General features: G+C 32.7%; 23 protein-coding genes and 6 long non-coding RNA genes across 42 annotated transcripts; 16 read left to right on the top strand and 13 right to left on the bottom strand.

Annotated features, from left to right (window-relative positions):
- Positions 1 to 3,104: 3,104 nt before the first annotated feature.
- Positions 3,105 to 10,742, bottom strand: LOC127701857 (DNA replication complex GINS protein PSF3-like). The gene is made up of 3 exons (XM_052205836.1): positions 10,596 to 10,742; positions 6,301 to 6,575; positions 3,105 to 4,231 (listed from the first exon to the last, which is right to left on the bottom strand). Exons 1-3 carry the CDS (start codon positions 10,693 to 10,695, stop codon positions 3,998 to 4,000), a joined length of 609 nt encoding a protein of 202 aa, XP_052061796.1. The 5' UTR covers positions 10,696 to 10,742; the 3' UTR covers positions 3,105 to 3,997.
- An 11,852-nt stretch (positions 10,743 to 22,594) lies between these two features.
- LOC127701859 (uncharacterized) lies at positions 22,595 to 65,619 on the top strand. Of its 2 annotated transcripts, none has more exons than XR_007982230.1 (5): positions 22,595 to 22,642; positions 40,424 to 40,513; positions 61,395 to 61,505; positions 62,389 to 62,502; positions 64,157 to 65,619. It is a non-coding gene; the product is annotated as an uncharacterized LOC127701859 (long non-coding RNA). The 2 variants fall into 2 exon arrangements; XR_007982231.1 differs by having other exon boundaries at positions 64,160 to 65,619.
- Positions 42,465 to 55,069, bottom strand: LOC127701831 (uncharacterized). Its single transcript, XM_052205799.1, has 2 exons — positions 54,841 to 55,069; positions 42,465 to 44,869 (listed from the first exon to the last, which is right to left on the bottom strand). Exons 1-2 carry the CDS (start codon positions 54,878 to 54,880, stop codon positions 42,891 to 42,893), a joined length of 2,019 nt encoding a protein of 672 aa, XP_052061759.1. The 5' UTR covers positions 54,881 to 55,069; the 3' UTR covers positions 42,465 to 42,890.
- An 11,179-nt stretch (positions 65,620 to 76,798) lies between the features above and the next one.
- Positions 76,799 to 79,845, top strand: LOC127701856 (uncharacterized). The gene is made up of 5 exons (XM_052205835.1): positions 76,799 to 76,925; positions 77,259 to 77,396; positions 77,723 to 77,839; positions 78,636 to 78,753; positions 79,532 to 79,845. Exons 1-5 carry the CDS (start codon positions 76,877 to 76,879, stop codon positions 79,752 to 79,754), a joined length of 645 nt encoding a protein of 214 aa, XP_052061795.1. The 5' UTR covers positions 76,799 to 76,876; the 3' UTR covers positions 79,755 to 79,845.
- Positions 79,846 to 88,344: 8,499 nt separating this feature from the next.
- LOC127701839 (uncharacterized) lies at positions 88,345 to 94,959 on the top strand. The gene is made up of 3 exons (XM_052205811.1): positions 88,345 to 88,418; positions 89,262 to 89,371; positions 93,381 to 94,959. Exons 2-3 carry the CDS (start codon positions 89,279 to 89,281, stop codon positions 94,599 to 94,601), a joined length of 1,314 nt encoding a protein of 437 aa, XP_052061771.1. The 5' UTR covers positions 88,345 to 88,418; positions 89,262 to 89,278; the 3' UTR covers positions 94,602 to 94,959.
- A 326-nt stretch (positions 94,960 to 95,285) lies between these two features.
- LOC127701863 (uncharacterized) lies at positions 95,286 to 96,791 on the bottom strand. 2 transcript variants are annotated; one of them, XR_007982235.1, is made up of 2 exons: positions 96,718 to 96,791; positions 95,286 to 95,356 (listed from the first exon to the last, which is right to left on the bottom strand). It is a non-coding gene; the product is annotated as an uncharacterized LOC127701863 (long non-coding RNA). The 2 variants fall into 2 exon arrangements; XR_007982236.1 differs by lacking the exon at positions 96,718 to 96,791 and adding an exon at positions 95,649 to 95,715.
- A 2,176-nt stretch (positions 96,792 to 98,967) lies between these two features.
- Positions 98,968 to 109,308, bottom strand: LOC127701846 (galactoside 2-alpha-L-fucosyltransferase SEC1-like). Of its 2 annotated transcripts, none has more exons than XM_052205821.1 (2): positions 109,099 to 109,308; positions 98,968 to 100,041 (listed from the first exon to the last, which is right to left on the bottom strand). In XM_052205821.1, exons 1-2 carry the CDS (start codon positions 109,127 to 109,129, stop codon positions 99,011 to 99,013), a joined length of 1,062 nt encoding a protein of 353 aa, XP_052061781.1. In that variant the 5' UTR covers positions 109,130 to 109,308; the 3' UTR covers positions 98,968 to 99,010. The 2 variants fall into 2 exon arrangements, with proteins under 2 accessions (XP_052061781.1, XP_052061783.1); XM_052205823.1 differs by lacking the exon at positions 109,099 to 109,308 and adding an exon at positions 108,773 to 108,839.
- A 6,844-nt stretch (positions 109,309 to 116,152) lies between these two features.
- LOC127701850 (galactoside 2-alpha-L-fucosyltransferase Sec1-like) lies at positions 116,153 to 120,953 on the bottom strand. Its single transcript, XM_052205828.1, has 2 exons — positions 120,611 to 120,953; positions 116,153 to 118,337 (listed from the first exon to the last, which is right to left on the bottom strand). Exons 1-2 carry the CDS (start codon positions 120,621 to 120,623, stop codon positions 117,352 to 117,354), a joined length of 999 nt encoding a protein of 332 aa, XP_052061788.1. The 5' UTR covers positions 120,624 to 120,953; the 3' UTR covers positions 116,153 to 117,351.
- Positions 120,954 to 132,867: 11,914 nt separating this feature from the next.
- Positions 132,868 to 148,678, bottom strand: LOC127701849 (galactoside 2-alpha-L-fucosyltransferase SEC1-like). 3 transcript variants are annotated; one of them, XM_052205825.1, is made up of 4 exons: positions 148,504 to 148,678; positions 146,478 to 146,672; positions 141,148 to 141,177; positions 132,868 to 133,966 (listed from the first exon to the last, which is right to left on the bottom strand). In XM_052205825.1, exons 2-4 carry the CDS (start codon positions 146,482 to 146,484, stop codon positions 132,981 to 132,983), a joined length of 1,023 nt encoding a protein of 340 aa, XP_052061785.1. In that variant the 5' UTR covers positions 146,485 to 146,672; positions 148,504 to 148,678; the 3' UTR covers positions 132,868 to 132,980. The 3 variants fall into 3 exon arrangements, with proteins under 3 accessions (XP_052061785.1, XP_052061787.1, XP_052061786.1); XM_052205827.1 differs by having other exon boundaries at positions 146,474 to 146,672; XM_052205826.1 differs by lacking the exon at positions 148,504 to 148,678 and adding an exon at positions 147,238 to 147,385.
- LOC127701851 (uncharacterized) lies at positions 147,360 to 148,491 on the top strand. Its single transcript, XM_052205829.1, has 2 exons — positions 147,360 to 147,974; positions 148,011 to 148,491. The coding sequence occupies exons 1-2, from the start codon at positions 147,360 to 147,362 to the stop codon at positions 148,329 to 148,331; spliced, it is 936 nt and encodes a 311-aa protein (XP_052061789.1). The 3' UTR covers positions 148,332 to 148,491.
- Positions 148,679 to 172,573: 23,895 nt separating the features above from the next.
- Positions 172,574 to 187,896, top strand: LOC127701843 (galactoside alpha-(1,2)-fucosyltransferase 2-like). The gene is made up of 2 exons (XM_052205816.1): positions 172,574 to 172,651; positions 184,803 to 187,896. The coding sequence occupies exon 2, from the start codon at positions 184,814 to 184,816 to the stop codon at positions 185,948 to 185,950; it is 1,137 nt and encodes a 378-aa protein (XP_052061776.1). The 5' UTR covers positions 172,574 to 172,651; positions 184,803 to 184,813; the 3' UTR covers positions 185,951 to 187,896.
- Positions 187,897 to 188,504: 608 nt separating this feature from the next.
- On the top strand, positions 188,505 to 191,654 carry LOC127701840 (uncharacterized). Its single transcript, XM_052205812.1, has 2 exons — positions 188,505 to 188,549; positions 190,206 to 191,654. The coding sequence occupies exon 2, from the start codon at positions 190,239 to 190,241 to the stop codon at positions 191,511 to 191,513; it is 1,275 nt and encodes a 424-aa protein (XP_052061772.1). The 5' UTR covers positions 188,505 to 188,549; positions 190,206 to 190,238; the 3' UTR covers positions 191,514 to 191,654.
- A 45,861-nt stretch (positions 191,655 to 237,515) lies between these two features.
- LOC127701834 (glucose-6-phosphate isomerase-like) lies at positions 237,516 to 393,789 on the bottom strand. Of its 3 annotated transcripts, none has more exons than XM_052205806.1 (18): positions 393,695 to 393,780; positions 292,029 to 292,166; positions 288,731 to 288,821; positions 285,260 to 285,397; positions 284,717 to 284,851; positions 283,846 to 283,989; positions 276,612 to 276,683; positions 273,069 to 273,113; positions 271,932 to 271,985; positions 254,797 to 254,857; positions 251,744 to 251,823; positions 249,207 to 249,290; positions 248,712 to 248,874; positions 247,008 to 247,084; positions 246,082 to 246,210; positions 241,200 to 241,275; positions 238,281 to 238,347; positions 237,516 to 237,664 (listed from the first exon to the last, which is right to left on the bottom strand). In XM_052205806.1, exons 1-18 carry the CDS (start codon positions 393,763 to 393,765, stop codon positions 237,541 to 237,543), a joined length of 1,749 nt encoding a protein of 582 aa, XP_052061766.1. In that variant the 5' UTR covers positions 393,766 to 393,780; the 3' UTR covers positions 237,516 to 237,540. The 3 variants fall into 3 exon arrangements, with proteins under 3 accessions (XP_052061766.1, XP_052061765.1, XP_052061767.1); XM_052205805.1 differs by having other exon boundaries at positions 246,049 to 246,210; XM_052205807.1 differs by lacking the exons at positions 237,516 to 237,664; positions 238,281 to 238,347; positions 241,200 to 241,275; ... (12 more) ...; positions 288,731 to 288,821; positions 292,029 to 292,166 and adding exons at positions 333,943 to 334,310; positions 335,256 to 335,322; positions 335,713 to 335,788; ... (12 more) ...; positions 367,849 to 367,939; positions 372,899 to 373,036 and having other exon boundaries at positions 393,695 to 393,789.
- Positions 264,544 to 266,006, top strand: LOC127701862 (uncharacterized). The gene is made up of 2 exons (XR_007982234.1): positions 264,544 to 264,573; positions 265,867 to 266,006. It is a non-coding gene; the product is annotated as an uncharacterized LOC127701862 (long non-coding RNA).
- Positions 360,443 to 362,238, top strand: LOC127701864 (uncharacterized). Its single transcript, XR_007982237.1, has 2 exons — positions 360,443 to 360,510; positions 361,911 to 362,238. It is a non-coding gene; the product is annotated as an uncharacterized LOC127701864 (long non-coding RNA).
- Positions 373,264 to 531,512, top strand: LOC127701833 (uncharacterized). 3 transcript variants are annotated; one of them, XM_052205803.1, is made up of 8 exons: positions 373,264 to 373,305; positions 507,707 to 508,201; positions 508,672 to 509,206; positions 513,105 to 513,609; positions 516,945 to 517,076; positions 519,858 to 519,918; positions 520,271 to 520,439; positions 528,684 to 531,512. In XM_052205803.1, the coding sequence occupies exons 2-8, from the start codon at positions 507,812 to 507,814 to the stop codon at positions 528,728 to 528,730; spliced, it is 1,839 nt and encodes a 612-aa protein (XP_052061763.1). In that variant the 5' UTR covers positions 373,264 to 373,305; positions 507,707 to 507,811; the 3' UTR covers positions 528,731 to 531,512. The 3 variants fall into 3 exon arrangements, with proteins under 3 accessions (XP_052061763.1, XP_052061761.1, XP_052061764.1); XM_052205801.1 differs by lacking the exon at positions 373,264 to 373,305 and adding an exon at positions 500,685 to 500,726; XM_052205804.1 differs by lacking the exon at positions 373,264 to 373,305 and adding an exon at positions 500,696 to 500,733.
- On the bottom strand, positions 493,790 to 840,849 carry LOC127701844 (uncharacterized). Of its 4 annotated transcripts, none has more exons than XR_007982229.1 (2): positions 809,112 to 809,253; positions 493,790 to 493,869 (listed from the first exon to the last, which is right to left on the bottom strand). XR_007982229.1 is itself a non-coding variant. In XM_052205819.1 (2 exons), the coding sequence occupies exon 2, from the start codon at positions 794,492 to 794,494 to the stop codon at positions 793,376 to 793,378; it is 1,119 nt and encodes a 372-aa protein (XP_052061779.1). In that variant the 5' UTR covers positions 794,495 to 794,500; positions 840,758 to 840,849; the 3' UTR covers positions 793,226 to 793,375. The 4 variants fall into 4 exon arrangements, 3 of the variants coding, with proteins under 3 accessions (XP_052061779.1, XP_052061777.1, XP_052061778.1); XM_052205819.1 differs by lacking the exons at positions 493,790 to 493,869; positions 809,112 to 809,253 and adding exons at positions 793,226 to 794,500; positions 840,758 to 840,849; XM_052205817.1 differs by lacking the exon at positions 493,790 to 493,869 and adding an exon at positions 793,226 to 794,500 and having other exon boundaries at positions 809,112 to 809,248.
- Positions 559,454 to 575,119, bottom strand: LOC127701852 (twisted gastrulation protein homolog 1-B-like). The gene is made up of 4 exons (XM_052205830.1): positions 575,036 to 575,119; positions 572,428 to 572,653; positions 571,212 to 571,412; positions 559,454 to 560,276 (listed from the first exon to the last, which is right to left on the bottom strand). The coding sequence occupies exons 2-4, from the start codon at positions 572,636 to 572,638 to the stop codon at positions 559,858 to 559,860; spliced, it is 831 nt and encodes a 276-aa protein (XP_052061790.1). The 5' UTR covers positions 572,639 to 572,653; positions 575,036 to 575,119; the 3' UTR covers positions 559,454 to 559,857.
- On the top strand, positions 579,810 to 582,021 carry LOC127701845 (uncharacterized). Its single transcript, XM_052205820.1, has 2 exons — positions 579,810 to 580,522; positions 581,417 to 582,021. The coding sequence occupies exons 1-2, from the start codon at positions 579,814 to 579,816 to the stop codon at positions 581,821 to 581,823; spliced, it is 1,116 nt and encodes a 371-aa protein (XP_052061780.1). The 5' UTR covers positions 579,810 to 579,813; the 3' UTR covers positions 581,824 to 582,021.
- LOC127701837 (kelch-like protein 17) lies at positions 591,618 to 604,482 on the top strand. Its single transcript, XM_052205810.1, has 2 exons — positions 591,618 to 591,686; positions 602,539 to 604,482. Exon 2 carries the CDS (start codon positions 602,554 to 602,556, stop codon positions 603,958 to 603,960), a length of 1,407 nt encoding a protein of 468 aa, XP_052061770.1. The 5' UTR covers positions 591,618 to 591,686; positions 602,539 to 602,553; the 3' UTR covers positions 603,961 to 604,482.
- LOC127701855 (thymidine kinase 2, mitochondrial-like) lies at positions 665,471 to 675,036 on the bottom strand. Of its 2 annotated transcripts, none has more exons than XM_052205832.1 (9): positions 674,911 to 675,036; positions 673,770 to 673,819; positions 671,418 to 671,492; positions 670,900 to 670,953; positions 670,359 to 670,448; positions 669,931 to 670,004; positions 668,940 to 669,108; positions 668,253 to 668,333; positions 665,471 to 665,858 (listed from the first exon to the last, which is right to left on the bottom strand). In XM_052205832.1, the coding sequence occupies exons 1-9, from the start codon at positions 675,032 to 675,034 to the stop codon at positions 665,775 to 665,777; spliced, it is 801 nt and encodes a 266-aa protein (XP_052061792.1). In that variant the 5' UTR covers positions 675,035 to 675,036; the 3' UTR covers positions 665,471 to 665,774. The 2 variants fall into 2 exon arrangements, with proteins under 2 accessions (XP_052061792.1, XP_052061793.1); XM_052205833.1 differs by lacking the exon at positions 674,911 to 675,036 and adding an exon at positions 674,563 to 674,719.
- Positions 675,181 to 702,571, top strand: LOC127701854 (dehydrogenase/reductase SDR family member 4-like). The gene is made up of 9 exons (XM_052205831.1): positions 675,181 to 675,384; positions 684,432 to 684,609; positions 687,574 to 687,651; positions 688,316 to 688,339; positions 689,701 to 689,771; positions 690,530 to 690,581; positions 698,902 to 699,036; positions 700,970 to 701,025; positions 702,302 to 702,571. Exons 1-9 carry the CDS (start codon positions 675,278 to 675,280, stop codon positions 702,414 to 702,416), a joined length of 816 nt encoding a protein of 271 aa, XP_052061791.1. The 5' UTR covers positions 675,181 to 675,277; the 3' UTR covers positions 702,417 to 702,571.
- On the bottom strand, positions 717,086 to 724,170 carry LOC127701835 (zinc finger protein 184-like). The gene is made up of 2 exons (XM_052205808.1): positions 723,995 to 724,170; positions 717,086 to 719,903 (listed from the first exon to the last, which is right to left on the bottom strand). Exon 2 carries the CDS (start codon positions 719,861 to 719,863, stop codon positions 718,106 to 718,108), a length of 1,758 nt encoding a protein of 585 aa, XP_052061768.1. The 5' UTR covers positions 719,864 to 719,903; positions 723,995 to 724,170; the 3' UTR covers positions 717,086 to 718,105.
- Positions 754,211 to 777,599, top strand: LOC127701841 (uncharacterized). Its single transcript, XM_052205813.1, has 2 exons — positions 754,211 to 754,619; positions 773,334 to 777,599. Exons 1-2 carry the CDS (start codon positions 754,610 to 754,612, stop codon positions 774,587 to 774,589), a joined length of 1,266 nt encoding a protein of 421 aa, XP_052061773.1. The 5' UTR covers positions 754,211 to 754,609; the 3' UTR covers positions 774,590 to 777,599.
- Positions 840,850 to 868,037: 27,188 nt separating the features above from the next.
- LOC127702020 (uncharacterized) lies at positions 868,038 to 871,704 on the top strand. Its single transcript, XR_007982267.1, has 3 exons — positions 868,038 to 868,349; positions 868,818 to 869,709; positions 871,056 to 871,704. It is a non-coding gene; the product is annotated as an uncharacterized LOC127702020 (long non-coding RNA).
- A 48,122-nt stretch (positions 871,705 to 919,826) lies between these two features.
- Positions 919,827 to 922,932, bottom strand: LOC127701909 (uncharacterized). Its single transcript, XR_007982245.1, has 2 exons — positions 922,506 to 922,932; positions 919,827 to 922,339 (listed from the first exon to the last, which is right to left on the bottom strand). It is a non-coding gene; the product is annotated as an uncharacterized LOC127701909 (long non-coding RNA).
- Positions 922,933 to 925,792: 2,860 nt separating this feature from the next.
- LOC127701892 (malonate--CoA ligase ACSF3, mitochondrial-like) lies at positions 925,793 to 948,109 on the bottom strand. The gene is made up of 8 exons (XM_052205867.1): positions 947,992 to 948,109; positions 943,903 to 944,605; positions 940,953 to 941,144; positions 937,981 to 938,141; positions 933,677 to 933,822; positions 931,239 to 931,358; positions 929,226 to 929,342; positions 925,793 to 926,465 (listed from the first exon to the last, which is right to left on the bottom strand). The coding sequence occupies exons 2-8, from the start codon at positions 944,602 to 944,604 to the stop codon at positions 926,092 to 926,094; spliced, it is 1,812 nt and encodes a 603-aa protein (XP_052061827.1). The 5' UTR covers position 944,605; positions 947,992 to 948,109; the 3' UTR covers positions 925,793 to 926,091.
- Positions 948,110 to 948,220: 111 nt separating this feature from the next.
- Positions 948,221 to 969,045, top strand: LOC127701906 (triple QxxK/R motif-containing protein-like). The gene is made up of 4 exons (XM_052205886.1): positions 948,221 to 948,327; positions 952,091 to 952,183; positions 955,069 to 955,154; positions 968,904 to 969,045. The coding sequence occupies exons 2-4, from the start codon at positions 952,120 to 952,122 to the stop codon at positions 968,994 to 968,996; spliced, it is 243 nt and encodes an 80-aa protein (XP_052061846.1). The 5' UTR covers positions 948,221 to 948,327; positions 952,091 to 952,119; the 3' UTR covers positions 968,997 to 969,045.
- A 59-nt stretch (positions 969,046 to 969,104) lies between these two features.
- Positions 969,105 to 971,165, top strand: LOC127701891 (bifunctional polynucleotide phosphatase/kinase-like). The gene has a single exon (XM_052205866.1). It carries the CDS (start codon positions 969,105 to 969,107, stop codon positions 970,965 to 970,967), a length of 1,863 nt encoding a protein of 620 aa, XP_052061826.1. The 3' UTR covers positions 970,968 to 971,165.
- Positions 971,166 to 1,013,700: the final 42,535 nt, after the last annotated feature.

Raw genomic sequence — 1,013,700 nt, forward strand, 5'->3', positions numbered from 1 at the left:
ATTGTTTCACATTTTTTTATGTGGGGGGGGGGGGGGGGGGGGGGGGGTTGCCTTTCATACAGTGTTGGTTTTTCTCATTGTTGATGGTTGTATGGTGGCCTATTATTGCTTACTACAACTTCTGGTGGATAGTTATCTATTGGCAATCGTACCACATCTCCTCATTTTTTTATTTGCAATAAGATCATTTTCCTTTTTTGTCATAATTCCTTAAAAAAAATTTTGAACAAATTTGGGATAAGCTGTTTTATCCTCATATATGAAATGAACCCATCGAAACAGGAAAGTCAGTAAGTTATAATTAACAGAAGATGACCACAAACATGACAAACAATTTGAAATTTTCTGGTTTCTTGGGTTGTATGTAATTTTTTCCTCCATTTGGATATCAATAGCAAGGTAACATGTACCTGGCAAAAAGGACAAAACCAATATCCATGTCAGGTCTTCTTCACTGGTGGTAATCTGTTATTTCCTGCAGCGTATTTGCAATTTTTTTTCATATACTTTTCTATATGTTTTGTGAAAATTGATTGAAAGCAATGTATAATTATTTTTAAAATTTTTTGTTTATGGTGAAATGACTTTTTATGTCCCGTGTGTAAATGCACATAACCCACCTATTTACAAACTTATATGACAATGACATGTATTTTCTGTTAAAAACAGGGGAAATTTTTTTTAACTAATATCTAAGGAAGGATGACAAAAAGGAGAACAGAAATATTGTAATAATGCTGAAGTACACAGTAATTCTATACAGATATTTTATTTTTTTTTCCCTGACTGACCTGTCTGAATCTTTCACATAAAAAATCTGTAAAACAACAAATTAAAAACCTCTGGCCTTGAAGTTAACTGTAAAAAAATACTGAAAAATGAAAATAAATATTTTCAAAATTTAACTCTTAATACTGTCTTTTTTTATTATTAGGTCTTTCCACTTTTCTGTGGAAAGACCTATTGTATTTGTTCTGATTATTATTATTATTATTATTATTATTTTTTTCTTCCGCCTAATTTTGTTCTCGCGTAAAATTTTTGTTTCGCAAGATGTCGCTTAGATATTTCTTATATAGTATCATACAGTTTATGCGCTTTTTATTTCCACCCATTCTAAGTCGAACAATTTTCTTTGTAGGAGTTATCTCCCTGAACACTGTTTTCCTTGTGACTGCATCTCCTCCGTAACCGTAAAAGAAAGCGACAAATTTATTTTACCAAATGGCTCGCTATATCCTCAGGATTTTTTGTCCAATTTTGACGGAAGCGATACGAAGACTCCATATGAGAGTTATTTCCCCTAATGCATTTGAAATAAGTGATATGCATTTGTAACTGGTAAACCATAAGTGATAGAGACCTAGGGTCTGTTGATTTGAGGTCCTTGGTCCTAAAGAATAGAAAACTAAGTCAAGGTCAAAGGTCAAGGTCATGTTGAGATTTTTTACATTAGGTTCATATCGCTTCTTCCTAGAAAGAGTTATAGATATCGACAAAACAATTTAACCAAAAAGTTTGTCGCGACAAGTGTTTACTAGAAATTTTTTGTCGAAATGGTACGCGTCATTTTATTGCAGGGTCAATGTCCCTGTTATGGTCGAATCAACAAATTACTTATCAAAACTTCAAACTTTGCAGCTATCATGTTGTAAATGTTTCTTATCTCAATAATGAACCACAGTCTACCACTACACTCCCCCCCCCTTTTTTTTCAACTGATTTTTTTTTTAAGTTATCCCATTTCAAAGAAAAGAAGATCGCTTTTAGTCCCGTACATTATACTGTAAAATGCTAATCCTTCTTATGTACAAATTTCTTTCTGAAATAGAAATCCATCCCTGCAAAAATCTGCTCCAATTCATGTATTTTCTGAAATTAATTGATGAGGCACGTGCGGTCCTCTTGATTGCGAAATTAAAATCAATGTATTACTGAAATCCTACACTCAAATTTCTAAACATGCATTAAAATACAAATCTGTGCTCCCGTAAACATGTGTACATAATAGTATGCATGATCCGACATCAATGACCTGTACAAAATAAAAACAATAGTTATCGTGTTTCTTTGATCAATACACATGTGCTCTGTTCAACGGTCTCCCCTGAAAAGAAATTAATATTCTAACTCCAGACATATATATTCGAGGGTCACGTGACTTCACAACACCATCTCGCGCGTGGACCTAAATTTAGAATAAAACATTGCATATCCAAATAAGGAAAATAAAACTTTCAAGATAAAATTTACTCTGTTTTCCTACAAATTCAATCCAAATGCATACACAACAAATAGATGACAAATGGAAGTCCGAGGTAACATAGAAACTAGAGAAAATTTATAAACGAATGATGCTAGGATCAATTTTTATGAGGACATCTCAGGCGTCCGTTTGGCTGTGCAGGATGTCTAAGTATGCAGTCACGTTCGGTCAGAATATAGGCGTTATTTAAGTTAGCTGCGTCGCACAGAGAAAGTGCCATGCAATCAATCAATCAAATAATCAATCAATCAATCAATCAATCAATCAATCGACCGACCGACCGACCAACCAACCAACCAACCAACCAAGCAAAAAACCAATTAATCATGTTTCGGAGGGGAAAGACCGTTTAACAATAGTTTTTAAAACAATTGATTTATATTTATTATAAATTTACTTCTGTCAAAGTTTCATGAAGGTTTGACAAAAGATATTGATGTCTCAAAAATCTTTAACTACAGACTGAACCTAAATGTTGACGATGCAGAAGAAGGAATACAGGATCGCTATGTTTCACTTCCCTGTCAAAACGTTGCAGGCTGTTAGTATCTTATGATTTAACATATCTAATAAATAACACAGATTATAACTCATTGCTTTTGGTTATTACTTTAAAATTTCAAATTAAAAAAATTTCTAAATTTGATTGAAGAGAACTGTAATTATATGTTACCTCCAAAAAAAGAGAAAATGCATGAATTTTTGTTTTTTTTATCTCAAAACTCTTTGAAAAATTATTCTGATAAAAATAAATACAGAATCATCAATAAAACATATGCACCAATTAGAAAACTAAGAGAATCAAGTACAAAGTGTATGCATCAAATAAAACAATGGGTTGTGAATAAATGCATTTTTATTGTATTTCCACTACATGTTTATTAAATAAAATTATTAAATTTTCTACAGTATAACTTAATTATTCAGCATCTTTAATTAAGTCTTATATCTTTCCAGTGAAGGCAATCATTGTATATGATTAAAAAGATATATTAATTGCTTTATGAAACACACATCAAAGAATTTGTTTTTCATGGATGAGGTGTTGGGAGTGGAAAACTTAAAACTATCAACTTATAGCTCTCCTTCCATTCAATATTCATCAGGTATTAATACAGTTATGTAAAGGTAATTTTAAGGTGTAAACTCGGCCATCCACATACAATCATACCTTAATGTTAAGTGAAAGGCTTGGATTAAATATCAATAGAATCCGTAAAAATAACCTCAATTACTTGTAATTCCCATAAATGCACTAAAAATTAAGTCCAAATATTTTTTTTTTCAACACTTTAAGACCATTTTGCATGTGTAGGAATTTATACCCATAACATCATAAACAACTTTATACATTATCAACTATTTTGTTGCCATGCATTTAAAGCTCACAAATGATTGATTGTTGGTGTTTAAAGCCACTTGCAGCACTGTTGGCCATAACTTGGCAGCCAGTTTTTATTAGTTATGGAAGCCAGACAGGTCACAAATGAAATAAGACTTAACAGACTACAATGAAGCTATCAAGCAATACTATTGCACATGCTTAAAAGAAACTTGATTGGAGACCAATGTCATACTGACAATTTTTTTTAATTTTCACCACGGATGCATATTTCAATAATCATGATAATGTCAGTAAGATTCTTTAACTGTCAGACAGAAAAGATTGAATATGTACATCTGATTTAAAATCATTATAAAACAAATTAAACAAAAAAATAAAAATTTTGGTCATGAATCATCCATTAGAGCTCTTTTACGTTTTCTATGACTTCTAACCATTTCTGATGTTGTTAATTTTTCTGTTTGTCGGGTTTCCCATCGTTGAAAATCATTGAGTCCAATTTGTCCTGCTTTAAACAAACATTTCTCCGTCTCGTCTAATTTCTCTGTTAACTTTGTAGTGTCTTCATTATAAGCATTTTGAGATGAGTCCATGATTTTCCTTATCCTTGTCTGAAAACACTGGAAAAAAAAGAATTATTCCAATTAGTTATTACATGTAACTTGGGTGATTTTTTTTATTTGATTTTGTTATTGAGTTGCTTTCTATTTAAATGTTTTCAAACATTTCCCTTTTGTTTACATGTACATCTGAAACATAATTCATATAAATTTTAAAACTTCTTAGAATAACATAAATACATAGGCAAACATGTATATGCCAACAAAGAAAATTGCTGTATATTCTTTTTTTCTTTCTTGCATACAGTAAATCCAATGACTACAAAGAAAGAATACTTTTTTATATATATGAAATAGTCTTAGGCCAGGTTTTTTAAATTTGTTGATTTATGGATCTCCAACTGGGTCACCCTATTTTTCCGATTTCAGAACTACAAAAAAACAATTGACATTTCAATGATTTCATGATTAGTAAAGACATCTGCAAAGGACAGACAATTAAAAATTCTATTAGAGCAAAGGATTCTTGAGAAATTCAAGAAAAGAAGATAGTATGACTTTTTTACTAGTATAAGTTAAAAAATCTGAATGTCTAAGGGACATAACTAAGCCATTAAAATAATTTAACTATACATTTAAATAAAATAAACTTGTATAAGTATCTTACAATTTTACTTAAATATAACATGTATAAGTATACATGCATTTATATTTACTTCTTTAAGTAAATAAAAATAACTAGGAAAGTAGTACCCCTGACTGATTTTTGTGTTTCTAAACTAGAAACTTGAAATTTTGTTTGCGCAAATAATTTTGCGGAACTAAACCAATGTTAATAAAAGCTCATTACAATTAGTTTGTTCTCCTTTTTATTCATAATTACGTACGATTTTTCATCTCATAGATGAAAAGGACCCGTCCAAATGTGAAAGACGTCAAATTAAACCTACCCGGTAACGGGTATCCACAAACAATTCGAAATGTTCTTGTTTCATAGATTAAAAAACTGCTAGAGGTATAGGGGGAGGGTTGAGATCTCACAAAACATGTTTAACCCCGTCGCATTTTTGCGCCTGTCCCAAGTCAGGAGCCTCTGGCCTTTGTTAGTCTTGTATGTTTTTTTAATTTTAGTTCATTTATATGTTTTGGAGTTTAGTGTGATGTCCATTTTCACTGAACTAGTACACAATTTTATTAAGGGGCCAGCTGAGGACCACCTCCAGGTGCGTGATTTTCTCCCTGCGTTGAAGACCCATTGGTGGCCTTCGGCTGTTGTCTGCTCTTTGGTCAGGTTGTTGTCTCTTTGACATATTCCCCATTTCCATTCTCAATTTTATATTGTACATTTGGATATCAAAAGCGTTTTTTTCTGCGAAAGGATGAAACGGATACCCTTGTCTTTCCTTTGGAAGGGTTTACTTTATTTATGAAACAATGGTAGTGTTATTTTCAAGCCACATGTTTGCAAATTTTAATTCATGTGTTTTCATGCATGAAGCTCATGATCATTATTCACCATGTTTCCTTAAAGTTGATAAAAAGCAATGTATAGCTTTTTTTTATGTTTGACCCCTTTTTACAAACCTATATGACGATGGCAAGCCGCATGCATTGTATGTTTACAACAGCTGAGCAGTAATGTTTGGAACTAAAATTTAAGAAATAATGACAAAAAAGCATACCAAAAATATTATTAGTAAGCTGAAATATATATTTATTCTATACATGTACATATTTATGTCTGGATATTTAAAAAAAAAAATTTTTGACTGACCGACCGGACTTTTTCACATAAAAAATCTATAAACCAACAAACTAAAAAATACCTAGCCCTAAATTCAACTACTTCAAACTCTAAATAGACAGTGATATACATGTATATACATGTATTTTAATATAGATTTCCCTTTCTGCAGGTTAACTGTATCTAAAAAACTCCTTATGTTCATGAGGTGTAGTGTCTGTGGACTTTTACAGAGAAAATTATATTTCTATTTTGCATCCTCTTTAAATACAATTACTACAATGTATATATCTTGGAATATCAGCAAAACCAGTTAACTTTGAAAATTGGAAATATGTTTTTATGCATTAGTGCATATGTTCCCTGTCTTCTATGTACAGTATACCTTTATTAAACTTTTAGCTACATCTGCAGTTTCTGGCATTTCAAACTTCAGTAACTGTGACCCATAGCTATAATAATAGGGTCCTAATTTATGGAGATCAACAACATTTGCATCTGCTGTTAATATTTCCCGATAACCTTCTCTATATGGTCGTGGCATTTCTACACTGACAATATGACGTTTCCTGCTACACAAAGCTCTAGCCATCCAGAACGACAAATCCAGTTTGGTTCCTGGCTGTAAATCATCACTAGTGGAACTGCTATCAAGGTAACCTAAAATAGATTTGTACATTTCATTATTGATGGAGTAAATATGGCCTGAAATTGTTGTCAATCTGTGCATGTACAATGTATACATTGAATATTTGAAAACATTACCAATCAATTATTTATTTTATCATCTTCTGAGTGGACGAAAAAAAGTGCACAGCAAAATCCAGTTAAGTTTTTAATTTTCTGAACGATAAAAAGCATTTGAAAGTTATACATCTAGGTCATGCATGCCATGCCTTAAAAAATGTCTCCTGCTACACAGGTTTGTCTGCACTCAGAGTAAATTTTGTGTCATTTAGTCTAAATATAATAAAGGTCCAGATAAACCTTAATCACCTATGGAGTGACCCTTTGAATTAAAATTTAGAGTAACAGGGTCCAGTTAAATAATAATATCAGTGTTCTCCCCAGGCTGATATGACGCTGCGGTGCCGCAGCGCCTTCATAATATTTTTGTAGATCCCGCAGCGTCTTAATTGGCCGCTGTCCCTTAATACTTGATCCCGCAGCGTGTTAATTTTCACATTTTTTATAAATGTTGGTTAAAATTGTCAAGTTACCGATCACCGCTGATGAGTCGGTCAGTGTTACGCAATAACTGATAATTAGTTTTACCTGAGCCAGAGACATATATACACATATATGTGTATATATGTCTCTGCCTGAGCCACGCTTATCTCAGCCTTATCGGACTATGTTATCAGGTAATAGCGTAAATGATCATCAAGAAGATAGATATTTTTTGAAGAAAATTAAAAATTTTAAAAACTTCAGTGCAGAAATTGAAGAAATAGATCGCAAATACATTGTATTTACGCATCGTGTGTGTGATCACTTGACCATTTATATAATGAATTTTTTCATTGGTCGAGAAGAAGAACCTATTTAAACAGACCAATGAACGTCTTGAATACACATAATAAATTTGAATACACATTGCTAAAGATATTTACGATGAAAACTATGAATGAAAGTATTAGTAGTTGAAAAAATTAAAATAAAGTTTGATTAAAGATAACGAGGAGTGATTTACTGTAATAGAAAGTGAAAAAATGTTGCTTGCAAGGTAAATTCGTCTGAAACTGTCATATTTTTAGAAATAAAATGATCATTGAACATCGATCGTGAATCCGTGCGTCAGGAAATATGTGACAATCAACACAGGTACAGAATCGCCGCAGCTTCTGTACAATGTCACTGGTAAATAATTTCAATGGTTTTAACTTTAACGAATTTGTAAAGTTTCGTTTATATCTATCTGCCAAAGATAGGATTAAACAATAATACGCACGGAAGTGTAATGTGAAACTTCGGAAACTGGTCAGCTGTTCATTTATAAAAATAAATTGTTTTAAAAAGTTCTATACCAAATATCTTAACCATATTCGTCTTTATTAATTCTGAATGAACATGTTCTCTGCAAATAACAAAAGGGTGAATTATAAGCAAAAGGTAGATGATGGAAGTAGAAGTTATTTTCAGACCAATGACTTCTAATGAAAAGGGGAATACACCTCCGTCTACACTGTCAGTATAAGCAGATTTCATTGCTTCTCCTAATCCCAACCAAGCTCAAGTTTTAGCAATTGATAAAAGCAAGCACACTGTTTCTGGTTTCAATGACAAGTGGCTGACTGAGTTTTCATGGCTTAGAAATGTTAAAGGGGGTATAAGCAAAAGTTATTGTGAGTGGGGTTTAATTTTTAACCCTGAAGGGGATAAAGACAAAGTTGAGGAACAGACTGTCTAACAAAATAACACTATCTTGAAACAATATCCCTAGAAGGAGCAGAGAGTAGAGATGAATATTTATATTTTGACTTCTTTGACTGAATATAAATAACTTTTGTGTTTAAAATCAATTTATTTCATATACGGTATATTCTTGTAATTCAGTTATACTCTGCATTATTAAACACATAACACAAAGCATTATAATTCATACTGCATGTCATGATTTATGACTTATTGCTTCAGATCACAAACGTTCACTCTAAAAAAAGAGTTATGTGCCCTTGAATTTTGCGCCTTAAAAAAATCCTGGGGAGAACACTGTCAGTTTCTTGTAACAAATTACAAATGTAGCAATGAATTTAGCTGATGTTTGTGCACAATACTGACTGTTACAAACTAGATTTAATACTGTTACATGTAACCACAGGAATCAGATATTCTATCAATTATCAGGTATAGGGGCATCTCATAGATGATCAGGTATTTATAAAAAAAACTTTCACTCATGGTGTTTTTTGTAGTTACCCGACAATATAATTGGAGATGCCCCTATACCTTATTACTGATAAAATTTCCAATTCCTGAATTCTTGTGATGTAACTAAGTGTATGCATAAATTAAGCAAGGCTGTGACGTATCTATATACGTAGAGGAGACTGGCAATACTCTATATGAAAGATATTTTGTTGCATTTATGGCTAATTCATAGACAGAAAAAATTGTCTGAAACGCTGCTGGAAAACTCGGACTAAAACAAAATCGGACTATAACAAACTCGGCCTACCACTATTTATATGCATATCGAAGAAACTCAGACTACGATTAGTATACTGAATTGTTAACATTTTTTTTTCTGACTTTTAAAAAAAAACTTTATATATAAAAAATTATATACGAATTCATGAGAAAATGATAAATATTTTTGAAAAAACAATATAAAGAAATGTATTATTTAAAATAAATTTAGATCCATCATTGAAATATGTGTTATATGAGTTGAATTTGATATTTTTGAATGAGGATAATTAACTTCTATTTGAAATATTATTGTGATGTTCTCGTTTGTTATGTTTATTGACAAAAGATGTTTTAATGATTGGCGTGTGTCCATGTTTGTATTGTGTTTAATCCTTGGTGTTCATTATAATTAGTATACAAACAAAGAGAAATTTGATTGACAGTGAATAGCTTCTTTACAATTTCACTTATCTGTAATTCTTTATTAATGGAAAAGTAACTATATTTATACATATTTCATTTATTATACATATTTCTCAAAATAGATGTGGAGTAAAATTGAAAAAACAACAGATATTTCCTTTTCTCACAAACCACTGGGATTCAACCAATAAAAGTATGATCAGAAACATATAGTTCACTACACTGTCTTATAATTACATAAGAATTGTAATCAAACTAAAAAAAAAAAGAACATGAAAATGTCAGTCATACCATAGATATCTATATATGGTTATACACAAGCTGCTAATTCGAAGAAATTGTAATATTTAGTTAATTACAATTTCATGTAATTACAGGTAGTTTGTTCTCACTTTGGATGATTAAATAGGTGTCAACAGTACATGTGCCAGTTGTTCGTTTAAATTCAGGTGATTAAAAAGTTGTCAACGATACACGTACACTCGGCATGATGTCATATTCCCAGTTCAATCATATAAGATATGCATATGATAAATTATTTTGAGAGGGACATACAAATAATAATACAGAAAAGACAGATAAGTGGTAGATTTTCATTATTAAAAGAATTTATTCTTTTCTTTTTATACATATCTTGTTAACGTAATTTATATGACTCGCTTCTAAAATGTTCAAATGATTATTTAATTAATTGTAAAGCATAATTAATTAATTGCAAATTAAGTATTGATAATTAATTTTCAATAAAGAAAACAACATCCAACATCATACTTATATATTCTTCTAGTAGTCCAAGTTTGTTAAAGTCCGATTTTGTGAGGCCTATTATGTTATAGGCCGAGTTTGTTATAGTCTGATTTAGTTATAGGCCGAGATATCAGGGATTCGTCCTAAATACATTTTTAATTTCATGGATCACTCGGGGTTTCAAAAAGATAAAACCTTTTTGGGGGATTAAGGCCATCTATATCAGAATAACTCAAAGCCTGTGATCCTGGCATAATCTCCTATTTGCGTCTACTGTAGAACAGTGAGCCAGGATCACAGGCTAGGTAATATCCCCCCCCCCTCTTTTTTCATAACACCAAAAGGTTTGATGTGAAGGAATATTTGCGGTGTTCTTGCCTAATCTGTAAATAGGTAGTTCAACTTTGCATGGCAATCTTTCTTGTGTTGTAAGAATGTCACTAATACTGAAATAATCATCGACATTTTCACTTGTCATTTCTTCGTGTTTCTCTGTTTTAAAATTCCGCGCTTCCGTCTTTTGACATTTCCGGTATGTTTAAATTATCTGAAAACCTGTATAACAGATCCGAACTCGGTGCCTTCTGCCGACGAGGTTTTTTTTCTCAATTAAAGATTTCCCATTTACAATATTTATACGCGCAGAACTTATCTATACCAAGCATTTGTAATACGAGGAAGGCGCTACCTTAAATGAGAGCTAACCAAGCCAATAATTCATTATGTCCCTACATATATAGTTTTTGTGTAAAATTAAAAAAAAGTCTTGTTGAGTGATATTTTCAAGTTTAGACTATCACTATTATATCTTAAACTTTCCAATGCCCCAAAACAGAACTGTCAACAAATGAATTTTCCTCTTCTTTCTTCCTGATATCAATATGTGGGGTCAGGCAAAATTACACTTGCATGTGTATTACCTTCTATTTCGCAAGGGTCTGTTTGATCAGGGGGCAGGGCCATTGTCAGAAATATGAACAGTATTGGCTTGGTATTCAACTGTTTGTATATCTGACAGTTCACCATCAATAGACAATGCAGTTAACCTTTTTTTAATCATAATACTGTCAAAATAAGCTGGATTGTACTGTTTAAAAAAACAAATTGCAATTTGTATTTTTAACCTTCTTACTACAAAATCTTTAGATGTTCCATTTTTTGCCCTGCTTCAGAACACGAATAATATTAATTTCCTAAGGAAGTCAAGGAAATAGTTTGGCTGGTTCATTTACTTCTTGTGGGAAAGTAACACAGTGCCGACCAGAAGCAATACCCCCACGATCTAACATGTGAACATTTATATAATGTGAGATTCTACATAATTTTATAAGTTGTTCAACAACAGACTCCAGTTAAATCGGCAAGTTCAGATGGAATATGTTAAGGGTCCATATTGTTTTCTGCTGAAAATCATTTTAGTGGTGATTTATCTAAATGACAATGCTTACATTCATTATCTTAATTGTGCCATTTTCATATCCGTTTTTCTTTCTTTGCAAATATAACAAAATTTAAAACAATATAAGATATTTGTTTAATTTCAAAACTACGAATACAATCCATAACTTTATTAAATTGTTGATTTTCACGAAGAGGTGGAGGTTTTGGAATATATTTTTCATTAATATTTAAAAGTTGTAGCTGTTTTTTTAATTTTGTATTGCAAACGACGCTTTCTGTTTGTTAAATTATTTTCATTTTCGAAATTAGCTGGGTGTTCATATTGTATTCCCAGTTTCCTGCATGGTCAACCAGAGCGCCGGATTTTACTACATGATACCTCTGCATATGACTTACGTTTCTCCCGAAAATTATTGCTTGCAGAGGGTTTTTCTATGTTCCCATAGCTGGACGGAACTTTTATACTATAAATGTGATCATTCATTACGATATTATGACTTTTAAATGAAGTACCTGTAATTATTTTTAAAATTTATTAAGCAGACGATAAACATCAAGTAAGATAGGTTTAAGGTTACTTGTTCGTCAAAACTTCGGTTATTTCCGTGGTACAATTAAATCTACACAAGTTACCAAAATTTGCTCATTCTTGTTTTTGTATACAAATAAAAATTCATGTCGTATCTAACATCGAATTTGTTCTGTTATGTCCCGTCAGAGACATATAATACATTATATGTCTCTGGTCCCGTGTTTTCAAGTGCGCGATTAAAACGAGAATTTGGCAGCCATTAAAATAAAATAATCGTACGAGATTTAACGAGAGTGACGAAACTTTTCGGATGGGTCATGTAGAGAGAGTTATCGTTCTTTGTTCCAATTCGATGCTTCTGGCACCAACGCAGGAATATAACAGTAAGAAAATACAAATCCTTGTCTATACCTTTGGTCAGTTATAACCGATATGACGTCATCGATAAAAAAAAATAACCCTGCTTAAAAAAGACAAAAAAGAATGCGTACCAAATTTATCACATCGATTACACAATGAGAGCAAATCTTTCCACCTAGCTGGGACTAAAAGATACATAAATTCAATGTATTAATCCCAAAACCTAGATATATAAATTATGCACAGAGAAATGTTTTATATATCTTCATGTTAATATATATTTCTGCAAAACGTAGAAAAAAATTAACGAAGTGCATATTTTTCTTATATATTGTAGGTGGTCAATATTGGGTGTTGTAAACATTCAATAACGCGGTTTTACCTTTGTGTTAACGTAACGTCGTTCCCGGCAAAATTGGCAGTTGCCGATTTAGCGTTACGAAATTCCGCCAACATGTGGCATTCGAATAACATCTTTGTTTTCTAACTTGTTATTAATCCTACATTTTTTTAGTTACTTGTATTTATATGCTTTATATTGATAAATCGGTGTCGAGACGTATGAAATCGTGATTGCTTTCTTTATAATCCAATATTTACGTATGTATTGACAGTGATTTATATGATTAACCTTGACCAGTAGCGACCTATTTTCTTACGCGCAAGGATAAGGCGTGATAAGTATTATAAAAAGGGGATTTTCCGAATAGCAAAACGAATTTGAACTCATCTTTACAGAAACTTAATAGGTAAATACTTCACGCACGAAAATCACAGAAAACCGTTAAACATATTGTACTTTCATTCTTTGTAGTAATTTATAGTAATAATAATAATTTCTATTTCTTAAAATAGTAGTTTAGTTGTTATTTTATTTAGAAAACCTGGCTAATGTATTTCGAAAAGCTATTGAATAGAATAAATATCTACAGACTAAAGGTATTGTAAGAAAGATTGAGAACAATCTTTACACTGGTGGCAGCGAATTTAGTTTTCTTTTTAAAGAAAATTTTAAGAATCTACGTGAATATTTTATTAGGCACGCAATTGATAAGTAAAAATATTTTACATTGTTACTGTCCATATTTGTTTACACTTAAAAAAAAACTGAACATAATAAAAAAGGACACTTCAACAAAAGATGAAAGAAAAGAAAAGTACAGTTGGTGAGATTAATTAAGCTTATAGTATATCTTTCAGTAGTTTTAAATTCAACAAGGATAAATATAAATCAAAGTTGAAAAGAAATAATATAGTTAATCAAAATCTATGTCAACAAGGATAAATTCTAATCCAAGTTGAAAAGGTTATAATTATTAAATTTGAGTATATATCAACAAGGATAAATATGAATCTATAAGTTGAAATAAAATAGTTAAGGGGTATACATCAACAAAGATAAATTCTAATCTAAGTTGAATGTTAAAAGATAAAAAATTTTAAGTCAAATTTCAACAAGGATAAAATAAAATCCAAGTTGAGCTAGATTAATATTGAATACCATATTCAATAAGGATAAACTTTAATCCAAGTTGAGTTTTAAAGTTAGGAGTCTATTTTTAACAGGAATAAATCTGAATCCAAGTTGAATAATAATATTAAAACCATAATTTTTTCAATAGGGTCCAGTTGTAAAATTTATAGTCTATTTCAAAGTTGTAAATTAAATAGTCCATTTCATAAGCTTATTTTTTACAACAAGGATAAATATAAATCCAAGTTGTAGTTATAATAATTTTTCGATAGAGTCGAAGTTTAAAAAAAAAAAATTATAGTCTATTTCGAAGTTGTAAATTAAATAGTACATTTCACAAAATAAGTTTTACAACAAGGATAAATATAAATCTAAGTTGTAGTTATATTTCATTAAGGTCAAAGTTGAACGTCTATAGTCTATTTCAAGTTTGTAATGTATATAGTCTATTTCACAATGTAAGGATAGATTCATAATCCAAATTGTGTTTTAAAAGTAAGGCATAGGAAATTCTTTATCAATTTCAACAAGGATAAAATTTAATCCAAGTTGATTAGTAAATTGAAACTCTTGATTCCATTTAGCAGTCAAAATTAGGATGTATAATTTGAGAAATAGACAACCTAGTATGTCTACGGGATCAATGTCTTTAGGAAGGGAAAGAGGAAGGGGATCTGGAATAAACCCACCAAGTAGTTTAGCCATTCCCAACCATGCCATATCATCTGGGAATATGGAGGCCCATTTTTCAGGGGAATCTAGAAACTCTTATGATTATTTTAATGCAAGGTTTAATATCCCTGAATTCAGTAATGAGGAGACAATAAATAAGTATCCAAATATATTGCCTACTTCAATTAATGAAGGAGAAAGGGAGATAACTCATTTGACTGATGAAAATCCTTGTACCATGGATCATACTATCAACTTACCTGCTATAAGTAAAGAAATTGAGAATAACACTAATCCGTTCCTTGTTCCAACTCAAAGTCGAAGTGATAGCGCTTTAATTTCAAGATCAACCAATTCTGATAGTGATGAGCTCATACAATTAAGAAGACAATTAGATGCCTTAAAGAATGAAAATTTTGAATTAAAGAGAACAGCCAAACAAAACAGCTTTCAGATACCAAGTTCAAGTCAAACAAACCCTAATCAAAATCTGGTCAACACAATTACCCAGTCAACAGAGTATATAGAGCCGAATGTATATGCTGGTACCCATAGCCATGTAAACCAGGATATTGTTAGCAGCAGCATTTCACAGAATCCAGTTCTTAACAAGAACTTTTATACTCAGAGTCAATTTGTGAGCAACACCTATCCTCATAATACAATGCAAAGAAGTAACTATTCGCAAAATACAGTACAGAATAGCCGATGTATACAAAATCAAGCCCCGAACAGTAATTTTTCACAATATCCAGTTCAAAATAGAAATTTCCAACAGTATCAACCAATCACAGAGCCAAACTTGTTACCAATGCAGCATCCCAGTAGACCACAGTATATCAATACATCAGAAGTTCCAAGACTTAATGATAATGGACGCAGAACAAGAGTGCCATTCTATAACGGAAAGGATCCATGGAACGCATATGTGATGCAATTTGAACTGATTGCGGAAATGAACAATTGGACTCCATCAACCAAAGCCATAGAACTGGTTACAGCCCTCAAAGATGAAGCAATGGTATATGCCTCATTTCTTACACCAGAGACAAAAAGATCATTTTCAGCACTTTGTGCAGCCATGTCAAATAGATTTGGAGATCATGGGTACCCGGAAACATACAGACAAGAGCTTCATACTCTGAGAAAGTATGATAGAGAAACAATTCAGGAGTATGCTTCAAGGGTCGAGATGTTGGTCAGGAAGTCTTTCCCCACAATTGACACAGCAACACACAGTACACTCAGTGTGGAGTATATGCTTAGAGGATTGCCGGACCAGAGTATTGCTATTGAGCTACTGACAAAAAGGATAACCAGCATAACAGAGGCAATACACCAAGTTACCCTGTATGAAACATATAAGAGAGGTACAAGAGATAGAAACATCCGTCAGCTTGGTACAACAGAGGACATTTATAGAAATGATTGCGGGTCCGAAGATATAGAGGTCAGAAAAGTAGGAGGGAAAAGATTTGTTACAGAAGAAAGAATGACTCAGTTTGAAAGAGGAATTTCGGAGTCACTAGAGACAACCATTAAAAGGGAACTGGCAAAGTACTATACACAACAGGAGTATGACAGTAGTCCAGGGCAAAATAAGCAAGTGTATAGAGACCATACGACCAAGATGAAGAATTCCAGATGCTTTAACTGTAATGAGGAAGGCCATTACATAAGAGATTGTCCAAAAGAAAAGAGAAGCCCCTATCATAATCATAAAGAAAATAGAGGTGGTTTTATAAGGAATAATGAAAGGAGTCAAAACCAAAATGAAGAGTCTTTAAACTGCTAAGGGTTGAGACTATCGACCAAGTGTCAGCCCCTAAACATGGTAAAGAAAAAGTTAAAGAGAATAATTTGAAATATGAAGAGAAACATTGCCAAATGAAAGAGCATTTGGTTGAACCGAAAAAATCAGTGAATACAGCTTATATAAAGAGATCATTTGAAGAAGATAGCCTAGATATACGGGACCTAGATTTAAGCCTAGAGATGTTGTTTGAGGAGTCTAAGGAGATACAACAGAACACACCAGAGAACACACCAAAGGAGGTAATGGGTAGTGCAGAACCGATCAACGGGATAGAAGGACATATTATCATTGCTCGGGTGACAGCAGCTAGCATTACAGTTCCAGTGGTCATTAACAAGATTGTGACGAATGCAGTTATTGACACTGGAGCAGAGGTGACGGTTCTAAGTGAGAAGTTGTATAATCAGATTCCTGGGAGTAAACGGCCAAAACTAAGGAGAGCAGCAAGAAATTTGGTAGTTGCTGAGGCCGGTAAGAACTTGACAACAAGTGGGATTACAGAGGTGGAAGTTAATCTGGGAAGTGAAACCTTCAAATGGCCAGTTTATGTAGCACCCATTGGAGATAACATGTTATTAGGTTGTGACCTAATTGATGAAATGAATATCACAATCAATCCTATGCAAGGCTTACAGTTTAATGGTCAGCGGATTGAATGTGAGACTAAGAGACAAACTGATAGAGAAGCCAGAGTCGGAGTAAAGGACACCAATTCTGGGCTTATCGTTGACAAAGAAGCGGAAAGAAGTGAGTTCCTGTCAATCAGAGATTCAATGGTAGAGCCGGTAATGGCCGATGACAGAAAACCCATGGTAGCAAGTACGCAGGACATGCATGTACATGTACATATAGGAAATATTACCAGTACAAGTTATAAGGGTACACAGACGGACAAGGTCGATGTCCAGATGTTGCCTGAGCTCTTGCAAGAAGAAAATGTAAATGTTACAGAAGAAAATGTAAATATGAAAGGAGACAATGTAAATGTTACAGAAGAAAACGTTAATGTTACAGAAGAAAATGTTAATATTACAGAAGAAAATGTAAATGTTAAAGGAGAAAATGTAAATGTTACAGAAGAAAACGTTAATGATACAGAAGAAAATGTTAATGTTACAGAAGAAAATGTAAATGTTACAGAAGAAAACGTTAATATTACAAAAGAAAATGTAAATGTTAAAGAAGAAAATGTAAATGTTAAAGGAGAAAATGTTAATGTTACAGAAGAAATTGTTAATGTTACAGAAGAAAACGTTAATGTTACAGAAGAAAATGAAAATGTTACAGAGGAAAATATAAATTTTACAGAAGAAACTGTAAATGTTACAGAAGAAAATGTAAATGTTACAGAAGAAATTGTGAATGTTCCAGTAACAGAAGAAAATCAAAATATTCCAGTTACGGAAGAAATTGTAAATGTTTCAGTTAAAAAAGAGGATGGAAACTTTTTCTGTCAGGTGGAAAAAATAAGTCAACTGAAAGAAAGTTTCCGTGAAACAGATTTAGACCAAACTAAGAAAGAACATGAGAATGAAAAACAGGTAACGCAAGACACACAAAAAGATTGGAGAAAAAGGAAGAAAAGAGCAGAAGAGGACACAGAAAGAGAAAAGAACAGAAGAGGACACATAAAGAAAAAAAAAAAAGAACAGAAGAGGATACAGAAAGAAAGACAAAAAGAGACGAACCAATAATACAGTGAAGTTGTTGGACAAAGAAAACATTGAAAATTTTATAAACAGTTTATTTATTATATTGAAAGACACAAAACTACAAAATTGTTGACATTATTTATATGTATATTGTTTTATATATCATTGGTACACTTTTATTATTATACGTGTCAAGAATTGTGATATATTCGTGATCTCATTAGTCAACATTGACAAAAACAAATTTTCTTAATTTTAATATTCTATTGAGATAGCAGGTGCTTGATTAGATTTTGTTTAATTGTATCTAATGATTTAATATTTCGCAATTATTTAAATTTCGAGACGAAATTCTATTTTGACGGAGGGCAGTGTTGTAAACATTCAATAACGCGGTTTTACCTTTGTGTTAACGTAACGTCGTTCCCGGCAAAATTGGCAGTTGCCGATTTAGCGTTACGAAATTCCGCCAACATGTGGCATTCGAATAACATCTTTGTTTTCTAACTTGTTATTAATCCTACATTTCTTTAGTTACTTGTATTTATATGCTTTATATTGATAAATCGGTGTCGAGACGTATGAAATCGTGATTGCTTTCTTTATAATCCAATATTTACGTATGTATTGACAGTGATTTATATGATTAACCTTGACCAGTAGCGACCTATTTTCTTACGCGCAAGGATAAGGCGTGATAAGTATTATAAAAAGGGGATTTTCCGAATAGCAAAACGAATTTGAACTCATCTTTACAGAAACTTAATAGGTAAATACTTCACGCACGAAAATCACAGAAAACCGTTAAACATATTGTACTTTCATTCTTTGTAGTAATTTATAGTAATAATAATAATTTCTATTTCTTAAAATAGTAGTTTAGTTGTTATTTTATTTAGAAAACCTGGCTAATGTATTTCGAAAAGCTATTGAATAGAATAAATATCTACAGACTAAAGGTATTGTAAGAAAGATTGAGAACAATCTTTACATTGGGCATTCTTGGCAGAGGAAAATAGCAAATGAGAAAATACAAACTGTGGTAATCGCTGAATGCATCAATGGAACTTGGATCATTGTGGAAGGACGGCCGTCTGAATGAGGGTCTGGAGGGGGTCTTCATTTCTGTATTTGTAAAGCAAAATACTGTCCTATGAAATTTTGTCCCCCAAGACAATATTTCATGACTTTGTAGCATGAAATATTGTCCCATCTATGAAATATTGTCCAGAAAAGGACAAAATGTTGTCTAGTTAAAGGAAGGTTGTCCAAGGTTATATGTTGTTATATTGTTATACCAAAGAAGAAATCCTGGATAATCATAGGTCTGTTCTATGTTTCTTTGGAATTTCAACCAAAGAAGAAGAGCTGGATCTTCCATCACTGTATTGGATACATAAACTACATAAGTGTCCTTACAAACAACGGTATATTGCTGGGTCTTCCAAGTGCTCCATGAAACCTCTTTCTAAATTATTAACATCTATTTTATCAGCAATCAAAGCCGGGCTTAAAAGTTATTGTGAAACTGCCTATTCGAGAGGTGGCGTGAATCTGATGTGGATAATAAAAATTCCAAAGATCTTTTAGAGTACATACAATCTAAGAATCTCTCATCTTGCAATAGTATTAAAACATTTGACTTTTCTACACTTTACACAAGTATTCCCCATTCCAAATTAAAAGACAAATTGAAAGAGTTGGCATTGCTTTCTTTCATAAAAAAGAATGGCGAATGTAGATACAAGTATCTTGTCTTGGGGAGGGATAAATCCTACTTTGTAAAGAATCGCTCTGATTCAAACAAGAAAATCTCTGAAACTGACATTATCAAGATGCTTGATTTCTTGATTGACAACATATTTGTTACGTTTGGAGGACGCGTTTTTCAACAGACTGTCGGCATTCCAATGGGAACCAATTGTGCCCCTCTTCTTGCCGACTTGTTTCTTTATTATTATGAGGCTGACTTCATACAGGAACTTCTCAGGAGGAAAGATAAGAAGTTAGCAATATCCTTTAACTTTACTTTCCGCTATATAGACGATGTCCTTTCACTAAATAATTCAAAATTTGGTGAATATGTTGAACGCATCTATCCCATCGAACTAGAGATAAAGGATACAACAGATACAGTTAAGTCTGCCTCATATCTTGACTTACATCTAGAAATTGACAATGAGGGTCGGTTGAAAACATAACTTTACGACAAAAGAGATGATTTCAGCTTCCCAATTGTGAACTTTCCATTTCTATGTAGCAACATCCCAGCAGCGCCTGCATACGGAGTATATATCTCCCAATTGATACGATATTCCCAGGCTTGTATTTCCTATCACGATTTCCTTGATAGAGGGTTGCTGCTCACAAGGAAGCTATTAAACCAAGAGTTCCAAATGGTGAAGTTGAAATCATCCCTTCGTAAATTTTACGGACGCCATCACGAGTTGGTTGACCGTTATGAAATAACCGTTTCACAGATGATATCGGATATGTTCCTTATGTCGTAATTACAATCCACTTCCTTTTTCATCACGAATGTGATGTACCGAATTAGACTATTTACCGGATTTGTAATAACATGAGCAACACGACGGGTGCCACATGTGGAGCAGGATCTGCTTACCATTCCGGAGCACCTGAGATCACCCCCAGTTTTTGGTGGGGTTCGTGTTGCTTAGTCTTTAGTTTTCTATGTTGTGTCTTGTGTACTATTATTTGTCTGTTTGTCTTTTTATTTTTTAGCCATGGCGTTGTCAGTTTATTTTCGATCTATGAGTTTGACTGTTCCTCTGGTATCTTTCGCCCCTCTTTTTTGAGACAATATTCCATAAATGGATTGTCAAGAAATTTTGTCCCATGGAAGGGAGGTTATAAACATTTAATATTTTGGATAATGATATCATTAAGTTGTTTTATTTGATTGATAATAACAAACAAACCTGCATAATTAATTCATGTATCAATTTATGGTTATTCACATACTTTTCATGAAAAATATTCAAAAATTTCCAGAAACGCTCACAACTTTATGGCAGAGGACTTCTCAGGGAAGATATAAGTAGATTAGGAATTATTTTTATGGACAGTATTTCACAGTGAAATATTGTCAAGGATAGAATTTCACAGTGAAATATTGCCATGTACAGAATTTCATAGCGATATATTGTCCAGAAGGAGGTGACAAAATCTCATGGACAAGGACACTATTTCATGATGAAATATTGTCCTGGACAGTATAACATGATGAAATAGTGTCCGCTGACAATATTGGATATGAAAGTTTGTTTATTTTATGTCACATATTTTTTAGTTTTTTATGCCATTACCGTTTTTTTCTTTGTATCCAGTATTCTTTTATCTTCATTTTTTTATCAGTTATTCTCTATATATGCTTTATTTTTGCACCCAATTTATCTATTCGTTATTTTCTCCTTATTATCTATTCTGTAAACCTTATCCGGATCCACTATATGACCAAACTATTGCAGAATACAAACAATGGCTTTATTCATAACAAAAAAAGCACATTTTTGTTCAGGAGCCAGCTGAAGCCCGCCTCTGGGTGCGGGATTTTCTCGCTGTGTTGAAGACCCATTGATGGCCTTCGGCTGTTTTCTGCTCTTTGGTTGGGTTGGGTTGTCTCTTTGACACATTTCCCATTTCCATTCTCAATTTTATGAATTAAGATTGAACGCTTATCCACTCAAATACAGGCATTTGGCGCTCTGGATGTGTTAGACATGCTATTCTTTTATAATCATAATACATAGAAGTTTCTTGTGTTCTAAGTCAGACAGACAACACGCATAACTTGATGAAATCATGAATTTTCCTGTTTCAAACATTCATGACAATTTTGACATTTTTACAGTTTGTACTTATCATGCTTATGTTGTGTTGTTACACCGCTGTCTCAGGTTAGAGTGTCGAGTGTTCATGATACAAACATATTAAACCCCACAACATTCTTTATGAGTCTGTCCCAAGTCAGGAACTTGTAATTCAGTGGTTATAGTTGGTTGCTGTCTGTCAAGGGTATATTTGTTATCGTTAATTCGTAAAATTTAAATCATATGTAATCTCGTTTTGACAAGTTTTCTTAATACTTGAAATATTCAATGAATAATTAAACGTGATGATTGAATAGAAATATCATTTTATTTGCAGTTATTAGAAATAATTATTAATTGTTTTCTCTATAACAACGAGGTTTCAAAGTCCGTATCATTCACGAATTGGCCCGACATGGAAAGTAACCGAGCCGCAGTGCAGGCTTTACGGCGGTTGACAATTGCAGCTGGGTAGCAATCTTTCGCTGCAATGCCAAAAGTATGTATTGTGCGTCCTTCTAAGTTACTTGAATTTTCAAATGAAATTCAACAGATTTAATATCCAGAAAATGAAGGTTTCCGAACAAATAAAAAAGATCAACGTTATAACTTGAACGGGTAATAATTCGGGACCGAAACACTTAAATTAAACTTTTCGTAAGTTCCTGTTTACGTCCAACACGTGGTAAGTTTGTTTACATTTTTACTATTTCGCTATTATAATTATTAATTCATAATGAATTTAGAAGGATATTTGATCTTAAACAGTTATTATTTTTAGAACTGATGTAGAGAAATGAACGAGGGATAACTCAAAGGAACCAGACGTTTACTTGCATATCACCAGAGACATATTTACGTATGTCTCAGCTGATATCACGTACTTCTTCTTCTTCTTCCGAATACGGGAGTAGACTCCTAGGTAGGAGTGTAAAACTTCCCGGAACTTGTGTGCTATGTACATATGGACTTAATTTAAAAATAATATGACAAAGAAAAATCATTAACAATAACATATATACATTATGTACAGTGGCTTTGTAGTTTAATAAGTTGTTGTGGCTCCTTCAAATGTTAGAGTGGATATGCCAGACATACGTATTGCTTCAGGTAGTGAGTTCCAGTCCGAAATAGTGCGAGGATAAAAAGAAAATTTATAGAAATCTTTATTTGTTGATATTTGCCTAAATTTATGTTTCCCCCTAGTACGTCTATCAGATATTGTTAAATTGTCCTTAGGAACTTCCACTAACACCCAATTTATTTTATATAGCATAGTTAATCTAGCTTTTTTCCTTCTTATTTCTAAATTTTCCCATTCCAATGATTTAATTAAATTTGAAACTGCTCCAGGTGATCTGTCTTTATAATCATTGAAGACAAACCTGGCTGCCTTACGCTGTACCTGCTCAACCTGAGTGATGTGTTGCTTTTTGTACGGATCCCATACAGGGGAAGAGTATTCGACGACTGGACGGACAAGTGATGTGTACGTAAGGTTTTTAACCTTACGTGTGCAGTTTTTTAAGTTCCTACGAAGAAAACCTAAGGTTTTATTTGCCTTACAGGTAATATTGTTTATATGTGTTCCCCAATCAAGATCATGGCTTATAGTTACGCCTAAATATTTACTATCTTTTACTGCTTCTTAAACATGATTGTGCAATATATAATCAAAAGTGGAAGGTTTACTTTTTTTAGAAATATGAATAACATAACACTTCTCAGGATTAAAATTCATTTGCCAGTCCTCTTCCCATTGTACTAAACTAGATAAATCTTTTTGAAGTAATTTGGCATCAGAACTATTATTAACTTTCTATACAATAAACAGTCATCTGCAAAAAGTCTTGCATTGCAAGTTACATGTTCGGGTAGGTCATTAATAAAGAGTAAAAATAATGTTGGGCCTAAAACTGTTCCCTGAGGGACACCAGAATCAACAGCTAATTTTGAAGATTTAACACCATTTAATAGTACCTGCTATTGCCTGTCAGCTAAAAAGTCATTTATCCAATTTAAATTTTGATTCCTAATACCATAAAAGTTTAATTTCTGGGCTAATCTTTGATGGGGGACTTTATCGAAAGCTTTGGAAAAATCTAAAAGTATAACATCTATTTGGTTACCATATCCCAATGATTTTGCAAGATCTTGTAAACTGATGATAAGTTGGGTCTCACAAGACCTTTTACTTCTAAACCCATGTTGACTATCATTTAATATGTTATTAATTGTAAGATGTTTCCTTATGTTGCTTGTTATAATGTGTTCTAGAATTTTGCAACATATTGCAGTTAGTGAAACTGGTCTATAATTAATAGCGTTATGCTTGTCACCTTTTTTAAATATTGGTACAACATTATCCTGCTTCCAATCAGTTGGGATTTTACCAGTATCAATAGATTTTTGGAAAAAGAATGTAAAAAATGGAGACAATTCTTCTGCAAAATTATGTAAAAAATATGCTGGCAGACTATCAGGGCCAGTGGCTTTGTGTGGATTTAAGTTTTTAAGTAACTTTAATAAGCCATTATTACTAATAAATATGTCTGGCATAGTGGGGTGGGGACTTGTACCTTTATTTGGCATAGAGGATGTATCTTCGGTAGTAAAAGCCTTTTTAAATTGTTCATTTAGGATGTTAGCTTGTGTATTCGGCTCACTATATAATAAGCCATCCTTTCCTCTTAATGGTGAAACACCAGATGTTTCTGTTTTTTTACTTTTTATAAATTGCCAGAAAGATTTAGGTTTTTCTTCTAACTGGGGGCTAATTATTTCTTGCATGTACGTGCTCTGGGCTCTTCTTATTTCTCTTTGAGCAGTAGCTTTTAACTTTTTATATTTATCTTTATGTTCTTGTTTACCAGTTTTTTTAGCTTTGTTGTAAGCTTTACGTTGTTTTTTACATAAATGGTCTATATCCCTATTTGCCCAAGGGTTGGTGTACTTAGATTTAGTTATTTTGCTTGGTACATTATCATCTATTATTTTATTACTACCTTCTTTGAATTTATTCCATAATTGGTCAATATTTAAATTTTCATTAGCCTGAGATATAAGTTCAGATATAAAATGAGATGTTATGTCTTTTATCTTTTTAATATCAACCTTTTTCCATAAATAAATTTTATGTTGTGATTGTTTAGATCTTTGGGGCTTGCAGATTGCATCCACTAATACAATATCATGGTCAGATATACCTGGTATGGATTTTATTTTTGTTATCAATGCAGGTTGGTTTGTGCAGAAAAGGTCAAGGATATTATCTTTCCTAGTTGGAAAATCAACCATTTGTTCAATGCCTAAGTTGTTCAGCATATCTATAAATGCTTCATTCAGCTCCTTAGTATACAATGAGCCAGATATATTTTGCTCCGGCCATTTTATGTCTGGAAGGTTAAAGTCACCACCAAGCCAGAAGGTGGAATTTTTAAATTTTAATTTAAGTTCATTAATTTCAATGATCAAATATTTGTTTGAGATAGTCTATATCATTTTTATTTGGTGGTCTATATGCAGAAATAATAACTAAGGATTTAATTAGTATCAGTTATATTAATTTGGGCAGCAATAAGTTCTACATTTTTGCTTTTATATACTTCTTGGCAAATAATACCTTTTTTAATGGCGATTAATACACCTCCACCTTCTTTTCCGACCCGGTCGTTTCGGAATACATCTTCAAATAGTGTGTTTGGAAAAATTTCAGAAAAGATAATACATCTTTGTTTAGCCAAGTTTCATTACCAATAATAATATCTGGTTTAGATGATGTTAATAAATTTTCAATTTGAGGAACTTTATTTTTACAACTTCTAAAATTGATCTGAAGAACTCTTAATGAGTTTTGTCTATTAATATTCTTATTTTTTAATTGCTTCGTTACTGGTAGTTTTGGTGATGATGTAGCAACTGGGTCTCCAAAATTTTCATGATTATCATTTATATTGAAGCTTAAGGAAAAAGCTGAACTATCAGAAAGTACTGAATATGAGTTAGGGTTCAAAATAGAATTACCTGATGAGAGGTATGATTGAAAAATGGTTCTAGAGTGATTAGGAGTATCACATATCGGGCATATCCAAAGTGCTGATGAATTTCCAAACTTTTCATACATAGATGGACTTATATTTACACATCCAATATGACACCATTTATCGCAGTTATCACAAACAATAGCATCACTGTCCCAGGTACACTCATGCGAGCAAATAGAGCATGGATAACTGGAGTCGTTCAAGTTTGATGGGCCAGGGTTGGTTTCAACTTACGGTACTACGGTACTAGTCCAAATAATTATGACGTCTTGAAAGGCTATTATATTTTTTTCTTTGACGCCTTACATCGATGTAAGGCGTCAAAGAAAAAAATAGAATAGCCTTTCAAGACGTCATAATTATTATATTTTTTTCTTTGACGCCTTACATCGATGTAAGGCGTCAAAGAAAAAAATAGAATAGCCTTTCAAGACGTCATAATTATTTGGACTACTACGGTACATGATCATTTTTACATACAGGGTTTGGGTTTTGAAAGTTTAAACTGCGAAATTATTTCATTTGGTTTTAATGGTCACAAGTTATGATTTCAAAAAAAGGTTTCATTTTGTTAGATTTGTAATATTAAGTCTTTTCAAAACAAGCAAATTACAAATGTACTCAATAAATAATTACATTTCAAGGCCTATCTTCAATTTGATTGCAGTCGTAGTTCCACTTAAACATGCCGGAGTTCAAATGAACAACTATCAGAAAATTTCAAGAAATATTAAACAATTGACTTGATCCTTTGAATTTCCTAAAATACCGAAGGGTGGTGATTTTGGGGCTCGAGCCTATCTTGATCTATCTTGTACCCGGCCATTCCTTTTCTCCCGAACAAAACGGAAGGTCGAGAATTCTTTTTTCCAGATTATTTTCAGTAAAATCAAAGTGATAAAGTCACATTTGTATATTCTTGAATTACATCTTTAAATATTGAATGTATGAGATTACTATTTTTAATTTGGATGTTTTCTCTATACCAGAAGAAAATATATGTTTTGCTACCAAAATTGCTGCTACAGACTAACTATACACGTCCTCCTAGTCGGCTGTACATGCTAAAGAGCTCGGCAGAGGTCATGTTTCATTGTTATAGTGTACATCTGATGCCGACTTTAGATAAAACTTACTTACTTATATTATTTACATTACCTGATTACCCTATACTTACAAGTTTTCATCCTAAGGCTTCCTTCCTTCCTGCAACAGCCCAACAGTACTGACCCTTCTGTTGGGTGGAAAATGAAAATAGAGGGCAGCATATTTAAACTACTGTTATAGAAACGTCGTATGGATAAGAGCAAGAACACACTATATTAGGTAACAGTGGAGAATATTGAAAAAAAGGGGTCCATGTCCCAAGCGCATGTGCACATCAGTGCATGTATTATGGGATTGTTATCTGGCCAGCTATTTCAATTAATTAGTTATATTAGTAAAGCACTGCTGTCATTCTGAGTGGTAGATTAACAGTTTTATAAATAAATGAAATAGGCATTCCAATAGAAATCGTATCCAACTTTTTTACCGATGTACATGTGCGTGTGTTTAATTTAAATTTCGAATTTTTCTATGCAACTCGAAAAAAGGAGCACCGTTCATGATAAATGTTGATATATTGAGGCGACTAAATTTTAAAAGTTGTGTGATTTTTCATTTTTCATCAGTTTTGGTCGTTTTGATACATGTATTTGTTGGACAATGCGATATGCTAATGATAACTCGGATCTATATTGGTAACAACTGTACTATGGCAGTTGTTTTCTTTGTTACATATTGATTGAATGATTGTTGTTTAACGTCACTGTCAGCAATATTGTGCTACCGGTATTTCGTGGCGATCAGGTTATATTGGTACAGGAAGCCAGAGTACCCGTAGACGGTAGAGAACTACCGAGCTTCGTTAGGAATACTGACATCCTAGTCAATTAAGATTGGAGTCGACCGCACCTACCATGTGCGGGATTCGAACTCACAACCTCAGTGCTCTTTGTTACAGGTACTCAATACAACAAAAACTAAACAAATAGATTGATACATTTTTAAATGTATTTTTAGTGAAGAATGCTATTTGCTAACACTATTTTACTATTCCTTTTTTAACTTTTTTTAATATTAAGTGAAAATGCATCAAATTTCAACCATTCGTGTCATATCAAATTATACTTACGGATTATTTCCCTTTGATCAAATAACTTGCTCATTTTGTCCAGATTCGCCAGATATTCAGTTTTATTGACAACTTAGTGGTTGATGAGAAACTTTTGGTAAATAATAGTGTTGCTGTTCTTTCGATGCGTTTGGAGTTTGGGGGGATCGGCACAAATAAGGTAATCGATACGTTGAAACATGACTAAACGTATCTGTTGTTTTTTTTCTGAATTGAGATTCTGTACGAATTTACCCTCGCACAAGCACGCATCGCCCTGTACTTTTTTGTCGAGCCTGCGACTTTTGTCGCAGAAAGCTCGACATAGGGATAGTGATCCGGCGGCGGCGGCGGCGGCGGCGGCGGCGTTAGCTAACTTCTTAAAAGCTTTATATTTTAGAAGGTGGAAGACCTGGATGCTTCATACTTTGTATATGGATGCCTCATGTTACGAAGTTTCCGTCAGTCACATGTCCAATGTCCTTGACCTCATTTTCATGGTTCAGTGACTACTTGAAAAAAAAGTTAAGATTTTTTGTAATGTTAAATTCTCTCTTATTATAAGTAATAGGATAACTATATTTGGTATGTGCGTACCTTGCAAGGTCCTCATGCCTGTCAGACAGTTTTCACTAGACCTCGACCTCATTTCATGGATCAGTGAACAAGGTTAAGTTTTGGTGGTCAAGTCCATATCTCAGATACTTTAAGCAATAGGTCTAGTATATTCGGTGTATGGAAGGACTGTAAGGTGTACATGTCCAACTGGCAGGTGTCATCTGACCTAGACCTCATTTTCATGGTTCAGTGGTTATAGTTAAGTTTTTGTGTTTTGGTCTGTTTTTCTTATACTGTATGCAATAGGTCTACTATATTTGGTGTATGGAATAATTGTAAGGTGTTCATGTCTAGCTGGCAGGTGTCATATGACCTTGACCTCATTTTCATGGTTCAGTGGTTATAGTTAAGTTTTTTGTGTTTTGGTCCGTTTTTCTTATACTTTATGCAATAGGTCTGCTATATTTGGTGTATGGAATGATTGTATGGTGTACATGTCCAACTGGCAGGTGTCATCTGACTTTGACCTCATTTTCATGGGTCAGTGGTCAAAGTTAAGTTTTTGAGTTTTGGTCTTTTTTCTTATACTATATGCAATAAGTCAACTATATTTGGTGTATGGAAATATTCTATGATGTACATGTCAGTCTCACAGGTTTTATTTGACCTTGACCTCATTTTCACGGTTCATTGCTCAGTGTTAAGTTTATGTGTTTCAGTCTGTTTTTCTTAAACTATAAGCAATAGGTCAGCTATATTTGTTGTATGGAAGGATTGTAAGCTGTTCATGTCTGCCTGGCATGGTTCATCTGACCTTGACCTCATTTTCACGATTCATTGGTCAATGTTTAGTTTTCTTGGTTAAGTCTGTTTCTTAGAAACTATAAGCAATAGGTCAACTATATTTAGTGTATTGAATGATTGTAAGGTGTACATGTATTTCTCGTTTGGTTAATATGACCTTGACTTCATTTTTTTGGATCATGTTAAGTTTATGTAATAGTTGTAGTAAAGCTTTCATTTAGGACTATCAACATAATATCAATGGTTAGTAAAGAAGGCGAGACATTTCAGCGTGTGCACTCTTGTATGACGATGCTGAGTGAAATTTAATTCACTGTAGATAATGCAGTGTCATGAAGGACGAGACATGGTTTTATATCAGCAGTTTGGGTACTTTTTGATTGACATCAATAATTGCGAGTATTCTTTGATACTTTGAATTTAATTATAGATTTCCTTGTTCGGTTTCGATTTGATATGAGTTTTTGATGATACATAATGTTATATAGCTGATTGCGTCGACAAAAATTCTCAAACATCTGATTAAAATTCAGATCTATCACAACTCGCGTACTTGTGTTATAAGGATACGAAATCAGAGATCTATATTTAATTAAATTGTTTCATTAGAAGGATTGCATAAACTATATATCAAAGATTTGCCGTCAGTGCCAAGTTGAAAAAATATTATTTAATGTAACTTAAAATATTGTGGACTTCAGTTCGGTAGTATAATCTGTATTGAGGTCTTACTAATATTGATCATAAACCCCTTTCCCTTAAAAGTTTGTGAATTAAAGAAAGAAAACAGAAAAGAAAAACACGAGTGTTTTGTTGCAGGAATACGTATATGATATGATATGATAGTACAACAAATCCAATAGAAATTGTAGTTAATGATACTTTGTCTTTATACACTGACCTTAGGATTATTATATATTTAAAGTAACATTGCAGCTTTTGTTTAACTTAATCGTGTATAATTTTTGTTTCACTTAGATTTTTATGGAATTTTATGATGTTATGCAGTAATCGGATCTAAAAATATGATTTCGACAGGACCCTCTGTCTGTCCATCCACTCATCAGCCCTTCCATGTTGTAGGATAAGTCAAGATTACCTAAATTGTTTTTCACCATATTTATGCACAGTATTAGTACAAGTACCCTTTGACTCCTTTCGTTTTTTCGTGAAATTTTAAAAAGAAGTGTGGTAAAATCCGCTATTGTTTGATACGAAATCAAGTGGTATGACCAATCATCAGCGTTGGGGTTCCCCTGGTTTTGTTTGGTTTCGTGTTGCGCGGTTCTTTTTTTCTGTGAAGAGTTTTTTTTTATTCTTTTGGTAATTTTTCTTTTAGCAATAGTTGGGTGTCTGTTTCTCTTCTATTTCTATTTTTTTGTTGCATGTCCCTTGATATCCTCTTCCTATTTTGCAGTATTGAAAAACATGGTAAACGTTTGAAAGGAGTTTTGTTGCTCCCACAGTATACGGTTTAAGGGAGTTTGGTACACCCACGGTATACTATTGAGGGGAGTTTTTTTGAACCAATGGTATACGATTGAAGTGAGGTTTTTTGCACCCACGGTATACGATTGAAGGCAGTTTTGTTGAACCCATGGTAAACGATTGAAAATAGTTTTGTTGCACCCACGGTAAACTATTCAAGGTAGTTTTGTTGAACCAACGATATACGATTGAAGGTAGTTTTGTTGCACCCACGGTATACTATTGAAATGAGTTTTGTTGCATCCACGGTATACGATTGAAGGGAGTTTTGTTGCACCCACGTTATACGATTGAAGGTAGTTTTGTTGAACCAATGGTATACGATTGAAGGTAATTTTGTTGAACCCATGGTATACGATTGAAGGTAGTTTTGTTGCACACACGGTATACTATTGAAGGGAGTTTTGTTGCACCCACGTTATACGATTGAAGGTAGTTTTGTTGAACCAATGGTATACGATTGAAGGTAATTTTGTTGAACCCACGGTATACGATTGAAAGTAGTTTTATTGCACCCACGGTATACTAATGAAGGGAGTTTTGTTTGTTGTATCCACGGTATACGATTGAAGGGAGTTTTGTTGATCCAATGGTATACGATTGAAGGTAGTTTTGTGGAACTCACGATATACGATTGAAGGGAGTTTTGTTGAACCAATGGTATACGATTGAAGATAATTTTGTTGCACCCACGGTATACGATTGAAGGTAGTTTTGGTTCATCCACGGTATACGATTGAAGGTAGTTTTGTTGAACCCACGGTATACGGTTGAAGGTAGTTTTGTTGAACCCACGGTATACTATTGAAGGTAGTTTTGTTGAACCCACGGTATACGATTGAAGGTAGTTTTGTTGAGCCAATGGTATACGATTGAAGTTAGTTTTTGTTGAACCAATGATATACTATTGAAGGGAGTTTTTTGCACATCTGTATACGATTGAAGGGAGTTTTGTTGCACCCATGGTATACTATTGAAGGGAGTTTTGCTTCACCAACGATAGACTATTGAAGGGAGTTTTGGTGCAACTACTGTATACCATTGAAGGGAATGTTGTTGCACCAACGATATACGATTGAAGGTAGTTTTGTTGCACCCACGGTATACAATTGAAGGATGTTTTGTTTGTTGTATCCACGGTATACGATTGAAGGGAGTTTTGTTGATCCAATGGTATACGATTAAAGGTAGTTTTGTGGAACCCACGATATACGATTGAAGGGAGTTTTGTTGAACCATTGGTATACGATTGAAGGGAATTTTGTTGAACCAATGGAATACGATTGAAGGTAGTTTTGTTGAACCCACGGTATACGATTGACGGTAGTTTTGTTGCACCTAAGGTATACATGGTATACGATTGAAAGGAGTTTTGTTGAACCAATGGTATACAATTGAAGGTAAATTTGGGTTCACCCAAAGTATCCGGTTGAAGGTAGTTTTGTTGAACCAATGGTATACTATTGAAGGTAGTTTTGTTAAACCAATGGTATACGGTTGAAGGTAGTTTTGTTGAACCAATGGTATACTATTGAAGGTAGTTTTTTTGAACCAATGGTATACGATTGAAGGTAGGTTTGTTGAACCCACGGTATACGATTGAAGGGAGTTTTGCTTCACCAACGATAGACTATTGAAGGGTGATTTGGTGCAGCTACTGTATACCATTGAAAAGAACTTTGTTGCACCAACGATATACGATTGAAGGTAGTTTTGTTGCACCCACGGTATACTATTGAAGGGAGTTATGTTTGTTGTATCCACGGTATACGATTGAAGGGAGTTTTGTTGCACCCACGGTATACAATTGAAGTTAGTTTTGTTGATCCAATGGTATACGATTGAAGGTAGTTTTGTGGAACCCACGATACACGATTGAAGGTAGTTTTGTTGAACCATTGGTATACGATTGAAAATAGTTTTGTTGCACCCACGGTATACTATTCAAGGTAGATTTGTTGAACCAACGATATACGATTGAAGGTAGTTTTGTTGCACCCACGGTATACTATTGAAATGAGTTTTGTTGCATCCTCGGTGTACGCTTGAAGGTAGTTTTGTTGCACCCACGGTATACTATTGAAATGAGTTTTGTTGCATCCTCGGTGTACGCTTGAAGGGAGTTTTGTTGCACCCACGTTATACGATTGAAGGTAGTTTTGTTGAACCAATGGTATACGATTGAAGGGAGTTTTGTTGATCCAATGGTATACGATTGAAGGTAATTTTGTCGAACCCACAGTATACGATTGAAGGTAGTTTAGTTGCACCCACGGTATACGATTGAAGGGAGTTTTGGTTCATCCACGGTATACGATTGAAGGTAGTTTTGTTGAACCCACGGTATACGGTTGAAGGTAGGTTTGTTGAACCCACGGTATACTTTTGAAGGTAGTTTTGTTGAACCAATGGTATACAATTGAAGGTAGTTTTGTTGAGCCAATGGTATACGATTGAAGTAAGTTTTGTTGAACCAATGATATACTATTGAAGGGAGTTTTGTTGCACTTCTGTATACGATTGAAGGGAGTTTTGTTGCACCCATGGTATACTATTGAAGGGAGTTTTGCTTCACCAACGATAGACTATTGAAGGGAGTTTTGGTGCACCTACTGTATACCATTGAAGGGAATGTTATTGCACCAACGATATTCGATTGAAGGTAGTTTTGTTGCACCCACGGTATACTATTGAAGGGAGTTTTGTTTGTTGTACCCACGGTATACGATTGAAATGAGTTTTGTTGATCCAATGGTATCGTACGATTGAAGTAGTTTTGTGGAACCCACGATATACGATTGAAGGGAGTTTTGTTGAACAATTGGTATACGATTGAAGAGAATTTTGTTGAACCAATGGAATACGATTGAATGTAGTTTTGTTGAACCCACGGTATACGATTGAAGGTAGTTTTGTTGCACCCACGGTATATATGGTATACTATTGAAAGGAGTTTTGTTGAACCAATGGTATACAATTGAAGGCAAATTTGGGTTCACCCACAGTATACGGTTGAAGGTAGTTTTGTTGAACCAACGATATACGATTGAAGGTAGTTTTGTTGCACCCACGGTATGCCATTGAAATGAGTTTTGTTGCATCCTCGGTGTACGCTTGAAGGGAGTTTTGGTTTCACCCACGTAATACGATTGAAGGGAGTTTTGTCGAACCAATGGTATACGATTGAAGATAATTTTGTTGAACCCACGGTATACGATTGAAGGTAGTTTTGTTGCACCCACGGTATACGATTGAAGGGAGTTTTGGTTCATCCACGGTATACGATTGAAGGTAGTTTTGTTGAACCCACGGTATACGGTTGAAGGTAGGTTTGTTGAACCCACGGTATACTATTGAAGGTAGTTTTGTTGAACCAATGGTATAAAATTGAAGGTAGTTTTGTTGAGCCAATGGTATACGATTGAAGTTAGTTTTGTTGAACCAATGATATACTATTGAAGGGAGATTTGTTGCACTTCTGTGTACGATTGAAGGGAGTTTTGTTGCACCCATGGTATACTATTAAAGGGAGTTTTGCTTCACCAACGATAGACTACTGAAGGGAGTTTTGGTGCACCTACTGTATACCATTGAAGGGAATGTTGTTGCACCAACGATATACGATTGAAGGTAGTTTTGTTGCACCCACGGTATACTATTGAAGGGAGTTTTGTTTGGTGTATCCACGGTATACGATTGAAGGGAGTTTTGTTGATCCAATGGTATCGTACGATTGAAGTAGTTTTGTGGAACCCACGATATACGATTGAAGGGACTTTTGTAGAACCATTGGTATACGATTGAAGGGAATTTTGTTGAACCAATGGAATACGATTGAAGGTAGTTTTGTTGAACCCACGGTATACGATTGAAGGTAGTTTTGTTGCACCCACGGTATATGTGGTATACGATTGAAAGGAGTTTTGTTGAACCAATGGTATACAATTGAAGGTAAATTTGGGTTCACCCACAGTATACGTTGAAGGTAGTTTTGTTAAACCAATGGTATACTATTGAAGGTTGTTTTGTTAAACCAATCTTATACGAATGAAGGTAGTTTTGTTAAACTAATGGTATACTATTGAAGGTAGGTTTGTTGAACCCACAGTATACGATTGAAATTGGTTTTGTTGCACCCAAGGTATACGATTGAAAGGAGTTTTGTTGAACCAATGGTATATAATTGAAGGTAAATTTTGGTTCACCCACAGTATACGGTTGAAGGTAGTTTTCTTGAACCAATGGTATACTATTGAAGGTTGTTTTGTTAAACCAATGGTATACGATTGAAGGTAGTTTTGTTGAACTAATGGTATACAATTAAAGGTAGTTTTGTTGAACCCACGGTATACGATTGAAGGTAGTTTTGTTGCACCCACGGTATACGATTGAAGGGAGTTTTGGTTCATCCACGGTATACGATTGGAGGTAGTTTTGTTGAACCCATGGTATACTATTGAAGGTAGTTTTGTTGAACCAATGGTATACTATTGAAGGTAGTTTTGTTAAAGCAATGGTATACGGTTGAAGTTAGTTTTGTTGAACCAATGGTATACTATTGAAGGTAGTTTTGTGGAACCCACGATACACGATTGAAGGTAGTTTTGTTGAACCATTGGTATACGATTGAAAATAGTTTTGTTGCACCCACGGTATACTATTCAAGGTAGATTTGATGAACCAACGATATACGATTGAAGGTAGTTTTGTTGCACCCACGGTATACTATTGAAATGAGTTTTGTTGCATCCTCGGTATACGATTGAAGGGAGTTTTGTTGCACCCACGTTATACGATTGAAGGTAGTTTTGTTGAACCAATGGTATACGATTGAAGGGAGTTTTGTTGAACCAATGGTATACGATTGAAGGTAGTTTTGCTGAAACAATGGTATACGATTGAAGGTTGTTTTGTTGCACCCACGGTATACCCTTGAATGTAGTTTTGTTGAACCAATGGTATAGGATTGAAGGTAGTTTTGTTGCACACACGGTATACGATTGAATGTAGTTTTGTTTAACCAATGGTATACATTTGAAGGTAGTTTTGTTGAACCAATGGTATACAATTGGAGGTAGTTTTGTTGATCCAATGGTATACGATTGAAGGTAGTTTTGTTGCACCCACGGTATACGATTTAAGGGAGTTTTGGTTCATCCACGGTATACGATTGAAGGTAGTTTTGTTGAACCCACGGTATACGGTTGAAGGTAGGTTTGTTGAACCCACGGTATACTATTAAAGGTAGTTTTGGTGAACCAATGGTATACAATTGAAGGTAGTTTTGTTGAACCCACGGTATACACTTGAAGGTAGTTTGTTGAGCCAATGGTATACGATTGAAGGTAGTTTTGTTGAACCAATGATATACTATTGAAGGGAGTTTTGTTGCACTTCTGTATACGATTGAAGGGAGTTTTGTTGCACCCATGGTATACGATTGAAGGGAGTTTTGCGTCACCAACGATAGACTATTGAAGGGAGTTTTGGTGCACCTACTGTAAACCATTGAAGGGAATGTTGTTGCACCAACGATATACGATTGAAGGTAGTTTTGTTGCATCCACGGTATACTATTGAAGGGAGTTTTGTTTGTTGTATCCACGGTATACGATTGCAGGGTGTTTTGTTGATCCAATGGTATCGTAAGATTGAAGGTAGTTTTGTGGAACCCACGATATACGATTGAAGGGACTTTTGTTGAACAATTGATATACGATTGAAGGGAATTTTGTTGAACCAATGGAATACGATTGAAGGTAGTTTTTTTGAACCCACGGTATACGATTGAAGGTAGTTTTGTTGCACCCACGGTATACATGGTATACGATTGAAAGGAGTTTTGTTGAACGAATGGTATACAATTGAAGGTAAATTTGGGTTAACCCACATTATACGGTTGAAGGTAGTTTTGTTGAACCAATGGTATACTATTGAAGGTTGTTTTGTTTAACCATTCGTATACGAATGAAGGTAGTTTTGTTGAACTAATGGTATACTATTGAAGGTATGTTTGTTGAACCCACAGTATACGATTGAAGGTAGTTTTGTTGCACCCACGGTATACGATTGAAAGGAGTTTTGTTGAACCAATGGTATACGATTGAATGTAGTTTTGTTAAACCAATGGTATACGTTTGAAGGTAGTTTTGTTGAACCAATGGTATACAATTGGAGGTAGTTTTGTTGAGACAATGGTATACGATTGAAGGGCATTTTGTTAATCCAATGGTATACGATTGAAGGTAGTTTTGTTGAACCAATGGTATACGATTGAAGGTAGTTTTGTTGAACCCACGGTATACGATTGAAGGGAGTTTTGTTGAACCAATGGTATACGATTGAAAGTAATTTTGTTGACCCAATGGTAAACGATTGAAAGGAGTTTTGTTGCACCAACGATATACCATTGAAAGGAATGTTGTTACACCAACGATATACGATTGAAGGCAGTTTTGTTGCACCCACGGTATACTATTGAAGGGAGTTTTGTTGAACCAATGGTAAACGATTGAAAGTAATTTTGTTGACCCAATGGTAAACGATTGAAAGGAGTTTTGTTGCACCAACGATATACCATTGAAAGGAATGTTGTTACACCAACGATATACGATTGAAGGCAGTTTTGTTGCACCCACGGTATACTATTGAAGGGAGTTTTGCTTCACCAACGATAGACTATTGAAGGTAGATTTGGTGCACCTTCTGTTTACCATTGAAAGGAATGTTGTTGCACCAACGATATACGATTGAAGGTAGTTTTGTTGCACCCACATTACACTATTGAAAGGAGTTTTGTTTGTTGTATCCACTGTATACGATTGAAGGGAGTTTTGTTGCACCCACGATATACGATTGAAGGGAGTTTTGTTGAACCATTGGTATACGATTGAAGGGAGTTTTGTTGAACCAATGGTATACTATTGAAGGTAGTTTTGTTGAACCCACAGTATACGATTGAAGGTAGTTTTGTTGCACCCACGGTATACGATTGAAATGAGTTTTGTTGAACCAATGGTATACAATGGAAGGTAAATTTTGGTTCACCCACAGTATACGGTTGAAGGTAGTTTTGTTGAACCAATGGTATACTATTGAAGGTTGTTTTGTTAAACCAATGGTATACGATTGAAGGTAGTTTTTTTGAACTAATGGTATACAATTGAAGGTAGTTTTGGTTGACCAACGGTATACGGTTGAAGGTAGTTTTGTTAAACCAATGGTATACGATCGAAGGTAGGTTTGTTGAACCCACGGTATACGATTGAAGGTAGTTTTGTTGAACCAATGGTATACGATTGAAGGTAGTTTTGCTGAAACAATGGTATACGATTGAAGGTTGTTTTGTTGCACCCACGGTATACCCTTGAATGTAGTTTTGTTGAACCAATGGTATAGGATTGAAGGTAGTTTTGTTGCACACACGGTATACGATTGAATGTAGTTTTGTTTAACCAATGGTATACGTTTGAAGGTAGTTTTGTTGAACCAATGGTATACAATTGGAGGTAGTTTTGTTGATCCAATGGTATACGATTGGAGGGAGTTTTGTTGCACCCACGGTATACGATTGAAAGGAGTTTTGTTGCACCCACGGTATACGATTGAAAGTAGTTTTGTTGAACCAATGGTATACGATTGAACGTTGTTTTGTTGCACCCACGGTATACCTCGAATGTAGTTTTGTTGAACCAATGGTATAGGATTGAAGGTAGTTTTGTTGCACCCACGGTATACGATTGAATGTAGTTTTGTTAAACCAATGGTATACGTTTGAAGGTAGTTTTGTTGAACCAATGGTATACAATTGGAGGTAGTTTTGTTGAGCCAATGGTATACGATTGAAGGGCATTTTGTTGATCCAATGGTATACGATTGAAGGTAGTTTTGTTGAACCAATGGTATACGATTGAAGGTAGTTTTGTTGAACCCACGGTATACGATTGAAGAGAGTTTTGTTGAACCAATGGTATACGATTGAAAGTAATTTTGTTGACCCAATGGTAAACGATTGAAGGGAGTTTTGTTGCATCAACTATATACCATTGAAAGGAATGTTCTTGCACCAACGATATACGATTGAAGGTAGTTTTGTTGCACCCACGGTATACTATTGAAGGGAGTTTTGTTTGTTGTATCCGCTGTTTACGATTGAAGGGAGTTTTGTTGCACCCACGGTATACGATTGAAGTGAGTTTTGTTGGTCTAATGGTAAACGATTGAAGGTAGTTTTGTGGAACCCACAATAGATATACGATTGAAGGTAGTTTTGTTGAACCGTTGGTTTACGATTGAAGGGAGTTTTGTTGATCCAATGGTATACGATTGAAGGGAGTTTTGTTGCACCCACGATATACGATTGAAGGGAGTTTTGTTGAACCAATGGTATACTATTGAAGGTAGTTTTGTTGAACCCACAGTATACGATTGAAGGTAGTTTTGTTGCACCCACGGTATACGATTGAAAGGAGTTTTGTTGAACCAATGGTATACAATTGAAGATAAATTTTTGTTCACCCGCAGTATACGGTTGAAGGTAGTTTTGTTGAAACAATGGTATACTATTGAAGGTTGTTTTGTTAAACCAACGGTATACGATTGAAGGTAGTTTTGTTGAACTTATGGTATACAGTTGAAGGTAGTTTTGGTTCACCAACGGTATACGGTTGAAGGTAGTTTTGTTGGACCAATGGTATACGATTGAAGGTAGGTTTGTTGAACCCACGGTATACCATTGAAGGTAGTTTTGTTGAACCAATGGTATACGATTGAAGGTAGTTTTGTTGAACCAATGGTATACGATTGAAGGTTGTTTTTGTTGTATCCACGGTATACGATTGAATGTAGTTTTGTTGAACCAATGATATAGGATTGAAGGTAGTTTTGTTGCACACACGGTATACGATTGAATGTAGTTTTGTTAAACCAATGGTATACGTTTGAAGGTAGTTTTGTTGAACCAATGGTATACAATTGGAGGTAGTTTTGTTGAACCAATGGTATACGATTGGAGGGAGTTTTGTTGCACCCACGGTATACGATTGAAGGGAGTTTTGTTGCACCCACGGTATACGATTGAAAGTAGTTTTGTTGAGCCAATGGTATACGATTGAATGGAATTTTGTAGATCCAATGGTATACGATTGAAGGTAGTTTTGTTGAACCAATGGTATACGATTGAAGGTACTTTTGTTGAACCCACGGTATACGATTGAAGGGAGTTTTGTTGAACCAATGGTATACGATTGAAAGTAATTTTGTTGACCCAATGGTATACGATTGAAGGGAGTTTTGTTGCACCAATTTTATAATATTGAAGGTAGTTTTGTTGCACCAACGATATACGATTGAATATTTACAATTTAATCAGTCAAATAAATAAGTATCATATTAATAATATTAATTTATTGACTTCTAGGTACTACTTAACTTAGTAATTGAGGAGAACTTATAAGCAAGACATACTTATCCAATCCAGATCGCAGTCGCCGAATATTTCCTCTATCAGGTAATGAACATTTTATAAGCACGTTTGTTAATTTTTGTACTCAGTATATTTTTTTCTTTTAATGTTGATTTATGTCTGTAACAAGAGATGTGTACGTCGTCCTTGCGATGTTGATACTACTTTGTGTCCGCCATTCGATGTTTGGGCGCATGCTTAAGAAGTCTACAGAAATAAGCCAATGTATTGTTTTCTTATTATATATTTGTTCGTGGGTCTTTCGGAGCAAACAACTTGACACGTTTTACAATAAATAATACAGCTTATACAGTTATAGGAACCCACGTAGTTAAATGGTCTCATAAGGAAATTTTAATTTCACACATGCACTATCACAGTTCATTACCAACTTATTTCACCACGTTTCAACCGGTGAATGTCCATTGTAAGAGATTGTCTAAATTTAAGAAAGGTGAAGTACATTGTACTTAAAGTTGCGTTTATCATCGTTCAATTTTGGCGCTATAAATACATATATTTTTTTTAATTCATTAGCTTTCGATATAATTAAAAAAAAACTGTAATTGTCGACTTTCATCTCTCACATTATGATGACGCTGATCATTTCTGCTCTAGCGTCACAAAGCAGTGATACGAGAATTAGTAAATTACTAAGCGATTAGACATGGTGATATAGGTACACAGAAGAATTCTTATCATATTTATCATTTCCCGATTTCAAAGTTTGTCTGCTTCATCAATAGGATATCAACTATAAACTTTGTAATTTTTGTCAAGTTTGATCAATCAAAATGGCCACCGTGTCTAAAATAGAACATAGGGGTCATATTGCAGTTTTTCTAATATCTTTAAAACTGCAATTATACCAATTAAGAGAAAACCTGAAATGTTGATTATTATTTTTTTGTGCATTCCCTTGCCATTGTTTCAAAATCTATAGGAGCTAGGTTAAAGTGTAAATTGTAAAAATTATCAGCATGGTAAGATGTATCCACCCTTCAAATTGGAGAAAAATCAAGCTTCAGTAGTTTTGGAGTTATTGCCGCTGAAATATCGATTTTTTTTATCCAATATTTGGCTGTTATCATGAAAAATAAAGAAACTAACTAGGTTAAACGTGTAAATTGCAAAAATGTTCAGTTCAACAAGATGTATCTACCCTGAAAAGTGTAGCAAAATCTGTCAACCTGTTCTTGGCGTTATTGCCCTAGACATTATCAGTTTTGTAGTTTTTGGCTGTTACCTTGAAACATATAGGAGCTAGGTTAAAAGTGTAATTGTAAACTTGATAAGAACGACCAGATCTATTGACCCTGATTCCAGCACAATTTGTCAACCTGTTTTTGAGTTATTGCCTCTGAAATTTACATTTTTTCCATTTTTTACGTGTTATTTTGAAAATTATAGAAGCTAGTATAGATTAAAAGTGTAAACTGCAAAAAAGATCAGCATGACAAGATCTACCTACTCTGATGTGTTTGATAACCCGTTTTGGAATTATTGCCCCTGAAATGTTGATTAATCATGTTAATAGGTGTGCTTCTTGTTGAGGGAGGTTTTGTTTTATTTTCGATTATGTTGTATTAATCGATCATTTGTGGATTCCAGCAATTCAATATTGCGACTCCTGACATGTCAGTTGTGGACTCCTGACATGTCAGTTGTGGAGTTGTTTGTAAACTTTAGACCATGAATTTTTTTATATAAACAATGCATTAGAATTTCAGGGATTGTACATTTTTATCGACATACTCTGAATACTGACAGACGTTTTATCTACCATCGCATTCTCTTTGTTTTTAATATTGTTTTTCACATATTGCATACGACGCTGTATGTTTGTCTCTTTTTATCACAGTATTCCTTTGATGTAATAGATAGTCTAGAGCATACACGAAAGACATATTTTTCCATTTGATATGTTATAAAGTAGACATTGTACAATGTCATATCAATCTTACATTTAATGGTCCGATATAATTAAACAGGTATATTTATTATAGCGATTTATTCTGAAAGTAAGATTCAACAAAACTTAAAAAAAAACGATTTACTTTGTCTGATGAATGTGCATCTTCAAAAGCAATGAAGCATAATAGATGAAAAATTAAATGTACAAATTGATAACACAAAAATGTAAGAAATAATTCTCATCATTCTTTAAAAGCTTATAAACAGCTTACAGCCCAGCTGATTTTCGTTATTCTTCCATAACAAGCATATATTATATCCCTTTCTGTCATAATATATTTAATAGGCGGAGAAAACAATTGTTAACCGTTCACCTTTCTCCAACTCCAGCATTCCGATCAACTATTTACAGTCGCCATAACAGAACCGACAATTCACGAATAATACAAATGTGCATATTATAGCGCTTGAAATGCAATTTTTATGATCACTTGTGTTTAAAACATTATTACTTTGGGGGTTCTAAATATGTAGCATATTTGAGATCGCCGTATTTGTCTGTATAACCAACAATTATTGAGGGCAGAAGTCCGTTTCTTTGCTGCTCGGTCAACAGTGTCATCAGCTCGGCTTCGTTAATGTTACTGTTGAACATAATTTTGTTCATTTTTTCTTTAACAAAAATGGCAGAAAACACTGGTTTTCCGAAGTAGTCTGATGAATCGAGATATTTCAAACGTCGTCCATGGCGAAAACTTGACATGACGAGGTTGTTCAGTCGATGGTGACCGATTTCGCAATACGATTTAAAGCTCTTCGTTTCTTTCGATGTGGGGTCTTCTTCAAGTATGAACGACACGAGACCATCATAGCCACTATGGACAATAGATTGAGACGTGGGATAAAACCCCCTTTCCTCGTAAAGATGGAGAAGTTTCCGGTACGGTTGTGTATAATGTTCTTCTCCGTATCGGATGATAGTCGTGTTTGCATACGCATGCTTTCGGTAAATGGCTAAGAAAACTGCTCTTTTATCATGTGTGTAACTCCTGTATGTATGCAGAAAAGTCAAATTATAATTAGATTTTTCAAGGTGGAGTTTTTGTGTCTGCAGTCTTTTTTCACTTAGTCCACTTTCGACGATCACTTTATCATAGATGGGTATATTAGTCTTTTCGGCAATCACAGTAAATATGGAAGACCCGGAAAACAAATGACCATGGATCCATTTGATGTCATATCTCAATTGTCCAATTGCATGCGTGTACGGTTTAATGTGATGTTCATTAATCTCATATTTAATAATTCTGTCAGTGTTTCCCACTTTTAAAGTGACGTCGGCTACATCATCAAGGAGAAGGTTTTCTAATGGCCAGTTGGTTTCATCATTCACCATTTCGCGTACAAGATATTTAATTGGTGCATAATTTTGACCTTCAAGCAAAACAATCAAGGCTGTTGGTTTATGTTTTTCCAGAATTGATTTTAACTTTCCATGAAAAGGCCCAGTATGATAGAAGAGCAGATCGTTCGTGTAACGCTCACTCTCTATCCAAATCGCTCCTTTGTTGTTTACATGAAATCCAGGACCTATCCACGTGTCACTGTGTTGGACCGGAACTGCTTTGGGTTTATGTAATAACAATTTTGCCATTTTATCACTGATGATAGAAAAGTCAGCTGATCCGTCCATACATTGTGACAACCGCGCCAAATCATACACATTAGATTCCCATCCCAGTGCAGCATCGACGAGGCGCGAGGTGACTTCACATTTGAATGCAGGGTCGTTGTCATGTTTGATGCAACGATGAATCTTTCCAATGCGTGTATGCATCATTCCACATGGAAATAATATGATCGTTTTTACATAATCCTCATATGGAAAATCCGAAACTTCTTCAATAATTCTACCAAGAATCACATACCCTAAGTTAGAAATAACGGATTTTGTTCCAGGCGTGTAATCCAATCTTTCAGATAACATGTACCGTATGATGTCACGTGATGTTTCCTCTGTTACCAGTTTCATTTCCTTGCTGATATTTTTTGTTGTTTCACCTCTTTTCAGCAATGCTGAATTAAGCATTGGATCTGCCATACTTGAATGGACATAATCCCACCCAGCTGTATGGTACAGTAAATTTTCAACAGTGATGTCGTAAATTCTTTTGTCTATGTTTTCTTCTTTCCATGGTTTGACTTCCGGTAGAATGCCGTCTGTGCCAAACACTTTGGAATCTAAAGTTAGTTTGCCTTCATCGTGAAGTTTAAGAATTGCAATAGATGTGAAAGCTTTAGATATGGCTGAGATTTGATGTTTAGCTAATAGTTCTAAGTTTGTATCATCATGGCCTTTTCCATAAGTTTTTGCATAGGCAAGCCTGTTGGCTACTATCACGCCAACCTGTGCACCATTATACTTATTTGTGTTCAGAAATTCTTGAAAGCCTTCCTTAAATTTTAAGCCAGGTTGTTGTGCAGTAGCTGAAAGAAGATAATTAAATAAATTAAAGATTATTTTTACAAAGATCATTTACTGCTTAATTTTATAGTGATGAAGAAAAAAATATTTGGTATTAAAAAGAAACTTTTAGTCAAGATTCAAGTGCAGACAATAGGATTACTCAGTTTTCAATGTCAGTTTCATAATCATAGAAATAAGAAGATGTGGTATGAGTGCCAATGAGACAACTCTCCATCCAAGTCACAATGTGTAAAAAGTAAACAATTATAGGTCAAAGTACGGCCTTCAACACGGAGCATTGGCTTACAACGAACAGCAAGCTATAATGGGCCCCAAAATGACTAGTGTAAAATAATTCAAACAGGAAAACCAACATAGCATATTTGCTGATAGATGCGTCATTGAATAACTAATGCAACATTATTTTAGTATTTAAGATTTCCAAACAAAATTCATCATATCAATAGATATAAGAAGATGTGGTATGAGTGCCAATGAGACAACTCTCCATCCAAGTCAAAATTTATAAAAGTAAACCATTATAGGTCACAGTACGGTCTTCAACACGGAGCCTTGGCTCACACCAAACAGTAAGCTATAAAGGGCCCCAAAAATTACTAGTGTAAAACCATTCAAACGGGAAAACCAACGGTCTAATCTATATAAAAAACGAGAAACGAGAAACACTTATGAACCACATCAACAAACGACAACTACTGAACATTGGCTGAAAACTGCATTATACTGTTTCCATGCGCACAACAATAATGGTTTTAAGACAGGAGAGGGTTTGTTTTTAGTCTGGAATTTTACAAAATTTGTGTTTACTTGCAAATATGATGGCAAAATAATTACTTTATACAGGAAGGAAACTGTGCAATCCCACTGAAAAAATGTTTCTTGTTTTTTCAAGTCAGCTGAGTAAATTATTACTATTTTGATTTTAACAAAACGATTGCAGAAGAAAATCTTACTAATTATGTATCATTGTAGCAAATTGTTTAGTAAGATAGTGAGTGTAAATGTATGAGGATATAACTAAAATTTGTTATGCCCCCGCCGTAGCGGAGGGGGCATTAAATTTTACCCTTGTCCGTCTGTACGTCAGTCCGTCCGTCTGTACGTCAGTCCGTCCGTCTGTACGTCAGTCCGTCCGTCCGTACGACGTACGTCCCAAAGTTGGTTTCCGTTCTCTAACTTTAGTTTGCTTCAGCCAAATGTTATGAAACTTACACAAAATGCTTATTACCACAAAACACAGATCAAGTTTGAATTTTGGTGGCGTCACTTTAACCGTTCTAGAGTTATGCTCTTTTACAAATGGGAAAATTGCTGAATTTTTCGTTTCCGTTCTCTAACTTTAGTTTGCTTCAACCAAATGTTATGAAACTTATACAATATGCTTATTACCACAAAACACAGATCAACTTTCAATTTCAGTGGCGTCACTTTAACCTTTCAAGAGTAATGCCCCTTTACAAAGGGAAAAATTGCTGAATTTTTCGTTTCTCTTCTCTAACTTAAGTTTGCCTCAACCAAATGTTATGAAACTTATACACAATACCTATTACCACAAAACTCAAATCAAGTACAAATTTGGGTAGCGTCACTTTTACCGTTCTTCAGTCATGTCCCTTTATAACTTTATATGATATGCAAGCGGGGGCATCATCGGTGTCCCATGGACACATTCCCCATTTATTCTAAATGCATTCCGGGCTATTTCACCAAAAATGCAACTTAACATCTTTTGAAGGAATAGATCGAGGGCCTTTATGTAATAGTGTCTTTCCATTGTCAGATTGTCTTACAAAGCGTTTCGAGGTTTTGTTTTGGAGATTGTCTTTCTAGACGTCATATTTAGAAATGGGCCGATGATCATTGAGGAGATTTTCCGACGTCAGACAAAGTATCGTATAAATAACTCGTTACAACAGAGAGTTAGCTGATAAGAGAAATTTAAACACTTTCAAACATTTCTGCAGGAGGTAACAAAAAAAATTCTTGTCATATTTCATTCAAAATTTATTTCATAGATAAAATTAATACTCCAAAAGTCTTTTTTTTTATTCTTTGAAGGAATGGTCGACAAAAAGATAAACAATTTGATAAAAAGATATTAAAATACCTTTGATACTTAAATAAAAGGAACTTAAACATGTCAGTTTTAATACCCATGATATTTTCTTTGTTTAGTTACTCTAGATTAGTAAGAAACTTTGAAAAATCTATTCGTTTATCAGTTTTGCTATATGTTATATAATGTAGTTATTATGTAACAACATTTGGCTACTAAATAAATAAACGTTTCGGAGCATCAAAAACCGAAAAAGGATTTAAAACGAATAACCAACTACATGTATGTCTTGATAAAGTTCCAATAAAAATGGCAATTTATAGTCAAATCAAGTGCTGAGGAATAGTTCAATACATTTGTTGTTTTTGTTTACCACGAGTCGACCACACATACGCACACGATACGTAAAACGTCACACAGCACCAAGAACTTAACTTGTCCTACGAAGAAAGAAAAAGATAACCTTTTTGTTTAAACTTAAATAAATCTTTTTCATCTAGGAAACCTAAGAATAAGAGATAGATTGGATCTGATTGAAAAAAACTCAGGCAAGGAATTTCATAATATTAGGAACAAAATTATTAAATTTGATTTAAATAACATTCAAAAATGTTGGTCCATTTGAGTCCATCTTTTCTTTAAAGCTGTAAAAGGTGTCCAGATAGCTGATGAAGTACATGAAAGTAGACGGATACAAAGAATGAGTGGGGATTCAAATCGGTCATGAGGTAGATTTTCCATACAATAGGTGAAATGCCTTTGTACATATATTTGAAATGAGTTTGTGGACAATGTTTACTTGCGATCTTAACTTTACAATGCTTTTGGGTTGATGTTATGCTGTTCTCGGGATGTTATTTGGTTTCTTTTGTCATTTAGTAGCTGTCTCATTTACTTAAATCCCAAATCTCCTATGAGGTCTGGATATGGATCCTTCATTTCTATATTCTTTAATTTTTTATGCCATTTTTCTCTATTCTTTATACGTTTTGCCCATTGTTCTCTATTCTTTATATTTTAGCACCTCATTTTTCTCTATTCTTTATATTTTAGCTCCTCATTAGTCTCTATTCTTTATTTTTTTGTCTATTTTTGTCTATTCTTTATATTGTTTGCCCATTATTCTCTATTCTGTAAACCTCCATCCACACCCTCTTTTATTAATATTGTATAGCCCTGGTGCATTCAAAATGACAATCTTTAGCGATGGGATTGGTTTTAATGGCAATACACACAAACACTTTATGCGTAAACCGCAATTTGAAATGCAAATTAATACACACATTATATGCGTTGACAAAAAAATTGGTTTTTGATGCAATAGATAAAAAGTCGTACAGAAATTTTAAATGTAAATTTCTTAACCAAATATGGCATGTGAATTAAAGTAACATTTGTTCTCAACTTGAGTTATGTACACACCAGTTTTTTTTTATTTTGAATAGAGATAAGTATTCCATTCATATGTTATATATCTTCCCTGTGATTTTGTGAATGAGTTTACGGTTTATGCACTCTTTGTGATATTTTGCGTGTAGACGCACAGAGATTTTAATAATAACCTAAAATGTTTATTCCCATAAATTATATGTAATAGGTGCAAGTCAAATTTTATACTTCAAAGGGTTCAGTCAACAAGAATTATCCTTGTATTACTTACAAGGTTGTATATACATAAAATATAATGAACGGTTGGAGCTTTTCATGTTGTTCAGAAAGTGTAAAGAATCGCCGCCTTTGTAAATATGCATTACTAAGTAGGTCAAAGTGAACTATCAAAAATGAATGTTATTAAGGGCTACGGCTGTAGAAGTCATTTACTGGCGATTATCATAAGTCCTCTTTAAGCAAAAAATAGAATTTGACCAATTAATTTGCTTTAATCAAGAGTTCATTACTCCCAAAAAGAAGACACGTTCGTTTTTGTTCAGTTTTTGGATAGTTATAAGGGAGCTACCATTTGATTTTCATGGGGGGGGGGGGGCTAGGATGAAAAATTTTGTCTTGCCTTTTTATTTTTCCCTCTATTCGGTCCTGCCTTTTTATTTTTCACTCTATTCGGTCCTGCCTTTTTTTTTTTTAGTTTATCCTGACTTTTTTTTTTACATAAATTGTCATCCTGCCTTTTTTTTTTGCAAATAATCTCATCCTGCCTTTTTTTTACTCAAAACTCCTGTCCTGCCTATTTTTTTCAAATTTCATCCTAGCCCCCCCCCCCCCCCCCCCCCATAAAAATCAAATGGTAGCTCCCTAACAAAACTATAACGGACAGATAAATCATACAAATACTGTTATAAGTGGTCCTGTACATTCCGGCTATTCGTATTTTTTTACTGAGCAACACAAAAAATTTGCATGATGTGAGTTTTCAATGTTAAAAAATGACTTTATTTTTGCATTTTTATCCATTTTCTCCCTTTGATGTTTAACCTGGACCAAAATTTCAGAAAACATGGGATCATAGAAAAACTTTGATAATGAGTGTCTCGAATGTAGAATAAAAGCTAGAATTATCGTTTTACTTTTTACGGAGATTTTGGAGGCTTGTGAATTCTAAATGGGCAAAATAAATCCTTTGGAAACCACTTGCTGTAGTTTGGAACCAAGTATCGGCAAAATAATTGTATTATAGTTTTCTGTCGGAACTTTGATGTAAGACCCCCTTGTCCTGACCAACTTTGACAGTTAGTAACCATAAAAAAAGTTGTCAATTCATTTCGCAGAAACTATCAAAGATCTGCCATAAACACCAAATTCTCCAAATAACAAAAACCCTCAATATATGATACCGACAACCACTGACGAGGTTCCTGACTTGGTACAGACACATGCATATGTAAAAATAAGGAGATGTGGTAACCGTATGAATGCCGAGGATATAACTATCCACCAGACTTCAAATGATGTGGATATATATAGATTCCATCATTGCAACAAGTGTGTTACGATATTTCACCACTCGAGACAGTTAAATTTTAATATTTAAAGCGCGAGGCTTGCGAGAAATATCGTAAATACACGAGTTATAGTGGTGGAATCTGTTTCTCTAATGATTTTTATCCTTCCTTTTCAAAGATTTGCAGAACGTTGTGTTCTTTATATGTGACGTCATCAGGCATGGTCCCCTCTTTCCATGACGTCACAATCGGGAATTCAGAAGAAACCAAGAAAATTTAACGTCATAACTAAATTTTGACCAATCATTTGCCAAGAACAGATATTTCACTAGTGAGAACATTTTTTTCACAATCGGTTGGGAAATGTAAAAATAGTGACAAAGTTAGAGAAATAAGCAATTATATGTCTCCGTATGGCCTTCAACAAGGAGAAAATGTGACCGGATTTAAGTAGAAATGAATAGGTCTCGTTCCTCTCCTTTTTAATCTCGCTCAGATGAACAAAGAAAAGGTAGTCGCATACAATAGGACATTAAATATCAGTACAAGAACATCACTTTTGAACTCTCAAAATAAGATAACAAAAACACAATTACAAAGAAAAACTCTACGAAACTGCATCGTATAGATTAACCAGCTCATGTGAAATCATGTCGTCCTTCAATCTGATACGCTGTAATCGGTATCACAGGCGCCTGGGGCATTGTCATACAATCTGATACGCTGTAATCGGTATCAAAGGCGCTTGGGGCATCGTCATACAATCTGATACGCTGTAATCGGTATCACAGGCGCTTGGGGCATCGTCATACAATCTGATACGCTGTAATCGGTATCACAGGCGCTTGGGGCATCGTCATACAATCTGATTCACTGTAATCGGTATCACAGGCGCTTGGGGCATCGTCATACAATCTGATACGCTGTAATCGGTATCACAGGCGCTTGGGGCATCGTCATACAATCTGATACGCTGAAATCGGTATCACAGGCGCTTAGGGCATCGTCCTACAATCCGATACGCTGTAATCGGTATCACAGGCGCTTGGGACATGGACCCCCATTTTTGGTGTTTAATTTTATTTTGTAAATATTCTTAAATGTATTAACTTATTTTCACTTATTTAATCTGTTCTTGCTCTTATCTATACGATGTTATAATACCAATTGAATATTGTGTAGATGCATCCCTATATTCTTATTTTCCACAGACCCAGTTTAACTTGTATGACACACATACAACCACGAAGAGGATTTTTTACTTTCACTAAAACGTATTGCAGGATTAAACAAGTTATGTTTATTTTAGTCAGAGAAAAATAGAATAATAGGCGCAATTTCCTACTTTATCCATTTCAGAATCGCAATTACCTTGACTATGCGTCTATTTGGTTTTTTTCTGTGTCGGTTGACTGCTGTCTCATTAAGAATAGCTAACATCTCTTTTTTTAAATTCATTTGAGATATGCTATTCTTGGTTATGACTATTGACATAAGGATAAGATTTTGGATATGGAATCGCAGAACCAGTACAAAGTTAACGTTCAGTATAAGTTAGTACAGAAAAAGACAATAGAACTAATTTTTGATTATCTAATTCTTAGCCAACAAGGGGCACTACAGTTGTACAAATAGAGAAACAAATGCAAACAATACAACATTTATACACATATCATTGTTATATATTGCAATAATACTTGGAGTAAGTTAGTGACTGTTAAAATGCTAACATCATCGGATCAGATTAAGTCAGTATATAAAGGTTAAGTGAAAAATTATCTGAGGTGAGAAATATAGCCAAGCAAAGTGAAATAAATCTGTGCTGGTGTGAACAGGCATTATGTTTCTAGTTCATTTGAGCCCTGGGTGAATTAATCATTCTGATATGATACTTGTATAGGAAAATGAACCAGACCACATTTTAATTGAAAGTTTCAATATTTGAAAAACAACCTGAACTATAATAATAGCTTTTTGAAGTTTTGTTTGGTGTATATCTATCATATACATTGTCTGTTTTGCGGCCTAGTTTGTTGTAACACATGATTGAACGATTGCATTGTAATCTCATATGGCATCTTTTATTAAAGGTGTGGTTCTGTCTAATATTTTTCAATTTGTAAGTCTGTTTTAGTAATTCTATCAGACATTTTCACCAAAAAATTACACGGCGATTAAAGATAAAACGGACGTCATTGTACGTATAACAATGAGACCTGCCAGGTTATTTGTCGTCTCTTGGTTCATTTAATACGCCGTGCATTCATATTGTATATTTAAAATCGACTTGTGACATTTTTAGCTTGGCAGATGAATTGGGTCTTGGGACATCAGATTTAAATATTGTAAAGAAAATTCTTTCAAACCTGTTCGTGGTTGTTACTGTAAGAGATTGTGGTTAAAATATGTACTAGTGTAATGACATTGTGATCTTTTCGGAATACAGACATTTCACACTCACACACACACATCGAGATCTCATAGGCGGATCCAGGGGAGGGGGCCCTGGGGGGCCCGGGCCCCCCTTTTGTGGGAAAAATTTGTTTGATTATATAGGGAATCACTGAAGCATGACTGGAGCGGGCCCCCACTTAGGTCAGTCAGTGCCCCCCTCCCCCTTACAAAAAGTTCTCGATCCGCCACTGGATCTGCGGAAATTTCTATGCTTCTTACTGTTTCGAAAGTGAAAGAGCGAGAGAGAACATGCAATTAATTATTTTAGTTCACTTTTTAATTCGACTTTATAATAGTTTACTCAACACATTAACATCTGTTTATAGTTTCGTTTACATGTAAAGCTTTAGTACATTTTCATTTGCATGCAATCTAATTAAAATATCGATCAATCGTGACTCATATGAGTATAACGAAATCATGCTGAGATATATATTTTAATTAGATTGGTTTGCATGCACAAAGTCGTCGCGGAAAAAGGAACATGGAAATATGTATTGAAGTTGATGTGACGTAAAACCACGAAAACTTTCAAGAATGCACGTTACCATAATTCATAAGCGACGTAAGCTATTCAATATTTAATTGGAGGCACGTGCAATTTAACGAAAGTACATCAATAAAGCTATTTTTGTAGATTGCTTTGTTTACTGTAATTAATTGCGAGCCTCGTTAAACATAGTTTTTACACCTTGTCGAAAATGATCATGTAATTTCCAATTTATATTAAAACTTGTATTTACAGGTAATTTATTCATTTTGTTTGTACAAACAGGATATGGTTTTGTAATTGTTGCCAAAACCGAGATTTTACATTTTCAAGTTTGTGTTTATTCATCATTTAGCCCGTCATCACCAATATTTCCTCGGTATGTCTAACTTCTTTGTTTCTCACTTTTAACATCCAGTATGTAAAGGAGACTTTACCAATAGAGCAATCAACTTAAACCATAAGTCTAAGAAAGACAGACAAACCAATGAACAAAAGAAAAAAAAAAAATGACGAATAGATAAAAACAGATCATAACACACTATACAGAAAACTACACATTTTTCAACGCGAATTTCACCTAAAACGGGAGATGAATTCGGGTTTTCCAGAATGGTAGGCAGTTCGAATTCCCTTTATGGAATCGACCAGTCATGCATGTACTAGTATGAGCAACTATATTTATCCCATCTTTTTCTTCAGTATAAAAATTGTAATCAGTATGTGACGTCAATAGATTGTTTAACTCTGTCGCTTTGTATAAATTACAGTTATACATTCCGTCTGGCATTTGTCCAATGTCCTTGACCTCATTTTCCTAGTTAAGAGACTGCTTAAAATCGTATAGGTTTTTCATCATGTGATTTCGCTTATAAGGAGCAATAGGATAACTATTTGTATAAGGATCAATGCAAGGTCTACATGTCCGTCAGACAGGATTCACCTGACCCTTGTCCTCATTTCATGGATTAGTGATCATATTTATGTTTTCACGGTCAAATGCGTTTCCTAGATAGTATCAGGATAGGTCAACCATGTTTGGTGTATGGGATAAATGTCAGGTGTATATGTCTGTCTAGCAGAGTTCAACTGACATGACTTCGTTTTCATGGTTCATTGATCAACGTTAAGTTTTCGTGATTAGGTTCGTTTCTCTGATACTATAGCCAATATGGCAACTGCAATGGTGTATGCAATTATTGTATGGTCTGTCTGGTAAGGTGCATCTTAACCTAAAGACTTTAGACATAAAATGCAATCATTATCAGTAAAGCAGACAAGACATTTCAACGTGAACACTCTTATTTAAATAAATTTGATATTTATGAAATAGAAAATACTTTGAGATCATTGTATTGTTTGATAATGTCGAAGTTTATTAGACGAACATAATTAATTTTCATAATAAATCTTGCCTTTTTTTCTTAAGCTTGACATCTTACATAACTCATAAGGAGAGAAATGACACCTAACATTTAACCGAATTAATTATAGACGTTATAAACAATTATATGATAATATATGCATGTATACTATATAAAAATCCCGATGGATGTATACTTCAAAATATATACTGACATGCAGATTGTTGTTTTTTCCTTTTTAAATCAAAAGTTAAAGTTAAAAGCTTCCTCTCATAGCTTGAAGTGCACCTAGGTATTTTCCCCTTTGATCTGTATACTAAAAACATGTATATCCTTCAAGGGGACAATCCCACGCTTGGAAGGTCAAAGGGGCTGCTGTTTTTAAGCATCTTATCTGATGGACTAAAAGTACATTAACACGTTTCTCAAATGAATAATAATAAAAATAGGGTGACTTGATTATGTGTATTTGGGTAAATAACCAACACATTAATTATAAAATTTATCAGAATATAGATAATATCAAATGGATGATCATATGTATAGAGAAAATGAAAATTGGCAAGACTCAGTATTCTCTGAAAAATGTAACATGTTTAATATGAATTAATCTTCTATGAATGCTTTGATTTAATTAATGTTCCTTGCGAAGAAAACCAGCTTCCAAACAAATAGGAATTAACGCATAACATCTTATAATTTTACTTACCTGAAGATAGGAATACATAGACAAATATTAACATCCGCATGTTTGTATTATTTTTTGTAATGAAAACTTCACATGGCAAAAATTTGTTATAGAACCAGCTGTCAGAAATTAAAGTAAAAGTCTACATTCACAAGGAATAAAGATATAAAAGTTGCAAAAGTATTAATAAATCCCTACAGGTGTAGACAGTTTTAACCGTATGCACTGTATTGTGTATATACCTGTATCACGTGGTATAAATCATTTTACGAGTTAAAAAAATAACCATTAAACTTTTGAAGTTTTCAAGTATGAATTCTTGCATTTAAAATGTTATAAAGTATAACCCACATAATTTAAACAAGAAACCGACTGTATAGGTAAAAAATGATTTGATCTTTGTAACAATAAATTGCCTTGTATTAACAATATGAAATAGTTGTTAAAAAATTCTCATTAAGTGGATGGAATTTCATTTCATTTCACAGTTATTTCATTTAATTTCAGTTTTATTGACGGAATTGTAGTAATAAAATAATAAAGTTCATATATATTTCTTGATAATTCAAGGTAGATAGTTAAAATGAAATATTTTTGAATCGAGTGTTTATATTGGATAGATGTATATTCTATCTAAAATAAAAGAAGAATATGTCAGAGGATACGAATGCTCCCGCTCAAGCGTTGCAATTTTCCAAGTTAAAAAGGGCATCACTCTAAAACAGTGAAAGACTCACTACCCATGCAAATTCGAACCCTGTCTGCGTGTTGTAGTTCTTATAACATTGTGTATGAGTTTCATAAAATTTGGGTGTGAAAAAACTAAAAGTTAAAGTGCGGAAGCAAAAATGGGACTGACGGTCGAAAAGACGGACAGACGGAAGGACGACCAAGGCCTACCGCGGGGGCATAAACATCAAAGAAGGAAAAATGAATTACAAGCAGTTTTGACCAAATTATATTTATTTTCAGAGAGATACATATCCTTGTTTATTAATATGATTGGAGCCAAGAAATTTAGTTTCTAAATATTACAATGATTTTTACGAACAATATTTTTTGCTGTCTCATTAAGGTATTCCTCCATTTCTTTGTATTCAACAAAAATCATATCAAGAATGATATTGTGAAAATTTTGTATTCAGACATGTAACTGTACCGTTTCAAGATGAATGGAAATATGACTATACATAATGCATGTGTCCCTATCATGTTTCTGTAGTATGCATTGGCCGCTATCATGTTTCTGTGGTATGCATTGGCCACATTGATGTATCTGCAATGTGTTTAACTTATTTAATGGGTAATAGTATCAACTGATGTATATAAGCGACTTACATTTGAAGATTGGAGCAACTAATATATATCTCAACGTCTATTGAAGAGTTTAAAGAAGAAAATATACACTAAACTGTAACATGTGTAATACAAAATGTATATGTCTTACGCAGGTTGATTAACAATCATACGAACAAACAAACAAAGAGAACTGTTTGTCGATTTTTTAAGCACGTATTTCGATATTAGTCTGTTTAAGACTAATTGGTATAGTAAAAGTATCACAAGTATTAACTGTTTGAAATGAAATCGTTTGTCAAATGGATAAAATTTCATTCAGTCAAACAATTATGTCTTTATGTGGCATTTTTATTGTTGGGACTGGGGCGGAGATTTTTCTTTTATAGTTTTTACCATAAAAACCCTTGATTGGGATAATAAAAAAAGTTATATTGGTAAAGATTTTATTAACAAATTAAGATACACGTAAAGCATCTTAAAACTTTATATGACAGTCTACAATTTACAAGTTGGGCAATATATTTAACTTCTCAGAAATGCAATAGCGCCTTGATGTATTGAGTAATTCTTTAAAATGTGCAATGCTCCCTTCAATCAAGGTCAGATCCTACCCTATGGCCACTCACCATGGTTACCTGTTATAGCATATAAGAAAGACCCAATCAAAGTTGTAAAACATATTATATACTCAACATAAAAGATAAGTTTACACATTGTGAAAAACCTGCAATTAACAATAAATATTGGTCAGACTGAATCAGGTTTACATATGATAGTGGATGCTCTCTTTTTATTCTGGCGCTTTATCTTTGGTTTAGGTGTTTTGAAAATGGCTAAGTGGTGTCAACAAATCCAGGGAAATTTGGTTCTATCGCTGTATGTTATTTGAGTAATAACAAAATGATATTCTGGATACAGTAGTATTAAGGAATCATTTAATTATACCGTGGGACTATAATTATGTCTTCGACGAAGAGAAACATTATGTTTTAGTAGTGTTTCTTCGTCTGGTTCATACAACCTTGTTTTGACCTTAGCTATTATTATCTTGAGATACGGCTTATGATATTTGGCATGAAGTTGTATTACCATAAGACGGTGTGTAAATATCAAAATGACCTTCATGTGACCTTGACCTTTCACATCATGGTCGAAATACTTTTTTTTTTACATTTTCGTGTCCGGAATACTACTTTTTTTATCCTTAGCCGTAGGTTTTTGATATTTGGCAGATCTATGCAGATCGATGCAGTACCCCCAAGATGTGTTGCGCGTAGCATGGAAGGTGAACACGACCTCCGATCTTCAAGGTCAAATATGATCGTTATTAAGGGAAGACATTAGTTTTATTCGATAATAACAGTTCCAGTATACAAGCAGTGTATCGTGTTAAAACGATAGTTAGTATTTTAGGGACTAGGAATTGTAATCAACATTATGATAAGATAGATAAGATAAGATATTTTATTTCCAATTATGGGCCCCAAAGGGCATAAACATTACAACATCAATAATTTTTCATAATACAATACAAACAATGATATAAAAAAAAAGTTTAACGAGAACTATTTAAGTTCTTAAAGTATACGTAGATAAAGAATCTATAGTATGTTTTTTTTAATACTAATGCATTTTATTGCAAGTGTGGTTGATATAGATAACAAACAAGCAGCCCAAAAAGAAAAAAGAAAAATAGATATCCATATATGTATAGTACACAAAAAGTTGGATCAATTAAACATATAATAATGAGCCAAAAAGAAAGTAGAAATTAAGCATGTCCATGACTCATCCTGTGTCAGCAGCAAATAGGAAAGTATTATGGTTTCCTAAAGGCAGCTGACACCAGGGGGCGATACCTTATGTGCCATAGGCATGTAAAATGTGTGTAAATGTCTCTTTCCTACCTGTATCAAAAGCAAACAAGGAAGCATCATAGGTAACTTGAATGCAGTTGATACCAGGGGACGATGCCTCAAGGATATAAGAGAACGTTTGAATAAATAATATATTCTAACAATTAATTTCTATTTTTTTTAATCGGCTAGTATGTTTGTGATATTCAGATGAATATAATTTTCTATGTCCAATCAAATGTATATACACACATAGATTTCCTTTAACTTATCTTCACTAAGGAAGATGTTTGTATATAAAATTACATATTATTTTAAGTAACTCAACATTTTCTACACTAAATAACCAGATAATTTTGCTTTGACTGCTCATATGATTGAAATAAGAATTATATTTTGCAATACTAGCTTATGTAACAACAGTGCATCATGTTAGAATTTTAGAGAATTGTAATGGGCAGAATATAACAACAAAGTAGCATGTATTAGGGAATTGTAATTGACATTATGTAACAGCAGTGTATCATTTTAATAGGAAGCTTTAGAATGTTAGAGAACTGTAAAGGGCAGAATGTTATAGCAGGCAGTGTATCTCGTTGATTCAAATGATTCAGATAAAAAAAACTTCCGATTTTTTTTCCAAAGAGGATCTCGGATCTAAGATCGATTCATTTATCTTTTATCCGTTGTCACTTATTATTAACTCCATCGAGTATGACACGTTAGGATTAAAAAAATGCTTGCATCTCATCTAAGGAAAATAACGGAGCACAACTGCTTTCCAGAGAATTTCATGTAATTCTATATTTGGCTATATTCTTGTTTTGAAAATTAGTGTTTGACATCACAAACGTTTTCATTATGATAAGGACATACTTGTCCTGATTTGTTTCTGATAAATAGTATACAATTTTATGTCGGGCATTTTGACACCAAAATAATTCTACAGCAAAATGGTTTGAAGTAAAACAAAATAAATATATGTGTTCAATGAATTGCTAGACGAGTAGAGCACTGATTTTGTCATAAGATAAAATAAACAGTATACGTGCCATCTTGACAGATCCGACCACCACTGTTTAGTGACCATTGTTAAGTTATCAGATTGTACGTCTACAAAATGTAGGTTTAAATGTTTTGCTATCAAATTTAATTTTATGAATGAAATTTGACCTTGGTTAATCCATCCATGACTTACGACCTAGCCTTTATCGACATCCATTGTAAATCATTTCTAATTTTTCAGAACTACGAAAGGCTATACTGTTCAAGACATCAGAAAAACGAATCTTAAGTGTTGAAATAAGCCCATTAATCAGTACAAATAGTTATGTTTTTGAAGGTAAACATGTTATTAAGTGGACATTTGATATAAGGGAACATACTGAAATCTTTGTAAAACTTCAATTTGCTGTGAAGTTCACTTTGAAATGGTTGTTCATACAAAATTGTTTAAATATTTGTCTGTTGTCCCTTTTTTTGTTATATAGTTGATTGAAATGTTTAAATTATAATTTCAAATGATTCAAATACGCCTTTTTTTTACAAATTTCTTTGATATTAAAATACAAAGGTGTATGAAGAATATTGAAAATGAATTCAACTATACTAGCCGCGGTATAGAAATTTTGCTATATTTGACCTCAATGGAGGGCATCAATTTGCTTCTTATGATGTAAAATGCACAATTTTGTATCACGTCCGATGGAATTTGGGAACTTTCTAACTTTAGTTTGCCTCAACCAAATGTTATGAAACTTATACACAATGCTTATTACTACATAATACAGATTAAGTACGAAATTTGGTGGCGACAATTTTACCATTCTTGAGTTATGTCCCTTTATAAACATAAAAATTGCTGAATTTTTCGTTTCCGTTCTCTAACTTTAGTTTGTCTCAACCAAATGTTATAAAACTTATACACAACCTATCTAGAGTTATGCGTGTTTACAAATAGAAAAATTGCTGATTTTTTAGTTCCTGTTCTCTACTTAAGTTAGTCTCAACCAAATGTTATGAGACTTACACACAATGCTTATTACCACAAAACTCAGATCAAGTTCAAATTTGGGAAGCGTCACTTTTACCGTTCCTCAGTTATGTCCCTTTATAACCATATGATATACAAGCGGGGGCATCATCTGTGTCCACATGTGGACACTATCCACATTTATTTACTGATATTTCTTTGGATGTAATTTAAAAATGTAAATGCCGAATATTTTTTTAAAAAGAAAATTATTTTAAGAATATATTGCAACCTCTTCATAAGATGGAAATTCAAGGACTGGTATTCACCATTTCTAAGGAAATTATAATTTTTACACATGTCTTTATATCAAAGTGACTTCTTTGATTTAAAAAAAAACAACTTTGATTTAAAAAAAACAAACAAATGTAGACAGATGAACTTGTTGTACACTACAGGATCAATCACGTTCATGTGCCTTTTCCCCCTTTTGCAGTGTAAATTGTGAATCAATGATTCAGCACTCTAAACTCTATAGCTTCGAAACATAGTCACACTTTGCTTATAATTCATATAGTCGTTTTGTTAGGTAATATATGCTATGTTATATGGATTAATAATCGACAACTAAACGAACCAATGGACAGACGAACGAACATATTACATTCATTTCAACGTAGTTTACTATCTCGTTATTCAAGATGTAGTATAATGTGTATGAATATCCTGTTTGATGTTGTATAAATATATATGTGTGTATTTTCATCAACTGTATATTTGAAAGGGAGTTAACTTTGGTTATTTTCAAGTTAAGAATAATATCACCGGTATTATCTCCCTTACTTTTCCTCGTATGCAATATTGTTCGGCACCGATGAATACATTTCTACAAACTATAATTCGTTTTGGTTATACAGTCGATGTTAAATGTAAAAAGTACCAATACAACTATGAAATAAATTATAATTAGCATCCTCTCTTGTCCCAACATTACACTAAATGTTAGAAGTTTTGCTTACTTTAACCTCCTTAAAAGTTGTGAATTTCACATTATTTCATTTAGGAATCACATGGTGTAAAGCTGGACCAGTTTTAATTGCAAATTTCCGTTGGACCACATGACAAATGGAACCACATGTTAATAAAAAAAATTAATTTGTATATGATATAGTTTTTATAACTGTTTTAAAAATAAAACGAGCATTTATTCGTTCCTTAATGCATAAGAGTGAACTTGGTCAATCTTTTGTATGTTTTTTTTTTATTGTAGTTAAGTCAAAATAGTACTAGAAAGTACGATGTTTGAGGAAAACAAAAGTTCTTGCCTCGTTTGGAACATAGTGCAGCGTAGTCCGTATAAAATTAAGAGCCATTTTATATCATGTATGAATTGTTTTTAACACTAGAATGCATATTAGTAATTTATGTGCATTCTCATGTTTTAACAGAAAATGGCAAGATCCAAAGAACAAGGACGAAAACAAAAAACAAAAAAGGCAAATAAAGCTGGAGGTGTCAACAAGGCAAAGGCAAAAGCAGTTAAAACCAATTTAAAGCATGTGAGTAAAATCCATTTTAAACATTTTCACATATTTGTCAGATGAAAAGTTGGATCAAATGAACCATTTAGTAGCCTTACATTCCGTTTTAAGAATTCTGAGTGGGAGCCTTTTGTAATTGTATCTTTCCCTTATTTGTAAATAAATAGTACTTACGACAGCCATTTCCTCAACTTACAGTGAATATTGATTGAATTAAAATGTTTGCGACAAAGAATCCCCCCGAATGTGAGTTTTCGTTCATTTGAACCACTTTCATGCAAAAGCAGTAAGAATTATAAATCGTGTTAGTCTGTATTTACATTTCTATGCAGTTTTATGGCTTATTGTTTGTCTTTCCGTATTTCTTTTAATACCATTAGGTTAATTGTCCTCTTCGTCCTCATTATCATGATCATGGTGTTAGCGTTCTTTTTTAATTTGTGATTTTGTATTGTCTCCTTTGCCTCCTCTTCTTCGACTGAGACTTCAAACAGTTTGTCTGTGTTATAAACTAACAAAGGACTATATTCACACGCCATAATCTAATTAATGCATTCTGCGCAATAAATGTAAAAGCATACACCGAGTTTTTTTATTTGTATTCTTTAACAGCGCTCTTAACAATGCATTTCAAACCAATGACGTATCATTGATTCATTTTGGTTTACAAACAATACAATTATTAACAATCAGTTGGATTCTAAAAAAGCGAATTGTGACACCATCATCGTTTTCTGTGATTCTTAACTCAATGCTACTAAACTTGCAAGCGTATTATTATTGAAAATTCAGCACTGGTATTCCAAAGAGTATATGTATAGTCTTGTTTGATATCTTTGGTGGTACGTGCAACCGTAATGATTATGTTGTATAACCGAACAGACATTTTATCATATTTCAGATAAATTTGAATAATAAATCAAAAACAGAAGAGGCTAATAAAAAGTTTGACGAAATGAGAGAAGAAATGATAGGCGATGTAAAAAAAGAACAGAAAACAGTGAAGAATACACAGGTAAAATCAAGGTCACTAATTACAGTTATTTGGATGTACCAAATCAGTAAAACGATACATCCCGCCATTGTGTCATTGTGCTATGGTCATTTTTGTATTCTTTGTCCATAGAGTGTCCATATGACATTTTTGTTTTTCTTTGTTGAAATAGTAATTTATATTATAGTGATTAAGATTATAACACAATGTTGACTGCTGTACCTCAATTTTTGACATTTTTACCTATTATGTCTGTTTCTTTTGCTCACGCATTGTTGTCAATATAATGGAATTCTATGCGACTGTCGTATAAGTGAGAGGTTTAACTGCTATAAAACCAGGTTTAATCACCATTTTCTACATAAGGAAATGCCTGTACCAAGTCAGGAATATGACAGTTGTTTTGCATTCGTTTGATGTGTTTGAGTTTTTGATTTTGCCATTTGATAAAAGACTTTCCCTTTTGAATTTTCCTTGGAGTTCGGTATTTTTGTTATTTTACTTTTTACATCTGTTCATTTATAGTTCTGAATTTTAAATTAGTTAAAATTAAAATGTTCTTAAAAATTAACTTTTGAAAAGATTTGAACTATTGTTCCAATTCTTTCCCAAGGAACCACCCTACTAAACAGGAATTACCCAGATCAGCTATTAAATCTATATCACTGAGAGATAATTCCCAACAATTCTCATGTCTGTGTACATATGGATTATATTTGTGATTGTTACAGATATCTGAATATTTTATTTACCTTTTTCTAAATACAAAAACAAAAAACTTAAGGTAAAAAGAACAACAACTGAAAATAAGAGGCTATAGCTTAGAATAAACAGTATTAATTACTTAATTGAAATTAACTTTCCAAACTTTCAAAGTTTAAGTGCAAAACCTTTATGTATTTATGTGAATTTTAGCAAACAACTATGCTCATAATGTTTTGACTTTAAGAGAAAGAAGTTTTGACACATCAAAAAGATTTTCATATGAGCTACTAGTATTATTATCTTCCTAAAAAAACTCAAGGCTCTTTCTCCATTTACAGGCAACAATAGCAAAATAAAAAAAGATACATAAAGTAAAACAAAAAGTAAACATTTTTTTTAACAAAAACACACTAAATAGGTAATCAACAAATAAGATAAAGTATATAAATTATGGGGTAGGTTCTTGTGAAATATCACTTCTAGACCATTTTGGTTGTGGTAGCGACCGAATGCAATAGTCATACCATGAATAGCCAACTTATATTTTGCCAACTATAAAATTTTTTAATGCAGTAGGCAAGAATATGATATAAATAAGGATATGTGGTATAAATGCAAATGAGACAACTATCCACCTCAGACCAAAGGACAAGGATGTAAGCAACTATAGGGCACTTTACGACCTTCAACAATGAGCAAAACGCATGTCGTATAATAGCTATAAAAGGTCCCAACATAATTTCTTTTATATAAGTTTGAGATATCTTGTTCAGTATTATATACTTCTGTCACATTGTACTGGAAAGGAAGAAATAATAATGGGAGCTTTTTTACAACATCAAAACTTTTCTAAATTTTTATAAAATTATCAAGTGTAAACAGGATTATATTTGTATTGTTTGAATTCTTATGCAGGAAGAGTTTATATAGAAATTAAAATTGTGATAATGCCTTGTGATTTTTCTTGAAGCAGAAAAAGACCTCCAGTTTAAATTCAAGTGTCAGTATGGAAGATACAACAACAGAGTTTGCAAAATTAGGATCTGATGCTACATGAAGAAGCTGTATGATTGATGAATTACATAGCAAATCAACATTTTAAAGACGGATTATTTGGTTTTCTGATTGAACAATATATCCAACATTATAACAAAATACATTAGCTTACATAAATTGAAATATAAAATAATTTTTTTGTTACTTACATGTTAATGTATGTCTAGATTCTGGAATTTCTTCATGTATTTACTATTGCTATTGTTGAAAAATGAACAAAAATGTTTAATTGAATATTACGATTTTAGGAAAAGTCGTATACAAATGATGGTATCAAAGTTTAAAAATGCGAATCTTTATTTTGAAAAACCTTAACCTAATGCAATTTTTGCAGTGATAAAAACCTGATAAAAAATCTATGACAGGTGTGTATATATTTTGTAATTGCTTTTCGATTATATAATTTAGCTTCAACCTTTAATTTATTTTATAAAAATAGGAGATGTAGTATGATTGACAATCAACTATCCATTCAAGATCAAAGGACAAAGAAGTAAACAATTTTGTTCATTGATTTAACATATTGTGGAGCATTCAATTTTCTTATAAATCTAAAAGCTAAAAATAAGAAATCTCATTTAGTGTAATATATGGGCTTTTCAAACATTTATTTGAAACCATATTTTTGAATTTGATACTTGATCAAGTTTATATGAGCCAAAACTTAAATAATGTAAGAAAATGGACGCGAACCAGCTAAGAAGACCTTATATATATCTTTTCAACTTTTTTCTTCAGGATGGTCAAGGCCCTTTAAACTGAATTTTGGACGATTTTTAATTTGCAAAGTGACACTTTAAGCTCTCCTTAAATTTCGAAGATGGAATGTTACTGTGAAATCTTTTTGATATTACTGCATCTGTATATAGTCTAATTGTTAGCCAAATGTTTTTGACATTGAAATACCAGGATTTATGCGGTCTCCGGTACACGTTTGCAATATATTTTGAATATCAAATTGGCTTTTTGAGTCCTCCGTACATATGAAAGACAATAAGTTTCGATAAATTCCACTGGTTGACATAAGTATCTAACTATCTATATGTTAGCTAACTCTGTGCATAATGTTATGAAGATCGAATTATCAGGATGGTCTAGGCAATGCCCTGGGCCCTTTTACCTGAATTTTTGACGATTTTTGTAAAGTGAGACTTTAAGCCCTCCTTACATATCAAACTGGCACTTTGAGTCATATGTACGTATGGAAGACAAAAACAAATGTTTCGAAAAAGGCCTTTTTTTGTTTTTATTAGTTACATCTGTTCATATTTTCACATGTTATTGGAGTGTCCGTTCGTTATCGTATATTAGAATATCATGTTTTTAAAAGATTGCATTTTCCTGACAAAAATCAATAAATTTTAAAAAGAAAATTGAGATTGACGTAAGGGTTTGTATTCAAGTACAAAGAGAATCGATGATAAGTTGTAGAGGTCTCAACACAATTTCCTGCATTTCATTTTACTCCTTTTAGCTATGACAACATTTTTTTTTTATTTTATCCAATATTCAAATTTTATTACTTCTAACTAAGAAAATTTGAATATCGAACCGACTGCTAGCAGCCAGTTGGATATCGAATAACTAGTAAAAACTGGCCGCTAACTTTACATACTAGTACACAACAAAGTAATCAACGAAAATGATTATATATAAAAATAAGAAGATGTGGTATGCTTGCCAATGAGACAACTCTCCATAAGAGATCAAACGACACAGAAATTAACAACCACAGGTCACCGCACGGCCCCCAACAATGAGCAAAGCCCATACCGCAGAGTCAGCCACAAAAGGCACCGAAATATGTATATATGCACACAACAACCGATGAGTACAAGTTACGTAAAATAATCAGCATTTATCATTCCATTTGGTCCCGTTAAAAATCTCTTCCCTTCTTGTTCTTCTTTTTCCAAATACAGTTCAGTCCACCATCTGGTGTATTATCGAACTGATGCGTGGTGCAGACAAACCAATATTTATAGTGCAGTTAAAAACCAGTATGTACAATTAAAATCTTGCAAACATTTCTTAACACAACTTTGTTTTCTGGAACTCACACTTGAAGGTGTCGATTTAGTTTCAGGCTACAGTAGTTGATGGCAGGCTGCTAATCGGATGGTGTCAGAAGAACAAGCGCAGGTTGTACCATTTCCAGGTTATGAATGTTGTTGGTCGTGTGTGGATCCCATATGATGCTGGCATACTCCATCTGTGGTCTTGAGGGGGTCTTATAGAAGAGTTCTTGGTCTTGCGTGGGTACTGGTATATGTTTCTCTGCAAGAAACCCTGGTGTTGTTGGCTTTCCTCACAACTTTGTTTATGTGGGTACTCCAGTTCAGTTAATGGTGGATGTCTGCTACCAGATATTTAGCAGATTCAACTTCCTCTAAGACATTGTCATGGATGCTATATGGTTGTCTTATAGGTTTTCTCTTATTGGTTATATGTATGACTTAGCATTTGTTGGTATGGAATTTTAGGCCAGTCATTCTCCTATGGTCTTCGTCTCTGTTGTTTTTTCTTTGCAGGAACAGAACGCAATCATCGGCAAAAAGTCAAACTGATGATTTGTTGACTGTAATCTGGTAGGTCGTAAATGTATAGTAGAAATAATGTGAGACCCAGGACGGTGCCCTGTGGAACTCCAGATTAGACATGTGTAGTCTCAATCTAATTAAAATATAGTTCTCTGATCTCGTTATACTCATATACTATATATACGAGTACGCGAGTTAATATGGATCAGAATTTTAATCAGATTGGTGCAGTGTTGGATCTTCCGGTTTCGAGGACGATGTGATGTGTTCTCTCGTGTAGAAAATCTTTAATCAAGCTGAGAAGATTGCCCCGTATTCCATAGTTATGTAAATTATGCATTAGTCTTCTATGTGGTACCTTGTCAAACGCGTTGAAAAAGTTCAAATGCATGACATCTGTTTGTGCGGTCTTGCCGACTGTTTTGGCAAGATCCTGGACAGTGATGGTTTATTGTTATTCACAGGATCGGTGTTTACGGAAGCAATACTGTGCGTCATTTAGAATGGTGTGTTTTTAATTGTCTCATGATGCTGCTCGTGATGATATGTTCAAGCATTTTACAGGTAATTGATGTGAGTGAGACAGACCTGTAGTTTTCTGGGCGGTTCTTGGTTCCCTTCTTAAATATAGGTACCACACTGCCTTCTTCCAGTCCTTTGGGATAGCTCCTTGGTTAAAGGATGCCTGGAAAACTGAAGACTGTCGCTATTTCAGTGCCTAGAAACAGTCTAGCTGACAATCCATCTGGTCCAGTTGCTTTGTGGTATTGGAGACCTTGCAGTAGTTTTGTTATACCTGGTTCTGTGATGTTTATGTTAAGCATATTAGAGAATGTCAATCTACCCATTGATTTGGTGTTGTCTTCTGGCGCGTTGGAGTTAAACACTTGAGAATTGGTTGTTCAAGATGTTAGCTTTTGCAGTTGTTTCAGATATGTTAGGCTATCTGTTGCTTTGAGGGGTGCCACTTCTCTGTTTCTTTTTTACTGTTGATAAAACTCCAGAAGCGTTTCGGATTTGTGGTGCAATCTGGTGATATTATGTTGGTGATGTAATCATTATAAGTCTTTGTGCATGCTGTTTTTGTGCAGTTTCAAGTTGTTGGTGTTTTTTTCTTGTCCCTTGATTTACTTGAGGAGCTGACCCTGTTAAAGTTCCTTTTCTTTCGTCGTGACAGTGCTTTTATCTCTTTTGTAATCCATGGTTGACTAAAGCGGCTACTAGTCATCTTTGATGGTACTGATTAATTTAAGATGTTAGTAATTGCCGTGCTGATGTCTAACCATTTTTTTTTATCGATGTCAGCATAATGTATTAGTCTAGAAATTGTTGTTGGAATTCTGTTCCTATTGTATCCTACATGTACACCAAAACTATTGCACCGAAAGTATTTAACTATAAGCAAGCATTGTAAGCAAGCATTGCAGTATCTTGATTTAGAAGAAGACATACAAAACACCTCTGACGTGACTGTTCCCACTCGTCATGTTATTACTGGGGATCTTAACATAATTCAACACGAACATCTTTGAAAGGTGATATCTCAAAGTCCTAAATTCAGAGAACCCAAACACATCAATTGGAGCCATAACTTCAAAAATAATTATGGATTCCATTGAGGACTACGCCAGAGCATGGGCTAAACGAGAAGAAGTTGAACTGGAAAATTTGTCAGAATAGGTAAAAGCAATGAGGTCTCTGATAAAACGTCCAATCCAAAAGTTATAAAACTATGTTAATGATCGACCAAAGTCCGTATTCAGAGACAAAGAATCTGTGAAATGTCCATCATCTCTTCACGATAAATATGTTGTTGTTCCTGCGGACAAAGCTTCAAATAATATTGTTTTTGTATGTAAATCATACTACTACGAGTGTCTTGTAAAAGAATTAGGAATAAATGAACACTCAGGAAATCCCACATACAAATACATCATTTGACAAGGATGAGATTCTGGCGAATCATACACTAGTCCTTCATGGCTTCAATGAACATAACATTGAACAGCAACTATGAGTACCGTCTTTGTATTGGATACTTTAGCTTCACGAAATTCCATACAAACAACGGTACATTTCCGGCTCATCTGCATGTTCTACAAAGGAATTGTTCATTAGATTGACAAAAAGTGTCCGCAATGTAAGAAGGTCTTCCTAAAATCTGTGAAACTGTTTACTCGCGTAATGTGTGAATTCTCAAAAACCTCTTTTAAGATAATTTTAAATCTCGATCTTTCTCTGAAATTAATTCTAGCAAAACCTTTGATTTTTCAACCCTTTATACCACCATTCCCCATGTGAACTAAAAAAATCGTCTAAAATAAATAATCCACAATGCTTTTCAATATAAAAATGGTAGCATACGCTATATATATTTATTGCTTTGGGATACCATACGGCATATTTTGCTAAAAGTGAACAAAAAGGTAAAACATGCTACACTGAGGAACAAGTGATCAGTATTCTGGAGTTTCTTTTTGACATCATATTTCAATTTGTTGAATTGGACATTGACATTTTCAACAAATTGTCTGTATTTCTATGGGAACGAACTGTGCGCCTCTTCTTGCTGACCTCTTCTTATTTTCATATGAGACGGAACGTCAAAAACAAGAAGATTAAAGAATTTCACATTCAGATATATTGATGATGTTCTTTCCATTAACAATCAAAACTTTTCTGATTGGGTTCCATCAATATATCTTCCAGAACTAGAAATTAAAGAAACAACAGACACGACTCTCTCCGCCTCATTTTAGACTTATACCTCAAATTTGACATAAGCGGTCATCTCAGTACCAGAATCTATGACAAACAAGACGATTTTAATTTTGAAATTATAAATTTCACCCACCTTAGCTGCAATACACCAACTTCACCTGCATATGGGATATACATTTCCAAACTGATTGGGTATTCAAGGGCTTGCAGCTACTACTCAGACTTTATAAAATGTCAACAGAGGCAGGGCAGAAAGTTGATGAACCAGGGTTATGTCAAAGAACGTCTCGTCCTTTCATTTTAAAAAAGTTCATCGGAAGATACCAAGACCTTGTTAATAAATATTCCGTATCAACTTCACAAGTAATACATGATGATCTTGCAGTATAGATTCTAGGTACTGACGTTGTTTATCATCTTAATAACGTGTTGGAGTGTTCTTTTTATTTTTCTGTGTATATTTTTAACCTTTACTGTTTAGCCCATTTTTGGTAATATTCTTTTGGCGTGGCTCGGTATTTATACATCCCGCCGTTATGTAATTGTGCTATGGCAATTTTTTGTATTCTTGTCTTTCATTTTTGCTTATGTACTTTGTCTATAGAGTTTCTATATGCCATAAAGTTTTTCTCTGTTGACATATTTGTTTGTTTTTATGGTGATTAAGATTAGAACACAATGTTGACTGCTGTACCCAAATTTTTGACATTTTTACCTATTGTGTCTGTTTGTTTTGCTCACACATTGTTGTCAATATAATGGTATATATTCCATGTGACTGTCATACAAGGGAGAGGTTTATGTAGCTATAAAACCAGGTTTAATCCACTATTTTCTACATGAGGTAATGCCTGTACCGTCATGAATATGACAGTTGTTTTCCATTCGTTTGATGTGTTTGAACTTTCGATTTTGCCATTTGAAAAAAGACTTTCCGTTTCGAATTTTCCGTGCAGTTTGGTATTTTTGTTATTTTTACTTTTTTATAGTTATCTTGTAACATTTTTATACGTATGAGCAACTTTGATAATATTCTTGTGTATTGTTTGATATTCGGTATCGTTGATAGTATTATTAAGTCTTTGCTGAACGTTAAGTATAGTATTATCATAGTTTGTTTTATATCTCCTTTCCTACTAAGCCCTATATATTTTGCTATTTATCTACGCACAAATTGAACTGTTCTTGACTTATATATTTATGTACAATTCTAAATAAAGCGGGAAGTATTTTGTTGTATCAATTGTTACATACGGATGATGGAACAACATCTTTTTTGTCATTGTCTTTAACTTTATAAACCACATGTATTCCGGATTTCCAGATACCGGTATATATAGACCATCTTTGTGAAGGTCGCTCTTAATGTCTTTTCGCAATAAAAATATATCTTTTTTTAGATTTTTTTTTATTAATAAATCTACGACTCAATTCCACGAATAAGTTTTTAGTTTGCAGCGAAGTGACATGATGGCAAATTATATATAAAATGACCCCCTCCCCCCTAACACTGATCTTCTTTTAATATCTATAAAATTGAGAATGGAAATGGGGAATGTGTCAAAGAGACAACAACCCGACCATAGAGCAGACAACAGCCGAAGGCCACCAATGGGTCTTCAATGCAGCGAGAAACTCCCGCACCCGGAGGCGTCCTTCAGCTGGCCCCTAAACAAATATGTATACTAGTTCAGTGATAATGGACGTCATACTAAACTCCAAATTATACACAAGAAACTAAAATTAAAAATGATACAAGACTAACAAAGGCCAGAGGCTCCTGACTTGGGACAGGCGCAAAAATGCGGCGGGGTTAAACATGTTTTTGAGATCTCAACCCTCCCCCTATATCTCTAGCCAATGTAGAAAAAAACAAACGTACAACAGTACGCACAGTAAAACCCAGTTTAAGAGAAGTCCGGGTCCGGTGTCAAAGTAGGAAACAAAAGAAAATAATCAAAATGACAATAATACATAAATAACAACAGACTACTAGCAGTTACTGACATGCCAGCTCCAGACCTCAATTAAACTGATTGAAAGATTATGTCTTCATCCTATGAATATCAGGCACAATCCCTCCTGTTAGAATGTTTTCATGTAATATATTGTTTAACGAAATCATGGAGATACCTTTATTGTTAGGAACTTTCCTGTAGATGTTTATAACATGATGTCTTTGCTACGGTGTCATTTTCTTTTGATATACTGTTCATAAAACATTCAAAGAATTCGAAACACTAATGTGTTTCTATCCCTAGGCATGAATGGCGTAAGGTAGGTTTGTCACAACTTTCTTATTTTGTTTTCATCGCTCTTCGTCTTTTAAATGATTTGGCTTTTCAACTATTCTAGCGCCATTGTTGAGTCTTCTGTAAACGAAACTGTGATAAAAATTGAAATTAGGAGATATATGTTCATATACAACAAGAAGAAAAATGAGGTATTGAACTGAAAAGATAAAATATAAATGCAAAAAGATTTATACAAGTAAGGTACAAGGACTCGGACTTCCTTTAAACTGAGTTTTACTGTGCGTCTTGCTGTGTAAATGTTTATTCCACATTGGCTGGAGGTATAGGTGGAGGATTGAGATCTCACAAAACATGTTTAACCCCGCCACCTTTTTTCGCCTGTTCCAAGCCAGGAACCTTTAGCTTTTTTAAGTCTTGTGTGTTTTTTTAAATTGTGGTTCATTTGTATGTTTCGGAATTTAGTGTGGCGTTCGTTTCGTTGAACTAATAGACATTATTGTTAAAGGGCCAGCTGAAGCCCGCCTCCGGGTGCACGATATTGTCGCTGCATTGAAGACCCATTGGTGGCCTTTGGTTGTTTTCTGCTTTTTGGTCGGGTTGTTGTCTCCTTATGTACATTAACCGTTTCCATTCTCTATTTTATGAAACTTTAAAAGAACAAAATGCACACGCAAAATGCTTACAGTACAAATAAGGCAATGCAAAGTTTGAAGTACAAGTAAGGTATTAAACTGAAAGAAAAAATGTAAATGCGCGAAAGTTTGCAGTACAGGTAAGATATTCAACTGTAAAGAATAAATGCGAATGCAAAAAATGTCATACGAATAAGGTATCAACCTAAAAAGAAATATGCAAATGGCGAAAGTTTGCAGCAAAAAACTGTTTTTTTTAACTGAAAAGAAAAAAAGCAAATGCAGAAAGTTTGCAGTACAAAAAAAGTATTTAATTGAAAAGAAAAAATGATATACAGAAAGTTTGAAATGACATAAGGTATTTAACTGGGAAAACAATGTAAATACAGATTGTTAGCTGTACAAGTAAGGTATTTAATTGAAAAGAATAATACAAATGCAAAATGTTTGCAGAACAAGTAAGGTATTATGCTTAAAAGAAAAATGCAAATGAAGAAAAGTTTGCAATACAAGTAAGGCACTTAACTTGGAAGAAGAAACTTCAATTGCATGTTTCAGTACAGATAAGGCTATGCTACTGAAAAGACAAAATGCACATGCAAAATTTGTCAGTTCAAATATGGCAATGCAAAAACGTCTGCAATGCAAATTGGAAATTAATTAACTGAAAAGAAAAAATGCAAATGTAGAAAGTTTGCAATACAAATAAGGTATTGAACAGAAAAGAAAAATATGCAACTGTAAAAATTCACAGTGCAAGTAATGGTATGCTATTTGGTGGTATTTTTTTATTATTATTTTTACTTCTACCTTCACGGCAACTTTTTGAAAATCTTAGATACCCAAACTTGTGAAGTACTTTAACCTTGGCAACTTAAAACAACTTCAATATATGAAGGCGTTGTCTGTCTGCATTGTCTTAATCTAAAATTCATGAACTGTTGCATAAAAGTGTACGTGGTCCATTCACTGAAAATGGTTATCAGTAAGTTATCAATGTTTTATTCGTACTACAATTATGGGTAAAATCGTGTTTCAAGTAGCATAATTTAAAGATGTTTCGTAAACCTTACACAGCATGAAGAGCCATAGTTTCTCTTGGTTACACATTGTGGATGTTTATAGAGTTTCTAGTTTTTCTCATTTTTATTATTATTTTAACAAACAATAAAGCTGGTCTATTCTAGTAAACATTTGAAAGTATTTCTTAGTGATATGTTCGTGTTCATTTCTTAAATAAAGATTTCCATGGGTGAAAAAAGGAAACACAATCATAAGTCTGTATTTCAAACGACAACCTCGTCAATCAGAAAAAAAGGATTTAAAGGTTACAATCAACCATTAATATTATGGGCGGTATTCAGAATTAAGAGTATGGCTAATCCTGATTAGTCGATATGTGCACCCGTTATTTTTTAATATTAGAGACTTCGTGCACTCTGCATTATACCAAAGGCAAAATAATATATTGTCCTTAGTCCGAAGTCTTTTCTACGCTAGGATTAGATACGTGTTTTAAGTGCAAAATTGACAAGCAAGGGAGATCAGTACAAATTACGTTAGGAAAAGTCGAAATGTTCTAACAGGTCAACTTTGTTGAATGTGGAAGGCACTCGAAGGAGATTTTCGTTTATCAAAAATGAGAACGTGTTTGATAATCATTAGAGAAACAGATTCTTACATAGTTACTCGTGGATTACTAGTATTTATCCAATAGAGATAGTTAAATTATCCATTTTTAGAGTCCATCTCGATTGGATAAATCAGATAATCCACTATATTTCTCTAATTTGATTGTGTTCATGTTTTAAAAAGATTGAATAAAAAAACAACCAGAGTTACTTAGTATGATGATAAACTTTTATTAAGATAGAGAGCAAGCTATGAATTCTATCGAAATATCGAACTTATTCCTAATTATTCACTTGACGATTATCATATATGAGGGTCTGGATGGGGGTCCTTCATTTCTTTATTCTTTAACTTTATAGAACTGTGCGCTTCTCCTTGTCGGCCTCTTCTAATTTTCATACGAGTCGGAGTTCCTTCAAACACTGATCAAAAACAAGAAAATCAAAGAAGCCAGATCATTTAATTTCACATTCAGATATATTGATGATGTTCTTTCCATTAACAATCCAAATTTTTCTGATTGGGTTCTATTAATATATCCTCCAGAACTAGAAATTAAAGAAACAACAGACACGGCTTCCTTCGCCTCATTTTAAGACTTATACCTCGAATTTGACATAAGCGGTCATCTCAGAACCAGAATCTATGACAAACGAGACGATTTTAATTTTGAAATTATAAATTTCAACCGTCTAAGCAGCAATATACGTACCAACTTCACATGCATATGGGATGTACATTTCCAAACTCATTCGGTATTCAAGTGCTTGCAGCTGCTACTCAGACTTTATAAAACGTCAACAGTGTCTGAGCAGAAAGTTGATGAACCAGGGTTATGTCAAAGAACGTCTCGTCCTTTTTCTAAAAAAAAAGTTCAACGGAAGATATCAAGTCCTTGTTGATAAATATTCCGTATTAACTTCACAAATAATACATAATGGTCTTGAAGTATAGATTCTATGTACGACGTTGTATTTGTATATTTTAAACCTTTAATGTTTACTGTTTAGTCCAATTTTTGTAATATTATTTTGGCGTGGCTCGGTGTTTATTCATTTCTGCTCATGTACTTTGTCTATAGAGTGTCTTTATGTCATCTTTGTTTTTTGTTGTTGAAATAGTTATTTGTTTTATAGTGATTTAGATTATAACACAATGTTGACTGCTGTACCCAAATTTTTGACATATTTACCTATTATGTCTGTTTGTTGTGCTCACACATTGTTGTCAATATAATGGTATTCTATGCGAAAGTCATAAAAGTGAGAGGTTTAGATAGCTATAAAACCAGGTTTTATCCACCATTTTCTGCATAAGGTAATGCCTGTACCATCAGGAATATGACAGTTGTTTTCCATTCGTTTGATGTGTTTGAGTTTTTGATTTTGACATTTGATTAAGGACTTTCCGTTTCGAATTTTCTTAGAGTTCGGTATTTTTGTTATTTTACTTTTTACTCTATTCTTTATAATTCAGCACCCAATTAGTCTCTATTCTTTATATTGTTTGCCCTTTATTCTGCACGGTTTGCCAATTAATCACTATTCTGTAAACTCCATCCATACCCTCATATATTGTCGTTTTAGCATTCTTTCAGAGCACTACATTTATTGTTATTATTTCTTCGTAATTTGTCTTGACCTTCACTCAGTTTAATTCAACAAAGTGTGCAGATATTATAACTTTCATTTGGTGCAGGGCCAAACAAATTGACGATATAGGAAACAAACAAGGTCTTTTATTTGTAATTTCATTGGTCAAATATCCTTATGATAGTATAAAATAAGAAATTTGAAATTCGAACAATTTAATGTTTGGAAGGCTTGTAAGTATTTATTTAAATTATATTTTACTATATTAAAGTGAAGTATTTTAGTATATTGTTTGTTTTAGAATGAGTTTCATAACAGCGTGGACATGGACACATGATAATTAAATGTTATCGTATGTATCACTGGCTGTCGACAACAAAGACTTCACGCAATTACAGTATGTCAGGGGCCTCTCAATGGGGATATACATAATTACTATCTTTACACATGTCCATTCATAAAATAAAAGTTTTTGCATATAAATTTATAGGAATTTGTTTTGAATATAGTTATATACTCATAACAAAAAGTTTTTTTTGACAGAATGAGTATATTCAGAGGTGATATCACCAAGTAATCAAGAGAAAAAAAAACGTTCCGTGGCTCCTTAAAAAAATAAGAAAACATTTATTCGTACGAGTTGATGTAGAGTAACCTACGATCAACTGTCATACTAAGATTATTTTTGTTGGTAATAAGAACCCCGGACCTTCATAAAAAAATATTTTAGTCCTGTAAGCTGTGCAATTTTTTGCACGGAATAAATTTGAATTCCCATCGAAGACTCCAACGATAAGATTTTCATTTCAATATCATTCTAACATAAAAAATAACTCGTGAAAATATCAAGAAGCATATGAATCCGGTCTTGTGTTGATTGGAGTCAGAGTAGCTTTTGTGGAAACATTGGCATTTATTTTAGATGTTGTTATTCCTGAACACGTATAACAAAAGTTACGGGATCTATATTCTTTTACTACAAATTTAAGCAAGTAATTTCAATGAATTTGGTCTTACTCAACTATTTTTTTTTGTTATTTGAGAACGCATATTGGACATGTTTGAGACAATTCTGCATAAACGTTTATTTGCAATTTTACATGCTTCATTGAGAATTAAAACATTTTTAATCACTAAAGAACGGTCCAAATATCTTACACCCATTGTATTTTGAGTCATGTTTTTAATATTATTTTCATATTTTATAGCCCACAAGACTTCAGATTTTATAGCCCACAAGACTTCAAATTATTAAATTTAAGATGATGTCTAAATGGACGTTGCTTTTCCTTATTCCATCAGTTATCGCAGGTAGTTACATTTTGCATATGTGTGTATTTATATGATATATTTTGAATTATTGAATATAACAATTTGGATATGGTATGATTGCAAATGAGACAAATATCCACCAGAGTTCAAATGACGTGGAGTTATGAAACTATAGTTCAGTTATATGCATCAATTTAGCCAAATTTTTGACAAAATATTCATTTTGCTTAGGTTATTTATTTTTCAAAATGAATTGGAATATATATATAGAGCTTGTATAGTAATTTCCCGCTATAATGTGAACAAATATACATGCATTTCGGTATATTGAAGTATACATTGTATTCGTTTTTTTTTTAAATTATTTTGCAGTTAGTTGGCCTTCTGGTAGATATACCTTAATTAAGCCACAATCTGGATGCCCGTACAACTGGCAAGAAGGATGGCGACACCAAGACAATGAAGATAAAAATAATATAAATGCTGTAAGCAGTCCTCATCACTTTGCAGGTAAGCTGTCTTAATCTTTGTATATTTATTCCAACCGAATATTCATGCACATTTTTTTATGTCAGTTATTTGTCTCGTCATCTTATTTTTACAATCAAGCAAAAATAAATGTGTCCAAAATAAGTAAAACTAACAGCACTTTGAAATAATTGATCAGCACCAAATGATTTTGTTTTCATTCCTTTCCTTTTTTTCTTCTTCTTATGTTCGGAACACAGATTGTATATTCATTTGATTTGTAAGAGAACAATTAAAACTTCAGACAATATATCATAATTCTTGTCATTGGAGAATAAGTTATTTTTCATGTGTAATTATATTTTTAGGATCCTTTGGTAGGAACACAAAGATGTATTACTGTACTAAAAACGCATACAGTGGGTCCGGATCATGGCCAAAAGGGAATTACTGTATCCTCAAATATGACTCCTATTGTCCTTCTGGTACGTATCATATATTTGATTGTATCCGTATGTTTATCGCACACGAAAATGATTTATTGGTATATATTTTTTTCAATATATACCAGCTCAGTACGATTTACCTTTCAAAAGATGAGTAATTTAAAATCTAATACAAAACATTGAACAATTATCATTTCAAGTTGATTGGTATATTTACAATTGTTTAATTCAATCATTCGTTTGTTCGTTCGTTCGATCATTAATTCAATTATCGGATTGATTGATAGATTGATTGATTGATTAATTCATTTATTCAATCATTGATTTTTTCATTCATATTATAAGTATTTATTCATTTATCAATTCATTCATGATTTATCAATTTATTCATTTAAATTTTTGTTATTGATGAATTCACTGTCATTCAATACTGTGACCATCTCTGATACCTCTACAAGATACGATACTTGTTCAGTTGTTATTTACAGTACAAAAATCTCAAACGAACAAACATGACCTAAATGTCTTCAAGGTTCTTTTAATACTTTAAGCAGTTTAAGTCCGGCCGTACATGAATATATTAAACAAAACATATGATATCACATGCCAGAAAACCTAGATAAGCATATATCTTTTTCACAAAATCTCAGCGCTTACTGTGAGTCTTGTGTAGACGAAACGCGCGTCTGGTGTATAAAATTTTAATCCTGGTATCTATGGTGAGTTTATTGACTAGCTGAAAACTAGCTTGAACGAAGATGGACATCATGGTTTAATATATCGCCTCCTTTATTCTATGTAACATACACATAAGTAAATTTGTAGTATTTTGTAGGATTTAGTACCGGTAGTATTTATTGGGATGATGAGGACTCTAATAATGCTAACGACAAAAGTGGAGTACTTCCCAGTGGAACGTATGACAGAAATACCAAGATAAATTACTGTTGCAGGTATCTATCTATTAATAAGTATTTTAATATAGAAAAAAGGAGATGTGGTACATGTACGATTACCAATGAGACAAGTATCCATCCAAGTACAAATGAAGTGGATGTAAGCAATTATAGACAACCGTACGGCCTTCAACAATGAGAAAACCCATACCGTATAGTCGGCTATAAAAGGCCCCGACATGAAAAATATGAAAAATATGAAACAATTCAATTGAGAAAACTAACGGCCTAATTTATAACAAAACAATTTACGAAAAACAAGTATGAGAGACATGAACCAATGACAACCACTGAACTACATGCCCCTGACTTGGGACAGGCGCATAAAGAATGTGGCGGGGTTAAACATATATATTTGTGAGCGCGCAACCCTCCCCTTAACCTTGCACAGTGGTGTTTTAGACTGACAGACTTAAACTGATTACATATTTTAATATCACAAAAATAAAAGTGGTGTTATTTCTCGTCTATTTATTTAAGAGCTTTTTAACGTTTTTGTTTACAAATGACAATTGTTTTCCGACCATATGTGTAACATGACGAATTTGATTTCTTAAGCGAGTTGGAACATGTTCCTTTTGGGTTTTTTTCGGAAAAGAAATTTAAGAAAAAAAATATTGAAAATTGATCAAAATACAAAATGTATTTCTCAAAATAATTTGAAACGTATGTATGACACATATTTTATGCTAACGACACGTTTTTCATTACACTGAAAGGAAAAAAGGATTGTAAAGCAAGTTGAAAATGTCATCCGTGTACTTTATTTATACAGGTCTGATGGGTCCTACAGTACCGCCATTAGGCTTCCAACTAGTCGAGCTTTTTACCTGTTGAGATTTACTTCAAGCTGTCAAAGGGTGATTGGGATGAGTGTAAGAGAGGAGTATGTGAAGACTGACGACGAAGACAACAATAATGCAAACAGCGTCAGTGGAAGCCATCCTATGAAATCTGGGACAAGAAACACACAACTTTACTACTGTTACTATTATTAAAAACAAATGACTTTTACATCTGATTTCTAACTTATTTTTGTGTTTTTTCTGTACTATATCATTTCAAACTGGAATAAAATCTTGTTCTTGATGGGTTTCTTTTGTTTTTTAATAGCACTAAAAAATGCCGTCAAGTTGTTAGTATACGGTAGGGATTAACTGTGACCATCCTGTTGCAGATTTATTATTTTACTGCTGTAAACCACAGTTAATGGCTAAACTTCACAACAGCCAAACGAAACATCACTTTATACATATTGTAAAAAATACATGCAGATATTTAGACGACATATTCTCTGTAAACCAAGATTTCTTAAATATATAAACGGAATTCATTTACTTGAACTCATTGACTCTTAAGCCTACCTAGCTGTTGAAAGTTGTTTTTTCATCCATCAGCTGTTACACAGTAGCTACCATTTTTATTTTACTGTAGTAGTGATCACAGTCATAAACCATATTGTCAAACTATTTGCCGTTTTTCTTTTCTTGTTTTAGAAAGCAGTCATTCTGTTGATACGTGTAGCTGCACTGTTTAAAGGGTTCCGTATGTGGACTCGTTTAAGGCTAAACGCATAACTAAGAATTTAGGTGTCAGTCCAAATTTCCTATAGTCCCAGTCGATCGCCAATTGCATGACAAACCTATTATTTTGTTATCAACTTGTTCTCGTGCTGAACATGCATGAAATACTTGCCACTGGACGTAAAGTTAACAACAATCAATCATCTTTTCTTCTTCCTTTCTTTTTCATCTTTTTTTTCTTTCTTTCTTAGTTTTCTACTTCTTCTTTTTTTTTGTCTGATTCTTTTTCATCTAATCAACCAATCTTTTTTACTTCCTTTCAATTTTTACTAATGGCTTGCTGTGTGCCAATTTTGGAAGGACTTGTTGCTTGGTATTTATTTTTTTTTTACATGATACTTTTGCAGATTTGTACTAGGATGGGCTTTTTTCGCACAAAGTACAGCCTTTATAGATTTTACAATATTATAATAATAGACTTATTAATAAAACAAAAGACAATTCGAATACACCTTCTTGATGTTTGGTTGATTGATTGTTGTTTGTTCAACGTCAGGTGACATAAATACAATAGCTAGGTCTTGTTATAGTCGATCGGGATGAAGGGCGGGAAATTTTGACATCTAAGTTTTCTATGTTTCGAACCACACCTTTGTTGTTTGTCTTTGATCGTACGCCTATTATTTTGTTCGAAGGAGTAGTTTTTGGTTGTTAATGATGTCTGTTATAATGCCTAATATTTCTTGTTGTCATTTTTTGTTTGTATCATTTATACAGTTATGAGAACTCATGATCCTACATCCTGTCGATACTATTTACTTATTTTATGGGATTGCACAAGGTCATGGGTTTCTCAGATTGTTTATGGCGTCTTTACACTAAATCCATTGGATATGTACTGATTGATAACATGGTCTGGGATAATATGATTTATTTTTTAGTTATAATTGGCTTTCAACTAGCTTTCAGTGTCTGTGAGGACTCTTATGTCGGTGCTTTGTGTCTATTGTTTTTATTTAGTTCTTTTTGTACGTCTTATCGATCTTTTAAGTTAAACCAATTGCAACTGATTTTTACAGTTTGTTCTTGTATTAGCTGTTATACCACTTTCCAAGGTAAAGAGGATTGTTGAGCAATCACGAGCATCCTTAACCCCGCCACATTCTTTGTGTGCCTGTCCCAGATCAGGAGCTTGTAGTTCAGAGGTTGTCGTTGGTATCTAGGCCGTTATTGCGTGAACCCCTGAGGGTTCACGCATATTTATTAGTTAGAAATATAGTCTATGGAGGAATATTCGGAAGCTAAATTATTGTTCATTCGGAACACCTATTCATCTTATCTGTATTAGCTTCCTGCAATTAAGAGCACCTCCATACGGTGTATCTAAGATATTTAAAACATGGCAATAAAGAATTTTCACAGATCGCTAATTCACTTATCTGATATATGATAATAAACAACCTTTTCAAAAGTGTATTTATTGTAAAGCTACATTTTATGCATTGCAAAGGTTGCCTAACTTGAGCAAAGTTGACAGTTGTACCCTTTGATAAACAAGTGAAAGTTAAATGGTCAAGATTTAATTATAACGACCTATGGTATCAAACATCTGTGTCTAGATATTCACAGAGAGATATTTTAAAATAGTGCTGTGGTTTCTACATAATGAGTTATAGTGGGCTTTTGGGATTTGATTTGTAACAATAAAATCATTATGCACACTTGTCATTTTGACAAATCAGATAAAAAAAAATCTGTTTCAAATGAAAATAAAACAAGTAAAATAAAGACTGTTCGTTAATATACATTTTTACAACTTTTACTGTTTCTTTTTTACAGTATTCTCTATCAATTAAGTTATCTTGTAAGTTAATTAAATGTTTATTTAATTCATTGATGTCACTATTATTTCAGTGACCGCTGCAGAAAGTCTTGACTCGTTCAAGAGACTACTGCATGCACATTAAATTTCAAGTCCCATATGTTTTTATTTGCACCATGTATAAATGTTATGTACATCACAAATTATTTCCTTTCTGTTAAAATTATTTTTGGACTTGTTATAAGTATGCAAGCGCACACCAAACAGTGACAGGATAGTCAACCAAATGGCGGTGGTCACTTAGTGGTAGAAGTAGAAATTTCTTATATTATTCACACACTGTAATGCTCTTAAATGTATGTGTGTTTTAGATGTGCACTAGTGATTGGTAAATATTGATACGTTTCTGTGTTTTTAATATATGTGACTTAACATCAAGAATTCCATTATTATGGAATCGTTCACTTTTGTACACTTCGGTATCTAAATAGAGGGTGGCAAAAGGGAGGGTCTGAAAACGGAAACACGTGAAATAACAAATCACAAAAACGTTGCTCGGAAAAAAAAACACTCTGGAAAAACGGAGCCAAGGAATAAAATCGTAAATATTAAGGAAAAAAGTACCAAAAGTTATTACTCAGCTGTTCTTGGAGATCATGCAGTCATTATAAATGGACATATAGCGACCCTGCATGTGGTCACCTTTTAGCGTCCGTTAGTTGCGTCCGATTTATCATAGTAATACAGGCTATTAATAAATATCTTGGGACCAATTAATTAGTTTATAATTTGAAACAATATTTGGGCTGACGTTGAATTAGATCCGGTTTACTTTTTAATCAAATGCGGGATAAGCACGAGAAAATAAGAGTACCGACCCTAAACACGGAAAATAATTAAGGGAAAACACGAAGCACGCACATCGAACAAAACACGAGAAAACGAGAAATAAAACGTCGAAACACGGAAACACGTGAAATAAAAAAGGCCGAAAACGTTGCACGAACGTGAATAACCCTTTACCACCCTCTAAATAGGCCGGCCATACTTGATGTCGACACCTCATATTAGAACTTAAGTAGATGGTCAATTTCGTTTGCAAGGTTAAAGAAATCTTCAACTTGCTCTAATTTGCCTGTGAAGACCATAAAACCGTCATCCCTATTGACAGTGTAATTTGATGTTTTCTCTCCATTGGAACTTATCTAAGATTCTAATGAATAGGGCAGACAGATGCAGATCTGTGCATGTTGGTGACAATGGGCGCTCCTATAATGTGTTTGTATAACAGTCCATTAAACTCAAATTCATTGTTTCTAAGAATTAATTTAACAAATGCAGTTAAATCTATTTTGTTGAGAATCTTTAGGTTCCCCTGTGTGTCAATTAGTTCTAATGAATTGATAACAGTTTCTTCTAAATTATTAATGATCATATGTACGTGTGTACATTGACGTACATCATAGGCAATAAGAATTAATGCATACTTTTTTTACCTCGTGTGACTCTATTTTATTAATGAAATTTTTTGTATCTTGAATGTAAAAGTTATGCCTCTTCAATAATTGGATGTTGGATTGTACTTATTGATAATTTAATATTAGATGCATGATTTTTTTAATTAGTTTTAGTGGCTTTGAACTAGCTGTCAGTAACTGCGAGTACTCTCAGATCTGTACTTAGTGTCTATTTGTTGTTGGGATATACAAGTACCCGGCCACGTCCACTCTGTGTAGTATTTCTGTTTGTATCCATCTGATGAGTTATCTTGCCTTTTTCAACTGATTTTTATAGTTCGTTCTTATGTTGTACTGTTACACCACTGTCCCAGGTTAGGGGGAGGGTTGGGATCCCGCTAACATGTTTAACCCCGCCACATTCTGTATGTATGTATGTGCCTGTCCCAAGTCAGGAGCCTGTAATTCAGTGGTTGTCGTTTGTTGATGTGTTACATATTTGTTTTTCGTTCATTTTTTGTACATAAATTAGGCCGTTAGTTTTCTCGTTTGAATTGTTTTACATTTGTCATTTCGGGGCCTTTTATAGCTGACTATGCGGTATGGGCTTTGCTCATTGTTGAAGGCCGTACGGTGACCTATAGTTGTTAATTTCTATGTCATTTGGTCTCTTGTGGAGAGTTGTCTCATTGGCAATCATACCACATCTTCTTTTTTATATTTATAATTAGATCAAGTAAGTATCTCTCGAGGGAGAGTTACACTTATTGATGATTGGTCGGTAACGACCATTAATGTGTCCTGTTAGCTGACCAGTTCGCAATGCCTCATTAATTATTTCTAGATTAATTTTATGCATTTTTGGAAGAAGGTACATGTGTCATTCATGTTTTGAATTATTATTATTCTTTAAGAAATTATACGTCTGGGAATCTTTTTTCTCTCTCCTTGCTTTATATTTAACCCTTTTCTCAACATGCCAAAATTGTAACAATTTACAACGAAAAGAAAATATTATCCTCCACACACATGGCCAAGATAACACTGATATATAATTTCTTTTTCAGTTGAATTAATAATTAGAATAAAAAAGTTCTAAGGTTCACGTATTGTCTTTTTTTTTTTAAAAAGCAACTTGTTTTTCTCGTTTGAATTTATTATATAATTAACATGATTTTTTTTTCATGTCGGTGCCTTTTATAGCCGATTATACGGTGTGGATTTTTCTTTTTGATGAAGGCAATTCGGTGACATGTATTGCTTATATCCACTTATTTAAACTCTGGTGGATAGTTGTCTCATTGCAAATTATACCACATCTCCTTATATTTATATCAATTTTATTCAAAGGGGAGAATTAACAAAATCGAAACAGATACATTAATAGTGCTTTTTTTCTCCAAAATATTATTGTAAAATATAAAAAATAAAGAGGTAGGTCCACTTTTCTATGTATTTGTTTCAACACAGAGTCAATACTGGAAAACGTTGGTAGATATGATCATAAAAAAAAATAGAAATTTATTTGTATTACTCTAAGATTCTATAATCAAAGTACTGAAGTACTGAACATCGGATGACCACAAGTTCTTGAGGATGGTCAAAAGCACTTGTCTCAGAAAAAAACAACATATCTCTTTACCTGAAACTGAGGTTAATGTACAGAGATATATTTTTTTCTGAGACAAGTTCGTGCGTGGATGATGAATAAATGACAGGAAATTCAACTTCACCGTAATAACTATTATATTGTAGTGATACAAATCAGTATACATGGTGGACACTTTTCTGTAAAAATTCGATTTTTCTAAGATTGGATACGAGTAGGCATTCATATTTTCCCGCAAAAACAATTACAGAGTTACCGGTCCTCGCAAAAAGTTCTCTGAGATATTCTTCCGCATGCTTTAACACAATTTTTCGGTACGTCCGCATTGATATTATCAATGATTTTTTACTTATTTATATATATCTAACTACAAAACATTTTCATATTATTAATTTATGTTGTAAACAAAAATATTTTTATCAGTATTCATTGAAGAGATGTATTTATATCAAACGATAAGGAATGTTATTTTGCATTCGTTTATGTGCGCATATTTATCATGTTTATAGATCGGTTACAAACCCAAAACTAATTTACATAATGGAAATCTAGGCGATAGCAATACATCTGAATGACCCCAAGGTCATCGCGATGTAAAAAGCATTACTTTCAATAAAATTTTGTATTTAATCTATAATGCCCTTTTTTCTTTAATTCTGTTAATTCCTAAATTGTAAATAAAAATCTATAAAAAATTGCAATTTCGACCTATCTATAAACAATCATAATTTATTGAAAGCTTCAGAATTCTCAGAAAATGTTTTCAAGTCATAAAGACGTATTTAATTTAGTGTTATTTTAGTAAAGAACAATTGACTGTTAATTTTACCCTGATGATGATAGGATTGTCCATACCTTTTTTAACCGGCTGAAATTGAATAGACCCCCTTTATTTCCCTTCTCTTTGTCTCGCTGCTTATCTCTCTTATTAGGAATAAAGATGTATAAAATTTTAAGACGGAAATACGTACTCATATATACGTATATGCGATTATATGTCAAGTTAACAATATGTATCATACGGATGAAAACATTCAGTTCCGTATTGTAAAAAGACGGAAATAAACGGAGGAAAAAGAAACACGCGGTCATTGCATGTATTTGGGAGTTGCATTCAGCTTCAACGGTATTTTATAAACAGTCAATACAGTGTAAACCAAACCCTGCATAAACTGCAAACCTGTCTAAAGTGTACTCTCGTATCAGCATAATCAATGAATCTGTGTTCGCAATCAAAAAGGTGTCAACTGAAGAACTGTTTAATATAAACATAATGCTCACTCAAAGGGGTTTTTCCTACCCCAAGAGGTTCGATAATACAACTAATTTTCACTTTCAAGTGATTCGTCTTAGAACATCATGTCTACCCCAAGAGGTTCGATAATACAACTTATTTTCACTTTCAAGTGATTCGTCTTAGAACATCATGTCTACTCCAAGAGGTTCGATAATACAACTAATTTTCACTTTCAAGTGATTCGTCTTAGAACATCATGTCTACCCCAAGAGGTTCGATAATACAACTAATTTTCACTTTCAAGTGATTCGTCTTAGAACATCATGTCTACTCCAAGAGGTTCGATAATACAACTAATTTTCACTTTCAAGTGATTCGTCTTAGAACATCATGTCTACTCCAAGAGGTTCGATAATACAACTAATTTTCACTTTCAAGTGATTCGTCTTAGAACATCATGTCTACTCCAAGAGGTTCGATAATACAACTAATTTTCACTTTCAAGTGATTCGTCTTAGAACATCATGTCTACTCCAAGAGGTTCGATAATACAACTAATTTTCACTCCAAGTGATTCGTCTTAGAACATCATGTCTACTCCAAGAGGTTCGATATACAACATAATGTTCAATCCAAACGGTTCGTCTTAGAACATCATGTCTACTCCAAGAGGTTCGATATACAACATAATGTTCAACCCTAAGGGTTCGTCTTAGAACATCATGTCTACTCCAAGAGGTTCGATATACAACATAATGTTCAATCCAAAGGGTTCGTCTTAGAACATCATGTCTACTCCAAGAGGTTCGATATACAACATAATATTCAATCCAAAGGGTTCGTCTTAGAACATCATGTCTACTCCAAGAGGTTTGATATACATCATAATGTTCACTCCAAAGGGTTCGTCGCAGAATATTCAATTCCAAGAAGTTTGTTCTACACAAGTTTCACTTTACTAGCAGCATTTCCAAAACCATATGTTATCTTAAAAAGTGTGTTACCGTTTCAAATGGACTTTTTCTGTTCATAAATTAAATGCAATTAATATAATGTATGCAATTGTCTCTTTTTATCGCATATACTGTGAAGGTACTTTTATTCTTGGGTATCGATTTTCGTGGATTTTCAAAATTTCTTTAGTTCGTGAGTTTTTGAATTCGTGGATATTATTAGAGCATTTTAGTTTTAAATGGAAATTTTACCTTTCGTTGGGAATTTGAATTCGTAGTTGAACCCAATCACAAAAACCACGAAAATTAGTACCCCACGAACAAAAGTACTTTCACAGTAATATTTTTTTATCATGATTAGACATCTAAAAATAAGATCTGCAGTCCATTGATGCGTTCATAATACTGCGCAGCTACTTTCGTACAAGCAATGTTGATGTACATCTGCAAATAAACTGTACATTTGTAAAGATGTATATAAACTGTTCATTTGTGGAGATGCAAATAAACTGTACATTTGTAAGAATATATATTAACTGTTCATTTGTGGAGATGCAAATAAACTGTACATCTGTTGAGCTGCACATAACTAACTGTCTATGTATCTGTTAAGATGAGGATGTATGAATATGTAGATCTTCAAAGATGCATATAAACTGTACATTTGTAACTGTATATATTAACTGTGTATATACAATACATCTTTACAGATATACAGTTTATATACATTTTCACAGATATACAGTTTATATGCATCTTACTAAATGTACACCAAGATATCATCCTCAGTCCATCGATGAGTTCATAATACTAGTACTATATAAGTATCATTAATTAATATTCCCCCCTTTTTATTTATTAAGAAGCTTATATCTTTGTGTACTCCTACACTGTGACACAGGATATATTATAGAACAGTGACCGAATTAATGTGTAACCGGACTTTATAAATACATATGCATGCACGTCTAAATGTCCGTGAGCTACCGGATTTTTGTTATTCATGTCATCTAAGCAGATCAGTAAACACGTCTATTTGAGAAAGACGGAACATATATACGGTGGGTGTTTCATTGAACTTATTTTTTTTTCTGTATGTTCGATTCGTTGTTTTAATGAGTAAAACATGATGGTCCTTGCTTCAATGATATTTTCTTTTTTGAAGTCGAGTAAGTAATTAAGAAATAAAACGTCTTAGTTTTGATACTCTAAATGTTGCCTGTTATTGTGATTGAAGTATATGTTATCAGTAGTTTCTAATATAAAGATAAGAATATGCGGTATGATTGCCAATAGGACAACTACTAGTAGTTCATGTGACAACATTTTTTTTCGATATTTTCGAACATTCTTAAAATAAAAATGTTGATTTCAATACTTGTATTATTTTAACTTACTCCCAATGAATACTTTTGTTGTGAAAATATAGCTCTATTATCTGTTTACCAGTAAAAAGGAATAAACGGGACTTTTGTATGATTTATAGGCATATAGTTACAAAAACATAACATAGATTGGATTCCAGCTCAAGCAATGTCTTAGCTATATAACACATAGGCGGAACAAAGTATTAACGGTTGTCTATAGAAACTATGAGCATGTTCTTTTAACAGATACCAAGAACTTATGGTTAACAGGCATACATGGACCAACAGTGTTCACACTGCTTATTTAAAACTTATATGTACATCCTTGGATTTTATATGTTAAAATTTATGTGTTCCCGATGAAAAAAAATCTAGAAAAGAATTTCGGATGCAAAAAAAAAAAATAGAAAATGTTTCTCCGTTACCTTCGTATGCACTTTTAAATGTAATGCAAACTTTACAAATACAAATGTACAGAAACATGACAGTAAAACAATTTTAAAATTGCCATATCTCATTTTAACATTTCTTTTTCAGTCTCGTAGTATATACGAATGAAGAAACATTATTTGCACGTTGTAATCTTTATAGTTAAGAAAATGATACGCAAGTTAATGGAGAGTGAGATTATGTCAAAAGAAAAGAGGGTAAGTAATTGTATTTACGTAAATTATATGCATAATGAACCTTTGTACTTAACGAAAATAACTATCTTGTTTGTATTCCAGTGTATTCCTCTTAAGAGGGCGTCGTCCAGAGCATGCATGAAATATTTGCAACTGGACTTTAAGCAACCAAAAAATCAATCAATCTTAAGAGGGTGAAGTAATTAGAAAATGACTACGACAACCTTTATTTTAGTCGAATATGCATACCTCATGATATAATATGGCCTTCGACTTTGGGAACATATTGGTCATTCTCAGCTATTGGCAAAATCTTTTCAGAAGTAATGCATAAAGTTTTAGACACCGCTCGCCACTGTGCAGGACAGAATACAAGGTATCCGCATAAATCTGTTCATGCTTAGAACTTTCCGTGACAGAATACAAGGTATCAACATAACTCTTCTTGCTTAGAACTTTCCGGATCAGAATAAAAGTTATCACCATAATTCTTCTTGCTTAGAACTTTCCGGGTCAGAATACAAGTTATCCCCATAACAATGTTCCTAAATATATTTGAATGGCTTCGATCTGTATTACTGTGTTCACTTCAATAATCCTGACGTGCAAGCCCAATCTCGGTTATTTGCCTGTTTTGCTGTTGGTCACGTGATATTTTGTGTTGACTGTTAGTGTTTTCTGCCTTAGCTGGACTGGTACCTGATTGATTGATTGTTAGGTGACTGCTTTACGTCGTGTCAGCCGAAACTGCTATATCGCTACGAAAGATTGCATGAAGTGATGAATAGAAAATGAATGGTATAAAGGATGAAATTATTACAAAAAGGGGGTTATGTGGTACACAAAAAGAGAACGAAGTTCGACTCCCATAGGAAATATATGGAGTGTTTGGTGCCAATTTAAGTATTATGCAGCGGGAATATCCGTGTTCTCTTTATTCGGAATCTAAAGATTGGGTTCTCAGTAGAATACGATTACAGTTATTTATTGTCATTTTGTGATAAACTTTAAGGAACTTACAAAAATTTCAGAGATCTCCCCTTGTGCCGATTTAGGTTAGCTCGTTTTGTGAAAGCTTATTTTTGATAATTAAGATGAAAAGGGAGAAACAGAGTTTAAGATTGCATAACCTGAGCGATGACGGTATACAAGAATCCATCTTCCATATGCCGTTTATTGTCATTTTCCAATTTATTATATGAACAGACCTATATTGTCCATTAAAACAATGAATAAATGTGTTCGTTACTGTTCTTGTTTTAAAGAAAACTCTAAATATGTTCTTACAAATATGTTCTCTTATTGTAGCCTTTTCGTTCACTTTTGGTTAAACGGTTGATATTTCCCAACTCGTTTACATGGCCGTGCTGTTGTGACGTCTATGATTTCTATGAACGTAGTCTACGTATAATGAATAAATTATTAAGCCAAGGGTTTCGTACCACAGATTACTGACAACCTTAAGTAAATTCTTTTATAGTTCTATAGGTTTTTCTCTTTTAATTTTTGCATAGTTTGTGATTCCAGGGCTTTTTATAGTTTTCTATACGGTACTAGTTTTGCTCATTGTCAAAGGCTGTACAAATAAACTGTAGTTTTTCACATCTTTTTCCTTTTGCCTTTTGTGAATAGTTGTTTCATACCACATCTTCTTATCTTATAATGGTTTTGAAGTTTGGTTGCACCTGTTGAAATTTAATACACACTAAATATCGCATCCTAAATTTTACATTCATGTTGTTTAAAGCGCTCGTAAACTAAGATACGATCCATGTTAACTTTTAAGTCCTTTGAACAATTTGTTTTTAAAATGATTTCAATTCTTTAAATTGGATACATGTTTTCACAGCATATTCCATCAACAGTAAGAAAGTCAAAACGATATAAAAGATTACACTCGGTAAGTATCACAACGTGCATGTTGAAGGAAGAGCATACCTTCCGGGGCATTTCAACTCTCCTCCCCATTCTTGCGCCTGTATTTAATTTAAACTGTTGATAGTTATTTGTGTCATTACAAAATGTGCCATTTACAAGAGAACGTCGGCCCGTTTTAATGTATCATCATTAATTTTCTCGTTCTTTAGTAACCTTGTATGTATAAGTTTTATAAAAAAAAAAGCCAGTACTAATTTTTTGCATCGTATTTTTATAATTGATATAGTACCAAAGCGTGCTTGAAAATGAGATTACAAGTGAATCTTTGACTTGGACAAATATTAAAAAAAAAACTTTATATCTATGACTTTCGATGGTTCAAGATATGCCTTCTTATGATTATATAGTACTTATATATATATATTAAGTAATGTAACTATACTTACCCAGTGTTGTACTTCTACAGTCTACTAGTGTTACACTTATGTTGAACCTCTGTACTATGTGATATAGTGGTTGTAGGACGTAAATACTACACGGAAGACTTAGTCCTTAGTGCCGTGCACTCCAGAGAAAGTCAAGTAGTAAATGATATGTTCACTACCACAACACAGTTTAAGGGCTCCTCAGAAAATTTGAAAGTCGCCTACTGTGTATTGGCTCCCTAAACTACACAAAGACCCGTTCAAACTTCGTTTCATCGCAGTAAGTGTTCTACAACTAATCTTTCTGTACTGTTAACTAGTTCCCTTACTTCTTTCAAAGAACTAGTTATTCTTTTGTAATAAACCATATGAAAATAATGGAATTAAGTGTTTTTGGGTTGTCAAATACTCCTCGGATGTTTTGGATAAATAACGTGCTTTTAATGGTCCGTTCAATTCAGTTGACAGTTATTATTTTTCGACTCAATACACTACACTACAACACAGTTTTATCAATGGGAAGTTCTCTTATTTAGTTAAATAGAAAAACAAAGGATAAGGAATATCCATCCATGACACAAAATCAGTACTTGCACAGCAAACACACACACAAAAAGCAAAGGAACAGCGCTTTTATTGTTGTTCTTCGTCTTCAATGGTCCTTGAAAAATCTGGTTGCAAATTTATTTACTGCAACTCATATTAAGCCTTCTGTAATGAAAACGTGAAATATGCTAGTCTCAGGTTAGGGGAGTGTTGGTCACCCGCTAACATGTTTAACCTCGCCACATTCTGTATGTGCCTGTCCCAAGTCAGGAGCCTGTACTTCATTAGTTGTCGTTTGTTGCTGTATATCATATTTTTGTTCGTTCATTATTTTGTACATAAATCAGGCCATTAGTTTTCTAGTTTAAAATGTTTTACAGTGTCATTTCGGGGCCTTTAATGACTGACTATGCGGTATTGGTTTTACTCATTGTTGAAGGCCGTACGGTGACCTATAGTTGTTAAATTCTGTGTCATTTGATCTCTTCTGGAGAGTTGTCTCATTGGCAATAATACCACATCTTCTCATTTTTATAGTTAACTGTGATGAAAAGACTAATGCCTTAAAATTTCTTCTTGAACACCAGTTGCATTTGCGCTGTATTGTAGACATATCTTAATATGTTATCATGAATGAATACATAATCGATCCATGAAAATTAAATTTGTTCTATACGTAGTAATTGATTGATCATATCCATAATAGACACGTACAAGCGAAGCAAACAGAATATGTTTTCAAAGTTATAAAAATCAGAAGATCGATTGACCAATCAAAAAAGTCAAAGAAATTGCCCCCATAGCATTACTATGGATTTTATTCCGATTATCTGATTATTCATACGGTGGATCCAGGGGACAACATTTCATGAAAAAGTCACCATTTAATAGAACATAATTTAAACCGTATGCATTTATAGCAGTTTTACTATTAATTTGAATCGTTCTATCATGTTAAATCAATTTAAAAAAGATTACTAATGTACGAAACCTGGTAAATTCTCAGTATATTTTGTACATGCGTTCAAATTCTGAGTCGGTTATTAGGTCTATACAAATGAGCTCTTGTTTCATTACCGGTTAAGGTTTTATATAAATATCGACTTTCAAATAGATAACTGAATAAAATGTTACTAGTAACTAAAATTACTAATAATTTTACTTTTTTTGTTTTGTTGTAGGTGTACGCATTTCAAAGGGCGGCCAGAGTACTTCTTTCCATTAATAAAGCATTTTGGATCTTGTCATTGCCCCTTTTAGTTGTGATTTATGTATTTACCACTGGACATGTTCATAGGGAAACAAGGGAAGATAATACAAAAACATGGCTTCTGGTTTTGTGTACAACATTTGTACCTTCAAGAGATCGAGAAATTGTTCATAACAATACTAGGAATAATTGGAATAGTCTGGGATCAGATGTGTTACCCGTACTCTTTCTAGAGTCTAAATATACTCAAGTAAAAAGAACGTTTGAGGATAATGGGTGGGTTGTGCTTCCCGTTGTTGATGTCATGTCGGAAGGGTTTCCGGTTATAAAAAGTTTCTTTTCAGCTATTAGTAGACACTTTCGGTCTAAGTATGTTGGATATGCTAACGCAGATATTCTTTTCAACGACGACTTAGCTCGGACTTTAAATCTTATGGAAAAATACAGACCATTTGTTGAAAAACGAAATGAAATATTTATATCTGGTTCTCGTTATGACGTTGAAAATATTACAACAAAAGATTTTTCGTCTTCAGATAAAATAAAACAAATGAAATTGGATCATTCTAAGCGACATTCACCAATGGGTCAGGATTACTTCATTACTGACTCTTACTATACGTGGGATATGCTGCCACCAATTGTTGTGGGAAAACAGAGAATAGACAATTGGATTTTAATAAATGCAATCGAATTCAACCACACTGCAATTGATTCTTCTGATGCTATAACAGCTATACACCAAACTGTAGATTTAGGTTCATGGACAGCGGAAAAATGGAATACAAACTTGTCCGATCCAAAATACAATGAACACGTGCTAAATGATCTTCAACAAGATTTTATCTATTTTCAAACCGGAAATTTAGATTGTCTCCCCTATGAGTTTAACTATACTGTGGCAAATGAAGTGGTTTTAATGAAACGACCACAAGTCGCTAAGTTTTGCAAAAGGCAACATGAAATGGTGGAAGTACTTAGATTAAGAAAAGAAAAACAAGACAGAAAGTTAAAATTGGAATTAATGAAGAAAAAAGACAATCAAAATAAGAACGTGGAGATAAAGCACAAAATTGTTAAAAGATCCCAGGCAGACATTATTAAGCAAAACAAAGAGACTCTGAAGAAAGCAGGCATTTTTAAGAAATATTATCTACAAAGGTTGTTGCCTAATTACGACGAAAGAGATTAATGTTGAATATGTGTTTCTTATACTGTGTGTGACGTGAAGAAAGGGATACGAAACATCTGTATTTGTCCTTTGAAAGTTTTTGCATTTTTACAGTATATGCAAGACGTTTACGTCTTATTGCAAATTTGAAAGATGAAATAATATTTGATATATTTAAAGTTCTTTTTTGAATTAAAAGGACAAACAAGTGGCTTTATCATGCCTTCTCTAAGTTTCTTCTTGGTGATTTCAGTATCTTGAGGTTACCCGAGCACACAAATAAGTATCTCGAAGGTTTCATTGCGTGCTATAGTAAAACAGTCTTTAGGCTTTAGCGACCTTCAATGTGAAGTGTAAAATAAAGAGACTAAACAGGTAATCTTGTTATACATTTAGATAAGAAACTCTAGTTGCAGTTGAATATATTTCCCCTCCATTTATTTTCGGGTCTTTTTTACTTACTAAATCAATTAAGTTCAAGTAGGTTATGAAAATGTACGATTTAACATCCTGCAGCCGTAGTGGATAGAACCAATGGATTCCGATATCAGACAAAAAGTCAAAAACAGGAGCAGCGAACTTCCTTAAAATATGTCTTCAAACGAGCAATACCATTTGATAGATTTTCAGATAATCCTTCATGATCTTTGAATTGACGGTGCCAAAATAAATGTACAGGGTGTTATTTGACAGATTTATAGGCCTAATCCTTCATGATCTTTGAATTGACGGTGCCAAAATATATGTACAGTGTGTTATTTGACAGATTTATAGGCCTAATCCTTCATGATCTTTGAATTGACGGTGCAAAAATTAATGTACAGTGTGTTATTTGACAGATTTATAGACCTAATCCTTCATGATCTTTGAATTGACTGTGCCAACATATATGTACAGTGTGTTATTTGACAGGTTTATAGACCTAATCCTTCATGATCTTTGAATAGACTGTGCCAAAATATATGAACAGTGTGTTATTTGACAGGTTTATATGCCTTATCCTTCATGATCTATGAATTGACTGTGCCAAAATATATGTACAGTGTGTTATTTGACAGATTTATAGACCTAATCCTTCACGATCTTTGAATTGACTGTGCCAAAATATATGTACAGTGTGTTATTTGACAGGTTTATAGGCCTTATCCTTCATGATCTTTGAATTGACTGTGCCAAAATATATGTACAGTGTGTTATTTGACAGGTTTATAGGCCTTATCCTTTTGACTGTGCCAAATTATATGTACAGTGTGTTATTTGACAGGTTTATAGGCCTTATCCTTCATGATCTTTGAATTGACTGTGCCAAAATATATGTACAGTGTGTTATTTGACAGATTTATAGACCTAATCCTTCACGATCTTTGAATTGACTGTGCCAAAATATATGTACAGTGTGTTATTTGACAGGTTTATAGGCCTAATCCTTCATGATCTTTGAATTGATTGTGCCAAAATATATGTACAGTGTGTTACTTGACAGGTTTATAGGCTTTATCTTTCATGATCTATGAATTGACTGTGCCAAAATATATGTACAGTGTGTTATTTGACAGGTTTATATGCCTTATCCTTTATGATCTATGACTTGACTGTGCCAAAATATATGTACAGTGTGTTATTTGACAGGTTTATAGGCCTTATCCTTCATGATCTTTGAATTGACTGTGCCAAAATATATGTACAGTGTGTTATTTGACAGATTTATAGACCTAATCCTTCACGATCTTTGAATTGACTGGGCCAAAATATATGTACAGTGTGTTATTTGACAGGTTTATAGGCTTTATCCTTCATGATCTATGAATTGATTGTGCCAAAATATATGTACAGTGTGTTATTTGACAGGTTTATATGCCTTATCCTTCATGATCTTTGAATTGACTGTGCCAAAATATATGTACAGTGTGTTATTTGACAGGTTTATAGGCCTTATCCCTTTGACTGTGCCAAAATATATGTACAGTGTGTTATTTGACATGTTTATAGGCCTTATCCTTCATGATCTTTGAATTGACTGTGCCAAAATATATGAACAGTGTGTTATTTGACAGGTTTATAGGCCTTATCCTTTATGGTCTTTGAATTGACGGTGCCAAAATATATGTACAGTGTGTTATTTGACAGATTTATAGACCTAATCCTTCACGATCTTTGAATTGACTGTGCCAAAATATATGTACAGTGTGTTATTTGACAGGTTTATAGGCCTAATCCTTCATGATCTTTGAATTGACGGTGCCAAAATATATGTACAGTGTGTTATTCATAAGCCTTTAAGTTATCTTTAATAATAAACTCATCATCGATACCAGGATTAAAATTTGGTACGCCAGACGCGCATTTCGTCTACAAAAGACTCACAAGTGACGCTCAAATTAAAGAGTTAAACATGTCAAATACAGTTCGAAGTTGAAGAGTATTGAGTAACCAAAATTCCGAAAGTTTTTGCCAAATCCAGCTAAGGTAATATATTCCTGGATAAGAAAATCTTAAGTGTTTCGAAAAATTCTAAGTTTTGTAAACAGTTAATTTATGATAATGACCATATCAATGATAATTCATGTCAACACAGAAATCAAGGAAATGCTGACAATGAATATTTTATTTTTTAAGAATGTTTGCTGAGAAAAAAGAAAAAGGTGTAAACGTTGTGTGAAAAATCTAGAGAGAATCATTTGCCGCCAAATTTTCAATGGCTTACATCTATGAATTGACGAGGCCAAAATATATGTACAGTTTGTTTTCCGGTTTGCTGGTAACATTGTTTCCGTCACAAATACAATCCGATCAATCGATCACCATATTTTCATAATATTGAAATTGTGCAAAATCAGTTGCTCGGCACACTATGAAGTTTTTTTTAGCTCGTTTGCTGCGCTCACTCGATAAAAATATACATACTTTATTCTCAGTTTTATACTTTAACTCGCAACTGATATTTTACAGTTGCAATGAGCAAACCTGTTTATCGATACTGATCAAACCTCTATAAAGGATTTTTCTCGCCTTTGTGTCTTTCAATCTTGTACTGAAGCTGGGGCAAATTGTCTGCCTTAAATGTTTATATCGAGGTTGTTTACTTTAACGTAAAAAAAAAAAGCATGATAAAATTACCAATTTGATATATTCTTAACGAAGAAAAGTCCCTTTTCTCAATCGTCGACCAAATGTAAACAAGAATCGAGATGTCAAAACATGATCTACATGTGAAGTATTATTTTGATTTAATTGTACTTTTTTCTCGTGATTAAAATTATTCTTCTATGATCCATCATCTTACAAGATCTGAATATGTTTCGTTGTGGATTTTTCAATTTTGAGCGATCTTATAAACATCTATTAATGTGACGTGTTTTAAATCAATAACGATATAGAGTTTACCGTTTGTTTTTCCTCTGAATGAGAACTTTTGACTATCTAAGCTTTTTTTTTATCCACAAAGCAGTTTCTATAGTCTAACGTTTCTTGATGTTGTGTGACTGAACTGAAGCCCTTATACTTTTGTATAGAGATTGTGCACATCCTTTTACCGGCGGCTGTCGGTACTGCAGATGCTACAGATAACACAGATCAAATTCTGCTTTACACTACTACAAAATCCATTGTATTTCCATGGCTATCGAAACAAAAACAAAACGTTTTGAATAGGAATAGGTGAAGTAAATCCTATTGTATTGTACGACGGATGTCACATGTGAAGCAGGATCTGCTAACCCTCCCGGAACACCTGAGATCAGCCCCGGTTTTGTTTGGTTTTTGTGGGCTTCATTTTGCTCAGTCTTTAGTTTTCTATGTTGCGTTTGTATACTGTTGTTTGTCTTCTGATCTTTTTCTTTTTTTGCCTTGACGTTGTCAGTTTATTTTCGACTTATGAGTTTGAATGTCCCTTTGGTATCTTTCGCCTCTCTTTTGTATCTATCGTAATGATAGCACATAATAGGATATGTTTCGATTTGAAAAAAATATCAAAGTCAATGAAATAAGTGAATTTTGTTTGTCTTATGAATCTCGAAAGTGACAATTGCATAGTTTTCTTTATCGATAAACATTAATTAAGAACGCTCAGAGGAAACATAAAAGAAATACATAGATTAAGCACTATTCCATGGCCAAATCTTAACCTCATAGTCATACCAGGAAATGTCATAGTCTTACAGGGACTCTTTACAGGATAAATAATCCAACATATTTCTTTTTCACCAGGCATTATAGTTTGTTTTCCAGTTTGATTAAAAATAATTCTCCTTGTAACATATCCACAAATTTGTAGCAACTGTAATATTTCTGGATAATAAATGATATATTTCGTAATGTGTGTGTATGTGTGTGAGGGTGAGTTTGTTGTTGTGGTTTTTTGTTTAAATCGTAATACGGAAAATAACACTTATTCAACAAACAACAATGCTTAGTTTAATATATAATAAATGTTACATAGCTATCCAGTTTGGTGGGAAATATGTTTTTGAATCAAACAATCTTGCGAGTCCTGATCCGTTTCTTGGAAAATTTTTATAATAGATGGTTTGACCGCCACTTAACCATGCTGACCACCAACCATAAGTTCCAGTTGTAATTATTGAATGATTGCACTGTGAAAGTATTGCCATGTCAACCTCTGGAGAATGTCTTTGAGTTATAAATGCTGTGTTTGTTTTATTGAAATTAGCTTTACACCAAGCTATGTCATCTGAGGCAAAAATGAAAAAGGCACTGGAATACTTTTCCTGGAACCATGACATTGCATTTTTAACGTAACTTATGTCTGCGATTGTATACCCTAAATTGACATTAGCTCGATTATTCATCATATCTCCTCGACGAACGTGAACAGCTATATATGTTAATTTGTATTTGTCTGTTATATTTCTAGCTTTCACAATGTCATTAAACTTTTGTACCGCTTGAGTCTGTATAGAGTCTTGAAAACGAAATTCTTTTCTTAAATCATTACTATAATCAATAAAATATTTCCAACTTTGAAGGTATACTGAAAGTGTCCAATTATAGTTCTTGTCCAAGACGAAAGCCTTTTCGTCAAATGCACATGCTTTCGCCTCGTGGAAGCGTTTTATATTTGCCAATGGTTTTACTGAAGTGATAGATATCTTAAAAACTCTCCTTAGGTGAAATTTATCGTCAACAACAGGTATCATCTGATTATGTTTAGCTATACCATACAATGATGCATATTCAAAAATTTCGTTTCCTAGACGACCTTTAAAATTCATAGTTACATAATTATTGATCGGTTTTGTACTTTGTAATTCTAACGGCTTTACAGAAATCGTATAATTGTTTATTCCTGTTAACTGTGCTTCGTTTGAAGAATGTTTTATCGTGACTAAGTAGTTTTTTGCAAATTTGTGGATTAAATCCTGTTGTGTGTAGACGTAAAACAAAATAGAACAGCATCCAAAGGTCAAACTCAATATTACAAATCTTCCGAAATCGTTATTACCTGAAATTAAAAAAAGGAAGATAAAAATATGTTTGACCTTAAATGGTCATTTAATATATAAATATAAAGATGTGGTGTGATTTGCCAATGAGAAAACCCAAACCGCAAAGTAAACTATAAAAGGTCCCGAAATGACAAATGTAAAACAATTCAAACGAGAAAACTGACGGCCTGATTTGTACAAAACAATAAACAAAAAACAAATATGATATACAGCAACAAACCATGTAGGTATTTAACTCCTCTATTATATGGCAAAACATTCTCGTCAAAACTATGTTTCGAAAAATTCACACACTGAGATTTAAAAAAAACACATTGAGATTTAAAACCTTTAAAACACAAACTGAGAATTAAAATTTACACACTGAGCTTTCAAAAAGACATACTGAGATTAACAAAAATGAAAAACACACACTGAGAATTGAAATTTACACACTGAGAAATGAAAATTACAAACTGAGAATTGAAATTACACACTGAGATATCAAAAGTACACATTTAGATTTATATGCACATTACTAATGAATATTCATGAAATGAATAATTCAACAGCTAGATTGCGACTCTTTTCTCAAAAAATCTTACGATCAAAATTAATCTTAAGTTATAATGAAATGTGAATGAACATTGCATGTATATTTTTGTTTAGACGCCATCTAATCAAGTGAAACCATCGAGATGACCTCCGAAGACTGCCGACGGTCATATATCCCAATATAAACGTAAATATAAATATATAGAAACCACGTGCAATTGGATTTTTCTCGGTCTGTTTGATTTCATTTTGTAGGTTAAACAGAATGCTTATCATCGTTTTTACCTGTATAAGAATGATATTTTGTGGATCCAATCAGTCAACATGCGTAACCCATCTCCAGCTAAGGGGTTAAATTGAAGGTCACATGAATACGGATTTAATGAGGTCGAATTACTCAATTACCAGTGGATAATTCATCAGCAATGGTTAGACAAAATTGAACAAAATTGGCTGCTGAAAAGTAATTTCTTTGTTCGAGTCACGTTTTTTGGAGAATATGACAGTGTCATTGTTTTCACTGCCAGCCAATGAGAAGTTCTCAAGAATAACCTATGAACACAGAGATATGTCTCGCCTTTTTGTTATTTCGATCATGCAATGTTGAAATTAAAATAGCAATACTTTTAACATGCAAGCAATGCATAGATTCAAAGTGAATGAACCATGACTGAAGGTAAACGGCTGAACAATCTCCATGGAAATGAGATGTGCCAATACTAATACAACTGCATACCAAATACCATTGACTTATCATAAGTCATATGAAAGAAAAAAGAAAAAAGAAACCAAATGACCCCAATCCGGAACATTTTTGGTCGGTTCTGGAAGAGGTTAACTTAATTCGGACAATTTTTGTTTACAAGGGCTTCAAAACGACCAGTGTAAAACAATTAAAACGAGAATAATAATGGCCTGATTTATATACAAAATAATAAACGAAAAACAAATATGAAATACAGCAACAACAAAACAACTACCACTGAATTACAGCTATAGGTTTATTGGCTTGGAACGGGTTCATAAAGTTAATACTACCTACTGCGATGTAATCATTTCACTTTTTTAACAACTATCGTACATTAAATGAAAATAAGAAGATGTGATATAACTGTCAATGAGACAACTATCCACCCAACACCAAATGTCGTTAATGTTGCAACTAATAACTGTACGGCCATCAACGTGGAGTCTTAGCCTACGACGCATAGCAAGTCATATAGGGCCATACAATGACCAGTAGAAAACATTTCAAAAGAGAAAGACAACGGCATGATTTATAATCAACAAAGAAATTAATAGGAACACAGCAAAAACAAAAAAAAAAAAAAAAAACAATTGCATGAACTTATTGCTATACCATCGCACTTTAGCATGTTATAAAATCGCACTTTAGCATGTCATATAATCGCACTTTCAAACCTTGTCACATCATCGCGCTTTAAAAATCAAACAACCATCGCACTTTAGCGTCTGGCACCATCGCACTTTAGCGTAGACCATCGCATTTTAGCGTGACCATCGCACTTTAGAGTCCTACATATATATTCAATATTATAATAATATAATATTGTACTGTTCTGTTGGATTAACTGAGGATATGACATAAACAATGTCGACAAGCTATTCACTACGACTTGTAAAATTTAAAACAAAATATGTAAGTGTCCTAATTTTCTGTCCCTATCTAGACAGTTTAGTAATAAATACATGCACTGACATGACCTTTATGTGAGCTTTGGTGCGAATGCTATATTCGATTGAATTTGGATAGTGTCTTTTCCATAAATTTAGGTCTAATTTGGCGGAACTTGAAAGGGTTAAAGTTATACATTATAAATAAAAAAGAATATATTTGAAATAGATTTTTATATTTTGAAAGCACACTTATGAACACTTAATTGTGGTGTGTCTTCTAGTTTTCTACTTTTTAAGGTTAAATAAATGTGATTACAATGTGATTCAAGTTGCTTTATAGGTTCAAAAATTCAATAATAGCAAATCAAAATTTTAGTCATTCTTTTTGCTATACCAAAAACATGCTCACGTGTATGTACTGTACTTCCAAGAAAAATGAAGAAGCCGCTTCTTGATTTTTCTTGGAAGTACAGTGAAGGGGTATAGAAAATTCAGTAATGTTGTCTGCCTTTCACATACACAAAAGCATAGGATAGATGCCATTTTGATAGAAACAAAAATCCTAATATTTAGGAAATTTAACAAAAAAGAACAGTGCTATAATGTCCCCCGCCTGTCAAAGTTCAAAGGGCAATTATTCTGCCAAAAAATCAAAGGTCCTGAACTTATATATACCAGATATTATAAAAAACATGTATAATAAAAATCTGTAAAAAAAGTAGAGCTGAGTGCTTACAATGGGCATCGGACAGACGTACAGACAGATCCCTAGCATTTTTATGTCCCCGGCTCCATGGTAACAGGGGACAATAAATTGAATAGATTCTAAAACATCTTAGGCACATATAAATATTCAATACAATATTCTTGGGGTATTTCAGTCAACTTTTGAAAAGAAGGTCTACGCTGTGCACATAGTCCGAAAAATAGATAAGCGATATAGGTTCTGTAAACTGTTTACTGTTGATCAATAAATACATATTTTTTTTTACGAAATGATATGTCTATATTATGAAAAATAAATTGTAAGTAGAACTTTTGAAAATAAGCCTCTGTGATTTGTAAAAACTTGTAAATGAAACAATATTTTCATATCCTTAATTGATGAAAATCTGTATTAAAAATGATTGTTAATCAATAAAAATCTTTGGAACAAACAGATGTTTGTCCCCCGCGGCAATGTGATGGAGGGAATTAGAAATGGTCTGCGTCCGTCCGTTTGTCTGTCCATCCATGCGTTTGTCTGTCTCGGGTACTTTGTGGAAGACACTCCTCTGACACCGGCAAGTTGATTTTACTGAAATATTGTAGGATAGTTTTACACATTATATCGATTTGACCATTCCATACTGCGGTTTTGATTCGACAAATTTTACTGGAGTTATTGGATTCAGAGATTTTAGTGCATTTGAAACTACAGGAACACTTTACGGACGCAACTCTTCTTAGACTGGCTGTTGGATTTTGTTGATATTTTGTAGGATGGTCAGACACAATATGTACTTTATCATTCCACATTGCCGTTTTGTTTCAACAAACTTTATTTCGATTGAAAAACAAATATACGTCCCATACAAACCTAGAAATTCCATTTTACAAATTAAGAAATTTATGATTTCATAGTTACGACAGAGAATGAAGCAATTTAATTGAACAAATAAAAAGATATCATTTCACAAATTAAGAAATGTAGAATTTCATGTAACGAACGAAGAAAATACGTTAACAAATAAGAAATTGCATTTACACATTAAGAAGTTACATTTCACAAATTAAGAAATGTAGAAATTCATGTAACGGATGGAAAAAATACATGTTACAAATTAAGAAATTTACATTTTAGAAATAAAGAAATTTACATTTTACAAATAAAGAAATTTACATTTTACAAATTAAGAAATTGCATTTCACAAATTAAGAAACTGCATTTCACAAATTAAGAAATGTATCATTATGGCGGACATTCCCTCCATAGGAATCGCTTTAAAAAATCCTTAGTGAGAACTCTGACTAATTCAATTACTCAGTTTAATCCTTGGCGAGAACCCTGACTAGTTCAATAACTCAGTTTAAACCATTTATTTACATTGATTGAGGATACAAATATAACGATGACATTTCAGATTTACATTAAAATATGTTGCTACCATGCATTTTAAAGATCCTGGATGTTCCTAATCAGATCATGTGCAAAAACACACAACAATATGTGCTTCATAGTGTTTTTGACCGTTTCATATGGTCATACTCAATATACCCCAAAATAAAGTGCAGTTGTGAATTGCAACAAGACTTTGGCAATTGATGCATGAACCCTTACCCTTTTAAATTTTGTGTGTGCAAGATCAGTCAACGAAATGCATTTTCCCCGTTGCTCCCTAATTTCACTTTCAATGTTGACGTTCTGAACATGCTTTACACATGCGTAACCAATCTCCAGCTGAGGGTTAAATAGAATGTCGGATGCATACGCATACGCATTCAGATTACACCCCAGTCACGTCTCAGTCATTACAGCTGAACGGACGTGCTCGGTAAGCTCCTCTTTACCCGTTATCTTCGATGTTGATTTACTAGATGGCTCAACGACGTACTACTTTCGACCAATTCAACGCTGTACAGTCTACTGTAACATTTAGCTTGGTGTAAATACCCGCGTCAGCATACACTCCAAAACCCAATATATTAAAACAACTGACCGCTAATAGGAAAATATTATTTCACCATTCCGCTTTTATAAATTAATGTTTGAATGAAAAGAAAATCGTGTTTTAATTTTTTTGTCAAAATCGTAGCTAAGTAACAGATAAAATGGCATTGTTTATAACAGTTTCCATGGGATCTTCTGTTAGGCGGAACAAATATACGTTGACACAGTTACTTTGAACATAAAAAAGTATGACTCTTAAACCGTGTGAAGAAATTCAAGTAACTTGATTTGACGAGGATTTGTCTATTTTGTAAAAATGTCACTTGTAATCTTATAACTAATAGTTTTTTTCAATGCCTAAACGCTAGACAATCTTTGGGCCACATAATTATATCTCTAACTGCCACTAAACTATCTGTCACAGTGCCTGTTTTTAATCACCTTAACATGCAAAGAAGTAGACATCTCTTTATCTAAATATACATACCTACACTAACAGTTACCATCTTTTAAATCTGAAGTCAAGTACTTTTCAAAATCACCAATTTTTACATGTATGTTTGATTATATAGAAACCGTCGAGTTCCCAATTAGTGATAAAACTCAAAATCTGGTAATTCACAGTCACTAACTGAACAAATATGACAGCCGTGACACTAGTGAGTAATTTTAAATGACATAAACTTAATTAACTAAAAGTATATAATAATCAATAATAATAATAAATTTATTTATTAAAGTGTCACATATTGATTGCCATAAAACATCTACAATATTTATGACATTTACACATAAAACAATCAATATCCAGCCATAAATACTGACTTATGAGACACTATATACAGTCAGGAATCTACTTCGTCAAAATTATCTCCCCATTACGCCAGTCAATTTTTACAATCATAAAAATGGAAGCCATTGTAGGGATGACGCGCTGCCAATTTAGCTCTTGAAAACCGACAAATTTATCCACATAGCACCATTACGATCCTTATATGCCAATTGTATTTTAAAAGACAAATGTATCTACTAGCTATTGAGCGTAATTTTATGTACTTTTCTGCATTCAGTCAACTTAAAACTATTGTCTGATCGGTTGTCAGGTGGAAAACATTTAAAAAAATTCTAATTAAATATTTCGTGGAAGGGCAGACTAAAAATTTTCAGAGGGTGAAGACTAATAACCCTAGAAAACACACACAAAAAACGAAGTTTTTTTGAAGTTATGCATTTTTAAGATCCAGTTGAAAAGTCCGTCGTCATGTACTTTTAGTAAAAATTTGTTATTCGAACACACCTATTCTGTTTTTATGACTCATTAGAAAGGTATTACTAATTCACTAGACCCATATATTTCATTTTTTATTACTGTGAATTTTTAATGTTATTAAATCAACATGTAGCCTAAATATATAAAAATAATAGAATATGAAGCGAGATGATGTATCAAATATTTTTGCTTTATGCGTTTTCAAGACAGAATTAGTCAACTCAAACACGCCTGAACATGAAAAAGTGCACTCGACTTTCTCTTTTCGATGCAAATATTGCCCATTTTGGGAATTTCCCCCCAAAAATCTATCGACGGGGACAGAGACGCAAATTGTGCTTTTGAAAGATCAATCTATTATCCATCTGTGGATTTTTTTTCGACGAAATTTATGCTTATGCACAAAAAAGATCCACTTCGATTTGAACCTGCCACAATCGACTGTTTTATGAAAATTTGTCTTTAATTTAAAACTTTTAAAATATCTCGAAGGTTCATACTAAAATTCAAGTAAATACACTTATATAAGATGCATAAAATCCTAAATTATGCATCATTTTTAAACTTTTAAAACCCATAGAAACAGATGTAAACAGTTCAAATATACTAATTTTGCTTTTTTACCTTCTCTTACAAAGAGTTCCATTTCTTTTGTTTAATTTCAACTGGGTTTCCGCCTGTAAACTGTTCCATAAGCTATCCGTTACCGTAGTAACTATGCATGAATGACCACAAGGGTAAGATTTCCTGGTATTGTAATCGGACAAAAAGTGCCAATGGCTATTTTAGAATAACATCATTCTGTGTCCCAAATTAATGAAATGTTTGTAATTGGTTTTTCAAAATTATTTCTATAGATCATATTATTTAAATTCTTCGTTTAAAACAAAAAATACAAAGACAAGCTTCTATGATCATTTAAATAAAAAATATGGTTCTTAATATCTTGATCAGAGAAAAACGCAATCTTCTTATTGTGTTCATCAAGCATTGATGCGTTTTGAATGAAAATGTTAAAAGAAATTTCAGATATTGTTCTTAGTTTATTTCAATGAGTAACGAATTCTTCTTCTTTTTTTTTCTAGTGATGAGTATGACATATTGGCATAACTACAGAAACAACACGAACAACTGTGCGTGGACTGGAATTTTACTTGTTGGTTTTATGTTTTCTTTTTTAATGCTGCGTTCACTCGTAATTCGAATTCGATTCGCATTAACTAATTCGAATTAGTTTAATTCGCATTCGAAACGTTTTACGTCCAAACATAAATTCTAATTCGAATTGCAATGCGCGTCAAATTCGCTTTACTGTCCGAACTACGTTAAGTTTTAATTCGTATTAACAAAAACGCATTTGTAATGCGAATTGGATAATGCGATTTAGCCAATTTGAATCAATTCGAATTAAAAAAGAAGAGTGTGTGAACGCAATTAGTGAATTCGATTCGCATTCGATTCGAATTCAATTCGAATTAAATGTACGTGTGAACGAGGCATAATATATCCTTAAAAATGTTGTAGCGGTAAGCAGCATGTCTTCTTTTTTACTGTTCTAAATTTGAGGAGAGGCATGTTGTCTAACGTTTAAGATAAGTAAGAAGAAAAATCAAATAAAAGAAACAAACTTTGATCTTTTAAAACTATTTTTTTGGTAAATGTTACATATTTGCATTGTTTATTGTTTATTCGTGTTATTTAGTAGCAATCAGTTTGTTTGGATCTTATACAAATAAATTATCTCACTAGAATATCTTTATTTATATCTTATACAAGTCAGTCCAAAATAGTCAGTCTTAGTATACTATGAAACCACCTCTTCAGACAAATGAACCAACATTTACACGTCTTGTCACGACCTAGTTACACTACCATACAGTTTTATATGCCAGTGATCATGATGCCAGCAGTCACGTTTTAGGAGCCAATGATTATTGAACAAATATATCATGTTAAGGAGGGGTATTTGCGAAAAATACCAGTCTTGAGAATGTTAAATTTCGAGAGCCGTAAGGCGAGGGAAATTCATTCTCAAGACTGGTATTTTTCGCAAATACCCCTCAAGAACATGCTATATCTGTTTAATTACACCGAATGTTAACGTACAAAACGCATTGATGATCGTGACATAAAACGCATTGATGATCGTGACATTACAAGCGTCCAGTCGGATAGAGTATTTTTTGGCAAATACCACGGCAGAGAGGGTAAAAAAGGCATATCCTTTTTGCATATACCCCGGCGCTGTTTAAAAATGAACGATATTCATTTGATAAAAGTAAATTGGTGAAAAATACACTGGCTATCAACCAATCAAAACCCAGGATTCTTACATAAGGTGTAATTATAATAGATACCAAGTGATTCGTGAAGTGAAGATTGACAAACAAACCTGTCTACAATACTATAGTACATGTATAAACGACGTTACGGGTATTTGATCACATTGTATTGAAATTACAAACGTATGTAGTACACACTTGTAAACCTTATCAAGAAATGTCGTCGCGTATTTTACATATTTTGAAAGTACAAATGTGTACCGGGTATAGATTAGTTCGTCTGACGAGATTTGGTAACGTAAAATGTAGCAGACATATTCAGTTCTGTCACAATTGCAGGTTTATAAAATTACCCAGTTTAGGTTATTGAGGGTAAATGATGAGGGTTGCGACTTTATAAAACGACAAAAAAACGTCTTCTGTTGTTCTGTTTAAAGATAAAAAAAAAATAACTGCGCGAGCTTTAATAAAACAAGTTAACGAAGTTGATTGAAAAGGTATTGACTTTTCTATTTATAAACCAGGGATATTTAGTACAATAGTCCCAGTATAAACTAATCAATAAATGCTTCTGATTATTACTTGTCATATAAGTTCAAAGCAGATTAACAGACATAATCAACGGAAGAAATTATAAAATATGAAAAAAAGTATAAGATATGCCTTAGTAAGTACATACCCGCCATTGTGATTGTGTCAGCTATCATCATAAGTTACGGGTAGGTAAATGCAGGTTTAATGTCACGGCCTAGATTTTAAAATGAAATACGCCATGATACAATATTATTGATTTATTCCAATGTTTCTCGTGTTGTTTCCATTCTATTCGTGTTGATTTCAATCTAAACGACCACAGGTAAAAAGTGCAATCAACCATGTAAATAAATAAATTTATTTTTTAAAAATAGTTTAAATCCGGGTAGAATAAGTATTATAACACAGCGTCACACTCGAAGGCTTTACACATTAATTTGTTCAAAGGGGTCATGAAACCAGTGTCAAGTTATACAGAAATTTTCATCTTGGTCATGTAAGCGTCTTAACTGGTAAATTTAGACCGAAATGAGTACCCCCCCCCCCCCACCTATTCGAGAAAAAAAGAAAAGCTTGAATTACAAAAGCATATCTTAATATTATAAGTCTTCATGATCTGCATCCAGTTATTGATAAGTATAAACGGCGTCACAACCGACAAAAAAGATTTAAGACTGTATACAAGCACAGGCTTTACACATTTATACAGTGGTATTGAAAACTAATGTCATGCTATTCAGCGATTCTCATCCTGGTTCTAAAAGGGTCTTCAGTTGCAAATTTAGACTAAAATGAGTGACCCCCCCCCTTCCCCCAATTTTTCGAGAAAGAAGAAAATCTTAAATTATAGAGGTATATAATCTTAAAATCTAATTTATTAGTCTTTATGATCTGCATCCATGCAGTATATATAATAGCTTTCAACACGATTTTGACTATCAGTACTTTTAAAACCGTATTTAATCCAAACAAAAACCATTATATTGTGCGGTACAAAAAAGTTATCGATATAAATGATATATACAAAGAGAATGTCCATAGCCGATGAGACAACTACTCAAACTTAATATTCAGATTCAGCTACACAACATTATAACAAAAAAGTATCTCAACACACAGAGCTTAAATCGAGGGCGATATCCTTACACACTAAGCATATAAGCTACCTACAAAAATATGAGGGGTGACACTGGGTGCTCATTTCCCAAATTGCGTTTTTTTGTAATGTTTTCCCCCACTTCCCCCTTTTTTAAACCCCTGATATCCAGCATCCCTACTTTTTTACCCCCTATATCACACATACCCATTTATTTTACATCCTATATCCCGCATTCCCACTTTTTTACCGCCTATATTCCACATCTCAAAAGCATGTTAAACAGCTCATATATACTGATGGATTTAAACATTCAAATAGTGGCAAAAGTATATTTGCGTATGTAATACTGTAACAGTCAAATATTACACATAAAGGCAACCACCCTTGGGCAGAAAAAACTGACCTTTTGAAAGAAGTGACCTTTAATTGAGGTTCAAAATGAATAAATATTACTACAGAAGAGGACGACCCCTTCTGTGGCCTGTCAATTACGAAATTTTCAAACTGCAGTAGTATCAAAACAGCAAATATAATGAATAAAAGAGATGGACCATTTTGTACATATGTCAAGGGGAAACTTCGTGTAAAGCATTATTATTTAGAGTTTAATTGCATTTAGTAGAAAAAGAGAATTTGTTGAAAATAAAACCAAGATTTTTGTAGAAAATCCACAGGCTTTAATACAGAATTTTGTTATAAAATTTTAAACATAGATTACTCACTTGTTTTTTCTATAATCAGCTAGCGTTTATTGTTTACAAAAAGTTCTAAACAACCTTTAAATTCCAAAACACCTCGTGCTGGGTCAATAAAGTCGAGCGCACCCTAAAAGGTGTACTTGAATTGGTCCATATTTATATTTGTTTTAACCAATATCTGAATTTATAAACTTATTTTAAAGGAATTATTGCTAGCACTGCATGCAATAATCCTGTATCTATCAAGCATCTAATTGTCAAATATGAGAGTACAAGCGGAAAGGCTGTGGATTTTCTATAAAATTTCCTTATGTTTAGCATTGAATCAACACAAGGGTACATAATCCTTAATAGAGGTGGCCTTTAACGCAGGTTTGACTAAGACTGATAAATCTGTCTCACGATAGTAGGTATCAAACCAGGGGACAGCACTCGTCAGTCTAATGTTTGACTGTACCTGAATTCAAAATTAAAAGAAGGATATAGATTAGAAAATTACTTTTCATTTTTTATATGTGAACTTATTTTCGCTTAACTATAGATACAATATGTCCTACCTATAAACGTTGTTATATTTGTTGATTCATTATCCGAATTATGCAGGCAATACAGGGACCTTTACCAAAGGTCAAAAACGTAATAATAAATTCATCATGGAAACCAGAATATCATTATCATTTTGAATATATTTTATAGTATAACACGATACTATAATCAGGTACAGTCCAACTTAGAGCATTGAGTTGTTGCGCAGGACGTTAATACTCCCAACTAACTTAAAATGAGTTAGCAGACATACAAGCAAACATGCTGTTTATAGAACACATAGATTTAGATGCGATCCGTGAAAAATTATTACAGGGAAAAAGTGATGTTTAGAAATTTTAATAATATACAACTTCATCCATTTTTGCGCCTGTCCCAAGTCAGGAGACTCTGGCCTTTGTTAGTCTTGTATGTTTTTTAATTTTAGTTCATTTATATGTTTTGGAGTTTAGTGTGACGTCCATTTTCACTGAACTAGCACACAATTTTATTTAGGGGCCAGCTGAGGACCACCTCCGGGTGCGGGATTTTCTCGCTGCATTGAAGACCCATTGGTGGCCTTCGGCTGTTGTCTGCTCTTTGGTCGGGTTGTTGTCTCTTTGACACATTCCCCATTTCCATTCTCAATTTTATCACTTCAAAATGCGAAAGCCAGTCTAATCATACTCGACAACTTCAAAAAGAAGCAATTATTGCTATTTTATGAAGTTTGGCCTGAGGACTTTGATCTGATTAATCTATCTATACTACTAAAATAACGAGGTCCAATTTGTTAGCCGGCATGACGTAAAAACGACGAATCAAAGAATTCAACTTTATATATAACTAATATGGGACAATGGTGTTGCTTTGAAACTAGTAACACCATTCCAGGCCCAGGAGAACCAGGAATTCTTCCAGTGGTTGTTTTATATCTATGTTACACTATAGTACACTATTAAACACGTCTGTTTTCGTCCACACCAATACCACTTAGTCTATTAATTTTGGTTAATAAGTTAAAAAATTAAATTTAGTTTATAGTAAGTTTATTGTAGTAAGACAACCAGGACACTCCAGTTTCAAACAGAAAGATTTTGAAAGCAGAGAAAACTGAGCATCTTAAGCATGACTTTATCAGACGACAATCCGAAAACTAAATATCCATGCTTAAAATAAGGCATAGGTACTTTAATTTGGTCATGGACCCGGGTGTGTTTTAGTATTATATAAGTTTGGACAATAATAGTATATATTTTATAAAGAACACCCAGCTATTAATTTTGAATGAACGAAAAAGTGATTTTGTAAATTGTTGCTTAGGAGTTTTCCCCTGTATTTCGAACTGTAATCATGTGTTTATAAATCTCTATATATTGAAAATAGTCTTGCGTTTAAAGCAACCAAAGTGTCAAATATCAACAAAACATACTTTAATGTAACCCACACGAACCTACGGGGTTATATAAACTTATTATGAATGGTTATCAATTAAACACAGTGATAAGATCTTTGAAAATTGTTTTTATCGGTCAAAACGTTGATTTTGTTGTCCATTGTTAACATACACATAACAAAATATAATTTAGTGTGCTTTTTGTCAATCTGACAAGTCTATTGATAAAGCAAATTTATAGTTTGTTCTTGTGTTGTTCTGTTACATCACTGTCCCAGATTAGGGGAGTGTTATACGTCCGCAAATATGTTTGACCCAACCACATTCTGCATGCGTCTGTCACCGGAGCCGCTGTAGTTCAGCGGTTTTCTTTTGCTGCTGTATATCATACTACTGCTATTTGTTTTTCGTATGTTGATTTGTACGTAAATCAAGCAAGATTTAGCCGATTACCATTAATGTAGTCAGCTTTAAATATTTTTCTCTTGTATATAAAAATACAAGGAAAAAAAATATGTATAAAATGGATCATATCTATATTAGAATGAATGTCTCACAAAAACAGTCATATTTTAGAATATTCACCAAAATAACAAGACTTAGCCCAACCCCTTTCTTCTATAGGATATCAAACACATGTTGCGCCACCAAAACATTCTCCCTTGAATATAGTACGTGGAGAATCAACCTCAGTCAAACACAACGAAGTTTTTTGGTTGAATATTTATATCTACCGGGTATATAAAAAAAAAACCAATACCACAATGCTAATTTTAAAAATAGACAATATTTCACGAATTCATCATTTTATATAGTTACATGTATAATCAAATATCATTAACGGCACGTGAATGCGTAACTATACCAGGAACATTTTTGTTCAAGAATCCGAGGCCTTGTGCTAAGAAAGTGTCACGCTCTCTGCACGTTAAGAACCATTGCAACAGACCTTTGAGGGGTAATTAGGTGGTCTGTTGCAAGGCAAAATTTCTGTTCCTATCTAATATAGTTACCCTCATTTTGCAGTGACAGTTCCAATTTTTTACCGACCTTCATCCCAGACGGCTTCAAATACAAGACCCACCTAAAGTATTTATCTTAATTTGTTCTCGTCCTAAACATAAATGAAATATTTGCCACTGGATGTTAAGCAACCAACCAACAATCAATCAATCATTAATCAATGATAACATGACCTATAATTATAAAAGTAGTTATGAATAGTAAATGTTATATTAATATGAATGTGTACCAATATAGACAACTAACATTCAGTCTCTCATAAATCATTTTTGTATGTTATATACTTGTTTATAAACACATTATAGTATGTAGCCGAAAGATCTAATGAATCTTTTTAATTGAAGACAAATTGTCACAAAACAACTGATTTATGGAAGGTCTAAAATACTTTGGATCTTGAAGATGCATACCAATAAATACCGTTGAAAAATCACCCTAAAAATACTTTGAAAATTTGACTCGTAATAAAATGCAAGAAAAATGATGAAAAAAGTAAACTTTATTTATATAAAAACCTTACACAAAATTTTATTTTTTAAGACTATTTAAGAATTAAAACCAAACTTTACATATAGAAAATTAATACTAAAACTAAAAATCAGAGACCATAATTAAAATATAGAAAACGGAAGACATTCTAATATTCCTAGAGAGCAGAGATTCAGCCTTAAATGTAACATATTAGAAGATGTAAAACATTTTTTATTAGATTGTGAATTAAATAGGGAGCTGAGAAACATTTTTTTTGATAATTTGAAAATAAAATTTATATATGGCAATACAAGTTTGAATTTGAATTATAAGTCTATATGTTTTTAAATTTAAATTCAGTTTCCAAGAGTTGTATTATATCACGACTGGTTTCAATGATATTAATTTCTCCCTGTAGCATGCTCCCCTCGAGTGCGGGAGGTTGTGGATACGAACCCCGGTTGGGTAAAATTGAAGACTTCGAAATACGTCTTTGCTGCCTCTCCGCTAGGCACGCTGGATTTAGGAGTAAGAGCATAGACTGGTCGACTCGGAGTCAGAATAATGTGTCTGCGTAGTCTGACATGTCTTCCTGTGGACTGTTTCCTTGTGAAAAGGCACGTTAAGAATCATGCTTAGTGTGTCGATTCAGTACAAAGCAGGGTTTATACTCTGAGCATATCACATCATGATGATGCCCGAAAAGTGTAAACTATCATATCAAGGTATAAGTGTATATACATAATACACGTTCACCAGTGCTAATCCATTTCAGGAACATGATCTCACTATTTAAACGCTCACATTCGGAAATGGTTACTATCATGCAGACAATTTAAGAATGACAATGATGCATTTGGATGGTCAAACTAGATGCATTTCTTTATGCTTTCAGTTGCTGACCTTGGGAAATATTACTTTTGTATTTTGCCAGGAAGAAAGCCCATTTTGCTAAACACCAAAACAGTTTTAGGTTTTCGAGTCATGATATGCTAGGTCTATACTCTGGGGAGGGGGCATTTTCTATATGATATGTGGTAGGGATCGCTGTAGTAGGTAACTGCATGTGTTTGTGTATGTGTGTGTGTGGGGGGGGGGGGTCTAAAAGTGGAAATAAAAAAAAACAAACTTTTCTATAGTCAAATAGTCTAGAAGTAATTCAGTTTTGCCCCTTGCTTCAACGTCCTTGAAGTCTAGCAGGCACTTAATTCAGTTTCTAAATTCAAGCAAACCAAACGATATTTCCCATAGACTTTAAATTTTCAATATCGCAAGTAGTCAATATAGATGTCTATGCATGTCAATCTTTGATGTTAGGTTACCGACCCGCCGTCTTTGAACTAATTATCTCCTTATTCATATCTTAAATATTAGTATTTAGTATAATAGAATGTTTGGCTCCTTCCTCCTCCACTAACTGACATGTAACCAAACCCCCTTTTAATAGTTCCTTGATCTACTACTGATTAAACTAAGCTTCTGTAATTTACCTCTTCCGTTTGAACAACTTGAAAAGACATATAAAACAATTGCTACTCTATAGATGGTAGAAATTACATGAATTTAATATGTTATGCATTGGTGGGGTCATTGCATAAATAAAAAACAGTGAGTAAATTAGAAATATTCAAAACTAACCAATTAAAGAACAAAGGTCTACGCTATGAAGTTTTTAGGAAAAGGGCGACATACGTATACTGTTTACACAAACAAGAGTCACATGAGTATAGAATTATAATCCCATAAACTTCTCCAGTCTTGTAATGGAAAGGGTGTCTGCATTCATTAAATATATTATCCAGTCTTCAGACAGTGCAAAACACATTTTTATCTTTTTATTATCCCTTTTGACCCTCCATGCCCAAAGAACCTAGACAATTGATTACATTTACATGTTAAATACTAGTATGTTAACGTCTTAAATGTAGCTGAAATGTTTGATATTTGACTTGAAAAAGCAACTGCTAGTCGTCTATATGGAGGTAGGTTTTTTTTTTTTTTTTTATTTATTTCCCAGCCATCAGATCTTGGGTATATCTGAGTAAACAGCATGTCAGTACTTTTATTATTTGTAATCAAGGCGTCGATTGCCTCAATTTTGACGACAGACTTGAATTCAAAATAGTCTGTAAAGGTTATCCAAAGTTAACTAGCCGTTATACGTCAACACTGTTTAATCAAATGATGAAATTAAATTATGCACATGAATTTATTCGAAAGACCATTTAAATTACTTTTCATCATAAACATCTTATTTATGAACTCCCAAGGATGATTGGTCACGTTGGTCTTCTTCCGACCGGCAGTAAAACCCTTGCCAAAGCGAGGAGACCGTGTGTCTGTGCGGGATGTACGCAGCCTCGTCCGGTCAGAATGGGGACGTTAAATCCGATGCCTCTTGGAAAGAGAGTGACACACATTAAGAACCCTTGCAACAACTCTTTGTGGGATCCGTAGGTGGCCTATGGATAGGCAAAATTTCTTACCCTAACCAATGTAGCAGTGGCAGTCCAAATTTCCACAACATTCATCCGAGACGGCCTTTATTACAGTACCTACCTATTGTATTAATTGTTTATTTGTTCTTGAACATGCATAAAATGTTGGTTAACATCGTTACAGATTAATAAGCGATACGTACTAGATGTTTCTTTCTTTTGGTTAAATTGTGTTGTTTTGTTGTAATGTTGTTTCGTTGACGTCTTTTTAAATGCAAAGCATGATCAAAACAATCCTGTGACAAATGTAAGAAAAGGGGTATTAAATTAACATAGAGCAATAATAGAAGGGTCATTGCATGTAGATTTTATATTGCACGAGCTTGCAAGAATATATTCTACAAGGGACCATATTCACCAATATTCATGCAATAACCCTTTTATTGTATAGTAAAGTACTCACGGATGACGTGGATAATTTGAAGTTGAAAAATATGCTATATTTGCACTAGTGCAATATCATAGAATAGTGTACGCGAATTTTCTGTAACGCTTTGTTGGAAATATTACGCTGCTATACAAGAAAACAATTTACGTTTACATAATCATGTATTAAAAAGGATAGATTATAAACGATGTATGCTCTCTGGTTGCATTCAAATCAATCACATATTAAGCACTCATTTACATGTTTACAGCTTCAATGCTGCATCAAGTATAACACCAAAAAGTGGCTCAAAGTTAGATTCTACATTGCAATCCAGTGCGGTAGATTATAGGTAGTAGAATTAAATACGTTGTCTAGTTTTGATCCTTTTCTAGGAAAATCTTTAAAATATATGGTTGTGCCGCCAATGAGCCATGCAGTCCACCAACCATAACTTCCGGTGGTAACTATAGTATGATTACAATGAGACAATATCGCCATGTCAACTTCCGGTGAATTTTTCTTGTTAATGAATGCTATATTTGATTCGTTAAAATGGTTTTTGCACCATGATATATCGTCTGACGAAAATATGAAAAAAGCATTTGAAAATTGTGATCGGAATTTTGTCATTGCATTATTTATGTAGCTTTTATTTGCTGATGTATATCCATAATTAACAAAGTGTTGATTTTGAACAAAATCACCACGACGAACATGAACAGCGATAAAAGTATATGTGTTCACATTTGTAATGTTCCTTGACTTTATCATTTCTTGAAATTGTTTATTAGCTTCTGTTTGCACATTTTCTTGAAACTGGAATTCTCTTCTTATATCAATACTATTTTCACCAAAGTATATCCAACTTTGAAAGTAGCCTTTGAGTGTCCAGTTATATTTTGTATCAAGATTAAACACATTTTCCTCAAACATGTTTCCTTTTTTCTCCACGTAACGTTTTAAATTCACTAACGGTTTAACTGAAATAGCAGATATTTTGAAATGTTTCTTTAAATGACATCCCTCATCAACAATAGGTGTCATGTTATGATGTTTGGCGATACCATAAAGTGATGCATATTCAAACAGTAAGTTTCCGAGTCGCCCTAAAAATTCTACTGTAACATACTTCTTGGGTGGCCTTGGAATTGCATTTCCCTTGTTTGGTTCAGCAGAAAAAAAATTAGTTGTAATATTTGTTGATAAACTGTAGATAACATTTTGCTCGTTGCAGTTGTTTAAAATAACTACACAAAGTCCAAGCGTCAATATCAACATCAGAATATGCTTCGACCAACTTGCAGCTGAAAAAAAATGCATAATCACTTTCTCTGTTTCAGTTTTTTTTTTAAGCAGTCAGCTGTCATAAATGCCTGGGTGTAATACAATAAAATTATAAACTGTTTAAGGAGACAGGGTCTACTATTTGGAAGAAGGTCTGGATTCTATGACCAGTCTCAAGCGAATTCAAAATTAACGGATTAATACTGCATAAGCAATGTTCTAAAACTCTATTAAATTGTTTCAAAAAGGTTTGTCATGCCTAAATGATAACGACGCATAAGCTGTTTAATTCATACAATATTCTATTAAATAATCTAAATTATGCAATATACGATCATATACTGTAAAAGAAACAAGCAATATGGCTTTGTAACAGTGTCCTTAAAATAACGCCATACACATATAACTTTAAAGCATGATCTGTCAAATTGTGAAACTTTGTTTAATAATGTAAATAAGGGAAACCGAAACTTTTATATCACGGCGTTCTTTCATTGTTATTATGTACCAATTAAAAAAAGCGGAGGTCCCAAAGAAGACCCCTCTTGTTACCCCTTAATTTACTGGTATATCCGCAGGATTTGAACCTTTATTACCATTATTTTGGTTCTTCCTGATAGTTAATTTTCGAGCACTTCACTAAAGTACCAGATAGATATAATATCTGTTCTTTGTAATTAGAAAAGAAGAAACGTTTGTCACAGTTAACTAGAAGTGCAAAAAAGGACAGCCTGAATTATGTAAAAGGAACACGATATTTGAAAAAAAAACATCTATAGATTTAATAAAGATATATAAGAAGATGTGGTATTATTGCCAATAAGATAACTATTTAGAATAGAACAAATGACCGATGTAGCCTTCAACAACGAACGAAACCAATACCGTTTGGTAAACTATAAAAGGCCCCGACATGACAAAATGAAAAACAATTTAAACGAAATAACCAACAGCCTGATTTATGAACAAAACAATAAAGGAAAAACAAATATGATATACAGTAACCGAAGTCAACCACTGAATAACAGGCTCCTGACTTGGGACAGGCACACATAGATTGTGGCGGTGTTAACCTGGGACAGTGGTGTAGCAGCACAATATAAGAACAAACTGTAAAATTCAGTTGAAAAAGCTCGACTCATCAAAATATTGAATTAACTCTGAAATATGTGACTGTTCGCATGACTTATGGAGAATATAATATCACAACAGTTATACATGTGCAAATCAGTAAAACTATCTAGTATAAGTGTGCCCACAAATAGCAAACAATCAAACAATTATACTTTTAAAATTAGTTTTCCTGTAAATCAAAAAAGAATGAAAAAACTGCACCTTACAGGTCATTATATTTTAATGGTGTTATATTTACAGCTTTTTATCATGTTTTAGTGCATGTATTATATATAATGATATATTGTTAAACATTTTCGATTTGTAGATTTGTTATGTTTTAAATATGTAGTTTATATACCTTTATACGAAAGAGTCAAAATTGAAAATATGTGTAATGATTGATTGGTGTTTTAACGCCACTTTCAACACATTTGTGCTATTTCGTGGCGGTCAGTTTTTATTGGTGGAGGAAGGCGGAGTGCTCGGAGAGAACCACCGACTTTCGGAAGGAAATAATCCAAATTGATGTTCTCTATGTAAAAAGAGATAATAGTAGTAGTTATAGTATAATTTTGGGAAACATGACTTTTATGTCTCTTGGTTTACTGATGGTTTAATTCACGTATGCACCACGTCTTTTTGTTCCTAATCATATCAAATTCAAAATTCACACCAAGTGTGCAAATTTTTTTTTAAAAAGATACACGCTTGTGTAACACAAACTTTCTATCTATAAAAGAAGATACGGGGTTCATGTCGTCATTCAACAACTAAATGACACAAATAACCAAAAGATTTTTAGACTGGTCCACTTTATTAAGAAGCCTTTAACCCAAAAATATTTAGCCAGGCTGACAGCTTAAATTTTCACTGCATGTGAATTGAATCGATCTTAATATTCCGAGTTGTCTTAAAAATGAGCACGTTTTCAGGTCGACTGTTACTTATTCTTTGTTCGGCGTGTCAGTCTGGTACACCCATCTTCATTTTCATAATACACAAATTTGTCTCGTCCTGAACACAGTCGAAAGAATGGTTACCTGTGGCAGTGAACGTAATACAAATAATGTGGACCATTCAACAGATATCATGAAACATATAGCAGTCTTTTTAAAATGAAACAAAAACAACATAATTGGCTTATATTGACAAAAAAGTTGTATAATATAAGGTTTACCTTTGAGCTTCATGGAAAGTCTTTTCACACCTGTAATTCAAAATAAAAGTTAAATTAAAATCCGTTTAATTCACAACAGTATTGCATCATTTCATACAGGAGATAACAGTTTTAGTATCCACACTTGATTGAATCGGGGTAGGGTGGATTATATATCGTACGGATCTGAACATGAGTGCACGATAGCTCTGAATTAAAAGGATTTTAAATGAAAAGTTGGGATATTTATGTCACTGTGAATAGAAGGGCTGTATTATAAAGAGTTCCCATAGTATCAACATCCACTTTTAAATCAAAAGCAACAGGATAAATGGAAATGAATTGAGCGGCATACACTCCATGCACCGGTGCAGTTTAATGTTGCAACATAATGCAAAACTAATAATGGGAAGACTGACAAGTTTAATTGTCAACCGACCATAACTATCGATTTCTTTTTATAAATCAAGACACGAAGGAGACATAACTGTATATATGGTTATACATTATTTGAAGCTCAATTTAAAAGAAGCGATCAACACAGCCACTAATCTTTAAATCATGAATATTTCAAGTTTGAAATCCGAGTGAAGTTTCCACACAATAAAAGTACTATTATTAGTAAATACAATAATATTTATTGCTGTTATTAGTAACTCACATCGCTGCAAAAGAATATTATCGTTTTTTCATGCTTCTGTGATAGCGATAATTTTGTAAATTGTGCATTTTCATTTGGAACTATTTAAAGAAGAGTAGTTTTCTTAAGTCTGATATTGTTGGACTTTCACTGACAAACTGCTCGGTCATAAAACGTCGTTATATTGTTATACTTATTATTATTTTATCGAAATCATTTGATTTGCAATATTTGTCCGTCAAAGTAATTTTATTAATATGTAACGATTTTTTATATAGCTAATTGTGTTATAAGTAATAATTAAGTGTCAGTATATTTTCACAAAGATGGAAATTTGTTTCAATATAATACTTTTGATAAATAATAGATAAAATCACAGCGTTACATAGTTCTTAAGTTTTCTTACGTAAAGAATAATTAATCCTTTAGTCATTTCAATCAGCGCTATGCAGCCTTAAACTCAAGCGACAAATGTTTGTTATATTCTTTTGTTAATCCTTTCAGTGCTAATTGTATGTTTTTTTTTCATAGTCATTCGATAATCTCGTTCTATTATGAAATTCTAACCTAGCAAAATTCTTGATTTAAATATGATTTCTGAGGTTCTTACTTCAGTGAGAGGCAGACATTCGAACTGACAACATCCGCCTAATTTGTAAAACTACATGTATTCCATCCTGAAATCATTAAATTGTTAACTACTGCATAGAACTTGTGTCTAATTCTTCCAGTGGAGTTAAAGCTAGTATTCTCAGGCAAGTAACCAGATCATAGTCATTGTCTATCGTTGGCATCGCCAACACCTGCAATCGGTCGTGGGATGCAGCTCGTTATCATCGTCAATCCAGTAGCCAGTCACCCGGTTACATTTAACTAAGAGGTCAAGTTTCAACGGAATAAATGCTAATAAGAAAACATCGAGGTAGTGTGACAATTTCGATCCATAACAATATTTATATAAACTTAATTTCACACAACTCTTTAATCAAGTTTAATTTTTTAAATTATAGATACAGCTTATATTTTTCAGTTTCAAATAATATAGCTCATCGATAAATTATAAAATGCACAGGTAAGAAAACTATATGAACTAAGTTATAAATACATGCCAGTCATTGTCTTTCCTTCAGTTTGGTAATGTATAAACGAAAATTGTTAGACTGTTTCTTAACCTGTACACCATTCTGTAGATATGGTAAGCGGACGATGATAATCTCTACATCTATATATTTCTGTTACAACATGTCTCCAATCAACTTGGACATGAAGAAGAAACTTCATTCCTTCAGCATTGTAATCTGTAACGTTTTCTGCGAATTGTATCCAGGCTGAAATAAAAACTACTGTGCATATTACTGCACCAAATCGTTTATGAGATGGGCGAAATATTCGGTATTTACAAGCGAGACATTTAATCTTTCTAAAAAACAATAAAGTTTTGAAGAGTTTTATATTCATAAATATGGATGAACCAATTGGGAATGGTTAAAAGTGCAAACATTTTGGCTACTAAAGTCAGCACATTGTATTCACTAAAATTCAAGACCAGATTTAATCTTATATAGTAAATTATTGGTGCACAGAGACTGCAATGACAGTCTAGTGAAATAGGACAGCAGTAGATACTTACACTGAATATCCATCCGGCCTGACTAAGTCATCGAGATCAGTTCTCAGAGTCCAATTAAGATTGTCTAAAATTTTGTGAAAATCGATAAAGAGAGCTGAACATCGCTCCCCTTTAACCAGATAGGACTCCCCAGACACCTTTATTTCCAAACGATACTGATTCTGTCCCTTAGAACAACTCTTGTATCTAAAACTTCAACCATCTACGGCGTCCCTACCCTGTATACATAGGATTTAAACCCGTCTCCGGCGTCTCCATCCTGTATACTCAGGACAAGGAAGTATAGACTTAACAATGTCGTCAGTTACAACACAGGTTTACGTTTATTGTTTCTATGACTAGTATCAACAGTATAGTGTATTATTGGAATCATTGAAGTATCATCATATAATCATATAATACTGACCGACTTCATACAAATATGGCTGTATGACGATTTTGAACACAAGATAATAATTGCTAATTTACTATTCTATTGTATCTTATACATACCTAAATAGTTGTTGTGTGTATATACACGAATAGTCGATCCTCTCCTGTATAAATGGAATCGCTATTTACATTTGCTACAACATGAATAATGTTATTGATTGATTTCATAATTTTTTAAAAAATGTGTACATTACATATCTTTCATGTTCTGGCTGAAAACATATTGCGAAATGGAGCATATTGTATTTCTCGTTAAACCTATAAACTGTTTTTTAATACCGAGTACAAAATGAATTTAGTAAGCGACTAAATGAGATATATACTATGTATGCATATCTGAACATTTTTGCATTTCCTTGTATAATTTTCCAGTTCTAGTATCCTTAAAAGGTATTTTTTTTATTTTGGACCTTACTTTTGAACTGATTTTACGACAAAAATAAACAATTAATACGGAACGTGTGTGTGTGTGTTTGTATATTATACATCCCAAAATGTCAAAATGAAATATAACATCAAAAATGCATTATGTTATGTAACTAAATGTCAGCATACATGTAGAAAAAATAAGTACTTCTGTATATCAGCTGGAGAGAGGACGTATATAAGTATTAGAAAACTAGGAATTTTTGAGATATGGGTTTGAATATCCCTTTGGTATCGTTTCTCTTTTATGTAACAACGCTGTTACGTAGATGAATGAAAACTAAATTTCGGTCAACAAATTATAAAGAAAGATACTGTTTACAGGTTGCCAAAAAATTAGTATTAAGTAACAATAAAACTGAGAAATTGTACAATGAATACAATTAGCACTTTAAGATTGACAATGGATTACAATGGAAAAAACGGATTAATATCACTATAAGTATACATGATCACACATGTCCTTGGACAAGAACTGAAATAAATGGACATTGAAAAGATTGTCACCATACGATAAAACATTTACGGATTAAAGCAGTAAATGAACTGCCTTGCGTAAATTACCTTAATCCCTTTAAACAAATTGTAAACTTTCCATTTGTATGTAACAACATTCCAGCAGCGCCTGCATACCGAGTATATATCTCACAGCTGATACGATATTACAGGGCTTGTATTTCCTATCATGTTTTCCTTGATAGAGGATTGCTGCTCACAAGGAAGCTATTAAACCAAGAGTTCCAAGTGGTGAAGTTGAAATCATTCCTTCGTAAATTTTAAGGACGCCATCACGAGTTGGTTGACCGTTATATAATAGCTTTTCTAGAGATGACAAAGGATATGTTCCAATTGTCGTAATAACAATCCCGCCCCCTTTTCCCCGAATGTGACCTACCGATTTAGACTGATCACCGGGTTTGTACTAACATCAGCAACACGACGGTTGCCACATATGTGGAGCAGGATCTGTTTACCCTTCCAGAACACATGAGATCAATCCCAAGTTTTTGGTGGGGTTCGTGTTTCTCAGTCTTTGGATTTCTATGTTATGTTTTATGTACTGTTGTTTGCCTGTTAGCCATGCATGGCATTATCAGTTAATTTTCGGCTGATGAGTTTGAGTGTCCCTTTGGTATCCTTCGACTCTCTTTTAAAGTTGTTCTTTTCATGTATTTTAGAAACATATTGTGAATATAACTATATCATAAATAAAATAAAATTTAAGAAAGTTAGTCAAAACACAACGACTATTAAATTAAACTGTCAGAAAAATATAAGCCTACATTATTGATTCTCTCGGAGATATAAATTTAAAAAGGTAAAAGTCCAATGTCCTATATCAGCAAAACGCAGATTTGAATGATTTTTTTCCTCGGTCACACAGACACAAAAGTGTTTAAAAAAGACATAAGATACAAAGGAGGCAATCAAAAGACATAAGATACAAAGGAGGCAATCAAAAGACATAAGATACAAAGGAGGCAATCAAAAGACATAACATAAAAGGATGCAATCTAAAGGCATAACATACCAAGGAGGCAATCAAAAAACATAATACCAAGGAGGCAATCAAATGGCATAAGATACTAGTACCAAGGAGGCACTCAAAATGCATAAGATACTAAGGACGCAATCTAAAGGCATATGATACCAAAGAGACAATCTAAAGGCATAAGATACCAAGGAGGCAATCAAAATGCATACGATACTAAGGAGGCAATCAAAAGGCATACGATACTAAGGAGACAATCAAAAGACATAAGATACCAAGGAGACAATCAAAAGACATAAGATACCAAGGAGACAATCAAAAGACATAAGATACCAAGGAGACAATCAAAAAACATAATACCAAGGAGGCAATCAAATGGCATAAGATACTAGTACCAAGGAGGCACTCAAAATGCATAAGATACTAAGGACGCAATCTAAAGGCATATGATACCAAAGAGACAATCTAAAGGCATAAGATACCAAGGAGGCAATCAAAATGCATACGATACTAAGGAGGCAATCAAAAGGCATACGATACTAAGGATACAATCAAAAGACATAAGATACCAAGGAGACAATCAAAAGACATAAGATACCAAGGAGACAATCAAAAGACATAAGATACCAAGGAGACAATCAAAAGACATAAGATACCAAGGAGGCAATCAAATGGCATAAGATACTAGTACCAAGGAGGCACTCAAAATGCATAAGATACTAAGGACGCAATCTAAAGGCATATGATACCAAAGAGACAATCTAAAGGCATAAGATACCAAGGAGGCAATCAAAATGCATATGATACTAAGGAGGCAATCAAAAGGCATACGATACTAAGGAGACAATCAAAAGACATAAGATACCAAGGAGACAATCAAAAGACATAAGATACCAAGGAGACAATCAAAAGACATAAGATACCAAGGAGACAATCAAAAAACATAATACCAAGGAGGCAATCAAATGGCATAAGATACTAGTACCAAGGAGGCACTCAAAATGCATAAGATACTAAGGACGCAATCTAAAGGCATATGATACCAAAGAGACAATCTAAAGGCATAATGAACCAAGGAGGCAATCAAAATGCATACGATACTAAGGAGGCAATCAAAAGGCATACGATACTAAGGAGACAATCTAAAGACATAAGATACCAAGGAGACAGTCAAAAGACATAAGATACCAAGGAGACAATCAAAAGACATAAGATACCAAGGAGACAATCAAAAGACATAAGATACCAAGGAGACAATCAAAAGACATAAGATACCAAGGAGACAATCAAAAGGTATAATATACAAAGGAGGCAATCAAAATGCATACGATACCAAGGAGATAATCAAAAGGCATACGATACCAAGGAGACAATCAAAAGGAAGAAGATACCAAAGAGACAATCAAAAGGCATAAGATACCAAGAAGACAATCAAAATACATTATTCGGAGAGATACTGACAAAACCATGGCAAAAGAAAAACGAAAAACAACGAAAAGACAAATAACAGTCTACAAAGCAGTACATAGAAAACTAAAGACCAAGCAACACGGATAGCTTCAAAAACCGGGTGTGATCTCAAGTGACCCGGATTGGTAAGCATATCGTGCACTGCATCTGACATCCACCGACGATAAGTCTAATTTATTGGAGTTACAGTTGAGAAAAAGAGAACGGGATTACAACTTCGAAAATTGCAACGTATCTGTGGTCATCTGTGACGCATACCGGTATTCCATAACGGCCAACCAACCATGATGGCGTCTGTAAATAAAGGCAACAGTAGTATAAAGGTGTTCAAAAGTCATAAATCGATTGAGAGAAAACAAATCCGGGTTACAAACTAAAACCGAGGAAACACAACTATAAGAGGAAAACAAAGAAACAACAGGACCACTGAAGTGCAACAAAAACAAACGCCAACATACATAGAAACGAACTGTTTGATAACAACTGCCATATTTCTGACTTGGTACAGGACATTGTAAGAAAAAATGGTGGGTTGAACATGGTTTTATGGCTAGCCAAACCTTCCGCTTATATGACAATGTTGAAAAGTATCGCTAAAATGATAACACTACGTGACAGAAATGCAGGACAAACACACACAAGAACACTCATCACAGAGAAACGCACAAACAAATAATTTAATAGTCGACACAACATGCAAACCGCAGAACAACAACGTTCATCTTCCATCAACGATAGACACCACAAACAGTGACGCACTTACGTAACCAACATGCAATCGCGAACTTTATACAATTATTTACACAAAACCAGTCCAAACAATTTTCATGACAATGATGGTATTGAAAGGCAATTTTATAATTATTTGGACAACAAACGATAAAACATAACACATTATCAAACCGAAACCATAACAGAAACATCAAAAATAAATACATGAATGTTGGATGTACAAAATACCGAGACACGTCGTATAGCAATGCAAATTCATAACAGTCATATTCGGGAATAGGTCACATTCGGTACTTAGCAGACACACGACATAGATGTTAAACCACAATCTAAGACTTGGAAAAAAAATGTTATTAGTTAGTTTAGACACAGACACATCGTATAGATCAACCAATTCGTGATGGTGTCCATAAAATTTACGGAGTGTCATTTTTAATCTTTCCTTCTTATAACTCTGTTGGAGCAGAGTCTGTGTAAGGAACACACTCCTGTATATGAAGTCAGTATAGTGTGAACATGCACGAGCATAACTATCAATTGAGATATGTAAACACCATACGACGGAGCAGATGGTATGTTACTACTGGGAAATGGGAAATTGATAATTGGGAAGTTGAAATCATCCCGTTTGTCATAGATTTAGTGTGAAGTCGTCCATCTGTGTCAATATTGAGGAAAAGATCAAGGTATGAAGCAGTCCTTCTTGTATCAGTAGTATCCTTAATTTCAAGTTCACTGGGATATATGAGATGCAAGTACTGACTGAAACATGGGGTATTCAGTGATAGGACATCATCAATCTTTCTGAAAGTAAAATTAAAGAATTTTGTAAGGTGCTTTTTCTTTTTGTCATTTAGGAGGTTCTGAATGATTTCTGTTTCATACGAGTACAAAAACAAGTCGGCCAGAAGGGGTGCACAATTTGTACCCATTGGAATACCGACTGTCTGTTGAAATATCAATCCTCAAAACTCAACAAATACATTGTCGATTAAACAGTCCAGAATTTTGATAATATCATCTTCACTGTATTTTGCTATAAAATCAGTGTGGTTCTTCACAAAATAAGAATTATTATAACCCAAAACAAGAAATTTATATCTACGATTCCCATTTTTATAGAAAAAGCTCTGTTTAATGAGATGGCGAAGTCGATCTTTCAATTGAGCAAACTTTCGAAGGGATGACTTCAGCTATACCAATAGAAACACTAGATTCAATAACTTCTAGGGTATTTTCTGAATTCTTAAGTTATAGGGACATAAGTAAGATATCGTTTTCATATTCAGTAATAGTGGAGCATAATCTGCTTATCATTCCGGGGCACACCGGTTTTTAGTTGGGTTTATGTTGCTCACTTTGAGTTTTCTGTGTAATGTTTTGTAGACTGTCGTTTTCCCTTTTTATTCTTTTTGCTATTCTATTGCCCGTTTTTTTTTTTTTCTTTTTGCTATTCTATTGCCCGTTTTTTTTATTCCTTTTTGCTATTCTATTGCCCGTTTTTTTTATTCTTTTTGCTATTCTATTGCCCGTTTTTTTTATTCCTTTTTGCTATTTTATTGCCCGTTTTTTTTATTCGTTTTGCTATTCTATTGCCCGTTTTTCTTCGACTTCTAGTTTTTGATTGTCTCTTTGTGATCTTCTGCCTCTTTTCGTCAATGAGGTTAATATAACAAATGACTTGTATTTCAAATAGGGTGGCGCAACGGGTAACCTTAAAACACAAGAAATTAGCCCCTCGTTGAATGGGATGTTCTATTATTTATTTGTTGATATTAGATAGTATCATACCCTTTAGCATACTAGTTTTGACATTCAACTTTCAAAATAACCTTAGATATGATTAAAATGAGTTGTGGGGTATATCTGAATGACACAGCAACCCACCAACACAAATAACCAACATACATCTAGAGATAAATATACAGTTTTTAACAATAGAAAAGTATCTATATTATAAGATAGTCTGCGGGTCTAAAAATATTAAAAGATTAAACAGAAGCAACCAAAGATTTGAAATCAACACTAAATTCTTCTTCAAAAAACAGTATTAAGATTATTACATGAGACAATAACTGCGACATTTGTGACGGCTAGGCGAGTTGCTTGAGATCACCACCAAACTCTTTTAATCTAAATCAGTAGAGTTACATAAGAAACATAGCAGAATATACAATATAAATTTAGATAATCAAGAATTCTCTAGTTATACTGCGGACATTCGAAACACTTAAGGATTTCTACCCCAGGAAAAGATTACCATAGCTGCATTTGTCAAAACCTTTCGGAACTTTGGGTCCTCACTGCTCTTCAACTCCGTACTGTATTTGGCCTTTTGAACTTTTTTGATTCGAGCCCCACTGAAGAGTCTTTTTAGACGAAATTGTAATCTTGGTAGCTATGAAGAGTTTATTTACCCAAGGGAACTTGCTTTTCATAAATCAAATAATTCTAATATTAACAACAATAAATGTCCTTTTCTAGATTTTGATATTTTAGTTTCACACGGAAAAATCAAAGCAAACATTTGCGTCCCTATTGTAACTTTTTCGGACGGTGATATTCCTTCTTACTGTGTATTTATTTTCGAATTCGTTCGCTATGTCTGTGGATGTAGTGCTATTTTAAATTTCAATGATCGAAATCTATGTATAACTGGTAAATTATAAAGTCATAAATTACTTAAAATTTTCACTTAACTCTTTCGTGGATACAAAAATGTTGTTTTGAAGTTTGACTGTACCTGTAGAATTCGTATAAAAAATAAGATATCACATCTTAATCTTACGGTTATGTCGTGCTATTTTATAAGGCAAGTACATTTTGAATACAATCATTGATCCTTTGAATGAAATATTCATTTATTTTCACATCGTATTATGATCTTTGAATTTAGTTTTTATCGGTACTATCATTGGGCTTCTTTCTTAAAAATTAAAACATAACCACATATGTATTGCTTTGCATTCATATAAAACCAATGATCTTACATCCTGTCGATATAATGTTTTTTTATATTGGCATTGCACAAGGTTATGCTATTCTCGCCCTGTTTATTACGTCGTTTTATTAAATCCCTATGACTTGTACGGGTTGATACTTCAGTCTGGGAGAACATGATATGTTTATTATGTCCATTGGCTTTGAACTACAATGTAGCTTTTAGTAACTTTGTAATATTCTTCATCGTACATTGTGTTTTTTGTCTTTATGTTAGTTTATTTTTTTTTATATTTGGTGTTTCGTGCCGATCTAACGTCAAGCCATTTCAAACTAATTATTTCACCATTATTTCAAGTTTGGGAAAGGGATTGAGTGCTCACAAATACGCTCAACTCCACCACTTTCGGTATGTGCCTGTTCAAAAGTTGGGAGCCTGTTATTTAGTGGTAAGTTGTTGGTTGCTGTCTGTTAAATCTGTTTACCGCATATTGTTTTGTCATACATCAGACCGTTGGTTTTTTTCGTCTGAAATGATACAAACGTAGTAATTTGGGGGCCTTTTATAGCCTGATATATACGGTATTGGTCTGCTCATTTATGAAGGCCGTACATTACCTTTGAATCCACGTGATTTGAAATAATATGGATAGGTGTGTCAATGACATTGGCAATCATACCATATCTAGTTATTTCTTAATAAGAATCAGAACAGGAAAAGCTATTAATTCTACGATAACGGTAAAATAAATAACAAAAAATAAAAGTACAATTAAAACAATACTTAATAATACTTTATCAAAGATGCTCGAACTTACGGAGATTTTTTACAATCTTTACAAATCTATACAATTTATGTAGTATTCGATCAAATAAAGAAACTTGAAATTTTTGCAGAAGCCATAATAATTTCATCTAAGTTAAACTTGTTCAAACGTTGTCCAAATATATGCTTTGCATGAGCACCTCAGGTTTCAAATAAAGAAGTGTTTTTTTTTTTATTGTAGATCAAGTTATAAAAGCATCACAACTATCGTCAAATTTAGATATTAATGGAACTTTGAATGACGAATTTTTGAAACTGATCGCTTGTTTACCTATATTTTATAATCAATGCCTCGATTACCTCAATTTCGACGACAGACTTGAATTCAAAATAGTCAATTGAAAGTTGACAAGTTGTAATGAGTCAATACTGTTCAATCACTTGAGGAAATTAAATTATGCACATTACTTCATTCGAATGACCATTTAAATTACTTTTCATCAGAAACATCTAATTTATGAACCTCCAAAGCTGACTGGGGAAATATGGTCACTTTGGTCTTCTTTCGACCGACAGTAAAACCCTTACAAAAGTGGGGCGACCATTTGGCTTTGCGGTATGTAAAAGTACGCAGTCATGCCTGGTCATAATGGGGACGTTTTAAATTTGCACGTTTAGAATCCTTGCAACAACTCTTTGAGGGGTCCTTAGTTGGCCTATAGCAAGGCAAAATTGCAGATTAATGGGTGACACCTACTAGATGTTTCTCTCTTTTGGTTAAAACTGTGTTGTTTTGTTGTTTTCTCGCTGACCTGTCCATCAACCGATTCATTTTCGAAAACGTTTGTTTGGTTTTATCTGAAACAAAATGATCCCGCGAAATGGAGCCTATGGGTTTACTTTTGCAAAGCGTAATAAAGAAAACCCAAACATCGTGTGACAAATGTAAGACATATGGCATTGCATTAACATAGAACAATAGTAGAAGGTTTAATATTATTAATTACACAGACTTTGCTTTCACCCCATATGGAATTAACTGGCCCTATATATATCGTATTAGGTCACAAGCACACTGTGAAACAAATTGATCTTACCGACTATCTTAGCATGTGGCATTTAGACTAGTATCACATATTGAATATAAGGAACCTTCTTCCATTGGTCTATTAAAAAACAAATGCCATCAATAACCACTTGTTAGCTTTAATGTGTTTTCTGCATTTATTTTCAGTCGTTCATCATCAATTTCTTCATCTGTTGTTTGGGCGAAACGTTTCAGATTTTTCTTCAACGTCATGGTATTTTTACAAAAGTACGTAACACTGCTTCTAACCCAATATATAAAATAAAACACGCCCACTAACCCCAAAATAAATATACAGGGTCTCCACGTGTTTGCTTTTAACCAATGATAGTCCTAGAAATGTTTAGGAGGTAAGATAATGGTGAATATTGTCCAGCGTAGAATTTTATATTGCACGAGCGTGCGAGTATATATTCTATAAGATACCATATTCACCACTATTCATGCAATAACCCTTTTAATCTTTAGTTAAGCTTGAAAAAACTGTTTCAAACATCTTTTCGACACTGATGACGTCGATAATTTGAAGGTAGAAATACGGTATATTTGCAAAAGTGAAAAATCATAGAACAGTGAATTTTCTGTTACGCTTTGTTGGAAATATTACGCTGCTATACAATATAACAACTTACATTTACATAATTATGTATCAAAATGAATACATTATAAATGATATACACTCTTTTTAATCACCCAAACACTCATTTACATATTTTCTTCATACAGTTTCAATGTTGCATAAAATATGACACTAAAATGTAGCTCAAAAATATATTCTACATTGCAATCCAGTGCGGCGGATTATAGGTAGTAGAATTAAATATTTTGTCTAGTTTTGATCCTTTTCTAGGAAAATCTTTAAAATAAATTGTGGTGCCGCCAATGAGCCATGCAGTCCACCAACCATAACTTCCCGTGGTAACTATAGTATGATTACAATGCGATAATATCGCCATGTCGACTTCCGCTGAATTTTTCTTGTTAATGAATGCTATGTTTGATTTGTTAAAATGGTTTTTGCACCATGATATATCGTCTGATGAAAATATGAAAAAAGCATTTGAAAATTGTGATCGGAATTTTGTCATAGCATTATTTATGTAGCTTTCATTTGCTGATGTATATCCATAATCAACAAAGTGTTGATTTTGAACAAAATCACCACGACGAACATGAACAGCGATAAAAGTATATGTGTTCACATTTGTAATGTTCTTTGACATTATTATTTCTTGAAATTGTTTAATAGCTTCTGTTTGCACATTTTCTTTAAATTGGAATTCTCTTCTTATATCAGCACTATTTTCAATAAAGTATTTCCAACTTTGAAGGTAGCCTTTGAGTGTCCAGTTATATTTTGTATCAAGATTAAACACATTTTCCTCAAACACGTTTCCTTTTTTCTCCACGTAACGTTTTAAATTCACTAACGGTTTAACTGAAATAGCAGATATTTTGAAATGTTTCTTTAACTTGCATCCCTCATCTACAATAGGTGTCATGTTATGGTGTTTGGCGATGCCATAAAGTGATGCATATTCAAACAGTAAGTTTCCGAGTCGACCTGAAAATTCTACTGTAACATACTTCTTGAGTGGTCTTGGAATTGCATTTCCCTTGTTAGGTTTGGCAGAATAAACATTAGTTATAATATTTGTTGATACACTGTTAATAACATTTTGCTCGTTGTAGTTGTTTAAAATAACTAGACAAAGTCCAAGCGTCAATACCAACATCAGAATATGCTTTGACCAACTTGCAGCTGGAAAAAATAATATACATAATCAATTTTTCTATTTCAATTTTATTTAGATCTTAATCTTATATCATTTATATACTTGGTACCTGGTACGAAAATTGGCGAACACGTCGATTTTTATGAATTTTGCAAGTTACTAGAGCATTTCAATTAAATCATGCAAGTAACTTTTATACTTTATACTACGCGTCGCCAGTACAACTCAATTTGCGACCATCAAATCGTCAATTGACGGCGGTAACTCTTCAACTACAGTACTGTTATCCCTTAATTCTAGGGTGGTATGAAAAACAATACTTTTAGCAAGGATTTGTATACTAAACAAGTCCTTGATTTTAGCAACAATCATCATCAGGTCAAATAGTTTGCCCATATATATAAGATATATAGATTCTTTCATTCTTATTTGAATATATAGTTTGCTCGACATGATCATATAATATATTGAGAAATTGACTTCTTGTATCAAATGCTGAAAATATAATCTTGATTTCTCCTCAATTTAATATATCTAAAGCGCTCCAGATTTTATCATGAGATAAAACAAGTTTGAAAGTCTGAACAATAGATCGACCCCTACGACGTCACATTATTTTACAGAGCCGCGTTGACAATGAAAACATATAAAACATGTTATACATGTGTTCACATTTTATTGTTTTGTAATGAAATCTTATAAACTGTTGGACGTGCATTCAATTCTATATCAAAAAGTATTCGAACAGTATTCGAACAGTCTTAAGCGAATTCAAAATTAACGGATTAATATTGTAAGTAAATTAATGCTCTAAAATTCTATTAAAATTCTTTCAAACTTGTTTATCATGCCTCAATGTCTAAGCTGTTTAATTTATACAATGTTTTATTTAGTAATTTAATTCATGCAATAATAGACCATATACTATAAAAAGAAACAAGCAATATGCATTCAATTCTAGGTTTAAAAGTCTTTAAGGGGACGACCATTTGATATTCTGGGGGGGGGGGGGGGGGGGGGGGCAGGAGGATTTTTTTTGGATCGGTTATTTATTTCCTGCACTGTTGAAGCAAGATTTTTCATTTTCATTAAAACAAGGGACTGATTATTTATTTTCATAACTATATTAATAATATTTGAAAACATACAATTTTTAAATTCATTTTTTATTGTAAATAATAAATGTACAGTCAAGTCATTAATGTACCATTTAATCAGAATTAATCATCATCCTCTGCGGAAATGAATCTTCTGAATTCCAAACTGCATATACATGTATTGCATACATACACGGTATTAGAGTTGGGCTGAGACTAGCCTCTTTTAAAAGTATTGCCAAATATATTTACGCAGAGCGGAGCGAGGCAAAAAAATTTTGAAGGGTTTTGAAGCCGCTGAAGGCCCAAAGAAACTATAGAACAAATGATGCAAAATCGTGCTTTCTGGGCGTTCCCAGACCTTTTCTTATTCTGAAAACGCAAGTTCTGTTTTAACAATTTTTTGAGAATATTTTGGTCTCAAAGCAAAATGTATAGATTCAGCGTAAGACTTAAGTTTTTATGGACAACATCAAAAGACCAATATGAAGAATAAAGTAAAAATGTAATTCACATAGTTAAGTATGTGGCTGCTGGTTTTTTTTTTTTTTTTTTTTAGTTGTTGTTGTTTCGGCATGCAGAATTTAAATCTTTTATACCTGTAAATTATATGGGGTTTTATTCAAATTAAGTTAAGAGGGGGCTAATTATCAGTGATATAACTATGTCAAGTAATTTTTAATAACACATTTCAATTACAACTTGATGTAGCTCTTAACTGGGATACAATTTAAAGTAGTTAAGTTGTAAAATTAGCTAAAAAGTCTTAAATAAAATAAAACTCATGATCAAGTTGAAAACAAAATTACTAAAACACAAAAGGAATGCAACACTAAGAGAATACAGAAGGGCAATCAATGAACAAAAGACAAATTTAAAGAAACATTGATCCCGAAAAAACAGGTGCTACGTCCAAGGGAGAACAGAACTTGCTTCTTGCAAACACTCGCTGTGAAAACAATTTGATATGAAGACAAGCTTTTGGTTTTAAAATTTCCTACATAAAGGCATTTGCCTCAATGTAGTTACAGCCCTATAATAAAAGTGAGGTAAGTGTTTCTGAGCCAATATACCTCAACTGGCTCAAGTTAAATGAAACCCATTTTCAGACATTTCAGGTATATTTAAATAATATTTATACCTTTATTATTAAAAGATTTGAGAAGTGTTTCCCGAATTTTTTTTTGAAAAAAAGATGAATTTTATGAAGAATCTGGTGCCACCTCATACTTTCGAATAGCATTTATAAAATGGCTTAAAGACCTGCCGAGTTATTCATTTTCAATACATTGTAAGTCAGGTTATTTATTTTCGAACTACCACAGAACAAACCATTTATTTTTGTGATTATCAAGGCTGAGTTATTTATTTTCAAAATCCTCCTGCCCCCCCCCCCCCCCCCCCCCCCCCCCAGAATATCAAATGGTCGTCCCCTAAACAGTCTCAAGCGACTTCAAAAGTAGTTGATTAATATTGTATAAGCAATGTTCTAAAATTTGATATAAATTGTTTCAAACTTATCTATGCCTCAATTTGAACCCAGCTTAAGCTGTTTAAATTCTACAATATTTTATTTTATTAAATGATATGAGCAAATCAGCCCTAATACGGATAAATCAGCATGTGCAATACTGACGACGTTGCCCTGTCGATATAAATCAAGAGTTAATATTGCTTTTCAGACAGGGCCAATACGGAAAAAAGCCGTATTGGCCCATGGGCTAATACGGGACGTTCACTTCCGGTTTCAATTTTCTTACGCCTTACTTAACTTTGGACGTATCGTTATGCATAAAAACATTTGTATTATATTTTTTAACTTAAAATCATAAAATAAAAAGTTTAAATGATGTTCAGTGTATTATAACGTCTTGAAGTCTTGCAACGGAAACATTTCACAGCCTTTTCGAGTATGACTTTCGATTATTGACACCGTTTCATTTCCGATGATCAATCATCAGAATGCAGACGATCAAAGAGTAAGAATAGTTAAACTGTCTGATTTAGTCTTCTCAGCTACTTTATATTTGTTAGATAAAATGAATTGTAATAGCATAATATTAAGTACTTGGACGAGAAATCAGAAATTACATCTGACAATGTTGACAAAAAATCCATGGACGTGAATGCGAAAAGACAAGTTCATATGAAATTTTGTATCTTCTTCACGGTAAGTTTATTAGTTTATTCTAATTAAAAGAATTAAAATCATTTAATAAAAGTGTTATGAACTGGCTGTTTCTGTATTGGTCCTGTTATAGATTCTCGATCAGCTGTATTGGCCCTCGACTCTTCGAGTCTCGGGTCCAATACAGCTAACCTCGAATCTATAACAGGGCCAATACAGAATCAGCCAGTTAATAAAATATTTATTAACCAACTTACTACAATATGTACAGGAATGCCCATGCTTTATAAAAGGAAAATTTCGACAACTGGTCATTATGAACGGAGAAATTGCTACAGCCATGCATTACGAAATCTCAGTCATGCATTACGAAATCACACCCGTGCATTACGAAATCACAGCCATGCATTATAAACAGATGAAACGGGACATCGATTAAATCAAAATGTCTTTTATATCTTCAAATAAGTGACAACTTTTTTCAAATTTTTTTTAACTTAAGGTAGATAGGGTGTTTCCTCCATCTTGGATTTTGAAATACCATAAAACAATCGGTCTAGATCATTAAGAAAATGTGCAAATTTTGAGAGTAGTAGGTAATTCATGTGTAAGAATTTTCATTTCAATATAGAAAATGACATGTTTTATCATATTTATGGTTGTATTTTACAAAAAACAGAAAACTTTTGTTTTATTCAATTTTTTCCAACTTTGCCACATAAGGGGAGGCAACTCAAATGTAAGGGCAGATAATTCAGATAAAGTTATTTTTACAATAGAATGTGTTAGGAATTTACCTATTTTATTATGTAGCAAGAAAACGGGTCCGGTGACCCCACTTTTTCTTTTTCTTATCTGAAAGCATAATATTTGAGCTATCTTCTCATATTTTATCTCAAAATTCTATGGCGTAGTTTTCGTTTTATGGCAGAAAATTGTGTTTTCCATGCATAATCTATACAAAATCTGTCAATTTTGCACAACCTGTAGCGTGAAAATAAGCCTCGTGACCCATTCTTTTTATTATTTTTTTTAAAAAAGCATGATATACACTACATTTTGGCAAATTATTAAAAAATTCTATGGATTGTAATTTAGACACCCCATCTACCTTAATATCATAAAAAAAATTTTTTAAATGATGTTCAGTGTTTTGTAACGACTTGAAACGGAAATATAACACAGCCTTTTTCGAGTACGACTTTCGATTATTATGACGGTTTCATTTCCGTTGATCAATTATCATTACGCAGACTACTCAGAGTAAGAATAGTTAAACTGTCTGATTTATTCGTCCCAGCTACTTTATATTTGCTAGATGAAATGAATTGTAATAGCATGAAATAAAGTACTTGGATGAGAAATCAGAAATTACATCTGACAATGTTGACCAAAAATCCATCGTGAATGCCGAAAGACAAGTTCAGCTATGAATTCCTGTATCTTCTTCACGGTAAGATTCTTACTCTTTGTTTAATCGAAGAATTAAAACCATTTACGGTAATAAAAGTGTTATGAACTGTCTTTTTTGTATTGGTCCTGTTATAGACTCGTGGTTAGCTGTATTTGGATCCGAGACTCGAAGACTGTTCTTGAATGAAGTTGCCTTAGTTGGTTAATAAAAGTATCAATATATGGACTTTTTCATATTGGCCCTGTAACATGCCCTTGGTATAAATAATGGCCTCGGACAGTTGTAATGGCCCTCGGCGCTGCCTCGGGGCCATTACAACCATACTGGGCCATTATTAATACCTCGGGCATGTTACAGGGCCAACATGAAAAAGTCCATACATTAATACTATAAGAATAGTCTAAATCATGCAGTATTAGATCATATACTAAACAAAAGAAACAAGCAGCATGGCTTTTTTTAACAGTGTCCTAAAAATAATGGCATACAAATACCGGTATATTAATATAACTTTGAAGCATGTTCTGTCAAATTGCGAAATCTAGGTTGAATACTGTAGATAAAGGGAAATCGAAACTTTTATATCGCGGTATTATTCCATTGTTATTCTGTATCAATTCAAAACAGTAAAGAAAGAAGACTCCTTGTGTTACCCCTCAATTTATATTTTCAGAATTTGAACCTTTTATTACCATACTTTTGGTTCTTCCTGATTGTAAATTTTCGAGTATTTCAATAAAGTACCAGATATACCTGTCTGTTGTAATTTGAAAAGAATAAAAGTTTGTCAAGGTCTACTAGAATTGCAGAAAAAGACAGATAGAATTATGCAAAAGGAACATGATATTTGAAAAACCTCTATAGATATAATAAAAGATTATAAGAAAATGTGGTATTATTGCCAATAAGACAACTATCCAGAAGAGAGCAAATGACAAATGTAAACAACTATAGGTCACCCTACAACTTTCAACTCTAAATCCCAAACAAGAAAACCAACGGTCTGATTTATGTACAAAACAATTAAAGAAAAACAAATATGATATACAGTAACCGACGTCAATCACTGAATAACTAGCTCCTGACTTTAACAGGCACACACTAAATGTGGAGTTGTAATTTGGGACAGTGGTGTAGCAACACAACATAAGAACAAACTGTAAAAATTAGTTGCAAACGGCTCGACTCATCAAAATATCAAATAAAATCTGAAATCGGGGACTGTTCCCATAACTAATAGAGATATGATATCAAAACAGTTATATACAAATCAATAAAACTATCATATATTATTGTGCCAACAAATAATCAAACAATATCAGACTTCCATCACCAAATATATATTTTCACTAAATCATGCAAAATACAAATCAAGGTTCTTTTAAGTGGCCCAAAAGTATTGAATGAATTTTCCTGTAAATTAAAAAAGAAAATAAAACTGCATCGGCTTTTTAAATATTCTTACGGGTCATTGAATTTTTAATAGTGTTATATTCACATATAGATTATTTCATTGGTTCAAGTAGATTAATTGAGATAGTAAAACTATCCAATTGTAAAGTCCGAGCCTCGAGGACTTTAAAATTCAATAATTTAACTTTCTTGATTGGATAAATCCGATAATTCACGAGTAATTAAGTAAGTATCTGTTTCTTTATTGATTATCAAATAAATTCTCATTATCGATAAACGGAAATTCCCTTTTCTCAAAGAACTGCTAGCATATTTCGATTTATCCAAAGGTAGTGAGTGACCTTTTAACTTAGCCAATTATCTACTGAAATCATTGACAACCACACGTTGCTTTTTTTTTTAAACAATGGGTTAATTTGCCAATTTTTTTTTTAAACTGTTTATCATGTTTTGTGAATGTATTATATATATTGTTTAACATTGTCGTTTTTGTAGATAGGCTATGTTTTAAATATATAGTTAATAAATATACCTTTAAACTAAAGACAAAAAAAAAGGAATATATGTGTAATCAAAATCGAGGTTCTCTATTTAAATAGACATAGTAGTATTATATTAGAACTTTGGGTAGCATGACGCTACCTGTCTTTTAAAAATATCAAACTAAGTGTGTAATATTTTTCATGTTTTTGATTCAAAATCTAAATGACACAAATAACTAGAGATCTTTAGACTAGTCCACTTTATCTAGAAGTCTTTAAACCAAAAACATTTTTTCCAGCTTAAATTTGCACTGCATGTGAATTCGATCGAAAATGTAGATAAACTTTTTGATCGTCTGACAGGACTTTCTCGCTTAATATTAAACGAACATTGCAATACAACTTTTTTACGAGTTGTCTTTAAAAATAATCACGTTTTCATGTCTTTCAGCAGACTGTTACTATTCTATGATCGGCGTGTCAGTCTGGTACACACATCTTCATTTTCATAGTACACAAATTCGTCTCGTCCTGGACACAGTCGAAAGAATGATTACCGTTGGCAGTGAACGCAATACAAATAATGTGGACCATCCAACAGATATCTTGAAATATTCAGCTTTTTAAAAGTCTTTTTTAAAATGAAGAAAAAGTTGTATTATATAAGGGTTACCTTTGAGTTTCATGCAAAGTCTTTTTACACCTGTAAATATAAAAAGAGTTAACATATAATCTTTTAGTTCAAAACAATTTTACAACATTTCATACAGGAGGTACAAATTTTGTTACCCTCATTTGACTGAATCGGGATGGGGTGGTTTATATATTGTATGAACATGAACATGAGGTCACGCTAGCTCTGAATTACTAAAAGGATTTTAAATGAAAAGGTTGTGATATTTAGTTCGTCTGGGATAGAAAAAATTAAAACAACACGTTATTAATTTCATGCGTCCGAAGTGCTTTTCTGGATTTACCATCATCAGGAACGCTCACAGCTGAATATTTGAAAGCCAAGGATGTATAAGAAACCGAAACAGTTAAAAAGCTATAAAGCCAAAAAGGACCTTAAATTTTCCAAATCCATCTAAGGTCAACTTTGCCTGAGGGAGTTGAAACCTTAGTTTCTTTATAAAATGTGCACCATACAGAGTTCCCATGGCATCAACATCCGCGTTTAAGTCAAAAGCAACAGGATCAATGGAAATCATCATAACGGTATATATGTTACAGTGAATTTGTATAATCAGGGATTATGTAGAGTCCCTAAAATTTTCAGGGATTATGTAGAATCACTGGTTAGTTTAGGGATTATATATAATCACTGAAATTTTCAGGGATTATGTAAAATCACTAGAAAAAACGTCAGGGATTATGCATAATAACTGAAATGAAGAAACAGTTTTGTGTATAAAGAAAATGAATGAAAGTTAAAAAAATTAATTCTATCAAATCAAATTCAGCATGTTAAAACTTCATAATAAACATGACAATACATGTATTTATTAAAATGTTTGGCACAATTTATTAAAATGTTAATCACAATATATAAAAATGTTAACCTTATTAATATATATAATTAAAGTGTTAGTCATAATATTTTAAGATGTTACACAAAATAAAAATATTAAGCACTAGATATTAAAATGATAACCTCAATATATATCATAATGTTACACAATGTATTAAGATGGCAAGTACAATATATTAAAACAATCATTAAACAAATTTGGATGGCATCCACTATTGCACATTTGACCTGCTTTTCTACAGGCACTTCTAATTGATTTGCATCTTTTTTTACCACATTATCCACATTTAAAAAAACCTTGTCCTTCACATATCGAATCAGATTTTATGGAACTAGTAAGAGAAATAAAGTTTTCAATACAAACATTTGAAGGTACCCCAAAAAAAAGGAAACAGCAGCCTCGAACTGATTTTTGGTGTAAGATCCGAGCAGAATTTTATTGTATTAGTTCTCTCAGTTTGAATTTCATGTTCATTTATCCCCTCTTTGCACAACGCCTCCCATCCCAACGAATCAATCACTGATTTGTTATAAAAAAAAATAGTATACTAATGAGACGCAAATAGTATAAATGTGCATATTATAAATGGTACTTTTGTTTTTGTATATCTAGTTTTTACAGCTATTTCTTTACACAAAATATTTTTTCTTCAGATATTTAAGATTATGTTTTTTTAGATCCATGCCCAATAACCTCCACCCTCTCCTATAGTAATGAAAAATGCTGTAAAGAGTGTAAAATGTCAGAAATATAAAGGATAGTAGCCATGGTAGCAGCATAAAACAATTCAGATATTTATTTGTCAGCAGATAATAATATTTTGTCTTCTTTACTCAGAGTTCAGTATTTTTGTGATTTTACTTTTAACTAGGTTCTTTTGTCATCAAAATAAAAAAAAACACTGTATTTGTTCCTTGTCCATATCTTGTATTTTGTTTTTTCCTCTGCCATTATTATTTGCTTGTGAAATAATGTGGTTAAATAGTTGAATAAAACTGTTCACTTAATTTGATTTTTGTTATTATTGATAATCCCTGAAATCGTATTAGGGAATTTGTAAAATAATTAGTAAAATGTTCAGTGATTATGTAAAATCACTGGTCAATATCAGGGATTATATATAATCACTAATGTGTTTAGTGATTCTACATATTCCCTGAAAAATCAGGGATTCTACATAATCACTGATTATACAAATTTGTATAATCAGGGATTATGTAGAGTCCCTAAAATTTTCAGGGATTATGTAGAATCACTGGTTAGTTTAGGGATTATATATAATCACTGAAATTTTCCGGGATTATGTAAAATCACTAGAAAAAACGTCAGGGATTATGCATAATAACTGAAATGAAGAAACAGTTTTGTGTATAAAGAAAATGAATGAAAGTTAAAAAAATTAATTCTATCAAATCAAATTCAGCATGTTAAAACTTCATAATAAACATGACAATACATGTATTTATTAAAATGTTTGGCACAATTTATTAAAATGTTAAGCACAATATATAAAAATGTTAACCTTATTAATATATATAATTAAAGTGTTAGTCATAATATTTTAAGATGTTACACAAAATAAAAATATTAAGCACTAGATATTAAAATGATAACCTCAATATATATCATAATGTTACAAAATGTATTAAGATGGCAAGTACAATATATTAAAACAATCATTAAACAAATTTGGATGGCATCCACTATTGCACATTTGACCTGCTTTTCTACAGGCACTTCTAATTGATTTGCATCTTTTTTTACCACATTATCCACATTTAAAAAAACCTTGTCCTTCACATATCGAATCAGATTTTATGGAACTAGTAAGAGAAATAAAGTTTTCAATACAAACATTTGAAGGTCACTGGTCAATATCAGGGATTATATATAATCACTAATGTGTTTAGTGATTCTACATATTCCCTGAAAAATCAGGGATTCTACATAATCACTGATTATACAAATTCACTGTAACATATATACTCCATGCACAGGTGCAGTTGAATGTTGCAACATAATGGAAAACTAAAAACGGATAAAACTGGCAAGTGTAGTTGTCAACCGACCCTAATTGTCGATTTCGTTTTATAAGTCAAGACATTGAGTAGACATGACAGTATATGTACTTTACATTATTTAAAGTTCAAGTATGAATTCCGAGTGTAGTTCTCAGACAATAAAAGTACAAATAATTAGTAAATAGAATAAAATTCGTTGGTGTTATTTGTAACTCAAATCGCTGTCAAAGTGTATTATCTTTTTTCATGCTTCACTTAGAGGTCAAGTTTCAAAAGAATTAATGCTTATAAGAAAACATCGAGGTAGTGTAACAATTTCAAGTCATATCAAGTTTTCTATAACCTTAATTTCACGCCTTGGATAGTTTTCATCCGAATTCATTTTTCATGAAACCTACATTAATAAAACATGGTAGACAAAAGTAAGTCAGAAAAAAAATCATGATACATATAGAATTTGGTCATATTTACAAGAGGATGATAAGTTTCGATCGACTGAATAATTTGAAATATTAAAAAATTCCCATAAACTGTATATTATATGATCTTATATGTGCAGATTACGGATAAAAATTCAAGTATTATGATACTGCTTCGTTGTCTGATATTCTGTAAATATGCTTTTACGGTAGATTAAGGTAGATTAACTGTATACCGCCATCTTGGAAGTAAAATAGCAGTTAACAATCGGTCCAGTTCTTTCCTTAAATCTGCAAGTTTTGAGATAGATTGGCAATTGATATGCAAGACTTTATTTAAATAAAGAAAAACAAGTGATTTATTACATTATTTAGTTTGTTTTAACAAATACCAAATATTTGTTTTCACTTGATTGAATTTTTCAACTTAGAAAAGTAAGGGGAGATAACTATTAGATTAAAATTTTTAAAAAGGAATGTTGACGAAATTTTCATTTTTTACTTGTAGCAAGAAAACAAGTTCGGTGAAACCATGTTTTCGATTTATATTCTTAAAAGCATATTTTAAAAACTTGAAAAATAGCACAGTGACCCATACTTTTAATTATATTTTTGAAAAAAGCAATTAATGTAAAATCTATATTTTGGCAATTTATAAAAAAGATTCCGTGTCAGGAAATATATATACTAACTGGGACTATTATACTAACACACGTATTGTTATTATTAGGGCTAATTATGATCTTTTAACCTTCCACACGTTGTTTTCTTAGCGGTCAAGTAAAGCGCCGACATTTCGACCATATTTGTTTTCTAATGAAATAGGAAATTCATTCTTTTTATACATTTATATTGTTATTGAATTCATATATATATATTGAATTCATAATGCATATAATTATATTGAATTCATATATTTGGGAGCAAACGTACGATTTTTATTATTTTTTAAGGGGGAATTGGGGAATAGAATGGCACATCCTGCATTTTTTTTAAAATTTATTTACTCCCCCCCCCCCCTTTTCTGTTTTCCCCAAATACAAATCAAATGTGAGCCTGCTAACCTCTGAAATTTTTTTCATACATGCAAAGTTGCATTTTAAACGGTCTCAAATATGTACGATATTCATCTTTTACTTGATATGGTTCTTTTTTATAAAATTATTAGACTCTTCAATTTCTCGAGAGAAAAACTCTCGGCTAAAGGGAAGTAAAAAAAAAGTTTGTTTATACTGTAACTTACATTAACTGGTATATGACCATTTAAGTTTCTAATCTGTTTAATTTTGCTACCTCTTCTAAATGTAAAATGTACTACTTCTTTCTTGAAACGTCGTACAAGTCAGATACAAAACAAAGGTAACAAAAAAACAGACCGGAAACAAACTGCCGTATAGTTTTTCTACACTTGTAGTCAGGTCAGTCACCTGACTACTCGTGCAGAAAAACTATCCGATAACGGTTGTTACCGGCCTGTTTCTTTGTTCCCTTTGTATTGTATCTAATACGAAATAACACTTTACTTTTGATACAGTAATCAGTGTACAATAACGGTACAATAATGAGGGAATTAAAGGGGCACTAGCTATCAAATTCATGTTCACGGATTTGATCCAAATTCTCATATTTGATTTATAACAATGTAAAACATTTATCCAAATTATAAAAAGTCTAAAATAAACAATATTCCGTACATGGGCTTCGTTTCGTGTGTATTTTAGTTTAGACGCCATCTAATTAACTGTCGAGTTGACCCCCGAAGACCTCCGATTGCCATATAAGCGATATAAACATTAAAAAAAAGATATAATAGATAGCAGACTCGTGCATTTGGATTTTTCTATGTCTGTTTAATTTCATATTATAGATTAAAAATATACTATTTCACATTCATTAATGATTTAACAAAAAAAAATCGTATTTTATATTTTTTATATACAGCTTATTCAGTTTCATATAATATAGCTAATCGATAAATTATAAAATGCACAGGTTAAAAAAAACTATATGAACTAAGTTATAAATACATGCCAGTCATTGTCTTTCCTTCAGTTTTGTAACTTCTGATGTAACGACAATTTTAGGGACTGTTTCTTAACCTGTACATCAATATGTAGATATGGTAAATTGACGATACTAATCTTTACATCTATACTTTCTCTTACAACAGGTATCCAATTATCTCAGACATGAAGAAGTAACTTCATTCTGTCAGCATTGTTCAAGCTACAAACATTAAATATGACTTTACAATTTGCAAACACTCTTTGGCAATTAAACCTTAACTTTTTTATGTCAGCATTCTGCCAAAAATTAAGTCTATTACCTTCAACTGAATTGACATAGTATATACGGAAAAGTTAAACACATGTATCTATGCAAAGACACAAGTTTTTATGAAATTAAGATATGAAAAAGATTTCATTTAAAATTTATTTTTTCAAAACAACTAATCTGTAACGTTTTCTGCGAATTGTACCCACAGGGTGAAAGATGACTACTGTGCATATTAATGCACCACATCGTTTATATGTGATGGGCAAGATATTCAGTATTTATAAGCTTGAAATTCAAACTTTCTCAGTAACATATAAGATCTTTATAGAGTTTTATCTTCATAAATATAAATAAACAAATGGGGAATGGTTAAAAGTGCACACATTTTTGCTACTAAAGTCAGCACATTCTATTCACTAAAATTCAAGACCAGAGCTAATCTTATCTCGTAAATTATTGGTGCATGGAGACTGCAATGACAGTCTAGTGAAATAGGACAACAGTATATGCTTACCCTGAATATGCATGCGGCCTGACTGCGTCATCGACATCAGTTCTTGGAAACCGGAATCCAATTTAGTTTATCGAAAATCTAGGAAAATTAGATAAACAGAACTGATTACCTCTCCCCTTTAAATGATAGAAATCCCCAGATACCTCTATTTCCAAACGTTACCGATTCTTAGAATTACGCTAGGATTTGAAACTTCAACCGTCTCCGGCGTCCCCATCCTCTATACGCAGAATTTTAACCGTCTCCGACGTCTCCATCCTGTATACAAAGGATTTCAACAGTATGCGGCGTCTCCACCCTGTATACACAGGATTTCAACCGTCTGCGGCGTCCACCCTGTATACACAGGATTTCAACCGTCTGCGGCGTCTCCACCCTGTATACATAGGATTTCAACCGTATCCGGCGTCACCACCCTGTATACCGTCTGTGGCGTCTCCCTCTGTATACACAGGATTTCAATCGTCTGTGGCGTCTCCACCCTGTATACACAGGATTTCAACCGTCTGCGACGTCTCCACCTGTATACACAGGATTTCGTCTGTGGTGTCTCCACCTTGTATACACGGAATGTCAATCGTCTGTGGCGTCTCCACCCTGTATACACAGGATTTCAACCGTCTGCGACGTCTCCACCTGTATACACAGGATTTCGTCTGTGGTGTCTCCACCCTGTATACACGGGATTTCAATCGTCTGTGGTGTCTCCACCCTGTATACACAGGATTTCGTCTGTGGTGTCTCCACCCTGTATACACAGGATTTCGTCTCAGGTGTCTCCACCCTGTATACACGGGATTTCAATCGTCTGTGGTGTCTCCACCCTGTATACACAGGATTTCAACCGTCTGCGACGTCTCCACCTGTATACACAGGATTTCGTTTGTGGTGTCTCCACCCTGTATACACGGGATTTCAATCGTCTGTGGTGTCTCCACCCTGTATACACAGGATTTCGTCTGTGGTGTCTCCACCCTGTATACACGGGATTTCAATCGTCTGTGGCGTCTCCATCCTATTTACACAGGACAAGGAAGTATAGTTTTAAAAATGTCGTCAATTACAACACTGGTTTACGTTTGTTGTTTCTATAACAATGTCGTCAATTACTTAGTACAACACAGGTTTCCGTTCCATGTCTCATATCAACAGTAAAGTGTATCGATGGAATCCTATATATTGACCGACTTTAAACAATGGCTGCATTTCGATTTTGAACACACGATGAGAATTGCTATTTACTATTCTATTGTATATTATACATACCTTAACAGCTATTGCGTGTATATAAACGAATAGTCGATCATCTCCTGTATAAATGGAATCGCTAGTTACATTTGCTACAACATGAATAATGTATTTATTGATTCCACAATTTTTTTAAAGTATGTTTATTAAAACCCCATGTTCTGGATGCAAACATAGTGCGAAATGGAGCATATCGTAGATCTCGTTAAACCTTTAAACTGTTTTTTAATACCGGGTACATAATGAATTTAGTTTGAGATTGAATGAGATATAAATACTAGTTATGCATATCTGATAAATTTTGTATTTCCTTGCATAATTTTTCAGTGCTTGTATCCATATAGTTATTTTTTTTTATTTTAGTCCTTACTTTTGAACAGATTTCATAGGTCAACGTACGACTATCGTTATTAACTTCTATGTCATTTTAGTTTCTGGTGGAGTGTTGTCTCATTAGCAATTATACCACAACTTCTTATTTTTATATTCATACAACAAAATACAACAAATAAAAATTCAATACGGAACGTGTGTGTGTGCGTATTTATACATCCCAAAATGTCAATATGTAATACAGGTATAACACCCAACAATTTATATATTATATGACCAAATACCACCGTTAAAAACATGTAGAATAAGATATGCACTTCTTTAAGTCATCTGGGGGAGATAACGTACATGTATAAGAAAACTATGAAGCACACAGTACAACATTATCAATGCACATTTGACAGATCCATCCGGTTTTTCGGTAGGGTTCATTTTGCTCAGTTTTTGGTTTTCTATGTTGTGTTTTGTGTACTATTGTTTGCCGTTTTTGGTGCGGAGGGGGTTGGGTTACTAAGAGGAAAAAGTTTGTCCTGTATTTTTATTTTTCACTCTATTCGGTCCTGCCTTTTTTGTATTAGTTTATCCTGACTTTTTTTACATAAATTGTCATCCTGCCTTTTTTTGGGCCAGATTGCTCGTCCTGCCTTTTTTTCAAATTTCATCCTACCCCCATCGAAATGAAATGGTAGCTCTCTAAAGGCTACACGATTTTTATTTAATATTGATTGATACTGGAGACAATGTAATATTCAACAAAGATGAAAATGTTGTTTCATTTCAAGGTTACATTTTTTCGTTTGTTTTATTTTGCCATGGCGTTGTCAGTTTGTTTTATTTTGCCATGGCATTGTCAGATTGTTTTATTTTGCCATGGCATTGTCAGTTTGTTTTATTTTGCCATGGCGTTGTCAGTTTGTTTTATTTTGCCATGGCATTGTCAGTTTGTTTCATTTTGCCATGGTATTGTCAGTTTGTTTTATTTTGCCATGGCATTGTCAGTTTGTTTTCGACTTATGAAATGAATTAACCTTCGGTATCTTTCGGCTCTCTTTTATGTACATGTACCAAGTTGAACGCTGTTACGGGGATGAATGAGATCGAATGCAACAGGATTTTTTGCGGAAACTGGCGAAGATGCTAAAACACAGATATGAACGACGACTGATTACCTGGCTATAGAACACAAGACCACTGGCGGAACTAACACAGTCTGGTAGACCAATTACAAACACTGACCTTCAGTATAGAATTTTATTTTCACTTCCAAATAACGGGTTATGTCAGTTCGGAAGGCAGACTCCGACTGAAAACTAAACTTCAGTCAACAAATTATAAAGAAAGATAATATTTACATGCTGCCAAAAGCCAAGAACAAATTATAAAGATTATGTAACAATAAAACTGAGAACGTTTACAAAGAATACAATTAGCACTTTAAAATGATTGAAAAACGGATAAATGTCACTGTAATTATACATGTACATGATCATACATGTTCCTGTACAAGAACTGATAAAATTGGGTATTGAAAACATTGTCACTATACAATAAAACATTTACGGGTTAAAGCAAGACTTAAAATGAACTGACTTGCGTAAATTTCTAAAATCCATATGAAGTTGTTCTTTTAACGTATTTTAGAAACATAGAGTGAACATTAAATCATAAATAAAATGAAATTTGAGAAAGTTATTCAAGCACAACGACATTTGAATTCTAAATTAAACTTTCGTAAAACATTAAGCATAAATTATAGCTTCTCTTAGAAATAAAAAGATAATAGTCCAATGTCCGATATCAGCAAAACACAGATTCAAATGATTTTTTTCCTCGGTCACACAGACACAAAAGTATTTTAAAAAAGGCATAAGATACCAAGGAGACAATCAAAAGGCATTAGTCGAAGAGGAACCGACAAAACCATGACAAAAGAAAAACGAACAAGAATGTGTCCATAGTACACGGATGCCCCACTCGCACTATAATTTTATATGTTCAGTGGACCGTGAAATTGGGATCTCTAATCTGGCATTAAAATTAGAAAGATCATATCATAGGGAACATGTGTACTAAGTTTCAAGTTCTTCAAGGACTTCAGCTTCATCAAAAACTATCTTGAACAAAAACTTTAACCTGAAGCGGGACAGACGGACGAACGGACGTGCTCCACATATGACACCCGCCTTATCGCTCAGGTTTTTACAGGGAAACTTAGCAATTTTTGACTTATTATCTTATTATGTTCATAATTACATTAAAATCATATTCACCAAGTTTTATCTTTATATGAACACCAATAAAGAAGAAAATTGAAATATAATACTTATTTAACAATATAATGTACTACCTATACCAAGTTTTCACAAACTGGTGTATGCTGGTAACACCAATGACACTATTTAGTAACACTATTGACATTTTTAGTTATTGATGTTATGTTATATAATTTGGGATTTTTTAGCCTAAGAATTTTTTTTTTCTTTTTCTTTTGCTTAGTTTTCTTTGTTTTGTGTTCAGTACTTAATAAATGTAAATTTGAACTTTGTTGTCAATGGTGATACTTTTTTTGTCATTGTAGGTACTGAATGGTCAGTGGTGTTGCTATATAAAAATGCAATAATTTTTATTTTTTTATTTAAGGAATGACTTTTATATTTTTTCTGTCTATGAAGAAATAACATCATAAATGTGGTGCACACTGAATAACGCGCGTAGTAATTTAACCCTTAGGCAAAAAAAAAAAATAATATACATGTGTTTCCGCTAACCCTACCTACCCTAATTTTTAGTGCCTACCCCAACACTTTTTATGCCAGTTTTGAACAAGTACTGTTAAAGTCAGACAGATTCCCTAGTAGTAAGTAGCTAAAAAATGTTTGTAAAATAAAATGATATTGCCTACCTACCTTCCCTACTTTTTCCCAGTACGTTAGCGGAAACACATGTATTATTTTTTTTTGGCCTTAACAACACATTGGAACAGTTGTTTGGTATTTAAAAATATTTTTTAATAACTAAATGCAAGTTTTTATATTGGTAACACCATTGACATGATTCTATCAAAAGATGACCTAAAATTGTTAGAATTGAAGGAACTCCTAATTTTCCCCATTGCATATTTCTGAATATAGTTGCTACCATATTTCAGAATAGCAGGAAATATTTTAATTTTTAAAACTATGACATCAGTTTCCCGAAATTTCCCTCATCGAAATATGCATGTTTTTTTTATAATGACCCATATATAGGTAGTTCGAATACTTTTTATATATTTAATTCGAAATCTGTATTTACGTTTACTAATTAAAATTTGTGTATAGAGGTATATCATTCAACTATGTATTTTTGTGCCTTTTCGTATATATACAGAAATCGTTTATATAGACAATTATCGCTATTTTACGAAAATTTCCTTTGATCTTACTGACTGATAATTTCCTTTCTCAGCGGAGTCGAGTGATATGAAAATTATCGCTAGAAACTAAGGGGGCACTTGCCGTTGCTAATGAAATTGACATGAAATTGACAACGTCGTCATAGGTAAAATAGCGATAAACAGATTATCATTGGTCATCTCAACTCGATTGCTTTTATCGCTTGAGCCGGAGAAAATCAATCTCGTTGAGATGATCAACGATAATCTATAATAATAGTGTACTAACTTGACATATCAACGATATAAGGATGAGGCTTAGAAACGGGGAAATGCGAGGCTCTGCCGAGCTTTTTCCCCGTTTCGGGCCGAATCCTTATATCGTTGATATGTCAAGTCAATACACTATTATTGTCTTTATACTGCAATCTAGAAAAAAAAACATTTTCAATTTTGTTTATTGTGTTATTGTTATTTATTTGATTTAAATATTAGGAAAGTCCCCCTTTAAAAAGGCCTCACATCTGGCGGAGAAAAATACAACACAATGAAATGTACATTACCTGTTGAAAACAATCGATGATGAAAACATTCGTTTGAGTATGGACTAAAATATCAACAATAAGCATAAAACAATGATTTATAGGTTTTAAACAAAAAATATTAACAAGTGACATATGTTTTTCCAACAATTGTAAAAGAAATAAATTTGAGTCGTTCCACGCTACAGCTAGGTTGAAGCGGTCATCATGATAATTTATATATAGTTCCGGCTCTACTATTTAAATATTCATGAGGAAAAGTGATATCGGGTCAGTGACTGTATATGCCATAGAAATATACAGTCAACGCATTTTGACTGCTCAAATAGAACGAGTGCAGTATAAATAGACAATAAAAGTGTCTTGACTTGACATATCAACGATATAAGGATGAGGCTTAGAAACGGGGAAATGCGAGGCTCTGCCGAGCTTTTTCCCCGTTTCGGGCCGAATCCTTATATCGTTGATATGTCAAGTCAATACACTATTATTGTCTTTATACTGCAATTTAGAAAAACACATTTTTAATTGTTGTTTATTGTGTTATTGTTATTTATTTGATTTAAATATTGGAAAAAATCCTCCTTTAAAAAGGCCTCACATCTGGCGGAGAAACATACAGCACAATGAAATGTACATTAATTTACCTGTTGAAACCAATTAACTTAAGAATTGAATGCTTCTTTTTGTAATTTTATTGGGGTGTAAAAGTGTTGACCGAAGCACATTTTGTATGAAGCGGAAGCGCTTCTTTCTATAAATGTGCGCACGATCAACACTTTTACAACCCTATAAAATTACCAAAAGAAGCATTCAATTCTTATAATTACATTTTTATGCTAGGGTCATGAAAAATCGATTTCTATCATCTACTTCTTAAATTAACCCGTGCACTTTATTGTGATGGCATCATGAATGTTACACTTCATAGGGATATGAAGGTTAATTTTAGTATGACGCGAAAGCGTTGTTATCCAATCATAATAACGGATTCTTCTGAAACATACATGTAATGTAATTACTCGTTGGTGAACGAATTCGTTTGAGTATGAGTATGGACTAAAATATCAACAATAAGCATAAAACATAATGACTTATAGGTTTTAAACAAAAAATATAAACAAGTGAAATATGTTTTTCTAACAATTGTAAAAGAAACAAATTTGAGTCGTTCCACGCTTCGTTGTAAACATTGGAAACAAGGACAGGTTGAAGCGCTCGTCATGATTATTTAAATATAGTTTTGGCTCTACTATTTAAATATTCATGAGGAAAAGTGATATCGGGTCAGTGACTGTATATGACATAGAAATATACAGTCAACGCATTTTGACTGCTCAAATAGAACGAGTGCAGTATAAAATCAGTGATATTGTTTGCCTCAAATTAGAGCCGAAATTCGGCTTTTTCCCCTAGAGAAAATTCCCAATTACTAAAAAAAATGGCTTAAAATTCCTCCCAAAAAGTTTAACATTTCCCCCAACAGTGATGGCATTGGTAGTAATGTTTGTAAATATCGTATTCATGTTATTATTTTGATATTAGAAAGCACTTTTGAGATCTGGTTTTATGATCAGAATCATCATGGTGTTTGTAACACATGTAGTTTTCAATGCATTAAGTACCATCATTGCTTCTGTTTCTTTCCCCTCTCCGAAAAGTACCCTTTCAGGTTGAAAATGTCTGACAACCAACATATACATGAAAATACAGTGCAAAAAAAGACAGCAAAGGTCAGTAAAAAATCGGAGATGTGTTTAGAATAAAATATACAAATTTCCCAATTTCAATAAAAAAATATTCATTTTTCCCAATAAAAAACGGTAGAGGTAGTTTTGAAAAAAACAACAATATCACTGAAAATGATTCAAGCTGATTGGGTGATCTCGGTTAAGATGCTGTTCAACGTACCATTGACTTCTTTTTTTTAGAAATCACATGGTCATCAAAAGAACATATTTCTAAGATTTCAATCAATTGGTCACTGCCATAAAATTTGCATAATCAGGATATCACTGGAAAAAATCTATTTCAGAAAAAATAATGGGGCTCTGGTTCTTTATAATAGATCTACAGTCCTGAAATTACCAGAGGAAGTAGAAACTACATACGAGTCATGAATATTGTTTGAAACTTTCACAAAGATGGTGAAGGGCCTATAGATTAATAGACAAATATTCCGCATGAGAAGAAGAATTGGAATCTAAACGGACAACCACACATACTATCGAGAACGGAGTTGGTCTTTTGGAGAAAATTTACCCATACACTTCTGACAGATGAATTGTCGGAATAATGAGCTGTCGGAATAATGGGATGTCGGAATAATGGGATGTCACCTGTTCAATCATATCATAAATGTGTATGTATCCAAACATCTTGAGGAATCCAACACGCAGCCAGACGTTGGCTGTTGGATTCAATCTTTGAATAGATAAAGAATTAAATCAAGTATCTGTCCTTGAAGGATATTGTATAGCATTTGTATTCATTTCACCTTAAAGGTTGGTTGATTGCTGCTTAGCAGGAGCGGATCCAGGATTTTGGAAAGGGGGGGGGGGGGAGTATGTAAAGATCGCCGAGCGGAGCGAGGTGAGAAATTTTTTGGACCTTTCTTTGGCTAAAAAACATAAAATAAGTGTAAAATGCACTTTTTTAACGGTTCCTGACGTGGGGCATGTATATTTTATAGTTAAAGTGTAATGGTTGGACATTTTTGATGCCGTATTCTCCCCATTAATTTTCTATTATAAAATGATTGGATGGATCCAAAGCTATGTACTAAAATATTTGATGTAGGACTTGTCAGTAAAAAATTGACATGGAAAATTCTCGTTTGTTGTATGTTTAGTTAGCATAACCTCACGGATTTCTTGTTGTAAACAAGATATACGCCGGGCTATTCAATGAAATTTACAATACGACCGACACGAGTTAAGAAAGACAAACAAGCAATTTTTATCCAAATGTTTGGTTGAAATGTTTCACCCAACAAGGGAAGTGAGGGGTTCCAAATCAACCAAAGGCTACGAATGAGTCTGAAATGACAACGAATTTATGAATGACGGTCGACAAATGGAGACATAAAGGCCACACCCAGCAGGCAGGTTGCAGTAGGGCCTTGAAAAAAGTATTCATTTTATCAGTTCGACGAAACAGACATTCCGGTCGGATATGAGATTTATTTGCAAATCCCCGGCCCCAAATAAATTACGCCCGTTTTTTTATTCATCATGTTCATTTAATGCTAATTAATTCTGTTGGAAATTTTTGTTTCTAATAGCAAAAAAGTGGACAAGATTATTGTTTTCAATCCAGATACGGCCAGATTTTTTGTTTAAGGCAAAAATCAGGGTCAGAATTTTTTCTCCCAAATATCTCGGACTGCCCCCTCAAATCAAATGGTCCGTACCTTAGACTTTAAATCTATCTAGAGCTTATTGACTGGAGATCATTATTCAGCTATGTTATTAATAGGCTGGGGCGTGTGGGGTTTAACATGTTTTCGTAGGTAAATAATATTGCTGTGGAACTTTTTTTTCATGAGAGTGTAATAGAGTATTACTTTCTGTTTGGTGGAGTTGTGAAATAGAAGTCAATAAATACGTTCTTGCTCAATCCTTTGTCGCTTTGAAGATGTCATGCTTGTCATCCTCAGCCTAAGCAATGTGTTACTGTAATTTGAATTTCAAAATGACTGAGTGACGTTTTTTCGACGCACTGGTCAACTCCACCGTAGCGAATCACATGATTTTGACATAATCAATAATATATTACAGTAAATACGAGCGAAACATATCTTTATAAGTAAAGAATTGTCGCATAAAAATTAAATACGCAGGAAATGGCAAAGTTCACGAAGTCTAGTCTGATTAATCATTAAAAAAAAATTTACAAAAAAAAAAGTGCAAGCAAAGGAGGGGGGGGGGGGGGGGGCGTACGCCCTCTACGCCCCCTCTGGATCCGCCACTGCTTAGCGTCCAGTTGGAATTCTGCATACTTTTTCATGATCAAATACTGAGGGCTATGAACATTTCTTGCATTGTACTAGAGCAGCATGCTGTACCAGATATATATATATCTTGCTAGCTCTCAAAATATTGAAACTTTATCTCAACCATTCAGATACTTTATTCTGAACAATATCATGTCATTTTTGCTATTAAGTAGTTATGGCCGTTCATTGCTTTAACAATGACCGGTTTTCCCTCATTATGACAGCCTCTTGTTAAGTTTAGTTCACACAGATATAAGAAAATGTGTTATGTTTGCCAATGAAACATCTGTGAGCTTTAGACTTGGCGTGTTAGTTTGGTGTGTGTGATTGCTGTGTTGAACTACTTGTGACTGTGCAGATGTAATGTGAGCGACTAATTGTTGTCTGACTGATATAATGACTGAGAACCACTGACTGGTTGATGACTCTGATTTATAATAACCTCTGACTGGTTAACTGGAAAAATACAGACAATTTGAAATATAATACTTTATTCTTTGATGGTCGCTTTGCAAGTGCATGATATATTATACAATACACAATAGACATGATAGAATGATATATAATATAATACACAATAGAATGATATATGAATAGCAATCACACAATTTTTTATGCAGATACAAATAAATGACTGAAACATTGTATCGGGACAAGCAAAAGTCACATTTAATTCTGAATTAATGATATGACATCATTAATGACTGATTTATGAAATAGAATGGGGAAACTAGCAGAATATTGTATGACGGGGGAAACTAACTCGAAACATAATAAAAGAATGACTGAATTTATTTGCCTTACTTAATAAAACAGATATCAATATATCTTATCTCATTTAATACCAAATATAAATTTTGACTATAAGTTTCAATGCTCAATTTAGACTGACTGTATTTTGCATACACATTTTATAAAACTTGCTTTGATAGCTTTAACATGAAAATAGGAATAGTGACTTGTGATAATGAAGAATAAAGACACTATAAAACATTACAATAATTAATCAAACATGTGCTATTTACATAAAAACAGTGGCTTGCTGCAATTTCATATGTTCGATTTGGGTCACCCTCGATGAGGAGACATCTCACCCTTTTGAGATGACAAAATTATTGACTGCATGATTATACTTGAATTATGAATTGAATTTACCTTCAGAGTCTACCATTTATAACAGGGGTTTTCGTCGTTCCTGTTATATTAAGAATTCGGGGGAAACTCACTGGCTAAAGTCAACAAAACTAAGTAACAGTTAAGCTTTACGATGGTTTATATATACCTTCCTCAATAGTGCAAAACAATTACAATAAAAGTTCAACGGTAAATATTCCAAAAAGATAAAACAATTGGTAATTCCAATAAATGTTCTAGTATATGTCACTGTAAAATGCACGGCGTCCGTACAGTTTGACCGCTGGCATCTAACTGCCCATTCGCATAGAAACGATATAATATGAGTTACGCAATCTTACTTAATCATAACTACATTTAATAATGAAATTTGTCACGTAATGCTATAAACAAATAATACAAATTAAAAACATATATCTGATAACAAGAGTTGGACAATGCTAGGATAAATATGGATTAACGTCTTAACATGTAAGCTAACAATTTGAAGAACAATAGTCGCTTGCTTTTAGATAAAGTTTGAATTTCAACGAAATAAAACAAAGAGGAAAATATCGCTGTCATGCACACAACTACCCACCAAGTCCAAATAACGTGAATTAAAGCAACTATATATAGGTCACCGCAAAGAATTAGCAAAACCCATAACATGTAGTCGGCTATGTTAGGATCCGACATGACAAAATATGAAACAATTGTAAACGAGATAACCAAATGCATGATTAACGACTAAAAATAAACGAGATAACCAAATGCATGATTAACGACTAAAAATAATGAGATAACCAACGGCATTAATTTACGACTAAAAAAAAACGAGATAACCAACGGCATGATTTACGACTAAAAAATAAACGAGATAATCAACGGCATGATTAACGACTAAAAAATAAACGAAATAACCAACGGCATGATTAACGACTAAAAAATAAACGAGATAATCAACGGCATGATTAACGACTAACAAATAAACAAGATAACCAACGGCATGATTAACGACTAAAACTTAAACAAAAAACAAGTACGATATCAACAATCAACGTCTACCACTGAATTACTTGGGACATGCAAATAAAGAATGTAGCTAGGTAAACATGTTTGTCTACCACTGAATAACTTAGGCCATGCAAATAAAGAATGTGGCTAGGTAAACATGTTTGTCTACCGCTGAATAACTTGGGACATGCAAATAAAGAATGTGGCTAGGTTAACATGTTTGTCTACCACTGAATTACTTGAGACAGACAAAGGTTTACATGTTTTTCTACACTGAATTACTTGGAACATGCAAATAAAGAATGTGACTAGGTAAACTTGGTTGTAGACCACTGAATTACTTGGGACAGGCAAATAAAGAATGTGGCTAGGTTAACATGTTTGTCTACCACTGGATTACTTGGTACAGGCAAATAAAAAATGTGGCTAGGAAGCATGTTTGTCTACCACTGAATTACTTTGGACAGGCAAATAAAGAATGTGGCTAGGTTAACATGTTTGTCTACCACTGAATTACTTGGGACAGTCAAGTAAAGAATGTGGCTAGGTAAACATGTTTGTCTACCACTGAACTACTTGGAACAGGCAAATAAAGAATTTGACTAGGTAAACTTGGTTGTCAACCACTGAATTACTTGGGACAGGCAAATAAAGAATGTGGCTAGGTTAACATGTTTGTCTACCACTGGATTACTTGGGTAAGGCAAATAAAAAATGTGGCTAGGAAGCATGTTTGTCTACCACTGAATTACTTGGGACAGTCAAATAAAGAATGTGGCTAGGTAAACATGTTTGTCTACCACTGAATTACTTGGGATTGGCAAATAAAGAATGTGGCTAGGTTAACATGTTTGTCTACCACTGAATTACTTTGGACCGTATGATAAAGAATATGGCTAGGTAAACATGTTTGTCTACCACTGAATTACTTGAGACAGACAGATAAAGAATATGACTAGGTTAACATGTTTGTCTACCACGGAATTACTTGGGACATGCAAATAAAGAATTAATGTGGCTAGGTAAACATGTTTGTCTACCACTGATTTACTTTGGACCGTATGATAAAGAATATGGCTAGGTAAACATGTTTGTCTACCACTGAATTACTTGAGACAGACAGATAAAGAATATGACTAGGTTAACATGTGTGTCTACCACGGAATTACTTGGGACATGCAAATAAAGAATGTGGCTAGGTAAACATGTTTGTCTACCACTGAATTACTTGGGACAGGCAAATAAAGAATGTGGCTAAGTTAACATGTTTGTCTACCACTGAATTACTTGGGACAGGCAAATAAAGAATGTGGCTAGGTTTACATGCTTGTCTACCACTGAAAAACTTGAGATAGACAAATAAAGAATGTGGCTTGGTTAACATGTTTTTCTACCACTGAATTACTTGGGACAGGCAAATAAAGAATGTGGCTAGGTTAACATGGTTGTCTACCACTGAATTACTTGGGACAGGCAAATAAAGAATGTGGCTAGGTAAACATGGTTGTCTACCACTGAATTACTTGGAACAGGCAAATCAAGAATGTGGCTAGGTTAACATGTTTGTCTACCACTGAATTACTTGGGACAGGCAAATAAAGAATGTGGCTAGGTAAACATGTTTGTCTACCACTGAATTACTTGGGACAATCAAATAAAGAATATGGCTAGGTTAGCATGTTTGTCTACCACTGAATTACTTGAAACAGACAAATAAAAAATGTGGCTAGGTTAACATGTTTTTCTACCACTGAATTACTTGGAACATGCAAATAAAGAATGTGGCTAGGTAAACAAGTTTGTCGACCACTGAATTACTTGGGACAGGCAAATAAAGAATGTGGCTAGGTTAACATGTTTGGCTACCACTGGATTTCTTGGGACAGCCAAATAAAGAATGTGGCTAGGTAAACATGTTTGTCTACCACTGAATTACTTGAGACAGACACATAAAGAATGTGGCTAGGTAAACATTGTTGTCTACCACTGAATTACTTGGGACAAGCAAATAAAGAATGTGGCTAGGTTAAAATGTTTGTGGGCACTCTACCCTCCCCTAACTGGTGCTGCTGGACAAACAGTATTTAATGTATTGCATATGCAGAGGTGTTTACCTCTAGTTTAGTCTATCAATATTTTTTTTAATGTTCTCAGTATTTTTAAGTGGTATCACCGATGAGCGTTGGAGGCGCGAAATTTTCTAGGGGGGTCTGGGGGCATTTTTTTGTAAAACTTAGATGCAAAATCCTGCATTCTGAAGGCTTTTAAAGTCATGTTTTGAAGATACCAAATATATAAATTAAATAGATTTTTTTTCTGAAATTCTCTGAAATTCCTCCAGTCAGGTTTACTAAAATAAAAAACTACTTTAAATGTTTAACTATTTTATTATTTTAATTTTTGGACAACAATTTTTTAATAACACAAGTAGCTCTTGTTCAACTGTCATTTAGTAGACATTTTCTCTAATTTAACTCTTATGCAATAAAGGTAAATACAATAGAAACAAATACATGATAATAATACTGAATGATGTTGAAAACAAAAGGTAGGATTGTAAACAAAAAAATTGAAATATCATTTAACTGTTCATTTCCTAAAAAAAATTGTTAATTATGGACGGAAAATTAAATAAAAGCATGAAATATATATGTAAAAAAAGTCATGATTACTGGGACTAGAGATGACTGTTCACAGACTCAACATAAAACATTATAATAGAGGTAAAAGATAAAAAAATCTCGATAACTAAAAGTTAAAAAAGAATAATACATCATGACATGTCTTAAAAACATGTGACTATTCATTTCTTAAAAAACATACAGTAAAAAACGGACGGGAAAAAATATGAATACTCAACTATAACTCTGACATAACTGAATGACTAGAAATGACTATTCACAGACTAGATACCTATAAAAAATCTCAATATAATAAGATCTTAGTCCAGATATAAAAAAAGTATCTTTTTATCAGGTTCAGATATAAGAACTACATGACTTTACAAATTAGCACAAGGACTTCATAAGTAGTCTAGTTTCTGTATTCATAGTAATCACTTTCATCTAAGAATCATGATCTTGTTAAAAAAACAGTACTTGTTATACAAAATAAAATAAAAACTTGTGATACAATGTAGTTCCACTTGACATTGTTTTAACTCTTCCCATAAGTATTTACTGTACATGATTATTAATTTAAATGGTTGTAATATGAACTTTTCAATTGATCCAAGGTTGCATTACTGTGTTTTCTGTTCAAATCACATGGATGACCTGGACGAGACTTAATGACAAGCAATGATTCTAATGTTTTATCTCCTAATGTAGCCCTCTGATCAGTTCTATTCTTTCTGACAACTGAGAAAACCCTTTCGCAGTGAGCACTGCTGTGAGGTATGCATAATATCCCAAGCATGAACTCTGCAAGAAATTGAAGCATCAGACTACCACCTTCGTTTCTCAATTGAACAATGATTACCCATTTTTCATCAATTCGTTTACAATCTTCAACCAAAGATGCAATACCCTGACTTTGATAAAGTACAAATTGTTCCAATATAACATCTTTACTTGAACCTTCTGGTATCAAACAAGGAAACCTCTCAACAAAAAAATCAATGGATGACTGTTTTACGATTGACTGTATATCTGTATCTGCTTCTTCTGCGTGAAGCAAAACAGGTTCATTTAGAGGAAGATTTGCCTTGATGTAGTTGCATGCATTGACAAAATACTGTCGTACAGCACTGAAAAACTCTTTTATACGGCTAACTCGTAAGTGGTTCTTTTCCTTGTTTCTAATGAATTCTTTGGCTGTATTTCCAATTACCAAATCGTTGTCCACTTTTTGGTTACATTGTTCCTTGTACATGACTTCATCCACTGATTTTCCTACCATAGCAGCAGGTTTAACAAACCTTGATAAAATGTTACGCATAACTGAATGTAATGATCCCCTTAACTTGTGAATTCGTTGATTTTCTGCTTGCAAGTTTTTTAGCACCTCATCATAAACATTTATCGTATAGCTAAGGAACAAACAGTACAGCTTGTTAGTCGGCGATTTAACAAAGCTGAATATGGAATCAACTTTTTTTTCTGCATATGATGGTTCAGATTTTTCCTTCTCACTTTTGCTTGTTTCTGATTTTTTTGCACCTTTTGCACCTTTCACAGCTTTAGCATCTTTCACAGCTTTAGCATCTTTTTTGGCTTTGGCATCTTTTTTGGCTTTGGCATCTTTTTTCTTTTCATTCTCCTTATAAAAGTAATCTTTTAAAGCATCCCAATTTAATAACAGTCTTTCAATGCAACGACCTATACTGAGCCATCTTGTGCATACATGCTTCAACATTCTCTATTGCTCTAAATCGCACAGATCTTGAGACCCTTTGAATAGCAATTTTCTACTATCACTTTTATCAAAGCAATAATAGATATCAATTAATACATCATCTATGCTTGGTAAGGCCTCTGCTGCCTTTTTGGCTGATATGTGTATCAGGTGTAAAACACATCCAGATAGAAAAACAGAAGGCTGTTTTTCTTTAACGTAGGCATATACCCCTTTGTGACGACCTGTCATTACACTTGCATTGTCTGATCCCATAGATAGGCAATTGTCCCAGGTAACATTTCTATTACTTAAATCTTTATCCATTAGATTGAATATATTCTGACCAGTGGCAGCCTCTGAGCACACAGGAATTGACAATAACTCAGAATGGACAAGTCCTGTCTCAGTGTCTTTAGTGCGGACAACTAATGTGTATTGTTTGCCAGTTGCATCATTTGATCCATCTGTACTGACACTGAACGATGCAGACTTCAATCTTTCACTTAAAGAGTTTTGATTTATCCTTGCAATTGCAAGATCAAGAATAATGGCAGTAGCTTTGTTTCTGGCACACTTCATATCTGAAAAAAAAATTGAAAATTACTTTCTATTTGGCTATATTTGTGTAATTAATATTTACGATATTTGGTCTTGGATGGAGAGTTGACTCATACTACATCTTTTTATTTTCTAATAAAAACACCACAGTAAACATATATATTATATTAATCAGAAAACACAATTGGCCATGGGTAACACTTTCCCTAGAAAATAGTTTGTTTACCCTCAAAACATATGACTGGCCTGTTCATTGGGGCAAAAATAGACAAAGTCCAAAAATGAAAAACATTTCGGCAGCACTTCCCTTAGTAAATAGCTATTTTAAATCCCCAAACCATATATTTCAGGCCAAAAGAGGGGTAATTAGAAAGAAAAATTAGCGGTGTGGGTCAGGTTCATTTATAAGACATGAAACCATGCACCATCTCTACTGACTCTAGCCTACTATAGAAAATTATACAAGAAACAAACCTTGAGCAATCTTTGAATCAGGAAACATTAGCTTGAAGGCTCTATTGAATATGTCAGCTGCAGTTATTGGCAAATTCAACTCAGCAATTATTTCACACATCATAACCTCAGCTCGAGTGACTGCCCGTTTATGGTCGGTTTCAACAGACTTCTGAGAGACAAAAGATGCCATAGACATATTTGTTTTTACCAAACTGTTCAATTCCTTGTGTGATTTTGAATCTACATGTCTTTTACAGTCATTCTTCCCGCCGTGCCCGCATGAAAAATCACACGAGCACACGGTACAGCGCACCATACATTCCCCACGTTTGAACGAGGTCAAACAAGGCCACATGTTTGAGTAAGATTCCTTGTATTTTTGGTTTGTTTGTCGTCTTTTCTTTGGGGTTTGTTCATCATCATCAGAGTACTGCTCAGCCGGAGCCGTGCGCTTTGTTGCAGCAGAAGCAGACATCTTTCCCAAACCAACTTTCGTTACCTTCTTTGAATGATCGGTAATACATTCCATTAATAAGAGATGTCCCGAAAACCGCAGAAATTTCTATCTCAGACGCGTTTACTTTAATACATAACCACCGCTCATTCAAGCACTTTAAGGAGAGAAAAAAATAAATTTCTTGAAAAGAACCAGAAACCGTACTTCCGTGAATTAAATCCGTAGTCCGTATTTTGCATTTAAAATACGTGTAAAATACGGCAAATCCGTAGTGGTAAACACATTTGCGATATGGAAAAACCAGGAACTTTTTGTCTAAATTAATAAAGAGCTTATTATATTTCTTTTCGCTGGAACTTGTATATTCCATGTGTTTAATATAGTTTACATTTACAAAATTGTATGTATCAAATCTTTTAGAGACTAAGTCAATAAGTGAAACAAATAAAGATTTGCAGAATGAAATATAACCGTAAAATATAAGACTAAACGGAAAGTGTAGTCGTACTTGTCTATTCTTAAAGTATGTACTTTGACGTCGATATGTATTTTGATTATTCATGTCGTTGGGTTGTTGTCTCATTTGCGTATACCCCAAATCTTGAGATTCAAAGTTTTTCTCGATCACTAACCTTTCATCGTACATGCTTGTCCATAAAATAACCAAGTAAACACAAATTCACAATCCGAGTAACAATATAATTGTTCTATTAAAAGCAAATTGATCCTTGCTATCTACTTGGGTAACAGATGTTCGTAAAAACTAGTCTATAAAAAGGTGTGGCTTAAATCAAAATATTGTTTGTTTGCAGTTTACCAACCGACCTTCGAAAATCCAGATTCAGGCAGAGTTGCACATGAAATGATGTCTTCGATGATATCATTGATGGTGCGTATTGCATTTCCGCTAATTTTTCAAAGTTCCAATATTAATACTACGTTTCCGGAAACTTAAAGTATACGTTTCCAGAATTTGTATTTATTACTTTTCCGGAAATTTACCTGGTAGTAAATTATTTATATTTGAATATATGTTAGATAAATTATTTATTTCATATTGTTATACAAAAAAGGTTCTGATCTTATATCTACAATATTCTAGATATAAAAAATGAAAGTTTCACCTTAGTGAAAGATGATGATGTTGGAATTGTTATATTTTTATGTTTCACCAACTTGAAATGTCTATGATCGTCTATGCAATGAAATAACTAATACTTTCATCGATGGCACAGTTAATTATTCAATACATTGGTGTAAAATGGTAACTACATTTCTCTTGTGTTTGCGCTACTTCCATTTTTATCAAAATGTGGGATCTGCCTATTGATGTGTGCACTTCCCGAAGACTAACTCTCCAGTCCGAGGTAGATCATATTGACTTTGAATGTGCAATGCATACTGCTGTTACAAAAATTTCATGCTGCTACAATCAGTTGTTGCAGGTTTCATTTAGGACAAAGTTCAAGGTATTCCTTTAACTGGCCACCCGCTGATTGATACTTTGACACAAACGAAGTTTGTGTAGATAAGATTGAAATAACAGCAAAGGTCCAGATAAGATACTCCTTACTCTACTTATTTTCTCGAAAAAGTAATAATTTATTTTTTCCGGAATCGTTACTATTTTCTCGGAAAAGTAAGGCATTTATTTCCGGAAACGTAGACTTTTTTTTGCGGAAATGTCATCTTTTTTTCCCGGAAAAGTAATGCCAATTTGCGGAAACGTAAAACGCCGCATTGATGATGATGAAGCGGATATTCATAATACCGACACGATAACCGTTTCATTGGATACATAATCTTTTTGAGCCTGACTTTATGGAACCAATTTCAGTGGTTTAACAATTTTACAGCAGCGTGAAGTATGTCATATTTTCTATGAATCAATGTAAAGACGACAAAGACAAAACCACTCCTCCATGACTTCATGGATACCTGAAAACATGCCTGTATGGGAGGAAGGGCGCATTTGAAATGTTAATGGATAGTCAATGCCAAATCAATAAGAAGCCACAAAAACTACACAAAGATGTAGAGCAAATAAATAGTTGGCTTGAATATAAATATACTCTCTGTATTATATCTATCTTTTATTGCAACGAGTAATATGCTCCTTTACGGCTTTAGGATAAGGGGGCTTCCTAACTCATTGCAATTATTTTTCTCTCTTAACAATATTAGATATACTCAAACTGTGGCCTGTGTGAATTGAATTAAAAAATGTCCTTTGGAGATACATGTATGCTGCCAATATTTTGGTTTATGCAGTCAAAACATTTCAGTATAGACTATATACTTTTAAAGAGGTGCTATGGATTTCACCCCGAAGTCTAAATTTGTTTGGTTTTGATTAAAGCCTGGCATCAACATATCTTTCAAATTATAATCGTATTACATATAATTAAATATTGTAAAAATATAAGAACAGTCAGATGTCTAATACTTTTTTTTAAGTTGCCTTTTTTTCAATTGAGGAAGATTCAATGGTTGATTTTTATTTTATTGAAAACACTCGTACATTGTCTTATGAATTAATATCTACATTTGTCTGATGAAAATACTCAACTCAAGAAAACATTCTAGTCAAGAGGCATACATATATTTCAGTGAATATATTTTTTTAGAACAATTCTAGCCATTCCTTGTTTAAAAGTGTTCCAGTATTTAACAATACCATATTTTTATGTCATAAATTGGATAATGGCACTATGTTGTGGTTTCAGTTTTGGTTAAAAAGTTTTTTATCTAAAAATGCCTGTTCATTTCATGTTGGTTTTCAATGTATGTTGTTTTAAATTAATTGTTTTTTCTTCACAAGAAACTTGGTTTGTGTAACTGCTTGTTTAACTTTATTATTTTAATTTATTTTTGGCTGATAAAATAAAATATTTTTCCTACCTGCCGACCCTTTAGTCTGAAGGTACAGTCGGAAAACTGCAAACAAACATACTTTTAAGGTTGGCCTGTGCGATTATTTTTGTAAATCGACTCATTATTATTATAGTCGCCATGATGTGGGTTCAAACAGTTAATGAGTCAGTCATGTCACTTCGAGCAAGGTTTGAACTTACAACCTCAGTGTTGACTGATATTAGGCAATGTAGACGAACTACTAAGACTGTTTGGCAAACCGTCTCACCATTGACAGTAACACCAATGACGTACAGGTGTATTTTTAGATTTAGTTGCAAAATAAGTGCTCCATTCCCCTATTTTAAATGTTGTTCCTGGTGCATGTTTCTACAATCCGTATCTTTTCATAAATCAAAGTCGGAAAATGATTTTTCTAGGGGTACACCATGTACACTAATTTCATTTACGATACATCTTTTACTTACTTTTAAAAATTTTCAATAATTTCCAACATAGATTTTTTTTTCGTCTGCATTACATGCTTACCGGTAACATCGCTAGGGAGAAACTATTGAAAATGCTGAAATCTTGAGAAAGATAACTCTTACCCAACCAATTTGTCTTTTGGTTACACCAGTGACTTAAAAAATGAGAATCTTCATTTTGTTGAAAATTGTTATTATGAAACCAACATACACTTTCCAAATCATTAAAAAATGTTTGTTTATAACAAAATGCAATAAATAATGATAAATATTTCAGGTCTGAAAGGTACTATAGAAAAAAAATAACAGTTAATTCTGGCTATATCCAAGGGTTTCAGAAAACATTAAGAATGTTTTTATAACATTTCATACTGTAAACTGTATATAGTGTATCACAAAACATTCATATCTAACACATACAAGTGTTGTTTTGATATATTTTCATGTCCGTGACTTAGAAAGACAAAATAACATATTTGCATTTTTTTTTTATAATGACCCATATACGGAATTATTTCAGTACATATGTAATAACATATACGTTATGATACAGACACGCATATTTTACCCTGATACCGCGCAATAATTATTTTCTAAGTGTCGGATAATTGGGCTGTCGGAGCAATGGGTTGTCGGATTATTCAGTGGGTTGTCGGACTAATGGGTTGTCGGACAAATAGGCTGTCGGTCCAATGGGCCGTCGGACTAATGATCTGTCGGAATAATGGCGTGTAACCGATTCAACATATGTAAGAAAGAGCTGTGCCATGAGAGCACCTTTTAGTTCGTCTTTATGCTTCAAATGAATCTATATGATCAGCTAGAATTACGGTAAGCACTGCTGAAATAGACCCCCCCCCCCCCCCATAAAAAAGGGGGAAAAGACATGCACACACGCAGTGTTACCCATTGACACAAAACGAAGATTTTTCAACGAAAAAAATCCGAATTGTCATATCAGAAATTTATATAAAAAAAGAGCTTATTTCAATAGATATAATCAAGTCGCCAAAAGTTTCATGAAGACTGCCCAAACCGTTTTTGAGTTATTGTCCAAAACGGTTAGTCAGAAAAATCGAAAGTGAAATTGTGTCAATATATATATATAAACAATTCACCAAAGTTTCATGAAAATTGCTCAAAGCGTTTTTGAGTTATAGTCAGAAAACTGGAAAATCCCCAATTTTTTATGATTAAAATTCCATAAATCGGAAACATAAAATCTAAAATTTATAAATATCGACAGGGAGCTTACGTTAACAGAAATAAACAATTCACCAAAGTATCATGAACATTGGTGAAAGCGTTTTTTAGTTATTGTCCGAAGTGTTGACGACACACGGATGGACGAACAACGGTATACTATAATACGTCCCGTATTTAAAGACGTACGTATAAAAAAACCTCATCATTGAATAAAGGATTAAAATTAAGTACGTCAGACGCGCGTGAAATTTCACACAAAGTTGACGACCATGACAAAAGTGTGGTATCTATATGTAAAAAGTGGAGTCGAAGAAGTTGTATACGTTCTAAACAATGAAAAGTCGCATATACAAAAGATTAGAAATAAATTATAAAGGTGTCCGTAGAACTAGATATCAACTTTTGTCTGGCCTTTATTAACTAATCAGGGATTACTAAAACGCCGTGTAGGATTACATTGTATTTCAATCAAGGTATTGTGTTTGGATCTATTGGTTACAATCAAACGGCGCAGCCAGATAACATGGTATTCAGAATTAAGAGTATGGCTAATCCTGATCGGTCGATATGTGCACCCGTTATTTTTTATTATTAGAGACTTCGTGTACTTTGCATTATACCAAAGGCAAAATAATACATTTTCCTCAGCCCTAACGGATCTGAGATGTCTTTTCTACGCTAGGATGTGATACGTGTTTTTAAGTGCAGAATTGATAGGCAAGGGAGATAAGTACAATTTACGTTAAGAAAAGCCACGGGAACCTATATGTTTTGGACCAAAAAATACCGTCCGAATAATTTATCTTTAATTGTAGCAAAGTTTCGTTAAAAAAATCAACTTTCTAAAGTCTGTATCTCGAAAAGGCCATCATTGTCGCCTATTGGGAAATTAATTGTTTTTTGCAATCTACAAGTGTAGTTGTTTAAAGTTTAATGTCCCACGTAAATGCATCAGACACTTAAATTCAATTAACGATATCCGTTTCAATATGAATAAGCGTGGGTAGTATTGCAGCGTGATAATAGCTTTTCTAAAAGCTTGTAATTGTAAAAGTAATAGCTTTTCTAAAATGCTTGCTTTATCAATCCGATATCAAACAGTTTTTGGGGACAAGCAAAAAAAAAATTAAAGAATGCATTCAATTAGCGGACATGTTTAAATTATTATAGTTAGCGCCCATTGCGTTGCAGTTAAGCAAACATTTCATCATGGTAATTGCAAAGTAATAGCTTGACTAAAACACTGTACAAATAATTGCTGTTTTAAAAAGCTTACGGGCGCAAAACAAGTAGCTTCTGGAAATAGCTTGTCCTGGCAAAGTTTATTGTATTCAAAGAAAATTATTGCATCCATAATTCAATAAGGAAAACAATATTCGAAGTTTCTTTTTTCTTATTTTGGGGTCAGAGGAAACCATGAAAAATCAGGCAATTTCTAAATCACCTGCAGTTTTATCCTTTTGCCATTTCGATATAGATTTGTTACCAATTAGTAGGTGTTCCTATAAGTTTTTTTCATTGGACGTTTTTATTGATGTACATTTTGATTGTTTGATTTTTACGTATATTGTTACACTCGAAGTGTTGCTCTTTCGATGATATTAGTTTTAGTTTTTGATACCATCAAGGGAGGGGGTACTCAAAAAGAGAGGTATGATAAGTTAGAGTAATTGTTGGCACCATTCAAATTCACACAAAATGTCATGGGAGTTCGAGGTTTAGTGAAAATACTACCCGAGAATATTACTAGACAATTAGTCAGCTACTACTCTTCGCATGATCATTCTCTATAAATGTTAAAATTTCAAAATATTCGGAATAATAAGGTTTTTACCCCAAGGCATAGACGATCTTAGCCATATTTGTCAAAGCTCTTCAGAATTTTTGGTTTTCAATGCATTTCATCTTTAATATATTAGGTTTTCCAACTGACAGTGTGTTGATTTTCTAGTCCCACTGATGGATCTGTTTTAGACGAAACGCGCGTTTGTTGTATCAAATTATATAAACCTAGCTTGTATCTATGATCATGGTGAGTTTTAAAGCACCTTTACATTTTTTAGAACTCGGTACAATATCACTTTCAAAAGATGGTAGATTTATTTAGGGACTATTTGTACCTTACATATGCAGGATTATAAATATATATTAATTAATTTAATATTTCATTTCAATGTGAAAATGTGGTACGACATCATAGTGTTGTGTTTGTGTATGTAAATGTCATACTGCCCATTAAATATTGATTGCTTACGGTATTTTTAATATTTCTGCATAGTATAACATTTTTAACTTCTTCGTGTCATTTATATTGTATATGTATGCTTCAATGTAATGATCTGCTTTGTGTAGCTCTTGTGTATGTAGTATGTTTGCTTTGTTTTAAACGTGCATGTTTTAAATGTTTTGTTTGTAATAAGACGATATAAAAGCTCAATAGAGCTTTTGTTTTCTGTATACTGATATTCGTCTATAACTTGAACTAAGTTTCCTTAATTGTGTTATATTAGAATTTTGTCTTTGGCAATTCATGATAAATTTACAAATTGCCAAAGGCAAAATTTGATATAACAATTGTATTAATACATATACTTTTAAACAACACAAATAACGCACCCCATCTTACCATATGCATATTAGTTTCACAATTTCATGTTTTTGCTACAAATTTGTAGAAATATATTATATTTTAACCTTCAAATTAATTCAGAGCGTACAGAGAAATTTTCAATTTAGTGGCGACAAATGAAGACCTCAAATGTAAAAATTCAAAAGTCTGAGATAAATCAATTCCAGATTTGTCATTAGACAAGAACTGGATTATGAAACTGAAAACCAAATTTATTTTCGTTGCTTTCTGGTGAAAAGTTACACACGACTTTAGCTTTCATAAATTTGGCAACATTTTTTTTTTTTAGCTTTTTGGTAAAACTTGAAAAATGTGGTTTATTTTTAGTTAAGAAAATTCTCATTTTTACAGAATTTGGTGTTTAAGACTTGAAAAACGTTGCGTCAAAATTTTAACTCATTTCAATGACTTTTAAAAAAAGTAATATGCAATAAAAACAGTTAATTACTTCAAAGAAACTAATGGAGGCGGTGCGTTCTTTTGCAGTTGAGTCTATATTATTTTCATCCTCTTTATTTGTAGCAAATGCTTTGTTGTAAAATGATATAGAATACAACTTGAAATTTTTAAACTGGTAGATATGTCATATTTTATTAGGTGCTCTGGTACTTCACCGCACAGTTTGTACTGAAATTTACGTTTATACATCTATGGTGTGACTATCGTAGAGAATTTACAGTTGTTCTATAAATAGATTCAGATAACAAGATAACCACAAAGCCTCCATTTACATACAATTATAGTGTGTGTACCTGGTGAAATTTTGTTTGTTTATACACAATGTGAGACATTTTAAAAGACGGCAGGTTTGTATACTTTCTAATTTTATATATATGTATAGAAATTTGTTTTGCATGCACACGTATAAAAATTGCGGTTTTTATCCACCGCAATCATAGGTTTGAACGTTGATTTCAATTTAGACTTATATATAAATATATATAACAGCCCAACAATGTTAGATCTGTAAATTTGCGGAAGCAAATTTTTTGTTCTTCGAACTCATGCCACTGAGATATCGTGCCACCAAATCGCCTTGAACTATGCCCGACGCGCTAGTCCACTCGACCACCTAGGCTCGACAAAAATTAAGCTTTCGGTGGCCGGATGTTACCTTTCCTCGTCAATGTTTATCTAGCGTCGTAACGCAGTACATGATATATAAGGCATGAAGATGGAATATTGCAGATCAGCTGAATTATCTATCCAGTAGAGGATTTTACATATTAATGTAGGATGCAGTCACAGAAATAGTTATATTATAAGTACGTCTGAACCACTGACAACTCTACGACAGATTTTATCCATCGGATCACCAGTGATGGTGATACAAGGCTGAAAATACATTCTGTTTACATGAGTTTAAGAACATCCGTTGCTCGACCTGCTTGTCAAATGCGTTTTGTTAAAATATACTTTTTCACTCTTTTGGTCTTTTGGAAAATGTTGTTTGTGCTGTATTTAGACCCCTCTACCAAGAAATTTGATTTGTATGCACACGTATAAAAATTGCGGTTTTTATCCAACGCAATCATAGGTTTGAACGTTGTTTTCAATTTAGACTTGTTCATATACATATATATATTATTTTTAATTAAGATCCATTTATTACACCTTGTGATCCGTTTATTGGGCAATCGCCAATGGCAGTCAGCAGGTTTAAGAACATTTGTTGTTCGACCTGTAAGTCAAATGCGTTTTGTTAAAATATACTTTTTTACTTTTTTGGTCTGTTGGAAAATGTTGTTTGTGCTGTATTTAGACCCCTCTAACAAGAAATTTGTTTTTGCATGCACACGTATAAAAATTGCGGTTTTTATCCAACGCAATCATAGGTTTGAACGTTGTTTTCAATTTAGACTTGTTTATATTTTTTCGTTTGGGCTTGTATTATATTTGCCTTCGGGTTTATATGATCCGTTCATCCTTATTTGACTCCTCAAAATTCGAGAGTCTATCCTAAATTGAGGTAAATTACTTGGCCTTCCAAATACTGTTTCGATTCCTAACATCACTGAAGAGACATTAATTGTCGAAATACGGATATGGTGTACAAAACTCTTTGCACCTTTGTTTGCGGTATACCATCTTTGCCGCAAGTTTATTGTTTTCTGTTTGGTATTAAATTTTTAATTAAGATCCATTTATTACACCTTGTGATCCGTTTATTTGGCAATCGCCAATGGCAGTCAGCAGGGTTTAAGAACATTTGTTGTTCGACCTGTAAGTCAAATGCGTTTTGTTAAAATATACTTTTTCACTTTTTTGGTCTGTTGGAAAATGTTGTTTGTGCTGTATTTAGACCCCTCTAACAAGAAATTTGTTTTTGCATGCACACGTATAAAAATTGCGGTTTTTATCCAACGCAATCATAGGTTTGAACGTTGTTTTCAATTTAGACTTGTATATATTATATATATATATATGACCCCTGTGTCGGCTTTACTAGGCATACGCCACTGTAATAACTTGTTACTTATATGGTTTCCTTATAAACTTCATTCTATAGGAATCATTGTTTTATTGGTATTTCAGATTATTTTTGTCGGTGAATAGAATTTTCGTCAACCAGCAGACCCCCGGTGAAATCTGGTATCTATTCTCAATAAACCATCATTATTGACAAGGTATCCGGCATAGAGAAATACATATGTACAATATGTACAATATCTAATAAAATACAATTAGTACAAGACATTTTATCAACAATAATAAGGGTGGCTTCACACTAGATGAAGCCTGGAGTACACACAGATATATTTATGATTTTGATAAATTTGCCAAGTTTAATATGAGCTTTGCTTTCTTTATTGATGACATCAATAATTTATACTTTAAGATATGTGTAACTATATTTTTATATGTTAATTTTTCTCTCCTGTAAAAAAAAATGGACATTCCAAGATAAAGTGAAATTCATCCCCGATTTAATTTTTTCTACACAGAGTACAGTTTCTGTTTTGTCTGTTGGTGTTATACCATCTACCAGCTTCTAATTTTTTTTATACAAAGGTGTTAGTGTTTGGGTAACTCCATTGTCAATCGTCTTGTGTAATAAGATTTTGTGAAGGAATTCGATGTTTGCTATACGTGGTTCACTTAAAAACACATTTATGAAAATGCCACTGGACTAATCAGAATGGTTAAATCACGGTTTTCCAACATTTGAAAAATCCAACTCACGTTTATCCAACAAGTGTCAAACGGTTTACTCCTGGTTTGCCCACATTTAATCATACCAATTATCTATTAGTAAAGAAAACAAAAATGACAAAAGGTTTAATGAGCATACAATTGTATACACTGTTCCAACTTAGGTATATAGTTTATCATTCTATGTATTCAGGTATTTTTTATTTTGTAATTCCATTTTCATTTGTATAGAAAAATAATAAATAAATCAAAAAAAATTTCTCTCAATAACTTAATATCATTTCAATCGATTCATTTAACATACATGTACAAAACAATGACGTGCAGTTATAAAGGTATCTTAATAATTCAATAATTTTTTACTGATTTTAATGATTTAAATACACCAATATAAGTTCTCCTTTATTGCAAACATAATTTATATAATATATGAATCAAGTTTATAAATGCTTTGGATACTAAAGGAAATGAATAAAGCACTAGGGTAAAATAGGTAATATGGGGCACTATATGTATAATGATGGGAAAATAAATACAATCAAAATTCACAAATTATTATATTCACAAAGTCACAAATTACAATATTTCACTAAGTTGTTCAGTTCAAATGGAGAAGATGGGTTGCTACGTCAGAGTAGTCTATTACACTAATCCCCGAGTCTTTTTTTGGTATCTGTCTTTCAGCAGTTTGAGTCTGGTGTCTATTTTTCTGTATTTTCGTCTTTTTGGTTGGTGTGCTCCTCCGCCTGCATACTGGATAATATAACATTCTGTTAGGGCCTGGGTCTTCTTTAGTAACTCAATGATTTCGAAGATGTTGGGATGGGCATGTTGGAGTCGCTTCTAAATTATTTTATGCCATATTTCCAGGTGATTGGTAGTGCGGGGTCCTTCTGTGTAGTAGTGGTTCTATAAAAAGCGACTACTGAACAGATGCATTTATATTCTATTTGTTAGAATTGATTAGATTTTTTTTATATTAAATTTCAGAACAGTGTTTTTATTAAAATTATAAAAAAAAAATAAGTTGAATGAATAAAAAGAAATTTAAATGACATTTATTCTTATCTTTAGTTTTTACTTTTTTCCTGAATATACCAAGAATTAAAACTATTTGTTGATAAATTGTACAAATAATAAATATTTTTGTCTATTTGTCAAATTCAATACATTTTCCTGCTATAAACTAAATCAAATATAAATTATTTTTGCACATTTTCCTTGATTTAATAGCAGAATACAGTATCTTTTATAAAATTTTACAGGTAAAAATAAAAGGTAAAAAATATGACTATAATTCAGAAATTAATTCAGCATGCAAAGCAAACCTTTGATCAACTTGCTTGCTATGTTTGTTTGGATGTTTGTAAACAAAAGGTAGGAAGTCTGTTTCAGTCTGTTTACTATATAATAGAATTTGATTGGACAATAAACATTTACTTCATTGCATGTCAATTTTTATTGTCCAATCAAATCCCAGTATATATAAAACAGACTGAAACTCCGCCTACCTATTGTTTGCAAACATCCAAGCAAACATAGCAAGCAAGTTGATCAAAGGTTTGCTTTGCATGCTTCTATAGAAGAGCTGTAAAACCTATAAGTCATTATGTTTTATGCTTATTGGTGATATTTTAGTCCATACTCAAACGAATTCGTTCACCATCGATTTGTTTCAACAGGTAATGTCCATTTCATTGTGTTGTATATTTCTCCGGCAAATATGAGGCCTTTTTAAAGGGGGATTTTTTCCAAATATTAAAATCAAATAAATAACAATAACACAATAAACAACAATTGAAAATGTGTTTTTTTCTAGATTGCAGTATAAAGACAATAATAGTGTATTGACTTGACATATCAACGATATAAGGATTCGGCCCGAAACGGGGGAATGCTCGGCAGAGCCTCGCATTTCCCCGTTTCTAAGCCTCATCTTATATCGTTGATATGTCGTCAATGCACTATTATTGTCTATTTATCGCGGGATTTAAACTAAAACGCTCATATGATTTGAGATCAGGGTTGATAAGTCGCTTATGTGAAACTGGTTTATTATATAAATCATTTTCTATCCAATCAAAGATAAATATTTGTTTTTAAGTTAATGGCTGCGTGCGCCCCATCTCGTTCCTGTAAGTAATTTCATTCACTTAGTTTGTAAATTTTGAATATGCTTACCAAAGTTATGTTCCTGTCAAAAATCAATCCTTAATGTTTTTATTAACTTTTTTCAATATATAAAAATTTCTAAGCTGTATTTACGTGTCTCCTTCTAGTAACTATCATAGCTACAGTTTTTACTTAGATAAATTAAAAAAAAACCACGATGAGCGCCATTTACATATACCATATCATGTATATGGTCTTGTTGTATTTTTGTCTGTAAAAACTTAATGCATGAACCTGATTTCAGTAATATAGCACCGTCATCTGCAAGTTGTGAAATTTCACAATCTTGTAAACGAATTGATAAATCAGTGGCCGTTATATTAAATAAAGTGGACTAATACAACTCGTTTGGAGGGTACATTTCCCAGTTTGTTCAACTCTTTTGTATGCAATACACACAATGATCGATGGAGTTATGTACCTACTCGTATTTAGTCTACTACCCAATAAAAGTGACCAGACATACGGCTGCTTTTTCAACATCCTGAAAACTGTACAACAACATCAACTCTAACTAGGACCACAGACATTCTTTACTGACTTTGAGACATCAACCCGTTATTTCGCCCAACGAGCATTCGCCAGCATTGCATTGAGAGACTCTCTTTTCCACTACACTCAATAAAGGTTTCTCAGATACTATCTTAAAGCAATTGGTAAACTATGTTTGGTGTATGGTATGATTGTAAAGTGAAACGGGTTCATCTCGCCATATTACAGACTTTTAACATAAATTAAATCATAATAAGTAAAGCAGGCAAGACATATCAGCGTGTGCACTTTTCTTTATTAATCAAACTTGTATGCTTAATTCAAAGATTTTATTTTTTTGTTTAATAATAGCAGTTAATGTGTCCACAATTTACAGATTTTTTCCTGTGCATACTTTCTAGATTTTTTAGCGTATATTTGTCCATCAATGCTTATATTGTTGATGATTTTATACGATTGTAAAATGATTTCATTGTTACATGTAACCACTGTTTTGTATACTAGTGTTCTTCGATGAAATTAATATTATATTTTTTCGAATTTTGACTTTTTCTAACAATGATTCAAAAAAAATTACACAGGTAAATTTCCCAAGAAATTATTTACTTTTTGTATACAAAAATATCAAATGTTGGAGAAACGTGAACACACCATCAGAATAGTTTATTTAGCATAAATTACTTTGCTATGATAAAATCAGATAATATAATGATTACTTTATTAAAGTGTCACATATTGATCTTACAAGTAAATATACATGTTCAATACACAAAACAGTTGAAACAAAGATCAATACCCAGCCTTTATAGACTTACGAGACACTAAATTTTCAATAAAACATCCGTGTTTTTAAAAAAATCTTGTCTTTTTCTCCCTGTCAATTACACCTATCACTTGGGGTTTATGATATGGACTGGTCAATGCTATGTAATCTTAAGCAGTTCAATTGAATGAAGTTATTATTTCTTTCTGCGCAGGACGTTTGCGTATTTTATAGGACATTTGCGCTTTTTTAAATAGACATTTGCGCTTTAGGTTTTAGAACATTAGCGTTTTTTTTTCAACAGGACATTTGCGCTTATCAACATAACATTCAAGTGTTAGTGCTTTATGATTTCCCTCATTACATACCCGGGCTGGAAAAAAATATGTAACCATTTTCCTACTTCGCATGTACATTTTGTATTCTTTAGAGAGTCTTAATAACTAACTATTTTGTCACCATGCTTATGTCAGATGAAAACATAAACCTTTCAAAAATTTCAATAAATTCTTAATAACAACCATGACCTTTTCTTCAATGAACTGTAAACGAAACCAAAAAAAAAAGACGACGATTTCGTGTGGTCGTAGCGCTTTTGTGGATTTACCTTCATCAAGAATGCTCAATCCCTTAAGCATTTGAAAGCCAGAGATGTACAAATACGAAGAAGCAGTCGTTTGTTCAAAATTTAATTTTTAAACTCCACAAATTGAAGTAAGTTTAAAGGGGCACTAGCTACGAAATATATAAAAAATATAAAATATGATTTATTTTGTTCAATCATTAATGAAAGAGAAATAGTGAAATAATATATCGCTTTTAGCAGCCAGTATGGTTCAATTTTGTCAAAATAAGCAAAGAAACATTGATTATGAATTATTCACTTGCAAGTGAATAATTCGACCTCATTGAATCCGTATTCATGTGAACTTCAATTTAATCCCTTAGCTAGAGATGGATAACGCATGAATCGTGCGTGCTGAGTCGTTTAAAGCCTAAAGGAAAAGAATGTCAACATTGAAAGTGAAACAAAGGCAAATCATTTGAGTGACTGATTCGATCCACAAAAAAATCATTCTTATACAGGTAAAAACGATGATTAACATATATTTTTAATCTATAATATGAAGTTAAACAGACCTAGAAAAAATCCAATTGCACGAGTCCAGTTTCTATTTATATCTATATTTATGTTTATACTGCACTCGTTCTATTTGAGCAGTCAAAATGCTGACTGTATATTTCTATGTCGTATACAGTCACTGACGCGATATCACTTTTCCTCATGAATATTTAAATAGAAGTTGCCGAAACTATATTCAATTATTCATACGACCTCTTCAACTTGTTCTTGTTTTCAATGTATACAAGGATGCGTGGAACGACTCAAACTTATCTCTTTTACAACATATTTCACTTGTTAATATTTTTTGTTTGAAACCTATAAATCATTATATTTTATGCTTATTGTTGATTATTTAGTCAATTCTCAAACGAATTCGTTCACCATCGATCGCGGGTTTCAACAGGTAATGTACATTTCATTGTGTTGTATATTTCTCCGCCTCAGATATGAGGCCTTTTGTAAAGGGAGCGTTTCCCAATATTTAAATCAAATAAATAACATTAACACATTAAACAACAATTGAAAATGCTTTTTCTAGATTGCAGTATAAAGACAATAATAGTGCATTGACCTGACATATCAATGATATAAGGATTCGGCCCGAAACCGGGAAAAAGCTCGGCAGAGCCTCACATTTTCCCGTTTCTAAGCCTCATCCTTATATCGTTGATATGTCAAGTAAATGCACCATTATTGTCTATTTATATTGCTTATATGGCCATCGGAGGTATTCGGAGGTCAACTCGATAGTTAATTAGATGGCGTCTAGACTAAAATACACACGAAACGAAGCTACATATTATCGAGCCCATGCCCGGTAAATTGATTATTTTTGACCTGTAGTTTCTAACGTCTACGTCATTTGGTCAGAATATGGGGACGTTAAATCCGATGCCTAGTGTAAAGAGAATTCCACGCTCTCTGCACGTTAAGAAACTTGCAACAACTCTTTGAGGGGTTCGTATGTGGTCTACTGAAAGGCAACATTTGTGTTCCTATCCAATAAACCCTCATTTTCCAATGCATGGCGTTTCCAAATTTCCAGACCTTCGTCCTGGACGACCCCTATTACAGGACCTAGCTACCTGTTGTATTTATTGTAAATTTGTTTTTGTCCTGAACATGCATGAACTATTTGCCACTGGACGTTTAGCAATCAATCAATCAATCAACTAGCTTTCAGTATCTTCGAGTACTCTCAGATCTACCTACGTGTAATGACCATATTTATTCAAATTCCCAAGCAGGTAGGGATTTTACAGTACAGGATATAAGGAAATATGTATCTCTTGAATTTTGTTCGATAGTATGAACAGAACAGAACTTCTGCATGAGGCATCGACTGTGTGTGTATGTGTTTGTGTAGCCAGGTGACGGTGATGGTTTCTTTTTAAATGTAGGATCATCAATATGTACTATCAATTGACGTAAATATCAATTATCTTCAATCAGAAAGGAATAGATATGAAAATACTAAACAGGTTGTGTTGCTTAATAAAGGACTACGCTGATCCACGCTGGGCAATGCGTATTGTAAATATTTTTGATATATATTTCCGATTGTACTGCCGGTTTAAATTCATCAGTCAGATGTAATTGTAAAATTATGTATATTATAATATTATCATTTCTTCGAAAAAATGTTCATGTATATTATCATGATAAAATGACTAGTTTTCATGTTATTTTGTACACAAAATTTTGCAACTAAAATGCTGAAACCGTTTTCCGTCCGGGGGTGGGGGCTTTGCCCTGGACCTGCTGGGGGCCTTGAGCGGCCCCAGACCCCCTGCCGCAATTTGTGCCTACAGTGTATTGGATACCTAGTTACGCCCCTGGACGTGAATGCGTAATTATACATCCTGCACAGCCAAACGGACGACCAACTTTGGCAAGGCTTTTATTATAGATCGGATGAAGACCAAGTGGAAAGCTAGTTGTAAGCCAACAGCAACTAATTAAAAAAAATCATGTATCTAAGTTGAGGTTCATTCAAGTATTTGTTGATAGAAGTGAAATGATCTGAACCAAAGTTCTAGTTTATAATTTCTATATAAGGGGGAATATAATGACCTACAATTCTATCCAATACTCTATTCACTAAGGATGATAGACAAGTGTACACATGACATTCGATAATTAAAGAGTTTTGACGACTTCACTGGCGTGCATCTACAGATAACGTTGTTTATCATTTTTTTTAATAAAAAAAAAATTTGTGAACAAATTATGTGTAGGCACGTGCCTAAAAGAGGGACAGTCAACATTTTTTGAAAATGACCCATATACCAACACGAAGACATAAAGTGCGTAACGACAGCTACGCCCCTGTAATATCATCAGTCATATCAAGGTTATTTATTCGTATACTCCACCCTATATTATTCTGTGAATGTTAGACGGAATTTGATTGGATAATGAAGTGATGTTGACACAGATAATCCATTATTCAGGGAAAGGAATGACAGGTTTTCTGTTGCAGTTAGCTGCTAGAACAAACAGTTACGCGTACCTCCAGGGTACGTGAACAAACAGTTACACGTACCTCCATGGTGCGTGAAAAAACTGTTACGCGCAACTCTAGGAACGTGAACAAACTGTTACATGTACCTCTAGGGTACGTGCACAAAGTGTTACGTGTACCTCTAGGGTACGTGAACAAAGTGTTACGTGTACCTCTAGTATACGTGAACGACCTGTTGCGCGTTGTTACGCGTACCTCTAGCGTACGTGTAAAAAAATGAATTATGACCCGAACGGCCCTTCGTATTGTACAATAGCATGTTATCGTTTGATTAATCATTTTATAATTACTGAGTCTGATGGAGTTTAGGCATCTATCAATCAATCAATCATTTATCGACCATTTATATTTGATACCATTATTAGTTCTTTTCCGTCACAGGGACAACATCAAAGTAGAAAAGATATAATGATGAGCTCTGTAAGGAATCAGTTCGATGTGCATAGGATAAATTGCAACTGCGCGGTGGCCCGTGAGTACATTGTCCAACTCGTCGCTTTCATTGAAAAATAGTGTACAAATACAGGAACATATGGCATTTAATCCTAAATTATTCCATTGAAAATATTTTAGAGAGATTTATCTCCAACTTAGCAAGTATTTTTAAACATATTAACATTGATTTTAGATATATCTTGAAAGGCAGATTTTTTCAAATTCCTTATTCTTTTCAAGATATTTAACAACAAAATTTGTACAAAGAAGAATTTAAAAGGTGTAAATAAAAAGAGGCACCCACTAATATTTGTCTTCGTGTTGGTATCATGGGTCATTTTCAAAAAATGTTGAATTTTCAGTACACCTATGCTAAAAAAAATTATCTTTAAAGGAAATTGCAGTTGTATAAGTGTTTAAATGAAAGTTTGTGGGATTTATGATAAGGAACATCAATAATAATCACGATTTAGATCTATTTTGATAAAATTAAAATATATTTAAATCAGATTTTTGCGTAATTTATGTGCGTACAGTGTTGGGTAACACATTTCAAATGATTTTTTTTCCTATTTTCTGATTGCCTTGCTATCTGCAAAAGGAATTATTTTAGAATGTTGATAATAACTGTTACGAAAAATCACAGCTTTTTTTATTATTCTATGTAACATGTTTTCTGCAATTTAAATTCAATCGTCGTACATGAAGTACATGTCTATCCTGTTACCGCTACTAAATCAGCCGTTAAATTGTTTGCCCCCTATAAATATGGAACTATTCAGTGATGATTTCAAAAGCACAAAGCATCCTAAAAATTGAACACAGCATGTTTCTTGCATAACAGTGTAGAGAAAAGAAAATTCAAGACATTTAGTGAAAAAAATAGTGGGTACCCTTTTGTCATGTCTATGCTGTTACCAGCATATTTAATAATTACATCAATATTATACTTGTAAAAAGTGCAATTACGTGTTGGAAACTAAAATCACAACATAAAAACGTTGTCACTTTATCAAAGGGAGTAGTTATTTCACAAAAGCATTCATAAATGAAGAAATTTGTCTATCTTGTTACTATGGTTACTATGGTTACAGTAACAGGATCGACAATTCTTGACAGAAACGTCTTTAAAAGTTTATAATTACATATAGTTTTACACATAATGGAATGTTTGGTTGTTTGCACTCATTTAAAGGTTACAACGTCTTAGCCTTCGTAATTCAGCATATAAAAAAGCAATAAAACTAGCGGTATAAACAGGATAGACAAAAAGGGTAACAGGACAGAACTTTTAAAATATGGCGCTATATCGTTAACGTACGTTCCTGTTACCGACAAACGAAAGACAAAAGTATACCAACATGCGAGTGAATTACTTGATGTTGGGCTTGTTAGAAATTAAGAGAAAACAAATGCTGAACATTATGAATTACTATCTTAGACTTGCGTTGCTGGTGATTATTTTTATAACCTTTGAAAACCAAATTTTAGCAGTATTTTTCAGTACAACATGGAAAATTAACAAATAATCTATCAATACACAGAATGAAATATATAGAAGTTTTCAATCTTGAAAACCGTCTTATTGGCTATGAAAAAACAAGCTTAAAATTTTATCGAAACCTTTTCTAAATAACCCAAAGTTTCTTTTCAACATGGTACTTAGTAACAGGAGAGACAAAATTTTGCACCACCTATCAAAAAATGCTTCAATATATTCTTGTATGACAATATCAAGATTGCATCTTTTTATATGTTGTTCCATAAGTACTGTTGGTTTTGATTTGATTATGAAGAGGGTTATTTGTAAAAAGTAACTTTGATTCAATTTTGCAATTTAAAAATTCGACATTTTTTAAAAATAATTCATATATTGTCAGCTGAAGAGATTTGTGTTATTATTGATTAGAATATGTGAATTTGTGCCACTTGCTGAAGGATGAAAAACACTTCCTCCTTGAATGTAAAATTTACAAAAATCTAAGGGATAATCTATTTGAAAATTGTTTACATTCTCATAATTTTATGTATCTTACCCAAGAGCCAAAAGTTAAAGAAATGCTAAACCCCTCTATCATGGAACATGTTGAAAATATTGGCAGCTTTATAAAACGCATTTGAACTGAGGTCAGAAGTCGTATAATCGTTTACCATGTGTTCATTTATTATAGAATTGTTATTTCTTTGCTATATTATGTTTTGTTTATGTTTTTGTCACAAACTAGATATGTTTATATGACAATAAAGGTATCATTATTGATTACTCATCATGTATTTCTTGTTATTTTTTAGGATCTGCTAGGATGAAGAAAGTTTTATTACTTATGTTGACGTTTGGAGTCTGCATATTTGTTTACAGTTTCTTAATTGACTGGAATACCATGTACGGCGTTATCAAAGACAAACTTCCAAAGATCAATCAATTTGGGCAGTACAGACATCACACAACAACGGATAATAACACCAGTCCTGAGTCATTCCGGACAAATGACCAGAGTCTTACAACAGGGAAAATAATTGTTTCGACAAAATTACTGAATAAACTATATTTAGAAAAATCCCTAATGCCTGGCAACTTAACAAATAGCATAGTAACTACTACTCATTTCCCTGTAAAGGAGAATTTGGCGAAGAATTACATAACTATAGCATTTCAAGGTCGTCTAGGAAATTTACTGTTTGAATATGCTTCACTTTATGGAATTGCCAAACACCATAACATGATACCAGTTATTGACGAAAGATGCCATTTAAAGAAAGTTCTAAAGATATCTGCTATTTCCTGTCAACAATTAGCAAATGTTAAACGATACAATGAAGTAAAGGGTTGTACATTTGAGAATAATGCATTTAATCTGGACAGGCAATACAACTGGACTCTCAATGGATACTTTCAAAGTTGGAAATACTTTGTTGAAAATAGTGAACAGATAAGAAAAGAATTACAATTTAAAGACAGTATACAGCATGTGGCTTCTAATCAGTTTCATGAAATTCTAAATTTAAAAGGTATATCAAACACATGTACTTATATTGCTGTACATGTGCGTCGCGGTGATATGGTGCACTCTTCTGTTATGACGAAATATGGATACACATCAGCAGACAAACGTTATATTGATGATGCAATGGCAAGTTTTCAGTTAAACTATTCAAATCCCTTCTTTATTTTTTCCTCGGATGACATATCATGGTGCAAGACTCATTTTACCAAAGAGAACACTGCATTCATTCTTCAGAAGAATTCCCCGGAAGTTGATATGGCAATAATGACAAACTGTAATCATTCTATTATTACAACTGGAAGTTATGGCTGGTGGGTAGCATGGTTGATAGGCGGTAAAACAATTTATTATAAAAAGTATCCAGTCAAAGGATCTGAACTTGACAAAGTATTTAATTCTGAAACATATAGACCTCCGTCATGGATTGCCCTCTAGCTATGACAAGCTGTTTGAATCTGAAACATACAGACCTCCGTCATGCATTGTCCTCTAGTTATAACAAACTATTTAATTCTGAAACACATATAGAACTGCGTCATTGAGTGCCCTCTAGCTATAACACACTATTAATTTCTGAAATATATAGACCTCCGTCATGGTTATCCTCCAGCTGTGACAATTTTTTATGCCCCCGCCGTAGCGGAGGAGGCATAAAGTTTTACCCTTGTCCGTCCGTACGTCCCAAATTTGGTTTCCGTTCGTTAACTTTAGTTTGCCTCAACCAAATGTTATGAAACTTATACACACTGCTTATTACCATAAGATACAGATCAAGTTTCAAATTGGGTGGCGTCACTTTTACAGTTCTTGAGTTATGCCCCTTTCTAAACATAAAAATTGCTGAATTTTCGTTTCCGCTCTCTAACTTTAGTTTGCCTCAACCAAATGTTATGAAATTTATACACAATGCTTATTACCATAAAATACAGATCAAGTTTCAAATTGGGTGGCGTCACTTTTACCGTTCTTGAGTCATGCCCCTTTCTAAACATAACAATTGCTGAATTTTTCGTTTCCATTCTCTAACTTTAGTTTGCCTCAACCAAATGTTATGAAACTTATACACACTGCTTATTACCACACCACAAAATACAGATCAAGTTCGAAATTGGGTGGCGTCAATTTTACCGTTCTTGAGTTATGTCCCTTTCTAAACATAAAAATTGCTGATTTTTTTCGTTTCCGTTCTATAACTTTTAATTATAAATTAGTTTGCCTCAACAAAATGTTATGAAAATTATACACAATGATTATAACCATAAAATACAAATCAAGTTTGAATTTTGTGGTATCACTTTTACCGTTCTTGAGTTATGCCTATTTACAAATGGAAAATTTGCTGAATTTTTCGTTTCTGTTCTCGAACTTAAGTTAGCCACAACCAAATCTTATGAGACTTATACACAATACTTATTACCACAAAACTCAGATCAAGTACAATTTTTTTAATTCTGAAACATACAGAGCTCCGTCATGGATTGCTCTCTAGCTATGACAAACTATTTAATTCTGAAACATACAGACCTCCGTCATGGATTGTCCTCTAGCTATGACAAACTATTTAATCCTGAAACATACAGACCTCCGTCATGGATTGTCCTATAGCTATGACAAACTATTTAATTCTGAAACATATAGGCCTCTGTCATGGATTGACCTCTAGCTATGACAAACTATTTAATTCTGAAACATATATAGGCCTCTGTCATGGATTGACCTCTAGCTATGACAAACTATTTAATTTTAAAACATACAGAGCTCCGTCATGGGTTGCCCTCTAGCTATGACAATCTATTTAATTCTGAAACATATAGGCCTCCGTCATGGATTGCCCTCTAGCTATGACAAACTATTTAATTCTGAAACATATAGACTTTCGTCGTGGATTTCTATGAAGCTGTTATATCTTATATACTGAAATGTTAAAGGAATGTTATTAGACACTTATATAATTAAGGATCGAATCGAGCAGGAAAAGGTTGCAAGCTGTCTGACAAATTGTAATTTGTTGCTGTTTTATTCGCTGACCTTTTTTCCTGTCTATTTTGCTTTTATATAATATAGTACTGTATAGATTTAAGATAAATCCCCGCATTCACAATTTCTTTTGAAAGAGTATTGACTACAATGAAGTAAATCGTGCGTTAAAACATGGAAAGTAAAATTTGTATAATTAATTATATATAGTTGTGAGAGTGTCGATAATGTATCCAGGAGTCAGATCAATGGACTAGATCAAAGCGTTTACTACCGACTGTTTATATTTATTACAAAATTAAACATTTGTACAAAATTTACTGTTTCATATGATGACTTGAGGTCTATTCCTATCTGCATAAAATATGCAGCATTCATTGTTAACATATTAAATTTACTTATGATGTTGCTCTTTAATCATTCATCACAAGAATACCATGCCAAGATAAGAAGATGTTGTATGATTGCCAATGAGACAACTCTCCACCAGACACCAAAATACGTAGAAGTTAGCACCAATAGATCACCGTACGGTATTCAACAATGCGCAAAACCCACACCGCCTAGTAAGCTATAGAAAATCCCCGAAATCACAAATTTAAAAACAATTCGAATAAGAAAACTATTGACTTGATTTATGTACAAAAATATAAACGAAATACTGCAACAAAGGACATGCTACTGAATGACCGACTCCTTACTTGGGACAGGCATGATCAGAATGTGGCGGGTTTAAATATCATTTAAAAATCATGTCACATTTGGTATTTACAAATGCAGAAATGATTAAACAAAAATATTTTACTTTGTCAGAAGGCAATTGTCATTTTATTAAAATACTGTTATCCTGTCTCGCTATGTACCATCTTATGTTTATAATCATATTGTCCTCTGATACACCTGTTTAAATAAAGTTTTAATATCATGTTTAAATGCGTTATAACAGACCGTGGCAGATTATATCTTTTTATACCGTTAATATTTTGTCATTTAAAAACAATAAAACTATACATTTGTATTAATAGTCCGCTATAGTGGATGTCATCATTGTGTATAAGTAAGTAGATAATAACAACAGAAATTCCTTTATCTTTTTTTTTTTTTCTCATTTTCGTTTTTTATTCACTGAAATACAAGCAGCTTAATTCAAGTCATGAACCACTAGCCTCGTTAGTCTTGTGTGTTGTTTTTTTTTTGGCTCATTTGTATGTTTCGGAGCTTAGTGTGGCGTTCATTTCACTGAACTAATATACATTATTGTTTAGGGGCATGCTGAAGTCCGCCTCCGGGTGCGGATTTTTTTTTCGCTGCGTTGAAAACCGATTGGTGGCCTTGGGCAGTTTTCTGGTCTTTGGTAGATTTGTTGTCTCTTTGACACATTCCCCGTTTCCATTGTCTATTCTGTAGTATTAAGTAAAGAACCAAATGACTCAAACGAGTTAAAAATTATTTTCAAAATCAGATCATCAATCGAAGTGCACTGAAATTCTCTAAATAAGTTTAGTAAACAATGGTAGCTAATTTGTTTTTGTTAAACTTTGAAACAGTGTCGTTACACCTAGACAATGTACTTTAATACTAGTAAGTGTTGACCAAGACACTGTGCCTTAACATTTTGCCGGTGTTGCCTTAACACTTGTTGGTGTTGACCTAGATATTGTACCTTATCGCTTGTCAGTGTTGACCTAGATACGGTACCTTAAAACTTTCAAGTGTTGATCTAAATAATGTGCCTTAACACTTGTTGGTGTTGACCTAAATAATGTGCCTTAACATATGTCGGTGTAGGCTTAACACTTGCAAGTGTTGACCTAGATGCTGTTCATGACCGCTTGTCATTGTTGACCTAGATATTGTACCTTAACACTTGTCAGTGTTGATCTTTCCACTTGTCGATGCTGACCTAGACAACTTGACTTAACATTTGTCGGTGCTGACCTCGACAACTAGCCTGCACATTTGTTAGTGCTGACCTAGACATTTGTCGGTTGTGACACTGTTCTGCAACACTTAGACAATTTGTCTAACCAATTTATCTGTTCTTGCATTGACGATTTATTCAAAATATTGCAATCTTGACTACGTGGATTATAAATTTAAGGGCAAACTCTGAGCACTACAGATCTTTGAAGCAAATTTTGGCCGAAGAGCTTTACCATGTATACAAATAAAATCGAATTTGAATCTAATTTCACTCAATTTTCCACGTATCGTAGGTGTTATTATAGTTTAAACATATTTTATTGTTCAAAATGACAAATGGATCAGAGGTAAGTTTTACAACTTAGTAACGTCTTCTCCAGGTGTTATATCAGCTTTAACCACGATCCTTTTTGAAAATAATGTTACCCTTTAAAAGCGGTATAAAGGTAGTTTTAATCGAATACGTTATTGCAGGTTTATTTTGCTCGGGGCAATTACCCTTATTGAATTTAATTGATATTTTGGCTGTAGAATCTAATTTTCATAATAATTGCACATCTGTAGATTTTAAACTAGCCATCATGCGTCAAAAAGACCATATCGCACATCAGCGAACGAACCATCGCACTTCGGCGTATACCATAGCACTTTAGCGTGACCATCTTACTTCAGCGTCCCCACCGCACCTCCGAGTATAAATGTCATTCTGTTATTTGTGTTGGTTTGCTGTCTCATTGATATATACCCCACACATCCGTTTATTCATATTAATTCTATATTATATTTGCAGGATTGGAAATAAAGATGAACATATGTCTCCATAATGTTTGTACGAGTTATTGTACGCATAGTTCGGTTTATATACAAAATCTTGTGGATAGTATTGCTGTTAATTGCTTTGCTTAATTTTGGTATTGTAATCAAACATTTGTACAAACCACAGCAGACAGAAACAACAATGGAAGGCAGTACCTGGTTTCTTGTCCTATGTACAACCTTAGTGCCTTCCGAAAGGCGAAATATCGTGCATAATAACACCATGCATAACTGGAGAACACTAGGTTCCGATATATTACCCGTGCTTTTTCTAAGTGACGAATTCAAAAATGTAAGAGAAACTTTTATAAGAAACGGATGGAAAGTTTTCGCGATTGAGCATTCTTCTTCAGACGGAACGCCTATTTTACGTCATTTCTTTTCAGTCATACATCGGAAATACCAATCCAAGTACATTGGTTATGCAAATGCTGATATTCTCTTTACATCTGACTTGAGAAGCTCTCTAAATTTAATTGACAAGCAAAGACAAGCTATTCCAAATGAAAACGTTATATTCATATCAGGATGCCGCTTTGACATTGAAAATATTACCTCAAAAGATATTTCCTCGTATGATAAAATACTACAGATAAAAGAAGACTCTAAAAAACACCCGCCCTCAGGACAAGACTATTTTATAACAGATTTCAATTATCCCTGGGGAGGGATACCGGATGTTGTTGTGGGAAAACACAAAATTGACAACTGGCTTTTGATAAATGCTATTGAAAATAGTCACACTGCCATAGATGCCTCAGTTGGAATTACGGCAGTTCACCAAACTGTTGACTTGGGTTCATGGGAAAGTGGTAAAATGAATTCTAATTCGAGTGATCATTTATACAACGAAAACCTTTTGCAGTCAGCATTCGGTCCCATCTATTTCGCGAGTGGAAATCTCAATTGCTTGCCACTTTATATGACACATACTTACGGGAAAAAAGAAATTGTGCTTATAGAAAGAACTCTATATCCTGAATACTGTATGCGACAGCAGGTATTCAGAGATTTTATTGAGAAGGAAAGAAAAAATGCAGAAAAACAACGTAAAGAACGTGAAAGACGGGAACAAAGCATGTTTACAATGTCTAAAATTAAAACTACTAGATCGTCAGTTCCCATTAAACACATTTATATCAAACCAAAGAACAATGAAGAAAACAATGAACCAGTCGAACAACGATTACTTACACCCAATCCTAATTATAAGTGTCGTCTCTGTTTTCTAGAATTAACGCAATTACGAGATATCATACAAAATGTATGTAAACAGAACTAACTTGTTCCAGCGTAGAAGAAACTGAAGATGTGAAAAAGATTATAAAGAAAATTAAAAACCAATTGTTCAGAGAACAATTGAAGGTCTTTCCACCAGTAAGGATCTATTTTGATATGAAAATATTAAAATTTTCTTTTTAAATGTCAATTTCCGCGTCAAATGACAGCTTATTGTACGCTGATTCCAAAAATATATATTTTTTATACAAAAAGATATAAATAAGGGAGATAATTTTTTACTTCCGGTTTAAAAGATGTTACTTCCGGTATTATTTGATAGTTTACTTGACACTGATTCCAAAAATATATGGTTCTATATACTTTTACATTAACTTAGTACAAAAAATAGCTACTTCCGGTTTACAAAAGGTCACTTCCGGTTGACTTTTTCAATGTCACATTGCTTGCAACTTAATGCAAAAAGTCCCTTGGCTTTATCATGTATACATATGAGGTAAAAGCGAAGGTCAAAATCTAGAACGTTAAATTTACCTATGACCTTGAGCTCAAGTTCAAGGTCATAAACCAAGGACCACAAATCAAAAGACTCTAGGCCTCTACTTTATATTGTTAATGAGTTCTATTACCATACGACTAACATTAGATATAAAAGGGGGAAAACTCGCATCAAATGTCTACGTACCCTTTCAACTAAAATTTACGTGTTACGACATGTCGCAACTAACAATTTTGTGAAAATATTTTGTCGATATCTTATATGATTTCTAAAAATAAGAGATAACAAGCCAAAATCAAAAAAATTTGAACATGACCTTGACCTTTGACCTTGACCTCATTTTCATTTTTTTGGACCAAGGACCTCATATCAAAAGACCCTAGGCCTCTATCACTTATGGTTTTCCAGTTAAAAATACATTTCACTTATATCAAATACAAAAGGGGAAATAACTCTCATATGGAATCTCTATACGGCTTCGGTCAAAATAAAACCTAACATCCTGAGGATATAACGAGCAATTTGGAAAAATAAATTTGTCGTTTTCTTTTACGGTTGTGGAGGAGATCTCATAACAAGAAAAACAGTGTTTGGGGAGATAACTCTTACAAAGAAAAGTGTTCGGTTAAACAGGGTCAGTTTCAAAAGCGTATAAACTGTATGATATCATATACCAAAAAACTAAGCGACATCTTTTGAAACAAAAATACACCGCAAGAAAAAAATTAGGCGGAAGAACAAAAAAATAATCAGAAGAAAACCAATAGGTCTTTCCACGGAAAGGTGGAAAGACCTAATTATTTCATGGGGCTTCAATTCAAATTAATCTACCACATGTTGGCCATTTATGCCACACATTTTAAGGAGGTTCCTAATACAGTTTTCTTCGTCTTTTACGTCAATTTATAATAGTGTGTTCAAATATTTGTCTTGACCAAGAGCGCTTCGATCCAAAAGAATTTCCATCTTAAAAAAAGTTTGTACTATTTGAATAGAAATAGTTCAAAGGGTTAAAAACGTATATAGATTTTTACTTGACCTTTATGGTGATAGTTAATACTACCAATATAAAGGGTCAATCCATAGTAAAATCTACATAAATGCATACTAAATAAGAACCACTAAAAATAAAGCATAGTTAAAACAGACCATATCATCAACCAACACCCAACTCATCAAGAATCACAAAAAATACAGCACAGTACAACAAACCATACCAACAACCAACACTCGACACATCAAGAATCACAAAAAATACAGCACAGTATAACAAACCATACCAACAACCAACACTCGACTCATCAAATATCACTAAAAATACAGCACAGTATAACAAACCATACCAACAACCAACACTCAACTCATCAAATAACACTAAAAATACAGCACAGTATAACAAACCATATCATCCACCAATAATCGACTCATCAAGAATCACAAAAAATACAGCACAGTACAACAAACCATATCAATCACCAATACTCTTATCAAGAAGAATCACCAAAAATGCAGCACAGTATAACGAACCATATCAATCATCAACACTCGAATCATCAAGAATCACAAAACATATAACACAGTATAACAAACCATATCAATCACCAACACTCGAATCCTCAAGAACCAAAAAAAAATACAGCACAGTATAACAAACCATATCAATCACTAACACTCGAATCATCAAGAATCGCAAACAAATCAGCACAGTATAACAAACCATATCAATCACCAATACTCTACTCAAGACGAATCACCAAAAATGCAGCACAGCACAACAAACCATATTATCCACCAATACTCGACTCATCAAATATCACTAAAAATACAGCACAGTATAACAACCAATATCAATCACCAATACTCTACTCAAGAAGAATCACCAAAAATGCAGCACAGTACAACAAACCATATCATCCACCAACACTCGAATCATCAAGAATCACAAAAAATACAGCACAGTACAACAAACCATATCATCCACCAATACTCGACTCATTAAATATCACTAAAAATACAGCACAGTATAACAGACCATATCATCCACCAACACTCGACTCAAGAAGAGTCACTTAAAAAAACAGCACAGTACAACAGACCATATCATCTACCAACACTCGACTCATCAAGAATCACAAAAAATACAGCACAGTACAACAGACCATATCAATCACCAACACTCGACTCAAGAAGAATCACAAAAAATACAGCACAGTATAACAGATCATACCAATCACCAACCCTCGACTCAAGAAGAGTCACAAAAAATACAGCACAGTACAACAAACCATATCATCCACCAACACTCGACTCAAGAAGAATCACAAAAAATACAGCACAGTATAACAGACCATACCAATCAACAACCCTCGACTCGAGAAAAATCAATAAAAATACAGCACAGTACAACAGACCATATCAACCACAACACCTGACTCATCGAAGGTTACTAAAAATACAGCACAGTTCGTACAACAAACTATATATACAACAACACCTGACTTCTAAAAACAGACATTTAAAGACACAACAATGGACAACACATGAACACACATGGGCAAAATAGCACGATATGGTACAGGCAAAAAATGTGGTGGGGTTAAACCAGTTGTATGTGCCCACATGTATAGTGTTTTCTGCAATGTTATCCTAAGAAATTTCTTAGAATCATTGACACACAAACTACTCCACAAAAGTTATTTTACATTGCATGTTTTCTCATTTGCTACTACGTGTATGCAAAGTGAATTGCTAAACCATAAAGCATTTTTTATTATGTATTGAATTAAGCTGGATTTTTTTTTTATTAAAGGACAACTTTTCAAATGTTGAAAATGTATCTTGGAAAGATTGAATGAGATGATTACAATTAAAATAAAAAAAATTGGCAAAAATATTCAGTGATGCCAAAGTAAGATATAACTGTTTTTGTACAAAAATATATAAGAAATATAACAAGAGTGCACACCCTAAAGTGTCTACTCATCATTGATAATCATGATTAATGATTTTATGCTGATAGTCCTAAATATTAATCACATAATCTTAACATTAACAATGATCCATGAAATTGAGGTCAAGGTCAAATAATCCAAGACAGACAGATGTGTACACCTTACAATCAAATGCAGTTCAGGTTGACCTATTTATTACAGTATAAAAGAAACAAACCAAACCATGATGAAAACTTTTAAATAATAACCAATGAACCATGAAAATGAGGACAAGGTCAGTTGAACCTTGCCAGACAGACATGTACACCTTGCAATCATTCCATACACCAAACATAGTTAACCTATTTCTTATAGTATACAAGAAACAGACCAAACCATGAAAACTCAATATTTACCAATGAACCATGAAAATGAGGTCAAGGTCAGATGAACCCTGCCAGAAAGACATGTACACCTTGCAATAATTCCATACATCAACTATAGTTAACCTTTTGTTTATAGTATACAAGAAACAGACCAAACCATGAAAATGAGGTTAATGTCATAAGAACCCTGCCAGACAGAAATGTACACCTTGCAAATAATTCCATACACCAAATGAAGTTAATCTATTGCTAATAGTATATCAGAAGAGGACATAACTACTGAAACGTAACACTGACCAGTGAACCATGAAAATGAAGTAAAGGACAGATGATACCTGCCAGACAGACATTTACACCTTACAATCATTCCATACACCAAATATAGTTTACATATTGTTTATAGTATTAGAAAAATATACCCGAATAAAAAAAACTTAACACTGACCAATGAACTGTGAAATTGAGGTTAAGGTCAGATGAAACCTAATTCCATACACCAAATATGGATTACCTATTGCATACAGTATCTGAAAAACAATCCTAATCGCACCTTGATCACTGATCCATGAAATTAGATCAATGTCAGGTGAACTCTGTCTGACAGACATGTAGACCTTGCAAGGAACCCATATACCAAATATAGTTATCCTGTTATTCATAATAAGTGAGACAACCAGTATTTTTTTCCAAGCAGTCACTAAACAATAAAAATGAGGCCAAGGACAACTGACATATGACAGACGGGATCTTCATAACATAAGGCATCTGTATTCAAAGTATGAAGCCTCAAGGTCTTATACCCTCTGAAATATAAAGCTTACTCGGTAATACAAATTGTTTATGCGTCCGCAGGATTGTAATCCCTGTCTCACATTCTGTGTCTTTCAGTGAAGGCGAGACAGAAAGTTATTTTTTTTTTAGTGTATCTGAAGCACTTACTGGTAACTTATAAAATTAAAGAACTTTAGTGAGCGCGCTCACATACCCCACGTCCCCACGTTGTCATTGGAGAAATAAAATAAGTGTAAGAAAAAAAATTGAATCATAATTTCCTGTCAATATGCACATCTGCATAGTATAATCCTTATTATCTACTAAGTTTCATGAAATTCTGTTGTGTGGTTTCAGAGGAATTGCGATGACAAACTGTAACAGAAGTACATTAAAGCAAATAAGTTCAAAGGGGCTTAACTCCTAGAAAAAAAATTGAATCATAATTTCCTGTCAATATGCACATCTACATAGTATGTCCTTATTATCTACAAAGTTTCATGAAATTCTGTTGTGTGGTTTCAGAGGAGTTGCGATGACAATCTGTTGCAGAAGTACATTGAAGCAAATAAGTTCAAAGGGGCGTAACTCCTAGAAAAAAAATTGAATCGTAATTTCCTGTCGATATGCACATCTACATAGTATGTCCTTATTATCTAAAAAGGTTTCATGAAATTCTGTTGTGTGGTTTGAGAGGAGTTGCGATGACAAACTGTTGCAGTAGTACATTAAAGCAAATAAGTTCAAATGGGGCGCAACATCTAGAAAAAAAATTGAATCGTAATTTCCTGTCGATATGCACATCTACATAGTATGTCCTTATTATCTACAAAGTGTCATGAAATTCTGTGGTGTGGTTTCAGAGGAGTTGCGATGACAAACTGTTGCAGTAGTACATTGAAGCAAATAAGTTCAAAGGGGTGTAACTGCTAGAAAAAAAATTGAATCGTAATTTCCTGTCGATATGCACATCTAGATAGTATGTCCTTATTATCTAAAAAGGTTTCATGAAATTCTGTTGTGTGGTTTGAGAGGAGTTGCGATGACAAAAGGTTGCAGTAGTATATTGGGCAAATAAGTTCAAAGGGGTGTAACTCCTGGGAATCAAAGCCTTAAAGGCTGTAAAAGCAATTGCTGCCATGTTAATGTTTTGGGGACTTTTATTTTTCATCCACATATATATAAGAATTAAACCTGACAGGAGTGTTGTCTATTGAGAAGTAAGAAGGTTTTAACTTTATATCAATAAAAGACTTTAGCAGAAAGTCATTTTTAATATGTTTTATATTTCACAAGGAGACAACACGTTTACCAGGCTAAAGTTGGGGTCGAAATTTACATGTGCTGAAACATATAACTCAAAAAGAAATTATCCCCTGGTAGTGTTTGTAACTGGGCAATAATTTCCTTAATTGATTTAATTTTAACAATTATCATAATTAATTTAAATTTAACCATCAATTAAAACATTTCAACTTTCCAGACGCAAATGTTGAAAAACGGGAAAGAAATAAAATATCTTACAAGACATAAACATGTAAAAAATAAATATATATTTCAGCTTACTAAAAATATTTTCATAATGTTACTTTGTCTTCATTTCTTAAAACTAAGTCCCAAACATTATTGCTCAGTTGATATGTGTCGTCCTCATGCGGTACGAGATAACTATAATTCTCATGCAATCCCGAAAAGGGGGGTCATCACAGACAAACATGACATTAAATCGTCATTATACGAACAAGAACAAACAGCTCTTCGTTGCTTTGATATTTATCAATTTTCAGGAAACATTGCGAAAAATGATCTTCAATATTTCGAAAACATATGAAATAAAATTGCAAACACGGTTCCAGACCGTCGAGTGTCAACACACGTAGTAGACTCGTCCACTGGAAAGACGAGGATAATGGTTTCATCATTTGTCATGCATACCCAGTTTTGATTATGATATCCAAAAGGACGTACTTTTTTTCAATCTATGAAACTAGAAAATTCCAAATTTTAATATCTCTTCATCTGGACTTGACATCTATCACGTTTTGACGGGTCCATTTCATTAGTAAGGTGATCGATAAATCTTTCGGAGTTATGACAAAAAAGGAAAACGAACTTATTGTTATGTGTTTTTAACAAGGGTTTCGTTCCGCTAAATTATTTGCGCAAACAAATCAACAAAATATGCCAGTTAAGTTTATCTATTTTTAGATTACAGGTAATCATTTGACACTACGTATAACCTGTGTAGTGATTTTGATTTTACGATAAATTTATGAATGAACGATAATTTTATGAATGAACAAGAGCACCTGGCCTCTTTCTTAGAGAAACACCAATAGACCAGTTTCACATAAGCGTCTTATCAACGCTGATCTCGAAATCTTATGCGCGTTTGAGTTTAAATCCCGCGAAAATTAACGATATCATACGTGACAGGGGGCTACATCAAATTGACTCTGATATTTAGCAACACAATAATAAATCAACCGATAATACACATCTCTCTCTCTCGTGGTGTATGCTGGAGATTATTCAATTTTACGATTTATTAATAAATATTCAGAATAAATAGTTTGACCGTTTATACAGAGAATAACATAAATTTAAAATAAAAAAATATCCACCATAGCCAAATGACAGATGAAAGCAACCATATGTCACCATACAGCCCTCGACAATGAGTAACTCTATACCGAATAGTAAGCTTTAAAAGGTCACGACACAAAACAATTCAAACGAGAAAATAAGTCACTGTCTTGTTGCTGTAAAGAGTTCCTAACAGTTGTGTTTATGGGTTTAAAAAGTATTAATCTTGTAATTGCTTTCTTTTGCTTACTGCGCTATGTACATTGCTGTATGTCAGTTTGATTTTCCGTGAAAAGAGAAAAATATTTTGATAAAAAAAAAGAAAACAACCTAAACATCAGAAATACATTTAATTTCAGTTCTGTTCCAGTATCAATTCCCAGTTTTTTCTTAAATATTTTTTTACATCTTGCGACATGCATGTAAAGAGTTGCGGCCTACATATAGGTTTAGTATCATAGACTCAAACTTTTAATTTTCTTTTAAACAAAAACAGGTTACTGTTATGGTGACTTTTGTGTGAATTTTTATGGGTACAAGGACATTGTCAAGTTACAAGCACTACTAAATAATCGAAATTTCCACTAATGGTAGTATGGAAGTATAAACGAAAATTGATAGAATTTTTACTTATATCCTTTGTCGAAGATGTAGTATATATTGTGATATGTTAAAAATATGAAAAACACAATGATAGGTCACCGAGTTTGTTTTCAAGCTAAATGCTGTGAAAAAATGAAACATTTTGTATGGATTATACAGAGAAAATTTTTAAGGTATCATTATATGAATATTTGAAGGTAAAATGAATGATAGAATTTCAAAATAAAATGTGAGAAGATAGCTTTTATTAATTGCTTTCAGAATACAAACAGAAAAAATTGAGTCACCATGCGTTTTATCCTGTTTAGCATACATAGCATATAACATAAAATAGAACATATTTCTGTTAACTGTAATAGACATATGGTAGACAGGGCTCTGGCTCCGTGTTGAAGACCGTACTTTGACCTATAATTGTTAACTTTTTATACATTGTGACTTGGATTGAGAGTTGTCTCATTGGCACTCATACCACATCTTCTTATTTGTATGTACATTTGTTTCAAATATTTTTGCGTCAGTGATGTTTAAGACGGTCATGATAATAAAGTGAGATATAAGGCAGTTTTAAAATACGTATCAGAAATACAGGTTTATTTTCAATTTCCAAACATCACACTATAATACAATGCATTCAATACCATTTTAATTTCTAAGCTATATTCATGATCGACCTCGTCTAAGCAGAGGTTCAGTGCCAGTGGCCAGAGTAATGTTCTACATATTTTCAACTTTATTAGTTTTCATGCCATTAAAAGTATTTGAATATCCTGTATTTACCACGCTTTACCATAAAATAATATCAAACTGCTGAATGACCCTCCTCCTAAATTATTAAAATATTCACAGTGGCATTAACCGTACTGTCCATGATATCTCAGTGTAAATTAGGTACCAGGGTTAACATTTTAAACATCTGTATTAGGGGATGACCATTTGATTTTCAGGGGGGGGGGTAGAAAATTAATATTCTAGTAGGAGTTAAAAATAAATAATTATGACCCGAAGGCAGGATGGAAAAGAATTATCTGCAACACAAACTGCAGGAAATAATTGTGTACAAAAGTTGAATAAACTAATCAAATGGTCGCCCTTTTTCAGTAACTGTATCAACAGAGACGTATTATATGTCTCTGGTATCAAGGATTTGTATTTGTCACTATACAAATCCTTGACTGTATGTATAGAAAAGGATACGTTTTTACATCGCGATGACCTTGAGGTCATCCCGATGTATTGCTATCGCCTAGATTTCCATTATGTAAATTAGTTTTGGGTTTGTAACCGATCTATAAACATGATAAATACGCGCACATAAACGAGTGCAAAATAACATTCCTTATCGTTTGATATAAATACATCTCTTCAATGAATACTGATAAGAATATTTTTGTTTACAACATAAATTAATAATATGAAAACGTTTTGTAGTTAGATATATATATATAAGTAAAAAATCATTGATAATATCAATGCACACGTACCGAAAAATTGTGTTAAAGCATGCGGAAGAATATCTCAGAACGTTTTGTGAAAATACCGTAAAGGACCGGTAACTCTGTAATTGATTTTGCGGGAAAATATGAATGCCTACTCGTATCCAATCTTAGAAAAATCGAATTTTTACAGAAAAGTGTCCACCATGCACTTGCATTGCACTATTTTTAGAATAGTAGAATAGAATGATATACAAATGGATTCAAATCATATATATATGTAACTGTTATTTTAATATAATATAAACAACAACTCAGTGTATACTGATTTGTATGGAAAGCCTCAGCTGTCATATATTAGACATTTACACAACGTTATGCTGAAGCTTTCAATGTAAAGTTAAGACAGCGTGACGATGAATTAAATCATCAACATGCAAACTTTAAATAATAAAATGCTAAGTTGAATCTGCGTTGTGTTGACTTGCAACTGCAAGTGTTGATGTTGTGAAAGCATCGTGGTAAGCCTCGGCGTTATGATGATATGCCTATAACACGTAACGTTGAGTTGAAACTATATATTGTTAAGTTGACATTACACGATGTTAACTTGCTACTGCATAATGCTTAGACGTCTTCTTCGATTGCTAGGATAACAAATAAAACGAAGAGTTGAACTTCATGATGTTGACTTATTATAAATAAATGTTACGCTTAGATATCACAACGTTATATCATTATAATGTCACGATAGGTTTATCATAATGCATGTAGACTTTAAACTACACGATGTAAAGCTAAACTAGCATAACGTTATACCACTATAATGTCACGATAAGCTTAACATACAATATGCTCACTAGAAATTACACGACGTACAGTTGAAAGTACGTGATGTTAAGCTAAGATAGCATAATGGTATATGATTATAATGTCATGATAAGCTGACCAAACAATATGCTCACCTGGAATTACACGACGTACAGTTGAAAGTACGTGATGTTAAGCTAAGACAGCACATTGCTACATCACTATAATGTAACGAAAGGCTTATCATAAAATATGCTTACTCAAAACTACACAATGAACTGATGAAAGTACATGATGTTAAGCTAAGATAGCACGATGCTATATCACTTTAATGCTACGGTAGATTTACCATACAATGTATTGACTTAAAACTACACGATGCACAGTTGAAAATTTATGATGTTGAGCTAAGATAGCACGATGTTATATCATTTTAATGTTACGAAAGGCTTACCATACAATATGATCACTTAAAACTACACGACGTACAGTTGAAAGTTTATGGTGTTAAGCTAAGATAGCACGATGGTTTATCATTTTAATGTCACGATTGGCTTACCATACAATATGCTCACGTGAAATTACACGACGTACAGTTGAAAGTACGTGATGTTAAGCTAAGATAGCAAGATGGTATATCATTATTATGTCACGATAAGCTTACCATAAAATATGCTCACTTGAAATTACACGACGTACAGTTGAAAGTACGTGATATAAAGCTTAGATAGCACGATGGTATATCATTATAATATCACGATAGGCTTACCATTTAATATGCTCACCTGGAATTACAAGACGTACTGTTAAACTACATGATGTTAAGTCTTAATAGCACGATGTTATATCATCATAATGTTACGGAGGGATACTCATACATTGGGTTGACATAAAACGACAGGGCGTACAGTTGAAAGTATACAACGTTAAGTCTGGATAGCACGATGTTATATCATTAAAATGTATCGATAGGCTTTTTATACAATGAGTTGACTTAAAATGACATAATATGCAGTTGAAAGTAGACGATGTCTATCTAAGCTTACTTAGATATCACGATGTTATATCATTTTTATGTCACGATAGGCTTATCATACATTATTTTGACCTGAAACGACACGGTGATATGTTAAAAGTACACGATGTTAAACTGAATAGGGACTATGCTGTATCATTATTCTATCGCGGTATGATAATCATACAATGAGTTGACTGAAAACGACAGGATGTACAGTTAAAAGTATATGATGTTCAGCTAATAAAGCACGAAGTTATATCATTTAAATGTCATGGTAGGCTTATCATACAATAGGTTGGCTTAAAACTACACAACGTGAAGTTGAAATTACACCATGTTCACATGCGGTAGCAAAATGCTAAGTATGACAGACTGGTAATAAGTTTAAATATCGTCTTGTAAAGGTTAAATTATATTATGGTTACTTGAAATAATAGGTTGCTGTCATCCAAGAATGTATCTCTAAATTAAGAAATTGGTACGAAAATTGAAAACATTAAAATGAAAAGTTGAAATTTCAATAAAATTACCTAACATATTTCTATGTTATTAACATCAGAACTATGAACACGTTCAAATTTTAAAAAGCCAGGATCATTTAACAATATGAAGACTTGGAGTAGTTTGGTCTTCACTTGAAACAGCGAAATGCTTATTTATAGAAACAAAACGTATAGTACCATCAAAACAATGACTGGATCACACATATTTGTGTTGTATATAACATTCGTGGTGTTGACTTAAAAAAATAATTCTAAGCTAAAATCATCCTAGTAAGATGAATTGAAAGACACTATGAGGGGTCGGACATGATCATTTTTTTGGGGGAATTGAAATTTATTGTGTGTTCTTGATCATAAGGCAACCATTGATCTGTCACAGGAAGAATTATTTTCATTTTGATGTTCTCAACGTAATTTGTCGTTTGCTTCTCCGTTGGGAAACACATACTTTTCGAAATGGAAGGTGTTTTGAAGAAACTGAACATGCAATCTTTATATCCAAACTTTGAAGGTCAAAAAATAACTCCTGATATTGTTGGTTTGCTGTCTTCTTCGGAACTGAAGTTAATCGGAATCACGCAAACAAACGACATGATGAGATTACGAACCGAGTGCGTTAAATTTGGCTCTAATGTCATAATTAAGGACACTAGTAAAAGTGGAGCTCCTAAATTTTACATACCAAAGGATGTTTTAGTAAACTTTATTGAAAGCGGCTTCTTGATCTCAGAGATAGCAAACCTTCTCTCTGTTTCTGAGAGTACAATATTTCGCAGAATGAGACAGTTCGATATAAGCAAACAGTATTTTTCTGATATACAAGATGGGGATTTAGATTTAAGACTTGGAGAATTAATGGTATCTTTTCCAAATTGTGGTGAAAATATGTTGAAACAAATGTTACTTATAAAGGGGGTAAAAATACCAAGGTGGCGTTTAAGAGACAGTATACACCGAGTTTACGCCCGTGGTTCACAAGAAAGAAGAAGACATAGGCTTAAAAGAAGAGTATACAATGTGGCAGGAGCTAACCACTTGTGGCATATCGATACAAATCATAAACTTCTTCGATGGCACTTTGTCATAATTGGAGGAATAGATGGTTTCAGCAGGATGGTAACATTCTTAAAATGCGCAGACAATAATACATCGAACACTGTTCTACAATGCTTTTTGTCAGGTATTCAGCAGTTTGGCATTCCATTCCGTGTGCGATCTGACAAGGGGCTGGAAAATGTAAGAGTAGCAGATTACATGATTCAGAATCGAGGACCAACAGGAATGATCACCGGTAAAAGTACACACAATCAAAGGATCGAACGATTATGGCGAGATGTTTATGAGGGTGTGCTATCTTTCTTTTACAATTTATTTGGTTTCATGGAAGATGAAAAAATATTGGATCCTCTGAATGAAGTTCATATAACAGCTCTTCATTTTGTATACCTAGATGAGATTAATAGACATTTATCATTTTGGGCAGAAGCATGGGCAGGGCATAAGGTACGCACTGTTCGCTCGTCCCCTTTAAGATTGTGGACATCAAGTCAAATTCAAAACCCTATCGGAATCAATGAAGAAAATATAGCAGACTACGGTGTTGAAGGTTTCATAGAAGAAAACATTTATCCGGAAAATGAACGACCAATATTCGAACCATTACCACAGGTTATAAACCAGCGATCAAGAGAACTTCTCGATACCGCAATTATTGGAAATGATTCCAGCTTTGGTATTGAAAGTTACATAAATTGTCTCCGCATTCTTGGACAGTAAAGTATTCGAAATAAGAAAATAAAGCATTGCAAAATTCATACTTCAATGAATATACCAAAATATACCGAGTAGAAGTTATTTAAAAATCAGTCAGTACATGTCGTTGGTAAAGAAAATTGAACCATTGGTTTTCAGTTCAGTTCAGTAATAATATGTTAGTTTCCGCATTATGTATGAAGAAACTGAGACATTTATCAACGAGACAGCAACCAGACGACACAAATAACCCGGATACTGCTTGAGAGCAGCATAAAGTCTTCAACAAAGCAACACAATATGCTTAGCTCTATATCTTCCCAATTATGCATGTAAATGTAAAGGGGTATGTCCAAGAACGGTTAACACTGGCCCTAAGTTTGTAATACTTTATGATCATGCCAAAATTCTACAATTTTCACATAGAAATAGTAGTTATATTGCTATAATATATAATTAACATGTAGCTGAAAAGGGAATAAAGCAGATAATAACACCGAGAAAACATGTTCAACTGAGGCGAAGCCAAGGTTGACTGGCAATGTTTTTTTTCGAGAGGTAACCATTTGCTCTATCCCCTCTCAGATATATGTGTTATTTAATTTATTATTCTGAATTTTCTGTCCTTATTATCTTTTTAACTTTTAATGGCAAGTAATAAACTATGACTTCATGTACTAATAACGTTACAGTCCATAGAAAAGTAACAAAAGTGAAGCATGATTTAAAAAAGAAGATGTGGTATGATTGCCAATGAGACAACTCTCCACAAAAGACCAAATGACACAGAAATTAATAACTATAGGTCATCGTACGGCCTTCAACAATGAGCAAAGCACATACCGCACAGTCAGCTATAAAAGGCACCGATATGACAATGTAAAACAATTCAAACTAGAAAACTAACGACCTAATTTATATTCAAAAAATAAACGAAAAACAAATATGTAACACATAAACAAACGACAACCACTGATATACAGGCTCCTGACTTGGAACATGCACATACATATAGAATGTGGCTAAAAATCAGTTGAAAGAGGCTTAACTCATCAGATGGATAAAAATACAAATACTACAATTACAAGATGTATTTTTTATGCTTTCAATCTATGAAAAAAGTATAACTTTAGCATTGTCTTTAAAATTATTTATGTAAATTCAGTGCATAGTCTTTTGAATTATCAATTTTTGTATGATTTGCACGAAAGTGTGTCTTCCTGGAATGCCTACATTTTGTAAAGTGTGACATTCAAAAAATTGTCTCCCTCTCCAGTTGAGCCAGGGGATAAAATGTCTTGATTGCATTAACCAATCAAAATCTGACATTTTAACGTGAAGTATATTAAGGCCTATTCTGACATCGGACTCGGACTTCTTTTAACCTGAGTTTTACTGTGCGTATTGCTATGTGTTTCTTTTTTCTATACATTGACTAGAGGTATATGGGGAGGGTTGAGATCTAACAAAACATGTTTAACCCCGCCGCATTTTTGCGCCTGTCCCAAGTCAGGAGCCTCTGGCCTTTGGTTTGTCATGTATGTGTTTTTAATTTAAGTTCATTTATATGTTTTGGAGTTTAGTGTGGCGTCCATTTTCACTGAACTAGCACCCAATTTTATTTAGGGGCCAACTTAGGACCACCTCCGGGTGCGGGATTTTCTCGCTGCATTGAAGACCCATTGGCGGCCTTCGGCTGTTGTCTGCTCATTGGTCGGGTTGTTGTCTCTTTGACATATTCCCCATTTCCATTTCCATTCTCAATTTTAATATTAAATATCTTTTTTATGCTCGTCACGTAATGAATTACGAAGTTAAGAACCGTTAATTCTGCAACTACAATTTCGTCCAAATTTTGCATAATTTTTGTCGCAGTATACTATCCTGTGGTGGCGACGACGGCGGTGTAAAGTAAACTCAATCTAATTAAAATATAGATCTCGGATTTCGTTATACTACGTTATACACCTCGTATGTAGTATAACGTAGTATAACGAAATCCGAGATCTATATTTTAATTAGATTGAAGTAAACTATTTGTATAAAGCTTTATATTTCAGAAGGTAGAAGACCTGGATGCTTCATACCTTGTATGCAGATACCTTATGTTACGAAGTTTTTGTGTCATATGTCCATTGTCTTTGACCTCATTTTCATGGTTCAGCAATTGCTTGAAAAAAAGAGGTTTTTTTGTCATGTGAATTTCTTACTTATCATGAGTAATAGGATAACTATATTTGGTATATGAGTTCCTTGCAAGGTCTACATGTCCGTCAGACAGGGTTCACCTGACCTCGATCTCGTTTCATGGATCAGTGATCAAGGTTAAAGTTACGTGATTATGTCAGTTTCTCAGATATAATAAGAAGTAGTTCAACTATATGTGACGTATGGAATGATTGTAAGGGTACATGTCAGTCTAGCCGGTATCATCTGACATTGACCTAATTTTTATGGTCCATTGGTCAATGTTAAGTTTTTTGTGTTTTGGTCTGTTTTTCAATTAACATAAGCAATAGGTCAAGTATATTTGGTGTATGGAATAATTGTAAGGTGTACATGCCTGTCTGACATGATTTATCTGACCTTGACCTCATTGTCATGGGTCTTTAAAAATGTTAAGTTCATGTGATACTTGTAGTAAAACCATTATCTTTAAGACTTTCAACATAAGATCAATGGTCAGTAAAGCAGGCCAGACATTTCAACGTGTCAACAGTATTTAGCATAATTAACTTTGGCCTCAACCCCCGATCCGAAATTGTTTTTGTATCTAGAGATTCAATAAAAACCGTGGCATATTATGGTTATAGAACATTTTTTATCGTAGGTTGAGGCCAAGGTTTCCTATCAGCTTTCAGATCCGCAAAAAAACACAAAATTATAGTATTTTGACAGCATCTCCAAAATGTGCTGAATTTGGAGCCGGTAATGTACTCTTATGAAAAGAATTTATTTTATCCTGCAATCGACGTTTCTACTATACAAATACATGTATACAGATAAAACTAAGCGCTAAACGTATACTAGACGTTTATAGTCTCCTGGTATCCTGCTTTTGTTGCGAGCGTACGGTTATGTTCAAATTATTGTTTACATCACAGTTCAATTTGGGGTTCCGCGTTAAAGTCAGGTCGATTTCATTCAAATACAAATTCAACGATTGATATTAAAAAAAAAAATTTACGTCTAAGCTCAATGTTGAATTGCAGAATAAAAACAATATTCATACAGTGTAAAAAAAACATAAAATGTATTTGTACTCGCTACGAAATCTCGACAAATAAATTAGGCCTTTCAAATACACCATTTTATAATCAAATCGTGGACTGTTTGACATATGATAAAACTTGAATTCAATGCCATATTTAGCCAAACGTGAACCTTTTCCTTGAAACAGAAACTATATCCAGGGGCGGATTCAGGCGGGGCGTGGCGAGCGTGCGCCACCCCCTAAAATTTGCAAAGCATGGGTTGTCCTCAGCTGAATAAAGAATATTTCGATAATTTTACCTCAAAACAATTTAAGTTTGCACCCCCTAAACTAAAATCCCGGATCCGCCCCTAGCTGATATCAAAGTCTGCAAACAAGTTACACCGATTACTCCAAATTACAAAACTAAACATGTGACAAAAAGTATGTGGCAATTTTCAACGTTTTTCTGAGATCTCCATCCTTCGCCTTTTAAGCTCGGTCAGTGGATTAAAATATTAAGATCGATATACAAACCAGGGATTTTTTATTATATAGGTATATAGGAAATTTTTGTTCTGAGACAAGTGCCTGTGAAAGTCCCTGTACAAACGAACACGCAATAAAAAAATCACACAAAATAAAAAAAACTTGCACAACAGTCAATATGAAAAAATCTCAGAAATTTCCAGCCGACTTTTCAAAACCAGTTTGCCTGGAGTAAACTATAAAAGATATATAATAAATAAATGGAGAACGTGTCCATGGGACACAGATGATGCCCCCACTTGCATATAACGTTATAAAGGGACATAAGTCGAGAATGGTAAAAGTGACGCCACCCAAATTCGAACTTGATCCGTGTTTTGTGGTAATACGCATTGTGTATAAGTTATACATAAAACGGTCTTCTGGAACAGTCAAAAATGATGACGATACCAATGATCATTATATATGACTGTCATGGTAACTAAATTTCTATTGATAAGCAAACATTAATAACTTATAAAAACACCATTTATCTGCAATACAAAATGGGCCTTGGTGTCTGAGTGGTCTAAGTAGTCGAAAACTCGAGGTATAACTAACCTGTCAACACTCAGGTTGTGAGTTCGATTCTGGCACGTGGCAGGTGTGTTAGACTCCAATCTTAATTGACTAGGATTGTCAGTTTTCCTACCAAAGGTCGGTGGTTCTCACCGCGCACTCCGGCTTCCTCCACCAATGAAAACTGACCGCCATGAGATAGTACAATTAAAGGCTGAAAGTGGCGTTAAACACAAATCAATCAATCAATGCTAAACAAAACGTCATGAACGTTACAAAGACATTAACTACTGTATATCAAAAGAAGTCTTATAAAATTTCTTCCTCAACAAAACATAAATGAAATAGATATAGGAAGATGTGGTATGAGTGCCAATGAGACAACTCTCCATCCAAGTTACAATTTATAAAAGTAAACCATTATAGGTCAAGGTATGGCCTTTAACACGGAGCATTGGCTCACACCGAACATCAAGCTATAAAGGGCCCCAAAAATTACTAGTTTATAACCATTCAAACGGGAAAACCAACGGACTAATCTATATAAAAACGAGAAACGAGAGAAACACGTATGAACTCCATAAACAGACGACAACTACTGTACATCAGATTCCTGACTTAGGACAGGTGCAAACATTTGCAGCGGGATTAAACGTTTTAATGGTACCAAACCTTCTCCCTTTTCTGAAACAATAGTATAACATAACAACATAGAAAGACACACTATAAAATATCAATTGGAAGGCTTAACTCAATCAAAAAACGTAAATTAACACACAATGAACGAATAAATTTGACCTGTGACACCTGAATGCAAATACACAGTTAATAAAAATTATAAGGGATAAATAATTAAATTCAAAAGTAAATAAACAGGTTTAAACAAAGTTAAAGTATGATATCACTGTGAAATGTCAAACAATTTTTAGAAAATCATCACTTTTGAAGAAACCTGCGTCATATTATACACAGGTAAATGAAAATAATTTTGTTGTTAAGTATACTTCTTCTTCTTCTGTGTGTATAAAATCTTCCGTTTAGGAATACCAAGAAATTTCTTTAATATCAATAAAACTAATCTAACACTTGGCACATATGGGTGAATATCAACAATAAAACTATACCATTAGTGCTAGATTATGATAAAACTTCCTGTACAGGTGCAAGAACCGTATTTAAGGAGAAATGAACTTGATAATTTTGATGCATATAATCTTTATTCTGGTATTTCCGATAGATACTTTCTAGAAAAAGCTAGTAGTACAACGTTCCAGTATTTCAATAGATGATATGTTTATAACCCCTTTCAAAAAAAAGACTGACCACCACAACGGCTTTTTACTTGCAATGAATGAAATATGTTAGTAAGAAGCAGAAACAAACTAGCAAAGGTTTTATTATGCACATTTGTCATCAAATTTTTATGGACATTAATACTGTGTACACTCCAGATTCTGTGGTTGGTGACTGTAACCACTGACTACCATTACTAAAATAAGGAGAATTTCACAAGTTTTTTCTGCTGCAATTTGCAAACTGCAATCAAATTTTTCATATACGAAAATTTGTCTTCGGTCTTGTTTGAATATTCAAATGGCAAAAAAAAAATAATAACACCCCTTAGTTATAAAAAAAAAACCTTGATATTTTGCTTAATAAGATGCTAAGTAGTAGTAACGATATTTGATGACACATCGTTAAATCATTAACCTATATGTTAACAGCTAGATTTAAGTGATATTTGGATCACAGATACTCCTGCTCAGAGTTTGTTATGCAGAATGGAATGTCATGAGTTTTTTCGAAATATCTTGAAATAAATAATTTCAATGTAAAGCAACGTTGCAATCCTGATTACATTTTATTTTGTTAGATGCTTCAAGGCCACAAACTTCTCAAGTGCATGTACAGATAACAATTACATCAGACACATATCATATTACATGTACAGCAACAATTTTATCTGTTTATATAATTTTATATATATATATCTTTGTAGGACCTATATATGTCATTATAAACTACAAATACTGGTATTCAAATTTTCAAAGATTTGACAAAGTTATACCCGGTACTGTAATTATAAGGATACCATGAACGGAAAATACGGTTCAGTTCAGGTGCATAACTTATGAACAGTTATTCATCAAAAATGTCAAAATCAAGTTAACCTGTATGTTATGGTCCATGACATTGTGTTATAATTTCCAAAGATTTGGTGAAGCTGTATAGCAATTATTAGGAAAGCACAAAAACACATCTAATTATTTAGGTAACTACCAATAGTTAACTACCAGTAAGGAGTATAAGTCTTGAACGATAAATGCCAATACCATTAAAATCGAAATTGAACTGTATTTTATGGTTTAATACATTGTGTTAAAATTTTCAAAGATTTTGTCAAGTGATACTTGAATTATTATCCAGAAACAATTCTTGTGATGGACAGATTAAGACGGACAGCTAAACGGACAGGGTAGAAGGACATGTGCAACTATATATAGCATCCCCTATCAAGGCGGGGGTATTAATACTATCAAAAGATGAACAACTTTTAAACACACTTTAAGTCACATGCACTTTTGACCAGTGTTTTTTTTTCAAGCAGTTGCTGGCCACTTTTTCAGGTCGTGGTACATCTCCATATATAAAAAACAATATTTCTATCAGTCTATATTTTCCAATTTCTTTCATTTGGCAGACACTGGTATATCAGTCAACTTAAATTGTGACTCGGTATCTAGCATTTCTATATTTCTGTATATTAGCTTATATTCCAAATGCCATATATCAAAAGAGAAAATTATTTCATAAAAATGTCCCAATTCAAACCATAAAAAAAACAATGTCCAGTACTTCAAACATTACATTGTAACACCGTACACATTATTTGGGCAACATATATTTTGTTTTAACAGAATACTCTGTTGAACTATGCAAACAGTTTTGTTTGAAAGTGAAACAAAATTAAACATTAAATTACATTTGTCAATTTACCACTTAATCATTAACAAAATCCAACATAAAAAATCCCTTTTTCAAAATAAAGTAACCCGTGAATACAGATTATGACAAAAATTGTCTTTTCCTTCCTGGAAAATGCATGCCGAATTGAAAAACGACAAGCCACACAATATTTGAAATAAAAATAAGAAAAGTACACATGAATCATCACCCACAACAATAATAATATGTAATCCCCTGGCAACATTCATGTATAAGTACATGTGTATATCAAAAATATTTAGTGAAAATAGTTATGGAACTAATTTCCAAACTGAATATGTAAGTAAACTGGAAAAAATGGATTTCAGTAAAGACACTGCTTGAACATTTGTATGTGAGGAACAGAAACAAACTTAATTCTGATACAAACAAAGTAATATCATTTAGTAGGGTTTAAATTTTCTTCAAGTAAATTTTACCAACAGAAACAAATTCAGGACATGTTTTTTGACAGCTATTTCAAGTTTCATTAAAATCTGAGTGGACTATTTTTTCAAGATGTTTTATGGCAGACATTGGTGGTTGACATAATTTTTGACATAAGGAATCAATTTGGAATGGTATATTAAACCTAGTATATTTCCGTTTTTTTTTTAAATCCTAGACTTAGTAAAAAATATGTTTTCCAAAATTTTAGTTTCTTGAACAAAAACGGTTTTCATTTCCATTTTTTTACAATTTAAAAAAAAAGTTTTTGCTGCTGGCAATAAATTTGAAATACCTATACTTCGATTTTGGTAAAATGATAACATAAAAAAATACTTTTTAAATTTTTACCCCAAAACTCTTCAAATTATTGATTTAAAAAAAAAATAAGTGAAAGCACCATTTGTCTTAGATTTCACCAAAAATTATTTTGTTGTCAATGTGAATCATTTGGAATAGTTATTATACACATATAATCATTTTCCTTGAAATACTAGCACAAAAAGATGTTTCTCAAGAAAAGAGATTTTTTTTACTTTTTTGTGTCCCCCCTTCCCCATATCATTTTTAAAGAAATAATTTTGACATCTTGAATCAATCTAGAGTATAGTGAAGCATATTATACCAATACATCCGTTTTCATTGAAATCCTAGCAAAAAAATGTTGTTTCTAAAATTAGTGATTTGATACAAAAAATAGTTTGCATATTGACATATTTAGCGCAACAACTTTGCAAAGTTCCATCTGTGTCGAAGCCATCATTTTGTAGTTTTTGCATTAAAATTTTTTTTTCAAGATTTGTGATTAAATAATAAAAATGACCAATTCCAAAAATTAATTGGTCAATTTCTCACAAAAAAAATAATAACAATATGCAGATCTACATATTACGTTAAACAACTGCGGATTTTTTTTTTTAACTGGCCTCTTATATGTACCCATACTTTTGTATTTTTTATGTTTACAAAATCAATTTCTCAAAACTTGTGATTTTAAAGAAAGCCAACATTCCCCCAAACTTACATGCACATCTACATGTATATAATGCAAAATAACTATGGATTGTTTTATTAATATTGCAATTATTGCTTTATTTGTGTGCTATTGTCATCACTGGTAACCTTGTAACCTTAAAGAGGCAACTGAGCTTTATAAGATATAAAGTACATGCATGGCTGTGTAGTTCATTAATACTATTTTTAATTTGGTAATATTAACCATCACTTGCTACAACACCAATGTGAATCAAGTGCAAAGGAACCAAATTTTATTGAATGCAGTTATGTTGCAAGAATTATTAATTAAGGCGTCTCATCCAGGATGTGGATAGTTGTATCTATCTGTCAAACAATTTTGTAAAACATGTTTGTAAAACTTAAATCTCCCAAAAGTATGCTGAGGATGCCAATGAAATTTTACATGGTAGTTTTGCATAATATGTTGGGGTGCATATTTTTTTTCTGTAAAAATTGTCCTAATTGCACACAAATTTTGAGAAATAGATACATGTGTTGAAGCAAAAAGATAGGTAAAGCTCCGTATTAATAAAACAAATACAACATCATTTTAGTCCATAGTAATTATTTGAGAAGGATAAGTCGTAAATTTCAAATAGTGATAAATCTTCTGGTAGAGTGACGAATTGTGTTCCTCTGGGAAGTGTCATTCTACAGATGCATGTGTTTGCCATAGGTAGAAAGGACTCTGTGCATTCGGTAAATAAAATTGATGGTTCAATTTCGAAACCAAGGAGAGGTTCTTGGTCATTTCCTGTGACAAATTCTAAAATACTCTCTAGATTTAAGGTTCCTCTCCGTCCAGCTGGAAAATAAAAGTGTAATATTTCACTACTATATTTTTTTATTTTCATTTCATTTGAAAGTAAACAAAAATTGACACACTAAAATGTTTTGCATTTGAATACACTTTGTCTTCAAGGATATCAATTTCACACCTTAGTTAGATTTTTGTATATTGTTTTTGATAAATTAAAACATAACTAAACTATTATTTCTTATCTGCATTTATGAAAAATGTATGGTTCTATACATAATGTGTACTGTCATATTATGTACTTGTAATTTGACATGGTCCAAAGTCATGCTTTCCTCAGACTGTTTATGACATCTGTACACTACATCCATTGGATGTGTACATATTGATACTTTGCTCTGGGGAAACATATTTTTTTTATTAGTTGTTATTAGCTTTGAACTAGTTTTCAGTAACTGCGAGTAATCTAGACTAGATTGTACTCTGTGTCTTTTGACTTAAATGTTTTTTGGGGATTTTTTTTGTGTATCATTCTGATCTGTCACAAGTTAAAAATTCAGCCGTTTTCAACTGATTTTTACAGTTTGTAATTATGTTGTGCTGTTTCACCAACTCCCATTTTAAAGGAGGGTTGAGCCTTTACGAACATTCTATATGTGCCTGTCCCAAGTCAGAGGCCTACAATTTATTGGTTGTCATCGGTTGTTGTCTGTCATATATAATTGTTTTTTCATTTTTTTTGGTCATAAATCAAGCCGTTTTTTGAATGAATTTTTTCCTGTTTTGTCATTTTTGGGGCCTTCCATAGTTTACTATAGGGTATAGGTTTAGCTCATTGTTGAAGGCCATACTGTATTTTTATTTTGGATATTTTTTCCCATAGCAACTACTGATTCTGCTGACATTAAAGGAAAATAATTTATATTCAGTCAGTGTATGATAATTTACAGAAGAATCTATATGATATATACAACTCTTTGCTAATTTTTCTGATTATGACCCTTTAATATTCTGTTTTCAACAAAATTTCACGCATTTAACAAATAAATTTACACATCAGATAATATATTAATAATAAAGGAAGTAATTTTGAAAACAAATGAATTTTAAAATGTTAATATGAAAGTTGATGTGGGTCTCACTGGGGTCTAAGCGTGACGCGGGATTGCCGATTTTTTGTAAGCGTGACACATGAAAGTCAAATTATTGTGCCGTGAAAAGGAAATGAAGTGTAGCAGGACAAGGGAAATTAAAAAAAAATGAGAATTGGTTACGTGCATAGTGTAAGCGGGATACGGGAATCTGACAAAACAGTAAGCGGGATGCAGGATCAGAACCCCCCCCCCCCCCCCCAAATAAGACCCCCATTGATAGCACAGGTACGAGATTTGAAAAAAAATATATGTATCAATACTGAATACTGAATAAAAAATAGTGTATTCAGTATATATACATATTTCAAAATTAATCTGGTTTGATAGTTGACAGAACATAAAGATTTTGCTGATTATAAATAATGTGAATTATTTCCCTTTAGTTTAATATCAGCAGATTAGTACTAGCTATAGAAAAATATCCAAATCAACATTACACAATAACTTTTTGTTAGTCTTGAAAACAAAGCAATGAATTATTTACAAATAAAACAATGTTTTGAACTAATAACTTATAAAATGTCAATGAGATAGAAGTTTTCATATCCAATTCAAACCTTTTTAAACCAGTGTTGCTTATAATAAAGTACAATGTAGATGATAATTTTATTTTAATGTTGACACAGCTAGACATTATTTAGTTGGATGTGGATGGTAATTTAAGCATTATTTTTTTTTTCTGCTACTAACAACCTTACACTGAAGCAATGAGCTAAAATGTTTCACCAGTTGATCAGTGTGTAGAGGTGCTTCAAACTGCGATTTGGAAAAAAAAAATAGAAATTGGTATTGTGATAAGGCAAAGCCTACTGAATAAGCACAGTAATTCAAAGTTTACATAGTCAATGGAAAAAAATGATGGCAATGATTCCCATGGCCCATTGGCTCAGACAAGCTTACAAGGACATATAAATATTTGCTACTATTTTACCACTAAACCACATACCTGAAACTTCCCTGATGTATCTCATGAAAGATGAATACACATTCTTCTCCAGTGTTAATCTATTTGAACCCCTTTCACTAAATTCTGGCTTCAGCAATTGAATGAGCTTTTTAACGGTTAGCCTTGGTGAATTGTTGCTGAAGATATGTCTCAATGTTGGCAAATTTCTAACAGCCTGCATAAAAAAAATATTGTCAACGGAATATGTATGATGTTGTAAGCCAAAAATGCAAGAGGGGGAAAGAGATTATGTGCAGAGAGAAAATTCCTTTCAATCAATCAACCTAACTTTTTCAATCATTGTGGAAATCAGAAAAGATTGTAACAGAATTCAAGTCTTGTAGGATTGTAAGTTTGCTTTATTTTAACACTTTGCACTTTGATGACTTGATTTTGCAGTTGGTTAATATTTCTGACATGATAAAACAAACTGCAATTAAATTAGGTCAGAATTTTTAATAAACTGCAATAACTGGAGAGAAACACTTATAATCAGTTCACTTTAATAAATTCTACATTTTTTAAATTGTCCGTTAATAAATTTTAAAATTATTAGAAACTAAGGTATCAACTCCCTCAGGCAAAGTTGACCTTAGATGGATTTGGCTATTTTTTTAGTGTCCTTTTTGGTTATTTGTTCTTCAACTGTTTCAGTTCTTATACATCCTTGGCTTTGAGCATTCCTGATGAAGGTAAATCCAGAAAAAAAGCTTTCGATGCATGAAATTTATAAGGTGTTGTAAGCAAAAAAATGAAATTAACAATCTGTATGGCTAAAATTTCTACCACAATGAACCTCTTGGCAAATAACAGCAATGCAGATTAACAATTGTCCTTTGCATTTGGTACAGTACTGTGATCCAATTTGGATAACAAATTTTGTCAATTTTGATTTTGACCCCTACAGGACTAATCTCAAGATTCTGAACTGAAAATAAAGTCGATCAGAAACCAAACTCTTCAAGTATTTGAACATGTAACCCAATTCTCAAAGGAATGCATTGAAGTAACGATTTTGTATTTTGATTTCCTTCACAGTCCTCACAGTAGGTCTAAGAGTATCTTCAACAATGGATACTCTCAAAGATTGTGGACTTAAATATAGAATTCATGACAAAAATCTCTTTTTTTTATCTTGTATTGCTGATCAATTTTTTCTGTTTACAGATTATCTCTATCTTCTTCAGTGTTTGCCCAAAACACAAAAAAAGGGTATAAATTGTCATTTAAGGGCAATCACACCTATAAAGAGTGGCACTCATACCACATCTTCTTATATCTATCTACTAACGATTTCAGCAAACTTTGACTTATTTGTAGATCTAATGTCTTGCTGATCATTTTTGTTATTTACAGTGGCTATATCTATAATAATTCAATTGCAAGATAAGAGGTAAAACGCTAAAAATGGTTAAAAATCGTAATTAAAGAGCGATAAGTCTAATTAGGAGTAAAAAATTTCGAACAATATACTTATTTGTAGATCTTGTCTTGCTGATCATTTTGCTTATTAAAGTTTCTATCTATGATCTATTATAGTTTATCAGATATTAGACAAAAACGCAAATAAATGATAAAAATTGTCATTTAAGGGCAATAACTCCAATTAAGAGTCCTCTGACGATTTCAACCTTATTGAACAAGAAATGATTGTAACAGGATGCTGTTACGAAGTCTCCCAAACGAAGCTCCCATAATTCGTCATTCCCAGGGTCGCCTGACATCACATAGTCCAGTGAAAATTGGTTTGGTCCTGTATAGTTATATGCATTAGTGATGCCTGGGGACTGACCCTGTATATCATTCAAATCTTCTTGACATGAAGAATAGGACTACATATGGTTTAGGGGTGGGGATCCCGACCATTTACAAGATATTAGATCATTGGGGGTGGGGGGACCCCTGGGGACTGACCCTATATGTCTTTCAATCTTTGTGACATGACGAAGAGGGATATATATGGTTTAGGGGCGGGGATCTCAACCATTTACAAGATATTAGAACTTATCAAATGGCAGGGGGTGGGGATGATCCCTGAGGACTGACCCTATATATCATTCAAATCTTCTTGACATGAAAAATGGGAATATATAGGGTTTAGGGATGGGGATCTCAACCATTTACAAGATGTCACATCATAGGGGGTGGGGGGACCCCTGGGGACTGACCCTATAAATCATTCGAATCTTTGTGACATGACGAACAGGAATATATATGGTTTAGGGGAGGGGATCTCAACCATTTACAAGATATTAGAACTTTCTCAAATGGCAGGGGGTGGGGGTGACCCCTAAGGACTAATACTTTATTTCATTTGATGTGCTGTATCATGACTAACCAGAATATATATGGTTTAGGGGTGGGGATCTCGACCATTTACAAGATATAAGAACTTTCTCAAATGGCAGGGAGTGGGGGTGACACCTGGGGACTAATCCTTTATTTCATTTGATGGACTGTATCATGACGAACAAGAATATATATGGTTTAGGGGTGGGGATCTCGACAACTTACAAGATATTAGAACTTTTTCAAATGGCAGGGGTGGGGTTGACCCCTGGGGACTTACCCTTTATTTCATTTGATGTGCTTTATCATGACAAACCAGAATATATATGGTTTAGGGGTGGGGATCTTTACCACTTACAAGATATTAGAACTTTCTCAAATGGCAGGGGGTCGGGATGACCCCTGGGGACTAACCCTGTATATCATTCAAACCATCTTTGCATGATTAACCAGAATATATATGGTTTAGGGGTAGGGATCTTGACCATTTACAAGATATTAGAACTTTCTTAAATGGCAGGGGGTGGGGGTGACCCCTGGGGACTAACCCTGTATTTCATTTGATGTGATTTATCATGACAAACCAGAATATATATGGTTTAGGGGTGGGGATCTTGACCATTTAGAAGATATTAAAACTTTTTCAAATGGCAGGGGGTGGGGATAACCCCTGAGGACTAACCTTTTGTTTCATTTTATCTGCTTTATCATTTAGAACATTTTCAATTAAAAGATTGTGTCTATCACAAACGGTTTTTAATTCATAATCATTTGAAAATTTAAAAAAATAAAATCCCATAGGGTTCTATAGTAAAACCCTCCTTTCTTTTTGCCCCTCAAAGTACCCCTTTACAAACCCCAATGCATGCACAAACAAAACCCTGATTGCACCACTAGACATGTTAGTCTAACATATTGTGAAACCCTAAGTTAATCGGACAAGCGGTTTTGGAGAACGGGTGCGGACAAGTTCAAATTTAAAAGCGGCGGAAGAGGAAGAGGAAGAGGAAGAAGAATAATAATAATAATAATAATAATAAGAACTGAGCAAAAACAATAAGTCTTCCCAAACTTCGTTTGGGAGTCTTAATTACTTGTATATTTTGTCTTGCTGATCATTTTTGCTGCTTTTCTATTATGATTTTTTTAAGATAGTTGGCAAAAATAAAAATAAAATTGGTAAAATTTGTCATTTAAGCGCAATAAATCCTACAAGAAGTCGTTTGACAGTTTTGATTTAAAGGACAATAGGTAGATCTCATCATTTTGAACATTTCTGCCTTGTCAGATTTTCTCTATTTATTGTGATTTTCAAGATAAAAGAAAAAACTTGCATTTTACCCCAATGTTCTATTTTTAGCCATGTTGATTAACAGGTTGGGTTATGGGACACATTTTTAAAACTAGATACCCTAATGATGATTGTGGTAAATTTTGGTTAAATTTGGCCCAGTTGTTTCAGAGAGAAGATTTTTGTTAACAAAACAACGACACTGGACGCTCAGTGACAAGAACAACTCACTTGGCCCTTTGGGCCAGGTGAGCTAAAAACGGAAATTGGTTTGAAATATAATGTGCAGCCTTGCTACTGGTTAACAATATAGTTCTACACATTTTAAGGACAGACAAACAAGACAACAGTATAATCAATGGAGTGGACACCAACAAATTAGCTGCCAAACTCTGAGAACTGACATAGATCTACAGAATTTGACAAACATTTTAACCATAATAAGCATACTGCAATTGGCTAAATGTTCCTACTTCTTTTCAATTTGCATTTTTCCGTCTTAATGTATGATTCCATCATTATGTTTTGTAGGTGGTTTACTACAATGCCTACCTCGACAATACCAAGAGTATCTAGTCCTTCTTTTAAACTGCATATGCATCTATTCTCTAAATTCAAGGGTTCATCGCCAAAAATTTTATCAAGGGTTTTTGTATCCATAAATTGGGGAACCTTTCCGTTTTGGAGAATGCTAAGGGCTGCAATGAAATTGGCAACATTTTGAAAATCTTATACATTTAATACAAAAGAATAGCCTTATACTTTTTTTTTTACCCATTAGATATGCTATCAAATCACTCTCATTATCAAATGTTAAGTCTATTTGAATTTATATAGCAATTTAAACCAGCACAACATGATGCTAACCTGAAAGGTTTAAATGAGAACCAGCATTGCCCTAGGTGATCATCAGAGGGGGATGAATGCACCCTTTTTTCAAAGGTGGCAAGAGGATATTTTGGAGGTTGACTATTCATTTTCATCTGTTGCTTTGCATGCTTATTTTTTTCGCGGCCAGCATGAAAATTTTAAAAACTTTTGTAAACAATTTTTCCCTGCATTTAGTGTTGCAGAATTTCCATTTTCATCCTGTCTTAAGCAAGGTTACTTTACTTTCAACTTTTATCAGGTCAGGATATATTTTCAAAATCCTACTGCACAACCTATAAATCATTATGTTTATGCATATTGTTGATATTTTAGTCCATTCCCAATATTTAAATCAAATAAATAACATTAACACATTAAACAACAATTGAAAATGTGTTTTCTAGATTGCAGTATAAAGACAATAATAGTGCATTGCCTTGACATATCAACGATATAAGGATTCGGCCCGAAACATGGAAAAAGCTTGGCAGAGCCTCGCATTTCCCCGTTTCTAAGCCTCATCCTTATATCGTTGATATGTTAAGTCAATGCACTATTATTGTCTATGTATTATAAGCTGACATTGGTTTATGCCACAGTTAGTGAGTTGATGGCATATAGGAAACGATTAATACTTAAGGTAGATCATAAGTATATATTTTTTGAGACAGAATTTTCTTATAATTTTCCAAAATGAAGATTTTACTATGCTTTTTTCAAAAATATAATAAAAAGTATGGGTCACCGTGCTTTTTTGCAAGCTATGAATCGTTGAAAATTGCTTAAATTTGGTTAGATTGTTCATGAAAAAACACATTTGTGTGCATAAAAAAAATTCTATGAGATAGAATTTTGAAATAAATTGTGAGAAGATAGGTTTTATAATATGTTTTAAGAAAATAAAAAGAAAAAATTGTGTCACCGAACTTGTTTTCTTGCTACAAGTAAAAATTAAAAATTTCCCTATTAGTCCAGTATAAATTTTTTACTAAAAGAGTTATTTCCCCTGAAATAGCTCATTTAAAAAAATGAATCTTAAAACAAAAAAAAAATGATATTTGTTTAAATATTTTGAAAAATACAATAAATCACCAAGTTTTCTTTATATAAATAAACAGTCTAACCATTAAATTGCAAATCTGTCTCCAAATTTGCAGATTTGGGCAAATAACTAGACCGATTTTGTACTGCAATTGTACAATCCAAGATGGCGGTATACCATGAATCTACCTTAAGTACACATTACATCTTGGGTTCCAAAGATTCCACAACGTTGGCAGACTACCAGACTAGTAATGGCAATAGCAAACCTGTTGCACTTAAATGCATATAAATATGATATTTGAGTCATTCAGTACTAGTAAGACAATCCTAAGGCCAGGAGGACACATAATGTCCCTCTCCAATTGATAAAACCAAAACATTATGCATCCTCAGCTAACACTTACCAAATAACTTTCCAATGGACACATAAACATTGGCTCTCAAATCACGAAATCCATTGTCAAAATACTTTTTCTTAATTTCTTGAAGCATTAATCTGAAAAATTCTTTCCGTGGACCACCAACATCTACTGCCATCTGTCAAAACAAATCATCAAGTGAAAAGTTAACTGTTAAATATTCATGTTTAATTGTCATTTACAAATTTTGTAAAATTATTAAGGATGGCATATAGATATTTATGTCTGTATGGTCCATGTATTCTTGCATTCATTTGTTTTTCTCTTTGAGAAATCATAACAATTATGCTCATTTACATTTAGCCCCCCCCCCCCCTTTTCTGTATGCGCCTGTCCCAAGTCAGGACTCTCTGTAATTCAGTGGTTGTCGTTTGTTGCTGTATATCATAATTTGTTTTCATTCATTGTTTTTTTCATAAATTAGGCCTTTAGTTTTCTTTTTTGAATTGGTTTACATTTGTCATTTCGGGCCTTTTATAATGACTATGCGGTATCATCATGGGGTTTGTTCGTCGTTGAAGGCCGTACGGTGACCTATAGTTGTAAACTTCTATGTCATTTGGTCTCTGGTGGAGAGTTGACTCATTGACATTCATACCACATCTTCTTATTTTTATATGGTAAATAGTATATTATTTAAATACTACATCGCATTAATAACGGAGGTTTCTAAGTAACTAATATGGAGAGGGGGATTTTTTGCATATATTGACTATTCATTGTCATCTGTTGGTACGCATGTTTATTTTTTTCAGCGGCTTTGCTATGCAATAATATATTTTGACCTTTGTACGTTAATTGTTTTTTGCATTTTGTATCGCAGAATATGCATTTTCATCCAGTCTTATTTTCAGCTTGCCCATAAATCACTCATCGGGTAAAATATGCCATATCTATATGTTAACCTATTCATTCACTCATGTTTGCTTATTTGTAAATCTTATTTATTGGCATTTTGTAGTTCTTATATTGATGATCATTTTGACTATTTACAGATTATATCCATTTATCCATTTATTTAAGTTTTTTAAACAATTGGTTTAATAGTGGTAAAAACATGTCATACATACTATAAGTGTTTGGTATTACTATAAATTTTCACATCGTACTATGAACATCAAAATTATTTATTTTGTAAAAATATTTCCATTCTCTATTGGTACTGTACACGTAAACCTAACAACAAAATTATTTTCATTTACCTGTGTTTAAAGTTATTGCAAATGGCTGATATTTTTGTTCGAACATATTGTTTTTCTTTAATTGTTAAACTTTTCATACCGATATAACATGTTACTTTTATCATTCTTCCCTCAGTTTATTTATTTTGTATTTACATTGTATCATAGGTCAAATTTATTTGTTCAGTGTATGTTCAATGGTGTTAATATGTCCTTTGATGGAGTTAAGCTATTTCAGTTGATATTTTATAGTGTGTCTTTCTATGTTGTGATGTTACACTATTGTTTCAGAAAAAGGGTGAAGGTTTGGTACCATTAAAACGTTTAAACCCGCTGCATTTGTTTGCACCTGTCCTAAGTCAGGAATCTGATGTTCAGTAGTTGTCATTTGTTGATGTGGTTCATAAGTGTTTCTCGTTTCTCGTTTTTTATATAGATTAGACCGTTGGTTTTCCCGTTTGAATGGTTTTACACTAGTAATTTTTGGGGCCCTTTATAGCTTACTGTTCGGTGTGAGCCAAGGCTCCGTGTTGGAAGACCGTACTGTGACCTATAATGGTTTACTTTTATAAATTTTGACTTGGATGGAGAGTTGTCTCATTGGCACTCATACCACATCTTCTTATATCTATATAAGGAGTCTGTTGACTTGTAGATCTTATTGAAATGATGATCATGTTTTTGGATTTTAAAATTTTCTCTCTAACGGTGTATTTTGAAGTCGCTAGCTAGGCTTGTTTGACCTGGGACTATTACACTGACGGGACTATACTAATCGATGTTTCATTGTTCCGATATCAGATTATTGACTTTTTGTTTCGATTGACAGCTTATCGTGTTATGTGGTTAATTATTCCTCGATACATGTAAACAACACATTTCGACGTATAGAATACCGTTAAAATTGGTGAATTTAAAATAAAATTTAAAAAAAATATATGTATATGTAACACTCCCAAACGTGTCCTTCCCCCCAACGTGTCCGATTCCCCCAAACGTGTCTATTTCCCCCAAACGTGTCCGTAATAATCAATGTTGCCCAAACGTGTCTGATTTCATAACCCCCAAACGTGTCCGACAATTGTTATTCCCCAAAACGTGTCTATTGTTAAACGCCAGAACGTCTCACGTCTTTTAGCGCTAATAAATGTATGTCCTAAATGACATCAATAACGTTTACGGCAATTCTATGATGGGGGACACAGTTGATGAAGTGGTCATTTATTATCATTATCATTAGATTGTGCAATGCCGGTTGTTAATGATGATCATAATTTCAAATTTAATCTGTAACATATGAATTAACTATTGACTGAAATTGTTTATTGTTCAGTTGCAAGTATTTCATGCTCATTTAGAGCAAACATACACATAATTTTAGTACAGTTCAATTAATCGTTTACTAAGTGAATTATTTTGTACTAAAAAACTCCGATGATGCCTTTTATATTTATCCGAATATTGCACGGTGGGCTTTCAGCAGAATTGACTTCCCTTTTTTCAACAGTTCTTGTATTTTAAAAACTCTTCATAGATCATAAACTGGTTATCAGATTTTTTAATTAATTTTAGGTTTCGAGCATCACTAAAGACACACAAACAAGAGACATAACGTCCAGTGCCAAATATTTCATGCATTATTTGAACGACATCGTGTTCACAATAAATACTGTAGAAAGGTTTTATTAGCATACTATCATTTAGGATTAGGCCTAAATTTTTACGGTTATTCGGGATTAACACTAGTTGGGATTTTAATCTAAAAAAAATTATTTCTATTTTTTAATGAAAATTAATAGTCAAATGAGTTTAACGTGAGGATTGAAAAAGCAATAACCAAATAACCTACGTATTTATAATATGGACACGAATGATAGTTCCAGTAAAAGAAAAAAAATGGAGGTTGATATGGACACGTTTGGGGGATTGGGGACGTTTGGGTGTTTATTAAAAAATGGACACGTTTGGGCGTTTATACAAATAACACGCTTTGGCGCCTTTTTTCATTAAGACTTGTTTTGCAGTTCAGTGACGTCGTGTGGACACGTTTTGGGGAATCGGACACGTTTCTGAGTGTTACATATATATTAACAATTTTACTCAGATTTTAAGAAATACCAATTGAAATACCGTACTGCTTTCAACAATGAATGAAAAACAGCCATACATTTTACTTTTGTCGCATGCGAGAGTAAAGAAGTATGATTTCAACTAAATTTCTATGTTTGTAATCTTTTTTGGTTGTCAGCTTTCTGACGTTTGCATCACATTTTATTATATTGATATGGGAAAAAAAGATTGTTATTTCCCCACATGGAAACGGAAAACTAGATGATTATACACATCCAGTCTTTTGTGAAAGTGGTTAATGTTGGTTCAATAGAAGAACCTATGGATGGATGGATGGCTATTTGACGTCCAGTGACGAGAACATGATTATGCGATATGAATATAAACCATTTTCTTTAGTTTTATGTTCTTGTTGACTTCGTTTTGATTTTTTTCGTTGACTTCGTTTTGTTCTTGTTCTGGTTTCTCACTTTATAGGGACCCATTACTTTAAGTATACCAACATTACATCTTAAACATTATCATGATTCCAAGTCGTCAACTGAACGTAAAACGGGAAATTAACTTGTATTACTACAACTGTTAATGTTTACACAGGCAAATTTTGCTAAGACACTCGAATTTCACATGAATCTCATGTGAAATTCAGGTGAAAATTTCACGTGAAATTCACCTGAAACGAGCTTATACATGAGGGAAGGAATGCCCTTTACCGTCAGGCGTCAAACGGTCATTTTCGGCTACCGTTAGCGTCAAATTGGTTAAAATTTTACCGTGATTCGTCAAAATATCCTTATCGTGATTGGTCAGAGGTCTCAAATAATTATCTTTACCGCTATTTTTTGTTTTGGAGAAAAAAAATTAACGTGATTCGTCAAAATCAGTCGATTTTTTTATCGTCTAAAAGAAAGTGTACATTTTATCGTCATGAACCAAAAATTACCATTAACATCGTTTGGCAAGAATTTTTACCGTTATTCGTCATGAAGATACCCTCATTACGACCCTCATACATGAAACTCGCGTGAACATTTTCATATGAATTTCACATGAATCTCATGTGAATTTTTTCAAACGAATTTCACATGAACTTCGCGAAAACAAATTTGGTAATTTTCATGATTTTAAACAAATTTGAAAATTTAGATGTTATTTGAATAACTTTATTTTGAAATTCATGTGAATATCATGTGAAAAAAATTCATGTGATTTTCACAAGAAACTGATGTGAAATCAGTTCATGTGAGTTTCGAGTATAAGCTCGTTTGAGGTGAATTTCACATGAGATTCACATGAATCTCAGTTCACGTGAGTGAAATTTCCCTGTATACAGCCGACATCAACTTAAGTGTAGAAATTTTATATCTGTGGTGTCACTATGAAAATATCTTATAAACATCTTGAAAAAAGAAGTTTAACTCCGCGTTTGTGTCTTAGTATCCCAAATCGGGAATCTCGTCAGTCGATATCACATTCATTTCGTAAGTTGCTATGTTTGGTTGTTGGTTGAAGAATTTGGTGTTGGTGGCATATCTTTAATTGTTTCTGTGTATATTCGTAAATTTAGATACTACTGTCAGGATGTTGGAAAGTACTTTGTTATCCTCTAGATTTTTTTGTTTGTGTTTTTCATTGACTTATACCCCATATCTTTATCAGTCGGTATAATTTAATTAGATTGGCTTAGGTTTAATTCATTAAAAGCTACCTAGCTTATCATAAACAATATCTTGAATTGGACAATGTTTCACAAAAAAAAAATCATGTACAGATATAAGAGTACAAACGGAGCCTTATGATGATAACAAGGGTTAAATATGACAAGATAAGATAAATTTGTATATTGCTATAGTACTTTTATAGTCTTTTAAACTGCAGTCGCGGTATTAATTTTAAAGTAGATAGGGTTACTCCCCCCCCCCCCCCCATCCCTAAGATTAAAAAATAGCAGAACAAAATCGGTCTATGGGCGTGTTTTTTTGTTCTTCGGAAGTGAGCCAGAAGAGGTCCATTTCTGTTTTTTTTTAATAGGGAAGATCTTCTGGCTCTCTTCCACCTTTTCTTTTTTGATGGGTAGTTTAGACAGCAGAGGCACATAACAAACATGGCGTCGTTTAGTCTAAATGACATTAATAAATTTATGAATGCAGATATATTAGAATGTGAGCTGTGTTATAAACGTTTTTATGGTATGACAGTCTTAGTAGGACATCCCTGTAGGACGGTAAGCTGGATAAATATAAGAACTACACGGACAATAACAGTTAAGGGACGACTATTTGATATTCTAGGAAAGGGATTTTGATTGATTGGTGTTTAACAGTACTTTCAACTGTAAGTTGGGCTATTCCGTGGTGGTCAGTTTAAACTTCTAGATGCAGGATGGGGAAGGGAAAAGGGCATTATTCACTTTTTTAATCTGTCGTTAATTATGCCTATTTTTCAGCTTTTACCAGGCAACTATATTCATATATGAAATCCTCCTGTCCCCCACCCCAATAAATGAATAAATATCAAATGGTTTTTAATCTTATTTAACACAAGTTTAAATTGATTGGTTTTTTGTTACTAATTTTTAACGCCCAGTGACAAATATGTCATGTATGTTCAGAACTCGGTTCAGGAAAACACGAGTTTAAAAGTCAATCGGCTGTTGTCTGCTCTTTGGTCGGGTTGTTGTGTCTTTGACATATTCCCCATTTCCATTCTCAATTTTATATAATATAAAAACGAAGAGATATAGGATTGCTAATGAGGCAACTATCCACCGGAGTTCAAATATGAAGTGGTTGTAAGCAATTATAGGCAACCGTAATTAAGGCCTTCAACAATGACAAAACCCGATACTGTATTAAAAGTTGTCTATAAAAGGCCCAACATGAAAAGTGTGAGAAACAATTCAAACGAAAAAACTAACGGCCTAATTTTACATAACAAAATAATTTACAAAATATCAAATATGAGTCGAGGCATGAACCAACGACAACTACTAAACAATAGGCTCCTGACTTGGGACAGACACACAAAGAATATGGCAGGGTTGATATAAAAACGAAGATTGCCAATGAGACAACCCTCCACAAGAGACCAAATGACACAGCAATGTCAGCAATTAACAGATATAGGTCACCGTACGGCCTTTAACAATAAGCAAAGCCCATACCGCATAGTCGGCCATAAAAGGCCCCAAATCACAAATGTAAAACAATTCAAACGAGAAAACTAAGTTACGGTCTAATTAATGTAAAAAAAAAATGAACGAAAAACAAATATGTAACACAGCAACAAACAACAAATACTAAATCACAGGCTCCTGACTTGGGATAGGCACATACATACAGAATGTGGAGGGGTTAAACATGTTAGCGGGATCCGGCCCAACCGGCCCCCTAACCTGGGACAGTGGTGTAACAGTACAAGAACATCTTTGTGACCGCTCAACCCTTCCCGAAGCTGGAACAGTGGTGTAACAGTACAATATAAGAACAACCTGCACAAATCAATTGCAATTAGATTAACTCAAAAATTGGTACGAGACACACAAAAAAAAACTTACATTAAGACAATAGACAAAAAGCACCGAAATAAGAGTATTTGCAATTACTGGAAGTTTGTTCAAAGCTAATAACAACTAGTATTGAAATAAATCGTGTTCTCCCAGACTGAAGTATCAATCAGTAACGTGACAACCAACGGATTTATTAAAAAAAAAAACAAAAAAAAACAGTCTGAGAAATGTCTGGTATACATTGTATACTTGTATATTGATACATATACAATGAAAATTTTTGAAAAGTGGTGGTCCGAAGGTTTTGACCATCGAAATTTTGCAATAGAAGTAATAATTAGAACCAGTAGATTTTCTTCAAGGACCACCAGAGAAAAATGATTTTGAGAACTTTTCAATATCTTTGCTTTATACAAAAATAATCCAGTGTGGTTACTTTAAGAACATTGGATAGACAAGATGTCCTTTTTGATCATATTCGAGACAAACATTGACGATTTTTTGTGCAGTTTAAGATTATTTTTAAAAATCAAATAGTGCGGGTTTAAGTCAGATTTGTCAAGCAAAATTGAGTAAGAGGAAAGAACAAAGAAAAATGTCACGAACAGAGCACACTTTTAGTCATGTCTACCGGACGTATCTTAATTTTCTATAAAATCATCGTAAACTTCATTTATGTCATCCAACATAACAAAAAACTGCTAAATATTCGACGACAAATTGAATTTTTGTTTTATTGATCTTCCGTAGAATATCTCCAGAAGAGGTCCAGATTAATTTTTTTTGGACTCTTCACCAGAAGACATTCTAGAGATGTGCAGAAGAGACAAATAAAACACGCCCTAGATCTTAAAAAAAAATAGGCAAACTTTGAGAGAGGAATGTAATTAATTTGTAAGACTTTTCATTACAATAAACAAAATTATGTGATTAAATTTTATTATGACTGTCCTAAAAATACAAAACAATTTATGTATTATTCAATTTTTTCCAACTTTGCCAATTAAGGGGAGATAACTCAGATAACCTTACTTTTATAAGGGAATGTGTAGCAAATGTAACTATTTTGTTTTGTAAGAAGAATACGAGTCACGTTACCACACTTTTTCTCATATATTTTCCAAAACCTAAATCTTATATTTTATATTAAATTCTGTCGTTTAGTTTAAACACAAAATTGGTTTTACTAGATATAATGTATACAAAATCTGCCACTGGCAATTATGCACAGCCTATAGCTTGAAAAAAGATCTGTCACCCACACTTTTTATAATACTTTTGAAAAATTTAAATAATTCTTTCGATTTTAAGTTAGACACCCCCTTTCTACCTAAGTATGCAATTGTAGACAGTTTTTTTCAATAGAAAATAGTCCCGAAACTGCTATGACGTCAAACGGACCCATCAATCATCCCAGATGACACCAGCAATACTTAAAAGGCCACCATACGCCAGATTATTCTCGGACTGGTAGTTTCAGTAAAAAAAAAAGGAGAAGGAGTAAAAGCCGCGGTGGTATTGGATAAACGGGTTTGACATAGTAATTTCTTAAAATTATAAATTAAGGGCTCTTACCTCTCCATAAAACGAAACTTCTAATGTGTTTCTTAATTCACTGACACCCAACGATTCAATTTCCTCGAATCCTGTTTCAATGATATTTTCTCTGTCTACACTTATAAAAGTTGTTTGGCCGGTCAACTCCTCCGATATATTGGATATTTCTAAAGGTCTTCCCGTCACAATTTCAAGTTGCATTTTTTTAACTATTTCAACAGGATCCTGAATATTTTTTTCCCTACAATATTCGATACAATTTTTAATTATATCTTGTATTCCAACCGAGTTTTCAATATTTTGCAAGTGAATATGATCTATCGTTTCAACAGGTATAACATCCATAAAGTCAAGATCTGGAAAATCAGTGTAAGTTACGGTAATTTCTGTTGGTACAGTAATTTCTGTTGGTTCATTAAAAGTCACAATTTGTCCCATATTATCCGGATTTTCAGCATTCGAATACATGGTCTCCTCAGACGATTGGGAGCAACTCTCTACATGAGCCCTGAGTGCCCTTACGTCAAAGTCTTGCTTACAATACTGGCATGTTTCACTCCGTGTAACCATTTTTTTTCCTGACTCCGACTTTTCTGGTACTATACTCAGATTGTTCTGGATTGGGCGTATGTACACTCTAGTTTGCGCGCTGATAACCGTTTTCATTTCTTTGACTGACCAATTACATTTTAAAACAGAAAGTGTTCTGCAATTTTGTGAAGCCTTGAGCAATTCGAACCCGCCAGCTAATTTTAATTTCGGAAATCCCTGAACATCTCCATCCTCTGTTTCTTCGGCCGACATAATTTTCTGCACAACCGACTCTTCGTTGTCATCACAAAGTAATACTATTTTTTTTAAACCAAGTCCAGCAAACTTTAAAATTTCCTTCTCCTGTACAGATGGCACAGTACACGCATCTACGTTTGACAAACATACGAAGTTGGCTGTCCATGTTCGGCCACGACCAGGGTGTGCCTGTCCTTTTCGTTTCCTACCGCGCATGTCATATGGCTGGAATAGGCGATTCCTGATTTCTGAAATGTTACTTCGCATAGCCGAAGTTGGCGTGAAAACGGCAGCCGATGATCCCACGGAAGGTGGTCCAATTTCAGCGTTAGGTGTGTTGGACATGTTTTCCCTAACTCGTTTTCTGAATCGGTGCCTATCGCCAATTGTTTGCAAACCAAGCCTGCTTAATTCGGAATCAGATACACTCTCTATCATATGTTCGTCTATTCTTTCTTTTTCAAAATTTTGAAAGAATGCTATAAGTCCCATTTGCTGAAGCACGTTTTTTATTACACTGACGGCCATGATGTAGGTGTTCTGCGTAAATGAAATGCCGCCAAAAACAAAACAAAAATCACGTGCTAAAAAGTTGAAGGTCGACGTCAACATCATAACGTTTTAACTTTACGTCGTGTATTAAAGGCCCCTACAACTGAACAGCTGCTTTACACACTCAGTCAAGTAGAACATTAAAGGCGTACTGTTTAAATAACATTACAACACGATATATGAACGGCACAAAGGCCATATCAAGTAATAAAATTTACGATTTTGACATTTATATGAAAGAAAACGACTAAAAGCATCAATTATTTTATCTCACCAACAATTTTGTTGACCATGACAAATTTATCTACAGCTGTGGAAGTGCTTTTCTTGACATTAGGTAATGATGTTTCAATCAGTTACACATATATTTCTAAAGTAAACAGAGCTCATTTATAAAAACTGCAATTTTAATTTAAGCCTAAAATATAGTTATTTGGTCGAGTGCCATGTTTTCTTGAATGAACGACGTAAAATTGTAGCTCTTAATCTTGTAGATTAAAGCAAACCGCATGTATTGCTAACATAGCAGTGTGATATTTTGTAATACTGAATTGCTTTGTTCCCTTTACGCTTTGAACCACCAAGTCCAGTTTATGTAAAAGCGAACCAGTACCATATATTCTGAACTAAACATTTTAAATATACACTTCTGTGAATGATTTCTAAGTCTAAAGTTTGCAAACTGAAGTTAAAATCACCAGTTTGAAACTGTAGCAAAATGAAATTTGTATTAGCAGTAAAGCGTTTTCACTTAATGTCTTACTTGATCTAGTCAACACATTATCGCTCTCATTGCTAATTTTACCGTTTGAGCTTTGCATAACAGTACTTGAACTTATTGTCCTGCATTATCAACTTGAATATTCAATATTTACACTAAGCATTTCGGTGTCACCAGTTGACATCATGTCATGACAACTGCCCAACATAAAGCCCCACTCCAACAAACACTGTATTTTTTCAAGTGAATAAGGATCATGACAAAACATTTTAATATTTCAGCTGAATAATTTTCAAAGACAAGACAATGTCATGCTAGCTTAACTTAACACCATACACTTTTAACTGTACGTCTTGTAATTCCAGGTGAGCATATTGAATGGTAAGCTTATCATGACATTATAATGATATACCATCGTGCTATCTTAGCTTAACATCACGTACTTTCAACTGTACGTCGTGTAATTTCAAGTGAGCATATTGTATGGTAAGCTTATGGTGACATTATAATGATATACCATCGTGCAATCTTAGCTTAACATCACGTACTTTCAACTGTACGTCTTGTAATTCTAGGTGAGCATATTGAATGGTAAGCTTATCGTGACATTTAATGATATAGCATCGTGCTATCTTAGCTTAACATCACGTACATTCAACTGTACGTCGTTTAATTTCACGTGAGCATATTGTATGGTAAGCCCATCGTGACATTAAAATGATAAACTATCGTGCTATCTTAGCTTAACATCATAAACTTTCAACTGTACGTCGTGTAGTTTTAAGTGATCATATTGTATGGTAAGCCTTTCGTAACATTATAATGATCTAACATCGTGCTATCTTAGCTCAACATCATAAACTTTCAACTGTGCATCGTGTAGTTTTAAGTCAATACATTGTATGGTAAATCTATCGTAGCATTAAAGTGATATAGCATCGTGCTATCTTAGCTTAACATCATGTACTTTCATCAGTTCATTGTGTAGTTTTGAGTAAGCATATTTTATGATAAGCCTTTCGTTACATTATAGTGATGTAGCAATGTGCTGTCTTAGCTTAACATCACGTACTTTCAACTGTACGTCGTGTAATTCCAGGTGAGCATATTGTATGGTCAGCTTATCATGACATTATAATGATATACCATCATGCTATTTTAGATTAACATCACGTACTTTCAACTGTACGTCGTGTAATTTCTAGTGAGCATATTGTATGTTAAGCTTATCGTGAAATTATAGTGGTATAACGTTATGCTAGTTTAGCTTTACATCGTGTAGTTTAAAGTCTACATGCAGTATGATAAACCTATCGTGACATTATAATGATATAACGTTATGATATCTAAGCGTAACATTTATTTATAATAAGTCAACATCATGAAGTTCAACTCTTCGTTTTATTTGTTATCCTAGCAATCGAAGAAGACGTCTAAGCATTATGCAGTAGCAAGTTAACATCGTGTAATGTCAACTTAACAATATATAGTTTCAACTCAACTTTACGTGTTATAGGCATATCATCATAACGCCGAGGCTTACCACGATGCTTTCACAACATCAACACTTGCAGTTGCAAGTCAACACAACGCAGATTCAACTTAGCATTTTATTATTTAAAGTTTGCATTTTGATGATTTAATTCATCGTCACGCTGTCTTAACTTTACATTGAAAGCTTCAGCATAACGTTGTGTAAATGTCTAATATATGACAGCTGAGGCTTTCCATAGATTTGTATCACTACAATATAATAGTTATTACGGTGAAGTTGAATTTCCTGTTATTTATTCATCATCCACGCACGAACTTGTCTCAGAAAAAAATATATCTCTGTACATTAACCTCAGTTTTAGGTAAAGAGATATGTTGTTTTTTTCTGAGACAAGTGCTTTTGACCATCCTCAAGAACTTGTGGTCATCCGATGTTCAGTACTTCAGTACTTTGATTATCAATTGTCACCTGGTGAGATTGTACAAGGTAAATCGAGGATTCCACATGGCTAAGGTGTTAATTGACTTCTTAATTTATGATCTAATACTGTGAATATGAAGTGAGCCCCGCTTATTTATCTAATCTATTCTTCCCGTTAAGTGAACGACCTCAGCGTGAATTCGTGACAATTAAAGGTACAATTAAACCAGGCGGCATATCAGATCGTATATTACTGCAACCAACAACACAGCAGTAGTCCGTTTTAAAATCTTTTAATGTGTCATTGTTAATAAAGTTGTCTCGTCAATATAATTTTTTTATATTTTGATTCAAATGATGCTCATGGACATGTAAACGCAAACACTTAATCAGATGATTGTTTTTTCCAAGTCTGCATGGTCACTGCTTATCAACCGTTAGCCCCCAGTTGATGAACTCTCGGTAATTATCGCGTGATTTCATAGTTTGGCTAATTAGATTAGACATGCGCAGTTAAATGTGAAACTGGTGTATTAAACATATAAAACCGTATTTAATAAGAGATAATTCAGTAAAATTTTCAATACTAAATCAACAACTGAAATGATTCCATATTTTGCTGAAACATCGTACGAAAGGAGAACGGAATCGCAGGTATAAAATGCACTTTTTTTCATTCGGACTTATATGTTTTTTGATAGTCAAACGGTTGTCCCCCTAAATACAAAAATATGTCTACATGAACATATGCTGAAACCTCTTAAATCCACTAACGTTTTTCAAAAGTTTCAAGCTATGTATTGCATTAGAAAACATACATAGGTGTTTAAGAATGACAGACCAGGAGCCTGTTTAACAAAATACTATGGCTTGATCTGGGCGGAGTCACTGATTTGCGTCACAAAGATGGCCATACGCGATGGCATAAAAGCAATTGCTTTAAAAAAATTGATTCGTAAATTCCTGTCGATATGCACATCTACATAGTATGTCCTTATTATCTGAAAAGGTTTCATGAAATTCTGTTGTGTGGTTTGAGAGGAGTTGCGATAACAAGAAACAGGACTGATGGACTGACGGACGGACAGACAGACAGACAGACAGACAGACGGACGGACGGGTCAAAACATTATACCCTTTGCAAAAAATTTGCGTGGGGTATAATAAATGTAGAGAACATCTGACAATATAGGCATCCCATTAAGGATGGAAGGTTGGAAAACTCATCTAATCAAAGAGAAATCAATTTAATTTTGTGTGATATTGAATGTTGATATTCTCCTTTGAATAAGATGAATTAACTTCTTGCTGGTCTTTCAATTCTTCAATGTATTGCAGTTACAAACTATGACTGAAAGTTGCAGCAGAGGAAAAGAAGAAATTGTTAAGATCATGCTGGCTGATGTGTTTAACGGGCATATTTTGAACAAATATATAATTCAACATTTATTTCTCGAACAAAGAGCTTTACAAGTAACATTCCATATTAAGTAAACAAAAACAAATATATGGCACTAATACCCAAGCAGAAAATTTTACTCATTAAAAATCATTGAAATAATCAATGCTGAAGTTTTTTACATCCATTTAATATCTTTTTCTTATATCATGATACAAATAAACAAAATAAAAAAATGTGGTATCTGGAAATAATATACCACTATTTTTTCTATATATAACAATTTGCAGTAGAAAATTTAACACAAATATATTTCTAAATTCTTAGTGATACTTATTAGCACCCTTGTATAGCAAGATAATAGTTAATTAGTGAAAATAAAGAAATATTTACTTTCCAAACAAATGTTTTATTGGTTTTTTTTTCCAGGATTTCACTTAACTCTTCTAATACTATCAAATAAAGACAGACAGACATGTTTTGTCTTTCATTAGTTATAGAATTGCATTATAATTTGGTAATGCCCTGGTAAACAAATTTTCAGTGCATCATATGTTCACTGTAATTTCAAGTGTGTTGCAACTGACAAAAAAACTTAATAAACTTTAAACAAAGTAATACTAATAACAAATTACACTAATAATTTATCTACTCTAAAAAAAAAAAATCAATATTGGTACATTCTCATATGTAGTCATGATATACATATACTGAGTTAAAAAAAGATTAGCAACATATATTTAAATTAAAAATCTCCAAATTTGCAGAAATAAATTTTATAATTAAATTTTGTCAAGTAAAAATTGCACCTTATGGTTTATTTTCCTTGGTACAATAATGTATTTAATGTTATGTTTCTACATATAGTTTATTTTTGAAATATCAAATTGAAAATATATTTTTTGTTAATCTTTATTTACTCAATATAGTAAAGCTTGCATTTTCAATGTACACATGGCTGTAATATTTGACAAATATTCAAGGGTACTAATTCTGTATATCACAAAAGTCTTCACAATAGTGGCAGCTTCTTAAGCCCATTGGAAAGGATACCACCACTTTATGATTAAGATTCAGAATGAGATTTAGGTGATGTTAAAATTAGTTACAGTATTATACCATATATAGTACTGGATCTCTGAAGTAAAACCATGCCAGTGTTTTATAATATTATAATATATTTGTAAGTCCAATAATGAATTGTCACATTTAACATATTAGGCTATACATAATCATGTTGATCAAATCAAATTGAAGAGTACAGAAATTATGAGAAAGTACTCTATTTAAAAAGACAAATGAAATGTAAAGGCAGAAATAAATAAAACAAAAACAGATCTTACTTAAACAAATATCAACAATATATGAGACATAAGACAGATAACTTTAAGATGAGGGACAACATGCCAAAACTATTCAAGATTATTAGTTTGTTTTTATACTGAGATTGATTATTTTAAACAACCATCCATAGCAGCAATTTAAAAGACCCACCATTTGGTTTCTTACATGTTTTAATAGAACAGACTTTAACAATATATAATTTTGGGTTAAATATCTACAACAGCTTCATAATATTAATACAGAGCAGTGACAGAAAAGAATCCTATTTAGAAGATGTTTATCTAAACTCTATGTTTCTTAATGAAATTAATAAGTCCATTTGTAGAGGAATCATGAGTTGAGACGGGATCATTATTCTTCAGTTCTGGTTGGATAACTTTAGCAAGCTGTTTGCCCAATTCAACACTAAAAATAAATATATACAACAATAATGATGGTTTCTCAGTATGTATGGTAACTATAATAGGACTCCATTTAAAAAGCAGAAACAATTACAAATAATATTCAGGATCAAATACATCTATAATACTAAAATAACATGGTCCAATTTGTTAGCCGGCATGACGTAAAAACGACGAATCAAAGAATTCAACTTTATATATAACTAATATAGGACAATGGTGTTGATTAAAAATTGCACCATTCCAGGCCCTTTGTTTTCCACATAATTAGTATTACCAACAATTATCAAGTTCCTGGTCGAATCTGATACCGATACCATTAGTATATGTCACATTTGTTTCCAGTTGTAGTAAGAAAACCAGGACAGGTTCAAACAGAAAGATTTTGAAAGCAAAACTGTACACCTTATAATCAGCCTGACTTTATCAGATGACAATACGAATACTTAAAATCCAGGCTAAAAATAAGGTGTAGGTACTTTAATTCAGTCACGGACCTACGATGTCGCAGGTGTATTCTAGTTCCCTATGAAAATAAAGCTAAATATATTATAGGATCAGTTCAGTAATTTATTTTAATATTCAATTGATCAAATTATTTTAGTTTATAGTATACATACCCCCACTGATCATATGAGTTGATGTCCCAGATTGTTCCTTGTACAAATATTTTTTGTTCATACATAGCTGTAAAACATGAGATAAATTGTGAAATATTATCAACATATATTATTATACTTCAAGTTAAAATGCCATATTTTGATTGGCTAATACGAGGGTGTTAATTTACTCTATTACCCTTCATGGAGAAGCTTGATCAAGTGTGTGCTTTATTAAATATGGATGGTTGTTATGTACAAGACGTCTAAGTTTATTACTTTGAATTTGAAATTTAATCGACAGTAATAACAGAACATTCAGTATAATAAATTAAATAACACATATCTGAGAGGGTGATAGAGCAGATTGTTACCCCTCGAAAAGACATTGTCAACCTTGGCTTCGCCTCAGTTGACAATGTTTTCTCGTGGTAACAATCTGCTCTATCACCCTCTCAGCTATGTGTTATTTATATAATGGTGTATGTTAAGATGGAAATTTTCTTTCATACTGTTTGTCTCATTGAATGTCTAAATGACCAGTAGTTAAAAAAAATATATAATAAAGTCTATGCAGATTATCAAGTACAACAACACATCTTAATTTGAATGCATAAAGACAGTCATATACAAAAATGTTCAAATTTTTCATTTTATTTGGCAAACTCTTATCAAACAAACTTAAAAAAAATTACATTCCTTTATTTCATCACTATATTATTAGTAATGGCAAACATATTTGATGGTTGATGTTCATAATTGTTAACAATTATTGTCCAAAGTTTGTTTTCTTTTCATTTTAGGATACGTATAAAATAAAATATGATCAGTGTATTTGTTCATCTTCTCTGTTTCAAGTTGTGTTGCCATTCTTGTTCAGTAAACGAGGTAATCTGATACCATTTGAAAAAAACAACGCTAAAGAAAACACTACTTAAATTAGTCAGATGAAATCCTGTGGTAGCAGGTCTTGAAACTTTTATTTACTGAATGAAATAACAGTCCATGACCAGAAAATATTCCTGAATATTACATATGGTGTAGCATTCTACATTTTTCATTGGTTATTACAATAACGTGATGCAAAGGATATAAAGTATATGGACTCTATGTTTCTATTCATATATATATTGACTGTCAATATTTGTGTCAAAGAGACAATGACCCGACCATAGAGTATATATATATATATATATATATATATATATATATATATATATATATATATTGACGATCAATGTTAAAAATATTGCAAAGTGCTATGTTTCTATATATATAGATATTGACAGTCAATACTAAAAATCTTGCAAAATACACAGAAAGAACATTGTGGTCCATTTCGATAATACACTATTTACTGGACATACATGTATGTAACATGGCTTCCAAAACAGTCATATATTCCGGACTTGACCGAAATTTACATAAAAAGTCCGGCTGCTCTCAGCCTCAGACGGTCAAATATCATAGGTTTGCCACTTTTTGTTATTCAAGGCATTTTCATAAAACGGTCATTTCACTTTTTTTACCAACTATCGATCGGTAAAAATGTCCGTTTGGGCATTATAGTTTATAATTGTGGCAACCTATTTCACAAAGATATTTCGGTCATATTTGGGTTTAATTAAACAGATGCAGCATATTTCATACTTTGAAGTGTCTCAGTTAGTCTAATCCTCTCTGGGTACATAAATGCACGGCTTATCAGGTAAACGAGGTCAAACATGTAAGGGTGTATGGAACAACATCCTATTTAATTACAGTGTGTAGATATTATTGTAAATGAACATTCAATTTTAAAAAATTATCCTTAGATTTTAAAATAATTCTTCAAATAAGAATATTTATAAATGAATTCGAATTTGTATGATATTCATTATTATATTTAAAAACACTGTACATCGTGTTAAATATTGGGGTACGCTAAAGGGTTTTCAAAGTTATTTTCTTACATTTCAGCGGGTTGCATCTAATTAATTTAGTCTAAAAGATTGAAATTATAAGAAATACGTTAATAATTATGATTTGATAAAAATTTGAAAAGGTTTTAAACGAATAATCGTCAGAACCACGTTGTTTGAACTAGTACATGTGTGCGCATGTGTCTACTGTGCGCTGGTGGGAAATTTAATTATGCATCCTAATTCTTCAATAATGCTAAAATTATCATTAATACCTTCATCTAACGTTCATTTTGAGTATTTTCTTGAAGAAATAACTTGAAAAGGCTACTTAACTCAATCGTAAACGTACACGGATATTACGTATCCGTCTCTGATTCGTGATTTACCATTGTCAAGTCAACATCCGGCATTAGGAAAATGTGATTTTAAAAACGAAAGTAAAGTTTTTGACAACGTTATTTTGCACAAATAAAGAGTTTAAAGCGGAATAAGGCATAATTAGTACGCCGATGTTGCACACTTAGAATGCTACACTTTACATTTAACACTTTACGTCAGAACATCGAATTAATATCAAAGTCAAGTTTAATATCGTTTTAATGTCAATCATTGGTTATATGATGGCCAACTGATTATCATAATTGCGTAATTTACTAAGTCTAAAGGGGTTTAAAATCGGGATAAGATATGAAATGTCCGGCTGGCTCAAAATTTTTTTGGAAGCCCTGGTATGTAATATATAAATTAAGGACTTTCACTCAGTTAATACGTTATATATGGATCTGTTCAGATTATAGTGTCCAAGGACGAATCCTCAGTCAATATAATATGAACAGGTCCATATATAAAGTATTGACCTGGTCAAAAGTCCATAATTGATAAATAGGGATCAACTATAACCTCAGAATCCTGAAATAGACAGAATTTGTTGTTACGGTATATCATACATTCACCTTTCCTGATTTCTTGCGAATGCAAAATTGTTCTATGCTTCAAGTTATGTCACATTTTGTTTGTTGACCTATGATATACATACCTATCAGAACACCTAGCATAAAAGGTGTTAATTTCTGGAATAATATGGAATTACTGGGACGATTTCCTTCAAAAACCTGTAATGGTGAAACAAATTCAATTATCATTTGTGTGGTACTTATTTCTAAATTATAGTATGAATTGACTTTTGTTGTCTTAAATTGTAAAGATAGGTTATGGCATACCTATTTTTTCTGTCTATTAGCATAAGCATAAAAGAAAATAATCCTTAACATTCTACATAAAACTGTTTACTGTTTAATATATCTTTTTCAAATAAAAAAATATTTCCATTTTAAGATCAAATCTAATTGTAATAACAAAAACACAGAGATTATTTCTTTCATTAAAAAAAGAACATCTTTTTTCTTATTTCAATATAAAAGGAAAAGATTTGACCTTATGAGGCAGTATATGTTCTTAAGATTTGACCTTATGGCCCGAGAACACAGTTATTTCGTAGTGCATTTCTTTTAGACAATAAATTCAAATTAAAATAATAAAATGCTCCGCAGGGCGCAGCTTGATACGACCGTGAGGTCGAACCCTGAACAGTTGGGGCAAGTATGGACACAACATTCAAGCTTGATACAGCTCTGAATTTGGATTGTGATTAAATATTTGACACAGCATAGGTTTCTGACACAGAATGAATGTGGTCTAAGAACTTAAAAATTTTAAATTGGACATTCACCTATTTTGGTCCAATATCCAAAATCTAAATACATGGTTAGATTCAGCATATCAAAGAACCCCAAGAATTCAATTTTTGATGAAATCAAACAAAGTTTAATTTTGGACCCTTTTGACCTCAATGTGGAAAAAGTTGATAACGGGGCCCATAAATCAAAAATCTAAATACATGGTTAGATTCAGCATATCAAAGAACCCCATATATTCAATTTTTGTTGAAATCAAACAAAGTTTAATTTGGGACCCCGATTTGGACCAACTTGAAAACTGGGCCCATAATCAAAAATCTAAATACATGTTTAGATTCAGCATATCAAAGAACCCTAAAAATTCAATTTTTGTTAAAATCAAACTAAGTTTAATTTTGGACCCTTTGGACCTTAATGTAGACCAATTTGAAAACGGAACCAAAAATTAAGAATCTAAATACACGGTTAGATTCGGCATATCAAAGAACCCCAATAATTCAATTTTTGATGAAATCAAACAAAAAAAAAAAAGTTAAATTTTGGACCCTTTGGACCTCAATGTGGACCAATTTAAAAACGGGGCCCAAAATCCAAAAACTTAATACACGGTTAGATTCAGCATATTAAAGAACCCCAAGAATTCAAGAATAAAACCCCATTGAAATTGGTCAAGAAATAAGCAATTTATACGAAGTATCTTCTTTTGCACAATACTGTGCCATTGGATATTTCTTGCTATTGCGCAATAATGTGCAATTGAAGATTTCTTGCTATTGTGCAATACTGTGCAATTGAAGATTTCTTGCTATTGTGCAATACTGTGCAATTGAAAATTTCTTGCTATTGCACAATACTTATTATATAATAATTTACACATCCTGTTTGGTGTGTATCCCCTACCATATCATTATTATTTGCTTTTAAATATAAATCAGAAATAACCAACTTAAAATGGAAAATTTTAAAAGAAAAAAAAAAGGAAAAAAAGAAAAAAAAAAAAAAAAAAAAAAAATCCCCCCCCAAATTTTTTTTAACCCCCTTATGATTCATCACCCCTAAACTCAATCCAAGCCTTCCCTTTGTGGTATGGTACCTTGCAGTACAATTTCAGAGAGATCCATACACTTGAACACAAGTTATTGTCTGGAAACTAGAAAAATGCTTATTTTTGGCCCCTTTTTGGCCCCCAATTCCTAAACGTTTCGGGCAATTACCCCCAAACTCAATTCCAGCTTTCCCTTAGTGATATGGAACCTTGTAGTACAATTTCAGAAATATCCAAACACTTACACACAAGTTATTGTCATGAAACTAGAAAAATGCTTGTTTTTTGCCCCTTTTTTGGCCCCTAATTCCTAAAATTTTGAGGCAATTACCCCCAAAATCAATTACAGCCTTCCCTTTGTGATATGGAACCTTGTGGTACAATGTCAGAGAGATCCATACACTTACACACAAGTTATTGTCTGGAAACTAGAAAAATGCTTATTTTTGGCCCCTTTTTGGCCCCCAATTCCTAAACGTTTCGGGCAATTACCCCCAAACTCAATTCCAGCTTTCCCTTAGTGATATGGAACCTTGTAGTACAATTTCAGAAATATCCAAACACTTACACACAAGTTATTGTCATGAAACTAGAAAAATGCTTGTTTTTTGCCCCTTTTTTGGCCCCTAATTCCTATAATTTTGAGGCAATTACCCCCAAAATCAATTACAGCCTTCCCTTTGTGATATGGAACCTTGTGGTACAATGTCAGAGAGATCCATACACTTACACACAAGTTATTGTCTGGAAGTTACAAAAATGCTTATTTTTGGCCCCTTTTTGGCCCCTAATTCCTTAACTGTTGGTACCATAACCCCCAAAATCAATCCAAACCTTCCTTTCATGGTATTGAACCTTATGGTAAAATTTCATGGAGATCCATTCACTTAAACTAAAGTTAGAGTGCGAAAACCAATGTGTCTTCGGACGAGGCCGGACGACGACGACGACGACGACAACGACGCCAACGTCATACCAATATACGACCAAAATTTTTTTAATTTTTGCGGTCGTATAAAAATCGCACCTGCTCTATCTCAAAAAGATTTTTACAGTGTAGTGTACTACTATTGATACAAATAATATCAAAATTATAGAAACTTCTACCAGCTCTAACTCAAAATATTGACAGTTCTGTGTTAAGGGGGGCTAAAATTCAGTTTGACAGCTTCACACATTCTAATTTTTGACCTTTTTTAACTGGACCAAATCACTACTTAACATAAAGATTCAGCACCCAAATTTTTTTAACATGTAATTTCATCCCCTTACTTAAAATTTCATGCATGAAATATCAAGAAATAAATTGGGAAAGTGTATCAAAAAAAAATGCAAGTTATACACTGTTCACACTAGGGACTATATTTGTAGACAACGAAAACCAAAGGACGATAACTGTGTCCTTGGACCTAATTGGATAGAAAGACTTGTCCAATTTTAATAAAACCTAAGCTTAGGCAATTATAAGATAGTTGGCCAAGTTTCATGGCCATAGGATATATAATATAGAAACTAGGGCCATTTTAATATTGAAATTTGGATGTTTATTTTTGACGTTTAAATCAAATATTTTCAACTGTCAAGATTTTGGCCTAAAAAATTTAAATACTGAAAAAATTGCTTCTTAAATACTCTAGAATTTAATATAATAAGTATTAAAAGCAACGGAACACTCATTTGATTTATCAGATTTATTACAGTTATTCAAAAGTCAAATTTATATGAGCCTGTGCCTGAAAATAGAGATTTTCGAATTAAGGGAAACCTTACATAAACATGCATTTTTTTCAACCAATTTGAAGTTTTTGAAGATTTTTAACCATACATTATTCTTCCATATATATTAAATGTACTTTAAATGTAAAGAAAAGTTACAAAAAGCATACCACATGAGTATAGAATGGTCTAAGGCCATGTAAGACTGAGAATTATTTAGAGTCGATTTAGGCCGTAGCCCATATTTACATATAAAAATGCACACAGAGGCTATAAGAAATTGAAATTTGTTACTTTTTGCTCATTTCTATGCTAAGATGTCATGATACAAGAAGTCTAATTGCAAAAGGACTCTTGAATTTAAATTTTTTTGCAGACAGTATGGTCTGATGACCAGTTTTTCACTTTTCAATGGAAAACTTGCATGTAGTTTTAGTCTCATTTGGCATATATTTGAACCACTTACTATCCTAAAGAAGAAAATTATGGTAGCATATGAAATGAATAGGGTGAACTGATCATTGTAAAGTGCTTTTTTACAGATTTAGTGAAATATTTGTGATGGACTACAGATTTTATGTACAAAACTCTTCACATTTCACATACATCAAACAGGCCGTTTAACCAGGGACATAAATACAAATATTCTGCACATTTCTTCTGTGATAATCTACTTTTCTCTAGATTCCGAGTTCACAAATGGTTAATTAAATTTGATTTAAGCATAGAAACACAAATATCAGGAACATAAAAAGCTGTCAGATAGAAAGTCAGCATGGCTCTTAGGCATAAAATGGAAACTGCTTTAAAATGCTTATTTTAGCCGTATAATGCCAAAATGGGACATTTTAACAGAATTTCTGTCAAACAAAGATGTAAATCCTTTACTTTTATTGAGTTTGACAAATTGAAACCAGCAAACCATTCAGGAAAGTTGCCAAAGTACAGAATCTACATTTACGAAATTCATCTCTTAGGCCCGAGAACACAGTTATTTCGTAGTGCATTTCTTTTAGACAATAAATTCAAATTAAAAAAATCGCACCTGCTCTATCTCAAAAAGATTTTTACAATGTAGTGTACTACTATTGATACAAATAATATCAAAATTATAGAAACTTCTACCAGCTCTAACTCAAAATATTGACAGTTCTGTGTTAAGGGGGGCTAAAATTCAGTTTGACAGCTTCACACATTCTAATTTTTGACCTTTTTTAACTGGACCAAATCACTACTTAACATAAAGATTCAGCACCCAAATTTTTTTAACATGTAATTTCATCCCCTTACTTAATATTTCATGCATGAAATATCAAGAAATAAATTGGGAAAGTGTATCAAAAAAAAATGCAAGTTATACACTGATCACACTAGGGACTATATTTGTAGACAACGAAAACCAAAGGACGATAACTGTGTCCTTGGACCTTATGAGGCAGTATATGTTCTAAAGATTTTACCTTATGAGGCAGTATATGTTCTAAAGATTCTCCACCCATTCCCGCCTGTACCAGTTCCTGTCTAGCTTCTTCTTTAGACTTTCCTTTCATTAAAGCTTCTGTCTGGGCCAGAAAATTGGATATCAAAATCTGAAATAATATAATTTCTATTCAATAATCACCTTCTTTCTTTACCTGTACGGAGATAGTAAAATATTTGTCAACAGTGGGTATCTCTGAGGTAAAAAGTAGTTATAAAGCCTTGTAAGATTTGCATGCATTTTAATTATAGTAACATACATATAAAAGTTATAGTTGTTTCAAGTAAACAAGTAAATTGTGATGCAAATTAGAAGTTATCAGGGTTATTCCATTTAATCAAAGCATATACCCAAGGAAGGCAGAAATTTTACTGATTTACAACTAATTTCATCCACAAACTCTAAGGGGTTTTAAAGTAAGAGAGCTCATATGCACACGGGTAACTAAATTGAATGAAGTTTTTGACCATATGGTTTTTCTCATACTCGACACCCCTTCTAGTGGTGAATAATCATGTCAATTTTCATAACCCAACTCAAAGGGGATTTTAGCCAATTAATCATCAAGGCCCTAATAGAAAAACATTGTAAGTTTTAAAGTTATATGACAACAAAATAATTTATTTTTACTTTAATATTACGTGCAATGCAAACGTACCACATAATGACCATAAAAAATATGAAAACTATTTAAACTCTATTCATCTATTACAATTGATCTATTGTTCTATTAGGTTTTTTTTTAAAAAGAAACATTACATTTGTCAAAATGCAGTTCATGCCTTATAGCTTGCTTCATTTTTTTCTTCAATGTCATAAATATTAGACAACTATTTTTTTTATGGTCCTAACATGTGTAGTTCATATATGTTTGTTTACAGATGACCACATAAAACAACACATTACTTGATGATGTAGGCCTCCTTGTACAGGATTCTGAGTTTCTACTGGCATCATAAAATCACATGGTATGAGCCTGGTTCCTGAAATAAAAAGGATACCAAAAGTCAGTGTATTTCATTTTCAATATTTAAACTGAAACTATGAAATTAAGTAAGGATATGTATCCAGTCTATTTTCATTTCATAATTTTATATTTTGTGCAGTAAATTTGTTTTTTTTGTACTCTCACAAGAGTATTTTTAAGAAGAGAATGCACTAATGCTATTTCTATTCCAAAATGATATATAAAATTACTAAAAAAACAGTAATACAAATTTGTCTCTAAATACAAAGAGATGCAATTTCCATTGCAATCACATTGGTAATAATTTTGAAATGTTTATTGTGTAACTGTAATGATAAACAAATGAAACAATATCAAATTTCAGTTAATTTACAATAACCTCTTTCTATTTTTAGGTATTGACCTGACCTGACAATACACACAAATATCTATGATATTCTATTTCTATTATTAACACCATATCTAATGAACACACAAACTATGTGTAAAACCTTTGCAGCTTTATAGCAAATGGCTGATTTTTTTGTTCGAGCATATTGTTGTTCTTAAATTGTTTAACATTTCACAGCGGTATAACATGTTACTTTTATTATTCTTCCCTTAGTTTATTTATTTTGTATTTACATTGTATCATATTTATTTGTTCAGTGTATGTTCACTGGTGTTAATATGTCCTTTGATTGAGTTAGACCATTTCAGTTGATATTTTATAGTGTGTCTTTCTATGTTGTTATGTTACACTATTGTTTCAAATAAGGGTGAAGGTTTGGTACCATTAAAACGTTTAAACCTGCTGCAATTGTTTGCACCTGTCCTAAGTCAGGAATCTGATGTTCAGTAGTTGTCGTTTGTTGATGTGGTTCATAAGTGTTTCTCGTTTTTTATATAGATTAGACCGTTGGTTTTCCCGTTTGAATGGTTTTACACTAGTAATTTTTGGGGCCCTTTATAGCTTGCTGTTCGATGTGACCTATAATGGTTTTCTTTTATAAATTTTGACATGGATGGAGAGTTGTCTCATTGGCATTCATACCACATCTTCTTATATCTAATTATACAATCTGATTTAAATACAGATCCTGTATCCAGGCTTTGGTTACAAGGATCTGACAACTCTCAGTTCTACTCTCTGTTCTGGTAATTATTATGTCAATTTTTTGAAGGTGTGTTTCATTAGGACAAAACCAGAAAATCCCAAAAGGTCTTTAAACAGAAAGTAAAATGGGGCATTGTTAGATCCTTGTTAGGGAAGCAAGGACAGAGGATTTTTATTTCAATCAGATCAAGCTTTATAAAGTCTTTCTTTAGATATTATATCAAGATCAAAATTGTCAAAAAAATAAAAGAAGTAGGTGTCTAAGGACACCAATGCCCCCGCTCAATCTTTGCAACGAAAATGGGAAGGTCGGATAGAAAGACGGATGGTCAAGGGTAACACTTAATGCCCCTGTCGCCTACGGTGGGGGCATAAAAACTCAATGAAAGAATCACATCATTTTTCTTAACTATCACAATTTATAGCCGTACAAATGATCAATAAGACCTTTACAGGAGATTTCTGTTGATAAACAATTCCCAATTGGATCTCTTTGGTATTCCATAATTATCAACTAGATCAGAAAACGCCCTGCTCTTATAATTACCTTGATGTATAAGCTGGTAGAATGCATGTTGACCATTAGTACCTGGCTCCCCCCAGATAACAGGACCAGTGGAATAATCCACACGTTGTCCATTTCTGGTGATGTATTTACCATTGCTCTCCATATCACCTTGTTGGAAGTAAGCTGCAAATCTATGCATATACTGTAAGAAATCAGTAAATCTATATATATATATATGTATCAATTGTAAAAATGCTTAGGGCTGTTCCAGATTTAAACACATGTGAAATGGGAGGCACTAAAATTAATAAATTGTGGTTGATTTCATTTTCTTTAGAAATCTGTGAGAATTATAAGTAAAATGAAAATTTTAAATTATGGGTGGTAAAGGTCTAAAGAAAAGTGCCTCTCATTCCCGCCCCCCCCCCCCCCCCCCCCCCCCACCCCACCCATACATTTATGAAAAAAAAGAAATGTGGCCTAAAATTAACATTTTAATCTGCAGTTATCTTCATAATTGTTTATGTTACTTACCTGATCATATGGAAGAAGTGTCTGAGTTTCAGCTTTGTAGAAGTTACTATACCATATACCAAGTAAAGCTAAAATGACTGGTACCTAAAACAGAAATTATTGCACCAATTATCCAGTAAACATGGTAAACATTATTGCACCATTTACTTTGAGTAATTTGAAATAACTGGTAATGTAGCCATGGTAACAGTAATTATTGCATGATTTATTCAGTAAACTAAAATAATTTGTAAATGTAATTATTGCATCATTTTAAAGTTAATGCTTATAAATTCTAACTTGTATATTTCAATTTCACTATATAGAAATCAACCGTTTTTAAATAATGAAGCAACATGTTACTGTTGAAAAGACATGGTTGAAACTGTTCAACACTTCAAATGCAATATAATTTAATAGATATACTTATTTATGTAAGATGAGTGACAACCATATAACATATTCATAATGAGTGAATACATATTTTTTTAGATTGAAAACATTACTCTAATTAGTCTAATAATTGATGTTTTAGTGACAGCTTTATTTTTGCTAACATTGCGATTAAGATAAAAAGGTAAAATATCCTCTAGCAATAAATTGTCAATATAGAAAATACGAGTTATTGACAAGAAAAAAAAACTAGAGGCTCTAAAGAGCCTGTGTCGCTCACCTTGGTCTATATACATATCAAACAAAGGACACTCTCCAACATTAAAGACAAGAATAGACTTCATGACAAAAATCTCTATTTTATTGGTCTTGTATTACTGATCTTTTAGTCTGTTTAGTTTCTCTCTATCTTCTTTAGTTTTTGCTCAAAACACAAAAGAGGGTAAAAAAAAATCCTCATTTAAGGGCAATCACTCCTATGAAGAGTGACAGTCAACTAACTATATCGGAAAAATTTGTGACTTTTTAATTGCCTTGCTGATCATTTTTGGGATTTAAAATGTTTATTTATCTATTATAATTTCAATCATATAAGGCAAAACAGAAAAAAAAAATGTTTCTCTCTAAATATCATAGTCTTCATGATAATAGGCAAAAATGAAAAAAAAATGGTAAAATTTGTCATTTATGGGCAATAACTCCTATAAGAATTTGTCTTAACAGTTTTGACAAATATGGACAATTGGTAGAGCTCATTATTCTGAACATTTTTGCTCCTTTCATATTTTCTCTATTTATGACGGTTCAAAAATTAATAAACAAAACTTGCATTTTACCCCTATGTTCTATTTTTAGACATTTCGGCCATGTTGGTTGGTAGGTGGGGTCATCAGACATATTTTTTAAACTTGATACACTAATGATGATTGGGGCCAAGTTTGGTTAAATTTGCCTCAGTAGTTTCAGAGGAGAAGATTTTTGTAAAAGATTACAAAAATTTACAAAAAATTGACTATAAAGGGCAATAACTCCTTAAGGGGTCAATTGACCATTTTGGTCATGTTGACTTATTTGTAGATCTTACTTTGCTGAACATTATTGTTGTTTACAGTTTATCTCGATCTATAATAATATTCAAGATAATAATATTCAAAAACTGCAAAATTTCCTTAAAATTACCAACTCAGGGGCAGCAACCCAAAAACGGATTGTCTGATTTGTCTGAAAATTTCAGGGCGGATAGATCTTAACCTGATAAACATTTTAATCCCATGATGATTGTGGCCAAGTTTGGATAAATTTGTCTCAGTAGTTTCAGAGGAGAAGATTTTTGTAAAAGATTACAAAAATTTACAAAAAACTGTTAAAATTGACTATTAAGGGCAATACCTCCTTAGGAGGTCAATTGACCATTTTGGTCATGCTGACTTATTTGTAGATCTTACTTTGCTGTACATTATTGCTTTTTACAGTTTATCTCTATCTATAATAATAATGAAAATAATAACCAAAAACTGCAAAATTTTCTTAAAATTACCAATTCAAGGGCAGCAACCCAACAACAGGTTGTCTGATTTGTCTGAAAATTTCATTGTCATAGTTACTCTAAATGCTTTGGTTTCAGAGATATAAGCCAAAATCTACATTTTACCCATATGTTCTATTTTTAGCCATGGTGGCCATCTTGGTTGGCGGGTCCGGTCATTAGACACATTTTTTAAACTAGATACCCCAATAATGATTGTGGCCAAGTTTGGTTAAATTTGGTCCAGTAGTTTCAGAGGAGAAGATTTTTATAAAAGTTGACGACGACGACGGACGACAGACGCCAAGTGATGAGAAAACCTCACTTGGCCTTTTAGGCCAGGTGAGCTAAAAAATAAAACCACCCACACTGGAATGGCACTACAAATCACAAAATTAAATTTTCATGAAGAAAAGCAACAGTTTTAAGTTTCTAAAATTAATCAAATATCAGTATTCTATTTTGATCTATATGAATAGTTCTTTTGTTCAAGAAATATTAAACATTGATGTTTAATCCATTTATTTCTTAAAGAAAAATATAAAGCTTTGACTCTCAGATATATTCTTTACATGATAGGTACTGTCTTGGACCATTGTTTAACTTAAATGTTAAGACATATATCCATTGTCATACTCACATTTTGTTCTAAAGGAGCTGTACAGAAATGCTGATCCATAAAATGTCCACCAGAAAGTAACTCTTCAAAATTATCCATTCCTATTGATGCAAAAAATATCCGTGAAAAAGTAACAATATGCAGTTAAATGGTATATATAGTTATATCCATGGCTCGATATAAGTTTATCCTATTGTGTTGAATCTAGTGTGGAATTCCTGCACTTCCCTTCTGAAAGGTGATTTTTTTATACAAGAGCAATAGTACAATGCATTTTAATTCGTGTTCTTAATTAGTACTCACTGCTGCATAAATTCATTTCATTTGCTGTATCAGAGACATATAATACAAGAGATTCGCAACACGGCGAACTAACGTAATTTCTCCCTGCCACTAGGAAATCCTTGCGAGATCTCCTTTGGAAATTTAAAGTATTAAAAGTACTCGAAGTAATGATGAATGTTCTAACATAACATCATAAGCTGTTTATGAAACAGATCGGCTTTCAGTGTTAAGATTATCATAATCGAATTATATAATTTGGGTTCATATCTAATTACTTTATTTTAATTTATTTTTTATAACTCTGATTTAAGTTTTGTATTATTGATATAAAACAATTAACAGTTGATTAATTGTATTGTGTGTTCATTTTTATTTGATAGTTTCATAATGGGCCTCTATTGAATATACACCTGTCTCAGATACATAATTTCAGTGTGACATGTATATTAGGTATGAATTATTCGATGACCAGGTAAATCACAACATGTTATAATGAGCTTTAATTGACACCTTGTACACAAGAAGTTGTTACACTCCAGGAGCTAGAGTCTTTCACAAAGTAAAATTCCCAAAAATGTAAAGTTAAAATAATGTATCTAAAAAAAATTTAATTTATTTGTTTATTTATCGTTAATCATGATCGGCTTTGTTTTATATTCTTACATTTATAAACCATTAACATTTGATTAATTATTGTGTTCATTATTAATTGAGCTTGCATTGTTTCTTTTTTTTTTTTAGAATTGTCGGTAAATGTATGATTTCTAAGTGTGTTTTTTGACAGTTTCATTATGGGGTTGCATTGAGTGGGTTTTTTTTTATGATTGTCAGTAAATTTATGGTTTCTACATGTTCTAAGTGTGTATTTAGGACTAATATTTAATAGAAAATTACAATTAATTTCTGATTTGAACAAAGCTTCTTTCATCTGCACGCAATATGGCAAAGTTCGTGGGATAACAATCTTAAAAGTTGCGGCTTAGATATACTCCTAGGTGAATACACTGATAACGATCTCTTTGTTGATAGTGATAGCGACGAAGACATAAGTGAGAGACCAGCCAAAAAACAAAAACAATTGAACAATAGTGCATCTATACATGGATATGTGTGTCCTCTGTGCAACAAAAATCTAAAAACTTTAAGTGGGTGCCGTGGTCACACATCAAAGCAACATTGAAGACACTACTTAAAAGGTATTATACATGTATGTCTCTGGTTGAGCGTAGGCAGAGACATATAAAACAATTGTATAAATATGTCTCTGGCGTAGGTAAATATTTTATAACCATGAACAATTTCAATATTTAGCCGGTTTAATATAAAAAAAAGAAAAGAAAAATACCTTACTTGATCACATCACACTTCCACTTTGAAAAGAACAAGGAAAATTTTACACCCCTGACATGTGTCAAGAGTTTTAAAACTAGAGGCTCTCAAGAGCCTGTGTCACTCACCTGTATTTACTGATGCTTTGGAAATCATGTAAAATAAGGTTAAAATCATAATTAATAGGATTAGATATTAGATATTATAATGATATCTAAGATAATAACAAAAAACTGCAAAATTTTTGTAAAATTACTAACTCAGGGGCAGCAACCCAACAACGGGTTGTCTGATTTGTCTGAAAATTTCAGGGCAGATAAATCTAAATCTGATGAACATTTTTGCCACCTGTCAGATTTGCTCTAAATGCTTTAGTTTCAGAGATATAAACCAAAAACTGCATTTTACCCTTATGTTCTATTTTTAACCAAGTCGGCCATGATGGTTGGAAGGCGGGGTCATCGGACAAATTTTTTAAACTAGATACCCTAATAATGATTATGACCAAGTATGGTTAAATTTGTCTCAGTAGTTTCAGAGAAGAAGATTTTTGTAAAAGATTACAAAAATTTACAAAAAATTGTTAAAAATTGACTATTAAGGGCAATAACTCCTAAAGGGGTCGACTGAAAATTTTGGTCATGACAACTTATTTGTAGATCTTACTTTGCTGAACATTATTGCTGTTTACAGTTTATCTCTATCTATAATAATATTCAAGATAATAACCAAAAACTGCAAAATTTCCTTAAAATTACCAATTCAGGGGCAGCAACCCAACAACAGGTTGTCAGATTTGTCTGAAAATTTCAGGGCAGATAGATCTTGACCTGATTATCAGATTTACCCTATGTCAGATTTACTCTAAATGCTTTGGTTTCAGAGATATAAGCCAAAATCTACATTATACCCTTATGTTCTATTTTTAGCCAAGGCGGCCATCTTGGTTGGTTGGCGGGGTCATCAGACACATTTTTTAAACTAGATACCCAAATGATGATTGTGGCCAAGTTTGGTTAAATTTGGCCCAGTGGTTTCAGAGGAGAAGATTTTTGTAAAAAGCTAACGACGACGGACGACGCTGATGACGGAAGACGGACGCCAAGTGATGATCAGGCCTTGCACTCATAAAAATTTGGAGTATAATTATCATACTCAAGACTCAGAATTAAACCAATCAAAATACTGGATTTGATGTTTCATGCACAAATTCTGTACTCCGAGTACTGAGTAAAGTTTTAGAGAGCCCCATACTATACTGTTCAACATGATAATTCATCAGTGTGTTACTTTTATTATATTAAAAAGTATCAAACTGAAAGTTTTCTTAGAATACATTATAAATACTCATCAAATAAACTTAAAAATCAGTAGTATTCTTAGTATGACAAATATATTAGTCATAAGAAATTAGAGTTATGTTATTGTTACAGTGTTTGTATTTAATGCTCTAGACTTACCAATAAATAATGCTATTGACAAACCAATTGCTGACCACAAGGAGTACCTGCCTCCAACCCACTAAAATTATACAAAACATTCTTCTGAAGAAACTATTTCTCCTACATATAGAGACATGATTGAACAAGGCAATTCTTACTTGTAAAATAAAGATGTTCTCACAGTAATGACCCTACGACTTACATGTAATAAATATTTGTCAGTTTAATTAATTTTTTTATGTCTGGCTCTTTCATTCTTGCTTATCTCTTTTCAATTTCAATCAACCACATTCTTCCCATGTACGCTTGACTTTGGATTCATTTATTTCATACATGTGACAGAGTTGTCAAGTCACAACTGGAGATTTTTTCTCAACATATTTATCGCCGTTTTCAGTGTTCATTTTGATGATAAAGCTACATATTTCCTTTAAGATAACAGTATTACTATTAATGTATTCTCTCTGTATTGTTACAATGTGAAATATTTGTCAACATTAAACTATACTATTTGTATGTGATTTTTTTCCTTTCCTCATCTTTGTCTTCATTAGTGTGTTTCTCAGTTCTATCATCCAATAACTATTTTTGTGTTTTACAGTGTAATTCCATTCTCTAGCTAATTTTGATTTTGCCAGATTTAGCATAAATACTCACTCAGTCTCTATTTAAGGTCAATACATGTCTTATAAATATCAATTTAAGCATTGAAAAGAAGTATAGATCTCTCAAATAATTTAAAAAATAATATTTTCTTATTTGTCCTAAGACATTTAAAGTCATTAAACATGTTAAATTACCATCCTTATATGATTCTTTGTTCAATTTGTATTTCATTCATATTCTTTTATCAATTTACATTTTAAAGGAGGATAACTTAAAACAAGGGAAGTAACTGGAAATTTCTTTTAAGTGTTTTCAAATACACAAAGCTTTTATTACATAACAGCAGTTAGCCAGAGGTAAAAATCGTTGATTAATAGTATGTTTTGACACCCAAGCTGTCAAGTGAAACCATATAATTATACAAGTTCATTGATTTACAGGTAAAAATTACCTTCATCAGTGACACAAAAACGTAATTAATGTTGACATCGATGATAATAAAAAATAGAGACTGACAAATTTATTGGGGTTGAAATTTTGAAAAAAAAATGGAAGATTTGAATTATTAATGGGAGGGATGGAAGAGGGTTTAAAAATCGGGAGATTTTGACTCCCCCCGGAAGAATCACATGTCTGTCATTTTCGTGGGTACTGATTTACTTGGATTTAAAGAAAAATTATGTTTTCATGGATATACTTCGTTGAACATTTAAATTTATAGTTCACATACAGTACTACCTGTGACATTATCTTACTAATGGTGGCCATAAAAAATATGGTCACCATGATGGCCCTAAATGTCCATCATTGTACCTCCTGTTGCTTAATTAATACACAAGGTATTAATCAAAAACTAGTCAAGGATAAACATGATAAAGGGAAATAATGACTGCATTGAAGTGTTAAAATTATATAACTTACAGGTAAAGTATCTCAGGTAAAATATATGTGTTTGTAAAATTTAATAACTGTGATTATGACAAGAAAATTCTAAAATAAAATGAAATAATAAAACTAGTTGAACATATAGCTTCCTAACTTTTTTTTGTAAAATTTTTCTCATGACTGTTTGTTTTGAAATCATACCATGTATACCTTTTAAATAATTCTCTCAATTTAAGTTATTTGATACATGTATTTTTTGGCAAGTGAATAATAAATGAATATCATCTTCTAATATAATGCAAACTTTCACATCTCCTGCCTTTTTCTATTGAAAAGGTAAGGTGTTTCTCAAATTAATTTTCTAAAATCAAAATTGTTTATACTTACTGCATTCAACATTGTTTAACAAATGTTTAAGATTATCTTTAGGACTTATTCTAAATAAAATTTAGGCAATTCATTATTTCTCTATTGAATAAATACATGTATAAATTCAAAATATTCATTACAGAAAAATTTGATAATATTTTTATTGTCATAAACATTTTACAATTTAATCAAGTTCCTGACAAAAAAAAAAAAACAAAAACAAACATCATAATGCAAAGAAATAACAATTCTATAAGAAATCAATTTACAAAACACATGGAAAAAAATTATTAAGTTTCTGCCCTCAGTTCTAATGACTTTTTTTTTATAAAGGAGCCAATATTTTAAACATGTTCCGTGTTATAGAGGTTTAGCATTTCTTTTACTTTTTGTTCTTGGTTAAAAAAAATTTCATAAGATTCAAGATTTTATTCATAAACTGGTCAGAGACATTATAATGAAAAGGTAAACAATTTTCAAATTGATTATCTCTAAGTTGTTTTGTTTATTTTACAAACATTTCTATCCTTTATAGGAATTTTTATCCACCATCTTCTATTTCTAAATTAAGACCAATAATTCTTTACTTAGTGAAGCATTTGAGTTTACTGTTTTCATCATAAGTTTTTATTTTATTTTCAAAAATATTTTTATTTTTTTTCTTAAATTTCATTTTTAATCAAGGGCTTTAAAGAAACTAATTCATTCAAGTCCCAGCAATTATTAACTTTATCTAAAAGGGCTGAGTTGAGTGAAATATTTTTTGCAAATGTATACCAAGAATAAGTATCATGCATATGCCAGTCCTGCACTTTCCGACAATATAATACACAGAACAAAACGTAATTTAATTAATGGACCATAAAAATGTCACAATCTATATGGAAGTGTACTTTATTTTTTTTCTGGAGACAAATATTGCCTGTTAACTGACAAAATTAGCCAAACTGAAGATAACATACTTGATAAGTTTTCAATTGTTTCAACAGAGACATATATATGTGTATATATGTCTCTGGTTTCAAGAAGCAAGACAATTTTTTCTTTAAATACAATTTCTTTTCAAAGATTTACTTTATTCAGAGATAAGAACATTTTTCATTATGATTAGCATTTATCAAAATTTGATAATAACTAGGTAGCCATTTGGGAAATTTAAGTCTCTTTAGTGGTTCTTCATGCACAACTCCAGTTTTGAGATTTGAAAAATATAAAAGATAAAACAAAAATAGTTTATTCCTATACCATATAATGATATTTGTAGTTTTCCTGAATAATAATCATGATATTAGATTATACAACTTTGTTAACAAAATGTATTGTAAAAGGATTGATATTCATGATATTGATAATTTTAATTTGTTAAGAAACAGGCTTCCCAGCAGGCACACAACGTTGAACCAACGTTGAAAATATGTTGAAATTTGGTTGTAGCGTTGATCAACGTAAAATCAACGTTGTATCAACGTCAATCCTATAAACGTTTAAATCACGTCGTTGAATCAACGTTGATCTGTGGTTAGAAATATCAACGTTGGACTTTCAACGTTGAATCAACATTGCATTTGAGTTGATGCTTCCAATGCTTTAATTGGTTGAAAATATAACGTTGATAAAAGGTTTAGTTAAGGGTGATGACTTTAAGTGTCGACCAAAGTATCATTCAAGATGAGATTGAACCAACTTTGTATAGTCCTTTTAGCTAAAATAATCACTTTTTATTTATATTGGTTTACTGATGTTTTTGAATAAATTCAATTATTACTGTTGCATATATAAAATTAAAATTAATCTTTGAATATTGCGATAAAATATTATAATTACTCGAAACAGATATCTTTTTCTGATTGGCGCATGCGTATTAGGTCAACATTTCGAATTTATTTGCGCCAATTTGATTACCACATCAAGTTAACAGTTGCTCTCAACGGTGCAAAGTAAGTATAATTTTCATTTATTGTTTGATTTGATAATAGTTATATGATAATTTAATGTATACAATAGTGTAGCTGTAATTTTATGAGTATAGTGATTTAAGCAGATCAGATATAATTTATAATTATACACGTAGTTGTCATATTCCAGCAGATAAGATACACACATATTGTTTAGGTCTCTGGGAACATCAATGTTGACCTTAAGATATATTTGTACATTTATTGGGTGAGGCAACTTATTATGTAAAGACTTGAAAAAGGGGGAGTGTGTTTATGAACAATGATTAGGTAATTAAAAACAAAAGCGTATGGCAAAGAATTGCAGATATTGGGAGGGTGGAGTCAAAATATATCATGGAACATCGAATGAAATTGAAGAATTTATTCGTCTTGCAAATAATGATAATCAATTATTGAAGTTCACATATGTTCTTTTACATGTTTTATATGTTGATATAATTAAAAGTCAAAGATTTACAACACATGGCATTCTTGACCTTGCAACACATTTAAACATGTTAAAACAAACAAATTCTTTTCTCTGGGTCAGAATTAATAGATGTCACTCACAGCATGTATTCCGAGGATTTATTAATGAAGCAGTACGGCAGATAAGAAACATGTGTGACCATAACAAATTAATACACAATGACTAATTTCAAAGTGGTTTATATGATAACGTCGAAATAGATGTTCTTTCAGTTGACCGTAGTGAATTAACCAGGCTCAAGCTAGCAGCTAGCGTAGTGGCTGCTAGCGAGTGGCTGCTAGCTTGAGCCTGGTATTGAATTATTACAGCGCAAAAAAATCAAGGAAATAGAAAATATTCCGTAAGTTTCAATATCTAAACTTAATCCATATGCATGTTAATGTAAGCTTAAATAAAACGTAACACAAAAGACTGGAATTTATTGAAGTTTGAAGAAAAATGTAAACACAGGTTCAAAGTTGAACTACTTCTTGCGTTTAGCAACCATGCCGAAAGTATCTATTGATGAAGAATTTAGATGTAAAAAGACATATATATTAATATAGTTAATTATACGGGAATAATATTTATTTTGAATTATATTAAAGTAATGCATCTTTTAAGATGACCATCCAAAGCTTTATATATCTGCCGAAACACTAAAAAAAGTATATATAGGGACATTCTTGTATCTTAAGAGGAGTGACTGTCAAGATCTTGCTGCTTGTGGTGCATTTTTGTATCTCAAGATGAGTGACTGTCAAGATCTCGGTGCTTGTGGTGCATTATTGTTTCTCAAGATGAGTGACTGTCAAGATCTCGGTGCTTGTGATGCATTATTGATTCTCAAGATAAATGACTGCCAAGATCTTGTTGCCTGTGGTGCATTATTGTTTCTCAAGATAAGTGATGGTCAAGATAAATAAAATTGAAACCCCATTAGGGTATTGTGAGATCTACAAACTATAATTAAGGATTAAAATTTGTTATAATTAAAGCCCTTGATTCTCAGAGGCAGAGCTGGGGACGGTGCCGGGCACCCATTTTGAGGAAAACAATGGTTGATTATATAAGGAATCAATGAAACGTGACTGGAGCGCCCCCCTTATGCAGTCAGTGGACCCCCTTATGAAAATTTCTGGATCCGCTACTGATTCCAGAATCTTGTTGGATTATGGAGGACAAATTTAACGTCATGCTACAATAAAAATAATTGAACCATAAGGTTTTCAAACAATTTATGAAAGGTTTTGAAAGTCAAAATTTTGTAAGCGTTTCACACATATGAAACTTTATTTTCAAGTTAAAGAGTGAGTTGACAATTTAGAAATGCTGCACTTAATTTTTAAGCAGTTAAGCTGCTTTATGCGAGCACCCAGGATTGGTGTTCTACCCAATAAATGCTGAAATATGTGCCATTGTTATTATCTGGCTGGCTATTATGTTATTTATAACTAATTGAACACTTTTTTCATACTTTTAATTCTGGAATACAAAAAATATGACCAGAAAAACCTTAAATGATCGTCGAACCACCCAAAAGTTTTGAAGTTGCACATAGGAAGTAGTGCTCAATAGAAATCCTTATGTAGTTTATTATCCCCTGTGCTTTTGGCCAAGATGTCAAAGAACAATTGCATGAATTATTTCATCGCCGAAAATCTCTAATTACAAGTCGTTTACAGTTGCCAAATGGCACAAAGCGCAGGAATATTGTATAACGGCTGTGACTAATATGACACGGAGTTGAAGTCTCAGTTGGCGGTAATTTTAACTTCGTCGACAAAACGTAAATCAAGGACGTTTTAAATTTGGTGATTTCTGATAATAATCATTTTGTTCAACCGCTAGCTTTATACCGAAAATCGCCAACATGTTATGTGTAAATCCGAGTAAATCGTATCTGACTGACAAAAACAACATTGAAAAACAATGGATGCCATAAACCGGAAATGAAGACAATTATAATACCGGATCTAATTCCGGGGGCGGATAAGGGTAATTCCGGGTTTGCCGATCAAATACAATAAAAATATAATAATTCCAGGCATGAGACAAAATACATCTATCATGATGAAATATAAACTCTAGAATTGAAAACCAAAGATATATTGAAAAGAAAGAAAAAGCAGGAAATATTTTATACAGAAACTCAAAATTACTTTTAGTTCACAAATTTTCATGTCAAAAACCAATAAAATGTGACAGTATTTTCCTTATCATTAATAAATATTGATATTACATGTAGATGTTTTTATTGTTTAAACATATTACTACAATTCCATGAGGTAATTTCTTCTCAATTTTGAAGGGCCTATAAAAATCTGGAAGTTTCTTACTTTATTTTCACAGAGGAACTAGCTAATATAATATATAGTGCAACTAGATATGATACACTTACAGCAGATTCCATTGAGTGTGTAGTGAAAGGTAATATCTTTGGTTAGCTTGCTTGTTAGCTGACCCGTGAAGTCATTATTGGGTCAGGTATACTACCCTCCTTTCAAAGTAGCATAGTCCAACAGACAGATCGATTGGTTTTCTGTCGGACTAGTCTATTCTTAAAGTAGGGTAGTTTACCTAACCTAACAATGACTTCACGGTTCAGCTAACAAGCAAGCTAACCAAAGATATTACCTTTGGCTACACACTCAATGGAATCTGCTGTAAACAGTTTTGAACTGTTTAATATAAATTAATGGTATAATTAGTAATAAATAATCAATTGTTGAGACAACACACCCACCCACAGTGATACCCTCAGCCTCCCTCAGCCTTCCTAATACAAAAAAAAAGATTATTTGAATTCATAAATTAATATACAAGACAATTACATTTATTATTAAACATGTTAAACGACAGTGACACTGACAATGAAACAAGCTAACTTAACACCAAAAGCACATTAAAGTATCTTACTGAGTTATGAACTATTTCAAGTAAAAGCAGGACCTGGAATTTAGGTTGTGGACCTTTCAGTTTGGAGTGTCAAAGGTCCTGGACTGTCCAGTACCAAATGTTAATTTTAACCCCTGCATTCACAGTAAAGCGATATTGACGTGTATTGCAATTCCAAGTAGAATTTACTTTTGGACATTAAACGTTTCGAATGCGTATTAAACTAATTCAAATCAGTTAATAATGTGAATCGAATTCGAATTATGTGTGAACGCAGCATTGATACATCTAAGAAATGAAGAATATTAAAAAAAGATGGACAAAATATTTGTATTAAATTTGATGCAATTTTTGTCTTGCCTTGACAGAGTCAAAAAGTGAGACATATATATATATATAGGCATGCTGTTTTGGCGGAATCAACAATGTATTAGTTTGTGATTTTGTGATAAGGTCTGGTTTCTGGTAGGTCAATGACATTTTGTAAGTAGTTGTGTTAGCATAGGCACATCTCATTACCATAGAGAATATTTGGCCCCACCCCCTTAGTCATGGTCTATTGACTTTGAAACTTTGCATAGTTTACATGTATATGTTTGTGGTTAGGTCAGTTTAGGGGGACCCACTAGTGGTAGGTCAATGATATTTGGTGTGCAGTTGTATAAACTTTTTCATTTCTAATTTCCATTGAGATTATTTGGCCCCGCCCCCTCAATCATGCTCTTTTTACCTGAAAATTTTGTTACTTTGAAATTTCATTTATTAGTTTTCGATTAGGTTAGTATTAGGGAAACCAATAGTGGTAGGTCAATGATAATTGGCATGTAGGTGTAGAAGCATTAGTACGTCTCATTTCCATAGAGGATATTTGGTCCTCACCCCTCAGTCATATGCATGATCTATCGACTTTGAAACTTTTACATAGTTTACATGAATCAGTTTGTGATTATTATGATTATGTCAGTTTAAAATTACCAGTAATCTTAAGTCAAAGCTATTTGGTATGCGAACGTATTGGTATTCAAAAGTTTCATTTCCATGGATATTATATAACCTCACCCCCTCATTATGGTTCATTGACTTAGAAATTGAATTTGTGATAAGGTTTGTTTAAAGGGAACGACTTATGAAAAGTCAATGGTATTTGGTTTGCAGTTGAACAAGCATTGGCACCTTTCATTTCCATAGAGATTGTTTAGCCTTGTACCTTCAGTCATGGTTCATTGACTTTGAATATCACTTACATGTTAAAGTATTACTATTTTAAGTGTAACATTTGCATTATCAAAATAACAAATAGGCAAAACATTACGTTGTGTTTATAGCTTATTATAGATTAGACATGCGTAATTATTATAAAAATAAGGAGATGTGCTATGATTGCCAATGAGACAACTATCCACCAAAATTCAAATGAAGTGGCTGTAAGCAATTACAGGCAACCGTACAGCCTTCAAAAATATATGTTGCATCATTGCTAGGCCATTATAACAACATCAACATTTCTTGTAATACTAGTATACAAGAAAATTACACCATTTCAGATAGTTTCAGGTATGATTTGATAATTGTGCATAGTGGCACCAGCTGATCCAACTAAAAGCGCTAATATGGCATATTCAAACTCTAGTACATAGTGGAATTAAACCATACACTATTGTTGGACACCATAATTATTATTCTGAAAAGAATATTCCTCCATGCAGCCTGCAACAATTAGTAAAACCTATACTGCATAGTAAGATATAAACGACCACGAAATGACAAATGTAAAACAATAAAACTAAAGCAGCCTGATTTATGTACAAAACAATTATGAAAAATAAATATGATATACAGCAACAATCAACAATCACCAAATTACTGGGTCCTCACTATGGACAGGTACATACAGAATGTGGCGGGTTAAACATGTTAGCTGGCACAAAACTCTCCCCTAACATGGGACAGTGTATGTGCATAATCTCAAACATTAAATCTTTAAAAAATAAATTGGAAATAACTTTTGAAAGTGGTAGGATTGGATAGCAGAAACATTACGGTACAAACATTATTTGTTACTTGAGAAATAGCTGAGATATATAGATTCTACCACTGCATCGAGTGTGATACGATATTTATCCACTCGAGACAGTTAAATTTTCAAATTTAAAACGCGAGGCTCGCCAAGCGTTTTAAATATTTAAAATTTAACTGTCTGTAAAAAGATGTGTTCTTTCTATGTGACGTCATCAGGCATGGTCGCCTTTTTTCATGCCGTCACAATAGGAAATTCAGAGGAAAGCAAGTAAATTCGACGTCATAATCGGATTTTAACCAATGAAGAACTGAGATCAAACGAACCACACGTTGATTAAATTTTTTTTATACAATGGGTGCAGAAAGGGATAAATTGACGAAGAATTAGAGAAAAATATTTTCATCCATTCTTCCACTATATTCATCTTAACTTCTGCCAAGTTTACCTTTGATGTTTTTAATTAACTGCCTATAGCGCCTTTGGTGCTTTGATTTTTTTTGTAGATGTCTTACAAATAAACCCGTGTCTGAAATTGCATATTACCGGGTATGAAGAATAAACATGCCTTCGGTGATTCACAAATGATTCAAGCTAGTTTGAAATAATAAGAGGTGAGTATTGAAATAATATATATATCATTGTTTTTCCATATTACAAATTGTGTGAGATTTTGTCATTTTGTCTCTAAAATCTTTGTTTTTTTTAGAAATATTTTTATTTTCTCATGTCTGAACTCAAGTTAAAAAAACACATGGTCGCTCTCAATAGATATTTAAAGAAATAACAATAGCATTGCACAGAGATTATTAGGGCCCCGCCAAATGGCGGACGCCCTATAGTGATCAGTCTGTCTGTCCGTCTGTCCGTCCGTTTGTCCGTCCGTAACACATTGTGTCCTCTCTATATCTAGAGAACCGTTATGATTTCAAAGTTTATACTTGACATGTATATTAACCACCACCAGAGGGTGTGTCAAAATGTATGTACAACTTCCTAGGTCAAAGGTCAAGGTCAAAAACTTTGGTTTCAGTTGAGAACCCCCATGTCCTATGGTAAAGATCGTGTCCGCTCTATATCTTGAGAACCGTTATGATTTCAAAGTTTATACTTGACATGTATATTAACAAACACCAGAGGGTGTGTCATAATGTATGTACAGCTTCCTATGTCAAAGGTCAAGGTCAAACACTTTGGTTCCAGTTGACAACCCCATGTCCTATGGTAAAAATCGTGTCCGCTCTATATCTTAAGAACCGTTATGATTTCAAAGTTTATACTTGACATGTATATTAACCAACACCAGAGGGTGTGTCAAAATGTATGTACAACTTCCTAGGTCAAAGGTCAAGGTCAAAAACTTTGGTTTCAGTTGAGAACCCCCATGTCCTATGGTAAAGATCGTGTCCGCTCTATATCTTGTGGACCGTTATGATTTCAAAGTTTATACTTGACATGTATATTAACAAACACCAGAGTGTGTGTCATAATGTATGTACAGCTTCCTATGTCAAAGGTCAAGGTCAAAAACTTTGGTTCCAGTTGACAACCCCATGTCCTATGGTAAAGATCGTGTCCGCTCTATATCTTAAGAACCGTTATGATTTCAAAGTTTATACTTGACATGTATATAAACCAACACCAGAGGGTGTGTCATAATTTATGTGCAACTTCCTAGGCCAAAGTTCAAGGTCAAAAACTTTGGTTTCAGTTGACAACCCCATGTCCTATGGTAAAGATAAAAAAAATGTAATGCACATTATTCACATCGGGGCCCACAGAGATGGCTCCCATCTCAATGATATCTAGTTTGTTCACGTATAACAGTAGCATTCTTTATTAGAGCTGCATAATGATATTTACGAAGTTATGATAAAGATAGTACAATATGTTTTTTTCTGTTGCAGATGCTGTAGTTACAAGTGACTAATGTGCAACAGAGACCACAATATGGAACTACTGTGCAAGATACCTAAAATATGCCCCTGTTATATCTGGGAATGTGTCTAGCAGAAGGACTAAACTTTTAAATAAAATTAATTGTTCAGTTTGTGTTTGTTTAAAATTGTAAGATGCATATGTGAGCAACTTGTTATATAATTACTATTTTATGTCACAAACATATTTTGTGTGTTAACAGAATAGTTATAAGCACAACAAGATCCTGTCTATAAAGAAAAATAAAGTTACAAAAATGTATGCCAACTGACATTACAATAAAGTTTCCGATTATCTATGCCTGGTAAGGTTAACATGGTTAATAAATTGTTCCTGTTCTTCTTGTCAAGTTTTGAATAATAAACATCAGATTCAGAAATGAGTGGTCTCCTTACCAGTATTACCGAAACAAAGAGAATGACTTATTTTCCACTTGATCATAAAATGTAGAGAAATTTAAAAAGGGAAATATTCGAACAGGCAGAAATTTCAATGACATAAATATTGAATTCTGCAACAGACTACATGTACATCAACCACCGACGCATGACTACTACCACTTAGTACATATAGTTTTGCGATAGTTTTATTACACATAAAATGGTATTGATTGATATAATAAGGGTAATGATTTCAGCTGTTATCAAACCTCAATTTAACCAATGTTCAACATCCTATTCTCAACATTGACCACATTTCTAGTTTCAACTTAAATTAACTCTAAAACAGTCTACCTGGACCCAAATCCTACCTATTTTCAACATACACTGACCACATTTCAACCAGCTTTCGACCTGATTTCAACATACACTGACCACAGTTCAACCAACATTCGACATGTTTTCAGCATACATTGATCACAGTTCAACCAGCTTTCGACCTGATTTCAACATACACTGACCACAGTTCAACCAGCATTCGACCTGATTTCAACGTACACTTACTACAGTTCAACCAACATTCGACCTGATTTCAACATACACTAACCACAATTCAACCAGCAATCGACTTTTTTTCAACATACACTGACCAAATTTAGACCAAAATTCAACCTATTTTCAACGTTGAAAGCTGACGTTGAATCAACGTTATGTTTTCAACGTCATATCAATTTTCAATCCAACACTACTTTTCAACATTGATTCAACGTTGAAATCTGACGTTTATTCAATGTTGAATCAACGTTGTTGTGCCTGCTGGGTTGTTAAATTACTTGCTTCATGGTTCCTTTAAACATATCATTTTCATGATTATAAGTTATAATTAATAATAATTCATATTATAATGCAAACAAACAATAGAATTCCATGCACATCATGTACAATAACTTTTTTTTACTGAAAAAAATAATTATTTAAAGGATTCTCTGTTTTGTTTTCAAATGCTAGTCAATAACTTATCTTTGAATTTTTGGCATTTTTACTCAAGATTCTTTGCAAGAAGAAATTAAAAGAATAAGAAGCAAAAAAACAAATAACAAATAAAAAATAACATGAAAAAATTAAAAAATAAAAACATTAGAGAATAAAATGCTCCGCAGGGCGCAGCTTGATACGACCGCAGAGGTCGAACCCTGAACAGTTGGGGCAAGTATGGACACAACATTCAAGCTTGATACAGCTCTGAATTTGGATTGTGATTAAATATTTGACACATCATAGGTTTCTGACACAGAATGAATGTGGTCTTAGAACTTAAAAATTTTAAATTGGACATTCACCTATTATGGTCCAATATCCAAAATCTAAATACATGGTTAGATTCAGCATATCAAAGAACCCCAAGAATTCAATTTTTGATGAAATCAAACAAAGTTTAATTTTGGACCCTTTTGACCTCAATGTGGACAGTTAGCTCTAGTTACTGTAGTTTTTATGTTTCTTGTTTTGTTTTAACACTGTGGTACTGTGTTATGTAGACATTGATTCAGAAAATTATTGGTAAAAAAGAAATAAATAAAAAAAGTTTGTATACTTTAATATTTTTTTTAAAATAAATAAATTATGATTCATAATAAAATATTCATCTGAATTTAAAGTACTTAAATCTTTTATAAAATCCAAAATCAATAAAAATAAAATATCATTCAAAAGAGAACAAAAATGTTCAATTTAAAAAACTTTCTAGTTTTAGAAAAAAAGTTGTTGTATGTGAAAGGATTCCTGTCATAAGAAGATATAAAATTAACAAGAACTATTGCAAATATTGTTTTATTATTTGAACCAGTTTCTATCTTAGATTTTAATAAAAAGAAATTTTTCATAAATTTTAGAACATTTTGCCATAGATTTCATGTAAATATTAACCTTTCTTGTCTTTGGTGATAATCAAACATAGATACAAACTTAATACTGCCCTAAAATCTAAATCTTTATTTGTCATGAACCATTTAAAAAGAATTCCTAAATCTATAAATTTATCTTTGGTCTATAGATCTACAAGTAACCATATTCAATGTCAACAACTAAGTCTCCCTATTTTCCCTCCTAAATGACAGGAAGTAGATATAAATAGATTTAACATGTGCTTATGGATAAAATTTGCAAGATTACTTCTGTTATTCATTAATTATGGATATAGATATCCAGTTTGAAGGTACAGTCATGCATTTTATTTATGAAATATAATAGATTGCAATTACAATGTAATTGTAAATAAACTTGAATATTCTACGTGAACTAACTGGGTCATGTGATATGTACAGACACATACTACAGTTTGAAACCCGACTATCATGCAATAACTATGTCATAATTAAAGATAATATTGGCCATGGTTTAATCAGAGGCATATAATACTATAATATAAGAATTGGGAAATGTATAGTTGTCCATTATACGTAATGAGCCACCATTATGATGTACAAAAAATGTACCTATCGGGTCAAGACACTGTTTGTGTACAAAGTATTTGCCGACTTGTCACAGGTCAGTGCTTGGGTGGAGAGTGAAGCCATAAAATAGTTATCTGTGATCATAAAGTTATGAACTCTTAATTAAAACACAAAAGAATCATGTTACAAGTGTTAATTACATCGATTAAATCCAATCAACAAGGTTAACCTCATAAGGTAAATCGATCACGTGGTGTAAACAATCTGTGTTGAACTGGTTTGAACTGGTCAAATTTCACCTGGAATTTTATACCGCACGGAAAAGATTTAACAAGTCGTTTCAAACTTTACCGATTTACGATTTTTTAACTGAAAATTTTAGCACCACGGAGAAAAATTATACATCGCGGTAAGAACGATACCACCACGGTAAAAAATTATACATTGGGGGCCCGCGGTCCTTTAAGGGCCTGGGGAGAACACTGACTGTATAGGAGATTTGTCTCTAATATTACCAACAGCCAGTGAAAGTGCAAGACTTGAAAAAAATTAGACATACAAAGGTTTTTCTTAGACTACAGAAAATCTGAAGTTCTGTTGAAGGTAATATAGGTATGTTGATATTAAAATGTCTCAGTTTTTTTTTGTGTCTCATTGGGTTTCTGTCTCATTGACATACATGTACACCCTGCATCTTGTTTTGTTCCTATAAATATCTCTGTGCAAGTTTTGTGGAGTTCTATCTAACCTTTATTTCAAGGAGTTGTGGATTAACAAATTGATATAAATGGTATGCATATGGGAAACCGTAAGAATATTTTTGATCAAAAATCAAAATAGGTGCTCAAACTTATGATCTAGCAGAATCTGTGCAAGTCTGGTTGAATTTTCAAAGTGTGACACAGACAACGCTTACCAAAACGACAAAATTGATCTTATTTGTCCCTGCAGTTGGATGTTGTAAGGCAACACTATAATATGGTAATTTTTGCAATACTTCAAATGTAGCCTGCCTTGAAACATCAGGATAAATTGTGTGAATGTTGCCATGCATCATAGAGTGAGACAGGAAATCTCAAATTGAAAAACTCTACCCTATCTCAACACTTATTTTTGATTATTGGTTCTATTGTCATATGAATACATTCTCCATATTCCATTAAGTGTTGTTACTTGATATAAGTCAGGTATAGACATATAAACACTTGTACATATTGTATGCACATTTGCCTTACTTTACTTAAAGTCAAACAAGTTCATGCAAAATTTTATGGGTACGTCTAAACACTGCTCAGGACCTCCTGAGTGCACTCAGGACATACAATGTGCAATCAGGACCCTTTATAGTCATCGTATTTGCACACAGGATAGATGAATATATTCGTTTCACGCTGCTTATTTAAGAGTTAAATTTTGGTAGAATTTGAAATCGAACTTAGATAGATATGTTAATTCTTTTGAAATAATGAGGGCATGTGTCACTGATTACACAACTACTGAGCAGTGAATTATCCAATCAACAAAATTGATTGGATTATCTTTATTGTTGTTTATGAATTGTGTTGTTAGTACTGTGTTACGTTTAAAATGAATAACACGATGTTATTAAGTTTTGTGAAAGTTGCAGTGTAGAGACTGAAAAACATTTCCTTATGGAATGCACTCTTTATGACGATATTCGATATAACCTTTTTCATGAATGTTCAAAATTTATTCAAGATTTTCACAGCCTTGACATAGATAACAAATTTATTGAAATTATGAACTGGTCCTATATTTCCAATGACAATATTTAGAATTTAACCTTAATAAGACAGATCAGTATTTATTTATATGATTTCACATTGGAATTCGTTCAAGGCTTGTATTACAGCTAGACAAGAACAACTTTAATGAGAAAGATAAATCTTACGAAATGCGGAATTGTTAAAACATTCGTATTACTCAAGAATGAAATTACTGGACAAGAACGATAAAAATGAGAAAGGACACTAACTATATGAGATTTGATTATTTGAAAAGCGTATATTGGCAAGTACGGCTTCTACAGTTAAGAATGGGTTCCATTTACAAAACTAAATCTTAATTCATGAAAAGTATGACAAATTTATTTCCCTTTTCAAACTCGTTCAAAGGATTTATTACTGGACAAGAACGAGTTTCAATAGGGGAATAAATCTAACTAAATGAAATTTTGATTGAATCGTTATGTTATACATACACAGCCTCTCATTAGTCAAAAAGTGTTAATTATTTAAATGAATCTCAAAGACAGGAAAATAGAACAAAACACACACACACAATTATATAAATAAGAATTAGAACGCAATGATACCAATATTTTTTTTTAATTCAACGCTATTTTTAGTGAGTGATCAGATTAACTGTTAGCTTGAAAGTAAATTATAAATGGTGTTTCACCGATTCTTTTTTTTACTATGGAACAATGCAATTAAAGTCTATTGTAATATATCTAGAGATATGAAAATACGAAAGAATTATTCTTCTTAATTTTTGAACTAAGAATAAAACTAAACTTTTTATTGCACGAAATTTTAATAAACTACGAAAATCTATACAAAGAAAATAATAACGATATTTTTTTTATCTATTAAGTTAATGAAATGAAATGAATTGAATGAAAATTTTTAACGGTTTTTTTCTAAAACAATATATCTTTATTTTTCAAAAGACATCTTGATTTTGTTTGTTTGCCAAGCCTACTTGTATGAGGTTAGTAACCCACTAATCACTCCTAATTATTAAAGATCAAAACACCTAATCAACATAATAATTGGTATTCAATATAATCCTCGGTCATGCCTGACATATTTCACAAAAACGGCGCGTGCCGATGAAAACTTCAATAACTCCTTAAATGTTAAAATGATTTTATCAAAACAAAAATTATTAGATGAAGAATTAAATTATCTATCGAATGCATACCTTCACCACTCACTAAAACATATATTTCATGTCCTGAGTGCACTTTGTATGTCCTGAGTGCACTCAGGAGGTCCTGAGCGGTGTTTAGACGTACAGAATTTTTTGTCACAATTTAACATATGACGTCATTATTAAAAAGTGATTGATGCATAATGCCAGAAGGTTATTTGGAGACAGATCTATGGTCATTTGGAGCAAATTCAGCTAATACTCAAAAATGTAAACACGTCTATTACATAACTGAAATATACTTACATCCCAGAATTCAAACATATTCTTCTCATCAATTCCAAAAGCTTTAACCAATGTCTGTAAAGAAAATAATGAACCAAAATCAGCATAAAATAAACTGTTAACACAGAGATATGTCTTGCCTTTTTGTTATTTTGATAATGCAAATGTTGAAATTAAAATAGCAATACTTTAACATGTAAGTTCTGCAAAAATTCAAAGTCAATGAACCATGGCTGAAGGTGAATGGCTAAACAATCTCCATAGAAATGAGATTTGCCAATGCTAATACAACTGCATATCAAATACCATTGACTTATCATAAGTCGTTCCCTTTAAACAAACCTAAACATTGACTTATAAACTATGTAAAAGTCTTAAAGTCAATGAACCATGATGAGGGTGTGGGGCTATATAATCTCCATGGAAATGAGACTTGCAAATGCCAATACATCGCATACCAAATATCATTGACTTATCATTAGTGGTTCATCTTAAACTGATCTAATAACAAACTAATACATGTAAACTAAGCAAAAGTTTCAAAGTCAATAGACCACGTCTGAGGAGACGGGCCTTTTAATCTCCATGGAAATGAGATATGCCAATGCTTATACAACTGCATACCATATATCATTGACCTACCACTAGTTGTTCCCGTAAACTGACCTAATCACAAACTAATACATGCAAACTAAGAAAAAGTTTCTAAGTCAATAGACCATGACTGCGGGGGCAAGGCCAAATAATCTCCATGGAAATGAAATGTGCCAAGTATACAAGTATACAACTGCATACCAAATATCATTGACATACCACTAGTGGTTCACCATAAACTAGATCTAATCACAAACTAATACATTGTTGATGCCTCTGCCACTGACGCCGCCTACACCGGAAACAGCATATTTATGTCTCGCTTTTTGATTAAATGCAAAGAAGGTGTTTTGTCTTTTAAACTATATGCACGCATTCCATATATATGTATGTGAATGGTATTAAGTGTGATATAAAAACTGTAATATACTGCAGTATTGTTAGTTAGTTGCACTTCCAAAGACTGTACTTTTAGATTGTATATCAATACCAGGCACATTAAGAAGGTCAAATTCATAGATAACTTTTTTGTTATATTATTTTTTCGTAGTAATTGCTACTTACAGAATTAGTCGACAGAGCAACAAAGTGTTTTCCTACTGCACTTTCCTACAAAATGAAATCATCTATACATTAAACTGAAAATATCACCACTTTCTGGTACATTAAAGCATCTTACACAAAGGGTTTGCAATTTGTTTTGTCTATGTTGATTGGTTATGGTATGCACTTCATTCCTTTCCCAAATTTTAAGGCTATCTAACATGTTCTATCTACTTTAAATAATTACTGGTGATAGAAGTAAGACATTAATAACTTAAAAATTTTGAAATTTACAGAAGGAAACCATTTATATTCTTCAAATTATGCACAACTGTTCCATTGAGTGACTATAACTATTCATTGGCAACCTAGACTTTAAAGTTTCTTGCACAATCATTGAACATACTTCCAAGAATTTTTTTATGATGTTAAAAATCCTGCAACCGGAGACGGGCTTCAGCTGGCCCCTAAACAATAATGTATACTAGTTCAGTGAAATGGACGCCACACTTAACTCTGATACATATTTCATCCATATCTTAATATGTGGCTTGTATAATTATAAACAAAAACTATATATCATTGAAATGGGAGCCATCTCTGTGGGCCCCGCTGTGAATAATGTGTGGTAAAAAATTTGTATCTTTTATCATTGGACATATGGTTGTCAACTGAAACCAAAGTTTTTGACCTTGACCTTTGACCTAGGAAGTTTTACATAAATTATGACACACCCTCTGGTGTTGGTTTATATACATGTCAAGTATAAACTTTGAAATCATAAAGGTTCTCAAGATATAGAGCGGACACGATCTTCACTATAGGACATGGGGTGGTCAACTAAAACCAAAGTTTTTTACCTTGACCTTTGACCTAGGAAGTTGTACATACATTATGATACACCCTCTGGTGTTGGTTAATATACATGTCAAGTATAAACTTTGAAATAATAACGGTTCTCTAGATATAGAGCGGACACAATTTGTTACAGACGGAAGGACGGACAGACAGATGGACGGACGGATGGACAGACGGACGGACAGACTGATCACTATAGGGCGTCCTCCATTCAGCGGGGCTCTAATTAAGGCAAATTGGCATAACTTGAGTGAGATGAATATGTCAGAAACTAGAATTAATGAAAGAACCATAGTGAGCGCGCTCACATACCCCACGTCCCCACATTGTCATTGGAGAAATAAAATAAGTGTAAGAATAAAAAATTGTATCAGAAAAAAAAATTGAATCATAATTTCCTGTCAGTATGCACATCTACATAGTATGTCCTTATTATCTACACAGTTTCATGAAATTCTGTTGTGTGGTTTGAGAGGAGTTGCAATGACAAAAGGTTGCAGTAGTATATTGGGCAAATAAGTTCAAAAGGGCGTAACTCCTGGAAAAAAAATTGAATCTTAATTTCCTGTCGATATGCACATCTACATAGTATGTCCTTATTATCTGAAAAGGTTTCATGAAATTCTGTTGTGTGGTTTGAGAGGAATTGCGATGACAAACTGTTGCAGTAGTACATTAAAGTAAATAAGTTCAAAGGGGCGTAACTCCTAGAAAAAAAATTGAATCGCAATTTCCTGTCGATATGCACAACTACATAGTATGTCCTTATTATCTAAAAAGGTTTTGTGAAATTCTGTTGGGTGGATTGAGAGGAGTTGCGATGACAAGAAACAGGACTGACAGACGGTAGTATATTGGGCAAATAAGTTCAAAGGGGCGTAACTCCTGGAAAAAAAATTAAATCGTAATTTCCTGTCGATATGCACATCTACGTAGTATGTCCTTATTATCTGAAAAGGTTTTATGAAATTCTGTTGTGTGGTTTGAGAGGAGTTGCGATGACAAACTGTTGCAGTAGTACATTAAAGTAAATCAGTTCAAAGGGGCGTAACTCCTAGAAAAAAAATTGAATCGCAATTTCCTGTCGATATGCACAACTACATAGTATGTCCTTATTATCTAAAAAGGTTTTGTGAAATTCTGTTGGGTAGTTTGAGAGGAGTTGCGATGACAAAAGGTTGCAGTAGTATATTGGGCAATTAAGTTCAAAGGGGCGAAACTCCTGGAAAAAAAATTGAATCGTAATTTACTGTCGATATGCACATCTACGTAGTATGTCCTTATTATCTAAAAAGGTTTTATGAAATTCTGTTGTGTGGTTTGAGAGGAGTTGCGATGACAAACTGTTGCAGTAGTACATTAAAGTAAATAAGTTCAAAGGGGCGTAACTCCTAGAAAAAAAATTGAATCGCAATTTCCTGTCGATATGCACAACTACATAGTATGTCCTTATTATCTAAAAAGGTTTTGTGAAATTCTGTTGGGTGGATTGAGAGGAGTTGCGATGACAAGAAACAGGACTGACAGACGGTAGTATATTGGGCAAATAAGTTCAAAGGGGCGTAACTCCTGGAAAAAAAATTAAATCGTAATTTCCTGTCGATATGCACATCTACGTAGTATGTCCTTATTATCTGAAAAGGTTTTATGAAATTCTGTTGTGTGGTTTGAGAGGAGTTGCGATGACAAACTGTTGCAGTAGTACATTAAAGTAAATCAGTTCAAAGGGGCGTAACTCCTAGAAAAAAAATTGAATCCCAATTTCCTGTCGATATGCACAATTACATAGTATTTCCTTATTATCTAAAAAGGTTTTGTGAAATTCTGTTGGGTGGTTTGAGAGGAGTTGCGATGACAAGAAACAGGACTGACGGACGGTAGTATATTGGGCAAATTAGTTCAAAGGGGCGTAACTCCTGGAAAAAAATTTGAATCGTAATTTCCTGTTGATATGCACATCTACGTAGTATGTCCTTATTATCTGAAAAGGTTTCATGAAATTCTGTTGTGTGGTTTGAGAGGAATTGCGATGACAAAACTGTTGCAGTAGTACATTAAAATAAATAAGTTCAAAGGGGCGTAACTCCTAGAAAAAAAATTGAATTGCAATTTCCTGTCGATATGCACAACTACATAGTATGTCCTTATTATCTAAAAAGGTTTCGTGAAATTCTGTTGTGTGGTTTGAGAGGAGTTGCGATGACAAGAAACAGGACTGACGGACGGACGGGTTGAAAACATTATACCCTCCACAACCCGTTGCGTGAGGGTATAACTAGTCTAGTTAAATTCAGTACAAGCTTCAATTACACAAAATTTTAATATTCTTTGTTTATGATATTTGTTTGTACATATTACATAAAATGTACATGTATTTTCTAATAAAACAAAAAATTAGAATTGTGACTACTGAATTAGACTTATCACCGTATTTGTACTTACAAATGCAACACAACGAGTGACACATGGGGAGCAGGATCTGTTAACCCTTCCTTAACACCTGAGATCACCTCAAGATTTTGGTGTGGTTCGCACTGTTCAGTCTTTAATTTTCTTTGTTGTGTTTTGTGTACTGTTGTTTGTCTTTTGATCTCTTTTTTTTGCCATGGCATTGTCAGGTTATTTTTGACTTATGAGTTGGAATGTCCCTTTTGTGTCTTTTGCATCTCTTTTGTTAAAGTTTCTACAATTAAAAATGCTACTTACATCCTTAGCAACGGCCAGAAACCATGCTTTAGCTGACTCAGCATTTGTTATGGTTTCCTGTGTGGTAAATGTCTGAAAATATATAATTGTAAATGTAAGTAAGACCACACAAAATCAAGATCAATGTTCTCTTCAGTATTAATACTGTCAACTATATTAATATCCTTCAAGGCACAGATACAACTTTATATTTTTGAATATGGAGATTTGATGTTTAATTAAGTTGATTCATACTGATAGAGTGATATACTATATAGTTTGTCTGAAGAATATAATGGTATTAATAAAAGAACAGAGTTCCAATGTCCCCCTCGTTGCACATATTTTATCTATCCAGGGGCAATAACTAAAAAAAACCCACTTTTTTTTGTTGTTCTTTAAAATAATTTATAAATAAAAAGCGTGCGTGGGGGGCAAAAAAGTTTTTTTTATTGTATACTAAATATTTCAAACAGACCTTCAAGGGCATTTCTTATAGTCTACTATAAGTTTTATTAAATATTGTACCCGTGAGAGCGCTAACAAGGCCATTTTCCATAAATTTAATCTTTCCAAGGGTCATAACTCTTTTAAAAAAAGTCGATCATCCACCTTTATAGAACTTGTCCGAGATATTGCTGATATTATTCTATAGTATGTTTTATAAAAATCTGGCAAGAATTGTACCCGTGAGAGTGCTAACGAGGCCATTTTCCATAAATTTATTATTTCCATAGGTCATAACTCTTTTAAAACTAGAGGCTCTAAAGAGCCTGTGTCGCTCACCTTGGTCTATGTGAATATTAAACAAAGGACACAGGTGGATTCATGACAAAATTGTGTTTTGGTGATGGTGATGTGTTTGTACATCTTAATTTACTGAACATTTTTCCTGCTTACAATTATCTCTATCTATAATTAACTTGGCCCAGTAGTTTCAGAGGAGAAGATTTTTGTAAAAGATTACTAAGATTTACGAAAAAATGGTTAAAAATTGACTATAAAGGGCAATAACTCCTAAAGGGGTCAACTGACAATTTCGGTCATGTTGACTTATTTGTAGATCTTACTTTGCCGACATTTATTGTTTTTTACAGTTTATCTCTATCTATAATAATATTCAAGATAATAACCAAAAACAGCAAAATTTCCTTAAAATTACCAATTCAGGGGCAGCAACCCAATAACGGGTTGTCCGATTCATCTGAAAATTTCAGGGCAGATAGATCTTGACCTGATAAACAATTTTACTTCATGTCAGATTTGCTTTAAATGCTTTGGTTTTTGAGTTAAAAGCCAAAAACTGAATTTTACCCCTATGTTCTATTTTTAGCCGTGGCGGCCATCTTGGTTGGTTGACCAGGTCACGCCACACATTTTCAAAACTAGATAACCAAATGATGATTGTGGCCAAGTTTGGTTTAATTTGGCCCAGTTGTTTCAGAGGAGAAGATTTTTGTAAAAGATTACTAAGATTTACGAAAAATGGTTAAAAATTGACTATAAAGGGCAATTACTCCTAAAGGGGTCAACTGACCATTTCGGTTATATTGATTTATTGGTAAATCTTACTTTGCTGAACATTATTGCTGTTTACAGTTTATCTCTATCTATAATAATATTCAAGATAATAACCAAAAACAGCAAAATTTCCTTAAAATTACCAATTCAGGGGCAGCAACCCAATAACGGGTTGTCCGATTCATCTGAAAATTTCAGGGCAGATAGATCTTGACCTGATAAACAATTTTACTTCATGTCAGATTTGCTTTAAATGCTTTGGTTTTTGAGTTAAAAGCCAAAAACTGAATTTTACCCCTATGTTCTATTTTTAGCCGTGGCAGCCATCTTGGTTGGTTGACCAGGTCACGCCACACATTTTCAAAACTAGATAACCAAATGATGATTGTGGCCAAGTTTGGTTTAATTTGGCCACGGAGTTTCAGAGGAGAAGATTTTTGTAAAAGATTACTAAGATTTACGAAAAATTGTTAAAAATTGACTATAAAGGGCAATTACTCCTAAAGGGGTCAACTGACCATTTCGGTTATATTGATTTATTGGTAAATCTTACTTTGCTGAACATTATTGCTGTTTACAGTTTATCTCTATCTATAATAATATTCAAGATAATAACCAAAAACAGCAAAATTTCCTTAAAATTACCAATTCAGGGGCAGCAACCCAATAACGGGTTGTCCGATTCATCTGAAAATTTCAGGGCAGATAGATCTTGACCTGATAAACAATTTTACTTCATGTCAGATTTGCTCTAAATGCTTTGGTTTTTGAGTTATAAGCCAAAAACTGCATTTTACCCCTATGTTTTATTTTTAGCTGTGGCGGCCATCTTGGTTGGTTGGCCGGGTCACGCCACACATTTTTTAAACTAGATACCCCAATGATGATTGTGGCCAAGTTTGGTTTAATTTGGCCCAGTTGTTTCAGAGGAGAAGATTTTTGTAAAAGATTACTAAGATTTACGAAAAATGGTTAAAAATTGACTATAAAGGGCAATTACTCCTAAAGGGGTCAACTGACCATTTCGGTTATATTGACTTATTTGTAAATCTTACTTTGCTGAACATTATTGCTGTTTACAGTTTATCTCTATCTATAATAATATTCAAGATAATAACCAAAAACAGCAAAATTTCCTTAAAATTACCAATTCAGGGGCAGCAACCCAATAACGGGTTGTCCGATTCATCTGAAAATTTCAGGGCAGATAGATCTTGACCTGATAAACAATTTTACCCCATGTCAGATTTGCTCTTAATGCTTTGGTTTTTGAGTTATAAGCTAAAAACTGCATTTTACCCCTATGTTCTATTTTTAGCCGTGGCGGCCATCTTGGTTGGTTGACCGGGTCACGCCACACATTTTTAAAACTAGATACCCCAATGATGATTGTGGCCAAGTTTGGTTAAATTTGGCCCAGTAGTTTCAGAGGAGAAGATTTTTGTAAAAGTTTACGGACGACGGACGACGGACGACGGACGCAGGACGACGGACGACGGACGCAAAGTGATGAGAAAAGCTCACTTGACCTTTCAGGTCAGGTGAGCTAAAAAGTCAATCGTCCACCATTATAAAACTTATCCAAAATATTGCTGATATTAACCAATAGTATAAGTTTTATAGAAATCTGGCAAGAATTGTACCTGTGAGAGCGCTAACAAGGCCATTTTCCATAAATTTAATATTTCCAAGGGCATAACTCTTATAAAAAAAGTTGATCAGCCACCATTATAAAACTTGTCCGAGATATTGCTGATATTAACCTATAGTATAAGTTTGATAAAAATCTGGCAAGAATTGTTCCTGTGAGAGCGCTAACAAGACCGGACAGACGGTTGGACGGACACACGGATGGACAGACACACGGACGGACGCCCATTACTTCCATGTCCCCTGCAATGCGTTACGCTGGGACAATAAAGGAAACAAATACATTTGGAAAAGCAAAATGGTCCATGTTGTAGGTTTTTTTATTTGAACAGTTGCCTAGAAGCTTTATTTTTTATTTGTTAAACAAGCTCTTGAGAGCCTGAATCCCTCACCTGCATTTCAGAGGAGAAGATTTTTAAATGTTAGCAAACTTGATGAAAAAATTGTGTAAATTTGTCTTTAAAGGGCAATAACTCCTTAAGGGGTCAATTGACATTTATGGTCATATTAACTTTTTTGTAGATCTTACTTTGTTGAACATTATTGCTGCTTACAGTTTATATATATCTATAATAATATTCAAAATAATAACAACTAGAGGCTCTCAAGAGCCTGTGTCACTCACCTGTATTTACTGATGCTTTGGAAATCATGTAAAATAAGGTTAAAATCATAATTAAAAGTATTAGATATTAGATATTATAATGATATCTAAGATAATAACAAAAAACTGCCAAATTTTTGTAAAATTACTAACTCAGGGGCAGCAACCCAACAACAGGTTGTCAGATTCGTCTGAAAATTTCAGTGCAGATAAATCTAAATCTGATGAACATTTTTGCCACCTTTCAGATTTGCTCTAAATGCTTTAGTTTCAGAGATACAAACCAAAAACTGCATTTTACCCCTATGTTCTATTTTTAACCAAGTCAGCCATGATGGTTGGAAGGCGGGGTCATCGGACAAATTTTTTAAACTAGATACCCTAATAATGATTCTGGCTAAGTATGGTTAAATTTGTCTCAGTAGTTTCAGAGAAGAAGATTTTTGTAAAAGATTACAAAAATTTACAAAAAATTGTTAAAAATTGACTATTAAGGGCAATAACTCCTAAAGGGGTCGACTGACAATTTTGGTCATGACAACTTATTTGTAGATCTTACTTTGCTGAACATTATTGCAGTTTACAGTTTATCTCTATCTATAATAATATTCAAGATAATAACCAAAAACTGCAAAATTTCCTTAAAATTACCAATTCAGGGGCAGCAACCCAACAACAGGTTGTCAGATTTGTCTGAAAATTCCAGGGCAGATAGATCTTGACCTGATAATCAGTTTTACCCTATGTCAGATTTACTCTAAATGCTTTGGTTTCAGAGATATAAGCCAAAATCTACACTTTACATCTATGTTCTATTTTTAGCCATGGTAGCCATCTTGGTTGGTTGGCGGGGTCATCAGACACATTTTTTAAACTAAATACCCTAATGATGATTGTGGTCAAGTTTGGTTAAATTTGGCCCAGTGGTTTCAGAGGAGAAGATTTTTGTAAAAAGCTAACGACGACGGACGACAAGTGATGAGAAAAGCTCACTTGGCCCTTCGAGCCAGGTGAGCTAAAAAACTGCAAAATTTTGTTAAAACTACCAATTCGGTGGCAGCAACCCAACAATGGGTTGTTTGAATCGTCTGAAAATTTCAGGGCCGATAGATCTTGACCAATTAAACAATTTTACCCCATGTCAGATTTGCTCTAAAAGATTTAGTTTTTGAGATATAAGCCAAAAACTACATATGACCCTTATGTTCTATTTTTAGCCATGGCGGCCATGTTTGTCGATGGATCAAAACTTCGGATACAATTTATAAACTAGATACCCTAAGGAACATTTAGTTAAAGTTTGAAGGTAATTGGCCCAGTAGTTTCAGAGGAGAGGATTTTTAAATGTTAGCAAACTTGATGAGCAAATTGTGTAAAATTGTCTTTAAAGGGCAATAACTCCTTAAGGGGTCAATTGACAATTATGGTCATATTAACTTTTTTGTAGATCTTACTTTGCTGAACATTATTGCTGCTTACAGTTTATATATGTCTATAATAATATTCAAAATAATAACAAAAAACTGCAAAATTTTGTTAAAACTACCAATTTGGTGGCAGCAACCCAACAATGGGTTGTTCGATTTGTCTGAAAATTTCAGAGTTGATAGATCTTGACTAATTGAACAAATTTGCTCCAAATCAGATTTGCTCTAAAAGCTTTAGTTTTTGAGATATAAGCCAAAAACTGCATTTGACCCCTATGTTCTATTTTTAGCCATGGCGGCCATGTTTGTCGATGGATCAAAACTTCGGATACAATTTATAAACTAGATACCCTAAGGAACATTTAGATAAAGTTTGAAGGTATTTGGCCCAGTAGTTTCAGAGGAGAAGATTTTTTAAATAGTTTACGACAGACGACGGACGCCAAGTGATGGAATCAGCTCACATGGGGCCCGGTGAGCTAAAAATGAGCTGTTAGTTAAAATTGACTTAATTTTGCATAGAATAAAAAATAAAGCTTCTAGGCAACTGTTCAGATAAAAAAACCTACTTTTCCAAATGTATTTGTTTCCTTAATTGTCCCAGCGTAACAAGTTGCGGGGACATGGAAACCGGGCATCCATCCAACCGTCTGTCCGGTCTTGTTAGCGCTCTCACAGGTACAATTCTTGCCAGATTTTTATTTATATAAAATTTGTTAAAAAACAGTTAATTTTTTAACAAATTTTAACAATAGAAGAACAAAATGGTAAGATTATACTTAATGATAGATATTATTCTGCTATATATATCTTTTTTTTAAATATCTGTAATAAGTTAGGTCTTTTTTTAATAGTATGTGTAAAATTAGATATTAGTTAACTTTAATATAGAACAGTAAGGTATAACACTGACAACAGAACACCACAAAAGACCCTGATTTTCTAATAAATACATTTAGTAAAAATCACCATTAAAGGGGAATAACTCTATTAAGAATTAACTGACAATTTCAGTCATGTTTTATATATTTGTAGATCTTATCCTGCTGATAATTTTTCCATTCTCAAGTATCTATTTATCTATTATAGTTTTCAAGATAATAGTCAAAAAATGCATAAAAATGTTAAAAATTGTTATTTAAGGGCAAAAACTCAAAAATCTAGTTGACTGAAGATTTCAGCACTTATGGCTTACTTGTAGATCTTGTCTTGCTGATCATTTGTGCTATTCAAAGTTTCTATCTATCTAGATCAGTTTTCAAGATAATAGGCAAATATGGGAAAATATGGGGAAGATGTTATTAAAGGGCAATTACCAATCAGTAGTCGAATAACGATTTTGATTATGTTGGCTTACTTGTAGATCTTGTCTTGCTGATCATTTTTGCTATTTAAAGTTTCTACCTATCTATTATAATTTTTTAAGATATTAGATAAAAGCAGAAAAAAATTGTAAAAATCGTTATTAAAGGGCAATAACTCTAATAAGGAGTTGACTGAAGACTTTGGCTATGTTGATTTATTTGTAGATCCTGTCATGCTGATAATTTTTGCTTTTTAAAGATTCTATCTATCTATTATAGTTTTTTAAGATATTAGGCAATAACGCAAAAAATTGTTAAAAATCATCATTAAAGGGCAATAACTCCTTTAAGAAGTCGTCTGACAGTTTTGACTTAAATGAACAATAGGTAGAATTCAACATTCTGAACATTTTTTGCCCTGTCAGATTTTCTCTATTTATAGTGGTTTTTCAAAATAATGGTCAAAACTTGCATTTTACCCCTATGTTCTATTTTTAGCCATGTCGAACATCTTGGTTGACAGGCAGGGTCATCGGACAGATTTTTCAAACTAGATACCCTAATCATGATTATGGCCAAGTTTGTTTAAACTTGGTCCACTAAATTCAGAGAGAAGATTTTTGTAAAAGTGATGGCAAAAGCTCACTAGGCCTTTCGGCAAGGCGAGCTAATAAAGCTATTACTGTTTTAAAGGTAAAAGGTCAAATTTGTTCTATCAATAAATGACCTCAGCCCTTTATAATACCTACTTTTGAAGCAATGATAAACAAAGTTGTTTCTGGATTCAGATTCTTCAAGGTCTTTGCTAAATGTGTACCATCAATGTTTGATATGAAGTGGGCATTTGGCCCTTTCTGGTATGGTTGTAGAGCTTCTGTTGCCATCAATGGACCCTGAAATCAAATTTTTTAAACAACATTAAATTAAACATAAATCTTCTCCCATAAATGATAAAAACAATAACATTTTAGTTCAATAACAATTGCTCAAAATCCAGTTTAACTAATGGAATTTGTGAAATATTCCCAGAGGTGGATTTAAGGAGGAGAGAGGCCCCTAATAGAGCTACATATATGGTTCATATGAAGACTTTTTACCAGTCCCACTCCTAAGGATACCTTGGTGCTCCCTCCATTTTTCAAAATCCCGGATCCGCAACTGATTCACACTTCCAACTGTTGCATTAGTTGTGAGAAAGGTGGTTTTATTCCTGTCTGTCTTTTTCGTTTGTAAAACTCCTTTTCCCAAAAGATCAAACTTGAGAATTAATGTATTTAAGACTTTTTTAAAAATTCTATATCAATTTTTTTTCATAAAAGTTATATATAAGCATTTTATACTTTTACCGCTAGATAGGGATTTCAATAAAGTTTATACCATTTAGGTTTATTTCACAATTAAAAAGTACAATTAGTTAATCTGCATCTGTTAGCACACAATAAGTTCTTTAACTATACCACCTATGGAAAACTGTAGGATAATTCAGTGAAGTAAATATACTGAGAATAGTAAATGAAGCAAATTTCCTAATCATGAAAATGTTTGTATAAACAAGAACAAGGAAAATATTTTTTTATGTAAAAATCCACACTTTTGATTGTAATCAAGGGAGATAATTACCAGATCTGATCCACCAATACCAATATTTACAACATCTGTAATAGATTTTCCTGTATAACCTTTCCACTTTCCACTGATCACCTCCTCTGTAAATTCTCTCATGTGCTGTAATACTTTGTTCACATCAGGCATCACCTAAAAAAAATAAATTATCCAGTAAAATTTATCTCCCTAAATGCCCGACACCTTCAACAAAACTTATGGATTTCGGTTAAGTTTTTCTTGGGTTTTCTTCATTTTTAATTTGCGAGAACAATTTGAATAATATATAATATGTATAATATTTTACTTTCCAAAAGTAGCAAAACATGTATATGTGACCTCAACTCAATTCTTCAAATGATTTCTTTCTTTTTTTCTACCTAGGCAGGTGAATAGTTTCATCTTCTACCCCAGGTGACAGGTCAATGCAGTTCAATCCAAATCAGATGTTTATGGATGCCCCCATACCCCCAAAATACTTTCATGTTATTCATATTTTTTTTCCTTTCTGACACCTGAAGGTAATTATTTTTTTAACACAAATCCTCTACAATGCCTTACATCTTTGCCATTGACTAAAATAGGTGTATTTGATCTGTTTCTCAGGGCAATGTGAAGTACAGCTCTATCTTCTGTAAAATTAATCTTCTCGCCACTGAACATAGCCTGTCTCATCTCTTCTACTTTACGGTCTCGTGCCTGTAATAAGGAAAAGTCTTAGTTATAAAATATTCACACTTTGTATTTGGCTTTCAGTGTTCCTGATGAAGGTTAATCTAGAGAAGTGCCTCAGATGCATTAAATTTACGAAGTGTTCTTTTGTACATGTTATTTATCCTGTTCCTATTGTTTAAAGCATTTTAATGGGTAGATATCTCTACAAGAATTTCATTAAACAATTACGTTTTGTTATAATTTGTTTAATTTTTATGTATTTTGACACAGCTGTCTGATTATTAAGACCAATGAAGTTTGTACCTGTTTAAAAATATGTTGTCTTCTAAAACTTTTGAGATTATATTAGAAGTTTTGCATATTTCTAACCTTAGAATACATTTCTTATCAACATGATCAAGAACACTCATCATCTTTTTGTTATTTGTAAATTATGTTACCATTAAATTGTTTAGAACACTTGAAGAAACTTTTCTATTCAAAGTTTTCATTGGGTAATTTTTTAATTTATTTGAAAGTACCAGTAGTTCCCATACATTATTTATCAATTATGGACTTTTGATAAGGTCAATACCTTATATAAGTACCTGATCAGATTATATTGACCGAGTACAAAGTCGGAGGTTCAATATAATCTAATAGGTCTATATATAACAGATTGACTGAGAGAAAGTCCTTAATTTATATATAATATATATAAATAGTGTATTATGGAAATGGACTTCAATGTTCTTTCTGTGCAATTTATACTGATACAAGATTTTAAATATTGACAGTCAATATTTAAGGAATGACTGTATATCTTTTCTGTCTGTGAAGAAATAACATCAAAAATGTGGTGCACACTGAATAACCAGTGTAGCGGGTTATTTAAAAGTGTGCACCACATTTTTTAGTTTATTTCGAATAGACAACAAAAATGTTACAATCATTCCTTATAATTTAATTCTAAATTCCATTTTTAAGGAGTAAATTTTGAAAAAAACATTGGTGATGTCACAATCACATGACAAAATTATGTCTATGAGCTGATAGACAAAACACTTTCAGCCAATCAGAAGACGTGTTACATCCAAAATTAGATATATAAATAGAATCATAGCATCTATATACTTAAATACCCATTGAATCATGTGATCCTGATAACCAATGAAAAAAGAAGAAATTGCTACACCATATGTAATACCATGATTAATGTATATCATACGACCTTTACAGGGATACATATCTTTACTGACATACATGTACATGATGTACAGATGTTTAAGTAATTTAAGAGAAATAATGCTAAGGTATTCCAAGCTCCAAGCCGAGTCAGCAACACATCTGTCTGTGAAGAAAGGAGTAATATTCAACTCAATGTCTCAATATAGGAGCTACATGTATTTGTTCTTCACAAGCCATAACATCACTTAGATAAATGATATATTTTTTTTTATGTTAACAGATGTTTAGATAATGAAGTTTAATAACCTTGACTACCCATGAAGGTCTCAAGCGGTCACTGATGGTCCAGATTTTTAATGAAATAAGCAAATTTTGATACAGAAATGCAAGATATTTGTGACAGTTTTCATTTAAATGCAGAAAATTATAAGATTTTAACTTATCCTAACAACAGTTTTTACCCCTACAGAATGTTTTTATTGTTTCAAAAGCTTAAAAACTTTGCTATAAATGGGGAGATAACTCATATACATAAATTTCATAAAGGAATTAACAGTAAAATTTCTATCTAGATATTCTTATTTGTTTAGGGGCCAGCTGAAGGAAGCGTCCGGGTGCGGGAGTTTCTCGCTGCATTGAAGACCTATTGGTGGCCTTCAGCTGTTGTCTGTTCTATGGTCGGGTTGTTGTCTCTTTGACACATTCCCCATTTCCATTCTAAATTTTATTCAGCAAGAAAAACAGTAATGTGACTCTATTTTTCTATTTCTTTCTGACAGCACTTTATAAGAGCTGTCAATGTTTTTTTTCTTCAAATTCTGTCATTTAGTTTTCTTTCTATTGACCATGTTGACATACATGACATATATACATGTAAATTGTTCAATCCTTTTCCTTGTATAATCATAACGTCATCACAATTTTGTTGACTTTTATAGAATATCTGTGTTAAAAATGACCACACATACATGTAAGTTCCAATTGTTGAAGTCACAATCCTGTCATCTTTTTCTTAATTTTGACATCACGAAATTTGTACTTTCCATGAGCAACATGACGCATGATGACGAGTGCCATATGTGGAGTAGAATGCGTATATCCTTCCAGAGTCAGAGCAACTTGATGCATGATGACGAGTGCCATATGTGGAGTAGGATGCCTATATCCTCCCCAAGTCAGAGCAACTTGACACATGATGACGAGTGCCATATGTGGAGTAGGATGCCTATATCCTCCCAGAGTCAGAGCAACTTGACGCATGATGACGAGTGCCATATGTGGAGTAGGATGCCTATATCCTCCCCGAGTCAGAGCAACTTGACACATGATGACGTGTGCCATATGTGGAGTAGGATGCCTATATCCTCCCAGAGTCAGAGCAACTTGACGCATGATGACGAGTGCCATATGTGAAGTAGGATGCCTATATCCTCCCAGAGTCAGAGCAACTTGACGCATGATGACGAGTGCCATATGTGGAGTAGGATGCCTATATCCTCCCAGAGTCAGAGCAACTTGACGCATGATGACGAGTGCCATATGTGGAGTAGGATGCCTATATCTTCCCAGAGTCTGAGCATCTGAGTTCATCCAGATGTTTGATGGGGTTTGTGTAGCTGGAGTTCATCCAGATGTTTGATGGGGTTTGTGTAGCTGGAGTTCATCCAGATGTTTGATGGGGTTTGTGTAGCTGGAGTTCATCCAGATGTTTGATGGGGTTTGTGTAGCTGGAGTTCATCCAGATGTTTGATGGGGTTTGTGTAGCTGGAGTTCATCCAGATGTTTGATGGGGTTTGTGTAGTTCATGATGTTTGACCATGTGTATGCTCCTGTTCCACCTTAAAATCAATTTAGCATGTTTAAGTTTGTCTTTTACCTTGGAAATGGGACTATTTGTAAATACTATTTTATTCTTTTCCTTACAACATTCTTAATGTTTGTTATATTGTCAGGTGTTTCTTAAAGTCTTTAAGTGATACAATGTAGGTCAAGATCTAGTAAAATGTACAATGATACAATGTAAATCAACAAAATCTACTTTAAAAATGCAGCTTGTGCAAGAAATGGCTAGGCTTACTTTTTTTGAAAATAAATTTAATTCTTATCAGCATATGCTTTGATTTATGTTAAAAAAAAACTTAGATAGTTGGTTGATCATGTTGATAATGCGACAAAAAAGGAATAATTTACCAGTTGGAATAACAACTTGAGTACTTCATCATTGATCAAATTTTTGGAATAATCAAGCAGCAACTCTCCATTTTTTGTCAGCAGGCTAATACTGAAAAATAAACAGTTAAAATGGATTAACATAAAAAAATTTATCAAGGTGAATTTATAAATTTTAAGTTTACACACATCACATTTTGAGATTATCATGACTTTTATACATGTTATAATTTAATTTTCCTTAGAAATTCTATTTAAGTCACCATTTATCTGTAATGTCCACTTAATTTAACTAATTCTGAATTTATGTCATAAAATAATGAAAAATTCATAAAAACTACAACCATATATCAAAGAATATGTAAAAGAGAGGCAAAAGATACCAAAGGGACATTCAAACTCATAAGTAGAAAATAAACTGACAACGTCATGGCTAAAAAAGAAAAAGACAAAAGACAAACAACAGTACACAAAACACAACATAGAAAACTAAAGACTGAGCAACACAAACCTCACCAAAAACTGGGGGTGATCTCAGGTGCTCCGGAAGCAGATCCTGCTCTACATGTGGCACCCGTCGTGTTACTCATGTTAGTACAAACCCAGTAATACGTTTAATTCGGTAGGTCAAGGGAAAAGGTGACAGGATTTTAGTTACGACAATTGGAACATATCAGCTGTCATCTGTGAAACGGATATTCCATAACGGTCAACCAACTCGTGATGGCGTCTGTAAAATTTATGAAGGGATGATTTCAACTTCACCACTTGGAACTCTTGGTTTAATAGCTTCCTTGTCAGCAGCAACCCTCGGAATCAACTGGGAGATATATATGCGGTATGCAGGCGCTGATGGAATGTTGCTACATAAAATGGAAAGTTCACAATTGGGAAGCTGAAATCAACTCTTTTGTTGTAAAGCTTTGTTTTCAAACGACCCTCATTGTCAATTTCAAGATGTTAGTCAAGATATGAGGCAGACTCATCTGTATCTGTTGTATCCTTTATCTCAAGTTAGATAGATGTGTTCAAGATAGTCACCAAATTTTGAATTATTTAGTGAGAGAACATCCTTTATATAGCAGAAAGTAAAGTTAAAGAATACCGCTAACTTCTTTTTTTTCTTCCTAAGAAGTTCCTGTATGAAGTCAGCCTCATAAAAATAAAGGAACAAGTCGGCAAGAAGAGGAGCACAGTTGGTTCCCATGAGAATACCGATTGTTTGCTGAAAAACACATCCTCCAAACGTAACAAATATATTGTCAATCAAGAAATCAAGCATCTTGATAATGTCAGTTTCAGAAAAATTTTTGTTTGAATCAGAGTGATTTTTTACAAAGTACGATTTATCCCTCACTAAGACAAGATACTTGTATCTATGTTGGCCATTCCTTTTTATGAAACAAAGCAGGACCAACTCTTTCAATTTGTCTATTATTTTCGAATGGGGAATACTTGTGTAAAGTGTAGAAAAGTCAAATGTTTTAATACTATTGCAAGATGAAAGTCTTAGATTGTGTGTACTCTCACAGATTTTTGGAATTTTTAAATATCCACATCTGATCCGTGTCACCTCTAGAATAGGTAGTTTCACAATAACTTTGAAGTCCAGCTTTGATTGCTGATAAAAGTGATGTTAATAATTTAGAAAGATATATATAACGATAAATATTGCAATTTGAATGTGATTAAGGATGAGCTCCATTTTGTAATGGAATGTCCTTAATCATGTTTTAGTCTGTTAATTTGCAGCATCAAGAAACTTTATAATTGATAGTCTTTTTACTAAATATCCAAAATTGAGAATACTAAAAACTTATTTGGATTATGTAAAATGATCACAAAAACTTTATAACATCTATATGCAAATACGGTATTAATACCTGAACATAAGTTTTGAAACAAGACAAAAATTTGGAAAATAAATTTACCACATTGACACACCTTACTGTAGGTTTTACTGGCATTATATAGAGTGGAGTTATCTTTCTAAGTTCTCTCACCCTGGTGACCCAGCTGGCTTTCCTCACACAAATTATTTATCTTTGTACATTTTACATGTTTATTACATGTATATATATATATATATCTCATTAAACAATGTTTTGAACTTTTTCAATGCTATCTATGTCTTGTTGTAAGTAAGGGTCCCAAACAGAGCAAGCATACTCTAGTGATGGTCTTAGTAAGGGACTTGTATGCCTGCTCTTTAATGGATGTTGAGCTAATATTCAGGTTCCTCCTTAAAAAGCCTACATGTAGAGTGCTATTAGTTTTCTTGCACATGTTGTCAATGTCCACATCCCATTTAAGGTTAGAGCTGATGGTTACTCCCAGATATTTTGCTGTTGTTACATGTTCGACATGTCCTAAGAATGATTGTGTAATGAATGTGTATATATGATTTTCTTTTTTTCTTATTCTCTTGCTTGTAATTAATATGCCCTGAACATGCTGAAGGGTCCTTTAATTAGGAAATGAAATTATTTGATTTGACATGTACATTTGTACAATGTATGTAGTCCATGCTTCTAATCTAAAATAACTCTTTAGAGTAGTTTTTCTTATAAATTACCTACATTTGTATATTGGTAGTTGTACATGTACTATTGACTATAAAGGTAATTTTGATAGTCTGACCTAAAAGTTTTTTCATTTCTTCATGTTCTTAAATATAACAGACTTATCATAAACAAAATTACAGTCCAGCACCATCATTAAAAAAATAGCTTGTTGAAGTATCATCTCTCTGACTGTCTGAAGTTGTTATTTGATAGATTCAAAATATGTTTTAACTGTCGAATTCAAGGGGCCAAACAAATAACCCTAACTAGACATCATTGAGATGGGAGCCATCTCTGTGGGCACAGCTGACCTTGAACTTTGACCAAGGAAGTTGTACAACCATTATGACACACCCTCTGGTGTTGGTTAATATACATGTCAAGTATAAAGTATGAAATTATAACGGTTCTCTTGATATAGAGCGGACACAATTTGTTACAGACGGACTGATCACTATAGGGCGACCCGCCACTAGGCAGGGCCCTAATTATACCTTCTCCTTTAGATTTTTCTTAAATATGATGTGTCAATATAACATTGCATTTAGTATGTTAGTTTGTTCTGACGGAAATTTATTTGAAAATATGTGACTTAATCATAATGGCAAGTTACACTATTCAAATAACGTCCTTTAACAGCAACTTTATGATTGAATAATGTAAGTCAGACAGATATTTGGAGAAAACAATATGCAACTGAAGCTGATGTCAACATGTTAACCAGGATGTGTTTTGCGACTAATAATAATAAAAACCTTAATTTCTCAAATCTGGCTGGATCCTTGGCAAACAAGTCAGGCATGTTAATTTTTGATCCATTTTCATCATAATATTTTTGTAGATTTTGCCATGCAGTTTCTGAGGTTAAAAGAGGACGTTTGATTCCAGCCATTCTGCAAAAGAAATATATGAATCCGTCTGCTTTTAACCTTGACCTGAATTTTGTACTTTGTCTTACATTGAAGTGGTGATTATTTTCAAGTTTTGATGCAATGGGAAAAATAGAAAAAAAAAACTCTTTATGAAACCAAATTATATGGATAAAATATACATTTTACCGTATTTTATGAATAGAAAGTCCTTTGAATGTAGATGCATTTCTGGGCTCAATTTGGTTTAGATGTAAATTCTCTAATTTACACTTTAAAATAGAAATTCAACTTCCGGTACAAACTTTGCTGAATCTAAACACTAAAAAGTGAAAAGTAAAATTTTCTATCATTTCCCCATTTTCTTACAAAAAGCAATTATTATTGAGTTGTACAAATATATATGACGATGGTTTTTTTGGGTTTTTATATCAAGCCAGATTTTTCATGCAAACCGAGCAAGAATATTTTTTTCAGTCAATCCAAAGCAAGAATATTTTTTTAAGCAACTGAATAGGCCAGATTATTTTTTTGTTGGTCAAAATAGAGGCCAGATTATTTTTTTTTTTCAAAAAAATCCAGGCACTCAATAACTGGCGTAGCGGGTTATTTTAAAGTGTGCTTCACATTTTTTATGTTATTTCGAATAGACAGAAAAAATATTACAGTCATTTCTTATAATTTAATTCTAAATTCCATTTTAAACTGGAGTAAACCATGAAAAAACGTTGATGATGTCACGGTCACATGACAAAATTATGTCTATGAGCTGATAAACAAAAGAACGTCGGCCAATCAGAAGACACGTTACATGCAAATCAAATTCTTCTAAAAATAAATCTTAAATTTGCTTGAAAGTGAGACAAACTGATGCATTTTTTAAACGCGACCTGATGGGGGTATTCTAAAGTGGCATCGTATTGTGGTGCATTTAACAAATGATTAACATACACTGTACATTTTACAAGATATTGTCAATACTACATGTAGTACTTAGTATCTTTTTCTTCAATATTCACATTTTGAAATTGACCTTCAGCATCACACGCTTTAATTTTTCTAAAGAGACATTGACGCCAAAGTTTTTAAAAAATCTGAACATTATTTATTATTAGTGTTATGCACATGCAGTCAGTTTGCCTCAACAATTTTTTTTGACTTATCCAATGACTGGTAGACAAAGCGTTAGTTCAGAAGAAGGGAAATCATTTGACAAAGACTCACCCGGGACAAGAAAGACACAGTGTCTTAGATACATGATTTTTTTCTTAATTGTTATTGGCTCTTTGAACAAGCTGTCAGTAACTGCGAGTACTCCCAGATCTTTGTGTTTTTGTTGTTGTTGTGAGGGATGTATAAATACCCTGCCACGTCTGGTCTGTGTTTTTGTTAGATGTTTTTCTGCTTTGTATCGATCTGATAAGCCATTTTCAACTGATTTTTATACGACCGCAAAAAAATTTTTGCGTTCAAATAATGGTATCATGTCGTCATTGGCATCCGAAGACACATTTAGTTTTCCGGACAATTACTTTAGTTTAAGTGAATGGATCTCTATGTAATTTTACCAGAAGGTTCAATACCACAAAAGGAAGGTAGGGAACAAGCATTTTTCTAGTTTCCAGACAATAACATGTGTTTAAGTGTATGCATCTCTCTGGATTTGTAATACAAGGTTCCATAACACAAAGAATAGGCTGGGATATTTTTTCATAATTTTTTGGGGTTTTTTTTGAAAAAATTTTCCATTTTTACATTGATTATTTCTGATTTATATATCAAAGCAACAAATACTGATATGGTAGGAGATACACACCAAACAGGGTGTGTAAATTATTATATATAACAGATTAACAGTATTGCCAATAACAAGAAATCTTCAATTGCACAGTATTGTGCAATAGCAAGAAATCTTCAATTGCACAGAGTGGCCGAGTGGTCTAAGTAGTTACTACTGTAATCACTAGCCAGTCAACACTGAGGTTGTGAGTTCGAACCCCACTCATGCGGGTGCACTCTACTCCAATCTTAATTGACTAGGATTGTCAGTTTTCCTATCGAATGTCGGTGGTTTTCTCTGGGCACTACGGCTTCCTCCACCAATAAAAACTGGCCGCCACGAAATAGCCTAAAAGCGGTGCTTAAAAGTGGCGTTAAAACACCAAAAATCAAATCATTTGCACAGTATTTGTAATACTGTAAATTCAGAAATTATTGCGTGCATTTATTTTTGCGATTTTTGAAGAATGGACAAAATTGCGAGATTAATTATTGCGATTTCAAGAAAATCTGGATACATTATATGTATCGAAATTCAGAATGCGAGTTCTTATTATTGCGATACTCATCCAATCGCATTATTCGCATTAATAAAAACCTCGCAATAATTTCTGAATTTACAGTAGCAAGAAATCTTCAATTGCACAGTATTCCGCAATAGCACAGTATTGCACAATAGCACATCATTGGGCAATAGCACAGTATTGAGCAATATCACAGAATTGTGCAATAGCAAGAAATCATCAATTGCACAGTATTGTGCAATAGCAAGAAATCTTCAGTTGAAAATAAATACAAATCTTTTAACCAATTTCAATGGGATTAACTTGAAGTCTTTAATTTTGGGGTGTTCTAACCTTGTATTACTATTTTGGATATTGGATCCCATTTTTAAATTGGTCTACATTGAGCTCCAAAGGGTCTAAAATTAAACTTGGTTTGATTTCATCAAAAACTGAATTATTGCGGCTCTATGAAATGCTGAATCTTATTGTGCATTTAGATTTTTTTATTTTGGGCCCTGTTTTCACATTAGTCCATATTAAGGTTTGAAGGGTCCAAAATTAAACTGTGTTTGATAACTTTTGATTTCAACTAAAATTAAATTTTTGGTGTTTTTTTATGTGCTGAATATAACCATGTTGTTAGATTTTGGATATCAGACCATACTAGGTAAATTAAATGTCCCATTTCAAATTTTTAAGATCTTTGACCACATTTATTTTGTGTCAGAAACCTTTATTATGTCAAAAATTTGATCACAATCCAAATTCAGACAGTCGTATCAGGCTGCACTCGGCGAAGCATTTTATTATAGTTTGTTCTTATGTTGTACTGTTACACCACCGTTCCAGGTTTGTGGATGGTTGGCGCCTTCAAACATGTCTAACCCCGCCACATTCTTTATGTGCCTGTCCCAAGTCAGGAGCCTGTAGTTCAGTGGTCGTTGGTTCATGTATGTCAGATTTGTTTTTATACGACTGCAAAAAATTTTGCGGTCGTATATTGGTATCACGTCGTCGTGGCGTCGTCCGAAGACAGTTGGTTTCCGGACAATAACTTTAGTATAATTAATGTGGAACGGTGTATGGATCTCTCTGAAATTATACCACAAGTTTCCATACCACAAAGGGATGGTTAGGATTTGCTTTTGGGGGGGGGGGTTATGGCTCAAACTGTTTAGGGGTTAGGGGCAAAAAAGGGGGAAAAAGAAGGGTTTCCTGGTCAATGGACAATAACTTAAGACAATTTAAAAGCAGTGTAAGGGAGGTAATCCAAACACAATGTTTCGATTACCTCCCTTACACTGCTTTTAAATTATGTATAAAAAAATGTTGTATTGTCGTGTACGTTTACAAAGTATAATCGAGTTTATGTAGCTCTTTCCGCGTTATTTCTTCAGGAAAATACTTGAAATGAACATTAGATAAAGGTATTAATGATATTTTTAGCATTTTTGTAAATTCGGATGCATAATTAATCTCTCACCTGCGCACATGTGCACAAGTTCAAACAACATGGTTCTGACGATTTTTCACTTAAAACCTTTATTACTACCTTTTTAAATTTTCATAAAATCATATTTATTTACGTTTTCTGATAATCTAAACCTTGTTGACTAAATTAATTAGATGCAAACCGCTGAAATTTAAGAAAATAACTTTCAATAGACTGATCAATGTCCGGTACAAAATATTTCACCTGTCGCCTGAACAGGTAAATTTCAGCTGTCAGAGAACTAATTAACCTTGATTGTAATGAGAGGGTAATAAAGTAGGGTTTGTTTTGATAGTAATTATTCATCATGTCACTTATATGACCGGAAATGTGTGGCTGTTAAAGGCAAAAGGTCAGGTCAAAAAGATCGCATAAACTTCATTTTTTTTCTGAGCTATATTAAAATGTCCGTTTCAGCATCGGCACAACAAGTCATTTATATAATTTACCGGACAAGTCCAGAAAATATGACTGTTTTGGAAGCCCTTGTCTTGAGATGATTAGCTGTCAATTTATTTTTAGAAATTACTAAATTAAAGGGAAACTTCGCAAAAAAATAAAAAAATGATATTATGTCCATTCTGTATAAAAAAGCACAAATTCATAAATATTAAAGTTTTATTCTGCTAGATAAGAGATCACCATCGATTTTAAATTTAGAGTATCAATTCTCTGCGTGCGGCCATTTTGACATCTTCTCGGTTTAGAAATCACGATATATCTATAAACCACAAAGGACCAAAACCAGCAGTAACCTAACGTAGTCGCATTTATCCGACTAACTAACTTGATACGGAAAATGTAATTATTTTTTTAAATAACTATGGTCTGCCGTTTTTAAACTGTTTTTTCTTTACGAAGTTTTTGAAACAAGAAATTTATATGGGAATTAGTTAAAAAGTCAAAGTTCAATGTCATAAATAAGTGTTCCGTGTAAAATCGTTTTCGAAAATCTAATTTGTTCATAATTCTTTTATGTAATAAACTTATTTAAATAAATTCGGACCTTCTCTTATCTGATCACCAGCATGGCTAAAGGAATTATTCCCTGGGGTATTGTGAGGTGACACGTCCAGGTATTCAAGCGATTTCCTGTCGGGCTTAAAAACTCTTATTACACAATTACATAAAGCATGTTCATGCATCGCTTCACTTTTGAGGGTATTGATCAGTGTACACAGCCGATAACTTGTAACTTTCCATTTTGAAACTATCAGGTGTTAATATCTCTGTCTTGCGTGTCCGATAGTGATATACTAGTCATTACTAAACTCATACGCTTGTTTATAAATAACATTTCTGGTGTAAAGAATGATATTTATGAAAATCTAAATAATTCCCAAAAAAGATTTGATAAAATAAAAATCTATTTACATATTTTTTCCAAGGGTAAATTGGGGAAAATGTAAGTATATACTCGTTGTCAATAATGATGGACATTTTGAAACATGAAAGTCTATTGATTTAACAAAAATGTACGCACTTGTCGATCATTGGTTTATACGCCTAGATAGAAAGTTACGGAACTTTAGATAGTCGCAATTAAAAATTGTATATTGAATATAAGAAAGAACATCCAGAACCGATTTGATTTAAAATACAGGTCGATATCTAACTTGCTTTGGTTCATCGAAGTTATGGACACAGTAAAATCACAGATTAATATTTCAATTAGATTGTTCTCGAACAGTTGAAGAAATTCGTCATCATCTCAATTGTTGGGTATAATGTATATTAATGTGAACATGGTTCTAATAGAACCTTATGCCAATTTTCCTGTTCCGACATGCATGTAATATATATGCCACTGGACGTACACTAATGATCCCCAAAAAGTTTATTTGAAGAAATAAAGAAACTTCACTCCGGATAGACTGATAGTAGTTGTATTAACGTCTGATCAGCTTGAGGGTTGATTAATTTATTACGTTAGCTTGTGGGGGAATAAACCATTCCCAATATTGCACTTATGCATAAAATATTAAAAAGGGTAATATAAGAGAAAATATAAATACGAAAAGTCGCATATCTGGTAAAAAAAAAGTCTCACCAACTATAGGATTTCACGTACAATTGTCATTATTATCGAAATAACGGACAGTCATTACAATACATGCATGTACGTTTTGATAAAAAGGGGTGCCGCAGTTGCATATTATTCATCATAAATCTATTTCAAGTTTATACTTTCCTGTTATTCTTATCAGTTAACGCAGAGACATGTAACTATACATCTCTAGTTAACGACAATCAACTATATAAATATCTGAATCTGATGTGACTTACCGTTCATCTCTAGTGGTTCATCTCTTTCATTTTTTTTTTCTTCTTTTTTTTTTATTTGGGCAGGAACATAAACATTTTTAGATATAATGTTCCCAGGTTTGATGGGGGGGGGGGGGGTTGGAGGTCAAGTCTATCGAAAGTTACGAAATAAGAACATTGTATTTATGAATTTACAAGAAGAATTCTGTTCTTGGACGTAGTTTTCTTCTTCTTTTTTTTTAGTTCAGTGATTTAAATTGAGAAAAAATCTAGTCAGAATTTAAATCGTTCCGGCAATCCCCCACCTAAGACTCCTCTAAAATCATGAATGGTCATGCTTCACAATCATCAGAATTTACTTTGCATTGGTACATTCTGTATCGATAGTGATTAACCTTGACATTTCCGGGTATAACAGAGCTACTTGTATATTACCTGTATGTGGTTAGGTACATCGTCCCATGAGGTCTTACGTATACAGGTTCACATTTATAATGGTATCTGATATAACAAGGTTTTATGACATTCACACTTCTGCATGTTCTGTATACCAGTTTCTTATCTTATTTTCAGACCGAATGAGGATGTGAATATTTTCCAGGAAAAATATTGAGTATCAAAGTATCAAATTAATTTCGGGATATTTTTCTTTCTTGGTATTAAATCACAGAAATTTAAAGAATATACAGTAACTGCTTATAGATATAAGAAGATGTGGTATGAGTGCAAATGAGACAACTCTCCATCCAAGTCATAATTTATAAAAGTAAACCATTATTGGTCAAAGTACGGTCTTCAACACGGAGCCTTGGCTCACACCGAACAGACATATAATTATATGTATATATATGTCTGCGGTATAGACATGGTTTATGAATGAATGATAAGTCTTGCAAAGGTACAAGATATAAAGCACATTGAAAATTGATTCCGCCGGTCTGTCTCCATTCAATAAAGGAAAGTTGACGTTAGATTGATTCTGTAAAATTTTTTTAAACATCGTTGGTCAAATAGCTAAAGTATTTGTTGTGAGATGTAGAATATTTTAATAAGGACATTCCCGATTTGGTAAATGTAGATTTCTTTGGACGGACCAAACTATATTAATGTAACTGATAATTTTCTCTGCACATTTAAATATTCAAGGTTACCGATGATAATTCAAAATAGCACAGTTTTTTGGTTTATACGCTCGTTTTCGTGGGCCATTTTTATTTATAAAATTATTTCATTGAAAGTTATTCAGAATTCCGATGTTACAACAAAATAATCACCCATCTATTTAAAAACTGAGCTAACGCAAAATATAAAAAAATATATATAACGGCGATTCAGGTATTTTGCCACCATATTCCTCCCCAAATAATTATTTTTTTCTGTCTCAAACCCACATTTCTCTTTTATCATTTTTGTTTTATCTTTTTCAAACCGGAAAATAATTTTTGTTCGTAATTATTCGATCTCATTCCAATAAGACAAAGTTAACCTTAAATTTCCTGTCAACTTTTTAAACATCTTTCTTCAAATGGCTGAAGTATTTATACGTTGTGAGATTTAAAATATTTTGATAAGGACATTAATTCCTGAATATGTAAATAAAGATCGCTTTGGACGGACCAAATTATATAATTGCAATTGGTAATTATCTATTTCAAATATGCAAGGTTACCGATTCTAATTTAAAATAGTACAATTTTTAGTCCATACACTCGTGTTTAGAATGCCATTATTATTTATTCAATTAAATTAATTCAGTATTTCATTGTTACAAAAATATTCAGCAGTCATAATTCATTTTAAACTGAGCTTCCGGAAAATATAAAAATATACCACGGCTATCCAGTTATTGTGCCACCATATGGCTCCCCCAAAATAATTATATTTCTTTTTTTATTTTCTGTCTCAAACTATCACTCCCGTTTATCATTCATACGAAATGATGTTCACACCTGGAACGGTGAACCGTGACGGCTAAAATTCACTGAGTGAAGATCAAAATATTAGAATTACAGAATGCAAACCTTTAAATACCTTGAATTTAACCACGCATTCAACAGGTAGTCACTAAGTGTCACAGTACAATACACGTTGTATTTATTTTACACAGTACTAGCGAGAAATGTTTGCTAGACTGAAGTAAAAGGTGAGAATACAAACATGCATTTTTAATACACTATCAGTTATATATATGTTTGTGGAAAATATCTGTTGGAAAAAAAAATTCATAAAAATATTCTGTTGTATGATTTACTTTTATTACTATAATGACTATAATCATATCAGAAATCCTTAAAATATAAATCGTACATTTTATTTTTAAAAGTTGCACGGCTGATCACTTTACTTTCTTAATTATTAGTTGGTTAATAGCTACGCCAAAAGTCGTCGATGCGCTTTAAAACGCGTTATTAGATGATTAACGAACAAGACTTAAATGAGATTAATTCCACTCCCGGCATGCAAAAAGACTTAAACTACGTCACAGAAGTCAGGAAGTTCGAATAAATAAAATTAATAATTCCCAATTTTCTTCTTTATTAGTTTGCATATCCAGATAAAACTTGGTGCATATGTTTTTTATGGTATTATGAACATAATAAGATGATAAGTAAAAAATCGCGAATTTTCCCTTTAAGTAATATTAATTTTAGCCATGATTATGTATGTCATTTTCTATTTTAAGACTTTTATGATGTATTTAAAGGGGTAATTATGGTTGCAAACTCCATTGGAAATTTGAATTGAGATTATGACCATATCTTGAGGCAAAGAATGTTCTTGGGGGGAAAAGGGGGGGGGGGGGGGGGTCAATTTTTTCTCATTTCAGATTTCAGAAATTAAAAAGAAAAATTCTTCGAATATTATTTTTTTTGCAAAAAAAAAGGGGGGGGGGGGGGTCAATGCGCAACAGCATAGTGTATTGCACAAAAGCATAAAAAATGGGGAGGGGGGGGGGGGTAAATTTTTTTATTTTTTTTTTGGAGGGGAGGGGGGTCAATTCGCAACAGCAAAGTGTATTGCAAAAAAGCAAAAAATTGAATATAAATTCAAATCATATAACCAATTCTAAGTTCTTTGACTACAGTTATTCTGTGTCAGTAACCTATTATGTGTCAAATATTTAATTACAATCCGAATTCAGACCTGTATCAAGCGCGAATATTGTGTCCTTTTTTGCCCCAACTGTTCAGGGTTGGACCTCTGCGGTCGTATTCAGCTGCGCTTGGCGAAGCAATTTATTTGTAATTGTTAAACTTTTGATATAAATTATGCCGTTAGTTTTCTCAGTTGAATTGTTACATATTTTTTTATGTGGGGACCTTTTATGGCCGACTATATGGTATGGATTTTTCTCATTGGTGAAGGCCGTACGGTTGCATATAATTGCTTACATCCACTTCATATAAACTTTGGTAGATAGTTGTCTCATTGGCAAGCATACCACATCTCCTTATTTTTATAGTACACAAGAACAAACAATAGACACTTAAAACTAGTTAAACCAACGTATATATATTGACCGCCATTAGATTTTGTTTTGTTATGAATGTTTTTCACAAAAATATAAAAATGAAAAAGAAACCAATTGTGATACATACAGCCATACATTAAAAATAATGACCCTTGATTTTTATGACCTAAATAAAACTTAGTTGAGTGATACAAAGGGTTGAAAGTGTTACGATCAAACAGGTTGGGTAGGGTTATCTAACCCTGATATATTATTTTGTGTAGTTAAGGTTCATGTGGACCCTTCGTCTAAAATGGCTGCATTTTCACCTCAAAATTTACTCTGAGTACAGACAAACCTGTGCATCTGGAAAAGTTTTAAGGCATAGCATGCCCTAGATAAATAAAATTCAAATATATTTTATGTTTTAGAAAATTAAAAACTTAACCGGATTTTGCAGTGCACTTTTCATTCCACCAGAAGGTGCCAAAATAAACAAAGTTGGGAAAGAGGTTTGAGAACTTCCCCACAGGTAATAATTGAAGTGAACTGTTTTGATTGACATGGACAATAGATGGACAATAGATACCTGACAATAATTGGTGATTTAAACTGTGTACCTGAGTGGACCATATCAAGTGAAACTCAACTGTTTGTTAATTTTATCATCTTCTGCAGGGACGAAAAAAAGTGCACTGCTAAATCCAGTTAAGTTTTTAATTTTCTAAAACATACAATGCATTAGAAGTTTATTTATCTAGGGCATGCTATGCCTTAAAACTTTTCCAGATGCGCAGGTTTGTCTGTACTCAAAGTAAATTTTGAGGTGAATATGCAGCCATTTTAGCCAAAGGGTCCACATGAACCTTAATAGTGATGAATCCTCACTGCCTTGATACGAAAGGGGAAACCGAAGATCTAGTAAAAAGAAGGTAAATCAAGAGACAAAAACAAAAACGAGAACAAGAACAGCACAAAATGACAATGGACACACAAACGCCGAAATATAAAGACAAATAAAATACCCGAACCCGTAAAACAAAAACGGGGGGAACGAGGATAAGGACTCAGTAGTTGCAATAAGCACGTGTATCAACTCCAAGGCACTGAGAAAATATCCCGCAGGAAAAGAATAATCGGAATCTAAACGAGAACCACAAATATTATCGAAAACGGAGTTGGTCTTTTGGATAAAAGTTTACACCCATACAGTTATGACAGATGCATTGTTGGGAATTATTTGATTGATTTTTGATTTTTGGTGTATTAACGCCACTTTTAAGCACCGCTTTTGGGCTATTTCTTGGCGGTCAGTTATTATTGGTGGAGGAAGCCGGAGTGCCCGGAGAAAACCACCGACTTTCGATAGGAAAACTGACAATCCTAGTCAATTAAGATTGGAGTCGAATGCACCCGCACGAGCGGGGTTCGAACTCACAACCTCAGTGTGGCTGGTGATTACAGTAGTAACTAATCTACCTAGACCACTCGGCCACGGAGGCCCCCATTGTCGGGGATGAGCTGTCAGAATAATGGGATGGAGTAATGAGCTGTCGGAATAATGGGATGTCGGAGTAATGGAATGTCGTAATAATGGGATGTCGGAGTAATGATTGTCGGACTAACGGGATGTCACCACAAAAATGCTCACACATCACAGTTCATCATTATCAAGCAGCTCACCAAATATGAACTCATCCTGTTCAGTAGTTTTGTGGAAAACAGTAATGAAAATATTTGTTGGACAAAGATAGATGGACAGAAAGGCATTGCAATAAAGTCCATATTCCTACCGCAATGCCAATGGTATAATGTTTAGCTTTTCACTCTCAATCTTCATTACCTATCTTATACACATCATGCACATGTCAACCGGAACATGCATGAAATATTTGCCACTGGACATTAAGCAAACATCAATCAACCCATTATACACATTTTAAAGTTCAGGTTACATAGAATTAAACTTGTGTCACAAATTCAGATTTTTCAAAATAACTTCCCCGATCTAAACAAAAAATGTTACACTCCTAATAGGATTACATCCAAAGTCAATAATTGGCTTAAAGATAAAGAGCAAAACACTATTTTACATCAATTATTTGATTTATTTAAGAATACATTTGAAAAGTCCATCAATTGTCTTATTCAGAATCACTTGGAATGTCTTGTAGTGTCTTATATCTTTTTCTTGTTGTGCCATGCTTTTAAAAAAAATTAATAAAAAAAAATTTATTAATCTTACATTTATATATTAACTTCTTAAATATTCCTTTATTAGAGAACTTATCACGATGCCGGAAGGACACCCCCTCTCCCTTAAAAGTTATGAAACAAATAACAAGTAGTCTCACAATGAAGATATTGACAAATTCTAAAATGGCATCTATTTTATCCTTTAAACAATATTATATATATATATTAGCATTTAACAGGATCAAATATACAATGCACAGTACAGATAAAAACCTTTTCATTTAATCGACAAAGGGCTTAATTGCCTTTTATTAAAGCTGAACTTCATTTTGTTATAAGTATCTATATCTAAGGGCATACGATACAGTACTAGTAGTAGAGGCAAATAATAACCCAAGTTTTACGCATTGTTTTCGTGATGTTGCTAATAGTATAACTCAAACTTCCGGGAAACACACAGACGTCATTAAATCAGATGATTATATATTTGAAAGCATTTTCAAAGGAAAGAAAAGATGTTTATCATGTTTATGAAAGTACACTGTTGGACTAAAAGCTTGATTTAAATAAACAACGTGTTTCTATTGTGTCACCAAAAAATAATTTATTTAAAAATCCAGAGATCTTTTCTGTATTGTATAATATGCCCTTTAATCTTTTTAAAGTTAATGTATTGTTTATTCGAAAAAATTGAATTAAAATGTGAATATGAAATGACAGTAATCTTGAATGAAAATCTTACTGGGTACTTCAAAAAAAATGTTTTCCTCCTGAATGGTTGTGGACATTCCAAAGTACCAGTGCCACTTCCAAATTGTAAACCTGCATATTGAATTAGTCCTTTGTGGTTTTTTATACGACTGCAAAAAATGTGAGGGTCGTATAATGCTATCACGTCGTCGTCTGCGTCGTCGTCCGAAAACATTTAGTTTCCAGACAATAACTTTAGTTTATGTGTATGGATCTCTATGAAATTTGACCAAAAGGTTCAATACCACAAAAGAAAGGTTGGGATTGTTTTTGGGGGTGATGGTATCAACCGTTTAGGAATTAGGGGCCACAAAGGGACCAAAACAAGCATTTTCTAGTTTCAGGACAATAACTTGTGTACAAGTATTTTGATTGCTCTGAAATTGTACCACATGGCTCAATACCACAAGTAGAAAGTTGGGATTCATTTTCGGGGTAATTGCCAAAACCGTTCAGGAATTAGAGGCCAAAAAAGGTCTAAAACATACATTTTTCTAGTTTTCAGACAATAACTTGTGTTTCAGTGTATGAATTTCTCTTAATTTGTACCACATTTTACAAAAAAAAATCTAACACCCATGGCAAAATTTACATTTTATTCTTATCTTCATGAGGTAATTATATCTATCAGTAAGAGGGTGCTGTTGGTTTCAAATGTCACAGTATAAAACCATTATCTGTCAGTTATAATTATCTTTGCACTGCTGGAGAAGTCAAATATTTTACACGTGTGTATAAGATAAAACCAAGTACAACACACAAGCAAATCAATTATTTTATTGTACAGATGATATGCAATTTAATATATTATTGTGAAATGATAAAAAAAAAACCTCATTTGATATAAAATGCAAAAAGACATGTTTACTTTTGGAAAATGTTACAAAAAAAGATGATTGAAAATACAGAGAGTACTTTTTTTGCTATAAAAAATGAAAACTTAAGTCACAACTGTGGAATTAAAAATATATATACAACTATAAAACATGAATAAACAATTTAAAATGAATGAAAGCAATTGCAATCATATATATCAAAATATAAAAAAACAAGATAATCATTACTTAAAATAGCGGAACACTGAATGTTTGAAGTTTAAATATTTTTTCTTCCCTTAACTGTACCAGAAGCCAAATAATAGTACAAAATTATTGTCATTAGTATAGACAGTGACTTAAAAATTAATCATGTTTAAAGTATGAGATACAAACAGTGATCTCTGTTTATCGACGACCAGAGCATGAATACATTGTTAAAACTCAATTCAAGGAATGTCATTTTTCTTTGGTGTAGAGGCCACTGGCTTTTGCTTTCTTCGTCGTCCTTTCTGGGGAGTCTCTGTGGACTTCCGTTTTCCTAGCGCTATTGGATCAGTTGGTACAGTAAAAGTGTTCTCAGATGTTTTCCAGATTGTTTCAATATTTAAAATTTTTGATTCCTCACCTAGGTCGAATTCTATTTCACCTGCCTGTGTTTTTTTCAGGCAACCTCTAGATATGAAATCAGGCAAATCCTTGTTGTGGTAGCCGGCAGTTGAATAATAGTCAATTAAACATTGAACATTTGTAGCAAGTTTTAGAAGTGCAGAAGCAGGTGGCATCCAAAGCTGTGGATTTTTTAATTTCCCTTCTTTTTTACTGGATGGATACTTCATGGTTATCTTCCGAACTTCTTCAAACGAGAGCTGTTCTGTTTTTTCCTTCTTTGAACAGTACAGTGTTTTTACAAAATCAACATATATGGCATTATTAAATTTCACTGTTGGTGCACTGCCAATTATTTCCACATTAATGAGAGATTTTCTGAATTTTTCCTGAAGAAATACATCTAGGGTCTTTGAATGTGTAATATTATGAAATTTGGGCAAAAAATCATTTCCACCAAGACTTAATGCAATAGCTACTTTTGCTGCAACATATTTTTCTTTCCAAGCTTTTTCAAGGATTTCTATAATTTTGGTTATATTATAGATGTCCATCAATGATCCTGCTTTTTGAAGAACAACATACACATCATTCTTGAATGTGCCATCCTGAGATCGAGGCCAGAGAAAGGATAAAGTGAACAAATGAATTACTACTGCGTCAATGTCACCAGATGTGACAATACTTGCACACCCATCTCCTTGTTCTAATTTATCAGCAAACTCAAGCAGCCAATCTAACTGAGCCATTTCTGCCTCCCCTTTTCTTTGTTTGATGTTTACCATTTTTGTTTTTGATTTCAATCCCTCTTTTTTTCCTAGAAGACATTCGACCGGTGTTGTATATCCATCTTCTTTGTAAAATTCACTGTCAATTATTAAAGTCAGGTCCATGTATAAATGTAATTCATCTATTCTACGAGCCAGGTATAATACGTTCTCATCTAAAATTTAAAATTCTCATTCACGGTCATTTGCCATAATTCGTACTCAAATAGGTCGAATTATTGCTCATAATACAAACGTATGCAAAAACGAGAAAAATAAAGGAAAACACGTTTTTCTTTTTATCAAACACTTGAAAATCGAGAATCTGGCATATTGAACACCTGGTGTATGCTGAACTGAATTTTAATAAATTAACTTGCATTTCTCAGGCCTGTATGCCAGCAAACGAACCTGGTGTATGCTAAAGTCTACATTTAATTTATACATTGCATTTCTCAGGTCTGTATGCCTGCATACGAACCTGGTGTATGCAGAACGGCCAATATTGAATCAAATGTTGTATTTCGCAGGTCTGTATGCTAGCATACGCACCTGGGTGTTTCCAGAATCTTCAATGTAATGCATATGAATCAGTAGAGCATACAAACATGGTGTTGCCAAAATGCTAGTTGTGTTTTAACACCGATTTCGATTTATTTGTTTTTAAACTACAAGTCTACGACTGACCTCTATATTTTCTCCCGATAGGAAAACAGAAAAGCGTTAAATTGCAAGGCAAACCGGTACTACGGCGTTTACTGTTGTAAATCTAAAAATGAAAACCGATTCTCAAGTTCCACGACTATAATCATTTTAATGACATGCAAGTTATCCGTTTTGTTTTTTGCAAATTAAAATTACAGAAAAATGAGGCGATCATAATTTGTACAAGGTTCCAAGTTGTTGACAAACTTTTAAATGACGTCAGGGACCTTGTGACGTAAGGCGGAGGGAATTACAGACGGAGCACAATGAGGGCCTTGACTTGCGCGAGTTACATTTACCAGTACACTTAATTAAAATAATAGCAATTGATTACAAAACAAAATAGTTTTTTTTATACTTTGTATTGGTAATTGATAAAAAGTCAAAGAACAAGTGGACTATTTATCTGCGTTGAATGACCACTAATAACCCCTTATGTCACGCGCTCCTATATGACGTCATTTCTAAATGTAAACAATGAGCATGATCAATGAAGGAGTTCCCGTCATGGAGAAGAAAATGGACAATTCATTGAAAAGTACGCTCTATTATCTAAATTTTAATATACCAGAAGCAAAACAGAATATTAGTACATTTACGGTAAGTAAACCTACATTGTATAAAAAAATCAAGAATCAAGAAGCCCCCCCCCCCCCCCCCCCCCCCCAAAAAAAAAATAGCCTTGCAAGATGTCATAAGTATTTGGAATACCCCCACCCCCTTGAAAGCATTTACTCGGTGATTTAGAGAAAAAAGTGAATGGGAAATACGATTAGGTGTACATCCACAGTGATATCTCCTTGCATTAGTTACAGAGGCGGATTTAGGGGGTGCTTTGTGGGGGAAATTTGGTTGATTATTGAGGGAAGCATGACTGGAGCGGTCCATCTCTAAGGCAGTCAGTGCCCAACCCTTCCCCCCTTATGAAACTTCTAGATCTGCTACTGAGTTAAGTCTCCCGGCTTTTTTTTAAATTGAAATTCAGCCCCTATCCAGATTTTCAAAATGCATGACCAATGCCCTTCAGTTAACCCATTCAGTTCTTATTCTAAAAAAATCTTAGGGAAACAACTGTCCCAAGTAAGGGCAAGGGATGAGCGCTCATATGTTAAAAGCGGCCACACTAGTCTTTATGTGCCTGTCTGCTGTCAGGAGCCTGTAGTTGAAGTTGTCATTGGTTCATGTATGTCGTATTTTTTTTTCGTAAATTGTTTTGCTATAAATTAGGTCGTTAGTTTTCTCAATTGCATTGTTTCTTATTTTTCATGTTGGGGCATTTTATCATCTGACTATACGGTATTGGTTTTTCTCATTGTTGAAGTCTGTACGGCCTATACTTGCTTACATCCACTTCATTTGGACTTTGGTGGATAGTTGTCTCATATACAATCATCCCACATCTCCTTATTTTTACAAGGAGGTTGTATGATGTTCTCCTTGTTTGGGAAAACTGTACATTTGTCACATGATCATGCAGCAATCTGTGGTGTGTGTATGCAAGAAGATGTTACTGTAACAGGGTAATTTATGAAAAACTATCAACAAAATCGAAAGACAGACAGAAAACTTTGTTTTGAAATTTAGTGAGCAATAAAAAACAAAAAAGAAGTAATTCAAACAAATTAAACATACATTTATTGCGAAAGGATCTTAAGGTGGCTAGGGCGTCTTAATTAAAATTGATAGAATTTTTTGATAATTTGTCAAAATGAAGTTTTTATCATGCTTTTTTCAAAAATATAGCAAAAAGTATGGGTCACCGAACTTTTTTACACGCTAGAGTTTGTGCAAAATTGTCAGATTTTGTATAGATTATGCATGGAAAATCAAATTTTGTGTGATAAAAAGAAAACTACTTGATAGAACTTTAAGATAAAATGTAAGAAGATAGCTCTTATAAGATGCTTTCAGATAAGAAAAAGAAAAAATGGGGTCACCGAACTTGTTTTCTTGCTACATATCAAAATAGGTTAATTCACAACACTTTCTATTATAAAAATTACTTTATCTGAGTTATCTCCCCTTATTTGGCAAAGTTGAAAAAAATCTAATCAAACACAAATAAGGTGTTTTTGAGAAATTACAGCCGTAATTATGATATAACACACAATTTTCTATATTTACATCAAAAGTCTTTTAAATAAATTACATACTACTCTAAAAATTTGCACATTTCATGAAATATCTAGACCAACATTATCTGCTACTTCGAAATCCAAGATGGAGGAAGACACCCGAGCCACCTTACCAGCACATTTCAAGAGTGTTCAAATTGGAAAAATGAATGTTATTAAGGAAATGACATATTTCATTGATCTTCAATCAGATGCATGTTAAAAAAAAAACTTTCAAGGGAACGACTTCAATTCAACCACGAAGAACCCTTAGTTCAATAAATTCTAAAATCAGTAATTGTGATAATATTAAAGTCATGAAGTGTATAATATTTACATATATATATTTATGTATATAATATGTAGTTTCCATTTCTCGTTTCAGAATTTTTCAAACAGTGGCTATACCTTTCATGTAACTATTTATGTGTTGCTTATGAATTGAATTGTAACACTTCTTAGTGACTGGATAGGTTAAACCAATGCCTTCCTAGAAAACTACGACACCAATGAACAGCACCTGACCTTTTACTGTTCCTGCTAATAAAGTAAAAATGGCTTCACTAGAAAAGGACGACACCTAGAAAAAACATCATTTTTTGGCTTTCCTGATTGAAGGATTTATTTTCATAACTCCAGTGTATATGCCAGTATACCCAATTTTTACCATAGTATAATACTATAAATTCACTGTAATTTTCATATCTGAGCCAGTCCAGGATGATATCGACTTATGATATGCAGTCAAGACAGATCATTGCAAATTGGATGATATCGACTTATGATATGCAGTCAAGACAGATCATTGCAAATTGTTTAAATTACCGATAATTAAAATACATGCATGTTTGGCATACATCTTTTTACAGCAAATTGTATACAGACATCCCCCCTAAAAGCATTTAAAAAAATACCAAACAAGAACTTTGTCATACAGCATGTTGACAGGCAGAGATGCAAACACAATGACTTAAAAACTTTGCTGTATCGCTATCTATTTAATATGCATATTGCCATCTATATCAGATTTTAAGACCGTTCCATTTTCTATCCATCAGTTGAAGTTATTAACTTAGAACATGGTGAAAAAGAATAGTTTTACAATTTAAAATATGAGTACAACATACGGCTGGTTAGAATGCAAACCGTTCAGCTTGCTAAATATCCAATAAGTTCCACCAAATATGCAGAAATTTTAGACTGGAGGCAAACCCTACACAATTACACTAGCTCATTGAACACCAGCTTGGTTTGACAATACTAAAATGTATGTAAAACTATAATTTTATAGAACATAGGTGGGTATACAGGCAATCAAATCTTGTATATATCCAAGTAAAAAAAATAAGCGTTCACCGTACACCAGTAATGTATGCAGGAATACCGTGAACTGAAAATGTCAAACAAATATGCAAACTTTCACGTTCAAATGTGTATAGGACTATAAATATATATATATATATTTATTCAAGATAAAAGGCATGAATTTGACAGAATACAGATACATTAAATTACAATGACACGGATATAGCACTAGACATAGACACTAAAATGATTAACATGTTTACTAAAAATTATAATTCAAAAAATAAAATTATGAAAATTTTCATGATATTTTGATAATATGAATAGACTAGATTAAAAAAATGAGTGAAATTTAAGTTGACTAGATTTTCTCTGTAGCCTAATACCTTAGGATGACCCACAAAAGTTATTGAAACTTATTTCCAGTGGGGTCCATTTATAGGTCGGTATGCCGACAAGCAAACCTATGAATTCCATTTTTTCACAAGAGTTTATTGCAAAGCGGGTTGAAATACAGGTATAAACCCCTGAGTGTTGCAGTTAAGAATTGAGAGCTTTCTTTCAAATTCAAACGAAGCTGAAGGCTATACATAAGTCATCCCTTACATCCATGTAATTCGGCCCTTGATGGAGATATGTCTCTTTCACAATCATACACATCTCCTTATTTTTGATGGGGGGTTGGTTATGCAGACATAAGTAAATAAGAAATGTTACTACACAGTAAATGCTTAGCATTCAGGCATACAGACTTGCCACTACAAACATGTATCCAGAATAAGATTTTAGAATCCATGCAGGCATACCTGGCTGAAAAATGCCAAAATAAATATTAATTTATGTCTACATACACCAGGTTCGTATGCAGGCATACAGACCTAAACTATGCCAAAATAAATATTGTGAAGGTACTAAATACACCAGATTTGTATGCAGGCATACAGACCTGACAAATACTAGTATACGCAGAGAGTGAGAGTTTAGCATACGCCAGGTCGGTATGCAGGCATACAGATCTGACAAATACTAGTATACGCATACAGTGAGAGTTTAGCATACACCAGGTCAGTATGCTGGCATACAGACCTGACAAATACTAGTATACACATACAGTGAGAGTTTAGCATACATCAGGTCGGTATGCTGGCATACAGACCTGACAAATACTAGTATATGCATAGAGTGAGAGTTTAGCATACACCAGGTCGGTATGCTGGCATACCGACCTGACAAATTCTAGTATACACATAGAGTGAGAGTTTAGCATACACCAGGTCGGTATGCAGGCATACATACCTGATAAATACAAGTAAGAGAAAAAAGACTGAATTTAGCATACTATTCATTGAAACATCTGAAATAAAGATGGGTAAATGCTATGTTATGTATATATTGCAAAAATGGCATAAAAGTACAACAAAAATGCAGAATGAGTAATTTTTTAAGGTTTAATTGCTTCAACTATTTCCTGGGTGTTGAAATAGTTCATTCTAGCATCCTATGAATAAGGCTAATGCTAAAATGATGAAGTTTTGGATTCGCATTAACAAAAAAAGACCAAAAATTTTGCCAAAAAATGACAGACAAATATAAATAATGCTATACAGTGACTTTTTAACGCGAAATATATCAATCATGCCAAAAGATGTAGCTTTTTCACACAAAAATGAGTTAAGTGGCATATGAGAATTTCTAATTTTAGATGAGAACGTGTTGTATGTACTAATAAATGATTTGCCTTCTGCAGTTGAAACCAGTGATGCTTTATCAAATCTATTGGCAGATATCATTTCATCCACTGTTTTTAAATGAGATATGCCAACATTAGCAGATGTTCTCTGTGCCCTAGTTGCTGCTTTGAAGTCATCTGGGGTAAAATGATATTTTTCCTCGCATATTACCATCCTTGAAATGTTTGGCATCTGGTTAATAGTTTTCTGAATTACATAGTTCTTTACAAAATCCAGATAGTCATCCCCACTAAATACTTTTGCCTTAAACTTGATTCCAGCGAATTCCACTGTTGCTAGTTTAACCTCTGATCGCATGGAATCGGGTAAAACATTTTCTGCAATTTTAATAATACCATTGTCCTGTATTTCTTCTTGCAAATGTCCATCCAACATGCATAGTGACTTTGCCGTTAGCTGTATTATGGCTTTCTGTATACCTGTTGACTTGAGAACTTTTGGTTTGGAACAGTCTGGTTTCAAAATTGCTTGACATGCATTCATTTCTGAACTTATGCAGTCAATTTTCTTAGTCTCTCTCTTAACGGCTGTCCTCCGCTTTTGTTCAATTCGTTCTTTCTCTGATTTTGCAGTCTGCGTGTTAGCAGAAGATATTCTCTTGATTGTGACACCTTTTGAACTTTTAACTTTTTGTAGTAATTGCTTAGGACCAGTAAGATCTTGCATGGATGGAATGTCATTTTGCTACATTGAAACAGTCCACTTGTACAAAGGTACTTTTGTATTGAATATTTCCCCACATCTACAGTATGCCTATCAAGTATTGAAATAGGAAGCTGACTTTTAGGGTTAGAATAAACATTGTAAGGTATGTCATCTTGTTTAATTGAAAGTCCATCTTGTCTAAGAATAAGGGTAGCAATTCGTGTTATATATGTTACATCTGTTTTGTTTAGTGGTATACCAAGGATCTTTCTTTCATCAACCTTTTGGTCATCTTGTCCAGCAGCTGCCATGACGAGACTCCTTTTACTGCAATTAGATGCTTGATTTAAAGTATCTATTAGAGACATTCTTGGTAAAATGGATGACATCGTTGACCCAGAGCGGAAGCTTTTAATGACATCTTTATGATCCATTTCCCGCTGGGCATCCAAAGCAATATTTACAATGCTACCCTTATGAGGAGTGGTAAAGAGCGAACATTTCATATTCTGGTAAAATGGTCCTGACACAAAATGATTGTACAATAAATTCACACAGTAGGCAGCGTAAGATGATGCTCCATTCAAAAAAGCTAGAGGTAGAGAATTTTTAACTGCTGAAAGCAAGAGACAAGACCCGTCTTCACCTCCTAGTCGTTCAGCTAAAGCAATAGCAGCAATTTCATCAAAATGATCCATCATCTCTTTGTGAAGACAAAACGTTGCATTTCCTTTACATCCTGCTTCAATAAATGCATCATAACCACTTTCAAACTCAGTTTCTTGCATTCTTCCACTTGCAAGCAGTTTACATATTCTTTTACTTTCATCACTATCTATAACGTTTGTAAATATCTACACATAAAGGCAATATGAAATGCTAGTGACAACCGTTTAATGTACCGTGTTGCTTGTTCCATATGGTCATCAGAAATTAGTTTTTTCCATTCTTTATAATCATCATCTCTCATATATTTTAGTATATGAAGAATGCCAGCTTTACTGTATGCACTACATACAGTGTTTATTTTTGATTTCCGTAAGTGGAGTAATGGAAATTCAGGCAAAAATACTTTGTATTTCTTGTTTTGAGCAATAAGCTTGAGCAATATATTGCCAATCTTATTATCAGGTCCAAATAATATCTTATTGAACCGTACACAGTTTTCATCAGAGTGCTCAGATTTTATCAGTATATCATCCAAAACTTTGCGGATGTAAACAAGATCGTCATCCCGACCTGTAGCAGGTGGGGGGTGGCGGGTTAACAATGAAGGAGGTTTGTACTGTATGAATCCAAGATCTTCTAACAGGGATGTTTGTGCTGCTTCATTAGTTTCATCTGATGTAAGCTGTGTAGTCTGAATTATATCTGTGTTGTCGCCTGAAGACTGAAGCTCATCATCCTGAGTTTCATTTAAAACATGAAAGCAATCCAGGTCGTTATCGTTAAATCCTTGAATATCATGTATTTGTAGCAAATCCACTTCATCAAGTAGGTTGTCCAACAATGATCCATCCTAATAAATAAATATAATTTGTAAATATTTGATCAACTTGTGTTGAATCTGCATACTCGTCAAATAGCAAAGGCAACTCAAACAATCTTTTCTTTATGCTTAGTTTATGTTATTGAAAGCAGTGTTTAGAAGATTCATGTTCTTTCTTTCTTTCTTTTTTTTTTTGGCTATCAGCTCCATCTCGTTTAATGAATTTTGATTATTGCTTTGGTTTCATTTGTGTTTTTGTATTATTGAATTGATTTAAATTTATTTGAAAAGTTATGGAACATCAAAAGTATGAACCATTTATATTGACACAGTGTATGCTTTAAACATGACCTTACTGACATATACTTTAATCGTTCTAATCGTTCTAATCATTTACTGTGCTTTATTTTGTAATTCATTTGATTGTATAGCTCAAATTTTTGGCACCATGATTGGTTAATAAAATTATCATATCATAACCATATAAACATATACCTCTGAGTCCTGATCATCATCAAAGTCTCTGTCATCTATGCTGTCTATATCTGAAATTTCTGGTAAACTTTCCTCATCTGTTGCATATGTTTCATCGTTCCCACTTACACTGTCTCCATCACATTTGTCTACATACATTTCTTCGCTGTCATCTTCATTGTTTAAGGAATCGCCAAACTGTTCAGGATTCAAAGCAAGAGGTGGTTCATAATCAATAGTATCATCAAGATCGGTTTCTTCCATTGGATTGTGTGATTCCAAGTTTAAAGAAGCAAATGATGCTTCCAAAAGCTCAACATCCGGCCCCATGGACATTTGATCATACAGGTCTGGAGCTTCTCCTGTAATTACATGAAATGAATCTTAAGTTTTTTTTATTCCCTTTGTATTTTAATTCAAATTGGTAATGTATCAAAAACTATTTTGATACTTTATGTCTTATTCTAAATCACTGTGTTTTATACAATTATTAAGCTCATAATCAAAATCTTTGTTCCAAAACCAGAGGTGAAAGTCGCAGAGGGGGAAAAGGTATAAAATGTAGCTAAATCTTTCTAACGCAGAGTACTGTAGGGTAAAATAAAATGTTATGATAAAAGTTCATAACTACACAGTTTGAGTCTTATCAAAAGAATTTGAATATAGAATTGGCAATTTCATTATATTGTTTAATCTAAATATGTATTGTCTTACCATTAATAATAGACAGCCACAATATGTCAAATCCCCATGATAATAGTTTCTTAAAACTATTTGCCATCTTAACTTCATTTGCAGACAAGTTGGTTAGTTCCTTCTGAAAATCTTCTTTGGTAAGTTTTCTCTCTTTTTTACAATTGCAGTCATCTTGTCCTTCACAATCTGCTTCATGCCAAGAAGCAACTGTCAAAGAATCTTTAGGTATTCCCTTCAGGGTAATTGGTAGGGTACAAAGTTGTAAAGCACGACTTTCACCTGGAGATGGATCAGCTCTAAACTTTAGTCTTACTAAATTGTCCATAAACAATATTAGATGGCAGTCTTTAAGATTAATGTTCTTCTTGCACAATCCAGCCTCAGTGTAATATTCGAGATCATACTTTCGCAAATATGTGTTATAATAACACTGATCTTCGTTAGCCATTTCTTTAAGTCTCCTCTCCGACTCATTCAAGCTTAATGTAGCACCTGAGCTTTGAGTAACTGAGAAAACAGTTGAGACAGATTGGAAATTAAGTGCAAGCTCTTGAGAATTTAAGTCTTGTAAAACACCAGTATAGAGTCTGTTCGAAAGATTCAAGAGGATATCATAAGCAGTATACAGTCTGGTAAACTTATTTTTTAGAAGAACTTCAAGATTTCCAGTTTTCTTAACACTATTGATATTGATGAACTTCTCCAATATGATTTGTTCAATGAGAGGTACATCAAGTGTCCATTCTTGAAGAACATGAAATGATTGCCAAGACAAAGGCTAATGGATACTTAAAGTATAACATGAAGAACAATTTCCTACGTTATTTCCATCAAGTTGGATTTCGATATCGGAAATGTTCGAGTTTGTCCAGTGATGTAAAATGTCATCATTTCGTTTCATGGTCAGCAAATCTTCTCTGAATCTGTAACGGTATGGTCTTCCTAAAGAGTCGTTGTATGGCAAAAATGTATCTTGTTTGAGAAACAAAATTTCTGCACAAGTGAGTTCATGACGATTAGCAAGGAAATTAGTTATGGCTTCTGAAATGTTATTAACATCTTCTAAAATATTCTGCTGCAATTCTACATATAAATGTACAGACTTTGTATGTTGACAGGATTTAAGACATTCATGACAGAGGACAGAATTTATTCCACAGTCACAGAATTCTTCCAAAATTTGTGTCTCAATGACTTTTGGTAGATGCTTTTTCCCGACGTGTATGGTGATATCCTCATTCCCTATAGCTATATTCTTTCTTTTAGTTCTTACAGTAATAAGCTGGCGCGACTCTTTTGCAGCTATCTGTGCCACTGTATTGGTAGTTTCTATTTCGTTAATAAATTCCAAACGTTTCTTGATCAAATATTCATACTCATAGTTTATGGGTAAATCTTCTAGCCGTTTGCAAAAATGAAATTCAAAGTAGCAAATTTTTGTCCACTCCACATTAGAAAAACCAGTTTTATATTGGATGTAAAGGCTAGGAATATCAGTTTCATTTATGTCTATATTCTGGAAAATATGATTTTCAATTACAGAACTTCTGAATGCCAAATTGGTAATACGTTTATAGATTTCTTCTACAGTGCAGGGTGCTTGAGTTTTTTCACTGGAAATTTTTTGTTGAATTTCATGAACACATTCATGGCAAATGGCTTGTTGATCATAGTGGTGGAAAATATATCTGAGTACAGATGTGATAGTGATGTACAGGATACCATCTTTTTCCTTTAAGCTAACTTGATGTGTTTTAAACTCTGAAATAATGTTGCTTCTTTTAACTTTTTTAATTTTATCAGATGGACTGTGATATTGTCGAAGAAAAGATATAAATTCATCTAGTTCAATCCATTGTCCATCCCCAATGTCTGTTCTGAATGGTAAACGTAACAACTTTGGTAAAGCCATCTATCTCTGAAAGAAACAAAATTTCCTCTAGATACTAGCTTTTGATCATAAACAAGCTTCTGTCTAAGTTTGGTACAAATCCAGGATAGTTTGATTACAGAGTGAATGTAATGTTTCCTGGCAGAAAAACTAAGTCCATTTAAAAGTAAAATACGGAAAAACAGGATTTTTTTTTTACCAAATTTACTTCTGGAAACTATCTTATATCAATAAACAAGCTTCAGTCCAAGTTTGATACTAATCCATGATAGTTTAGGAAAGTTATTAAAATTTTAAAAAGTTTAACCACAGAGTGAATATTTGTGGCCGACGCTGACGACGACGATGATGAAGGAATGTAGGATCGCTATGTCTCGCTTTTACGACAAAAGTCGAAGGCTCGACAAAAACGTTAAGCTATTTTCAATCAATGAAAAATTAGGAACATTTTCATGTTTTATAAGATTTATGATTTTTTTTTATTTCCAACAAAGCAAATACAATTTAATTATCTAATTTTAGAAATTGCAATGAAAAGTAGAAAAAAAGTTCTATATATATATTTATATATATAGATATGACAAGATGTGGTATGAGTGCCAATGAGACAACTCTCCATCAAAGTCACAATTTGTAAAAGAAAAACCATTGTAGGTTGAAGTACGGTCTTCAACACCAAGCCTTGGTTCACACCAAACAATATAGCAAGCTATAAAGGACCCCAAATATATATATATACAAGTCTAAATTGAAAACAACGTTCAAACCTATGATTGCGTTGGATAAAAACCGCAATTTTTATACGTGTGCATGCAAAACAAATTTCTTGTTAAAGGGGTCTAAATACAGCACAAACAACATTTTCCAAAAGACCAAAAAAGTGAAAAAGTATATGACCCCTTTAACAAGAAATTTGTTTTGCATGCACACGTATAAAAATTGCGGTTTTTATCCAACGCAATCATAGGTTTGAACGTTGTTTTCAATTTAGACTTGTTTATATTTTTTCGTTTGGGCTTGTATTATATTTGCCTTCGGGTTTATATGATCCGTTCATCCTATTTTGACTCCTCAAAATTCAAGAGTCTATCCTAAATTGAGGTAAATTGTATGGCTTTCCAAATACCGTTTCGATTCCTAACATCACTGAAGAGACATTAATTGTCGAAATCAGGATATGGTGTACAAAAACCTTTGCACCTTTTGTTTGCGGTATACCATCTTTTCCGCAAGTTTATTGTCTTCTGTTTAGTATTACATTTTTAATTAAGATCCATTTATTACATCGGTGATCCGTTTATTTGGCAATCGCCAATGGCAGTCAGCAGGGTTTAAGAACATTTGTTGTTCGACCTGTTAGTCAAATGCGTTTTGTTAAAATTTACTTTTTCACTTTTTTGGTCTTTTGGAAAATGTTGTTTGTGCTGTATTTAGACCCCTATATATATATAAGATATACTCATAAGGAAAATGCTTGTGGAGAGGACCCCCCTTTTATTTTGTTTGTATTTTATTTTTATATATATATTACAAGTATTTTATTTACATATATGCTGCCTTCAAAATAAAAAATAGTGGAAAATAGGAATAGATGAGCAGCATGTTTAAACTACTACTATTGATTTATCACAAAGTCAAGAACAAGTACCCTTTACAAAGTGAAAATATGTTTGGGGAATACTATTATCGAAAAGGGGGGATCTATTCCTTTAGTATAAGAATTCATCTTTAAAGTTTTATTTATATTCATTAATTGATTTACATATAATGTCAATAATTATTAATAACTTACAAAATATCTGTATTTCTTTCTTTTCTTCTTCATAACTGGAACTTCATATCAGACTTCATATAAACATTCCGATTCTTTTCTTTGTTTTACACATTTATGTACAGAAATCAACATGTGAAAAATATAAACAAACTTAGCAATACAGATGTATCATTGACTGTATAGAATTACATAAAGCCTCACCTAATTATAATATGGTTATCAGCAGGAGATTAATAGATGCTGTCAACTGGGCAGTTAAAACAAACAATTTATGTAATTGGAAAGTGATAAGAGGAGAGCTAGATTTAAGCCCTATATTGTACCATGGGTGTAAGACTACATGTTTATGAAAGTACACTGTTGGACTAAAAGCTTGATTTAAATAAACAACGTGTTTCTATTGTGTCACCAAAAAATAATTTATTTAAAAATCCAGAGATCTTTTCTGTATTGTATAATATGCCCTTTAATCTTTTTAAAGTTAATGTATTGTTTATTCGAAAAAATTGAATTAAAATGTGAATATGAAATGACAGTAATCTTGAATGAAAATCTTACTGGGTACTTCAAAAAAAATGTTTTCCTCCTGAATGGTTGTGGACATTCCAAAGTACCAGTGCCACTTCCAAATTGTAAACCTGCATATTGAATTAGTCCTTTGTGGTTTTTTATACGACTGCAAAAAATGTGAGGGTCGTATAATGCTATCACGTCGTCGTCTGCGTCGTCGTCCGAAGACATTTAGTTTCCAGACAATAACTTTAGTTTATGTGTATGGATCTCTATGAAATTTAACCAAAAGGTTCAATACCACAAAAGAAAGGTTGGGATTGTTTTTGGGGGTGATGGTATCAACTGTTTAGGAATTAGGGGCCACAAAGGGACCAAAACAAGCATTTTCTAGTTTCAGGACAATAACTTGTGTACAAGTATTTTGATTGCTCTGAAATTGTACCACATGGCTCAATACCACAAGTAGAAAGTTGGGATTCATTTTCGGGGTAATTGCCAAAACCGTTCAGGAGTTAGAGGCCAAAAAGGGTCTAAAACATACATTTTTCTAGTTTTCAGACAATAACTTGTGTTTCAGTGTATGAATTTCTCTTAATTTGTACCACATTTTACAAAAAAAAATTTCGACTGAATTATTTTTTATGGAAGGGAGGGGGGGGGGGGGGATGTTAAAAAAAATTTTTTTTTGGGGGGGAGCAATTTTTTTCCTCAGAAGCAAATTCTCTTAAAATATTATTTTTATGGAGGGGGGGTGAAAAAAAAAATTTCTGGGAGGGGGGTCAATTTTTTTCCCCTCCGGATTTAAGAAATTGTCAAATTTCAAAAGAACAAAATTGGGAGTCACAATTTATTTTACTAATTCGTTTGTATATAGTCTGAAAACAGATTTACTAAGTATTGCGCAACAACACAGTGTATTACACAAAAGCAAGAAATCTTCAATTGAATATAAATTCAAATCATATAACCAATTTCAAGTTCTGTGACTACATTTATTCTGTGTCAGAAACCTATAATGTGTCAATTATTTAATTACAATCCAAATTCAGACCTGTATCAAGCTTGAATATTGTGTCCATTTTTGCCCAAACTGTTCAGGGTTGGACCTCTGCGGTCGTATGCTGCTGCGCTAGGCGAAGCAGTTTATTTTATAGCTCCTTTTAAAAAATAAAAGATAATTACATTATTGTATGGATAAAATTTTACAGTTTATATTAACTTGCTTGTAACTCAAGTCTTAAATAGTCCTTGTAATATTCATTAAGGGAAATTTTAATTTACTGTATTGTAAATAAATCCTTGCATGTGTACGCTGATTTTACTATAAAATAAAATTCTCCGTTATACATAAAAAAAATTTTTTTTTAAATCAGTGTTGTTTTTATAAAATGTTAATTAATTTTAAAACGTTCTGCTTAGGCAGCCATAAATTATGGGCAGTGCCCTGATATTTGACTGATACAACTCACGCTGAACAGGCATATTGCTCAAACGAAATGGCCAAAAAGTCACAAAAGCAACTTCACACTGAATTCGCACCCGTACTGTAGAAACAGATGTATTGGTTCCGATTATGATTGAAACACAGAAGGAATGCACAAGTTTCATCTTAGGAGTTTAATCATTCTTACCAAGTGAGTAACAAACACTTTTCTTCGCTCTCTTTGTTGACTCGATGATATTCTTTGTCTTTGTTTAAAATTTAAATTTCAAATTGCATTTCCGCAAACTGGTTCCCGATATTCACATGTGATAAAACATGTCACATGTGATGTATATAGTAGTGGAAGAATCTCGGTGGTGGAACTACTTTCCTCCCTTAATGGAGGTGTGCCTTGATTGGCAGAAATTCGTTAACAGATTAAAGATAAAACAAAACAGTCGACTTTTGCACCAATTCCGGAAAAGGTCGGTTTTCCGTAATGCATAACGATACGAATATGAAATAACTATTTTCATATTAGTATTTATTACCGACTTTTGACTCCGGATTATATAATTTTTCGACAGGTTACCTTTCTGTGGTAGGACATTCTGGTACTTGGTCAAGTAAGAGCAACCAAAAGAAGTCAAATCAAACAAACAATCCGTGCAATTTGAGGAGATTTCTGTTATAAGAAGTTAATTTTCCCCATAAATTGTATCGATTAAAAGCTTGATTTTACTTTTTTATGTTGCTCTTACCTGACCGAGTACCAGGATGTCCTACTACACAGTTGTTAACCTGTCGAAAAAATAATAAACTCCGGAGTCAAAAGTCAGTAATATAAAAAAAGGTCTATAAAGAGGGCAGTTACATTTCATCGACAGTTTTCATTTCTTAATTTCTAAAATATACACTAACGAATTAAATAAACATTAAAGAAAAGTAATTGTTTATAATTACATTATCTCTTAATTTAATGTTGACTCTTTTGAATTTTGATATTAGAAGAAATAAAATAGGCTGACTTATGTCATGATTAAAGTATTGATAAGATTTTGTGTTATTTAACTTATACTGAAAAAAAAACCAACTAGCTTATTCCATGAAACGTTGTCTGTGGGATTTTGAACCAAGTTTAAATAAAATGTTATTTTGATATCTGTAAAATGTTGAATAAAATATCAGTAAGCATATTAAATAAAGTGTATGTCAAACTATTTTATAGAATACATTTAGCCGATATCTTTCAGATGTTAAATGTAAAACATTTTAATTAAACGTTATAAAACATTTTATGTAAATAGAAACAATATATTTTCTGCAAAATTTTTTAGCAGAATGTTTTTTGGGATATTTGGAAAATATTTACTTTAAATGTTTTAACAATATAAAATACCAATTAAACAAAATATTCCTTTTTCATATTATAGAAATATGTACAGGATATTTCAGAACAATGTTTGAGAACGTGAAAAAAAGATACACATGTATTAGCAAATAATATTTTCTGGATGTTGTAAAAACATTTTTCTTAAATGTTAGAATTATAACATTTCAAAAACAATAAAATAAACATTATTTTGATGTTCAAATGATATTTTATTGCAATGTTTTCGGAAAGACATCCATATTACATTTAAAAAAATGTTTTCAAAATGTTATGCAGGGGCGGGTCCAGGTAAGGGCTTAATGGGCGTACGCCCCCCCCCCCCTTTTCAAAAAAAAAAAAAAAAAAAAACTATCGTAATCTGCTAATATTGTATTGAATATGGCAATTTATCATATTCATTAATTAAACACATACTCTGAAAATGGTTCTAAAGAATCCACTCTAGTCTAACCATTCATTGAAAATGAGAGTCCGTCAGTATTTCTGTGTTCATTTTAGGTTTTGCGTTAAGGTACATTTATACTAGTAACATGTATTTTTGGTATAGCATTTTTACTTCCCATCTGGATAGCCTTTGGTAGTATCATATTGTTTCAATATCCATTAGTGAGTAACTAAGTGACATGGACCTACATTTTGCCATGAAGTTCAAGCACTATATTTATTTATGTACCATATACCACCTATCGGAACTAGACAGTGACATGATTGCTTTAATTTAGTACTGTAGTACAATGACGTCAATTTTTACATATTCAATCATGTATTCCACATTAAAGCCTACAATATTTAGAACAAAAGAACTTTATACTTCAGTGTTTGTTTGTCTTGTATTATATATGTGGCGTTCAACGAAAACAGAACTTAATCTAAGATAGAGAGATATTTATCAGTCTGGCTACTTCATAATTTGATGCCGAATTGTTGAAATCCAGGAGTTTCTGAGCTTCCCTATGGATCCTCTACCAGGGCAACCGTAATTTCGCCTCCCGTTCATAAAATCCTGGCTTAGGACTTGAAATGTTAAGTAACGCCTTATACCCTAGAATTTGAAATTTCTCGTTATTAGTCTACTGCTGTTAAGATCCATCCAATCATTTTAATATACCATAGACAATTAATGGAGAGAATTCGGCATAAAAAAATGTCAAACCCTGACACTTTATATATAACTATAAAATATATATGCTCCAAGTCAGGAACCGTTACATTAGTGCATTTCACAATTACTTTATGTTTTTATTAGCAAAAAAAGGTCCAACAAAGATCTGATTCTACGCCCCCTGTTATGTGTTTGCTGGGCAATTCTGACACCTACTGTAAATTTATTTAAAGAGCTGAAATGGTTAAATGGTTAAATTTCAAATCTAGGATTTCTTATCATAAATTGATTCTTGTACATAAAATTCTCAATAATAAAGCACCTAATTACCTTAAAGAACTATGTTGTCCAATTATAAACCTACACAGCAGAAATTTAAGATCTTCTGCAAATAATAAACAAGCTGTAGTGAGGCCTAATACAAATTCGATGAAAAAATCATTCACATACTTTGGAATAAACTACCAAATGAAATAAAACTATGTGAAAATTTAGGTACTTTTAAAAGAAAATGTGTAGATTATTTTAACTATAAATGATATGTAACAACTCTCTAACTCTATCATGTCTTTATTTGTTTTTTCTTTTTCTTCAGACAATCATCTAGCATGAAAGTTTAGTTATATGTTCAAAAATTGTAATATCTGTAATATTTGTTCTGTATGTTTTTTGGTGAGGGCCTCAAGGTAGATTATTAAATGCTAATTGAGTCACCCTCTTTAAATAAAGTCATTACTATTATTATTATTATTACTGAGCAAAATGTGAGCAACAGGGCAAATATGCCCTCCTTTATAATTTCTTTTTTTATTATTATTAAAAAAAAACTTTGGACAAGGGTCCTATATATAGTGATCCCAAGTCATTAAGCTTTCATTTGATACAAAATAAACCAAATATTTTACTTTAGCTATATGCGTAGGAACATCCGTACTGAGATTGTTTCATTCTGTTCTATAATACTTAATTAAATACACCTCTGAATCTTGATCATGGTTTAGCCGTTATGTACTAAATGGTCTTTATTAATCCACAAGTAGCTGTGAACGTTCTTTTCTGCCCTGAAAGGACTGAAAACTTGGGAAAGAGCATGCATGAGTGGTGAGAGACTATGCGGTCTTGCCATGCTCCATGTTCACCGCGATAAGGATGTCAGCAGACAAAATATTCTGAAACGATTTGACGAAATCGGCCATGGAAAAATTGGCAAACTCCAGCATTGTCCAATTTGAATAACAAATGCTACTGAGTCGATGTTTGTTCTGTGTTCTGGTGGCAGACTCAAATTGATATTTGTATGTTTATCTGACATATAAATTTAGATAAAGTTGTAAAACAATATGATGTTAGTACATGACTTAAAATATGAAACAAAATATATTGAAAAGTGTCAAAAAATAAAAAACCCCGGACAGCTTGTTTCGAACGATGTCAAGCTCTCTGGAAATGCCCAGAATGCAGGATTTTACACCATTTATCCCAGACTCCCTGCCGAAATTTTTCGCCTCGCTTCGCTCGACTCTATATTTTCAATATAGTTCTGCCTCACTAAAATAATATGCCTAGTTACGGCCTTGATTTCGGGATATCCTTAAATATTTATGAAGGTCCATAATTATTTCCGGACATCCACACTTCGATTTCATGATATTTTTAATTCGATTTCATTATAGGACGTGCATTTGAAATATCAAACAAGTTATTTCCAGTTCATAAGATCAAGTTTTCCAAAAAATCAATCAAATAAATTTTTGATAACCTAAGGTCCAAATAATTATTTCCATTATTTGGATTATATTAAAGTGATTTTTTTCTCGCCTTCGATAGTCACAGAATGCGAGACATTGGAATTACAATCTAACGCCGGCATAAACTGTATATAACGCTTTATATTTCAGAGGGTAGTAGACCTGGAGGCTTCATAACCTTGTATACAGAATATCCGTCTGTCATATGTCCGTTGACCTTGATCGCGCATTTTCATGGTTCAGTGACTGCTTGAAAACAAGTCTAGTTTTTCATGTGAATTTCTCAGTTATTATGAGTAATAGGATAACTATATTTGGTGTATGGGTTCCTTGCAAGGTCTACCATGTCTGCATGTCTGCCATACAGGGTTCACCTGACCTCGATATAAAAATAAGGAGATGATGTATGATTGCCAATGAGACAACTATCCACCAAAGTTCAAATTAAGTGGATGTAAGCAATTATAGACAACCGTACGGCATTCAACAATGAGAAAAACCCATACCGTATATTCGGCTATAAAAGTCCCCGACATGAAAAATATGAAACAATTCAATTGAACAAACTAACGGCCTAATTTATGACAAAACAATTAACGAAAAACAAATATGACAGACATGAACCAACGACAACCACTGAACTACAGGCTCCTGACTTGGGACAGGCACATAAAGAATGTAACGGGATTAAAACATGTTTGTGAGCGCCTAACCCTCCCCTAACCTGGAACAGTGGTGTAACAGCAGAACAGTGGTGTAACAGTACAACATAAAAACAAACTATAAAAAATCAGTTGAAAAAGGCTTAACTCATCAGATCGATACAAAGCAGAAAAACATCAAACATAAACACAGACCGGACGTGGCAGGGTATTTATCCATCCCTCATTCCTAACAACAAAAGGACACTAAGTACATATCTGAGAGTACTCACAGTTACTGACAGCTAGTTCAAAGCCATTAACAACTGTTAAAAAAATCATGTATCTAAGACTAAAATATCAATCAGTACACATCCAACATCCAATGAATTCAGTGTGAAGACGTCATTAACAATCAGGGAAAAACATGACCTTGTGCAATGCCAAAATAAAGGATCGACAGATTGTAGTACCATTAAAGTGCATATGTGTATAACAAAACTATTACATGTAGTATGATTTTAATGTACTGGTAACAAAATCAATATTTATACCAATAAAAACAATATTCAAAGATCTCATTTCATTGATCGGTGATCGAGGTTAAAGTTACATGATTAGGCCCGTTTCCCAGATACTGTAAGCAGTAAGTCAACTATATTTGGTGTATGGAATGATTGTAAGGTGTACATGTCAGACTGGCAGGTTTCATCTGACCTTGACATAATTTTCACTGTTCATTGGTCAATGTTTAGTTTTTGGAAAGTATGCTATAGCTTGCTATAGCAATATACTTTCCTATGGCATCGGCCTCAAACCGGAAGTTGGACAGACTATCTTACTATATAGGATGTGTGTTCTACTCCTAGATAATGTAGTACTAGTGTTTGAATACTAATTCTAGGAAGATGCTTTTGAAATTTTGAGTTACTTCTATTTTGATAAGCTAACAGCTTGAATAAAAATGGACTGAATGTTCACCGACAATTCAAATGAATTTAACTTCATTTTGAAAATGGGTATCACAAACACTACTTCGCGGATCTGCCCTGCGCGGAAGATAAAATCAATACACATCTACACGAGACGGCAGTTTCTACGTCTAATTCATTGAAATTAAGAGGTTTTGATATTTTTTATCGAGGTTTGTGTTGGTTTTCAATTTTTACGTTTGTAAATGCATGGTATTAGGTGTGACCTCTAAAATTATGCATATTTTGACTGTCAGCCATTTTGTATGTTTATGTTACGTGTATGCTTTTATTGGGATTCCCCAGACATGCGTGAGATCGGCCATATATGTGAATCTCCTGACGGGAGTACAATAATCCTGGTTTCAGAGGTCTCCTCCCGTCCTCCGGTTGAAGAGAAAATCAATACCGTGTTTAAAATATTTCATGAATGAACATTTTCCGGCGCCATTTTTACTAAATGTTTATTAAAGAAGTAAAAGCCCGAATGTATCGAAAGTATCCTAATATATCGGCCCATAATAAACCCGGACTATAACAAACTCGGCCTATAACATAATCGGCCTCACAAAATCGGACTATAACAAAATTCGTATATATATTTTTTGTATATTAAGTAAATTTTTTTAAAAAGTCTGGAACAAATAGTTAACCACACAATCTACTTATCGTAGTCCGAGTTTGTTCAATATATTTCTGCATATAAATAATGGTAGGCCGAGTTTGTTATAATCCGAGTTTGTGATAGTCCGATTTTGTTTTTGTCCGAGTTATCCACCAGCGTAATTGACATTACTGATTACGCAACATGTTTATATTTTCACCATGCCGGCGGCTATAAATTAACAAGTGATAATAGTTTGATTGAACAATAAACAGGTGACAGGATATTAAATACTCGATAATCATATTGCTTCTGTCTATGTCACACGCCAAGGATGAGTAAAGGTAAATACCAACTTTGATGGAAAAGTGCAATGTTTTTGTCAAAACATCGATCGGAAGGGTTTGATGCCAGAAAACAGGCTTTACCTAATATATTTTAAAGTGTTTAAAATAATGAGTCTTAAGTTTTCCAGAAAAATGACTTTCTTTTAATTAATGCTTAAAAACCATACACAACTTTGATAATGGTTTGTTTGTTTACTTATCACGTTATAAATATGCATAGCAAATAATATTTCATATACATGTATCTATGCTTATGACTGTTGACATTCCATACTAATAAAACAGATGGATGCATGAATAAAACACTATACTTAAATTTTCTCTACTTTAAGTACTCAAAGAAAAGGTTATATAAATCATAGAATCTGAAATGATATGATAGTTGACTTTATCTAATTTGTGCCCGTTTCATAAAGTTTGTGCTTTAAACTTTGGGTTATCAAACTCAGTAGGCAGTTGCATCATGGTCTTTGGACATGTCATTTCCCAAAGTCGGATCAATTTGACCTTGACTTTGTCCTTTGATACCTATGATAGTAAAACCTTGTACAATTCGTGTCTGGGTCATATCTTTTGTACCTTAAAATGCTGTTGCATTTTGGGCTTGGGGTGTATCATATACCACTGACCTTTCTCATTTGACCCCTACGATAGTTAATTTAAACAGTGTCTACGTTTGGTGCATACGTTTTGAACTGTAGCACTTTAATTGACAAAACTTTGTACGCAGAAGCATCATACTGACATTCAATTTCAGAATTTACAGTATGAACCTCACACTTTGTTTCTGGGTCAGTATGATTCTTTAAGATTGACCTATAATTAACAATGTGTCAACTCAACACAGAGGCAAAGATTAATATATCAAATGAATGGCTGAAAACCAAAAATCTAAAAATGCCATTGTCTCAATGCTGAATTTCACAGCAGCAACTAAAATGTATTACATGGTTATAAAATTAAGTACCTCTACGAATCCAGTGTATATTAACTTTTTATTCCTGTCTAAATATTGCCATTGTTGATTAAAGCCTTTCAAATTAATTCACTTTCATTACAGTTGTATTGATTTGAGTTTGCTGTCTTATTTAAGTTAAGAGATGTGGTATTTTTTGCGAATGAACCAGCTATCCAAAAGAGTTCAAAGGAGGAAGATATATAAACAATTATAGGTCACCATACGGTCGTCAACAATGAGAAATGTCATATCATATAGTAAGCTATAAAAGGCCCTGATATAAAAAATGTGGAACATTTCAAACAAGAAAACTAACTGCTTAGTTAGTAATAATACAATTTACTAAAAACAAATATGAAGGACTTAAATCAATAAAAAATACTAAAATCACAGGCCCTTTACATGGGATGGACACAGAAAGAAATTAACAGAGCTTTCTGTATATTTGATTATTTTAAATCTACAGTTTAAGGTTGCAATAGAAATTATCGAAATTTTACATGACAAACATATGAAAAAAAAAGATGATATTTGTTAATTGCTGATGAGACAATGGTTTAGGAAAGAACATCAAAGCTGTGATTAAATACATATTTGAAATAATACACATCTACAACCTATTTGAAATAATACACATCTACGTTGCAAACTTTCCACAGGTGCTATCCAGCACTTTGATTATGTTTTGGTCAGTTTTTCAAATATTATAAACAATAGGTCAACTATATTTGGTGTATGGAATGATTATAAGGTGTTCATGTCTGTCTGGCAGGTGTCATCTGTCCTTGACTTCATTTTTTATTGTTCATTGGTCAATGTTAATTTTCAGTATTAATGTTCTTTTCTAAGATACTAAAAGCAATAGGTCAACTATAATTGGTTTATGGAATGATTGTAAGGTGTACATGTCTGTCTGGCAGGGCTCATCTGACCTTGACATCATTTTCATGGTTTGGTCTGTTTCTTGTATATTATAGTCAAAAGGTCATCTATATTTGGCGTAATTGTAATGATTGTAAGGGGTATATGTCTTTTTGGCATGGTTTATCTGACCTTGACCTCATTTTCTTGGATCATTGATAATGTTAAGTTTATGTGATACTTGTAGTAAACTTTATCTTCTGGACTATCAACATAAAATAAATTATGAATATTAAAGCAGACGATACATGACATTTCACTCTTGTTTATCAGTATATATGACTTTTAATCCCAGCTTCACTTGACAGGTGTAGGGTTACAAACCAATACCAAAATTACTTCCATTTGATTATTGTAACATTCAATTTTTTCTTATTTAACACTGATTGCATATTACTCTTTTTTTCATCAATATATATTAATTTCAATCCTGTTAAAACTATCATGTTGATGTTTATATCAAACATTTAACATTTTGTTGAGGTTATAAGTTGTATATTGAATTGAGTACTAATAATTGTTAATTACTATTAAATGATTAGTATAAGGTCAAGATGCTTGTTTATCTAAAAAGTAAAATCACAAAAATACTGAACTCCGAGGAAAATTCGATCGGAAAGTCCCTTATCACATTGCAAAATCAAATGACAAAACACATCAAACGAATGGACAACAACTGTCATATTCCTGACTTGGTACAGGCACTTACTGCTTGCAAAAACATGTATACATCTATTAATTGACATATACAAGAAGTAATCTCATAATAATGTTATTGTTACTAAATCAGAACTGTTAAGATATATGAAAGAAGGGGGACTTTCAAATTAAAGCTCCACAAATGTCTTTAATTGTTAGCTCACCTGGCACAAAGGGCCAGAGTGAGCTTTTGACATCACTTGGAGTCCGTCATCGTCTTTTTACTTTTACAAAGATCATCTCCTGAAACTACTGAGCCAAAGTTAACCAAACCTGGCCAAAATCATCATTGGGGTATCATGTTTAAATAAAATGCTTCGCCGAGCGCAGCCTGATACGACCGCAGAGGTCGAACCCTGAACAGTTGGGGCAAGTTTGGACACAATATTGAAGCTTGATACTGTCTGAATTTAGATTGTGATCAAATTTTTGACATAATATAGGTTTCTGACACAAAATAAATGTGGTCAAAGATCTTAAAAATTTGAAATGGAACTCATTTAATTTACCTAGTATGGTTTGATATCCAAAATCTAACAACATGGTTAGAATCAGCATAAAAAAAACACCAAAAAATTAATTTTAGTTGAAATCAAACCAAGTTTAATTTTGGACCGTTCAAACCTTAATATGGACTTATTTGAAAACAGGGCCCAAAATAAAACATATAAATGCACAATAAGATTCAGCATATCATAGAGCCGGAATAATTCAGTTTTTGTTGAAACAAACAAAGTTTAATTTTGGACCCTTAGGACCTCAATGTAGACAAATTTAAAATGGGGCCCAATATCCAAAATAGTAATACAAGGTTAGAACCCCCCATGATTAAAAACTTTAAATTAATCCTATTAAAATTGGTTTAAAGATTTGTATTTATTTTCAATTGAAGATTTCTTGCTATTGCGCAATACTGTGCTGTTGCACAATACTTAGTTAATCTGTTATAAATAATAATTTACACACCCTGTTTGGTGTGTATCTCCTGCCATATCAGTATTTGTTGCTTTTATATATAAATCAAAAATAATCTATGTAAAAATGAAAAATATTTGGGAAAAAACCCCAAAAAAATTATGAAAAAAAAAACCTCAAAAATTTTTTACCTCCCCCCCAAAAAAAAATATGAAATTTTGAAAAATCTTTAATGAATTTTGAAGAAAAAAAATATGAGCTCCCCAAAAAAATTTGAAAAAATCACCCCCCCCCCCCCCCCCAACTTTTTGAAACCCCGCCTCCCCAAATTTTTTTGAAATTTGGAAGATTTGTGATATGGAACCTTGTAGTACAATTTCAGAGAGATCCATATACTTATACTCAAGTTATTGTCTGGAAACATCTAGAAAAATGCTTGTTTTTGGCCCCTAATTCCTGAACGTTTGGGGCAATCACCCCCAAACTCAATCCCAGCCTTCCCTTTCAGATTTGGAACCTTGTGGTACGATTTCAGAGAGATCCATACACTTACACACAAGTTATTGTCCTGAAACTACAAAAATGCTTGTTTTGGCCCAATTCTTAAAATGTCATTTTAATGTTATATTTAACATCCCCATAAAAGCTGGAGGTTTATCTAGCCACAAAACCAGGTTCAACCAACCATTTTTTTCTTAAAATGTCCTGTACCAAGTCAGGAAAATGGCCATTATATTATAGTTCGTTTCTGTGTGTGATACATTTTAATGTTGTGTTTCTGTTGTGTCGTAGTTCTCCTCTTATATTTGATGTGTTTCCCTCAGTTTTAGTTTGTAACCCGGACATCTTTTTTTCTCAATCGATTTATGAATTTCGAATTTCGAAAAAAAATTTCTGGAGGGGGGTCAATTTTTTTCCTCCAGATTTGAGAAATTGTCAAATTTCCAAAGAAAAAAATTGCGAGTCACAATTCATTTTACTAATTTGTTTGTATATAGTCTGAAAACAGATTTACTAAGTATTGCGTAACAGCACAGTGTATGCACAAAAGCAAGAAATCTTCAATTGAATATAAATTCAAATCATATAACCAATTTCAAGTTCTTTGACTACATTTATTCTGTGTCAGAAACCTATAATGTGTCAAATTTTTAATTACAATCCAAATTCAGACCTGTATATCAAGCTTGAATATTGTGTCCATTTTTGCCCCAACTATTCAGGGTTGGACCTCTGCGGTCGTATCCAGCTGCGCTCAGCGAAGCAGTTTATTCTTTTTATCATGACAGATGTCAATCTTAAAGTACATTTATTTGATAACAATGACCAAACAAGCAAGCAAATTTAAAAAACTAATGGTATACATACTGAAGTATAGTAGCTTCAAAAGATATTAGCCTGGGTTATCACAATTGAATTGTACATAGTAACATTGTATGGGACATATTTCGATCTATATTTCAGCATAAATAAATTAAGATGTGAATATGGCTAAATCCTAGTTTGTTAAGTGATGTCTAAGGAAAGAATAGGAACAAATAATGTCAAATGTTTTAGTACATATAAAAAATTACTCCCGACTCCTTAAAAAAATAAAAGAAGAGTGAGTCCATTGGACACAGATGCCCCATTTGTAAACCTGCAGTAAATTCAGCAATTTTTCCATTTATAAAGGGACATAACTCAAGAACCCTGAAAATGATGATACCCAAATTCGAAACTTGATCTGTGTTTGGTGGTAATAAGTATTGTGTAATAGTTTCATAACATTTGATTAAGGCAAAGTTACTGGGGAAATGGCAAATTCAGCATTTTTTTTTTCATTTTTAAAGGGACATAACTCAAGAACGGTGAAAGTGATACGATATTGATCTGTGTTTAATGGTAATAAGCATTGTGGACAAGTTTCATAACATTTGGTTGAAGCAATCTAAAGTTAGAGAACGCAAACCAATTTCAGGACGAACGTTTGAATGAGATTGTTACAATTTAAAACAAAACTTTTGGCATAAACATTTGGTGATGACAAAGTAAGATATAACTGTTTTACTTCTTTTCTGTGCAGATTTCTGAACATATTTTGAACACATATATAATTCAACATTTATTTCTCGTATAAAGACCTTTACCAGAAACATTCCATAATCAGTAAACCAAAACAAATATATGGCACTAATACCCAAGCAGAAGATTTTACACATTAAAAATCATTGAAATAATCAGACTTTAACAATTTATAATTTTGGGTTAAATATCTATAACAGCTTCATAATATTTATACAGAGCAGGATCACAGGGCAATGACAGAAAAGAATCCTATTTAGAAGACAATTATCTAAACTCTATGTTTCTTAATGAAATTAATAAGTCCATTTGTAGAGGAATCATGAGTTGAGATCAGATCGTTATTCTTCAGTTCTGGTTGGATGACTTTAGTAAGCTGTTTGCCCAATGCAACACTGAAAATAAATAAATACAACTATACTAATGGTTTAATACGACTCCACTTTAAAAGCTTGTCAGCAGAAAAAATAAAAAATATCTGGATCAAATACATTTCCTATGAAAATAAAGTAGACTTCGGCAAATCGGATACCCAAAATGTATCACATTACATTACGATAAATGTATATTCATTGAATATTCTGTAATAATGAGTAGACCTAATCCTGAGATGTTACTAGCCCTGACCACTGTTATATATATGAAAGGGCTGGAGTGATTTTTATCAGTTACATCACCACAATGTTTGTGTAAAAAATCATCAGCTGGTTATGTAATGCTCATATTTGTTTTCAGTTTTTAAATCTTATATTTATTAAAATAAATCAAATGTCCTGAAATATGTATGTGAATAAATATCTACCATCCGTAGTTTGTGTCTTTATTTGTTTTGTAAATGAATTAATATCCATTATTTACATTTATCACAGCATGCACAGGTAAGCCAATTGGGCTTTAAATAGATCAAAACATGTTCAGTCTCTAAACTAAACTCGTATTAAGTTTGTTATACATTTTATTCCTTTAAATAATCAAATTTTATTTTTATGAAGATCATCATGCATGATTGATAAAATATTATTGCATCAAGTTGTAATTTTCTGAAGACTGTTTATATTTAGGTCATGGTTCTCGAGGCTTCTTCACATTTTGTAAACAAAACAAAATGGCGTCCATGACATGTGGTGACGACATTATCAGCAGAAAGACAGCAGACATCATGACCAGAGAGACAAATGACATCATGACCAGAAAGACAATCGACATCATGACCATAAGGTGGAGTCTACTTTATAGCTAAATATGTTTAAAACCTTTTTCATATTCAATGATCAAATTATTAATCAGTTTTGTGTTTAAGACAAAAAGACAATATATAGTTTATTATTAAGTATACATACCCCCATGCATCATATGAGTTGATGTCCCAGATTGTTCCTTGTACAAATATTTTTTGTTCATACAAAGCTGTAAAACATGAGATAAATTGTGAAATATTATCAACATATAATGGTGTATGTTAAGATGGAAATTTTCTTTCATACTATTTGTCTCATTGTATGTCTAAATGACCAGTCATTCAAATCAAAGTATAAGGTTAACAGGAAGTTGTTGAGTGATGAATATGAAAACGCATCACACGATAAAGCTGACTTATATAAACCCTGAAACCAAATTTCAGAAATCCTTGTAATGTAGTTCCTGAGAAAAATGCGACGAAAAATATCCATGGGACAGACTGACGGACTGACGGATGGATGGATGAATGGACGAACAGACAGAGGTAAAACAGTATACCCCACTTTTTAAAGCACTTCAAAAATTTTCATTTTGTTTGTTAACCTATGTTATACTTACCTATCAGAACACCTAGCATAAAAGGTGTTAATTTCTGGAATAATATGGAATTGCTGGGACGATTTCCTTCAAAAACCTGTAATGGTGAAAAATAATTTAATTATTTTTGTCTATTTTGTGAACTACAAATTTAAATGGTCAATAAAATACAAATTGTGTATGGTGCAATTTGTCTGAAGAAATTGTTACAACCTCGAACTAGAGGCTCCAAGGAGCCTGTGTCGCTCATCTGATATTTTTGTTTACAATTGATGTAACCCGTACGAAATACGCCTGGAAATCTAGCGTAAACCAGGCGGAAGTGGTAGTTACGTGTCCAGATCCAGGCGTAATGGAGTAGGAAACGTAAATTTGTAGCATTTCTAGGCGTGGAAAAAGTTGTAAACCTGGCGTAAAATGAAATAAGCAAGCGTAAATTTTCCTACGGGCGTAAAAATGTTGGAAGCGCGTAAATCATAATACCCATAATGCTTTGTTTAATGGATCATGGGAATTTTTTTTAAAATTTGGCTCTCTGGTATTAGCTTGCAAGAGTTGGACATATGGCAGCTTGAAATATTCAGGGGAAATTAGCTTTTTTTTGTGCTTTTTGGAAGAATTTGAAATTGGAATTATGGAATCAAATTGATGAATGAAAATTGTGAAATGAAAGGAAAGTAGTATACATGATGAAGAATAATTATGTCAGTAAACTAAGATATTAATTTTTATTTTTTAACATTATTTCAAATTCTGGAAACCTTCATCCTTGGATAATAACATTTAAATCTTTCACAAGTTAAATGACAATATTATCATTGATTTTTTAGTTCAAATGACATTAATTTTCAAAACAACTTAGTCCTAATGCTAGGTTTATTTCAAGAAAATTTAATTGTCATTATTCTTATGTCTTTATCTAAATTATAGCTAAGTCTTCAATGGACAATATTTCAAGTTTTATGTCAAACAGTGAGAAATTTAATCAACAGTACAAATGTATCAAATACACAAAATACACAGCAAGGGTAATACACTGATTTAAATTAAATTTAGTATTATGTAAGGATATTACGCCTGGTTTATTCATTGACCAGGCGTACTCATTTGCATATGACGCCTGGTTTTCTGTCGACCAGGCGTACTCATTTAAATATTTCGACTAATTTTACGCCTGGTTTCCGCCTCAGTAACGCGTGGTTTCCGCCTGGTTGACGCCTAGACATGCATTCCTTAAACACTGCAATGACGCCAGGATAAAATATGATTTCTACGCCTGGTTTCCGTGTCATTTACAGGCGTCACATTTCGTACAGGATGAAAGAATGCAACAATAATACTTTTTTTAAAGGAATCTCTGTGGATCAAAATCTAAGCTTTCGTTTGATTTTAACTGCTTTCAACACATTCATCATTTTAAAAAATTGAATTTGTCTGTAGTTTCAGAGGAGGAGATTTTTGTAAAAGATTAAATTACGAAAAAAATGTTAAAAATTGACTATAAAGGGCAATACCTTCTTAAGGGGTCAATTGACCATTTTGGTCATGTTGACTTATTTGTAGAATTTATTTTGCTGAACATTATTGCTGTTTACAGTTTATCTCTATCTATAATGATATTCAAGATAATAACCAAAAACTGCATAATTTCCTTTAAATTACTAATCCAAGGGCAACAACCCAACAACAGGTTGTCTGATTTGTCTGGAAATTTCAGGGCAGATAGACCTAGACCTGTAATCATTTTTACCCCCTGTCGTATTTCCTCTAAATGCTTTAGTTTCAGAGTTATAAGCCGAAAAATGCATTTTACCCCCTATGTTCTATTTTTAGCCATGTCGTCCATGTTGGTTGGCAGGCGGGGTCATCGGACACATTTTTTAAACTAAATACCCTAATGATGATTGTGACCAAGCTTGGTTGAATTTGTCTATGTAGTTTCAGAGGAGAAGATTTTTGTAAAAGATTACAAAAATTTACGAAAAATTGTTAAAAATTGTCTATAAACGGCAATTACTCTTTAAGGGGTCAATTGACAATATTGGTCATGTTGACTTATTTGTAGATCTTACTTTGCTGAACATTATTGCTGCTTTCAGTTTATCTCTATCTATAATAATATTCAAGATAATAACCAAAAAACTGCAAAATTTCATTTAAATTACCAATTCAGGGGCAGCAACCAATCAACGGGTTGTCTGATTTGTCTGAAAATTTCAGGGCAGATAGATCTTGACCTAATGAACAATTTCATTCTGTCATATTTGCTCTATAAGCTTTGGTTTCAGAGATATTAGCCAAAATCTACATTTTACACTTATGTTCTATTTTTAGCCATGGCGGCCATCTTGGTTGGCGGGCCTGGTTATCGGACACATTTTTTAGTCCCTTTCCAACGAAGTCGAAGGGTATTTTAGGTTTGCACTCCGCCCGTCTGTCTGTCTGTCCGTCTGTCTGTCTGTCCATCTGTCAGTCCGGCAAATCATGTTTCCAGACTTTTTTCTTCGTGCTTGAAGATATTGATTTGATATTTGGTTTATTGTTTTATTATGACAAGTTACAGGTCAAATTCAATTTTCACGATTTTAGCTTTTCTCTTCGTTCAGTAAAAGCCCTTTCCCTAGAATTAAAATTTTGATGAAATACTTATTAATTAGTAGATTTCTGTTCAAAGGGAATTAACTCATTTTTTCAAAAGATTTTTAAAAGACAAAATGACATTTTGGATTTTTTTCCTTTTCTTTGGTAAATTGTTTGAAGAATTTAGTGGTATGTTTGTTGGCCATTCTTGAAGATATTGATTTGATGATCAGTATATAGTTTTATCATGACAAGTTACGAGGGGGACAGTTTTTGAGGAAGGAAGGAGGTGGGGGCGGGGGGTAGGAGACCAAAAATAGGTGGGAGAGAAAAAAATATTTTTAAAGTGGGAGGTGGGAGATAGGGGCGGGAGGTGGGAGGAGGGGGGGCTATAGGTGGGAGAAGGGTAACCCCTGTCCACCCTCTCAGTTACAGGTCAAGTTTGAATTTTGTTCCGGTCTGATGATTTTGTGCAGAGTTTTGGTCTTTTGACATAGAAAATTCACTTAGATAATTAGTTTTCAACAGTTTTTTTCGTCATGCTTGAGGATTTTGACTTGATATTTTTATTTGTTTACACCATGATCAAGTTAGAATTTCGTTCCAATACAATGAATTTTTAACTGGTAGGTGACTATGTATTGCCATGCAATACTCACAGAACGCTTGTTAAACTAGATACCCCAATGATGATTGTGGCCAAGTTTGGTTAAATTTGGCCCAGTAGTTTCAGAGGAGAAGAATTTTGTAAAAGTGAAGGGACGACGGACGCCAAGTGATGAGAAAAAATCACTTGGCCTTTCAGGCCAGGTGAGCTAAAAAAGTTAAAGTCATGAGGTTGATAAATCCTCTCTTTACCAAACGAAGTAATTTTAATGGCCTAAGCTCAACAAAAATTAATAATAACTTAAATAATTTATACATAAACAGAATAATTTACCATTTTTTTTTGGGCATTTTCTAAATGCAATTTAAAACCATTCTTTAAATATGTTTAGTTTTATTAGATAGACACTCAGATGACAATGATAAATTACATTATTGAGTGCCTGTCTATTGTCTTCAATTAGTAAGATTAAGTGGCAAACCTGCTAGTATCTGTTTATTAAGCATCAAGAAAATCTCACAATACATGTGATGCTACAATCAGATTCAAGTTTTCCTCCGATTAAATATGCTTACTAATGATTTCATTCTGTATGCAAAGTTGATGTGCAGAGATGGAAATGAGAATTTAACAAATCAAAATGGTATTTAACATTCTACATAAAAGAGTGCACAAACCTGCTATACTGATCATGATTGATTTGATGTTGAATGTCTTTAAGATATATATGTACACCTTACAATCATTCCATACACCAAAAACAGTTGACCTATTGCTTATAGAAACAGACATAACACGGAAAACTTAACATTAACTAATGAACCATAAACACGAGTTAAAGGTCAGATGATACCTGCCAAACAGACATGTGCACCTTACAATTATTCAAGACCCAAATATAGTTAACGTATTGCTGAAAAACAGACTTCATCATTGCCTAATGAACCATGAAAATGAGTTCAAGGTCTGATGAACCCTGCCAGACAGCATGCAAAACCTATTGCTAATAGTTTCTGTGAAACAGACCAAAACACAAAATCTTAACATTGACCAATGAACCATGAAACTAAGGTCATGGTAAGATTAAACCTGCCATTCAGACATGTACAACTTACAATCATTCCATACATCATAAAAATAAAATAGAATGGAAATGGGGAATGTGTCAAAGAGGCAACAACCCGACCATAGAACAGACAACAGCAGAAGGTCACCAACAGGTCTTCAATGCAGCGAGAAATTCCCGCACCCGGAGGCGTCCTTCAGCTGGCCCCTAAACAAATATATATATTAGTGCAGTGATAATGAACGCCATACTAAACTCCAAATTGTACACAAGAAACTAAAATTAAAAATAATACAAGACTAACAAAGGCTAGAGGCTCCTGACTTGAGACAGGCGCAAAAATGCGGCGGGGTTAAACATGTTTATGAGATCTCAACCCTCCCCCTATACCTCTAGCCAATGTAGAAAAGTAAACGCATAACAATACGCACATTAAAATTCAGTTCAAGAGAAGTCCGAGTCTGATGTCAGAAGATGTAACCAAAGAAAATAAACAAAATGACAATAATACATAAATAACAACAGATTACTAGCAGTTAACTGACATGCCAGCTCCAGACTTCAATTAAACTGATTGAAAGATTATGTCTTCATCATATGAATATCAGGCACAATCCTTCCCGTTAGGGGTTTAGTATCATACCATCATAACATATATGAGAAGAACATAACCCGTGTCATGCCAACAACTGGTTTTTAAATAAATGTGTTTAGTGCCGATGCAAAGACTCTATAAGTGAATCAATATTAACGCCAAAATATGCAATCTTTAATGACCTGACAACAGTATCGTAACTATATCCCTTCTTAATAAGTCTATTTAAAGGTTTTGTTAGCTTCAGAGGTGAATACTGACATTTTTGTGCTTTATAAAGAATATTTCCATAAAAAATTGGATGTGAAATACCTGAACGTATAAGAAGTCTGCATGTTGAGCTATATTTACGAATGATGTCCTTATACCGATGATAAAATTTAGTAAATGTTTTGACTAGTTTGTGATATCGAAAACCCTGGTGTAATAATTTTTCAGTAATACATAAATTTCTCTCGTTAAAATCTAAAACATTGTTACATACACGAGCGAATCGTTCAAGTTGAGATATATAAACACCGTAAGATGGTGACAAGGGAACGTCACCATCTAAAAATGGATAATTAACGATAGGAAATGAAAAATCATCTCTTTTATCATATATTTTAGTATTAAGCTTTCCGTTAATGATACAGATATCAAGATCGAGGAAAGGGCAGTGGTCATTGTTAGTATTTGCTTTATTTAAAGTAAGTTCAACAGGATAAATTTCTTTAGTATACATACTGAAGTCGTCATTATTGAGAGCCAAAATATCATCCAAATATCTAAAAGTATTATTAAATTTGTGTATCAGATGTTGTTTCGATGGGTCTTTGCTGATTTTTGTCATAAATTGTAACTCATAGCAATACAAAAAAAGGTCCGCAATTAGTGGTGCACAGTTAGTCCCCATTGGATTCCGATAACCTGACGATATACGGAATCTCCAAAGCGAACAAAAATGTTATCTAGTAAAAATTCAAGGGCATATATAGTATCAAAGCATGTCCAATTGACATAGTTTTTTTGTTTATTGCTACTAAAAAATGACCTGAAAGAGTTTGAACATATATATTCACATTCTGACTTTTTAAATGCCCATTTAATTAGGTGTGTGAATTTGTTCTTAATGAGAATGTGAGGCAATGTGGTATATAGGGTAGAAAAATCAAAACTTTGAACAGATTCAAAATCACCAATATATGCATGCAATTTATCAAGTACTTCCAACGAGTTCTTGACACTCCAAAAGTAATTAATTCCACTATTTTCGAAGGCCTTATTTGAACAATTTATTATCAGGTTTTTGATTGTACCAAGTGTACTGGTAAGAAGAATAGACAATTTAGTAGTGGAACAATGGCTTGAAGACGAAATGAATCTATATTTGTAAGGTGTTTTGTGTAGCTTCGGAAGCCAATACATAGTTGGGACTTTCATTGTATTTGGTTCTGCTTGTAAAGCGGTAGCTAAAAGTTTATGTTTGTTACAGATGTCGTTTTCTGAAAATGGAGTCAGTTGGAATGTTGGTGAATTGGTGATTTCTTTTCTCAGAACCTCAATGTAAAATTTACGTCAAACAATAATAATATTATTAGCAGCTTTATCGGCCGGGACAAAAACAAATTCCTTGGCTAGTTCTTTTAGTTTATGTTTGATACGAGAAATAGGTTTATTGTGGTTATTGTTAAGAGTAAAATGTTCTTTAAAATGTTGAATACGTATATCAACTATGTTCATTACTGATTTAAAAAAAGGTCCAAAGATTTTTTGTCAGCTTTTTCCCGTTTTATCCATTTCAAACAGTAAGTATGGAGTGAGTCGTGGATGATATTACGACACTCATTCCAATTAATAATTGACGGGGGACGATATTTAGGTCCTTTACTGAGGAATGATTTTAACTCTCGGTCTTGAACGATGTTAAGATCTCCTGTTATAACATGGGAAATGGGTCCATAAATGTATTCGGAATTACTGCAATTACATGAAGTAGGTGTATTTTCACTGATATTAACATCTTTACACAATTGGCTATAATTAAACACAAATTTGCGGGTAGATTTCTTGTAAATATAACAAATAAGAGGGAGCTCAGTATTATCAAAATATCCCGGAATTTGTTCTTTAACAGAATGGTCGTTAAAAATACCGGCAATATTTACAAAATCAAAACCCTTGTTGACATACTTTATTTTAATAAACTGTTGTTTATGATCTTCAGGGCGATCAATTTTGGGAAAGAGTTTAGAATAACAATATGCCATTATAATTTGAACGATTTCATACTTAGGACTGCTATATGAAATTGTGTTGCAATCCTCTTAAATTTTATTTAACTTATGAACCGGTAATGAACAGAGCTTTGTTAACAGATAATGTCTGCCGTTGTTTTTTGAAATAGAAATTAGGTCCGAAAAATTGGTATGATGGTCCGAAATTTTCTTTGATTGTGATTTTTTCTACGACCATGAGAACGGTTTTTACGAACAGTTTTAGAAACTATATCCAAAATGTTAACAGAATCGGTTCTTGATATATTACCAATTCCCATGATATTATCATTAAGACCGAGAGGGTAGACTGTCTGTAATTTTTTAGTCCAATTTAATTCAATTATTTTCCGCGATCGTACAAACTTTGAATGAGATTCACCAGGCTGCTTATTTACTACTTCTAAAGGTTGAACTGCTAAGTATTTAATAGGATGATTGTGCTTCTTAAGGTGTTGATAAATGATACTTTTGAATTTATTGGGTCTTTTAAAACGATACAGATGTTCTTGAGTGCGTTTAGACAAATATCGTCCAGTTTCACCTACGTACTGAATACCGCATCCCGGTTTGTTTCATGTGAGTAAATAAATTATACTGTTTGTTTTTCAAGTTATATCAGTTTCAAAATTTAAAGAAAATGTGCGACCATTAAACGTGGACCTTACCGTATTGTTGGTGGAAAGACGGGGACATGTAAGTCATGTTTTGGCATGACACTTATCGATAGAAGGGTAACCACGATTTTTATTGTTAAAAATGTCAGCGATAGTAGTATTTTTAGATAAGCGATTTTGAAGATTGAGACGTGTAGATACCCTTTGAACGAGTTTAGTATTTAATATTTTTTCATTTCTAAGCTTCATATTTGTTTTTTGTTTGTGAATTATATTAGAAAGGAGCAAAGACTGACGTCCAAAATATGAACCAGCATACAATGAATTAAATTATGTAAAAATGACAAATCTGTTCGGCTAAAGATGTCAAACGCTATCCGTATTAATTACCCGAAAAAGAAAGGGTATATCAGGGTAGCGACTGACGTATGACTAAATAGTAGAATGGGGCTGAATATTGAAATACTACTTTTTGATAAATATTCTTAAAGTAATGAACTAGAGAAGTTCTCGCTCGGACACACACTCCATAATCTAGTATATTATAAGAGCATAAACCTGAAGCACGGGGAGGCACTCTACTGTCTCCACACGGCACTAAAGACAAACTCTGTAAAAAATAAAATTGAGAATGGAAATGGGGAATGTGTCAAAGAGGCAACAACCCGACCATAGAACAGACAACAGCAGAAGGTCACCAACAGGTCTTCAATGCAGCGAGAAATTCCCGCACCCGGAGGCGTCCTTCAGCTGGCCCTAAACAAATATATATACTAGTTCAGTGATAATGAACGCCATACTAAACTCCAAATTGTACACAAGAAACTAAAATTAAAAATAATACAAGACTAACAAAGGCTAGAGGCTCCTGACTTGGGACAGGCGCAAAAAAGCGGCGGGGTTAAACATGTTTATGAGATCTCAACCCTCCCCCTATACCTCTAGCCAATGTAGAAAAGTAAACGCATAACAATACGCACATTAAAATTCAGTTCAAGAGAAGTCCGAGTCTGATGTCAGAAGATGTAACCAAAGAAAATAAACAAAATGACAATAATACATAAATAACAACAGACTACTAGCAGTTAACTGACATGCCAGCTCCAGACTTCAATTAAACTGATTGAAAGATTATGTCTTCATCATATGAATATCAGGCACAATCCTTCCCGTTAGGGGTTTAGTATCATACCATCATAACATTTATGAGAAGAACATAACCCGTGTCATGCCAACAACTGGTTTTTAAATAAATGTGTTTAGTGCCGATGCAAAGACCCTATAAGTGAATCAATATTAACGCCAAAATATGCAATCTTTAATGACCTGACAACAGTATCGTAACTATATCCCTTCTTAATAAGTCTATTTAAAGGTTTTGTTAGCTTCAGAGGTGAATACTGACATTTTTGTGCTTTATAAAGAATATTTCCATAAAAAATTGGATGTGAAATACCTGAACGTATAAGAAGTCTGCATGTTGAGCTATATTTACGAATGATGTCCTTATACCGATGATAAAATTTAGTAAATGTTTTGACTAGTTTGTGATATCGAAAACCCTGGTGTAATAATTTTTCAATAATACATAAATTTCTCTCGTTAAAATCTAAAACATTGTCATACATCGTTGACCTATTGCTTATAGAAACAGACACAAGTCCCAAGTCAGGAACCTGTAGTTCAGTGGTTGTCGTTGGTTCATGTCTGTCATATTTGTTTTTCGTAAATTGTTTTGTTAAATATTAGGTCGATAGTTTTCTCAATTGAATTGTTTCATATTCTTCATGTGGAGGCCTTTTATTGCCAACCATACGATAATGTTTTTTCTTTACTGAAGGCCATACGGTTGCTTACATCCACTTCATTTGAACTTTGGTGGATGGTTGTCTCTTTGGCAATCATACCACATCTCCTTATTTTTATATAACCAGAAAAACTTAAAAATTGACCAATGAACCATACAAATGAGTTAAAGGTAAGATGATACAGCAAATATAGTTGACCTATTGCTTATAGTTCCTGTGAAAGGGACCTAAATGTGTAACTTTTACCTTCATCACTGATCCTTAAAAAGAGGTCCAGATCAGGTGAACCTTGTCTGACAGACAAGTAGACCTTGCAAGGATCCCAAATACCAAATATAATTATCCTATTACTCACAATAAGTGAAAAATTAAACAAAAATCACTTTTTTAATCAGTTCCGGATACTGCGTGAACATGAGGTCAAGGGGAATGGACATATGACAGAAAGAAATTTTGTAATGCAAGGCCATCTATGTACAAGGTTTGATGCATCTAGGTGTTCTACCTTCAGAAATATAATGCTTTATACTAATGATTTATGCCGCCAATGCTGGATTAGCACACTTCACATTCTGTGACTTCTGTAGCAAGTGAGACAAAACTGTACTTTTTAAAATATCTTGTTCAAATAACAAATACTTCCACTTTTCCATTTTCTCAATGATCAAATCTAATTATAATGAGAAAAAAAAACACAAAGAGATTAATGTTTTCAATAAAAGAAGAACATCTTTTTCTTATTTCAATATTAAAGACAAAAATTTGACCTAAAGGGGCAGTATATGTTCTAAAGATTTGACCTTATGAGGCAGTATGTATTCTAAAGATTTTACCGTATGAGGCAGTATATGGTCTAAAGGTTTGACCTTATGTGGCAGTATATGTTCTAAAGATTTGACCTTATGAGGCAGTATATGTTCTAAAGATTCTCCACCCATTCCTGATTGTACCAGTTCCTGTCTAGCTTCTTCTTTAGACTTTCCTTTCATTAAAGCTTCTGTCTGGGCCAGAAAATTGGATATCAAAATCTGAAATAATAAAATTTCTGTTTAATAATTTCCTTCTTTCTTTACATGTATGGAGATCTCAAGTAAACAAGTAAATTGTGATGCAAATTAGAAATTATCAGGGTTGTTCCATTTTATCAAAGCATATACCCAAGGAAGGCAGAAAATTTACTGATTTACGACTTACTTCATCCCCAAACTCTAAGGGTTTTAAAATAAGAGAGCTCATATGCACATGGGAAACTAATTAGTTGAATGAAGTTTTTGAACATGACTTTCACCATATGGTTTTTCTTATACTCGACACCCCTTCTAGTGGTGAATAATCATGTCAATTTTCATAACCCAACTCCAAGGGGGTTTTAGCCAATTAATCATCAAGGCCCTAATAGAAAATATTGTAAGTTTTAAAGTTGTTGACAGCAAAATAATTTATAAAGACTTTGATGGTATGTGCAATGCAAATGTACCACATAATGACCATAAAAATATGAAAACTATCAAAACTCTATTCATGTATTACAATTTATCTATTGCTTTATTAGTTTTTTTTATGAATTTCCTAAAACGAAACGTTACATTTGTCCAAAATGCAGTTCATGCCTTATAGCTTGCTTCATTTTTTTCTTCAATGTCATAAATATTAGACAACTATTTTTTTATGGTCCTAGCATGTGTAGTTCATATATGTTTGTTTACAGATGACAACATAAAACAACACATTACTTGATGGTGCAGGCCTCCTTGTACAGGATTCTGAGTTTCTACTGGCATCATAAAATCACATGGTATGAGCCTTGTTCCTGAAATAAAAAGGTGACCGAAAGTCAGTGTATTTCATTTTCAATATTTAAAATGAAACTATGAAATTAAGTCAGGATATGTTTCCAGTCTATTTTTATTTCATAATTTTATATTTTGTGGAGTAATTTTTTTTTATCTTTTGTACTCTCACAAGAGTATTTTCAAGAAGAGAATGCACTAATGCTATTTCTATTCCAAAATGGTATATAATATGACTGAAAAAAAGAAATACAAATTTGTCTCTAAATACAAAGAGATGCAATTTCCACTGCAATCAAATTGGTAATATTTTTGAAATTTTTATTGTGTAACTGTTATGAAAAACAAATGAAACAATATAAAATTTCAGTTAATTTACAATATCACCATTCTATTTTAGGTATTGTCCTGACCTGACAATACATATAAATAGCTATGATATTCTATTTCTATTATTAACGCCATATCTTATGAACACACAAACTATTACAGTGTATAAAAACCTAAGCAGCTCTATAAATCTGATTTAAATACAGATCCTGTGTCCATGCTGTGCTTACAAGGATCTGACAACTCTCCGTTCTACTTTCTGTTCTGGTAATTATTATGTCAGCCAATTTTTTGAAGGTGTGTTTCATTAGGACAAAACCAGAACATCCCCATAGGCCTTCAACCAGAAAGTAAAAGTGGGCATTGTTAGATATTTGTAAGGGAAACAAGGACAGGGTATCTGTATTTCAATCAGAACAGTCTTTCTTTCGATATTATATCAAGATCAAAATTGTCAAAAAAATAAAAGAAGTATGTGTCTAAGGATAAGAATGCCCCCGCTCAAGCTTTGCAACGAAAATGGGAAAGACGGACAAGAAGACGGAAGGATAGAAAGACGGACAATCAAAGGTAACACTTAATGACACTTTCACCTACGGCGGGGGCATAAAAACTCGATGAAAGAATCACATACTTTTTCTTAACTATCACAATTTACAACTGGACAAATGATCAATAACAATTTTACAGGAGATTTCTATTGATAGAAAATTCCCAATTGGATCTCTATGGTATTCCATAATTATCAACTAGATCAGAAAACGCCCTGCTCTTATAATTACCTTGATGTATAGCCTGGTAGAATGCATGTTGACCATTAGTACCTGGCTCCCCCCAAATAACAGGACCAGTGGAATAATCCACACGTTGTCCATTTCTGGTGATGTATTTACCATTGCTCTCCATATCACCTTGTTGGAAGTAAGCTACAAATCTATGCATATACTGTAAGAAATCAGTAAATCTATATATATATGTGTGTGTGTATCAATGGTAAAAATGCTTACGGCTGTTCCAGATTTAAACACACGTGAAATGGGAGGCAATAAAATTATTAGATTGTGGTTGGTTTCATTTTCTTTAGAAATCTATAAGAATTATAAGTAAAATGAAAATTTTATATAATGGGTGGTAAAGGCCAAAAAAAAAGTGCCTCTCATTCCCCCCATATATTTAAATCTGGAACAGCCCTTATTTCAATCAATACAGTTTGTCTGTAATTTACACAAGTTTGCTACTTTGAGACAAACTTTTACTTATCTCCCTTCTCTCTGTATTGTGCATCTGTGTCTACATTGTAAACAATACTTTTTGTTTTGCTTCATTGTGTTGATGGGTGGCTTTCTAACAGCTAGATCCTTTTAATTTCTCGTCGTCGTCGGAGTCCACAAATATTCACTCTGATCTGTGGTTAAAGTTTTTGAAATTTTAATAACTTTCTTAAACTATCCTGGATTTCTATCAAACTTGGACAGAAGCTTGTTTATGATCATAAGATAGTATCCAGAAGTAAATTTTGTAAAAAAAAATCCTGTTTTTCCGTATTTTACTTATAAATGGACTTAGTTTTTCTGCCAGGAAACATTACATTCACTCTGTGGTTAAAGTTTTAAACATTTTAATAACTTTCTTAAACTATCCTGGATTTGTACCAAACATGGACAGAAGTTTGTTTATGATCAAAAGCTAGTATCTAGAAGGAAATTTTTATTAAAATTATTATTTGTACTTGTTTATCCATATTTTACTTATAAATGGACTTAGTTTTTCTTCCAGTTAACATTACATACAGCCTGCAGTTAAATTTTTTAAAACATTTATTAGATTCATAAACTATCCTGGATTTTTACCAAACTTGGACAAAAGCTTCTTACAATAAAAAAATTGTATCGAGAGGAATATTTTTATTAAATTTTTTCCTCATCTCATTTTTGTTGAGCCTGCGATTAACAGCAAAAGTAGGCGAGACACTGGGTTCCGCGGAACCCTTACGAATTTTTCATGTTACTAACCTGATCATATGGAAGAAGTGTCTGAGTTTCAGCTTTGTAGAAGTTACTATACCATATACCAAGTAAAGCTAAAATGACTGGTACCTAAAACAGAAATTATTGCCCCAATTATCCAGTAAGCATGGTAAACATTATTGCACCATTTACTTTGAGTAATTTGAAATGACTGGCAAGTAGCCATGGTAACAGTAATTATTGCATGGTTTATTCAGTAAAATAAAATAATTTGAACATGCAATTATTGTTTCATTTAAAAGTTAATGCTTAAATTCTAACTTGTATATTTTAAATTCACCATACAGAAATCATCCATTTCTAAAACAATGAAGCAACATGTTAATGTTGAAAAGACATGGTTAAAACTGTTCAATACTCCTATTGCAACATAACTTTATATATGTATGTGTATGATCATCAGTGACAACCATATAACACATTTGTAATGACTGAATACATATTTTTTTTTTAAACGTTACTCTAATATTTGAATTGTTTATGAGAGCTTTATTTTTGCTAACATTCGGTTTAAGATAAAAAGGTAAAATATCCTCTAACATTAAGTTCTCTTTCTATAAGAAAATAAGACTCATTGACAAGAAATATAAATGAAAAATGTGCCCATGGGACACAGATGATGCCCCCTCTTGCATATAACATTATAAAGGGGCATAACTCAAGAACAGTAAAAGTGACGCAACCCAAATTCAAACTTGATTTGTGTTTTGTGGTAATAAGCATTGCGTATAAGTTTCATAACATTTGAGGTAAATTAAAGTAAGAGAACGGAAACTAATTTTGGGACGTAGGGACAGTCATATGGACGGACAAGGGTAACACAAGTTAATGCCCCTCCGCCACGGCGGGGACATAAACAATTAATAATTAAAACAACCCACACTGGTTTGGCCCTACAAATCACAAAGTTTCATTTCCATGAACATGATGAAGAAAAGCAACAGTTTAAGCATCTAAATTTAATTTAACATCAATATTCTATTTTGATCTATATGAATAGTTCTTTCTTTCTAGAAAAATATATAGCTTTGACTATCAGATATATCATTTACATGATTAGTGACTGCCTTTGAACATTGTCTAACTTAAACTTTAAGACATATATTTTGTCCAGAACTGGTTAATCTGTTCCCATTGCCGTACTTACATTTTGTTCTAAAGGAGCTGTACAGAAATGCTGATCCATAAAATGTCCACCAGAAAGTAACTCTTCAAAATTATCCATTCCTATTGATGCAAAATTATTTGTAACAATATGCACTTAAATGGTATATATAGTTATATCCATGGCTCAATATAAGTTTATCCTATTGTGTTGAATCTAGTGTGGAATTCCTGCACTACCCTTCTAAAAGGTGATTTTTTTTATACAAGAGCAATAATATAATGCATTTTAATTCATGTTCTTAGTGCTCACTAAGTACTGCATAAATTCATTTCATTTGCTATAAGTATTGATCAGGCCTTGCTCTCATAAAAATTTGGGAGTACAATTATGGTACTCAGAATTGAACCAATAAAAAAATACTGGATTTGGTGTTCCATGCATTTATTCTGTACTCCGAGTGCTGAGTAAAGTTTTATGACAGAGAGCTCCGTACTATACTATTGGACATGACAATTCATCAGCGTGTCACTTTTAATATATTTAAAAGTAACTGTAAGTTTTCTTAGAATACATTATAAATACTCATCAAATAAACTTAAACAAGATTGCACAAACGCTGAAATGTCTCGCCTGCTTTACTGACCTGTTATATACAAAATATATTTGACCTATTGCTTATGATAATTGAAAAACAGACCATTGATTTTATGTTGAAAGTCTTAAAGATAAAGGTTTAACTAAAAGCATCACAGAAACTCAGGTTAGATAAATGCAATCAAACAGACATATACACCTTACAATTTTTTTATACACAAAATATATTTGACCTATTGCTTATGATAATTGAAAAACAGACCAAAACAAAAAAAAACTTAACATTGACCTATGAACCATGAAAATAAGGTCAAGGTCAGATGATACCTGCCAGACAGACATGTACAACTTACAATCATTCCATACACCAAATATATTTGACCTGTTGCCTATAGCACTTGAAAAACAGAGCAGAACACAAAAACCTATCATTGACTAATGAACCATGAAAATGAGATCAAGGTCAGATGAAACCTGCCAGACTGACATGTACTCATTACAGTCATTCCATACACCACATATAGATGACCTGCTGCTTATAGTATTTGAAAGAAACGGACCTAATTACTTTAACCTTGATCACTGATCCATAAAATGAGGTCGAGGTCAGGTGAACCCTGTCTGACAGACATGTAGACGTTGCAAAGAACCCATTTACCAAATATGATTATCCTATTACTTATAATAAGTGACAAATTCACATGACAAAAAAAACTTATTTTTTTTCAAGCAGTTGTTGAACCGTAAAAATGAGATCAAGGACATTGGACATATGACAGACGGAAACTTCGTAACAAAAAGTATCTGCATACAAGATATGAAGCATCCAGGTCTTCTACCTTCTGAAATATAAAGCTTTATACAAATAGTTTATGCCGCCGCCGCCGGATAGTAATACCTATTTCTCGCATACTGCGACTGTCATCGCAGGCGAGACAAAAAATCAGTGGTATTTTTAGTATGACAAATTTACTGGTCATAAGAAATAAGAGTTATGTTATTATTAGATTGCAGTCTTTGCAGTAAATACTCGATAGACTTACCAATAAATAATGCTATAGACAAACCAATTGCTGACCACAAGGAGTACCCGCCTCCAACCCACTAAAATTATACAACATTTTTTCGTATCAAACAATTTAGGCTACGTATATAGACATGAAAGAGCAAGACAGTTTTTGTTTATAAAAAAAGATGTTCACACTGTAGTGACCCTAAGACTTACATGTAATAAATATTTTGTCAGTAAAATTATTGTTAGGTCTGGCTCTTTCATTCTTGCTTGTTCTATATTCACTCTCAATCAACTACATTCATCCTCTGTACATTTTTACTGTGGATTCATTTATTTTCATGGGTTCCAGTTTTTGTGGATTTAAGAAAAAAATGTATTTTCATGGATTTTTTATTTCATGGTATTGCCAAAGTCTGCATACAAGAGGGTCTGATTGGGGTTTACAGAATAGCTAATAATGGGGAAAATGTGCAGAATAAATAGCTAAAAAAATCAAGAATAGAGACAAACAGGCCAAAAAAAATAAAGAATAGTGAATAATAGGGTGATAAAATATAAAGAATAGAGAATTACAGGCCAAATGTAAAACCATGATAAAGAATACAGAAAAAATGCCTAAAAAATTAAAGCATACAAAAATAAAGGACCCCCATCCACACCCTCATACAAGCTTATAGAAAATTTATACATTGTTGAACATTTAAATTTGTGGTTCACATATACCACAGAATATTGTCATCCCACGAATATAATATTTAATCCACAGTCAACCAAAAAATACCTGTGATATATGCACCAATTAACAAGCATCCTCATTAAAAATAATTAAGTATGCTCAATACTGAACAAGAGGTTTTAGAGAAAACTAACATGGCTCTATTGTAGGTAGTACAGGTATGTTGACATTAAGATTCCTTTTTTTAAATGTGTAATTGCGTTGCCGTATTAATGGCAACCACTTAACTACATGCTCCATCCCTGGGACAGGCAAATAAAGAATATGGCAGGGTGGATATAAAAACGAAGATGTGGTATGATTGCAAATGAGACAACTCTCCACAAGAGATCAAATGACACAGAAATCAACAGCTATAAGTCACTGTATGGCCTTCGACAATAAGCAAAGCCTACACCACATAGTCAGCTATAAAAGGCCCCGAAATTAAAAATGTAAAACAATTCAATCGAGCAAACTATGGCCGAATTAAAGTACAAAAAAATGAACGAAACACAAATATGTATAACAAAGCAACAAACGGCAACCACTGAATTACAGGCTCCTGACTTGGGACAAGCACATACATACAGAATGTGGCGGGGTTAAACATGTTAGCGGGATCCCAATCCTCCCCCTAATTTTAATAATAATATAACAACCTGCACAAATCAGCAAATTAACTCAAAAGATCGGTACGAGACACACAAAAAAACTAACATTAAGACAATAGACACAAAACACCGACATAAGAGTATTTGCAATTACTGGAAGTTTGCTCAAACCTAATTACAACTGGTACTGAAATAAATCTTGTTCTCCCAGACTGAGTTATCAATCAGTACACAACGCGCGGCAAAGGATTTATTAAAAAAAGAAAACAGTCTGAGAAACGTCTGGTTTACGTTGTATATAGATATAAGAAGATGTGGTATGAGTGCCGATGAGACAACTCTCCATCCAAGTCACAATTTGTATATGTAAACAATTAGAGGCCAACGTACGGTCTTCAACACGGAGCCTTGGCTCAAACCGAACAGCAAGCTATAAAGGACCCCCAAAAAATTAGTAGTGTAAAACCATTCAAACGGGAAAACCAACGGTGTCTAATCTATTTTAAAAAAAACGATATACTTGCATATAAATCCATATACAATGAAACGGTTTTTTAAAAGTGGACCGAACGTTTTGACCATCGAAATTTTGCAATAGAAATACCAGTTATGACCACAAGATTTTTACAGCCAGTGCAGGACTCGCACGAACTAGATTTAGTTAGAGGGGCGATATTCTGACGCGTTTTTTAATTCTTGGTCACCCATGTTTAGAAAGAAAGGGGAGAAATCCAAACAATTTCGGACCAATCACAAACGTTGTTGCAAATTCGACCTTATGACGTCAAAGAATTAAAAAACTACTATACCAATTGAATATAAAAATATTGCATTCAAATGACATGTTATACCAATTGAATAAAAACTATTGCATTTGAATGAAAATTATACCCTTTGAATGAAAAATTATACCATTTGAATGAAAAATTATACAATTTGAATAAAAAATATTGCATTTAAATGAAAAAATATACCATTCAAATAAAAAAATATTGCATTTAAATGAAGAAATATACCAATTAAATAAGAAATATTGCATTTAAATGAAAAATATCAAATTTTTGCAACCAATACCATGCCATAGTTGGATGCTGTGAGGCAACTCTATGATATGGTCATTTTTGCAATATTTCAAATGTATTATGCCTTCTAACATCAGGACAACTTGTGTGAATGTTTCCATGCATCATAGGGTGAGACAGGAAATTTCAAACTGACTAACTCTACCCTATCTCAAAGGCAAGAAATTCTTATCATAACACTTATTTTTGAATATTGGTTCTATTGTCACATGAACACTTTCTTCCGATTCCATTTCTATTAAGTAAAGTTTTGTGACTTGCTATAAGTCAGGTATAGATGTATTAACACTTGTACATATTGTATAAAATTTAGAATGGAAATGGGGAATGTGTCAAAGAGACAACAACCCGACCAAAGAGCAGAAAACAGCACTTTTGTCTACCATTAGGCATTTCTTAAAGTCAAAAAAGTTACTATAAAATTTGGAATCACAATTTCACGTCATAATTAAAAAGTGATTGATACATAATGCCAGGAGGTTATTCGGAGACAGATCTTGGCTCATTCGGAGTAAATTCAGCTAAATACTCAATAGTGTAAATACGTCTAATACATAACTGAAATATACTTACATCCCAGAGTTCAAACATATTATTCTCATCAATTCCAAAAGCTTTAACCAATGTCTGTAAAGAAAAATAATGAATCAAAATCAGCATAAAAGAAAAACCAACAGATAAAAATAATTTGGGTTCTTACAATGTGAATTTCATTTAGTATAATTTGTTTAAATAAAATTGAGAATGGAAATGGGGAATGTGTCAAAGAGACAACAACCCGACCACAGAACAGACAACAGCAGAAGGCCACCAACAGGTCTTCAATGCAGCGAGAAATTCCCGCACCCGGAGGCGTCCTTCAGCTGGCCCCTAAACAAATATATATACTAGTTCAGTGATAATGAACGCCATACTAAACTCCAAATTGTACACAAGAAACTAAAATTAAAAATAATACAAGACTAACAAAGGCTAGAGGCTCCTGACTTGGGACAGGCGCAAAAATGCGGCGGGGTTAAACATGTTTATGAGACCCTCCCCCTATACCTCTAGCCAATGTAGAAAAGTAAACGCATAACAATACGCATTAAAATTCAGTTCAAGAGAAGTCCGAGTCTGATGTCAGAAGATGTAACCAAAGAAAATAAACAAAATGACAATAATACATAAATAACAACAGACTACTAGCAGTTAACTGACATGCCAGCTCCAGACTTCAATTAAACTGATTGAAAGATTATGTCTTCATCATATGAATATCAGGCACAATCCTTCCCGTTAGGGGTTTAGTATCATACCATCATAACATATATGAGAAGAACATAACCCGTGTCATGCCAACAACTGGTTTTTAAATACATGTGTTTAGTGCCGATGCAAAGACCCTATAAGTGAATCAATATTAACGCCAAAATATGCAATCTTTAATGACCTGACAACAGTATCGTAACTATATCCCTTCTTAATAAGTCTATTTAAAGGTTTTGTTAGTTTCAGAGGTGAATACTGACATTTTTGTGCTTTATAAAGAATATTTTCATAAAAAATTGGATGTGAAATACCTGAATGTATAAGAAGTCTGCATGTTGAGCTATATTTACGAATGATGTCCTTATACCGATGATAACATTTAGTAAATGTTTTGACTAGTTTGTGATATCGAAAACCCTGGTGTAATAATTTTTCAGTAATACATAAATTTCTCTCGTTAAAATCTAAAACATTGTTACATACACGAGCGAATCGTACAAGTTGAGATATATAAACACCGTAAGATGGTGACAAGGGAACGTCACCATCTAAAAATGGATAATTAACGATAGGAAATGAAAAATCATCTCTTTTATCATATATTTTAGTATTAAGCTTTCCGTTAATGATATAGATATCAAGATCGAGGAAAGGGCAGTGGTCATTGTTAGTATTAGCTTTATTTAAAGTAAGTTCAACAGGATAAATTTCTTTAGTATACATACTGAAGTCGTCATTATTGAGAGCCAAAATATCATCCAAATATCTAAAAGTATTATTAAATTTGTGTATCAGATGTTGTTTCGATGGGTCTTTACTGATTTTTGTCATAAATTGTAACTCATAGCAATACAAAAAAAGGTCCGCAATAAGTGGTGCACAGTTAGTCCCCATTGGAATTCCGATGACCTGACGATATACGGAATCTCCAAAGCGAACAAAAATGTTATCTAGTAAAAATTCAAGGGCATATATAGTATCAAAGCATGTCCAATTGACATAGTTTTTTTGTTTATTGCTACTAAAAAATGACCTAAAAGAGTTTGAACATATATATTCACATTCTGACTTTTTAAATGCCCATTTAATTAGGTGTGTGAATTTGTTCTTAATGAGAATGTGAGGCAATGTGGTATATAGGGTAGAAAAATCAAAACTTTGAACAGATTCAAAATCACCAATATATGCATGCAATTTATCAAGTACTTCCAACGAGTTCTTGACACTCCAAAAGTAATTAATTCCACTATTTTCGAAGGCCTTATTTGAACAATTTATTATCAGGTTTTTGATTGTACCAAGTGTACTGGTAAGAAGAATAGACAATTTAGTAGTGGAACAATGGCTTGAAGACGAAATGAATCTATATTTGTAAGGTGTTTTGTGTAGCTTCGGAAGCCAATACATAGTTGGGACTTTCATTGTATTTGGTTCTGCTTGTAAAGCGGTAGCTAAAAGTTTATGTTTGTTACAGATGTCGTTTTCTGAAAATGGAGTCAGTTGGAATGTTGGTGAATTAGTGATTTCTTTTTTCAGAACCTCAATGTAAAATTTACGTCAAACAATAATAATATTATTAGCAGCTTTATCGGCCGGGACAAAAACAAATTCCTTGGCTAGTTCTTTTAGTTTATGTTTGATACGAGAAATAGGTTTATTGTGGTTATTGTTAAGAGTAAAATGTTCTTTAAAATGTTGAATACGTATATCAACTATATTCATTACTGATTTAAAAAAAGAGTCCAAAGATTTTTTGTCAGCTTTTTCCCGTTTTGTCCATTTCAAACAGTAAGTATGGAGTGAGTCGTGGATGATATTACGACAACCATGTGATATTGCAATTTTTTTTTTATCAAAATGCATCCACTTAAAGATTTTTACAAATAAATAGTTTTCCCAAGACTATTTCACTTAAACATGTTAAAAATTTTCACAAAAAAAAAAAAATTTTCAAACCTTTTTCAATTCAAGATGTTCATTTTTTTCAATTCAAGATGTTCACATATTTTTTTTAATTGCTTTCAACACATGTTTTTTATAAAACAGGAATGGTTAAACTATAGCAATTAAACAATATGAGCAAAAATAAAAAAATATTATCATTTTAATTTTTAAAAAATGTATCCCTTCTGAAACGCAAAGAAGGTGTTTTATCTTTTAAACTATATGCAAGCATTCCATATATATGTATGTGAATGGTATTAAGTGTGATATAAAAACTGCAATATACTGCAGTATTGTTAGTTTGTTGCACTTTCAAAGACTGTGCTTTAGATTGTATATCAATACTATGCACATTAAGAAGGTCAAATTCATAGATAACTTTTTATACCCCCGCGACAAAATGTCGGGGGCATATTAATTTACCCCTGTCCGTCCGTCTGTCCGTTCGTCCGTTCGTCCGTCCGGATTAGGATACATTTTTGTCCGGCTATCGTCTTCTACAGTTTTGGAGGTACAGCTTTAATACTTTGTAGGATGTTCATACACATAATGAAGGTGTGCATGGCCACAGATTTTTGATTTTTTCAAATATTCTGAAAATGAAAGGTAGTTGGACTTAGTCTTTTTTTTTGGTACTAGCTGCATAAAGAGATCATAGCTTGTCCGGCTATCTCCTCCTTCAGTTATGAGGTACAGCTTTAATATTTTGTAGGATGTTCATACGCATAATGGAGGTGTCCATGGCCACAGGATTTTGATTTTTTTTACATATTCTGAAAATGACAGGTAGTTGGACTTAGTCATTTGTTTGGTACTAGCTGCATAAAGAGGTCACAGTTTGTCCGACTATCTCCTCCTACAGTTACATCATCATAAATAGTGTTAAATTTATAATTTCCTATGGTCAGGCGGGGGCATCATTTGTGTCTTACAGACAGCGTAACAATTTCAAGTTGTATGCCAACATCACTGCTTGTCAAATCTAAAATATGTGGAACTATACTCATGCATATGGGAGAGCAGAAAATGGGGGAGGGGCATTGTCCATATCTATTTTTTTATCTTATTTTTTCGTAGTACTTGCTACTTACAGAATTAGTTGACAGAGCAACAAAGTGTTTTCCTACTGCACTTTCCTACAAAATCATCTATACATTAAACTGAAAATATCACCACTTTCTGGTACATTAAAGTATCTTACACAAAGGGTTTGCAATTTTTTTTTGTCTATGTTGATTGGTTATGGTATGCACTTCATTCCTTTCCTAAATGTTAAGGCTGTCTAACATGTTTCATTCTACTTTAAAAATTACTGGCGATAAAAGTAAGACATTAATAGCATAAAAAAAATTTGAAATTTACAGAAGGAAACCATTTCTATTTTCTTCAAATTATGCACAACTGTTCCATTCGGTGACTATAACTATTCATTTCAATCTAGACTTTAAAGTTTCTTGCATAATCATTAAAGATACTTCCAAGAAATATTATAATGTTAAAAATCCTGCAACCGAAGACGGGCTTCAGCTGGCACCTAAACAATAATGTATACTAGTTCAGTGAAATGGACGCCACACTTAACTCTGATACAAGTTTCATCCGTTTCTTAATATGTGGCTTGTATGATTATAAACAAAAAATTAAGGCAATTGGCTTAACTTGGGAGAGATGAATATGTCAGAAACTAGAATTAACTAGTCTGGTAATTCAGTACAAGCTTCAATTACACAAAGTATTAATTTTCTTTGTTCATGATATTTGTTTGTACATATTACATAAAATGTACATGTATTTTCTAATAAAACAAAAAATTAGAATTGTGATTACCGAATTAGACTTATCACCGTGTTTGTACTTACAAGGTGTAATACCACCATTGTTTTTCCCCTATTAGTCTTTGTTAAATTTGCATTTTTCAAAAAATTGTGCAGAATTTATCTTTGTTTCAAATAAAGAAATACTTGGCATGAGTAAAGTTTTATCCTGTCCAGTACTACAGTCAAAATTTCACATAACATTTCATTGCATATAAGATAATAAATATAACTGGAAGTTAACCAATCAAATTTTCACCCCTTTTTTCCTGTGTTCAAGCTTTAGTAACAACAGCCCATGAAAAGGCCGTGAAATGTCTGTGAAATATCACAGGGCCGTAAAAAACCCGTGAAAATACCCCGTGACTTTTGTAAAAAAAAAATTTCTAAAGGCCGTGAAAAATATTTGATGTTAGAAAAAGACCGTGAAATTTCAATATCCCGTGAAAAGGCTGTGATAATTTGTCCTTTCATGCTTAATTAAAAATATCACGGCCTTTTCACTGGTTGTTGAAACCAGTGAAAAGGCCGTGATATTTTTTCATGTTAATTTTTTCTTATCCTAATTCAGATTTAAAACATCCCATGTGATTATTGTAATATGGTCTAATTATTTCCACTCACATTTTTCTAAATATCCTATAAACTTTTCATTATAAATATATGTCTGTTTAAATATTATTATATGCAATACTACTGTACAGGACTGGCGTTTAAATGGAACCATTCATTGTTATAATTAATGACTTTGTGCCAATAAATATTTTGTATTTAAAGAAAGTGATTTGCTTCTCGTCTGTACATTATTATAAACAATGTAAACATTAATTTTAATTGGAACCGAAACATGTAAAATCGAGAACTTTCCGGAATATCAGACCGTATCCGGATTCGTGTTTCTTTTAGAGTAATTGTGACATTTCCGTGGTTGTAAAATTATGCGAAAGACGCCGAAGGTCGATTAATATTTACTTTATAGATGCAAGACGAGTGACATCAAGTTTGAGGTAAGTTAAGTTATTAACATTTTATTCTTTTATGCATCATATCACCAAAATGTTGATGACGTTTGTGAGCATTTACATTGAACTGATTTTCACTGAATTTGCAGAAACCGCGCGTGATATATTCACTTATATTTGAGTCTGTTGCACTTGATTCCTTTAATAATTTCGGTTAATGTTTTCTAAGACTTACCGGATCCTTTAAATACGATTACGGTTTTGTTTTGTTTATGTATTTGGGGAAAAGGGGGGGGGGGGTCCTTTTTCCCCACACTGGTCACAAAAAAAAATGACATTTATGTACAGTACACTACGTAGACATAGACATCTGATGTTCAGTAGTTGTCGTTTGTTGATGTGGTTCATAAGTGTTTCTCGTTTCTCGTTTTTTATATAGTTTAGACGGTTGGTTTTCCCGTTTGAATGGTTTTACACTAGTAATTTTTGGGGCCCTTTATAGCTTACTGTTCGGTGTGAGCCAAGGCTCCGTGTTGAAGACCGTACTGTGACCTATAATGGTTTACTTTTATAAATTTTTACTTGGATGGAGAGTTGTCTCATTGGCACTCATACCACATCTTCTTATATCTATAGATAATTGGAAATGATTATAATAGCAATACGTATCTCTGAAATGGATTTCACTCTGATAATCAGAGGCGTAACCCCCTTTGAATGTGTCGGGAGCTATTTAAAGTATTTTCTGACTTGGCCGTCGGGACAAAGAGTTCAAAAGGAATTAATCAGAGGCGTAGCAGGGAAAGTATTTAATATTTGTACGGCAAAATATCCTTTCTAGAAGGGTTTGTGCCATATCATAAGAATAATTGGTATGGCAATGAGGTGTTTAAAAAATAATTGGTATGGCGAATGTGCCTGCAGTAAAAGTTGCTACGCCCCTGGCCCCCTGTAAAATAAATAGCTCTGACTCATTACCGCCACTTAGTCTAGACAAGTTTGGCTTTAGCCATACATATTATTACTTCAAAGAAACATTTAAATTTAATAGTCTGTCTTAAAAGTGTCTAGTCTTTAAAAAAATCTAAAAAAAATAATATAAGTTGACAATACAGAACTTCCTTAACTAATGATGCCATATTGGATAGGGGGCAGTTTTTCTGGAAAATGGTATGAAAATATGGGAAAACCTATGCTTGTTTCCAAGTGGCTGTTCTGTTTCAATGATGTTTTTTGTATTTTTCATACCATTTTCACCTCCAGTATGAAAATCTGCCCCCTATTCAATATGGGGTCATTAACCGTGAAGTCCTGTATTGCATGGAATAATATTGTAGCTGTTTTAAGTACATGTATGTACATAAATGCCAAAAATTAATTTGAATATATAAATAGTTTTTTTATATACATGTATAATATATGTAATATTTCTTTATTTATTCTAGGAATGAAGAGCAAAAGGATATAGCAGTCTTTATATAAAATAGTTCAGGAATCCAGTTGGAAAGAAGAGCTTTTCAGTTAAAAGTATTTCCTGGGAATTAACAGGAACTTCTATAAATGTTTTTCTGGAATAGTTATTCAAAAGGGCAGTGAAGTGAAGGATTACATTAGACAAATATTGCTGAAGTGGTAAAATCAGACCCAAGAGATGTACAAAATTTCTACAATACATGTTACAGCTGACTTTAGCTACTTAATCACATTGACATTTGTGTGCTTTTATGTTTTCTTTACATAATTACTACAGTTCTATTAGAATTAATATTTTTATTCTTTGTCACAATTATTACTACAAAAAATACAGCATTTTAATATGGTTTTTCATGGTCTCACTTGCATTGTACTTAAATAAGTTGTCTGTAGATGTTTACACTAGGTTTTCAGGCATTTCACTTCACTTGATTGAAACAGCATTTAATTTTTTTGTTAAAATTATGGCCTGAAAAAATACATTTAACATTTTACTGGAGTTTTCACAATCAGTGAATGGCTGTTTATCACAGTAGTACATGTACATTTCACGGTCTTTTCACAATGGGCACATAATTTATCACGACTTTTTCACGGTGAACATTTTTGTTTTTCACAGGGTTTCTAAGGTTTCTTTACCTAAGTTTTCAGTTGGCACCTTTCACGGCCTTTTCACGACAAATAAAGGAATATACTGTACTATATCTACATTTCACGGTCTTTTCACAATGGGCACATAATGCATTATCACGACTTTTTCACGGCGTACATTTTTTTCACAGGGATTCTACGGTATTTTCACCCAAGTTTTCAGGTGGCACCTCTTCACGGCCTTTTCACAGCCTTTTCACGACAGTCATTCCACGGCATTGTCACGAATAAGCTTCACGGCCCACCGTAAATTAACCGTGACAAACACTGTAAAAATCACCAGCATTTTTACGGACATTTTCACGGCCAATCTACGGGGCATTGTTCCAGTAGTGTAACCATATAACCTCAAGTTTCCAAAATATTCTATAGAAACACCAAATAAAAAAAGAATGGTGCTTTGAAACAACTAAGATATATGTTTATGACTTATAAATTTTTTACTGCACTGAAATGTAGGATTTATTTCCTATAACTGTCAAATTCAAGAGAATATTTTTTTCGACCCTTTTTCGTATGCAACAAGATGTGACGTACTATGATTTGGTGGTATTACACCTTCAAATGCAACACGACGGGTGCCACATGGGGAGCAGGATCTGTTAGCCTTCCTGACACCTGAGATCACTCCGAGTTTTTGGTTGGGTTTGTGTTGCTCAGTCTTTAATTTTCTTTGTTGTGTTTAGTATACTGTTATTTGTCTTTTGATCTTTTTTTTTGCCATGGCATTGTCAGGTTATTTTCGACTTATGAGTCAGAATGTTCCTTTTGTGTCTCTCGCCTCTCTTTTGTTAAAGTTTCAACAATTAAAAATGCTACTTACATCCTTAGCAACGGCCAGAAACCATGCTTTAGCTGACTCAGCATTTGTCATGGTTTCCTGTGTGGTAAATGTCTGAAAATATATATTTGTAAATATAGGTAAGACCACATTCTAGAGATTAATATTCTCTCCAGTATTAATATTGTCAACTATATCAATATTCTTTAAGGCACAGATACAACTTTATATTTTTGAATATGGAGATATGGTGTTTAATTAAGTTGATGTACATACTGATAGAGTGATTTACTATAAATTTTGTCTGAAGAATATAAGCGTTATAGTACTAATAAAGGAAACAAATACATTTGAAAAAGCAAAATGGTCCATGTTGTAGGTTTTTATATTTGAACAGTTGCATAGAAGCTTTATTTTTTATTTTACGCAAAATTAAGTCAATTTTAACTAACAGCTCAATTTTTAACAAATTTTAATAATAGAAGGACAAATTGTTAAGACTATACTTTAATGATAGATATTATTCTGCTACATATATCTTTTTTTAATATCTGTAATAAGTTAGGTCTTTCTTTCATAGTATGTGTAAAATTAGATATTAGTTTCGGCCAGGTGAGCTAATAGAGCTATTACTGTTTTAAAGGTAAAAGGTGAAATTTGTTCTATCAATAAATAACCTCAGCTCTTTATAATACCTACTTTTGAAGCAATGATAAACAAAGTTGTTTCTGGATTCAGATTCTTCAAGGTCTTTGCTAAATGTGTACCATCAATGTTTGATATGAAGTGGGCATTTGGCCCTTTCTGGTATGGTTCTAGAGCTTCTGTTGCCATAAATGGACCCTGAAATCAAGTTTTTTAAACAACATTAAATTAAACATAAATGTTCTCCCATAAATGACAAAAATTATAACATTTTAGTTCAATAACAATTGCTCAAAATCCAGTTAAACTAGTGGAATTTGTGAAACATTCCAAGAGGTGGATTTAAGGGGAGAGAGGCCCCTTATAGAGCTACATATATGGTTCATACAAAGACTTTTTACCAGTCCCACTCCTTAGGTTACCTTGGTGCTCCCTCCATTTTTCAAAATCCTGGATCCGCAACTGATTCACACTTGCAACTGTTGCATTAGTTGTGAGAAAGGTGGTTTTGTTCCTTTATTCTTTTTCGTTTGTAAAACTCCTTTTCCCAAAAGATCAAACTTGAGAATTGATGAATTTAAGACTTTTTTTTAAAATTCTTTATCAATTTTTTATTTATAAAAGTTATATATAAGCATTGTATACTTTGATCGATAGATAGTGATTTTAATAAAGTTTATTCCATTTAGGTTTATTTCACAATTAAAAAGTACAATTAGTTAATCTGCATATGTTAGTCTTAACACACAATATGTTCTTTGACTATACCACCTATGGAAAACTGTAGGATAATTCAGTGAAGAATCTTAATATACTGAGAATAGTAAATGAAGCAAATTTCCTAATCATGGAAATGTTTGTATATAAACAAGAACAAGGAAAATATTTTTTATGTAAAAATCCACACTATTGATTGTAATCAAGGGAGATAATTACCAGATCTGATCCACCAATACCAACATTTACAACATCTGTTATAGATTTTCCTGTATAACCTTTCCACTTTCCACTGATAACCTCCTCTGTAAATTCTCTCATGTGCTGTAACACTTTGTTCACATCAGGCATCACCTATGAAATAAATTACCCAGTAAAAGTTATCTCCCTAAATGCCCGACATCTTCAACAAAACTTTTTTTTCTTGGGGTTTCTTCATTTTAAATTTGAGAGAACAATTTCATGAATTTGAACAATATATAATATGTACAATATTTTACTTTCCAAAAGAAGCAAAACATGTATATTTGACCTCAACTCAATTCTTCAATTGATTTCTTTCTTTTTTTCTACCTAGGCAGGTGAATAGTTTCATCTTCTACCCCAGGTGAGAGGTCAATGCAGTTCAATCTAAATCAGATGTTTATGGATGCCCCCATACCCCGAAAATACTTTGATGTTATTCATATTTTTTTCCTATGTGACATCTGAAGGTAAATAATTTTTAACACAAATCCTCAACAATGCCTTACATCTTTGCCATTGACTAAAATAGGTGTATTTGATCTGTTTCTCAGGGCAATGTGAAGTACAGCTCTGTCTGCTGTAAAATGGATTTTCTCGCCACTAAACATAGCCTGTCTCATCTCTTCTACTTTACGGTCTCTTGCCTGTAATAGGGAAAAAGTCTTAGTTATAAAATATTCACACTTTGTATTTGGCTTTCAGTGTTCCTGATGAAGGTTAATCTAGAGAAGTGCCTCAGATGCATTAAATTTACGAAGTGTTCTTTTGTACATGTTATTTATCCTGTTCCTATTGTTTAAAGCATTTTAATGGGTAGATATCTCTACAAGAATATCATTAAACAATTACGTTTTGTTATAATTTGTTTAATTTTTATGTATTTTGACACAGTCTGATTATTAAGACCAATGAAGTTTGTACCTGTTTAAAAATATGCTGTCTTCTAAAACTTTTGAGATCATATTAGAAGTTTTGCATATTTCTAACCTTAAAATACATTTCTTATCAACATGATTAAGAACACTCATCATCTTTTTGTTATTTGTAAATTATGTTACCATTAAATTGTTTAGAACACTTGAAGAAACTTCAAAGTTTTCATTGGGTAATTTTTAAATATTTTGAAAGTATTTCCCATACATTATTTATCAATTATGGACTTTTGACAAGAAATATAACCTTATATAAGGACCTGTTCACATTATATTGACCGAGTACAAAGTCCGAGGTTCAACATAATCTAACAGGTCTTAATATTCCAAATTGACTGAGAGAAAGTCCTTAATTTATAAATAACATATGTAAATAGTGTATTATGGAAATAGACTTCAATGTTCTTTCTGTGCAATTTATACTGTATTTTGCAAGATTTTTAATATTGACAGTCAATATATTATAAATAGAATCATATCGTCTATATACTTAAATACCCTTTAAAACATGTGATCGTAATAACCAATGAAAAAAGAAGAAATTGCTACACCATATGTAATACCATGATAAATGTATATCATACGCCCTTGACAGGGGTTCATATCTTTACTGAGATACATGTAAATCATTTATGAGAAATAATGCTAAGGTATTCCAAGCTCTAGTTAACAAAGTGAGCCGAGTCAGCAACACATCTGTTTGTGAAGAAAGGAGAAATATTCAACTCAATATAGGAGCAACATGTATTTGTTCTTCACAAGCCATAACATCACTCAGATAAATGACATATTTTTTTTATGTAAACAGATGTTAAGATAGTGAAGTTTAATAACCTTGACTACCCATGAGGGTCTCACATGGTCACTGATGGTCCAGATTGTTAATGAAATAAGCAAATTTTGATACAGAAATGCAAGATATTTGTGAAAGTTTTCATTTAAATGCAGAAAATTATTAGATTTTATCTTATGATAACAACAGTTTTTACCCCTACAAAATGTTTTTATTGTTTCAAAAGTTTAAAAACTTTGCTATAAATGGGGAGATAACTCATATACATAAATTTCATAAAGGAATTATCAGGAAAATTTTTATTTAGCTATTCGGCAAGAAAAACAGTAATGTGACTTATTTTTCTATTTATTTCTGACAGCACTTTATAAGAGCTGTCAATGTTGTTTTTTTTCCTTCAAATTCTGTTATTTATTCTTCTTTCTTTTGACATATATACAGTAAATTGTACAATACTTTTCCTTGTATAATCATAACGTCATCACGATTTTGTTGACTTTTATAGTATATCTGTGTTAAAAATGACCGCACAAAAGTTCCAATTGTCGAAGTCACAATCGTGTCCTCTTTTTCTTAATGTTGACATCACCGAATTTGTATTTTCCATGAGCAATTTGACGCATGATGACGAGTGCCATATGTGGAGTAGAATGCGTATATCCTTCAAGAGTCAGAGCAACTTGACGCATGATGACGAGTGCCATATGTGGAGTTGGATGCCTATATCCTCCCAGAGTCTGGGCATCTGAGTTCATCCAGATGTTTGATGGGGTTTGTGTAGCTAAGTCTTTCTATGTAGTGTTTTGAAGACTGTTGTTTGTCTTTTTGTCTTTTTTCTTCAAATTATGATTTTTTTTGTTGTAACTTTTGGTATTCTCTTCCTTACAACATTCTTAATGTTTGTTATATTGTCAGGTGTTTCTTAAAGTCTTTAAGTGATACATTGTAGGTCAAGATCTAGTAAAATGTACAATGATACAATGTAAATCAACAAAATCTACTATAAAAATGCAGCTTGTGCAAGAAATGGCTAGGCTTCCTTTTTATGAAAATAAATCTAATTCTTATCAACATATGCTTTGATTTATGTAAACAAAAATCTTAGATAGTTGGTTGATATTGCGACAAAAAAAAGAATAATTTACCAGTTGGAATAACAACTTGAGTACTTCATCATTGATCAAATTTTTGGAATAATCAAGCAGCAACTCTCCATTTTTTGTCAGCAGGTTAATACTGAAAAATAAACAGTTAAAATGAATTAACATAGAAAAGTTCATCAAGGTGAATTTATAGATTTTAAGTTTACACACATCACATATCGAGATTATCATGACTTTTATACATGTCATAATTTAATTTTCCTTAGAAATTCTATTTAAGTCACCATTTATCTGTAATTTCCACTTAATTTTAACTAATTCTGAATTTATGTCATAAAATAATGAAAAATTCATAAAAAATACAAACATATATCAAAGAATTTGTAAAAGAGAGGCAAAAAATACTAAAGGGACATTCAAATTCATAAGCAGAAAATAAACTGACAACGCTATGGCTAAAACAAAAAAAGACAAACAGACAAACAACAGTACATAAAACACAACATAAAAAACTAAAGACTGAGCAACACGAACTTCACCAAAAAATGAGGGTGATCTCAGGTGCTCCGGAAGCAGATCCTGCTCTACATGTGGCACCCGTCGTGTTACTCATGTTAGTACAAACGCAGTAATACGTCTAATTCGGTAGGTCGAGGGAAACGGTGACAGGATTTTACTTACGACAATTGGAACATATCAGCTGTCATCTGTGAAACGGATATTCCATAACGGTCAACCAACTCGTGATGACGTCCGTAAAATTTACGAAGGTATGATTATAACTTCACCACTTGGAACTCTTGGTTTAATAGCTTCCTTGTCAGCAGCAACCCTCTATCAAGACAATCATGATAGGAAATACAAGCCCTGGAAATGGGAATCAACTGGGAGATTTATACGCGGTATGCAGGCGCTGATGGAATAATGCTACATAAAATGGAAAGTTCACAATTGGGAAGCTGAAATCATCTCTTTTGTCGTAAAGCTTTGTTTTCAAACGACCCTCATTGTCAATTTCAAGATGTAAGTCAAGATATGAGGCAGACTTATCTGTATCTGTTGTATCCTTTATCTCAAGTTCGATGGGAAACATGCGTTCAAGATAGTCACCAAATTTTGAATTATTTAGTGAGAGAACATCATCTATATAGCGGAAAGCAAATTTAAAGGATACCGCTAACTTCTTTTCTTCCTTCCTATGAAGTTCCTGTATGAAGTCAGCCTCATATAAATAAAGGAACAAGTCGGCAAGAAGAGGAGCACAGTTGGTTCAAATGAGAATACCGATTGTTTGCTGAAAAACACGTCCTCCAAACGTAACAAATATGTTGTCAATCAAGAAATCAAGCCTCTTGATAATGCCAGTTTCAGATAATTTTTGTTTGAATAAGAGTGATTTTTACAAAAAAAAAAAATGAAAACAACACGTTTAATAATTTCATGCGTCCGAAGCGCTTTTCTGGATTTACCTTCATCAGGAACGCTCAATGCCAAACATTTGAAATCCGAGGGATGTATAAGTACCGAAACTGTTGAAGAGCTATATGACAAAAATACCTAAAACAAATAGCCAAATTCATCTAAGGTCAACTTTGCCTGAGGGAGTTGAAACCTTAGTTTCTTTATAATTTCAAAATTTATAAACGGATATTTTTTTAGAAAAGTTAGTTATAAATCATGTCAGTACCGAAGTACTGACTACTGAGCTGATGATACCCTCGGGGACTGATAGTCCACCAGCAGAGGTATCGACCCAGTAATGTAAAAAATTGAAAACAACACGTTTGATAATTTCATGCGTCCGAAGCGCTTTTCTGGATCTACCTTCATCAGGAACGCTCAATGCCAAATATTTGAAATCCGAGGGATGTATAAATACCGAAACAGTTGAAGAGCTATATGACAAAAATACCTAAAACAAATAGCCAAATTCATCTAAGGTCAACTTTGCCTTAGGGAGTTGAAACCTTAGTTTCTTTATAATTTCAAAATTTATAAACGGATATTTTTACAAGTACGATTTATACCTCACTAAGACAAGATACTTGTATCTACGTTGGCCATTTTTTATGAAACAAAGCAGGACCAACTCTTTCAATTTGTCTTTTATTTTGGAATTGTGAATACTTGTGTTAAGTGTAGAAAAGTCAAATGTTTTAATACTATTGCAAGATGAAAGTCTTAGATTGTATGAACTCTAACAGATTTTTGGAATTTTTAAATATCCACATCTGATCCGTGTCACCTCTAGAATAGGTAGTTTCACAATAATTTTGAAGTCCGGCTTTCATTGCTGATAAAAGTGATGTTAATAATTTAGAAAGATATATATTAAGATAAATATTACAATTTGAATGTGATTAAGGATGAGCTCCTTTTTGTATTGGAATGTCCTTAATCATATATTAGTCTGTTAATTTGCAGCATCAAGAAACTTTATAATTGATAGTCTTTTTACTAAATATCCAAAATTGAGAATACTTAAAACTTATTTGGATTATGTCAAATGATCACAAAAGCTTTATAACATCTATATGCAAATACGGTATTAATACCTGAACATAAGTTTTGAAACAAGACAAACATTTGGAAAATTAATTTACCACATTGACACATCAATTTTGAAGAGTCGAAATTGGATGAACGGATCATATAAACCCGAAGGCAAATATAAAACAAGCCCAAACGAAAAATTATAAATAAGTCTAAATTGAAAACAACGTTCAAACCTATGATTGCGTTGGATAAAAACCGAAATTTTTATACGTGTGCATGCAAAACAAATTTCTTGGTAGTGGGGTCTAAATACAGCACAAACAACATTATCCAAAAAAACAAAAAAGTGGAAAAAGTATATTTAAACAAAACGCATTTGACTAACTGGTCGAACAACGGATGTTCTTAAACCCTGCTGACTGCCATTGGCGATTGCCAAATAAACGGATCACAAGATGTAACAAAATGGATCTTTATTATTCATTTAATACCAAACAGAAAACAATAAACATGCGGAAAAGATGGTATAGCGCAAACATGAGACGCAAAAATTTGTACAATTTGTGCAATCATACGTTTCAACGTTGTTACAATTTTGACTTATTTATATTTTTTCGTTTGGGCTTGTATTATATTTTCCTTTGGGTTTATATGATCCGTTCAGTTCATCCTATTTCGACTCTTTCAAAATTCAAGAGTCTATCTTAAATTGAGGTAAATTATATGGCCTTCCAAATACCGTTTCGATTCCGAACATCACTGAAGAGACATTAATTGTCGAAATCCGGATATGGTGTACAAATTTTTGCACCTCATGTTTGCGGTATACCATCTTTTCCGCAAGTTTATTGTTTTCTGTTTGGTATTAAATTAATAATAAAGATCCACTTTGTTACAACTTGTGATCCGTTTATTTGGCAATCGCCAATGGCAGTCAGCAGGGTTTGAGAACATCCGTTGTTCGACCTGTTAGTCAAATGCGTTTTGTTTAAATATACTTTTTTACTTTTTTGGTCTTTTGGAAAATGTTGTTTGTGCTGTATTTAGACCCCTCTACCAAGAAATTTATTTTGCATGCACACGTATAAAAATTTCGGTTTTTATCCAACGCAATCATAGGTTTGAACGTTGTTTACAATTTAGACTTATTTTTATATATATATATATCATTAAACAATGTTTAATGAATAACATTGAATGTATTGTCTATAATTATGATCTACATCTACCATATAGTGACCGCCTTCAACAAATTGACGATAATGGCACAGGAGGATAACTTACAACAAGACATAGATTAATCTATATACTAATTAAAAATAGAGGAAAAATGAGAAAAACGACTGTACAATTAGTTTGATGTGAATAGTTGAGTTTAATATTTATGCTTTGAGATTGGAGATTTGAAAGAGTCTACTAATGTGCAATTTATGATGCTATCGGGTATTTTGTTCCGGTCGGTTAATGTTCTCGGGAAAAAAGATTCTTTTCTGTACTGTGTTTTGCACGATGGGAGTTGGAAGCTGTTTGAATGTGAATGTCTTGTTTGTCTTGTTTGTCTTGTTTGTGGAAATAATTTATAGTTTTTAGGTATTGCAACCTTTTCATGTTCTATTTTATATAGAATTACGATGCAATCCTGAATCTTTTCTTCTGTCAGAGAGGCTGCGCCATCCCAGGTGTTGTAACATGTTACAAACGCTTGATGTATTTCTATATTTGTTTGTAACAAAACGGGCAGCCCTCCTTTGAACTTTTTCAATGCTATCTATGTCTTGTTGTAAGTAAGGGTCCCAAACAGAGCAAGCATACTCTAGTGATGGTCTTATTAAGGGACTTGTATGCCTGCTCTTTAATGGATGTTGAGCTAATATTCAGGTTCCTCATTAGAAAGCCTAGAGTGCTATTAGTTTTCTTGCACATGTTGTCAATGTGCACATCCCATTTAAGGTTATAGGTGATGGTTACCCCAAGATATTTTGCTGTTGTTACATTTTCCAAAGAATGATTGTGTAAATAACTTGTTGAAGTATCATCTCTCTGACTGTCTGAAGATTGTTATTTGATAGATTCAAAATATTTTTTAACTGTCGAATTCAAGGGGCCAAAAAAAAAATAACCATAACTAGACATCTTTGACATAGGAGCCATCTCTGTTGGCCCCGCTGACCTTGAACTTTGACCTAGGAAGTTGTACAAACATTATGACACACCCTCTGGTGTTGGTTGATATACATGTCAAGTATAAAGTATGAAATCATAACGGCTCTCTAGATATAGAGCGTACACAATTTGTTACGGACGGACGGACTGATCACTATAGGGCGACCCGCGGGGGACTAAATATACCTTCTCCATTGGATTTTTCTTAATTATGATGTGCCAATATCACATTGCATTTAGTATGTTAGTTTGTCGTGACAGAAAAATTATTTGAAAATATGTGACTTAATGGCGAGTTACCCTATTCAAATAACGTCCTACACAGCAACTTTATGATTGAAGTCAGACAGATATTTGGAGAAAACAATATTCAACTGAAGCTGATGTCAACATGTTAACCAGGATGTGTTTTGTTACTAATAGTAATAAAAACCTAAATTTCTCAAATCTGGCTGGATCCTTGGCAAACAAGTCAGGCATGTTAATTTTTGATCCATTTTCATCATAATATTTTTGTAGATTTTGCCATGCAGTTTCTGAGGTTAAAAGAGGACGTTTGATTCCAGCCATTCTGCAACAGAAAGATATGAATCTGTACTTTGTCATTTACGTTATTTGGTGATTATTTTCAAGTTTTGATGCAATGGAAAAAATAGAAAAAAAACTCTTTATGAAACCAAATTATATGGATGAAATATACATTTTACCGTAGTTTATGAATAGAAAGTCCTTTGAATGTAGATGCATTTCAGGGCTCAATTTGGTTTAGATGTAAATTCTCTAATTTACACTTTAAAATAGAAATTCAACTTCCGGTACAAACTTTGCTGAATCCAAAAAGTGAAAAGTAATATTTTCTATCATTTCCCCATTTTCTTACAAAACTGATGCAATTATTATTGAGTTGTACAAATATATATGACGATGTTTTTTTCTTTGTGTCAAATTGTTTTGAACTCCTTAATTACGTAACCGTCAGACCAATAGGAACGTAATTAAGGAGTTCAAAACAATTTGACATAAAGAAAAAAACCATCGTCATATATATTTGTACAACTCAATAATAATTGCATTTTGTAAGAAAATGGGGAAATGATAGTAAAGTATTACTTTTCACTGTTTGGATTCAGCAAAGTTTGTACTGGAAGTTGAATTTCTATTTTATTTGTCTTTATATTTCGGCGTTTGTGTGTCCATTGTCATTCTGTGCTGTTTCTAGTCCCCGTTTTTTGTTTTTGTCTCTTGATTTACCTTGTTTTTACTAGATCTTCGGTTTCAACTTTCGTATCAAGGGGGTGAGGATTCATCACTATTAACTACATAAATTAATATATCAGGGTTGGATAACCCTATCAACCCTTTGTATCACTCAACTAAGTTTTATTTATGTTAGAAAAATCAAGGGTCATTATTCTTAATGTATGGCTGTATGTATCACAATTGGTTTCTTTTTTATTTTTATATTTTGGTGAAAAACAATCATAACAAAACAAAATCAAATGGAGGTCAATATATATATACGTTGGTTTAACTAGTTTTAAGTGTCTATTGTTTGTTCTTGTGTACTATAAAAATAAGGAGATGTCGTATGCTTGCCAATGAGACAACTATCTACCAAAGTTTAAATGAAGTAGATGTAAGCAATTATACGCAACCGTACGGGCTTCACCAATGAGAAAAATCCATACCATATAATCGGCTATAAAAGGTCCCCACATTAAAAATATGTAACAATTCAACTGAGAAAACTAACGGCATAATTTATATCAAAACAATTACGAAAAACAAATATGACATACATGAACCAACAACAACCACTGAACTACAGGCTCCTGACTTGGGACAGGCACCTAAAGAATGTGGCGGGGTTAGACATGTTTGAAGGCGCCAACCATACACAAACCTGGAACGGTGGTGTAACAGTACAACATAAGAACCAACTATAATAAAATGTTTCGCCGAGCGCAGCCTGATACGACCGCAGAGATCAAACACTGAACAGTTGGGGCAAGTTTGGACTCAATATACAAGCTTGATACTGTCTGAATTTGGATTGTGATCAAATTTTTGACATAAAGGTTTCTGACACACAAAAAATGTGGTCAAAGATCTTAAAATTTGAAATGGGACATTTGATTTACCTAGTATGGTCTGATATCCAAAATCTAACAACATGCTTATATTCAGCACATAAAAAAACACCAAAAATTTAATTTTAGTTGAAATCAAACACAGTTTAATTTTGGACCCTTCAAACCTTATAATAATATGGACTAATGTGAAAACAGGGCCCAAAATAAAAAATCTAAATGCACAATAAGATTCAGCATATCATAGAGCCGCAATAATTCAGTTTTTGATGAAATCAACAAAGTTTAATTTTGGACCCTTTAGACCTCAATGTAGACCAATTTGAAAATGGAGCCCAATATCCAAAATAGTAATACAAGGTTTGAACCCCCAAAAATTAAAGACTTTAAATTAATCCCATTGAATTTTTTTTTTTTCAATTGAAGATTTCTTGCTATTGCGCAATACTGTGCTATTGCCCAATACTATGCTATTGCGCAATACTGTGCAATTGAAGATTTCTTGCTATTGCGCAATACTACGCAATTGAAGATTTCTTGCTATTGCGCAATTCTGTGATATTGCGCAATACTGTGCTATTGCCCAATGATGTGCTATTGTGTAATACAGTGCTATTGCGCAATACTGTGCAATTGAAGATTTCTTGCTATTGCGCAATACTGTGCAATTGCAGATTTCTTGCTATTGCGCAATACTGTGTAATTGAAGATTGTTTGCTATTGCGCAAAACTGTGCTATTGCATAATACTGTGCAATTGAAGATTTCTTACTATTGAGCAATTCTGTGCTTTTGCGCAATACTGTGCAATTGAAGATTTCTTGCTATTGCGCAGTACTGCGCAATTGAAGATTTCTTGCTAAATTTTTTTCGCAATACTGTGCGATTGAAGATTTCTTGTTATTGGCAAAACTGTTAATCTGCTATATATAGTAATTTACACGCCCTGTCTGGTGTGTATCTCCTACCATATCAGTATTTGTTGCTTTTATGTATAAATCAGAAATAATCAATGTAAAAATGAAAAATTAAAAAAAAAAAAAAAAAAAATATTAAAAATTATCCCCCCACTCAAAAAAAAAAAGATTTTTGAAAAAAAATTTGAAATTTTGAAAAAATCTCGAGGAAAAAAAATATGAACCCCCAAAAAAATTTGAAAAAAAACCCTTGGAGTAATTACCCCCAAACACAATCCCAGCCTTCCCTTTGTGGTATGGAACCTTGTATTATAAATTCAGAGAGATCCATACACTTAAACACTATAAGTTATTGTCTGGAAACTAAAAAAAATGCTTGTTTTTCGCCCCTTTTTTGCCCCTAATTCCTGAACGTTTGGGGCAATTACCGCCACACTCAATCCAAGCCTTCCCTTGAAACCTTGTTGTACAATTTCAGAGAGATCCATACACTTACATACAAGTTATTGTCCTGAAACTACAAAAATGCTTGTTTTTGGCCCCTAATTCCTGAACTGTTGGTACCATAACCCCAAAAAATCAATCCCAACATTCCTTTTGTGGTATTGAACCTTCTGGTAAAATTTCATAGAGGTCCATTCACTTTAACTAAAGTTATTGTCCGGAAACTAAATGTGTCTTCGAACGCCGACGACGACATGATACCATTATACGAATGCAAAATTTTTTTTGCGGTCGTATAAAAATTAGTTGAAAAGGGCTTATCAGATCGATACAAAGCAGAAAAAACATCTAAAAAAAAAAACACAGACCGGACGTGGCAGGGTATTTCTACATCCCTCACAACAACAACAAAAACACAAAGTACAGATGTGGGAGTTATCGCAGTTACTGACAGCTTGTTCAAAGAGCCAATAACAGCTAAGAAAAATATCATGTATCTAAGACACTGTGTCTTTCTTGTCCCCCCGTCGTGTGTCTTTGTCAAATGATTTCCATTCTTCTTGACTAACGCTTAGTTTGTCTAGCAGTCAATGGATAAGTCAAGAAAATTGTTGAGGCAAACTGACTGCATGTGCATAACACTAATGAACAGATTTTTTTTTTTATTTTAGCGTCAATGTCTCTTTAGAAAGCCTGTGATGCTGAAGGTCAATTTCAAAATGCGAATATTGAAGAAAAAGATATTACTGTTATTGACAATATCTTGTAAAATGTAAAGTATATGTTAACGCATCACAATACGGGTACGGGGCCACAGTAGAATACCCCCCCCCCCCCCCCCCCCCCCCCCCATCAGGTCGCGTTTAAAAAATGCATCAGTTTGCCTCACTTTCAAGCAAATTTAAGAATTATTTTTAAAAGTCGTAGGTTGTTTTAAATGAGACGCCCACCTAATCCCCAAGTTGGCGGGTCGGATTTGGCCATATTGGAGCCACACAATATCCAATATACAGAATATATTCTGTATTTATTCTGTATTTTATAAAGCAAACCATATTCTGGCGCCGCGTAATATGTTGAAGATATTTAAATTTGATGAGAATCTGTATAAATAATTCCCTGTATAACGTAATTCGAATTCTGCATATATATACGCAATTAAAATTCTGCATAGTCTGTATTTGCGTATGTAAAGAATTGTTACGTCGATCATAATTCCGTATACGAGATTCGAAGTCTATCCATACGGAAATATAGTTCTGTATATCCGTTTTTTGATTTCTGTAAATACATAAACGATTTATATACGAAAAGGCGCAAAAATACATAATTGAATAATATACCTCTAAACACTAATTTTAATTACGTATATACAGATTTCGAATTAAGTATATTAAAAGTAATCGAACTACCTATATAATATATACGGAACTATTTCTGTACATATGTAATAGCATATACGTTATAATATAGACAGACATATATTTTTGTTTTACCCTGATACCGCGCAATAATTAATTCTAAGTGTCGGACTAATGGGTTGTCGGATTATTGGGCTCTCAGAGCAATGGGTTGTCGGGATTATTTGGCTGTCAGATTATTGGGTTGTCGGAAAAATGGGATGTCGGACCAATGGGCTGTCGGAACAATGGGCCGTCGGACTGATGAGCTTTCGGACTAATGGGCTGTCTGAATAATGGCGTGTAAAAATGCTCACACATCACAGTTCATCATTATCAAGCAGCTAACCAAATATGAACTCATCCTGTTCAGTAGGTTTGTGGAAAACAGTAATGAAAATATTTGTTGGACAAAGATAGATTGACAGAAAGGCATTGCAATAAAGTCCATATTCCTACCGCAATGCCAATGGTATAATGTTTAGTTTTTCACTCTCAATCTTTATTACCTATCTTATACACATCATGCACATGTCATCAGGAACATGCATGAAATATTTGCCACTGGGCGTTAAGCAAACAAAAGTTTAGGTTACATTTACTTAAACTTGTGTCACAAATTCAGATTTTTCAAAATAACTTCTCTATCTAAACAAAAAATGTTACACTACTAATAGGATTACATCCAAAGTCAATAATTGGCTTAAGAGATAAAGAGCAAAACACTATTTTGCATCAATTATTTGATTTGTTTAAGAATACATTTGAAAAGTCCATCAATTGTCTTATTCAGAATCACTTGGAATGTCTTGTAGTGTCTTATATCTTTTTCTTGTTGTGCAATGCTTCTGAAAAAAATTAATAAAAAAAAAATTATTAATCTTACATTTATATATAAACTTCTGAAATATTCCTTTATTAGAGAACTAATCAGGATGCCGGAAGGACACCCCCTCTCCCTTAAAAGTTATGAAACAAATAACAAGTAGTCTCACAATGAAGATATTGACAAATTCTAAAATGGCATCTATGTTATCCTTTAAACAATATTATATATATATATATATATATATATATTATAGCATTTAACAGGATCAAATATACAATGTACAGTACAGATAAAAACCTTTTCATTTAATCCACAAAGGGCTTAATTGCCTTTCATTAAAGCTGAACGTCATTTTGTTATAAGTATCTAAGGGCATACGATGCAGTACTAGTAGTAGAGGCAAAAATAATAACCCAAGTTTTACGCATTGTTTTCGTGATCTTGCTAATAGTATAACTCAAACTTCCGGGAAACACACAGACGTCATTTAATCAGATGATTATATATTTTGAAAGCATTTTCAAAGGAAAATAAAGATGTTTATCATGTTTACGAAAGCACACTGTTGGACTAAAAGCTTGATTTAAATAAACAACGTGTTTCTATTTTGTCACCAAAAAATACTTTATTTAAAAATCCTAGGATCTTTTCTGAATTGTATAATATGCCCTTAATCTTTAAGTTAATGTATTGTTTATGCGAAAAATTTGAATTAAAATGTAAATATGAAATGACAGTAATCTTGTATGAAAATCTTACTGGGTACTTAAAAAAATGTTTTCCTCCTGAATGGTTGTGGCCATTCCAAAGTACCAGTGCCACTTCCAAATTGTAAACCTGCATATTGAACTAGTCCTTTGTGGCTTTTTATACGACCACAAAACAATTTTGGGGTCGTAAAATGCTCGTCGTCCGAAGACATTTGGTTTCCGGACAATAGCTTTAGTTTATGTGTATGGATCTCTATGAAATTTAACCAAAAGGTTCAATACCACAAAAGGAAGGTTGGGATTGTTTTTGGGGGTGATGCTCCCAAGCGTTTAGGAATTAGGGGCCCAAAACAAGCATTTTTCTAGTTTCAAAACAATAACTTGTGTATAAGTATTGAGATTGCTCTGAAATTGTACCACAAGGTTCAATACCACAAGTAGAAGGTTGGGATTCGTTTTGGGGGTAGTTGCCCAAACCGTTCAGGAATTAGGGACCAAAAAGGGTCTAAAACAAGCATTTTTTTTTTTCATTTTCAGGCAATAACTTGTGTCTAAGTGTATTGATTTTTCTTAAATTATACCACATTTTACAAATAGAAAATTTCTTCAAATGTTATTATTTTCAAATAAGGGGGGAAGTGGGGAGGGGGGGGGGGCAATTTTTTTTCCTTAAGACTTAAGAAATTGTAAATTTTCCAAAGAAAAATTGGGGGTCACAATTCAGTTTGCTAATTCTTTGTATATAGTCTGAAAACAGATTTACTAAGTATTGCGCAACAGCACAGTGTATTGCACAAAAGCAAGAAATCTTCAATTGAATATAAATTCAAATCATATAACCAATTTCAAGTTCTTTGACTACATTTATTCTGTGTCAGAAACCTATAATGTGTCAAAAATTTAATTACAATCCAAATTCAGACCTGTATCAAGCTTGAGTATTGTGTCCATTTTTGCCCCAACTGTTTAGGGTTGGACCTCTGCGGTCGTATCCAGCTGCGCTAGGCGAAGCAATTTATTTTATAGCTCCTTTTGAAAAATAAAAGATAATTACATTATTGTATGAATATAATTTTAAGCAACAGTTTATATTAACCTGCTTGTAACTCAAGTCTTTAATAGTCCTTGTAATATTCATTAAGGGAAATTTTAATTTACTGTATTGCAAATAAATCCTTGCATGTGTACGCTGATTTTACTATAAAATAAAAGTCTCCATTATACAGCCAAAAAAAGTTTTTTTTAAATAAGTGTTGTTTTTATAAAATTTTAATTAATTTTAAAACGTTCTGCATAGGCAGCCATAAATTATGGGCAGTGCCATGATATTTGACTGATACAACTCATGCTGAACAGCATATTGCTCAAACGACATGGCCAAAAAGTCACAAAAGCAACTTCACACTGAAATTATGCCATTTACATGTAGGATGGACACTAGGTTTTGTGTCTACTTGTAATAGACGATTTTCATATATAACTGACTTTTGAGTTATGGGTGTATAATGTTTAGACAGGTTACTTACTCTGCTGAAGGAAATTCTTGTACTCGGTTATGTTAATGTGAGAACTACTATCTGAAGTAAAATCAAGCTTACAATCGGTGCAATTTGGGAGAAAAATAACTGGTTTATTCATTTTGTCATAGACATGATAGAAAACACAAAACAGTTATTTATCTAGTGCTTAACGTTAATGTTACTTGTTTTTGTGCCTCGAACAGTCTATTGAGTCATGCCTTTTGCAACAGTTGCTGTTGGTTTATGTCTGTTATTTAAGTTTTTCATAATGTGTATTGTTATAAATTTAGGCTGCTATTTTTTTTTGTTTTGTTTTAATTATGTTTGAGAACACATTTTGTTTGTCAAAGCCTTTAAAATGTTGACTATACAGTATGGGTTTTCTCATTGTTAAAGGCCGTACAGTGACCTATAATTTTTTTTTTATATCCAAGTCATTTGAATTCAGGTGGATAGCTGTCTCATTGACATTGGCAATCAAACACAAGCTACATCTTCTTATTTTCATATCAATGGACAAATTAATTATTGGTGTACGTATATGCTAGAACAGTGGCGGATTTATGGGGCCCCAACCCCCCTTATGGTGCTACATATAAGAGAAATGCATAGATTATTTACAAGTATCACTCCAAGCGTTGACCTGCCAGCCAGGGGCCCCATCTTTTTCAAGATCCTGGATCCGCACTAGTCCAAATAATTATGACGTCTTGGAAGGCTATTTTAATTTTTTGCTTTGACGCCTTCCTCCGATATCATAATGTTGAAGCCACCATTTTCGGTTGGACTTTGAGAGCATATTTTGCTCTCAACTTTGAGACCCAATTTAACCACAACATTTTCATTGAAGGCTTAAAATTTTTGCATATATAAAAATACTTACCTTTTATGTGTTTGTTTGTGCAAAATATTTCCATAAATCCCTACAGTAATAATAAGTTACAATTCCATCCGAGGCGGACGATTATCTACTGCTTTTTTTAAAACATTTATCGGATTTCATTTTAGGAGAGTATAAAATAAATTTTTGCACCAAACTCGGTAAAATTTGACAGACCCGAATTTCCGGAACCTTTGTTTTATATTATCCGGAAATTCAGGTCCGTCAAATTTTACCGAGGTTGGATCAAAAATATATTTTATACTCCTAAAATGAAGCATCTTAAGGAGAAACCAGCTAAACGTTTTAATAAAGCAGTTAATTCCCTCTCAAAGTCCAACTGAAAATATAAGTTCGGCGTTATGACGTCGATGTAAGGCGTCAAAGAAAAAAAAATATAATAGCCTTTCAAGACGTCATAATAATTTGGACTAGATCCGCACCTGTACTGTAGAAACAGAAATGGTTCCGATTATGATTGAAACACAAAAGGAATGCACAAGTTTCATCTCAGGAGTTTAATCATTCTTACCTAGTGAGTAACTTATACTTTTCCTTGCTCTCTTTGTTGATATCTTTGTCTTTGTTTAAAATTTAAATTTCAAATTGCATTTCCGCAAACTGGTTCCCGATATTCACATGTGATAAAACGAAACAGTCGACTTCTGCATCAATTCCGGAAAAGGTCGGTTTTCCGTAATGCATACCGATACGAATGTGGAATAGACTATTTCCATATTACCGACTTCGGATTATATAATTTTTCGACAGGATACCTTTTCTATGGTAGGACATCCTGGTACTTGGTCAAGTAGGAGCAACCAAAAGAAGTAAAATCAAACAAATAATCCGTGCAATTTCAGGGGAAAGATTTCTGCCATAAAGCAGTTAATTTTATCGATTAAAAGCTTGATTTTACCTTTTCATGTTGATCTTAGTTGACCGAGTACCAGTATGTCCTACTACAGAGTACGTAACCTGTCGAAAAAATATAAACTCCGGAATCAAAAATCGGTAATATGAAAAAGGTCTGTTAAGAGGGCAGTTACATTTCATCGACAGTTTTCATTCTTAATTTCTAAAATATACACGAACGAATTAAATAAACATTAAAGAAAAGTAATTGTTCATAAATACATTATCTCTTAATTTGATGTTGACTCTTTTGAATTTTGATATTAGAAGAAATACGATAGGCTGACTTATGTCATGATTAAAGTATTGATAAGATTTAGTGATATTTAACTTATACTGAATAAAAACAACTAGCTAATTCCATAAAACGTTGTCTGTGGGATTTTGAACAAAGTTTAAATAAATGTTATATTTATATCCGTAAAATGTTGAATAAAATATCAGTAAGGATATCAAATAAAGTGTATGTCAAAATATTTTATAGAAAACATTTAGCTGATATCTTTCAGATGTTAAATGTAAAACATTTTAATTAAACGTTATAAAACATTTTATGTAAATAGCAACAAACTATTTTCTGAAAAACATTTTTGGAAAATATTTACTTTAAATGTTTTAACAAAATAAAATACCAATTGAACAAACTATTATTTTTTCATATTATAGAAATGTACAGGATATTTCAGAACAATGTTTGAGAAAGTGAATAAATATTATTTTTTCATATTATAGAAATGTACAGGATATTTCAGAACAATGTTTGTGAACGTGAATAAAAGATATTAGCAAATAATATTTTTTGGATATATATAATATTAGAATTAAAACATTTCAAAAACAATAAAATAAACATTTTTTAGATGTTCAAATGATATATTATTGCAATGTTTTCGGAAAGACACCCATATGACATTTAAAAAATGTTTTAAAAATGTTATGTGTTTGCTGGCCAATACTAACACCTTCTCTCAATTTATTTAAACAGCTTAAATGGTTAAATTTCAAATCTAGGATTTCTTATCATAAATTGATTCTTGTTCATAAAATTCTCAATAATAAAGCATCTAATTACCTTAAAGAACTATGTTGTCCAATTATAAACCTACACAGCAGAAATTTTAGATCTTCTGCAAATAATAATCTAGCTGTAGTGAGGCCTAATGCAAATTTGCTGAAAAAATCATTCACATACAGCTCCTCAATACCTTGGAATAAACTACCAAATGAAATAAAACTATGTGAAAATCTAGGTACTTTTAAAAGAATATGTGTAGATTTTTTTAGCTATAAATGATATGTAACAAATCTCTAACTCTATCATGTCTTTTTAACTTTTGTGTATAATGTACGTATTATTTGTTTTTTTCTTTTCTTCAGACAATCATCTAGCATGAAAGCTTAGTTATATGTTCAAAAATTGTAATATCTGTAATATTTGTTCTGTATGTTTTTTGGTGAGGGCCTCAAGGTAGATTAGTGAATGCTAATTCGGTCACCCTCTATAAATAAAGTCATTATTATTATTATTACTATTATTACTGAGCAAAATGTGAGCAACAGGGCAAATATGCCCTCCTTAATAATTTCTTTTTTATATTATTCAAAAGAGACTTTGTGATCCCAAGTCATTAAGATTTCATTTGATACAAAATAAACCAAATATTTTACCGTTATTGACAAAGTTATAGCTATATGCGTAGGAAATATTTTGTTTGAATATGTACTACTTTTTTGACCGGGCCGATATAGTAATTTTTCACCTAAAGGGTTTTCAGGAAATAGACGATATTTGAGGATGCCGAGAGTATAGAAAGCCGTTTTTTGCTGTTTCTATCGCATGTAGCATCTTTCTTGTTCAGTTTAACTTTTTATTTATCTCACCGTAAATTGATATCTGTACCGAGATTGTTTCATTCTGTTCTAAAATACTTATTACACCTCTGAATCTTGAGTCATGGTTTAGCCGTTATTACCGTCTCCTCGGAGACGGTATTAAGAGTTGAACGATGGACAGTCTGCGGGCTGAAGGCTTTCTTACTACCTGATTGGAAGATATTACTGACGCTGTAATAATTAAAGTTCGTTGATTGGTATGGACAATTCAAGCCTAGTAAATGTCTTTTAATTCCATAGAGTGTCCGATATGAACTCTTTATTTTAGTAAATAGATTTGCCTGGTTACCAATCATGGTTACAAGAGAGCAATTATTTGTTTACATTTTACCGACGAGTTTTTTACCCCAAGATGGTACTCAGAATAGAATCCTGTACGGCTTCTGATTGGATGATACAGAATTGGAATTGCTTTTAATCGAAAGCTTATCGAATTAGGTTTAAAAAATACAGAAAATCAAATTAAATTTTGCAAAGTATAAAAAATATCTTCCATTTCTGCACGTCGGGACCATTAAAAATATGCCTTTTTTATTAAGCGAAAAAAATAGACGATCTTTTTCAACTGCATTTCAAGTCAATTTTTGCCGCATGACCATATATATTTTTTAGTTGTAATGCAACACTGGCATTTTTAGTAATACGAACTGCTTCCCGTTTTTCCATAGTTTGTGTAGTCTTCGAGAAAACAAATACGGAACACCCTATGGAAAATGCATCACGAACAATTGCACTCTTGTAACCTAAAGGAAAATGACATTTTTTTAATAAGGCTTTGAAAAATGTTAAAAATAGTAATTTTGCTTGGAAAAAATGCGAAACGGTAATTTATGGGGTCAAATGGGCTTTTCATCAACGTGCATTCAAGCTATAGTCTGTTTCCTATTTGTATAGATTTCCATATTTGAAACTAAGGTTGGCTCGAATGTCGACACAGTATAAAGAAATAGAACTTTTTTGTGAGATCTAATGTTTTTATTGGGAACAGCATGTATATATCTTGAATTTGGAGATACATTTTTTTACATAATGATCGTGACTCAGTTGCTATTCTAGCAAAAAGCAAATTTGGTGAAAATTGGCAAAAAGTGCCCCAAAGCAAACACCAACGATTTAGTTAAATTACAAAGTAGAAAAATTAATCTTGGCATTGAATACTATAGTTCGAGAATATTTTTTCTTGCCAAAGTAGTAACATTATCATACATTCGAAATTTGAAAAAAATATAGTCTGTTTCAAAAACGTATTTTTTCAAGAAAGGATTTCATTTAAAGCCATTCTCCAACATTCTATGTAGCTTTTCCATATCAGAACGGTTTTGTCGGCAATATGATCAGTGCTGGATGACCTTTGAAAAACTAGGGCAGTAAATAAACATTATCTTCATGTCTTTTTGAACAGTACCGTATTTGGTCAAAAAATCAGTTCAAATGTTTGGCCTCATTGACGGGCAATAAATAATTCTCCAAATTCAGAGAGTGATCAGATAATGTTTTGAAAATATGATATGAGCTAGATAGACGCTAGCGCTTCATTTGGCCCGGGCGCTTAATTTTAGAAAAAAAATTTGCATTACCGTATAGGTTACAAGAGCGCAATTATTTGTTTACATTTAGGTTACAAAAGCGCAATTATTTGTTTACATTTTACCGGTACTCAAAATAGAATCCTGTACGGCTTCTGATTGGATGATACAGAATTGGAATTACTTTTAATCGAAAGCTTATAGAATTACGTTTAAAAAATCCAGAAAATCAAATTCACATTTTTCAAAGTATAGAAAATATCTTCCATTTCTGCACGTCAGGGCCATTAAAAATATGCCTTTTTCATTAGCCAAAAAAAAAAAACGATCTTATTCAACTAGAAATAGGAAGATTTGGTATGAGTGCCAATGAGACAACTCTCCATCCAAGTTACAATTTATAAAAGTTAACCATTATAGGTCAAGGTACGGCCTTCAACACGGAGCATTGGCTCGCACCGAACAGCAAGCTATAACGGGCCCCAAAAAATTACTAGTGTAAACCACTCAAACGGAAAAACCAACGGCTTATCTATATAAAAACGAGAAACAAGAAACACGTATGAACTACATAAACAGACGACAACTACTGTAATCAGATTCCGGCATTTTAAGTCAATTTTTGCCGTATGACCATATATATTTTATTAGGTTGTAATGCAACACTGGCATTTCTAGTAACAGGAACTGCTACCCGTTTTTCCATAGTTTGTGTAATCTTCGAGAAAACAAATACGGAACACGCTATGGAAAATGCATTACGAATAATTGCGCTCTTGTAACCTATCGGAAAATGACATTTTTTTTAATAAGGCTTTGAAAAATGTTAAAAATAGTCATTTTGCTTGGAAAAAATGCGAAATGGTATTTAATAGGGTCCAATGGACTTTTCATCAACGTACATTCAAGCTATATTCTGTTTCCTATTTGTATAGATTTCCATATTTGAAACTAAGGTGGGCTCGAATGTCGACACAGTATAAAGAAATAAAACGTTTTTGTGAGATCTACTGTTTTTATTGGGAACAGCATGTATATATCTTGAAGTTGGAGATACATTTTGGTTTTTGAACATAATGATCGTGACTCATTTGCTATTCTAGCAAAAAGCAAATTTGGTGAAAATGGCAAAAAGTGCCCATAGGCAAACACCAACCATTTAGTTAAATTACAAAGTAGAAAAATTAATCTTGGCATTGAATATTGTAGTTCAAGAAAACTTTTTCTTGCCAAAGTAGTGATATTATCATATATTCGAAATTTGGAAAAACTATAGTCTGTTTGAAAAGCGTGTTTTTTTCAAGAAAGGATTTCATTTAAAGCAATTCTTCAACATTCTATGTAGCTTTTCCATATCAGAACGATTTTGTCGGCAATATGATCAGTGCTGGATGACCTTTGAAAAATTAGGGCAGTAAATAAACATTATCTTCATGTCTTTTTGAACAGTACCGTATTTGGTCAAAAAATCAGTTCAAATGTTTGGCCTGATCGACGGGCAATAAATAATTCTCCAAATTCAGAGAGTGATCAGATGATGTTTTGAAGATGTGATATGAGCTAGATAGACGCTAGCACTTCATTTGGCTCGGGCGCTTAATTTAAGAAATTTTATTGCATTAACGTATAGGTTACAAGAGCGCAATTATTTGTTTACATTTTGGTTACAAAAGCGCAATTATTTGTTTACATTTTACCGGCAAGGTTTTTACCCCAAAATGGTACTCAGAATAGAATCCTGTACTGCTTCTGATTGGATGATACAAAATTGGAATAACTTTTAATCGAAAGCTTATCGAATTACGTTAAAAAAATCCAGAAAATCAAATTCACATTTTGCAAAGAATAGAAAATATCTTCCCTTTCTGCACGTCGGGGCCATTAAAAATATGCCATTTTCATTAAACGAAAAAAAAATAGACGATCTTTTTCAATTGCATTTTAAGTCAATTTTTGCCGCATGACCATGTATATGTTTTTGGTTGTAATGCAACACTGGCATTTCTAGTAACAGGAACTGCTACCCGTTTTCCCTAGTTTGTGTAGTCTTCAAGAAAGAAAAAACGGCACACCACTGGTTCCCTATTTAAAATGAATAACGAATAATTGCGCTCTTGTAACCTATCGGAAAATGACATTTTTTTTAATAAGGCTTTGAAAAATGTTAAAAATAGTCATTTTGCTTGGAAAAAATGCTAAACGGTAATTTATGGGGTCAAATGGACTTTTCATCAATGTGGATTCAAGCTATAGTCTGTTTCCTATTTGTATAGATTTCCATATTTGAAACTGGAAATGGGCTCGAATGTCGACACAGTATAAAGAGAATAGAAGGTTTTTTGTGATATCTACTGTTTTTTATTGGGAAAAGCATGTATATATCTTGAATTTGGAGATACATTTTGGTTTTTTAACATAATGATCGTGACTCAGTTGCTATTCTAGCAAAAAGCAAATTTGGTAAAAATTGGCAAAAAGTGCCCCAAAGCAAACACCAACGATTTAGTTAAATTACAAAGTAGAAACATTAATCTTGGCATTGAATATTGTAGTTCAAGAATATTTGTTCTTGCCAAAGTAGTAATATTAACATATATTCGAAATTCAAAAAAAACTATAGTCTGTTTCAAAAACGTATTTTTTCAAGAAATGATTTTATTTAAAGCAATTCTTCAAAATTCTATGTAGCTTTTCCTTATCAGAATGGATTTGTCGGCAATATGATCAGTGCTGGATGACCTTTGAAAAATTAGCGCAGTAAATAAACATTATCTTCATGTCTTTTTGAACAGTAACGTATTTGGTCAAAAAATCAGTTCAAATTTTTGGACTGATCGACGGGCAATAATTAATTCTCCAAATTCAGAGAGTGATTAGATAATGTTTTGAAGATTTGATATGAGCTAGATAGACGCTAGCGCTTCATTTGGCCTGGGTGCTTAATTTTAGAAAATTTTTCGTATTACCGTATAGGGTACAAGAGCGAAATTATTTGTTAACATTTAGGTTACAAGAGCGCAATTATTTGTTTACATTTTACCGGCAAGGTTTTTACCCCAAAATGGTACTCAGAATAGAATCCTGTACTGCTTCCGATTGGATGATAAAGAATTGAATTACTTTTAATCGAAAGCTTATCGAATTAGGTTTAAAAAATCCTGAAAATCAAATTCACATTTTGCAAAGTATAGAAAATATCTTCCATTTCTGCACGTCGGGGCCATTAAAAATATGCCTTTTTCATTAAGCGAAAAAAAAATAGACGATCTTTTTCAACTGCATTTTAAGTCAATTTTTGCCGCATGACCATGTATATGTTTTTGTTTGTAATGTAACGCTGGCATTTCTAGTAACAGGAACTGCTACCCGTTTTCCCTAGTTTGTGTAGTCTTCAAGAAAGAAAATACAGAACACCACTGGTACCCTATTGAAAATGCATAACGAATAATTGCGCTCTTGTAACCTATCGGAAAATGACATTTTTTTAATAAGGCTTTGAAAAATGTTAAAAATAGTCACTTTGCTTGGAAAAAATGCGAAACGGTAATTTATGGGGTCAAATGGACTTTTCATCAATGTGGATTCAAGCTATAGTCTGTTTCCTATTTGTATAGATTTCCATATTTGAAACTGGAAATGGGCTCGAATGTCGACACAGTATAAAGAGAATAGAAGGTTTTTTGTGATATCTACTGTTTTTTATTGGGAAAAGCATGTATATATCTTGAATTTGGAGATACATTTTGGTTTTTTAACATAATGATCGTGACTCAGTTGCTATTCTAGCAAAAAGCAAATTTGGTAAAAATTGGCAAAAAGTGCCCCAAAGCAAACACCAACGATTTAGTTAAATTACAAAGTAGAAACATTAATCTTGGCATTGAATATTGTAGTTCAAGAATATTTGTTCTTGCCAAAGTAGTAATATTAACATATATTCGAAATTCAAAAAAAACTATAGTCTGTTTCAAAAACGTATTTTTTCAAGAAATGATTTTATTTAAAGCAATTCTTCAAAATTCTATGTAGCTTTTCCTTATCAGAATGGATTTGTCGGCAATATGATCAGTGCTGGATGACCTTTGAAAAATTAGCGCAGTAAATAAACATTATCTTCATGTCTTTTTGAACAGTAACGTATTTGGTCAAAAAATCAGTTCAAATTTTTGGACTGATCGACGGGCAATAATTAATTCTCCAAATTCAGAGAGTGATTAGATAATGTTTTGAAGATTTGATATGAGCTAGATAGACGCTAGCGCTTCATTTGGCCTGGGTGCTTAATTTTAGAAAATTTTTCGTATTACCGTATAGGGTACAAGAGCGAAATTATTTGTTAACATTTAGGTTACAAGAGCGCAATTATTTGTTTACATTTTACCGGCAAGGTTTTTACCCCAAAATGGTACTCAGAATAGAATCCTGTACTGCTTCCGATTGGATGATAAAGAATTGAATTACTTTTAATCGAAAGCTTATCGAATTAGGTTTAAAAAATCCTGAAAATCAAATTCACATTTTGCAAAGTATAGAAAATATCTTCCATTTCTGCACGTCGGGGCCATTAAAAATATGCCTTTTTCATTAAGCGAAAAAAAAATAGACGATCTTTTTCAACTGCATTTTAAGTCAATTTTTGCCGCATGACCATGTATATGTTTTTGTTTGTAATGTAACGCTGGCATTTCTAGTAACAGGAACTGCTACCCGTTTTCCCTAGTTTGTGTAGTCTTCAAGAAAGAAAATACAGAACACCACTGGTACCCTATTGAAAATGCATAACGAATAATTGCGCTCTTGTAACCTATCGGAAAATGACATTTTTTTAATAAGGCTTTGAAAAATGTTAAAAATAGTCACTTTGCTTGGAAAAAATGCGAAACGGTAATTTATGGGGTCAAATGGACTTTTCATCAATGTGGATTCAAGCTATAGTCTGTTTCCTATTTGTATAGATTTCCATATTTGAAACTGGAAATAGGCTCGAATGTCGACACAGTATAAAGAGAATAGAACGTTTTTGTGATATCTACTGTTTTTATTGGGAAAAGCATGTATATATCATGAATTTGGTTTTTAAACATAATGATCGTGACTCAGCTGCTATTCTAGCAAAAAGCAAATTTGGTGAAAATTGGCAAAAAGTGCCCATAAGCAAACACCAACGATTTAGTTAAATTGCAAAGTAGAAAAATTAATCTTGGCATTGAATATTGTAGTTCAAGAATATTTTTTCTTGCCAAAGTAGTAATATAAACATATGTTCGAAATATTTAAAAAAAACTATAGTCTGTTTCAAAAACGTATTTTTTCAAGAAATGATTTCATTTAAAGCCATTCTTCAAAATTCTATGTAGCTTTTCCATATCAGAATGGTTTTGTCGGCAATATGATCATTGCTGGATGACCTTTGAAAAATTAGCGCAGTAAATAAACATTATCTTCATGTCTTTTTGAACAGTAACGTATTTGGTCAAAAAATCAGTTCAAATTTTGGACTGATCGACGGGCAATAAATAATTCTCCAAATTCAGAGAGTGATTAGATAATGTTTTGAAGATTTGATATGAGCTAGATAGACGCTAGCGCTTCATTTGGCCCGGGTGCTTAATTTTAGAAAAATTTTCGTATTACCGTATAGGGTACAAGAGCGAAATTATTTGTTAACATTAAGGTTACAAGAGCGCAATTATTTGTTTCCATTTTACCGGCAAGGTTTTTACCCCAAAATGGTACTCGGAATAGAATCCTGTACGGCTTTTGATTGGATGATACAGAATTGAATTACTTTTAATCGAAAGCTTATCGAATTAGGTTGAAAAAAATACAGAAAATCAAATTCACATTTTGCAAAGTATAGAAAATATTTTCCATTTCTGCACGTCGGGGCCATTAAAAATATGCCTTTTTTCATTAAGCGAAAAAAATAGACGATCTTTTTCAACTGCATTTTAAGTCAATTTTTGCCGCATGACCATATATATTTTTTTGGTTGTAATGCAACACTGCTAGTCTAGAAACAGGAACTGCTACCCGTTTTTCCCTAGTTTGTGTAGCCTTCGAGAAAAAAAAATATACGGAACACCACTGGTACCCTATGGAAAATGCATAACGAATAATTGCGCTCTTGTAACCTATAGGAAAATGATATTTTTTTTTTAATGAGGCTTTGAAAAATGTTAAAAATAGTCATTGTGCTTGGAATAATGCGAAACGGTAATTTATGGGGTCAAATGGACTTTTCATCAACGTGCATTCAAGCAATAGTCTGTTTCCCATTTGTATAGATTTCCATATTTGAAACTAGGATGGGCTTGAATGTCGACACAGTATAAAGAGAATAGTACGTTTTTGTGATATCTACTGTTTTTATTGGGAAAAGCATGTATATATCTTGAATTTGGAGATAAATTTTGGTTTTTAAACAAAATGATCGTGACTCAGATGCTAATCTAGCAAAAAGCAAATTTGGAGAAAATTGGCAAAAAATGCCCATAAGCAAACACCAACGATTTAGTTAAATTGCAAAGTAGAAAAATTAATCTTGGCATTGAATATTGTAGTTCAAGAATATTTTTTCTTGCCAAAGTAGTAATATTATCATATATTCGAAATATTTAAAAAAGTATAGTCTGTTTCAAAAACGTATTTTTTTCAAGAAAGGATTTCATTTAAAGCCATTCTTCAAAATTCTATGTAGCTTTCCCATATCAGAACGGTTTTTTTCGGCAATATGATCAGTGCTGAATGACCTTTAAAAAATTAGGACAGTAAATAAACATTATCTTCATGTCTTTTTGAACAGTACTGTATTTGGTCAAAATATCAGTTCAATTTTTTGGACTTGATCGACGGGCTATTAATAATTCTCCAAATTCAGAGAGTGATCAGATAATGTTTTAAAGATGTGATATTAGCTAGATAGACGCTAGCGCTTCATTTGGCCCGGGCGCTGAATTTTAAATTTTTTTTCGCATTCCCGTATAGGTTACAAGAGCGGAACTATTTGTTTACATTTAGGCTACAAGAGCGCAATTATTTGTTTACATTTAACCGACAAGGTTTTTAACCCAAGATGGTACTCAGAATAAAATCCTGTACGGCTTCTGATTACATGATACAGAATTGAAATTACTTTTAATCGAAATCTTATCCAATTAGGTTTAAAAAATCCTGAAAATCAAATTCACATTTTGCAAAGTATAGAAAATATCTTCCATTTCTACACATCAGGGCCATTAATGGAGATACTAGTAAATAGATTTGACAAATATCTTAAACACTTACGAAAGTGATTTTAGAGACATATATATACACAATCTTTGGTGATTTTAAATGCATCTGTTAAAAAAATATTGACATCTGATTAGTTTCAGATTCAATCATCAACCTTGTCTTGTATTTCACCTAAATTTCTCGACCTCATGCAATATCACGAAGCTTCAAATAGTGTCCTATCCCAGCGACTCATCCCTTCCACATATTACATAATAAGTGCTCCCACATTGGGCTGAGTTGGATGTTGTCTAGATCTACCTAGCTAGCTCTTCCTAGCAAGATAGCAGACGTTGGAGAACAGAAGACTAAAAAATCTATCTAAAAGGGAATATAAGAAGAACAAAAAACTACTCTCAGACGATAAATGCAATTATACATGTATGCTAACATATTTTAAGCAATGTTTAATTTCTATGAATGATTTTAAAGGAGATGTGAAGTATACATAATTTATTTAGACAGCAACCCAATTAAGCAACAAACAAAACGCGACAATTTACTTCTAAAGTTCAATCTACGGTCTTCCTCAATGGACATGTCATTACAACATTTTAAAGTTTATTATCCTCCCAAGTCTAACTATAATATATAGAATAGTTGTGAATATGTGAGCCAAAATTTGTTCCTTTGAAAAAAGTTCCAGTGGAACAAATATCACAGGAAATATATTCTGGGAGAACTTTTTTCACAGATAATTTCTATATGATTTGTTCCATGATCTCCATAAAATAAGTTACACAATTTACCCGGTGAAATAAGTTCTGAGTTTTTGAAATTTGTTCCTAACCTAGTGAAATAAGTTCCGGGTTTGGGAGATTTGTTCCTTACCTGGTGAAATAAGTTCCTTGTCTGTGAACTATGTTCCACTGGTTATACAAGTTATCTTTTATACTGAGCATTGGTATCAGTGAGTTTAAAGTTATAGTTCAAGTACATTATAAAAACATGTATTATATTGATAATGTAATAAATAAAAGGTGTTAACATCCAATATGGATTCTGTGGAGTATAGCAAAATGTTTAATTACATTATCCATAAAAAAAACCCAAATGACAATAATTTAATTAGGCAGAAAAGCGAAGAATAAGAAAAATCCATCAGAAAATTTGTATAGATCAAACATTTATTTATGATATTGCAATTCAACATATGTTACTTCATATCAGAATTTGTAGAAAAATGAAATAGTGTGTTTTAAATATTTATCACAGTTGTTAATCATAGTTGTGCATCTGTTTCTTAATCATATTATCTACATACAAATTACCTAATTTGAATTTCTAAAAGATTTACCTTATTTTGAATGTGTTCGTGTTGTTTAAAGACTTCAATGTTGAGTATCAAATTTGTCAGGTACAACTATAGATTTTTTTGCTTGATATAAAGTTAATGCAAAATGTTAATCTATCCCTGCAGGCACACTTTGTTGAATCAACGTTGAATCTTTGTTAATTTTAGGTTATACGTTGATCAACAAATATTCAAAATTGATTCAACCTTGAATTAACATTGTGTTGAAATACCAACATTGAATCAACTTTGGCTAAACAATATATAAAACCCAGTTGTGGATACCAGAATTGTCAAATAAAGTATTGGGCACATCACAATTATTTTTAAATTGACAACGATATTCACATAAAATAGAATATTCAGTAGATTTATCCCTCATTGTTGTGGTGATTATAGAATTATATATAAAACACTGAATCGCAGTGTATATATCAGCATAAACTAATCATGAACTTTGCACCCCAAATAATAGAAATTCCCAACCCAACCTAATACATAATAATAGAACCAGCTTGCATATAGGATCATACAGTAAATATAAAAATTTGTGAACAACCCCTTCCCCTATAAATATGCCCCCTTTTTCCTTGGCTGCTGATGTCAAATATCTTGTTAACATTCCTTTTTTTCTTTTCTATTCTTTTTATCAATATAAAGAGAAAAACGTATACATCAGTACAAACACAATGGTTGATAGATCTATTGGAATAGTGGTTTTAATTCTCGCGGCATTTTTAACATTTATATTTTAAGACAAATTCAGATATGCGCATGCGCAGTTGTTTCTCTTGCCAAAGTATCCGCTTTGGAGACCACTAGGTGGTTCTACAGAGTTTTTATCAGTATCTTTCCTGTATACAGCTTTTACATTTTTATCGTAAGTATTTATAAATTGTTGTGATTACAGTAAATACAGTATCGTATTTTAGAAATGTGAGCATATCATGTTGTTATGAAAACTGTACTGAAAAGTTGAAAATTTACGAGGAAAAGGGGGATGTGTACCATGTTACCATTCCCAATTTACCTTGCAACGTCTCATGAATTTTTATCATTGCATTTGACTATTTGAATTCATCATATGATTGAATCAAAAGTGAAAAGAGATTTTATCGTTATTTATCTAAAATTATCTGTTCAATTCAGTTACACGAAATCTCAAAAAAAGGGGGGCTTGTTTACAAAATTGGGATGAAAAGTCAGAAGCTATATGGCTCACCAAGTTGGACCTTTAATATTTAACTGTCAAAATTGAAGTAGTGTTTTGACAAGGTAATCAAAGATAAAGAGTTATTTCCCAGCAAACACAAAAACATCTTTCTAATGTTATTAAAATGTTGTGTCTAATGTCATGAAAATATCACAAAAAAACGTGAGAAAAACATAAAATGTATGGTTGAATATATATCGCTAAAACGTTTTCTAATATATTTTCTAAAATATTTGCATAATATAGTTAAAATGTTGTCAAGAAATATCATGATAATGTGAAAACCAATGGCGTATAAAAGATTTTGATAATCTTTTAAAAAATATTTTCTAGAAATATTTTCTGAACGTTTGAAAAACATCATGAACATCAAATAATGTTATAAAAATGTTTTTGGGATGTTTCCTTTCAAGTGAGACTGTGCCTAAAAAAATGTTTTCAAAATGTTTTAAGAAGATGTGTTTGGTTGATATCTAGATCATATCAATATAAAAATTTCTGTACTTTTGATTGAGTTTCCTACTTTTTTGAATAACAAATCATTAGTTTAATTTATACACAGTGATTTATTCTATATACAAACAAGAATAAATCAGTTGTTTTGCTAAGCATATGAAAATTCACAATTCAAAGTATCGAAAAACAAGAAGTATTTACAAATTTTGACACATCCCAAATGGCAGACACAACACATCATGGTCAAGCAACTTACCAAATATGAAGTCATTCTGTTCAGCAGTACTAATAAAAGTAATGAAAAATTTGAGAACATTCAACATTTTGAAATACAATGTATAAGCAAACAGGACACAGGTGCCAGATACAAAAATGTTCCCACATCACAGTTCATCACTATCAAGCAGCTCAACAAATATGAACTCATCTTGATCAGCAGTTTTGGGAAAAACAGTAATGAAAATATTTGTTGGACAGACGACAGACAGTGCAAGAAAGCCCACATTCCTACCATAATGGTATAATGTTTAGTTTTTCATTCTCAAATTTTATTACCTATCGTATACACATCATGCATATGTCAACCTGAACATGCATGACATATTTGCCATTGGACATTATGCAAACATTATACACATTTTTAAGATGAAGTTACATAGACTAAAACTTGTGTCCCAAATTTAGATTTTTCAATATAACTTCTCTTTCTAAACTCAAACGTAACACTTCTAATAGGATTACATCTTAAGTCAATAATTATTGATAGTTGGCTTAAGAGATGAGAACAAAACACCATTTTACATCAACTATTTGATTTATTTAAGAATACATTGAAAAAGTCAATTAATTGTCATATTCAAAATCACTTGGAATGTCTTGTAGTATCTTATATCTTTTTCTTGCTGTGCCATGCGTCTGAAAAAAAAATTAATCTTACATTCATATATAAACTTCTTGCACATTCCCTTATTAGAGAACGATCCACGTTGTCTGAAAGATATACATCCCCTCCCCTTTAAAGTTTTAACAAATAACGATGATAGTCTGTCAGAAGGGGACGATAAATGGCTGACCGTGTTAAGAGAGAGCAATATGCCACGCTGAACTTCATTCAGTTATAAGAAAAAACACATAAAAAACTTTAGACTAGATATGTGTCCAGTCAAGAGTTTTATTTCATTATACTCTTTGATTGTTGTCTATCATATTTTTTTTTTATTGTTTTGTAAAAATCTGGCTGTTCTTTTCTTGGTTTTTTTTAGTTCTAATTAAATACATTGTATCATGTAGGGGCCTTTAAAATACCTACTACATTAAACACCTTATTGTCCTTTTTAAGTGTTAAACTCTGTACAGTGACATAGTTTATAATTTGTCATTTGTATCTAAGGGCATATGATACAGTCCTATAGGCACATACATAACTTATTGAAGTGTTACGCATTGTTTTCGCAAGATGATAATAACTTAACTTCCGAGAAACACACAGATGTCATCAAATGAGTTGTTTAAATGTATTTGAAATACTTCAAAGGAAAGCAAATATGTTGTTTATGAAAGCACACTGTTGGACTAAAAGATTGATTTAAATAAACAACTTGTTTCTGTTTTGTCACAAAAATAATAATTTATTCAAATATCCAGATATCTTTTCTGTATTGTATGCCCTTAATCTTGCATGTAATGTATTGTTTATGCTAAATATTTGAATTAAATATGGAATAACAGTAATTCTGTATGAAAATCTTACTTCAAAAAAAAATTTCTCCTGAAAGGTTGTAGACATTCCAAAGAACCTGTGCCACTTCCAAATTGTAACCTGCATATTGAACTTGTCCTTTATGGCTTTTCTTTTATCTCCTGTTATAAAAATAAAAGATACATTGTATGTACATTGTGTGTATGAATCAATAAATATAACTTTAAGCAACAGTTTATATCATCTTGCTTGTACTGAAGTCTTACAGTCTTTGTAATGTTCATTAAGCTGTTAAGGGAAATTTAATTTACTGTTTTGCAAATACATACATACACTGATTTTACTAGAAAAAAAAATCTCCATATTCACATGGTGCTTATATTAGTGTTATTGTAACTTGTTTGTGTGCCTTGGAACAAGGTATTGAGTCATGCTTATTGCATACCTGCCAAGTTTTCAAAATCTCCATGGGGGATTTCAAGTCAAGACCGAGATGACTAAATGCTTCTCTTATATTGTCATAAGACTTTCTAATCTGCTACTATATTGTTTGAATCAGTATGCATGTGCTTAAATCCCCTTTCAACTCATTTGAATGCCTGTTTTCAGGTGTTAAATTTGTATAATAACGAATTTCAAAATTCAGGTCAACACCTCTCATGGGGGAAATCCCCCATAAAGAGTGAAGGTTGGCAGGTCTGTTATTGCAATAGTTGTTGTTGGTTTAAGTCTGTCACATTTGTTTTTCATAATGTGTATTTAATGTAGGCGGTTAGTTGTTTTGTTTCAATTGTGTTGAGAAAAATTAAACATTTGTTTGTCAAGGTTTTTTAAAGTGGACTATATGGTATGGGTTTTCTCAGTGTTGAAAGCCGTACAGTGACCTATAATTTCTTTTATCCAAGTCATTTGAATTCTGGTGGATAGCTGTCTCATACACCTTATCGCTATTTCAGTATTTGGAAATCTATCCCGCTTGAACTTTTTACGTCAGCATACGTCATACAATAATACACCTTATCGCTATTTCCGCTTGACCCGAGAATCTATCCTGCTTGAACTTTTGACGTCAAACAACAATCACTTTTCCATTGTGGCGTCAGATATTTTTTATTATGACGTCAAAATTTTACGGGAACTTGTGACAGTTGTGTGATGTCCAGTAATGGCGGACAAATAGCGATAAAGTGTATTACTTTCCATTGTGGTGTCAAATATTTTCTATTATGACGTCAACATTTTACGGGAACTTTTGTGGTGTCAACCCCCCAAATGAGGGACTGTCCCTGAGACAAGGGGTCGTTTTACTGTTGTAAAAAAGAAAAAAGAAAAACTTCGATTTTTCAACTTAAAAAGGGAAAAATTTATTATATTTGGAACATTTTTTCTAAAAGAGGGTTCCACTTATTTTTAATAATAAGGAAGATATAAGTCCAGGAATATTACGAAATTCTTGGACATGTTTTGACCATATAATACCAGATAGATGTATAGTTCTTTGGGAAAAGTTTCTTCAAATAATATAAATATTTGCTCATTTGTACTAAAAAGTGGTTTTTACAAAAAAATATTTGTTATCACTTGAAATGTACCCCTCATAAAAGGGATAGTCATTACATTGAGGGGTTCTTCCCAACCTGTCCATTGCCAGTAATAGCGGACAAATAGCGATAAGATGTATTGGCAATCAAACACACAAGCCACATATCCATATTTTTATATCAATGAACAAATTCATAATTGGTGTACGTAGATGCTAGAACAGTGGCGGATTTAGGGGCCCCGTCCCCCTTATGGAGCTGCATATCAGATAAATGCATAGACTATTTACAAGTATTTGCTTACCTTCGGCAGGGGCCTCCTTTTTTCAAAACCTTGATCCGCACCTCTAGAAACAGATGTATTGGTTCCGATTATGATTCTTACCAAGTGAGTATATATCGCGTAACAAACAATTTTCTTGGCTCTCTTTGTTGATATCCTGTCTTCGTTTCAAAATTCAAGTTTCAATATCATTTCCGGTGATAAAACAAAAGTCGATTCCGGAAAAGGTCGGTTTTCCGTAATGCATATAAACGATACGAAAATGGAACTTAGTACAGTTTCAGTTTTCATTTCTTAATTTCTAAAATATACACGAACGAAATGAATAAACATTAAAGAAAGTTGATTGTTTATTAATACATTATTGCTTAATTTATGTTGACTCTTTTGAATTTTAAGTATAAGAAGGAATAAAATCTGACTTCAAGATATCAAGGATTTCAACGGTATAGTATCTTGCTTGTCATGATACTGATGAAATGTAGTACTATATATTATCCTGAAAAAAAAACGAGCTAATTCCACAAAATTTTGTTTGTGGGGTTTTAAATAAAGTTTAAATAAAATGTTATTTTTATATCTGTAAAATGTTGAATAAAATATCAGTAATAAAATTGAGAATGGAAATGGGGAATGTGTCAAAGAGACAACAACCCGACCATAGAACAGACAACAGCAGAAGGTCACCAACAGGTCTTCAATGCAGCGAGAAATTCCCGCACCCGGAGGCGTCCTTCAGCTGGCCCCTAAACAAATATATATACTAGTTCAGTGATAATGAACGCCATACTAAACTCCAAATTGTACACAAGAAACTAAAATTAAAAATAATACAAGACTAACAAAGGCTAGAGGCTCCTGACTTGGGACAGGCGCAAAAATGCGGCGGGGTTAAACATGTTTATGAGATCTCAACCCTCCCCTATACCTCTAGCCAATGTAGAAAAGTAAACGCATAACAATATGCACATTAAAATTCGGTTCAAGAGAAGTCCGAGTCTGATGTCAGAAGATGTAACCAAAGAAAATAAACAAAATGACAATAATACATAAATAAAAACAGACTACTAGCAGTTAACTGACATGCCAGCTCCAGACTTCAATTAAACTGATTGAAAGATTATGTCTTCATCATATGAATATCAGGCACAATCCTTCCCGTTAGGGGTTTAGTATCATACCATCATAACATATATGAGAAGAACATAACCCGTGTCATGCCAACAACTGGTTTTTAAATAAATGTGTTTAGTGCCGATGCAAAGACCCTATAAGTGAATCAATATTAACGCCAAAATATGCAATCTTTAATGACCTGACAACAGTATCGTAACTATATCCCTTCTTAATAAGTCTATTTAAAGGTTTTGTTAGCTTCAGAGGTGAATACTGACATTTTTGTACTTTATAAAGAATATTTCCATAAAAAATTGGATGTGAAATACCTGAACGTATAAGAAGTCTGCATGTTGAGCTATATTTACGAATGATGTCCTTATACCGATGATAAAATTTAGTAAATGTTTTGATTAGTTTGTGATATCGAAAACCCTGGTGTAATAATTTTTCAGTAATACATAAATTTCTCTCGTTAAAATCTAAAACATTGTTACATACACGAGCGAATCGTACAAGTTGAGATATATAAACACCGTAAGATGGTGACAAGGGAACGTCACCATCTAAAAATGGATAATTAACGATAGGAAATGAAAAATCATCTTTTTTATCATGCAGTAAGACTATTAAATAATGTGTATGTCAAAATATTTTATAGAAAACATTTAGCTGATATTTTTCAGATGTTTTATGTAAAACATTTTAATTTTACGTTATAAAACATTTTATGCAAATAGCAAAACCATATTTTCTGTAAAATATTTTTTGCAGAATTTTTTTTGTATATTTGGAAAATATTTACTTTAAATGTTGTAACAGTATGAAATACCAATTGAAGAAAATATTATTTTTTTATATTATAAAATGCTCTCATCACAAGAATGTGGTCACTCAGTTTTATTGTTGAAAATTACTGATCTTCTACGAGTAATTGACAGTCAATGGCATCTATTCAAAGTTGTGTGCACCCAACCACTTTTCATTGTTACCTATAACATACCATTTCAAATATGACCAGACAATGATTTTATTTACAGTTCATCAATTTTTTTTCTGAGATTATTTTTTTATACTTTGGTCTGATGGAGCAGTTTTTTGGATAAAGTTTCCTGGAGCAGAATGTTGCTATGGCATTTAGCATGTTGAGTGCCTTCAGAAGACACCACCTTGAATATTGCTACAGTATAAAATTTGGAATGCAACACACAGAAAATACAGGATGAATGAAACTTAAGTTTTAGGTGGAAACACAGTTGAACACAACCACTAACCAATTTTGATTCCGTGTTAAATATTGTATTCACCCTGAATTCATTCTGAATACAAATTAAGATATTGATTGAAACAATGTTGAAGCAACCATTATTCAAAAGTGATTCAAAGTTGAACATCAACGTTGATTCAACGTAGGATTTCAACGTTGATACAAATTTGCAAAATCTAATAATAATTCAACATTGATTCAACATAGAAAATAAACATTGATTCAACATAGAAAATAAACATTGATTCAACATAGAAAATAAACATTGATTCAACATAGTAAATAAACATTGATTCAATGTTTAATCAATGTTGTGTGCCAGCTGGGAAACACCCGGAACTAACATTTAGTAAAAAAAAAATAGTTCCGGATCAAATTTTACAGTGCTGGAACATATTTCCTTATAATATATGAAAAAAATTCCAGTGGAACAAATCGATGGGTTAATGCCACAACCTCGTAATTGAAAATTTTTCACTTTTCAGAAACTGACATACAAAGTTTGAATGTCAATATAAATTTCATTTTACTTCAAAAATGTACCAAATTAACTTTGATTGCACAAATACTCCTAATGATTATAATTTTATAGTTTTATGATAATTGAATGACAGAAAACCGATAAAAATGTACTTGAAATGTTTAACGGATATAGGCATTCCATAACGATTGAATTTAATTTAATGCAGATATGTTTGCCATAAGGTCGTAGCTAGTGATACGAGGTAAACGCTCTTAGGTATATCATATTTTAAAGAAGTAGGGCAATAAGGCCCTTATCTGGCCCAAATATTACTGCAAATTTAAAAGTTATCATATATATTCTTATATTTGTCCAAACTAGACTAAGGAACAAGGTATTCAAAAAATAAAAACAAATTTCACATTGAACGTGTTACCATGGCAACAAACTATGACATAATTTGCATATTTTGTAAAATTTCTTGATTTTCCTTGTTTTTCATCAAATTTTAAGTAAAGTTTAGATTGGAAAAGTATGTGCGCACCCAAGAAACAACTTTATATTTGGTGAGACTACGTCAATAGTTATAACAAAGCTTCTCTTAAATTATTTTGTTTCTTGGCTGCGCACGATGTTATCACAATGGAAATAACGACAGAAAACTACATGAATTCTGTATTTTTCATTGTTTTTGTGAAAACGATACAGATTATGATGTAATTGTGATGTCATCAGATAAAAATCTTTATATTTTTCATTTATATATCATGACCCTATTATGCATTTCAAACATTATGTGCCAATTTGAAATAGTTGGCAAACATTTTATTTTCTTGGGCCAAAACCGGACCTTAATGCCCCTTCTCCTTTTGTTTGATAAGCATCATTGCATTTGCAAGCGATAAGAGATTGGTGGAATTTAAAATATGAATAAATATAACTGAATGAATTTTATTTACTTTGAACGATATATTAATTTAACAGTTATATACATACACATAATGTTATAAAACATTGTTAAGAGAGAAAAAAAAGATGATGTAAAGCAATACAGTACTAAAGGAATTATGGAAAGTGGATTTAACTATACAGAAATACATACACATTTTTGAAAACTCTTATAATTTATTTTTTGTCAAACTAAAAAATATTATTCAATTCGCAATATCCTGAACCAATTAGAGATGGTTACAAAATTTCTGAAATGAAAGATATGTCATTGTCTTTATTGTCTTTATACTTGTTTGACCTTAACAACACATAATATAATTGAATCAGACTTATAATCTACACAAAGACCTTGGACTGATGAATTTATTGTATGAATTAAATTTCATTGAATTTTAAAGACAAAGAAAAGCAATAAAATTTATCAGAGTTCCAAATGAAAATCGTGTGTTATAGCTGTGTTTCACAAAAGAATATACAGTAACCCCACATAAGATTGAAATCATAATCTAACATGTTTATTTGTTTTTCGAAATCATTAATATCGTTTTGCTCGCATGAAAGAAAAACAATACTGATTTAGATTTTCCTTTCAGTATATTTCTTTTCCCTAAAAGTTAACCAAGTTTTCTTGATTATTATCTGTTTATATTATATTATTAGCTATTAGAGTAGACTTTAAAACTTACATACTGCACTATTTATCACACTATAATATACCATGGCAGATTTTTTTTTAATTTACCAAAAAGGATAATAAAATACAAAATACAAAATATATGTAATGCGGTACTTCGGTATATGCTAGAAAAGGAGCAAGTCTCTATATAACTTAAGGTTTTATTATATCTGATAATCCTCATATGCATGAACATTGTTAGATATTGTTTTACAATGTCAGATCAGGGTGTAAGTTTGGTTTTTGTTGTCAGATAGTAATCCTATGTAGAAGCTATTTTATTGTCTTGGAATAATACCCGACCTCGAGTAAAAAGTAAATCCTTTAGCTGGTACAGTCTGTTTAAGGTAGCACTACAGTCAGAATTTTCGGACTCCAACCAACAGTCTTTAAAGATTAATTTCTCCACAATTACTCAATGGATTTTTAAAATCTTTAACTTATTTTAAAGCTGAAATATTACTCTCTCTTAATCCATAGATAAATTTATTTTTGGTATGATAAATCTCAAAATATAGCTCATTAATTGCCAAAAAAGTGGTCTTCTAACTTGGATGGAAATGGCACATTCAGGTCAAATGGTAGTAAAAATTTGTTTTCATCCCTTTAATCAACCATATACAAGTTGCAAAATCGTGTCTCAGATTTTTAATATATGCCTCCAGTAAGAAGATATATTGATTTAACTGCTGGGTGCCAAACCTCATTTCACCTTTCATCTTTGGAGACCTATAAATTCATTTAGAAACAAATTATCCAAAAACGGGGACACGGTATTGTAGAAAATACTCCCTTTAATCACATATATCAAAGTCAAGCCAAAGGGGGTACCCATAAAGTTTATATTTTCATTTTTTAGTGAAAAATTGTTCTGAGAAATGACCTTAAAACGGAATTTCCCCCTTAGAACCCCTGTAAATGCCACATAAATACAACAAAATCCACTGGGAACACCCCAGGAGTGTTCTGACACCATTATTTTATCAATAGAACCACACACTTTGTCTCTTTGATGCTCTAATGCTGTAAATTTTGCATTATGTGTGGCATTATGCAACACTAACTTGGCATTTGGCTGGAGTTTGACGTCACAGATTTGACCAATATCTGTGATGTAGAAATTAAATATAGACAAAGCTCCGCCTCTGTCCAGACAATTTAAGATAAGAGAATAACAGGATTGACCAGCTGCATATAATCAATATTTAACATCATTATTCTCACTATAAAGAATAATTTAGATTTGTATTTTAAAAAGAAATATACTGTTACTGAAATTAGCTAGAACATTAAAATTGTGCATCAAAAGACATGTTCATAAAAAGATCCAAGACCATCCACTTCTTTAAAAAATGACACTCTCACATGATTTTTGAGTTTTATGGAATTGAAAAATTTTACATAAACTTAAAATTGGTTAAAATGCATAAAACTGTATTTAAATGTAGAAGACCAAATAGAAGAAATTTATACAGGCGGTCAGAGGCTTTCAAAGATACTTTCACACTCTTTTCCATATTTGTTTTCTTTTTTTGTAGATTTCTTTCCTTTAGATTTTTTTCTTTTTCTCTGTTTATAAACATGTTATATTAATTACTTTTGTTGCAAAACAATGAGATAAGACCACAATATTTATCTTGTGGTCAGGAATTAATAGCTGGACACTGGTATCAACAGATGATCGACATATTAGCCCCTCCCAAATGCCTATATATTTAGATTAATTACCATGTGCTTTTATTTACATAAGTTTATTATCAATTTACTTCCTATTGTGATATGATAATGACTTTGGGATTTTTACAAACTGTGCAGAATAATACTTAATTCAAAATTATGTGATAAAAAAATATCTTCAAAAAAACATTGTTAGACTGTAGGGCTACCTTAACTTTGCATTACATTGGCCTGTGCCTCCATCAAATTGCTGGACGACCATATCTGGTGTTTTCTGTAACGGTCATCTTTACGAATCGGGTCATAACATATATATTTGAAGGATATGTGATTCGGGTCGTTTCAAATCTCCACTACTTCAGCCATTTTATTGTCTTCTTTTGATGTTTCGCACAAATATTTTCAACAGATACAATATAATTGCTGATCTTTTTATAAAAATACTCATAATTTTGAATGAATAAATATTCTTAGCTTGAAAATTGTATTTTGAATTAAATAAATGTTCTCGTCTTAAGATTTCTCTAAAGTGAATGAAATAAACATTAAATATATTGTGTGTATTCGAAGCGCTAAACTTTTCAAAAGCCGTGAGTGTTAAAATAAATAGAATGTTAGGAACTATATGGTTATGACCAAAAAGGACCTAGACCAAAGGGACAAAATATTTCTAGGTCGTGCATATATTTAAAGTGGTGTTTTTGTAAAAGTAGTACATTTTATAGAAATCTCTTTAGGTTTTCGTTTGCTGTTAGCTATATATCAAATTGAGAATGTAAATGGGGAATATGTCATAGAGACAACAACCCAACCAAAGAGCAGATAACAGCCGAAGCCCACCAATGGGTCTTCAACGCAGCGAGAAAATCCCGCACCCAGAGATGGCCCTCAGCTGGCCCCTAAATAAAAATGTGTACTAGTTCAATGAAAATTGACATCATACTTAACTCCAAAACATATAAATGAACTAAAATTAAAAAAAACATACAAGTTTAACAAAAGCCTGAGGCTCCTGACTTGGGACAGGTGCAAAAATGCGGCGGGGTTTAACATGTCTTGTGAGATCTCAACCCTCCCCCTATACCTCTTCTTCTTTTAATTATAATATTCATTATTTTAAACTAAATTTTACATGCACCTTTCTAAATTAGCTGAATATCAAAACTTCTATATCAAAAACCATTAAAAATCATAACAATTACTTGTTTTATTCTCAATTGATGTTTATATCATATATTTTGAGCTGCTGATATTCACTTCTCTTTTACAGCTGTAACCCATTATCTGATGTTGTAGGGGATGTGGTATAAGGTGTCAAAATAAATCAATTAAAATGTCAAATGCAATAAGCAAGTATTTCGAGATACTGTTTTATCGCATACGATTTTGCAAACGATATTTGTTATTAGGAATGCAACACACCTTATCTATAGATACTGTGTTGTTGTTCTCAGGGCAAGCAATTACATAAAGAGTATTCAACTTGCATTTACAAAGAAAGAGATAAGTCTTTCATGCTGGCAGACTTTCTATATCAAACTGATAATAGATTGATGAACATGCCAATTAAAATTTTTCTTTACATCCAATTGCTCTAAAAAAATTTGAGAATATTCTTTAATACCATTACCATGATAACGTATAAAAATCAGTAAATCTCAAACTGCAAATTTTTCAGTTAAATCTTTTATACTGAGCATTGTTATCAGTGTGTTTAAAGTTATAATTCAAGTACATTATAAAAACATGTATTATATTGCTAATGTAATAAATAAAGGGTGTAAACATCCAATATGGATTCTGTGGAGTATAGCAAAATGTTTAATTACATTATCCATAAAAAAATTCCCAAATGACACTAATTTAATGAGGCAGAAAAGCGAAGAATAAGAAAAATGCATCAAAAAATGTGTATAGATCAATCATTTATTTATGAATATTATTGCAACTAAACATATGTTACTTCATATTAGAATTTGTAGAAAAATGAAATAGTGTGTTTTATATATTTATCACAGTTGTTAATCATAGTTGTGCATTTGTTTTTTTAATCATATTATATCTACGTACAAAATATATGCTGTTTTAATTTGAATTTCTAAAAGATTTACCTTATTTTGAATGTTTTCGTGTTGTTTAAAGACTTCAATGTTGAGTATTAAATTTGTCAGGTACAACTATAGAATGTTTTGCTTGATATAAAGTTAATATGTTAATCTATAACACTCGGAACTTATTTAACATTTAGTAAAAAAATTAGTTCCGGAACAAATTTTACAGTGCTGGAACATATTTCCTTATAATATATATTCCGGGTATAAATTTTTTGTGATATAAATTCCGGTGGAACATATTTCCTATGAACAAATGTTACGTCGGAACATTTTCATTGTTACAAAAAAATAATCTTAATAGCAATAAATAATTCAGATATTACTTGAAACTATGAGCAGGGTCAGGAACAAACTTTTAATGTTTGTTTTGAGGTTTATTGACTATTTATACTAGACATGCTTTATGAGAGAAAGAGAAATACGAAAAATTATAAATTTAAAAGACGAAAATACTGTTGGCAATTTAAAAGATTATTCTTAATTGTATGTTTTCTACAAGAATTGTAAACAAGTATAAACATACATATACTATGGTTATTAAACAAAAAGACATTTATATGTCAACATACGAACGGTCTCCCACAAAAGATTATGTCAATCCATTATGTCAAGCTTTTAAGGGTAAGTATGATAAGGGCCTTATTCGTCATTCAACATTAAATGGTATAGTAAATAAATAGGAAGATGTGTACAAGTAAAACAATAACAAACGATACAGTATCAAGCTGTACGCTTCATAAATTTTTGGTCAAATTTGTTGATTCTCTTATGTTGATGGCCTCATAGTGAATTTAAAATAGCTTTGCAAAACTTATCACCTTCTTTATAACCAACGACGTCCATTATAATTTGAAACAGAATGGCGGCGAAACTACTATGTCTTAAATTTCAGGCGCTTACAATAGGTCTTATATAGCAAATTACCTGTCTCACGACTCTGAGTATTTTTCATAAAAAAATATAATCAAGAAGTCCAATAAAACCAAATAATCTGAAAAAAGAAACATTTAATTGTAAGGTTACTAATTTTTCAAATATAGAAAAAGAGGCGTGGGGCATTCCACATCGCAGTCCAACTACAATGAATAGACAAAATCTTCATCGACAACAAAAATAACCATACATATATGTGAAGCTTTACATTTTAAGGATCATTTTTGAAAAGATGTGAGATACCGTTGGAAATATATTAATAGTGTTCTTATATGTTTAAATTTTACTACGTTTCACTCTCTACACTTTTTGATGCCTATTAGGGACGAACAACTTTCAGGTGGAAGCGGTCATACTTTTCTAACACAAATAAAAAAGCAAACTGTAACATAAAATATTTTCCCCCATGAAATATTGTCCGTCGGACAAAATTTCATATAAAATATTGTCCGTCGGACAAAACTTCATATAAAATATTGTCTGCGGACTATATTTCATAATGAAATAGTGTCCTTGTCCATGAAATTTTTTCACCTCCTTCTGGACAATATTTCAATATGAAATTCTGTCCATGACAATATTTCACTATGAAATTCTGTCCATGACAATATTTCATTATGAAATTCTGTCCATGACAATATTTCACTATGAATTCTATTATGACATTATTTCCTTGTGAAATTCTGTCCACGACAATATTTCACTGTGAAATACTGTCCATGAAAATATTTCTTAATCAAACTATTACAAAATTAAAAATAGTACACAAGCATACAGCATGCACATTTTTAGATTTATAACTAAAATTATTTTGTAAAGTAAGTATTTTATATATATCAAACTAATATTTATTTTAACATAAGCTAGTTTCAAATTTGCATAGATAGTTTATAAATGGTTAATTACAGATTAAAAAATTGTCTAACATATGTTCTATTGTACTACATTATACTGTATAAATATAAGTAATGTTCAACGTCCTTGTTGGACTAATAAAGGACGAAATCGTTTCTAAAATCCAATTGTACTGCTCTAAATATATCTGTGTGTGACTACCTTAACATGCGGTGGGAAAGAGAGAGAGAGAAGGCATGCTAATGAAATATGATACAGAGGATATAGATGATTATATTATTTACAAACATCATCCCGGAGCACCCCTGTGATTCCACTATGATATGTACTGAACTACGTTTCCAACAACCATATGCAAATCAAGTATATAACATCCCCGCCCCAAAAGAAAAAGAAATTCATAAAATTTCGAAATGGCTGTTGTAAACGTAGGTCAGAGAATATAAAACTAAAATAAGAAAAACCAAACATCAAACGTCAAACCATAAACAAAATGCTTATTAAAAAATGTATAAGTTTCTCATTAAACTTCAAGCTATCAAATATCCGATGCCGACTACCACACAAGTCTCTTACAATGTAATATTTTCTCATCACAGTTCTGGTCTTGTGCATGAAACATTTAAATGAATCATTATTTCAGTTATGCAATTGAAGAATCATACTAGTAGTCTATTTGATAAGTCTAGCAGAGACCTGAAACTCATAATATTTCAAATGATACATTCATAAACAATATCGACTTGCACACACAGATTCGGTAAACACTAGCATTCTCACTTACATAAAAATACGAAAATGTTATATGAAACATACACAGTTTTATATCTAGAACATGCCATTCAACCTCATTTGACACAAACTCTACTCATGAAACGACCAGTAAAAACTAGTAATAATTACACAATGATAAGAGAAGGGTAGCAGTCACTCACAGTACATTCAAAAATCAGAAATCTCAATATACAATAACAAACAAATCAAATCTGTTCACGTTAAACAAGTCTCCATATTGTCAACTGTTATCAACGATAACTGATCCCTGGTACTGGAGGGATATAATAGCAATGCAATCATCACTGATTAACACAACATCTGGATTCAGCACCTTTGGCGATGCAATCATCACCGATTCTATCAATATCTTCTGAATATACGTGTTGCGATGCAATCATCACCGATTATATCATTGTGCACTGAATGCATGATAGTATTACTATCGAACGTTATTGAAACAATTACGATACTACACTAGCGGAGGTGGCCTTGCAATTATTAGTTCCTGAGCTTTCGGTGGTAGCTCCGACAACGATTTCCATTTTGCATTTTGTGCAGGCTCGCCTATCTATTGCACTAGATAGAGAAACGAACTTCCGTATGGTTTCTTTGCCAGGATTCGCTTTATCTTTTCCTGAGCTCCATCGCATGAACTTATTTCACTTAGAAAATTTTCATCACGCTATCTGATAGGTTTTTTAACAACCCGAGATGTTCGCCTTAACGACGTAGGATTATCATTTTGTACTAGTAATTGAATATCTTGTTCAATATCTATTTCATGTTGGGTACTTTCGGAATCAGAATCGGAACTAGTTGAAACTTGATTTTGCCGTGGAACTTGTACTAAATAATTTTGGGATCTGGTGCTCTTATATGCGCAAGTTTAAGTCGGTTAATATGAACAGGTGATTTTAATTTCCGTTTTCCGGATGGATCTCGTAATTTGATCAAGTGAGGACTAGGAATGCTGTTAACAACAAATGGTCCGTCGTAAAGTGGTTGAAATATTCCACCCTGACCTGTTAGAGTTCTTTGTAAATATCCGTAATCGCCAATCGAAAGTTTTAGTTCATTTAGTTTAAAGTTTGCGTTTTCTTCCATTTTTTCTCCTGAAGCTTTGGCATTTTGCACAATCATTTCCCATATTATTTCAAGACGATCCTTTAAATCCGAAAAAAAAAGATTTTGCATATTGGGATGAATATCATGCAGGTTAAAATGTGCACCGAACACGGGGAATTTTGGACGTTTCCCGAAAACAATTTCAAACGGGGAAAAATCTATACTACTGTTGACTGACGAATTCATTGAAAAAGTAACCGAATGTATCTCCGTTTCCCATGATTTTTCTTTCAAAACATGCAGAGATAAGCATTCATTTAGTGTCCTATGTTGTCTTTCACATGCTCCTAGACAGTGATGAGCAAAGGCAGGCGTGAACTCTTGTGTCACTTCCAAAAGTTTACAAAGTCCAGCGGTGCATTGATTGACAAATTCTGAGCCACGATCTGAAACTAATGTTCGACACAGACCAAATTGAGTAAACATTCGATAAATTACTTCACAGACTGTCAAAGCATCATTATTTCTCATAGGATGTGCAAATATAAATTTGCTGAACATGTCGACCGCAGTGAAAAACATAAGTATTTCCATTTACTGACTTTGGAAATGGACCACATAAATCGATTTGTCGCACTTCGAATGGCTCAGAAGGAGTTGGAAATGCCACAATGGCTTGCTTGGTTTTGAAATTTGTAACTTTCCGAACTTGACAAAAATGACATGTTTGTACATAATCCGTTTTAATTTTTCCCATCTTTGGAAAAATGAAATGTTCCTTGGCTCTGTCAAGTGTATTGTTCATTCCGACATGGCCACCGAGGGCGAATCATGAACCACTTTTAACACAGAAGGTATCAGCGCTCGAGGTATAACAATTTGATAATGTGACATCATTTTGTTGCGTATAGATTTTGCAACTCTTGAATGGAACAGTATATCATCAATGAGCGCATAATCGTTAGATTTCAATAGCACACATCTTGCTTCCTTTTGTAAATCTGGAAGTATATCTATTTCTAAATAATCTATAATGGGGGACAATGACGGATCTTGCCGCTGTAACCCTTTAATGTTATTGATAGGCATAGAAATTTTAGCTAAAATTTTATCATTAACCATTTTATCAATATCAATGTCCGTATCTGATTTTGAGGATTCATGTAATATGCGCTGACGCTTTATCTTAAATTGTTTATTTACATCTTGCGGTTCATCTGTTTCGTAATCATATGGATCAGAATGTTCTGATTGTTGTTCTTCTGTTGACACATGCATAGCTTGAACTGCCTCTAAATTGTTTTGAAATAAATTTGCAAAGTTTTGACTGTTTGTTAATGTTATATGTCCAATTTTGTCCGGAACGAAAGGAAAGTACGGGTCATCTTCCACGGAACTTTCGACAATTTCTGCATGGAGATTTTCGATTCTAGACAGAGCGTCTGGAACTTCCATTTGTTCCGCTTTTTTATATACTATTTCGAAATTAAATTGTTGAAGAATAGAAAGCCAACGTTCATAAATCGCACCTTTAAATTGCTTCTGATATAAAGGTTTCATCACTTGGTGGTCGCATTCAACAATAAACTAGTTTCCTCTAAGATAGTCGGAACAATCTAATATACTCACAACCATTCTAAAGAGCTCTAATTTAGTTGGCCCATACGATTGCTGCCAACGACTAAGGTTTTTAGACACAAAACGAATAATTCGTGGTTTACAAGTTTTGTCCTCCGGATCAAGTTGGTACAACATATACCCTATTCCACGAGACCTCATTTTCATGGTTCATTGGTCAATGTCAATTGATTATCATAAACAATAGGTCAAATATATTTTGTGTATAAAAAAATTGTAAGGTGTATATGTCTGTTTGATTGCATTTATCTGACCTGAGTTTCTGTGATGCTTTAAGTTATACCTTTATCTTTAAGACTTTCAACATAAAATCAATTGTCAGTAAAGCAGGCGAGACATTTCAGCGTGTGTGCACTCTTGTTTAAGTTTATTTGATGAGAATTTATAATATATTCTAAGAAAACTTACAGTTACTTTTAAATATATTAAAAGTGACACACAGATGAATTGTCATGTTCAATAGTATAATACGGGGCTCTCTATCATAAAAATTTACTCAGTACTCAGAGTACAGAATAAGTGCATGAAACACCAAATCCAGTATTTTTTTTATTGGTTCAATTCTGAGTACGATAATTGCACTCCCAAATTTTAATAAGAGCAAGGCCTGATCAATACTTAGAGCAAATGAAATGAATTTATGCAGTACTTAGTGAGCACTAAGAACATGAATTAAAATGCATTATATTATTGCTCTTGTATAAAAAAATTTACCTTTTAGAAGTTAAGTGCAGGAATTCCATACTAGATTCAACACAATAGGATAAAACTTATATTGAGCCATGGATATAACTATATATACCATTAAATGCATATTGTTACAAATATTTTTGCATCAATAGGAATGGATAATTTTGAAGAGTTACTTTCTGGTGGACATTTTATGGATCAGCATTTCTGTACAGCTCCTTTAGAACAAAATGTGAGTACGGCAAAGGGAAGAGATTAACCAGTCCTGGACAGAATATATGTCTTAACGTTTAAGTCAATGTTCAAAGACAGTCACCAATCATGTAAATAATATATCTGATAGTCAAAGCTATATATTTTTCTTGAAAGCAAGAACTATTCATATAGATCAAAATAGAATATTGATGTTAAATTAAATTTAGATACTTAAACTGTTGCTTTTCTTCATGGAAATCAAATTTTGTGATTTGTAGGGCCAAACCAGTGTGGGAGGTTTTAATTATTAATTTTTTTATGTCCCCGCCGTGGCGGAGGGGCATAAACTTGTGTTACCCTTGTCCGTCCATATGACTGTCCCTACGTCCCAAACTTAGTTTCCGTTCTTTTACTTTAGTTTACCTCAACAAAATGTTATGAAACTTATACGCAATGCTTATTACCACACAACACAGATCAAGTTTGAATTTGGGTTGCGTCGCTTTTACTGTTCTTGAATTATGTACCTTTATAATGTTATATGCAAGAGGGGGCATCATCTGTGTCCCATGGACACATTTTTCATTTATTTCTCTTGTCAATGAGTCTTATTTTCTTTATAGAAAGAGAATTTAATGCTAGAGGATATTTTACCTTTTTATCTTAATCCGAATGTTAGCAAAAATAAAGCTCTCACAAACAATTCAAATATTAGAGTAATGTTTTCAATCTAAAAAATATGTATTCACTCATTAAAAATGTGTTATATGGTTGTCACTCATCATTCATATATATATATAAAATTATGTTGCAATTGGAGTATTGAACAGTTTTAACCATGTCTTTTCAACATTAACATGTTGCTTCATTATTTTAGAAATGGATGATTTCTGTATAGTGAAATTAAAATATACAAGTTACAATGCAGCATTAACTTTTAAATGATACAATAATTGCATGTTCAAATTATTTTAGTTTACTGAATAAATCATGCAATAATTACTGCTACCATGGCTACATTACCAGTTATTTCAAATTACTCAAAGTAAATGGTGCAATAATGTTTACCATGTTTACTGGATAATTGGTGCAATAATTTCTGATTTAGGTATCAATCATTTTAGCTTCACTTGGTATATGGTATAGTAACTTCTACAAAGCTGAAATTCAGACACTTCTTCCATATGATCAGGTTAATAACATAAAAAAATTACAGTTAAAAATTGTTAATTTTAGCCCACATTTACTTTTATTCATCAGAGAAATTAAAAGGATCTGTTAGAAAGCCATCCATCAACACAATAAAGCAAAACAAAAAGTATTGTTTACAATTTATACACAGATGCACAATACAGAGAGAAGGGAGATAAGTAAAAGTTTGTCTCAAAGTAGCAAACCTGTGTAAATTATAGACAAATTGTGTTGATTGAAATAAGGGTTGTTCCAGATTTAAATGTATTGGGGGAATGAGAGGCACTTTTTTTTTAGACCTTTACCACCCATAATATAAAATTTTCATCAAGGTAATTATAAGAGCAGGGCGTTTTCTGATCTAGTTGATAATTATGGAATACCATTGAGATCCAATTGGGAATTTTTCTATCAACAGAAATCTCCTGTAAAGTTGTTATTGATCATGCATTTGTCCGGTTGTAAATTGTGATAGTTAAGAAAAATTATGTGATTCTTTCATCGAGTTTTTATGCCCCCGCCGTAGGCGACAGGGTCATTAAGTGTTACCATTGACTGTCCATCTTTCCGTCCTTCTGTCTTTTTGTCCGTCTTTCCCATTTTCGTTGCAAAGCTTGAGCGGGGGCATTCGTTTCCTTAGACACATACTTCTTTTATTTTTTTGACAATTTTGATCTTGATATAATATCTAAAGAAAGACTTTTCTGATTGATGTACATAAAGCATTAGCATACAAGATATGAAGCATCCAGGTCTTCTACCTTCTGAAATATAAAGTTTTATACAAATAGTTTAAGCCGCCGCCGCCGCCGCCGGATAGTAATACCTATGTCTCGTATACTGCGACTTTCATCGCAGGCGAGACAAAAATCAGTGGTATTTTTAGTATGACAAATTTACTTGTCATAAGAAATTAGAGTTATGCTATTATTAGATGACAGTCTTTGCATTAAATGCTCTATAGACTTACCAATAAATAATACTATAGACAAACCAATTGCTGACCACAAGGAATACCCGCCTCCAACCTACTTAAATTATATAAAATTTCTTCATATCAAACAATTAAGGCTACGTATAGAGACATGAGAGAGCGAGACAGTTTTTATTTACAAAATAAAGATGTTCACACTGTAGTGACCCTAAAACTTACATGTAATAAATATTTTGTCAGTTAAATTATTGTTAGGTCTGGCTCTCTCATTCTTGCTTGTTCTATATTCAATCTCAATCAACTACATTTATCCTCTGTATATTTTTACTGTGGATTCATTTATTTTTATGGGTACCAATTTTTGTGGATTTAAGAAAAAATGTATTTTCATGGATTTTTTATTTCATGGTTTTGCCAAAGTCTGCATACAAGAGGGTCTGGATGGGGTTTACAGAATAGAAAATAAGGGGGAAAATGTGCAGAATAAATGGCTAAAAAAATTAAGAATAGAGAAAAACATGCCAAAAAATAAAGAATAGAGAATAATAGGGTGATAAAATATAAAGAATAGAGAATTACAGGCCAAATGTATAAACATGATAAAGAAAAGAGAAAAATTGCGTAAAAAATTAAAGAATACAAACATGAAGGACCCCCCATCCACACCCTCATACAAGCTTATAGAAAATTTATACATTGTTGAACATTTAAATTTGTGGTTGACATATACCAAAGAAAATTGTTATCCCACGAATATAATAATGAATCCACAGTCATCCAAAAAATACCTCTGATACACCAATTAACAAGCATCCTCATTAAAAAATAATTAAGTATGCTCAATACTGAACAAGGTGTTTTAGAGAAAACTAACATGGCTCTATTGTAGGTAGTACAGGTATGTTGACATAAAGATGTTTTTTTTTATTAATGTGTCATTGCGTTGCCTTGTTAATGACATACAACCCACATCTCGAAATGTTCATATAAGTATAAGTTTTCGGTAGTTCTAAATTAGCAATTTTTTAAGGAGTTGCAGATTGAAAAACTACAACACTGGCAATGATGACCAGAACAACAAAATTTATTTTATTTGTCGCTGAAGTTGGATGCTGTGAGGCAACTCTATGATATGGTCATTTTTGCAATATTTCAAATGTATTATGCCTTTAAACATCAGGACAACTTGTGTGAATGTTTCCATGCATCATAGGGTGAGACAGGAAATTTCAAACTGACTAACTCTACTCTATCTCAAAGGCAAGAAATTCTTATCATAGCACTTATTTTTGAATATTGGTTCTATTGTCACATGAACACTTTCTCCCAATCCATTTCTAAGTTTTGTGACTTGCTATCAGTCAGGTATAGCTGTATTAAAATTTGTACATATTGTATAACATTGCAAATGGAAATGGGGAATGTGTCAAAGAGACAACAACCCCACCAAAGAGTACGTTTGTCTGCCATTAGGCATTTCTTAAAGTCAAACAAGTTCCTATAAAATTTGGCATCACAATTTCACATTTGACGTCATAATTAAAAAGTGAGTGATACATAATGCCAGGAGGTTATAAGAAGACAGATCTTAAGGCTCATTCGGAGCAAATTCAGCTAAATACTCAAAAGTGTAACTACGTCTATTACATAACTGAAATATACTTACATCCCAGAATTCAAACATATTCTTCTCATCAATTTCAAAAGCTTTAACCAATGTCTGTAAAGAAAAAAAATGAATCAAAACCAGGATAAAAAAATCAACAGATAAAAATAATTTGGGTCCTTACAATATGAACTCCATTTAGTATAATTTGTTTAAACCATGTGATATTGCAATTTTTTTTAATCAAAATGCATCCACTAAAAGATCTGTACAAACAAATTGTTTTCCAAAGACTATTTCACTTTAAAGATTTACACCCAAAAAAAAAATATTTTCAAACTTTTTTCAATTCGTGATGTTACCTTTTTTTTTAATTGGTTTTCATAACATTTTTTTATAACACAGGAATGATTAAACTATAGCAATTAAACAATCGTAACAAAAATAATATTATCTTAATTAAAAAAAAAATATGTATCCCTTCTGAAACGCAAAGAAGGTGTTTCATCTTTTAAACTATATGCACACATTCCATATATATGTGATATAAAAACTGTAATATACTGCAGTATTGTTAGTTTGTTGCACTTCCAAAGACTGTACTTTAGAGTGTTGTAATTTGTATATCAATACCATGCACATTAAGAAGGTCAAATTCATAGATAAATTTGTTGTTATCTTATTTTTTTCGTAGTACTTGCTACTTACAGAATTGGTCTACAGAACAACAAAGTGTTTTCCTACTGCACTTTCCTACAAAATGATATATACATTAAACTGAAAATATCACCACTTTCTGGTACATTAAAGCATCTTACACAAAGGGTTTGCAATTTTTTTTGTGTCTTTATTGATTGGTTATGGTATGCACTTCATTCCTTTCCCAAATTTTAAGGCTACCTAACATGTTCCATCTACTTTAAAAATTACTGGTGATTGAATGAGACATTAATAGCATAAAAATTTTGAAATTTACAGAAGGAAACATTTATATTCTTCAAATTATGCACAACTGTTCCATTCAGTGACTATAACTATTCATTGGCAATCTAGACTTTAAAGTTTCTTTCATAGTCATTGAACATACTTCATAGAATGTTTTTGTATTGTTAAAGAGACGGGCTTCAGCTGGCCAATAAACAATAATGTATACTAGTTCAGTGAAATGGACTCCACACTTAACTCTGAAACATGTTTCATCCATATCTTAATATGTAGCTTGTATAATTATAAACAAAAATTAAGGCAAATTGGCATAACTTGGGTGAGATGAATATGTCAGAAACTAGGATTAACTGGTCTAGTTAAATTCAGTACAAGTTTCAATTACAACAAATATTAATATTCTTTGTTCATATTTGTTTGTACATATTGCATACAAGAGGCTCAAAACTTCGGATATAATTTATAAACTAGATACCTTAAGGAACATTCATTTAAAGTTTAGAAGTATTAGGTCCAGTAGTTTATTAGATTTTTAAATGTTAGCAAATATGATGAACAAATTGTGTAAAATTGTCTTTAAGGGCAATAACTCCTTGAGGGGTCAATTGACAATTTTGGTCATTTAACTTTTTTGTAGATCTTACTTTGCTGAACAGTATTGCTGTTTACAGTTTATCTCTATCTATAATAATATTCAAGATAATAACCAAAAACTGCAAAATTTCCTTAAAATTACCAATTTAGTGGCAGCAACCCAACAATGGGTTGTTCAATTCGTTTGAAAATTTTAAGGCTGATAGGTCTTGACCTATTAAACATTTTTACACGTTGTCAAATTTGCTCTAAAATGCTTTAGTTTTTGAGATATAAGCCAAAAACTGCATTTGACTCCTATGTTCTATTTTAAGCCATGGCGGCCATATTTGTTGATGGATCAAAACTTCGAATACAATTTATAAACAAGATACCCTACGGAACATACAGTTTAAGTTTGAAGGTATTTGACCCAGTAGTTTTAGAGGAGACGATTCTTGAAATAGTTTACACCGACGACGGATGACGACGACGACGACAAACGACGGACGACGACGGACGCTAAGTGATGGCATAAGCTCACATGGGGCCCTTTGGGCCCCGGTGAGCTAAAAATGTACATGTATTTTTTAATAAAACAAAAAATTAGAATTGTGACTACCCAATTAGACTTATTACCGGGTTTTTACTTACAAATGCAGCATGATGGGTGCCACATGGGAAGCAGGATCTGTTAACCCTTCCCAGAGCACCTGAGATCACCCAGAGTTTTTGGTGGGGTTCGTGTGGCTCAGTGTTTAATTTTCTTTTTTGTGTTTTGTGTACTGTTGTGTGCCTTTTGATCTTTTTTTTTTGTCATGGCATTGTCAGGTTATTTTCGACTTATGAGTAAGCATGTCCCTTTCGTGTCTTTCGCCTCTCTTTTGTTAAAGTTTCAACATAACAAATTGCTACTTACATCCTTAGCAACGGCCAGAAACCATGCTTTAGCTGACTCGACATTTGTTATGGTTTCCCGTGCGGTAAATGTCTGAAAATATATAATTGTAAATATAGGTAAGACCACACAAAATCAAGATTAATGTTCTTTTCTGTATTAATACTGTCAACTATATTAATATCCATTAAGGCACAGATACAACTTTATATTTTTTATATCTTGTAAATGAATAATCTAGAGTTATTCCTCTTTGTACTTCTACTTTCAAATTTAAAAACAAAAATCCAGTACTACTTTAAAGGTGTCAGACCACCAATTAAAAATCCCTTTCTGTTCAACCAAATTTTGCAATTTTCACAGCTTTCTAAATATTTTACCTTAAGTTTAACTTCATAGAAACTAGGTATATCCTGAATTGTACATGTATCATCTTTCTACATGCCAATTTTCAACCTACCTTTAAAGCCTTATAAGAAAAATCTGACCTTTGAAACAGAGGTACTCCAAAAAAAAAAAACCCTGGTTTTTTGGAAATCTTAAATTAGTATACTATGGAGCGCATTAATCCTGAATTTTTAATGCAAACTCAAAGACAAGTGAATTTTGGCTCAAAATGTTCTAAATATTTTTTTCTTTCACCAAAAGTTTCATTTTCTGCAAATTTGCTGCTTTGTTTAAGCAAACAATGACATCAAAAGCACTATTTGTGTCAGAGTAGGGCTACTGTTACATACGTTCTAAATTGCAGGGAGTAATTGGTGGTCTGACACCTAAAAAGGGGTCTTTACAAAGTGACCTTCTAAAAAGGAAAACTAATGAAAATGAAAACAAATAAAACAAACAGACAGATACAAGCAAAAAAGTAGTATTTCTCTTTTTAAATAACCACAAAGTCATCATTCACATGTTTATGCCTTATGCACCAAAACACGTTGAAAAATGAAGCAAAAGTGGAACCAAGTTCTTTTAAACCATTTGCTTTTAACCATTTTATAGGTCATTTGTTAAAAAAGTAAAAAGATTCAATATAATAACCTTTCAGATAAAACCAAATTTTTTTCTTCAGATACCACCACTTGGTATTTATTATCATGTCACATATGAAACATTCAGGTTATTGTCAGTATGTTAGATTTGTTTTTACTGAAAATCTTTACAAAAATATCTATTTCTATTTCTTTACTTAATATTTTAGAAGCAAATCCTGCCACAAATGGAAGCCAGTCTCCATGCACAGCTACCCCAGGCCTAAAGCAGAAAAATCTGTCTGGATAAGAGCTTTAGACAGTCATCACTCAAACTTGCAGAACAATCAGAAGACCTACCCAGTAGCTGATGATGCTGAAGGGACTGATAGAAATGCCACATGTCCAGATCCAAGTAGTTCAGCATCTTCCCAGTCTAAAAGATCTTCAAGTTCATGCAGGTAATGTTACTACACATATACAACAAGAAATTCCTCATTTCATGACATTAGCCATTTACATGTTCAACAGTTATAAGTCTCCATTTGTGTTCGGTGCACAATTTAGAGAGAAATGTTTTCATAAATTTTATCTGCGTTTAGGATCTTAGTAGAAAATTAGAAAATCATAAGCATTCCCTAAAAAATTACAAACACATATCTAATAAAATGCTTCGCTGAGCGCAGCATGATACGACCGCAGTGGTCGAACCCTGAACAGTTGGGGCAAATTTGGACACAATATTCAAGCTTGATACTATCTGAATTTGGATTGTGATAAAATTTTTGACACAAAATAAATGTGGTCAAAGATTTTACAAATCTAATGCGCAATACTGTGCCATTGAAGATTTCCTCTCGAAACTTTTCAAAAATTTGAAATTTTGAAAATTTTGAAAAAAAATATGAACCCTTTTAAAAAAAATTGGAACCCCCCCCCCCCCCCTTTCCCGTTAAAATTTTTGAATCCCCTTTTAGCATTAACCATCAAACTCAATTGCAGTCTTTCCTTTGTTGTATGGAACCTTGTAGTACAATTTTAGAGAGATTCATACACTTAATCACAAGTTACTGTCTGGAAACTAGAATAATGTTTTTTTTTAACCATAAAAGCCCATTTAAATACATCGTAAAATTCTAAAAATAGAAAATGACATCATAGTCATGGCTAAAATTAAAAAAACCTTCATCAGCAACTTTTAATAGTCATATCTAAAAAATAAAATTCCTTCATCAACATTTAAAAGTAAATTCTAAAAATAAATTGACAGCTAGGACTTTGCAACCATAAAAACCCATTTAAATACATCATAAAAGTATTTAAATAGAAAATGACATCACAATCATGTCTAAAATTAAAACATTTTCATCAGCAACATGAAATAGTAATATCTAAAAATAAAATTCCTTCACATACATAATCATGGCTAAAATTAAATAATTTTTAAAATAGAAAATAAATTATCTTTATTAAACATTTTTAAAATAGTAACTTCTAAAAATAAATTGACAGCTAATCACCTAAAGACAATACATTTCTTTATAAATAATTTACAAGCAGTGTAAGGGAGGTAATTTGACAATATGTGTTTTGTACTTAAGTAATTGTCCATTAACCTGAAAACCCTTGTTTTTCCCTCTTTTTTGCCCCTAATTCCTAAACAGTTTGAGCCATAACCCCCCCCCCCCAAATCAAATTTCATACCATCCCTTTGTGATATGGTAACTTGTGGTATAATTTCAGAGAGATCCATACACCATTTCACAAGTTATTGTCTGGAAACTAGAAAAATGCTTATTTGGGCACATTTTGGCCCCTCATTCCTGAACTGTTTAGACCATAACCCCCAAAATCAATCCCAACCTTCCTTTTGTGGTCATAAACCTTATGGTAAAATTTCATAGAAATCCATACACTTAAACAAAAGTAATGGTCCGGAAACCAATGTGTCTTCGGACGACGAGGACGATAACGACGACGACGACGACGTGATACCAATATAAAAATAGCCTTTAAAAAGCCTCGCCAGCTTCGTACGGCAAAGGTCGCTACCGGATATGGCTCAAATGAAAAGTTTTAACTTAGGGAAGGCCCCACTGGAAGGTTTTTTGGGGAGTTAGGCCCATTCGGTATTTGTAGATTTTCAAAGTTGTTGTTATAGAAAAAAATACGTCTCCACCTTACACTCTTTCGGTAAGCCTCGCCAGCTTCGTACGGCAAAGTTCGCTACCGGACATGGCTCAAATGAAAAGTTTTAACTTAGGGAAGGCCCCACTGGAAGGTTTTTTTGGGAGTTAGGCCCATTCGGTATTTGTAGATTTTCAAAGTTGTTGTTATAGAAAAAAATACGTCTCCACCTTACACTCTTTCGGTAAGCCTCGCCAGCTTCGTACGGCAAAGTTCGCTACCGGACATGGCTCAAATAAAAGGTAATAACTTAGGGAAGGCCCCACTGGAAGGTTTTTTTGGGAGTTAGGCCCATTCGGTATTTGTAGATTTTCAAAGTTGTTGTTATAGAAAAAAAATACGTCTCCACCTTACACTCTTTCGGTAAGCCTCGCCAGCTTCGTACGGCAAAGTTCGCTACCGGACATGGCTGAAATGAAAAGTTTTAACTTAGGGAAGGCCCCACTGGAAGGTTTTTTTGGGAGTTAGGCCCATTCGGTATTTGTAGTTTTTTAAAGTTGTTGTTATAGAAAAAAATACGTCTCCACCTTACACTCTTTCGGTAAGCCTCGCTAGCTTCGTACGGCAAAGTTCGCTACCGGACATGGCTCAAATAAAAGGTAATAACTTAGGGAAGGCCCCACTGGAAGGTTTTTTGGGGAGTTAGGCCCATTCGGTATTTGTAGATTTTCAAAGTTGTTGTTATAGAAAAAAAATACGTCTCCACCTTACACTCTTTCGGTAAGCCTCGCCAGCTTCGTACGGCAAAGTTCGCTACCGGACATGGCTGAAATGAAAAGTTTTAACTTAGGGAAGGCCCCACTGGAAGGTTTTTTTTGGGAGTTAGGCCCATTCGGTATTTGTAGATTTTCAAAGTTGTTGTTATAGAAAAAAATACGTCTCCACCTTACACTCTTTCGGTAAGCCTCGCCAGCTTTGTACGGCAAAGTTCGCTACCGGACATGGCTCAAATTAAAGGTAATAACTTAGGGAAGGCCCCACTGGAAGGTTTTTTTGGGAGTTAGGCCCATTCGGTATTTGTAGATTTTCAAAGTTGTTACACAATATCACACACCTATATCCCCCTCCAAAAAAAAAAAAATTTGACCCCCAAAAAATTACCCTCATTTCAAGTAAAAGAGCCCTAAATTTTCATAAAAAAAAAAGCAAAAAAAAACGCAAAAACACCAAAATTTTCTTACTCCCAAAAAATTTTTTTTTTTACTTTGGAAAAAAACGTTATTAAAAACACCCAAAAAACAACAAAAAAATTCCAAAAAAAAATAAATAAAAAAACCGGGAGAACAGGCGAAGAAAGAATTCTGTGGGATTTAAGAGAAAAAATAATTTCCCCAGTGCGCCCCAACCTTGATTTTTAATTAATTTTATCAATATAGTCTAGTAATAAAACGGATCAATACGACTACAACTTCAATTGCTTTTTACATTTGTGAAGTGTTATAGACTAAATCGATCATTGGAAATATTTACATGGTTGTCAAGAGTGTGTTTACATGTTGCCTGGGTGATGTAAACATATAGCAGACGTTTATTGACAGTGGAGAGATTGGAGTATTTCACAAGAAAATCATCTGTAGGTGTTTATTCATTCTATTATTTTGTGTTGTGAATAGATTCCGTTGTAACATTTTATTGGAATTTCGTCAATTTGATCATATACTCAAAAAATGATTGCTACACAAAATTACACATGGACGGATGAACAAAAAGCAACTATTTTAGAACATCAGGCTTTTCATATGAATATGACTAATTTTTTAAATAATGTTGTGATAGAAGGACCAACCAAGACGTTTCCGAGGAAACCAAAGAGTAATTTAAAGCAAGTAATCATGACAAAGAAAACAAAAGGAGTACAAAAACGAAGTCATGAACAACTTCATGCATATTTAGTTGAAAACTTTATAGAAACAAAGAAGACGATAGACAGAGATGTGTTTCTGTTTAAACTTGAGGACATTACCACTGAAGAACAAGCGCTTGAAAAATTAAAAGACGGGTTTAAGCATCTTAAACGTCAAAATGCTCAGACTCTCTTCTTTTTTATTCAATATGAAATGTTGCTCAATGGTGTTTACAAGAAATTTTTCGAACTACGTATTCAAGGGATTATCACTATTACATGGGGTAAGTGGCTTCTTGAAAACATTGGGATTCATCCTTCCTATGCTCGAAGGTTGCGGGAATGTGCAAAATCGTTGGGAGGATACTATAAACTTTATAAAGTTGGACTTTCTTTCACCGAGATCTTCAAGCTTAAGAAAGAACTTGTAGCTTTGTTTAACAGCAGCCCAGAAATGAACACATTTTGGCAAGAAAATCCTGATATGTATTCCACACGAGAAATGGAATCATCTCAAGAAGTCATGACTGCCGACGCTGTAAGAGGATACGCCATTTAAATTATGTATAGTACAATATTTGTTCTTGTTTGTCATGTACAATCCCACTTTACTACCGTAATTCATAACATGGTAACGGTGACACTACAGTAGCGCCGTTGCTAAGGATTTTGTGTTGACTATTAACTGATAATGGATTCTGTATTACTTTACTACCGTAATTCATAACATGGTAACAGTGACACTACAGTAGCGCCGTTGCTAAGGATTTTGTGTTGACTATTAACTGATAATGGATTCTGTATTTCTACATACCTGAGTGACTGTTATATGTACATGGATGATAATGTGTAATTTTGCAAATACTTTTACAAATGAATGTTATAATAAAGATTTAAAACTTAGTCATTTGTAATTCTTGTTCATAGAAAGCACCTGTTATTTCTTCGCCTTTTAAATCAATTATTTTATAAGTAAAAGGAATTGTATTTAAAACTTTTTCAATTACAAATATTTCTTTAGTCCAACGAGTAGTATAACCCTTTTCAAATTTACCCTTTTTTTTTGTTATTCTTACTCTAGTACCTACTTCGAATTTAGGTTTTTTAATTTTCTCTTCTTTTTCTGGATATAAATTTTTATACACTGTTAATTCATTTTTTAATTTACTTGCTTCAACAGGTGTCATTTTAATTGAAGAATGTACTGTATTATTATAATTTTTAACTAATTTATCTAATATATCATAATATTTTAAAGTTTCATTAGCAGTAAAGTATTTATACATATGTTGTTTCATTGTTCCTATCCATCGTTCCACTACACTGGATTTTTCTTCATTCTCAGTTGAATATAACTTTATGTTATTATCTTTTAACAATTCTTTTACTTGTCGATTATAAAATTCGGATCCTTTATCTGACCAAATATATATTGGTTTTCTTTCTTTAAATAATGTTTTAAATGCTTCACTCACTGCTACTCCTGTTTTATTTTTCAATGGAATCAACCAACCATATTTACTAAAAACATCTATAACTGCTAATAAATATTTATAGTGTTTATTTTGTTTTGAATATTGTTGTATATCTATCAAATCAACTGCCCATGTTTGATCTATTGAATTAACATAAACACGTCTTTTAGGAAAAGATTTTATAACTCTATGATGTAATTCATCTGCTAATTTATTTGTTAGATTTGTTTTAGACATTTTTAAGTAACTAAAATGTTTTCTTAAAAAATGGAGGCAAAAAAGGATAAAATTTTATCCAAGCAAGAAGATTCATATAAACTTGTTTTGGCAAAAGAATATAAACATAAAGCAAGTATTTATGTATTTAATTATAAAATTAGTCTAAAGGATGAAACACAAGAAACATTTACAAATGCTTTTGACCACATGGTAGACTATTCCATAAAAGATTACCCTAATGGAAGAATTAAAATAGTACCTATTCATGAAATCATAATTACTAAACATAAAAGCTGGCCTATAAGAACATATAATACAGTTAAAAAGTTATTCATGGATCAAATGGAAAGATTATTAAATAGTGCTGAAGAATTAAATTTAGAAGAAGTTATTTTTGAAGTTACTATTATACCCAATAAAAGAGGAAAAGGTAAAGCTTTAAAAATATTAGATGTCATAAATAAAAGAAGTATTATCAAAATAAAAAATGATGATACGATATGTTTATCAAGGGCAATTGTAACTTCTTTAGCTTCAAATAAGTTATTAAAAGATTTTACAGATTCTCAATTAAAACACATTAAAGAGGGTAGACCATTACAAAAAAGAGTTGCTGAAAATTTACATGAACAATCAGAAGTAGAAATAAAAGAAGAAGGAAATGATTTAGACGATTTAAAAGCTTTTGAAAATTATTTTAATATTAGGATAATTGTTTTTGCATCAAATAGTACAGAATATATTGTATATGGTGGTAATGAAGAATATAATGAACAAATATATTTATATTATCATGATAAACACTTTGACACTATAACAAATATAACAGGATTTTTAGCTAAACGTAGGTTTTGTAAAGTATGTTTAATTGGTTATACTGAACAACATACATGCAAAGATAATACAGTAACAACTATCAGAAAACAACATATTTGTGATAAATGTAACAAAACATATACAGGTAAAAATCACAAATGTGGTGAAAAAATATGTTTAATATGTTATGAAAAATACACGGAAAGTAATGAAGAACACTTATGTTATATGAAACCATCAGTACCAAAACAAGTAAAAAATAATAAATATATATATTTTGATTTTGAAGCAAATCAAGAAACAGGAATACATATAATGAATTTTTGTATAGCTTACGATTTAGAAAATATTTATTGTTTTAAAAATAACTATGTAAAAGTATTTAAATGTTATTTCAATATTGATAATTTAAACTTGTTAGAATTAGACATAGATGATTGTTTTAGTGATGTAGAAAAAATTAAATATGAAACAAATTCTGTAATAGACAACTTTTGTAAATATTTCATAAGAGATAAATTTAAAGACTACACTTTTATTTCACATTATGGAAAAGGTTATGATATGCAACCGATTTTAGGATACATTGTAAAAAATAAAATTGAACATAACATAATTTCTTCTGGACTAAAATTAACAGCTATATTTATTAAAGGAATAAATTTAAGATTCATAGATTCTATAAATTTTACATTATGTGGATTAGCTGCTTTCCCAAAAACATTTGGATTTGTGGGTAACAAAGGTTATTTTCCACATTATTTTAATACAACAGAAAACCAAAAATATAAGGGAATTTATCCTGATAAAGAATATTTTGGTTATAATACTATGACAATTAAAAATAAAGAATTATTTGATGAATGGTATAATAAAGTTAAAGAAAAAGAATTTAAATTCTATAAAGAAATATTTTATTATTGTCTATTGGATGTTTTAATTCTTGCCAAAGGTTGTACCTTATATAGAAAATTATTTTTAAATATAACCAATAATTGTATCGATCCATTTCAATATATTACAATTGCTCAATGTTGTACAAAAATATTTAAAACATTAATGTTGACAAATGAAACAATTGGAATTCACAAAAAGATGACAATTAAAGAAGTACATTCACAAAAATCAATACAATGGTTAGAGTATATTTCTTTAGAATATAATATAATGATTCAACATGCTAAAAGGGGAGGTGAAAAGAAATTATTCATTAATAATAAATGTTATAAAGTCGATGGTTATTATTATGATAGAGAAAATAAAATGCGTAATGTTTATGAATTTTTTGGATGTTATTGGCATGGATGTACAAAATGTTATAGTCCTGAAGAAATATGTAAAAAAGATAGAAATAAAAAAACTATGAAAGAGTTATATGACCAAACTGAAGAAAGACTTAAAACTATTGAAGATTATCTAAAACCAAATGTAAAAATTCATACAATATGGGAATGTGAGTTTGATCAACAAAAATATCCTGAAGTTGATCCACATTTAAAACCTATTGATAAAAGAGATGCATTTTATGGAGGAAGAACAGAAACTATTCAATTATACAATAATCTTTCTGATTTAAAAGGTAGATATGTAGATTTTTGTTCTCTGTATCCATCAGTAAATAAATATTGTAAATATCCTATAGGGCATCCTATTACATCTACAGAAATATCTGTAGATGATTATATAAAAAATAATTATTTCGGAATAATGAAATGTAAAATATTACCACCTAAAGGATTGTATCACCCTGTTTTACCTTATAAACAATTAACTAGTGATAATACACATAAATTACTTTTTGGATTATGTAGAACATGTATGAATAAAATATCTTTTAAATGTAAACACATAGATTATCCTACTTTAAATAAACATGATAAAATACATGAAATAAAAAGATGTAAAGAATGTAAAAATATTAAAAATGAAAAATGTATACATTCTGATGAGGAAAGAGTTATAGTAGGTACATGGTCTACAATAGAAATAGATAAAGCAATAGAAAAAGGTTATGAATTACAAAAAATATATGAACTAGAACATTTTGAAAAAACATCTACAGATATATTTAAACTTTATGTAGATACGTTTATGAAATATAAACAAGAAGCTTCAGGATGTAAATGTGATCCTAAATATTGTAAAAATGATTGTAAAAACGATAAAGAATGTAAAACAAAAATACAATACATTATAGATAATACTGCTTATGATCTAGATATTGACAAAGTTAAGTACAATTCAGGATTAAGATTTATAGCTAAAATATGTTTAAATAATTTATGGGGACATTTTGGTATGAGAGATAATTTTACACAAAAAGAATATTGTTTTACTTTAGAACATATAACTAAAATAGTATTTAATGAAAAATATAAAGATATAAGTACTATGATATTAGATGAAGATATTGTTTTAACAGAATATAAAAATAAAGAAGAATACTCTAAACCTAATCCAAGTGTAAATGTTTATATAGCTTTGTTTACAACAGCACATGCTAGATTAAAATTATACGAACTATTGGATATTCTTCAAGAAAGAGTTTTATACATGGATACAGATTCTTGTATTTATAATGATGATGGTTCTGAAGCTTGTAAAAAAATAGAAAGTATGATGGGAAATAAATTAGGAGATTTAACAGATGAAATTGTTTCAAAACATAACGCTAATCATATAAAACAATTTATATCTGCGGGTCCAAAAGATTATTCTATGAAACTAGATACAGAAAAACTAGTTAGCTGTTGTAAAGGTTTTAGATTAAATGCTGAAGTAGAAAAAAAGATTACATTAGATAAAAAAATAAAAATAGTTACTGATGAAAATGAAAAATATGAAACTGTAAAATATGACAACATAAAAATAGGAAAAGATCATCAACTTAAAACAGTTAAACAAGTTAAAGCTTATGATTATATGTTTGATAAAAGAATGGTATGTTATGAAAATGAAAATCTAATTAGAAGTTTTCCTTATGGATATTAAAAAATATATAATTTAAATTTTTATTTTAAAAAATAGAAGACTAAAAAATGATTGAAGCTTATACTGAGAAAGATGATCCACATGCTAAAGTTATATTAGGTAAAATAAAATTATCAAATTATCAGATATGTTGTTTAAGAGATGATGGAGAATGTCCTTTAACTTCAAAACAAATGGAAGTAATGGATAAGTATGAAGGTAAAAAGTTATCTAAGTTTCCTCCTGGTTGGGATGCTTTTATTAGACCAGATAAAGTTTATGAATATGTTTTTGAAAAACCATGTCCTGAAATTTAATTTTTTATTTTATTTTATTATTTCTCTATACCCCTTAAAACAAAAAAAGTACAGGAATTAGGGACTCTAATTTTTATCAATTTTTTCTTATTTTTCCAATTTTTCATACAAACGTAAATTGTATTTATTTTTTATTTTAATTTCCAAACAATAAAACCAGTTAATACCATACCACCAACAACAAATGCAATCTCTCTATTTTTCTGGTATTCTGATGGAGTATAAAAATCACTTAATGTAGGTTTAGGTGATAATGAAGTTAATTTTTTATTCGTGACACGATAGTATAGTTTCATTGCTTGGTCAACATCATCAAAAGTCTGAACCGCATGATGTTCCTTTTGTAATTGTTCATTTATAAAATCTAATCTTTGTATTCTTTTTTTATTCCATTCTGATTGTGCTTTTTCTAATTTTTCTATAGCTTTATCATGTCTTATTTTCTCTTCATTTGCATTACTACCCATATGTGAAAATAAATAATTACTCCCTGAAAATGCAAAAGCATTTGTTATTGCCCCACCAAGCATCATTGTTAAAGCACTTGCCATTTTATAAAAACAAAAATTACTTCATGATATCAGCAGGTATAATACCTTGCTTAATCAACATATCTTTTGTTGCTATCGCAAGTAATATATCAATGGATAACATTACAACATCATTCATATTAAAATCCACTTTTGGTGCTGGCCTCCTTAATACCTTTTTACCTATTTCTGCATATCCAACTGTTAACAATGTTTCCACTCCAGCATGATATAACATATTTGCTATTTGTTTTCCGTCTTTTTGAGTTGTCATTTTAATGTACTAAATTTAATTAAATTCAAAAGGATCAATTTCTTTCTTTTGTTTTTCTGGTTTTGTTATTTCTTTAATCATTCTTTCTGGTTTCTTACTTTGGTTGTAAAAAAACAATCCCAATCCAACAATACTTATAGGAAAAAGTACAAATTTGTAATCAACTAGGGAACTGGAGTGTTTTTTGACAGAAGGGATATGTTCGTTTGATTCATAATCTGTTTCTGTATCAGAATCTTTTGTTATTTGTTTGATTTTTGAATTTTCTTTTTTTAATTTTTCCACTTCTTTTTTTCTCAATTCTGCATTTCTTATTCTTACTTCTGCACCTTTCTTACCAGCAGCTACTCTTTTTGGGTCTTTTGGTTTGGGTTTTTTAAATACTTCTTTTTTTTCTTCTTTGTTTTCTTTTTGTTCAGGATTTTCATTCATCATTTTTTATGTCATTATTTTCATCTTTTTTTCGGAAATCGAGCGAAGCGAGTGGTTCAATATGTCTTGCTGTTGTTAATATTGCAGTAAAAGGAGCAAGATACATTCCATATCTATAGTACAGTTCACAACATGTATTAGTTAAAGCATTATTGATAAAAGGATCTTCCTCTAAGTCTTGTATTAAAATTGGTGGATTAACAACTTTGAAAAACTTTGATACACCCATGACATATAAATTTATAAAAGAGTTTCCTAATGTCTTGGTCATACTAGCTCCCAATCTTGCTTCATATTTACAGTATAGTTTGTTTATTTGTTCTGTTGTCATTTTATCAATATCTGACAGTTGTAATTCTTTACCCAGATATTGTTTACTACTCCCACCAGCAACAACGGATGATAATCTTTCGCGTTTTTTTTTCTTGAAGGGAACCGTTCACTTCGCTCGCTTCATCATCAATATTTATGTTTTCCACAATTTGCTCGCTTAATAATTCTTCAGCATTCATTTTATACGTTTCAAAAAACGGATATAATTTATTTTTAACTTTAAAAAAATTAAATACAACATATCCAACCAATGATAAAACTGCAGTGTTTGTTGCAATTGTTAGTATTTCCAACAGCATTGCTTTTTTTTATTGCTTATTTTGGTTAAATTACTTAAGAATTACTTATTTTGGTTAAATTACTTAAGAATTACTTAAGCATTACTTAAGCATTATTTTGCTTATTTTGGTTAAATTACTTAAGAATTACTTATTTTGGTTAAATTACTTAAGAATTACTTAAGCATTACTTAAGCATTACTTAAGCATTACTTAAGCATTACTTGAGAATTGCTAAAAAAATCAATTAAGTAACCAATAATCAGTAGGTTGATCTGTCTTTAATATTAATTTACGATGTTTCTTTTTTTTAAGTTCTTCCTTTATTCTTTGTCTTTCTTCCAAAGTAGGAATAACATCATTTTCTCTTAGGCAATTATCAAAACTATCTCTATCTTTTGTGTAGAACATGCATAACCATTTTGTTTGTTCTCTTAAATCTTTTAAAACAGAGTTGTATCTCTGTGAAATGACCCACACTGATTGTTCCGCATGTCTTCCTGAAAATGCAAGCTCGGACAGCATATCTTTTTTCTTTGTTAGTTCTTTTGTTGCACTGCAGTCATCAATGATATATAATGTTGGATGACCAGCATATTTTTTAAAGAACATTCTTAGTAGTTCTTGTAGCTTCTCTTCTTCATAAAGGGAACCGTTCGCTTCTCTCACTTCAACAATAGGATTAACAATTATTAGATTTTTTGTTTTTGGTTTTCTAACATCACCAATCCATTCACGATTTTTGTATGCTTTGTTCCATTGGATGGTTGGACAAAGTATGACTATATATTTGAAAACTCCACTATATTCTCCTTCTAATAAATCAAGAACAAACTCTGTTTTTCCACATCCTGTTTGTCCACATATAATAGCACAATGGGGATATTTTGGTAATTCATAAAGGGAATCGGAGTGTATCTCGCTCCGCTCGTTTGTTTCCATTTTTTAAGGGGAACCGCTAGTAATTAACTTCTTTAAATCTTCCATCTTCAAAATTAATTTGTGCATCTTGTATAACAAACAGATAAACATTTATTAATTTATTTGCTCCTGCTGTTTTAGTTATTTGGATAGTAATACCTTCAGAAGCATTTTCAATTCTTCTACCTGAACCGTGTAATGAGTTGTCATCTGTTGAACGTAAATCTAACCATAATGCATAATTAGTTGTAAGATATTTTTCTAATGTTGTATAGGATAAATTTAAATCCTTTAAAACTTCTTCTGTTGTTTTATTTCTTTTTGAATTTAAAGCAAAGAATTTATTTATTTCATCCCATTGTTGATATGCTTTCATTCCTTGACTGTATAGTTGATTTGGAACACCTTCTATTGTCATTTCTACTTTTGTTATGTTAGGATTATAATAAGTTTCGGTACTTGTTCTTTCAGGATCTTCGAACAACATTAGAATTCCTTTCATACTTCTAGCTGGAACATTTAAATTTATATTCCACAATGTATCAGATTTGTTTTTGGTTATTTTTCTATGTCTTAGTATTCTATCGTACAAAATAACCATCTTACCATTAACTTGTTGTCTTATCTGTCTTGCTAATTCTGCATCAGTAACCATATCAAATTCTAAACAAATGTTTTTGATTGTATAACTTGCAGATGTATCTGTTGATTTAATAACATTGCTATAATTATTAAATGTAAGTTCATATTCAAGTCTATCACCAAGACCTGCTTGATAAAAAGGCATATGAGTTTCTAATAGTTCAAAATCAAGTGGGATACAAAATCTTGCACCATATGCAGTTGCAATTGCTTCATCACCTATGTCTGATGCTTTATTATCTGCACCAACTCTGTGTTTTAACATGTTTGTTTCACCAATTCCTTGGTATGCCATATTTAAACGTTCAGATGTAGATTTCCATAAATCAACATAACAATGATAAATATCACTATCATCAATTGACATAATTTCATTTCCACTTATACGAATTGTTGTTTTTTTAACTATTGTTCTTCCTATGTTTTGATATATAGTTGCATTGTCGTCTGTAGATGTGAGTTCTATTTCAAATGCCAATCTGGTTGTTCCAGGAACAATAACATCATTATTGCTTAGATTGGGGAATCTCACTAATAGCTGTTGATTTTGATCAATAGTTGAAGGATTATTTGTTATTGATACACTTTGACGAATACCTTTCACACCACGGGGTTCTCTTATTTTTCTGTAAGGATTTAATTTGTTTCCGTATGCCGACATTTTTAAGGATTAAATTTGTTATAAAAATAATTCAATTATCACTGATACTAGAGTATTGATACATGTATAATTATTAGTCATACTAATAAAACTTATTAAATCTCCAGCCTTAACTTCAAAAGGTGTATAAAAGTTATTAAAACCGTGTGTGACACCATTATCCAAACTCATTTTGTAAATAGTTGACTTATCATTAACAATCATCTTAATGGCTATAATATCTGTGCTTGTTCTTAAACTTACTAAACTAATACCCAATATTTGTCCTGGAAAGTTCATTACATAATAACCACCACCAACACCAAAATTAAACTTTTTATTTCTATTTATTGGACCATCAATTCCAGCATATATACTTATTATTTTTCTGTCTGGTTTATTTTTAATATTATCAACTATATTTTCAACATTTAAAACTCTGATGCTTAGGGCAGCGACACTCCGATGTAAATTTTTATCCTTAGTATCCATTGTTTGAAGCTCACTCTTCATATTTAATATTTCTTTTTCTACGTTTTTTTTTTTGACACCAAGTATGCTCATTTTATTAAATAAATTATATAACTTCTAAAACACAATTAATTGGTAAATGATTAATTATCTTGTTATTATTTTCATCTCTTATTTCTAATTTCAATTCTGTTATAACATCATTTACTAAACACTTATATTCCGGATGCTCAAATCTTGCTGTTATAACTTCACCAAACTCTTTATTTTCAACTGGAATAACAGCTAATAATTTACTTGGCTTACCATCAAGATAATTATGAGAAGTGCTAACTTGTTCCAAATGGATATATAATGATTTATGGATAGCAAAATCCACAAATTTGTTTCCATAATGTAATTCATTAGGTTCGAATTTACGTTTATTATTAAACCCTAACATATTTCCCAAACCCTTACTTATCCTTAACTCAGTAGTAGTGTTTAATGAAGCGATACCATTTGCTTCATTTACGGATAATACAATATTTTCTTTTTGAAATTCATCCACTATTTGTTGAAAACTATAATAACCATTCATAATCCTTTGCTGTTCCTCTCCGGTTTTTGTTATAAACCCATGATAAACATTATACCAACCTATGCTGTATCTTATAAATTTCAAACCAATACGTTTATTTCCATTTCTGTTATTTATGTATTGTTCTAAGTTTATTGTATTATCAATATTTGAAATAGTATGAAACATTTTTAATATAAAAAAATGATAACAAAAGAATTTAAATATAATCCTAATGTTTCATATAATCCAGGTATTAAATATTCTGAAAAAGATCATCAATTAAAAACAAATCTTGTAAATCAAACGATATTTGTAAATCAAAAAGAGAACTTTAAAACAGCTTTTCCTGATTTATTTCAAAACTATCAAAACCCATCAATACACACTAACGAACCATGGAATACCTGGATTCATTCTTCATTTGATTGGTGGCAATGTCAGTTAAATTTTGCAGTTTGGTGTGCAAGTACAGGATGTGGTGTTTCTTATAAGGATCATATACAAAATACTTCAAATCTTACAAAGTCTTTTTATATGTTTCATTTATATTATTGTATTGCCAGAATTTTAAAAGAACTTAAATCACCTTTACCAACAGATTCTTCTTTCTGTTATTACAAGAACCCATATGACAAAGCTGCATATCAGAAATTATGTGATGAATTTAATATTTCTCCAAATACAAATTGGAGACAAAAACTAGAATCATCATGTCAAGGATTAGGAAGTTTTGAGCAATATTATAAACCAAGTGGAGAATATAGACAAAGAAATAAAATTAAAGGACCGTTCTTTAGTACTCATGATACTATTAAGCATGAAAAAGATATAAGTATGGCTTGGACAACATTTATTTTAGATAACTCTAATGGGTTTACACAAGCAGGTATTGAACGTATTAATGAAAGTATTAAAATTTATGTATGGGCTTTGTTAGGTGCACAATCTCAAACAAAAACAAAAATTTTAAAAGTAGGAACAGGATTTGATGCACAAAAACAATTCTTAGCAAATGTACAAGATGTAATAAATAGTCCTATCGATTTACCCACCCAGATATCGAATTATGAAAATGTTTTAAAATATGCAAGAAGTAAAGTTGATTATGCTTATGGACTTGGTTTATATATGTCTCCCAGTGATATGGTTTTACAAATTGGAAGTATTGTTGGTTATAATAATAAAATTATAATTGCAACAGAAAATCAAACACTTGGGTTAAATGATGATTTAAATAATAAAAATTTTGATCATGTTGATTTTAAACCAAAAGAACCTGTAAAACCACAAGAACCTATAAAACCTGAAAAGCCTAAAGAACCAAAAATAGATCCAATAAAAAAAATTGAACATGAAGATCATGAAGATAATAAACAAGCAATAATATTTGTAAGTATTGTAATAGGATTTACAGCACTTTATTTTTTCAAATAATCTCTAGCAGCAGTAAACAATAAACTAACAACTAAAATAAGCAATGCCCATAAGTTGTTTGCAAACCAATTTACTACGTCTTTTGTTGCAGACAATAACCAAGAAACAATAGAACCTATAATACCTGGTAATGCAGCTGCTAATTTTCCTGCAAGAAAAGATAATAATTTTCCAAGATTTTTTAATTGTTTTTTTATCCAGTCTTGTACACCACCACCTTTTGATGGAGGAGAAGGAGAAGGAGAAGGAGAAGTAGTTCCACCAGTAAATGCTTCAACAATAACACCAATAATCATTCCAAAAGCAGTTAAAACACTAACTATTGTTATTCCTTGTTCTCTGAATAATGTTCTTATTCTTTCACCTAATGTTTTGTCTTCGTTTAACATTTTATGTATTGTTTGTTTAAATCTGTTTACTTGACTACGTAGTTTTTCTTTATTAATATTAATTACTTCTAGTCTTGCACTTCTCTCAGATTCCAACTCTCTTATTCGACTACTTATTCTATCTATTTGAAATTCATCATTGTATTCTTTAGCTTGTTCTAATTTGGCATTTTCTTTTGCTAAGTCTTTATTTGTTTCATTCAGTTTTGCTAAATTATTTGCAATCTCATCTTCCGCTGTTGTAAATGCTTTTATTATACCATCCATCTCTCTTTTTGTCATTTTTGTTTGTGTTTCTTCATTTATTAAAGATGTTCCTTGTTCAATAAATGAAGTTTCTATTTCTTTCACATATGTTTCTGCATTACTTGCTGTTTCTAATAATTCTTGTCCTTCTTCTTGTGTAGATATTTCTTGTAATGGAATTTCTATATTATCGAGTTCATTTAACATTCTCTGAAACCCTGCTCTACCTTCTCTTAAATTATCAGATATTTTATAATCATCTACACCTAAAACATCCCTGACAAAATTAACACCGTATTCTCTTTGAAGAGTGCTAAATTTATAAAACTTTAATACTCCTTTTTGGTAATATGTTAATGCAATATCATTACCTTTTTCATCTTTTACATATAAGATTTGTCTTCCCTTATGATTTTCCCCAACAAAAAAAACCTTTTCATTACGTATAGTTTCACCATTTTTTTTATAAAATTGTTTAATCATTTTTTTTGTAGTTTCTTTTTTACGAATTTTAACATCATTTTCTGATAAATCTCTTGATATTTCAAATTCCTTATTTATATTATTTTGAAACTCTTCATCATCTTGAAAAGACGTTTCTTCTTCTTCATAATCATCATCATAATCATTATTTTTAAACACAGGATTATCAAACTCATAACCTCCTTCAGCCATTTTATTCATCTAAAATATTAGATAATAAACAATAAAAAGAACCTGTTAAAAACAACTTAAGATAAAAATAATTAAATTTTTTATTTAACATTATTTTTACATTTTTTACTAATTTTTCTTTTGTTTCTTCATCCATTTATTTAATTAAAAATTGATTCATAGTTTGGTGGATTTCCGTTATCAACTAAAATTATTTTATTAAAGAAAATCAAAGATTTTCCATTTTTTTTTTTAATTCGTTTTTTACTCTATTTTCTGTTTCCTCAATTAGTTTTTTTCTTTCATTATCATTCATTACTGTTTGTGTTTGTTTTGTTCGTATATTTTCTTTCATTTTGTTGTATTTTTCTAATTCATCTAAAATAAGTTTAAATTCATCTGCACTTATCTGTCCGTCAGTTAAAGATTTTGATATTAAATCTTTTATGCTGTTTAACTTGCATTCTGCCATTGTTTTAATTTCATAATGTTTTTTTGATTTTGTTGTCAACTTTCTTCTAATTAATTTAACTAGACCTCCTAAACTTCCACATACAACAGCTGCAATTTGTATGGGAAGTAAGATAGGAAAAGCTATTCCTATACCAGCTAAAACAACAGATGTCGAAATTAAACTTGTATCAACACCATCAGTAACATTAACTCCGCGTTTATATTTTTTGTATAGTGATTTACGTTTATCTCTCTCATTTATTAATGTTTTTTCTATTTCTGTTATTTTTTGTAGTCTATAATTTTGTCCATCTTCTATAGGTAATTCTGGATATAAATCAGGAGCTGTAGGTTGTTTCATTTTTTAAAGTAAAAATTGATTTTTTTTTTTTTTCTCTTAAATCCCACAGAATTCTTTCTTCGCCTGTTCTCCCGGTTTTTTTATTTATTTTTTTTTGGAATTTTTTTGTTGTTTTTTGGGTGTTTTTAATAACGTTTTTTTCCAAAGTAAAAAAAAAAATTTTTTGGGAGTAAGAAAATTTTGGTGTTTTTGCGTTTTTTTTTGCTTTTTTTTTTATGAAAATTTAGGGCTCTTTTACTTGAAATGAGGGTAATTTTTTGGGGGTCAAATTTTTTTTTTTTTGGAGGGGGATATAGGTGTGTGATATTGTGTGTTGTTGTTATAGAAAAAAATACGTCTCCACCTTACACTCTTTCGGTAAGCCTCGCCAGCTTCGTACGGCAAAGTTCGCTACCGGACATGGCTCAAATAAAAGGTAATAACTTAGGGAAGGCCCCACTGGAAGGTTTTTTTGGGAGTTAGGCCCATTCGGTATTTGTAGATTTTCAAAGTTGTTGTTATAGAAAAAAAATACGTCTCCACCTTACACTCTTTCGGTAAGCCTCGCCAGCTTCGGACGGCAAAGTTCGCTACCGGACATGGCTCAAATAAAAGGTAATAACTTACGGAAGGCCCCACTGGAAGGTTTTTTTGGGAGTTAGGCCCATTCGGTATTTGTAGATTTTCAAAGTTGTTGTTATAGAAAAAAAATACGTCTCCACCTTACACTCTTTCGGTAAGCCTCGCCAGCTTCGTACGGCAAAGTTCGCTACCGGACATGGCTCAAATGAAAAGTTTTAACTTAGGGAAGGCCCCACTGGAAGGTTTTTTTGGGAGTTAGGCCCATTCGGTATTTGTAGATTTTCAAAGTTGTTGTTATAGAAAAAAATACGTCTTCACCTTACACTCTTTCGGTAAGCCTCGCCAGCTTCGTACGGCAAAGTTCGCTACCGGACATGGCTCAAATAAAAGGTAATAACTTAGGAAAGGCCCCACTGGAAGGTTTTTTTGGGAGTTAGGCCCATTCGGTATTTGTAGATTTTCAAAGTTGTTGTTATAGAAAAAAATACGTCTCCACCTTACACTCTTTCGGTAAGCCTCGCCAGCTTCGTACGGCAAAGTTTGCTACCGGACATGGCTCAAATAAAAGGTAATAACTTAGGGAAGGCCCCACTGGAAGGTTTTTTTGGGAGTTAGGCCCATTCGGTATTTGTAGATTTTCAAAGTTGTTGTTATAGAAAAAAAATACGTCTCCACCTTACACTCTTTCGGTAAGCCTCGCCAGCTTCGTACGGCAAAGTTCGCTACCGGACATGGCTCAAATAAAAGGTAATAACTTAGGGAAGGCCCCACTGGAAGGTTTATTTGGGAGTTAGGCCCATTCGGTATTTGTAGATTTTCAAAGTTGTTGTTATAGAAAAAAAATACGTCTCCACCTTACACTCTTTCGGTAAGCCTCGCCAGCTTCGTACGGCAAAGTTCGCTACAGGACATGGCTCAAATAAAAGGTAATAACTTAGGGAAGGCCCCACTGGAAGGTTTTTTTGGGAGTTAGGCCCATTCGGTATTTGTAGATTTTCAAAGTTGTTGTTATAGAAAAAAAATACGTCTCCACCTTACACTCTTTCGGTAAGCCTCGCCAGCTTTGTACGGCAAAGTTCGCTACCGGACATGGCTCAAATGAAAAGTTTGAACTTAGGTAAGGCCCCACTGGAAGGTTTTTTTGGGAGTTAGGCCCATTCGGTATTTGTAGATTTTCAAAGTTGTTGTTATAGAAAAAAATACGTCTCCACCTTACACTCTTTCGGTAAGCCTCGCCAGCTTCGTACGGCAAAGTTCGCTACCGGACATGGCTCAAATAAAAGGTAATAACTTAGGGAAGGCCCCACTGGAAGGTTTTTTTGGGAGTTAGGCCCATTCGGTATTTGTAGATTTTCAAAGTTGTTGTTATAGAAAAAAAATACGTCTCCACCTTACACTCTTTCGGTAAGCCTCGCCAGCTTCGTACGGCAAAGTTCGCTACCGGACATGGCTTAAATGAAAAGTTTTAACTTAGGGAAGGCCCCACTGGAAGGTTTTTTTGGGAGTTAGGCCCATTCGGTATTTGTAGATTTTCAAAGTTGTTGTTATAGAAAAAAATACGTCTCCACCTTACACTCTTTCGGCAAGCCTCGCCAGCTTCGTACGGCAAAGTTCGCTACCGGACATGGCTCAAATAAAAGGTAATCACTTAGGGAAGGCCCCACTGGAAGGTTTTTTTGGGAGTTGGGCCCATTCGGTATTTGTAAATTTTCAAAGTTGTTGTTATAGAAAAAAAATACGTCTCCACCTTACACTCTTTCGGTAAGCCTCGCCAGCTTCGTACGGCAAAGTTCGCTACCGGACATGGCTCAAATGAAAAGTTTTAACTTAGGGAAGGCCCCACTGGAAGGTTTTTTTGGGAGTTAGGCCCATTCGGTATTTGTAGATTTTCAAAGTTGTTGTTATAGAAAAAAATACGTCTCCACCTTACACTCTTTCGGTAAGCCTCGCCAGCTTCGTACGGCAAAGTTCGCTACCGAACATGGCTCAAATAAAAGGTAATAACTTAGGGAAGGCCCCACTGGAAGGTTTTTTTGGGAGTTAGGCCCATTCGGTATTTGTAGATTTTCAAATTTGTTGTTATAGAAAAAAAATACGTCTCCACCTTACACTCTTCCGGTAAGCCTCGCCAGCTTCGTACGGCAAAGTTCGCTACCGGACATGGCTCAAATGAAAAGTTTTAACTTAGGGAAGGCCCCACTGGAAGGTTTTTTTGGGAGTTAGGCCCATTCGGTATTGGTAGATTTTCAAAGTTGTTGTTATAGAAAAAAATACGTCTCCACCTTACACTCTTTCGGTAAGCCTCGCCAGCTTCGTACGGCAAAGTTTGCTACAGGACATGGCTCAAATAAAAGGTAATAACTTAGGGAAGGCCCCACTGGAAGGTTTATTTGGGAGTTAGGCCCATTCGGTATTTGTAGATTTTCAAAGTTGTTGTTATAGAAAAAAAATACGTCTCCACCTTACACTCTTTCGGTAAGCCTCGCCAGCTTCGTACGGCAAAGTTCGCTACCGGACATGGCTCAAATAAAAGGTAATAACTTAGGGAAGGCCCCACTGGAAGGTTTTTTTGGGAGTTAGGCCCATTCGGTATTTGTAGATTTTCAAAGTTGTTGTTATAGAAAAAAATACGTCTCCACCTTACACTCTTTCGGTAAGCCTCGCCAGCTTCGTACGGCAAAGTTCGCTACCGGACATGGCTGAAATGAAAAGTTTTAACTTAGGGAAGGCCCCACTGGAAGGTTTTTTTGGGAATTAGGCCCATTCGGTATTTGTAGATTTTCAAAGTTGTTGTTATAGAAAAAAAATACGTCTCCATCTTACACTCTTTCGGTAAGCCTCGCCAGCTTCGTACGGCAAAGTTCGCTACCGGACATGGCTCAAATGAAAAGTTTTAACTTAGGGAAGGCCCCACTGGAAGGTTTTTTTGGGAGTTAGGCCCATTCGGTATTTGCAGATTTTCAAAGTTATAGAAAAAAATACGTCTCCACCTTACACTCTTTCGGTAAGCCTCGCCAGCTTCGTACGGCAAAGTTTGCTACCGGACATGGCTCAAATAAAAGGTAATAACTTAGGGAAGGCCCCACTGGAAGGTTTTTTTGGGAGTTAGGCCCATTCGGTATTTGTAGATTTTCAAAGTTGTTGTTATAGAAAAAAAATACGTCTCAGCCTTACACTCTTTCGGTAAGCCTCGCCAGCTTCGTACGGCAAAGTTCGCTATCGGACATGGCTCAAATAAAAGGTAATAACTAAGGAAAGGCCCCACTGGAAGGTTTTTTTGGGAGTTAGGCCCATTCGGTATTTGTAGATTTTCAAAGTTGTTGTTATAGAAAAAAAATACGTCTCCACCTTACACTCTTTCGGTAAGCCTCGCCAGCTTCGTACGGCAAAGTTCGCTACTGGACATGGCTCAAATGAATAGTTTTAACTTAGGGAAGGCCCCACTGGAAGGTTTTTTTGGGAGTTAGGCCCATTCGATATTTGTTGATTTTCAAAGTTGTTGTTATAGAAAAAAATACGTCTGGCCACCACAGGGGTTCAAAGTTGTCCCTATACGTACTTTTCGTATTTACTACACATGCTTTCGGTACTCCTCGGCAACTCCCTACGGCAAAGTTCCGAACCAGACCTAGTTCATTTTAAAGGTGTTGACCTAGGTTATTCCCCGCTTAAATATTTTTCTGGGATCCGGGTCCGTTTAACCACAGTTTTAGTTATATGTCAATTATTTGTACTGGCACATTTGACAAGGAAAGTTTCAGTTTTAATTCAATGAGTTGGTAATGATGCATGCCGTACAAAATATTCCACGCAGGAGTTTTGTGAAAATACTTGTTCACATTAAAATATAGATAACCATTACAAGTATATCAAAATGTTTTCATTTCTTATGTACAAAAATAAATATTAAAAATGATTTCAGCGAAAATACTTGATATTTGAGGATGCCGAGTTTATGGAAAGCATGTATGCAACAAAAAAGTGACTGCTATCATTATTGGTATTTAGAACGGACTGAAATCCTTTGAGAATGACTACAAGCCGTGAAATTGTCAAATTCCGCTGTTAAATTACATTTAACTAAGATTTTGAGATATTTGGAACGTTTGAGTCATACAGTTTTTTGGTTTTTAGACATATCATCAAAACTGGCTGCTGGAAAAAAGTGGCTGCTATCTTGATTGGCTGCTAAAAGTGGCTGCCACCTTGAGTCTAGTACATTTTAATACTCGTCCATCGCATGCCTATGTAGCAGTAAATTCTGTTGGAGATTCGAGACAACAAACTCCATTATTCCACACATTACTTTTAGAAGTAACACTGTGACCTTCCTTTTCATACATATGTTGTTAGGTAGATGATAAGAGATTTTTCTACTCACAGTAAACATTTCTATATTTATACTACTACATGGAGCTAAGAATACAAGTACGAAAACAAAATCCAAGCTCTGCAAACTGGCTAGAAAAATTGATTCACATATATAGTTCCGATTCTTTAATTGCAACGCTAGGAATTAAGGTCAGGGTGTAAAGCTTGGGTTTGAGTCGTTTATAATCTGGCTAAGGGAAAACAATAAGGTGAGCTCATTTTTGGATGCATTTTCATTTTTACTGGATATTCTTTTTCTAAAAGTGAGACTGTGATCGTATGTGAACTTGTCTCACATTTTTGGCCTCGGAGCCTGGTCTTTGTCAAGCATCCGAGTTAAATATTTCGTCATATTTGAATTATTTATACAATGTAGATCTACTTTGATGCATATTTAAACAAGAACTTTATTTAATATAGATCAGATCATTTCATAAGATTAATTGTATGCCAAATATGCAAAAATAAAGCGTTGTCATGACGTGAACGTCAAATTACAGTTATGGGGACATGTTATTGGACATCTAAGTTCGTTTCGTATTTTATACCTGCAGCTCAAACAAAAATATATATCACATCATTTTAGAAGAAATGAAATGTATTTTCCGTTCATATCGGTTAAAGAGTGTTCAAAATTGGGGATCAAATAAAATTTCGTTTAATAAACAGCCTCTGGGTTACTCTATGCGTCATTTTATCCATCGGGACATTTTATTGGACACGGGAAAGCTGACGATGTTTTGAAAGTAAGACTGCAGTTATATAGTGATGACTTCATAAAGCTTCTTTAGGACATGTATAAATTTTCTGATAATATTAAAAGCCACTTTCATCTGTTATATCTTGTAATAGTGGAGGCCGAAAGTTTTCATAGGAGCTGAGCAGCTGAATGGGACATTTTTTCTCTTCCTAAGCTCAACGCTCCTGACAATCTTCTTTCACTCACAGTTAAAAACGTTTATGACGCTATTTTTCATCAATTGTATACAATACTGTTGTAAAATGTTATCTCATTTAACTTACTAACTAGTCCGCATTGTGATTTCAAAGACACGAACAAAACAAAATTGTAACAGCGGGACACCCTTAAAATGACGTTATAGCCGTCGAAATGAGCAAAGTTTTTCTTTACATGATATACATAGCACAAATTCATCTATTTTATTGATTTCTGTGGTTTATTTCCTTTCGAATGATATACTGATCATGGATATATATTGTATAGGAAAAGAGCGTGAATTGGATTAACCCGCTATCTAACGCATTTTTTCAAAGAAGCACCGATACCGTGCGCAACGTCATCATGATCATGGTAAAATGGTTGCGACAAGTTTGCAGCAAACTTGCGGCAATGTTTTCTGCTAGTTTGTTGCAAATGTTTGCCACAAGGCTTATTTTTTGGTAAGGGAGGGTAACTCGCCATTAAGTCACACATTTCATATCCAGAAATCAACGCCACTTTGCTTATTTGAATATTATACTAAAGAAATCGGATACGGGTCACGGAAATTATATTGAAATGATAGGGAATTTAGAAAAAAATGTCTGTTTTAACTTTGATTTAAGTGATAGACAGGTTGCCGGGGCAGAAAATAAATATACACAACAATATACACAATTTAAACGAAATATAATGACTGGCGTTGCAAAAATCAAGGTTCCTGAGCTATTTTAAAAATCGAAGCGAGAAGCTTTTAACATTGCAGTATAAAATACAGGCTAAAATGGCTGAAACGTCAAATTTGCAAACTTCGTGTTGAAAATTGGCTAACAAGGTCATTAGAAATACAGGTTGCCGGGGTGAAACTTGAAACTTAAATGTCCAAAGAATAAGCAAGTCCAAACCTTGTATGTGTAGTCGTTGAACTTTAGGTTCCCACGTAAAGCTAAAATGCCTCTATTTCAAGAAGAATAAACTTACGAAAACACGAAAAAGTAACTAAATTCGCGTTCATTGTTTTGATTTTGACCGTCTGACAACTTTACGGAAATATCAGAGTGGTTATAAACAAGGACTCTGTGACGGGCAACTTATAATATCCGTGTTCTAAAGATTTTAATGATATCAAGCCAGTCCAATTCGAACTATTATCACGTGGTACAATTCTCATTTACATATTATGAATATTAATTAGCAAAAGTACTTCTAATTTCTGGCTATGTTCAAATAATTTTTCCGTCACGACAAACTAAACATGCTAAGTGCAATATGATATTGGCACATCGTATTTATAAAAAAAAAATCTAATGGAGAAGGCATAATTACGGTTATTTTTTTTTTGGTCCCTTGAATTTGACAGTTAAAAAATATTTTGAATCTATCACATAACAATCTTCAGATTCGGCCCATAACAAACTCGGCCTATAACACAATCGGCCTCACAAAATCGGACTATAGCAAACTCGGACTACAAGAAGATATACGTATGATAATAGATGTTAGTTTCTTTATTTGAAATTAATTAGCAGTACTTTATTTGAAATTAATTAGGAGTTTAAATAATTGAATGATTTATGTTGAACATTTTACAAGCAAGAAATATAAGTAACGTTAACTAGATATGAAAAGAAAAGTAAGACTACTTTCAGTTGACAATGAAAAGTTACCACTTATTTGGCTTTTATTTTATTTTCTCTTATTTTTATGTCCTTTAAAAGTTATTTATCATATGCACGACTTATTTGTTTGAACTGGGAATATGACATTATACTGCCACTGTATTGGTGACTCTTGTAATTGTGAATTGGTCTTGTAATCGCAACTTTAGTGCATTTTTTAACCATATATCGTTACCAAAACATTGAGTAATCCAAATATTTGAAAAACCACATTCATCCAAGATATTTTTAACCTTACTTACAAAAAATGTACATACATTATTAACAGTAAATAGTGTGTTTAATAGTGTATATGCAATAGAAGATAACTTAGTCTCTTTAGCAGATACTAATTTACACCAATAAGATACTATTTTTAATTTAATATCAATGTCCAAAGGATATCTACCAAGTTCCCCATATATACCATATAGCTATAGGTGTGGAATTTTTTTGTTTCAAATGAAGTTTACAGAATTTAGATGGATTCTTTCTACAATATCAACATTACCATGCCCCCAAATTTCACATCCATACAGTAGTATTGGTTTCGCAACTTTATCGAAAAGATCTAAGTGACACTGAATGGAAAGATTATGTATGCGGTCCGATTTCAACACATTAAACATAGCTTTTGAGGCTTTTTCTCACGGCTAGGTGCTTCTGTGTTATTTTAGAATTACCAGTTCTAGATAATGATATGCCCAAATAGTTAAATTCTTTAACAATTTCAATGTCAGTGCCGTATATACTAAAATGTATATTTGACGGCATTTTGCCTCTTGAAAAAATCATCACTTTAGTTTTCGTGACGTTAACTTAACCTAACACCTAGATAATGACTTCATAGTACATACAGAGACATATTTATGTCTCTGGTACATAGAATCGAATTAGTAGCAAATAGCAATAAAAGGGAAAACTGGACATCTTGTATTAAAACACTGTTATATGATCTTGGTATGAATGATTATTGGGACAATTAATGGGTATTTTGTTTGGATAGTTCATTTTTACAATTTACCAAACAACGGTTATAAAAGCTAAGCAAGAGTAACATTTTATGCTTGAAACATCACCAAAGTGTAGAATATACAAGTATATTGTGTCAAATGTAGAATTACAATTTTATTTGAAATGTATTCCTCTAATGTCTCGTAAATGGATAACGAAAATTCGTCTGTCCTCACACAATCTATGTATTGAAACTGGAAATACACAAAAACATTTCAAATAGAAGTTAATTATCCTCATTTAAAAGTATTCAAACTTATTTTTCAATTAAACACACATTTTATCTTAAGTTCATTTTAATACATTTCTTATATTTTTTTTTCAAAAATATTCATTATTATCTCATAAATTCGTTTATTAAGTTGTTATAAATTATGTAAACTTTAAAAACAGTAGAAAAAAGACAGTAAACAACACAATCTTGAAATCATAGGCCGAGTTCGTTCACTTTATTTCTCTATAAAAATAATGGTAGGCCGACTTTGTTATAGTCCGAGTTTTTGATAGGCCGAATTTGTTTTAGGCTGACTTATCCAGCAGCGCTTCAGGGGATAGCATAGTCCAAATAATTATGACGTCTTGAAAATTAAAATAGCCTTTCAAGACGTCATAATTATTTGGACTAGGGATATCAATTACAAGCAAGAGAATAAGAAAAAAAAGAAAATCATATATACACATTAATTACACAATTACCATTCTTTAGACATGTTGGAACATGTAACAACAGCAAAATATCTGGTGGTAACCATCAACTCTAACCTTAAATGGGATGTGTACATTGACAACATGTGCAAGAAAACTAATAGCACACAAGGCTTTCTAAGGAAGAACCTGAATATTAGCTCAACATCCATTAAAGAGCAGGCATACAAGTTCCTAGTAAGACCATCACTAGATTATGCTTGCTCTGTTTGGGAGCCTTACTTACAACAAGACATAGATTATCATTGAAAAAGTTCAAAGGAGGGCTGCTTTTTTTTATACAAACATACAGAAAAACATCGAGCGTTGGTAACATGTTACAACACCTTGAATGACGCAGCCTCTCTGACTGAAGAAAAGATTCACAATTGCATAGTTACTGTAGTGCTATATAAAATAGAACATGAAAAGGTTGCAATCCCTAAAAACAATAAATTATTTCCACAAACAAGACAAACAAAACATTCAAATTCAAACAGCTTCCAAATCCCATCGTGCAAAACACAGTACAGAAAAGAATCTTTTTTCCCGAGAACAATAACCGACTGGAACAAACTACCTGATAACATCATAAATTGCACATTAGTAGACACTTTCTAGTCTTCAATCTCCTCCTGTGACATAATCTTCAATTTGTTGAAGGCGGTCACTATATGGTAGATGTAGATTATCATGATTATAGACAATACATTCATTAAAAATTGTTTAATGATATATATATTTAGACTTATTTATATATATATATATATATATATATATATATAAACAAGTCTAAATTGAAAACAACGTTCAAACCTATGATTGCGTTGGATAAAAACCGCAATTTTTATACGTGTGCATGCAAAACAAATTTCTTGTTAGAGGGGTCTAAATACAGCACAAACAACATTTTCCAAAAGACCAAAAAAGTGAAAAAGTATATTTTAACAAAACGCATTTGACTAACAGGTCGAACAACAAATGTTCTTTAACCCTGCTGACTGCCATTGGCGATTGCCAAATAAACGGATCACCGATGCAATAAATGGATCTTAATTAAAAATTTAATACTAAACAGAAAACAATAAACTTGCGCAAAAGATGATATACCGCAAACAAAAGGTGCAAAGGTTTTTGTACACCATATCCGGATTTCGACAATTAATGTCTCTTCAGTGATGTTAGGAATCGAAACGGTATTTGGAAAGCCATACAATTTACCTCAATTTAGGATAGACTCTTGAATTTTGAGGAGTCACAATAGGATGAACGGATCATATAAACCCGAAGGCAAATATAATACAAGCCCAAACGAAAAAATATAAACAAGTCTAAATTGAAAACAACGTTCAAACCTATGATTGCGTTGGATCAATTATATAGTTTCTTGATGCTGCAAATTAACAGACTAAAAGATTATTAAGGACTTTCCAATACAAAATGGAGCTCATCCTTAATCACATTCAAATTGCAATATTTATCTTTATATATATCTTTCTAAATTATTAACATCAGTTTTATCAGTAATCAAAGCCGGGCTTCAAAGTTATTGTGAAACTACCTATTCTAGAGTTGGCACGAATCAGATGTGGATATTTAAAAATTCTAAAGATCTTTTAGAGTACATACAATCTTAGACTTTCATCTTGCAATAGTATTAAAACATTTGACTTTTCTACACTTTACACAAGTATTCCCCATTCCAAAATAAAAGACAAATTGAAAGAGTTGGTCCTGCTTTGTTTCATAAAAAGGAATGGCGAATGTAGATACAAGTATCTTGTCTTAATGAGGGATAAATCGTGCTTTGTAAAAAATCACTCTGATTCAAACAAACATTTTTCTGAAACTGACATTATCAAGATGCTTGATTTCTTGATTGACAACATATTTGTTACATTTGGAGGACGTGTTTTTCAGCAAAAAATCGGTATTCTCATGGGAACCAACTGTGCTCCTCTTCTTGCCGACTTGTTCCTTTATTTATATGAGGCTGACTTCATACAGGAACTTCTTAGGAAGAAAGAAAAGAAGTTAGCGGTATCCTTTAACTTTATTTTCCGCTATATAAATGATATTCTCTCACTAAATAATTCAAAATTTTGTGACTATCTCTAACGCATCTATCCCATCGAATTTGAGATAAAGGATACAACAGATAAAGTTAAGTCTGCCTCATATCTGAACTTACATCTTGATCTTGAAATTGACAATGAGGGTTGTTTGAAAACAAAGCTTTACGAGTTGGTTGACCGTTATGGAATATCGGTTTTACAGATGACAGCTTATATGTTCTAATTGTCGTAACTAAAATCCTGTCACCTTTTCTCCGAATGTGACCTACCGAATTACACGTATTACTGGGTTTGTACTAACATGAGCAACACGACGGGTGCCAGTTTTTGGTGGGGTTCGTGTTACTCAGTCTTTTGTTTTCTATGTTGTGTTTTGTGTACTTTTGTTTTTCTGTTTGTCTTTTTCTTTTTTAGCCATGGCGTTGTCAGTTTATTTTCTACTTATGAGTTTGAATGTCCCTTTGGTATCTTTTGCTTCTCTTTTACAAATTCTTTGATATATGTTTGTAGTTTTTGTCGAGCCTGCGACTTTTGTCGCAGAAAGCCCGACATAGAGATAGTGATCTGGCAGCGACGTTAGCTAACTTCTTAAAAGCTTCTTATTTTCCAAGGTGGAAAACCTGGATGCTTCTTACTTTGTAAATATATGCCTTATCTTATGAAGTTTCCGTCTGTCATAAGTTCATTGTCCTTGACCTCATTTTCATGGTTCAGTGACTATTTGAAAAAAAAGTTAAGATTTTTTGTAATGTTAATTTCTCTCTTATTATGAGTAATAGAATAGATATATTTAATATGTGCGTACCTTGCAAGGTCTTCATGCCCGTCAGAAAGTTTTCATCTGACCTTGACTTCATTTCATGGATCAGTAAACAAGGTTAAGTTTTCATGGTCAAGTCCATATATCAGATACTATAAGCAATAGGTCTTCTATATTTGGTGTATGGAATGATTGTAAGGTGTACATGTCCAACTGGCAGGTGTCATCTGACCTTGACCTCATTTTCATGGTTCAGTGGTTAAAGTTAAGTTTTTGTGTTTTGGTCTTTTTTCTAATACTTTATGCAATAGGTCAACTATATTTGGTGTATGGAAATATTTTACAATGTACATGTCAGTCTGGCAGGTTTTATTTGACCTTGACCTCATTTTCACGGTTCATTGCTCAGTGTTTAGTTTTTGTGTTTTGGTCTGTTTTTCTTAAACTATAACCAATAGGTCAACTATACTTGTTGTATGGAATGATTGTATGGTGTATATGTCTGTCTGGCAGGTATCATCTGACCTTAATCTCATTTCCATGGTTCATTGGTCAATGTTAAGTTTTCATGGTTAAGTTTTTTTCTTAGATACTATAAGCAATAGGTCAACTATATTCAATGCATAGATTGATTGAAAGGTGTACATGTCTGTCTGGCATGGTTCATCTGACCTTGACCTTATTTTCATGGTTCATTGGTCAATGTTTAGTTTTCCTGTTTAAGTCTGTTTCTTAGAAACTATAAGCAATAGGTCAACTATATTTGGTGTATTGAATGATTGTAAGGTGTACATGTATTTCCGGTTTTGTTTATCTGACCTTGAACTCATTTTCTTGCATCAGGTTAAGTTTATGTGATACTTTAAGTAAAGCTTTATATTTAGGACTATCAACATAAAATCAATGGTCAGTAAAGAATGCGAGATATTTCTGCGTGTGCACTCTTGTTATGAATTTTTCATTATTTTATGACATAAATTAAGAATTAGTTAAAATTAAGTGGACATTACAGAGAAATGGGGACTTAAATAGAATTTTGAAGGAAAATTAAATTGTGACGTGACATGTCTAAATTTTAAAGTCATGATAGTCTCAAAATATGATTTGTGTAGACTTAAAATTTCACCTTAATAAAATTTTCAATGTTAATCCATTTTAACTGTTTATTTTTCAGTATTAACCTGCTGACAAAAAATGTAGAGTTGTTGCTTGATTATTCCAAAAATTTGATCAATGATGAAGTACTCAAGTTAATATTCCAATTGGGAAATTATTCCTTTTTGTCGCATTATCAACGAACTATCTAAGATTTTTTTACATAAATCAAAGCATATGTAAGAATTCGATATATTCTCAAAAAAGTAAACCTAGCCATTTCTTGCACAAGTTGCATTTTTAAAGTAGATTTTGTTGATTTACATTGTATCATTGTACATTTTATCTAGATCTTGACCTACATTGTATCACTTAGAGACTTTAAGAAACACCTGACAATATAACAAACATTAAGAATGTTGTAAAGAAAAGAATAAAATAGTATTTACAAATAGTCCCATTCCAAGGTAAAAGACAAACTTAAACATGCTTAACTGATTTTAAGGTGAACCAGAAGCATAAACATGATCAAACATGATAAAGAAAATGTAGTGTTTGTCATGCTATTTTCAAAAATATAAGAAGTATTGATCACAGAGCTTGCTTCAATCTACATATACATGTTGAACAAAATTGACATCTATTTTGTACATAGAGAGACAGAAGATACAAAAAGGTACAATAAAAAAATCATAATTTGAAGAAAAAAAGTCAAAAAGACAAACAACAGTCTTCAAAACACTTCATAGAAAGACTGAGCTACACAAACCCCATCAAACATCTGGATGAACTCAGATCCTCTGACTCTGGGAGGATATAGGCATCCTACTCCACATATGGCACTCGTCATCATGCGTCAAGTTGCTCTGACTCTGAAAGGATATTCGCACCCTACTCGACATATGGCACTCGTCATCATTCGTCAAGTTGCTCTGACTCTGGGAGGATGTAGGCATCCTACCTCCACATATGGCACTCGTCATCATGCGTCATGTTGCTCATGGAAAGTACAAATTCCGTGATGTCAAAATTAAGAAAAAGAGAACAGGATTGTGACTTCGACAATTGGAACTTATGTGTGGTCATTTTTAACACAGATATTCTATAAAAGTCAACAAAATCGTGATGACGTTATGATTATACAAGGAAAAGTAGTGTACAATTTACATGTATATATGTCAATAGAAAGAAAACTAAATGACAGAATTTGAAGAAAAAAAGCTCTTATAAAGTGCTGTCAGAAATAAATAGAAAAAATAGAGTCACATTACTGCTTTTCTTGTCGAATATCCATATCAAATTTTTACTGTTAATTCTTTGATGAAATTTATGTATATGAGTTATCTCCCCATTTAAAGCAAAGTTTTTAAATTTTTGAAACAATATAAACATTCTGTAAGGGTAAAAACTGTTGTTATCATAAGATAAAATCTAATAATTTTCTGAATTTAAATGAAAACTGTCACAAATATATATATTGCATTTCTGTATCAACATTTGCTATTTTCATTAAAACTCTGGACCATCAGTGACCATGTGAGACCCTCATGGGTAGTTAATGTTATAAAACACCAAACTCTAATCACCTGTTAACATAAACAAATTGTATCATGTATCTGAGTGATGTTATGTGATGTGACGAACAAATACGTGTAGCTTGTAATGTATTAGGTTAGAAATATGCAAAACTTCTAATATGATCTCAAAAGTTTTAGAAGACAAATTTTTAAACAGGTAGAAACTTCATAAGTCTTAAGAATTAGACTGTGTCAAAATACATGAAAATTAAACAAATTATAACAAAACTGAATTGTTTAATGAAATTCTTGTAGAGATATATCTACCCATTAAAATGCTATTAAACAATAGGTACAGGATAATTAAATAACATGTACCAAAAATGAAAATGACACTTGTTAATTTAATGCATCCAAAGCGCTTTTCTGGATTAACCTTCATCAGTAACCCTCAAAGCCAAAAAATAAAGTGTGAATATTTTATAGCTAAGAGTTTTTCCTTATTACAGGCAAGAGACTGTAAAGTAGAAGAGATGACACAGGCTATGTTTAGTGGCGAGAAGATTAATTTTACAGTAAACAGAGCTGTACTTCACATTGCACTGAGAAACAGATCAAACACACCTATTTTAGTCAATGGCAAAGATGTAAGGCATTGTAGAGGATTTGTGTTAAAAAATAATTACCTTCAGGTGTCAGAAAGGAAAAAAATATGAATAACATGAAAGTATGTTCGGGGTATGGAGAGGGCATCCATAAACATCGGATTTGGATTGAACTGCATTGACCTGTCACCTGGGGTAGAAGATGAAACTATTCACCTGCCTTCCTGTACGAAATGTGACGCCTGTAAATGACACGGATACCAGGCGTAGAAATCATATTTTATCCTGGCGTCATTGCAGTGTTTAAGGAATGCATGTCCAGGCGTCAACCAGGCGTCAACCAGGCGGAAACCAAGCGTAACTGAGGCGGAAACCAGGCGTAAAATTAGGCGTAATATGCAAATGAGTACGCCTGGTCAATAGGCCCGAGAACAGTTATTTCGTAGTGCATTTCTTTTAGACAATAAATTCAAATTAAAAAAATCGCACCTGCTCTATCTCAAAAAGATTTTTACAGTGTAGTGTACTACTATTGATACAAATAATATCAAAATTATAGAAACTTCTACCAGCTCTAACTCAAAATATTGACAATTCTGTGTTAAGGGGGGCTAAAATTCAGTTTGACAGCTTCAGACATTCTAATTTTTGACCTTTTTTAACTGGACCAAATCACTACTTAACATAAAGATTCAGCACCCAAATTTTTTTAACATGTAATTTCATCCCCTTACTTAATATTTCATGCATAAAATATCAAGAAATAAATTGGGAAAGTGTATCAAAAAAAAATGCAAGTTATACACTGTTCACACTAGGGACTATATTTGTAGACAACGAAAACCAAAGGACGATAACTGTGTCCTTGGACCAATAAATAAAACAAGCGTAATATCCTTACATAATAGTAAACTTAATTTAAATCAGTGTATTACCCTAGCTTTGTAATTTGTGTATTTGATACAAACTTGTGCTGTTGCTTAAATTTCTCATTGTTTGACATAAAACTTGAAATATTAACCATTGAAGAAGCTATATAAATAAATACATATTAGACAGACATTGGCTCAAATAAGTTTTAAAGTTTAAATAAGAATTATGACAATTATTTTTTCTTGAAATAAAACTAGCATTTTGACTAAGTTGTTTTGAAAATCAATCTCATTTGAACTCAAAACTCAATGATAATACTGCAATTTAACTTGTGAAAGATTTAAGTGTTATTATCCAAGGATGAGGGTTTCCAGAATTTCAAATTTAAATATTAAAAAATAAAAACTACATAACTTAGTTTAACTCACATAATTAATATTTACCATGTATACTACTTTCCTTTCATTTCACAATTTTCATTCATCAATTTGATTCCATAATTCCAATTTCAAATTATTCCAAAAAGCAAAAAAAAAAAGCAAATTTACCATGTACATATCAAGCTGCCATATGTTTAACTCTTGCAAGCTAATACCAGAGAGCCAAATTTTGAAAACATTTCCCATGATCTTTCAAACAAAGCATTATGGGTATTATGATTTACGCCTTTCCAACGGTTTTACGCCCGTAGAAAAATTTACGCCTTGCTTATTTTAATTCACGCCAGGTTTACCACTTTTTTCTACGCCTGTAAGTGCTACAAATTAACGTTTCCTGCTTTATTACGCCTGGATCTGGACACGTAACTACCACTTACGCGTGGTTTACACCAGATTTCCAAACGTAATACGCCTTATAATTTACGGGTAAGGACAACTTAACACGTCAGACAAACCGGAATTATGCCCTCAGTGTAGATCAACAGATAATGGTGACATTGAGATTTCTTGCCAATGGAAGTTTCCTCCAGGTCATAGGTGACACATTAGGTAAGACTATTTACTTTTAAATGCCTTAACTGTTTACATATGTTTTATTTTAATTTGAGAGCTTTTAGCAGAATCTAAGTACCAATTCATAGTGTACACGCATTTATTGTTGCGTTGTTTCGTTCATACTCTACATTATATATATTTGTTTACAAAGTAATTGCCAGTAATTATTATGCTAAAGTTATGCATCTCTACTTTGTATGTTTGGACAAAAGCACAGTGTCAAGAGTGGTAGATTCTGTTTTAGACGCCCTTTGTGAAAAGAGGAACGAGTTGATTAATTAGACTTGTATGTTTTAAAATCCTTGGCCCCTCCCTTTTTTTGAAATGTCTTTTATGGGTTACTAGTTTATGAAAATGAGTAAAAATTGTAAGCTTAACAAATAGTAACTGAAATTGCTGCTTTAGCTATGTTTTATTTGAAAATCACTTTTTTCTTAACTTTGTTTTTCAGGAAGATTTACAAACATAAATGCAAATTGGCCAGGTTGTTGTCATGATTCCCATGTTTTCAGAACATCACAGGTGAGTGTGTATGGTCAATTGATAATTTTAAATCAGCTTCATTAGTCCAGAATACAATGTAGTAAACAGATCATAATTTTACATAGTATTGAGAACACTTAAGTGTGATTCTATTAGTCCCAGATGGTATATATATATTTCTGTTTCATGTAGACAAGCTAGGTGTAGGTGCAAAATATTTTCAATTTTCTAAAAGAGGTCCAATGTTTTTGGTTCATATCATATCAGAGACATATAATACTTTATCAACAGAGACATATAATAATTGTACCAAAAAGAATGAACCCCCACCCTATAATTTATGTTAGATGTGGTATGATTGCCAATGAAATATCTTTTAACAATACCAATTGAACTGATATGCATGTATATTCTTTACCATAAGTATATTTCCTCATGCAGTTGTGTGCTCACATGGAGAGAAATGGCAATTGGGAAAATGTTATCTTACTTGGTGATAGTGGCTATCCCTGCAGGTCTTTTTTAATGACGCCTTTTCTGAATCCCATTGAACAACACCATAGAAGGCACAACAGGTGTCATGAGGTCACAAGATCTGTTATAGAAAGGACATTTGGCAGATTGAAGGGAAGGCTCCACATATTGCATTCTGAAGTGAGTGATTATTTAGATGTTTTTATACTGATTCTCATTGATTTGAGTATTTTTTTCCCTTTAAAATTGGAAATCATAATATTTTTTTCAGAAAAATACCATACACCCAACACCCCCACACCCCCACACCCCACCCTCAATACTAAATGATTGTTCCCTTCTTTGGAATCTGAAATATTTCAAAATTAGAAGTACATTTGCACCTGAGTTGTGTGGTAGTATATATAATGGTCCATAACCAACCAGAGCTATTCCGGTCATCTAATTTTTTTATATTTAAACTTAATTTTACAAACTTATACATTTTTTGAGGCTGTTTAAGCAACAGCTAGCACAAATCAGTGTTCAAGGAGAGAGAAAAAAAACACACCATCGACTTTACATGCATCTTATTCTTCCTTCAACTACACAATCTGGTGTAACCCTGCATGGTAATTTATTTTTTATCTTTTGCAGATTCGTATGGATCCCAAAAAGGTAACCAAAATAGTTATGGTTTGTGGCATTCTTCACAACATCTGCATACAACTAAATGAACCAGATGTAGCAGCAGAAGAGCCTGTTAACGAGGATGTAGATAATGGAATCAACTACAATGGACAACAGGATGGAAGAAGGATAAGGGAACCCATTGCTGGAACTTATTTTAACCGTCATTAAAGTTAAAGCATCTCTGTTTCACTTTCTTTATTTTTATGTAATCCAAAAAACTGAAGGACCAGTATTATCTACGATTTCATAGAATTGTTAAGCTTTGAATGTTCAAGAAAAATCAGATTTGACAATTGCCAAAAGCTTGCACCAACAATGAAAATTGAAGATTTGGTATGCTTGCCAATGAAACAAAATCTTCTAGAGTTCAAATGACGTAGATATGAGCAATTACATGACACTGTACAGCCTTCAACAATGAGAAAAATCAATACCTTATAGTCATATACAGAAACATTGTTGGTGACCAATGAAATGAGACTCAACATTGGAATTATTATCTCTGAACATCAGCCTGAAATTATCACATTTGACATCAAAATGTTAATATATACCTCTTCATTGTTAGGACTACAGAAATGACAAAAACAACGCAAAATCCAAATTGCTAGCTGTCTTCATTTATAAGTTAATCATCAATTTCAATTAAAAAGAATTAAATACAATATGTGGTACATGTAATAGAAAATAAATCAATATAATATATGCAGCATTTTAATAAATGGATTTTGTAACAAAAATGGTATTTTGGAAAAAGCAATTAAAACAAGTCAACCATTAAAGTAAATAGATTCAAAACATTTAAATATTAAACAACTTGAAAAGTTTTCAAATGTTTTAACAATCACTGCCCCAAAACTGACAGTAGTTCCAGGGCATCAGAATCTAAATTGTCATATTTGCCAAGCAGTTTTTCAAGAGATCTACTTGAAGTATGTTCGTCTCTAGTTCCATTCAAGAACTGTACATTGTAATGCATAAACACCCTAAGCTGTTTTCTTTTTCTTGGGTGTTGGCTGTATGCTGTGAGAAAGAGAGCACAATATTGAAAATAATTACTGTAATAACCAATATAAGAGTCTATTTGCATATTCAAGTTTTGACAATTTTTAACAGTCCTTTTTTCTTGGAGTGTGTCTACTCAGTGGTATTCTTGTGGAACAATTATTTCCTTTTTATACGACCGCAAAAAATTTTTAATTTTTGCGGTCGTATATTGGTATCACGTTGTCGTCGTTGTCGTCGTCGGCGTCTGCGTCGTCCGAAGACGTTGGTTTCCGGACAATAACTTTAGTTTAAGTGTATGGATCTCTATGAAATTTAACAAAAAGTTTCAATACTACAAAAGGAAGGTTGGGATTGTTTTTGGGGGTGATGGTCCCAACCGTTTAGGAATTAGGGGCAAAAAAGGGGGCCAAAACAAACATTTTTCTAGTTTCAGGACAATAACTTGTGTATAAGTATTTTGATTGCTCTGAAATTGTACCACTAGGTTCAATACCACAAGTAGAAGGTTGGGATACATTTTGGAGGTAATTGCCCAAACCGTGGGGGATGGGCTAGGATGAAATTTGAAAAAAAAAATAGGCAGGACAGGAGTTTTCAGTAAAAAAAAAAAGGCAGGATGAGACACTTTGCAAAAGAAGGCAGGACCAAATAGATTGATAAATTAAAAGGCAGGACAGATATTACAACATCAAAAAAGGCAGGACAAAATTTTCGATCCTAGGCCCCTCCCCCCTAAAAATCAAATGGTATATACCTTAGATGTTTTTCTCTGCTATGTATCAATCTGATGATTGGAGCTCTTTTCAACTGATTTTTTATAGTTTGTTCTTATGTTTTTCCTGTAACATCACTGCATGTCCCAGGTCACTGGAAGGTTGAGTGCGCACACATTCTGTCCCAAGTTAGTAGCCTGTAGGTCAATTTAATTTAATTTACTTTTTATTTGTTTTTTCGTAAATTCTTTTGTTTATCCATTGCAGGGTCTTTTATACGGTATGAGTTTTTCTCATTGTCGAAGGCTGCACGATTGCCTAATAGCTTATATCCACTTTATTTTAACTTTGCTGGATAGTTGTCTCATTAAAAAGCATACCACATCTCCTTATTGTTATTTCTTGCATTTTTGGAGAGATCGTTTTTTAAAGGCTATTTTTATAAAAAAAATACGTCTCCACCTTACACTCTTTCGGTAAGCCTCGCCAGCTTCGTACGGCAAAGTTCGCTACAGGACATGGCTCAAATGAAAGGTAATAACTTAGGAAAGGGCCCACTAGAAGGTTTTTTTGGGAGTTAGGCCCATTCGGTATTTGTAGATTTTCAAAGTTGTTGTTATAGAAAAAAATACGTCTCCACCTTACACTCTTTCGGTAAGCCTCGCCAGCTTCGTACGGCAAAGTTCGCTACCGGACATGGCTCAAATGAAAGGTAATAACTTAGGAAAGGCCCCACTGGAAGGTTTTTTTGGGAGTTAGGCCCATTCGGTATTTGTAGATTTTCAAAGTTGTTGTTAGAGAAAATAATACGTCTCCACCTTACACTCTTTCGGTAAGCCTCGCCAGCTTCGTACGGCAAAGTTCGCTACCGGACATGGCTCAAATGAAAGGTAATAACTTAGGAAAGGCCCCACTGGAAGGTTTTTTTGGGAGTTAGGCCCATTCGGTATTTGTAGATTTTCAAAGTTGTTGTTATAGAAAAAAATACGTCTCCACCTTACACTCTTTCGGTAAGCCTCGCCAGCTTCGTACGGCAAAGTTCGCTACAGGACATGGCTCAAATGAAAGATAATAACTTAGGAAAGGGCCCACTGGAAGGTTTTTTTGGGAGTTAGGCCCATTCGGTATTTGTAGATTTTCAAAGTTGTTGTTATAGAAAAAAATACGTCTCCACCTTACACTCTTTCGGTAAGCCTCGCCAGCTTCGTACGGCAAAGTTCGCTACCGGACATGGCTCAAATGAAAGGTAATAACTTAGGAAAGGCCCCACTGGAAGGTTTTTTTGGGAGTTAGGCCCATTCGGTATTTGTAGATTTTCAAAGTTGTTGTTAGAGAAAAAAATACGTCTCCACCTTACACTCTTTCGGTAAGCCTCGCCAGCTTCGTACGGCAAAGTTCGCTACAGGACATGGCTCAAATGAAAGGTAATAACTTAGGAAAGGCCCCACTGGAAGGTTTTTTTGGGAGTTAGGCCCATTCGGTATTTGTAGATTTTCAAAGTTGTTGTTATAGAAAAAAATACGTCTCCACCTTACACTCTTTCGGTAAGCCTCGCCAGCTTCGTACGGCAAAGTTCGCTACCGGACATGGCTCAAATGAAAGGTAATAACTTAGGAAAGGCCCCACTGGAAGGTTTTTTTGGGAGTTAGGCCCATTCGGTATTTGTAGATTTTCAAAGTTGTTGTTAGAGAAAAAAATACGTCTCCACCTTACACTCTTTCGGTAAGCCTCGCCAGCTTCGTACGGCAAAGTTCGCTACAGGACATGGCTCAAATGAAAGGTAATAACTTAGGAAAGGGCCCACTGGAAGGTTTTTTTGGGAGTTAGGCCCATTCGGTATTTGTAGATTTTCAAAGTTGTTGTTAGAGAAAAAAATACGTCTCCACCTTACACTCTTTCGGTAAGCCTCGCCAGCTTCGTACGGCAAAGTTCGCTACAGGACATGGCTCAAATGAAAGGTAATAACTTAGGAAAGGGCCCACTGGAAGGTTTTTTTGGGAGTTAGGCCCATTCGGTATTTGTAGATTTTCAAAGTTGTTGTTATAGAAAAAAATACGTCTCCACCTTACACTCTTTCGGTAAGCCTCGCCAGCTTCGTACGGCAAAGTTTGCTACCGGACATGGCTCAAATGAAAGGTAATAACTTAGGAAAGGCCCCACTGGAAGGTTTTTTTGGGAGTTAGGCCCATTCGGTATTTGTAGATTTTCAAAGTTGTTGTTGGAGAAAAAAATACGCCTCCACCTTACACTCTTTCGGTAAGCCTCGCCAGCTTCGTACGGCAAAGTTCGCTACAAGACATGGCTCAAATGAAAGGTAATAACTTAGGAAAGGGCCCACTAGAAGGTTTTTTTGGGAGTTAGGCCCATTCGGTATTTGTAGATTTTCAAAGTTGTTGTTAGAGAAAAAAATACGTCTCCACCTTACACTCTTTCGGTAAGCCTCGCCAGCTTCGTACGGCAAAGTTCGCTACCGGACATGGCTCAAATAAAAGGTAATAACTTAGGAAAGGCCCCACTGGAAGGTTTTTTTGGGAGTTAGGCCCATTCGGTATTTGTAGATTTTCAAAGTTGTTGTTATAGAAAAAAATACGTCTCCACCTTACACTCTTTCGGTAAGCCTCGCCAGCTTCGTACGGCAAAGTTCGCTACCGGACATGGCTCAAATGAAAGGTAATAACTTAGGAAAGGCCCCACTGGAAGGTTTTTTTGGGAATTAGGCCCATTCGGTATTTGTAGATTTTCAAAGTTGTTGTTAGAGAAAAAAATACGTCTCCACCTTACACTCTTTCGGTAAGCCTCGCCAGCTTCGTACGGCAAAGTTCGCTACAGGACATGGCTCAAATGAAAGGTAATAACTTAGGAAAGGCCCCACTGGAAGGTTTTTTTGGGAGTTAGGCCCATTCGGTATTTGTAGATTTTCAAAGTTGTTGTTATAGAAAAAAATACGTCTCCACCTTACACTCTTTCGGTAAGCCTCGCCAGCTTCGTACGGCAAAGTTCGCTACAGGACATGACTCAAATGAAAGGTAATAACTTAGGAAAGGCCCCACTGGAAGGTTTTTTTGGGAGTTAGGCCCATTCGGTATTTGTAGATTTTCAAAGTTGTTGTTAGAGAAAAAAATACGTCTCCACCTTACACTCTTTCGGTAAGCCTCGCCAGCTTCGTACGGCAAAGTTCGCTACAGGACATGGCTCAAATGAAAGGTAATAACTTAGGAAAGGGCCCACTGGAAGGTTTTTTTGGGAGTTAGGCCCATTCGGTATTTGTAGATTTTCAAAGTTGTTGTTATAGAAAAAAATACGTCTCCACCTTACACTCTTTCGGTAAGCCTCGCCAGCTTCGTACGGCAAAGTTCGCTACCGGACATGGCTCAAATGAAAGGTAATAACTTAGGAAAGGCCCCACTGGAAGGTTTTTTTGGGAGTTAGGCCCATTCGGTATTTGTAGATTTTCAAAGTTGTTGTTAGAGAAAAAAATACGTCTCCACCTTACACTCTTTCGGTAAGCCTCGCCAGCTTCGTACGGCAAAGTTCGCTACAGGACATGGCTCAAATGAAAGGTAATAACTTAGGAAAGGCCCCACTGGAAGGTTTTTTTGGGAGTTAGGCCCATTCGGTATTTGTAGATTTTCAAAGTTGTTGTTATAGAAAAAAATACGTCTCCACCTTACACTCTTTCGGTAAGCCTCGCCAGCTTCGTACGGCAAAGTTCGCTACCGGACATGGCTCAAATGAAAGGTAATAACTTAGGAAAGGCCCCACTGGAAGGTTTTTTTGGGAGTTAGGCCCATTCGGTATTTGTAGATTTTCAAAGTTGTTGTTAGAGAAAAAAATACGTCTCCACCTTACACTCTTTCGGTAAGCCTCGCCAGCTTCGTACGGCAAAGTTCGCTACAGGACATGGCTCAAATGAAAGGTAATAACTTAGGAAAGGCCCCACTGGAAGGTTTTTTTGGGAGTTAGGCCCATTCGGTATTTGTAGATTTTCAAAGTTGTTGTTAGAGAAAAAAATACGTCTCCACCTTACACTCTTTCGGTAAGCCTCGCCAGCTTCGTACGGCAAAGTTCGCTACAGGACATGGCTCAAATGAAAGGTAATAACTTAGGAAAGGGCCCACTGGAAGGTTTTTTTGGGAGTTAGGCCCATTCGGTATTTGTAGATTTTCAAAGTTGTTGTTAGAGAAAAAAATACGTCTCCACCTTACACTCTTTCGGTAAGCCTCGCCAGCTTCGTACGGCAAAGTTCGCTACAGGACATGGCTCAAATGAAAGGTAATAACTTAGGAAAGGGCCCACTGGAAGGTTTTTTTGGGAGTTAGGCCCATTCGGTATTTGTAGATTTTCAAAGTTGTTGTTAGAGAAAAAAATACGTCTCCACCTTACACTCTTTCGGTAAGCCTCGCCAGCTTCGTACGGCAAAGTTTGCTACCGGACATGGCTCAAATGAAAGGTAATAACTTAGGAAAGGCCCCACTGGAAGGTTTTTTTGGGAGTTAGGCCCATTCGGTATTTGTAGATTTTCAAAGTTGTTGTTAGAGAAAAAAATACGCCTCCACCTTACACTCTTTCGGTAAGCCTCGCCAGCTTCGTACGGCAAAGTTCGCTACAGGACATGGCTCAAATGAAAGGTAATAACTTAGGAAAGGGCCCACTGGAAGGTTTTTTTGGGAGTTAGGCCCATTCGGTATTTGTAGATTTTCAAAGTTGTTGTTATAGAAAAAAATACGTCTCCACCTTACACTCTTTCGGTAAGCCTCGCCAGCTTCGTACGGCAAAGTTCGCTACCGGACATGGCTCAAATGAAAGGTAATAACTTAGGAAAGGCCCCACTGGAAGGTTTTTTTGGGAGTTAGGCCCATTCGGTATTTGTAGATTTTCAAAGTTGTTGTTAGAGAAAAAAATACGTCTCCACCTTACACTCTTTCGGTAAGCCTCGCCAGCTTCGTACGGCAAAGTTCGCTACAGGACATGGCTCAAATGAAAGGTAATAACTTAGGAAAGGCCCCACTGGAAGGTTTTTTTGGGAGTTAGGCCCATTCGGTATTTGTAGATTTTCAAAGTTGTTGTTATAGAAAAAAATACGTCTCCACCTTACACTCTTTCGGTAAGCCTCGCCAGCTTCGTACGGCAAAGTTCGCTACCGGACATGGCTCAAATGAAAGGTAATAACTTAGGAAAGGCCCCACTGGAAGGTTTTTTTGGGAGTTAGGCCCATTCGGTATTTGTAGATTTTCAAAGTTGTTGTTAGAGAAAAAAATACGTCTCCACCTTACACTCTTTCGGTAAGCCTCGCCAGCTTCGTACGGCAAAATTCGCTACAGGACATGGCTCAAATGAAAGGTAATAACTTAGGAAAGGCCCCACTGGAAGGTTTTTTTGGGAGTTAGGCCCATTCGGTATTTGTAGATTTTCAAAGTTGTTGTTAGAGAAAAAAATACGTCTCCACCTTACACTCTTTCGGTAAGCCTCGCCAGCTTCGTACGGCAAAGTTCGCTACAGGACATGGCTCAAATGAAAGGTAATAACTTAGGAAAGGGCCCACTGGAAGGTTTTTTTGGGAGTTAGGCCCATTTGGTATTTGTAGATTTTCAAAGTTGTTGTTATAGAAAAAAATACGTCTCCACCTTACACTCTTTCGGTAAGCCTCGCCAGCTTCGTACGGCAAAGTTCGCTACAGGACATGGCTCAAATGAAAGGTAATAACTTAGGAAAGGGCCCACTGGAAGGTTTTTTTGGGAGTTAGGCCCATTCGGTATTTGTAGATTTTCAAAGTTGTTGTTAGAGAAAAAAATACGTCTCCACCTTACACTCTTTCGGTAAGCCTCGCCAGCTTCGTACGGCAAAGTTCGCTACAGGACATGGCTCAAATGAAAGGTAATAACTTAGGAAAGGGCCCACTGGAAGGTTTTTTTGGGAGTTAGGCCCATTCGGTATTTGTAGATTTTCAAAGTTGTTGTTATAGAAAAAAATACGTCTCCACCTTACACTCTTTCGGTAAGCCTCGCCAGCTTCGTACGGCAAAGTTTGCTACCGGACATGGCTCAAATGAAAGGTAATAACTTAGGAAAGGCCCCACTGGAAGGTTTTTTTGGGAGTTAGGCCCATTCGGTATTTGTAGATTTTCAAAGTTGTTGTTAGAGAAAAAAATACGCCTCCACCTTACACTCTTTCGGTAAGCCTCGCCAGCTTCGTACGGCAAAGTTCGCTACAGGACATGGCTCAAATGAAAGGTAATAACTTAGGAAAGGGCCCACTGGAAGGTTTTTTTGGGAGTTAGGCCCATTCGGTATTTGTAGATTTTCAAAGTTGTTGTTATAGAAAAAAATACGTCTCCACCTTACACTCTTTCGGTAAGCCTCGCCAGCTTCGTACGGCAAAGTTCGCTACCGGACATGGCTCAAATAAAAGGTAATAACTTAGGAAAGGCCCCACTGGAAGGTTTTTTTGGGAGTTAGGCCCATTCGGTATTTGTAGATTTTCAAAGTTGTTGTTAGAGAAAAAAATACGTCTCCACCTTACACTCTTTCGGTAAGCCTCGCCAGCTTCGTACGGCAAAGTTCGCTACAGGACATGGCTCAAATGAAAGGTAATAACTTAGGAAAGGCCCCACTGGAAGGTTTTTTTGGGAGTTAGGCCCATTCGGTATTTGTAGATTTTCAAAGTTGTTGTTATAGAAAAAAATACGTCTCCACCTTACACTCTTTCGGTAAGCCTCGCCAGCTTCGTACGGTAAAGTTCGCTACCGGACATGGCTCAAATGAAAGGTAATAACTTAGGAAAGGCCCCACTGGAAGGTTTTTTTGGGAGTTAGGCCCATTCGGTATTTGTAGATTTTCAAAGTTGTTGTTAGAGAAAAAAATACGTCTCCACCTTACACTCTTTCGGTAAGCCTCGCCAGCTTCGTACGGCAAAGTTCGCTACAGGACATGGCTCAAATGAAAGGTAATAACTTAGGAAAGGGCCCACTGGAAGGTTTTTTTGGGAGTTAGGCCCATTTGGTATTTGTAGATTTTCAAAGTTGTTGTTATAGAAAAAAATACGTCTCCACCTTACACTTTTTCGGTAAGCCTCGCCAGCTTCGTACGGCAAAGTTCGCTACCGGACATGGCTCAAATGAAAGGTAATAACTTAGGAAAGGCCCCACTGGAAGGTTTTTTTGGGAGTTAGGCCCATTCGGTATTTGTAGATTTTCAAAGTTGTTGTTAGAGAAAAAAATACGTCTCCACCTTACACTCTTTCGGTAAGCCTCGCCAGCTTCGTACGGCAAAGTTCGCTACAGGACATGGCTCAAATGAAAGGTAATAACTTAGGAAAGGGCCCACTGGAAGGTTTTTTTGGGAGTTAGGCCCATTCGGTATTTGTAGATTTTCAAAGTTGTTGTTATAGAAAAAAATACGTCTCCACCTTACACTCTTTCGGTAAGCCTCGCCAGCTTCGTACGGCAAAGTTCGCTACCGGACATGGCTCAAATGAAAGGTAATAACTTAGGAAAGGCCCCACTGGAAGGTTTTTTTGGGAGTTAGGCCCATTCGGTATTTGTAGATTTTCAAAGTTGTTGTTAGAGAAAAAAATACGTCTCCACCTTACACTCTTTCGGTAAGCCTCGCCAGCTTCGTACGGCAAAGTTCGCTACAGGACATGGCTCAAATGAAAGGTAATAACTTAGGAAAGGGCCCACTGGAAGGTTTTTTTGGGAGTTAGGCCCATTCGGTATTTGTAGATTTTCAAAGTTGTTGTTAGAGAAAAAAATACGTCTCCACCTTACACTCTTTCGGTAAGCCTCGCCAGCTTCGTACGGCAAAGTTCGCTACAGGACATGGCTCAAATGAAAGGTAATAACTTAGGAAAGGGCCCACTGGAAGGTTTTTTTGGGAGTTAGGCCCATTCGGTATTTGTAGATTTTCAAAGTTGTTGTTATAGAAAAAAATACGTCTCCACCTTACACTCTTTCGGTAAGCCTCGCCAGCTTCGTACGGCAAAGTTCGCTACCGGACATGGCTCAAATAAAAGGTAATAACTTAGGAAAGGCCCCACTGGAAGATTTTTTTGGGAGTTAGGCCCATTCGGTATTTGTAGATTTTCAAAGTTGTTGTTAGAGAAAAAAATACGTCTCCACCTTACACTCTTTCGGTAAGCCTCGCCAGCTTCGTACGGCAAAGTTCGCTACAGGACATGGCTCAAATGAAAGGTAATAACTTAGGAAAGGGCCCACTGGAAGGTTTTTTTGGGAGTTAGGCCCATTCGGTATTTGTAGATTTTCAAAGTTGTTGTTATAGAAAAAAATACGTCTCCACCTTACACTCTTTCGGTAAGCCTCGCCAGCTTCGTACGGCAAAGTTCGCTACCGGACATGGCTCAAATGAAAGGTAATAACTTAGGGAAGGCCCCACTGGAAGGTTTTTTTGGGAGTTAGGCCCATTCGGTATTTGTAGATTTTCAAAGTTGTTGTTAGAGAAAAAAATACGTCTCCACCTTACACTCTTTCGGTAAGCCTCGCCAGCTTCGTACGGCAAAGTTCGCTACAGGACATGGCTCAAATGAAAGGTAATAACTTAGGAAAGGGCCCACTGGAAGGTTTTTTTGGGAGTTAGGCCCATTCGGTATTTGTAGATTTTCAAAGTTGTTGTTATAGAAAAAAATACGTCTCCACCTTACACTCTTTCGGTAAGCCTCGCCAGCTTCGTACGGCAAAGTTCGCTACCGGACATGGCTCAAATAAAAGGTAATAACTTAGGAAAGGCCCCACTGGAAGATTTTTTTGGGAGTTAGGCCCATTCGGTATTTGTAGATTTTCAAAGTTGTTGTTAGAGAAAAAAATACGTCTCCACCTTACACTCTTTCGGTAAGCCTCGCCAGCTTCGTACGGCAAAGTTCGCTACAGGACATGGCTCAAATGAAAGGTAATAACTTAGGAAAGGGCCCACTGGAAGGTTTTTTTGGGAGTTAGGCCCATTCGGTATTTGTAGATTTTCAAAGTTGTTGTTATAGAAAAAAATACGTCTCCACCTTACACTCTTTCGGTAAGCCTCGCCAGCTTCGTACGGCAAAGTTCGCTACCGGACATGGCTCAAATGAAAGGTAATAACTTAGGGAAGGCCCCACTGGAAGGTTTTTTTGGGAGTTAGGCCCATTCGGTATTTGTAGATTTTCAAAGTTGTTGTTAGAGAAAAAAATACGTCTCCACCTTACACTCTTTCGGTAAGCCTCGCCAGCTTCGTACGGCAAAGTTCGCTACAGGACATGGCTCAAATGAAAGGTAATAACTTAGGAAAGGGCCCACTGGAAGGTTTTTTTGGGAGTTAGGCCCATTCGGTATTTGTAGATTTTCAAAGTTGTTGTTATAGAAAAAAATACGTCTCCACCTTACACTCTTTCGGTAAGCCTCGCCAGCTTCGTACGGCAAAGTTCGCTACCGGACATGGCTCAAATGAAAGGTAATAACTTAGGAAAGGCCCCACTGGAAGGTTTTTTTGGGAGTTAGGCCCATTCGGTATTTGTAGATTTTCAAAGTTGTTGTTAGAGAAAAAAATACGTCTCCACCTTACACTCTTTCGGTAAGCCTCGCCAGCTTCGTACGGCAAAGTTCGCTACAGGACATGGCTCAAATGAAAGGTAATAACTTAGGAAAGGCCCCACTGGAAGGTTTTTTTGGGAGTTAGGCCCATTCGGTATTTGTAGATTTTCAAAGTTGTTGTTAGAGAAAAAAATACGTCTCCACCTTACACTCTTTCGGTAAGCCTCGCCAGCTTCGTACGGCAAAGTTCGCTACAGGACATGGCTCAAATGAAAGGTAATAACTTAGGAAAGGGCCCACTGGAAGGTTTTTTTGGGAGTTAGGCCCATTTGGTATTTGTAGATTTTCAAAGTTGTTGTTATAGAAAAAAATACGTCTCCACCTTACACTCTTTCGGTAAGCCTCGCCAGCTTCGTACGGCAAAGTTCGCTACCGGACATGGCTCAAATGAAAGGTAATAACTTAGGAAAGGCCCCACTGGAAGGTTTTTTTGGGAGTTAGGCCCATTCGGTATTTGTAGATTTTCAAAGTTGTTGTTAGAGAAAAAAATACGTCTCCACCTTACACTCTTTCGGTAAGCCTCGCCAGCTTCGTACGGCAAAGTTCGCTACCGGACATGGCTCAAATGAAAGGTAATAACTTAGGAAAGGCCCCACTGGAAGGTTTTTTTGGGAGTTAGGCCCATTCGGTATTTGTAGATTTTCAAAGTTGTTGTTAGAGAAAAAAATACGTCTCCACCTTACACTCTTTCGGTAAGCCTCGCCAGCTTCGTACGGCAAAGTTCGCTACAGGACATGGCTCAAATGAAAGGTAATAACTTAGGAAAGGGCCCACTGGAAGGTTTTTTTGGGAGTTAGGCCCATTCGGTATTTGTAGATTTTCAAAGTTGTTGTTATAGAAAAAAATACGTCTCCACCTTACACTCTTTCGGTAAGCCTCGCCAGCTTCGTACGGCAAAGTTCGCTACCGGACATGGCTCAAATGAAAGGTAATAACTTAGGAAAGGCCCCACTGGAAGGTTTTTTTGGGAGTTAGGCCCATTCGGTATTTGTAGATTTTCAAAGTTGTTGTTAGAGAAAAAAATACGTCTCCACCTTACACTCTTTCGGTAAGCCTCGCCAGCTTCGTACGGCAAAGTTCGCTACAGGACATGGCTCAAATGAAAGGTAATAACTTAGGAAAGGGCCCACTGGAAGGTTTTTTTGGGAGTTAGGCCCATTCGGTATTTGTAGATTTTCAAAGTTGTTGTTATAGAAAAAAATACGTCTCCACCTTACACTCTTTCGGTAAGCCTCGCCAGCTTCGTACGGCAAAGTTCGCTACCGGACATGGCTCAAATAAAAGGTAATAACTTAGGAAAGGCCCCACTGGAAGATTTTTTTGGGAGTTAGGCCCATTCGGTATTTGTAGATTTTCAAAGTTGTTGTTAGAGAAAAAAATACGTCTCCACCTTACACTCTTTCGGTAAGCCTCGCCAGCTTCGTACGGCAAAGTTCGCTACAGGACATGGCTCAAATGAAAGGTAATAACTTAGGAAAGGGCCCACTGGAAGGTTTTTTTGGGAGTTAGGCCCATTCGGTATTTGTAGATTTTCAAAGTTGTTGTTATAGAAAAAAATACGTCTCCACCTTACACTCTTTCGGTAAGCCTCGCCAGCTTCGTACGGCAAAGTTCGCTACCGGACATGGCTCAAATGAAAGGTAATAACTTAGGAAAGGCCCCACTGGAAGGTTTTTTTGGGAGTTAGGCCCATTCGGTATTTGTAGATTTTCAAAGTTGTTGTTAGAGAAAAAAATACGTCTCCACCTTACACTCTTTCGGTAAGCCTCGCCAGCTTCGTACGGCAAAGTTCGCTACAGGACATGGCTCAAATGAAAGGTAATAACTTAGGAAAGGGCCCACTGGAAGGTTTTTTTGGGAGTTAGGCCCATTCGGTATTTGTAGATTTTCAAAGTTGTTGTTATAGAAAAAAATACGTCTCCACCTTACACTCTTTCGGTAAGCCTCGCCAGCTTCGTACGGCAAAGTTCGCTACCGGACATGGCTCAAATGAAAGGTAATAACTTAGGAAAGGCCCCACTGGAAGGTTTTTTTGGGAGTTAGGCCCATTCGGTATTTATAGATTTTCAAAGTTGTTGTTAGAGAAAAAAATACGTCTCCACCTTACACTCTTTCGGTAAGCCTCGCCAGCTTCGTACGGCAAAGTTCGCTACAGGACATGGCTCAAATGAAAGGTAATAACTTAGGAAAGGCCCCACTGGAAGGTTTTTTTGGGAGTTAGGCCCATTCGGTATTTGTAGATTTTCAAAGTTGTTGTTATAGAAAAAAATACGTCTCCACCTTACACTCTTTCGATAAGCCTCGCCAGCTTCGTACGGCAAAGTTCGCTACCGGACATGGCTCAAATGAAAGGTAATAACTTAGGAAAGGCCCCACTGGAAGGTTTTTTTGGGAGTTAGGCCCATTCGGTATTTGTAGATTTTCAAAGTTGTTGTTAGAGAAAAAAATACGTCTCCACCTTACACTCTTTCGGTAAGCCTCGCCAGCTTCGTACGGCAAAGTTCGCTACAGGACATGGCTCAAATGAAAGGTAATAACTTAGGAAAGGGCCCACTGGAAGGTTTTTTTGGGAGTTAGGCCCATTCGGTATTTGTAGATTTTCAAAGTTGTTGTTATAGAAAAAAATACGTCTCCACCTTACACTCTTTCGGTAAGCCTCGCCAGCTTCGTACGGCAAAGTTCGCTACCGGACATGGCTCAAATGAAAGGTAATAACTTAGGAAAGGCCCCACTGGAAGGTTTTTTTGGGAGTTAGGCCCATTCGGTATTTGTAGATTTTCAAAGTTGTTGTTAGAGAAAAAAATACGTCTCCACCTTACACTCTTTCGGTAAGCCTCGCCAGCTTCGTACGGCAAAGTTCGCTACAGGACATGGCTCAAATGAAAGGTAATAACTTAGGAAAGGCCCCACTGGAAGGTTTTTTTGGGAGTTAGGCCCATTCGATATTTGTAGATTTTCAAAGTTGTTGTTAGAGAAAAAAATACGTCTCCACCTTACACTCTTTCGGTAAGCCTCGCCAGCTTCGTACGGCAAAGTTTGCTACAGGACATGGCTCAAATGAAAGGTAATAACTTAGGAAAGGGCCCACTGGAAGGTTTTTTTGGGAGTTAGGCCCATTCGGTATTTGTAGATTTTCAAAGTTGTTGTTATAGAAAAAAATACGTCTCCACCTTACACTCTTTCGGTAAGCCTCGCCAGCTTCGTACGGCAAAGTTCGCTACCGGACATGGCTCAAATGAAAGGTAATAACTTAGGAAAGGCCCCACTGGAAGATTTTTTTGGGAGTTAGGCCCATTCGGTATTTGTAGATTTTCAAAGTTGTTGTTAGAGAAAAAAATACGTCTCCACCTTACACTCTTTCGGTAAGCCTCGCCAGCTTCGTACGGCAAAGTTCGCTACAGGACATGGCTCAAATGAAAGGTAATAACTTAGGAAAGGGCCCACTGGAAGGTTTTTTTGGGAGTTAGGCCCATTCGGTATTTGTAGATTTTCAAAGTTGTTGTTAGAGAAAAAAATACGTCTCCACCTTACACTCTTTCGGTAAGCCTCGCCAGCTTCGTACGGCAAAGTTCGCTACCGGACATGGCTCAAATGAAAGGTAATAACTTAGGAAAGGGCCCACTGGAAGGTTTTTTTGGGAGTTAGGCCCATTCGGTATTTGTAGATTTTCAAAGTTGTTGTTATAGAAAAAAATACGTCTCCACCTTACACTCTTTCGGTAAGCCTCGCCAGCTTCGTACGGCAAAGTTCGCTACCGGACATGGCTCAAATGAAAGGTAATAACTTAGGAAAGGCCCCACTGGAAGGTTTTTTTGGGAGTTAGGCCCATTCGATATTTGTAGATTTTCAAAGTTGTTGTTAGAGAAAAAAATACGTCTCCACCTTACACTCTTTCGGTAAGCCTCGCCAGCTTCGTACGGCAAAGTTTGCTACAGGACATGGCTCAAATGAAAGGTAATAACTTAGGAAAGGGCCCACTGGAAGGTTTTTTTGGGAGTTAGGCCCATTCGGTATTTGTAGATTTTCAAAGTTGTTGTTATAGAAAAAAATACGTCTCCACCTTACACTCTTTCGGTAAGCCTCGCCAGCTTCGTACGGCAAAGTTCGCTACCGGACATGGCTCAAATGAAAGGTAATAACTTAGGAAAGGCCCCACTGGAAGATTTTTTTGGGAGTTAGGCCCATTCGGTATTTGTAGATTTTCAAAGTTGTTGTTAGAGAAAAAAATACGTCTCCACCTTACACTCTTTCGGTAAGCCTCGCCAGCTTCGTACGGCAAAGTTCGCTACAGGACATGGCTCAAATGAAAGGTAATAACTTAGGAAAGGGCCCACTGGAAGGTTTTTTTGGGAGTTAGGCCCATTCGGTATTTGTAGATTTTCAAAGTTGTTGTTAGAGAAAAAAATACGTCTCCACCTTACACTCTTTCGGTAAGCCTCGCCAGCTTCGTACGGCAAAGTTCGCTACCGGACATGGCTCAAATGAAAGGTAATAACTTAGGAAAGGCCCCACTGGAAGGTTTTTTTGGGAGTTAGGCCCATTCGGTATTTGTAGATTTTCAAAGTTGTTGTTAGAGAAAAAAATACGTCTCCACCTTACACTCTTTCGGTAAGCCTCGCCAGCTTCGTACGGCAAAGTTCGCTACAGGACATGGCTCAAATGAAAGGTAATAACTTAGGAAAGGGCCCACTGGAAGGTTTTTTTGGGAGTTAGGCCCATTCGGTATTTGTAGATTTTCAAAGTTGTTGTTATAGAAAAAAATACGTCTCCACCTTACACTCTTTCGGTAAGCCTCGCCAGCTTCGTACGGCAAAGTGCGCTACCGGACATGGCTCAAATGAAAGGTAATAACTTAGGAAAGGCCCCACTGGAAGATTTTTTTGGGAGTTAGGCCCATTCGGTATTTGTAGATTTTCAAAGTTGTTGTTAGAGAAAAAAATACGTCTCCACCTTACACTCTTTCGGTAAGCCTCGCCAGCTTCGTACGGCAAAGTTCGCTACAGGACATGGCTCAAATGAAAGGTAATAACTTAGGAAAGGGCCCACTGGAAGGTTTTTTTTGGGAGTTAGGCCCATTCGGTATTTGTAGATTTTCAAAGTTGTTGTTATAGAAAAAAATACGTCTCCACCTTACACTCTTTCGGTAAGCCTCGCCAGCTTCGTACGGCAAAGTTCGCTACCGGACATGGCTCAAATGAAAGGTAATAACTTAGGAAAGGCCCCACTGGAAGGTTTTTTTGGGAGTTAGGCCCATTCGGTATTTGTAGATTTTCAAAGTTGTTGTTAGAGAAAAAAATACGTCTCCACCTTACACTCTTTCGGTAAGCCTCGCCAGCTTCGTACGGCAAAGTTCGCTACAGGACATGGCTCAAATGAAAGGTAATAACTTAGGAAAGGGCCCACTGGAAGGTTTTTTTGGGAGTTAGGCCCATTCGGTATTTGTAGATTTTCAAAGTTGTTGTTATAGAAAAAAATACGTCTCCACCTTACACTCTTTCGGTAAGCCTCGCCAGCTTCGTACGGCAAAGTTCGCTACCGGACATGGCTCAAATGAAAGGTAATAACTTAGGAAAGGCCCCACTGGAAGGTTTTTTTGGGAGTTAGGCCCATTCGGTATTTGTAGATTTTCAAAGTTGTTGTTAGAGAAAAAAATACGTCTCCACCTTACACTCTTTCGGTAAGCCTCGCCAGCTTCGTACGGCAAAGTTCGCTACAGGACATGGCTCAAATGAAAGGTAATAACTTAGGAAAGGGCCCACTGGAAGGTTTTTTTGAGAGTTAGGCCCATTCGGTATTTGTAGATTTTCAAAGTTGTTGTTATAGAAAAAAATACGTCTCCACCTTACACTCTTTCGGTAAGCCTCGCCAGCTTCGTACGGCAAAGTTCGCTACCGGACATGGCTCAAATGAAAGGTAATAACTTAGGAAAGGCCCCACTGGAAGGTTTTTTTGGGAGTTAGGCCCATTCGGTATTTGTAGATTTTCAAAGTTGTTGTTAGAGAAAAAAATACGTCTCCACCTTACACTCTTTCGGTAAGCCTCGCCAGCTTCGTACGGCAAAGTTCGCTACAGGACATGGCTCAAATGAAAGGTAATAACTTAGGAAAGGGCCCACTGGAAGGTTTTTTTGGGAGTTAGGCCCATTCGGTATTTGTAGATTTTAAAAGTTGTTGTTATAGAAAAAAATACGTCTCCACCTTACACTCTTTCGGTGAGCCTCGCCAGCTTCGTACGGCAAAATTCGCTACAGGACATGGCTCAAATGAAAGGTAATAACTTAGGAAAGGCCCCACTGGAAGATTTTTTTGGGAGTTAGGCCCATTCGGTATTTGTAGATTTTCAAAGTTGTTGTTAGAGAAAAAAATACGTCTCCACCTTACACTCTTTCGGTAAGCCTCGCCAGCTTCGTACGGCAAAGTTCGCTACAGGACATGGCTCAAATGAAAGGTAATAACTTAGGAAAGGGCCCACTGGAAGGTTTTTTTGGGAGTTAGGCCCATTCGGTATTTGTAGATTTTCAAAGTTGTTGTTATAGAAAAAAATACGTCTCCACCTTACACTCTTTCGGTAAGCCTCGCCAGCTTCGTACGGCAAAGTTCGCTACCGGACATGGCTCAAATGAAAGGTAATAACTTAGGAAAGGCCCCACTGGAAGGTTTTTTTGGGAGTTAGGCCCATTCGGTATTTGTAGATTTTCAAAGTTGTTGTTAGAGAAAAAAATACGTCTCCACCTTACACTCTTTCGGTAAGCCTCGCCAGCTTCGTACGGCAAAGTTCGCTACAGGACATGGCTCAAATGAAAGGTAATAACTTAGGAAAGGGCCCACTGGAAGGTTTTTTTGGGAGTTAGGCCCATTCGGTATTTGTAGATTTTCAAAGTTGTTGTTATAGAAAAAAATACGTCTCCACCTTACACTCTTTCGGTAAGCCTCGCCAGCTTCGTACGGCAAAGTTCGCTACCGGACATGGCTCAAATGAAAGGTAATAACTTAGGAAAGGCCCCACTGGAAGATTTTTTTGGGAGTTAGGCCCATTCGGTATTTGTAGATTTTCAAAGTTGTTGTTAGAGAAAAAAATACGTCTCCACCTTACACTCTTTCGGTAAGCCTCGCCAGCTTCGTACGGCAAAGTTCGCTACAGGACATGGCTCAAATGAAAGGTAATAACTTAGGAAAGGGCCCACTGGAAGGTTTTTTTGGGAGTTAGGCCCATTCGGTATTTGTAGATTTTCAAAGTTGTTGTTATAGAAAAAAATACGTCTCCACCTTACACTCTTTCGGTAAGCCTCGCCAGCTTCGTACGGCAAAGTTCGCTACCGGACATGGCTCAAATGAAAGGTAATAACTTAGGAAAGGCCCCACTGGAAGGTTTTTTTGGGAGTTAAGCCCATTCGGTATTTGTAGATTTTCAAAGTTGTTAGAGAAAAAAATACGTCTCCACCTTACACTCTTTCGGTAAGCCTCGCCAGCTTCGTACGGCAAAGTTCGCTACAGGACATGGCTCAAATGAAAGGTAATAACTTAGGAAAGGGCCCACTGGAAGGTTTTTTTGGGAGTTAGGCCCATTCGGTATTTGTAGATTTTCAAAGTTGTTGTTATAGAAAAAAATACGTCTCCACCTTACACTCTTTCGGTAAGCCTCGCCAGCTTCGTACGGCAAAGTTCGCTACCGGACATGGCTCAAATGAAAGGTAATAACTTAGGAAAGGCCCCACTGGAAGATTTTTTTGGGAGTTAGGCCCATTCGGTATTTGTAGATTTTCAAAGTTGTTGTTAGAGAAAAAAATACGTCTCCACCTTACACTCTTTCGGTAAGCCTCGCCAGCTTCGTACGGCAAAGTTCGCTACAGGACATGGCTCAAATGAAAGGTAATAACTTAGGAAAGGGCCCACTGGAAGGTTTTTTTGGGAGTTAGGCCCATTCGGTATTTGTAGATTTTCAAAGTTGTTGTTAGAGAAAAAAATACGTCTCCACCTTACACTCTTTCGGTAAGCCTCGCCAGCTTCGTACGGCAAAGTTCGCTACAGGACATGGCTCAAATGAAAGGTAATAACTTAGGAAAGGGCCCACTGGAAGGTTTTTTTGGGAGTTAGGCCCATTCGGTATTTGTAGATTTTCAAAGTTGTTGTTATAGAAAAAAATACGTCTCCACCTTACACTCTTTCGGTAAGCCTCGCCAGCTTCGTACGGCAAAGTTCGCTACCGGACATGGCTCAAATGAAAGGTAATAACTTAGGAAAGGCCCCACTGGAAGATTTTTTTGGGAGTTAGGCCCATTCGGTATTTGTAGATTTTCAAAGTTGTTGTTAGAGAAAAAAATACGTCTCCACCTTACACTCTTTCGGTAAGCCTCGCCAGCTTCGTACGGCAAAGTTCGCTACAGGACATGGCTCAAATGAAAGGTAATAACTTAGGAAAGGGCCCACTGGAAGGTTTTTTTGGGAGTTAGGCCCATTCGGTATTTGTAGATTTTCAAAGTTGTTGTTAGAGAAAAAAATACGTCTCCACCTTACACTCTTTCGGTAAGCCTCGCCAGCTTCGTACGGCAAAGTTCGCTACCGGACATGGCTCAAATGAAAGGTAATAACTTAGGAAAGGCCCCACTGGAAGGTTTTTTTGGGAGTTAGGCCCATTCGGTATTTGTAGATTTTCAAAGTTGTTGTTAGAGAAAAAAATACGTCTCCACCTTACACTCTTTCGGTAAGCCTCGCCAGCTTCGTACGGCAAAGTTCGCTACAGGACATGGCTCAAATGAAAGGTAATAACTTAGGAAAGGGCCCACTGGAAGGTTTTTTTGGGAGTTAGGCCCATTCGGTATTTGTAGATTTTCAAAGTTGTTGTTATAGAAAAAAATACGTCTCCACCTTACACTCTTTCGGTAAGCCTCGCCAGCTTCGTACGGCAAAGTTCGCTACCGGACATGGCTCAAATGAAAGGTAATAACTTAGGAAAGGCCCCACTGGAAGATTTTTTTTGGGAGTTAGGCCCATTCGGTATTTGTAGATTTTCAAAGTTGTTGTTAGAGAAAAAAATACGTCTCCACCTTACACTCTTTCGGTAAGCCTCGCCAGCTTCGTACGGCAAAGTTCGCTACAGGACATGGCTCAAATGAAAGGTAATAACTTAGGAAAGGGCCCACTGGAAGGTTTTTTTGGGAGTTAGGCCCATTCGGTATTTGTAGATTTTCAAAGTTGTTGTTATAGAAAAAAATACGTCTCCACCTTACACTCTTTCGGTAAGCCTCGCCAGCTTCGTACGGCAAAGTTCGCTACCGGACATGGCTCAAATGAAAGGTAATAACTTAGGAAAGGCCCCACTGGAAGGTTTTTTTGGGAGTTAGGCCCATTCGGTATTTGTAGATTTTCAAAGTTGTTGTTAGAGAAAAAAATACGTCTCCACCTTACACTCTTTCGGTAAGCCTCGCCAGCTTCGTACGGCAAAGTTCGCTACAGGACATGGCTCAAATGAAAGGTAATAACTTAGGAAAGGGCCCACTGGAAGGTTTTTTTGGGAGTTAGGCCCATTCGGTATTTGTAGATTTTCAAAGTTGTTGTTATAGAAAAAAATACGTCTCCACCTTACACTCTTTCGGTAAGCCTCGCCAGCTTCGTACGGCAAAGTTCGCTACCGGACATGGCTCAAATGAAAGGTAATAACTTAGGAAAGGCCCCACTGGAAGATTTTTTTTGGGAGTTAGGCCCATTCGGTATTTGTAGATTTTCAAAGTTGTTGTTAGAGAAAAAAATACGTCTCCACCTTACACTCTTTCGGTAAGCCTCGCCAGCTTCGTACGGCAAAGTTCGCTACAGGACATGGCTCAAATGAAAGGTAATAACTTAGGAAAGGGCCCACTGGAAGGTTTTTTTGGGAGTTAGGCCCATTCGGTATTTGTAGATTTTCAAAGTTGTTGTTATAGAAAAAAATACGTCTCCACCTTACACTCTCTCGGTAAGCCTCGCCAGCTTCGTACGGCAAAGTTCGCTACCGGACATGGCTCAAATGAAAGGTAATAACTTAGGAAAGGCCCCACTGGAAGGTTTTTTTGGGAGTTAGGCCCATTCGGTATTTGTAGATTTTCAAAGTTGTTGTTAGAGAAAAAAATACGTCTCCACCTTACACTCTTTCGGTAAGCCTCGCCAGCTTCGTACGGCAAAGTTCGCTACAGGACATGGCTCAAATGAAAGGTAATAACTTAGGAAAGGGCCCACTGGAAGGTTTTTTTGGGAGTTAGGCCCATTCGGTATTTGTAGATTTTCAAAGTTGTGGTTATAGAAAAAAATACGTCTGGCCACCACAGGGGTTCAAAGTTGTCCCTATACGTACTTTTCGTATTAACTACACATGCTTTCGGTACTCCTCGGCAACTCCCTACGGCAAAGTTCCGAACCAGACCTAGCTCATTTTAAAGGTGTTGACCTAGGTTATTCGCCGCTTAAATATTTGTCTGGGATCCGGGCCCGTTTAACCACAGTTTTAGTTATATGTCAATTATTTGTACTGGCACATTTGACAAGGAAAGTTTCAGTTTTAATTCAATGAGTTGGTAATGATGCATGCCGTACAAAATAGTCCACGCAGGAGTTTTGTGAAAATACTTGTTCACATTAAAATATAGATAACCATTACAAGTATATCAAAATGTTTTCATTTCATATGTACAAAAAAAAATATTAAAAATGATTTCAGCGAAAATATTTGATAGTTGAGGATGCCGAGTTTATGGAAAGCATGTATGTAACTTTTCTATCGTGCATTGCATCTTGTTTATTCATTCCAAATTTGTTTGAATTATATATATAATACGATTCCTTACAACTGCCAACAAAATTCCGCTGTTGAATTACATTTATCTAAGATTTTGAGATATTTGGAACGTTTGAGTCTATACAGTTTTTTGGTTTTTAGACATATCATCAAAATTGGCTGCTGGAAAAAAGTGGCTGCTATCTTGATTGGCTGCTAAAAGTGGCTGCCAGCTTGAGTCTAGTTTAAAATGTTAATTGAAACTTGTCTTTTACATTAATTTGTGTGTTAGGGTAATAGTTGTCCGATAAATATGATGGATTGCACGCAACTATGTATGTAGCAGGTGCAGTGTAATAATTTAAAGACACTCCCAAGTACATTTTAACCTAGTTTAAGCTCCCTTTAGAAAAAAGTCACCATGCACTCTACCCCATATCTTCCAAAAAAAAAAACCTATCCATATTTCTTGAAAGCGTATATTTTGTGGGAAGTACATCATTGTTTGCATGCATAACCAATTTATAGAAATACTAAAGAAAGAATATTAAATACAATAAATATACTGCATTGAACACGCTGTATGTGTAACAAATTGACACCATAGTTCCTTTTTTACCACTAAATCAACTACAAAATGTCTGCTGTGTGTAACGGCGGTTCTCTCTGAGCACTTCGGCTTCCTTCAACAATAAAAATTGACCGCCACGAAATAGCCAATCGTGCTGAATTTGGCGTTAAACACAAACAAATCAATCAACCAATCTGCTGCGTGGAAAAGTTCATTTTTGTGTATAGTAGATTTATTTTTTCTCTTCGCAAAACGTCACAAAAATGGCTGGAATATTGCTTTTTATACTTGTTGAAAAAATCAAAAACACTCAAAACCGAAACCCGAAACCCGTAACTTGATAACCCGTTTGAAAACGGTCTAAAAATATCAAAGAAAATTTAGTGTTAACCAATACCCAGTTATATTTTAAAATTGGAAGCGCTAAAAAACCCAAATCATAGTATAAAACGTACATGAAATGCACTCCTGGTCCATAGTACTTCCTTTCAGAAAACATTGATCCATGTATATTTACGAAAACAGCTACTTAAATAATATATATCTTGTCACAACAAATTGAGTATATTTTTTAAAATCGGTTTCACTCTGCTGTTGGTCAAATATCAGTTGATGTAGCTTTATTTGGGTCTATATAAAAAGGGGTAGAGTTTTTCATACTTTTCCAAAATGCTATAATTTCAAAAACATAGTAAAAAGTATGGATCGCCGACCTTTTTTTCGAGCTTTTAAAAGTTTGTGAAAAATGTTCAGATTTTGTAAGGATTATACACGGGAAATGTTAATTTATGCGAATATAAAGAAAACTAAAAGATAAGAGTTTTAAATAATATATATATATGAGAAGACAGCTCTTATAATGTGCTCTCCGAAAGCAAAAAAAAAAAAAAAAACGGAATCCCCATATTCGTTTTCTTACTTCATCACAAAATAGGTAAATGTTTTGTAAATTCCTTTATAAAATAAATTATAAACATTCTGGATTATTTACCTGATAAAACAACCATGATTTAAAAATTTCAATCAATGAAACCTTTTTTATAAATGAAAAAGATGTAACCATAAGATAAGCTCATTATTTATTCTTTTTTAATGAAAATTTCACAAATTAATTTCATTTATTCATCATTCAATCTTGCTAATAATAATGGTAACAATTTTAAAAGCGATTATTTGTAGTTTTCTGCAATAAAAAAATAATAATCTAAACCCCGTTCTACCTTCAAATATTGAAAATCAACAATGGCGGCACAAGTACACGTATTTCTATTTCATACGTGATGCATATTCCATAAAGTTTTTCCTACGGGATTTATAAAAAAATATTGCCAATTTTAAACAATTTCCACAAAATTGTTATTGATGTCAAAATCGTGAACTAATACGCATATGATGATGATTCATCGAGTTAAACCGATAATATATGAAATATGAAATATAACACTAGTATAAGCGACTTTTATTTTTAGAAAAAAATGAATACAACGGACCTCTTATGAATAAAGTGGAGATAAAATGAGATTATGAAAAGAAAAATATCATACTATCGTCTATCAACATCTTTCAAATAATCAAATTAAGAAGCATTTGAATATTAGCTAAATTTTAAAAAGACAAATTGTGGGAGAGAAAATACCAACATCAACAACGTGACAAAAAGAAACTAATAATAGAAGGGAAGAAACAGAAACAAGAAACAAAGTATTAACAATTTTACTAGCCAAGATTGAAGAAGTTTTGCGGCACAAAGAACATTACTTAATTTTTAGAAAAAGAAGAAACTGATAATACAGATATATATGCACATAATATTTTGGAAGCACACTCTTCATAAGAGAAAAACGGTAGTGTCAGTTTTTCCCTGCATTTGTTTCGCTTATTGTATCAAAATCAGTTTTGAAGTTTCAAAACATTCTGGATTTTGAAAATGAAAGACGCTAAATAATATACAAAAAAGATGTTAAATCTTCTCACATACAAATGATTCAAAACGTCAAATTGTTATTCTGTGCTAAACATTGCTGTTAGGGGCAATTTTTCATGAGTGTTTAAAATATTTTTTTAATTCTAAGGAAATTTGGATATCAATTTTTGCATTTATTAATGCCAACCCCAACATGGAAAAATGAAAATACATAATGAATCGAAGCGACTACGAAAATCTCTGCAAAATAAAGACTTCTTAAAAGAATGTAAATTCTATGGTTACATTAAGTGGCATTTGCACATAAGTAAAAAGCTTGTATGCTTGAAACGTTCTTTGAAACAACGTCAGCATCCTTGTTTTATTGGGACGTCGTGTAACGCTCAGTGGTACCAATACCGTGCGCAACGTCCATGCAAATGAAGCTTGCAGCAAGTTTGCAGCAAACATTATTATGCAAATTAGATTTGCAGCAAACTTGCCGCAATTGTTTGCTGCAAACTTGCGGCAAACTTTTTAATACAGTTATTTTGTTCAGCGGCGTGTTTGCAGCAAACTTGCAGGAACTACATATATACCAATGTCATGTGTGCAGACAAATTCAATTTATCTCTTTCAAATTACACATCAAAATTTAAAAAAAGAACTTCCTGTACATATACAAACAGTCATTAAAAGAATACTTGCAAACTGATCTGAGATTTAAGGAAATACATGTATTTTGAAGGGGTTCGTGCTCAAATGATGTCATATACCGGTATTAAGAAATAAAAAAGGATAAATCTCAAATATGTATTGAGCATAAAGTTATGGCAAGCCGTTGTGGAATTTATTCCCTATTTATTAATATTAATAAATCGATTTTTTAATATTAAAATATACTGTCATTTTTTAATATTAATAAATGAATATTTAATATTAATAAATCATTTATTAATATTAAAAAATCATTTTTTAATATTAAATATTCAGTCTGATATTTTAATATTAATAAATGAATTTTTAATATTAAATAATACGCTGATTTTTTAATATTAAAAAATCAACATCAATGTTACCTTAGCGTTTATTATAAGGCAAACCAATCATTTATCTGTCAAACGCTTTAATGATGATTATTGGACAAGTCGGTCCGGAGAAATTTTGGACCGACTATGTTAAGTCAACTCGGACCATCTTATATCGACCCAGACAAGTAATTAAGGAAAGTTCGAACTATTTAATGATTATAAACCATTAAATATTGAATTTTGAATTAAATTATCTTTTAAAATCGTGCATTAAATTTGCCAAAATAATTTCAAATTATAATTTGATTCATGTGAATGGACTCAATCCTACGGAAGCGTATAAGGAACAAAACAAATTAGCATTGACCAATATTTGGCAAACATATAGCCTAAGCAACTCTTTCGTATGGCAAGCCGTTGTGGAATTTATTCAGTGTACCACTCTGAATGTAATTTTTTTACTCTTCTGGTGATAGCCACGTGGTTAAATATTCTGCATTGTCCCTATCAGAGCTTTGAAAAGATCTATTCATATCAATATTTAAGTTCATGAAAAAATCAAAACATAGTGTCACATTCATGTTTACCACTGACTAAATTCTCGATCGATTTATTTACTTGGGCCAACATAAGCGATTTGTAGGTATATTTTTGTTAGTCAAATAGGACACGGAATTTCAACCCTTGCATTTTTTTACATTTCAAATATCTGTAATACGATTTCCGTAACCTGGAGTCTGGACTAAGCAACGTACAAACTATTAGTCCCATGCATACAGTTACCTTGTTTCTTCTGTCAAAAATTTTCTTTATAGCAATATAAAGAATAAGGAGGTGTTATGTGGTAATATATGATTGCCAATAAGACAACTATTCCACCAAAGTTCAAATGAATTGGGTGTAAGCAATTATAGACAACTGTTCGTCCATCAACAATAAGAAAAATATAGGGACATAGTAAAAAATAAAATGGGCACATTTGTTTCGAAGTCGAACTTTTGACATGTCAAATCCAAAAAATTTCGACTTTAACTCAAATTTTTGACTTTTCAAATCTCGAAATTTTGACTGTAATCTGAAATTTTGACTTTTGAAATCTTGAAATATCGACTTTTTTAAAAAGTATTACAACTTTAATATAAGTATTCAAACACAGCTATTACAATTTTAGAAGGAGATGACATGGACGCAAATAAATAAATAAAGCGTCATCCAAACATTTTGTAAATTTATATTCAGAAATAGTTTTGTTCTCTTTAATAATGATATGGATTAACATTTAAGATTGAAGAGTTTAATTCGGAAGGAGCATGCGTGTTGACAGAAAAAAAAAAGTTTTTTTCCCATATTCCATGTTTTAGTGTCCACGACTCTGTCATAGGGTCGTCACATCTAAGGACATTTTGCATCCTATGTTTTATGATTGAGTTAAAAGTCCTGTTCGGTATCCCAAAAGCAGGTCAACGACTTTGCCTTGTTGAAACAATGGTAAATCAAGTGGCAAAATATGCCATGCATATTCAGGACGACTCATGATCTCCTCAGTTTTCTAGTTTTAGAACATATAAACATATAAATACTGAGAAGTTGAAATTCCCAGATTCTAAAACTTGAAATTTTGAGTTTAAAGTCTAAATTTTGACTTTATCAAGCTGAAATTACGACTTTTCAAAAAGTCAAAACTTTCAACTATCTAAAAGCCGAAATTTCAAAATTTCTAATAGCATAAATTTCCAATTAAAGTCAAAATTTCGAGATTTGAAAAGTTGAAAATTCGATGTTTCAATTAGATTTGATTTGTAAAAATTTCGAATTTGAAACAAAAGTTCAATGCCAATTTTAATTCTAGTTTGTCCCAAATATGATTCCGTAGTATCCAAATTTCATCAAGTTTATCATAAAACTTAATTCATACCCAGAAAAAAAACCTTGTGAAGTGGATGCTGATTATAGTGTGTGATACACAGCGTTATCATCATAAACAAATATAATAATGATTGATTAAACAAGAGTTTATATAGTTTGTTCTTATGTTGTGCCGTTATACCACTGTCAAAGGTTAATGGGTTAATGGGTTCTCACATACATGTTTAATGTTTTACTCCGGTACATTGTCTAAGTCATGAGCCGTAGTTCAGTGGTTGTCGTTGGTTCCTGTCTGTCATGATATTTTATTTCGTAAAAAGCCGTTAGTTTTCTAAGTAACGTTGTTTCATTTTTCATGGCGGGGTCTATTATAACCACCTATACCAGTGTATATAAAGTCTAGGTACTTGTTAAATGTCTTATAGTCAAATGAGGTACTTGTTCAATGTCCTCAATTAAAAGAAGGTATTCCATTATTGTCCAATATTTGTAGCAGGTCCTTGATGAATGTCCTATAGTTATAGCAGGTACTTGTTGAATGTCCTATAGCTATAGCAGGTACTTGTTGAATATCCTATCGGTATACTAGGTTCTTATTGAATGTCCTACAGATATAGTAGGTACTTGTTGAATGTCCTATAGTTATATCAGGTATTTGTTGAATGTCCTATAGTTATAGCAGGTACTTATTGAATATCCTATTGGTAAAGTAGGTTCTAGTTGAATATCCTATAAATATAGCAGGTACTTGTTGAATGTCCTATAGATATAACAAATACTTGTTGAATGTTATATAGCTATAATAGGTAAGTATTGAATATTCTATTGGTATAGTATGTTCTAGTGGAATATCATATAGATACAGCAGGTACTTGTTGAATGTCTTATAGTTATAGCAGGTACTTGTTGAATGTCCTATAGTTAAAGCAGGTACTTGTTGAATGTCCTATTGGTAAAATATGTTCTTGTTGAATGTTCTACAGTAAAAATTGTAGGAACTTGTTGATTGTCATCTAGTTATATCAGGTATTTGTTGAATGTCCTATAGTTATAGCAGGTATTTGTTGAATATCCTATTGGTATAGCAGGTACTTGTTGAATGTCCTATAGATATAACAAATACTTGTTGAATGTTATATAGCTATAATAGGTAAGTATTGAATATTCTATTGGTATAGTATGTTCTAGTGGAATATCATATAGATACAGCAGGTACTTGTTGAATGTCTTATAGTTATAGCAGGTACTTGTTGAATGTCCTATAGTTAAAGCAGGTACTTGTTGAATGTCCTATTGGTAAAATATGTTCTTGTTGAATGTTCTACAGTAAAAATTGTAGGAACTTGTTGATTGTCATCTAGTTATATCAGGTATTTGTTGAATGTCCTATAGTTATAGCAGGTATTTGTTGAATATCCTATTGGTATAGTAGGTTCTTGTTGAATGTCCTACAGATAAAGCAGGTACTTGTTGAATGTTCTATAGCTATAATAGGTAATTGATGAATATCCTATTGGTATAGAAGGTTCTTGTTGAATATCCTATAGTTGTAGAAGGTACTGGTTGAATGTCCTATAGTTATAACAGGTACTCGTTGAATGTCCTATTGCTATAGCAGGTACCTTTTGAATATCCTATAGCTTTAGCAGGTACCTGTTGAATATCCTATTGGTAAAGTAGGTAGGTACTCATTGAATGTCCTATATATATATCAGGTACGTGTTGAATTTCCTTTTGTTACAGTAGGAACTTGTTGAATATCATAGTTCTAGCCGGTAGTTGATGAATGTCCAATATAATTACTAGGTAGTTGATGAATGTTCTTTACGTATAGCAGGTACCTGTTGATTATAGTATAGCTATAGCAGGTACTTGTTGAATTTCCTATAGATATAGCAGGTACTCGATGAATTTCCTATATCTATAGCAGGTACTTTTTGAATATCCTATCGGTATAGTAGGCTCTTGTTGAATGTCCTAGACATATAGCAGTTACGTCTTGAATTTGCTTTTTTATAGTATGAAGTTGTTGAATGTCATTTAGTTATAACAAGTACTTGTTGAATGTCCTATATTTAAATCAAGTAGTTGTCGAAAATCCTATTGGTGTAGTAGGTTCTTGTTGAATGGCCTATAGATTTAGGAGTTACGTGTTGAATATCCTATAGATATAGCCGGTACTTGTTGAATGTCTTATAGTCATAGCAGGTACTTTTTGAATGTCCTATAGTTATAGCAGGTACTTGTTGAATGTCCTATAGTTATAGCAGTTACTTGTTGAATGTTCTAAAGTTATAGCAGATACTCGATGAATTTCCTTAATGTATAGCAGGTACTTTTTGAATATCCTATCGGTATAGTAGGCTCTTGTTGAATGTCCTAGACATATAGCAGTTACTGGTTGAATTTGCTTTTCTATAGTATGAACTTGTTTAATGTCATTTAGTTATAAAAGGTACTTGTTGAATGTCCTATATTTATAGCAAGTTCTTGTTGAAAATCATATTGGTATAGTAGGTTCTTGTTGAATGGCCTATAGATTTAGGAGTTACGTGTTGAATATATTATAGATATAGCAGGAACTTGTTGAATGTCTTGTATTATAGTCATAGCAGGTACTTGTTGAATGTCCTATAGTTATAGCAGGTACTTGTTGAATGTCCTATAGTTAAAGCAGGTACTTGTTGAATGTCTTATAGCTATAGCAGGTACTTGTTGAATATCCTATCGGTATACTAGGTTCTTATTGAATGTCCTACTGATATAGTTGGTACTTGTTGAATGTCCTATAGTTATATCAGGTATTTGTTGAATGTCCTATAGTAATAACAGGTATTTGTTGAATATCCTATTGGTATTGTAGGTTCTTGTTGAATGTCCTACAGATAAAGCAGGTACTTGTTGAATGTTCTATAGCTATAATAGGTAATTGATGAATATCCTATTGGTATAGAAGGTTCATGTTTAATGTCCTATAGTTGTAGAAGGTACTTGTTGAATATCCTATAGATATAGCAGGTACTTGTTGAATGTCTTATAGTCATAGACGGTACTTTTTGAATGTCCTATAGTTATAGCAGGTACTTGTTGAATGTCCTATAGTTATAGCAGTTACTTGTTGAATGTTCTAAAGTTATAGCAGGTAATCGATGAATTGCCTTTATGTATAGCAGGTACTTTTTGAATATCCTATCGGTATAGTAGGCTCTTGTTGAATGTCCTAGACGTATAGCAGTTACGTCTTGAATTTGCTTTTTTATAGTATGAAGATGTTGAATGTCATTTAGTTATAACAAGTACTTGTTGAATGTCCTATATTTAAATCAAGTACATGTCGAAAATCCTATTGGTATAGTAGGTTCTTGTTGAATGTCTTATAGCTTAAGCAGGTACTTGTTGAATATCCTATCGGTATACTAGGTTCTTATTGAATGTCCTACAGATATAGTTGGTACTTGTTGAATGTGCTTTTTTATAGTATGAACTTGTTGAATGTCCTATAGTTATAACAGGTTCTTGTTGAATGTCCTATATTTATAGCAAGTACTTGTTGAAAATCATATTGGTGTAGTAGGTAGTTGTTGAATAGCCTATATATTTAGGAGTTAAGTGTTGAATATCCTATATATATATAGCAGGTACTTGTTGAATGTCTTATAGTCATAGCAGGTACTTGTTGAATGTCCTATAGTTATAGCAGGTACTTATTGAATGTCCTAAAGTTATAGCGGGTACTTGTTGAATATCATATAGTCATGGCAGGTACTTGTTGAATGTCCTATAGTTATAGCAGGTACTTGTTGGATATCATATTGCTATAGCAGGTACCTGTTGAATGTCTTATAGTCATAGCAGGTACTTGTTGAATGTCCTATAGTTATAGCAGGTATTTATTGAATGTCCTAAAGTTATAGCAGGTACTTGTTGAATATCATATAGTCATGGCAGGTACTTGTTGAATGTCCTATAGTTATAGCAGGTACCAGAAATAAAGGTAGGTATGGACTCTAAAATGTTCCATAGCACTTATACCCTTAGGAGTGTGTCAGGAAAGAGAAGGGGATTGGCGTATTCTTGTATGGCACATAGCTGAAGGGGGATTTTCTCGCTGTGTTGAAGACCCATTGGTGGCCTTCGGCTGTTTTCTCCTCTATGGTCGGGCTGTTGTCTCTTTGACATTTCCCCCATTTCCATCCTCAATTTATTTTTATGCCCCACCTACGATAGTAGAGGGGCATTATGTTTTCTGGTCTGTGCGTCCGTTCGTCCGTTTGTCCGTCCGTTTGTCCGTCCGTTCGTCCGTTCCGCTTCAGGTTAAAGTTTTTGGTGAAGGTAGTTTTTGATGAAGGTGAAGTCCAATCAACTTGAAACTCAGTACACATGTTCCCTATGATATGATCTATAATTTTAATGCCAAATTAGAGATTTTACACCAATTTCACGGTCCACTGAACATAGAAATGATAGTGCGAGTTGGGCATCCGTGTACTATGGACATATTCTTGTTTTATCTCTACTATTGCCCGCTGGGAAAACTAAGAGATTCTCCATTGGGGCCATGGTACTAGAAAATGGTAATGGTCTCTAAAATGGAATATAGCATTTAAAACCCTACAACTGTACGAGTTTGTCAGCAAAGGTTAATTGTGACCCGGAATGTTACATAGTCCAACTTTTATATTGCCTGCTGACCAAACTAAGAGATTTTCTACGTGGGCCATGGGAATAGAGGTAGAGGTTGGCATGTCTGAAAGCAATTAAAGTTTAGACCCATACGCGTGTGTCAGCAAAGAATGGGAGTTTGGGTATCCTGGTATGTCAAATATGCCAACTTTCCTATTCCCCACTGGCCAAACTAAGATATTTTCCATGTGGCCCACGGTTACCAGAAGTAGAGGTAGGCATGGTCTCTAAAATTACCTATAGCACTAGACCTGTAAAAGTTTTGAAAAGAGGTGTCTGGTTTGACACAAAGACCACATGAACTATCACCTGCTGGCCAAAGTAAGTGATTCACCACATGGGCCATGTTATAGAGGTAGAGGTAGAGTTATGCATGACCTCTATTATGGACCAAATCATTTATACATTTAAAAATTATAAACCAAATTTATTAAAAAATATCTTACAGTTATTTTTTCTGAGACTTATTTTTCTACATTCCAATTCACTATGACAGCATGTTTTTTGTTGTCTCTTAAACACCACAAAGGACCTCCTTTGAGCACAAAAAAAGCACAATGTAGCACATAGGACCACAAAGGACCTTATAATCATTTTTTTTGTAAGGAAATAATATTTTTTTAAATCTCTATTTCAGAAATGTCAATATATGCTTTGCTTTATCAAATTTTATTTTGGACAAAAACAAAGCATCTACAGAAATGTTCTTACTTTATACGAATCTTAAATTGCTATGAGGAACAAAAAGTGCACATGGTGCAATAAAAAAGGTGCAGTAAAAAAGGACTGTACAGCTGTCTTTTGGGAATATGTTTCGTTGGGCTGTTTGATGAAAATGAAAATATACCTGTTGCCGTCTAGATAATCCCGATAAGTAACTGTAATAAAAGGGTATCATCATGCCGTGAAATGTATGGCCTTGAAAAATGTATTCATGATAAACTCTCTTATTTTATACCTTTTGGATGAAATGGTTTCTATTTCTCCCTTTTTTACATCAATTAACGATGACCGGTGTCTTTGGTCGCCGCTTGTGTGGTCTAGACTTAGAACACTTGTATATTTTGCATATATCGTATTCTTTATTCTACATTGGCTAGATTGAGATCTCACAATATATGTTTAACCCCGCCGCATTTTTGCTCCTGTCCCAAGTCAGGAGCCTCTGTTAGTCTTTATTCATGTTTTGGAGTTTATAGTGTGAAGTCCATTTTCACTGAACTTTCTTTTCTTAATGTTCTTCGTCTAGTTTGAAGAGCTCTAAATTAATTATGGGACGTCACCTAACCACATAGAGGTAATATACAATAATTATTGTAGAAGGCTTATTTTCTGGGACCTTTTTTTTATTACCATGTTTTTCTATTAAATGGGCAGCTTTTTATTAATATGTTTATCTTTAGTAATGTTTTTAACTTGTATTTTCATAAAATATTATAAAAAAAATATGTTTTATAGATTTCAGTAATAAAAAAACCCAACTGATTGTCTAAAAAGATAAGTCCTTTCTTAAATTTAATCAAAAAACAGTTTTCTTATCACTGGATTATGATTTTGTCGTGTGTTAAAATATGCAAGTCAATGTAAAAAGTGATTATTAGAATAAAAGATTAGAGAAAAAGATAAAAAAAAAAAACAGCAACCGTAAGAATATAAATCTTTCAAAATTTCGTTTTCGTGTATGAATTAATTTATTGTTATGAATAGTCATAAAAATAACTTTTATTACTTTTTTCCTGTTATGTCAGCTTGCCATTTATTGGGGGTAGTTGTTATTGAAATTAAACGTATGTCAAATATTAACAATATCATGAATATAACAGGTAAAGCTTTGATAATCTGGTCACCTGTAATTACATTTACCTGTTAAAATCAAACTTATTTTGTTCAAGATTTAGAAACAACGAAAAGCAACTCTTTTCCAGGTTTTCTCTTCTTTCTTAGTAGCAGGTACACATACATTTAGTATTTCCGACAATGTACATTTATTGTTTATATCCTGCAATTTATAACTGACGCTTTAATGGTTAGTTTTTAAATCCAAGTCTGAATTTTTACATTTTGTAAAGAAATTTACATAATTTTAACCGCTGACCGCGAATTCAGTTGATTGAAATTGAACTGTCACGGCAGAAACAGAAATATTCTCATTATCGTTTGCTCAATATGGAGGTGGAGTACAACAGGCTTTATTTGTACAAGTAAAAATAAACAAAACTTTATTTTTGAACTTGTTATTTATGCAACAATTAGTTGATAGCAGGATAAAAGCCGGTGTTTCGTAGATATTTTTGTTATTCATATTTTCCACTGATCTAGTTCATGCAGCTACATGCTTGCAGCAACGTATGATCATCGTATATAAAAGCGCTCAAATAACTCTTACATATAGGTGGCGTATTTATTAATATTAGAAAATGATTTTTTAATATTAAAAAATCAAGCTGAATATTTAATATTAAATATTCATTTTTTGATATTAAAAAATAAGACCATTTATTAATATTAGAAAATGAATTTTTAATATTAAAAAATGATTTATTAATATCAAAAAATGATTTTTTAATATTAATAAATAGGATCTATTTTTTAATATTACAAATTATTTTTTAATATTAATAAATCGAATATTTAATATTAAAAATTGAATATTTAATATTAATAAATAAAACCCATTTATTAATATTAAAAATTACATATTTATTAATATTAAAAAATCGATTTATTAATATCAAAAAATAATATTTAATATTAATAAATGATTTTTTAATATTAATAAATAGGGAATAAATTCCACAACGGCTTGCCATATAAAGTTAGGTAATAATTGCATTACAGAATTGAAATGAACTTTATTAAACAGTATACATTAAAATTTTAATCAGTTACAAAATCCAAACTTATATATATATATATAATAGCTAGAGTATTTCAAACATATAGTTTTTAACTTAATTATGTATGACGGTGACATTAATTATTTTATTAAATCAACAGTTCTATGAATAATTTGTACCTACAAAATTACGTATTGAATTTCCCATATTATTGAACCAAAATGCCTCCTTGATCTCTCATGAAACATTTCTCAAACACAATCAACATGACCTAGCCCACAATTTAAAATTGTTAGCTTCCAGGAAATGGCAACTTAGGCATGCCCAGTAAGTATTGTGTAATTCTTGCAATGTTCTGACAAACATATAGAATAGTCAAAGTTTTCTGCAATCTTGTGGCAAACATATAGAATGGTCAAAGATTTCTGCAATCTTGCGGCAAACATTCTTTATTATCTTAACTCTCTTGCAATCTTACTGCAAACATTGATGTTTCTGCAAACTTGCCGCTAGCTTGCAGAAAAAAGCAAATTTGCGGCAAACATTTCAGTTCTATAAGGGCTATTCAAATAACGTCCTACACAACAACTTAATGATTGAAGTCAGACAGATATTTGGAGAAAATAATATGCAACTCAAGCTGATGTCAACATGTTATTGTTAACCATGCAGGATGTGTTTTGTGACTAATAAAAACCTTAATTTCTCAAATCTGGCTGGATCCTTGGCAAACAAGTCTGGCATGTTATTTTTTGATCCATTTTCATCATACTATTTTTGTAGATTTTGCCATGCAGTTTCTGAGGTTAAAAGAGGACGTTTGATTCCAGCCATTCTGCAACAGACTGCTTTTAACCTTGAACTTACTGTTACATTGACCTAAATTTTGTACTTTGTCATTTACATTGAAGTGGTGACTACTGACTTTTAATGTGGAGGGAGCGAAAACAAACATCAACTACCTAAAAGAATTGGCAAAAGATCGTTCATTTTAATTATCTGCTTACAAGAACACTGGCTTTGGGGTTTCGAAAAGGACTTTTTTCAAAAACACTTTCCTCTGCATACCGTATTCATTCGTTCCAAAGACGACGATGATCCTATTCTCAACTTTAAGTCTCCACGGGGACAGGCTGGAACTGCAATTATGTGGCCGCATACAATGAATAAATTATTTTAAAAAAATCCAGATGGAAATACCAGAATTATGGCAATCAAGATCGAACTCAATAATCAAAATATCTGCCTTATCAACACTTATATGCCTACAACTAATTCTAAATCTGAGATTAAATACAGAGAATTTTTAGACATCATCACCCATATTCAAGAAAAATACTCGGATTTAACAACAGTTCTCTGCGGTGATTTATTTATGGGACATTAAAATCCTCACGTTCAAATTCTCATGACAAAATTCTACAGACATTACAATTAATCAAAATTGGATAAACAAAACTAATTCGCTAAAAGACACTTTTTTCCACCATAATGGCAAAGCAACATCTCAGATTGACTACATCCTAGCCAAAAATGAGGACATAATCGATAAAATAACTATCATGGATATGTCCTATTCAAACATGTCAACACATGTACCAGTACTGTGCAATTTAGCTGCCAAAATAACAACGGTAAAAAATCAGTCCAAGAATCAGTCAACAGTTTAATACAAAATTGAATGGGACAGAAGAAATACAAGTCAATATAAAATTAAACAAGAATCTAAAGAAAGTAGTATTGAATTCACAGAAAACGAAATTCTAACGGCTATTCAAAATTTAAGTAGTGGTAAAGCTGGTGACGAATATTGGCTATTTGCGGAACATCTGAAATTGGCAGGTACAGAAGTTACGCCTATATTGAAACTTATTTTCGATCGAGTTATCAAAGAAAGAGGGACACCTGAACACTTTAAATCTGGCATTATTACCCCTGTCTGTAAAAAGGGAAAAGATTGTAGTCTTCTTGACAGCTATAGAGGTATAACTGTCTCCTCAATATTAGGAAAAACTTTTGAACACTCTCTACTAAATAAAATTATAGAAAAACTGAAAAATCAATCATCTCAACAATTTGGCTTTACACGAGGTTTATCTCCATCCATGGCAGCTCTTCTGTTATCAGAGGCACAAATGAACTCAAAACAAATGAAAGAAATTCTATATTTGGCTACCCTTGATACAAGAAAGGCATTTGATGTTGTCAATCATGACATACTCCTTGACAAGCTATTTCTAAGAGATATTTCACTGGACATTTGGGAGACCATCTATGAAATGTACCATGATCTTACTTCAAGAATTAACTGGAAAGGAAGATACAGCACTAGTTTTCCGATTAATCAAGGAGTCCGTCAGGGTGGTATTCTCTCCACTCACTTCTATAAGATCTATATCGAAGATCTGCTGATTCAACTGGGAGAATCAAACGTAGGGCTCCACATTGCAACATTTTTTTCTGGTTGCCCGACTTGCCCTGACGACATTCTCTTACTGTCCAACTCAGATGAAGACATGCAAGTAATGCTTAACGCTGTCAACAACTATTCAAATGAACATCAATACACAATTCATCCAACAAAAATTGTATTATTAAAACAGACCATAACTTCATCAAATAAAAACAAGCGGTCTTTATCAGCATGGGAATTAGGAGAAAGGAATTTAACAACATCTGACCGAGCCACTCATTTAGGAATAACTAGATCTTCAAAAAATGAAAACATGTTATATATTATAGAGAGAATAAGCCTTACAAGAAGAACATCGTACTCATTAATGAAAACTGGGGTGCATGGCACTAATGGGTTAAACCCCGCATTTCCTTTAATATATACAAAATATATATTTTGCCACGTCTCCTATACAGTTTAGAGGTGTTACCTTTGAATTTGACACAACTTAAAGCGCTGATGAGTGACTTCCACCTAACCTTTCTTAGAAACATTCAATCATCGCCAACTAGGACAGCCTCAATAGGGATCTACTAGCTCTTCCGCTTGAAGCTGAGCTCCATAAACGACAAATGAGCCTTCTCCACTCTATTTTAGTTTCGGAAAATCAAAATTTGAAAGAAATTCTACTACGGCAGTACCGTCTCCAAATAAATCAATGTACATTTTTAGAAAGAACCGAATCTGTTTTACAGCAATATAATCTGCCAACAATAGAAGAACTCTGGGAGAATACACCTTCAAAATTTAGCTGGAAGCATACAGTAAGATCTGCAATCTCAGAATTTTGGAACGATAAATTTAGGACTGCAATAGCTCAAAAATCAACATCAAATCGTTTTAGATACAAACTCAATTAAAATTGGTGAAACTCACCCAGTTTGGAACTTAGCTCTAAATATTCCAGGTGAAACGAAACGAGCTATTGTCAAGGCAAGAATTCTTACTGGAACCTATATGTTACAATCAAATAAAGCAAAATTCGGTATCGACAATGTAGACGCAACTTGCCCTACTAGTATTTGTTTTATTGAAGATGAAAATTTGATACATTTTATTACCAGATGTCTAGCTTTTGAAGGAATTCGTAAAAATCACTATGGTTCAATAAAACAGCAAATCGTCCTTAAAATTGGAAATGAACAGTGGAATGAAAAATTTAGAAATAGAGACATTATCTGTCAATTAATTACAGACTGCAGGAAACTTGCTGGCGAATATTTACAACACGATTCAGAACTAATGAACAATATAGATACTATTTCTCGAAAGATGTGTTATGATCTACATGTGAAACGTCTGAACTCATTAAATACAAATAAGTGATAGTGAAATTTTATTACACCTTTGCGTAGCCTAACAATCTTTATTTTCACCCTGTGCTTGGACTGTTGCACGCTTGATTGTATAACATCAGTATTTGTAACAACAGTATTCCAGTACGCTTCCTGAAAGAGACCGCAAACGAAATAGCGCCTGTCCTAACTCTCATATTCCAGGCCTCGAAATTCCATCTGACTGGAAAACAGCTACAGTCGCACCTGTATTCAAAAAGAGAGACAGAAGCCAAGCTTCCAACCATAGGTCTATCTCCTTAACTTCCATCTGTTGCAAAATTAACGAGCACATTATCCATGGTAGCATTCTTACTCATTTAGAGCATTATAACATCCTCGCTGAAGAACAACATGGCTTCCGTAAACGAAGATCCTGTGAGACACAGCTCGCATTAACTATCAACGACCTTGCTAAAGACCTCGATGCTGGCGAACAAATAGATGAGATACTTTTCACAGATTATATCGGATATGTTCCTTAATTATGTCGTAACTACAATACCCTTCCCTTTTCACGAATGTAACCTACCGAATTAGACTATTTACCGGATTTGTAATAACATAAACAACACGACGGGTGCTACATGTGGAGCAGGATCTGCTTACCCTTCCGGAGCACCTGAGATCACCCCCAGTTTTTGGTGGGGTTCGTGGTGCTTAGTCTTTAGTTTTCTATGTTGTGTCATCTGTACTATTATTTGTCTGTTTGTCTTTTTATTTTTGGCCATGGCGTTGTCAGTTTGTTTTCGATCTATGAGTTTGACTGTCCCTCTGGTATCTTTCGTCCCTCTTTTCTTGACTTTTCCAAAGCATTTAACAAGGTTCCTCACCAACGTCTTCTCCTAAAACTCAACCACTATCATGGTGTCCGAGGAAGTATTCTCAAATGGATTGAAGACTTCCTGTCGGATAGAACCCAGAAAGTCGTTCTAGAAGGTAAATCGTCCTCAGTAGACCCTGTCACATCTGGTGTCCCGCAAGATACTGTCCTAGGGCCTCTTCTTTTCTCGCCTACATCAACGACATGCCTAGTTGTGCAAAATCACAGACTAGACTCTGCGCAGATGACTGCCTCATGTACCGCAGGATCAGATCTACTGACGATGCATCACTCCTACAAAAAGACCTTGACTGCCTCATCCATTGGGAGCAAAAATGGCAGATGCAGTTTAACCCAGACAAATGCGAAGTTATCTCTGTCACTTAGAAGCGAAACCCAATCCATTATATTATGACTACCTCATCCATGATCATACCCTTCTTCATGTTGACTCAACAAAAATATTTAGGCCTTAACATATAGAAAACCTTATCTTGGAACACCCACACTGATGCTGTCACTAAGAAGGTAAACAACACCCTGGATTTCCTAAGAAGAAACATCGGACATTGCCCACCAAAAGCTAAAGAACGAGCATTTAACACCTTCGTCATACCAACCGTTGTAGAGTACGCCACAAGTGCATGGGACCCCCACACAAAACGGATCATCAACCAACTTGAAATGGTACAACTTAGAGGGGCCAAATTCGTTTCCAATGACTATCAACAAACAAGCAGTGTTAGTACCATGCTCACCAACCCTACAATCTAGAAGAGCCAAAGAAAAAACCATCTTATAGATACAAAATAGTCAACCATCTCGTAGACATCCCAACAGAACCATACCTCATACCAACAGGTGTTTCCACTAGAGGACATAACATCAGATATCTCCACTGAACCACACTGTCGAACCCTAGTATACCAACATTCCTTCTTCCCGAGTGCCATCAGAATTTGGAACTACCTGCCACAGCCACTGGTCAGTTTGCCAACCCTCGATGGGTTTAAACAGGCACTGGCTACCTCCACTATCTCCTAAATTGTAACTATTGGATTTTAACTGTAAATACACATTTTTTAACTGTATATAGAGGGGAGCTGTACTGCTATGGTACCATACGGTATGCGTCAGTGTGAATATACTCAAAATGAATCCTACACTTAGTCAGAAGAAGAAGAAACTGAAACGGATAAATTAAGTATGTGGCTTGCAGTGCTTGCTTGTCTGATTGACATTAGAAGTAGCATAATTTTAAACTGGTCTTGCTATGTTGTGTTGACTAAATAGTCATCAAGGATATTTTTTTTTTTAAATTCCAATCGGAAATTTTTACATTTTATCATGTAAATAGATGCGTTATGGAAGATGAAAACTTTTAGTATGATATGTGCATTTCAAATTGAAATATTCTTAAATGGATTTCATCGCCAATTTCTACCCGTGTGATACAAGCCTCATTGATGATTAACATTATTGTGTCCGTGTATACATGGTATACGCCATAACTGTTTTTAAAGGGTCTCACTAATTAGCGACAAGAAGCGTCAAGAAGCGCAAAGAAGCGACAAGAAGCGTCAACAAGCGATAAGAAGTGACTAGAAGACTATTTAGCGACAAGAAAACTTAAAATAATTATTATTAAACTAACTTATTCCAAATAAATATATTAAAAATATATGCATTGACATTTTTTTTATATATATACCGGCAGTAATAACGTGATTTTCATTATTTTTATTATATTGATAGATGAAGAAATTAAACATTTGTAAAGAAGAAAGGGATTGTCTAGTTTCTATTAAATATAACGAAATATATTTAGGATAATGTATGTACTGTTTTAAGCAAAGTCATTTTTTGAAAAAGTAAAATCACCAAAATTATACCAAACTCCGATTAAAAGATTGAAGATAACAGTACACACAATGTGAAACATCAAATGAGAAGACGTAATTATGTTAAAAAAAATGTGTCTAATCCATTTGTCCTTTTTGGAGAAAAAAAAATATGTTTAGAACAAAAATCAAATGAGAAAAGCGATACGCGTGTTTTTTGTTTAAATTGCTACAATGACATCCAATTATCACCTTTATCTTTGTACACGCGTCAGACTATACAAGCATTGTAAATAGTGAACACCTGTTGAAAACTCAACATTGTCTTTAATGATCTTTAATTACCTTTAATCTTCAATTATGCATAAACATGATAAATATCGTTTAATGAGACAATACACAAAATAAAATGATGTAACATATTTACGTTTAATTAAGTTTTCCTCTTGTTTGATTTCAGTGATTTCAGTTCATTCAAGGATTTGTTATGTAAATCTTACTATACAGGATTATCCTTGGTTCATTGTTTCTCACAAATTTTGTCTGTTTTTTCTGGACAATGATGCACAATTAGTGCATTTTGCATGCACGCAGTTTATTATATATTAGACAAAGAGAGTGTTAAAAAGTTATGTTTTAAAACACAAGTAAAAATTGATATCATAATATATGACAGGGAAAACATAATATTTGCTGTAATACATATCACAAATAAATGTAACAATTAGATATGTGTGATGCTTTACTACTATAGACATTGATTTTTTTTATAAATTTATATTTATTGATAGAATATTAAATTTCTTGTCGCTAAATTTGTTTTCTTGTCGCTAAATAGTGTTCTTGTCGCTTCTTGTCACTAAATTATTCTTCTTGTCGCTTCTTGTCGCTAATTAGTGAGACCGGTTTTTAAATCCTTATTGGATGTGCTCCTCATTAGTAGGAGGAAGTTACAGAAAAGAAGAATAAGAAGAAGGTGATTATTTTCAAGTTTTGATGCAATGGGAAAAATAGAAAAAAACTCTTTATGAAGCCAAATTATATAGACGAAATATTCGTTTTACCGTAGTTTATGAATAGAAGTCCTTTGAATGTAGATGTTTTTCTGGGTTCAATTTGGTCAAGGATTTGTATAGTGACACTATACAAATCCTTGATTTGGTTTAGATGTAAATTCTCTAATTTTACACTTTAAGATAGAAATTCAACTTCCGGTACAAACTTTGCTGAATCCAAAAAGTGAATAGTAATATTTTCTATCATTTCCCCATTTTCCTACAAAAAGCAATTATTATTGAGTTGTATAAATATATATGACGATGGTTTTGTCTTTATGTCAAATTGTTTTGAACTCCATAATTACGTTCCTATATGGGTCTGACGACCTGCATGACAAGGGATCTTGTGCAAAAAACTCCCACAGGGCTAATATATACGGTATATATGTAACCTATAGTCTCCATTAAAACTTGTTCATAACTCGAAATAGACTATTTAAAATCATGTGTTTTTGACATTTGTTGCATGTGAGGTAATTTTTGATAATTATAAATATAAAGGACAAAAAACAATATGTCTGATTACGGTTACCTGACCGACCCTGTTTTTGAGTGCCGACCCTAAGTCATTTTAATTCAGTAAAGTGAAAAATTAATTGAACTCGTGTCTAAAGCGAAGTTATAGCTGCCAATAAATGAAATCAATTTCCTGATACATCCTAATGTTCACAAACATGAATATGACAACTGTTTTTAAGGAAATTCATGACTCGTGTGTTGAAATAACATTTTGCCGCCATTTTTTTTCCAATCAATAACAAAGGGAAGTGATCCAATCATTGAAAATACGGGTAAACTCGCCCCATGGACAACTCAGATCACAGCAACACGACAGCATGATTCATAATCATGTTGTAAAGAATAATATGAAAAAATAGAATAAAATGGAAATACCAACCTACCTACCCTATTATTTTTAAAGATGTAACCTTAAACAGACATATATTTGTTTTGGCCTAATGCAGAAATGGGACTATTTTTAATTTGCTCAACAGCAATTAAATATGAGGCTTAGCAGACAAATATAATTTATATGAAGCAGGCGTTACCTGGTGAATTCTCAAAGGTTACTCCTTGGTAATCAGATATAAAAATTTGCTGGGAATGGTATGGTCTTCATAATGTGTTTAGAAAAAAAACATGAAAGGAAAGAAAATTGGAAAGGGTTTTATTGGCCACTATATTGTTGACGGTTTTTCAGTTCATTAGTAGTATGACCCAAATCAACGGTTGAACCATTTCAATATTTATGCTTCTTCTGGATCTAATAGGTCATTTGTGTTGATGGCGTCTTTGGTAAAACCTTTATATACACCGATCGTGGACAGGACTATTATGATATACCGTAGTCTGTCCATTCATTCATCAACCTTTCATTGACTTTGTAGGATAACTCAAATTTGCTTGAACCAATTCACATGAAATTTTAAACCCAACATTGAATTGACAGAAGAAAGTTCCCTTTTAATTTTGAAAACTTTAAGTTATGTAGTTCCAGAGTTACTTTTCTAATTTGTCTTTCTAGATGTACAGAACTTTAACTGTCAGATTTAAGTACATTTTTCTCATGATTTACCATAACTTGATTATTCTTTATCATGTTTATAGCATGGATTGATTTACCGGTAGTGGAAACTTTACATAATAGTTGGAATTGGTGAAAGTAAGAGACTGTTGGATAATGTCAATGAAAATTTTCCCATTTGTCATGGTCATCATGGTCATTCCAAAGTTATGTGACTTAAACCATCAGATTAATAAAAAACAATTTTTACATGTCTTGTGTAATTATGGCTTCTTTTTCTTCCAACCCCTATAAAGCTTAACCTTACCAGTACTTATCCCTAACCGTAACCTAGAACATCCTCTTACCTAATCATAACCATAAATAAACCCAAACTCTAAAGAATAAGGGTACCTTAAACATGTTGAAGTAAAAGAAGGCAGAAAAACTTACTCTGTGTACATAAATTTATAACTTTGGCAATAAAATAAGAATGTCCAGTGTGTGACATGGTAACTTTTCAGTTTGCAGATATTAATTTGTGTGAATCTGGAACCATTATAAAACCAAACCAAAAACTGCAATACATGTACATGTTTCAATAGTTCACTTGGAAGAATTGAAGTTTATTCGTCATTAGCTGATTTATGATTACGGGTGGATGTATACATGTATATATTTATTTTGCAATTTGCACTAACAAGGCTATCTGTCTCACATGAGACTGTGATTAGCACTCCCAAATAGAAGTGGGTAGACAAACAAAAATTATTTTTTTAAATATATTTGACCCAGCTTTGGCTCTAGGCAACACTCCAGATTGTAAGATGTGACAGAATTTTGAAGTAAGGGCATATACAAGGTTCTCACTTAGACGAGTCCATGAGTCCTGGACTCATAAAAAAATGTCTGGACTCATCATTTTCAAAACTGGTGAGGCCAAAGATGCATCAGGCCAAAGATGCATCAACAATGTAAAATGTTGTATGAACTGAGCAAAAATATCATAATTTTATGACAAAAGTTTAAAAATAATCTAAACTTGATGTCATTCTTGCTCTATTTTGTCATGGGGACTGAAATAATAAATGATATAGTAATAAAATAATTCATCTTCTCACTATTGGACTCGCCATCTAAGACAAAAATGACAAATCCTTAGTGAGAACCCTGATATAAATGAAATCATAGATGTTTAAAATAATGACTTGCAGAAAGTATACAACACAATATTAATCATCTACCACCAACTTTTTATGTGCAAATTGCCCTGAAATGAAATCTTTTAATTTTTTATTCAAACATCAATAAAAGCAGAATATTTTAATTATTATTTGCTATTAGACACGTTAGAAGCCAGTTTGATTTTACTTGATTAAAATAAATGTGGAAAACATTGTTCATTTATCATTGACATGCAAGCCAATAATTCAACTTGATTTGGTTCCATGCAACCTTTGGTTGTGTGAGTCTATAGCTAGTGTTAGAAACAAATGTCGGCTGTAAAAGTGTAACTTCGGTCATGACAAAGGAGGGAAGGCAGCAGCAGGAAGACTGAGTTATTGAAATGAATTGACCACCCAAATAAATCAGTCTTATCACTGCTTATGCAGGTTATGTGTAAATTACTTACATTCAATTGATAAGTTTTAATCAATCAGATCATGTCCAACAGACAGATTTCATCTGACCTTGACCTAAAGTTACGTCTCAAGTCTGTATCTCAGATACTGTAAGCAATAGGTGAACTATATTTGGTGTATGGAATGATTGTAAGGGGTACATATCTGACTGACATATTTCATCTGACCTTAACCTCAATTTCATGGTTCATTGAACAATGTTTAGTTTTTGTGGTTTGGTCTATTTCTCAGATTCTATAAGCAATAGGGCCACTTATTTGGTGTATGGAATGATTGTCAGGTGTACATGTCTGTCTGCCAGGTTTCATCTTACCTTGACCTCATTTTCATGGTTCATTGGTGATTTTCAGTCTTTGTGGTTTGGTCTATTTCACAGATATTATAAGCAATAGGTCAACTATATTTAGTGTATGGAATAATAATGAGGTGTACATGTCTGTCAGGGTTCATATGACCTTGATCTCATTTTCATGGTTCATTGGTCAATTATAAATTTTGTGATTTTGTCAGTTTATCAGACACTATTACCATGATTACATTTATTAGCAATAAGTCAACTATATTTGGTGTATGGAATGATTGTTAGGTGTACATGTCTGTCTGGCAGGATTCAAATGACCTTGAACTCATTTTCGTGGGTTCATTGGTCAATGTTAAGTTTATGTGACACTTGTAGTAAAACCTTCATATTACAGACTTTCAACATAAATTCAATGATAAGTAAAACAGGCAAGACATTTCAGTGTGTGCACTCTTGTATTTTAACTTCATTACAGTATTTGTTTAATATTTATTATTAATCAAATATGAATATAAAGGAATGCCCTCTAATTGTTTCATTCACACTATATTTCTATAAAACATGATAAATAATTGCCAATTCTCTGCTGGTTATTATTTTAATTTTAGATTTTTTAAAGTCATGTATGTAAATTGAGACATACATTGTACATTCAAAATGCCTTTCATCAAGATGATAAAGTGCCCTTTTTTTTCATTGCAGCACCCTGCCCTTTCCAAATGTACATGTAGCTAAAACACATAACCTTTCAAGTAAGCATGTAATGAAAAGAGGCTATTTGACCAAATCATATTTGTATCTTAAATCAAATGCTTGAAAAGGAGCTTCAAACAACTACTGTACTGGGAATAAAATATTTGCAAAGAAATTATTTAATGTATCAGTACATGATGTAATAATTTATATGTATGGAAATGCTGCTTGAATATTGTGATAAAGTTAGATTGGTTGGCCTGGAAACAGCATTGACAGTGCTTTGATTTTATATTGTGTTGTGCGAAATATCTCCCAAAGCAGTCAGAGGAGTAAAAAAATGTAAAGTGTACAAATTCTCATGACCATGATGACAGGTTAATTATACATTGTATATTGCACCAACAATAACAAATTGAACTTAAACTATAAACCAAGTATACATACCTGCCAACTTTTCAAAATCTCCATGGGTGATTTTAAGCACTAGAGCAACTAATGCATACCTATACATGTCATTAGTGTTCTTAATTAGAACATACACATGTATATGGTTTTGAATGAGTATACATGCGTTTAAATGTATTTTTATGCCCCCGCCGTACGGTAGTGGAGGGGGAAGTTTTACCCTTGTCCGTCTGTACGTCCGTACATATATCCCGAAATTGGTTTCCGTTCTCTAACTTAAGTTTGATCAAGTCTAAATTTGGGTGGTGTCACTTTTAACTCTCTAGAGTTATGCCCCTTTACAAATGGAAAAATTGCTGAATTTTAATTTCCATTCTCTAACTTAGGTTTGCCTCAACCAAATGATATGAATCTGATACACAATGCTTATTACCACAAAACACAGATCAAGTTTGAATTTTGGTGGTGTCACTTTTACCGTTCTATAGTTATGCCCCTTTACAAAAGGAAAAATTGCTGAATTTTTCGTTTCCGTTCCCATACTTGAGTTTGCCTCAACCAAATGTTATGAAACTTATACACAATGCTTATTGCCACAAAAGTCACATCCAGTACAAATTTGGGTAGTGTCATTTTTACTGTTCTTGAGTTATGTCCCTTTATAACATTAGATGCAAAAGGGTGGGGGGGAGGGGGCATCATCTGTGTCCCATGTCAACTTACTCCTTTGAATGCCCTTTTAAAAGTATTTAGTCTAAATAATTGAGTTTTTTAAGGGTCAGGTTAACACCTCTCATGGGGTATCCCCCCTTATAGTGGGGAAGTTGGCAGGTCTGAGTATATTTCAGTACTCTGCAGTGTCTTCTTAAAAGCATCCAACCATGCCAAATATGATAACCTGCCTCATAGAGTCAAAGGATAATTGTCATTTTGATAAAAAATATTGAAAGTGTTACAAGTTAGTAAATGTGAACTCAAACTTTGTACATACATTGTAATGTTCACTTTATCTGATTTGTTTGTCACCATATCCTAACAAAATCCTATCAAATCCAAGAATTTTCAAGCTCTAAAGCGAATGCATTATAATTAAGACACAATTCAAATTTAAAATACATTAATATGACATTCTTCTGTCTTGTGAACATCTGAAGCACTTAATTTGATTGATTTATAATCATGATAATACTTCTTTGATTTTTCCAAGGATTTTTATACATGGTATAGTAAGTCTTACTATACAAATCCTTGATTTTTCGAATTCAAGGCAACAAAAGTGGCCTTAGTCTTCTTTTTTTTTATCTCTTTTGTCAAAAACATTATAACATCCTTCATGAAACTGAAAATTTAAATACTTTTTGAAATGAACAAATTTGACTAATTAAAACAATTATTAAATGATAAGAATATGAAACTTGTGAAAATTTAAATACATTTTGAAATGAACATTTGACTAATTAAAAAATTGATAAAATGATAAAGATATTAAAATTTATAAACCTGTCTTTAAATCAAAGATATTTAATCATGTTAATTCATCAAATCAATTTATGTGTGGGTTGTATTACAGTACAAAATATTTAGGTAACAGCTTGCTGTCTCAAGAAATAATACAGCTACCTTTGACATTTAAAACTATTTTGTTGTGCAACTTTTACATATTTAGTTGTTTCTTCATTACATTTTTGATATTTATTTCAGAAATATATTTTTGTAAGTATATTGTAAAAAGACGGTATTAAATACTGGTGATCACTGATAAAGTTCTCTAATGTATTTTTTAAACTTATGTTTTTCAAAAAATTATTAAGAAAGTAAAAATAGCTTATTATGTAAGTAAGTTCCAAATATTGTATTTTTAGCCAAGTGAAATGTATTGTTGATAGATTTCCAGTTAGTACTTCACATGAAACTAAACATTTACTTCATAAATTGAAGGGCAAAACAATAAAAATATAATTTTGTATTACCTGCATTCAGTTGTAACTTGTAGGGGGGGATTATGCAGTCTCTATCTGCATCAATTTGTTCAAGGTTTTGGTTTAACCCATTCAAGGTATCACCTGGCAATGACTGTATCTGATGTATAAAGGCATTACCTATCAATAACTGTATCAAGGCATCACCTATCAATGACTGTATCAAGGCATTACCTATCAATTACTGTATCAAGGCATCACCTATCAATGACTGTATCAAGGCATCACCTATCAATGACTATCAAGGCATCACCTATCAATGACTGTACCGAGGCATCACCTATCAATGACTATCAAGGCATCACCTATTAATGACTATCAAGGCATCACCTATCAATGACTGTACCGAGGCATCACCTATCAATGACAATACAATTTGTACTACTTCTTCTTTAATCAACATGGTTCATTTATACTTTGATAGTGTCTGTCCCATGATTTTCTCGCTTGTCCCACAAACTTTTTCTCAATTCCAATATCTTTATCTGTTATGTGATAATAACATCTTGGCAATTTCTTTTGAATGATGACAGTCTTTTAACTTGATTTTATGCTTCCCTATCTCCTGGACAGTTCCTCACTACAGAGTTACCTCTTTTTTTGTCACATTTATATATTTATATGTCTTTGTAGCTCAATCAAGACAAAGACAACTAATGCAATAAGTATGGTGCTTGAGAAGAGGCAAAGATATGACCATTCTTCTCAACATGTTTCAAATACATAAGACTTTTAACCATGGAATCATTGAAGAAGCATTTTTCAAATGCAGGAAATAAGGGAAATGAAACGGAAACATCAAAATCCAAATTCTTCTTGGACATGAACAGCTCTTCGTTCATGTCACATGTTGTGAACGGATATGAAGGCGTGGTGGAGTACATTGATGCATGGAAGAAATTTGATGGGGCTGGTACCCACCTTATTGATTCCCTGCAGAGTGCTGTGAAAGGAACATGTTATGAGAATCTTGGACAGGAAACCAGTAATGCCTTTAAGTCTGTCCACTCCAGTAGTAATGGTATTGATCCATCAGGAAAGTTGAGAGAGATGGAAAACCTACTGTTTGGTCTGAAAAATCAGCTTGAAAGTGGAGATGAAAATGACAGGTGCCATTCAAATTTACAAGTATGTTGAGTTGACAACATTATTTACATTCCTGCTAATTAAGTAGTAAACATTTGGTTGAGATCTTTTTATGTCCATCTTTTGCTAGATTAATGCTTGTTCTTGCTAAAGTTGTGTGGTAGTTATTTTATTGCCAATGTTTTTTTACTTAGGAACTCACTCCAAACCATGATGACTAACATATTTATTGTAAAAATACTGATTCTGAAAATAGATGAATTAACCTCAATGATCTCTGAGAATACTGTACGAGTAAATTTGAAAGTTAAATTCAAATTCATTTGGTAATGTTCATGATGTTGTTCAAGGATTTTACATATTATCTTTTTTGAGATAGATCAAAATTTTATTAGAGGAGTTCTCCCTTATAATTCCTAATGAGATACCTGTTACCATAGTCATAGTCCAACCCTATTTCCACTCAAATATTTTTTTCAATCGTTGACCTACATTTAAATTTATCTTTTCAGATTTTATGTCGGTGCTTCTTGCTGTTCTTAAAAGTTCAGTTAGACTACCATCAAATGTGTTCTGCCACTGTTGTCTCTTTACTCAGTGTACTAGTCCAATCCTACGAGTGTTCAGATAACAAAGATGTTTTACTCCAAATGAGTAACTTAGACATCATACCTCCTTCCCCTAGGCAATCCCCTAGTCGAAATCACTCGCGTAAAAAACAAAACCAAAGCAGCTACTCACCAAAATTGCCTACCAAGCAAAATACTCTAAAATCATCATTTCTCTCACTCTTCGAAAGGAAGAATTCACCAGATGAAAGTAACAGTGGAACTGCATTTTATGTGGACATAAGTAAAAATGATCAAAGTGATGCACCAACTAAAGATAACCAGAAAGTGCTAAATAAGGATATAGCAATTGATAATATTGAAGAGCCACATGCTGATCCTAAGGGAGATGTTCAGACAGGGATTTTGGTACAAATAGGACTGGATCCAACTGATGAAGTACCACCAGAGACCAGTTTCATGAAACCAGTCAGCCCAGGTACAAATTATCGATTATAATAGTAAAATATTTGCAGTTTACACATGCAAATGCTCTCTCTTTTGGTTTCCTTGATGAAATAATCATAACACCAGAAAATATATGGTTATCAATATACATGTAGTGTAGATGACTAGATGTAATAAACAAGACATTTCTTAGATTGAATTGTATGCAAGATAAGCATAAAAAATTGATTGGAGGCATTAAATAGTATATGAAATCCTTAATAAAGACATTAAATTTCTTACCTTTATATTGTTAATCAGATTAGAAATATGTTATATATATATATAATTTGGATGTGTGTGATGAAAATATCTTTCTAATATTGGTGTTTGTTTAGATGGGGTTTGCATTTAAAAGAACTTTAAATTTAGAAATTTTTTTATTCAGACAGCTATTTAGCACAACTTTACCAGTTTACTTAAGACTTCCATTTTTTATACGACCGCAAAAATTAAAAATTTTTTGGTCGTATATTGGTATGACGTTGGCGTCGTCGTCGTCGTCGTCGTCGTCGTCGTCGTCGTCCGGCGTCGTCCGAAGACACATTGGTTTTCGCACTCTAACTTTAGTTTAAGTGAATGGATCTCCATGAAATTTCACCATAAGGTTCAATACCACAAAAGGAAGGTTGGGATTGATTTTGGGGGTTATGGTACCAACAGTTAAGGAATTAGGGGCCAAAAAGGGGCCAAAAATAAGCATTTTTGTAACTTTCAGACAATAACTTGTGTGTAAGTGTATGGATCTCTCTGACATTGTACCACAAGGTTCCATATCACAAAGGGAAGGCTGTAATTGATTTTGGGGGTAATTGCCTCAAAATTTTAGGAATTAGGGGCCAAAAAAGGGGCAAAAAACAAGCATTTTTCTAGTTTCATGACAATAACTTGTGTGTAAGTGTTTGGATATTTCTGAAATTGTACTACAAGGTTACATATCACAAAGGGAAAGCTGGAATTGAGTTTGGGGGTAATTGCCCGAAACGTTTAGGAATTGGGGGCCAAAAAGGGGCCAAAAATAAGCATTTTTCTAGTTTCCAGACAATAACTTGTGTTCAAGTGTATGGATCTCTCTGAAATTGTACTGCAAGGTACCATACCACAAAGGGAAGGCTGGGATTGAGTTTGGGGGTGATGAATCATAAGGGGGTTCAAAAAATTTGGGGGGGGGGGGGGATTTTTTTTTTTTTTTTTTTCTTTTTTTCCTTTTTTTTTTCTTTTAAAATTTTCCATTTTAAGTTGGTTATTTCTGATTTATATTTAAAAGCAAATAATAATGATATGGTAGGAGATACACACCAAACAGGATGTGTAAATTATTATATAATAAGTATTGTGCAATAGCAAGAAATTTTCAATTGCACAGTATTGCACAATAGCAAGAAATCTTCAATTGCACAGTATTGCGCAATAGCAAGAAATCTTCAATTTAACAGTATTGCGCAATAGCAAGAAATATCCAATAGCACAATATTGCGCAATAGCAAGAAATTGTCAATTGTACAGTATTGCGCAATAGCAAGAAATATTCAATTGCACAGTATTGTGCAAAAGAAGATACTTCGTATAAATTGCTTATTTCTTGATCAATTTCAATGGGGTTTTATTCTTGAATTCTTGGGGTTCTTTAATATGCTGAATCTAACCGTGTATTAATTTTTTAGATTTTGGGCCCCGTTTTTAAATTGGTCCACATTGAGGTCCAAAGGGTCCAAAATTAAACTTTGTTTGATTTCATCAAAAATTGAATTATTGGGGTTCTTTGATATGCCGAATCTAACCGTGTATTTAGATTTTTAATTTTGGGTCCCTTTTTTAAATTTGTCTACATTAAGGTCCAAAGGGTCCAAAATTAAACTTAGTTTGATTTTAACAAAAATTGAATTCTTAGGGTTCTTTGATATGCTGAATCTAAACATGTGTTTAGATTTTTGATTATGGGCCCAGTTTTCAAGTTGGTCCAAGTTGGGGTCCAAAATTAAACTTTGTTTGATTTCAACAAAAATTGAATGTATGGGGTTCTTTGATATGCTGAATCTAAACATGTATTTAGATTTTAGATTTTTGGCCCAGTTTTCAAGTTGGTCCAAATTGGGGTCCAAAATTAAACTTTGTTTGATTTCAACAAAAATTGAATATATGGGGTTCTTTGATATGCTGAATCTTACCATGTATTTAGATTTTTTATTTGTGGGCCCGCTATCAAATTGGTTCATATTGAGGTCAAAAGGGTCCAAAATTAAACTTTGTTTGATTTCATGAAAAATTGAATTATTGGGGTTCTTTGATATGCCAAATCTAACCGTGTATTTAGATTTTTAATTTTGGGTCCTGTTTTTTAAATTGGTCTACATTAAGGTCCAAAGGGTCCAAAATTAAACTAAGTTTGATTTTAACAAAAATTGAAATTTTGGGGTTCTTTGATATGCTGAATCTAAACATGTGTTTAGATTTTTGATTATGGGACCAGTTTTCAAGTTGGTCCAAGTTGGGGTCCAAAATTAAACTTTGTTTGATTTCAACAAAAATTGAATATATGGGGTTCTTTGATATGCTGAATCTAAACATGTATTGAGATTTTAGATTTTTGGCCCAGTTTTCAAGATGGTCCAAATTGGGGTCCAAAATTAAACTTTGTTTGATTTCAACAAAAATTGAATATATGGGGTTCTTTGATATGCTGAATCTTACCATGTATTTAGATTTTTTATTTGTGGGCCCGCTATCAAATTGGTTCATATTGAGGTCAAAAGGGTCCAAAATTAAACTTTGTTTGATTTCATCAAAAATTGAATTATTGGGGTTCTTTGATATGCCAAATCTAACTGTGTTTTTAGATTTTTAATTTAGGGTCCCGTTTTTTAAATTTGTCTACATTAAGGTCCAAAGGGTCCAAAATTAAACTTAGTTTGATTTTAACAAAAATTGAATTCTTCGGGTACTTTGATATGCTGAATCTAAACATGTGTTTAGATTTTTGATTATGGGACCAGTTTTCAAGTTGGTCCAAGTTGGGGTCCAAAATTAAACTTTGTTTGATTTCAACAAAAATTGAATGTATGGGGTTCTTTGATATGCTGATTCTAACCATGTATTTTGATTTTGGACATTGGACCATAATAGGTAAATTAAAAAAATTCAAGTTCTTAGACCACATTCTTTCTGTGTCAGAAACCTATGCTGTGTCAAATATTTAATCACAATCCAAATTCAGAGCTGTATCAAGCTTGAATGTTGTGTCCATACTTGCCCCAACTGTTCAGGGTTCGACCTCTGCGGTCGTATCAAGCTGCGCCCAGCGAAGCATTTTATTCATTTTAAAGGCACGCCATAACCCCCAGACGTGGTTACTTTTATGTGACATTTAATTTGTTCCAATTTCTTTTCAATTTTTAAACTGACATTAACAGACCAAAGAGTTTTTTTTAATTCTACAATTTACTACACAATGTATTTATTATCATTATTGCCAGTAGTATATGTTATATCTTTATATAATCTTGCTGCACCCAATGACAAATTATATTAGTTTTTAGCTTGCAATACTAGCAAATGATGCAAAGAATATAAAATGCAAGCATTCTAGTAACTAATGTGCTCAAGTTTAAAAATAAAGCATTTTTCTATGATATTTAGACCAGTTTTTCAGAGAATTTACTTTAAAAAAAAGAATAGTAAAATGAATAGCAATGGATTGAAATGTAGGATACTAAAATTTGTATGGCCTATTGGATGCATTTGGATTTTTATCATTTTTTGTAGCTTTTGATAATTAAGTACAAAGGGAAAAGCTTCAGATATATCTCTCTGAACAACTTTTTCTTAAAACTGAAATATTTGTGGCAATGAAATATTGTTATCATTGATTTACCATATTTGTATATTTTCAGATCAAAATATAGTAAAACAGACATCAGGCAAAACACCTTTAGCATCTGCTGAAGAATTAGATAGTGTTATCAACTTATTGTCTGCATGTGGAACCCAGCCAAAACACATGGAAACCATTCATGAAAACCAACTTACTGTGCCAAGTATTTACACGTCACGCACACCCTCTCCTGGTAGTGATGAAATGAGGCCAAGCAAAGTCCAGCAGCAGAGACATTCGGAGGGGTCTTTGGATTTTTCAGGAATGGGAGGAGTTGGTCGTAACACCTGGCCCCATCGCTCAAGCTTGCCTAGTGTAGCATTAAGTGGACATATGAATTATCATGATATGATGGGAACTGGGGGTACATTACCAAGAAGGTTTTCACATGAACTGAACCGTCCAAATCCAAACTTTCTAAGTCCACAGCCATCTACTAATGCATTAACTGGTTCTAACTGGTCTTTCCCAGATTATAAATATGGAAACAGGACCTGGCCAATGAACAGCATGTCTGCTCAATGGTAGGTAATATAAATACATCAGAGGTTAGTATGACTGCCTTTTTGAGAATTTTCTAAGCAGAAATCACTCCTTTTTCGTTTGGAATGCTATGAAAAAAATGATCAATTTTGCAGCAGTCTTTATCATTAGCTCATTAAAAACAGTGAGGAACAGAGCTACTGACAAGATTCCTGTTTTTGGACAGGTACATCAACATATCAAAGCTAAGCTAGTTTTATGTGTATCCAATCCTTCCAATAGATTTGAAATATAATAAATGTCTCAATAGGTCAGGTACACTACCTTATATGGGTATGCATATTATAGCATACTTTAGTATGTTCCTGCCAATATAATTTTACTTTTCTTGTTGGGTGATTACATTTACAGACCATGATCTAAAGTACTAGTTCTATGCCCAGATAAAAGAAAGATTGTTTCTGTCCTAAGAAAACAGTGTTTCAAATACTCGAATCATATCCACTAATATTATATATCTACACTACTAATATAACGAGGTCCAATTTATTAACCGGCATGACAAAACAACCTTTGATGAACTACATTGATTATTTAAGTATATTTTGCACCTGACCATGTCAATAGGATATTTTGTACATGAAATAAAAGGGGATTTAACTAAATAAACAATCAAATATTTAAAACATGGTGTCAGAAGCTCCTTATTGTTTTTGACGATACTCACTTTTGTCATTCCACAGTTATGAGATTTTTTCATGAGAAATTGTGAACTTTTGTACATGTCTTACAATAACTCAAGAGTGCTTAGTCCAAATCGTATCAAACTTCCACATACACACGTAGTGCCAAAATTACCAACAGAAAGTTTCCTACGATTTCACTTTTGTTGTTCTAGAGTTATGGGACTTCTGTTTCTGTTAACCACACCTCACCAATACATTTCATGCTTCTGTGACGTTGGTTAAGATTTGCATTTAAGTCCATTTTCCTGCATGCTCTACAACCTATAGCCATGAAACTTCATCAGAAGATACGTCTTTGAGAGTACAGCACAGATATACAACAATTAAGACAACTTTACCTACATTTCACGCTTCAATGACTTTGTTAAAGATTTGTGTTAAGGTCCATTTTCTTTTCGCAAATTTACCAACAACAGGCGAGGGGGATTAGCTGAACATTGTTTTCGACTACTCCCCCATCTGTCAAATCCATCTGTCTGTAACATTTATAGGATCTTTAAACCACTTTATGTATTGAAGTGAAACTTCTGCAACAAATTTAATATATTCTGTACTGCTTGTAGTTGTGCACCATGGTTTCAGTTTTTTTAACCGGATTTTTCGAAGGAAAAATCGAATATTGATATGGGGATGTACGGCGGGTGGGTGGCTGCCAAACAGTGTCCGTTCATTAACATGTAAACGCTTTGACAAATTTTTTTCAAATTTGGATATGTTGTTTCCTGTGACTAAATGAAGGTCAAATTCAATTTTCACGATTTTAGCTTTTCTCCTTTTTGAGTTGTCGACTTTGTAGTATCCTTATATACTTATTATATGATTGAGTTATTTCCCTTTGAACAGAAATTGTAATTTGCAAATATCATTTTCATTAGATAATAATCTATTTTTATTAAAGGATATATTTCATTACATTATATTGTGTAGATAAAATTGTTGACATTAATAGAAAAGTTTAAGATCTATATTAATTAGTTTGTGACAAATGAAAGAAAAAATATTGGGAACTATTAATTATATATATAAAGTTTGATTACACTAAGTATTTTTAAATAATTTTCACCTGTTCATAGATAACAAAGCATCTGGTAAATATCTTTTCACTTGGGTCTGTATGGCGGTTGTGGAAGGGGCGGGTCCATAAGATTTATTGGATCTGCAACTCCTCTCTAACCATTCTATCTTATACAACAGACTTTCTATACATTGAAACTGTTTGTGCATCATTAGGTCTGTAGGGGCGGTTTCAGGAGTATTAGATCAAAAGTTTTGTCATTTCCCACTGCACAGTATGGAACCATGTGATTCTCATAAAAAAAAAATAGTAAAAGTTCACAGCAAGTTCCTGATAGACTTTCCAATTTAGAGATTTGATATTCAGGATTGACAAGACATTTCAAATTTCTCATTGTATAAGCATTAAAACACCCTGGAGAATACACTTAATTTTTTCAGAACAGAACATTTCATTAGACTTCATCCAAAATAATCATTAAAAAATAACTGAATCACTCGGTAATAACACTGCACAATCACAGGCTATTACTAGTATATATGGATAATAAACAAGGATTTCAGATATTCTGTCATATGGTAGCAACCAAACCACACAAAACCAGAAAGATGATTAGTTATACATGCATTCAGATTTGGAAAAAAAAGGAACACTCATTCATCTTGTAAAATTGGGACAGTGAGTGTCAAATATCTGTAAAATCCACTCACAAATCTTTTCTTTTTGGCCCAGAATAAATTTTAATATAATATTTCTTTAACTTATATTTTGTACTGTCATTGCAGAATCTTTTTTTTTTTGTAAATACTTATTTTCTCTTTAAATGTGAAATTAGTTTATAAATGAGATTATAATTTCAATCATTTATCCTCAATTTTATATTTCTACTCCATGATTCACAACATGTTTATAAAGGTCCAACTGTGGCTTTGATATGCTTTTATTTTGTTATTTTTTCTTTTGCGCATACTGATGTTGTGTCATGAAATAATACACTGTGTTTTTTAATCTCTTTAACTTTTGCTATGTACACATATATATATATAAGTATGTGATGTCATTTAGTATGTAATAAAATATGGTTAGGAATTAAGGAGGTGTGGCGTATATGTCAATGAACAGCACCAAAGGACAAAAATAACCTGTTATACAGGACTCAAGATTAAATCAATGACTGTTCTCTTTATTTTTATCTCAGATTTATACTCTAAACAGTCCAAAAAGAGCTGGTCTGCCATACAGGACTGAGATTATAGCGATGACTATTCTCCAAACAGTTTAGATAGTAGCTGATGTCAATGAGACAGCAACCAAATGACAAAAATGACCTGTTATACAGGACTCACGTTATATCAATGACTGTTCTCTTTATTTTTAGCTACGATACTCTAAACAGTTGAAATAGTAGCTGGTCTGCTATTCAGGATTATATCAATGACTGTTCTCTTTATTTTTAGCTACGATACTCTAAACAGTTTAAATAGTAGCTGATCTGCTATTCAGGATTATATCAATGACTATTCTCTTTATTTTCAGCTCAGATACTCTCAACAGTTTAAATAGTAGCTGGTCTGCTATTCAGGATTATATCTATGGCTTCTCTCTTTATTTTCAGCTCAGATACTCTAAACAGTTTAAATAGTAGCTGGTCTGCTATTCAGGACTCAGATGATCTCAGTGACGACTCTTCTTGTGGAGAACAGTTTTTTGCTGTAGGGCTGGACCTTGTACATGCAATGGATTCAAAGTAGGATTTTTGAAAATATATGTACTTTGATTACATTAAGTACGCTATAACTGCTGTTTTTTGCCAATACACCAGTTTCACATTTAACTGCGCATGTCTAATCTTATTAGCCAAACTATGAAATCACGCGATAATTCCCGAGAGTTTATCAACTGGGGGCTAACGGTTGATGTGACCATGCAGACTTGAAAAAACAATCATCTGATTAAGTGTTTGCGTTTACACGTCAAAGCAACATGAGCATCATTTGAATCAAAATATAAAAATTATATTGACGAGACAACTTTATTAACAGTGACACATTAAAAGATTTTAAAACGGACTACTGCTGTGTTGTTGGTTGCAGTAATATACGATCTGATATGCCGCCTGGCTTTAATTGTACCTTTTATTGTCACAAATTCACGCTGTGGTCGTTCGCTTAACGAGAAGAATAAATTAGAAAAATAAGCGGGGCTCACTTCATATACATAATATTAGGTCATAAATTAAGAAGTTAATTAGCACTTTAGCCATGTGGAATCCTCGTTTTACCTTGAACAATCTCACTAAGTGACAATTGATAAAAACCTATCCTTTTTTATACATACAGTTACTGAAAAAGGGCGACCATTTGATTAATTTATTCAACTTATGTACACAACTATTTCCTGCGTTTTGTGTTGCGGATTATTCTTTTTCATCCTGCCTTGGTCATAATTATTCATTTTTAACTCCAACTAGAATATTAATTTTCTAAAATACCCCTCCCCTGAAAATCAAATGGTCATCCCTACAACAGATGTTTAAAGTGTTAACCCTGGTACCTAATTTACACTGAGATATCATGGCCAGTACGGTTAATGCCACTGGGAATATTTTAATAATTTAGGAGGGGGGTCATTCAGCAATTTGGTCTAATTTAATGGCAAAGCGTGGTAAATACAGGATATTCAATAACTTTTAATGGCATGAAAAATGATAAAGTTGAAAATATGTAGAAAATTACTCTGGTCACTGGCACTGAACCTCTGCTTAGACGAAGTCGATCATGTACATAGCTTAGAAATTAAAATGGTATTGAATGCATTGTATTATAGTCTGATGTTTGAAAATTGAAGATAAATTTCACGCAAAAGTCACCATAACAGTAACCTGTTTTTGTTTAAAAGAAAATCAAAAGATCGAATCTATGACACTAAACCTATATGTAACCATTTACTTGCATGTCACAAGAAGATGTAAAAAAATATTTAAGAAAAACTGCTAATTTATACTGGAACAGAACTGAAATTAAATGTATTTCTGATGTTTAGGTTGTTTTCTTTTTATCAAAATATTTTTCTCTTTTCACGAAAAATCAAACTGGCATACAGCAATGTACATAGGGCAGTAAGCAAAAGAAAGCAATTACAAGATTAATACTTTTTTATAACCATTTCACTCATAAACACAACTGTTATGAACTCGTTACAGCAACTTATTTTCTCGTTTAATTGTTTTGTGTCGGGACCTTTTAGAGCTTACTATTCGGTATGGATTTTCTCATTGTCTAGAGCTACATATGGTGACATATGGTTGCTTTCATCTGTCATTTGGCTCTGGTGGATAGTTGTCTCATTTGCAATCATACCACATCTTTTTATTTTAATTTTATGTTATTCTCTGTATAAACGGTCAAACTATTTATTCTGAATATATAAAATAAACGATTATTAATATCTTAAAATTAAATATTCTCCAGCATACACCATGAAGAGAGAGAGTTGTGTATTATCGGTTGATTTATTATTGTGTTGCTAAATATCAGAGTCAATTTGATGTAGCCCCCTGTCACGTATGATATCGTTAATTATCACGGGATTTAAACCCAAACGTTCATAGGATTTTGAGATCAGCGTTGATAAGTCGCTTATGTGAAACTGGTCTATTCATTGGGTAAACATGTTAATAAAATAATTTCTCATAAAAATCTGCTGTAAACGCCACAAAAAAATTTCACAGATTTTTTTCATTTTTACTTCAATCAAGAAAAGTCAACGAAATTGAATCATTTTTTTTTTAAATTTAACAAACACATAACAAAAATTCCTAAGATGACCACGTAAAGGTAGGCACAGATTTAAGAGGCAAAACAGATCAGCTCTTAATTCTTTTAAAAAAGAAAATGCGACAGTGGCAAAGATAGATGTGATCCATCATCCATAATTTCTGGAAAGGCATATAAGCTATACAACACCCCTCCCCTCATACAACCAAAATACAGAGAGAGAAAATAAAAAAAAAGTAAATATTTAGAAAATAAAAACTTACAATCATGGAAAAGTTTTAAAGAGAGGATTTTTAGCACAAAAACTAAAACATATCAATGGAAACATCGAAAGCATGAAAAGTTGAAAAAAATGAGGAGCATGATAACTGCAAAAAGACATTGGGAGCATGAATTCTTAGTAGAATTGGGATATATCTAAATCAACATTTTGAGTGTGAAATTAAAATAAAGCATTGGAAACAAGCAAACTTAAAAACATTAGAAGTATAAATGATATATCATATAAGATTAAACATACATTATGAGAAATGAAATCAATCCAAAAAAAATATATCAGAAGGATGATGAGGTCTTATTCATTTTGTTATTAAAAGACATTTTAAAGCATGAAATTGAAACAAAGTAAAAATAGCACATTATCAAAAACAGACTAAGGGTACTTTTCCAAGGGGGGAATTATATCTTTCCTCAAGAATAATTGTTGGTTTTAGAATGGTAGGAAGTAATTTTGTTGTAAAATACAATAACAGGAATGGAAGTAGTGATGAAGAAACAGACAAACAAGCAAAGAATGCAGATGAACAAAATCTTGTATGTTATAAATTTTATGATTATTTTGGTTTTCAACTATAATTTACTGTTCAGTGAACTGATTGTTATCACATATATGCTTAGAGTAAAATACTTTCTCCATTTGTAAAATCTCAAACCCACTTTTGAGATTCTTGAATTGTTAATTAGTGTTAGATGGCGGAAATATATCTTTTCTAAAATTTCTTTTATAGTTAGGATTATGAGAATTAACTACCGGTAGCTTTCTGTAAAAAGTAATGAAAATAAATAGTAAAAAAAACTTTTAAAAAGCACTATAACTCATGTCTCATTTAAGAATGTGTTCTTGAAGTTCAAAATTAACTTAAATTTATCTTACATGTTATTTTAGAAGGACAACTTATCATCAGTATCATGGTCTCAGAAGCCGTCTTGGCCATCATCCAATCAAACTTCAGCTGTAACACCATGTGACCAAGGAAGAAACCAGTCACATCGGCCATTATCTATGCAGTGGAGTGACCCCCTTGCCAATAGAAACATGTGGCCTTCTGCATCAGGTATGACCTACTTAATAATCCTTAATGAACTTAGTCTGTAGTAAGATCTTTGAATATTGTCTTGTCGGTACTAAGACTTATTTTGTTTTAAATATTTTTAAACATAACTAAACACGTTTTGCTATACAGTCAGGAACACTAACGGTCATACATCCTGTTGATACAGTGTAGTTATATTTTGGCATTGCATAAGGTCATACTATTCTCAGACTGTTTATGATTTCTTACATTGTATCCATTAGATGTGTACTGATTGATGATTTAGTCTGGGACAAACATGATTTATTTATTAACAGTAATTAGCTTTGAACTAGCTTTCAGTAACTGTGAGTACTCTTAGATGGATACTTTATGTCTTTTGCTTTTTGTAAGTTTTTATACGACCGCAAAAAATTTTGCGGTCGTATATTGGTATCAAGTCGTCGTCGTACACGTCATCCTAACACATTTGGTTTCTGGACAATAACTTTAGTATTAGTCAATAGAAATCTATGAAATTTAAACACAAGGTTTATAACCACAAAAGGAAGGTTTGGATTGATTTTGGGGGTTATGGTCCCAACAGTTTAGGAATGAGGGGCAAAAAAGGGGCCCAAATAAGCATTTTTCTAGTTTCCAGACAATAACTTGTGGAACGGTGTATGGATCTCTCTGAAATTATACCACAAGTTTCCATACCACATAGGGATGGTTAGGATTGGCTTTGGAGTGTTATGGCTGAAACCGTTTAGAAAAGTGAGAAAAAAACAAGGGTGTACTGGTTAATGGACAATTACTTAAGTAAAATGTTGTGTTTGAATTACCTCCCTTACACTGCTTTTAAATTATGTATAAAGAAATGTTGTATTTTCTTGAGGTGATAAGCTGTCAATTTATTTTTAGAAGGTACTATTTTGATAATTTTAAAAATGTTGATTAAGGTATATTAATTTTAGCCGTGGTTATGCATGTCATTTTCTATTTTAAGACTTTTATGATGTATGTAAATGGGTTATTATGGTTGCAAACTCCATTGGAAATTTTGAATTGAGATTATGACCATATCTTGAGGAAAAGAATTTTTTTTTGAAAAAGGGGGGGGAGGTTAAAAAAAAATTGGGGGGGGGGTAAAAAAAAATGGTGGTGGGGACAATTTTTTCTCAAGATTTCAGAAATCAAAATGAAAATTTTTTTGGGGGGAGGTCAATTCGCAACAGCATAGTGTATTGCACAAATCCAAAAAAAGGGGGGGGATTGATTGATTGTTGGTTGCTTAATGTCCAGTGGCAAATATTTCATGCATATTCAGGATGATTGAGGGGAGGTCAATTCGCTATAGCATAGTGTATTGCACAAAAGCAAAAAAAAAAGGGGGGGGGGGGTAATTTTTTTTTTTTTTTTTTTTTGGTAGGGGGGGGGGGGGGTCAATTTGCAATAGCATAGTGTATTGCACAAAAGCAAAAAAATTGAATATAAATTCAAATCATATAACCAATTCTTAGTTCTTTGACTACAGTTATTCTGTGTCAGAAACCTATTATGTGTCTAATATTGAATTATAATCCAAATTAAGACCTGTATCAAGCGCGAATATTGTGTCCATTTTTGCCCCAACTCAGGGTTGGACCTCTACGGTCGTATCTAGCTGCGCTTGGCGAATCAATTTATTTTTTATGTTTCATGCTAATCTGATGCTCTTTCCAACTGATTTTTATACGACCGCAAAAAAATTTTTGTGGTCGTATATTGGTATGACGTTGGCGTCGTCGTCGTCCGGCGTCATCGTCGTCCAGCGTCGTCGTCGTCGTCCAGCGTCGTCCGAAGACACATTGGTTTTCGCACTCTAACTTTAGTTTAAGTGAATGGATCTTTATGAAATTTTACCACAAGGTTCAATACCACAAAAGGAAGGTTGGGATTGATTTTGGGGGTTATGGTAATAACAGTAAAGGAATTAGGGGCCAAAAAGGGGCCAAAAATAAGCACTTTTGTAACTTCCAGACATAACTTGTGTGTTAGTGTATGGATCTCTCTGACATTGTACCACAAGGTTCCATATCACTAAAGGAATGCTGGGATTGATTTTGGGGGTAATTGCCTCCAAATTTTAGGAATTAGGGGCCAAAAAAGGGGCAAAAAACAAGCATGTTTCTAGTTTCATGACAATAACTTGTGTGTAAGTGTATGGATCTTTCTGAAATTGTACTACAAGGTTCCATATCACAAAGGGAAAGCTGGGTTTGAGTTTGGGGGTAATTGCCCTAAACGTTTAGGAATTTGGGGCCAAAAAACACATTTTTTTCTAGTTTCCAGACAATAACTTGTGTTCAAGTGTATGGATCTCTCTGAAATTGTACTGCAAGGTACCATACCACAAAGGGAAGGCTGGGATTGAGTTTGGGGGTGATGAATCATAATGGGGGTTCAAAAAATTTTGGGGGGGGATTTATTTTTTTTTCATTTTTTTTCTTTTTTTCCTTTTTTGTTTCTTTTAAAATTTTCCATTTTAAGTTGGTTATTTCTGATTTATATTTAAAATCAAATAATAATGATATGGTAGGAGATACACACCAAACAGGATGTGTAAATTATTATATAATAAGTATTGTGCAATAGCAAGAAATTTTCAATTGCACAGTATTGCACAATAGCAAGAAATCTTCAATTGCACAGTATTGCGCAATAGCAAGAAATCTTCAATTGCACAGTATTGCGCAATAGCAAGAAATATCCAATAGCACAATATTGCGCAATAGCAAGAAATTGTCAATTGTACAGTATTGCGCAATAGCAAGAAATATTTAATAGCACAGGATTGTGCAAAAGAAGATACTTCCTATAAATTGCTTATTTCTTGACCAATTTCAATGGGGTTTTATTCTTGATTTCATGGGGTTCTTTAATATGCTGAATCTAACCGTGTATTTAGTTTTTGGATTTTGGGCCCCCTTTTTAAATTGGTCCACATTGAGGTCCAAAGGGTCCAAAATTAAACTTTTTTTGATTTCAACAAAAATTGAATATATGGGGTTCTTTGATATGCTGAATCTAACCATGTATTTAGATTTTTGATTTTTGGGCCCCGTTATCAACTTTGTCCACATTGAGGTCAAAAGGGTCCAAAATTAAACTTTGTTTGATTTCATCAAAAATTGAATTCTTGGGGTTCTTTGATATGCTGAATCTAACCGTGCATTTAGATTCTTAATTTTTGGTTCCGTTTTCAAATTGGTCTACATTAAGGTCCAAAGGGTCCAAAATTTAACTTAGTTTGATTTTAACAAAAATTGAATTCTTAGGGTTCTTTGATATGCTGAATCTAAACATGTATTTAGATTTTTGATTATGGGCCCAGTTTTCAAGTTGGTCCAAATCGGGGTCCAAAATTAAACTTTGTTTGATTTCAACAAAAATTGAATATATGGGGTTCTTTGATATGCTGAATCTAACCATGTATTTAGATTTTTGATTTTTGGGCCCCGTTATTAACTTTGTCCACATTGAGGTCAAAAGGGTCCAAAATTAAACTTTGTTTGATTTCATCAAAAATTGAATTCTTGGGGTTCTTTGATATGCTGAATCTAACCATGTATTTAGATTTTGGATATTGGACCATAATAGGTGAATGTCCAATTTAAAATTTTTAAGTTCTTAGACCACATTTAATCTGTGTTAGAAACCTATGCTGTGTCAAATATTTAATCACAATCCAAATCCAAAGCTGTATCAAGCTTGAATGTTGTGTCCATACTTCCCCCAACTGTTCAGGGTTCGACCTCTGCGGTCGTATCAAGCTGCGCCCTGCAGAGCATTTTATTAAAGTTTGTTCTTATGCTGTGCTGTTACATGACTGCAGTGTTCTCCCCAGGATTTTTGGAAAGCACCAGGGTAACGCGTATGGACAGCTCGGTGACATGATTCGTACAATTAGTCGTGTCGCATTGCGTCGCTTAGCTATATTTCTAGTTACTGTAGTTTTTATGTCTTTAGTTTTGTTTTAATACTGTGGTACTGTTTTATGTAGACATTGAGTCAGAAAATTATTGGTAAAAAAGAAGTAAATCAATAAACAGTTTGTATAACTTTGATATCTTTTAAAACTAATAAAACCTGATTCATTACAAAATATTCATCTAATAATTATAGTAATTAAATCTTTTATAAAATCCATGATCAATAAAAAAAAAATATCATTCAATGAGAACAAAAATGTTCAATTTAAAAAAACTTTCTAGTTTCTACATAGAAAGTTGTTGTATATAAAAGGATTCCTGTCATAAAGAGATATAAAATTAACAAGAACAAATATTGTTTTATTATTTGAACCAGTTTTTATCTTAAATTTTAATAAAAAGATATTTTCATAAACTTTAAAACATTTTGCAATAAAAATAAATTTCATGTTAATATTAACCTTTCTTGTCTTAGGTGATAATCAAACATAGATACAGACCAATTTCTGCACTAAAATCTAAATCTTTATTTGGCATGATCCATTTAAAAAGAATTTCTAAATCTACTTATCTTATGTCTAGAAGATCTATAAGTAACCATATTCTATTTCAACAACAAATTCTCCCTACTTTCCCGCCTAAATGACAGGAAGTAGATATAAATAGATTTTAACATGTGCTTATGGATAATGTTTGCAAAATTACTTCTTTTATTCATTAATTTTGGATATAGATATCCAGTTTGAAGGTACAGTCATGCATTTGATTTATAAAATAGATAGCAATTAATTGTAAATAAACTTGAATTTTCTGCTTGAATTAACTGGGTCATGTGATATGTACAGATGTCCGTCCCCTTTAAATAACTTGTACTAAAGTTTGAAACATGACTATCATGCAATAACTATGTCATAATTAGTCCCCTACTGACTAAGTCGAAGGGGACTTTAGGTTTGCACTCCGTCCGTCTGTCTGTCTGTTTGTCTGTCTGTCCATCCGTCAGTCTTGCAAATAAGTTCTCCACACTTTTTTTCTTCGTGCTTGAAGATATTGATTTGATATTTGGTGTATTTTTTTATCATGACAAGCTACAGATCAAGTTTGATTTTGTTCTGGTCTGACGATTTTGTGCAGAGTTATGGTCCTTGAACTTAGAAAATTCACTCAAATAATCAGTTTTCCGCACTTTTTTTTGTCATGCTTGAAGATATTGATTTGATGATTGGTATATAGTTTAATCATGACAAGTTACAGATCAAGTTTGAATTTTGGTCCGGTCTAACGATTTTGTGCAGAATTATGGTTCTTGGACTAATAAAATTCACTCAAATAATCAGTTTTCTGCTTTTTTTTTGTCATGCTTGAAGATATTGATTTGATGATTGGTATATAGTTTTATCATGACAAGTTACAGATCAAGTTTAAATTTGGTCCGGTCTAATGATTTTGTGCAGAGTTATGGTTCTTGGATTTAGAAAATTCACTCAAATAATCAATTTTCCACATTTTTTTTCGTCATGCTTGAAGATATTGACTTGATATTTGTTATATAGTTTACACCATGACTAGTTATAGATTAAGTTAGCATTTTGTTCCAGTACAATGAATTTTTAACTGGTAGGGGATAAGGTATTGCCAGGCAATACTCACAGAATGCTTGTTAAAGATAATTTTGGCCATAGATTAATGTAGAATGGACATCGGGAATTTTGATAATCGTATATCTCTGGCAAGGAAAGCTTGTTCTACGTGCTTCATAAAGAATTGAGAAATGTATAATATAATTGTCAATTATCTGTAATGAGCCAACAATTTAACATGTACAAAAAATGTACGGCGTGTGTACAACTATCGACACTGTTTGTGTACAAAGTATTTGCCAACTTATCACAGGTCAGCACTTAGGTGGTGAGTGAAGCCATAAAATAGTTATCTGTGATCATAAAGTTATGATTTCTTAATTAAAACACAAAAGAATCATGTTACAAGTGTTAATTACATCGATTAAATCCAATCAACAAGGTTAACCTCATAAGGTAAATCTATCACATGGTGTAAACAATCTGGTTTGAACTGGTCAAATTTCACCTGGAATTTTATACCGCACGGAAATGATTTAACTAGTCGTTTAAAACATTACTGATTTAAAATTTTTTAACTGTAAATTTTCGCACCACAGACAAAAATTATACATTGCATTAAGACCGATAGAACCACGCTAAAAAATTATACATCGCGGGTTGTGGTCCTTTAAGGGCCTGGGGAGAACACTGGACTGTCCAAGAAGGTTAGTAGGGTTGAGCGCACACATTCATGTTTACACCTCCACCTATATACTCTTTGGGTATTTCAAAGGTCTGGAGTCTGTTATTCAGTGGTTGTTGTTGGTTGCTGCTGGTCATACATGTATTTGTTTTTAGCTCACCTGGCCCAAAGGGCCAAGTGAGCTTTTCTCATCACTTGGCGTCCGTCGTCTGTCGTCATCCGTCGTCGTTAACTTTTACAAAAATCTTCTCCTCTGAAACTACTTGGCCAAATTAAACCAAACTTGGCCACAATCATCAATGGGGTATCTAGTTTAAAAAATTTGTCCGGTGAACCGGCCAACCAACCAAGATGGCCGCCATGGCTAAAAATAGAACATAGGGGTAAAATGTAGATTTTGGCTTATATCTCTGAAACTAAAGCATTTAGAGCAAATCTGACATGGTAAAATTGTTAATCAGTTCAAGATCTATCTGCCCTGAAATTTTCAGATGAATCGGACAACTCGTTGTTGGGTTGCTGCCCCTGAATTGGTTATTTTAAGGAAATTTTGCCATTTTTGTTTATTATCTTGAATATTATTATAGATAGAGATAAACTGTAAACAGCAAAAATGTTCAGCAAAGTAAGATCTACAAATAAGTCAAACATGACCAAAATGGTCAGTTGACCCCTAAAGGAGTTTTTGCCCTTTATATTCAATTTTTAACCATTTTTCTTAAATTTTTGTAATCTTTTACAAAAATCTTCTCCTCTAAAACCACTAAGACAAATTTAACCAAACTTGTCCACAATCATCATTAGGGTATCTAGTTAAAAAAATGTGTCCGATGACCCCGCCTGTGAACCAAGATGGCCGACATGGCTAAAAAATAGTACATAGGGTAAAATGCAGTTTTTGGCTCATTTATCTAAAACCAAAGCATTTAGAGCAAATCTGACGGGATAAAATTGTGTTCATTAGGTCAAGATCTATCTGCCCTGAAATTTTCAGACCAATCAGGCAACACGTTGTTGGGTTGCTGCCCCTGAATTGGTAATTTTAAGAAAATTTTGCAGCTTTTGGTTATTATCTTGAATATTATTATAGATAGAGATAAACTGTAAACAGCAATAATGTACAGCAAAGTAAGATCTACAAATAAGTAAACATGACCAAAATTGTCAATTGACCCCTTAAGGAGTTATTGCCTTTTAAAGTCAATTTTTTACAATTTTCATAAATTTTGTAAATTTTTGTAAATTTTTACAAAATATTTTCCACTGTAACTACTGGGCCAAGTTCATTATAGATAGAGATAATTGTAAGCAACAAGAATGTTCAGTAAAGTAAGATCTACAAACACATCACCATCACCAAAACACAATTTTGTCATGAATCCATCTGTGTCCTTTGCTTAATATGCACATAGACCAAGGTGAGCGACACAGGCTCTTTAGAGCCTCTAGTTATTGTTATACTATAAATCAAGCCATTGTTTTTTTTTTCGTTTGGATTGTTTCAAACTTGGTCATGTCTGGGACTAATATACTAGTCCCAGGTCATGTCTGGGCTTATAGCTTATTATACAGTATGGGTTTTGCTCATTATTGAGGGCTGTACATTAATCTATAGTTGCTTACATCCATGTACTTTGTTCACTGGTGAATTCTTTTCTCATTGGCAACCATTTGACATTTTCTTTCTTTTATTTCAAATGCCATCTATCTATTTGAAAGGTAAAGTTTCCATTTTGAATTAGTACCAAAATTTTTTTAAATTAGTTGCAAAGGCTTTATCAAGCCCCTTATCTATATTAAGCCATGTCACGTAAAAAAAAAACATCAACTTGAGTTATATAATAAAGTGTATATGATATGGCCTTTTCAATATCACATACCGTATCAATCAACCTTTAACCAATATAATCCCTAAAGCAGAGCTCTTGAGATTATATTTGTGTCTCCTGTTGATATGGATGTGATATTGAAATAGTCATGTAGTATTCTCTATTTAATACATATATTCCATAATTATTGTTTTGATAAAAAAAAAATATTTTATTAGGACTACAGAATGTACAGAATATACCTGGCTTTGGACATTTACAGTAAAAACAGTATACAGGGTACCAGTTTGTAATGGATTTCTAAGGGTCACAGATTATTTCAACACAGGAATGCTATTGTAGTCTATAATTTTCATTTTCTGAATTGTATCAAACCACTTTTTTGAATTTCTGTTATTCATATGATATTTACAATAAAGTATAAATCCATCAATAATTTTTACATTTGGTAAAAGAAGCTGAATTTTGGTGACCCATTGCAGTATTTTAAAAATGTTAGTAGCACTAAAATTTTATTCTATTAATAGATGATTCCATTCACATTTTAAGCAGTATGTATATGTCGAATTGGCCGTAATAATTTCTTTATTATACACATAATTTGCTTCTGTTATAGCTATTTTCACTTTTATTTTTTATGACAAAATCATCTGTGTCAATGATATCTTCTTAAAATATTTTGTTTGTAACATATCAGTATTTGAATAGGTTAATAAATTGGAGAATTTTACCAAAAATCCAAATGTCTTTTTTTCATCAACAGAAAAACTAGTCATCTTTACAATTAACACATACCTGTGTTTGAGATTAATTATTGAAACATGTGCTTTTTAATTAACTGCCAAATTACTTAGAAAAAATGAGACCGAATTGAATTCCATTTCCATATTCGTGTTAGTTTTGTTGTTTACCATGTGGATCTTGTTGATTTATATTTGTTTAGTTGTGATGTTGTTAATTACTTGTGAAGTTATTGTCATTTTTTGTTTGTTTCATTGTATGATATTTTGAACGGTTTTTCAAGTACATGTATCAATGTTTTCTTTTATTATTTTTTTCTTTTTCTTTAATTAAAACATGGACATTTAAAACAAATATATATATATATATATATATATATATATATACAGGTTCCAGCCCCACTCGGGGAGGAAGTAAAGAAACAGATCTACTCTAGCATCTTTAGGTTGATTTTCTAGGCACTTTATATATATATATATATATATATATATGAATGAAAGGAGATGTTGAATATATATCATTGAGACAACAACCTAACATTACAAATCCTTAATGACATCTTAGTGGGTCTGGATTTGGGGGTCCTTCAATTCTTTTTTTTTCTCTGTTCTCTATTCTTTATATTTAACATCCCATTATTTTCTATACTTAATTTTTTTTTTGCCCTTTATTCTGCGCCTTTTGCTCAATATTCTCTTTTCTGTGAACATCCAGACCCCCATCTTATGTTTCCTTTGCTTCCTCTTTGATTTTTAATTTTATACAAATCATGTTTTTTCTAAATTCTCTTTTTTATAAATTGTTTCACATTACTGTACTTTTCATCAGATGCAGTCTTTGATAACTTTTAGAATATATTCAATGGATGTCATTTTAACATCAAGCAAATTTTTGAATTGATAAAAAATATTTCTGCAAAGACAAGGTTTTTTTTTAATGTCAAAGTGAAATAATCCAATATATATTTCTATATAGAATCTGTTTGTTGTCAGAGATTTTGACTACAATCTGTATCTCATGTGACTTCTTAAAGTAGATTGATTTTGAAATGACTTTTAACATTACAAGAAATATTGTTTTGTGTAAAACTGAAATGGCATTGACTGATTCAAAGTTTATTCTTGTTAATATGGCATGTTAATATTTTATCAGATGTTTTTTTTTTTTATTGTGGTCAACCAAATTCAATATGAAATACTGGCCAATATTGCTAAAATGGACATTATGTATTGATTGAATGTAAATGGTATGAAAATCTTGATCTCCATGATTTTACACGTCACAAATAGTGATAGTTATCTTCAGTGTACATCAGTTTGAAAGTCTTCAAGTCCTATTTTGTGAGGGGTTTACAATTCAATTTTTTCCATAGACATTTGAATATTCACTTTTAAAGATTTATGCAAAAAATAAAGTTGCAGATGAGATTATGGTACACAAACCAACAGTTTTGAGATAGTGTTTTCACAAATATCTTAGTATTCCATGGTGTAATTGTTTATTTCTACTTCATGATATTTTATTTAACAAAACCAAATTTTCAACCCTTCCACATCACCTGAGGTCATTTGCGATGGCTATTTATTTGTTTCTCAATGTTTAGTTTTCTGTATAGTATTTAAAGGAATGTTGTGAATCTTTTTAGCTCACCTGGCCCAAAGGGCCAAGTGAGCTTTTCTCATCACTTGGCGTCCTGCGTCCTGCGTCCGTCGTCCGTAAACTTTTACAAAAATCTTCTCTTCTGAAACTACTGGGCCAAATTTGACCAAACTTAACCACAATCATCATTGGGGTATCTAGTTTCAAAAATATGTCCGGTGACCTGGCCAACCAACCAAGATGGCCGCCATGGCTAAAAATAGAACATAGGGGTAAAATGTAGATTTTGGCTTATATCTCTGAAACCAAAGCATTTAGAGCAAATCTGATATGGGGTAAAATTGTTTATCAGGTCAAGATCTATCTGCCCTGAAATTTTCAGATGAATCAGACAACTCGTTTATGGGTTGCTGCCCTGAATTGGTAATTTTAAGGAAATTTTGCAGTTTTTGGTTATTATCTTGAATATTATTCTAGATAGAGATAAACTGTAAACAGCAATAATGTTCAGTAAAGAAAGATCTACAAATAAGTCAACTTGACCAAAATGGTCAGTTGACCCCTTAAGGAGTTATTGCCCTTTATAGTCAATTTTTAACCATTTTTCGTAAATTTTTGTAATCTTTCACAAAAATCTTCTCCTCTGAAACTACTAAGACAAATTTAACCAAACTTGTCCACAATCATCATTAGGGTATCTAGTTTAAAAAAAGTTGTTCGATGACCCTGCCCGCTAACCAAAATGGCCTACATGGCTAAAAAATAGTACATAGGGTAAAATGCAGTTTTTGGCATATATCTCTGAAACCAAAGCATTTAGAGCAAATCTTACAAGGATAAAATTGTTCATTAGGTCAAGATCTATCTGCCCTGAAATTTTCAGACCAATCAGGCAACACGTTGTTGGGTTGCTGCCCCTGAATTAGTAATTTTAAGAAAATTTTGCAGCTTTTGGTTATTATCTTGAATATTATTATAGATAGAGATAAACTGTAAACAGCAATAATGTACAGCAAAATAAGATCTACAAATAAGTCAACATGACCAAAATTGTCAATTGACCCCTTAAGGAGTCATTGCCCTTTATAGTCAATTTTTTAGCTCACCTGGTCCGAAGGGCCAAGTGAGCTTTTCTCATCACTTGGCGTCCGTCGTCGTCGTTAGCTTTTTACAAAAATCTTCTCCTCTGAAACCACTGGCCCAAATTTAACCAAACTTGGCCACAATCATCATTAGGGTATCTAGTTTAAAAAATGTGTCCAATGACCCCGCCAACCAACCAAAATGGCCACCATGGCTAAAAATAGAACATAAGGGTAAAATGTAGATTTTGGCTTATATCTCTGAAACCAAAGCATTTAGAGTAAATCTGACAGAGGGTAAAACTGATTATCAGGTCAAGATCTATCTGCCCTGAAATTTTCAGACAAATCTGACAACCTGTTGTTGGGTTGCTGCCCCTGAATTGGTAATTTTAAGGAAATTTTGCAGTTTTTTATACGACCGCAGAAATTAAAAATTTTTTGGTCGTATATTGGTATGACGTTGGCGTCGTCGTCGTCGTCGTTGTCGTCGTCGTCCGAAGACACATTGGTTTTCGCACTCTAACTTTAGTTTAAGTGAATGGATCTCCATGAAATTTTACCATAAGGTTCAATACCACGAAAGGAAGGTTGGGATTGATTTTGGGGGTTATTATGGTACCAACAGTTAAGGAATTAGGGGCCAAAAATAAGCATTTTTGTAACTTCCAGACAATAACTTGTGTGTAAGTGTATGGATCTCTCTGACATTGTACCACAAGGTTCCATATCACAAAGGGAAGGCTGTAATTGATTTTGGGGGTAATTGCCTCAACATTTTAGGAATTAGGGGCCAAAAAAGGGGCAAAAAAGAAGCATTTTTCTAGTTTCATGACAATAACTTGTGTGTAATGTTTGGATATTTCTGAAATTGTACTACAAGGTTCCATATCACAAAGGGAAAGCTGGAATTGAGTTTGGGGGTAATTGCCCGAAACGTTTAGGAATTGGGGGCCAAAAAGGGGCCAAAAATAAGCATTTTTATAGTTTCCAGACAATAACTTGTGTTCAAGTGTATGGATCTCTCTGAAATTGTACTGCAAGGTACCATACCACAAAGGGAAGGCTGGGATTGAGTTTAGGGGTGATGAATCATAAGGGGGTTCAAAAAATTTGGGGGGGGGGAATTCTTTCTTTTTCTTTTTTTCCTTTTTTTTTTCTTTTAAAATATTCCATTTTAAGTTGGTTATTTCTGATTTATATTTAAAAGCAAATAATAATGATATGTTAGGAGATACACACCAAACAGGATGTGTAAATTATTATATAATAAGTATTGTGCAATAGCAAGAAATTTTCAATTGCACAGTATTGCACAATAGCAAGAAATCTTCAATTGCACAGTATTGCGCAATAGCAAGAAATCTTCAATTGCACAGTATTGCGCAATAGCAAGAAATATCCAATAGCACAATATTGCCCAATAGCAAGAAATTGTCAATTGTGCAGTATTGCGCAATAGCAAGAAATATTCAATTGCACAGTATTGTGCAAAAGAAGATACTTCGTATAAATTGCTTATTTCTTGATCAATTTCAATATGGTTTTATTCTTGAATTCTTGGGGTTCTTTAATATGCTAAATCTAACCGTGTATTAAGTTTTTGCATTTTTGGCCCCGTTTTTAAATTGGTCCACATTGAAGTCCAAAGGGTCCAAAATTTAACTTTGTTTGATTTCATCAAAAATTGGATTATTGGGGTTCTTTGATATGCTGAATCTAACCGTGTATTTAGATTCTTAATTTTTGGTTCCGTTTTCAAATTGGTCTACATTAAGGTCCAAAGGGTCCAAAATTAAACTTAGTTTGATTTTAACAAAAATTGAATTTTGGGGTTCTTTGATATGCTGAATCTAAACATGTATTTAGATTTTTGATTATGGGCCCAGTTTTCAAGTTGGTCCAAATCGGGGTCCAAAATTAAACTTTGTTTGATTTCAACAAAAATTGAATATTTGGGGTTCTTTGATATGCTGAATCTAACCATGTATTTAGATTTTTGATTTTTGGGCCCCGTTATCAACTTTGTCCACATTGAGGTCAAAAGGGTCCAAAATTAAACTTTGTTTGATTTCATCAAAAATTGAATTCTTGGGGTTCTTTGATATGCTGAATCTAACCATGTATTTAGATTTTGGATATTGGACCATAATAGGTGAATGTCCAATTCAAAATTTTTAAGTTCTTAGACCACATTCATTCTGTGTCAGAAACCTATGCTGTGTCAAATATTTAATCACAATCCAAATTCAGAGCTGTATCAAGCTTGAATGTTGTGTCCCTACTTGCCCCAACTGTTCAGGGTTCGACCTCTGCAGTCGTATCAAGCTGCGCCCTGCGGAGCATTTTATTGGTTATTATCTTGATTATCTTGAATATAATTATAGATAGAGATAAACTGTAAACAGCAATAATGTTCAGCAAAGTAAGATCTACAAATAAGACATGATGACCAAAATTGTCAGTCGACCCCTTTAGGAGTTATTGCCCTTAATAGTCAATTTTTAACAATTTTTTGTAAATTTTTGAAATCTTTTACAAAAATCTTCTTCTCTGAAACTACTGAGACAAATTTAACTATACTTGGCCATAATCATTATAAGGGTATCTAGTTTAAAAAAATTTCCGATGACCCCGCCTTCCAACCATCATGGCCGACTTGGTTAAAAATAGAACATAGGGGTAAAATGCAGTTTTTGGTTTATATCTCTGAAACTAAAGCATTTAGAGCAAATCTGACAGGTAGCAAATATGTTCATCAGATTTAGATTTATCTGCCCTGAAATTTTCAGACGAATCTGACAAACTGTTGTTGGGTTGCTGCCCCTGAGTTAGTAATTTTACAAAAATTTTGCAGTTTTTTGTTATTATCTTAGATATCATTATAATATCTAATATCTAATACTATTAATTATGATTTTAACCTTATTTTACATGATTTCCAAAGCATCAGTAAATACAGGTGAGCGACACAGGCTCTTGAGAGCCTCTAGTTTACAATTTTCATAAATTTTGTAAATTTTTGTAAATTTTTACAAAATATTTTCCACTGTAACTACTGGGCCAAGTTCATTATAGATAGAGATAATTGTAAGCAGCAAGAATGTTCAGTAAAGTAAGATCTACAAACACATCACCATCACCAAAACACAATTTTGTCATGAATCCATCTGTGTCCTTTGTTTAATATGCACATAGACCAAGGTGAGCGAAACAGGCTCTAGTTTTATTTTGTCCACCCTTTTATGTTGTCTGTACTTCAACTTCTTACTTTTTTTTGCCCTGTTGTATCTTCTTTCCCTTTTTGCTGTGAAAATTATATCCAATGAAAATAAAGTGTGATTACAATGGTTGCAATTCTTTGTACTCAAGATATATATTGGTTGTTAATGGTAAGGCTATTTCTTACACATAAAATACATTATATAATTGTAGTTAGGTGACATGTTATCAAAACTTGGCTCATATTTTTAAAAACCTTTTAAGAATGGTATGTAAAAATAAATTTGGGCCGTAAAATTTCAAAGTATTAAAAAGTTGAATGTTCATATGAAAAAGAATGAATGCCATAAAATTTTCACATCAAAAGTATAATTTTAGAATGTATCTGTCTGAATTAAGCAGTTGTGAAAGTTATATCTTATCAACACATCTATTGTTTATTTACCTGGCATTGTCATAAAATATTAGTAACATTTGAATATAAAAATATACATTGATTAAAGATATTAATAGAATAGTAAACAGCATGTGGACAAAAGTCATTTCTTATTTGAGGTGTCCTGTATCATTTCATATAAATTTGTAAATTTCAAAAAAAATTATTTTGAACCAATATTTTTAAACTTTAATCATTACACTAAGAATTAAGGAGCAAGACATTTGCATGCATTTCCATTACAATTACACACAGCTTTTTATAACACTTGTGTACATTCATTTTACAGGTAAACACAGGTATTTTAAGGGAAATTTTCTCAAAATCTTTTTGCATTAAGAATGGCTCTCGAAATAAATGTTTGTCAGTTTCTGTCTTGCCTTGACGGAGTCAAAAAGTGATTGATTTTTGATTTTTGGTGTTTTAACGCCACTTTTAAGCACCGCTTTTGGGCTATTTCGTGGCGGCCAGTTTTTATTGGTGGAGGAAGCCGGAGTACCCGGAGAAAACCACTGACCTTCGATAGGAAAACTGACAATCCTAGTCAATTAAGATTGGAGTCGAGTGCACCCGCACGAGCGGGGTTCGAACTCACAACCTCAGTGTTGACTGGCTAGTGATTACAGTAGTAACTACTTAGACCACTCGGCCACCGAGGCCCCGAGTCAAAAAGTGAGACATAGGTATGCTGTTTCCGGTGTTGGAAGCTTCAACAATGTATTAAGTTTGTGATAAAGTTAGTTTATGGGGAACCACTAGTGGTAGGTCAATGATATTTGGTATGCAATTGTATTAGCGTTGACATATCTCATTTCCATGGAGATTATTTGACCCTGCCCCCTCAGTCATGGTCTATCGACTTTGAGAAACTTTTGCTTAGTTTGCATGTATTAGTTTGTGAATAGGTCAGTTTATGGAGAACCACTAGTGGTAGGTCAGTGATTTTTGGTATGCAGTTGTATTAGCATTGGCACATCTCATTTCCATGGAGATTATTTGGCCCCACTCCCTCAGTCATGGTCTATCAACTTTGAGAAACTTTTGTTTAGTTTACATGTATTAGTTTGAGATTAGGTCAGTTCATGGAGAACCACTAGTGGTAGGTCAATGATATTTGGTATGCAGTAGTATTAGAATTTCCATGGAGATTGTTTGGCTGTGTACCTTCAGTTATGGTTCATTGTCTTGAATATGTTGCATAACTTACAGGTTAAAGTATTGCTATCATAATTTCTCAACATTTGCATTTTACTTTCAAAATAACAAAAAGGTGAGACATATCTCTGTGGTAACAGTTTATTTATCCTACCTACAGTTTTCAATTCTTTGTGTTGCATTGCCTTTAAATGTCACCCAACTATATTTTTCGATCAACACCAAAAATAAATTTGTTGTAAAGACTGATGAGTTTTCCTTCGATTGTTTTTCTGATAAAAGAAACTTTATCATATATTTGTCTTAACTTTCTATAATAATCTACTTTATTTGATAGAGCACACTACAATGTTTTTCTTTTTGTCTTTTGGCATTTTTTTTCATATTGTATCTCATACTCTCATACTACACCAATGTTAAATCACCTCTACCATACGTTGTATTATTTGTATATTGTTTTTGAGTGTCATTCTCTTAACCTTTGATTGTATTGGTTTTTAGAGAGTAAAGTATTGTATTGCATTGATAAAGAGATCACTATCAAATATTCTTTAAAAAAAAAAAACAATGCATCTCTCACGAGTATATATTCAAGATTAACTAAAATGTCGGCCTTAAGTGCTTACAGCATTTTTTAGGCTAACTTTATTAAAATAAATAGATTTAAAACCTTAAATATGAATAATCAACATAATTTCTATTTTGATTGCATTTTAAAATTGTAAATTTTCTACTTATTATCTAGAATTATCTATACATTTTACCTGTGTTGCCTATGAAATGAATACATATAAATGTAATAAAATTTTGTGCAAAAAGTCAAAAAGTAAATTAATGCCCTAATGCCCCTGACAATTATTGAAGTTCTTATGGTAATTTTCACATATTTTTTATTTCATTTTTTTGCAGTATCCTTTATTTGGAAATATACTATATATTTTGTTGCCGAAGTTTTTATATGCATACAGTAATACTTGAACATTATGTATTATACTTTGTGATTAAATCATGAATACTTGAAAGTTAAAATATTTAGAAATAAATGACAGTAAACTTTAAATAATTTTGAGATTAATGGCAAACATTTTAATAAGGAGCAAGTTCAAAATCGCTTTTGAATAATTAATGGCATTATTTAAAATGTGTAGGACAATAAGATGAAAAGGAATAACTTTTTTTATCCAACTAGTGTAGAATGCAAAAATCTCTGGTTTTAGTCATATTCATTTTATATTGTTAAAAAACAATCTGAGAAATGATGTATGGTGCTATACTATATAAACAATTGTTTACAATTATTTGACATTTTACAATGTTAAAAGGTGCCATTTTTTTTCTGTACTTTTAATGAAAAAATTAGTATATAAAGCCTTAGAAAATGTGGCAGAGTGCTATTTGTTGATAGTTAGTTAATGATAGTCATATTTCTAATCATTTTGAAAACTACCAGTGTAGTGTTCACAAAATATACAATACTGCTAAGTCATACATAAGCACTAATCAATTGGTCAAAAAATGTTTGCAGATCGAAATTAAATACCAACAGACTGCATATCACTCAGAACTGGAACCTTACAGATATTCTTTCTAGAGGCTTTTATAGTTGTGTTCAGAATATTTCCATGTAATTGACTAACAAGGAGACACATGTTTTGCAACTATAACTGACCAATAATTTTATAATCCTTTCTTAAGTCATTTTTGACATGAATATTTGATGAAACTTGTAACAGCCTTTTTAAATTTTGATTGATTACAAAACATTGTGGTATTGATTTTTAGAAAGATATAGTTGTATATGTAAATATTTTTTGTCATAACACAATTTGTTCTTTTATGGTTCTGTGATAGATTAATTTTTTGTAATCGTGTTCCAGGTGAACATGGACAATTAGATATGTTACATGTATTTTGATTGGCTTACAGTTGTTTAGAGATAATAATGTGCTCATTATATGTTACATGTATTTTGATTGGCTAACAGTTGTTTAGAGATAATAATGTGCTCATTATATGTTATGTGTTCTAATTTTGTATTTGTGTTATTATGAGGAATATATTATTTACCTCAAATATTTTATGGGTAGATATTTTAAATGATATGTTATCAAATGTTATTTGAGAATTACAGGGACATAACACCCTTTAGTTTATATTCCTCCAGTTTAAGGGTTCTGAATAACACAAAGAAACGATATACAGTTCTGAGTTGTTAGTTGCACTTGAAATCACAATTTTTCCCTTATTGCTCTACCTTAAACTCATTTCCTGATTTGAATGTATTATAACAGTTAATCTATTTCAGAATGTAGTGCATTGTGGGTAATATTTCATAAAGGTACTCCTTAACATTGTGATTGGTTAAAATTGTTCTAAACAATGGATAACCAACCAATGGTGTATCATCATTTTCATTTTTTAGAAGTAATGAAATTACCCTAATATTTTTAGATTCTTCAACTGCAAATTGAATAATAGGTATTCCCCTTCTTTGAGAGTAACACTAGTTTAAAGCCTTAATAAGAATAATACATGTAATAATTAAGCAGTTTTTATTTTTCTGGCAAGCTGTTTTAGGTTATTTTCTTGCCATTATTATATCATTTCAGTTTTTGCAACTTTAAAAAAAAATGCATATTTTTGATTTGGCAATTTAACAAAAATTTCTATCATTTGATGCAAAATTTTCAGTTCATTTATGAAATTTTTAGGGGAATTTAAAATTATTAGGTATTTTTAAGAAAATGACGGGGGCATCTATATATAGAAGACATTTTATTTTCAGTATAAAACAATATATTGACTGTCAGAAACAGCAGATTGCACACAAATGACAACCTACAGTAAAATAATATGCTGACTGCTTTATTGAATTAGTAAAACTTTCCTATATATCATTATTATTATTACTATTGAGATTCTCCATGTGAAACCATTTTTTTAAGTCTTTATGTTTTATAATAATTGTAACTGAACAGAGAAGTGTTGTTTTGAATAATGAATGCTTGCAGGAGTCAAGATTATAGAATTTAGTTGGAGCTGCATGAGAGTCAAAAAGTAAGTCTCTCCTTCGAATATCATTGGTCCATTATGAAAGAAAATGTTTGGTTTTGAAATAAAACATCAAAATAAATCAAACTTTTATAAAGTAAGAAAGGGGTGACTTGTAAAATGAGCACCTCTTCTGACTTAATAAAAGGACTTTGTATTTGCCCATAGTTCCTTTGTTGCTGAGAAAATATTATACTAGTGCTTTAATGGTGTTATGATTCATTTTTTGTATGATATTAATTCATCCAAGTTTTTGGAAAGTTGTGGGTATTTTTTAGATGATCTTTCCTGTTTGTAATGTCATCTGGTATGAACTTAATTATTTTGGAAATAAACTTTGCTGTGCAAAGACTAATAAAGAATAAAATTATTTGCAATTTTTCTTGTTTTGAATATTGGAAGGCACCTAAGAGCACATCTTGTGACAAATATCCGTGAAACCTACAATCTTTAATTTGAAAAATTCATCGTCTCATGCATGTTGAACATATAAAAGAAATATTTGTAAAATATTAGTCTTGCATATCAAATTGCCAATAAGCTTTCATGAGCAGCAGGGTTTCCGCTGGCGGTCGCCATTTTCGATTTTACGAAAAGATAAAAATTGTGATTAAAATTCCTTATTGGAGAAAGAATCTAGCGAAAGAAATTTAACGGTGCAACTTCATCCATCTTGTTTACTTTTTTGGGGTTTCTCTGACTTTTTCACTGATCAGACAGCACTGGGAATTCACCTTGACCTTAATGTTACAATTTTGATAGAAAATCAATAATCAGCTCATTGAGCAGCATTCCTGACATCCTTGATGTGAATGAGTAATGCGGTGATGTACTTGCGTAATAATTCTTTTTATTTTAGACTTGGGTTAATATCAGCCATATCTTGGACAAGTTCTATAATGGTGGCTGATCAACTTTTTTTAAAAGAGTTATGCCCTTGGAAATATTAATTTATGGAAAATGGCCTTGTCAGAGCTCTTACGGGTACAATTCTTGCTAGATTTTTGTAAAACTTATACTATAGGTTAATATCAGCAATATCTCAAACAAGTATTATAATGGTGGCCGATCGACTTTTTTTAAAGAGTTATGCCCCTTGGAAATATTAAATTTATGGAAAATGGCCTCCTTAGAGGTCTCACGGGTACAATTCTTGCCAGATTTTTATAAAACTTATACTATAGGTTAATATCAGCAATATCTCTGACAAATTCTATAATGGTGGCCGATTGACTTTTTTAAAAGAGTTATGCCCCTTGGAAATATTAAATTTATGGAAAATGGCCTCGTTAGCACTCTCACGGGTACAATTTTTGCCAGATTTTTATAAAACTTATACTATAGGTTAATATCAGCAACATCTCGGACAAGTTGTATGATGGTGGACGATCAACTTTTTTAAAAAGAGTTATGCCCTTGGAAATATTAAATTTATGGAAAATGGCCACATAAGTGCTCTCACGGATACAATTCTTGCCAGATTTTTATAAAACTTATAGTATACTATAAGTAATGTCCTTGAAGATCTGTTTGAAATGTAATTTGTTTTCTAATCAGATACTTATAAATTGTTTAAAGAACATAAAAAAAGTACTTTTTTTAGTTAATGCCCTTGGATAGATAAAATATGTGCAATGCGGGGGACATTGGAACTCTGTTCTTTTAATATTTTAGAACGCCCGTATGAAAAACATGACACGTACTCCAGTTGGACAGTAGCCGTACTGTAGCCGTACTGAGAACTGTACTTATAATTTTCATTTGGACTTTTCTTTGAATTGCTTATAATAGATACCCCGGCTGGACTTTTAGCGAAATTAGCCGTAAACCGGCTCGAAATATTTAAATTAGCAGGAGTCCGGTTCATAAAGTCCAGCTGGACTTTAATAAAAGTACGTCTGAAAAAAAATCCAGCCGGCATTTCTGGCAAAAATATGGACTCTATAAAGTTCAGCCGGACTTTACAAAGTCCGGCTGGACTTCAAAAAGTGTGGTTTGACTTTTAAAGATGATCTCAGCAGGGGTGAATCCAGCTATTTTCCTAACTCAGGATAGGGGGAGGGGGTCCAACCATATGTCCCCATTCAAATGCATTGATCGTCAAAATAATGGGGGGTTCCAACCCCCGGAACCCTCCCCCTGGATCCGCCACTGCTCAGTTTTTCTTCAGATGGTTGATTCTTCTGATTTAATTTGCATCATGCATCCCTTGCTATAATCTGAAAATAGAAAAAAAAAAACAGATGACATTATGCATATATACTGGTTATTTCTTTTTCTTTTTTGTACTGTCTTACTGGCAAAACCAAGAAATGGGGTATTGAGAAGCTAAATGATAACTTCTAAAAATTTGTGGTTATTAAATAGCCTAAATAATTTTAAAGTGGCTAAAAATAAAATAAAGTTGGATTTCAAAATCACTTAAAGTGTAGAAATCAAAAAACTTTCAAAACAACTCAAATAATAATCATTCCTTAATACAGAGGGAATAAAAAATATAACAATACATTTTTTTACACAACAATTCAAAACAGGAAGTGACAGTGACATAACAGACAAGATGAAAATTATTGCATGAATATAAATACTTGATGTAGGTTTTTTATTCTTTTTACTCTTCAAAAATAAGAATTAAGCTATTTATAATATTGTAATTATTTTATTAATATGTTGAATAAAAAGAGCATATCAGATAATATCACCAAATGGTGGAATTCAATTTATTGTACTTACCAGAATTATGCAATCCAAATCACATGCAAACAGCAATCTTCCTAAATTGTCATTGATGCCAGTCAGAATTATCCATCTTCTCTATTTAATGTGAAAAGAACTTAACTTCCAAACATTTGCTTTACATCCAATGATATAAAATTCTCATTTTGTTCAAGTAAGAAGACATGTCTTCCTGTTTATTCCAAATTCAAATGTTGTTGTATTGCAATACATGAGGTTGTTTAACATGTTAAGGAGTTGTTTTAAATGTTCCTCTTATGACTAATTGCATGTGCCTAAATTTTGAATATGTGATATATTAAAAAAAGAAAATCAATTATTAATTTGTTTAATTATGAAATTTTTAATAAAAGTGATAGTAATTGCAGAAATATGTATTTCGAAATGTGTTCTCCCACATATGGCCTCAATCATGTGGAGATAGTACTTCCTGTGACCTGTCCAGACTGAGGTTAATTGAAAACAGATGGCACATTTCTACAAGACTAACTGCTATTAAATCACTGTTATAATGGCTCAAGTTTCTAATTGATGTTAAAGAATGAATGATAATTATTAGTTTTATGCATTCATCTAATTAAATATAAATATACTAGAAAATGTATAAATTTGACCTGTAACAGATGTTGCTTTTGGTTTTTTTTTATGAAAAAAAATAAAATGTTAAATAATTGCTGTATATAATAATTAAACATATTAACTTGGATATAATTCAATCAAAAGTCACCAAAATTAAATTTTAACTTTCCATCAACAGTCTATGTTAAATATTTCATAATGCCCTAAACGGAATTGAAAATCTAGGAAAAGTATCACATTTTATACATGTTATAGTTTGAACTAAAAGTATATTGCAAAAAAATATTTTATCATTATTATTAATTACTTGCAAACTTTCAATTTTAACTGTTTTACATTTTGAAAGAATTGTTCCTTTCAAAGAACAGAATCTATTGTGGCAAACTTTTTATTTCTGTAAGGGTAGATTTGGCTGATGAAAATTTTCTAAGTCTAAATTCCTGCTCATAAATGAATGTAAAATTTTCTAAGACAAAAATCCTGCTGATCATTCTACAGAAAGGAATAAATTTCCTCAAAAGTCCAGCCGTGTTTATTTTCTTGTAAGCATTACAAAAAGTGCGGTTGGACTTTTAAGAAAATACCGGCTGGCAAATAACCCATGTATAAGAAAAAGTACGTGTACGGCTCATGTCAGACTGGACTTTTCAAAGTCAGACTGGAATACGTCTCAAGTCCAGCTAGAGTCCAGTTGAACTCCTGTTGAAATTTTCATACGGGTGTTTTCAGATGTTTCTTCCTCTAAGTTAAATTATGAAAATTTGTATCACAATATCACTGATATTTCCTACATTTGGTTTTGTGATTGAAGACAATTTGAAATGCTGGCTCAAAGATAAAGATTACAAACTAAGTCCTTAAATTAAGCAATGATGGATCCACTACACAAGTTTTATTTTTGTTGTATAGTTTGAAAATGCAATGTTTTATCTCATCAAGTTGATGTGTCATGCATGGTATTTAAATGTCAAGCTTTAAGGTGGATAATATGCTTTCATACTTTAATTCAAACTAACTTTATTCATACATTAACACCTAAGGGTTCAAAACTTGAAATACAAAATTATTTTCCTCTACATAACTTTTTACATTCTTACTGATGTTAATTATTAGAATTATTATAAGACCATTCAAATAGCATGAATTATGGTAATCATAATGGTTGGATGAATTAGTGTTAAATGTTCAGTTGCAAATATTACATGCATATTTGGATGAAAACTTGCTGATGTGATATGAATATGAACATGAACCCTGCTTTGTAAAGACAGACATGCTGAGGTTTTATAGCATGCTAGATCACATGTTAGCAGTCTGCAGCAAGATATGTATCTTACATGGACACATCATCTGTTTTCTGATTTGCGACCTGCTTAGCGGAGATGCAGCAAATATCAATTTGTGAGGCTTTTGGTTTGATCATAACTGAACTTCCCATATATGTGGCAACATAAGACCACTAAGGCAGTAATTGTTGAGCCTGCGACTTTTGTCGCAGAAAGCTCAACATAGGGATAGTGATCCGGCAGCCCCGGGTACGGCGGCGGTGGCGGCGTTAGCTAACTTCTTAAAAGCTTTATATTTTAGAAGGTGGAAGACCTGGATACTTCATACTTTGTATATAGATGCCTCATGTTATGAAGTTTCCGTCAGTCACATGTTCAATGTCCTTGACCTCATTTTCATGGTTCAGTGAGTACTTGAAAAAAAAGTTCAGATTTTTTGGAATGTTAAATTCTCTCTTATTATAAGTAATAGGATAACTATATTTGGTATGTGCGTACCTTGTAAGGTCTTCATGCCTGTCAGACAGTTTTCACTTGACCTCGACCTCATTTCATGGATCAGTGAACAAGGTTAAGTTTTCGTGGTCAAGTCCATATCTCAGATACTATAAGCAATAGGTCTACTATATTTGGTGTATGGAATGATTGAAAGGTGTACATGTTCAACTGGCAGGTGTCATCTGACCTTGACCTCATTTTCATGGTTCAGTGGTCATAGTTTAGTTTTTGTGTTTTTGATCTGTTTTTCTAATACTGTATGCAATAGGTCAACTGTATTTGGTGTATGGAAATATTTTACGATGTACATGTCAGTCTGGCAGGTTTTATTTGACATTGACCTCATTTTCACGGTTCATTGCTCAATGTTAAGTTTTTGTGTTTTGGTCTTTTTTTCTAATACTGTATGCAGTAGGTCAACAGTATTTGGTGTATGGAAATATTTTACGATGTACATATTAGTCTGGCAGGTTTCATTTGACCTTGACCTCATTTTCACAGTTCATTGCTCAATGTTAAGTTTTTGTGTTTTGGTCTGTTTTTCTAATACTGTATGCTGCGTAGGTCAACAATATTTGGTGTATGGAAATATTTTACAATGTACATGTAAGTCTGGCAGGTTTTATTTGACATTGACCTCATTTTCATGGTTCATTGCTCAATGTTAAGTTTTTGTGTTTTGGTCTGTTATTCTTAAACTTTAAGCAATAGGTCAACTATATTTGGTGTAAAGAATGATTGTAAGGTGTATATGGCAAACTTAAGTCATTACGGAAACTAAAAATTTTGCAATTTTTCCATTTATAAAGGGGCATAACTCTAGAACGGTTAAAGTGACGCCACCAAAATTCAAACTTGATCTGTGTTTTGTGGTAATAAGCAATGTGTATAAGTTTCATAACATTTGGTTGAGGCAAACTTAAGTTAGAGAACGGAAACTAAAAATTTGCAATTTTTCCATTTATAAAGGGGCATTTCTCTAGAACGGTTAAAGTGACGCCACCAAAATTCAAACTTGATCTGTGTTTTGTGTATAAGTTTCATAACATTTGGTTGAGGCAAACTCAAGTTAGAGAACGGAAACCAATTTTGGGACGTATGGACGTACGTACGTACGTACAGACGGACAAGGGTAAAACTTATTGCCCCCACTACTACGGCGGGGGCATAAAAACAACTACAGATCACCTAACATCCTTCAACAATGAATAAACCCCATTTTTAAGTTGTTTTTTTGTATGGTTGCCAACTCATTGATGGACATCCCACATCTCCTTTTATTCAAACAAAAGGTACACTTGCTCCAGATTTAGTTATTTGTGGTAATGCCATCAGTTGTATAAATTGCACCAGTATATTTCATGGTCACTCTTGTCAGTTGACTGCATGATTCACAATATCTATGCTGTAGATGTATTTCACTTGTCATAGTCATAATACGGTCTTTTCTAACTCCTGGATTTAACATGGATAACATTGCAGGCACAACAAATAGAGCAGGGACAGCTTGGCCCATCTTAAATTTGCCAAAGGTAAGATAAAAGGCGATCAAAAAGTAAATTTAAATTTTCATTTTTTACATGTTTTCCATATTTCAGATTCGAAAAAGTATGTGCAGACCCAGATCAACTAAATTGTGAAATGATGTTGATATTTACAATTAAGTTTCCCTAAAATAAGTTGATTTCTTGATTTTCAAAAAAGAAACTATATGGATGGAAAACTACATAAAATCAGCATTTTTCCTTCATTTTCAGGACCTACATGTTGGTGGATATTATAAGGCATAACATTGAAAATTTGTTCTAATTAAGTTATATTTCCTGATCTTCTGATTTTATCCATTTCAAATATATAATGTCAATCATGACGAGACCATCTGCCGGAGAACTTTCCAAGTCATTGATTATAGTTAATCTTATTAAAGGATGTCCAAGATTTCTATGTCTTATAAATTAAAGGAGAAATGGTGTAAATGTCAATAAGACGGACATCCAATGACCAAATGTCAAGATGACATCTTGTTATCTTGTCAATATTTCTTTTTCCGACTACTTTTTCAGGTAATCTCAGTCTTATCTAGTATTGATAATTTTGTTTCACTGTAGAGACAGACACTCAGTGTTAATAATTTTGTTTCACTGTAGAGAAAAACACTCAGCGTTAATAGTTTTGTTTCACTGTAGAGACAGACGCTCAGTGTTAAGTTTTGTTTCACTGTAGAGACAGATGCTCAGTGTTAATAGTTTTGTTTCACTGTAGAGACAGACACTCAGTGTTAATAGTTTTGTTTCACTGTAGAGACAAACACTCAAGTGTTAATAATTTTGTTTCACTGTAGAGACAGACACTCAAAATAATCGATTGATTGATTGATAGATTGTTGGTGTTTGAACACCACTTTCAGCACTATTAGACATATCATGGTGGTCAGTTTTCATTGGTGGAGGAAGTCAAGAGAGCCAGTAGAGACTGGCAATCCTAGTAAGATTGGAATCGAACATGTGGCAACGTGCAAACTCACCTCAGTGTTGACAGCCTAGTGATACAGTGGATGAACTGCTTAGACAACTCTGACACAGAGGCCTCAAAATAATCTGTTCCATTGATATACTAAAGACCAAGACTCTAAATAGCTGCTATGATTAATAACTGAATAAACTGAATAATTGCTTACATCCACTTCATTTTAACTCTGGTGGATAGTTGTCTCATTGGCAATCATAACACTACTCTATATTGAAGTATATTATACGGACCTGAGGATGGCAATAATACTACCAATGACAACATTATACTCCAGACCTTTTTATCCAGCATTTTCCTCATAGTAATGAAATGTAACAATTGTAATAATAAACTTCTTATTCTATTAATTTATTAAATTCACAAATATTTATATCAAAACACTTACAATTGATTGGTAAATAGTGTAAATGCAATTACATATGATTTGGAGCAGATAATTAAGTCACATTTTTTACTTTTTATTTAGGTTTTTGTTCCCTTTATTTTGAAACACATATGGTGTAAGAAGAATTGTTGTAATACAAAATTTCATGTTGAATGTTAGTGGGGGATATTTCTGTAAGAATATAAATGCATTAAAAGTTGTCAATGGTTGGTGTTCCAGTGAACCTTTGCAAAGTATGAAATTTTCTAGGATTGAAATGTTTATCTAGGAAATGTTCTATACAATGCTGTCAAGCTTACTACTTATAAATATTCCAAGATAAATGTATGGTGAAAGGTTACTATTCATTTTATGCCTCTGTTCATTAAATTTTAAATAACCATGCCTTAACTTCTTAATGCATATTTTTTTAAGAAAAAATAAACAACAAATACATGCCAAATAATGTTTAAAGTACCTTCCCTCTTCCTTCCATCACAATTCTATATAATTATACCAGCATGAAATGTTTGGAAGGCACTTGAGTTAAATTTTAATGGGTTTCGGTTATTTTGAAAAAGTTATCCTGAACAATAATATGAAAGAATTCAATTCAAATTTATGTATGTTGGGACAGCATAAACAATGAGAGGAACTTCCGAATAGCCCTTACCTTCCCTTCCCCTTACAGTTATTTGCAACCCTCCAAAACCCCCCAAAAAAAAACATCTGCATGTTAGATCAAAGCATCATCAACAATAATTTTCAACAACTCTTGAGATAAAATTGTATAAAAAAGGTATTTTAAGTAAAATACAAAAATTGAATATAAATTTACCCAACAATGAAGGCACAATTTATCTTTAATAACACTGCATAACATAAATTTATATTTAACAACTATTCCTTTATGCTTCTTTCCTTAATAGGAAAACTTTTGAAAACTAAAAATGTTAAACATGAAGATATGTGTGAATATTTAACAAAGGTGTTAAGTACATAAATAACCACATCTAAAGTACATTTTGAAATAAAATTGCAGGTGGCCATAATAAAATAATGTAATAATGTTCATTTAACCACAAAAGTCATAAAAATATTCATACAATTGTATAACATCACAATTACATAACATTGTATTCTCATTATCAAAAGAAAAAGAAATACGAATGACATTACTTGGGGCATATTTATATCATTCAACATATATAGACATAAAAAAAGTACAAGGGACTTGAAAAACTGAACAAGAAATTCATAATTCTTTATTTTAAAACAGATTTATTATTAGAGGACAATGTTTGGGATATAATGCTCAGATGAAATGCTATGAAAAAGAACAACTTATTTGAAAATAGAGTGTGAAGATATGCATACAAAACATAACATAAAATGATGGACTTTTAGGATCAAAATGACAAAATATTCAATGGTTCCCTATCCTGAAGAAAATAACATTACTCAGAAGCACCACTTAATGTCGAAAGATAAATCTGTCACATTTTTATAAGATTTTGATGATTTTAGAATACACTTAAGAGGTAATTTTACTCATAAAATATTTTGATAATGTTAAAAAATTATCTGACAAAATATACATGTAACACAACAAAATGAAAAAACAAAACAAACAAAATACACTGGCTATGTATTGAATATTGTAAAATAACACTTATTACAATAGAATTGAATAAAAAGGTCTTTGAATTGAATATATAGCATTGTAATAAAACACATCAGGGGATAAAAAATCAAAGCGCGAAAGCGCTGTAAAGGCAGTTAATTACAGGTTGTGTGTATTTTTAGTCCAGTTATATCATTATCTTGCATAGTACATTGTACTTATCAGAGGTGGCTTTCAGTATTTAAGATTTAGAGTTCTCTAATGATATTGAACAAGTTTTATGAATGTCATATTCTGAGCACTATATGAAGGAGATTGTTCTCACTTGTTTATGAACTAGTGCATTATGTCCAGTTTGTACCTTTTTTATCTATGTTTATAGTCAAATACTGTTTAAAATAGTTTGGCATTTTCTTTTAAGTAATAAGTAAATGTTATCAACTGTATTTTATTCAACTTTGCAAATGTGGTTTGTTACTGGTAAGTACAATGTATGGATGATAGTTGTTTCATTGGCAATCATAACACATCTCCTTATTTATATAATGATCTATATTCAACGACCTCAGGTACAAAAAAAATGTATGTAACTAAACTATGATGGGAAACCTTTGACTTCTTTCTTTAATATAAACTTTTGATTTGGTACCATAGAACTATGTAGAATAAATGTACATTGCAACATGTCAACTCTTTCAATGACAATACTTTTTTTAGAAACTATAACTCCAAGCAAAATTATATTTCCAAGTATAAAGTAATTTATGAATGAAACAAGAGTGCACACGCTGAAATGTCTCGCCTTCTTTACTAATCATTGATATTATGTTGATAGTCCTAAATATAAAGCTTTATTACAACTGTCACATAAACTTAACATTAACCAAGTAAACTAAACATTGACCAATGAACCAAGAAAATGAGGTCAAGGTCAGATGAACCATGCTAGGCAGGCATGTACAGCTAACAATTCTTCCATACAACAAATATAGTTGACCTATTGCTTATAGTTTAAGAAAAACAGACCAAAACACAAAAACTTAAAACTGAGCAATGAACCTTGAAAATGAGGTCAAGGTAAAAAAAAACCTACGTGACTGACATATAGATCATAAAATATTTCCATACACCAAATATAGTTGAACTATTGCATATAGTATTAGAAAAAAAGACAAAACTCAAAAACTTAACTTTGACCACTGAACCGTGAAAATGAGGTCAAGGTCAGATGACACCTGCCAGCTAGACATGTACACCTTACAATCATTCCATACACCAAATATAGTAGACCTATTGCATACAGTATAAGAAAAACAGACCAAAACACAAAAACTTAACTATAACCACTGAACCATGAAAATGAGGTCAAGATCAGATGACACCTGCCAGTTGGACATGTACACCTTACAGTCCTTCCATGCACCGAATATACTAGACCTATTGCTTATAGTATCTGAGATATGGACTTGACCACCAAAACTTAACCTTGTTCACTGATCCATGAAATGAGGTCGAGGTCAAGTGAAAACTGTCTGACGGGCATGAGGACCTTGCAAGGTATGCACATACCAAATATAGTTATCCTATTACTTATAATAAGAGAGAATTCAACATTACAAAAAATCTTAACTTTTTTTTCAAGTAGTCGCTGAACCATGAAAATGAGGTCAAGGACATTGGACATGTGACTGACGGAAACTTCGTAACATGAGGCATCCATATACAAAGTATGAAGCATCCAGACCTTCCACCTTCTAAAATATAAAGCTTTTAAGAAGTTAGCTAACACCACCGCCGGATCACTATCCCTATGTCGAGCTTTCTGCGACAAAAGTCGCAGGCTCGACAAAAAGGAGTTCTTAATTAAGTAATAAACTGATTCGCTGAGCGCAGCTGGATACACCCACAGAGGTCCAACCCTGAACAGTTGGGGCAAAAATGGACACAATATTCAAGCTTGATACAGGTCTGAATTTGGATTGTAATTAAATATTTGACATATTATAGTTTCTGAATAAATGTAGTCAAAGAACTTGAAATCGGTTATATGAATTGAATTTATATTCAATTAAAGATTTCTTGCTGTTGTGCAATACACTGTGCTGTTGCGCAATACTTAATAAATCTGTTGCCAGACTATAAACAAATAAAGTTCAATTTCTTCTCAATGTCATATTTGAAATTTATGAAAATCAATAGGGAGATTACATCAATAGCTATAAATAATTCACCAAAGTTTCATGCGAACTGCTTAAAGCATTTTTGAGTTGTTGTCCAAAAACTGGAAAATCCCCCCCTTTTTAATGAATAAAACCCCATAACTCAATAATGTAAAATCTAAAATTTATAAAATTCTAAAGGGAGCTTACGGATTGATAATTTAGTCTTAGATGCAAGATTTTTTTATCAGTTGTTTGTGGCTTTAAACTAGCTGTCAGTAAATGCGAGTACTCTCAGATCTGTACTTAGTGTCTTTTTGTTGTTTGGATGTACAACTACACGGCCACGTCCACTTGTATTTGTATTTATCCATCTGATGAGTTAAGCCTCTTTCAACTGATTTTTATAGTTCGCTCTTATATTGTACTGTTACACCACTGTCCCAGGTTAGGGGGTGGGTTGGGATCCCGCGAACATGTTTAACCCCGCCACATTCTGTATGTACATGTATGTGCCTGTCCCAAGTCAGGAGCCTGTAATTCAGTGGTTGTCGTTTGTTTATGTGTTGCATATTTGTTATTCGTTCATTTTTTGTACATAAATTAGGCCGTTAGTTTTCTTGTTTGAATTGTTTTACATTGTCATTTCGGGGCCTTTTATAGCTCACTGTGCGGTATGTGCTTTGCTCATTGTTGAAGGCCGTACTGTGACCTATAGCTGTTAATTTCTGTGTCATTTGGTCTCTTGTGGAGAGTTGTCTCATTGGCAATCATACCACATCTTCTTTTTTATATTTACATCAACAGATATAAACAATTCACCAAAGTCAAGGTGAGACAACAAAACTTAGTTGTAAGATCTCTGAAATTTTTTACACGGTACAAGTTTTTCTAATTGTTGGAGATTGTATGGTGACACTACCACCTGTAACTGCTTAACCCATTTCTTATGCACTTTGGTTCGATAAACTCACTGAATATCATACCACATCTCCTTATTTTTATATGCATTACAATTTACATGTGCATGTAATTGTAAATAATATTTATATATATATATCAGAACAAATTTCATTGCGTCACTTTTATTTATGCATCCTTTGGCACAATACAAGTTCTAAAATTACACAACATAAAACAACTAAATGTTATTTCAGATGAAAGTTTTGTTTCAGTTCCATTCATAGGATTTATTAGAATTTTGTATGTTTTGCCAAGTCCAATAATTAGCTCTATGTGCACGTGTTAATTGGAGACTTTTCTATCCCGTATAAGAGTTTTGGAACTAATTCTGTTTCTTTTTTTGAAAAAAGTGAGCAAACAAATCTTGCACATTTAAACCTTTGTCTGCCATCACACTGTCACCTGGATCACATAATTGAACTATTCTACATCTTTTAACTATTTCACAGTCACTGGTACAACCAACATATGCATTAGAGACATAGTTGACTAAACCACCAGGTGTCGAACATACAAGTATTTTCAGTGTTTCTGTTTTTATATGATGAAAAGGTTGCCTGAGCTCTAGGAGCTTTAGGTTTTATCACGGGATATTCTGTGCTGTCAATAATAATCCAAGTTGTAGGAAACTTTAATTCTAAAATGGATGGCGAAAAATACCTGACTAAACCACTAAATGGCCAAGTGTTAGCCTCACGCCACTGTTTAGACATAAAAACAATCCATGTTTACACAATATTCTTAACACTAGTTTCAATCTAGAATCTAGACAGTTCAAAGTTGGTTGTATAATGCATCAATTTCATCAAAGTCATAAAAAAACTGATTTTCAAATGACACCCTATCAATTTGAAAATATATGCATCTCAAACAATGTGCTGTTGGACCAAGTGTGGTCAAAACAAATAAAAATTTAGTATACAACTCTAAACCGGTATAAAAATGCATGGCTGTGTCACGTGTCTGCATTTCAAAATTCTCTGCTGAAAATATAAGCATTGATGGTGTTTGCGTAATTCCATCTGTGAAGCTCAACATTAGGTCGGCAGTTGGTGGTGGACAGTCATAAATCCTGTCTGCAGTATGAATTACTTCTTCAGGAAAACCAACTTTACAATCAAAACTTTCCTCTAGATTTCTACTACAATATTCATCAAGTTTAGTTCTTTTGTTTTCACAGGAAACTGCCCTGATTTTTCTTTTTGCGGAGGATTCAGTCTCTTGCTTGGTCCAGGAAAATAGGCTGGGATTGGCAGTAGACTTAAGTCTCTGTATGGTGGGTTTGTGCCCTGAAAAAGGTTATAAAACATTAGTTTTTTGATAATTAAATGAACTTCCATTAGCAATGCATACTTTGTACAGAAGCAAGTTAACTCGTACCATTGTAAACTCATACCACGTAAACTCGTACCAACGTAAACTCGTACCACTGGGAAGTCATACCAATCAGAACTTGTACCACTGCAAACATGTACCATTAAAAATATATTCAAAAATACGAAAGTTTTATGATTTTTTTTTTGGTAAACTAAATAAAAAAAGTTGAATTACTTGAATTTTATACTAGATTTTAATGAAAACTTAAACAAAAATACGAATGTTTTATGATCATTTTTTTTTTAAGCTTTATACAAAAAATTAAAATATCTTTGAAATTTATACCAGATTTTAATGAAAACTTAGACAAAAATACAAATGTAATTTCTTAATTACCATGCTAATAAATATATTGAATTCCTTTGATTGTGTGATTATTGGTTGATTATTAACTAATCAACTTGGTTTTTTTATCTTTAACTAATCAACTTGTATAATCATATAAGCATGGTCATATTCTGCTGAAATGTGCTGATTATTGTATAAAAATAAATTTCATACTTTCTAACTGTTGGTCATAAACAATTTTAAACCTTTAAAACACAATCAATAAATTCTTTCATTAAATAAAATTCCTTTTAGAAACAATAGAAAAATACCCAAATCTATTCAATGTTACTGATTTGGAATGATTAAAAATTAAATCAAATAGTTGTCAGCAAAAGTTTAAAAAAGAGTCTATTCAAGGGAGACAACAAAGCCAATCTGCCACGGTTTTCTCTATCCAATTAGACAAGGAAAATTAGCTACAAATTGGTTATTGGAATTTCAAATTATATACATTTTACAGACTTAAGAGGTATTGAGTGAAATTAAAGTATATATTCATCATTAAACACCATTTGAATGCATTTAAATAAGTTGGTACGAGTTTACAATGGTATGAATTTACCGTGGTACGAGTTAGCAGTGGTACGAGTTTGCATTGGAACGAGTTTTTGTTTAGTGGTACGAGTTGACATTGGTACGAGTTACAATGGTACGAGATAACTATAATTCCTTTGTACTCGTAACCTGGCAAAATATTAACTAGATTTATTCATTACAATCTGGATAAAACTATGTTAGCCTGATTCAATGTACATCAAAATGTATGTTATGTAAATCCAAAGGACAAACAATGAGAGACGTATGCAACAAACATACATTGTTTGTACCTAAATAACTATAATATAGATGAGAGTATGTCATTGTTTTGTTCCTGTTAACATTGTCATTGATATTTTTCAAGAAAGTCTATGAGGCATAGCTTATGCATTCCTGTCATTACTACATAAGCATAATTACTGCTAAAATAATTCTCAGTATGATATACCTCTTGTAAGAAATCATTATAATTGTAGCAAGCACCAAAAAATCTCAAACAGATCACATTGAATCGTAATCCAAAAAATTATGACGTCTTTCTTGAATTAACCACCCCCTTTTATTCTAAAAGTTAAAACGATAATTGCGGTTGTAAACTGACTTTGGTTTATTCGCATGGCGATTACATATATAACTATATATTTTAAATAGAAAATAGAGTTTTACCATGAATAGTTTCCTGCACGTAGTCTTTTTCAGTAAAATGTGCCTTGCAAACAACAGCTGATTGAGATGGACTCCACGATTTCATCGTGTTCTCGTCCAATCTGCGTATGGGCCATGGCGTTGATCCAACTTTTCCTTCTTTTTAAGTCATTTGGAAATGCATGTCCTCCTCTTAAATGACATCCAGGTACACAACAAGAAGTACTTGGCATCGTTAATTAAAAATGCAACTGTAATAGTTGCACAGTGCAGAAACCGGAAGTTGAAGTACAGGATCGGCTACCACGGCGCCACCTATTCAGGAACGATAATTTGCTACTTTATATAACTGCGAAATAACAATAACGTTAGACGGGTTCGCGTGCATAAACAGAAATGCGCCTTAAATTGTATAATATAATTCATGTTCAGTCGACCTTTAATTATTATATCAACGACTGAAATGATTTATAAACATCTAGATTGCAGATAACACTCGAAATTAACCCGACCTCTTTCCACACGGAATTCAAATAATTCTAGTTTGTCAATCGGTAGACTGCTTATAATGTAAAATACAAATATATCAAAAGTTTTTAAAACTAACAAAACACAATGATCGTTTCTCTATTTCCCAATGTAAATGAAATGAGACAAAAAACATTTTATACCACAATTAGAAGAGGAGAGAATCAACATTTTCCGGATCTACTTGGAGCTAAATGACCCCCCACGTAGATAAGTTGGATATCGCGGAAAGAAATATTAACACGGCAACTAGAAAGGCATTAAAGCACTGCCTTTAAAAATTCAGATCTTTAACACATACAACTAACAACTGTTTTAATCCTTCAATTATAACAGTTCCCTTTTAAAAGATATTTACAATTCAATTTTTCACAAAGAAACTTATAAACAAAACTTATTGTGAATAACATAACAAATTCTTAACAGAACAATTGGTTGAAATTTAAGTAAAAATAAAAATAGAAATAACCAGCTGTAACAGTGAATGCATAAAACATTCAAATTATAAATACATGAATGAAAACAAAACAATAAATCAATTATATGTGGTTTAAACATTTCTTTTAAAACTGATAACAGCTGCATGTATTTATCATTTACTCGTTTTGACAGAACAAATCTGTATTCAAATTTTTTGGTACCTTAAAGGGGCATTAGCTGTCAAATGCATGTTCACCAATTAAACCAAAATTCTCATACTCAATTTATGATATACTAAAACGCATATATATAGTCAAATGCGTTTTGTTAAAATATACTTTTTCACTTTTTTGGTCTTTTGGAAAATGTTGTTTGTGCTGTATTTAGACCCCTCTACCAAGAAATTTGTTTTGCATGCACACGTATAAAAATTGCGGTTTTTATCCAACGCAATCATAGGTTTGAACGTTGATTTCAATTTAGACTTGTATATATATATATATATATATATATATATATATATATATATAAAGTCAAAAACAATCTACCATTACCATGGACTTGTTTTAAGGAATAATCACTTCAAGCGTATCATAGACAAGGCACCATCTTATTATCCATCGAGATGACCTCTGTAGAAAGTCATATAACCCCAAATAAATGTAAATGTAAATAGACAGACAAGTACATTCCATTATATAATGACTATTTTCTTTGTATGTTTGATTTCATGTTAAAGATAAAAAAAAAATTGTTTTACCTGTATAAGAATGATTTTTTATGGTCGGATCGGTCAATAAAATGGTTATTCATAATGTCTCCCTTGTTTTACTTTTCAATGTTGACATACTTTTCTTTTTAATATATGAACATGCTGACCACATGTGCAACCGATCTCCACTAAAGGTCAAATTAAAAGTTGCATGAATATGGATTCAAATGAGGTTGAATTATTGACTTGAAGGCCAATGAGTTATCAGCTATGGTTTCGAACTTATTTTGACCAAATTAAATCAAACTGACTGCTAATAGTGAAATATTATTCCTATTTTCAGCTTTTATAAATATTTGAAGAAAAAAAATCATATTATAATTTGTTGCCTAATTGGTAGCTAATGCCTCTTTAACTGTATATGCTAAGGTATAATAGTAGTTCAAAATAATTTGTTTCACTTTCAATTTACAGTAAATCATAGTCTTAATGTTATAAGATATGTAAATAAAATGCTTCGCTGAGCGCAACCTGATACGACCGCAGAGGTCGAACCCTGAACAGTTGGGGCAAATTTGGACACAATATTCAAGCTTGATACTGTTTGAATTTGGATTGTGATAAAATTTTTGACATAGAATAGGTTTCTGACACAAAATAAATGTGGTCAAAGATCTTATAAATCCATTGCGCAATACTGTGCAATTGAAGATTTCTTCTTGAAACTTTTCAAAATTCGAAATTTTAAAAATTTTGAAAGAAAATATGAATCCCTTAAAAAAATCCCCCCCCCCAACTTTTTGAAACCCCCCTTGGAGCAATAACCCCAAACTCAATCCCAGCCTTCCCTTTGTTATATGGAACCTTGTGGTACAATGTCAGAGAGATCCATACACTTACACACAAGTTATTGTCTGGAAACTAGAAAAATGCTTGTTTTTGGCCCCTTTTTGGCTCTTAATTCCTAGACTGTTGGGCCCATATCCCCTAAATGAATCCCAACCTTCTACTTGTGGTATTAAACATTGTGGTACAATTTCAGAGTAATCGAAATACTTATACACAAGATATCCTGAAACTAGAAAAATGCTTGTTTTGGGCCCCTTTTTGGGCCCCTAATTCCTAAACGGTTAGGACCATCATTCCCAAAATCAATCCCAACCTTCCTTTTGTAATAATGAACCTTCTTTAAAAATTTCATAGAGATCCATTCACTTAAATTAAAGTTATTGTCCGGAAACTAATGTGTCTTCGAACGACAATGCAGACAACGACGACATCATACCATTATACGATCCCAAAAATTTTTTGCTGTTGTATAAAAAACAAAAGTAAACAAAACAGCAACCAGACATCACAAAGAAACTGCACCATGTATATTATATAGTCATATGTTACTATCAATCACTGCCTTTTAACCATTATAGCAAGTACACAAAATAAAATTACATTCTTCATACTTGACAATTTCAATGCTGATTTTTCATGAATAATTACAATTAAATACCCATTACTGCTTTCAATTAATAAAACATTATCAAAAACAACATATTTGAGAAATTATACTTATATCAAAACTTTCTTTTGTTTCATTCCAATCACTTAAACATATTTACAATACATAATTTGTTTTATATAATTAGAACTTGATCATACAGTAATCCTTTGTGGACTAACATATTCAGAGACAATTGCAGACACCTGCATTTGATAAAGTACCTCATGTCTGGAAGACCCTTTATCTGACACCCTCCCCTAAAATAATTTTTCACTTATACTAATAACTTAATGCGAAATCAATCACTTGACCCGATCCTCCTTACAAATATGTATGCAAGAGCCCCTCAGATAGCTTTGTCTAAAACAAGCCTAAAAGTGACGTAAAAAGATGTGCTTGTCTATAGATTTGATACATACACTGTACGTATACCTCCAATAATAGGGGGTTTTACACTGGGTGGCAGAAAGCTTATAAAACACTACTATTGCATGATAGTTGATTTCAAATTTTAAATGAACCCTGTTCCTTTAAATTTTTCTAAAGACCAAACTGATTTTATGATTTTTGATAGTTTTGTTTCAGACATTCATTTATTCAACACAAAAACAGATTAAAAATTCAAATTTAATTATTAGTCATAGCTGTCTGATTTTTTTGTTAATAGTAAATTTATGTTGAAATTATCCCTTACATCATTTTAAATGAAGGTAAGTATTTTTATACAATGTCTGAATCACTGCAAAACTTAACATACCTAACAACCTTTTGGCTGCGTTTTACTTGGAATTCAAAATTATACTCAAATTAACAAGTGCAACTGCTTCAGCCTGACAAACAGGTAATTACAAGGTACATTTCATGAAGTTTCTTGTTTGATAGCATAGGCAGGTCCAGGGGAGGGGGGGGGGCCTCGGCCCCCCTTTTTGTGGGAAAAAATTGGTTAAATATAGGGAATCACTGAAGAATGACTGTAGCAGGCCCCCTCTTATGGCAGTCAGTGGGCCCCCCTTATAAAAAGTTCTGGATCTGCCACTGATAGTTGCCAACTTTTTGCAGCGTCACTCTTATTAGGAATATAATTGACAAATATCAACTGGTCAATTTTAACATTAACTAACTAGTCCATGTAAATACCTCAAATCACATAATGAAAAATTGTTATCTTCAAATAGTGGTCTTTGGATTTATGCAAAATATACATTAATAAGACTGAATGTTGAATCATAGTTTAAGATTTTTTAGATCTTATACACCTCTGATATTAAAATCATCTATTTCAGATCTTATACAAGCTTGATATCAAATTTATCTGTTCATCTTATACACGCTTGATATCAAATTCGTCTATTTCATCTTCAATAATTTCATCCTCATTGTCATCTTCATGTTTTCCTTCAAATTGTTTTATCACTGCTTCTTTATCCACAAGTTCTTCTATTATACTTTCTTCCTTCACAACCTCCTTTACGTTCTCCTCCTCTCCCTCATCATCACCCTCCTCGTCTGGACAAACGCGACATTTTGGTTTGTTAAGACCATAATTAATACATGCGGTACCAATACATTGACAGCATCCATGTTCATGAAACCATCTGTATCGGGATGCTCCCATAGATTGGCAAGACATTTTACATCGTTTTAATGACAGACAGTCAGACATGAAAGCTACAGTACAATTGTCGTCTTTATTGCCTTGCTGAATAATACTTTTTCTGTTGTGGTCTTTTTCTGCAGCACCTTCAATACGAACAAAGAATAAATGTAAAATAATTCAAAATAACTTTGTGGTCTTAATTCCATACAGTGCACCAAATTAGTTGAATACATATGCATAAAAACATAGTCACACACACACACATGAGAAATGAATAGTTAAGACAAACTAGAAATAAACATTCAAAAGCTGCTCCAAAAATTTCCTTGTTTTAGTTACACTATATACAAGGTGATTGGACGTGCTGCTGGAATAGGTCACATTTTCCAGCTTGAATATGTGAAAAGGCGGGGAAAACTATAAGAAATATATGATAAGGCTAATAAAGTTTTCTTTACTTGTTATATGAAAAGCCCTGTAACTTTATTGGTGTTATGGCTGTGTTTTTATCCACAAATTTCCCTTCTTTTGACACTTTGATATTCCATTTTTCCAACACACCACACACGAAACCCAACCAATATGGGAAAAGGTTACATTTTTACCTATGCAATATATGAAAAGGAATACATTTTTAAAATCTAAATAATATGAAAAGGGTGGGGTAACAGAACCCCAGCGGCACCCCCTATCAATTAAGTATTGAAGTGCCCCCCCACCCCCCACCCCCAGATTGGTGTCTAGAAAAACTTAAACCACAGACTACCTAAATGATTAAGATGTCCACTATAGATGATAGTTTGTCAGGCCTTTGTAACTTTTCTTGCATGCTAAACAATCATCAAAATAAAGCCTATTTAAATTTAATTAAATTTAATAATGGGTTAAAATTTTGTTATAATGTTACATACCAATTTGAGTTATCATAAGACTTGAACAAATTTATACTAAATGATGAAAAATCTATAAGTTGTCTCATCTTTAACAGGCTTATAAATAAAGACGAGAAGAAAAACAAAGTATTGAATCCCACAATCATGTTATAAATGATATATTATTCTGTAACAGATTTGGCTAGACTTCTCTTCCTTAACATATTTTGATTGCCTTATAATTTGTTTTGATTTGTCATGTGTCCAGACTTCAAAAGGATTGGTCCAGATCAAACTTATCAACCCACAATCATATAAACAAAATACCTGAACAATACATTACCACAAAAATCTGTGGTTAAGAAGACATATCTATGTCAATCATTTCATCTTAATAAACCATTTTTTTATCCCTGTACAAAACACAATATGAAAACCAATTTCACCTCCACAGTACCCCATCTTGTTTGGCAATCAACATTTTGACTGATGTTTATTACAGAAACAAATTAAAGGTATTTATAGGTGAGCACCTGGTAACTTTGAAATTTACTAATTTCTATAACCCAGGTGCAGTATTTTAACTCAGAGGGTCTGTAAGGGGATGTGAGCCAAAAAATGTGAAGAATTTTCAACAATACATGTGTGTACCAGACAGAAACATTTGTGCAAACTAATTTATTATAGATCAATGATTACCTTGTAAAGTGATTGATAACAATCAATCACTTTGAGTAACACATAATGTATTTGGGAGGTAATATTCCTGTCTTACATACATTTGTACTGTTCAGTTTTTTTAATTTTTATTGACAAGTTTTAAAACATATTTAAAGTGCTCCTTAAGAGATAACTTGTAGTACTAATGAGTACATTGTAAAACATAATAGTTACCATGGTTACTGGGAAATATTCAAAGTAGTTTTGCAAAATATTTGACAAATACTGACAATACTAATTAGAGGCATGTTTCATTTTAATGTAAACATGGTAAAAGAAAAGATGTATGGAAATGGAAACCTGATTTCTTTGGTTACTTAAAAACCAGGAAAATTTTTGATAATGAACCGAATAAAATTTCATTGTTCTTCAAACTGGTCTCATTTTCAATTGGCCATTTATTTTCATTATACTTTATGTTTAAATGCCAGATTCAATTGGTTAATACACAGCGACATTCTTATCTTCCACATGGTTTAGCAGAGAAACAATTGTTTTAATGCTACCTCCTTGTGCAGAGCAATCAATAATCAATCACTGGAAAAGGCAATAATTTAAATTTAAAAGAAAAAGATCTTTAATCTTAATTAAGTTTAAAGACAATAATAACAAAAACATTCAGTATCCATTAACAATGTTTTCTCCGTGTAACAAGATGCTCTATCAACCTCTCAGCTATGTTTTATTTATATGCAATTCTTAGCACATTTTTCTCTCGCTCATAAATGCCTAGGAACCCTCTTAAGTTTTTTTTTTTACACTGTCAATTTACAATATCCACACTGCAAATGTATTTAATCAATAATTTTAGAATCTAGAATAACATTGATTATAAAAATAAGAAGATGTGGTACATGTATGATTGCCAATGAGACAACTTTCCACAAGAGACCAAATAACAGACATTTAAGTACATTTTGTAACTGGATTAAAGCCATTCAAAAAAAGATGGTCCAGACACAAATGTGCTATAATTTTGTATGTAAAGTTAAAAAAAAATGTTTTTCTTAATTTTCAAGCCACCTTCCATTGCAAATCAACCACTGTATTTTTTTTCTTTTCCTAATTTCTACCCTTCAATGTTTTGTACTTAAGATAAATAAAAAGAAGAATGTGCCTGAGGACACGAATGCCCCAGCTCAAGCTTGCTTATAATATGTGAAAATACTTTTGATACAGATGGAAAGATGGACAGACGGAACGTCAAGGTAACACTAATGCCCCTTTGCCGAGCAGCATAAAAATATGAAATTATATACTGTGGTTCCATTATTGTTTATTTTCTTTGATTTTGTAAGAATTTTTGAAGGAAAAGATGAATTTAAATGTTTAACAAAGTATAAATTGTCTATAGGCTTGTATGCAAACTTTTATAAAACCATGAAATCAAATATTTACAAAAATTGGTACCAACGAAAATTAATGAATCCACAGTAGTAATGGAAGTTTCTATATCAAAGCACGAGTGATACAAATTTAGTAGGAAAGTTACATTTTGTTTTTTCTGTTTCTTCCTGAATTTGTGTCAGTCATGCTTTAATATAACATCAGTATACTATATTTTAATGTTGTTAGCCTTATCCTTTAGTCAAAGAGCAATTTTTTTCAAATAACAGTCCTTAAGCACTTTCAGCTCGCTGACTTTCTTTCATATGTACCAGTTTTAGCAAAGTTTTAATCTTTATTTTAATAAAGTAGTTCATATATTAAATGTTAATCCACAACAAGAAGGAAAATATTTATGATTGGGGAAAAAAAAACATTATAAAAGAGGATAGTTATCTTCGATAAACTGTTAACACAGAGATGTCTCTAGCCTGTATGCAATTTTGATATTAAAGTGCAAATGTTGAAATTAAAATGGCAATACTAAGTTACTAACTTAGCTAATGAACATGATGAACAATAACTGAAGGTGCAGGGCCAAATAATCACTGTGGAAATAAGATAAGCCAATGCTAATACAACTTCATACCAAATATCACTGACTTAAATGATTCCTTATACATGTTATAAACTGACATCATCACAAACTTTAACATGTCAAAAGACCATGACAGAGGGGGCGGGGCAAAATTATCCCCATGTAATGAGATGTGCCAATACTGATACAACTGCATACTAGATTTCATTGACCTACCACTAGTGGGTCCTTTTAGATGATTTAATCACAAAGTAAGTTGAGGACACAGCCGACGCCACCAAAAACAGCATTCCTAAGTCTTGCATTCACAACTACATAGAGGCAAGACAAAAATTATCAATCTTTTTTGATATATATGATTTTTTTTCAAATAGACCAATTATATGATTATCATAAATGTTTATAATTGGTGCTTGCCTTAGTCATGAACTTTACAAAATAAACACTAAGTTGTGTTCTATCCAATGAAACGATCATAGCTTACTATAAAGCATGTGTTGGTTTTTTTGCCTATTGTTACAAGCTTTAATTATAACAGTGACCTGAAATTGTTCACATCTAAGTGCTTTGGTCTATTATAATAATAGTTGTATTATTGCCAATCATATATCACATAACAAATTTTATAATAAGAGAATTGGGACAATATTCCTTCTATACAGTCACTGACATATTGTTGAGATGAGTTAAATTGCAAAATGAACTTTTCAATTGGCAAGACAGTTTTTAGCAAAATTCGACGTGAATGTTTGAAAATTATCAGGAGTGTTCACTGTTCTCCCAAAAAATTTCATGTAGCAAACTGGCTAACAGAGATTTTTATACGCCTGCAAAAAAATTTTGCAGTCGTATATTGGTATGACGTTGTTGTCATTGTCGTCGTCCGAAGACACATTGGTTTTCGCACTCTAACTTTAGTTTAAGTGAATGGATCTCTATGAAATTTTACCATAAGGTTCAATACCACAAAAGGAAGGTTGGGATTGATTTTGGGGGTTATGGTACCAACAGATAATGAATTAGGGGCCAAAAAGTGGCCAAAAATAAGCATTTTTGTAACTTCCAGACATAACTTGTGTGTTAGTGTATGGATCTCTCTGACATTATACCACAAAGTTCCATATCACAAAGGGAATGCTCGGATTGATTTTGGGGGTAATTGCCTCAAATTTTAGGAATTAGGGGGAAAAAACAAGCATTTTTCTAGTTTCAGGACAATAACTTGTGTTCAAGTGTATGGATCTCTCTGAAATTGTACTGCAAGGTACCATACCACAAAGGGAAGGCTGGGATTGTTTTGGGGGTAATTGCCTCAAAATTTTAGGAATTAGGGGCAAAAAACAAGCATTTTTCTAGTTTCAGGACAATAACCTGTGTGTAAGTGTATGGATCTTTATGAAATTGTACTACAACATGTACAAGGTTCCATATCACAAAGGAAAAGCTGGGTTTGAGTTTGGGGGTAATTGCCCTAAACGTTTAGGAATTTGAGGCCAAAAAGGGGCCAAAAAAAAAGCATTTTTCTAGTTTCCAGACAATAACTTGTGTTCAAGTGTATGGATCTCTCTGAAATAGTACTGCAAGGTACCATACCACAAAGGAAAGGCTGGGATTGAGTTTGGGGGCGATGAATCATAAGGGGGTTCAAAAAATTGGGGGGGGGGGGGGGGATTTTTTTTCCCCTTTTTTTCTTTAAAATTTTCCATTTGAAATTGGTTATTTCTGATTTATATATAAAAGCAAATAATAATGATATGGTTTGAATAGGTAAATTAAAAAATTTTAAGTTCTTAGACCACATTCATTCTGTGTCAGAAACCTATGCTGTGTCAAATATTTAATCACAATCCAAATTCAGTGCTGTATCAAGCTTGAATGTTGTGTCCATACTTGCCCCAACTGTTCAGGGTTCGACCTCTGCGGTTGTATCAAGCTGTGCCCAGTGGAGCATTTTATTAAAATAACATATATATGGTTCCTAGAAATTATAACATCATATCCATAACAAAATCCATTAGAAAATCATTTCAGATAGCGTCACATTCAAGCAATATACAATGTAACATCACATTATAATATCATGATGCTAAAAAGCCAGAATAATACTGTAAATTCAGAAATTATTGCGAGGTTTTTATTAATGCGAATAATGCGACTGGGTGAATATCGCAATAATAAGAACTCGCATTCTGATATCTGATACATGTATCTGTATACAGATTTTCCTGCAATCGCAATAATTAATCTCGCATTTTTGTCCATTCTTCAAAAATCGCAATAATAAATGTACGCAATAATTTCTGAACTTAAAGTAATGCATACAAATGTGACCAGCAAAATATCTTGTTTCAAATTAATCACAAAACAGTTTCAAGTTACTAAGACAAGAAATGGACAGAATTTAATAATAAAATCCCACCTATCTTGAAATACATGTACAGTGTCATATAATTGCTTTTCTCTTTGTCATTTAAACTCTGGTTAAAGTTGTCTCATTAGCAATGATACATCATCTCCTTATTTTTATATACATGTACAAAAGAACTCCTAACATCTACCAAAAACAACATGATTTTAAGGACAAACATTTTAGTCCCAGCCAAGTCAATATCATATTGAGGAACCAAGAATTATTAATGAAAAAACGCTGCTAACAAGAACAGACTTTGTGGATGGTACCTGGTGTATTGGAGAAGTTTTACTGTATTTTTAGTCCTGACAGATGTTTTGTAACAACATATATGTACTTATCAGATTCACTTCTTGCATAAAACATTGTATATATGAATCACAGTGACACCTGTATGGGTAACCTATTGTGTTGTTTTTTTCTTTTAGATAAAGAATAAAGTTTGAAATTTGTATAATATTCGTACACAAAAAAATTATTTCTCATTTATTGTACTTTCAGTCAGGGGTACTACTTGTACAAGTAATTTTTATTTACTTGAAAAGGTAATATTAATATACTTATATAAGTAAATTTGTAGGATACTTATACAACATGTACAAGTGTATTTTATTTACTTGTATAGGTAAAAAAAATTGGCTTAGTTATGTCCCTTAGACATTCAGACTTTTTTACTTGTATAAGTGAAAAAGCCATCCTATCATCTTTTCTTGAATTCTTATGACTTCTTTGCTCTAATAGAATTTTAAATTGTCTGTCCTTTGCAGATGTCTTAACTAATCATTTAAGTGTAATTTCATGGACAATGAAAATCTCATTTGTCTGTTATCTTCAGAACACTGCTCATTTACAAGCCCCATAATAGCAATTTTTGAAGGCCTTGCCAAATACTTAAGATCTTTGCCTTTGCGCAATCAGTTTCTTTGTTGAATTAATGAGATGAAACATTGAACTCTAATAAAAAACAAGAAATGATTGTAACAGGATGCTGTTACGAAGTCTCCCAAACGAAGCTCCCATAATTCGTAATTCCCAGGGTCGTCTGACATTGGGCAAAGTCCAGTGAAAATTGGTTTGGTAAAGTTATATGCATTAGTGATGCCTGGGGACTAACCCTGTATATCATTCAAATCATCTTGCCACTTACAAGAACCCTTGGGGACTGACCCTATAAGTCATTCAAATGTTCGAGACATGATGAACAGGAATATATATGGTTTAGGGGTGGGGATCTCGACCATTTACAAGATATTAGAACACAGGGGGTGGGGGGAACCCCTGGGGACCGATCCTATACGTCATTCAAATGTTCAAGACATGACGAACAGGAATATATATGGTTTAGGGGTGGGGATCTCGACCATTTACAAGATACTAGAACTTTCTCAAATGGCAGGGGGTGGGGGATGACCCCTGGGGACTAACCCTGTATATCATTCAAACCATCTTTGCATGACAAACCAGAATATATATGGTTTAGGGGTGGGGATCTTGACCACTTACAAGATATTAGAACATAGGGGGTGGGGGGAACCCCTGGGGACTGATCCTATACGTCATTCAAATGTTCGAGACATGACGAACAGGAATATATATGGTTTAGGGGTGGGGATCTCGACCATTTACAAGATATTAGAACTTTCTCAAATGGCAGGGGGTGGGGGATGACCCCTGGGGACTAACCCTGTTTATCATTCAAACCATCTTAGCATGACAAACCAGAATATATATGGTTTAGGGGTGGGGATCTTGACCACTTACAAGATATTAGAACTTTCTTAAATGGCAGGGGGTAGGGGTGACCCCTGGGGACTGACCCTGTATTTCATTTGATTTGCTTTATAATGACAAACAAGAATATATATGGTTTAGGGGTGGGGATCTCAACCATTTACAAGATATTAGAACTTTTTCAAATGGCAGGGGGTCGGGATGACCCCTGGGGACTAACCCTGTATATCATTCAAACCTTCTTAGCATGACAAACCAGAATATATATGGTTTAGGGGTGGGGATCTTGACCACTTACAAGGTATTAGAACTTTCTTAAATGGCAGGGGGTGGGGGTGACCCCTGGGGACTAACCCTGTATTTCATTTAATGTGCTTTATCATTTAGAACATTTTCAATTAAAAAGATTGTGTCTATCACAAACGGTTTTCAATTTATAATCATTTGAAAATTTAAAAAAATAAGTTCCCATAGGGTTCTATAGTAAAACCCTCCTTTCTTTTTGCCCCTCAAAGTACCCCTTTATAAACCCTATTGCACAAACAAAACCCTGATTGCACCACTAGACATGTTAGTCTAACATATTGTGAAACCCTAAGTTAATCTGACAAGCGGTTTTGGAGAACGGGTGCGGACAAGTTCAAATTTAAAAGTGGCGGAAGAGGAAGAGGAAGAAGAATAATAATAATAATAAGAACTGAGCAAAAACAATAAGTCTTCCCAAACTTCGTTTGGGAGACTTAATTATGAGCTAACCTTGGAAAAATCATTAAAGGCAAGTTTTTACATCTCAAAACTTAAGAATTTTTATGGGATTGTAAAAAAAATTTACTTATACAAGTGAATTTTTAAGAAAATTAAGGGGAGATTATTCAAACATTATAATTAACTTATATAAGTATATTTTTTTTACTTATAAATAAAGATTACTTGTACAAGTAGTACCCCTGACTGACTTTAACAAATGTCTCAACATGAAATATATGTCATATTAACCAATGAACATGTACCTTTTATTGTTATTCTAAATGTATGCCACATTAACTAATGAACATGTTACTTTTATTGCTATTTTAAATGAACATTTGACATTCCCATCATTATTTTTTAGTTTTATAACATATTTATTTATTAATTATATTCTCGTACATCACTTTTCCTGGTTCCCCATTAAACCACATATCTAACATTTATGGTTATTATATCTTTTTGTATAAATTATACATTATACCTTCCTAAAAAGTGACAGATCCAATATACATGATATATAAACATTTATTTTCAGCTTAGTATTCTACTAAGTATTTTGTCATTTTCCTGTTCTTATTTTCAAGGGACATTAGCTATGAATAGACAAAAAAATTGGAACAGTCAAATAATAATTGTTTTTAAGCAGTCAGTTTGGTTAACTTTCGCCAAAATAAGCTCAAAAACATTGCCGATGTATTAATGGCTTGCAAGTCAATAATTCACCCTCATTTGAATCTGTATTCATGCGACGTTTGATTTAACCTTTTTTTGTGAAGGGCTGTGAATGTGTTCTAATGTCAGCTGGTAAAGTGAAACTAAGGAAGGCAGTAACAGGAAGACTGATTTTGTTTATTGATTCGACCAACAAATAAATATTTTTTACAGACCTGTTATAAATAATTGATTTACATTTCATTTACATGATTTTATCTATAAAATGACATCAAACAGACATAAGAAATTTGACCTTTAAACTGTTGCACATGCTTACTTGTCTATTTGTAATTATGGTTACAAATCAATTTATATTTATAATTATAAAGGGGTCATATGCCCAAAAACAGTTTTCCTAGATCATATCCATAGTTAAATAGATGGCATCCAGTCAGGAATAAAATTTGATACTTTATAACGATCCAAGACATTTTGTATTGTTTTCTATGGAACTTAAGTTCTGAATTATATTTTAGTATATATAAATCAAAATAAATTTGACAGTTTGAATAATACATTAAATTATAATGTAAAATATCAAATGCTCTTGATGGGTCTTTAAAGAACTGGTACATGCAGGTATTAACAGTTATCACGATTATACTGTACATAAAGAGCCATTAGCTGCCAAATGTAAGCCCACCATATTTATTCAAACTCTCAAATTTGTTTTTATATAACTGAATATATACTAAAATGTAGTTCAGAACAATAAATATCAAAAACAAAATTATTTAGAATTACCAGTAGAATTATTACTGGTAATTGATTTCTACCCCAGATGCACAGAAATCTCTGCAGTCAAAAAAGAACATTTTAATTGAAGTTTGGTACTTTCATGTACATGATCATGATGATGTACATATGAATTGTTTCATATTTTTCATGTCAGGGCCTTTTATAGCCGACTGTAAGGTATGGGTTTTTCTCATTGTTGAAGGCCGTATGGTTGCCTGTAATTGCTTACATCTACTTTATTTGAACTTTGGTGAATAGTTTTCTTATTGGCAATCATACCTCATCTCCTTATTTTTATATAATATATGCATATGCAAAATCTTTCAATATTACTTTACGTATCAAAACAGAAGATGTGGTATGGTACATATATACTAATCTTTCTTTTTAAATTCTTATTTGTGCTGAAGATAACAAAAAGTTTACAATAAAATTCCCCTATTGACACCTCAATAAAAATACAAATATTTCATTCATAACATAGTACAATACTACAAACTCTAATTGCTTTAAAGTAGTGAATTATGTCTCTTACCTGAGTGACATATCACTGACACCTGTGTTAACTTATCTGATCTTATTTGACTTTTTTGACCTCCACCTGGCTTTAGGTTCCACAAAAGTTGTTAAAGCAGTAAATTCAAAAGTGACTATATAAAAGACCATTCTTATCACAAAATCTGATAAAATCGTACCAGGGTATAGAACAAAAGATATTTATGTACCAAAGTACAATGTGTGTTTGTTAAATACTGTCAATTAGTACTATTAAATAAGGTGTGGTTAATGTTTGGGATATTACACATGCATTGGCAATCCAGCACAGCTTTTACAGTTTGGGCTGTACCTCTATTGTATGAGAAATTATACAAACTGAGACTTTCATGATCCTGCTTTAAGTGAAAAAGCTTACCACTTTTTTTTAAAACTGTACCTTCAAGTATGTTTCATAAAAATTTTGCCAGTGTACATGTATTACTGGGAAATTTGGGATTGAACCATTTCATTCACCATGTTCACAGGGATGTTGGAATAGCCAGTCAAATCATCAGGAATTTGGGAACTAATTATATTATCATACGGGAACAGACACCTTATTTTCACAAGAATTCTGGATATGGCTTTTATTTTCTCTGGAATTTGGGATGGGACCCCTCCTACCCTCCCCTTTAGTTACAACAAACTTATAATCTTCAAAATTCTGTAAGTTAGATCTTACCAAAATTGACATCTAACATTCCATGACCAGGTTTAAAATAAAGTGCATCGTAATGTGCAGGATATGTATATGTCGTCCATCTCATTTCCTTGTCTTTCTCCTCTGTCAATACATCAAACAGCTCTGGTATTGGAGCTTTCAATTCTTCTATAGTACTAGTTAAGTGTAGACCTTCTTCTGGGTCAGGTGCTGGACACATTCCTGAAGTAGTATTTTTTTTTTTGCATGGTGAATATGCATAGATATACATATATATGTTGTGAACAAATTATAATTTGTACATACCTTTCGTTTAATTTATCAGTATTCTTTCATCTTGTGATGCAAGTTTGTCTTCAATATATAACCAGCTTAATATTTTACTCACAGATTTACAAAAATATTTATGCTTCATCACTACATTATCTTTTTTGCCATAAAGCTTTGGATGAGTAAGATTTTATTTAAGTTATTTTGCCTAAAGTACAAGATTTTTGGTGCCCTAAATTATCTTATATTATATAATAATGTCCTTACATGTACTTGTATAAAATCTTTGTATCAGTGTAGCATGTACATGTATATATATGTACATGAAAAATGTGACAGTAAAGAGTGAAATAAAAGACTATGTGCTTGTTTTATCAAAATGTTTTAAGAAATTACTTGGTTTAATAGCAAAATACTGATAACATGTGCAAAAATTCTATACAAATTATATCATGTATATAATTTCCACAAAATTTCAACCTTTTCACAGCACACTATTTGGAAACTTTTTTTTCCATTCCTTATCAAACTACATATGTATGAGTCTTTTACCATAATGGTTATGTTGGACTACATGTAGTCTAGAAATCAAAGACAATTTTAAATACCCAATTAGCACAGTACATTGTGTATGAGTATGTAAGTTATGTTCACTGTTTTAAAAGATTCCTGAGAAATATCATTAATATACAATACATGGTAGATGTCATTCTGAATTTTTCCTTCAAATGTTTTGTATCCTCATTCATGTTGTCATTTCTTTCAAAGGGCATTCAAACACATGTAGGAATTCCCAACACATGACCCACACTCTTTATTATGTAGACAAAATGAACAAATCAACACATGAGCAACACACCATGCACACTGTGTACAATATTAACAAACTTAGAATTAAATTACCAACAAACTATGAAGAAGTTACAAAAAACTTTATGTACAATGTTTATATAAAAGTTAAACTTACCAACACATGAGCAGCACTCTGTGTACAATGTTGACAAGCACATATTACAGTCCTTACAACAGGAACAGTTTCTTATGTCTGTCATGTCACAATCACATGATTTGATCAACATACATTTACTGACGATACTGACACACAATGCTTCATTACATCCTTCAGATACATCCAAAGAACACCACAACACTAGAAGTCCAAAAATATACAAACGCATGGTTGTTGGTGTATTCTGTAAAAGAAAATTTTTTTTAATTAAATATACAGGGTTCTTCATGTTCTTGTTAAGAGGCATACATGTGTTGTAGACACATGATTTTCTGTCTGGATGTGCCATACAGGAACCCTGATATATAAATGTATAAATATAACTTCCATGTAATGTAGTTTTGGACCAGAATCTAAATGTCAACAAATACAATGTAGCCATAAAACTAATGGACTTCTGATTCCAGGCTTTAATAGTTTGTTACAGGGTAAATTAACATATGTGTTCAAGCTCACCTCTTCCATATTTAATATACATGTATGGTCCTAGGAAGGCATACAACAACAGAACAATATATCAAAACAGACTTCAATTTTGGCTTATGAGATACCTGTAGCTGTATTCATTTACACCATGCACATCTCCTTATTTTATATTTTACAATAGACTATTTTCATATTACCGACTTTTGACTCCGGATTATATAATTTGTCTACTGGTTACCTTAAGCTTGGACATCATGGTACTCGGTCAAGTAAGAGCAGCCAAAATAAGTAAAATCAAACATATAATCAGTGTAATTTGAGGGGAAAGTTTACTGTTTTCCGAGTAATTGTAGTGAAAAAAAATATTAACCAGGTAATTTCCCCCCCAAAATTGTACCGATTGAAAGCTTGGTTTTACTTCTTTAGCTTGCTCTTACCTGACTTGGTACAATGATGTCCAAGGTAACCAGTCGACAAATTATATAATCCGTAGTCAAAAGTCGGTAATATGAAAATAGTTTATTGTTTCAGTAACCATCTGCAGTCAATGTTCAACTCTGCAAATAGCACAGTTGCAGTATAAAACATATAAAAAGGAATACTTAGGAAAGTGGGAAAGTTGACAAATGCATCCATTTAAAAGGAACATTAAATTGTCAATAGCACAGATTTTTGGGCCACCAGTAACAAATTATTTGTTTGATGTTGTCTACCAATGCCTTAAAGGGTTGGCATGGTTGGGTACAATGTACAAGTAGGTAGGTAGGGATTTTTTTTTTTTTTGCCAACAACATAAGCTACCATGTTTTACACAAGAATACGACAATCAAGCAGGAAAACATCTATAAAAAAAAATTAAAATGATTTGTGTCATAAAATTTTTCGTGTAGGCTGCTTTTCAGGTGGGTACTGGTAAGTAGGCAACATCAAACAATTTAAATTTTATTTTTGGCATTGAAAGATTTTATTTACACACTTGAATAATCAGTAAAAATTGGTATACAATGTAAATATCAAAAAGAAAACTGTTGAACCTTTCACCATTATTTATGATATTATGTTGATCAAACATCAATATATGTGTTACTAAGCAACAACATTTCAATTTTTAAGTAAAATTGTGGATACATTGTAAATTAATTGCTTTGCTGAGCGCAGCTGGATACAACTGCAGAGGTCCAACCCTGAACAGTTGGGGCAAAAATGGACGCAATATTGGCGCTTGATACAGGTCTGAATTTGGATTGTAATTAAATATTTGACACATAAAAGGTTTCTGACACAGAATAACTGTAGTCAAAGAACTTAGAATTGGTTATATCAGTCTTCACAATAGACTTTTGAATCTAAAGGCCCCAAGCTGAAGTTCAAGAAAATTTTGGTTAGATTATATTGGCCTGTGGAGATGATTTTTACAGGCCCAACAGAAATTTTACAAGCCTGGGCTGGTAGGCCTGTGGTTGAGTGCAAAGACTGTTATATGATTTGAATTTACTTGGTGTAAATATGGTAAATTAGATACAACTGTCATCCAATTAAACGTCCACATAGGTGTATCTAACGTCCACATAGGTGTATCTAATATATGTTGTATACAAATAATATAAACTCTGATGGGATTTTAGAACAGATGCTGATAAACATATAAAACATAGACAATGCTGGTTGGTAATTCCTTTCGTCCAGTAAGTCTGTTCTATCAACATGTTTAATGTCATGTCAACAAAATGAATGAACTTATCCGATGAATGAAATTACCAGAGTTGTCCTGCTGAGGGTATAATATGTAGTATAGATATGATAAGGTAACCCTGTGTGACAAATAATTTTCACTCATTTAGCATTTTAATTTTTAGGTAAAGAGAAATTTATTTTATCATGTTCATAATAGAATGTTAATTTCCAAACTTATCTATTAACATGTTCAATGATCAATCTTGAACACAATCCAAATATGTGTTTCTATATCATGTATATACCCTAAAAACACACATTTTCTTTGAATTATTTGTATGTTTCTTTCACACAAACAGAAAACAGCAACTGAGTAAGCAAGGCCGAATGAAATCTAATTTAATCAGATTTCAAACATTGAAATAGATTCAAAGCTTAAAATAATGTCTACGTTAATTTAACTTACCTTTTATAATTTAAGCTCACATATTCACAGAGAAACAACTAATGTTTTTGTATGTCAAGCGATAAAACGAACGGCTAATAAGAAATCTCAGTGTTTAAAACGCTTATTCACTATCAGTGGGGTGTTTGAATTTTGGGGCACCTCAGGGTCTTGGAAAAGAGAACCCAACGCATTAATTTCATATGAAAATTATGGGACGAAAGGAGAAAATTTTCCAAAGATATATTTATAATAATATTTTATTCGAAAGAAATACAGCTTATAGAATTTACATATACAAATATGATAGCATCATTGATTTATTACGAGTTTTACAATTACAAACAGTTTGAATCATTGAATCATCAACAAATTATATTTATATTAATATATAAAGAAATATGAGCATTATATCATGAATAACGAATTTTATCAGCTAGATAAAGGTATTTACTTGGATTGTTCAGCTCTTTAATGTTATGAACAGACAATAATTGATTTGACTGTCAAAACAGAGATTTGAAGGACAATTATACGTTTGACTTTGTACTTTATATCTGGGAATAGTATCCAGTTCATATCAAAAAATTGTATACGATAAACTTTCCAATTGCACTTGGTTTAAAATGTCAACCAAAAAAAAAAAAATATTTCAGGCCTGCAAATTGAACCATATTTCGACAGCAAATTTCTGTATTTAAGATAAAATATTTACAAATATATCATATATCATATTCGTACAAGGATTTAAATAGTAAAATCTTACAATATATATAAATCCTTGATTCATATCACTCTTTTACTAGTCATTTATATCAGAGACATATAATACTGTATTATATGTCTCTGTTTATATGAATATGAATAATTACGTTATGATAGATTAAAACAATAGCAAAATATACGCACAAGAATAATACGAGTTTTCTGCATACCCTTTGCATTTTTTTTTGCTATTGTTGAGCACATTCAACTGAAAACTTTCCAAAGGAACTGGTGACAGCTAACACCTCCTGTGTTTAAATGAATTTTTCGGACAATAAGATTTACGAATATAAAGCACCACACACTTTGTGATCAGCTGCTTGATAATTTACCTAAAAAAAGCTTTTTTCCAAAAGAATTAATGATTTACGCAGATCCTTATTGAAATAAGTTTTATTTCTGTTATTGCTAGATCATCAACGTTTAACGAAGAGCAATTTATTTGCAGCTGTAAAGAATATATCATGTAATCAGCTTTTGCATGTGCCGCTTCATCAACTTCGATTAACTTGTTTTTTTTATATGTTCTTAAAGTATATTTAAGAACAATGCTACTTTAAAAAGTTCACCTGAATTTTCATGAAATGCATATTTATAACGAAATTAATGGTTAAACTTTCAATGTGAATATCGTTTTGAGTGAAGATTATGCTTTATGTCATTCAATAGGATTTGTGAGTCAAATAGAAGATTTTTTGAAAATTCATTTACGTGTGTTTAAAGTTATTGCAAATGGCTGATATTTTTGTTCGAGCATATTGTTTTTCTTTAATTGTTTTACATTTCATACCGATATAACATGTTACTTTTATTATTCTTCCCTTAGTTTATTTATTTTGTATTTACATTGTATCATAGGTCAAATTTATTTGTTCAGTGTATGTTCAATGGTGTTAATATGTCCTTTGATTGAGTTAAGCTATTTCAGTTGATATTTTATAGTGTGTCTTTCTATGTTGTGATGTTACAATATTGTTTCAGAGAAAGGGTGAAGGTTTGGTACCATTAAAACGTTTAAACCCGCTGCATTTGTTTGCACCTGTCCTAAGTCAGGAATCTGATGTTCAGTAGTTGTCGTTTGTAGATGTGGTTCATAAGTGTTTCTCGTTTCTCGTTTTTTATATAGATTAGACCGTTGGTTTTCCCGTTTGAATGGTTTTTACACTAGTAACTTTTGGGGCCCTTTATAGCTTACTGTTCGGTGTGAGCCAAGGCTCCGTGTTGAAGACCGTACTGTGATCTATAATGGTTTACTTTTATAAATTTTGACTTGGATGGAGAGTTGTCTCATTGGCACTCATACCACATCTTCTTATATCTATCTACTGATGTTTCCGTATCTTTTTATTGTTGAATTACCCATCATGAGCAAATGTTTAAAATTTTAATAGTTATGTTTTATAGACATGCATTGATTCAATATTTTATTTTGCAAATACGAGAACATTCAAAATACAATTCATTAAAGAGTAATTAGTCCACAAATCGTACCTTTCTCCTTTAGTAAATTTCTGTATAATTAGTGACTTGATACGCTAAGTATTCATTTCATATGTAACGTCAGAAAGATGTTCATTTCAAATGAGTGAGGACAGAAAAAGATTTTTTTATGTTTCCTAAATAATTTCTAGGCAGTTTTTTAATTCATTATATGTCGGAGATACTCCGCAGAAATTAATGACATCTTATCCAACTTCTTCATTCACGAGTATTTTTCCTTTATGCAATTGTCAATATATGACTTTATAATAAATTCTTAAAATATTTGTCTAAGACTGAAGAGCACTTGTCATCGTTTGATCATATTTATTTGTCAAAATAATCAATAGAGTTAAAATTCCGATCTCTTTGCTGCCAGTCTACTAATGATCACATGATCTCATTTGAATCAATGTCAAAATTGAGCGAATATGACATCTCATACTTTCGATCTACAGTCTGAATGTAGTGAGTTTTAAACGAGATCCTCACTACTATAATTGAGGAGAGAATACTTTGTCTCATGTTGTTCCTCCGGTTATACAAACACAGTCTCTGTGATTTACTACAATAAAGATGCAGGTATGGCACCCCATATAGAACATCTGAAAAATAATAGGCGGATCACGAATTAAATAATCGTGATAATGGATTAAAATCGTTTTCATCAATTGTATAATAAATCACAACGAATTATAATTGAATTATAATTCGTTATCACGGCTTCATAATAACTAATTTGGTTATTACGAATTAGAGAAATCGTGTATTTTTTTGTCTTAAAACAAAGGATCCGAGGATCTTGTATGTTATCGCTCACCTCGTCTGCTAAACTGCTGGTACAGTTTAGTTCTAATATATAGTTTTTTTGTTTTTTTTAAGGGGAATTGGGGGGGGGGGGGTAATAAGAAAGAAAATATTCTGTTAGTTAGTCGAAGAACACAACAAATACAATGCAAAAACTAATCCATCAAAAGCTGATTCATATAATCTCAATTACCTTTTAAATGGGTCTTATTCAACATCAGTCATCTTGGTTGGGCATTCAAACCATCTTAGCTGAAAATAGACCATGTAAGAACCGTTCCATTGATTGTTTTGAGGCATTATTTTGCAAGTGTTTTTTTTTTTTTTTTTGGTACGTTGATGTGCATGTTTTATAAGTGATTGGGTTCATAAAAGACAATTCTGAATAAATTCGTGGTTACGATTTGTAAAATTAATTCGTGATTAAGAATTACAATAATCTTTATTTCAAGAGGATAATCCAATTAGCTATAAAACTAATCTTCCTGAGAGTCCTTAAATGGGCTTCTGCATGTATAAAGGTCAGTGTAAATTTCCAAAGACATAATTATGATGATAAAGATACAATAGAACCTTATTAGCCCGTTGGATAACATAATTTGTAAAAGATTATGCCGAATATTGTTATCATCTGCCCAATAACTCAGACCGTTATCAATAGTTTATATTAATAGTTTAATGGTTGTGCTTCATCTTTTCGATACCGTCACAAGTTTATTTTGGTATTTCACAAGGATATACTTTTCTTGTTACGCTAATCCCGTTCGGAAGTGTGCCCTTTTTGTTTTATCCCAATTCATTTCTGACATATTTACCATTCATACCAATCAGATCTTTCACTAAATTTGCTCCGTTTAAATTGTTTGTCGCTCGTGTAAAAAGTTATCTGCAAAAAAATCTAGCGGAGCAAAGTGAAAGATCTGATTTTAATCGGATTGAAAAAAAACTTATTTATGAAGAAATCACACAGAATCCTAACGAAGAAAGAGAGCCGTATACTAGTCAAGTGTTTCGGAAATGGTTCCGGATATAGAAACATATTGTTATTCTGTATCATTTTTTAAAGATCTGATGAAATGTTTGATCATGTCAACTTTCTCAATGTCAAAAGTGATCCAAAGTAAACGTTACAAGTGTTCATTCACTGGTTGAATGAGACAAAGTAACTGTATACCTAGAAGTCTAAACTTATTTATTGTATTGTTTAGTTGCTGTCTCTGTGACATATGTCCAACATCTTTTATTGATATCCTAATTCAAAAGGGTAAATCTAATGTCATTTCTGGTGTCCAATTTTCCATGGCTTATGAAGTCTTGAACCAGGTGAGCAAAAAAGTATCAATTTAATCAGCTTTGCCTCCAGATTCCGTATACCAGATTGAAGTGGCTGAAGAAATCGAATTCCGATTTATTTCTCAGTCTTATTAGGAAAAACAGTTCTTCCGATTTTGCAAAAGACATATGCAATGAAGAAAGTTCTATTAATCTTACTTGGTGATTTAAAAAAAAATTTTCATCTCTAACATTTAAGTTTAAAAAATAAGAATTCAAAAAATTATTTGAAAAACAAAGCGCTGGCTAATATTGACATTAAGAGGAATTATTTACCGGGAATCTTAATTTATAGTATATTAATTTGCATTCAAGTAAATGTTAAGTAAGCTTCACCTTTTGTTAACTTTCTGTTTGCGTTGTCTAGATTTTTAAAATGCTTTGTATGCATTTAATTGTATTTTGTAGAATTATCAATGACCACAGCAAGGAAGGGCCCAGTTCCGGAATACCAATGGCCACTCGGAAACAAATCTTTGCTAACAGAAACTATGAGTAGAGTTGATTTTGTACGAGAACCAGTCGGAGACTGTTACAAGTTTGAAAAGAAACCGGAACCGCTACCATTTGATGCAATGTCTTTTGGTCAAACATCAGACGATTTGAAATATTTGAAAACAAACCTTCGAGATGACTCGGAATTTAAGAACCTTTCTATCTCCATGTTTGTTTATTCTATTGGAACACCAAAAGGGACACTATTACATTATGTATTGGGACAAGAGGAAAAAATAAGAATAAACTTTATTATGACACACACCGTAGTTTCATTCCGTGATGAATATGCAAATCCCACTGGATTGGTTGCCGAGGAAGATCTACTTAAAGAAAATGAATGGAACCATTTGTACATAGAGCGTCAGTTTGAATCAGGACGAATAAAGATTTACGTAAATGGTGAAGAAAAGGTAAATGCAAATGATGACTTTCAGAAAAACATTCCCATGCCAACAGGAGGAACAGTATACCTAGGGAATGCTGTTGCTAAGGGGGCTTCAGAAGACGACCAGCAATTTACCGGGTACATAACGTGCTTTCAAATATACACTAGGCTAGTTCCGAAAGATAAAATAAACGAAATGTGGAAAAACTGCCTACAGAAGAATTGGAAATATCAACCACCAGGTAAGAAAATACGTGAGAATAAAAATCAAATTATCTTGTAGTCAATCTGATTAAAATTCAGACCATTATTAACTCGCTTGCTCGTACATAAACTCATATGAGTATAACGAAATCAGAGAACTGTATTTTAATTAGATTGTCTTGCAGTCACCGATTTTAATAAACAAAAACAGATATACAAATAAACGTATTCGATATTTCGTATACTGCAGAAATTTCGTCCTCATTGATACTGCTTCTAAGAAGAGGACAATCTAATTCAAATATAGATCTTTGATTTCGTTATGCTCGACGAGCACGTCAGTTCCGATAGATTTGAATTTTAATCAGATTGAGAGGAGGGAATCCTACTCAACTTGCGATCGTTCGACACAGTCCACCTTTTATCCTTTGTGTGTACCATGTTCAAGCTATGTCACTTTTCTTCGAAAAACACAAACAATAGTTAAGAATGTAAACCCCACATGTATCAGTATAAGTGATTTTTATAGAAGATTATTGTCTTAAAAGTTTTTAATTGGTCTTGTTTGGTTTCTTTTGTGTTTCTTTTGTTCCCGTTATGTTTCATACGCGTCGCCACACAATCTATGCAGTCTGTCTTTCCACTCAACATATCAGCAAAGTGAAATACAACACAAAGTATAAGCTTTTTAAACAGTTTTTGTTTATGAGTTTAAATGTCCTCTTGGTATGTTTCGACTCTCTTTCATAAACAGTAGCTCGTGATTGTTTGAAGAGACGGTGCATATAGTTACTATAATTTACTTATAACGATTTAGTATTAATGTACAGTTTCAACAGGTAATACAACTACAACTTTGTTCCTTATATCAAATAATTAAAGCTCAAGTATTAACAAAATTATGTTGTTTTAAAACATTGTTTTCTTTTCAGAGTTTTATCTTATTCCAAACGAGAATTTGAAATGTGTGAGTAGCACACCACCTTCAACTCTCGCCCCTCCTCCTATTACAAATCTTGTTACAAGGAATATCTTGGCCATAGAAAAGGAATGGAACGAATTTCGACATCAATTCAATTGGAAAACTAGCCTCAGAACATCTGGTTATTTCATGGTGAAAGCACATGACATGAAACCTTCACCATTCTCTTTTGGAATTGTCAACGCAACAGACACCAGCGTGTGCTCGCGACTGTGCATGCGCATAGAAGGTTGCCAGTCGTTTTCAATGGACGAACGAACCGTGGATTACGTTACATGCCATATGTACAATTCTGTCTATGGTGATTTGGTAGCTGACCCTGGTTCGAAGTATTATACTATTGTAAATGTCGACTAACACTCATGTTTACACATGTATTTGTTGATAAAGGAAAACAAATGAAAACATATGTATTCCATGAAAGTTACATAAAACATAGTTTACAAGTAACCACTCAGTGAAATAAACAAGGAAATCTAGATAGTTACAACTATATAGTTTATTTAATACCATAAATAACGTGTTTTCTCAAGTGACCTGGAATACAATTCTTGTTAATTTACATTTATGTGTTAGGTTCATAATTAAGTATAATGCATTCCAAATGTAGAAAGTAAATTCCAGTTTGTTATTTTTGAAAACACAAATGTACAATTTCTATGAAATCATCGAAAACTTCAAAGTAAAAGCTCCAACCAATTTTTTGTCAACATTTGAATGAAATCGGTTGAAAGATGAAAGACAAAATATTTTCTTTGAAAATATACCAGATTTAGGTTGAACTTTATCAAAGGATTGAATTCTTGGTTTTTTTTTCATTGCGGTTTAAAAATCTATGTAATGTTATACTGTCGTTTTGAAATCTCGTAAACCACGTATAAAAAAATAATTGACCCCAATTACCATAGCCACAATTCCGACCTCTTTTCCTCGAATGTGACCCCATAGAATGCGTCATCACCGAATTTGTACATGCAACATGACGACTGCCTTTAGTGAAACAGGATCTGCTTGTCCTACCGGAGCACATGAGATTATCCCCTGTTTTTGATGTGGTTCGTGTTGCTCTGTAGTGTTTTGTAGATTATTGTTCGTCCTTTCGCCGGTTTTTTTTTACCATGGTATTGCCTGTTTCTTCGATGTTTGATTTTTATTGTCCCTTTGGTATTTTTTTTCACATGCTTACTTTCCGACAAAAGTTATTTACTTTTACGGTGCTGCTATAGTTATTTAAGTCACATATTGTAGCTATTGATGTGTGAACACAGAAATTTGATTTATTTATCAAACTATGGGAGGTGCCGTTTTTTTAGCGTAGAGAGGAAGATAAACCTAAGGGCCCATTATAAAAAGTGTAACCGGTATCGATTCAAAAGTGTACACCTGCCTATGAATACCTTCAATAACACAAGTTTGTTAATTTTTTGGATTACATTGTTGCATCAGTCTATGAAAGTTCTTTAAAAAAAAAAGGCAGAACAAATCTGACGTCTTTAATTCCTAGAGATGATACTGGACCTTTCTTTTAATCTGGCGTATACTTTCAACACCCTTTTAATAACTCATAATTAACACTCTGACTGTAGTTTTCAAGATAGCAGCTAAAACTTAAAAACCTTACACTCAAGGACAATGTAGTAGAATTTTCCTGAAAATTTTGGGGTACGTGACTTGTATATAAATCTTGTTATGCTGATTTTTTTGCGATTACACTTTTAAAATTTAAATTTTTGACGAAAAGCTTGTTACGGAAGCGTAATAGAGCCACACAAATTTTTTTTACTATTTATTCCTATGTTTGCGTTATGAAATATCAGTATATGATAAGGATTCTTTAATAAAAAAATCATGGGGTTGTAAATTTCAATCTAGTGAGGCAGCTATTCAAGATGCTTGGGTAACAATTTGAATTTAGAGTATATAATTATATAATACTAAAAATATTTCATCTTATACATGTATTTAAAAAGGGTAGCTTGTTTGGATCTAACCAATCTTACCTAATGCTCAAACGAGCGGTTACTTTGGAAGTATATTTTTGAAAAATTCGGCTACACTAACAGGGTCGATTTTCTTCGGTATAACTTCAACCTACTCAATTTACTTTGTGATATATTATATATATATATACAAATAGTCTAAATTGAAAACAACGTTCAAATCATTGATTGCGTTGGATAAAAACCGAAATTTTTAAACGTGTGCATGCAAATAAAACCCTCTTAAACCCTGCTGACTGCCATTGGCGATTGCCAAGTAAACGGATCACAAGATGTAACAAAATGGATCTTTATATATTATTAATTAAATACCAAACAGAAAACAATAAACTTGCGGAATATATATATATATCCAACGCAATCATAGGTTTGAACATTGTTTTCAATTTAGACTTGTTTATGATATTGTAAATTGTCAACACCCGGCCACCGAAAGTTTGATTTTTGTGGAGCCTAGGTGGTCGAGTGGTCTAGCGCGACGGGCATAGTGCAAGGCGATTTGGTGCCACGATATCTCAGAAGCATGAGTTTGAATCCCGGCCAGGGAAGAACAAAAATTTGCTCCCGCTAATTTACAGATCTAACATTGTTTGGCTGTTATTCCAACGAAATTATAAATACAGAATGTGTTTTCAGCCTTGTATCACCAGTGATGGATAAAATCTGTCGTAGAGTTGTCACTGGTTCAGACGTACTTATAATATAATTATCCCTGTGACTGCATCCTACATTAATTTGTAAGATCCTCTACGATAGATAATTCAGCTGATCTGTAATATTCCATCTTCATGCCTTATATATCATATACTGTTTATATACGACGCTAGATAAAAACTGACGAGGAAAGGTAACACCCGGCCACCGAAAGCTGGATTTTTGTCGAGCCTAGGTGGTCGAGTGGTCTAGCGCGACGGGCATTGTGCAAGGCGATTTGGTGCCACGATAGCTAAGTAGCACGAGTTCGAATCCCGGTCAGGGAAGAACAAAAATTTGCGGAAGCAAATTTACAGATCTAACATTGTTGGGCTGTTAATCAGACGAATTTATATATATTATATATATAGTATATACAAGTCTAAATTGAAAACAACGTTCAAACCTATGATTGCGTTGGATAAAAACCGCAATTTTTATACAAGTGCATGCAAAACAAATTTCTTGTTAGAGGGGTCTAAATACAGCACAAATAATATTTTTCAAAAGACCAAAAAAGTGAAAAAGTATATTTTAACAAAACTCATTTGACTAACAGGTCGAACAACAAATGTTCTTAAACCCTACCAACTGCCATTGGCGATTGCCAAATAAACGGATCACCAGGTGTAATAAATGAATCTTATTTATAAATTAATACCAAACAGAAAACAATAAACTTGCGGCAAAGATGGTATACCGCAAACAAAATACAATTAATCACAGTGCCCGTATTAATAAGGGCAGAAAAAAAATACAGATTAATTATTTAATCTATTGCTACAAGACAAAACATACAACACTAAACATGATTCCAATGATTAAGTAGATTATAACATTAAACATATGTACATGTATTAAAGAATATACTGCATAAATATATATACTGGTGAAGAAAAACAAATATAATATGGATATATCCGTGACGTAAAATCCTACCGATGATCAACTAGAGGCTCTCAAGAGCCTGTGTCGCTCACCTGATTCTACTTTGGTTTTGGAAATCATGTAAAAATAGATTAATATCATAACAGATACCCTAATAATGAGTGAGGTCAAATTTGGTTTAATATTGGTCCTTTAATTTAATAAAAAAATCCTGGTGGCCATCTTGAACAGTAAATCGGCAACAAAGTAGCAACACTTCATCAGCACCTCATAAGAAACATTTATGCCATGTTTTGGATTCATTCCATTCAGTGCACTTCTAGAAGAAGCATTTGTATGTATTTCCCATAGGGTCTCATGTAAAAAGGAAGTCCCCACATTGGCGGCCTACATTGATGAAGGATCAGCTTTAAAGTAACAAAACTTAGTCAGCACCTCATAAGGAACATTCATGCCATGTTTGGTTTCAATCCATTCAGTATGTGGTTCTCTAAAAGAAGACATTTGTATGTATTGTCCATAGGGTCCTTTGTTAAACATTGTCCCCATCTGGCGGCCATTGTGGATGAAGGATCAGCTTCAAAGTAACAACGCTTAATCAGCACCTCAAAAGGAACATGCATGCCATGTTTGGTTTCATTCCATTCAATGGTTCTCTAAAAGAAAACATTTGTATGTATTTCTCATAGGGTCCTATGTTAAACTAAGTCCTCCGCTGGCGGCCATCTTAGATTATGGATCGTCTTCATAGTAACAACACTTGGTCAGCACCTCATAAGGAACATTCATGCCATGTTTGGTTTCATTCCATTCAGTGGTTCTCTAAAAGAAGACATTTGTATGTATTTCCCACAGGCTCCTATGTTATACTAAGCCCCCCTCTGGCGGTCATCTTGGATGATGGATCAGCTTCAAAGTAACAAGACTTGGTCAGCACCTCATAAGGAATATTCATGTCATGTTTGGTTTCATTCCATTCAGTGGTTCTCTAAAAGAAGACATTTGTATGTATTTCCCATAGGGTCCTATGTTAAACTAAGTACCCCGCTGGCGGCCATCTTGGATTATGGATCGGCTTCATAGTAACAACACTTGGTCAGCACCTCATAAGGAACATTCATGCCATGTTTGGTTTCATTCCATTCAGTGGTTCTCTAAAAGAAGACATTTGTATGTATTTCCCATAGGGTCCTATGTTAAACTAAGTCCCCCGCTGGCGGCCATCTTGAATTATGGATCGGCTTCAAAGTAACAACACTCGGTCAGCACCTCATAAGAAACATTCATACCATGTTTGGTTTCATTCCATTCAGTGGTTCTCTAGAAGAAGTTCAAAATGTAAAAAAGTTAACGACGACGACGACGGACGACGACGGACGACGGACGCCAAGTGATGAGAAAAGCTCACTTGGCCCTTCGGGCCAGGTGAGCTAATAATTTAATATTTCTAAAATTCCTTACTCTTTTATATTAAAAAAAAATGGATTTGAGAACTGTCTCGCCTTGACCAAGAACAACGAGGAAAGGAAAAGCTTTACGATGTAAAAATAAGATGTGGTATGATTGTCATTAAGAAAACTCAACACCAGAGACCAAATGACGTATATAGAAGCTAACAACTATAGGTCACCGTTCGGCCTTCGACAATCAGCCTTGAAACCTCATAAATCATAGCAAGCTCTACAAGACCCCGAAATAACAAATCTAAAACAAATCAAAACTAACGACTTGCGTTTCCTATCCTGATTTCTTTATAGAGATTTTCTGCTTACGAGAAAGCTATTGAGCAGCAGTTCTGAACGGTAAAGCTCAAGTAATACGATTGATTTTTATACGGACGCCATCATGATTTAGTTGATCAGTATGGAATACTTATGTCACGATCACAAAACATTTGTTCGCAATCCCGTTATCTTTTCCTCGATTGTATCATCACCGAATTTTCACATGATTTGAGCAACACGACTAGTTACACTGCTGTCCACTAGTAGGAAAAGAAGTTCTTATCCTAATACTCTTATTTTGACTTACATCTAGAAATTGACAATGAGGTTCGCTTGAAAACATACTTGACGACACAAGTGATGATTTCATTTTCCCAATTGTGAACTTTCCATTTCTATGTAGCAACATTCCAGAAGCGCCTACATATGAATTATATATCTCCCAGTTTACTATACGATATTCCAGAGCTTGAATCGACAGAGGGTTACTGCTTACGTGGATGCTATTAAACCAACGGTTCCAAATGATGAAGTTGAAGGGATTTTTTCGAAACGCCATCACACGTTGGTTGACCGTTATGGAATATCTGTTTCACAGATGACGACATATATGTTTCAATTGTCAAAGCAACGGCGGGTGCCACATTTAGAGCAGCAGGCTTTCCCTTCCGGAGCACATGATATCACCCCCAGTTTTTGGTGGGTTCGTGTTACTCTGTCTTTAGTTTTCTATGTTGTGTTTTGTATACTGTCTTTTTTAAAATTAAGAGATGAGGTATGATTGCCAAGGAGACAACTATATACCAAAGTTTAAATAAAGTGGATGTAAGCAATTAAAAGCAACCGTATGGACTTCAACAATGAGAAAAGCCCATACTGTATAGTCGGCTATAAAAGAACCTGACATGAAAAATATGAAAAATTCAATTGGGAAAACTAACTTTATTAAAACAATTAACGGAACACAAATATGACAGACAGGAACCAACGACAGGCTCCTGACTTGAGACAGGTATATACAGAATGTGGCGGGGTTAAACATGTTAGTGAGCGTGTACAGTGGTGTAACAACACATCATAAGAACAAATGATAAAAATCTGTTGAAAAAGCCTTAACTCATCAGATCCATACAACGAAGAAAAAGTCATTTTTCGTGGGGTTTTTTAGCCATGGCGTTGTCAGTTTTTCATCGACTTTTGATTTTCAAAATCCCTTTTGCATCTTTTTTGTAAAATTGGTTCATTTGAAATTTGTATTCAAATATGAAAATACTCAATACGCTGAGATGTGGCACAACAATTATCAAAGGACTCAAGGTTGTTCTATCTAACTTATCTGTTTATTTCAAGAATATGTTTGTTTATAAATGAGAAGACGAACAAGATGAGAGTGAGGAACATTTAATAGATTGTGAAATTATCATGCCACAAATCATGCAGCAAATTGCTAATTTTGCATACACAGGCAAATGTTCAATTGATGATAGTAATATACAGGATCTTCTTACTGCGGCTAATATTTTACAAATTGATTTGATTTCATTAGAATGCGAGAGATATATGGTCAAAAGAGTAACCATAGAAAATGTAATAACTTTGATAAAACTTTCAAATCGGTTTTATCTAAGTGTACTGCTTGATGGAGTATGCATGTTTGCTTCAAGAAATTATGATGAAGTGTCGGACATGAAATACTTTTTAGAACTGTCCTTAAATGAATTTACATCAGTCGTTAATAATTATAATTTCACTGCAATGAAATACTGCATTCCATTACATGACCCAGAAAGCAGTACTTTCCAGCTTGTTTGGAAGTATTATAATTAAAATACATTAGAAATGCGTGAACAATTTGATGACTCAGATGTAAACACTTTATTAAAAACAATTCGCCGCCATGACATACTCAATCTTGATGACTTGAAGGAGTTAGTTGAAAGAAATACCGTTCTTAAGTTTCCACATATCAGCAGTTAACTCCTGACTCAGCAAAATTCTGGGTCAAATGTTAATAAATCTCACTTAAAATATAGAAGATATTCTAACAATTTTAAGATATTCATAAAAGGGACATCATTTTGCAATTGTGCCACCGGTGTTTACAGAGAGGGAAAATCTACACGTGGTTTTGATAGTACGGATATCAATGACAGACCGAAGAAAGTAAAGCTCCACTTTATAGGGCGTGGATTTAATCATCTTTCAACATTAGTTAGAATATCGATAGTATACAAAAGCGGCGCTCAGGTTTTCCATGAACTAGAACGTTACAAATCTGATGTCGAACATGAGTTTGATCTTGAAGACGATGAAGTAATCACACAAGCGTTTGTTAAATATCATGAAACGTTTATTTTTGCCTTGAAATTTAAAACCAACTTTGGAAGAGAGTTAGGACCATTGGGTGATTATGACAATATGTACATGCATATAACATGGAGATCCGAGTCCTGCTATACAACTGGTTACTTACATTCTTGTATATCCATTTATGATAGATCTAGTTTTACAGATTATATCAATGCTCTAACGTTTTCCTGGGTAACGTATACTACAGAAGAAAATTGTAGGACTAATTCGGAAGGTTTTGATAGTGATGACGATCTCTATTCTTGAACTCTTAGTTAAGGCAAGGATTGTGACTATACACATCCTTGGTTAAGGATTGTAGTGGCAATATAAATACTATTTTTCTTTTCATAATTTTATTACATATAGTTTAAAAAGCAATATCTGAAAATATTACAAAATCCTTGTTATTTTTATTTTTTTTAATGATTTTAATGCAAAGAGGTCGCTAATGTTAAATGTATGCAAATCTAGAGAGAATCATTTTCCACCAAATTTTCATTTGCTTATATCACAAAAACAAGGACACAGACCTGTCATCTTTTTCTAGTTTTAGCTATCAATTTATAACAGTCTTTTATAAAAAGCTTGTTATTGATACGGAGGAGCGAACATCCTCAATCCTAACAAAATTTTTTAAAAATCAAAAGATTCAAGGTATACAAATTGAATTGACACTGCAGTCTTTGCTTCGTATGTATTATTCAACAAAGAGCGTTTGAACTTAGATAGGGTATCAAGTGTACGGATAGAATTATCAAGTTTGTTCCATTCTCTGATGGACGAGGGAATAAATGCAGAATTTGTTAAGGAGAGTCGACAAAAGGGGGCTATTAATAATTTTCAAAAAATAGACATTTCTGGGACAAAAATCTAAAATAGGTTGTCAGATTGTCAGAAATTTCTTGTAGATCTTATAGATCTCGTAATGCTTATCATGTTAATTGATGATGAAATCAAAGTTCTGGTCCAGTTAAAAAATTTAAGAATTATGTCATCTCCTTTGACAGTTAATGCAATGTTATTAGGCTTTTATGGGTTGGAACTGTTGATGTCTTTGAAAAATATTTAGCTTTAACTTCAAACATCTTCCCTTATATTATTATATATGCATATAATGTATGCCTAGGCTGTGCAGACATGTACTTGTTGTTTTAACGGTATTCACGTATTAGTCCAGGAAGGAAAATTGGAATATAGTATACAAGAAATGCTTTTTCTTCAAATAAAAAATGTTCCATAACCTAAAGGCATTGTCACCTGATATCATCAGCATTCAAGTTATATTAAAGCACCCTTTTATGTCTGTGGCACTGATAGCATAGTCACATTCCTACATATTATTGTCATTGGAATTGCTACTTTTAATATAGCTTTTATAGATTTTAGGCACAGGCATTTGTCTCTGAAAAAAAAATCCTATATACCTTGATAGATAGGATTTTTTTTTTTCAGGGACAAGTGCCTGTGATTTTATGATAACAGCCAAACACTGAGAATAGGTAAAATCTTACCATTCCGGGGCAAATATGATCGTCGGAATTTTCTTTCATTCTAAAGTTGATTATTTTACAATAACACTTTTGATATAATTATTTTTTTAATCATATAACTTTATGACAGTAGACAAAAAATGCAAGACATTTCTTGAGCAAGAACTCCAAACGGATAAATGGATTTTTACTGTTTAGATTAATGTACAACTCGGTCGTTTTGACAATTTATTTTTAGATACACACTGTATTAGCAAAAACAGATGACCTCAGTTTGACCTCTATGTTCTTTTTTTAACACAGTGGCTATGTTGGTCGATGGTATAGACTAAAATCACAAACTTCTGAGCAGACACCCTTTAAGTGAAGCTCTAATCTATTCAGCGGTTTAGAGAAGAGATTTTTTTATAGAAAAGTTTACGTTCGACAGACATATGTGTTTTGCCAAGTGAGATATTGATTCTTTTTGGTGATTTTGACTTTTAAGAATGGAGCGCACGCCATGCATCCCAATAAATAAACTTCTATTCTGAAGTGACAAAAAGTTTTGAAATGTCTGATGTTAAAATTAGACGCCGGAACAAGACATATGATGTCATATTGGTATACTAGTATGGAAAAGACTAGATCGACGATTCACGGATTATTCAAAATTAACACAATAAGAGTGTTGACTATAAGATGAGAATTGTATATAGCTTGATATCAAATCTCGTCATTTAATTTAAATAGTAATAATAGACTCTCCGAAGGCTCGTTTATTAATTGAAATTAAATATCAAGCGATATTTTCTCACTCGTTATGAAACCTATAAAATAAAATATTAAATAATAAAATTGAGAATGGAAATGGGGAATGTGTCAAAGAGAAAACAACCCGACCATAGAACAGACAACAGCAGAAGGTCACCAACAGGTCTTCAATGCAGCGAGAAATTCCCGCACCCGGAGGCGTCCTTCAGCTGGCCTAAATTGTTTGCAAGAAGACAAAATTTAAACACATATATATTAGTATCACTACTCGAGTGGAAAGACAACCAATGCGGAACAAAACGGATCAAGTTGTTAACAAGGTAATTATAATACTTGTAAAATACATATAATACATACACATATACTTGATGTCCAATAACCTCTGTACGGGATAAATAGATTAGATAAATTAAACTATTATATGTTTTTTATAAAACAAATTTAAAATTCGCAAACTAATATATCTAATTAATCAATAAAGTTTATATCAGGAAAAATTATCTATGTATTCACATAGGTCACAAATAGACCTTCATAAGTAAGTATTACGGTATTCCCAGAATAAGTGACACCCGACACTGTTCTATATAATGGAAAATGAGACCCATTTTCTTTTTGATCTCCAGAAATTTTAATGATGAAAGAAATTTTTAATGATTTCCATCATTGCAAAAGTTAATAATAATTTCAACACTTTCGGTAGTCAAAACAAAGTCATTTGGTTTTTTTTATTGTTGAATAGGTTGATTTCCTTAAAATAATTTGTAACTTCATCTATAAACACCTTCCATTATATTAAACCATTGTGGTGACGTCAACCTATTAATTTACCGTGGATTCTTTCTCTAGAATAAACGCTTCCTAAATCTGCCGCTGAAATGGACTCACTAAATTATATTCAATTGTTTCCTTTGTGTGTCTAATTTCATTAAGTTTGAATTGGCTAATTTACTGATTTCTGTTCACTAATGGAATTAATTTAAAAACTTACCTTTAATTTTTGTAATTTGTATATGCCTTCACTGGGAATCGAACCCTTCCTTGAAATCTGTTATGAATGACTGACATCAACACATCGACGAAACCTCTCGGCTACCAATGGGTTACAACTTAGATGTCTATTTTATATATATAAATGAACATCGGACACACAGGGGTTGTACCTTTATATATACACAATGGGCAGTCGTATAGTATAAGTTGGTAGCCGCGAGGTTAGCATGCTTAAAATCAACGAGTTAAAAGATAGGGATATCTCGGTTTAGGTTCCAATTCCTGTATTATCTCTGTTGTCCCAATTCAGTTTTTTTTCTAATTTTGCATATTATAGTGGATATTTTTGTGATAATAGCGAGTTTTACCGTTTATTTTTTGGATTATTATTGGCTATTTCACATGTTTGAAACAAAAATGATTACATTCTATTTGTCAATATTTGTTGTATAAATATAGTATGATTTCATCTGTTTTACTACATAATTTACAAATGTTTGTTCGCAAATTCCTATGCCAGAAAATCGTGATGTGCCTAGAGTGCTAGAAATTTCGGTAACATACTTATTATATATACTTTATATATGCTCTTTGGTCGGGTTGTTGTCTCTTTGACACATTCCCCATTTCCATTCTCAATTTTAAATTTTATTAGAAATAAGTTCGAATATGTCTTATTTTGTAAAAACAGATAATATTCAGATGCCTGATAAAATAAAGATCTTTAAAGGTAGAAGTGTTATATTTGTATTTTGTTAACCAATTAATTGTGATCTGAGATTTATCAATGCATCATTGGACACGATAACATGGTTATTTAAACTCACTTACAATACCTTCTAATTAAGAAAAGGCTTTAATGTTGAAAAGAAATTAACACAATAGTTGTAGATACAATGGATAAGCGTAGATTCATGAAAAACAAACCATTCGCCATCCGGGCTCATGGTTTCTTTTTCAAGAATCCACGCTTATCCATTGTATCTATATAACTGAGGGTCTGGATGGGGTTTACTGAAAAGAGAATAATGGGCTAAACGTACAGAAAAATCAACCAAAATAATAAAGAATTGAGAAAAATAGGGTAAAACATAAAGAATTGAGAACAATAGGATAAAAAAATAAACAATAGATGATAATGGGGTGATAAAATATAAAGAATAGAGAAAAATGACATAAAATATTAAAGAATACAGAAATGTAGGACCACCTATCCAGACCCTCATAATATTCTTGATACACACATATTATATATTTTTGGCTGTATATACTTGTTTTGAATATTATTCAAGAATTTGTCCGACAGAAAAAAAAATACAATACATATTAAGATAATTTTTTCTTCAAATAATAAATGTTATATTAACTTAAGGCATCGTCGTCTTCAACTTAAAAGCTCATAAACTTAGTTTTCGTTAAAAGCAGGACTTAAGGAAAGTTCGGAGAGCCAACTTACCTGCCTCTGAAGTTGTATCCCCCTGTGTAATATGCACTTAAGATAAATATCGTACTTGCTGTTGACAGGGGAATAATTGCAATTATGGTAATCTTCTTCATTTCTTGGAGTGAAAATATATATTACTAGAGGATGCCCGCGAAATCGCGGTACAATAGGTCAAGTTTTGAAACAAAGAGTGTCAAGGGTGCCTGTGTTTACACATAAAGGGTCCGGACGTCGGGTGCCTGTGTTTACACATAAAAAGGGAGGAGGATCACGTCGACACGTTTAACGCCCATTTAATTTTTGGACAGTTCTGCACCTGAGTAAAAATAGTGGATGTCGTTTAATTTAGCAAAATAATGCAGTTACAATACCATACAGGATCCTTATAGGCCTAACTGTCCTATTTTCTATCCTTTCTTCTTACTTTCACTTAGATTTTGCAGGCAGTACGTCGACTTAGCATGCGCAGAAGCGTATAAGACACGGATCGATAACGGTCTCCGAATTTTGATATTTTTTCAAAAATTTGCATTTTCTGTGGAAAAAAGATTGTTTCAATGACAAATTTAGGAAGTACAAAACACTACATTTATACGTCATATCACAAATATTTCCGACTTTTTATGGTTTCAGAGGAGTAGCGGCTCTATGAAATTGGTCTCTTCCTTTAGTATTATAGATATAGAATGGAATTAAAAAATGAAAGTAACACTTTATAATTTTAATGGGGCCGAATTTACCGGCTTTCATCAGGAACGCTAGTATGGTCCAAAACTTTGAAAGTCAAGGATTATTAATATATGTATCTTATCCCATCGAACTAGAGATAAAGGATACAACAGATACATTTAAGTATCTTGACTTACATCTAGAAATTGACAATGAGGGTAGGTTGCAAACAAAACTTTACGACAAAAGAGATGATTTCGGCTTCCCATTTGTGAACTTTCCATTTCTATGTAGCAACATTCCAGCAGCGCCTGCATACGGAGTATATATCTCCCAACTGATACGATATTCCAGGGCTTGTATTTCCTATCATGATTTCCTTGATAGAGGGTTGCTGCTCACAAGGAAGCTGTTAAACCAAGAGTTCCAAATGGTGAAGTTGAAATCATCCCATCGTAAATTTTACGGACACCATCACGAGTTGGTTGACCGTTTCACAGATGATATCGGATATGTTATTTATGTCGTAATTATAATCCACTTCCTTTTTCACAACGAATGTGACCTACCGATTTAGACTATTTACCGGATTTGTAATAACATGAGCAACACGACGGGTGCCACATGTGGAGCAGGATCAGCTTACCCTTCCGGAGCACCTGAGATCACCCCCAGTTTTTGGTGGGGTTCGTGTTGCTTAGTCTTTAGTTTTCTATGTTGTGTCTTGTGTACTATTATTTGTCTGTTTGTCTTTTTATTTTTTAGCCATGGCGTTGTCAGTTTATTTTCGATCTATGAGTTTGACTGTCCCTCTGGTATCTTTCGCCCCTCTTTTAAAACTAATTTGTATATGACAATATATATATTTTTGTGATAAGTCAAGTTTGTTTTATATATATATTTATTGAAACTAATACCAGTCCCAACGATTTGATAGTGTGTTATGATATCATGAACTATTTTAAATATCTACTTTAAAACTCGTTCTCATTCTATATTATTTAAACGTTTTAATCTTACTAGTCAATTATTGATGTCATTTTAAATGTTCATGCTCTTAGTGGACCGTGAAAAATATATGTAAGGCAAAGAATGCTTAAGTGGGCGATATTGCGGATATTTATGAAATTGTGTATGCATTTAGAACTCGTTATATCGTATATGTAAAATGACATTTATTGCTTTAAAAATTTTCCGTTTTTACATTGTGAAAATATTTGGGGTCACTAGATTCATTTTAGCTGTCTCTAACATTTTTAAATGTATGAACGATGTAAGAAAAGCACATAAAAAATACAATTTGGCAGCGCGAAACCGTCACGATGTTACGAGTTCTTTGTCGTTTTAGTCTTTTTTCATAGACGGTGACTTATTTATTTCTACTAAACTAAGGAATCCCGTGATTTCCTAATCTTTTTTTGTCATTAAGACAGAAATGTAAAAAGCAATAACACATTATTTTAAAATAAATAATTCTATTGACGGATTTTTGAGAAACGCATAATTTTTTTTTAAATTCATATTTTTCGCCGCTTTTTATGTACATTCTTAACACTTATAGAGATATTTTACAGCTTTTAAATCTATGACATCGCTTGAAGTTTACATGCTACAAAATTTTTTTTCCCGATTTATAGATGCAGTTCAACGAGTTCTAATAATAATAATAATAATAATAATAAATTCTTTATTTAAAGAGGGTAACTCAATTAGAAGTAGTCTAATTTTCATTGAGGCCCTCAAACAAAATACATGTATACAGTTAACATTCATACATTCATACATTAAAATACAATATATATTATTAGTATATACACAATTCAATCATTCAAACATACCAATGGCAATAAATGGCAATAGTTAGTAAAGTTTTGATTAAATTTTCTTATTCTTACAATAAAGGAAAGAAAACAAATTATTCGACTTGCATAAAATTTTCAAGAAAATGATTATAACAATGTTTCTTAAATAATTCCACATTTCGACAATTTTTTATTTTGAGTGGTAAATTATTCCATACCTTTGTTGCAGAATAATGAAAAGATTTTAAATTTGTATTTGGTCTTGGAACAAATAGATCATTATTAGAGACAGATCGTAAGTTGTGGTGTTGCACATCATTAATATTTAGCATTGTTAAGTAATCAGGTGTTAGTCCATTTACAATTTTATACATTAGAATTGATTGTTGGTATTTTATTCTTTTTGTAAAAGATAGCCATTTTAAAGATGAAAACATAGAATTAGATGGAACAGAAATATCGCATTCAAGTATAATTCTTGCTACTCTTTTTTGAAGTTTTGTGATTCTATCTGAATCTTTTTGTAATAAATTTCCCCAAACTGAACTACAATAGTCTAGTTCATTTTCTATTGAAGGACAAATTATTTTAATTGGGGATTTTAATTCTAGAACTGCAATGAAAGCAGATTACATAGAAAATGACTCAGATGAAATAAATAATTTTGATGGTATTGACCTTCTTCCAGAGAGCTATATAACTGATATTGAAATCAGAAGAGTAAACCAAGATAACACTTTGAATACATTGGGGAATAAATTACTTGAATTATGTTCATCCTCAAGGCTACGTATACTAAATGGCCGTTTTTTGGGAGATTCCCTAGGATATTTTACTTATATATGTAATACTGGGTTCAGTACAGTTGATTATGCCATTGCAAGTGAGAGTCTCCTGCCTGAGGTAAAATACTTTAAAACAAATGACTTTACATATTTATCAGATCATGTTCAAATAAACTTATATATGAATTGTTCTATTATATCAGATACATGTATGAAGAAATGTCTAGATGAAAAGAGATGGCATTTGATTAAATCATACAAATGGACAGAATTGTCATTTTCAAAATTAATTGATGTTCTATCAACAGAAAATGTTAGAAAGGAAATTTTAGATTTAGAGATGCAACATTTTGATAGCAATAAACTAGGCGTTGATGGTGCAACTGAAAAACTTACAAAAATTTTACAAAATATTGCAGAAAATACATGTAAAGGCATATCTAACCCAACTAAAAAGAAAAAGAAAAAAATTAAACAAGTATGGTCAGATAATACAGTATATGAAACAAAAAGACAAATAAACTATATAGGAAATAAAATCAAGAATAACTTAAATGACAAAAGTTTAAAACCTAAATATTTTGAATTATATAAAAAACTAAAAAAAAATGATCAAACAGAAAAAATTTGAATATCACCAAAAACTTTATAAATCACTTTCGGATAATTTTAAAAATAATCCAAAAGAATATTGGAATGTTCTAAAGGCAATAAAAAAGAAACCAAATATTGAAGAAGATATTTCTGAAATTTTAATGAATGAAAATAAAATCATAAAACATTTTCAGGATTAGGGTACACCAACATCATATGATAAACCCTTTGTAAATAAATTGGAACGTGAATTAAATATTCTAGAGGATAATATTGAATTGAATATGGAAACTGATGCACCAATTACCTTTGCTGAGGTAAAACTGGTCATTTCAAACCTTAAAGTAAACAAATCAGCAGGTCCAGATAGAATTGTGAATGAAATACTCAAACATTCACAACCTGTGATAATTAATTCTATTGTAAAAGTTTTTAATTTGATTTTAAAGACAGGTAATTATCCAGATTCATGGAAACTATCTTTCATGATCCCTTTACATAAAAAAGGTGACAAGTTAGACCCTAATAATTATAGAGGAATTTCTCTTATAAGTAATCTACCAAAACTTTTTAATGCCATATTGAATAATAGGCTAATCAAGATTGTTGACAAACAATTAAGTTATTGTCAGTTTGGTTTCAGAGAAAATCACAGAACAGCTGATAGCATCTTTTTATTGAAGTCCTTGATTAATAAATATCTTCATAAAGAGAAAAAAAAGATTTATGCCTGCTTTATAGATCTGAAAAAGGCTTTTGATTCAGTATGGAGAACTGCTTTACTTTATAAATTATGCAAAATGGGAGTTGGCAGGTCTTTTTACAGAGTTATAAAACAACAATACTTAAATACTAAATCATCTTTGAAATACAAAGATTATGTATCAGAATTTTTTAATATTGCTAGAGGGGTTAAACAAGGAGACACCCTGAGCCCCACTTTATTTAATGTCTTCATAAATGATATTGTAAAAATTTTTGAGGGAAATGATTCAAGTCCCCGTAAGCTTATAAATAGTAAGGTGGGATGCCTCCTTTTTGCAGATGATCTTTTGATCCTGTCAGAATCGAAAGAGGGTCTTCAAAACAGTTTAAATAATGTTAAATTATATTGCAACAAATGGCAACTCTCTTTAAATACAAACAAAACAAAATCCATGATTTTCAGTCAGTCCAAACAAAATGGTGAAACATCACATATTTACTATGAGAATGAAGCCATAGAGAGCGTATCAGAATATTCATTTTTGGGAATGTTGATAAAATGTAATGGAAATTTATCACAAAGTACCTTAGAGCTGACAAAAAAGGCAAAAAAAGTATTTTTTGCAATAAAATCCTATACTAAATCATTGAATAATCTACCTATAAAAGTAGCAAATAACCTTTTTGATTCTTTAGTAAAACCAATTATGACCTATAATTCAGAAGTAACATATTTGGATACATATATTTCTTTTCATAGAGCCAAAAACAGAGCCTTATCTTCAGGAAAACAAATTAATCAACTTGATTTTACAGACAAAACCCCTATTGAAAATATGCATCTTAAATTTTGTAAATCTACTCTAGGAATAAGAAAAAATGCATCCAATTTAGGAGCAAGAGTTGAATTAGGAAGATTGCCTATAGAATGTTTTGTTAAAACACAAACCCTTTTATATTTAGCTAGACTATATAATAATAATATTAATCCATTGATAAAGGAAGCTTTTTCTCTAGCACAGTCTCTAGATTTGACTGGAACTTATTCATGGTAAACATATGCAAAAAATATTGTTGAAGAGACTAATATTGACCTTAATATTTTTTCTAATTGTAAGGACATAAAAGATGTAAATAAAATAAAAAACGATATAAAGTTAAAAATGAAAAATAGATATGAAGATTTAATTGAAACTAAATTTGAAAACATTGATGATAAAAGTAAATTTTATCTATATAAAAAACTTAAAAAGGATTGCAAACTAGAATCTTATCTAAATATATCTAATTTTCAGATAAGGAGATTGATCACTAAATTTAGACTAAGTGATCACTCCCTCTTAATTGAAAAGGGGAGATATTTTAAAATCCCAAGAGAGGAACGACTTTGTCATAAATGTAAAATACTAGAGGATGAGAAACATTTTTTACTCTATTGTGATTATAATAAAACACTAAGAAATGCCTTTTTTGAACACATATGTACTGAAAATAATAACTTTAATAATTTAAATGAAGAAGAAAAAATTCATTATTTACTAAATCCATCAACGCCTTTACAAACAAATAAGTTAGGATCCTTCTTGAAAAAGTCATTAGAACTGAGGGCAGGGGACTCTTAACAACTTGTTTGTTTTTATAAATTTTGATGCTTTTTTATTGTGTTTGTTTGATATGTATGTATATATGTTTATTGTGTTAATACATGTTGGTCACAAACTGTAAAGTTTATAAGACAATAAAATATTTGATTTGATTTGATTTATAAATGGTAGAATATATGCATTATAAAATAGTTGTCTTGTGTGTATAGGCAAATATACTTTAATTTTAAACAAAAGTGATATTTTAGATGAGATAATCTTGCATATACGATCAATATGATCCTCCCAGCTTAAATTTTCATCAATGTCAATTCCAAGTAATTTGAAAGAATGGACATTTTCAATACATGTTTCATTGACGGTAATACATAATTCTGATAGTTGTGTAAGTTTTTGTTTTGAACCCAATTTCATACACTTTGTTTTTTTGTGCATTAATTTGCATACTGTTATTGTTACACCAAGATTGTATAGCATTTAAATCATTTTGCAATATTCTGTTTATTTTTTCAATGTTTTTATTATGAAAATGCAATGTTGAATCATCAGCATATAAATCCATGTCGGATTGTTTAACATGAAGTGGTAAATCATTTATATAAATAAAAATAACAGAGGACCTAAAATAGAACCTTGAGGCACTCTATATTTTACAAACGATTTATCAGATTTAATGTTAGCGTATTGAACTTCTTGTTGTCTCTCAGACAAATATGATTTTATTCAATCTATCGTATGTTCTCCGATATGATAAAATTTTAACTTTTCTAAAAGTATGGCATGGTTGATAAGGTCAAAAGCCTTACTGAAATCTAAAAACACAGTTCTAAATAATGTTTTGGGAAATTATGCACTATCTTTTGATGCTTCTAAATTGATATACTATTTTTGTCGTCATTTCGTTCGCCTATGTCACCCTGCTCAGTCGCTCCGTAATTTTCATATCACAGTTTTAAGACGTGAGCAAAACTTACCAGCGACGTCACAATGTATGAGAAGATGTTTATTAGCGATGTCACAATATGTGAGGAGACTTTAAGGGTTTAGTCTTTGAAAAGGTATGTCCTATGAAATTTAGAGCGAGGGGCTTGCCCTGAGCACTTAATTTCATAGTATATACCTTTTCATAGACTATCCAATTTAGCACATATTTACAACTCAAGTAATCTATTAATTGGTCTATTGATAGCTTAGTTTGGCTGACTACTGGTATCAAAGGTTTTTGTTAAACGGAGTTCATGGACGAAGTTTTATGTTTTGTAAATCTACTCACTAGTAACATAGTAAAATATGTGATTTCAAAAGGCCCTTGACTCCAGAATGCAAATATGGTAGCTGCTGGTGTAAGTATTTACATTGATATGAAGCGATGTTTTACTAGATTTACTTCTTTACATGGTACTAAGATGACAAAACATGTTTACCAAAAGCAGGCAATAATCAATTTCCAGTCGAAGCTTTACATGTTTTGAAAACATTTTTCAATTTCACAGTAAAACTAAAGCTATAACAGATTTGAAACATATATATAGTATGTCCCCATAGATAATCTAACGAATATGCATTAAAAAGCAACTACCAATAGATCAAAGATTATAGGTTTCGTGTTTTTCTTTTTTACTTCAAAGTAAAAACTAAAAGATTTGTCAGAATATGTATATATATATATAGGTGGCACATTCCCTTCATACATTATCACGGTGTGTTAATTCATGACATAGTCCTGAACATGCATGAAATATTTTCCACTGGACATTAAGCAACCAACAATCAATCAATCAATCAATTCCTGACAAAATAGATCAATTTCCTGAAGATAAAAAAAAATCATCATCAAGTTGCCTCAATTTCCCTTATTTAAATGAAAGAAACTTGCATTTGTCAAAAACATTTTTAGATCAGAAGATTTTAATAGCATGATATTTAAAAATCAATGTGAAAACTAATTACAAACTATTTAATTTAATTTGGGACACAGCATTTAATTTCAAAATAGCCTTTGGCAATTTTTGTTTTAATATCTTGATTACGATACAATGCAATCTTACCCTTGTGGTTATTCATGCGTAATTACTTAGTACAGGGAAAAAGTATGTACTATGAAAATAAGAAGGCAAATTCAAGCAATTAGATTGGACGAGAAGTTGTAAGTATGTGCTAAAATAAGATTATTTGAGTCGTGAGTGAGGGACAAAAGAACATAAATAACACGATAAACAAATAATCTTGTTTTTTCTACTTTCCAAAAAGTTCACACTATGTCTCGCGGCTGATATTTAATGATATCAATGTAAACAAAACCCGATAATTTATGCATCCTTTTTGCATAAGTTCTAAATAATGACCACACCTGTATCGTAACTGATTTCATAGTACAAAAAAGATATTTCTTACTTTTGTAATTGTACCAACTCCACCCCTCTCCCAAAAAAGAAATAAGAATATAAGTACTCATCCCCAAGAAAAACCAAACAAAGAGAGTTAGTGCTTATCACTGTGAACTTGATCGCGTTGCTTATGTCAAAATTAGCAAATTTAACACGATCTTATTTACATACTTAAAATGTTTATTTCAGATCAAAAATACCTAAATGGAAGTCAAAGATGAAAATTATTTCAAAGCTGCTTTCGCAAAAATGCACAAATCGTTACAGGAAGGCCTATTTTACGATGTTACGCTGAGATGTGGCACAACAATTATCAAAGGACACAAGGTTGTTCTATCTAACTTATCTGATTATTTCAAGAATATGTTTCTGTATAAAACAAAAGACGAACAAGATGAGAGTGAGGAATATTCAGTAGACAGGAGCATTATCAAGCCACAAGTCATAGAGCTTATGGTTAATTTTGCATACACTGGCAGAATTATAATAAATGATAGTAATGTCCAGGATCTTCTCATTGCGGCTAATTTTCTACAAGTTGATTTCGTTTCATTGGAATGCGAGAGATTCATGGTTAAAAAAATTGACAAAGAAAATGTAATATCTTTGATAAAATTTGGATGTCGGTTTAATCTAAGTATACTGCTTGATGGAATATGCATGTTTGCTTCAAACTATTTTCATGAGCTTTCAGACATGGAATCGTTTTTGGAATTGTCTATAAAGGAATTTGAATCCATCATTGATAATTACAATTTCACAGCCATGAAATACAATATTCCAGTACATGACCCCGAAATCTGTATTTTCAAACTTGTTGGGAAGTATTTGTATAATAAAACACTGGAAAAGCATGATCAATTTAATAATGCAGATGTAAAGACTTTATTAAACACGATTCGTTTTCATGACATACTCGATCTTGATGATTTGAAAGAATTCGTTGAAACACATTCCGTTATAAATGTTCCAGACATTAGTAATTTACTAATGAATCGTCCCAAAAATATGTCAAATGTTCGAAAATCTAATCTAAAATACAGAAAATATTCCAATAATTTCAAGACATTCATCAAAGGGAGACCATTTAGCGATCGTTGCACTGGGGCGTATAATGCAGGAGAATCCACAAGTGGTAGCCATAGTACCGGTATTAACGATAGACCGAAGAAAGTAAAGCTCCACTTTATAGGGCGTGGATTTAACCATCTTTCAACATTAGTTAGAATATCGATAGTATACAAAAGCGGCGAAATAGTTTCCCATGGACCAGTACGCTACAAATCCGATGTCGAACATGAGTTTGATCTTGACGACCATGAAGTAATCACAAAAGTGTTTTTAAAATATGGAACATTTATTTTTACCTTGAAATTTTTGACAAACTATGGCAGAATTTTAGGCCCTTTTGGTGATGTTTACAATAGTTTTCCATGGAGATCCGAGTCAACTTCTTCAACAGGTTACTTACATTCTTGTGTGTCAATACAAGGTAGAAATAACCAAACAGACTATATAGAAGGTCTTAAATTTTCCTGGGTAACGTATTGTACAGAACAAAATTGTAAAACTTGCTCGGAAGGTTTTGATAGAAATGATGATAAATATTAGGAGTTGCACCAAAGACCTGGTATGAGAGGGGAACTTTATTACCTTAGCTTTATTATGTATATCTTAATATGATTACATTTTGGTGAAGACAACAGTTCATCTATGATGAAATTTAGAACAAGAACAATGTCAGTTAAAGATAATGAAAATAACCAAATTTTGATGTAAATAACAGATTTTTGATAGCTGCCTTTAAAGAACTATTCACAATGTCAACTGCGAGATAAGAATCGTGGATTCCATGTATTGTTGTTTTTTTAAACTGGATAATCTGAAAAGTTTGTTCTGTATATTAGGGAGAAATATTTTAATAACTTTGGCTTCTAGATAACTATGACCTTTTTAAACCATCTATGATATACGTATATTGTCTAAGGACCTATGTTTGTATGCATGATATCATAAGTTCATTACTAGAGCTCTATATTTATCTTCATATTGATTCGGTAAAATTCAGCAGCAAGTCACAATTTGAAGCATTTGGGCCAGTGAGCGTCGCAAACCTATTTGAAAATACTTTTTGTGTCGATCACATGCTATCAATATGATGAAAATCTTATTACTAATTTATCGAATTGGAATTTTTTGTTTTTCTTCAGACTTCATAACGTTGTGTCAAACATTATGACGTCGATAATAAGTCCGTGTCAAAGTTACTAAGGAGAGGGTCAATCATATTTGAGATCACAATGCCGATATGTGCAATATTTATAGACATCAGAGCAAAGTGATGTAGTCAGAGGAAAAACCGATAAGTAAAAAAAGAACAGTCACAGTCCGAATTTTAAAACTTTTTAAAAAAGTATAAAACAAAACTTCACTGTTTATATTTTTATACTTTTCAAAGAAAAAGGACGAAAATTCACAGTTACTATATCATAATTAATTTAACAGTTCATCTAGTTATTTTCGGTTTCGACACATTGTGTTTCATAAAGACAAATTAATAATGACCATGCAAAATACTTCAACTATGATATTAAAAGAGAGGCGAAATATACCAAAGGGGCATTCGAACTCATAAGTCAAAAATAAACTGACAACGCCGTGGCTAAAAAAAAAAGACCAACAGACAAACAATAGTACACAAAACACAACATAGAAAACTAAAGACTAAGCAACACGAACCCTACCAAAAACTTGGGGTGATCCCAGGTGCTCCGGAGAGGTAAGCAGATCCTGCTCCACATGTGGCATCCATCGTGTAGCACATGTTAGTACACACCCAGTAATAAGTCTAAATCGGTAGGTCACATTCGGGAAAAGGGGACGGGATTGTAGTTACGACATTATGAACATATCCGCTATCGTCTGTGAAACGGATATTCCATAACGGTCAACCAACTCGTGATGACGTCCGTGAAATTTACGAAGGGATGATTTCAACTTTACCACTTGGAACTCTTGGTTTAATAGCTTCCTTGTGAGCAGCAACCCTCTATCATGGAAATCATGATAGGAAATACAAGCCCTGGAATATCGTATCAATGGGAAATATATACTACGTATGTAGGCGCTGCTGGAATGTTGCTACATAGAAATGGAAAGATCACAATTGGGAAGCTAAAATCATCTCTTTTGTTATAAAGTTTTGTTTTCAACCAACCCTAATTGTCAATTGCTAAATGTAAGCCAAGATATGAGACAGACTTAACTGTATCTGTTGTATCCTTTATCTCAAGTTCGATAGGATAGATGCGTTCAACATAGTCACCAAATTTTTAATTATTTAGTGAGAGAATTTAACTTGTGAGTAAAATTCATTTTATGTCATAAATTACGTTACAAGATTACCAAATTATTATCTACGTATATGTAAGAGAATGATAATCCCTTTCTTCATGGTTAAATACGAGCGATAGCGAGTACTTATCATGAAGAAAGGGATTATCATTCTCTTACAAACTTAGAATATTGTAAAGTGCTCAAGGCGCAAATGATCTCTTGATTGGTTGTATTCAAGAATTTGTTTCATTATTGGTTGTTGGTGTAAATTAAATGTTTATAATTGATGCATGATTTCATTTATGGGCTAGTTTTAGTGATGTAAGGACTTTCTTTTAATTTGGGAAATATTAAAAATAATGTGTCATAGACAAGATGTAAGGTGACACAGCAGTACAAAGTACATGTATATGATTCTTGACTGTGAGTATGAATGTAAATCTTATAACATTTGAGCGAGGAATTATCCTTTTTTAATTACAGTTTCAATCAATAAATAAGTTGCAGTTACAACAAATTTTATTCCTCCGCCAATACTTCAGTCCGGCTTTTTAAAACTTTTTTATCATGTCTGGGAAACGTTCTAATAAAATGCCTTCAAAAGTTTTAAACTTAAATTAAATTTCGGTTATTTTTTATCGGAATTTTGGAAATAATTATTCTCTATTGTTTATTTTTAGGTAAATTAATTGAAGTTATTTATTTTCATAACAACATGGGCACAAATTTTACTGCAACAGTAAACTTCAACTTATTTTGATTTTTTTATTTGTTTCATAATGCAAATTTTAGTTAAATCCAATCACTGTGATAAATCCTTTCAATCTGGTAAATGTGCTTCAGGGCAGTTGTAATTCATTTATAAAAACTCTTGAAGTTCATTTTGAATTGTAAGAAGGTCTGCACAATAGGATAATCCCTTACTAAGAACATGATTTACATTCATTCTTTACAATTAAGAGACACCAAATTCTACAATTTCATTGGTCGAGAGCACTTTGCTATATTCTAAATAAATATTTCATTTTTAGAAACTCTTAATATATGATACTTTGAAAGGTTATGCCTTAAGCAATTACTGTTCAACGTTCATCGTATTAATTACCCGGACCATACGCGTATGGTCGGACCATATGAGTATATACGCATATGGTCATGACCATACGCGTATGGTCCAAATACTCGCATGGTCCGGAACATCATCAATAACACTCTCTTATATGAGTATATCGTCAATAACACTCTGTCATATGAGTATATACGCATATGGTCATGACCATACGCGTATGGTCCAAATACTCGCATGGTCCGGAACATCGTCAATAACACTCTCTGCGAAATGTGTTAACCAAAGGCTCGAAATACTGTTTCAGTCAAGAAAAAACTGAAATTCATCCATTTCGTAGCATTACAGGATGTAAACCTGCGTCTACGTCCCATACGTCGGAAAATTATATCAATTTAACGAAGCTTGAATTATCTTTTTCTACCAATTGAAACAAATGTAAAAAAAATCTTACGAAGGGCGAAAGAATAGCACAACGCAATTTGAAAAATGATAAAATAATTGAAATTAAAAAGGTAGATAAAAATTCAAATTGTGTTATTTTAGACAGACTAGACTTCATAGCAAAAGTCCCAAGACAATTGAATACTCAACATTACTGCCAATTAGATTCATTTAACATAGCGGAATTGAAAACCTGGGTCATTGAGTATATTAAATCATTATACGACCAAGGCATTATCGACAAAATATCATTTGAATTTTTAACAAATGGTCAAAAACTAAGAGATGCACGTTTAGGGAGAATTTATATTTTACCAAATATTCACCGTCTTGAAACGGAGACGTTCAAACAAATACAGCATGATGGATTAAATGAATGGAATGTATTTACACCTAGCAGACCAATTATATCACAGTGTGGTTCCGTAACTAAACTTATCGGCCATTATGTAGAATATTTTCTTATACCAATACTAGAAGTTCAAAATCAGTCTACATATAAAAGATACTATATCATTGAGAAATTAAAACCTACGGCAAAAAACCTTTTGGTTTCGTATGATATAACACAAATGTTTACTTATCGTCCTCAAGCTGCTCTTCTAAGTGCAGTTGAACGAGCATATGGCAATTTTGACACATTAAACTTCAAAGTCAATGCTCCGCCAGTTAACGTATTCATACATTTCGTGAAACTCATTTTAGAAAACAATGCATTTGTATTTGATGGGGAAATTTATAAACAAATAATAGGTACGGCAGTTGGTGCAGTTCCTTCACCAGAAATCTGTGACATACTTATGTTATCAAATCATTTTAACCCTTTATTGAAGTTCACCTATGAAATCTCAAACAATAAAATGTCGTTCCTAGATGTTGATGTAATTAAAGGTAAACAATTTGCAACACATGGCATTCTTGACCTTGAAATACATCTTAAAGAAACACATTCTTTTCAATATCTGCTTTGAAATAGCTGTCACGCACAGCATGTTTTCCGAAGATTTATCAAGCAATACGGCAGATAAAAAACACAAGTGACCATAACAAATTAATAAATAATCTAACTAATTTCAAAGTGAAATTATTAGATAGGGGTTATGATAACGTCGAAAAAGATGATATTATTACGAATGCTTTATCAATTGACCGTACTGAATTGAAAAAACAAATCGAAGGAAAAAGAAAACATTCCGTTTGTTTTAATAACTAAATATAACCCATATTTACGTAAAATAAAAAAAAAGTATCATGAAACACTGTCATTTATTGCAATCTGACGAAGAATATGTACAAGTATTCAGTGTTAAACCAATAGTTGCGTATAGCAAACATAAAAGTGTAGGAGATGTGCTTACTAGATCAAAGTTAATGATTTTAACATAAAATTGCCTGTTGGACCCAAGATCTGTCATAATATCTACATCTTTTGATGAAGAATTAAAATATAAATATATCAATATATACATGGATAATTTTTATATATGATTATATTAAAGTAATGCATCTTAAGATGACCATCCCAAACCATTAACTGTTGAAACACTTAAATAGTCTCGGTTCCTATCAGGCATTATGGGATGCGTGGTTGCATGGGTGTTTTATAATAACAAACTAGGATTCAGCATTGGATTATAGGAGTTTGAAAGCACCATGCATCATTTAGCAGCCTCCGTCGAAAGTCATTCTAATTTAAATGTTATTTTGGGCATATGCAGAATATTTTCCATCCAACCTCTGATAACGTTAAAAAAGAAGCGTGGATACCAAAAGGAAAAATCATAACTTATACATTTATTCAAGTTGAAGAAAGAACAAAATCATTGCATAAAACTAAAAACGACGAATAGAAAAGGAACTGTCTACAAAACGCTGCATGAAAAACTAGAGCAACCCGAATTCAATTAAAAGCCTTGGGTAATCTCGTTTGCTTCGGAAGGGTAAGCAACTCCTGCTCCACATTAAATTTCTGACTGTGCGTGTTGGTCATGTACAACGTAGGGATGGTTCATACGACATTAGCATGTCATTGTTCTGAATTTGTATGTAATAATACTTGCCAATACACGTTCAGACCTGCTTAATAGCATTGAAATATTACAAACTTGTTTGTTCAGAATAAAAAGTATGTATGGTTATTTTTAGATTTCACTTCAATGTATGCTAAAAAAAACCCAACTTTTTGATATTTATTTTATTTCAAGAAATTATTGATGTAGCTTATTTCAACAGAATATTGTCTTGTAGTTACCATATATTCAATAAATATTACGTTTACTTACGTGTACTACATGTAAGACCAGTGAACCCTTGTCGACATGCGCAGGTATATCCAGCAATGTTGTTGACGCAAGTTCCATATTGACATGGTTTCGGACTGCAATCTATCATATCGCAAAAAGAACGAAAGAGTTAACAAACAACAATGGCGTTTAGGAATTAGGTTAAACGGTACAAAAAGATCCTCGTCGACCACTTTTTCTTAATTGAATTGGCATTTATATAGACATATACATAAACGTATGGTTCACTCGCATCATCTTTTAGTTTAGACGGGAGTATTGCAAAATATCGTATATAAAAGCAAATGGAAAATGTCGACAAATGTGTCTAAACATGGTGGTACATATTATAACATAGACCGACATGTTAGTTTTAAAAAAACAGTAAAATACTGTAACCTTTTGTTCATGGTAAAAATGTGTTTGAATTGTTGTTGAATAGAAGACTGTGATTTAGTTTATTGTCTGGTTGACATAGCATTGACGTATACCACATTTCATTCATATAATTGTCCTCTACAGGTGGAGACTATTTTCATATTCCGGGAGCGATGTTCATTTGGGGTGAGATCATTGTTCTTCTCATCATTTCCATTTCACAGTGCATGTATCATATACAATAAACATTGTCTACTTGAACATCTGTGTATTTATTAAAATCATTCCTGTATATAGTCTTTATATCCATGGGAGGAAGAAATTGGGATATTATGATATTTCGCATTATAACAATAAGTGTAAGCTTCGATGCGAGGACCATAAAGAATGTATGTAAACAGAAGAATGTGAAATAAATACGTTTCACGATGAAACCCAATAATTTATTCCGTTACTGTTAATACCGATCAGATATACATATAGCATTAGGGAATACCTTGCTGTTCCTACGATAAATATGTTTTGCAGTACGTTGATATAATAGTCCCGGATAATTCTTTTTTGAAGACTAAAACTGTACTCAATATCTTTCATATCAGTCTTCACATTGTCAATTTTCCATTTCCATGTAGCAATACTCTATCAGCGCCTGGCATAGCCTCCGTGATAAGCTATGCTACAGAGCGTGAATTCTATCATTACTTTTCTTGATAGAGGGCGACTGCTTTATAGTTTGTTTTTTTTTGGGGGGGGGGGGGGTCTGTTGTATTGTTACGTAAACTTTTACTTACGGTTAACTTGCACTGAAATAAAAATCTTGTATCACGACAACACACACACAATATCGCGAAAAATGTTTTAAAATATTTGATAACGTTCGTTTAACATTGTCTTTGTTGAAATAATTTTCAAAAAGTCTACAATCTGGCAAACTTCGTTTGTGAGTTTAAATATCCCTCTGTTACTTTAACATGGTGTCCAAAATTTCCATTTTGTATTTCCTATATTCACCTGCACGACCAACTGTGAAAGCAGGTCTCGATTTAGTCCGTCCAAAATATCTTAGGTACAAAACTTTCAAAAATTTTCATTGCTTCAACGAAAGGTAATATTTTTATATTTGGGCAACAGCTTCATAATGTTGTATTCAAGTGTATTTGCAATTATTACATCTGCCGTGCAACCACTTCCTATTTACCAATAGTTTGTAATTTTACAACACTCATTGTACAAGGAAAATTTTGATCGAAAATTTGGTCTTGCCTTTAATGATTTTAGGGAATGATAAATTATGCTACAGTATATATGTCACTTCAATCAATTGTATGCTGGTCTTGTTATTTATATAGAAGTAAAATATTTTATCATTCATACTTATATATTAAATATTAATGTTTATATTATTTTTGACTGTAGTATTTTCATTTTCTTTTTTTCGTTACGTTCAGGGAACCGTGACCAAATACATTGCTATCAATGATTTTAAAAACATTTTGTAACCAAATATACCTGCTCCACACTTTATGTTACAAAGATCCCAGTTACAGCAGGAAATCGTACATTGAGGTCCATGAACTGAATGGATTTGTTGACACTGAAATTTGAGATAAAAACTCAGCAAACATGTCAATAGTATAAGTCAAATGTAAGCTTTTTCAATAACATTGTAATACATTAATGGAGACTTAGCACGTTCACATGCACACATTTGCAGAAGTTAAAAGAGTATTTATTCCACATAAATGGCTGGACTTGAAACTTTTTTGGTAAAACTAAATGTGTCGGAACGACACGAATGGCCCCACTCGCAAAAAAGCTTGAAAGCATTTTTAGTAGTGGAAATTTGACAATGAAAGTCCGTATAACTGTTATTTTTCACGAAATTATCAAATTCCAAAGCCGATAATTTCGGCACAAATTAGCGGAGCGGAACCAACCATAAACTCGATCTGTAACTCAATAAAGTAGATTCACATACTAAAAATCAGCTAAATATGTAAAGGCGTTTCGAAAAAAGTCCATATAACTGTTTGTTGCAGAATGACCAGATGACGGATAAAGGTAACACTTTAGGGTCCCGACCGAAATGGGGGCTATAAAAAATATATATAATTATATTAAGGAAAATGCGAAACGTACCTACCTAAAAGAAAAATGAATACAGGTATACAAAAGTGCTATATTGTCGATAATAGTATTGACAATGCGTATAGTTAATTGTCTTTAGTCACAAACAGACAGCATTATGAAGATGAAGAACAATACTAGAAAATAACTTTGTACTGTTTATACTATGAGTGTTAAACGGTTACCAAGTCTTTTCGTCGACATCCACAGGTCCACGCCACACTTGTGAGGCCAAGACCAACAGAATGCTGCTGTACAAAACATTCCTGAAATATAACAAGACACGATGTGTTCAATAGTTTGTTTCACCAGAAGGTAATACTATCGAAATATACTTTCACTGAGAGAACTCATCTATAATTGCTTTAGATGTCATTAGAATATCACTCGAAATCATAAGTCAACGGATTTTCAATACTTTTTAATTCTCGATACATAATCCATGATTATATGATTACATGATATATAAATATAAGAAGATGTGGTATGATTCCTAATGAGACAACTCTCCACAAGAGACCAAATGACATATAAATTAACAACTGTAGGTCACCGAACGGCCTTCAACAATGAGCAAAGCCCATACCGCGTAGTCAGCAATAAAAGGTTTCGAAATGACAAATGAAAAACAATTCAAACGAGAAAACTAACGGCCTAATTTATGTACAAAATAATGAACGAAAAACAAATATGTTACACAGCAACAAACGACAACCACTGAATTACAGGCTCCTGACTTGGGACAGGCACATACAAAATGTGGCGGGGCTAAAATCGTTGGAAGGCGCCAATCCTCCCCTAACATGGGACAGTGGTGTAACAGTACAACATAAGAACTATAAAAATCAGTTGAAAAAGGCTTAACTCATCAGATGGATACAAATAGATGTCTTTATATCGTCGAATCAGTGACATTCTAAAAGAGATGTGTACTGTGAATATTGCGACTTTCAGTTCTCTACATTAGTTTTGACTCGTGCATGAGCAAAGCAAAATTTGTTTGATTGACTTTTGTTCGCATTACGTCATCTCAGCGCAAAATACTAAATAGTGACGAGGCTTTTATTCGAAAAGTAGGAAAACGTTGGGTTTTTGTTTTATAAAACTGTCTGAAGCGCTGCCTGGTGGAGTTGGAAACTGAGTTTTAATAATTTCTTAATTTGTCACGGGATAATTTTAGAAACGTTTGTAATAAATAATGACAGTACCGAAGCACTGACTATTTAGTTAGTGATATGCTCCAGGACTAACAGTCCACCAGCAATGCTATCGACCCAGTGCTAGGAAATGAAAATAACACTTGATTAAGTTCATGCGTCCGACGCGCTTTTCTGGATTTACCTTATCAGCGTTTCATACAAAATAACTTATATAGAAATAAACTTTAAAACTACGACTACAAGATAAAAAATTCGAACTTCGGCTAAGCTACACAATTTGATATCATTACAGCTGGTAGGGTCAAGTGCTGTTGGACAGGCGAAGCAAACACGTCTGGTGTGCTGAAAAGCTTGAATATAAATAAACAACCATTGTTATTCCGAGAATAATATAAGTTTCAATAATCAAAGTTTGTCAACATTGTCTGATTATACCAAACAAATATTGATGTAAAAATATATGAGTACTAGTTTAGAAAGCAATTCTTACAAAACAAGAAATTTGTCAGTGTAATCTAAGAGTTTCCAGGGTACAAACATATTTGGATGACACGATTCGTCGTCCTAGAATAAGTATGATGTCATCTGCTGTGTTTGTGTATGTGCTTTATTATTATTCTGATTTTGTTTTATATGGGTTTTATGATTTTTCGGTATTTCAATGGTTTGTTGTTTAATTGTTTCTTATCTAAGTCAGTATATGCATAATTAATTTCAGAAAGAAGGTAAATATAGCATTTTTGCAGTCCCTCTTCCAATATCGTAAACTTTGATATCAAACATAATCATGTATGAAGGCACGTTTCGAAACTGAGACATGTTCACATGTTTGATGAAATTTTGTAGGTACGAGGTGTGATTCATTTTTATCCGTGATTTTGAAGGCCCTAGAAACCTCTGTTTGATGAGGCTTAAACAAGAATTTTTTTTCACAAAATTAATTCTATGGAAATTCAGTTCTTTACAACCATTTAATTATTCCATAGCTTTTAACATCGGTTTTTGGTAGGGTTTGTGTTGCTCAGTCTTTAGTTTTATTTGTTGTGTTTTGTATACTGTTGTTTGTCTTAGGTCTTTTTTTCTTTTTTGGCCATGACGTTGTCAGTTTATTTAGTATTTATGAGTTTGAATGTCACTTTGGTATCTTTCGCCTCTCTTTTACATCTTTGTCCTGTGGCCTTCTGGTCTTCAAAACAGCACAAATGGTGAAACTCAATCAGTAATTAAAAATATCACCATGTATCATAGCACAGACGTTTCTGTTGACAAACTATAGTTGTGTTCTTTATTTTTACGTGCACTTGGGATATTAACCCATTTGTTCATTTGCATTTAATTGTTCGTATTCTACGTTTCTATCAATAGCTTGAAAAAGGCACGCAATGTTGGAATTGTGCTTCTCATTGTAATTTGGAAATAAAAAACCTTTGGAATAAAGATTTTTAAAGATGAATTATATTGTTCTTAAAACGTGTATTCTAATTCTATTTTATGAATTCTTTCGATTGGCTATATAAATTCCTATTGGGAAAGTCAAGTATTACACCGTGTAAAATGCAACGAATGAAGCGATAGGCAAGGGCTTGCAACGTAGCCACTACATAAAAATGTTCTTATTAGTAAAGTTGAAGAGATCTTTTCGTTTTGTTTTTCAGATGTCGTTATGATGTAATATCCGTGACAAAAATAACCATTGATATGTTTGATTTGGCATCAGCACAATCATTTCCTCCTTTCTTTCTTAATGACTTATCATCCGATTTTTACATGTTATGAGAATCCAGATATGTATCACTAGTGGAGCAGAAACAAAACAGTCATTGCTTATATGTGACCTACCGAATTAGACTATTTACCGAATTTGTAATAGCATAAGCAACACGACGGGTGCCACATGTGGAGCAGGATCTGCTTACACGTCCGGAGCACCCGAGATCACCCCCAGTTTTTGGTTGGGTTCGTGTTGCTTAGTCTTTAGTTTTCTATGTTGTGTCATCTGTACTATTATTTGTCTGTTTGTCTTTTTATTTTTGGCCATGGCGTTGTCAGTTTGTTTTCGATTTGTGAGTTTGACTGTCCCTCTGGTATCTTTCGTCCCTCTTTTTCAAGTACCTTAGTTATATTTATGTTGAAATATTCGTCACACTGAATTTTTACTGCCACGAAAACATAACCTTACATGTACTTGTATTTGGCACAACTTTTCGGAATTCTTGTTTTTCAATGCTTTTCAACTTCGTAATATTGACCTATCCTAATGTTTTGACTGGATCGCCTCTACTGAGTCTTTTGTGAACAAACACGCGTTTGGCGTATTAATCTATAAGATGCAAAGCCCAGCGCTGGACTTTACATCTCCAGCCCTTGACTTTAAAACTGCAGCGCTTGACTTTGTATTTACAGTTGTTGATCTTATATCAATAGCGCTACACTTTACATCTTCAGCGCTATATTTTTTATATATCTACATCGCTAGAGTCTACATATGCAGTGCTGGAGTTTGCATCGTCAGGGCTGGACTTTATATCTACAGCGCTGGACTTTAGATCTACAACGTTGGATATTACATTTACAGCAATGAACTTTAAATGTCCAGCGCTTGACTTTAAATCTACAGCGCTAAACTTTACATATCCAGCACTTAACCTTAAAGACCACAACTCTTTATCTGTATGAGACCAATAGGGCTCCATGTGATGCCATGTTCTATGTTGGTTTATCAGCAAGTGATATAAACATCATATTTTACCTCTGGAAGTCTACATCCCAAGTCTAACAATGTGTGGCCGTCATCTGTAACATACTTTCTCATGCTGCAGATCTAATGTTAAAAGATGCATAGAATATATACAGTGTACAGTGTATACTATTTGGTTTTTTTGCTGCTATATGCATGGTCACATAAGTTGGTTAATCATAAGTATATGCATCCATGTTTGTCTATCTTTTTAATAATGATATACAATAGCCTTATTGAGAACACATGATTTCTGTTAGCAAAGATGGTTAAGTTGTGTAATTCTTATTTTGATCTTTTGAACTAGTAAAAATACAAATGAATCCATTTTTAGCCATCCCATTAGTTCAAATAATTATTTAACACAATATCATTTCTGTTTTTGAGAATGTTATAATTAAGATATGCTAACTAACACCAATAAAAAAAGGAGTGGTTAAGAGAAAAATTAGTTCCCCGTTTCTTGTACGACTTTACATCACGCAATAAACGGCATTGAAACAGAAATAAACGTGTTATGAGCCTACCATTTGCACAATAGACATTGCTTTTAAATGGAATTGCCATGTTTTAAATGATTTAATCCGTGTGAAAATTCCACGCTCATAAAACAATGCAGTTGTGCTAAAACTAAAGTTGAATCTCCTGCAGGCAAAGTTAAGGCTTGTCTATTTAGGGGCTTTTGGTTTTAAGATTTGTTTTATTTGGCATAATCACAATTGTTTTTCTCTTTTCCTTCTTAATGACTTATCACCCGATTTGTATTTGTTATGAGAACCCAGATTGGCACGTCTAGAGGAGCAGTAAACGAAGGCGAAGAGCATACCCGATTTAGCTTATTCCAGAAACAAGTTTTTTTGCATACGAAATCACATATGTTTTTTTATATGTTTTTAAACATTGACACTTGGTGTTTCTAATCTTGGGATTAATAATATATTTTTCGATGTTGTTGTAAATAAAAAGAATTATTGGGATATTCTGTTATATCATGTTATAAGCGTGAAAACATTAGATCGATTCTCTTGTAAAGAATTTGAAAAAAACACGTTCAATAGACTCGTACGATGAAGTGTCGCAAAGTGATTGTAAAATGACTTATAATTTGGTTTCCTTTTCTGTTGTAATGACTTTAGTGGTTGCTGTATTATCTATATTTACTACAATTTATTCGTATTTCATGTAGAAATACTAATCTACTATATCTTATTGTTTACCTCATTTCTGCCACATTGTACGACCTTGCAATGTATTGGAACAGGTACTCTGCTGCACTGTAAACAAATTGATGAGCTGGAAGCCCCTACGAATAATGAAAAATGATTTTGTTTAAAATTGGAAAAGACATAGCTATAACAATTGCAAAATGAAAATCTGAATAAGGAACTATAGCATGAAATATTTGCATAGAAATGTTATCATTTATCAGCAAGGTACAAGTTTTTTTTCATCTTTTGCGATATATTGAATTAAAATGAACCTATACAAACTCCACCTCCAAGCCACTATACACCATGTACTGTGTTACACTTTACGACGAGAAGAGGCTTCGTCCGACAAACGAAATTACGTATATATAAATTACCAAAAGAAAAAAGGTACGAGATACAGCGTAGAAGATCTTGCTGTTGATGTCACCAAAGCTTGGGTTCGATGCTCTTTGATGGAACGATATGCATTTTAATATATACAATTTTTACTTTTAACTATAACAGATGTTTGCTTTTTTTTTCATCAGGGAAAATTAATTTTTTTCAAGAGTTTTTCCAAAAAATTCTTACTTGACGAAATAAAAATTACTTCGGCAGAAATCATTTAATTTTTAAGTAATATCACTTGATTCAAGTTGTTTTTACTTGTTTTCAACGGTTAACTTTTTATAAAAATTGTAGCAATGAAATAAAAGTGACCAAGAAACCTTTTTGATATCTTTTCTTTTAAGTTTCCATTTATCACAACTTCTCCGAAACTGCACATCCTATTGGCTTTTGCAGCTATCACTCTAATGAACATTTTCAGGTAGGGAACATTTGTAAATAACATACATAAAAATAACTCTTAATTAACTTAGTGCGTCCACCAAATTTTCGGGATACACCTTCTAAGAATGCTCTAACATTTTAGAGCCTGGGGTGTATAGATACGTAGAAACCTGTTGTAAACTTCGTTGAAAATTTCGCGTCAACAAACATGTTCGTTTGAACCTGAAAAATAGAATACTACAAAAAGTATCTAATCCACAGTTTTGTATATGGCATAAATGAATTTATCTCTTCCTTCAGAACACGCCTTTGACAGTGAGTAGACCTTTTCCAGTGATCGCATTAACAAACCTGATGTCTGGTCAACTAACTGCAATATCAACAAGGAGAACAAATCTGAAATATTCAATATACATTCAAAAATGACATCATAAATTACAGGAATAAGGGCACAGGCTTTACTTTCATACAAACACTCCGGATATGATCATACACTATATAACGGTCTTATTGGAACTGTTATAGATAATATTCATTTATCATTTAAATAAAGGTGTTCGTTATGTGCAGATTACACATGTTAGATAAGATTATATGTTAAATTGTTATGTCCAGTTGTATGAATCTTTTATTGAAACAAAACAGAAGAAATGTTCCAGTTTCTTTAACATTATTCATAACTATGAAAGGAGCGATTTGCACTTGTTTCAACACAGATCATTTATTTCTAATATTCCGGACAAAAGGAAGAATTCGAAATCTCAGACCTCAATAGATGATCATGATGTTTCAATAAAATTTTTCTTACATTTTCTTTCACATTGAAAACTGTTTTTGTCAAATTAACTTTGCTTAACATATGCAAGCCATTGGCAAATATTTGAGTGCATGGTTTGTGATTCCCTTAGAAACTAACATCTCGTAAATAGGAGTATTGATTTAGTTGTATTAACTTTAAATAGTAAGATAGTGATGAACCCGATGCACTTTTTAATGATCACAATGATGTCTTTCATGTTTTGAACTTTGCTTCATATAGTAAAATAGGACTACCTGAAGCTTAGAAGACAGGTGACACGACCGGGAGGAATCAAATCAGTTGACATTTACTTGTTAAAGAATTCAAAAATGACATCATAAATTACAGGAATAAGGGCACAGGCTTTACTTACATACAAACACTCCGGATATGATCATACACTATATAACGGTCTTATTGGAACTGTTATAGATAATATTCATTTATCATTTAAATAAAGGTGTTCGTTATGTGCAGATTACACATGTTAGATAAGATTATATGTTATAAATCATGTTGCTACTGAAGCACTGACTAATGAGCTGAATATACCCTCTGGGATGAACAGTCCATCAGCAGTGGTATCTACCAAGTGCAGTAAATGAAAACAGCACTTTAAGACTTACATTCGTGAGTGTCAATACAATGTAAAAATAGCCAAACAGACTATATAGAAGGACTTAAGTTTTCTACATAAGGAAATGCCTGTACCAAGTCTGGATTATGACAGTTGTTTTTAATTCGTTTGATGTGTTTGAGCTAATTTTGCCATTTGATAAGGGAATTTCCGTTTTGAATTTTCCTTGGAGTTTGGTATTTTTGTTATTTTACTTTTTCCTGGGTAACGTATTGTACAGAAAAAAATTGTAGGACTGCCAGGAAGGTTTTGACAGAAATGATGATAGATATTAGGAGTTGCACCAAAGGCCGAAACAAATAGTATGAGAAGGGAACATAGAAGCCTATAACCATTACTTTATTAAGTTTATCTTAATATGATTAAATTTGAATAGGCCAACAGTTCATTTGTAATGGAATTCTGACAAGAACAACGTCTGTTGGTGATAATGAAAACAACAGAATTTTGATGCAAATACCAACATTAAAGAATGAAGAGCTATATCAACTGTAAAACAAGAATCGTGGATTCATTGTATTTGTTAAATATTAGAATTTGTGAAACTTAAATACCTATATTAATATATCAAAGCATAAACAGAGTTAAGAGTTATGTAATAATTAAGCCAAAATGTTGTTTTAAAACACAATTTAGATAGGTATTTAGCACACAGTTCTAAATCATGCTAATAAACAAGTGCTGAATCTGGTTAAAGTTAAGGACAAACAGAAAATTTAGATATGTTTACATGAGCTTGAACTTAAATATAGTCTCGAAGAACCAAAGAAAATTATTTGACAAACTTAGACTTATTGATGATTATCTGAATCATAAAGCATACCTTATTTTAGCAATGATTAAAAAATTTAGATAATGGCCAATATAATAAAAGAAGATACAATCGGTGGTAGATTTATTACGTCTTGTAATTTTGAGGAATGAATGGTCTTTCACTCTTGTTATAAAAGCGTAACTTGATCTTTTCTAATCAGTTTGTGCTTTTGTGACATGTTGTTAGAATTTTTGAGTCTAGTGATGTTTTCATACTTCAATGAAAGAAATTTATATATGACTGGTAAATGAATAAATCGGGGATTTCGTTACCACATTTGTCTTAAAACAGTTACTAAATTCTTTAATATATACAACGATTTGGTTTAAAATTTAGCTGTTCATGTATATACATATTACAAATAAGATTTGACGTCCTAATTGTTCGGTGATGTTGTTTCTAAAGTCCGTTAATTAAATGCAAACTCTGTTAATATATTAATCCTTTAGATAAACGTATTCTGACCGTTTATAAATTAAGCAATATAGTCAAATCTGTAAATATCCTATTCATCAGAACTAACATTGATTTTGTAGTTTCAATATATTAAAATATATATTTTGTATTGGCTATGTACTCAAATACATAGCAGGTTGATATAGGCAACAGAAGTTTACCAATGTTCAATTAAGACAAAGCAAGGTAAAAAATAAAAACTGAGGGAATAGAACGAACACCGAATGGAGTGGGACTGGGTAAGCCTCGTCTGCTATAACTGCGTAACTTTATCTTTCCTAATCAGTTTGTGCTTTTGTGACATGTTGTTAGAATTTTTGAGTCTAGTGATGTTTTCATACTTCAATGAAAGAAATTTATATATGACTGGTAAATGATTAAATCGGGGATTTCGTTACCACATTTGTCTTAAAACAGTTTCTAAATTCTTGAATATATACAACGATTTAGTTTAAAATTTAGTTGTTTATGTATATACATATTACAGATAAGATTTGACGTCCTAATTGTTCGATGATGTTGTTTCTAAAGTCTGTTAATTAAATGCAAACTCTGTTAATATATTGATCCTTTAGATAAACGTATTATGACCGTTTATAAATTAAGCAATATAGTCAAATCTGTAAATATCCTATTCATCAGAACTAACATTGATTTTGTAGTTTCAATATATTAAAATATGTATTTTGTATTGGCTATGTACTCAAATACATAGTAGGTTGATATAGGCAACAGAAGTTTACCAATGTTCAATTAAGACAAAGCAAGGTAAAAACTAAAACCTGAGGGAATAGCACGAACTCCGAAAGGAGTGGGACTGGGTAAGCCTCGTCTGCTATGTATGCATTACCGGCCATGCCAGGTATGCCTGGGTCAAAGAAACTCCTGTCCGAATATTGTTTTTTTCTAACAGAGTTTTCTCAAAGGTCTGCCTTGTATTTTAGGAAGAACGCATTTTCATAATTTTGGTTTCTAGATATAATGATAGTTTTAACTATCTATTTTGTACATATATTGTCTAAGGTAATATGTTTGTTTGTATACCTTCAACTACCTTGTTTTCTTCATATTGAGTCTGTAAAATATCAGCGACAAGTAACAATATGAAGCATAAGGGCCAGTGAGCATTGCAAACCAATTGAAAAAGACTTTACAGTGTGTAGATCAGATGATATCAATACTTTTATGCTGATTTATTGAATTGTATTTTTTTTTGTTTTTCATCAGACTTGATAACATTGGGTCAAACATTATGGCGTCGATGATATTAAGTTCGGGTCAAAGTTATAAGGACGGTAAAGCATATTTGTGGTCACAATGCCGATATATGCAATACTTCGAATATGAAAATTCGTAGTTCCTGTTTCATACTTAATGTACAAAGATGTGACAAAAAGGTCGAAATTAGTTTTACGATTGTACTTTTTATAGATGCTTGTACCACAAGGTCAAAACTTCGATTTCAACACATTCCACGTAAAAATGTAACAAACTTTCCATTTCAAAACATTCCACATAAAAATATAACAAAACTTTCATTTCGACACATTCCAAGCAAACATGTAATAATAATACAACATAATGTTAATAAGAAACATGTAACAATAATACAACATAATGGTAATAGGATACATGTAATAATAGTACAACATAATGGCAATAGGAAACATGTAACAATAATACAACATAACGGTAATAGGAAACATCTAACAACAATACAACATAATGGTAATAGGAAACATGTAACAAAAATACAACATAATGGTAATAGGAAACATGTAACAACAATACAACATAATGGTAATAGGAAACAAGTAACAATAAAACAACATAATAGTAATGGGAAACATGTAACAACAATACAACATAATGGTAATAGGAAACATGTAACAATAATACAACATAATGGTAACAGGAAACATGTAACAACAATACGACATAATGGTAATAGGGAACATGTAACAAAAAAACAACAAAGTTGTAATAGAAAACATGTAACAATAATACAACATAATAGTAATAGGAAACATGTAACAATAATACAACATAATGGTTATAGGAAACATGTAACAACAATACAACATAACGGTAATAGGAAACATGTAACAATAATACAACATAATGGTAATAGGAAACATGTAACAATAATACAACATAATGGTAATAGGAAACATGTAACAATAATACAACATAACGGTAAAAGGAAACATCTAACAATAATACAACATAATGGTAATAGGGAACATGTAACAATAATACAACATAAGGGTAAAAGGAAACATCTAACAATAATACAACATAATGGTAAGAGGAAACATGTAACAGCTAACAATAATACAACATAACGGTAAAAGCAAACATCTAACAATAATACAACATAATGGTAATAGGGTACATGTAACAATAATACAACATAATGGTAAGAGGAAACATGTAACAACAATACAACATAATGGTAATAGGGTACATGTAACAATAATACAACATAATGGTAAGAGGAAACATGTAACAACAATACAACATAATGGTTATAGGAAACATGTAACAATAATACAACATAATGGTAATAGGAAACATGTAACAATAATACAACATAATGGTAATAGGAAACATGTAACAATAATACACCAGTATGGTAATAGGAAACATGTAACAATAATACAACATAACGGTAATAGGAAACATGTAACAATAATACACCAGTATGGTAATAGGAAACATGTAACAATAATACAACATAATGGTAAGAGGAAACATGTAACAACAATACAACATAATGGTAATAGGAAACATGTAACAATAATACAACATAATGGTAATAGGAAACATGTAACAATAATACAACATAACGGTAATAGGGAACATGTAACAATAATACACCAGTATGGTAATAGGAAACATGTAACAACAATACAACATAATGGTAATAGGAAACATGTAACAATAATACAACATAATGGTAAGAGGAAACATGTAACAACAATACAACATAATGGTAATAGGAAACATGTAACAATAATACACCAGTATGGTAATAGGAAACATGTAACAATAATACAACATAATGGTAAGAGGAAACATGTAACAACAATACAACATAATGGTAATAGGAAACATGTAACAATAATACAACATAATGGTAATAGGAAACATGTAACAATAATACAACATAACGGTAATAGGGAACATGTAACAATAATACACCAGTATGGTAATAGGAAACATGTAACAATAATACACCAGTATGGTAATAGGAAACATGTAACAATAATACAACATAACGGTAATAGGAAACATGTAACAATAATACAACATAATGGTAATAGGAAACATGTAACAATAATACAACATAATGGTAATAGGAAACATGTAACAATAATACACCAGTATGGTAATAGGAAACATGTAACAATAATACAACATAATGGTAAGAGGAAACATGTAACAACAATACAACATAATGGTAATAGGAAACATGTAACAATAATACAACATAATGGTAACAGGAAACATGTAACAATAATACAACATAATGGTTATAGGAAACATGTAACAACTATACAACATAATGGTTATAGGAAACATGTAACAATAATACAACATAATGGTAATAGGAAACATGTAACAATAATACACCAGTATGGTAATAGGAAACATGTAACAACAATACAACATAATGGTAATAGGAAACATGTAACAATAATACAACATAATGGTAATAGGAAACATGTAACAATAATACAACATAATGGTAATAGGAAACATGTAACAATAATACAACATAATGGTAAGAGGAAACATGTAACATCTAACAATAATACAACATAACGGTAAAAGCAAACATCTAACAATAATACAACATAATGGTAATAGGGTACATGTAACAATAATACAACATAATGGTAAGAGGAAACATGTAACAACAATACAACATAATGGTAATAGAAAACATGTAACAATAATACACCAGTATGGTAATAGGAAACATGTAACAATAATACAACATAATGGTAATAGGACACCACAACATACCACACTAGCCACCAAATCCGATTGGTACGACATCCCCAATTAAATTGATGAAAAATCTACAAACAAATCAAACAAACAAAAGAAAAAGACTCATCAAACCAGACGTACAAAGAGAAACAACAATGAACAACACCTTGTCCACATAGTCCGACTTGGTATAGAATGAAAAATGTGGTATGTATGATAAACAAGTTTGACGTTCGCACCCACTGCATATGTAGACAATTTGTCGAAAAGATGAAATGAATTATATACCTGTACAGTCAAGCTAACAACAGGATGACCACTAACTCGTCATGAAATCTTATCTAAATCGGCAGTATTTTTTAGCGGCCAGTAACATCACAGTACCCAAATTGCACCGAGCACCCAAATTGCACCCATTTCGCAACAATAGCAGCGGAAATCTTAGAGACTAAACAATTTGGATTTTTATGATTTGACATTATGCGCATCTTTCAACATAGCTATTTCTTAAAAAATGAATAGTAAGCATGGGCTATTGTCAAATTGTTCTAAATATTTGGAGAAATAAATCAAAACATCAGTTATTCGATTTTTACGGATGTGAATTTAAGCATGGATGCAATTTGGGTACTCCTCATACAGAATCATGGATCGTTTGGAGGTCGGTTCAAACCCAGTTTTCTATGATTCAATATGGATTCAAAATTAAATTGGTAGAACTATATAGTAATTAAGGATACATCTACAAAATAAACACAGAATGGAAACTTTTGTCTTGGTTATAAAAAAACTGTTAAAATGATTGCAATTTGGGTACCCTCACGTTAAGTACTAGTATTCAAAATCGTCAGAGCATCGGATGAAAAAATCCTCTAATTGAATTATTAAGTATATCAATCCTGTAGCCATTGCTGTTTGGTTTTTCATCTCTATTTTTCACATTACAATAGATGAGAAATACCGTCTTACATTAATATTGTACGTGAAGCTTTATTTTACATACATATACAGGTGAAAATTGGGTTTCTTATTTACTTTTTTTTTATCTTCAAATACACTGTATTAAAATCAAATTACAGTTCTGTGGTATCTTTAACTTTATGAAAGTAACTCTTGTGTTATTGCAAAGATATTCTATATACCGACAGCTGCATTAGAACATATATCAAACTGTTCAAGTTGTGAAATGAGGAACATCGTTATTCAACAAAGGGAAGTTAGCTATTACAAAACTGAAACTGTCTCTTATGTCATATATTGCATTATACATTATTCTTTTTGTACCAAATTACAAGTTCTTTGGTTGTTTTTGTCTGATATTGCCATCTGATTCTTCTACTGGTAGGTCAAATATCATTTGTATGCCCCCGCGACAAAATGTCGAGGGGCACATTAATTTACCCTTGTCCGTCCGTCCGTCAAAACGTTCGTTCGTCCGTTCGTCCGTCCGGATATAGATAAATGGTTTGTCGACTATCTTCTCCTACAGTTTTTGAGCTAAAACTATAATATTTTGTAGGTTATTTTTACACATAATGGAAGTAAGCATGTCCACAGGATTTTGATTTTTAGATAGTTGCTATATAATTGAAAACATGGTTTGTACTACTACAGCTTTTCATAAAATTTACGAAGGAATGATTTCAACTTCACCACTTGGAACTCTTTGTTTAATAGCTTCCTTGTGAGCAGCAATCCTCTATCAAGGAAATCATGATTGGAAATACAAGCCCTAGAATATCGTATCAACTGGGATATATATACTCCGTATGCAGGCGCTGCTGGAATGTTGCTACATAGAAATGTAAAGTTCACAATTGGTAAGCTGAAATCATCTGTTTTGTCGTAAAGGTTTGTTAAAAATATATCTATATAGTAAATCCGTTGTAAAAAACCGCATGGAAAGGATGTTACCCAAATCATGCACATTTCTGTTTGCATTTCTTAAAGAAGGTTTATTTTACTACTGCCAAACAGCAAGACGGAACCCAAATACAATTTTGTAATAAATTATGCTCACCAGAATTACTGAAAAATATCTTCCCAAGGAAATTGTCAAAATATAAGATAGCGTCATAATTTATTTGGCGGGAATAGTCGATTTACCACCATCGTGTTACAAAAACGAAATTGTAGAACATATCCGTGAAAAAATATATAAAAATATAAAAGCATGGCATAAATTATACGTTTTTAAAATTTTTTATCATTCATACCCAGTCTGTATACTATACGTACAAATTAAATTTTGAGCGGAGGAAAACATTGGGCATACTTCCGCCTGCGCATAAATAATATTCTTTGCTTCCGTTTGCGCTGATCTGAATTTAAATATATAGGAGATAATAATTAATACAGTTAAGTCAAAAATGGACAATATTGACTTTTATTATTTGCTCACATATAACACGTTTGATAAACTCCGATATTATCAACAGTACATTTGTATCAATCTACTAGTACCTTTTACATCGGGTAAGGAAAAATGTCATATTTTCTAAGAGACCGGCAAGCAGAAAAAACTCCATATATGTGCTTCTCATCTAATGTATTTATAGCTGCGTCTTTGTGTAAGTTATGCTCCTGTTAGTGTTAATGTAATGCTAAGTGCTTAAAGCACTATGTTTTGATGAGTAGTAGATTCTAATTTTCTTAATATACACAAATCATGCGTTTTACATAATTGAGACCCTTGATTTCAGTTGGACAATTTATATAAAATGCCCTTACTAACATACTTGTGTTAAAACATTCACCAGAGATGGAATTAAACGAGAAAAATTTACCTACAACGGAGAGAAGATATAAGGAAATCTGGAAAGGAAACAGAGGGAACATTTTAATGTTTACAAATAAACAAATGCTGAGTGCTGCATGTTTCATCATTCCACTGCCAACCAAATTTCTGTTTTAGTTCCATGCAGTCTTCATCGTGATATTTGCTACTTGGTTCTCCATGATGCCAGTTGTTTGTATAATGGGTCACTGATTCCCCGCTTGTCCATTCCCAATGACCTTCGCTTTTTTTATCTGTCGCACCAACCCACCATCCTGATGTAAGAAAATCATTTCAAATATAGCCTTGTTTTTAAATAGGAATTACATTAATGCATACTACGATCGAAAATGAACTTATGTCAGACATTTTGGAACAAATTACAAAAATTATAGTTTCAAACAATTGTCGCTAAAAAGAAAAATGTCCAATGGATGTTCATTGAATGTACAAGTAAGAATATCATTAGAAAAAGTAAGAATAATCTAGTCTATTGGCCACGGTGCAAACGATTTGTTTTTACACTTTTTTCTTCTTTCTATCAGGTACTGACAATAATAATATTTGACGAGAAGGAAACAAGAAAACACTCAACTGTGTCAACGTCTACTCAAACGAACTGCATAGTAATTGTTGTACTAACGAATTTAGAATTATGTTAAAAACGTATTTTAAAGATAGTGTTAAAGAGAGACGGAAGATACCTAAAGGATATTTAAACTCATAAGTCGAAGACAAAAGGGCAGCGCCATTGCAAAGCAAAAAACGAAAAATGAAAAATACCAAAAGGCTAGTCAAGAGACTAAATTTGTTACGGAATATCTGTTTCACAGATGACGACGGATATGTTACAATTGACCGAACCACAATCCCGTCCTCTTTTCCCCAAATGTGACCTACCGAATTACTTATCACCGGGTTTGTACTTACAAGAGCAACTCGGCGGATGACATATGTGGAGCAGGATCTACTCACCCCTGCGGAGCACCTGAGATCACCCCCGGTTTTTGGTTGGTTTTGTGTTGCTCAGTCTTTAGTTTTCTATATGTTGTGTTTCGTACACTGTTGTTTCTCTTTTGGTCTTTTTCTTTTTTTGCCATGGCGTTGTGTTGTCAGTTTATGTTCGGCTAATGAGTTTGAATTTGCCTTTGGTATCTTTTGACTCTCTTCTAGTTGTTTATCATTAGTGCAGACAAAATATGATGAAACGGTTAAGACCCGCATTTTTGGTAGATGTTATTTAATTGTCATGTCACTTTTGCTTGATTACTTCCCTTGAGTTAACCCCTAAGAAACAATCATACGTAACAATTCTGAAAGTTTATCAAACATGCGAATTATAAATAAGATTAAAACATGATGTAAAAATATATATAATGTAAAAAGTAGCTTTATACAGACGGAATCTTATGATTACAGTGTGTTCCAAATTTGTTAACTTTCACAATGATCGAAACGATGAGGATAGTAATCTGTATCTAGGACTATTCAGTATACCGTTCATTTATTATAAATATTGCTGTCGGCTTTAAAATAGAGGTAAAAATAGGCTGGAAATAGTAAAACAATATACGATTGATGAGCCTGTATCAGTAACCAACTACCTTTGGTGTTGAAGACATTTTCCGAAACCTGGGGTTTTGATGAAATCATGTAGCATGTTTTTGGTTGACGGTAATTATCAGAGGAACATTGTCAGACTCTTGTAAGCGAAGCTTGCACAGAGCATCTGTATTGCAATCAGACTGTTATTGGTTGTTATTTTTACCGTGTGAAGTATGACTTCTCTCGGCTTTTGACGCTAGCATTCGACTTTCAGTAGAACTTTTTATTACTGCAAGTCTTGCTCCTTGACTTCTGCACCATGACTAGAATAGATACGATATAACAATTTCAATCTATAAGTTCTATATGTTGGCACCAAAATCAATAAAGAGGAAACAAAATATTTGGATTAATGACATGTCAGTATATTACAATTAAGTTATATTTAAGTAGAGCGTTGCCAGAAATTTGTTCTATCAATTATTTCATCGCATATTCCCCCTCCAACTTGTAAAATATGCTTACATATACATGTTCTTTCATTGATGATTTGGTCCATGCGCTCTTTGATGCATGTTTGATACTAGTATTAAGTATTAGAGCAAACAGGTCTTTGACTGGTTTTTTTGTGTCAGTAACAATAATAATGTACAAATGTACATAAACAATGTTCGAAATTCCAGTCTGTTACTTTAAAAGAGGCGGAAATACATAGTGAACAATCAACACTCAAAGGTCTAGAGAAATTGACAACGCCATGGCATAACATGAGATGCTAAACACAAAAACACATATGACAAACAGTCAACGTAATTTGCAGGAGCGGACTTGAATAGAATTACATAAAAAAATGTCTTACTGAATACACTTATGTAAACGAATGACGAAATAATTTTACGATAGTTACCTCAGCGCTATCCCATGACAAGATATTTGAACTAAAATAGTAACAGTGGTAAGATCCACCAGTATAAAGATACTCCCAGCCAGGTCTACATTTACCGCCTGGTGTTGGCGGCTGCACGACATCTACAATAAACAATGTAATATTAAAACAAAAAAGGATAGTCAGAACCCGACGAGGGGAAAAATAAAAAAAAAAACATTTCAAAGAGAAGACAGACATTTTTTTTGTGCTTAAACATAAACATACACACATTTGTGGTAATTTTTGTGTAGAACAAACATTTGCAATTACTATTATATCTATCTTATGTGCTTTTGAATTTTAGCTTGCTTTATTATGAAGGGATTGCATTTATCCATTGTCATTCAACTAACATTAAATCTTGAATTTCATTCGTTGAATAGTCTCAAGCCTAAATATTTGATAGCCTAACATCTATAAGCACTCTAATAAGTAGGAGCTATATATCAAAAGGAATAGTCAAATCAATCCAGGCCAACTTTGCTTCGGGTAGCTGGAACCTTTGTTTCTTTATAATTTCTAAATTTTATCAAACGGAGAATTTAATAAAGGAATGTTATAAATCACGTAAGAATATAAGCCTTGACAGCTATAAAGCATATTGTTCTTAAACTTTAGAGTAAGTTGTAATCATTTCTTTTTTTATATATATAGAAAACACTCTCTTGTCGATAGTGATCATTGTCAGTACTTTTACCATAAAAATAATATAAACTGTACCATAACAATAGTATATACTCATCATTATTCACTAATACTAATATGAAATATAACTTGAACACAAACTGAATGTTTATATCCATGATATATATGCAAAGAGTAAAATCACAAAAATACTGAACTCCGAGCAATACGCTTCTTTCCAAAAAATCATATTACGTATGAAATGTTCTATTACCATAGATATATTGAACTTCAAATAAATCCTTGCATGTAAAGTAGATTGCTATATGTTCTCCAGTTTATTTGTATTGTGGTCCTGTCATGTGATGTTGTCGTTTTGGTGTTGTGTTTGACGTTGCCATTAAAGCGGGAGGTTTGGCATGCCACAAAACCAGGTTCAACCCACCATTTTGTTCTAAATGTCCTATACCAAGTCAGGAAAATGGCCATTGTTATATTATAGTTCGTTTCTGTGTGTGTTACATTTTAATGTTGTGCTTTTGTTGTGTTGTTGTTCTCCTCTTTTATTTGATGCGTTTCCCTCAGTTTTAGTTTGTAACCCGGATTTGTTTTTATCTCTAACGATTTATGAGTTTCGAACAGCGGTATACTACTGTTGCCTTTATTGGATACGTATGCCATAGGTACTGTTTTCAGATAATGAAATCATTGTTCTATTTGGGGTAATTTAAAGTCAAGTCCTTTCAAAATCGTCGCGACTGCTTTAATATGGTATTAGTACAATTTAAACTGAATCTAGACGTCAGGATATTTCAAGTTTCATTTCAATACATACACATTAACAAAATCAGATATTCAATGCTATAATGTGTTACATTAACACCCAAAAACCTTTAAATCTCTCAGCTAAAGTTTAATCAGTAAAGTGTTTTTTAAGTAGCTAGCGCGATGATATGTTGCTAATTGAAACACAAAAAAGGTTCTACAGAAAAGTAAATTTTCTTTCAACCTCATGATTGCGGTCAGGTAGGTACATTTTCTATTGCCAATTCCAAAAGTCCAGCAAGAGAACCTATGTTACCAATAGTATTTGATTGAGAAATCCGACAAATATATACTGGAAACTTAAGGGAAAATCAACCAAATGTAAGTACATGATATTACACTCAATGGGAAATTGGACCCAAAAACAAGTCCTGGGTTTGGAGCTTTCCCCATTCTTTAAGTTGTTTTAATTTCTCTCAAAATTATTTGTGTTTATACACGTAAGACTTTATTTATGAAATTGATCATCGAAATTCAATGCCAACTTTGAGTGACCTCCACAAGTAAACAACTCATTCGGACCACATAGACAATGTTCAACATGACATGACTTAAAGTTAATGAATTTATTTTTCGTCTGTCGGAGAACGGTATGAATTAGGAAGTAAATTGAGGTTTTTCTTTAAGATGAGAAATATACAGAATTTTTCATACAGCTATACAAGAAAATATTGAAAGTGTGAAAGACCAAGACGAAACATACACCAGCAGTGACATCGATCCCGACCAGTGGTTGTATAAGATTATCATAGACATTACGTTCAACCATACGTACGTGCGACGAACAGCAAGGTAACCTCTATCGTTTTGTTTAGATCGGGGATAAAAAAATATGCTATTAACATTTTATTGAGGTAAAAATAAAAAAAGGGTCTACATGACGTTTGTTTTTACTGCTATTTAATATAATCAAACTCTTGCTCCAAAAAAAATGTATAAAAACTCGTCAAAGATACGTGTAAGAATGATGGAATATATATATATATTATATAACGTGTGTGTTTTTGTGTGTGTTTTTTTAAAATTTTTATTTGTTTTTTTTATTTGACAGTCGTGTGGTTATAGTAACTTTTTTTTTTGATATAAGGATTTAGAATATCACCTCTTCAAAACTTTCAAATATTTCAAAATAAAAAATGTAAATACTTTCTGTTTGTGTTCAGTTGGAAATTGATATTTGTATGTGTTTAATAACGATAGATTTGTTACTTACGTGCTACAGTGCATGTGGTTCCTGTCCACTGTGACGAACAGGAACAATGGAAACCGGTAAAACCGTTTGAACACTGTCCACCATTTCTGCATGGATTTGGGTAACAGTCTGATAAAATAATGTGATAAAAGTAATTAAATAAGATACATTAAATGCAGATTAAATATAGATTCTACCATTACAACTTTATAATTGGAAATGATATTTATCACAGGAAATAGTTTAATTTTGAAAATTTATAATGTGAGGCTTTCTCACCATTTTTCTATTTATAAAAAATCCAAATAATCAAAAACAATTCAAATGCATGACGATTTCAACATGTAATGAGACAGACATATTCATTTAATGTTATCGGTTCCAATATAAGAGTTCATACCAGATTAGGCTTTGAAATACTTTATCTGATTAAGTCTAACGTGATACTTGTATACTCTTTCTTCATTTATGATGGCTTAAATGTACTTACGGTTTACAGCTGAAAGAAACAAATAATAAAAAATTAAGAAACTTTTAACTTGCGTATACGTTCTTTTAGGCTAAATTGACCCTTAATGACATTTTTAGATTAAATCAGAACTAATAAGGAAAGACAAATACAACCAAATTAAAATGTAGAACTCTGATTTCGATATACTCCATTGGTGTTAGATCTCTTATGGAGTATAACGAAATCAGAGTATTATATTTTAATTAGATTGAGGCAAATATAAAATTGAATGATAAAAAGGCACAATAAAAGTTATACCCTACCTACTTCCAAGTAAATTTCAAGCCAGGATCCTGTAGTCCAGCGGTTGTCGTTGGTCGTTGTCTGCCATATTTGTGTTTCGTTCATTACACTGCGGTTAATTCAAGTTAAGCTTTCTTTTCGCATGGTTTGTCAGTTCATCAAGATTTTTGAATGTACCCTTGGTATCGTCCGCCAAGTTTTATAATGTGCAACCGACTCCAGGACATTATCATAGTCTAAATCAGAACTCCTATAGAAATGTGTTGTTAGTTGAGTTTTTGATAGTATCCGCAATATTATAAAAAGAAATATATTTCGACATTATATCCACATTCACAGAACCAGCCATCAATTTAGCTTAATCTAAAATAGATCCCCTATTTGTATACTAAGTTTACTAATATGAAAATGACTATGTATAGAATAAGCTGTTGTGACCCTTTTAAGTGTTATAAAGGCGGTTAACAACAACATGATAGTTTTATTTCAACATAGTGAAGTGTTAAAAGACGTATATAGTGTACATGGAAAAAAGTTTTAAATAACTCTAGTCTGTAATAAGGAATAACGTTAACACAGCTGTTTGCAAAAAGGTGGTTATAATTGGTTTCCTTCGCCAATAGTCCTGTTGTAAAGGTAGTTAGAAACATTGAATTTTAACTATCTTTCCTTTCTTTGCTGCAATATGAATATTGAGCCTGTGTCTTTATTCCATTGAAAGGCTTTGAAAAATGTAGAAAATAATTCCTGTCATGAGTGATTTCAATCCGTTTAGTGGTACTTTTTAAGAAAAAAATGACTTACAAATGGGCGGAGGACAAAATTGAAAATCAGTACCATTTGTTCGATAGACTACGAATACAGCATTTTATTTGTAATAAATTGCTTCGCCGAGCGCAGCTGGATACGACCGCAGAGGTCCAACCCTGAACAGTTGGGACAAAAATGGACACAATATTCGCGCTTGATACAGGTCTGAATTTGGATTGTAATTCAATATTTGACACATAATAGGATTCTGACACAGAATAACTGTAGTCAAAGAACTTAGAATTGGTTATATGATTTGAACTTATATTCAATGTTTTGCCTTTGTGCAATACACTATGCTGTTGCGAATTGACGCCCCCCCCCCCCCCCCCCAAAAAAAAAAATTTCTTACCCCCCCCCCCTTGTTTTTTTTTGAAAAAATTTTCTTTTTAATTTCTGAAATCTGAAATGAGAAAAAATTGTCCCCCCTCACAATTTCTATTTTAACCCCCCCCCCCCCTCAATTTTTTTTTCACCTCCCCCTTTTTTCAAAAAAAAAATCTTTCCCTCAAGATATGGTCATAATCTCAATTCAAATCTCAATGGAGTTTGCAACCATAATTACCCATTTTAGTGCATCATAAAAGTCTTAAAATAGAAAATGACATACATTATCATGGCTAAAATTAATATTCCTTAATCAGCATTTTTAAATAGTAACTTCTAAAAATAAATTGACAGCTAATCACCTGAAGACAATACAACATTTCTTTATACGAAATTTAAAAGCAGTGTAAGGGAGTTAATCCAAACATGACATTGTACTTTTTTTAATTGTCCATTAACCAGGAAACCCTTGTTTTTCCCCCTTTTATGCCCCTTATTCCTAAATGGTTTAATTGAGCCATAACCCCCCAAAGCCAATCCTAACCATCCCTTTGTGGTATGGAAACTTGTGGTATAATTTCAGAGAGATCCATACACCGTTCCACAAGTTATTGTCTGGAAACTAGAAAAATGCTTATTTGGGCCCCTTTTTGGTCCCTAATTCCTAAACTGGTAGGACTATAACCCTTAAAATCAATCCCACCTTCCTTAAGTGGTTATAAACCCTGTGTTAAAATTTCATAGATTTCTATTTACATGTACTAAAGTTATTGTCCGGAAACCAAATGTCTTCGGACGACGCTGACGACGACGCCGACGACGACGACGTAATACCAATATACGACCGCAAATTTTTTTGCGGTCGTATGAAAAGTGATTAACTCAAAATCATACACCTTTTGGTACTTTTATTGTTGCCGGTGACATAAAAAGAAAGAACAAAACATAAGAGATACAGAAAACGAGAAAGATACATACGTGCATTGCATGTTGTTCCAGTATATCCACGTTGGCATATACAGCTATATCCGTTCAGATTATTTTTGCATGTACCATGAACGCATGGGTTTGGACTACAATCTACATTATGTGAAAAAAAATGAAATATATATCAAAGGATAAGATCCTATAACTCAATACCAATACAAAGAAAGATGTGGGCATAAGAACCTGTTTCTGGGAAATAAGGAAATACAAGACATAAGTTCAGCGTTTTTTTGTACGTCTGGTCTTCCAACAGTGATGCCCGTCCATCGTACTTTCATTTCAAATTTTATATATCAAATATGGCTACTTGCTACAGTTTGTGCAATCTAATAGTATAATTTGTAACTTGAAAGAAAAAAAATTATACGCCGGACATAAATATCAGTCTTATAAATCAAATGTACCTCTCAAAGGTGGCTTACTATGCCATTACAATGGATGTGACCTTTTCATAGAATAAAAGGTCTGTTAATGTATATTAGGTAAGGTAATTATATCATCGAATTTGCAATTTTCGTTTAATAGTAGTAATCATATTATAACTTACGGTCTACGACAGCAACTGTAAAATAAATTTGAAAAAATAAATACATTTGGCGTATGATATCAAGGGTACATTCAAAGCTCATAAGCCGTGATGAACTGACAAAGCCATGGAAAAAGAAAGAAGAAGAAATGAAAAACAAGTGCACTATTGATATTAAAGACTGAGCAACACACCTCTGATAAACACCCTGCGTTTTAGGGGAGACGAGGCTACTGAGGGAGGCTAAAAATATTCGTGAAATATGGCTGTCGTGTGATGTGATTTATCAACTATATCATAAAATGAATTCCTCTTAGACAACATATACATGTATATAAATAAATACAAAACAAGACCTTATCATAAACGCTTAGTGAGGTGTCCATTTAGTCTTATGAATTCTCATAGGAATTGAGTCATACAAACTTTAAATGTAATTTGAGGGAATAATTTGCCAGATGCTGAAAACATTACGGTACAGTTCATCATTTGAATTAGTTCTATACGATCGAACCGGAAGTTTTCTTTTACTGCCGCTTGACTGTATGTGTTGCTCTCAACCTATTGCAGTTTATTCATAATTCTGACCAAATTGCAAATTGTTTTATCTAACAAACTGTACAACTGGTCACAAATTTTAACCAACTGCTGTAGAAAACCGCAGTCAAGTCATCAAAGTGCAAAATGATAAAATAAAGCATACTTACAATCTCATAAGACTTTATAATTGCACTTCATTGTTATTATGAAAATATTTCTATAAATTTCTATATATATCATTATTATTGTAAAGAGTCCGGCAATAATTCTCTTCTTTTCCGATCCATGACTTTTACACATGAAATCAATAACAAACGTGTAGCTGACGACAATATGACGTATATTATCTATATTGTCAATTCACATGACTATATACCCTTTTTTACATTAGAAATCAGGACTTCCCTTTTTTGATAAATAGAGATCAATAGAATTGACGTTGAAAGTTAAGTCATTATATTTTTTGGAATTTCAGCCATATTTGACGAACAATTTTGGCCACGTTTTGTACAAGTCGGCTTGAAGTTGAAATAATGAGTCCTGGTAATAGATAAGGTTGATGTATATGACATTAGCATGTCATTGTTCTGAATTTGCAGGTATTAATACTTGACAATACACGTTCCGGTCTGCTTAATGACATTGACATATTACAAACGTGTTTGTTCAGAATAAAAGTATACATGGTTATTTCGAAATTTCACTACAATGTATGCTGAAAAAACCTTTTTGATATTTATTTATTTCAAGAGATTATTAATGCAACTAAAGAGCGATGTAGTTGATTCAATGAAAAAATTTCTTGCAGTTATCATCTATTCAATAAATATTGCGTATACTTACGTGTACTGCATGTAAGACCAGTGAACCCTTGTCGACATGCGCAGGTATATCCAGCAATATTGTTGACGCAAGTTCCGTATTGACATGGATTCGGACTGCAATCTGTTATATCGCAAAATGAACGAAATAGCTAACAAGAAACAATTGTGTTAACCAATTAGGTTAACCGGTACAAAAATAGTCTCGATGGCCACTTTTTCTTAATTTTCATTTATATAGAAATATACATGAAAATATGGTCCCACACATTTGACTTAATTCCCTCGCATCATCTTAAATTTGAACTGAGAGTATTGTACTATAGTGTTATTAACTGGCTGTTTCTGTATTTGCCCTGTTATAGATTCGAGGTTAGCTGTATACACCTTATCGCTATTCCCGCTTGACCCGAGAATCTGTCCCGCTCGAACTTTTGACGTCATACAACAATCACTTTTCCATTGTGGCGTCAGACATTTTCTATTATGACGTCAAAATTTTACGGGAACTTGTGTGATGTCCAATAATGGCGGACAAATAGCGAGAAGGTGTATTGTACTATAGTGTTATTAACTGGCTGTTTCTGTATTTGCCCTGTTATAGATTCGAGGTTAGCTGTATACACCTTATCGCTATTCCCGCTTGACCCGAGAATCTGTCCCGCTCGAACTTTTGACGTCATACAACAATCACTTTTCCATTGTGGCGTCAGACATTTTCTATTATGACGTCAAAATTTTACGGGAACTTGTGTGATGTCCAGTAATGGCGGACAAATAGCGATAAGGTGTATTGGACCCGAGACTCGAAGAGTCGAGGGCCAATACAGCTGATCGACCATCTATAACAGGGTCAATACAGAAACAGCCAGTTCATAACACTTTTATTAAATGATTTTAATTCTTCAATTGAACTAAGCAACTTACCTTAAAGTAGAAGAAGACACAGAAATTCATATATGAACTTGTCTTTTCGCATTCACGATGGATTTTTTGTCAACATTGTCAGATGTAATTTCTGATTTCTCGTCCAAGTACTTAATTTTATGCTATTACAATTCATTTTATCTAGCAAATATAAAGTAGCTGGGAAGAATAAATCAGACAGTTTAAATATTCTTGCTCTAGAATCGTCTGCATTCTGATGATTGATCAACGGAAATTAAACAGTAAAAATAATCGGAAGTCGTACTCGAAAAGGCTGAGAAATATTTCCGTTTCAAGACGTTATAAAACACTGAACATCATTTAAACTTTTTTAATGATATCAAGTTCAAATATATGAATACAAATGTATTTTATGCATAACGATACGTCCAAAGTTAACTGTTGCGTAAGCTTTGGCATAAGAAAATTGAACCCGGAAGTGAACGTCCCGTATTAGCCCATGGGCCTACACGGGGGCAAATACTACTTTTTCCGTATTGGCCCCTGTATTGACCCTATCCGAAGACCAATATTAACCCCGGATTTATATCGACTGGACAACGTCACTAGTATTGTACATGCTGATTTATCCGTATTAGGGCTGATTTGCTCATATCATCTAATAATATATTGCATATACTAGCAAATAGAAAACATCGACACATATGTTTAAACGGGTGAAACATATCATGACATAGAGCGACATGTTCTCGTGGTCATAAATTATAACATACAAAATGGTTGTTTGATCCATATATATGTACTATCCCCATCGTGACATTTTTTTTTTATTTAGCCTAAATTTGAATTGGGCGAATGCATGCTAGAAGGCACTTAGTCTTCTCGACACACCCAGTCTCGTAACATTTGGAGTTCTTGTGTTATATCTCTTGGTTTATATTCAAAATAAATTTGTTAGTTTTAAAAAATGGTAAAATACTGTAACCTTTTATTCATGGTAAAAATATGTGTGTTGTTGAATATAAGACTGTGTTTTAGTTTATTGTCTGGTTGGCATCGCATTGACGTATACCTCATTTTGTTCATTTAAATGTTCTTTACAGATCGAGGCCATTCCGGGAGCGATCTTTATGTGAGGTGAGATCATTGCTCCTCCTCCAGATAAGTGAGTGCTTATCATTTTCATTTCATAGTGTATAATATACAATAAATATTTTCCACTTGATCATCTATATATTTATTACAAATTAATTTAGTTTTCTGTAAACTATTTTTATCATATGGGAGGTAGAAATTTGAATATTATGATATTTTATATTATAACAAGTAGTGTAAGCTTAGATACGAGGACAATAAAGAATTGATGTGCACAGAAGAACGTGATATAAATACGTTTCACGATGAAACCCCCTTATTCGTTCCGTTCTTGTTAATACCGATCAGATATATATATATATAATTACTCTAAATATCAGTACAACAATGTAAAATCTGCAAATTTGCGGAAGCAAATTCTTTTTCTTCCCTCGCCGGGATTCGAACATATGCTATTGGGATATCGTGACAACACCGCCTGCACTGTGTCCAGCGCTGTAGACCACTCTGCCACCTATACTGAACTAAAACATTCAGCTTTCGGTGGCCTAGTGTTACCTTTCCTCGTCAGCAGAATCTAGCATTGTAACACACACACACATATATATATATATATATATATATGTGTGTTATTCGTCTAAACAACAGCCCAACAATGTTAGATCTATAAATTTGCGGAAGCAAATTTTTTGTTCTTCCCTGGCCGGGATTCGAACTTATGCTACTGAGATATCGTGGCACCAAATCGCCTTGCACTATGCCCGACGCGCTAGACCACTTGACCATCTAGGCTCTAAAATATAAAGCTTTCGGTGGCCGGGTGTTACCTTTCCTCGTCAGTTTTTATCTAGCGTCGTAACACAGTACATTTTATATAAGGCATGAAGATGGAATTGTTACAGATCAGCTGAATTATCTATATATATATTGCATTAGGGAATCCTGCTGTTCTTACGATAAATAATTTTTGCAGTACGTTAACTGATATAACAGTCTCTGATAATTTTGGTTTGAAGACTTAAATTGTACTTAATAGCTTTCATCTCAATCTTCACATTGTCAAATTTCCATTTCAATGTAGCAATACTTAAGCAGCGCCAGCCATATTTTTCGTTTTATGCTATGCTCAAGAGCGTGCGTATTCTGTCATGATTTATCTTAATAAAGGGCTACTGCTTTTAATTAGAAATTGCTCCAAGTGTTCCTAACATTTAGATTGAATCCTATTCTTTAAGCGTTGTAACATGATTTGTATCTACACTTATGAAATAGCAGGGTTGTAAATGACAACAGATGAGTTCACTCTTACCCACAGTCTCGTCTTCTTTTTCTGGCTTGTGAATTATCACCAATTTTTTCCGTTCCACGAACAACATGTTGTGTGCTATTCATGAAGTTGTTAATGCTTACCTTCAGCAAACCTGGATTCAACACCGGATTTTAGTTGGATTCGTGTTACTCAATCTTTATTTTTCTATATATACAGTGTTTAACAGACTATTGTTTGTCTTTTCGTGGTTTTTCTTTTGACTGTGGAGATGTCTGTTTTTCTCCGTCCTATTGCCTTTACATATTTTTTATTGTTTCTGGTAGTTTGGAGTTTCATGCGATGTTTTGCGTTTTTTTGGGGGGTTTCAGAACTTTTAAGATTAACTATTTTAAATGTTAATTGGTACACCATAATAAGAATAACGATGCAACGTTGTTTGGATAACCATTTTTAACCAATGCTTTTAAAATTGTTGGTTAAGATACAGTAATGTCGGATAAATTAAGTGTAGTGTCTAGAGTATAAAATAATGTTACACATTTCATTTTTTTTCTAAAATTTGTTTGGAGACTGTACCTCAGGTAAAAATTCATGCACCTATTTCAGTTAAATCGTAATCTTATTATTTTTTTAAGGTTGGGGAGGGGGCGCCGGGGGGGAGGGGTGGCTGTTGTATTGTTAAGTGAAGTTTTACTTACGGTTAACTTGCACTGAAACAAAACAAATCTTATATTACGATAACACACACTCAATATTGCTTAAAATTTTTTCTATATAAGATTCCTCTGCCACTGGCTTTCTTAAAATGATCTTCAAAAAGTCTAAAATCCTGCAAATGAAAAATGTGTACAATGCAAGATAGAAGGTACCATTTTCAGTCTCACAGAAGCATGGAATGGTTTTCACATATAACGGGGTTATTTTTTAAATAGCAGTGCATCTCAGATTTGTTACTAAAGTAAAGAGTCATTTTTTTATAGGAGTAGAGTACCACGACGGGTGTCACATGTGGATCAGGATTTGCTCGCCCTTCTCAAACACCCCTGTTTTATTATTGGGGTTCGTGTTGCTCGGTGTATAGCTTTCTATGTTCTGTTTTATGACCTTTGTTTGTCTTTGTGTCGTTGTTAATACTTAGACATGGTGTCCAATATTTCCATTTTGTATTTCCTATACTTATATGCGCGACTAAAAGTGAAAGCAGGCCTGTAACCGCTAGACATTGTCCATCCAAAATACATTGGGTTCAAAACTTTCAAAAAAGTGTTCTTGACCTCAATGAAAGGGAAAGATTATATATTTTTTCTGCAACTTGATTATGTGAGTTGTAGCATGAAAGCAATTTTCATATCCGCCGTACAGCCACTTCCTGTTTGCCGATAGTTTTAGTTTTACGACACTAATTGTACAAGGAAAACTTCCATCAACTTTTTTTTGGCGTCTATTGAAGGTAATGATTTTATACTTGGTCTGCAGCTTCATAATGTTGTGTTATAGTTAGTTAGCAATTATAACATCTGCCGTGCAACCACTTCCTGTTTACCAATAATTTGGAATTTTACAACAGTTACTTTCATTGTGCAAGGAAAATTTTCATCTAAGTTTTTGTCTTGCCGTTAATCATTTTAGGCGATGAAAAGTTATATGCTTCAGTATACATATTACCTCAGTTAATTGCATGCTGCGACGCAGGTCCAACAACGGTATTGGTCTTGTTATTTATGTACAAGTAAAATATTTTATCATTCAATCTTAAATACAAGTATTTAAATATTAATGTTTATATCAATTTTGAATTCAGTATTTTCCTTTCACTTTTTTCCGTTAAGTTCAGGGTATCGTGACCAAAAATAACTGATTTTCAAGAACACTGTAACTTAATATACCTGCTCCACATTCTCTGTTACAAAGATCCCAATCACAACAGGAAATCGTACATTGAGGTCCATGTACTGAATGGATTTGGTGACACTGAAATTTGTGATAAAACTTAGCCAACATGTCAATAGTATAAGTCAAATGTAAGCTTTTTCAATAACATTGTAATACATTAATGGAGACTATAGCACGTTCACATGCACACATTTGCAGAAGTTAAATTTAAAGAATATTTATTCCACTTAAATGACTGGACTTGAAACATTTTTTGGTAAATAAGCATATATATGATTATATTCATGAAAATGCGAAACGTACCTATGTTTAAGAAAATTATACGAAAGTGATATATTGTCCATTATAAAATTGACAATGCGTATAGTTAATTGTCTTTCATCACAAACAAACAGCATAAAGAATCACAATACTAAAAATTGACTTCGTATACTGTTAATACTATGAGTGTTAAAAGGTTACCAAGGCTTTTTGTCGACACCCGGATGTCCACGCCACACTTGTGCCACCAAGACCAACAGTATGCTTCTGTACAAAACATTCCTGAAAAAAATAACAAGGCACGATTTGCTCAATATTTTATGTCACCAGTAGGTAATACAATCGATATTTATTTTCACTGAGAGAACTGATCTGTAATAGCTTAGATGTTAACATGATGTCATTAGAATATCACTTGAAATCATAAGTCAATGGGTTGTCAAGACTTTTAAATTCTCGATACATAATCTATCATTATAAATCATGTGTTTATATCGTAGAATCAAAGACATTCTGAAAGAGATGGGAACTTTGAATTATCAACATTACTTTGGACTCGTGCATGAGTGATACAAAATTTGTTTGATCGACTTTTGTTTGTATAAGGTCGTATCTCCCAAAAAGACTAAATAGCGACGAGAATTTATTCGAAAAACTAGAAAAGATGGGTTTTGTTTAATCAAGCTGTCTGAAGCGCTGCCTGCGGGAGTTTGAACCGAAGTTTTGAATAATTTATTTATTTATCACCGGACGATTTTAAAATAGTTTGTCATAAATCATGTCAGTACCGAGGCACTGACTACTGAGTTGGTGATATGCTCCGGTACTGACAGTCCACCAGCAGTGGTACCGATCCAGTGTTAGGAAATGAAAATAACACTTGATTAATTTCGTGCTTCCGACGCGCTTTCATGGATTTATCTTATCAGCGTTTCATACAAAATTACCTAGATAGAAATAAAGTTCAATACTACGACTACATGATAAAATATTGAAACATTAATACTAATACCACATATATAGATTTAGGAAAACATTTCATTTTCTGTTAAATTTGAAACAATTTTATATCTTTAAGTTTTATGAAATACAAGAAATATATAGATATTAAAAAACTTATTGTCAATATCATGAAACGCAATTCATTCATTCAAAACATGTTTAATCGTATACAGGTAACCACATAGCAAAATTAAAACCTGAAGAAATTCACGTGCTTTGACAATATGAAGAACACAAACAAACCTCGCTACACAATGTGATATCATTACAGCTGCTAGGGTCAAGTTCAAAAGAACAGGCGAAGCACAAACGTCTAGTGTGCTGAAAAGCTAAAATATAAATTTACTACCATTGTTATTCCGAGAATAATGTAAGTTTCAATAATCAAGGTTTGTCATTATCTGATTATACAAAAAAATATTGATGTATAAAAATGTGAGTACTAATTTGGAAAGCAATTCTTACAAAACACGGAATTTGTCAGTGTATTTTGAGAGTTTCCAGGGTAAAAACATGTTTGAATGACTAGATTCGTCGTCCTAGAATAAGTATGACATCATCAGCTGTGTAGGCCATGGTTCAGGGTATTGTTCAACAAAAAAGTCGAAAAGGGGTTCATGATATGACAAAAAAAATTTATAATATATTACAAAGTGGATTTTCTAAACAGATACCTATAATTTAACTTTATCCCTAAAACATTCTATTTTTTAAATATTATTTTGAAGAAAATGTATTTAATGCATCTCAACAGAACAGATCTATGTTCCTTGTATGGGATATTTTGTTAGAGATTTATTTACCTGTCGTTCCACACAGCGAGCCAGCATTACAAATATCTGAGTGACAACATTGGTTACAGATATCCCTCTCACCAGTCAGAGATCGAGACTTCACTGACAGTTGACCAACATTCAGGTTTTTGTTTGTAGAGTTACTGTCGAACATTTTATTTTCTCGCTTTCCAAAAATTTTGCTCACAGAAGAACCGCATTTATTTGACTATTTAAAGTAACAAAATACTTAATGACTATATATTGATATAAAAGTTCATTTCAAAGTTATGTATAATATCTAGTTTAAAGTTGCTGTAAAGAACAGGTTTTTTGGTTGTGTTCGTTTTGCTCAGTCTTTAGTTTTCTATGTTGTGTTGTGTGTACTGTTGTTTGTCTTTTGTTTTTTTTTTTGCCATGGCGTTGTCAGTTTATTTTCGACTAATGAGTTTGAATGTCCCTTTGGTACCTTTCGCCTCTCTTTTACATAGTAATGTATAAAGGCACATTTCTAAGTTGAAAAATCTTAACATGTTGGATTAAATGTTCGGGGTGTGAAGTGTGATTCATTTATCCGTCATTTTGAAGGCTCTAGAACCCCCGGTTTGATGCGGCTTCAACAAGCAATTTTTCACACAATTAACGTCTTTGATAATTCAGTTCATTTCAACCATTTAATAATTCCATAGCTTTTACATATTTATTCTATGGCCGTCTTCTCTTCCAAACAGCAAAAATGGTTAAGCTCAATCGGTAGTTAAAAATATCACCCTGTAGCACTGCACAGCCTTTTTTGGTTGACATGTTATATGTATGTTCATATTTTTTCATACACTAGTACTATGACTATTACCCATTTTTTCATTTGCATTAAATTGTTTGTATTCTACATTTCAACCAATTAGTTGAAAAGGGCATCATCCGGCAATAATGGAATTGTGCTTCTCATAATAATTTGGAAAACAAAATTCCTTTCGAATTATGACTTTTAAAGATGTATTGTGTTCTTCTTAGTACGTGTATTTTTACATAAATTCATTCGATTGGCTATATAAATGCCTATTGGAATAGTCAAGCATTACACCGTGTAAAATACAACAAATAAAGCGATATGCAAGGGCTTGCAGCGTAGCCACTACATAAAAATATTCTTTATGGTAAAGTTGAAGTGATCTTTCAATTTTGTTAAATGTCGTTATGACTTGTTACACCTAGGTAGAATATCCGGGGCAAAGATAACCATTGATATGTTTTACAACCCTTTCATCCTTTCCTTGTTAATGACTTATAAATCATCCGATGATAATGAGAATCCAGATATGTGTCACTAGTGGAGCAGAAACTAAACTTTCATTGCTTACCGATTAAGTGCCCTAGTCATATCTAGGTGTTTTGGTTTTCACTGAACTTCAACTTCGAATTAGATTTTGCTCCCTAATGTTTGGATTCGAGCACAACTGATGTGTCTTGTGCAGACGAAAAGCGCGTCTGGCGTACCAAATTATAGGCCAGGCATCTTTGATGAGTTTTAAAACCACTGCGTTGAAGCAACTGTTGGTGAACGTTTCCTCCTCGATGGTATCTTCAACCCAGCGGACAGCATATTTGTGTTCATTCGTTCATTTTCAGTTACTTAGTAATTTATTGTTTATAAAATGTTGAGATATTTGTTACACTTAAGTTTTACCACCACTTATAGATAACTTTACCAGTAGTTGGTACAACTTTTCGGAATTCGTGGTAATCAGTGCTCTTCAAGTTCGTATTATATTTGACCTCCCTAATGTTTTCGTTTCTACTGAGTCTAATGTAAACGAAACATGCGTCTTGTGTTCGAAATTATAAGGTGCAGAGTCAAGAGCTGAAATTTGCATCTCCAGCCCTTGACTTTAAATCTGCAGCGCTTGAATTTATATCTACAGTGGTAGATCTTATATCAACAGCGCTATACTTTACATCTCCAGCGCTGTATTTTTTATATATCTATATCGCTAGAGTCTACATATGCAACGCTGGAGTTTGCATCTTCAGGGATGTACTTTAAAATTTACAGAACTGGACTTTAAATCTACAATGTTTAATATTCGATCTATAGCGCTGAACTTTACATCTCCAGCGCTTGACTTTTAAACTACACCGCTAGACTTTACATCTCCAGCGCTTAAATAGGGCTTCATGTGATGCCAAGTTCTATGTTCGTTTATCATCAAATGATATAAACATCATATTTTACCTCTGGAAGACTACATCCCAAGTCAAACCATGTGTGGCCGTCATCTGTAACATACTTTCTCATGCTGCAGATCTAAAGTTAAAAGATGAATGGTGTATACTTATAGTGTACAGTGTATACAATTTGGTCAATTTGGTATGTTTGCTTCCATGGTTACACTAGTTGGTTATTCATAAGTATATGCACCCATGTGTCTCCATCTTTTAAATAATGCTAAACAAAAGCCTCATTGAGAACATATGATTTATGTTAGCAAAGATGGTTTATTATATTTTTATTTCTCTTTTTGATCTTTTAAACTAGTGAAAATACAAAATTTAATGAATCAATGTTTACCTATCCTATTAGTTCAAATCATTATAAAACACAATGTCACTTTTCCCTGTCTACTGTTTTTTTTTGAGAATATTATAATTAAGATATGATAACTAACAAAAATAAAAAAGAGTGGTGTAGGAGAAAACTTTGTCCCTATTTCTTGTACACCTTTACATCACGCGATATACGGCATTGATACAGAAATAAACGTGTTATGATTCTACCATTTGCACAATGGCCAATTATTTTAATTGGAATTGCCATGTTTTAAATGATATAAATAATACAATCCGTGTGTAAATGTCACGCTCATAAAATAATGTATAGTTGTACTAAAACTAAGATTGAATCTTCTGCAGGCAAAGTTTATGCTGATCTTATTATGGGCTTTTGGTTTTAAGCTCTAGACCGTTTTGTATTTAGCTTTCCAAACTTATGACAAAGAGCATACATGATTCGCTATTTAAATGCTAATGGAATAGTCAATTATTACAACGAGTAAAGTACTACAAATGAAGCAATATGCAAAGGTTTGCAACATAGCCACTACACAAAATGTTTTAATGGTAAAGTTGAAGTGATCTTTTCGATCTTGATTAGATGTCGTTATGACTTTATCGACACCGATGGAATATGTTTTATTTTGGCATCAGCACAATCAATTCTCTTCTCCTTGCATTGTTAATGACTTATCACCCGATTTTTATTTGTTACGAGAATCCAGACGGGTACCACTAGTGGGGCAGAAACTTAACAGTAAACGAAGGCGAAGCAGCTTATCCCAGAAACATGTGTGTTTGCATACGAAATCACATATGTTTATATGTATTTAAACACTGACATTGGGACGTTCTAAAATAGATAAATAACGGATTTTTCTCTGTTGTTGTAAATAAAATGAATTACTCTCAAGTCCTGTTACGCATGGAGACACGAGATTGATTCTCTTGTAAAACAATCTGGAAAAACACGTTGAATAGACTCGTACGATGAATAATCGCAAAGTGATGTTCCCCAAACTGAACACGATCACCTATATTTCATAAATTAAATATCTCACAAAAAATTGCTTTCCTTTTCTGTTATGTTGTCGTTTGTGGTTGCTGTATTATTTATATTTGCTACAATGTATTCGTCTTCCATGTAGAAATACTAATACAGTGTATATTTAATTTGATTTTTACCTCATTTCTACCACATTGTACGACCTTACTGCAATGTATTGGAAGAGGTACTCTGCTGCACTTTAAACAAATAGGTGAGCCGGAAGCCCCTACGAATAATGAAAAATAATTTTAAAAAATATTTGAAAGACATAGCTATATAAATTGCAATATGAAAATCTGAATATCGAACAAAAACTTTTAATTGCACGAAAATTTGCAGAGAAATGTTATCATCCAATTTAGAATAATCAGAACCGAGTATGCAGTGGCTTGTATTCTTTCCTCAAAGAACACTGGAAGAATATTAGGTAATAATACTATTCCTATCTTATCAAAATAAATTTATTTTCCGTTAAAATTTTAAAAGCAGAGAATACATAGAATAACTAATTATAATTGCTATGTAATATAATAGATTATTTTAGGTTTAATACCACCAAATCATAGTACGTCACATCCTGTTGCATACGAAAATAGGTCGAAAAAAAATATTCCCTTGAATTTGACAGTTGTAGGTAATTGATCCTACATTTCATTGCAGTAAAACATTTCTGGGTCATACACATATATCTTGGGTATTTCAAAGCACCATTATTTTTTTATTTGGGGTTTCTATAGAATATTTTGGAAACTTGAGGTTACATGGATACTAAAGCTTGTATACAGGTTAAAAAAGGGGGAAAATTTGATTGGTTAACTTCCAGTGATGGTTATTTTCTTATATGCAATGAAATGTTATGTGAAATTTTTTCTTTAGTACTGGACAGGATAAAACTTTACACATGCCAAGTATTTCTTTATTTGAAACAAAGATAAATTCTGCACAATTTTTTTGAAAAGTGCAAATTTAACAAAGACTAATAGGGGAAATCAATGGTGGTATTACACCTTAACGTGACCTCGGATTGATAAATAAGCAATGTAATTTATACATAAATAAGTTTTGAGATTGTATGGTATGTATCATTTTCATCCTATGCGATATATTGAATTAAACTTAACCTTCACAGATACCATCTTTACGCCACTATACATCATGTTCTGTGTTTTACATTACAACAAGGAGAGGCTTTATTCGACTAATGCAAACAATTAGCGTCGGGTTGACACATGCAGACAGTGTTATTTGAATATTTTAAATATAGACAAAATTATCAAAAGAAAAAAAGCACAAGACATAGTGCAGAAGGTTGACGTTGATGTCTTAAAGGCTTGACTTCGATTCTCTTTAAGAGAACGATTTATAATTGATTTCACCAATTATTACTTTGAATTATTTCAAGTAATTGACACTTTTCCTGCAAATGGGAAATTTGAATTATTCAAATAAATTGTTAGTTGACGAAATAAAAATTACTACGACAGAAATCATTTAATTTTCAAGTAATATCACTTTATTCAAGTTGTTTTAACTTGTTTTCAACGGTTAACTTTTTATAAAAATTGTAGCAATGACATAAAAATCACCAAGAAAATGTTTTAAAGTTCTTCCTTACGTTCAGACTGAACAGTAATGATATCTCTTTCTTTTAAGTTCCAATTTATCACAACTTCTCCGAAACTGCCTTTCCTATTGGCTTTTGCAGCTACCACTCTAATGAACATTTGTAAATAACATATAAACGAGATTGCAAATAAAAATAACTCTTAATTAACTGAGTGCGTCCGCCACAATTTTCGGGATATACCTTCATTAAGAATGCTCAAACATTTGAGAGCCTGGGGTGTATAGATACGTAGAAACCTTTTGTTAACTTCGTTGAAAATTTCTCGTCAGCAAACATGTTCGTTTGACCCAGAAAATTAAATACCACAAACAGTATCTATAATTCCCCAGTTATGTATATGCCATAAATGAATTTATCACTTCCTTCAGAACACGCCTTTGACAGTGAGTAGACCTTTCCCAGTGATCGCATTAACAAACCTGATGTCTGGTCTACTAACTGCAATAACAACAAGGTGAACGCATCTGAAATATTCAATATACATTTTATTAAATTGTTATGTCTAGTTGTATCAATCTTTTACTGAAACAAAACGCAAGAAATGTTCCAGTTTCTTTTACATTATTTATAACTTTAAAAGGAACGATTGAAACAAGTTCAAAATGAAGAATATAATAAAATTGAGAATGGAAACGGGGAATGTGTCAAAGAGACAGCTCGACCAAACAGCAGAAAACAGCTCAAAGCCACCAATGGGTCTTCAACACCGCGAGAAAATTCCGCACCCGGAGGCGGGCTTTAGATGGGCCTTAAACATAAATGTTTACTAGTTCAGAGAAAGTGGACGCCACACTTAACTCCGAAACATATATTAAATGAACCAAAATTTTAAAAAAGCATACAAGACTAACAAAGGCTATTTCAGATGATTTAATTTATTTTTATTATTCCGGACAAAAGGACGAAATTGAAATCACAGAACTCTATGATGTTGCAATAAAACATTTTCTTACATTTTCTTTTACATTGAATTTTGTTTCTGTCCAAGTAATTTTGAATTTCATATGCATGCCATTGACAAATAATTTAGCGCATTGTTTGTGATTAACCGCTCGTAAATATAATAATTGATCTAGTTGTATCAACTTTAAATATAAAAAATTGAAAATTGAAAACAATACGTTAAATATTTCATGCGTCCGAAGCGCTTTTCTGGATTTACCTTCATCAGGAACGCTCAAAGCCAAACATTTGAAATCCGAGGGATGTATAAGTACCGAAACAGTTGAAGAGCTATATTACAAAAATACCTAAAACAAATAGCCAAATCCATCTAAGGTCAACTTTGCCTGAGTGAGTTGAAACCTTAGTTTCTTTATAATTTCTAAATTTATAAACGGGCAATTTTAGAAAAGTTTGTTATAAATCATGTCAGTACCGAAGTACTGACTACTGAGCTGATGATACCCTAGGGGACTGATAGTCCACCAGCAGAGGTATCGACCCAGTGATGTAAAAAATTGAAAACTACACGTTTAATTATTTCATGCGTCCGAAGCGCTTTTCTGGATTTACCTTCATCAGGAACGCTCAAAGCCAAACATTTGAAATCCAAGGGATGCATAAGTACCGAAACAGTTGAAGAGCTATATGACAAAAATACCTAAAACAAATAGCCAAATCCATCTAAGGTCAACTTTGCCTGAGGGAGTTGAAACCTTAGTTTCTTTATAATTTATAAATTTATAAACGGGCAATTTTAGAAATTAAGATTAAGATATTGGTGAACCCGATTTACTTTTCAATGATCACAATGATGTATTTCATGTTTTGAACTTTGCTTCATATAGTAAACAAGGCCGACTACCTGAAGCTTAGAAGACAGGTGACACGACCGGGTGGAATCGAAGCAGTTGACATTTACTTGTTACAGAATTCAAAAACGACATCATAAATTACAGGAATAAGGGCATATGCTGTACTTACATACAAACATTCCGGACATGATCATACACTATATAACGGTCTTATTGGAACTGTTATAGATAAGATTCATTCATCCTGTAAATAAAGGTGTTCGATATGTTCAGATTAGACATGTTAGATAAGAAAATATGTAATAGATCATGTTGCTACCGAAGCACTGACTACTGAGCTGATGATACCTCGGGGTACTAACAGTCCACCAGCAGTGGTATTAACCCAGTAGTAGTAAATGAAAACAACCTGTTCAAATCAAAGTTTTCAGTTCAAAATCGATTTCCTAGTTATGCGATGCGATTATACTGATAGAACTGTGACTTTTCTTATTATCTAATGTAGTGATTGGTCGATTGATTTTTGGTGTTTTAAACGCCACTTTCATCACTATTGGCTATATCGTGGATGCCAGTATAAACTGGTGGAGGAAGCCGCAGAACCCTGAGAGAACCACCGAACTTCGGCAGGAAAACTGGCAATCCTAACCAATTAAAATTAGAATCGAACGTACCTGTCACGTACCGGGTTCAAACTCACAACCTCAGTGTTGACAGACCAGTGATACAGTATATGAACTCCTTATACCACTCTGCCACCGAAGCCCCTCTAAAGAGACTACAATAAACTGATAATTTTAGAGGTATTGGTAATCGACAAAGCAATAATACGAAGATTCGTGGTCATTGAAGAAAAGCAATAAGAAAAGTGGCAGTAGACCACAAGAGGACATTAAAATATCTTAAGACGAAAGAAACTGATAACCTCATGGCAAAAACAGCACCCGAAAAACAGCGAGCGAAAGACAACGAAAAAACAAACAAGTCACAAAACACTACATAGAAAACAAAAGAAAGAGAAACACGAAACCCACCAAATACTGGATGTGATTTCAAGTGCTCCGGAAGGGTAAGCAGATCCTGCTCCACTTTGACACCCGTCATTTTGCTCATGTTTAGTACAAATTCGGTCTTGAGTCTTATTCAGTGATGTCTTAATTGAGGAATAGAGGAATGAATAGTGGTTACGATAGTTGGAACATATCCTGATTGTCAATTTCTAGATGTAAGTCAAGGTTCAATGTTGACTTGATTGTATCTGTGGTATCATTTATTTCAAATTCAATCGGATGGATGCGTTTGATTAAGTAGAAAAAAAATTATGAGGTGAAAGACCATCACCTATATAGCAAAGCTAAAGGGTAATGTAAGCTTCTTTTATTTTTTCCTGAAAACTCATGTATGAATTAAGTCTAACAATAACATATTGCAACCTTAAAATGCTATAGAAAATTTAAGCATATGAATCAGAAAAAGAACCAATCCTATTTCTGTCCACTGGTCAAAATTAGGTGTTAAGTGAAGTTCGATAACAATTAATTGCTATAGTTATCTTTCGGCATATCTGTTTCAGAATGATTAGAATTTTGATGTAAATGAAAGGAGAAAGCAATTAGTTAATGTTGCGTCATGTCAGCACCGCATGAAATCCGTCGACCATGTGTAAGATGTCTGAAGGGGACCCTTCATTTCTGTATTCTTTATTTTTAGGCCATTTTCTCTCTTCTTTATTCGTTTTACCCATTATTGCTCATTTTTCTTTAAATTTTAACAATCCATTATTCTCTATTCGTTATTTTTTTGTCCGTTTTTCTCTATTCTGTAAACACCCATCCAGACTCTTACGTGTGATGTGACACTGTCCCAGTCTAAAGGTGTTCTGAAGAAAATTTGTAAAGGTTTCCATTGTGTGTCGCCATCACGAATTAGTCGACCAAAACGATATATCGGTGTCTCTACTCACTAGCGACACGGTTTCGAAGTCTTAGATCGTCAGATAGAAATAGTTGTCTTGAACTGTAAGTTTACCGATTGTGACATTTTGACTGAATGTGGATTCGCTTTGCGGGTAATGCATGTATAGCGGGAGATGCTTACCCTGTCGACGAACCCATCCTCGCTATTGTTTGACAGTTAGTGCGATTCCCTCAGTTTTTGTTTGTTACATTGGTTTGTCCTCTAAATCTATTTATTAGATCTGAACATCGGTAAACTACCGTTGCCTATATTAGTCATAAAACAAGTCCTAAAATTTTATGAAGGTTTGGCCAAGTTTTTGATGTATTTAAAACTTTAACACAAGACTGTATCTAAATTGTAACTGCACAAAATTAAATACATTTATCAGCTACGATAAATGACAAAAAGATATTAAAAAAGTTTGCTACAAACGGTATCTCTTGATCATGAAAAATCTTCGCACAAAGTTTTATAAAATTCCATGAGGGTTTAACAAAGTATTGGCGTCTAAAAAAATTTAAACCTTAAACTGTATTTAAATGTTCACTGCAAAACAAAATGAAAACAAATTGATACCTCGTGATAACTCTTCTCCATACATATATATATTTCAACATATATTTGCGGTTGAGACCATCTGTAATTTTACCGATATTGACATTTGAACTGAGTGTGACTTCCCATGGTGGTTCGTGTATTCATTGAGGTTTCCACTCCCTCAGGCAAAGTTGACCTTAGATGAATTTGGATTGTTTTTAGGTACTTATAGCTCTTCAACTGTTTCGGTTCTTATACATGCTTGGCTTTCAAATACATATATTCGGCTTTGAGCGTTCCCGATGATGGTAAATCCAGAAAAGCGCTTCGGACGCATTAAATTTATAACGTGTTGTTTTCATTTGTTGCAGGAGAAGTTTACCCTGATGATGTACCAGTCCTCGCTCCTTTTAGTGTTAGTGCGACTCCCTCAGTTTTTGTTCACTAGTATTACCTCGAGTTATGAGATTTGAACAAGGTTATTGACGTCTTAAAAATCATTAACTACGCATTGAATCTAAATGTTGACTACCCCGATGATATGTCTGGCATCTAAGTATTTCATTGCAAACGAGACAGGAGTTTTTATCTTTTATGTTCGCTGATATACATTCTTTGATTTTTGTATAATTTGGCATCTTTTGTTTTGATTAGGAATGTGTGGTCTGCAGGAAGCAGTGCTGGTAACTGATCATTAATGGCACTTTAAAAAAAAAGATCAACCTTTGCTGTTTTGTTGATCAAGTTAGGGTGATTAGTCCAGCTGTTTTGTTATCTTGGTGCAATGTATCCATCATACCTTGATTTGTAGTTTAATTTCATTATAGGTCAGCAGCATACTAAATATCACGGACTTATCTGTTATTTAAAGACACCACTTCAAAATGACTACAATATATCAAATATACCATACAAACTGGAATAAGTCAATGAACCATGGCAAACACGTGGGCTGAAAAATCTACATGAAATTAAATGAGATGTACAAATGCTAGTTCACTGAAATCACGTAATTACAAACTTTTTAAACTATACAAAGTAATCTATTTAACTTGTAAAAGAAAATCAACTGTAATGTGTGCTTAAGTCAGTTAGGCAAGGCTTAATTTTGGTTAATAAACTGTTACTTTTTTTAAATCGTATTTGAATGAAAGAACTCAACAAGTACAAATTGGTAATGCTCATTCCGAAAAACTTTATATCAAGTATGGTGTCCCCCAAGGCTCTATATTAGGGCCCCTTCTGTTTATATTATACATAAACGACCTTACTATCTATATGAAAAATTGTTGTTTATATGCTGATGATTCAATTTTACATCTTTCTGGTAATTGTTATCAAACTCTACAGTCAAAGGTACAAGAAGATTTACATGATGTTGAGGAATGGTGTAATTCTAACAATATGTTCATCAATAAAAATAAAACAAAATATATGATTATTGGAACAAAGCAAAAAGCAATGTCACATTACAATGAGAGTTGTTTAACTATTAACAATCAAGTGATACAATCTTCCACATGCGAAAGTCTCTTAGGCATTAAAATTGACCCTTCCCTCACATGGACAAACCAAATTGATGTGATCTGCTCAAAAATTTCATCTAGGCTATATCTACTATTAAAGATCAAGAAATTTCTAAATCTAGACTGTAGAAAATTATTCTATAATGGTTATTTCTTGCCACTAATTGATTATTGTTGTATAGTGTGGAGTAGTAGAAGCAGTGAGGTTTTAAATAGAATATTAAAATTACAAAAGAGAGCTGCTAGATTAATACTAGAAACAAACCCTTTCGCTCCTTCCAAGCCCTTATTCAAACACTTAAACTGGATGACAGTTGAACAGAGAATAAAATATCACAAGTTTGTGACGACATTTAAGTGCATTAAAAATGACGCACCACCATATCTTACTAACAAGTTTCATTATGTTTGAGACAGAAATCCATACCCCTTGAGAAATGCTATTCAAGGAAACCTCATACTCCCTAAACCAAAAACAGAATTGTTAAAAAAATCTTTTATGTATTTAGGACCATTCTTGTGGAATATTTTGCCAATACCGTTAAGAAATATTACAAATGTTAATTCTTTCAAATACAAAATAACAGATCATTTATTGAAATCAACCTAGCTGTATAAAAAATATTGAAAACTGATTATGTCATCACTTTTATTTTTTCATAACATTTTATCAAGTTGTATTGAACATTATTATCATACTTGTCTTTTTATACTAATGTATGCAATGTATATGTTAACATTTTGTTTGATTTTTATGATTAGGGCCTCAGGGAAGATTAGTTATATAGCTAACTGTGTAACCCTCTTAAAATAAAGTATTGTTGTTGTTGTTGTTGTTGTTGTTATCACAGAGATATGTCTCGCTTTTTTGTAATTTTGATTATGCAAATGTTGAAATTAAAATGGCAATACTTAACAAGTTAGGCTAATATTCAAAGTCAATGAACCATGACTGAGGTACATGGCTAAACCATTTCCATGTAAATGAGATGTGCCAATGCTGATACAATATAAACTTATCATAGATACCAGCATTGAAATTTTGTATTTGCGCCAGACGCACGTTTCGTCTACAAAAGACTCATCAGTGACGCTCGAATCAAAAAAAGTTAAAAAGGCCAAACTGCATACCAAATATCATTGACTTATTATAAGTTGTTCCCTTTAAACAAACCTAAACACAAACATTAACTTGTAAACTATGTAAAAGTTTCAAAGTCAATGAACCATGCAACTGAATACCAATTAACACTGGCCTACCACTAATGGTTCCCCTTGAACTGGCCTAATCACAAACTAATACATATTAACTAAGCAAAACTTTCAAAGTCAATAGACCATGACTAAGGGGGCTGAGCCAAAAAATCTCCATGGAAATGAGATGTGCCAATGTTTATACAACTGCATACCAAATATCATTGACCTACCACTAATGGTTCCTTATAAGCTGACCTAATCACAAACTTATACATGTAAAATAAGCAAAAGTTTCAAAGTCAATAGACCATGACTGAGGGGGCAGTGCCAAATAATCCCCATGGAAATGAGATGTGCCAATGCTAATACAATTGTATACCAAATATGATTGACCTACAACTTGTGGTTCGCCACAAACTAGGCCTAATCACAAACTAATACATTGTTGATGCCCCCGTAGTCGTTGCCGACGCCGGAAACAGCATACCTATGTCTTGCTTTTTGACTCTGTCAAGTGAGACAAAAATGAGATGAACCAGAAATAATGCAACTTTATATTAAATGTTATTGTCTTATCAGTGGTTCCTTATAAACTTATAAAATTACAAATACTATCAAGCATTGAGGCTGCTGCCATGGTACCTTACAGAAGAATACATTTAAGAGCAAAAGAAAGATAATAACTGTTCATGCCACATTCTAGAAATAAAAAGCCATTTTCCTCAAATGAAAGGAAAATAATCTTACTAAAGAAGACATAGTAAATCAATCAAAGAACAGAAATAATATAAATAAGAAGATGTGGTATGAGTGCCAATGAGACAACTCTCCATCCAAATCACAATGTATAGCAAGAGGCTGTCAGAGTGACAGCAAACCGGAATTTTCCTGCAGAGGTCGAACCCTGAACACTTTAGCAAGTATGGACACAACATTTAAGCTTAAAACAGCTCTGAATTTGGATTGTGATTGAATATTTGACACAGCATAGGTTTGTGACACAAAATACATGTGGTCAAAGAACTGAAATATTTGAAATTGGACATTTAAATACCTATTATGGTCCAATATCCAAAATCTAAGTACATATTAGAATCAGCATATCAAAGAACCCCAAGGATTCAATTGTTGATGAAATCAGACAGCAGTTTAATTTAGGACCCTTTGGAACTCAATGTGGAATAATTTGATAAAGGAGCACACAATCCAAAATCTCTCAATACATGGTTAGATTCAGCATTTCAAAGAACCCCATAAATTCAATTTTTGTTGAATAAAACAAAGTTTAATTTTGGACCCTGATTTGGACCAACTTGAAAACTGGGCCCAAAAATCTAAAATTTAAATACAGGTTTAGATTCAGCATTTGAAAGAACCCTATATATATTTAATTTATGTTGAAATGAAACACAGGTTAATTTTATCCATAATATTTTCTGTGCAAAGGGAAATAACTCAAACTGGATAAATAGTTCTATAAAATAATATATGATGCAATTTTTCAAATTATAATCAATAATAAAATAACAACAACCAGTGATGACTAAGTTCTCTAAAATTAGATATGATTTAACACTCAAACATTGTTAGAATCAGCATATCAAAGAACCAAAGAATTCAATTTTTGATGAAATTAAACAAAATTTTAATTTAGGACCCTTTGGACCTCAATGTGGTATTATCTTATTAATAATGAAAAGAAATACAGGTTTAGATTAAGCATTTTAAAGAACCCTATATATATTCAGTTAATGTTGAAATCAAACACAGTTTAATTTTGGACTCCGATTTGGACCAACTTGAAAACTGGGCCCAAAATCAGAAATCTAAATATATGTTTATTATTAGACAATATAAGCTTAGTTTTTAAAAGAGTTCACTTCATCAAAAAAAATTATATAGCATTCAGAAAATTAGTTTTTACAGAATAACAAACAAACTCGCCCTTTATTTCATATGATTTGTTTTTTTTTGTCCCATACAAGAATATATATGGTTTAGGGGTGGGGATCTCGACCTTTTACAAGTTCTTAAACAGGAGGAGGTGGGGGTGACCCAAGGGGACTCGCCTAATATTTCATTTGATTTGTTTTATTGTCCCATACAAGAATATATATGGTTTCGGGTTGGGGATCTTGACTGTTTAAAAGTTTTCGAAAAGAAGGGTGGTGGGGGTTACCCCAGGGGACTTCCCCTCAATTTCATTTCATTTGTATTATTGTCCCATTCAAGAATATATATGGTTTCGGGGTTCGGGATCTCGACCGTTTACAAGTTATCAAAAAGAAGTGGGGTGGGGGTTACCCCCATGGACTTCCCCTATATTGCATTTGATTTGTTTTAATGTCTCATACAAGAATATATATGGTTTAGGAGTGGGGATCTCGACCATTTACAAGTTCTCAAACAGGAAGGGGTGGGGGTGACATCAGGGGACTCACCTTTTATTTCATTTGATTTGTTTTATTGTCCCATACAAAAAAATATATGGTTTCGGGGTAGGGATCTTGACTGTTTACAAGTTTTCAAAAAGAAAGGGGATGGGGGTGACCCCCTGGACTTCCCCTATATTTCATTTGATTTGTGTTGTTGTCCCATACAAGAATATATATGGTTTAGGGGTGGGGATCTTGACTGTTTACAAGTTCTTAAACAGGAGGGGGTGGGGGTGACCCCAGGGGACTTGCCTTATATTTCATTTGATTTGTTTTATTGTCCCATACAAGAATATATATGGTTTCAGGGTGGGGATCTTGGCCGTTTACAAGTTTTCCAAAAAAAAGGGGGGTGGGGGTTACTCCAGGGGACGTCCCCTTAATTTCATTTGATTTGTTTTATTGTCCTATTCAAGAATATATATGGTTAAGGGGTGGGGATCTCGACCTTTTACAAGTTATCAAAAAGAAGGGGGGTTGTGGTTATCCCCATGGACTTCCCCTATATTTCATTTGATTTGTTTTATTGTCCCATACAAGAATATATATGGTTTAGGGGTAGGGATCTCGACCGTTTACAAGTTCTCAAACAGGAAGGGGTGGGGGTGACCCCAGGGGACTCGCCTTTTCATTCATTTGATTAGTGTTATTGTCCCATACAAGAATATATATGGTTTCAGGGTGGGGATCTTGACCGTTTACAAGTTTTCAATAAAATGCTCCGCTGGGTTCAGCTTGATACGACCGCAGAGGTCGAACCCTGAACAGTTGGGGCAAGTATGGACACAACATTTAAGCTTGATACAGCACTGAATTTGGATTGTGATTAAATATTAGACACAGCATAGGTTTCTGACACAGAATGAATGTGGTCTAAGAACTTAAAAATATTTAATTTACCTATTCAAACCATATCATTATTATTTGCTTTTATATATAAATCAGAAATAACCAATTTAAAACGGAAAATTTTAAAGAAAAAAAAAAAGGAAAAAAAAATCCCTCCCCAAAATTTTTTGAACCCCCTTTTGATTCATCATCCCCAAACTCAATCCCAGCCTTCCCTTTGTGGTATGGTACGTTGCAGTACAATTTCAGAGAGATCCATACACTTGAACACAAGTTATTGTCTGGAAACTAGAAAAATGCTTATTTTTGGCTCCTTATTCCAAAACATTTTGGGCAATTACCCCAAACTCAATTCCAGCTTTCCCTTTGTGATATGGAACCTTGTAGTACAATTTCAGAAAGATCCATACACTTACACACAAGTTATTGTCATGAAACTAGAAAAATGCTTGTTTTTTGCCCCTTTTTTGGCCCCTTATTCCTAAAATTTTGAGGCAATTACCCCCAAAATCAATCCCAGCATTCCCTTTGTGATATGGAACCATGTGGTACAATGTCAGAGATATCCATACACTAACACACAAGTTATGTCCGGAAGTTACAAAAATGCTAATTTTTGGCCCCTTTTGGGCCCCTTATTCCTTAACTGTTGGTACCATAACCCCCAAAATCAATCCCAACCTTCCTTTTGTGGTATCGAACCTTATGGTAAAATTTCATAGAGATCCATTCACTCAAACTAAAGTTAGAGTGCGAAAACCAATGTGTCTTCCGACAATGACAAAGACGCCAACGTCATACCAATATACGAACACAAAAATTTTTTAGCGGTCGTATAAAAAGAAGGGGGGTGGGGGTGTACCTGGGGACTCCCCCAATATTTCATTTGATTTGTTTTATTGTCCAATACAAGAATATATATGGTTAAGGGGTAGGGATCTCAACTGTTTACAAGAAAAAAAGCACATTCTCAAATTGAAGGGGGTGGGGGTAAGAATATATATGGTTTAAGGAGACTTAATTATCTACAAAATGTCTAATAATGAACAGTAAATTTCAAACTTCATTTATACAGTCCTACTAGTAAATTTAAAACTTTATATAAACATTCCTAAAGATCTTATCATTAAACAGCATTAAAATATTCAAATAAATCTGTCACTCCAATGATTATCATATGCTAAGATATAACCCAGATCTAATTAATAACAAGCATTCTGAGAGTATTGCATGGCAATACATATTCCCCTACTGGGTAAAAATTCATTATACTGGAACAAAATGCTAACTTGTTCTATAACTTGTCATAGTGTAAACAAAAAGTAAATATCATGTCAATATCTTCAAGCATGACTAAAAACAGTGTGGAAAACTGATTATATGAGTGAATTTTTCAAGTCCAAGGACCATAACTCTGCACAAAATTATTAGACTGAAACAAAAATTTGAACTTGATCTGTAACTTGTCATGATAAAACTATATACCAATTATCAATCAATATCTAATAAGCATGATGAAAAAAACATTAGATATGATTAATAGTTCTCTAAAATTAGATTTGATGTAATACAGTGTATATCTATTTTCAAATTATAATCAAATATAATTAATAGTTCCAAATATTTTTCTTCCATTTGTCACAAACTAATATAGATTGGTAACTTATCTATAAAATGTCAACAACTTTTATCTACACAATGTAATGTATTGAAATATATACATTAATAAAAATAGATTATTATCAAATTAAAAGATTTCTCTTCATAATTTTTTTTATATATATAGCATTCAGAAAATTAGTTTATACTAAATAACAAACAAACCTGCAAAAAAATTAACAAAGAATGTCTTTTAAAAAATGAGTTATCTTCCTTTGTACAGAAATATGGTTTAACATAGTACTCTAACATTAGATATGGTCCAGAGTTATGGTCCATAACTCTGCACAAAATCATCAGACCGGAACAAAATTCGAACTTGATCTATAACTTGTCATGATAAAACTATATACCAAATATCAAAAAAATATCTTCAAGAGTGAAGAAAAAAAGTGTGGAAAGCTGATTTGCCAGACTGACAGACAGATGGACGGAGTGCAAACCTAAAGTCCCCTTCAACTTCGTCGGTAGGGGACTAATTAATAATGTAATTAACTTCAAAATGTCTAATAATATAGCTTATAATCTTCACCACTTAGGAAATAGAAAATTTTCAAATAAATCTGTCACTCCAATTTTTATTGTGAGATAAGACATTATGCTGAGTCATAAAATGATAACAAGAGAAAAATATTTTCAAATTCCACTTTTGGATATTAAAAATGGCGACAACTCAAAAAGGAGATACACTAAAATTGTGAAAATTGAACTAGACCTTCATTAAGTCGCAGGAAGCAACATATTTAAATTTGAAAAAAAATTTGTTAAAGCGTTTTCATGTTATTGTGCTGACACTATTTGGCAGCCACCTGCCGTACATCCCCATTTTAATAACCTCTATTTCCTTCGAAAATCCGGTTAAAAATCTATAAAACTTATCTGTCATTATCTTCAAAATGTCTAATAATGAACAGTAAATTTCAATCTTTATTTATACTGTCCTACAGATCTTATCAACATCAACACTTAGGAAACAGAAAATTTTCAAATAAATCTGTCACTCCAATTATAATTGTGCGAGAAGATATTTACCAGATGCTTTGTTATCTGGTAACAGGTGAAAATTATTTAAAAACACTTAGTGTAATCAAACTTTATATATAATTAATAGTTCCCAATATTTTTTCTTTCATTTGTCACAAACTAATACAGATCTGCAACTTATCTATCAATGTCAACAATTTTATCTACACAATGTAATGTAATGAAATATATCCTTTAATTAAAATAGATTACTATCTAATGAAAATGATATTTGCAAATCACAATTTCAGTTCAAAGGGAAATAACTCAATCATAATAAGTATAACTATTGGCTACTAAAAGGTCGACTCACACAACACATAAAAAAGCTAAAATTGTGAAAATTGAACTTGACGTTCATTTAGTCACAGGAAACAACATATCTAAATTTGAAAAAATTTTGTCAAAGCGTTTGCATGTTAATGAACGGATACTGTTGGCAGCTGCCCGCCCGCGCGCTGTACATCCCCAAATCAATAACCAATTTTTCCTCCAAAATCCAGTTAAAAAGTAAACAACTATAAACTTGTTTACCATGCAACAGTGAATTTACAAAGTTCTACTCCTTCAGAAATGTCATGCATAAAGATAGTATTGTTCTTGCATATAACACCAACTCCACTTCAAAGACAAGTCTTTTTGTGCTGAGGAAGAGTAGAGTAAACACCAATCAATCAATCAATCAAAGACAATCATTCAGACACATATTCTGTTATCATAAACCCTACATCCTTTCAATTCAGAATTTAATTATTTGTACTTTTTCTACCCCCTGCACCACAGCCACAGAATATGAAACTGGATTCTACTGAATCATTTGTTCCTTCAGTGATCGAGACATTAACGGTAGGGTTGAGTACTCAATAAAAGTTGCTAGTAGTTTTGATAACTCAAATTTCTATTTTTGCCTACTTTTGTGATGTTTTGTATCGTCTCATTGACATATATACCACATCCTTCCCTATTCATTAAAATGCAGCAGATGGCATGTCAGATTTTTATTCTCCCTTAGAAGAATTGGCTTTAAATGGTTTTATCAACTCATATTTTTTATCCATTTTTTATTTCCATACATTTGAATATAAATAAATTTTAACAACTAATAAAATTCCTTGTTACAATAAATGAGGTATAATATTGAAAATATTGAACACTTTTGTTAAGTCACGATAATAAAGAAATCAAGACTTAAAACCAATGTAATGTCTTAGTGGAGACTAATTGTACATATTCTAGTGTGATTTTGATGGTTTTGGAAACATTGTAGAGTGGAAACGATTTACCGGTACTAATAAATGGAGAATGTGTCCCCATGGACACAGATGATGCCCCGGCTTGCATATAACATTATAAAGGGACATAACTCAAGAACGATAAAAGTGATGCTACCCAAATTTGTACTTGATCTGAGTTTTAAGGTAATAAGTATTGTGTATAGGTTTCATAATGTTTGGTTGGGGCAAACTTAAGTTACAGAACGGAAACTAAAAATTTTGCAATTTTTTGATTTATAAAGGGGCATAACTCGAAAATGATTAAAATGATGCTACCAAAATTCAACTTGATCTGTGATTTGTGGTAAAAAACATTGTGTATAAGTTTCATAAAATTTGGTTGAGGCAACTTAAGTTAGAAAACGGAAACTAAAAATTTTGCATTTTTTCCATTTATAAAGGGGCATAACTGGAGAATGGTTAAAGTGACCCCACCAAAATTCAAACTTGATCTTTATTTTGTGGTTATAAGCATTGTGTATATGTTTCATAAAATTTGGTTGAGGCAAACTTAAGTTAGAGAACGGAAACTAAACATTTTGCAATTTTTCCATTTATGAAGGGGCATAACTCTAGAACGGTTAGAGTGACGCTACCAAAATTCAATCTTGATCTGTATTTTGTGGTAATAAGCATTGTGTATAAGTTTCATAACATTTGGTTGAGGCAAACTTAAGTTAGAGAAAACTAAAAATTTTGCAATTTTTCCATTTAAAAAGGGGCATAACTCTAGAACAGTTAAAGTGATGCCACCAAATTTCAAACTTTATCTGTGTTTTGTGGTAATAAGCATTGTGTATAAATTTCATAACATTTGGTTGAGGCAAACTCAAGTTAGAGAACGGAAACCAATTTTTGGACGTACGTACAGACGGACAATGGTAAAACTTAATGCCCCATCTGCTATGGCGGGGGCATAAAAAACACACAATCTTACATAAAAAACCAAAGGTTTCTATTTTGGTTATTAATAAAAATAAAACTGAATATTAAGGAATTTTGAAAATATGCTAGAAAAATTTATTTTCAAATCTTAAAAACATTTTTTTTTTCCAAATTTTTTGTTCATACAAGCATGGTAAAAGGAAGGCTTTGTTGATAAATATGAAAACAGTAATATTTCAAGTTAAATTTTTCATCAAATTTATTAAGCAAAACATGTTATTGATTAATTTTTCAATTTTCTAGTTTTGTGCATTTTTCTGATGTTTTCATATAAGCTGGGTGATAATGTGTGCATTAAAAAATATATATATATATATATAGGTGGTTTTTAACCTTATTTCAAAGTGACTATAAAAATGATTAATAAGTTAATAGATGAAATTCATCTCCTTTCCCTTAAATTCATGCAATAAGATTGCCCCTACATTTGTCAAAGTTTCATTTCATCTGCCAACAAATTAATTCCGCCTGAATAACAAAAGAAAGAAAAAAGTAACATTACCTTAAACTCATTTTCAAATGGCAAGACATTTCTATTAGAGCTAATAATTTATTTGAACTAATTTCCAGGAAAATATAAAATATAAATCAAATTATAACAGTAACAGTACCAATTGTTCTACACCAGATGGACATTTCAACAATAAATGTCTTTTCAGATTTCAAAAATGTCACTCAATCTCTATGAAGTTTATCTATTCTTCTTTATTAAACATTCAAATTGCATTAAAAAGCCATCATAATACACCAAAAGCACAACATCTAGCAGTTGGCCCATAAACATGATAAAAGAACAAACATATCAGATATATTGCAAGATCTGTCTACAGAGCAATTGATCTATAAATCATCATGATCACTAGCATTTTCTTCTATGCTGCTGAAAAACAGAACATCACAATCATGTATCCCAACTTGAAGCTGTAAGTCTTTCTTTACGCTTAGTTTATATCATTTGGCAGTGATAACATTTTTCGTTTCTGATTCATCCACTGTCGCACATAATTTTCTTTCTATTTTCTTCAAATACTTTGTGCATGTAGTCTAATTCATAATTAGCATCTAATGTCTGAAAAAAATTATGAATAAATGAGTTTTGCCTTGTTCTTAATCATTCCATGCAGTACAACACTGCTACAATATCTTAAACAGTAACATTAATATTTTTTATCAGTTTTTATGTAAAAGGTAACATCATTTTTTTGTCTCAGAACAGTTTTGCCTTCTAATAAAAGAACTTTTGAAGGACTAATGGAAACAGCATAGTCAGAAGAATATTAAGTGATCTCTGGTGGGTAACATTACTAATTATATAGCAACTTATGTCCCTTTGGTATCCTTCACCTCTCCTTTATGACAAAAGTATACCTGCATTTAATGTCCCCATTTTTTTTAATAGTTCAATAACCTAGTAATATAACAAGTTACCTTTTGTTTATGTTTTTCATGGGATAGTATGTTGCTATTCTATAAAGGGGGTATACTGAGTCCATGAAAATTAAAAGGATAACAAAACTTGAGGCATGTCAGACTATATACTTAGCACATGAATTTCAGGTAAACTTTGTGCATCCAAAATAATAATTAAAGATGCAGACCTTAGTGAGAAGTGTACTTGTGTTGACAATTGCTAGAACAGACTGAAATTATTTTCATTTACCTGTGTATAATATTATTGTAAATGGCAGATTTTTGTTTAAGGTTATTGTTGTTTTTCTGAAATTGTTTAACATTTCACAGCGGTATAATACTGTTAATTTAATTATTCATCCCTTATTTTATTGATTTTGTATTTACATTGATCATAGATCAAATTTATTCGTTCAGTGTATGTTCACTTGCGTTAATATGTCTTTTGATTGAGTCAAGCCATTTCAATTGATATTTTATAGTGAGTCTTTCTATGTTGTGATGTTACACTATTGTTTCAGATAAGGGTGAAGGTTTAGTACCATTAAAACTTTTAAACCCGCTGCAATTGTTTGCACCTGTCCTAAGTCAGGAATCTGATGTTCAGTAGTTGTCGTTTGTTGATGTGGTTCATAAGTGTTTCTCGTTTCTTGTTTTTTATATAGATTAGACTGTTGGTTTTCCCCGTTTGAATGGTTTTACACTAGTAATTTTTGGGCCCTTAATAGCTTTCTGTGGTGTGAGCCAAGGCTCTGTGTTGAAGACCGTACTTTGACCTATAATGGTTTACTTTTATACATTGTGACTTGGATGGAGAGTTGTCTCATTGGCACTCATACCACATCTGCTTATATCTATGAAGTATAATTGTAAAACCAGTCTGTAATCAAAATTTAAGCCAACAATCACAGTTGGTTATTATCACTATTAAAAAATTTTAAAATACAGTATTGCTGAGTAAATATAGGAAAATTAAATCTAAACAAGAATGTGTCCATAGTACACGGATGCCCCACTCGCACTATCATTTTCTATGTTCAGTGGACCGTGAAATTGGGGGCATAATAAGTGGGGCATAAAAATATGATGCATCAGTTGAATATCTTTCATTGATATTCAAAATAAGGAACTGAGAAAGAATCGGCAGGTAATTTAGACTCCTGCTGTAAGAAGGCATTGTGGGTAAGGGGGAAAGGAATGGTAGATAATTTAGACTCCTGCTGTAACAAGGCATTTTGGGTAAGGGGGAAAGGAATGGCAGGTAATTTAGACTCCTGCTGTAACAAGGCATTGTGGGTAGGGGGGAAAGGAATGGCAGGTAATTTAAAACTCCTGCTGTAACAAGGCTTGGTTGGTAAGGTTTTTGAAGAATATAAATTTGTATAACGATGACCTGGACCTTTGATAAATGAATCTAAAAACTATAAGGATATTCAAGTCATTATATGTGACAATATACTTAATTTTGTTTTCAATCCCATTATAACTACTTTTGTGATACCTTTAGTTTTTCTTCTGTAACTATGACCTTTACCATGCATAGACCTATTGACCTCAAAATCAGAAGGGATGTTCCTCTCATGATATGTGACCATATAACCAAGTAAGTTTGCAATCTGAATTCAAGTATTTAATTTATCATCATGATCATTTCTAGTAATGACCTTCACCTTAACCAAAAGGATCTGAAAACAAAAAGGGATATCCTGATCATTAAATGTGGCCTTGTATATATATCTTAATTTAGCTCCATTCAAATGTAAGGTTGTAATATTCTCCAGAAATTCCTTTCCTTCACTGATGCTGGTTTATGTTAAGTAACTTTGGCCATGACCTTAGACATAGTGACCTTAAGAACAATAAGAATTTTTCTCTAAAAATGTGCGACCAGATATCCTAGTAAGGTTGCAATCTGATTTAAGTATTCAGAAACCTAGATGACTAGAGGAGGGGTTAAAAACTAATAGTAGTTTGGGGTAATTAGTGATCAAAAGCATATAATTTACCCTACATGCTATTTACATGATATATAATTAAAACAAGTGATACATACTAATACTTTACATGGAACAGGAAATTTTCTCTGATGTATTAACCAATCTTCATGAAGATTATGTAACGTTTGTAAGTATTCCTATAAAAAATCATAACAACTATCATACACAGATTTATATTAAATGGTAATCAATTTATCAGCAGATTTTATATGTTTGATTAGGATTCATAATTTCACATCAGCAGGTTAAGTTGTTGATGCTTTCAGCAAATGCCAACATTCTTTGACATGTTAAAGTTTCTTGTTTTGTTTGTACTCTGGTCGATGTTGATTTTATACCATTATTATCAAGTACTTTTTCTGAATGGATTTTTATTGTCTGTTCTTTCATTCACATTAAGTTACTCTGTTATTCCACTGAGCAAGGTGAAAAGGAGGCTTGAAATCTCTAAACATTTGTTTAATCCCACTACCATGACTTCATGTTTATAAGCCTGTCAAATTTCAGGAACCTCATTAGTGGTTGTCTTTGTCACGTTTAATGTTTTTTTTTGTTATTTGGAAAATTTAGTCATAATGACAGATCTTTGATATTTTATGCAGTCCTCTAAATTTTGGACCAAAAAAGCCCAAAGCACGAGGATATATATATATATATTGCCTAAAGTTATATCAAAATTGAAAGTAAATGGGTGAATATAATTGTTTAAAACTACTAAATCTTAGTGTCAAATTATTACTTACTAATGGGATAGTTTGTTCTTCTTTTCTTTTTCGTTTCTTAATTCTGTCGTAAACAATTTCTGGAGTTGTTTGTAGGTAAACAATCAGATCTAATGGACACTTGTGAAAATCTATTATCCAATCAAACCATTCACTTAATACTACAAACTCTAAATCAGGCATTTTACCGCTAAAAAATAGAGCAAATAAAATATGTAATATAATAAATGTAATTTAAACATCAATGAATGAATTAACAGAGAATTAACAAGGAATTTTCGAATCTTTTGTTAAAATGAGGAAAAGTATACAAATAATAACTAGTAGGAAAAAACATTTAGCTTTCATTATACAATATAAAACATAAACACTCAAACTTAACTCTGAGCTCAAACTTAGTCACTAATGATACCCCTGCTTCAAATATTCGATTAACAGGAAGTTTATGAGCAACAGAAGTGAAAATGCATCACATATAAAAGCATGTTCACATGCATACTGATATCATATTTTAGGGTGCTCTGATCTACATTTCCTGTTTCATAAATGGTAATTGTGTGTAAGAATTCAGTACAGAGAAAGTTGATGAGATGTACAAAATGTACCACATAGTAAAGTATGGTCACATGAAGCTTGATACCAAATTTCAGAAAGTTCTAATTCCTAGTTTCTGAGAAAAATGAGACGAAAATTTCATAAAGGTTCTTATGCATGCTATGTGTACGAATATGCAAGAATTTTAGAAACAGGATGAATGTGAATATACAACACAGCATGCTCACATAAAGCTTAAAAACAAATAACAGGCAGACAGACAGGAGTGATAATAAATTTAGGAATTAAAATTGACTTACAAATCAATAATGTATCATAATAGTTCATATACTTTAATAATATATTTGTTTAAATCATATTTCATCTGTAATAGCAAAAAAATCATACAACCTTAATAATCTTTCTTAGTTACCATGGTTACATAAAACTTTATTCATTTCCTTAAACAATCCATTACCTGTTATGTAAGTTTTCTACAAAGCAATACTTTGCACTATATATTGACCTCTCCATTAATTTAATTGCTTTTTCCTGAAAAAAGAACAGAAAATAGTAATCAGGATAAGACTATTTGTTGCATTCCTCAATAGAGTTATAGTTTTTAGCTATGGTCCTCAAAACTTTTAATTTTTTTACATATTAAAAAGATCATCTTCTACCTGAAGGTGTTGAACAACAGGTTGTGATTCCTTTACAAGATTGAATTATAGGATTGTCAAACCTGGCATAGATTCCACATTCTTAAAAGTAATGATTTTTTTTTTTGAAAAGGCAAAAAACAAAACAAGTAAAACCCCTTTTCTGCAATATCAGTATTTTTTAAATAAAATGTAAATTTTTGTTAACCCCAATGTCAAGGATATAGAAATGTCAAAGGTCACTAACCTGTGGTTTGACATGATTCTGTAACATTGTTAACTGCACATATGTCTGGAGTGTTAATGACCATCTGGTTGGATCTTCATACATCCTCGCCTGTTCAATATACATTTTTATAATATACTGTAAATTCAGAAATTATTGCGAGGTATTGATTAATGCTATTAATGCAAATGGATGAGTATCGCAATCATAAGAACTCAAATTCTGCAATCTGATACATATACATGTAGCTGCATGCAGATTTTCCTGACGTCACAATAATTAATCTTGCATTTTTTCTATTCTTCAAAATTCCCAATAATAAATTCACGCAATAAATTCTGATATTAACAGTAGTATCAAACATTTCATGTAGTTTTAATAGTAAAATAAAAATGCAATATTTGCTGATATTTCTACTCGTCTTCCTTTATAAATATACCTAAAAAGTAGTGCATTTCTGATAAGTTTCCTCAACCTAAATATACTCATATCAGCATTAACTAATTTTTGTTTTACTAGATTCTGTTAATTATAGCTCAATATGCTAAAATATTATACATACTAAAATATTTCCTCCTTGAACATTCCTCCATTTGTTTACAGGTTCTTCTATCACCTACAAATATTTATCAAAATTTTGCTTGATAAAAGAAGTAGTTTAAAGGGGAATCGGAAGGAACTTACTTTCAATAAAATAAAAAGCATAATATGCATCTTTGCCATTTTTGACATGATAAGCTAATTTGCATTTTAAAATGGTATTTTCTTTCTAAGTATTTCATTCTGTTAATAATTGTTTGAAATCTACAGAAAATATTTTGCATTATTAAATCCATACATTGATTTGATGTTAAACTTGTATTCAGAAATCATTTTAAATGAAAGCTTGTTTCCACCTACATGTATGTTATGTACCCTGCAGAAATGTTGTTCAATTATAATATATACAATTTATAGAGCAACTTTCACCTGTCAGAATTTTGGATCCATTGTTTAACATGTAATAGAAAAATAGAAAGCATCCACATGAACATGATGAAACCATAGCTTTTTAGATTTAGAAACATTTTTTTCACCTACCTCAACATTATGTGTGTCTTTAAAATATTCTAAAAAAGATGTTTTACCACTGGCTATGTTCCCTTCTACACATATCTGTAAAACATAGTGTATTTTTATAATACAGAAATAAGTTAATATTAAAATACATAAATATTTTTATGATATCACAATAAAAATATACTATCATGACTATAGCATTATGTTATAATACAAATATAATTGTATAATGCTACATACAAAAATGTACAAGAGGTTTAAAATGCTATGTCTATAAAAATGTGTATGTTATCCTTTGAAAGAGTTGTCTCCACCTAAAAAATCTTCAATTTACATGTTGTGTTCATTATCAATAAAACATTGCCTTTTTGTTTGATTCCTATGTTGTATTCATGAAAGTACAACATTCAGAAAATTGTCAAAATTATACCAACTCTTGTTTGTTAATTTTCGGTGATTTTTTGTACATGTATCGTTATTCATGTCACGTGTATTATGACCTTATAGTAATTCTTTATACAACATTTACTTTACATATAAATAAAGAAGAAGTACAAAAACTGAACCACCAGTAAAGAAATTGATGTGTAAATTGATGTGTTGTTAGGTCATTATTTAAGTTGAATATTTTTTATATTTGAAATCTTGAATTTGTTATTTCTTTAAATACATTATTTTTTTTTAAAGTAAATAAAAGAGATATTGAAGCAATTTTAAATGCAAATAAAATGCTCCCCTGGGCGCAGCTTGATACGACCGCAGAGGTCGAACCCTGAACAGTTGGGGCAAGTTTGGACACAACATTCAAGCTTGAAACAGCTCTGAATTTGGATTGTTATTAAATATTTGACACAGCATAGGTTTCTGACACAGAATGAATGTGGTCTAAGAACTTAAAAAATTTTAATTTACCTATTCAAACCATATCATTATTATTTGCTTTTACATATAAATCAGAAATAACCAACTTAAAATGGAAAATTTTAAAGAAAAAAAAAAGGAAAAAAAGGGGGGACAAAAATCCCCCCCCCAAAAATTTTTTGAACCCCCTTATGATTCATCACCCCCAAACTCAATCCCAGCCTTCCCTTTGTGGTATGGTACCTTGCAGTACAATTTCAGAGAGATCCATACACTTGAACACAAGTTACTGTCTGGAAACTAGAAAAATGCTTGTTTTTTGTCCCCAAATTCCTAAACGCTTAGTGAAATTACCCCCAAACTCACACCCAGCTTTCCCTTTGTGATATGAAACCTTGTAGTACAATTTCATAAAGATCTATACACTGAAACACAAGTTATTGTCCTGAAACTAGAAAAATGCTTGTTTTTTGCCCCTTTTTGGCCCTAATTCCTAAAATTTTGAGGCAATTACCCCCAAAATCAATCCCAGCCTTCCCTTTGTGGTCTGGTACCTTGCAGTACAATTTCAGAGAGATTCATACACTTGAACACAAGTTATTGTCTGGAAACTAGAAAAATGCTTATTTTTGGTCCCGTTTTGGCCCCTTATTCCTAAAAATTTTGGGCAATTACCCTCAAACTCAATTCGAGCTTCCCTTTGTGATATGGAACCTTGTAGTACAATTTCATAAAGATCCATACACTTACACTCAAGTTATTGTCCTGAAACTAGAAAAATGCTTGTTTTTTGTCCCTTTTTGGCCCCTAATTCCTAAAATTTTGAGGCAATTACCCCCCAAACTCAATTCGAGCTTCCCTTTGTGATATGGAACCTTGTAGTACAATTTCATAAAGATCCATACACTTATACACAAGTTATTGTCCTGAAACTAGAAAAATGCTTGTTTTTTGTCCCTTTTTGGCCCCTAATTCCTAAAATTTTGAGGCAATTACCCCCCAAATCAATCCCAGCATTCCCTTTGTGATATGAAACCGTGTGGGACAATGTCAGAGAGATCCATACACTAACACACAAGTTATGTCTGGAAATTCAATAATGCTTATTTTTGGCCCCTAATTCCTTAACTGTTGGTACCATAACCCCCAAAATCAATCCCAACCTTCCTTTTGTGGTATTGAACCTTAAGGTAAAATTTCATAGAGATCCATTAGCTTAAACTAAAGTTAGAGTGCGAAAACCAATGTGTCTTCGGACAACGACGGCAATGACGACGCCAACGTCATACCAATATACGACCCCAAAAATTTTTTGCGGTCGTATAAAAACTTTTTTGACAACATCTTGATAAAAGCTGCTGTTGCCAGATGCCAGAATGAAAATACCAGATTAATTTCTCATGTGAAATATAGTGGGAAATCACAGCATTCCAACTAATGTAATAAACTGCAACATGTGCAATAATGCTTTTTACTCTGTGCAATCTGCTTGTTTTTGTACATTTAACTTACTGTGAACTTCTGATGGTGTCCATTTTTCTTTGGCAATGCTGACATAATACCTTGAAAATAAAGTGCAATAATTGTAGAAATTGTTTTTCATTAATGACAAATATAATCAAAATAAATTATATGTCTCTGTAAATACTAACATCTGACAAATCCATAAAATATTATTTGACAGATATTATTAAGTTTTAGAATTTTTCAATTCTAGAGAACTAAAACAGTTGGGGCTAATACTTATACTAGTGTCTTTCATATATACATGTACTTAAAGATGTAAATTAATAAGATGTATAAGTAAATTTGTCAGATTTAAGTATTGACCTTTCAAAAGTTGAATATTCTCTGGTATCCTTTACAAAAGTTTACTTGTACAAGTAAGTTTTTTATTACACTTCAACTTCTTAAGTTTTTAAGATGCCAAAAGATGCCTTTGCCATTTTTTTCTGGTTTGCAAACTGTTTTTAATTTGAGTTCAACCTTTTATCTCATGGACTAAAACAATAGTAATCTACTGCACATATTTTTGCAAGGCCTTCAAAAAGTGCTCTCTGAAGGTTTGTATTAATAAAGGCAGTATTTTGTAAAGAACACACAAATGAGATTTTCATTGTTCATGAAATTTTACTTATATGTTTAATCATAGATGTATGGGTTTATACATCTATGGTTTAATAAAGACATCTATCATAAACATGAGGATACAATTGAATGTTATATTAAAGCAATGTTGTCTTATCATAATCAATATTAATGTATGTTCTCTTGGTTAGTATTTTTTTTTACTCAGCTTTGTTACCTCTTTTTATTTGAGCGTCACTGTTGAGTCTTTTGGTAGACCAACTGGTGTACAAAGTTTTAATCCTGGTATATATTATGAGTTTATTTCATAATTCTTAGATGAGGTTGTTCCTGTCGATCATATGATCTGATGGCTCAAAATATTAACACTAACAGAGAAGTACATGTCTATGGATTAAATGAAAGACCAAAAATAAGTTTACCTTTAAATTAATTTGCATTGTTTACAATCAACAATGTGTAACAATTAAATGCAATGGTTTTTTTTATGTAACAAGTAATATTTTTTTAACCACGTGTTTGCTGTAACTTTAAAAAGATACAAACACCTATATTATTTGTTTACGTTTAGAAATATTCTTTCTGTTGTCTTCTCTCTTCACCAGTTTTGATGCCTTCCTACCAAATGTACATAAAATACTGACTAGGCACCTTTTGAACAATACATTTTCAATAAACATAGCGGACATGGCTAAATATAACGTCAAATTTATAAATATAAGCCAATTAAAAACGTACAAATCCGGTTATCGAAATTTGAAAGATAAAACCAGAGAATGTCGAAAGAATTCGTTTAGGGCATTTCTGATGTTTAGATAACTCCCAAAGTATTCCGAAAAGCAACAGGGCTTCCCCTCCTTTCTTTTTGCTTGTTGAATGTAAATTTTGTACTTTAAACTGATAACAAAGTCCTACTTATTAACCTATACAGAATGTTAAGCAGGTTATCTAGACAGTTTGCAGTAAGGATGTCAACTACAGCTGCCAGAGCACAGAAACTAAAGGGAAAAGTGGCCATAGTCACAGCGTCCACAGAAGGGTAAACATTTCTATAAATTTTTGGCACAGATTTTAGGTAAACGGACAGAAAGTCACAGGACATAAAGTCACAAATTTGATAGGACAAAACGACACATATAATTTGTTGACAATTGTTTGAATATATAAGAGAAAGATCTTGAAATATTTTCTTTTTATAATTTATTACATATATTCATTTTTAAGTTTAGGAAATTGTTCATAAGCCTTGATAAATGAAAAATTATTAAATTTTAATTACGCAAAGGATATATTTCTTGGCACATTATGAAGCCATTTAAGTACCAAGCCACTTTGACATTTTGTTTTCATAACAATTATTTGATCATTATTGATATTTATTGAAGAAATGTTAATTACAAAGTTGCTTCGTATATAATAGTTCAAGAAAAAACAAAACTTTTTTTAAATTTTAAATTAGTGTTTTCTTGTTTAAAGAAAAATAATCTCAAAACTGAATTGTGACTTTTTGTCCTGCGACTTTTTGTCCGTGAATTTTTGTGACTTTTTGTCCTGTGACTTTCTGTCCTACATTCAGATTTTAGACTGTGCATAAGCCGGTCCTTGAAAGCATACCTGTCAATTGACTCATATGTCCAACCCGAAAACATCTATCAATTAAGAACCCATGTGATAGGTTTACTCTTAATCTTGTGCTGTTTCTCTTAGTTCTTATGAGGGTAGGAATGCCCTTTACCATCGGGTGTCAAACGGTCATTTTCGACTACCGTTAGCGTCAAATTGGTTAAAATTTTACCGTGATTCCTCAAAATATCCTTATAGTGATTCTTCAAAGGTCTCAAATAATTATCGCTACCGTTGTTTTTGGAAAAAATTTAACTTGATTCGTCAAAATCTGTTGACTTTTTTTATCGTCTTAAAGATTGTGTACATGTTATCGTCATGCACCAAAAATTACCGTTAACATCATTTGGCGGGATTTTTTACCGTTATTCCTATTGAAGGTACACCCATTAGACCCTCTCTTACATTGTCTTATGGTGATTAAGGTTGATGACCCCTTCTGTAGGCCTGTGTACTACAATGTACTATGAAATTTTGAAAGTGCAACAATATCAAATAAGTAAAATTACAGAATAAAAGTGATGTGCCATTTTGTACATATCCCAAATGGAAACAACTTTCAAAGCAATACTGTTTCTTGTGCTGAGTCAATTAAGTTGAGCACAGTTCTCTACAAGGTGTACCTGCATAAGTCCATTTTTAGTCCCCTACCGACAAAGTCAAAGGGGACTTTAGGTTTGCACTCCGTCCGTCTGTCTGTCTGTCTGTCCTGTCAGTCCAGCAAATCAGTTTTCCACACTTTTTTTCTTCATGCTTGAAGATATTGATTTGATATTTGGTATATTGTTTTATCATAACAAGTTACAGATCAAGTTCGAATTTTGTTCCGGTCTGATAATTTTGTGCAGAGTTATAGTCCTTGGACTTAAAAAATTCACTCAAATATTCAGTTTTCCGCACTTTTTTTCGTCATTCTTGAAGATATTGATTTAATAATTGGTACATTGTTTAACATGACAAGTTACAGATCAAGTTCAAATTTGTTCCGGTCTGATGATTTTTTGCAGAGTTATGGTCCTTGGACTTAGAAAATTCACTCAAATAATCATTTTTCATGCACTTTTTTTTGTCATGGTTGAAGATATTGATTTGATAATTGGTATATAGTTTTATCATGACAAGTTACAGACCAAGTTTGAATTTCGTTTCGGTTTGATGATTTTTGGCAGAGTTATGGTCCTTGGACTTAGAAAATTCACTTAAATTATCAGTTTTCCGCACTTTTTCCGTCATGCTTGAAGATATTGACTTGATATTTGTTGTATAGTTTACACCATGACAAGTTATATATAAAGTTAGCATTTTGTTCCAGTACAATTAATTTTTAGCCAGTAGGGGACTTAATTGTATTGCCATGCAATACTCTCAGAATGCTTGTTATACTTGCTTTAATCAATATCTTTGTTTATATACTTGTTTTAGGGAAATCATTGCTAGTGTAACGTGTAACCAGGCGTTTATATCCCAAACGTCCGTTCCAGTAATTTCTTGGATCCAAGTTGTCCACAAACAATACGGCAATACTAAAAACTACAACTATCTATATTATGCATAATGAACTAAAATATACACACTGACTCTTTGCCGATATAAAGTAACAACGGACAAAGTGTCCTCTGAATATCAAGGCTCTTCTAGCACTTAACATATCGACGTACGCTCTGTTGAAGGATGACAGCTCATCGACAGCCAACCGACAGCCTCAAGTGCTGTTTCTCATTCTCTTATATACTCGTGGTCGATACCACTATTTCCTTGATAGGGATGTTCTCTATATATTACCCTTACGGAGCATAGAGAGTCCCTTACGGTCACCCCTATAACTTTCGACCCGGCCACTAATTTTCCCGCCAAACGTTTAAATCGACACAACGCTTCCTTCTGCGTGAAACATGTATTGATACAACAAGGTTCTTCTTGTTTGTAACCATAACGACCAATAAACATTACATAACCCACGCCTCAATCTACATGCGTCCCGCATGATATAAACAATTACAATTACAAAACAAAATTCATCCATAAACATATGTACACAATATTGACTTTATTCAATTTCACAATCAGCCATCCAGGCTGGTCTCTTACTCTTATGACGACCATTTTCCTCCTCTAATCTCACTGAGGCATGATTCTTTTTCATTTGGTGGTTTCTCCTAGTACACTTATTGCAACTAGCAACATATGCCCTAACGTCAGATTGCAAACCAGGCCAATAGTAAGACTGGCGTATTTTCTATCGAGTTTTATGAATACCTATGTGACCAGCATACTTTGTGTCATGACAGTATTCTAATACTTGTTTGCGCTCAGACATTGGAATTACCGCTTGTAATTTTGCAACGTTCAGTTCTAGGTCATTGAAGCGTCTAACTACTATATTCTCTTGGAGCTCTAAACTATCAAACTGACTCCATAATGACCTTATAAAGAATCCCTTACCTGATACCTCATTGTATTGTGGCCTATGACCCTCTGTCAGCCACCGCTTAACAAGTTTAAGGTCCGAGTCATTTGATCGTAGTTCCATTAGAGTCAATTCTTTGCCATTGTCAGGCATCTGACTGGTTACGATTTTGACATGGCTATGTTCCCTCTTAGAACAATCACTGCTCATGTTTGACTGACTGTCTGATGTTAACCGACGTGGTTTGCCTGGAGCACTACTTAATGCATCAGCATTTCTACGTCGGGTACCTTGAAAAATTAGAGGAACCCTAAAGTTATCGATGTGTAATAAGTTAGCTGACACGTCAATCAAACACTTATTTTTCTTCATAAAGTCTAAACCTAGAATACCATCTACTTGTAGATCAGTTACAACGGCCTCTGAAGTAAACTTCTCTTTACCAAAATCCATTTTAAAACTACCTTTACCTCGAAGGCTTAGATATTTGTCACAGACGGACTTAATCTGTGACCTAGTTTTACTCAGATGTGGCCTATACAAGTCAGGAATTAAATCATACACTCTTGTAGAGACTAAAGTTAGTGTAGCTCCAGTATCAACCACAAACTTGACTGGTACATCTTGAATGCTCAACTCAACAAACATTCCTGCATCCTCTGATGCTGAAACAACAACAGCGCCTTTATCATTGTTTGAAGACTTAACTTCAGACTTCAGTGTATTAACCGATCCGTTCGTATATGTTCCGTTGTTATCTGTTCCCCGAGTACTTTGTATCTTAATTCTATTGGGACAATTTCTTGCAAAGTGTCCTATTTCTCCACAACTAAAACAGGGACCACACCTTTTTCCTTTACTTTGTGCGCTATTTATCTTCCCCCTTGGTAAATCTTTAATCTCTTTTGTTAAGGACAGTAAATTATTTTCAATCGTCTGCATCCACGTCGTCATTTGTTCCATTATTATAGATACAGCCATATCAAGACTATTAGGTGTGTCTGTCCGTTCGTCACTAGTAGTCTGTCGTAAATGACCCATACTTTTCAGTGTTTTGCTCTCAGCCGTGTTATAAGCTTCAAGCTCAACTGCCAACCGTATAGCATCATTGAGAACTTTTGGACGAGACTGTTTAATTCTCAGTCTCATTTCGGAGTCTACTAACGCATCTATAAATTGTTCTTTGGCGAGCGTGTCCCTTAATTCTAACGGAGCAGTCGGGTAGGCCAGATTAGAAAGTCTTCGTACTGACTGACCTAACCCCGGCAAAGTCTCGCTTGCTTTTTGTCGACATTCCTTGAATTTAACACGATAGAGTTCCGTTTGACCAGATGGATCAAAGCGTTCCTCTAGTGCGTTTACTAGGTCTGAAAATATGTGTCTCTTTTCCTTTGGTAAATCACCAAGGACTGATTGAGCCTGTCCAATCAGTGACACGGCCAAGTACAAACCTTTCTGGTGTTCAGACCACATATTAACTAGGGTACACATCTCAAAGTGTGCTAAGTAATCCATCCAAGAAGTACTGCCATCATATTTTGATGGTTTGATTTTAACATCATTCGAACCAGAGCAAACAGTATGAGCAGTACTTTGATTTTTTGTTAAATACTGTTTATCTTGCCCCATGGATTTTCTATTACTCATGTGAGGATTTGATATAAAATCCTCATCTGGCAAAGGCAGTGTATCTCCCACGGCCAATCCACTATGTGCTGATAGAGACGGCCCTGTCGTCACTACGCCTGAATCATGATCTTTATTTGCAATAACCTTTGTACGTACACCCTGATCTTTAGATGTAGAAGATATTAAACATTGTCCATGTTGTATTGTGCTTTTACTAAGCGACTGTATTTGCCTACTAATTTCAGCAATCTGATCGTCAATATTTGACATATTTATTGCTATACAGTATAATCAAAATAAAACAATTTTTATTAAATAATACACTAGTGTTACAACTCAGCCGTGAACTACAACTATGTCTCACGGTTGATATACTTTAATCCTTTAAATAAATACTTATGTCAACTGACAATAAATTAAATAACGATCAATCAATCAAAAAGTGTTCAACAGACAACTTGAATCCCAACCGCTAGCCACCAAATATGTAACGTGTAACCAGGCGTTTATATCCCAAACGTCCGTTCCAGTAATTTCTTGGATCCAAGTTGTCCACAAACAATACGGCAATACTAAAAACTACAACTATCTATATTATGCATAATGAACTAAAATATACACACTGACTCTTTGCCGATATAAAGTAACAACGGACAATTATATATATACAAATATAACACAATAAAACAGCAAGTCCTCAAGATGGGACGGTCTGTCACTAAAAAACAGTATGGCTGGTATAGTCATTCTGTATCAGACAGTGTGTGCTGGTACAGCCTGTCCTCCGAGTTGGACAGTCTGTCACTTCAGGACAGTGCGGGCTGGTACAACTTGTCCTCCGAGTGGGACAGTCTGTCACTACCAGACAGTGCGGGCTGGTACAGCCTGTCCTCCGAGTGGGACAATCTGCTATGTCAATCCTATCAACGTGTACGTCCACTTTGTACCCTTACAAAGTGTCCTCTGAATATCAAGGCTCTTCTAGCACTTAACATATCGACGTACGCTCTATTGAAGGATGACAGCTCATCGACACCCAACCGACAGCCTCAAGTGCCGTTTCTCGTTCTCTTATATACTCGTGGTCGATACCACTATTTCCTTGATAGGGATGTTCTCTATATATTACCCTTACGGAGCATAGAGAGTCCCTTACGGTCACCCCTATAACTTTCGACCCAGCCACTAATTTCCCCGCCAAACGTTTAAATCGACACAACGCTTCCTTCTGCGTGAAACATGTATTGATACAACAAGGTTCTTCTTGTTTGTAACCATAACGAACAATAAACATAACACTAGCACTGCATGCAATAATCCTATATAATCTATTAAGCGTTTAATTGTCAAATATAGGAGTACAAGGGGAAAGGCTGCAAATTTTTTTATAAAATTTCACAAATAGCATTGAAACAACTAAAGGGTACATTATCCTTAAGATTGTGGTTGAGCCTAAAATTAGTCTGATCTATGAAGCTTGTCAATCTGTAACTTTGCTCTTTTTTCTTTATAGTAAGTAAATAACTTTTAATTGAAGTTGGCATATACATGTTTGCACATGGGGCGGTAGGAGGGGATGTTATCCCAAATTCCCTTAAAAATAGAGCATTCTTTCAAAATCCAGAAAAATTCCTGTGAAAATTAGGCACAATACCGTATTTCCTGCAAAAATAAAGGCCTATTCCTGATGTCCTGAAAAAGGCCCTTCTGCCAAACAACAAATTAAACATGTTAAATCAATCGATTAAATCAGTTGAAATCTTGAAGGTGGTCAAATCACTTAAAAATGACAAATCACCAGCTGGTGACTTAGTTTCTAACATAATGATTAAGTTTGGTATGCCAGTATTATTGGGACCCTTATCAAAACTCCCCAACCTTGTATTTATGAAAGGCATCTTCCCGAAAATATGGAATGAAAGTCTCATCATATTAATTCATAAAAAGGGCAACAAATCTGACCCAACCAATTATAGAGGTATTTTGCTCACCTCTATTTAGGAAAATTATTGAACAAAATTATACCAGACTTATAAAATTTATTAACATCATTACTTTGGTATGTGAAAGTCAAATTGGTTTTAGGGAAAAGGCTAGAACCACTGACCATATCTTTTCATTTAAATCAATTGTTGATAAATTCAAGACACAAAAAAAGAAAGTATTAGCAGCATTTATTAATCTATGGAAGGCATTTTATACTGTTGGAGAGCATGGAGAGAAGGTTTATTTTATATTCTACTCCACAACAATCTTCCAAGCAAACTGTTTAATATCATTCATTGATCTACAGAAGGCCTTTTATACTGTTTGGAGAGAAGGTTTATTTTATATTCTACTCACCACAATCTTCCAAGCAAACTGTTTAATGTCATTCATTCCATGTATAATAAAAATTAAAGGAAGAATTAAATTTCAAAATGGCATAGCCATGAATTTATGTAAACTTGTGGAGTAAAACAAGGGGATTTTCTTAGTCCCACATTATTTGATCTTCATATAAACAGTCTTTTTAATGACCTAAACCATGCAAATACTGAACCAATAATGATTGGTGATGTAAAACTAACATCCTTATTATATGCAGATGACATCATTTTATTATCAGAAACTCAAGAAGGGCTACATAATGCACTAAATGATTTAAATAAATGTTGCCCCTTATGGAAAATGATGTATATAAACAAAAATCAAAAATGATAGTATTTAATTCTAATGGGAAATCACACTGTAATTATTTTATATATATTAGAAAATGAATATCTGGAGACCAATAAACCGTACTGCTATCTTGGAATAACAATGAATTATGCAGGCAACTTAAGTCCTTCCAATAAAATTCTGTCAAAAAAGGGCAGAAATGCTTGGTTTAAAATTAAGAAGACAATTTCTTTAGACATGTTAGATAATCCCTGCAATTTACTTGAAAAATTATTTGACACTTTGGTTGTCCATATAACTCTTTACAGAAGTAAAGTTTGGGGTGTAGTTGAAAAGTTTAAAGATTCCGACCCCTTTGAACATCTACATATAAAATTTATAAAATAAATTTTGGGAGTACAGTGCAAAACCACATATGAAGCTTGTGACAAACAGAACTCATCTTAACTTGAAAATTCAACTGTCAGCTATAACATTTCTAAAACATATCATAAACTCGCCACATTCATTGGTCTATAAAATCTATAAAAATGTTGAGAAAACCAGTAAATGGGACAACATTGTAAAAGATTGGATAAATAAATTAGGATTTAGTAATCTAAATTTGGACCCTTATGAAATAAAAAGTTATATAAATAATATCCAACAAAGGATCATTGATCAGGCTCACCTAAACTTGAACTGTTCAATCCAAAAATGTGAAAAGCTAAATGTTTCATATACATGTATAGTTGGGAAACGACCCACTTATACTGATATTCTTAAAACAAAATCTTTCAGATTAGTCCTTAGTAAATTTAGACTCAGTGTTCATTATAGCTATTGAATGGCAGCATTATTGTAACATTGAAAGAAAACAATGCTTATGCCTGTCTTGTGACAGACTCACAGAGAACAAATTGAAAATGAATACCATTTCTTTTCAGACTGTCCATACTATGTCTTTTGAAGGAGGTACTTATATTAAAAAAATAAACACTTATCTAAAATGTATGAAATTGCATTCAGTAATATCACTGAATCATATGTCCATACTGTTGAGCAGCAGCATATATTTTTTAATTCTCATATGAAAGCCACTGTCACCCTCTTTTTTTCACTGCACAGTTGTCTGTTTTATTGTCTATACTTTATAATCATGATAATCATGCCTTAATTATTTATTGTGAATGTGTTAGAGCTAATAAATATTGTCTATTGTCATAATAACTAATCGTAACATTAAAGCTCTGGTGATATCTGATATCTTAGATAAGTTTAACTGACTGTTATAGTTCAGTTTCATGAGATATATTTAAAAGGGTTTGCAATGTAAAGCAAGCATATATATCAAACTTGATTCCTGAGACTCCCCAGTCATTGCTCATGTGGAGAGCAACTTTCTATAAGGGGACCAGGAAATAAATCACTAGAGTCCATAAAAATTCATCCAACAACATGATGTTATTTTCATTTGGGGTTTTGATTTCACAGGTCAAAACAACAATTCCTATTAATGCCATAAAAATATGAAAAAAATAAATAATAGAAAGCATAAAAGTTGCATGTATTGTTACAGAACATATTACTTACTACATAACACTAATAATAAAGAAACTAGAACTTAATTGTCAAGCAATGTTTCACCAGACTTTTGTTTTTTATACAAGTACATGTACCGGTATATCAGTTGTATATGTAACAATATTGTGTACTTTTTTGTTTGTATACACCTCATTTGATGTCTCATGAGTTGTTAACATGATTGAAATAATAATAAATTTCAGAATTGGTTTTGCCATAGCCAGACGTCTTGGAGAAGATGGTGCAAAGGTTGTTGTTAGTAGCAGAAAACAAAAGAATGTTGACAAAGCTGTTGATATATTAAAAAAAGAAAATCTTGATGTGCGTGGAATTGTTTGTCATGTCGGCAAGAAAGAGGATAGAACAAAACTTATACAAAAGGTTAGCAGGGTAGCATACATGTAATATTCCATCTTTGTAGCTTGGATTGACTAAATCAAACTGTCAAGATTTAACAAATATGGTCGACAAAATATTTGCATAAATTTGTTTTACCAGGAGAACATAAAAAAAAATGCTGATAAATTTAATGAGGTAATAGTAATTTGTCTCATTGTCTTTGGTTACTACATCATAATTGAACTAAATTCATATTTGCATTATCAAGTATAAGAATAAAAAATGGGTCAAAGTCTCAAATGGCCGGGTTGCAATATTTGTGACTAATCAATGTAGAAATGTTTACACACAGTAGTTGCAATTACATGAAGGTTGTATATTTTGCTGGAAAATAAGTAAGTTCCCGTCCAGAAAAATTTAGAAAAGATTTGAAACAATTCAGGTGCACAACTTCAACATGTGTACATTTTTTTCTGTCAAGTCTTAGGGATCTTAGTCATGTTGGTTGAAACTGTTGGAGAAATTGAAAACTTGTACCCTTTTTCATAGATTTTTCTAAAAAATTACTAAGTTTCAAAGTCTGGAAAATGAGATAAATTACTCAAACAATTCCATAATAGCAGGGGCACAACTTCAACATATTCATAATCTACCTCTGAAGTTTCAGGGATCTGGGTTGAAAACTAGGAGTTGATTACACAAATTAGGTACTCACTTTTCCGTGGGAGCCTGCCTATCCACCATGACAATACTAAGTCAGTTTTGGACTCTGTCCAACCCAGCCAAAAATTAATCAATCTCTTTTTTGTTTGTCTGGTAAATTGTACAAAGTATATTTTGAAATCTATCAATTATAAATTTGATTGTTTAAATCCTGTTTTTATTGTTACCAGATTTATCTCTGTCCGATGATTTACAAATATCTTAATGGCGAGAGAAAAAATTGTAAAAAAATGTTAAGCTTGAGAGGTGGGTTTCAGACACACTGTGCTCTGATTCTGATATTGAAGCTGGCTTTCAGGAATATTTTCTTTGTTTCAATGTAGTTTCTCCCAGATTATCATTTGTGAGGTGAATTGAGATGATTTTATCTACAAGCTTCATAAACAACCCATAAAACCATACATGTCTTAGTAGTGTTTGTTCCCCAATCTTGGACTCATAATTTTTATTTTAATAAGAACAAAAGGAGATGTGGGACATATGTCATTGAGACAGCAATCCAATGACAAAAATTAAAAAAAACATGAAGATTGAAACATGCAATCGTCAACAATGTGTCTGTATAACATGTATAATAAGACAAGCTCTAAATCATTCTGAGTCAATTCTAATTGTAAAAAAATTAAACAGATACAAAAACAAAGTTCTGATATCAACATTAAATAGAGAATATCATATGGCTTTTTCAATATCACATCCGTATCAACCTGAGACACCAATATAATCCCAAGAGCTCTGCTCGAGGGATTATATTGGTTGAGGGTTGATACGGTGTGTGATATTGAAAAAGCCATATCATATACACTTTATTATATACATATACCTCACGTAGATATTTTTTTATGTGACATGACGTCATACTGATAAGGAGGTTTGAAATGACGTCATACAGATTAGGGATTTGCAATCGATGACGTGACGTCATACAGATTAAAGGTGTGATAAAGCCTTTGAAACCGTGCTGATACAGCACGCTTGCCAATGATTGTATTACACATACAATTTATCTTTATTTACTACTAAGTATATAATGAATTACAAAAAGAAAACAAAAATAAGACTGTTCCACTAAAACATGCATGGGACCCAGGACAAGAACTTTTATATCTTAACTATAGATTGGTTGTAAGAGCAGTGAAAATGTAAGGGACATTCTAAATTTGCTGCATTTGGATGGTTATCTCAATTTGAAAGTGCCTTCCCTGAGTTCCATGATGTTTAAATGGAGCTGCCCTAAGATATATATAATGTATAGTTTTTCATAAGATTTTATACATTAAATAGAAATTGAAACTATTATGGTTGGTTATATTGAAGCAAATAAGTTGAAGGCGGTACAGTGACCTTTAGTTGCTAACTTCTACATCCTTTGGTTACTGGTGGAGAATTTGTCTCATCAGCAATCTTACCACATCTTCTTATTTTTATCACATCTTGATATGCATTGTTTGTGTATGTTTTCAGACAATAGATGAGTATGGTCAGGTATCGATATTTTGTATGTTTTCAGACAATAGATGAGTATGGTATCGATATTTTGTATGTTTTCAGACAATAGATGAGTATGGTGGCATTGATATTTTGTACATTTTCAGACAATAGATGAGTATGGTGGTATTGATATTTTTGTATGTTTTCAGACAATAGATGAGTATGGTGGTATTGATATTTTTGTATGTTTTCAGACAATAGATGAGTATGGTGGTATTGATATTTTGTTATTTCAGACAATAGATGAGTGTGGATGTATTGATATTTTTTTTCAGACAATAGATGAGTATGGTGGCATTGATATTTTGTACATTTTCAGACAATAGATGAGTATGGTGGTATTGATATTTTTGTATGTTTTCAGACAATAGATGAGTATGGTGGTATTGATATTTTGTTATTTCAGACAATAGATGAGTGTGGATGTATTGATATTTTTTTTCAGACAATAGATGAGTATGGTGGTATCGATATTTTGTATGTTTACAGACAATAGATGAGTATGGTGGTATTGATATTTTTGTATGTTTTCAGACAATAGATGAGTATGGTGGTATTGATATTTTGTTATTTCAGACAATAGATGAGTGTGGGTGTATTGATATTTTTTTTCAGACAATATATGAGTATGGTGGTATTGATATTTTGTATGTTTTCAGACAATAGATGAGTATGGAGGTATTGATATTTTGTATGTTTTCAGACAATAGATGAGTGTGGATGTATTGATATTTTGTATGTTTACAGACAATAGATGAGTATGATGGTATTGATATTTTTGTATGTTTTCAGACAATAGATGAGTATGGTGGTATTGATATTTTAGTATCTAACGCAGCAGCCAATCCAACAATGGGTCCTTTAATTGATGTAAGTAATACTGTATTGTCAATTTCTATTGTATTAATTATGCATGAATTTTGGAAATAGAGCAAGTGTAATTGTGTTAATATAAAGCATAATTTCAGATCTCTACTTTCAAATCTATTTCAAAATTGTACATATGGATGAATGGGAAAACAAAGACGTTTTTATTACTCCTACACTTTTTATTTTATTAAATTAGATATTTTTCTACTTAGAAAAGAAACAGAAGAAAATATCAATTGCTGCTGTCAATATGCCTTTGCAGGATGATTGATAAATGTGAATTTCACAATTATAAAAACAAGGCAAAAATTTCTGAATTTACAGTAATCAAAAGCTTTTATGACAATTTTATACATGTCCGAGTGAACTCTGATTTTGATAAAAGGATTTTAGTATATGAGAAGTATGAAAAAAAATATATATCCCTAAACTAGATTAAAAAATGATATACTTTTCATTTGGATTTAACCTCTTTTCACAAATATAGTCAAAAAATAACAATCATAAATTCATTATACATAATTATCAGCTTGTTTTTTTTTATGAAATTCATAAAGTGATAAATTTTTTGGTTGATACATTTGTAATAATGCAGTTTTATGCAGCTGTATTTCAGAAATCTATCTAAAATATATTTATTATAAAACATACATTTATTTTGCAGTGTTCTGAAGATGCCTGGGATAAGGTAGGATGTTTTGTTTTTCAACGCAAAAATCTAAAAAATAAATTATGAACATGAAGTCCTTATGGATATAAATAATAGAAGATTTGAAGGGTTTACATCAATGAGACATCAACCCAATGAAAAAAAATACCAAAAGATGTCTAGAGGTAGCATGTAGTCTTTAATAAAAGACATTGTGACAATACATTGTATGTCAAGCTAATGTAGTAATAATTGACACAAGTCTATAACAAAATGTGAATACATTTTCAAGAAAAATGTTCTTGTTTAAGGTCTCATTACAGCCCCTTTTTTTTTCTTTCTTTCAAGAATTCTTGTAGTTACTGAAAGCAAGCCCAAAGTAGTAAACCTAGTGATAAGAAATTCTGCCGTCCTACACTTAATATCAGTTGCTGTACATCAAAGAAGATTTCATACAGCAAAGTCATAAGCAGTTCAGGAAGACATGATCTTGTGCTACGCCCAAATCAAACTAACATCAACTTCATTTGAACTTTGGTGGATAGTTGTCTCATTGGCAATCATACCACATCTCCTTATTTTTATATAAACTATACAGAAAAACAAAAGAAAACAGAAGATGTTCATGACATTTTATATTTTGTCACAAAGTTATTCAAGATAAACATTGTACAATGTTGTATGTTTTCAAAAAAATTGTTTGGAAATATTAGAATTACTGTTAAAAGCATTGCATTGGAAAAGGTCAAAGAGGTTAAAAAAAGATGAAATTTGGAAACCTGTGTGATGAAAATCCTAAACTTTGTAAAAAATTCAAAACAATATACCTGTTAACAAATAACATTTACCAATGTTGAAGGCTGCATGACTTCTATATATATGTATTTTTATGATAATCTTGTTTTGTTTGGTCACTGTCTAACTCATGTCTTATTGGTGTGTATCTTGACTTTTTTCTTCACAATTTCTCGACAGCAAAGGATCCCAATATCCTGCGTACAGTTTCTCAAATATTCTGTATTTAATTGAATAAAGAAATATATCAATTACGATGCAGAAGGGTTATCTCCACTTGTGTTTTAGTCCGTACAACACTTATTTTATATTGCAGAACATAACAAATCAATTACTGTTGATTCATTTATTTGTGTTGGTACCAAATTTCATGAATTGAGGAAAACTTGTATTTTCGTGGATATTTGATTTTGGGGTTTTGATTAAAGTCTGGCTGCATATCTATAGATTTTCTTTTAACTTTGTTGAACATTCAAATTCATGTTTTACCTATACCCACAAATTTCACTAAAATTGGTTTCCCGCGAACAATAATTAATCCACAATATAATGATTTTTTTTTACCTGACAAAATGTTAACATTGTAAATTTTTTTTATATTTCAGCTTTTTGATACTAATGTTAAAGCCACATTTATGCTGTGTAAAGAAATTGTACCTCACATAGAAAAAAGAGGGTATGTCAGTTTTCTTAGGAAATTCATTCTCTTTGGTGAATATCTCACCTGATGAAATGGCCAATGTGAGCTATTTTGTCTATCCATAAATGTTTTCTGTAGTGTCCAAATGTTCAATTTGAATGAAATTAACCTGATACATCCTTATAATATTTCTAAACCTTACCTTTCTTATTATTCAGCTTACTTGGCAAACAACCTTCATTACTATCTAAAGAACATAAGAATAATTACCTGTATAAGACCTTTTTTACTGTAGTTACAGAGGATATTAATCATAAATTCTCAGTTATCTTCTTTTAGAATTTTATTTTATATGCATTTACCAATCAAGGTTGCCAACACTACTTTTTGTTAGTGACGGCAAATTTCTAAGAATTTTTTACCTAGATAATACTTTTCAAGTTTAAAATTTTCCCACAAAACAAGTAATGGATATATCAATCATGTAGGAATCAAGCTGTGAAGAACTGTATTTGGTAAAAATGCAATCAATATATGCCTCTCACTATCAGTTGGAACGATGAGATAAAATAAAATTGGTCACTTTTAAAAGGGTTGTTCTGTCCAAAATTTGACAGAGTTTAGGCAGTGCTGAAATTTGGTACAATTGTGGTCATTTACACTGAACAACTTACCGGTACATGTATATGCTGTTAGTACAGAATTTCTAATTAAAACTGCCATTTTAGTGACATTTGTACACATACTGTGACATAGTATTATACATTCATTAAATGTATTGATTTTTTTTTCAGTGGTGGTTCTATTGTGATAGTATCATCTATTGCTGGATATATTTCAAGTGAGGTGAGAACTTTGCTATCTTTAATAGAACTACTGTTCTTTGATGATATTTTATGGTGACTTGAAGGCAATAAATATAAATATCGTCTCTATGGTGTAGGTTCCAATGATCTTTTAGTAGACAAATACCAAGATTTCTTTTGTGGAAGAAATATACAAGGAGAGATTAGAATCCAGAGATTAGCAAATTTTCCAATCTAATACAGGTTGATTGAATATTCAACAGACCACAAGTTACACTGAGGGAGACGGATTTATTTAAGTTCTTCCTGTTTCCGAATTCCTGTATTTCTATTGTATAATTGTAATTTGTGCACTTTTGAGAAATGAAATATTGTTTAAACTAAGTTATACTGAATACAATAAAATTTTATTTCATTATAGCATTAAATTATTATGATGATTTCAGAAATTTAGCATTTTATTCATGATAAATTGGTATTCTTACCAAGTTATGGTACAATAACTCAAAATTGATCAAAATACTGGTAACTACCTTTAACATTGACAATTTTGTATTGATTATTGGACAGGTTTGAAAATCAATACTGACTATTTAAAAGTTTGTTACATATTTTTATTGAAAATCGACAATGTACATTTTTATGTACTTATACATCTTCGGATTTCAAATGTTTGGCTTTGAGCATTCCTGATGAAGGTAAATCCAGAAAAGCGCTTCAGACGCAAGAAATTATTAAACGTGTTATTTTCAATTTTTTACATCTCTGGGTTGATACCTCTGCTGGTGGACTATCAGTCCCCGAGGGTATCATCAGCTCAGTAATCAGTACCTCGGTACTGACATGATTTAACAAACTTTACTAAAATTGTCCGTTTATAAATTTTGAAATTATTAAGAAACTAAGGTTTCAACTCCCTCAGGCAAAGTTGGCTTTAGATGAATTTGGCTATTTATTTTAGGTATTTTTGACATATAGCTCTTCAACGGTTTCGGTACTTATACATCTTCGGATTTCAAATGTTTGGCTTTGAGCGTTCCTGATGAAGGTAAATCCAGAAAAGCACTTCGGACGCAAGAAATTATTAAACGTGTTGTTTTCAATTTTTTATGCTCTTTTACAAATGGAAAAATTGCTGAAATATTCGTTTCTGTTCTCTAACTTTAGTTTGCCTCAACCAAAAGTTATGAAACGTATGCACAATGCTAATTACCACAAAACACAGATCAAGTTCGAATTTTGGTGGTGTGACTTGAACTGTTCTAGAGTTATGCCCCTTTACAAATGGAGAAATTGCTGAATTTTTCGTTTCCCTTCTCTAACTTAAGTTTGCCTCAACTAAATGTTATGAAACTTATAAACAATGCTTATTACCACAAAACTCAGATCAAGTACAAATTTGGGTAGCGTCACTTTTGCCCTTCTTGAGTTATGTCCCTTTATAACATTATATGCAAGCGGGGGCATCATCTGTGTCCCATGGACACATTCCCCATTTATTGTAAGTTTTATTTCAACAACATTGATCTTTAGACTTTAGTCAAAGGTTAACATCAGCATTATCTGGGATGAAATCAAAAATCAGCATCAGTTGAGTTTTTGTTCTGGAGTTATTCCCCTTGGAAATGTAACCTATATGCAAAATCTCTCATGCATACATTTCTTGTCACATTTTTATGCCCCCGCCGAAGCGGAGGGGGCATTAAGTTTTACCCTTGTCCGTCTGTCTGTACATCCCAAAATTGGTTTCCGTTCTGTAACTTAAGTTTGCCTCAACCAAATGTTATCAAACTTATACACAATGCTTATTACCACAAAACACAGATCTAGTTTGAATTTTGGTGGCATCACTTTAACCGTTCTAGAGTTATGCCCCTTTATAAATGGAAAAATTGCTAATTTTCTCTTTTTTTTCTATAAATGTCAATGATGTCAGTATTCAAGTAATTTTTAGAATTGGAGTTATCTTCCTTTGTCCATGATTATAGTTGAATCAACTACAATCAATGTTTTATACAATGCAATGTTTAATTTTGCCTTCCACTGATAAAACACAGATCAAGTTGAATTTGGATAGTGTCACTTTAACCATTATTGAGTTATGCCCCTTTATAAATCGAAAAATTGCAAAATTTTTAGTTTGCATTTTGTAACTTAAGTTTGCCCCAACCAAACATAAAACCTGTACACAATACTTATTACCACAAAACTAATATCAAGTTTAAATTTGGGTAGTGTCACTTTTATTGTTCTTGATTTATGTCCCTTTATAATGTTGTATGCAAGGGGGGGCATCATCTGTGTCCATGGAGACACATTTTCCATTTATTAGTCCCTACCGACGAAGTCGAAGGGGACTTTAGGTTTGCACTCTGTCCGTCTGTCTGTCCACATGTCAGTTCGGCAAATCAGTTTTGCAGACTTTTTTTCTTCGTGCTTGAAGATATTGATTTGATATTTGGTTTATTGTTTTATCATGACAAGTTACAGGTCAAGTTTAATTTTCACGATTTTAGCTTTTCTCTTTGTTCAGTAAAAGCCCTTTCCCTAGAATTAAATTTTTGATGAAATACTTATTAATTAGTAGTTTTCTGTTCAAAGGGAAATAACTCAGTTTTTAAAAGGCAAAATGACATTTTGGATTTTTTCCTTTTTGATAAATTGTTTGAAGAATTTAGTGGTAGGTTTGTTTGTCATTCTTGAAGATATTGATTTGATAATTAGTACATAGTTTTATCATGACAAGTTACAGATCAAGTTGGAATTTTGTTCCGGTCTGATGATTTTGTGCAGAGTTATGGTCTTTGGACATAGAAAATTCACTTAAATAATTAGTTTTCAACAGTTTTTTTCGTCATGCTTGAAGATTTTGACTTGATATTTTTATGTAGTTTACACCATGACAAGTTATAGATCAAGTTAGAATTTCGTTCCATTTCAATGAATTTTTAACCGGAAGGGAGCTATGTATTGCCATGCAATACTCACAGAATGCTTGTTTTTATTATTTTTTACATTAAAGATTTAAATCAAAGTGAAATAGCTTGTGATGAGTTTAGTTTCCCTTTAAAGTGGCATAATTGACCTCCCTTTTAAGAGAATTATCTTCAGGGAAATTTCCAAACAACATTTGGACAGTTAAAACCTATATGAAACTGCATTCATGGACTAAGTATGGAAATTTTAAATGAAAATCAATGGTTTGATATTTTAGTTTTAAAAAATCACAAAAAATTGCTACAGACATAATAATTGATTTTAATACTTTGTACCAAATCAAAATATAAGTAAGCTTTTAAAGCAGTTATAAATTTATAATACACTTGTTTGAAATTTAGGGGTATCATGCAGTTATACTGCTTAAATTCTTGATTAATGTAGAATTTGTTACTGTCTTTCTTTTAAAAGATTAAATTAGTTAGTTAAGAATATTTATAATTTTTGTCACAAATTTCAGAGTGCAACAAAGGTAAATATAATTGCTAATGGAAATATAACTTCCTTGTTTTATACATACCCAGTTAATGGTTACAGCTGCCAATAGCAAACAACATCTCATTCTGATAACACAAACCCGAAATATTTTGATAATTTAAATCATAAACACTTTAATTAAATAAACAACAAAAATTAAAATCAACTTAAAAGTGTTTTTGAGCAAATCCGTGTATCTGGAGGCCTTGATAATCCATTCCGACCTAAAATGAGATGAAAAAACATACAAATTGAGGCTTGAACTGGAAAAAAATCGATTTCTACCACCAATGGCCTTAACACTTACCATGCTGAATTGTTTTCTGAAAAAGTCTAATTTTCGTTTATTTGCAAAAATATGCAAATTATATGCAAATGAGCTTTACCCTGCTGCTGAAGCATATTGATTTCTTTAAATCTAAGGTAGGGGATCACGGGGCGGGGTGGTTGGGGTGAGGGGGTGAGGAGGTGGGGGTGGGTAGGCGGGAATTTGCCCCAAAGTTGGTCATCAGGTGCAAAAAGCGTCATTTTTGACGATTTTTCGTCCTATTACTTGACCCCAAAGACCGAGGGATGCTGATATAGGTATCCATCTGTAGTCTGCATGTACAGTGGACCCCAGTAAACACATTAAAACAGTGAAACTGATCTGGGAACACCAGTCTAAAGAAGGTCATTTGGACAAAAAATACGGAATTTCACGATTTTTTCCGATTTTGGACTTCAGCTGGACCTGAAACTGGAAGTAGTCGTTTCCTCTGCGTATTTCAAAAATAATTATGATCAGTAGATATATGTCTGCGGGTTTACACTATTTTTGAAAGTTTTAGGCCTCTGAACTTCCTGTGTAAGACACAGAAGGGAAGCCAACCCCTCCAGAAAAACCAGTTTTATCCAATTTCAATTTTCCAAGTTCGTATTTGAGCTCAAAATGCTCCTTAAACATGAGAAACATGACAATAGATAGCCTCAGGTTGAGGGAACATGCATCCATTTCGAAATAAGTATCATAAAGTTGACCTCTAAAAGCATGGAGAGCTTTAGAGCCAAATAACGGTGGTCTGGGTCATCCCGTCATATGACGGGCTCAGCATGGTAAGGGCAGAGACATATATATACACATGTGTATATATGTCTCTGGTAAGGGTTAATATACATGAAAAGTAAGGGGACGACCATTTGATATTCTGGGGGGGGCCAGGAGGATTTTGAAAATAAATAACTCAGCCTTGATAATCACAAAAATAAATGGTTTGTTCTGTGGTAGTTTGAAAATAAATTACCTGACTTGCAATGTATTGAAAATAAATAACTCAGCAGGTCTAATAGAAAGTATGAGATGGCACCAGATTCTTCATAAATTCATCTTTTTTCCAAAAAAAAATTCGGGAAACACTTCCCATATCTTTTAATAATAAAAGTATAAATATTATTTAAATATACTTGAAATGTCAGAAAATTGGTTTCATTTAACTTTAGGTTAATTGTCTCAGGAACACTTACCTCACTTTTATTAAATCAGGGCCATAACCACATTGAGACAAATGCCTCATGTAGGAAATTTCAAAACCAAATGCTTGTCTCCATATCAAATTGTGTTCACCGTGAGTGCCTTTCAAGAAGCAAGTTCTGTTCTCCCTCAGACGAAGCCCCTGATTTTTTGGGATCAATGTTTCTTATTTATTTGTCTTTTGTTCATTGATTGCCCTTCTGTATTCTGTTAGTGTTGCATTCATTTTGTAATTTAGTAATTTTATTATTAACTTGATCATGAGTTTAAAAAAACACAGCAGCCACAGACTTAACTATGTGAATTACATTTTTGCTTTATCATGCATATTTGTCTTTTGATGTTGTTCCTAGAAACTTTTAAAAGTCTTACACTGAATCTATAATGTGATTTTGCTTTGAGACCAAAATATTGTCATAAAATTATTAAAACAGAACTTGCATTTTCAGTTTAAGAAAGGGTCTGGGGAACACCCAGAAGGCATGATTTTGCATCATTTGTTCTATAGCTTCTTGGGCCTTCAGCGGTTCAAAAACCCTTCAAAAAAAATTTTGCCTCGCTCCGCTCGGCCAAACATGTTTCCCAATACTTTTAAAAGAGCCTTAGTTACAACCAAACTTTAATACTGGGTATGTATGCAATACATGTATATGCATTGGGGAATATAGAAGAGTCATTTCTGCAGAGGATAATAATTAATTCTGATTAAATGGTACATAATGACTTGACTATACATGAATTATTTATAATAAACAAATAATTTAAAAATTGTATGTTTTCGAATATTATAAATATAGTTGTGAAAATAAATAATCAGTCCCTTGCTTTAATGAAAATGAAAAATCTTGCTTCAATAGTGCAGAAAATAGATAATCTGTCCTCTTAGTTTACAAAAATAAATAACCGATCCAAAACAAATCCTCCTGGCCCCCCCCAGAATATCAAATGGTCGTCCCCTAAGTTGTTTTTTTATGTCATACTCAGTTTCATGAAATGTTCGTCATGCATATATGTTTACTGAAGCTTGTGGAAATCCTTCTGTATGTTAAGTCATCCTCACCAAGTACATTAAACCAGTCTTTGTTTTTATTCTTCCTTACAAAAATTACAAGAAGCATATACTGTCCATATCATCATTTTCTTCCCCCAAACTGATCCTGAATATATATATTTTAATATTGTTTTAAGATTTTAGGTTATATTTTTTACTGGATATAATTGAATCATAAATTAAGGTTACAAAAATATGAAAAGGTAGGGTCTCTGGAGGATCAACTGAATATGCTTACATGTTTTTCCCCTAAGTGTTTTATGACAATATTGTTAACAAAGCTAAAAAGTTTAAGAGTTGTACTTTGGATTTTTCTTTTTGGCTGAATAGACTTACTGACAAAGTTAACAACATAATTGTTGTGGGATATATAAATCGTGCCATTTATTGGGTTTTTTTTTGTTTCACTGATTAACAGTGAATCATTATTTTACACTATATCAAATTAATATCTGGACCTTGCAGCTTCTTTGCTTTACATAATGTATTTAAAAGTTCAGTTGCCTAAATTACTCTTATTTAGAAGTGTCTTTAGTTGCTTCTGAACTGTGCTTTTCTGATTTAATTTTTTTTATTCTTTTCTTTCTTAACTATATCATTATAATAGAAAGTAGGACTGAGTACTGACCACATGTTTGTGTGTTTCAAGAATCTCTTTAATGGTTTGATGGTCCCTTCATGTTTTTACTTTTAAATGGTAGAGCTTTGGTTGGTTTCTGTTAAATTTAATCATAGCTATTTCTAGACCCAATGTGATTTTGAACTTGTTCATTAATGTGGGTGCTTATCTAGCATTGGAAAAGACATTTCTTCCTTATTTTTACATTTGTTGTTTGGTTGCTGTCTGTTTGTATATTTATACTATAAAATCTTTTGTTTGTCTACTTTATTTTTCAAAACAATTACTGAAAGAGCATTAGGTACATGTCATTCTTGAAATAAGTTGTAAGGGGACGACCATTTGATATTCTGGGGGGGGGGGGGGGGGGGGCCAGGAGGATTTTGAAAATAAATAACTCAGCCTTGATAATCACAAAAATAAATGGTTTGTTCTGTGGTAGTTTGAAAATAAATTACCTGACTTGCAATGTATTGAAAATAAATAACTCAGCAGGTCTAATCGAAAGTATGAGATGGCACCAGATTCTTCATAAATTCATCTTTTTTCCAAAAAAAAAAATCGGGAAACACTTCCCATATATATATATATATCTTTTAATAATAAAAGTATAAATATTATTTAAATATACTTGAAATGTCAGAAAATTGGTTTCATTTAACTTGAGGTTAATTGTCTCAGGAACACTTACCTCACTTTTATTAAATCAGGGCCGTAACTACATTGAGACAAATGCCTCATGTAGGAAATTTCAAAACCAAACGCTTGTCTCCATATCAAATTGTGTTCACCGCGAGTGCCTTGCAAGAAGCAAGTTCTGTTCTCCCTCGGACGTAGCCCCTGATTTTTCGGGATCAATGTTTCTTATTTATTTGTCTTTTGTTCATTGATTGCCCTTCTGTATTCTTTTAGTGTTGCATTCATTTTGTAATTTAGTCATTTTATTATTAACTTGATCATGAGTTTAAAAAAACACAGCAGCAACAGACTTAACTATGTGAATTACATTTTTGATTTATCATGCATATTTGTCTTTTGATGTTGTCCCTAAAAACTTAAGTCTTACACTGAATCTATAACGTGATTTTGCTTTGAGACCAAAATATTGTCATAAAATTATTAAAACAGAACTTGCATTTTCAGTTTAAGAAAGGGTCTGGGGAACACCCAGAAGGCATGATTTTGCATCATTTGTTCTATAGTTTCTTGGGCCTTCAGCGTTTCAAAAACCCTTCAAAAAAAATTTTGCCTCGCTCCGCTCGGCCAAACATGTTTGGCAATACTTTTAAAGAGCCTTAGCTACAACTAAACTTTAATAATGTGTATGCAATACATGTATATGCATTGGGGAATATAGAAGATTCATTTCTGCAGAGGATAATAATTAATTCTGATTAAATGGTACATAATGACTTGACTATACATGAATTATTTATAATAAACAAATAATTTAAAAATTGTATGTTTTCGAATATTATGAATATAGTTGTGAAAATAAATAATCAGTCCCTTGCTTTAATGAAAATGAAAAATCTTGCTTCAGTAGTGCAGAAAATAGATAATCTGTCCTCTTAGTTTACAAAAATAAATAACCGATCCAAAACAAATCCTCCTGGCCCCCCCCAGAATATCAAATGGTCGTCCCCTAATATAAAATTTTTTATAATTGTTTACTATATATGTTAAAAACCTGTATTTTATAACAGGCCATTCCAGCTTATGCAGTAACTAAAACAGCATTACTAGGTCTGGTGAAAGGATTAGTAGGTAGCTTGGCACCAAAGAATATTAGAGTCAATGGCATAGCACCAGGTCTAATCGATACTAAATTTAGTGCAGCTGTGAGTATATTCAGTGTTGAAATATATTTGAACATCAATTAAAATGGAAAGAACCTACCAAAGGGTCAACAAACAACCATTAGTTGGAGAAAGTAAGACAATGTCATGCCCAAAATGAAAAAAGACAAATATTTATCTGTAGTCCATAAAACACTACAGAGTAAACAAAAGATTGAGCAACATAAACACCACAAAAAAGGAGGGTTGATATCAGGTGCTCCAGAAGGTTCGACTGTAAACAAAACTATTACCAAGAGATAGAACACAGATATTCAGCAGCACAAATATCTGTGATTACCTATCAAATAGGTATTCCATAATGATTAACCAAAACTGTAAAAATTTCAAAGTGGTGATATTAACTTTACCATTTAGAACATTTGGTTGAATTTTGCTTCCTTGTAAGCTAAGCTGCGGCCTCCTCTCAGGACATATTGGTATACCATAACAACTGAAAGGGTACACACAATTTCTCAATGTACTGGTACTGTTTTAAAAAATGTATCAGAAAAATGGTATGCACAGGTATATGCAGGGGGTTTTGTGATAGCAATGAATAGCTGACTTTTTCCTTGAGTGACCCTCACCCTTTCTTGTCTTGGACAACAATTGTATGAAGTCTGACATGGATACACACAGGCACTTAAATTTTTTTTTCTCAGACACAAAAAATGGCTTACGGGGGATTGATTAATTAAGTATTTCGTTAAATTTAGAAAAAAGACTATTAGAATTGTTGATATGAATTATAGGTCCTGTATGGTATATGTTGATAATACAGCCACACAATGACTTTAAAAACCAAAAGACATCTAGAAGTAAACATACAGTCCTCAACATAAGTGTATCATATGTCATGTATCAAGACATCTAGAAGTCAACATACAGTCCTCAACATAAGTGTATCATATGTCATGTATCAAGACATCTAGAAGTCAACATACAGTCCTCAACATAAGTGTATCATATGTCATGTATCAAGACATCTAGAAGTCAACATACAGTCCTCAACATAAGTGTATCATATGTCATGTATCAAGACATCTAGAAGTCAACATACAGACCTCAACATAAGTGTATCATATGTCATGTATCAAGACATCTAGAAGTCAACATACAGTCCTCAACATAAGTGTATCATATGTCATGTATCAAGACATCTAGAAGTCAACATACAGTCCTCAACATAAGTGTATCATATGTCATGTATCAAGACATCTAGAAGTCAACATACAGTCCTCAACATAAGTGTATCATATGTCATGTATCAAGACATCTAGACGTCAACATGCAGTCCTCAACATAAGTGTATCATATGTCATGTATCATATGTCATGTATCATGTCATGTATCATATGTTAAATTCTTTATTGCCCTGAGTCTAGTAAAGTTGTGAGTAAATTGAATGGACACTCAAAGATTTACAATCATTACTAAATTCCCTAAATAACATGACAAAACATGAATATAAAACAAACAACAAGTAGTGATGAGGTTCCTCACTTGTGACAGGCCAATCAACAGATGAACATGCTATGTCTTGTAGGTAATCTTTCATCATAATCATTACAAGAACACTTTAGAATTAAGCCTGCTTTATTACGAACTGATTTTTCCCGAGTAGGAATTTATTTTAACATGGTGGCAGTCTGTTGGAGTTACTTAATTATCACCAACCGATGCATTTATTTCTTCTCCAAGTTGATTTGTTCTTGCTTTTACTCCTGAATTTTGTTCTTGATTTTACTTCTAAATTTTGTTCTTGCTTTTACTCCTAAATGGACTTTGCTCCGTGGAAAAGCAGTAGCATCATATATTTGACCAGACCAGTGAACAAATTCACAACCTTCTGCATTCAGGGCAAGTAAGCTACCATGTGATAAAACCATTGTGAATAAATCATATATAATAACAATTTTCTCTTTCATTACAGTTGACAGGTAATCCAGAAATGTTAAAGACTGCTTTACCAGCAATTCCTTTACACAGGTAAGTTATGATAATAGTGAATTTTATTGATTAACAAATAATTCTTTCAGGTCATGCTCTCAAGTAAGGAGTCTGTAAGTCAGTGGTTGCTGTATGTCATATTTGTTTTTTGTTTTGTTTATTATTTTGTACATAAATCAGGCCGTTAGTTTTCTTGTTTGAATTGTTTTACATTTGTCATCTCAGGGCCTTTTATAGCTTACTATGCAGTATGGGTTTTACTCATTGTTGAAGGCCGCGTGATGACTAAATAGCTGTTAACTTCTACGTTGTTTCATCTCTGGTGGAGAGTTCTCTTATTGGCAATCATACCACATCATATTTTTATATCTGTTTATTATGTTTGATTTAACATGGTTAAGCATTATATTCTGATATTTGTCAATATATTTATACCTAGCTAAGCCAGCCAGATGTAAAATGTTGACAAATATAATGCTTACACATGTTAAAATGAGTATAGAGCATGACCTGAAAGAATTATTTTGATTCTAATAAGAAAATTCCAAAATATACTAGAAGGACAAGATCTTAAGCAGCCATTTTGATTTGATGAAGCAAAAATACCATTTCATGATTATAAAATGAGCATTTACATGTAATCTTACTTTAATTCCCAGCTGAGCATCACCAACGAAAATGTCTGTTTTGATGTCTGGCGTTGTTCAAAATACAACTGATGTTGCAGTTAAAATTGTGATATCATTGGAATTAGAACATTATAAGGTTTGTTCAAAAAGCGAAAGAAGAGCATCGTAGTAGAATAATTGCCAGTTAATGTGATTGCATATAATTTATATTTCCAAGGGGCATAACTGTTTTAAAAATTAGTGATCGGCACTGATTTTCACACTCGTCCAAGACATTGCTGATATAAACTTATAATATAGGTTTCATAAACATTTGGCAAGAATTAAACACATGAGAGCACTACTGATGCAATTTTCCATAAAATTAATTATTCCAAGGGGCATAACTCTTTTAAAAATAATTGATCGGCACTGATTTTTGAACTTGCCCAAGACATTGCTAATATAAACCTATGACATAAGTATCATAAAAATCTGGCAAGAATTGTACATGTGAGAGTGCTAACAAGACTGGAAGAACAACCAGTATTTCCATGTCTCCCACAATGCGTTGTGCGGGTGACAAAAAAGTTAGTTTCCAATCCATGACATCAAAAGTCAAGGAATGTTGTTTTCCTTTAAAAAGGAAAAAAAAATTAATTTGAAAGTATTTTTATCTATTAACTTTTAAATAATGTTTATTACAGGCCTGGACTGCCAGTGGAGTGTAGTGGAATAGTTTCATTTTTGTCATCAGACGATGCATCCTATATAACTGGAGAAAATATTGTAATATCAGGTGGCATGCCATCACGGTTGTAGATTATGTGAAGTTAGTTACAGTGGAGCAGATGAGATATCCATTCCGTAATTATCTGAATGACCACCCTGTATGGTGCTTAGTATTCAAGGGATATTGTTAACAGTTTGAGTAATTTTGTCAGGTTTTGTGAGTAAAGATTGCATTCATGCCCTCATATTGATGGCTTCATAGTTATAAATGTTCCAGTCTTTATTCCTGTTTTTGAATTAAAAAAAACAAGTGCATTGAACATAACATTCTAATTACTATCCATGAACAGTTCAAGAAATTTATCAATGAAATATATATTAAGTTATTGAAGTAAAAAACTTATGTGTAAGTGTATAACCATAATTGTCAACAAAATCATATAATTGTACATGGTTTGAGAATGTAGTATCTGTTCTGAAAATATCAATGATGTCCTTGTAATGTTGTATTTAAAATTTGAGTTTTCTTCCATTGTCCACAATTTTAGTTGAACCAACTGCCATTTTTGACATAGAAAGAGTATTGCATTCCAATGCTTAATACATTTTAGTTCCCATTACAAAATGAATGCAGTCTTTACCCTTCAGTGCTCACAAGCACTTTGATTATATCTTACCTCAGGAACATATATATTGACATACTGTTCCCAGCTTACCTGTAATCAGTTTCTTATAAGACTATTCTCTGATATATACCCAAAATATGTAAAACTATCATAAATTTTACGCTTTCAAAGCAGTTATTTAATATAGATGCATGGGTTGATTTTGTTTGGTTGTCTTCTTTATAAACAGAATTTTGTTAACAAATATGATGAGGAATTGTAGTCCTCCCATTGAACTTTTACAATGGCTGTTCATATGATATGATATCATATGTACCCGTATATTGAATCATTTAAATTTTTATATGTATGAACTTGTTGATTTTTGATAATTTAAAAAAAAAAAAACAAATTTAAGCCTTTGTCTTTCATTTGAACTTTGAACTTCTACTTTAAGCAACTTTGGATGTACGAACATGAGACAACAGTTACAATATCCCTGAAACAGGAACTGTTTACCTTCCAACCTTAGTTCACTCTTGGTTTCTGATGAGGTAGAGGTGGCCTAATCTTTAATTTTCTGTAGTGTTTTGTGGTTTTCTTTTATTCTGACCATGGTGGTGTCTTATAATCTTTATGGTTTTTGATTGCATGATCTTGTCTCCTTTTTTTATATATAAACTGTGCAATATTAGCCGTTTAAGGTGGATGAATAAATTATAGAATTAGATATGTACATCAACCTGAAAGAGTTTAAGTGTTGTAGCCAGTACCGAGGAATGAAATGATTCTTTTTATTAAGAACCGTCCCGCCAATTTTGGTAAGAAATTGCAGACCAATTTCATAATAAAATGAAAATATGAATGGGACTCTGTAGACTCCCTCTGTGGCAAAACCAATGACAGAACAACAGGAGTCACTCTTCTTATGAAAATCAATACTAAGGAGAACAACAGGAGTCACTCTTCTTATGAAAATTAATACTAAGGAGAACAACAGGAGTCACTCTTCTTATGAAAATCAATAGTAAAACATGCTGTTGACGATACTGATTGTAAGCTTTTTCTGAATAAAACAATCCTAGATTTTAAAGAAAAAGGTTGTTAAACAGTGTTATTAGAAATATACAGGCAAATAAATACACGATGTTTTATGTTCATTATTTATAAAGATGATTGCATTAGTAGCTTTTGAAACTGAAATTTAGCGAATATTAATCTTTGCTGCATATTGATAAAAAATATTGGAAAAAATCATGTACCGGTACATACAAAATCTAAACATCCTTTAGGTCACCAATTTTTGTCGAGCCTGCGTCTTTTGTCACAGAAAGTTCGACATAGGGATAGTGATCCGGCGGCAGCGGCGTTAGCTAACTTCTTAAAAGCTTTATATTTTAGAAGCTAGAAAACCTGGATGATTCATACTTTGTATATAGATGCCTTATGTTACGAAGTTTCCGTCTGTCATATCATATGAGATATGACTCATATGTCCATTGTCCTTGACCTCATTTTCATAATTCAGTGACTACTCGTAAAAAAAGTCAACATTTTTTAATGTTAATTTCTTTCTTTTTATGAGTAATAGGATAACTATATTTAGTATGTGCGAACCTTGTAAGGCCCTCATGCCCGTCAGACAATTTTCATTTGACCTCGACCTCATTTCATGGATCAGTGAACAAGGTCAAGTCCATATATCAGATACTATAAGCAGTAGGTCTACTATATTTGATATATGGAATGATTGTAAGGTGTGCATGTCCAACTGGTAGGTGTCATCTGACCTTGATCTCATTTTCATGGTTCAGTAGTCAAGTTTTTGAGTTTTGGTCTTTTTTTTCCAATACTATATGCAATAGGTCAACTATATTTGGTGTATGGAAATATTTTATGATGTACATGTCAGTCTCGCAGGTTTTATTTGACCTTGACCTCATTTTCACGGTTCATTTCTCAGTGTTAAGTTTTGTTTTTCTTCAACTATAAGCAATAGATCAACTATATTTGTTGTATGGAAGGATTGTAAGGTGTATATGTCTGTCTTGCAGGTATCATCTGACCTTTACCTCATTTTCATGGTTCATTGGTCAATGTTAAGTTTTCTTGGTTAAGACTGTTTCTTAGAAACTATAAGCAGTAGGTCAACTATGTTTGGTTTATTGAATGATTGTAAGGTGTACATGTATTTCTGGTTTGGTTTATCTGACCTTGACCTCATTTTCGTGGATCATGTTAAGTTTGTGTGTTACTTGTAGTAAAGCTTTATATTTAGGACTATTAACATAAAATAAATGATTAGTAAAGAAGGCGAGACATTTCAGCGTGTGAACTCTTGTTGGAGTATTCTACATAGTCATTAGCATGTTACAAATTCCAAAAATAAACCTATTTTTCCATCTAAGTTTTCGAGTAAACCAGTCTCCTCTTGTCATGTGAACTTTCAATATAGAAATATTGTCTTTTTGTGAATATAATGATTTAAAAATGTTGTGTCTGTGCAGGTTCAAAAATAAAAGGTAAATATTTTTACAAAGTAGGTTATCCGTATAAAGATTTTTATTATTTTTGTTCAATTTTAAGAAAAGGTCATCTCGATTTCTGTACATGTATAAGTGATCTTCTCGATCTATTCACATTCATCAGGATAAGGTCAGTTTGAATTTGCTTAGTACATTACATTGTAACTTAAATTTCAAAAGTGTTATTTTTTGCTGCATATCAATTGATTCCTATTGGTATTTTCTCCCTGAACTTCTATGTAATAGCTACATACATATACAGATATTTGGCATGTTCCAGAGAGGAATACAGCCAGTAGAAAAATCATGGAATTTAATTGCAAAGCAACATTTTAAACCAATTTTAAATTAACACAAAGCTCCTTTAGTCTGTTGTACTCATTGTTTGCTATTTTTTAGAGCGAAATGATAACATTATATGGAAATTTTGTTTTTATTTCAATTAATTTTTATTGTTACTATTTACCAGAACTTTTTCTAATTAATTTAAATTAATAGCGTCCTTGCTCATTGAGTTTTCAGTATAACAGGGGAGGTAATATTTTGACACTAGATTTTCCACTGCACTGTGGTAAAAAATTACACACATCCAATGAGAAAAGTCTCCAAATCATCATTCATTCAAAGTTTGAAGATTTGGCTTTGTGTCTTCAAAACAGAAAAAAAAGTCAGAAAAAGGGCTGCTTCTAAAAAGCCATGTTTTTACAGAAAAAACAAAGTGAGAAATTTTATTAAGGATGTTTCATGTGTTATTTCACCAAGATGAAGTTTGGTTTAGATTGACCAAATCATTAAAAATCAATGCATCATGGATGTCGTGATTCAGCCAATTTTGTAGCTAGTCTCAAAGTTTTATGCCCCCGCCGTAGCAGAGAGGGCAATAAGTTTTACTCTTGTCCGTCCGTACATCCCAAAGTTGGTTTCCATCCGCTTAAGTTTGCCTCAACCAAATGTTATGAAACTTATACAAAATGCTTATTTCTGACCATACTTTCAATAATTATTTTGTTATCTTCATTTCCATAATCTCACTGTAAAATTTCATTTCTATTGCCAAAAGATGGAGAATTTTGCAATATTGTTGCAAATTATTTTGATATTTCAATTGAAGAGACTCAAGATTTTTTTACATCTTTTTTTTTCCAATTACTGTTAAATAGCAATATAATGGGGAATATACAAATAAATTTATTGCAGAAAATGTTCAGGTAAGAATTATGCAATTTTGTTTATTGCTTCGACCAAATTACAGATAATTGTAATTTAAATATACCTTAATTATTAACTTATGTCAGATGATTATGACACTGTTTTTAACAGTTATTGAGGTGAAGATTTTGTGTATTCAATTAGATGTTTAATAAACTGAATACACAAATTATTGACCTCAATAACAGTATGATTATCAACTGTCATGATATATTAATATAACTGTGGTCAATTAAGACTGCATTTGATTGGAGTTTAATCCAATTAATACTTACACCTTTGAGTGTAATTGTTTGAAAATCGTGGCAGCTGTAAATCATACTTGTAATGTATCAATATTCTTATTTGCCTAATGCAAGAATGGGAATAATAGCATTTCAAAAAAGTGTGGGAATCAACTCATATCAATACACATCTTGAACTAATTTTATTCAATGGCTTACAGGAACATAAAATACTGATAAAACACTTTCATTATTCTTATCAGCTGCTTGAACTTGATAAAACACATTTTCCACATTAATTAATAGATGTGAATTAATATAAATTTTGATTCACAAAGGAACTATATGCAAGTGTATATCTAAAATAAAGAAGTTGTTCGCCCAACCTTTTCTTAATTTAAGGACAAATAACATATTAAAAGTTGGCAGTTGATGATTAAAATGGTGTATAAAGTTTCTGAAAGTCATAGAAACACAAAATAATTTTCATGACATGTCTTCAACTTAGAACTTTGCACCATCTCCAAATCCGGAGTGATCACATAGATCCAGCATGGCTGAATCAAAAAATGAACACCATAATATGATTTCCATTTAGTTCAATGACATATATTACCAAGTCATCTCAGAAAAAAAATTTGGTTGAATGTTTGAAACCATGACTACCATCAAGTGTGATAACAGATCAATCAGAATCTACCACAACGATAAAGTTATTTATTATTTGTTTTATTGGGAAATTTTGTGGTTTGAATTTTTCAGCAGTAAAGAACCCGAATTTCTCTTTTATTTTATAGATGAAATGAAAATTCATAGGACTCAATTTGAACATATGCTCTACCAAAATAAAAATGACATAAAAACAGACCACACAAACTACCCAACATCCGACTCCTACAAGTAGAGGAAACTCCAAAACAGGTTGACAGGTTTTTATACGACCGCAAAAAAATTTTTGTGGTCGTATATTGGTATGACGTTGGCGTCGTCGTCGTCCGAAGACGCATTAGTTTTCGCACTCTAACTTTAGTTTAAGTGAATGGATCTCTATGAAATTTTACCATAAGGTTCAATACCACAAAAGGAAGGTGGGGATTGATTTTGGGGGTTATGGTACCAACAGTTAAGGAATTAGGGGCCAAAAATAAGCATTTTCTAGTTTCCAGACAATAACTGTGGAACGGTGTATGGATCTCTTTGAAATTATACTACAAGTTTCCATACCACAAAGGGATGGTTAGGATTTGCTTTGGGGGGTTATTGCTCAAACCGTTTAAGAATTAGGGGCAAAAAAGGGGGAAAAACAAGGTTGTCCTCATTAATGGACAAATACTTTAGTAAAAAACTTAATTTAAAGCAGTGTAAGGGAGATAAATCAAATACATCATTGAAATTATCTCCCTTACACTGCTTTTAAATTATGTATAAAGTTAATGAACAATTAAGATAATTTAAAACAGTGTAAGGGAGGTAATCCAAATACAACGTTTTGGTTACTTCCCTTACACTGCTTTTAAATTATGTTTAAAGAAATGCATATTTATAAAGGAAGACCAGTATGGTGCATTAGATTTGTAAAATCTTTGACCACATTTATTTATTTGTTATGCCGAATCTAACCGTGTATTTAGATTTTTAATTTTGGGTCCAGTTTTCAAATTGGTCTACATTAAGGTCCAAAGGGTCCAAAATTAAACTTTGTTTGATTTTAACAAAAATTGAATATATGGGGTTCTTTGATATGCTGAATCTAAACATGTATTTAGATTTTTGATTTTTGGCCCAGTTTTCAAGTTGGTCCAAATTGGGGTCCAAAATTAAACTTAGTTTGATTTCAACAAAAATTGAATATATGGGGTTCTTTGATATGCTGAATCTAACCATGTATTTAGATTTTTTATTTGTGGACCCCACTATCAAATTGGTTCATATTGAGGTCAAAAGGGTCCAAAATTAAACTTTGTTTGATTTCATCAAAAATTGAATTATTAGGGTTCTTTGATATGCCAAATCTAACCGTGTATTTAGATTTTTAATTTTGGGTCCCGTTTTTTAAATTGGTCTACATTAAGGTCCAAAGGGTCCAAAATTAAACTTAGTTTGATTTTAACAAAAATTGAATTCTTGGGGTTCTTTGATATGCTGAATCTAAACATGTGTTTAGATTTTTGATTATGGGCCCAGTTTTCAAGTTGGTCCAAGTTGGGGTCCAAAATTAAACTTTGTTTGATTTCAACAAAAATTGAATATATGGGGTTCTTTGATATGCTGAATCTAAACATGTACTTAGATTTTAGATTTTTGGCCCAGTTTTCAAGTTGATCCAAATTGGGGTCCAAAATTAAACTTTGTTTGATTTCAACAAAAATTGAATATATGGGGTTCTTTGATATGCTGAATCTTACCATGTATTTAGATTTTTTATTTGTGGGCCCGCTATCAAATTGGTTCATATTGAGGTCAAAAGGGTCCAAAATTAAACTTTGTTTGGTTTCATCAAAAATTGAATTATTAGGGTTCTTTGATATGCCAAATCTAACCGTGTATTTAGATTTTTAATTTTGTGTCCCGTTTTTTAAATTGGTCTACATTAAGGTCCAAAGGGTCCAAAATTAAACTTAGTTTGATTTTAACAAAAATTGAATTTTTGGGGTTCTTTGATATGCTGAATCTAAACATGTGTTTAGATTTTTGATTATGGGCCCAGTTTTCAAGTTGGTCCAAGTTGGGGTCCAAAATTAAACTTTGTTTGATTTCAACAAAAATTGAATATATGGGGTTCTTTGATATGCTGAATCTAAACATGTATTTAGATTTTAGATTTTTGGCCCAGTTTTCAAGTTGGTCCAAATTGGGGTCCAAAATTAAACTTTGTTTGATTTCAACAAAAATTGAATATATGGGGTTTTTTGATATGCTGTATCTTACCATGTATTTAGATTTTTTATTTGTGGGCCCGCTATCAAATTGGTTCATATTGAGGTCAAAAGGGTTTAAAATTAAACTTTGTTTGATTTCATCAAAAATTGAATTATTGGGGTTCTTTGATATGCCAAATCTAACCGTGTTTTTAGATTTTTAATTTTGGGTCCCGTTTTTTAAATTGGTCTACATTAAGGTCCAAAGGGTCCAAAATTAAACTTAGTTTGATTTTAACAAAAATTGAATTCTTGGGGTACTTTGATCTGCTGAATCTAAACATGTACTTAGATTTTAGATTTTTGGCCCAGTTTTCAAGTTGGTCCAAATTGGGGTCCAAAATTAAACTTTGTTTGATTTCAACAAAAATTGAATATATGGGGTTCTTTGATATGCTGAATCTTACCATGTATTTAGATTTTTTATTTGTGGGCCCGCTATCAAATTGGTTCATATTGAGGTCAAAAGGGTCCAAAATTAAACTTTGTTTGGTTTCATCAAAAATTGAATTATTAGGGTTCTTTGATATGCCAAATCTAACCGTGTATTTAGATTTTTAATTTTGGGTCCCGTTTTTTTAAATTGGTCTACATTAAGGTCCAAAGGGTCCAAAATTAAACTTAGTTTGATTTTAACAAAAATTGAATTTTTGGGGTTCTTTGATATGCTGAATCTAAACATGTGTTTAGATTTTTGATTATGGGCCCAGTTTTCAAGTTGGTCCAAGTTGGGGTCCAAAATTAAACTTTGTTTGATTTCAACAAAAATTGAATATATGGGGTTCTTTGATATGCTGAATCTAAACATGTATTTAGATTTTAGATTTTTGGCCCAGTTTTCAAGTTGGTCCACATTGGGGTCCAAAATTAAACTTTGTTTGATTTCAACAAAAATTGAATATATGGGGTTCTTTGATATGCTGTATCTTACCATGTATTTAGATTTTTTATTTGTGGGCCCGCTATCAAATTGGTTCATATTGAGGTCAAAAGGGTCCAAAATTAAACTTTGTTTGATTTCATCAAAAATTGAATTATTGGGGTTCTTTGATATGCCAAATCTAACCGTGTTTTTAGATTTTTAATTTTGGGTCCCGTTTTTTAAATTGGTCTACATTAAGGTCCAAAGGGTCCAAAATTAAACTTAGTTTGATTTTAACAAAAATTGAATTCTTGGGGTACTTTGATCTGCTGAATCTAAACATGTGTTTAGATTTTTGATTATGGGACCAGTTTTCAAGTTTGTGCAAGTTGGGATCCAAAATTAAACTTTGTTTGATTTCAACAAAAATTGAATATATGGGGTTCTTTGATATGCTGAATCTAACCATGTATTTTGATTTTGGACATTGGACCATAATAGGTAAATTAAAAAAATTGAAGTTCTTAGACCACTTTCTCTCTGTGTCAGAAACCTATGCTGTGTCAAATATTTAATCACAATCCAAATTCAGAGCTGTATCAAGCTTGAATGTTGTGTCCATACTTGCCCCAACTGTTCAGGGTTCGACCTCTGCGGTCGTATCAAGCTGCGCCCAGCGAAGCATTTTATTTTCTGATTTTTCAGGGTATATACCTCTTACACTTCCTATAGTTTTTACGATAACAGCCAAATTTTCATGGTGGATACATCTTGTCATGCTGGTCATTTTGCAATTTACACTTTTAATCTAGCTTTTAGGGTCTTTGAAACAATGGCAAGGAAATGCCAATATTAAAGGTAAAAATCTAAGTTTCATGGGAATTAACTTAAAAAAAAGGTGTTTTCAGGGTAGAAGGAACTTCTTGTGGAGACCATTATTACCCTGTCAGTTTTTCTCTAATTGTTCTAGTATTAAAGATATTAGCCAAAAATAGTTTTACTCCTATGTTTTATTTTTAGACACAGCGTCCGTGTGGTTGATCAACCTGGACAAAAATATTTGTCCATGTATAATAAATCATTTCAAAATTCCGGTCAACACCTCTCATGGGAGATATACCTATAAATCTGGATAGCTGGCAGGTCTGCACTCATTGTCGTGCTAAGAAAATCCCCACTAATTATTCAAAGTATCTGAAAACAGGTATGTGTCCAACAGATCCAAAAAGTGATATGTTACAACTCATAACTGTCAAACTGTTGGCCAAATGTGAAGTCATTCTGTTCAGTGGATTTTGAGAAAAATGTGACCAAAATATTCATAGGACAATGGATGGATGGAAGGACAAGGGGATTGCAATATACCCCCTCTTTTAAGGGTGTTTAATATAATAAGATGTGGTATGAATGCCAATTCTACCAGAGTGTGCATAACTTGGAAGTAAGCAACTTTAGGTCACTGCCATGCCTTCAACAATGAGCAAAACCCACACCGAATAGTCTGCAATGAAAGACCCAGACAGGACAAAATGAGCAACAATTCATATGAGAAAGGCCTATAATGCCAGCTGAAAGCCAATAACAACAAATAAATAAACCATGTTTTCCCAAAGACTAAAGTGGTACACATCTAAAGATTAAATGTCTAGAGGTCACAAACACTCAGAGAACAGCATTACCTTGTGCACACCAAAATATAAGTAAATAGATAAGTCTGTATTTAACTATTAAGCTTGTGTCTATTAATCATCAGCTTTGAATTCCAAATGTGTATTCAAATGGGCGAAAATAACTTTTGTTGATACTTTTTGTGAAATCTGGAATTTTATTCTATTTTAATGTCCATAATCGAAAGGCTTTGTCCTTTCACAATACCAATTAGTTAATTTTTTTTTACCTAATTCCAGTTTGAACACATCTCTAACTTAATTATTGATTCTTGTCAATTAAGATTGAAGCAAAGCTGGGTTTGAACTTAGTCTCAAAGATGACAGGCTATTGATTCCTGTAGCTAGACTTCTTAGACTACTCAGCTACCGAGGGCCCTATACCGGTATCAGATATAAAATATACACTGTATTAGTAGTTTTCATGATGAGCTAAAAGTTGTATAAATGATATCTTATGATAATATATGACGGATTTATTAATAGTAAATTTTTATTTGCTTGACTACACTATCATATATGCTGCTGATTAAATAAATCCTTGCCCATAACAATTTGTTGTTAGCTTCTGCGTCATTTGGTTTCTGGTGGAGAATTCTCATTGGAAATCGTACCACATCTTCTTATTTTTATATTTATAGTCTTTCAGGCTACTTCCTCTATTGAAAGTGAAAAAAGTGATTATCCTGATAATAAGAACAGTTTATTTTTATGAAAACTTGTACAAATTATTTACAATATTATAATACACATAATAATTTCAATAAACATTTACCATAATAGTTAAACATAAATATATCTTATAACAGCTATACAAAGATTTAAAAACCTAATTGGAAATGTATGCATCATGATCCCTTAATTGGAACAATAAATATTCTTATTTTTACTATTCTTGTATGAAAGAGGCTGATTACATAATTATCCTAAGGAGGTAGATGGGAAGGATATTCAAACACTTCAAAAGACAAATACAAAAGACTTACTGAATAAATACAAAAATAAAACCTCCAGCATTAATGGGCCCATAAAGCCAAAACATATACAGAGGCCATACAAAGACCATGTCTCCAAATAATTCAGAGTATAGAGAGCCCTAGGACATTTTCCAATACAATTATCAATTTGAAATTATTAACTTTTGTAAAATTCTCTTCCAGCTTATATCATGTATATTGTTACCTGCATGATCATGAGAAGAACTGTACTAAATCTCTCCAAAATTATATTGTAACCTGCATGATCATGAGAACTGTACTAAATCTCTCCCCAGCTTATATTGTAACCTGCATGATCATGAGAACTGTACTAAATCTCTCCCAGCTTATATTGTAACCTGCATGATCATGAGAACTACTAAATCTCTCCCCACTTATATTGTAACCTGCATGGTCATGAGAACTGTACTTAACCTCTCCTAGCTTATATTGTAACCTGCATGATCATGAGAACTGTACTAAATCTCTCCCAGCTTATATTGTAACCTGCATGATCATGAGAAGAACTGTACTAAATCTCTCCCAGCTTATATTGTAACCTGCATGATCATGAGAACTATACTAAATCTCTCCCAGCTTATATTGTAACCTGCATGATCATGAGAACTGTACTAAATCTCTCCCAGCTTATATTGTAACCTGTATGATCATGAGAACTTTACTAAATCTCTCCCAGCTTATATTGTAACCTGCATGATCATGAGAACTGTACTAAATCTCTCCCAGCTTATATTGTAACCTGCATGATCATGAGAACTGTACTAAATCTCTCCCAGCTTATATTGTAACCTGCATGACCATGAGAAGAACTGTACTAAATCTCTTATAATAATCAACAATAGACAACAAAATCACAAAACTTGAGAACAGTGAAACATTTGACATCAAGGAGCATCATAATTGAATTTCAACATATTGTCAACCAATAAAGAGCTGAAAAAACAAACAACCATTTGGTTAAATTTTAGCATACATAAGCTAAGAACAAGAAACTGACATATCAGCAAGGACCATGGTTGAGAGGAAAAGAAACAAATAGTTTACAATGCTGCAAACAAAGCTATACAGGTTCATGGTATATCAATTTTCATAAATGTTGACAACAGGAATTGATAAATAGTATAAAACTTTGTTAAAATTCAAACACTTTGTATTTTGGGTGCCACTTAGAAAATGATAGCTGACCAATAATTTATGACAACAGGAATCAATTTAGAATAGCATATTATACCCTTATATCAATTATTTTGGGATCCTAACATAAAAATACGTTTCTCAAAATTTGTGATTTTTTCAAAAAAAAGTACATTTTGAACACAATTTTTGTTATTTTAGACACCTAGGATCAATTTAGCATAGCATATTATAATCCATTATTACATTGGTAGCAATGAATTACATTGATTTCCCAGTCAAATAAAAACTGATAATTTCACATGTGAAATAAATGTGGTTACTGTAAATTCAGAAATTATTGCGATGTTTTTATTATTGCGAAAAATGCGACAGGGTTATAATCGCAATAATTAAAACTCGCATTTTGAAATTTTTTATATGAATTAAACAGGATTTTTCTCAATATCGCAAAAATTAAAATCGCATTTTAGTCTAAAATGACAAAATCGCAATAATAAATGCACGCAATAATTTCTGAATTTACAGTATTTCACTCTATGACGTCATACAACAATAGGCATTGTCAAGACGTCGATAACGTTGGATCAAAACAAATTGTGAATGCGTAGAAAAAAGATATAGTTCCTTACATTTTCTACATTAATTTTATTAAAAAAAGCCATTTCCCAATGTAATAAAAAGAATAATTAATCAAAGAATTCAAATATCGAAAAATATTCAACTCATGACCGAACAACACTGATAATTAACTCATGCGCTACACGCATTCGTGAATTAATGTGTTGTTCGGTCACTCGTTGAATATTTTTCTCTATTTGAATTCTTCGATTAGTTATTCTATAATTAATTTGTTGAAATCCTAGCACAAATGTAGGTTTCTAAAAAAAACTAGCGATTTTTTATCAAAATCAAACTTTTTATAATACAGCCAATTCCCCAATATCCTACCCCCTCCCCCTTTTTAGTCATGTTAACATCTCATAAGGTTACATTTTGATATCAAGAATCAATTTGGAATACTGTGGATTCATTATTATTCGTTGGATACCAATTTTCGTGGATTTCGTGGATCAACGAATAACAAATTTTCTATAGGCTTATATGCAGACTTCGGCAAAACCACGAAATTAAATATCCATGAACATGTAAGTTTTCCTTATTCACGAAAATTGGTTCCCACGAAAATAAATGAATCCACAGTAGCATGTTATACCTATGTTGAATTTCTATTACGTGGTACAAAAAGATGCTTTTGAAAATTTGATTTTTTAACAAAATTCATCACAATTTTTTTTTAAATTTCACAAAAAGTAAACAGGGACTTTCCTTTTATAGGTATTAACACTGCATAAAAATTATGGAAATCCGTTGAGGCAAGCTTGAATTATTGCAGAATATACATGATAACGAACAGATGGGTTACAATAGGGCACCGCTGACTTATTAGAGAAATAATAATAAAAAAAATGTACATGGTACATTCATAAATAGTATTAAACCCATAAAACAAAAAGTATATATTGTTAAATTACAAATATTTAAAGTATTGCTAACATTAATATTGATTCATATTAATGACTGAGTGTTAGACTGGTTGATTGTTGGTTGCTTAACGTCCAGTGGCAACTATTTCATGCATATTCAGGACGATAGACTGGATTGAAATTAACTAAGTTATAAAATCTAATTATTTTAGTTTATTGTAATGGGCTTTCTTGCAATGGTTGAAACCATACCTTTTCAAAATTCAAGTACACAAATGTGCATATAAAGTGATGATATATCACCTTCCTGCATTTGTCTCTTTAATGACAGAAGTCTTATAAAAAGGGGATCTACAGGGATCACCATGACCTATTTAAGCGTGGCGCTGCGCCACGCTTAAATTTCTAGCACCACGCTAAAATTCCCAGCGCCACACTTTTTTTTATTGTATGCCACACTTGAAAATTTAATTGATTGAGGTAAAATTTCAGATAATTATCCCTAATCCAATTATCATGTCAGTGGCAATTAAGAAATCTAATTATTGTTAATTGGTATGAACATTGCCTCAAGGGATGTACACTGACAGCTGATTATATTATTTACCTGGTTTGTGGTTGAACAAGGAAACGACCAATGAACGATCATGACCCAGTTTCTTCAATTTGAAAAGTAAACATTGTTTGCAAACTACCCATGCTACCGGTATTCCATAAATGCAAATGTATGACTGTACCTTAAATGGAATGTTATATCCTAAATAAATTAATAAAAGCAGTAATCCAGAAAACAAATGAATTGCCTGACCACATGTTCCTTTTGTTGACAATCATGTGGCATGTCACATGTGCTCTTTTAGCGGGAAAATACTGGGGATCACCTAAATAACAGACAACATTGTCTGGTTATTAATAGACAGTTAGATCAACAACTAGGACATGAAGGATAGGAGTGTCATTATCTTAAAACTCATTTAAAGTATGAAAAGTGTAAAACTGGATATATGTTATTCCTTTACATAATTGTATTGGAAAAGAGAGGAGTTAATTTAATAAAATTCTACATAACAAATATGATCAAACTGCTAAATAGGCTAAATTTGGTTGAAATGACTTTGAAATTCTGTGACTAAATATGTTATTTATTTTATTATTAATTTCTTTATCTTTTTTACCATGTGGTTTTCCATAAGACAATTTAAATTAAATCTAAATTGGTCAGAAATCTATTTAAAATAATAAAATTATATAATGCATACTTTATTACATGAAAAGCAATGTTATATGTGGATTCCTCACTTTAATATCCCTGCAATCTAGGAAGCCACATTAGGTGTTTACTTCTCCCTGTTAAATATATATATATGTTCCTACAAGTTCGTTGACCACTAATAATAAATAAGACTAACTACAAAATGTATGTGAGACCCCCCTTTCCAAATTAGCTATAGCTATATATAACAAATACTTGTAAGGCATATAACTTGTAAGGCATATAATTAACAATTTGTGCGCAACTGGAAACAATTCGACAATGCAACACACAATCTCTGATTTGATGAACTTTCTCCCCCACCCTTGAATTTCATTCTGTGGTGAACCCTGGATCTACATTATCAAATTTAACAGAACAGAACCTATACAAATAAAATTTACATATTCATGATATTAGTCAGAAGTTAAAAGAGGTATTCTGTTTAAACACAGTCCATCCTGTATTGCATGCTAAACTCTGGGTCTCAGAAATTAATTACTGATGGTTACTGGTGCTGAACCAATACTTTTTGAAACCCAACCTTTTTCTTTAAATTATACTTGAAATTTATTTTTTTTATCTGAATATGGTGGGTTTTGAACTTTTTTCATTATCATATTCAATGCATTTTTTGGTAAATAAAAATTCTAAATTATGGGTTTTATAGGTCTTAAGATACTCAGATTATAAAAATTCTCTTTTATGACTTGTCTAAAAATAAATCACAATTTTGGGTGTTTTTCATTTTTTTTTACAACTCTTTTTATCTCATGACACTTCCAATCAAACAAATATTTCACTAACAGATTCACTTAAATAATAGTTTACTAAAATGTAGATAAACAAAATCAAAAACCAAAATCTAAACCACATGTATACAAATGAATATTTTGATCTATATATATTCTAATACATCAAAAGTATCAGTAACAGCTTCTTCTACAACCATTTGCTCTTCCATCACTTCCTCATCCTCACTGTCATTATCTGTACTACTTTCACTTTCATCAGGTGATGGTCTCTTTAGAGGCTTCTTCGCTCTTTTAACTTGACCCAGTAACCCATGACCTTTGACAACATGTTTTTGGAATGCCTGCTGATCCTCAAAGCCTTTTTGACAAACTGAACAGGTATATGGTTTGACAGTTCCATCCTGTCCATGGACATTTCTCAAGTGTCTTCTGACACCTGCCGGCTTGCAGAAGACATTATGACAGATAGGGCAAGTTCTTCTCATATGGCTCTCTTTTATATGTTGTCCATGTACTACATGGTTTTTGTAGTTTTCCTCAAATCTAAATTTCTGTTTACAATCAAAACAAAAAAATGATTTTCCTTCTTCATGAATCCTCCTTATATGTCTCCTCATATTAATGACATTTTTTCCACAAAGTTCACAGAAATTGAAAGGTTTTTGCTCTGGAGGCAGGTGCTGCAGTTGATGTTTACGTAGATGTTCAGGACGAAAGAATGCCTTACCGCAGATTGTGCAGATTTCATTTCTCTCCCCAGTATGGGATTTTGTATGACGATAAAGGTGTGCAGATTGACGGAAGCTCTTGTTACAAATGGTACATACAAATGGCTTTGCACCTGAGTGTAAACGCATGTGGTTTTTCAGGTTGTCTTTCCTATTGAAAACTTTTCCACACTCCTCACATGTGAAATTTGTCTGTCTGGTACGGAACAACACTTCTTCTTTTTCTTCTTTGACTTTTATTGTATCGTCTTCAGCTTTATTCAGTGTTTCTAACTTATCAGAATCTCCCTTGGAATTTTCATCAAACATATTTTCTTTAGTTTTACTTTCATCTGCTACATCCATTTCAATTCTTCTATCTTCGTCATTTTTCTCTTCTCTTCCGGGATCCACATCTGTGACATTTTCAGTTGCAGTATATTCTTTCAATTTTTCTGAAGTATTCCCGTCTCCTGACTCTGAGATATTTTCAGTTGTCTCTGGTACAATTATCTTGTCTATGTGTTTGAAATTAATATGTGTCTGTAAAGTTTTTTCATATTTAAACTCTTTTTTACAAATCTTACATGGGAAAGGTCCAATAAGGTGTGTTTTTTTATGGAGTTTATAGGAGGTCTCCCGAAAAAAGCTCTTGTAACAGATCTCACACGTAAAATTCTTTTCATCAGAATGAATCAAAATGTGCTCTTTAAGATGTTGCATTGTTAAAAATAGTTTATGACAATTTCCACACTGAAAATTACGAGGCCTATTGGCATGCTGACCTTCAAAGTGAATTTTCAATTTTTCTTCAGTATCAAACCTCCGTCTACACATTTCACATTGATAAGGCCTTTCAGCATGTACCATCATATGTTTCTCATACTCTTTTGTAGTTATATAACCCTTACCACATAAACTGCAAAGAAACTTCTTTTGTGCAACATGCTGCAATCTGACATGATTTCGAGCTGAGTGAAGTAACGTAAATCTTGCATCACATACTTTACAACTATACCATATCTTTTCCCCAATAATTAAAGTCTCTATCTTGTCTATAGTTTTATCATTTCTAGGTGGTTCTGTGGTAGATTTTGTAAATACCAAATGTATTCGTTTCTTGCCCGTGCTTGAGGGTATGAATATCTTCTGGCTTTCATTTCCTCCATTAAACTTTATTTCTATACTGCTCATTATCAATTATCTTCTTTCAAACTATGCAGGAATGCTTTGTCTGTAAAAGAATAGAAAAAACATCTAGTTCTCATACACATGAATCCATGATACAGTCAAAAACTAATAAAAATAAATGGGGAATGTGTCCCCATGGACACCGATGATGACCCCTCTTGCATACAACATTATAAAAGAACATAACTCAAGAACGGTAAAAGTGACGCTTCCCAAATTGGTACTTGACCTGAGTTTTGTGGTAATAAGCATTAAGTATAAGTTTCATAACATTTGGTTGATGCAAACTAAAGTTTGAGATCGGAAACAAAAAATTCCGCAATTTTTCCATTTGTAAAGGGGCATAACTCTATAATGGTAAAAGTGACGCCAACAAAATTCAAATTGGATATGTGTATTGTGGTAATAAGCATTGTCTATAAGATTCATAGGGTTTAGTTGAGGCAAACTAAATTTAGAAAACGGAAACTAAAAAATCAGCAATTTTTCCATTTGTAAAGGGGCATAACTCTAGAATGGTAAAAGTGGCGCAACCAACATTCAAAATTGATCTGTGTTTTGTGAAAATAAGCATTGTGTATAAGTGTCATAGCATTTGGTTGAGGCAAACTTAAGTGAGAGAACTGAAACAAAAATTCAGCAATTTTTCCATTTGTAAAGGGGCATAACTCTAGAACAATAATAGTGACACCCCCAAAATTCAAAATTGATCTGTGTTTAGTAGTAATAAGCATTGTGTATAAGTTTAATAACATTTGGTAGAGGCTAACTATAGTTAGAGAACGGAAACAAAAAAATCAGCAATTTTTACCTTTGTAAAGGGGCATAACTCTAGAACGGTTAAAGTGACACCACCAAAATTCAAACTTGATCTGTATTTTGTAGTAATGAGCATTGTATATAAATTTTATAGCATTTGGTTGAGGCAAACTAAAGTTAGAGAACAGAAACAATAAATTTAGCAATATTTCCATTTATAAAGGAACATAATCATACTCTAGAACAATACAACTACAAGTGACACCCCGAAAATTCAAACTTGATCAGTATTTTGTGGTAATAAGCATTGTGTATATAAGTATCATAGCATTTGGTAGAGGCAAAGTTAAGTTAGAGAATGGAAACAAAAATTCAGCAAATTTTCCATTTGTAAAGGGGCATAACTCTAGAACGGTTAAAGTGACGCCACCAAAAATCACACTTGATCTGTATTTTGTGGTAATAACCATTGTGTATAAGTTTCATAATATTTGGTAGAGGCAATCTAAAGTTAGAGAACGGAAACCAACTTTGGGATGGAGGTACGTACGGACGGACATACAGACGGACAAGGGTAAAACTAAATGCCCTCTCCTCTACAACGTGGGCATAAAAAGAGTGCATATACTGAACTGTCTCCCTTTGCCTTAATACTGTGGATTCATTTATTTTCATGGGATATGAATTTTCGTGGAATTAGGAAATATTGTATTTTCATGGATATTTTTGATCTCATGGTTTTGCCAAAGTCTGCACACAAGCCAATAGAAAATGTGTACCTTGTTAATCATTTAGATTCATGTTTCACATTTACCGTGCCACGAAATCTACAAAAATTGGTATCCCACGATTGCCATAATAATGAATCTACAGTAATTATGGTTGAATGTTTATGCTGAAAATCTTTTAGATTAAGGTCTTACTTCAGGTACATTTTTGTACATGTACAATGTATTACTGTACATAAACTGAAAATTGTAATCATTGATCCATGAAAAAAAAGGACAAGGTTGGATTATCCCTATCAGACTGGCCTGTACTTCTACACAATTATTTTATACACTAAATAAAATGCTTCACCAAGCGCAGCCTGATACGACTGCAGAGATCAAACCCTGAACAGTTCGGGCAAGTTTGGACACAATATTCAAGCTTGATGTATATACTGTCTGAATTTGGATTGTGATCAAGTTTTTGACATAATATAGGTTTCTGACACAAAATAAATGTGGTCAAAGATCTTAAAAATTTCAAATGGGACATTTAATTTACCTAGTATGGTCTGATATCCAAAATCTAACAACATGGTCATATTCAGCACATAAAAAAAACACCAAAAATTTAATTTTAGTTGAAATCAAACACAGTTTAATTTTGGACCCTTCAAACCTTAATATGGACTAATGTGAAAACAGGGCCCAAAATAAAAAATCTAAATGCACAATAACATTCAGCATATTATAGAGCTGCAATAATTCAGTTTCAACTTTAATTTTGGACTCTTTGAACCTCAATGTAGACCATTTAAAAATGGGGCCCAATATCCAAAATAGTAATACAAGGTTAGAACCCCCTAAAATTAAAGACTTTAAATTAATCCCATTGAAATTGGTTAAAAGATTAGTATTTATTTTCAATTGAAGATTTCTTGCTATTGCGCAATACTGTGCAATTGAAGATTTCTTGCTATTGCGCAATACTGCGCAATTGAAGATCTCTTGCTATTGCACAATCCTGTGATATTGCCCAATAATGTGCTATTGTGCAATACTGTGCTATTGCGCAATACTGTGCAATTGAAGATTTCTTGCTATTGCGCAATTATATAACTGTGCAATTGAAGATTTCCTGCTATTGCGCAACAGAAGATTTCTTGAAATTGTGCAATACTGCGCAATTGAAGATTTCTTGCTATTGCGCAATACTGTGCAATTGAAGATTTCATGCTATTGCGCAATACTGTGCAATTGAAGATTTCTTGCTATTGCGCAATACCAAAGTTTTTAAGACAGAATAACAAAGAACTAGAAAATGCTGTACTGCATAATTTTCCCTATACATCAAGTATTTTTTTTAAATTGCTCAGTCAGTGACTTGCATCTTTGCAGGCCCAGTGGCAAAACAGATAACATGAGAACAACAGAAAAGTCATTCTTCTTATGAAAAAGTCCAAAAAAATCAATAGTAAAACAATACTTGTAACGATACTGATTTAAAGTTATTTAAAAACAAATCACTGACTGACCTAAGGGGGCTGCTCCAGTCATGCTTCAGTGATTCAGTGGCCCCCCCCTGGATCCGCCTATGTATAAAAAGACAACATACATGACATATATTGATTACAAAAATTGGAAAAATCAAGTACATGTACATACAAAATCTAAAGATCACCAGTAATGGAGTGTTCCACATAGTAAGCCTCATAGTCTTTAGCATGTTACAATTTCCCATAATATACCCATTTTTGACATCTAAGTTTTCGAGTACACCGGTCTGCTTTTTTAATGCAATTTTTCAATATAAAAATATTGTCTTTTCGTGAATATAACCATTTAAAAGTTGTGTTGTGCAGGTTAAAAAATTAAAGAAAAATATTTTTACAAAGTAGTTTATCCGTTTTTACTACAATGTATATCATTGTATATCTTTGAATTTGTAGAATTTTAAAAAAAGGTTGTTAGATTTCTTTGCATGTATTTGCAATGTTCTCAATCTATTCACATTCAATGTTTACATTAGGATAAGTTCTGTTTAAATATACTTAGTAACTTAATTTCAAAAGTGTTTATCTTTGCTGAATATCAATCGATTCCACTGGATTTTCCCCCTAAACTTCTCTGATCTACATGATCTAGCTGCACACATTTACAGATTATTGGCATGTTCCAGAGAGGTTAACAGCCAGTAGAAAAATAAATTGAAGTTGGTACTCCAGGAATTTATTCACATAGCAATAAAAACCAGTTTTACACAAAGCTCCAATAGCCTGCTGTACTCGTTGTTTGCAATCTTTAATGAAGGTGGTAACATTATACGGAAACTTTGTTTTCTATTCAATCTATTTTTATTGTGACTATTTGACTAGCTGTGGAACCGTAGCTCTCGTCCTTATGATATTTTTGGACAATTTGATGACCATAGACTCAGTATCATACATGTAGAGTATGCAAAAGTAAAAAAAATATCACAATTATGGACCTCAGGCTAAGACTAGGAGCTATGGTTCTGCAGCTACTATTTTACCAGAACAATTTCCTCTAACTTTATAATTAATAACGTGCTTACTAAAACGGAAGATCAAGTTTTCAGTGTTTGCAGGGGAGGTAATATTTTGGCACTAGATTTCCCACTGAGGTCTATCTGACTGATACTAACTTTGCAACCTTGCTGGCAAACTACTCGTAAAGTTCAGAACAGCTACTGGCTCATCTTTTAAAGTGCACAAATTGATGGCGTAGTTAAAATATTTTTTTGTGATCGAAATCGCCAAAAATAGTTAATAAGTATACATTTCATAATATAATTTCTGATGAAACTTCCCTCCAACTGAAAACGGAAACATTTACAATCATGTAATGTGATTACAATAACGGAACGCATTTTAATTTCCGGAATGCAAGATCTGCAAGATACAGATATTCAGTACTGTTTTACCAGAGACATATAATACAATGTCTCTGGTTTTACCTTTTGTTTGACACTGTGATCGGTATCTGTATTAAAAATTAATCCGTTGTAAATTTGAAAGCATCGAGGGGATATTATCAATGACCCGTTATTTTTCCTCGGCCAGGCGGTTCAGTAGACTTGCTACATGTCCCTTCCTAATTTTCTTTTTTAATCTAGCAGTTCATGTGAGTCAAGAAGATAAACTATATTGATGATTTGAATATGAGGTTTTTTTTTAAACAATTATCTAGAAATATTAATATTTGGTTATTTTTTTACGCAAAAATCAACTTATCGAAGAATTTTTCATAATATTCATATTTTCTTAAAGTTCTGTATGATATATATTTCTTCGGTAGTGTACTGGCACGGGAAAGAGAATTATATAGACACTGGCTACGGTTACCCGCAAAAAGTAACAGTAAGAAATAATAATTGTTACTTCCGAGGCTAATTACTGAAATGTATTTCCGAAGAGGGACCCAATTTCATACGGAAATTGTAGGTAACAATAATTTCCCGATGCTACACACAAAAAAGACATAATTTGCAAATGTAAAATTTTGCGGGTAACAATAACTGCAGGTAACAATAAATTATTTTTATTGTTGTTACCTGCAGTTATTGTTACCCGCAAAATTTTACATTTGCAAATTATGTCTTTTTTGTGTGTAGCATCGGGGAATTTTGTACTGTATTCGTGCCATTGCCCCGTATACTTCGGATTACATATTTGAAAAAAATGTATATGAATAAAAAAATATTTAATGAATATTGCAAGGATAATTTAAACATTTAAAATTTCTGCCACCAATTCAGAATAGATTAAATCTTTGTTTCTTGTCTCCTTTTAACAAGAATTTCTTCTATATAATTGAATAAAATTTGCATCTTGAAATCGTTGAAGTTTATAATTAAAATTTTGAAAAGATATAAACTTTTCACTGGCCACAAGTTGGACATCTGCTCATTCGAATCCATACTGAAGAATAGCTAGTGAGTTATCTTAATCGACTTCCTTGCTAGGATTGTTCGCCATCAATAGTTGGCCATATATCTGGAAGTTTAATCATAAAAAATGAAAACAACACGTTATAAATTTCATGCGTCCGAAGCGCTTTTCTGGATTTACCTTCATGCAGGAATGCTCAAAGCCGAACATTTAAAAGCCAAGAATGTATACCGAAACAGTTGAAGAGCTTTATGACCAAAAAGATAAAAAAAAAAATTTGCCAAATCCATCTAAGGTCAACTTTGCCTGAGGGAGTTGAAACCTTAGTTTTTTATAATTTAAAAATTTAATAATGTTTTTACATCATAATTCAATTGTTTTAATTTATTTCAAAGATTGCTCGCAAATTAAACATTTTTTTATATATTTTGAGGGTAACAATAAAAAATTATATTACTGTTACCTGCAATTTCCAGACGGAAATTGGGTCCCTCTCCAGAAATACATCTCGGCAATTAGTTTCGGAAGTAACAATAATTATTTCTTATCGTTACTTTTTGCGGGTAACCGTAGCCAGTGCCAATTATATATTTGTACATTTTAGAAAACTTGTGTATAACACTAAAACTAAACTCTGGAAATACATGTGTACACAGGATGTTAATGTCACCTGATGGCTTTTTGTCTTTAAATCACGACTGAAAATTTGTTGTTATGTAACATTATAACTTAAATCTGAGTTAACCTGTTCGTATATTGGTCATATTCGTCTTAGAAACTTTAAAGGGACATTAACTTTAATATAATAGGTACAGAGCATTTATCTATTGTTATCAGGGATGGGCACGATTACTCACAAATGTAATCGATTAATAATCGATTACGTGAAGGTTTTTTGTGCAATCGATTAATATAATCGATTACTCTTATTTTGTATGTAATCGATTGCAATTGATTACTTTATATTACTTTTCGATTACTGTCAATTACATTCTATAAAATAATGAAGAAAGTTTAAACACAATTATGTTACTCAACTTATTTATAGTGGAAATTTAGAACTGTACAAAAATAGCTTTCAAAGCATTGTTTCCAAATGTTATGCTGACAGTTGTTTTTTGTAGTCCCTAGTGTGGACAGTGTGTTACTTGCCATTTTTTTTTATACCCCTTCCAAATTTATTTCTCCATGTTTTATGACTCAAATAGCAAGTAGGGGGGTGAAATGACACTGTAAAAAAAATTGGGTCATGAATTTTAAAGTAAAGTAGTGATTTGGTCCAGCTGAAAAATGTTAAAAATTAGCACTTCGGAAGCTGTCAAAAGATTTGAAGACCCTCTTAACATAAAATTGTCCATATTTTGAGTTAGAGCCGATGAAGCTTTCTATAATTTTGATATAATTTGTCCCAAAAGTAGTACAACACACTGTAAAAATATTATTGAGAAAGCGCAGGTGGGATTTTTTTAATTTTCATTTATTGTCTAAAAGAAATGCACTACGAAATAACTGTGTACTCGGACCACTTACAGAGGATTTAAACTATTTAAAAATTCTTGAGTGAGTGATGATAAACATGAGAACATTCTTTAAATGACATCGACCATTGAATCAATCGCTTCTTTATATTGTAGGTCATTTTCTTCATAGTTTGCAAAATTTTTGCTGTCATACTTAAGTTTGATATTTACTCATTATCAACAGGTATATTTGAATATAATTCATTACAATGTGAGAGTTTTCCTCTGAAAAAAATTATATAAAAAAAGAAGAAGAATTAGTTCAGCTAATTTTAAAAGATGGAAATTTATAAGTACATGTATGAATTTATCCTTTTGTTTGGATAATCCCCCTAATTATGTAAATGCTCTTTTGTTCCGACGTTGGAAAGTTCCGGGCGGAAAGAACTAACTAGCCGAAAAGTTCCGGAGGAACTTATTAACTAGTTACTTTGTTCTTCCTCTGGTTTAAAAGTTCCACCGAAACAAAGTGACTAGTTGAAAAGTTCAAACGGAACATATCAACTAGTTAGAAAGTTCCTTTTTGCCAAATTAGTCAAAACCGGAACTAACAAACTAGCCAAAAAGTTCCAACGGAACTTATCAACCAGGCAGAAAGTTTCATGTGGAGAATTGATGCAAAGTAAAAGCGCAACATATTATATTTGAACCTTTCAAAGGGAAACCAAGATACTGATTACAAAAGTCAAAAGGAACTTATCAACTAGCCACAAAGTTCCTCTTTGGCAAATAAGTCAAAACCGGAACTAACAAACTAGCCCAAAAGTTCCAACGGAACTTATCAACCAGTCACAAAGTTCCATTTGGAGATGCAAAGAACCACATGAGGAGGGGGGTATTCTTCCCTCTCTTGAGGGTACTATGAATACTAAATTTATTCCGTTTTATGTGAGCTATGAAATACAACTTAAATTTTGCATATTTGTCCCCAAAGAAACCACTTTCAGTGCGTTGGGTATACTTGTAAATTAATGATTTGCTCTTATATATACTGATACTCATTCTTCCCCCTCTTTCTACAAAAAGGACGAAATATGGTATATTCGGAACGATGTAACTAGTTGTTCTGTTCCGCCAGAACTATTCAACTAGCTACATTGTTCCGGGATTTTTCAACTAACTACTTTTTTCCGGAACTTTTCGACTGCACTCGGAATAAAACAACTAGTTGGAAAGTTCCATCGGAACGAAATAACTAGTTGAAAAGTTCCGCCGGAACAAAGTAACTGACGGAACATAGTGGCTGTTACAATTACAGGTTATAAAACTGCCAATGGAGAACCATTTATAACCTAAAGCAATATAATGTATTAAATCTCTCACTTAATTTGACATACATCCTTCTTTTTGTCAAGCTTGCGAAATTTATTTCGCGAAAGCGAGACTTGGCGATCCTAGATTCCTCAAAATCTTTGTCAAACATAATGGAATTTCGGGAAATTGGGACAGAAGCTTCTTTATGACCAAAATACAGTATCCAGGGCAAAATTTTGCAGATATTTAATTTTCATTTTTCCGTATTTTACTACTAAATGGACTTCGGTTTTTTTTTTCGAAACAGTTAAATTCGGGTTTTGTCTGAGATTAAAGTTTTTCATGCAGTCATCAATAACCGTTTTGTTTAATCGTCCAGTTGCAAGTTAAATGTATATACATGCAGGTCAAGATCATGATAATGATATATGAATGTTGAAACTGTTTTGGTCTACATTGCGCTGGACTTTTCACTTGTTTGTTAAAAAAAATGCAACAGTCCCAGCTTATTAGTGGGTGTGGCTTTTTTGCTAAGAGTTTAATTCCATACGACGACCTGTAGCTGTTTGTTTTTATAGGAACTTTTTTATTATGGGTTTAACAAGGAACGTATATACTGTTCCAAGGTTAAACGATCAGACTATTCATACAATATTGAAAACATTACATTTATGAAGCCATGGTTATATCTTATTGAATACTTCGCATAATATTATTCATGCTATCGACTTTGTGTTATGACCAGCATCAACTTTTCAAAAAGCTCCGTTTTACATGACAATCATATGGTTTAATTTGTTTATCTATATCCGCCCGACACAAGCCAAAGAGAATAAATTATGTAGTGTCACTGTTGAATAATATACTGTTTTGGCAATTAATGCCATTACGTCAGCATGTATCTGGAAATTATTCTCAATCGCAAAAGATGATATTTCTGCACATAAACTTCCTCAAAGTTCGTGGAAGCTTCCAGGCCCTCGTTCCTTCTTTATCAAACATTTCGTTTTGGTTATTTGCAAGGTAAATTTCAAGTTTCCTTCAAATTTCTTTCCCAATTTCTCCCGTAATTTTCAAACACTAGGTCTCGAAATTTTACACAATATTTTTTTTACTTTATTAAACATAAACATAAACCGAAAAACCAGATGACACTCAACGACTTCACAGGTAAACGGGAAAGCGGCGGGCGTCCTTAACATCGATATTGATGTGTACCATATACATGTATGACTTTGCCCCCAGTTCATCCAAATCTCGCATATTCTCGTATGAATTTTAATTAAACGCTTGACCCACTCAGAATTCTAGGTCGCGAACAAGCTTTCCCTGAACTAGAGTATTGAAACCAAAACAAAGTCTGTATCTCATTGATTAGAAGTCTATGATAATCTGATTAGTAAAAACAAGAAGGTTGTTGAGAATTCTTTGTTCTCTATATATATATTCAAAATCATAAACAATATATATAACAATTTGTTTATATGCATGTTTTTTTTTTTTCTCTCGAGACGAAAATATTTTTTTCTACAAAGAATATATTATTTTTCTATAGAAAGATAAATTATACAGAAAAACACATGAAAAAAGGGAAAAATCTTTAAAAAAAAATGAAAAAATATTTTTCTTATAAATTCAAAAATTTCAGTGGCAGGGGTAACTATTTTTTTTACTTCACACTTGAAATAATTTATTATTTATTAAGAAATTTAGAAATCAAACATATCAGAATATCAGCGAAGAAAATAACAGAAACAGCACAAATTCCGCATCACAAGGTAATAAATAGTCCGAAGGAAGACGTGTCACCCTATCCGGAAACATTATTCTGACTCCGAGCCGACTATTCTTTGCTCTTACCCCGTAATGGCTCATGCTAAGCAGAAAGCAGCAAATACCATCATTTTAAAGTCTTTGATCTGACCCTGCAAGAGTTCGAATACACGACCTTTTCGCACTCGAGACAAACACGCTACCACTTAACCACCGAGTTGGACAAGTTACCACGATACTTTTTTTTTGTTTTTTGTTTGTCATTGGATGTCTTAACGCGGCAAGTTTAATTATTTAAGTAATAATTTAGTTTGATTTCTGATAAAAAGAACATTTGATGATATTTTTTTTTAAATTCATTACCGGATGATTATACCGAGGATTCACATATATGTAGAAGTTCTTTCGATAATCTATATAATTATCATGGAAAGCAACTGATTGGTCTCTTTATTGCCTCCAAACTCAGAATTTGAAGGTAAGGAAACATGTTCTCAACCTATAATTATATATATATTTTGCAAATATATTATTGATCATTATTGGTGTTACATAGATGTGCACAAATGTAGCAGTCCTGTCTGAACTGGGTAGATATCCTCTTTATATAAATTTGCTAACACATATGTTTATGTCTTGGCATAGACTTGAGAATTCCCCATCTGATTTATTGAAAAGTGCTTATGCTGAGTTAAAAATGATTGAGAGTAAAGCTCAAACTAGCTCCAATAACTCATGGTTCGCTAATATCATTTTCTACAGCGAAAAATTGGGTATTGACCTAAATATATGTAAAAATTTAGGCAAAAATAAATTTAAAAATCTACTGAAAAAACAGCTCAAATTAAATTTTCAAAATGATTGGGAGAAAATGCGAGATTTTTCATTCAAGAGGTCTATGACTATGAAAATTATTTAGATTTAAAGCACCCCCAAAAACATTTGTTAACAAAATACAGGCTCAGCAATCACTGTTTAAAAATAGAAACTGGCAGACATGAACGATTTATCAATGTATGTGGTAAATATGAAATATTACCTCGACATGAGAGGATATGTTTATATTGTAATTCAAATTCTATTGAAAATGAAATGCACTTTCTTCTAGAATGCCCTCTTTACAATAACGTCAGAAGAGATATGACTGATTATATCAAAAAGTACCCTAGTTTAGCTAATTCAAACTGAAATGATCTTTTTACATGGACCATGAGTAATGAAGATAGCAGTTTTTTTATCTATTTTATGTGCATACCTTGATAAAGGCCTGCAACTTAGAAATCCGAAAATTAGTTAAATACTCTAATAGATAGCAAAATTAACTCCCCTTGACCACTGACCCTTTCCTCATGCATTTGAACTATTATTTTATGTTTCTTTAATCACTCTGTAATGTTTATGTCATGTTGTTATTAATGTTATGCTCTTAATGGGCCCTTTAATTTGAAAAATAAACATATTGTATTGTATTGTATTGTATTGTATTGTATACTGGTTCTAGTACTTTGGATTTCGTTTTATCTGATATGGATCTGCTGTCCTCAGTGGACTATTTTTATATTGGTAATGCAACAATAGTTAGTTTTCTCGTTTGAATTGTTTCAAATTTTTTCCATCTTCGCTAGCCAAGGGTTACGATCCACTTCCCTCCTCTCCACCCTTGGCGGATTGAGATAGAATTTCGGAGACACAAGGTAATGATTTTCATTGGTTGCAGTCGAAACTCGCTGCATCCAATCAAAAAGCGCCTATAACATGATAACGTGTAAATGTAGAAAGTGTATGTAAACAATTGGCACGTGCTTATTGTGCAACAAGTCTTTACATCCCTAAGCATACGACTGTATTTAATTTGAATGTTTTAATCAATCAATAGAAGTTCCTGTGTATGTTTCTCGCACAAATGCATGAATGTCAACGTATATTTTCGTTTCCTGCTTTACCAAGTGTGTAGAATCTAGACGCTACCGTGTTTTACCTCCAAATTGAAGAGTTCAAGTGCTACCATTGGTCTAAACTGGACCCCTGTTGTGTTCAATTATCGCTACACTGAAGCTATAGATGGAACGGCGGACCAGTTTACCATTGGTCAAGAATAATGTATTCGGAATGGGCGTGACTTTAATCTACCGATAGATGGCGCAACATTGTTATCACAAATGTTGGCTTAATCAGCCAAGGGTGGAGAGGAGGGAAGTGGATCGTAACCCTTGGCTAGCGAAGATGCATTTTTTCATGTGGGGCCTTTTATAACCAACTATACGGTATTGGTTTTTCTCATTGTTAAAAGGCCGTACGATGACCTATAATTGCATATATCCACTTTTTCCAACTCTGGTGGATAGTTGCCTCATTGGCAATCATACCACACCTCCTTATCCTTTTAATACTGAAATGTAATAGATGTCAAAAACTACGAAAAGATGAGGAAAAAAATATTCTAATACGAGTTTAATAGATATAGATGTGATAAAACGTCAAAACTGTTTGAAGTGCACACGGAAAATTGTATTCAAAACGTGGGCAACAATCTGAGTTTTTGAACACTCACAGTATATGAACAAACTTTCTCTGAAATAGTCAGGGCAACTTTAATATAATAAATATGTTTTTAATCCTAGCATACAAGTCTTGTAAATTATAAAATCAAAAAAATCAAAACTCAAAATCTCAATAACGAAAAAGACCGTATGGGAGCGACTCCGGATATTGGTACTAGCTGAAGCAGAAACAACAACAACAACAATTAACAACAACAACAACAACAACAATTTTTGTTTTTCAATCAAGACGCCTCGAGAAGCAGAATAATTACTGTAACAGTTTAGATTATTAAGTATACAAATAATTGTGATGATTTTTTTTTATTGAAAAATTACAATTAACTAAAGCTTATCGTTGTATTACTGAAGATAGAGCTGGCGGTCCACTCATGTCTTATTACTTAATTTTGCTCTTCTAGTCTTAATTAAATTATCGATCAAATTTATCATTATATATTATGTCCTCTTGGATCTTCATATGTCACCAACCATACAGATTTTGATAGGTCATCTAAAAATTTAAAATTAGTCAATTGAGGTGATAAATCTCAGATGAAACTGGACCTTTCAGTTCTTAGTGAAGAAAATGAATATCATCATCCACAATGCTATAATTGTTACATAATTTACAAAATCTTGTGTCTGGGGCTATTCCTTTGTGTCTTCCCTTTTCTATTTCAAGTTCATGGTCACTGATTCTAAATTTGGTTGACTCTTTTATTGTTTTACAATTTTTAACAGTAAATATTTTAAATATCATCTGCAGCAGAGAGAGGTTGCAAAATGCAAGCTGTTGTATATATCAATACATAAGTTGCTGTACACCATAGAAACTTTGTCTTTGTGATTTACATTACTTTTAAAGACAAGTTATGGAAATTAATTACGTTTAGTTACACAGCGTGGTGACCGAATACGATATATATATGGGGTCAGTAAATTCCATATGGGATGAGAGCAAACTGCATATGTAACGAATTTATCTTACCGACTATCTTAACATGTGGCATTTAGACTATAGCTATAGTGGCATATCAAAGTGATCAAGTCTTCAATTTGAAAAGCTACTTCCATTGGTCTTTATTAAAAAACAAATGCCAGCAATAACAACTTACAAATGTATTAGCTTTAAATGTGTTTTCTGAGTTCATTTCAATCGTTCATCGTCAATTCTTTCATCTGTTGTCTGAGTGAAACGTTTCAGATTTTTCCTCAACCGCCGAGTTGTTTTTATAAAGAGACGTAACACTACTACTAATGGTGTATTAAAATAATCCACGCCTACTAGCCCAATATGAAATATACAGGGTCTTCACGCTGTCGTTTTAAACCAATGATATTCCTAGAAATACATAGGAGGTAAGATAAACTGGTTTATGACGTCATTTAAATGTTTAATGGGCTAACTGGATCCGGTGTTGCTCCCGTATACGGTAATATCTTAAAAAAAAGCTGTCAAAGCAAAAGGACAGCTCAGACAAATCCATTTATTTAGAGCTGAAAACATCAAAAAGCTTGTAAAGAAAAAGAAAATATTTTACAAGATCAATTTGAAAATCTAACAAATCTGCAAGAATGTGACCCTAATAAATATTGGGAACTCCTCAAAACCTTAAAAATGAAGAATTTAGACATGATGCTTACCCCGGCAAATACATGTATCAATTTTTAAAAATAAATATGAACACCAAAATCTTAGACAAGCCAAGGATTTGTATAGTAAGACAAGCAAACAAATTAGGATAAGGTTTTTGAAGAAAAAGGATACGTTCACATCTAAAATTAGAAAATTCTCATCCCCGGTCATTTGTCATAATTCATAATCAAATAGGTTGAATTGTTGTTCATAAGACAAACGTATGCAAATACGAGAAAAATAAAGGAAAGTACACTTGAATATTGAAAACTTAGTGTACGCTGAACTCAATTTTATTCAAATAACTTTTTATTTCTCAGGTCTGTATGCCTGCATACGAACCTGGTGTATGCAGAACCTTCAATTTTTCTGTTATATTGTATTTCTCAGGTCTGTATGCCTGCATACGAACCTGGTGTATTCAGAACCTTATATTTTTCTGATATATTGCATTTCTCAGGTCTGTTTGCCTGCATACGAACCTGGTGTATGCAGGACCGTCAATATTACATACGTTTAAAATGGCATTATTCAGGTCTGTATGCAGGCATACAGGCCTGGTGTATTCTAAACTCTTATACAAGTTTATAGTTGTAAGTCTATATTCCTGAATGCTAAACATTTTTATTTTGATATATAGTGACATTGCTCTATTTCTGAATAACCAACCTGTATCAAAATAAGGAGATGCTTTATTTATTGCGAAAGAGACAACTCTCCATCAGAGGCCAAATGACATATATATATATATATATGTTTGTGGAATACCATCTTTTCCACAAGTTTATTGTTTTCTGTTTGGTATTAAATTAATATTAAGATCCATTTTGTTAGATCTGGTGATCAATTTATTTGGCAATCGCCAATGGCAGTCAGCAGGGTTTAAGAACATCAGTTGTTCGACCTGTTAGTCAAATGCGTTTTGTTAAAATAGACTTTTTCACTTTTTTTGGTCTTTTGGAAATTGTTGTTTGTGCTGTATTTAGACCCCTCTACCACGAAATTTGTTTTACATGCACACGTATAAAAATTTCCCTTTTTTTGGTCTTTTGGAAATTGTTGTTTGTGCTGTATTTAGACCCCTCTACCACGAAATTTGTTTTACATGCACACGTATAAAAATTGCGGTTTTTATCCAACGCAATCATAGGTTTGAACGTTGTTTTCAATTTAGACTTTTATATATTTTTTCGTTTGGGCTTATATTATATTTTCCTTCGGGTTTATATGATCCGTTCATCCTATTTCGACTCTTTAAAATTCAAGAGTCTTTCCTAAATTGAGGTAAATAATATGGCCTTCCAAATACCGTTTCGATCCCTAACATCACTGAAGAGACATTAATTGTCGAAATCCGGATATGGTGTACAAATTTTTGCACCTCATGTTTGTGGAATACCATCTTTTCCACAACTTTATTGTTTTCTGTTTGGTATTAAATTAATATTAAGATCCATTTTGTTAGATCTGGTGATCAATTTATTTGGCAATCGCCAATGGCAGTCAGCAGGGTTTAAGAACATCAGTTGTTCGACCTGTTAGTCAAATGCGTTTTGTTAAAATAGACTTTTTCACTTTTTTTGGTCTTTTGGAAATTGTTGTTTGTGCTGTATTTAGACCCCTCTACCACGAAATTTGTTTTACATGCACACGTATAAAAATTTCCCTTTTTTTGGTCTTTTGGAAATTGTTGTTTGTGCTGTATTTAGACCCCTCTACCACGAAATTTGTTTTACATGCACACGTATAAAAATTGCGGTTTTTATCCAACGCAATCATAGGTTTGAACGTTGTTTTCAATTTAGACTTTTATATATATATATATAGCCATAGGTATGTTTGTCAGCTTACCAACTTTTACACTTTTGAGAATTAAAAATTTGCATATATATATACGTGACCATTTCGGTTCAAGGTATTCTTGCATACTATACTGGGGTATGGTGAACTTTTAGTTTGATTTACTTGGTTATACCAGATATGATTGCCTGCATACCGACCTGTGTTCTATTGAATTCTAGTTTTACATGCATACTTACATACATATATGCATTTTATTATGTGCATACCAGTCTGGTGTTCAATGAGCTGTGCTTTTATAATGTACCTAGTGTAATTGTGAAGGGTTTGTCTTCAGACCAAGATTTCTGCATAATTGGTGGAAAACATTGCAATTTTAGAAAGCTGAACGGTTTGCGTTCTAGCTATATTCAAATTTTAAATTGTAAGAATATCATTGGTTGCAATATGCATACTTTATGGTGGATGTAATACGGTTAAGTTTATGTATATATGCAATATATTTTAGGTCAGTGTGTCTGCATACCAACATAATGTATTATAACTTCTTGTTTGGTATATGAAGGCATTTATGGTAGGGAGGTTAATTTGCCTGTAAAGCAACTTGATGTATGCCAAAAACATATTTTAATTGTCGGTATTTTTTACAATTCACTGTGATCTGTCTTGACTAAATATCAGAATTCTAACTGGGCTGGCTTAGATATGCTGATATGAGAGTTACAGTGATTATACAATGGTAAAATATGTGTACTGGCATATAAACTGAAGTTATGCAAATTTGAAATCTTCCTTTATAAGCAGGAATGTCAAAGATCTGGTGCTATTTCTAGCTGTCGTCTTTTTCTAGTAAAGCAACTTTTCTTTATTATCAGGAACGTCAAATGGTCAGGTGCTGTTTGTAGGTGTCGTTGTTTTGTATGAAGGCAACCCGTCCAGTCACTAACAAGTGTAACAATTCAATTCATACGCCAACACATAAATAGTAACATGAAAGATACAGACCTGAAAAATACTATTTTATACATAGAGTGAGGGTATACATTCAGACCTGAGAAATGCAATTATATATCTAAATTGAGAGTTCAGCATACACCAGGTCTGTATGGAGGCATACAGAACTGAGAAATGTTAGTTTATTACTTGGATGAGAGTTCATCATACACCAGGTCCGTATACCTGAAAAAAGACCCGAAAAATGCAAGTAAGAGAAACATAACTTTAGGGACTTATCATTTTTTATCTGGGAGGGGGGGGGGGGGACTGGTCAAAATTCAGGGGGGATCAAGTTTTTTTTTGTTTGTGGACAAGGGGGGTTCAAATATTTTTATAAATTCAAAGTGGGGGGATCAATTTTTTTTGCACTTAGAAATAAGTAGTTCACATACTTCAAGAGACAAAATGTCAAGAAGAACATTACAACAGTCAAATCGAAATATATTAACACCATTCATATACAATTAAGTAATACATCACAAGACTTTGGTGATGTAGGAAGTTGCCATTTTGTGTCATTTTGTCCTATATAAAATATATAGGTGCTTCATAATCCGAATAATTCAGTTGTTATATTTAACTCACGTCGATCACTAAATTAACAAGCGTTATTGCCAATGTATCTTTTTGTTTTCATTACAAGAGCCCTTTGGGTCCATTTATACCTCACACTCCCTCAAAATTTGTACTTTTTAGGCTAATAAATCAAAAATCTGAGGTTACTATCACACATTTATGAATGAAATGTGACAATAAATGAGTAATTGAATTGTTCAAACTGAAAGCATGAGCTATCCATATAAAAGTTTAGCGACTCAATGGAGGTTTCAATAAGGCCATACGTAAAACTTAAGTTTAAGCAGCGTTCAAGAGAGGGACATATAAATAATGTGTTGTTACTGTTTCAAAAAGTTTACTTTTTAATCTATATTTTTTACAGTGTTACTCAGAATCAAGTTTTCTTTCATAGCCTAATATAGGAAATTAGAAAAAAAAGTCAGAAAAGGCTACTCAAAGCACTGGCTTGCTCTACCTACTAATATTCATGGAAGAGGCCTCATGGAAGAGCCCCATTTCAAGGCAATTTTCCCTCAAATAAGTTTTGGGACTCAATCCACTGAGAATATTTCATTTTCAATATTTTCTTGAAATAACATGATAAGTGATTTGCATGTTAAAATTTTGGCATGTTTAATAGAGGGGGGATCACATTTTTTAAATGTTTTTACGGGGGGGATCAAATAAAAATAGTGAAATATTATGGGGGGGATCAAGAAATTTTGTATGTAGCCCCCCTCCCAGGTAAAAAATGATAAGTCCCTTAATTAGCATACTCTTTACTGAAACATCTGAATTGAAAAAGTGTAAATGCGATTCTAGATATTGAGCGCATGATACGCCCGTCGCTTTTTCAAAGAATAAAGTTCAATAACTTCTCAATGTCATATCAGAAATTTGAAAAAAACTAAAGGGAGGCTATCTTAATAGATATAAAACAGTCACCAAAGTTTCACGAAAACTGCTCAAAGCACTTTAAAGATATTGTCTGAAAACTGGAAAATCACCCCTTTTTATGAATAAAATCCCAGAACTCGGAAAAGTAAAATCTAAAATTTATAAAAATCGAAAGGGAGCTTACGTCAACATATTATATAAACAATTCACCAAAGTTTCATGAAAACTGCTGAAAGCATTATTGAGTTATTGTCCGAAAACTGGAAAATCCCCCCTTTTTTTAATGAATAAAACCCCATAACTCGGAAACGTAAAATAAAAATTTTATAAAAATCGAAAGGGAGCTCATGTCAATAGAAATAGACAATTCATCAAAGTTTCTTGCAAATTGGTGAAAGTGTTTTTGAGTTATTGTCCGAAAACTGGAAAATCCCCCTTTTTTAATGAATAAAACCCCATAACTCGGAAACGTAAAATCTAAAATTTGTAAAAATCGAAAGGGAGCTCATGTTAATAGATATAATCAATTAACCAAAGTTTCATACAAATTGGTAAAAACGTTTTTGAGTTATTGTCCGACATGTGGACGACGGACGGACAGACGGACGGACAATGGTATACAATAATACGTCCCGTAAACGGGCGTATAAAAAAGACCCAAACTCTTGCAAAAAATTACAAGCAAAAATAAATAATGCTATACAGAGACTTTTTAACTCGAGATATGACAATCAATTCCAAAGGTGTAGCCTTTTCACACAAAAATGAGCTATGTGGCATATGAGAATTTCTCATTTTAGATGAGAACGTATTAAAGTTAAAAATGATCCGAACAAGTAGAAAATAATAGTTGTACTGGTGGTCCATTTTCCATATATGAAGTACAGAAATGTATAAAAGAATTGAAATCAAGGATAAGTTCTGAGCTTGACTTCATAGTCTAATGAAATTATAAAATGGAGTAGCGTAGTCACATTCACAGCAACAGTTAAACTTTTCTAGCTGATTTTGTCGTCGGGTATTTATCCTACTATCTGGAGAAAAGCATTTATCTTCCTTATACATACGACAGGGGATAGGGCTGACATAGCCTAATTAAAGAGGCATTTCTATTTTAACTTGTTTAGCAAACCGTTATAGTTCTGCTTGGAATAAAAGACTAAATAATAAATAAAACATTGTGAATTTTTTTTTTTTTTCAGTTATCAGTTCGGTTTCCTTTCAAGTCATACTTGTGTCAACACTTGGGACGTAAGCGGTCCGGTCAAAGTTCATTTTCAGTTATCATTTCGGATTCCGTTCAAATCGTACAACGAAATATAGCATTCAAGTTTATTCTAGAACTCTTGTTACCAAATATTTGAGAAAAGGAAAAAAAAAAAACGAAAAATCTTTTTGCTTCTTCTGTAGATTTACGCGGTGCATTTGATTCTGATTGGCATAATGGTCTATTGTATATAAGTTGATAAACAATGAGTTTTGTGTGAAATTTTATCTGCTCTGAAGATTGATGATTAACACTTCTTTTTTCTTCTATTATTAGATTGTACGACTAGAGGATAGCCTGAGTCCTACATTGTTTTATTACTGCATAAATGATTTATATATACAGTTTTTGATGATACGTGTACACTGTGTATCATCGCCACCGGAAATTGGGTACTAACGAAGCGGAGAGAAATGGAAAAAAAAGTAAACAAGGTAAGAATTCATTCAATTTAAAACATTTCTACTGATTTGACGAGGGTACCGCTTAAGAAATGATTTTCTGATATATAATTCTTAAATTATTAGGCCGATAAGTACAAAATTATGACAATATTTTGTGTTATACTCCAAAACTTGCCACTTTGTACCCGAAAATTTCGAGGTCGATCGTCCTCTGTCGCCCCATTGGCAAGATATTCAACTGTTTTTCATTATTTTTCCAGACACGTTTTTAGATTATGCTAATGTGACATCGTATTTACTGAGATTTGTTGTCAAAAAGATGTTTTTTTTTAAAGAATATGGATCAAAACATTGTTTGTTTATTGTACGGCGAATTGCAGAACGTTGTACGGCGAATTGCAAAATAACAACTTTTGTCTGTACGGCGTCTTGCAATATATTCTAATTTAAAGATGAAATTAATCACTGTTAAGATAATATCAAGTGACGATATTTTGTCCATATCAAAGCTTTACCGGCTTTCAAATATACAAAATAAACTACATATCAAATATTATAAAATATATGCCGTTAATTTTGTTCAGAAATCGTCGTTGCGTACCTCTATTCGACCGTTTGTGTTTTTAAAGACAAAAAGTTTTTTTTCGATCATATTATCATAAAGACATTCATATATCGTTATACTACTAACGACTGTTGTCTTATTTGTTGTCAGGGTGAAATTTTGTAAGTTCAATAAAAAGAAACGACCATTCATCTTTCCTTGGTGCTTGAAAGAATTTTTTTTTAATATAAACAGTGGAGATGTGGTATGATTGCAAATAAGATAACTAATCACCAGGGTCAAATAAAGTGTATGTACTAAGCAATTATATGCTCTCGTCCGGCCTTCAACAACGAAAACACGTACCTTATAGTCGGCTATAAAAAGCCCCGACATGAAAAATATGGAAGGATTCAACAAGAAAACTAACGGCCTAACTCATAACAAAACAATGTACGAAAAACAACAAATACGATAGAGATGAACCAACGACAACCACCGAACTACATGTACAGGCTCGTGACTTCGGACAGACACTTTAAGAATGTGCTGGGTTAAATACATTGTTTATTTTTTTAATTTCTGAAACGAATAATTTGTTAAAAGAAAAGTGAAGAAAATATCTTTTTTTCATTGAAAATTAGAAGAAATAAATCATGAATTGTGTTTCGAATTAATCTTCTTGAAATTAAGATTGTATTTTTTTTTTTTAGTTTAAGTAAAATCAATCAATCTTTTTATTTACAGGGAAAAAAGAATAAAACACTGTTGCTAAGGCTGTTTGGCCTAAAATTAAAGGAGTAGATGGAGGGGTAGTGAGAAGGAGTGTATTCGTCCGAATTCTCATTGTAGAACATTTTCATGATTACTATGTATAATATTTCTCAGTAAATTTTAATGTGATATTGTGCCAATTAAAATTATATAATTAATACAAGTAAGACTTGCATTTGCTTTAAAAGATATACATGTAGCAGCACGTGATTATTTGTTTTCAAACACACCTTCTCTGTTTTGAAACTTATAAATGTATGGATCTCGGCCTATCTATTTGGTTGAATATAAATGTGAATTCATAGTGTTTCAAAATCAACAGTTAGCCCTATTTTTTTGTGTGTGTAAATAATCTAATCTTTAGATAGATGCTAAAATTAAAATAATTTTTCTTAATAAGAAAAAAGTGCAACTAAAGTACGCCTGAATGTAAAAAGGTGTACCCGACTTATTCTTTCACGATAAGAATTTACCGATTTCGGTATTTTAACAAAACTGTTTACGAGGGCAAATAAATAAAAGAACGCTATCAAATCAACATTTAAATTTTCGTGGATTTTTCCAAAAGATTTTATGAGTATGCATCATCAGGAATTAAAAAATATTTCAACCTGTCCTTATTAGATGTTATTTGATTATATTTCTTTAACTTACAAGTCGAAGATGCTAGCATTTGTGTATTGTATTAATAAGTATATAGCATTAAAATGACAACAACAAAAAATACATACAAGGTCATCTTTATTCTCAAGTAGAAAGTTTATATATAGTTTATGCCGTAGTCACAGCGGGATTTGTATCCCTTGTATCGGATTTTTTCCATTCTTTCCAAAGATGATTAATATAAGGTTAATATTTTTAAAAATTCAAACAGTCACGGTTAGCCACCGAGCTTGTTCATTTCCTAGAAAATTAATGTTCTTTATTTTAATATATTGGCTGTATCTACCTTTTACAAATTATACAATAACATTAATTGAATAAGGAGATGTGGAATGATTTTCAATGAGAGGACTATCCAACAAAGTCCAAATGAAATGGATTTATCCAACTATTGGTCATTATACACTTCACAATGAACAAAACACATATACCGTATCAAAATTGCCTGATTTATAACAAAATCATGAACAAATGTCAGACAGCAACCTACGACAGCCGCTATATTACATGTTCATGACCAGGGACAGACACATATAACGTCAGGGGCATAAAAACAGGTCAGTGAAACAGTGACATATCTTTCCGAAAGTTGCAACATTTGCCAGCTTTTGTATATGCCGTTTTCATATTGTATACATCGGGTATGTAAAAGATGTAATAGGACTGTGTTCAAGCCTTGTATTGTGTATACATCTTAAATGCTGTCAAGCGAATTGTATTTTTATCAAATGCATAATTAGATATTTGAACTTAATACTTTATTTTCTTTTAAAGGGCGGCAAATAAATATTTTAAAATTAGCACGTTGCCATACAGTTGAAAACAAGTTGCCATACAGTAAATTTGTCAACACGAGCAAGTTGCCGTACCCTAGACTTTATTTTTTATGGTCTATATTCTTTAAAAAACATCTTTTTGACAACAAATTTCAGTAAATATGATGTCACACTATAATAATCTAAAAGTGTGTCTGGAAAAATAATGAAAAACAGTTGAATATCTTGCCAATGGGGCGACAGAGGACGATCGACCTCAAAATTTTCGGGTACTAAGTGGCAAGTTTTGGAGTATAACACAAAATATTGTCATAATTTTGTACTTATCGGCCTAATAATTTAAAGAATTATATATCAGAAAATCATTTCTTAAGCGGTACCCTCGTCAAATCAATAGAAATGCTTTAAATTGAATGAATTCTTACCTTGTTTACTTTTTTTTCCATTTTTCTCCGCTTCGTTAGTACCCAATTTCCGGTGGCGATGATACACAGTGGTGTATAACCCTCGAGTTCTTGATACTTCAAGTATGCATAGTCTTAGTTATACAGATGATTTAGTTTAACTGTCCTTGGTATACTTTTGCAAAGCTAATTGGAAGACTACTTGCACAATCTAAAAAAATTTAATAGTCAACTTTTAACAAAATTCCGTATAAGTGACCATAACTTTGAAAGTTGAAATAGGTCGATACAAGAAAATTCCAAGAGAACATATATATATATATAGAGTGTGTAAAGTGTGTAAAATTTTAGATAATGAGGAACACTTTTTCCTTCATTGTCAAATCAGCAGTAATTTTAGAAATCCCTTTATAAATGCAATTAAAACCCATTTTATTACCTAATTTTAACCAGCTTGACTCAAACTCTAAACTTAAAACTATTTTAGATCCCAATAAGGATATTTTGTCTAATGTTGTGGGCTATATAAAACAATCCATGGAGTTGCGAAAATGAGGTCCATGTTTGTCAATTATCTATATACTTATTTATTATAAATTGACTTGTTTAGAACTTTAAAAAAACATACAAGACTAACAAAGACTAGAGGTTCCTGACTTGGGACAGGCGCAAAATGCAGCGGGGTTAAACATATTCTGTGAGATCTCAAACCTCCCCTATACCTCTAACCAATGAAAAAAAACCCAATATTGTCGTAAATAAAAGAAAAAAATTGACGCAAATGAAATGCAGATTGGCGCAAATGCAAAACGCCGCCTTCTAACAAACAAAAACGTTTAAAAATATTAAAAGTTAAAAGTTTGATTCCGATAAGCATATAAGAAGTTGACTTTGACAAAATGTTAAAATTTAATTCCTCATCAAAACGGCTTTTTGGAAAACTTAAATCATATTTAAGGAATATTTAATATTAAATTGTAATACTTTCACATACATGTATATAGACAATTATTATAAATATTTAGATCTAGCGAACTTTCCCTAGGTATTGAAGCGTCATAGAAATATAGATTCCTACACTGCAACAAGTGTATTACGATATTTCTCCACTCGAGAGAGTTAAATTTTATTATTTAAAGCGCGAGGCTTGCCGAGCTTTTTAAATAATTAAAATTCAACTGTCGAGAGTAGCTCTAGAAATATCGTAATACACGAGTTATGGTGTCGGAATCTGTTTCTCTGATGATTTTTATCCTTCGTTTTTGACAGATTTTCAGAAACTTGTGTTCTTTATATGCGACGTCATCAGACATGGTCGCCTTTTTTTCATGACGTCACAAATGTTTTTTTTAAACACAAAAATATGTGTATTAAAGTGTCAAGAAATTTATCAATTACTTCATGGAATGTAAATGGTTTATTTAGAAAATTAAGTGGAGAAAGATTATGTAAACTAGATGATGAAAATTTTAGTAAAATAATGACATCTGATATTGTATGCTTATCAGAGACACGTGCCTCCTCAAAGAATATTTTATTTTATAATGGATACAAATGTTTTACTAACTGCAGACAGTCTGTAACTAATAGAGTATGGGGTGGTTTAGCCACTTTTATTTAAAAGGAAATTTTGCAAGGTGTTAAATTAATTGATAAAACAATGAGTGACATGATGTGGTTTAAACTTGACAAAAATTATTTTGACTTTGAGAAAAATCTATTCATCTGCTCCATGTGTATACCCCCCAGTAACTCATCATACACTATGCGAACTAATTGTGATAAACAAATGTTTGAAAAACTAGAGCAAGATATTACCAAATTTTCTTTAGAGGGTAATATTGCTTTAATTGGAGATTTGTATGCCCATATCAATGTTAGTGAGTCTGACTATATTACAAATGAAATTGATGACAGCCTAGATGATTTTCTCCCTGTTAATTACATAGCAGATGCTGTGCTTAAATCAAGAAGTACTGAAATTTCACAAAACACCAACAGTTATGGTAAACAATTAATAGAGTTATGCATTTCTGCTCAATTAAGAATTTTAAATGGAAGAACTTTAGGAGATTCTAAGGGAAAAGTTACATTTTTTAATCATAATGGAATTTCTATTGATGACTACTGTATTTGCACCTCTGGGTTCTTGCCAAGTATCATAAATTTTTCAGTTAATAAATTTGAGCCAACAGTATCAGATCATTGTCCAATAACAGTAAATATCATGTCTCAAATAAATAAGCAACCACCAGAAAACATAAAAACTCCTTTAAAGTGCATAAAATGAAATAATGAATTATATGAAAATACATTTGAATTAAACTTATTAAAAACTGACTTCCAACCAATTATTTCTGAAATAGAAAGCTTAGCAGAAATCCCAGTTCAAAATAACTTGGTATCCAGTATGGAAGAAAAAATTAATGAAAATGTTTCTTACTAAGTATGTCATCTTTATTGTATAATGCTGCTTTTCTTGGCCCAAAACGAACCACTTTCAGGGTTATCAAAAGTAAATTCCGAAAAGTAAAAAACCCTACTATAATAATGAATTTGAAGCCCAATTTAGAGCTTTAAAACACCATACTAGGAAATTGTGTAAAGAACCATGGAACAAGCAACTAAGGTTAGAAGTTATGTCCAAAAAAAAGGTACTAAATAAATTGATAAGGAAAAATTATAGACAATTTAGAAATAAAATGCTGACTAAAATCTTGGAATCAAATAATTCTTCAGATGAGTTTTGGAAAACTGTTAAAACTTTAAAGAAAAATGAAATGAATGATCCTAGTTCAAACATTCAAGCTAAAGAATGGTTTGAATACTTCAAAAATCTTATGAATACTACCCATAACAAAAATTCTGATATCAAATCATGTACTGATGGTAATTTTTTGAATAATTGTAACAAAATTTTAAATGTTAGGATAATTGCAGAGGAAGTGCTGCTTGCTATGAAAGCCATGAAAAATAAGAAATCATGTGGTTCTGATGGGTTAACAAATGAAATGTTGAAAATATCTTGTACTATGAACGTCAACATGTATGTAAAATTATTTAGCTTAATTCTTTTTACTGGTATATATCCTTCTAAATGGAGAGAAAATTACATTAAACCAGTTTTTAAAGGAGGGTGTTTTAATAACCCCTCAAACTACAGAGGTATAGCACTTTCTAGCTGCTTAGGAAAATTTTTCTCAAGAGTTTTATATAATCGTTAAGAAAAGTATTCTGAAACTAATAAAATTATTTGTGGTGAACAGATTGGATTCAAAAAAGGATGCAGAACTAGTGATCACATTCTAACTTTAAAAACTATTATTGATAAAGCTTTTAAATCAAACAAAAGAATATATGCATGTTTTATTGATTTTAAAAAAAGCTTTTGACACTATAAATAGAGAGGCCCTGTTACACAAACTTGCTGAATATAACATAAATGGACCATTCTTCAATATTCTAAAAGATATGTACAAAGAAGTTTTATTTGCAGTTAAAGTCACTGAAGGCATTACTAAGATGTTTCCTTCCACAGTTGGAGTAAAACAAGGCTGCATTCTAAGCCCTACCTTATTTTCTTTTTATATAAATGATTTAACCTCCATGTTTGATAACTCATGTGATCCTGTAACATTACATGACATAAAATTGTCTAGTCTTTTATATGCTGATGACTTAGTATTAATATCAGAATCTTCAGAAGGTTTACAAAATTGTCTAAACAAGTTAAACACTTATTGTGAAAAATGGAACTTGACTGTCAATCTTGACAAGACGAAAACAATGATATTTAATAAAAGTGGTAAAAAAAACTTACTAAAGACAAGTTTGTATTGAATAATGAAGTAATCTAATGCTGCTCAGAATATAAATATTTAGGTAAACTATTCAAGCCATCAGGAATTTTCACTAATGCTGTAAATCTCCTCTGTAAAAAAGCTTCAAAGGCATTGTTTTGTATTAAAAAAATCCTTTACTCAGATAAGATGGATGTTTTTTCCCATATGAAACTTTTTAATTCTTGTGTTAGCCCAATATTACTGTATTGTAGTGAGATATGGTCACTAGATATTGTGAAGAACAACAAAACTCTTGAATCTCAATACTTATCAATGGAATCAGTAAAACTCCAGATCAAATTTGCGAAAAATCTTCTTAATGTTAATTCAAAGGCAGTAAATACAGCTGTATTAGCTGAATTGGGAATGTACCCTATTGGTATACAGGCCCTTAAGTCTTCTGTAGGATTTTGGTTACATATTTTAAATTCAAATGAAAATGAGTCTTTATTATATAATGTTTATAAAGTTAACAAGCAGTTAAATGATGGATTTGCTTCAAAAATTAAAATGCTACTATCAAAATTGAATTTCACTCATGTTTGGGAAAATCAATGTACCTTTTCTAAAAAAACGATTACTTTTAGCCCTCGTGAAGAAGCTCAATGAAAATTACATTATATTTTTGAAAAAAATTGTCTCTTTAATGATGATAATTCAATGAATGGAAATATACTAAGAACCTCCAGAAAATTTAAAGTAAAGTATGAATTAGAAAAGTACCTTTTATTGAATTTAGATAAAAATGTTACAAAAAATTATGCCAAAATAAGAATAAGTAATAGTATGCTGGCTGTTGAACGCGGTAGATACAACAAAACAGCCTTGGAAAATAGAATATGTCCTTTATGCCATAAAGAGGTGGAAGATGAATACCATTTTATCATAACATGTACAGAAATTAATAAAACTAGGATCAAAATGTTTAATGAAATTTCTAGTATTCTCCCCAGTTTTAATTAAATGAGTAAAGAAAACAAATTTGATTTTATATTTTCTTGTGAAGAATGTGATATTTTACTTATCATTGTTAACAATATAAGTGAAATGTATAATGAGAGAAACAATTATAATGTCAATATATGATCTGTGTGTGATTGGTGGCTTAACTTATAATGTTATATATAATCATAATATTTGAATTGATAATTTTATAGAGGAGGCATGCTGTCAAAAATAGTATTATACTTAATATTAATAATCTTTATTTTTTGTTCAATGCTACATGTTTGTATTGTTTATAATGTCTATCGTTTTGTCATTAATATGCCTGTCTGTCTGTCTGTCTGTTTGTTTGTTTTGTTTTGGTTTGTATTGGTTTGTTTATTTAGTAACAATCCTATTGTTTGGATTTTAAACTAATAAAATTCTTATTCTTATTCTTATTCTTATTCAATAGGAAAATTCAGAAGTAAACAAAACATTTTGACGTCATAATCAAAGGAGTAGGTCCGGTAAGGGCCGATTTTGGCCTCAAAATTCAAGTTCATCTGATGAAAGATTTTGGACACTTTTTAAACACTTAAGTGTCTACTTCAGTCGATTCAATCAGTTTATGTGAAAGGTTTGAACCGATTTAGTCATTAAAGACGCTCAAATTCAAGCTTAAATATGTAAAATCTATCAAATATGCCATAATATGTCACTTTTCAGATGGTTTTTGTCAAAAATGAAAGTGGCCGCATCCGTGTTCATTCTCAACCTTTATATATGTTATGTATTATCATCAAATACAACTTACATTTAAATATTAAGAATGAACACAAATGCGCCCACTTTCATTTCAGACGGAAACCGTCTAAAAATTAACCAAAATGATAAAATTTCGAAGATTTCAGTTATTTAGCATGACTTCATGATGCTAGTACCCGATACATGTGCATTGTATTATCAAAAACAGCCCATATGTATGTAACAGAAGTATTCTTCTTTCCAATGAATAGTTAAAAGTTTACATTTTAACAATTTTGTAAAACTGCTATATTTTGGGGCCAAAAAGGGGTCTTACTGAACCTTCTCCTTTCGACTAATCATTTGCCGAGAACAGATATTTCACTAGTGAGGAGAAATTATTTTTTCTCACACCGATCAAGAAATGTGAAAATAGCACAAAAATTAGAGAACTGTTTTTATCAGTTCTAGGACAGTTCTACTCTTGCACGTGCAATCGTATGAAAACGATTTTTAGGTCTGTTTGATTTCATGTCATAGATAAATAAAAATGAAAATCAATGTTATACATTTTTTTAAAAATTTTAATAACTGAACACTTAAGTTACATTACCAACCTCCAGCTAAGGGTCAAATTGAAGGTCGCACGAATACGTATTCAAATGAAGTTGAATTAAAGAACCTTAGTGAGCGCGCTCACATACCCCACGTCCCCACATTGTCATTGGAGAAATAAAATATGTGTAAAAAAAAAAATTGTATAAGAAAAAAAAATTGAATCATAATTTCCTGTCAATATTCACATCTACATAGTATGTCCTTATTACCTAAAAAGGTTTCATGAAATTCTGTTGTGTGGTATCAGAGGAGTTGCGATGACAAACTGTTGCAGAAGTACATTGAAGCAAATAAGTTCAAAGGGGCGTAACTCCTAGAAAAAAAATTGAACCATAATTTCCTGTCGATATGCACATCTACATAGTATGTCCTTATAACCTAAAAAGGTTTCATGAAATTCTGTTGTGTGGTATCAGAGGAGTTGCGATGACAAACTGTTGCAGTAGTACATTGAAGCAAATAAGTTTAAAGGAGCGTAACTCCTAGAAACAAAATTGAACCATAATTTCCTGTCGATATTCACATCTACATAGTATGTGCTTATTACCTAAAAAGGTTTCATGAAATTCTGTTGTGTGGTATCAGAGGAGTTGCGATGACAAACTGTTGCAGTAGTACATTGAAGCAAATAAGTTCAAAGGGTGTAACTCCTAGAAAAAAAATTGAACCGTAATTTCCTGTCGATATGCACATCTACATAGTATGTCCTTATTATCTAAAAAGGTTTCATGAAATTCTGTTGTTTGGTATCAGAGGAGTTGCGATGACAAACTGTTGCAGTAGTACATTGAAGCAAATAAGTTCAAAGGGGCGTAACTCCTAGAAAAAAAATTGAACCGTAATTTCCTGTCGATATTCACATCTAATTATTACCTAAAAAGGTTTCATGAAATTCTGTTGTGTGGTATCAGAGGAGTTGCAATGACAAACTGTTGCAGTAGTACATTGAAGCAAATAAGTTCAAAGGGTGTAACTCCTAGAAAAAAAATTGAACCGTAATTTCCTGTCGATATGCACATCAACATAGTATGTCCTTATTATCTAAAAAGGTTTCATGAAATTCTGTTGTGTGGTATCAGAGGAGTTGCGATGACAAACTGTTGCAGTAGTACATTGAAGCAAATAAGTTCAAAGGGGCGTAACACCTGGAAAAAAAATTGAACCGTAATTTCCTGTCGATATGCACATCTACATAGTATGTCCTTATTATCTAAAAAGGTTTCATGAAATTCTGTTGTGTGGTATCAGAGGAGTTGCGATGACAAACTGTTGCAGTAGTACATTAAAGTAAATAAGTTCAAAGGGGCGTAACTCCTAGAAAAAAAATTGAATAGCAATTTCCTGTCGATATGCACAACTACATAGTATGTCCTTATTATCTAAAAAGGTTTCGTGAAATTCTGTTGTGTGGTTTGAGAGGAGTTACGATGACAAGAAACAGGACTGACGGACTGACGGACTGACGGACTGACGGACGGACAGACGGACGGGTCAAAAACATTATACCCTCCGCAACTCGTTGCGTGGGGTATAATAATTGACTAGCAAGGCGATGTTTTTTTTTAATATTCTGAAAAATTGAACCCAACTACTGCTAATAGCGAAATATTATTTCACAATTCCGCTTTCATAAAAGTTTGAAACAAAACAAAACATATTTGATTTTTCTTTGTCTAAATCGTTGCCATTTTTCTTGACTTGCAAGCCAAAATTCCTAAGCGATGTTTTTAGTTTTAGCTTCAGATAGTTTGACAAATTGAACCAAACTGACTGCTAACAGCAAATTATTATTTCAAGATTCTGCTTTTATAAATGTTTGAAAAAAAAAAAATCATGTTTGAATTTTTTGAATTTATCTTATAAGATGCTTCTGTGACATAATATTTGACATGCATTTGGTACAAATGAGGCGTTAAAATGATTACTTAACTTTTATGTTTGTTTGTCTTTTTCTTTTTTAGCCATGATGTTGTCAGTTTATTTCCGACTTATGCGTTTGAATGTCCTTTTGCCATCTTTCGCCTCTTTTTTTAAGAAAGGTAAACATTTTCTTAATCAATATATATACATGTTATTTCAAATATTTCTGCGGACAATTATAGTTTATAATATTAAGTATCACGATTGTCAAAGTGACCTTTGTTAAATTTAGGATATCATGATCTTATATGATCAATGTTTACATAATTAAGATACATCATTTATTCTTATATATATTCAGTTAATTGTTAAGAGCAATTGTGCGTATAACGTGCGAACGAAATAGAAACGAAACTAAACAACTAAAAAGAAACGGAATCAACCAAAGAATTCAAAACGAATCGGAAAAGCAATCAACGAAACGAAAAGAAATAAAACGCAAAATCGTTAAAATGAGGCAAAAGCAAATAAAAAAAGAACAAATAAATTACTGTTTAATTATGGTAACAAAAAATACATTAGCTCTTTTACTTTAAAAAGTGTTGATTGTACCTTTGCGTCCCTTCAACATCAATATAAACAAGATTTGCTTCCTTCGTGGGAAATATAACGATCTGATGCCTAGTGATGCCAGGGACTGAAATAAGAAGATTTTTGAACATCAAAGAACACCTATCATGATATGGTCATGTTTTTCATACGATATTAACCATATTATTATGTATAAGTCTTCCATGGTTTATTCATTTCTGCAAATTGGTCAATCAGAATTAAAAAATGCGTCTGTCGTTCATGGCCATGTGTTTCATTAGATCCGAAATAAATAAAAATTGCTTGCATGAGAGATCATGAATTTTTGCGAGATGAGTTATTATTGGTCCAAGTTTTCAGAGGTGAAAATGTGTAAAAACAGACGGACTGACAGACGGACGCACGTACAGAAAGTGATGACAATAGCTCAGATGGCTTTTTCAGACTGTTCGTGGCGTTCTTATACTTAATCCGTTTGATGTATACTGATTGATATTTTAGTCTGGGAAACATGCCTTATGATTTATCTATTAGTTGTCATTGGCTTTGGACAAGTTTTCATGCAGTAAACTGCATATAATTTGTATGCTAAGATCGATACTTTGTGTCTTTTGTTGATTTTTGTGTGTGTGCTTCGTGTCGATCTGATGAGTCAATGAAGCCCTTTCTATCTGGGTTTTACAGATTGTTCTTATGTTGTTGGTACACCACTGTGCAAGGTTAGGGGAAAGTTGAGCGATCGTAACCATGTTAAACCATTCTGTATATGCCTGTCCAAAGCCAGGCGCCTGTTATTTAGTGGTTATCGTTTGTTGCTGTCTACTATTTATTTTTCGTTTTGATATCAATTGTTTAAGCATATTTTTTTTTTGTCTGTCGGGGCCTTTTATAATCTAAAATTCAGTATGGGTTTGCTCATTGTTGAAATCCGTACGGTGACCTATATAGATGCATGCTTACATCCACGTCCTTTGGTATCTGTTGAATAGTTAGCTCATAAGTCTATGTACGACCTTCAACAATGATACCCTGCTATATATATGAAGTTTACGTTTGACGGTCTCAGAGTCGTGCGAGACAAAAAAACAAGTATGACTGGAAACAAATTTCTAGTTTTTGTAAACATGTTGTGTTGTCAGCTTGTATACTTTTGCATCGCATTTTATTATACTTTGATATGGAAATCATATCCAGAAATCAACGCCACTTTGCTTATTTGAATATTATACTAAAAAAGTCGGATACGGGTCACGGAAATTATATTGAAATGATAGGGAATTTTGAAAAAATGTCTGTTTTAACTTTGATTTAAGTGATAGACAGGTTGCCGGGGCAGAAAATAAATATACACAACAATATACACCATTTAAACGACATATAATGACTGTCGTTGCAAAAATTAAGGTTCCTGAGCTATTTTAAAAATCGAAGCGAGAGGCTTTTAACATTGCAGTATAAAATACTGGCTAAAATGGCTGAAACGTCAAATTTGGAAACTTCGTGTTGAAAATTGGCTAACAAGGTCTTTAGAAATACAGGTTGCCGGGGTGAAACTTGAAACTTGAATGTCCAAAGAATAAGCAAGTCCAAACCTTGTATGTGTAGTCGTTGAACTCTAGGTTCCCACGTAAAGTTAAAATGCCTCTATTTCAAGAAGAATAAACTCACGAAAACACGAAAAATTCACTAAATTCGCGTTCATTGTTTTGATTATGACCGCCTGACAACTTTACGGAAACATCAGAGTGATTATAAACAAGGACTCTGTGACGGGCAACTTATATTATCCGTGTTTTAAAGATTTTAATGATATCAAGCCAGTCCAGTTCAAACTATTATCACGTGGTACAATTCTCATTTACATATTATGAATATTAATTAGTAAAAGTACTACTAATTTCTGGCTATGAAATTGTGTTTATTTCCCATAAACTTATCGGATCCATGCAGATGCGGCAAATTTCGTGTTTTCACGTTGTCGTCTTTGTATAATATTTGTGTGTCTGAAGAAAAAAGAGGGGGGGGGGGGGCTAGGATAAAAAAATTTGTCCTGCATTTTGTTTTAGTTGTAATCTCTGTCCTGCCTTATTTTTTATTAGTTTATCCTGACTTTTTTTACATAAATTGTCATCCTACCTTTTTTTTTTGCCAAGTTGCTCATCCTGCCTTTTTTTTTACTCAAAACTCCAGTCCTGCCTTTTTCTCAAATTTCATCCTAGCCCCTACCCCACCCCCATAAAAGTCAAATGGTAGCTCCCTAAATGATTCCTTTTCAAGAAATTTTATTCATCTTAATTTGGATGGCAGAATTATCATAACAATGATACGGTAAATGCTCAATCAGTAAATGGGTACTAAATTGAAAACAACACGTTTAATAATTTCATGCGTCCGAAGCGCTAAATTATACTGCTATAAAATGAATGGGTGTACCCAATTTTAAACGACTGTTAACCCTCTAAAACGTTATAAATATCTCTGATCATGTCAGTCACTGAGCTTTATCTGACTTATCTTCCCGACGCGTTGCAGCATCATGATGTCAAAAATCAATATTACCTAAATATATGGGGGAAACGTGTGTATGTTTGGCTCAATATTTGATATATTGTGTTGTCGAAACTGTCAAACGGTGATATTTTAAAATCGATCTAGAGCATATAATGAAACAGTTTCCATGGCAATCAATATGTACGCTGAGACACTTGTAACTCGTTAATCAGAATGATAACGAGAGGATACTGCTAAATGTGTGTGCGTTATATTTAAGCTTCTTAGCACACACGCAGCAAACAGGACACAACTATTACACACGCTGCAAATACACAATGTAATTTACATGAATGATTTAGTAGATGTCAATAAAGATTACGAAAATAAAAGAGGAAAAGGAAAGATTACTTGGGTCAAATCAACATTAATGGATCCTGTTATATGTAATATGTAAATTTGTGTGCAAATATTTTTACGAAAAAACGATGTTGTCTGGTGAGTAGACATTTATATACAGTTGTGTGTGATCATAAATTTAAAAGTTTATAAGGAATTTTCATACTTTCATGCATGTATTTTTCGACAATTTTTAAGATTAAAACAGGCAAGTATGTTCGGTGGTGATGAGCTCAGTGTGTGAGACCCCACCACCACCACCACCACCACCACTAAATTTTTCTTTTTGTTTTTTCTATGATGCGTAAAACATGAAATTTCAACTGGTATGTTTTTCGGGAGGGTTGTTGATAAGTCAAATTATATTTGCATTTTTTATCTTGTCTAAATAATTATAATATCTGGGAAGGCTTAAGTGGTGTATCTATAAATCAAATCGAAAATCTCCCCTTAAAAAGTTAAAACCTCAAAAAAATAAACAAGCAACAAAAAAGCGAATCTAAAAGCCCCTCATCCCCATTAACATTATATGTAAAATAAATTGAAAGACACATTGAGTTTAAAGACAAGGGTTTACAATCTAGAGTGAATATCCCCAGTCACTTAACATCAATTTACTATTAAATTATTATTCTTTTAAAACTCAAAATTTTAATTTTCAGTTAACAATCCGATTGCTTATTAAAATGTTCGGACAAGGATTTATATAGTAGTTACTACATGTGTATACAAATCCTTGGTTCGGATAATTGAATATATTATTATCTGTGTAACTTACACATGACACATGTGTAATCCAGCTGCATGGATATTTGTATCCCAAGCAGGGGCGGATCCAGCAATTTAGGTTCGGGGGGGGGGGGGGGGGGGGGGGGGGGGCAAACTTAAATTTTTTTGAGGTAAAATTATCGAAATATTCTTTATTAAGCTGAGGATAACCCATGCTTTGCAAATTTTAGGGGGGGGGGGAGTGGGGCGCACTTACACGTGTAATACAGTGCATGGATATTTGTATCCCAAGCGTGGGGCTCCCTAGGGAAGGCTCACACGTGTAATCCAGTGCATGGATATTTGTATCCCAAGCGAGGGGCTCCCTAGAGAAGGCTAACACGTGTAATCCAGTGCATGGATATCTGTATCCCAAGTTGAGCTATAAAAGGCATTTTGAGTGTCTTGTAACAAATTTTCTGCATTACATTGATAACTGTCTTTTAAACCTTATGTATAAATTTAAATTTTGTTGTCAAATTGTCACATTCATTTCCAAGGTCCGTCAGGCATGTGGCAATATCCAGTAATAAATGGTTTGTCCAGTAAAATTTCATCAATTACTGGACCAAATGACCAGATATTAGAATTTTTTAATACTTATAATGTAAAAGACAGCTAAACCACTGACTGGACCAGTAATGCTTGGACAAATACTGGACCAAAAGACCACAGAGGTATAAAAAAACTTCTGAACCTCTGTTGTCAAAAGTAATTAACTTCCTTATTGGGTGTTCGACAAACCACTAGAAAATCAAAGTTGCTCGTTTAACATGTTTAAGGTTTTAAACTCATGAAAGTGTAATTTTGATTGAGGTGAAAAAGAAACGAAAATGTACTTCACTTTGAAATATGATATTATATATAACACTTATAAACTTCGTCTCCTGTTTATGATGAAGTATTTCTTTTTTACCTGAAGTTCAGTGGTTGTCGTTGGTTCATGTCTGTCATATTTGTTTTTCGTAAACTATTGTTATGTCCCCGCCGTAGTGGAAGGGGCATTAAGTTTTACCCTTGTCCGACTGTACGTCCGTCCGTACGTACGTCCCAAAGTTGGTTTCCGGTCTCTAACTTAAGTTTGCCTCAACCAAATGTTATGAAACTTATACACAATGCTTATTACAACAAAACACAGATCAAGTTTGAATTTTGGTGGCGTCACTTCAACCGTTCTAGAGTAATGCCCCTTTACAAATGGAAAAAACTGCTGAATTTTTCATTTCCTTATTTTAATTTTAGTTTGCCTCAACCAAATGTTATGAAACTTATACACAATGCTTATTATCACTAAATACAGATCAAGTTCGAATTTTGGTGATGTCACGTTAACCGTTCCAGAGTTATGCCCCTTTACAAATGGAAAAATTGCTGAATTTTTCGTTTCCGTTCTCTAACTTAAGTTTGCCTCAACCATTCCCCATTTATTTTGTTATAATTTAATTTTGGATGTAACGCGTCTTCTGATTGGCTGACGTTGTTTTGTTTATCAGCTCATAAACATAATTTTGTCATGTGACCGTGACGTCACCAACGTTTTTTCATGGTTTACTCAGGTTTAAAATGGAATTTAGAATTAAATTATAAGAAATGACTGTAATATTTTTTCTGCCTATTCGAAATAACATAAAAAATGTGGTGCACACTTTAAAATAACCCGCTACGCGGGTTATTCAGTGTGCACCACATTTTTGATGTTATTTCTTCATAGACAGAAAAAATATTACAGTCATTCCTTAAATAAATTATTTCGTCAGTTTTCTCAATTGAATTGTTTCATATTTTTCATGCCGGGGCCTTTTATAGCCTACCATAACGGTATGGGTTTTTCTCATTGCTGAAGGCCGTACGGTTGCCATTTTTTGCTTACTTCCACTATATTTGAACTTTGGTGGATAATGTTTCTGAACGGACACAATTATTTAAGATATAGAAATATGCACTGTAGACTTGTTGAACAAGATGTTTGAAATCATATAACAAATCATTTGCTACTGAGTATGAATGTTTGAACTGCCAAGAATATTTCAATGTTTTGTTCGTAGCTGAGTTCAGTTGAACCGCATAGGAAAATTTCTTCTGACAAGGAGTGTATGATTCTGATATTATAAAAATGCTGTTCACGCATGATGTGAAATTAGGGAAAGTGCAACAAGTAATGTGCTGTTGTTTCTATAGCACCACATAAAAAAAGTGGTGAGGTCACTTTATTTTTAACAAAAAGATGTTGATTTAGAGAACTGCATTGCATTCGAAGTCTTTATAGTGATAAATTTGACCTAATCGCTTACCAATGTAATAATAATTTGGAGGTTTAGTAACCCGAGAATGGACACAATTCCTGAAAGCCCCACATAAGTACTATTCTTAGCATTCTCGGGGAGGAGATTCCAAGAACGTACAGTTGCAGGTAAATAATAATTCAAATAAAGGGCTGTTCTTGTTCGAACAGGGGGGATCAGTGACGAGTTTCTCGTATTATAATTATGTATGGTTGCATGGGATTCTGGAACTAAGTTTGATAAATAATCCGGAGTAATATGATTTTTCATCTTGTAGAAATAAATTAATTTGTGGGCCTCCCTTCGATCTTTAAGCTTTTCCCAACCTGTTTCAAGATATAATCTCTTTAAGGACACCAACCTAGTACCCCCAGTTACCATCCTGGCTGCCTCTGTTTGTACTTTTTAAATCTTATCAATCAAACGATTTGTGTTGTTGTCCCAGATAACATTCTAATAATGGTCTTATATATTTTAGGTATATATATTGTCTCGAGTGTTCGTCTGTCAAGGATGAATTTAAATTTTCGTAGAACATTCAGTCGTTTGTATGCCTTTTCGGTTATTACATCAATATGTTTATGCTATGTGCCATCGTTTGAAATATGTAATCCAAGGTGTTTATGGATGGATACCTCGGTTACAGTTACGTTATCCATGTTAAGTTTTGGATGATCAGGTTTGTGAAGTTTCCGTGAAATTGTTATGGTCTCGGTTTTCTGAGGGTTAAAGCAAAGGTCACTAGCCAATTTGAAGACCATCTATTTTTGCTAGATCACTATTCAAGTTGTTAGCCGATTCTAGGGGGTCATCTGCTATTCTGGAATGTTTACACAATTTATTCACATATATCAGCATATGAAAACATAACTGAGTAACAAATATAAAGTCTGATTGACATCCGGAAGATTGAACCAATCAAAATATTTTTTACCTTATTGATAAAGCACTTTACGCCCATATGGGCCAATGGCTTACACACATTATACATGATATACATATAATACAGTAAAACAATGAAAATAAACAATACAGACACTTTCTACTATAACCCTTTCTTTAAATCCATATATATATATATATAAGAGATTCAAATAAAATTAATGACTCCCTGCCCTCAGTCTTAGTGACTTTTTTAAAAAGGAGCCTAATTTGTAAGTGTCCTGTTTTGTTTCAGGATTGAGGATATGTTTTAATTCATCTATATCGTTTAAGTTATTATATTTATTTTCAATTAACAATTATTTTCTTAATTGTTCATTTATTTTACATTTAACATGTTTAAAAAAGAAATGGAACTCATCATCTACTACATCACAATGTGTACATAGTCTTAAATCTCTGGGAATTTCTCTGAATCTACCAGTTTCTATTATAAACAGTGGTCACTTATTCGAAATTTACAATTTAATTGTCTATGTTCAAAGTTTTCGGAAAGTAGGTATGGTTCAAAGTTATAGCTTTTTAAATTTTTTTTAAAAAAGTTGGAGTTTACTATTCTATTGTAAATTTGATATTTTATCATTATATAAATTTTCATAGTTTTCCAGATTTTGTTTGTATATTAGCCTTTTATTTTTATCCTTATTTTGGTTATCAATTTCTAAATCGTTTTGATTTCTGACATGAATAACATAGGAGTACCAAGAATAAATGCCTGAATTATGTAAAGTTTTTGCCAAATTTAGTGTTTCTTTTAGTAGGGGACTAGTTTCTTCCCTTAAAGTCTATCATGAAAAAGAAGAGTTTGTCTTTTTATAAAGCAATCAAAAGGGTAGCTGCCTAATTCAGATCGAACAGCTATATTACAAGAGCATTTTTTTACTCCTAAAGTTAACTTATTAAATTTATTTAGTACTTTATCAGGCGGACTTTTGTCAATGAAATTAAAGAGTATCTACTTTTTTATTATTTTTATCTAGATATAGATATAAAGTACTAGAAACCAAATAATAAAAATTTTAGTTTTGCGAAAACAGGGATTACGGATTAAAACAACCTGACTTTATCAAAGTTTGTGAAGGGTCGCTTTCGGCATTTACTGGAACTATTATACTAAGTATTATACCAGGCATTTATCACTATATATATGCGTATGTGTGACTGTCAATTTATCTATATTCTGTGTTGCGCAATCTTTTAAATTAGCATAAAGACAGATATAAATATTTGATAATTAATGAAAACGAACGGATTGTTATAGGCGGTTTATAACGTTTAAATAGCGTAAAATGAAATTAATTTTTGAATGAAAATAACTCGGAACGATAATATAAGGCATGAATTATAAAAATATACAAAATCAACATCGATGAACTTTGGACGAACCATTTTCGGGTCATATAACTTTTGAATGCTTAAAATCGATAACAAATCTTAATGATAATAAAAGGCATAAACGATAGAAATATACAAGTCATGTATGTTCCTGTCCCAAGTCAGGAGCCTGTTATTTAATTGATGTCGTTTGTTGCTGTATATCATATTTGTTTTTCGTTCAGTGTTTTGTATATAAATCAGGCCTTTAGTTTTCTCGTTTGAATTGCTGTATCATTTTGTATAAAATCAACAATAATGAATAATTTTTGGGTCACAATATCATCTTTATATTCCAGTCCTTGTGAGCCTTATTTTGTAGAACCTATATTTTGATGTGTTGTTTTATCAGTCCTCGCCCTGAACATGCTTGAGCTATTTTTACTGGACGTTAATTAAACATCAATCAATCAATCTACAAAGCTTAGAGTGGTTGATTTATTGAAAATTGTCTAAATGCAATGACCATGTTTATGACATGTTCAGACACAGGAGCTCATATCATAGATGTTTTGGGGCGGTAAAATGAAGCAGCAAGTGCAATTTAATTTGACGATGAATTCAATTTTACTTGAATTATGTAACTGGGTCAGCGGTGCCCATCTTCGATAGCCAAGGGTTACAATTCAGTCCCCTCCTCTTCAGATAATAGAAGAACATATGTTATTACCAATTAAGGGCCCACAAGGGGCATATAGAGCATATATGTATAAGGAAAATGAACATTGATTAGCAGAGATCCATAGAATTTAGAATACACAATCACAATACAATATTAGATTGTAATAAAGCCCTTGGTTTATTGTATATAATATAGACACATTTTTCAAGATCTGACCTAATTATCATGTGCGCTGCCATTAATCTATCACGTGGTGCCACAGCCATAGCACTAATGATAGATAACGCACGTGCTTTAATCACAACAATATCGATCTTCTGTTTACATTTTGTTTTCCACTATTTTCCTTTTCGTTTTGTTATGGAGAGTGAAAATAAATACAAAAAAGGTGGTGGGAACTCATGTTCGAATTCAGTTCATGGTTGTTCCAATAATCGAAAAAAAATAACTTTATGGAAGAAATCAATGTGTGCATTACATGGTGAAATGCACGACCATTGTCCCTGTTTAATTCCTTACAGACTACATGTAATGCCATCCAAAGAATCGATACGACTTGAGTGGATAAAAGCTTTAAATCGGAAAGATCTTCCGAAAAACGTATATGTATGCTCTAGCTGAACATTTTATTGACGGAAAACCTACAGATCGGAATCCTTCTCCTAAGTTAAAGATGGGGTATGAAAAACAAAACTCCGGGTAGAAGAAAAATTTTAAAACATCAATTGACAGTGAAAAAGGGAAAACTAGAAAATGGTGATTCCGATTCCGATATGGAAATAAAAGAATTGGACGCTACTTTAGAAAGTGAACCAGGCACAAGTACGTCGTATGAGAAATTACCAGAGGCTATTTGTAGTTTTAATGTTGTAGAAGCTTCATCTACTGTTAGTACACAACATCTTGAATCGGACTTCTTACCGCAGAAAGATCACACATACGGGAAAGAATGGACCGATTTCCAGACTAAATTTTCTCAAACAAATATAGTTTTAACGGAGGAAAAGGGAGTTCAAAGTAAATCTGATGGAGCAACTATGTCTGCTGCACAAAATTTAATAACGGACAATGACGCTTTATTGTATACAGGGGTCACAAGAGAGGTCTTTTTCACGCTGGTGAAATCTTTTACTCCTTTCAATACATTTAGTTTTCAATTAGAGGTAGCAGATCAATTACTCCTTGTGCTCATGAGACTTAAGTTAAAGGAGTAGGCCCAGTAAGACCCCTTTTTGGCCCCAAAATATAGCAGTTTTACAAAATTGTTAAAGTGTAAATTTTCAGCTATTTATTGGAAAGAAGAATAGTTCTGTTACATACATATGGACTGTTTTTGACAATACAATGCACATGTATCGGGTACTAGCATCATTAAGTCATTCTAAATTACTGAAATCGTCAAAATTTTAGCATTTTGGTTAATTTTTAGACGGTTTCCGTCTGAAATGGAAGTGGCCGCATTTGTGTTCATTCTTAATATTTAAATGTAAGTTGTATTTGATGATAATACATAACATATATAAAGGGTGAGAATGAACACGGATGCGGCCACTTTCCTTTTTGACAAAAACCATCTGAAAAGTGACATATTATGGCATATTTGATAGATTTTTCATATTTAAGCTTGAATTTGAGCATCTTTAATGACTAAATCAGTTCAAATCTTTCACATTAACTAATTGAATCGACTGAAGTAGACACTTAAGTGTTTAAAAAGTGTCCAAAATCTTTCATCAGATGAACCTGAATTTTGAGGCCAAAATCGGCCCTTACCGGACCTACTCCTTTAATTTTTGACGATATATGCAGAAGATTTGGTATATCAAGTGGTTTAGCTTGCAAAATATTTAATTCGTGGATTCCTGTGTTGGCAGATAAGTTAAAGTCATTGATTGTTTGGATCCCTAGAGAAGTAATAAGAGACTGTTGTCCCGAATCATTTAGGGAAAATTATCCCAGAACTACTTGTATTATTGACTGTGCTGAAACATTTATTCAGAGACCAACTAATTTAAGGAGTAGGGGTGAAACGTACAGCAATTACAAGTCCCATAATACAGCTAAATATTTAGTAGGAATATCCCCACATGGACAAATTATGTTCAAGACATATCCAAAGCTTTTGGTGGTCGTGCTAGTGACAAATTTATTGTAGAAAAATGTGGATTCATGGATTACTTGCTTCCAGGTGAAGAGATTATGGCAGATCGTGGCTTTACAATAGACGACTTATTGTTTCCATTGCGTGTCAAGCTGAACATTCCAGCGTTCAAAAAAAAACAAACCTCAGTTAAGTACAGAGGATGTGACAACCACAAGAAGGATTGCCAGAGTACGAATACATGTTGAAAGGGTAATTCGACGATTGAAGGTCTTCAAAATTCTAAGTGGGACTGTGCCTGTATCATCCTTAAAACTGTTTGATGACATTTTACTTGTATGCTCTGCTTTGGTTAATTTATGGTCAGATCTGATCAGAGATACTAATGAAAGTAATGAGTGAAATTAGTTTGTTATTTTTTTCTCTTCTTTTATTGAACAGGTCGGGTATACATGTATACACTGTATATGTACATGTATATTTAAGTCGTTGATTAATGTAATTGCTATAGACGTACATTGCATTATGATTGTATTATATTATAGATCCATTGATTGTTGGTTGTTTAACGTCCAGTGGCAAATAGTTCATGCATATTCAGGATGACATATACATGAATTGAATAGCAAATCTGTTTGTTCCCCTCTATAGACGTCTTTTGGTTATTTTATGAACTCTCCCTTTTTAAATTTACCTTGGTGTTAGTTTTGTTTAGGGTCAAATTTATTTTGTAATTGGGTGTCTGTTGCATTGATATATATGCATTGTCCCACTCATCTCCTCTTATTCATAATTTATAATAAAACTTTCATCGCAATACATCAATCAAAGAGTAAAACATATTGGAGGTATTTAAATGAAAACATTAAACTTGGACACCTTTTTATATTAATAAATGGTTTCATGATAAACCTTTTAAGATCTTTTACTCTTTAACTGATGTAATAAGATGAAATTGTTACAACCGACAAGCACTTTAAATGTCCTTAAAAATAACACAGGGTTCTTTGTGATAAGACAGACCACACACTGACTATGAGGATAATCAGTGTTAGAATATAGCAAAGTGCTCTCGACCAATGAAATTGTAGGATTGGGTACCTCTTAATTGTGAAGAATGAATGTAAATCATGTTCTTAGTAAGGGATTATCCTATTATTTGAATCTATTTACAGTTCAAAACAAAGAGTTTCTATAAATGAGTTACAACTGCCCCGAAGCACATTTATCAGATTGAAAGGATTTATGACACAGTGATTGGAACTGACTAAAAGTTGAATGGTGAAACAAACAAAACTCCAAAATAAGTTGAAGTTTACTGGTGCAGTAAAATTGGTACCGTGAATGTTATTATGCAAATATTGATAACTTTAAATTACTAAAAAATTAAACAATACCAAAGCAATGCAAAAAAAGAAAAAAATAATCTTTCAGATAAAAAAAAAACCTAAATCTTTATCTTTCCAACTTTGATTACTTGATTAGCGGTTGGGAAGAATAGTTATTTCCAATATTCCGATAAAAAAATAAAAACAAACAGGAATTTAATTTTGAACATATTAAAAACCTTTAAAGGCATTATTTTTGAACACTTCCCTGACATAATGAAATAGTATTTGATGTAAAAAGCCGGACCAAAATATTGGCTGTGAAATAAAATTTAGTTTTAACTCAAATGCATAAATTGATTTAAACTGTAAATAAAAAAAAGGATAATTCCTCACTAAAATATTACATGATTTACATTCATACTCACAATCAGGAACCATATACAATTCCTACCTTTCTTTCTACTGTCGTGTCACCTAATATCTATAACGGATTTTAAAAAAAAATATATCCCAAATAATAAGAAAGTCCTTACATCACTAAAACTAATCCATAAATGACATGCCGAAAAAGGAAGTCATACATCAATTATAAACATTGCACTGACAATGAAACTAATTCTTGAATAGATCATTTGAGCCTTGAGCACTTTACAATATTCTAAGTTTGTAAGAGAATGATAATGCCTTACTTCATGATAAGTACTCGCTAACGCTCGTACTTAATCATGAAGAAAGGGATTATCATTCTCTTACATATACTTAGATAATTAAGACACACCATGGTATTAACTGTGTAAATATTACTTAACACAGTAGGGCAATTAATTGACATATTTCTGATTGAAGAATGTAAACATATATATTTCACGATACGATTGAATGCTTTGTTTACGCTTTTATCATTACTGTAATGGCGGACGTAATTATAGCGCGCCAAGCGGCGAAGATTATTACTACGGGTGATAATTGAAAAAAACGTGTCTATAGTTACATGAAAAATAAATAGATCTAACTCATATTGACTTTAATAAACTTTCGACCAGCATTAAGGACCTGATTGTCTTCACAGCTGAATAAATAAATGAATTTTTGCTGATTGTCCAGTATAGAAAAGTTTGGTATTTTTTGACAAGCAAAGTCAAAGAGAGCATCTCTATCAGAGTTGAATTTTTCACATGAAGTTAAAAAATGGATTTCATCTTCAGCACAGCCAGAGGCGCACTTTTTTCAAATATTCTTTCATTTCGTGGAATATTTGAAAAACGGCCACTTCGATTTGAAGCTTATGAGCAAAATCAAAGTTCTTAACCAAAAAGAGATAATTTTCTTAACCAAAATTTTATTTAAATAATTGAACACTTTTCCATCAGAAGCAAATTTTTGGCTAACATACCAATTGTTAATATATTTAGTGTGAATTAATTTGCTAAATATTCAAAAATTTATATTGTCCAAAACGTTATACTTCTTGTTTAATTCCAAAAACTTCTAATAATGAGAACCAAGAAGTTATGTTAGATTTGCGAAGCTCTTGAATGCATTTATAAGCGTCATTCATCAGACTAAATTCAGTCGGAAGATTTTCAAATCTATACCAGTATTTAAATAATGACTTTACAATATCATAATGTTGGTTGAAACGCCCCAGTCAGTCTGATAATACATGTACAGCAAAATTTACACTCCTTTTGTGTACACCAAGTATAAATTTAGAGAACTTGAGATGAATTTCCTCACACCATCTATGCTCACACTGAGTGAATATTTTTATAAATATTTTCAAGATTAATTAAGGAGGATTGATAATACATGGATATGACTCGACGATCAAGTGCAATCTTGGAAAAATACTAATTATGTTTAGGGCACATGTGTATCAGAAATAAACCCATTGATAAAAAGATCCATGTGAACGCATTACATATTTGCTTTGACCTACATATAGGCACACATTTGCAAATGAACATTTTATACATGCACTTGTAATCATTCACCTTGTGAACGGGGATTAAGTTACAATGTTAAAACTAGAATGAGGAAAAATATAACACCAGTTATTTAAAACGGTAAGGCCCTTGCATTGGGAGTGGCAAGCCGACATTTATGCATCTATTTTGTTGACATGCACAAAATGCAGATTCAGTGCATTGTCTGGGATTTAAGGTAGGCACTTTGTTACATAAATTTGTTAACCATTTATCTTTTTTTTTCTTTTATACCTATATCTATATTATATAAAAATAAGAAGATGTGGCATATTTGTAACTCTCCACCGGAGACCATTTGACGTAGAAGACCGCAAATATAGGTCATCGTACAGTCGTTTGAAAAAAGCGGGACACTGACCCCTGTCGTCAAGATTTTGTAATTAATATGCTCTTACAGCTATACTCTGAAAAAAAATGGAGGAGTTTTTCTAATATTTCCCCTTTTAAGCGTAACTCTAAGTATATTTAAAATATATAATTTCTTAAAGTTCAGGTTATAAGATCTTATAAAAAAGAAAATGTTGGCATCAATGACAATTTTTAGTTTATATTAAGCTTTCCTTATATGTGTTCATTATCGACAGATGCGTTGTGAGTGTTTAGGGCCATTTTAAGGAGGTTAGTTTTTAACCGGATTTTCAAAGGAAATATCGGTTATTAATTTAGGGATGTACGGCGGGCGGGCGGACGGGCGGGCGGGCGTGCGGGCGGTCGGTCGGTTGCCAAACAGTGTCTCCATAATAACATGAAAAAGCCTTGACAAATTATTTTCAAATTTAGATATGTTGTTACTTGTGACTAAATGAAGGTCAGGTTCAATTTTCACGAATTTAGCTTTTCTCCTTGTTGAGTTATCGCCCTTTTTAACATCCAAAAGTGGTATTTTTAATGTGATTGAGTTATTTCTCTTTGAACAGAAATAGTTAATTATATATATAAAGTTTAATTACACAAACATGACTAATTTTCACCTGTTGATAGATAATGGCATCTGGTAAATGTCTGACACAATTATAATTGGATTGACAGATTTATTTGAAAATTTTCTGTTTTCTAAGTGTTGATGATTATAAGCTATATATAGGACTGTATAAATAAAGTTGGAAATTTACTGTTCATTGTTAGACATTTTGAAGATAATTACAGATAAGTTTTATAGATTTTTAAAAGATATTGTATTAATGATAAATAAAATTTTGAATTTTTATGCCCCCGTCGTAGCGGTGGGGGCATTAAGTTTTACACTTGTCCGTATGTACTAAGTCCCAAAATTGGTTTCCGTTCTCTAACTTGAGTTTGCCTCAATCAAATGTTATGAAACTTATACACAATGCTTATTACCACAAAAACAGATCAAGTATGAATTTTGGTGGCGTGACTTTAATCGTTCTACAGTTATGCCCCTTTATAAATGGAAAAATTGTAAAAATTTTAGTTTCCGTTCTCTAACTTAAGTTTGCCTCAACCAAATGTTATGAAACTTATACACAATGCTTATTACCACAAAACACAAATCAAGTTTGAATTTTGGTGGCGTCACTTTAACCGTTCTAGAGTTATGCCCCTTTATAAATGGAAAAAATGCAAAATTTTTAGTTTCCGTTCTCTAACTTAAGTTTGCCTCAACAAAATGTTATGAAACTTATACACAATGCTTATTACCACAAAACACAAATCAAGTTTGAATTTTGGTGGCGTCACTTGACTCGTTCTAGAGTTATTCCCCTTTATAAATGGAAAAATTGCTAAATTTTTATTTTCTTCTTAATATCAAGTAATTTTAAAATTGGAGTTATCTTCCTTTGTCCATGATTATAGTTGAATCAACTACAATCAATGCTTTATACAATGCAATGTTTAATTTTGACTTCCACTGATAAAACACAGATCAAGTTGAATTTGGGTAGTGTCACTTTAACCATTATTGAGTTATGCCCCTTTATAAATCGAAAGATTGCAAAATTTTTAGTTTCCATTCTGTAACTTAAGTTTGCCCCTACCAAACATTATGAAACCTATACACAATATTAATTACCACAAAACTAAGATCAAGTACAATTTTTTTGTTTCCGTTTTCTAACTATAGTTTGCCTCATAACCAAATGTTATGAAACTTATACACAATGCTTATTACTACATAATACAGATTAAATACGAAAGTTGGTGGCGACACTTTTATCATTCTTGAGTTATGTCCCTTTATAAACATAAGAATTGCTGAATTTTTCGTTTCCGTTCTCTAACTTTAGTTTGTCTCAACCAAATGTTATAAAACTTATACACAATTAACCGTTCTAGAGTTATGCGTGTTTACAAATAGAAAAATTTTGCTGAATTTTTAGTTTCTGTTCTCTACTTAAGTTAGCCTCTACCAAATGTTATGAGACTTACACACAATGCTTATTTCCACGAAACTCAGATCAAGTTCAAATTTGGGTAGCGTCACTTTTACCGTTCTTCAGTTATGTCCCTTTATAACTACATGATATGCAAGCGGGGGCATCATCTTTGTCCTCATGTGGACACTATCCACATTTTTTTTTTCTTTTCTTTAGTGAATTGTTTGAAGATTTTTGTGGTAGGTTTGTTTGTTATTATATAAAAACTAATTTTCTGAATGCGATATATATTTTTTTTTCTTTTCTTTGGTAAATTTTTCGAAGAATTTTGTGGTAGGTTTGTTTGTTATTCTGTTAAAACCAATTTTCTGAATGCTTAATATAATTTTTTTGATGAAGAGAACTCCTTTAACAAGAGTGCACACACTGAAATGTCTCGCCTTCTTTACTAATCATTGATATTATGTTGATACTCCAAAATATAAAGCTTTATTACAACTGTCACATAAACTTAACATTAACCAAGAAATCTAAACATTGACCAATGAACCATGAAAATGAGGTCAGGGTCAGATGAACCATGCCAGGCAGACATGTACAGCTAACAATTCGTCCATGCAACAAATATATTTGACATATTGCTTATAGTTTAAGAAAAACCGACCAAAACACAAAAACTTAACACTGAACAATGAACCATCAAAATGAGGTCAAGGTCAAATAAAACTTGCGCGACTGACATATAGATCATAAAATATTTCCATACACCAAATATAGTTGACCTGTTGCATATAGCATGTATAGTATTAGAAAAAAAGACCAAAACTCAAAAACTTAACTTTGACCACTGAACCATGAAAATGAGGTCAAGGTCAGATGTCACTTGCCAGCTAGACATGTACACCTTACAATCATTCCATACACCAAATATAGTAGACCTATTGCATACAGTATAAGAAAAACAGACCAAAACAGACCAAAACACAAAAACTTAACTATAACCACTGAACCATGAAAATGAGGTCAAGGTCAGATGACACCTGCCAGTTGGACATGTACACCTTACAGTACTTCCATACACCGAATATACTAGACCTATTGCCTATAGTATCTGAGATATGGACTTGACCACCAAAACTTAACCTTGTTCACTGATCCATGAAATTAGGTCGAGGTCAAGTGAAAACTGTCTGACGGGCACGAGGACATTGCAAGGTACGCACATACCAAATATAGTTATCCTATTACTTATAATAAGAGAGAAATTAATATTACAAAAAATCTTAACTTTTTTTTCAAGTAGTCACTGAACCATGAAAATGAGGTCAAGGACATTGGACATGTGACTGACGGAAACTTCGTAACATGAGGCATCTATATACAAAGTATGAAGCATCCAGGTCTTCCACCTTCTAAAATATAAAGCTTTTAAGAAGTTAGCTAACGCCGCCGCCGCCTGATCACTATCCCTATGTCGAGCTTTCTGCGACAAAAGTCGCAGGCTCGACAAAAACTAAGCTTATATTGTCTATTAATAAACATATATTTAAATTTCTGATTTTGGGCCCAGTTTTCAAATTGGTCCAAATGGGGTCCATAATTAAACTGTTTGATTTCAACGTAAATTGAAAATATATAGGGTTCTTTGAAATGCTGAATCTAAACCTGTATTTATTTTCATTATAAATTAGATAATATCACATTGAGGTCCAGAGGGTCCTAAATTAAACTTTTGTTTAATTTCATCAAAAATTGGGGTTCTTTGATATGCTGATTCTAACAATATTTTAGTGATTGCATCATATCTAATTTTAGAGTATTTAGTCATCACTGGTTGTTTGTTATGATTATTGATTATATTAATTTGAGTTATTATATGAATTTTGAGTTATTTTCTTTTAAACAGAAATAAGTATTTCATAAAAAAAGTAATTCTTGGGGTTCTTTGATATGCTAATTCTTACAATAAACTTAGATTTTGAAAATTGAACCATAATGGGTAAATGTCTAATTTCAAATTTTTCAGTTCTTTGACTACATTCATTTTTGGTCATAAACCTATGCTGTGTCAAATATTCAATCACAATCCAAATTCAGAGCTGTTATAAGCTTAAATGTTGTGTTCATACTTGCTCAAATGTGCAGTGTTTGACCTCTGCAGGAAAATCCGGTTTCCTGTCACTCTGACAGCCTCTTGTTTAAAAATCTTTTTAAAATAATTTATTAACATTATCTCACAACATTGTGACATGACGACACTTTAGAAGAATCTAGAGCATCCTAGAAAATCCCCAAAATACTTGGCTATCGTACCTCACTAAATATACGCCTATATGAAGGGCTTTTAATATCAAATATATTCAGTAGTGTTTGTACAGGATGAAATCGGGAAATCTATAATAAATGATTAATGCCATGCCTGCATAGCTCCTACATTTTGTAATTAATCACTGATTTCATGACACTTAATCTGTTAATAAATTTCAATCTATGTCAACATGATTTTATACTTAACCTTTCGATCTACTCGCTCAGTCTACACGATCTATGCCAACATATTTGTATACCTAAATTTTAAGATGATGGTATAGGTTGAATAAACCTTTGTTAGTTGATAGAGACTTTCGGACTAAGATGCTGTTAGACCGAATGTGTAAATATCATTTATATGTCTGACTGGGCTACACAAGCATTCAGGACGGAACAGCTTCAATTGTGATTTCAGATTTCCTAATTAGATTTATAAACATATTCTATCATAACTATTGAAGAATTGCACGTTTGACCAGGTATACATGATGAAAACAAAACATATCAGACGACGTTCAAACGCTTTACGAATATACTCCTCGTTGTCACAATATTTACAAATCATCATATATAGTCCGAGATTGCGCAGACGCCTGACGACCTTTATACATGTTATAAGGTCATACTGAACCTTCAACAAGTCCTGATAAACAATGATAAAGGTCGTCAGATGTCAAAGCAATAACGGACACATATGACCTTGTCCAATACTACTTTGGCATCTGACGACCTTTTATTTTAACTGTTTAGGAATTAGGGCCAAAAAGGGATCAAAAACAAGCATTTTTCTTGTATCAGGATAATAAATTGAGTATAATTCTATGAATCTCTGTGAAATTATACCACAAGCTTCCATACCAAAAAAAGGAAGGTAACTTAGGTTAGGATTGATTTTGGGGGTTATGGCCCTAACCGATTAGAAAAAAGGGGCCAAAAAACAATACTTTTCTAATACTTTGTATATATTAGTTCTTGACCAATTTCAATGGGGTTTAATTCAAAGTCTTGAATTCTTGGGGCTCTTTAATATGCTAAATCTAACCATATATCTAGATTTTGGATTTGGGGCCCCGTTTTTAAATTGGTCCACTAAAAAGGTCCAAAGGGTCCAAAATTAAACTTTGTATGATTTCAACAACAATGAATTCTTGGGGTTCTTTGATATGCTAAATCTGACCGTGTATTTAGATTTTTGAGTTTGGGCCTGGTTTTCAAATTAGTCCACCAATATGAAACTTAGTTTGATTATATCAAAAATTGAATTCAAGGGTTCTTTGATCTGCGGAACCTTAACATTCGTTTTTTTTTTATTTTGGGTCCCGTTATCAAATTGGTCCACATTGAGGTCCAAAGGGTCCAAAATTTAACTTTGTGTGGTTTAATCAAAAATTGAATTCTTGGGAATCTTTGATATGATGAAACTAACAATGTATTTAAATTTTGGATATTGCACCATAAAAGGTAAATGTCCAATTTTAAATTTTCAAGTTCTTAGACCACATTCATTCTGTGTCAGAAACCTATGCTATGTCAAATATTTAATCACAATCCAAATTCAGAGCTGTATAATTGCACAATTAATAGAAATTGTAAGTAGATCCATAGTTAAAAATAAATATTGCATCGAATTCTAATTTTAGAGAAAAAAAATTAGTAATAAATATAGTTTGAAATTCACTGCTCATTATAAGATATTATGAAAATAATTAAAGATAAGTTTTATAAAAATTTTTAATGACATTGATATAATGATGAATGATATTAGAAATTTTTTTTATTCGACCGCAAAATTTGTTGCGGTCGTATAATGTTATGACGTTGTCAGCGTCGTCGTCGTCCGAAGACATTTGGTTTCCACACAATAAAATGAGTATAAGTGTATGGATCTCTATGAAATTATACCACAAGGTTCCATACCACAAAAGGAAGCTTGGAGTTGGTTTTGGGGGTAATTGACTTTATTGATTAGGAAGTAGGGGCCAAAAACAAGCATTGTTCTTGTTTCAGGACAATTACTTGAGTATAAGTCTATGAATCTTTATAAAATTGTACCACAACGTTCCATACCAAAAAAGGAAGGTTGGGATTGATTTTGGGGGTCATGGCCTAACCGATTAGAAAAAAGTGGCCAAAAACAATACTTTTCTAATACTTTGTATAAATTGCATATTTCTTGACCAATTTTAATGGGGTTTAATTCAAAGTCTTGAATTCTTGGGGTTCTTTAATATTTAACTTTGTTTGATTTCATAAAAAAATGAATTATTAGGTTTCTTTTATATGGTGAATTAAAGGTGTATTTAGATTTTTTTTATTTTTGGGCCCCATTTTCAAATTAATCACGTTAAGATGCAAAGGGTCCAAAATTTAACGTTTTTGTTTGATTTCAACAAAAATTGAATCCTTGGGGTTCTTTGATATGCTGAATTTAACTGTGTTTTAAGATTTTATACGACCGCCAAAATTTTGATTTTCTGGTTTCCGGACAATAACTTGAGTATCAGTCTATGAATCTCTATGAAATTGTACCACAAGGTTTCATATTAAAAAAAGGTTGGGATTGGTTCGGGGGTTCTGGCCCTAACCGTGGATGTTCGACCAAGCCTCGTTCGAGACATATCTTGCCTTCGGATGTTCAAATCGAGGCTCGTACGAGACATGATATCTTGTCTGCGGGTGTTCAACTAAGCCTCGTACGAAACATGATATCTTGCCTATTCAATTAGTTAAAACAAGTTATGTTTTTATCATTTCAGAGAAAGGGGATGTAGTCAATATGAAGGAACCCGTTGTCGAGACAACCGGATGGTTGTCTAAGAGAGGAAGTCATTTTAAAGTTCTGTCATTCTGTTTAATATGCACGATTGTCTATATTTATTTATACTCAAATTTGACAATCCGAACGATGGTTGTTAATGATATGATGCAGAATACTATTAATGATCTTCAAAGATGGAAAAGCAAAGTGGAAGGATGGGTGAGAGGATTTTCGGAACTTTCGCAAAATCAAAGTATTATTAGTACTGAGGGACAAGTGCAAACAGATTATGGAATAGAGAGACACAATGAGTCTAAACATTTAACCGACCCAGTGCAAACAACAACACAATCACAATTATTTACTCAACATTGGAAAAAATATAAAACACTTAAAGAACGAATCGCAGCTTTAAAAGATGCTATAATCAGGAACGAGGCTGACCCATTGTTAACTTTATTTACAACATGGCCGACTAAAGTTGACAAATTCCTTGTACATAACAGCACGATTAAAAATTGGAATTCATTATATCCATTTGTAAGATCGGTTTTCTTTACAAACGAAGAGGATTTATCGTCTAGGGTGAAATCCATGGGGTGGTCTGTCTTACCAATTGTACAATCTGCAGTCGGGATACCGATATTGAAGTACATGTACACAGATACAATGGTGAAATTTAAGTCAACGTTTTACGCCTATTCAAACGGTGATATATTATTCACTGAAGGTTTAGTTGAGACGTTAATTTCGCTTTTAAGTTCTGACCTTGACTACAATAAACCGTTAATGATAGTTGGTCAGAGAACAAACGTTCAAGATATGACAGAGGACGAAACATCATCTTTTGACAAAATCATACAAGCTTCTAAGCGAGGAAAACTGTTTACACCTTATGCAGAGGACTTCTTTATAACGAACGCTAATTACCCGTGGAAGGAGTGTGCGGAAGTCGTGATTGGCCGAAGAGCATATGACAACTGGCTTGTATTGAATGCCAGAAAACGCGACCACATAACAATTGACGGTACTAAAACTATTCTCGCAGTTCACCAAACAACGAAAGCTGGAAATTTCGAAGGGCATGGTAGACCAAACAGTAACTATAATGATAGATTGTTGGTTAAACTTTATCGTCGCGTTTATTATGGATCAGGGTTAACTTCGTGTACCTCGTACTTCACTCTACCTAGTTCTTCAGGAGAATCAAAACTCGAAAAAAGAAAGGTTCACAAAAGCTGTTTCCCATTGTAAGGGTCACGCAATGTTGTCTGCAACCCGCCACCTGACTTTGCTCTCGAACTTTTAAACTGAAGGTATAATACCAGTTTGCTCTCGAACTTTTAAACTGAAGGTATAATACCAGTTTGCTCTCAGAAACAGAATTATACCTGTTGGTTCTTCGATACGGAAGGTATACCTGTTTGCTCTCAGACATTGAAACCGAAGGTATACCTGTTTCACGATATTTTATTTCTGACGACTCTCAGGTAGCCAAATTCTTGCCAAGTATTTAAAATATCAAAGAGATATATATACTATTATACCAGTAGGTGTTTAAGTAAGTGCTAATTACATGCAATGTATGCGTCAAACATGAGATGATATTTTATCCAATTTACATGTTGATAATTTCCTCCCAGTCCATGGCGTATACAAAGTTACATACAATCAAAAATCATTAATTTTAATTTTATTGTAGTTTAAAGTGACTGATTGTGTACCTTTAGTTGATGTCTACCCTTAAGTACTTCAGTGTTTGTCTTTAGTTATATCTTATTGTGTTTGACCTTTAGGGAATTTTGTATTGATGGCAGATCCATGTTAATTATTCACAAATTTTCAATATACTCGTCGGTTTATAGAGCTCGGCATATTTTGAAAAGACTCGATTATTGAAGACTGTATTACTAGATGTCTTTATGGTATTTTATGTTGTGGGATTGCTGTCACATTGTTGAAATGCAACATATATTTTTATTCATATTCAGTTTTTCTGAAAAATGAATTTATTATTTGAAATTTTTAGTTAGCATGTTTGACCCGAGATGAATAATCATTCGATGTTTTTGTATTTTTATTTAATATTTTTGTTTATATACCCTGTTTAATTCGTATTTCTGTTATACGTTCGTGCATAATATTTACATATTCTATTTTAATGTAATTTTAATGTGACTACACCATGATTGCTATATTGGATAGTGCTGACGTCGTCCGAATGTTGGGTCCTTGAAATATTTCCGTTAGATAACTCGTCTTAGTTGACTGATCCCCCTCAAGTAAAACCACACTACTTCACACTTGAAGCCGACGGTATAACATACGGTTATTGTGGTCCTGTCGTTGAGAGACAAGATACATTTAAGAGTCTGTTTGTTATACATGAAAAACAATGTTCATCACTTATCATATCTCCATAAATGTTGGCAGTACGAGATAAAATGTTGAAACATACGAAAGAGACGGCTGCCAATTTTCGTAATTTTTGTTTTGAATTTTCATTAAGCTTTTGAATGCCGCATGCATGAAGAATATTTGGCCTTTTTCGGAATCACATTTTTTTTCTCAATATACTATCCATTAATTTATAATAATTGCTTCTTAGACAAAACACCTAAGAAGTACAATGTACTTATTATACAGTCTTATTATATATCTAGTAAATAGATAATCAGCATTGAACCAGGATATATGAATCAGCTACTCAAGTTAAAGACTGTATATTGGAAAATATCAGTTTAATAATATATAGTTAACCTGGCCAGATTAAATAATTTCCAAGTGCTATGATGTAGACGTTTAAATTTTTGAAAGTCGGGGGATTGTGTAAGGGGCTCGTTTCCAATCGGTTTGTAATTTGTTCAAAGTGTCCTCACAATGTATCATTGAAATCCATTCAGTGGTGCAGGAGTTCTCAATTTGAAAGGTACAGACATAATGCGTATAGTATGCCATCCGGGTCGGTATGAAATCATTTTATAGCCTAATTTTGCTGATAATCAATGACTATAAACGGTCTCAATAGTTGCCACCTTTTTAGTGTAAATATCATATAACACTCAATTATTTATGACGCTCTGAAGTAAGAGACATATGTTTTACTATCGAACGTAAACACAGTTATAAATTGTATCATGTTTCTAAATTTAAGACATAAATTGCACACACATTGACACATTAATTCGTCCATCTAGTTAGATGTCAAAGGTTAACAATGATTATAAACCTTCCCCGGAACCCGATATTAAAATGTCTATTTCCAAAGTTTATTACAAGATAAGTTGTAATACCCATGCAGGCAGCTGGCTTTTGTTGTTTTCAATGTAGACGCGTTGTTCTCGGTTTTAGTATAACGATATTATTAGGCTAAATATTTTACCACACTAGTTTGTGTTGTCTGTGCTTTTCTAAAAATCTAATTCACGTACTAATCAGCCACCACGGTTGCGTAAATATTGTTGACATGCATGTAACTTATAGGTAACTGATTGATCTATATGTAACTGTTTTGATCTCTAGGTAACTGTTTTGACCTGTAGGTATCTGTTGACACACATGTAAATGTAGGGAGGGGGGATAGTAGCATGCATGTATATGGGGGATAGTAACATACATGTATATAGACCCATACACGAAAAAACAGTTGTCGATCTAAGACGGTATCTTAGGTATTTTTAGTACAGATCAGCTAATCTATTTATTTGAGCATTTTTCTCTTATTCTTTTTCCTTAAAATATTTCCCATTATCACAAGGATTTAGGCGTAAAATTTCATCGTACATTAGTAATATGTTTGATATAGTTTAAAATACTCCACCCTATTATAATTGTATCGTTTTTAAAATATTTTTGAAATATATTTTATGGTTTAATATATGGTATATATAATTTTTATATACATGTATATATATCAATCAAATGTTTTAATTTTTTCAGGTAGTTTTAGTATTGCATTTTATTGGTGAATAAGTCATGTTTGTTTTTAAATGACTGTGTTAGTATTTTGAAAGACCTGTCGTCTTATTTTGTCATAATATGTATTACTGCAATTTAAGCTCTCCACGATATAGCCGTATGCGCTGTTTTAATTGTAGATTACATTATCCATGGGGAGCTTTGTGTAGCCATTTATTGTTAATGCATGAATATTTTGCTTGAAAATCAAAGACCATAAAGCATTACACATCTTGTCAAAAGTAAACTTACAAAGTATTGTGTATATTTATGTTTTGTTGAAAATAAAATTATTTACAAAAACGAAGGATCTTTTTAAATTAAAACTTTGCCCTTTTTATGCATATTATGTGTGTATTGTTAAGGAGAGGACAATTAGAGTGCATTTGTTTCTAACCCGAAATTTTATCATCGATGACTATGGTTTAGTTAACGTTAAGCTGCTATAAAAAACAAATACATCGTTTATTGAACTTTATTGTGTAGTAAGACAGAAATAGATTACATACACGCACTGTAAACAAACAGGTATAAGTGCGGGAAATAAATGACTAGGACTTTGCGAAAACAACACGTGCTCGTAATTATTTAAACGACAGATGCAGAAACAAATGTATCGTTTAAACGTCTCAACGATAAACGATCAACGACTACGCGACTATTTTGCGCGTACATCGTTTATGTGAACGATGTCAACGTTGACCAAAACATGACAGAAACAAATGGATTAAACGACTACGCGCGTAATCGTTTACATCGTTTAGGTTAGAAACAAATGCGCTCTTATTATGAGTGCTTCGATGAATGTCATCCAAATCGAACATTAAATTAATACCCAATGTGACGGGGATGAAAAATTGAAAAAAAAATGTCGGTATTTATATTTATATTAATGGTCTTGTTAAAGAAAATCATCAGTCGGCAAGGGGCCTTGTCGGAAAAATTTGTGTGGCCGGCAGCAAGGGCTTTGAGAATAAAAATTGACCTGTAAACAAATGCCGTGTTCAAGAAAAATAAAACGATCTTTCTATGGCTTTCATAAAAAAAAAAACGAGTTAATATGGGTATTCCAGATCCGATCGATTTTTGCGCAAATGTGGTTAACATTGTTACGTGGTTAACATTGGGTAACATTGCTACGTGGTTAACATTGCTACGTGGGTAACATTGCTACGTGGTTAACATTGTTACTAGGGTAACATTGCTACGTGGTTAACTGCACAAGTAAAAGCCTTTTTGTCTTGTAATAGGACGAGTTATATCTTTTACTGAAAAGATAACTGTTTCAAATCTGATTATATAGACAATTTGGGGTGTTTTCGCACTGTATTTTGATCTACAGTGCACTGTTGTATATAAATTATAAGGGGTTACAAAACAGAGTCAGCAAAAACGGCTGTCCACGTTATAAGTGTCAGTCGATCATGGCCTGTCATCTATAACGGCAACATAACCGCATTCATCTGTGCGACACTTTTATCTTGCTTATTCCAATAAAAATGTCAAAACCACCTCACTAGTCGCGTGGTAGCCATCTCGCCTCGTGTGCTGAAGGGTACGGGTTCTATCCCCGGCCGGGTCAAACCAAAGACTTTAAAAATGGTATTTGCTGCTTTTCTGCGTAGTCAAAAAAATGTGTCCGGGTAGGACTGTTACTTTGTGAACTAGCACTTGAAAAACCCGGCTCAGTGTGTCGGTCTGGTACTAAGCAAGGTTTACATTCATATCGCATTAACACATTCTTGTCCTAAATATATATATGCATTTACTGTGACTTGACTGTAAGTGTTGCTCTCCACCTATTGCAGTTAATTAAAAATTTTGACTAAATTTCAATTTGTTTTATCAAAACCAAACTGGTCAACTGGTCAGAAATTTTAACAAACTGCTGTAGAAAACCACAGTTGTGAAATTGCAAAGTGATAAAATAAAGCATACTTACAATCTTAATAGTCTTTAATTCCACTTCACTGTTTATTAGAATTTCTATACACATTCTTTTATTGTAATTGTCATTCAAAGGGTGATAGGTAGTAATTTTTAAACTGCTAAAAAATATCCAAATTTAAGTTTTTTGAATTATTTCTTCTAAAATGGTGTTTTCTATGCATGCTAGAATGTTTTCTTTAAATTAATCTGTAAACTACTTCGTGAAATGTACTTTATTAGTTTTTCGTTCATTATTTGTACATAAATTAGGCCGTTAGTTTTCTCGTTTGAATTGTTTTACATTTGTCATTTCGGGGCCTTTTATAGCTGACTATGCAGTATGGGCTTTCCTCATTGTTGAAGGCCGTACGGTGACCTAAAATTGTTAATTTCTGTTTCATTTGGTCTATTGTGGAGAGTTGTCTCATTGGCAATCATACTACATCTTATTGCTTGAACCCTTGAGGGTTCTTCATCTCTGTATGAGCTTCCTTTATAAGGAACACCAAGGATAAATCCAAGTAAAATTTTTATATCTATATACACGGTAAAAGTGTTTTCACTCGGTAAAAGATAAAATCCACTTAATATAAACACTTTCTTATACACACAGAAAATACGATATATATACACAGAATACGATCCTCAAACAAATGGCTTTCGCTTTCATCTATTGGTCTAACAATTTTTGCTTTAGACTGTCAACAAGTGTTTGATGTCAAGCCTATTGCAGAGTTCCCTAGTAGATGCTTCGATTGTATCCATCAAATTGGTGACTGTGAAAAGTTGGTTGAAGTGTCTACAGTCTAAGATAAGCCTAATTATGTCCAATTTGTTGCTGAATAATCCCGGGTTTTGGCAGCAGTATTTTGTATGAATCCCTCTTTGATCGGTTCGAAATAAGTTGTACGAGTTTTCGCTAAAAGTGAACAGTCTAGAAGAAAATGAGTAATATCTTCATCGGATAAACGACATAGTTGGCATAATGATGTTGGAGACTGATTGAATTTAGCTCTACCAAAGTTAAGGAGGAATTTTCCTGATAAGATCTGGCTTTTATAATGGCTTTTCGTATGTCGACTTTAGTTTTGTCGTGAATATTCCAAGCGGGATGATTTATTCCAATAACGAAGTGTTTTGTATCCATAGATTTAAGGTTTGTTTTGATTCAGCGTCATCCAAGAGTGTGTTGTACCAGTGGTTTTTTTACCTTCTTAGTTAAAATACACTTCCAGCTTGTTTTTAAGGGTATACTATAGTAGTCTCTTAAAGTTGGTGGAGTGGTGGCAACTGTATTGGTTGTCAAAATTAACAGACATTTGCCTGTTGATAATGTCTTGTACTTTCTGATTTTTGGACCTGCTTTTTATGCAATTCAGCTTCGATTGGGAGTTCGCCGATCACAAGGTATATTGCTGCTATACCTGTCCGCTGAGGTAGTGATTGGAGATGACGCAATGTTTTTCAATGGAATGCTACTAGCTGTGAGATGTTTGTTTTGTTTAGAGGAATAACTTCCAATCCATATAGCAATCGTGGCAGAAAATAAGTTGTAAATTTTGTAAGATGTTACAGGGTCCAATCCATTTGTCCCATCATCGGCACCCCACTTCCCATCAATGCGTATAAGGTTCTTCTTGCATGTTTTAAGCGGTTGGCTACATTAATTTCAACTTCTTTCTCCCGACATCTTGAAAAATCTAAATGAGTTGCTTCCTTTGAAAGTTTTACTGGTGTATCATACAGAGTACAGTGTGACTTTAAGTTATTATCACATTTTACAATCTTTCAGTCTTTGTTTTTGATGAATAGATCTTATAATGGTGTTGTTTTGAATATCTCTCAGCAACATTAAATATTATTTGGAGGTTGTCTCTGTTTGATTCAGTGAAGACCATATTATCAGCACAGGTGGGTGTTCCAACATATATGTTTCCCATGTTGTATCCTAGAGATGTTTAGAACTAGTGTGTAATAGCCATAATCGTATAAAGACCCATCGGTTCATTATAACGATGTTGAAAATCGACCAATGTTCAAACCTGACATCGTGAATAAACTCTGTTTTAAGATATTTCCATACTGCTATATAACTATAATCAAGAACGTTCAAATGTAGAACATAATCTTCCTTAAAAAATAACGTCCAAAATAAAACAATTTAAATAAATTTGAAAAGAACATGAAAAAATCCAGACATAGTATATATATTTTATTAGATAACAAAAGCGAATTATCTCTGAGACAGACATACAGTTTATTGACATGTATTGACAGTTGTGCGCTTTATGAGTGTTATTTAAATATTGATTTATGTCAGCACTCGTGGTATAGTGGTATCATGCATAGACTGAAGACTCTACTGATTATGAAGAAAATACGCGCGAGTTCGAACCCTTCATATGCCACTCGTTTTTGAGAGGATAAAAAATCGTAAGTTAAAAGTTTAAAGTTATAAAATAAGTTATCTTAAGTTAACGAAGTGGTCAGTGGATTCTTGAAAAATAATCTACTGTAAGAACAATAGACTGACGTCAGAGAAATGGGTTAAATTATTATAAACCTTGATATAAGAGGGTTTAGTCCTTCTGTATAGCCAAATTGAAGTTCAGTAATGTTTGCCAGATTAAGTTTTGGTAAGATGCAAAATTCAAATACCTTTCCTAAGACTGGAGTAACTGTTATCCCACGGTAACTATTAACAGAAGTAGGATCTTTGTCTTTCTTTAGTACCGGGTATAAGATTCCACTTTTATCAGGTATCGGGGGTCCTTGCTGTTTCCAAAATCCTGTTGTATAATTCAGTTAAATAGGGTGCTATTTCATTTTGTCAAAATTTCAGATGTTCTGCACTGATTCCAAATTCATCGGCGCTTTTGTTCATGTCCATTTCATCAATAGCTTTTGTGATATCGGAGGTAGTGAAGTAGTTTATAGGTATTTCATGGTCCTCAAAAAAGTTTCATCACTTCCTATTGTCATTTTTGCACACAGAGTTCGCCATATTGATTTTGATTGGGTGCACTCAGGGTCTTCGAAGAAGGCTGCAAAAGCTCTCCTCTGATCTTTAGGTAGAAAGAGAAATTGATCTTCATCTGTTTTTAAGCAGTTTGTTGCTATCTGAGAGTTGTCCTCTTGTTTCTTCTAATAAGTCTGTAGGACATCTGTGAACCTGTAGTGTTCATGATTTGGCTATGAATGGTGATTCTATCAATAGCTTGTTCTATACGTTGACGTTTTCTGAGTTTTCTCTTTTCTTGTTTTAATTCAATTTGTAAAGAGTGGCCTGATGGTTTACCTAGATCGGACCATTTTGATATAGATGGTTTTACAAATCTTTAATATTTCTAGAACTTCTTGCGAGGCTTTCCATTTTGGACCTTTGAGTTGAGTGACTTTGGTTGGAATACACTGTTTTTCTGAGTAAAGTTACTTGTATTAAAATGATTTAGCAAGTCATTTTTGGCCACCTCAAATGCTGCTGTACTAAATTCAATCACAGAATTTTTGACAGGTTTCATTTCATATTTGATATGTTCTTTTTGACAAGTATCCTGTTTTTTGACCACAGCCTTTGAGAGATTAAGTGAGTACTTCTTGTACAAACATCTATAATTTGTTTAGAGGTGTCTAATTGAGTTAACCACCTGAGATGTCAGTTGATTTAGATTTTGTAAATGTTGGTAAAATAGCACCTTTAACCCATGTTGAGAATTCAGATGTGGATAATTGAAGACAGTTAAATAAGATTCAAGAGAAGAGTTTATTTGGAGTGAATAACTTGTCGTGGACGATCCCACTATTAGTTATCACTTTGACGCTGCCAACAGTCTTTACTGGTCAGATTTGTAATTTTTCTAAGCCAGATTTTTGCCAGATTGACGTTGGGATGAATGCCGTCTTTGTATAGAGTGAAGTTATAATTTTGTCTTGGAGAGTACTTCTTTGATTTAGAGTTTTTCTGTTGATTATGCGAGATGTAGACTGAAAAAATAGGTGATGGATTTGTATGGAGTTGAGTGTTCAGTTCTCTGATATGGAGGTTTAATTTTTCCACTTGTGAATCAAGTTGATCATCTTGTGGATTAAAAGTGGATGGCTGATGAGGTTTTTGATATTTATTCCACTCGACAATAGAGTATATACATATACGATTACGATTGACGACACACATATCTATTGGTTGTTTTTGTAGTCTTACGGAATACCGGAAATGCCTACGATCTTTTTGGCATACATCTATTCTTTTCGATGGCCGTCTGCGTAATAGTTAGTTAATTGATCTAATGAATATGTATTAGCGTTATACAGTTGCTATAGAGTTAATCTAGGCTGATAAATATCCTACATCATAAGCTAATTAAATTAGAGTCGCATATATATGTTAAGTTTTCTGAAATACAAGTTGTGTTCACATTGTAGATTAAATGACCGTCAATGGATAGGGCTTTTTTGTAAACTGATATATTTTAGCGTTATTAAAAAGAGCAAAGTTCGTATTTGGCAGCAATTAAAATTCTACGTCCAGGAAAGATGCGAACAAACATGAAGTTTCTAAAATTGTTCCTTTTTTAATCAAAATAACAAGAATGGAATTATTGTTAAAAGCTCGTTGCTTTAATTATTAAAATATTGGAACAAAATATTCTTTATCGTTATCAAAATACAGATTAAGATAACTAAAGAAAAACAAACTGAACTTTATAACTATTGAGATAGATGTGTAAAATGCAGATATAAGATTCAACAACGAAACATTTATTTTTTTAGTTATAAAGGCCGTACGGTGATACATGTATATATAGTTGTTGTAACGTCTACGTCATTTGGTCTCTTGTGGAGAGTTGTCTCATTAGCAATCATACCTGATCTTCTTTTTTTATATAAAGAAACCATACCTAATCTTTTTATACGCCCGTCAAAATTTTGACGGGATGTATTATGGTATACAAATGTCGTCTGTCCGTCTGTCCGTCTGTCTGTCCGGCGTAAACATGTCGCACCGTAACTTGAGAACGACTTATCCAAATTTCATGAAACTTAACATAGTTGTTTCTTATGATGGTCAAACGATCTGTATACTTTTTGGTGAAAATAAGATTAAAACTTTATGAGTTACGGGACTTAGTAACTAAAACAGGTGTGTGTGTTTTTTTTTTCACATGTCGCGCCGTATCTCAAAAACAATTTATGATTATTGCTTAAAATTTTACACACTTCTTAGTTATATTAATCTTAAGATCTGTATACTTTTTGGTGATGATTCAAAATTTTACTTTTGAGTTATTGAGTATTTTGTAAAAAAAGGGGGAGGGTTTTTTCACATGTCGCGCCGTATCTCAAAAACGATTTATGATTATTGCTAAAAATTTTACAAACTTCTTAGTTATATTAATCTAAAGATCTGTATACTTTTTGGTTTTGATTCAAAATTTTATTTTAGAGATATTGAGTTTTTTGTAAAAAAAAAAAAAGGGGGGGGGGGGGTTTCGCATGTCAGGCCGTATGTCAGAAACTATTTATGATTATTGCATAAAAATTCACACACAAGACGACGGGTGTATCATGCGCTTATGGCGCAGCTGGTTATTTAAGAATGCAAGGTAACCTTGGAAATTACGACGAAATTTAAAGGGCATTAGCTACAAGATATAAAAAAAATAAAATATGATTCTTTTTCGTTCAATCATTAACGAAAGTCAAATAGTGAAATAATAATTCGCTTTTAGCAGCCAGTTTAGTTAAATTTTGTCAAAATAAGCTAAGAAACAACACTGATGAATTATTCACTTGCATAATTCGACCTCATTGAATCCGTATTCATGTGACCTTCAGTTTAACCCATTAGCTAGAGATTGATTACGCATGTATTAGTCGCGTTCAGCCTTTAAAAGTAAAATAATGTCAAGATTGAAAGTGCATGAAACAAAGGCGAACCATTTCGTTGACTGATTCGATCCACAAAAAAATCATACTTATAAAGGTGAAAACGATGATCATCATATTTTTTTAACATATAACATGAAATCAAACAGACCTAGAAAAGTCAAACTGCACGAGGTTTGCTATCTATTTATATATATGTTTATGTTTATATCGGATTATGAGACCGTCTGCAGTCTTCGGAGGTCATCTCGATGGATAATTAGATTGCGTTTAGACTAAAATACACACGAAATGCTGATATATATTTTCGAGTTCATGCATTGTTAATTTTTTATTTCAGACTTATTGTAATTTGGATATACGTTTTAGTATGTAATCATATATGACTATTTTAGTCAAGTCGGTGAACATGAATTTGACAGCTAATGCCCCTTTAAAGGCACCTTTTAGGTGTGTAAAATGTAGAAATGATATGTCATATCAAAACAGTTCACAAATGCGGTATGTGACCCCCTACCCCTCCTTTTCTACCACACACAAATCAGAATAAAAGTTGAAGTAGCAGGTGCACAATTTCATGTCCCACCTAAAGAAGAATCAGTTCAAGTTTCTAGGAATTTCGTCAATTTTTTATTTCAAGGAGTTGAGACAATCTGTATTCATAAGCGAGTTTAGAGGGTCTAGTTGACAGAGGCCTAAAGCGTTTTTGGCGACAAAATGGGACGATATCTTTACAAATTAGGTGATACAAAAAAATTGTATTCATAAGCGAAAAATAGTACAACTTAGTAACACAAATGTTTTCCTCAAAATCAATATCCGTATTTAACGGACATGCGATTGCAAAAACAGGATTTTAAAATTGCGTACTGGACATGAGCTATACTGCATTGACACTGTTGTTCCTGCTTCCCTCTGTCGGTCACACAATCGTATTAAAACATCAAATCAACAACTTCATTAGATTTTGGCTTATTAACAAAAGGGCAAGTTATGAAATGAAAAAACCGATTTAGGTATACAGTTGAGGTTTCAAACTGTTTCTACTTAAAAAAAAACCTTATTGGAGATTTTAGCCTTGGGTATCAATAAATTGAGATCAAGCATATCTTGAATATGGTAGCCAATGACCAAACCATATAAACCAGTGTAATTGGTTTTGTAAAACGGGTTTATATTGAGATTAACGAATAAGAATATAGCCTAAGGTTTTGAACTATTTTCAAACTGGCTACAAAAACAAACTAGAGGCTCCAAGGAGCCCGTCTTGGAGCCTGTGTCGCTCACCTGATATTTTATATTTACAATTGATGCATGAAATAATGCAACCGTTATACATTTGCTTTAGTTTCAGAGATATTAGTCAAAAACTGCATTTTCCCCCTAAGTTCTATTTTTAGCCATGTCTGACATGTTGGTTGGCAGGCAGGGTCATCGGACACATTTTTTTTAAATTAGATACCCTAGTGATGATTGTGGCTAAGTTTGGTTAAATTTGTCTCAGTTGTTTCAGGAGAGAAGATTTTTGTAAAAGATTACAAAAAATTACGAATAATTGTTAAATTTGACTTTAAAAGGCAATAACTCCTTATGGGGTCAATTGACCATATTGGTCATGTTGACTTATTTGTAGATCTTTAATACTTTGCTGAACATTATTGCTGTTTACAGTTTATCTCTATCTATAATAATATTCAAGATAATAACAAAAAACTGCAAAATTTTCTTAAAATTACTAATTCAGGGGCAGCAACCCAACAACAGCTTGTCTGATTCGTATGAAAATTTCATGGCAGATAGAAATTAACCTAGTGAACATTTTTACCCATTGTCAAATTTGCTCTAAATGCTTTAGTTTCAGAGATATAAGCCAAAAACTGCATTTTACCCCCTATGTACCATTTTAGCCATGTCGGTCATCTTGATTGGTGGGCGGAGTCATCTGACACATTTTTTAAACTAAATACCCTAGTGATGATTGTGGCCAAGTTTGGTTAAATTTGTCTCAGTTGTTTCACAAGAGAAGAATTTTGTAAAAGATTAAAAAAATTACGAAAAATTGTTAAAAATTGACTATAAAGGGCAATAACTCATCATTAAGGGGTCAATTGACCATTTTGGTCATGTTGACTTATTTGTAGATCTTACTTTGCTGAACATTATTGCTGTTTACAGTTTATCTGTATCAATAATAATATTCAAGATAATAACCAAAAACTGCAAAATTTCCTTAAAATTACTAATTCAGGGGCAGCAACCCAACAACGGGTTGTCTGATTTATCTGAAAATTTCAGGGCAGATAGATCTTAACCTGGTGAACATTTTTATCCCAGTAAGATTTGCTCTCAATGCTTTAGTTTCAGAGATATAAGCCAAAAACTGCAGTTAACCCCTGTGTTCTATTTTTAGCCATGTCGGCCGTTTTGGTAGGCAAGCGGAGATATCGGACACATTGTTTAAACTAGATACCCTAGTGATGATTGTGGCCAAATTTGGTTAAATTTGGCCAAGTAGTTTCAGAGAAGAAGATTTTTGTAAAAGTTAACGGACGACGACGACGGACGACAGACGACGGACGCCAAGTGATGAGAAAAGCTCACTTGGCCCTATGGGCCAGGTGAGCTAATAATCATGATTCATTTCATTAAAATTCTTCAAAACAAAGACTGTTTCATATTTACATGTTGACTTGAGTCAGGAGCACCTCAAGTATGGAGCATACAGTGGTTGCCTCCTATATAGCATGTTGTAATGTTATCTATCGGAAGAGAATGGGATGGTAGAGAGAAATGATTTTTTTAACAAGACAATTATGCCCAGCATTAAACAGCAGTTTTATTAAGAATCCATGTCAGTTTTTCTACATCTTATATACATTTGTAAAAAAATGAGGTAAAATCATGCATCTTTATATATCAATTATCTGATCTTATTTACCAAACAAGCATTTAGGTTCACGATTACATTTCTTTTTTTAAAGAAAGCATTTGTTTTTATATTTAAGCTTAAATATGTTCTCTTGACGTTTTAAAGGGAGATTCAAATAATCAATGATTTTAGATTATCTCCAATGAAAATTGATTAACATTGTTTTGTAATTTCACATATATTTTACTGAATATAACATAGTTTAATTCAAACTGATGTCTTATTCTTATGAATTTAGATGATTTTTTAAAAGAAAAATTATATGAAAGTTTAGTTTGGAAATTTCTATGGCAATTTAAAGATCAACCTATCACCTTTCGAATGATAATTACAATAAAAAATGTATAGAAATTGATATAAACATTTTCTTGATATCAATGAAGTGGTAATAAAGTCTTATAGGGTTGTAAGTAAGCTTTATTTAATTACCTTGCACTTTCACGACTTGACTGTGGTTTTCTACAGCAGTTATTTACAATTTCTGACCAGTTGAACAGTTTGGTTTGATAAAAACATTGTAATTTGGTCAGAATTTTGAATAAACTGCAATAGGTGGAGAGCAACACTTACAGTCAAGTCACAGTAATAGGCCACTGGACGTTAAACAGCTATCCATCCACCAAAATGTTAACATTACAGTGCCTGCTCTCACAGAAGTCGTTCGTCTGTTGAGAGTCAGTGGGGGATAGTTCACAAAGCAGACCAAGCCTGCTACATATCATCAAAATATATGTGTCCATATCGCCTTTTAATTACGATAATTGCAACTCATTTCAGGAAGTAGTTCTGAGCAATGACGGAAACCAACAAATGACTCCATATAAGGATTTATAGTGTGCTTGATGATGACTTTAGATGTTTTGAGATATATTTCGATGAAGCATTTAATTAAAAGTGACAAGCGTCTTTTTTTCATATAGTGTAGTATAGTTAAAACTCAACGTTGGAAATGAAACCATGGATTCTACAGACATGTAACGAAATGTTAGAAATGAGACCATTGCTGACAGAACAGATTGGTACATCGTATCTGTACAATAGTAAAAAAATTGTCTGAAATGAGACCATTGATGACAGAATAGATCTGTACATTGTTATGAGTTATTACTATGCTCAGCACTGGGCGCCATAATTGTATCTTATATCCGGTGTGCCCGGAAAGAACCACAGACCTTTGGAAGGAAAACAGACAATTTTAGTTAATTAAGACTGGAGTTGAACGCACCTGCCACATGCAGAGTTTGAACTCCCAACCTAGTGTTGGATGGCTAGTGATACAGTACGCAGATAAACTACATAAACCCACTCGGTCACCATGGTCCCGGAAATAAGAACATTGATTACAACAGATTATTACATCGTATATGTAGAATACTATAAGTTGTTTAAGTGTTGGAAATGAGACAAAACATATAAACTTGAACTCGTGCTTGTCTAGGACTCGAGGGTATAATAATATGTGGTACGATGCCTATTATAGGCGATACCTACCTCTAGCTCAGGTACCATGGCCCACCTTAAGTCATTAAAAAGACCAGCCATACTCTGCTTAGACCAAGGACGTACCGGATACCCTATCACCTATGCATACAGACGTGTACGTGTCTAGGATATCTGTTAAACGTTACATTCAAGAGTCCATGCCTACCCCTACCTCTGTTAACACGGACGCAATTTTATAAATTCTTTTTGGATGGCAAGTGAGACAGTACGTAGATAAATTACATAATGTTTAAAGAGAAGACTTCATAAGTTAGTTAAACTGGTGTCCAATCCTTTTTGTATCTTTGAGCAAATAAAATTGTTGTTAACAAAATAAATTCTTTAAAAGTACAGCTAGCAATACTTTTTGTAGATGAAGGGACATGCCGGGTACCCAATTACTAGTACCTCTACTGTCAAACTAGTACGGGTCTTAATTTATGGTATCTCTGGTACGATGCCGGCCAGAGGCCATGCCTATTTTTACCACCAGGGCCCGTTTTTTTGAAGCCCTATATAAGGCCGGCGAGCTAAACTTTGTTTGGGGGTACTAGTATCCGATATTCCGGGTACCCTACGCCTACCTTTAAAAGCTGATAGATTCGTACGGGTCTATGGTATCCGAGATATGGTGCTTACCTTAAACTCTGTACAATGACCTACTTTTTGAGGCCTTATAAAAGGTCAGTATGCAAAACATTTGTTTTTGTTATGGAACATACCCCATCATTTCCCATTCTAACAGACGTACGGGTCTAAGTTTGTAGGCTGTACGATGCATATTTGAGACCATGTCAACTTCTACCTCCGATATAAAGTCCAACTCTAAGAAGAAGATAAGGCAATCCGGCAATACTTTGGTAAGACTGATAAATATCGGATACCCCACCATTCCCTATACAGAGACATATACGGGTCTAGGGTATCTGTGGTAAAGTGGATACTAGAGGTCATACATTTCTCTACCTCTGAAACCATGCATGGCCCATTTTTATAAGCCTATAACATTAAAGCCTGCAAGCAATATTTTGTTTAGAGTATGATACAAACCGGTTACCCAGGTTTCCACTAAGTTGATAAGACTCATACAGGTCCGGGGTACAAGTGCTACGGTGTCTTACCTCTCCTTATCACGTCCGACTTCAAGTCTTTGATAAGTCGGCAATACTTTGTTTGCATACCGAGTACTTCCCAACTTTTGGATGCTGTCAAGACTCGTACGGGTCAAGGGTTTATGATGGTACGGTGCACACTAAACGCTATGCCTACCTTTATCTCTGGTACCATGGTATACTTTTAATAGCCTTTGAACAGGTCAGCCATGTTCGTAATATGGGACATACCAGGTACACCTCTTCTTTATAACGACATACTCGAACGGGTCTATGGTATCTTTGGTATGTTGCATATTAGAGGCCATTAGCGTTATAATTTGAATCAGGGGGATACCTCAATTAAAGTAGAAAATTTTGGAAAAGTCTTTAATAAAATACATAATGGAAAATGTCCAGAATATTCAATCAATTGTTTACCTCCCCTAATGTTAATGAGATGGGTCTAAGCGCCGAAATAATGATAACAATATGCCCACAAGTTGCATGATAAAAAAAACCCCAGCTTATTCATTTATATGCAAGCTGTCCAATCAGGAATAATATGGATAAATCTATGTGGGAATTAGAGTTTATTGCCGTAAAGCGTGAAGGTTATAGAATTCTAAACATTTTGCATACACGGCTTTGGTACCAGTACAGTACATTTAACCATGTAAGTATTATATTGTCAATATAATACTTCCATGATTTAACGCAGATCTATCAAGAATTAACATTGAAAACAACCCAAAATGTAGACGTGGGTCACCTTTTGAAGACGCCTTCCACTGCTTTCTCAAGCGTCCCTTGTATCAAACCAAACAAGAACTTTATTTTCAAATATTGACGAAAATAATGTTCATCTTGAAGTTTTATTGTTTGATCATGACAACTCACGAATATTTTGTTTTATGCAGGACACAAATAAAACATACCAAAAAAGTTTTAGGGTACCGATCAGCTCTCAACTTGTTTACCATTGACTAATGTGCTTTATTTAATTTAAATAATGTCATATTTATTTGCCCGCTTGTAGTTTGTGTAAATAATGTTAGTAGAGGACTTATTTGACTTGGAATAACTTTTTCCAATCCTTTTTGTTTATCTACAATAAAACCAGAGGGTATAAAAGAACCTGTGTGCATCTTCAACGATTTATACTCTCCAATAGTGTAGACGAGAATTTAATTCATGACTAAAATCTTTTTATGCCCCTGTCCTAGATCGTCCGTCCGGCCCATTTTCGTTACAAAGCTTGAGCGGGGGCATTCGTGTCCTCAGACACATTCTTCTTTTATTTTATCTTGTTTTGCTGATAATTTTTTCTGTTAACAATTTCTCTGTCTTCTTTAATATTTGCCAAAACACAACTAGGGTAAAATTGTCATGTAAGGGTAATAACTCGCAGCGTTCTGCAAAGGCAGATTTTCTCCTTCTAAGGCCGTTTTCAAGATAAAAGAAAAAACTTTCATTTGTATCTCTAAATTCTATTTTTAGTCATTTCGGTCATGTTGATTGACAGGCGGCGGACACATTTTTAAAACTAGATACGAACTATGAATGTGGCCAAGTTTGCTTATATAAGGGTCTGTAGTTTCAGAGAAAATATTTGGAAAAGTTAACGGCAACGACGACAGTGACGAAAAAAAAGCAGAGCTATTAATGTGGGGGGTATTAATTTAAAACTTAACCCCGAAAATGCAAAAAAAACAACTGATTAATTCTATATTTTGTTAGTATAATTTTGTTAGTTTATGTTCTGCAGTGCATACAAACTGTTGTACATTTTACGTTTTACAAATCATACAACAAACTTACGATCTTTTGTGAAAAGCAAAGTGTAAAAGGGGGTCTGTACTCTATGGTACAGACAGAAATGTCAGTTTTGAAGTCATTGTGACGTCATTAACATATGGAAAGGTGTAATTAATGCCCCTTTTAAGGCCTAAGAAAATAGTTTTTGAGATTTATTTAAAATTTGCACATATTTGAAAACGCATTAGATCAAGAAATATAAATGAATTGCACTATAGTTTTGATATTATGACGTAAAAATTTCAGCTTTTGTCATGAAACAATTTTTTTCGGCTTTCCATCAATATTTCCTTAGTTATACAAAGTTCGTCATGGTTTGTTGCCATGGTAACTGGTTTAATGTGATATTAGTTTTTTTTCCTTAACACGTTGTACCTAAGCTTATTATGACAAATTTCAGAATATGTATGGTAACTTTAGAATTTGCACTAATATTTTGGCCAAGTAAGGACCTTATAACCCCTTCTCCTTCCTTCTTCGTTGTGTTTAGTTATAAAAAGTAGAAACGCACCTTCTAGGCCTAAAAATCGCCTCGGTGGTCTCGTGGTAGCGTAGGATGAAACATTAAGTTCTGCATTTTTTTAAGTTGTAATCGCTGTTCTGCCTTTTTATTTTTCACTCTATTCGGTCCTGCCGTTTTTTTTAATTAGTTTATCCTGATTTTTTTTACATAAATTGTCATCCTGCCTTTTTTTTTTGAAACTTGCTCATCCTGCCTTTTTTTTACTCAAAACTCCTGTCCTGCCTTTTTTTTTCAAATTTCATCCTAGCCCCCCTCCCTAAAAATCAAATGGTAGCTCCCTTAAAGATTTTTTTTATTCTAGATCTTTTGTTTACATATATCTTTTACGACCACCATATAAAACATACTGGATTCCTGCTGTTTTACATTTATAGCACAGAATAGTGTAAAAATATATGTATCTAGTACTTCGTGGCAGAAGGTAATCAAATAGGGAAACATGTTTTTCCTATTTTTCTCTTTAGTAGCTGTATTTCCTTCGTTGTTTCATAGCGCGTAGTAGTATAAGTAGTACAACTTGTCAGCCCAGCAGCATAATTGATTCGCTTGTAAAGAGTACGAAGTAATTTGTCATTAAAATTACCATTTGAGTGTGTATGTCCTTCGACATTTCCCGCTTTAGTCGTTTGGTGTAAAGCTAATAACGTTTCAGTAGCATCGATTGTAGTATGGTTCCGTTTTCTAGCATTCAGTATGAGCCAGTTATCGTATGCTCTTCTACCAATCACAACTTCCGGACATTCCTTCCATGGATAGACGGCATTCGTTATAAAATAATCCGCTCCCCAGGGTGTAAACAGTATTCCTGTTTTTGAAACTTTTGTTATATTTTCAAATGTAGATGCTTGTTCAGCAGTCACTTCCTTCACGTTTGTTCTCTGACCCACGATCAACATCGGCTCACTTTGGTTGACGTTTGAATTAAAAATGAATTGAAGAGAATCGATTAGATTTTGTGTCAATAAAATGTCTCCATTAACATAACCATAAAAATGAGCTGAATACCTCTTCATTACCTCCAAATACATATATTTCAGTATTGGAACTCCTACGGCGGTTTTTGTGGGTGGGATGACGTCCCAACCTTTCTCTTTAATTTCTTTAGAAAGATTTTGATCGTCAGAGAAAAACACCGGTTTAACAACAGTTCCAAATGAAATCCAGTTATTTATAGTGTTGTTTCTGCAAACGTACTTTTCTGATTTCGTTGTAAATGTCGTAAATAGCACTAACAAATGTTTAGATTTTCTATCAATCCTTTTTTCGTTTCTAATAATTTCATCGCGATCGGTATTGATGGTATTTCGATTTAGTTTTGTGTTGATAGGTCTCAATAATTTTTCCAAGTTACTTTGTAAATACTGCAGATCACCTAGTGTATTATCCATCATCTTTGAAATAGTTTCAGTTCTGTATGCAATATTGATATATAGGTATGCATATACAACAGTACAGAACATACACAAAACTAATATTCTGAAATGGGAAAAGCTGCGAGGTTGTACTTTTCCCATGTTTACATCTAGTGGTGGTTGAGGCTTCATGCTTTTCTGAAAGGATAAAAATATATACTTATTTTACGTCTCCTGAAATAAACTTTAAAGAGTGGCATAAATAAGCCTGTATCTCATATGCCTGTGAAAAAATAGACATTAGGACTTTTATATACACACTATGATGTTAAAATTACATGTTTAACCTAACTCCTAAAGTAGTCCTTTTTTTGTTAACAACTAAAACTGCAAAAAACGGTAATAATCAACATTTCGTGGAGAATTACTCCAAATATTTCAGATTAGATAGATCTTGTCATTCTGTTAAATTTTGCAGTTAACACTTTTAACCTAGCTACTAGTCTTTACGATAACAGACAAGAAATATGAATACATCGATATTTCAGGAGAAATGATAACTCCATAACAGGTCGGCCTATTTTTTTCTTCAAAATTCAGGGTAGATTCATCTTGCCGTGTTAATCCTTTTTGCAATTTACACTTTTAACCTAGGTCATATAATTTTCACGATAACAGCCAATAACTGCGTCTACTAAAAATTGAAGAAAAAAATCCGACATTTTATGGCTTCTACAAAATAAGTAGTAAAGATTTTTCTCCAATTTTAAGAATGGTTACATCTGTCACACTGATCATTTTTGTAATCTACACATTTTTTGTAATCTACACATTTTTTTGTAATCTACACATATATATTAACGGTATTAAGGTAGATGGGGTGTCTAAATTATAATCCATAGAATTTTTTAATAATTTGCCAAAATGTAGTTTATATCATGCTTTTTAAAAAAAAATCAATAAAAAGCATGGGTCACGGGGCTTATTTTCACGCAACAGGTTGTGCAAAATTGACAGATTTTGTATAGATTATGCATGGAAACCCTAATTTTCAGCCATAAAACGAAAACTACACCATAGAATTTTGAGATAAAATACGAGAAGATAGCTCTAATATTATGCTTTCAGATAAGAACAAGAAAAAATTGGGTCACGGGACCCGTTTTCTTGCTACATAATAAAATAGGTAAATTCCTAACACATTCTATTGTAACGTTACTTTATCTGAATTATCTGCCCTTACATTTGAGTTGCCTCCCCTTATGTGGCAAAGTTTGAAAAATTGAATCAAACAAAAGTATTCTGTTTTTTTTTTAAATACAACCATAAATATGATAAAACATGTCATTTTCTATATTGAAATGAAAATTCCTACACATGAATTACCTACTACTCTCAAAATTTGCACATTTTATTAAAGATCTAGACCGATTGTTTTCTGATATTTCAAAATCCAAGATGGAGGAAGACACACTATCTACCTTAAGGATTGAACGAATACAGTCTTCGGACTGAATGCTTTCTTACTACCTGATTGGAAGATATTACTGAATCTATAATAATTAAAGTTCGTTGATTGGTTGGGACAATTCAATCCTAGTAAATGTATTTTAATCCCGTAGAGTGTCGGATTTGAACTCTTTATTTTTTTTATACTAAGTAAGATAATCCAAACTCTTCGAGCTTTTAAGGGTAGCAGCTGAGACATCCAACACCCCAGCCTTTTCATATATATATTTTGAATAACAAAAGAACATAGTTACCCTAGCTATCATATATTTCTTTACAATAAGTATACCTACATATAGCTATCATTATTTCATGGAGAGATAAATAGTTTTGATAAATATCTTAAACATTTACGACAGTGATTTTAGAGACATATATCCACAGTGTATATGTCTCTGGTGATCTTAATTGCATATGTAAAAAAATATCGACATCTGATAAGTTTCAGATTCAATCATCAACCTCGTTTTATATATATTTCAACTAAATTTCCCGACCTCATCAAATATCATCAAGCTTAAAATATTGACCTATCCACGCGACTCATCCCTTCCACTCATTACATAATAAATGCCCTCACACACACCCCAAGATCTTTGGGCTGCGATGGATGTTCTCTAGCTCTCCCTAGCTCTTCCTGTCAAGATAGCAGACGTTGAAGAACAGAACACTAAAAACATATCCGAAGGGGGACATAAGAAGAATAAAAAAACTACTCTCAGACGATAAAAGCAATTATAAATGTATGCTAACATATTTTAAGCAATGTTTAATTTCTATGAATGATTTAAAAGGAGATGTGCAGTATAAATAATTAATTTGGACAGCAACCCAATTTAACAACAAACAAAACAATTCACTTCTAAGGTTTAATCTACGGTCTTCTAAAATGGACATGTCATAACAATATTTTAAGTTTTTAATCCTCCCAAGTCTAGCTATAATATATAGAATAGTTGTGAATACATGTAAAATATTATTTTAAAAGCAAACTGTATCTACTGTGGTTTTGGAAATCGTGTAAAATAAGGTTAAAATCATAATAAATAGTATTAGATACCCCAATAATGATTGAGACCAAGTTTGGTTTAATTTGGCCTAGTAGTTTCAGAGGAGAAGATTTTTGTAAAAGATTACAAAAAATTTACGAAAAATTGTAAAAAATTGACTTTAAAGGGCAATAACTCCTTATGGGGTCAGTTGACAATTTTGGTCATGTTGACTTATTTGTAGATCTTAATTTGATAAAACAATTTTGCTGTTTACAGTTTATCTCTATCTGTTATAATATTCAAGATAATAACCAAAAACTGCAAAATTTCCTTAAAATTACCAATTCAGGTCAAGCAACCCAACAACGGGTTGTCTGATGCGTCTGAAAATTTAAGGGAAGATAGATCTTGACCTGATGAACATTTTTATCTCGGTCAGATTTGCTCTAAATGCTTTAGTTTCAGAGATATAAGCCAAAAACTGCATTTTATCCCCATGTTCTATTTTTAGCCATGGCGGCCATCTTGGTTGATGGGTGGGGTCATCGGACACATCTTTTAATCTGGATACCCTTAGGATGATTTAGGCCAAGTTTGGTTTTATTTGGCCCAGTAGTTTCAGAGGAGAAGATTTTTGTAAAAGTTAACGGACGAACGACGGACGCCAAGTGATGAGAAAAGCTCACTTGGCCCTTTTTGGCCAGGTGAGCTAAAAATTAATTCAGATATTACTTAAAGCAATGAGCAGGGTCAGGAACAAACGTCTATTTGTTTTGAAGTTTATTGACTATTTATACTATATATGCTATATGAGAGAAAGAGAAATAAAAGAAAATCATAAATTTATATGACGAAAATACTGTTGGCATTTTAAAAGATTCTTCTTAATTGTATATTTTCTACAAGAATTGTAAAACATGTATAAACATACATGTACTATGATCATAAAAACAAACAGAAATTTATATGTCAACATACGAACGGTCTCCCACAAAATATTATGTCAATCCAGTATGTCAAGCTTTGAATGGTAAGTACGATAAACACCCAACATTAAATGGTATAGTAAATACATATGAAGATATGTACAAGTAAAACCATAACAAACGATACAGTATCAAACTGTATGCTTCATTAAGTTTTTGGTAAAATTTGTTGATTCTATTATGTTAATGTCTATTATCTTTAAAATCTTTTTAACAGTAACTGTAATGATCATTTCTCATGTTATCATTTACAGATTATTAAATGGCGATTAAAATGATTCCAACATTACAATAATTTGAGCTAATTTAAAAATTTAACATGCAGAACTGTAAGTGGTGCTTCGTTATATATTTTTCAATTTATAAAGTGTTGATCATTTATGGCCCTGAAAATAAAACTAATTGCAAGTTTATTCATTAAATATCACTACAAAAGTCAAAAAGTCTGAAAAGACCAGTTTTTGTCTGAATTTGCATGAATTTTTACTCGACATTCTTAATTTGTCTGAATAATTTTTAAAAATTCTTGACATAGTATGAATTTGTCTAATAAGGTTCTTGATTTTTCTTGACAAGTGTCTTGACAGTATGAACATTGTCTTAAAATTTCTCGACACTTCCTGTATCATCTGATAAGAGTCTGGATTAGTCTCGACCAATTCTTGACTGTCTTAAATTTGTCTCGATCTGTCTTGACATATTCTTGACATTCTTAATAATGTCTGAATATGTCTCGACATATTCTTGACATTCTAAATAATGTCTGAATATGTCTCGACACATTCTTGACAGTCTTAAATATGTCTTGACACTATCTCAACAGTATAAATTTCGCCTGAAATGTGAACAGACTTATTCTGCACTGTTTATGACATTCTATTGCTGTTATATACTCCTTTTTATTATGGCTGAACTAAACTTTGAAGAATCAAGGATTAATTTGGTATATATAGTAAGATACCCTTTTGGTGCAACTAAGTTGTAATACCCTGAATAATCCCCCATGTAGTTTAATTTTGATTTATTTTTATTAAACATTTAAGTAATTGTTTTCACTTGGAATATAAGTAGAAGGTATTGACAAACAGCAGTTAGATTTTTGCCGTTCGCAAAACTGCCAGTCAAATTTGCTTTACTAAAATAGGTGTCTTGTATCTCTTTTGGACCCCACAATTCATCTTTTGGGTTTGTGTAGCTAAAAAAAGAGGGGAGGGAGGGGGCTTTCGTTTAGGTCAAAGAATTTGTTCCCATCTTGATTCAAAAACCTTATTCATTTTTTAGAACAACCCAAAAACATTTTTTATTCAAATTTGAGTGTTGAATTTTATAATTTTTTATCAAAAATAAATATTAATAAATAATAAAAAAAACTCCTTCCTGAAAAGAAAAAAATGTTTAGTTCTATAGTATGCATGTCTGTTTGAGAACCATTTCTATAGAAATCATTGATGGGACCCATTATAAATACATTTTTTTTATTATTCCTGGAGTAGATAATAATTTTCTTTTAATCTTTGGGAATTATTCAATTTGTTTTTATGTTAAAATAATTAACTTCATAATTTTGATGAAGAAAATCCATTTCAATTCAATTTTTTTTCATCAAAATGATGATTTTCATTTTCATCTATCAACAAACTTTTTAAATTGTAGTGGCATGGTCGGTCAACTGATAAGTTGTATGGCTGATTACAGGTAAAGCAATAACTTCTATTTGACAGTTGCGTGTACTCTGGGGTGTGGAATACCTTAATTTTATGGGGAACATCCTGTCCATGTGTAATACTTAATATATTCCAACAGATGACATTACACAAATTTTTCTTCTGTTAAATGAATGATTTGTATATCATCATAATTTGCTATTTATATAAACCACATTTTGGTATAATAATTATTTACCATATCAACATTGAATATTATAAATGTAGAATGAAATATGTCTACAGTATGATTGGTTTGAATCATTTAATTTATAAGATTTAGGAATCAAAATTAGTAATTATTTAAAAACCCACATTGAAATTGTTTTATATCAACACAACCACATTTGAATTATTTTATAGATTTCATAGCCATATTTGCATTTGTAAAAATATTTATATACCCAAATTTTCAATTATTTTACATGCCCAACTTTTATTTTTGTTGTAAAGGAGTGTAACTTGAAACAACAGTATATCATATAAAGAGAAATAAAGATTAAAGTTATATCATGAATATTGGTCATGATTTGTAAAACTCAGAACTGTCAAGTAAATTTAAGACACGATTCAAAATGTTCAGATTATGTCAAGCCATACTGAGAAAAAATAAAAATGTCGAGAATATGTCGAGAAATTTCAAGACAGTATTCAAATGTCAAGAATTTGTCAAGAAATTTTAAGACCATATTCAGAATGTCGAGAATATGTCGAGTAAATTTCATACAAATTTAATATAAATGAGAATTTGTCAAGAAAAATTAAGACACAAGTCATACTTTTGGAGAATGTCGAGTAAAAGTTCATGCAAATTAAGACAAAAACTGGTCTTTTCAGACTTTTAGACTTTTGTAGTGTATGTATGTCAACATACTCAGATATAATAATACTAAAATAAAATACAGTTATATAAATGATATGATTCATACAGAATATTTTTGATATTTCAAAGTAGAAAAAAATATTTTTCAAAAAAGTGTAGTGTCCGTAACCAGCTTATTATTCTCCTAGAATGAATAGCTAAGGTAAACAATAAGCTATTTGTTTACCTTAGCTATTCATTCTAGGAGAATAATAAGCTGGTTACGGACACTACACTTTTTTGAAAAATATTTTTTTCTACTTTGAAATATCAAAAATATTCTGTATGAATCATATGTATATGTAAAAAAATATCGACATCTGATAAGTTTCAGATTCAATCATCAACCTCGTTTTATATATATTTCAACTAAATTTCCCGACCTCATCAAATATCATCAAGCTTAAAATATTGACCTATCCACGCGACTCATCCCTTCCATTCATTACATAATAAATGCCCTCACACACACCCCAAGATCTTTGGGCTGCGATGGATGTTCTCTAGCTCTCCCTAGCTCTTCCTGTCAAGATAGCAGACGTTGAAGAACAGAACACTTAAAACATATCCGAAGGGGGACATAAGAAGAATAAAAAAACTACTCTCAGACGATAAAAGCAATTATAAATGTATGCTAACATATTTTAAGCAATGTTTAATTTCTATGAATGATTTAAAAGGAGATGTGCAGTATAAATAATTAATTTGGACAGCAACCCAATTTAACAACAAACAAAACAATTCACTTCTAAGGTTTAATCTACGGTCTTCTAAAATGGACATGTCATAACAATATTTTAAGTTTTTAATCCTCCCAAGTCTAGCTATAATATATAGAATAGTTGTGAATACATGTAAAATATTATTTTAAAAGCAAACTGTATCTACTGTGGTTTTGGAAATCGTGTAAAATAAGGTTAAAATCATAATAAATAGTATTAGATACCCCAATAATGATTGAGACCAAGTTTGGTTTAATTTGGCCTAGTAGTTTCAGAGGAGAAGATTTTTGTAAAAGATTACAAAAAATTTACGAAAAATTGTAAAAAATTGACTTTAAAGGGCAATAACTCCTTATGGGGTCAGTTGACAATTTTGGTCATGTTGACTTATTTGTAGATCTTAATTTGATAAAACAATTTTGCTGTTTACAGTTTATCTCTATCTGTTATAATATTCAAGATAATAACCAAAAACTGCAAAATTTCCTTAAAATTACCAATTCAGGTCAAGCAACCCAACAACGGGTTGTCTGATGCGTCTGAAAATTTAAGGGCAGATAGATCTTGACCTGATGAACATTTTTATCTCGGTCAGATTTGCTCTAAATGCTTTAGTTTCAGAGATATAAGCCAAAAACTGCATTTTATCCCCATGTTCTATTTTTAGCCATGGCGGCCATCTTGGTTGATGGGTGGGGTCATCGGACACATCTTTTAATCTGGATACCCTTAGGATGATTTAGGCCAAGTTTGGTTTTATTTGGCCCAGTAGTTTCAGAGGAGAAGATTTTTGTAAAAGTTAACGGACGAACGACGGACGCCAAGTGATGAGAAAAGCTCACTTGGCCCTTTTTGGCCAGGTGAGCTAAAAATTAATTCAGATATTACTTAAAGCAATGAGCAGGGTCAGGAACAAACGTCTATTTGTTTTGAAGTTTATTGACTATTTATACTATATATGCTATATGAGAGAAAGAGAAATAAAAGAAAATCATAAATTTATATGACGAAAATACTGTTGGCATTTTAAAAGATTCTTCTTAATTGTATATTTTCTACAAGAATTGTAAAACATGTATAAACATACATGTACTATGATCATAAAAACAAACAGAAATTTATATGTCAACATACGAACGGTCTCCCACAAAATATTATGTCAATCCAGTATGTCAAGCTTTGAATGGTAAGTACGATAAACACCCAACATTAAATGGTATAGTAAATACATATGAAGATATGTACAAGTAAAACCATAACAAACGATACAGTATCAAACTGTATGCTTCATTAAGTTTTTGGTAAAATTTGTTGATTCTATTATGTTAATGTCTATTATCTTTAAAATCTTTTTAACAGTAACTGTAATGATCATTTCTCATGTTATCATTTACAGATTATTAAATGGCGATTAAAATGATTCCAACATTACAATAATTTGAGCTAATTTAAAAATTTAACATGCAGAACTGTAAGTGGTGCTTCGTTATATATTTTTCAATTTATAAAGTGTTGATCATTTATGGCCCTGAAAATAAAACTAATTGCAAGTTTATTCATTAAATATCACTACAAAAGTCAAAAAGTCTGAAAAGACCAGTTTTTGTCTGAATTTGCATGAATTTTTACTCGACATTCTTAATTTGTCTGAATAATTTTTAAAAATTCTTGACATAGTATGAATTTGTCTAATAAGGTTCTTGATTTTTCTTGACAAGTGTCTTGACAGTATGAACATTGTCTTAAAATTTCTCGACACTTCCTGTATCATCTGATAAGAGTCTGGATTAGTCTCGACCAATTCTTGACTGTCTTAAATTTGTCTCGATCTGTCTTGACATATTCTTGACATTCTTAATAATGTCTGAATATGTCTCGACATATTCTTGACATTCTAAATAATGTCTGAATATGTCTCGACACATTCTTGACAGTCTTAAATATGTCTTGACACTATCTCAACAGTATAAATTTCGCCTGAAATGTGAACAGACTTATTCTGCACTGTTTATGACATTCTATTGCTGTTATATACTCCTTTTTATTATGGCTGAACTAAACTTTGAAGAATCAAGGATTAATTTGGTATATATAGTAAGATACCCTTTTGGTGCAACTAAGTTGTAATACCCTGAATAATCCCCCATGTAGTTTAATTTTGATTTATTTTTATTAAACATTTAAGTAATTGTTTTCACTTGGAATATAAGTAGAAGGTATTGACAAACAGCAGTTAGATTTTTGCCGTTCGCAAAACTGCCAGTCAAATTTGCTTTACTAAAATAGGTGTCTTGTATCTCTTTTGGACCCCACAATTCATCTTTTGGGTTTGTGTAGCTAAAAAAAGAGGGGAGGGAGGGGGCTTTCGTTTAGGTCAAAGAATTTGTTCCCATCTTGATTCAAAAACCTTATTCATTTTTTAGAACAACCCAAAAACATTTTTTATTCAAATTTGAGTGTTGAATTTTATAATTTTTTATCAAAAATAAATATTAATAAATAATAAAAAAAACTCCTTCCTGAAAAGAAAAAAATGTTTAGTTCTATAGTATGCATGTCTGTTTGAGAACCATTTCTATAGAAATCATTGATGGGACCCATTATAAATACATTTTTTTTATTATTCCTGGAGTAGATAATAATTTTCTTTTAATCTTTGGGAATTATTCAATTTGTTTTTATGTTAAAATAATTAACTTCATAATTTTGATGAAGAAAATCCATTTCAATTCAATTTTTTTTCATCAAAATGATGATTTTCATTTTCATCTATCAACAAACTTTTTAAATTGTAGTGGCATGGTCGGTCAACTGATAAGTTGTATGGCTGATTACAGGTAAAGCAATAACTTCTATTTGACAGTTGCGTGTACTCTGGGGTGTGGAATACCTTAATTTTATGGGGAACATCCTGTCCATGTGTAATACTTAATATATTCCAACAGATGACATTACACAAATTTTTCTTCTGTTAAATGAATGATTTGTATATCATCATAATTTGCTATTTATATAAACCACATTTTGGTATAATAATTATTTACCATATCAACATTGAATATTATAAATGTAGAATGAAATATGTCTACAGTATGATTGGTTTGAATCATTTAATTTATAAGATTTAGGAATCAAAATTAGTAATTATTTAAAAACCCACATTGAAATTGTTTTATATCAACACAACCACATTTGAATTATTTTATAGATTTCATAGCCATATTTGCATTTGTAAAAATATTTATATACCCAAATTTTCAATTATTTTACATGCCCAACTTTTATTTTTGTTGTAAAGGAGTGTAACTTGAAACAACAGTATATCATATAAAGAGAAATAAAGATTAAAGTTATATCATGAATATTGGTCATGATTTGTAAAACTCAGAACTGTCAAGTAAATTTAAGACACGATTCAAAATGTTCAGATTATGTCAAGCCATACTGAGAAAAAATAAAAATGTCGAGAATATGTCGAGAAATTTCAAGACAGTATTCAAATGTCAAGAATTTGTCAAGAAATTTTAAGACCATATTCAGAATGTCGAGAATATGTCGAGTAAATTTCATACAAATTTAATATAAATGAGAATTTGTCAAGAAAAATTAAGACACAAGTCATACTTTTGGAGAATGTCGAGTAAAAGTTCATGCAAATTAAGACAAAAACTGGTCTTTTCAGACTTTTAGACTTTTGTAGTGTATGTATGTCAACATACTCAGATATAATAATACTAAAATAAAATACAGTTATATAAATGATATGATTCATACAGAATATTTTTGATATTTCAAAGTAGAAAAAAATATTTTTCAAAAAAGTGTAGTGTCCGTAACCAGCTTATTATTCTCCTAGAATGAATAGCTAAGGTAAACAATAAGCTATTTGTTTACCTTAGCTATTCATTCTAGGAGAATAATAAGCTGGTTACGGACACTACACTTTTTTGAAAAATATTTTAATTATTATTAATTAAAATTATATTCAAGAAGTCCAATAAAACAAAATAATTTCAAAAAAGAAACATTTAATGGTAAGGATACTCATTATTCAAAATATAGAAAAAGAGGCATAGGGCATTCCACATTGCAACTACAATGAATAAACAAGATCTTCATCGACAACAAAAATAACCATACATATATATGTAAAGCTTTACATTTCAAGGATCATTTTGCAAAGATGTGAGATACCGTTGGAAAATCTTATGTGTGTTCTTATATGTTTAAATTTTACTACGTTTCACTTTCTACCACTTTCGATGCCTAATCATGAATGAAAAACATTCAGGTGGAAGCGGCCATACTTTTCTTACACTAATAAACAAGCAAACAACGAAAGAAAAAGTAAACAAACAACATATATGTTTCGAAAAAAAATCGATAAAGAGGTAAAAACGCAGATGATTAAGACATTACCCCTCCCTTTCCAGTGTTAATACAGTCACCAAAAAAGAAATTGGTAAATCTAAAAAATTGTATAAGCCTTTTATAATTTTTGTAATCCACTACAATTTATATACAAGGCTATTCTGAATGAATTAAACTACAAAGAGAAAACATTTTCCACTTTCATCAGCTATGAGACGGTTAGCTTTTTAGAAAAGCTATTACTTGTTTTTAAATGTTTGGATTTGAGCGTTCCTGGTGAAGATATAAATCCAGAAATGCGCTTCGGACGCATGACATTAATAAAATGTTATTTGCATTTATAAAACCGAGGTCAATTCTAATTTTGTAGAATGATAAATGCAATGTATTATTGCATATTGTTTTTTTTAATAAAGTGTAGCGGTCCAACAAGTTATTGTAACATGGATGGTAGTTTTCCCTTTGATCTATTTAGTTATCGCACTATATAATTCCGATGTCGACGAAAGTATAACATGGTCTATAAACGGAGAGGCAATTTTGCTAAACTACTTTGAAATTTCTTGAAATACCAAAATCTAGATGCAGAAAAATATGTTGCACGTATGTTATACACTTATCCGGGAATTACATTTAGCCCGATAATTTACTCTTACGAAATACTCTTATCCTGGAAATTTCATTTTTATGAAAAAAATATACTTACAAGTATTAACAAGCGGTTCTATTATTTGAGATCGTAAGTTATATTGATGAATTGTATTTTTTATGCATTTACTATTAATTTATTTACAAATTCATTTAACTAATACCGAAATAAGAAATTAGCTGCCGAGATCTAAAATGATGTCTCCCATGTATCTGTTACCCCTTAGAAAACTTGAAATAGGAACCAGCTTTAGTTTGCGCTATTCATGTCCGAAGTCCGTTATCAAGATGAAGTTTTCAACAATATTGATGTTGTTTAACTTTTTATTATTTCTTCTGATGAAAAATGTCAACACTCACAGAAATGAAAAAGAAAAGGTTTGTATTAATTATTTGTGGTTATTTTTTAATTGATAAAAAGCTTGTACACACAATTTTAATCATCATAGTGCAAGTAATATGCCGAAATCTTTTTAACATATAAAATTCTTTCATGTCAAAATAATTAAATCCAAATGATAAAGAGATAAACAAGAAACATTTTTTAAAACTTATACCGCTCCAACCATAACCCAACTTACCCTATTTGATTATATTGACATGTTCTCAAATACCGAGAATACCGAAAATATATATAGTGTGAGGGTTCAAGAAAAAACTTTAGGTTTGTCGAGGAAGAAAATTCGTTAGATATCTTAAGTTTAGATAGGTAATTGTTCTAAACCTCATAACTCATTTAATCTATGATTTTGAACATCAAACTCTTACATTTATATGACAATGAGACGATAATTTTATTTTGCGAGGGTGTAAAAGGGGGAGGATTAAAATTTGTGTAACTTAAAACTTCATTCTTTGTGGATAAGAAAACCGGTGTGCATACTTTTGTAACAAACCTAACACAGGTGATCCTACAATTATACCTTATATATATATACTCGATATTTCAATTTTGCCGGTGATTAAACATTTGTAGTAATTATTCAATCGGAAACGGTACAGCATCAAATACTGTACACTACACAAACATTATCACAAATCAAATTTAAATATTACTGATCCGACATCAGTTCATATAATTTACCTCAATTAATCCCAAATTGAGGTAAATTATATGGCCTTCCAAATACCGTTTCGATTCCTAACATCACTGAAGAGACATTAATTGTCGAAATCCGGATATGGTGTACAAATTTTTGCACCTCATGTTTGCAGTATACCATCTTTTCCGCAAGTTTATTGTTTTCTGTTTTGTATTTAATTTATAAATTAAGATCCATTTTTACATCTGGTGATCCGTTTATTTGGCAATCGCCATGGCAGTCAGCAGGGTTTAAGAACATCCGTTGTTCGACCTGCTAGTCAAATGCGTTTTGTTAAAATATACTTTTTCACTTTTTGGTCTTTTGGAAAATGTTGTTTGTGCTGTATTTAGACCACTCTACCAAGAAATTTGTTTTGCATGCACACGTATAAAAATTGCGGTTTTTATCCAACGCAATCATAGGTTTGAACGTTGTTTTCAATTTAGACTTGTTTATATTTTTTCGTTTGGGCTTGTATTATATTTGCCTTCGGGCTTATATGATCCGTTCATCCTATTTTGACTCTTCAAAATTCAAGAGTCAATCCCAAATTGAGGTAAATTATATGGCCTTCCAAATACCGTTTCGATTCCTAACATCACTGAAGAGACATTAATTGTCGAAATCCGGATATGGTGTACAAATTTTTGCATCTCATGTTTGCGGTATACCATCTTTTCCGCAAGTTTATTGTTTTCTGTTTTGTATTTAATTTATAAATTAAGATCCATTTTTACATCTGGTGATCCGTTTATTTGGCAATCGCCATGGCAGTCAGCAGGGTTTAAGAACATCCGTTGTTCGACCTGCTAGTCAAATGCGTTTTGTTAAAATATACTTTATCACTTTTTGGTCTTTTGGAAAATGTTGTTTGTGCTATATATATATATATATATATATATATATATATATATATATATATATATATATATATATATATATATATATATTGAATGATAAAAGAACATACATGTGGTTACCCTAGTTATCATATATTTTTTACAATAAGTATATATACCTACACATAGCTATCATTGTTATGCTATTTCATTGGGAGATACTAGTAAATAGATTTGACAAATATCTTAAACATTTACGAAAGTGATTTTAGAGACATATATACACAATCTCTGGTAATTTTAATTGCATCTGTAAAAAAAATATCGACATCTGATTAGTTTCAGATTCAATCATCAACCTTGTCTTATATTTCACTTAAATTTCTCGACCTCGTGCAATATCACGAAGCTTCAAATAGTGATCTATCCCCAGCGACTCATCCCTTCCACTCATTACATAATAAGTGCCCCCGCACACACCCCAAGATCGTTGGGCTAAGTTGGATGTTGTCTAGATCTACCTAGCTAGCTCTTCCTAGCAAGATAGCAGACGTTGAAGAACAGAAGACTAAAAATATATCTAAAAAGGAATATAAGAAGAACAAAAAACTACTCCCAGACGATAAAAGCAATTATACATGTATGCTAACATATTTTAAGCAATGTTTAATTTCTATGAATGATTTTTAAGGAGATGTGAAGTATACATAATTAATTTAGACAGCAACCCAATTAAGCAACAAACAAAACGTGACAATTTACTTCTAAAGTTCAATCTACGGTCTTCTTCAATGGACATGTCATTACAACATTTATAAAAAGTATGTATAAATACAAGTCTAGTAACTATAATATATAGAATAGTTGTGAATAGGTGAGCCGAAATTTGTTCCTGTGAAAAAAGTTCCAGTGGAACAAATATCACAGGAAATATATTCTGGGAGAACTTTTTTCACAGATAATTTCTATATGATTTGTTCCATCTCTATACAATAAGTTCCACAATTTATCTGGTGAAATAAGTTCTGGGCTTGTGAAATTTGTTCCTTACCTAGTGAAAAAAGTTCCGGGTTTGTGAGATTTGTTCCTTACCTGGTGAAATAAGTTCCTTGTCTGTGAAATATGTTCCACTAGTTATACAAGTTATCTTTAATACTGAGCATTGTTATCAGTGATTTTAAAGTTATAATTCAAGTACATTTAAAAAAAAGTATTAAATTGATAATGTAATAAATCAAAGGTGTAAACATCCAATATGGATTCTGTGGAGTAAAGCAAAACGTTTAATTACATTATCCATAAAAAAAATACCCAAATGACAATAATTTAATGAGTCAGAAAAGCGAAGAATAAGAAAAATCCATTAGAAAATTTTTATAGATCAATCATTTATTTATGAATATTGCAATTCAACATATGTTACTTCATATCAGAATTTGTAGAAAAAATGAAATATTGTGATTTAAATATTTATCACAGTTGTTAATCATAGTTGTGCATTTGTTTTTTAATCATATTATCTACGTACAATATACATGATATATATATGCTGACGTAATTTGAATTTCTAAAAGATTTACCTTATTTTGAATGTTTTCGTGTTGTTTAAAGACTTCAATGTTGAGTATTAAATTTGTCAGGTATAATTATTCGATGTTTTGCTTGGTATAAAGTTAATGCATCATGTTAATCTATAACACCCGGAACTTATTTAACATTTAGTAAACAAATTAGTTCCGGAACAAATTTTACAGTGCTGGAACATATTTCCTTATAATATATATTCCGGGTATAAATTTTCTGTGATATAAATTCCGGTGGAACATATTTCCTATGAAATAAGTTCCGGCGGAACAAATGTCACGCCGGAACAATTTGTTTGTTACAAAAAATAATTCAGATATTACTTGAAGCTATGAGCAGGGTCAGGAACAAACTTCTAATGTTTGTTTTGGGGTTTATTGACTATTTATACTAGACATGCTATATGAGAGAAAGAGAAATAAAAGAAAATTATAAATTTAAAAGACGAAAATACTGTTGGCATTTTAAAAGATTATTCTTAATTGTATGTTTTCTACAAGAATTGTAAAACAAGTAGAAACATACATATACTATGATCATAAAACAAAAAGACATTTATATGTCAACATGCGAACGGTCTCCATACAAAAGATTATGTCAATCCAGTATGTCAAGCTTTTAGGTAAGTATGATATAGCCTTATTCGTCATCCAACATTAAATGGTATAGTAAATAAATATGAAGATATTTACAAGTAAAACAATAACAAAAGATACAGTATCAAGCTGTATGCTTAATAAAGTTTTTGTTCAAATTTGTTGATTCTCTTATGTTGATGGCCTCATAGTGAATATAAAATAGCTTTGTAGAACTTATCGCCTTCTTTATAACCAACGACGTCCATTATAATTTGAAAAAGAATGGCGGCGAAACTACTATGTTTTGAATTTCAGGCGCTTACAATAGGTCTTATATAAAAAAATTACCCGTCTCACGACTGTGAGTATTTTTCATCAAAAATATAATCAAGAAGTCCAATAAAACCAAATAATCTGATAAAAGAAACATTTAATTGTAAGGATACTCATTATTCAAGTATAGAAAAAGAGGCGTTGGGCATTCCACATTGCAGTCCAACTCAAATGAATAGACAAAATCTTCATCGACAACAAAAATAACCATACATATATGTGAAGCTTTACATTTTAAGGATCATTTTTGAAAAGATGTGAGATACCATTGGAAATATATTAATTGTGTTCTTATATGTTTAAATTTTACTACGTTTCACTCTCTACACTTTTCGATGCCTATTATGAACGAAAAACTTTCAGGTGGAAGCGGCCATACTTTTCTAACACAAATAAATAAGCAAACAACCAAAGAAAAAGTCAACGAACAACTCCGATATCGGTTTGAAAAAAAATATTCGATAAAAAGACATTACCCCACCATTTCCAGTGTTAATACTTTCCCCAAAAGAAATTGCATGGTAAATCTAAAAAAATGTATAAGCCTTTTATAAGTTATAGATATTTCATATCTTTTGGATAGTTTTGCGGTGTTTCGGTCGAGTGAGGTTGCCGAGGGATTTCGACAAAAGCTATGGTATAATTTACGAAACACCGCAAAACTATCCAAAAATATGAAATATCTGTATTAACCTATTGCAACTTTCAGTAAAAATATTCCCTTGGTTTAGGCCATTAAAACCCCGCCCACTTTCTTAAAATCACGGACTTCTTAAAAGGCGCGAATATCAGTTAGACAAGATTCATCGACAGTAATGGAGTGTCAAATATCGTTTCTAACGAAATATGATAATACAGAAAGAATAATATGATCGCTATATGTGTGCGATGAAGAAAAAGACATTACTCAGACACAAGTATGTGAAGATTTGAATATATGAGAAAAGACCCAATTCTTGACAGTGATGATTACAGACTTTCATGGATTGCAGCAAACGGGAAAATAATTTCACAAGGACAGTTTTATGGATGACGGTTTAAAGAATGTTATTTGTCGGACTATAATTATGCTGCATTGGAGATTTTAAGCAAAAACTGCATTGACTATTCCCAGTTGAAAATGCAATTGTTTTGCTGCTAAGGGTGAGTATTTGTTTTATCAATCAACATTAGTAAGTTAAAATGTTTATACTTATCTTTAAGATTTTGAATAAATCATACCCCATTTAATTTAAATCAAAAGCCAAAACTATAATTGGTATTTTATTCTAGATTAATAAAATGCTACGTAAATTGGCCTAAAATTTAAGCTTCGTTTTGGGTAACTCGACCCTACCTAATGATAACGGTCTTCTTTTTTTAAGTAAGAAAACTCATGTCGAGTTGTCAGCTGCAGTCTAATCTTCTTTTTTTTCAAACCTGCCTACATTAACATTTTTAACATGTCGCCTTAAACATTTTTTATTAGGCCTAATAATAAATGTGATTAATTTAACCTTTAGAATAAAAACAACATTTGTTTTCCAGGCTTGAAGTCTCATATAAAGAGGGAAGGAAAGACACAAAAGATGTCGAAAGTTGACAATTGACAAGAATTTTATAGAACAGCAAGGACGCATGTCGGGGGAAGAAACTAAATCTTGCCAACGCAGAATTATAAGAGTTAGAAAACAGCTTTTGCTGAAAAGGCTCTTTTCAGGGCCAAATAGATATATCAAAAAGAATCTAAATTGTTGTGACATCATAAAACTATGGTATATTTGTGGCCAAGGTCAATTTTAAATAGCACAGTTGCTAAAAATAAACCATGGTATAACTAAATTATACCAAAGTTTGCTATGGTATAACTTTCGGTTATTGTAAATTATACTTAAGTCTGCCTTCATAGGTTTAATAACAACGGTATAGGTTAATTTCTGTAATCCACTACAATTTACATACAATTCTGAACGAATTAAACTACAGAAAGAAAACATTATCCACTTTCATCAGCTATGAGACGGCTAGCTTTTTAGAAAAGCTATTACTTGTTACTAATAAGCCTTCAAATAGATAAAGTGAATGGAGAGCTCTCCATTCACTTTATCTATTGAAGGCTTATTGAAAGGAGAAAGATATAAAGCAGAAAACTATAGACCAATCTCTCTAACTTGCATTTGCTGCAAACTAATAGAGCATATAGTTACAAGCCATATCATGAAGCATGCTGATCAACATCAAATCCTCTATCCGTTACAACATGGTTTCCGTAGTAAACGCTCGTGCGAAACCCAACTAATCGAATTCGTGGATGACATCACTAAAAATATGAGTGCAGGTAAACAGACAGATGTTCTCATAATGGATTTCTCAAAGGCATTTGACAAAGTCAGTCATAGTCTCCTGGTACACAAACTAGAACATTACGGTATCAGTGGTAAAATCAATAGATGGATTGCCAGCTTCTTATCCCATCGAACGCAAGCAGTAGTAGTGGATGGAGAGAGCTCACCACATATTGATGTAGAATCTGGAGTTCCCCAAGGCTCTGTACTTGGTCCTACATTATTCTTGTTTTACATCAACGACATGCCAGATGGGGTCAAATCGACTGTCCGCCTATTTGCTGATGACACAATAGCATATCTTACCATCTCATCTGACAAAGACTCAAACGACCTCCAAAACGACCTGGACAAACTGGGAACATGGGAAGTCAAATGGAAAATGTCCTTCCATCCGGACAAATGTAACGTTCTTACCATCAGCCGCAAAAAACAACACCATTCCAACATCGTACACATTGCATGGCCACAAACTTGAACCTGTCAAAAGTGCTAAAAACCTTGGTTGCACCTTCACATCTGAACTGAAGTGGAATGATCATATCAATAACATATGTAACAAATCCAATAGGACAATAGGCTTCCTTAAGAGAAATCTAAACATAGGAGCAACTTCAGTCAAAGAAAATGCATACAAAAGCCTCGCAAGACCAATAATAGAGTATGCAAGTCCAGTATGGGACCCATACTTTAAAACCGAAATAGATCGTCTAGAAATGGTCCAGAGACGAGCAGCAAGATATGTTTCCAACAAACACCATAACCACTCAAGTGTCAGCAAAATGATTGAGCACCTGGAATGGCCATCTCTGGAAAAAAGGCGAAAAGACGCTAGACTAACTATGCTCTATAAAATAGTAAACAACAAAGTGGCTGTAACTAAGGAAGGTCGTCTTATGCAACCAACACGACTGTCGAGGAACATGCACGACAAAAGTTTCCAAATTCCAGCATCCAGAAGTGATTACAGGAAATACTCATTTTTCCCGAGAACGATCAGGGATTGGAATGCTCTCCCTCCTGGGGTAGCATCAGCATCGTCAGTCGAGGCCTTTAAAGCCTCTCTGACAAAGCTGAACTAAATTATCAAATTGGGGGGTGGGGGGGGGGGGGAGGGGGTCTGTATGCGCACCTAAGTCATGGCATAATAATCAGCTCGTTGATTGTGGCCATTATCAGGCAGAAGCAGAAGCAGAAGTAACAAGTACCTTGTAATCTAGCATCGTGTTTCAAACATTTTAACTTTCTTCAATAGGTTATCATACGATAAAAACTATCATAGTATATCCCAAAGTTGTCTGGTTTTAAAAAAGATATTCAATTTTTTCAATTCCTGAAATACAATCGCTATAAGTTATCGTTTTATTGCTGCTCCTTCTGAAATTCAACATTAGCAAAAGCTTCATTCTCTAAATGTTGTATATAACTTTTTTTCAACTGAATCCATGATTATGAAATAGATTTATTTAACGATACAAGTGGGATCATTTTTTGGTTTGATTATTTTGCATGAAATACATGGGATAAAAAAAATAGTAATTATAATTAAAATTGGATGACTAATTGATTGTTGTTTGCTTAAATAAAAATAAGAAGATGTGGTATGAATGCCAAAGAGACAACTTTCCATCCAAGTCACAATGTGTAAAAAGTAAACAATTATAGGTCAAAGTACGGCCTTCAACACGGTGCCTTGGCTCACACCGAAGTCCAATTGCAATTTGTTATGAATATTCAGGAGAGAAACTATAAACAATACAGTAGGCACATATTGCATGGTATCTCGACTGGAATGAATGGTTTGGAATTTGGACTGCCATAACAAAAAATAAAAAAGGAGCATTAATACATATTTTCCCGTCATAATATATTTCCGGGATAAGAGTACCGACATATGATAAAAAATTACAGGCTAAATTTTTGAGACTGATATGGAAAACGGTCAAATTAAAAAAAGAATAGCACTGTTTAGTCGCTATTTCTGTTTACTGTGTATTGCAAACACAGCTTGGGGTAAATGATTATATATTCTGTCTGCTCGAATATCCGTTAAGAACGTACAAATATTCAAAAATGCAAGATGTGAGCACTTTGCAAAGAATGTGATTAAAAGAAAAGGGGACACAACTTAGGCATCGCAGCTACTACCCTGATTTTCTGCTATAATAGAAAGTAACGGATATATGGGGTATCTATCAAAGACACAAATCAGCATGTGCACAGACAAAAAAAAATGCAAAGGAATAGGATTTTTTTTTATCATCTCAAAGTCACAGTGAGGCCTTGAACAAAGAGCAAAAAAAAAAAAAAAAGGGAGCATATACATATTTTATCTTTTTACATATTTACGGGATAAGGGTACCGACATATTAAGTAAAATTGTAAGCGAAATTTTTCCGATAAATTTCGATAAAGGTACAAACTAAAAAAAACATAAAACATTGTTAATCTTTATATAGATAAAGGTATACACATCGTCGCATTATATATGACTTGAAAGTGAAATGTTTTGTTTATTGGAATCATATTGGCCACACGACTTTAAAACGGAAAAGCATTTAAAATAAAAAATGTGAGCAGTTTGCACAGAATATACGAAATAAATATATATGAATACATATATACAAACATGTTATTTTGAAGAGAAAGGGAAGACTTCTGGAAGCATCGCAGTTACTGACCGCTTTTCCCTGCATCACATGTTTTCCCTTCATAACATATTTCCGGGATAAGAGTACCGACATATGATATAAAAATTACAGGCTAATTATTTTAGACTGATTAGGAAAACGGTCAAATTAAAAACAAATAGCATTGTTTAGTCGCTATTTCTGTTTACTGTGTATTGCAAAACAGTTTGGGGTTAATAATAATATATACAGTCAGTCCGTTTAGAACATTCAAATATACACAATTTATGATGTAAGCACTTTGCAGAGAATATGATGATGAAAAGAAAAGGGGACACAACTGAGGCATCGGAGCTACTACCCTGATTTCCTGCTATAAAAGAAAAGAAAAGTTATGGAGTATCCATCTATGACACAACACCAGAAAGTGCACAGGAATAGCGCTTTTATGTAGAAATGCAAGCTACATTTTTCAGATCAATTTCGATAAAAGAATAATCTATGAAAAACATATGGCATTATTCAGTCTTTTTTTTTCTTTTTGTTGTATTTTAACCAGTCTTGCAAACAGATTCGGGCATAAAAGAAACATCCTGTTCGCTCGACTGTCCGTTTGATGTGAGCAGTTTGTAAAGAAGGTAAGAAACAAAATTGTTTCATTTTGGAAAGAAAGGAAAGGCAACTGAAGAAATTGACTTACCTTGCAACAAATATTTTCCCTTCATAACATTTTTCCCGGGATAAGGGTAAGACATGAAAGTAAAATTGTGAGCTAAATTTTCCTGACCAACTTACACTGTAAAAATAACGCTTAAATTTAAATGTGTTACATGTTTAGGTCTAAATATGTTTAGGATTGTGTTTAAATTCTATACGGATGGCTCCCTAAAGTGTTTTTGATCATTACATGTTTAGATTTTAAACATGTAATGCCTATCTATTATGTTTAGGTCCTAAACGTGTAATGTCTATTGTGTTTAGATCATAAACGTGTAATGTCTATTGTTCTTTTAATGATTCATCTACTTTGAACAGGTGGCGCTGCTAATAAATAATATTTGAATCAAACAAAGGAAAAGTGAGGTCCTGTTGGCAAATATTGATGCCGATACCAATGTGACAGAGTGGTGAAATAAACCGTTATAATCATTTACTTTTGAACTCATTCATATGAGTAGAGAGTCCAAAGTCATCTTGGAAAAGTCAATGGGTTTATGTTTAAAATTTGTATCACTAGAAATAGTGTAGGTGCAAACGGACACAATTCGTCACAAACTCCAAATGATTATCAATAGGGACACCTGAAATCAAAACAATATGCATGTACACACCTAAGCGCGAACATTCCTAAACATTAAAAATTTGAGTCCCTCAATCCCTAGGCACATACATTTTCAAAAAGCTTAATGCGTATAGATAAAAGTGTTTATATGATTTTGGCGTTTCAGAAAGTGGGACAAGAATGTGATTAGGATTGTGTTTAGGATATAAACGCTATTTGTGTAGTGTAGATAGAGGTATAATAAAAAAGATTATAGTATTGTTTAATTGATATTTCTATTTACTATATTGTGTTTTTTTAGTGTTGGAAACAAAGTTATGGATATTTAGGAGTCAGTCTATCCTCTCGACTTTCTTTTTAGAACGTTAAATAATATTACAAAAAAGTATTGTTATTTTATCAAAAAGCGGAGACAACCGAAATCATTGTAACTAATACTTACATAACTCCATTGCATATTTCCGAGATAAGAGTACAGACATAAAAAGTACAATTGCAGGTAAATTTTTGCAAACTTATTCGCATCCAAATCTAATATAGAAATATTCATTGTTTTATCGTTATTTCTATTAATTGTGTCGTATTTGTTTTACGTCTTGCAAGCAATTTTTAGGGTATATAGGAATCATTCTTTCCACACGACTGCCCGTTTATGAGTTTAAGTATTTAAAAAGGTATGATATGAGTTGTTGTACAGAATATAAGAAACAATATTGTGTCATATTTGGGCAGAAAGGGGAGAAAACGGAAAGCATCGTAGCTTTCCCTGCAACACAAACTTTCTCTTTACATCATATTTCCGGGATAAGAGTACAAACATAAAAAGTCAAATTGCAGACTTCTTCGGAAGGAGGTATGATATGAACAATAATAACATGGTCTTGCCGTTTCCTTTTCCGTTAACAGTGTCGTAATTTTACATGTCTTACAAACAAGTTTGGAGGCATATATGCATTATTCTATCGACACTGCTCAAAGCGCAGTTCAAGGCGCAATTACTTTATTTATATGATGCCAGCAGTTTCGCAAGTTTACAAGAAACTTGGTTTCATTCTGAAAAGAAAGGAGAAAAAAACCAACAGCATCAAAGCAACTATCCACTTTCACTGTATCATACATGTACTTTTCTTTAATAAAATATTGACGGGCTAAGAGTACTGACATTAAAAATAAAATTGCAGACTAAAACCAGACTAATTCAGATGAAAGTATCATCTAAATATTCATAAGATAGTCTTTTCTATATACATAATATTGTTTTCTATTTCGTACGTGTTTTAAACAAAGTTTAGGGTCAACAGAAATTATCATTTCCATATAATTGTGAGTTGAATACGTAAAATGATCTGTGAGAAGTGTTAACAGAATTTTGTTTTTTATATCAGCCTTAATTTTTCAGACTTATTTATATACATGTAGCTGTAATATGATACAGTGTTATTATAAATACGTTTTATCTTATCTCTGTATATATATAGTGAGCCGTTTCTTAGGGAACCGAGGGTTTGGCAGTAGCGGAGTTATCTTATTTTTTGTAGTTTTGCAAAACAGCTGTTGGTCGTATTTTTTTCCGTCAAATGAGAACTCACTCTTTATTTCCGAGATAAGAGTATTGACATACAGCAAAATAGTAGACTATATTCAGAAGCTTCTATACACATTGTAGTCTGTCTCATATATTCGAGAGAAAATACACACATATGTTGCTGCATTTATCGATAAGAGTTTATTCATTAAACTAAAATTACAAGATACCTAATAGCCTGAATCCAGCTCACCTGTCAAAAATATATCTTGCATTGTTGATTATTTTATAGTTCCAACCTATCATAGTTTTCGAGATAAAAGGCAAACCTCGCGAATAAGTCAAATGTCGTCATTTTAGGGGGGTATTCTTGAAAGGAGTCATTCAAAGAAGCCGTCTGATTATTTTTGTGGAAATGGGAAATAAGTAAAAATTGATATTCTGAGCATTTTTTGCGCGAATGATTTATTTCTATATCTATTATGATTTTCTAGATATTAGACAATTAATTCATATAATTCATATGTTCAGGTAAAATGGTTTTTAGACATGGTAGCCATGGTGGTTGAATTTTAAGAAGATAAAAAACACGAACAAAACAATATAAATACTATCGCGCTCATCCATATATATTAAAGATATCCTGAAATTTTAAATACTGAAGGACCTTTAGAAATAAATCAATTTTTACCGATTATTTGTAAAGGTCATGAAATATTTCAGGATATCCTAAATTCGAATTATGAAGGTCCTGGAATACTTTAGGATAAAAAACAAGAGATGTGGTATGACTGCCAATGAGACAACCATCCTCCAAAGTTCAAATTAAGTGGTTGTATTTGCGGATTGGCTATTCATTTCCATCTATCATAACGTTGTGCACGCTTACATTTGTTGCGCGAAAATTTATTTTCACTTTTGTTCACAACTGTTTCCTGCACTTTGTGATTATTTACAGAATATTCATTTAAATCCTTTCTTATGCAAGGTTATTTATTTTCGGCTCTTACCAGGCTAGGATGTTATTTTTCAAAATATTCCTGCAAACCCCACCCCGGAAAATCAAATGATTGTCTCCTTGATGATACAAAAAAAAAATTACCTTCGACTTTAATTCTAAAATCTTTATTGCAAAATTACACCAATAAGGGACAAGCAATACAAACAATTATACATTTTAAATACAATGCAATACAATGTAATACAATACAATACAATAGAACATATTTTAAGAGTTCAATTTTATATTTATATAAAAAAAACACAATCATAAGCTTGTCTGACATTGGTCTGACCCCCTCAGTTCTAAAGACTGCTTAATAAAGACTCCAATATGACAAACAAGTTCAGGAATTGGGTTTAGAATGTGTTTTAGTTTATTAAATGCATCAAGATGTTGAAATAATGGAACATAGTCTTTTAGATAAGCAAAGAAATTGGAACGCAATGATATGTTAATGTCACAATACAAAAAGAAATGAAATTCGTCATCTAGGACTCCACATTTTTTATTTAATCTTTGTGCTCTTGGAATGTTTCTGTACCTTCCCAATTCAATGCCTAGGGAATGATCACTGAGTCTAAATTTTGAGAGAAACTGCCTATGTATAAAATTATTGCAATTTAAATATTCCTCAGACTGACAATTAGTTTTTAATTTCCCATTTTTGAAAGTTTATTAAAAGTAGTTTTTTCATATTCCTCTGAAACACACTTTTTAATATTACATTTTAACACGTTTTTTGATTGTTTAAAAAGTACATTAATATTAGAGTAATTTTCTGGGTTTATTTTCATATCTTTAAAAATTTTATCTGCAAATGAGTACCAAGAATAAATTCCTGCGGAATGTAAATTTATGTTTGTTTGTAGAGATTCTTTAACCAGGGGATTAATATTATTACAGTTTATTCTATAAAAATGCATGAGTGTTTGAGTTTTTATATAAGAGTCCAAAGAAAATCTACCTAATTCTGATCTAGCACCTATGTTAGTGGCTGTCTTTTTCAGTCCTAATAGAGGTTTCTCAACATCTTACGAACGGACGAAACTCGACGAACGTATCGTTAAGGAGCAGTAATTTTGTTATAATTAAATCCACGATAAATTTCTACCGATATTGCAGTGTGTTTAAACACAACAGTTTACAATTTCATAGTCTTTTTGCCACCTTGCATTTAATTTTTGGGGTTAAACATCAGTGTTCAATTTTATTTTCTGTTGTTGAATGTTACGTATTCTTACGGTTGAGTTTCGTTTGTTTACAAGTCGTATATATCCGTTCAATTTATCTCCCTTATCCATTTAAAAAGAACATAATCAGTTTGTAATGTTGTTGTTAAAACAATCTGCGCGTCTGGTTTGCATTTCGTTTGATTGATTGTTGGATGTTAAACGTTCTAGGGCAAGTATTACATGCATTTAACGACGAGTTTAGCGTTTGAAAAGTGATTGAAATGACACAAGTTTTCTATTTTTTAATAATTATCCACACATCCTTTATTAATATGAAACGAATAAAGGAGAGTGTGTTTGAGTAAATGGTGTCTTCTAGAATATAGCACGTAACAGGAAAAGTCTTAAGTTGCGCCAGGTCCAATTGGTGCGACTTGCTGATATACTATTTATTGGAAATAAGTTACAGAAATATTAAGGTGCACTCGATCAATCGTAAAGTTATAGAGTTTTGTGTATTCTTCTTGAAAGGATGAGGGAAACACCACCAACAAAAGTCCACGAAAACAAGAACACAAAATTAGTTATATATAAATACTAAAATATACATGAAAAAGTAAGCTAGAAAATAAATCAGTAATAATCATTTTATTAAGGTGAAGAAGTGATCATTTGGATGTTAGATTAGGGGCAACGAAGTTACCCCGGATCCGAGGATGTTTTTTTTCAAATTAAAATCTAGAGGCGTTCACGTCTAGATTTGTTTTACTTCATATTTGTGAAAGACCTTCTACCATTGATCTGATCCTTGATAAGATTCAAAAAGATTCCTATCCCCTTAAAATTCCAAAGTTCTATATTTACCTTTTTTTTTTTTTTTTTTACATATGTGTACTAAAGAATTCGAAATAATTTTGTCATGTTTATCAAAATCTCTTGTACGATTGTTGTCCTTGGTCTTAATATTTTATATTCTTCGCCATAATTAATGATGAATTACATTTTCGACTGTGTTGATTAGACCGTAAATTGTATATCATATATTATATATATCAGGTCAATATAAAAAAGTCTAAATTGAAAACAATGTTCAAACCTATGATTGCGACAAGTCAATATGATATGTCTACGACTCAAAATGGTCTTAAAAAATCCAGCATGTACATATTTTTTTTAATTTTACAGATATTTCAATGGGAAGCAGAGCACAGGCGATAGTCCATTATTATTAAATAAATTAATGCTCCCTCTTTTCTCGTTACGGCGAGTTAAGTCAAGTTAGGGAAAGTTTCGTTCGTTCGTAAGATGTTGAGAAACCTCTAATACTGCTTTACAAAATTCAGAATGAACCTTCTCAAAAGGATATTTTTCTGCTAATGCAAGAGTATCACAAAAAGTATTATTTACAGCAGCTCTATTAGATGCCCTAAAAGCTGACTGAAAATTATCCATAAACCAAATTTCAGAGTTGTATGTCAAAATAGGTCTTATAAGAGTATCAAATAATTTACATGACAAATTAGTGGGAACAAACTTAAAATTGGACATATATTTTCTCAATAAAAATAAAACTTTAATACCTTTTTTAGACAGCTCTTCATTAGTTTTTGTAAAATTTCCCCTATAGTTAATAATATTCCCTAGAAATTTAAAGTCCTTAACTTCAGTCATAAATTTATCATTGAACAAGAGGGGTGGGGATTGTTTATAAATATTCTGAAAAAACTAGAATTTTAGTCTTGTTTGTATTTACACTCAACTGCCATTTAATGCAATATTTATTTAGTGTATCTAACGCATTTTGAAGCCCCTGGTGTGTCTCAGACAGTAACACTAAATCATCTGCGTAACTGTGATTTTGGATACTTGAAGTATCAAGAACTGGAGGGTTACAAGTTTCATCAAAAATTGAATGTAAATCATTAATATAACAATTAAACAAAGTAGGACTTAAACTGTCCCCTTGTCTTACACCTCTAATATTTGGAAAAAACAAAGAGTGTTCATTACCAATCTTCAGTGCAGACTGGGATAAACTATAATACATATTTTTCAAAGTAGTATAAAATTTCACACCAACACCATCATTTATCAATTTATACAACAGGCCATTATGCCAAACAGAGTCAAAAGCACCACGCAGCTACAAGTCTATTGAGGAAATAAAATTGCATTTGGAATTGTGTTCATTTATATCTATTTATTTTAAGTTGATTAAATATTGGATATGCATTTCTGTGTTCAGACAATTAGTCAATAATAAAACATTACATTCTCTGGATAAGAGTAAACGCGTTTCCGTTTAAGAGTAATAAGTTGCAGTTGTCTCCCTTTCCATGAAATTCAATATTTTAATGTATTCTCCCTTTACAAATAAGAATAATTTCAATATTTGTGCATTATTCAAAAATTATCGAAATACTATATACCGATAAATGCTTATTAGTTTACTGTTAATCTATTTAAAAAAAAATACTTTACAAATTTTGCTTTGTTGAAAAAATATTACAAAATATGTTTGTTCCCTGGTTAAGGATAATGGGATAAATGTAAATTTCCGGGTTAAGGGTAATTCCCGGATAAGTGTATGACACACGTACCTTAAAAATGTTAAGGGCGGATCATGTCCCTGCTTTCCCTTTCCTAGTGACCAAGACAAGTGTATTTAAAGGAGATACTGGTTTCCGTCTGGCCTTTTTTGGTGAATACCTGTGTTTAGCGTGTAAAAATAAATTTTCCAAAAATACATGTCACTGGATGTTCAGTCGTTTCATCTCCTCCATTTTTCAAAGGTCTTTCTCCGTGAATTGAGTATGTTAAAAGCATTTGTCACCACTAGTTTTTAATTTGTGTCATTCTTATTTAATATTCAGTTATCTTTTTTAAATAGGGTTAATACCTATTTGGGCTACCAATCTAAAGCCTGGTTACTAGTGCACTGACCTTACTCAATCAACAAACAGTCTATTAATTATGTATCTTTTTCTTGACTTTGTGCATAGATGAATACCATCACAATTGGTGTAACAAATGTTTCCTTCTTGTCACAAACGTTTAACTCTTTATAAACTACACGCCGTTTTGGTATACAATTCGTTGATGACCATGCTACGTCATGGGCGCGTCTTAGCTTCACATAGTTACTTTAACAATTAACAGTTTAAGAATATATGTTTTAAAAAAAAAACAGCATGTTATATTTTTTTTTTTACAAAAGCGCATATTGTTTAAGACGAATATTAAGTTCTTGAACCGCTGCTTCTTTCCCAGTCACTTGTCTCTGAATTGTCAGAGATGATTGCCTGTGACCCTTCCGTTAAGTTTTAAAATAAAGGTAAAACAGAACTTCGAAATTTTTAATTAGAAGTACAGCTATACATGATCGTATCCACAGGTTTCAAACAAAATGATATGGTTGCAGTGTGAATAGCACGTGACAAACACCGGGAAGTTTCTGTATTAATTCAATTCACATTGGAGTAATAAAACGGGTTTCACTGTTTCTTATGATCCCGTGGAGTCCGATGTGGAGCATGGAGCTCAATGATAAGGGGATAAACCAGAATCCAAGAGCCCGTATTCATTATAGTATAACATAAAGTGGTAGGATCGATAGTATGTAGAGTCAAACTGGTAGGGTCGATATTATGTTTTGATTCAAACTGGTAGGATCGATAGTAATATGTAGAGTCAAACTGGTAGGATCGATAATATGTAGAGTCAAACTGGTAGGATCAATAGTATGTAGAGTCAAACTGGTAGGATTGATAGTAAGTAGAGTCAAACTGGTAGGATCGATAGTAAGTAGAGTCAAACTAGTAGGATCGACAGTATGTAGAGTCAAATTGTAGGATCTATAGTATGTGTTGATTCAAACTGGTAGGATCGATAATATGTAAAGTCAAACTGGTAGGATCGATAGTATGTAGAGTCAAACTGGAAGGAATGATAGTATGTAGAGTCAAATTGGTAGGATCGATAACATTTAGAGTCAAACTGGTAGGATCGATAGTATGTGGAGTCAAACTGGTAGGATCGATGGTATGAAGAGTCAAACTGGTAGGATCGATATTATCTTGAGTCAAATTGGTAGGATCGATATTATCTCGAGTCAAAGTGGTAGGATCAATAGTACGTAGAGTCAAACTGGTAGGATCAATAGTATATGTATAGTTAAACTTGGTAATTACCTTAAATATTAATTTTCCGTTGTTTTTAAAAAAAATTGATAGAATTAAAAACTCAAAGATACCAGGCTTATAATTTTGTACGCCAGATGTGAGTTTTGAAAACAAAAGAGTCATCAGTTACGCTGGAATAAAAAAAGTTAAAAGGCCAAATAAAGTGTGAATTTGAAGAACATTGAGGGGGGGGGGGGGGGGGGGGTTGCTGCAATAATTAGAAATAAAGCAATGTTTTAAATGTCTAAGCTAAATTTTTGAAGAACGTTAAACAAAAACTATAAGTTGTGCATAACAAAAATGAGTGCTTATTAGTCCGGAAAGGCTATTTCAATTTTTGCTGTAACACCTCCTTCTACGACAAAAAAAAATAAAATAGCCTTTCCAGACGTCATAATTATTAAATATAAGATTTTTTGTTTGTTTGTTCTTTAAAACTTTGTATAAATATCTTTAAAAAAAACGCTTAATTACAATGCAATTTTCCATATAATAGATATTTCCAAGGGGCATAACTCTTTTAAAAATAGTTGATCGGCCCTTATTTTTTAATTTTTTCGAGACATTGCTGATTTGAACCTTTGATATGTTTGGTAAAAATCTGACAAGAATTGTATATGTGAGAGTGCTTATAATTAGTGGCTTACAATGCAATCTTCCATAAAATTTATATTTCCAAGGGCACAAGTCTTTTAAATATAGCTGATAGGCTCTTATTTTCGATCTTGTCCTAGACATTGCTGATATAAGTTTGCTAAAAATCTGGGAGAATTGTACACGAGAAAGCGCTTACAATGTAATTTTCCATATAATTAATATTTACAAGGGACATTCCTCTTTAAAAAATAGTTGATCGACACTGATTTTCTGACTTGTCGCAGACATTGCTGATATAAACCTTTGATAAGTTTGATAAAAATCTGGCAAGAATTGTACATGGGAGAGCGCGCTAAAAATGCAATTTTGCATAAAATGAATATTTCCAAGGGCATAACTCTTTTAAAAATAATTGATCAGTACTTATTTTCAATTTGTCGAGACAATGCGGATATAAAGCTCTGATATAAGTTTGGGAAAAATCTGGCAAGAATTGTACACGTGAGAGATCTTACAAGACCGGACGGACGTACACCCGGTATTTCTATGTCCCCCGCAACGAGTCGCGCGGGAGACAAAAGTATCATATCCGCATTTCGACGGTCCTCTTTTCATCAGTATAAAATTGCTTGATACCAGCAATGATGGATTCAGTGGGAGAATATGGGAGGTGGAGAGGGTATATATCATTTGCTACGTATACGTATGAAGGCTTTACAGCAAAAAAATATAAAAATAGTTTTACAAGACGTCATAACTATTAGGACTAGGTTAAATATGGTTGTGGAGCAGGACCTGCTTACCCTTCCGGAGCACCTGAGATCACCCCGGTTTTTTTGTGGGGTTCGTGTTGCTTGGTCTTTAGATTCCTATGTTGTTTTTTTTATACTGTTATTTGTCTTTTGATCGTTTTTCGTCAAGGCATTGTCAGTTTGGATTTTACGAATGAGTTTGAATATCCCCTTGGTATCTTTCGCTTCTTTTTTTAAACTTTTCTATAGTTATTCTTATCTGTACTTATATTTCACTGACCTTTTTTTCTTATTTATCAGGATATTATTTCACAAATAAGATATGTGAAATTATTTCTAGTTTTGCTACATATTTTTCAGTATATTTTTTTTCCTTTTTATAGTGTCATTATGAAAAAGAAAACTTTTGTTTCAAACGGACGATATTTTACTGCAAAATTATTTCCGGTTATTATTTTAAACATTTAACATCTGTGATATTATTTCCGATTTCAATTCAATTGTGTTTTTTTTATCAGTACTTTAGCTTTTATTTAATTATTCCATGATAAATCCATAGCATTTGCAAAGATTTATTATTTTTTATTAATTTTTCGATATTTTTATAATCTTTTAATATATATGACTACAGGGCGGGGGTACTTTGGCTCAAAGCAACAATATAACACCTTCTGTCTGTAAAATCTTTCTAGTGAAAATGTCATGTCATAGAAAAAAATGTAACAGCGAAATTATTTCCTACGGAAAGAATCTTACAATATCATATGTAATAAGTTTACCAACGGATGTTATTCCACTGTTTAAACATATTGATAGTTTAATCAATATTTGATTGGTTGAGACTATCCCACGTGTCATTGAACAAATCTTCATATTCCATTCTGAGGATCATATTCCCCTCTGAAATGTCGGGATTACTTCGTGCGACGTTACGCGCGGTTAATGTACATAACGTTTCGAACTTCTTATTCTTCTTAAAATAGCGATAGCAAAAATCATTATCATGTTCAAATTTATTTCAGACGATAAAACAAAAAGACTTATAATTAAATTTTGATCCTTACTGTTTATCAATGGGTATGTCGTGTTTAGTTTGACTTACAAAAACAAGCGGATAAGAAAAAAAATGTATGCAAAATAATATTTGATGTATTGATAGTAAACAAAGCATAGGCAGTGGAATAAAACATTCATTTCCCTTTGCCTCGGGAGATATGAAGATTTGCTAACCCTCGAAAAATCATATTTCCCTCGGGCAGAGCCCTCGTGAAATATGAATATTCTTGGGTGAACAAATCTTCATATCTCCCTCCAGCACGGGAAATAAATGTATATTATTTCATTCGGAAAGAATAGAGTTGTTTCGTTCATATTTTGTCTCGTGTAATTATACCCTGGTTGCTCAACCCGTTATAACGTTACTAACAGAGAGGGCTCGGCCTGTGCTTTCGCTCCAAGTCTTAGGACAACATACTGGCAATCCGCAAAACCAACACAATACAACAACAACAGGTGTCAGAAACCTAGAAATACCAAGAAGTGACGATTGCGCTCCATGATATAACAAATAACCAAGATCGACAAAACATACTGTCAATTTAGAAGTTCATGCAAGGTTTTGATTAATGCAAATAATTGGACTGGTTTTTATTAATGCAAATAATGGGACTGGTTTTTATTAACAAATAATTGGACTGGATTAGTATCGCAATAACAAGTACTCGTGATATCTGATACAAACATCTGTATGAAACTTTTCTTGAAATCGCAATTATTAATCTCGCATTTTTATTTGCTTTTAAAAAATCGCAATACTAAATCCATGCACTAATTTCTGAATTTACAGTATTTAATAAACAAAGACAATAAAGCACAAACATCACAGGATCTCCTTATGAAATTTACACCGAGAATGTTCAATACATTTTCATATTCGAACCTCACTTTACGGGAGAAGACCGGCCGGTGCATTTGCTGTGAAAAATAACCACAATACATAAACCAAGTAAAATGAATGTGTTTGGCCATTATGTTACATTTATAAGTTTGTTTGAAATGCTAAATTTACACACTTGAAGTTAAGACGTGACCGATTACTTAAAAAAAAACCAAACAAACTGTACACTAGCAGTTTTAAAAAAAACTTACTTCAATCAATCAAGTTAATAAAAAAAGAAATTTTCTTGAGCAAGGCTCGAACAATTCAGAAAATTAACGATCGTTATACTAAAATATTGCTCTCTGATTAACCATATTCTTTATTATCGCTAACAAAATATACCCTTCTCATACTCATAAAACAGTCAAGATTCTACTTCGTCAAAATTATCTTTCTATTACGCCACCTAATTTTTACAATCGTAAAAATGAAAGCCATTGTAGAAATGACGCGCTGTCAATTTAGCTCTTGAAAATCGATAAATTTATCCACAGAGCATCATTAAGATCTTTATATGCCAGTTGTGGTTTAAAAGACAAATGCATCTACTAGCTATTGAGCATCATTTAATGTACTTTTATGTCTTTAGTGTCAACTTAAAAACTATTGTCTGATCCGTTGTCATGGAGGATTTTCGAAAGTTCAAAAACATTAAAAAAAACTCTAATTAAATATAAAGTGGAGGGGCAGAAACAAAATTTCAGAGGTTGAAAACTAATAACCCTAGATAACACACACAAAAATGAAGTTTTTTTTTTGAAGTTATGCATTTTTATGATCCACTCGTCAAGTACTTTTAGTAAAAATTTGTTATTCAAACACAAATACTCTGTTGTTGTGATTCATTAAAAAGGTATTTCACCTGACCCATGCATATATTTTATTTTTTAGTACTGTGACTGTTTAAGGTTATTATATCAATCTGTAGCCTAAATATGTAAAAATAATAGAATCTGAAGCGAGATGATGTATCAAATATTTTAGCTTTTTACGTTTTCAAAAAATAATATTTAACCCAACACGCCTGAACATAAAAAGGTGACTGTACTCGACTTTCTATTTTCGATGAAATTATTTAGGTTTTTTCCCCAATAAACTGACGCCGGGGACAGAGTTGAAAATTAATGCTTTTAAAAAGGATCAATATTTTATCTTTCTGTGGATTTTTTTTCGGCGGAATTTATGCTTATGCACAAAACAATCCACATATATTTTCACCTACCACAATCGACTGTTTTGTGAAACTTTGTCTCCATACTATAATTCATACCTGCCAACCCTCCCGTTTTGAGCGGTAGTCTCCCGCACAAACGACGAAATTCCGGAAATCTCCCGCTTGAGGATATTTTAACCCGGTTCGTATTTCTCGGTATTTTTCATTACTGTCAATAGAAATAAACAAACAATGGGCAATCATTTGAAAAAATTTCATGTTCGATTTATAAGTAGAAATAAGAAGATGTAGTATGAGTGCCAATGAGACAACTCTCCATCCAAGTCACAATGTGTAAAAAGTAAACAATAGTATAGGTCAAAGTACGGCCCTCAACACGGAGCCTTGGCTCACACCGAACAGCAAGCTATAAAGGGCCCGAAAATGACTAGTGTAAAACAATTTAAACAGGAAAAACAACGGTTTAATCTATATAAAAACGAGAAACACTTAAGAACCACATCAATTAAGTACATGTATTCGAAAATCATTTCTGCCATGCCAACTCCAACAAAAAAGAGGTCTCTGTCTGGAACAAGCAGCAATGTAAAAAAGAATTTCAATTCTACGACCAAGTTCACTCGGTAATGAATCTCGATTTTGCACATTATGTTCAGTCAACTTTTCAGTTGCTCCTGATGGTCTATATATATACGACGTTAAAAAGTGTGCTAAGTGTGAGATTCGCAACAAGACAGTAGAGTCTAAAAAGTACAAAATCGATGAGGTTCTTCTTCCTAGAAAAAATAGCTCAAACTGAACATAGGTCAGAATTGGCAATGACTCTATATGCTCTTTTATTTCTTTTTAAAAAAAATCCAAATATGGAATACTATGAGTATTGTCCTGACTCAGAGGTATGGAAAAAGGGTAAAATAGCTTGTATAGATCATTACGATAAATTGAAGAAATAAAGTATATTTATTAACTCTTATTGGTATTTTCTGGGACATAATATATTAACAGTATAATAGTCCCTGGTGTTTTGTAGTGTACAGGTCGCATAACACGTGTATAAAATCCTAAGTTATGCACCTTCATTTAACTTTTACAGTCCATATAGAAACGGATGTAAACAATTCAAATATACCAACTTGGCCTTTTTTATCTTCTGCAAAAAAAAAAGTTCCATTTCTTTTGTTTAATTTCAAATGGGTATCCGCCTGAAAATAACTATCTAGTGTACAATTCTTTCTATTTTTCGGAACGGATACGTAAAATGAATTTTAAATGTTTGCCTCTAAAAAAACGAAACATAAATAAATAGTAAAACTAGATATGATCGATGCCCCCTCATCTGCTATGCCATATGCATGATAATTGTTCCACATACATACTTTAGATTTGACCAACAGTGATGTTGAAGTACTACTTGAATTGTCACAAGTTGCGCTGTAATGCACAAATGATGCACAGCCTTACCATTATAAATTATACATTGAACACTATGCATGATGATCTATCTTTTATTTTTATTCTGAGTACAAAAAAGTCCAAATACCTGGCATTTGAGAATATTTGAAAAAAATCTAAATCCTGTGGACATGCACACCTCACTCTGTTTTGCGTAAAAACATCCTACAAAATATTAAAGCTGTCGCGCAAAAAACTGTAGGAGGTGATAGCCGGACATATCATGTATCTTTATCCGGACGGACGGACGGACAGGGGTAAATTAATATGCCACTCGACATTTTGTCGCGGGGCATAAAAATAAAAGTCAAACATTGAAACTGAATAAAATAAAAATATAGTTCAACTTACCAGTATAAAAGTTTTCACCAATATAAAGAAATATACAAGTTTAGACAGCGAGTCTCTAGCACGAGAAAAATGATCCCCGCGAAAACTCTAAGGACAACACTCAGGTTAAATATATTTATAACTAAAAATAGAAAGGGTATTTACACAACTCATTTATACGTTACACTTTGTCCCATCTAATGTCAACATATCAAGCTCTCTTCAGAGAGTAAATTCTTACGGTTAAAGTTCATGTGGACCCTTTGGCTAAAATGGCTGCATTTTCACCTCCAAATTTAATCTGAGTACAGACAAACCTGTATATCTGGAAAAGTTTTAAGGCATAGCATGCCCTAGATAAATAAAATTCAAATATATTTTATGTTTTAGAAAATATAAAAAATCTCAAACAGATCACATTGAATCGTAATAAAAAAAAATCTCAAACATATCACATTGAATCGTAATCAAAAAAATTATGACGTCTTGAATTAACCACCCCCTTTTATTATAAAACGATAATTGTGCTTGTAAACACACTTTAGTTTATTCGCATGGCGATTATATATAAACTGTAAATATTTCAAGAAGAAAATAAAAGTTTACCATGAATAGTTTCCTGCACGTAGTCGTTTTCAGTCAAATATGCCTTGCAAACAATAACTCGAATAATTCAGTCGTTATATTCCACTGGTCTACGATTCAATGTGATCTGTTTGAGATTTTTTGATGAATGCTACAATTATAATGATTTCTTTCAAGAGGTATATCATACTGAGAATTATTTTAGCAGTAGTTATGCTAATGTAGTAATGACAGGAATGCATAAGCTATAACTCATATAGGCTTTCTTGAAAAATTTCAATGACATCAATGACAATGTTAACAGGAACAAAACAATGACATGCTCTCATCTATAATATGAGGCAGGCATTACCTGTGAAATGGAATGAAGTCTGTATGAATTATTTTTTTTAATTCAAACATATTTTAACTTCAAAATCTGTTAAAAACGAAACGGAAATACCGCAACGTTTCCGATTTCGGTTCTGTTGTTAGGGATTTTAGTTGTGACGTTATTTATGTTATCGAATTCATGGTAAACAAAGAAACGCTATCATCGTGTAACGGTTTTTCATAACAAGCCATTCAAGGAATTATTAAAAATGAAATTGGTATTGCGTTCCTTCCTATATTTTACTAGACTGATAAATAAAGACTCATGCAAACGAGACCGGAAAAAGGGAGTAGATTTCTACGCAAATGCGGGAAAACAAAAAAGTCTGAAAATAAAAAAGTTACCGATTTTGAGTTCATTAGTAGAATGAAAATTTCGGGATTTTTTCCCGATTTTATTTTTTTTTAATTTTATTGATTTTTCTACCGTAAAAGGGGACTTCGTCCCCTTATTATAGTTATTTAGGTGCGTGTGTTGCATAAGTCTCTCATTGTTTGTCCTTTTGGGCTTTGGATTTACATAACATACATTGAATCAGGCAAACATAGTTTTATCCACATTGTAATGAATAAATCTAGTTAATATTTTGCCAGGTAGTACAAATAAGTATACATTGCTAATTGAAGTTCATTTAATTTTCAAAAAACTAATGTTTTATAACCTTTTTCAGGTGGCAAACCCACCATACAGAGACTTATATCTACTGCCATTCCCAGTCTATTTTCCTGGACCAAGCAAAATGAGCAAGAGACTGAATCATCCGCAAAAAGAAAAATCAGGGCAGTTTCCCGTGAAAACAAAAGAACTAAACTGTAAAACAATATCTGAATCTAGTGTTAAGAATATTGTGTATGCACATGGATTGTTTTTATGTCTAAACAGTGGCGAGAGGCTATAGCTAACACTTGGCCATCTAGTGGTTTAGTCAGGTGTTTTTAGCCATCTGACTTCAAATTAATGTTTCCTACAACTAGGATTATTATTGAAAGCAAAGAATGTCCCGTGAAAAAACCTAAAGCTCTGTTAAGCTCCTAGAGCTCAACAGGCAACCTTTTCATCATATGAAAACAGAAATACTGAAAATACTTGTATGTTCGACACCTGGTGGTTTAGTCAACTATGTCTCTAATGCATACATGTATGTTGGTTGTACCAGTGACCGTCAAATAGTTGAACGATGTAGAATAGTTCAATTATGTGATCCAGGTGACAGTGTAATGGCAGATAAAGGTTTTAATGTGCAAGATTTGTTTGCTAAAATGGATGTTGCCATCAATATTCCAACTTTTTTCAAAAAGAGAAACAGAATTACATTTTTGTAGTTCGAAAACTATTATACAGGATAGAAAAGTCTCCAATAAATGTGTGCATGTAGAGCGAACTATTGGACTTGGCAAAACATACAAAATTCTAACAAATCCTATGAATGGAACTGAAAAAAAATTTCATCTGAAATACATTTAGTTGTTTTAATTATGTTGTGTAATTTAGGAACTTGTATTGTGCCAAAGGATGCATAAATGAAAGTGACGCAATGAATTTTGTTCTGATATATATATTTACAATTACATGTACATGTAAATTGTTATGCATATGAAAATAAGGGGATGTGCCCACAGTGGTATGATATTCAGTGAGTTTATCAAACCAAAGTGCATAAGAAATGGGTTTAAGTGGGTTTAAGCAGTTACAGGTGTTATTGTAAACCGTACAACTTTTAGCTACCGCTTTACAAGCAGAACCAAATACAATGAAAGTCCCAACTATGTATTGGCTTCCGAAGCTACACAAAACACCTTACAAATATAGATTTATTTCGTCTTCAAGCCATTGTTCCACTACTAAATTGTCTATTCTTCTTACCAGTACACTTGGTACAATCAAAAACCTGATAATAAATTGTTCAAATAAGGCCTTCGAAAATAGTGGAATTAATTACTTTTGGAGTGTCAAGAACTCGTTGGAAGTACTTGATAAATTACATGCATATATTGGTGATTTTGAATCTGTTCAAAGTTTTGATTTTTCTACCCTATATACCATATTGCCTCACATTCTCATTAAGAAAAAATTCACACACCTAATTAAATGGGCATTTAAAAAGTCAGAATGTGAATATATATGTTCAAACTCTTTTAGGTCATTTTTTAGTAGCAATAAACAAAAAAACTATGTCAACTGGACATGCTTTGATACTATATATGCCCTTGTATTTTTACTAGATAACATTTTTGTTCGCTTTGGAGATTCCGTATATCGTCAGGTTATCGGAATTCCAATGGGGACTAACTGTGCACCACTTATTGCGGACCTTTTTTTGTATTGCTATGAGTTACATTTTATGACAAAAAGCAGCAAAGACCCATCGAAACAACATCTGATACACAAATTTAATAATACTTTTAGATATTTGGATGATATTTTGGCTCTCAATAATGACGACTTCAGTATGTATACTAACGAAATTTATCCTGTTGAACTTACTTTAAATAAAGCTAATACTAACAATGACCACTGCCCTTTCCTCGATCTTGATATCTATATCATTAATGGAAAGCTTAATACTAAAATATATGATAAAAGAGATGATTTTTCATTTCCTATCGTTAATTATCCATTTTTAGATGGTGACGTTCCCTTGTCACCATCTTACGGTGTTTATATATCTCAACTTGTACGATTCGCTCGTGTATGTAACAATGTTTTAGATTTTAACGAGAGAAATTTATGTATTACTGAAAAATTATTACACCAGGGTTTTCGATATCACAAACTAGTCAAAACATTTACTAAATTTTATCATCGGTATAAGGACATCATTCGTAAATATAGCTCAACATGCAGACTTCTTATACGTTCAGGTATTTCACATCCAATTTTTTATGGAAATATTCTTTATAAAGCACAAAAATGTCAGTATTTACCTCTGAAGCTAACAAAACCTTTAAATAGACTTATTAAGAAGGGATATAGTTACGATACTGTTGTCAGGTCATTAAAGATTGCATATTTTGGCGTTAATATTGATTCACTTATAGGGTCTTTGCATCGGCACTAAACACATTTATTTAAAAACAAGTTGTTGGCATGACACGGGTTATGTTCGTCTCATATATGTTATGATGGTATGATACTAAACCCCTAACGGGAAGGATTGTGCCTGATATTCATATGATGAAGACATAATCTTTCAATCAGTTTAATTGAAGTCTGGAGCTGGCATGTCAGTTAACTGCTAGTAGTCTGTTGTTATTTATGTATTATTGTCATTTTGTTTATTTTCTTTGGTTACATCTTCTGACATCAGACTCGGACTTCTCTTGAACTGAATTTTAATGTGCGTATTGTTATGCGTTTACTTTTCTACATTGGCTAAATGTATAGGGGGAGGGTTGAGATCTCATAAACATGTTTAACCCCGCCGCATTTTTGCGCCTGTCCCAAGTCAGGAGCCTCTAGCCTTTGTTAGTCTTGTATTATTTTTAATTTTAGTTTCTTGTGTACAATTTGGAGTTTAGTATGGCGTTCATTATCACTGAACTAGTATATATATTTGTTTAGGGGCCAGCTGAAGGACGCCTCCGGGTGCGGGAATTTCTCGCTGCATTGAAGACCTGTTGGTGACCTTCTGCTGTTGTCTGTTCTATGGTCGGGTTGTTGTCTCTTTGACACATTCCCCATTTCCATTCTCAATTTTAATCTCCAACAATGAGAAAAACTCATACCGTGTAGAGAATTTCAGAGATCTTACAACTTTTGTTTTTTGGGTTGAAATATTTTCTTCTATTGTCTTACAAATATGGAGAGGTGGTTAAAATGCTATATATATATATTGAGACAACTATTATGACAGTGACCAAACAACGAGTTTTCAAGATGTCATTTTTTTCTTAGTTAAGAACTTCTTTTTTCATTCATAATTAGTCAGGGGTGCTACTTAAACAAGTGATTTCAGGATCACTTCTTCGAGTGATTTCGGCTGTGAAATATTAAATTTTTTCACAAAAATAGACACAGATTTTTAAAATCACTGAAACAAGTAATTTGAGAAGTTAAAATGTAATCACTTCAATAAGTGTTTATAACATTTTCTTGATATTTTTCACACAAGCATGCTTTTTTTTAATGGTAAAAAGACAAGAATTCCATTGAAAAAACAACTACATGCAGAAATTGTCTTTTGCTTGATCATGTTGATAAGCCTGTCCGTTTTTACAGTTTATTTAAAATATGCAAAAACTGGAATAAGTTTGTAGATCAGGACAAAACCTTGAAGTAGATCATTCTAACTTTAAAGAAAACCAATCAGGTTACCTAATATTGTTGACCTTTGTCTGATAGTAAGAGTAGTTAATGAATATTTGATTACAGAAAAATTCCCAAGGGTACTTTTAAAAGCTTTAGCGCACTAACTTACTGCCCAAGCTTCTGGTGAAATTATTATGCAAGAGAAAGGGATAATCGATCTATATAGGAAAATTATAGAAAAGTTTGTCAAAATATGGAAAATCAATGAAATTAGCATTTGAAGATCAAAGGAAACATCAAAATCACTTAAATAGGTGATAACTGAGTTTATCAAATCACTGAAATAGGTGATAATGAAATCACTTGTTTAAGTAGTACCCCTGACTGATAAATTAGTTTATACTTGGAAATAATTTTGCTTGGAGTTACATATAGTTTATAGAAAAAGTATTGTCATCGAAAGAGTTGACATGTTGCAATGTACATTTGACATTATGTTATTTGATGTTCTTGCAATACACACAATACAGTGACTAAGCAATCATTTATTAACTACTTTTCATAGGATGGAAGTCATTGAATATGCAAATATAATCAATAATAAAAAATAGTCCATTTATATTAATAAGGAAAAGTTCTTTTATGTATTAAAAGAGCGTACACATGGTGAGGTACAGAAAATCATATATACAAGATTCAAATTTATTTTCTGATGTATAGGAAGAAAATGTGTACCCCATTGTTAAATTTGCATTGCTTTTAAGATTAAAATAGATATTTTGAGATTGACTGTATGTTACAATAGTTTACAAATGAAATTAATATACAGTTCCATATAAAGTGTAATTTATAATTATGCCACAATATCTATTATCACCAACCATGCCAAAATATATGCTTGGTATATCCAATATGTAACTCCACAGATACACACATATTCTATGTGCTAGTTAATTATATCAAAGTAACAGTCATACAAATTGCCCTTAAACATCAAAGTGTACTGAGATTTAATACCAACATTCTTGTTGGCATACTTTACCATGAGCTGTGTTGCATATACATGGCATATAAACAAGTGTTCACCATATTATTAAAGCTGTTGAATCGAAGGATAGCAGGGGGCTCGGTGGCCGAGTGGTATAATTAGTTACTACTGTAATCACTAGCCAGTCAACACTGAGGTTGTGAGTTCGAACCCCGCTCGTGCGGGTGCACTCGACTCCAATCTTAATTGACTAGGATTGTCAGTTTTCCTATCGAAGGTCGGTGGTATTCTCCGGGCACTTCGGCTTTCTCCACCAATGAAAACTGGCCGCCACGAAATAGCCCAAAAAGCGGTGCTTAAAAGTGGCGTTAAAACGCCAAAAAATCAAAATCAAATCGAAGGATAGCAGGTAAATACCATCATACATATATAAAATGATAGATAGACAACGTCATTAATGCACGATAAGCTCAACAGGAGTCTTCTACATAGTTCTATGCTACCAAATCCAAATTTTATATAAAAGAAAGAAGTCAAAGGTTTCCCATCATAGTTTAGTTACATACATTTTTTTTGGTACCTGAGTTCGTTGAATATGGATCATAATACAAATAAGGAGATGTGGTATGATTGCCAATTAAACAACTATCATCCATGCTTACTAGTAACAAACCACATTTGCAAAGTTGAATAAAATACAGTTGAACTGGTATTTATTCCCAAAAAGAAAATGCCCAACTATATTAAACAGTATTTGATTATAAACATAGATAAACAAGTTACAATCTGGACATAATGCACTAGTTCATAAACAAGATGGAACAATCACCTTCATGATATAATGCTCAAAATATGCATATGACATTCATGAAACTTGTTCAATATCATTAGAGAACTCTAAATCTTAAATACCGGTAGCCACCTCTGATAAGTACACTGTACTATGCAAGATAATGATATAACTGGACTAAAAATACACACAACCTGTAATTAACTGCCTTTACAGCGCTTTCGCGCTTTGATTAAAAGGGGGTGCCAACCCAAAGGTAAAAAGGGGAGTTCCAGTCATATGTCCCCATTCAAAAGCATTGATCGTAAATAAGGGGGGTTCCAGCCCCAGGACCCCCATCCCCTTGGATTGCCCCCAAAAAGGGGGTTCTTACATATGCAATATGTATTTTTGTATGTTACATGTAAGCGTGGCCGGTCGTCGAATTTCTAATCAAAACACACCTATGCCTCAGTATGTTCGACTACGAATGTTTGTTAAATGTTGAGAAGAGAAGAGGGAGGGTTTTTTTTTTTTATATAAAACCGTAACATGTAAAATACATTTATTATTACCTTCATTAAACTGATACATGTAAGTACTTTGAGTTATAAATATTGCGTTATCTTCAGTCTCTTCTGCCAAATCTAACGAATGACTCGACATGTCGTCCGTCTTATACCCGTCCATATTGACAACTGCATACCATGAGCATGATGTATTTTTTTTGGTAATAAGAATGCACGATACGGCCAACTTTGACATGCTGAACCATATTAGCACATGGATTTAACGGGAATATGCCATGAAAACGGCAACTTTGACATTTGTAAAATCTACTCACTTGTCAAAGTTTGAATGAAGATGTCAAAGTAAGGTTACTAGTGGGGTTTCATTTAAAAAAAAATGATTATTAATCATGGCATAGATATAATAGCCATAGATAAAGTACTCAGAATATATCACACTGAGCCCCATATAGTTTCCTTTGAAATATCAAACGCACGGCACGGCGCGAAGTGGCCTGCGATGTAGATGATATCTGCCGACTTCCTCCCAATAGACTAATTTCTTATCATAATTATATTTAAATTATCGGGCACGCGTCTTATCAGCTGATAATTAATATGCGTTACCTGTCTCAAGTAAAAATATGCCGTGAGGCGGTAGCAATGAAAAGCGTCTGGTTGTAAAAATTGTTCGGATTGTAATTTATTTGGAGAAAATCGGTCAACAAATAAAAAGGTTATGCTGTTGTTGAAATAATAGAATAGAGAAATTATGGAAAATGGACTTAACAGGCACGTAAAATTAAATTGCCATAGCACTTGCATCGGTTGCACTCGGGAAATAAGACCTGTATGATTGACAAGAGGAGACATATCAACTACTGATGGTATACGTGGTCGAATTTTTCTATGGCGAGTTAAAGACAATTCTTTTTTATCGAGATTCAAAACAGTATAATCACATTTTAGACCAGAAAAACGAAATTATTATATTTTAGAACACAAAAAAAGTGTTGAAACTTTCTGTCGTAACGGTAACACGAAGTTTTTGAAAAATAAAGAGAAAAAAATGAATACATTATAAATTTTAAAACGCCGTTTGGTAAAGAAAACGTAAGTGGTGGACATACTGAATACATTAAATAATTGGGAAATAGCACAATTATCATGTCTCTGATTTTTTTTCTTTTATATATATAATACTTTTCCGCTTACATTTTTGTTGTTGCTTGTTTTGCAATTAAATAGCGGATGGTTTAATCTGATTGTCGATTTCATTTTTGAAGTAAACAATATATATCCTTCTTAGAATTGTGTTAGGGGTGTTATTCGTACTATAAATACGGCTATATAACCCTCCATAAGTCTGCCCGTTTAGTTGTCAACGTACTTTTTGTGTACTTTATTTTTATAACTTCTTTGGTCTGGTATGAAACTAGTTGTGTATTTTCTATTACTGTGATTTATTATATGATCGTTGATTTCACAACGTTCGGTGGAAAATATTTGATGAATATTCAGGACTTATAAGAACAATGTAATTATACATCGATCACCTTGACTTGTATTTTAAGCACGTATATAAACATTCCAAAAAAAAATGATGTACCGGAAGATAACGATAACTACCGAACTTGTCCGAAGAATGACATATTACTCTCCCGATTCACAATTTATTAGATATCGATAGACGGCAATTGCCAATGAAGGCTAATTAACACCAAGCGTGACATGTATATAATAAGAGGGTGATAAAATTTCGGCAAATATCATCTGCTTTTGATGTGGGTTCAGTACTTTATCTATGGCTATTATATCCATGATCATGGTTTGATACTGTCAAAAAAATGCTATGCATTCTTTTTCATTTAATATTCAATGTAAACAAATATAGGGTTTAGCATCGGGTGTAAGTTAGTTATACACTTCGGGGTACGGTGCGTCTGGATGAGAAACCCCTCTGGCCGTTGTTATGTTGACACCTATCCCTCAGTGTATAACTATTACATATGTTTTGGTGATTTAATGGGAATATATGATATATATATAAACCAGAAAAAGTCATTTTTTAAAGTCAAGAATACCTTTTCTTATTCAAATTTTCTTTAAAAAACCCGGACCATTTGTTTAAAAACCCGGACGGTTTCACTGTTGCTCTCGAAAAAACCCGCACAGTATTAAACACTGAATGTTTTGGTTAAATACAGGGAAATTGTGCTTCTTTGTTGCTCAAAACATGTAAAGTATTCAAAATAAGATGGGTAGTCATGTAAAAAACTATTATAAAATACGAAATAGCAGTTAATTGACCTTATCGCATGTTTTATCACTCGAAAAAAACGATCTACACTCGAAAAAAATGGACCGATTCACTCGAAAAACCACGATCCTAGCCGGACACTATACCTACCGTGTTATCGATGTGGTCTCCGTTCCACGCTTGATACACGCAGATGTGTATTGTTATGTTCTGCTCCGTATTTAACAGAAGAAATAGCTTACCTGGATCTTACATTATTTAATGACTTCCTTAAATCTACAAATCGACTTTATTTATGAATGGTTCATTTTTTATTTGTTAACTCCTGTTCCTGAATCCTGCTTATGATCAGATCAGATTCTTCATTAAGATAACTAATAGTACATTAGTGTTTTCCATTACAAATCATATGATAATATACAAAACAACATTTCAAAGTTTTACATGTAGTATATATATATATAAAATACAATTGTACCCATAATTTTAAGAATTGTTTCTTATTTCTAATGCATCTCTAATAAATTTGTATAAAAAATTACATTCAGTAATATTTTGTGGATTTTAAAGTTTAGAAACTGAAAAATAATTATGTGAATCTTTCAAATCTAAACCATAAGATTGGAAAAAAGTTTGCCTTATATCTTTTTATTTATCACAAGATATTAAAAAATGTTCTTCTATCTCTACGTCAGTGCAAAATTTGCAAAAACGTTGTTCTCTTGGAATTTGGGGGTTATCATATCTATCCCGTTCTATATTTAAACAATGAGCACTGATACATAGTTGTGTAATTTTACTTTTTATATTTTTGGTAATATTGGTTTGAAGATAGAAGGGAACAAAATTTGGAACAGAAATATTACTGAAAAACATCAGTTTACTGTCCACAGTTCCAGATTTGATTTTTTATAGTTGTGAGTCAGATTGCTGATTATAATATCTTATTAGACTATTTTTAGAAAAACACTATTATCTGTCAAATTTTTTGTAACAAGTTTAAGTACTTTAAATATTTCATTTAGAGTAGAAAACCAGCATTTTGAGTTTTCTTGAGATAATTCTTGATCTGCAGTAAATGCACTATATAATATTCTACCTCTATTTATTTTAAGTAGTCTCTTATAATAATTATACATTAAACATAATGAGAAAATCAACATTCAAGTCTACTATCTATATCTGATGACTGTCTTTTGATCCCAAGGATAGATTTCAACATCTTGTGTTGTAATTTATCAATTTGTAGATAACAAATGTTTTATCAACTGATCGGGCGGAGCTTACGTTTTAATTTGCATAAGGACAGTCTATTTGAAGAAGACACTTAGTGTGTGATAAGGATGATTACCGTTATAATTATTATTACTGATTTCTAATCACCTATCAGTGCCTATAAACAGATATACAAAGAGAACTGAGTGTACGATATGGGAAGAATAAAATAGTTTAAAATTTATAGCATTTATAGGTGATATAGCAGAGTATTTTAAAGTATCGGCTATTGTTATATTCTGTTTGAAACCTTTCCGATTGTGGGATTTATTTTAAACGTGCCAAGTTTTACATGTTTTTAAACTCCGTATTACAAGAAAATCAACGACTGTGTCTCATTATTTATTTTGCGAATACACATATAGTGTTTACATGTTTTAACCGGATCAATGACCATAACTGGACACTTCATTGATGTGTTTATCCCAAAACACCTGTCTATAGATGGACTGGTCTATGATGAGCGAACCGGTTAAACTCCGCCCAGTCAAGTGAAATAAATCAAGTAATTATAGAGTGTCAAAATTATTTAAATTTAAGTTCTCTTGTAACAACCTTCATTCTGTATTAAACTTCACTACATAATACAAGTCTCATGTACGTCACCCATGATAATGTATATCTTTGAAAACCATTTAAAAGGAAATAGCATACTGTGAAAGTATGAAGAATACAAAAACTCATAATTAAAGTGCAAAGCTACACGACAACGCCGCTGCTATGTTTATTAAATATGTTACACATGAACATTCAAAAACACATATGTATATATTATACACAACTATATCATCAGTACTTCACACAACATAATACCAAAAAGAAAAAACAACCCTCCAGTCCTATCAATCTTATCTTATAAATAATAAAAAAAGGGGGGGGGGGACTTATTGAATAAATTAAAATTCACCAAGTGATTAAATGAGAACCGCTCGCTTTGGCGCTGTCGTGCTGAATGACCGAAACCCCAGTTTCGGCGGGAAACTGACCACACGATAGGTACGACACCTATATACATCATGAAACGACAAGAGAAAATAATTTCACTCTAATTCACTACGTTCAACCGTATGAAATTATATTTATACGTGAAAATAGGTTTAATTAGACTATCGAAAAGTTTAAAACAGGTTTTCAATGGTACCTCTTGGAAGTTATTAAATTTACTTTTAACAGAGAAAAAGGCTTTTAGAGCTTTATTATAGAGATCATCTGTGGTATGTTTAAGATTACCATTGAAATAAAATACAATGCCTAAATATTTGTATCTTTCCACAATTTCAATTTGTGAATTATTTTGATAAAAATTATATTTTGAATAATCTTTTTTGCCTTTGCTAAAAATCATTGTTTTGGGTTTATTTAAGTTAATTTGTAATTTCCATGTTATACAGTAGGAGTTGAGTTTGTTAAGACAATGTTGTAGACCTTCTTTATTTTCTGATAAAAGTGACAGATCATCTGCAAATAGTAGATGATTGATTTTATGATTTCCTAGATCTAATGGATAGGTTTTGTCTTTGTCATCAAAGCATTTACCTAAATCATTCAAAAAAATATTAGATAATGTAGGACTAAGACTGTCTCCTTGTTTGACACCTTTATCATTTTTAATTGGATTGGTTTTAAAATTATTCTTTTTTATGCAGAAAAATGTGTTCGAATACATATTTTTATAACATTAAAGATATTCCCTGTTATTCCAATTTCTCTTAATTTGAAATACATAGCTTCTCTCCAAACTGAATCAAATGCCTTACAAAAGCCAACAAAACATACAAATATAGGTTTATTTTTAGCTTATGTAATTATTTATTTAACAGTGTTTTCAAAATAAATATTTGATCTGTAGTTCTGTAATCTTGCCTAAAACCGGATTGGTTATCTTCAATTAAATTGTTTTCTTCAAGGTAATTAGATGTTCTATATTGCAGTATTTTGGTAAATATCTTTCCTAAGCAGCTTCCAATACTTATTCTACGGTAGTTATTACAATCATAGATGGAACCGCTTTTATGTAAAGTAGAGATAGTTGAAATATTCCAAATATCTGGAAATATACCAGGTTCAACAATTTTATTAGAGAGTTTTACTAGTGGCAATAGTAAGCTGTTTGCACCATATTTCAAAAATCAGTCATTGAGAATAAGGTCAAGACTTCCACTTTTATTATTTTTCAAGGATTTTAGAGTTTTTCTGACTTGTTTACATGAAATGGGTGAATTCAACGTTTCATTGTATGTATCCGATTTAAATTCAAATATAAAGTCGGATGTTTTTTTTTTCATTTTCCTTTAATAAATTTTTAAAATGTTTTTCCCATTGGTCTTTTTTTATTGATCTTTATTGGGTTTTGTTGTCGGGTATTTTTCCACATTTTTTTAACTTATCAATTGTTTTCCAAAAAAAATTAGGATTTGTTTCGTCAAGTTCATTTATTTGTGATTATATATTTTGAAAGAACGCACTCTTTGTTCTTTTGTTTAGTTTTTTATTTTCTTTTAATACAAGCCCTTAAATACTTAACTTGAAGGTCATGGTTATGAATAACTTGTGTATTACGTCACCAGTAAACGACGCTTTTGAATAAATTGCGGCCCGCATGTTCCGACTGGGAGATTCTCTCCAAGAACCTCCATGCGGTTAGCAGTATGTATATATATCTCAAAATATAATTTGCTGCACCAAGTAAGAGTGCTTGGTGACAATATTTAATAGACTTGATAATTAATCAAGACTAGTGTTTATATCAAAGTACTGATGTACTGTTTGCTCGGGTAAATCGCTAACCATGCACATCTCCGAGTAGATTTTCCTGCACCAAGTAAGCAGAGTATTAGAATGCCGTGTCCCAAGTAGATGGTCTTACACCGAACGCTAAGAGAATTATTTTATAAACTTGCTGCAAGTAATGTACCTTGCTGTATAACTTATAAAATATTAACGTATTTTATTTCATGTCATATATTTTATGAACCACTGTATTTGTTGTATTGCATACTACTAAAGCAAAAAATAATACAATTTATGAACTTTCATTATAATTTTTATTATAATTACTTTCTTCACCGGGGGCGAACATAAGTAACGCCGGGTATCCTTACTCGAAAACCCCGGAACGTTACTGTACATTATGTTTTAAAATAAATTGAAAATGTAAATGGAGAATGTGTCAAAGAGACAACAACCCGACCAAAAGAGCAGAAAAAAGCCCAAGGCCATTAATGGGTCTTCAACACAGCGAGAAAAACTTGTATTAAATGTGATATTTGAAATACTCACCCTCACGTCAAATGACAATGTGTTTTATGGAACGCAAAAACTGTCTTATTATGTTTTTTTTCATTATAATTATGATATGCATTTGCCATGATATGATGTGAGTTTACCTTTATATTTTGTGCACTTGTCTTTATATGATGTGCAAACACCTTTATGTGGTGTCCAGTTGACATTATATGATGTGCAAATATCCTTTTATGATATGCAATTATCCTTGTATGATGTGCAAGTATACTTATATGATGTGCAAATATTCTTATATGAAGTGCAAATATACTTATATCAGCTTCCGAAAGTGCAATTTAACAAAAATCAACGTTTCAAACATTTCGGAGGAAGATTTAGAATATAAACGAGCTAATTGAAGAATTTCCCTACTGTGGCGAAAATATGATAAAAGAAATTTAATAGCTGTATACCCACACCAATTAAATCGACGTCATTTTTAAAAGTATTTTATAACATTAGCTATAAACGTTTCTACGCATGCATATTTATATCAGTATGGATGACAGGAGATATGGGATGAACTTCAACTCGGTGCATTACATTTGCACGTATAATCATTACATTTGCACGTAAAAATCATTACATTTGCGATCTGGGTTTTTTATTATTACGTTTGCTCACATTTATATTACAGCTTCAACTAGCCAGCATGTATTTTTTTTAATTGTTTGATTCCAAATTTCTTTAAAAAAAAAGACATTATTTATTTCAGAATGAAAGCGAAAAAATAGTTTGTTTCCATTGAAAACGACGGAAAAAATAAAACATCAATGAAATTAAAAAAATAATCTTGTTATTGAATAAAAAAGTTTATATTTTATTAAAGTCGAAAAATATGTTTGTCCTGATCCCAAGAAAATACACAAGTTCCCGCCCTAATTATGAATAGTCGGTGCCTAACCAATCAGATTAAAATGCTCTGCTTACAAGGATCTGACAACACCCCGTTTTTCTTTCTGTTGTGGTCATTATTACACCAGCCAATGAAATTTCTCTATACATTTTTGAAGATGTGTATCAATCAGACAAAACCAGAGAATCCCAAATGGTCTTTAAAACAGAAAATAGAATGCAGCGTTTTCAGATTCTTGTAAGCAAAGATTGGACACACCAGATCTGTATTTTAATCAGATTGGTGCCAAACTGAACACAAAAAATCTGCATTAATTTATTGGTCTTTTTTCCACTAAATACATTTAAACCCAACTACTTAAAGGAAAACACAACACAAACTTATGTTTGTTGACTAGCTCGAGTACACTGTGAATTCGATAACTTGTACTAGAAAAATAATCTCATGCATGTTAACCTTTTGTATTTGAAAAACTTAATGTTCCATGGCCGACCAGAAAAAAACCCATTTAAGGAAACCTGTGTCCTTTTGTCATTGCCAACAAAACTCTAGTGTTGGACCTCACTAGGGAAATGAGAAAAAAAAAACATAATTCTGTTTGTAAATATGGAAGTAAAAAGGAAATCTTGTCATTAGGACTACGGCTATAAAATATTTGATACAAAAGTCGAAATACGATTGCGTTTGTATAGCCATTCCACCTACATAAAAATTAATATTTTTATCAAAATACAAAATTAATCAAATCTTTTTTCTTTAAACATCCCTAAAAAATACGATGTTTACAGTACGAAGTTCAGGCTAGAATTAACTACTTAAAGCCGTCGCTTTACAACCTAATATTTTAGCGCTAAAAATTCCTACGCCTACACTTACATGTATTACACATGCGCAAGAAGACAATCGATTCCCGTTGTACTTATGTGCCTCGGGAATTTTTAATTACTGAGCCCTGTTGGTGTCATACAGATAACGAGTTGAGTTTTTTAAAAGTGAAGCGCTGCAGATGTAAAATAGCGCTGAAGATTTACAACTGCTACAACTGCTATCTGTTCATAATGTATAAAGGAACTTAACAATTTAGGGAAGTTTTTATTTCTGGCTGAGAAGGCACGTAATTAAATTCATTTATAAATGCTTAATATGTGTTATATTTTATCATACTCTGCTGTACTGTTATATGGGTATACTTACTTATATGATTATTTGACTAATTGTTTAAATGTAAATATATTTCACTGATGTAATTGAATATTTGTAATATTCATATTCTATAAGTTGTATTGCTTACGAATAAAAGATTATTATTAGTAAAGTCGAGCGCTGGAGATGCAAAGTCTAGCGGTGTAGATTTAAAGTCCAGCGCTGTAAATATAATGTCCTTAACAGTTACTGTTATTGCCATACAGGCCTGCTATTCTCTTCATTTAGCATATACGTCGTCCGTAAACTTTCACATTTTCACCTTATTTTCCGAAACCACTCAGCATATTTAAATGAATCTTTGCAAGAATAATGTATTGGCATTCCTACAAATATATATCTTTATTTCTCAACAAACCAAATTACACTGGTATAGAGATACACACAATAAATATTACATAATGTATATGTACAGACATACAAAAATTATACGGAAGCAAGAGGGAGGCACATATCATATATTACGGTATACATATTAAACTAAATGATATCAAGTACATGAATTACCCAGGAGAGCCTAAATGCATATTTATTAGTCTTATAAATTTGCACAAGTTGTTGAGATCAGAAAGATTTTTACTATTCATCAGTTCATTAAATTTCAATGAATTTGGTTGATTTCTATATCTTTTTCTCAAAAACTGTTTACGACCACCATTGAATACAGAACACACAAAAATATAATGAAATTCATCTCCGATGTCGCCAGAATTACAAAGAAAGCATTTTCTATTTTCTCTTGCAACATTTTGCCACCTACCAGTCTTAATAGGAAATCTAAGACCCTTATTTAGTTCCGATTGGTAAAAATAATACCACCAGAGTCAATCTTTGAATTTGACTGGTCAATTTAAAAAACTATCCTCTTCACTGAAACTGCAAAGCTATATGTTTGGAAACTCTACATGATTGATGATTAGGAGACCCCTCTCAATTGAAACGAGAAATAGTATTATTAAACCACATTTTCATGATTTAAAAAATGCACAGAATGTCAAGATCTATACCTACATGGTCTTCCTATTTCCACCAAATTTATTCCGGCGATTAATCCTTGTAGGAGTAGTAACCAATAGTGTTTGGGTTGAAACTATATAAACAGTTGAAATGGTGAGCAAAACATGGTCTAGAGCAATGTCCAAATAGTTAGCCCTAGCTTCTCATATTGATTTTGAGTTGATTTTGGATAAAACTCGAGTATCTTTTTATGACTTTTTACACATTTATACAAGTAAAAAATAATGTTTTGTAAATATTTGTCCCTCCAAGCATACCAAAATTGTGAACACTTGAAATATCTTTTTTTGTCTCGATAAAGGGGAGATTCAGTTTGCGGCGCCGGCTTTTACTTTTTTGCGTTTATCTTGAAGACTATAACAGATTAAAAAAAGGGTAAGGAAAACAGCCTGAATATGCTATATAGTAAAGGTCCCAATTTGGAAATTTATGCTCTTATGAGTTTTGTTGTTTTATTGCCTATTATCGTGATAGCTTATTTATAGAGAAACCTTTCCTTGCAAAATGGTAGGCAAGAAAGATTTACAAATAGATAATTAAACATGACTTAAATAATAAATCAACTACTTAGGGACTGGTCATTTTCTTTCATCGAGGGGACCTGGGAGAAGACATTGAAATTTCTCTTATTTTTTTGAAGTCCCCACCTTGAAGTAGGAAAATAAATTCAAGACGCCCCTTTCCAAAGATATAAAAATTTCACCCACCCCCCAACACACATATTTCTCAATATGTTTGTTCGTTATAACAAAAACAATTGCAATCAATTACTTTTTCTATTATAAGTATAACAAATTGCATCAGTATTGGATCTAGAACTTCAATTGTGGAAGTTGTTTGCGACTTCAGGAAGTTTTATTTGGATATACCGGTTATGGTCTCATTGATATTTACCACACCTTCATTCAATTTTAGCCACATTTTGGTAGTTTCTTTTAACGACTAAATAAAGTGAATCTTAAAATATTAGACAAGAGATTAATATAGCCTCAATTTTGAAGTATACCAGAAAAAAAACTCTTCAGAATCAAAGATACACACAGACTGATATCTAGTACGCCAGACGTGCGTTTCGTAAACATAAGACTCACCAGTGGTGCTCGAATCAAAACAGTATAAATGCCGAATCAAATACGAAGTTGAAGAGCAACCAATACCGAAAATTTCGAAGTTGTGCCAAAATCGACTAAGGCAGAAAAACATAAGTGCTTTGAATAATTCAACATTTTAATATAAACATTTACAGAAAATGGACATATCAATTTAATGACAGTATTTTCAAACACCCGTCATATTCAACAGACAACCAAATGTAATGCAAAATAAATATATTAGGTACAGACTTTTCATCCTATGTTGGGGAGGGTTTTTTTCAGGACACACAACTTTAGATTTGCACACACAGAATAAGAATGAGGATATGTCCACTTTACATTTTCTAATTTTAATTACAAACAAAAAAACGTTCAAAAGCAGTGGCGTAGCCAGGTTCTGCGTGCAATGCACGCAGAATCTGTCTACAAGGGGTCTCGGGCAAAGCCCTGGTTGGGGCGAAGCCCCTCGGAAGCTCAGAGAATTAATTAAACACCAAGAAGAATTTTGTTGTTGGAAATTTATCTGTTCTGTCTAATTTTCTTTAGAATTATGTGTAATGACAGGGTCTAGTTATACCTCGATAAACGGAAAAGAGTGCTCAAACGATTCATTGACGACAATTTATGTATAAATCAGTATAATATTAATCTGATCTACTAATTTGTCTATTGAATATGCAAGAGAACTCGACGGAGACAATCGACCTTCAAAGAGTGATGCAAACAATATTGTTATATGTAGGCTGTTACATAATAATATGAAATAGATAATATCATTGGCTTAGTCATAGGCCCGTTACATGATGTATAGTGACGACGAGACCAAAGCAGTCAGCTGATCACGAACAAGTTAATACAAAAAAGGTGCACCAATAAAATAAATAGTTATGCATTTTTAAGATGGATTCGTATGCGAAAAGGGAGTCTGAAGAACAAATTATACCGACTCAAAACAATCCAATTATTCAAGTTTGCTTGACATACCGATAAATGGGAATAAAAGGAAATGGTTACACGCAAGCGAGACACCATTCTATCGACATAGATGAAAAAATAAGGTCAAACGGTATTAACAAACGTCCTTCAACAATGTACAAGTGTCTAAATAATATATATTCAAACCGACCAGAGCAACAAAGTTGTGAATAAAATTTGCAGAGACTATAAAAGATCTGTCATTTACACCAAATTTCGAAAATGACAAAATTATAAAGATAGAGTGACTTCCTGACTTCATCTTGGTTAAAGCACATAATCATGAAGCGATGTGAAACGAATATTTAAAACATTGCAACATTTGTTTGGTATTATCAAATATGTCAACAACTTCTTTCAAATCAATTTCAAAATCAGCATATGAATGTGCAATAGTGTCAGAGGAGATAGCCGTTCTTGTCCCATTGTATATCTAAGATGGGTTTTAACCCGTTTCAGTTGCAGTTGTTGGTGGCATCGTAAGAAGAATATTACAGTGTATTAGAATACAATTCGTTTTTTTTTTGTCGTTTGTCATTTCCAATGTATCACATAGTTACTCTGAGGGATAAATATTCCAACGAGCAACATTTCTTTGGATTTCGAAATGCTCATTGGCGTGATATATATACGCAACTGATCTTAGCGTTTTAACTCTTTATCATTCTGTGGAATGAGAAGGTGGGCGAGAAACATTTCCTCTGAATTCACCGGTCAATCGATCTCTAAATTCGTTTAGAAGATGGTAAAATAACTGATAATAACTCTTGGCAAAATATGGAAAAGTCGGGATATTCTTATAAGTACCGATGAATAAATTGTATTTATCAATACTCTCTCCCTCTCACACTCTTTCTCAATCATTCTTTAAAAAAAAATCTATAATTTTTTTTGTGCTCGTTTGTTTGTGCACGCAAGTGCGTCGTTGCGTCAATAGTAGCTACGCCACTGCAAATTATCCCTTTCTGCACCCATTGTATAAAAAAAATTTAATCAACGTGTGGTTCGTTTGATCTCAGTTCTTCATTGGTTAAAATCCGATTATGACGTCGAATTTTCTTGCTTTCCTCTGAATTTCCTATTGTGACGGCATAAAAAAAGGCGACCATGCATGATGATGTCACATAGAAAGAACACATCTTTTTGCAGAACATTCGAAATGAAGGAATAAATTTGCCTGCGTATTTTTTGAAAATCATTAGAGAAACAGATTCCACCACCAAATCTCGTGTAATACGATATTTATCCACTCTCGACAGTTAAATTTTAAATATTTAAAACGCTCGGCGAGCCTCGCGTTTTAAATTTGAAAATTTAACTGTCTCGAGTGGATAAATATCGTATCACACTCGATGCAGTGGTAGAATCTATATTTATTGTATGTATATTATATAATACTAGTAGTATAAAAAAACCTTGAAAATAAATATTTCGATGCACAATGCAGTAACGACGTCACGCTTAGTTCTGCCTTTTCGGCGCCTTTAATTCACGCTGTGCAGAAGATTCAACTATTCATACTAATAAAAACGAGTTTTGATATGAATAAAACGAAAATTCAAGCAGCAATTACATATCATTTTTAAAGAGAACTCGTACGACACATAAAAGTTGCATATACATTTTTTTTTCAATTTTCATACTGCAGTTTGACATACTCTCATAAAAGCATTGCAATAGATCATTTAGTACTTGTATGAACCATAAATAAGTACACAAGTATATTAAAGTAAAACAAATGTAATTATATAGTTTCTTATCATTTTCAGAATTAAGTTATATTTACCTTAATAAGAATTCAATGTTGCTCACAATTGATATAGTTACTATTGTGTGCTCTAGTATAATTGTGCTGGTTGCTATAACGCACTTGTGTACTCTGCCAACCCAGTTGGAATTTCAGATGAAGCCAAACAAATATTTTAGATCATGTTAATAAGACTCCGGCTTTGGTTTTGTGACAGATGCATTTCGAAGTTTTGCATTATTTGCATACGATTTTTTTCGAAATACCTTCCTCTTACGTCCATTTAAAATTTCAGATGAAACTACAGAACTATTTTTATAATGATTATTCAAGGACTTGTATAGTCTTACTAGTCTCACTATACAAATCCTTGGATTATTTTGCTATGTGATATACCTCAGTATCTCGAATTTAAGTTTTGCATTTTTTTTTTACATAAAACGTGTATTTTATTTGAAACCCGTAGTTAAAAAAATTAATTTAAATACATAGACATAAATTCTACCCCTGGTTGTTAAAATGATGTTAATTTGTTTTTTGATCAAAATTAAGGAAATATCAGGTAACCATCAATCGTCAAGATGTAAAAGTAAATGTATCGGTTGGTCTAAAAACCTATAATTATACTACAGCGTGGGAACAGAGTAAAACAACGTTCCGTGAAAAAGAAGTATGTGTCATTTTCATTTGAGGGTTAACCAATATGATTTATAAGATTCAGATGTATCGCAAATCGCTAACTCGTCGAATGACATATAATATAAGATTGATTGATTGTTGGCTGCTTAATGTCCAGTGACAAGTATTTCATGCATGTTTAGGACGATATAAATTAAAATAAGTAGATGTGTATTTAAATTAGATTGAAGGTTAACATGTTTCTGTTTGTGTGTAGTTCTTTTTCGAACAAACGAACATATGACTTACATAGCTGTATATATTTCAAGATTATTTCTTACTATCATTAATACTATAACACTAGACACTTTTAATTTGCAAAACACTCATTTGCAAATCCGCCTCCGCCTCTCCTTAGAGCTACAGTGTCGTGTATATAACCAAAATGTGCGGAATTACATGGGATTTAATAAATTCATTGCTTTTCTGCTGTCATTATTATATATATTTTTTTATTTGATTTAGAAAAACATGGGATTTTCAATATCCCATGGGATAAGGCAAATCCCATGGGATTGACCATTATCCCATGGGATTTTGGTTAAATCCCATAGGATTTTTTTGGGTCCCATGGGATAATTGTAGTCCCATGGGATATTTGTTGTCCCATGGGACAAAAAAAATCCCATGGGACTATAATTATCCCATGGGATTTTTAATATCCCATGGGACAAAATAAAATCCAATTAATCCTATGGGATTCAAATTATAAATATACAGTAATGTGTATGTTACAATGAATTCTGTTTGGTAGTAAATTGTTTTAAGATGAATCTTTTTAGTTGAATATCTTAATGCAATCATATTGTTCTATAATTGTTCAAAGCTAAACTTTTAAACAACAAAGTAGATAATGTAAGTATCAATATATGTTTATTTATGAATTCTAGAATACTTTTTTGAAACACAATTTTTTCCCATCTGGAATCAATGAAAACTCTATTATTAGGCTTAACATACTAGTAGCTTTTACATAAATCTAATCTTTTTTCAGGATATCCCTCCATCCAAAAAATTAATAGTTTCTTATCATCCAGCATTGTGTGATCTTAATGTATAGTCCACTTTTTGGCCATTCAGCACAGAACATTGTCATTATTGTGGTTTTAATATCTTTAGATATTTAATAGAACTTCGATTCATTGACTGAGTGATGAAAATAATAACTGATCTGACATTTGTCTTTGAATTTATTCTGGTCTTGTTTCTGTGCTTTCTCCTTTTATTCTAAGTGATGAATTTCAATCCTTCTGAAAAAGAACCAATAAAATCCGAAGTTATGCATTATAAAAAATTGTTTGCATACATGTAGCAATAACATATGATTTTCAATAAAAATAGCTATGCGGTATGGATTTTACTGATTGTTGAAGGTTGTCCAGTGTCATCAGTTGCTAACCTCCTACATCCTTTGGTCTCTGATGGAGAGTTGTCAAATTAGCAATATACCAAATCTTCCTATTCTAATATTATATAACAATCAATTTATGTATTCTTCTTTATAACATTTGGGTATTTTCCCCAGTTATATATATATATATATATATATATATATATATATAGATCAATGTTAAAACTTTAGGCAATTACAATAACATTCCATTTTTCACAAGAATTTGCAATATATTATACAAAACGCCAACAATAAAAACAGCACTTCTTTAAGCTTCTGAAGTTCTGAAAGAGTTCCACTTGTGTTTTATTTCAATGAGAAAATACCTTGAACTCTTTTGACATGTTGGAAATTATAACATTGATACAAAAAATTATATTGTTTTTTTTTCTTATTTTTGTGTTATTCGGTTGCTGTCTCATTTTTATATATGGTTATACATATATCCTAAATCTTCTTTTTGTTAACACTTAATTATTAATAGTAATAATGGGATATTTTTTATTTTGATAATCTCAAAACATTATTATTCTATCAAATAACTTATTTCCAAGTTAACAAAACACCAATGTGTCAGATATTAATTTTAAGACATGTATAAACATGATCAACAAGCAGTTGACAGGATGTCATGCAAAAATCTCACTAATATTAAACTTTCACAAAAACTCCATACTCAGCGAGTTCTATTAAAGTTCTTAGTACAGGACAAATTCCTAGTACAGGACACCATGCCTGGCAAACACTAGCATGTGTCAATGTCTAGTCAATCATGTAATCAGGCTCAAAATCTTAGTTTGGCACTGAATTTACAAGTTCACCACATAATGAACATGTGTATGAAATTCAACTTCATGGTAAGCTATGTACCTTAACCTAAAACTTTAACCTAAGAATGTACTATAATTTCACATTATGACATTTCTATGTTCAGTGATCCATAAAATCAGGGTAAAAACAGTAAATGTGGTGTATAATGTATAAACAAGAGTGCACACGCTGAAATGTTGCGCCTTCTTTACTAATCATTGATATCATGTTGATAGTCCTAAATATAAAGCTTTACTACAACTATCACATACACTCAACATGATCCAAGAAAATGATTTCAAGGTCATAAAAACCCGACAAGAAATACATGTACACCTTACAATCATTCAATATACTAAATACAGTTGACTATTGCTTATAGTTTCTAAGAAGCAGACTTAAACAAGAAAACTAAACATTGACCAATGAACCATGGAAATGAGGTGAAAATCTGATGAACCATGCCAGGCAGACATGTACAGCTTACAATCCTTCCATACAACACATATAGTTGACCTATTGCTTATAGATTAAGAAAAACAGACCAAAACACAAAAACCTTAACACTGAGCAATGAACCGTGAAAATGTCAAATAAAACCTGCGAGACTGACATGTACATCATAAAATGTTTCCATACACCAAATATAGTTGACCTATTGCATTTAGTAATAGAAAAAAAGACCAAAACTCAAATAATTAACTTTGACTACTGGACCATTAAAATGAGGTCAAGGTCAGATGACACCTGCCAGCTAGACATGTACACCTTACAATCATTCCATACACCAAATATAGTAGACCTATTGCATACAGTATAAGAAAAACAGACCAAAACACAAAAACTTAACTATAACCACTGAACCATGAAAATGAGGTCAAGGTCAGATGACACCTGCCAGTTGGTCATGTACATCTTACAGTCCTTCCATACACCGAATATACTAGACCTATTGCTTATAGTATCTGAGATATGGACTTGACCACCAAAACTTAACCTTAAATATAAAAAAGAAGATGTGGTATGATTGCCAATGAGACAACTCTCCACAAGAGACCAAATGACACAGAAATTAACAACTATAGGTCACTGTATGGCCTTCAACAATGAGCAAAGCCCATACCGCATAGTCAGCTATAAAAGGCCCAGAAATGACAATGTAAAACAATTCAAATGAGAAAACTAACGGCCTAATTTATGTACAAAAAATGAACGAAAAACAAATATGTAACACATAAAACAAACGACAACCACTGAATTACAGGCTCCTGACTTGGGACAGGCACATACATACAGAATGTGGCAGGGTTAAACATGTTAGCGGGATCCCAACCCTCCTCCTAACCTGGGACAGTGGTGTAACAGTACAACATAAGAACGAACTATAATAAAATGCTTTGCTGAGCGCAGCCTGATACGACCGCAGAGGTCGATCCCTGAACAGTTGGGGCAATTTGGACACAATATTCAAGCTTGATACTGTCTGAATTTGGATTGTGATCAAATTTTTGACATAATATAGGTTTCTGACACAAAATAAATGTGGTCAAAGATCTTAACTAGAGGCTCTAAAGAGCCTGTGTCGCTCACCTTGGTCTATGTGCATATTAAGCAAAGGACACAGATTTATTCATGACAAAATTGTGTTTTGGTGATGGTGATGTGTTTGTAGATCTTACTTTACTGAACATTCTTGCTGCTTACAATTATCTCTATCTATAATGAACTCGGCCCAGTAGTTACAGTGGAAAATATTTTGTAAAAATTTACAAAATTTATGAAAATTGTATAAAATTGACTATAAAGGGCAATAACTCCTTAAGGGGTCAATTGACAATTTTGGTCATGTTGACTTATTTGTAGATCTTACTTTGCTGTACATTATTGCTGTTTACAGTTTATCTCTATCTATAATAATATTCAAGATAATAACCAAAAGCTGCAAAATTTTCTTAAAATTACCAATTCAGGGAGAGCAACCCAACAACGTGTTGCCTGATTGGTCTGAAAATTTCTGGGCAGATAGATCTTGACCTAATAAACAATTTTTTCCTCGTCAGATTTGCTCTAAATGCTTTGGTTTCAGAGATATGAGCCAAAAACTGCATTTTACCCTATGTACTATTTTTTAGCCATGTCGGCCATCTTCGTTCGCGGGCTGGGTCATCGGACACATTTTTTAAACTAGATACCCTAATGATGATTGTGGACAAGTTTGGTTAAATTTGTCTTAGTAGTTTCAGAGGAGAAGATTTTTGTAAACGATTACAAAAATTTACGAAAAATGGTAAAAAATAGACTATAAAGGGCAATAACTCCTTAAGGGGTCAACTGACCATTTTGGTCATGTTGACTTATTTGTAGATCTTACTTTGCTGAACATTATTGCTGTTTACAGTGTATCTCTATCTATAATAATATTCAAGATAATAACCAAAAACGGCAAAATTTCCTTAAAATAACCAATTCAGGGGTAGTAACCCAACGGGTTGCCCGATTCATCTGAAAATTTCAGGGCAGATAGATCTTGACCTGATTAACAATTTTACCCCATGTCAGATTTGCTCTAAATGCTTTGGTTTCAGAGATATAAGCCAAAATCTACATTTTACCCCTATGTTCTATTTTTAGCCATGGCGGCCATCTTGGTTGGTTGGCCAGGTCACCGGACTAGAACTAGATACCCCAATGATGATTGTGGCCAAGTTTGGTTTACTTTGGCCAAGTAGTTTCAGAGGAGAAGATTTTTGTAAAAGTTAACGACGACGACAACGACTGACGACGGACGCCAAGTGATGAGAAAAGCTCACTTGGCCCTTTGGGCCAGGTGAGCTAAAAATCTATTGCGCAATACTTTCAATTGAAGATTTCTTCTTGAAACTTTTCAAAAAATTTGAAATTTCAAAAATATTGAAGAAAAAAAAATTGGGAAAAAAAAAATCCCCCCCCCCCTTGGAGTAATTACCCCCAAACTCAATCCAAGCCTTTCCTTTGAGGTATGGAACCTTGTAGTACAATTTTAGAGAGATCCATACATTTAAACACAAGTCATTGTCTAGAAACTAGAAAAATGCTTGTTTTTGGCCCCTTTTTGCCCCTAATTCCTGCATGTTTGGGGCAATTACCCCCAAACTCAATCCCAGCCTTCCCTTTGTGATATGGAACCTTATGGTACAATTTCAGTGAGATCCATACACTTACACACAAGTTATTGTCCGGAAACTACAAAAATGCTTCTTTTTGGCCCCTTTTTGGCCCCTAATTCCTAAACTGTTGGTCCCATAACCCCCAAAATAAAGTTATTGTCCGGAAACCAAATGTGTCTTCGGACGACGACGATGCAGACGACGACGACAACATCATAGCATTATACAACCCAAAAAAAATGTTTGCCGTCGTATAAAAATCAGTTGAAAGAGGCTTAACTCATCAGATAGATAAAAATACTACAAATACAAGTGGACGTGGCCGGGTACTTGTACATCCAAACAACAAAAAGACACTAAGTACAGATCTGAGAGTACTCGCAGTTACTGACAGCTAGTTCAAAACCACTAACAACTAATAAAAAAAATCATGCATCTAAGACTGTTCTTGTTTACTGATCCATGAAATGAGGTCTAGGTTAAGTGAAAACTCTCTGACGAGCATGAGGACCTTGCAAGGTATGCACATACCAAATATAGTTATCCTATTACTCATAATAAGAGAGAAATTAACATAACAAAAAATCTGAACTATTTTTTCAAGTAGTCACTGAACCATGAAAATGAGGTCAAGGACAATGGACATGTGACAGACAGAATTCGTATCATGAGGCATCCATATACAAAGTATGAAGCATCCAGGTCTTCCACCTTCTAAAATATAAAGCTTTTAGGAAGTTAGCTAATGCCACCGCCGGATCACTATCCCTATGTCGAGCTTTCTGCGACAAAAGTCACAGGCTCGACAAAAATACATGAACATTTTAAAGTACTAAATTTTGAGTATATACATGTAAAACCACAAGTTACTAACTGAAGTTCATGGTGAACTGTAACCAAAAACTTTAAGTGAATACAATTTAGAGAAAGACAGATGAATGCACAAACACTATCAAAACAGAGCATAAAACTTACCGAACAAGATGTTTTACATTTATTCTTCAGAAGCAGGAAAATTGAAGTGTTTCTTTTCTTTCTCTGCCCTCCATGATATAAACTTCAAATTCATTCATGCAAAATATGAAAATCTGCAAAAGTAGGACCTTGTATCTCAGCTTATCCACATTTTGACTTTTAAACTGCATTGTTCTTTTCATCTTGCTGGCAACCTAAACATAAAAAAAATGATAAACACATAATTCTGGATAAACTTCGTGTATTTATTTTTGTTGGTACAAACAATTTTTCTAACTTTAAACGAAAACATCATCATTAGAAAGGACGTCATACTAACCTCCGAAATATTTAAACAAACCAAAATTAATACTTGATTAAGATCTTGTCATAAATGTATAGCATGGATACCTCTTATTTTTGAAGACCATATGTCTATTGCATACTTATATTCCTTTGTACAAGAGTATGCATATTAATATTAAAGATTGATTCTGAGGACTTTAAAATCAAAGACGTAGTGCCATTATCCCCTGAATTCATTACACTATACAATGCCATAAGGCTACTCCAAGTTGTATGCCAATCTTCAACATGTTTAATTAGCATGATTAATTTAAGTTTCATAACTCCATGTGTACACTTTGAGAATCTTACAATCAGTCAGGGGTACTACTTGTACAAGTAATTTTTATTTACTTGAAGAAGTAATATTAATATACTTATATAAGTAAATTTGTAGGATACTTATACAAGTGTATTTTATTTACTTGTATAGGTAAAAAAAAAATTGGCTTAGTTATGTCCCTTAGACATTCAGATTTTTTTACTTATATAAGTGAAAAAGTCATCCTATCTTCTTATCTTGAATTCTTAGTACTTCTTTGCTCTAATAGAATTTTAAATTGTCTGTCCTTTGCAGATGTTTTAACTAATCATTTAAGTGTAGTTTCATGGACAATGAAAATCTCATTTGTCTGTAATCTTCTGAACACTGCTCATTTACAAGCCCCCAAGGAGCAATTTTTTGAAGGCCTTGTGCAAATACTTAAGATCTTTGCGCAATCAGTTTTTTTGTTGAATTAATGAGATGAAACATTGAACTCTAATCAAAAATTATGAGCTAACCTGGGAAAAATCATTAAAGGCATGTTTTACATCTCAAAACTTGAGAATTTTTGTGGGATTGTAAAAAAAATTTACTTATACAAGTGAATTTTTGAGAAAATTAAGGGGAGATTATTCAAACATTATAATTAACTTATATAAGTATATTTTTTTTACTTCTTCAAGTAAATAAAGATTACTTGTACAAGTAGTACCCCTGACTGACAATACTTTTTATTCTGATTTTCAGAACTTATTGTGAGGTTTTTATTGATGCGACTGAGAGCTGTATTGCATTCTTGTATCTAATACATATTTATGAGCTGAAGACTACCTCCGGGTGCGTGACTTTCTCGCCGCGTTGAAGACCCTTAAGTGGCCTTCCGCTGTTGTCTGCTCTTTGGTTGGGTTGTTGTCTCTTTGACATATTCCCTATTTCCATTTTCAATTTTATGTATGCAGATTTTTCTTAAATCACAATAATCAATCTCACATTTTTGTCCATTATTCAAAATTAGCAAAAATTAATGCACACAAAAATTAACATTGTTAAAGCTTTTTTTTAAAATTCAAAACAGTCGCCCAAAACCATTAAATTCCTTGTTCGATTTATTTTATATTATTCAAAGCCTTTTATAGCTAGCTAGATGGTATAGCTTTTGCTCATTGTTGCATTTATATTGTTACCTATACCTAACTTGTGCATCATTTGGTCTCTGGTGGGGATAGGCCTACTGAAGAAGGTTCAACTTGGAATTTGCCGGATAATGAGTATTTATCCAAAAATGTAGAAGAAAGATATTCATAACCAAAACCAAAATTATGCTGAAATTAAAGATGTTAATTGTCTGTAACATGTTGTTTCATTTTTATTAGTGAGGTACTGGTGACCTGACGAAATTTATAAACATGAACTTTTGAACTATAGGAGTTACCGTACTGGAGTTTGGATCTAGGTCCATTCGCCCTGATTCACATTCAACCTTAATTACTTGTTAGCCTGAATAAGTTAATATCTGTTTGCCCTGGGTCCATCCGCCCTGATTTTAAATTTTATTTTGTTATCTTGATGTATAATGTTTATTTTTGAATAGAGTATGGTAAAGTTTGTAGAAATTTTGCTCAATATTTATATTGTATTGCTACTACAAGATAATTTACATTATTTTCCTTTGATTTGTACTATAGAATACAGGTATAAAATTTTTAATATAATACAACTGAAGACGTGGCGGATCCAGAAATTTTCATAAGTGATTGCCTAAGAGGGGGCCGGCTCCTGTCATGCTTCAGTGATTCCCTATATAATCAACCAAATTTTTTCAAGAAAATGGGGCCCCGAACTCCTGTCCCCCCCCCCCCCCCCCCCCCCCCCCCCCTTGCCCACTAAATCCGCCTCTCCTTTAAAAAACAACTGAAAACCATTATAAACTGCATGTACTTATCTTAATTGAAAACAATTTCTTGAGTTTCTCATTTAGCGGATCAAGAACTTTTCATAAGGGAGGGCCGGCTCCAGTCATGCTTTAGTGATTCCCTATATCAACCAATTTTTTCCAAAGAAAGGGGGGCCCGGGCCCCCAACCTCCCCCCCCTGGATCAGCCTATGATATATGTGTTTATATATCTCTCTGATATCCCATTTCAAATCAAATGTGTATTAATAAAACTTTACACTAGAAAAGTAAGGGATAGTTACTCATTTGGGAAACTTTCAAATTCACAGCATGCCGGTGCCCGTGTTTTCATCACCCTCGTTGTATTGCGGAATAACGATTTAGGCAAATTGAGAAAAACATCATGTCTGTGGTTGATAGTAGTGTGTGTGCATTAATTTTCTATACCTTCTTATTTAATATTTTTCCAATTTTGAGTACTGACGGCAAGTGTTGTAACGTATAGTGTACCAATGTCTTGAGACCAATTTGCTATTTACAAGTGCGATCGAGGAATGCAGGGGAAAGAAACTTATCAATTATGTTTATTCTTAAGACAAAAATGAGCCGCCGTAAAATGAACCGTGTCGAGGAGGTTACTGACACGTAATAGGGCAGAGACATATACACATAAGTGTATATATGTCTCTGTAATAGGGTCATCTCTCGAGAACATTAACTAGTACATTGATAATTTACTATGCAGTCAGTATCCCGAAAAAAAAACGTATGGATGCAAAACGCTTCAGTAGTGGTTTCGGCTGACTACTAATACGTGCACTTTGTCTTAAAATATCACGGCAGCGTTAAAGTTGAAGTCAGGATCTTGGGAGGGGGGAGGGGTCTTCTTTTTCTGTGTTCTTTATTTTTTTTAGCTATATTTCTACAAACTTACACTTTTTGATCATTACTCTCTTTCCTCATATTTTAGCATTTCATTATTCTTTAATCTTTATTGTTTGCCCGTTATTCTCTATTCTGTTAACCCCCATCCATACCCTCTTATGTGGACTTAAGCTTTCGGTAGTTTATTTTATCCTATTTCTGTCTATGTGAATGTAAATACTTTATTTATCACAAAACAAAAACTTACTAAATGTTTTTTTATGAAGTCCTCACCAGTTGCGGATCCAAAGAATGTCATAAGGAGGCACTAACTGTCATGCATAAAGAGGGGGCCCGCTTCAGTGATTCTCTAAATAATCAACCATTTTTTTCCAAAACAGGGACGGGCCCCCATGTCCTCACCTTAATCCACCTCTACCCCTTCCCACTTCGTATCATTGAATTCAGATTCAAGATCTCTCTGATTAAAGTAAGTAAGTAAGTCACATTTGCTTATATCAGGTTTTTGAATTGAACTGGCGGATAGTTGTTTCATTACCAATCATACCACATCTCCTTATTTTTTCTATATACGAAAGCTTTATTCATATTTTTAGGTGTATTGATGAATGTGTAAAGATGCAGCAATTGTGTAGATAAATTTTAACATACAGCACAAGAGATGCAGATTATATAAAACTTATAAGTCGAAGACATACTGACAACGCCATGGCAAAAACTTAAAAACGACCAAATGACGTACAACATTTAAAACACATAAGAAGCACCCAGACAGTCAAATAGAAATTTAAAGAATAAATAATTGTAAAGATTTTCAACTAGGCCTACAGCTATATTTTCTTATCATCTAACAGTAAACATAGGTTCTGGTACTATGTGATAAGTCATTTTTTCATGCAGACCCAGTTTCATTGATACCTTGAACTTAAAGTGGTTTTATGCATATCAGCCCAGATTGTGTGTGTAATTTTATTAAACAATTCAACAATACACGTTCTAAACAGGTTAAATTCAATTTAAAAATTTACAATTCAGATCTACTGGCATTCAATACCCAATTACTTACTTGCTGTATATTGTCAATCCCTCAACATCGTGAATACGCCATGCGTGGTGTTGGCTATGTTTGATACAGGGTGGCGGCTTCGAAGCGTAGAAAAAAATCCAGGTAAATGAAAGTGTAAAATTTTGTTGTTGAAAATTTTAAGTACTAAATTCCTAAATTTGTACTTAACTCCGTTCTACGGGTAACATTGTTGTTTGATATGAAAATAGGATAAAAAGCATCCGGAAAAATTATCATATTATAAGTATTCGTAAATGGATATGAAAAAACTTAACAAGGAATAAGTATCGGTAAACGGACAGAAAGTCGCAGTACAAAAGTTTAAATTAATTATTTTACAATTGTTTAAATATATGAGAGAAAGTTCTTGACGAATTGACTTTATTTATAGATGGTATTTAGTTGAGGAAATGATTAATTCGCTTTCAAATAGTTTTTTTCTTATCATTAACTTATAAAAAGGAGACATTTTTGACAGCATGAAGCCAGTTAATTACCAAACCACTTTGGCAGATTGTTTTCTTAACAATCATTGTTCAATATTAATATTCAAAAATAAATTTTGTTTACAAGTCCGTTTCCTTTTAAAAATGTTTCAGAAAAATACTGAAACGTTTTTAAAATTAAGTTTATTCAAAGAAAAAAATATCCCAAAACTAAATCGTGACTCAAAATTTCCTGATGAAATTGTTAGATTCCAAATATTTAGAAGATTGTATTTGTACTTTATTTAATGGTGGTGATATTGGAGACGCGATTCATTATATTATAGCAAGGATTTGTACAAATCCTTGATTATAGAATGTTCGGCAATAGACGAAAGTAGACAAACCCTATTTAAACGGGGTTTTGATCTCCAAGGACCCCACATTTTACATCGAATAAGATCTATATTTTTAACGTTTTCAAATGAAATAACTTGAATTGAAAATTTCCCGACTATGTGAAGATTTCTTATATTTCTAAATGGCTTCAATTATTACATACAAAACGAAAAAAATAACTTTTTTTTGTAAAAACAATATTCATGTATCATTATAATTTTTCCAAGGAAACGCTTTCTTTTTTTTTTTCGCAAAGTTTACTTGTATGTGTTTATAACCATCACCAATCAGTCCTAATTATTTAAGATCAAACGACCTAATCAAAATGATGATTGGTATTGAATATGATCATCGGTTATGCATGACGTATCCCAAATAACTTCTTTAATGTTGGTTTGATTTTATCAAAACCAAAATTATAAGATCAATAAACAGCATGCGCCATGAGCGCATGATACGCCCGTCGTCTTGTGTGTGAATTTTTATGCAATAAGCATAAATAGTTTCTGACATACGGCGTGACATGCGAAAACCCCCTTTTTTTTTTTACAAAATCTCAATATCTCTAAAATAAAACAACGCTCACTAAAATCAGAAGTCCATTACTAGACGAAAAACATATATACATGTCCTGAGTGACTTTTTATGTCCTGTCTGCACTCAGGAGATCCTGAGCGGTTTTAGACGTACCGTTAATTTATAGGCATATATTTGAAGCTATTCTTAATTATGTACATTATCTATAGGTATACATGTATCAGACAAAAAACTTTCCAAAGAACTTAGTTCTAGTTATCTTAGGTCCTAGTCACAGGCACTTGTCTCAGAAAACAAATTTCCTATATACTTTTAATGTTATATTAAGGTATATAGGAAACAAAATTCTGAGACAAGTGTCTGTGGTCCTAGTGTGAAATAAATCCACTGGGAATTGGCCTTTTTAAACACAACTATATACACGTTTTCTCAAGGGTTTGTACATGTAAAGTGAAATTATGTTTACTAAATGCGTAGTTACATAAGTTTATTTGCTACTTTTTTCTTCTTTATTTTATATAAATGATTTTTTTTTTGAATTTTAACATTTTTTTCTACGAAAAATTTGTAGTGTTGCAATAGGGAATGGACACAGATACTTAACTACATTTAACGAAAGAAATATTGTGTAATGTCATCAATCTGTATTACACATAGACAGGATGTTCTCTAGATAACTAAGGTATTTCTAATACGTTATACACACCCCAGGGTACACGCACTGTCGTAATGGAAAATTACTGCATGCTTTAATTACCTGTAATCAGCCATGTAACAAATCAGTTGACTGACCATGTCATTACAGTTTAAAAAGTTTTTCCTCAGATCAAAACGGAATATTCATTTTAACTTTAAAATTTAAAACTTTAAAAGTATACTTTGACATAATTAAGAAGTAAAAGAATTTAACAATTGACTAATTGGATGTTTCCAAAGATTAAGATACAATTATATTTATTATTCTGGGACTGACAGATATATCACAGGCACTTGTCTCAGAATTTTATTTCCTATATACCTTTATTAAAGTATATAGGATTTTTTTTCTGAGACAAGTGCCTGTGAGACATATACATGCATAAGTCCCAGGCATATATAATTGTAAATCAAAATGATTTACCTAATTACTGGGAAATAATATAATGTTTCAGTTATGTTGATGTCACAAATACACATGAATTATTTGATGATGCATGCTGGAATTTCTTATCTAAATGCATGACGGTGACCACAGACATATATATATATATATATATATATATACATTTACTGATTCTATAATTTCTTGAGAAAAAAAAATCAGGAGGGAAGTCAGAGGGAAGTGAAACAAACATTTTAAGCTTTTATTAAAAATTGTTGGGAAGACAATAAAATACGACACTGAGTTTTGAAAAAAAAGATGCCCCATTTTTAGCCACACCGAAGAATGGAGAATTCCAAATAGGGTCACAAAGTCACGTTTTAAAAGTTTTTCAGTCGTCCAGTCTCAAAAACCAATTTTGACTGGCATTGTTTTTAGTCGAATTATATTTTTGCAGGTCAGGTAGCAAAGTGGCAGCAGAGACATATTGTATTATATGTCTCTGGTGGCAGGTCGGATTTGACTATGTTGACAACGGTCCTAAAAAATATCCGAAAAAACGTTGAATCAAACGATATGAACCTATGCACTTCAATACTTAATTGATAGGGGGTGTCGCTGGGGTTCTGTTACCCCACCCTTTTCATATAATTTAGATCTTAAAAATGTATACCTTTTCATATATTGCGTGGGTAAAATTGTAACCTTTTCCCATATTGATTGGGTTTCGTGGGGTGTGTTGGAAAAGTGGAATATTTAAGGCTAAGATTCTGTGTGTAATGATTACTTACGGCGAGACTTTCGGCTGTGAAAAAATGACTAGTAATTGGAACTTTATCGACCTTATCATATATTTCTGATAGTTTTCCCCTGCACCTATTCCCATATTTTCAAGCAGGAAAAAGTGACCTATTCCAGCGGCACGTCCTATCATCTTGTATATAGGAAGTGCCCCCCCCCCCCCCCCCCGAGTAAAATATACAAATGTATAATACCTTAATTCAGGAGCACATGCAGTCTCTCTTTACCGTAAATAACTTCGAGATTAATATGTAAGTTTACTTTGCTAATCGATGTTCCTGTAATTCAGATTTATATTTATTTGTGAGACCCCCGTCACTATTTATATTCACTCAAAGAAAGGGGTTCTCCGTTACTGGGAAAATCTTATCTGATTCAGGATCAATTTATCGGTTACACTCCCCTATCACCAGTGATTCTTTGTTGTAAGCTGACATTCTGAAAAAAGGTATACTGTTGACTATCAATTTGCATGATTAGTTACAGATGTCGACTCGGACTACTGCAAAAGACAATAATTCAGTTCACTGATTTAGATTGAATAGTGGTTCGGTCAATCCCCTCTTCCCCAAACAAGTAAAAATTAGGTTACATCTTTTGGTAGTCCAAATAATTATGACGTCTTGCAAGGCTATTTTAATTTTTTTTTCATCTATCTATCTTCATATTTATCGCACTCAGTCACAACTTTGACTATTACGTGCCCAGAAAAAAGTTAAAATAGCCTTGCAAGACATCATAATTATTTGGACTAATCTTTTGGCAAATATATGGTCGTTCCACAGGGGTTTGTTACAATTTACCGGGTTTTCTATCCTTACGAATCCTGAAAAACTAACCAGGCCAGGTGATAAAAAATCTGTCTCCCCTTTTTATCCCACCAGAATATCAAAAGGTTGTCTCCTTACACCTAGATGACAAAAATATATACCAATATGGTATCATGACAATGTGACGGCTCTTCAACAGAAACTAAAGACGTAGAAGTTAACAACTATATAGGTCACCGTACAGATTTCAACAATGGGCTAAAAAGGCAAACTGCGTAATAAGCTACAAAAGGCCAAAATAGATAGGCAATATCTGACAAGGGTAGAAATGTCCAGAATGTTGGAAAAAAAATCTACTGTCCGTTTTAGATCTTGGGTAAACTCCTTATATTATACTGCCTGGTCTGGTGGTAGCGTGTTCACCTCAAGTGCAGAAGGTTGTTTATTTTGAACCCAACCGGGTAAAACCAAAGACTTTAAAGTTGGTATTTGCTGCTTCTGCCTTAAGCACGCTGTATTTTTAAGGTGTAAGAGCAAATACTGGTTTGTTCAGAGTCAGAATAATGTGTCAAGGTAAGGTGACATGTCTCTCAGAGAACTAGTGTAAGAGATAAATTAGTCCTGGTAAAAATAATGAAAATTGTCTGGTCAGACAAATATAACTAGTATTAAAAGTCCATGGATACAGAATTTACTAGTATATTTAGTCCGATGTCAGTAATTTATGTCCCCAGACTAATTTTCCTAGTCCATGACATCACTATTCCGAGGTAAAAATGTCCAGTTTTTCTAATACTGTATGCATCATGTCAAGTATATTTGGTGTATGAAAATTTTTAAGGTGTAATACCACCATTGATTTTCCCCTATTAGTCTTTGTTAAATTTGCACTTTTCAAAAAATTGTGCAGAATTTATTTTGTTTCAAATAAAGAAATACTTGGCATGAGTAAAGTTTTATCCTGTCCAGTACTATAGAAAAAATTTCACATAACATTTCATTGCATATAAGAAAATAACCATCACTGGAAGTTAACCAATCAAATTTTCCCCCTTTTTTAACCTGTGTACAAGCTTTAGTAACCATGTAATCTCAAGTTTCCAAAATATTCTATAGAAACCCCAAATAAAGAAATAATGGTGCTTTGAAATACCCAAGATATATGTTTATGACTCAGAAATGTTTTACTGCAATGAAATGTAGGATCAATTACCTACAACTGTCAAATTCAAGGGAATATTTTTTTTCGACCTATTTTCGTATGCAACCGGATGTGACGTACTATGATTTGGTGGTATTACACCTTAAGGATGTATGTTTGTCTGGCATGTTTTATTCAACCTTGACCTCATTTTTATGGTTCATTGCTCAATGTTATTTTTTTTGTTTGTTTTTTGGTCACTTTTTCTATTTCCTTATTTTCAAATTAGCAATAGGTCAACTATATTTGGTGTATGGAATGATTGTAAGGTGCATATGTCTGACTGAGAAGTTTCATCTTACCTTGACTTTATTTTCATAGTACATTGGACAATGTTTAGTTTTTGTGGTTTGATCTATTTTTCGGATACTGTTAGCAATAAGGCCCCTATATTTGGTGAATGGAATGATTGTAAGATGCACATGTCTGTCTGGCATGTTTTATATGACCTTGACCTCATTTTCATGGTTCATTGGTCAATGAAAAGTTTGCATTGTTTTGTCAGTTTATCATATGCTTTAAGCAACAGGTAAATTATATTTGGTGGATGTAACGATTGTAAGGTATGCATGTCTGTCTGGCAGATTCATATAACCATGATCGCATTTTATGGTTCTTTGGTCAATGCTAAGTTTTCTTGGTTTTTTCATTTTATCAGATATTATAAGCATATGTCTACTTGTTGGTGTATGGAATGACTGCAAGGTGTCATATAAAAATAACAAGATGTCTGTCTGCCAAGGTTAATATTGCTGTGACCTCATTTTCATAGAATATTGATAATATTAAACAGCAAAAATGATGAGCAAGACAAGATATACAAATGATCCAAAATTGTCAGTTGCCTACTAGTACTAATTATGTGATAGTAGTTATTGTCATTAAATGATAATGTTTACCCTTTTATGTGTAGGGCAAGGACATTAAAGATAAAGGGAAACTATAAACAAAAGAAATTATCAACAAAAATAGATTTACAGACGTCAACAAAGCCTAAATGGTAAGTCCACTTCTATAAAAGTTATTGCCCTTGAATAATGATTATTATGAAAATAAGATGTGGTATGATAAATAAGAAAACTATCCACCAGAGTTCAATTAAGTGGATGTAAGCAATGCAATTACTTATTAGAGGCCAATGATGACCTGTAAATAATGAGAAAACCCATACCCTATACATGATATAGTCATCTATAAAAGACACCACAAACAAAATTTGGAACAAAACATCAATTCAAACTTCAAATATACCAGACTAATTTATAAAAAAAAACAAGTTATGAAAAAACAAATATGACGGACTTGAACCAACATCAACCACTGAACTATGCACAGGCTCCTGATTTTGGACGGGCAAAATATGGCAGGGTTGATATAAAGATAAGAAGCGGTATGATTGCCAATGAGACTTTTCTCCAATAGAGATCAAATGACATTAAATTTAACAAAATTTGTTCACTGTACAGCCTTCGACAATGAGCAAACCCTATACTGCATAGTAATCTTTAAAAGGCCATGAAATAACAAATGTAAAACAATTTAAAAAGGGCATGGTGTCTATCCATGCTAAACATGCTTGGGGGAAACACCACAAAGGCGAAAGCTAAGTGCCTGATTTTTGCACAAAACAAAAAATAAAAAACAAATATGATATATAGCAACAATTGACAACCACTGAATAACAGGCCCCTGACTTGGGACAGCCACTTTCAAAATGTGGCATGGTTTGACATGTTTGCTGGCGCCAAATCCTCCTCTAATTAAGGACAGTGGTGTAAGTGTCAGTTCATTTAAATATAAAAACTATAAAATCAGTTGAAAAGGGCTATTTTCTGCTCTTTGGTCAGGTTATTTTGATATATTCCCGTTTTCATTTTCAATTTTATTAACTCATTAGAATGCAACAAAGCAGAAAAACAGCTACCAAAAACACAGACCGGATGTGGCTGGAAATTTATTCTTTCCCTTTAACAAAAAAGACTCAACATATAGATCTATTAGTACTGACAGTTACTGACAGCTAATTCAAAGCAAATATCAACTAATAAAATAAACATTTTGTGAGCACCCAACCCACCCCTAACCTGGGACAGTGGTTTTAATAACAGCACAACATTTGAACAAACTGAAAACATTTGTTGCAATTGGCTTAACTCAAAAGACTGCAACAAGGCACAAAAAACAACTAATATGAAAACCATAGACACAAAGCACTGAAATAAGAGTTCTTACAATTTTAAATATTCAAATGAAAGTTTTATCAAAATGTACATAAACATGATAAAATAGCCATTTTATTGCTGTATTTCTCTTCATTTATAATTTTTGAGTTGTGTGTATTTGTAGGTCAGACATCTTGGTTTTCATGATCATCATTCAACAAGTCAATACTGAACAGAAAACTTAAAGTTGATATTTTTCTACATAGTGTGACTTTTTTATTAATTTGAAATGGAATGTGTGTTTTTCCTACATATGTATAAGAAAGAGGAAATTTCATCATAATGACTATAAACAAAAAGGCGTCATATCATCATGATCATAGATGCACAAGAACTTAATCATGTAAAGGCAGCAACGTAATTATCAATTGAAAGAAGGGAGGAATGAAAAAATATATTAGTATTTTGTTGTCCAAATGAACTTGCTTTGTCCACTCATTTAAATGGCTCCATCCAATAAAGATGTACGGTGGAAGATTTTTGAAGAACAGATTGCAAAAGAGGTTTTGTCTTAGAATTGTAGAAATATTCTAGTGGATGAAATAATTTATTTACTTGACTCTTATATAGTGGACTGAATAATTGTACATAGCAAGCTGAAACAAGAAAAACTAAAACTTAACAGGAAAAGTGTTTATTTTATAAATTTGCAAATATAAACGTAATATTATGAACACCACAAAGGTATAAGATTCAAATCGTTTGGATATTCATGTATTGCAATGGAACTATAACAAAGAAAACTTTAACTCATGAAAAGAGTAAACTATTAACTGTGCTTTGTCAATTTATTCAGTCAGAATATGAAATATTTTTTTCAGTTCTATTTTTCATAATAAAACAAACAAGACAAAGATTTCAAATCAATATTTTTTTCTTTTATTAAGACATGTCATCATTTTATTTCAGTTAAAGGATTTTATTTTTTTACTTTAAATAGTATTATACTTTCCAAAATAATAATAATCTTTATTGTCATATAAACAAATTAAAAACATGTTTGTGACAAAATGAAAAAAACCAAAATACACTCATACATGTCATATATATATTATAAACTTTTTACTACCAAACAGAATTCATTGAAACATACACATTACTGTATATTTATAATTTGAATCCCATAGGATTAATTGGATTTTATTTTGTCCCATGGGACATTAAAAATCCCATGGGATTTTGTTTGTCCCATTGGACAACAAATATCCCATGGGACTACAATTATCCCATGGGACCCAAAAAAATCCGATGGGATTTAACCAAAATCCCATGGGATAATGGTCAATCCCATGGGATATTGAAAATCCCATGTTTTTCTAAATCAAATTACAGAATATATATAATAATAACAGTAGAAAAGCAATGAAATTATTGAATCCCATGTAATTCCGCACATTTTGGTTATATACACGACATTGTAGGTCTAAGGAGAGGCGGCGGCGGATTTGCAAATGAGTGTTTTGCAAATTAAAAGTGTCCAGTGTTCTATACATGGAAATAAATTCAGACTTTGTTTCAATGAAAAAGTATCAAAAATAATGACAACGTTTTCAAGTATGTTACGGAAGGGTTTTAGGGGTATAGTATTATTTTTTTTGTGTTTTTAAACGTCGTCTTTAATCTTGGAATTTGCCGGCTCAACTTAATTTAAAAATTGTCGACTTTAATCTTAATTTTATCGACTTTAATTTCGAAATAATCGACTTCAATCTTGAAATTATAAACTTTAATCTCGAAATTATCAACTTTTATCTTGATATTTAAAACTTTAATCTCATAACTATCCACCTTAATCTTGATATTATTAACATTAGTATTGTAATAAATAAATAACTATTATGTTCATATCAGTATAACATGGTCCATCTTTGTGTTCCTTTCTCTTACTCTCAACAGAAGAGCGACTCATGTGAGAGTAGAAACTAAACCTTTCCATTTTGGGGAGACTATAGCTGGTTGCAATACCTAGGATGGTATAAGGCATATCTGTCGCTGTAGAGACAAGCCGGGGTCGACTGACACCTATTAAGGTGAGGTTCGCATTTTTGCGAGTCAACTCTAATTCAAGCTTATATATATAGCAGTACGCGCTAATGCTATGGCAAAGCAACTTTCTTAATTATTAAAGCGAAATATGGAACTGTCCGAAAGAAAGACTAACTCTTAAGTTATTTAAGAACAGATGTTTATATTAAGTCCAAAGTTATATAATAAATGTTGAGCTGTTTGTGATGTTAATTTGATTCATATCTCATTAGAGATTTGTTCTATCATGACATAGTTAATTATTCATTTGTATTAATCTTGTAAGGATAAAGATAGAAGATTATTTAAATTAGTATTCACAATACCCAATTATACGTTGTAGTATTGATATTTATTCCACTTAAAGTGAAATAATAGTTTCTGACCTAGTTTGTTATAAAGTTTTATCAAATATTTTGTCACAATAGTTGGATAAGATGTCGTTAATTTCTGCGAAATATCTCCAACATATATTGAATTTAAAAACTACCTAGAAATTTTTTAGGAAACATGAAAATTATCGACTTTAAAGGGAAAATTTGCAATTTTTCACTTATCATCTAAATAAATTCATTTTAATATACAAAAACACATTAATTTATATTCCCTCTAATGACAGAGACAATCGAATATTTGTAACTTTTTTGGTTGACATACATCATCGGGTTGTGACTATTTAAGCCAGATTTTGAATGCTGAATGGGAGTTGAAATCAGTTAAAGTCTTAATGGCTTGTAGAATTTTTCTTTAATTAAAAGCGAGCTGATGACCGTTTCTCGTAGCTAAAAATCACAAAATAAGAAAGAAAGAAAATGAACACACGAGTAACGTTTTGAAATGATTAAATAAAAAAAAATCCTATGGTTTCGGTATATATCTTTGATTTAATTTTATTTATAAATAGTTGCGATTTTCCGGAAATATTTATTGTACACAAATTATTTACTGATATGTAATTGGAAATAGTTTTCGTTTTTTTTTACCTTAATAATTTCGACATCCATTTCAATGCAAAGTCTGTGTAAATAGAATGTGCCTATCATTTCGGAAAGACATTGTTTATTTCTCGAATAGATGAGCATGTTGTAGATTTGCTAGGCAAAATTATAGGAAACTAAAGAGAAACATTTATAAAAAATCTTCTGTTCAACAAAAGCAGAACTTACGACTTACTGAAAAAAATATAAAAACAAACTTAGATAAAAAAATTAATTTACATAAAAAAAATTATGAAAGAAATGAAAATTTTAAATCGAAAAATCCAGGAGAATTCTGGAAACTATTAAACCAAGGGAAAAGAAAAAAAAAACAACCTGTTATACCTATAGAGTCTTTATTTTTTTTTAAAGGACTAGATTCTGTTGATGTTGAGACAGCTAACACAGATTTGTATGGAACGCCATAGCTGTCTTATGTGTCTTTTTTATTGCTTTTCTATTATACGAAGGTGCTTTTCTATTATACGATGGTGCTTTTCTATTATACGAAGGTGGTTTTCTATTATACGAAGGTGCTTTTCTATTATACGATGGTGCTTTTCTATTATACGAAGGTGCTTTTCTATTATAAGATGGTGCTTTTCTATTACACGAAGGTGCTTTTCTATTATACGAAGGTGCTTTTCTATTATACGATGGTGCTTTTCTATTATACGATGGTGCTTTTGTATTATACGAAGGTGCTTTTCTATTATACGATGGTGCTTTTTTATTATAATAAGGTGCTTTTTTATTATGTGATGGTGGTTCCCGTGATTAACCGGAAGCGTGGCGTGTATTTGAATCTCACCGAACCAACATGGCGGCCATGGCTGTGAATACTGAAATGTTAAACGTTTTACAGAAATTAAACTTGCAGCAAGCATTTCCAAACTTTGAGAGAGACAAAATCACTCCAGACATTGTATGTAGGCTTTCGACACATGAAATGGAAATATTAGGTGTAACTAGAAGGGCAGATATGATGAAGTTAAGAACTGAATGTGTAAAATATGGAACGTCAAGACTCTGCCCCTAATAAAATAAACTCTGAATGCGGCCCTTCGAAATTTGATATTCCAAAGTCTGTTCTAAAAAATGTTCTGGAAAATGGATTTAAAATATCCGACATTTCTAAATTGTTGTCCATGTCTGAAAGCACCATTTACCGAAGAATGTCACAGTTCGGATTAAGCAAAAATGAATTTTACACAAATTGTTGACAGTGATTTAGACTTGACACTTGGACAAATAATGAAAGAGTTTCCATTATGTGGCGAAACACTATTGCAACAGATGCTTCTATTAAAAGGCATAAGAGTACAGAAATGGAGACTGAGGGAGTGTATGCATCGATTAGATACTGCCGGTGTACAGGCGAGACGTACTGGTAGGCTTCATAGGTGTGTTTACAATGTAATGGGTCCAAATCACCTCTGGCACAAAGATACAAATCATTAACTTGTCCGGTGGAGATTTGTTATTGTAGGTGGCATTGACGGATTTAGTCGATTGATAACATTTTTAAAATGTACCGACAACAACACATCAAGAACAGTTTTGGATTGTTTCTTCTCCGGTGTTGCAAAGTATGGGATACCCGATAAAGTTAGGTCTGACAAAGGATTGGAAAATGTTTCTGTGGCAAACTACAAGTTGATTCAAAAAGGCCCAAACAGTATGGTAACGGGAAAAAGCACTCATAATCAACGGATTGAGAGACTATGGAGAGATGTGTATGAAGGTGTGCTTAGTTACTTTTACAACTTATTTTATTTCATGGAAGATGAAGGTTATCTAGACCCACTAAAACTGACAAACTTAGCTGCTCTCCACTTTGTTTTCATGGACGAAATAAACAGGAAGCTGCAATTTTGGGCAGAGGTATGGGCTGGTCATAGACTACGCACTGTTAATTCATCTCCATTGAGCTTGTGGACTTCATGTCAACTTCAAAATGCCGTAGGAATTACCGAAGGATAAGCAAATTTGCAAGATTATGGAATTGAAGGCTATGTGGATCAAAATGATGTAGAAGAGGACGAGAGACCAATATTTGGACCCCTTGCACACATGATAAGTGATCAATACAGGCTAGATTTAACTCGACAATTGATAAGAAGCAATACTAACTTTGGAATAGATTTTTATCTTGAATGTTTGGAAGTCATTGAAAGAAATAACTAAACTGGTTATTAAAACTTATTTGTAATTTACTAAGTTGCCTTCATATCTTGAACGTAAATGGATAACTGCATAACTTCTTTATATACTTAATCTTATAAAACCCCATGACTTTTCAACAACTTCAAGCTTTAAAGTGGTATATTGGTTATATGTAACTGTATCATTTTGTGTAGAGGTAGTACATGTACAATGTACAGATCTGTATATCCTCTAACTATTTTAGTATTGATTATAACCAATTTTTCTAACTTATATGGACGCTGAGTTGGCAATTGTATTGTGCAAGTCTTTTTGCTGCGCGTCTTTCGAATCTTGATAGGAAGTCGAGTAGATTGAGGGGCAAGGTTAGTGTACCCATAAACATGGTTCAACCCCACCACTCTGCCAAGTTTTGCCAGCGTGCCTGTACCAAGTCGGGACTTCTCTCTGACTACCTTCTGTACATTTTCCTTTTTGTGTTGTCGCTGTATGTCTCTATTTTGATGGCTTGATTGGTGGTGTTGGTGCTGTTTGATGTTTTATATCGAATTATTGCCATTCCCTGTTTTTTCTTTATTTTTTATATATAAAGGTTGGCTACATGGTTCAGCTAAATGAAATTCTTCGGTAATGCTTTAAATGAAAACTTATGTAACTGTGACTTTTACATGCATTCAAAGAATTTGGCCGATAATGAACAAATATTTAAATGTTTGTGTTTGAACTGAAAATCATTAATTGTGTCCTTAATATTAAGTCATTGGTCTTACAATTTGCCATATTATAAAGTACTTCAACCAGCGACATATAATACTAGAGATAAGCAACTTTGTGAAATCTCGAGAAATATCGCAGCCACATGCTTTGATAAGAATATAACATGTATAAGAGTCATATATAAAGAAAGAAAGTAGTTAAGTTTTCAGAAATATTCCTTAATTTTTCAAAAACTTAACAAGATATCTAAATATACCGATCACAGAAGTTGTAAAAGAAGAATAAAAAATCAACACATGCCCCTCAATACTTTGTTATTTAGTAAGTTTCAAAATATTGTCATGATAATATGAAAACTTCATTTTGTCATAAAATGTTCCAGACCGAAACCTCTTCAGTTTTCTATTGTATAATATCCAGAGTTTCTAATCTCTTGTTTTATATGTCTCTACTTCAACTAACTGTAATCGGTTCGGTTTAGACAGGTTTTACTGTGTCACAAGTATTGCGGGGGTACACAAGTCCATTGATTTTAAAAAAATGTTTCGGCAAGCTTTAGCGAACATGTACTTTTCGAAACTGTCCGAGGTACTAGTTTGTAGATGAATGTACTTATTTTTACTATTAGACTTTGGTTAAAAGCATTTTTAATTAAATGAAATCAATGCTAATATTTGCGAAAATGCTTTCCAGTGATTAAATTTGGCTATATAGGAGAATCACCTATCTTGAACTTGAGCTAAATTTCATTTCAAGGCATCTTCTACCGTTCTCCCTCTAAGAACAATCTCCAACTTGTGTGGGAATGCTCATCTATAACGCAGAGGTGTTTATCTAAAGTTAGTCTATCAGTAATATTTGAATGTTCTCAGCTGTTTTTAGTAGTATCACTGTTGAGGACCAAATGCGAAAAATTTTCTAAGAGGGTCTGGAGGGCATGTCCCCCCCCCAGATACCTTTTTAAAACTTAGAATCATGGTATGAAGATATCAAACACAGAAAATTCAAATTAAATAGATTTTTTTCCACTAAAATTCCTCCAGTCAGGTTTACTAAAATAAATAAACTGTTATCATGTCTCCCTTTTTGGTAATTTTTATAATGCATATGTTGAAATTAAAATAGCAACACTTTAACATGCAAGTTTTGCAAATATTCAAAGTCAATGAACCATGACTGAAGGTACATGGCTAAACAATCTCCATTGAAATGAGATGTGCCAATGCTAATACCAAATACCATTGACTTATCATAATTCCCTTTAAACAAACTTAAACACAAACTTATACATGTAAACTAAGCAAAATTTCAAAGTCAATAAACCATAACTGAGGGGGCAAGGTCAAATAATCTTTGTGGTAATGAGATGTACAAATGTTATGACAACTGCATACCAAATATCATTGACCTACCACTAGTGGTTCCCGATAAACCAACCTAATAACAAACTAATGCATGAAAACTAAGCAAAAGTTTAAGTCAATAGACCATGACTGAAGGGCGGGGCCAAATAATCTCCATGGAAATGACATATGCCAGTGCTTATACAACTGCATACCAATCGTCATTAACTTACCACTAGTGGTTCCCCATAAACTGACCTAATCACAAACAAATACATTTAATACACCAGTTTCACATTTAACTGCGCATGTCTAACCTAATTAACCAAACTGTGAACTCATGCGATAATTCCCGAGAATTCATCGACTGGGGGCTTGCGGTTGATGCAGAGCAGTGACCATGCAAACCTGGAAAAACAATCACCTGATTAAGTGTTTGCGTTTATATGTACACGAGCATCTTTTGAATCAAAATATATATTGACGAGACAACTTTATTAACAATGACACATTAAAAGTTTTTAAACGGACTACTGTTGTGTTGTAGGTTTTAGTAATAGACGATCTAATATGCCGCCTGACTTTGTACCTTAATTTAATTGTCCCGAAGAAATGCTTGGATTCCCGCTGAGGTCGTTCACTTAGCGGGAAGAATAAATTAGAAAAATAAGCGGGGGTCACTTCATATCAATATATTAGGTCACTGATAAATTAAGAAGTCAATTAACACCTTAGCCATGTGGAATCCTAGTTTTACCTTGTACAATCTCACCAGGTGACATTTGATAATGACGTACCCTTTTCTACATACAGTTGCTGAAAAGGGGACGACCATTTGATATTCTGACGGAAGCCAGAAGGATTTTTTCGGATTGAATATTCATCGTCATCTGTTTTGCTACCTGGGAATATTATACTGTCAACCACGATTTAATGTCCCAGTTGCTACGCATTCTATTTTTTTTTTTGGCTGCGCGAAAATTTATTTAACTTTTGTTCACAATTATTTCCTGCATTTTGTGATGAAGATTTTTCTTTTTCAACTTGCCGTGGGTATTTATTTTCAGCTCTTACTAGGACAGGGTATTCATTTGTCTAAAATACCCCCCCCCCCCCCCCCCCCCCCCGAAAATCAAATGGTCATCCCCTATATAGATGTTAAAAATGTAAACCCTATTTCTGTATAAGATACCTGTACCTAATTTACACTGAGATATTACGGTAATGCAACTAGATATATTTTAATAATTCAGGAGGGGGTCATTCAGCAATTTGATCTTATTTTATGGTAAAGCAGGATATTCAATAACTGATAATGATATCTTATTGTAAATTCTTTCATTATTAATCAGAATAAGTAAACAGATAATTTTTACATAACAAGGATTTTACTAGTACTACATCCGAAGAATATGTCAACAGTTTCTAATTATAAAACCAAATACATGTTCTAAAGAATATATAATTGAATTACTAGTACCTGTTCTTAGAGACACTCAACTTGAATGTTAGAGCGTTGAAATACAATATGTTATGAGGAAGTAAATGTATACATGAACTCATGCTGATTATATGTAGTAATCAATTTAAGTAATCAAGTAAATGACAGCTGTATAAAAAGAATTAATATTGAAAAAAACTACATCATTTGTTACAAAAATTTAATGCGAATGCCTTTCTACACGATTAAAATCCCCGTACATGTACAATACATAATAGCTATACGTTCACCGTGAAAAACATACAGTGTACTCAGTGGTATCATCTGTTTACCTGCCTCCAGCACACACCAAGAGAGAGATATGTAATAGTTATACACCGAGGGATAGGTGTGTCTGGATAAGAAACCCCGAGGTGTATAACTAACTTACACCCCATTCTAAACCCATTATTTGTTAACATTGATTATCAAATGAAAAAAAACCGATAGCATATTTATTGACAATATCAAACCATGATTTATAAGAATTTTTTTTTATTACATGAAACCCCACTAGTAACCTTTCTTAGGGTATCTTTGTTCAAACTTTGACAAGTGAGTATATTTTACAAATGTCAAAGTTGTTTTGCATATTCCCGTTAAATCCATGTGCTAAAATGGATCAGCGGGTCAAAGTTGACCGTTTCGTGTATTCTTATTACAAACAAAAAATACATCATGCTCCTTGTATGCAGTTGTCAATATGGACGGGTATAAGACGGACGACATTTTGTGGCAAGCGTTGGATTTGGTAGAAGAGACTTAGATAAAGGCAATATTATAACCCAAAGTACTTACCTGTATCAGTGTAATAAAGGTAATCATAACTGTATTTTATATCTTACGGTTTTATAACCCCCCCCCCCTCTTCTCAAAATAAACAAACATTCATATTCGGACATACTAAGGGATAGGTGTGACCCGACTATCAGACACGCTCAACATACAAAGATACAGATGTAATATTTAGGAAATCCCTTTTTGGGGGCAAACAGGGGCTGATCCAGCTTGGGGTTCCCAACTCAAGAGAAAAAAAGGGGGGGTCCAACCATTGAAATGCATTGATCTTTTTAATAAAAGTCGGGTCCAAACCGCGGAACCACCACCCCAGATCGGCCAATGGGAAACCGGGGGAGGGGGGGGGGTCCCGGGAGTTAGAATCCCCATTTTTTTTTAAGACCAATGCTTTAGAATAGAGACATATGACTGGGATAAAAATGATTACCTTCAAGCAAAGCAGTATTTAAAGGATTATTTTTGTATTCAAAATAGATGCTTAATTTTTTTTTCGCAATTGGAATTTCCTAAAATATGTTTTTTTAATATCTTGAAACAATTTGTAGTGAACACTATTAGTAGTTTCTTATGTTCGTGCTATTTATAAAAAAAATAAATTTCTATTGTTACGAATAACAATGGACTTTGTTTGCGGGATGTAGAAGCAGGGGTTTCCAGAAACCCCGCTCGTCACACCCTGTGGTCAAAATCCTTTGTTATTCGTAACAATATATCTATTCAATTTACACTTGTTTCAGAAATAGAAACTATGAAGTATAACAATAGAACTGGGGTGTAAGTGTATTATCGGTATTTATTATTGTGTTGCTAAATATAAGAATAAATTGGATAGCCCCCCGTCACGTATGATATCGTTAATTATCGCAGGATTTAAACTAAAACGCGCATATGATTTCGAGATCAGGGTTGATAAGTCGCTTATGTGAAATTGGTCTATTAAGCAAAAAATTCAAAGTCAATAGACCATGACCGAGAGGGCGGGGCCAAATAATCTCCATGGAAATGACATATGCCAATGCTTATACAACTGCATACCTATTATCATTAACTTACCATTAGTGGTTCCCCATAAACTGACCTAATCACAAACTAATACATGACAAGAGTGCACACACTGAAATGTCTCGCCTTCTTTACTTAACATTGATAATATGTTGATAGTCCTAAATAGAAAGCCTAACTATCACATAAACATGAGTATAAAAATCAGGTCAAGGTAATATAAACCAAACAAGAAATACATGTACACCTTACAATTATTCCATACACTAAATATAGTTGACCTATTGCTTATAGTATAAGAAAAAATAACCAAAACACAAAAGCTTAACTAAAACCACTGAACCATGAAAATGAGGTCAAGGTCAGATGACACCGGCCAGTTGGACATGTACACCTTACAATCATTTCATACGCCAAAAATACTGGACCTACTGCTTAAAGTATCTGTGATAAAGACTTCAACACCAAAACTTAACCTTGTTCACTGAACCATGAAATGAGGTTGAGGTCAAGTGAAAACTGTCTGACTGGCATGAGGACCTTACAAGGTACGCACATACCAAATAAAGTTATCCTATTACTCATAATAAGAGAGAAATTAACATTACAAAAAATCATAACTTTTTTTGCAAGCAGTCACTGAAACATGAAAATGTGGTCAAGGACATTTGCCATGTTACAGACGGAAACTTAGTATCATTGAGCATCTATATACAAAGTATGAACAATCCAGGTCTTCCACCTAAAATATAAAGCTTTTAAGAAGTTAGCTAACGCCGCCGGATCACTATCCATATGTCGAGCTTTCTGTGACAAAAGTCGCAGGCTCCATAAAAACTAAACGAAAAATTCAGTCAATTATAGACAATGACTGAGGGGACGGGCAAAATAATCTCCATGGAAATAGGATATGCCAATGCTTATACAACTGCTTACCAAGTATCATTAACTTACCACTATTGGTTCCCCCAATAATTGACCTAATCACAAACTAATACATGATTCTTAGGAATAATTTCAGAGTCAATAGACCATAACTGAGGGGGCATGGCCAATAATCTCCATGGTAATGAGATGTGTCAATACTAATACAACTGCATACCAAATATCTTTAACTTATCGCTAGTGCTTCACCATAATCTAGACCTAATCACAAACTAATACATTGTTGACGCCGCCGGAAACAGCATACCTATGTCTCGCTTTTTGACTCCATTAAGCGATACAAAATCTACTTAAAATGTTGAACTAACTATTTCATTTTAATATTTGAACAACATATTTTTTAATACAACAAGTAGCTTTTGTTCAACTGTCATTAACTCTAATCAAACTCTGATAAAATTGAGAATGGAAATGTGCCAAAGAGACAACAACCCGACCATAGAACAGACAACAGCAGAAGGTCACCAACAGGTCTTCAATGCAGCGAGAAATTCCCGCACCCGGAGGCGTCCTTCAGCTGGCCCCTAAACAAATATATATACTAGTTCAGTGATAATAAACGCCATACTAAACTCCAAATTGTACACAAGAAACTAAAATTAAAAATAATACAAGACTAACAAAGACTATAGGCTCCTGACTTGGGACAGGCGCAAAAATGCGGCGGGGTTAAACATGTTTATGAGATCTCAACCCTCCCCCTATACCTCTAGCCAATGTAGAAAAGTAAACGTATAACAATACGCACATTAAAATTCAGTTAAGAGAAGTCCGAGTCTGATGTCAGAAGATGTAACTTAAGAAAATAAACAAAATGACAATAATACATAAATAACAACAGACTACTAGCAGTTAACTGACATGCCAGCTCCAGACTTCAATTAAACTGATTGAAAGATTATGTCTTCATCATATGAATATCAGGCACAATCCTTCCCGTTAGGGGTTTAGTATCATACCATCATAACATATATGAGAAGAACATAACCCGTGTCATGCCAACAACTGGTTTTTAAATAAATGTGTTTAGTGCCGATGCAAAGACCCTATAAGTGAATCAATATTAACGCCAAAATATGCAATCTTTAATGACATGACAACAGTATCGTAACTATATCCCTTCTTAATAAGTCTATTTAAAGGTTTTGTTAGCTTCAGAGGTGAATACTGACATTTTTGTGCTTTATAAAGAATATTTCCATAAAAAATTGGATGTGAAATACCTGAACGTATAAGAAGTCTGCATGTTGAGCTATATTTACGGATGATGTCCTTATACCGATGATAAAATTTAGTAAATGTTTTGACTAGTTTGTGATATCGAAAACCCTGGTGTAATAATTTTTCAGTAATACATAAATTTCTCTCGTTAAAATCTAAAACATTGTTACATACACGAGCGAATCGTACAAGTTGAGATATATAAACACCGCAAGATGGTGACAATTAGGGGAACGTCACCATCTAAAAATGGATAATTAACGATAGGAAATGATGCATTGAAAGTAAATACAATACAAACGATAGGAAATGATGCATTGAAAGTAAATACAATACAAACAAAGTGCTTCGCCCAGCACAGTCTGATACGAGCTCAGAGGTCAATCCCTGGACACAATATTAAAGGTTGACATAACACAGGTTTTTGACACAAATCAATGTTATTTGAGGTAAAATATCTTTATAGAAAATTGAAATGGTACATTGAATTTCCATAGTATAGCCTGATATCCAAAATCTAACAACATGCTCGTAGATCCCGACATTTTTCAATATATATCGTCTAAAACAATGCCGGTTTAGCAGGTGGTAGGATTCCGGTATATTGATAAATTCACTTATATAAATCATTTATGTTTAATTATTTTCTTTATTTCAAATATAATAATCCCTAAAAACTTTTAAAGACTTAATTGATTTTCTTGATTTAATTTTTTTTTTTCATATTTCATTAGCAATTGGTCCGTCCATTTTTTCAAATAAACTCCACAATTCCGGTTAATCACGGGAACCACCATCACATAATAAAAAAGCACCTTATTATAATAAAACAGCACCATCGTATAATAGAAAAGCACCTTCGTATAATATAAAACCACCGTCGTATAATAGAAAAGCACCTTCGTATGCTAGAAAACCACCTTCGTATAATAGAAAAGCACCATCGTATAATAGAAAAGCACCTTCGTATAATAGAAAACCACCTTCGTATAATAGAAAACCACCATCGTATAATAGAAAAGCACCTTCGTATAATAGAAAAGCACCATCGTATAAAAGAAAAGCACCTTCGTATAATAGAAAAGCACCTTCGTATAATAGAAAACCACCATCGTAATAGAAAAACACCTTCGTATAATAGAAAAGCAATAAAAAAGACACATATGACAGCTATTGCGTTCCATAGATTTGCCAGGTATTGACCCAGATCAACATGGGGCAAATAATAATGATATAAATCTCCCTATTACAAAGGATGCATTAGAAAAATGAAAAAAAATAAAGCATGTGGTGAAGATAGGGTTATAAATGAATATATAAAATCTACTGTTGATGTATTTTTTTACCATATTATGAAAAAGTGTTCAACATGATATTTGACACAGGTATAAGCCCCCCGGAAGCTCCGCATATATAGCGTTTCAAAATGCTCACAACCGAAATAAAATCACGGAGATTTGTTCCATATGCTAGTATATGTATTGAGCAAAGTAGATTTAAAAAAAAACAAACAATAAACATAAACATAAACACAATACTATATGTGGAGTTTCTGTTAGCATGAACATCATTGGATACCAAATACTTGGTGGACACATTCTCATATATTTTGCTTAACATATGTATTTAAATGTTGAAAAATTTTGTGGGTAAACTCTACAAGAGAGAGAGATGGAAATTTCGAATTTTATGTAGTTAGGAATATTCGAAGTTGAAATTAATGAACTTTTTCAGGGGAAATGGTACTTTGATCACGATCTTTTTCATGATCTGCGCTTTTTAATTAGCCAGCTAATTAACAAATGCATATGCAATCGACCAGTTGTATGGCAATATTTAGATGATAACAGTGAAGATACATGTAATAAACGCTTGGTGTATCTTTCGAACAAGAATCAGCAGTTAAGTGTCCGACTCGGACAGAAAGTCTTTTTTAAAATTGAATGACCTAATAGTCCAGTAAAACGAGTTAGAATTAACAAGTTATTTAAATGCTTTTACAATCAACCATTCGTATAGCCGGCCCATATAGAAACGACTTCGAATTATCAAATCTATATAAAAGATTTTTTTTTGTAAAATAGATAAAAACGTAATACATGTCCTGGAAAATGTGTACTTTTTATTATAATAACAGCAGTTTCAACTTCTCATCTACTTGTATACGGAAACTATACTAATTGATTGAATGATTATTAATGTCCGGTAGCAAATATTACATGCACACAGGACGAGATACGTTGACATGATGTAAAAATGAACTATTCGTGTTATCAAGACCTACATACTTGTCAATTTTGAACTAGTTCACAAGGTAACAGTCATTATTCCCGGATCGATACGAGTTGAAGAGTCTTCATTCTAGTAAGATGTGTGCTTTGGGGCGAAGCGGAAAATAATAGTTTTCAAGTTTTTGTTAACCCTAAAGGGATTATATTTTTTTTTTGCACTCAAAGCGAGTATACGTTATTGTTGTGGTACCGACAACTATGTAGCTGGTATTTTCTAAACAATGCCCGTAATATAAAAAGTTCAGCTAAGTCTACACCAGTTGTATGTATTTATCGTACATATACATGTTTTACAGGATTAAAAATTCCGCTGCATGTGTATTTCTCTTGCTTTTATTCTTTGTGTAGTTTTTAAAATGCATACATAGAAAGACCAATTCCTATATATGTTAACTCCCCTCACTCTCTCTCTCTCTCTCTGTTTTTTTTTTTGTGAATACGACGTGGATGCACGTGCTGCCGTGCCTCCTGGTAGCTACGCCCCTGTTATTATCTAAACTGGTAATACTAAAATAGCACAGAAGCACCTAGCAGAAAAAGCCACAAAAGCTATGTTTAATGTGTTGAAATCGGGTCGCATAAATAATCTTTCCATTCAGTGTCACTTAGAACTTTTCGATAAAGTTGTGAAACCCATACTATTGTACATGTTGTATGGATGTGAAATTTGGGGGCATGGTAATGTTGATATTATAGAAAAAAATCATCTGAAATTCTGTAAACCTATTTTAAAACTAATAAATTCCAACCTAGCTATATGGTATATGGGGAACTTGGTAGATATCCTTTGGACATTGATATTAAATGAAAAATAGTATCTTGTTGGTGTAGATTAGTATCTGCTGAAGAGAGTTATCTTCTATCGCAAATACACTATTAAAAACACTATTTACTAATAATGTATGTACATTTTTTGTAAGTAAGGTTAAAAATATAATGGATGAATGTGGTTTTTCAAATATTTGGATTACTCAATGTTTTGGTAAAGATATATGGTTAAAAAATGCACTAAAGTTGCGATTACAAGACTTATTCAAACAGTTGTGGAATACACAATTACAAGAGTCTACAAAAGCAGTTAATTTCAGAATTTTTAAGTTAGAACTAAATTTTGAAAAAAATATTTTGATATCTTGGATCTGCACGAAAGTATTATTTTATGTAGATAATGAACCACAAACCACAAACTTCCAATAGAGAAAAGGAGGTGGAACAATGTTAATAGAACTGATAGAAAATGTCATCTTTGTAATATTGGTAGCATTGGAGACGAATTTCATTATCTGCTAGAATGTCCATTTTTTAACGACAGTAGAACATTATACCTTGAAAAATACTATGTGGCTCGTGTTAATACACTTAAGTTTAGAAAATTGATGAGCAAATTTAACAAAAGGTCAGAGCTAAAAAAGTTTATGCAAGTTCATAAAGTGTGTAAATAAACATGTGAATCCTTCCTAAAATTTATATTATTTTGAAACCACTGTATTGTATATAAATGTTTTGTAAATAGATGCATATTCATGTACATATTTTGCACTCTCTCTGTACCTATGTATCTGCAATAGTTATGAGAATAAAGATATATATGTAAAACAATTCGTTTGAACTTTACCTGAGAATAATTAAGCCTCAGGTGCACACTGTTACAGGTGCCAATGTCGTCATTTTGAATGGATTAACAGAAAGAGAATGGCGAGTTTAATACACCAAGAGTAAATATCCAATGACAATGAAAATAAATGAATTCTATGAATTCACTGAAAATAAAATGCAAATTTTGAATTCCAGCAGTGTATAAAACTAAAAAAGGAACAATTTTCTATTACGTTCAATGCAATTAACTTAAAGATTCAAATATTGAGAATAAATGAATAATATTTTTGATGATTTATTTTCCCAAATTGAATAGAGAGATACCATTGCACGTGTGTTTAATTTATTTTACCGGAATTCTTTAACTTGTATTTAAATTTGTCGATGTATAATACATAGTAAAATTCAAATAGCAATCACCTGGAGATATTATTCTTTAAATAGAATGCCAATTATCATTTATTTCATTAAAGGATTGATATTCATTAGAAATTCAAGCTAAGTATAGGTTAGACAATACTTGGTCATGTTTTATGTATAGGTTAGACAATACTTGATCATGTTTTATGAAGATTTAAAGCCCAAGGCGTAGCTGAGGGTTTTAAATGTTCATAAAACATGACCAAGTATTGTCTGACCAATTTAGAACATATTCACACTTTCGAGTGAACTTACAAAATTATCCTTTCCCATTGTTATATTCAAACCTGATAATGAAGTGAATGTATAACATAGGTTATGATCATTTCAATGGAAGGAATGAAAAAGCACTATCATAGTTTGTGAGGACAAAAAGTATAAATTGTTCAAACATTTGAGTTTTTCTTCTGCTTCAGGTAAAATTTAATACTTATATATCTTAAATTTCTTGATTTTGAAAAGCACACAATGTTATATAAATCCGCTTTTTGTAATTTGTAAATTTTTAATAATTATAAAACTCACTCTATAAATATTTGAATTACGACCATTCAACATCAGATGCTTACTTTTTATTGATGAATGTACATGTATTGTTTTTTTTTTCAAAAAAAAATCCTTTGCTTTATATATCAGCAGTCTGAAATTGTTTTCTTGAATGAAAAAAATAATAATTGACTCGAATGTCTGGTATGAAAATTGAATAAAAGATCATTTTACCTACATCTTTGCCCCCATCTCATTTTTTGTTTGTTATATATATATATGTACCATTATAAACATTTGCAAAATTCAAAATGTTTTTTATAATTCTTTTCTCTTTCATCCTTAATCAGTAGGCTATTTTCCCAAGGAAAATGCCTCACGGGATTGTACACTTCGTTAGTGTAGTTATTAAGAGTTCACTTTTATAATTAATCTACAATGAAAAGTCATTCATGTATAGCATTTTATTGTGCATGGAAAGCCATGTACTATGAAAATTAGAAGGGAAAAAACTGACGTTTCATTGAACGAGAAGGTGTGAGTATGCTCTATTTATTTAGTCATTTATTCTGTTTAAGGATTTTTTTCAACAAGTTAATTCGAGGTCAACTTAAATGGTCCCTCAATATATCTAAATGCCTGCATGGTATACTTAGCCATACGTTTTTATTGGTTTGGTAAGTGTAAATTCAAAATCGTTATTCGAATAATGATGTATTTTGTTATGCAAATCGAATGATTTTAGGGCATATGTAGTATCAATGTCTCGTTGTTATATCTCTGTCGACGATAGGTAATTGCCTGCATGTTGTACTAAGCCATACGATACTATTCGTCTCTGGTGTGTAAGCTTTTAAACGAAATTTGAATAATCTATACTATTAAATGAGAAGACCTCATTTTGTGTGTCGCTTCTCTTCCCTCCACAATAAATTAATCATCATGCATACATAGGCGGATCCAGAGGGGCCCCCCTTTCGTGGGAAAAATTTGGTCGATTATATAGGGAATCACTGAAGCATGACTGGAGCGGCCCCCCCCCCCCTTATGAAAAGTTCCTGATCCGCCACTGGCATCTGTGTCCTATAGGTACCATGCATAGTCGCATTTGTCATCCCCGCTTATGATTATTCCGTTTGGGTTATTTTGGGAGGAAAACGAAAATAAATGTGTCCGGATATTGTTTCCATCATCGGACGGACTTTTAAGTCAAAGACAAGACTTCCGTTTAGGACTGTTTAAAATTACACAGAATTTTGGTAGATTTACAAGCAACCCTTAATTCCTAACTTGATTACATACAATGTTTTAGGTACCTGAGCTACAGGAACCGGTATCAAACATTCCTTCGGTTCCTGGAGGCGATAAAAATCCGATTTCTTGGGACCCTTGAAACCGGTATATAATCATGCTTTATTTAAGAAAATAATTCATGCAAGCCATAGATTTGTTGAAAATTTTCACATGGCCTGGGTCGTTATATTGGAATTTTACCCCGAGCGTAAGCAAGGGATAAAATTAACGAATATAACAACCCAGGCCATGTGAAAATGAAAACAAATCAATGGAATGCATGAATTATTTTGATTCTAATATGGTAAAGTTTCCCACTGAAAATTCTGACGTCATTTCAGTAAAATATGGCGTTTTTGTGCACAAATCGCATTGTGACGTCTTCGATTTATAGTGGTTGTGGTTTATTGAGTATTTTATTATGGTTCTATTCATATGACGTAATAAGCACCCCATATTAGAATTAATTTAATTGCTTTCTTAAAAGTCAACACGTTATTAAGTCTGACGCCATTTCCAGATTTCAGTAAAATATGACGGTTTTGTGGACAAATCGCATTGTTATTGAGTATTTTATTATGGCTCTATTCATAATTCCAATCTTATTTGCAAATATCACATAATAATCTGATATCATTAGTGGAATTCGTTTCGAGTGACTGAAATTGAAAGGGTTAACATATCGATTATTCTGTCTTCTGCACAACGAAAAAAGCATGGTGACAAAGCAACTCGCCTCTTAAAAAATGTGCGTTCATGTTTCATGTTCAAATGGTTGACCTTTGCGTTGACATTCTTTAGATTTACATCCAATATTTTGAAAAATTCAAAATGTTATATTGACATCAGTTCATGTTTAAGATACTTTTGATACCTTTCCTGAAATTCTCCAGTCATGAACTCTTTTACAAAAATTCATCCTACAACAGTTTACATACTTTCAACCACGCTCTAAATGCCCACGATTTCGCGGGTGTGTTCTAGTGATATTTATATGCAAACTGAAGGATCTGAAATTTAAATTATTTATGTGAAAAATAACGTGTATGGGTCGGGGGTATGACACAAAGTTTGTCAAACTCTACCCGAATTATAATCATAGCCTCCTTACTTGTGTAATGTTTATTGGTCGTTATGGTTACAAACAAGAAGAACCTTGTTGTATCAATACATGTTTCACGCAGAAGGAAGCGCTGTGTTGATTTAGGCGTTTGGCGGGAAAATTAGTGGCCGGGTCGAAATTTATAGGGGTGACCGTAAGGGACTCTCTATGCTCCGTAAGGGTTATATATAGAGAACATCCCTATCAAGGAAATAGTGGTATCGACCACGAGTATATAAGAGAATGAGAAACGGCACTTGAGGCTGTCGGTTGGCTGTCGATGAGCTGTCATCCTTCAACAGAGATCAACAGAGCGTACGTCGGATATATTAAGTGCTAGAAGAGCCTTGATATTCAGAGGACACTTTGTACTGGGTACAAAGTGGACGTACACGTTGATAGGATTGACATAGCAGACTGTCCCACTCGGAGGACAGGCTGTACCAGCCCGCACTGTCTGGTAGTGACAGACTGTCCCACTCGGAGGACAAGTTGTACCAGCCCGCACTGTCCGGAAGTGACAGACTGTCCCACTCGGAGGACAGGCTGTACCAGCACACACTGTCTGATACAGACAGACTATACCAGCCATACTGTCTTTTAGTGACAGACCGTCCCATCTTGAGGACAGGCTGTTTTATTGTATTATATTTGTATATATATAATTGTCCGTTGTTACTTTATATCGGCAAAGAGTCAGTGTGTATATTTTAGTTCATTGTGCATAATATAGATAGTTGTAGTTTTTAGTATTGCCGTATTGTTTTTGGACAACTTGGATCCAAGAAATTCCTGGAACGGACGTTTGGGATATAAACGCCTGGTTACACGTTACACTTGTATGATAATCTTATTCGAAATTAAGCTGGTCAGATGCAAAAAACAGCGCGTTTGCTTAAGACTATAGTTGAAATATAATATTTGCTAATAATCAATGCAAAAATTCAGTGGGCTCATTAGACTCCATCTCTGCAATACATATGTCCAGAGGTTTTGGGGGTACAGCAATAGTATGGAAAAAAATTTGGACTTTATAATTTCACCATGAACTATTGGTAACGAAACAATTCAAGGAATAGCAGTTACTGGTGAACCTAATTTAACTGTTCTTTCTGTATACATGCCATGTAAAGGATCATCTCAACATCTAAATGACTCTTAAGATAGTGTTGCTCAGTTACATGAAATAGTAAGTACATATAAACATACCCAACAAATAATTATCGGAGGGAACTTTAACGAGGATATCGTAAAATAATGGTCCAACATCACAAAGAAAGACCTGTTTCAAAGACTTCATGAAAGAACATGTATTTCATACAAAATATACTGGCAGAAACTTTATGTATTCAAATGGCCGTGATACTACTGCTATCGACTATTTTATATATCAAGATTTTAATTATTTAACATAAAGTCCTTGAGATCTCAAACTGGATATAGTCACTGTATCTAACGTATCAGATCATTACCCGATTGAATTAGTCATCCAACATCAATATCAAGTGAAACAAGAAAAACCAAGTAATGGCACAATAAAACCTACGATTAAATGGGACAAAGTTGATAAACAGCTATACGAAAGTATAATTGCATCAGAAATCTCGAACAGAAAACCGGTAATAGAAGATTTAACTTAGGCATTTATATATCTCAATGAAATTATAGCAAAATCTACCAAAGCTGCAGCTTCTGCAATTAAAATTTGAAAAAAAAGACAAAAGCTAAAAGTAATTAATGATGAAGTTAAAGATGCTATCAAAAAGAAGAAACTTGCTTTCCATGATTGGAAGATAAATGGACGACCAAAAGTGCCTGAAAAAAAAAAACCCCAACAACTGACAACGCATATACTACGTACGTAAAGAATACTGATTAGAGGTAACTAAACGAAGATTAAATGAACGTCAGAAACTGATTAATGCCAGAAAATCAGACAGAAATATGTTTTATAAAATTATCAAAAATCCAAGTGGAAAATTATCAAGATTCACTGATCAATTAAATGAAGGAGACAATATATATCACAATGAAGACATCATATTAGATGGTTGGCGCTCACTCTTTTTATCAACTTGCTAAAAAGGAACCCAATCAAATTATGACACTGAATATCTAGATCTAATAGAAGAAGAGGCTAAAATAATAATTGACGTATGTCAAGATTGGTTCAAACATAATCCTATAAGAACAGGACAAGAGAATTTAAACGCAATATCAGGGTTAAATAGGAATAAAGCTTAATGTGACTACTTTGGTATAAATGTCATCACTTATGGTGGTAAATACAATTACAACACTATCTACAACTTATTGACTATTCATTTTAACTAGGCTGTATATCTGACATTCTAAACATTGGTACGCTATTCCGAGTATATAAGAATAAGGGTCATGCTAGATGTGTTAAAAACTACAGAGGAATAACAGTCACACCTATATATTAGAAAATAATAGAACAGATACTAAAAATGAGGAAGGAAAACCCTATCATACTGGAGAAACGAAATCAATTACAAAGAGTATTTACTGAAAACACCACCACTTTGTTATGTGTGGGAAATCTAGTGACATAATATTACCTCCCCTGTAAACACTGAAAACTAGATCTTTTCAATGTTTGTCCCTAGACTTGTTCTCCTGTCTAGATATATGTTCATGATACAAGGTGATTATACATAGCTGGAACCCAGTCTTTGTTTGTCCCTTTTTAGGAAGGACGCTATCAATTATAAATTCACGGAAAAAACGTTCTGCTAAATAGTAAAAAGAATAATAAGTTGAAATAAAAAAAATTAAAAAAAACCCAACTAAAACTTCCATTTAATGTTATAATTTCCCTCCTTAAATAACAAATGAGTACAGGAGCTTGATGTAAATTAGTTTAAAATGGAGTACCAACTTCAGATTATTTTTCTACTGGCTGTATTCTTCTCTGGGACATGCTAATCATTCGTATTTCCAATTTCTCAACAGTAACATACCCATCTTATGGTGTTTACATATCTTAGTTGATGCGTTATGCTCGTGCATGTTCACACTATACAGACCATATACAGGAGTGTGCTCCTTACGCAGAAACTGCTCCAACAGAGTTATGAGGAGGAAAGATTAAAAATGACATTCTGTAAATTTTATGGACACCATCACCATCACGAATTGATCTATACGATGTGTCTGTGTCTAAACTAACTAACGACATATTTACCACGTCTTAGATTGTGGTTTACCATCTGCGTCGTCTGGTCTGCTAAGTACCAAACGTGACCTATTCCCGAATATGACTGTTTTGCCGAGTGTGAATTCGCATTGCTATACGACGTGTCTCGGTATTTATACATCCAACATTCATGTATTTAGTTATGATGATGTTTCTTTTGTAGGTCTGGTTCGATATTGTGTTGTCTTATCGTTTGTGGTTTGAATTTTGTATTTTCGGTACATTTCAAACATGTCTTATTTGTCAGAATAGTCGAGTTACTCGGGGTTCGTCTGCAGTGTTTTTGTTTTATGTTGTTTGTTTTCAAGTGTGTTTACTGTTTAGTCTTACTTTATCTTGCCTTATATTGCAGTATTTTATTTTTATTTTCTATATGTATGTAAAAGTTAAAAACAATTAATAAGCTTTTTCATTTATATGATTTTTAGTTTAAAGCAACTATATGAACAGGATTCTTTTGTTTATACACAGTTTTGATTTAGAAGAAAAACCGACATGGTTAGAAAATGCAAATAATAACACCATTACAAACACAATTCCATTTTAATATTCTGGTCATGGTAAATCTTATATTCTTGTACGTGTCTACAATAAAACAAATCTATTCTATTTTTATAAAGTTAACTGTGATAATATAAACGTCACAAAAAATACGTCACTTTTAATGGCGTTGATACATTCGTGTGACGCACAGTTTATAAGTCGTTTGTGGTGTCGTAGATTCATGGGAGCTAGGTGTCAGTTGTTATTCTGTGGTTTACATGTTGTAATGTACAGCTATTATATTATTCATTTATGTGTTTCTCTGTCCTGATTGTTCTTGCGTTTATTTGTACTGTATTCCTGTCACGTAATATTGTCATTTTAGCGGTATTTTTAACATTGCCATATAAGCGGGAGGTTTGGCTAGCCATAAAACCAGGTTCAACCCACCATTTTTTCTTAAAATATCCTGTACCAAGTCAGGAATATGGCAGTTGTTATCAAATAGTCCGTTTCTATGTATGTTGGCGTTTGTTTGTCTTGCAGTTCAGTGTTTGATCTCTCTGTTGTTCCGTTGTTTTCCTCTTATAGTTGTTGTGTTTCTCTCGGTTTTGGTTTGTGACCCGGATTTGTTTTCGCTTAATTGATTTACGACTATTGAACAGCGGTATACTACTGTTGCCGTTATATATATGCAGCTAGATCAGAGAAGTTCAGGGAAAACATTCCAAAGGAATCAATTAAAATGCAGCAAATATTAACACTTTTTAATTTGAGTTACTAAGCAAATTGAAACGGACCTTATCCCGATCTAAACATTGAATGTGAATAGATCGAGAAGACCTTTTCTTAAAATTGTATATAAAATACTAAAAAGATACCTTCTTTATAAAAGTATTTATCTTTAATTGTTGAACCTGAACCTGTCGGTCGTAGAACATTCCTCACACATTGGTATACACAAATGTCAGAATAATTAACTAGACGAAAACATTAAGAAAGCAAGACGATCATTATACAACCTAACTGGATCAGGCCTGCATGAGAAAAATGGACTACATTTTCTCCAATAAACAAACTGGTCAGTATAATTTGTGATGTACCTCTTTTTCGTCTTTTTAAGCCAGTAAGATCGGTTCCTTTACTTGATGGAAAGAGGAAATTCCTTCCAGTTCAGTTTTCTAATAAAGAAATTGATGCAATCAACATCAGCAACGTTCTTCATCACAAGAAAGTAACATCTGAAATTCCACTTTAGTTTCAAAATCAGTCTGTTCCTATTGTATCCTACAGTTACACCAAAACCATTGCACCCAAATTATTTAACTATAAGCAAGCATTGCAGGACCTTGATTTAAAAGAATACCTCTGACATGTGACTTTCCCCACTCGCCTTATATTTACAGCCCATCTGGCCATGTTATTACTGGGGATCTAAAAATATTCAACATGAACATCTCCGAAAGATGACATCTCATGGTCCTATATTCAGAGAACCCAAACTCATCAATTGGAACCATAACTTCAAAATAATTATAGATTCCATTCAGGACTAAAACGAGAGGAAGTTGAACTGGACACTTTGTCAGAATGGGTAAAAAAAGCAGGTCTCTGATAAAACGTCGAATTCTTAAGTTGAAAAACTATATGAATGATCGGATAAAGTGCGTTTTCAGAGACAAAGAAGCTGTGTCTATAATCTCTTCGCGATAAATATGTCGTTGTTCCTGCGGACACAGCTTCTAATAATATTGTCTTTATATGTACATGAAAATCGTACTACTACGAGTGTCTTGTAAAAGAATAAGGAATAATGAGCACTCAGGTAATCCCACATATCATTTGACAAGGATGAGATTTTGGCGAATCTTAAGTCCTTCAAGGCTTCAATGAACATAACATTGAACAGCAAATCTGAGGACTTACCTTGTTTATATTGGATACATAAGCTTCACAAAATTCCGTACAAACAACGGTACATTGCCGGCTCATTTGCATGTTCTTCAAAGGAATTGTTCATTAGATTGACAAACATTCTATCCACAGTGAAATAGGGTCTTCAGAAATACTGTGAAACTGTTTACTCGCGTAGTGGTATGAACCATATGTGGATTATAAAAAACCCTAAAGAACTTCTGGATAATTTTAAATCTCGATCTTTCTCTGAAATTAATTCTACTTTTGATTTTTCAACCACGTATACCACCATTTCTCATGTGAAATTGAAAAATCGTCTAAAAGAAATAATCCACAATGCTTTTCAATATAAAAAGGGTAGCATACGCTATAGATTTATTACTTTAGGATACCATACGGCATATTTTGTTGATAGTGAACAAAAAGATAAAACATGCCACACAGAGGAACAAGTGATCAGTATGCTGGGGTTTCTTATTGATAACATATTTGTTGAATTTGGAGGTAGAATTTTTCAAAAGATTGTAGGCATTCCTATGGGAACCAACTGTGCGCCTCTCCTTGTCGACCTCTTTTTATTTTCATATGAGCCGGAGTTCCTTCAGATACTTGTCAAAAACAAAAAGATCAAAAAGCCAGATCATTTAATTTCACATTTACATATACTGATGATGTTCTTTCTATTAACAATCCAAACTTTTCTGATTGGGTTCCATTATTATATCCTTCAGAACTAGAAATTAAAGAAACAATAGACATGAATTCCTCTGCCCATTTTTAGCTCACTTGGCCCAATCATCGTCGTTGTCGTCGTCCGTTAACTTTTACAAAAATCTTCTCAGAAACTACTGAGCTAAATTTAATCAAACTTGGCCACATTCATTATTGGGATATTTAGTTAAAAATATGTCCGATGACCCCGCCTGCCAACAAACATGACCACCATGGCTAAAAATAAAACATAGGAGTAAAATGCAAGTTTTGTCAATTATTTTGAAAACCCTTATAAATAGTGAAAATCTGATAGGAACAGAAACGTTCAGAATGTTGATCTCCACCAATTATCCGTATACTTCAAAACTGTCAGACGACTTCTTATAGGAGTGAGGCTTTAAATGACAAATTTTATAAATTTTTGCGTTTTTGCCTTATATCTTAAAAATTATAAAAGATACATAGAAACTTATATACCAAAAATGATCAGCAAGACAAGATCTACAATTAAGACGATAAGGAGGAAATCATCTGACGACCACTTATTGGAGTTATTGCCCTTAAATGACAAAAATTTACATTTTGTTTTTAAATTTTGCCTATTATCTTGAAAACCATAATAGATAGAGATAAATTTTAAAGTGCAAAATTGATCAGTAAGACAAGTTCTACTATTAAATTCATATGGTCGACTCCTTATTGGAGTAATTGCCCTTTGATGACAATTTTTACCATTTTTTTGCGTTTTGCCTTTATATGTTAAAAATATAATAGATAAATAGACGCATTAAATCCCAAAAATTATCAGCAAGACAAGATCTACTAACAAGTCAAATTTTGTCAATATAGTTAGTAGACTGTCACTCTTTATAGAAGTAATTGCCCTTAAATGAGGATTTTGTTTACCCTATGATGTGTTGTGAGCAAAAACTAAAGAACATAAAAGAGAAACTTAACAGACTATATGATCCGCGATACAAGATCAACAAAACAGATATTTTTTTCATGAATTCTATTCTCGTCTACAATGTTGGAGAGTGTCCTTTGGTGGATATGCACATAGACCAAGATGAGCGACAAAGGCCCTTTAGAGCCTCTAGTTAGACTTATGCCTCGTATTTGACATAAGCAGTCATCTCAGTACAAGAATTTATGGCAACGAGACGATTTCAATTTTGAAATTATCAATTTCCCCTACCTTAGTAGCAATATACCAACTTCACCTGCATATGGGATAAACATTTCCCAACTCATTTGGTATTCAAGAGCTTGCAGCTGCTACTCAATACTTTATAAAACTTCACCAGTATCTGAGCAGAAAGTTGAAGAACCAGGGTTATGTCAAAAAACGTCTCGTCCTTTTCCTAAAAAAGTTCATCGGAAGATACCAAAACCTAGTTGATAAATATTCCATATGAACTTCACAAATAACACATGATGGTCTTGAAGTATAGAATTTAGGTACTAACGTTGTTTATCATCTTAATTGCGTGTTATAGTGTTCTTTTATTTGTCTTTGTAAATTATTAACCTTTACTGTCTAAACCATTTTTGGTATTATCCTTTTGGCGTGGCTAGGTACTTATACATCCCGCCATTGTGTTAATGTGCCATGGTAATTTTTTGTATTCTTTTCTTTCATTTTTGCTTATTAGCTTTGTCTTTATGCCATTTTTGTCGAGCCTTCGACTTTTGTCGAAAAGCGAGACATAGCGATCCTACATTCCGTCGGCGTCGTCGTCGTCGTCGTCGGCGGCGTCCACAAATATTAACTATGTGGTTAAAGTTTTTGAAATTTTAATAACTTTCTTAAACTATCCTGGATTTCTACCAAACTTGGACAAAAGCTTGTTTATGATCATAAGATACTGTGTTTTCCATTCGGCATTTAAGCCGGGTGTGCCGACCACCTTCTTTTAAAAGCCGACCACCTTTCCATTTCAGGAGGTGGTCGGCTTTTTTTTCAAATTCCGGATTTTTTTCGGTTCCGCACCGTAAAAATTTAAATACTAATCGCGCCTCGCTGATTTGTTTTCAATGACAAAAATGGCGGATCGTCAAATTTCAATGTTTTCTTTTATTAATCGGGGGAAGACAAAGGCAGATGACGATGGTGATAAGGAAAATTCTAGGCCAAATAAGTCAACTAAAACAGATAGTTGTATTGAAATTGTTGAAATTGAAAAAAAAGTATCAAAACAAAGGAAAAGGCACGCAAGCGATCGCGAAGATGAACAGGTTGGGAACAATCCCCCAAATGAGGGAACTTAAAAGGGGAAAAATTGTTATGTTTGGAACAACTTTTTTAAAAGAGGGTCCCATTACTTTAATGATAAAGAAGATAGAAGTCCAGAAATATTACAAAATTCTTGGACATGTTTTGACCATATAATACAAAATAGATGTATAGTTCTTTGGGAACAGTTTCTGTAAATAAAATAAATATGTGCTCATTTGTATCTCGTGAAATGTACCCCTCATAAAAGGGATAGTCATTACATTGAGAGGTTACCCCTCATTTGCGGGGTTGTTCCCAAGCTGATAAATATGAATAGGACTTTAAATGGCTAATCGGCACAGAAGGAGGATATTTCTGTTCTGTGTGCAAAAAATACAACACTAAAGCAAGGAACAGGACAGAAACTTGGATCGATAAGCAATGCATATGCAGGAGAAGGGAGTCCTGAAAAAGCCATATCTGCTATCCGAGATGAGAAAAACTAATTTGTCAAATGAAAGGCTAGCAGTGATAGCAGAAGAACGGTTCAATTGTGTCCCCAAAAACAGTAAAATAAAACGTGGTTGGAAATGTTAAAACAAAAAAACAAAAAAACCGGTTGCAAGTGATTTTTTCAAAACCCCCACCTTACCTTAGTGAAAAATGGAGAACACTTATAATTATTCTGAAAACTATCCTGGATTTCCTTCAAACTTGAACAGAAGCTTGTTTATGATCATGTTAAGATAGTATCCAGAATTAATTTTGTAAAAAAAAAATCCTGTTTTTCCGTATTTTACTTATTAATGGACATAGTTTTTCTGCCAGGAAACATTACATTCACTCTGTGGTTAAAGTTTTTAAAATTTTAATAACTTTCTTAAACTATCCTGGATTTCTACCAAACTTGGACAGAAGCTTGTTTATGATCCTAAGATAATATCCAGAATTAAATTTTGTAAAAAAAAATCCTGTTTTTCCGTATTTTACTTATAAATGGACTTAGTTTTTCTGCCAGGAAACATTACATTCACTCTGTGGTTAAAGTTTTTAAAATTTTAATAACTTTCTTAAACTATCCTGGATTTCTACCAAACTTGGACAGAAGCTTGTTTATGATCCTAAGATAGAATCCAGAAATAAATTTTGTAAAAAAAAAATCCTGTTTTTCCGTATTTTACTTATAAATGGACTTAGTTTTTCTGCCAGGAAACATAACATTCACTCTGTGGTTAAAGGTTTTAAATTTTTAATAACTTTCTTAAACTATCCTAGATTTCTACCAAACTTGGACAGAAGCTTGTTTATGATCATAAGATAGTATCCAGAGGTAAATTTGTAAAAAACAAAATTCCATTTGTTCCATATTTAACTTACAAATGGACTTAGTTTTTCTGCCAGGAAACATTACATTCACTCTGTGGTTAAAATTTTTAAAATTTTAACAACTTTCTTAAACTATCCTGGATTTGAACCAAACATGGTCAGAAGCTTGTTTATGATCAAAAGCTAGTATCTAGAAGGAAATTTTATAAAAATTTTGTACCTGTTTATCCGTATTTTACTTATAAATGGACTTAGTTTTTCTTCCAGTTAACATTACATACAGTCTGCAGTTAAAGATTTAAAACAATTATTAGATTCATAAACTGTCCTGGATTTTTACCAAACTTAGACAGAAGCTTCTTACAATCAAAAGATTGTATCGAAAGGAATATTGTTATTATTTTTTTTCCTCATTTTTATTGAGCCTGCGATTAACAGCAAAAGTAGGCGAGACATTGGGTTCCGCGGAACCCTTACGATGTTTTTTTGTTGTTGACACATTTGTTTGTTTTTATAGTGATTAAGATTATAAAACAATGTTGACTGCTGTACCCCTATTTTTGACATTTTTACCTTTTATGTCAGTTTGTTTTGTTCACACATTGTTGTCAATATAATGGAATTTTATGCGACTGTCATACAAGTGATAGGTTTAGCTAGCTACACAACCAGGTTTAATCCACCATTTTCTACATAAGAAAATGTCTATACCAAGTCAGGAATATGACAGTTGTTTCCAATTCGTTTGATGTGTTTGAGCTTTTGCTTTTATCATTCTGTTTCTGTTAATATCTTCTGCCAATCAAGGCACACCTCCTGGAACCAGGAGTACGGTATAAACGTATAAATAAAAACACCGAATATCCTCCACAAAATATTTACACCAGCTCCATAGGAATATATATAAAAGGAGTATGTCCGATCTTAAAATTCGTACCGTTAATTGTGTAATCTATAGATAAGATATCTACACAGAGGTTCTAAATGAGTATTAATGTCAATAGTAAGCTCTTTATGTGTTAAGTTGATACAGTAAGTATATGGATTCACTACAACAGTTAAAGATCTATTTCTACTGAATTGCTATATTTAGCAAAAAGCAGGCTAGAAGGGTTGGTGATCTTTTCAAGAATATGTTTACGTATATATTCTAGCTGGGTACAACCAAGCAGAAAATGAGCAAGCGTCTCTTCGCTACAATTGCAGAGCATACAGACTACATCTATTTTGTTTGGATTAAAGGCGGCTCTATTTGTTTGGAGAATGTGTGTACCAGTAGCAATTTTAGCCGTACTGCCAGACTAGTATCCTCGAAATATCTCTGATGTTTGCATCTACAGTTCTTGCTATAGGATGACATTGTCCTACTGTATAGCTCATTTCAAAATATGCTAATGTAGGATACATTCTGGATTCATACGTTTTACCCAATAATTATTGGCCTTTTTTTGTTATTAATTTTTCCATAGGATTTTGAATAACGGATTACCAAGAAAACTATAAGGGTCATTAATGTCATATTTCAGGCATAGTTTTTTTATTTCGATGACCAACTATTACTTCTCAAATTTTTAATACTGAGCTGTCGCTCTGCAATTTTCCATTCCTTGACCTCTTCTCTGATCTACTGATATTTCCAAACTGGTAGTTGACCTGAGATAATATATACGGTAGGATCTGCTACATTTGTAGTCCGAGATAATATTTGCTTCAGCATCTTTTTATATTGCTTTTTGATTAGATCCAAATTTTTTCCATTAGGGATTAACGTCTCCAATCCATATACTAGTAGCATAACTGGAATTATATAAGTTTTAAGTAAACTGATGGGCAGTAACAGGGTCTAATCCATTTTCACCATGTAAGCCAGTTGCTATTATGTTATATAGAGATCTCCTCGCTTTTTTAAGGTTCTCTTCAATCGTTGCAGATGCAGAGACTTTATATGCTCTCTGAATGCCAATATGGGGCGTTTTGTTAAGGGCATACGATACAGTTACAGGGGAGGTAATGACGTGGCCAACGTAAAATGTTATTTTTCGCGACGTCAAACTGCGACATATCGGGAAAAGATGCATTTTTCGACTTATTTTTATCATTCAGACTGATATAACTTGAAAACGAGTTCATGGACCCCTCTTTCTTAAAATGACATTAAGATTTATTACGTATGAAGATTATTTGTACCAATTTTTATGAAAAAGTCACCGATGAGATTTTTTGAAATTAGATAAGTATACAGCAAAAAAATCCGTTTTTTTCCTAAAATCCTGAAACTTTGATAAAAATTAATTATTTCCAAAAAATTGTTATAAAAATTTATAGCATACTTATGTAAAAGAGATTTTCCAAATGTTTTTACAAAAATCATATTGTGTTTATCTTTTGAAACAAAAAAGTTAGGTATGTCTATCCAAAGGATAGAAATGTTCCAAAAAACGAAATTTTGAGTAAATGTCTAAAATTTCGACCCCATTTATCTCTTAAAGTAGCACATGAAGGTATATTTCTTATTACATATTTGCATTGACTAGGTGAAAAATAGCTTGTATGCAAGTTTTCGTAAAAAAAATCACCGTGGGATCAAAACTGTTACGTATGCCCTTAACAATAGGCATCAATTCACCATTCAAATCTAAACTTATATTATCAAATGCTTTATTTGACGTTGTAACAGGGAGGATTTTTTTTTAGTTTTTCGACGCTATCAATTAAATCATTTTTTTTTCAAAATTTAACAATATAAGGTATGGGGGAAAACTGGATTCAGAATATTTTTTTTTTGTCATCTGCTTGACCACGATATTTTTTTTCATCAAATTGGGGATCAGAATATTTTTTTAGGAAAAAACCATAACCCCCGTTGAAGTTAAATGGTCGTTCCCTTATTCCTCTATAATTCTTAGCGTCTAGAATGGTTCCTTTATTTTTGAATATAGGGGATTATGTTCCAACTTTAAGGATATCTGGTATAATACATGTTTCAAATGCTGCATTATTAATTTTAAGTAAAGAGCCAGTTAATTTCATCCCACCATAAAATACTTTCAACTGTAACACCAAAAATATCTACCTTCTTATTTCTATTCAGCTTATGTATGGCTTCATCAAGTTTTTTGATTGCAACAGGAATGTGTTCTCTCTCATTCCCACAGATCTCAATAATATGCTCATATTTGCTGTCTACGTTGTCAAGATATTGTATGTCAAATTTTGATGTATTTGATTTTTTGGACAGAAAAGTGATTTCGCCAGCCTTCTAAAATGTTAGTCTCGCTGTAAATGGATTGATCAACATGTAGCTTTTTTTTGTAATTTTGCCTAGTTTGTCTCGTTGTCTGCTGATTAGCTTATGGAATAATTTATTATCCATGACTCTAGCCTGAATTACTTTCTTCCCTTTCATTGATCCGTCTTTGAGCGATCTCATTTCTGCACTGCGTCTTTAATTCGTATGTTGTTCGTGTTTTATTGATAACGAGCTCTTGATAGGGATCTACTGGTCTCCCTTTACATTTCCACAGTGCATATGCTTGTTTCTTCGCCTTAATAGCATTGTCTATATTCCCGTTCATTACTTTCGGTTTTGGTCGTTTCCTAAATCCCTTGTGAGCAGGTGCCACTGATTTGGTGGCAGAATCAAAAATGGTATTTATGCCAGAAAATGCGTCACTAATACCTTCAATGGTATTAAGATTTAACTTTAACTTATTTATTCCCTTCTCTATGGACTCTTGATACATATCCTTATCTAGTTTGCTCCAGTTAACTTTACAATGCATTTTGTCTATTTTCGATGACTTTAACTTATTAGAACCAAAAGAGAAATCAAAACTCATTTCGGCTAGTACCGGATAGTGGTCTAATACACTGTTTTCAATGCCTAATTTCTTAACATATCATATGTCATCTTGTACGTTTGCAGGGTACAGTATATGATCCATCGCAGTACTATCTATCCCATTGGAGTGTATGTAAGTTTTTCCAACCTCCTTTGCTATAAATTTACATTCTTCCATAAAATCTAAAATGTACTGATTCCTCATATGACCAGATTTATTAAAAATATTTTCGCTAAAAGTCCCCTTCAACTAAGATACAATGTGTTCCTGTAAATGATTGCACGATTTCTTATAATATATCCACACACTCTTGAAGTTCAGAGATATTATTTGCAGATCCTCTACATGGCATATATACTGAAATTAATAATAGCTTTTTGTCATCTCCTCTCACTTCAACGCACTGTATACGTTCATTGCTAACGTCCAACGTGGGAATTAAGCTATCCAACTCTTTTCTCCATAATGTTCCAACCCCACCATATCCTCGAGGCATTTGCACAGGAGTTATTGGGTCTCTATCATCCACAGCTTTTCCTACCCCATAAAGTTGTTCATGTAATTCATTAAAGTTATCAATCTGGCAGTTAAAGACCAGTGTTCCTCAATGAGACATATATCCATATGTCAGTAGACTTCGTCAAAAAATGGACCTTATGATAAAATGTTTTTGCAGTTAAAATATGAAATTATAATGCTCTTCTTCATCACAATACTATTATTATTAACAATATTTACAATATCAACTTTGTGCGACTCTCCATCAGCATTACTAACTACTGCTAGTGTATCCGGCTTTGTAGGCTTGTCCGGTATAAAAAAAAATGCCCAGTAGGTGCTGCATTTTGCTCATTGTAATATATTAGTCGCCCAATTAACTCATTTGGAGGCATACAATACTGAAAGTCTGCTGGCTCCTTTGACATTGGTTGGTCTTGGTACAAGTCGTGTATTAGATTGTTGGCACCCTTGTAGATTGAATACATTGTGATGGTCGAATTCAGTTGTTTTAAGCTGTACGTTTGCTCTACAGGATTAGTATGATGATTAATTACATGAGTATCTTGTGACCGTATATGGTAGTTCATCTTGGTGTTAATAGTACTGGGTATCTGACATAATGTTGTTTTGAGCTTTGTGCCTAGCGGCAGTGATTAGGGTCATTCGTGGCCCTATTGGGGTCGTTACTTTCATCTATTACTCTATACGTTTAAAATTTATGTTCGAATTCTGCATATTAGCATGATGCCCATTTGGATTCTCATCTCTGTTAGTTGTATATGTATAGTTTGCAGTGATATCCAACTTTTCAAGCTCGTTCTCAACTTTACGAATTACAAAGCGGGTAATTTTGTCTCTGACTGCTAAAATGAGGTCATCAGTACTACTGTTAATGTTATTAGATGTACATTTATTGGTGTTTTTGATTTTCAAGTAAATCTATTCTCTTGTTCATGGTCTTTATAGTTAACTCTAGTTCAAAGTTTCTGCTTTCTGCTTTATGGAGCCTACCCAGTAGTCATGTTTTTCCTTAACTTCGTCATTGTCATTCTATAAGGGACTTTCCGTTTTGAATTTTCCTTGGAGTCCGGTATTATTGTTATTTTACTTTCTACCAATTAAAGCTCAAATAGACCTTAACGCTCTAACAATTTTTGGAATCATCACCAAAGCCAAGAAAACATCAATATGAATGGAGATTGACAGAAAGACAGCTACAATTAAAATCACATCAAAGTAAAAGCTGGTTCATTGCAGTAAAGAAAATAGGCTAAAAATATGATTTGTCTGACTGCCAGAAATTCTTAATATATCCTGTTGGAAAATTACAATGGAGTAATCTGATAAAAAGGAGTGAAAAGATAAATTACAACTCTGAGGGTTATTCAAGTTTACAACACATATCAAGTGCATATAAGATCAAATCAATTCCTCCAATCCTTACAACAATCAACTCAAACTGTAGAGACATCAACAGAATACCTATCAGAACATAAATTACAAAAGGAATTTACATACTACAGTCAAATAGAGCCAAATTCAACAAAAGTGAGGTACCTGCTACCTGTAAAATCTGTAGTAAAGAGAAACTATAGAACACTTCCTGATCTCATGTACTGCACTAGAATCGGAACGAGAAAATCGTCTAACTTAATAAGTGAGCAATGTCTACAGAATGTATGAACTTTTAAACATTAACTTAGATGTAAACTTAACCAATGTTGAAATTAGATCTTTGAATATAGTTTATATTGGCACAAATATGATTTTGTCATCAGCAAATTAAAACATAACTAAATTTGTATTCTTTTCAAACGGGATGTATAAATACACATCCACTTTCATTTTTTCTATATAGAGGTTAACTCCTAACTATCCTACTGCCTGTCGATACTTTTATTTTTGGCATTGCACAAGTCATGTCTTCTTTGACTGTCCATGACGTTAAAATACTAAATCCCCGGGATGTGTTTTAGTTGATTTTAGTCTCTGATGCATGATTTTTTATTATCAATTGTTTTGGCTTTTAACTAACTTTCAGTAACCGCAAGTACTCTCAAATCGTACTTTCTAGTTAATTTGACCTGTTGATACAATTTGTAATGCTTTTTTGTTATTTGATGTTTACTTATTTAATGTTATATCTGGTCTCTCTATTTTTTTTTTATATATAACAGCTTTGATAAGTGTTTGGTATGACTATAAATTTTCACTTCTGTTCTCGTACTAGGAACAACAAAATAATTTATTTTGTAAAAAATATTTCCATTCTCTATTTATACTGTATACCTTACTACAAAATTATTTTCATTCACCTGTGTACATTATTCTATTTGGCGGCATTTAATTCAAGGTTATGGTTGTTTTTCTGAAATTGTTTAACATCTAACCCCTTATTTTATTGATTTTGTATTTACATTGAGTCATAGATCAAATCTATTCGTTCACTTGTGTTAATATGTCTTTTGATTGAGTTAAGCCATTTCAATTGATATTTTATAGTGTGTCTTTCTATGTTGTGATGTTACACTATTGTTTCAGAAAAGGGTGAAGGTTGGTACCTATTAAAATGTTTAAACCCTCTGCATTTGTTTGCACCTGTCCTAAGTCAGGAATCTGATGTTCAGTAGTTGTCGTTTGTAGATTTGGTTCATAAGTGTATCTCGTTTTTTATATAGATTAGAAAGTTTGTTTTCCCGTTTGAATGGTTTTACACTTGTCATTTTTTGGGGCCCTTTAAAGCTTGCTGTTCGGTGTGAGCCAAGGCTCTGTGTTAAAGACCGTACTTTGACCTATAATGGTTTACTTTTACAAATTGTGACTTGGATGGAGAGTTGTCTCATTGGCACTCATACCACATCTTCTTATATCTATTAACCCATGTCGTAATTAACCTTTACTACCTTGTGAAATTCTGTGTCTGCACTCAAACAAGTGATTTATGTAGCTTTATTAGCTCTTATGTTGAACCTGCTTGTAGAACACTTATATATAAGCTGCATATGCAAATGTACAAGCTCTTAAACTCAGGACAGAAAAACAAATTTAGCTACGTAGAAGTTGTGGGTGGACTGTGGATCAATTATTTTCAATAAAATGCTCCAAAGGGCGCAGTTTGATAATATCGCAGAGGTCAAACCCTGAACAGTTTGGGCAAGTATGGACACAACATTCAAGCTTGATACAGCGCTGAATTTGGATTGTGGTTAAATTTTTGACACAGCATAGGTTTCTGACTCAGGATGAATGTGGTTAAAGAGCTTAAAAATTTGAAATTGGACTTTAAGCTTTCATGGTCTAATATCTTAAATCTAAATACATGGTTAGATTCAGCATAGCAAAGAACTCCAAGAATTAAGTTTTTGATGAAATCAAACAAACTTTAATTTTGGACCCTTTGGACCTCAATTCGGACCAATTTGATAACGGGGCCCATTATTCAAAAATCTATATACACGGTTAGATTAAGCATATCAAAGAATCCTAAGAATTCAATTTTTGTTGAATTAAACAAAGTTTAATTTTAGACCCCCATTTGGATCCACTTGCAAACTGTGCCCAAAATAAAAAATCTAAAACATTCAGCATATCAAGAAACCCCAAGAATTAATTTTTTTTTTAAATAAAACCAAATTTAATTTGGACCCTTTGGACCTCAATTCGGACCAATTTGATAACAGGGCCCATTATTCAAAAATCTATATATAGGGTTAAATTAAGCATATCAAAGAATCCTAAGAATTCAATTTTTGTTGAATAAAACAAAGTTTAATTTTAGACCCCCATTTGGATCCACTTGCAAACTGTGCCCAAAATAAAAAAATTTAAAACATTCAGTATTATCAAGAAACCCCAAGAATTAATTTTTTGTTAAAATAAAACTAAGTTTAATTTAGGACCCTTAGGACCTTAATGCGAACCAATTTCAAAACAGGGCCCAAAATTCTAAAATCTAAATACATGATTAGATTCGGCATATCAAAGAACCCCAATAATTATTAAGCAATTATTAAATTATATAACCCTGTTATTGTAACAGCCATATATACCAAGCCAGCTCTGGTTAGTTTAATTGAATACAAGAAATTAACCATTGAACTGATTTTCTGTATTTAATAATTTAATTTGGCACAATCATTAAGTAATAATTATCAAATCTTTCTCGAAAAGACACTATTCAACTTTCAAACCTAAACTAGAGGCTCTAAAGAGCCTGTGTCGCTCACCTTGGTCTATGTGCATATTAAACAAAGGACACAGGTGGATTCATGACAAAATTGTGTTTTGGTGATGGTGATGTGTTTGTAGATCTTACTTTACTGAACATTCTTGATCCTTACAATTATCTCTATCTATAATGAACTTGGCCTTGTAGTTTCAGTGGAAATTATTTTGTAAAAATTTACAAAATTTATGAAAATTGTTAAAAATTTATTATAAAGGACAATAACTCCTTAAGGGGTCAATTGACCATTTTGGTCATGTGACTTATTTGTAGGTCTTACTTTGCTGTACATTATTGTTCTTTACAGTTTATCTCTATCTATAATAATATTCAAGATAATAACCAAAAGCTGAAAAAAATTCTAAAATTTACCAATTCAGGGGCAGCAACCCAACAACGGGTTGCCTGAATGGTCTGAAAATTTAAGGGCAGATAGATCTTGACCTAATGAACAATTTTGTTTTTGAAAGATTTGCTAGAAATGCTTTGGGTTTAGATATATGAGCCAAAAACTGCATTTTACCCTATGTACTATTATTAGCCATGTCGGCCATCAATTTTTAAACTACATACCCTAATGATGATTGTTTACAACTTTAGTTAAATTCATCTTAGTAGTTTCAGAGGAGAAGATTTTTGTAAAAGATAACAAAAATTTACGAAAAATTGTTAAAAATTGACTATAAAAGAGCAATAACTCCTTGAGGGGTCAACTGACCATTTTGGTCATGTTGACTTATTTGTAGAACTTACTTTGCTGAACATTATTGCTGTTTACAGTTTATCTCTATCTATAATAATATTCAAGATAATAACCAAATAAGGCAAAATTTCCTTAAAATTACTAATTCAGGGGCAGCAACCTAACAACGGGTTGTCCGATTCATCTGAAAATTTCAGGGCAGATAGATCTTGGACAGAAGCTTCTTACAATCAAAAGATTGTATCGAAAGGAATATTGTTATTATTTTTTTTCCTCATTTTTATTGAGCCTGCGATTATTAACAGCAAAAGTAGGCGAGACATTGGGTTCCGCGGAACCCTTACGATGTTTTTTTGTTGTTGACACATTTGTATGTTTTTATAGTGATTAAGATTATAAAACAATGTTGACTGCTGTACCCCTATTTTTGACATTTTTACCTTTTATGTCAGTTTGTTTTGTTCACACATTGTTGTCAATATAATGGAATTTTATGCGACTGTCATACAAGTGATAGGTTTAGCTAGCTACACAACCAGGTTTAATCCACCATTTTCTACATAAGAAAATGTCTGTACCAAGTCAGGAATATGACAGTTGTTTCCAATTCGTTTGATGTGTTTGAGCTTTTGCATTTACCATTCTGTTTCTGTTAATATCTTCTGCCAATCAAGGCACACCTCCTGGAACCAGGAGTACGGTATAAACGTATAAATAAAAACACCGAATATCCTCCACAAAATATTTACACCAGCTCCATAGGAATATATATAAAAGGATTATGTCCGATCTTAAAATTCGTACCGTTAATTGTGTAATCTATAGATAAGATATCTACACAGGGGTTCTAAATGAGTATTAATGTCAATAGTAAGCTCTTTATGTGTTGAGTTGATACAGTAAGTATATGGATTCACTACAACAGTTAGAAGATCTATTTCTACTGAATTGCTATATTTAGCAAAAAGCAGGCTAGAAGGGTTGGTGATCTTTTCAAGAATATGTTTACGTATATATTCTAGTTGGGTACAACCAAGCAGAAAATGAGCAAGCGTCTCTTCGCTACAATTGCAGAGCGTACAGACTACATCTATTTTGTTTGGATTAAAGGCGGCTCTATTTGTTTGGAGAATGTGTGTACCAGTAGCAATTTTAGCCGTACTGCCAGACTAGTATCCTCGAAATATCTCTGATGTTTGCATCTACAGTTCTTGCTATAGGATGACATTGTCCTACTGTATAGCTCATTTCAAAATATGCTAATGTAGGATACATTCTGGATTCATACGTTTTACCCAATAATTATTGGCCTTTTTCATCATCTCTGTTAGTAGTATATGTATAGTTTGCAGTGATATCCAACTTTTCAAGCTAGTTCTCAACTTTACGAATTACAAAGCGGGTAATTTTGTCTCTGACTGCTAAAATGAGGTCATCAGTACTACTGTTAATGTTATTAGATGTACATTTATTGGTGTTTTTGATTTTCAAGTAAATCTATTCTCTTGTTCATGGTCTTTATAGTTAACTCTAGTTCAAAGTTTCTGCTTTCTGCTTTATGGAGCCTACCCAGTAGTCATGTTTTTCCTTAACTTCGTCATTATCATTCTATAAGGGACTTTCCGTTTTGAATTTTCCTTGGAGTCCGGTGTTATTGTTATTTTACTTTCTACCAATTAAAGCTGAAATACACCTTAACGCTCTAACAATTTTTGGAATCATCACCAAAGCCAAGAAAACATCAGTATGAATGGAGATTGACAGAAAGACAGCTACAATTAAAATCACATCAAAGTAAAAGCTGGTTCATTGCAGTAAAGAAAATAGGTTAAAAATATGATTTGTCTGACTGCCAGAAATTCTTAATATATCCTGTTGGAAAATTACAATGGAGTAATCTGATAAAAAGGAGTGAAAAGATAAATTACAACTCTGAGGGTTATTCAAGTTTACAACACATATCAAGTGCATATAAGATCAAATCAATTCCTCCAATCCTTACAACAATCAACTCAAACTATAGAGACATCAACAGAATACCTATCAGAACATAAATTACAAAAGGAATTTACATACTACAGTCAAATAGAGCCAAATTCAACAAAAGTGAGGTACCTGCTACCTGTAAAATCTGTAGTAAAGAGAAACTATAGAACACTTCCTGATCTCATGTACTGCACTAGAATCGGAACGAGAAAATCGTCTAATCTTAATAAGTGAGCAATGTCTACAGAATGTATGAACTTTTAAACATTAACTTAGATGTAAACTTAACCAATGTTGAAATTAGATCTTTGAATATAGTTTATATTGGCACAAATATGATTTTGTCATCAGCAAATTAAAACATAACTAAATTTGTATTCTTTTCAAACGGGATGTATAAATACACATCCACTTTCATTTTTTCTATATAGAGGTTAACTCCTAACTATCCTACTGCCTGTCGATACTTTTATTTTTGGCATTGCACAAGTCATGTCTTCTTTGACTGTCCATGACGTTAAAATACTAAATCCCCGGGATGTGTTTTAGTTGATTTTAGTCTCTGATGCATGATTTTTTATTATCAATTGTTTTGGCTTTTAACTAACTTTCAGTAACCGCAAGTACTCTCAAATCGTACTTTCTAGTTAATTTGACCTGTTGATACAATTTGTAATGCTTTTTTGTTATTTGATGTTTACTTATTTAATGTTATATCTGGTCTCTCTATTTTTTTTTTTATATATAACAGCTTTGATAAGTGTTTGGTATGACTATAAATTTTCACTTCTGTTCTCGTACTAGGAACAACAAAATTATTTATTTTGTAAAAATTATTTCCATTCTCTATTTATACTGTATACCTTACTACAAAATTATTTTCATTCACCTGTGTACATTATTCTATTTGGCGGCATTTAATTCAAGGTTATGGTTGTTTTTCTGAAATTGTTTAACATCTAACCCCTTATTTTATTGATTTTGTATTTACATTGAGTCATAGATCAAATCTATTCGTTCACTTGTGTTAATATGTCTTTTGATTGAGTTAAGCCATTTCAATTGATATTTTATAGTGTGTCTTTCTATGTTGTGATGTTACACTATTGTTTCAGAAAAGGGTGAAGGTTGGTACCTATTAAAATGTTTAAACCCTCTGCATTTGTTTGCACCTGTCCTAAGTCAGGAATCTGATGTTCATTAGTTGTCGTTTGTAGATTTGGTTCATAAGTGTATCTCGTTTTTTATATAGATTAGACAGTTTGTTTTCCCGTTTGAATGGTTTTACACTTGTCATTTTTTGGGGCCCTTTAAAGCTTGCTGTTCGGTGTGAGCCAAGGCTCTGTGTTAAAGACCGTACTTTGACCTATAATGGTTTACTTTTACAAATTGTGACTTGGATGGAGAGTTGTCTCATTGGCACTCATACCACATCTTCTTATATCTATTAACCCATGTCATAATTAACCTTTACTACCTTGTGAAATTCTGTGTCTGCACTCAAACAAGTGATTTATGTAGCTTTATTAGCTCTTATGTTGAACCTGCTTGTAGAACACTTATATATAAGCTGCATATGCAAATGTACAAGCTCTTAAACTCAGGACAGAAAAACAAATTTAGCTACGTAGAAGTTGTGGGTGGACTGTGGATCAATTATTTTCAATAAAATGCTCCAAAGGGCGCAGTTTGATAATATCGCAGAGGTCAAACCCTGAACAGTTTGGGCAAGTATGGACACAACATTCAAGCTTGATACAGCTCTGAATTTGGATTGTGGTTAAATTTTTGACACAGCATAGGTTTCTGACTCAGGATGAATGTGGTTAAAGAGCTTAAAAATTTGAAATTGGACTTTAACCTTTCATGGTCTAATATCTAAAATCTAAATACATGGTTAGATTCAGCATAGCAAAGAACTCCAAGAATTCAGTTTTTGATGAAATCAAACAAACTTTAATTTTGGACCCTTTGGACCTCAATTCGGACCAATTTGATAACGGGGCCCATTATTCAAAAATCTATATACACGGTTAGATTAAGCATATCAAAGAATCCTAAGAATTCAATTTTTGTTGAATTAAACAAAGTTTAATTTTAGACCCCCATTTGGATCCACTTGCAAACTGTGCCCAAAATAAAAAATCTAAAACATTCAGCATATCAAGAAACCCCAAGAATTAATTTTTTTTTAAAAATAAAACCAAGTTTAATTTGGACCCTTTGGACCTCAATTCGGACCAATTTGATAACAGGGCCCATTATTCAACAATCTATATATAGGGTTAAATTAAGCATATCAAAGAATCCTAAGAATTCAATTTTTGTTGAATAAAACAAAGTTTAATTTTAGACCCCCATTTGGATCCACTTGCAAACTGTGCCCAAAATAAAAAAATTTAAAACATTCAGTATATCAAGAAACCCCAAGAATTAATTTTTTGTTAAAATAAAACTAAGTTTAATTTAGGACCCTTAGGACCTTAATGCGAACCAATTTCAAAACAGGGCCCAAAATTCTAAAATCGAAATACATGATTAGATTCGGCATATCAAAGAACCCCAATAATTATTAAGCAATTATTAAATTATATAACCCTGTTATTCTAACAGCCATATATACCAAGCCAGCTCTGGTTAATTTAATTGAATACAAGAAATTAACCATTGAACTGATTTTCTGTATTTATTAATTTAATTTGGCACAATCATTAAGTAATAATTATCAAATCTTTCTCGAAAAGACACTATTCAACTTTCAAACCTAAACTAGAGGCTCTAAAGAGCCTGTGTCGCTCACCTTGGTCTATGTGCATATTAAACAAAGGACACAGGTGGATTCATGACAAAATTGTGTTTTGGTGATGGTGATGTGTTTGTAGATCTTACTTTACTGAACATTCTTGATGCTTACAATTATCTCTATCTATAATGAACTTGGCCTTGTAGTTTCAGTGGAAATTATTTTGTAAAAATTTACAAAATTTATGAAAATTGTTAAAAATTTATTATAAAGGGCAATAACTCCTTAAGGGGTCAATTGACCATTTTGGTCATGTGACTTATTTGTAGGTCTTACTTTGCTGTACATTATTGCTCTTTACAGTTTATCTCTATCTATAATAATATTCAAGATAATAACCAAAAGCTGAAAAAATTTCTAAAATTTACCAATTCAGGGGCAGCAACCCAACAACGGGTTGCCTGAATGGTCTGAAAATTTAAGGGCAGATAGATCTTGACCTAATGAACAATTTTGTTTTTGAAAGATTTGCTAGAAATGCTTTGGGTTTAGATATATGAGCCAAAAACTGCATTTTACCCTATGTACTATTATTAGCCATGTCGGCCATAAATTTTTAAACTACATACCCTAATGATGATTGTTTACAACTTTAGTTAAATTCATCTTATTAGTTTCAGAGGAGAAGATTTTTGTAAAAGATAACAAAAATTTACGAAAAATTGTTAAAAATTGACTATAAAAGAGCAATAACTCCTTAAGGGGTCAACTGACCATTTTGGTCATGTTGACTTATTTGTAGAACTTACTTTGCTGAACATTATTGCTGTTTACAGTTTATCTCTATCTATAATAATATTCAAGATAATAACCAAATAAGGCAAAATTTCCTTAAAATTACTAATTCAGGGGCAGCAACCTAACAACGGGTTGTCCGATTCATCTGAAAATTTCAGGGCAGATAGATCTTGGACAGAAGCTTCTTACAATCAAAAGATTGTATCGAAAGGAATATTGTTATTATTTTTTTTCCTCATTTTTATTGAGCCTGCGATTATTAACAGCAAAAGTAGGCGAGACATTGGGTTCCGCGGAACCCTTACGATGTTTTTTTGTTGTTGACACATTTGTATGTTTTTATAGTGATTAAGATTATAAAACAATGTTGACTGCTGTACCCCTATTTTTGACATTTTTACCTTTTATGTCAGTTTGTTTTGTTCACACATTGTTGTCAATATAATGGAATTTTATGCGACTGTCATACAAGTGATAGGTTTAGCTAGCTACACAACCAGGTTTAATCCACCATTTTCTACATAAGAAAATGTCTGTACCAAGTCAGGAATATGACAGTTGTTTCCAATTCGTTTGATGTGTTTGAGCTTTTGCTTTTACCATTCTGTTTCTGTTAATATCTTCTGCCAATCAAGGCACACCTCCTGGAACCAGGAGTACGGTATAAACGTATAAATAAAAACACCGAATATTCTCCACAAAATATTTACACCAGCTCCATAGGAATATATATAAAAGGAGTATGTCCGATCTTAAAATTCGTACCGTTAATTGTGTAATCTATAGATAAGATATCTACACAGGGGTTCTAAATGAGTATTAATGTCAATAGTAAGCTCTTTATGTGCTGAGTTGATACAGTAAGTATATGGATTCACTACAACAGTTAGAAGATCTATTTCTACTGAATTGCTATATTTAGCAAAAAGCAGGCTAGAAGGGTTGGTGATCTTTTCAAGAATATGTTTACGTATATATTCTAGCTGGGTACAACCAAGCAGAAAATGAGCAAGCGTCTCTTCGCTACAATTGCAGAGCGTACAGACTACATCTATTTTGTTTGGATTAAAGGCGGCTCTATTTGTTTGGAGAATGTGTGTACCAGTAGCAATTTTAGCCGTACTGCCAGACTAGTATCCTCGAAATATCTCTGATGTTTGCATCTACAGTTCTTGCTATAGGATGAAATTGTCCTACTGTATAGCTCATTTCAAAATATGCTAATGTAGGATACATTCTGGATTCATACGTTTTACCCAATAATTATTGGCCTTTTTCATCATCTCTGTTAGTAGTATATGTATAGTTTGCAGTGATATTCAACTTTTCAAGCTAGTTCTCAACTTTACGAATTACAAAGCGGGTAATTTTGTCTCTGACTGCTAAAATGAGGTCATCAGTACTACTGTTAATGTTATTAGATGTACATTTATTGGTGTTTTTGATTTTCAAGTAAATATATTCTCTTGTTCATGGTCTTTATAGTTTACTCTAGTTCAAAGTTTCTGCTTTCTGCTTTATGGAGCCTACCCAGTAGTCATGTTTTTCCTTAACTTCGTCATTGTCATTCTATAAGGGACTTTCCGTTTTGAATTTTCCTTGGAGTCCGGTATTATTGTTATTTTACTTTCTACCAATTAAAGCTGAAATACACCTTAACGCTCTAACAATTTTTGGAATCATCACCAAAGCCAAGAAAACATCAATATGAATGGAGATTGACAGAAAGACAGCTACAATTAAAATCACATCAAAGTAAAAGCTGGTTCATTGCAGTAAAGAAAATAGGCTAAAATATGATTTGTCTGACTGCCAGAAATTCTTAATATATCCTGTTGGAAAATTACAATGGAGTAATCTGATAAAAAGGAGTGAAAAGATAAATTACAACTCTGAGGGTTATTCAAGTTTACAACACATATCAAGTGCATATAAGATCAAAGCAATTCCTCCAATCCTTACAACAATCAACTCAAACTGTAGAGACATCAACAGAATACCTATCAGAACATAAATTACAAAAGGAATTTACATACTACAGTCAAATAGAGCCAAATTCAACAAAAGTGAGGTACCTGCTACCTGTAAAATCTGTAGTAAAGAGAAACTATAGAACACTTCCTGATCTCATGTACTGCACTAGAATCGGAACGAGAAAATCGTCTAATCTTAATAAGTGAGCAATGTCTACAGAATGTATGAACTTTTAAACATTAACTTAGATGTAAACTTAACCAATGTTGAAATTAGATCTTTGAATATAGTTTATATTGGCACAAATATGATTTTGTCATCAGCAAATTAAAACATAACTAAATTTGTATTCTTTTCAAACGGGATGTATAAATACACATCCACTTTCATTTTTTCTATATAGAGGTTAACTCTTAACTATCCTACTGCCTGTCGATACTTTTATTTTTGGCATTGCACAAGTCATGTCTTCTTTGACTGTCCATGACGTTAAAATACTAAATCCCCGGGATGTGTTTTAGTTGATTTTAGTCTCTGATGCATGATTTTTTATTATCAATTGTTTTGGCTTTTAACTAACTTTCAGTAACCGCAAGTACTCTCAAATCGTACTTTCTAGTTAATTTGACCTGTTGATACAATTTGTAATGCTTTTTTGTTATTTGATGTTTACTTATTTAATGTTATATCTGGTCTCTCTATTTTTTTTTATATATAACAGCTTTGATAAGTGTTTGTTATGACTATAAATTTTCACTTCTGTTCTCGTACTAGGAACAACAAAATTATTTATTTTGTAAAAAATATTTCCATTCTCTATTTATACTGTATACCTTACTACAAAATTATTTTCATTCACCTGTGTCCATTATTCTATTTGGCGGCATTTAATTCAAGGTTATGGTTGTTTTTCTGAAATTGTTTAACATCTAACCCCTTATTTTATTGATTTTGTATTTCCATTGAGTAATAGATCAAATTTATTCGTTCACTTGTGTTAATATGTCTTTTGATTGAGTTAAGCCATTTCAATTGATATTTTATAGTGTGTCTTTCTATGTTGTGATGTTACACTATTGTTTCAGAAAAGGGTGAAGGTTGGTACCTATTAAAATGCTTAAACCCGCTGCATTTGTTTGCACCTGTCCTAAGTCAGGAATCTGATGTTCAGTAGTTGTCGTTTGTAGATTTGGTTCATAAGTGTATCTCGTTTTTTATATAGATTAGACAGTTTGTTTTCCCGTTTGAATGGTTTTACACTTGTCATTTTTGGGGCCCTTTAAAGCTTGCTGTTCGGTGTGAGCCAAGGCTCTGTGTTGAAGACCGTACTTTGACCTATAATGGTTTACTTTTACAAATTGTGACTTGGATGGAGAGTTGTCTCATTGGCACTCATACCACATCTTCTTATATCTATTAACCCATGTCATAATTAACCTTTACTACCTTGTGAAATTCTGTGTCTGCACTCAAACAAGTGATTTATGTAGCTTTATTAGCTATTATGTTGAACCTGCTTGTAGAACACTTATATATAAGCTGCATATGCAAATGTGCAAGCTCTTAAACTCAGGACAGAAAAACAAATTTAGCTACGTAGAAGTTGTGGGTGGACTGTGGATCAATTATTTTCAATAAAATGCTCCAAAGGGCGCAGTTTGATAATACCGCAGAGGTCAAACCCTGAACAGTTTGGGCAAGTATGGACACAACATTCAAGCTTGATGCAGCTCTGAATTTGGATTGTGGTTAAATATTTGACACAGCATAGGTTTCTGACTCAGGATGAATGTGGTTAAAGAGCTTAAAAATTTGAAATTGGACTTTAACCTTTCATGGTCTAATATCTAAAATCTAATTACATGGTTAGATTCAGCATAGCAAAGAACTCCAAGAATTCAGTTTTTGATGAAATCAAACAAACTTTAATTTTGGACCCTTTGGACCTCAATTCGGACCAATTTGATAACGGGGCCCATTATTCAAAAATCTATATACACGGTTAGATTAAGCATATCAAAGAATCCTAAGAATTCAATTTTTGTTGAATTAAACAAAGTTTAATTTTAGACCCCCATTTGGATCCACTTGCAAACTGTGCCCAAAATAAAAAATCTAAAACATTCAGCATATCAAGAAACCCCAAGAATTAATTTTTTGTTAAAATAAAACTAAGTTTAATTTAGGACCCTTAGGACCTTAATGCGAACCAATTTCAAAACAGGGCCCAAAATTCTAAAATCTAAATACATGATTAGATTCGGCATATCAAAGAACCCCAATAATTATTAAGCAATTATTAAATTATATAACCCTGTTATTGTAACAGCCATATATACCAAGCCAGCTCTGGTTAATTTAATTGAATACAAGAAATTAACCATTGAACTGATTTTCTGTATTTAATAATTTAATTTGGCACAATCATTAAGTAATAATTATCAAATCTTTCTCGAAAAGACACTATTCAACTTTCAAACCTAAAAAACAAGAACTCGCATTTTAGTTTATACTTGTATATAACAAATAATTGCAACCTGGTAAGAAGTTGTTTTGTCTTGCAATTGATATATGTAACATAGCTTTGAAACAATCTTGGTCATTTCCACATCATAAGTTTTTTTTAGCTCACCTGGCCCAAAATTAACCAAACATGGCCACAATCATTGGTGAGTATAGTTTAACAAGTGTGTGCAATGACCAAATCTGCCAACAAACATTGCCAACATTGGTAAAAATAGAACACAGGCAAATTATCAACCACTACAGATCAAGAAAATCTGACATTGTCCTAAAAGTTTAGAATGTTGATATCTATCTACTGTCTATTTACATCAAAACTGTCAGACGAATTATTATAAGGAGTTATTACCCTTTAATGACAAATTTTAATTTTTTGCATGTTTGCCTATTATCCTTAAAACTATAATAGACAAATAGATATTTTAATTGGCAAAAATAATCAGCAAAACAAGACCTTGAAATATGTCATCAAGGCCGAAATCATCAGTTTACTTCTTACTGGAGTTGTTGCTCTTTAATGATGATTTTTATTTTTTTTTATCTTTTTTTGCCTAGTATCTTGAAACTATAATATAGATACAGAAAAGCTTTAAATAGAAAAATGATCCACAAGGCAAAATCTTTAAACAAGTTCATATTGCTGAAATTGTTGGTCAACTCTTTTTGTGCCCTTAAATGACAGTTTTTGATCCTTTTGTTTTGGGAAAAAACAATAGAAGACAAGACCTATGGGCCAGGTGAGCAAAAAATGCAAAGTAATTCGTGGCCAAATTAAACAACCACTCTTAAAATACTGAAAGTGTGTGACATTTTTTTCTGATCTTCTGTCTATAGGAACACAGATCTGCTATGTTTATAGCATGTTACATACATTATCTATGCTAATTTTAAAGTTGTGATCTTATGGTCAAACTATTAACCATTTGGCATTTGAAATATTTTTCGAGCTAAATAACATTTTAAGCATTGAAAAAAACAACAATGTTTTTATTCAAGTAAAATTTTGACAGGATGAAATTTGCATAATTAAAACTAATAGTAATTATTCTACCACAACAGAAACCAACTAATTTTTTATTTATTTTCGCAAGTAGAAACTAACACATATTTTCGCAAGTAGAAAATAACACAGATTTTGTTTGTTCCTAATTGTGAATCTTGGATCTTCCATTATATAAATATATCATAACTAGAGGCTCTCAAGAGCCTGTGTCGCTCACCTGATTCTACTTTTGTTTTGGAATAGATTAAAATCACAACAGATACCCTAATAATGAGTGAGGCCAAATTTGGTTTAATATTGGCCCTGTAGTTTAATAAAAATTCCCGGTGGCCATCTTGAACAGTAAATCGGCAACAAAGTAGCAACACTTCATCAGCTCCTCATAAGAAACATTTATGCCATGTTTGGTTTCATTCCATTCAATGGTTCTCTAAAAGAAGACATTTGTATGTATTTCCCATAGGGTCCTATGTTAAACTAAGTCCCCCGCTGGCGGCCATCTTTAATGATGGATCGACTTCAAAGTAACAACACTTGGTCAGCACCTCATAAGGAACATTCATGCCATGTTTAGTTTCATTCCATTCAGTGGTTCTCTAAAAGAAGACATTTGTATGTATTTCCCATAGGGTCTTATGCTAAAGGAAGTCCTCCTGCTGGCAGCCATCGTGAATGAAGGATTAGCTTCAAAGTAACAACACTTAGTCAGCACCTCATAAGGAACATTCATGCTATGTTTGGTTTCAATCCATTCAGTGGTTCTCTAAAAGAAGACATTTGTATGTATTGTCCATAGGGTCCTTTGTTAAACATTGTCCCAAGCTGGCGGCCATCTTGGATGATGGATCGGCTTCAAAGTAACAACACTTGGTCAGCACCTCATAAGGAACATTCATGTCATGTTTGGTTTCATTCCATTCAGTGGTTCTCTAAAAGAAAACATTTGTATGTATTTCCCAAAGGGTCCTATGTTAAACTAAGTCCCCCGCTGGCGGCCATCTTGGATTATGGATCAGCTTCAAAGTAACAACACTTGGTCAGCACCTCATAAGGAACATTCATACCATGTTTGGTTTCATTCCATTCAGTGGTTCTCTAAAAGAAAACATTTGTATGTATTTCCCAAAGGGTCCTATGTTAAAGTAAGTCCGCTGCTGGCGGCCATCTTGGATTATGGCTCGGCTTCAAAGTAACAACACTTGGTCAGCACCTCATAAGGAACATCCATGTTTGGTTTCATTACATTCAGTGGTTCTCTAAAAGAAGACATTTGTAAATATTTCCCATAGGGTCCTATATTAATTTAAGTCCCCCGCTGGCGGCCATCTTCGATTATGAATCGGCTTCAAATAGCAACACTTGGTCAGCACCTCATAAGGAATATTCATGCCATGTTTGGTTTCATTCCATTCAGTGGTTCTCTAAAAGAAGACATTTGTATGTATTTCCCATAGGGTCCTATGTTAAACTAAGTCCCCCGCTGGCGGCCATCTTGAATGATGGATCGACTTCAAAGTAACAACACTTGGTCAGCACCTCATAAGGAACATTCATGCCATGTTTGGTTTCATTCCATTCAGTGGTTCGCTAGAAGAAGTTCAAAATGTAAAAAGTTAACGACGACGGACAACGACTACAGACGCCAAGTGATGAGAAAAGCTCACTTGGCCCTTTGGGCCAGGTGAGCTGAAACTGAGATCACAAAACAAAATTGCTGCAAAGTCAGCAAGAAAGATGTAGAAGATTTACATTAATAATGTCAAAATTTTATAAATGTGAATTAACAGTCTGTATTGTTAGTAAATAATAGTACTTTGTTTTCTTATTTTGTGCAAATTTCTTTTTAGATGGAAAATAAACAGACAAATTTCATCCATATCATATATCTCTAAATAATATATATAATAAAAAGTTTGGAAATTGTGAACTTTTAAATTCAATTGTGTGGTGAACACTATAATGTCAAAATTATTATTGTCAAAGAAAATTTAAAATGACAATAAAAGATTTAGAAGGGGCAAGCTCACCGAATTACAGATAATAAAGCTACACATCAATTTTAGCTTTTACTTAGAGCTCATTAACAACTTCTTATTATATATTCAAAAAAATATTCAAGAAGGGGGATTGTCTTCCCTGACTCACTATTATAATTGATTGATTGACTAGTGTTTTAACGCCATTTTCAACACTATTGTGCTGTTTCGTGGCGGTCAGTTTTTATTAGTGGACAAAGCCTGAGTGCCCAGAGAGAACCATCGACCTTTCGTAGGAAAACTAACAATCTTAGTCAATTATGATTGGAGTCGAGAGCACCTGCCACTTGCGGGATTGGAACTCACAACCTCGGTGTTGACAGGCTAGCGGTACAGTTGTTCGACTACTTAGACCACTCGGCAACTAAGGCCCCCACAACAATAATGAATGATACATGAATTATCAGAACTATATAAAATAATATCAGATTATTTAGTCTATATTGTATGGGAAAAGATTTGTATAGGTTGTTTGCCTTTTGTCCAATACCTTTGTGTAAATGTCCATTGATGTTTGAATAATAATATACGATACTTTGAATTGAATTGAATTAATAGCTTTTACAGCCTTCAAAGTAATTGTTAATTGCAATGCAAATTAATGTACAGTAAAATGAGTAACTTTGGCAGAAGTAATAATTTTAAACATCTAAGATAAAAGATAAAAAGTTTCACCAATTCAGCTATATGATTAAATAAAATGCTCCGCAGGGCGCAGCTTGATACGACCGCAGAGGTTGAACCCTGAACAGTTGGGGCAAGTATGGACACAACATTCAAGCTTGATACAGCTTTGCATTTGGATTGTGATTAAATATTTGACACAGCATAAATTTCTGACACAGAATGAATGTGGTCTAAGAACTTAAAAATTTTAAATTGGACATTCACCTATTATGGTCCAATATCCAAAATCTAAATACATGGTTAGATTCAGCATATCAAAGAACCCCAAGAATTCAATTTTTGATGAAATCAAACAAAGTTTAATTTTGGACCCTTTTGACCTCAATGTGGACAAAGTTGATAACGGGGCCCAAAAATCAAAAATCTAAATACATGGTTAGATTCAGCATATCAAACAACCCCATATATTCAATTTTTGTTGAAATCAAACAAAGTTTAATTTTGGACCCCGATTTGGACCAACTTGAAAACTGGGCCCATAATCAAAAATCTAAATACATGTTTAGATTCAGCATATCAAAGAACCCTAAGAATTCAATTTTTGTTAAAATCAAACTAAGTTTAATTTTGGACCCTTTGGACCTTAATGTAGACCAATTTGAAAACGGAACCAAAAATTAAGAATCTAAATACACGGTTAGATTCGGCATATCAAAGAACCCCAATAATTCAATTTTTGATGAAATCAAACAAAGTTTAATTTTGGACCCTTTGGACCTCAGTGTGGACCAATTTAAAAACGGGGCCCAAAATCCAAATACTAAATACACGGTTAGATTCAGCATATATATTAAAGAACCCCAGGAATTCAAGAATAAAACCCCATTGAAATTGGTCAAGAAATAAGCAATTTATACGAAGAATCTTCTTTTGCACAATACTGTGCAATTAAATATTTCTTGCTATTGCGCAATACTGTACAATTGACAATTTCTTGCTATTGCGCAATATTGTGCTATTGGATATTTCTTGCTATTGCGCAATACTGTGCAATTGAAGATTTCTTGCTATTGTGCAATACTGTGCAATTGAAGATTTCTTGCTATTGTGCAATACTGTGCAATTGAAAATTTCTTGCTATTGCACAATACTTATTATATAATAATTTACACATCCTGTTTGGTGTGTATCTCCTACCATATCATTATTATTTGCTTTTAAATATAAATCAGAAATAACCAACTTAAAATGGAAAATTTTAAAAGAAAAAAAAAAGGAAAAAAGGAAAAAAAAAAAAATCCCCCCCCCAAATTTTTTGAACCCCCTTATGATTCATCACCCCAAACTCAATCCCAGCCTTCCCTTTGTGGTATGGTACCTTGCAGTACAATTTCAGAGAGATCCATACACTTACACACAATTTATTGTCCTGAAACTAGAAAAAGCTTGTTTTTTTGCCCCTTTTTGGCCCCTAATTCCTAAAATATTGAGGCAATTACCCCCATCCTTCCCTTTGTGGTATGGTACCTTGCAGTACAATTTCAGAGAGATCCATACACTTGAACACAAGTTATTGTCTGGAAACTAGAAAAATGCTTATTTTTGGCCCCTTTTTGGCCCCCAATTCCTAAACGTTTCGGCAATTACCCCCAAACTCAATTCCAGCTTTCCCTTTGTGATATGGAACCTTGTAGTACAATTTCAGAAAGATCCTTACACTTACACACAAGTTATTGTCATGAAACTAGAAAAATGCTTGTTTTTTGCCCCTTTTTTGGCCCCTAATTCCTAAAATTTTGAGGCAATTACCCCCAAAATCAATCCCAGCATTCCTTTTGTGATATGGAACCTTGTGGTACAATGTCAGAGATATCCATACACTAACACACAAGTTATGTCTGGAAGTTACAAAAATGCTTATTTTTGGCCCCTTTTCGGCCCCTAATTCCTTTACTGTTGGTACCATAACCCCAAAAATCAATCCCAACCTTCCTTTTGTGGTATTGAACCTTGTGGTAAAATTTCATAGAGATCCATGCACTTAAACTAAAGTTAGAGTGCGAAAACCAATGTGTCTTCGGACGACGCCAGACGACGACGACGACGCCAACGTCATACCAATATACGACCACAAAAATTTTTTTGCGGTCGTATAAAAATTATAACAGCGTGAAATATATCTAACTTGCAGATAAATTCTTACCAAAAATTTCTTTTTTTTTTTATTATAGAAATGATACTGAGAGTCAGAAATGGATCAAATTTCAGAAACAGTCCTAGTGTCTTAAACTAATTACACATAGTACAGAATATATAAATATGTTCAGTATAGGTATAGCCCTTATAGACTTTTATTATAATATGCAAGCATGCTCAGAAACTGCTAAAGATGGAACATTTGTATATTTAACCTATAAAAATCAAATTATCATATACATAAATTTTAAAACACACAAAATTCATACTTTTCTTCCATTAAATAATTGTTTAACTATTTCCTTCTTGTTGACTTTTCCCATTGCATTTCTAGGAATTTCCGAGACATTTTTTAGTTCTGATGGTATTTGGTATGAAGGAATTTTATTGCGACACCAGGATTTTAAATCAAAGAGTTTTAAATGGTGATTTGATTTAGTCACTATAACTGCTGCGACCTTCTGACCCCAGGTAATGTCAGGTAAACCCACCACCACACATTCTGAAATATCTGGATGTTCCAGTAGATGGCGTTCTATGTCTAAAGCACTGATTTTATATCCGCCACTCTTGATGATATCGACAGAGGTCCTTCCCATGATTCTGTATACCCCATCTGTGTAGACTGCAGTATCACCTGTTCAATATGGTGAAACAAAAAATTCATTGGTCTGCTTTAAAGACAGAAGACTTACTTGAATAGATAATTGAAGCAATTTCAAAAGTTTTTACTTATTTATCAAAATATATTTACATCTGAAAGATTTAATCAACAACTAAATATCAGATTTTTAAATGTTGCTTGCAATGTTCAACAAGAGTGCACACGCTGAAATGTCTCGCCTTCTTTACTAATCATTGATATTATGTTGATAGTCCTAAATATAAAGCTTTATTACAACTGTCACATAAACTTAACATTAACCAAGTAAACTAAACATTGACCAATGAACCATGAAAATGAGGTCAAGGTCAGATGAACCATGCTAGGCAGGCATGTACAGCTAACAATTCTTCCATACAACAAATAGAGTTGACCTATTGCTTATAGTTTACAGACCAAAACACAAAAACTTAACACTGAGCAATGAACCTTGAAAATGAGGTCAAGGTCAAATAAAACCTGCGTGACTGCCAAATAGATCATAAAATATTTCCATACACCAAATATAGTTGAACTATTGCATATAGTATAAGAAAAACAGACCAAAACACAAAAACTTAACTATAACCACTGAACCATGAAAATGAGGTCAAGGTCAGATGACACCTGCCAGTTGGACATGTACACCTTACAGTCCTTCCATACACCGAATATACTAGACCTATTGCTTATAGTATCTGAGATATGGACTTGACCACCAAAACTTAACCTTGTTCATTGATCCATGAAATGAGGTCGAGGTCAAGTGAAAACTGTCTGACGGGCATGAGGACCTTGCAAGGTACGCACATACCAAATATAGTTGAACTATTGCACATAGTATTAGAAAAAAAGACCAAAACTCAAAAACTTAACTTTGACCACTGAACCATGAAAATGAGGTCAAGGTCAGATGACACCTGCCCGCTAGACATGTACACCTTACAATCATTCCATACACCAAATATAGTAGACCTATGGCATACAGTATGAGAAAAACAGACCAAAACACAAAAACTTAACTATAACCACTGAACCATGAAAATGAGGTCAAGGTCAGATGACACCTGCCAGTTGGACATGTACACCTTACAGTCCTTCCATACACCGAATATACTAGACCTATTGCTTATAGTATCTGAGATATGGACTTGACCACCAAAACTTAACCTTGTTCATTGATCCATGAAATGAGGTCGAGGTCAAGTGAAAACTGTCTGACGGGCATGAGGACCTTGCAAGGTACGCACATACCAAATATAGTTGAACTATTGCACATAGTATTAGAAAAAAAGACCAAAACTCAAAAACTTAACTTTGACCACTGAACCATGAAAATGAGGTCAAGGTCAGATGACACCTGCCAGCTAGACATGTACACCTTACAATCATTCCATACACCAAATATAGTAGACCTATGGCATACAGTATAAGAAAAACAGACCAAAACACAAAAACTTAACTATAACCACTGAACCATGAAAATGAGGTCAAGGTCAGATGACACCTGCCAGTTGGACATGTACACCTTACAGTCCTTCCATACACCGAATATACTAGACCTATTGCTTATAGTATCTGAGATATGGACTTGACCACCAAAACTTAACCTTGTTCACTGATCCATGAAATGAGGTCGAGGTCAAGTGAAAACTGTCTGACGGGCATGAGGACCTTGCAAGGTACGCACAAACCAAATATAGTTATCTTATTACTTATAATAAGAGAGAATCTAACATTACAAAAAATCTGAACTTTTTTTTCAAGTAGTCACTGAACCATGAAAATGAGGTCAAGGACATTTGACATGTGACTGACGGAAACTTCGTAACATGAGGCATCCATATACAAAGTATGAAGCATCCAGACCTTCCACCTTCTAAAATATAAAGCTTTTAAGAAGTTAGCTAACGCCGCCGCCGCCGCCGGATCGCTATCCCTATGTCGAGCTTTCTGCGACAAAAGTCGCAGGCTCGACAAAAATAAAAGTGGTGATAATTTTTAACTTATACGAGCTTTTAGAAATATTTTCTGAGTTGTATGTGGAGGAATGTGACAAACCTTCCTGACAAATCTGAATAAAATTATAGTTCAACAGAATAAAGGGACATGGTGTATAAATTCATGACATAAACACACACTTGATAAACCTAAAGCAAATAAACATTGTTTCAATTGCTGTTCTTCAATTCAAAGTCAATGGAGCATAATACTGCAAGCAAATAGTCCATTTTTCCTAAAATTGAGGCAGAAGATACCAAAGTGACTAAGACTCCAACTGAAATTTAAAACAGCTAATATTGTCCCATTTAGGGAGCTACCATTTGATTTTTATGGGGGGGGGGGGGGGGGGGGGGGGGGGGGGGGGGGGGCTAGGATGAAAAATTTTGTCCTGCATTTTTTTTTAGTTGTAATCTCTGTCCTGCCTTTTTATTTTTCACTCTATTCGGTCCTGCCTTTTTTTACATAAATTGTCATCCTGCCTTTTTTGTTTGCCAAGTTGCTCATCCTGCCTTTTGTTTTACTCAAAACTCCTGTCCTGCCTTTTTTTTCAACTTTCATCCTAGCCCCCCCATAAAAATCAAATGGTAGCTCCCTTACATCAACAATTCTGAGAGAAAATATTCAACCTTTTTTTTATAAAAGACTGACAAATCAGATAGGGTATGCCAAGTGATCTGACTAGATGACTGCGTCTTTTTATAACTTTTTCTGGAGGTAGCTTTGGTGTACCGGTATGTGAATTATTCTGACCTGTTTTAAACCAGCCATCTTTAGTAAAACTAGATTTAGTAGCTGACGGATTCTTCCAATATTCCTTGAATACTGTTGGTCCTTTTACTAATAACTCTCCCTGCTCACCTTCCATTCCTTTATTAAAAAGAAAAGAAATAAATATTCAGTATGATAGATGTAAATAAAGTGTTCCTCCTGTCAAAGCAGTAGTGCATTGCCGCATTTACAATGATTATTTCTTTATTAATGAACTGATGTCAATAAGGCTATTTTCATTTCTTCCCCACTTCCATTAAAAATGAAATAAAAATTCTAAATACATGATTTTCCTAAACATGTCCCTCTAAACAAATCCATTTCTGACAGTAAGTCTCAACACTAAAATGATGACTAATGACTTATACTGTGACAATGTATTTTAAAATACAACTAATTATTCATTCCATCAAAGTGAACAATATAATGTTCTACAAAAAAAAAAGGCTAAACTTTCCAACTATATGAACTTGGTGTTGACAAGACTTATATATGTGCTTAAGTATTCATCATATGATTGTATACATCGCACATTGTATAATTGTATACATAGTATAATTAAATTCATCGTTTAAATGTATACATCGCAAAATAGTATACATCATAAAATTGTATATACGTGTATCGTATAATTGTATGATTTTGAACATTACATAATTATACACATTCAATTGTATACATCGTATAACTGTATACATTGTATACTTGTCTACATCCTATAACTGTATACATTGTATACTTGTCTACATTGTATAACTGTATACATTGTATACTTGTCAACATCGTATAACTGTATACATGTACATTGTATACTTGTCTACATCCTATAACGGTATACATTGTATACTTGTCTACATCGTATAACTGTTTACATTGTATACTTGTCTACATCCTATAACTGTATACATTGTATACTTGTCTACATCCTATCACTGTATACATTGTATACTTGTCTACATCCTATAACTGTATACATTGTATACTTGTCTACATCGTTTAACTGTTTACATTGTATACTTGTCTACATCTTATATAACTGTATACATTGTATACTTGTCTACATCCTATTACTGTATACATTGTATACTTGTCTACATCCTATAACTGTATACATTGTATACTTGTCTTTATCGTATAACTGTATATATACTTGTCTACATCTTATAACTGTATACATTGTATACTTGTCTACATCGTATAACTGTTTACATTGTATACTTGTCTACATCGTATAACTGTTTACATTGCATACTTGTCTACATCGTATATAACTGTATACATTGTATACTTGTCTACATCCTATAACTGTATACATTGTATACTTGTCTACATCGTATAACTGTTTACATTGTATACTTGTCTACATCGTATAACTGTTTACATTGTATACTTGTCTACATTGTATAACTGTATACATTGTATACTTGTCTACATCGTATAACTGTATACATTGTATACTTGTCTACATCCTATAACTGTATACATTGTATACTTGTCTACATCCTATAACTGTATACATTGTATACTTGTCTACATCGTATAACTGTTTACATTGTATACTTGTCTACATCGTATAACTGTTTACATTGTAAACTTGTCTACATTGTATAACTGTATACATTGTCTTGTCTGCATTGTATAACTGTATACATTGTCTTGTCTGCACTATACAATTGTATACATCATATAACTGTTTACATTCTATAATTGTATACATTGTATCATCATGACAAATAATGTTTTTGTTGCAAAAATAAATATATAAAGTCTTTTTGAGCTTTTCTAATGCCAAGGCAATCATCTTAATCAAATATGTATTTTTTGTGGGTTCTTTTTGCTAAGTTAAATTATCTGTTTAGTCCTTGTAGTATTTGCTGAGTTGGTTTTGGCTGCTATAGTGATTGCCAACACTTGTGTTAGTACTTGAGGAGTTTCCTCCTTCCATTCCAATTACCTAAAGTCAAAAGTAGATTTTCATGTTGCCATTGTTATTACCTTTTGTCACATTTGTAGTTGTGGAGTTTCCTTTTGCTATGACATCATAACTATTAGTACTATAAACATTAGGTTTACTGATGGCTACCCTCACACCTGGAAATGGATTGCCTACTGCTCCTTACAAAAAATAGTATAAAAAACAGGTACTTTATATAAACAAAGTTTTTCTCATCCCATATAAAAATCAACGAAGCTACGAAGTCTAAGATATGTCAGACTGAGTATAATTTTTTGAATAAAGTTATCTGTACCATATTTGTAAGTATGCCACTTACTAACTATCTGAACTAGAGGCTCTAAAGAGTGTGTTGCTCACCCAGGTCAATGTGCATCTTCAACATTGTAGACCAGAATAGAATTTATGACAAAAATCTTTTTTTTGTTGATGTTGTATTGGTGATAATTTTTCTGTTTACAATTTTTCTCTATCTTCTAAAACACAAAAAAATATTTTTTATGATATAAGACAAAAACGCAAAAAATGGGTTAAAATCGTCATTAAAGGGCAAAAACTCTAATAAGCTGTCAGACGATTTCTTCCATATGCTTGAATTGTAGATCTTGTCGAGCTGATCACTTTTACTTATCTAAGTTTCTACCCATCTATAATAATTATCATGATGTAAGGCAAAAATGCAAAACATTGATAAAAATTGTCACTTTATTTGAACTTGGGTGGATAGTTGTCTCATTGACAATCATACCACATCTCCTTATTTTTATTCTAAAGGGCAAAAACTCCAATAAATAGTATTCTGACGATTTCAGCAATGTTGCTCTTCAAAGTTTGTCTCTATCTATTATTCATGTTATTGTTTTTTAGATAATAGGCAAAAATGCCAAAAATGAGAAAAAAATCGTCATTTAAGGGCAAAAATTAGTAAAAAGTCGTCTGACAGTTTTCATTTAAATAGACAATATGAAGATCTCAACATTCTCCATATTTCTGGCCCTGTCAGATTTTCTCAATTGTAGTGGTTTTCAAGATAAGACAAGTGATGAGAAAAGCTCACTTGTCCCTTTGGACCAGGTGAGCTTAAAATGAATTGAAATAAACACCTTTATACTAGTCAATGAATCATTATTGTAAATTAATCATAATGCACCAGTCAAAATTTTAATGAGATGCATCGATAATTATGTAAACTATACTAAATATAAATTACTTCTTCCAAAACCTGAAACTTATCAGATAACTTTACATTAGGTATTGGCGTGGATAATTATGCTTGCAACCACACTGACAAAAATGGAAAATAACACATCATGTGTGTCACCCTCCATCTTATTTGTTACCTGTAAAGCTTTAAAGAGCTTTGATCCTTTATTTGTAGCATTCTAAAATGATTACCAAGTACCCATTTGTTTGGGTAAATCTTAAATTGCAGAAATAAAAACTGCTTCGCTGAGCGCAGCTAGATACGCCCGCAGAGGTCCAACCCTGAACAGTTGGGGCAAAAATGGACACAATATTGAAGCTTGATTCAGGTCTGAATTTGGATTGTAATTAAATATTTGACATATTATAGGTTTCTGAATAAATGTAGTCAAAGATCTTGAAATTGGTTATATGAATTGAATGTATATTCAATTAAAGATTTCTTGCTGTTGTGCAATACTTGGTAAATCTGTTGTCAGACTATAAACAAATAAAGTTCAATTAATTCTCAATGTCATATTAGAAATTTATGAAAACAAAAAGGGAGCTTACATCAATAGATATAAACAATTCACCAAAGTTTCATGAGAATTGGTGACAGCATTTTTGAGTTATTGTCCGAAAACTGGAAAATCAGCCCTTTTTTTAATGAATAAAACCCCATAACTCAGAAACATAAAATGTAAAATTTATAAAATTCTGAAGGGAGCTTACATCAATACATACAAACAATTCACCAAAGTTTCATAAGAATTGCTGAAAGCATTTTTTAGTTTTTGTCCGAAAACTGGAAAATCCCCCCTTTTTTATGAATAAAACCCAGTAACTCGGAAACGTAAAATCTAAAATTTATAAAAATTGAAAGGGAGCTCATGTCAATAGATATAAACAATTCACCACAATTTCTTGCAAGTTGGTGAAAGCATTCTTGACTTATTGCCTGAAAACTGGAAAATCCCCCTTTTTTTAATGAATAAAACCCCATAACTCGGAAACGTAAAATCTAAATTTTATATAAAACGAAAGGGAGCTCACGTCAATAGATATAAACAATTCACCAAAGTTTTATGCAAATTGGTTAAAGCATTTTTGAGTTAATGTCCGACATGTTGACGACGGACAGACCGATGGACAGACGGACGGTTGGACGGACAGACGGACAACGGTATACCATAATACTTCCCGTAAACGGGCGTATAAAAATGTACAACAAATATACAAACTTAAGCATGCACTTGCTATGAAGTATTAATACTACCTATTTAAGTAACTTTACCAGGAATTCGTTCCCCTTGTAATGGATTAGTCAGCACCATGCCTAACTCTGTCATCCCATATCTCTCCAGTAATGTATGTCCACTAATCACCTTCCACTTGTCCATAACTGTCCTTGGTAAGGCAGCTGACCCTGATACCATCAATCTTAAGAAAAGTTATACTTTTTATTGAGCTTGTTAATCTAATGTAAACTTATTGATACTTTAAATAAACTTATTCTAAAATGTTATCAATTTAACACTAGTATGGTAATTAGATCTTGAATATCTTTTGATTGGTATAAATAGTGATTTTGTTATCAATAAATTAAAACAAAACTACCTTAAGTTAATATATCTTATAATGCAGCTATGAACATTCTGTCGATATCTACATGTATATTTTGGCAATGCACAAGATCATGTTTTCTCTGACTGTTTATGACATCTTTACACTAAATCCATTATATGTGTACTGATTGCTTTTTTAATCTTAGATATATGACTTTTTTATTTGTTTTTGGTTTGAACTAGCTTTCAGTAACTGTGAGTACTCTCAGACCTATACCTTGTGTCTCTAGTGTTTTTGTGTTTTGTATTGATCTGATGAGTAAAGCCCTTTTTAACTGATATTTATAGTTTGTTCATCTGTTGTGCTGTTAAACCACTGTCCCAGATTAGGGGTTGGTTGGACACCCACAAACATGTTTAACTCTGCCTCATTCTGTATGTGCCTGTCACCTAGTAAGGAACCTGTAATTCAGGGGATATCTTTTGTTGTTGTTTAACAGTATATCATATTTTTTTTCTTTTATTGTTGTGTAAATTTTGTTTTTGTGTTGTGCAGTTTCACCACTGTCCCAGATTAAAGAAAGGGTGCACCCAAAAACATGTTTAAGCCCGCCACATTCTGTTTGTGGCTGTCCCAAGTGGTTCTCATTTATGGCCTTACAACATATTTGTTTTTCCTGAATTGATTTGTACATAAATCTGGCCGTTGGTTTTCTTTTCTTGGTTTGAATTGTTTAGCATTTGTCATGTCTGGGCCTTTTTTAGCTTGCTATGTCAGTGTATGTTGTATGGGTTCTGCTCATTGTTGAAGGCCATACAGTGACAAATAGGTGCTAACTTCTATGTCAATTGGTATCTGTGGAGAGTTGTCTCATTGGCAATCATACCACATCTTTTTATTTTTATATATTGTTAATAACCTACATATTTCATCATATTGCTAATTTACTATTTAATTTATTATATATTGTGAATACCCTACTTATTTAGTCATATTGTAAATACCCTACGTATTTAGTCATATTGTGATTACCCTACTTATTTAGTCATGGTGTATACCCTACTTATTTAGTCATATTGTGATTACCCTACTAATTTAGTCATGGTGTATACCCTACTTATTTAGTCATATTGTGATTACCCTACTTATTTATAGTCATGGTGTATACCCTAGGCCAAAAAAAAATATATGTCTGTTTAAGGTTACATACTTTAAAAAAATAGGGTAGGTAGGTCGGTATTTCCATTTTATTTTATTTTTTCATTTTATTTTTTGTGACATGATTTTGAGTCATGCGGTTTCGTCTTGTCGTGGTCCGAGTTGATCACGGGCCGATTTTACCCATTATTTTAATGATTGGATTATTTCCCTTGGTTATTGGTTGGAAAAAAATGGCGGCAAAGTGTTTATTTCATCACACGAGTCGCGAACTTCCTTAAAACATTGGGATGTATCAGGCAATTGATTTATATTATTGGCAACACTAACTTCGCTTCTGAAACGAGTTCAGTTTATTTTTCACTTTACAATGGAAATAAAATGACTTAGAGTCGGCACTCAAAAGTAGGGTCGGTCAGGTAACCGTTAACAGACATATTTTTTTTTGGCCCTACTTATTTAGTCATATTGTGAATACCCTACTTATTTAGTCATATTGTGATTACCCTTCATATTTAGTCATATGGTGAATACCCTACTTATTTAGTCATATGGTGAATAACCTACTTATTTAGTCATATGGTGAATTCTCTACTTTTTTAGTCATATTGCAATTACCCTACTTATTTAGTCATATGGTGAATTCTCTACTTATTTAGTCATATTGTGATTACCCTACTTATTTAGTCATATGGTGAATTCTCTACTTATTTAGTCATATTGTGATTACCCACTTATTTAGTCATGGTGTATACCCTACTTATTTAGTCATATTGTGAATACCTTATTTATTTAGTCATATTGTGCATACCCTACTTATTTAGTCATATTGTGATTACCCTACTTATTTAGTCATATTGTGATTACCCACTTATTTAGTCATGGTGTATACCCTACTTATTTAGTCATATTGTGAATACCTTATTTATTTAGTCATATTGTGCATACCCTACTTATTTAGTCATGGTGTATACCCTACTTATTTAGTCATATTGTGATTACCCTACTTATTTAGTCATATTGTGCATACCCTACTTATTTAGTCATATGGTGAATACCCTACTTATTTAGTCATATTGTGAATATCGTACTTATTAAGCCATATGGTGAATACTCTACTTATTTTTTCATATTGTGAATAAACTATTTATTTTGTCATGTTATGAATAAACTATTTATTTTGTTATGATGTTGAGAATATCACTCATTGTATCATGATGTTAGTCCACTACTAATTTTGACATACCGGTATTGTGATTATTATCCCACTTATTTTCCTTTGTCAATAAAATACCAATCATTTTGTCAATGTAAGAGTGTCCCACTTATCATATCATGTTGAGAATACCAATCATTTTGTCAATGTAATAGTGTCCCACTTATCATATCATGTTGAGAATACCAATCATTTTGTCAATGTAAGAGTGTCCCACTTATCATATCATGTTGAGAATACCACTCATTTTGTGATGTTATGAATACTGCACTTATTTTGTCAGGTTTAAAGAATACTGTAAGGATAATCCATTGATTTCATCATGTTTAATCCTGATCTTGTTTCTTGGAAAACATCCACCTCCTCAATTCTCACCAAGACATTTTTGGAGAGTTTTTTTGTATTGTTAGGTTGCTGTTTCATTGATATATGTTCTAAATCCCCCTTAAATCACATCCACAAAAATTTAGCAGGTTTGTATGTTCTAAATTCGCCTTAAATCATATCAATAAAAATTTAACAGGTTCTTATGTTCTAAATCCCCCTGAAATCATATCCACAAAATTTTAACAGGTTCGTATGTTCTAAATCCCCCTTAAATCACATCCACAAAAATTTCACATGTTTGTATGTTCTTAATCCCCCTTAATTCATTTAACAAAAAATTTTAACAGGTTCGTATGTTCTTAATCCCCCTTAAATCACATCCACAAAAATTTCACAAGTTTGTATGTTCTAAATCCCCCTTAAATCATATCAACAAAAAATTTAACAGGTTCGTATGTTCTAAATCCCCCTTAAATCACATCCACAAAAATTTCACAGGTTTGTATGTTCTAAATTCCCCTTTAATCATATCCACAAATATTTTACAGTTTCCTATGTTCTAAATTCCCCTTAAATCATATCGACAAAAATTTAAAAGGTTTGTATGTTCTAAATCCCCCTTAAATCATATCCTCAAAAATTTAACAAAAATTTAACAAGTTCATATGTTCTAAATCCCTCTTAAATCAGATCCACAAAAATTTCACAAAAAGTTAACAGGTTCGTATGTTCTAAATCCCCCTTAAATCATATCCACAAAAATTTAACAGGTTGGTATGTTCTAAATCCCCCTTAAATCATATCCACAAAAATTTCACAAGTTTGTATGTTCTAAATTCCCCTTAAATCATATCCACAAAAATTTAACAGGTTTGTATGTTGTAAATCCCCCTTAAATCATATCCACAAAAATTTAACAGGTTAGTATGTTCTTAATCCCCTTTAAATCATATCCAAAAAAAAAAATAACAGGTTCAGTCAAAAGATAACTGATTTATACCTATACCAGCTAAATTACATGTACATTAAGTCTTAAGGAACACACTCTTAAATAATTAAGGCGCATGATGAACAGCAGCAATAAAAGTACTGTTTCTTTGATGTTTGTTAATTCCTAGTATGTCATGTGAAAGGCCCTGGCATGAAAATGAGTGAAAGCGTTTAGTTTAACTAACTTATAAAAGGGGCTGGAACTATTTTCTTTAACCATAAACATATAAGCATGTTCATGTTTTGGTCCTCCCTCTAAATGATCTAAAATTTGTAAAATTGATGCTAAAAACAAACATATTTAGTAGGAACTAGTATTATGATACAGGAAAGTTTATTACCTTATATTTTCACATGAGGCAGACAGGAATTGAGAAGCTAGTTGGTTCTCCTCTTCACTTCTTTCATAGTATTCTATCAACTTGGCATAAATTGTTGGCACAGCCATAAAAATAGTGATGTCTATTCCAGTCTTTCTTTTAACTGCAAGTTTCTCCCAAACCTAAAACAAAATAACTAGATAATTGAGTTGATATAAATCAATGCCAGTGAGTCCAATTTTTCATTACAGTCACGATAAAATATTAATAAATAAAATGCTTCGCTGAGGTCGAACCCTAAACAGTTGGGGCATATTTGGACACAATATTCAAGCTTGATACTGTCTGAATTTGGATTGTGATCAAATTTTTGACATAATATAGGTTTCTGACACAAAATAAATGTGGTCAAAGATCTTAAAAATCTATTGAAATTTTGAAGGAAAAAAAATATGAACCCCTTACAAAAATTGGAACCCCCCCCCCCCCAAACTTTTTGACCCCCCCCCTTTGGAGCAATTATCCCCAAACTCAATCCCAGCCTTCCCTTTGAGATTTGGAACCTTGTGGTACAATGTCAGAGAGATCCATACACTTACACACAAGTTATTGTCCGGAATTTACAACAAGAGTGCACATGCTGAAATGTCTCGCCTTCTTTACTAATCATTGATATTATGTTGATAGTCCTAAATATAAAGCTTTATTACAACTGTCACATAAACTTAACATTAACCAAGTAAACTAAACATTGACCAATGAACCATGAAAATGAGGTCAAGGTCAGATGAACCATGCTAGGCAGGCATGTACAGCTAACAATTCTTCCATACAACAAATATAGTTGACCTATTGCTTATAGTTTAAGAAAAACAGACCAAAACACAAAAACTTAACACTGAGCAATGAACCTTGAAAATGAGGTCAAAGAAAATAAAAAACCTGCGTGACTGACAAATAGATCATAAAATATTTCCATACATCAAATATAGTTGAACTATTGCATATAGTATTAGAAAAAAAGACCAAAACTCAAAAACTTAACTTTGACCACTGAACCATGAAAATGAGGTCAAGTTCAGATGACACCTGCCAGTTGGACATGTACACCTTACAGTCCTTCCATACACCGAATATACTAGACCTATTGCTTATAGTATCTGAGATATGGACTTGACCACCAAAACTTAACCTTGTTCACTGATCCATGAAATGAGGTCGAGGTCAAGTGAAAACTGTCTGACGGGCATGAGGACCTTGCAAGGTACTCACATACCAATTATAGCTATTACTTATAATAAGAGAGAATTTAACATTACAAAAAATCTTAACTTTTTTTTCAAGTAGTCACTGAACCATGAAAATGAGGTCAAGGACATTTGACATGTGACTGACGGAAACTTCGTAACATGAGGCATCCATATACAAAGTATGAAGCATCCAGCCCTTCCACCTTCTAAAATATAAAGCTTTTAAGAAGTTAGCTAATGCCGCATCCGCCGGATCACTATCCCTATGTCGAGCTTTCTGCGACAAAAGTCACAGGCTCGACAAAAATGCTTGTTTTTGGCCCCTTTTTGGCCCCTTATTCCTAAACTTTTGGTACCATAAACCCCCAAAATCAATCCCAACCTTCTTTTTTGTGGTATTGAACCTTCTTGTAAAATTTCATAGAGATCCATTCACTTAAACAAAAGTTATTGTCCGGAAACCAAATGTGTCTTCGGACAATGACGATGAGGCAGACGCAGAGGATGACGACAAAAAAGTTTCTAGATGGAATTAAAGCATTTCAAATTTAAATCATTGCACTCTATATGCTCTTAGTCAAACAATAGCTAGAAATCTTGAGTCTTGTATTAAATAAATAAATGGGGAATGTGTCCATGGGACACAGATGATGCCCCCGCTAGCATATCATATAAAGTTATAAAGGGACATAACTGAAGAACGGTAAAAGTGACACTACCCAAATTTGTACTTGATCTGTGTTTTGTGGTACTAAGCATTGTGTATAAGTTTCATAACATTTGGTTGAGGCAAACTTAAGTTAGAGAACGGAAACGAAAACTTCAGCAATTTTTCCCTTTGTTAAGGGGCATAACTCTAGAACAGTAAAAGTGACACCACCAAAATTCAAACTTGTTCTGTGTTTTGTGGTAATAAGCATTGTGTATATGTTTCATAACATTTGGTTGAGGCAAACTAAAGTTAGAGAACGGAAACAAAAAATTCAGCAATTTTTCCATTTGTAAAGGGACATAACTCTAAAACGGTTAAAGTGACGCCACCAAAATTCAAACTTGATCTGTGTTTTGTGGTAATAAGCATTGTGTATAAGTTTCATACAATTTGGTTGAGGCAAACTAAAGTTAGAGAACAGTAACCAACTTTGGGACGTACGTAGAGACGGAAAAGGGTAAAACTTAATGCCCCCTCCACTACAGCGGGGGCATAAAAATGTCTATCTACAGATACAGTTCCCTTTACCATGCTATCTACGCAAATAAACTAACCAGCTAAACATTTTTTTTAAGTTATCCAGGTTTAACAATGTTAAAATTAACACATCTTATTTTGTTTGATTGTGTCATAAGATGCAGCAAAAGTGCTTTTTATTTATGTAAATGAGACATAATCATCTATTTACAACTAAATTGATTTCATTTACATGTAGGTAAAGTTGTTATTTTTTACTTTCAAATTATTTGGTCAGTCCAATCACTTTAACTATGTCCAAACAGATACACTGTATTTGTACAACAGTACAAGATGTTGCTTATACGAAGTTGATTGTTTTCATATTTCTGACAGTCTGCTGTATCTCATATAAAAATGAACATAAGAAGATGTAGTATGATTGCCAATGAGACAACTCTCCACCAGAGACCAAATGACGTAGAAGTTAACAACTATTGGTCATTGTATGGCCTTCAACAATGAGCAAAACCCATACCACATACTGGTAGTTAGCTATTTCAAAGTTATCTTACCACTTTTTCATCAAATTTTGGCAACATAACACAGGTTGCCCCACAGTATAATGGTACCATTAATGCATTAACTACACCATGGACATGATGTAAGGGCAAAACATGTAATATCACATCGTTAGACGTCCATTCCCAAGCTGATATCATTCCTGTAATGTTACAGTGAATATTTCCGTAGGTCAGTACAACACCCTGAAACAAAATGGACAATATATTTAGACATTAAACAGCGCTTCATATGTCTGCCTTGAAAACATTTATAAGAATCAAAATGAACAATTGCAAGTAGAACCTGGCAATAATCATGAAAACTAAAGTTTCAATCATTATTTTCTGTAATTAAAATATTAGAGAAAAATTTGGGATACATCTTGTGCATTTGTTTTTGTGAAGATCTCAAATCAGATACATATATTTGATTAAAGTACCATTATACATTCATTGCTCTTGTTAGGTCCAGAGATCTTATAATAAGTATACATGTGAGACCCAGGTATCTTATAACAGGTATACACCTGTGAGTATATGTATTTGGTTAAACGGTCATGCATTATGACTTTTTTTATTGAAAAGTTTAATATTACATGTTAACTAGAAGTTCTGTTCTTTAAATACCTAATGAACATCAGAAATGAAAATCATTCAAAAGTGATAACTGCTCTCCAATAAGAAACCAGTTGAAATAAATAAAAAAAAACAAGCATTCTGAGAGTATTGCATGGCAATACATAGTCCCCTACCGGTTAAAAATTAATTGTACTGGAACAAAATGCTAACTTGATCTGTAACTTGTCATGGTGTAAACTATATAACAAATATCAAGTCAATATCTTCAAGCATGACGAAAAAAAGTGTGGAAAACTGATAATTTAAGTGAATTTTCTAAGTCCAAGGACCATAACTCTGCAAAAAATCATCAAACCGAAACAAAATTCAAACTTGGTCTGTATCTTGTCATGATAAAACTATATACCAATTATCAAATCAATATCTTCAAGCATGACGAAAAAAAGTGTGGAAAACTGATTATTTGAGTGAATTTTCTAAGTCCAAGGACCATAACTCTGCACAAAATCATCAGACCGGAACAAAATTCAAACTTGATCTGCAACTTGTCATGATAAAACAATGTACCAATTATCAAATCAATATCTTCAAGAATGACCAAAAAAAGTGCGGAAAACTGAATATTTGAGTGAATTTTCCAAGTCCAAGGACCATAACTCTGCACAAAATTATCAGACCGGAACAAAATTTGAACTTGATCTGTAACTTGTCATGATAAAACAATATACAATATATCAAATCAATATCTTCAAGCATGAAGAAAAAAAGTGTGGAAAACTGATTTGCCGGACTGACAGAAGGACAGACAGACAGACAGACAGACAGACAGACAGATGGATGGAGTGCAAACCTAAAGTCCCCATCGACTTTGTCGGTAGGGGACTAAAAAACTTCTTACAGAAAGGAAAGAGAGACTACTCTTACATTACAAAATAAATTGCTTCAAAGAGCGCAGCTGGATACGACCGCAGAGGTCCAACCCTAAACAGTTGGGGCAAAAATGGACACAATATTCGAGCTCAATACAGGTCTGAATTTGGATTGTAATTAAATATTTGACACATAATAGGTTTCTGACACAGAATAACTGTAGTCAAATAACTTAGAATTGGTTATATGATTTGAATTTATATTCAATTTTTTGCTTTTGAGCAATACACTATGCTGTGGCGAATTAAACCCCTCCCCCCCCAAAAAAAAATTTTTTTTTACCCCCCCCCCCCCCCTTTTTTTTTGCTTTTGTGCAATACACTATGCTGTTGTGAATTGCCCCCCCCCCCCCCCCAATAAATTTTTTTTTTTTATAATTTCAGAAATCTGAAATGAGAAAAAAAAAAATGTCCCCCCCCCCCCCAATTTTTTTTTCACCTCCCCCCCCCCTTTTTCAAAAAAAAATTCTTTCCCTCAAGATATCATTATTATGGTCATTATTTCAATTCAAATTTCCAATGGAGTTTGCAACCATAATTACCCATTTAAATACATCATAAAAGTCTTAAAATAGAAAATGACATACATAATCATGTCTAAAATTAATATTCCTTAATCAGCATTTTTAATAGTAACTTCTAAAAATAAATTGACAGCTTATCACCTCAAGACAATACAACATTACTTTATACATAATTCAAAAGCAGTGTAAGGGAGGTAATCCAAACACAAAACATTGTACTTAAAAGTAATTGTCCAATAACAAGGAAACCCTTGTTTTTCCCCCTTTTTTGCCCCTAATTCCTAAACGGTTTGAGCAATTACCCCCCAAAGCCAATCCTAACCATCCCTTTGTGGTTTGGAAACTTGTGGTATAATTTCAGAGAGATCCATACACCATTCCACAAGTTATTGTCTGGAAACGCGAAAAATACTTATTTGGACCCATTTTTGGCCCCTTATTCCTAAACAGTTAGGACTATAACTCCCAAAATCAATCCCAACCTTCCTTTTGTGGTTATAAACCTTGTGTTAAAATTGTATAGATTTCTATTCACTTATACTTAAGTTATTGTCCGGAAACCAAATGTCTTCGGACAACGCTGACAAAGACGACAACGTGATACCAATATAAGACCGCAAAATTTTTTGCAGTCGTATAAAAACTGTTGACTATTATCATGATTAAAGGTGGGTAACATTGAAGGAATTTATAGTTCTGTTTCCTGCCTCCTTACCTACCCTAAGTTTTCATACCTACCCTAACTCATTTTATAGACATTTTTTGGTTAAACACTGTTAAAGTCCAAAATATTTCTCTACATGTATGTCTATATGTAAAATATTTTAACAAATGGAATTATATTACCTTTCTACCTCTCTCCTATTTTGTTAAGTCAGGAGGCAGGAAACAAATATATATTTATTTGGGCTTACTATCTATTCTATGTACCTTTGGTCTCCCTGTGGTTCCACTAGTATATATAATCAAGCATGACTGGTTTTTATAATGGTTATGTTTTACCAGATTTTTACAATCTAAACTCATATGTCGATCAATAAACCAAGCGTTCTGGTCTGCTTCGTAATATCCTGTATAGTTTTCCTTCTCTAATACTCGGAGTGGAATGCTTAATTTTTTTGTTATAGGTTCTACTTTATGAAGGTGGTCTGCTGTGGTTAAAACTATTGAACATTGTGCATTTTGGATAACATATTCTAATTCATTTTGTGGATGACTTTTACAAAGTGGGACTGCCACACCTCCTGCCATCCATGTGGCCCATTGTGCCACAACATAAGATACATCATTGTCACATAGGAATGCCACATGGGTGTTTTCTGGAAGAGATTCATTCTTGCTATTACCATTGACTTGTTCTATAATTTCCTGTGAAAGTGTTTTACTATAATGTAAAATATCCTGATATTTAAAGCTACCATGTTGGTCTATTATTGCAACTTTGTTTTGATACTTCTCTGCTTGAAGAAAGACAGGCTGTGGCAGATCTTTTGTGGCTTGGACACTATAGTACCTGTGAAAACATCTTCTGCATATATTTGAGCTTATTGCTTTTGTTGCTTGTGACACAGATATAAGTGATCTATATGAACCACTGATCTTCACCATAGAATAAATTCTTCTGATAAACATCCTGAAAAAAAAACCATATATAGTTATTTACATACAAATCATCTACGATTTATCACACATTTAGATGTATATATGCATAACAAAAATAAGTATCGTTTTTGTACATGTGTATGTTCTTCTGTGTTTTCTCAAATTGTGGCTTTTGTATTCAACCCCCACCGCTATAGGTATCTCCTCCCTTTTTCTGAACATTTAATTTTATTCTACAAATGATAATTGGTATACATGTGACAGACAATGTGTTAAGAATGAAACTATTTACCAATGCAATATTAAAGAGGTTTATTTCAATGTAGTACCATATCACATTCAAGAACTTAGATATTTGACTCAAAACCTTTTTTTCTTTGAATAAGTTGATTTTTAAACTTTATGTCCCAATTTCTTTGCTTTGTATATTTTGCATACAGTGCTGAAAATTGCATGTTTTAAAGGTGAAAATATTTGCATCATATTTTTCTTGTTCCTAGTTACATTAATTAAGTTACAATAATAACAAAGACAAAAACACTGTATTATATAAGGTATCATTGGATTAACCATTCATCATTATTTATCATGTTTTTAGAATAACTAAAAATTCAACAAGTAAAATAATCGGACATGTTTCACATGTGAAATCATTTTGAATTTAACTGGGAAATCACAGTATTTCATTGCAACCATTGTAATAAACTTGCTTAAATATGCCATGTACATGTATGCAATTAAGGATGATACTTATTTGAAATTATTTGCATGTTGAAAATCTATTGGGGGATAAAAAAACAAAATTTTCTACATTAAAGTTTAGCATGTTTAGTGCAACAAATACTTTTCTCTGCAATAAAATTTAGTACAATAAATAAATGTATGCACAGCTTTAAAAACAATCATTAACCTTTAGTTGTAAAATTGCCTTGTCATGCTTGATATGCTTAGAACTGGCAGACAAGCTGGTTTTTTTTTTAAACATGTTAAACATTTGTTAAATTAACCATAAAAAAAAAAATTCTTGAGTTGAGACAGTCAGATATGGTTCTTTAAAATAGCCAGGTGTTTTTTTCAAGGTACTGGCTACGATTAGGTTGAAAACATAAATAACGAAAAATTATTGTTACATCATTCATTTTTTGTCATTGTACATTTAAGACTATAATCATGATAATTATAGGAATGCAAGGTAGGGTTAAGAAAAGATTAATTACAGACATAATAATAAGATTTGTGTCTACAGTTACATCGCGTTATTGTTACGTCAAAGCATTTTGATGCATATATATGTATGTAATATATATTACAATAACTTGAAAACCCTGTTAGTCTAAATTAATTCAATTATACAATATCGCATATCCATACATCATATGTTTCCAACAAATCTTTTAGACGAAAACATGAATATTTTGAGGATAAAAAAGTACTGTTCATTTGAAGCATGGCAGTCACTGATAGATGGTTTTATGTCCAAAGTTGTGCAAACTGATGTGCACATTGCGAAATGCATTGACATAACAATAACATAAGGTGACTGTAGACATAAATACTATTGTTACGTCTGTAATCAATCACTCAGTTCCTAACTGGACCAACCTTGCATTCCGGCAATTAGTCTTAAAAGTAACAATAATGTTTTGTTATTGTTATATACCATGTATACGTTTCAACGTAACCGTAGCCAGTGCCTTATTTCATCCATTTAAAATAAATTCAAACTCTTTTGTTCACAACATTACTAAATAAAAATCATGTATAACATTTTCACTGAAATCATAAATATGTTTGGCATTTCACAATATGAGACTTCTATTTATGATTTGTTTGCACATGTAAATGTAAACATTTATATGAATACACAAATTAAGGTTTCATTCACTTTCCAAATAATACATGTAATATGTGTCATGTGTACTTAAAACAAAATTGAGAAAAAAATTTATCTTTCATCATGTTCATTTTGTTTTTAGGAAGTCGAAAAATAAACTTGCATAAAGGATTCCATTTCATTCTGGAGTAGCAACTCTTAAAAACTTTTTTTATTTAACATATAATAGTATAGTAGAGTAAATTTATAACAATTTTAAAAGTAACATTTTAATCAGTTTTCAGTATTTCAATTATTTCATGTTGAAGATAAAAGAATTTGCATGCTTAGTTTTATTAGTAAACAACAGATGTTGATTTTAGTGTCTTTAGTAGAAGTAGTTCAGAAAAGTAATTAATTGTAATTAATTGTTTATTTCACATGTTATTGACCACTACATGAGACGTTAAAGATTTTTATATGAATATGTTCTGTCAAATTCAGCATTTCCATTTGGTAATTAAAAGGTCAGAGGTTTGATACATAAGATAAATTTAGAATATTAAGTAATAGGCTAAAGGGTCAGTTAAATTAATTATAGAGTTAGGTCTTAAGAGTTTTGATTCACTTGGAGAATTGTATTTGTCATATAAACATCTATTGCTGGAATTATATATTATTGTGAATCTGTTTGATATGAAATATTATGGATGCATCACATATGTTTAATAAACAATTATATTATATAATGGAGTACCTTATATATGTGAGTTAGTGAACCAAGACAGTACCCCCATATCTCAAACACTTCTTATAGGAGTAAAAGCCCACTCCTACATAAGCCTGTATAACTTTATATCAATATTTTAGGTGTATTATATGAATGTCATGTAAAATACTGTATGTTGTAATGATTATGTGTGTATGCCCCCCTGGGGACCTAATTTGGAAAATAAAATATCTTAATTAATATAATAATAATTAATAATAATATTTTATTCAATAAAATATCAACCATATGAGTTTTACAATACACAATATACAATACATAAAGACAATACTAACACATACTTCGTAAAATATAATGGCAGTTTATGAGTGTAGTACCCTTAAGTGTATTGGAAAAAAATTGCTGATATTTTATCAGGGATAACCCATGAAAGCTCTATTAGGCTTGTTTCCAATGGGGTCCCTTCATGTAAACGGCTTGATAGTTTCGACATACAAAAAATGATAACACACAAATCAATATGACAAAAATAAAATTCATATAAAAGATCATAAAAATAATTTAAATAAATAATAAGTTTAATAATATATTATATCTTATCATTCTTAAAAATGCAAAAGTCATGATCTAATTAAGGGCATGGGGCCAGGCTAGTGCAAATAATTATGCGTTATGTGGGGCTTTTTGATAATATTGTTGGACACCTTCCTTCAATGTGTAACAGAAAAATCAAAAATAACCTTTGTAGTCATAAATTTATCATTTGGACTAGGGCCATACTAGATAAATTAGTATAAATATAAATGTCATAACTTAGTTTAACATGTCTTGTGTATGTAGCTAAGGAATCGTGTAAGTAAGTCAGCTAGTTTACCTAAGACAATAAAGAAATTCAAGTAAGAGATTGTGTATAAGAGTATGCAGTAAAACAATCGTTATCAGCAGTTTTTGCTGCTCCAAATATTGACATCAATGGGCGCAGCCATATTGGATTATTCCATTTTAAAATTTTTAAAATTTGGAAATTGTTGGTATTATAACTTGCATGTGGAAAACTTCAGCTTTCAAACAAATTTAAAAAAAAATTCCATTGAATTGATCCACAAAATGATAAAAAATATAGGATATCAATATCAAATGGACCAGTCGGGGTTTAAGTGGAGATAACTCTATTTGATGATGTGGACCATGTGAAGCTGAAGTTTTTAAAGTATATATTAGTATATAGATCTTGTGCCCACGTGTATTTGCATGCTATATTCAAGAAAGAAAACACAAATTAAGGGAACCAACCAAATTTAACAAAGTACACTTTTTCAATAAAAAATGGCGCAATTTTTTAATTTTGATATTTATTTTACATGTAGTCAGGTAGTTTTGCAGGTAGGGACCAGTATTAACCAGAGTTAATTAAGTGCAAATTCAATGAGATTAAAATTTAGGGTCCTGTATGCTTGCCTTTTTGCTTGCAAGGATCTGACACACATGACACATCTCCCTTACTTTCTGCTTCAAAGTCCTTTTTTTCACATGTTTTATATAAAAATAGGATCTGGAACAGTTATATATCTATGTCAATATATATGTTCCTAATAGGATGTAAAGTAGTCCAACTAATTATGATGTCTTGAAAGGCTATTTTATTTTCGATGGCGTCAAAGCAAAAAATAAAATAGCCTTTCAAGACGTCATAATTATTTGACTAGTCTCATCATGTAAAGATGCACACCTTCAAAGAGTTGCAGGTAGAACATCACAGGCACTTGTTTCTATCCATGGGAAGGTCCACCATCCATATGTAATAGAATATATGTTCTCTAGTTCACATATATAGCAAATCCCAAATTACATGAATTAGTATTTGTATATATATTAAAATGAAGTATACTATTAGGGGGAGGGTTGGTCGCCCACTAACATGTTTAACCCCGCCACATTCATTACGTGCCTGTCCCATCAGGAGCCTGTAATTCAGTGGTTGATGTTTGTTTCTGTATATCATATTTGTTTTTCGTTCATTATTTTGTACATAAAATCAGGCCGTTAGTTTTCTCGTTTGAATAGTTTTTACATTTGTCATTTTGGGGCCTTTTATAGCTGACTATGCAGAATGGGCTTTATGGGTAAATATGACTGTTTGGAAGATCTTAATCATTACCTGCAAATATCTCAATGTAAAATTCAAGCCCATTAATTTTAAGTATTAAAAGTAAACACAAAATGGTATTCAGGTATTGTTAATTTAAAAAATTCTATTTGACTTTAAATATTTTTAAATAGTTATTAATAAATAATAACTAGACATGCTAGATTAGCACTGGTCATTTGTTTTATAAATGAGACACCAGCTCACCATTTCAAGATTAACTCTGCATTGGAAACACTGCCAAAGAGAATGTGTTTTCTTTCTTGTACTGCATGTATACTAATTTTGTTTACTAACTAACATGCATGACTAATGGTAAACTGAATAATATTGATTTTTTAATGTTTTTGTGAAAAATGCATTTGTGTTGTACCGACATCTAGTTTTAAACAAACTTTCAAGCTAACAAAATGAAATGTTCAATATTTTTGTTTAATTTCTGCATCATGTGCATGTTCTATTCCTCATTAATTTATTTGACAAAGAAAAAACTAACTGTCCAAAAAGATAGAAGAGTTCTTTTACATGTGTACTAAATTATTTAACTAAGTTATCGTACTTGTATACAGTGGCTAAACCAATGAACGAGAACAAAAGAAAATTCACTCGCCTTATGAGAAAATCAACAGTAAAACAATGCCGGTGACGATACTGATCAAAAGTTATTTCTAAACAATAATCATGATAATCGTACATTTTAAGGAAATTATTTGTTTGACTGTGTTATTAGAAACAATAATATACATGTACATGGAAAGACACAATGTCTTATGTTTATTATTTACAGCGATAATTGCATTAGAAGCTTGTGAAACTGAAATTTAAAAAATTTAAATCTTTGCTGCATTTTGATAAAAAAAAATTTGGAAAAAATCATGAACATACAAAATCTTTTAAGACCTTTCAGTATGTTAAGGTCAAAAATATTCTGAGTGTTCCACATAGTACTTAGCATTTTACAATTTCCCCAAAAATACCTTTTTTCACATCTTAACTTTTGGAGTACACCAGTCTGCTCTTGTCACTTGAACTTTCCATATAGAAATATTGTCTTTTTCGTGAATATAACAATTTAAAAGTCATGTATGTCATGTATGTGCAGGTTAAAAAATTAAAGATAAATATTTTTATAAAGTAGGTTATCTGTTAAAATATTTTTACCATGCCTTATACAATTCTAAGAAAAGATTGTCTCAATTTGGATTATTTCTGTACATGAATTTGTGGTCTTCTCGATCTATTCACTTTCAATGTTTACATCCGGATAAGGTCTGCTTGAATTTGCTTAGTAACTTAATTTGGAAAGTGTTAATCTTTACTGCATATCAGTCGATTCCATTGGAAATTTTTCCCTGAACTTCTCTGATCTAGCTGCATACATATACAGATAATTGGGTTTTCCAGAGAGGTATACAGGCAATAATATTTTTTTTTGAGGTTGGTACTCCTGAAATTTATTCGCATATAGCAACATTTTAAACCAATTTTACAGAAAGCTCCTAAAGCCTGTTGTACTCATCGTTTGCTACTTTAGGAGGGAAATGGTAACTTTATATGAAAATTTATCCTGCAATCAACATTTCTTCTATACATATACAGGTTGACAGATAACGTGAAGGGATAAATGTATAGTGTAGGTTTATAGTCTCCTGGTATCCCACTTCTGTAGTGAGCAACCGGTTATATATATTCAAATTACTGTTTAGGTCCCAGTTCAATTTGGGGTTCTCATATGCAGTCTGCATTTACACATGTTGATTTCATTAAAAAAAAAATTCAGCTGTTCGGAAGTAAAAACATCTATACTTTTACATGTTTTAAGGACAAAATTGTTAAATTGTAGGATAAAAACAATATTCGTACATTGTCATGATTGTAGGAAAATATAAAATGTATAAATTTGTACGAAACAGAAGAAAATCTCATTGAGTTTTGCTTTTCTCTCTGTTTCTAAAGCTCATTTAAATAAATTTTATAGTTTCCTACAATGTACGGATGTTGTCTATTTACATTCTTAAAATATATGAATTTGAACAAACTTATAGATATGTTAATTACAGTTGATAAATACATGTACTTATGACTTGACATGCTAGATAATTGAGTTGGACATTTTCCTCGACGATTATGATTTATTATGAAGATAGCATTTTCTCATACATCTTGCATACATGTATATGTTGCTGCAGAAAGAAATATACCAGTATGTATAAACAGCAGTGGTGTTATACTTTTGCATGTTTCCTATCAAATTTAACAATATAGCAGTCTTCATGATGAACTTTAAAATCTACAGGCCCAGAGCTCAATTTTTGGAAAATTTTAGTTAGTTTCTGTTGGCCTGTAGATATGATTTTTGCTGTGGCCCGAGAGCAGTTTTACAAACCTGGGCTGCTGGGCCTGTGGTTCAGTGTGAAGACTGATATAGTGAATACAAATGAACATGATGAAGGTTTTAATGTAAAATATAAACAATTCATGGCCATTAGCTTGGCTGATTATAAAGAATTGTGGAATAATACTGCCTACATCATGACCAACTGGCCTAGGTGGAAAATTTGATTTGATTTGAGGAGATAGGGCAACTCACTAGACTTGTAATGTGACAATGTAAATTAAATCTGATACAGTTATTTTTCACATGTTCATCACATTTATCCTATAGTTAACATTGAATTGCAAGAACAAAAGTTTAATTATGACAGGGTCCAAAGGTCATAGGATGAAATAATAAGTATGGTGTACAACACATCATCGCAATGGCCTTTTCAATCCGACTCAGGTTTAATATTGTCATGATCTGACATGATGATTATCTCGATTTTAGATTCTGGTAAGATGGTGTGGTAGAGAATTATGGGTAAGAAAGATGCAGCTGGCGTAAGGGCAGGTCCAGTAGACCAGTATAGGAAACAGATAGGTAAATGATGACAACATTATTGTCATGATCATAATATTTTTGTATCTCTGAACAAAATTAGACATGTGACACATTTGGTTTTATGTCAATGAGACTAACAATACAATAATATTAATCTCTTCACAAAACATTAAACAATTGTAAAAATGGCAAGTCAGGACATTGGTATAAGACATGTTGGAGGCTGGTACCAAAGAAAATGTAAAATGTATAGTTGAAGTTTTTTTATACCCAGTAGTTTGAAGTTTTTTTATACCCAGTAGTTTGAAGTTTTTTTTATACCCAGTAGTTTTGATTGTAAGAAAAAGGATTGGTCATTTAGGGAATTTTGCACATTGTTGCATGTTTTATGAAAATATAATTTCATCTTCAATGTTCATTTTGCATATGTTCTACTGGAATGCTGAATGATCGAGAAAAAAGGGAGAAAAAGCTCTAAAGGAATTGTCATGGCTATATATATGTTGAAACAGTTTTTAAAGGGCTCATCAATCTACATCTTCTTATCCTGATCATTGGAATAACAAAAAGTATCTATAGACAGTCATCATGGTCAGGGGAATTCCTTAAATTACTGACTAGATGACCGGTCATGTCAGGTGATGACCTTGTACTGAATTTGGGATAATGACATGAAAATCACTTGTTTAAGTATCATACTGCCAGTCAGGGGTACTACTTGTACACGTAATTTTTATTTACTTGAAGAAGTAAATATTAATATACTTATATAAGTTAATTTGTAGGATACTTATACAAGTGTATTTTATTTACTTGTATAGGTAAACAAAGATTGGGCTTAGTTATGTCCCTTAGACATTCAGACTTTTTTACTTATACAAGTAAAAAAGTCATCCTATCTTCTTTTCTTGAATTCTTAGGACTTCTTTGCTCTCATAGAATTTTTGATTGTCTGTCCTTTGCAGATGTCTTTACTTATCATTTAAGTGTAATTTCATGGACAATGAAAATCTCATTTGTCTGTTATCTTCAGAACACTGCTCATTTACAAGCCCCCAAGGGGCAATTTTGAAGGCCTTTTGCAAATACTTAAGATCTTTGGGCAATCAGTTTCTTTGTTGAATTAATGAGATGAAACATTGAACTCTAATAAAAAATTATGAGCTAACCTGAGAAAAATTGTTAAAGGCATGTTTTTACATCTCAAAACTTGAGAATTTTTGTGGGATTGTAAAAAAAATTTACTTATACAAGTAAATTTTTGAGAAAATTAAGGGGAGATTATTGAAACATTATAATTAACTTATATAAGTTTATTTTATTTACTTCTTCAAGTAAATAAAGATTACTTGTACAAGTAGTACCCCTGACTGACTGCCATGACTGCTGTCAATTTTGTCCAAAAAAGTCACTTCTTTTAGATTTATTTTATCAATTGCCCCCCACTATTTTCAACACCCCTGAATAGTTAAATTTTGGTGGCAAGCAGTAAAATTTTATCACAAAACCTGGAAGCTGAAACCTGGAATTTTACAGGAAAAGTACTCCCACCTGCCCACTGCTGGGAAAATCTGTAAAGAAAGTTAGTAAAAAACTGTCTTAGTACTGTCTGATTAATATTTAAAGCCTTCATTATAGCATTTTATCAACAAATTTATAATTTACAGATGAATGATTGCATCAAAGGCATAAACCTTGCTACTTACATGACTTAAAAGAAGCAAAAGGTCTATTTTTTCAATATTACTCAACATAAGATATAATCTAAACCTGTATGTTTAAAATTTTGGTAAAAATACAAACTGACAGAAAATTTAATTTGCTACTTAAATGAGTGATTTAAAAATCACTTATTTCAGTAATTCCTAACTGATAGAAAACATAAAAAATATTCAATGAAGCAGAAAAAAAAAGAAGATAAGAAACACTACTTCACCCTATGTTAATATGGATATTACCTGTGCTCTGATAAAATAATTATACAAATGCTTTCTGTATTGCATTGATTGCAGAAAGCAAAAAGGTATCAAATCTTTTGACATTCATCATGTACATGACATTGAAATCATGCTATCTTACCCTTTAATATTGGTGGCTGTGCTTCTGTTGTAGAAAGGTATGCTGTATTTGTTATACCGGTACATCATTATGCACTTTACATGTATGTACATGTTTTATAGCGGACTATGTGGTATGGGTTTTACTCATTGTTGAAAGCCTTATGGTGACCTATATATAGTTGTTAATGTCTGTGTCATTTGGTCTCTTGTTGAGAGTTGTCTCATTGGCAATCGTACCACATCTTCATGTACATGTATTATGTTACAAAAATTAAAAGTCTAATTTATTTACATTCACATGCCCTAATTCATTGTTATTTTACATGTTGATTGTTCAATTCTTAGAGACCAGGCAGTAAGTGAGGTAAAAAAAAATTTGGCAGAAAGCAGAGTTGAGAACTGGTCTTCCTAGAACATCCTATGGATCTGCCCCAGTGGAGTGAAGCCTTAGGTGTTGTTTTTTTTTTCTTTGGCGAACATGTTATTTAGTCAAACATTCCTTATTTTTGAATTTTCAGAGAAATTCTTCATGCATCAATGCATAATTCTTTCCACAAAAATCAATTTAATTTATTACAAAACAAGCGTAAAAAAACTTTACAGTAGTTTTTCAAAAGTATACATTTAATATATCTCAATCTTTATTTTGATCATTCTGTCTTATTACATGTATGTATCTGTATGCATGTTTTTTTTATGTTTATACATGTAACTGTGTAATATGGTTGACTTAGCTAAATAATAGCTCACATGACACTTCTCTAAATTTGTTATTGAACTTTCAAATATGGTACATACTCAAAAACAATATCTGGAAAATTCATCTAGTCGATTAAACATGTTAAAATGAAGTTATATTTACAGGAAAACAAGATTATAAGAAAAGTAAAAAAGAAATAAAGAGTCAGAAACAAAGAGCAGAAAAGAAGAAATCTGCCATTGGTGTAAAGGTAAATTAATCATGAAACAAGATATGTGAGGTTTACATCAATGAGACACTGACAGCAACCCTGAAACAAGAGATATGAGGTATGCATCAAGGAGAGCTCAACCCATAAACATGTTAAAGAAGAGATGCAAGGTATACATCAATGAGATAGTAACCTTAAACCCAATAAAATTAGAACAAAAATATATAGGCAAGGTATATATCAATGTATATCATGTATATGGTCTTTTATCATGTCAATAATAGACAAGTTCCTATACCATGTATACCAAATGTCAAGCTATAAATTGTCCTGAGTCTACAGCATGGTCACAGCATTACTTAAACAAGTAACTATCATCATTACCTATGCAATTTATGTTGAAAATAATGCTCTTTTGATATTACTTAAATGTAAGTTACTTTTGTAAATTTCATATACCTGTATACTTAGGTGTAAATTCCACTATCTTAAACAAAGTCTTTTGAAAGCAGTCAGAGCTCTGACATAAACAAGTCAGAATAAAATGACTTCTTCAAGTCAGAAAGTGTTTTGAAATTCTGACCTGTACGCGTCAATTTTTTGTTTTGCGTAGTTTCACTCGAGTCCGTCAAACCAGAAGTTATTTTGAATTTGCCGCCGATCTACGACACATACGATCACGTGGTTTTTTGCAAGAGATCACGTGTTTGAGAGTCGTTGTTTTGGAAGTGTCTCGAACGAGAAATCATTGAATATTATATTGATTATTTACGATTTTTAGTGAAAATCTAGGTCATTGTGGGCATTTTTAGATAGGTAATTCATATTACCTCCGTATTTTCATGGGCATTTTTATATTTTTTGCCTATTAAGAAGTTCCTTGCAAGTGATTTTTTTGCTGTTTCATGAAGGCGCGCGACCTGTAAATACGGACGCGTGGTCTTTGAGATGACCTGGTGTTTGACAATTCTGACTTGTTCAGGTCAGAAAATGTTGTTATGATAATGAATTGTTATTTTCGGGAGATAACTCGTGTTGTCTTAAACAATATTAACATTATTAACCAGTCAGTGCAATTTAAAAAGTAAAATTATTGCTTCGAGCTGAACATCGTCACGTGATTTTTCTATTTTTAAACTCAATCACGAATTGATTTTTTAAGAGGGTGGTAAAGGGTTATTTTCGTGCAACGTGATCGCCGTTTTTTATTCCACGTTCAACGTGTTTTTACTTTTTTATTTAACGTTCAGTCGTGCAAGACAGGTGCCTCGTTCAACGTGTTCTGCTTATTTAATTTTACGTGCATCGTGATTTTCAAATGCTTATTTTGCGTGCTCGGTATTTTTCAAATAAAATTCAAATACTTGGCAGGGATCGTCAAGAAATACTTTTTTAAAAGCCGTAAACCATTTACATCATAAATGTGTATACTAAATCGGGAATAACAAGTAAAACAGAGAGTTTATATAAAAGAAGACAGTGACTAAATCACAAAAGGTTCACAACAGTCTATTTTTCGTGCAACGTTCATGACAGAAATTATTTCACGTTCAACGTGAAATTATGTCTTATTTCACGTTTTTTCCGTGCAAGCACCCCCCCTTTACCACCCTCTTTTAACCTTTCTGATTCGTTTCTCCCTATGAGAAAAACGGTCATTGTGAATATTGATATGATGATAATGAAACGAAAATGGGAAAAATTTTAATAAAAGAAAAAGGAAGGGAGGGGTTTAACTAAAGAACCCAAGGGTTTTTTTTTTTATTTTTAAAGTTATAACTTGAGAACAATAAGTGATGCACACAAGTGGTCTTCATTTATGATCATGGGACATGATAAAACAAATCAAATGAAATGTAGGGCAAGTCTCCAGGGATCACCCCTATCCCTGTGATTTCTCTAGTCCTCTTTATAACTTTATAATGTCAAATAAACGTATTTACACTTTTGGTATTTAGCTATATTTTGCCTCCGAATGACCTTAGATCTACTCCGAATCACCTTTTGACGTCAGGCAACAATCACTTTTTAATTGTGACGTCAAATGTTTTGAATTATGATGTCAAAGTTTACGGGAACCTGTGTGATTTTACGTAATGGCGGACAAATTTGCATACAAGTGTAAATACGTCTATTGATTTGAATGAAATATACCGGGCTAGTCTCCAGGTTTACCCCCACCCCCTGCCATTTGCAAATGTTCTTATATTTTGTAAACGGTAGAGATCCCCACCCCTAAACCATATACATTCTTGTATGGGACAATTTAACAAATCAAATGATATGTTGGGGAGGTCCCTGGGGGTCACCCCTACCCCTCCTGTTTGAAAACTTGCAAACGGTCGAGATCCCCACCCCTAAACCATATATTTTCTTGAATAGGACAATAAAACAAATCAAATGAAATATAGGGGAAGTCCCTTGGGGTCACCCCCACCCCCTCCTGTGTGAAAACTTGTAAACGGTCGGGATCCCCACCCCTTAACCATATATATTCTTGTAAGGGTCAATAAGACAAATCAAATGAAATAAAGGTGAAGTCCCTGAGGGTCACCCCACCCCCTCATGTTTGAAAACTTGTAAACCGTCGAGATCCCCACCCCTAAACCTTATACATTCTTGCACAGGAAAATAAAACAAATCAAATGAAATATAGGGGAAGTCCATTGGGGTCATCCCCATCCCCCTTTTTGAAATGTTCTGGATCACCACCGCTAAAGGTAAACCATATGATATTCCTGTTCGTCATTTCAAGAAGATTTGAATGACATGCAGGGTCAAACCCTAGGCGTCACTTATGCATAACACTTTACTAGACAAAACCAATTTGTACTGGAACTTGCCCAATGTCAGGCAACCATGGGAATGACGAATTATGGGAGCTTTTTTTTTTGGAGACTTCGTAACAGCATCCTGTTACAATTATTTCTTGTTTATTTTAATCTGCTGAGAGACCACCTTAATTTACATATTATATTTATCAGTGTTTGTGCAAACAGAATTGTCTATTCAGTATTATTTTCCTCTCACATGCATCACATCTTATTAATTACATGGATATAGGAAGATGTGGTATGAGTGCCAATGAGACAACTCTCCATCCAAGTTACAATTTATAAAAGTAAACCATTATAGGTCAAGGTACGGCCTTCAACACGGAGCATTGGCTCACACCGAACAGCAAGCTATAAAAGGCCTCAAAAAATTACTAGTGTAAAACCATTCAAACGGAAAAACCAACGGTCTAATCTATATAAAAGAAAAATAAAAATTTTGGCATATTTGTTTTCCTCTGAAATTACACATCTATAATTCTTACCCCAGATGCTTAGCCACATGAAGCATTTACCTCTTATTTGAGACATAGATAGTCTTTGTTTCTACAGAAGTGAGAAGAACATTGGAAGTCAGAATGTTCTGACTTATAAAAGTCTGAATGTTCTGACTTAATAAGGTCAGAAAGACTCAGAATGATCTGAAAATACTGACTTTTTTTAATGTTTAGAGTATTTTAGAATATGAATGCACTTGTCATGCTAGTACCATAAGAAACCCTGACAAGATTTTGTTCCCTAACAACAATTTTTAAAGATATTAAGAATAACAAGTGTACAATGGAACATAAATTACAAAGTTATAAGTGTTGTGAAAAAAGCTATTTAAAAAAAATCAATAGATAGTTATCTTTCAACTTTTACATGTATTTAAAAAACAGTGAAAATATTATGGATTATATGTACGGCTTCTTGAAGGACAACAAAGTCACCATATTTGGTCTGAATTTGTATGTTTTTTCTCCTCAAAATTTTTTTAACATTAATAATGTCGGCTTTTTTCTTAACTAATTTTAAACATTCTTAATTATAATTAAATTTCCCCAACATTTTGCTTACAAACTCTTTAATTTCTAAAGTCGAATTGAAAGTTGTCTTCACAGATTCAATGTGTCTGAAAATGTTATATTGAAAAAACAATACTTTTATATCCTCAAATAAAATGGGCATACCATGAGTTTAATGGTCATGCAGATATGCAATCCAGGATGTTAACAATCAGAGTTTAGATTACAGTCATATAGTAATAGGCAGAGTTTTTCTTATATAATCAATAACCAGAGTAAAGATAATTGATTAATAGAGGTTTAGTTTAATATAAGTAATAAACAAAGCTAATTAATACACTTGCAATCACATACATGTAGTTAAATTAGTAAATACAGAATATTCATACAAAATTCAGACAGAAATACTGTAATAGGTCAAGTCATTAGGGACGACATCAAAAGTTCAATGTAGGATAAAAAACTTAATTCACATCACATAGTTTTTTCACTGACCCCCCCCCCCCCCCCCCCCCCCCTTTAACTTAATTTGGGAAAGATTGATTGACCAATATGGATTTATGTAAAATCGATTTTGGATAAACAAAACTTGCAGCAACTTTCACCCCACCCTCACCCCCAAACTATTTGATTTAAGTTTTTTTATCCTACATTGGTCTTTTGATGGCGTCCCTTAGAATGTGCTGACTTTGTACATGTTGTAGTGATAGTTATGGCACCCATACAACATATAGGAATCAGTCAAAAGGAGAGAAAAATTCCTGTAATTTGTCACATAGTGACATTTGTGAGTCGGAATAACAAAATATAGACTCATTAATCTCTCCATCTTTTCAAAAATTATGAACCAGATTTTATGCATATCCATTTAGTTTTTGACGGACTCTTTTAAGTCAGAACATGATTGGACCTGTTTGAGTCAATTTGCAGAACAAAATTTCCAATCAAAGCTATGTGTTCTTCCTCTTAGCCCCCTTCTGAATCTGCCACTGATGAGTTTATTAATTGATTTTTCCATACATTATAATTAATATCAAATGGCAATGCCTGACTTAATAATTTCAATAAATTTAGTTTTTGACTGATTTTTTAAAGTCAGAACATGACTTGACCTGTTTAAGTCAATTTGCAGAACAAAATTTCCAATCAAAGCTAGGTGTACTTCCTTTAAGCCATGCAATGCCCGGCTTAAATATTTCAATAAATTTATTTTAGTTTTGGACTGACTCTTTTAAGTCAGAACATGATTTGACCTGTTTAAAACAAAATACATTTAATATTGAATATACCAAATAAACTTTTTTATAGTCCTCATTATTGTGACTTATGGGGACTTTATTCTCTCTGTCTTTTATCTGGCTCACCCATACATTTTTAAATCAATATGACAATACTATACTTAAAAGTTGTAATAAGTTTAGTTTTGTTTGACTCTTTGAAGTCAGAACATGATTTGACCTGTTAAAGTCAGTTTACAGAACAAAATTTCCAATCAAAGCTAGGTGTACTTCCTTTAAGCCCTGCTTCTGAATCTGCCATTTTCGAGTTTATTATTTGATAAGTTTTTAGAAACAATTAAGTCAAATGGTTATTTATTTTAGGGGATCTTACATATATTTCCTGTGTCTTTTATCTGACGTTCCCATACATTCATTAAATAACATATGGCAATGCCCAGCTTATATATTTCAATAAACTTATTTTAGTTTTGGACTGACTCTTTTAAGTCAGAACATGATTTGACCTGTTTAAAACAAAATACATTTAATATTGAATATACCAAATAAACTTTTTTATAGTCCTCATTATTGTGACTTATGGGGACCTTATTTCCTCTGTCTTTTATCTGGCTCACCTATATATTTTTAAATCAATATGACAATACTATACTTAAAAGTTGTAATAATCAATATGACAATACTAGACTTAAAAGTTGTAATAAGTTAAGTTTTGTTTGACTCTTTGAAGTCAGAACATGCTTTGACCTGTTAATGTCAGTTTACAGAACAAAATTTCAAAACTGGTCTTTTACTCTAAGCCCCCCCCCCCCCCCTAATCTGAATCTGCCACTGTTGAGTTAATTATTTGATAAGTTTGTTTAGAAACAATTCAGTCAAATGGTTTTTAAAATAATATTTTTTATAACCAAAAGTTCCATATGTTAACTTAACAGAAAAAAAAGTCATGAAAATGCAGAAATAGAATAAAATGTTAAGATAATTTGATGAAATTTGTAAACAAAATACATTTGAATATTAAATATACCAAATAAACTTTTTTATAGTCCTCATTATTTTGACTTTATTATTGGGTGTCTTTTATCTGATTTTCCCATACATTCTTAAATGCATATGACAATTCCAGACTTAAAAGTTGCAATAATTAGTAAAAGTATAGTTTTTGACTGACTCTTTGAAGTCAGAACATAATGTGACTTGTTCAAGTCAGTTTGCACAACAGGATTTACCTCAAAGAAATATTAAGATATCAAATATATACCAAATAAACTTTTATATAGTTCTAAAAATTGTGACTTAATATTTGTGATATTTTTTCCTACTTGTATCCATATACATTCTAACAATCACATCACAATCATGACAATGACCGACTGTTACAGTTGCAATCCATTTAGTGTTTGACAGACTCTTATAAGTCAGAACATGATTTGACCTGCTTGAGTCAGTTTACAGAACACAATTTCCAATCAAAGCTATGTGTTCTTCCTCTTAGTCCCCTTCTAAATCTGCCACTGTTGAGTTTATTAATTGATAAGTTTTAAGAAACAATTAAGTCAAATGGTTATTTATCTTAGAGGATCTTGCATGTATTTCGTGTGTATTTTATCTGACTTTTCCATACATATCATTAATATCATCTGTTTGAGTCAATTTGCAGCACAAAATTTCAAATCAAAGCTATGTGTTCTTCCACTTAGCTCCCTTCTGAATCTGCCACTGTTGAGTTTATTAATTGATGTTTCCATACATTATCATTAATATCAAATGGCAATGCCTGACTTAAAAATTTCAATAAATTTAGTTTTTGACTGATTTTTTAAAGTCAGAACATGATTTGACCTGTTTAAGTCAATTTGTCAGAACATAATTTGACCTGTTCAAGTCAGTTTGCAGAACAAAATTTCCAATTAAAGCTAGGTGTACTTCCTTTAAGCCCTGCTTTTGAATCTGCCATTTTTGAGTTTATTATTTGATAAATTTTTAGAAACAGTTAAGTCAAATTGGTTATTTATTTTAGGGGATCTTACATATATTTCCTATGTCTTTTATCTGACGTCCTCATACATTCATTAATATCATATGGAAGTGTCCAACTTTAAAATTTCAATAAACTTAGTTTTGGACTGACTGTTTTAAGTCAGAACATGATTTGACCTGTTTAAAACAAAATACATTTAATATTGAATATACCAAATAAACTTTTTTATAGTCCTCATTATTGTGACGTAAAGGGACCTTATTTCATCTGGCTTTTATCTGGCTTTCCCATACATTTCAAAATCAATATTAAAATCCTAGACTTAAAAGTTGAAATAAGTTTAGTTTTGTTTGACTCTTTGAAGTCAGAAAATGATTTGACCTGTTAAAGTCAGTTTACAGAACAAAATTTCCAATCAAAACTAGGTCTTCTTCCTCTAAACCCCCCCCCCCCCCCCCTTTTTTTCCCTTTATCTTAATCTGCTACTGTTGAGTTAACTAATCATGTTAATTGATAAGTTTTTTTTAGAAACAATTCAGTCAAATGGTCTTTAAAATAATATTTTTTACAACCAAAAGTTCCATGTGTTAACTTAACAGAAAAGAAAAAGTCATGAAAATACAGAAATAGAATAAAATTTTAAGATAATTTGAAGAAACTTGTAAACAAAATACATTTGAATATTACATATACCAAACAAACTTTTTTTATAGTCCTCATTATTGTGACTTTATTATTGGGTGTCTTTCATCTGTTTTTCCCATACATTCTTAAATGCATATGACAATGCCAGACTTAGAAGTTGCAATAATTAGTTAAAGTATAGTTTTTGACTGACTCTTTGAAGTCAGAACATAATTTGACCTGTTTAAAACAAAATACATTTAAATATTGAATATACCAAATAAACTTTTTTATATAATCCTCATTATTGTGACTTTAGGGGACCTTATTTCCTCTGTTTTTTATCTGGCTCTCCCATACCTTTTTAAATCAATATGACAATACTAGACTTAAAAGTTGTAATAAGTTTAGTTTTGACTGACTCTTTGAGGTCAGAACATGATTTGACCTGTTAAAGTCAGTTTACAGAACAAAATTTCCATTAAAGCTAGGTGTACTTCCTTTAATCCAAGAAAGTCCTTGCTTTCAGACTGCTTCTGAATCTGCCATTTTCGAGTTTATTATTTGATAAATTTTTAGAAACATTTAAGTCAAATGGTTATTTATTTTAGGGGATCTTAACATATATTTCCTGTGTCTTTTATCTGACGTTCCCATACATTCATTTAATATCATATGGCAATGCCCGGCTTAAATATTTCAATAAATTTATTTTAGTTTTGGACTGACTCTTTTAAGTCAGAACATGATTTGACCTGTTTAAAACAAAATTCATTTAATATTGAATATACCAAATAAACTTTTTTATAGTCCTCATTATTGTGACTTATGGGGACCTAATTTCCTCAGTCTTTTATCTGGCTTACCTATACATTTTTTAATCAATATGACAATACTAGACTTAAAAGTTGTAATACGTTTAGTAAGTCAGAACATAATGTGACTTGTTTGAGTCAGTTTGCACAACAGTATTTACCTCAATGAAATATTAAAATAATAAATGTTTTGCTCTTAAAATTGAGAATGGAAATGGGGAATGTGTCAAAGAGACAACAACCCGACCATAGAACAGACAACAGCAGAAGGTCACCAACAGGTCTTCAATGCAGCGAGAAATTCCCGCAACCGGAGGCGTCCTTCAGCTGGCCCCTAAACAAATATATATACTAGTTCAGTGATAATGAACGCCATACTAAACTTAATACATTTAGCTTAAAGTGGATGAGAATATATCTTTTATTAACATAGTCTTATCATGAATAAGTGTCTTGTTTTTCCTTGAAAGATTTGAAGTATTGTCATGGTACTAGTAAATGTATCCAATATTGTATTTTGTAAATCTTTTGATATTCAGAAAATTGTATGATCCATTTTTTCTCACCTGGTTTTTCTTTGTATTTTGAAATAATTGAAAGTGATGAGATAAATATATTATGTTTAGATTCTGGAAAGGAGAAGGTATGATGTCAGATGAGCCCCACTTTTTAAAACTCTTTAATTCGAAACTAGTAATCACCATATTTTTATGGAGATTGATAACAAAGTGGTAGAAATGACTGCTTCAAATCAGAACAAAATTGACCTCTCGAAGTCAAAATGCATTAAAAAGGGGCATAAATCTTATTAGAATATGAAGATATTAAGTCACAATATTTTGTGCAAAAGCTGACCTGTGGAAGTCATTTTATGATAAATTAAAGTCTGACATAAACTGACCTGTACAAGTCATATTCTGTTGAGTGCAAGAAGGGAGACAACACTTACATCAAATTATATCTGACCTATGGAAGTCATTTTATTCTGACTTGTTTATGTCAGAGCTCTGACTGGAAAGTATCTCAGACATCTGGTTATTTTTCCCCATGAAGTGTAGCTTGTCCTCCTGAAACACTTTTTGCCTCCCAGACACACTTAGATTTAATATTGATGCTTCTTGATTCAAAGATTGGTATTTTGGGACTATTAAAATATCATTTTCCTGTAGAAATCTTGATGGTTGACAGATACAAATAGATGAAATTTGATTTTATTGAGTGTTGAAATTATTTATAATCTGTAATCTAAAGCAATTGTATGTGTTTCACATACTGTCTAACATCATTAAGTCTGGAGTAGAAGTGACCGGAGGAAAGTATTCGACTCATCTGAGGTTGAGTGTGTCTTAATAAATTTGGAATGCATGAAATACGGTATGATATTTGTGTAAATTAAATATTTTGAACATTGAGCTTTTTTTATATGGCAATTTATGATTGTGTATTCAATCTATATATTTTTTGGTCCATCATAGTAATTAAACACACAACATGCACCAGAACAGATTCATAACAGTCACAAATAAAATCAATACACCAATATTTACAAGGTCAGTCACTATAAATTATGTTAAACAAGTCCTGAGAGATCACTGATGTGCATGATGAAGGTCGTCTGCTTTACATTCAATTATTGTAAATTTTTCATAATTGTCAATGTCTTAATCCTTTAAGAATTTTATGCTTCTTTTCGTAAATTTATTGGGGTGTAAAAGCATTGACCGAAGTACATTTTGTATGTTATTTTTCTTCTAAAATAAAAATGTGCGCACGGTCAACGCTTTTACAACCCTATAAAGTTACTAAAAGAAGCATTCAATGCTTATAATTACATTTTTTTGCTAGGATCATGAAAACACGATTTCTCTTTTTCTTTTTTAACCTGTGCACTTGATTGTGTAAGCTCGTGTCAGGGATGGGGTAATCGTAATCTGTAATCGTAATCGATTGTAATTGATTACATTTTTTCCAGTAATCGACAGTAATCTGTAATCGAAGACATTTTCGATTACATGTAATCGTAATTTAATCGATTACAGCAAAAATAATGATGTAATCATCGATTACTTTTCGATTACATTTCGATTACTTTAGTAAAATAGTTTGATGAAATATAACCTATTTCAAATGAAAATATGTATGAATTCACTTTATAGTACATATAAAATAGAATGTATTAATAAGACTTCAGAGTCTATCAAATGCCTTTTTTGTATCTATTGTCTCAAGCTGGATTATGATCAACCAGATCTCCCACCAAATTTTACTGTATATCCAGCTTTTGAAACAATTGACTTTACTGTCTTTAATGCTTTTCAATAATTTAAAGACCTTTTATTTTGAAAAAAGAAAATAGATTAAAATAATAAATGAGTCTTATGTTAAGTTCTGTACTACATTGACATTAAAGCGTAATTATCAATAAGAGTTGGAATTTTAGCTAGAATAGATAAACAGTTGATTCGTCATAATATTATGATATAAAAAATTAGAAAGTATACAAAATCCTTTTGACAATGTACCAATGGCTATGCATTGAAATTCTTGTTCAGAAATAGATACATGTATCCCATTTTGACACTAAAAATACATATTGTTTATAATTTTGAATAGAGCATAAAAAATTCTCAACAAACTTCTTGTCTTTACTAATCAGATGATCAAGGACTTCTAATCAATGAGATGCCAACTTTGTTTTGATTTCAATTATGTCTTATTAAGAACAGATTTACATTATATTGCCCCAGGTTATAAAATGTTCTCCATTGGCAGTTTTATAACCTGTAATTAGGGAGGTTATCCAAACAACAGGATTAATGCATGCATGTATTAATTATAAATTTACATCTTTGAAATAAGCTGAACTAGTTAATTATTCTACTTTTTTTATATTTTTTCAGAGGAAACTTCCAACATTGTAATGAGCTATATTCAAATATAGTTAAAAATGAGTAAATACAAAATACCTAACTTAAGTCAGTATGACAGTAAAAAATTGCAAAATATGGAGAAAATAACCTAAAATATAAAGAAGTGACTGAATCCATGTGATGTCATTGCAAGAACTTTATCACCACTCACTCCTGTTGAAAACCAAAATTTCAAGAGTTTTTGAATATTTCGGATCCTCAGTAAGAGCTTCCATCTAGAAAACAACTGTCAACTTAAAATTTGAAAACAATGCTTTAAATGCTGTTTTTATAAAGTTCAAAATTTCCCCTATACATACGTTGAACAACATATTTGTGTTTAACTTTCTTTATTATTCTTTTGTAATTTTGTAGCATGTAATTGACAGTAATCGAAAAGTAATGTAATTACTTTTGATTATGTAATCGATTGCAATTGATTACATACAAAAATCAGAGTAATCAATTATTAATCGAATACACAAAAATTCCCCAAGTAATCGATTATTAATCGATTACATTTATCAGTAATCGTGCCCATCCCTGGCTCGTGTTATCATGAATGTTACATTTCATTTTGAAATGAAGGTTAATTTCAGAATGACGTGACATTGCTGTTGGCATGGTTAGCCAATCAAAATAACTTATTATAATGAACCATACATGTAATGTAATTATATCATTGTAACTATATATATTGAATTTTAATTCAAACTATTCATTTCATCTGGACTTTGGTCATTTGAATTCGTTTTCTTTTTATATCAGGTGAAATATGTTCATTGCACTAAAGTTCCACTTGGACGATCAACAAAGATGTTAATTTCCGGTCACCATAAACATGTCATTTTAACTATTATACAAAGAAGTTTGTTTATAATACAGCTTTAATCAGTTATGAAAATGATTAGGTAAAACATCTGGTTTGAATTTTTATCTTTAAGCCTGCATTTTTCGAAATTTCTTACTTTCAAACTTCGAGACATCGGGGGCAATTTACATAAATTCTCCATCGAAGGGACTATAAAATTAATTTGACTTATCCGAGAGTTCAAATCATCCAAGTTTGACTCATCCGTTGGTTAAAATGCATTGATTTAACGGGAATTTTGCAGGGACCGAGCAATTACTTCAACTCATCCGAGTTTCAACCCAACTGAGTTTGACAAACAACGAGGTTCAACTGTATATAATTGTAGTGATTAAATATTTCAACATTTAAAATGTTTAGAATAGTTTACCAAAAGAAGTAATATTTTTGTCAATATTTCTGAAAGTAACCTGTTATCCATTTCAATTAATTATTAATTCATAATTTTCAATTATAAAATAACGAAAAAATTCATAAAAGCTTCATGTAGTCCATGATTCTATTGAAATTCAAAATATCTCTATTGAATAAAATTTCGTTTTAATTGAAAAAAAATAACTTGTATTAGTAATGTCCCTGACTGTCCTTAAATCTTTTCTCTGCAACAACTAAGCTGGTTGGAACCAAACTAATGAAACTTGCCCACAATCATCCTAGGGATGTGTAGTAAAAAATGTGTCCAGTGATTCTGCCTACCAACCAGCATGACATTGATGCTGAAGTTAGAATACAGAGGTAAAGTGCAAATAATTGCTAATATCTAAACCTAATTAACAACTTTTTGCATCTTTTGAAAGATAGACATGCATATGATAGAGAGATTATCTTGAAAACTAATATAGATAGAGAGAAAGTTTAAAGAGTAAAACTGATCTAGATCTACAAATGAGTGAACATGACCAAAGTCTTCAGTCAACTCCTTAAATGAGTTATTGCCCTTTTAAAAATGGCAACTGCATGTATTTACCATTTTTTTCCAGACCTGATCCATATTGGGTTTTACAACAATGCTACAATAAAGTTCTTGGCTTTACTCAACCCTAAAACTAAATCTTACTCATACCTAATCCCTGAAACTAGTCAAACACTTAATCCTTACCCTAAAATAAAACAAACCATAACCTAACCCAAGCCTGAACTAAACCCAACTGAAAACTGATTACAACTTAAAATTCCTGTTAGGGACATGTGTCGCATGAAAACTACAAGGTTCCCAAAAGTAAATGAAGAGCTGATCGGGACATACAAAAAGAAGAACATGTTCTATAAAAGTTGTAGAAATACCAAAATCTAGATATAAATATGTAGGATGCACTTACATAAAAACATTGTTTCATAGAGACTATGGGTAGAATGTTTTTTCCAAGATATGTTTATCCAGGGATATTCCTTAGCAAGAAGAGTGATAAAGGCACTTTATTGCCTCTTATATAAGCTTTTATGCATTGTATGACTTAGTTTATGTAAGTAAAATACCTTTTTAATCACAGTGTTATTTATATTTTGCAGGAGATTATACTAGTACTTATTGCATTTCTAGCAGTGATGGTAGCAGTTTATGCATTTCTTTTCTGGCAGCTGTCTGGTAAAGATGTGAAGTAAACCAGTCATCCAGTTGCATCATAACATTGTCATTTAAATTACTGTGCTCTTTTCATTATGTGATTTAATTGAAATAGAACTTGATTAGTCAATCTAATGATTGAATAGATGATTATAAGACTGTTTAGGAATAATTGTTTCCTGTTTAAACAGAGCACTCAACATTTTGTAGACAGAATATCGTTAAAACCTCTCCAAAACGTGCGTAAAATGTTTATCTTGTGTAATTTGATTTGTCCCAATAATACTCACGATCCAATTCAACTTCCTGATGGGGAACCAGTAGTGATTGGTAGAAGTAAAGAAACCAGAATTATTGATCTGTCATGTTCACGACACCAGTTAGAAATCACTGCCAACTGGAAAACAGAAGATATAACTGTGAAACAGTTGGGAAGTAATTCCTCGTCAATTGATGGTATTGAATTGGAGAAAGATAGAGAGGTTAGACTACAGTTAACATCCACTCTATATGTTCTAACTGGATTGTATCCACAGAAGGTTGACATAAAGAAGAAAGCATCACTTAAAAACAACAAGAATGAGGAAATGAGTTCATCAAAAACTGATAAGAAAAGGCCAGCTGACCAGGAAGAAAAGTTAATTTCACCACCATCAAAGCGACAAAAAGTAGAAAAGAAAGAAAGTAATTCTGAAGAAGAACATATTAAAGATGTTGAGGAAAAGTTAAATCATCTGAAAAAATTAAAAAATGAAAAGATGAAAGATGCTGCTAAGGAAGTTAATACCGAAAGAGTACAAAAAGAAAAGCCAAAAGAAAATACAACAGATTTCAAATTTAGTGCAAAAAAGGAAGGTGAAGCTGCTTCTGAGAGTAAATGGGATCAATATGATAAGTTAGTCATTCATACAAGAAAAGGCGTTTGTTCAAGGTCAAAGATAGCAGGATTTGACATTGATGGTACTTTGATAGTAACACAGTCAGGTAATGTATTTCCAAAGCATCCTGGTGATTGGAGAATTCATTACCCAGAAATTCCCAAGAAACTGAAAGAGTTACAATCCGATGGTTATAAAATTGTATTCTTCACTAACCAGCTTGGTGTAGCACGAGGAAAAGTAAAGTTGGAAGATTTAAAGACAAAATTTACAAGATTGGTTGATAAACTTGGAGTACCAGTTCAGATTCTGATTGCCACTGATGGTGGCATGTACAGGAAACCTGCTCAGGGAATGTTTTACTATCTACAAGAGAAGGGAAATGATAAAATACTGGTTGATAAAGAATCTAGTTTTTATGTGGGAGATGGTGCTGGAAGACCAGAAAAATGGCAACCAAAGAGGAAGAAAGATTTCTCTTGTAGTGATCGATTGTTTGCTTTGAATATTGGAATCAAGTTTTACACACCAGAAGAGTTTTTCCTTAATCAGAAGCCTGCACCATATAATCTACCAGAATATGATCCCAGAAAGTTGAAATCTACTGATCCATTATGTGATCCTCCAGATGCTAAGATTGTATCAGATGAACCAGAAGTTGTTTTATTTGCTGGCTATCCAGGATCTGGTAAATCTTTCTTTGGTAAAAAGTACCTAGAACCAAAAGGATATGTTCATGTCAATCGAGATACGCTCGGCACATGGCAGAAATGTGTTTCTCTAACAACAAAGTCTCTGAAGGAAGGAAAGAGTGTAATGGTGGATAACACCAATCCTGATCAAGAATCAAGGGCAAGGTATATAGAAGTTGCCAAAAAAGCTGGAGTTCCTTGTAGATGTTTTGTTTTTAAAGCTACACAGCAACAGGCAATGCACAATGAAAGGTTCCGTGAGCTGACAGATAAAACGCACAAACCTATCAATGTAATGATTATGAATGGATTCAAGTCAAAGTTCAAAGAACCAAACATGAAAGAAGGCTTTACAGAAATCATTAAGATTAACTTTGTTCCAAAGTTTGATAACAAAAAACAGGAATTATTATATAAACAATTCCTTCTTGAAAAGTGAATTAGTGATGTGAAGAATTTTACTTTCTGACAATGTCTGATCAAAGAATGTTCATATCATTGTATGAGTGTTTAATTTTTAAATCTAGTAAATTGGTCATCTGTTTTTTTTGAAGTCACAAATCTACATCTATTTGTTAAAAATTAAAATTTATAAAGAAAAATGATGCAAATGAAATTTTGCAGTTTAAGCCTTCAAAGAATGCTTCTGTTAAGGCGAAGTGTACGTAATTAACTACTCCACAGAATTTTTTTAAATTTTACATGTGGATTCTGCTTGTAAAAATACATCACACAATAAAATAAAAAAAGGGGGTAACCGTATTCGTTTTTCAGATACAAGCTGTTGAAATTAACAGCATGATAAGCCAAAAATACAAAGGATATATAGGGAAAATCATAAAAATCGGCAGATATTTTTACTTTATCAAGATTTTCTAATTCGTTGCTCCACAGAATTTTTTTAAAAATCGATATGCGATTCAAAAATGAACGACGAACCCATTGGTGCAAAGAAAGTCCTTAGCAACCGTGCTAGTTTTCAAGCTATATCCTGTGGAAGTTTGATTTCTAGCGGAAAGAATAAAAACAATCGGCGACGTTATTGATGTCTACTGTAACGTCATCACAATTTCTACTCTATAACGCTATTATACCGTACAGTGTCGTAACAAAATCGTGAGTGTGTATAACCCATTTTCCTAATTATTGCAAATGCTCAAGCGTTAATTTCTGTGTCATTTGGACTTTTGTGGAGAGTTGTCTTATTGGCAATCATGCCACATGTTCTTTTTTTATATTGTAATGTTCTAATAATTATGAATCAAATATCAAGTTTAAAATTGTCCCAGTAAACACAGCGTTGACAGAATGATTCTATACGTATTTAAATAATCGGTTATAATATTGGTATCGCGTATACACGTCTTTTTTTAAATCTTATTTCTGCATGTTTGTATTTTAAAAAAGTGAATATAATTTGCTGCATCTTTTCATCCTTACCATTTCCGGCGCTATTCGAGGGATTGCGCACAAAGCCCATTTTTTGTCAGGTTCACACGCGTGCACGTGACACAACTCTGCAATTTTATTTTAAACATTTCCTGTCTCGATCGCTTTCCCTTTTCTTTAACTACACGACAAAGCATGATTTAATGTTTGCTGGAGATTTTAAGTAAAAAAGGTAATACTTTTTTGTTCCAGAATTTGTTTAATATCCACATGCACGACTCCCAAAAAATAAGAAAACTGCATCTGCATATTATCTTGAGAATTTTTATGACTGTAATAAGGTCAAAAGAAGAACCCGCATATGAATTTTAGCAAAGTAAAGCAGATCGGAGTTTTAACTTCACGTAGCACAGATCATTCCCAGTGTTAGCCTTAGCATTGCGTATATTGTGTATAATGCTATAGCATTGTGTATTGTGTAATGCTAAAGCTTTGTGCATAGTGATATGCTATAAATTAATGTACTGGTGTAATGCTATAAGAATGTACCAAGAGCGATGCTATACGAGTTTACCTAGTATATTGCCATACAAATTGTTCCTGTATATAATGCAAATGAATTGCAGTTTTGTTAATATAATATGAACATAAGGAGCTGTGGTATGATTGCAAATGAGACAACTATCTGCCACGTTTAAGGTAGATCGGGTGTCTTTTTCTGAGCGTCCGTTCTGATCATGTTAATTGCAAAAACTTTTTTGTTTTAAAAATATTTTACCAAGTATCATTTAATATACAACAAAATACCTAAAACTTGAAGTTTAAAGATTGAACTATCAAGAAATTAAGTGTCGTAAAGTATATTTAAAATTTTTGGGGATTTTTTCAAGAAAATAAGGCCCGTGACCCCTTATTTTTATTTGATATTTCGGAGTTATTAATGAAAAGCAATTCTCTCATCGAATTTTAGCCAATTCTGTTTCCGCAATAAGGAAAACTTAAGTTTCCCCTATATCAACAATATAAAATAACCCAAATTTCGTTAATTTCAATGTGTTATTACGAAAAAACAAGGTCCTTGATCCCCAGTTTTCATATTGAAATTAAAAATTACATTGACACAGAAGTCTTACAGAAGTTTAAGAAAAATCTATCGTCCAACATTTAGACACCCCAGCTACCTTAAAGGATGTGGATGTAAGCAATTGTTATAGGCAATCATGCGGCCTTCAACAATGAGAAAATCCATACCGTATATAGTCGCCGGGTTATAAAAAGCCCCGACATTGTAGAACTATTATTCTTCACCCCTACCCCTTCTTCCCCTACCTTATACTACTGCTGAATGATACACAAAAGCACAACAAAAGAGAACAAATTTCGCTATCCCTTCGAAATCGGAATTTGATTAAGAAAAAATAACACGTTCTATTTTTATCATACATGTGTAGTTTCAGTTTCAACCATGGTTCTAAATTTAGATTTTACTTTCCCCAAAAATTGCGGACGGAATAGAAGACACCTGTTTATTTTCTGCACCTTGAAAACTGATATTTGGATGGCATAGATTTTACATATTCTGAGATAAATGTAATAGTGAACAATTCTTAGTTTCTGAGTGTGTAATGTTTTGTGGACGGAATCTGATGGGTTTTTTTTTTGCTGTTGGCTTTTTCTTCGGCTTATAAATGTTGTACTAATGGTCGATTACCCCTTAGTAACTTGCCTTAGTATCTTTTATACTTTTTACATAAATAATAAAATATAAAACATCATAAAATTTTCAATTGCATAAAAACGGACATGCCAACGTCTTTCTTGTTCAAGACACAAATTCACATGCAATATAATTATTCGTTACCTACAATTTTACGCTACAGGATCTACAGTACACTGTGCATTTCATTCAAAACTATGGTTTTTCAAAAATATTGTGGGGTCAATTTTAATGAATTTGATACGAATAGAAGCAGAATTGTCACTGGTTTTTTTTTATTTGGTTATAATTTTGTTGTTTAGGCGTTTTTACCTTCTGTTGAAATAAACACGAGTCGTATTGTGTACCTGCTCCTGCGTGTCTAAAACAAAAACAGTGGTCAGACTAACTCACAATAGGATACTCAGATTTCTGATTGGAGTCATTCTAATTATTTCTTTGAAGTTTTTAGATAGCACATGAATACTTGTTTGAATTCATGATAGACCGCACGAAGTCATTTCTCTTTCATGTGCCCATTTTTCCTTTCTTGGAGTAGGGGAGATAACCTGCGTAACTAACGACGCACGTTTTTTATCCTGAATTCCGCTAGAGGCGTGCAATTACGTACACTTCGCCTTAATGAAATTTTAAATGTTTCTACATACTGTAAATTTGAAAATTATTGCGAAGTTTTTATTAATACAAATAATGAGAATTGGTGGGTATTGCAATAATAAGAACTTGCATTCTGATATCTGATACAATTATCTGTATGCAGATTTTCCTGAAATTGCAATTTATTTATCTCGCAATTTTGTCCATTCTTCAAAAATTGCAATAATAAATGCATGCAATAATATCTGAATTTACAGTATATATTTCATTAATAATAGATCTACTTATCTTCTTATTTTTGTCTTGTTAAGACCTTATTAATCTGCAATAATGGACAGGAGTTTAGTACTTCCCAAATTATGACATTGTAATTATAGTTAAGCATATGATGCATGTTTAGTTTGCTTTTATTGTATCAAAAGGGAACAGCAATGGAATAGATTTTTATGTTTGAATGGTATGGTTTTCTGGTAAATTGGTGTATATTGGATTGTCATCTTATGAATTATCTGTTTATTTTGATTACATTATTAGGTTGTAGTACTTAACAAAATAATTAAGTTTGTGTTAAAAATTTCATTTTTCCTACTTGTGTTAAACCAAGTTAAACAGAAAAAAAGTCTGAACAAATCTGCCAATAATTCATACAAATGTCTCATAATAATTTTATCACTTAGCAACCAAGAGTGTTTGACTTCTATGAAGTGTTATCTTCACAGAAAACTTTTGGTCAGTTGGAGAAAAGCTTTTATACATGTATAAAATACCAATACTTATATAAATGTAGAATGACAACTACATAAAGTAATACAATGAAATATTCTACTCCCTTTTTTGGGGCACTTGTGGGATCATTATGATAATAGTTCTTTTTGAAAATAATTTACAGTTCTCATTTGCTTCATGTTCCAATTTCTGAATTAGGATTTTTATCCAGGTTGTTTGAAGTGTACTTAAAGATATCTATGCAAATTTTTAATAATTTTTTATATGATGTATCGACTTTGTATTTTTATGCTGTACATGAACTGGTAAAATTATTTTAAGCCTGTTTATAGTGAAATAAATATATCGATAATATTTCTACCCATGCTGTTGTCTAAGGATAGACATTTTACATGTTTTAGGAAAAAAACCCATTTTTTTGCTGGTTCTGAATTGTGTTCATCACAACAAAAATATATCCTAACAGTTGTCCAATAGGGCTGCGCCTGGACTATCTAAAATTCTTTCAGAGTTTATTGTATTGAAATATTACTGTCAAAAGAGATTAGGGAGCAACTATTTAACGTCAAGGGGATTATGGTTTTTATACGCCTGTTTTTTGGACGTATTATGGTATACCGTTGTCCGTCTGTCTGTCGTCAACATGTTTAACAATAACTCAAAAACGCTTTAACCAATTTGCATAAAACTTTGGCGAGTTGTTTATATGCATTGACATGAGCTCCCTTTCAATTTTTATAAATTTTAGATTTTACGTTTCCAAGTTATGGGGTTTTATTCATTAAAAAAGGGGGATTTTCCAGTTTTCAGACAAAAACTCAAAAACACTTTCACAAATTTGCAAGAAACTTTGGTGAATTGTTTGTATCTATTGACATGAGCTCCCTTTTGATTATTATAAATTTTAGATTCTAAGTTTCCGAGTTGAGGGTTTTATTCATTAGAAAAGGGGAATTTTCCAGTTTTCAGACAAAAACTCAAAAACACTTTCACCAATTTGCAAGAAGCTTTGGTGAATTGTTTATATCTATTGACGTAAGCTTCCGAGTTATGGGATTTTATTCATAAAAAAGGAGTGATTTTCCAGTTTTTCGGACAATATTTTTAAAGTGCTTTGAGGAGTTTTCATGAAACTTTGGTGACTGGTTTATATCTATTAAGATAACCTCCCTTTAGTTTTTCATAAATTTCTGATATGACATTGAGAAGTTATTGAACTTTATTCTTTTAAAAAGCAACTGTGGTATCATGCACTCATGGCGCAGCTGTTTATTTGTCTGAGTCAGAGATTTTTGTTTGCGCTAAGCGGGAACATTTTTTTTAGTTTTTCGACGCTATCAATCAAATTATTTTATAAGGTATGGGGAACATCTGGATTCAGAATATTTTTTTTTTGGTCATCTGCTTGACCACAATATTTTTTTTCATCAAATTGGGATCAGAATATTTTTTTAGGAAAAAACCATAACCCTTGAAGTTAAATGGTGGTTCCCTTATTTATTTTGATTCAGCTAAACTAATGAGCAGATTCAATGTTTTAATTTGGGGTGAAGGGGACATAATTCAGCACTTGCAGTTCTTGGACGCTGCTAGACATTTTGCCTCATCCCTAATTGATTTACATTTTGACAATTTAAAGTTTTTACTTCAGTCCATTTAGAATGTTAAGCCTTATTTATTATATTTTATGAAGGCTAGTGTATACAAGAGGGGAGTTCATCTTTTGATCTTCTACTGCTTCATTTAAACACTAAATGAAAAGAAACACTTACTGTAAATCATAGTGTTCTATCAACAGATTATAAATAGAAATGAATAATTTTTGGCCTTTAGCCACCATCTTCATGAAACAATTTCTGACATTTTTTCATTATTCTGCAGAAAAAATCCATTCTAGAAAACCCAGTTGTAAGCCTCCAAAAAAACTCAGAATGCAGAATTTGCATCTTTTTGTTCAGTTTTTCTAGGGGCAGACCCAAATCCACATAGTATGTACAACATAATTCAGTACATGTTAGGACTATCAAATCATAGTGAAGATAAAACTTAACCAATTCAAGTTATTAAGTTATTATTAGTTGTATAGCCATGGTCATGATGCCTTAATTTGAAACAAGGAAATGTTAATTGAAATCCGTTTTGTTGTTTACTAATTGCTTATGTATGTAAGTATGTTGAGGATAACTGGACTTTTTATCATATAGCAAAAAATGTTAATTAAAGAAAATATGAAACCAGCTTTGTGTATTCTTATGTTGATTGTATTGACTTTAAATATTATTAAGATAGGAACAGTTATTTTACCCTTTGCAATGAAATTGTTGATGACATAATATTTTGTATTGTCCCTCCATCTAACTGGTCTTTCATTCTCTTTGGATCCCATTCTTACTTGTTGAATATTACGGGAGGTGAAAGGTGGGTGTAATTCTATAAAATGGAATTATTTTTGGACGATTAAATGTTAAAAAGACATAAATCATGAAAAACATGGTATAATAATTATTTTGGCCAGTCAAAGGGGAGGGGTACAACCCTCAACGCTCCCCCTGGATCCGCCACTGAACATTCACTCTATTAGAACATTGGATCAGTTTGAGAATCAGAAAGTTTGACATGGGAACATGTGTGAAGGAGAGGAAGCCTTTTCAAATGACAAGATTTTCTTGTCTTGGTTCTAGTGGGATACCCTTTAATACTTTTAATGAAGGTTCTTTTATGTATGTTTGGTTGTTCTACTGATCAAAATAATATCGAGAGATCTAGAAAAACTATTTTAACCCATCCAGATTTTCACATGGCTGTCTCAAGTCAGGAACCTCCTTATTAATTGTCTTGTGTCATATCTTACTGTTTTTAGCTCACCTGACTGAAAGACCAAGTGAACTTTTCTCATCACTTTGAGTCCATCATCGTCGTCTGTCTTTGTCTGTTAATTTTTTACAAAAATCTTCTCTGAAACTACAGGACCAAATTTAACCAAACTTGGCCACAATCATCATTGGGGTATCTAGTTTAAAAAATGTGTCTGATGAAGTTTCCGTCTCATATGTTCACTGTCCTTGACCTCATTTTCATGGTTCAGTGACTACTTGAAAAAAAAAGGTAAGATTTTTTGTAATGCTAATTTCTCTATTGTTATGAGTAATATGATAACTATATTTGATATGTGCATGCCTTGCAAAGTCCTCGTGTCTGTCAGACAGTTTTCGCTTGACCTCGATCTCATTTCATGGATCAGTGAACAAGGTTAAGTTTTCAGGGTCAAGTCCATATCTCAGATACTACAAGCAATAGGTCTACAATATTTGGTGTATAGAATGATTGTAAGGTGTTTATGTCCAACTGGCAGATGTCATCTGAACTTGACCTCATTTTCATGGTTCATTGGTCAATGTTAAGTTTTCCTTGTTAAGTTTGTTTCTTAGATACTATATGCAATAGGTCAACTATATTTGATGCTTGGAATGATAATCAGGTGTATATGTCTGTCTGGCAGGGTTCATCTGACCTTGATCTCATTTTCATGGTTCATTGGTCAATATAAAGTTTTCATGGTTTGGTCTGTTTCATATATACTATAAGAAATAGGTCAACTATATTCTGTGTATGGAATGATTGTAAGATGAACATAAAATAGAGAACGGAAATGGGAAATGTGTCAAAGAGACAACAACCCGACCAAAAAGTAAAAAACACAGCCGAAGGCCACCAATGGGTCGTCAACACAGCGAGAAAATCCCGCACCCGTAGGCGGACTTCAGCTGACCCCTAAACAAAAATGTGTACTAGTTCCGTGAAAATGGACGTCATACTAAACTCCTAAACATATAAACATGTATTTCTGCCTTGATTTATCTGACCCTGACCTCATTTTCTTGCATCGTTAAGTTTATGTGATACTTGTAGTAAAACTTTATATTTAGAACTATCAATATAAAATCAATGGTCAGTAAATCAGGCGAGACATTTCAGCATGTGCACTCTTGTTAACATTATTTTGGCATTTTATGCCTTTTATCTTGAAAACTTTAAAGGGGCACTAGCTGTCAAATTCATGTTCACCGATTTGACTCAAATTCTCATATTAGATTTATAACAATGTAAAACATTTATTCAAATTATAAGAAGTCTTAAATAAACATTTTACAGATAATGGGCTCGATAATATGTAGCTTCGTTTCGTGTGTATTTTTGTCTAGACGCCATTTAATTAACTATCGAGATGACCCCGAAAACAACCGACGGTCATATAACACGATATAAACATAAACATAAATATAAATAGATATATGGACCACGTGCAAATGGATTTTTTTATGTCTGTTTGATTCCAATTTTAAGGTTAAAGAAGTAAGTTAATTTTCGATTTTACCTATATAAGAATGATTTTTTGTGGATCGAATTGGTCAATCAAATGATTTACCTTTGTTTCATTTTCAATGTTGACATTCTTTTCTTGTAATAGCCTTACAGGCATTAATCATGCATAATCCATCTCTAGCTAAGGAGTTCAATTGAAGTTCACATGAGTACGGATTTAACGAGGTCGAATTATTCACTTGCAAGTGAATAATTCATCATCGATGTTTCTTAGCTTATTTTGACAAAATTGAACCATACTGGCTGCTAATAGCGAATTATTATTTCACTATTTTACTTTCATTAATGATTGAACAAAAAAAAATCATAATTTAATTTTATTATGTATCTCGTAGCTAGTGCCCCTTTAATATAGAAATACAAACTTTAAAAAGGAAACATTATCAGCAGGATAAGATTTACAAATATGTCAACATGACTGAAATTGTCAGTTAATTCTTAATAAAGTTATTCCCCATTAATGATGATTTTTGGTGGAAGAAGACTTCAAGTCTTGTGAAAGCCTTTACTGCCGGCTGTAAAATCATTGAACCGTCACCAGGACGTATGCCGTATCCCTTTCTGTGCTTTACAATTTCATAACAACTTCCGTGCCATATCTTGACACCGATGTTTGCACATGATCTAATCTGCATCATTTAATTTATTAGTTAGGCTTGAAAAACGATCACTATCGTTAGTGTTATAATTTCTCATGTTTTAATGTATTAATATCAACCCTTGGATTTATGTAAATTATTAGATTTCATCTCATCTTACATGAACGTTATTTATTTACTTGTAACCGGATGTCTTTAAAGTAGAGTTTGTAGTACGCATGCGTGAATTTGGTATCGGGTCGGTTCGCCCTGATTACATGTTCGCCCTTGGTCCGTTCGCCCTGAGTTCGTCACCACAAAGTACATTCAGCCTTGGTTCCTTCTCCTTACTTTTATCATAGATATAATAGCCAATATTGACTGCTTTTATCAAGGACGTTTTATACGTTCTTTTAATTATTAGAAAATAATAATATTATGGGTATTAAAGTTTAATAAACTTATTCGGATATTTATATGGTATAAATTATCGAAATTCAGAACCACGTTTGTTACGTATCTGCGCATGTGCACAAATGGGAAATTTAATTGTGCATCTGAAAGTTTCAAAATAATGATAAACAGAATTGTCATATAGTCACACAATCTATCTTGAGTTAAAGTCAAGTGTAAACGTGGAGAGTACGACTTCAAATCAATGATGCTTGAAAAAATACACGGATTTAGTTGTTCCGTCTGCGTTCAGATCTTATATGCAATCAATTAAGTCATATTCCACTTTTAGACAACATGTGTTTTTTAAAACGAAAGTTAGAATATTTAAGTATGTTATTGCGATAATAAAGAGTCAAGCGCACACGTGAATCTGCTGGTGTTTTACACATCAAACGATGCACCGTCTGTTGACAGAAATATCAATGTACAAACTAATGTCTGTTGACGGATTCCATTTCGAAAGTACGTAGTTTTCATGTCGGTCATTGTCGGAATGTCCCCAATGATTGACTTTATTGCCTTAATACGTTTCAAAGTTTTAGAAGTGATCAAAAACGGGATTTAACAACTGAATAGTCCAGCTCTTTACCGTTATTCGTCATTAAAGTACACACATTATCGAGGCTCGAGTACGGAACCAGTAATTCGTTGCTGTCAATAGTTTTATTTTCATGAAAAATTTCAGAAAAGGGCTGTGTGACTCCTGACGGAAAATGCCATTCCTACCCTCATACTTTTGTGTAAAAATATTAGACGAAAAACAAATATGATATATATGGGTCAAGCACTTTAAATGCACGGGTTTGAAAGGCTAAAAGAGTCAAGCGCACACGTGATTCTGTCAACTGACGGTGCATCGTTTGATGTGTAAAACACCAGCAGATTTACGTGTGCGCTTGACTCTAATGGAGCTACCATTTGGTTTTTATGGGGGGGGGGGGGGGGGGTATGGGGGCTAGAATGAAATTTGAAAAAAAATGGGCAGGACAGGAGTTTTTAGTAAACTTAAGTTTTTAGGAAAAAAAAAAGGCAGGAAAATTTTTTTCATCCTAGCCCCCCCCCCCCCCCCCCCCCCCCCGAAAAATCAAATGGTAGCTCCCTAAATTATCGCAATAACAGCAAGGTCATCACCTGACATGACCAGTCAATCTTTGGCCTGACATATATATGCATTGGATATATTTAGAATTTTTCTATATATGTTTATAATGAAAAACCCTAGTTTAAGCAAAGTTGACTAAAATCTTGGTGACCAGTTTTTTTTTTAAAGTTAACTATCTGCCTTTGACAGAAAACTTTCAAGTGAAACCAAATCAATTACTGTTATAATTGTTTGGCGAAATTGCATTGCATCAAGTTGACCATGCTGAGACGAATGTATGGAATTTAGTTATAGAAAATTTAATTTGAATCAACAGTATTTGCAGATTTTTGTCGAGCCTTCGACTTTTGTCGAAAAAGCGAGACAAAGCGATCCTACATTCCGTCGGCGTCGTCGTCATCGGCGGCGTCCACAAATATTCACCCTGTGGTTAAAGTTTTTGAAATTTTAATAACTTTCTTAAACTATCCTGGATTTCTACCAAACTTGGAAAGAAGCTTGTTTATGATCATAAGATAGTATCCAGAAGTAAATTAAAAAAAAAATCCATTTTTTCCGTATTTTACTTACAAATGGACTTAGTTTTTCTGCCAGTTAACATAACATTCACTCTGTGGTTAAAGTTTTTAAAATTTTAACAACTTTCTTAAACTATCCTGGATTTGTACCAAACTTGGACAGAAGCTTGTTAATGATTAAAAGCTAGTATCTAGAAGGAAGTTTTGTTAAAATTTTGTTCCATTTTTTCCGTATTTTACTTATAAATGGACTTAGTTTTTCTTCCAGTTAAAATTACATACAGTCTGCAGTTTAAGTTTTTAAAACATTTATTAGATTCATAAACTGTCCTGGATTTTTACCAAACTTAGACAGAAACTACTTACAATCAAAAGATAGTATAGAGAGGAATATTTTTATTAATTTTTTTCCTCATTTTTGTTGAGCCTGCGATTGAAGCAAAAGTAGGCGAGACACTGGGTTCCGTGGAACCCTTACGAATTTTTATGTTAAGTATAGTGAGTTTTGGTTGAGTTATGAGTATTTATCATTTTTGGAAGAAAAAAATACGTCGAAAGCAATAATGAGCCTGCGACTTTTGTCGCAAAAGCGAGACATAGCGATCCTACATTCAGTCGGCGGCGTCCACAAATATTACCTCTGTGGTTAAAGTTTTTGAAATTTTAATAACTTTCTTATTAAAACTATCCTGCATTTCAACCAAACTTAGACAGGAGCTTGTTGGTGATCATAAGATAGTATCAGAAGTAAATTTTGTAAAAAAACAAATCCTCTTTATCCGTATTTTACTCATAAATGGACTTACTTTTTCTGCCAGTTAACATTACATTCACTCTGTGGTTAAGTTTTTTCTAATTTTAATAACTTTATTTAAATATCCTAGATTTACGAATATAGTCCCTAGGGCGGACAGTGTGTTACTTGCCAATTTTTTTTATACCCCTTCCAAATTTATTTCTCCATGTTTTATGACTCAAATAGCAAGAAGGGGGGTGAAATGACACTGTAAAAAAATTGGGTCATGAATTTTAAAGTAAAGTAGTGATTTGGTCCAGCTGAAAAATGTAAAAAATTAGCACTTCGGAAGCTGTAAAAAGATTTGAAGACCCCCTTAACATAAAATTGTCCATATTTTGAGTTAGAGCCGATGAAGTTTTCTATAATTTTGATATAATTTGTCCAAAAAGTAGTACAACACACTGTAAAAATATTATTGAGAAAGCACAGGTGGGATTTTTGTAATTTTCATTTATTGTCTAAAAGAAATGCACTACGAAATAACTGTGTACTCGGACCAGCTTGTTTATGACCAAAATCTTGTATCTAGAAGGAAATTTTGTAAAAAATTTATTTGCTGTTTTTCCGTATATGACTTATAAATGGACTTAGTTTTATTCAAGTTAACATTACGTACAGTATGCAGTTAAAGTTTTTAAAACATTTATTAGATTCATAAACCTTCTTGGATTTTTACCAAACTTGAATAGAACTTCTTACAATCAAAAGATAGTATCTAGAGGAAATTTTTTAATAATTTTTTCCCCATTTTTGTTGAGCCTGTGACTAACAGCAAAAGTAGGCGAGACACTGGGTTCCGCGGAACCCTTACGAATTTTATTGTAATTCAAGTTACCTTTTATGCATCTTCTTCCACCTCAGAGCAATCAGCTCTTTGATTACTAAAAAGTAGCCATTTTTGAATATGCAGGTGAGCGACACAGGCTCTTTAAAGCCTGAAGTGTTTTAATAAAATTATTTTTCTTAAATGTCCTGTACCAAGTCAGGAATATGGCATTTGTTATCAAGTAGTCCGTTTCTATGTATGTTGGCGTTGGTATCAGGTCCGTTTGCTCCCAATACACGTTCGCACCCTACACTTTCGCGCTCCACACGTTCGCCCCTTGGGTCAATTCGCACCCTTTTTTTATATTCAAATATTCGATATTTTTTAGATGTATATATATCAAATGCTCTATATCGTAAAGGATAGCCGCTGTAATACAACACCAAATAAGCATATATACATTTGTATATATAATTATTATATATGTACCTTAAATCTTCTTTACACATGGGAATGAATGCTCTGTAGGTACTTATAGCTGACATGCAACACCATAAACACCTATAAAACATGTGATTTGTGGCCTGGTTTATGTGTTATTCGTTGTTGTGGCAAAATTATTGATTCGAGTTTGATAGCCGTTTGGTATCTTCCGCCTGTCTTTACAAGTCTTTATAGATGAATAAACTTTGACATAATCATCATAATAATTATTTATTTAGTCAAAATAATTTATAAAACACTAAAGGAAACCTATTTACGTTTTTAGAATGTCATTTTTTTTTGAAACAATAAAAAAAAACATTTATAGCAACACACTAACTAAAACATGATTAAAAAATTATTCAACACAAAACCATTAAAAAGGGTGCGAACATGTAGGGGCGAACGTGATTTTGGGCGAACGGACCCAGATTGGTTGGCGTTTGTTTATAGTTGCAGTTCAGTGTTTCTGTTGTTCTGTTGTTTTCCTCTTATAGTTGATGTGTTTCCCTTGGTTTTGGTTTGTGACCCGGATTTGTTTTGGCTAAATCGATTGATCACTATTGAACAGCGGTATACTACTGTTGCCTTTTTTATAACAGATAATCAAAAGTTTGTATTGGAAAGGTCTTGAAAGAGTTTGATAATCAGCACAGATCAACTTTTAAAAAATTTTCAGAAGAATATTTATGAAGAAGTTTAAAAAAAACAAACAAAAATATATTGGAGTGATTGCCCTTGGACATACAATATATGCTTATATGGGGGACATAGGAATACTGTTCTTCTGTTGTTTTCTGTCTCACCTGCAAAGGAAGTAACAGAATACAAGACGTAGAGATTACAATCTATCGGTAGCGTAAACTATTTGTGTACAGCTTTATATTTCAGAAGGTGGAAGACTGGGAAGCTTGTATACAAATGTTTCCCTCTGTCACATGTCCATTATCCTCTACCTCATTTTTATGGTTCAGGGTCTGCTTCAAAAATAATTTGGGCTTTTGTTGTTGTGTGAATTGCTCACTTATTATGAGTAATATGATAACTATATTTGGTATATGGGTTCCTTGCAAGGACTACCTGTCTGCCTGATCTCGACATCAGTTCATGGATCAGTGATTAAGGTCAAACTTATGTGATGAGGTCTGTTTCTCAGATACTGTAAGCAGTAGGTCAACTATATGTGGTGTATGCAATGATTGTAAGGTGTCAGTCCGACAGGTTTCATCTGTCCTTGACATCATTTTCATGGTTCATTGGTCAATGTTAAGTTTCCGTAGATTGATCCTATTCGCAGATACTTTAAGCAATAGGTCAACTGTATTAGGTGAACAGTTCTGTCTGGCAGGGTTCATCTGACTCTGACCTCATTTTCATAGCTCATTTGTCAATGTTAAGTTATCGTGGTTTAGTGTTTCTTGGATACTATAAGCAATAGGTCAACTATGTATTTGATGCATGGAATGATTGTAAGGTGTACTGGTCTGTCTGACATGTATCTTGACTTTGAACTCATTTTCATGGTTCATTGGTCAATGTTAAGTTTTCATGGTTTGTATAAAAATGAGATGCAGTATGCTTGCCAATGAGACAACGATCGACCAAAGTTTAAATGTAGTGATAGCAGACAGTGGTGTAAAAGCAAAACATAAGAACAAACTTTAAAAAATCAGTTGCAATTGGCTCAAAAGATCAGTAAAGTCACAAATACAACTGACATAAAACAATAGACCCAGTTCCGAAATTGCACAGTTACTTGTACTGAAAGCTAGTTCAAAGCAAATTTCAACTAATAAATAAATCATTTTCTCCCAGACTAAATACCAATTAGTGCACATCCAGCGGATTTTATGTAAAAACGTCATAAACGGTATGAGAACCGCATGACCATGTGTAATGCCAAAATATAGGTGAACATCATCGAAAGGATGTATTATCGTTCTCATAACTGTACATGTATATATGGATGAACATTTAGTTTTGTTTTAATTTGTCAAAAGAATACAGAAATGAAGGACCCCCTCCCCCATCCAAACCATCAGCTATGGCAAATCGTTTTCAGTATATGAGTGTCGTCAAAAATATAACTTTCGAAGACATGGCATGAACAACATATCTCCGTTTATTTCCCTGTTCTGTTGAACACTAAGAAAAGTAAACACCTACATTTATTCAAATAAGGTGAATGAGTGGAAATCAACATTCTTTATTTATCATGTTTATATTATATTAACGGCCATAATATAAGTTGTTCAGACGAAGACGATGTAAGACGCAATATACCAAGTTACTTCAGGTAAAGATTATCCGTTTTTATAAAATATATCTTTTATTACTCTGCATTGAGAATCACACCATCCACGTGTTAAGATACAACCTTGTTGTGTTATGTTCGGGGAGACATTAACAGGGTTTTGAGCTTCTATGCTGTCTCTTCGGTATTCATGTAGCTTTCTCATCATCATTGATACCAGGTCGGGCATTTCAGACGCGAGGTTATGTCCTTCAGATGGGTCGGCTGAAATGCATAAATGTTTGTTACGATTATTAAATAAGGTTTCTGAGTTTAGATGGGCAAAAGAAGGCAAAAGAATATAAAATCTGATAAATCGATAAAAAAAAGAATCAAGGTGACAAATAAAACTGAAGGATAAACCCCAAAAAGGAGCGAGACTGGGTGTGCCGACAGTGCAAATGTCTACTGCTTTGCATACATCACCCTCTATGCGAGACTACAATGTCATAATCGGGAATAGCTCTCAATCTGTAAAATTACAGATTAGACTACTATTCTGATAACTGCAGAAATATTTCACTAGTGAATTCAGACGTAGACATATCTTATCGGTCAACCAATACATGATGGTCACCTTAAGGCCTATTTAGTGTCGATTTCAGACGTTCTTCCTGATAACTTTGATGGAGCATTTTTTATGTAAGGTGCATACCCCTGCATATGAAGTCCCTATAGCATGAACATGAACGAGCGTAACGTGTCAATTGAGATATGTAAACACCATACGAAAGGGGCAGAGGGTATTTTACTGGTGAGAAATGGGATGTTGACAATTGGAAAGTTGAATCATTACGTTTGTCATAGATTCTAGTGTGAAGTCGTCCATCTGTCAACTTATAGAAAACGATCAAGATATGAAGCAATCCATCTAGATTCGGTAGTATCCTTAGTCTTCCAACTGGAATATATGAGATGCAAGGACTCATTGATATGTGGTTTATGGAGTGACGGGACATCATCAATATATCTGAAAGTGAATTGAAAGAATTTTGCAAGAGTATGTTTTCTTTTCGTCTTCGAGAAGGTTTTGTATACATTCAGCTCCATATGATAACAAAATCACGTCGGTCATTAGGGATGCACTATTAGTGCACATTCGAATACCAACCGTCTAGTAAAATATATATCCACTAAACGTAACACATGTATTTTGTCGACCAAAAAGTCCTTCCTTTTGATAATATTATCTTTGACAAATTGTTGTATTTGTGTTTGGAATCAGCGCGGTTTTTCACCAAGTTTGTTTTTCATGACCGAACACATTATTGTAGACACAGTTCTTTAATGAGACGATGTATTCGATCTTTCAATTGGGCATAAGGAACAGTAGTGTAAAGCGTAGACAAATCAAAACATTTGATATAACTGCAACATTCAATGTAATGGTAGATTTGGCAGTAGACCTTTAGAATTTTGAGAAACCATTCTGATTGACAGCACTGGTTGGATATATATCATCATAATTTTTCTGAAGGCCATGTTTTACTGTAGAAAGAATGGGAATAAAAACCTTTGAAAGATGTTTAGTCTATAATTTTGACGACACGGCTACATATCGTTCTTTAGAAGGATTTTTATGAAGTAAATTTAATCAGTATAAAGACGGAAATATTTCATCGTAATTTTTTATGTTAATACCAAAGGATGGATGGACGGATTTGTGATTCTAAAATCTCCTCTTCTGAATAACGTAGAGGTATATGTGGCATTCCCAGTTTTGCTGGAAATTCCAAGTTCTTGAATTACACATTCCAAATGATGATTTTCGCATATAAAAACAATATTGTTAGAGGATTTGTCTGCTGGAACAGCAGGGAGGAAAATAAATCCACAACCTAGGACCTCCAGAAAGAGTTAGAAATCCGTGTGCTTATTGTTCGTCTTGAATTCGCTTCTGAGTGTATATCAATTGAACCATTTAAATAAAGAGCCTGGTATTTGTTCAGTTGGCTTCTGCTTTACCAGTTTTCTGGCATTATCGTCATCGTTCTAAGTTGTTCATCAATTACGATGACAAGGTTAACAGTAAGATGAACAAGAGTAATCGGTAGGTTACGATTTTACATCCTTGAGTTTGAAGGTGTTTGATATCGTCTGTGGTTGAAAATCTTGAGAGCAATTAATAGGTTTGGTGTAGGTATTTGAAATGACAGGTGAAGTTTTACCTTTGAGGTAATCGGATTTTGTTTTCAGCACAGATTTGAAGTGGAAATTATTGCCGATAGCATCCAAACCCTTAAAAGCGAATCCTACATGAAAATGTTATTGCAATAATGCGTATATCTAACCAACTGATAAATGTACATCCCTTAACAAGATAAGAAAAACTAAAAGACTGCTTTCAAGAGAATATAAATTAATTTTGTTCAGGCCACCACTTCATCTTATCATTTCACAACGTTACACTATGTTTCATCTGAAAAGTGCACCTTTCAAACTCTTTGAAACGTACCATTTTTTGTGCAAAATTGTTTTTTGTTTTCTTTTTTCATTCCATATAGCATAAATGTTATAGCGATCAGTCTTTAAAATGTGTAGCTAAACATAGCATATGCAAAAATCTGTTGTATGCTTATACTTACCTTAGCTTCATCATCAAGGCATTCTAGCGGCCAAACTTTAAAAGTTTACAAAATACAAAAAAAAAAAAAAAAAAAAAAATAATGAGTTCAGGTCAGACAGAAGAACATCGTAGTTTTTTCTTCCTATAAGAATATCAATTTTATGAACAACTTTATAAAAATCTGAATAATTCTAAGAACTAAAGAAGTAGTTGTAATTAAAACACCTACATTTTAAGTTGAAAAGTCGCACTTCCTTGTTGTTAGGATCAATTGGCACTTGCCTGTTTATTATTGTATCGAATATTTTCACTCTAGGGTCTCCAAGAATCAGCTTGTAATCTCCTACTCTGAAATGAAGTACATATATATTACAGTGTTCGGGTAAAAATACGACGAAGGGACTCGAAATGGAATTTTGAACTTGTCCGTTTGATTAAATATGATCATTGTTTTGATACGTTTTAAAATAAATTCTGACCATTCGATTTCGATATATATGTTTAATGCTACCGAAAATGACCCCAAAACAATGTCAAGCTGTTGGTATAACTGCATGGAATCCGGTCTTTGTTTAATGACTTGTCAACTATCGTTTAATAAGAACATGACAACCCCATTCTTATAAAGAGATGCAAAATATACCAAAGGAATCTATTAGTCAAACTCATAATTCGAAAACGAATGGACAATGCCTGGCAAAAAAACGAAAGACGACCAAGAGACGAACAATAGTATACAAACAGAACATAGAAAACTATGGATTGAGCTATAGGAACCCCACCAAAATCCGAGGGTGATCCGAGGTGCTCCGGAAGGATATGCAGATCCTGCTCCACATGTTGCACCCGTTGTGTTGCTCATGTAAGTACAAACCCGGTGATCAGTCTTATCTGGTAGGTCCCATACGAGGAAAGATTACGGGATTGTGATTACGACAATTTGAACATATCTATAGAGCCATCTGTGAAACAAATATTCCATAACGGTCAACCAACTCGTGATGGCGTCCGTAAAATTTTTAAAGGGATGATTTCAACTGCACTACTTGGTACTCTTGGTTTAATATATTCCTTGTTTTCACAACCCTCGATCAAGTAAGCCCTGATAGGAAATGCAAGCTGTGGAATATCGTATCAACTAGGATATGTATACTCCATATGCAGGCGCTGCTGAAATGAGGCTACATAGAAATTGAAAGTTCACAACTCGGAATCTCTTTTGTCGTAAAGTTTTGTTCTAAACCGACCCTCAATGTCAATTTCTATATGTATGTCAAGATATGAGGCAGACTTAGTCAACAAACTTTGAATTGTGAGAGGACATCATCTATATAGCGGAACTAAAAATTAAAGGATACTGTTAGCTTCTTTTTATTCTTCCGAAGAAGCTCATGTATGCAGTCTGCTTCATATGAATTAAGGAACATGTCTGCAAGAAGCAAGAAGAAAAGCACTGTTTGCTCCGGTGGGAATACTGATTGTTAGTTGACAAAAAAAATGTCCTCCAAACGTAACACATATATTGTCAATCAAGAAATGAAGCATCTTGATAATGTCAGTTACAGAGAAGTTTTTGTTTGAATCAAAGTGATTTTTGAGTACGATTTGTCCCACTCTGATACAAGATACTTGTATCTACATTGATCATTCTATACGTTTAGAAAACATGATTTTTCTAAAATTATAGAAAATGGCACCCCGTACAATATGATTAAAACCCAGATATGTTGTAACTCGCCTTCTTGTCTCATATGAGGATATGAGATATATTGTTTTCTAATTATTGGGTTTAAAGCACTGCTGACGATGGTAAATCCAGAAAAAGCACTATATATATTATTCAAATGATAGGAAATGACATCCCTACTCTGTACATTTTTTCAAATGCTGGGACATGATATTCCCTTCTCTGTCACCAAATTGTATAATGATGTATATTATCCAAATGATACAAATACCTTTTTAGTTACCAGTAACTGTATCAGGCAAAGATTAATATAGAATTCAACAGAATTGTTCCAGAGGACTTTTTTTGTAAGCAGCCCAGTTTACACAAAAATAAGCCCCAGTAAAAAATGTATTTAATCCTTTAAGTTTCCCAATCCAAACATTTGTATTTATTGGAACCCCTGGATTCAATTCCTGTATAAAGCACATGCATTTATCACAGTGATTTCAATAAAGAATTACATCTGGTACAACATGGTTTATCGAAGTGAAACTCAATATTAAAACATTCTAAAGGACCAATCACATTCAAGTATGTGTAGATATTCATATCATATACGAATATTAAATTGTCGATACGTTCATGACGTTAATAATGACAGATTTCATCGGTACACAATGAAAATTAAATATAACGAAGAGAGAACGCGTACCTTAAATAACTGTCTTGCTGAAATCATTGCTGAAAGTCGACTTAATCTTAAAAAGTGTTTTTTTGTTGCTTTATTTAATCATAAAATTGAAAATGGAAATGGGGATTGTGTCAAAGAGACAACAACCCGACGAAAGAGCAGAAAACAGCCCAAGGCCACCAATGGGTCTTCAACACAGCGCGAAAATCCCGCTCCCGGAGGCGGGCATCAGCTGGCCCCTAAACAAAAACGTGTACTAGTTCAGTGAAAATGGACGTTACACGAAACTCCGAAACATATTAATGAACTAAAATTAAACAAACATACAAGACTAACAAAGGCCAGAGGCTCCTGACTTGGGACAGGCGCAAAAATGCGGCGGGGTTAAACATGTTTTGTGAGATCTCAACCCTCTCCCTATACCTCTAGCCAATGTAGAATAAACACAGCAATACGCACAGTAACACTCAGTTTAAAAAAAGTCCGAGTCCGGTGTCAGAATAGGTAACAGAAGAAACTAAGCAAAATGACAATGATACATAAATTAACAAAGGACAAAGTTACTGCATGCCAGCTCCAGACCTCAATTAAACTGTTTGAAAGATTATGTCTTCATTACTAGTATATGAAAATCAATAACAATCCCTCCCGTTAGGGGTTTAGTATCATACCATCATAAAATATATGAGATGAACATAACCCGTATCATGCCAACAACTGGTTTTAGAATAAACGTGTTTATTTCCGATGCAAAGACCCTATGAGTGAATAAATATTAATTCCAAAATATGCCATCTTTAATGACCTGACAACAGTATCGTAACTATATATCCCTTCTGGAGAAATCTGTTAAAAGGTTTGGTTAGCTTTTGAGGTGAATGACGACATTGTTGTGCTTTGTATAGAATATTACCATAAAAGATTGGATGTGAAATACCTGAACGTATACCATGTCTGCATGTTGATTTATATTTACGAATGATGTCCTTGTACCGATGATAAAATTAAGTAAATGTTTTGACTAGTTTATGATATCGAAAACCCTGGTGTAATGATTTTTCTTGACGATATACGGAATCTCCAAAGCGAACAAAAATGTTATCTAGTAAAAATTCAAGTGCAGTTATAGTATCAAAGCAGGTCCAATTGACATAGTTCTTTTGTTTTGTGTTACTAAAAATGTTAAAAAGTTTAAATAATAAATGGTCAATAACGCTTCTTGTAATATTAATCAGTTATTGCAAGATTAAGCATGTGCTGTGCTGAATTTTCATTGATCTAAGATGTCTTCCGCTTGAAGAGTTTTTGGTCATGGTCATATATGTTGCCAAATGTTAAACAATTTTCGATACATGGTATGAATGGTTTAGGAAAATTCACAGCTTAAGGTAGCACAATACAAAAGCAACTAAATTTTATCAAAATTTAATTTTCGGCTGTTTTTGTCACTTCTTAATATTCAAAAACCACAGAAGAAAAAATTATTTACATATCTTGCAGTGTTAATGAGTTTTGATGATAATTAGTTTTATAAACAAATGCACGTGTCTGACTGATACAAGATAAGAACATGTGGGCAGTACTATGTGGTTAATCAATAGAATCAATTGATAGCTTTACAACCACTGACCAGCAATGAAAATAACAGTTATGAAAAAGAGGTGGATTAGGGATTTATGGAAAAATGAAAGATAATGAATTCCAAATAAAAATACATTTCTGTATTGGAGATGTCAGGAGAAAAACAAAACAACTATTTGGAGCTAAAGAGGGAATCAAAATATAAATGTACAGATATTAAACAAATATAATTGTACAACAATAAATGTTGCTGATGTTTATACTAGAATTTCTTGAGGAGAATGTTTAAATATGAATTCTTTTTAAAAGAAAATACAAATTAAATACTTCATTTTCAAACTGCAAAAAATGAAAAAAATCTACTTTGTGTAAAACACCATATTGTCATTGTATACAATTATAATTCTAGAAATCCCCCATAAGGATCCTCTAGACTGACCAACTGATCATTTTGTGTACACATGCATAACTTACTTTTTGTAACAATGCAAAAAACAAAATATATCATTTTATGTACTAAAAGAATAAAATCCATATTGAAAAAAGTAAATGCAATGTGTAATTAAACTTCTGAGATCATTAATAGTAAAGGTTTATCATGGTGGGCGGAGTTTTGATCATATCAATAGCAACTGACTTACAGCAAGGTCAATAATGATATAACATCTCCCGCCAGATCTGATTGTTGATGCATAGGGTGTGCATTTTCTTTATATATTTAGAATTGCTGAATTAGAATGCTTTCTTACTGGTCAAAACCTAACTGATTTATGATTAAAGGCCAATCCTGAAGTATTCTCATGATACATGTGTGAATTATATTGAAGTTAAAGGGGTACAAGCAGGAAAATCCTTATTTATTCAGTTGTGACACATTCATTTTTGTCATGAAAATGTAGTTTTAAATGTAATTAGCTCCTAGATGGGTGCCTCTATATGCTTGATTTTCACACATGTTGTTCCTTGACCAGTTATCTTCAAAAGGGTGTCTCAGATTTCCAAAAACATCAATAGAACAAATTTTATACCCAATTTAATTTAGTGATCTCTTATGAATTGAGGTTGCAAACTTCATTGAAGGTTTATGAGAGAATGAAATACAATAGGAAAAATCTGAGACACCCTTTTGGAGGTCAAACTGTGTTGCACAAGAATCTATAAAATATTTTGGGATGGTATGAATAACAAAGAAGCTAATTTCATTCAAGTGTGGACTTCACAATATAGCAACTAATTACATAATAATTAATTATGTAATAATCATGTCATAATGAAATAATCACCATTTGAAAGATTAATCTTTCTTCTTTCTTTTGGTACCTCATTTATAAAATTTAAAGCTTGATGAAAGAAATTACATCAGTTTAAAGTTGTCTGATTGGGGGTGAAAAAATCTTTGTATTGTGCTTCCTTAAATAGGGACAAAAAAACGTTTGCAAAACAGAATATATTATATATAGTTCATTATAAAGAAGCCATTTTACTGCACCCTATCCTCTTCCCCAGTTGAAACTCATTGCCTCTCATCCTTTACATGTGATGAATTTATGTTAAATGTTCATTGAATGTATAACAAACCTTATAGCAGCTGATTTAGCCACACAGTCATCTATGTTGTATACAAATTCGTTTCTTGCTGAACCATAACATTGTTTTATATATTGCCATTGACTGACTCCATCGATCTTTGATAAAACACCTGCATGATAATAGGTGGACCTATGAATATCTTATTATATGATCATATGCAATATGTCGCTGTTATTACCATTTTTCCATTCCAAAATTATATAATGTTGGCATTTTCGAAGACGATTACAAAACGTTACACTCAAAGTGTGGATTCATTAATTAAAATTAACATACAGTGAGACAACTGAATTATAGAACTTGACTTCATTTTGATTTTTGTCTAATTCAGAATCCTTTTTAGATTATAATATATGCAAATCGCTTTCTTATACGGGTAAACTTTGCTTGACATGAATTGGCTTGTTTTTAAATCGAATATGCATAACAAATACAAGAAATGACTATATTTTTTAATCGCAACGTAATTGTAAAAAAAACAAGAATTAGTAAAATGAAATATGGGAGTGCGGATCAACTAAGCAGCCAAATGACACGAAGAACAACACCATGAACACTCAGACCTAGAAAAAAGACACCTATCTAGAGGTCAACAATAGACAACTGTCTATACAGTATGTCAAACGCTTAATCACTACGAGTCTTAGACCACTATAGTTAATAGTCTGTTGTGACGTTTTAAGTTTCAGTGAACGTACTCCGTATATAACTGGTAAATCATTAAGCCAGGGCTTCCGTTAAAACAAATTGCTTATAGCCTTTATCATTTCTTTAAGAATACAGATTTGGTTTGGAAGTGTGGCGGTTCCTGTAGAAATCTTGTGATGTTGATTATATATCCCGTAAACTTATTGTTGCCTGGAATAAACTTATTTTGAAAGGTTATCAATCAAGCACTGTTAGAAGTAAGATCTTTGAATATTGTTTTCACTGGTACTAAAGAATAGGAGGAAGATCTTTGAATATTATTTTCACTGGTACTAAAGAAGAGGAGTAAGAACTTTGAATATTGTTTTCACTGGTACTTAAGAAAAGGAGGAAGACAAAAAGTGGAGAATCAAAACATTTCAGTTGAAGAGAGACCGACAAAGAACTAACACTGATTTTGTTTTTCATAAATCACATCTTACTTCCTAGTAATCTATTGGATATATACTGATTGAACGAAATTTCAGTCTGGCAAAACACAGTTTATTTATCATTTGGAATTGGTTTTCTGCTAGATTTATGAACTACAAGCACTGTTGGAGCGGTACCTTGTGTTCTTGTTATGCTTAGTAACGATTTGCGATCGAGTCTGATTTTTATAATTTGTTCTAATGTTGTGCTTTTACACCCCGCCACATTCTTAATATGCTTAAATTGTTCCAAGTAAAGAGCCTGTAACTCTGTGGTGTTGGTTGTTGTTTGTCTGTCTGTCTGTCTGTTTGTTTGTTTGATTTTGTTTTATGTTTAAGATTAATCAAATTATTGGTCTATATTTTGAATTGTTTCACATTTTGTCATGCCTGGATTTTTATAGCTTATTATATGGTATGGTTACTGTTCATTGTTGAAGGAAGTACAGTACCCTACAGGTTTTTTAAATAATGGTCTGTTGGTCTCTGAGGATATTGGTCGCATTGGTATCCATACCACATCTCCTTATTTTTATATAAAATTAAACGAAAACTTCTACTATAACACATATTCCCATTCGAAAAGACCCTGTGTTTTTTCACGTTTCCTTAGTGTTCCCTTCCTTTCCTATATATATGAAGTAAAATAGGTTGTAGATTTGCAACAAATGAAATTATCACCTTTTAGAATAAGATGGTAAGATTGTGTAAAATGAACACCTCCATGATCTGTTTAGCTTTCAACATCTTGTATTGCTTATTAGCAGTTGCTTTTTTCTATCAAACAGTTATTTTGGAGTAAACTATTTTTGTACATTTAGTATTATAGGTTTAATAATCTTTTAAAATATATCCAGGAAAGAAGCATTTTTATTGAATATCTTAGCATAATATATAAAAAGATATGTGCTACTATTCAATTCCTACATGTATGTAAGAAAAAATATGACTTCATTTGTACAAATAAAAAAATGTACCTTGGTTGTATCCAGCGATGTCAAGAATTGTTGGAAACCAATCGACAGCGTGAATCATACTGTTGTTTAATATAAAATAGTTAAGTTTTAATTGATAAACAAAATAACAAAATGTTTATACATGTAAGAAAAAAATAAAAAAAGGAGGACAATGTGTTCGGTCTTTCGAAATCTATTTTTTTTTTCATTTTGATGTAAAAAAAAAAATCAACGATACCTTTTTCTTTAATTTCCCACGTTTTGTTTTCAATGACCATCTTTTTTTAACCTAAACCCCCCCTTCAAAATATTAGAGTCTAAGACTTGAATAATTCTTCATTCATTTCTTTTATCTTCATGTACTATCATTTTTTTTAAACTCAAATCTGAATAACATGTAAGTACAGTGAATAGCTTCAAAATCAGAGAAAATCATAAGTCTCAAATATAGATGCTATATTATTTTCGTTAAAAAAAATAATTAAACAGAGATGTATGAAATTCATCAAAGAATACCAACCCTGGATGAATGCATCCTTGCTGACCTAGAAACTTCGGACTATACACAAATCCAACTGACTTTGTTCCTCCTTCCCATAACTTACTCTTATCTCCTCTAAACGGTAAATTGCTGCCACCAAATCTCTGGTCAGCACCGTTCTGTTTCAATAAAGGACAAGTTTAAAACATGTTTGACTGAAGCGTAAGTGGCTTTCTTTTACAATGCTATTTATTTTCGTTGCTAGTCACGTCACTTATCATGGAATTAGCTACACCATTTTAAGGAAACTTATTTTTTAAAATATTATGGCAGATTTTACGACAAATATTTTTTCAACCTCACTTATTTCCAAAACATATACGCACTCGTTGCTTCTGGGCATGACTTTACTCAAGGTTTGATTTTATTCTGTGAAATTGTATGGCTGTTCTTTAAAATATGGAATTTATAACTATTCACACCTTACTGGTACTGTTCCCGAATTGTAAAATATACAACAATATACGGATTCAAATCAATAATTTATTACAAATTCATATGGATCAAAAGTGACCCTAATATATACCTTATGTCGTCTTCATCAACAACTGGTCGCATTCTAGTTTACATTTCTTAATAATTTGCTTTCCTAGTTACCATATCATATTTCGAATAAAGAACATAAAAAGAATAACAGGAATGACAAATAAATTAAACAGTACAAGAGGACTGGGAGTTACCAAAGGGATATTAGAACTCTTAAGTCGACTGACAATGCCATTCCTAAAAACGAAACACGACCAAAAGACACCCCACCAAAATCCGGGAGTGATCTCGGATGCTCCGGAAGGGTAAGCAGATCCTGCTTCACATGTAACACCCGACGTTTTGTTCATTTAGATACAAAATCGGTGATAAGTCTACATTCTATAATATTCATCAAATATTCCATAGCGGTCAACCAAGTCGTGATGGCGTCCGTAAAGGTTCAAAGCGATGATTTCATCGTGTAGCTCATGTAAGTACAAATTCGGTGTAATGAACTTAAATTCCGTGATATCACATACGAGGAAAAATAGACGGGCTTATGAGTAGGACAATTGTTACATATCCGTTGTCATTTTTGAAACAGATATTCCATAGCGGTCAACCAACTGACTGCGCAAAACACCAACAAGCGTGACTAAATAAATGTTCAAATTGTGGTGAGATTAGATCAGTTGATACACACACAAACCTTCTACTTCGCTAATCGAGACCATAATTCAAAAACATAATAAAAATTCTGCACTGTCCAGCTACCAACACGGTAACCACTCACTTCAATAAGGAGAAACAAGGGGATAAAACTTTTCTTAAGTAAGTCATTACTGTTGAAAAAAACAAGAACTTTCCCCGCGTTAAAATATATAATTTTCCAATGTTTTATTTCGATTTACTACTTTACAACAAAAATAGGTTATGTTGAACTTCGGACGGGACTCCTCTTGCACAGGACAAGTAAACGGAAAGAAATAGTGTATCATTACATTTTGTACAAATGTCAAAAACTACTTCGGGAAAATTGAACAAAAGACCACTCCCTACAAATATGAAACAAGGTTCTAATTCATCTTTATCCTTGGTATTTGTTTAAATGGACTATTTACGACAATTCAACCTATGTACGTACATCACTCAGATATATGATAACAGTATTATCCATGTAACCATTTCTTTTTAAAGCATTTACAACTTTTCCAACGCTGAAATCTAAAGATGATACCATTCCTGGAATTCAGAACATAGGTTTGTATAATAAGACGTTTTCAAATAAAATATTGGAACTGCATTTTTAATCTGTTTTTTATCATAAAAAATAGGTAAAGGTCAGTAGTTCACTAGTGAGTTCATTTATGCAACAAACCAACGACTGTTCTATTCAACATTATTTTGCAATCGGCAATTAAAGATCTTTCTAGGTAAAAATGCGAGGGTAAATTTGGAGATTGTAACTACTAAATTTAAAACAAACTGTATCCTCTGATATTAAAATCATCAGGATATCATACGTGTATGTAACACGGATCACAATCAAAATTGACAAATGTTCGTGTAATACAACAGTGGAGAGTTTCCTAGGGTGCAAATAATTATCATATATCGAAGAGATATTATATATATACTTTCATTTAAACAAGTCGAAAAGAACGTTCCATCCTATGATTCCGTTGGATAAAAACCGCAATTTTTATACGTGTGCATGCAAAACAAATTTCTTGTTAGAGGGGTCTAAATAAAGCACAAACAACATTTTCCAAAAGACCAAAAAAGTGTAAAAGTTTATTTTAACAAAATGCATTTGACTAGCAGGTCGAACAACGGATGTTTTTAAACACTGCCTACTTTCATTCTTTTGTTAAAAACATACATGAGTATTTATTAATGATATTAACGTTTTTCTGCCCCAGATGCGCATTTCGACAATAAATGTCTCTTCAGCGATGCTTGAGGCTATAATTAAAAAATCCAAAACTTAAAAATATGAAGAGCTTATAACCCAAAAAAGGACAAAAGCAAAGCCAAAGCCGGGTTAGTAATCAGAGACTTGCATGAGGGAGATATATTCTTTATTTTAAATCAATTTCCAAAATTTTGTAACAACACATTTTAACAACAGATAATAAATGTAATACATTTGTATACTAGTATGTGCAACACTATGCAGACACATTGCATATTTTCACATTCGTTTGAAATATTTCTCTTCGTTACTTACCCAAGTATGTCTGTCTTTTAGGGTCTGTCACATTTCGGTACAAATCCTTGAACGTTTGTGGAACCTTAAAAATCATATGGTTCATCAAGCAATTTGCAAACATTAATTTTAAAGGGTGTGCTATATAAAATATTGACTCACAGAAAAAAAACAGAAGAACGTTGCAATTTATATTACAAATCTGTTAGAACGATTGCAAATCTTTTAATTTGGCTCAACATTATCATTAGAGTCAAATGCTCAGTTTCTAACATACAAATGATAACACAAAACATCGGGACATTTTTCGCAATTGATATGATTTTTTCTTCAAGCACCGGTTGATACGTTATAATCGCAGGCTCATAGAAACAGATTCCTCTGCCTGTTATGATTGATCGAAAATCATTCCAAAGAATTCTATGAAGATACGAATTGAAAATGTAACAAAAAGTAAGAACTTACTCATTGAAAGCGATTTTTACATGAATCAGTTTGCTGTTCTATTGTGGCCATTGTATGTTTAAAATGTTTCGTTCAGAACAAATATGGCATGGGTGAAACTAACATTTACATTAACATTTTTATGATTGGTTTGGCTTCACCAAATTACAATAACACTATCCGAAGATTGTGAATACTTTAAACACGCGCAATACCTGTATTACATGTGACATTTTCTGTGAACTGTGCTTGTAAGAAATACCATATTATTACTAGTATTTCAGTGGAATCGTATGGAGTAATGCTGTTGGTGAAATGTGTAAACATACTTGGAGAGGATAATGTGGACTTGTGTACGGAAGATACAAAAACATAGGTGACTTCTTTTGATCGTGAGCATCAATTATCTTCACGGCTTCTTCCGTGAATAAGTCCTATTAAAAAAATGAAAACAGTTTGTTAATGTTTGATAACTTCATTTATTCTGGCCCTTGACAAAACAATTTCTCTGTTTCAGCAATTTTTGAAGGCCTCTTTAAAATTAAGAAGGAATCACAATGTAACAAGCAAGTACACACAGACAATTTTTTAAGAACAGAAAGTAAAACATTGAAAATAAACTGTGAAATAAAAGGGGAGTTTTCAATGGCGACATGCAATACTGGAAAACTGCACCAAGCACCTTTTAATGTGTGTACTTGATGTACGTATAAATTCATCTAAAAATGTAATTGTAAAATCAAATATTTATTTTCATTATGTGCTTTTAAACAGCTGAAAGACAGAAAGTTTATGCTAAATGGTTAATATAGATTTTAATTGAAACAAGTAATAGCACGAACATTTTTACATTGCAACCAGTGCTAACACGAACATTTTGACATTGAAATTAGTGCTAGCACGAACATTTTTACATTGAAACCAGTGCTACCACGAACATATTAACAATCCTGTAATTTTCCTGAATCAATAATTTCACTAGTGAAGTTATATGATGCATTGCATTAACTAATGCATATAAAGGATACATATATATACCTACTGTATTATATGATCCATCCTGTAGAAGGTAAACGTTTTCATTCCTCCAGAAATCATAACTGGCCCCTAAATAGGTAAATGAAGGATTAAAACGATTTCAATCTTTGTTTCGTTTCAAAATAATATTTTACCTTTACTAGAAATTCATTTTCCTTCTTTAATACAAATTGAATCAACAATTCGAAGTCTTTTTGATTTGTTAAATTATTGTGAAAAGTTATACTTTTCTTGTTTGCAAATTGTATTTATAATTTTAATATGATCCCTATGGACTAAGTGCTTTCAAATTGTACAGCAAATGACGATCTTAAATTGTTTTGTTATTCCTTTACGGTCTCCGTTATGTATCTTTATATGTTTTTCTTTCAAAACTTGTAGTTCTTCCTGCTGAATGTTAACTCAAGGTGCACTTCAAACTTCAAATGTCAGATTTAACCTGGCAGTCTAACGTTGAATGCTCTTATAGTCATCAAATGAAGTATGCCACATGGGAACTATATGTGTCCCTTTTAATCCATCACGAATTGGTTGACCGATACGATATGTCGGCGTCTCTTAGATCTTTAAATACCAGATTTGTATTTCATGTGATGAATGCATAGCAGGAGGTGCTTATCCTGGCGCACTAGGGCTCGCTCTATTCGGAGTTCATGCGATTCCCTCGGTTTTTGTTTATTTACTTGATTTAATCGATCTACGAGATTTAAACATCGGCAAACTACTGTCGCATTAATTTATTGCAAAATTGCTTCTTAATGTAGAGACGTCAACAAACTAACGGGAGATCATAAACCTGCCTATTCCTGACCATAATCTTTCTTGCGTTAGATCGCGTAAAAGGCCATTGACAAAGCGTTGTTTTGGAAGATAATATGTGTAAGGAAAACACATAGTTGGTTAAAAAGATGCATATAAGGATATTTTTGGTGCTTATAATTTTAAAAGAAACACTAAAAAGAGAGAGTCCTAGCGTGTCATTAGTTTATAAAAAAAAGAAATGCATGCTATATAAAAATAAGGAGATGTAGTATGATTGCCAATAAGACAACTATCCACAAAAGTTCAAATGTTCAAAAGTTCAAATTAACTTAAAAAATATGAAACAATTCTATTGAGAAAATTAACGGCCTAAGTTATAACAAAACGATTTACGAAAAACAAAAAAAAATAAGACAGACATGAACCAGCGAAAACCACTGGACTACAGACCTCTGACTTAGGAAAGGCACAAAAAATATAACGGGGTTAAACATATTTGAAGGCGCTAATCCTACCTTTACCTGGGACAGTGAGGTAACAGTACATCATAAGAACAAACTCCCTCTGCATTTAAGATTTTGTTATTTCGAACTAAGAACTACCGGTATTATGATATTAAGTCAATATATTATAGCATTTGTGTAGTAGGCTTACTTAATAACCCAAATAGGACAATTTTCGTTCGTATCTCAGAAATTTATATTTAGTTGATATCCCTTCTTATGCTATGTACAACAGTTTATGGTTTTACTTCATTAAGGTGGATCATTGGTATATATTTCCTCAAATAGAATGTTCTTATACTTTGCCAGAATGTAGATTTTTCCATGCTTTTTTCAAAAATATAATAAAAAGTATGGGTCAACGTTCTATTTTCTAAGCTACAAGTCGTGCAAAATTGCCCAAATTTGCATAGATTGTTCATGAAAAAACACTGTTTTGTGAATAAAAAAAAATCTATGAGATATAATTTGAAATAGAATATGAGAAGATAGGTTTAAAAATATGCTTTAAGAAAATAGAAATAAAAAATGGTGTAACCGACCTTGTTTTCTTGTTACAAGTAAAAATTGAAAATTTCTCTATCATTGCTTCATACATTTTTTACTATTTGAGTTATCTCCCCTTAAATGGCTAAGTTGACAATTTGATTCGAACAAACACAAATATTTGGTAGTTGATAAATCATTCTGAACAAAAAATAAATCAATTATGTTTCTTTATTTCAACAAACAGTCTTAATCATTAATTGCCAATCTGTCTCAAATTTTGCTGATTTAAGCAACATATTTCTGTCCCATGTCATGAACCTGGTTAAAACTTTGTCTTAAGTTATATCTCAATGTTTTGGTCCTAGAGATTAATTTTATGCGTCTTTGTTAAATTTATACACGATTGCTAAGATACGGCGACGCACCTGGTCTCACTCCTTTTGGAGGTCGTCGAATCCCTCAGTGTTCCTTTGTTATCTTGATTTGTCTCTTTTTAATCGATTTATGATGATATGGCTCATATGGCTTATGCCAAGGAAAAATCCAGTTATAAGTCCCATTCGATGATGGTAAAAAAAAGTTAGTAATGGTGTTTCATACACAACAACTTAATGCTGTAAGTCGGACGGACGACATAAATAAGAGGCAAAAGCAGGTTGCCGAAGTTAAAACTGTCAGTCCATTTTGAATATACAAATAAATGTGAATGTGTTTGTGTGTGTAAAAAGAGGTGGGGAGGGGGGGGGTGGGGGTGGGGGTGGGGGTTATCGTCTCCTGCTATGCATGCGTCACTTACCAAGCACATCTGGATTCGGTAAAAATGTCACAATAGGGAATAGGACACAAAGTTGTTACATATCAGACAACTATTCTGATGTTTTAAAATCTAGGACTTCGAAAGCATGTCTCTACTGAGCCGAGACATAGACATATCGTATCGACCAACTAATTAGTGAAAGGAACATGCGAAGTGTCAATTTAATACGTTATTCCTTTTAATAATGCTTTATGAGTTTTGCGTTGTGATCAGACCTCTGTTGATAAAGCATAATGTGAACACGAAATCGCGCGAAACATATTTGGTTGACAATTGAAATCGTTACGTGTTTCACTATTTCTACCCTTAGGTTGTCCATCTATGTTAAAGTTCAATAAAAAGGTTAACACTCGAGGACATTTGGGTTTTTGAATGACCAGCGAGGTAGGGGGATAAGTTGGGGGCGGCAGGATTTTGGGTTCGACAAATGGAACTGATTCTTGGTACTCTGTGACACAAAGTAAAGATGGTGTCCGTCAAACAATCGACGAAATATACAAGTTCAAACTTACCTTGTTCAGACTTTCTCATGGTTATCTGACTCCAATCTAAATAGAGATAAATTATGTTAATCATTTAAGTATTGATATTGACTATAAATAAGTTACATTTAATTGTCATATGTATATTTCAAAATATACAATTCAAAGCAACAAGTAAGTTCAATAACTTAAGAAATTCATTGATTTATCTTATGGGAGTTACGTTTTTGACAAATACAAAACAGTTGATTGATTCAAAAAATGTATGATAAGGTGATATAACTCAGACAAATTAGTATGACAAAAGAGTAATCCGTATATATTTCTTTTATTTTTTAAAAGCATTTTATAAAAGCAATCAGCCCATATTGTATTTCAAAATTATATCATTTAGTTTTCTTTTTCGTCGTGTGCTTTTTTTATTTAATATCCTGATGCAATATGATAATTTTCACATTGCTCAGCAATGGAATAACGTATCGTTTTGTTTTTAATATTTAAAATAGAACGATATAAACTACAGTTTGAAAATATGAAATAAAGTGTATCATTTTATGTTGATATTGTCATATTATACCTGAAACCTGTTTATATTACCTTATCATTGTACATAATATAATGTACATCCATTTACTAATTGTCTTTTCAATTGGATAAATATTAAAGAGAGATTGTCGAACGTTTCACAACTACGTATAATATTACCATGAATCCTTGTGAAATGATCCGACCAACCTCCAAGTATTCCAAAAAAAGAATCAAAACCTCTAGACGTTGGTATCAAATCATCACTACAATGCCCTAGATGCCACCTAAAATATAAGGGATTTATTTTTTTCAAAAGTGTTTATAAAATTATTCATTACAGTTGGTTTGTAAAACATGATATAAAAATGATTTGTAAAACATGATATAAAAATGATTTGAATTCGATCGACTGCAATTGAACATAGGGAATTATAATCGACTCTTCTAAAATAAACATTGGCTTTGATTTTGACATAGTTGGGCTACAAATGAAAAGAAACAACATTTATATAATTTGCCAGATCAGCTAATGACGCATATACTATATATAGTCATCAAATTAATGTCATTTGAGAAGTACTGATAGTTTAACAGATTTTATATAAGAATCGGTGAAGATTTACCATTTGTACGGATGTGGCTGTACATTAGGTCCTACTTTTATAAGTTCTTCAACGTTCGTATAAATTTAATTGTTTTTCAAATATATTTGGATTCGAACATCACTGAAGAGACATTTGTTGTCCAAATGCGCATTCAATGCGGTAAATATAAATAACCGAAGCAGAATGTCGAAAACCCACAGGAAATTTGAAGGACGATTCAAAATTTATTACAATGAAAGGACGAGTGTTATTCCTAAAAGCACTGACCGGTAAATCGACATTTACAAGTAAATTTCTATCCCTTTTCAGAATACCTGATGTCTCCTCTAGTTCGGTTGGGTTCATGTTGCTAATTAATTTTGAGTTTTCCCTATGCTTTTTTTTGTTTTGTTCTTAAGTTAGAGATATATAATACCTACTTTCTGCTAACCCTTTCGGAGCACCTGAGATCACACCCGGTTTTTGGTGGGGTTCGTGTTGCTCAGTTTTTTTTTCTATGTTGTGTTTTGTTTACTGTTGTTTGTCTTTTGGTCTTCTTATTTGTTTGCCATGGCGTTGTCAGTATATTTTCGACTATTATTTTGAATGTCTCTTTGGCATCTTTCGCTTCTTTTATATAACAAGAGTGTACACGCTGAAATGTCTCGCCTTCTTTACAAACCATTGATATTATGTTGATAGTCCTAAATATAAAGCTTTACTACAACTATCACATAAACTTAACATGATCCAAGAAAATGAGGTCAAGGTCATATAAACCAAACGAGAAATACATGTACACCTTACAATCATTCAATACACTAAATATAGTTGACCTATTGCTATTAGTTTCTAAGAAACAGACTTAACCAAAAAAAATAAACATTGATCAATGAACCATGAAAATGAGTTCACGGTCAGATGAACCATACCAAGCAGACATGTACAGCTTACAATCCTTCCATACAACAAATATAGTTGACCTATTACTTATAGTTTAAGAAAAACAGACCAAAACACAAAAACTTAACACTGAGCAAGGAACCGTGAAAATGAGGTCAAGGTCAGATAAAACCTGCGAGACTCACATGTACATCATAAAATATTGCATATAGTATTAGAAAAAAGACCAAAACTCATAAACTAAACTTTGACCATTGAACCATGAAAATGAGGTCAAGTTCAGATGACACCTGCCAGTTGGACATGTACACCTTACAATCATTTCATACACCAAATATAGTAGACCTATTGCATACAGTATAAGAAAAACAGACCAAAACACAAAAACTTAACTATAACTACTGAACCATGAAAATGAGGTCAAGGTCAGATGACACCTGCCAGTTGGACATGTACACCTTACAATCCATCCATTCACCAAATATACTTGACCTATTGCTTATAATATTCGAGATATGGACTTGATCACCAAAACTTAACCTTGTTTACTGATCCATGAAATGACGCCGAGGTCAAGTGAAAACTGTCTGACGAGCATGAGGACCTTGCAAGGTACGCACATACCAATTATAGTTATCCTATTACTAATAATAAGAGAGAAATTAACATTACAAAAAATCTTAACTTTTTTTTCAAGTAGTCACTGAACCATGAAAATGAGGTCAAGGACAATGGACATGTGACTGACGGAAACTTCGTAACATAAGGATAAGGCATCTATATACAAAGTATGAAGCATCCACGTCTTCCACCTTCTAAAATATAAAGCTTTTAAGAAGTTAGTTAACGCCGCCGCCGCCGCCGGATCACTATGTCGAGCTTTCTGCGACAAAAGTCGCAGGCTCGACAAAAATAAAAATGCAACATACTTTCCTATAATATGTGTTCTGTAGCCTTTTTGTCGTAATTTCTCCGCAAGCATTGGAGTTTTCCGTGGTACAAACTTTTGTTGAAGTACTGCAATTACAGACCACTGAAAAAAGTCGTGTTTCACTACGTTGTGAACATGCATTTTTATGAATGAAAATAGATACAGAGTAAATGAATTATGACAAAAACAAATGTTTCAACAAAAACTAACATGTAAAGATTTCTACTTGACGATGGACAAGCCGAAGCATTATGACGACCTATGAATCGCAAGAAATCTACATAAGGATACAAGCTTATAGAAAAGCAAATATCTGACATCAACACTTCTTTTTTTAATTTGCACGAACCAACTAACAAGCTCTGGCGGGTTTCTGATTCTAAAAGGAAAAACAGGCATGTTTCATAACTGGATCTTCTAAATTAAACTCAAATTAGTACCTAAGGATAACTGAAAACCCTGTTCTATGTGTGAAACTCGATAATTTTAGTTTTTCTGATATGTAACAGTTTGTTGTTTATTGCGTCGGTCTCTCAGCCCAATCTTGACATGTGAATTCTCTCATAGACCCCATAGGTACATTTCTGTCGATTTGACAAAATAACCAATTTGACTATGCTTTTGGTTTTGTCACATTCAATTGGAATCGTGTGACGGTTGATGCATGTTCACTGGGAGATAAAACCTCGATGCAGCACCTAATCTGAATCCGTTTGGAGTTTATTCGATTTCGATTATTTTCAAACCCATTTTTGCCAGTTTATCAATCCAATGTGTGCTCCTAACACAAAAACTGTGTCAACAGAGTTATGAAGAACTCAAATTAACACAAGTTCTAAGGTCGCCATCTAGAATCAGTTGACCGATACGATATATGTTTCAAGTCACTAGCGACATGTTTCGCAGTCTTAAGATACCAGAATAGTAGTCTAATCTGTAATTTTACCGATTGTGCCCTATTCCTGATTTTGACATTTTAACTGAGTGTGGATTCGGATGGTGGTTGATGCATACATAACAGGAGGCTCTATCACTGTTGACGCACCTGGTTTTGCTCCTTTTGAAGATCATGCCCTGTAGTTAGTTGGGTTTTTTTGTTGCTGTCTAATTAACATAAACTACACATAAACCTTTTGTCGTGTAGCGAATGATACTAGCTCAAATAATATATGCCTTCCGATCAGTAGAGGATTAAATGAAACGGTGAAAGCATATATTTAAACAAATTAATTCTGAAAAGGCACTTAGTTACAAAAATTGAAGTATTGGATAAAACAGTGAACAATTTAAAATATTATCATTGGTGACTAGTTAAATACCATAAATATACCTGGAGACCCAATCTATGAGGATATTTTCCTGTTAATATTGCTGCACGTGACCTGTAATATATTACTACCTAAATAAGTATAATGATATTTTTATTTGTGTTAGTATTGCTCTCATATTGAGGATATCTAGGGGTGATTAAGACAAATCTTCAAACAACGTCGTTATTAAACAAACTACAAAATTGAAGATTTTTCTAGATATTAATAAATCAACTCCATTCGAATCAACATTGTTACAAAATGTAAGTTTTTGACATAATATTTTAAAGAAACTAACCAAAAAATGTACTTTTTTTCTAATCCTGTTGGTATTTAACTAACTCTCGTGTACTTGTTGTTGACAGAGATAGTTCTTCACCAAAGTAACAAATAGTCGTGTCACTGTAGGCATTCTGCGCGTCGGCCAGTAAAACTACATTTGAAACCGTCAAATTCACGAAGTACTGCTATTCCTTGATTATAATCTCCTCGATCAAACTTCTCCCAGGTTATAGACCAGTAAGAAGTACTAAAGGTTGTTTAAAATTATACTGACTAGTGTTTGGAATTTATTGACCCCAACACACACACAAACACACACTCATAACACACATATATGCAAAACAATTCATTTTGATTTTTATTCCGAACCTTCCGTAGATTGTGGTGGTTGCGGACACTATTTTTATTAGTAGCAGTATCGTTCCCTTTTACATTTTCTACTTATTGACTGGGTATGAGTGGAATAGTAAGTTAAATGTCCCCGAGGTGCAACTATTACCCTGAGGCGTAGCCGAGGGCAATAGTTGTATCCCAGGGGACAATAAACTTACTATTCCACGAATATCCAGTCAGTAAGTGTTTTATTATATCGAAAGAGACAACAGACAATATAAATATCGGGGCTAAATCAACTATAGTATACTAATATAAAAAGCAGAAACACAACCACACTGTTTCACGTTTACTTCATATATATTCTGAATGCTAAGGCTACGTCCCGCACTGACGTCAACCCTAGATACAATAAGAAAAACGCGAAGTCGTATCTCCAGCGGTATTCGCAACATTATCAAATCCCGTAGCTGCATTTAAAATTCCGCGAAATATAATGACGCTTGCGGTCAAATAGATTTAGCGAGGTCCAATAGTTGGAAACTATTGACCGGTCAAATAGTTCAACGCTTGCAATTTGAAAAAAAAGTGAAAATATTGTGTACGTATTTCATATAGAAAATGATAACTGAGGTATAAAAAAAAGTTTATTATACATCTTGTTCAGACAGATCATTTCGACTAAATGTAGAATACTAGTATTAAAAATTACCCAAAACTGGCTTGTGTGAAATTGAACTACACATCGTTGTTTGCTGTTAAGATATACATAATTTCAAAAATAAAGATTTATTCGTAAATTTGGTGAAAATTATACGTACGGTGAGCATAAAGGTTGAACATATGAGTTATTTAGAATAACGCCGTGTCTTGCTAACCAGTTGAGATTTGGTGTAATAACTTCAGGGTTATTCCAGCCTACATCATTCCAACCTGTCATCAGATAAATGTCACTTTAAAGCAAAAACAAGAATTCTCAGGGCTATGAAGAATAAACGTTAGTTGACCTAAAAGTCAGCAATTTGATATTTTAATTATTGCGAAAACTCATTTAAACTTATTCGATTTTTCCCTGGAGAAAAATGCAACGGAATGAACCTCGCAGTTATAAAAACTCACTTTCCAGTATTCTTATAGGACTATCCTATACATGTACAGGTATTGGGAATATGATCATGCTTAACAATCGGTGATCGATGATTTGTATGAATACATGCCCGCAAAGTACTCAGGGTCAAACTCAACGAGCTATGAATCTCGTCTGTAATTGCATAATAGATGTAGTAAACAAAAGATAGGATAGGGAAGTCGAGCGGGCAAAGTATTCATGGAATACACAAAAAAGTAGTCATTTCTAGTAATTTTGGGGCCCTTTATAGCTTGCTGTTCGGTGTGAGCCAAGGCTCCGTGTTGAAGACCGTACTTTGACCTATAATGGTTTACTTTTATAAATTTTGACTTGGATGGAGAGTTCTCTCATTGGCACTCATACCAAATCTTCTTATATCTAATGACAAACCGATATCATATCTTAATATTGTTGTCAGCTGTAGAATTGGTGTTGATGGCAAGTTTTTGATAGTTTCTGTCAAATTCATTCACAGTTTTTTCGGTTCTGGACATTGTTGGTGTTTTGAGATACCATCTTAATGACCCCGTCTCCATTTGTTCATTAACAAACAAATTACAAAATGCATCCCTGTTTGTTTGTTTTCTTTCTAGATTGTGATAAGGAAACACAGCAATACTTTCTCAAGATTGTTTTGAAAGAAATATCCTTATTAGTTACATATTTAATAAAGTTAGCTGTTCGGACATCTGTGACATACATTTATCCAAAAATCACACACCTTGATCGTCTGCAATGATTAGCACAATGTTTGGTCTGCTCAATCTTTTCTTTTCATACAGATGGTGACGGTTATGTCTATGGCCTAAAAATACAAGCAATTTTACAAGTTCTCTCTTTTTCTTCTAAACAAATTAAAGTTTAGAATATTTTTGAAATGCAATTTTATATACCACCTTAGCGATATCGGAAGGGTTAACTTTGTACATGCTCTTTTTCTGGACATAAAGAGACAAACATGGAAATTTAACTAGTCGGAATCATGCTTAGAATTGATAAGGAGAGAATAACGACAAAAGCATGCTTTCCATTTCGCCACTGTGAACTTTAAAATTTTATGTAGCAACATTATAATGGCACCTACAGTATTGATCTAACATCTTTAAGTTGATAAGCTATTTCAGTGCTTGCGAATTTTTCTCTTTTTTCCACGATAAAGGGTTGTTGCTTACAGGGAAGCTATTGAACAAATTATTCTTAGTAAAAAAGTCGAAGTGATCTCTTCAAAAAACATGTGGACCATGGGGACGCTTTCATGATCCACTTGAAAGTTAGGGAATATCTTAAAGACCAACGATGTTTTATTAGTCTTAGTTACAGTTCTAGTTTTTGACATCACATCAAGCGACTTATCATCAGATTTTCACTTTTGTTTGCAAAATAAGCAGCGAGACGGATTCAACTAGTAGAACAGGAACTGCATAAGCTTCAGAAAAACATGAGATCATTCTTTATGTCTTGTTGTTGCTAAATTTGAAGGTTTCTATGACGTGTCTTGCGAACTGTTTTTTTATTTACTTCCCTTTTTCTGGCAGGGTTTTGGTCAATCTTTCTTCGACAGAGGTTTTTTTTTATTTCTACCTTGGTATCTATATTCTTTTTTTTTGGTATGCATGCATCTCAAGTGATGCTAACTTCATTATTAACTAGACTATTTACCGGATTTGAAATAACATAAGCAACACGACGGGTGCCACATGTGGAGCAGGATCTGCTTACCCTTCCGGAGCACCTGAGATCACCCCCAGTTTTTGGTGGGATTCGTGTTGCTTAGTCTTTAGTTTCTATGTTGTGTTATCTGTACAATAATTTTCTGTTTGTCTTTTTATTTTTGGCCATGGCGTTGTCAGTTTGTTTTCGATCTATGAGTTTGACTGTCCCTCTGGTATCAAGTCATAACCAAAAACATAAAATCAAGTCAAAACCAAAAACAAGTTTCATGGCAAGAAAAATGACAAAACAATGATACTGTCACATGATCAAAAGTGCACATGTCGATTCTATGCTAGATAGTTGACAAGCTTATTTGTTTTTATTGAGGAGTATGTCTTTAGTACACGTACTGTGTGGATAAAGTATATGTATCCCCGTGCATGGGGTGTTTGTGTTTTTATTTTGTAGTTTCGAAGTTTATGTTTGTGAGATAGCCTTCCACCGTGTTTTTAACATATATGTTTTTATCTTATTACCACTAATATCTATTTGATGATGTAAAGTAGCCGTCTCATTGAACCCATATCTCTTTCTGTATAGAAAAATAACGATTTAGATCTAAAATAACTAGTTCTAATCTGTTTTCCTTGTGCACAAGGAGACTTTAAAGGGGTATTAGCCGTCAAATTCAGGTTCACACATTTGACAGACATTCTCATATCTTATTTATAGCATACTATATCGTATATCCAAATTACAAAAAGTCCGGAAGAAACAATCAACAATGCATGGGCTCTCTATAATGCATCAGTATTTCGTATGTATTTTATACCAGACGCCTTCTAATTATCCACCCTGAATACTACCGACGGTCATGTAACCAGATATATACATAAATATAAATAGATAGCGAGCACGCGCAATCAGATGTTTTTTTGTCTTTTTGATTTCATTTTATAGGTTAAAATATATGTAAATAATCGTTTCACCTGCATAAGAATGATTTTTGTGGTGGGCCGAATCAGTCAACGAAATGGTTATTCTTGGCGGCTTCCTTGTTTCACTTTTCAATTTTGAAATTCTTTACTTTTTGATGAATGAACTACATGATGAACACATGCACACTATCTCCACTAAAGATCAAATTAAAAGGTTGCATGAATACGGATTCAAATGAGTAGAATTATTGACTTGCAAGCCAATAAAACATCAGCGATGGTTTTAGCTTATTCTAATGAAATTGAACCAAACTGACTGCCCAAGGCAAAATATTATTTCCATATTCCGCTTTTATAAATGTTTAAAACCAAAAAGTCATATTTTAATTTTTGTCTAATTCGTAACTTATTCACTTTAATGTACACAAATAAACAAATTCATATGATTCTAAGTAATTTTGTTCTGCTGTCTTTTATATTTAATTCGTCCCCAATATTACTATTAAGGAACCAAAATAAGATACTTTTATTCATGCATCAACTATGATCAATCTGTCAACTATGTACCCTTTGATAAACAGATGTTATGTACCGCCATAGTTATCTATGTAGACATATGTTCATGTTTATTCAAATTCAATCACAAACCGACGAAATCGTTTGCTGTGATTAATTTCTGGTTTATGAGATGCTTTAATTTCTAAATTATATCTAAAACTTTTGTTGACTGACAAATCATTATGCCCCTGAAGTGTTATGAATCCTCTGTAGCAATTCATGTAAGTCTTAACATTGATAAAAGAAAAACATATAAGTGCCAACATTTAATTTATTTCCTTTATGACATATG

Source organism: Mytilus californianus, unplaced genomic scaffold, assembly GCF_021869535.1.
Source record: "Mytilus californianus isolate M0D057914Y unplaced genomic scaffold, xbMytCali1.0.p SCAF_5, whole genome shotgun sequence".
NCBI lineage: Eukaryota > Metazoa > Mollusca > Bivalvia > Mytilida > Mytilidae > Mytilus > Mytilus californianus.

Excerpts from the sequence above, each read along its gene's own strand:
- LOC127701857 (XM_052205836.1), bottom strand. The coding sequence starts at position 10,695 with ATGACAAGTGAAAATGTCGATGATTATTTCAGTATTAGTGACATTCTT. Across the intron at positions 6,576-10,595 it reads ACTACCTATTTACAGATTAG|GTTACCTTGATAGCAGTTCC; the intron begins GCAAGAACACCG and ends AATCTATTTTAG. Across the intron at positions 4,232-6,300 it reads TAGCTAAAAGTTTAATAAAG|TGTTTTCAGACAAGGATAAG; the intron begins GTATACTGTACA and ends TTTTTTTTCCAG.
- LOC127701845 (XM_052205820.1), top strand. The coding sequence starts at position 579,814 with ATGACCACAGCAAGGAAGGGCCCAGTTCCGGAATACCAATGGCCACTC. Across the intron at positions 580,523-581,416 it reads TTGGAAATATCAACCACCAG|AGTTTTATCTTATTCCAAAC; the intron begins GTAAGAAAATAC and ends TTTTCTTTTCAG.
- LOC127701846 (XM_052205821.1), bottom strand. The coding sequence starts at position 109,129 with ATGATGATAGCTGACACAATCACAATGGCGG. Across the intron at positions 100,042-109,098 it reads TGACACAATCACAATGGCGG|GTAATAACGATTTCGGAAGA; the intron begins GTATGTACTTAC and ends TTTTAATTTCAG.
- LOC127701906 (XM_052205886.1), top strand. The coding sequence starts at position 952,120 with ATGGGTAAGAAAGATGCAGCTGGCGTAAGGGCAGGTCCAGTAGACCAG. Across the intron at positions 952,184-955,068 it reads CCAGTATAGGAAACAGATAG|GAAAACAAGATTATAAGAAA; the intron begins GTAAATGATGAC and ends TTATATTTACAG. Across the intron at positions 955,155-968,903 it reads AATCTGCCATTGGTGTAAAG|GAGATTATACTAGTACTTAT; the intron begins GTAAATTAATCA and ends TATATTTTGCAG.
- LOC127701844 (XM_052205819.1), bottom strand. The coding sequence starts at position 794,494 with ATGAAGCCTCAACCACCACTAGATGTAAACATGGGAAAAGTACAACCT.
- LOC127701855 (XM_052205832.1), bottom strand. The coding sequence starts at position 675,034 with ATGTCCGCTATGTTTATTGAAAATGTATTGTTCAAAAGGTGCCTAGTC. Across the intron at positions 673,820-674,910 it reads CAGAAAGAATATTTCTAAAC|GTATTATGTCAGCATTGCCA; the intron begins GTAAACAAATAA and ends TTTATTTTCAAG. Across the intron at positions 671,493-673,769 it reads GACACCATCAGAAGTTCACA|ATATGTGTAGAAGGGAACAT; the intron begins GTAAGTTAAATG and ends TATGTTTTACAG.
- LOC127701833 (XM_052205803.1), top strand. The coding sequence starts at position 507,812 with ATGGAATCATTGAAGAAGCATTTTTCAAATGCAGGAAATAAGGGAAAT. Across the intron at positions 509,207-513,104 it reads CATGAAACCAGTCAGCCCAG|ATCAAAATATAGTAAAACAG; the intron begins GTACAAATTATC and ends GTATATTTTCAG. Across the intron at positions 519,919-520,270 it reads ATGCAGATGAACAAAATCTT|AAGGACAACTTATCATCAGT; the intron begins GTATGTTATAAA and ends ATGTTATTTTAG.
- LOC127701843 (XM_052205816.1), top strand. The coding sequence starts at position 184,814 with ATGAAGAAAGTTTTATTACTTATGTTGACGTTTGGAGTCTGCATATTT.
- LOC127701831 (XM_052205799.1), bottom strand. The coding sequence starts at position 54,880 with ATGCGGATGTTAATATTTGTCTATGTATTCCTATCTTCAG. Across the intron at positions 44,870-54,840 it reads CTATGTATTCCTATCTTCAG|CTACTGCACAACAACCTGGC; the intron begins GTAAGTAAAATT and ends ATCTTCTTTCAG.
- LOC127701851 (XM_052205829.1), top strand. The coding sequence starts at position 147,360 with ATGATAGAAATCCCCAGATACCTCTATTTCCAAACGTTACCGATTCTT. Across the intron at positions 147,975-148,010 it reads TACACAGGATTTCGTCTGTG|GTGTCTCCACCCTGTATACA; the intron begins GTGTCTCCACCC and ends ATTTCGTCTCAG.
- LOC127701892 (XM_052205867.1), bottom strand. The coding sequence starts at position 944,604 with ATGTTTATCAGAAGAATTTATTCTATGGTGAAGATCAGTGGTTCATAT. Across the intron at positions 931,359-933,676 it reads ACAAGGGGAACGAATTCCTG|GAGCAGTAGGCAATCCATTT; the intron begins GTAAAGTTACTT and ends ATTTTTTGTAAG. Across the intron at positions 929,343-931,238 it reads AACTACAAATGTGACAAAAG|GAATGGAAGGTGAGCAGGGA; the intron begins GTAATAACAATG and ends TTTTTAATAAAG.
- LOC127701849 (XM_052205825.1), bottom strand. Across the intron at positions 133,967-141,147 it reads ACTTTGCATGAAACTCAAAG|CTGCAAGTTGGTCAAAGCAT; the intron begins GTAACCCTTATA and ends TATTTTTTCCAG.
- LOC127701840 (XM_052205812.1), top strand. The coding sequence starts at position 190,239 with ATGTTTGTACGAGTTATTGTACGCATAGTTCGGTTTATATACAAAATC.
- LOC127701856 (XM_052205835.1), top strand. The coding sequence starts at position 76,877 with ATGATGTCTAAATGGACGTTGCTTTTCCTTATTCCATCAGTTATCGCA. Across the intron at positions 77,397-77,722 it reads CAGTCCTCATCACTTTGCAG|GATCCTTTGGTAGGAACACA; the intron begins GTAAGCTGTCTT and ends TTATATTTTTAG. Across the intron at positions 78,754-79,531 it reads AAGATAAATTACTGTTGCAG|GTCTGATGGGTCCTACAGTA; the intron begins GTATCTATCTAT and ends TTATTTATACAG.
- LOC127701837 (XM_052205810.1), top strand. The coding sequence starts at position 602,554 with ATGGAAGTCAAAGATGAAAATTATTTCAAAGCTGCTTTCGCAAAAATG.
- LOC127701854 (XM_052205831.1), top strand. The coding sequence starts at position 675,278 with ATGTTAAGCAGGTTATCTAGACAGTTTGCAGTAAGGATGTCAACTACA. Across the intron at positions 689,772-690,529 it reads CCTCACATAGAAAAAAGAGG|TGGTGGTTCTATTGTGATAG; the intron begins GTATGTCAGTTT and ends TTTTTTTTTCAG. Across the intron at positions 699,037-700,969 it reads ATACTAAATTTAGTGCAGCT|TTGACAGGTAATCCAGAAAT; the intron begins GTGAGTATATTC and ends CTTTCATTACAG.
- LOC127701835 (XM_052205808.1), bottom strand. The coding sequence starts at position 719,863 with ATGAGCAGTATAGAAATAAAGTTTAATGGAGGAAATGAAAGCCAGAAG.
- LOC127701852 (XM_052205830.1), bottom strand. The coding sequence starts at position 572,638 with ATGCGTTTGTATATTTTTGGACTTCTAGTGTTGTGGTGTTCTTTGGAT. Across the intron at positions 571,413-572,427 it reads AGAGTGCTGCTCATGTGTTG|GAATGTGTCCAGCACCTGAC; the intron begins GTAAGTTTAACT and ends ATACTACTTCAG. Across the intron at positions 560,277-571,211 it reads AATGTTAGATGTCAATTTTG|GTGCTGCAGAAAAAGACCAC; the intron begins GTAAGATCTAAC and ends TTCGTATTGAAG.
- LOC127701834 (XM_052205805.1), bottom strand. The coding sequence starts at position 393,765 with ATGCTCAGTATAAAAGATAACTTGTATAACCAGTGGAACATAGTTCAC. Across the intron at positions 251,824-254,796 it reads GTCAATAGCATTATTTATTG|GAATGGATAATTTTGAAGAG; the intron begins GTAAGTCTAGAG and ends TTGCATCAATAG. Across the intron at positions 238,348-241,199 it reads TATGCTAGGTGTTCTGATAG|CTATGTATGAACAAAAAATA; the intron begins GTATGTATATCA and ends CATGTTTTACAG.
- LOC127701839 (XM_052205811.1), top strand. The coding sequence starts at position 89,279 with ATGAAGAAACATTATTTGCACGTTGTAATCTTTATAGTTAAGAAAATG. Across the intron at positions 89,372-93,380 it reads TTATGTCAAAAGAAAAGAGG|GTGTACGCATTTCAAAGGGC; the intron begins GTAAGTAATTGT and ends GTTTTGTTGTAG.
- LOC127701891 (XM_052205866.1), top strand. The coding sequence starts at position 969,105 with ATGATTATAAGACTGTTTAGGAATAATTGTTTCCTGTTTAAACAGAGC.